The following is a 1153433-nucleotide window of genomic DNA, read 5'->3' as shown; positions in this document are numbered from 1 at the left end:
GGAATCGACAGGATTTTCCTTTGGGATACGAGTATCCTCTTTCCGATGCGCTACTCCTTCCTTACTGCATCCCTCGCTCCCCCACATTGTGAATTAGCACAGAAATTGCGTCGCTATGAAATAATATGGGTTCTATGACATCTCCTTCTAAATCGACTGACCTATGTATGGAAACGACAGGATTTTCTTTAGGGATATGAGAATCTCCTTTCCGATGCCCTATTCCTTCTTTAGTGCATCCCTCGCTCCCTTGTATTGGCGAATTAACACAGACATTGCGTTGCTATGAAATACTAGGGGTTCTATGGCATCTCCTTCTAAATCGAGTAACGTTTCTATGGAAAGGACAGGAATTTCTTTAGGGATACGAGTATCGATGTTCTGATGCACTGTTCCTTCTTTACTGCATCTCTAGCTTCCTCACATTGACGAATAGACACACAAATTGCGTCGCGATGACATACAATGGGTACTATGACTTCTCCTTCTAAATCAAGTAACGTTACTATGGAAACAAAGGGATTTTCCTTTGGAATACGACTATCTCCTTTCCGATGCACCATTCCTTCTGTACTGCATCCCCCGCTCCCTCACATTGACGAATTAAAATAGTAATCGCGACGCTATGAAATACTATCAGTTCTATGACATCTCCTTGTAAATCGATTAACGTTTCTAAGGAAACGACAGGATTATCTTTTGGGATACAACTATCTCCTTTCCGAAGCACTATTCCTTCATTCACTGGATTCCTCGCTCCCTCACATTGACGAATTACCACAGATATTGCGTCGCTATGACATTATATGGGTACTATGACTTCTCCTTCTAAATCGACTAACGTTCCTATGGAAACGACAGTACTTTCTTTTGGGATACGACCATCTCCATTCCGATGCACTATTCCTTCTTTACTACATCCCTCGCTCCCTCACATTGACGAACTAACACAGAAATTGCGTCGCTATGAAAAACTATGTGTTCTATGACTTCTCCCTCTAAATCCAGTAACGTTTCTATGGAAACGACTGGATTTTCTTTTGGGGTATGCCTATCTCCCTTTCAATACACTATTCGTACTTTACTGAATCCCACGCTCCCTCAAATTGACGAATTAACACAGAAAATGCGCGCTATGAAATACAATGGGTTCTAGAACATCTGCATCTAAATCGATTATCTTTTTTATGGAAACCACAGGTTTTTCTTTTGGGATACGACTAAATCCTTTCCGATGCACTATTCCTTCTTTAGTGCACCCCTCGCTTCTTCGCATTGGCGAATTAACACAGAAATTGGGTCGCTATGAAATACTAAGTGTCCTATATCATCTCCGTCTAAATAGAGTAACGTTTCTATGGAAACGACAGGATTTTCATTTGGGATACGAGTATCTTATTCCGATACACTATTCCTTCTTTACTCCATCCCTCGCTCCCTCACATTGATGAATTAACACAGAAATTGCTTCACTATGAAATACAATGCGTTCTGTGACTTCTCCTTCTAAATCGAGTAACGTTTCTATGGAAACGACTGGATTTTCTTTTGGGGTACGACTATCTCCCTTTCGATACACTATTCCTACTTTACTGAATATCTCGTTCCCTCACATTGACGAATTAACACAAAATTTGCGTCGCTATAAAATACTATGGGTTCTATGACGCATCCTTCAAAATCGAGTACCGTTTTTATGGAAACGACAGGATTTCCTTTTGGGATAAGAGTCATTCCTTTCCGATGCACTATTCCTTCTTTACTGCATCCCTCGCTCCCTCACACTGACGAATTGACACAGAAATTGCGTCGTTATGAAATACTATGTGTTCTATGACATCTCCTTCTAAATCGAGTAATGTTTCTATTGAAACGACAGGATTTTCTTTTGGGATACGAGTATCTCCCTTCCGATGGACTGTTCCTTCTTTACTGTGTCCCTCGCTCCATCACATTGACGAATTAACACAGAAATTGCGTCGCTATGAAATACTACGTGTTCTATGACGTCACCTTCTAAATCGAGTTACGTTCCTATGGAAACGACAGGATTTTCTTTTGGTATACGACTGACTCCCTTCCGATGCACGATTCATTCTTTACTGAATCCCTCGCTCCCACGCATTGACGAATCAACACAGAAATTGCGTCGCTATGACTTACTATGGGTTCTACGACATCTGCTTCTAAATGTATTTTCGTTTCTATGGAATCGACAGGAGTATTATTTGGGACACAAGTGTCTCCAACCTGATGCACTATTCCTTCATTACTGCATCCCTCGCTCCCTCACATTGACGAATTAACACAGGAATTGCTTCACTATGAAATACAATGCGTTCTGTGACTTCTCCTTCTAAATCGAGTAGCGTTTCTATGGAAACGACAGGATTTTATTTTGGGATACGAGTATCTCCTTTCCGATGCCCTATTCTTTCTTTAGTGCATCCCTCGCTCCCTTGCAATTGTGAATTAACACAGAAAATGTGGCGCTATGAAATATTAAGTGTTCTATGGCATCTCCTTCTAAATTGAGTAACGTTTCTATGGAAACGACAGGAATTTCTTTTGGGATGCGAGTATCTAGTTTCCGATGCACTATCCCTTCTTTACTGCATCCCTCGCTCCCTCAAATTGACGAGTAAACACAGAAATTGCGTCGCAATGAAATACAATCGGTTCCATGACTTCTCCTTCTCAATCGAGTAGCGTTTCTACGGAAACGGGAGGACTTTCTTTTGGGATACGACTATCTCCTTTCCGATGCACTATTCTTTCTTTCCTGCATCCCTTGCTCCATCACATTGACGAATTGACATAGAAATTGCGTCGCTATGAAACACAATTGGTTCTACGACATCTACTTCCAAATCGAGTAACGTTTCTATGGAAACGACAGGAATTTCTTTTGAGTTACGACTATCTCCCTTTCGGTACACTATTCCTACTTTACTGAATCCCTCGCTCCCTCACATTGACGAAATAACACAGAAATTGCGTCGCTATGATATACTATGGGTTCTATTACATCTGCTTCTAAATCGATTAACGTTTCTATGGATCGACAGGGTTTTCTTTTGGGATACGAGTATCGCCTTTCCGATGCACTATTCTTACTTTAATGAATCCCTCGCTCCCTCACATTGACGGATTAACACAGAAATTGCGTCGCTATAAAATACTATGGGTTCTATGACATCTGCTTTGAAATCTATTTACGTTTCTATGGAATCGACAGGATTTTGTTTTGGGATACGAGTATCTCCATTCCGATGTACTATTCCATCTTTACTGCATCCCTCGCTCCCTCACATTGACGAATTAACACAGATATTGCGTCGCTATGAAATAAAATGGGTGCTATGACTTCTCCTTCTAAATCGAGTAGCGTTTCAATGGAAACGATAGGGTTTTCTTTTAAAATACGACTACGTCCTTTACGATGCACTATTCCTCCCCTACTGCATCACTTGCTCCCTCAACTTGACGAATTAACACAGAAATTTCGTCGATATGATATACTATGGGTTCAATGACATCTCCTTCTAAATAGAGTAACGTTTCCATGGAGACGACATGATTTTCTTTTGGGATACGAGTATCTCTTTCTCGATGCACTATTCCTTTTTTACGGCACCCCTCGCTCCCTCACATTGTGAAGTAACACAGAAATTGCGTCGCTATGAAATAATATGGGTTCTATGACATCTCCTTCTAAATCGAGTGACCTTTGTATGGAAACGACAGGATTTTCTTTTGGGATACGAGTATCTCCTTTCCGATGCCCTATTCCTTTTTTAGTGCATCCGTCGCACCCTTGCTTTTTTGAATTAACACAGAAATTGCGTCGCTATGAAATACTAAGGGTTCAGTGGCATCTCCTTCTATATCGTGTAACGTTTCTATGTAAACGACAGGAATTTCTTTTGGGATGCGAGTATCTGCTTTACGATGCACTATTCCCTTCTTTACTGCACCCCTCGCTCCCTCACATTGTGAATTAACACAGAAATTGCGTCGCTATGAAATAATATGGGTTCTATGACATCACCTTCTAAATCGAGTAACGTTTCTATGGAAATGCAAGGATTATACTTTGGAATACGACTATCTCCTTTCCGATGCTCTATTCCTTCTTTACTGCATCCCTTGCTCCCCCACATTGACGAATTAACATAGAGATTGCGTCGCAATGAAATACTATCGGTTCTACGTCATCTCCTTCTAAATCGAGTAACGTTTCAGTGGAAACGACAGAATTATTATTTGGGATACGACTATATCCTTTCCGATGCACTACACCTTCATTTACTGGATTCCTCGCTCTCTCACATTGATGAATTACCACAGAATTGGCGTCGCTGAGAAATACTATGTGTTCTATGACTTTTCCTTCAAAATCGACGAACGCTTCTGTGAAAAAGACAGTACTTTCATTTGGGATACGACTATCCCCATTCCGATGCACTAATCCTTCATTACTGCATTCCTCGCTCCCTCACATTGACGAATTAACACAGAAATTGCGTCGCTATGAGTTACTATGGGTCCTATGGCTTGTCCTTCTAAATCAAGTAACGTTTCTATGGAAACGAAAGGATTATCCTTTGGAATACGACTATCTCCTTTCCGATGCACTATTCCTTCTTTACTGCATCCCTCGGTCCCTCACCTTGACTAATTAACATAGAAATTGCATCGCTATGAAATACTATGAGTTCTATGACTTCTACTTCTAAATCGAGTGACGTTTCTATGGAAACAACTGGATTTTCTATTGGGGTACGACTATCTCCCTTTCGAACCACTATTCCTACTTTACTGAACCCCTCACTCTCACATTGTCGAATTAACACAGAAATTGCGTCGCTATGACATACTATGGGTTCTAGGACATCTGCATCTAAATCTATTTACGTTTCTATGGAAACGACAGGATTTTCTTTTGGGATAAGAGTATCTCCTTTCCGATGCACTATTCCTTCTTTACTGCATCCCACGCTCAATCACATTGTGAATTAACACAGAAATTGCGTCGCTATGAAATAATATGGTTTCTATGACATCTCCTTCTAAATCGAGTGACCTTTCTATCGAAACGACAAGAATTTCTTTTGGGATACGAGTATCACCTTTCCGATGCACTATTCCTTCTTTACTGAATTCCTCGCTCCCTCATATTGTGAATTAACACAGAAATTGCGTCGCTATGAAATAATATGGTTTCTATGACATCTCCTTCTACGTCGAGTGACCTTTATATAGAAACGACTGGATTTTCTTTTGGGATGCGAGTATCTCCTTTCCGATCCCCAATTCCTTCTTTAGTGCATCCCTCGCACCCTTGCACTGGCTAATTAACACAGAAATTGCGTCACTATGATATACTAAGGGTTCTATGGCATCTCCTTCTAAACCGAGTAATGTTTCTATGGAAACGACAGCAATTCCGTTTGGATACGACTATCTCCTTTCCGATGCACTATTCCATCTTTACTGCAACCCTCGCTACCCCACATTGACCAATTAACACAGAAATTTCGTCGCTATGCAATATTATGTGTTCTATGACTTCTACTTCTAAATCGAGTGACGTTTCTATGGAAACGACTGGATTTTCTTTTGGGGTTCGACTATCTCCCTTTCGAAACACTATTCCTACTTTACTGAATCCCTCGCTCTCTCACATTGACGAATTAACACATAAATTGCGTCGCAATGATATACTATGTGTTGTATGACATCTGCATCTAAATCTATTTACGTTTCTATGGAATCGACAGGATTTTCTTTTGGTATACGAGTATGCTCTTTCCGATGCGCTACTCCTTCTTTACTGCATCCCCCGCTCCCTCACATTGACGAATTAAAATAGAAATCGCGACGCTATGAAATACAATCGGTTCTATGACATCTCCTTCTAAATCGAGTAACGTTTCTAAGGAAACGACAGGATTATTATTTGGGATACAACTATCTCCTTTTTAGAAGCACTATCCCTTCATTCAGTGGATTCCTCGCCCCTCACATTGACGAATTACCACAGATATTGCGTCGCTATGAAATTATGTGGGTTCTATGACTTCTCCTTCTAAATCGACTAACGTTCCTATGGAAACGACAGTACTTTCTTTTGGGATACGACCATCTCCATTCCGATGCACTATTCCTTCTTTACTGCATCCCTCGCTCCCTCAAATTGACGAACTAACGCAGAAATTGCGTCGATATGAAAAACTATGTGTTCCATGACTTCTCCCTCTAAATCCAGTAACGTTTCTATGGAAACGACTGGATTTTCTGTTGGGGTATGCCTATCTCCCTTTCAATACACTCTTCGCACTTTACTGAATTCCTCACTCCCTCAAATTGACGAATTAACACAGAAAATTCGAGCTATTGAATACAATGGGTTCTACGACATCTGCTTCGAAATCAATTATCTTTTTTATGGAAACCACAGGTTTTTCTTTTGGGATACGACTGAATCCTTTCCGATGCACTATTCCTTCTTTAGTGCACACCTCGCTCCTTCGCATTGGCGAATTAACACAGAAATTGGGTCGCTATGAAAAACTAAGTGTTCTATATCATCTCCGTCTAAATAGAGTAACGTTTCTATGGAAACGACAGGATTTTCATTTGGGATACGAGTAGCTTATTCCGATGCACTATTCCTTCTTTACTCCATTTCTCGATCCCTCCCTTTGATGAATTAACACAGAAATTCTGTCGCTATGATATACTATGTGTTCTATGACATCTCCTTCTAATTCGAGTAACGTTTCTATGGAAACGACAGGATTTTCTTTTGGGATACGAGTATGTACTTTCCGATGCACTATTCCTTTTTTACTGCATCCCTAGCTCCCTCACATTGACGAATTAACGCAGAAATTGTGTCTCTATGAAATACTATGGTTTCTATGACTTCTCCTTCTAAATCGGGTGACGTTTCAATGGAAAGGACAGGATTTTCTTTTGGGATACGAGTATCTCCTTTCCGATGCACTATTCCTTCCTTACTGCATCCCACGCTCCCTTAAATTGACGAGTAAACACAGAAATTGCGTCGCAATGAAATACAATCGGTTCCATGACTACTCCTTCAAAATCGAGTAACGTTTTTACGGAAACGGGAGGACTTTCTTTTGGGATACGACTTTCTCCATATCGATGCACTATTCTTTCTTTACTGCAACCCTCGCTCCCTCACATTGACGAATTAACAGAGAAATTGTGTCGCTATGAAATACTGTGGGTTCTATGACTTCTCTTTCTAAATCGAGTAACGTTGCTATGGAAACAATAGGATTTTCTTTTGGGATACGAGTATCTCCTATCCGATGCACTAATCCTTCCTCACAGCATCCCACTTTCCCTCACATTGAAGAATTAACACATAAATTGTCTCGCTATGAAATACTATGTGTTCTATGACTTCTCCTTCTAAATCGAGTAACGTGTTTATGGAAACGACAGGATTTTCTTTTGGGGTACGAGTAAATCCTTTCCGATGCACTATTCCTTCTTTACTGCATCGCTCGCTCCCTCTCATTGATGGACGAAGACAGAAATTGCGTCGCTATGAAATACTATGGGTTCTATATCTTTTCCTTCTAAATCATGTAACGTTTCCATGGAAACGACAGGATTTTCCTTTGGGGTACGAGTAACTCCATTCCGATGCACTATTCCTTCTTTACTGCATCGCTCGCTCCCTCTCATTGATGGACGAACACCGAAATTGCGTCGCCATGAAATACTATGTGTTCTATGACATCTCCTTCCAAATCGAATAACATTTCTTTGGATACCACAGGATTTTCTTTTGGGATTCGAGTATCTTCTTTCAGAAGCATTATTCCTTCTTTACTGCATCTCTCATTCCCTCACATTGACGAATGTTCATAGAAATTTCGTCGCTATGAAATACTGTGGGTTCCATGACTCATCCTTCTAAATCGAGTAACGTTTCTATGGAAACAACAGGATTTTCTTTTGGGATACGAGTTACACCTTTCCGATGCACTATTCCTTCGTGACTGCATCCCTCGCTCCCTCTCATTGACGAATCGGCACAGAATTTGCGTAGCTATGAAATACTATATGTTCTAAGACATCTCCTTCTAAATCGAGTAACGTTTCTATGGAAACGGAAGGATTTTCTTTTGGGATACGACAATCTCCCTTTTGATGCACGATTCCTTCTTTACTCAATCTGTCGCACCCTCACAATGACGAATTAACACAGAAATTACGTCGCTATGAAATACTATGTGTTCTATGACATCTGCTTCTAAATCTATTCAAGTTTCTACGGAATCGGCAGGATTTTCTTTTTGGATACGAGTATATACCTTCCGATGCACTATTCCTTCTTTACTGCCTCCCTTGCTCCCTCACATTGACGAATTAACACAGAATTGCGTCGCTATGAAATAGAATGGGTTCCATGACTTCTCCTTCTAAATCGAGTAGCACTTCAATGGAAACGATAGGATTTTCTTTTAAAATACGACTATGTCCTTTCCGATGCACTATTCCTCCCCTACTGCATCCCTCGCTTCCTCACCTTGACTAATTGACACAGAAATTTCGCCGCTATGAAATACTATGGGTTTTATGACATCTCCATCTAAATCGAGTATCGTTTCTACGGAATCGACAGGATTATCCTTTGCGATACGAGTATCCCCTTTCCGATGCACTATTCCTTCTTTACTGCATCCCTCGCTCCCTCACATTGAAGAATCAACACAGAAATTGCGTCGCTATGAAGTACATTGTGTTCTATTTCTTCTCCTTCTAAATCGATTAGCGTTTGTATGGGAACGACAGGATTATCTTTAATAATACGACTTTGTCCATTCCGATGCACTATTCCCCCCCTACTGCATCCCTCGCTCCCTCACCTTGATGAATTAACACAGAAATTTCGTCGCTATGAAATACTGTGGGTTCTATGACATCTCCTTCTAAATCGAGTAACGTTTCTATCGAAACGACATGATTTTCAATTGGGATACGAGTATCTCCTTTCCGATGCACTATTCCATCTTATACTGGATTCCTCGCTCCCTCACATTGACGAATTAACACAGAAATTGCGTCGCTATGAAATACTATGGGTTCTATGACTTCTCCTTCTAAATCGAGTAACGTTTCTATGGAAACGATAGGATTTTCTTTTGCGATGCGACTATCTCCTTTTCGATGCAATATTCATTCTTTACTGCAACCCTCGCTCCCTCACATCGACGAATTAAAAACGAAATTGCGTAGCTATTAAATACTATGTGTTCTATGACATCTCATTCTAAATCGAGTAAAGTTTCTACGGAAACGACATGATTTTCTTTTAGGATACGAATATCTCTTTTCCGATGCACGTTTCCTTCTTTCCTGCATCCCTCGCTCCCTCACATTGACGAATTCACACAGAAATTGCGTCGCTATTAAATTCTATGGGTTCCATGATTTCTCCTCCTAAATCGAGTAACGTTTCTATGCAAACGACTGGATTTTCTTTTGGGATACGAGTTTCTCTTTTCCGATGCACTATTCCTCTTTTACTGCATCTCTCGCTCCCTCACATTGACGAATTAACACAGAAATTGCGACGCTATGAACTACAATGGGTTCTATGACATCTCCTTCTGAATCGAGTAATGTTTCTATGGAAACGACAGGATTTTCTTTTCGGATATGAGTAACTCCTTTTCGATGCACTATTCCTTCCCTACTGTATCCCTCGCTCCCTCACCTTGACGAAATTACATAGAAATTGCGTCGCTACGAAATACGATGGGTTCAATGACTTCTCTTACTAAATCGAGTAACGTTTCTATGTAAAGACAGGATTTTCTTTTGGGATACGACTACTTCTTTCCGATTCACTATTCCTTCTTTACTGCAACCCCCGCTCCCTCACATTGAGGAATTAACACAGAAATTTCGTCGCTATGAAATAAAATGGGTTCTATGAGAACTTCCTCTAAATCGAATAAATTTTCTATAGAAACGACAGGATTTTCTTTTGAGTTACGAGTATCTCCTTTCCGATGCACTATTCCTTCTTAACTGCATCCCTCGCTCCATCCAATTGACGAATTAACACAGCAATTGCGTCGCTATGAAATACAACGGGTTCTATGGCTCCTCCTTCTAAATCGAGTAACGTTTGTTCTGACAAGACTGGATTTTCTTTTGGGATACGAGTATCTCTATTCCGATGCACAATTCCTTCTTTACTGCATCCCTCGCTCCCTCACATTGACGAATTAACACAGAAATTGCGACGCTATGAAATACTATGGGTTCTATGACATCCCCTTCTAAATCGGGTAACGTTTCTATGGAAACAACAGGATTTTCTTTTAAGACACGAGTATCTCCATTCCGATGCACTACTCCTTCTTTACTGCATCCCTCGCACCCTCACATTGACGAATTAACACAGAAATGGCGTCGCTTAGATATACTGGGGGTTCTATGACTCATCCTCCTAAATCGAGTAACGTTTCTTTGGACACGACATGATTCTCTTTTTTGTTACGGGTATGTCCTTTCCGATTCCCTATTCCTTCTTATACTGGATTCCTCGCTCCCACACATTGACGAATTAACACAGAAATTGCGTCGCTATGAAATATTATGGGTTCTATGACATCCCCTTCTAAAACGAGTAACGTTTCTATGGAAACAACAGGATTTTCTTTTGGGATACGACTATCTCCTTTCCGATGCACTATTCCTTCTTTACTGGATTCCTCGCTACCTCACATTGACGAATTAACACAGAAATTGCGTCGCTATGGAATGCTATGGGTTCTATGACATCTCCTTCTAAATCGAGTAAAGTTTCTATGGAAACGACAGGATTTCTTTTGGGATACGTGTATCTCCTTTCCGATGCATTATTCCTTCTTCACTGCATCCCTCGCTCCCTCACATTGATGAATTAACACAGAAATTGCGTCGCTATAAAATCCTATGGGTTCAATGACTTCTCCTTCTAAATCGAGTAACGTTTCTATGGAAACGCATGGATTTTCTTTTGGGATTCCAGTATCTCCTTTTCGATGCACTATTCCTTCTTTACAGCATCCCTCGCTCCCTCACATTGACGAATTAACACAGAAATTGCGTCGCTATGAATTACTTTGGGTTCTATGTCTTCTTCCTCTAAATCGTGTAACGTTTCTATAGAGACGACAGGTTTGCCTTTATCATAAGAGTATCTCCCTACCGATGCACTATTCCTTCTTTACTGCATTACTCGTTCCCTCACATTGACGATTTAACACAGAATTTGGTCGCTAAGAAATACTATGTGTTCTATGAACTCTCCTTCTAAATCGAGTAACGTTTCTATAAAAACGACCAGATTTTCTTTTGGGATACGACTATGTCCTTTCCGATGCACTATTCCTCCCCTACTGCATCCCTCGCTCCCTCACCATGGCGAATTAACACAGAAATTTCATCGCTATGAAATACTATGGGTTCTATGACATCTCCTTCAAATTCGAGTATCGTTTCTATGGAAACGACAGGACTTTCTTTTGGGATACGAGTATCTCCTTTCCGATGCACTATTCCTTCTTTACTGCATCCCTCGCTCCATCCAATTGGCGAATTAACACAGCAATTGGGTCGCTATGAAATACTACGGGTTCTATGACTCCTCCTTCTAAATCGAGTAACGTTTCTATGGAAACGAAAGGTTTATCCTTTGGAAAACGACTATCTCCTTGACCCTCCTTGACTAATTAACATAGAAATTCCATCGCTATGAAATACTATGAGTTCTATGACTTCTACTTCTAAATCGACTGACGTTTCTATGGAAACAACTGGATTTTGTATTGGGGTACGACTATGTCCTTTCCGATGCACTATTCCTCCCCTACTGTATCCCTCGCTCCCTCACCTTGGCGAATTAACACAGAAATTTCGTCACTATGAAATACTATGTGTTCTATGACATCTCCTTCTAATTCGAGTAACGTTTCTATGGAAACGACAGGACTTTCCTTTGGGATACGAGTATCTCCTTTCCGATGCACCATTCCTTCTTTACTGCATCCCTCGCTCCCTCACATTGCGAATTAACACAGAAATTGCGACGCTATGATGTAATATGGGTTCTATGACAACTTCTTCTAAATCGAGTGACCCTTCTATGGAAACGACGGGATTTACTTTTGGGATACGAGTATCTCTTTTCCGCTGCACTATTCCTTCCTTACTGAATCCCTCGGTCCCTCACATTGACAAATTAACACAGATATTGCGTCGCCATGAAATACTATGGGTTCTATGACTACTCTTTTAAAATCGAGTAACGTATCTATGGAAACGAAAGGAATTTCCTTTGGAATCGACTATCTCCTTTCATATGCACTATTCCTTCTTCCCTGCATCCCTCGCTCCCTCACATTGTGAATTAACACAGAAATTGCGTCGCTAAGATATACCGGGGGTTCTATGACTCATCCTCCTAAATGGAGTAACGTTTCTTTGGACACGACATGATTTTCTTTTGGGATACGGGTATGTCCTTTCCGATTCACTATTCCTTCTTATACTGGATTCCTCGCTCCCTCACATTGACGAATTAACACAGAAATTGCGTCGCTATGTAATACTATGGGTTGTATGACATTCCCTTCTAAATCGAGTAACGTTTCTATGCAAACAACAGGATATTCTTTTGAGTTACAAGTATCTCCTTTCCGATGCACTATTCCTTCTTAACTGCATCCCTCGCTCCATCCAATTGACGAATTAACACAGCAATTGCGTCGCTATGAAATACTACGGGTTCTATGGGTCCTCCTTCTAAATCGAGTAACGTTGCTTCTGGCAAGACTGGATTTTCTTTTGGGATACGAATATCTCTATTCCGATGCACAATTCCCTCTTTACTGCATCCCTCGCTCCGTCACATTGACGAATTAACACAGAAATTGCGTCGCCAAGATATACTGGGGGTTCTATGACTCATCCTCCTAAATCGAGTAACGTTTCTTTGGACACGACATGATTTTCTTTTGGGTTACGGGTATGTCCTTTCCGATTCTCTATTCCATCTTATACTGGATTCCTCGCTCCCTCACATTGACGAATTAACACAGAAATTGCGACGCTATGAAATACTATGGGTTCTATGACATCCCCTTCTAAATCGGGTAATGTTTCTATGGAAACAACAGGATTTTCTTTTAAGACACGTGTATCTCCTTTCCGATGCACTATTCCTTCTTTGCTGCATCCCTCGCTCCATCCAATTGACGAATTAACACAGAAATTGCGTCGCTATGAAATACTACGGGTTCTATGGCTCCTCCTTCTACATCGAGTAACGTATCTATTGACAAGCCTGGATTTTCTTTTGGGATGCGAGTATCTCCAGTCCGATGCACTATTCCTTCTTTACTGCATCCCTCGCACCCTCACATTGTGAATTAACACAGAAATTGCGTCGCTAAGATATACCGGGGGTTCTATGACTCATCCTCCTAAATGGAGTAACGTTTCTTTGGACACGACATGATTTTCTTTTGGGATACGGGTATGTCCTTTCCGATTCACTATTCCTTCTTATACTGGATTCCTCGCTCCCTCACATTGACGAATTAACACAGAAATTGCGTCGCTATGAAATACTGTGGGTCCTATGACATCCCCTTCTAAATCGAGTAATGTTTCTATGCAAACAACAGGATATTCTTTTGAGTTACAAGTATCTCCTTTCCGATGCGCTATTCCTTCTTATACTGGGTTCCTCGCTCTCTCACATTGACAAATTAACACAGAAATTTCGTCGCTATGAAAAACTATGGCTTCTATGACATCTCCTTCTAATTCGAGTAACGTTTCTATGGAAACGACAGGATTTTCTTTTGGGAAACGAGTATCTCCTGTCCGATGCACTATTCCTTCTTTTCTGCATCCCATGCTCCCTCACATTGTGAATTAACACAGAAATTGCGACGCTATGATAAAATATGGGTTCTATGACATCTCCTTCTAAATCGAGTGACCTTTCTTTGGAATCGACTTGATTTTCTCTTGGGATACGAGTATCTCCTTACCGATGTACTATTACTTCTTATACTGGATTCCTCGCTGCCTCACATTGACGAATTCACACAGAAATCGCGTCGCTGTGAAATTCTATGGGTTCTACGACTTCTCCTTCTAAATCGAGTAACGTTTCTATGGAAACGACTCGGTTTTCTTTTGGGATACGAGTTTCTCCTTTCCGATTCACTATTCCTTCTTTACTGCATCCCCCGCTCCCTCACCTTGACGAATTAACATAGAAATTTCGTCGCTATGAAATACGATGGGTTCAATGACTTCTCTTTCTAAATCGAGTAACGTTTGTATGGAAACGACAGGATTTTCTTTTGGGATACGACTACTTGTTTCCGATGCACTATTCCTTCTTTACTGCATCCCTAGCTCCATCCAATTGACGAATTAACACAGAAAGTGCGTCGCCATGATATACTGGGTGTTCTATGACTCATCCTCCTAAATCGAGTAACGTTTCTTTGGACACGACATGATTTTCTTTTGGGATACGGGTGTCTCCTTTCCGATGCACTGTTCCTTCTGTACTGCATTCCTCGCTACCTCACATTGACGAATTAACACAGAAATTGCGTCGCTATGAAATATTATGGGTTCTATGACTTCTCCTTCTAAATCGAGTAACGTTTCAATGGAAACGAATGGATTTTCTTTTGGGATACGAGTATCTCCTTTCCGATGCACTGTTCCTTCTGTACTGCATCTCTGGCTCCCTCATATTGTCGAACTAACACAGAAATTGCGTTGCTATGAAATACCATGGGATCTATGACATCTTCTTCTAAATCGAGTAACGTTTCTATGGAAACGACAGGATTTTCTTTTGGGATACGTGTATCTCCTTTCCGATTCACTATTCCATTTTCACTGCATCGCTTGCTCCCTCACGTTGACGAATCAACACAGAAATTGCGTCGCTATGAAATACCATGGGATCTATGACATCTCCTTCTAAATCGAGTATCGTAACTATGGAAATGACAGCATTTTCTTTCGGGATACGAGAATCTCCTTTCCGATGCACTATTCCTTCCCTACTACATCCCTCGCTTCCTCACATTGACGAATTGACACAGAAATTGCGTCGCTATGAAATACATTGTGTTCTATGACATTTCCATCTAAATCGAGTAACGTTTGTATGGAAACGACAGGATTCTCTTTTGAGAAACGAGTATCTCCCATCTGATGCACTATTTCTTTTTACTGCATCCCTCGCTCCCTCACATTGACGAATCAACACAGTAATTGCGTCAGTATGTAATACTATGGGTTCTATGACTTCTCTTTCTAAATGGAGTAACGTTACTATGGAAACGACAGGATTTTCGTTTGGGATACGTGTATCTGCTTTCCGATGTATTATCCCTTCTTTACTGCATTCCTCGGTCCCTCACATTGACGAATTAACACAGATTGTGCGTCGCTATGAAATACTATGGGTTCTACGACAACTCCTCCTAAATCTAATAACGTTTCTATGGAAACGACAGGATTTACTTTTGGGATACGAGTACCTCCATTCCAATGCACTATTCCTTCTTTACTGCATCATTCGCTCCCTCACATTGACGAATTAAAACAAAAGTTGCGTCCCTATAAATTACTGAGTGTTCTATGTCTTCTCCTTTAAAATCGAGTAACGATTCTATGGAAACGACTGGATTTTCTTTTGGGATTCGAGTATCTCCTTTCCGATGCACTATTCCTTATTTACTACATCAATTGCTCCATCACATTGACGAATTAACACAGAAATTGCGTCGCTATCATATACTATGTGTTCTATGACACCTAACTTCCAAATCGAATAACGTTTCTATGGAAACGACAAGATATTCTTTTGGGATACGACTGTCTCCTTTACGTTTGATATTCGTTCTTTACTGCATCCCTCACTCCCCCACATTGACGAATTAACACAGAAATTGCGTCACTATGAAAAACTATGTGTTCTATGGCATCTCCTTCTAAATCGAGTAACGTTTCTATTAAAACGTCAGGATTTTCTTTTGGGATACAAGTATCTCCTTTCCGATCCACAATTCCTTCTTTACCACATCCCTCGCTCCCTCACATTGACGAATTAACACAGAAATTGCGTCGCTATGAAATACATTGTGTTCTATGACATTTCCTTCTAAATCGAGTAACGTTTGTATGGAAACGACAGGATTCACTTTTGAGAAACGAGTATCTCCTATCTGATGCACTATTTCTTTTTTACTGCACCCCTCGCTCCCTCACATTGACGAATTAACACAGAAATTGCGTCGCTATGAAATACTATGTGTTCAATGGCATCTCCTTCTAAATCGAGTAACGTTACTACGGAAAAGGCAGGATTTTCTTTCTGAATACGAGTATCTCCTTTCCGAGGCACTAATACTTCTTTGCTGCATCCCACGCTCCTTCACATTTACGATTTAACACAGAAATTACGTCGCAATGAGATAGTGTGTGTTCTATGACATCAGCCTCTAAATCGAGTAACGTTTCTGTGGAAACGACATGATTTTCTTTTGTGATACGAGTATCTCCTTTGCAATTCACTATTCCTTCTTTACTGCATCCCCCGCCCCCTCACATTGATGAATGAACACAGAAATTGAATCGCTATGAAATACTATGGGTTCTATGACTTCTCTTTTTAAATGGAGTAAAGATTCTATGGAAACGACAGGATTTTCTTTTGGGATACGACTATCTCCTTTCCGATGCACTATTCCTTCTTTACTGCAACCCTCGCTCCCTCACACCGACGAATTAACAAAGATATCGCGTCGCTATGAAATACTATGGGTTCTATGACTTTTATTTCTAAATCGAGAAACGTTTTAATGGAAACGAGGGGTTATTATTTTGGGATACGATTATCTCCTTTCGAATGCGATATACCTTCTTTACTGCATCCCTCGCACCCCCACATTGACGAATTGACACAGGAATTGCGTCACTATGAAATACTATTGGTTGTATGACATCTCCTTCTAAATCGAGTAACGTTTCTATTTATACGCCAGGATTTTTTTTTTTTTTTGGGATAGTAATATCTCCTTTCCGATGCACTATTCCTTCTTTAGTGCATCCCTCGCTCCCTGACTTTGACGAATTAACACAGAAATTGCGCCGCTATGATATACTATGAGTTTTATGACTTCCACTTCTAAATCGAGTAAACTTTCTATGGAAACGACGGGATATTCTTTTGGGATACGACTGGCTCCATTCCGAGGCCCTATTCCTTCTTTGCTGCATCCCACGTTCCCTCACATTGACGAATTAACAAAGAAATAGCGTCGCTGTGATGTACTATTGGTTCTATGACATCTCCTTCCAAATCGAGTAACGTTTCTAGGGAAACGACAGGTTTCTCTTTTGGGATACGAGTATCTCCTTTCCGATGCACTATTCCCTCTTTACTGCATCCCTCGATCCCTCACATTGACGAATTAACAGAGAAATTGCGTCTCGATGAAATACAATGTGTTCTATGCCATCTCCGTCTAAATCGAATACCGTTTCTATGGAAACGACAGGATTTTCTTTTGGGATACAAGTATCTCCTTTCCGATGCACCATTCCTTCTTTACTGCATCCCTCGCTCCCTCACATTGACTAATAATCACAGAAATTGCGTCGCTATGAAATACTATGGGTTCTATGACTTCTCTTTCTAAATCGAGTAACGGTTCACTGGAAACGACCTTTTTTTTTTTTTTTTTTTTTTGATGCAAGTATCTACTTTCCGATGCACTATTCCTTCTGTACTTCATCAATTGCCCCATCACATTAACGAAATAACACAGAAAGTGCGACGCTATGAAGAACTATTGGTTCATACTTCTAAATCGAGTAACGTTTCTATGGAAACGACAGGATTTTCTTTTGGGATACGACTATCTCCTTTTCGATGCACTATTCCTTCTTTACAGCATCCCTCGCTGTCTTACATTGACGAATTATCAATGAAATTGCGGCGCTATGAAATACTATTGGTTCAATGACTTCTCCATCTAAATCGAGTAACGTTCCTATGGAAACGTCTTTATTTCCTTTTGGGATACGAGTATCTACTTTCCGATGCACTATTCCTTCTGTACTGCATCCCTCGCTCACTCACATTCACGAATTAACGCAGAAATTGCGTCGCTATGAAATCCTATGGCGTCTATGACTTCTCCTTTTAATCAAGTAACGTTTCTATGGAAACGCCAATATTTTCTTTTGGGATACGAGTATCTCCTTTCCGATGCACTATTCCTTCTTTACTGCATCAATTGCTCCATCACATTGACGAATTAACACAGATATTGCGTCGCTATGAATAACTATGGGGTCTAGGACATCTCCTTCCAAATCGAGTAACGCTTCTATTGAAACGACTCGATTTTCTTTTGGGATACGAGAACCTCCTTTCCGATGCACTATTCCTTCATTATGTATCCCTCCCTCCCTCACATTGCCGAATTAAGACAGAAATTGCGACACTATGAAATACTGTGGTTTATATGTCTTCTCCTTCTAAATCGAGTAACGTTTGTATGGAAACGACAGGATTTAGTTTTGGGATACGAGATTCCCCTTTCCGATGCACTATCCCTTATTTATGCATCCCTCGCTCCTTCACATTTACGATTTAATCCAGAAATTGCGTCGCTATGAAATAGTGTGTGTACTATGACATCAACTTCTAAATCGAGTAACGTTTATGTGGAAACGACAGGATTTTCTTTTGGGATACGAGTATCTCCATTGCAATGCACTATTCCTTCTTTGCAGCATCCTTTGCTCCCTCACAATTTCGAATTAAACCAGAAATTGCGTCGCTATAATCTACTGTGTGTTCTATGACTTCTCAGTTAAAATCGAGTGACGTTTCCATAAAAAGGACAGGATTTTCTTTAGGGATACGAGTATCTCCTTTCCGATGCACTATTCCTTCTTTACTGCATCCCTCGCGCCCATACATTGACGAATTATCACAGAAATTGCGTCGCTATGAAATACTATGGGTTCAACGACTACTCCTTCTAAATCGAGTAACGTTTCTATGGAAACGACTGGATTTTCTTTTACGATCCGAGTACCTCCTTTCCGACGCACTATTCCTTCTTTACTGCATCCCTCGCCCCCTCACATTGACGAATTAACACAGAAATTGCGTCGCTATGAAACACTATGTGTTCTGTGACTTTTACTTCTAAATCGAGTAACGTTTCAATAAAAACGACAGAATTTTCTTTTGGGATACGAGTATATCCTTTCCGATGCACTATTCCTTCTTTACTGCATCCCTCGCTCCTTCACATTGACGAATTAACACAGAAATGCGTCGCTATGAAATACTATGGGTTCTATGATATCTCCTTCTAAATCAAGTAACGATTCTATGCAAATGACAGGATTTGCTTTTGCGACACGAGTATCTCTTTTCCGATGCACTATTCCTTCTTTACTGCATCCCTCGCTCCCTCACATTGTCGATTTATCACATAAATGGCGTCGCTATGAAATACAATGGGTTCTATAACTTCTCCTTCTAAATTCAGAAACGTTTCTATGGAAACGACAGGGTTCTCTTTTGGGATACGAGTATCTCCTTTCCGATGCACTATTCCTTTTTTACTGCATCCCTCGCTCCCTCACATTGACGAATTAACACAGAAATTGCGTCGGGATGAAATACTATGTGCCCTATGACATCTCCTTCTAAATCGCATAACGTTTCAATGGAATCGACAGGATTTTCTTTTGGGATACGAGTATCTCCTTTCCGATGCACTATTCCTTCTTTACTGCATCCCTCGCTCCCTCACATTGTCGATTTATCACAGAAATGGCGTCGCTATCAAATACTATGGGTTCTATGACTTCTCCTACTAAATCGAGAAACGTTTCTATGGAAACGACAGGGTTCTCTTTTGGGATACCAGTATCTCCTTTCCGATGCACTATTTCTTTTTTACTGCATCCCTCGCTCCCTCACATTGACGAATTAATAAAGAAATTGCGACGCGATGAAATACTATGTGCTCTATGACATCTCCTTCTCAATCGAATAACGTTTCAATGGAAAAGACAAGATTTTCTTTAGGGATACAATTATCTCCTTTCCGATGCACTATTCCTACTTTACTGCAGCCTTCCCTCCCTCACATTGACGAATTAAAACAGATATAGAGTCGCGATGAAATACTATGTATTCTATGACATTTCTTTCTAAATCGAATAACGTTTCTATGGAGACGAAAGGATTTTCTTTTGGGATACGACGAACTCCTTTCCGATGCACTATTCCTTCTTTGCTGCATCCCACGCTCCCTCACATTGACGAATTAACAAAGAAATAGCGACGCTATGATATACTATGGTTTCTATGACTTCCCCTTCTAAATCGAATAAACTTTCTATGGATACGTAAGGTTTCTCTTTTGGGATACGAGTATCTCCTTTCCGATGCACTATTCCTTCTTTACAGCATCAATTGCCCCATCACATTGACGAATGAACACAGAAATTGCGTCGCTATGAAATACTATCAGTCTAAGACATCTCTTTCTAAATCGAGTAACGTTTCTATGGAAACTGTAATATTTTCTTTTGGGATACGAGTATCTCTTTTCCGATGCACAATTCCTTCTTTACTGCATCCCTCGCTCCCTTACATTGACGAATTAACACTGCAATTGGGTCACTATGAAATACAATGGGTTCTATGATATCTCCTTCTAAATCGACTAAAGTTTCTATGGAAACGACAGGATTTTCTTTTGATTAACGACTACCTCCCTTCCTATGCACTATTCCTCCTTTACTGCATCCCTCGCTCAGTCACATTGACGAATTAACAGAGAAATTGCGTCGCTATGAAATACTATGGGTTCTATGACATCTCCTTCTAAATCGAGTAACATTTCAAGGGAAACGACAGGATTTTCTTTCGGGATACGAACACCTCCTTTCCGATGCACTATTCCTTTTTTATGCATCCCTCCCTCCCTCACATTGACCAATTAACACAGAAATTGCGTCGCTATGAAATACTATGGGTTCTATGTCATCTCCTTCAAAATCGAGTAACGTTTGTATGGAAACGACAGGATTTTCTTTTGGGATACGAGTATCTCCTTTCCGACGCAATATTCCTCCTCTACTGCATCCCTCGCTCCCTCACACTGACGAATTAACACAGAACTTGCGTCGCTATGAAACACTATGGGGTCTATGACTTCTCCATCTAAATCGAAATACGTTTTTATCGGAACGACAGGATTTTCTTTTGGGATGCGAGTATCTCCTGTCCGATGCACTATCCCTTCTTTACTGCATCCCTCGCTCCCTCACATTAACGAATTAACACAGAAATTGCGTCATTATGACATACTGTGGGTTCTATGACATCTCCTAAATCGAGTAACATTCCTACGGAAACGACAGGATATTCTTTGGGATACGAGAATCTCCTTTCCGATGCACTAATCCATCATAACGTAACCCTCGCTCCCTCACATTGACGAATTAACACAGAAATTGCGTCGCTATGAAATTCAATGGGTTCTATGACATCTCCTTCTAAATAGGGTAACGTTTCTATGGAAACGACTGGATTCTCATTTGGGATACGTTTATCTCCATTCCGATGCACTATTCCTTCTTTCCTGCATCCCTCGCCCCTCAAATTGACGAATTATCACAGAAATTGCGTCGCTATGAAATACGATGGGTTCTATGACTTCTCCTTCTAAATCACGTAAAGTTTCTTTGGGAACGAGAGGATCTTCTATTGGGATACGACTATCTCCTTTCCGATGCACTATTCCATCTTTACTGCATCCCTCGCACCCTCACATTCTCGAATTGACATAGAGATGGCGTCGCTATGATATACTTTGGGTTCTATGACATCTCCTTCTAAATCGAGTAACGTTTCTATGGAAACCACTGGATTCTCATTTGGGATACGATTATCTCCATTCCGATGCACTACTCCTTCTTTCCTGCATCACTCGCTCCCTCACATTGACGAATTAACACATATACTGCGTCGCTATGAAATACTATGGTGTCTCCGGCTTCTCCTTCTATATCGAGAAACGTTTCTATGGAAACGACAGGAATTTCTTTTGGGATAAGACTGTATCCTATCCGATGTATTCTTCCGTTATTACTGCATCTCTCGCACCCTCACATTAACGATTTAACACAGACAATGCATCGCTACAAAACACTATGGGTTCTGTGACATCTCCTTCTAAATCGAGTAACGTTTCTATGGAAACGACAGCATTTTCTTTTGGGATACTAGTATCTCCTTTTCGATGCACTATTCCTTCCTGACAGCATCTTTCGCAACCTCACATTGTCGAAATAACACAGAAATTGCGTCGCAATCAACTACTATGCGTTCTCTGTCTTCTCCTTCTATATCGAGAAATGTTTCAATGGAAACGGAAGGGTTTTCTTTTGGGATACGACTATCTCCTTTTCCGACGCACTATTCCTTCCTTACGGCATCTCTCGCTCCGTCTCATTGACGAACTATCATAGGAATTGCGGGGCTATGAAATACTTTGGGTTCTCTGACTTCTCCTTGTAAGTCGAGTAACCTTTCTACGGAAACGATAGGATTTTCTTTTGGGATATGAGTATCTGTTTTCCGATGCACTATTCCTTCTTTACTGCATCCCTCGCTCCCCCACATTGACGAATTAACACAGAATTCGCGTCGCAATGAAATTCTATGTGCTCTATGACATCTCCATCAAAATCGAGTAACGTTTCTATGGAAACTACAGGATTTTCTTTTGGGTTACGAGTATCTCTTTTCCGATGCACTATTCCTTCTTTACAACGTCTCTTGCCATCTCACATTGACGAATTAACACAGAAATGGCGTCGCTATGAAATACTATGGGTTCCATGACATCTCTTTCTAAATCGAGTAACTTTTCAATGGAAACGACAGGATTGTCCTTTTGGATACGAGTAGCTTCTTTCCGATGCACTATACCTTCTTGACTGCATCCCTCGCGCCCACACATTGACGAACTAACACAGAAATTGCGTCGCTATGAAATTCTATGGCTTCTACGACTTCTCCTTCTAAATCGAGTACCGTTTCAATGGAAACGACAGGACTTTCTTTTGGGATACTAGTATCTCCTTTCCGATGCCATATTCCTTCTTAACTGCGACCCACGCTCCCTCACATTGACGAATTAACACAGAAATTGCTTCGCTATGAAATACTATGGTTTCCATGGCATCTCCTTCTATATCAGATAACGATTTGTGGAAACGACATGATTTTCTTTTGGGATACGTGTATCTCCTTTCCGATGCACTATTCCTTCTTCACTGCATCCCTCGCCCCGTCAAATGAACGAATTAACACAGAAAATGCGTCGCTATGAAATACTATGTGTTCTATGACTTCTCCTTCTAAATCGAGTAACGTTTCCATGGAAACGACAGGATTTAGTTTTGGGATACGATTTTCTCCTTTCCGATGCACCATTCGCTCTTTACTGCAACCCTCGCTCCCTCACTTTGACGAATGAACACAGTAAATGCGTCGCTATGAAATATTATGGCTTCAATGACTTCTTCTGCTAAATCGAGTAACGTTTCTATGGAAACGAAAGGATTTAGTTTTGGGATACGATTTTCTCCTTTCCGATGCACCATTCGCTCTTTACTGCAACCCTCGCTCCCTCACTTTGACGAATTAACACAGTAATTGCGTCGCTATGAAATACTATGGGTTCAATGACTTCTCCTGCTAAATCGAGTAACGTTTCTATGGAAACGACAGGATTTTCTTTTGGGATACGAGTATCTTCTTTCCGATGCAATATTCGTTGTTTACTGCAACCCTCGCTCCCTCATATTGACGAATTAACACAGAGATTGGGTCGCTATGAAAATTAAATGGGCTCTATGACTTATCCGTCTAAATCGAGTATCGTATGTATGGAAATGACAGGATATCATTTGGGATGCGAGTATCTCTTTTCCGATGAACTATTCGTTCTTTACTGCAACCCCCGCTCCCTCACTTTACCAAATTAACTCTGAAATTGCGTCTCTATGAAATACAATGGCTTCTATGACTTCTACTGCAAAATCGAATCTCGTTTCTATTAAAATAACAGGATTTTGTATTGGGATACGAGTATCTCCTTTCCGATGCACTATTCGTTCTTTACTGCAACCCTCGCTCCCTCACATTGACGAATTAACGCAGATATTGCGTCGCTATAAAATACTATGGGTTCTATGAATTCTCTTGTAAATCGTATAACGTGGCAATGGAAAAAACAGGATTTAGTTTTGGGATACGAGTATCTCCTTTCCGATGCACCATTCGCTCTTTACTGCAACCCTCGCTCCCACACATTGACGAAATAACACAGAAATTGCGTTGCTATGAAATACTATGGGCTCTTCTACTAAATCGAGTCTCGTTTCAATGCAAACGACAGGATCTTCTTTTAGGATATGAGTATCTCCTTTCCGATGCATTATTCGCTCATTACTGCAACCCTAGCTCCCTCACATTGACGAATTAACACAGAAATTGCGTCGCTATGAAATACTATGGGTTCTATGACTTCCCCTTCTAAAGCGAGACTCGTTTCTATGTAAACGACGGGATTTTCTTTTGGGATACGAGTATCCCCTTTCCCATGCACTATTCGTTCTTTACTGCAACCCTCGCTCCCTCACATTGACGAATTAACACAGAAATTGCGTCGCTATGAAATACTATGGGTTCTATGACTTCTCCTACTAAATTGAGTCTAGTGTATATGGAAACGACAGGATTTTCTTTTGGGATACGAGTATCTCCTCTCCGATGCACTATTCGTTCTTAACTCCCACCCTCGCTCCCTAAAATTGACGAATTAACACAGAAATTGCGTCGCTATGAAATACTATGGGCTCTATGACGTCTCCTTCTAAATGGAGTAGCGTAACTACGGAATCGACAGGATTTAGTTTTGGGATACGAGTAACTCCTTTCCGATGCACTATTCGTTCATTACTGCACCCCTCGCTCCCTCACATTGGCGGTTTAACACTGAAATTATGTCGCTATGAAATACTATGGGTTCTATGTCTTCTCCTTCTAAATCAAGTATTGTTTCTATGGAGACGACAGGATTTAGTTGTGGATACGAGTATATCCTTTCCGATGCACCATTCGTTCTTTGCTGCAACAATCGCTCATTCACATTGACAAATTAACACAGAAACTGCGTCGCTATGAAATACAATGGGTTCTATGACTGCTCCTTCTAAATCGAGTAACGTTTCTATGGAAACGACAGGATTTATTTTTGGGATACGAGTATCTTATTTCCAATGCACCATTCGTTCCTTACTGCAACCCTCGCTCCCTCACATAGTCGAATTAGCATAGAAATTGCGTCGCTATGAAATACTATGGGTTCTATGACGTATCCTTCTAAATGGAGCAGCGTAACTATGGAATCGACAGGATTTAGTTTTGGGGTACGAGTATCTCCTTTCCGATGCACTATTCGTTCTTCACTGCACCCCTCGGTCCCTCACATTGGCGATTAAACACAGATATTGCGTCGTTATGAAATACTATGGGTTCTACGTCTTCTCCTTCTACATCGAGTAACGTTTCTATGGAAACGACAGGATTTAGTTTTGGATACGAGTATCTCCTTTCCGATACACCATTCGGTCTTTGCTGCAACAATCGCTCATTCACATTGACAAATTAACACAGAAACTGCGTCGCTATGAAATACAATGGGTTCTATGACTGCTCCTTCTAAATCGAGTAACGTATCTATGGAAACGACAGGATTTATTTTTGGGATACGAGTATCTCATTTCCAATGCACCATTCGTTCCTTACTGCAACCCTCGCTCCCTCACATAGTCGAATTAGCATAGAAATTGCGTCGCTATGAAATACTATGGGTTCTATGACGTATCCTTCTAAATGGAGCAGCGTAACTATGGAATCGACAGGATTTAGTTTTGGGGTACGAGTATCTCCTTTCCGATGCACTATTCGTTCTTCACTGCACCCCTCGCTCCCTCACATTGGCGATTAAACACAGATATTGCGTCGTTATGAAATACTATGGGTTCTATGTCTTCTCCTTCTACATCGAGTAACGTTTCTATGGAAACGACAGGATTTAGTGTTGGATACGAGTATCTCCATTCCGATGCACTATTCGTTCTTTACTGCAACCCTCGCTCCCTCCCATTGGCGATTTAACTCAGAAATCGCGTCGCTATGAAGTACTATGGGTTCTATGACTTCTCCTTCTAAATCGAGTAACCTATCTTAGGAAATGACAGGATTTTCTTTTGGGATACGAGTATCTCCTTTCCGAGGCACTATTCGTTCTTTACTGCAACCCTCGCTCCCTCACATTGACGAATTGACACAGAAATTGCGTCGCTATGAAATACTATGGTTTTTATGACTTCTCCTTCTAAATCGAGTAACGTTTCTATGGAAACGACAGGATTAAGTTAAGGGATACGAGTATCTCCTTTCCGATGTACCATTCGTTCTTTACTGCAACCCCCGCTCCCTTACTTTACCGAATTAACACAGAAATTGCGTCGCAATGAAATACTATGGCTTCTATGACTTCTCCTGCTAAATCGAGTCTCGTTTCATTTACAATGACAGGATTTTCTTTTTGGATACGAGAATCTCCTTTGCGATACACTATTCGATCTTTACTGCAACCCTCGTTCCCTCACATTCACGAATTAACGCAGAAATTGCGTCGCCATCATATACTATGGGTTCTATGACTTCTCCTTGTAAATTGAGTAACGTATCAATGGAAACGACAGGATTTAGTTTTGGGATACGAGTACCTCCTTTCCGATGCACTATTTGTTCTTTACTGCAACCCTTTCTTTCTCACATTGACGAATTAATACAGAAATTGCGTCGCTATGAAATACTATGGGTTAAATGACATCTCCTTCTAAATCGAGCAACGTTTCTATGGAAACGACATGATTTAGTTTTTGGATGCGAGTATCTCCTTTCTGATGCACCATTCGTTCTTTACTGCAACCCTCGCTGCCTCACATTGTCGAATTAACATAGTAATTGCGTCGTTATGAAATACTATGGGTTCTGTGACCTCTCCTTCCAAATCGAGTAACGTTTCTATGGAAACGATAGAATTTAATTTTGGGATACGTGTATCTACCTTCCGATGCACCATTCGTTATTTACTGCAACCCTCGCTCCCTCACTTTGACGAATTAACACAGAAATTGCGTCGCTATGAAATACTAAGGGTTCTATGACTTCTCCATCTAAATCGAGTCTTGTTTCTATGTAAACGACCGGATTTTCTTTTGGGTTACGAGTGTCCCCTTTCCGATGCACTATTCGTTCTTTGCTGCCATCCTCGCTCCCTCACATTGACGAATGAACACTGAAATGGCGTCCCAATGAAATACAATGGGAACTACGACTTTTCATTCTAAATCGAGTAACGTTTCTATGGAAACGCCAGGATTTGATTTTGGGATGCGAGTATCTCGGATACGAGTATCTCCTTACCGAATCACCATTCGTTCTTTACTGCAACCCTCGCTCCCTCACATTGACGAATTGATACAGAAATCGCGTCGCTATGAAATACTATGGGTTCTATGACTTCTCCGTGTAAAACGAGTAACGTATCTATGGAAACAACAGTATTTAGATTTGGGATACGATTATCTCCTTTCCATGCACTATTCGATCATTACTGCAACCCTCGCTGTCTCACATTGACGAATTAACACAGATATTGCGTCGCTATGAAATATTATGGGTTCAATGACTTTTCCTTGTAAATCGACTAACGTTTCTATGGAAACGACAGGAATTAGTTTTGGAATACGAGTATCTAGTTTCCGCTGCACCATTCGTTCTTTACTGCAACCCTCGCTCCCTCACATTGACGAATAAACACAGAAATTGCGTCGCTATGAAATACTATGGGTTCTATGACTTCTCCATCTAAATGGAGTAACGTTTCTATGGAAATAACTGGATTTAGTTTTGGGATACGAGTATCTCCTTTCCGATTGAACATTCGCATTTTACTGCAACCCTCGCTCCCTCACATTGACGAATTCACACAGAAACTGCGTCGCTATGAAATACTATGGGTTCTATGACTTCTCCTGCTAAATCTGGTATCGTTTCTGTGGATACGACGGGATTTTCTTTTGGGGTACGAATATCTCCTTTCCGATGAACAATTCGTTCTTTGCTGCAACCCACGCTCCCTTACATTGACGAATTAACACAGACATTGCGTCACTATGAAATACTATGGGTTCTATGACTTGTCCTTTTAAATCGAGTATCGTATCTTCAGAACGACAGGATTTAGTTTTGGGATACGAGTACCTCCTTTCCGATTTACTATTCGTTCTATGCTGCAACCCACGCTCCCTCACATTGACGAACTCACACAGAAACTGCGTCGCTATGAAATACTATGGGTTCTATGACTTTTCCTGCTTAATGAAGTCTCGTTTCTATGGAAACGATAGGATTTAGTTTTGGGATACGAGTACTTCCTTTCCGATGCACAAAACGTTCTTTACTGCGACCCTCGCTCCCTCACATTGTGCAGCTAACTCAGAAATTGCGTCGCTATGAAATACTATGGATTCTATGACTTCTCTCCTAAATCGAGTAACGTTTCTATTTAAACGACAGGATTTAGTTTTGGGATACGAGTTTCTCCTTTCCGATGCACCAATCGTTCTCTACTGCAACCCTCTCTCCCTCACTGTAACGAATTAGCAAAGAAATTGCGTCGGTATAAAATTCTATGGGTTCTATGACTTCTCCTTCTAAATCGAAAAACGTATCTGTGGAAACTACAGGATTTAGATTTGGAATACGAGTATCTCCTTTCCGATGCACTATTCGTTCTTTACTGCAACCCTCGCTCCCTCACATTGACGATCTAACACAGAAACTGCGTCGCTATGAAATACTATGTGTTCTATAACTTCTCCTGCTCAATCAAGTAGCGTATCTATGGAAACAACAGGATTTAGTTTTGGGATACGTGTATCTCCTTTCCTATTCACAATTCGTTCTTTACTGCAACCCTCGCTCCCTTAATTGGCGATTTAACACAGAAATTGCGTCGCTATGAAATACTATGGGTTCTATGACCTCTCATGCTAAATCGAGTAACGTTTCTATGGAGACGACAGTATTTAGTTTTGGGATACGAGTACCTCCTTTCCGATTGATCATTCGCATTTACTGCAACCCTCGCTCCCTCACATTGACGAACTAACACAGAAACTGCGTCGCTATGAAATACTATGTGTTCTATCACTTCTCCTGCTCAATTAAGTCTCGTTTCTATGGATACAATAGGATTTTCTTTTGGGATCCGAACATCTCCTTTCCGATGCACTATTCGTTCTTTACTGCAACCCTCGCTCCCTCACATTGGCAATTTAACACAGAAATTGCGTCGCTATGAAATACTATGGGGTCTATGACGTCTCCTTCTAAATCGAGTATCGTATCTATGGAAACGACAGGATTTAGTTTTGGCATACAAGTATCTCCTTTCCGATGCACAATTCGTTCTTTACTGCAACCCTCGCTCCCTCACATTGACGCATGAACACAGAAATTTCGTCGCTATGAAATACAATGGGTTCTATGACGTCTCCTGCCAAATCAAGTCTCGTTTGTATGGAAACGACAGGATTTTCTTTTGGGATACGAATATCTCCTTTTCGAAGCACTATTCGCTCTTTACTGCAACCATTGCTCCCTCACATTGTCGAATTAACACAGAAATTGCGTCGCTATGAAATACTATGGGTTCTCTGACTTGTCCTTTTAAATCGAGTAACGTATCTATGGAAACGACAGGATTTAGTTTTGGGATACGCCTATCACCTTTCCGATGCACTATTCGTTCTTTACTGCAACCCTCGCTCCCTCACATTGGCGAATTAACGCAGAAATTGCGTCGCTATGAAATACTATGGGTTCTAGGGCTTCTCCTGCTAAATCGAGTCTCGTTTCTATGGAAACGACAGGATTTTCTTTTGGGTTAAGAGTACTCTCTTTCCGATGCAATATTCGTTCTTTACTGCAACCCTCGCCCCCTCACACTGCCGAAGTGACACAGAAATTGCGTCGCTATGATATACTATGGGTTCTATGACTTCTCCTCCTAAATCGAGTAACCTTTCTCTTTAAACGACAGGATTTAGTTTTGGGATACGAGTATCTCCTTTCGCATTCACCATTCGTTCTTTACTGCAACCCTCGCTCCCTCACATTGACGAAGTAACACAGAAACTGCGTCGCTGTGAAATACTATGTGTTCTATAAGTTCTCCTGCTCAATCAAGTCTCGTTTCTATGGATACGACATGATTTTGTTTTGGGATACGAATATCTCCTTTCCGAAGCACAATTCGCTCTATACTGCAACCATCGCTCCCTCACATTGACGAATTAACACAGAAATTGCGTCGCTATGAAATACTATGGGTTCTCTGACTTGTCCTTTTAAATCGATTAACGTATCTATGGAAACGACAGGATTTAGTTTTGGGATACGACTATCACCTTTCCGATGCACTATTCGTTCTTTACTGCAACCCTCGCTCCCTCACATTGTCGAATTAACACAGATATTGCGTCGCTATGAAATACTATGGGTTCTATGACTTCTCCTGCTAAATCGAGTAACGTTTCTATGGAAACGACAGGATTTAGTTTTTGGATACGAGTAACTCCTCTCCGATGCACCATTCGTTCTTTACAGCAACCCTCGCTCCCTCTCATTGACGAATTAACACAGAAATTGCGTCGCTATGAAATACTATGGGTTCTAGGGCTTCTCCTGCTAAATCGAGTCTCGTTTCTGTGGAAACGACAGGATTTTCTTTTGGGTTACGAGTACCTTTGAAACGTCCCCTTTGAACAATTATGCACGACTGTACTTAACCTGACACACAATATTTTGTTAGCACAACGCAACCTGACTTTCAAAATTCCCTACAAAAGAATGGCCCTGACTAACATTAAACTATACCTTTCACAAATCACTTACCTCACAAAAATCTTCGCTGCTCAAGCTACTGCAATACAGCAACGCCACTACTGCCAGCTAAATAAAAGATTCAAACTATGGAAAGCACTAACTACTGATAGGGATAGTTAGCAAATGAAAGATATTAATAGAGAACAAACAATGTATTTACCTTGATATCATCATATATAAATATAGCAGTTCATGACAAATTACAAATCTCCGCCATCTCTCTCCCCACATCCACCACTGCTGGCGGCTCACCTCCAACTGCCCAACGCTACGCGCTGTTAACATCCAGCTGCCCCTCTACAATGGCAGACAACAATGCAAACTAGCCACAGACTGCACACAGCACAGCCAGTGATTTCATTTTCATACAGAGAGCGCTACGTGGCGGCGGCGTTACCAATATAAGAACCTAAACAGCCTACTTACATAAGAACCTAAACAGCCTACTTACATAAAGAAAACATAAACAGCCTACTTACATAGCCCCCATGCTCCCCACAAAAAAATTTTACAAAATATTTTTGGGCAGTGGCCAATAATGATTTGATAAAATTTTTCATAATTACAATAACAAACATATCAAATGCACACACTTATTGATACAATGTTGGTCAAAAGCTAAAATTTTCTCACAGTCCATAAAGACAGTCCTGATCATTCATCACGGTAAAATAGTAGTGTTTTTCTCAAAGTCTGAGCAGTAGAAGAATATGCACACGGTAGTAGTGGATTTCCATGCAGTCTTGACTCTCGACATGCTGACAGGTAATGGCCCACAACAGAGCAAACCCACAGCAAAGTCATTCGACGGTTTGAAGAAGATTGGTAGGTAGGTCATCACAGAGCAGACCCACCGTAGTCCTGGTAGAGAGTATGGTATTGGTGGGGCACCAGAGGTGCAGACCCACTGCAGTCCTTGTAGAAAGTGTGGACAGGCCCACTGTAGTCCTGGTAGAGATGACCAGCAGCCATCTGTTGTGATTGTGCAGGTGCACAATCACCAGTGAAGAGTCTTGCAGTTAATATAGCAAGTCCATAACCACCACTTGTGCACTCACAAAGTTTTTTGAAATTGTCCTTAGAACGAGCAATGCTGTTATCCAGTCCCTTGCTGAATTATCAACACACGTGCAAACACTAACAGTCCCTACTTCTTACATATTGTCCATATACTATGACCAACAGATACGTGTGCAGTGAAATGGAACTAACAAGTTAATAATATCATGAACTGGTGACAATTACAATTTTATAACATAAGAATACAATAACAAAGGTACAAAATACATCATTAAAAACATAATAATACAGATAACATTTGTAGGACCGGCTTTACAAAAGAATTGAACTAACATATACATCAGTGGAATTATGACATGAGTACATACATAAAAGATCACAATAACTTTTGAAACATCATCTTCACATGTGAGCAACAAACCAGAATAAATAATGTCTAAACATATTTACAAGGTAAATAACATATTATTAATGCAAATTATATTTGAGGATAACAGTATTCCTCATCATAGTGAATGTAGCTTAATATTAAAAGAAAAAAAAATTCTATGAAACTACACAGAGACAGGAAGAAAACAAATACAGAAGGGTACACAAACATATAGTGGGATAACACAAAAGGGAAAGGACAGGGTTTGTTTTACTGCAGTATTTTGCATGGAGATCTCCCTTTGTTCATCATTATTCCCAAAAAGTCCTATCTAAGCCTGCTTTCTGTATTCTGTTCATATTTCTTTCAAAATAATTATTTCTGATTGTATAATACTCATTTGGGCCCAAAACATTTTCATATAACTTTCAAAACATTCTTTCCCTGTTCTCCATAGTTAGGTTCTTATATAGTCTACCCCCTCTTAAGCTAACTTAAATCTACTGAGCTCAGATGCTAAACTAAGGGACGAGGCAATGTAGCAGCACATAAAACAGTTAATATAAACAGCAATAAAAAAACGCAGATTTGTGAAGCAAGCAGCATTAAGAAATTAGCAAAAGTCAAATTCAATAACACTACGCCTGGCAAACAGCAGCAGCAGAAGTATTAACTTATATCTATACATGACATAGCTCAAGCAGGAAAAATATTACAATAAAAACAACAATGCAGACAAGAGAAATGTCTATTCACATCTTAATGTCTATGTAATTAAAGTGGTGCACCACAACAACTTATTGTAAAAAGAAATATTACCATGTACTTGAAAAGAAAATTATTTGTTACTGTTACTAGTTCCTTCTTATTGTTCTTTCCTCTCCAAGTGCTCCTTTTTTAAAGAATGTGGATCATAACATAATTATTTAATAGATCTGTTGACAGAAAGTGTTCACATTAGCAAATGCATTTTATTTTATAAAAGCAATTCTGCAACACAGCTGGAAACCAGATATCAAATGAAATCAGCAATTACGCAAACCAAAGCATAAAAATATCATTCAATAGTCATGTGGCATTTCGTAAGTCAGTAGCTCTCAACTCTCGTAGAAAGACACTTGTCATAATCAGGTGTGCAGATGTGCGAATATTTCCCGTCAATTCATAAGCATTTCAGTAATTAGCACAAAGTACGAGTAATCATATGTTTTCAAGTAATGAGCGTGTAATATTTGCGATGCTTTCTACAAAGGAATGTCAATAGCAAGGTTAATGGAAGTAATGAGGGTGTCGTATTTGCAATATTTGCTCTAAAGGAATGTCAATGGCGAGGATAAAGGCCTGCCTTATTTTCTTTTTTTTTTTTACCTGTGCCTCTGGAAAGGCCCTCACTCTAATGGCTTGTTCTCCAGGTGTCTGACACAGCTGTGTGCCGACGACGCACGTGCAGGTGGTCACTTAACTTTCTTACGGAAATATTTACGACAGCAGTTTCCGCTACAGTGGCAGTCTCATATAAAAAATTTCAAAGGGCAAGAATTTGCGTTACAAATCTGTAGGAACAAAATCTTATTGATATAACAGTGTCCAAAAAATTTTCGTCGGCATTGTGATACATTCACACATTTACACACATTTCATAACTCTTAAAGTACGATTCTTGGTTTCCAACATCCTTTTCCACAAATCAGAGTCCCTAACCACTACTCATTATTCATATACGTATTCATTGACACTTCTTCAATATTTCATCATAATAAATACGTAGCATAATCAAATTCCTCATATACGGTAGTATCATCTTATTGATCATAAACATACCTCAACAGCATAATACACATCGTCGTCGTAAAAATAACATCATAACACCTCAGTCAAATCTCAAAAACGTCGTAGCTTTCTGCAATAATGTCAAAACCTAAAAAAACAATTCTCTGCTCATTTCAATAGTGTCATCTACCTCAAATATACTTTAAAATCATGCTCCCTTACCAAATACATCATTAAAAGCTCTCATAGTATCACAATGGTTCCGAAAAAAGTACAGACAAAATACAATTTCATAAGTGTGAAGTTATCCAACTGTGTAATTACGTAAACATCTGTCACTGATGCAGTAAAAAAAAGTTTCTTTTTCTGTTAAATGGTCAGATAGCTGTGTAATTCTGTGTTAGAGAAATATGGTACCGATGTGTAAAGTTGTATAAGCAAATACCATATTAGCTAGGGTTCCTTGTGGTTGCCACACACATGGTACACAAAGTAAGCATGTACCCCCCTGAGGATTAATGTAATTATACCCTCAGGTGTTACAGATTACAGCAATGGAATGAAATGTATCACGGAAAACTTTCTTTGTAATTCAAAAATCTTTAAAAATAAATGTTTTAAGTACAAAATTAATCACTCAAATACCTGTCCTGTAGCGTTAAATGTGCGTCTTGCTGTAAGATAATCTCTGTGGAAGTGTCGTAGTTATTGTCCTCCGAAAGCTAAGTTCTGCAGAAGTCAATGTACTTACATCATGATAAACAAAAGTGAAATGCTTTGCGTATAGATATCTTAGTTATTACGCTTATTGTTGTGGTGAAGAACGTACTGTGCTGTAACGTATTGTTGTGCTACGGAAAACCCTGTCTCATTGTAGCTATACTACAAAAGTTACTACTAAAACATGTTTTACTTTCCAGAATAAAACAGAAAAACTGTGCAGATATAAAACAGAAACACCGCAAAAGCAACATTGTATATTGTCACTCATTAGTAGCGTCGTGATAAAATCGTGTAGCTGTCACATAAACTAACCACTGTGTCATCTGGTATCTCACAGAAAGTACTTTAAATCCAGAATATATTTTCAAGTAAACCAAAATGTTGCATTAAAATCTCATTAGCAGTACTGGTAAATGTTCTAAGTATGTAAGCCTTATAGTCGTTCCATAATCGTGCAACTAACAAGCAAGAATGTACACACACAATAACACTGTGATGTCTGTTCACTATAGCAATGCATTCGTCATTTCTGTTTAAGTAAGTTCTCTTGGTTCTTGATTGGATATTTAACTTCAAACATTGTTGTATGTTAACAGATTCTAAGTCTGACAATGCATATTAGAAATGTGAAGTGAAAAATTTTATGGCAAAGACTAAGTTAAAAAGCAGATTATCATTCAATAAATGGTTTTACATGTGAAATGTGGTGTAAACCTTTACTCTTCCTAGTACGCAGAGTTTCAACTTCAACGCAATTATCATGTGGTATACGTCGGATTCTGTAAGGTCCATTGTAAACTAGAAAGAATTTGTGACTCAAGTGTTTCTTCTTATGTGACAATGAATGAGCTTTAATGAGGACTTTCTGACCAATATAAAATTTCTTTGCATTTGCTTTACCGTGTAGTTTTCTCCTTTTGTCTGCTGCAGATTTTATATTTTTAAGAGCCAAATCAATTATGTCTTTGTGTCGAAGTTTACGTGTATTTGGGAAAGGTACAAGCTCTCTGATTCTGTTCGGTGGTTCTTCATTCTTTAGTACAAGAGTAGGTGGTAAAGCAGTGGAATCATGAGGCATTTCATTCAGCACATTTTGAAATAAGTGTAAATATCTGTCCCAATGCTGATGCTTTCTGTGACAATAAAGTCTGCAAAGCTTATTGATTTCTTTCATAATCCGTTCAGACGGGTTACAATGTGGTGAGTACAATGAAATAAAAACAGGTTTGATTTTATGGTTGCGAAGCATGCGTGACCAAACAGCAGATCTGAATTGCGGTCCGTTATCTGAAATGACTTTGCTAACGTGTCCAACTTCACGTAAGAAATTTTTAACAAAGGCGTTGGATACAGATCGTCCAGTGGCTTTACGTAACGGAGTGAAAGAAACAAATTTTGAAGTAAGTTCAACAGCGACTAGAACGTACGAAAATCCATTGGATGTTCTGACAAGCGGTCCCAAGAGATCAACAGCAGCAAATTCTTTTAATTTAGAAGGAATAATAGGAAACAACGGAGCACGATGTGAGACAGTAGATGGTTTCGCCTTTTGACAAAGTTTACAAATAGACAAGACTCTTCGAATTCTTTTTTCCATATTGTTAAAATAACAAGTCGTTCGAAGAATATGATAACATTTTCGTGGACCAAAATGTGCGTAGCTGAAATGAATGTACGAAATGAGCTTATTAACAAAATCGTCAGGAATGCAAAGTACCCATAGCTTGTCATCAACAGTGCAGCGTTTGAACAGTATGTTGTTTCTAACCAGATAATAATGCCGAATCTGTGTGTGTGTCTTTTCATGCCATTTGCTCTTGATGTCTTTCCAAACCGGATCTTTATCTTGTTCATGAGCAATGTCCTTTAAAGATGTGGTGATGAAGTTTTCAAAGGCGACTTTCTGAATGTAAAGAATACTGAAATTTTTCTCGAGGTTGCCTTCTGTGGTACTTTTCTCAAACCCAACCGGTGCGCGTGACAGTGCGTCCGCAACAATGTTCTCCTTGCCGGGAATGTAGACTATTGTGAAGCGGAATTCTTGCAGAAACAATGCCCAACGTTTTAACCTGTCATGATTTAATTTTGAAGACATAAGAAATTGTAATGCACGATGATCACTGTATACTTTTACGTGCTTACCAGAAAGAAAGAAACGGAATTTGTTAAATGCCCAAACGATTGCAAAAGCTTCTAATTCAGTAACGGAATAATTTTTTTCAGATTTTGTTAGCACTCGGCTAGCAAAAGCAATGGTTTTCTGAACAGTAATGTCATTTTCTATGGCTTCTTGAAATAAATGAGCACCAAGACTGACTTTAGAAGAATCCGTGCTAAGGCAGAAATCTTGTGACAGATCAGGATGAGCTAGTATTGGCGCGTGAAGCAACGCTTCTTTCAAAGAATTGAATTCCAACTGTGCTTGTTCGTCCCAGTTCCAAATAATATTTTTTCCAGTGAGAGAACAAAGTTTTGGTGTAACTAGAATTTGCATATTCAGAAAACGACGGTAAAAATTTACGAGACCTAGAAAACTGCGGACTTGTCTTTTTGTGGATGGAACTGGAATGGCTCTGATTGCTTCTAACTTTTCAGGATCCGGCTGAATGCCTTCAGAAGAAATAATATGTCCCAAAAACTTCACCTTTGACCTACCGAATTCAGACTTTTCCAAGTTAACTGTAATTCCAGATTCTGCAAAAATACGTAACAAACTGTTGAGGATGCGATTATGTAGTTCCCATGAAGCTTCTGCTATTAGAATATCGTCCACATATAAGGTGATGTGACGTTTTAAGAACTCAGGTAATATGGAATTTAGCCTGCGAATGAATGCTGCTGAAGAAATGTTCAAACCAAAGGGAAGTTTCCGAAACTGATAACAAACGCCGAAACAAAGGAAAGCTGTGTATTTTCTACATTCTGGATGAAGTTCGATCTGATAAAAGCTGGATCTGAGATCAATGGAAGACAACACTTTTACACCATTAAAATTTTGAAGAAGTTCTTCCAACGTTTGCGGCCTGTCTGTTTCAGGAATAATGATCGTATTGATTTGTCTCGAATCTAAGACAAGCCTGATCGATCCATTTTTCTTCTCAACAACATGTAATGGATTGTTGTATGAGCTTACTGCAGGCTCAATAATGCCCTCATCAAGCATAGATTGTACTTCTGTTCTAACACGGTCCCTATAATGCGCCGGAATTACGTATGGTCTAACACAACATTTAGTATGCTCACGAACACGAAATTGGTATTGAAATCCCTTGATTGTTCCTGTTTTGTGAGTAAAAACTGTGGAATGTGCCTGTAAAATCTCAAAAAGGTCCTGCCTATCAATGTCATTACAGTTCTCAATTGTTTGAATTTTATTTTGAATTAAATCATTAGTATCAAATATGTCGTCGATACCATCCCTGTCAGTACTTGCAGAGTGATTGTTAGTGTCAAGTTCTGTTGAAAATTCCGAACTGTTGTCTAACAGGAGGTAAAGCCGATTAATTTCCTCGTCATGGTTTGAGAGCCAATCTTCAAATTTCAAAGCTATTGACTTACCTTCTTTTTCTAAACTTATTTCAGCATCGTGAAAGCTTAAGATTGCTTTGTATTCATTCAAAAAGTCTACTCCCAGTATAATTTCCGTCGACAATAATGGAACAATAAGAAAGCTCATAGAGAAGCTGTGGCTTTGACAAAAGAATTCTAAGTTGGTTTGTTGGCGTACATCTACACTTTTTCCAAAGATTGCACCTTGTAATTTAATCTTACGTAACGGAAGTGTGGGACAATCGTTCGATTTGTTGCATTTGCTAAAGGCTGTTTCACTAATTACTGAAATGGGACTGCCAGAGTCAAGTACTGCCGTAAATTTTACATCATTTACTGTAATGTGAATCACAGGATATGCAATGTTGTTATGTTTTATGTCGTGTTCCTGGAGTAAGATGTCCCTAATGTCTTCCATTTTTACGTAATTACTAGCTACGGCAGCTGCGTCGTCAGTTTCATAAGTACGTTTTGTGGCTGCCAGCGGTGTGAGTCATTGCCTATTGTCTCTTTGTTGGCGCGCGTCGTTATTGGGGTTTGGAGACCTAACTTCTACAAATTCACCGTGACGAGAGGGCCCTGCTCTGTTTGAATCCCGCCAGTTCTGATGCAATTCAGGTCTGTCGTTACGATCACATCGTCTGCCGTCATGTCGGTAGTTCCTGTAGTTTCTTTCTTGTCGGTTAAGTGGTGGAGAATTTCTCCCTGAATCGTAACTGCGCGCTGGACCGTTGCGTCTCAAGTTATTCTGTCTCCCGTAATAATAATTGTTTTGGTTCCCATATTGTCTGTTTCTCTGATTGTCTCTGTGATAGTCATTACCGCAGAGAGGTGATCTTTCCCTGTAATTATTACTACTCTGCCAACGGTTGTCATACGGGTGGTGTCTGTTTTGGTCACGATTTGTGTTGTGAGAATAGCCTTGTCGCGTCCAGTTATTATCGAGGAATTGTGACGGATGTGACCTGTAATTGTTGTGTTCCTGTTTCCGCATTCCGCGATTGTCAGTGTCAATTTCCAATTCTTGTAACAGTCCCTGAAAAGCTTCAATGTCGTCTTTGCAACGTCCTGCCAAAATAATGTGTCGTAAATGTTCAGGCAATTTGATTAAGCAAATGCGGATAAGTTCTGAGGGGCTGTATGGGTTTGACAGGTACTGATTCCTGTGCAACATGTCTTCAAAATATTTCATAAGACTGGAAAATTCAGATTGTTCGAAACGTTTCACCATTATGATGCTTTGTTTTACTCGGTCTTGTGTGGCCTGAGACCAATATGCTGAGAGGAAGGCATGGTAAAACTCTCCTTCACTGTGGCAATAGTGAATGACCGACCGCATTCTTACAGCTGGTTCATTCTCTAAGTAGCCACACATAAATTCTAATCTGTGTTCTAACGACCAGTTGGGAGGAAAACAATGCGAGAATTGATGGAGCCATGCTTGTGGATGAATGTCGTTGCCAGAATTTTTAAATGTTTTGAATTTACGTGTAGTCATGAACAGCTTATAGTCAAAATCATCGTGTCGGCGAGTAGCATCTCGGTCATAGTTACGTCGTGTCGGCGGTTCCATCTCAAAATTCGGTGTACCTTGCCAATTTCTTTCATAATTACCGAAATGCCCTGTGTTATTATTTTGTGGCTTTTGCGTATTTCTAAGTTCCTCTTCCCGTGTTGGAGCGCGAGTGTCTTCTGAAATACGTAATTCTTGTATTACCTGTGTCAGCTGATCTTGTACTTCCCGGATTTCTCTTTGGTGTTGCGTATCAATTTGATTCAGATTTTGTTTCAGTTTCCTAATTTGTTCGCTCTGTTCTGTGTCATTAAAGACTACCGGTTTTGCGTCATTCAGATTATCATCTACCTTCATAGATAAATTATTTAGCTGATCCGAAAGTTCAACTACTTTCTCTGATAATGAACACATTTCCTCAGTGTGTTTTTCTGAACCAAGCTTCAGAGTGTCCATTTGTGTAGAAATCGAATCTACTGTGTCCTTTAAGTTTTCCTGAGTTTTTGCAAGTTGCGTAACCGAATCGGTAGATGCAACTGAGTCAATTTTAGCCCACAAGGTCTCATGATTTTCATGAACAATGGTTTGCAGTTCTTTTATGGCTGCTTCGTGATTCTGTAATGCATTTTCATGCCGCGAAAATATAGGTTGAAAATGCTCACAAATTTGTGTTTTTACGTCATTACACACTTTCTGACATTTCGATTCAATGTTATGTAACTCAGCAGTTAAATCCTCACGTGTTTGTTCGAGAGTTTGTTCCAATGAGTCTAACTTTTGAAGCTTTTGCTGTGTTTGTCTCTGATTTTGTTCCATTGTGTGTAACTGTTGCTGTGTTTGTTTCTGATTTTGTTCAAGCGTTGTGTCTAACTTTTGTAGCCTTTGTCCCATTTGTTGCATTAACTGTAATAACAATGCACTGGTGTCTGAAACATGTTCCTCAGTGCTTTTCGGCAGTGAATTTGCACCGGCAACATTCACATTTTGACAAGCGGAAAACGTGTCTTGACTCATTTGAGAAAACGGTGAGGACGCAAAACCTGAATCTACAGTGTTTGCAAAATTGTGTCCTATCATTTCGGATTCCTGAGGCGAGCTGTTGCCGACCGATCGATCAATAATGCTTCCCTGTTCACTACCTGTTGCACTGCCTACGCCATTGTTTGACGCCCGCTCCATTTCCCTATGCACAGTTACCAAATTACTACTTTGAATATTAGTTACTTCATTACATGGTGGGGCCAACACACTGCTTTCGTCTTCACTGTCATTTCTCAGTTTACTTTGGAGCCGAGTGTTACGTTTTTCACACGCCATTATTGTCACAATATTTCACACGATAACACAGAAAAGCACAATTTGAAGAGCAAAGATAGGGGAATACATTAACATAGCACTGAAAATAATATCTAGTTAATTACCAGCGCAGCTGCGAAATACTTGGTGCAAATCTACATGCATGCCACAACTGTTTTACAGTACAACAATGAAAGACTGCAACTACAAAGGAGATTCTCTCTACAATTACGCGCTAGCAATAAACAAAAGCTACACTACATACACAAACTACAAGAAAAAATCAGAAGATTCCAGTGAGGTATCCTAGGCTAAGGGTCGACATATGAAACGTCCCCTTTGAACAATTATGCAGGACTGTACTTAACCTGACACACAATATTTTGTTAGCGCAACGCAATCTGACTTCCAAAATTCCCTACAAAAGAATGGCCCTGACTAACATTAAACTATACCTTTCACAAATCACTTACCTCACAAAAATCTTCGCTGCTCAAGCTACTGCAATACAGCAACGCCACTACTGCCAGCTAAATAAAAGATTCAAACTATGGAAAGCACTAACTACTGATAGGGATAGTTAGCAAATGAAAGATATTAATAGAGAACAAACAATGTATTTACCTTGATATCATCATATATAAATATAGCAGTTCATGACAAATTACAAATCTCCGCCATCTCTCTCCCCACATCCACCACTGCTGGCGGCTCACCTCCAACTGCCCAACGCTACGCGCTGTTAACATCCAGCTGCCCCTCTACAATGGCAGACAACAATGCAAACTAGCCACAGACTGCACACAGCACAGCCAGTGATTTCATTTTCATACAGAGAGCGCTACGTGGCGGCGGCGTTACCAATATAAGAACCTAAACAGCCTACTTACATAAGAACCTAAACAGCCTACTTACATAAAGAAAACATAAACAGCCTACTTACTCCTTCTTTCCGATGCAATATTCGTTCTTTACTGCGACCCTCGCCCAATCACATTGACGAATTGACAAAGAAATTGCGTCGCTATGATATACTATGGGTTCCATGGCTTCTCCGTCTAAATCGAGTAACGTATCTTTGGAACGACAGGATTTAGTTTTGAGATACGAGTATCTCCTTTCCGTTTTACTGCTCGTTCTTTACTGCAACCATCGCCCCCTCACATTGACGAATTAACGCAGATATTGCGTCGCTATGAAATACTATGGGTTCTATGACTTCTCCTCCTAAATCCAGTACCGTTTCTATTTAAACGACAGGATTTAGTTTAGGGATACGAGTATCTCCTTTCCCATTCACCATTCGTTCTTTACTGCAACCCTCGCTCCCTCACACTGACGAATTATCACAGAAATCGCGTCGCTATTAAATACTATAGGTTCTATGACTTCTCCTGCTAAATCGAGTCTCGATTCAATGGAAACGAAAGGATTTTCTTTTGGGATACGAGTTTCTCCTTTCCGATATACTATTCGTTCTTTACTCCAACCCTGCTCCCTCACGTTGACGAATTAACACAGAAATTGCGTCGCTATGAAATACTGTGGGTTCTATGACGTCTCCTTCTAAATCGAGTAGCGTATCTATGGAAACGACAGGATTTAGTTTTGGGATACAAGTATCTCCTTTCCGATGCACGATTCGTTCCTCACTGCAACCCTCGCTCCCTCACATTGACGAATTAACGCAGAAATTGCGTCGGTATGAAATACTATGGGTTCAATGACTTGTCCTTTTAAATCGAATAAAGTATCTATGGAAACGACAGGATTTTCTTTTGGGATACGAATATCTCCATTCCGGTGCACTATTCGTTCTTTACTGCAACCCCGCTCCCTCACGTTGACGAATTAACACAGAAATTGCGTCGCTATGAAATACTATGGGTTCTATGACTTCTCCATCTAAATCGAATAACGTATCTAGGAAAACGACAGGATTTACTTTTGGGATACGAGTATCTCCTTTCCAATGCACTATTTGTTCTTTACTGCAAAACCTTCTTTCTCACATTGACGAATTAATACAGATATTGCATCTCTATGAAATACTATGGGTTCTATGACTTCTCCTTCTAAAACGAGTAACGTATCTGTGGAAACAACAGGATTTATATTTGGGATACGAGTATCTCCATTCCGATGCACTATTCGTTCTTTACTGCAATGCTCGCTCCCTTTCATTGGTGATTTAACACAGAATCTGCGTCGCTATGAAATACATTGGGTTCTATGACCTCTCCTTCTAAATCGAGTAACGTTTCTATGGAGACGACAGCATTTAGTTTTGAGATACGAGTATCTCCTTTCCTATTGACCATTCACTCTTTACTGCAACCCTCGCTCCCTCACATTGTCGTATTAACACAGAAACTGCGTCGCTATGAAATACTATGGGTTCTATGACTTCTCCTGCTAAATCAAGTCTCGTTTCTATGGATACGACAGGATTTCCCTTTGGGATACGAATATCTCCTTTCCGATGCACTATTCGTTCTTTACTGCAACCCTCGATCCCTCACTTTGACGAATTATTACCGAAATTGCGTCCCTATGAAATACTATTGGTGCAAAGACCTCTCCTTGTAAATGGAGTAACGTTTCAATGGAAACGACAGGATTTAGTTTTGGGATATGAGTATATCCTTTCCGATGCACCATTCGTTCATTACTGCATTCCTCGCTCCCTCACATTGTCGAATTAACATAGAAATTGCGTCGCTATGAAATACTATGGGTCTATGACTTCTCCTGCTAAATCGAGTAACGTTTCAATCGAAACGACAGGATTTGGTTTTGGGATACGAGAATCTCCTTTCCGATGCACTATTTGTTCTTTACTGCAACACCTTCTTTCTCACATTGACGAATTAATACAGAAATTGCGTCGCTATAAAATACTGTGTTTTCAATGACTTCTCCTTCTAAATCGAGTGACGTGTCTATGGAAACGACAGGATTTAGTTTTGGGATACGAGTATCTCCTTTCCGATGCACCATTCGTTCTTTACTGCAACCTTTGCTCCCTTACATTGTCGTATTAATACAGAAACTGCGTGGCTATGAAATACTATGGGTTCTATGACTTCTCCTGCTAAATCAAGTCTCGTTTCTATGGATACGACAGGATTGCCTTTTGGGATACGAATATCTCCCTTCCGATGCACTATTTGTTCTTTACTGCAACCCTTTCTTTTTCTCATTGACGTATAAACACAGAAATTGCGTCGCTATGAAATATTTTGTGTTCAATGACTTCTCCTTCTAAATCGAGAAATGTTTCTATGGAAACGATAGGATTTAGTTTTGGGATACGAGTATTTACTTTCCGATGCACCATTCCTTCTTTACTGCAACCCTCGCTCCCTCACATTGACGAATTAACATAGAAATTGCGTCGTTACGAAATACTAAGACTTCTATGACTGCTCCTGCTAAATCAAGTCTCGTTTCTGTGGATACGACAGGATTTCCTTTTGGGAGACGAATATCTCCTTTCCGATGCACTATTCGTTCTTTACTGCAACCCTCGACACCTCACTTTGACGAATTATTACAGAAATAGCGTCCCTATGAAATACTACGGGTGCAATGACCTCTCCTTGTAAATGGAGTTACGTTTCAATGGAAACGACAGGATTTAGTTTTGGGATACGAGTATCTCTTTTCCGATGTACTATTCGTTCTTTACTGCAACCCTCTCTCCCTCACATTGACGAATTAACACAGAAATTGCGTCGCTATGAAATACTATGGGTTCTATGACTTCTCCTTCTGAATCGAGTAGCGTATCAATGGAAACAACAGAATATAGTTTTGGGATACGAGTATCTCTTTTCCGATGCACTATTCGTTGTTTTCTGCAACCATCGCTCCCTCACATTGGCAATTTAACACAGAAATTGCGTCGCTATGAAATACTATGGGTTCTATGACGTCTCCTAAATCGAGTTGCGTATCTATGGAAACGACTGCATTTAGTTTTGGGATACAAGTATCTCCTTTCCGATGCACATTTCGTTCTTTACTGCAACCCTCGCTCGCTCACATTGACGAATTAACACAGAAATTGCGGGGCTATGAAATACTATGGGTTCTCTGAATTGTTCTTTTAAATCGAGTAACGTATCTATGGAAACCACAGGATTTAGTTTTAGGTTACGGTTATCTCCTTTAAAATGCACTATTCGTTCTTTACTGCAACCCTCGCTCCCTCACATTGGCGAATTAACACAGAAATTGCGTCGCTATGTAATACAATGGGCCCTATGACTTCTCCTTCTAAATCGAGTAACGTATCTATGGAAATGACAGGATTTTCTTTTGGGATACGAGTAACTCCTTTCCGATGCACTATTCGTTCTTTACTGCAACCCTCGCTCCCTCAAATTGACGAATTAACACAGAAATTGCGTCGCTATGAAATACTATGGGTTCTATGGCCTCTCATGCTAAATCGAGTAACGTTCCTATGGAGACGACATGCTTTTGTTTTGGAAAGCGAGTATCTCCCTTCCGATGCACCATTCGTTCTTTAATGCAACCCTCGCTCCCTCACATTGACGAATTAACACAGAAATTGCGTCGCTATGAAATAATATGGGTTCTATGACTTCTCCTGCTAAATCGAGTCTTGTTTCTATGGAAACGACAGAATTTTATTTTGGGATACGAGTATCTTCTTTCCGTTGCAATATTCGTTCTTTACTGCAACCCTCACTCCCTCACATTCACGAATTAACTCAGAAATTGCGTCGCTATGAAATACAATGGGCTCTATGACTTCTCCTTCTAAATCGAGTAACGTTTCTATGGAAACGACAGGATTAAGATTTGGGATACGAGTATCTCCTTTCCGATGTACCATTCGTTCTCTACTGCAACCCCCGCTCCCTCACTTTACCGAATTAACACAGAAATTGCGTCGCTATGAAATACCATGTCTTCAATGACTTCTCCTGCTAAATCGAGTCTCGTTCCTATCACAATGATAGGATTTTCTTTTGGGATACGAGTATCTCCTTTCCGATGCACTATTCGTTCTTTAATGCAACCCTCGCTCCCTCACATTGACGAAATAACACTGAAATTGCGTCGCTATGAAATCTATGGTTTCCATGACTTCTCCTTCTAAATCGAGTAACGTTTCTATGGAAACGACAGGATTAAGTTTTGAGATACGAGTATCTCCTTTCCGATGCACCATTCGTTCTTTACTGCAACCCACGCTCCCTCACTTTACCGAATTAACACCGAAATTGCGTCACTATGAAATACTATGGCTTCTATGACTTCTCCTGCTAAATCGAGTCTCGGTTCTGTTGCAATGAGAGGAATTTCTTTTGGGATACGAGTATCTCCTTTCCGATGCACTATTCGTTCTTTACTGCAACCCTCGCTCCCCCACATTGACGAATGAACACAGAGATGGCGTCCCTATGAAATACTATGGGTTCTAAGACTTCTCATTCTCAATCGAGTTGCGTTTCTGTGGAAACGTCAGGATTTTAGTTTTGGGATGCGAGTATCTCGGATACGAGTATCTCCTTTCCGATTCACCATTCGTTCTTTCCTGCAACTCTCGCTCCCTCACATTGACGAATTAACGCTGAAATCGCGTCGCTATGATATACTATGGGTTCTATGACTTCTTGTGCAAAATCAAGTCTCGTATGTATGGAAACGACAGGATTTTCTTTTGGGATACGAGTATCCCCTTTCCGATGCACTATTTGTTCTTTACTGAAACCCTTTCTTTCTCACATTGACGAATTAATACAGAAATAGCGTCGCTATGAAATACTTTGGGTTCAATGACTCCTCCTTCCAAATCGAGTAACGTTTCTATGGGAACGACAGGATTTAGTTTTGGGTTACGAGTATCTCCTTTCCGATGCACTTGTCGTTCTTCACTGCAGCCGTCGCTGCCTCACATTGACGAATTAACATAGTAATTGCGTCGTTATGAAATAATATGTGTTCTGTGAACTCTCCTTCTAAATCGAGTAACGTTTCTATGGAAACGATAGGATTTAGTTTTGGGATACGAGTATCTAATTTCCGATGCAACATTCGTTCTTTACTGCAACCCTCGCTCCATCACATTGACGAATTAACACAGAAATTGCGTCGTTATGAAATACTAAGAGTTCTATGACATCTCCATCTAAATCGAGTCTCGTTTCTATGTAAAGGACAGGATTTTCTTTAGGGTTACGAGTATCCCTTTCCGATGCACTACCCTTTCTTTGCTGCAACCCTCGCTCCCCCCTTTGTCGAATGAACACAGAATTGGCGTCCCTATGAAATACAATGGGATCTAAGACTTCTCATTCTACATCGAGTAACGTTTCTGTGGAAGCGACAGGATTTAGTTTTGGGATGCGAGTATCTCGGACACGAGTATCTCCTTTCCGAATCACCATTCGTTCTTTACTGCAACCCTCGCTCCCTTACATTGACGAATTAACACAGAAAGCGCGTCGCTGTGAAATACCATGGGTTCTATGACTTTTTCTGCTAAATCAAGTCTCGTTTCTATGGAATCGACATAATTTTCTTTTGGGATACGAGTATCTCCTTTGCGATGCACTATTCGTTATTTACTGCAACCCTCGCTATCTCACATTCACGTATTAACACAGAAAATGCGTCGCTATGAAATACTATGGGTTCTATGACTTCTCCATCTAAATCGAATAACGTATCTAGGAAAACGACAGGATTTACTTTTGGGATACGAGTATCTCCTTTCCAATGCACTATTTGTTCTTTACTGCAAAACCTTCTTTCTCACATTGACGAATTAATACAGATATTGCATCTCTATGAAATACTATGGGTTCTATGACTTCTCCTTCTAAAACGAGTAACGTATCTGTGGAAACAACAGGATTTATATTTGGGATACGAGTATCTCCATTCCGATGCACTATTCGTTCTTTACTGCAATGCTCGCTCCCTTTCATTGGTGATTTAACACAGAATCTGCGTCGCTATGAAATACATTGGGTTCTATGACCTCTCCTTCTAAATCGAGTAACGTTTCTATGGAGACGACAGCATTTAGTTTTGAGATACGAGTATCTCCTTTCCTATTGACCATTCACTCTTTACTGCAACCCTCGCTCCCTCACATTGTCGTATTAACACAGAAACTGCGTCGCTATGAAATACTATGGGTTCTATGACTTCTCCTGCTAAATCAAGTCTCGTTTCTATGGATACGACAGGATTTCCCTTTGGGATACGAATATCTCCTTTCCGATGCACTATTCGTTCTTTACTGCAACCCTCGATCCCTCACTTTGACGAATTATTACCGAAATTGCGTCCCTATGAAATACTATGGGTGCAAAGACCTCTCCTTGTAAATGGAGTAACGTTTCAATGGAAACGACAGGATTTAGTTTTGGGATATGAGTATATCCTTTCCGATGCACCATTCGTTCATTACTGCATTCCTCGCTCCCTCACATTGTCGAATTAACATAGAAATTGCGTCGCTATGAAATACTATGGGTCTATGACTTCTCCTGCTAAATCGAGTAACGTTTCAATCGAAACGACAGGATTTGGTTTTGGGATACGAGAATCTCCTTTCCGATGCACTATTTGTTCTTTACTGCAACACCTTCTTTCTCACATTGACGAATTAATACAGAAATTGCGTCGCTATAAAATACTGTGTTTTCAATGACTTCTCCTTCTAAATCGAGTGACGTGTCTATGGAAACGACAGGATTTAGTTTTGGGATACGAGTATCTCCTTTCCGATGCACCATTCGTTCTTTACTGCAACCTTTGCTCCCTTACATTGTCGTATTAATACAGAAACTGCGTGGCTATGAAATACTATGGGTTCTATGACTTCTCCTGCTAAATCAAGTCTCGTTTCTATGGATACGACAGGATTGCCTTTTGGGATACGAATATCTCCCTTCCGATGCACTATTTGTTCTTTACTGCAACCCTTTCTTTTTCTCATTGACGTATAAACACAGAAATTGCGTCGCTATGAAATATTTTGTGTTCAATGACTTCTCCTTCTAAATCGAGAAATGTTTCTATGGAAACGATAGGATTTAGTTTTGGGATACGAGTATTTACTTTCCGATGCACCATTCCTTCTTTACTGCAACCCTCGCTCCCTCACATTGACGAATTAACACAGAAATTGCGTCGTTACGAAATACTAAGACTTCTATGACTGCTCCTGCTAAATCAAGTCTCGTTTCTGTGGATACGACAGGATTTCCTTTTGGGAGACGAATATCTCCTTTCCGATGCACTATTCGTTCTTTACTGCAACCCTCGACACCTCACTTTGACGAATTATTACAGAAATAGCGTCCCTATGAAATACTACGGGTGCAATGACCTCTCCTTGTAAAGGGAGTTACGTTTCAATGGAAACGACAGGATTTAGTTTTGGGATACGAGTATCTCTTTTCCGATGTACTATTCGTTCTTTACTGCAACCCACGCTCCCTCACTTAACCGAATTAACACAGAAATTGCGTCGCTATGAAATACTATGTTTTAAATGAATTCTCCTTCTTAATCGAGTAACGTTTCTATGGAAACGACAGGATTAAGTTTTGCGATACGAGTATCTCCTTTCCGATGTAACATTCGTTCTTTACTGCAACCCCCGCTCCCTCACTTTACCGAATTAACACAGAAATTGCGTCGCTATGAAATACTATGGCCTCTATGACTTCTCCTGCTAAATCGAGTCTCGTTTCTATTACAATGACAGGATTTTCTTTTGGGATATGAGTATCTCCTTTCCGATGCACCATTCGTTCTTTATTGCAACCCACGCTCCCTCACTTTACCGAATTAACACCGAAATTGCGTCACTATGAAATACTATGGCTTCCATGACTTCTACTGCTAAATCGAGTATCGTTTCAATTGCAATGACAGGATTTTCTTTTGGGATACGAGTATCTCCTTTCCGATTCAAAAATGGTTCAAATGGCTCTGAGCACTATGGGACTCAACTGCTGAGGTCATTAGACCCCTAGAACTTAGAACTAGTTAAACCTAACTAACCTAAGGACAACACAAACATCCATGCCCGAGGCAGGATTCGAACCTGCGACCGTAGCGGTCTTGCGGTTCCAGACTGCAGCGCCTTTAACCGCACGGCCACTTCGGCCGGCTCCTTTCCGATTCACTATTCGTTCTTTACTGCAACCCTCGCTCCCCCACATTGACGAATAAACACAGATATGGCGTCTCTATGAAATACTATGGGTTCTAAGACTGCTCATTCTAAATCGGGTAGCGTTTCTGTGGATACGACAGGATTTTAGTTTTGGGATGCGAGTATCTCGGATACGAGTATCTCCTTTCCGATTCACCATTTGTTCTTTACTGTAACCCCTGCTCCCTCACTTTACCGAATTAACACAGAAATTGCGTCGCTATGAAATACGATGGCTTCTATGACTTCTCCTGCTAAATTGAGTCTCGTTTTATTGCAATGACCGGATTTTCTTTCGGGATACGAGTATCTCCTTTCCGATGCACTATTCGTTCTTTAATGCAACCCTCGCTCCCTCCTGTTGACGAATTAACACAGAAATTGCGTCGCTAAGAAATACTATGTGTTCTATGAATTCTCCATGTAAATCGGGTAACGTTGCTATGGAAACAACAGGATTTAGTTTTGGGATGCGCGTATTTCCTTTCCGATGCACCATTCGTGCTTTACCGCAACCCTCGCTCCCACGCATTGACGAATTAACACAGAAATTGCGTTGTTATGAAATACTAAGGGTTCTATGACTTCTCCTTCAAAATCGAGTCTCGTTTCTACGTAAACGACAGGATTTTCTTTTGGGATACGAGTAACCCCTTTCCGATGCACTATTCGTTCTTTGCTGCAACCCTCGCTCCCTCACATTGACGAATGAACACAGAAATGGCGTCCCTATGAAATTCTATGGGTTCTAAGACTTCTCATTCTAAATCGAGTAACGTTTCTGTGGAAACGACAGGATTTAGTTTTGGGATACGAGTATGTCGGATACGAGTATATCCTTTCCGATTCACTATTCGTTCTTTACTGCAACCCTCGCTCCCTCACATTGACGAATTAACACAGATATCGCTTCGTTATGAAATACTATGGGTTCTATGACTTCTTCTGATAAATCAACTCTCGTGCCTATGGAAACGACAGGATTTTCTTTTGGGATACGAGTATCTCCTTTGCGATGCACTATTCATTCTTTACTGAAACCCTCGCTCCCTCACATTCACAATATAACACAGAAATTGCGTCGCTATGAAATACTATGGGTTCTATGATTTCTCCACCTAAATCGAGTAACGTATCTATGGAAACATAGGGAATTCGTTTTGGTATACGAGTATCTCCTTTCCGATGCACTATTCGTTCATTACTGCAACCCTCACTCACCCACATTGACGAATTAACACAGGACCTCTCCTTGTAAATCGAGTAACGTTTCTATGGAAACGACAGGTATTAGTTTTGGGATACGAGTATGTAGTTTCCGATGCACCATTCGTTCTTTACTGCAACCCTTGAACCTTCACATTGACGAATTAACACAGAAATTGCGTCGCTATGAAATACTGTGGGTTCTATGACTTCTCCATCTAAATAGAGTAACGTTTCTATGGAAATGACGGGATTTAGTTTAGGGATACGAGTCTTTCCACTCCGATGCACCAATCGTTCACTACTGCAACTCTTACTCCCTCACATTGCCGAAGTAACAAAGAAATTGCGTCGCTATGAAATTCTATAAGTTCTATGACTTCTCCTTCTAAATCGAGTAACGTATCTGTGGAAACAACAGGATTTAGATTTGGGATACGAGTAACTCCTTTCCGATGCACCATACGTTCTTTACTGCAGCCCTCGCTCAATCTCATTGGCGATTTAACACAGAAATTGCGTCGCTATGAAATATTATGGTTCCTATGACTTTCGCTTCTACATCGAGTTACGTATCTACGGAAACAACAAGATTTAGTTTTGGGATACGAGTATCTCCTTCCCGATGCACTATTCGTTCTTTACTGCAACACTCGCTCCCTCACATTGACGAATTAACACAGAAATAGCGTCGCTATGAAATACTATGGGTTCTATACCTTCTCCTTCTAAATCGAGTAACGTTTCTATGGAAACTACAAGATAAAGTTTTGGGAAACGAGTATCTCCTTTCCGATGCACCATTCGTTCTATACTGCAACCAACGCTCCCTCACATTGCCGAAATAACACAGAAATTGCGTCGCTATGAAATTCTAAGGGTTCATTGTATTCTCCTGATAACCCGAGACTCGTTTCTATTGAAATGACAGGATTTTCATTTGGGTAACGTTTATCCCCTTTAAGACGCTCTATTCGTTCTTTACTGCAACCCTCGCCCCCTCACATTGGCAAATTAATACAGAAATTGAGTCGCTATGACATACTATGGGTTCTATGAGTTCTCCTTCTAAATCGAGCAACGTCTGTGTGGAAACGACAGGATTTATTTTTGGGGTGCGAGTATCTGCTTTGCGATGCACCATTCGTTCTTTACTACAACCCTCGCACCCTCACATTGACGAATTAACATAGAATTTGCGTTGCTATGAAATACTATGGGTTCTATGACTTCTCCTTCTAAATTAAGTAACGTTTCTATGGAAACGACAAGATTACTTTTGGGATACGAGTATCACCTTTCCGATGCACCCTTCGTTCTTTACTGCAACCCTCGCTCCCTCACAGTGACGAATTAACGCAGAAATTGCGTCGCTGTGAAAATCTATGGGTTCTATGACCACTCCTTCTAAATCGAGTAACGTTTCTATGGAAACGACAGGATTCAGTTTTGGGATACGAGTATCTCCTTTCAGATGCACCATTCGTTCTTTACTGCAACCCTCGCTCCCTAACATTGACGAATTAACACAGAAATTGCGTCGCTATGAAATACTATGGAATCTATGATTTCTCCTTCTAAATCGAGTAATGTATCTATGGAAACAACAGGATTTAGTTTTGGGATACGAGTATCTCCTTTCCGATGCACTATTCGTTCATTACTGCAACCCTCGCTCCCTCACATTGACGAATAACACAGAAATTGCGTCGCTATCAAATACTATGGGTTCTATGACTTCTCTCGCTAAATCGAGTCTCGTTTCTATGTAAACGACAGGATTTTCTTTTGGGTTACGATTATCTCCTTTCCGATGCACAATTCGTTCCTTACTGCACCCTTCCCTCCCTCACATTGACGGATTACAACAGAAATTGTGTCGCTTTGAAATACTATGGGTTTCATGACTTCTCATTCTAAATCGAGTAAAGTTTTGATGGATACGACAGGATTTAGTTTTGGAATTCGAGTATCTCGTTTCCGATGCACTATTCGTTTCTTACTGCAACGCTCGCTCCCTCACATTGATGAATTAACACAGAAATTGCGTCACTATGAAATACTATGCCTTCTATGACTACTCCTTCTAAATCGAGTAACGTTTCTATGGAAACGACAGGATTTAGTTTTGGAATTCGAGTACCTCCTTTCCGATGCACTATTCGTATCTTACTGCAACGCTCACTCCCTCACATTGATGAATTAACACCGAAATTGCGTCGCTATGAAATACAATGGGTTCTATGACTACTCCTTCTAAATTGAGTAACATTTGTATGGAAACGACAGGATTTAGTTTTGGGATACGAGTATCTCCTTTCAGGTGCACCATTAAATATTTACTGCAACCCTCGCTCCCTCACAATGACGAATTAACACAGATATTGCGTCGCTATGAACTACTATGGGTTCTATGACTTCTCTCTCTAACTCGAGTCTCGTTTCTATGTAAACGTCAGGATATTCTTTTGGGATACGATTATCTCCTTTCCGATGCACTATTCGTTCCTTACTGCACCCTTCGCTCCCTCACATTGACGAATTAACACAGAAATTATGTCGCTACGAAATACTATGGGTTTCATGACTTCTCATTCTAAATCGAGGAAGGTTTTTATGGAAACGACAGGATTTAGTTTTGGAATTCGAGTATCTCCTTTCCGATGCACTATTCGTATCTTACTGCAACGCTCGCTCCCTCACATTGATGAATTAACACAGAAATTGTGTCGCTTTGAAATACAATGGGTTCTATGACTACTCCTTCTAAATCGAGTAACGTTTCTATGGAAACGATAGGTTTTAGTTTTGGGATACGAGTATCTCCTTTCAGATGCACCATTCGTTCTTTACTGCAACCCTCGCTCCCTAACATTGACGAATTAACACAGAAATTGTATCGCTATGAAATACTATGGGTTCTATGACCACTCACTCTAAATCGAGTCTCGTTTCTATGTAAACGACAGGATTTTCTTTTGGGATACGATTATCTCTTTCCCGACGCACTATTCGTTCCTTACTGCACCCTTCGCTCCCTCACATTGACGAATTAACACAGAAATTGTGTCGCTATGAAATACTATGGGTTGCATGACTTCTCATTCTAAATCGAGTAAAGTTTTCATGGAAACGACAAGATTTAGTTTTGGAATTCGAGTATCACCTTTCCGATGCACTATTCGTGTCTTACTGCAACGCTCGCTCACTCACATTGATGAAGTAACACAGAAATTGCGTCGCTATGAAATACAATGGGTTCCATGACTACTCCTTCTAAATCGAGTAACGTTTCTATGGAAACGACAGGATTTAGTTTTGGGATACTAGTATCTCCTTTCAGATGCATCATTCGTTCTTTACTGCAACCCTCGCTCCCTCACATTGACGAATTAACACAGAAATTGCGTCGCTATGAAATACTATGGGTTCTATGACTTCTCTTTCTAAATAGAGTCTCGTTTCTATGTAAACGACAGGATTTTCTTTTGGGATACGATTATATCCTTTCCGATGCACTATTCGTTCCTTACTGCACCCTTCGCTCCCTCACATTGACGAATTAACACAGAAATTGTGTCGCTATGAAATACTATGTGTTTCATGACTTCTCATTCTATGTCGAGTAAAGTTTTTATGGAAACGACAGGATTTAGTTTTGGAATTCGAGTATCTCATTTCCGATGCGCTATTCGTTTCTTACTGCAACGCTCGCTCCCTCACATTGACGAATTAACACAGAAAATGCGTCGCTTGGAAACACTATGGGTTCTGTGACTTCTCTATCTAAATCGAGTCTCCTTTCTATGTAAACGACAGGATTTTCTTTTGGGATGCGATTATCTCCTTTCCGATGCACCACTCGTTCCTTACTGCACCCTTCGCTCCCTCACATTGACGAATTAACACAGAAATTGCGTCGCTATGAAATACTATGGGTTCTACGATTTCTCCTTCTAAATCGAGTATTGTAACTATGGAAACAACAGGATTTAGTTTTGGGATACGAGTATCTCCTCTCAGATGCACCATTCGTTCTTTACTGCAACCCTCGCTCCCTCACATTGACGAATTAACACAGAAATTGTGTCGCTATGAAATACTATGGGTTCTATGACTTCTCTCTCTAAATCGAGTCTCGTTTCTATGAATACGACAGGATTTTCTATTGGGATACGATTATCTCCATTCCGATGCACTATTCGTTCCTTACTGCACCCTTCGCTCCCTCACATTGACGAATTAACACAGAAATTGCGTCGCTATGAAGTACTATGGGTTCAATGATTTCTCCTTCTTAATCGATTAATGTATCTATGGAAACGACAGGATTTAGTTTTGGAGTTCGAGTATCTCCTTTCCGATGCACTATTCGTTTCTTACTGCAACGCTCGCTCCCTCACATTGATGAATTAACACAGAAATTGCGTCGCTATGATATACAATGGATTCTATGACTACTCCTTTAAAATCGAGTAACGTTTCTATGGAAACGACAGGATTTTCTTTTGGGATACGATTATCTCCATTCCGATGCACTATTCGTTCCTTACTGCACCCTTCGCTCCCACACATTGACGAATTAACACAGAAATTGTGTCGCTATGAAATACTATGGGTTTCAAGACTTCTCATTCTAAATCGAGTACAGTTTTTATGGAAACGAGAGGATTTAGTTTTGGGATACGAGTATCTCCTTTCAGATGCACCAGTCGTTCTATACTGCAACCCTAGCTCCCTCACATTGACGAATTAACTCAGAAATTGCGTCGCTATGAAATACTATGGGTTCTATGACTGCTCTCTCCAAATCGAGTCTCGTTTCTATGTAAACGACAGGATTTTCTTTTGGGATACGATTATCTCCTTTCCGAGGCACTATTCGCTCCTTACTGCACCCTTCGCTCCCTCACACTGACGAATGAACACAGAAATTGCGTCGCTTTGAAATACTATGGGTTCTATGATTTCTCCTATTAAATGGAGTAATGTATCTATGGATACAACAGGATTTAGTTTTGGGATACGAGTATCTCCTTTCAGATGCACTATTCGTTCATTACTGCAACCCTCGCTCCCTCACATTGACGAATTAACTCAGAAATTGCGTCGCTATGAAATACTATGGGTTCTATGACTGCTCTCTCTAAATCGAGTCTCGTTTCTATGTAAACGACAGAATTTTCTTTTGGGTTACGATTATCTCCTTTCCGATGCACAATTCGTTCCTTACTGCACCCTTCCCTCCCTCACATTGACGGATTACAACAGAAATTGTGTCGCTTTGAAATACTATGGGTTTCATGACTTCTCATTCTAAATCGAGTAAAGTTTTGATGGAAACGACAGGATTTAGTTTTGGAATTCGAGTATCTCCTTTCCGATGCACTATTCGTTGCTTACTGCAACGCTCGCTCCCTCACATTGATGAATTAACACAGAAATTGCGTCGCTATGAAATACTATGGCTTCTATGACTACTCCTTCTAAATCGAGTAACGTTTCTATGGAAACGACAGGATTTAGTTTTGGGATACGAGTATCTCCTTTCAGATGCACCATTCGTTCTTTACTGCAACCCTCGCTCCCTCACATTGACGAATTAACACAGAAATTGCGTCGCCATGAAATACTATGTGTTCTATGACTTCTCTCACTAAATCGAGTCTCGTTTCTATCTAAACGACAGGAATTTCTTTTGGGATACGATTATCTCCTTTCCGATTGACTATTCGTTCCTTTTTGCACCCTTCGCTCCCTCACATTGACGAATTAACACAGAAATTGTGTCCCTATGAAATACTATGGGTTTCATGACTTCTCATTCTAAATCGAGTAAAGTTTTTATGGAATCGACAGGATTTAGTTTTGGAATTCGAGTATCTCATTTCCGATGCACTATTCGTTTCTTACTGCAACGCTTATAAAAGTAATGAAATAAAATAAAATAAAATGAAATATAATATTAATTATTTTTATCTGTATGATTGGCTCTCCTATGAGTCGTCAGGTTTTGATTATTCGGTATCAGACGCTTGACAATGGCTTTTTCGTAAAGGCAATGTTACTCGTAGTTGACCGTGAAATAAAACTGAAATAATCGGACTTCGTAATTAAATCGTTTCCAAAGACTGCTGCGGTAGGTACGGACTCATAAACTAAATCTCAATATTACAATAATTTGCCAGCCATGCCAAAACGTCGTACAGAGGTGATTGTCTACTAAACAGAAAAATTACACAGTTAGTTAAATCAGATATATTCAATGAATAAGCCTACAGTTCATAATCCTACTTACTTTTATAAATATAAATTCTTTTCAGAATCGAGTGCCTAGTATGGTTGCAACTCGCAGTAATTTTCTATAACATGAAATATGGCGGTGTGCCAGACAATAAACTAAAATACGTGCTTCTCGCACCACTTCAACGAGAGCTCTCCTTTCTTAATCAAAGATACGAGTAACGTAATTCTGTTTTTGTTTTATCAGCGACACAGCGCTGCAGTTCTGTGCCATAGGCTTTATTTATTTGTCACTGATTATTTATTTAATTAATATCTCGCGTTTCCGAGGAAACTCACGCTCGGCATGCAAATGTGCCTTTATATTGCCCCCTGAATTGCGAGGCGAAAGGACACACCTGCAGGCGAGCAATTCACCTAAAGGCACAAGAAAATCTAAGTTATCTACAACTATTTACATGACTTACATTACACATTATACACATTATATACAAAATTTGAATGACGCGGGTGCGCCGTAAAAGTTCTTATGTTGGCAGATAGAGTGCGCGCATGTGCAGAAGCGTCTGTGTAATTGCGGCACTGCCGTTATTTCGTAAATTTAGATCACGCGGCACAGTATTGCAGTTCATATTGTTCGTGTGCGCGCGCATTTCTTAGTCGTTGCACAAAGAAAATATTCCACCAAGATTACATATGAAGACTACATTCTATGACAGGTAACTTAGTTTTAAAATTACAATATTTGTTATAATACAATACAACTTTAGATTGTTGAATGTTCTTAGTTACATAGCATTGCAATGAAATGCTTCAACGAAAAATGTTCTGTTGTTTCAGGTGCGTTGACCTATACACATCGTGTCGTTATTACAGTTTATATTCATCTACTGCACAGTATTGTTTCACAGGTTAGTGTCGTCGTGGTAAAGTTTTTTGATCACAGTAACATCGCTGTATAACAACGTGATTGACACATAAGCATGTCCATTTCCTATTTCCATTATAGTCGTTGTGATGCAGTTCGTTGTGACAAAAAGCATTGTTTATTACAGATCAGATGTGAGCCGTCGAGTAATTAGTCCATATGCAGTTCGTTTTCGATATTCCGTGGAAGCTTGGTTGCAGAACCTCGGACGGCACATAGCTGGCGTCGATCCTTGGACAGTCCAGGTAAGAGTGTCCGTCACATTTCGAGAACATTTCATTCCCTGAAGTTCCAACCAAAATTCTTCCACCCGTCGTGTTGTTTTCTGGACAGGCACTTTGTGTCCATTTAATCCAGTTAACATCTTGAAGTTGGGTACTGTAGTAATGTCACTAGACGATGCACGAATTATTCACTTCACATTTTCAGTTTTTTGCTGAATATAGCTCACCTAAATGTTCGTAGTTACTCATCGAAGAAATCGTTCATTGCGTTAACAAAGGTACGATGCATCATGAATGTCATTAACAGTTTCTTTCACATAGGTTTCTGCGTAGTTGCAGACTTAGTAATGTACGTTAATGTCCGTGAACAGTGGTTCACTATGCAATGTCTTTTTGGCACTCGTTTTGTTCAAATTTTTACATGATACATCAGTTAAAAAGAAAATAAGTAATTATACATACACACGTCACATATTTTCTTAGCATAAACATTATACAGTTACACATAAACATGTTTTCATCATCATTACATAACTATAAATTATTACATTGTGTCACATTTGATTACATGGATTGCAGATATTTACGTCCTCTTTAACGGTTTTGCTGGGATTTTATCGATGTTTTTTGTGATTTCATCTGAAATTAAGATAGGTTAGACACAACATTCATTACATCAGTAGGCAAGACCAGGCGTTTTCACTACTCAATAAATATTCAAAATAATAAGAGACGGAAAGCTGTTAGATTCCACGCGTTTTGTGCGTGTGTGTATAGTGTCTGTGTGGCCTTGGCTACTGGTAGATGCTTTTCGTGTTGAGAGATGTGCGTCTAATCTATTTCTCGAAGTAAAAGATCGCTTCACAGATGACGTCTGTCGGTTCATCAGGTGTCATACCAGGTCAGTGGTACCTACAGTCACAAATGTTCCGTGAAAAATATATATATCATTCACTGCTACGTAATCATAAATTTTACTTCAATATTCAGTCTTCTCGGTGGTGCCGCGGCGTTGAAAGAAAAGTTCTTCTGTCTTCAACTGCGTCACTGGAACCGCTGAAATGAAAATTTCTATACTGCTTATTATCTGTGTTGTAGCAAACAGAGTTTTGCGAGTTGCTTAGCAATGTTTTCATGGGTATGACTTTGACATTATTTGGCATGAAATGCTCTAAGATCTCGGTGTGCGTATAGCCCAATAATTTTGTCAGTTCTAGGATGTTGTAACAGATACGCACCAGGATGCGGTATGTTAACAATTATATAAGGTCCTTCATATAGCAGACGCCACTTAGCATTGCGTCGTTTGAGTGCTACAGATTTATGATGAGTACGAAGTAGTACAAGCATTCCTACCTCGAATTTTTGTTTTCTTTTTATTATGTTTCTGTGATGTTTGTTTCGTATTTGTGCGTGATGTGTCAATGTAGTCAATACTTCTTTTATTTTCTGTTCAGGTGTGATTTCCTTGTCTGACAACTTAGGTAATGGTTCTATCCACTGATCGTTCTGTTTGCAATTGAACATGATTTCGTTAGGTGTGTAATTCGTATCGTAAATATTTAAGTTATTGTGTACGTCTTCGAAAAGACTTAGGTAGGACACCCAATTAGTATGTTTTGATGAAATATAGGTCCTCATGAATCGATTTAATTCTCGGAAAAGTCTCTCAGTCGCGTTACATTGTGGACTAAACCTCGAAATAAATATGCTTTTAATGTTATTGTCCTTCAAGAAATTTCTCCATTTGTACCCAGAGTAGTATGCTGCATTATCTGACAGAATTGCTTTAGGTTTTCCCACGTGCGTCAGGTAATCACTTGAGAATCTTCGTATTATAGCATTTGCAGTGGCGGATTTTAAAGCATAAAGTTTTACATGTTTAGAAAATATATCGTAAAAAGCTAAGATATATTTGACGCCTCCAGAGCTTGCTGGATGCGGTCCACTGATGTCAGTACACAGAATTTCCAGGCGTTTACTAGGTAAAATAGAATGTAAATCTGTTTTTGTGGATAAATTCTGAGGTTTTGATTTTTGACATATGACACATGTTTTTAGTTCCCTATAAATTTTTCTTCTCATATTGCTAAAATAACAGTATGTACTGAGCTTTGCGAAACACTTTTTCGTCCCATAATGACCCCAAACTAAGTGTGTGTGCCAAATTAGATTACGTTCAGACTCTTTGGGAATGCATACACACCAGTTAGTAGCATTTGGATGTCGGCGGTAAAATAACACATCATTGTGTAACTTGTAATACTTAGTCAAAGGATGATTGTGTTTTTCTACCAGTAATGTTATTATCTTATACCAGTGAGGATCAGATTTTTGTAATTCAGCCATGTTTCTGCACATATCAATATAATATTGGTGATACTGCTTGTCTTGCATTAAGAGAATCCTGTAGTCATTTATATTTTCTAAGTCACTGTTGGTATCATTCATACCTTGTGGAAGTCTAGACAAAGTGTCTGCAATGGTGTTGTCCTTACCTCTTATGTACTTAATTTCAAAAGAGTAGTTCTGAAGTGTAACTGCCCATCGTGATAGTCTAGGATGTACAAGTTTACAAGTTAACAAATTACCGTATGTTTTCCAAATAAATAATAATTGAATTTCTTGAATGCCCATACTATGGAAAGTGTTTCTAACTCAGTAGTGGAGTATGTACGCTCACATTCAGTTAGAGTGCGACTCGCAAACCCAATAATTCTTATCTGTTCCTCCTGTTTATTCTTTACAACTTGAAATAAGCAACAGCCCAAGCCAGTACGTGAAGCGTCACAAGTCATACAAAAATCTAAATTGAAATCTGGATGGCTCAAAATGTTAGCATTCACTAAAGCATGTTTAATTGTATTAAAGTCATTCTGGCACTGTTCCGACCAGATCCAAACTTGATTCTTTCTGAGTAGATTTAGCAGATGTTTACTGTTCAAAAGTGGTTGTGGCAAAAAACGTCTGAAAAATGAACATAGCCCAAGGAATGATTTTAACTGCTTTTTAGTTCGAGGGCTAGGAAAGTTTCTGATAGCATCTAATTTACTGGGATCCGGACGTATGCCCTGTGAATTAATGATATGTCCTAAATACTTTATCTCACTGCAACCAAATTTTGATTTTCTTAGGTTGGCTGTGACTCCAGCTTGTGCAAATTTTTCTAAAATTCCTTGAAGAGTGTCAACGTGTTCATTCCAAGATAGTGTAGCTATCAGTATATCATCTACATAGTGTGTGACTGTCTCAACTAAATCGTCGCCAAGCACGGTATCCAGGGCTGTAATGAATACCCCAGAGCTGACATTCAGTCCGAAGGGTAGAACACAAAACTGATAGGTTCGCCCCCCGAACATAAATGCAGTATATTTCCGAGAATCAGGAGTGATACCCACCTGCCAAAACGAATTAGCGAGATCTATTGTGGAAAAATATTTTGCATCTAGAAATTTCTGTAATTGCTCTTCTAAATTTTCAGGTTTTGTGTGAACCGGTAAAATTATTTCATTAATAGCTCGTGCGTCTAACACTAACCTAATGCTTCCATTTGATTTTTTGACAACAAGTAGAGGACTACAATAAGGTGAGGTGGATGGTTCAATGACCTTCCAGTCTAACATTTGTTTTAATTCTTGCCACACAGCAGGTCGTTGAGATAACGGTACGTTATATGTCTTATGGTAGAAGATCTTGTGAGGCTTAACTTCAATCTTGTACACATTCGTGTTGATAACACCTAATCGTTTGGTAAAAACTTGTAAATATTTGGATAACACTTCCTGTAGTTTTATACGTTCATGTACACTGAGAGATGTAGCTTCACTTATCTTATGATCAAGCAATGTTTTCAAGTCCATTAGCTCTGTGTCAGATGAGTGTGTTTGCATGTCTTGAATGTCTTTGTCAAGTACTAACTGAACCTTGTACCCTGTACAGTGTTTGTCATGCTTTAGAGTTCTCCTGTCCAAATCAATAATAATTACACTGCCTTTATCATTTAAAATACATTTACCTTTGGAGAAGTCTATAATGCAGTCCTTCTCGCTCATAATATCTATTCCTAATATGCAATTAGTCACAAGGTTTTGTATAACCAGGAATGGCCATTGTACGGTTCCATTACCTATTTTAACGTTTACAAAAACTTGCTTTGTAACCCTACATGACTTATTACCTAGAGCGGTAGTTATTTTACAGTTTTGGGCAGGAAACTCAGGCACAGGCTCCAATTCACACATCTTTTTATAGAAATTGAAAGACAAAACGCTCACAGCTGCACCTGTATCTAAGATAATAGTAGTTGGAATCCCACCTACTACACCAGTAGTGGATGCTAAAACAATTTCATTTGTGTTTAAACGACATTGTGTACTGTCTTGTAAAAGTTCATCTGATATATTGTTATTGTGGTTGTATCTTATAAATAAAACAGGTAGTTTTTGTTTAGAATTACTCGGCATATCATTATTCTGTTGTTCAAGTGTGGTGTCAAATAACTGATTAACATTGAAGTCGCCCCCCAAGAATTCTTCAGCCACGACCTGGGGCAAAGTAGTGACTGTTTCTAGTTTGTTGGATTATCATTTGTACTAGGTACTGACACAGATTGGGGTTGTGCATCAGGTGTCATTTCTATTATATTCACATTCGGATATTGCCTATTATGATCTCCAAACTTTTGCGGTTGTTGTTGCTGTTGCGCATTATAACTTACCTGTCGGTCGTAAGGTATGCTCCAATTTTGTCCTGGTGGCTGCTGTGGTAAAGCAGTGTTTGAATGAAAGTATTGATCGCTACGAGTCCAGCCTTGATGCTGTCTTGGCTCGTAGTTATTATTGTTTCTATTTCTGTTTGTGTTTTTGTTGTTACATTTGTATCCGTTGTTACCGTTGTTGTTATTACCGCGGTGCCTTTTGTATGGATTGCCGCATGAAGTGTTATTACTGTTGTAATTGTTGTTTGTATTGGAATACGCGTGTTGATTTTGATTTCCGTATTGAGACGGCATGTGAGTTTGCTGTTTTTGCTGTACCGCGTATCCAACTGTGGGCGCGCCAGAATTGTGTTGGCAAGCCTGCATGTTTTGCATACCACTAGTGTAAACATTGTGGCTGCTGTTTTGCCGCGCGAAGCGCTGATCTTCATGTAACATGTCAACCGAATCTAAAGCTGTTAAAAAATAATCTGAATCGTCATCCGGGATATGTAGAAGTTTTTCTTTAATGTTAAAAGGCAATTTGGCCTTCAACGCACGGAGTATATCACGTGTTGCGACTGGTTCGTCTAAAAAATGTCCCATGTTCAAGTATTTTTCAAAATATCTGCGTAAGTTACCATTTTTACTGTTAAAAGTTTCCGGTTCTAAAATTTGTCTTCTGAGTCGCTCCTGGACGGATTGCGACCAGAATTTGTTCAGAAAAGCACGCTCAAAGTCACTGTACGTGGTACATACGTCAGCTTGACTGTATGCCCAGACAGCTGCATCGCCTTGGATGTAACCGACAATATATGAAATCTTTTTCCGGTCACTCCAAGTGCGTGGAAATGCGTTACTAAAAGATTTAAGAAAAATCACCGGATGAATGGTTCGTTTTTCTGGGATAAAAGCCTGAAATTGCCTGTGTTTTATTAAGCTTTCTTCTTCCTTTGCATTATGATATGGATTTGTTCCACTGTAATTACTGCAATGCTCAGCTGGCGAGTAATTACGATAATGTTGCTGTGGTTTACCATGATAATAGCTTGTGTTTGTGTTTGCACGTTGTGGTATGTGTTGTTGTCGTGGTGTGTTTTGTTCTTGTGTGTTTGTCGTGTGCGGTATGTGTGCGTCATACTCGAATGTATATTGATTTCTGAACTGTACATTTTGACTGATATTTTCGTTACATTCAGACTGTGGTTGATCGGTGAATTGTCTCATGGGTGCAGTGACGGATTGTACTGCGTCACTAATCAGCTGTTTGTTATTAGTGATGTATTCCGCTACGGAGTCGTGCACAATTGTTGGTAAATTTTCACGTATGCATCTATCAAAATGTTTGTCTTTGTTCTCTACCCAATCATGAAATTCTTTATTAATATTTTGAAAATGAGCTGTGGCATCAGATTGTAAGATGTCAGTCAGGTGTTGTTCAACATCGTCAAATTTATTCTGCACGTCAGTAATTCGTTTTTCAAGGTTGTCGTGTACTGAAGGATATGTTTGAATTTGTTCAGTAAGAGCTTCACACGTGACATTAAGGTTTTTTAATTGTGTCTGTAAAGGTGCTACGTCATTTGTAGTCTTTTCTTGTCTCGTATTAAGCTTGGAAAATTTCGTACTGAGTTCAGTCATCTGTTTGGTCAGTGTGGCGTCTATAAGTTCCACACGTTTACACAAAGTGTCATTACATGCCTTGATTGCTATGAGGTCAGATTTAATTTCGTCATTTTGTGTCTTTAAGGTTGCCATGTTTTCCGCGTTCTGTTTCATTAGCATTTGTAACATGTTGGCAATGTTTACTGTTTGCAAGGTCTCTGCCCCCGCCGCGTCATTAGACGTGACGTCATGTATTAATATGGGCTCTGACTGAGACTTTGAAATTTTTGTGGTGGACGGCCTATTGTCAAAACTTCCGTTAACACTTGCGTCAATATTTGATGAATCGTCACTACCGGTTGCTGTCGTAAAGTCATTTTCTAACATTTGTCTCTCGTCCGAGTCGGATTGCGTCTGAATAGTATGCCTTTGCTGTTCCATCTTTGCGTATTGTTTTCTAGTTATGACCATGCCACACGTGATATATATTTCAAGAAATTAATGTTTGACACTGGTTTTAAAATAAAATGCAGTTGAGCATGACTCGCTCGTAGCAACAATGGCTGTTTGTTAATTTAAAAATGTAAACTGAATATGGGATTATTGTTAATGGCTGCTGTCCATGTTACAACGTATCGTACAGAAGTCGGCCATATTGTACACTCGTGTATCGGTATTGTTGCAGAAGTTATTGTTTAAGGAAAAGTACTGAGAATGAAATTTATCACTGAAAACTGCTACGCGCGAAAGAAATACTACAGAATCTACTGAAGAGCTAATACACTGAATTATGCGTCTGGTCAAGCCTGCCAATGCAAAGATGCTGCGTCTTACCTTATTTTGCTGGAAGTTTCATTGCGTCTTCCCGCAAAATTTTAGAATTGGAAAATATCTTCAGATCTTTGTTATTTCTCATACATTCACGTCCAGGTCCAGATAGTTAATTTTTCACATGAAACAAAGAGAACAGTGTAACAAATGACAAAATAACAAGTCCGACACGCAGTCGCCAATATAAAATAAATAAAATAAAATAAAATGAAATATAATATTAATTATTTTTATCTGTATGATTGGCTCTCCTATGAGTCGTCAGGTTTTGATTATTCGGTATCAGACGCTTGACAATGGCTTTTTCGTAAAGGCAATGTTACTCGTAGTTGACCGTGAAATAAAACTGAAATAATCGGACTTCGTAATTAAATCGTTTCCAAAGACTGCTGCGGTAGGTACGGACTCATAAACTAAATCTCAATATCACAATAATTTGCCAGCCATGCCAAAACGTCGTACAGAGGTGATTGTCTACTAAACAGAAAAATTACACAGTTAGTTAAATCAGATATATTCAATGAATATACAGTTCATAATCCTACTTACTTTTATAAATATAAATTCTTTTCAGAATCGAGTGCCTAGTATGGTTGCAACTCGCAGTAATTTTCTATAACATGAAATATGGCGGTGTGCCAGACAATAAACTAAAATACGTGCTTCTCGCACCACTTCAACGAGAGCTCTCCTTTCTTAATCAAACATACGAGTAACGTAATTCTGTTTTTGTTATATCAGCGACACAGCGCTGCAGTTCTGTGCCATAGGCTTTATTTATTTGTCACTGATTATTTATTTAATTAATATCTCGCGTTTCCGAGGAAACTCACGCTCGGCATACAAATGTGCCTTTATACGCTCACTCCGTCACATTGATGAATTAACACAGAAAATGCGTCGCTATGAAATACAATGTGTTCTATGACTACTCCTTTTACATCGAGTAACGTTTCTATGGAAACGACAGGATTTAGTTTTGGGATACGAGTATCTCCTTTCGGATGCACCATTCGTTCTTTACTGCAACCCTCGCACCCTCACATTGACGAATTAACACAGAAATTGAGTCGCTATGAAATACTATGGGTTCTATGACTTCTCTCGCTAAATCGAGTCTCGTTTCTATGTAAACGACAGGATTTTCTTTTGGGATACGATTATCTCCTTTCCGATGCACTATTCGTTCCTTACCGCAGCCTTCGCTCCCTCACATTGACGAATTAACACAGAAATTGTGTCGCAATGAAATACTATGGGTTTCATGACTTCTCAATCTAAATCGAGTAAAGTTTTTATGGAAACGACAGGATTTAGTTTTGGAATTCGAGTATCTCCTTTCCGATGCACTATTCGTTTCTTACTGCAACGCTCGCTCCCTCACGTTGATGAATTAACACAGAAATTGCGTCGCTATGAAATACAATGGGTTCTATGACTTCTCCTTTTACATCGAGTAACGTTTCTATGGAAACGACAAGAATTAGTTGTGGGATACGAGTATCTCCTTCCAGATGCACCATTCGTTCTTTACTGCAACCCTCGCTCCCTCACATTGACGAATTAACACAGAAATTGCGTCGCTATGAAATACTATGGGTTTCATGACTTCTCCCTCTAAATCGAGTCTCGTTTCTATGTAAACGACAGGATTTTCTTTTGTGATACGATTATCTCTTTTCCGATGCACTATTCGTTCGTTACTGCACCCTTCGCTCCCTCACATTGACGAATTAACACAGAAATTGTGTCGCTATGAAATACTATGGGTTTCATGACTTCTCATTCAAAATCGTATAAAGTTTTTATGGAAACGACAGGATTTAGTTTTGGAATTCGAGTATCTCCTTTCCGATGCACTATTCGTTTCTTACTGCAACGCTCACTCCCTCACATTGACGAATTAACACAGAAATTGCGTCGCTATGAAATACTATGGGTTCTATGACTTCTCTCTCTAATACGAGTCTCGTTTCTATGTAAACGACAGGATTTTCTTTTGTAATACGATTAACTCCTTTCCGATGCACTATTCGTTCCTCACTGCACACTTCGCTCCCTCACATTGACGAATTAACACAGAAATTGCGTCGCTATGAAATACTATGGGTTCTATGATTTCTCCTTCTAAATCGAGTAATGTATCTATGGAAACAACAGGATTAGGTTTTGGGATACGAGTATCTGCTTTCAGATGCACCATTCGTGCTTTACTGCAACCCTCGCTCCCTCACATTGACGAATTGACACAGAAATTGTGTCGCTATGATATACTATGGGTTGTATGTCTTCTCTCTCTAAATCGAGTCTCGTTTCTATGTAAACGACAGGATTTTCTTTTGGGATACGACTATCTCCTTTCCGATGCACTAATCGTTCCTTACTGCACCCTTCGCTCCCTCACATTGACGAATTAACACAGAAATTGCGTCGCTTTGAAATACTATGGGTTCTATGATTTCTCCTTCTAAATCGAGTAATGTATCTATGGAAACGACAGGATTTAGTTTTGGAATTCGAGTATCTCCTTTCCGATGCACTATTCGTTTCTTACTGCAACGCTCGCTCCCTCACATTGACGAATTACCACAGAAATTGCGTCGCTATGAAATACTATGGGTTCTATAGTTTCTCCTTCTAAATCGAGTAATGTATCTATGGAAACGACAGGATTTAGTTTTGGAATTTGAGTATCCCTTTTCCGATGCACTATTCGTTTCTTACTGCAACGCTCGCTCCCTCACATTGATGAATTAACACAGAAATTGCGTCGCTATGAAATACAATGGGTTCTATGACTACTCCTTTTAAATCGAGTAACGTATCTATGGAAACGACAGGATTTAGTTTTGGGATACGATTATCTCCTTTCCGATGCACTATTCGTTCCTTACTGCACCCTTCGCTCCCTCACATTGACGAATTAACACAGAAATTGTGTCGCTATGAAATACTATTTGTTTCAAGACATCTCATTCTAAATCGAGTAAAGTTTTTATGGAAACGAGAGGATTTAGTTTTGGAATTCGAGTATCTCCATTCCGATGCACTATTCGTTTCTTACCGCAACGCTCGCTCCCTCACATTGATGAATTAACACAGAAATTGCGTCGCTATGATATACAAAGGGTTCTATGACTACTCCTTTAAAATCGAGTAACGTTTCTATGGAAACGACAGGATTTAGTTTTGGGATACGAGTATCTCCTTTCAGATGCACCATTCGTTTCTTACTGCAACGCTCACTCCCTCACATTGACGAATTAACACAGAAATTGCGTCGCTATGAAATACTATGGGTTCTATGACTTCTCTCTCCAAAACGAGTCTCGTTTCTATGTAAACGACAGGATTTTCTTTTGTAATACGATTAACTCCTTTCCGATGCACTATTCGTTCCTCACTGCACACTTCGCTCCCTCACATTGACGAATTAACACAGAAATTGCGTCGCTATGAAATACTATGGGTTCTATGATTTCTCCTTCTAAATCGAGTAATGTATCTATGGAAACAACAGGACTTAGTTTTGGAATTCGGGTATCCCCTTTCCGATGCACTATTCGTTTCTTACTGCAACGCTCGCTCCCTCACATTGACGAATTGACACAGAAATTGTGTCGCTATGAAATACTATGGGTTCTATGACTTCTCTCTCTAAAACCAGTCTCGTTTCTATGTAAACGACAGGATTTTCTTTTGGGATACGATTATCTCCATTCCGATGCACTATTCGTTCATTACTGCACCCTTCGCTCCCTCACATTGACGAATTAACACAGAAATTGTGTCGCTATGAAATACTATGGGTTTCATGACATCTCATTCTAAATCGAGTAAAGTTTTTATGGAAACGAGAGGATTTAGTTTTGGAATTCGAGTATCTCCTTTCCGATGCACTATTCGTTTCTTACCGCAACGCTCGATCCCTCACATTGATGAATTAACACAGAAATTGCGTCGCTATGATATACAATGGGTTCTATGACTACTCCTTTAAAATCGAGTAACGTTTCTATGGAAACGACAGGATTTTCTTTTGGGATACGATTATCTCCATTCCGATGTACTATTCGTTCCTTACTGCACCCTTCGCTCCCTCACATTGACGAATTGACACAGAAATTGTGTCACTATGAAATACTATGGGTTTCAAGACTTCTCATTCTAAATCGAGTAAAGTTTTTATGGAAACGAGAGGATTTAGTTTTGGGATACGAGTATCTCCTTTCAGATGCACCAGCCGTTCTATACTGCAACCCTCGCTCCCTCACATTGACGAATTAACACAAAAATTGCGTCGCTATGAAATACTATGCGTTCTATGACTGCTCTCTCTACATCGAGTCTCGTTTCTATGTAAACGACAAGATTTTCTTTTGGGATACGATTATTTCTTTTCCGATGCACTATTCGTTCCTTACTGCACCCTTCGCTCCCTCACATTGACGAATTAACACAGAAATTGCGTCGCTTTGAAATACTATGGATTCTATGATTTCTCCTTCTAAATCGAGTAATGTATCTATGGATACAACAGGATCTAGTTTTGGGCATACGAGTAACTCCTTTCAGATGCACCATTCGTTCTTTACTGCAACCCTCGCTCCCTCACATTGACGAATTGACACAGAAATTGTGTCGCTATGAAGTACTATGGGTTCTATGACTTCTCTCTCTAAATCGAAACTCGTTTCTATGTAAACGACAGGATTTTCTTTTCGGATACGATTATCTCCATTCCGATGCACTATTCGTTCCTTACTGCACCCTTCGCTCCCTCACATTGACGAATTAACACAGAAATTGTGTCGCTATGAAATACTATGGGTTTCATGACTTCTCGTTCTAAATCGAGTAAAGTTTTTATGGAAACGACAGGATTTAGGTTTGGAATTCGAGTATCTCCTTTCCGATGCACTATTCGTTTCTTACTGCAACGCTCGCTCCCTCACATTGATGATTTAACACAGAAATTGCGTCGCTATGAAATACAATGGGTTCTATGACTCCTCCTTTTAAATCGAGTAACGTTTCTATGGAAACGACAGGATTTAGTTTTGGGATACGAGTATCTCCTTTCAGATGCACCATTCGTTTCTTACTGCAACGCTCACTACCTCACATTGACGAATTAACACAGAAATTGCGTCGCTATGAAATACTATGGGTTCTATGACTTCTCTCTCTAAAAAGAGTCTCGTTTCTATGTAAACGACAGGATTTTCTTTTGGGATACGATTATCTCCATTCCGATGCACTATTCGTTCATTACTGCACCATTCGCTCCCTCACATTGACGAATTAACACAGAAATTGCGTCGCTATGAAATACTATGGGTTCTATGATTTCTCCTCCTAAATCGAGTAATATATCTATGGAAACAACAGGATTTAGTTTTGGAATTCGAGTATCCCCTTTCCGATGCACTATTCGTTTCTTACTGCAACGCTCGCTCCCTCACATTGATGAATTAACACAGAAATTGCGTCGCTATGAAATACAATGGGTTCTATGACTACTCCTTTTAAATCGAGTAACGTTTCTATGGAAACAACAGGATTTAGTTTTGGGATACGATTTTCTCCTTTCCGATGCACTATTCGTTCCTTACTGCACCCTTCGCTCCCTCACATTGACGAATTAACACAGAAATTGTGTCGCTATGAAATACTATTTGTTTCAAGACATCTCATTCTAAATCGAGTAAAGTTTTTATGGAATCGAGAGGATTTAGTTTTGGAATTCGAGTATCTCCTTTCCGATGCACTATTCGTTTCTTACCGCAACGCTCGATCCCTCACATTGATGAATTAACACAGAAATTGCGTCGCTATGATATACAATGGGTTCTATGACTACTCCTTTAAAATCGAGTAACGTTTCTATGGAAACGACAGGATTTTCTTTTGGGATACGATTATCTCCATTCCGATGTACTATTCGTTCCTTACTGCACCCTTCGCTCCCTCACATTGACGAATTGACACAGAAATTGTGTCACTATGAAATACTATGGGTTTCAAGACTTCTCATTCTAAATCGAGTAAAGTTTTTATGGAAACGAGAGGATTTAGTTTTGGGATACGAGTATCTCCTTTCAGATGCACCAGCCGTTCTATACTGCAACCCTCGCTCCCTCACATTGACGAATTAACACAAAAATTGCGTCGCTATGAAATACTATGCGTTCTATGACTGCTCTCTCTACATCGAGTCTCGTTTCTATGTAAACGACAGGATTTTCTTTTGGGATACGATTATTTCCTTTCCGATGCACTATTCGTTCCTTACTGCACCCTTCGCTCTCTCACATTGACGAATTAACACAGAAATTGCGTCGCTTTGAAATACTATGGATTCTATGATTTCTCCTTCTAAATCGAGTAATGTATCTATGGATACAACAGGATCTAGTTTTGGGCATACGAGTAACTCCTTTCAGATGCACCATTCGTTCTTTACTGCAACCCTCGCTCCCTCACATTGACGAATTGACACAGAAATTGTGTCGCTATGAAGTACTATGGGTTCTATGACTTCTCTCTCTAAATCGAAACTCGTTTCTATGTAAACGACAGGATTTTCTTTTCGGATACGATTATCTCCATTCCGATGCACTATTCGTTCCTTACTGCACCCTTCGCTCCCTCACATTGACGAATTAACACAGAAATTGTGTCGCTATGAAATACTATGGGTTTCATGACTTCTCGTTCTAAATCGAGTAAAGTTTTTATGGAAACGACAGGATTTAGGTTTGGAATTCGAGTATCTCCTTTCCGATGCACTATTCGTTTCTTACTGCAACGCTCGCTCCCTCACATTGATGATTTAACACAGAAATTGCGTCGCTATGAAATACAATGGGTTCTATGACTCCTCCTTTTAAATCGAGTAACGTTTCTATGGAAACGACAGGATTTAGTTTTGGGATACGAGTATCTCCTTTCAGATGCACCATTCGTTTCTTACTGCAACGCTCACTACCTCACATTGACGAATTAACACAGAAATTGCGTCGCTATGAAATACTATGGGTTCTATGACTTCTCTCTCTAAAAAGAGTCTCGTTTCTATGTAAACGACAGGATTTTCTTTTGGGATACGATTATCTCCATTCCGATGCACTATTCGTTCATTACTGCACCATTCGCTCCCTCACATTGACGAATTAACACAGAAATTGCGTCGCTATGAAATACTATGGGTTCTATGATTTCTCCTCCTAAATCGAGTAATATATCTATGGAAACAACAGGATTTAGTTTTGGAATTCGAGTATCCCCTTTCCGATGCACTATTCGTTTCTTACTGCAACGCTCGCTCCCTCACATTGATGAATTAACACAGAAATTGCGTCGCTATGAAATACAATGGGTTCTATGACTACTCCTTTTAAATCGAGTAACGTTTCTATGGAAACGACAGGATTTAGTTTTGGGATACGATTTTCTCCTTTCCGATGCACTATTCGTTCCTTACTGCACCCTTCGCTCCCTCACATTGACGAATTAACACAGAAATTGTGTCGCTATGAAATACTATTTGTTTCAAGACATCTCATTCTAAATCGAGTAAAGTTTTTATGGAATCGAGAGGATTTAGTTTTGGAATTCGAGTATCTCCTTTCCGATGCACTATTCGTTTCTTACCGCAACGCTCGATCCCTCACATTGATGAATTAACACAGAAATTGCGTTGCTATGATATACAATGGGTTCTATGACTACTCCTTTAAAATCGAGTAACGTTTCTATGGAAACGACAGGATTTTCTTTTGGGATACGATTATCTCCATTCCGATGTACTATTCGTTCCTTACTGCACCCTTCGCTCCCTCACATTGACGAATTGACACAGAAATTGTGTCACTATGGAATACTATGGGTTTCAAGACTTCTCATTCTAAATCGAGTAAAGTTTTTATGGAAACGAGAGGATTTAGTTTTGGGATACGAGTATCTCCTTTCAGATGCACCAGCCGTTCTATACTGCAACCCTCGCTGACTCACATTGACGAATTAACACAAAAATTGCGTCGCTATGAAATACTATGGGTTCTATGACTGCTCTCTCTACATCGAGTCTCGTTTCTATGTAAACGACAGGATTTTCTTTTGTGATACGATTATTTCCTTTCCGATGCACTATTCGTTCCTTACTGCACCCTTCGCTCCCTCACATTGACGAATTAACACAGAAATTGCGTCGCTTTGAAGTACTATGGATTCTATGATTTCTCCTTCTAAATCGAGTAATGTATCTATGGATACAACAGGATCTAGTTTTGGGCATACGAGTAACTCCTTTCAGATGCACCATTCGTTCTTTACTGCAACCCTCGCTCCCTCACATTGACGAATTGACACAGAAATTGTGTCGCTATGAAATACTATGGGTTCTATGACTTCTCTCTCTAAATCGAAACTCGTTTCTATGTAAACGACAGGATTTTCTTTTGGGATACGATTATCTCCATTCCGATGCACTATTCGTTCCTTACTGCACCCTTCGCTCCCTCACATTGACGAATTAACACAGAAATTGTGTCGCTATGAAATACTATGGGTTTCATGACTTCTCGTTCTAAATCGAGTAAAGTTTTTATGGAAACGACAGGATTTAGGTTTGGAATTCGAGTATCTCCTTTCCCATGCACTATTCGTTTCTTACTGCAACGCCCGCTCCCTCACATTGATGATTTAACACAGAAATTGTGTCGCTATGAAATACAATGGGTTCTATGACTACTCCTTTTAAATCGAGTAACGTTTCTATGGAAACGACAGGATTTAGTTTTGGGATACGAGTATCTCCTTTCAGATGCACCATTCGTTCTTTACCGCAACCCTCGCTCCCTCACATTGACGAATTAACACAGAAATTGCGTCGCTATGAAATACTATGGGTTCCGTGACTTCTCCCTCTAAATCGAGTCTCGTTTCTATGTAAACGACAGGATTTTCTTTTGGGATACGATTATCTCCTTTCCGATGCACTATTCGTTTCTTACTGCACCCTTCGCTCCCTCACATTGACGAATTAACACAGAAATTGTGTCGCTATGAAATACTATGGGTTTCAAGACTTCTCATTCTAAATCGTGCGAAGTTTTTATGGAAACGACAGGATTTAGTTTTGGAATTCGAGTATCTCCTTTCCGATGCACTATTCGTTTCTTACTGCAACGCTCACTCCCTCACATTGACGAATTAACACAGAAATTGCGTCGCTATGAAATACTATGGGTTCTATGATTTCTCCTTCTAAATCGAGTAATGTCTCTATGGAAACAACAGGATTTAGTTTTTGGATTCGAGTATCTCCTTTCAGATGCACCATTCGTTCTTTACTGCAACCCTCGCTCCCTCACATTGACGAATTGACACAGAAATTGCGTCGCTATGAAATACAATGGGTTCTGTGACTACTCTATCTAAATCGAGTCTCGTTTCTATGTAAACGACAGGATTTTCTTTTTAGATACGATTATCTCTATTCCGATGCTCTATTCGTTCCTTACTGCACCCTTCGCTCCCTCACATTGACGAATTAACACAGAAATTGTGTCGCTATGAAATACTATGGGTTTCATGACTTCTCATTCTAAATCCAGTAAAGTTTTTATGGAAACGACAGTATTTAGTTTTGGAATTCGAGTATCTCCTTTCCGATGCACTATTCGTTTCTTACTGCGACGCTCGCTCCCTCACATTGATGAATTAACACAGAAATTGCGTCGCTATGAAATACAAGGGGTTCTATGACTACTCCTTTAAAATCGAGTAACGTTTCTATGGAAACGACAGGATTTAGTTTTGGGATACGGGTATCTGCTTTCAGATGCACCATTCGTTCTATACTGCAACCCTCGCTCCCTCACATTGACGAATTAACACAGAAATTGCGTCGCTATGAAATACTATGGGTTCTATGACTGCTCTCTCTAAATCGAGTCTCGTTTCTATGTAAACGACAGGATTTTCTTTTGGGATACGATTATCTCCTTTCCGATGTACTATTCCTTCCTTACTGCACCCTTCGCTCCCTCACATTGACGAATTAACACAGAAACTGCGTCGCTATGAAATACTATGGGTTCTATGATTTCTCCTTCTAAATCGAGTAATGTATCTATGGATACAACAGGATTTAGTTTTGGGATACGAGTATCTCCTTTCAGATGCACCATTCGTTCTTTACTGCAACCCTCGCTCCCTCACATTGACGAATTGCACAGAAATTGTGTCGCTATGAAATACTATGATTTCTATGACGTCACTCTCTAAATCGAGTCTCGTTTCTATGTATACGACAGGAATTCCTTTTGGGATACGATTATCTCCATTCCGATGCACTATTCGTTCCTTACTGCACCCTTCGCTCCCTCACATTGACGAATTAACACAGAAATTGTGTCGCTATGAAATACTGTGGGTTTCATGACTTCTCATTCTAAATCGAGTAAAGTTTTTATGGAAACGACAGGATTTAGTTTTGGAATTCGAGTATCTCCTTTCCGATGCACTATTCGTTTCTTACTGCAACGCTCGCTCCCTCACATTGATGAATTAACACAGAAATTGCGTCGCTATGAAATACAATGGGTTCTATGACTACTCCTTTTAAATCGAGTAACGTTTCTATGGAAACGACAGGAGTTAGTTTTGGGATACGAGTATCTCCTTTCAGTTGCACCATTCGTTCTTTACTGCAACCCTTGCTCCCTCACATTGACGAATTAACACAGAAGTTGGCTCGCTATGAAATACTATGGGTTCCATGACTTCTCTCTCTAAATCGAGTCTCGTTTCTATGTAAACGACAGGATTTTCTTTTGGGATACGATTATCTCCTTTCCGATGCACTATTCGTTCCTTACTGCACCCTTCGCTCCCTCACATTGACGAATTAATACAGAAATTGTGTCGCTATGAAATACTATGGGTTTCATGACTTCTCATTCTAAATCGAGTAAAGTTTTTATGGAAACGACAGGATATAGTTTTGGAATTCGAGTATCTCCATTAAGTTGCACTATTCGTTTCTTACTGCAACGCTCGCTCCCTCACATTGATGAATTAACACAGAAATTGCCTCGCTATGAAATACAAGGGGTTCTATGACTACTCCTTTAAAATCGAGTAACGTTTCTATGGAAACGACAGAATGTAGTTTTGGGATTCGAGTATCTCCTTTCAGATGCACCATTCGTTCTATACTGCAACCCTCGCTCCCTCACATTGACGAATTGACATAGAAATTGCGTCGCTATAGCTAAGCAGATTCAGAAGGATGTAGGTTGCAGTAGGTACTGGGAGATGAAAAAGCTTGCACAGGATAGAGTAGCATGGAGAGCTGCATCAAACCAGTCTCAAGACTGAAGACCACAACAACAACAACAATGAAATACTATGGGTTCTATGACTGCTCTCTCTAAATCGAGTCTCGTATCTATGTAAACGACAGGATTTTCTTTTGGGATACGATTATCTCCTTTCCGATGCACTATTCGTTCCTTACTGCACCCTTCGCTCCCTCACATTGACGAATTAACACAGAATCTGCGTCGCTATGAAATACTATGGGTTCTATGATTTCTCCTTCTAAATCGAGTAATGTATCTATGGATACAACAGGATTTAGTTTTGGGATACGAGTATCTCCTTTCAGATGCACTATTCGTCTCTTACTGCAACGCTCGCTCCCTCACATTGATGAATTAACACAGAAATTGCGTCGCTATGAAATACAATGGGTTCTATGACTACTCCTTTTAAATCGAGTAACGTTTCTACGGAAACGACAGGATTTAGTTTTGGAATTCGAGTATCTCCTTTCCGATGCACTATTCGTTTCTTACTGCAACGCTCGCTCCCTCACATTGATGAATTAACACAGATATTGCGTCGCTATGAAATACAATGGGTTCTATGACTACACCTTTTAAATCGAGTAACGTTTCTATGGAAACGACAGGATTTAGTTTTGGGATACGAGTATCTCCTTTCAGTTGCACCATTCGTTCTTTACTGCAACCCTTGCTCCCTCACATTGACGAATTAACACAGAAGTTGCGTCGCTATGAAATACTATGGGTTCCATGACTTCTCTCTCTAAATCGAGTCTCGTTTCTATGTAAACGACAGGATTTTCTTTTGGGATACGTTTATCTCCTTTCCGATGCACCATTCGTTCCTTACTGCACCCTTCGCTCCCTCACATTGACGAAATAATACAGAAATTGTGTCGCTATGAAATACTATGGGTTTCATGACTTCTCATTCTAAGTCGAGTAAACTTTTTATGGAAACGACAGGATTTAGTTTTGGAATTCGAGTATCTCATTTCCGATGCACTATTAGTTTCTTACTGCAACGCTCGCTCCCTCACATTGATGAATTAACACAGAAATTGCGTCGCTATGAAGTACTATGGATTCTATGATTTCTCCTTCTAAATCGAGTAATGTATCTATGGATACAACAGGATCTAGTTTTGGGCATACGAGTAACTCCTTTCAGATGCACCATTCGTTCTTTACTGCAACCCTCGCTCCCTCACATTGACGAATTGACACAGAAATTGTGTCGCTATGAAATACTATGGGTTCTATGACTTCTCTCTCTAAATCGAAACTCGTTTCTATGTAAACGACAGGATTTTCTTTTGGGATACGATTATCTCCATTCCGATGCACTATTCGTTCCTTACTGCACCCTTCGCTCCCTCACATTGACGAATTAACACAGAAATTGTGTCGCTATGAAATACTATGGGTTTCATGACTTCTCGTTCTAAATCGAGTAAAGTTTTTATGGAAACGACAGGATTTAAATTTGGAATTCGAGTATCTCCTTTCCCATGCACTATTCGTTTCTTACTGCAACGCCCGCTCCCTCACATTGATGATTTAACACAGAAATTGTGTCGCTATGAAATACAATGGGTTCTATGACTACTCCTTTTAAATCGAGTAACGTTTCTATGGAAACGACAGGATTTAGTTTTGGGATACGAGTATCTCCTTTCAGATGCACCATTCGTTCTTTACCGCAACCCTCGCTCCCTCACATTGACGAATTAACACAGAAATTGCGTCGCTATGAAATACTATGGGTTCCGTGACTTCTCCCTCTAAATCGAGTCTCGTTTCTATGTAAACGACAGGATTTTCTTTTGGGATACGGTTATCTCCTTTCCGATGCACTATTCGTTTCTTACTGCACCCTTCGCTCCCTCACATTGACGAATTAACACAGAAATTGTGTCGCTATGAAATACTATGGGTTTCAAGACTTCTCATTCTAAATCGTGTGAAGTTTTTATGGAAACGACAGGATTTAGTTTTGGAATTCGAGTATCTCCTTTCCGATGCACTATTCGTTTCTTACTGCAACGCTCACTCCCTCACATTGACGAATTAACACAGAAATTGCGTCGCTATGAAATACTATGGGTTCTATGATTTCTCCTTCTAAATCGAGTAATGTCTCTATGGAAACAACAGGATTTAGTTTTGGGATTCGAGTATCTCCTTTCAGATGCACCATTCGTTCTTTACTGCAACCCTCGCTCCCTCACATTGACGAATTGACACAGAAATTGCGTCGCTATGAAATACAATGGGTTCTGTGACTACTCTATCTAAATCGAGTCTCGTTTCTATGTAAACGACAGGATTTTCTTTTTAGATACGATTATCTCTATTCCGATGCTCTATTCGTTCCTTACTGCACCCTTCGCTCCCTCACATTGACGAATTAACACAGAAATTGTGTCGCTATGAAATACTATGGGTTTCATGACTTCTCATTCTAAATCCAGTAAAGTTTTTATGGAAACGACAGTATTTAGTTTTGGAATTCGAGTATCTCCTTTCCGATGCACTATTCGTTTCTTACTGCGACGCTCGCTCCCTCACATTGATGAATTAACACAGAAATTGCGTCGCTATGAAATACAAGGGGTTCTATGACTACTCCTTTAAAATCGAGTAACGTTTCTATGGAAACGACAGGATTTAGTTTTGGGATACGAGTATCTGCTTTCAGATGCACCATTCGTTCTATACTGCAACCCTCGCTCCCTCACATTGACGAATTAACACAGAAATTGCGTCGCTATGAAATACTATGGGTTCTATGACTGCTCTCTCTAAATCGAGTCTCGTTTCTATGTAAACGACAGGATTTTCTTTTGGGATACGATTATCTCCTTTCCGATGTACTATTCCTTCCTTACTGCACCCTTCGCTCCCTCACATTGACGAATTAACACAGAAACTGCGTCGCTATGAAATACTATGGGTTCTATGATTTCTCCTTCTAAATCGAGTAATGTATCTATGGATACAACAGGATTTAGTTTTGGGATACGAGTATCTCCTTTCAGATGCACCATTCGTTCTTTACTGCAACCCTCGCTCCCTCACATTGACGAATTGCACAGAAATTGTGTCGCTATGAAATACTATGATTTCTATGACGTCACTCTCTAAATCGAGTCTCGTTTCTATGTATACGACAGGAATTCCTTTTGGGATACGATTATCTCCATTCCGATGCACTATTCGTTCCTTACTGCACCCTTCGCTCCCTCACATTGACGAATTAACACAGAAATTGTGTCGCTATGAAATACTGTGGGTTTCATGACTTCTCATTCTAAATCGAGTAAAGTTTTTATGGAAACGACAGGATTTAGTTTTGGAATTCGAGTATCTCCTTTCCGATGCACTATTCGTTTCTTACTGCAACGCTCGCTCCCTCACATTGATGAATTAACACAGAAATTGCCTCGCTATGAAATACAAGGGGTTCTATGACTACTCCTTTAAAATCGAGTAACGTTTCTATGGAAACGACAGAACGTAGTTTTGGGATTCGAGTATCTCCTTTCAGATGCACCATTCGTTCTATACTGCAACCCTCGCTCCCTCACATTGACGAATTAACATAGAAATTGCGTCGCTATAGCTAAGCAGATTCAGAAGGATGTAGGTTGCAGTAGGTACTGGGAGATGAAAAAGCTTGCACAGGATAGAGTAGCATGGAGAGCTGCATCAAACCAGTCTCAAGACTGAAGACCACAACAACAACAACAATGAAATACTATGGGTTCTATGACTGCTCTCTCTAAATCGAGTCTCGTATCTATGTAAACGACAGGATTTTCTTTTGGGATACGATTATCTCCTTTCCGATGCACTATTCGTTCCTTACTGCACCCTTCGCTCCCTCACATTGACGAATTAACACAGAATCTGCGTCGCTATGAAATACTATGGGTTCTATGATTTCTCCTTCTAAATCGAGTAATGTATCTATGGATACAACAGGATTTAGTTTTGGGATACGAGTATCTCCTTTCAGATGCACTATTCGTCTCTTACTGCAACGCTCGCTCCCTCACATTGATGAATTAACACAGAAATTGCGTCGCTATGAAATACAATGGGTTCTATGACTACTCCTTTTAAATCGAGTAACGTTTCTACGGAAACGACAGGATTTAGTTTTGGAATTCGAGTATCTCCTTTCCGATGCACTATTCGTTTCTTACTGCAACGCTCGCTCCCTCACATTGATGAATTAACACAGATATTGCGTCGCTATGAAATACAATGGGTTCTATGACTACTCCTTTTAAATCGAGTAACGTTTCTATGGAAACGACAGGATTTAGTTTTGGGATACGAGTATCTCCTTTCAGTTGCACCATTCGTTCTTTACTGCAACCCTTGCTCCCTCACATTGACGAATTAACACAGAAGTTGCGTCGCTATGAAATACTATGGGTTCCATGACTTCTCTCTCTAAATCGAGTCTCGTATCTATGTAAACGACAGGATTTTCTTTTGGGATACGTTTATCTCCTTTCCGATGCACCATTCGTTCCTTACTGCACCCTTCGCTCCCTCACATTGACGAAATAATACAGAAATTGTGTCGCTATGAAATACTATGGGTTTCATGACTTCTCATTCTAAGTCGAGTAAACTTTTTATGGAAACGACAGGATTTAGTTTTGGAATTCGAGTATCTCATTTCCGATGCACTATTAGTTTCTTACTGCAACGCTCGCTCCCTCACATTGATGAATTAACACAGAAATTGCGTCGCTATGAAAAACAATGGGTTCTATGACTACTCCTTTAAAATCGAGTTACGTTTCTATGGAAACGACAGGATTTAGTTTGGGGATACGAGTATCTCCTTTCAGGAGCACCATTCGTTCTATACTTTAACCCTCGCTCCCTCACATTGACGAATTAACACAGAAATTGCGTCGCTTGGAAATACTATGGGTTCTATGACTTCTCCCTCTTAATCGAGTCTCGTTTCTATGTAAACGACAGGATTTTCTTTTGGGATACGATTATCGCCTTTCCGATGCACTATTCGTTCCTTACTGCACCCTTCCCTCCCTCACATTGACGAATTAACACAGAAATTGCGTCGCTATGAAAAAGTATGGGTTCTATGATTTCTCCTTCTCAATCCCGTAATTTAACTATGGAAACAACAAGATTTAATTTTGGGATACGAGTATCTCCTCTCAGATGCACCATTCGTTCTTTACTGCAACTCTCGCTCCCTCACATTGACGAATTAACACAGAAATTGTATCGCTATGATATACTATGGGTTCTACGACTTCTCTCTCAAAATCGAGTCTCGTTTGTATGTAAACGACAGGATTTTCTTTTGGGATACGATTATCTCCTTTCCGATGCACTAGTCGTTTCTTACTGCAACGCTCGCTCCCTCACATTGATGAATTAACACAGAAATTGCGTCGCAATGAAATACAATGGGTTCTGTGACTACTCTATCTAAATCGAGTCTCGTTTCTATGTAAACGACAGGATTTTCTTTTGGGATACGATTATCTCTATTCCGATGCTTTATTCGTTCCTTACTGCACCCTTCGCTCCCTGACATTGACGAATTAACACAGAAATTGTGTCGCTGTGAAATACTATGGGTTTCATGACTTCTCATTCTAAATCGAGTGAAGTTTTTATGGAAACGACAGGATTTAGTTTTGGAATTCGAGTATCTCCTTTCCGATGCACTATTCGTTTCTTACTGCAACGCTCACTCCCTCACATTGACGAATTAACACAGAAATTGCGTCGCTATGAAATACTATGGGTTCTATGATTTCTCCTTCTAAATCGAGTAATGTCTCTATGGAAACAACAGGATTTAGTTCTGGGATTCGAGTATCTCCTTTCAGATGCACCATTCGTTCTTTACTGCAACCCTCGCTCCCTCACATTGACGAATTGACACAGAAATTGCGTCGCAATGAAATACAATGGGTTCTGTGACTACTCTATCTAAATCGAGTCTCGTTTCTATGTAAACGACAGGATTTTCTTTTGGGATACGATTATCTCTATTCCGATGCTTTATTCGTTCCTTACTGCACCCTTCGCTCCCTGACATTGACGAATTAACACAGAAATTGTGTCGCTATGAAATACTATGGGTTTCATGACTTCTCATTCTAAATCGAGTAAAGTTTTTATGGAAACGACAGTATTTAGTTTTGGAATTAGAGTATCTCCTTTCCGATGCACTAATCGTTTCTTACTGCGACGCTCGCTCCCTCACATTGATGAATTAACACAGAAATTGCGTCGCTATGAAATACAAGGGGTTCTATGACTACTCCTTTAAAATCGAGTAACGTTTCTATGGAAACGACAGGATTTAGTTTTGGGATACGAGTATCTGCTTTCAGATGCACCATTCGTTCTATACTGCAACCCTCGCTCCCTCACATTGACGAATTAACACAGAAATGGCGTCGCTATGAAATACTGTGGGTTCTATGACTGCTCTCTCTAAATCGAGTCTCGTTTCTATGTAAACGACAGGATTTTCTTTTGGGATACGATTATCTCCTTTCCGATGTACAATTCCTCCTTACTGCACCCTTCGCTCCCTCACATTGACGAATTAACACAGAAACTGCGTCGCTATGAAATACTATGGGTTCTATGATTTCTCCTTCTAAATCGAGTAATGTATCTATGGATACAACAGGATTTAGTTTTGGGATACGAGTATCTCCTTTCAGATGCACCATTCGTTCTTTACTGCAACCCTCGCTCCCTCACATTGACGAATTGACACAGAAATTGTGTCGCTATGAAATACTATGATTTCTATGACGTCACTCTCTAAATCGAGTCTCGTTTCTATGTATACGACAGGAATTCCTTTTGGGATACGATTATCTCCATTCCAATGCACTATTCGTTCCTTACTGCACCCTTCGCTCCCTCACATTGACGAATTAACACAGAAGTTGCGTCGCTATGAAATACTATGGGTTCCATGACTTCTCTCTCTAAATCGAGTCTCGTTTCTATGTAAACGACAGGATTTTCTTTTGGGATACGATTATCTCCTTTCCGATGCACTATTCGTTCCTTACTGCACCCTTCGCTCCCTCACATTGACGAATTAATACAGAAATTGTGTCGCTATGAAATACTATGGGTTTCTTGACTTCTCATTCTAAATCGAGTAAAGTATTTGTGGAAACGACAGGATATAGTTTTGGAATTCGAGTATCTCCATTAAGATGCACTATTCGTCTCTTACTGCAACGCTCGCTCCCTCACATTGATGAATTAACACAGAAATTGCGTCGCTATGAAATACAATGGGTTCTATGACTACTCCTTTTAAATCGAGTAACGTTTCTATGGAAACGACAGAATTTAGTTTTGGAATTCGAGTATCTCCTTTCCGATGCACTATTCGTTTCTTACTGCAAGGCTCGCTCCCTCACATTGGTGAATTAACACAGATATTGCGTCGCTATGAAATACAATGGGTTCTATGACTACTCCTTTTAAATCGAGTAACGTTTCTATGGAAACGACAGGATTTAGTTTTGGGATACGAGTATCTCCTTTCAGTTGCACCATTCGTTCTTTACTGCAACCCTTGCTCCCTCACATTGACGAATTAACACTGAAGTTGCGTCGCTATGAAATACTATGGGTTCCATGACTTCTCTCTCTAAATCGAGTCTCGTTTCTATGTAAACGACAGGATTTTCTTTTGGGATACGATTATCTCCTTTCCGATGCACTATTCGTTCCTTACTGCACCCTTCGCTCCCTCACATTGACGAATTAATACAGAAATTGTGCCGCTATGAAATACTATGGGTTTCATGACTTCTCATTCTAAGTCGAGTAAACTTTTTATGGAAACGACAGGATTTAGTTTGGGGATACGAGTATCTCCTTTCAGGAGCACCATTCGTTCTATACTTTAACCCTCGCTCCCTCACATTGACGAATTAACACAGAAATTGCGTCGCTTGGAAATACTATGGGTTCTATGACTTCTCTCTCTTAATCGAGTCTCGTTTCTATGTAAACGACAGGATTTTCTTTTGGGATACGATTATCTCCTTTCCGATGCACTATTCGTTCCTTACTGCACCCTTCCCTCCCTCACATTGACGAATTAACACAGAAATTGCGTCGCTATGAAAAACTATGGGTTATATGATTTCTCCTTCTCAATCGCGTAATTTAACTATGGAAACAACAAGATTTAATTTTGGGATACGAGTATCTCCTCTCAGATGCACCATTCGTTCTTTACTGCAACTCTCGCTCCCTCACATTGACGAATTAACACAGAAATTGTATCGCTATGAAATACTATGGGTTCTATGACTTCTCTCTCAAAATCGAGTCTCGTTTGTATGTAAACGACAGGATTTTCTTTTGGGATACGATTATCTCCTTTCCGATGCACTAGTCGTTTCTTACTGCAACGCTCGCTCCCTTACATTGATGAATTAACACAGAAATTGCGTCGCTATGAAATACAATGGGTTCTATGACTACTCCTTCTAAATCGAGTAACGTTTCTATGGAAACGACAGGATTTAGTTTTGGGATACGAGTATCTCCTTTCAGATGCACCATTCGTTCCTTACTGCAACCCTCGCTCCCTCACATTGACGAATTAACACAGAAATTGCGTCGCTATGAAATACTATGGGTTCTATGACTTCTCTCTCTATATCGAGTCTCGTTTCTATGTAATCGACAGGATTTTCTTTTGGGATACGATTATCTCCTTTTCGATGCACTAATCGTTCCTTACTGCACCCTTCGCTCCCTCACATTGACGAATTAACACAGAAATTGGGTCGCTATGAAATACTATGGGTTGTATGATATCTCCTTCTAAATCGAGTAATGTATCTAGGGAAAAAACTGGATTTAGTTTTGGGATACGAGTGTCTCCTTTCAGATGCACCATTCGTTCTTTACTGCAACCCTCGCTCCCTCACATTCACGAATTGACATAGAAATTGCGTCGCTATGAAATACTATGCGTTCTATGAATTCTCTATCTAAATCGAGTCTCGTTTCTATGTAAACGACAGGATTTTCTTTTGGGATACGATTATCTCCAATCCGATGCACTATTCGTTCCTTACTGCACCCTTCGCACCCTCACATTGACGAATTAACACAGAAATTGCGTCGCTATGAAATACTATGGGTTCTATGATTTCTCCTTCTAAATCGAGTAATGTATCTATGGATACAACAGGATTTAGTTTTGGGATACGAGTATCTCCTTTCAAATGCGCCATTCGTTCTTTACTGCAGCCCTCGCTCCCTCACATTGACGAATTGACACAGAAATTGTGTCGCTATGAAATACTATGGGTTCTATGACTTCTCTCTCTAAATCGAGTCTCGTTTCTGTGTAAACGACAGGATTTTCTATTGGGATACGAATATCTCCATTCCGATTCACTATCCGTTCCTTACTGCACACTTCGCTCCCTCACATTGACGAATTAACACAGAAAATGTGTCGCTATGAAATACTATGGGTTTCATGACTTCTCATTCTAAATCGAGTAAAATTTTTATGGAAACGACAGGTTTTAGTTTTGGAATTCGAGTATCTCCTTTCCGATGCACTATTCGTTTCTTACTGCAACGCTCGTTCCCTCACATTAATCAATTAACACAGAAATTGCGTCGCTTTGAAATACAATGGGTTCTATGACTACTCCTACTAAATCGAGTAACGTTTCTATGGAAACGACAGGATTTAGTTTTGGGATACGAGTATCTCCATTCAGATGCACCATTCGATTTTTACTGCAACCCTCGCACCCTCACAATGACGAATTAACACAGAACTTGTATCGTTATGAAATACTATGGGTTCTATGACTTCTCTCTCTAAATCGAGTCTCGTTTCTATGTAAACGACAGGATTTTCTTATGGGATACGATTATCTCCTTTCCGATGCACTATTCGTTCCTTACTGCACCCTTCGCTCCCTCACATTGACGAATTAACACAGAAAATGTGTCGCTATTAAATACTATGGGTGTCATGACTTCTCATTCTAAATCGAGTAAAGTTTTTATCGAAACGACAGGATTTAGTTTTGGAATTCGAGTATCTCCTTTCCGATACACTGTTCGTTTCTTACAGCAACGCTCGCTCCCTCACATTGATGAATTAACACAGAAATTGCGTCGCTATGAAATACTATGGGTTTCATGACTTCTCATTCTAAAATGAGTAAAGTTTGTATGGAAACGACAGGATTTACTTTTGGAATTCGAGTATCTCCATTCCGATGCACTATTCGTTTCTTACTGCAACGCTCGCTCCCTCACACTGAAGAATTAACACGGAAATAGCGTCGCTATGAAATACATTGGGTTCTATGGCCACTCCTTCTAAATCGAGTAACGTCTCTATGGAAACTACAGGATTTAGTTTTGGGATAGGAGTATCTCCTTTCAGATGCACCATTCGTTCTTTACTGCAACCCTCGCTCCCTCACATTGACGAATTAACACAGAAATTGCGTCGCTATTAAATACTATGGGTTCTATGACTTCTCTCTCTAAATCGAGTCTCGTTTCTATGTAAACGACAGGTTTTAGTTTTGGGATACGAGTATCTCCTTTCAGACGCACCATTCGTTCTTTACTGCAACCCTCGCTCCCTCACATTGACGAATTAACACAGAAATTGCGTCGCTATGAAATACTATGGGTACTATGATTTCTCCTTCTACATCGAGTAATGTATCTATGGAAACAACAGGTTTTTGTTTTGGGATACGAGTATCTCCTTTCAGACGCACCATTCGTTGTTTACCGCAACCCTAGCTCCCTTACATTGACGAATTAACACAGAAATTACGGCGCTATGAAATACTATGGGTTCTATGACTTCTCTCTCTAAATCGAGTCTCGTTTCTATGTAAACGACAGGATTTTCTTTTGGGATACGATTATCTCATTTCCCATGCACTATTCGTTGCTTACAGCACCCTTCGCTCCCTCACATTGAAGAATTAACACAGAAATTGTGTCGCTATGAAATACTATGGGTTTCATGACTTCTCATTCTAAAACGAGTAAAGTTTTCATGGAAACGACAGGATTCAGTTTTGGAATTCGAGTATCTCCTTTCCGATGCACTATTCGTTCTTTACTGCAACCCTCGCTCCCTCACATTGACATATTAACACAGAAATTGTGACGCTATGAAATACTATGGGTTTCATGACTTCTCATTCTAAATGGAGTAAAGTTTTTATGGAAACGACAGGATTTAGTTTTGGAATTCGAGTATCTCCTTTCCGATGCACTATTCGTTCCTTACTGCAACGCTCGCTCCCTCACATTGACGAATTAACACAGATACTGTGTCGCTATGAAATACTATGTGTTTCACGACTTCTCATTCTAAATCGAGTAAAATATTTATGGAATCGACAGGATTTAGTTTTGGAATTCGAGTATCTCCTTTCCGATGCACTATTCGTTTCTTACTGCAACGCTCGCTCCCTCACACTGAAGAATTAACACAGAAATTGCGTCTCTATGAAATACAATGGGTTCTATGACTACTCGTTCTAAATCGAGTAACGTTTCTATGGAAACGACAGGATTTAGTTTTGGGATACGAGTATCTCCTTTCAGATGCACCATTCGTTCTTTACTGCAACCCTCTCTCCCTCACATTGACGAATTAACACAGAAATTGTGTCGCTATGAAATACTATGGGTTCTATGACTTCTCTCTCTAAATCGAGTCTCGTTTCTATGTTAACGATAGGATTTGGTTTTGGAATTTGAGTATCTCCTTTCTGATGCACTATTCGTTCCTTACTGCAACGCTCGCTCCCTCACATTGACGAATTAACACAGAAATTGTGTCGCTATGAAATACTATGGGATTCATGACTTCTCATTCTAAGTCGAGTAAAGTTTTAATGGAAACGACAGGATTTAGTTTTGGATTTCGAGTATCTGCTTTCCGATGCACTATTCGTTTCTTACTGCAACCCTCGCTCCCTCACATTGATGAATTAACACAGAAATTGCGTCGCTATGAAATACAATGGGTTCCTAGACTACTCCTTCTAAATCGAGTAACGCTTCTATGGAAACGACAGGATTTACTTTTGGGATATGAGTATCTCCATTCAGATGCACCATTCGTTCTTTACTGCAACCCTCGCTTCCTCACATTGACGAATTACCACAGAAATTGCGTCGCTTAGAAATACTATGGGTTCTATGATTTCTCCTTCTAAATCGAGTAATGTATCTATGGAAAAAACTGGATTTAGTTTTGGGATACGAGTATCTCCATTCAGATGCACCATCCGTTCTTTACTGCAACCCTCGCTCCCTCCCATTGACGAATTAACACAGAAATTGCGTCGCTATGAAATACTATGGGATCAATGACTTCTCTCTCTAAATCGAGTCTCGTTTCTATGTAAACGAAAGGAGTTTCTTTTTGGATACGATTATCTCCTTTCCGATGCACTATTCGTTCCTTACTCCACCCTTCGCTCCCTCACATTGACGAATTAACACAGAAAATGGGTCGCTATTAAATACTATGGGTGTCATGACTTCTCATTCTAAATCGAGTAAAGTTTTTATCGAAACGACAGGATTTAGTTTTGGAATTCGAGTATCTCCTTTCCGATACACTGTTCGTTTCTTACTGCAACGCTCGCTCCCTCACATTGATGAATTAAAACAGAAATTGCGTCGCTATGAAATCCATTCGGTTCTATGACTACTCCTTCTAAATCGAGTAACGTTTCTATGGAAACGACAGGATTTAGTTTTGGGATACGAGTATCACCTTTCAGATGCACCATTCGTCCTTTACTGCAACCCTCGCTCCCTCACACTGGCGAATTAAAACAGAAATTGCGTCGCTATGAAATACTATGGGTATTATGATTTCTCCTTCTAAATCGAGTAATGTATCTATGGAAACAACAGAATTTAGTTTTGGGATACGAGTATCTCCTTTCAGATGCACCATTCGTTCTTTACTGCAACCCTCGCTCCCTCACATTGAAGAAATAACACAGAAATTGTGTCGCTATGAAATACTATTTGTTTCATGACTTCTCATTCTAAATCGAGTAAAGTTTTTATGGAAACGACAGGATTTACTTTTGGAATTCGAGTATCTCCATTCCGATGCACTATTCGTTTCTTACTGCAACGCTCGCTCCCTCACACTGAAGAATTAACACGGAAATAGCGTCGCTATGAAATACATTGGGTTCTATGGCCACTCCTTCTAAATCGAGTAACGTCTCTATGGAAACTACAGGATTTAGTTTTGGGATAGGAGTATCTCCTTTCAGGTGCACCATTCGTTCTTTACTGCAACCCTCGCTCCCTCACATTGACGAATTAACACAGAAATTGCGTCGCTATTAAATACTATGGGTTCTATGACTTCTCTCTCTAAATCGAGTCTCGTTTCTATGTAAACGACAGGATTTAGTTGTGGGATACGAGTATCTCCTTTCAGACGCACCATTCGTTCTTTACTGCAACCCTCGCTCCCTCACATTGACGAATTAACACAGAAAATGCGTCGATTTGAAATATTATGGATTCTATGATTTCTCCTTCTAAATCGAGTAATGTATCTATGGAAACAACAGGTTTTAGTTTTGGGATACGAGTATCTCCTTTCAGATGCACCATTCGTTGTTTACCGCAACCCTCGCTCTCTTACATTGACGAATTAACACAGAAATTACGGCGCTATGAAATACTATGGGTTCTATGACTTCTCTCTCTAAATCGAGTCTCGTTTCTATGTAAACGACAGGATTTTCTTTTGGGATACGATTATCTCATTTCCCATGCACTATTCGTTGCTTACAGCACCCTTCGCTCCCTCACATTGAAGAATTAACACAGAAATTGTGTCGCTATGAAATACTATGGGTTTCATGACTTCTCATTCTAAAACGAGTAAAGTTTTCATGGAAACGACAGGATTTAGTTTTGGAATTCGAGTATCTCCTTTCCGATGCACTATTCGTTCTTTACTGCAACCCTCGCTCCCTCACATTGACATATTAACACAGAAATTGTGTCGCTATGAAATACTATGGGTTTCATGACTTCTCATTCTAATTGGAGTAAAGTTTTTATGGAAACGACAGGATTTAGTTTTGGAATTCGAGTATCTCCTTTCCGATGCACTATTCGTTTCTTACTGCAACGCTCGCTCCCTCACACTGAAGAATTAACACAGAAATTGCGTCGCTATGAAATACAATGGGTTCTATGACTACTCCGTCTAAATCGAGTAACGTTTCTATGGAAACGACAGGATTTAACTTTGGGATACGAGTATCTCCTCTCAGATGCACCATTCGTTCTTTACTGCGACCCTCGCTCCCTCACATTGACGAATTAACACAGAAATTGTGTCGCTATGAAATGCTATGGGTTCTATGACTTCTCTCTCTAAATCTATTCTCGTTTCTATGTAAAGTACAGGATTTAGTTTTGGAATTCGAGTATCTCTTTTCCGATGCAGTGTTCGTTCCTTACTGCAACGCTCGCTCCCTCACATTGACGAATTAACACAGATATCGTGTCGCTATGAAATACTATGGGTTTCATGACTTCTCATTCTAAATCGAGTAAAGTTTTTATGGAAACGACAGGATTTATTTTTGGAATTCGAGTATCTCCTTTCAGATGCACCATTCGTTCTATACTGCAACCCTCGCTCCCTCACATTCACGAATTGACATAAACATTGCGTCGCTATGAAATACTATGGGTTCTATGACTTCTCTATCTAAATCGAGTCTCGTTTCTATGTAAACGACAGGATTTTCTTTTGGGATACGATTATCTCCATTCCGATGCACTATTCGTTCCTTACTGCACCCTTCGCTCCCACACACTGACGAATTAACACAGAAATTGCGTCGCTATGAAATACTATGGGTTCTATGATCTCTCCTTCTAAATCGAGTAATGTATCTATGGATACAACAGGATTTAGTTTTGGGATACGAGTATCTCCTTTCAAATGCGCCATTCGTTCTTTACTGCAGCCCTCGCTCCCTCACATTGACGAATTGACACAGAAATTGTGTCGCTATGAAATACTATGGGTTCTATGACTTCTCTCTCTAAATCGAGTCTCGTTTCTGTGTAAACGACAGGATTTTCTTTTGGGATACGAATATCTCCATTCCGATTCACTATTCGTTCCTTACTGCACACTTCGCTCCCTCACATTGACGAATTAACACAGAAATTGTGTCGCTATGAAATACTATGGGTTTCATGACTTCTCATTCTAAATCGAGTAAAATTTTTATGGAAACGACAGGATTTAGTTTTGGAATTCGAGTATCTCCTTTCCGATGCACTATTCGTTTCTTACTGCAACGCTCGCTCCCTCACATTAATCAATTAACACAGAAATTGCGTCGCTTTGAAATACAGTGGGTTCTATGACTACTCCTACTAAATCGAGTAACGTTTCTATGGAAACTACAGGATTTAGTTTTGGGATACGAGTATCTCCATTCAGATGCACCATTCGATTTTTACTGCAACCCTCGCTCCCTCACAATGACGAATTAACACAGAACTTGTATCGTTATGAAATACTATGGGTTCTATGACTTCTCTCTCTAAATCGAGTCTCGTTTCTATGTAAACGACAGGATTTTCTTATGGGATACGATTATCTCCTTTCCGATGCACTATTCGTTCCTTACTGCACCCTTCGCTCCCTCACATTGACGAATTAACACAGAAAATGTGTCGCTATTAAATACTATGGGTGTCATGACTTCTCATTCTAAATCGAGTAAAGTTTTTATCGAAACGACAGGATTTAGTTTTGGAATTCGAGTATCTCCTTTCCGATACACTGTTCGTTTCTTACAGCAACGCTCGCTCCCTCACATTGATGAATTAACACAGAAATTGCGTCGCTATGAAATACTATGGGTTTCATGACTTCTCATTCTAAAATGAGTAAAGTTTGTATGGAAACGACAGGATTTACTTTTGGAATTCGAGTATCTCCATTCCGATGCACTATTCGTTTCTTACTGCAACGCTCGCTCCCTCACACTGAAGAATTAACACGGAAATAGCGTCGCTATGAAATACATTGGGTTCTATGGCCACTCCTTCTAAATCGAGTAACGTCTCTATGGAAACTACAGGATTTAGTTTTGGGATAGGAGTATCTCCTTGCAGATGCACCATTCGTTCTTTACTGCAACCCTCGCTCCCTCACATTGACGAATTAACACAGAAATTGCGTCGCTATTAAATACTATGTGTTCTATGACTTCTCTCTCTAAATCGAGTCTCGTTTCTATGTAAACGACAGGATTTAGTTTTGGGATACGAGTATCTCCTTTCAGACGCACCATTCGTTCTTTACTGCAACCCTCGCTCCCTCACATTGACGAATTAACACAGAAATTGCGTCGCTATGAAATACTATGGGTACTATGATTTCTCCTTCTAAATCGAGTAATGTATCTATGGAAACAACAGGTTTTTGTTTTGGGATACGAGTATCTCCTTTCAGACGCACCATTCGTTGTTTACCGCAACCCTAGCTCCCTTACATTGACGAATTAACGCAGAAATTACGGCGCTATGAAATACTATGGGTTCTATGACTTCTCTCTCTAAATCGAGTCTCGTTTCTATGTAAACGACAGCATTTTCTTTTGGGATACGATTATCTCATTTCCCATGCACTATTCGTTGCTTACAGCACCATTCGCTCCCTCACATTGAAGAATTAACACAGAAATTGTGTCGCTATGAAATACTATGGGTTTCATGACTTCTCATTCTAAAACGAGTAAAGTTTTCATGGAAACGACAGGATTCAGTTTTGGAATTCGAGTATCTCCTTTCCGATGCACTATTCGTTCTTTACTGCAACCCTCGCTCCCTCACATTGACATATTAACACAGAAATTGTGACGCTATGAAATACTATGTGTTTCATGACTTCTCATTCTAAATGGAGTAAAGTTTTTATGGAAACGACAGGATTTAGTTTTGGAATTCGAGTATCTCCTTTCTGATGCACTATTCGTTTCTTACTGCAACGCTCGCTCCCTCACACTGAAGAATTAACACAGAAATTGCGTCGCTATGAAATACAATGGTTTCTATGACTACTCCGTCTAAATCGAGTAACGTTTCTATGGAAACGACAGGATTTAGTTTTGGGATACGAGTATCTCCTCTCAGATGCACCATTCGTTCTTTACTGCAACCCTCGCTCCCTCACATTGACGAATTAACACAGAAATTGTGTCGCTATGAAAAACTATGGGTTCTATGACTCCTCTCTCTAAATCTATTCTCGTTTCTATGCAAAGGACAGGATTTAGTTTTGGAGTTCGAGTATCTCTTTTCCGATGCAGTGTTTGTTCCTTAATGCAACGCTCGCTCCCTCACATTGACGAATTAACACAGATATTGTGTCGCTATGAAATACTATGGGTTTCATGACTTCTCATTCTAAATCGAGTAAAGTTTTTATGGAAACGACAGGATTTATTTTTGGAATTCGAGTATCTCCTTTCCGATGCACTATTCGTTCCTTACTGCAACGCTCGCTCCCTCACATTGACGAATTAACACAGATACTGTGTCGCTATGAAATACTATGTGTTTCACGACTTCTCATTCTAAATCGAGTAAAATATTTATGGAATCGACAGGATTTAGTTTTGGAATTCGAGTATCTCCTTTCCGATGCACTATTCGTTTCTTACTGCAACGCTCGCTCCCTCACACCGAAGAATTAACACAGAAATTGCGTCTCTATGAAATACAATCTGTTCTATGACTACTCGTTCTAAATCGAGTAACGTTTCTATGGAAACGACAGGATTTAGTTTTGGGATATGAGTATCTCCATTCAGATGCACCATTCGTTCTTTACTGCAACCCTCGCTTCCTCACATTGTCGAATTACCACAGAAATTGCGTCGCTTAGAAATACTATGGGTTCTATGACTTCTCTGTCTAAATTAAGTCTCGTTTCTATGTAAACGACAGGATGTTTTTTTGGGATACGATTATCTCCTTTCCGATGCACTATTCGTTCCTTACTGCCACCTTCGCTCCCTCACATTGACGAATTAACAGAGAAATTGTGTCGCTATAAAATACTGTGGGTTTCATGACTTCTCATTCTAAATCGAGTAAAGATTTTATGGAAACGACAGGATTTAGTTTTGGAATTCGAGTATCTCCTTCCGATGCACTATTCGTTTCTTACAGCAACGCTCGCTCCCTCACATTGATGAATTATCACAGAAATTGCGTCGCTGTGAAATTCAATGGGTTCTATGACTACTCTTTCTAAATCGAGTAACGTTTCTATGGAAACGACAGGATTTAGTTTTGGGATACGAGTATATCCTTTCAGATGCACCATTCGTTCTTTACTGCAACCCTCGCTCCCTCACATTGACGAATTAACACAGAAATTGCGTCGCTTAGAATTACTATGGCTTCTATGATTTCTCCTTCTAAATCGAGTAATGTATCTATGGAAAAAACTGGATTTAGTTTTGGGATACGAGTATCTCCATTCAGATGCACCATCCGTTCTTTACTGCAACCCTCGCTCCCTCCCATTGACGAATTAACACAGAAATTGCGTCGCTATGAAGTACTATGGGATCAATGACCTCTCTCTCTAAATCGAGTCTCGTTTCTATGTAAAGGAAAGGAGTTTCTTTTTGGATACGATTATCTCCTTTCCGAAGCACTATTCGTTCCTTACTCCACCCTTCGCTCCCTCACATTGACGAATTAACACAGAAAATGTGTCGCTATTAAATACTATGGGTGTCATGACTTCTCATTCTAAATCGAGTAAAGTTTTTATCGAAACGACAGGATTTAGTTTTGGAATTCGAGTATCTCCTTTCCGATACACTGTTCGTTTCTTACTGCAACGCTCGCTCCCTCACATTGATGAATTAAAACAGAAATTGCGTCGCTATGAAATCCATTCGGTTCTATGACTACTCCTTCTAAATCGAGTAACGTTTCTATGGAAACGACAGGATTCAGTTTTGGGATACGAGTATCACCTTTCAGATGCACCATTCGTCCTTTACTGCAACCCTCGCTCCCTCACACTGGCGAATTAAAACAGAAATTGCGTCGCTATGAAATACTATGGGTATTATGATTTCTCCTTCTAAATCGAGTAATGTATCTATGGAAACAACAGAATTTAGTTTTGGGATACGAGTATCTCCTTTCAGATGCACCATTCGTTCTTTACTGCAACCCTCGCTCCCTCACATTGAAGAAATAACACAGAAATTGTGTCGCTATGAAATACTATGGGTTTCATGACTTCTCATTCTAAATCGAGTAAAGTTTTTATGGAAACGACAGGATTTACTTTTGGAATTCGAGTATCTCCATTCCGATGCACTATTCGTTTCTTACTGCAACGCTCGCTCCCTCACACTGAAGAATTAACACGGAAATAGCGTCGCTATGAAATACATTGGGTTCTATGGCCACTCCTTCTAAATCGAGTAACGTCTCTATGGAAACTACAGGATTTAGTTTTGGGATAGGAGTATCTCCTTTCAGGTGCACCATTCGTTCTTTACTGCAACCCTCGCTCCCTCACATTGACGAATTAACACAGAAATTGCGTCGCTATTAAATACTATGGGTTCTATGACTTCTCTCTCTAAATCGAGTCTCGTTTCTATGTAAACGACAGGATTTAGTTTTGGGATACGAGTATCTCCTTTCAGACGCACCATTCGTTCTTTACTGCAACCCTCGCTCCCTCACATTGTCGAATTAACACAGAAAATGCGTCGATTTGAAATATTATGGATTCTATGATTTCTCCTTCTAAATCGAGTAATGTATCTATGGAAACAACAGGTTTTAGTTTTGGGATACGAGTATCTCCTTTCAGATGCACCATTCGTTGTTTACCGCAACCCTCGCTCCCTTACATTGAAGAATTAACACAGAAATTACGGCGCTATGAAATACTATGGGTTCTATGACTTCACTCTCTAAATCGAGTCTCGTTTCTATGTAAACGACAGGATTTTCTTTTGGGATACGATTATCTCATTTCCCATGCACTATTCGTTGCTTACAGCACCCTTCGCTCCCTCACATTGAAGAATTAACACAGAAATTGTGTCGCTATGAAATACTATGGGTTTCATGACTTCTCATTCTAAATCGAGTAAAGTTTTCATGGAAACGACAGGATTTAGTTTTGGAATTCGAGTATCTCCTTTCCGATGCACTATTCGTTCTTTACTGCAACCCTCGCTCCCTCACATTGACATATTAACACAGAAATTGTGTCGCTATGAAATACTATGGGTTTCATGACTTCTCATTCTAATTGGAGTAAAGTTTTTATGGAAACGACAGGATTTAGTTTTGGAATTCGAGTATCTCCTTTCCGATGCACTATTCGTTTCTTACTGCAACTCTCGCTCCCTCACACTGAAGAATTAACACAGAAATTGCGTCGCTATGAAATACAATGGGTTCTATGACTACTCCGTCTAAATCGAGTAACGTTTCTATGGAAACGACAGGATTTAACTTTGGGATACGAGTATCTCCTCTCAGATGCACCATTCGTTCTTTACTGCAACCCTCGCTCCCTCACACTGACGAATTAACACAGAAATTGTGTCGCTATGAAATGCTATGGGTTCTATGACTTCTCTCTCCAAATCTATTCTCGTTTCTATGTAAAGGACAGGATTTAGTTTTGGAATTCGAGTATCTCTTTTCTGATGCAGTGTTCGTTCCTTACTGCAACGCTCGCTCCCTCACATTGACGAATTAACACAGATATCGTGTCGCTATGAAATACTATGGGTTTCATGACTTCTCATTCTAAATCGAGTAAAGTTTTTATGGAAACGACAGGATTTATTTTTGGAATTCGAGTATCTCCTTTCCGATGCACTATTCGTTCCTTACTGCAACGCTCGCTCCCTCACATTGACGAATTAACACAGATACTGTGTCGCTATGAAATACTATGTGTTTCATGACATCTCATTCTAAATCGAGTAAAATATTTATGGAATCTACAGGATTTAGTTTTGGAATTCGAGTATCTCCTTTCCGATGCACTATTCGTTTCTTACTGCAACGCTCGCTCCCTCACACTGAAGAATTAACACAGAAATTGCGTCTCTATGAAATACAATGGGTTCTATGACTACTCCTTCTAAATCGAGTAACGTTTCTATGGAAACGACAGGATTTAGTTTTGGTATACGAGTATCTCCTTTCAGATGCACCATTCGTTCTTTACTGCAACCCTCGCTCCCTCACATTGACGAATTAACACAGAAATTGTGTCGCTATGAAATACTATGGGTTCTATGACTTCTCTCTCTAAATCGAGTCTCGTTTCTATGTTAACGATAGGATTTAGTTTTGGAATTCGAGTATCTCCTTTCCGATGCACTATTCGTTCCTTACTGCAACGCTCGCTCCCTCACATTGACGAATTAACACAGAAATTGTGTCGCTATGAAATACTATGGGATTCATGACTTCTCATTCTAAGTCGAGTAAAGTTTTTATGGAAACGACAGGATTTAGTTTTGGAATTCGAGTATCTCCTTTCCGATGCACTATTCGTTTCTTACTGCAACGCTCGCTCCCTCACACTGAAGAATTAACACAGAAATTGCGCCGCTATGAAATACAATGGGTTCTGTGACAACTCCTTCTAAATCGAGTAACGTTTCTATGGAAACGAAAGGATTTAGTTTTGGGATACGAGTATCTCCTTTCATATGCACCATTCGTTCTTTACTGCAACCCTCGCTCCCACACATTGACGAAATAACACAGAAATTGCGTCGCTATGAAATACTATGGGTTCTATGCCTTCTCTCTCGAAATCGAGTCTCCTTTCCATGTAAACGACAGGATTTTCTTTTGGGATACGATTATCTCCTTTCCGATGCACTATTCGTTCCTTACTGCACCCTTCGCTCCCTCACATTGACGAATTAACACAGAAAATGTGTCGCTATGAAATACTATGGGTTTCGTAACTTCTCATTCTAAATCGAGTAAAGTTTTTATGGAAACGACAGGATTTAGTTTTGGATTTCGAGTATATGCTTTCCGATGCACTATTCGTTTCTTACTGTAACCCTCGCTCCCTCACATTGATGAATTAACACACAAATTGCGTCGCTATGAAATGCAATGGGTTCCTAGACTACTCCTTCTAAATCGAGTAACGTTTCTAAGGAAACGACTGGATTTAGTTTTGGGATATGAGTATCTCCATTCAGATGCACCATTCGTTCTTCACTGCAACCCTCGGTTCCTCACATTGACAAATTAACACAGAAATTGCGTCGCTATGAAATACTATGGGTTCTATGCCTTCTCTTTCTAAATTGAGTCTCGTTTCTATGTAAGCGACAGGATGTTTTTTTGGGATACGATTATCTCCTTTCCGATGCACTATTCGTTCCTTACTGCCACCTTCGCTCCCTCACATTGACGAATTAACAGAGAAATTGTGTCGCTATAAAATACTATGGGTTTCATGACTTCTCATTCTAAATCGAGTAAAGATTTTATGGAACCGACAGGATTTAGTTTTGGAATTCGAGTATCTCCTTCCGATGCACTATTCGTTTCTTACAGCAACGCTCCCTCCCTCACATTGATGAATTATCACAGAAATTGCGTCGCTGTGAAATACAATGGGTTCAATGACTACTCTTTCTAAATCGAGTAACGTTTCTATGGAAACGACAGGATTTAGTTTTGGGATACGAGTATATCCTTTCAGTTGCACCATTCGTTCTTTACTGCAACACTCGCTCCCTCACATTGACGAATTAACACAGAAATTGCGTCGCTTAGATATACTATGGGTTCTATGATTTCTCCTTCTAAATCGAGTAATGTATCTATGGAAAAAACTGGATTTCGTTTTGGGATACGAGTATCTCCTTTCAGATGCACCATCCGTTCTTTACTGCAACCCTCTCTCCCTCCCATTGACGAATTAACACAGAAATTGCGTCGCTATGAAATGCTATGGTATCAATGACTTCTCTCTCTAAATCGAGTCTCGTTTCTATGTAAACGAAAGGATTTTCTTTTTGGATACGATTATCTCCTTTCCGATGCACTATTCGTTCCTTACTCCACCCTTCGCTCCCTCACATTGACGGATTAACAGAGAAATTGTGTCGCTATAAAATACTATGGGTTTCATGACTTCTCATTCTAAATCGAGTAAAGACTTTATGGAAACGACAGGATTTAGTTTTGGAATTCGAGTATCTCCTTCCGATGCACTATTCGTTCCTTACTGCAACGCTCGCTCCCTCACATTGAAGAATTAACACAGAAATTGTGTCGCTATGAAATACTATGGGTTTCATGACTTGTCATTCTAAATCGAGTAAAGTTTTTATGGAAACGATAGGATTTAGTTTTGGAATTCGAGTATCTCCTTTCCAATGCACTATTCGTTTCTTACTGCAACGCTCGCTCCCTCACACTGAAGAATTAACACGGAAATAGCGTCGCTATGAAATACATTGGGTTCTATGACCACTCCTTCTAAATCGAGTAACGTTTCTATGGAAACGACAGGATTTGGTTTTGGGATACGAGTATCTCCTTTCAGATGCACCATTCGTTCATTACTGCAACCCTCGCTCCCTCACATTGACGAATTAACACAGAAATTGCGTCGCTATGAAATACTATGGGTTCTATGACTTCTCTCTCTAAATCGAGTCTCGTTTCTATGTAAACGACAGGATTTTCTTTTGGGATACGATTACCTCCCTTCCGATGCACTATTCGTTGCTTACAGCACCCTTCGCTCCCTCACATTGACGAATTAACACAGAAATTGTGTCGCTATGAAATACTATGGCTTTCAAGACTGCTCATTCTAAATCGAGTAAAGTTTTTATGGAAACGACAGGCTTTAGTTTTGGAATTCGAGTATCTCCTTTCCAATGCACTATTCGTTTCTTACTGCAACGCTCGCCCCCTCACACTGGAAAATTAACACAAAAATTGCGTCGCTATGAAATACAATGGGTTCTATGACTACTCCTTCTAAATCGAGTAACGTTACTATGGAAACGACAGGATTTAGTTTTGGGATACGAGTATCTCCTTTCAGAAGCACCATTCGTTCTTTACTGCAACCCTCGCTCCCTCACATTGACGAATTAACACAGAAATTGTGTCGCTATGAAATACTATCGGTTCTATGACTTCTCTCTCTAAATCGTGTCTAGTTTCTATGTCAACGACAGGATTTAGTTTTGGAATTCGAGTATCTCCTTTCCGATGCACTATTCGTTCCTTACTGCAACGCTCGCTCCCTCACATTGACGAATTAACACTGAAATTGTGTCGCTATGATGTACTATGGGTTTCATGACTTCTAATTCTAAATCGAGTAAAATTTTTATGGAAACGACAGGATTTAGTTTTGGAATTCGAGTATCTCCTTTCCGATGCACTTTTCCTTTCATACTGCAACGCTCGCACCCTCACACTGAAGAATTGACACAGAAATTGCGTCTCTATGATATACAATGGGTTATATGACTACTCCTTCTAAATCGAGTAACGTTTCTATGGAAACGACAGGATTTAGTTTTGGGATACGAGTATCTCCTTTCATATGCACCATTCGTTCTTTGCTGCAACCCTCGCTCCCTCAAATTGACGAATTAACAAAGAAATTGTGTCGTTATGAAATACTATGGGTTCTATGACTTCTCTCTCTAAATCGAGTCTCGTTTCTACGTAAACGATAGGATTTAGTTTTGGAATTCGAGTATCTCCTTTCTGATGCACTATTCGTTCCTTACTGCAACACTCGCTCCCTCACATTGACGAATTAACACAGAAATTGTATCGCTATGAAATACTATGGGTTTCATGACTTCTCATTCTAAATCGAGTAAAGTTTTTATGGAAACGACAGGATTTAGTTTTGGAATTCGAGTATCTCCTTTCCGATGCACTATTCGTTCCTTACTGCAACGCTCGCTCCCTCGCATTGACGAATTAACACAGAAATTGTGTCGCTATGATATACTATGGGTTTCATGACTTCTCAAACTAAATCGAGTAAAATTTTTATGGAAACGACTGGATTTAGTTTTGGAATTCGAGTATCTCCTTTCCGATGCACTATTCGTTTCTTACTGCAACGCTCGCTCCCTCATACTGAAGAATTAACACAGAAATTGCGTCTCTATGATATACAATGGGTTCTATGACTACTCCTTCTAAATCGAGTAACGTTTCTATGGAAACGACAGGATTTAGTTTTGGGATACGAGTATCTCCTTTCAGATGCACCATTCGTTCTTTACTGCAACCCTCGCTCCCTCATATTGACGATTTAACACAGAAATTGCGTCGCTATGAAATACTAAGGGTTCTATGACGTCTCTCTCTAAATCGAGTCTCGTTTCGATAAACAACAGGATTTAGTTTTGCGATACGAGTATCTCCTTTCAGATGCACCATTCGTTCTTTACTGCACCCTTCGCTCCCACACATTGACGAATTAACACAGAAATTGCGTCGCTATGAAATACAATGGGTTCTATGACTACTCCTTCTGAATCGAGTAACATTTCTATGGAAACGACAGGAATTAGTTTTGGGATACGAGTATCTCCTTTCAGATGCACCATTCGTTCCTTACTGCAACCCTCGCTCCCTAACATTGACGAATTAACACAGAAATTGCGTCGCTATGAAATGCTATGGGTTTCATGACTTCTCATTCTAAATCGAGTAAAGTTTTTATGGAAACGACAGGATTTAGTTTTGGAATTCGAATATCTCCTTTCAGATGCACTATTCGTTCCTTACTGCAACGCTCGCTCCCTCACATTGACGAATTAACACAGAAATTGTGTCGCTATGAAATACTATGGGTTTCATGACTTCTCATTCTAAATCGAGTAACGTTTCTATGGAAACGACAATATTTAGTTTTGGGATACGAGTATCTCCTTTCAGATGCACCTTTCGTTCTTTACTGCAACCCTCGCTCCCTCACATTGACGAATTAACACAGAAATTGCGTCGTTATGAAATACTATGGGTTCTAAGAATTCTCCTTCTAAATCGAGTAATGTATCTATGGAAACAACTGGATTTAGTTTTGGGATACGAGTACCTCCTTTCGGATGCATCATTCGTTCTTTACTGCAACCCTCGCTCCCTCACATTGACGAATTATCACAGAAATTGTGTCGCTATGAAATACTATGGATTCTATGACTTCCCTCTCTAAATCAAGTCTCGTTTCTATGTAAACGACAGGATTTAGTTTTTGGATTCGAGTATCACCTTTCCGATGCACTATTCGTTCCCTACTGGAACGCTCGCTCCCTCACATTGACGAATTAACACAGAAATTGTGTCGCAATGAAATACTATGGGTTTCATGACTTCTCATTCTAAATCGAGTAAGGTTTTTATGGAAACGACAGGATCTGGTTTTGGAATTCGAGTATCTCCTTTCCGATGCGCTATTCGTTTCTTACTGCAACGCTCGCTCCCTCGCACTGAAGAATTAACACTGAAATTGTGTCGCTATGAAATACAATGGGTTCTATGACTACTCCTTCTAAATCGAGTAACGTTTCTATGGAAACGACAGGATTTAGTTTTGGGATACGAGTATCTCCTTTCAGATGGACCATTCGTTCTTTACTGCAACCCTCGCTCCCTCACATTGACGAATTAACACAGAAATTGTGTCGCTATGAATTACTATGGGTTTCATGACTTCTCATTCTTAATCGAGTTAAGTTCTTATGGAAACGACAGGATTTAGTTTTGTAGTTCGAGTATCTCCTTTCCGATGCACTATTCGTTCTTTACTGCAACCCTCGCTCCCTCACATTGACGAATTAACACAGAAATTGTGTCGCTATGAATTACTATGGGTTTCATGACTTCTCATTCTAAATCGAGTTAAGTTTTTATGGAAACGACAGGATTTAGTTTTGTAGTTCGAGTATCTCCTTTCCGATGCACTATCCGTTTCTTACTGCAACGCTCGCTCCCTCACATTGACGAATTAACACAGAAAGTGTGTCGCTATAAAATACTATGGGTTTCATGACTTCTCATTCTAAATACAGTAAAATTTTTATGGAAACGACAGGATTTAGTTTTGGAATTCGAGTATCTCCTTTCCAATGCACTATTCGTTTCTTACTGCAACGCTCGCTCCCTCACACTGAAGAATTAACACAGAAATTGCGTCTCTATGAAATACAATGGGTTCTATGACTACTCCTTCTAAATCGAGTAACGTTTCTTTGGAAACGACAGGATTTTATTTTGGGATACGAGTATCTCCTTTCAGATGCACCATTTGTTCTTTACTGCAACCCTCGCTCCCTCACATTGACGAATTAACACAGAAATTGTGTCGCTATGAAATACTATGGGTTCTATGACTTCTCTATCTAAATCGAGTCTCGTTTCTATGTAAACGATAGGATTTAGTTTTGGAATTCGAGTATCTCCTTTCCGATGCACTATTCGTTCCTTACTGCAACGCCCACTCCCTCACATTGACGAATTAAAACAGAAATTGTGACGCTATGAAATACTGTGGGACTCATGACTTCTCATTCTAAATCGAGTAAAGTTCTTATGGAAACGACAGGATTTAGTTTTGGAATTCGAGTATCTCCTTTCCGATGCACTATTCGTATCTTACTGCAACGCTCGCTCCCTCACACTGAGGAATTAACACAGAAATTGCGTCGCTATGAAATACAATTGGTTCTATGACTACTCCTTCTAAATCGAGTAACGTTTCTATGGAAACGGATGGATTTAGTTTTGGGATTCGAGTAACTCCTTTCAGATGCACCATTCGTTCTTTACTGCAACCCTCGCTCCCTCACGTTGACGAATTAACACAGAAATTGCGTCGCTATGAAATACTATTGGTACTATGATTTCTCCTTCTAAATCGAGTAATGTATCTATGGAAACAACAGGATTTAGTTTTGGGATACGAGTATCTCCACTCAGATGCACCATTAGCTCTTTACTGCAACCCTCGCTCCCTCACATTGACGAATTGACACAGAAATTGCGTCGCTATGAAATACTATGGGTTCTATGACTTCGCTCTCTAAATCGAGTCTCGTTTCTATGTAAACGACAGGATTTTCTTTTGGGATACGATTATCTCTTTTCCGATGCACTATTCGTTCCTTACTGCACCCTTCGCTCCCTCACATTGACGAATTAGCACAGAAATTGTGTCGCTATGAAATACTATGGGTTTCATGACTTCTCATTCTAAATCGAGTAAAGGTTTTATGGAAACGACAGGATTTAGTTTTGGAATTCGAGTATCTCCTTTCCGATGCACTATTCGTTCCTTACTGCAACGCTCGCTCCCTCACATTGATGAATTAACACAGAAATTGCGTCGCTATGATATACAATGGGTTCTATCACTACTCCTTCTGAATCGAGTAACATTTCTATGGAAACGACAGGAATTAGTTTTGGGGTACGAGTATCTCCTTTCCGATGCACTATTCGTTCCTTACTGCAACGCTCGCTACCTCAAATTGACGAATTAACACAGATATTGTGTCGCTATGAAATACTATGGGTTTCATGACTTCTCATTCTAAATCGAGTAACGTGTGAAACGACAATATTTAGTTTTGGGATACGAGTATCTCCTTTCAGATGCACCATTCTTTCTTTACTGCAACCCTCGCTCCCTCACATTGACGAATTAACACAGAAATTGTGTCGCTATGAAATACCACGTGTTCTATGACTTCTCTCTCTAAATCGAGTCTCGTTTCTATGTAAACGACAGGATTTAGTTTGGGAATTCGAGTATCTCCTTTCCGATGCACTATTCGTTCCTTACTGCAACGCTCGCTCCCTCACATTGACGAATTCACACAGAAATTGTGTCGATATGATATACTATGGATTTCATGACTTCTCATTCTAAATCGAGTAAAGTTTTTATGGGAACGACAGGATTTAGTTTTGGAATTCGAGTATCTCCTTTCCGATGCACTATTCGTTCATTACTGCAACGCTCGCTCCCTCACATTGACGAATTAACACAGAAATTGTGTCGCTATGTAATACTATGAGTTTCATGACTTCTCATTCTAAATCGAGTAAAGTTTTTATGGAAACGACAGGATTTAGTTTTGGAATTCGAGTTTCTCCTTTCAGATGCACTATTCGTACCTTACTGCAACGCCCGCTCCCTGACATTGACGAATTAACACAGAAATTGTGTCGCTATGAAATACTATGAGTTTCATGACTTCTCATTCTAAATCGAGTAACGTTTCTATGGAAACGAAAAAATCTAGTTTTGGGATACGAGTATATCCTTTCAGTTGCACCTTTCGTTCTTTACTGCAACCCTCGCTCCCTCACATTGACGAATTAACACAGAAATTGCGTCGCTATGAAATACTATGGCTTCTAAGAATTCTCCTTCTAAATCGAGTAATGTATCTATGGAAACAACTGGATTTAGTTTTGGGATACGAGTACCTCCTTTCGGATGCATCATTCGTTCTTTACTGCAACCCTCGCTCCCTCACATTGACGAATTATCACAGAAATTGTGTCGCTATGAAATACTATGGATTCTATGACTTCCCTCTCTAAATCAAGTCTCGTTTCTATGTAAACGACAGGATTTAGTTTTGGAATTCGAGTATCTCCTTTCCGATGCACTATTCGTTCCCTACTGGAACGCTCGCTCCCTCACATTTACGAATTAACACAGAAATTGTGTCGCAATGAAATACTATGGGTTTCATGACTTCTCATTCTAAATCGAGTAAGGTTTTTATGGAAACGACAGGATCTAGTTTTGGAATTCGAGTATCTCCTTTCCGATGCGCTATTCGTTTCTTACTGCAACGCTCGCTCCCTCGCACTGAAGAAATAACACTGAAATTGTGTCGCTATGAAATATAATGGGTTCTATGACTACTCCTTCTAAATCGAGTAACGTTTCTACGTAAACGATAGGATTTAGTTTTGGAATTCGAGTATCTCCTTTCCGATGCACTATTCGTTCCTTACTGCAACGCCCACTCCCTCACATTGACGAATTAAAACAGAAATTGTGTCGCTATGAAATACTATGGGACTCATGACTTCTCATTCTAAATCGAGTAAGGTTTTTATGGAAACGACAGGATCTAGTTTTGGAATTCGAGTATCTCCTTTCCGATGCGCTATTCGTTTCTTACTGCAACGCTCGCTCCCTCGCACTGAAGAATTAACACTGAAATTGTGTCGCTATGAAATATAATGGGTTCTATGACTACTCCTTCTAAATCGAGTAACGTTTCTATGGAAACGACAGGATTTAGTTTTGGGATACGAGTATCTCCTTTCAGATGCACCATTCGTTCTTTACTGCAACCCTCGCTCCCTCACATTGACGAATTAACACAGAAATTGTGTCGCTATGAATTACTATGGGTTTCATGACTACTCATTCTTAATCGAGTTAAGTTCTTATGGAAACAACAGGATTTAGTTTTGTAGTTCGAGTATCTCCTTTCCGATGCACTATTCGTTCTTTACTGCAACCCTCGCTCCCTCACATTGACGAATTAACACAGAAATTGTGTCGCTATGAATTACTATGGGTTTCATGACTTCTCAATCTAAATCGAGTTGAGTTTTTATGGAAACGACAGGATTTAGTTTTGTAGTTCGAGTATCTCCTTTCCGATGCACTATCCGTTTCTTACTGCAACGCTCGCTCCCTCACATTGACGAATTAACACAGAAAGTGTGTCGCTATAAAATACTATGGGTTTCATGACTTCTCATTCTAAATACAGTAAAATTTTTATGGAAACGACAGGATTTAGTTTTGGAATTCGAGTATCTCCTTTCCAATGCACTATTCGTTTCTTACTGCAACGCTCGCTCCCTCACACTGAATAATTAACACAGAAATTGCGTCTCTATGAAATACAATGGGTTCTATGACTACTCCTTCTAAATCGAGTAACGTTTCTTTGGAAACGACAGGATTTTATTTTGGGATACGAGTATCTCCTTTCAGATGCACCATTTGTTCTTTACTGCAACCCTCGCTCCCTCACATTGACGAATTAACACAGAAATTGTGTCGCTATGAAATACTATGGGTTCTATGACTTCTCTCTCTAAATCGAGTCTCGTTTCTACGTAAACGATAGGATTTAGTTTTGGAATTCGAGTATCTCCTTTCCGATGCACTATTCGTTCCTTACTGCAACGCCCACTCCCTCACATTGACGAATTAAAACAGAAATTGTGTCGCTATGAAATACTATGGGACTCATGACTTCTCATTCTAAATCGAGTAAAGTTCTTATGGAAACGACAGGATTTAGTTTTGGAATTCGAGTATCTCCTTTCCGATGCACTATTCGTATCTTACTGCAACGCTCGCTCCCTCACACTGAGGAATTAACACAGAAATTGCGTCGCTATGAAATACAATTGGTTCTATGGCTACTCCATCTAAATCGAGTAACGTTTCTATGGAAACGGATGGATTTAGTTTTGGGATTCGAGTAACTATTTTCAGATGCACCATTCGTTCTTTACTGCAACCCTCGCTCCCTCACGTTGACGAATTAACACAGAAATTGCGTCGCTATGAAATACTATTTGTACTATGATTTCTCCTTCTAAATCGAATAATGTAGCTATGGAAACAACAGCATTTAGTTTTGGGATACGAGTGTCTCCACTCAGATGCACCATTAGCTCTTTACTGCAACCCTCGCTCCCTCACATTGACGAATTGACACAGAAATTGCGTCGCTATGAAATACTACGGGTTCTATGACTTCGCTCTCTAAATCGAGTCTCGTTTCTATGTAAACGACAGGATTTTCTTTTGGGATACGATTATCTCTTTTCCGATGCACTATTCGTTCCTTACTGCACCCTTCGCTCCCTCACATTGACGAATTAACACAGAAATTGTGTCGCTATGAAATACTATGGGTTTCATGACTTCTCATTCTAAATCGAGTAAAGTTTTTATGGAAACGACAGGATTTAGTTTTGGAATTCGAGTATCTCCTTTCCGATGCACTATTCGTTCCTTACTGCAACGCTCGCTCCCTCACATTGATGAATTAACACAGAAATTGCGTCGCTATGATATACAATGGGTTCTATGACTACTCCTTCTGAATCGAGTAACATTTCTATGGAAACGACAGGAATTAGTTTTGGGGTACGAATATCTCCTTTCAGGTGCACCATTCCTTCCATACTGCAACCCTCGCTCCCTCACATTGACGAATTAACACAGAAATTGTGTCGCTATAAAATACTATGGGTTTCATGACTTCTCATTCTAAATCGAGTATAGTTTTTATGGAAACGACAGGATTTAGTTTTGGAACTCGAGTATCTCCTTTCCGATGCACTATTCGTTCCTTACTGCAACGCTCGCTACCTCACATTGACGAATTCACACAGAAATTGTGTCGATATGATATACTATGGATTTCATGACTTCTCATTCTAAATCGAGTAAAGTTTTTATGGAAACGACAGGATTTAGTTTTGGAATTCGAGTATCTCCTTTCCGATGCACTATTCGTTCCTTACTGCAACGCTCGCTCCCTCACATTGACGAATTAACACAGAAATTATGTCGCTATGTAATACTATGAGTTTCATGACTTCTCATTCTAAATCGAGTAAAGTTTTTATGGAAACGACAGGATTTAGTTTTGGAATTCGAGTTTCTCCTTTCAGATGCACTATTCGTACCTTACTGCAACGCCCGCTCCCTCACATTGACGAATTAACACAGAAATTGCGTCGCTATGAAATACTATGGGTACTATGACATCTCTCTCTAAATCGAGTCTCGTTTCTATGTAAACGACAAGATTTTCTTTTGGGATACGATTCTCTCCTTTCCGATGCACTATTCGTTACTTACAGCACCCTTCGCTCCCTCACTTTGACGAATTAACACAGAAATTGTGTCGCTATGAAATACTATGGGTTTCATGACTTCTCTTTCTAAATCGAGTAAAAATTTTATGGCAACGACAGGATTTATTTTTGGAATTCGAGTTACTCCTTTCCGATGCACTATTCGTTCTTTACTGCAACCCTCGCTCCCTCACATTGACGAATTAACACAGAAATTTTGTCGCTATGAAATACTATGGGTTTCATGACTTCTCATTCTAAATCGAGTAAAGTTTTTATGGAAACGAAAGGATTTAGTTTTGGAATTCGAGTATCTCCATTCCGATGCACTATTCGTTACTTACTGCACGCTCGCTCCCTCACACTGAAGAATTAACACAGAAATTGTGTCGCTATGAAATACAATGGGTTCTATGACTACTCCTTCTAAATCGAGTAACGTTACTATGGAAACGACAGGATTTAGTTTTGGAAATCGAGTATCACCTTTCCGATGCACTATTCGTTCCTTATTGCAACGCTCTCTTCCTCACATTGACGAATTAACACCTAAATTGTGTCGCTATGAAATACTATGGGTTTTATGACTTCTCTCTGTAAATCGAGTCTCGTTTCTATGTAAACGATAGGATTTAGTTTTGGAATTCGAGTATCTCCTTTCCGATGCACTATTCGTTCCTTACTGCAACGCTCGCTCCCTCACATTGACGAATTAACACAGAAATTGTGTCGCTATGAAATACTATGGGATTCATGACATCTCATTCTAAATCGAATAAAGTTCTTATGGAGACGACAGGATTTAGTTTTGGAATTCGACTATCTCCTTTCCGATTCACTATTCGTATCTTTCGGCAACGCTCGCTCCCTTACACTGAAGAGTTAACACAGAAATTGCGTCGCTATAAAATACAATGGGTTCTATGACTACTCCTTCTAAATCGAGTAACGTTTCTATGGAGACGAAAAGATTTAGTTTTGGTATACGAGTATATCCTTTCAGATGCACCATTCGTTCTTTACTGGAACACTCGCTCCCTCACATTGACGAAGTAACACAGAAATTGCGTCGCTATGAAATACTATGGGTTCTATGACTTCTCTCTCTAAATCGAGTCTCGTTTCTATGTAAACGACAGGATTTAGTTTTGCGATACGAGTATCTCCTTTCAGATGCACCATTCGTTCTTTACTGCACCCTTCGCTCCCTCACATTGACGAATTAACACCGAAATGGCGTCGCTATGAAATACTATGGGTACTATGATTTCTCCTTCTAAATCGAGTAATGTATCTATGGAAACAACAGGATTTAGTTTTGGGATACGAGTATCTGATCTCAGATGCACCATTCGCTCTTTACTGCTATCCTCGCTCCCTCACATTGACGAATTAACACAGAAATTGCGTCGCTGTGAAATACTATGCGTTCTATGACTTCTCTCTCTAAATCGAGTCTCGTTTCTATGAAAACGACAGGATTTTCTTTTGGGATACGATTATCTCCTTTCCGATGCACTACTCGTTCCTTACTGCACCCTTCGCTACCTCACATTGACGAATTAACACAGAAATTGTGTCGCTATGAAATACTATGGGTTTCATGACCTCTCAATCTAAATCGAATAAAGTTTTTATGGAAACGACAGGATTTAGTTTTGGAATTCGAGTATCTCATTTCCGATGCACTATTCGTTCCTTACTGCAACGCTCGCTCCCTCACATTGATGAATTAACACAGAAATTGCGTCGCTATGAAATACAATGGGTTCTATGACTACTCCTTCTGAATCGAGTAACATTTCTCTGGAAACGACAGGATTTAGTTTTGGGATACGAGTATCTCCTTTCAGATGCACCATTCGTTCCTTACTGCAACCCCCGCTCCCTCACATTGACGAATTAACACAGAAATTGTGTCGCTATAAAATACTATGGGTTTCATGACTTCTCATTCAAAATCGAGTAAAGTATTTATGGAAACGACAGGATTTAGTTTTGGAATTCGTGTATCTCCTTTCCGATGCACTATTCGTTCCTTACTGCAACGGTCGCACACTCACATTGATGAATTAACACAGAAATTGCGTCGCTATGAAATACAATGGGTTCTATGACTACTCCTTCTGAATCGAGTAACATTTCTCTGGAAACGACAGGATTTAGTTTTGGGATACGAGTATCTCCTTTCAGATGCACCATTCGTTCCTTACTGCAACCCCCGCTCCCTCACATTGACGAATTAACACAGAAATTGTGTCGCTATAAAATACTATGGGTTTCATGACTTCTCATTCAAAATCGAGTAAAGTATTTATGGAAACGACAGGATTTAGTTTTGGAATTCGTGTATCTCATTTCCGATGCACTATTCGTTCCTTACTGCAACGCTCGCTCCCTCACATTGATGAATTAACACAGAAATTGCGTCGCGGTGAAATACAATGTGTTCTATGACTACTCCTTCTGAATCGAGTAACATTTCTATGGAAACGACAGGAATTAGTTTTGCGGTACGAGTATCTCCTTTCAGATGCACCATTCGTTCTTTACTGCAACCCTCGCTCCCTCACATTGACGAATTAACACAGAAATTGCGTCGCTGTGAAATACTATGGGTTCTATGACTTCTCTCTCTAAATCGAGTCTCGATTCTATGTAAACGACAGGATTTAGTTTTGGGATACGAGTATATCCTTTCAGATGCACCATTCGTCCTTTACTGCACCCTTCGCTCCCTCACATTGACGAAATAACACAGAAATTGCGTCGCTATGAAATACTATGGGTACTATGATTTCTCCTTCTAAATCGAGTAACGTTTCTATGGAAACAACAGGATTTAGTTTTGGGGTACGAGTATCTCCTTTCAGATGCACCATTCGTTCTTTACTGCAACCCTCGCTCCCTTACATTGACGAATTAACTCAGAAATTGTGTCGCTATGAAATACTATGGGTTTCATGACTTCTCATTCTAAATCGAGTAAAGTTTTTATGGAAACGACAGGATTTTCTTTTGGAATTCGAGTATCTCGTTTCCGATGCATTATTCGTTCTTTACTGCAACGCTCGCTCCCTCACATTGACGAATTATCACAGAAATTGTGTCGCTATGAAATACTATGGGTTTCATGACTTCTCATTCTAAATCGAGTAAAGTTTTTATGGAAACGACAGGATTTAGTTTAGGAATTCGAGTATCTCCTTTCCGATGCACTATTCGTTCCTTACTGCAACGCTCGCTCCCTCACATTGACGAATTAACACAGAAATTGTGTCGCTATGAAATACTATGGGTTTCATGACTTCTCATTCTAAATCGAGTAAAGTTTTTATGGAAACGGCAGGATTTAGTTTTGGAATTCGAGTATCTCCTTTCCGATGCACTATACGTTCCTTACTGCAACCCTCGCTCCCTCGCATTGACGAATTAACACAGAAATTGTGTCGCTATGAAATACTATGGGTTTCATGACTTCTCATTCTAAATCGAGTAAAGTTTTTATGGAAACGACAGGATTTAGTTTTGGAATTCGAGTATCTCCTTTCCGATGCACTATTCGTTCCTTACTGCAACGCTCGCTCCCTCACATTGACGAATTGACACAGAAATTGTGTCGCTATGAAATGCTATGGGTTTCTTGACTTCTCATTCTAAATCGAGTAAAGTTTTTATGGAAACGACAGGATTTAGTTTTGGAATTCGAGTATCTCCTTTCCGATGCACTATACGTTCCTTACTGCAACCCTCGCTCCCTCACATTGACGAATTAACACAGAAATTGTGTCGCTATGAAATACTATGGGTTTCATGACTTCTCATTCTAAATCGAGTAAAGTTTTTATGGAAACGACAGGATTTAGTTTAGGAATTCGAGTATCTCCTTTCCGATGCACTATTCGTTCCTTACTGCAACGCTCGCTCCCTCACATTGACGAATTAACACAGAAATTGTGTCGCTATGAAATACTATGGGTTTCATGACTTCTCATTCTAAATCGAGTAAAGTTTTTATGGAAACGACAGGATTTAGTTTTTGAATTCGAGTAACTCCTTTCCGATGCACTATTCGTTCCTTACTCCAACGCTCGCACCCTCACGTTGACGAATTAACACAGATATTGTGTCGCTATGAAATACTATGGGTTTCATGACTTCTCATTCTGAATCGAGTAAAGGTTTTATGGAAACGACAGGATTTAGTTTTGGAATTCGAGTATCTCCTTTCCGATGCACTATTCGTTCCTTTCTGCAACGCTCGCTCCCTCACATTGACGAATTAACACAGAAATTGTGTCGCTATGAAATACTATGGGTTTCATGACTTCTCATTCTAAGTCGAGTAAAGTTTTTATGGAAACGAAAGGATTTAGTTTTGGAATTCGAGTATCTCCTTTCCGATGCACTATTCGTTCCTTACTGCAACGCTCGCTCCCTCACATTGACGAATTAACACAGAAATTGTGTCGCTATGAAATCCTATGGGTTTCATGACTTCTCATTCTAAATCACGTAAAGTTTTTATAGAAACGACAGGATTTAGTTTTGGAATTCGAGTATCTCCTTTCCGATGCACTATTCGTTCCTTACTGCAACGCTCGCTCCCTCACATTGACGAATTAACACAGAAATTGTGTCGCAATGAAATACTATGGGTTTCATGACTTCTCATTCTAAATCGAGTAAAGTTTTTATGGAAACGACAAGATTTAGTTTTGGAATTCGAGCGTCTCCTTTCCGATGCACTATTCGTTCCTTACAGCAACGCTCGCTCCCTCACATTGACGAATTAACACAGAATTTGTGTCGCTATGAAATACTATGGGTTTCATGACTTCTCATTCTGAATCGAGAAAAGGTTTTATGGAAACGACAGGATTTAGTTTTGGAATTCGAGTATCTCCTTTCCGATGCACTATACGTTCCTTTCTGCAACGCTCGCTCCCTCACATTGACGAATTAACACAGAACTTGTGTCGCTATGAAATACTATGGGTTTCATGACTTCTCATTCTAAGTCGAGTAAAGTTTTTATGGAAACGAAAGGATTTAGTTTTGGAATTCGAGTATCTCTTTTCCGATGCACTATTCGTTCCTTACTGCAACGCTCGCTCCCTCACATTGACGAATTAACACAGAAATTGGTCGCTATGAAATACTATGGGTTTCATGACTTCTCATTCTAAATCACGTAAAGTTTTTATGGAAACGACAGGATTTAGTTTTGGAATTCGAGTATCTCCTTTCCGATGCACTATTCGTTCCTTACTGCAACGCTCGCTCCCTCACATTGACGAATTAACACAGAAATTGTGTCGCAATGAAATACTATGGGTTTCATGACTTCTCATTCTAAATCGAGTAAAGTTTTTATGGAAACGACAAGATTTAGTTTTGGAATTCGAGCGTCTCCTTTCCGATGCACTATTCCTTCCTTACAGCAACGCTCGCTCCCTCACATTGACGAATTAACACAGAAATTGGTCGCTATGAAATACTATGGGTTTCATGACTTCTCATTCTAAATCACGTAAAGTTTTTATGGAAACGACAGGATTTAGTTTTGGAATTCGAGTATCTCCTTTCCGATGCACTATTCGTTCCTTACTGCAACGCTCGCTCCCTCACATTGACGAATTAACACAGAAATTGTGTCGCAATGAAATACTATGGGTTTCATGACTTCTCATTCTAAATCGAGTAAAGTTTCTATGGAAACGACAAGATTTAGTTTTGGAATTCGAGCGTCTCCTTTCCGATGCACTATTCCTTCCTTACAGCAACGCTCGCTCCCTCACATTGACGAATTAACACAGAAATTGTGTCGCTATGAAATACTATGAGTTTCATGACTTCTCATTCTAAATCGTGTAAAGTTTTTATGCAAACGACAAGATTTTGTTTTGGAATTCGAGTATCTCCTTTCTGATGCACTATTAGTTCCTTTCTTCTACGCTCGCTCCCTCACATTGACGAATTAACACACAAATTAAGTCGCAATGAAATTCTATGGGTTTCATGACTTCTCATTCTAAATCGAGTAAAGTTTTTATGGAAACGACAAGATTTAGTTTTGGAATTCGAGCGTCTCCTTTCCGATGCACTATTCGTTCCTTACAGCAACGCTCGCTCCCTCACATTGACGAATTAACACAGAAAAGTTGTCGCTATGAAATGCTATGGGTTTCATGACTTCTCATTTTAAATCGAGTAAAGTTTTTATGGTAACGACAGGATTTAGTTTTGGAATTCGAGTATCTCCTTTCCGATGCACTATTCGTTCCTTACTGCAACGCTCGCTCCCTCACATTGACGAATTAACACAGAAATTGTGTCGCTATGAAATACTATGGGTTTCATGACTTCTCATTCTAAATCACGTAAAGTTTTTATGGAAACGACAAGATTTAGTTTTGGAATTCGAGAATCTCCTTTCCGATGCACTATTCGTTCCTTACTGCAACGCTCGCTCCCTCACATTGACGAATTAACACAGAAATTGTGTCGCAATGAAATGCTATGGGTTTCATGACTTCTCATTTTAAATCGAGTAAAGTTTTTATGGAAACGACAGGATTTAGTTTTGGAATTCGAGTATCTCCTTTCCGATGCACTATTCGTTCCTTACTGCAACGCTCGCTCCCTCACATTGACGAATTAACACAGAAATTGCGTCGCTATGAAATACTATGGGTTTCATGACTTCTCATTCTAAATCACGTAAAGTTTTTATGGAAACGACAAGATTTACTTTTGGAATTCGAGTATCTCCTTTCCGATGCACTATTCGTTCCTTACTGCAACGCTCGCTCTCTCACATTGTAGAATTAACACAGAAATTGTGTCGCTATGAAATACTATGGGTTTCATGACTTCTCATTCTAAATCGCATAAAGTTTGTATGGAAACGACAGGATTTAGTTTTGGAATTCGAGTATCTCCTTTCCGATGCACTATTCGTTCCTTACTGCAACGCTCGCTCCCTCACATTGACGAATTAACACAGAAATTGTGTCGCTATGAAATACTATGGGTTTCATGACTTCCCATTCTAAGTCGCGTAAAGTTTTTATGGAAACGACAGGATTTAGTTTTGGAATTCGAGTATCTCCTTTCCGATGCACTATTCGTTCCTTACTGCAACGCTCGCTCCCTCACATTGACGAATTAACACAGAAATTGCGTCGCTATGTAATACTATGGGTACTATGATTTCTCCTTCTAAATCGAGTAATGTATCTATGGAAACGACAGGATTTAGTTTTGGGATACGAGTATCTCCTTTCCGATGCACAATTCGTTCCTTACTGCAACGCTCGCTTCCTCACATTGACGAATTAACACAGAAATTGTGTCGCTATGAAATACTATGGGTTTCATGACTTCTCATTCTAAATCACGTAAAGTTTTTATGGAAACGACAGGATTTAGTTTTGGAATTCGAGTATCTCCTTTCCGATGCACTATTCGTTCCTTACTGCAACGCTCGCTCCCTCACATTGACGAATTAACACAGAAATTGTGTCGCAATGAAATACTATGGGTTTCATGACTTCTCATTCTAAATCGAGTAAAGTTTTTATGGAAACGACAAGATTTAGTTTTGGAATTCGAGCGTCTCCTTTCCGATGCACTATTCGTTCCTTACAGCAACGCTCGCTCCCTCACATTGACGAATTAACACAGAAATTGTGTCGCTATGAAATACTATGTGTTTCATGACTTCTCATTCTAAATCACGTAAAGTTTTTATGGAAACGACAGGATTTAGTTTTGGAATTCGAGTATCTCTTTTCCGATGCACTATTCGTTCCTTACTGCAACGCTCGCTCCCTCACATTGACGAATTAACACAGAAATTGTGTCGCAATGAAATACTATGGGTTTCATGACTTCTCATTCTAAATCGAGTAAAGTTTTTATGGAAACGACAAGATTTAGTTTTGGAATTCGAGCGTCTCCTTTCCGATGCACTATTCGTTCCTTACAGCAACGCTCGCTCTCTCACATTGACGAATTAACACAGAATTTGTGTCGCTATGAAATACTATGAGTTTCATGACTTCTCATTCTAAATCGAGTAAAGTTTTTATGGAAACGACAAGATTTAGTTTTGGAATTCGAGCGTCTCCTTTCCGATGCACTATTCGTTCCTTACAGCAACGCTCGCTCCCTCACATTGACGAATTAACACAGAAATTGTGTCGCTATGAAATACTATGAGTTTCATGACTTCTCATTCTAAATCGTGTAAAGTTTTTATGCAAACGACAAGATTTTGTTTTGGAATTCGAGTATCTCCTTTCTGATGCACTATTAGTTCCTTTCTTCAACGCTCGCTCCCTCACATTGACGAATTAACACAGAAATTGGGTCGCAATGAAATTCTATGGGTTTCATGACTTCTCATTCTAAATCGAGTAAAGTTTTTATGGAAACGACAAGATTTAGTTTTGGAATTCGAGCGTCTCCTTTCCGATGCACTATTCGTTCCTTACAGCAACGCTCGCTCCCTCACATTGACGAATTAACACAGAAATTGTGTCGCTATGAAATGCTATGGGTTTCATGACTTCTCATTTTAAATCGAGTAAAGTTTTTATGGAAACGACAGGATTTAGTTTTGGAATTCGAGTATCTCCTTTCCGATGCACTATTCGTTCCTTACTGCAACGCTCGCTCCCTCACATTGACGAATTAACACAGAAATTGTGTCGCTATGAAATACTATGGGTTTCATGACTTCTCAATCTAAATCACGTAAGGTTTTTATGGAAACGACAAGATTTAGTTTTGGAATTCGAGAATCTCCTTTCCGATGCACTATTCGTTCCTTACTGCAACGCTCGCTCTCTCACATTGACGAATTAACACAGAAATTGTGTCGCTATGAAATACTATGGGTTTCATGACTTCTCATTCTAAATCGCGTAAAGTTTATATGGAAACGACAGGATTTAGTTTTGGAATTCGAGTATCTCCTTTCCGATGCACTATTCGTTCCTTACTGCAACGCTCGCTCCCTCACATTGACGAATTAACACAGAAATTGTGTCGCTATGAAATACTATGGGTTTCATGACTTCTCATTCTAAGTCGCGTAAAGTTTTTATGGAAACGACAGGATTTAGTTTTGGAATTCGAGTATCTCCTTTCCGATGCACTATTCGTTCCTTACTGCAACGCTCGCTCCCTCACATTGACGAATTAACACAGAAATTGCGTCGCTATGTAATACTATGGGTACTATGATTTCTCCTTCTAAATCGAGTAATGTATCTATGGAAACGACAGGATTTAGTTTTGGGATACGAGTATCTCCTTTCCGATGCACAATTCGTTCCTTACTGCAACGCTGGCTTCCTCACATTGACGAATTAACACAGAAATTGTGTCGCTATGAAATACTATGGGTTTCATGACTTCTCATTCTAAATCACGTAAAGTTTTTATGGAAACGACAGGATTTAGTTTTGGAATTCGAGTATCTCCTTTCCGATGCACTATTCGTTCCTTACTGCAACGCTCGCTCCCTCACATTGACGAATTAACACAGAAATTGTGTCGCAATGAAATACTATGGGTTTCATGACTTCTCATTCTAAATCGAGTAAAGTTTTTATGGAAACGACAAGATTTAGTTTTGGAATTCGAGCGTCTCCTTTCCGATGCACTATTCCTTCCTTACAGCAACGCTCGCTCCCTCACATTGACGAATTAACACAGAAATTGTGTCGCTATGAAATACTATGAGTTTCATGACTTCTCATTCTAAATCGTGTAAAGTTTTTATGCAAACGACAAGATTTTGTTTTGGAATTCGAGTATCTCCTTTCTGATGCACTATTAGTTCCTTTCTTCAACGCTCGCTCCCTCACATTGACGAATTAACACAGAAATTGGGTCGCAACGAAATTCTATGGGTTTCATGACTTCTCATTCTAAATCGAGTAAAGTTTTTATGGAAACGACAAGATTTAGTTTTGGAATTCGAGCGTCTCCTTTCCGATGCACTATTCGTTCCTTACAGCAACGCTCGCTCCCTCACATTGACGAATTAACACAGAAATTGTGTCGCTATGAAATGCTATGGGTTTCATGACTTCTCATTTTAAATCGAGTAAAGTTTTTATGGAAACGACAGGATCTAGTTTTGGAATTCGAGTATCTCCTTTCCGATGCACTATTCGTTCCTTACTGCAACGCTCGCTCCCTCACATTGACGAATTAACACAGAAATTGTGTCGCTATGAAATACTATGGGTTTCATGACTTCTCATTCTAAATCACGTAAAGTTTTTATGGAAACGACAAGATTTAGTTTTGGAATTCGAGAATCTCCTTTCCGATGCACTATTCGTTCCTTACTGCAACGCTCGCTCTCTCACATTGACGAATTAACACAGAAATTGTGTCGCTATGAAATACTATGGGTTTCATGACTTCTCATTCTAAATCGCGTAAAGTTTTTATGGAAACGACAGGATTTAGTTTTGGAATTCGAGTATCTCCTTTCCGATGCACTATTCGTTCCTTACTGCAACGCTCGCTCCCTCAAATTGACGAATTAACACAGAAATTGTGTCGCTATGAAATACTATGGGTTTCATGACTTCTCATTCTAAGTCGCGTAAAGTTTTTATGGAAACGACAGGATTTACTTTTGGAATTCGAGTATCTCCTTTCCGATGCACTATTCGTTCCTTACTGCAACGCTCGCTCCCTCACATTGACGAATTAACACAGAAATTGCGACGCTATGTAATACTATGGGTACTATGATTTCTCCTTCTAAATCGAGTAATGTATCTATGGAAACGACAGGATTTAGTTTTGGGATACGAGTATCTCCTTTCCGATGCACAATTCGTTCTTTACTGCAACGCTGGCTTCCTCACATTGACGAATTAACACAGAAATTGTGTCGCTATGAAATACTATGGGTTTCATGACTTCTCATTCTAAATCACGTAAAGTTTTTATGGAAACGACAGGATTTAGTTTTGGAATTCGAGTATCTCCTTTCCGACGCACTATTCGTTCCTTACTGCAACGCTCGCTCCCTCACATTGACGAATTAACACAGAAATTGTGTCGCAATGAAATACTATGGGTTTCATGACTTCTCATTCTAAATCGAGTAAAGTTTTTATGGAAACGACAAGATTTAGTTTTGGAATTCGAGCGTCTCCTTTCCGATGCACTATTCCTTCCTTACAGCAACGCTCGCTCCCTCACATTGACGAATTAACACAGAAATTGTGTCGCTATGAAATACTATGAGTTTCATGACTTCTCATTCTAAATCGTGTAAAGTTTTTATGCAAACGACAAGATTTTGTTTTGGAATTCGAGTATCTCCTTTCTGATGCACTATTAGTTCCTTTCTTCAACGCTCGCTCCCTCACATTGACGAATTAACACAGAAATTGGGTCGAAATGAAATTCTATGGGTTTCATGACTTCTCATTCTAAATCGAGTAAAGTTTTTATGGAAACGACAAGATTTAGTTTTGGAATTCGAGCGTCTCCTTTCCGATGCACTATTCGTTCCTTACAGCAACGCTCGCTCCCTCACATTGACGAATTAACACAGAAATTGTGTCGCTATGAAATGCTATGGGTTTCATGACTTCTCATTTTAAATCGAGTAAAGTTTTTATGGAAACGACAGGATTTAGTTTTGGAATTCGAGTATCTCCTTTCCGATGCACTATTCGTTCCTTACTGCAAAGCTCGCTCCCTCACATTGACGAATTAACACAGAAATTGTGTCGCTATGAAATACTATGGGTTTCATGACTTCTCATTCTAAATCACGTAAAGTTTTTATGGAAACGACAAGATTTAGTTTTGGAATTCGAGAATCTCCTTTCCGATGCACTATTCGTTCCTTACAGCAACGCTCGCTCTCTCACATTGACGAATTAACACAGAAATTGTGTCGCTATGAAATACTATGGGTTTCATGACTTCTCATTCTAAATCGCGTAAAGTTTTTATGGAAACGACAGGATTTAGTTTTGGAATTCGAGTATCTCCTTTCCGATGCACTATTCGTTCCTTACTGCAACGCTCGCTCCCTCACATTGACGAATTAACACAGAAATTGTGTCGCTATGAAATACTATGGGTTTCATGACTTCTCATTCTAAGTCGCGTAAAGTTTTTATGGAAACGACAGGATTTAGTTTGGAATTCGAGTATCTCCTTTCCGATGCACTATTCGTTCCTTACTGCAACGCTCGCTCCCTCACATTGACGAATTAACACAGAAATTGCGTCGCTATGTAATACTATGGGTACTATGATTTCTCCTTCTAAATCGAGTAATGTATCCATGGAAACGACAGGATTTAGTTTTGGGATACGAGTATCTCCTTTCCGATGCACAATTCGTTCCTTACTGCAACGCTCGCTTCCTCACATTGACGAATTAACACAGAAATTGTGTCGCTATGAAATACTATGGGTTTCATGACTTCTCATTTTAAATCACGTAAAGTTTTTATGGAAACGACAGGATTTAGTTTTGGAATTCGAGTATCTCCTTTCCGATGCACTATTCGTTCCTTACTGCAACGCTCGCTCCCTCACATTGACGAATTAACACAGAAATTGTGTCGCAATGAAATACTATGGGTTTCATGACTTCTCATTCTAAATCGAGTAAAGTTTTTATGGAAACGACAAGATTTAGTTTTGGAATTCGAGCGTCTCCTTTCCGATGCACTATTCCTTCCTTACAGCAACGCTCGCTCCCTCACATTGACGAATTAACACAGAAATTGTGTCGCTATGAAATACTATGAGTTTCATGACTTCTCATTCTAAATCGTGTAAAGTTTTTATGCAAACGACAAGATTTTGTTTTGGAATTCGAGTATCTCCTTTCTGATGCACTATTAGTTCCTTTCTTCAACGCTCGCTCCCTCACATTTACGAATTAACACAGAAATTGGGTCGCAATGAAATTCTATGGGTTTCATGACTTCTCATTCTAAATCGAGTAAAGTTTTTATGGAAACGACAAGATTTAGTTTTGGAAATCGAGCGTCTCCTTTCCGATGCACTATTCGTTCCTTACAGCAACGCTCGCTCCCTCACATTGACGAATTAACACAGAAATTGTGTCGCTATGAAATGCTATGGGTTTCATGACTTCTCATTTTAATTCGAGTAAAGTTTTTATGGAAACGACAGGATTTAGTTTTGGAATTCGAGTATCTCCTTTCCGATGCACTATTCGTTCCTTACTGCAACGCTCGCTCCCTCACATTGACGAATTAACACAGAAATTGTGTCGCTATGAAATACTATGGGTTTCATGACTTCTCATTCTAAATCACGTAAAGTTTTTATGGAAACGACAGGATTTAGTTTTGGGATACGAGTATCTCCTTTCCGATGCACAATTCGTTCCTTAATGCAGCGCTCGCACCCTCACATTGAAGAATTAACACAGAAATTGTGTGGTTATGAAATACTATGGGTTTCAGGACTTCTCATTCTAAATAGAGTTAAGTTTCTATGGAAACGACAGGAGTTAGTTTTGGAATTCGAGTATCTCCTTTCCGATGCACTATTCGTTCCTTACTGCAACGCTCGCTCCCTCACATTGACGAATTAACACAGAAATTGTGTCGCTATGAAATAATATGGGTTTCATGACCTCTCATTCTAAATCGAGTAATGTTCTTATGGAAACGACAAGATTTAGTTTTGGAATTCGAGAATCTCCTTTCCGATGCACTATTCGTTCCTTACTGCAACGCTCGCTCCCTCACATTGACGAATTAACACAGAAATTGTGTCGCTATGAAATACTATGGGTTTCATGACTTCTCATTCTAAATCGCGTAAAGTTTTTATGGAAACGACAGGATTTAGTTTTGGAATTCGAGTATCTCCTTTCCGATGCACTATTCGTTCCTTACTGCAACGCTCGCTGCATCACATTGACGAATTAACACAGAAATTGCGTCGCTATGTAATACTATGGGTACTATGATTTCTCTTTCTAAATCGAGTAATGTATCTATGGAAACGACAGGATTTAGTTTTGGGATACGAGTATCTCCTTTCCGATGCACAATTCGTTCCTTACTGCAACGCTCGCTCCCTCACATTGACGAATTAACACAGAAATTGTGTCGCTATGAAATACTATGGGTTTCATGACATCTCATTCTAAATCACGTAAAGTTTTTATGGAAACGACAGCATTTAGTTTTGGAATTCGAGAATCTCCTTTCCGATGCACTATTCGTTCCTTACTGCAACGCTCGCTCCCTCACATTGACGAATTAACACAGAAATTGTGTCGCCATGAAATACTATGGGTTTCATGACTTCTCATTCTAAATCGAGTAAAGTTTTTATGGAAACGACAGGATTTAGTTTTGGAATTCGAGTATCTGCTTTCCGATGCACTATTCGTTCCTTAATGCAGCGCTCGCACCCTCACATTGAAGAATTAACACAGAAATTGTGTGGTTATGAAATACTATGGGTTTCAGGACTTCTCATTCTAAATAGAGTTAAGTTTCTATGGAAACGACAGGAGTTAGTTTTGGAATTCGAGTATCTCCTTTCCGATGCACTATTCGTTCCTTACTGCAACGCTCGCTCCCTCACATTGACGAATTAACACAGAAATTGTGTCGCTATGAAATACTATGGGTTTCATGACTTCTCATTCTAAATCGCGTAAAGTTTTTATGGAAACGACAGGATTTAGTTTTGGAATTCGAGTATCTCCTTTCCGATGCACTATTCGTTCCTTACTGCAACGCTCGCTCCCTCACATTGACGAATTAACACAGAAATTGTGTCGCCATGAAATACTATGCGTTTCATGACTTCTCATTCTAAATCGCGTAAAGTTTTTATGGAAACGACAAGATTTAGTTTTGGAATTCGAGTATCTCCTTTCCGATGCACTATTCGTTCCTTACTGCAACGCTCGCTGCATCACATTGACGAATTAACACAGAAATTGCGTCGCTATGTAATACTATGGGTACTATGATTTCTCCTTCTAAATCGAGTAATGTATCTATGGAAACGACAGGATTTAGTTTTGGGATACGAGTATCTCCTTTCCGATGCACAATTCGTTCCTTACTGCAACGCTCGCTCCCTCACATTGACGAATTAACACAGAAATTGTGTCGCTATGAAATACTATGGTTTTCATGACTTCTCATTCTAAATCGAGTAAAGTTTTTATGGAAACGACAGGATTTAGTTTTGGAATTCGAGTATCTCCTTTCCGATGCACTATTCGTTCCTTACTGCAACGCTCGCTCCCTCACATTGACGAATTAACACAGAAATTGTGTCGCTATGAAATACTATGGGTTTCATGACTTCTCATTCTAAATCGCGTAAAGTTTTTATGGAAACGACAGGATTTAGTTTTGGAATTCGAGTATCTCCTTTCCGATGCACTATTCGTTCCTTACTGCAACGCTCGCTGCATCACATTGACGAATTAACACAGAAATTGCGTCGCTATGTAATACTATGGGTACTATGATTTCTCCTTCTAAATCGAGTAATGTATCTATGGAAACGACAGGATTTAGTTTTGGGATACGAGTATCTCCTTTCCGATGCACAATTCGTTCCTTACTGCAACGCTCGCTCCCTCACATTGACGAATTAACACAGAAATTGTGTCGCTATGAAATACTATGGTTTTCATGACTTCTCATTCTAAATCGAGTAAAGTTTTTATGGAAACGACAGGATTTAGTTTTGGAATTCGAGTATCTCCTTTCCGATGCACTATTCGTTCCTTACTGCAACGCTCGCTCCCTCACATTGACGAATTAACACAGAAATTGTGTCGCTATGAAATACTATGGGTTTCATGACTTCTCATTCTAAATCGCGTAAAGTTTTTATGGAAACGACAGGATTTAGTTTTGGAATTCGAGTATCTCCTTTCCGATGCACTATTCGTTCCTTACTGCAACGCTCGCTCCCTCACATTGACGAATTAACACAGAAATTGTGTCGCTATGAAATACTATGGTTTTCATGACTTCTCATTCTAAATCGAGTAAAGTTTTTATGGAAACGACAGGATATAGTTTTGGAATTCGAGTATCTCCTTTCCGATGCACTATTCGTTCCTTACTGCAACGCTCGCTCCCTCACATTGACGAATTAACACAGAAATTGTGTCGCTATGAAATACTATGGGTTTCATGACTTCTCATTCTAAATCGCGTAAAGTTTTTATGGAAACGACAGGATTTAGTTTTGGAATTCGAGTATCTCCTTTCCGATGCACTATTCGTTCCTTACTGCAACGCTCGCTGCATCACATTGACGAATTAACACAGAAATTGCGTCGCTATGTAATACTATGGGTACTATGATTTCTCCTTCTAAATCGAGTAATGTATCTATGGAAACGACAGGATTTAGTTTTGGGATACGAGTATCTCCTTTCCGATGCACAATTCGTTCCTTACTGCAACGCTCGCTCCCTCACATTGACGAATTAACACAGAAATTGTGTCGCAATGAAATACTATGGTTTTCATGACTTCTCATTCTAAATCGAGTAAAGTTTTTATGGAAACGACAAGATTTAGTTTTGGAATTCGAGCGTCTCCTTTCCGATGCACTATTCCTTCCTTACAGCAACGCTCGCTCCCTCACATTGACGAATTAACACAGAAATTGTGTCGCTATGAAATACTATTAGTTTCATGACTTCTCATTCTAAATCGTGTAAAGTTTTTATGCAAACGACAAGATTTTGTTTTGGAATTCGAGTATCTCCTTTCTGATGCACTATTAGTTCCTTTCTTCAACGCTCGCTCCCTCACATTGACGAATTAACACAGAAATTGGGTCGCAATGAAATTCTATGGGTTTCATGACTTCTCATTCTAAATCGAGTAAAGTTTTTATGGAAACGACAAGATTTAGTTTTGGAATTCGAGCGTCTCCTTTCCGATGCACTATTCGTTCCTTACAGCAACGCTCGCTCCCTCACATTGACGAATTAACACAGAAATTGTGTCGCTATGAAATGCTATGGGTTTCATGACTTCTCATTCGAAATCGAGTAAAGTTTTTATGGAAACGACAGGTTTTAGTTTTGGAATTCGAGTATCTCCTTTCCGATGCACTATTCGTTCCTTACTGCAGCGCTCGCTCCCTCACATTGAAGAATTAACACAGAAATTGTGTCGTTATGAAATACTATGGGTTTCAGGACTTCTCATTCTAAATAGAGTAAAGTTTTTATGGAAACGACAGGAGTTAGTTTTGGAATTCGAGTATCTCCTTTCCGATGCACTATTCGTTCCTTACTGCAACGCTCGCTCCCTCACATTGACGAATTAACACAGAAATTGTGTCGCTATGAAATACTATGGGTTTCATGACTTCTCATTCTAAATCGAGTAATGTTCTTATGGAAACGACAAGATTTAGTTTTGGAATTCGAGAACCTCCTTTCCGATGCACTATTCGTTCCTTACTGCAACGCTCGCTCTCTCACATTGACGAATTAACACAGAAATTGTGACGCTATGAAATACGATGGGTTTCATGACTTCTCATTCTAAATCGCGTAAAGTTTTTATGGAAACGACAGGATTTAGTTTTGGAATTCGAGTATCTCCTTTCCGATGCGCTATTCGTTCCTTACTGCAACGCTCGCTCCCTCACATTGACGAATTAACACAGAAATTGTGTCGCTATGAAATACTATGGGTTTCATGACTTCTCATTCTAAATCGCGTAAAGTTTTTATGGAAACGACAGGATTTAGTTTTGGAATTCGAGTATCTCCTTTCCGATGCACTATTCGTTCCTTACTGCAACGCTCGCTCCCTCACATTGACGAATTAACACAGAAATTGCGTCGCTATGTAATACTATGGGTACTATGATTTCTCCTTCTAAATCGAGTAATGTATCTATGGAAACGACAGGATTTAGTTTTGGGATACGAGTATCTCCTTTCCGATGAACAACTCGTTCCTTACTGCAACGCCCGCTCCCTCACATTGACGAATTAACACAGAAATTGTGTCGCTATGAAATACTATGGGTTTCATGACTTCTCATTCTAAATCGAGTAAAGTTTTTATGGAAACGACAGGATTTAGTTTTGGAATTCGAGTATCTCCTTTCCGATGCACTATTCGTTCCTTACTGCAACGCCCGCTCCCTCACATTGACGAATTAACACAGAAATTGTGTCGCAATGAAATACTATGGGTTTCATGACTTCTCATTCTAAATCGAGTAAAGTTTCTATGGAAACGACAGGATTTTGTTTTGGAATTCGAGTATCTCCTTTCCGATGCACTATTCGTTCCTTACTGCAACGCTCGCTCCCTCACATTGACGAATTAACACAGAAATTGTTCGCTATGTAATACTATGGGTACAATGATTTCTCCTTCTAAATCGAGTAATGTATCTATGGAAACAACAGGATTTAGTTTGGGGATACGAGTATCTCCTTTCCGATGCACAATTCATTCCTTACTGCAACGCTCGCTCCCTCACATTGACGAATTAACACAGAAATTGTGTCGCTATGAAATACTATGGGTTTCATGACTTCTCAATCTAAATCGAGTAAAGTTTTTATGGAAACGACAGGATTTAGTTTTGGAATTCGAGTATCTCCTTTCCGATGCACTATTCGTTCATTACTGCAACGCTCGCTCCCTCACATTGACGAATTAACACAGAAATTGTGTCGCTAGGAAATACTTTGGGTTTCATGACTTCTAATTCTAAATCGAGTAAAGTTTTTATGGAAACGACAGGATTTAGTTTTGAAATTCGAGTATCTCCTTTCCGATGCACTATTCGTTCCTTACTGCAACGCACGCTCCCTCACATTGACGAATTAACACAGAAATTGCGTCGCTATGAAATACTATGGGTTTCATGACTTCTAATTCTAAATCGAGTAAAGTTTTTATGGAAATGACAGGATTTAGTTTTGGAATTCGAGTATCTGCCTTCCGATGCACTATTCGTTCCTTACTGCAATGCTCGCTCCCTCACATTGACGAATTGACACAGAAATTGTGTCGCTATGAAATAATATGGGTTTCATGACTTCTCATTCTAAATCGAGTAAAGTTTTTATGGAAACGACAGGATTTAGTTTTGGAATTTGAGTATCTCCTTTCCGATGCACTATTTGTTCCTTACTGCAACGCTCGCTCCCTCACATTGACGAATTAACACAGAAATTGTGTCGCAATGAAATACTATGTGTTTCATGACTTCTCGTTCTAAATCGAGTAAAGTTTTTATGGAAACGACAACATTTAGTTTTGGAATTCGAGCGTCTCCTTTCCGATGCACTAGTCGTTCCTTTCTGCAACGTTCGCTCCCTCACATTGACGAATTAACACAGAAATTGTGTCGCAATGAAATACTATGGGTTTCATGACTTCTCATTCTAATTCGAGTAAAGTTTTTATATAAACGTCAAGATTTAGTTTTGGAATTCGAGCGTCTCCTTTCCGATGCACTATTCCTTCCTTACAGCAACGCTCGCTCCCTCACATTGACGAATTAACACAGAAATTGTGTCGCAATGAAATACTATGGGTTTCATGACTTCTCATTCTAAATCGAGTAAAGTTTTTATGGAAACGACAAGATTTAGTTTTGGAATTCGAGTATCTCCTTTCCGATGCACTATTAGTTCCTTTCTGCAACGCTCGCTCCCTCACATTGACGAATTAACACAGAATTTGGGTCGCAATGAAATTCTATGGGTTTCATGACTTCTCATTCTAAATCGAGTAAAGTTTTTATGGAAACGACAAGATTTAGTTTTGGAATTCGAGCGTCTCCTTTCCGATGCACTATTCGTTCCTTACAGCAACGCTCGCTCCCTCACATTGACGAATTAACACAGAAATTGTGTCGCTATGAAATGCTATGGGTTTCATGACTTCTCATTCTAAATCGAGTAAAGTTTTTATGGAAACGACAGGATTTAGTTTTGGAATTCGAGTATCTCCTTTCCGATGCACTATTCGTTCCTTACTGCAGCGCTCGCTCCCTCACATTGAAGAATTAACACAGAAATTGTGTCGTTATGAAATACTATGGGTTTCAGGACTTCTCATTCTAAATAGAGTAAAGTTTTTATGGAAACGACAGGAGTTAGTTTTGGAATTCGAGTATCTCCTTTCCGATGCACTATTCGTTCCTTACTGCAACGCTCGCTCCCTCACATTGACGAATTAACACAGAAATTGTGTCGCTATGAAATACTATGTGTTTCATGACTTCTCACTCTAAATCGAGTAATGTTCTTATGGAAACGACAAGATTTAGTTTTGGAATTCGAGAATCTCCTTTCCGATGCACTATTCGTTCCTTACTGCAACGCTCGCTCTCTCACATTGACGAATTAACACAGAAATTGTGTCGCTATGAAATACTATGGGTTTCATGACTTCGCATTCTAAATCGCGTAAAGTTTTTATGGAAACGACGGGATTTAGTTTTGGAATTCGAGTATCTCCTTTCCGATGCACTATTCGTTCCTTACTGCAACGCTCGCTCCCTCACATTGACGAATTAACACAGAAATTGTGTCGCTATGAAATACTATGGGTTTCATGACTTCTCATTCTAAATCGCGTAAAGTTTTTATGGAAACGACAGGATTTAGTTTTGGAATTCGAGTATCTCCTTTCCGATGCACTATTCGTTCCTTACTGCAACGCTCGCTCCCTCACATTGACGAATTAACACAGAAATTGTGTCGCTATGTAACACTATGGGTACTATGATTTCTCCTTCTAAATCGAGTAATGTATCTATGGAAACGACAGGATTTAGTTTTGGGATACGAGTATCTCGTTTCCGATGCACAATTCGTTCCTTACTGCAACGCTCGCTCCCTCACATTGACGAATTAACACAGAAATTGTGTCGCTATGAAATACAATGGGTCCTATGACTACTCCTTCTAAATCGAGTAACGTTTCTGTATAAACGACAGGATTTAGTTTTGGGATACGAGTATCTCCTTTCCGATGCACTATTCGTTCCTTACTGCAACGCTCGCTCCCTCACATTGACGAATTAACACAGAAATTTTGTCGCTATGTAATACTATGGGTACAATGATTTCTCCTCCTAAATCGAGTAATGTATCTATGGAAACGACAGGATTTAGTTTTTGGATACGAGTATCTCCTTTCCGATGCACAATTCATTCCTTACTGCAACGCTCGCTCCTCAAATTGACGAATTAACACAGAAATTGTGTCGCTATGAAATACTATGGGTGTCATGACTTCTCATTCTAAATCGAGTTATGTTTTTATAGAAACGACAGGATTTAGTTTTGGAATTCGAGAATTTCCTTTCCGATGCACTATTTGTTCCTTACTGCAACGCTCGCTCTCTCACATTGACAAATTAACACAGAAATTGTGTCGCTATGAAATACTATGGGTTTCATGACTTCTCATTCTAAATCGCGTAAAGTTTTTATGGAAACGACAGAATTTAGTTTTGGAGTTAGAGTATCTCCTTTCCGATGCACTATTCGTTCCTTACTGCAACGCTCGCTCCCTCACATTGACGAATTAACACAGAAATTGCGTCGCTATGTAATACTATGGATACTATGATTTCTCCTTCTAAATCGAGTAATGTATCTATGGAAACGACAGGATTTAGTTTTGGGATACGAGTATCTCCTTTCCGATGCACAATTCGTTCCTTACTGCAACGCTCGCTCCCTCACATTGACGAATTAACACAGAAGTTGTGTCGCTATGAGATACTATGGGTTTCATGACTTCTCATTCTAAATCGAGTAAAGTTTTTATGGGAACGACAGGATTTAGTTTTGGAATTCGAGTATTTCCTTTCCGATGCACTATTCGTTCCTTACTGCAACGCTCGCTCCCTCACATTGACGAATTAACACAGAAATTGTGTCGCAATGAAATACTATGGGTTTCATGACTTCTCATTCTTAATCGAGTAAAGTTTTTATGGAAACGACAGGATTTAGTTTTGGAATTCGAGTATCTGCTTTCCGATGCACTATTCGTTCCTTACTGCAACGCTCGCTTCCTCACATTGACGAATTAACACAGAAATTGTGTCGCTATGTAATACTATGGGTACTATGATTTCTCATTCTAAATCGAGTAATGTATCTATGGAAACGACAGGATTTAGTTTTGGGATACGAGTATCTCCCTTCCGATGCACAATTCGTTCCTTACTGCGACGCACGCTCCCTCACATTAACGAATTAACACAGAAATTGTTTCGCTATGAAATACTATGGGTTTCATGACTTCTCATTCTAAATCGAGTAAAGTTTTTATGGAAACGACAGGATTTAGTTTTGGAATTTGAGTATCTCCTTTCCGATGCACTATTCGTTCCTTACTGCAACGCTCGCTCCCTCACATTGACAAATTAACACAGAAATTGTGTCGCAATGAAATACTATGGGTTTCATGACTTCTCGTTCTAAAGCGAGTAAAGTTTTTATGGAAACGACAAGATTTAGTTTTGGAATTCGAGCGTCTCCTTTCCGATGCACTAGTCGTTCCTTTCTGCAACGCTCGCTCCCTCACATTGACGAATTAACACAGAAATTGTGTCGCAATGAAATACTATGGGTTTCATGACTTCTCATTCTTAATCGAGTAAAGTTTTTATGGAAACGACAGGATTTAGTTTTGGAATTCGAGTATCTGCTTTCCGATGCACTATTCGTTCCTTACTGCAACGCTCGCTTCCTAACATTGACGAATTAACACAGAAATTGTGTCGCTATGTAATACTATGGGTACTATGATTTCTCATTCTAAATCGAGTAATGTATCTATGGAAACGACAGGATTTAGTTTTGGGATACGAGTATCACCCTTCCGATGCACAATTCGTTCCTTACTGCGACGCTCGCTCCCTCACATTAACGAATTAACACAGAAATTGTTTCGCTATGAAATACTATGGGTTTCATGACTTCTCATTCTTAATCGAGTAAAGTTTTTATGGAAACGACAGGATTTAGTTTTGGAATTCGAGTATCTCCTTTCCGATGCGCTATTCGTTCCTTACTGCAACGCTCGCTCCCTCACATTGACGAATTAACACAGAAATTGTGTCGCAATGAAATACTATGGGTTTCATGACTTCTCATTCTTAATCGAGTAAAGTTTTTATGGAAACGACAGGATTTAGTTTTGGAATTCGAGTATCTGCTTTCCGATGCACTATTCGTTCCTTACTGCAACGCTCGCTTCCTCACATTGACGAATTAACACAGAAATTGTGTCGCTATGTAATACTATGGGTACTATGATTTCTCATTCTAAATCGAGTAATGTATCTATGGAAACGACAGGATTTAGTTTTGGGATACGAGTATCTCCCTTCCGATGCACAATTCGTTCCTTACTGCGACGCTCGCTCCCTCACATTAACGAATTAACACAGAAATTGTTTCGCTATGAAATACTATGGGTTTCATGACTTCTCATTCTAAATCGAGTAAAGTTTTTATGGAAACGACAGGATTTAGTTTTGGAATTTGAGTATCTCCTTTCCGATGCACTATTCGTTCCTTACTGCAACGCTCGCTCCCTCACATTGACAAATTAACACAGAAATTGTGTCGCAATGAAATACTATGGGTTTCATGACTTCTCGTTCTAAAGCGAGTAAAGTTTTTATGGAAACGACAAGATTTAGTTTTGGAATTCGAGCGTCTCCTTTCCGATGCACTAGTCGTTCCTTTCTGCAACGCTCGCTCCCTCACATTGACGAATTAACACAGAAATTGTGTCGCAATGAAATACTATGGGTTTCATGACTTCTCATTCTAAATCGAGTAAAGTTTTTATATAAACGACAAGATTTAGTTTTGGAATTCGAGCGTCTCCTTTCCGATGCACTATTCCTTCCTTACAGCAACGTTCGCTCCCTCACATTGACGAATTAACACAGAAATTGTGTCGCTATGAAATACTATGGGTTTCATGACTTCTCATTCTAAATCGAGTAAAGTTTTTATGGAAACGACAGGCTTTAGTTTTGGAATTCGAGTATCTCCTTTCCGATGCACTATTCGTTCCTTACTGCAACGCTCGCTCCCTCACATTGACGAATTAACACAGAAATTGTGTCGCTATGAAATACTATGGGTGTCATGACTTCTCATTCTAAATCGAGTAATGTTTTTATAGAAACGACAGGATTTAGTTTTGGAATTCGAGAATCTCCTTTCCGATGCACTATTTGTTCCTTACTGCAACGCTCGCTCTCTCACATTGACAAATTAACACAGAAATTGTGTCGCTATGAAATACTATGGGTTTCATGACTTCTCATTCTAAATCGCGTAAAGTTTTTATGGAAACGACAGAATTAAGTTTTGGAGTTCGAGTATCTCCATTCCGATGCACTATTCGTTCCTTACTGCAACGCTCGCTCCCTCACATTGACGAATTAACACAGAAATTGCGTCGCTATGTAATACAATGGATACTATGATTTCTCCTTCTAAATCGAGTAATGTATCTATGGAAACGACAGGATTTAGTTTTGGGATACGAGTATCTCCTTTCCGATGCACAATTCATTCCTTACTGCAACGCTCGCTCCCTCAAATTGACGAATTAACACAGAAATTGTGTCGCTATGAAATACTATGGGTGTCATGACTTCTCATTCTAAATCGAGTTATGTTTTTATAGAAACGACAGGATTTAGTTTTGGAATTCGAGAATTTCCTTTCCGATGCACTATTTGTTCCTTACTGCAACGCTCGCTCTCTCACATTGACAAATTAACACAGAAATTGTGTCGCTATGAAATACTATGGGTTTCATGACTTCTCATTCTAAATCGCGTAAAGTTTTTATGGAAACGACAGAATTTAGTTTTGGAGTTCGAGTATCTCCTTTCCGATGCACTATTCGTTCCTTACTGCAACGCTCGCTCCCTCACATTGACGAATTAACACAGAAATTGCGTCGCTATGTAATACTATGGATACTATGATTTCTCCTTCTAAATCGAGTAATGTATCTATGGAAACGACAGGATTTAGTTTTGGGATACGAGTATCTCCTTTCCGATGCACAATTCGTTCCTTACTGCAACGCTCGCTCCCTCACATTGACGAATTAACACAGAAGTTGTGTCGCTATGAGATACTATGGGTTTCATGACTTCTCATTCTAAATCGAGTAAAGTTTTTATGGGAACGACAGGATTTAGTTTTGGAATTCGAGTATTTCCTTTCCGATGCACTATTCGTTCCTTACTGCAACGCTCGCTCCCTCACATTGACGAATTAACACAGAAATTGTGTCGCAATGAAATACTATGGGTTTCATGACTTCTCATTCTTAATCGAGTAAAGTTTTTATGGAAACGACAGGATTTAGTTTTGGAATTCGAGTATCTGCTTTCCGATGCACTATTCGTTCCTTACTGCAACGCTCGCTTCCTCACATTGACGAATTAACACAGAAATTGTGTCGCTATGTAATACTATGGGTACTATGATTTCTCATTCTTAATCGAGTAATGTATCTATGGAAACGACAGGATTTAGTTTTGGGATACGAGTATCTCCCTTCCGATGCACAATTCGTTCCTTACTGCGACGCTCGCTCCCTCACATTAACGAATTAACACAGAAATTGTTTCGCTATGAAATACTATGGGTTTCATGACTTCTCATTCTAAATCGAGTAAAGTTTTTATGGAAACGACAGGATTTAGTTTTGGAATTTGAGTATCTCCTTTCCGATGCACTATTCGTTCCTTACTGCAACGCTCGCTCCCTCACATTGACAAATTAACACAGAAATTGTGTCGCAATGAAATACTATGGGTTTCATGACTTCTCGTTCTAAAGCGAGTAAAGTTTTTATGGAAACGACAAGATTTAGTTTTGGAATTCGAGCGTCTCCTTTCCGATGCACTAGTCGTTCCTTTCTGCAACGCTCGCTCCCTCACATTGACGAATTAACACAGAAATTGTGTCGCAATGAAATACTATGGGTTTCATGACTTCTCATTCTTAATCGAGTAAAGTTTTTATGGAAACGACAGGATTTAGTTTTGGAATTCGAGTATCTGCTTTCCGATGCACTATTCGTTCCTTACTGCAACGCTCGCTTCCTCACATTGACGAATTAACACAGAAATTGTGTCGCTATGTAATACTATGGGTACTATGATTTCTCATTCTAAATCGAGTAATGTATCTATGGAAACGACAGGATTTAGTTTTGGGATACGAGTATCACCCTTCCGATGCACAATTCGTTCCTTACTGCGACGCTCGCTCCCTCACATTAACGAATTAACACAGAAATTGTTTCGCTATGAAATACTATGGGTTTCATGACTTCTCATTCTTAATCGAGTAAAGTTTTTATGGAAACGACAGGATTTAGTTTTGGAATTCGAGTATCTCCTTTCCGATGCGCTATTCGTTCCTTACTGCAACGCTCGCTCCCTCACATTGACGAATTAACACAGAAATTGTGTCGCAATGAAATACTATGGGTTTCATGACTTCTCATTCTTAATCGAATAAAGTTTTTATGGAAACGACAGGATTTAGTTTTGGAATTCGAGTATCTGCTTTCCGATGCACTATTCGTTCCTTACTGCAACGCTCGCTTCCTCACATTGACGAATTAACACAGAAATTGTGTCGCTATGTAATACTATGGGTACTATGATTTCTCATTCTAAATCGAGTAATGTATCTATGGAAACGACAGGATTTAGTTTTGGGATACGAGTATCTCCCTTCCGATGCACAATTCGTTCCTTACTGCGACGCTCGCTCCCTCACATTAACGAATTAACACAGAAATTGTTTCGCTATGAAATACTATGGGTTTCATGACTTCTCATTCTAAATCGAGTAAAGTTTTTATGGAAACGACAGGATTTAGTTTTGGAATTTGAGTATCTCCTTTCCGATGCACTATTCGTTCCTTACTGCAACGCTCGCTCCCTCACATTGACAAATTAACACAGAAGTTGTGTCGCAATGAAATACTATGGGTTTCATGACTTCTCGTTCTAAAGCGAGTAAAGTTTTTATGGAAACGACAAGATTTAGTTTTGGAATTCGAGCGTCTCCTTTCCGATGCACTAGTCGTTCCTTTCTGCAACGCTCGCTCCCTCACATTGACGAATTAACACAGAAATTGTGTCGCAATGAAATACTATGGGTTTCATGACTTCTCATTCTAAATCGAGTAAAGTTTTTATATAAACGACAAGATTTAGTTTTGGAATTCGAGCGTCTCCTTTCCGATGCACTATTCCTTCCTTACAGCAACGTTCGCTCCCTCACATTGACGAATTAACACAGAAATTGTGTCGCTATGAAATACTATGGGTTTCATGACTTCTCATTCTAAATCGAGTAAAGTTTTTATGGAAACGACAGGCTTTAGTTTTGGAATTCGAGTATCTCCTTTCCGATGCACTATTCGTTCCTTACTGCAACGCTCGCTCCCTCACATTGACGAATTAACACAGAAATTGTGTCGCTATGAAATACTATGGGTGTCATGACTTCTCATTCTAAATCGAGTAATGTTTTTATAGAAACGACAGGATTTAGTTTTGGAATTCGAGAATCTCCTTTCCGATGCACTATTTGTTCCTTACTGCAACGCTCGCTCTCTCACATTGACAAATTAACACAGAAATTGTGTCGCTATGAAATACTATGGGTTTCATGACTTCTCATTCTAAATCGCGTAAAGTTTTTATGGAAACGACAGAATTTAGTTTTGGAGTTCGAGTATCTCCTTTCCGATGCACTATTCGTTTCTTACTGCAACGCTCGCTCCCTCACATTGACGAATTAACACAGAAATTGCGTCGCTATGTAATACAATGGATACTATGATTTCTCCTTCTAAATCGAGTAATGTATCTATGGAAACGACAGGATTTAGTTTTGGGATACGAGTATCTCCCTTCCGATGCACAATTCGTTCCTAACTGCGACGCTCGCTCCCTCACATTAACGAATTTACACAGAAATTGTTTCGCTATGAAATACTATGGGTTTCATGACTTCTCATTCTAAATCGAGTAAAGTTTTTATGGAAACGACAAGATTTAGTTTTGGAATTCGAGTATCTCCTTTCCGATGCACTATTCGTTCCTTACTGCAACGCTCGCTCCCTCACATTGACGAATTAACACAGAAATTGTGTCGCAATAAAATACTATGGGTTTCATGACTTCTCATTCTAAATCGAGTAAAGTTTTTATGGAAACGACAAGATTTAGTTTTGGAATTCGAGTATCTCCTTTCCGATACACTATTCGTTCCTTACACCAACGCTCGCTCCCTCACATTGACGAATTAACACAGAAATTGTGTCGCTATGAAATACTATGGGTTTCATGACCTCTAATTCTAAATCGAGTTAAGTTTTTATGGAAACGACAGGATTTAGTTTTTGAATTCGAGTATCTCCTTTCCGATGCACTATTCGTTCCTTACTGCAACGCTCGCTCCCTCACATTGACGAATTAACACAGAAATTGTGTCGCTATGAAATACTATAAGTTTCATGACTTCTCATTCTAAATCGAGTAAAGTTTTTATGGAAACGACAAGATTTAGTTTTGGAATTCGAGCGTCTCCTTTCCGATGCACTATTCCTTCTTTACAGCAACGCTCGCTCCCTCACATTGACGAATTAACACAGAATTTGTGACGCTATGAAATACTATGGGTTTCATGACTTCTCATTCTAAATCGAGTAAAGTTTTAATGGAAACGACAGGATTTAGTTTTGGAATTCGAGCATCTCCTTTCCGGTGCACTATTCGTTCCTCACAGCAACGCTCGCTCCCTCACATTGACGAATTAACACAGAAATTGTGTCGCTATGAAATACTATGGGTTTCATAACTTCTCATTCTAAATCGAGTAAAGTTTTTATGGAAACGATGGGATTTAGTTTTGCAATTCGAGTATCTCCTTTCCGATGCACTATTCGTTCCTTACTGCAACGCTCGCTCCCTCACATTGACGAATTAACACAGAAATTGCGTCGCTATGTAATACTATGGGTACTATGATTTCTCCTTCTAAATCGAGTAATGTATCTATGGAAACGACAGGATTTAGTTTTGGGATACGAGTATCTCCTTTCCGATGCACAATTCGTTCCTTACTGCAACGCTCGCTCCCACACATTGACGAATTAACACAGAAATTGTGTCGCTTTGAAATACTATGGGTTTCATGACTTCTCATTCTAAATCGAGTAAAATTTTTTATGGAAACGACAGGATTTAGTTTTGGAATTCGAGTATCTCCTTTCCGATGCACTATTCGTTCCTTACTGCATCGCTCGCTCCCTCACATTGATGAATTGACACAGAAATTGTGTCGCTATGAAATACTATGGGTTTCATGACTTCTCATTCTAAAACGAGTAAAGTTTTTATGGAAACGACAGGATTTAGTTTTGGAATTCGAGTATCTCCTTTCCGATGCGCTATTTGTTCCTTACTGCAACGCTCGCTCCCTCACATTGACGAATTAACACAGAAATTGTGTCGCTATGGAATACTATAGGTTTCATGACTTCTCATTCTAAATCGAGTGAAGTTTTTATGGAAACTACAGGATTTAGATTTGGAATTCGAGTATCTCCTTTCCGATGCACTATTCGTTATTTACTGCAACGCTCGCTCCCTCACATTGACGAATTAACACAGAAATTGTCCCGCTATGAAACTCTATAGGTTTCAAGACTTCTCATTCTAAATCGAGTAAAGTTTTTATGAAAACGACAGGCTTTAGTTTTGGAATTCGAGTATCTCCTTTCCGATGGACTATTCGTTCCTTACTGCAAAACCCGCTCCCTCACATTGACGAATTAACACAGAATTTGTGTCGCTATGAAATACTATAGGTTTCATGACTTCTCATTCTAAATCGAGTAAAGTTTTTATGGAAACGACAGGATTTAGTTTTGGAATTCGAGTATCTCCTTTCCGATGCACTATTCGTTCCTTACTGCAACGCTCGCTCCCTCACATTGACGAATTAACACAGAAATTGTGTCGCTTTGAAATACTATGGGTTTCATGACTTCTCATTCTAAATCGAGTAAAGTTTTTATGGAAACGACTGGATTTAGTTTTGGAATTCGAGCATCTCCTTTCCGATGCACTATTCGTTCCTTACAGCAACGCTCGCTCCCTCACATTGACGAATTAACACAGAAATTGTGTCGCTATGAAATACTATGGGTTTCATAACTTCTCATTCTAAATCGAGTAAAGTTTTTATGGAAACGACGGGATTTAGTTTTGTAATTCGAGTATCTCCTTTCCGATGCACTATTCGTTCCTTACTGCAACGCTCGCTCCCTCACATTGACGAATTAACACAGAAATTGCGTCCCTATGTAATACTATGGGTACTATGATTTCTCCTTCTAAATCGAGTAATGTATCTATGGAAACGACAGGATTTAGTTCTGGGATACGAGTATCTCCTTTCCGATGCACTATTCGTTATTTACTGCAACGCTCGCTCCCTCACATTGACGAATTAACACAGAAATTGTCTCGCTATGAAATACTATGGGTTTCAAGACTTCTCATTCTAAATCGAGTAAAGTTTTTGTGGAAACGACAGGCTTTAGTTTTGGAATTCGAGTATCTCCTTTCCGATGTACTATTCGTTCCTTACAGCAACGCTCGCTCCCTCACATTGACGAATTAACACAGAAATTGTGTCGCTATGAAATACTATGGGTTTTCTTGACTTCTCATTCTAAAACGAGTAAAGTTTTTATGGAAACGACAGGATTTAGTTTTGGAATTCAAGTATCTCCTTTCCGATGCACTATTCTTTCCTTACTCAACGCTCGCTCCGTCACATTGGCGAATTAACACAGAAATTTTGTCGCTATGAAATACCATGGGTTTCATGACTTCTCATTCTAAATCGAGTAAAGTTTTTATGGAAACGACAGGATTTAGTTTTGAAATTCGAGTATCTCCTTCCCGATGCACTATTCGTTCCTTACTGCAACGCTCGCTCCCTCACATGAACAAATTAACACAGAAATTGTGTCGCTATGATATACTATGGGTTTCATGACTTCTCATTCTAAATCGAGTAAAGTTTTTATGGAAACGACAGGAGTTAGTTTTGGAATTCGAGTATCTCCTTTCCGATGCACTATTCGTTCCTTACTGCAACGCTCGCTCCCTCACATTGACGAATTAACACAGAAATTGTGTCGCTATGAAATACTATGGGTTTCATGACTTCTAATTCTAAATCGAGTAAAGTTTTTATGGAAACGACAAGATTTAGTTTTGGAATTCGAGTATCTCCTTTCCGATGCACTATTCGTTCCTTACTGCAACGCTCGCTTCCTCACATTGACGAATTAACACAGAAATTGTGTCGCAATGAAATACTACGGGTTTCATGACTTCTCATTCTTAATCGAGTAAAGTTTTTATGGAAACGACTGGATTTAGTTTTGGAACTCGAGTATCTGCTTTCCGATGCACTATTCGTTCCTTACTGCAATGCCCGCTCCGTCACATTGACGAATTATGACAGAAATTGTGTCGCTATGAAATACTATGGGTTTCATGAATTCTCATTCTAAATCGAGCAAAGTTTTTATCGAAACGACAGGATTTAGTTTTGGAATTCGAGTATCTCCTTTCCGATGCACTATTCCTTCCTTACTGCAACGCTCGCTCCCTCACATTGATGAATTAATACAGAAATTGTGTCGCTATGAAATACAATGGGTGTCATGACTTCTCATTCTAAATCGAGTAAAGTTTTTATGGAAACGACAAGATTTAGTTTTGGAATTCGAGTGTCTCCTTTCCGATGCACTATTCGTTCCTTACTGCAACGCTCGCTCCCTCACATTGACGAATTAACACAGAAATTGTGTCGCTATGAAATACTATGGGTTTCATGACTTCTCATTCTAAATCGAGTAAAGTTTTTATGGAAACGACAAGATTTAGTTTTGGAATTCGAGCGTCTCCTTTGCGATGCACTATTCGTTCCTTACAGCAACGCTCGCTCCCTCACATTGACGAATTAACACAGAAATTGTGACGCTATGAAAGAGTATGGGTTTCATGACTTCTCATTCTAAATCGAGTAAAGTTTTCATGGAAACGACAGCATTTAGTTTTGGAATTCGAGTATCTCCTTTCCGATGCACTATTCGTTCCTTACTGCAACGCTCGCTCCCTCACATTCACGAATTAACACAGAAATTGTGTCGCTATGAAATACTATGGGTTTCATGCCTTCTCATTCTAAACCGAGTAAAGTTTTTATGGAAACGACAGGATTTAGTTTTGGAATTAGAGTATCTCCTTTCCGATGCACTATTCGTTCCTTACTGCAACGCTGGCTCCCTCACATTGACGAATTAACACTGAAATTGTGTCGGTATGAAATACCATGGGTTTCATGACTTATCATTCTAAATCGAGTAATGTTTTTACGGATACGACAGGATTTAGTTTTGGAATTCGAGTATCTCCTTTCCGATGCACTCTTCGGTCCTTACTGCAGCGCTCGCTCCGTCACATTGACGAATTAACACAGAAATTGTGTCGCTACGAAATACTATGGGTTTCATGACTTCTCATTCTCAATCGCCTAAAGATTTTATGGAAACGACAGGATTTAGTTTTGGAATTCGAGTATCTCCTTTCCGATGCACTATTCGTTCCTTACTGCAACGCTTGCTCCCTCACATTGACGAATTAACACAGAAATTGTGTCGCTATGAAATACTATAAGTTTCATGACTTCTCATTCTAAATCGAGTAGAGTTTTTATGGAAACGACAAGATTTAGTTTTGGAATTCGAGCGTCTCCTTTCCGATGCACTATTCGTTCCTTACAGCAACGCTCGCTCCCTCACATTGACGAATTAACACAGAATTTGTGTCGCTATGAAATACTATGGGTTTCATGACTTCTCATTCTAAATCGAGTAAAGTTTTTATGGAAACGACAGGATTTAGTTTTGGAATTCGAGTATCTCCTTTCCGATGCACTATTCGTTCCTTACTGCAACACTCGCTCCCTCACATTGACGAATTAACACAGAAATTGTGTCGCAATGAAATACTATGGGTTTCATGACTTCTCATTCTAAATCGCGTAAAGTTTTTATGGAAACGACAGGATTTTGTTTTGGAATTCGAGTATCTCCTTTCCGATGAACTATTCGTTCCTTACTGCAACGCTCGCTCCCTCACATTGACGAATTAACACAGAAATTGCGTCGCTATGTAATACTATGGGTACTATGATTTCTCCTTCTAAATCGAGTAATGTATCTATGGAAACGACTGGATTTAGTTTTGGGATACGAGTATCTCCTTTCCGATGCACAATTCGTTCCTTACTGCAACGCTCGCTCCCTCACATTGACGAATTAACACAGAAATTGTGTCGCTATGAAATACTATGGCTTTCATGACTTCTCATTCTAAATCGAGTAAAGTTTTTATGGAAACGACAGGATTTAGTTTTGGAATTCGAGTATCTCCTTTCCGATGCACTATTCGTTCCTTACTGCAACGCTCGCTCCCTCACATTGACGAATTAACACAGAAATTGTGTCGCTATGAAATACTATAGGTTTCAAGACATCTCATTCTAAATCGAGTAAAGTTTTTATGGAAACGACAGGATTTAGTTTTGGAATTCGAGTATCTCCTTTCCGATGCACTATTCGTTCCTTACTGCAACCCTCGCTCCCTCACATTGACGAATTAACACAGAAATTGTGTCGCTATGAAATACTATGGGTTTCATGACTTCTCATTCTAAATCGAGTAAAGTTTTTATGGAAACGACAGGATTTAGTTTTGGAAGTCGAGTATCTCCATTCCGATGCACTATTCGTTCCTTACAGCAACGCTCGCTCCCTCACATTGACGAATTAACACAGAAATTGTGTCGCTATGAAATACTATGGGTTTCCTAACTTCTCATTCTAAATCGAGTAAAGTTTTTATGGAAACGACAGGATTTAGTTTTGTAATTCGAGTATCTCCTTTCCGATGCACTATTCGTTCCTTACTGCAACGCTCGCTCCCTTACATTGACGAATTAACACAGAAATTGCGTCGCTATGTAATACTATGGGTACTATGATTTCTCCTTCTAAATCGAGTAATGTATCTATGGAAACGACAGGATTTAGTTTTGGGATACGAGTATCTACTTTCCGATGCACAATTCGTTCCTTACTGCAACGCTCGCTCCCTCACATTGACGAATTAACACAGAAATTGTGTCGCTATGAAATACTATGGGTTTCATGACTTCTCATTCTAAATCGAGTAAAGTTTTTATGGAAACGACAGGATTTAGTTTTGGAATTCGAGTATCTCCTTTCCGATGCACTATATGTTCCTTACTGCAACGGTCGCTCCCTCACATTGACGAATTAACACAGAAATTGAGTCGCTATGAAATACTATGGGTTTCATGACTTCTCATTCTCAAACGAGCAAAGTTTTTATGGAAACGACAGGATTTAGTTTTGCAATTCGAGTTTCTCCTTTCCGATGCACTATTTGTTCCTTACTGCAACGCTCGCTCCCTCACATTGACGAATTAACACAGAAATTGTGTCGCTATGATATACTATGGGTTTCAGGACTTCTCATTCTAAATCGAGTAAAGTTTTTATAAAAACGACAGGATTTAGATTTGTAATTCGAGTATCTCCTTTCCGATGCACTATTCGTTCCTTACTGCAACGCTCGCTCCCTCACATTGACGAATTAACACAGAAATTGTGTCGCTATGAAATACTATGTGTTTCATGACTTCTCATTCTAAATCGAGTACAGTTTTTATGGAAACGACAGGATTTAATTTTGGAATTCGAGTATCTCCTTTCCGATGCACTATTCGTTCCTTACAGCAACGCTCGCTCCGTCACATTGACGAATTAACACAGAAATTGTGTCGCTATTAAATACTATGGGTTTCATGACTTCTCATTCTAAATCGAGTAAAGTTTTTATGGAAACGACAGGATTTAGTTTTGGAATTCGAGTATCTCCTTTCCGATGCACTATTCGTTCCTTACTGCAATGCTCGCTCCCTCACATTGACGAAATAACACAGAAATTGTGTCGCTATGAAATACTATTGTTTTCATGACTTCTCATTCTAAATCGAGTAAAATTTTTGTGGAAACGACAGGATTTAGTTTTGGAATTCGAGTATCTCCTGTCCGATGCACTATTCGTTCCTTACTGCAACGCTCGCTCCCTCACATTGACGAATTAACACAGAAATTGTGTCGCTATGAAATGCTATGGGTTTCATGACTTCTCATTCTAAATCGAGTAAAGTTTTTATGGAAACGATAGGATTTAGTTTTGGAATTCGAGTATCTTCTTTCCGATGCACTATTCGTTCCTTACTGCAACGCTCGCTCCCTCACATTGACGAATTAACACAGAAATTGTGTCGCTATGAAATACTATGGGTGTCATGACTTCTCATTCTAAATCGAGTAAAGTTTTATGGAAACGACAGGATTTAGTTTTGGAATTCGAGTATCTCCTTTCCGATGCACTATTCGTTCCTTACTGCAACGCTTGCTCCCTCACATTGACGAATTAACACAGAGATTGTGTCGCTATGAAATACTATTGGTTTCATGACTTCTCATTCTAAATCGAGTAAAATTTTAATGGAAACGACAGGATTTAGTTTTGGAATTCGAGTATCTCCTTTCCGATGCACTATTCGTTCCTTACTGCAACGCTCGCTCCCTCACATTGACGAATTGACACAGAAATTGTGTCGCTATGAAATACAATGGGTTCTATGACTACTCCTTCTAAATCGAGTAACGTTTCTATGTAAACAAAGGATTTCGTTTTGGGATACGAGTATCTCCTTTCCGATGCACTATTCGCTCCTTACTGCAACGCTCGCTCCCTCACATTGACGAATTAACACAGAAATTGTGTCGCTATGAAATACTATGGGTTTCATGACTTCTCATTCTAAATCGAGTAAAGTTTTTATGGAAACGACAGTATTTAGTTTTGGAATTCGAGTATCTTCTTTCCGATGCACTATTCGTTCCTTACTGCAACGCTCGCTCCCTCACATTGACGAATTAACACAGAAATTGTGTCGCTACGAAATACTATGGGTTTCATGACTTCTCATTCTAAATCGAGTTAAGTTTTTATGGAAACGACAGGATTTAGTTTTGGCATTCGAGTACCTCCTTTCCGATGCACTATTCGTTCCTTACTGCAACGCTCGCTCCCTCACAATGACGAATTAACACAGAAATTGTGTCGCTATGAAATACAATGGGTTCTATGACTACTCCTTCTAAATCGAGTAACGTTTCTATGTAAACGACAGGATTTAGTTTTGGGATACGAGTATCTCCTTTCCGATGCACTATTCGTTCCTTACTGCATCGCTCGCTCCCTCACATTGACGAATTAACACAGAAATTGTGTCGCTATGAAATACTATGGGTTTCATGACTTCTCATTCTAAATCGAGTAAAGTTTTTATGCAAACGACAGGATTTAGCTTTGGAATTCGAGTATCTCCTTTCCGATGCACTATTCGTTCCTTATTGCAACGCTCGCTCCCTCACATTGACGAATTAACACAGAAATTGTGTCGCTACGAAATACTATGGGTTTCATGACTTCTCATACTAAATCGGGTAAAGTTTTTATGAAACGACAGGATTTAGTTTTGGGATACGAGAATCACCTTTCCGATGCACTATTCGTTCCTTACTGCAACGCTCGCTCCCTCACAGTGAAGAATTTACACAGAAATTGCGTCGCTATGAAATACAATGTGGTCTATGACTACTATTTCTAAATCGAGTAACGTTCATATGTAAACGACAGGATATAGTTTTGGGATACGAGTATCTCCTTTCCGATGCAATATTCGTTTCTTACTGCAACGCTCGCTTCCTCACACTGAAGAATTAACACAGACATAGCGTCGCTATGAAATACAATGGGTTCTATGACTACTCCTTCTAAATCGAGTAACGTTTCTATGTAAACGACAGGATTTAGTTTTGAGATACGAGTATCTCCTTTCCGATGCACTATTTGTTCCTTACTGCAACGCTCGCTCCCTCACATTGACGAATTAACACAGAAATTGTGTCGCTATGAAATACTATGGGTTTCATGACTTCTCATTCTAAATCGAGTAAAGTTTTTATGGAAACGATAGGATTTAGTTTTGGAATTCGAGTATCTCCTTTCCGATGCACTATTCGTTCCTTACTGCAACGCTCGCTCCCTCACAATGACGAATTAACACTGAAATTGTGTCGCTATGAAATACTATGGGTTTCATGACTCCTCATTCTAAATCGAGTAACGTTTTTATGGAAACGACAGGATTTAGTTTTGGAATTCGAGTATCTCCTTTCCGATGCACTATTCGTTCCTTACTGCAACGCTTGCTCCCGCACATTGACGCATTAACACAGAAATTGTGTCGCTATGAAATACTATTGTTTTCATGACTTCTCATTCTAAATCGAGTAGAATTTTTATGGAAACGACAGGATTTAGTTTTGGAATTCGTGTATCTCCTTTCCGATGCACTATTCGTTCCTTACTGCAACGCTCGCTCCCTCACATTGACGAATTAACACAGAAATTGTGTCGCTATGAAATACTATGGGTGTCATGACTTCTCATTCTAAATCGAGTAAAGTTTCTTATGGAAACGACAGGATTTAGTTTTGGAATTCGAGTATCTCCTTTCCGATGCACTATTCGTTCCTTACTGCAACGCTTGCTCCCTCACATTGACGAATTAACACAGAGATTGTGTCGCTATGAAATCCTATTGGTTTCATGACTTCTCATTCTAAATCGAGTAAAATTTTAATGGAAACGACAGGATTTAGTTTTGGAATTCGAGTATCTCCTTTCCGATGCACTATTCGTCCTTACTGCAACGCTCGCTCCCTCACATTGACGTATTGACACAGAAATTGTGTCGCTATGAAATACAATGGGTTCTATGACTACTCCTTCTAAATCGAGTAACGTTTCTATGTAAACAAAGGATTTCGTTTTGGGATACGAGTATCTCCTTTCCGATGCACTATTCGCTCCTTACTGCAACGCTCGCTCCCTCACATTGACGAATTAACACAGAAACTGTGTCGCTATGAAATACTATGGGTTTCATGACTTCTCATTCTAAATCGAGTAAAGTTTTTATGGAAACGACAGGATTTAGTTTTGGAATTCGAGTATCTTCTTTCCGATGCACTATTCGTTCCTTACTGCAACGCTCGCTCCCTCACATTGACGAATTAACACAGAAATTGTGTCGCTACGAAATACTATGGGTTTCATGACTTCTCATTCTAAATCGAGTAACGTTTTTATGGAAACGACAGGATTTAGTTTTGGAATTCGAGTATCTCGTTTCCGATGCACTATTCGTTCCTTACTGCAACGCTTGCTCCCGCACATTGACGCATTAACACAGAAATCGTGTCGCTATGAAATACTATTGTTTTCATGACTTCTCATTCTAAATCGAGTAAAGTTTTTATGGAAACGACAGGATTTAGTTTTGGAATTCGAGTATCTCCTTTCCGATGCACTATTCGTTCCTTACTGCAACGCTTGCTCCCTCACATTGACGAATTAACAAAGAGATTGTGTCGCTATGAAATACTATTGGTTTCATGACTTCTCATTCTAAATCGAGTAAAATTTTAATGGAAACGACAGGATTTAGTTTTGGAATTCGAGTATCTCCTTTCCGATGCACTATTCGTTCCTTACTGCAACGCTCGCTCCCTCACATTGACGAATTGACACAGAAATTGTGTCGCTATGAAATACAATGGGTTCTATGACTACACTTTCTAAATCGAGTAACGTGTCTATGTAAAAACAAAGGATTTCGTTTTGGGATACGAGTATCTCCTTTCCGATGCACTATTCGCTCCTTACTGCAACGCTCGCTCCCTCACATTGACGAATTAACACAGAAATTGTGTCGCTATGAAATATTATGGGTTTCATGACTTCTCATTCTAAATCGAGTAAAGTTTTTATGGAAACGACAGGATTTAGTTTTGGAATTCGAGTATCTTCTTTCCGATGCACTATTCGTTCCTTACTGCAACGCTCGCTCCCTCACATTGACGAATTAACACAGAAATTGTGTCGCTACGAAATACTATGGGTTTCATGACTTCTCATTCTAAATCGAGTTACGTTTTTATGGAAACGACAGGATTTAGTTTTGGAATTCGAGTACCTCCTTTCCGATGCACTATTCGTTCCTTACTGCAACGCTCGCTCCCTCACATTGACGAATTAACACATAAATTGTGTCGCTCTGAAATACAATGGGTTCTATGACTACTCCTTCTAAATCGAGTAACGTTTCTATGTAAACGACAGGATTTAGTTTTGGGATACGAGTATCTCCTTTCCGATGCACTATTCGTTCCTTACTGCATCGCTCGCTCCCTCACATTGACGAATTAACACAGAAATTGTGTCGCTATGAAATACTATGGGTTTCATGACTTCTCATTCTAAATCGAGTAAAGTTTTTATGCAAACGACAGGATTTAGTTTTGGAATTCGAGTATCTCCTTTCCGATGCACTATTCGTTCCTTATTGCAACGCTCGCTCCCTCACATTGACGAATTAACACAGAAATTGTGTCGCTACGAAATACTATGGGTTTCATGACTTCTCATACTAAATCGAGTAAAGTTTTTATGAAACGACAGGATTTAGTTTTGGGATACGAGAACCACCTTTCCGATGCACTATTCGTTCCTTACTGCAACACTCGCTCATTCACAGTGAAGAATTTACACAGAAATTGCGTCGCTATGAAATACAATGTGGTCTATGACTACTATTTCTAAATCGAGTAACGTTCATATGTAAACGACAGGATATAGTTTTGGGATACGAGTATCTCCTTTCCGATGCAATATTCGTTTCTTACTGCAACGCTCGCTTCCTCACACTGAAGAATTAACACAGACATAGCGTCGCTATGAAATACAATGGGTTCTAAGACTACTCCTTCTAAATCGAGTAACGTTTCTATGTAAACGACAGGATTTAGTTTTGAGATACGAGTATCTCCTTTCCGATGCACTATTTGTTCCTTACTGCAACGCTCGCTCCCTCACATTGACGAATTAACACAGAAATTGTGTCGCTATGAAATACTATGGGTTTCATGACTTCTCATTCTAAATCGAGTAAAGTTTTTATGGAAACGATAGGATTTAGTTTTGGAATTCGAGTATCTCCTTTCCGATGCACTATTCGTTCCTTACTGCAACGCTCGCTCCCTCACAATGACGAATTAACACAGAAATTGTGGCGCTATGAAATACTATGGGTTTCATGACTTCTCATTCTAAATCGAGTAACGTTTTTATGGAAACGACAGGATTTAGTTTTGGAATTCGAGTATCTCGTTTCCGATGCACTATTCGTTCCTTACTGCAACGCTTGCTCCCGCACATTGACGCATTAACACAGAAATCGTGTCGCTATGAAATACTATTGTTTTCATGACTTCTCATTCTAAATCGAGTAAAGTTTTTATGGAAACGACAGGATTTAGTTTTGGAATTCGAGTATCTCCTTTCCGATGCACTATTCGTTCCTTACTGCAACGCTTGCTCCCTCACATTGACGAATTAACAAAGAGATTGTGTCGCTATGAAATACTATTGGTTTCATGACTTCTCATTCTAAATCGAGTAAAATTTTAATGGAAACGACAGGATTTAGTTTTGGAATTCGAGTATCTCCTTTCCGATGCACTATTCGTTCCTTACTGCAACGCTCGCTCCCTCACATTGACGAATTGACACAGAAATTGTGTCGCTATGAAATACAATGGGTTCTATGACTACTCTTTCTAAATCGAGTAACGTGTCTATGTAAACAAAGGATTTCGTTTTGGGATACGAGTATCTCCTTTCCGATGCACTATTCGCTCCTTACTGCAACGCTCGCTCCCTCACATTGACGAATTAACACAGAAATTGTGTCGCTATGAAATATTATGGGTTTCATGACTTCTCATTCTAAATCGAGTAAAGTTTTTATGGAAACGACAGGATTTAGTTTTGGAATTCGAGTATCTTCTTTCCGATGCACTATTCGTTCCTTACTGCAACGCTCGCTCCCTCACATTGACGAATTAACACAGAAATTGTGTCGCTACGAAATACTATGGGTTTCATGACTTCTCATTCTAAATCGAGTTACGTTTTTATGGAAACGACAGGATTTAGTTTTGGAATTCGAGTACCTCCTTTCCGATGCACTATTCGTTCCTTACTGCAACGCTCGCTCCCTCACATTGACGAATTAACACATAAATTGTGTCGCTCTGAAATACAATGGGTTCTATGACTACTCCTTCTAAATCGAGTAACGTTTCTATGTAAACGACAGGATTTAGTTTTGGGATACGAGTATCTCCTTTCCGATGCACTATTCGTTCCTTACTGCATCGCTCGCTCCCTCACATTGACGAATTAACACAGAAATTGTGTCGCTATGAAATACTATGGGTTTCATGACTTCTCATTCTAAATCGAGTAAAGTTTTTATGCAAACGACAGGATTTAGTTTTGGAATTCGAGTATCTCCTTTCCGATGCACTATTCGTTCCTTATTGCAACGCTCGCTCCCTCACATTGACGAATTAACACAGAAATTGTGTCGCTACGAAATACTATGGGTTTCATGACTTCTCATACTAAATCGAGTAAAGTTTTTATGAAACGACAGGATTTAGTTTTGGGATACGAGAACCACCTTTCCGATGCACTATTCGTTCCTTACTGCAACACTCGCTCATTCACAGTGAAGAATTTACACAGAAATTGCGTCGCTATGAAATACAATGTGGTCTATGACCACTATTTCTAAATCGAGTAACGTTCATATGTAAACGACAGGATATAGTTTTGGGATACGAGTATCTCCTTTCCGATGCAATATTCGTTTCTTACTGCAAGGCTCGCTTCCTCACACTGAAGAATTAACACAGACATAGCGTCGCTATGAAATACAATGGGTTCTATGACTACTCCTTCTAAATCGAGTAACGTTTCTATGTAAACGACAGGATTTAGTTTTGAGATACGAGTATCTCCTTTCCGATGCACTATTTGTTCCTTACTGCAACGCTCGCTCCCTCACATTGACGAATTAACACAGAAATTGTGTTGCTATTAAATACTATGGGTTTCATGACTTCTCATTCTAAATCGAGTAAAGTTTTTATGGAAACGATAGGATTTAGTTTTGGATTTCGAGTATCTCCTTTCCGATGCACTATTCGTTCCTTACTGCAACGCTCGCTCCCTCACATTGACGAATTAACACAGAAATTGTGTCGCTATGAAATACTATGGGTTTCATGACTTCTCATTCTAAATCGAGTAAAGTTTTTATGGAAACGACAGGATTTAGTTTTGGAATTCTAGTATCTCCTTTCCGATGCACTATTCGTTCCTTACTGCAACGCTTGCTCCCGCACATTGACGCATTAACACAGAAATTGTGTCGCTATGAAATACTATTGTTTTCATGACTTCTCATTCTAAATCGAGTAAAATTTTTATGGAAACGACAGGATTTAGTTTTGGAATTCGTGTATCTCCTTTCCGATGCACTATTCGTTCCTTACTGCAACGCTCGCTCCCTCACATTGACGAATTAACACAGAAATTGTGTCGCTATGAAATACTATGGGTTTCATGACTTCTCATTCTAAATCGAGTAAAGATTTTATGGAGACGACAGGATTTAGTTTTGGAATTCGAGCTTCTCCTTTCCGATGCACTATTCGTTCCTTACTGCAACACTCGCTCCGTCACATTGACGAATTAACTCAGAAATTGCGTCGCTATGAAATACTACGGGTTTCATGACTTCTCATTCCAAATCGTGTTTAGTTTTTATGGAAACGAAAGGATTTAGTTTTGGAATTCGAGTATCTCCTTTCCGATGCACTATTCGTTCCTTACTGCAACGCTCGCTCCCTCACATTGACGAATTAACACAGAAATTGTGTCGCTATGAAATACAATGGGTTCTATGACTACTCCTTCTAAATCGAGATACGTTTCTATGTAAACGACAGGATTTCGTTTTGGGATACGAGTATCTCCTTTCCGATGCACTAGTCGCTCCTTACTGCAACGCTCGCTCCCTCACATTGACGAATTAACACAGAAATTGTGTCGCTATGAAATACTATGGGTTTCATGACTTCTCATTCTAAATCGAGAAAAGTTTTTATGGAAACGACAGGATTTAGTTTTGGAATTCGAGTATCTCCATTCTGATGCACTATTCGTTCCTTACTGCAACGCTCGCTCCCTCACATTGACGAATTAACACAGAAATTGTGTCGCTATGAAATACTATGGGTTTAATGACTTCTCATTCTAAATCGAGTTAAGTTTTTATGGAAACGACACGATTTAGTTTTGGAATTCGAGTACCTCCTTTCCGATGCACTATTCGTTCCTTACTGCAACGCTCGCTCCCTCACATTGACGAATTAACACAGAAATTGTGTCGCTATGAAATACAATGGGTTCTATGACTACTCCTTCTAAATCGAGTAACGTTTCTGTATAAACGACAGGATTTAGTTTTGGGATACGAGTATCTCCTTTCCGATGCACTATTCGTTCCTTACTGCAACGCGCGCTCCCTCACATTGACGAATTAACACAGAAATTGTGTCGCTATGAAATACTATGGGTTTCATGACTTCTCATTCTAAATCGAGTAAAGTTTTTATGCAAACGACAGGATTTAGTTTTGGAATTCAAGTATCTCCTTTCCGATGCACTATTCGTTCCTTATTGCAACGCTCGCTCCCTCACATTGACGAATTAACACAGAAATTGTGTCGCTATGAAATACAATGTGGTCTATGACTACTACTTCTAAATCGAGTAACGTTTATATGTAAACGACAGGATTTAGTTTTGGGATACGAGTATCTCCTTTCCGATGCAATATTCGTTTCTTACTGCAACGCTCGCTCCCTCACACTGAAGAATTAACACAGACATTGCGTCGCTATGAAATACAATGGGTTCTATGACTACTCCTTCTAAATCGAGTAACGTTTCTATGTAAACGACAGGATTTAGTTTTGAGATACGAGTATCTCCTTTCCGATGCACTATTTGTTCCTTACTGCAACGCTGGCTCCCTCACATTGACGAATTAACACAGAAATTGTGTCGCTATGAAATACTATGGGCTTCATGACTTCTCATTCTAAATCGAGTAACGTTTTTATGGAAACGATAGGATTTAGTTTTGGAATTCGAGTATCTCCTTTCCGATGCACTATTCGTTCCTTACTGCAACGCTCGCTCCCTCACATTGACGAATTAACACAGAAATTGTGTCGCTATGAAATACTATGGGTTTCATGACTTCTCATTCTAAATCGAGTAAAGTTATTATGGAAACGACAGGATTTAGTTTTGGAATTCGAGTATCTCCTTTCCGATGCACTATTCGTTCCTTACTGCAACGCTTGCTCCCGCACATTGACGCATTAACACAGAAATTGTGTCGCTATGAAATACTATTGTTTTCATGACTTCTCATTCTAAATCGAGTAAAATTTTTATGGAAACGACAGGATTTAGTTTTGGAATTCGTGTATCTCCTTTCCGACGCACTATTCGTTCCTTACTGCAACGCTCGCTCCCTCACATTGACGAATTAACACAGAAATTGTGTCGCTATGAAATACTATGGGTTTCATGACTTCTCATTCTAAATCGAGTAAAGATTTTATGGAGACGACAGGATTTAGTTTCGGAATTCGAGCTTCTCCTTTCCGATGCACTATTCGTTCCTTACTGCAACGCTCGCTCCCTCACATTGACGAATTAACACAGAAATTGTGTCGCTATGAAATACAATGGGTTCTATGACTACTCCTTCTAAATCGAGTAACTTTTCTATGTAAACGACAGGATTTCGATTTGGGATACGAGTATCTCCTTTCCGATGCACTAGTCGCTCCTTACTGCAACGCTCGCTCCCTCACATTGACGAATTAACACAGAAATTGTGTCGCTATGAAATACTATGGGTTTCATGACTTCTCATTCTAAATCGATAAAAGTTTTTATGGAAACGACAGGATTTAGTTTTGGAATTCGAGTATCTCCTTTCCGATGCACTATTCGTTCCTTACTGCAACGCTCGCTCCCTCACATTGACGAATTAACACAGAAATTGAGTCGCTATGAAATACTATGGGTTTCATGACTTCTCATTCTAAATCGAGTTAAGTTTTTATGGAAACAACACGATTTAGTTTTGGAATTCGAGTACCTCCTTTCCGATGCACTATTCGTTCCTTACTGCAACGCTCGCTCCCTCACATTGACGAATCAACACAGAAATTGTGTCGCTATGAAATACAATGGGTTCTATGACTACTCCTTCTAAATCGAGTAACGTTTCTGTATAAACGACAGGATTTAGTTTTGGGATACGAGTATCTCCTTTCCGATGCACTATTCGTTCCTTACTGCAACGCTCGCTCCCTCACATTGACGAATTAACACAGAAATTGTGTCGCTATGAAATACTATGGGTTTCATGACTTCTCATTCTAAATCGAGTAAAGTTTTTATGCAAACGACAGGATTTAGTTTTGGAATTCAAGTATCTCCTTTCCGATGCACTATTCGTTCCTTATTGCAACGCTCGCTCCCTCACATTGACGAATTAACACAGAAATTGTTTCGCTATGAAATACAATGTGGTCTATGACTACTACTTCTAAATCGAGTAACGTTTATATGTAAACGACAGGATTTAGTTTTGGGATACGAGTATCTCCTTTCCGATGCAATATTCGTTTCTTACTGCAACGCTCGCTCCCTCACACTGAAGAATTAACACAGACATTGCGTCGCTATGAAATACAATGGGTTCTATGACTACTCCTTCTAAATCGAGTAACGTTTCTATGTAAACGACAGGATTTAGTTTTGAGATACGAGTATCTCCTTTCCGATGCACTATTTGTTCCTTACTGCAACGCTCGCTCCTTCACATTGACGACTTAACACAGAAATTGTGCCGTATGAAATACTATGGGTTTCATGACTTCTCCTTCCAAACCGAGTAAAGTTTTTATGGAAACGACAGTATTTAGTTTTGGGATACGAGTATCTCCTTTCCGATGAACTATTCGTTTCTTACTGCAACGCTCGCTCCCTCACACTGAAGAATTATCACAGAAATAGCGTCGCTATGAGATACAATGTGTTCTATGACTACGCCTTCTAAATCGAGTAACGTTTCTATGTAAACGACAGGATCTAGTTTTGGGATACGAGTATCTCCTTTCCGATGCACTATTTGTTCCTTACTGCAACGCTCGCTCCCTCACATTGACGAATTAACACAGAAATTGTGTCGCTACGAAATACTATGGGTTTCATGGCTTCTCATTGTAAATCGAGTAAAGTTTTTATGGAAACGACAGGATTTAGTTTTGGGATACGAGTATCTCCTTTCCGATGCACTAATCGTTTCTTACTGCAACGCTCGCTCCCTCACACTGAAGAATTAACACAGAAATTGCGTCACTATGAAATACAATGGGTTCTATGACTACTCCTTCTAAATCGAGTATCGTTTCTATGTAAACGACTTGATTTAGTTTTGGGATACGAGTATCTCCTTTCCGATGCACTATTTGTTCCTTACTGCAACGCTCGCTCCCTCACATTGGCGAATTAACACAGAAATTGTCTCGCTATGAAATACTATGGGTTTCATTACTTCTCATTCTAAATCGAGTAATGATTTTTATGGATACGACAGGATTTAGTTTTGGGATACGAGTATCTCCTTTCCGATGCACTATTCGTTTCTTACTGCAACGCTCGCTCCCTCACACTGAAGAATTAACACAGAAATTGCGTCGCTATGAAATACAATGGGTTCTATGACTACTCCTTCTTAATCGAGTAACGTTTCTATCTAAACGACAGTATTTAGTTTTGGGATACGAGTATCTCCTTTCCGATGCACTATTTGTTCCTTACTGCAACGCTCGCTCCCTCACATTGACGAATTAACACAGAAATTGTGTCGCTATGAAATACTATTGGTTTCATGACTTCTCATTCTAAATCGAGTACATTTTTTATGGGAGCGACAGGATTTAGTTTTGGGATACGAGTATCTCCTTTCCGATGCACTATTGGTTTCTTGCTGCAACGCTCGCTCCCTCACACTGAACAATTAACACAGAAATTGCGTCGCTACGAAATACTATGGGTTTCATGGCTTCTCATTGTAAGTCGAGTAAAGTCTTTATGGAAACGACAGGATTTAGTTTTGGGATACGAGTATCTCCTTTCCGATGCACTATTCGTTTCTTACTGCAACGCTCGCTCCCTCACACTGAAGAATTAACACAGAAATTGCGTCGCTATGAAATACAATGGGTTCTATGACTACTCCTTCTAAATCGAGTAACGTTTCTATGTAAACGACTTGATTTAGTTTTGGGATACGAGTATCTCCTTTCCGATGCACTATTCGTTTCTTACTGCAACGCTCGCTCTGTCACATTGACGAATTAACACAGAAATTTTGTCGCTATGAAACACTATGGGTTTCATGAGTTCTCATTCTAAATCGAGTAAAGTTTTTATGGAAACGACAGGATTTAGTTTTGGAATTCGAGTATCTCCTTTCCGATGCACTATTCGTTCCTTACTGCAACGCTCGTTTCCTCACATTGACGAATTAACACAGAAATTGTGTCGCTATGATATACTATGGGTTTCATGAATTCTCATTCTAAATCGAGTAAAGTTTTTATGGAAACGACAGGATTTAGATTTGGAATTCGAGTATCTCCTTTCCGATGCACTATTCGTTCCTTACTGCAACGCTCGCTCCCTCACATTGACGAATTAACACAGAAATTGAGTCGCTATGAAATACTATGGGTTTCCTGACTTCTCATTCTAAATCGAGTAAAGTTTTTATGGAAACGACAGGATTTAGTTTTGGAATTCGAGTATCTCCTTTCCGATGCACTATTCGTTCCTTACTGCAACGCTCGCTCCCTCACATTGACGAATTAACACAGAAATTGTGTCGCTATGAAGTACTATGGGTTTCATGATTTCTCATTCTAAATCGAGTAAGGTGTTTACGGAAACGAAAGGATTTAGTTTTGGAATTCGAGTATCCCCTTTCCGATGCACTATTCGTTCCTTACTGCAATTCTCGCTCCCTCACATTGACGAATTAACACAGAAATTGTGTCGCTATTAAATACTATGGGTTTCATGACTTCTCATTCTAAATCGAGTTAAGTTTTTATGGAAACGACAGGATTTAGTTTTGGAATTCGAGTACCACCTTTCCGATGCACTATACGTTCCTTACTGCAACGCTCGCTCCCTCACCTTGACGAATTAACACAGAAATTGTGTCGCTATGAAATACTATGGGTTTCATGACTTCTCATTCTAAATCGAGTTAAGTTTATATGGAAACGACAGGATTTAGTTTTGGAATTCGAGTACCTCCTTTCCGATGCACTATTCGTTCCTTACTGCAATTCTCGCTCCCTCACATTGACGAATTAACACAGAAATTGTGTCGCTATGAAATACTATGGGTTTCATGACTTCTCATTCTAAATCGAGTTAAGTTTTTATGGAAACGACAGGATTTAGTTTTGGAATTCGAGTATCTCCTTTCCGATGCACTATTCGTACTTTACTGCAACGCTCGCTCCCTCACATTGACGAATTAACTCAGATATTGTGTCGCTATGAAATACTATGGGTTTCATGACTTCTCATTCTAAATTGAGTTAAGTTTTTATGGAAACGACAGGATTTAGTTTTGGAATTCGAGTACCTCCTTTCCGATGCACTTTTCGTTCCTTACTGGAACGCTCGCTCCCTCACATTGACGAATTAACACAGAAATTGTGTCGCTATGAAATACAATGGGTTCCATGACTACTCCTTCTAAATCGAGTAACGTTTCTATGTAAACAACAGGATTTAGTTTTGGGATACGAGTATCTCCTTTCCGATGCACTATTCGTTCCTTACTGCAACGCTCGCTCCCTCACATTGACGAATTAACACAGAAATTGTGTCGCTATGAAATACTATGGGTGTCATGACTTCTCATTCTAAATCGAGTAAAGTTTTTATGCAAACGACAGGATTTAGTCTTGGAATTCGAGTATCTCCTTTCCGATGCACTATTCGTTCCTTATTGCAACGCTCGCTCCCTCACATTGACGAATTAACACAGAAATTGTGTCGCTACGAAATACTACGGGTTTCATGACTTCTCATTCTAAATCGAGTAAAGTTTTTATGGAAACGACAGGATTTAGTATTGGGATACGAGAATCACCTTTCCGATGCACTATTCGTTTCTTACTGCAACGCTCGCTCCCTCACACTGAAGAATTATCACAGAAATAGCGTCGCTATGAAATACAATGTGTTCTATGACTACGCCTTCTAAATCGAGTAACGTTTCTATGTAAACGACAGGATTTAGTTTTGGGATACGAGTATCTCCTTTCCGATGCACTATTCGTTTCTTACTACAACGCTCGCTCCCTCACACTGAAGAATTAACACAGAAATTGCGTCGCTATGAAATACAATGGGTTCTATGACTACTCCTTCTAAATCGAGTAACGTTTCTATGTAAACGACAGGATCTAGTTTTGGGATACGAGTATCTCCTTTCCGATGCACTATTTGTTCCTTACTGCAACGCTCGCTCCCACACATTGACGAATTAACACAGAAATTGTGTAGCTATGAAATACTATGGGTTTCATGACTTCTCATTCTAAATCGAGTAAAGTTTTTATGGAAACGACAGGATTTACTTTTGGGATACGAGTATCTCCTTTCCAATGCACTATTCGTTTCTTACTGCAACGCTCGCTTCCTCACACTGAAGAATTGACACAGAAATTGCGTCGCTATGAAATACAATGGGATCTATGACTACTCCTTCTAAACGGAGTAACGTTTCTATGTAAACGAGAGGATTTAGTTTTGGGATACGAGTATCTCCTTTTCGTTGCACTATTCGTTTCTTACTGCAACGCTCGCTCCCTCACACTGAAGAATTAACACAGAAATTGCGTCGCTATGAAATACAATGGGTTCTATGACTACTCCTTCTTAATCGAGTAACGTTTCTGTGTTAACGACAGGATTTTGTTTTGGGATACGAGCTAAGCCTTTCCGATGCACTATTTGTTCCTTACTGCAACGCTCGCTCCTTCACATTGACGAATTAACACAGAAATTGTGTCGCTATGAAATACTATGGGTTTCATTACTTCTCATTCTAAATCGACAAAATTTTTTATGGGAGCGACAGTATTTAGTTTTGGGATACGAGTATCTCCTTTCCGATGCACTATTCGTTTCTTGCTGCAACGCTCACTCCCTCACACTGAAGTATTGACACAGAAATTGCTCCGCTATGAAATACAATGGGATCTATGACTACTCCTTCTAAATCGAGTAACGTTTCTATGTAAACGACAGGATTTAGTTTTGGGATGCGAGTACCTCCTTTCCGATGCACTATTTGTTCCTTACTGCAACGCTCGCTCCCTCACATTGACGAATTAACACAGAAACTGTGTCGCTATGAAATACTATGGGTTCCATGACTTCTCATTCTACATCGAGTAAAGTTTTTATGGAAACGACAGGATTTAGTTTTGGAATTCGAGTATCTCCTTTCCCATGTACTATTCGTTCCTTACTGCAACGCTCGCTGCCTCACATTGACGAATTAACACAGAAATTGTGTCGCTACGAAATACTATGGGCTTCATGACTTCTCATTCTAAATAGAGTGAAGTTTTTATGGAAACGACAGGATTTAGTTTTGGGATACGAGTACCTCCTTTCCGATGCACTATTCGTTTCTTACTGCAACGCTCGCTCCCTCACACTGAAGAATTAACACAGAAAATGCGTCGCTATGAAATACGATGGGTTCTATGACTACGCCTTCTAAATCGAGTAACGTTTCTATGCAAACGACAGGATTAAGTTTTGGGATACGAGTATCTCCCTTCCGATGCACTATTCGTTTCTTACTACAACGCTCGCTCCCTGCCTCTGAAGAAGTAACACAGAAATTTCGTCGCGATGAAATACAATGGTTTCTATGACTACTCCCTCTACATCGAGTAACGTTTCTATGTAAACGACCTGATTTAGTTTTGGGATACGAGTATCTCCTTTCCGATGCACTATTTGTACCTTACTGCAACGCTCGCTCCCTCACATTGACGAATTAACACAGAAATTGTGTCGCTATGAAATACTATGGGTTTCATGAATTCTCATTCTAAATCGAGGAAAGTTTTTATGGAAACAACAGTATTTAGTTTTGGGATACCAGTATCTCCTTTCCGATGCACTATTCGTTTCTTACTGCAACGCTCGCTCCCTCACACCGAAGAATTAACACAGAAGTTGTGTCGCTATGAAATACGATGGTTTCTATGACTACTCCTTCTAAATCGAGTAACGTTTCTATGTAAACGAAAGGATTTAGTTTTGGGATACGAGTATCTCCTTTCCGATGCACTATTCGTTCCTTACTGCAACAATCGCTCCCTTAAATTGACGATTTAACACAGAAATTGTGTCGCTATGAAATACTATGGGTTTCATGACTTCTCATTCTAAATCGAGTAAAGTTTTTATGGAAACGACAGGATTTAGTTTTGGAATTCGAGTATCTCCTTTCCGATGCACTATTCGATCCTTACTGCAACGCTCGCTCCCTCACATTGACGAATTAACACAGAAATTGTGTCGCTACGAAATACTATGGGTTTCATGGCTTCTCATTGTAAATCGAGTAAAGTTTTTATGGAAACGACAGGATTTAGTTTTGGGATACGAGTATCTCCTTTCCGATGCACTATTCGTTTCTTACTGCAACGTTCGCTCCCTCACAGTGAAGAATTTACACAGAAATTCCGTCGCTATGAAATACAATGAGTTTTATGACTACTCCTTCTAAATCGAGTAACGTTTCTATGTAAACGACAGGATTTAGTTTTGGGATACGAGCATCTCCTTTCCGATGCAATATTTGTTCCTTACTGCAACGCTCGCTCCCTCACATTGACGAATTAACACAGAAATTGTGTCGCTATGAAATACTATGGGTTCCATGACTTCTCATTCTAAATCGAGTAAAGTTTTTATGGAAAAGACAGGATTTAGTTTTGGAATTCGAGTATCTCCTTTCCCATGTACTATTCGTTCCTTACTGCAACGCTCGCTCCCTCACATTGACGAATTAACACAGAAATTGTATCGCTACGAAATACTATGGGCTTCATGACTTCTCATTCTAAATAGAGTGAAGTTTTTATGGAAACGACAGGATTTAGTTTTGGGATACGAGTATCTCCTTTCCGATGCACTATTCGTTTCTTACTGCAACACTCGCTCCCTCACACTGAAGAATTAACACAGAAAATGCGTCGCTATGAAATACGATGGGTTCTATGACTACGCCTTCTAAATCGAGTAACGTTTCTATGTAAACGACAGGATTAAGTTTTGGGATACGAGTATCTCCTTTCCGATGCACTATTCGTTTCTTACTACAACGCTCGCTCCCTGCCACTGAAGAATTAACACAGAAATTGCGTCGCGATGAAATAAAATGGCTTCTATGACTACTCCTTCTACATCGAGTAACGTTTCAATGTAAACGACCTGATTTAGTTTTGGGATACGAGTATCTCCTTTCCGATGCACTATTTGTTCCTTACTGCAACGCTCGCTCCCTCACATTGACGAATTAACACAGAAATTGTGTCGCTATGAAATACTATGGGTTTCATGAATTCTCATTATAAATCGAGTAAAGTTTTTATGGAAACAACAGGATTTAGTTTTGGGATACCAGTATCTCCTTTCCGATGCACTATTCGTTTCTTACTGCAACGCTCGCTCCCTCACACTGAAGAATTAACACAGAAATTGCGTCGCTGTGAAATACAATGTGTTCTATGACTACGCCTTCTAAATCGAGTAACGTTTCTATGTAAACCACAGGATTTATTTTTGGGATACGAGCATCTCCTTTCCGATGCACTATTCGTTTCTTACTGCAACGCTCGCTCCCTCACACTGAAGAATTAACACAGAAGTTGTGTCGCTATGAAATACGATGGGTTCTATGACTACTCCTTCTAAATCGAGTAACGTTTCTATGTAAACGAAAGGATTTAGTTTTGGGATACGAGTATCTCCTTTCCGATGCACTATTCGTTCCTTACTGCAACAATCGCTCCCTTACATTGACGAATTAACACAGAAATTGTGTCGCTATGAAATACCATGGGTTTCATGACTTCTCATTCTAAATCGAGTAAAATTTTTATGGAAACGACAGGATTTAGTTTTGGAATTCGAGTATCTCCTTTCCGATGCACTATTCGTTTCTTACTGCAACGCTCGCTCCCTCACATTGACGAATTAACACAGAAATTGTGTCGCTATGAAATACAATGCGTTCTATGACTACTCCTTCTAAATCGAGTAACGTTTCTATGTAAACGACAGGATTTAGTTTTGGGATACGAGCATCTCCTTTCCGATGCACTATTCGTTCCTTACTGCAACAATCGCTCCCTCACAGTGAAGAATTTACACAGAAATTGCGTCGCTATAAAATACAATGTGGTCTATGACAACTCCTTCTAAATCGAGTAACGTTTATATGTAAACGACAGGATTTAGTTTTGGGATACGAGTATCTCCTTTCCGATGCACTATTCGTTTCTTGCTGCAACGCTCGCTCCCTCACACTGAAGAATTAACACAGAAATTGCGTCGCTATGAAATACAATGGGATCTATGACTACTCCTTCTACATCGAGTAACGTTTCTATGTAAGCGACAGGATTTAGTTTTGGGATACGAGTATCTCCTTTCCGATGCACTATTCGTTCCTTACTGCAACGCTCGCTCCCTCACATTGACGAATTAACACAGAAATTGTGTCGCTACGAAATACTATGGGTTTCATGGCTTCTCATTGTAAATCGAGTAAAGTTTTTATGGAAACGACAGGATTTAGTTTTGGGATACGAGTATCTCCTTTCCGATGCACTATTCGTTTCTTACTGCAACGCTCGCTCCCTCACAGTGAAGAATTTACACAGAAATTCCGTCGCTATGAAATACAATGAGTTTTATGACTACTCCTTCTAAATCGAGTAACGTTTCTATGTAAACGACAGGATTTAGTTTTGGGATACGAGTATCTCCTTTCCGATGCACTATTTGTTCCTTACTGCAACGCTCGCTCCCTCACATTGACGAATTAACACAGAAATTGTGTCGCTCTGAAATACTATGGGTTCCATGACTTCTCATTCTAAATCGAGTAAAGTTTTTATGGAAACGACAGGATTTGGTTTTGGAATTCGAGTATCTCCTTTCCGATGTACTATTCGTTCCTTACTGCAACGCTCGCTCCCTCACATTGACGAATTAACACAGAAATTGTGTCGCTACGAAATACTATGGGCTTCATGACTTCTCATTCTAAATAGAGTGATGTTTTTATGGAAACGACAGGATTTAGTTTTGGGATACGAGTAGCTCCTTTCCGATGCACTATTCGTTTCTTACTACAACGCTCGCTCCCTCACACTGAAGAATGAACACAGAAATTGCGTCGCTATGAAATACAATGGCTTCTATGACTACTCCTTCTAAATCGAGTAACGTTTCTATGTAAACGACAGGATTTAGTTTTGGGATACGAGTATCTCCTTTCCGATGCACTATTCGTTCCTTACTGCAACGCTCGCTCCCTCACATTGACGAATTAACTCAGATATTGTGTCGCTATGAAATACTATGGGGTTCATGAGATCTCATTCTAAATAGAGTTAAGTTTTTATGGAAACGACAGGATTTAGTTTTGGAATTCGAGTACCTCCTTTCCGATGCACTTTTCGTTTCTTACTGCAACGCTCGCTCCCTCACATTGACGAATTAACACAGAAATTGTGTCGCTATGAAATACAATGCGTTCTATGACTACTCCTTCTAAATCGAGTAACGTTTCTATGTAAACGACAGGATTTAGTTTTGGGATACGAGCATCTCCTTTCCGATGCACTATTCGTTCCTTACTGCAACAATCGCTCCCTCACAGTGAAGAATTTACACAGAAATTGCGTCGCTATAAAATACAATGTGGTCTATGACAACTCCTTCTAAATCGAGTAACGTTTATATGTAAACGACAGGATTTAGTTTTGGGATACGAGTATCTCCTTTCCGATGTACTATTCGTTCCTTACTGCAACGCTCGCCCCCTCACATTGACGAATTAACACAGAAATTGTATCGCTACGAAATACTATGGGCTTCATGTCTTCTCATTCTAAATAGAGTGAAGTTTTTATGGAAACGACAGGATTTAGTTTTGGGATACGAGTATCTCCTTTCCGATGCACTATTCGTTTCTTACTGCAACGCTCGCTCCCTCACACTGAAGAATTAACACAGAAAATGCGTCGCTATGAAATACGATGGGTTCTATGACTACGCCTTCTAAATCGAGTAACGTTTCTATGTAAACGACAGGATTAAGTTTTGGGATACGAGTATCTCCTTTCCGATGCACTATTCGTTTCTTACTACAACGCTCGCTCCCTGCCACTGAAGAATTAACACAGAAATTGCGTCGCGATGAAATACAATGGCTTCTATGACTACTCCTTCTACATCGAGTAACGTTTCTATGTAAACGACCTGATTTAGTTTTGGGATACGAGTATCTCCTTTCCGATGCACTATTTGTTCCTTACTGCAACGCTCGCTCCCTCACATTGACGAATTAACACAGAAATTGTGTCGCTATGAAATACTATGGGTTTCATGAATTCTCATTATAAATCGAGTAAAGTTTTTATGGAAACAACAGGATTTAGTTTTGGGATACCAGTATCTCCTTTCCGATGCACTATTCGTTTCTTACTGCAACGCTCGCTCCCTCACACTGAAGAATTAACACAGAAATTGCGTCGCTGTGAAATACAATGTGTTCTATGACTACGCCTTCTAAATCGAGTAACGTTTCTATGTAAACCACAGGATTTATTTTTGGGATACGAGCATCTCCTTTCCGATGCACTATTCGTTTCTTACTGCAACGCTCGCTCCCTCACACTGAAGAATTAACACAGAAGTTGTGTCGCTATGAAATACGATGGGTTCTATGACTACTCCTTCTAAATCGAGTAACGTTTCTATGTAAACGAAAGGATTTAGTTTTGGGATACGAGTATCTCCTTTCCGATGCACTATTCGTTCCTTACTGCAACAATCGCTCCCTTACATTGACGAATTAACACAGAAATTGTGTCGCAATGAAATACCATGGGTTTCATGACTTCTCATTCTAAATCGAGTAAAATTTTTATGGAAACGACAGGATTTAGTTTTGGAATTCGAGTATCTCCTTTCCGATGCACTATTCGTTTCTTACTGCAACGCTCGCTCCCTCACATTGACGAATTAACACAGAAATTGTGTCGCTATGAAATACAATGCGTTCTATGACTACTCCTTCTAAATCGAGTAACGTTTCTATGTAAACGACAGGATTTAGTTTTGGGATACGAGCATCTCCTTTCCGATGCACTATTCGTTCCTTACTGCAACAATCGCTCCCTCACAGTGAAGAATTTACACAGAAATTGCGTCGCTATAAAATACAATGTGGTCTATGACAACTCCTTCTAAATCGAGTAACGTTTATATGTAAACGACAGGATTTAGTTTTGGGATACGAGTATCTCCTTTCCGATGCACTATTCGTTTCTTGCTGCAACGCACGCTCCCTCACACTGAAGAATTAACACAGAAATTGCGTCGCTATGAAGTACAATGGGATCTATGACTACTCCTTCTACATCGAGTAACGTTTCTATGTAAACGACAGGATTTAGTTTTGGGATACGAGTATCTCCTTTCCGATGCACTATTCGTTTCTTACTCCAACGCTCGCTCCCTCACATTGACGAATTAACACAGAAATTGTGTCGCTATGAAATACTATGGGTTTCACGACTTCTCATTCTAAATCGAGTAAAGTTTTTATGGAACCGACAGAATTTAGTTTTGGAATTCGGGTATCTCCTTTCCGATGCACTATTCGTTCCTTACTGCAACGCTCGCTCCCTCACATTGACGAATTAACACAGAAATTGTGTCGCTACGAAATACTATGGGTTTCATGGCTTCTCATTGTAAATCGAGTAAAGTTTTTATGGAAACGACAGGATTTAGTTTTGGGATACGAGTATCTCCTTTCCGATGCACTATTCGTTTCTTACTGCAACGCACGCTCCCTCACAGTGAAGAATTTACACAGAAATTCCGTCGCTATGAAATACAATGAGTTTTATGACTACTCCTTCTAAATCGAGTAACGTTTCTATGTAAACGACAGGATTTAGTTTTGGGATACGAGTATCTCCTTTCCGATGCACTATTTGTTCCTTACTGCAACGCTCGCTCCCTCACATTGACGAATTAACACAGAAATTGTGTCGCTATGAAATACTATGGGTTTCATGACTTCTCATTCTAAATCGAGTAAAGTTTTTATGGAACCGACAGAATTTAGTTTTGGAATTCGGGTATCTCCTTTCCGATGCACTATTCGTTCCTTACTGCAACGCTCGCTCCCTCACATTGACGAATTAACACAGAAATTGTGTCGCTACGAAATACTATGGGTTTCATGGCTTCTCATTGTAAATCGAGTAAAGTTTTTATGGAAACGACAGGATTTAGTTTTGGGATACGAGTATCTCCTTTCCGATGCACTATTCGTTTCTTACTGCAACGCACGCTCCCTCACAGTGAAGAATTTACACAGAAATTCCGTCGCTATGAAATACAATGAGTTTTATGACTACTCCTTCTAAATCGAGTAACGTTTCTATGTAAACGACAGGATTTAGTTTTGGGATACGAGTATCTCCTTTCCGATGCACTATTCGTTCCTTACTGCAACGCTCGCTCCCTCACATTGACGAATTAACTCAGATATTGTGTCGCTATGAAATACTATGGGGTTCATGAGATCTCATTCTAAATAGAGTTAAGTTTTTATGGAAACGACAGGATTTAGTTTTGGAATTCAAGTACCTCCTTTCCGATGCACTTTTCGTTTCTTACTGCAACGCTCGCTCCCTCACATTGACGAATTAGCACAGAAATTGTGTCGCTATGAAATACAATGCGTTCTATGACTACTCCTTCTAAATCGAGTAACGTTTCTATGTAAACGACAGGATTTAGTTTTGGGATACGAGCACCTCCTTTCCGATGCACTATTCGTTCCTTACTGCAACAATCGCTCCCTCCCAGTGAAGAATTTACACAGAAATTGCGTCGCTATAAAATACAATGTGGTCTATGACAACTCCTTCTAAATCGAGTAACGTTTATATGTAAACGACAGGATTTAGTTTTGGGATACGAGTATCTCCTTTCCGATGCACTATTCGTTTCTTGCTGCAACGCTCGCTCCCTCACACTGAAGAATTAACACAGAAATTGCGTCGCTATGAAATACAATGGGATCTATGACTACTCCTTCTACATCGAGTAACGTTTCTATGTAAGCGACAGGATTTAGTTTTGGGATACGAGTATCTCCTTTCCGATGCACTATTCGTTTCTTACTCCAACGCTCGCTCCCTCACATTGACGAATTAACACAGAAATTGTGTCGCTATGAAATACTATGGGTTTCATGACTTCTCATTCTAAATCGAGTAAAGTTTTTATGGAACCGACAGAATTTAGTTTTGGAATTCGGGTATCTCCATTCCGATGCACTATTCGTTCCTTACTGCAACGCTCGCTCCCTCACATTGACGAATTAACACAGAAATTGTGTCGCTACGAAATACTATGGGTTTCATGGCTTCTCATTGTAAATCGAGTAAAGTTTTTATGGAAACGACAGGATTTAGTTTTGGGATACGAGTATCTCCTTTCCGATGCACTATTCGTTTCTTACTGCAACGCTCGCTCCCTCACAGTGAAGAATTTACACAGAAATTCCGTCGCTATGAAATACAATGAGTTTTATGACTACTCCTTCTAAATCGAGTAACGTTTCTATGTAAACGACAGGATTTAGTTTTGGGATACGAGCATCTCCTTTCCGATGCAATATTTGTTCCTTACTGCAACGCTCGCTCCCTCACATTGACGAATTAACACAGAAATTGTGTCGCTACGAAATACTATGGGCTTCATGACTTCTCATTCTAAATAGAGTGAAGTTTTTATGGAAACGACAGGATTTAGTTTTGGGATACGAGTAGCTCCTTTCCGATGCACTATTCGTTTCTTACTACAACGCTCGCTCCCTCACACTGAAGAATGAACACAGAAATTGCGTCGCTATGAAATACAATGGCTTCTATGACTACTCCTTCTAAATCGAGTAACGTTTCTATGTAAACGACCTGATTCAGTTTTGGGATACGAGTATATCTTTCCGATGCACTATCTGTTCCTTACTGCAACGCTCGCTCCCTCACTTTGACGAATTAACACAGAAATTGTGTCGCTATGAAATACTATGAGTTTCATGACTTCTCATTCTAAATCGAGTAAAGTTTTTATGGAAACAACAGGATTTAGTTTTGGGATACCAGTATCTCCTTTCCGATGCACTATTCGTTTCTTACTGCAACGCTCGCTCCCTCACACTGAAGAATTAACACAGAAATTGCGTCGCTGTGAAATACAATGTGTTCTATGTCTACGCCTTCTAAATCGAGTAACGTTTCTATGTAAACCACAGGATTTATTTTTGGGATACGAGCATCTCCTTTCCGATGCACTATTCGTTTCTTACTGCAACGCTCGCTCCCTCACACTGAAGAATTAACACAGAAATTGCGTCGCTATGAAATACAATGGGTTCTATGACTACTCCTTCTAAATCGAGTAAAGTTTCTATGTAAACGACAGGATTTAGTTTTGGGATACGAGTATCTACTTTCCGATGCACTATTTGTTCCTTACTGCAACGCTCGCTCCCTCACATTGACAGATTAACACAGAAATTGTGTCGCTATGATATACTATGGGTTTCATGACTTCTCATTCTAAATCGAGTAAAGTTGTTATGGAAATGACAGGATTTAGTTTTGGGATACGAGTATCCCCTTTCCGATGCACTATTCGTTTCTTACTGCAACGCTCGCTCCCTCACACTGAAGAATTAACACCGAAATTGCGTCGCTGTGAAATACAGTGTGTTCTATGACTACGCCTTCTAAATCAAGTAACGTTTCTATGTAAACCACAGGATTTATTTTTGGGATGCGAGTATCTCCTTTCCGATGCACTATCCGTTTCTTACTATAACGCTCGCTCCCTCGCACTGAAGAACTAACACAGAAATTGCGTCGCTGTGAAATACAATGTGTTCTATGACTACGCCTTCTAAATCGAGTAACGTTTCTATGTAAACCACAGTTTTTATTTTTGGGATACGAGCATCTCCTTTCCGATGCACTATTCGTGTCTTACTGCAACGCTCGTTCCCTCACACTGAAGAATTAACACAGAAATTGCGTCGCTATGAAATACAATGGGTTCTATGACTACTCCTTCTAAATCGAGTAACGTCTCTATGTAAACGACAGGATTTAGTTTTGGGATACGAGTATCTCCTTTCCGATGCACTATTCGTTTCTTACTGCAACGCTCGCTCCCTCACATTGACGAATTAACACAGAAATTGTGTCGCTATGAAATACTATGGGTTTCATGACTTCTCATTCTAAATCGAGTAAAGTTTTTATGGAACCGACAGGATTTAGTTGTCGAATTCGGGTATCTCCTTTCCGATGCACTATTCGTTCCTTACTGCAACTCTCGCTCCCTCACATTGACGAATTAACACAGAAATTGTGTCGCTTCGAAATACTATGGGTTTCATGGTTTCTGATTGTAAATCGAGTAAAGTTTTTATGGAAACTACAGGATTTAGTTTTGGGATACGAGTATCTCCTTTCCGATGCACTATTCGTTTCTTACTGCAACGCTCGCTCCCTCACACTGAAGAATTAACACAGAAATTGCGTCGCTATGAAATACAATGGGTTCTATGACTACTCCTTCTAAATCGAGTAACGTTTCTATGTAAACGACCTGATTTAGTTATGGGATACGAGTATCTCCTTTCCGATGCACTATTTGCTCCTTACTGCAACGCTCGCTCCCTCACATTGACGAATTAACACAGAAATTGTGTCGCTATGAAATACTATGGGTTTCATGACTTCTCATTCTAAATCGAGTAAAGTTTTTATGGAAACGACAGGATTTAGTTTTGGGATACGAGTATCTCCTTTCCGATGCACTATTCGTTTCTTACTGCAACGCTCGCTCCCTCGCACTGAAGAATTAACACAGAAATTGCGTCGCTGTGAAATACAATGTGTTCTATGACTACGCCTTCTAAATCGAGTAACGTTTCTATGTAAACCACAGGATTTATTTTTGGGATACGAGCATCTCCTTTCCGATGCACTATTCCTTTCTTACTGCAACGCTCGCTCCCTCACACTGAAGAATTAACACAGAAATTGCGTCGCTATGAAATACAATGGGTTCTATGACTACTCCTTCTAAATCGAGTAACGTTTCTATGTAAACGACAGGATTTAGTTTTGGGATACGAGTATCTCCTTTCCGATGCACTATTCGTTTCTTACTGCAACGCTCGCTTCCTCATACTGAAGAATTGACACAGAAATTGCGTCGCTATGAAATACAATGGGTTCTATGACTACTCCTTCTAAATCGAGTAACGTTTCTATGTAAACGACAGGATTTAGTTTTGGGGTACGAGTATCGACTTTCCGATGCATTATTCGTTTCTTACTCCAACGCCCGCTCCCTCACACTGAAGAATTATCACAGAAATTGCGTCGCTATGAAATACAATGGGTTCTATGACTACTCCTTCTAAATCGAGAAACGTTTCTATGTAAACGACAGGATTTAGTTTTGGGATACGAGCATCTCCTTTCCGATGCACTATTTGTTCCTTACTGCAACGCTCGCTCCCTCACATTGACGAATTAACACAGAAATTGTTTCGCTATGAAATACTATGAGTTTCATGACTTCTCATTCTAAATCGAGTAAAGTTTTTATGGAAACAACAGGATTTAGTTTTGGGATACCAGTATCTCCTTTCCGATGCACTATTCGTTTCTTACTGCAACGCTCGCTACCTCACACTGAAGAATTAACACAGAAATTGCGTTGCTGTGAAATACAATGTGTTCTATGACTACGCCTTCTAAATCGAGTAACGTTTCCATGTAAACCACAGGATTTATTTTTGGGATACGAGCATCTCCTTTCCGATACACTATTCGTTTCTTACTGCAACGCTCGCTCCCTCACACTGAAGAATTAACACAGAAATTGCGTCGCTATGAAATACAATGGGTTCTATGACTACTCCTTCCAAATCGAGTAAAGTTTCTATGTAAACGACAGGATTTAGTTTTGGGATACGAGTATCTCCTTTCCGATGCACTATTTGTTCCTTACTGCAACGCTCGCTCCCTCACATTGACGAATTAACACAGAAATTGTGTCGCTATGAAATACTATGGGTTTCATGACTTCTCATTCTAAATCGAGTAAAGTTGTTATGGAAACGACAGGATTTAGTTTTGGGATACGAGTATCCCCTTTCCGATGCACTATTCGTTTCTTACTGCAACGCTCGCTCCCTCACACTGAAGAATTAACACCGAAATTGCGTCGCTGTGAAATAAAATGTGTTCTATGACTACGCCTTCTAAATCAAGTAACGTTTCTATGTAAACCACAGGATTTATTTTTGGGATGCGAGTATCTCCTTTCCGATGCACCATCCGTTTCTTACTGCTACGCTCCCTCCCTCACACTGAAGAATTAACACAGAAATTGCGTCGCTATGAAATACAATGGGTTCTATGACTACTCCTTCTAAATCGAGTAACGTTTCTATGTAAACGACAGGATTTAGTTTTGGGATACGAGTATCTCCTTTCCGATGCACTATTTGTTCCTTACTGCAACGCTCGCTCCCTCACATTGACGAATTAACACAGAAATTGTGTCGCAATGAAATACTATGGTTTCCATGACTTCTCATTCTAAATCGAGTAAAGTTTTTATGGAAACAACAGGATTTAATTTTGGGATACGAGTATCTCCTTTCCGATGCACTATTCGTTTCTTACTGCAACGCTCGCTTCCTCATACTGAAGAATTGACACAGAAATTGCGTCGCTATGATATACAATGGGTTCTATGACTACTCCTTCTAAATCGAGTAAAGTTTCTATGTAAACGACAGGATTTAGTTTTGGGATACGAGTATCTCCTTTCCGATGCACTATTTGTTCCTTACTGCAACGCTCGCTCCCTCACATTGACGAATTAACACAGAAATTGTGTCGCTATGAAATACTATGGGTTTCATGACTTCTCATTCTAAATCGAGTAAAGTTGTTATGGAAACGACAGGATTTAGTTTTGGGATACGAGTATCCCCTTTCCGATGCACTATTCGTTTCTTACTGCAACGCTCGCTCCCTCACATTGTAGAATTAACACCGAAAATGCGTCGCTGTGAAATAAAATGTGTTCTATGACTACGCCTTCTAAATCAAGTAACGTTTCTATGTAAACCACAGGATTTATTTTTGGGATGCGAGTATCTCCTTTCCGATGCACCATCCATTTCTTACTGCTACGCTCCCTCCCTCACACTGAAGAATTAACACAGAAATTGCGTCGCTATGAAATACAATGGGTTCTATGACTACTCCTTCTAAATCGAGTAACGTTTCTATGTAAACGACAGGATTTAGTTTTGGGATACGAGTATCTCCTTTCCGATGCACTATTCGTTTCTTACTCCAACGCTCGCTCCCTCACATTGAGGAATTAACACAGAAATTGTGTCGCTATGAAATACTATGGGTTTCATGACTTCTCATTCTAAATCGAGTAAAGTTTTTATGGAACCGACAGAATTTAGTTTTGGAATTCGGGTATCTCCTTTCCGGTGCACTATTCGTTCCCTACTGCAACGCTCGCTCCCTCACATTGTCGAATTAACACAGAAATTGTGTCGCTACGAAATACTATGGGTTTCATGGCTTCTCATTGTAAATCGAGTAAAGTTTTTATGGAAACGACAGGATTTAGTTTTGGGATACGAGTATCTCCTTTCCGATGCACTATTCGTTTCTTACTGCAACGCTCGCTCCCTCACAATGAAGAATTTACAAATAAACTCCGTCGCTATGAAATACAATGAGTTTTATGACTACTCCTTCTAAATCGAGTAACGTTTCTATGTAAACGACAGGATTTAGTTTTGGGATACGAGTATCTCCTTTCCGATGCACTATTTGTTCGTTACTGCAACGCACGCTCCCTCACATTGACGAATTAACACAGAAATTGTGTCGCTCTGAAATACTATGGGTTCCATGACTTCTCATTCTAAATCGAGTAAAGTTTTTATGGAAACGACTGGATTTAGTTTTGGAATTCGAGTATCTCCTTTCCGATGTACTATTCGTTCCTTACTGCAACGCTCGCTCCCTCACATTGACGAATTAACACAGAAATTGTGTCGCTACGAAATACTATGGGCTTCATGACTTCTCATTCTAAATAGAGTGAAGTTTTTATGGAAACGACAGGATTTAGTTTTGGGATACGAGTATCTCCTTTCCGATGCACTATTCGTTTCTTACTACAACGCTCGCTCCCTCACACTGAAGAATTAACACAGAAATTGCGTCGCTATGAAATACAATGGCTTCTATGACTACTCCTTCTAAATCGAGTAACGTTTCTATGTAAACGACCTGATTTAGTTTTGGGATACGAGTATATCCTTTCCGATGCACTATTTGTTCCTTACTGCAACGCTCGCTCCCTCACTTTGACGAATTAACACAGAAATTGTGTCGCTATGAAATACTATGAGTTTCATGACTTCTCATTCTAAATCGAGTAAAGTTTTTATGGAAACAACAGGATTTAGTTTTGGGATACCAGTATCTCCTTTCCGATGCACTATTCGTTTCTTACTGCAACGCTCGCTCCCTCACACTGAGGAATTAACACAGAAATTGCGTCGCTGTGAAATACAATGTGTTTTATGACTACGCCTTCTAAATCGAGTAACGTTTCTATGTAAACGACAGGATTTAGTTTTGGGATACGAGTATCTCCTTTCCGATGCACTATTTGTTCCTTACTGCAACGCTCGCTCCCTCACATTGACGAATTAACACAGAAATTGTGTCGCTATGAAATACTATGGGTTTCATGACTTCTCATTCTAAATCGAGTAAAGTTGTTATGGAAACGACAGGATTTAGTTTTGGGATACGAGTATCCCCTTTCCGATGCACTATTCGTTTCTTACTGCAACGCTCGCTCCCTCACATTGTAGAATTAACACCGAAAATGCGTCGCTGTGAAATAAAATGTGTTCTATGACTACGCCTTCTAAATCAAGTAACGTTTCTATGTAAACCACAGGATTTATTTTTGGGATGCGAGTATCTCCTTTCCGATGCACCATCCGTTTCTTACTGCTACGCTCCCTCCCTCACACTGAAGAATTAACACAGAAATTGCGTCGCTATGAAATACAATGGGTTCTATGACTACTCCTCCTAAATCGAGTAACGTTTCTATGTAAACGACAGGATTTAGTTTTGGGATACGAGTATCTCCTTTCCGATGCACTATTCGTTTCTTACTCCAACGCTCGCTCCCTCACATTGAGGAATTAACACAGAAATTGTGTCGCTATGAAATACTATGGGTTTCATGACTTCTCATTCTAAATCGAGTAAAGTTTTTATGGAACCGACAGAATTTAGTTTTGGAATTCGGGTATCTCCTTTCCGGTGCACTATTCGTTCCTTACTGCAACGCTCGCTCCCTCACATTGTCGAATTAACACAGAAATTGTGTCGCTACGAAATACTGTGGGTTTCATGGCTTCTCATTGTAAATCGAGTAAAGTTTTTATGGAAACGACAGGATTTAGTTTTGGGATACGAGTATCTCCTTTCCGATGCACTATTCGTTTCTTACTGCAACGCTCGCTCCCTCACAATGAAGAATTTACAAATAAACTCCGTCGCTATGAAATACAATGAGTTTTATGACTACTCCTTCTAAATCGAGTAACGTTTCTATGTAAACGACAGGATTTAGTTTTGGGATACGAGTATCTCCTTTCCGATGCACTATTTGTCCCTTACTGCAACGCTCGCTCCCTCACATTGACGAATTAACACAGAAATTGTGTCGCTCTGAAATACTATGGGTTCCATGACTTCTCATTCTAAATCGAGTAAAGTTTTTATGGAAACGACTGGATTTAGTTTTGGAATTCGAGTATCTCCTTTCCGATGTACTATTCGTTCCTTACTGCAACGCTCGCTCCCTCACATTGACGAATTAACACAGAAATTGTGTCGCTACGAAATACTATGGGCTTCATGACTTCTCATTCTAAATAGAGTGAAGTTTTTATGGAAACGACAGGATTTAGTTTTGGGATACGAGTATCTCCTTTCCGATGCACTATTCGTTTCTTACTACAACGCTCGCTCCCTCACACTGAAGAATTAACACAGAAATTGCGTCGCTATGAAATACAATGGCTTCTATGACTACTCCTTCTAAATCGAGTAACATTTCTATGTAAACGACCTGATTTAGTTTTGGGATACGAGTATATCCTTTCCGATGCACTATTTGTTCCTTACTGCAACGCTCGCTCCCTCACTTTGACGAATTAACACAGAAATTGTGTCGCTATGAAATACTATGAGTTTCATGACTTCTCATTCTAAATCGAGTAAAGTTTTTATGGAAACAACAGGATTTAGTTTTGGGATACCAGTATCTCCTTTCCGATGCACTATTCGTTTCTTACTGCAACGCTCGCTCCCTCACACTGAGGAATTAACACAGAAATTGTGTCGCTATGAAATACAATGGCTTCTATGACTACTCCTTCTAAATCGAGTAACATTTCTATGTAAACGACCTGATTTAGTTTTGGGATACCAGTATCTCCTTTCCGATGCACTATTTGTTCCTTACTGCAACGCTCGCACCCTCACATTGACGAATTAACACAGAAATTGTGTCGCTATGATATCCTATGGGTTTCATGACATCTCATTCTAAATCGAGTAAAGTTGTTATGGAAACGACAGGATTTAATTTTGGGATACGAGTATCCCCTTTCCGATGCACTATTCGTTTCTTACTGCAACGCTCGCTCCCTCACACTGAAGAATTAACACCGAAATTGCGTCGCTGTGAAATACAATGTGTTCTATGACTACGCCTTCTAAATCAAGTAACGTTTCTATGTAAACCACAGGATTTATTTTTGGGATGCGAGTATCTCCTTTCCGATGCACTATTCGTTTCTTACTCCAACGCTCGCTCCCTCACATTGACGAATTAACACAGAAATTGTGTCGCTATGAAATACTATATGTTTCATGACTTCTCATTCTAAATCGAGTAAAGTTGTTATGGAAACGACAGGATTTAGTTTTGGGATACGAGTATCCCCTTTCCGATGCACTATTCGTTTCTTACTGCAACGCTCGCTCCCTCACATTGTAGAATTAACACCGAAAATGCGTCGCTGTGAAATAAAATGTGTTCTATGACTACGCCTTCTAAATCAAGTAACGTTTCTATGTAAACCACAGGATTTATTTTTGGGATGCGAGTATCTCCTTTCCGATGCACCATCCGTTTCTTACTGCTACGCTCCCTCCCTCACACTGAAGAATTAACACAGAAATTGCGTCGCTATGAAATACAATGGGTTCTATGACTACTCCTTCTAAATCGAGTAACGTTTCTATGTAAACGACAGGATTTAGTTTTGGGATACGAGTATCTCCTTTCCGATGCACTATTCGTTTCTTACTCCAACGCTCGCTCCCTCACATTGAGGAATTAACACAGAAATTGTGTCGCTATGAAATACTATGGGTTTCATGACTTCTCATTCTAAATCGAGTAAAGTTTTTATGGAACCGACAGAATTTAGTTTTGGAATTCGGGTATCTCCTTTCCGGTGCACTATTCGTTTCTTACTGCAACGCTCGCTCCCTCACATTGAGGAATTAGCACAGAAATTGTGTCGCTATGAAATACTATGGGTTTCATGACTTCTCATTCTAAATCGAGTAAAGTTTTTATGGAACCGACAGAATTTAGTTTTGGAATTCGGGTATCTCCTTTCCGGTGCACTATTCGTTCCTTACTGCAACGCTCGCTCCCTCACATTGTCGAATTAACACAGAAATTGTGTCGCTACGAAATACTGTGGGTTTCATGGCTTCTCATTGTAAATCGAGTAAAGTTTTTATGGAAACGACAGGATTTAGTTTTGGGATACGAGTATCTCCTTTCCGATGCACTATTCGTTTCTTACTGCAACGCTCGCTCCCTCACAATGAAGAATTTACAAATAAACTCCGTCGCTATGAAATACAATGAGTTTTATGACTACTCCTTCTAAATCGAGTAACGTTTCTATGTAAACGACAGGATTTAGTTTTGGGATACGAGTATCTCCTTTCCGATGCACTATTTGTTCCTTACTGCAACGCTCGCTCCCTCACATTGACGAATTAACACAGAAATTGTGTCGCTCTGAAATACTATGGGTTCCATGACTTCTCATTCTAAATCGAGTAAAGTTTTTATGGAAACGACTGGATTTAGTTTTGGAATTCGAGTATCTCCTTTCCGATGTACTATTCGTTCCTTACTGCAACGCTCGCTCCCTCACATTGACGAATTAACACAGAAATTGTGTCGCTACGAAATACTATGGGCTTCATGACTTCTCATTCTAAATAGAGTGAAGTTTTTATGGAAACGACAGGATTTAGTTTTGGGATACGAGTATCTCCTTTCCGATGCACTATTCGTTTCTTACTACAACGCTCGCTCCCTCACACTGAAGAATTAACACAGAAATTGCGTCGCTATGAAATACAATGGCTTCTATGACTACTCCTTCTAAATCGAGTAACATTTCTATGTAAACGACCTGATTTAGTTTTGGGATACGAGTATATCCTTTCCGATGCACTATTTGTTCCTTACTGCAACGCTCGCTCCCTCACTTTGACGAATTAACACAGAAATTGTGTCGCTATGAAATACTATGAGTTTCATGACTTCTCATTCTAAATCGAGTAAAGTTTTTATGGAAACAACAGGATTTAGTTTTGGGATACCAGTATCTCCTTTCCGATGCACTATTCGTTTCTTACTGCAACGCTCGCTCCCTCACACTGAGGAATTAACACAGAAATTGCGTCGCTGTGAAATACAATGTGTTTTATGACTACGCCTTCTAAATCGAGTAACGTTTCTATGTAAACCACAGGATTTATTTTTGGGATACGAGCATCTCCTTTCCGATGCACTATTCGTTTCTTACTGCAACGCTCGCTCCCTGACACTGAAGAATTAACACAGAAATTGCGTCGCTATGAAATACAATGGGTTCTATGACTACTCCTTCTAAATCGAGTAAAGTTTCTATGTAAACGACAGGATTTAGTTTTGGGATACGAGTATCTCCTTTCCGATGCACTATTTGTTCCTTACTGCAACGCTCGCACCCTCACATTGACGAATTAACACAGAAATTGTGTCGCTATGAAATACTATGGGTTCCATGACTTCTCATTCTAAATCGAGTAAAGTTTTTATGGAAACGACTGGATTTAGTTTTGGAATTCGAGTATCTCCTTTCCGATGTACTATTCGTTCCTTACTGCAACGCTCGCTCCCTCACATTGACGAATTAACACAGAAATTGTGTCGCTACGAAATACTATGGGCTTCATGACTTCTCATTCTAAACAGAGTGAAGTTTTTATGGAAACGACAGGATTTAGTTTTGGGATACGAGTATCTCCTTTCCGATGCACTATTCGTTTCTTACTACAACGCTCGCTCCCTCACACTGAAGAATTAACACAGAAATTGCGTCGCTATGAAATACAATGGCTTCTATGACTACTCCTTCTAAATCGAGTAACATTTCTATGTAAACGACCTGATTTAGTTTTGGGATACGAGTATATCCTTTCCGATGCACTATTTGTTCCTTACTGCAACGCTCGCTCCCTCACTTTGACGAATTAACACAGAAATTGTGTCGCTATGAAATACTATGAGTTTCATGACTTCTCATTCTAAATCGAGTAAAGTTTTTATGGAAACAACAGGATTTAGTTTTGGGATACCAGTATCTCCTTTCCGATGCACTATTCGTTTCTTACTGCAACGCTCGCTCCCTCACACTGAGGAATTAACACAGAAATTGCGTCGCTGTGAAATACAATGTGTTTTATGACTACGCCTTCTAAATCGAGTAACGTTTCTATGTAAACCACAGGATTTATTTTTGGGATACGAGCATCTCCTTTCCGATGCACTATTCGTTTCTTACTGCAACGCTCGCTCCCTGACACTGAAGAATTAACACAGAAATTGCGTCGCTATGAAATACAATGGGTTCTATGACTACTCCTTCTAAATCGAGTAAAGTTTCTATGTAAACGACAGGATTTAGTTTTGGGATACGAGTATCTCCTTTCCGATGCACTATTTGTTCCTTACTGCAACGCTCGCACCCTCACATTGACGAATTAACACAGAAATTGTGTCGCTATGATATCCTATGGGTTTCGTGACATCTCATTCTAAATCGAGTAAAGTTGTTATGGAAACGACAGGATTTAATTTTGGGATACGAGTATCCCCTTTCCGATGCACTATTCGTTTCTTACTGCAACGCTCGCTCCCTCACACTGAAGAATTAACACCGAAATTGCGTCGCTGTGAAATACAATGTGTTCTATGACTACGCCTTCTAAATCAAGTAACGTTTCTATGTAAACCACAGGATTTATTTTTGGGATGCGAGTATCTCCTTTCCGATGCACTATTCGTTTCTTACTCCAACGCTCGCTCCCTCACATTGACGAATTAACACAGAAATTGTGTCGCTATGAAATACTATATGTTTCATGACTTCTCATTCTAAATCGAGTAAAGTTGTTATGGAAACGACAGGATTTAGTTTTGGGATACGAGTATCCCCTTTCCGATGCACTATTCGTTTCTTACTGCAACGCTCGCTCCCTCACATTGTAGAATTAACACCGAAAATGCGTCGCTGTGAAATAAAATGTGTTCTATGACTACGCCTTCTAAATCAAGTAACGTTTCTATGTAAACCACAGGATTTATTTTTGGGATGCGAGTATCTCCTTTCCGATGCACCATCCGTTTCTTACTGCTACGCTCCCTCCCTCACACTGAAGAATTAACACAGAAATTGCGTCGCTATGAAATACAATGGGTTCTATGACTACTCCTTCTAAATCGAGTAACGTTTCTATGTAAACGACAGGATTTAGTTTTGGGATACGAGTATCTCCTTTCCGATGCACTATTCGTTTCTTACTCCAACGCTCGCTCCCTCACATTGAGGAATTAACACAGAAATTGTGTCGCTATGAAATACTATGGGTTTCATGACTTCTCATTCTAAATCGAGTAAAGTTTTTATGGAACCGACAGAATTTAGTTTTGGAATTCGGGTATCTCCTTTCCGGTGCACTATTCGTTTCTTACTCCAACGCTCGCTCCCTCACATTGAGGAATTAGCACAGAAATTGTGTCGCTATGAAATACTATGGGTTTCATGACTTCTCATTCTAAATCGAGTAAAGTTTTTATGGAACCGACAGAATTTAGTTTTGGAATTCGGGTATCTCCTTTCCGGTGCACTATTCGTTCCTTACTGCAACGCTCGCTCCCTCACATTGTCGAATTAACACAGAAATTGTGTCGCTACGAAATACTGTGGGTTTCATGGCTTCTCATTGTAAATCGAGTAAAGTTTTTATGGAAACGACAGGATTTAGTTTTGGGATACGAGTATCTCCTTTCCGATGCACTATTCGTTTCTTACTGCAACGCTCGCTCCCTCACAATGAAGAATTTACAAATAAACTCCGTCGCTATGAAATACAATGAGTTTTATGACTACTCCTTCTAAATCGAGTAACGTTTCTATGTAAACGACAGGATTTAGTTTTGGGATACGAGTATCTCCTTTCCGATGCACTATTTGTTCCTTACTGCAACGCTCGCTCCCTCACATTGACGAATTAACACAGAAATTGTGTCGCTCTGAAATACTATGGGTTCCATGACTTCTCATTCTAAATCGAGTAAAGTTTTTATGGAAACGACTGGATTTAGTTTTGGAATTCGAGTATCTCCTTTCCGATGTACTATTCGTTCCTTACTGCAACGCTCGCTCCCTCACATTGACGAATTAACACAGAAATTGTGTCGCTACGAAATACTATGGGCTTCATGACTTCTCATTCTAAATAGAGTGAAGTTTTTATGGAAACGACAGGATTTAGTTTTGGGATACGAGTATCTCCTTTCCGATGCACTATTCGTTTCTTACTACAACGCTCGCTCCCTCACACTGAAGAATTAACACAGAAATTGCGTCGCTATGAAATACAATGGCTTCTATGACTACTCCTTCTAAATCGAGTAACATTTCTATGTAAACGACCTGATTTAGTTTTGGGATACGAGTATATCCTTTCCGATGCACTATTTGTTCCTTACTGCAACGCTCGCTCCCTCACTTTGACGAATTAACACAGAAATTGTGTCGCTATGAAATACTATGAGTTTCATGACTTCTCATTCTAAATCGAGTAAAGTTTTTATGGAAACAACAGGATTTAGTTTTGGGATACCAGTATCTCCTTTCCGATGCACTATTCGTTTCTTACTGCAACGCTCGCTCCCTCACACTGAGGAATTAACACAGAAATTGCGTCGCTGTGAAATACAATGTGTTTTATGACTACGCCTTCTAAATCGAGTAACGTTTCTATGTAAACCACAGGATTTATTTTTGGGATACGAGCATCTCCTTTCCGATGCACTATTCGTTTCTTACTGCAACGCTCGCTCCCTGACACTGAAGAATTAACACAGAAATTGCGTCGCTATGAAATACAATGGGTTCTATGACTACTCCTTCTAAATCGAGTAAAGTTTCTATGTAAACGACAGGATTTAGTTTTGGGATACGAGTATCTCCTTTCCGATGCACTATTTGTTCCTTACTGCAACGCTCGCACCCTCACATTGACGAATTAACACAGAAATTGTGTCGCTATGAAATACTATGGGTTCCATGACTTCTCATTCTAAATCGAGTAAAGTTTTTATGGAAACGACTGGATTTAGTTTTGGAATTCGAGTATCTCCTTTCCGATGTACTATTCGTTCCTTACTGCAACGCTCGCTCCCTCACATTGACGAATTAACACAGAAATTGTGTCGCTACGAAATACTATGGGCTTCATGACTTCTCATTCTAAATAGAGTGAAGTTTTTATGGAAACGACAGGATTTAGTTTTGGGATACGAGTATCTCCTTTCCGATGCACTATTCGTTTCTTACTACAACGCTCGCTCCCTCACACTGAAGAATTAACACAGAAATTGCGTCGCTATGAAATACAATGGCTTCTATGACTACTCCTTCTAAATCGAGTAACATTTCTATGTAAACGACCTGATTTAGTTTTGGGATACGAGTATATCCTTTCCGATGCACTATTTGTTCCTTACTGCAACGCTCGCTCCCTCACTTTGACGATTTAACACAGAAATTGTGTCGCTATGAAATACTATGAGTTTCATGACTTCTCATTCTAAATCGAGTAAAGTTTTTATGGAAACAACAGGATTTAGTTTTGGGATACCAGTATCTCCTTTCCGATGCACTATTCGTTTCTTACTGCAACGCTCGCTCCCTCACACTGAGGAATTAACACAGAAATTGCGTCGCTGTGAAATACAATGTGTTTTATGACTACGCCTTCTAAATCGAGTAACGTTTCTATGTAAACCACAGGATTTATTTTTGGGATACGAGCATCTCCTTTCCGATGCACTATTCGTTTCTTACTGCAACGCTCGCTCCCTGACACTGAAGAATTAACACAGAAATTGCGTCGCTATGAAATACAATGGGTTCTATGACTACTCCTTCTAAATCGAGTAAAGTTTCTATGTAAACGACAGGATTTAGTTTTGGGATACGAGTATATCCTTTCCGATGCACTATTTGTTCCTTACTGCAACGCTCGCACCCTCACATTGACGAATTAACACAGAAATTGTGTCGCTATGATATACTATGGGTTTCATGACTTCTCATTCTAAATCGAGTAAAGTTGTTATGGAAACGACAGGATTTAGTTTTGGGATACGAGTATCCCCTTTCCGATGCACTATTCGTTTCTTACTGCAACGCTCGCTCCCTCACACTGAAGAATTAACACCAAAATTGCGTCGCTGTGAAATACAATGTGTTCTATGACTACGCCTTCTAAATCAAGTAACGTTTCTATGTAAACCACAGGATTTATTTTTGGGATGCGAGTATCTCCTTTCCGATGCACCATCCGTTTCTTACTGCAACGCTCGCTCCCTCACACTGAAGAATTAACACAGAAATTGCGTCGCTGTGAAATACAATGTGTTCAATGACTACGCCTTCTAAATCGAGTAACGTCTCTATGTAAACGACAGGATTTAGTTTTGGCATACGAGTATCTCCTTTCCGATGCACTATTCGTTTCTTACTGCAACGCTCGCTCCCTCACATTGACGAATTAACACAGAAATTGTGTCGCTATGAAATACTATGGTTTTCATGACTTCTCATTCTAAATCGAGTAAAGTTTTTATGGAAACAACAGGATTTAGCTTTGGGATACGAGTATCTCCTTTCCGATGCACTATTCGTTTCTTACTGCAACGCTCGCTTCCTCATACTGAAGAATTGACACAGAAATTGCGTCGCTATGAAATACAATGGGTTCTATGACTACTCCTTCCAAATCGAGTAACGTTTCTATGTAAACGACAGGATTTAGTTTTGGGATACGAGTATCTCCTTTCCGATGCACTATTCGTTTCTTACTCCAACGCTCGCTCCCTCACATTGACGAATTAACACAGAAATTGTGTCGCTATGAAATACTATGGGTTTCATGACTTCTCATTCTAAATCGAGTAAAGTTTTTATGGAACCGACAGAATTTAGTTTTTGAATTCGGGTATCTCCTTTCCGGTGCACTACTCGTTCCTTACTGCAACGCTCGCTCCCTCACATTGTCGAATTAACACAGAAATTGTGTCGCTCTGAAATACTATGGGTTCCATGACTTCTCATTCTAAATCGAGTAAAGTTTTTATGGAAACGACTGGATTTAGTTTTGGAATTCGAGTATCTCCTTTCCGATGTACTATTCGTTCCTTACTGCAACGCTCGCTCCCTCACATTGACGAATTAACACAGAAATTGTGTCGCTACGAAATACTATGGGCTTCATGACTTCTCATTCTAAATAGAGTGAAGTTTTTATGGAAACGACAGGATTTAGTTTTGGGATACGAGTATCTCCTTTCCGATGCACTATTCGTTTCTTACTACAACGCTCGCTCCCTCACACTGAAGAATTAACACAGAAATTGCGTCGCTATGAAATACAATGGCTTCTATGACTACTCCTTCTAAATCGAGTAACATTTCTATGTAAACGACCTGATTTAGTTTTGGGATACGAGTATATCCTTTCCGATGCACTATTTGTTCCTTACTGCAACGCTCGCTCCCTCACTTTGACGAATTAACACAGAAATTGTGTCGCTATGAAATACTATGAGTTTCATGACTTCTCATTCTAAATCGAGTAAAGTTTTTATGGAAACAACAGGATTTAGTTTTGGGATACCAGTATCTCCTTTCCGATGCACTATTCGTTTCTTACTGCAACGCTCGCTCCCTCACACTGAGGAATTAACACAGAAATTGCGTCGCTGTGAAATACAATGTGTTTTATGACTACGCCTTCTAAATCGAGTAACGTTTCTATGTAAACCACAGGATTTATTTTTGGGATACGAGCATCTCCTTTCCGATGCACTATTCGTTTCTTACTGCAACGCTCGCTCCCTGACACTGAAGAATTAACACAGAAATTGCGTCGCTATGAAATACAATGGGTTCTATGACTACTCCTTCTAAATCGAGTAAAGTTTCTATGTAAACGACAGGATTTAGTTTTGGGATACGAGTATCTCCTTTCCGATGCACTATTTGTTCCTTACTGCAACGCTCGCACCCTCACATTGACGAATTAACACAGAAATTGTGTCGCTATGATATACTATGGGTTTCATGACTTCTCATTCTAAATCGAGTAAAGTTGTTATGGAAACGACAGGATTTAGTTTTGGGATACGAGTATCCCCTTTCCGATGCACTATTCGTTTCTTACTGCAACGCTCGCTCCCTCACACTGAAGAATTAACACCGAAATTGCGTCGCTGTGAAATACAATGTGTTCTATGACTACGCCTTCTAAATCAAGTAACGTTTCTATGTAAACCACAGGATTTATTTTTGGGATGCGAGTATCTCCTTTCCGATGCACCATCCGTTTCTTACTGCAACGCTCGCTCCCTCACACTGAAGAATTAACACAGAAATTGCGTCGCTGTGAAATACAATGTGTTCAATGACTACGCCTTCTAAATCGAGTAACGTCTCTATGTAAACGACAGGATTTAGTTTTGGCATACGAGTATCTCCTTTCCGATGCACTATTCGTTTCTTACTGCAACGCTCACTCCCTCACATTGACGAATTAACACAGAAATTGTGTCGCTATGAAATACTATGGTTTTCATGACTTCTCATTCTAAATCGAGTAAAGTTTTTATGGAAACAACAGGATTTAGCTTTGGGATACGAGTATCTCCTTTCCGATGCACTATTCGTTTCTTACTGCAACGCTCGCTTCCTCATACTGAAGAATTGACACAGAAATTGCGTCGCTATGAAATACAATGGGTTCTATGACTACTCCTTCCAAATCGAGTAACGTTTCTATGTAAACGACAGGATTTAGTTTTGGGATACGAGTATCTCCTTTCCGATGCACTATTCGTTTCTTACTCCAACGCTCGCTCCCTCACATTGACGAATTAACACAGAAATTGTGTCGCTATGAAATACTATGGGTTTCATGACTTCTCATTCTAAATCGAGTAAAGTTTTTATGGAACCGACAGAATTTAGTTTTGGAATTCGGGTATCTCCTTTCCGGTGCACTATTCGTTCCTTACTGCAACGCTCGCTCCCTCACATTGTCGAATTAACACAGAAATTGTGTCGCTACGAAATACTGTGGGTTTTTATGGCCTCTCATTGTAAATCGAGTAAAGTTTTTATGGAAACGACAGGATTTAGTTTTGGGATACGAGTATCTCCTTTCCGATGCACTATTCGTTTCTTACTGCAACGCTCGCTCCCTCACAGTGAAGAATTTACAAAGAAACTCCGTCGCTATGAAATACAATGAGTTTTATGACTACTCCTTCTAAATCGAGTAACGTTTCTATGTAAACGACAGGATTTAGTTTTGGGATACGAGTATCTCCTTTCCGATGCACTATTTGTTCCTTACTGCAACGCTCGCTCCCTCACATTGACGAATTAACACAGAAATTGTGTCGCTCTGAAATACTTTGGGTTGGATGACATCTCATTCTAAATCGAGTAAAGTTTTTATGGAAACGACAGGATTTAGTTTTGGAATTCGAGTATCTCCTTTCCGATGTACTATTCGTTCCTTACTGCAACGCTCGCTCCCTCACATTGACGAATTAACACAGAAATTGTGTCGCTACGAAATACTATGGGCTTCATGACTTCTCATTCTAAATAGAGTGAAGTTTTTATGGAAACGACAGGATTTAGTTTTGGGATACGAGTATCTCCTTTCCGATGCACTATTCGTTTCTTACTACAACGCTCGCTCCCTCACACTGAAGAATTAACACAGAAATTGCGTCGCTATGAAATACATTGGCTTCTATGACTACTCCTTCTAAATCGAGTAACGTTTCTATGTAAACGACCTGATTTAGTTATGGGATACGAGTATCTCCTTTCCGATGCACTATTTGCTCCTTACTGCAACGCTCGCTCCCTTACATTGACGAATTAACACAGAAATTGTGTCGCTATGAAATACTATGGGTTTCATGACTTCTCATTCTAAATCGAGTAAAGTTTTTATGGAAACGTCAGGATTTAGTTTTGGGATACGAGTATCTCCTTTCCGATGCACTATTCGTTTCTTACTGCAACGCTCGCTCCCTCACACTGAAGAATTAACACAGAAATTGCGTTGCTGTGAAATACAATGTGTTCTATGACTACGCCTTCTAAATCGAGTAACGTTTCTATGTAAACCACAGGATTTATTTTTGGGATACGAGTATCTCCTTTCCGATGCACTATTCGTTTCTTACTGCAACGCTCGCTCCCTCACACTGAAGAATTAACACAGAAATTGCGTCGCTATGAAATACAATGGGTTCTATGACTACTCCTTCTAAATCGAGTAACGTTTCTATGAAAACGACAGGATTTAGTTTTGGGATACGAGTATCTCCTTTCCGATGCACTATTTGTTCCTTACTGCAACGCTCGCTCCCTCACATTGACGAATTAACACAGAAATTGTGTCGCTATGAAATACTATGGTTTTCATGACTTCTCATTCTAAATCGAGTAAAGTTTTTATGGAAACAACAGGATTTAGCTTTGTGATACGAGTATCTCCTTTCCAATGCACTATTCGTTTCTTACTGCAACGCTCGCTTCCTCATACTGAAGAATTGACACAGAAATTGCGTCGCTATGAAATACAATGGGTTCTATGACTACTCCTTCCAAATCGAGTAACGTTTCTATGTAAACGACAGGATTTAGTTTTGGGATACGAGTATCTCCTTTCCGATGCACTATTCGTTTCTTACTCCAACGCTCGCTCCCTCACATTGACGAATTAACACAGAAATTGTGTCGCTATGAAATACTATGGGTTTCATGACTTCTCATTCTAAATCGAGTAAAGTTTTTATGGAACCGACAGAATTTAGTTTTGGAATTCGGGTATCTCCTTTCCGATGCACTATTCGTTTCTTACTACAACGCTCGCTCCCTCACACTGAAGAATTAACACAGAAATTGCGTCGCTATGAAATACAATGGCTTCTATGACTACTCCTTCTAAATCGAGTAACATTTCTATGTAAACGACCTGATTTAGTTTTGGGATACGAGTATATCCTTTCCGATGCACTATTTGTTCCTTACTGCAACGCTCGCTCCCTCACTTTGACGAATTAACACAGAAATTGTGTCGCTATGAAATACTATGAGTTTCATGACTTCTCATTCTAAATCGAGTAAAGTTTTTATGGAAACAACAGGATTTAGTTTTGGGATACCAGTATCTCCTTTCCGATGCACTATTCGTTTCTTACTGCAACGCTCGCTCCCTCACACTGAGGAATTAACACAGAAATTGCGTCGCTGTGAAATACAATGTGTTTTATGACTACGCCTTCTAAATCGAGTAACGTTTCTATGTAAACCACAGGATTCATTTTTGGGATACGAGCATCTCCTTTCCGATGCACTATTCGTTTCTTACTGCAACGCTCGCTCCCTGACACTGAAGAATTAACACAGAAATTGCGTCGCTATGAAATACAATGGGTTCTATGACTACTCCTTCTAAATCGAGTAAAGTTTCTATGTAAACGACAGGATTTAGTTTTGGGATACGAGTATCTCCTTTCCGATGCACTATTTGTTCCTTACTGCAACGCTCGCACCCTCACATTGACGAATTAACACAGAAATTGTGTCGCTATGATATACTATGGGTTTCATGACTTCTCATTCTAAATCGAGTAAAGTTGTTATGGAAACGACAGGATTTAGTTTTGGGATACGAGTATCCCCTTTCCGATGCACTATTCGTTTCTTACTGCAACGCTCGCTCCCTCACACTGAAGAATTAACACCGAAATTGCGTCGCTGTGAAATACAATGTGTTCTATGACTACGCCTTCTAAATCAAGTAACGTTTCTATGTAAACCACAGGATTTATTTTTGGGATGCGAGTATCTCCTTTCCGATGCACCATCCGTTTCTTACTGCAACGCTCGCTCCCTCACACTGAAGAATTAACACAGAAATTGCGTCGCTGTGAAATACAATGTGTTCAATGACTACGCCTTCTAAATCGAGTAACGTCTCTATGTAAACGACAGGATTTAGTTTTGGCATACGAGTATCTCCTTTCCGATGCACTATTCGTTTCTTACTGCAACGCTCGCTCCCTCACATTGACGAATTAACACAGAAATTGTGTCGCTATGAAATACTATGGTTTTCATGACTTCTCATTCTAAATCGAGTAAAGTTTTTATGGAAACAACAGGATTTAGCTTTGGGATACGAGTATCTCCTTTCCGATGCACTATTCGTTTCTTACTGCAACGCTCGCTTCCTCATACTGAAGAATTGACACAGAAATTGCGTCGCTATGAAATACAATGGGTTCTATGACTACTCCTTCCAAATCGAGTAACGTTTCTATGTAAACGACAGGATTTAGTTTTGGGATACGAGTATCTCCTTTCCGATGCACTATTCGTTTCTTACTCCAACGCTCGCTCCCTCACATTGACGAATTAACACAGAAATTGTGTCGCTACGAAATACTATGGGCTTCATGACTTCTCATTCTAAATAGAGTGAAGTTTTTATGGAAACGACAGGATTTAGTTTTGGGATACGAGTATCTCCTTTCCGATGCACTATTCGTTTCTTACTACAACGCTCGCTCCCTCACACTGAAGAATTAACACAGAAATTGCGTCGCTATGAAATACAATGGCTTCTATGACTACTCCTTCTAAATCGAGTAACATTTCTATGTAAACGACCTGATTTAGTTTTGGGATACGAGTATATCCTTTCCGATGCACTATTTGTTCCTTACTGCAACGCTCGCTCCCTCACTTTGTCGAATTAACACAGAAATTGTGTCGCTATGAAATACTATGAGTTTCATGACTTCTCATTCTAAATCGAGTAAAGTTTTTATGGAAACAACAGGATTTAGTTTTGGGATACCAGTATCTCCTTTCCGATGCACTATTCGTTTCTTACTGCAACGCTCGCTCCCTCACACTGAGGAATTAACACAGAAATTGCGTCGCTGTGAAATACAATGTGTTTTATGACTACGCCTTCTAAATCGAGTAACGTTTCTATGTAAACCACAGGATTTATTTTTGGGATACGAGCATCTCCTTTCCGATGCACTATTCGTTTCTTACTGCAACGCTCGCTCCCTGACACTGAAGAATTAACACAGAAATTGCGTCGCTATGAAATACAATGGGTTCTATGACTACTCCTTCTAAATCGAGTAAAGTTTCTATGTAAACGACAGGATTTAGTTTTGGGATACGAGTATCTCCTTTCCGATGCACTATTCGTTTCTTACTCCAACGCTCGCTCCCTCACACTGAAGAATTAACACAGAAATTGCGTCGCTATGAAATACAATGGGTTCTATGACTACTCCTTCTAAATCGAGTAAAGTTTCTATGTAAACGACAGGATTTAGTTTTGGGATACGAGTATCTCCTTTCCGATGCACTATTTGCTCCTTACTGCAACGCTCGCTCCCTTACATTGACGAATTAACACAGAAATTGTGTCGCTATGAAATACTATGGGTTTCACGACTTCTCATTCTAAATCGAGTAAAGTTTTTATGGAAACGTCAGGATTTAGTTTTGGGATACGAGTATCTCCTTTCCGATGCACTATTCGTTTCTTACTGCAACGCTCGCTCCCTCACACTGAAGAATTAACACAGAAATTGCGTTGCTGTGAAATACAATGTGTTCTATGACTACGCCTTCTAAATCGAGTAACGTTTGTATGTAAACCACAGGATTTATTTTTGGGATACGAGCATCTCCTTTCCGATGCACTATTCGTTTCTTACTGCAACGCTCGCTCCCTCACACTGAAGAATTAACACAGAAATTGCGTCGCTATGAAATACAATGGGTTCTATGACTACTCCTTCTAAATCGAGTAACGTTTCTATGAAAACGACAGGATTTAGTTTTGGGATACGAGTATCTCCTTTCCGATGCACTATTTGTTCCTTACTGCAACGCTCGCTCCCTCACATTGACGAATTAACACAGAAATTGTGTCGCTATGAAATACTATGGTTTTCATGACTTCTCATTCTAAATCGAGTAAAGTTTTTATGGAAACAACAGGATTTAGCTTTGGGATACGAGTATCTCCTTTCCAATGCACTATTCGTTTCTTACTGCAACGCTCGCTTCCTCATACTGAAGAATTGACACAGAAATTGCGTCGCTATGAAATACAATGGGTTCTATGACTACTCCTTCCAAATCGAGTAACGTTTCTATGTAAACGACAGGATTTAGTTTTGGGATACGAGTATCTCCTTTCCGATGCACTATTCGTTTCTTACTCCAACGCTCGCTCCCTCACATTGACGAATTAACACAGAAATTGTGTCGCTATGAAATACTATGGGTTTCATGACTTCTCATTCTAAATCGAGTAAAGTTTTTATGGAACCGACAGAATTTAGTTTTGGAATTCGGGTATCTCCTTTCCGGTGCACTATTCGTTCCTTACTGCAACGCTCGCTCCCTCACATTGTCGAATTAACACAGAAATTGTGTCGCTACGAAATACTGTGGGTTTTTATGGCCTCTCATTGTAAATCGAGTAAAGTTTTTATGGAAACGACAGGATTTAGTTTTGGGATACGAGTATCTCCTTTCCGATGCACTATTCGTTTCTTACTGCAACGCTCGCTCCCTCACAGTGAAGAATTTACAAAGAAACTCCGTCGCTATGAAATACAATGAGTTTTATGACTACTCCTTCTAAATCGAGTAACGTTTCTATGTAAACGACAGGATTTAGTTTTGGGATACGAGTATCTCCTTTCCGATGCACTATTTGTTCCTTACTGCAACGCTCGCTCCCTCACATTGACGAATTAACACAGAAATTGTGTCGCTCTGAAATACTTTGGGTTCCATGACATCTCATTCTAAATCGAGTAAAGTTTTTATGGAAACGACAGGATTTAGTTTTGGAATTCGAGTATCTCCTTTCCGATGTACTATTCGTTCCTTACTGCAACGCTCGCTCCCTCACATTGACGAATTAACACAGAAATTGTGTCGCTACGAAATACTATGGGCTTCATGACTTCTCATTCTAAATAGAGTGAAGTTTTTATGGAAACGACAGGATTTAGTTTTGGGATACGAGTATCTCCTTTCCGATGCACTATTCGTTTCTTACTACAACGCTCGCTCCCTCACACTGAAGAATTAACACAGAAATTGCGTCGCTATGAAATACATTGGCTTCTATGACTACTCCTTCTAAATCGAGTAACGTTTCTATGTTAACGACCTGATTTAGTTTTGGGATACGAGAATATCCTTTCCGATGCACTATTTGTTCCTTACTGCAACGCTCGCTCCCTCACTTTGACGAATTAACACAGAAATTGTGTCGCTATGAAATACTATGAGTTTCATGACTTCTCATTCTAAATCGAGTAAAGTTTTTATGGAAACAACAGGATTTTGTTTTGGGATACCAGTATCTCCTTTCCGATGCACTATTCGTTTCTTACTGCAACGCTCGCTCCCTCACACTGAAGAATTAACACAGAAATTGCGTCGCTGTGAAATACAATGTGTTTTATGACTACGCCTTCTAAATCGAGTAACGTTTCTATGTAAACCACAGGATTTATTTTTGGGATACGAGCATCTCCTTTCCGTTGCACTATTCGTTTCTTACTGCAACGCTCGCTCCCTGACACTGAAGAATTAACACAGAAATTGCGTCGCTATGAAATACAATGGGTTCTATGACTACTCCTTCTAAATCGAGTAAAGTTTCTATGTAAACGACAGGATTTAGTTTTGGGATACGAGTATCTCCTTTCCGATGCACTATTTGTTCCTTACTGCAACGCTCGCTCCCTCACATTGATGAATTAACACAGAAATTGTGTCGCTATGAAATACTATGGGTTTCATGACGTCTCATTCTAAATCGAGTAAAGTTTTTATGGAAACAACAGGATTTAATTTTGGGATACGAGTATCTCCTTTCCGATGCACTATTCGTTTCATACTGCAACGCTCGCTTCCTCATACTGAAGAATTGACACAGAAATTGCGTCGCTATGAAATACAATGGGTTCTATGACTACTCCTTCTAAATCGAGTAACGTTTCTATGTAAACGACAGGATTTAGTTTTGGGATACGAGTATCGACTTTCCGATGCACTATTCGTTTCTTACTCCAACGCCCGCTCCCTCACACTGAAGAATTATCACAGAAATTGCGTCGCTATGAAATACAATGGGTTCTATGACTACTCCTTCTAAATCGAGAAACGTTTCTATGTAAACGACAGGATTTAGTTTTGGGATACGAGCATCTCCTTTCCGATGCACTATTTGTTCTTTAGTGCAACGCTCGCTCCCTCACATTGACGAATTAACACAGAAATTGTGTCGCTATGAAATACTATGAGTTTCATGACTTCTCATTCTAAATCGAGTAAAGTTTTTATGGAAACAACAGGATTTAGTTTTGGGATACCAGTATCTCCTTTCCGATGCACTATTCGTTTCTTACTGCAACGCTCGCTCCCTCACACTGAAGAATTAACACAGAAATTGCGTCGCTGTGAAATACAATGTGTTCTATGACTACGCCTTCTAAATCGAGTAACGTTTCTATGTAAACCACAGGTTTTATTTTTGGGATACGAGCATCTCCTTTCCGATGCACTATTCGTTTCTTACTGCAACGCTCGCTCCCTCACACTGAAGAATTAACACAGAAATTGCGTCGCTATGGAATACAATGGGTTCTATGACTACTCCTTCTAAATCGAGTAAAGTTTCTATGTAAACGACAGGATTTAGTTTTGGGATACGAGTATCTCCTTTCCGATGCACTATTTGTTCCTTACTGCAACGCTCGCTCCCTCACATTGACGAATTAACACAGAAATTGTGTCGCTATGAAATACTATGGGTTTCATGACTTCTCATTCTAAATCGAGTAAAGTTGTTATGGAAACGACAGGATTTAGTTTAGGGATACGAGTATCCCCTTTCCGATGCACTATTCGTTTCTTACTGCAACGCTCGCTCCCCCACACTGAAGAATTAACACCGAAATTGGGTCGCTGTGAAATACAATGTGTTCTATGACTACGCCTTCTAAATCAAGTAACGTTTCTATGTAAACCACAGGATTTATTTTTGGGATGCGAGTATCTCCTTTCCGATGCACCATCCGTTTCTTACTGCAACGCTCGGTCCCCCACACTGAAGAATTAACACAGAAATTGCATCGCTGTGAAATACAATGTGTTCTATGACTTCGCCTTCTAAATCGAGTAACGTTTTTATGTAAACCACAGTTTTTATTTTTGGGATACGAGCATCTCCTTTCCGATGCACTATTCGTTTCTTACTGCAACGCTCGCTCCCTCACATTGACGAATTAACACAGAAATTGTGTCGCTATGAAATACTATGGGTTTCATGACTTCTCATTCTAAATCGAGTAAAGTTTTTATGGAACCGACAGGATTTAGTTTTCGAATTCGGGTATCTCCTTCTCGATGCACTATTCGTTCCTTACTGCAACTCTCGCTCCCTCACATTGACGAATTAACACAGAAATTGTGTCGCTTCGAAATTCTATGGGTTTCATGGCTTCTCATTGTAACTCGAGTAAAGTTTTTATGGAAACTACAGGATTTAGTTTTGGGATACGAGTAACTCCTTTCCGATGCACTATTCGTTTCTTACTGCAACGCTCGCTCCCTCACACTGAGGAATTAACACAGAAATTGCGTCGCTATGAAATACAATGGGTTCTACGACTACTCCTTCTAAATCGAGTAACGTTTCTATGTAAACGACCTGATTTAGTTATGGGATACGAGTATCTCCTTTCCGATGCACTATTTGCTCCTTACTGCAACGCTCGCTCCCTTACATTGACGAATTAACACAGAAATTGTGTCGCTATGAAATACTATGGGTTTCATGACTTCTCATTCTAAATCGAGTATAGTTTTTATGGAAACGACAGGATTTAGTTTTGGGATACGAGTATCTCCTTTCCGATGCACTATTCGTTTCTTACTGCAACGCTCGCTTCCTCACACTGAAGAATTAACACAGAAATTGCGTCGCTATGAAATACAATGGGATCTATGACTACTCCTTCTACATCGAGTAACGTTTCTATGTAAACGACAGGATTTAGTTTTGGGATACGAGTATCTCGTTTCCGATGCACTATTCGTTTCTTACTCCAACGCTCGCTCCCTCACATTGACGAATTAACACAGAAATTGTGTCGCTATGAAATACTATGGGTTTCATGACTTCTCATTCTAAATCGAGCAAAGTTTTTATGGAACCGACAGAATTTAGTTTTGGAATTCGGGTATCTCCTTTCCGATGCACTATTCGTTCCTTACTGCAACGCTCGCTCCCTCACATTGACGAATTAACACAGAAATTGTGTCGCTACGAAATACTATGTGTTTCATGGCTTCTCATTGTAAATCGAGTAAAGTTTTTATGGAAACGACAGGATTTAATTTTGGGATACGAGTATCTCCTTTCCAATGCACTATTCGTTTCTTACTCCAACGCTCGCTCGCTCACAGTGAAGAATTTACACAGAAATTCCGGCGCTATGAAATACAATGAGTTTTATGACTACTCCTTCTAAATCGAGTAACGTTTCTATGTAAACGGCAGGATTTAGTTTTGGGATACGAGTATCTCCTTTCCGATGCACTATTTGTTCCTTACTGCAACGCTCGCTCCCTCACATTGACGAATTAACACAGAAATTGTGTCGCTATGAAATACTATGGGTTCCATGACTTCTCATTCTAAATCGAGTAAAGTTTTTATGGAAACGACAGGATTTAGTTTTGGAATTCGAGTATCTCCTTTCCGATGTACTATTCGTTCCTTACTGCAACGCTCGCTCCCTCACATTGACGAATTAACACAGAAATTGTGTCGCTACGAAATACTATGGGCATCATGGCTTCTCATTCTAAATAGAGTGAAGTTTTTATGGAAACGACAGGATTTAGATTTGGGATACGAGTATCTCCTTTCCGATGCACTATTCGTTTCTTACTGCAACGCTCCCTCCCTCACACTGAAGAATTAACACAGAAATTGCGTCGCTATGAAATACGATGGGTTCTATGACTACGCCTTCTAAATCGAGTAACGTTTCTATGTAAACGACAGGATTTAGTTTTGGGATACGAGTATCTCCTTTCCGATGCACTATTCGTTTCTTACTACAACGCTCGCTCCCTCACACTGAAGAATTAACACAGAAATAGCGTCGCTATGAAGTACAATGGCTTCTATGACTACTCCTTCCAAATCGAGTAACGTTTCTATGTAAACGACCTGATTTAGTTTTGGGATACGAGTATATCCTTTCCGATGCACTATTTGTTCCTTACTGCAACGCACGCTCCCTCACATTGACGAATTAACACAGAATTTGTGTCGCTATGAAATACTATGAGTTTCATGACTTCTCATTCTAAATCGAGTAAAGTTTTTATGGAAACAACAGGATTTAGTTTTGGGATACCAGTATCTCCTTTCCGATGCACTATTCGTTTCTTACTGCAACGCTCGCTCCCTCACACTGAAGAATTAACACAGAAATTGCGTCGCTATGAAATACAAAGGGTTCTATGACTACTCCTTCTAAATCGAGTAAAGTTTCTGTGTAAACGACAGGATTTAGTTTTGGGATACGAGTATCTCCTTTCCGATGCACTATTTGTTCCTTACTGCAACGCCCGCTCCCTCACATTGACGAATTAACACAGAAATTGTGTCGCTATGAAATACTATGCGTTTGATGACTTCTCATTCTAAATCGAGTAAAGTTTTTATGGAACCGACAGGATTTAGTTTTGGAATTCGGGTATCTCCTTTCCGATGCACTATTCGTTCCTTACTGCAACTCTCGCTCCCTCACATTGACGAATTAACACAGACATTGTGTCGCTTCGAAATACTATGGGTTTCATGGCTTCTCATTGTAAATCGTGTAAAGTTTTTATGGAAACTACAGGATTTAGTTTTGGGATACGAGTATCTCCTTTCCGATGCACTATTCGTTTCTTACTGCAACGCTCGCTCCCTCACACTGAAGAATTAACACAGAAATTGCGTCGCTATGAAATACAATGGGTTCTATGACTACTCCTTCTAAATCGAGTAACGTTTCTATGTAAACGACCTGATTTAGTCATGGGATACGAGTATCTCCTTTCCGAGGCACTATTTGCTCCTTACTGCAACGCTCGCTCCCTCACATTGACGAATTAACACAGAAATTGTGTCGCTATGAAATACTATGGTTTTCATGACTTCTCATTCTAAATCGAGTAAAGTTTTTATGGAAACGACAGGATTTAGTTTTGGGATACGAGTATCTCCTTTCCGATGCACTATTCGTTTCTTACTGCAACGCTCTCTTCCTCATACTGAAGAATTGACACAGAAATTGCATCGCTATGAAATACAATGGGTTCTATGACTACTCCTTCTAAATCGAGTAACGTTTCTATGTAAACGACAGGATTTAGTTTTGAGATACGAGTATCGACTTTCCGATGCACTATTCGTTTCTTACTCCAACGCCCGCTCCCTCACACTGAAGAATTATCACAGAAATTGCGTCGCTATGAAATACAGTGGGTTCTATGACTACTCCTTCTAAATCGAGAAACGTTTCTATGTAAACGACAGGATTTAGTTTTGGGATACGAACATCTCCTTTCCGATGCACTATTTGTTCCTTACTGCAACGCTCGCTCCCTCACATTGACGAATTAACACAGAAATTGTGTCGCTATGAAATACTATGGGTTTCATTACTTCTCATTCTAAATGGAGTAAAGTTTTTATGGAAACGACAGGATTTAGTTTTGGGATACGAGTATCTCCTTTTCGATGCACTATTCGTTTCTTACTGCAACGCTCGCTCCCTCACACTGAAGAATTAACACAGAAATTGCGTCGCTGTGAAATACAATGTGTTCTATGACTACGCCTTCTAAATCGACTAACGTTTCTATGTAAACCACAGGATTTATTTTTGGGATACGAGCATCTCCCTTCCGATGCACTATTCGTTTCTTACTGCAACGCTCGCTCCCTCACAGTGAAGAATTAACACAGTAATTGCGTCGCTATGAAATACAATGGGTTCTATGACTACTCCTTCTAAATTGAGTAACGTTTCTATGTAAACGACCTGATTTAGTTTTGGGATACGAGTATCTCCTTTCCGATGCACTATTTGTTCCTTACTGCAACGCACGGTCCCTCACATTGACGAATTAACACAGAATTTCTGTCGCTATGAAATACTATGAGTTTCATGACTTCTCATTCTAAATCGAGTAAAGTTTTTATGGAAACAACAGGATTTAGTTTTGGGATACCAGTATCTCCTTTCCGATGCACTATTCGTTTCTTACTGCAACGCTCGCTCCCTCACACTGAAGAAATAACACAGATATTGCGTCGCTGTGAAATACAATGTGTTCTATGACTACGCCTTCTAAATCGAGTAACGTTTCTATGTAAACCACAGGATTTATTTTTGGGATACGAGCATCTCCTTTCCGATGCACTATTCGTTTCTTACTGCAACGCTCTCTCTCTCACACTGAAGAATTAACACAGAAATTGCGTCGCTATGAAATACAATGGGTTCTATGACTACTCCTTCTAAATCGAGTAAAGTTTCGATGTAAACGACAGGATTTAGTTTTGGGATACGAGTATCTCCTTTCCGATGCACTATTTGTTCCTTACTGCAACGCTCGCTCCCTCACATTGACGAATTAACACAGAAATTGTGTCGCTATGAAATACTATGGGTTTCATGACTTCTCATTCTAAATCGAGCAAAGTTTTTATGGAAACGACAGGATTTTGTTTTGGGATACCAGTATCTCCTTTCCGATGCACTATTCGTTTCTTACTGCAACGCTCGCTCCCTCACACTGAAGAATTAACACCGAAATTGCGTCGCTGTGAAATACAATGTGTTCTATGACTACGCCTTCTAAATCGAGTAACGTTTCTATGTAAACCACAGGATTTATTTTTGGGATGCGAGTATCTCCTTTCCGATGCACTATCCGTTTCTTACTGCAACGCTCGCTCCCTCACACTGAAGAATTAACACAGAAATTGCGTCGCTGTGAAATACAATGTGTTCTATGAGTACACCTTCTAAATCGAGTAACGTCTCTATGTAAACCACAGTTTTTATTTTTGGGATACGAGCATCTCCTTTCCGATGCACTATTCGTTTCTTACTGCAACGCTCGTTCCCTCACACTGAAGAATTAACACAGAAATTGCGTCGCTATGAAATACAATGGGTTCTATGACTACTCCTTCTAAATCGAGTAACGTCTCTATGTAAACGACAGGATTTAGTTTTGGGATACGAGTATCTCCTTTCCGATGCACTATTCGTTTCTTACTGCAACGCTCGCTCTCTCACATTGACGAATTAACACAGAAATTGTGTCGCTATGAAATACTATGGGTTTCATGACTTCTCATTCTAAATCGAGTAAAGTTTTTATGGAACCGACAGGATTTAGTTTTGGAATTCGGGTATCTCCTTTCCGATGCACTATTCGTTCCTTACTGCAACTCTCGCTCCCTCACATTGACGAATTAACACAGACATTGTGTCGCTTCGAAATACTATGGGTTTCATGGCTTCTCATTGTAAATCGAGTAAAGTTTTTATGGAAACTACAGGATTTAGTTTTGGGATACGAGTATCTCCTTTCCGATGCACTATTCGTTTCTTACTGCAACGCTCGCTCCCTCACACTGAAGAATTAACACAGAAATTGCGTCGCTATGAAATACAATGGGTTCTATGACTACTCCTTCTAAATTGAGTAACGTTTCTATGTAAACGACCTGATTTAGTTTTGGGATACGAGTATCTCCTTTCCGATGCACTATTTGTTCCTTACTGCAACGCACGGTCCCTCACATTGACGAATTAACACAGAATTTCTGTCGCTATGAAATACTATGAGTTTCATGACTTCTCATTCTAAATCGAGTAAAGTTTTTATGGAAACAACAGGATTTAGTTTTGGGATACCAGTATCTCCTTTCCGATGCACTATTCGTTTCTTACTGCAACGCTCGCTCCCTCACACTGAAGAAATAACACAGATATTGCGTCGCTGTGAAATACAATGTGTTCTATGACTACGCCTTCTAAATCGAGTAACGTTTCTATGTAAACCACAGGATTTATTTTTGGGATACGAGCATCTCCTTTCCGATGCACTATTCGTTTCTTACTGCAACGCTCTCTCTCTCACACTGAAGAATTAACACAGAAATTGCGTCGCTATGAAATACAATGGGTTCTATGACTACTCCTTCTAAATCGAGTAAAGTTTCGATGTAAACGACAGGATTTAGTTTTGGGATACGAGTATCTCCTTTCCGATGCACTATTTGTTCCTTACTGCAACGCTCGCTCCCTCACATTGACGAATTAACACAGAAATTGTGTCGCTATGAAATACTATGGGTTTCATGACTTCTCATTCTAAATCGAGCAAAGTTTTTATGGAAACGACAGGATTTTGTTTTGGGATACCAGTATCTCCTTTCCGATGCACTATTCGTTTCTTACTGCAACGCTCGCTCCCTCACACTGAAGAATTAACACCGAAATTGCGTCGCTGTGAAATACAATGTGTTCTATGACTACGCCTTCTAAATCGAGTAACGTTTCTATGTAAACCACAGGATTTATTTTTGGGATGCGAGTATCTCCTTTCCGATGCACTATCCGTTTCTTACTGCAACGCTCGCTCCCTCACACTGAAGAATTAACACAGAAATTGCGTCGCTGTGAAATACAATGTGTTCTATGAGTACACCTTCTAAATCGAGTAACGTCTCTATGTAAACCACAGTTTTTATTTTTGGGATACGAGCATCTCCTTTCCGATGCACTATTCGTTTCTTACTGCAACGCTCGTTCCCTCACACTGAAGAATTAACACAGAAATTGCGTCGCTATGAAATACAATGGGTTCTATGACTACTCCTTCTAAATCGAGTAACGTTTCTATGTAAACGACCTGATTTAGTCATGGGATACGAGTATCTCCTTTCCGAGGCACTATTTGCTCCTTACTGCAACGCTCGCTCCCACACATTGACGAATTAACACAGAAATTGTGTCGCTATGAAATACTATGGGTTTCATGACTTCTCATTCTAAATCGAGTAAAGTTTTTATTGAAACGACAGGATTTAGATTTGGGATACGAGTATCTATTTTCCGATGCACTATTCGTTTCTTACTGCAACGCTCGCTCCCTCACACTGAAGAATTAACACAGAAATTGCGTCGCTGTGAAATACAATGTGTTCTATGACTACGCCTTCTAAATCGATTAACGTTTCTATGTAAACCACAGGATTTGTTTTTGGGATACGAGCATCTCCTTTCCGATGCACTATTCGTTTCTTACTGCAACGCTCGCTCCCTCACACTGAAGAATTAACACAGAAATTGCGTCGCTATGAAATACAATGGGTTCTATGACTACTCCTTCTAAATCGAGTAAAGTTTCTATGTAAACGACAGGATCTAGTTGTGGGATACGAGTATCTCCTTTCCGATGCACTATTTGTTCCTTACTACAACGCTCGCTCCCTCACATTGACGAATTAACACAGAAATTGTGTCGCTATGAAATACTATGGTTTTCATGACTTCTCATTCTAAATCGAGTAAAGTTGTTATGGAAACGACAGGATTTAGTTTTGGGATACGAGCACCTCCTTTCCGATGCACTATTCGTTTCTTACTGCAACGCTCGCTTCCTCATACTGAAGAATTGACACAGACATTGCATCACTATGAAATACAATGGGTTCTATGACTACTCCTTCTAAATCGAGTAACGTTTCTATGTAAACGACAGGATTTAGTTTTGGGATACGAGTATCGACTTTCCGATGCACTATTCGTTTCTTACTCCAACGCCCGCTCCCTCACACTGAAGAATTATCACAGAAATTGCGTCGCTATGAAATACAATGGGTTCTATGACTACTCCTTCTAAATCGAGAAACGTTTCTATGTAAACGACAGGATTTAGTTTTGGGATACGAGCATCTCCTTTCCGATGCACTATTTGTTCCTTACTGCAACGCTCGCTCCCTCACATTGACGAATTAACACAGAAATTGTGTCGCTATGAAATACTATGGGTTTCATTACTTCTCATTCTAAATGGAGTAAAGTTTTTATGGAAACGACAGGATTTAGTTTTGGGATACGAGTATCTCCTTTCCGATGCACTATTCGTTTCTTACTGCAACGCTCGCTCCCTCACACTGAAGAATTAACACAGAAATTGCGTCGCTGTGAAATACAATGTGTTCTATGACTACGCCTTGTAAATCGACTAACGTTTCTATGTAAACCACAGGATTTATTTTTGGGATACGAGCATCTCCCTTCCGATGCACTATTCGTTTCTTACTGCAACGCTCGCTCCCTCACACTGAAGAATTAACACAGAAATTGCGTCGCTATGAAATACAATGGGTTCTATGACTACTCCTTCTAAATCGAGTAACGTTTCTATGTAAACGACAGGATTTAGTTTTGGGATACGAGTATCTCCTTTCCGATGCACTATTTGTTCCTTACTGCAACGCTCGCTCTCTCACATTGACGAATTAACACAGAAATTGTGTCGCTATGAAATACTATGGGTTTCATGACTTCTCATTCTAAATCGCGTAAAGTTTTTATGGAAACGACAGAATTTAGTTTTGGAGTTCGAGTATCTCCTTTCCGATGCACTATTCGTTCCTTACTGCAACGCTCGCTCCCTCACATTGACGTATTAACACAGAAATTGCGTCGCTATGTAATACAATGGATACTATGATTTCTCCTTCTAAATCGAGTAATGTATCTATGGAAACGACAGGATTTAGTTTTGGGATACGAGTATCTCGTTTCCGATGCAAAATTCGTTCCTTACTGCAACGCTCGCCCCCTCACATTGACGAATTAACACAGAAGTTGTGTCGCTATGAGATACTATGGGTTTCATGACTTCTCATTCTAAATCGAGTAAAGTTTTTATGGAAACGACAGGATTTAGTTGTGGAATTCGAGTATCTCCTTTCCGATGCACTATTCGTTCCTTACTGCAACGCTCGCTCCCTCACATTGACGAATTAACACAGAAATTGAGTCGCAATGAAATACTATGGGTTTCATGACTTCTCATTCTTAATCGAGTAAAGTTTTTATGGAAACGACAGGATTTAGTTTTGGAATTCGAGTATCTGCTTTCCGATGCACTGTTCGTTCCTTACTGCAACGCTCGCTTCCTCACATTGACGAATTAACACAGAAATTGTGTCGCTATGTAAAACTATGGGTACTATGATTTCTCATTCTAAATCGAGTAATGTATCTATGGAAACGACAGGATTTAGTTTTGGGATACGAGTATCTCCCTTCCGATGCACAATTCGTTCCTTACTGCGACGCTCGCTCGCTCACATTAACGAATTAACACAGAAATTGTTTCGCTATGAAATACTATGGGTTTCATGACTTCTCATTCTAAATCGAGTAAAGTTTTTATGGAAACGACAAGATTTAGTTTTGGAATTCGAGTATCTCTTTTCCGATGCACTATTCGTTCCTTACTGCAACGCTCGCTCCCTCACATTGACGAATTAACACAGAAATTGTGTCGCAATGAAATACTATGGGTTTCATGACTTCTCATTCTAAATCGAGTAAAGTTTTTATGGAAACGACAAGATTTAGTTTTGGAATTCGAGTATCTCCTTTCCGATACACTATTCGTTCCTTACACCAACGCTCGCTCCCTCACATTGACGAATTAACACAGAAATTGTGTCGCTATGAAATACTATGGGTTTCATGACTTCTCATTCTAAATCGAGTAAAGTTTTTATGGAAACGACAGGATTTAGTTTTTGAATTCGAGTATCTCCTTTCCGATGCACTATTCGTTCCTTACTGCAACGCTCGCTCCCTCACATTGACGAATTAACACAGAAATTGTGTCGCTATGAAATACTATAAGTTTCATGACTTCTCATTCTAAATCGAGTAAAGTTTTTATGGAAACGACAAGATTTAGTTTTGGAATTCGAGCGTCTCCTTTCCGATGCACTATTCCTTCCTTACAGCAACGCTCGCTCCCTCACATTGACGAATTAACACAGAATTTGTGTCGCTATGAAATACTATGGGTTTCATGACTTCTCATTCTCAATCGAGTTAAGTTTTTATGGAAACGACAGGATTTAGTTTTGGAATTCGAGTATCTGCTTTCCGATGCACTATTCGTTCCTTACTGCAACGCTCGCTCCCTCACATTGACGAATTAACACAGAAATTGTGACGCTATGTAATACTATGGGTACTATGATTTCTCCTTCTAAATCGAGTAATGTATCTATGGAAACGACAGGATTTAGTTTTGGAATTCGAGTATCTCCTTTCCGATGCACTATTCGTTCCTTACTGCAACACTCGCTCCCTCACATTGACGAATTAACACAGAATTTGTGTCGCTATGAAATACTATAGGTTTCAAGACTTCTCATTCTAAATCGAGTAAAGTTTTTATGGAAACGACAGGATTTAGTCTTGGAATTCGAGTATTGCCTTTCCGATGCACTATTCGTTCCTTACTGCAACGCTCGCTCCCTCACATTGACGAATTAACACATAAATTGTGTCGCTATGAAATACTATGGGTTTCATGACTTCTCATTCTAAATCGAGTAAAGTTTTTATGGAAACGACAGGATTTAGTTTTGGAATTCGAGTATCTCCTTTCCGATGCACTATTCGTTCCTTACAGCAACGCTCGCTCCCTCACATTGACGAATTAACACAGAAATTGTGTCACTATGAAATACTATGGGTTTCATAACTTCTCATTCTAAATCGAGTAAAGTTTTTATGGAAACGACGGGATTTAGTTTTGTAATTCGAGTATCTCCTTTCCGATGCACTATTCGTTCCTTACTGCAACGCTCGCTCCCACACATTGACGAATTAACACAGAAATTGTGTCGCTTTGAAATACTATGGGTTTCATGACTTCTCATTCTAAATCGAGTAAAGTTTTTATGGACACGACAGGATTTAGTTTTGGAATTCGAGTATCTCCTTTCCGATGCACTATTCGTTCCTTACTGCAACGCTCGCTCCCTCACATTGACGAATTAACACAGAAATTGTGTCGCTATGAAATACTATGGGTTTCATGACTTCTCTTTCTAAAACGAGTAAAGTTTTTATGGAAACGACAGGATTTAGTTTTGGAATTCGAGTATCTCCTTTCCGATGCACTATTTGTTCCTTACTGCAACGCTCGCTCCTTCACATTGACGAATTAACACAGAAATTGTGTCGCTATGGAATACTATAGGTTTCATGACTTCTCATTGTAAATCGAGTAAAGTTTTTATGGAAACGACAGGATTTAGATTTGGAATTCGAGTATCTCCTTTCCGATGCACTATTCGTTATTTACTGCAACGCTCGCTCCCTCACATTGACGAATTAACACAGAAATTTTCTCGCTATGAAATACTATGGGTTTCATGACTTCTCATTCTAAATCGAGTAAAGTTTTTATGGAAACGACAGGCTTTAGTTTTGGAATTCGAGTATCTCCTTTCCGATGCACTATTCGTTCCTTACAGCAACGCTCGCTCCCTCACATTGACGAATTAACACAGAAATTGTGTCGCTATGAAATACTATGGGTTTTCTTGACTTCTCATTCTAAATCGAGTAAAGTTTTTATGGAAACGACAGGATTTAGTTTTGGAATTCGAGTATCTCCTTTCCGATGAACTATTCGTTCCTTACTGCACCGCTCGCTCCCTCACATTGACGAATTAACACAGAAATTGTGTCGCTATGAAATACTATGGGTTTCATGACTTGTCATTCTAATTCGAGTAAAGTTTTTATGGAAACGACAGGATTTCGTTTTGGAATTCAAGTATCTCCTTTCCGATGCACTATTCTTTCCTTACTGCAACGCTCGCTCCGTCACATTGACGAATTAACACAGAAATTTTGTCGCTATGAAATACCATGGGTTTCATGACCTCTCATTCTAAATCGAGTAAAGTTTCTGTGGAAACGACAGGATTTAGTTTTAGATTTCGAGTATCTCCTTCCCGATGCACTATTCGTTCCTTACTGCAACGCTCGCTCCCTCACATGAACGAATTAACAGAGAAATTGTGTCGCTATGAAATACTATGGGTGTCATGACTTCTCATTCTAAATCGAGTAAAGTTTTTATGGAAACGACAGGAGTTAGTTTTGGAATTCGAGTATCTCCTTTCCGATGCACTATTCGTTCCTTACTGCAACGCTCGCTCCCTCACATTGACGAATTAACACAGAAATTGTGTCGCTATGAATTACTATGGGTTTCATGACTTCTAATTCTAAATCGAGTAAAGTTTTTATGGAAACGACAAGATTTAGTTTTGGAATTCGAGCGTCTCTTTTCCGATGCACTATTCCTTCCTTACAGCAATGCTCGCTCCCTCACATTGACGAATTAACACAGAAATTGCGTTACTATGTAATACTATGGATACTATGATTTCTCCTTCTAAATCGAGTAATGTATCTACGGAAACGACAAGATTTAGTTTTGGAATTCGAGTATCTCCTTTCCGATGCCCAATTCGTTCCTTACTGCCACGCTCGCTTCCTCACATTGACGAATTAACACAGAAGTTGTGTCGCTATGAAATACTATGGGTTTCATGACTTCTCATTCTAAATCGAGTAAAGTTTTTATGTAATCGACAGGATTTAGTTTTGGAATTCGAGTATCTCCTTTCCGATGCACTATTTGTTCCTTACGGCAACGCACGCTCCCTCACATTGACGAATTAACACAGAAATTGTGTCGCTATGAAATACTATGAGTTTCATGACTTCTCATTCTAAATCGAGTAAAGGTTTTATGGAAACAACAGGATTTAGTTTTGGGATACCAGTATCTCCTTTCCGATGCACTATTCGTTTCTTACTGCAACGCTCGCTCCCTCACACTGAAGAAATAACACAGATATTGCGTCGCTGTGAAATACAATGTGTTCTATGACTACGCCTTCTAAATCGAGTAACGTTTCTATGTAAAGCACAGGATTTATTTTTGGGATACGAGCATCTCCTTTCCGATGTACTATTCGTTTCTTACTGCAACGCTCGCTCCCTCACAGTGAAGAATTAACACAGAAATTGCGTCGCTATGAAATACAATGGGTTCTATGACTACTCCTTGTAAATCGAGTAAAGTTTCTATGTAACCGACAGGATTTAGTTTTGGGATACGAGTATCTCCTTTCCGATGCACTATTTGTTCCTTACTGCAACGCTCGCTCCCTCACATTGACGAATTAACACAGAAATTGTGTCGCTATGAAATACTATGGGTTTCATGACTTCTCATTCTAAATCGAGTAAAGTTTTTATGGAAACGACAGGATTTTGTTTTGGGATACCAGTATCTCCTTTCCGATGCACTATTCGTTTCTTACTGCAACGCTCGCTCCCTCACACTGAAGAATTAACACCGAAATTGCGTCGCTGTGAAATACAATGTGTTCTATGACTACGCCTTCTAAATCGAGTAACGTTTCTATGTAAACCACAGGATTTATTTTTGGGATGCGAGTATCTCCTTTCCGATGCACTATCCGTTTCTTACTGCAACGCTCGCTCCCTCACACTGAAGAATTAACACAGAAATTGCGTCGCTGTGAAATACAATGTGTTCTATGACTACGCCTTCTAAATCGAGTAACGTTTCTATGTAAACCGCAGTTTTTATTTTTGGGATACGAGCATCTCCTTTCCGATGCACTATTCGTTTCTTACTGCAACGCTCGTTCCCTCACACTGAAGAATTAACACAGAAATTGCGTCGCTATGAAATACAATGAGTTCTATGACTACTCCTTCTAAATCGAGTAACGTCTCTATGTAAACGACAGGATTTAGTTTTGGGATACGAGTATCTCCTTTCCGATGCACTATTCGTTTCTTACTGCAACGCTCGCTCCCTCACATTGACGAATTAACACAGAAATTGTGTCGCTATGAAATACTATGGGTTTCATGACTTCTCATTCTAAATCGAGTAAAGTTTTTATGGAACCGACAGGATTTAGCTTTGGAATTCGGGAATCTCCTTTCCAATGCACTATTCGTTCATTACTGCAACTCTCGCTCCCTCACATTGACGAATTAACACAGACATTGTGTCGCTTCGAAATACTATGGGTTTCATGGCTTCTCATTTTAAATCGAGTAAAGTTTTTATGGAAACTACAGGATTTAGTTTTGGGGCACGAGTATCTCCTTTCCGATGCACTATTCGTTTCTTACTGCAACGCTCGCTCCCTCACACTGAAGAATTAACACAGAAATTGCGTCGCTATGAAATACAATGGGTTCTATGACTACTCCTTCTAAATCGAGTAAAGTTTCTATGTACACGACTGGATTTAGTTTTGGGATACGAGTATCTCCTTTCCGATGCACTATTTGATCCTTACTGCAACGCTCGCTCCCTCACATTGACGAATTAACACAGAAATTGTGTCGCTATGAAATACTATGGTTTTCATGACTTCTCATTCTAAATCGAGTAAAGTTTTTATGGAAACGACAGGATTTAGTTTTGGGATACGAGTATCTCCTTTCCGATGCACTATTCGTTTCTTACTGCAACGCTCGCTTCCTCATACTGTAGAATTGACACAGAGATTGCGTCGCTATGAAATACAATGGGTTCTATGACTACTCCTTCTAAATCGAGTAACGTTTCTATGTAAACGACAGGATTAAGTTTTGGGATACGAGTATCGACTTTCCGATGCACTATTCGTTTCTTACTCCAACGCCCGCTCCCTCACACTGAAGAATTATCACAGAAATTGCGTCGCTATGAAATACAATGGGTTCAATGACTACTCCTTCTAAATCGAGAAACGTTTCTATGTAAACGACAGGATTTAGTTTTGGGATACGAGCATCTCCTTTCCGATGCACTATTTGTTCCTTACTGCAACGCTCGCTCCCTCACATTGGCGAATTAACACAGAAATTGTGTCGCTATGAAATACTATGGGTTTCATTACTTTTCATTCTAAATGGAGTAAAGTTTTTATGGAAACGACAGGATTTAGTTTTGGGATACGAGTATCTCCTTTCCGAAGCACTATTCGTTTCTTACTGCAACGCTCGCTCCCTCACACTGAAGAATTAACACAGAAATTGCGTCGCTGTGAAATACAATGTGTTCTGTGACTACGCGTTCTAAATCGACTAACGTTTCTATGTAAACCACAGGATTTATTTTTGGGATACGAGCATCTCCTCTCCGATGCACTATTCGTTTCTTACTGCAACGCTCGCTCCCTCACACTGAAGAATTAACACAGAAATTGCGTCGCTATGAAATACAATGGGTTCTATGACTACTCCTTCTAAATCGAGTAACGTTTCTATGTAAACGACAGGATTTAGTTTTGGGATACGAGTATCTCCTTTCCGATGCACTATTTGTTCCTTACTGCAACGCTCGCTCTCTCACATTGACGAATTAACACAGAAATTGTGTCGCTATGAAATACTATGGGTTTCATGACTTCTCATTCTAAATCGCGTAAAGTTTTTATGGAAACGACAGAATTTAGTTTTGGGGTTCGAGTATCTCCTTTCCGATGCACTATTCGTTCCTTACTGCAACGCTCGCTCCCTCACATTGACGAATTAACACAGAAATTGCGTCGCTATGTAATACTATGGATACTATGATTTCTGCTTCTAAATCGAGTAATGTATCTATGGAAACGACAGGATTTAGTTTTGGGATACGAGTATCTCCTTTCCGATGCACAATTCGTTCCTTACTGCAACGCTCGCTCCCTCACATTGCCGAATTAACACAGAAGTTGTGTCGCTATGAGATACTATGGGTTTCACAACTTCTCATTCTAAGCCGAGTAAAGTTTTTATGGAAACGACAGGATTTAGTTTTGGAATTCGAGTATCTCCTTTCCGATGCACTATTCGTTCCTTACTGCAACGCTCGCGCTCTCACATTGACGAATTAACACAGATATTGTGTCGCAATGAAATACTATGGGTTTCATGACTTCTCATTCTTAATCGAGTAAAGTTTTTATGGAAACGACGGGATTTAGTTTTGGAATTCGAGTATCTGCTTTCCGATGCACTATTCGTTCCTTACTGCAACACTCGCTTCCTCACATTGACGAGTTAACACAGAAATTGGGTCGCTATGTAATACTATGGGTACTATGATTTCTCATTCTAAATCGAGTAATGTATCTATGGAAACGACAGGATTTAGTTTTGGGATACGAGTATCTCCATTCAGATGCACAATTCGTTCCTTACTGCGACGCTCGCTCCCTCACATTAACGAATTAACACAGAAATTGTTTCGCTATGAAATACTATGGGTTTCATGACTTCTCATTCTAAATCGAGTAAAGTTTTTATGGAAACGACAAGATTTACTTTTGGAATTCGAGTATCTCCTTTCCGATGCACTATTCGTTCCTTACTGCAACGCTCGCTCCCTCACACTGAAGAACTAACACAGAAATTGCGTCGCTATGAAATACAATGGGTTCTATGACTACTCCTTCTAAATCGAGTAAAGTTTCTATGTAAACCACAGTTTTTACTTTGGGATACGAGCATCTCCTTTCCGATGCACTATTCGTTTCTTACTGCAACGATCGTTCCCTCACACTGAAGAATTAACACAGAAATTGCGTCGCTATGAAATACAATGGGTTCTATGACTACTCCTTCTAAATCGAGTAACGTCTCTATGTAAACGACAGGATTTAGTTTTGGGATACGAGTATCTCCTTTCCGATGCACTATTCGTTTCTTTCTGCAACGCTCGCTCCCTCACATTGACGAATTAACACAGAAATTGTGTCACTATGAAATACTATGTGTTTCATGACTTCTCATTCTAAATCGAGTAAAGTTTTTATGGAACCGACAGGATTTAGTTTTGGAATTCGGGTATCTCCTTTCCGATGCACTATTCGTTCCTTACTGCAACGCTCGCTCCCTCACACTGAAGAATTAACACAGAAATTGCGTCGCTATGAAATACAATGGGTTCTATGACTACTCCTTCTAAATCGAGTAACGTTTCTATGTAAACGACCTGATTTAGTCATGGGATACGAGTATCTCCTTTCCGAGGCACTATTTGCTCCTTACTGCAACGCTCGCTCCCTCACATTGACGAATTAACACAGAAATTGTGTCGCTATGAAATACTATGGGTTCCATGACTTCTCATTCTAAATCGAGTAAAGTTTTTATGGAAACGACAGGATTTAGTTTTGGGATACGAGTATCTCCTTTCCGATGCACTATTCGTTTCTTACTGCAACGCTCGCTCCCTCACACTGCAGAATTAACACAGAAATTGCGTCGCTGTGAAATACAATGTGTTCTATGACTACGCCTTCTAAATCGAGTAACGTTTCTATGTAAACCACAGGATTTGTTTTTGGGATACGAGCATCTCCTTTCCGATGCACTATTCGTTTCTTACTACAACGCTCGCTCCCTCACACTGAAGAATTAACACAGAAATTGCGTCGCTATGAAATACAATGGGTTCTATGACTACTCCTTCTAAATCGAGTAACGTTTCTATGTAAACGACCTGATTTAGTCATGGGATACGAGTATCTCCTTTCCGAGGCACTATTTGCTCCTTACTGCAACGCTCGCTCCCTCACATTGACGAATTAACACAGAAATTGTGTCGCTATGAAATACTATGGGTTCCATGACTTCTCATTCTAAATCGAGTAAAGTTTTTATGGAAACGACAGGATTTAGTTTTGGGATACGAGTATCTCCTTTCCGATGCACTATTCGTTTCTTACTGCAACGCTCGCTCCCTCACACTGCAGAATTAACACAGAAATTGCGTCGCTGTGAAATACAATGTGTTCTATGACTACGCCTTCTAAATCGAGTAACGTTTCTATGTAAACCACAGGATTTGTTTTTGGGATACGAGCATCTCCTTTCCGATGCACTATTCGTTTCTTACTGCAACGCTCGCTCCCTCACACTGAAGAATTAACACAGAAATTGCGTCGCTACGAAATACAATGGGTTCTATGACTACTCCTTCTAAATCGAGTAAAGTTTCTATGTAAACGACAGGATTTAGTTTTGGGATACGAGTATCTCCTTTCCGATGCACTATTTGTTCCTTACTGCAACGCTCGCTCCCTCACATTGACGATTTAACACAGAAATTGTGTCGCTATGAAATACTATGGTTTTCATGACTTCTCATTCTAAATCGAGTAAAGTTTTTATGGAAACGACAGGATTTAGTTTTGGGATACGAGTATCTCCTTTCCGATGCACTATTCGTTTCTTACTGCAACGCTCGCACCCTCACACTGAAGAATTAACACAGAAATTGCGTCGCTATGAAATACAATGGGTTCTATGACTACTCCTTCTAAATCGAGTAACGTTTCTATGTAAACGACCTGATTTAGTCATGGGATACGAGTATCTCCTTTCCGAGGCACTATTTGCTCCTTACTGCAACGCTCGCTCCCTCACATTGACGAATTAACACAGAAATTGTGTCGCTATGAAATACTGTGGGTTTCATGACTTCTAATTCTAAATCGAGTAAAGTTTTTATGGAAACGACAGGATTTAGTTTTGGGATACGAGTATCTCCTTTCCGATGCACTATTCGTTTCTTACTACAACGCTCGCTCCCTCACACTGAAGAATTAACACAGAAATTGCGTCGCTATGAAATACAATGGGTTCTATGACTACTCCTTCTAAATCGAGTAAAGTTTCTATGTAAACGACAGGATTTAGTTTTGGGATACGAGTATCTCCTTTCCGATGCACTATTTGTTCCTTACTGCAACGCTCGCTCCCTCACATTGACGAATTAACACAGAAATTGTGTCGCTATGAAATACTATGGTTTTCATGACTTCTCATTCTAAATCGAGTAAAGTTTTTATGGAAACGACAGGATTTAGTTTTGGGATACGGGTATCTCCTTTCCGATGCACTATTCGTTTCTTACTGCAACGCTCGCTTCCTCATACTGAAGAATTGACACAGAAATTGCGTCGCTATGAAATACAATGGGTTCTATGACTACTCCTTCTAAATCGAGTAACGTTTCTATGTTAACGACAGGATTTAGTTTTCGGATACGAGTATCGACTTTCCGATGCACTATTCGTTTCTTACTCCAACGCCCGCTCCCTCACACTGAAGAATTATCACAGAAATTGCGTCGCTATGAAATACAATGGGTTCTATGACTACTCCTTCTAAATCGAGAAACGTTTCTATGTAAACGACAGGATTTAGTTTTGGGATACGAGCATCTCCTTTCCGATGCACTATTTGTTCCTTACTGCAACGCTCGCTCCCTCACATTGACGAATTAACACAGAAATTGTGTCACTATGAAATACTATGGGTTTCATTACTTCTCATTCTAAATGGAGTAAAGTTTTTATGGAAACGACAGGATTTAGTTTTGGGATTCGAGTATCTCCTTTCCGATGCACTATTCGTTTCTTACTGCAACGCTCGCTCCCTCACACTGAAGAATTAACACAGAAATTGCGTCGCTGTGAAATACAATGTGTTCTATGACTACGCCTTCTAAATCGACTAACGTTTCTATGTAAACCACAGGATTTATTTTTGGGATACGAGCATCTCCCTTCCGATGCTATATTCGTTTCTTACTGCAACGCTCGCTCCCTCACACTGAAGAATTAACACAGAAATTGCGTCGCTATGAACTACAATGGGTTCTATGACTACTCCTTCTAAATCGAGTAACGTTTCTATGTAAACGACAGGATTTAGTTTTGGGATAGGAGTATCTCCTTTCCGATGCACTATTTGTTCCTTACTGCAACGCTCGCTCTCTCACATTGACGAATTAACACAGAAATTCTGTCGCTATGAAATACTATGGGTTTCATGACTTCTCATTCTAAATCGCGTAAAGTTTTTATGGAAACGACAGAATTTAGTTTTGGAGTTCGAGTATCTCCTTTCCGATGCACTATTCGTTCCTTACTGCAACGCTCGCTCCCTCACATTGACGAATTAACACAGAAATTGCGTCGCTATGTAATACTATGGATACTATGATTTCTCCTTCTAAATCGAGTAATGTATCTATGGAAACGACAGGATTTAGTTTTGTGATACGGGTATCTCCTTACCGATGCACAATTCGTTCCTTACTGCAACGCTCGCTCCCTCACATTGACGAATTAACACAGAAGTTGTGTCGCTATGAGATACTATGGGTTTCATGACTTCTCATTCTAAATCGAGTAAAGTTTTTATGGAATCGACAGGATTTAGTTTTTGAATTCGAGTATCTCCTTTCCGATGCACTATTCGTTCCTTACTGCAACGCTCGCTCCCTCACATTGACGAATTAACACAGAAATTGTGTCGCAATGAAATACTATGGGTTTCATGACTTCTCATTCTTAATCGAGTAAAGTTTTTATGGAAACGACAGGATTTAGTTTTGGAATTCGAGTATCTGCTTTCCGATGCACTATTCGGTCCTTACTGCAACGCTCGCTTCCTCACATTGACGAAAACACAGAAATTGTGTCGCTATGTAATACTATGGGTTTCATGACTTCTCATTCTAAATCGAGTAAAGTTTATATGGAAACGACAGGATTTAGTTTTTGAATTCGAGTATCTCCTTTCCGATGCACTATTCGTTCCTTACTGCAACGCTCGCTCCCTCACATTGCCGAATTACCACAGAAATTGTGTCTCTATGAAATACTATAAGTTTCATGACTTCTCATTCTAAATCGAGTAAAGTTTTTATGGAAACGACAAGATTTAGTTTTGGAATTCGAGCGTCTCCTTTCCGATGCACTATTCCTTCCTTACAGCAACGCTCGCTCCCTCACATTGACGAATTAACACAGAATTTGTGCCGCTATGAAATTCTATTGGTTTCATGACTTATCATTCTTAATCGAGTTAAGTTTTTATGGAAACGGCAGGATTTAGTTTTGGAATTCGAGTATCTGCTTTCCGATGCACTATTCGTTCCTTACTGCAACGCTCGCTCCCTCACATTGACGAATTAACACAGAAATTGTGTCGCTATGTAATACTATGGGTACTATGATTTCTCCTTCTAAATCGAGTAATGTATCTATGGAAACGACAGGATTTAGTTTTGGAATACGAGTATCTCCTTTCCGATGCACTATTCGTTCCTTACTGCAACACTCGCTCCCTCACATTGACGAATTAACACAGAATTTGTGTCGCTATGAAATACTATAGGTTTCAAGACTTCTCATTCTAAATCGAGTAAAGTTTTTATGGAAACGACAGGATTTAGTTTTGGAGTTCGAGTATCTCCTTTCCGATGCACTATTCGTTCCTTACTGCAACGCTCGCTCCCTCACATTGACGAATTAACACAGAAATTGTGTCGCTATGAAATACTATGGGTTTCGTGACTTCTCATTCTAAATCGAGTAAAGTTTTTATGGAAACGACAAGATTTAGTTTTGGAATTAGAGTATCTCCTTTCCGATGCACTATTCGTTCCTTACAGCAACGCTCGCTCCCTCACATTGACGAATTAACACAGAAATTGTGTCGCTATGAAATACTATGGGTTTCATAACTTCTCATTCTAAATCGAGTAAAGTTTTTATGGAAACGACAGGATTTAGTTTTGGAATTCGAGTATCTCCTTTCCGTTGCACTAATCGTTCCTTACTGCAACGCTCGCTCCCTCACATTGACGAATTAACACAAAAATTGTGTCGCTATGAAATAATATGGGTTTCATGACTTCTCATTCTAAATCGAGTAAAGTTTTTATGGAAACTACAGGATTTAGTTTTGGGATACGAGTATCTCCTTTCCGATGCACTATTCGTTTCTTACTGCAACGCTCGCTCCCTCACACTGAAGAATTAACACAGAAATTGCGTCGCTATGAAATACAATGGGTTCTATGACTACTCCTTCTAAATCGAGTAACGTTTCTATGTAAACGACCTGATTTAGTCATGGGATACGAGTATCTCCTTTCCGAGGCACTATTTGCTCCTTACTGCAACGCTCGCTCCCTCACTTTGACGAATTAACACAGACATTGTGTCGCTATGAAATACTATGGGTTTCATGGCTTCTCATTGTAAATCGAGTAAAGTTTTTATGGAAACTACAGGATTTAGTATTGGGATACGAGTATCTCCTTTCCGATGCACTATTCGTTTCTTACTGCAACGCTCGCTCCCTCACACTGAAGAATTAACACAGAAATTGCGTCGCTATGAAATACAATGGGTTCTATGACTACTCCTTCTAAATCGAGTAACGTTTCTATGTAAACGACCTGATTTAGTCATGGGATACGAGTATCTCCTTTCCGAGGCACTATTTGCTCCTTACTGCAACTCTCGCTCCCTCACATTGACGAATTAACACAGACATTGTGCCGCTTCGAAATACTATGGGTTTCATGGCTTCTCATTGTAAATCGAGTAAAGTTTTTATGGAAACTACAGGATTTAGTATTGGGATACGAGTATCTCCTTTCCGATGCACTATTCGTTTCTTACTGCAACGCTCGCTCCCTCACACTGAAGAATTAACACAGAAATTGCGTCGCTATGAAATACAATGGGTTCTATGACTACTCCTTCTAAATCGAGTAACGTTTCTATGTAAACGACCTGATTTAGTCATGGGATACGAGTATCTCCTTTCCGAGGCACTATTTGCTCCTTACTGCAACTCTCGCTCCCTCACATTGACGAATTAACACAGACATTGTGCCGCTTCGAAATACTATGGGTTTCGTGGCTTCTCATTGTAAATCGAGTAATGTTTTTATGGAAACTACAGGATTTAGTATTGGGATACGAGTATCTCCTTTCCGATGCACTATTCGTTTCTTACTGCAACGCTCGCTCCCTCACACTGAAGAATTAACACAGAAATTGCGTCGCTATGAAATACAATGGGTTCTATGACTACTCCTTCTAAATCGAGTAACGTTTCTATGTAAACGACCTGATTTAGTCATGGGATACGAGTATCTCCTTTCCGAGGCACTATTTGCTCCTTACTGCAACTCTCGCTCCCTCACATTGACGAATTAACACAGACATTGTGCCGCTTCGAAATACTATGGGTTTCATGGCTGCTCATTGTAAATCGAGTAAAGTTTTTATGGAAACTACAGGATTTAGTATTGGGATACGAGTATCTCCTTTCCGATGCACTATTCGTTTCTTACTGCAACGCTCGCTCCCTCACACTGAAGAATTAACACAGAAATTGCGTCGCTATGAAATACAATGGGTTCTATGACTACTCCTTCTAAATCGAGTAACGTTTCTATGTAAACGACCTGATTTAGTCATGGGATACGAGTATCTCCTTTCCGAGGCACTATTTGCTCCTTACTGCAACTCTCGCTCCCTCACACTGAAGAATTAACACAGACATTGTGCCGCTTCGAAATACTATGGGTTTCATGGCTTCTCATTGTAAATCGAGTAAAGTTTTTATGGAAACTACAGGATTTAGTATTGGGATACGAGTATCTCCTTTCCGATGCACTATTCGTTTCTTACTGCAACGCTCGCTCCCTCACACTGAAGAATTAACACAGAAATTGCGTCGCTATGAAATACAATGGGTTCTATGACTACTCCTTCTAAATCGAGTAACGTTTCTATGTAAACGACCTGATTTAGTCATGGGATACGAGTATCTCCTTTCCGAGGCACTATTTGCTCCTTACTGCAACTCTCGCTCCCTCACATTGACGAATTAACACAGACATTGTGCCGCTTCGAAATACTATGGGTTTCATGGCTTCTCATTGTAAATCGAGTAAAGTTTTTATGGAAACTACAGGATTTAGTATTGGGATACGAGTATCTCCTTTCCGATGCACTATTCGTTTCTTACTGCAACGCTCGCTCCCTCACACTGAAGAATTAACACAGAAATTGCGTCGCTATGAAATACAATGGGTTCTATGACTACTCCTTCTAAATCGAGTAACGTTTCTATGTAAACGACCTGATTTAGTCATGGGATACGAGTATCTCCTTTCCGAGGCACTATTTGCTCCTTACTGCAACGCTCGCTCCCTCACATTGACGAATTAACACAGAAATTGTGTCGCTATGAAATACTATGGGTTCCATGACTTCTCATTCTAAATCGAGTAAAGTTTTTATGGAAACGACAGGATTTAGTTTTGGGATACGAGTATCTCCTTTCCGATGCACTATTCGTTTCTTACTGCAACGCTCGCTCCCTCACACTGCAGAATTAACACAGAAATTGCGTCGCTGTGAAATACAATGTGTTCTATGACTACGCCTTCTAAATCGAGTAACGTTTCTATGTAAACCACAGGATTTGTTTTTGGGATACGAGCATCTCCTTTCCGATGCACTATTCGTTTCTTACTGCAACGCTCGCTCCCTCACACTGAAGAATTAACACAGAAATTGCGTCGCTATGAAATACAATGGGTTCTATGACTACTCCTTCTAAATCGAGTAACGTTTCTATGTAAACGACCTGATTTAGTCATGGGATACGAGTATCTCCTTTCCGAGGCACTATTTGCTCCTTACTGCAACTCTCGCTCCCTCACATTGACGAATTAACACAGACATTGTGCCGCTTCGAAATACTATGGGTTTCATGGCTTCTCATTGTAAATCGAGTAAAGTTTTTATGGAAACTACAGGATTTAGTATTGGGATACGAGTATCTCCTTTCCGATGCACTATTCGTTTCTTACTGCAACGCTCGCTCCCTCACACTGAAGAATTAACACAGAAATTGCGTCGCTATGAAATACAATGGGTTCTATGACTACTCCTTCTAAATCGAGTAACGTTTCTATGTAAACGACCTGATTTAGTCATGGGATACGAGTATCTCCTTTCCGAGGCACTATTTGCTCCTTACTGCAACGCTCGCTCCCTCACATTGACGAATTAACACAGAAATTGTGTCGCTATGAAATACTATGGGTTCCATGACTTCTCATTCTAAATCGAGTAAAGTTTTTATGGAAACGACAGGATTTAGTTTTGGGATACGAGTATCTCCTTTCCGATGCACTATTCGTTTCTTACTGCAACGCTCGCTCCCTCACACTGCAGAATTAACACAGAAATTGCGTCGCTGTGAAATACAATGTGTTCTATGACTACGCCTTCTAAATCGAGTAACGTTTCTATGTAAACCACAGGATTTGTTTTTGGGATACGAGCATCTCCTTTCCGATGCACTATTCGTTTCTTACTGCAACGCTCGCTCCCTCACACTGAAGAATTAACACAGAAATTGCGTCGCTATGAAATACAATGGGTTCTATGACTACTCCTTCTAAATCGAGTAACGTTTCTATGTAAACGACCTGATTTAGTCATGGGATACGAGTATCTCCTTTCCGAGGCACTATTTGCTCCTTACTGCAACTCTCGCTCCCTCACATTGACGAATTAACACAGACATTGTGCCGCTTCGAAATACTATGGGTTTCATGGCTTCTCATTGTAAATCGAGTAAAGTTTTTATGGAAACTACAGGATTTAGTATTGGGATACGAGTATCTCCTTTCCGATGCACTATTCGTTTCTTACTGCAACGCTCGCTCCCTCACACTGAAGAATTAACACAGAAATTGCGTCGCTATGAAATACAATGGGTTCTATGACTACTCCTTCTAAATCGAGTAACGTTTCTATGTAAACGACCTGATTTAGTCATGGGATACGAGTATCTCCTTTCCGAGGCACTATTTGCTCCTTACTGCAACGCTCGCTCCCTCACATTGACGAATTAACACAGAAATTGTGTCGCTATGAAATACTATGGGTTCCATGACTTCTCATTCTAAATCGAGTAAAGTTTTTATGGAAACGACAGGATTTAGTTTTGGGATACGAGTATCTCCTTTCCGATGCACTATTCGTTTCTTACTGCAACGCTCGCTCCCTCACACTGCAGAATTAACACAGAAATTGCGTCGCTGTGAAATACAATGTGTTCTATGACTACGCCTTCTAAATCGAGTAACGTTTCTATGTAAACCACAGGATTTGTTTTTGGGATACGAGCATCTCCTTTCCGATGCACTATTCGTTTCTTACTGCAACGCTCGCTCCCTCACACTGAAGAATTAACACAGAAATTGCGTCGCTATGAAATACAATGGGTTCTATGACTACTCCTTCTAAATCGAGTAACGTTTCTATGTAAACGACCTGATTTAGTCATGGGATACGAGTATCTCCTTTCCGAGGCACTATTTGCTCCTTACTGCAACTCTCGCTCCCTCACATTGACGAATTAACACAGACATTGTGCCGCTTCGAAATACTATGGGTTTCATGGCTTCTCATTGTAAATCGAGTAAAGTTTTTATGGAAACTACAGGATTTAGTATTGGGATACGAGTATCTCCTTTCCGATGCACTATTCGTTCCTTACTGCAACACTCGCTCCCTCACATTGACGAATTAACACAGAATTTGTGTCGCTATGAAATACTATAGGTTTCAAGACTTCTCATTCTAAATCGAGTAAAGTTTTTATGGAAACGACAGGATTTAGTTTTGGAGTTCGAGTATCTCCTTTCCGATGCACTATTCGTTCCTTACTGCAACGCTCGCTCCCTCACATTGACGAATTAACACAGAAATTGTGTCGCTATGAAATACTATGGGTTTCGTGACTTCTCATTCTAAATCGAGTAAAGTTTTTATGGAAACGACAAGATTTAGTTTTGGAATTAGAGTATCTCCTTTCCGATGCACTATTCGTTCCTTACAGCAACGCTCGCTCCCTCACATTGACGAATTAACACAGAAATTGTGTCGCTATGAAATACTATGGGTTTCATAACTTCTCATTCTAAATCGAGTAAAGTTTTTATGGAAACGACAGGATTTAGTTTTGGAATTCGAGTATCTCCTTTCCGTTGCACTAATCGTTCCTTACTGCAACGCTCGCTCCCTCACATTGACGAATTAACACAAAAATTGTGTCGCTATGAAATAATATGGGTTTCATGACTTCTCATTCTAAATCGAGTAAAGTTTTTATGGAAACTACAGGATTTAGTTTTGGGATACGAGTATCTCCTTTCCGATGCACTATTCGTTTCTTACTGCAACGCTCGCTCCCTCACACTGAAGAATTAACACAGAAATTGCGTCGCTATGAAATACAATGGGTTCTATGACTACTCCTTCTAAATCGAGTAACGTTTCTATGTAAACGACCTGATTTAGTCATGGGATACGAGTATCTCCTTTCCGAGGCACTATTTGCTCCTTACTGCAACGCTCGCTCCCTCACATTGACGAATTAACACAGACATTGTGTCGCTATGAAATACTATGGGTTTCATGGCTTCTCATTGTAAATCGAGTAAAGTTTTTATGGAAACTACAGGATTTAGTATTGGGATACGAGTATCTCCTTTCCGATGCACTATTCGTTTCTTACTGCAACGCTCGCTCCCTCACACTGAAGAATTAACACAGAAATTGCGTCGCTATGAAATACAATGGGTTCTATGACTACTCCTTCTAAATCGAGTAACGTTTCTATGTAAACGACCTGATTTAGTCATGGGATACGAGTATCTCCTTTCCGAGGCACTATTTGCTCCTTACTGCAACTCTCGCTCCCTCACATTGACGAATTAACACAGACATTGTGCCGCTTCGAAATACTATGGGTTTCATGGCTTCTCATTGTAAATCGAGTAAAGTTTTTATGGAAACTACAGGATTTAGTATTGGGATACGAGTATCTCCTTTCCGATGCACTATTCGTTTCTTACTGCAACGCTCGCTCCCTCACACTGAAGAATTAACACAGAAATTGCGTCGCTATGAAATACAATGGGTTCTATGACTACTCCTTCTAAATCGAGTAACGTTTCTATGTAAACGACCTGATTTAGTCATGGGATACGAGTATCTCCTTTCCGAGGCACTATTTGCTCCTTACTGCAACTCTCGCTCCCTCACATTGACGAATTAACACAGACATTGTGCCGCTTCGAAATACTATGGGTTTCATGGCTTCTCATTGTAAATCGAGTAAAGTTTTTATGGAAACTACAGGATTTAGTATTGGGATACGAGTATCTCCTTTCCGATGCACTATTCGTTTCTTACTGCAACGCTCGCTCCCTCACACTGAAGAATTAACACAGAAATTGCGTCGCTATGAAATACAATGGGTTCTATGACTACTCCTTCTAAATCGAGTAACGTTTCTATGTAAACGACCTGATTTAGTCATGGGATACGAGTATCTCCTTTCCGAGGCACTATTTGCTCCTTACTGCAACTCTCGCTCCCTCACATTGACGAATTAACACAGACATTGTGCCGCTTCGAAATACTATGGGTTTCATGGCTTCTCATTGTAAATCGAGTAAAGTTTTTATGGAAACTACAGGATTTAGTATTGGGATACGAGTATCTCCTTTCCGATGCACTATTCGTTTCTTACTGCAACGCTCGCTCCCTCACACTGAAGAATTAACACAGAAATTGCGTCGCTATGAAATACAATGGGTTCTATGACTACTCCTTCTAAATCGAGTAACGTTTCTATGTAAACGACCTGATTTAGTCATGGGATACGAGTATCTCCTTTCCGAGGCACTATTTGCTCCTTACTGCAACTCTCGCTCCCTCACATTGACGAATTAACACAGACATTGTGCCGCTTCGAAATACTATGGGTTTCATGGCTTCTCATTGTAAATCGAGTAAAGTTTTTATGGAAACTACAGGATTTAGTATTGGGATACGAGTATCTCCTTTCCGATGCACTATTCGTTTCTTACTGCAACGCTCGCTCCCTCACACTGAAGAATTAACACAGAAATTGCGTCGCTATGAAATACAATGGGTTCTATGACTACTCCTTCTAAATCGAGTAACGTTTCTATGTAAACGACCTGATTTAGTCATGGGATACGAGTATCTCCTTTCCGAGGCACTATTTGCTCCTTACTGCAACGCTCGCTCCCTCACATTGACGAATTAACACAGAAATTGTGTCGCTATGAAATACTATGGGTTCCATGACTTCTCATTCTAAATCGAGTAAAGTTTTTATGGAAACGACAGGATTTAGTTTTGGGATACGAGTATCTCCTTTCCGATGCACTATTCGTTTCTTACTGCAACTCTCGCTCCCTCACATTGACGAATTAACACAGAAATTGTGTCGCTATGAAATACAATGGGTTCTATGACTACTCCTTCTAAATCGAGTAAAGTTTTTATGGAAACTACAGGATTTAGTTTTGGGATACGAGTATCTCCTTTCCGATGCACTATTCGTTTCTTACTGCAACGCTCGCTCCCTCACACTGAAGAATTAACACAGAAATTGCGTCGCTATGAAATACAATGGGTTCTATGACTACTCCTTCTAAATCGAGTAACGTTTCTATGTAAACGACCTGATTTAGTCATGGGATACGAGTATCTCCATTCCGAGGCACTATTTGCTCCTTACTGCAACTCTCGCTCCCTCACATTGACGAATTAACACAGACATTGTGCCGCTTCGAAATACTATGGGTTTCATGGCTTCTCATTGTAAATCGAGTAAAGTTTTTATGGAAACTACAGGATTTAGTATTGGGATACGAGTATCTCCTTTCCGATGCACTATTCGTTTCTTACTGCAACGCTCGCTCCCTCACACTGAAGAATTAACACAGAAATTGCGTCGCTATGAAATACAATGGGTTCTATGACTACTCCTTCTAAATCGAGTAACGTTTCTATGTAAACGACCTGATTTAGTCATGGGATACGAGTATCTCCTTTCCGAGGCACTATTTGCTCCTTACTGCAACGCTCGCTCCCTCACATTGACGAATTAACACAGAAATTGTGTCGCTATGAAATACTATGGGTTCCATGACTTCTCATTCTAAATCGAGTAAAGTTTTTATGGAAACGACAGGATTTAGTTTTGGGATACGAGTATCTCCTTTCCGATGCACTATTCGTTTCTTACTGCAACGCTCGCTCCCTCACACTGCAGAATTAACACAGAAATTGCGTCGCTGTGAAATACAATGTGTTCTATGACTACGCCTTCTAAATCGAGTAACGTTTCTATGTAAACCACAGGATTTGTTTTTGGGATACGAGCATCTCCTTTCCGATGCACTATTCGTTTCTTACTGCAACGCTCGCTCCCTCACACTGAAGAATTAACACAGAAATTGCGTCGCTATGAAATACAATGGGTTCTATGACTACTCCTTCTAAATCGAGTAAAGTTTCTATGTAAACGACAGGATTTAGTTTTGGGATACGAGTATCTCCTTTCCGATGCACTATTTGTTCCTTACTGCAACGCTCGCTCCCTCACATTGACGATTTAACACAGAAATTGTGTCGCTATGAAATACTATGGTTTTCATGACTTCTCATTCTAAATCGAGTAAAGTTTTTATGGAAACGACAGGATTTAGTTTTGGGATACGAGTATCTCCTTTCCGATGCACTATTCGTTTCTTACTACAACGCTCGCTCCCTCACACTGAAGAATTAACACAGAAATTGCGTCGCTATGAAATACAATGGGTTCTATGACTACTCCTTCTAAATCGAGTAAAGTTTCTATGTAAACGACAGGATTTAGTTTTGGGATACGAGTATCTCCTTTCCGATGCACTATTTGTTCCTTACTGCAACGCTCGCTCCCTCACATTGACGAATTAACACAGAAATTGTGTCGCTATGAAATACTATGGTTTTCATGACTTCTCATTCTAAATCGAGTAAAGTTTTTATGGAAACGACAGGATTTAGTTTTGGGATACGGGTATCTCCTTTCCGATGCACTATTCGTTTCTTACTGCAACGCTCGCTTCCTCATACTGAAGAATTGACACAGAAATTGCGTCGCTATGAAATACAATGGGTTCTATGACTACTCCTTCTAAATCGAGTAACGTTTCTATGTTAACGACAGGATTTAGTTTTCGGATACGAGTATCGACTTTCCGATGCACTATTCGTTTCTTACTCCAACGCCCGCTCCCTCACACTGAAGAATTATCACAGAAATTGCGTCGCTATCAAATACAATGGGTTCTATGACTACTCCTTCTAAATCGAGAAACGTTTCTATGTAAACGACAGGATTTAGTTTTGGGATACGAGCATCTCCTTTCCGATGCACTATTTGTTCCTTACTGCAACGCTCGCTCCCTCACATTGACGAATTAACACAGAAATTGTGTCACTATGAAATACTATGGGTTTCATTACTTCTCATTCTAAATGGAGTAAAGTTTTTATGGAAACGACAGGATTTAGTTTTGGGATTCGAGTATCTCCTTTCCGATGCACTATTCGTTTCTTACTGCAACGCTCGCTCCCTCACACTGAAGAATTAACACAGAAATTGCGTCGCTGTGAAATACAATGTGTTCTATGACTACGCCTTCTAAATCGACTAACGTTTCTATGTAAACCACAGGATTTATTTTTGGGATACGAGCATCTCCCTTCCGATGCTATATTCGTTTCTTACTGCAACGCTCGCTCCCTCACACTGAAGAATTAACACAGAAATTGCGTCGCTATGAACTACAATGGGTTCTATGACTACTCCTTCTAAATCGAGTAACGTTTCTATGTAAACGACAGGATTTAGTTTTGGGATAGGAGTATCTCCTTTCCGATGCACTATTTGTTCCTTACTGCAACGCTCGCTCTCTCACATTGACGAATTAACACAGAAATTCTGTCGCTATGAAATACTATGGGTTTCATGACTTCTCATTCTAAATCGCGTAAAGTTTTTATGGAAACGACAGAATTTAGTTTTGGAGTTCGAGTATCTCCTTTCCGATGCACTATTCGTTCCTTACTGCAACGCTCGCTCCCTCACATTGACGAATTAACACAGAAATTGCGTCGCTATGTAATACTATGGATACTATGATTTCTCCTTCTAAATCGAGTAATGTATCTATGGAAACGACAGGATTTAGTTTTGTGATACGGGTATCTCCTTACCGATGCACAATTCGTTCCTTACTGCAACGCTCGCTCCCTCACATTGACGAATTAACACAGAAGTTGTGTCGCTATGAGATACTATGGGTTTCATGACTTCTCATTCTAAATCGAGTAAAGTTTTTATGGAATCGACAGGATTTAGTTTTTGAATTCGAGTATCTCCTTTCCGATGCACTATTCGTTCCTTACTGCAACGCTCGCTCCCTCACATTGACGAATTAACACAGAAATTGTGTCGCAATGAAATACTATGGGTTTCATGACTTCTCATTCTTAATCGAGTAAAGTTTTTATGGAAACGACAGGATTTAGTTTTGGAATTCGAGTATCTGCTTTCCGATGCACTATTCGGTCCTTACTGCAACGCTCGCTTCCTCACATTGACGAAAACACAGAAATTGTGTCGCTATGTAATACTATGGGTTTCATGACTTCTCATTCTAAATCGAGTAAAGTTTATATGGAAACGACAGGATTTAGTTTTTGAATTCGAGTATCTCCTTTCCGATGCACTATTCGTTCCTTACTGCAACGCTCGCTCCCTCACATTGCCGAATTACCACAGAAATTGTGTCTCTATGAAATACTATAAGTTTCATGACTTCTCATTCTAAATCGAGTAAAGTTTTTATGGAAACGACAAGATTTAGTTTTGGAATTCGAGCGTCTCCTTTCCGATGCACTATTCCTTCCTTACAGCAACGCTCGCTCCCTCACATTGACGAATTAACACAGAATTTGTGCCGCTATGAAATTCTATTGGTTTCATGACTTATCATTCTTAATCGAGTTAAGTTTTTATGGAAACGGCAGGATTTAGTTTTGGAATTCGAGTATCTGCTTTCCGATGCACTATTCGTTCCTTACTGCAACGCTCGCTCCCTCACATTGACGAATTAACACAGAAATTGTGTCGCTATGTAATACTATGGGTACTATGATTTCTCCTTCTAAATCGAGTAATGTATCTATGGAAACGACAGGATTTAGTTTTGGAATACGAGTATCTCCTTTCCGATGCACTATTCGTTCCTTACTGCAACACTCGCTCCCTCACATTGACGAATTAACACAGAATTTGTGTCGCTATGAAATACTATAGGTTTCAAGACTTCTCATTCTAAATCGAGTAAAGTTTTTATGGAAACGACAGGATTTAGTTTTGGAGTTCGAGTATCTCCTTTCCGATGCACTATTCGTTCCTTACTGCAACGCTCGCTCCCTCACATTGACGAATTAACACAGAAATTGTGTCGCTATGAAATACTATGGGTTTCGTGACTTCTCATTCTAAATCGAGTAAAGTTTTTATGGAAACGACAAGATTTAGTTTTGGAATTAGAGTATCTCCTTTCCGATGCACTATTCGTTCCTTACAGCAACGCTCGCTCCCTCACATTGACGAATTAACACAGAAATTGTGTCGCTATGAAATACTATGGGTTTCATAACTTCTCATTCTAAATCGAGTAAAGTTTTTATGGAAACGACAGGATTTAGTTTTGGAATTCGAGTATCTCCTTTCCGTTGCACTAATCGTTCCTTACTGCAACGCTCGCTCCCTCACATTGACGAATTAACACAAAAATTGTGTCGCTATGAAATAATATGGGTTTCATGACTTCTCATTCTAAATCGAGTAAAGTTTTTATGGAAACTACAGGATTTAGTTTTGGGATACGAGTATCTCCTTTCCGATGCACTATTCGTTTCTTACTGCAACGCTCGCTCCCTCACACTGAAGAATTAACACAGAAATTGCGTCGCTATGAAATACAATGGGTTCTATGACTACTCCTTCTAAATCGAGTAACGTTTCTATGTAAACGACCTGATTTAGTCATGGGATACGAGTATCTCCTTTCCGAGGCACTATTTGCTCCTTACTGCAACGCTCGCTCCCTCACATTGACGAATTAACACAGAAATTGTGTCGCTATGAAATACTATGGGTTTCATGACTTCTCATTCTAAATCGAGTAAAGTTTTTATGGAAACGACAGGATTTAGTTTTGGGATACGAGTATCTCCTTTCCGATGCACTATTCGTTTCTTACTGCAACGCTCGCTCCCTCACACTGAAGAATTAACACAGAAATTGCGTCGTTGTGAAACACAATGTGTTCTATGACTACGCCTTCTAAATCGACAAACGTTTCTATGTAAACCACAGGATTTTTTTTTGGGTTACGAGCATCTCCCTTCCGATGCACTATTCGTTTCTTACTGCAACGCTCGCTCCCTCACACTGAAGAATTAACACAGAAATTGCGTCGCTATGAAATACAATGGGTTCTATGACTACTCCTTCTAAATCGAGTAACGTTTCTATGTAAACGACAGGATTTAGTTTTGGGATACGAGTATCTCCTTTCCGATGCACTATTTGTTCCTTACTGCAACGCTCGCTCCCTCACATTGACGAATTAACACAGAAATTGTGTCGCTATGAAATACTATGGGTTTCATGACCTCTCATTCTAAATCGCGTAAAGTTTTTATGGAAACGACAGGATTTAGTTTTGGGATACGAGTATCTCCTTTCCGATGCACTATTCGTTTCTTACTGCAACGCTCGCTTCCTCACACTGAAGAATTGACACAGAAATTGCGCCGCTACGAAATACAATGGGATCTATGACTACTCCACCTAAATCGAGTAACGTTTCTATGTAAACGACAGCATTTAGTTTTGGGATACGAGTATCGACTTTCCGATGCACTATTCGTTTCTTACTCCAACGCCTGCTCCCTCACACTGAAGAATTATCACAGAAATTGCGTCGCTATGAAATACAATGGGTTCTATGACTACTCCTTCTAAATCGAGAAACGTTTCTATGTAAACGACAGGACTTAGTTTTGGGATACGAGCATCTCCTTTCCGATGCACTATTTGTTCCTTACTGCAACGCTCGCTCCCTCACATTGACGAATTAACACAGAAATTGTGTCGCTATGAAATACTATGGGTTTCATTACTACTCATTCTAAATCGAGTAAAGTTTTTATGGAAACGACAGGATTTAGTTTTGGGATACGAGTATCGACTTTCCGATGCACTATTCGTTTCTTACTGCAACGTCCGCTCCCTCACACTGAAGAATTATCACAGAACTTGCGTCGCTATGAAATACAATGGGTTCTATGACTACTCCTTCTAAATCGAGAAACGTTTCTATGTAAACGACAGGATTTAGTTTTGGGATACGAGCATCTCCTTTCCGATGCACTATTTGTTCCTTACTGCAACGCTCGCTCCCTCACATTGACGAATTAACACAGAAATTGTGTCGCTATGAAATACTATGGGTTTCATCACTTCTCATTCTAAATCGAGTAAAGTTTTTATGGAAACGACAGGATTTAGTTTTGGGATACGAGTATCTCCTTTCCGATGCACTATTCGTTTCTTGCTGCAACGCTCGCTCCCTCACACTGAAGAATTGACACAGAAATTGCGTCGCTATGAAATACAATGGGATCTATGACTACTCCTCCTAAATCGAGTAACGTTTCTATGTAAACGACAGGATTTAGTTTTGGGATACGAGTATCGACTTTCCGATGCACTTTTCGTTTCTTACTCCAACGCCCGCTCCCTCACACTGAAGAATTATCACAGAAATTGCGTCGCTATGAAATACAATGGGTTCTATGACTACTCCTTCTAAATCGAGTAACGTTTCTATGTAAACGACGGGATTTAGTTTTGGGTTACGAGTTCCTCCTTACCGATGCACTATTCGTGTCTTACTGCAACGCTCGCTCCCTCACATTGACGAATTAACACAGAAATTGTGTCGCTATGAAATACTATGGGTTTCATGGCTTCTCATTCTAAATCGAGTAATGTTTTTATTGAGACGACAGGATTTAGTTTTGGAATTCGAGTATCTTCTTTCCGATGCACTATACGTTCCTTACTGCAACGCTCGCTCCCTCACACTGATGAATTAACACAGAAATTGCGTCGCTATGAAATACAATGGGTTCTATGACTACTCCTTCTAAATCGAGTAACGTTTCTATGTAAACGACAGGATTTAGTTTTGGGATACGAGTATCTCCTTTCCGATGCACTATTTGTTTCTTACTGCAACGCCCGCTCCTTCACATTGACGAAGTAACACAGAAATTGTGTCGCTATGAAATACTATGGGTTTCATGACTTCTCATTCTAAATCGAGTAAAGTTTTTATGGAAACGAAAGGATTTAGTTTTGGGATACGAGTATCTCCTTTCCGATGCACTATTCGTTTCTTACTGCAACGCTCGCTCCCTCACACTGAAGAATTGACACAGAAATTGCGTCGCTATGAAACACAATGGGATCTATGACTACTCCTTCTAAATCGAGTAACATTTCTATGTTAACGACAGGATTTAGTTTTGGGATACGAGTATCTCCTTTCCGATGCACTATTCGTTTCTTACTATAACGCTCGCTCCCTCAAACTGAAGAATTAACACAGAAATTGCGTCGCTGTGGAATACAATGTGTTCTATGACTACTCCTCCTAAATCGACTAACGTTTCTATGTAAACGACAGGATTTAGTTTTGGAATTCGAGTATCTCCTTTCCGATGCACTATTCGTTCTTTACTGCAACGCTCGCTCCCTCACATTGACGAATTAACACAGAAACTGTGTCGCTATGAAATACTATGGGTTTCATGACTTCTCATTCTAAATCGAGTAAAGTTTTTATGGAAACGACAGGATTTAGTTTGAGGATACTAGTATCTCCTTTCTGATGCACTATTCGTTTCTTACTGCAACGCACGCTCCCTCACACTGAAGAATTAGCACAGAAATTGCGTCGTTATGAAATACAATGGGTTCTATGAAAACTCCTTCTAAATCGAGTAACGTTTCTATGTAAACGATAGGATTTAGTTTTGGGATACGAGTATCTCCTTTCCGATGCACTATGCGTTTCTTACTACAACGCTCGCTCCCTCACACTGAAGAATTAACACAGAAATTGCGTCGCTATGAAATACAATGTGTTCTATGACTGCGGCTTCTAAATCGAGTAACGTTTCTATGTAAACGACAGGATTAATTTTTGGGTTACGAGTATCTCCTTTCCGATGCAGTTGTCGTTTCTTACTGCAACGCTCGCTCCCTCACACTGAAGAATTAACACAGAAATTGCGTCGCTATGAAATACAATGGATTCTATGACTACTTCTTCTAAATCGAGTAAAGTTTCCATGTAAACGACAGGATTTAGTTTTGGGATACGAGTATCTCCTTTCCGATGCACTATTTGTTCCTTACTGCAACGCTCGCTCCCTCACATTGACGAATTAACACTGAAATTGTCTCGCTATGAAATACTATGGGTTTCATGACTTCTCATTCTAAATCGAGTAAAGTTTTTATGGAAACGACAGGATTTAGTTTTGGAATACGAGTATCTCCTTTCCGATGCACTATTCGTTTCATACTGCAACGCTCGCTTCCTCACACTGAAGAATTGACACAGAAATTGCGTCGCTACGAAATACAATGGGATCTATGACTACTCCTTCTAAATTGAGTAACGTTTCTATGTAAACGACAGGATTTAGTTTTGGGATGCGAATATCTCCTTTCCGATGCACTATTCGTTTCTTACTGCAACGCTCGCTACCCTCACACTGAAGAATTAACATAGAAATTGCGTCGCTATGAAATACAATGGGTTCTACGACTACTCCTTCTAAATCGAGTAACGTTTCTATGTAGACGACAGGATTTAGTTTTGGGATACGAGAATCTCCTTTCCGATGCACTATTTGTTCCTTACTGCAACGCTCGCTCCTTCACATTGACGAAGTAACACAGAAATTGTGTCGCTATGAAATACTATGGGTTTCATGACTTCTCATTCTAAATCGAGTAAAGTTTTTATGGAAACGACAGGATTTAGTTTTGGGATACGAGTATCTCCTTTCCGATGCACTATTCGTTTCTTACTGCAACGCTCGCTTCCTCACACTGAAGAATTGACACAGAAATTGCGTCGCTATGAAATACAATGGGATCTACGACTACTCCTCCTAAATCGAGTAACGTTTCTATGTAAACGACAGGATTCAGTTTTGGGATACGAGTATCGACTTTCCGATACACTATTCGTTTCTTACTCCAACGCCCGCTCCCTCACACTGAAGAATTATCACAGAAATTGCGTCGCTATGAAATAAAATGGGTTCTATGACTACTCCTTCTAAATCGAGAAACGTTTCTATGTAAACGACAGGATTTAGTTTTGGGATACGAGCATCTCCTTTCCGATGCACTATTTGTTCCTTACTGCAACGCTCACTCCCTCACATTGACGAATTAACACAGAAATTGTGTCGCTATGAATTACTATGGGTTTCATTACTTCTCATTCTAAATCGAGTAAAGTTTTTATGGAAACGACAGGATTTAGTTTTGGGATACGAGTATCTCCTTTCCGATGCACTATTCGTTTCTTGCTGCAACGCTCGCTCCCTCACACTGAAGAATTGACACAGATATTGCGTCGCTATGAAATACAATGGGATCTATTACTACTCCTTCTAAATCGAGTAACGTTTCTTTGTAAACGACAGGATTTAGTTTTGGGATTCGAGTATCTCCTTTCCGATGCACTATTTGTTCCTTACTGCAACGCTCGCTCCTTCACATTGACGAAGTAACACAGAAATTGTGTCGCTATGAAATACTATGGGTTTCATGACTTCTCATTCTAAATCGAGTAAAGTTTTTATGGAAACGACACGATTTAGTTTTGGGATACGAGTATCTCCTTTCCGATGCACTATTCGTTTCTTGCTGCAACGCTCGCTCCCTCACACTGAAGAATTGACACAGAAATTGCGTCGCTATGAAACACAATGGGATCTATGACTACTCCTTCTAAATCGTGTAACATTTCTATGTTAACGACAGGATTTACTTTTGGGATACGAGTATCTCCTTTCCGATGCACTATTCGTTTCTTACTACAACGCTCGCTCCCTCAAACTGAAGAATTAACACAGAAATTGCGTCGCTGTGAAATACAATGTGTTCTGTGACTACTCCTTCTAAATCGACTAACGTTTCTATGTAAACGACAGGATTTAGTTTTGGAATTCGAGTATCTCCTTTCCGATGCACTATTCGTTCTTTACTGCAACGCTCGCTCCCTCACACTGACGAATTAACACAGAAATTGTGTCGCTATGAAATACTATGGGTTTCATTACTTCTCATTCTAAATCGACTAAAGTTTTTATGGAAACGACAGGATTTAGTTTGAGGATACTAGTATCTCCTTTCCGATGCACTATTCGTTTCCTACTGCAACGCACGCTCCCTCACACTGAAGAATTAGCACAGAATTTGCGTCGCTATGAAATGCAATGGGTTATATGACTACTCCTTCTAAATCGAGTAACGTTTCTATGTAAACGACAGGATTTAGTTTTGGGTTACGAATATCTCCTTTCCGATGCACTATGCGTTTCTTACTACAACGCTAGCTCCCTCATACTGAAGAATTAACACAGAAATTGCGTCGCTATGAAATACAATGTGTTCTATGACTACGCCTTCTAAATCGAGTAACGATTCTATGTAAACGACAGGATTTATTTTTGGGATACGAGTATCTCCTTTCCGATGCACTATTCGTTTCTTGCTGCAACGCTCGCTCCCTCACACTGAAGAATTGACACAGATATTGCGTCGCTATGAAATACAATGGGATCTATTACTACTCCTTCTAAATCGAGTAACGTTTCTTTGTAAACGACAGGATTTAGTTTTGGGATTCGAGTATCTCCTTTCCGATGCACTATTTGTTCCTTACTGCAACGCTCGCTCCTTCACATTGACGAAGTAACACAGAAATTGTGTCGCTATGAAATACTATGGGTTTCATGACTTCTCATTCTAAATCGAGTAAAGTTTTTATGGAAACGACACGATTTAGTTTTGGGATACGAGTATCTCCTTTCCGATGCACTATTCGTTTCTTGCTGCAACGCTCGCTCCCTCACACTGAAGAATTGACACAGAAATTGCGTCGCTATGAAACACAATGGGATCTATGACTACTCCTTCTAAATCGTGTAACATTTCTATGTTAACGACAGGATTTACTTTTGGGATACGAGTATCTCCTTTCCGATGCACTATTCGTTTCTTACTACAACGCTCGCTCCCTCAAACTGAAGAATTAACACAGAAATTGCGTCGCTGTGAAATACAATGTGTTCTGTGACTACTCCTTCTAAATCGACTAACGTTTCTATGTAAACGACAGGATTTAGTTTTGGAATTCGAGTATCTCCTTTCCGATGCACTATTCGTTCTTTACTGCAACGCTCGCTCCCTCACACTGACGAATTAACACAGAAATTGTGTCGCTATGAAATACTATGGGTTTCATGACTTCTCATTCTAAATCGACTAAAGTTTTTATGGAAACGACAGGATTTAGTTTGAGGATACTAGTATCTCCTTTCCGATGCACTATTCGTTTCCTACTGCAACGCACGCTCCCTCACACTGAAGAATTAGCACAGAATTTGCGTCGCTATGAAATGCAATGGGTTATATGACTACTCCTTCTAAATCGAGTAACGTTTCTATGTAAACGACAGGATTTAGTTTTGGGTTACGAATATCTCCTTTCCGATGCACTATGCGTTTCTTACTACAACGCTAGCTCCCTCATACTGAAGAATTAACACAGAAATTGCGTCGCTATGAAATACAATGTGTTCTATGACTACGCCTTCTAAATCGAGTAACGATTCTATGTAAACGACAGGATTTATTTTTGGGATACGAGTATCTCCTTTCCGATGCACTATTCGTTTCTTGCTGCAACGCTCGCTCCCTCACACTGAAGAATTGACACAGATATTGCGTCGCTATGAAATACAATGGGATCTATTACTACTCCTTCTAAATCGAGTAACGTTTCTTTGTAAACGACAGGATTTAGTTTTGGGATTCGAGTATCTCCTTTCCGATGCACTATTTGTTCCTTACTGCAACGCTCGCTCCTTCACATTGACGAAGTAACACAGAAATTGTGTCGCTATGAAATACTATGGGTTTCATGACTTCTCATTCTAAATCGAGTAAAGTTTTTATGGAAACGACACGATTTAGTTTTGGGATACGAGTATCTCCTTTCCGATGCACTATTCGTTTCTTGCTGCAACGCTCGCTCCCTCACACTGAAGAATTGACACAGAAATTGCGTCGCTATGAAACACAATGGGATCTATGACTACTCCTTCTAAATCGTGTAACATTTCTATGTTAACGACAGGATTTACTTTTGGGATACGAGTATCTCCTTTCCGATGCACTATTCGTTTCTTACTACAACGCTCGCTCCCTCAAACTGAAGAATTAACACAGAAATTGCGTCGCTGTGAAATACAATGTGTTCTGTGACTACTCCTTCTAAATCGACTAACGTTTCTATGTAAACGACAGGATTTAGTTTTGGAATTCGAGTATCTCCTTTCCGATGCACTATTCGTTCTTTACTGCAACGCTCGCTCCCTCACACTGACGAATTAACACAGAAATTGTGTCGCTATGAAATACTATGGGTTTCATGACTTCTCATTCTAAATCGACTAAAGTTTTTATGGAAACGACAGGATTTAGTTTGAGGATACTAGTATCTCCTTTCCGATGCACTATTCGTTTCCTACTGCAACGCACGCTCCCTCACACTGAAGAATTAGCACAGAATTTGCGTCGCTATGAAATGCAATGGGTTATATGACTACTCCTTCTAAATCGAGTAACGTTTCTATGTAAACGACAGGATTTAGTTTTGGGTTACGAATATCTCCTTTCCGATGCACTATGCGTTTCTTACTACAACGCTAGCTCCCTCATACTGAAGAATTAACACAGAAATTGCGTCGCTATGAAATACAATGGATTCTATGACTACTTCTTCTAAATCGAGTAAAGTTTCCATGTAAACGACACGATTTAGTTTTGGGATACGAGTATCTCCTTTCCGATGCACTATTTCTTCCTTACTGCAACGCTCGCTCCCTCATATTGACGAATTAACACTGAAATTGTGTCGCTATGAAATACTATGGGTTTCATGACTTCTCATTCTAAATCGAGTAAAGTTTTCATGGAAACGACTGGATTTAGTTTTGGAATACGAGTATCTCCTTTCCGATGCACTATTTGTTTCATACTGCAACGCTCGCTTCCACACACTGAAGAATTGACACAGAAATTGCGTCGCTATGAAATACAATGGGATCTATGACTACTCCTTCTAAATCGAGTAACGTTTCTATGTAAACGACAGGATTTAGTTTTGGGATACGAGTATCTCCTTTCCGATTCGCTATTCGTTCCTTACTGCAGCGCTCGCTCCCTTACACTGAAGAATTAACACAGAAATTGCGTCGCTATGAAATACAATGGGTTCTATGACTACTCCTTCTAAATCGAGTAACGTTTCTATGTAAACGACAGGATTTAGTTTTGGGATACGAGCATCTCCTCTCCGATGCACTATTCGTTTCTTACTGCAACGCTCGCTCCCTTACACTGAAGAATTAACACAGAAATTGCGTCGCTATGAAATACAATGGGTTCTATGACTACTCCTTCTAAATCGAGTAACGTTTCTATGTAAACGACAGGATTTAGTTTTGGGATACGAGTATCTCCTTTCCGATGCACTATTCGTTCCTTACTGCAACGCTCGCTCCTTCACATTGACGAAGTAACACAGAAATTGTGTCGCTATGAAATACTATGGGTTTCATGACTTCTCATTCTAAATCGAGTAAAGTTTTTATGGAAACGAAAGGATTTAGTTTTGGGATACGAGTATCTCCTTTCCGATGCACTATTCGTTTCTTACTGCAACGCACGCTCCCTCACAGTGAAGAATTTACACAGAAATTGCGTCGCTATGAAATACAATGGGTTCTATGACTACTCCTTCTAAATCGAGTAACGTTTCTATGTAAACGACAGGATTTAGATTTGGGATACGAGTATCTCCTTTCCGATGCTCTATTTGTTTCTTACTGCAACGCTCGCTCCCTCACACTGAAGAATTAACACAGAAATTGCGTCGCTATAAAATACAATGGGTTCTATGACTACTACTTATAAATCGAGTAACGTTTCTATGTAAACGACAGGATTTAGTTTTGGGTTACGAGTATCTCCTTTCCGATGCACTATTCGTTTCTTACTGCAGCGCTCGCTTCCTCACATTGACGAATTAACACAGAAATTGTGTCGCTATGAAATACTATGGGTTTCATGACTTCTCATTCTAAATCGAGTAAAGTTTTTATGGAAACGACAGGATTTAGTTTTGGAATTCGAGTATCTCCTTTCCGATGAACTATTTGTTCCTTACAGCAACGCTCGCTCCCTCACATTGACGAATTAACACAGAGATTGTGTCGCTACGAATTACTATGGGATTCATGACTTCTCACTCTAAATCGAGTATAGTTTTTATGGAAACGACAGGTATTAGTTTTGGGATATGAGTATCTCCTTTCCGATGCACTATTCGTTTCTTACTGCAACGTACGCTCCCTCACAGTGAAGAATTTACACAGAAATTGCGTCGCTGTGAAATACAATGGGTTCTATGACTACTCCTTCTAAATCGAAAAACGTTTCTATGTAAACGACAGGATTTAGTTTTGGGATACGAGTATCTACTTTCCGTTGCACTATTCGTTTCTTACTGCAACGCTCGCTCCCTCACACTGAAGAATTAACATAGAAATTGCGTCGCTATGAAATACAATGGGTTCTATGAAGACTCCTTCTAAATCGAGTAACGTTTCTATGTAAACGACTGGATTTAGTATTGGGATACGAGTATCTCCTTTCCGATGCACTATTTGTTCCTTACTGCAACGCTTGCTCCTTCACATTGACGAAGTAACACAGAAATTGTGTCGCTATGAAATACTATGGGTTTCATGACTTCTCATTCTAAATCGAGTAAAGTTTTTATGGAAACGAAAGGATTTAGTTTTGGGATACGAGTATCTCCTTTCCGATGCACTATTCGTTTCTTACTACAACGCTCGCTCCCTCACACCGAAGAATTAACACAGAAATTGCGACGCTATGAAATACAATGGGTTCTATGACTACTCCTTCTAAATCGTCTAAAGTTTCTATGTAAACGGCAGGATTTAGTTTTGGGATACGAGTATCTCCTTTCCCAAGCACTATTCGTTCCTTACTGCAACGCTCGCTCCCTCACATTGACGAATTAACACAGAAATTGTGTCGCTATGAAATACTATGGGTTTCATGAGTTCTCTTTGTAAATCGAGTAAGGTTTTTATGGAAACGACAGGATTTAGTTTTGGAATTCGAGTATCTCCTTTCCGATGCACTATTCGTTCTTTACTGCAACGCTCGCTCCCTCACATTGACGAATTAACACAGAAATTGTGTCGCTAGGAAATACTATGGGTTTCATGACTTCTCATTCTAAATCGAGTAAAGTTTTTATGGAAACGACAGGATTTAGTTTTGGAATTCGAGTATCTCCTTTCCGTTGCACTAATCGTTCCTTACTGCAACGCTCGCTCCCTCACATAGACGAATTAACACAAAAATTGTGTCGCTATGAAATACAATGGGTTTCATGACTTCTCATTCTAAATCGAGTAAAGTTTTTATGGAAACGACAGGAATCAGTTTTGGAATTTGAGTATCACCTTTCCGATGCACTATTCGTTTCTTACTGCAACGCTCACTCCCTCACATTGACGAATTAACACAGAAATTGTGTCGCTATGAAATACTATCGGTTTCATGACTTCTCATTCTAAATCGAGTAAAGTTTTTATGGAAACGACAGGATTTAGTTTTGGAATTCGAGTATCTCCTTTCCGATGCACTATTCGTTTCTTACTGCAACGCTCGCTCCCTCACATTGACGAATTAACACAGAAATTGTGTCGCTATGAAATACTATGGGTTTCATGACTTCTCATTCTAAATCGAGTAAAGTTTTTATGGAAACGAAAGATTTAGTTTTGGGATACGAGTATCTAGTTTTCGATGCACTATTCGTTTCTTGCTGCAACGCTCGCTCCCTCACACTAAAGAATTGACACAGAAATTGCGTCGCTATGAAATACAATGGGATCTATGACTACGCCTTCTAAATCGAGTAACGTTTCTAGGTAAACGACAGGATTTAGTTTTGGGTTACGAGTATCTCCTTTCCGATGCACTATTCGTTTCTTACTGCAACGCTCGCTCCATCACATTGACGAATTAACACAGAAATTGTGTCGCTATGAAATACTATGGGTTTCATGACTTCTCATTCTAAATCGAGTAAAGTGTTTATGGAAACGACAGGATTTAGTTTTGGAATTCGAGTATCTCCTTTCCGATGCACTATTCGTTCCTTACTGCAACGCTCGCTCTCTCACATTGACGGATTAACACAGAAATTGTGTCGCTACGAATTACTATGGGATTCATGACTTCTCATTCTAATTCGAGTAAAGTTTTTATGGAAACGACAGGATTTAGTTTTGGGATACGAGTATCTCCTTTCCGATGCACTATTCGTTTCTTACTGCAACGCACGCTCCCTCACAGTGAAGAATTTACACAGAAATTGCGTCGCTATGAAATACAATGGTTTCTATGACTACTCCTTCTAAATCGAGTAAAGTTTCTATGTAAACGACAGGATTTAGTTTTGGGATACGAGTATCTCCTTTCCGATGCACTATTCGTTTCTTACTGCAACGCTCGCTCCCTCACACTGAAGAATTAACACACAAATTGCGTCGCTATGAAATACAAAGGTTCTATGACTACTCCTTCTAAATCGAGTAACGTTTCTATGTAAACGACAGGATTTAGTTTTGGGATACGAGTATCTCCTTTCCGATGCACTATTTGTTCCTTACTGCAACGCTCGCTCCTTCACATTGACGAAGTAACACAGACATTGTGTCGCTATGAAATACTATGTGTTTCATGACTTCTCATTCTAAATCGAGTAAAGTTTTTATGGAAACGAAAGGATTTAGTTTTGGGATACGAGTACTTCCTTTCCGATGCACTATTCGTTTCTTACTACAACGCTCGCTCCCTCACACTGAAGAATTAACACAGAAATTGCGTCGCTATGAAATACAATGGGTTCTATGACTACTCCTTCTAAATCGTCTATCGTTTCTATGTAAACGACAGGATTTAGTTTTGGGATACGAGTATTTCCTTTCCCAAGCACTATTCGTTCCTTACTGCAACGCTCGCTCATTCATATTGACGAATTAACACAGAAAATGTGTCGCTAAGAAAAACTATGGGTTTCATGACTTCACATCCCAAATCGATTAAAGTTTTTATGGAAACGACAGGATTTAGTTTTGGAATTCGAGTATCTCCTTTCCGATGCACTATTCGTTCTTTACTGCAACGCTCGCTCCCTCACATTGACGAATTAACACAGAAATTGTGTCGCTATGAAATACTATGGGTTTCATGACTTCTCATTCTAAATCGAGTAATGTTTTTATGTAAACGACAGGATTTAGTTTTGGGATACGAGTATCTCCTTTCGGATGCACTATTCGTTTCTTACTGCAACGCTCGCTCCCTCACATTGACGAATTAACACAGAAATTGCGGCGCTATGAAATACTATGGGTTTCATGACTTCTCATTCTAAATCGAGTAAAGTGTTTATGGTAACGAAAGGATTTAGTTTTGGGATACAAGTATCTCCTTTCCGATGCACTATTCGTTACTAACTGCAACGCTCGCTCCCTCACACTGAAGAATTAACACAGAAATTGCGTCGCTATAAAATACAATGGGTTCTATGACTACTCCTTCTAAATCGAGTAAAGTTTTTATGGAAACGACAGGATTTAGTTTTGGAATTCGAGTATCTCCTTTCCGATGCACAATTCGTTCCTTACTGCAACGCTCGCTCCCTCCCATTGACGAATTAACCCAGAAATTGTGTCGCTATGAAATACTATGGGTTTCATGACTTCTCATTCTAAATCGAGTAAAGTTTTTATGGAAACGACAGGATTTAGTTTTGGAATTCGAGTATCTCCTTTCCGATGCACTATTCGTTCCTTACAGCAACGCTCGCTCCGTCACATTGAGGAATTAACACATAATTTGTGTCGCTATGAAATACTATGGGTTTCATGACTTCTAATTCTAAATCGAGTAAAGTTATTACGGAAACGACAGGATTTAGTTTTGGAATTCGAGTATCTCCTTTCCGATGCACTATTCGTTCTTTACTGCAACGCTCGCTCCCTCACATTGACGAATTAACACAGAAATTGTGTCGCTATGAAATACTATGGGTTTCATGACTTCTCATTCTAAATCGAGTAAAGTTCTTATGGAAACGACAGGATTTAGTTTTGGAATTCGAGTATCTCCTTTCCGATGCACTATTCGTTCCTTACTGCAACGCTCGCTCCGTCACATTGACGAATTAACACAGAAATTATGTCGCTATGAAATACTATGGGTTTCATGACTTCTCATTCTAAAACGAGTAAAGTATTTATGGAAACGACAGGATTTAGTTTTGGAATTCGAGTATCTCCATTCCGATGCACTATTCGTTCCTTACTGCAACTCTCGCTCCCTCACATTGACCAATTAACACAGAAATTGTGTGGCTATGAAATACTATGGGTTTCATGACTTCTCATTCTAAATCGAGTAATGTTTGTATGGAAACGACAGGATTTAGTTTTGGAATTCGAGTATCTCCTTTCCGATGCACTATTCGTTCCTTACTGCAACGCTCGCTCCGTCACATTGACGAGTTAACACAGAAATTGTGTCGCTATGATATACTATGGATTTCATGACCTCTCATTCTAAATCGAGTAAAGTTTTTATGGAAACAACAGGATTTAGTTTTGGAATTCGAATATCTCCTTTCCGATGCACTATTTGTTCCTTACTGGAACGCTCGCTCCCTCACATTGACGAATTAACACTGAAATTGTGTCGCTATGAAATACTATGGGTTTCATGACTTCTCATTCTAATTCGAGTAAAGTTTTTATGGAAACGACAGGATTTAGCTTTGGAAATCGGGTATCTCCTTTCCGATGCACTATTCGTTCCTTACAGCAACGCTCGCTCCGTCACATTGACGAATTAACACAGAAATTGTGTCGCTATGAAATACTATGGGTTTCATGACTTCTCATTCTAAATGGAGTAAAGTTTTTATGGAAACGACAGGATTTAGTTTTGGAATTCGAGTATCTCCTTTCCGATGCACTATTCGTTCCTTACTGCAACGCTCGCTCCCTCCCATTGACGAATTAACCCAGAAATTGTGTCGCTATGAAATACTATGGGTTTCATGACTTCTCATTCTAAATCGAGTAAAGTTTTTATGGAAACGACAGGATATAGTTTTGGAATTCGAGTATCTCCTTTCCGATGCACAATTCGTTCCTTACTGCAACGCTCGCTCCCTCCCATTGACGAATTAACCCAGAAATTGTGTCGCTATGAAATACTATGGGTTTCATGACTTCTCATTCTAAATCGAGTAAAGTTTTTATGGAAACGACAGGATTTAGTTTTGGAATTCGAGTATCTCCTTTCCGATGCACTATTCGTTCCTTACAGCAACGCTCGCTCCGTCACATTGAGGAATTAACACATAATTTGTGTCGCTATGAAATACTATGGGTTTCATGACTTCTAATTCTAAATCGAGTAAAGTTATTACGGAAACGACAGGATTTAGTTTTGGAATTCGAGTATCTCCTTTCCGATGCACTATTCGTTCTTTACTGCAACGCTCGCTCCCTCACATTGACGAATTAACACAGAAATTGTGTCGCTATGAAATACTATGGGTTTCATGACTTCTCATTCTAAATCGAGTAAAGTTCTTATGGAAACGACAGGATTTAGTTTTGGAATTCGAGTATCTCCTTTCCGATGCACTATTCGTTCCTTACTGCAACGCTCGCTCCGTCACATTGACGAATTAACACAGAAATTATGTCGCTATGAAATACTATGGGTTTCATGACTTCTCATTCTAAAACGAGTAAAGTATTTATGGAAACGACAGGATTTAGTTTTGGAATTCGAGTATCTCCATTCCGATGCACTATTCGTTCCTTACTGCAACTCTCGCTCCCTCACATTGACCAATTAACACAGAAATTGTGTGGCTATGAAATACTATGGGTTTCATGACTTCTCATTCTAAATCGAGTAATGTTTGTATGGAAACGACAGGATTTAGTTTTGGAATTCGAGTATCTCCTTTCCGATGCACTATTCGTTCCTTACTGCAACGCTCGCTCCGTCACATTGACGAGTTAACACAGAAATTGTGTCGCTATGATATACTATGGATTTCATGACCTCTCATTCTAAATCGAGTAAAGTTTTTATGGAAACAACAGGATTTAGTTTTGGAATTCGAATATCTCCTTTCCGATGCACTATTTGTTCCTTACTGGAACGCTCGCTCCCTCACATTGACGAAGTAACACTGAAATTGTGTCGCTATGAAATACTATGGGTTTCATGACTTCTCATTCTAATTCGAGTAAAGTTTTTATGGAAACGACAGGATTTAGCTTTGGAAATCGGGTATCTCCTTTCCGATGCACTATTCGTTCCTTACAGCAACGCTCGCTCCGTCACATTGACGAATTAACACAGAAATTGTGTCGCTATGAAATACTATGGGTTACATGACTTCTCATTCTAAATGGAGTAAAGTTTTTATGGAAACGACAGGATTTAGTTTTGGAATTCGAGTATCTCCTTTCCGATGCACTATTCGTTCCTTACTGCAACGCTCGCTTAATCACATTGACGAATTAACACAGAAATTGTGTCGCAATGAAATACTATGGGTTTCATGACTTCTAATTCTAAATCGAGTAAAGTTTTTATGGAAACGACAGGATTTAGTTTTGGAATTCGAGTATGCCCTTTCCGATGCACTATTCGTTCCTTACTGCAACGCTCGCTCCCTCACATTGACGAATTAACACAGAAATTGTGTCGCTATGAAAATCTATGGGTTTCATGACTTCTCATTCTAAATCGTGTAAAGTTTTTATGCAAACGACAGGATTTAGTTTTGGAATTCGAGTATCTCCTTTCCGATGCACTATTCGTTCCTTACTGCAACGCTCGCTCCGTCACATTGACGAATTAACACAGAAATTGTGTCGCTATGAAATACTATGGGTTTCATGACTCCTCATTTTAAAAACAGTAAAGTTTTTGTGGAAACGACAGGATTCAATTTTGGGATTAGAGTATCTCCTTTCCGATGCACTATTCGTTCCTTACTGCAACCCTCGCTCCCTCACATTAACGAATTAACACAGAAATTGTGTCGATATGAAATACTATGGGTTTCATGATTTCTCATTCTAAATCGAGTAAAGTATTTATAGAAACGACAGGATTTAGTTTTGGAATTCGAGTATCTCCATTCTGATGCACTATTCGTTCCTTACTGCAACGCTCGTTCCCTCACATTGTCGAATTAACACAGAAATTGTGTCGCTATGAAATACTACGGGTTTCATGACTTCTCATTCTAAATCGAGTAATGTTTCTATGGAAACGACAGGATTTAGTTTTGGAATTCGAGTATCTCCTTTCCGATGCACTATCCGTTCCTTACTGCAACGCTCGCTCCCTCACATTGACGAATTAACACAGAAATTGTGTCGCTATGAAATACTATGGGTTTCATGACTTCTCATTCTAAATCGAGTAAAGTTTTTATGGATACAACAGGATTTAGTTTTGGAATTCGAGTATCTCCTTTCCGATGCACTATTTGTTCCTTACTGCAACGCTCCCTCCCTTACATTGACGAATTAACACTGAAATTGTGTCGCTATGAAATACTATGGGTTTCATGACTTCTCATTCTAAATCGAGTAAAGTTTTTATGGAAACGACAGGATTTAGTTTTGGAATTCGAGTATCTCCTTTCCGATGCACTATTCGTTCCTTATTGCAACGCTCGCTCCCTCACACTGAAGAATTAACACAGAAATTGTGTCGCTATGAAATACTATGGGTTTCATGACTTCTCATTCTAAATCGAGTAAAGTTTTTATGGAAACGACAGGATTTAGTTTTGGAATTCGAGTATCTCCTTTCCGATGCACTATTCGTTCCTTACTGCAACGCTCGCTTCCTCACATTGACGAATTAACACAGAAATTGTGTCGCTATGAAATACTATGTTTTTCATGACATCTCATTCTAAATCGAGTAAAGTTTCTATGTAAACGACAGGATTTAGTTTTGGGATACGAGTATCTCCTTTCCGATGCACTATTCGTTTCTTACTGCAACGCTCGCTCCCTCACACTGAAGAATTAACACACAAATTGCGTCGCTATGAACTACAAAGGTTCTATGACTACTCCTTCTAAATCGAGTAACGTTTCTATGTAAACGACAGGATTTAGTTTTGGGATACGAGTATCTCCTTTCCGATGCACTATTTGTTCCTTACTGCAACGCTCGCTCCTTCACATTGACGAAGTAACACAGACATTGTGTCGCTATGAAATACTATGTGTTTCATGACTTCTCATTCTAAATCGAGTAAAGTTTTTATGGAAACGAAAGGATTTAGTTTTGGGATACGAGTACTTCCTTTCCGATGCACTATTCGTTTCTTACTACAACGCTCGCTCCCTCACACTGAAGAATTAACACAGAAATTGCGTCGCTATGAAATACAATGGGTTCTATGACTACTCCTTCTAAATCGTCTATCGTTTCTATGTAAACGACAGGATTTAGTTTTGGGATACGAGTATTTCCTTTCCCAAGCACTATTCGTTCCTTACTGCAACGCTCGCTCATTCATATTGACGAATTAACACAGAAAATGTGTCGCTAAGAAAAACTATGGGTTTCATGACGTCTCATCCCAAATCGATTAAAGTTTTTATGGAAACGACAGGATTTAGTTTTGGAATTCGAGTATCTCCTTTCCGATGCACTATTCGTTCTTTACTGCAACGCTCGCTCCCTCACAATGACGAATTAACACAGAAATTGTGTCGCTATGCAATTCTATGGGTTTCATGGCTTCTCATTCTAACTCGAGTAAAGTTTTTATGGAAACGACAGGATTTAGTTTTGGAATTCGAGTATCTCCTTTCCGTTGCACTATTCGTTCCTTACTGCAACGCTCGCTCCCTCACATTGACGAATTAACACAGAAATTGTGTCGCTATGAAATACTATGGGTTTCATGACTTCTCATTCTAAATCGAGTAATGTTTTTATGTAAACGACAGGATTTAGTTTTGGGATACGAGTATCTCCTTTCGGATGCACTATTCGTTTCTTACTGCAACGCTCGCTCCCTCACATTGACGAATTAACACAGAAATTGCGTCGCTATGAAATACTATGGGTTTCATGACTTCTCATTCTAAATCGAGTAAAGTGTTTATGGTAACGAAAGGATTTAGTTTTGGGATACAAGTATCTCCTTTCCGATGCACTATTCGTTACTAACTGCAACGCTCGCTCCCTCACACTGAGGAATTAACACAGAAATTGCGTCGCTATGAAATACAATGGGTTCTATTACTACTCCTTCTAAATCGAGTAAAGTTTTTATGGAAACGACAGGATTTAGTTTTGGAATTCGAGTATCTCCTTTCCGATGCACAATTCGTTCCTTACTGCAACGCTCGCTCCCTCCCATTGACGAATTAACCCAGAAATTGTGTCGCTATGAAATACTATGGGTTTCATGACTTCTCATTCTAAATCGAGTAAAGTTTTTATGGAAACGACAGGATTTAGTTTTGGAATTCGAGTATCTCCTTTCCGATGCACCATTCGTTCCTTACAGCAACGCTCGCTCCGTCACATTGAGGAATTAACACATAATTTGTGTCGCTATGAAATACTATGGGTTTCATGACTTCTAATTCTAAATCGAGTAAAGTTTTTACGGAAACGACAGGATTTAGTTTTGGAATTCGAGTATCTCCTTTCCGATGCACTATTCGTTCTTTACTGCAACGCTCGCTCCCTCACATTGACGAATTAACACAGAAATTGTGTCGCTATGAAATACTATGGGTTTCATGACTTCTCATTCTAAAAACAGTAAAGTGTTTATGGAAACGACAGGATTTAGTTTTGGAATTCGAGTATCTCCTTTCCGATGCACTATTCGTTCCTTACTGCAACGCTCGCTCCGTCACATTAACGAATTAACACAGAAATTATGTCGCTATGAAATACTATGGGTTTCATGACTTCTCATTCTAAAACGAGTAAAGTATTTATGGAAACGACAGGATTTAGTTTTGGAATTCGAGTATCTCCATTCCGATGCACTATTCGTTCCTTACTGCAACTCTCGCTCCCTCACATTGACCAATTAACACAGAAATTGTGTGGCTATGAAATACTATGGGTTTCATGACTTCTCATTCTAAATCGAGTAATGTTTTTATGGAAACGACAGGATTTAGTTTTGGAATTCGAGTATCTCCTTTCCGATGCACTATTCGTTCCTTACTGCAACGCTCGCTCCGTCACATTGACGAGTGAACACAGAAATTGTGTCGCTATGATATACTATGGGTTTCATGACTTCTCATTCTAAATCGAGTAAAGTTTTTATGGAAACAACAGGATTTAGTTTTGGAATTCGAATATCTCCTTTCCGGTGCACTATTTGTTCCTTACTGGAACGCTCGCTCCCTCACATTGACGAATTAACACTGAAATTGTGTCGCTATAAAATACTATGGGTTTCATGACTTCTCATTCTAATTCGAGTAAAGTTTTTATGGAAACGACAGGATTTAGCTTTGGAAATCGGGTATCTCCTTTCCGATGCACTATTCGTTCCTTACAGCAACGCTCGCTCCGTCACATTGACGAATTAACACAGAAATTGTGTCGCTATGAAATACTATGGGTTTCATGACTTCTCATTCTAAATGGAGTAAAGTTTTTATGGAAACGACAGGATTTAGTTTTGGAATTCGAGTATCTCCTTTCCGATGCACTATTCGTTCCTTACTGCAACGCTCGCTTCCTCACATTGACGAATTAACACAGAAATTGTGTCGCTATGAAATACTATGGGTTTCATGACTTCTAATTCTAAATCGAGTAAAGTTTTTATGGAAACGACAGGATTTAGTTTTGGAATTCGAGTATGCCATTTCCGATGCACTATTCGTTCCTTACTGCAACGCTCGCTCCCTCACATTGACGAGTTAACACAGAAATTGTGTCGCTATGAAATTCTATGGGTTTCATGACTTCTTATTCTAAATCGTGTAAAGTTTTTATGCAAACGACAGGATTTAGTTTTGGAATTCGAGTATCTATTTTCCGATGCACTATTCGATCCTTACTGCAACGCTCGCTCCGTCACATTGACGAATTAACACAGAAATTGTGTCGCTATGAAATACTATGGGTTTCATGACTTCTCATTTTAAAAACAGTAAAGTTTTTATGGAAACGACATGATTCAATTTTGGAATTAGAGTATCTCCTTTCCGATGCACTATTCGTTCCTTACTGCAACGCTCGCTCCCTCACATTAACGAATGAACACAGAAATTGTGTCGTTATGAAATACTATGTGTTTCATGATTTCTCATTCTAAATCGAGTAACGTATTTATAGAAACGACAGGATTTAGTTTTGGAATTCGAGTATCTCCATTCTGATGCACTATTCGTTCCTTACTGCAACGCTCGCTCCCTCACATTGTCGAATTAACACAGAAATTGTGTCGCTATGAAATACTATGGGTTTCATGACTTCTCATTCTAAATCGAGTAATGTTTGTATGGAAACGACAGGATTTAGTTTTGGAATTCGAGTATCTCCTTTCCGATGCACTATTCGTTCCTTACTGCAACGCTCGCTCCGTCACATTGACGAGTTAACACAGAAATTGTGTCGCTATGATATACTATGGATTTCATGACCTCTCATTCTAAATCGAGTAAAGTTTTTATGGAAACAACAGGATTTAGTTTTGGAATTCGAATATCTCCTTTCCGATGCACTATTTGTTCCTTACTGGAACGCTCGCTCCCTCACATTGACGAAGTAACACTGAAATTGTGTCGCTATGAAATACTATGGGTTTCATGACTTCTCATTCTAATTCGAGTAAAGTTTTTATGGAAACGACAGGATTTAGCTTTGGGAATCGGGTATCTCCTTTCCGATGCAGTATTCGTTCCTTACAGCAACGCTCGCTCCGTCACATTGACGAATTAACACAGAAATTGTGTCGCTATGAAATACTATGGGTTACATGACTTCTCATTCTAAATGGAGTAAAGTTTTTATGGAAACGACAGGATTTAGTTTTGGAATTCGAGTATCTCCTTTCCGATGCACTATTCGTTCCTTACTGCAACGCTCGCTTCCTCACATTGACGAATTAACACAGAAATTGTGTCGCAATGAAATACTATGGGTTTCATGACTTCTAATTCTAAATCGAGTAAAGTTTTTATGGAAACGACAGGATTTAGTTTTGGAATTCGAGTATGCCCTTTCCGATGCACTATTCGTTCCTTACTGCAACGCTCGCTCCCTCACATTGACGAATTAACACAGAAATTGTGTCGCTATGAAAATCTATGGGTTTCATGACTTCTCATTCTAAATCGTGTAAAGTTTTTATGCAAACGACAGGATTTAGTTTTGGAATTCGAGTATCTCCTTTCCGATGCACTATTCGTTCCTTACTGCAACGCTCGCTCCGTCACATTGACGAATTAACACAGAAATTGTGTCGCTATGAAATACTATGGGTTTCATGACTCCTCATTTTAAAAACAGTAAAGTTTTTGTGGAAACGACAGGATTCAATTTTGGGATTAGAGTATCTCCTTTCCGATGCACTATTCGTTCCTTACTGCAACCCTCGCTCCCTCACATTAACGAATTAACACAGAAATTGTGTCGATATGAAATACTATGGGTTTCATGATTTCTCATTCTAAATCGAGTAAAGTATTTATAGAAACGACAGGATTTAGTTTTGGAATTCGAGTATCTCCATTCTGATGCACTATTCGTTCCTTACTGCAACGCTCGTTCCCTCACATTGTCGAATTAACACAGAAATTGTGTCGCTATGAAATACTACGGGTTTCATGACTTCTCATTCTAAATCGAGTAATGTTTCTATGGAAACGACAGGATTTAGTTTTGGAATTCGAGTATCTCCTTTCCGATGCACTATCCGTTCCTTACTGCAACGCTCGCTCCCTCACATTGACGAATTAACACAGAAATTGTGTCGCTATGAAATACTATGGATTTCATGACTTCTCATTCTAAATCGAGTAAAGTTTTTATGGATACAACAGGATTTAGTTTTGGAATTCGAGTATCTCCTTTCCGATGCACTATTTGTTCCTTACTGCAACGCTCCCTCCCTTACATTGACGAATTAACACTGAAATTGTGTCGCTATGAAATACTATGGGTTTCATGACTTCTCATTCTAAATCGAGTAAAGTTTTTATGGAAACGACAGGATTTAGTTTTGGAATTCGAGTATCTCCTTTCCGATGCACTATTCGTTCCTTATTGCAACGCTCGCTCCCTCACACTGAAGAATTAACACAGAAATTGTGTCGCTATGAAATACTATGGGTTTCATGACTTCTCATTCTAAATCGAGTAAAGTTTTTATGGAAACGACAGGATTTAGTTTTGGAATTCGAGTATCTCCTTTCCGATGCACTATTCGTTCCTTACTGCAACGCTCGCTTCCTCACATTGACGAATTAACACAGAAATTGTGTCGCTATGAAATACTATGTTTTTCATGACATCTCATTCTAAATCGAGTAAAGTTTCTATGTAAACGACAGGATTTAGTTTTGGGATACGAGTATCTCCTTTCCGATGCACTATTCGTTTCTTACTGCAACGCTCGCTCCCTCACACTGAAGAATTAACACACAAATTGCGTCGCTATGAAATACAAAGGTTCTATGACTACTCCTTCTAAATCGAGTAACGTTTCTATGTAAACGACAGGATTTAGTTTTGGGATACGAGTATCTCCTTTCCGATGCACTATTTGTTCCTTACTGCAACGCTCGCTCCTTCACATTGACGAAGTAACACAGACATTGTGTCGCTATGAAATACTATGTGTTTCATGACTTCTCATTCTAAATCGAGTAAAGTTTTTATGGAAACGAAAGGATTTAGTTTTGGGATACGAGTACTTCCTTTCCGATGCACTATTCGTTTCTTACTACAACGCTCGCTCCCTCACACTGAAGAATTAACACAGAAATTGCGTCGCTATGAAATACAATGGGTTCTATGACTACTCCTTCTAAATCGTCTATCGTTTCTATGTAAACGACAGGATTTAGTTTTGGGATACGAGTATTTCCTTTCCCAAGCACTATTCGTTCCTTACTGCAACGCTCGCTCATTCATATTGACGAATTAACACAGAAAATGTGTCGCTAAGAAAAACTATGGGTTTCATGACGTCTCATCCCAAATCGATTAAAGTTTTTATGGAAACGACAGGATTTAGTTTTGGAATTCGAGTATCTCCTTTCCGATGCACTATTCGTTCTTTACTGCAACGCTCGCTCCCTCACAATGACGAATTAACACAGAAATTGTGTCGCTATGCAATTCTATGGGTTACATGGCTTCTCATTCTAACTCGAGTAAAGTTTTTATGGAAACGACAGGATTTAGTTTTGGAATTCGAGTATCTCCTTTCCGTTGCACTATTCGTTCCTTACTGCAACGCTCGCTCCCTCACATTGACGAATTAACACAGAAATTGTGTCGCTATGAAATACTATGGGTTTCATGACTTCTCATTCTAAATCGAGTAATGTTTTTATGTAAACGACAGGATTTAGTTTTGGGATACGAGTATCTCCTTTCGGATGCACTATTCGTTTCTTACTGCAACGCTCGCTCCCTCACATTGACGAATTAACACAGAAATTGCGTCGCTATGAAATACTATGGGTTTCATGACTTCTCATTCTAAATCGAGTAAAGTGTTTATGGTAACGAAAGGATTTAGTTTTGGGATACAAGTATCTCCTTTCCGATGCACTATTCGTTACTAACTGCAACGCTCGCTCCCTCACACTGAGGAATTAACACAGAAATTGCGTCGCTATGAAATACAATGGGTTCTATTACTACTCCTTCTAAATCGAGTAAAGTTTTTATGGAAACGACAGGATTTAGTTTTGGAATTCGAGTATCTCCTTTCCGATGCACAATTCGTTCCTTACTGCAACGCTCGCTCCCTCCCATTGACGAATTAACCCAGAAATTGTGTCGCTATGAAATACTATGGGTTTCATGACTTCTCATTCTAAATCGAGTAAAGTTTTTATGGAAACGACAGGATTTAGTTTTGGAATTCGAGTATCTCCTTTCCGATGCACCATTCGTTCCTTACAGCAACGCTCGCTCCGTCACATTGAGGAATTAACACATAATTTGTGTCGCTATGAAATACTATGGGTTTCATGACTTCTAATTCTAAATCGAGTAAAGTTTTTACGGAAACGACAGGATTTAGTTTTGGAATTCGAGTATCTCCTTTCCGATGCACTATTCGTTCTTTACTGCAACGCTCGCTCCCTCACATTGACGAATTAACACAGAAATTGTGTCGCTATGAAATACTATGGGTTTCATGACTTCTCATTCTAAAAACAGTAAAGTGTTTATGGAAACGACAGGATTTAGTTTTGGAATTCGAGTATCTCCTTTCCGATGCACTATTCGTTCCTTACTGCAACGCTCGCTCCGTCACATTAACGAATTAACACAGAAATTATGTCGCTATGAAATACTATGGGTTTCATGACTTCTCATTCTAAAACGAGTAAAGTATTTATGGAAACGACAGGATTTAGTTTTGGAATTCGAGTATCTCCATTCCGATGCACTATTCGTTCCTTACTGCAACTCTCGCTCCCTCACATTGACCAATTAACACAGAAATTGTGTGGCTATGAAATACTATGGGTTTCATGACTTCTCATTCTAAATCGAGTAATGTTTTTATGGAAACGGCAGGATTTAGTTTTGGAATTCGAGTATCTCCTTTCCGATGCACTATTCGTTCCTTACTGCAACGCTCGCTCCGTCACATTGACGAGTGAACACAGAAATTGTGTCGCTATGATATACTATGGGTTTCATGACTTCTCATTCTAAATCGAGTAAAGTTTTTATGGAAACAACAGGATTTAGTTTTGGAATTCGAATATCTCCTTTCCGATGCACTATTTGTTCCTTACTGGAACGATCGCTCCCTCACATTGACGAATTAACACTGAAATTGTGTCGCTATGAAATACTATGGGTTTCATGACTTCTCATTCTAATTCGAGTAAAGTTTTTATGGAAACGACAGGATTTAGCTTTGGAAATCGGGTATCTCCTTTCCGATGCACTATTCGTTCCTTACAGCAACGCTCGCTCCGTCACATTGACGAATTAACACAGAAATTGTGTCGCTATGAAATACTATTGGTTTCATGACTTCTCATTCTAAATGGAGTAAAGTTTTTATGGAAACGACAGGATTTAGTTTTGGAATTCGAGTATCTCCTTTCCGATGCACTATTCGTTCCTTACTGCAACGCTCGCTTCCTCACATTGACGAATTAACACAGAAATTGTGTCGCTATGAAATACTATGGGTTTCATGACTTCTAATTCTAAATCGAGTAAAGTTTTTATGGAAACGACAGGATTTAGTTTTGGAATTCGAGTATGCCATTTCCGATGCACTATTCGTTCCTTACTGCAACGCTCGCTCCCTCACATTGACGAGTTAACACAGAAATTGTGTCGCTATGAAATTCTATGGGTTTCATGACTTCTTATTCTAAATCGTGTAAAGTTTTTATGCAAACGACAGGATTTAGTTTTGGAATTCGAGTATCTATTTTCCGATGCACTATTCGATCCTTACTGCAACGCTCGCTCCGTCACATTGACGAATTAACACAGAAATTGTGTCGCTATGAAATACTATGGGTTTCATGACTTCTCATTTTAAAAACAGTAAAGTTTTTATGGAAACGACATGATTCAATTTTGGAATTAGAGTATCTCCTTTCCGATGCACTATTCGTTCCTTACTGCAACGCTCGCTCCCTCACATTAACGAATGAACACAGAAATTGTGTCGATATGAAATACTATGTGTTTCATGATTTCTCATTCTAAATCGAGTAAAGTATTTATAGAAACGACAGGATTTAGTTTTGGAATTCGAGTATCTCCATTCTGATGCACTATTCGTTCCTTACTGCAACGCTCGCTCCCTCACATTGTCGAATTAACACAGAAATTGTGTCGCTATGAAATACTATGGGTTTCATGACTTCTCATTCTAAATCGAGTAATGTTTCTATGGAAAAGACAGGATTTAGTTTTGGAATTCGAGTATCTCCTTTCCGATGCACTATCCGTTGCTTACTGCAACGCTCGCTCCCTCACATTGACGAATTAACACAGAAATTGTATCGCTATGAAATACTATGGGTTTCATGACTTCTCATTCTAAATCGAGTAAAGTTTTTATGGATACAACAGGATTTAGTTTTGGAATTCGAGTATCTCCTTTCCGATGCACTATTTGTTCCTTACTGCAACGCTCCCTCCCTCACATTGACGAATTAACACTGAAATTGTGTCGCTATGAAATACTATGGGTTTCATGACTTCTCATTCTAAATCGAGTAAAGTTTTTATGGAAACGACAGGATTTAGTTTTGGAATTCGAGTATCTCCTTTCCGATGCACTATTCGTTCCTTATTGCAACGCTCGCTCCCTCACACTGAAGAATTAACACAGAAATTGTGTCGCTATGAAATACTATGGGTTTCATGACTTCTCATTCTAAATCGAGTAAAGTTTTTATGGAAACGACAGGATTTAGTTTTGGAATTCGAGTATCTCCTTTCCGATGCACTATTCGTTCCTTACTGCAACGCTCGCTTCCTCACATTGACGAATTAACACAGAAATTGTGTCGCTATGAAATACTATGTTTTTCATGACTTCTCATTCTAAATCGAGTAAAGTTTTTATGGAAACGACAGGATTTAGTTTTGGAATTCGAGTATCCCCTTTCCGATGCACAATTCGTTCCTTACTGCAACGCTCGCTCCCTCACATTGACGGATATACACAGAAATTGTGTCGCTATGAAATACTATGGGTTTCATGACCTCTCATTCTAAATCGAGTAAAGTTTTTATGGAAACGACATGATTTAGTTTTGTTATTCGAGTATCTCCTTTCCGATGCACTATTCGTTCCTTACTGCAACGCTCGCTCCGTCACATTGACGCATTAACACAGAAATTGTTTCGCTATGAAATACTATGGGTTTCTTGACTTCTCATTTTTTAAAACAGTACGGTTTTTGTGGAAACGACTGGATTTAGTTTTGGAATTAGAGCATCTCCTTTCCGATGCACTATTCGTTCCTTACTGCAACGCTCGCTCCCTCACATTGACGAATTAACACAGAAATTGTGTCGCTATGAAATACTATGGGTTTCATGATTTCTCATTCTAAATCGAGTAAAGTATTTATGGAAACGACAGGATATAGTTTTGGAATTCGAGTATCTCCTTTCCGATGCACTATTCGTTCCATACTGCAACGCTCGCTCGCTCACATTGACGAATTAACACAGAAATTGTGTCGCTATGAAAAACTATGGGTTTCATGACATCTCATTCTAAATCGAGTAAAGTTTTTATGGAAACGACAGGATTTAGTTTTGGAATTCGAGTATCTCCTTTCCGATGCACTATTCGTTCCTTACTGCAACGCTCGCTCCCTCACATTGACGAATTAACACAGAAATTGTGTCGCTACGAAATACTATGGGTTTCATGATTTCTCATTCTAAATCGAGTAAAGTATTTATGGAAACGACAGGATATAGTTTTGGAATTCGAGTATCTCCTTTCCGATGCACTATTCGTTCCTTACTGCAACGCTCGCCCCCTCACATTGACGAATTAACACAGAAGTTGTGTCGCTATGAAAAACTATGGGTTTCATGACTTCTCAATCTAAATCGAGTAAAGTTTTTATGGAAACGACAGGATTTAGTTTTGGAATTCGAGGATCTCCTTTCCGATGCACTATTCGTTCCTTACTGCAACGCTCGCTTCCTCACATTGACGAATTAACACAGAAATTGCGTCGCTATGAAATACTATGGGTTTCATGACTTTTCATTCTAAATCGGGTAAAGTTTTTATGGAATCGACAGGATTTAGTTTTGGAATTCGAGTATCTCCTTTCCGATGCACTTATCGTTTCTTACTGCAACGCTCGCTCCCTCACACTGAAGAAATAACACAGAAATTGCGTCGCTATGAAATTCAATGGGTTCTATGACTACTCCTTCTAAATCGAGTAACGTTTCTATCTAAACTACAGGATTTTGGTTTGGGATACGAGTATCTTCCTTCCGATGCACTATTCGTTTCTTACTGCAACGCTCGCTCCCTCACACTGAGGAGTTAACACAGAAATTGCGTCGCTATGAAATACAATGGGTTCTATGACTACTCCATCTAAATCGAGTAACGTTTCTATGTAAACGACTGGATTTAGTTTTGGGATACGAGTATCTCCTTTCCGATGCACTATTCGTTCCTTACTGCAACGCTCGCTCCCTCACATTGACGAATTAACACAGAAATTGTGTCGCTATGAAATACTATGGGTTTCATGAGTTGTCATTCTAAATCGAGTAAAGTTTTTATGGAAACGACAGGATTTAGTTTTGGAAATCGAGTATCTCCTTTCCGATGCACTTATCGTTTCTTACTGCAACGCTCGCTCCCTCACACTGAAGAATTAACACAGAAATTGCGTCGCTATGAAATACAATGGGTTCTATGACTACTCCTTCTAAATCGAGTAACGTTTCTATGTAAACGACAGGATTTAGTTTTGGGATACGAGTATCTCCTTTCCGATGCACTATTCGTTCCTTACTCCACCGCTCGCTAACCCACTATGAAGAATGAACACAGAAATTGCGTCGCTATGAAATACAATGGGTTCTATGACTACTCCTTCTAAATCGAGTAACGTTTCTATGTAAACGACAGGATTTAGTTTTGGGATACGAGTATCTCCTTTCTGATGCACTATTCGTTTCTTACTGCAACGCTCGCTCCCTCACACTGAAGAATTAACGCAGAAATTGCGTCGCTATGAAATACAATGCGTTCTATGACTACTCCTTCTAAATCGAGTAACGTTTCTATGTAAACGACAGGATTTAGTTTTGGGGTACGAGTATCTCCTTTCCAATGCACTATGCGTTTCTTACTGCAACGCTCGCTCCCTCACACTGAAGACTTAACGCAGAAATTGCGTCGCTATGAAATACAATATGTTCTATGACTACTCCTTCTAAATCGAGTAACGTTTCTATGTAAAAGACAGGTTTTAGTTTTGGGATACGAGTATCTCCTTTCCGAAGCACTATTCGTTCCTTACTGCAACGCTCGCTCCCTCACACTGAAGAATTAACACAGAAATTGCGTCGCTTTAAAATACAATGGGTTCTATGACTTCTCATTCTAAATCGAGTAAAGTTTTTAAGGAAACGACAGGATTTAGTTTTGGATTTCGAGTATCTCCTTTCCGATGCACTATTCGTTCCTTACTGCAACGCTCGCTCCCTCACACTGAAGAATTAACACAGAAATTGCGTCGCTATGAAATACAATGGGTTCTATGACTACTCCTTCTAAATCGAGTAACGTTTCCATGTAAACGACATGATTTAGTTTTGGGATACGATTATCTCCTTTCCGATGCACTATTCGTTCCTTACTCCAACGATCGCTCCCCCACACTGAAGAATTAACACAGAAATTGCGTCGCTATGAAATACAATGGGTTCTATGACTACTCCTTCTAAATCGAGTAACGTTTCTATGTAAACGACAGGATTTAGTTTTGGGATACGAGTATCTCCTTTCCGATGCACTATTCGTTTCTTACTGCAACGCTCGCTCACTCACACTGAAGAATTAACACAGAAATTGCGTCGCTATGAGATACAATGGGTTCTATGACTAATCCTTCTAAATCGAGTAACGTTTCTATGTAAACGACAGGATTTAGTTTTGGGATACGAGTATCTCCTTTCCGATGCACTATTCGTTCCTTACTGCAACACTCGCTCCCTCACATTGACGAATTAACACAGAAATTGTGTCGCTACGAAATACTATGGGTTTCATGACTTCTCATTCTAAATCGAGTATAGCTTTTATGGAGACGACAGGATGTTTTGGGATACGAGTATCTCCTTTCCGATGCACTATTCGTTCCTTACTGCAACGCTCGCTCCCTCACACTGAAGAATTAACACAGAAATTGCGTCGCTATAAAATACAATGGGTTCTATGACTTCTCATTCTAAATCGAGTAAAGTTTTTAAGGAAACGACAGGAATTAGTTTTGGAATTCGAGTATCTCCTTTCCGATGCACTATTCGTTCCTTACTGCAACGCTCGCTCCCTCACATTGACGAATTAACAAAGAAATTGTGTCGCTACGAAATACTATGGGTTTCATTACTTCTCATTCTAAATCGAGTAAAGCTTTTATGGAGACGACAGGATTTTGTTTTGGGATACGAGTATCTCCTTTCCGATGCACTATTCGTTCCTTACTGCAACGCTCGCTCCCTCACACTGAAGAATTAACATAGAAATTGCGTCGCTATGAAATACAATGGGTTCTATGACTACTCGTTCTACATCGAGTAACATTTCCATGTAAACGACATGATTTAGTTTTGGGATACGATTATCTCCTTTCCGATGCACTATTCGTTCCTTACTCCAACGATCGCTCCCCCACACTGAAGAATTAACACAGAAATTGCGTCGCTATGAAATACAATGGGTTCTATGACTACTCCTTCTAAATCGAGTAACGTTTCTACGGAAACGACAGGATTTAGTTTTGGAATTCGAGTATCACCTTTCCGATCCACTATTCGTTCCTTACTGCAACGCTCACTCCCTCACATTGACGAATTAACACAGAAATTGTGTCGCTATGAAATACTATCGGTTTCATGACTTCTCATTCTAAATCGGGTAAAGTTTTTATGGAAACGACAGGATTTAGTTTTGGAATTCGAGTATCTCCTTTCCGATGCACTATTCGTTCCTTACTGCAACACTCGCTCCCTCACATTGACGAATTAACACAGAAATTGCGTCGCTATGAAATACTATGGGTACTATGATTTCTCCTTCTGAATCGAGTAATGTATCTATGGAAACCACAGGATCTAGTTTTGGGATGCGAGTATCTCCTTTCCGATGCACTATTCGCTACTAACTGCAACGCTCGCTCCCTCACACTGAAGAATTAACACAGAAATTGCGTCGCTATGAAATACAATAGGTTCTATGACTACTCCTTCTAAATCGAGTAACGTTTCTATGTGAAGGACAGGATTTAGTTTTGGGATACGAGTATCTCCTTTCCGAAGCACTATTTGTTTCTTACTGCAACGCTCGCTCCCTCACATTGACGAATTAACAAAGATATTGTGTCGCTATGAAATACTATGGGATTCATGACTTCTCATTCTAAATCGAGTAAATTTTTTATGGAAACGAGAGGATTTAGTTTTGGGATACGAGTATCTCCTTTCCGATGCACTATTCGTTTCTTACTGCAACGCTCGCTCCCTCACACTGAAGAATTGACACAGAAATTGCGTCGCTATGAAATACAATGGGATCTATGACTATTCCTTCTAAATCGAGTAACGTTTCTATGTAAACGAAAGGATTTAGTTTTGGGATACGAGTATCTTCTTTACGATGCACTATTCGTTTCTTACTGCAACGCTCACTCCCTCACACTGAAGAATTAACACAGAAATTGCGTCGCTATGAGCTACAATGGGTTCTATGACTACTCCTTCTAAATCGAGTAACGTTTCTATGTAAACGACTGGATTTAGTTTTGGGATACGAGTATCTCCTTTCCGATGCACTATTCGTTCCTTACTACAACGCTCGCTCGTTCACATTGATGAATTAACACAGAAATTCTGTCGCTATGAAGTACTATGGGTTTCATAACTTCTCATTCTAACTCGAGTAAAGTTTTCATGGAAACGAAAGGATTTAATTTTGGAATTCGAGTATCTCCTTTCCGATGCACTATTCGTTCCTTACTGCAACGCTCGCTCCCTCACATTGACGAATTAACACAGAAATTGTGTCGCTATGAAATAATGTGGGTTTTATGACTTCTCATTCTAAATCGAATAAAGTTTTTATGGAAACGACAGGATTTAGTTTTGGAATTCGAGTATCTCCTTTCCGATGCACTATTCGTTTCTTACTGCAACGCTCGCTCCCTCACACTGAAGAATTAACATAGAAATTGCGTCGCTATGAAATACAATGGGTTCTATGACTACTCCTTCTAAATCGATTACGTTTCTATGTAAACGACAGGATTTAGTTTTGGGATACGAGTATCTCCTTTCCGATGCACTATTCGTTCCTTACTGCAACGCTCGCTCCCTCACACTGAAGAATTAACACAGAAATTGCGTCGCTATGAAATACAATGGGTTCTATGACTACTCCTTCTAAATCGAGTAACGTTTCTATGTAAACGACAGGATTTAGTTTTGGGATACGAGTATCTCCTTTCCGATGCACTATTCGTTTCTTACTGCAACGCTCGCTCCCTCACACTGAAGAATTAACACAGAAATTGCGCCGCTATGAAATACAATGGGTTCTATGACTACTCCTTCTAAATCGAATAACGTTTCTATGTAAACGACAGGATTTAGTTTTGGGATACGAGTATCTCCTTTCCGATGAACTATTCGTTTTTTACTGCAACGCCCGCTCCCTCACACTGAAGAATTAACACAGAAATTGCGTCGCTATGAAATACAATAGGTTCTATGACTACTCCTACTAAATCAAGTAACGTTTCTATGTAAACGACAGGATTTAGTTTTGGAATTCGAGTGTCTCCTTTCCGATGCACTATTCGTTCCTTACTGCAACTATCGCTCCCTCACATTGACGAATTAACACAGAAATTGTGTCGCTACGAAATACTATGGGTTTCATGACTTCTCATTCTAAATAGAGTAAAGTTTTTATGGAAACGACAGGATTTTGTTTTGGGATACGAGTATCTCTTTTCCGAAGCACTATTCGTTTCTTACTGCAACGCTCGCTCCCTCACACTGAAGAATTAACACAGAAATTGCGTCGCTATGAAATACAATGGGTTCTATGACTACTCCTTCTAAATAGAGTAACGTTTCTATGTAAACGACAGGATTTATTTTTTGGGATACGAGTATCTCCTTTCCGATGCACTATTCGTTCCTTACTGCAACGCTCGCTCCCTCACACTGAAGAATTAACACAGAAATTGCGTCGCTATGAAATACAATGGGTTCTATGACTACTCCTTCTAAATCGAGTAACGTTTCTATGAAAACGAAAGGATTTAGTTTTGGGATACGAGTATCTCCTTTCCGATGCACTAATCGTTTCTTACTGCAACGCTCGCTCCCTCACACTGAAGAATTAACACAGAAATTGCGTCGCTATGGAATACAATGGGTTCTATGACTTCTCATTCAAAATCGAGTAAAGTTTTCATGGAAACGACAGGATTTAATTTTGGAATTCGAGTATCTCCTTTCCGATGCACTATTCGTTCCTTACTGCAAAGCACCCTCCCTCACACTGAAGAATTAACACAGAAATTGCGTCGCTATGAAATACAATGGGTTCTATGACTACTCCTTCTAAATCGAGTAACGTTTCTATGGAAACGACTGGATTTAGTTTTGGAATTCGAGTATCACCTTTCCGATGCACTATTCGTTCCTTACTGCAACGCTCACTCCCTCACATTGACGAATTAACACAGAAATTGTGTCGCTATGAAATACAATGGGTTTCATGACTTCTCATTCTAAATCGAGTAAAGTTTTTATGGAAACGACAGGATTTAGTTTTGGAATTCGAGTATCTCCTTTCCGATGCACTTATCATTTCTTACTGCAATGCTCGCTCCCTCACACTGAAGAATTAACACAGAAATTGCGTCGCTATGAAATACAATGGGTTCTATGACTACTCCTTCTAAATCGAGTAACGTTTCTGTGTAAACGACAGGATTTAGTTTTGGGATACGAGTATCTCCTTTCCGATGCACTATTCGTTCCTTACTCCAACGCTCGCTCCCCCACACTGAAGAATTAACACAGAAATTGCGTCGCTATGAAATACAATGGGTTCTATGACTACTCCTTCTAAATCGAGTAACGTTTCTATGTAAACGACAGGATTTAGTTTTGGGATACGAGTATCTCCTTTCTGATGCACTATCGTTCCTTACTACAACGCTCGCTCCCTCACATTGATGAATTAACACAGAAATTGTGTCGCTATGAAATACTATGGGTTTCATGACTTCTCATTCTAAATCGAGTAAAGTTTTTATGGAAACGACAGGATTTAGTTTTGGAATTCGAGTATCTCCTTTCCGATGCACTATTCGTTCCTTACTGCAACGCTCGCTCCCTCACATTGACGAATCAACACAGAAATTGTGTCGCTATGAAATAATATGGGTTTCATGACATGTCATTTTAAATCGAGTAAAGTTTTTATGGAAACGACAGGATTTAGTTTTGGAATTCGAGTATCTCCTTTCCGATGCACTATTCGTTTCTTACTGCAACGCTGGCTCCCTCACACTGAAGAATTAACACAGAAATTGCGTCGCTATGAAATACAATGGGTTCTATGACTTCTCCTTCTAAATCGAGTAACGATTCTATGTAAACGACAGGATTTGGTTTTGGGATACGAGTATCTCCTTTCCGATGCACTATTCGTTCTTTACTGCAACGCTCGCTCCCTCACACTGAAGAATTAACACAGAAATTGCATCGCTATGAAATACAATGGGTTCTATGACTACTCCTTCTAAATCGAGTAACGTCTCTATGTAAACGACAGGATTTAGTTTTGGGATGCAAGTATCTTCTTTCCGATGCACTATTCGTTTCTTACTGCAACGCTCGCTCCCTCACACTGAAGAATTAACACAAAAATTGCGTCGCTATGAAATACAATGGGTTCTATGACTACTCCTTCTAAATCAAGTAACGTTTCTATGTAAACGACAGGATTTAGGTTTGGAATTCGAGTATCTCCTTTCCGATGCACTATTCGTTCCTTACTGCAACTATCGCTCCCTCACATTGACGAATTAACACAGAAATTGTGTCGCTACGAAATACTATGGGTTTCATGACTTCTCATTCTAAATCGAGTAAAGATTTTATGGAAACGACAGGATTTTGTTTTGGGATACGAGTATCTCCTTTCCGATGCACTATTCGTTTCTTACTGCAACGCTCGATCCCTCACACTGAAGAATTAACACAGAAATTGCGTCGCTATGAAATACAATGGGTTCTATGACTACTCGTTCTAAATCGAGTAACGTTTCTATGTAAACGACAGGATTTAGTTTTGGGATACGAGTATCTCCTTTCCGATGCACTATTCGTTCCTTACTGCAACGCTCGCTCCCTCACACTGAAGAATTAACACAGAAATTGCGTCGCTATGGAATACAATGGGTTCTATGACTACTCCTTCTAAATCGAGTAACGTTTCTATGAAAACGAAAGGATTTAGTTTTGGGATACGAGTATCTCCTTTCCGATGCACTAATCGTTTCTTACTGCAACGCTCGCTCCCTCACACTGAAGAATTAACACAGAAATTGCCTCGCTATGAAATACAATGGGTTCTATGACTTCTCATTCTAAATCGAGTAAAGTTTTTATGGAAACGACAGGATTTAGTTTTGGAATTCGAGTATCTCCTTTCCGATGCACTTATCGTTTCTTACTGCAACGCTCGCTCCCTCACGCTGAAGAATTAACACAGAAATTGCGTCGCTATGAAATACAATGGGTTCTATGACTACTCCTTCTAAATCGAGTAACGTTTCTGTGTAAACGACAGGATTTAGTTTTGGGATACGAGTATCTCCTTTCCGATGCACTATTCGTTCCTTACTCCAACGCTCGCTCCCCCACACAGAAGAATTAACACAGAAATTGCGTCGCTATGAAATACAATGGGTTCTATGACTACTCCTTCTAAATCGAGTAACGTTTCTATGTAAACGACAGGATTTAGTTTTGGGATACGAGTATCTCCTTTCCGATGCACTATTCGTTCCTTACTACAACGCTCGCTCACTCACATTGATGAATTAACACAGAAATTGTGTCGCTATGAAATACTATGGGTTTCATGACTTCTCATTCTAAATCGAGTAAAGTTTTTATGGAAACAACAGGATTTAGTTTTGGAATTCGAGTATCTCCTTTCCGATGCACTATTCGTTCCTTACTGCAACGCTCGCTCCCTCACATTGACGAATTAACACGGAAAATTGTGTCGCTATGAAATAATATGGGTTTCATGACATGTCATTCTAAATCGAGTAAAGTTCTTATGGAAACGACAGGATTTAGTTTTGGAATTCGAGTATCTCCTTTCCGATGCGCTATTCGTTTCTTACTGCAACGCTGGCTCCCTCACACTGAAGAATTAACACAGAAATTGCGTCGCTATGAAATACAATGGGTTCTATGACTTCTCCTTCTAAATCGAGTAACGATTCTATGTAAACGACAGGATTTGGTTTTGGGATACGAGTATCTCCTTTCCGATGCACTATTCGTTCCTTACTGCAACGCTCGCTCCCTCACACTGAAGAATTAACACAGAAATTGCATCGCTATGAAATACAATGGGTTCTATGACTACTCCTTCTAAATCGAGTAACGTCTCTATGTAAACGACAGGATTTAGTTTTGGGATACAAGTATCTTCTTTCCGATGCACTATTCGTTTCTTACTGCAACGCTCGCTCCCTCACACTGAAGAATTAACACAAAAATTGCGTCGCTATGAAATACAATGGGTTCTATGACTACTCCTTCTAAATCGAATAACGTTTCAATGTAAACGACAGGATTTAGTTTTGGGATACGAGTATCTCCTTTCCGATGAACTATTCGTTTCTTGCTGGGCCGCCCGCTCCCTCACACTGAAGAATTAACACAGAAATTGCGTCGCTATGAAATACAATGGGTTCTATGACTACTCCTTCTAAATCAAGTAACGTTTCTATGTAAACGACAGGATTTAGGTTTGGAATTCGAGTATCTCCTTTCCGATGCACTATTCGTTCCTTACTGCAACTATCGCTCCCTCACATTGACGAATTAACACAGAAATTGTGTCGCTACGAAATACTATGGGTTTCATGACTTCTCATTCTAAATCGAGTAAAGATTTTATGGAAACGACAGGCTTTTGTTTGAGGGATACGAGTATCTCCTTTCCGATGCACTATTCGTTTCTTACTGCAACGCTCGATCCCTCACACTGAAGAATTAACACAGAAATTGCGTCGCTATGAAATACAATGGGTTCTATGACTACTCGTTCTAAATCGATTAACGTTTCTATGTAAACGACAGGATTTAGTTTTGGGATACGAGTATCTCCTTTCCGATGCACTATTCGTTCCTTACTGCAACGCTCGCTCCCTCACACTGAAGAATTAACACAGAAATTGCGTCGCTATGAAATACAATGGGTTCTATGACTACTCCTTCTAAATCGAGTAACTTTTCTATGAAAACGAAAGGATTTAGTTTTGGGATACGAGTATCTCCTTTCCGATGCACTAATCGTTTCTTACTGCAACGCTCGCTCCCTCACACTGAAGAATTAACACAGAAATTGCGTCGCTATGAAATACAATGGGTTCTATGACTTCTCATTTTAAATCGAGTAAAGTTTTCATGGAAACGACAGGATTTAATTTTGGAATTCGAGTATCTCCTTTCCGATGCACTGTTCGTTCCTTACTGCAACGCACGCTCCCTCACACTGAAGAATTAACGCAGAAATTGCGTCGCTATGAAATACAATGGGTTCTATGACTACTCCTTCTAAATCGAGTAACGTTTCTATGGAAACGACTGGATTTAGTTTTGGAATTCGAGTATCACCTTTCCGATGCACTATTCGTTCCTTACTGCAACGCTCACTCCCTCACATTGACGAATTAACACAGAAATTGTGTCGCTATGAAATACAATGGGTTTCATGACTTCTCATTCTAAATCGAGTAAAGTTTTTATGGAAACGACAGGATTTAGTTTTGGAATTCGAGTATCTCCTTTCCGATGCACTTATCGTTTCTTACTGCAACGCTCGCTCCCTCACACTGAAGAATTAACACAGAAATTGCGTCGCTATGAAATACAATGGGTTCTATGACTACTCCTTCTAAATCGAGTAACGTTTCTGTGTAAACGACAGGATTTAGTTTTGGGATACGAGTATCTCCTTTCCGATGCACTATTCGTTCCTTACTCCAACGCTCGCTCCCCCACACAGAAGAATTAACACAGAAATTGCGTCGCTATGAAATACAATGGGTTCTATGACTACTCCTTCTAAATCGAGTAACGTTTCTATGTAAACGACAGGATTTAGTTTTGGGATACGAGTATCTCCTTTCCGATGCACTATTCGTTCCTTACTACAACGCTCGCTCACTCACATTGATGAATTAACACAGAAATTGTGTCGCCATGAAATACTATGGGTTTCATGACTTCTCATTCAAAATCGAGTAAAGTTTTTATGGAAACGACAGGATTTAGTTTTGGAATTCGAGTATCTCCTTTCCGATGCACTATTCGTTCCTTACTGCAACGCTCGCTCCCTCACATTGACGAATTAACACGGAAAATTGTGTCGCTATGAAATAATATGGGTTTCATGACATGTCATTCTAAATCGAGTAAAGTTTTTATGGAAACGACAGGATTTAGTTTTGGAATTCGAGTATCTCCTCTCCGATGCACTATTCGTTTCTTACTGCAACGCTGGCTCCCTCACACTGAAGAATTAACACAGAAATTGCGTCGCTATGAAATACAATGGGTTCTATGACTTCTCCTTCTAAATCGAGTAACGATTCTATGTAAACGACAGGATTTGGTTTTGGGATACGAGTATCTCCTTTCCGATGCACTATTCGTTCCTTACTGCAACGCTCGCTCCCTCACACTGAAGAATTAACACAGAAATTGCATCGCTATGAAATACAATGGGTTCTATGACTACTCCTTCTAAATCGAGTAACGTCTCTATGTAAACGACAGGATTTAGTTTTGGGATACAAGTATATTCTTTCCGATGCACTATTCGTTTCTTACTGCAACGCTCGCTAACTCACACTGAAGAATTAACACAAAAATTGCGTCGCTATGAAATACAATGGGTTCTATGACTACTCCTTCTAAATCGAATAACGTTTCAATGTAAACGACAGGATTTAGTTTTGGGATACGAGTATCTCCTTTCCGATGAACTATTCGTTTCTTGCTGGGCCGCCCGCTCCCTCACACTGAAGAATTAACACAGAAATTGCGTCGCTATGAAATACAATGGGTTCTATGACTACTCCTTCTAAATCAAGTAACGTTTCTATGTAAACGACAGGATTTAGGTTTGGAATTCGAGTATCTCCTTTCCGATGCACTATTCGTTCCTTACTGCAACTATCGCTCCCTCACATTGACGAATTAACACAGAAATTGTGTCGCTACGAAATACTATGGGTTTCATGACTTCTCATTCTAAATCGAGTAAAGATTTTATGGAAACGACAGGCTTTTGTTTGAGGGATACGAGTATCTCCTTTCCGATGCACTATTCGTTTCTTACTGCAACGCTCGATCCCTCACACTGAAGAATTAACACAGAAATTGCGTCGCTATGAAATACAATGGGTTCTATGACTACTCGTTCTAAATCGAGTAACGTTTCTATGTAAACGACAGGATTTAGTTTTGGGATACGAGTATCTCCTTTCCGATGCACTATTCGTTCCTTACTGCAACGCTCGCTCCCTCACACTGAAGAATTAACACAGAAATTGCGTCGCTATGAAATACAATGGGTTCTATGACTACTCCTTCTAAATCGAGTAACTTTTCTATGAAAACGAAAGGATTTAGTTTTGGGATACGAGTATCTCCTTTCCGATGCACTAATCGTTTCTTACTGCAACGCTCGCTCCCTCACACTGAAGAATTAACACAGAAATTGCGTCGCTATGAAATACAATGGGTTCTATGACTTCTCATTCTAAATCGAGTAAAGTTTTCATGGAAACGACAGGATTTAATTTTGGAATTCGAGTATCTCCTTTCCGATGCACTATTCGTTCCTTACTGCAACGCACGCTCCCTCACACTGAAGAATTAACGCAGAAATTGCGTCGCTATGAAATACAATGGGTTCTATGACTACTCCTTCTAAATCAAGTAACGTTTCTATGGAAACGACTGGATTTAGTTTTGGAATTCGAGTATCACCTTTCCGATGCACTATTCGTTCCTTACTGCAACGCTCACTCCCTCACATTGACGAATTAACACAGAAATTGTGTCGCTATGAAATACAATGGGTTTCATGACTTCTCATTCTAAATCGAGTAAAGTTTTTATGGAAACGACAGGATTTAGTTTTGGAATTCGAGTATCTCCTTTCCGATGCACCTATCGTTTCTTACTGCAACGCTCGCTCCCTCACACTGAAGAATTAACACAGAAATTGCGTCGCTATGAAATACAATGGGTTCTATGACTACTCCTTCTAAATCGAGTAACGTTTCTGTGTAAACGACAGGATTTAGTTTTGGGATACGAGTATCTCCTTTCCGATGCACTATTCGTTCCTTACTCCAACGCTCGCTCCCCCACACTGAAGAATTAACACAGAAATTGCGTCGCTATGAAATACAATGGGTTCTATGACTACTCCTTCTAAATCGAGTAACGTTTCTATGTAAACGACAGGATTTAGTTTTGGGATACGAGTATCTCCTTTCCGATGCACTATTCTTTCCTTACTACAACGCTCGCTCCCTCACATTGATGAATTAACACAGAAATTGTGTCGCTACGAAATACTATGGGTTTCATGACTTCTCATTCTAAATCGAGTAAAGTTTTTATGGAAACGACAGGATTTAGTTTTGGAATTCGAGTATCTCCTTTCCGATGCACTATTCGTTCCTTACTGCAACGCTCGCTCCTTCACATTGACGAATTAACACAGAAATTGTGTCGCTATGAAATAATATGGGTTTCATGACATGTCATTCTAAATCGAGTAAAGTTTTTATGGAATCGACAGGATTTAGTTTTGGAATTCGAGTATCTCCTTTCCGATGCACTATTCGTTTCTTACTGCAACGCTGGCTCCCTCACACTGAAGAATTAACACAGAAATTGCGTCGCTATGAAATACAATGGGTTCTATGACTTCTCCTTCTAAATCGAGTAACGATTCTATGTAAACGACAGGATTTGGTTTTGGGATACGAGTATCTCCTTTCCGATGCACTATTCGTTCCTTACTGCAACTCTCGCTCCCTCACACTGAAGAATTAACACAGAAATTGCATCGCTATGAAATACAATGGGTTCTCTGACGACTCCTTCTAAATCGAGTAACGTCTCTATGTAAACGACAGGATTTAGTTTTGGGATACAAGTATCTTCTTTCCGATGCACTATTCGTTTCTTACTGCAACGCTCGCTCCCTCACACTGAAGAATTAACACAAAAATTGCGTCGCTATGAAATACAATGGGTTCTATGACTACTCCTTCTAAATCGAATAACGTTTCTATGTAAACGACAGGATTTAGTTTTGGGATACGAGTACCTCCTTTCCGATGAACTATTCGTTTCTTGCTGGGCCGCCCGCTCCCTCACACTGAAGAATTAACACAGAAATTGCGTCGCTATGAAATACAATGGGTTCTATGACTACTCCTTCTAAATCAAGTAACGTTTCTATGTAAACGACAGGATTTAGGTTTGGAATTCGAGTATCTCCTTTCCGATGCACTATTCGTTCCTTACTGCAACTATCGCTCCCTCACATTGACGAATTAACACAGAAATTGTGTCGCTACGAAATACTATGGGTTTCATGACTTCTCATTCTAAATCGAGTAAAGATTTTATGGAAACGACAGGAATTTGTTTTGGGATACGAGTATCTCCTTTCCGATGCACTATTCGTTTCTTACTGCAACGCTCGATCCCTCACACTGAAGAATTAACACAGAAATTGCGTCGCTATGAAATACAATGGGTTCTATGACTACTCGTTCTAAATCGAGTAACGTTTCTATGTAAACGACAGGATTTAGTTTTGGGATGCGAGTATCTCTTTTCCGATGCACTAATCGTTTCTTACTGCAACGCTCGCTCCCTCACACTGAAGAATTAACACAGAAATTGCGTCGCTATGAAATACAATGGGTTCTATGACTTCTCATTCTAAATCGAGTAAAGTTTTTATGGAAACGACAGGATTTAGTTTTGGAATTCGAGTATCTCCTTTCCGATGCACTATTCGTTCCTTACTGCAACGCTCGCTCCCTCACACTGAAGAATTAACACAGAAGTTGCGTCGCTATGAAATACAATATGTTCTATGACTATTCCTTCTAAATCGAGTAACGTTTCTATATAAACGACAGGTTTTAGTTTTGGGATACGAGTATCTCCTTTCCGATGCACTATTCGTTCCTTACTGCAACGCTCGTTCCCTCACACTGAAGAATTAACACATAAATTGCGTCGCTATGAAATACAATGGGTTCTATGACTTCTCATTCTAAGTCGAGTAAAGTTTTTAAGGAAACGACAGGATTTAGTTTTGGAATTCGAGTATCTCCTTTCCGATGCTCTATTCGTTCCTTACTGCAACGCTCGCTCCCTCACATTCACGAATTAACACAGAAATTGTGTCGCTACGATATACTATGGGTTTCATGACTTCTCATTCTAAATCGAGTAAAGTTTTTATGGAGACGAAAGGATTACTTTTTGGGATACGAGTATCTCGTTTCCGATGCACTATTCGTTCCTTACTGCAACGCTCGCTCCCTCACACAGAATAATTAACACAGAAATTGCGTCGCTATGAAATACAATGGGTTCTATGACTACTCCTTCTAAATCGAGTAACGTTTCTATGTAAACGACAGAATTTAGTTTTGGGATACGATTATCTCCTTTCCGATGCACTATTCGTTCCTTACTCAAACGCTCGCTCCCTCACATTGACGATTTAACACAGAAATTGTGTCGCTACGAAATACTATGGGTTTTATGACTTCTCAATCTAAATCGAGTAAAGTATTTATGGAGACGACAGGATTTTGTTTTGAGATACGAGTTTCTCCTTTCCGATGCTCCATTCGTTCCTTACTGCAACGCTCGCTCCCACACACTGAAGAATTAACACAGAAATTGCGTTGCTATGAAATACAATGGGTTCTATGACTACTCCTTCTAAATCGAGTAACGTTTCTGTGGTAACGACAGGATTTAGTTTTGGAATTCGAGTATCACCTTTCCGTTGGACTATTCGTTCCTTACTGCGACGCTGACTCCCTCACATTGACGAATTAACACAGAAATTGTGTCCCTATGAAGTACTATCGGTTTCATGACTTCTCATTGTAAATCGAGAGAAGTTTTTATGGAAACGACAGGATTTAGTTTTGGAATTCGAGTATCTCCTTTCCGATGCACTTATCGTTTCTTCCTGCAACGCTCGCTCCCTCACACTGAAGAATTAACACAGAAATTGCGTCGCTATGAAGTACAATGGGTTCTATGACTACTCCTTCTAAATCGAGTAATGTTTCTATGTAAACGACAGGATTTAGTTTTGGGATACGAGTATCTCCTTTCCGATGCACTATTCGTTCCTTACTCCAACGCTCGCTCCCCCACACTGAAGAATTAACACAGAAATAGCTACGCTATGAAATACAATGGGTTCTATGACTACTCCTTCTAAATCGAGTAACGTTTCTATGTAAACGACAGGATTTAGTTATGGGATACGAGTATCTCCTTTCCGATGCACTATTCGTTCCTTACTGCGACGCTCACTCCCTCACATTGACGAATTAACACAGAAATTGTGTCCCTATGAAGTACTATCGGTATCATGACTTCTCATTGTAAATCGAGAGAAGTTTTTATGGAAACGACAGGATTTAGTTTTGGAATTCGAGTATCTCCTTTCCGATGCACTTATCGTTTCTTACTGCAACACTCGCTCCCTCACACTGAAGAATTAACACAGAAATTGCGTCGCTATGAAATACAATGGGTTCTATGACTACTCCTTCTAAATCGAGTAACGTTTCTATGTAAACGACAGGATTTAGTTTTGGGATACGAGTATCTCCTTTCCGATGCACTATTCGTTTCTTACTGCAACGCTCGCTCCCTCACACTGAAGAATTAACACAGAAATTGCGTCGCTATGAAATACAATGGGTTCTATGACTACTCCTTCTAAATCGAATAACGTTTCTATGTAAACGACAGGATATAGTTTTGGGATACGAGTATCTCCTTTCCGATGAACTATTCGTTTCTTACTGGACCGCTCGCTCCCTCACACTGAAGAATTAACACAGAAATTGCGTCGATATGAAATACAATGGGTTCTATGACTACTCCTTCTAAATCAAGTAACGTTTCTATGTAAACGACAGGATTTAGTTTTGGAATTCGAGTATCACCTTTACGATGCACTATTCGTTCCTTACTGCAACTATCGCTCCCTCACATTGACGAATTAACACAGAAATTGTATCGCTACGAAATACTATGGGTTTCATGACTTTTCATTCTAAATCGAGTAAAGTTTTTATGGAAACGACAGGATTTTGTTTTGGGATACGAGTATCTCCTTTCCGATGCACTATTCGTTTCTTACTGCAACGCTCGCTCCCTCACACTGAAGAATTAACACAGAAATTGCGTCGCTATGAAATACAATGGGTTCTATGACTTCTCATTCTAAATCGAGTAAAGTTTTTATGGAAACGAAAGGATTTAGTTTTGGAATTCGAGTATCTCCTTTCCGATGCACTATTCGTTCCTTACTGCAACGCTCGCTCCCTCACACTGAAGAATTAACACAGAAAATGCGTCGCTATGAAATACAATGGGTTCTATGACTTTTCCTTCTAAATCGAGTAACGTTTCTATGGATACGACTGGATTTAGTTTTAGAATTCGAGTATCACCTTTCCGATGCACTATTCGTTCCTTACTGCAACGCTCACTCCCTCACATTGACGAATTAACACAGAAATTGTGACGCTATGAAATACAATGGGTTTCATGACTTCTCATTCTAAATCGAGTAAAGTTTTTATGGAAACGACAGGATTTAGTTTTGGAATTCGAGTATCTCCTTTCCGATGCACTTATCGTTTCTTACTGCAACGCTCGCTCCCTCACACTGAAGAATTAACACAGAAATTGCATCGCTATGAAATACAATGGGTTCCATGACTACTCCTTCTAAATCGAGTAACGTTTCTATGTAAACGACAGGATTTAGTTTTGGGATACGAGTATCTCCTTTCCGATGCACTATTCGTTCCTTACTCCAACGCTCGCTCCCCCACACTGAAGAATTAACACAGAAGTTGCGTCGCTATGAAATACAATATGTTCTATGACTACTCCTTCTAAATCGAGTAACGTTTCTATGTAAACGACAGGTTTTAGTTTTGGGATACGAGTATCTCATTTCCGATGCACTATTCGTTCCTTACTGCAACGCTCGGTCCCTCACACTGAAGAATTAACACAGAAATTGCGTCGCTATGAAATACAATGTGTTCTATGACTACTCATTCTAAATCGAGTAAAGTTTTTAAGGAAACGACAGGATTTAGTTTTGGAATTCGAGTATCTCCTTTCCGATGCACTATTCGTTCCTTACTGCAACGCTCGCTCCCTCACATTCACGAATTAACACAGAAATTGTGTCGCTACGAAATACTATGGGTTTCATGACTTCTCATTCTAAATCGAGTAAAGTTTTTATGGAGACGACAGGATTTCTTTTTGGGATACGAGTATCTCCTTTCCGATGCACTATTCGTTCCTTACTGCAACGCTCGCTCCCTCACACTGAAGAATTAACACAGAAATTGCGTCGCTATGAAATACAATGGGTTCTATGACTACTCCTTCCAAATCGAGTGACGTTTCTATGGAAACGAATGGATTTAGTTTTGGAATTCGAGTATCACCTTTCCGATGCACTATTCGTTCCTTACTGCAACGCTCACTCCCTCACATTGACGAATTAACACAGAAATTGTGTCGCTATGAAATACAATGGGTTTCATGACTTCTCATTCTAAATCGAGTAAAGTTTTTATTGAAACGACAGGATTTAGTTTTGGAATTCGAGTATCTCCTTTCCGATGCACTTATCGTTTCTTACTGCTACGCTCGCTCCCTCACACTGTAGAATTAACACAGAAATTGCGTTGCTATGATATACAATGGGTTCTATGACTACTCCTTCTAAATCGAGTATCGTTACTATGTAAACGACAGGATTTAGTTTTGGGATACGAGTATCTCCTTTCCGATGCACTATTCGTTTCTTACTCCAACGCTCGCTCCCCCACACTGAAGAATTAACACAGAAATTGCGTCGCTATGAAATACAACGGGTTCTATGACAACTCCTTCTAAATCGAGTAACGTTTCTATGTAAACGACAGGATTTAGTTTTGGGATACGAGTATTTCCTTTCTGATGCACTATTCGTTACTTACTGCAACGCTCGCTCCCTCACACTGAAGAATTAACGCAGAAATTGCGGCGCTATGAAATACAATGGGTTCTATGACTACTCCTTCTACATCGAGTAACGTTTCTATGTAAACGACAGAATTTAGTTTTGGAATTCGAGTATCTCCTTTCCGATGCACTATTCGTTCCTTACTGCAACGCTCGCTCCCTCACATTCACGAATTAACACTGAAATTGTGTCGCTACGAAATACTATGGGTTTCATGACTTCTCATTCTAAATCGAGTAAAGTTTTTATGGAGACGACAGGATTTCTTTTTGGGATACGAGTATCTCCTTTCCGATGCACTATTCGTTCCTTACTGCAACGCTCGCTCCCTCACACTGAATAATTAACACAGAAATTGCGTCGCTATGAAATACAATGGGTTCTATGACTACTCCTTCTAAATCGAGTAACGTTTCTATGTAAACGACAGGATTTAGTTTTGGGATACGATTATCTCCTTTCCGATGCACTATTCGTTCCTTACTCCAACGCTCGCTCCCTCACATTGACGAATTAACACAGAAATTGTGTCGCTACGAAATACTATGGGTTTTATGACTTCTCATTCTAAATCGAGTAAAGTTTTTATGGAAACGACAGGATTTAGTTTTGGAATTCGAGTATCTCCTTTCCGATGCACTTATCGTTTCTTACTTCAACGCTCGCTCCCTCACACTGAAGAATTAACACAGAAATTGCGTCGCTATGAAATACAATGGGTTCTATGACTACTCCTTCTAAATCGAGTAACGTTTCTATGTAAACGACAGGATTTAGTTTTGGGATACGAGTATCTCCTTTCCGATGGACTATTCGTTCCTTACTCTAACGCTCGCTCCCCCACACTGAAGAATTAACACAGAAATTGCGTCGCTATGAAATACAACGGGTTCTATGACAACTCCTTCTAAATCGAGTAACGTTTCTATGTAAACGACAGGATTTAGTTTTGGGATACGAGTATCTCCTTTCTGATGCACTATTCGTTACTTACTGCAACGCTCGCTCCCTCACACTGAAGAATTAACGCAGAAATTGCGGCGCTATGAAATACAATGGGTTCTATGACTACTCCTTCTAAATCGAGTAACGTTTCTATGTAAACGACAGGATTTAGTTTTGGAATTCGAGTATCTCCTTTCCGATGCACTATTCGTTCCTTACTGCAACGCTCGCTCCCTCACATTCACGAATTAACACAGAAATTGTGTCGCTACGAAATACTATGGGTTTCATGACTTCTCATTCTAAATCGAGTAAAGTTTTTATGGAGACGACAGGATTTCTTTTTGGGATACGAGTATCTCCTTTCCGATGCACTATTCGTTCCTTACTGCAACGCTCGCTCCCTCACACTGAATAATTAACACAGAAATTGCGTCGCTACGAAATACAATGGGTTCTATGACTACTCCTTCTAAATCGAGTAACGTTTCTATGTAAAAGACAGGATTTAGTTTTGGGATACGATTATCTCCTTTCCGATGCACTATTCGTTCCTTACTCAAACGCTCGCTCCCTCACATTGACGAATTAACACAGAAATTGTGTCGCTACGAAATACTATGGGTTTTATGACTTCTCATTCTAAATCGAGTAAAGTTTTTATGGAAACGACAGGATTTAGTTTTGGAATTCGAGTATCTCCTTTCCGATGCACTTATCGTTTCTTACTGCAACGCTCGCTCCCTCACACTGAAGAATTAACACAGAAATTGCGTCGCTATGAAATACAATGGGTTCTATGACTACTCCTTCTAAATCGAGTAACGTTTCTATGTAAACGACAGGATTTAGTTTTGGGACACGAGTATCTCCTTTCCGATGCACTATTCGTTCCTTACTCTAACGCTCGCTCCCCCACACTGAAGAATTAACACAGAAATTGCGTCGCTATGAAATACAACGGGTTCTATGACAACTCCTTCTAAATCGAGTAACGTTTCTATGTAAACGACAGGATTTAGTTTTGGGATACCAGTATCTCCTTTCTGATGCACTATTCGTTTCTTACTGCAACGCTCGCTCCCTCACACTGACGAATTAACGCAGAAATTGCGTCGCTATGAAATACAATGGGTTCTATGACTACTCCTTCTAAATCGAGTAACGTTTCTATGTAAACGACAGGATTTAGTTTTGGGGTAGGTGTATCTCCTTTCCGATGCACCATTCGTTTCTTACTGCAACGCTCGCTCCCTCACACTGAAGAATTAACACAGAAATTGCGTCGCTATGAAATACAATATGTTCTATGACTTCTCATTCTAAATCGAGTAAAGTTTTTAAGGAAACGACAGGATTTAGTTTTGGAATTCGAGTATCTCCTTTCCGATGCACTATTCGTTCCTTACTGCAACGCTCGCTCCCTCACATTCACGAATTAACACAGAAATTGTGTCGCTACGAAATACTATGGGTTTCATGACTTCTCATTCTAAATCGAGTGAAGTTTTTATGGAGACGACAGGATTTCTTTTTGGGATACGAGTATCTCCTTTCCGATGCACTATTCATTCCTTACTGCAACGCTCGCTCCCTCACATTGACGAATTAACACAGAAATTGTGACGCTATGAAATACTATGGGTTTCTTGACTTCTCATTCTAAATCGAGTAAAGTTTTTATGGAAACGAGAGGATTTAGTTGTGGGATACGAGTATCTCCTTTCCTATGCACTATTCGTTTCTTACTGCAACGCTCGCTCCCTCACACTGAAGAATTGACACAGAAATTGCGTCGCAATGAAATACAATGGGATCTATGACTACTCCTTCTAAATCGAGTAACGTTTCTATGTAAACGCCAGGATTTAGTTTTTGGATACGACTATCTCCTTTCCGATGCACTATTCGTTTCTTACTGCAACGCTCGCTCCCTCACACTGAAGAATTAACACAGAAATTGCGTCGCTATGAAATTAAATGGGTTCTATGACTACTCCTTCTAAATCGAGTAACGTTTCTATGTAAACGACAGGATTTAGTTTTGGGATACGAGTATCTCCTTTCCGATGCACTATTCGTTCCTTACTGCAACGCTCGCTCCCTCACATTGATGAATTAACACAGAAATTTTGTCGCTATGAAATACTATGGGTTTCATGACTTCTCATTCTAAATGGAGTAAAGTTTTTATGGAAACGACCAGGATTTAGTTTTGGAATTCGAGTTTCTCCTTTCCGATGCACTATTCGTTCCTTACTGCATCGCTCGCTCCCTCACATTGACGAATTAACACAGAAATTGTGTCGCTATGAAATACTATGGGTTTCATGACTTCTCATTCTAAATCGAGTAAAGTTTTTATGGAAACGACAGGATTTAGTTTTGGAATTCGAGTATCTCCTTTCCGATGCACTATTCGTTTCTTACTGCAACGCTCGCTCCCTCACACTGAAGAATTAACACAGAAATTGCGTCGCTATGAAAAACAATGGGTTCTATGACTACTCCTTCTAAATCGAGTAAGGTTTCTATGTAAACGGCAGGATTTAGTTTTGGGATACGAGTATCTCCTTTCCGATGCACTATTCGTTCCTTACTGCAACGCTCGCTCCCTCACACTGAAGAATTAACACAGAAATTGCGTCGCTATGAAATACAATGGGTTCTATGACTACTCCTTCTAAATCGTGTAACGTTTCTATGTAAACGACAGGATTTAGTTTTGGGGTAGGTGTATCTCCTTTCCGATGCACCATTCGTTTCTTACTGCAACGCTCGCTCCCTCACACTGAAGAATTAACACAGAAGTTGCGTCGCTATGAAATACAATATGTTCTATGACTACTCCTTCTAAATCGAGTAACGTTTCTATGTAAACGACAGGTTTTAGTTTTGGGATACGAGTATCTCCTTTCCGATGCACTATTCGATCCTTACTGCAACGCTCGTTCCCTCACACTGAAGAATTAACACAGAAATTGCGTCGCTATGAAATACAATATGTTCTATGACTTCTCATTCTAAATCGAGTAAAGTTTTTAAGGAAACGACAGGATTTAGTTTTGGAATTCGAGTATCTCCTTTCCGATGCACTATTCGTTCCTTACTGCAACGCTCGCTCCCTCACATTCACGAATTAACACAGAAATTGTGTCGCTACGAAATACTATGGGTTTCATGACTTCTCATTCTAAATCGAGTGAAGTTTTTATGGAGACGACAGGATTTCTTTTTGGGATACGAGTATCTCCTTTCCGATGCACTATTCGTTCCTTACTGCAACGCTCGCTCCCTCACATTGACGAATTAACACAGAAATTGTGACGCTATGAAATACTATGGGTTTCTTGATTTCTCATTCTAAATCGAGTAAAGTTTTTATGGAAACGAGAGGATTTAGTTGTGGGATACGAGTATCTCCTTTCCTATGCACTATTCGTTTCTTACTGCAACGCTCGCTCCCTCACACTGAAGAATTGACACAGAAATTGCGTCGCAATGAAATACAATGGGATCTATGACTACTCCTTCTAAATCGAGTAACGTTTCTATGTAAACGCCAGGATTTAGTTTTTGGATACGACTATCTCCTTTCCGATGCACTATTCGTTTCTTACTGCAACGCTCGCTCCCTCACACTGAAGAATTAACACAGAAATTGCGTCGCTATGAAATTAAATGGGTTCTATGACTACTCCTTCTAAATCGAGTAACGTTTCTATGTAAACGACAGGATTTAGTTTTGGGATACGAGTATCTCCTTTCCGATGCACTATTCGTTCCTTACTGCAACGCTCGCTCCCTCACATTGATGAATTAACACAGAAATTTTGTCGCTATGAAATACTATGGGTTTCATGACTTCTCATTCTAAATGGGGTAAAGTTTTTATGGAAACGACCAGGATTTAGTTTTGGAATTCGAGTTTCTCCTTTCCGATGCACTATTCGTTCCTTACTGCAACGCTCGCTCCCTCACATTGACGAATTAACACAGAAATTGTGTCGCTATGAAATACTATGGGTTTCATGACTTCTCATTCTAAATCGTGTAAAGTTTTTATGGAAACGACAGGATTTAGTTTTGGAATTCGAGTATCTCCTTTCCGATGCACTATTCGTTTCTTACTGCAACGCTCGCTCCCTCACATTGATGAATTAACACAGAAATTTTGTCGCTATGAAATACTATGGGTTTCATGACTTCTCATTCTAAATGGAGTAAAGTTTTTATGGAAACGACCAGGATTTAGTTTTGGGATACGAGTATCTCCTTTCCGATGCACTATTCGTTCCTTACTGCAACGCTCGCTCCCTCACACTGAAGAATTAACACAGAAATTGCGTCGCTATGAAAAACAATGGGTTCTATGACTACTCCTTCTAAATCGAGTAAGGTTTCTATGTAAACGGCAGGATTTAGTTTTGGGATACGAGTATCTCCTTTCCGATGCACTATTCGTTCCTTACTGCAACGCTCGCTCCCTCACATTCACGAATTAACACAGAAATTGTGTCGTTACGAAATACTATGGGTTTCATGACTTCTCATTCTAAATCGAGTAAAGTTTTTATGGAGACGACAGGATTTCTTTTTGGGATACGAGTATCTCCTTTCCGATGCACTATTCGTTCCTTACTGCAACGCTCGCTCCCTCACACTGAATAATTAACACAGAAATTGCGTCGCTATGAAATACAATGCGTTCTATGACTACTCCTTCTAAATCGAGTAACGTTTCTATGTAAACGACAGGATTTAGTTTTGGGATACGATTATCTCCTTTCCGATGCACTATTCGTTCCTTACTCCAACGCTCGCTCCCTCACATTGACGAATTAACACAGAAATTGTGTCGCTACGAAATACTATGGGTTTTATGACTTCTCATTCTAAATCGAGTAAAGTTTTTATGGAAACGACAGGATTTAGTTTTGGAATTCGAGTATCTCCTTTCCGATGCACTTATCGTTTCTTACTGCAACGCTCGCTCCCTCACACTGAAGAATTAACACAGAAATTGCGTCGCTATGAAATACAATGGGTTCTATGACTACTCCTTCTAAATCGAGTAACGTTTCTATGTAAACGACAGGATTTAGTTTTGGGATACGAGTATCTCCTTTCCGATGGACTATTCGTTCCTTACTCTAACGCTCGCTCCCCCACACTGAAGAATTAACACAGAAATTGCGTCGCTATGAAATACAACGGGTTCTATGACAACTCCTTCTAAATCGAGTAACGTTTCTATGTAAACGACAGGATTTAGTTTTGGGATACGAGTATTTCCTTTCTGATGCACTATTCGTTACTTACTGCAACGCTCGCTCCCTCACACTGAAGAATTAACGCAGAAATTGCGGCGCTATGAAATACAATGGGTTCTATGACTACTCCTTCTAAATCGAGTAACGTTTCTATGTAAACGACAGGATTTAGTTTTGGAATTCGAGTATCTCCTTTCCGATGCACTATTCGTTCCTTACTGCAACGCTCGCTCCCTCACATTCACGAATTAACACAGAAATTGTGTCGCTACGAAATACTATGGGTTTCATGACTTCTCATTCTAAATCGAGTAAAGTTTTTATGGAGACGACAGGATTTCTTTTTGGGATACGAGTATCTCCTTTCCGATGCACTATTCGTTCCTTACTGCAACGCTCGCTCCCTCACACTGAATAATTAACACAGAAATTGCGTCGCTACGAAATACAATGGGTTCTATGACTACTCCTTCTAAATCGAGTAACGTTTCTATGTAAAAGACAGGATTTAGTTTTGGGATACGATTATCTCCTTTCCGATGCACTATTCGTTCCTTACTCCAACGCTCGCTCCCTCACATTGACGAATTAACACAGAAATTGTGTCGCTACGAAATACTATGGGTTTTATGACTTCTCATTCTAAATCGAGTAAAGTTTTTATGGAAACGACAGGATTTAGTTTTGGAATTCGAGTATCTCCTTTCCGATGCACTTATCGTTTCTTACTGCAACGCTCGCTCCCTCACACTGAAGAATTAACACAGGAATTGCGTCGCTATGAAATACAATGGGTTCTATGACTACTCCTTCTAAATCGAGTAACGTTTCTATGTAAACGACAGGATTTAGTTTTGGGATACGAGTATCTCCTTTCCGATGGACTATTCGTTCCTTACTCTAACGCTCGCTCCCCCACACTGAAGAATTAACACAGAAATTGCGTCGCTATGAAATACAACGGGTTCTATGACAACTCCTTCTAAATCGAGTAACGTTTCTATGTAAACGACAGGATTTAGTTTTGGGATACGAGTATCTCCTTTCTGATGCACTATTCGTTACTTACTGCAACGCTCGCTCCCTCACACTGAAGAATTAACGCAGAAATTGCGGCGCTATGAAATACAATGGGTTCTATGACTACTCCTTCTAAATCGAGTAACGTTTCTATGTAAACGACAGGATTTAGTTTTGGAATTCGAGTATCTCCTTTCCGATGCACTATTCGTTCCTTACTGCAACGCTCGCTCCCTCACATTCACGAATTAACACAGAAATTGTGTCGCTACGAAATACTATGGGTTTCATGACTTCTCATTCTAAATCGAGTTAAGTTTTTATGGAGACGACAGGATTTCTTTTTGGGATACGAGTATCTCCTTTCCGATGCACTATTCGTTCCTTACTGCAACGCTCGCTCCCTCACACTGAATAATTAACACAGAAATTGCGTCGCTACGAAATACAATGGGTTCTATGACTACTCCTTCTAAATCGAGTAACGTTTCTATGTAAAAGACAGGATTTAGTTTTGGGATACGATTATCTCCTTTCCGATGCACTATTCGTTCCTTACTCCAACGCTCGCTCCCTCACATTGACGAATTAACACAGAAATTGTGTCGCTACGAAATACTATGGGTTTTATGACTTCTCATTCTAAATCGAGTAAAGTTTTTATGGAAACGACAGGATTTAGTTTTGGAATTCGAGTATCTCCTTTCCGATGCACTTATCGTTTCTTACTGCAACGCTCGCTCCCTCACACTGAAGAATCAACACAGAAATTGCGTCGCTATGAAATACAATGGGTTCTATGACTACTCCTTCTAAATCGAGTAACGTTTCTATGTAAACGATAGGATTTAGTTTTGGGACACGAGTATCTCCTTTCCGATGCACTATTCGTTCCTTACTCTAACGCTCGCTCCCCCACACTGAAGAATTAACACAGAAATTGCGTCGCTATGAAATACAACGGGTTCTATGACAACTCCTTCTAAATCGAGTAACGTTTCTATGTAAACGACAGGATTTAGTTTTGGGATACCAGTATCTCCTTTCTGATGCACTATTCGTTTCTTACTGCAACGCTCGCTCCCTCACACTGACGAATTAACGCAGAAATTGCGTCGCTATGAAATACAATGGGTTCTATGACTACTCCTTCTAAATCGAGTAACGTTTCTATGTAAACGACAGGATTTAGTTTTGGGGTAGGTGTATCTCCTTTCCGATGCACCATTCGTTTCTTACTGCAACGCTCGCTCCCTCACACTGAAGAATTAACACAGAAGTTGCGTCGCTATGAAATACAATATGTTCTATGACTACTCCTTCTAAATCGAGTAACGTTTCTATGTAAACGACAGGTTTTAGTTTTGGGATACGAGTATCTCCTTTCCGATGCACTATTCGATCCTTACTGCAACGCTCGTTCCCTCACACTGAAGAATTAACACAGAAATTGCGTCGCTATGAAATACAATATGTTCTATGACTTCTCATTCTAAATCGAGTAAAGTTTTTAAGGAAACGACAGGATTTAGTTTTGGAATTCGAGTATCTCCTTTCCGATGCACTATTCGTTCCTTACTGCAACGCTCGCTCCCTCACATTCACGAATTAACACAGAAATTGTGTCGCTACGAAATACTATGGGTTTCATGACTTCTCATTCTAAATCGAGTGAAGTTTTTATGGAGACGACAGGATTTCTTTTTGGGATACGAGTATCTCCTTTCCGATGCACTATTCGTTCCTTACTGCAACGCTCGCTCCCTCACATTGACGAATTAACACAGAAATTGTGACGCTATGAAATACTATGGGTTTCTTGACTTCTCATTCTAAATCGAGTAAAGTTTTTATGGAAACGAGAGGATTTAGTTGTGGGATACGAGTATCTCCTTTCCTATGCACTATTCGTTTCTTACTGCAACGCTCGCTCCCTCACACTGAAGAATTGACACAGAAATTGCGTCGCAATGAAATACAATGGGATCTATGACTACTCCTTCTAAATCGAGTAACGTTTCTATGTAAACGCCAGGATTTAGTTTTTGGATACGACTATCTCCTTTCCGATGCACTATTCGTTTCTTACTGCAACGCTCGCTCCCTCACACTGAAGAATTAACACAGAAATTGCGTCGCTATGAAATTAAATGGGTTCTATGACTACTCCTTCTAAATCGAGTAACGTTTCTATGTAAACGACAGGATTTAGTTTTGGGATACGAGTATCTCCTTTCCGATGCACTATTCGTTCCTTACTGCAACGCTCGCTCCCTCACATTGATGAATTAACACAGAAATTTTGTCGCTATGAAATACTACGGGTTTCATGACTTCTCATTCTAAATGGAGTAAAGTTTTTATGGAAACGACCAGGATTTAGTTTTGGAATTCGAGTTTCTCCTTTCCGATGCACTATTCGTACCTTACTGCATCGCTCGCTCCCTCACATTGACGAATTAACACAGAAATTGTGTCGCTATGAAATACTATGGGTTTCATGACTTCTCATTCTAAATCGAGTAAAGTTTTTATGGAAACGACAGGATTTAGTTTTGGAATTCGAGTATCTCCTTTCCGATGCACTATTCGTTTCTTACTGCAACGCTCGCTCCCTCACACTGAAGAATTAACACAGAAATTGCGTCGCTATGAAAAACAATGGGTTCTATGACTACTCCTTCTAAATCGAGTAAGGTTTCTATGTAAACGGCAGGATTTAGTTTTGGGATACGAGAGTCTCCTTTCCGATGCACTATTCGTTCCTTACTGCAACGCTCGCTCCCTCACACTGAAGAATTAACACAGAAATTGCGTCGCTATGAAATACAATGGGTTCTATGACTACTCCCTCTAAATCGAGTAACGTTTCTATGTAAACGACAGGATTTAGTTTTGGGGTAGGTGTATCTCCTTTCCGATGCACCATTCGTTTCTTACTGCAACGCTCGCTCCCTCACACTGAAGAATTAACACAGAAGTTGCGTCGCTATGAAATACAATATGTTCTATGACTACTCCTTCTAAATCGAGTAACGTTTCTATGTAAACGACAGGTTTTAGTTTTGGGATACGAGTATCTCCTTTCCGATGCACTATTCGATCCTTACTGCAACGCTCGTTCCCTCACACTGAAGAATTAACACAGAAATTGCGTCGCTATGAAATACAATATGTTCTATGACTTCTCATTCTAAATCGAGTAAAGTTTTTAAGGAAACGACAGGATTTAGTTTTGGAATTCGAGTATCTCCTTTCCGATGCACTATTCGTTCCTTACTGCAACGCTCGCTCCCTCACATTCACGAATTAACACAGAAATTGTGTCGCTACGAAATACTATGGGTTTCATGACTTCTCATTCTAAATCGAGTGAAGTTTTTATGGAGACGACAGGATTTCTTTTTGGGATACGAGTATCTCCTTTCCGATGCACTATTCGTTCCTTACTGCAACGCTCGCTCCCTCACATTGACGAATTAACACAGAAATTGTGACGCTATGAAATACTATGGGTTTCTTGACTTCTCATTCTAAATCGAGTAAAGTTTTTATGGAAACGAGAGGATTTAGTTGTGGGATACGAGTATCTCCTTTCCTATGCACTATTCGTTTCTTACTGCAACGCCCGCTCCCTCACACTGAAGAATTGACACAGAAATTGCGTCGCAATGAAATACAATGGGATCTATGACTACTCCTTCTAAATCGAGTAACGTTTCTATGTAAACGCCAGGATTTAGTTTTTGGATACGACTATCTCCTTTCCGATGCACTATTCGTTTCTTACTGCAACGCTCGCTCCCTCACACTGAAGAATTAACACAGAAATTGCGTCGCTATGAAATTAAATGGGTTCTATGACTACTCCTTCTAAATCGAGTAACGTTTCTATGTAAACGACAGGATTTAGTTTTGGGATACGAGTATCTCCTTTCCGATGCACTATTCGTTCCTTACTGCAACGCTCGCTCCCTCACATTGATGAATTAACACAGAAATTTTGTCGCTATGAAATACTATGGGTTTCATGACTTCTCATTCTAAATGGAGTAAAGTTTTTATGGAAACGACCAGGATTTAGTTTTGGAATTCGAGTTTCTCCTTTCCGATGCACTATTCGTTCCTTACTGCAACGCTCGCTCCCTCACATTGACGAATTAACACAGAAATTGTGTCGCTATGAAATACTATGGGTTTCATGACTTCTCATTCTAAATCGAGTAAAGTTTTTATGGAAACGACAGGATTTAGTTTTGGAATTCGAGTATCTCCTTTCCGATGCACTATTCGTTTCTTACTGCAACGCTCGCTCCCTCACACTGAAGAATTAACACAGAAATTGCGTCGCTATGAAAAGCAATGGGTTCTATGACTACTCCTTCTAAATCGAGTAAGGTTTCTATGTAAACGGCAGGATTTAGTTTTGGGATACGAGTATCTCCTTTCCGATGCACTATTCGTTCCTTACTGCAACGCTCGCTCCCTCACACTGAAGAATTAACACAGAAATTGCGTCGCTATGAAATACAATGGGTTCTATGACTACTCCTTCTAAATGGAGTAACGTTTCTATGTAATCGACAGGATTTAGTTTTGGGATACGAGTATCACCTTTCCGATGCACTATTCGTTTCTTACTGCAACGTTCGCTCCCTGACACTGAAGAATTAACACAGAAATTGCGTCGCTATGAAATACAATGGGATCTATGACTACTCCTTCTAAATCGAGTAACGTTTCTATGTAGACGACAGGATTTAGTTTAAGGGATACGAGTATCTCCTTTTCGATGAACTATTCGTTTCTTACTGCAACGCTCGCTCCCTCACACTGAAGAATTAACACAGAAATTGCGTCGCTATGAAATACAATGGGTTCTATGACTACTCCTTCTAAATCAAGTAACGTTTCTATGTAAACGACAGGATTTGGTTTTGAATTCGAGTATCTCCTCCCCGATGCACTATTCGTTCCTTACTGTAACTATCGCTCCCTCACATTGACGAATTAACACAGAAATTGTGTCGCTACGAAATACTATGTGTTTCATGCTTTCTCATTCTAAATCGAGTAAAGTTTTTATGGAAACCACAGGATTTTGTTTTGGGATACGAGTATCTCCTTTCCGATGCACTATTCGTTTCTTACTGCAACGCTCGCTCCCTCACACTGAAGAATTAACACAAAAATTGCGTCGCTATGAAATACAATGGGTTCTATGACTTCTCATTCTAAATCGAGTAAAGTTTTTATGGACACGACAGGATTTAGTTTTGGAATTCGAGTATCTCCTTTCCGATGCACTATTCGTTCCTTACTGCAACGCTCGCTCCCTCACACTGAAGAATTAACACAGGGATTGCGTCGCTATGAAATACAATGGGTTCTATGACTACTAATTCTAAATCGAGTAACGTTTCTATGGTAACGACAGGATTTAGTTTTGGAATTCGAGTATCCCCTTTCCGATGCACTATTCGTTTCTTACTGCAACGCTCAATCCCTCACATTGACGAATTAACACAGAAATTGTGTCGCTATGAAATACTATCGGTTTCATGACTTCTCATTCTAAATCGAGTAAAGTTTTTATGGAAACGACAGGATTTAGTTTTGGAATTCGAGTACCTCCTTTTCGATCCACTACTCGTTCCTTACTGCAACGCTCGCTCCCTCACATTGACGAATTAACACAGAAATTGCGTCGCTATGAAATACTATGGGTACTATGATTTCTCCTTCTAAATCGAGTAATATATCTATGGAAGCGACGGGATTTAGTTTTGGGATACGAGTATCTCCTTTCCGATGCACTATTCGTTACTAACTGCAACGCTCGCTCCCTCACACTGAAGAATTAACACAGAAATTGCGTCGCTATGAAATACAATGGGTTCTATGACTACTCCTTCTAAATCGAGTAACGTTTCTATGTAAACGACGGGATTTAGTTTTGGGATACGAGTATCTCCTTTCCGATGCACTATTTGTTCCTTACTCCAACGCTCGCTCCCTCACATTGACGAATTAACACAGAAATTGTGTTGCTATGAAATACTATGGGTGTCATGACTTCTCATTCTAAATCGAGTAAAGTTTTTATGGAAAAGAGAGGATTTAGTTTTGGAATTCGAGTATCTCCTTTCCGATGCACTATTCGTTCCTTACTGCAACGCTCGCTCCCTCACATTGACGAATTAACACAGAAATTGCGTCGCTATGAAATACTATGGGTACTATGATTTCTCCTCCTAAATCGAGTAATGTATCAATGGAAGCGACAGGATTTAGTTTTGGGATACGAGTATCTCCTTTCCGATGCACTATTCGTTACTAACTGCAACGCTCGCTCCCTCACACTGAAGAATTAACACAGAAATTGCGTCGCTATGAAATACAATGGGTTCTATGACTACTCCTTCTAATTCGAGTAACGTTTCTATGTAAACGTCAGGATTTAGTTTTGGGATACGAGTATCTCCTTTCCGATGCACTATTTGTTCCTTACTGCAACGCTCGCTCCCTCACATTGACGAATTAACACAGAAATTGTGTCGCTATGAAATACTATGGGTGTCATGACTTCTCATTCTAAATCGAGTAAAGTTTTAATGGAAAAGAGAGGATTTAGTTTTGGAATACGAGTATCTCCTTTCCGATGCACTATTCGTTTCTTACTGCAACGCTCGCTCCCTCACACTGAAGAATTGACATAGAAATTGCGTCGCTATGAATTACAGTGGGATCTATGACTACTCCTTCTAAATCGAGTAACGTTTGTATGTAAACGACAGGATTTAGTTTTGGGATACGAGTATCTCCTTTCCGATGCACTATTCGTTTCTTACTGCAACGCTCGCTCCCTTACACTGAAGAATTAACACAGAAATTGCGTCGCTATGAAATACAATGGGTTCTATGACTACTCCTTATAAATCGAGTAACGTTTCTATGTAAACGACAGGATTTAGTTTTGGGATACAAGTATCTCCTTTCCGATGCACTATTCGTTCCTTACTGCAACGCTCGCTCCCTCACATCGACGAATTAACACAGAAATTGTGTCGCTATGAAATACTATGGGTTTCATGACTTCTCATTCTAAATCGAGTAAAGTTTTTATGGAAACGACAGGATTTAGTTTTGGAATTCGAGTATCTCCTTTCTGATGCACTATTCGTTCCTTACTGCAATGCTTGCTCCCTCACATTGACGAATTAACACAGAAATTGTGTCGCTATGAAATACTATGGGTTTCATGACTTCTCATTCTAAATCGACTAAAGTTTTTATGGAAACGACAGGATTTAGTTTTGGAATTCGAGTATCATCTTTCCGATGCACTATTCGTTCCTTACTGCAACGCTCGCTCCCTCACATTGACGAATTAACACAGAAATTGTGTCGCTATGAAATACTATGGGTTTCATGACTTCTCATTCTAAATCGAGTAAAGTTTTTATGGAGACGACTGGATTTAGTTTTGGAATTCGAGTATCTCCTTTCCGATGCACTATTCGTTCCTTACTGCAACGCTCGCTCCCTCACATTGACGAATTAACACAGAAATTGTGTCGCTATGAAATACTATGGGTTTCATGACTTCTCATTCTAAATCGAGTAAAGTTTTTATGGAAACGACAGGATTTAGTTTTGGAATTCGAGTATCTCCTTTCCGATGCACTATTCGTTCTTTACTGCAACGCTCGCTCCCTCACATTGACGAATTAACACAGAAATTGTGTCGCTATGAAATACTATGGGTTTTATGACTTCTCATTCTAAATCGAGTAAAGTTTTTATGGAAACGACAGGATTTAGTTTTGGAATTCGAGTATCTCCTTTCTGATGCACTATTCGTTCCGTACTGAACCGCTGGCTCCCTCACATTGACGAATTAACACAGAAATTGTGTCGCTATGAAATACTATGGGTTTCATGACTTCTCATTCTAAAACGACTAAAGTTTTTATGGAAACGACAGGATTTAGTTTTGGAATTCGAGTATCATCTTTCCGATGCACTATTCGTTCCTTACTGCAACGCTCGCTCCCTCACATCGACGAATTAACACAGAAATTGTGTCGCTATGAAATACTATGGGTTTCATGACTTCTCATTCTAAATCGAGTAAAGTTTTTATGGAAACGACAGGATTTAGTTTTGGAATTCGAGTATCTCCTTTCCGATGCACTATTCGTTCCTTACTGCAACGCTCGCTCTCTCACATTGACGAATTAACACAGAAATTCTGTCGCTATGAAATACTATGGGTTTCATGACTTCTCATTCTAAATCGAGTAAAGTTTTTATGGAAACGACAGGATTTAGTTTTGGAATTCGAGTATCTCCTTTCCGATGCACTATTCGTTCCTTACAGCAACGCTCGCTCCGTCACATTGACGAATTAACACAGAAATTGTGTCGCTATGAAATACTATGGGTTTCATGACTTCTCATTCTATGTCGAGTAAAGTTTTTATGGAAACGATAGGATTTACTTTTGGAATTCGAGTATCTCCTTTCTGATGCACTATTCGTTCCTTACTGCAACGCTCGCTCCCTCACATTGACGAATTAACACAGAAATTGTGTCGCTATGATATACTATGGGTTTCATGACTTCTCATTCTAAATCGTGTAAAGTTTTTATGGGAACGACAGGATTTAGTTTTGGAATTCGAGTATCTCCTTTCCGATGCACTATTCGTTCCTTACTGCAACGCTCGCTCCCTCACATTGACGAATTAACACAGAAATTGTGTCGCTATGAAATACTATGGGTGTCATGACTTCTCATTCTAAATCGAGTAAAGTTTTTATGGAAAAGAGAGGATTTAGTTTTGGAATTCGAGTATCTCCTTTCCGATGCACTATTCGTTCCTTACTGCAACGCTCGCTCCCTCACATTGACGAATTAACACAGAAATTGCGTCGCTATGAAATACTATGGGTACTATGATTTCTCCTCCTAAATCGAGTAATGTATCAATGGAAGCGACAGGATTTAGTTTTGGGATACGAGTATCTCCTTTCCGATGCACTATTCGTTACTAACTGCAACGCTCGCTCCCTCACACTGAAGAATTAACACAGAAATTGCGTCGCTATGAAATACAATGGGTTCTATGACTACTCCTTCTAATTCGAGTAACGTTTCTATGTAAACGTCAGGATTTAGTTTTGGGATACGAGTATCTCCTTTCCGATGCACTATTTGTTCCTTACTCCAACGCTCGCTCCCTCACATTGACGAATTAACACAGAAATTGTGTCGCTATGAAATACTATGGGTGTCATGACTTCTCATTCTAAATTGAGTAAAGTTTTTATGGAAAAGAGAGGATTTAGTTTTGGAATTCGAGTATCTCCTTTCCGATGCACTATTCGTTCCTTATTGCAACGCTCGCTCCCTCACATTGACGAATTAACACAGAAATTGCGTCGCTATGAAATACTATGGGTACTATGATTTCTCCTCCTAAATCGAGTAATGTATCAATGGAAGCGACAGGATTTAGTTTTGGGATACGAGTATCTCCTTTCCGATGCACTATTCGTTACTAACTGCAACGCTCGCTCCCTCACACTGAAGAATTAACACAGAAATTGCGTCGCTATGAAATACAATGGGTTCTATGACTACTCCTTCTAATTCGAGTAACGTTTCTATGTAAACGTCAGGATTTAGTTTTGGGATACGAGTATCTCCTTTCCGATGCACTATTTGTTCCTTACTGCAACGCTCGCTCCCTCACATTGACGAATTAACACAGAAATTGTGTCGCTATGAAATACTATGGGTTTCATGACTTCTCATTCTAAATCGAGTAAAGTTTTTATGGAAACGACAGGATTTAGTTTTGGAATTCGAGTACCTCCTTTCTGATGCACTATTCGTTCCTTACTGCAATGCTTACTCCCTCACATTGACGAATTAACACAGAAATTGTGTCGCTATGAAATACTATGGGTTTCATGACTTCTCATTCTAAATCGACTAAAGTTTTTATGGAAACGACAGGATTTAGTTTTGGAATTCGAGTATCATCTTTCCGATGCACTATTCGTTCCTTACTGCAACGCTCGCTCCCTCACATTGACGAATTAACACAGAAATTGTGTCGCTATGAAATACTATGGGTTTCATGACTTCTCATTCTAAATCGAGTAAAGTTTTTATGGAGACGACAGGATTTAGTTTTGGAATTCGAGTATCTCGTTTCCGATGCACTATTCGTTCCTTACTGCAACGCTCGCTCCCTCACATTGACGAATTAACACAGAAATTGTGTCGCTATGAAATACTATGGGTTTCATGACTTCTCATTCTAAATCGCGTAAAGTTTTTATAGAAACGACAGGATTTAGTTTTGGAATTCGAGTATCTCCTTTCCGATGCACTATTCGTTCTTTACTGCAACGCTCGCTCCCTCACATTGACGAATTAACACAGAAATTGTGTCGCTATGAAATACTATGGGTTTTATGACTTCTCATTCTAAATCGAGTAAAGTTTTTATGGAAACGACAGGATTTAGTTTTGGAATTCGAGTATCTCCTTTCTGATGCACTATTCGTTCCGTACTGAACCGCTGGCTCCCTCACATTGACGAATTAACACAGAAATTGTGTCGCTATGAAATACTATGGGTTTCATGACTTCTCATTCTAAAACGACTAAAGTTTTTATGGAAACGACAGGATTTAGTTTTGGAATTCGAGTATCATCTTTCCGATGCACTATTCGTTCCTTACTGCAACGCTCGCTCCCTCACATCGACGAATTAACACAGAAATTGTGTCGCTATGAAATACTATGGGTTTCATGACTTCTCATTCTAAATCGAGTAAAGTTTTTATGGAGACGACAGGATTTAGTTTTGGAATTCGAGTATCTCCTTTCCGATGCACTATTCGTTCCTTACTGCAACGCTCGCTCTCTCACATTGACGAATTAACACAGAAATTCTGTCGCTATGAAATACTATGGGTTTCATGACTTCTCATTCTAAATCGAGTAAAGTTTTTATGGAAACGACAGGATTTAGTTTTGGAATTCGAGTATCTCCTTTCCGATGCACTATTCGTTCCTTACAGCAACGCTCGCTCCGTCACATTGACGAATTAACACAGAAATTGTGTCGCTATGAAATACTATGGGTTTCATGACTTCTCATTCTATGTCGAGTAAAGTTTTTATGGAAACGATAGGATTTACTTTTGGAATTCGAGTATCTCCTTTCTGATGCACTATTCGTTCCTTACTGCAACGCTCGCTCCCTCACATTGACGAATTAACACAGAAATTGTGTCGCTATGAAATACTATGGGTTTCATGACTTCTCATTCTAAATCGTGTAAAGTTTTTATGGGAACGACAGGATTTAGTTTTGGAATTCGAGTATCTCCTTTCCGATGCACTATTCGTTCCTTACTGCAACGCTCGCTCCCTCACATTGACGAATTACCACAGAAATTGTGTCGCTATGAAATACTATGGGTTTCATGACTTCTCATTCTAAATCGAGTAAACTTTTTATGGAAACGACTGGATTTAGTTTTGGAATTCGAGTATCTCCTTTCCGATGCACTATTCGTTCCTTACCGCAACGCTCGCTCCCTCACATTGACGAATTAACACAGAAATTGTGTCGCTATGAAATACTATTTGTTTCATAACTTCTCATTCTAAATCGAGTAAAGTTTTTGTGGAAACGACAGGATTTAGTTTTGGAATTCGAGTATCTCCTTTCCGATGAACTATTCGTTCTTTACTGCAACGCTCGCTCCCTCACATTGACGAATTAACACAGAAATTGTGTCGCTATGAAATAATATGGGTTTCATGACTTCTCATTCTAAATCGAGTAAAGTTTTTATGGAAACGACAGGATTTAGTTTTGGAATTCGAGTATCTCCTTTCCGATGCACTATTCGTTCCTTACAGCAACGCTCGCTCCCTCACATTGACGAATTATCACAGAAATTGTGTCGCTATGAAATACTATGGGTTTCATGACTTCTCATTCTACATCGAGTAAAGTATTTATGGAAACGACAGGATTTAGTTTTGGAATTCGAGTATCTCCTTTCCGATGCACTATTCGTTCCTAACTGCAACGCTCACTCCCTCACATTGACGAATTAACACAGAAATTGTGTCGCTATGAATTACTATGGGTTTCATGACTTCTCATTCTAAATCGAGTAAAGGTTTTACGGAAACGACAGGATTTAGTTTTGGAATTCGAGTATCTCCTTTCCGATGCACTACTCGTTTCTTACTGCAACGCTCGCTCCCTCACATTGACGAATTAACACAGAAATTGTGTCGCTATGAAATACTATGGGTTTCATGACTTCTCAGTCAAAATCGAGTAAAATATTTATGGAAACGATAGGATTTAGTTTTGGAATTCGAGTATCTCCTTTCCGATGCACTATTCGTTAGTTTTGGAATTCGACTATCTCCTTTCCGATGCACTATTCGTTCCTTACTGCAACGCTCGCTCCCTCACATTGACGAATTAACACAGAGGTTGTGTCGCTGTGAAATACTATGGATTTCATGACTTCTCATTCTAAATCGAGTAATGTTTTTATGGAAACGACTGAATTTAGTTTTGGAATTCAAGTATCTCCTTTCCGATGCACTATTCGTTCCTTACTGCAACGCTCGCTCCCTCACATTGACGAATTAACACAGAAATTGCGTCGCTATGAAATTCTATGGGTACTATGATTTCTCCTTCTAAATCGAGTAATGTATCTATGGAAACGACAGGATTTAGTTTTGGGATACGAGTATCTGATTTCCGATGCAGTATTCGTTCCTTACTGCAACGCTCGCTCCCTCACATTGACGAATTAACACAGAAATTGTGTCGCTATGAAATACTATGGGTTTCATGACTTCTCATTCTAAATCGAGTAAAGTTTTTATGGTAACGACAGGATTTAGTTTTGGAATTCGAGTATCTCCTTTCCGATGCACTATTCGTTTCTTACTGCAACGCTCGCTCCCTCACATTGACGAATTAACACAGAGGTTGTGTCGCTGTGAAATACTATGGGTTTCATGACTTCTCATTCTAAATCGAGTAAAGATTTTATGGAAACGACAGGATTTAGTTTTGGAATTCGAGTATCTCCTTTCCGATGCACTATTCGTTCCGTACTGCAACGCTCGCTCCCTCACATTGACGAATTAACACAGAAATTCCGTCGCTATGAAATATTATAGGTACTATAATTTCTCCTTCTAAGTCGAGTAAAGTTTTTATGGAAACGACAGGATTTAGTTTTGGGATACGAGTATCTCCTTTCCGATGCACTATTTGTTCCTTACTGCAACGCTCGCTCCCTCACATTGACGAATTAACACAGAGGTTGTGTCGCTGTGAAATACTATGGATTTCATGACTTCTCATTCTAAATCGAGTAATGTTTTTATGGAAACGACTGAATTTAGTTTTGGAATTCAAGTATCTCCTTTCCGATGCACTATTCGTTCCTTACTGCAACGCTCGCTCCCTCACATTGACGAATTAACACAGAAATTGCGTCGCTATGAAATTCTATGGGTACTATGATTTCTCCTTCTAAATCGAGTAATGTATCTATGGAAACGACAGGATTTAGTTTTGGGATACGAGTATCTGATTTCCGATGCAGTATTCGTTCCGTACTGCAACGCTCGCTCCCTCACATTGACGAATTAACACAGAAACTGTGTCGCTATGAAATACTATGGGTTTCATGACCTCTCATTCTAAATCGAGTAAAGTTTTTATGGAAACGACAGGATTTAGTTTTGGAATACGAGTATCTCCTTTCCGTTGCACTATTCGTTCCAAACTGCAACGCTCGATTCCTCACATTGACGAATTAACACAGAAATTGTATCGCTATGAAATACTATGGGTTTCATGACTTCTCATTCTAAATCGAGTAAAGTTTTTATGGAAACGACAGGATTTAGTTTTGGAATTCGAGTATCTCCTTTCCGATGCACTATTCGTTCCTTACTGCAACGCTCGCTCCCTCACATTGACGAATTAACACAGAAATTGTGTCGCTATGAAATACTATGGGTTTCATGACTTCTCAGTCAAAATCGAGTAAAATATTTATGGAAACGATAGGATTTAGTTTTGGAATTCGAGTATCTCCTTTCCGATGCACTATTCGTTAGTTTTGGAATTCGACTATCTCCTTTCCGATGCACTATTCGTTCCTTACTGCAACGCTCGCTCCCTCACACTGAAGAATAAACACAGAAATTGTGTCGCTATGAAATTCTATGGGTTTCATGACTTCTCATTCTAAATCGAGTAAAGTTTCTATGGAAACGACAGAAATTAGTTTAGGAATTCGAGTATCTCCTTTCCGATGCACTATTCGTTCCTTACTGCAACGCTCGCTCCGTCACATTGACGAATTAACCCAGAAATTGTGTCGCGATGAAATACTATGGGTTTCATGACTCCTCATTCTAAATCGAGTAAAGTTTTTATGGAAACGACAGGATTTAGTTTTGGAATTCGAGTAACTCCTTTCCGATGCACTATTCGTTCCTTACTGCAACCCTCGCTCCCTCACATTGACGAATTAACACAGAAATTGTGTCGCTATGAAATACTATGGGTTACATGACTTCTCATTCTAAATCGAGTTAAGTATTTATGGATACGACAGGATTTAGTTTTGGAATTCGAGTATCTCCTTTCCGATGCCCTATTCGTTCCTTACTGCAACGCTCGCTCCCTCACATTGACGAATTAACACAGAAATTGTGTCGCTATGAAATACTATGGGTTTCATGACTTCTCATTCTAAATCGTGTAAAGTTTTTATGGGAACGACAGGATTTAGTTTTGGAATTCGAGTATCTCCTTTCCGATGCACTATTCGTTCCTTACTGCAACGCTCGCTCCCTCACATTGACGAATTACCACAGAAATTGTGTCGCTATGAAATACTATGGGTTTCATGACTTCTCATTCTAAATCGAGTAAACTTTTTATGGAAACGACTGGATTTAGTTTTGGAATTCGAGTATCTCCTTTCCGATGCACTATTCGTTCCTTACCGCAACGCTCGCTCCCTCACATTGACGAATTAACACAGAAATTGTGTCGCTATGAAATACTATTTGTTTCATAACTTCTCATTCTAAATCGAGTAAAGTTTTTGTGGAAACGACAGGATTTAGTTTTGGAATTCGAGTATCTCCTTTCCGATGAACTATTCGTTCTTTACTGCAACGCTCGCTCCCTCACATTGACGAATTAACACAGAAATTGTGTCGCTATGAAATAATATGGGTTTCATGACTTCTCATTCTAAATCGAGTAAAGTTTTTATGGAAACGACAGGATTTAGTTTTGGAATTCGAGTATCTCCTTTCCGATGCACTATTCGTTCCTTACAGCAACGCTCGCTCCCTCACATTGACGAATTATCACAGAAATTGTGTCGCTATGAAATACTATGGGTTTCATGACTTCTCATTCTACATCGAGTAAAGTATTTATGGAAACGACAGGATTTAGTTTTGGAATTCGAGTATCTCCTTTCCGATGCACTATTCGTTCCTAACTGCAACGCTCACTCCCTCACATTGACGAATTAACACAGAAATTGTGTCGCTATGAATTACTATGGGTTTCATGACTTCTCATTCTAAATCGAGTAAAGGTTTTACGGAAACGACAGGATTTAGTTTTGGAATTCGAGTATCTCCTTTCCGATGCACTATTCGTTCCTTACTGCAACGCTCGCTCCCTCACATTGACGAATTAACACAGAGGTTGTGTCGCTGTGAAATACTATGGATTTCATGACTTCTCATTCTAAATCGAGTAATGTTTTTATGGAAACGACTGAATTTAGTTTTGGAATTCAAGTATCTCCTTTCCGATGCACTATTCGTTCCTTACTGCAACGCTCGCTCCCTCACATTGACGAATTAACACAGAAATTGCGTCGCTATGAAATTCTATGGGTACTATGATTTCTCCTTCTAAATCGAGTAATGTATCTATGGAAACGACAGGATTTAGTTTTGGGATACGAGTATCTGATTTCCGATGCAGTATTCGTTCCTTACTGCAACGCTCGCTCCCTCACATTGACGAATTAACACAGAAATTGTGTCGCTATGAAATACTATGGGTTTCATGACTTCTCATTCTAAATCGAGTAAAGTTTTTATGGTAACGACAGGATTTAGTTTTGGAATTCGAGTATCTCCTTTCCGATGCACTATTCGTTTCTTACTGCAACGCTCGCTCCCTCACATTGACGAATTAACACAGAGGTTGTGTCGCTGTGAAATACTATGGGTTTCATGACTTCTCATTCTAAATCGAGTAAAGATTTTATGGAAACGACAGGATTTAGTTTTGGAATTCGAGTATCTCCTTTCCGATGCACTATTCGTTCCGTACTGCAACGCTCGCTCCCTCACATTGACGAATTAACACAGAAATTCCGTCGCTATGAAATATTATAGGTACTATAATTTCTCCTTCTAAGTCGAGTAAAGTTTTTATGGAAACGACAGGATTTAGTTTTGGGATACGAGTATCTCCTTTCCGATGCACTATTTGTTCCTTACTGCAACGCTCGCTCCCTCACATTGACGAATTAACACAGAGGTTGTGTCGCTGTGAAATACTATGGATTTCATGACTTCTCATTCTAAATCGAGTAATGTTTTTATGGAAACGACTGAATTTAGTTTTGGAATTCAAGTATCTCCTTTCCGATGCACTATTCGTTCCTTACTGCAACGCTCGCTCCCTCACATTGACGAATTAACACAGAAATTGCGTCGCTATGAAATTCTATGGGTACTATGATTTCTCCTTCTAAATCGAGTAATGTATCTATGGAAACGACAGGATTTAGTTTTGGGGTACGAGTATCTGATTTCCGATGCAGTATTCGTTCCGTACTGCAACGCTCGCTCCCTCACATTGACGAATTAACACAGAAACTGTGTCGCTATGAAATACTATGGGTTTCATGACCTCTCATTCTAAATCGAGTAAAGTTTTTATGGAAACGACAGGATTTAGTTTTGGAATACGAGTATCTCCTTTCCGTTGCACTATTCGTTCCAAACTGCAACGCTCGATTCCTCACATTGACGAATTAACACAGAAATTGTATCGCTATGAAATACTATGGGTTTCATGACTTCTCATTCTAAATCGAGTAAAGTTTTTATGGAAACGACAGGATTTAGTTTTGGAATTCGAGTATCTCCTTTCCGATGCACTATTCGTTCCTTACTGCAACGCTCGCTCCCTCACATTGACGAATTAACACAGAAATTGTGTCGCTATGAAATACTATGGGTTTCATGACTTCTCAGTCAAAATCGAGTAAAATATTTATGGAAACGATAGGATTTAGTTTTGGAATTCGAGTATCTCCTTTCCGATGCACTATTCGTTAGTTTTGGAATTCGACTATCTCCTTTCCGATGCACTATTCGTTCCTTACTGCAACGCTCGCTCCCTCACACTGAAGAATAAACACAGAAATTGTGTCGCTATGAAATTCTATGGGTTTCATGACTTCTCATTCTAAATCGAGTAAAGTTTCTATGGAAACGACAGAAATTAGTTTAGGAATTCGAGTATCTCCTTTCCGATGCACTATTCGTTCCTTACTGCAACGCTCGCTCCGTCACATTGACGAATTAACCCAGAAATTGTGTCGCGATGAAATACTATGGGTTTCATGACTCCTCATTCTAAATCGAGTAAAGTTTTTATGGAAACGACAGGATTTAGTTTTGGAATTCGAGTAACTCCTTTCCGATGCACTATTCGTTCCTTACTGCAACCCTCGCTCCCTCACATTGACGAATTAACACAGAAATTGTGTCGCTATGAAATACTATGGGTTACATGACTTCTCATTCTAAATCGAGTTAAGTATTTATGGATACGACAGGATTTAGTTTTGGAATTCGAGTATCTCCTTTCCGATGCCCTATTCGTTCCTTACTGCAACGCTCGCTCCCTCACATTGACGAATTAACACAGAAATTGTGTCGCTATGAAATACTATGGGTTTCATGACTTCTCATTCTAAATCGAGTAAAGTTTTTATGGAAACGACAGGATTTAGTTTTGGAATTCGAGTATCTCCTTTCCGATGCACTATTCGTTCCTTATTGCAACGCTCGCTGCCTCATATTGACGAATTAACACAGAATATGTGTCGCTATGAAATACTATGGGTTTCATGACTTCTCATTCTAAATCGAGTAATGTTTTTATGGAAACGACAGGATTTAGTTTTGGAATTCGTGTATCTCCTTTCCGATGCATTATTCGTTCCTTACAGCAACGCTCGCTCCGTCACATTGACGAATTAACACAGAAATTGTGTCGCTATGAAATACTAAGGGTTCCATGACTTCTCATTCTAAATCGAGTAAAGTTTTTATGGAAACGACAGGATTTAGTTTTGGAATTAGAGTATCTCCTTTCCGATGCACTACTCGTTCTGCAACGCTCGCTCCCTCACATTGACGAATTAACACAGAAACTGTGACGCTATGAAATACTATGGGTTTCATGACCTCTTATTCTAAATCGAGTAAAGTTTTTATGGATACGACAGGTTTTAGTTTTGGAATTCGAGTATCTCCTTTCCGATGCACTATTCGTTCCAAACTTCAACGCTCAATTCCTCACATTGACGAATTAACACAGAAATTGTGTCGCTATGAAATACTATGGGTTTCATGCCTTCTCATTGTAAATGGAGTAAAGTTTTTATGGAAACGACAGGATTTAGTTTTGGAATTCGAGTATCTCCTTTCCGATGCACTATTCGTTCCTTACAGCAACGCTCGCTCCGTCACATTGACGAATTAACACAGAAATTGTGTCGCTATGAAATACTATGGGTCTCATGACTTCTCATTCTAAATAGAGTAAAATTTTTATGGAAACGACAGGATTTACTTTTGGAATTCGAGTATCTCATTTCCGATGCACTATTCGTTCCTTACTGCAACGCTCGCTTTCTCACATTGACGAATTAACACAGAAATTGTGTCGCTATGAAATACTATGGGTGTCATGACTTCTCATTCTAAATCGAGTAAAGTTTTTATGGAAAAGAGAGGATTTAGTTTTGGAATTCGAGTATCTCCTTTCCGATGCACTATTCGTTCCTTACTGCAACGCTCGCTCCCTCACATTGACGAATTAACACAGAAATTGCGTCGCTATGAAATACTATGGGTACTATGATTTCTCCTCCTAAATCGAGTAATGTATCAATGGAAGCGACAGGATTTAGTTTTGGGATACGAGTATCTCCTTTCCGATGCACTATTCGTTACTAACTGCAACGCTCGCTCCCTCACACTGAAGAATTAACACAGAAATTGCGTCGCTATGAAATACAATGGGTTCTGTGACTACTCCTTCTAATTCGAGTAACGTTTCTATGTAAACGTCAGGATTTAGTTTTGGGATACGAGTATCTCCTTTCCGATGCACTATTTGTTCCTTACTCCAACGCTCGCTCCCTCACATTGACGAATTAACACAGAAATTGTGTCGCTATGAAATACTATGGGTGTCATGACTTCTCATTGTAAATCGAGTAAAGTTTTTATGGAAAAGAGAGGATTTAGTTTTGGAATTCGAGTATCTCCTTTCCGATGCACTATTCGTTCCTTACTGCAACGCTCGCTCCCTCACATTGACGAATTAACACAGAAATTGCGTCGCTATGAAATACTATGGGTACTATGATTTCTCCTCCTAAATCGAGTAATGTATCAATGGAAGCGACAGGATTTAGTTTTGGGATACGAGTATCTCCTTTCCAATGCACTATTCGTTACTAACTGCAACGCTCGCTCCCTCACACTGAAGAATTAACACAGAAATTGCGTCGCTATGAAATACAATGGGTTCTATGACTACTCCTTCTAATTCGAGTAACGTTTCTATGTAAACGTCAGGATTTAGTTTTGGGATACGAGTATCTCCTTTCCGATGCACTATTTGTTCCTTACTGCAACGCTCGCTCCCTCACATTGACGAATTAACACAGAAATTGTGTCGCTATGAAATACTATGGGTGCCATGACTTCTCATTCTAAATCGAGTAAAGTTTTAATGGAAAAGAGAGGATTTAGTTTTGGAATACGAGTATCTCCTTTCCGATGCACTATTCGTTTCTTACAGCAACGCTCGCTCCCTCACACTGAAGAATTGACATAGAAATTGCGTCGCTATGAATTACAGTGGGATCTATGACTACTCCTTCTAAATCGAGTAACGTTTGTATGTAAACGACAGGATTTAGTTTTGGGATACGAGTATCTCCTTTCCGATGCACTATTCGTTTCTTACTGCAACGCTCGCTCCCTTACACTGAAGAATTAACACAGAAATTGCGTCGCTATGAAATACAATGGGTTCTATGACTACTCCTTATAAATCGAGTAACGTTTCTATGTAAACGACAGGATTTAGTTTTGGGATACAAGTATCTCCTTTCCGATGCACTATTCGTTCCTTACTGCAACGCTCGCTCCCTCACATCGACGAATTAACACAGAAATTGTGTCGCTATGAAATACTATGGGTTTCATGACTTCTCATTCTAAATCGAGTAAAGTTTTTATGGAAACGACAGGATTTAGTTTTGGAATTCGAGTACCTCCTTTCTGATGCACTATTCGTTCCTTACTGCAATGCTTGCTCCCTCACATTGACGAATTAACACAGAAATTGTGTCGCTATGAAATACTATGGGTTTCATGACTTCTCATTCTAAATCGACTAAAGTTTTTATGGAAACGACAGGATTTAGTTTTGGAATTCGAGTATCATCTTTCCGATGCACTATTCGTTCCTTACTGCAACGCTCGCTCCCTCACATTGACGAATTAACACAGAAATTGTGTCGCTATGAAATACTATGGGTTTCATGACTTCTCATTCTAAATCGAGTAAAGTTTTTATGGAGACGACAGGATTTAGTTTTGGAATTCGAGTATCTCCTTTCCGATGCACTATTCGTTCCTTACTGCAACGCTCGCTCCCTCACATTGACGAATTAACACAGAAATTGTGTCGCTATGAAATACTATGGGTTTCATGACTTCTCATTCTAAATCGCGTAAAGTTTTTATAGAAACGACAGGATTTAGTTTTGGAATTCGAGTATCTCCTTTCCGATGCACTATTCGTTCTTTACTGCAACGCTCGCTCCCTCACATTGACGAATTAACACAGAAATTGTGTCGCTATGAAATACTATGGGTTTTATGACTTCTCATTCTAAATCGAGTAAAGTTTTTATGGAAACGACAGGATTTAGTTTTGGAATTCGAGTATCTCCTTTCTGATGCACTATTCGTTCCGTACTGAACCGCTGGCTCCCTCACATTGACGAATTAACACAGAAATTGTGTCGCTATGAAATACTATGGGTTTCATGACTTCTCATTCTAAAACGACTAAAGTTTTTATGGAAACGACAGGATTTAGTTTTGGAATTCGAGTATCATCTTTCCGATGCACTATTCGTTCCTTACTGCAACGCTCGCTCCCTCACATCGACGAATTAACACAGAAATTGTGTCGCTATGAAATACTATGGGTTTCATGACTTCTCATTCTAAATCGAGTAAAGTTTTTATGGAGACGACAGGATTTAGTTTTGGAATTCGAGTATCTCCTTTCCGATGCACTATTCGTTCCTTACTGCAACGCTCGCTCTCTCACATTGACGAATTAACACAGAAATTCTGTCGCTATGAAATACTATGGGTTTCATGACTTCTCATTCTAAATCGAGTAAAGTTTTTATGGAAACGACAGGATTTAGTTTTGGAATTCGAGTATCTCCTTTCCGATGCACTATTCGTTCCTTACAGCAACGCTCGCTCCGTCACATTGACGAATTAACACAGAAATTGTGTCGCTATGAAATACTATGGGTTTCATGACTTCTCATTCTATGTCGAGTAAAGTTTTTATGGAAACGATAGGATTTACTTTTGGAATTCGAGTATCTCCTTTCTGATGCACTATTCGTTCCTTACTGCAACGCTCGCTCCCTCACATTGACGAATTAACACAGAAATTGTGTCGCTATGAAATACTATGGGTTTCATGACTTCTCATTCTAAATCGTGTAAAGTTTTTATGGGAACGACAGGATTTAGTTTTGGAATTCGAGTATCTCCTTTCCGATGCACTATTCGTTCCTTACTGCAACGCTCGCTCCCTCACATTGACGAATTACCACAGAAATTGTGTCGCTATGAAATACTATGGGTTTCATGACTTCTCATTCTAAATCGAGTAAACTTTTTATGGAAACGACTGGATTTAGTTTTGGAATTCGAGTATCTCCTTTCCGATGCACTATTCGTTCCTTACCGCAACGCTCGCTCCCTCACATTGACGAATTAACACAGAAATTGTGTCGCTATGAAATACTATTTGTTTCATAACTTCTCATTCTAAATCGAGTAAAGTTTTTGTGGAAACGACAGGATTTAGTTTTGGAATTCGAGTATCTCCTTTCCGATGAACTATTCGTTCTTTACTGCAACGCTCGCTCCCTCACATTGACGAATTAACACAGAAATTGTGTCGCTATGAATTAATATGGGTTTCATGACTTCTCATTCTAAATCGAGTAAAGTTTTTATGGAAACGACAGGATTTAGTTTTGGAATTCGAGTATCTCCTTTCCGATGCACTATTCGTTCCTTACAGCAACGCTCGCTCCCTCACATTGACGAATTATCACAGAAATTGTGTCGCTATGAAATACTATGGGTTTCATGACTTCTCATTCTAAATCGAGTAAAGTATTTATGGAAACGACAGGATTTAGTTTTGGAATTCGAGTATCTCCTTTCCGATGCACTATTCGTTCCTTACTGCAACGCTCGCTCCCTCACATTGACGAATTAACACAGAAATTGTGTCGCTATGAAATACTATTTGTTTCATAACTTCTCATTCTAAATCGAGTAAAGTTTTTATGGTAACGACAGGATTTAGTTTTGGAATTCGAGTATCTCCTTTCCGATGCACTATTCGTTCCTTACCGCAACGCTCGCTCCCTCACATTGACGAATTAACACAGAAATTGTGTCGCTATGAAATACTATGGGTTTCATGACTTCTCATTCTAAATCGAGTAAAGTATTTATGGAAACGACAGGATTTAGTTTTGGAATTCGAGTATCTCCTTTCCGATGCACTATTCGTTCCTTACTGCAACGCTCGCTCCCTCACATTGACGAATTAACACAGAAATTGTGTCGCTATGAAATACTATTTGTTTCATAACTTCTCATTCTAAATCGAGTAAAGTTTTTATGGTAACGACAGGATTTAGTTTTGGAATTCGAGTATCTCCTTTCCGATGCACTATTCGTTCCTTACCGCAACGCTCGCTCCCTCACATTGACGAATTAACACAGAAATTGTGTCGCTATGAAATACTATGGGTTTCATGACTTCTCATTCTAAATCGAGTAAAGTATTTATGGAAACGACAGGATTTAGTTTTGGAATTCGAGTATCTCCTTTCCGATGCACTATTCGTTCCTTACTGCAACGCTCGCTCCCTCACATCGACGAATTAACACAGAAATTGTGTCGCTATGAAATACTATGGGTTTCATGACTTCTCATTCTAAATCGAGTAAAGTTTTTATGGAGACGACAGGATTTAGTTTTGGAATTCGAGTATCTCCTTTCCGATGCACTATTCGTTCCTTACTGCAACGCTCGCTCTCTCACATTGACGAATTAACACAGAAATTCTGTCGCTATGAAATACTATGGGTTTCATGACTTCTCATTCTAAATCGAGTAAAGTTTTTATGGAAACGACAGGATTTAGTTTTGGAATTCGAGTATCTCCTTTCCGATGCACTATTCGTTCCTTACAGCAACGCTCGCTCCGTCACATTGACGAATTAACACAGAAATTGTGTCGCTATGAAATACTATGGGTTTCATGACTTCTCATTCTATGTCGAGTAAAGTTTTTATGGAAACGATAGGATTTACTTTTGGAATTCGAGTATCTCCTTTCTGATGCACTATTCGTTCCTTACTGCAACGCTCGCTCCCTCACATTGACGAATTAACACAGAAATTGTGTCGCTATGAAATACTATGGGTTTCATGACTTCTCATTCTAAATCGTGTAAAGTTTTTATGGGAACGACAGGATTTAGTTTTGGAATTCGAGTATCTCCTTTCCGATGCACTATTCGTTCCTTACTGCAACGCTCGCTCCCTCACATTGACGAATTACCACAGAAATTGTGTCGCTATGAAATACTATGGGTTTCATGACTTCTCATTCTAAATCGAGTAAACTTTTTATGGAAACGACTGGATTTAGTTTTGGAATTCGAGTATCTCCTTTCCGATGCACTATTCGTTCCTTACCGCAACGCTCGCTCCCTCACATTGACGAATTAACACAGAAATTGTGTCGCTATGAAATACTATTTGTTTCATAACTTCTCATTCTAAATCGAGTAAAGTTTTTGTGGAAACGACAGGATTTAGTTTTGGAATTCGAGTATCTCCTTTCCGATGAACTATTCGTTCTTTACTGCAACGCTCGCTCCCTCACATTGACGAATTAACACAGAAATTGTGTCGCTATGAAATAATATGGGTTTCATGACTTCTCATTCTAAATCGAGTAAAGTTTTTATGGAAACGACAGGATTTAGTTTTGGAATTCGAGTATCTCCTTTCCGATGCACTATTCGTTCCTTACAGCAACGCTCGCTCCCTCACATTGACGAATTATCACAGAAATTGTGTCGCTATGAAATACTATGGGTTTCATGACTTCTCATTCTAAATCGAGTAAAGTATTTATGGAAACGACAGGATTTAGTTTTGGAATTCGAGTATCTCCTTTCCGATGCACTATTCGTTCCTTACTGCAACGCTCGCTCCCTCACATTGACGAATTAACACAGAAATTGTGTCGCTATGAAATACTATTTGTTTCATAACTTCTCATTCTAAATCGAGTAAAGTTTTTATGGTAACGACAGGATTTAGTTTTGGAATTCGAGTATCTCCTTTCCGATGCACTATTCGTTTCTTACTGCAACGCTCGCTCCCTCACATTGACGAATTAACACAGAAATTGTGTCGCTATGAAATACTATTTGTTTCATAACTTCTCATTCTAAATCGAGTAAAGTTTTTGTGGAAACGACAGGATTTAGTTTTGGAATTCGAGTATCTCCTTTCCGATGCACTATTCGTTCCTAACTGCAACGCTCACTCCCTCACATTGACGAATTAACACAGAAATTGTGTCGCTATGAATTACTATGGGTTTCATGACTTCTCATTCTAAATCGAGTAAAGGTTTTGCGGAAACGACAGGATTTAGTTTTGGAATTCGAGTATCTCCTTTCCGATGCACTATTCGTTCCTTACCGCAACGCTCGCTCCCTCACATTGACGAATTAACACAGAAATTGTGTCGCTATGAAATACTATTTGTTTCATAACTTCTCATTCTAAATCGAGTAAAGTTTTTGTGGAAACGACAGGATTTAGTTTTGGAATTCGAGTATCTCCTTTCCGATGAACTATTCGTTCTTTACTGCAACGCTCGCTCCCTCACATTGACGAATTAACACAGAGGTTGTGTCGCTGTGAAATACTATGGATTTCATGACTTCTCATTCTAAATCGAGTAATGTTTTTATGGAATCGACTGAATTTAATTTTGGAATTCAAGTATCTCCTTTCCGATGCACTATTCGTTCCTTACTGCAACGCTCGCTCCCTCACATTGACGAATTAACACAGAAATTGCGTCGCTATGAAATTCTATGGGTACTATGATTTCTCCTTCTAAATCGAGTAATGTATCTATGGAAACGACAGGATTTAGTTTTGGGATACGAGTATCTGATTTCCGATGCAATATTCGTTCCTTACTGCAACGCTCGCTCCCTCACATTGACGAATTAACACAGAAATTGTGTCGCTATGAAATACTATTTGTTTCATAACTTCTCATTCTAAATCGAGTAAAGTTTTTATGGTAACGACAGGATTTAGTTTTGGAATTCGAGTATCTCCTTTCCGATGCACTATTCGTTTCTTACTGCAACGCTCACTCCCTCACATTGACGAATTAACACAGAAATTGTGTCGCTATGAAATACTATTTGTTTCATAACTTCTCATTCTAAATCGAGTAAAGTATTTATGGAAACGACAGGATTTAGTTTTGGAATTCGAGTATCTCCTTTCCGATGCACTATTCGTTCCTAACTGCAACGCTCACTCCCTCACATTGACGAATTAACACAGAAATTGTGTCGCTATGAATTACTATGGGTTTCATGACTTCTCATTCTAAATCGAGTAAAGGTTTTACGGAAACGACAGGATTTAGTTTTGGAATTCGAGTATCTCCTTTCCGATGCACTATTCGTTCCTTACCGCAACGCTCGCTCCCTCACATTGACGAATTAACACAGAAATTGTGTCGCTATGAAATACTATTTGTTTCATAACTTCTCATTCTAAATCGAGTAAAGTTTTTGTGGAAACGACAGGATTTAGTTTTGGAATTCGAGTATCTCCTTTCCGATGAACTATTCGTTCTTTACTGCAACGCTCGCTCCCTCACATTGACGAATTAACACAGAGGTTGTGTCGCTGTGAAATACTATGGATTTCATGACTTCTCATTCTAAATCGAGTAATGTTTTTATGGAATCGACTGAATTTAATTTTGGAATTCAAGTATCTCCTTTCCGATGCACTATTCGTTCCTTACTGCAACGCTCGCTCCCTCACATTGACGAATTAACACAGAAATTGCGTCGCTATGAAATTCTATGGGTACTATGATTTCTCCTTCTAAATCGAGTAATGTATCTATGGAAACGACAGGATTTAGTTTTGGGATACGAGTATCTGATTTCCGATGCAATATTCGTTCCTTACTGCAACGCTCGCTCCCTCACATTGACGAATTAACACAGAAATTGTGTCGCTATGAAATACTATGGGTTTCATGACTTCTCATTCTAAATCGAGTAAAGTTTTTATGGTAACGACAGGATTTAGTTTTGGAATTCGAGTATCTCCTTTCCGATGCACTATTCGTTTCTTACTGCAACGCTCGCTCCCTCACATTGACGAATTAACACAGAGGTTGTGTCGCTGTGAAATACTATGGGTTTCATGACTTCTCATTCTAAATCGAGTAAAGATTTTATGGAAACGACAGGATTTAGTTTTGGAATTCGAGTATCTCCTTTCCGATGCACTATTCGTTCCTTACTGCAACGCTCACTCCCTCACATTGACGAATTAACACAGAAATTGTGTCGCTATGAATTACTATGGGTTTCATGACTTCTCATTCTAAATCGAGTAAAGGTTTTACGGAAACGACAGGATTTAGTTTTGGAATTCGAGTATCTCCTTTCCGATGCACTACTCGTTTATTACTGCAACGCTCGCTCCCTCACATTGACGAATTAACACAGAGGTTGTGTCGCTGTGAAATACTATGGATTTCATGACTTCTCATTCTAAATCGAGTAATGTTTTTATGGAAACGACCGAATTTAGTTTTGGAATTCAAGTATCTCCTTTCCGATGCACTATTCGTTCCTTACTGCAACGCTCGCTCCCTCACATTGACGAATTAACACAGAAATTGTGTCGCTATGAATTACTATGGGTTTCATGACTTCTCATTCTAAATCGAGTAAAGGTTTTACGGAAACGACAGGATTTAGTTTTGGAATTCGAGTATCTCCTTTCCGATGCACTATTCGTTCCTTACTGCAACGCTCGCTCCCTCACATTGACGAATTAACACAGAAATTGTGTCGCTATGAAATAATATGGGTTTCATGACTTCTCATTCTAAATCGAGTAAAGTTTTTATGGTAACGACAGGATTTAGTTTTGGAATTCGAGTATCTCCTTTCCGATGCACTATTCGTTTCTTACTGCAACGCTCGCTCCCTCACATTGACGAATTAACACAGAAATTGTGTCGCTATGAATTACTATGGGTTTCATGACTTCTCATTCTAAATCGAGTAAAGGTTTTACGGAAACGACAGGATTTAGTTTTGGAATTCGAGTATCTCCTTTCCGATGCACTATTCGTTCCTTACTGCAACGCTCGCTCCCTCACATTGACGAATTAACACAGAAATTGTGTCGCTATGAAATAATATGGGTTTCATGACTTCTCATTCTAAATCGAGTAAAGTTTTTATGGTAACGACAGGATTTAGTTTTGGAATTCGAGTATCTCCTTTCCGATGCACTATTCGTTTCTTACTGCAACGCTCGCTCCCTCACATTGACGAATTAACACAGAGGTTGTGTCGCTGTGAAATACTATGGGTTTCATGACTTCTCATTCTAAATCGAGTAAAGATTTTATGGAAACGACAGGATTTAGTTTTGGAATTCGAGTATCTCCTTTCCGATGCACTATTCGTTCCTAACTGCAACGCTCACTCCCTCACATTGACGAATTAACACAGAAATTGTGTCGCTATGAATTACTATGGGTTTCATGACTTCTCATTCTAAATCGAGTAAAGGTTTTACGGAAACGACAGGATTTAGTTTTGGAATTCGAGTATCTCCTTTCCGATGAACTATTCGTTCTTTACTGCAACGCTCGCTCCCTCACATTGACGAATTAACACAGAGGTTGTGTCGCTGTGAAATACTATGGATTTCATGACTTCTCATTCTAAATCGAGTAATGTTTTTATGGAAACGACTGAATTTAGTTTTGGAATTCAAGTATCTCCTTTCCGATGCACTATTCGTTCCTTACTGCAACGCTCGCTCCCTCACATTGACGAATTAACACAGAAATTGCGTCGCTATGAAATTCTATGGGTACTATGATTTCTCCTTCTAAATCGAGTAATGTATCTATGGAAACGACAGGATTTAGTTTTGGGATACGAGTATCTGATATCCGATGCAATATTCGTTCCTTACTGCAACGCTCGCTCCCTCACATTGACGAATTAACACAGAAATTGTGTCGCTATGAAATACTATGGGTTTCATGACTTCTCATTCTAAATCGAGTAAAGTTTTTATGGTAACGACAGGATTTAGTTTTGGAATTCGAGTATCTCCTTTCCGATGCACTATTCGTTTCTTACTGCAACGCTCGCTCCCTCACATTGACGAATTAACACAGAGGTTGTGTCGCTGTGAAATACTATGGGTTTCATGACTTCTCATTCTAAATCGAGTAAAGATTTTATGGAAACGACAGGATTTAGTTTTGGAATTCGAGTATCTCCTTTCCGATGCACTATTCGTTCCGTACTGCAACGCTCGCTCCCTCACATTGACGAATTAACACAGAAATTCCGTCGCTATGAAATATTATAGGTACTATAATTTCTCCTTCTAAGTCGAGTAAAGTTTTTATGGAAACGACAGGATTTAGTTTTGGGATACGAGTATCTCCTTTCCGATGCACTATTCGTTACTAACTGCAACGCTCGCTCCCTCACACTGAAGAATTAACACAGAAATTGCGTCGCTATGAAATACAATGGGTTCTATGACTACTCCTTCTAAATCGAGTAACGTTTCTATGTAAACGACAGGATTCAGTTTTGGGATACGAGTATCTCCTTTCCGATGCACTATTTGTTCCTTACTGCAACGCTCGCTCCCTCACATTGACGAATTAACACAGAAATTGTGTCGCTATGAAATACTATGGGTTTCATGACTTCTCATTCGAAATCGAGTAAAGTTTTTATGGAATCGACAGGATTTAATTTTGGAATTAGAGTATCTCCTTTCCGATGCACTACTCGTTCTGCAACGCTCGCTCCCTCACATTGACGAATTAACACAGAAATTCCGTCGCTATGAAATATTATAGGTACTATAATTTCTCCTTCTAAGTCGAGTAAAGTTTTTATGGAAACGACAGGATTTAGTTTTGGGATACGAGTATCTCCTTTCCGATGCACTATTCGTTACTAACTGCAACGCTCGCTCCCTCACACTGAAGAATTAACACAGAAATTGCGTCGCTATGAAATACAATGGGTTCTATGACTACTCCTTCTAAATCGAGTAACGTTTCTATGTAAACGACAGGATTCAGTTTTGGGATACGAGTATCTCCTTTCCGATGCACTATTCGTTCTGCAACGCTCGCTCCCTCACATTGACGAATTAACACAGAAATTCCGTCGCTATGAAATATTATAGGTACTATAATTTCTCCTTCTAAGTCGAGTAAAGTTTTTATGGAAACGACAGGATTTAGTTTTGGAATTCGAGTATCTCCTTTCCGATGCACTATTCGTTCCTTACTGCAACGCTCGCTCCCTCACATTGATGAATTAACACAGAAATTGTGTCGCTATGAAATACTATGGGTTTCATGACTTCTCATTCGAAATCGAGTAAAGTTTTTATGGAATCGACAGGATTTAATTTTGGAATTAGAGTATCTCCTTTCCGATGCACTACTCGTTCTGCAACGCTCGCTCCCTCACATTGACGAATTAACACAGAAATTCCGTCGCTATGAAATATTATAGGTACTATAATTTCTCCTTCTAAGTCGAGTAAAGTTTTTATGGAAACGACAGGATTTAGTTTTGGGATACGAGTATCTCCTTTCCGATGCACTATTCGTTACTAACTGCAACGCTCGCTCCCTCACACTGAAGAATTAACACAGAAATTGCGTCGCTATGAAATACAATGGGTTCTATGACTACTCCTTCTAAATCGAGTAACGTTTCTATGTAAACGACAGGATTCAGTTTTGGGATACGAGTATCTCCTTTCCGATGCACTATTTGTTCCTTACTGCAACGCTCGCTCCCTCACATTGACGAATTAACACAGAAACTGTGTCGCTATGAAATACTATGGGTTTCATGACCTCTCATTCTAAATCGAGTAAAGTTTTTATGGAAACGACAGGATTTAGTTTTGGAATACGAGTATCTCCTTTCCGTTGCACTATTCGTTCCAAACTGCAACGCTCGATTCCTCACATTGACGAATTAACACAGAAATTGTATCGCTATGAAATACTATGGGTTTCATGACTTCTCATTCTAAATCGAGTAAAGTTTTTATGGAAACGACAGGATTTAGTTTTGGGATACGAGTATCTCCTTTCCGATGCACTATTCGTTACTAACTGCAACGCTCGCTCCCTCACACTGAAGAATTAACACAGAAATTGCGTCGCTATGAAATACAATGGGTTCTATGACTACTCCTTCTAAATCGAGTAACGTTTCTATGTAAACGACAGGATTCAGTTTTGGGATACGAGTATCTCCTTTCCGATGCACTATTTGTTCCTTACTGCAACGCTCGCTCCCTCACATTGACGAATTAACACAGAAACTGTGTCGCTATGAAATACTATGGGTTTCATGACTTCTCATTCGAAATCGAGTAAAGTTTTTATGGAATCGACAGGATTTAATTTTGGAATTAGAGTATCTCCTTTCCGATGCACTACTCGTTCTGCAACGCTCGCTCCCTCACATTGACGAATTAACACAGAAATTCCGTCGCTATGAAATATTATAGGTACTATAATTTCTCCTTCTAAGTCGAGTAAAGTTTTTATGGAAACGACAGGATTTAGTTTTGGGATACGAGTATCTCCTTTCCGATGCACTATTCGTTACTAACTGCAACGCTCGCTCCCTCACACTGAAGAATTAACACAGAAATTGCGTCGCTATGAAATACAATGGGTTCTATGACTACTCCTTCTAAATCGAGTAACGTTTCTATGTAAACGACAGGATTCAGTTTTGGGATACGAGTATCTCCTTTCCGATGCACTATTTGTTCCTTACTGCAACGCTCGCTCCCTCACATTGACGAATTAACACAGAAACTGTGTCGCTATGAAATACTATGGGTTTCATGACCTCTCATTCTAAATCGAGTAAAGTTTTTATGGAATCGACAGGATTTAATTTTGGAATTAGAGTATCTCCTTTCCGATGCACTACTCGTTCTGCAACGCTCGCTCCCTCACATTGACGAATTAACACAGAAATTCCGTCGCTATGAAATATTATAGGTACTATAATTTCTCCTTCTAAGTCGAGTAAAGTTTTTATGGAAACGACAGGATTTAGTTTTGGGATACGAGTATCTCCTTTCCGATGCACTATTCGTTACTAACTGCAACGCTCGCTCCCTCACACTGAAGAATTAACACAGAAATTGCGTCGCTATGAAATACAATGGGTTCTATGACTACTCCTTCTAAATCGAGTAACGTTTCTATGTAAACGACAGGATTCAGTTTTGGGATACGAGTATCTCCTTTCCGATGCACTATTTGTTCCTTACTGCAACGCTCGCTCCCTCACATTGACGAATTAACACAGAAACTGTGTCGCTATGAAATACTATGGGTTTCATGACCTCTCATTCTAAATCGAGTAAAGTTTTTATGGAAACGACAGGATTTAGTTTTGGAATACGAGTATCTCCTTTCCGTTGCACTATTCGTTCCAAACTGCAACGCTCGATTCCTCACATTGACGAATTAACACAGAAATTGTATCGCTATGAAATACTATGGGTTTCATGACTTCTCATTCTAAATCGAGTAAAGTTTTTATGGAAACGACAGGATTTAGTTTTGGGATACGAGTATCTCCTTTCCGATGCACTATTCGTTACTAACTGCAACGCTCGCTCCCTCACACTGAAGAATTAACACAGAAATTGCGTCGCTATGAAATACAATGGGTTCTATGACTACTCCTTCTAAATCGAGTAACGTTTCTATGTAAACGACAGGATTCAGTTTTGGGATACGAGTATCTCCTTTCCGATGCACTATTTGTTCCTTACTGCAACGCTCGCTCCCTCACATTGACGAATTAACACAGAAACTGTGTCGCTATGAAATACTATGGGTTTCATGACTTCTCATTCGAAATCGAGTAAAGTTTTTATGGAATCGACAGGATTTAATTTTGGAATTAGAGTATCTCCTTTCCGATGCACTATTCGTTCTGCAACGCTCGCTCCCTCACATTGACGAATTAACACAGAAATTCCGTCGCTATGAAATATTATAGGTACTATAATTTCTCCTTCTAAGTCGAGTAAAGTTTTTATGGAAACGACAGGATTTAGTTTTGGGATACGAGTATCTCCTTTCCGATGCACTATTCGTTACTAACTGCAACGCTCGCTCCCTCACACTGAAGAATTAACACAGAAATTGCGTCGCTATGAAATACAATGGGTTCTATGACTACTCCTTCTAAATCGAGTAACGTTTCTATGTAAACGACAGGATTCAGTTTTGGGATACGAGTATCTCCTTTCCGATGCACTATTTGTTCCTTACTGCAACGCTCGCTCCCTCACATTGACGAATTAACACAGAAACTGTGTCGCTATGAAATACTATGGGTTTCATGACCTCTCATTCTAAATCGAGTAAAGTTTTTATGGAAACGACAGGATTTAGTTTTGGAATACGAGTATCTCCTTTCCGTTGCACTATTCGTTCCAAACTGCAACGCTCGATTCCTCACATTGACGAATTAACACAGAAATTGTATCGCTATGAAATACTATGGGTTTCATGACTTCTCATTCTAAATCGAGTAAAGTTTTTATGGAAACGACAGGATTTAGTTTTGGGATACGAGTATCTCCTTTCCGATGCACTATTCGTTACTAACTGCAACGCTCGCTCCCTCACACTGAAGAATTAACACAGAAATTGCGTCGCTATGAAATACAATGGGTTCTATGACTACTCCTTCTAAATCGAGTAACGTTTCTATGTAAACGACAGGATTCGGTTTTGGGATACGAGTATCTCCTTTCCGATGCACTATTTGTTCCTTACTGCAACGCTCGCTCCCTCACATTGACGAATTAACACAGAAACTGTGTCGCTATGAAATACTATGGGTTTCATGACTTCTCATTCGAAATCGAGTAAAGTTTTTATGGAATCGACAGGATTTAATTTTGGAATTAGAGTATCTCCTTTCCGATGCACTACTCGTTCTGCAACGCTCGCTCCCTCACATTGACGAATTAACACAGAAATTCCGTCGCTATGAAATATTATAGGTACTATAATTTCTCCTTCTAAGTCGAGTAAAGTTTTTATGGAAACGACAGGATTTAGTTTTGGGATACGAGTATCTCCTTTCCGATGCACTATTCGTTACTAACTGCAACGCTCGCTCCCTCACACTGAAGAATTAACACAGAAATTGCGTCGCTATGAAATACAATGGGTTCTATGACTACTCCTTCTAAATCGAGTAACGTTTCTATGTAAACGACAGGATTCAGTTTTGGGATACGAGTATCTCCTTTCCGATGCACTATTTGTTCCTTACTGCAACGCTCGCTCCCTCACATTGACGAATTAACACAGAAACTGTGTCGCTATGAAATACTATGGGTTTCATGACCTCTCATTCTAAATCGAGTAAAGTTTTTATGGAAACGACAGGATTTAGTTTTGGAATACGAGTATCTCCTTTCCGTTGCACTATTCGTTCCAAACTGCAACGCTCGATTCCTCACATTGACGAATTAACACAGAAATTGTATCGCTATGAAATACTATGGGTTTCATGACTTCTCATTCTAAATCGAGTAAAGTTTTTATGGAAACGACAGGATTTAGTTTTGGGATACGAGTATCTCCTTTCCGATGCACTATTCGTTACTAACTGCAACGCTCGCTCCCTCACACTGAAGAATTAACACAGAAATTGCGTCGCTATGAAATACAATGGGTTCTATGACTACTCCTTCTAAATCGAGTAACGTTTCTATGTAAACGACAGGATTCAGTTTTGGGATACGAGTATCTCCTTTCCGATGCACTATTTGTTCCTTACTGCAACGCTCGCTCCCTCACATTGATGAATTAACACAGAAATTGTATCGCTATGAAATACTATGGGTTTCATGACTTCTCATTCGAAATCGAGTAAAGTTTTTATGGAATCGACAGGATTTAATTTTGGAATTAGAGTATCTCCTTTCCGATGCACTACTCGTTCTGCAACGCTCGCTCCCTCACATTGACGAATTAACACAGAAATTCCGTCGCTATGAAATATTATAGGTACTATAATTTCTCCTTCTAAGTCGAGTAAAGTTTTTATGGAAACGACAGGATTTAGTTTTGGGATACGAGTATCTCCTTTCCGATGCACTATTCGTTACTAACTGCAACGCTCGCTCCCTCACACTGAAGAATTAACACAGAAATTGCGTCGCTATGAAATACAATGGGTTCTATGACTACTCCTTCTAAATCGAGTAACGTTTCTATGTAAACGACAGGATTCAGTTTTGGGATACGAGTATCTCCTTTCCGATGCACTATTTGTTCCTTACTGCAACGCTCGCTCCCTCACATTGACGAATTAACACAGAAATTGTGTCGCTATGAAATACTATGGGTTTCATGACTTCTCATTCGAAATCGAGTAAAGTTTTTATGGAATCGACAGGATTTAATTTTGGAATTAGAGTATCTCCTTTCCGATGCACTACTCGTTCTGCAACGCTCGCTCCCTCACATTGACGAATTAACACAGAAATTCCGTCGCTATGAAATATTATAGGTACTATAATTTCTCCTTCTAAGTCGAGTAAAGTTTTTATGGAAACGACAGGATTTAGTTTTGGGATACGAGTATCTCCTTTCCGATGCACTATTCGTTACTAACTGCAACGCTCGCTCCCTCACACTGAAGAATTAACACAGAAATTGCGTCGCTATGAAATACAATGGGTTCTATGACTACTCCTTCTAAATCGAGTAACGTTTCTATGTAAACGACAGGATTCAGTTTTGGGATACGAGTATCTCCTTTCCGATGCACTATTTGTTCCTTACTGCAACGCTCGCTCCCTCACATTGACGAATTAACACAGAAACTGTGTCGCTATGAAATACTATGGGTTTCATGACTTCTCATTCGAAATCGAGTAAAGTTTTTATGGAATCGACAGGATTTAATTTTGGAATTAGAGTATCTCCTTTCCGATGCACTACTCGTTCTGCAACGCTCGCTCCCTCACATTGACGAATTAACACAGAAATTCCGTCGCTATGAAATATTATAGGTACTATAATTTCTCCTTCTAAGTCGAGTAAAGTTTTTATGGAAACGACAGGATTTAGTTTTGGGATACGAGTATCTCCTTTCCGATGCACTATTCGTTACTAACTGCAACGCTCGCTCCCTCACACTGAAGAATTAACACAGAAATTGCGTCGCTATGAAATACAATGGGTTCTATGACTACTCCTTCTAAATCGAGTAACGTTTCTATGTAAACGACAGGATTCAGTTTTGGGATACGAGTATCTCCTTTCCGATGCACTACTCGTTCTGCAACGCTCGCTCCCTCACATTGACGAATTAACACAGAAATTCCGTCGCTATGAAATATTATAGGTACTATAATTTCTCCTTCTAAGTCGAGTAAAGTTTTTATGGAAACGACAGGATTTAGTTTTGGGATACGAGTATCTCCTTTCCGATGCACTATTCGTTACTAACTGCAACGCTCGCTCCCTCACACTGAAGAATTAACACAGAAATTGCGTCGCTATGAAATACAATGGGTTCTATGACTACTCCTTCTAAATCGAGTAACGTTTCTATGTAAACGACAGGATTCAGTTTTGGGATACGAGTATCTCCTTTCCGATGCACTATTTGTTCCTTACTGCAACGCTCGCTCCCTCACATTGACGAATTAACACAGAAATTGTGTCGCTATGAAATACTATGGGTTTCATGACTTCTCATTCGAAATCGAGTAAAGTTTTTATGGAATCGACAGGATTTAATTTTGGAATTAGAGTATCTCCTTTCCGATGCACTACTCGTTCTGCAACGCTCGCTCCCTCACATTGACGAATTAACACAGAAATTGTGTCGCTATGAAATACTATGGGTTTCATGACTTCTCATTCGAAATCGAGTAAAGTTTTTATGGAATCGACAGGATTTAATTTTGGAATTAGAGTATCTCCTTTCCGATGCACTACTCGTTCTGCAACGCTCGCTCCCTCACATTGACGAATTAACACAGAAATTCCGTCGCTATGAAATATTATAGGTACTATAATTTCTCCTTCTAAGTCGAGTAAAGTTTTTATGGAAACGACAGGATTTAGTTTTGGGATACGAGTATCTCCTTTCCGATGCACTATTCGTTACTAACTGCAACGCTCGCTCCCTCACACTGAAGAATTAACACAGAAATTGCGTCGCTATGAAATACAATGGGTTCTATGACTACTCCTTCTAAATCGAGTAACGTTTCTATGTAAACGACAGGATTCAGTTTTGGGATACGAGTATCTCCTTTCCGATGCACTACTCGTTCTGCAACGCTCGCTCCCTCACATTGACGAATTAACACAGAAATTCCGTCGCTATGAAATATTATAGGTACTATAATTTCTCCTTCTAAGTCGAGTAAAGTTTTTATGGAAACGACAGGATTTAGTTTTGGGATACGAGTATCTCCTTTCCGATGCACTATTCGTTACTAACTGCAACGCTCGCTCCCTCACACTGAAGAATTAACACAGAAATTGCGTCGCTATGAAATACAATGGGTTCTATGACTACTCCTTCTAAATCGAGTAACGTTTCTATGTAAACGACAGGATTCAGTTTTGGGATACGAGTATCTCCTTTCCGATGCACTACTCGTTCTGCAACGCTCGCTCCCTCACATTGACGAATTAACACAGAAATTCCGTCGCTATGAAATATTATAGGTACTATAATTTCTCCTTCTAAGTCGAGTAAAGTTTTTATGGAAACGACAGGATTTAGTTTTGGGATACGAGTATCTCCTTTCCGATGCACTATTCGTTACTAACTGCAACGCTCGCTCCCTCACACTGAAGAATTAACACAGAAATTGCGTCGCTATGAAATACAATGGGTTCTATGACTACTCCTTCTAAATCGAGTAACGTTTCTATGTAAACGACAGGATTCAGTTTTGGGATACGAGTATCTCCTTTCCGATGCACTACTCGTTCTGCAACGCTCGCTCCCTCACATTGACGAATTAACACAGAAATTCCGTCGCTATGAAATATTATAGGTACTATAATTTCTCCTTCTAAGTCGAGTAAAGTTTTTATGGAAACGACAGGATTTAGTTTTGGAATTCGAGTATCTCCTTTCCGATGCACTATTCGTTCCTTACTGCAACGCTCGCTCCCTCACATTGATGAATTAACACAGAAATTGTGTCGCTATGAAATACTATGGGTTTCATGACTTCTCATTCGAAATCGAGTAAAGTTTTTATGGAATCGACAGGATTTAATTTTGGAATTAGAGTATCTCCTTTCCGATGCACTACTCGTTCTGCAACGCTCGCTCCCTCACATTGACGAATTAACACAGAAATTGTGTCGCTATGAAATACTATGGGTTTCATGACTTCTCATTCGAAATCGAGTAAAGTTTTTATGGAATCGACAGGATTTAATTTTGGAATTAGAGTATCTCCTTTCCGATGCACTATTCGTTCTGCAACGCTCGCTCCCTCACATTGACGAATTAACACAGAAATTGTGTCGCTATGAAATACTATGGGTTTCATGACTTCTCATTCGAAATCGAGTAAAGTTTTTATGGAATCGACAGGATTTAATTTTGGAATTAGAGTATCTCCTTTCCGATGCACTATTCGTTCTGCAACGCTCGCTCCCTCACATTGACGAATTAACACAGAAATTCCGTCGCTATGAAATATTATAGGTACTATAATTTCTCCTTCTAAGTCGAGTAAAGTTTTTATGGAAACGACAGGATTTAGTTTTGGGATACGAGTATCTCCTTTCCGATGCACTATTCGTTACTAACTGCAACGCTCGCTCCCTCACACTGAAGAATTAACACAGAAATTGCGTCGCTATGAAATACAATGGGTTCTATGACTACTCCTTCTAAATCGAGTAACGTTTCTATGTAAACGACAGGATTCAGTTTTGGGATACGAGTATCTCCTTTCCGATGCACTACTCGTTCTGCAACGCTCGCTCCCTCACATTGACGAATTAACACAGAAATTCCGTCGCTATGAAATATTATAGGTACTATAATTTCTCCTTCTAAGTCGAGTAAAGTTTTTATGGAAACGACAGGATTTAGTTTTGGAATTCGAGTATCTCCTTTCCGATGCACTATTCGTTCCTTACTGCAACGCTCGCTCCCTCACATTGATGAATTAACACAGAAATTGTGTCGCTATGAAATACTATGGGTTTCATGACTTCTCATTCGAAATCGAGTAAAGTTTTTATGGAATCGACAGGATTTAATTTTGGAATTAGAGTATCTCCTTTCCGATGCACTACTCGTTCTGCAACGCTCGCTCCCTCACATTGACGAATTAACACAGAAATTCCGTCGCTATGAAATATTATAGGTACTATAATTTCTCCTTCTAAGTCGAGTAAAGTTTTTATGGAAACGACAGGATTTAGTTTTGGAATTCGAGTATCTCCTTTCCGATGCACTATTCGTTCCTTACTGCAACGCTCGCTCCCTCACATTGATGAATTAACACAGAAATTGTGTCGCTATGAAATACTATGGGTTTCATGACTTCTCATTCGAAATCGAGTAAAGTTTTTATGGAATCGACAGGATTTAATTTTGGAATTAGAGTATCTCCTTTCCGATGCACTACTCGTTCTGCAACGCTCGCTCCCTCACATTGACGAATTAACACAGAAATTCCGTCGCTATGAAATATTATAGGTACTATAATTTCTCCTTCTAAGTCGAGTAAAGTTTTTATGGAAACGACAGGATTTAGTTTTGGAATTCGAGTATCTCCTTTCCGATGCACTATTCGTTCCTTACTGCAACGCTCGCTCCCTCACATTGATGAATTAACACAGAAATTGTGTCGCTATGAAATACTATGGGTTTCATGACTTCTCATTCGAAATCGAGTAAAGTTTTTATGGAATCGACAGGATTTAATTTTGGAATTAGAGTATCTCCTTTCCGATGCACTACTCGTTCTGCAACGCTCGCTCCCTCACATTGACGAATTAACACAGAAATTGTGTCGCTATGAAATACTATGGGTTTCATGACTTCTCATTCGAAATCGAGTAAAGTTTTTATGGAATCGACAGGATTTAATTTTGGAATTAGAGTATCTCCTTTCCGATGCACTACTCGTTCTGCAACGCTCGCTCCCTCACATTGACGAATTAACACAGAAATTGTGTCGCTATGAAATACTATGGGTTTCATGACTTCTCATTCGAAATCGAGTAAAGTTTTTATGGAATCGACAGGATTTAATTTTGGAATTAGAGTATCTCCTTTCCGATGCACTATTCGTTCTGCAACGCTCGCTCCCTCACATTGACGAATTAACACAGAAATTCCGTCGCTATGAAATATTATAGGTACTATAATTTCTCCTTCTAAGTCGAGTAAAGTTTTTATGGAAACGACAGGATTTAGTTTTGGGATACGAGTATCTCCTTTCCGATGCACTATTCGTTACTAACTGCAACGCTCGCTCCCTCACACTGAAGAATTAACACAGAAATTGCGTCGCTATGAAATACAATGGGTTCTATGACTACTCCTTCTAAATCGAGTAACGTTTCTATGTAAACGACAGGATTCAGTTTTGGGATACGAGTATCTCCTTTCCGATGCACTACTCGTTCTGCAACGCTCGCTCCCTCACATTGACGAATTAACACAGAAATTGTGTCGCTATGAAATACTATGGGTTTCATGACTTCTCATTCGAAATCGAGTAAAGTTTTTATGGAATCGACAGGATTTAATTTTGGAATTAGAGTATCTCCTTTCCGATGCACTATTCGTTCTGCAACGCTCGCTCCCTCACATTGACGAATTAACACAGAAATTCCGTCGCTATGAAATATTATAGGTACTATAATTTCTCCTTCTAAGTCGAGTAAAGTTTTTATGGAAACGACAGGATTTAGTTTTGGGATACGAGTATCTCCTTTCCGATGCACTATTCGTTACTAACTGCAACGCTCGCTCCCTCACACTGAAGAATTAACACAGAAATTGCGTCGCTATGAAATACAATGGGTTCTATGACTACTCCTTCTAAATCGAGTAACGTTTCTATGTAAACGACAGGATTCAGTTTTGGGATACGAGTATCTCCTTTCCGATGCACTACTCGTTCTGCAACGCTCGCTCCCTCACATTGACGAATTAACACAGAAATTCCGTCGCTATGAAATATTATAGGTACTATAATTTCTCCTTCTAAGTCGAGTAAAGTTTTTATGGAAACGACAGGATTTAGTTTTGGAATTCGAGTATCTCCTTTCCGATGCACTATTCGTTCCTTACTGCAACGCTCGCTCCCTCACATTGATGAATTAACACAGAAATTGTGTCGCTATGAAATACTATGGGTTTCATGACTTCTCATTCGAAATCGAGTAAAGTTTTTATGGAATCGACAGGATTTAATTTTGGAATTAGAGTATCTCCTTTCCGATGCACTACTCGTTCTGCAACGCTCGCTCCCTCACATTGACGAATTAACACAGAAATTGTGTCGCTATGAAATACTATGGGTTTCATGACTTCTCATTCGAAATCGAGTAAAGTTTTTATGGAATCGACAGGATTTAATTTTGGAATTAGAGTATCTCCTTTCCGATGCACTATTCGTTCTGCAACGCTCGCTCCCTCACATTGACGAATTAACACAGAAATTCCGTCGCTATGAAATATTATAGGTACTATAATTTCTCCTTCTAAGTCGAGTAAAGTTTTTATGGAAACGACAGGATTTAGTTTTGGGATACGAGTATCTCCTTTCCGATGCACTATTCGTTACTAACTCCAACGCTCGCTCCCTCACACTGAAGAATTAACACAGAAATTGCGTCGCTATGAAATACAATGGGTTCTATGACTACTCCTTCTAAATCGAGTAACGTTTCTATGTAAACGACAGGATTCAGTTTTGGGATACGAGTATCTCCTTTCCGATGCACTACTCGTTCTGCAACGCTCGCTCCCTCACATTGACGAATTAACACAGAAATTCCGTCGCTATGAAATATTATAGGTACTATAATTTCTCCTTCTAAGTCGAGTAAAGTTTTTATGGAAACGACAGGATTTAGTTTTGGAATTCGAGTATCTCCTTTCCGATGCACTATTCGTTCCTTACTGCAACGCTCGCTCCCTCACATTGATGAATTAACACAGAAATTGTGTCGCTATGAAATACTATGGGTTTCATGACTTCTCATTCGAAATCGAGTAAAGTTTTTATGGAATCGACAGGATTTAATTTTGGAATTAGAGTATCTCCTTTCCGATGCACTACTCGTTCTGCAACGCTCGCTCCCTCACATTGACGAATTAACACAGAAATTCCGTCGCTATGAAATATTATAGGTACTATAATTTCTCCTTCTAAGTCGAGTAAAGTTTTTATGGAAACGACAGGATTTAGTTTTGGGATACGAGTATCTCCTTTCCGATGCACTATTCGTTACTAACTCCAACGCTCGCTCCCTCACACTGAAGAATTAACACAGAAATTGCGTCGCTATGAAATACAATGGGTTCTATGACTACTCCTTCTAAATCGAGTAACGTTTCTATGTAAACGACAGGATTCAGTTTTGGGATACGAGTATCTCCTTTCCGATGCACTACTCGTTCTGCAACGCTCGCTCCCTCACATTGACGAATTAACACAGAAATTGTGTCGCTATGAAATACTATGGGTTTCATGACTTCTCATTCGAAATCGAGTAAAGTTTTTATGGAATCGACAGGATTTAATTTTGGAATTAGAGTATCTCCTTTCCGATGCACTACTCGTTCTGCAACGCTCGCTCCCTCACATTGACGAATTAACACAGAAATTGTGTCGCTATGAAATACTATGGGTTTCATGACTTCTCATTCGAAATCGAGTAAAGTTTTTATGGAATCGACAGGATTTAATTTTGGAATTAGAGTATCTCCTTTCCGATGCACTACTCGTTCTGCAACGCTCGCTCCCTCACATTGACGAATTAACACAGAAATTCCGTCGCTATGAAATATTATAGGTACTATAATTTCTCCTTCTAAGTCGAGTAAAGTTTTTATGGAAACGACAGGATTTAGTTTTGGGATACGAGTATCTCCTTTCCGATGCACTATTCGTTACTAACTGCAACGCTCGCTCCCTCACACTGAAGAATTAACACAGAAATTGCGTCGCTATGAAATACAATGGGTTCTATGACTACTCCTTCTAAATCGAGTAACGTTTCTATGTAAACGACAGGATTCAGTTTTGGGATACGAGTATCTCCTTTCCGATGCACTACTCGTTCTGCAACGCTCGCTCCCTCACATTGACGAATTAACACAGAAATTGTGTCGCTATGAAATACTATGGGTTTCATGACTTCTCATTCGAAATCGAGTAAAGTTTTTATGGAATCGACAGGATTTAATTTTGGAATTAGAGTATCTCCTTTCCGATGCACTACTCGTTCTGCAACGCTCGCTCCCTCACATTGACGAATTAACACAGAAATTCCGTCGCTATGAAATATTATAGGTACTATAATTTCTCCTTCTAAGTCGAGTAAAGTTTTTATGGAAACGACAGGATTTAGTTTTGGAATTCGAGTATCTCCTTTCCGATGCACTATTCGTTCCTTACTGCAACGCTCGCTCCCTCACATTGATGAATTAACACAGAAATTGTGTCGCTATGAAATACTATGGGTTTCATGACTTCTCATTCGAAATCGAGTAAAGTTTTTATGGAATCGACAGGATTTAATTTTGGAATTAGAGTATCTCCTTTCCGATGCACTACTCGTTCTGCAACGCTCGCTCCCTCACATTGACGAATTAACACAGAAATTCCGTCGCTATGAAATATTATAGGTACTATAATTTCTCCTTCTAAGTCGAGTAAAGTTTTTATGGAAACGACAGGATTTAGTTTTGGGATACGAGTATCTCCTTTCCGATGCACTATTCGTTACTAACTCCAACGCTCGCTCCCTCACACTGAAGAATTAACACAGAAATTGCGTCGCTATGAAATACAATGGGTTCTATGACTACTCCTTCTAAATCGAGTAACGTTTCTATGTAAACGACAGGATTCAGTTTTGGGATACGAGTATCTCCTTTCCGATGCACTACTCGTTCTGCAACGCTCGCTCCCTCACATTGACGAATTAACACAGAAATTGTGTCGCTATGAAATACTATGGGTTTCATGACTTCTCATTCGAAATCGAGTAAAGTTTTTATGGAATCGACAGGATTTAATTTTGGAATTAGAGTATCTCCTTTCCGATGCACTACTCGTTCTGCAACGCTCGCTCCCTCACATTGACGAATTAACACAGAAATTCCGTCGCTATGAAATATTATAGGTACTATAATTTCTCCTTCTAAGTCGAGTAAAGTTTTTATGGAAACGACAGGATTTAGTTTTGGGATACGAGTATCTCCTTTCCGATGCACTATTCGTTACTAACTCCAACGCTCGCTCCCTCACACTGAAGAATTAACACAGAAATTGCGTCGCTATGAAATACAATGGGTTCTATGACTACTCCTTCTAAATCGAGTAACGTTTCTATGTAAACGACAGGATTCAGTTTTGGGATACGAGTATCTCCTTTCCGATGCACTACTCGTTCTGCAACGCTCGCTCCCTCACATTGACGAATTAACACAGAAATTGTGTCGCTATGAAATACTATGGGTTTCATGACTTCTCATTCGAAATCGAGTAAAGTTTTTATGGAATCGACAGGATTTAATTTTGGAATTAGAGTATCTCCTTTCCGATGCACTACTCGTTCTGCAACGCTCGCTCCCTCACATTGACGAATTAACACAGAAATTCCGTCGCTATGAAATATTATAGGTACTATAATTTCTCCTTCTAAGTCGAGTAAAGTTTTTATGGAAACGACAGGATTTAGTTTTGGGATACGAGTATCTCCTTTCCGATGCACTATTCGTTACTAACTCCAACGCTCGCTCCCTCACACTGAAGAATTAACACAGAAATTGCGTCGCTATGAAATACAATGGGTTCTATGACTACTCCTTCTAAATCGAGTAACGTTTCTATGTAAACGACAGGATTCAGTTTTGGGATACGAGTATCTCCTTTCCGATGCACTACTCGTTCTGCAACGCTCGCTCCCTCACATTGACGAATTAACACAGAAATTGTGTCGCTATGAAATACTATGGGTTTCATGACTTCTCATTCGAAATCGAGTAAAGTTTTTATGGAATCGACAGGATTTAATTTTGGAATTAGAGTATCTCCTTTCCGATGCACTATTCGTTCTGCAACGCTCGCTCCCTCACATTGACGAATTAACACAGAAATTCCGTCGCTATGAAATATTATAGGTACTATAATTTCTCCTTCTAAGTCGAGTAAAGTTTTTATGGAAACGACAGGATTTAGTTTTGGGATACGAGTATCTCCTTTCCGATGCACTATTCGTTACTAACTGCAACGCTCGCTCCCTCACACTGAAGAATTAACACAGAAATTGCGTCGCTATGAAATACAATGGGTTCTATGACTACTCCTTCTAAATCGAGTAACGTTTCTATGTAAACGACAGGATTCAGTTTTGGGATACGAGTATCTCCTTTCCGATGCACTACTCGTTCTGCAACGCTCGCTCCCTCACATTGACGAATTAACACAGAAATTCCGTCGCTATGAAATATTATAGGTACTATAATTTCTCCTTCTAAGTCGAGTAAAGTTTTTATGGAAACGACAGGATTTAGTTTTGGAATTCGAGTATCTCCTTTCCGATGCACTATTCGTTCCTTACTGCAACGCTCGCTCCCTCACATTGATGAATTAACACAGAAATTGTGTCGCTATGAAATACTATGGGTTTCATGACTTCTCATTCGAAATCGAGTAAAGTTTTTATGGAATCGACAGGATTTAATTTTGGAATTAGAGTATCTCCTTTCCGATGCACTACTCGTTCTGCAACGCTCGCTCCCTCACATTGACGAATTAACACAGAAATTCCGTCGCTATGAAATATTATAGGTACTATAATTTCTCCTTCTAAGTCGAGTAAAGTTTTTATGGAAACGACAGGATTTAGTTTTGGGATACGAGTATCTCCTTTCCGATGCACTATTCGTTACTAACTCCAACGCTCGCTCCCTCACACTGAAGAATTAACACAGAAATTGCGTCGCTATGAAATACAATGGGTTCTATGACTACTCCTTCTAAATCGAGTAACGTTTCTATGTAAACGACAGGATTCAGTTTTGGGATACGAGTATCTCCTTTCCGATGCACTACTCGTTCTGCAACGCTCGCTCCCTCACATTGACGAATTAACACAGAAATTCCGTCGCTATGAAATATTATAGGTACTATAATTTCTCCTTCTAAGTCGAGTAAAGTTTTTATGGAAACGACAGGATTTAGTTTTGGAATTCGAGTATCTCCTTTCCGATGCACTATTCGTTCCTTACTGCAACGCTCGCTCCCTCACATTGACGAATTAACACAGAAATTGTGTCGCTATGAAATACTATGGGTTTCATGACTTCTCATTCGAAATCGAGTAAAGTTTTTATGGAATCGACAGGATTTAATTTTGGAATTAGAGTATCTCCTTTCCGATGCACTACTCGTTCTGCAACGCTCGCTCCCTCACATTGACGAATTAACACAGAAATTGCGTCGCTATGAAATACTATGGGTTTCATGACTTCTCATTCGAAATCGAGTAAAGTTTTTATGGAATCGACAGGATTTAATTTTGGAATTAGAGTATCTCCTTTCCGATGCACTACTCGTTCTGCAACGCTCGCTCCCTCACATTGACGAATTAACACAGAAATTGTGTCGCTATGAAATACTATGGGTTTCATGACTTCTCATTCGAAATCGAGTAAAGTTTTTATGGAATCGACAGGATTTAATTTTGGAATTAGAGTATCTCCTTTCCGATGCACTACTCGTTCTGCAACGCTCGCTCCCTCACATTGACGAATTAACACAGAAATTCCGTCGCTATGAAATATTATAGGTACTATAATTTCTCCTTCTAAGTCGAGTAAAGTTTTTATGGAAACGACAGGATTTAGTTTTGGGATACGAGTATCTCCTTTCCGATGCACTATTCGTTACTAACTGCAACGCTCGCTCCCTCACACTGAAGAATTAACACAGAAATTGCGTCGCTATGAAATACAATGGGTTCTATGACTACTCCTTCTAAATCGAGTAACGTTTCTATGTAAACGACAGGATTCAGTTTTGGGATACGAGTATCTCCTTTCCGATGCACTACTCGTTCTGCAACGCTCGCTCCCTCACATTGACGAATTAACACAGAAATTCCGTCGCTATGAAATATTATAGGTACTATAATTTCTCCTTCTAAGTCGAGTAAAGTTTTTATGGAAACGACAGGATTTAGTTTTGGGATACGAGTATCTCCTTTCCGATGCACTATTCGTTACTAACTGCAACGCTCGCTCCCTCACACTGAAGAATTAACACAGAAATTGCGTCGCTATGAAATACAATGGGTTCTATGACTACTCCTTCTAAATCGAGTAACGTTTCTATGTAAACGACAGGATTCAGTTTTGGGATACGAGTATCTCCTTTCCGATGCACTACTCGTTCTGCAACGCTCGCTCCCTCACATTGACGAATTAACACAGAAATTCCGTCGCTATGAAATATTATAGGTACTATAATTTCTCCTTCTAAGTCGAGTAAAGTTTTTATGGAAACGACAGGATTTAGTTTTGGAATTCGAGTATCTCCTTTCCGATGCACTATTCGTTCCTTACTGCAACGCTCGCTCCCTCACATTGATGAATTAACACAGAAATTGTGTCGCTATGAAATACTATGGGTTTCATGACTTCTCATTCGAAATCGAGTAAAGTTTTTATGGAATCGACAGGATTTAATTTTGGAATTAGAGTATCTCCTTTCCGATGCACTACTCGTTCTGCAACGCTCGCTCCCTCACATTGACGAATTAACACAGAAATTCCGTCGCTATGAAATATTATAGGTACTATAATTTCTCCTTCTAAGTCGAGTAAAGTTTTTATGGAAACGACAGGATTTAGTTTTGGGATACGAGTATCTCCTTTCCGATGCACTATTCGTTACTAACTGCAACGCTCGCTCCCTCACACTGAAGAATTAACACAGAAATTGCGTCGCTATGAAATACAATGGGTTCTATGACTACTCCTTCTAAATCGAGTAACGTTTCTATGTAAACGACAGGATTCAGTTTTGGGATACGAGTATCTCCTTTCCGATGCACTACTCGTTCTGCAACGCTCGCTCCCTCACATTGACGAATTAACACAGAAATTCCGTCGCTATGAAATATTATAGGTACTATAATTTCTCCTTCTAAGTCGAGTAAAGTTTTTATGGAAACGACAGGATTTAGTTTTGGAATTCGAGTATCTCCTTTCCGATGCACTATTCGTTCCTTACTGCAACGCTCGCTCCCTCACATTGACGAATTAACACAGAAACTGTGTCGCTATGAAATACTATGGGTTTCATGACTTCTCATTCGAAATCGAGTAAAGTTTTTATGGAATCGACAGGATTTAATTTTGGAATTAGAGTATCTCCTTTCCGATGCACTACTCGTTCTGCAACGCTCGCTCCCTCACATTGACGAATTAACACAGAAATTCCGTCGCTATGAAATATTATAGGTACTATAATTTCTCCTTCTAAGTCGAGTAAAGTTTTTATGGAAACGACAGGATTTAGTTTTGGGATACGAGTATCTCCTTTCCGATGCACTATTCGTTACTAACTGCAACGCTCGCTCCCTCACACTGAAGAATTAACACAGAAATTGCGTCGCTATGAAATACAATGGGTTCTATGACTACTCCTTCTAAATCGAGTAACGTTTCTATGTAAACGACAGGATTCAGTTTTGGGATACGAGTATCTCCTTTCCGATGCACTACTCGTTCTGCAACGCTCGCTCCCTCACATTGACGAATTAACACAGAAATTGTGTCGCTATGAAATACTATGGGTTTCATGACTTCTCATTCTAAATCGAGTAAAGTTTTTATGGAATCGACAGGATTTAATTTTGGAATTAGAGTATCTCCTTTCCGATGCACTACTCGTTCTGCAACGCTCGCTCCCTCACATTGACGAATTAACACAGAAATTGTGTCGCTATGAAATACTATGGGTTTCATGACTTCTCATTCGAAATCGAGTAAAGTTTTTATGGAATCGACAGGATTTAATTTTGGAATTAGAGTATCTCCTTTCCGATGCACTACTCGTTCTGCAACGCTCGCTCCCTCACATTGACGAATTAACACAGAAATTCCGTCGCTATGAAATATTATAGGTACTATAATTTCTCCTTCTAAGTCGAGTAAAGTTTTTATGGAAACGACAGGATTTAGTTTTGGGATACGAGTATCTCCTTTCCGATGCACTATTCGTTACTAACTGCAACGCTCGCTCCCTCACACTGAAGAATTAACACAGAAATTGCGTCGCTATGAAATACAATGGGTTCTATGACTACTCCTTCTAAATCGAGTAACGTTTCTATGTAAACGACAGGATTCAGTTTTGGGATACGAGTATCTCCTTTCCGATGCACTACTCGTTCTGCAACGCTCGCTCCCTCACATTGACGAATTAACACAGAAATTGTGTCGCTATGAAATACTATGGGTTTCATGACTTCTCATTCTAAATCGAGTAAAGTTTTTATGGAATCGACAGGATTTAATTTTGGAATTAGAGTATCTCCTTTCCGATGCACTACTCGTTCTGCAACGCTCGCTCCCTCACATTGACGAATTAACACAGAAATTGTGTCGCTATGAAATACTATGGGTTTCATGACTTCTCATTCGAAATCGAGTAAAGTTTTTATGGAATCGACAGGATTTAATTTTGGAATTAGAGTATCTCCTTTCCGATGCACTACTCGTTCTGCAACGCTCGCTCCCTCACATTGACGAATTAACACAGAAATTCCGTCGCTATGAAATATTATAGGTACTATAATTTCTCCTTCTAAGTCGAGTAAAGTTTTTATGGAAACGACAGGATTTAGTTTTGGGATACGAGTATCTCCTTTCCGATGCACTATTCGTTACTAACTGCAACGCTCGCTCCCTCACACTGAAGAATTAACACAGAAATTGCGTCGCTATGAAATACAATGGGTTCTATGACTACTCCTTCTAAATCGAGTAACGTTTCTATGTAAACGACAGGATTCAGTTTTGGGATACGAGTATCTCCTTTCCGATGCACTACTCGTTCTGCAACGCTCGCTCCCTCACATTGACGAATTAACACAGAAATTCCGTCGCTATGAAATATTATAGGTACTATAATTTCTCCTTCTAAGTCGAGTAAAGTTTTTATGGAAACGACAGGATTTAGTTTTGGGATACGAGTATCTCCTTTCCGATGCACTATTCGTTACTAACTGCAACGCTCGCTCCCTCACACTGAAGAATTAACACAGAAATTGCGTCGCTATGAAATACAATGGGTTCTATGACTACTCCTTCTAAATCGAGTAACGTTTCTATGTAAACGACAGGATTCAGTTTTGGGATACGAGTATCTCCTTTCCGATGCACTACTCGTTCTGCAACGCTCGCTCCCTCACATTGACGAATTAACACAGAAATTCCGTCGCTATGAAATATTATAGGTACTATAATTTCTCCTTCTAAGTCGAGTAAAGTTTTTATGGAAACGACAGGATTTAGTTTTGGGATACGAGTATCTCCTTTCCGATGCACTATTCGTTACTAACTGCAACGCTCGCTCCCTCACACTGAAGAATTAACACAGAAATTGCGTCGCTATGAAATACAATGGGTTCTATGACTACTCCTTCTAAATCGAGTAACGTTTCTATGTAAACGACAGGATTCAGTTTTGGGATACGAGTATCTCCTTTCCGATGCACTACTCGTTCTGCAACGCTCGCTCCCTCACATTGACGAATTAACACAGAAATTCCGTCGCTATGAAATATTATAGGTACTATAATTTCTCCTTCTAAGTCGAGTAAAGTTTTTATGGAAACGACAGGATTTAGTTTTGGGATACGAGTATCTCCTTTCCGATGCACTATTCGTTACTAACTGCAACGCTCGCTCCCTCACACTGAAGAATTAACACAGAAATTGCGTCGCTATGAAATACAATGGGTTCTATGACTACTCCTTCTAAATCGAGTAACGTTTCTATGTAAACGACAGGATTCAGTTTTGGGATACGAGTATCTCCTTTCCGATGCACTACTCGTTCTGCAACGCTCGCTCCCTCACATTGACGAATTAACACAGAAATTCCGTCGCTATGAAATATTATAGGTACTATAATTTCTCCTTCTAAGTCGAGTAAAGTTTTTATGGAAACGACAGGATTTAGTTTTGGGATACGAGTATCTCCTTTCCGATGCACTATTCGTTACTAACTGCAACGCTCGCTCCCTCACACTGAAGAATTAACACAGAAATTGCGTCGCTATGAAATACAATGGGTTCTATGACTACTCCTTCTAAATCGAGTAACGTTTCTATGTAAACGACAGGATTCAGTTTTGGGATACGAGTATCTCCTTTCCGATGCACTACTCGTTCTGCAACGCTCGCTCCCTCACATTGACGAATTAACACAGAAATTCCGTCGCTATGAAATATTATAGGTACTATAATTTCTCCTTCTAAGTCGAGTAAAGTTTTTATGGAAACGACAGGATTTAGTTTTGGGATACGAGTATCTCCTTTCCGATGCACTATTCGTTACTAACTGCAACGCTCGCTCCCTCACACTGAAGAATTAACACAGAAATTGCGTCGCTATGAAATACAATGGGTTCTATGACTACTCCTTCTAAATCGAGTAACGTTTCTATGTAAACGACAGGATTCAGTTTTGGGATACGAGTATCTCCTTTCCGATGCACTACTCGTTCTGCAACGCTCGCTCCCTCACATTGACGAATTAACACAGAAATTCCGTCGCTATGAAATATTATAGGTACTATAATTTCTCCTTCTAAGTCGAGTAAAGTTTTTATGGAAACGACAGGATTTAGTTTTGGAATTCGAGTATCTCCTTTCCGATGCACTATTCGTTCCTTACTGCAACGCTCGCTCCCTCACATTGACGAATTAACACAGAAACTGTGTCGCTATGAAATACTATGGGTTTCATGACTTCTCATTCGAAATCGAGTAAAGTTTTTATGGAATCGACAGGATTTAATTTTGGAATTAGAGTATCTCCTTTCCGATGCACTACTCGTTCTGCAACGCTCGCTCCCTCACATTGACGAATTAACACAGAAATTCCGTCGCTATGAAATATTATAGGTACTATAATTTCTCCTTCTAAGTCGAGTAAAGTTTTTATGGAAACGACAGGATTTAGTTTTGGGATACGAGTATCTCCTTTCCGATGCACTATTCGTTACTAACTGCAACGCTCGCTCCCTCACACTGAAGAATTAACACAGAAATTGCGTCGCTATGAAATACAATGGGTTCTATGACTACTCCTTCTAAATCGAGTAACGTTTCTATGTAAACGACAGGATTCAGTTTTGGGATACGAGTATCTCCTTTCCGATGCACTACTCGTTCTGCAACGCTCGCTCCCTCACATTGACGAATTAACACAGAAATTCCGTCGCTATGAAATATTATAGGTACTATAATTTCTCCTTCTAAGTCGAGTAAAGTTTTTATGGAAACGACAGGATTTAGTTTTGGAATTCGAGTATCTCCTTTCCGATGCACTATTCGTTCCTTACTGCAACGCTCGCTCCCTCACATTGACGAATTAACACAGAAACTGTGTCGCTATGAAATACTATGGGTTTCATGACTTCTCATTCGAAATCGAGTAAAGTTTTTATGGAATCGACAGGATTTAATTTTGGAATTAGAGTATCTCCTTTCCGATGCACTACTCGTTCTGCAACGCTCGCTCCCTCACATTGACGAATTAACACAGAAATTGTGTCGCTATGAAATACTATGGGTTTCATGACTTCTCATTCTAAATCGAGTAAAGTTTTTATGGAATCGACAGGATTTAATTTTGGAATTAGAGTATCTCCTTTCCGATGCACTACTCGTTCTGCAACGCTCGCTCCCTCACATTGACGAATTAACACAGAAATTGTGTCGCTATGAAATACTATGGGTTTCATGACTTCTCATTCGAAATCGAGTAAAGTTTTTATGGAATCGACAGGATTTAATTTTGGAATTAGAGTATCTCCTTTCCGATGCACTACTCGTTCTGCAACGCTCGCTCCCTCACATTGACGAATTAACACAGAAATTCCGTCGCTATGAAATATTATAGGTACTATAATTTCTCCTTCTAAGTCGAGTAAAGTTTTTATGGAAACGACAGGATTTAGTTTTGGGATACGAGTATCTCCTTTCCGATGCACTATTCGTTACTAACTGCAACGCTCGCTCCCTCACACTGAAGAATTAACACAGAAATTGCGTCGCTATGAAATACAATGGGTTCTATGACTACTCCTTCTAAATCGAGTAACGTTTCTATGTAAACGACAGGATTCAGTTTTGGGATACGAGTATCTCCTTTCCGATGCACTACTCGTTCTGCAACGCTCGCTCCCTCACATTGACGAATTAACACAGAAATTGTGTCGCTATGAAATACTATGGGTTTCATGACTTCTCATTCTAAATCGAGTAAAGTTTTTATGGAATCGACAGGATTTAATTTTGGAATTAGAGTATCTCCTTTCCGATGCACTACTCGTTCTGCAACGCTCGCTCCCTCACATTGACGAATTAACACAGAAATTGTGTCGCTATGAAATACTATGGGTTTCATGACTTCTCATTCGAAATCGAGTAAAGTTTTTATGGAATCGACAGGATTTAATTTTGGAATTAGAGTATCTCCTTTCCGATGCACTACTCGTTCTGCAACGCTCGCTCCCTCACATTGACGAATTAACACAGAAATTCCGTCGCTATGAAATATTATAGGTACTATAATTTCTCCTTCTAAGTCGAGTAAAGTTTTTATGGAAACGACAGGATTTAGTTTTGGGATACGAGTATCTCCTTTCCGATGCACTATTCGTTACTAACTGCAACGCTCGCTCCCTCACACTGAAGAATTAACACAGAAATTGCGTCGCTATGAAATACAATGGGTTCTATGACTACTCCTTCTAAATCGAGTAACGTTTCTATGTAAACGACAGGATTCAGTTTTGGGATACGAGTATCTCCTTTCCGATGCACTACTCGTTCTGCAACGCTCGCTCCCTCACATTGACGAATTAACACAGAAATTCCGTCGCTATGAAATATTATAGGTACTATAATTTCTCCTTCTAAGTCGAGTAAAGTTTTTATGGAAACGACAGGATTTAGTTTTGGAATTCGAGTATCTCCTTTCCGATGCACTATTCGTTCCTTACTGCAACGCTCGCTCCCTCACATTGACGAATTAACACAGAAACTGTGTCGCTATGAAATACTATGGGTTTCATGACTTCTCATTCGAAATCGAGTAAAGTTTTTATGGAATCGACAGGATTTAATTTTGGAATTAGAGTATCTCCTTTCCGATGCACTACTCGTTCTGCAACGCTCGCTCCCTCACATTGACGAATTAACACAGAAATTCCGTCGCTATGAAATATTATAGGTACTATAATTTCTCCTTCTAAGTCGAGTAAAGTTTTTATGGAAACGACAGGATTTAGTTTTGGAATTCGAGTATCTCCTTTCCGATGCACTATTCGTTCCTTACTGCAACGCTCGCTCCCTCACATTGATGAATTAACACAGAAATTGTGTCGCTATGAAATACTATGGGTTTCATGACTTCTCATTCGAAATCGAGTAAAGTTTTTATGGAATCGACAGGATTTAATTTTGGAATTAGAGTATCTCCTTTCCGATGCACTACTCGTTCTGCAACGCTCGCTCCCTCACATTGACGAATTAACACAGAAATTCCGTCGCTATGAAATATTATAGGTACTATAATTTCTCCTTCTAAGTCGAGTAAAGTTTTTATGGAAACGACAGGATTTAGTTTTGGGATACGAGTATCTCCTTTCCGATGCACTATTCGTTACTAACTGCAACGCTCGCTCCCTCACACTGAAGAATTAACACAGAAATTGCGTCGCTATGAAATACAATGGGTTCTATGACTACTCCTTCTAAATCGAGTAACGTTTCTATGTAAACGACAGGATTCAGTTTTGGGATACGAGTATCTCCTTTCCGATGCACTACTCGTTCTGCAACGCTCGCTCCCTCACATTGACGAATTAACACAGAAATTCCGTCGCTATGAAATATTATAGGTACTATAATTTCTCCTTCTAAGTCGAGTAAAGTTTTTATGGAAACGACAGGATTTAGTTTTGGAATTCGAGTATCTCCTTTCCGATGCACTATTCGTTCCTTACTGCAACGCTCGCTCCCTCACATTGATGAATTAACACAGAAATTGTGTCGCTATGAAATACTATGGGTTTCATGACTTCTCATTCGAAATCGAGTAAAGTTTTTATGGAATCGACAGGATTTAATTTTGGAATTAGAGTATCTCCTTTCCGATGCACTACTCGTTCTGCAACGCTCGCTCCCTCACATTGACGAATTAACACAGAAATTCCGTCGCTATGAAATATTATAGGTACTATAATTTCTCCTTCTAAGTCGAGTAAAGTTTTTATGGAAACGACAGGATTTAGTTTTGGAATTCGAGTATCTCCTTTCCGATGCACTATTCGTTCCTTACTGCAACGCTCGCTCCCTCACATTGATGAATTAACACAGAAATTGTGTCGCTATGAAATACTATGGGTTTCATGACTTCTCATTCGAAATCGAGTAAAGTTTTTATGGAATCGACAGGATTTAATTTTGGAATTAGAGTATCTCCTTTCCGATGCACTACTCGTTCTGCAACGCTCGCTCCCTCACATTGACGAATTAACACAGAAATTCCGTCGCTATGAAATATTATAGGTACTATAATTTCTCCTTCTAAGTCGAGTAAAGTTTTTATGGAAACGACAGGATTTAGTTTTGGAATTCGAGTATCTCCTTTCCGATGCACTATTCGTTCCTTACTGCAACGCTCGCTCCCTCACATTGATGAATTAACACAGAAATTGTGTCGCTATGAAATACTATGGGTTTCATGACTTCTCATTCGAAATCGAGTAAAGTTTTTATGGAATCGACAGGATTTAATTTTGGAATTAGAGTATCTCCTTTCCGATGCACTACTCGTTCTGCAACGCTCGCTCCCTCACATTGACGAATTAACACAGAAATTCCGTCGCTATGAAATATTATAGGTACTATAATTTCTCCTTCTAAGTCGAGTAAAGTTTTTATGGAAACGACAGGATTTAGTTTTGGAATTCGAGTATCTCCTTTCCGATGCACTATTCGTTCCTTACTGCAACGCTCGCTCCCTCACATTGATGAATTAACACAGAAATTGTGTCGCTATGAAATACTATGGGTTTCATGACTTCTCATTCGAAATCGAGTAAAGTTTTTATGGAATCGACAGGATTTAATTTTGGAATTAGAGTATCTCCTTTCCGATGCACTACTCGTTCTGCAACGCTCGCTCCCTCACATTGACGAATTAACACAGAAATTCCGTCGCTATGAAATATTATAGGTACTATAATTTCTCCTTCTAAGTCGAGTAAAGTTTTTATGGAAACGACAGGATTTAGTTTTGGGATACGAGTATCTCCTTTCCGATGCACTATTCGTTACTAACTGCAACGCTCGCTCCCTCACACTGAAGAATTAACACAGAAATTGCGTCGCTATGAAATACAATGGGTTCTATGACTACTCCTTCTAAATCGAGTAACGTTTCTATGTAAACGACAGGATTCAGTTTTGGGATACGAGTATCTCCTTTCCGATGCACTACTCGTTCTGCAACGCTCGCTCCCTCACATTGACGAATTAACACAGAAATTCCGTCGCTATGAAATATTATAGGTACTATAATTTCTCCTTCTAAGTCGAGTAAAGTTTTTATGGAAACGACAGGATTTAGTTTTGGAATTCGAGTATCTCCTTTCCGATGCACTATTCGTTCCTTACTGCAACGCTCGCTCCCTCACATTGATGAATTAACACAGAAATTGTGTCGCTATGAAATACTATGGGTTTCATGACTTCTCATTCGAAATCGAGTAAAGTTTTTATGGAATCGACAGGATTTAATTTTGGAATTAGAGTATCTCCTTTCCGATGCACTACTCGTTCTGCAACGCTCGCTCCCTCACATTGACGAATTAACACAGAAATTCCGTCGCTATGAAATATTATAGGTACTATAATTTCTCCTTCTAAGTCGAGTAAAGTTTTTATGGAAACGACAGGATTTAGTTTTGGAATACGAGTATCTCCTTTCCGATGCACTATTCGTTACTAACTGCAACGCTCGCTCCCTCACACTGAAGAATTAACACAGAAATTGCGTCGCTATGAAATACAATGGGTTCTATGACTACTCCTTCTAAATCGAGTAACGTTTCTATGTAAACGACAGGATTCAGTTTTGGGATACGAGTATCTCCTTTCCGATGCACTATTTGTTCCTTACTGCAACGCTCGCTCCCTCACATTGACGAATTAACACAGAAACTGTGTCGCTATGAAATACTATGGGTTTCATGACCTCTCATTCTAAATCGAGTAAAGTTTTTATGGAAACGACAGGATTTAGTTTTGGAATACGAGTATCTCCTTTCCGTTGCACTATTCGTTCCAAACTGCAACGCTCGATTCCTCACATTGACGAATTAACACAGAAATTGTATCGCTATGAAATACTATGGGTTTCATGACTTCTCATTCTAAATCGAGTAAAGTTTTTATGGAAACGACAGGATTTAGTTTTGGAATTCGAGTATCTCATTTCCGATGCACTATTCGTTCCTTACTGCAACGCTCGCTCCCTCACATTGATGAATTAACACAGAAATTTTGTCGCTATGAAATACTATGGGTTTCATGACTTCTCAGTCAAAATCGAGTAAAATATTTATGGAAACGACAGGATTTAGTTTTGGAATTCGAGTATCTCCTTTCCGATGCACTATTCGTTAGTTTTGGAATACGACTATCTCCTTTCCGATGCACTATTCGTTCCTTACTGCAACGCTCGCTCCCTCACACTGAAGAATAAACACAGAAATTGTGTCGCTATGAAATTCTATGGGTTTCATGACTTCTCATTCTAAATCGAGTAAAGTTTCTATGGAAACGACAGAAATTAGTTTAGGAATTCGAGTATCTCCTTTCCGATGCACTATTCGTTCCTTACTGCAACGCTCGCTCCGTCACATTGACGAATTAACCCAGAAATTGTGTCGCGATGAAATACTATGGGTTTCATGACTCCTCATTCTAAATCGAGTAAAGTTTTTATGGAAACGACAGGATTTAGTTTTGGAATTCGAGTAACTCCTTTCCGATGCACTATTCGTTCCTTACTGCAACCCTCGCTCCCTCACATTGACGAATTAACACAGAAATTGTGTCGCTATGAAATACTATGGGTTTCATGACTTCTCATTCTAAATCGAGTTAAGTATTTATGGATACGACAGGATTTAGTTTTGGAATTCGAGTATCTCCTTTCCGATGCCCTATTCGTTCCTTACTGCAACGCTCGCTCCCTCACATTGACGAATTAACACAGAAATTGTGTCGCTATGAAATACTATGGGTTTCATGACTTCTCATTCTAAATCGAGTAAAGTTTTTATGGAAACGACAGGATTTAGTTTTGGAATTCGAGTATCTCCTTTCCGATGCACTATTCGTTCCTTATTGCAACGCTCGCTCCCTCATATTGACGAATTAACACAGAATATGTGTCGCTATGAAATACTATGGGTTTCATGACTTCTCATTCTAAATCGAGTAAAAATTTTATGGAAACGACAGGATTTAGTTTTGGAATTCGAGTATCTCCTTTCCGATGCACTATTCGTTCCTTACTGCAACGCTCGCTCCCTCACATTGATGAATTAACACAGAAATTTTGTCGCTATGAAATACTATGGGTTTCATGACTTCTCAGTCAAAATCGAGTAAAATATTTATGGAAACGACAGGATTTAGTTTTGGAATTCGAGTATCTCCTTTCCGATGCACTATTCGTTAGTTTTGGAATTCGACTATCTCCTTTCCGATGCACTATTCGTTCCTTACTGCAACGCTCGCTCCCTCACACTGAAGAATAAACACAGAAATTGTGTCGCTATGAAATTCTATGGGTTTCATGACTTCTCATTCTAAATCGAGTAAAGTTTCTATGGAAACGACAGAAATTAGTTTAGGAATTCGAGTATCTCCTTTCCGATGCACTATTCGTTCCTTACTGCAACGCTCACTCCCTCACATTGGCGAATTAACCCAGAAATTGTGTCGCTATGAAATACTATGGGTTTCATGACTCCTCATTCTAAATCGAGTAAAGTTTTTATGGAAACGACAGGATTTAGTTTTGGAATTCGAGTATCTCCTTTCCGATGCACTATTCGTTCCTTACTGCAACCCTCGCTCCCTCACATTGACGAATTAACACAGAAATTGTGTCGCTATGAAATACTATGGGTTTCATGACTCCTCATTCTAAATCGAGTAAAGTTTTTATGGAAACGACAGGATTTAGTTTTGGAATTCGAGTATCTCCTTTCCGATGCACTATTCGTTCCTACTGCAACCCTCGCTCCCTCACATTGACGAATTAACACATGAATCGTGTCGCTATGAAAGACTATCGGTTTCATGACTTCTCATTCTAAATCGAGTAAAGTTTTTGTGGAAACGATAGGATTTAGTTTTGGAATTCGAGTATCTCCTTTCCGATCCACTATTCGTTCCTTACTGCAACGCTCGCTCCCTCACATTGACGAATTAACACAGAAATTGCGTCGCTATGAAATACTATGGGTACTATGATTTCTCCTTCTAAATCGAGTAATGTATCTATGGAAGCGACAGGATTTAGTTTTGGTATACGAGTATCTCCTTTCCGATGCACTATTCGCTACTAACTGCAACGCTCGCTCCCTCAGACTGAAGAATTAACACAGAGATTGCGTCGCTATGAAATACAATGGGTTCTATGAATACTCCTTCTAAATCGAGTAACGTTTCTATGTAAACGAATGGATTTAGTTTTGGGATACGAGTATCTCCTTTCCGATGCACTATTTGTTCCTTACTGGAACGCTCGCTCCATCACATTGACGAATTAACACAGAAATTGTGTCGCTATGAAATACTATGGGTGTCATGACTTCTCATTCTAAATCGAGTAAAGTTTTTATGGAAAAGAGAGGATTTAGTTTTGGAATACGAGTATCTCCTTTCCGATGCACTATTCGTTTCTTACTGCAACGCTCGCTCCCTCACACTGAAGAATTGACATAGATATTGCGTCGCTATGAAATACAATGGGATCTATGACTACTCCTTCTAAATCGAGTAACGTTTCTATGTAAACGACAGGATTTAGTTTTGGGATACGAGTATCTCCTTTCCGATGCACTATTCGTTTCTTACTGCAACGCTCGCTCCCTCACACTGAAGAATTAACACAGAAATTGCGTCGCTATGAAATACAATGGGTTCTATGAATACTCCTTCTAAATCGAGTAACGTTTCCATGTAAACGACAGGATTTAGTTTTGGGATACGAGTATCTCCTTTCCGATGCACTATTTGTTCCTTACTGGAACGCTCGCTTCCTCACATTGACGAATTAACACAGAAATTGTGTCGCTATGAAATACTATGGGTGTCATGACTTCTCATTCTAAATCGAGTAAAGTTTTTAATGGAAACGACAGGATTTAGTTTTGGAATTCGAGTATCTCCTTTCCGATGCACTATTCGTTCCGTACTGCAACGCTCGCTCCCTTACATTGACGAATTAACACAGAAATTCCGTCGCTATGAAATACTATGGGTACTATGATTTCTCCTTCTAAGTCGAGTAATGAATCTATGGAAACGACAGGATTTAGTTTTGGGATACGAGTATCTCCTTTCCGATGCACTATTCGTTCCTTACTGCAACGCTCGCTCCCTCACATTGACGAATTAACACAGAAATTGTGTCGCTATGAAATACTATGTGTTTCATGACTTCTCATTCTAAATCGAGTAAAGTTTTTATGGAAACGACAGGATTTAGTTTTGGAATTCGAGTATCTCCTTTCCGATGCACTATTCGTTCCTTACTGCAACGCTCGCTCCCTCACATTGACGAATTAACACAGAAATTGTGTCGCTACGAAATACTATGGGTTTCTTGACTTCTCAATCTAAATCGACTAAAGTTTTTATGGAAACGACAGGATTTAGTTTTGGAATTCGAGTATCATCTTTCCGATGCACTATTCGTTCCTTACTGCAACGCTCGCTCCCTCACATTGACGAATTAACACAGAAATTGTGTCGCTATGAAATACTATGGTTTTCATGACTTCTCATTCTAAATCGAGTAAAGTTTTTATGGAGACGACAGGATTTAGTTTTGGAATTCGAGTATCTCCTTTCCGATGCACTATTCGTTCCTTACTGCACCGCTCGCTCCCTCACATTGACGAATTAACACAGAAATTGTGTCGCTATGAAATACTATGGGTTTCATGACTTCTCATTCTAAATCGAGTAAAGTTTTTATGGAAACGACAGGATTTAGATTTGGTATTCGAGTACCTCCTTTCTGATGCACCATACGTTCCTTACTGCAACGCTCGCTCCCTCACATTGACGAATTAACACAGAAATTGTGTCGCTATGAAATACTATGGGTTTCATGACTTCTCATTCCATATCGAGTAAAGGTTTTATGGAAACGACAGGATTTACTTTTGGAATTCGAGTATCTCCTTTCCGATGCACTATTCGTTCATTACTGCAACGCTCGCTCCCTCACATTGACGAATTAACACAGAAATTGTGTCGCTATGATATACTATGGGTTTCATGACTTCTCATTCTAAATCGAGTAAAGTTTTTATGGAAACGACAGGATTTAGTTTTGGAATTCGAGTATCTCCTTTCCGATGCACTATTCGTTCCTTACTGCAACGCTCGCTCCCTCACATTGACGAATTAACACAGAAATTGTGTCGCTATGAAATACTATGGGTTTCATGACTTCTCATTCTAAATCGAGTAAAGTTTTTATGGAAACGACTGGATTTAGTTTTGGAATTCGAGTATCTCCTTTCCGATGCACTATTCGTTCTTTACTGCAACGCTCGCTCCGTCACATTGACGAATTAACACAGAAATTGTGTCGCTATGAAATACTATGGGTTTCATGACTTCTCATTCTAAATCGAGTAAACTTTTTATGGAAACGACAGGATTTAGTTTTGGAATTCGAGTATCTCCTTTGCGATGCACTATTCGTTCCTTACTGCAACGCTCGCTCCCTCACATTGACAAATTAACACAGAAATTGTGTCGCTATGAAATACTATGGGTTTCATGACTTCTCATTCCAAATCGAGTAAAGTTTATATGGAGACGACAGGATTTAGTTTTGGAATTCGAGTATCTCCTTTCCGATGCACTATTCGTTTCTTACTGCAACGCTCGCTCCCTCACATTGACGAATTAACACAGAAATTGTGTCGCTATGAAATACTATGGGTTTCATGACTTCTCATTCTAAATCGAGTAAAGTTTCTATGGAATCAACTGGATTTAGTTTTGGAATTTGAGTATCTCCTTTCCGATGAGCTATTCGTTCCTTACTGCAACGCTCGCTCCCTCACATTGACGAATTAACACAGAAATTGTGTCGCTATGAAATACTATGGGTTTCATGACTTCTCATTCTAAATCGATTAAAGTTTTTATGGAAACGACAGGATTTAGTTTTGGAAATCGAGTATCTCCTTTGCGATGCACTATTCGTTCCTTACTGCAACGCTCGCTCCCTCACATTGACGAATTAACACAGAAATTGTGTCGCTATGAAATACTATGGGTTTCATGACTTCTCATTCTAACTCGACTAAAGTTTTTATGTAAACGACAGGATTTAGTTTTGGAATTCGAGTATCTCCTTTCCGAAGCAGTATTCGTTACTAACTGCAACGCACGCTCCGTCACACTGAAGAATTAACACAGAAATTGCGTCGCTATGAAATAGAATGGGTTCTATGACATCTCATTCTAAATCGAGTAAAGTATTTATGAAAACGACAGGATTTAGTTTTGGAATTCGAGTATCTCCTTTCCGATGCACTATTCGTTCCTTACTGCAACGCTCGCTCCCTCACATTAACGAATTAACACAGAAATTGTGTCGCTATAAAATACTATGGGTTTCATGACTTCTCATTCTAAATCGAGTAAAGTTTTTATGGAAACGAGAGGATTTAGTTTTGGAATTCGAGTATCTCCTTTGCGATGCACTATTCGTTTCTTACTGCAACGTTCGCTCCCTCACATTGACGAATTAACACAGAGGTTGTGTCGCTGTGAAATACTGTGGGTTTCATGACTTCTCATTCTAAATCGAGTAAAGTTTTTATGGAAACGACAGGATTTAGTTTTGGAATTCGAGTATCTCCTTTCCGATGCACTTTTCATTCCTTACTGCAACGCTCGCTCCCTCACATTGACGAATTAACACAGAAATTCCGTCGCTATGAAATACTATGGGTACTATGATTTCTCCTTCTAAGTCGAGTAATGTATCTATGGAAACGACAGAATTTAGTTTTGGGATACGAGTATCTCCTTTGCAATGCACTATTCGTTACTAACTGCAACGCTCGCTCCCTCACACTGAAGAATTAACACAGAAATTGCGTCGCTATGAAATACAATGGGTTCTATGACTACTCCTTCTAAATCGAGTAACGTTTCTATGTAAACGACAGGATTTAGTTTTGGGATACGAGTATCTCCTTTCCGTTGCACTATTCGTTTCTTACTGCAACGCTCGCTCCCTCACACTGAAGAATTAACACAGAAATTGCGTCGCTATGAAATACAAAGGGTTCTATGACCACTCCTTATAAATCGAGTAACGTTTCTATGTAAACGACAGGATTTAGTTTTTGGATACGAGTATCTCCTTTCCGATGCACTATTCGTTCCTTACTGCACCGCTCGCTTCCTCACATTGACGAATTAACACAGAAATTGTGTCGCTATGAAATACTATGGGTTTCATGACTTCTCATTCTAAATCGAGTAAAGTTTTTATGGAAACGACAGGATTTAGATTTGGAATTCGAGTACCTCCATTCTGATGCACTATTCGTTCCTTACTGCAACGCTCGCTCCCTCACATTGACGAATTAACACAGAAATTGTGTCGCTATGAAATACTATGGGTTTCATGACTTCTCATTCTAAATCGACTAAAGTTTTTACGGAAACGACAGGATTTAGTTTTGGAATTCGAGTATCACCTTTCCGATGCACTATTCGTTCCTTACTGCAACGCTCGCTCCCTCACATTGACGAAGTAACACAGAAATTGTGTCGCTACGAAATATTATGGGTATCATGACTTCTCATTCTAAATCGAGTAAAGTTTTTATGGAGACGACAGGATTTAGTTTTGGAATTCGAGTATCTCCTTTCCGATGCACTATTCGTTCCTTACTGCAACGCTCGCTCCCTCACATTGACGAATTAACACAGAAATTGTGTCGCTATGAAATACTATGGGTTTCATGACTTCTCATTCTAAATCGAGTAAAGTTTTTATGGAAACGACAGGATTTAGTTTTGGAATTCGAGTATCTCCTTTCCGATGCACTATTCGTTCCTTACGGCAACGCTCGCTCCGTCACATTGACGAATTAACACAGAAATTGTGTCGCTATGAAATACTATGGGTTTCATGACTTCTCATTCTATATCGAGTACAGTTTTTATGGAAACGACAGGATTTACTTTTGAAATTCGAGTATCTCCTTTCCGATGCACTATTCGTTCCTTACTGCAACGCTCGCTCCCTCACATTGACGAATTAACACAGAAATTGTGTCGCTATGTTATACTATGGGTTTCATGACTTCTCATTCTTAATCGAGTAAAGTTTTTATGGAAACGACAGGATTTAGTTTTGGAATTTGAGTATCTCCTTTCCGATGCACTATTCGTTCCTTATTGCAACGCTCGCTCCCTCACATTGACGAATTATCACAGAAATTGTGTCGCTATGAAATACTATGGGTTTCATGACTTCTCATTCTAAATCGAGTAAAGTTTTTATGGAAACGACTGGATTTAGTTTTGGAATTCGAGTATCTCCTTTCCGATGCACTATTCGTTCCTTACTGCAACGCTCGCTCCCTCACATAGACGAATTAACACAGAAATTGTGTCGCTATGAAATACTATGGGTTTCATGACTTCTCATTCTAAATCGAGTAAAGTTTTTATGGAAACTACAGGATTTAGTTTTGGAATTCGAGTATCTCCTTTCCGATGCACTATTCGTTCTTTACTGCAACGCTCGCTCCCCCACATTGACGAATTAACACAGAAATTGTGTCGCTATGAAATACTATGGGTTTCATGACTTCTCATTCTAAATCGAGTAAAGTTTTTATGGAAACGACAGGATTTAGTTTTGGAATTCGAGTATCTCCTTTCCGATGCACTATTCGTTCCTTACTGCAACGCTCGCTCCCTCACATTGACGAATTAACACAGAAATTGTGTCGCTACGAAATACTATGGGTTTCTTGACTTCTCAATCTAAATCGACTAAAGTTTTTATGGAAACGACAGGATTTAGTTTTGGAATTCGAGTATCATCTTTCCGATGCACTATTCGTTCCTTACTGCAACGCTCGCTCCCTCACATTGACGAATTAACACAGAAATTGTGTCGCTATGAAATACTATGGGTTTCATGACTTCTCATTCTAAATCGAGTAAAGTTTTTATGGAGACGACAGGATTTAGTTTTGGAATTCGAGTATCTCCTTTCCGATGCACTATTCGTTCCTTACTGCACCGCTCGCTCCCTCACATTGACGAATTAACACAGAAATTGAGTCGCTATGAAATACTATGGGTTTCATGACTTCTCATTCTAAATCGAGTAAAGTTTTTATGGAAACGACAGGATTTAGATTTGGAATTCGAGTACCTCCTTTCTGATGCACCATACGTTCCTTACTGCAACGCTCGCTCCCTCACATTGACGAATTAACACAGAAATTGTGTCGCTATAAAATACTATGGGTTTCATGACTTCTCATTCTATATCGAGTAAAGGTTTTATGCAAACGACAGGATTTACTTTTGGAATTCGAGTATCTCCTTTCCGATGCACTATTCGTTCATTACTGCAACGCTCGCTCCCTCACATTGACGAATTAACACAGAAATTGTGTCGCTATGATATACTATGGGTTTCATGACTTCTCATTCTAAATCGAGTAAAGTTTTTATGGAAACGACAGGATTTAGTTTTGGAATTCGAGTATCTCCTTTCCGATGCACTATTCGTTCCTTACTGCAACGCTCGCTCCCTCACATTGACGAATTAACACAGAAATTGTGTCGCTATGAAATACTATGGGTTTCATGACTTCTCATTCTAAATCGAGTAAAGTTTTTATGGAAACGACTGGATTTAGTTTTGGAATTCGAGTATCTCCTTTCCGATGCACTATTCGTTCTTTACTGCAACGCTCGCTCCGTCACATTGACGATTTAACACAGAAATTGTGTCGCTATGAAATACTATGGGTTTCATGACTTCTCATTCTAAATCGAGTAAAGTTTTTATGGAAACGACAGGATTTAGTTTTGGAATTCGAGTATCTCCTTTGCGATGCACTATTCGTTCCTTACTGCTACGCTCGCTCCCTCACATTGACAAATTAACACAGAAATTGTGTCGCTATGAAATACTATGGGTTTCATGACTTCTCATTCCAAATCGAGTAAAGTTTATATGGAGACGACAGGATTTAGTTTTGGAATTCGAGTATCTCCTTTCCGATGCACTATTCGTTTCTTACTGCAACGCTCGCTCCCTCACATTGACGAATTAACACAGAAATTGTGTCGCTATGAAATACTATGGGTTTCATGACTTCTCATTCAAAATCGAGTAAAGTTTTTATGGAATCAACTGGATTTAGTTTTGGAATTCGAGTATCTCCTTTCCGATGAGCTATTCGTTCCTTACTGCAACGCTCGCTCCCTCACATTGACGAATTAACACAGAAATTGTGTCGCTATGAAATACTATGGGTTTCATGACTTCTCATTCTAAATCGATTAAAGTTTTTATGGAAACGACAGGATTTAGTTTTGGAATTCGAGTATCTCCTTTGCGATGCACTATTCGTTCCTTACTGCAACGCTCGCTCCCTCACATTGACGAATTAACACAGAAATTGTGTCGCTATGAAATACTATGGGTTTCATGACTTCTCATTCTAACTCGACTAAAGTTTTTATGTAAACGACAGGATTTAGTTTTGGAATTCGAGTATCTCCTCTCCGAAGCAGTATTCGTTACTAACTGCAACGCACGCTCCGTCACACTGAAGAATTAACACAGAAATTGCGTCGCTATGTAATAGAATGGGTTCTATGACATCTCATTCTAAATCGAGTAAAGTATTTATGGAAACGACTGGATTTAGTTTTGGAATTCGAGTATCTCCTTTCCGATGCACTATTCGTTCCTTACTGCAACGCTCGCTCCCTCACATTAACGAATTAACACAGAAATTGTGTCGCTATAAAATACTATGGGTTTCATGACTTCTCATTCTAAATCGAGTAAAGTTTTTATGGAAACGAGAGGATTTAGTTTTGGAATTCGAGTATCTCCTTTGCGATGCACTATTCGTTTCTTACTGCAATGTTCGCTCCCTCACATTGACGAATTAACACAGAGGTTGTGTCGCTGTGAAATACTGTGGGTTTCATGACTTCTCATTCTAAATCGAGTAAAGTTTTTATGGAAACGACAGGATTTAGTTTTGGAATTCGAGTATCTCCTTTCCGATGCACTTTTCATTCCTTACTGCAACGCTCGCTCCCTCACATTGACGAATTAACACAGAAATTCCGTCGCTATGAAATACTATGGGTACTATGATTTCTCCTTCTAAGTCGAGTAATGTATCTATGGAAACGACAGAATTTAGTTTTGGGATACGAGTATCTCCTTTCCTATGCACTATTCGTTACTAACTGCAACGCTCGCTCCCTCACACTGAAGAATTAACACAGAAATTGCGTCGCTATGAAATACAATGGGTTCTATGACTACTCCTTCTAAATCGAGTAACGTTTCTATGTAAACGACAGGATTTAGTTTTGGGATACGAGTATCTCCTTTCCGTTGCACTATTCGTTTCTTACTGCAACGCTCGCTCCCTCACACTGAAGAATTAACACAGAAATTGCGTCGCTATGAAATACAATGGGTTCTATGACCACTCCTTATAAATCGAGTAACGTTTCTATGTAAACGACAGGATTTAGTTTTTGGATACGAGTATCTCCTTTCCGATGCACTATTCGTTCCTTACTGCACCGCTCGCTTCCTCACATTGACGAATTAACACAGAAATTGTGTCGCTATGAAATACTATGGGTTTCATGACTTCTCATTCTAAATCGAGTAAAGTTTTTATGGAAACGACAGGATTTAGTTTTGGAATTCGAGTATCTCCTTTGCGATGCACTATTCGTTCCTTACTGCAACGCTCGCTCCCTCACATTGACGAATTAACACAGAGGTTGTGTCGCTGTGAAATACTGTGGGTTTCATGACTTCTCATTCTAAATCGAGTAAAGTTTTTATGGAAACGACAGGATTTAGTTTTGGAATTCGAGTATCTCCTTTCCGATGCACTTTTCATTCCTTACTGCAACGCTCGCTCCCTCACATTGACGAATTAACACAGAAATTCCGTCGCTATGAAATACTATGGGTACTATGATTTCTCCTTCTAAGTCGAGTAATGTATCTATGGAAACGACAGAATTTAGTTTTGGGATACGAGTATCTCCTTTCCAATGCACTATTCGTTACTAACTGCAACGCTCGCTCCCTCACACTGAAGAATTAACACAGAAATTGTGTCGCTATGAAATACTATGGGTTTCATGACTTCTCATTCTAAATCGAGTAAAGTTTTTATGGAAACGACAGGATTTAGTTTTGGAATTCGAGTATCTCCTTTGCGATGCACTATTCGTTCCTTACTGCAACGCTCGCTCCCTCACATTGACGAATTAACACAGAGGTTGTGTCGCTGTGAAATACTGTGGGTTTCATGACTTCTCATTCTAAATCGAGTAAAGTTTTTATGGAAACGACAGGATTTAGTTTTGGAATTCGAGTATCTCCTTTCCGATGCACTTTTCATTCCTTACTGCAACGCTCGCTCCCTCACATTGACGAATTAACACAGAAATTCCGTCGCTATGAAATACTATGGGTACTATGATTTCTCCTTCTAAGTCGAGTAATGTATCTATGGAAACGACAGAATTTAGTTTTGGGATACGAGTATCTCCTTTCCAATGCACTATTCGTTACTAACTGCAACGCTCGCTCCCTCACACTGAAGAATTAACACAGAAATTGCGTCGCTATGAAATACAATGGGTTCTATGACTACTCCTTCTAAATCGAGTAACGTTTCTATGTAAACGACAGGATTTAGTTTTGGGATACGAGTATCTCCTTTCCGTTGCACTATTCGTTTCTTACTGCAACGCTCGCTCCCTCACACTGAAGAATTAACACAGAAATTGCGTCGCTATGAAATACAATGGGTTCTATGACCACTCCTTATAAATCGAGTAACGTTTCTATGTAAACGACAGGATTTAGTTTTTGGATACGAGTATCTCCTTTCCGATGCACTATTCGTTCCTTACTGCACCGCTCGCTTCCTCACATTGACGAATTAACACAGAAATTGTGTCGCTATGAAATACTATGGGTTTCATGACTTCTCATTCTAAATCGAGTAAAGTTTTTATGGAAACGACAGGATTTAGATTTGGAATTCGAGTACCTCCTTTCTGATGCACTATTCGTTCCTTACTGCAACGCTCGCTCCCTCACATTGACGAATTAACACAGAAATTGTGTCGCTATGAAATACTATGGGTTTCATGACTTCTCATTCTAAATCGACTAAAGTTTTTACGGAAACGACAGGATTTAGTTTTGGAATTCGAGTATCACCTTTCCGATGCACTATTCGTTCCTTACTGCAACGCTCGCTCCCTCACATTGACGAAGTAACACAGAAATTGTGTCGCTATGAAATATTATGGGTTTCATGACTTCTCATTCTAAATCGAGTAAAGTTTTTATGGAGACGACAGGATTTAGTTTTGGAATTCGAGTATCTCCTTTCCGATGCACTATTCGTTCCTTACTGCAACGCTCGCTCCCTCACATTGACGAATTAACACAGAAATTGTGTCGCTATGAAATACTATGGGTTTCATGACTTCTCATTCTATATCGAGTACAGTTTTTATGGAAACGACAGGATTTACTTTTGGAATTCGAGTATCTCCTTTCCGATGCACTATTCGTTCCTTACTGCAACGCTCGCTCCCTCACATTGACGAATTAACACAGAAATTGTGTCGCTATGTTATACTATGGGTTTCATGATTTCTCATTCTAAATCGAGTAAAGTTTTTATGGAAACGACAGGATTTAGTTTTGGAATTGGAGTATCTCCTTTCCGATGCACTATTCGTTCCTTATTGCAACGCTCGCTCCCTCACATTGACGAATTAACACAGAAATTGTGTCGCTATGAAATACTATGAGTTTCATGACTTCTCATTCTAAATCGAGTAAAGTTTTTATGGAAACGACTGGATTTAGTTTTGGAATTCGAGTATCTCCTTTCCGATGCACTATTCGTTCCTTACTGCAACGCTCGCTCCCTCACATTGACGAATTAACACAGAAATTGTCTCGCTATGAAATATTATGGGTTTCATGACTTCTCATTCTAAATCGAGTAAAGTTTTTATGGATACGACAGGATTTACTTTTGGAATTCGAGTATCTCCTTTCCGATGCACTATTCGTTTTTTACTGCAACGCTCGCTCCCTCACAATGACGAATTAACACAGAAATTGTGTCGCTATGAAATACTATGGGTTTCATGACTTCTCATTCTAAATCGAGTAAAGTTTTTATGGAAACAACAGGATTTAGTTTTTGGAATTCGAGTATCTCCTTTGCGATGCACTATTCGTTCCTTACTGCAACGCTCGCTCCCTCACATTGACGAATTAACACAGAAATTGTGTCGCTATGAAATACTATGGGTTTCATGACTTCTCATTCTAAATCGACTAAAGTTTTTACGGAAACGACAGGATTTAGTTTTGGAATTCGAGTATCACCTTTCCGATGCACTATTCGTTCCTTACTGCAACGCTCGCTCCCTCACATTGACGAAGTAACACAGAAATTGTGTCGCTATGAAATATTATGGGTTTCATGACTTCTCATTCTAAATCGAGTAAAGTTTTTATGGAGACGACAGGATTTAGTTTTGGAATTCGAGTATCTCCTTTCCGATGCACTATTCGTTCCTTACTGCAACGCTCGCTCCCTCACATTGACGAATTAACACAGAAATTGTGTCGCTATGAAATACTATGGGTTTCATGACTTCTCATTCTAAATCGAGTAAAGTTTTTATGGAAACGACAGGATTTAGTTTTGGAATTCGAGTATCGCCTTTCCGATGCACTATTCGTTCCTTACAGCAACGCTCGCTCCGTGACATTGACGAATTAACACAGAAATTGTGTCGCTATGAAATACTATGGGTTTCATGACTTCTCATTCTATATCGAGTACAGTTTTTATGGAAACGACAGGATTTACTTTTGGAATTCGAGTATCTCCTTTCCGATGCACTATTCGTTCCTTACTGCAACGCTCGCTCCCTCACATTGACGAATTAACACAGAAATTGTGTCGCTATGTTATACTATGGGTTTCATGACTTCTCATTCTAAATCGAGTAAAGTTTTTATGGAAACGACAGGATTTAGTTTTGGAATTGGAGTATCTCCTTTCCGATGCACTATTCGTTCCTTATTGCAACGCTCGCTCCCTCACATTGACGAATTAACACAGATATTGTGTCGCTATGAAATACTATGAGTTTCATGACTTCTCATTCTAAATCGAGTAAAGTTTTTATGGAAACGACTGGATTTAGTTTTGGAATTCGAGTATCTCCTTTCCGATGCACTATTCGTTCCTTACTGCAACGCTCGCTCCCTCACATTGACGAATTAACACAGAAATTGTCTCGCTATGAAATATTATGGGTTTCATGACTTCTCATTCTAAATCGAGTAAAGTTTTTATGGATACGACAGGATTTAGTTTTGGAATTCGAGTATCTCCTTTCCGATGCACTATTCGTTTTTTACTGCAACGCTCGCTCCCTCACAATGACGAATTAACACAGAAATTGTGTCGCTATGAAATACTATGGGTTTCATGACTTCTCATTCTAAATCGAGTAAAGTTTTTATGGAAACAACAGGATTTAGTTTTTGGAATTCGAGTATCTCCTTTGCGATGCACTATTCGTTCCTTACTGCAACGCTCGCTCCCTCACATTGACGAATTAACACAGAAATTGTGTCGCTATGATATACTATGGGTTTCATGACTTCTCATTCCAAATCGAGTAAAGTTTATATGGAGACGAAAGGATTTAGTTTTGGAAGTCGAGTATCTCCTTTCCGATGCACTATTCGTTTCTTACTGCAACGCTCGCTCCCTCACATTGACGAATTAACACAGACATTGTGTCGCTAAGAAATACTATGGGTTTCATGACTTCTCATTCCAAATCGAGTAAAGTTTTTATGGAAACAACTGGATTTAGTTTTGGAATTCGAGTATCTCCTTTCCGATGCACTATTCGTTCCTTACTGCAACGCTCGCTCCCTCACATTGACGAATTAACACAGAAATTGTGTCGCTATGAAATACTATGGGTTTCATGACTTCTCATTCTAAATCGAGTAAAGTTTTTATGGAAACGACAGGATTTAGTTTTGGAATTGGAGTATCTGCTTTCCGATGCACTATTCGTTCCTTACTGCAACGCTCGCTACCTCACATTGACGAATTAACACAGAAATTGTGTCGCTATGTAATACTATGGGTTTCATGACCTCTCATTCTAAATCGAGTAAAGTTTTTGTGGAAACGACAGGATTTAGTTTTGGAATTCGAGTATCTCCTTTCCGATGCACTATTCGTTCCAAACTGCAACGCTCGCTTCCTCACATTGACGAATTAACACAGAAATTGTGTCGCTATGAAATAATATGGGTCTCATGACTTCTCATTCTAAATCGAGTAAAGTATTTATGGAAACGACAGGATTTAGTTTTGGAATTCGAGTATCTCCTTTGCGATGAACTATTCGTTCCTTACTGCGACGCTCGCTCCCTCACATTGACAAATTAACACAGAAATATTGTCGCTATGAAATACTATGGGTTTCATGACTTCTCATTCCAAATCGAGTAAAGTTTATATGGAGACGACAGGATTTAGTTTTGGAATTCGAGTATCTCCTTTCCGATGCACTATTCGTTTCTTACTGCAACGCTCGCTCCCTCACATTGACGAATTAACACAGAAATTGTGTCGCTATGAAATACTATGGGTTTCATGACTTCTCATTCTAAATCGATTAAAGTTTTTATGGAAACAACTGGATTTAGTTTTGGAATTCGAGTATCTCCTTTGCGATGCACTATTCGTTCCTTACTGCAACGCTCGCTCCCTCACATTGACGAATTAACACAGAAATTGTGTCGCTATGAAATACTATGGGTTTCATGACTTCTCATTCTAACTCGACTAAAGTTTTTATGTAAACGACAGGATTTAGTTTTGGAATTCGAGTATCATCTTTCCGATGCACTATTCGTTCCATACTGCAACGCTCGCTCCCTCACATTGACGAATTAACACAGAAATTGTGTCGCTATGAAATACTATGGGTTTCATGACTTCTCATTCCAAATCGAGTAAAGTTTTTATGGAGACGACAGGATTTAGTTTTGTAATTGGAGTATCTGCTTTCCGATGCACTATTCGTTCCTTACTGCAACGCTCGCTCCCTCACATTGACGAATTAACACAGAAATTGTGTCGCTATGAAATACTATGGGTTTCATGACTTCTCATTCTAACTCGACTAAAGTTTTTATGTAAACGACAGGATTTAGTTTTGGAATTCGAGTATCACCTTTCCGATGCACTATTCGTTCCACACTGCAACGCTCGCTCCCTCACATTGACGAATTAACACAGAAATTGTGTCGCTATGAAATACTATGGGTTTCATGACATCTCATTCCAAATCGAGTAAAGTTTTAATGGAGACGACAGGATTTAGTTTTGGAATTGGAGTATCTGCTTTCCGATGCACTATTCGTTCCTTACTGCAACGCTCGCTCCCTCACATTGACGAATTAACACAGAAATTGTGTCGCTATGTAATACTAAGGGTTTCATGACCTCTCATTCTAAATCGAGTAAAGTTTTTGTGGAAACGACAGGATTTAGTTTTGGAAATCGAGTATCTCCTTTCCGATGCACTATTCGTTCCAAACTGCAACGCTCGCTTTCTCACATTGACGAATTAACACAGAAATTGTGTCGCTATGAAATAATATGGGTCTCAAGACTTCTCATTCTAAATCGAGTAAAGTATTTATGGAAACGACAGGATTTAGTTTTGGAATTCGAGTATCTCCTTTGCGATGAACTATTCGTTCCTTACTGCAACGCTCGCTCCCTCACATTGACAAATTAACACAGAAATTGTGTCGCTATGAAATACTATGGGTTTCATGACTTCTCATTCCAAATCGAGTAAAGTTTATGTGGAGACGACAGGATTTAGTTTTGGAATTCGAGTATCTCCTTTCCGATGCACTATTCGTTTCTTACTGCAACGCTCGCTCCCTCACATTGACGAATTAACACAGATATTGTGTCGCTATGAAATACTATGGGTTTCATGACTTCTCATTCTAAATCGAGTAAAGTTTTTATGGAAACAACTGGATTTAGTTTTGGAATTCGAGTATCTCCTTTGCGATGCACTATTCGTTCCTTACTGCAACGCTCGCTCCCTCACATTGACGAATTAACACAGAAATTGTGTCGCTATGAAATACTATGGGTTTCATGACTTCTCATTCTAACTCGACTAAAGTTTTTATGTAAACGACAGGATTTAGTTTTGGAATTCGAGTATCATCTTTCCGATGCACTATTCGTTCCATACTGCAACGCTCGCTCCCTCACATTGACGAATTAACACAGAAATTATGTCGCTATGAAATACTATGGGTTTCATGACTTCTCATTCCAAATCGAGTAAAGTTTTTATGGAGACGACAGGATTTAGTTTTGGAATTGGAGTATCTGCTTTCCGATGCACTATTCGTTCCTTACTGCAACGCTCGCTCCCTCACATTGACGAATTAACACAGAAATTGTGTCGCTATGTAATACTATAGGTTTCATGACCTCTCATTCTAAATCGAGTAAAGTTTTTGTGGAAACGACAGGATTTAGTTTTGGAATTCGAGTATCTCCTTTCCGATGCACTATTCGTTCCAAACTGCAACGCTCGCTTCCTCACATTGACGAATTAACACAGAAATTGTGTCGCTATGAAATACAATGGGTTCTATGACTACTCCTTCTAAATCGAGTAACGTTTCTATGTAAACGACAGGATTTAGTTTTGGGATACGAGTATCTCCTTTCCGATGCACTATTCGTTTCTTACTCCAACGCTCGCTCCCTCACACTGAAGAATTAACACAGAAATTGCGTCGCTATGAAATACAATGGGTTCTATGACATCTCATTCTAAATCGAGTAAAGTATTTATGGAAACGACAGGATTTAGTTTTGGAATTCGAGTATCTCCTTTCCGATGCACTATTCGTTCCTTACTGCAACGCTCGCTCCCTCACATTGACGAATTAACACAGAAATTGTGTCGCTATGAATAACTATGGGTTTCATGACTTCTCATTCTAAATCGAGTAAAGTTTTTATGGAAACGAGAGGATTTAGTTTTGGAACTCGAGTATCTCCTTTGCGATGCACTATTCGTTTCTTACTGCAACGCTCGCTCCCTCACATTGACGAATTAACACAGAGGTTGTGTCGCTGTGAAATACTATGGGTTTCATGACTTCTCATTCTAAATCGAGTAAAGATTTTATGGAAACGACAGGATTTAGTTTTGGAATTCGAGTATCTCCTTTCCGATGCACTATTCGTTCCAAACTGCAACGCTCGCTCCCTCACACTGAAGAATTAACACAGAAATTGCGTCGCTATGAAATACAATGGGTTCTATGACTACTCCTTATAAATCGAGTAATTTTTCTATGTAAACGACAGGATTTAGTTTTGGGATACGAGTATCTCCTTTCCGATGCACTATTCGTTCCTTACTGCACCGCTCGCTCCCTCACATTGACGAATTAACACAGAAATTGTGTCGCTATGAAATACTATGGGTTTCATGACTTCTCATTCTAAATCGAGTAAAGTTTTTATGGAAACGACAGGATTTAGATTTGGAATTCGAGTACCTCCTTTCTGATGCACTATTCGTTCCTTACTGCAACGCGCGCTCCCTCACATTGACGAATTAACACAGAAATTGTGTCGCTATGAAATACTACGGGTTTCATGACTTCTCATTCTAAATCGACTAAAGTTTTTATGGAAACGACAGGATTTAGTTTTGGAATTCGAGTATCACCTTTCCGATGCACTATTCGTTCCTTACTGCAACGCTCGCTCCCTCACATTGACGAAGTAACACAGAAATTATGTCGCTATGAAATACTATGGGTTTCATGACTTCTCATTCTAAATCGAGTAAAGATTTTATGGAGACGACAGGATTTAGTTTTGGAATTCGAGTATCTCCTTTCCGATGCACTATTCGTTCCTTACTGCAACGCTCGCTCCCTCACATTGACGAATTAACACAGAAATTGTGTCGCTATGAAATACTGTGGGTTTCATGACTTCTCATTCTAAATCGAGTAACGTTTTTATGGAAACGACAGGATTTAGTTTTGGAATTCGAGTATCTCCTTTCCGATGCACTATTCGTTCCTTACAGCAACGCTCGCTCCGTCACATTTACGAATTAACACAGAAATTGTGTCGCTATGAAATACTATGGGTTTCATGACTTCTCATTCTATATCGAGTAAAGTTTTTATGGAAACGACAGGATTTACTTTTGGAATTCGAGTATCTCCTTTCCGATGCACTATTCGTTCCTTACTGCAACGCTCGCTCCCTCACATTGACGAATTAACACAGAAATTGTGTCGCTATGATATACTATGGGTTTCATGACTTCTCATTCTAAATCGAGTAAAGTTTTTATGGAAACGACAGGATTTAGTTTCGGAATTCGAGTATCTCCTTTCCGATGCACTATTCGTTCCTTACTGCAACGCTCGCTCCCTCACATTGACGAATTAACACAGAAATTGTGTCGCTATGAAATACTATGGGTTTCATGGCTTCTCATTCTAAATCGAGTAAAGTTTTTATGGAAACGACTGGATTTAGTTTTGGAATTCGAGTATCTCCTTTCCGATGCACTATTCGTTCCTTACTGCAACGCTCGCTCCCTCACATTGACGAATTAACACAGAAATTGTGTCGCTATGAAATATTATGGGTTTCATGACTTCTCATTTTAAATCGAGTAAAGTTTTTATGGAAACGACAGGATTTAGTTTTGGAATTCGAGTATCTCCTTTCCGATGCACTATTCGTTCTTTACTGCAACGCTCGCTCCCTCACAATGACGAATTAACACAGAAATTGTGTCGCTATGAAATACTATGGGTTTCATGACTTCTCATTCTAAATCGAGTAAAGTTTTTATGGATACGACAGGATTTACTTTTGGAATTCGAGTATCTCCTTTGCGATGCACTATTCGTTCCTTACTGCAACGCTCGCTCCCTCACATTGACGAATTAACACAGAAATTGTGTCGCTATGAAATACTATGGGTTTCATGACTTCTCATTCTAAATCGAGTAAAGATTTTATGGAGACGACAGGATTTAGTTTTGGAATTGGAGTATCTGCTTTGCGATGCACCATTCGTTCCTTACTGCAACGCTCGCTCCCTCACATTGACGAATTAACACAGAAATTGTGTCGCTATGTAATACTATGGGTTTCATGACCTCTCATTCTAAATCGAGTAAAGTTTTTGTGGAAACGACAGGATTTAGTTTTGGAATTCGAGTATCTCCTTTCCGAAGCAGTATTCGTTACTAACTGCAACGCACGCTCCCTCACACTGAAGAATTAACACAGAAATTGCGTCGCTATGAAATACAATGGGTTCTATGACATCTCATTCTAAATCGAGTAAAGTATTTATGGAAACGACAGGATTTAGTTTTGGAATTCGAGTATCTCCTTTCCGATGCACTAGTCGTTCCTTACTGCAACGCTCGCTCCCTCACATTGACGAATTAACACAGAAATAGTGTCGCTATGAAATACTATGGGTTTCATGACTTCTCATTCTAAATCGAGTAAAGTTTTTATGGAAACTAGAGGATTTAGTTTTGGAATTCGAGTATCTCCTTTGCGATGCACTATTCGTTTCTTACTGCAACGCTCGCTCCCTCACATTGACGAATTAACACAGAGGTTGTGTCGCTGTGAAATACTATGGGTTTCATGACTTCTCATTCTAATTCGAGTAAAGTTTTTATGGAAACGACAGGATTTAGTTTTGGAATTCGAGTATCTCCTTTCCGATGCACTATTCGTTCCTTACTGCAACGCTCGCTCCCTCACATTGACGAATTAACACAGATACTCCGTCGCTATGAAATACTATAGGTACTATGATTTCTCCTTCTAAGTCGAGTAATGTATCTATGGAAACGACAGGATTTAGTTTTGGGATACGACTATCTCCTTTCCGATGGACTATTCGTTACTAACTGCAACGCTCGCTCCCTCACACTGAAGAATTAACACAGAAATTGCGTCGCTATGAAATACAATGGGTTCTATGACTACCCCTTCTAAATCGAGTAACGTTTCTATGTAAACGACAGGATTTAGTTTTGGGATACGAGTATCTCCTTTCCGATGCACTATTCGTTTCTTACTGCAACGCTCGCTCTCTCACACTGAAGAATTAACACAGAAATTGCGTCGCTATGAAATTCAATGGGTTCTATGACTACTCCTTATAAATCGAGTAACGTTTCTATGTAAACGACAGGATTTAGTTTTGGGATACGAGTATAGCCTTTCCGATGCACTATTCGTTCCTTACTGCAACGCTCGCTCCCTCACATTGACGAATTAACACAGAAATTGTGTCGCTATGAAATACTATGGGTTTCATGACTTCTCATTCTAAATCGAGTAAAGTTTTTATGGAAACGACAGGATTTAGTTTTGGAATTCGAGTATCTCCTTTCTGATGCACTATTCGTTCCTTACTGCATCGCTCGGTCCCTCACATTGACGAATTAACACAGAAATTGTGTCGCTACAAAATACTATGGGTTTCATGACTTCTCAATCTAAATCGACTAAAGTTTTTATGGAAACGACAGGATTTAGTTTTGGAATTCGAGTATCATCTTTCCGATGCACTATACGGTCCTTACTGCAACGCTCGCTCCCTCACATTGACGAATTAACACAGAAATTGTGTCGCTATGAAATACTATGGGTTTCATGACTTCTCATTCTAAATCGAGTAAAGTTTTTATGGAGACGACAGGATTTAGTTTTGGAATTCGAGTATCTCCTTTCCGATGCACTATTCGTTCCTTACTGCACCGCTCGCTCCCTCACATTGACGAATTAACACAGAAATTGTGTCGCTATGAAATACTATGGGTTTCATGACTTCTCATTCTAAATCGAGAAAAGTTTTTATGGAAACGACAGGATTTAGATTTGGAATTCGAGTATCTCCTTTCTGATGCACTATTCGTTCCTTACTGCAACGCTCGCTCCCTCACATTGACGAATTAACACAGAAATTGTGTCGCTATGAAATACTATGGGTTTCATGACTTCTCATTCTAAATCGACTAAACTTTTTATGGAAACGACAGGATTTAGTTTTGGAATTCGAGTATCACCTTTCCGATGCACTATTCGTTCCTTACTGCAACGCTCGCTCCCTCACATTGTCGAAGTAACACAGAAATTGTGTCGCTATGAAATACTACGGGTTTCATGACTTCTCATTCTAAATCGAGTAAAGTTTTTATGGAGACGACAGGATTTAGTTTTGGAATTCGAGTATCTCCTTTCCGATGCACTATTCGTTCCTTACTGCAACGCTCGCTCCCTCACATTGACGAATTAACACAGATATTGTGTCGCTATGAAATACTATGGGTTTCATGACTTCTCATTCTAAATCGAGTAAAGTTTTTATGGAAACGACAGGATTTAGTTTTGGAATTCGAGTATCTCCTTTCCGATGCACTATTCGTTCCTTACAGCAACGCTCGCTCCGTCACATTGACGAATTCACACAGAAATTGTGTCGCTATGAAATACTATGGGTTTCATGACTTCTCATTCTATATCGAGTAAAGTTTTTATGGAAACGACAGGATTTACTTTTGGAATTCGGGTATCTCCTTTCCGATGCACTATTCGTTCCTTACTGCAACGCTCGCTCCCTCACATTGACGAATTAACACAGAAATTGTGTCGCTATGATATACTATGGGTTTCATGACTTCTCATTCTAAATCGAGTAAAGTTTTTATGGAAACGACAGGATTTAGTTTTGGAATTCGAGTATCTCCTTTCCGATGCACTATTCGTTCCTTACTGCAACGCTCGCTCCCTCACATTGACGAATTAACACAGAAATTGTGTCGCTATGAAATACTATGAGTTACATGACTTCTCATTCTAAATCGAGTAAAGTTTTTATGGGAACGACAGGATTTAGTTTTGGAATTCGAGTATCTCCTTTCCGATGCACTATTCGTTCCTTACAGCAACGCTCGCTCCGTCACATTGACGAATTCACACAGAAATTGTGTCGCTATGAAATACTATGGGTTTCATGACTTCTCATTCTATATCGAGTAAAGTTTTTATGGAAACGACAGGATTTACTTTTGGAATTTGGGTATCTCCTTTCCGATGCACTATTCGTTCCTTACTGCAACGCTCGCTCCCTCACATTGACGAATTAACACAGAAATTGTGTCGCTATGATATACTACGGGTTTCATGACTTCTCATTCTAAATCGAGTAAAGTTTTTATGGAAACGACAGGATTTAGTTTTGGAATTCGAGTATCTCCTTTCCGATGCACTATTCGTTCCTTACTGCAACGCTCGCTCCCTCACATTGACGAATTAACACAGAAATTGTGTCGCTATTAAATACTATGGGTTTCATGACTTCTCTTTCTAAATCGAGTAAAGTTTTTATGGAAACGACTGGATTTCGTTTTGGAATTAGAGTATCTCCTTTCCGATGCACTATTCGTTCCTTACTGCAACGCTCGCTCCCTCACATTGACGAATTAACACAGAAATTGTGTCGCTATGAAATATTATGTGTTTCATGACTTCTCATTCTAAATCGAGTAAAGTTTTTATGGAAACGACAGGATTTAGTTTTGGAATTCGAGTGTCTCCTTTCCGATGCACTATTCGTTCTTTACTGCAACGCTCGCTCCCTCACATTGACGAATTAACACAGAAATTGTGTCGCTATGAAATACTATGGGTTTCATGACTTCTCATTCCAAATCGAGTAAAGTTTATATGGAGACGACAGGATTTAGTTTTGGAATTCGAGTATCTCCTTTCCGATGCACTATTCGTTTCTTACTGCAACGCTCGCTCCCTCACACTGAAGAATTAACACAGAAATTGCGTCGCTATGAAATTCAATGGGTTCTATGACTACTCCTTATAAATCGAGTAACGTTTCTATGTAAACGACAGGATTTAGTTTTGGGATACAAGTATAGCCTTTCCGATGCACTATTCGTTCCTTACTGCAACGCTCGCTCCCTCACATTGACGAATTAACACAGAAATTGTGTCGCTATGAAATACTATGGGTTTCATGACTTCTCATTCTAAATCGAGTAAAGTTTTTATGGAAACGACAGGATTTAGTTTTGGAATTCGAGTATCTCCTTTCCGATGCACTATTCGTTCCTTACTGCAACGCTCGCTCCCTCACATTGACGAATTAACACAGAAATTGTATCGCTATGAAATACTATGGGTTTAATGACTTCTCATTCTAAATCGACTAAAGTTTTTATGGAAACGACAGGATTTAGTTTTGGAATTCGAGTATCATCTTTCCGATGCACTATTCGTTCCTTACTGCAACGCTCGCTCCCTCACATTGACGAATTAACACAGAAATTGTGTCGCTATGAAATACAATGTGTTTCATGTCTTCACATTCTAAATCGAGTAAAGTTTTTATGGAGACGACACGATTTAGTTTTGGAATTCGAGTATCTCCTTTCCGATGCACTATTCGTTCCTTACTGCAACGCTCGCTCCCTCACGATGACGAATTAACACAGAAATTGTGTCGCTATGAAATACTATGGGTTTCATGACTTCTCATTCTAAATCGAGTAAAGTTTTTACGGAAACGACAGGATTTAGTTTTGGAATTCGAGTATCTCCTTTCCGATGCACTATTCGTTCTTTACTGCAACGCTTGCTCCCCCCCATTGACGAATTAACACAGAAATTGTGTCGCTATGAAATACTATGGGTTTCATGACTTCACATTCTAAATCGAGTAAAGTTTTTATGGAAACGACAGGATTTAGTTTTGGAATACGAGTATCTCCTTTCTGATGCACTATTCGTTCCTTACTGCAACGCTCGCTCCCTCACATTGACGAATTAACACAGAAATTGTGTCGCTACGAAATACTATGGGTTTCATGACTTCTCATTCTAAATCGAGTAAAGTTTTTATGGAAACGACAGGATTTAGTTTTGGAATTCGAGTATCTCCTTTCCGATGCACTATTCGTTCCTTACTGCAACGCTCGCTCCCTCACATTGACGAATTAACACAGAAATTGTATCGCTATGAAATACTATGGGTTTCATGACTTCTCATTCTAAATCGACTAAAGTTTTTATGGAAACGACAGGATTTAGTTTTGGAATTCGAGTATCATCTTTCCGATGCACTATTCGTTCCTTACTGCAACGCTCGCTCCCTCACATTGACGAATTAACACAGAAATTGTGTCGCTATGAAATACTATGTGTTTCATGTCTTCTCATTCTAAATCGAGTAAAGTTTTTATGGAGACGACACGATTTAGTTTTGGAATTCGAGTATCTCCTTTCCGATGCACTATTCGTTCCTTACTGCAACGCTCGCTCCCTCACATTGACGAATTAACACAGAAATTGTGTCGCTATGAAATACTATGGGTTTCATGACTTCTCATTCTAAATCGACTAAAGTTTTTATGGAAACGACAGGATTTAGTTTTGGAATTCGAGTATCACCTTTCCGATGCACTATTCGTTCCTTACTGCAACGCTCGCTCCCTCACATTGGCGAAGTAACACAGAAATTGTGTCGCTATGAAATACTATGGGTTTCATGACTTCTCATTCTAAATCGAGTAAAGTTTTTATGGAGACGACAGGATTTAGTTTTGGAATTCGAGTATCTCCTTTCCGATGCACTATTCGTTCCTTACTGCAACGCTCGCTCCCTCACATTGACGAATTAACACAGAAATTGTGTCGCTATGAAATACTATGGGTTTCACGACTTCTCATTCTAAATCGAGTAAAGTTTTTATGGAAACGACAGGATTTAGTTTTGGAATTCGAGTATCTCCTTTCCGATGCACTATTGGTTCCTTACAGCAACGCTCGCTCCGTCACATTGACGAATTCACACAGAAATTGTGTCGCTATGAAATACTATGGGTTTCATGACTTCTCATTCTATATCGAGTAAAGTTTTTATGGAAACGACAGGATTTACTTTTGGAATCCGGGTATCTCCTTTCCGATGCACTATTCGTTCCTTACTGCAACGCTCGCTCCCTCACATTGACGAATTAACACAGAAATTGTGTCGCTATGATATACTATGGGTTTCATGACTTCTCATTCTAAATCGAGTAAAGTTTTTATGGAAACGACAGGATTTAGTTTCGGAATTCGAGTATCTCCTTTCCGATGCACTATTCGTTCCTTACTGCAACGCTCGCTCCCTCACATTGACGGATTAACACAGAAATTGTGTCGCTATGAAATACTATGGGTTTCATGACTTCTCATTCTAAATCGAGTAAAGTTTTTATGGAAACGACAGGATTTAGTTTTGGAATTCGAGTATCTCCTTTCCGATGCACTATTCGTTCCTTACAGCAACGCTCGCTCCGTCACATTGACGAATTCACACAGAAATTGTGTCGCTATGAAATACTATGGGTTTCATGACTTCTCATTCTAAATCGAGTAAAGTTTTTATGGAAACGACTGGATTTAGTTTTGGAATTCGAGTATCTCCTTTCCGATGCACTATTCGTTCCCTACTGCAACGCTCGCTCCCTCACATTGACGAATTAACACAGAAATTGTGTCGCTATGAAATATTATGGGTTTCATGACTTCTCATTCTAAATCGAGTAACGTTTTTATGGAAACGACAGGATTTAGTTTTGGAATTCGAGTATCTCCTTTCCGATGCACTATTCGTTCTTTACTGCAACGCTCGCTCCCTCACATTGACGAATTAACACAGAAATTGTGTCGCTATGAAATACTATGGGTTTCATGACTTCTCATTCCAAATCGAGTAAAGTTTATATGGAGACGACAGGATTTAGTTTTGGAATTCGAGTATCTCCTTTCCGATGCACTATTCGTTTCTTACTGCAACGCTCGCTCCCTCACATTGACGAATTAACACAAAAATTGTGTCGCTATGAAATACTATGGGTTTCATGACTTCTCATTCTAAATCGAGTAAAGTTTTTATGGAAACAACTGGATTTAGTTTTGGAATTCGAGTATCTCCTTTCCGATGCACTATTCGTTCCTTACTGCAACGCTCGCTCCCTCACATTGACGAATTAACACAGTAATTGTGTCGCTATGAAATACTATGGGTTTCATGACTTCACATTCTAAATCGAGTAAAGTTTTTATGGAAACGACAGGATTTAGTTTTGGAATTCGAGTATCTCCTTTCCGATGCACTATTCGTTCCTTACTGCAACGCTCGCTCCCTCACATTGACGAATTAACACAGAAATTGTGTCTCTATGAAATACTATGGGTTTCATGACTTCACATTCTAACTCGACTAAAGTTTTTATGGAAACGACAGGATTTAGTTTTGGAATTCGAGTATCTCCTTTCCGATGCACTATTCGTTCCTTACTGCAACGCTCGCTCCCTCACATTGACAAATTCACACAGAAATTGTGTCGCTATGTAATACTATGGGTTTCATGACCTCTCATTCTAAATCGAGTAAAGTTTTTGTGGAAACGACAGGATTTAGTTTTGGAATTCGAGTATCTCCTTTCCGATGCACTATTCGTTCCAAACTGCAACGCTCGCTTCCTCAAATTGACGAATTAACACAGAAATTGTGTCGCTATGAAATACTATGGGTTTCATGACTTCTCATTCTATATCGAGTAAAGTTTTTATGGAAACGACAGGATTTACTTTTGGAATTCGGGTATCTCCTTTCCGATGCACTATTCGTTCCTTACTGCAAAGCTCGCTCCCTCACATTGACGAATTAACACAGAAATTGTGTCGCTATGATATACTATGGGTTTCATGACTTCTCATTCTAAATCGAGTAAAGTTTTTATGGAAACGACAGGATTTAGTTTTGGAATTCGAGTATCTCCTTTCCGATGCACTATTCGTTCCTTACTGCAACGCTCGCTCCCTCACATTGACGAATTAACACAGAAATTGTGTCGCTATGAAATACTATGGGTTTCATGACTTCTCATTCTAAATCGAGTAAAGTTTTTATGGAAACGACAGGATTTAGTTTTGGAATTCGAGTATCTCCTTTCCGATGCACTATTCGTTCCTTACAGCAACGCTCGCTCCGTCACATTGACGAATTCACACAGAAATTGTGTCGCTATGAAATACTATGGGTTTCATGACTTCTCATTCTATATCGAGTAAAGGTTTTATGGAAACGACAGAATTTACTTTTGGAATTCGGGTATCTCCTATACGATGCACTATTCGTTCCTTACTGCAACGCTCGCTCCCTCACATTGACGAATTAACACAGAAATTGTGTCGCTATGATATACTATGGGTTTCATGACTTCTCATTCTAAATCGAGTAAAGTTTTTATGGAAACGACAGGATTTAGTTTTGGAATTCGAGTATCTCCTTTCCGATGCACTATTCGTTCCTTACTGCAACGCTCGCTCCCTCACATTGACGAATTAACACAGAAATTGTGTCGCTATGAAATACTATGGGTTTCATGACTTCTCATTCTAAATCGAGTAAAGTTTTTATGGAAACGACTGGATTTAGTTTTGGAATTCGAGTATCTCCTTTCCGATGCACTATTCGTTCCTTACTGCGACGCTCGCTCCCTCACATTGACGAATTAACACAGAAATGGTGTCGCTATGAAATATTATGGGTTTCATGACTTCTCATTCTAAATCGAGTAAAGTTTTTATGGAAACGACAGGATTTAGTTTTGGAATTCGAGTATCTCCTTTCCGATGCACTATTCGTTCTTTACTGCAACGCTCGCTCCCTCACATTGACGAATTAACACAGAAATTGTGTCGCTATGAAATACTATGGGTTTCATGACTTCTCATTCCAAATCGAGTAAAGTTTATATGGAGACGACAGGATTTAGTTTTGGAATTCGAGTATCTCCTTTCCGATGCACTATTCGTTTCTTACTGCAACGCTCGCTCCCTCACATTGACGAATTAACACAGAAATTGTGTCGCTATGAAATACTATGGGTTTCATGACTTCTCATTCTAAATCGAGTAAAGTTTTTATGGAAACAACTGGATTTAGTTTTGGAATTCGAGTATCTCCTTTCCGATGCACTATTCGTTCCTTACTGCAACGCTCGCTCCCTCACATTGACGAATTAACACAGTAATTGTGTCGCTATGAAATACTATGGGTTTCATGACTTCTCATTCTAAATCGAGTAAAGTTTTTATGGAAACGACAGGATTTAGTTTTGGAATTAGAGTATCTCCTTTGCGATGCACTATTCGTTCCATACTGCAACGCTCGCTCCCTCACATTGACGAATTAACACAGAAATTGTGTCTCTATGAAATACTATGGGTTTCATGACTTCTCATTCTAACTCGACTAAAGTTTTTATGGAAACGACAGGATTTAGTTTTGGAATTCGAGTATCTCCTTTCCGATGCACTATTCGTTCCTTACTGCAACGCTCGCTCCCTCACATTGACAAATTCACACAGACATTGTGTCGCTATGTAATACTATGGGTTTCATAACCTCTCATTCTAAATCGAGTAAAGTTTTTGTGGAAACGACAGGATTTAGTTTTGGAATTCGAGTATCTCCTTTCCGATGCACTATTCGTTCCAAACTGCAACGCTCGCTTCCTCAAATTGACGAATTAACACAGAAATTTTGTCGCTATGAAATAATATGTGTCTCATGACTTCTCATTCTAAATCGAGTGAAGTATTTATGGAAACGACAGGATTTAGTTTTGGAATTCGAGTATCTCCTTTCCGATGCACTATTCGTTACTAACTGCAACGCTCGCTCCCTCACACTGAAGAATTAACACAGAAATTGCGTCGCTATGAAATACAATGTGTTCTATGACTACTCCTTCTAAATCGAGTAACGTTTCTATGTAAACGACAGGATTTAGTTTTGGGGATACGAGTATCTCCTTTCCGATGCACTATTCGTTCCTTACAGCAACGCTCGCTCCCTCACATTGACGAATTAACACAGAAATTGTGTCGCTATGAAATACTATGGGTTTCACGACTTCTCATTCTAAATCGAGTAAAGTATTTATGGAAACGACAGGATTTGGTTTTGGAATTCGAGTATCTCCTTTCCGAAGCAGTATTCGTTACTAACTGCAACGCACGCTCCCTCACACTGAAGAATTAACACAGAAATTGCGTCGCTATGAAATACAATGGGTTCTATGAAATCTCATTCTAAATCGAGTAAAGTATTTATGGAAACGACAGGATTTAGTTTTGGAATTCGATTATCTCCTTTCCGATGCACTATTCGTTCCTTACTGCAACGCTCGCTCCCTCGCATTGACGAATTAACACAGAAATTGTGTCGCTATGAAATACTATGGGTTTCATGACTTCTCACTCTAAATCGAGTAAAGTTTTTATGGAAACGAGAGGATTTAGTTCTGGAATTCGAGTATCTCCTTTGCGATGCACTATTCGTTTCTTACTGCAACGCTCGCTCCCTCACATTGACGAATTAACACAGAGGTTGTGTCGCTGTGAAATACTATGGGTTTCATGACTTCTCATTCTAAATCGAGTAAAGTTTTTATGGAATCGACAGGATTTAGTTTTGGAATTCGAGTATCTCCTTTCCGATGCACTATTCGTTCCTTACTGCAACGCTCGCTCTCTCACATTGACGAATTAACACAGAAATTGTGTCGCTATGAAATACTATGGCTTTCATGACTTCTCATTCTAAATCGACTAAAGTTTTTATGGAAACGACAGGATTTAGTTTTGGAATTCGAGTATCACCTTTCCGATGCACTATTCGTTCCTTACTGCAACGCTCGCTCCCTCACATTGACGAAGTAACACAGAAATTGTGTCGCTATGAAATACTATGGGTTTCATGACTTCTCATTCTAAATCGAGTAAAGTTTTTATGGAGACGACAGGATTTAGTTTTGGAATTCGAGTATCTCCTTTCCGATGCACTATTCGTTCCTTACTGCAACGCTCGCTCCCTCACATTGACGAATTAACACAGAAATTGTGTCGCTATAAAATACTATGGGTTTCATGACTTCTCATTCTAAATCGAGTAAAGTTTTTATGGAAACGACAGGATTTAGTTTTGGAATTCGAGTATCTCCTTTCCGATGCACTATTCGTTCCTTACAGCAACGCTCGCTCCGTCACATTGACGAATTCACACAGAAATTGTGTCGCTATGAAATACTATGGGTTTCATGACTTCTCATTCTATATCGAGTAAAGTTTTTATGGAAACGACAGGATTTACTTTTGGAATTCGGGTATCTCCTTTCCGATGCACTATTCGTTCCTTGCTGCAACGCTCGCTCCCTCACATTGACGAATTAACACAGAAATTGTGTCGCTATGATATACTATGGGTTTCATGACTTCTCATTCTAAATCGAGTAAAGTTTTTATGGAAACGACAGGATTTAGTTTTGGAATTCGAGTATCTCCTTTCCGATGCACTATTCGTTCCTTACTGCAACGCTCGCTCCCTCACATTGACGAATTAACACAGAAATTGTGTCGCTATGAAATACTATGGGTTTCATGACTTCTCATTCTAAATCGAGTAAACTTTTTATGGAAACGACTGGATTTAGTTTTGGAATTCGAGTATCTCCTTTCCGATGCACTATTCGTTCCTTACTGCAACGCTCGCTCCCTCACATTGACGAACTAACACAGAAATTGTGTCGCTATGAAATATTATGGGTTTCATGACTTCTCATTCTAAATCGAGTAAAGTTTTTATGGAAACGACAGGATTTAGTTTTGGAATTCGAGTATCATCTTTCCGATGCACTATTCGTTCCTTACTGCAACGCTCGCTCCCTCACATTGACGAATTAACACAGAAATTGTGTCGCTATGATATACTATGGGTTTCATGACTTCTCATTCTAAATCGAGTAAAGTTTTTATGGAAACGACAGGATTTAGTTTTGGAATTCGAGTATCTCCTTTCCGATGCACTATTCGTTCCTTACTGCAACGCTCGCTCCCTCACATTGACGAATTAACACAGAAATTGTGTCGCTATGAAATACTATGGGTTTCATGACTTCTCATTCTAAATCGAGTAAACTTTTTATGGAAACGACTGGATTTAGTTTTGGAATTCGAGTATCTCCTTTCCGATGCACTATTCGTTCCTTACTGCAACGCTCGCTCCCTCACATTGACGAACTAACACAGAAATTGTGTCGCTATGAAATATTATGGGTTTCATGACTTCTCATTCTAAATCGAGTAAAGTTTTTATGGAAACGACAGGATTTAGTTTTGGAATTCGAGTATCATCTTTCCGATGCACTATTCGTTCCTTACTGCAACGCTCGCTCCCTCACATTGACGAATTAACACAGAAATTGTGTCGCTATGAAATACTATGTGTTTCATGTCTTCTCATTCTAAATCGAGTAAAGTCTTTATGGAGACGACAGGATTTAGTTTTCGAATTCGAGTATCTCCTTTCCGATGCACTATTCGTTCCTTACTGCAACGCTCGTTCCCTCCCGTTGACGAATTAACACAGAAATTGTGTCGCTATGAAATACTATGGGTTTCATGACTTCTCATTCTAAATCGAGTAAAGTTTTTACGGAAACGACAGGATTTAGTTTTGGAATTCGAGTACCTCCTTTCCGATGCACTATTCGTTCTTTACTGCAACGCTCGCTCCCCCACATTGACGAATTAACACAGAAATTGTGTCGCTATGAAATACTATGGGTTTCATGACTTCTCATTCTAAATCGAGTAAAGTTTTTATGGAAACGACAGGATTTAGTTTTGGAATTCGAGTATCTCCTTTCTGATGCACTATTCGTTCCTTACTGCAACGCTCGCTCCCTCACATTGACGAATTAACGCAGAAATAGTGTCGCTACGAAGTACTATGGGTTTCAAGACTTCTCAATCTAAATCGACTAAAGTTTTTATGGAAACGACAGCATTTAGTTTTGGAATTCGAGTATTATCTTTCCGATGCACTATTCGTTACTTACTGCAACGCTCGCTCCCTCACATTGACGAATTAACATAGAAATTGTGTCGCTATGAAATACTATGGGTTTCATGACTCCTCATTCTAAATCGAGTAAAGTTTTTATGGAAACGACAGGATTTAGTTTTGGAATTCGAGTATCTCCTTTCCGATGCACTATTCGTTCCTTACTGCACCGCTCGCTCCCTCACATTGACGAATTAACACAGAAATTGTGTCGCTATGAAATACTGTGGGTTTCATGACTTCTTATTCTAAATCGAGTAAAGTTTTTATGGAAACGACAGGATTTAGATTTGGAATTCGAGTATCCCCTTTCTGATGCACTATTCGTTCCTTACTGCAACGCTCGCTCCCTCACATTGACGAATTAACACAGAAATTGTGTCGCTATGAAATACTATGGGTTTCATGACTTCTCATTCTAAATCGACTAAAGTTTTTATGGAAACGACAGGATTTAGTTTTGGAATTCGAGTATCACCTTTCCGATGCACTATTCGTTCCTTACTGCAACGCTCGCTCCCTCACATTGACGAAGTAACACTGAAATTGTGTCGCTATGAAATACTATGGGTTTCATGACTTCTCATTCTATATCGAGTAAAGTTTTTATGGAAACGACAGGATTTACTTTTGGAATTCGGGTATCTCCTTTCCGATGCACTATTCGTTCCTTACTGCAACGCTCGCTCCCTCACATTGACGAATTAACACAGAAATTGTGTCGCTATGATATACTATGGGTTTCATGACTTCTCATTCTAAATCGACTAAAGTTTTTATGGAAACGACAGGATTTTGTTTTGGAATTCGAGTATCTCCTTTCTGATGCACTATTCGTTCCTTACTGCAACGCTCGCTCCCTCACATTGACGAATTAACACAGAAATTGTATCGCTATGAAATACTATGGGTTTCATGACTTCTCATTCTAAATCGACTAAAGTTTTTATGGAAACGACAGGATTTAGTTTTGGAATTCGAGTATCATCTTTCCGATGCACTATTCGTTCCTTACTGCAACGCTCGCTCCCTCACATTGACGAATTAACACAGAAATTGTGTCGCTATGAAATACTACGTGTTTCATGTCTTCTCATTCTAAATCGAGTAAAGTTTTTATGGAAACGACAGGATTTAGTTTTGGAATTCGAGTATGTCCTTTCCGATGCACTATTCGTTCCTTACTGCAACGCTCGCTCCCTCACGTTGACGAATTAACACAGAATTTGTGTCGCTATGAAATACTATGGGTTTCATGACTTCTCATTCTAAATCGAGTAAAGTTTTTATGGAAACGACTGGATTTAGTTTTGGAATTCGAGTATCTCCTTTCTGATGCACTATTCGTTCCTTACTGCAACGCTCGCTCCCTCACATTGACGAATTAACGCAGAAATTGTATCGCTATGAAATACTATGGGTTTCATGACTTCTCATTCTAAATCGACTAAAGTTTTTATGGAAACGACAGGATTTAGTTTTGGAATTCGAGTATCATCTTTCCGATGCACTATTCGTTCCTTACTGCAACGCTCGCTCCCTCACATTGACGAATTAACACAGAAATTGTGTCGCTATGAAATACTATGTGTTTCATGTCTTCTCATTCTAAATCGAGTAAAGTTTTTATGGAGACGACAGGATTTAGTTTTGGAATTCGAGTATCTCCTTTCCGATGCACTATTCGTTCCTTACTGCAACGCTCGCTCCCTCACGTTGACGAATTAACACAGAAATTGTGTCGCTATGAAATACTATGGGTTTCATGACTTCTCATTCTAAATCGAGTAAAGTTTTTATGGAAACGACTGGATTTAGTTTTGGAATTCGAGTAACTCCTTTCTGATGCACCATTCGTTCCTTACTGCAACGCTCGCTCCCTCACATTGACGAATTAACACAGAAATTGTGTCGCTATGAAATACTATGGGTTTCATGACTTCTCATTCTAAATCGACTAAAGTTTTTATGGAAACGACAGGATTTAGTTTTGGAATTCGAGTATCACCTTTCCGATGCACTATTCGTTCCTTACTGCAACGCTCGCTCCCTCACATTGACGAAGTAACACAGAAATTCTGTCGCTATGAAATACTATGGGTTTCATGACTTCTCATTCTAAATCGAGTAAAGTTTTTATGGAGACGACAGGATTTAGTTTTGGAATTCGAGTATCTCCTTTCCGATGCACTATTCGTTCCTTACTGCAACGCTCGTTCCCTCACGTTGACGAATTAACACAGAAATTGTGTCGCTATGAAATACTATGTGTTTCATGACTTCTCATTCTAAATCGAGTAAAGTTTTTACGGAAACGACAGGATTTAGTTTTGGAATTCGAGTATCTCCTTTCCGATGCACTATTCGTTCTTTACTGCAACGCTCGCTCCCCCACATTGACGAATTAACACAGAAATTGTGTCGCTATGAAATACTATGGGTTTCATGACTTCTCATTCTAAATCGAGTAAAGTTTTAATGGAAACGACAGGATTTAGTTTTGGAATTCGAGTATCTCCTTTCTGATGCACTATTCGTTCCTTACTGCAACGCTCGCTCCCTCACATTGACGAATTAACACAGAAATTGTGTCGCTACGAAGTACTATGTGTTTCATGACTTCTCAATCTAAATCGACTAAAGTTTTTATGGAAACGACAGCATTTAGTTTTGGAATTCGAGTATTATCTTTCCGATGCACTATTCGTTCCTTACTGCAAAGCTCGCTCCCTCACATTGACGAATTAACACAGAAATTGTGTCGCTATGAAATACTATGGGTTTCATGACTTCTCATTCTAAATCGAGTAAAGTTTTTATGGAAACGACAGGATTTAGTTTTGGAATTCGAGTATCTCCTTTCCGATGCACTATTCGTTCCTTACTGCACCGCTCGCTCCCTCACATTGACGAATTAACACAGAAATTGTGTCGCTATGAAATACTGTGGGTTTCATGACTTCTTATTCTAAATCGAGTAAAGTTTTTATGGAAACGACAGGATTTAGATTTGGAATTCGAGTATCCCCTTTCTGATGCACTATTCGTTCCTTACTGCAACGCTCGCTCCCTCACATTGACGAATTAACACAGAAATTGTGTCGCTATGAAATACTATGGGTTTCATGACTTCTCATTCTAAATCGACTAAAGTTTTTATGGAAACGACAGGATTTAGTTTTGGAATTCGAGTATCACTTTTCCGATTCACTATTCGTTCCTTACTGCAACGCTCGCTCCCTCACATTGACGAAGTAACACAGAAATTGTGTCGCTATGAAATACTATGGGTTTCATGACTTATCATTCAAAATCGAGTAAAGTTTTTATGGAGACGACAGGATTTAGTTTTGGAATTCCAGTATCTCCTTTCCGATGCACTATTCGTTCCTTACTGCAACGCTCGCTCCCTCACATTGACGAATTAACACAGAAATTGTGTCGCTATGAAATACTATGGGTTTCATGACTTCTCATTCTAAATCGAGTAAAGTTTTTATGGAAACGACAGGATTTAGTTTTGGAATTCGAGTATCTCCTTTCCGATGCACTATTCGTTCCTTACAGCAACGCTCGCTCCGTCACATTGACGAATTCACACAGAAATCGTGTCGCTATGAAATACTATGGGTTTCATGACTTCTCATTCTATATCGAGTAAAGTTTTTATGGAAACGACAGGATTTACTTTTGGAATTCGGGTATCTCCTTTCCGATGCACTATTCGTTCCTTACTGCAACGCTCGCTCCCTCACATTGACGAATTAACACAGAAATTGTGTCGCTATGATATACTATGGGTTTCATGACTTCTCATTCTAAATCGAGTAAAGTTTTTATGGAAACGACAGGATTTAGTTTTGGAATTCGAGTATCTCCTTTCCGATGCACTATTCGTTCCTTACTGCAACGCTCGCTCCCTCACATTGACGAATTAACACAGAAATTGTGTCGCTATGAAATACTATGGGTTTCATGACTTCTCATTCTAAATCGAGTAAAGTTTTTATGGAAACGACTGGATTTAGTTTTGGAATTCGAGTATCTCCTTTCCGATGCACTATTCGTTCCTTACTGCAACGCTCGCTCCCTCACATTGACGAATTAACACAGAAATTGTGTCGCTATGAAATATTATGGGTTTCATGACTTCTCATTCTAAATCGAGTAAAGTTTTTACGAAAACGACAGGATTTAGTTTTGGAATTCGAGTATCTCCTTTCCGATGCACTATTCGTTCTTTACTGCAACGCTCGCTCCCTCACATTGACGAATTAACACAGAAATTGTGTCGCTATGAAATACTATGGGTTTCATGACTTCTCATTCCAAATCGAGTAAAGTTTATATGGAGACGACAGGATATAGTTTTGGAATTCGAGTATCTCCTTTCCGATGCACTATTCCTTTCTTACTGCAACGCTCGCTCCCTCACATTGACGAATTAACACAGAAATTGTGTCGCTATGAAATACTATGGGTTTCATGACTTCTCATTCTATATCGAGTAAAGTTTTTATGGAAACAACTGGATTTAGTTTTGGAATTCGAGTATCTCCTTTCCGATGCACTATTCGTTCCTTACTGCAACGCTCGCTCCCTCACATTGACGAATTAACACAGAAATTGTGTCGCTATGAAATACTATGGGTTTCATGACTTCTCATTCTAAATCGAGTAAAGTTTTTATGGAAACGACAGGATTTAGATTTGGAATTCGAGTATCTCCTTTGCGATGCACTATTCGTTCCTTACTGCAACGCTCGCTCCCTCACATTGACGAATTAACACAGAAATTGTGTCTCTATGAAATACTATGGGTTTCATGACTTCTCATTCTAACTCGACTAAAATTTTTATGGAAACGACAGGATTTAGTTTTGGAATTCGAGTATCTCCTTTCTGATGCACTATTCGTTCCTTACTGCAACGCTCGCTCCCTCACATTGACGAATTAACACAGAAATTGTGTCGCTATGTAATACTATGGGTTTCATGACCTCTCATTCTAAATCGAGTAAAGTTTTTGTGGAAACGACAGGATTTAGTTTTGGAATTCGAGTATCTCCTTTCCGATGCACTATTCGTTCCAAACTGCAACGCTCGCTTTTTCACATTGACGAATTAACACAGAAATTTTGTCGCTATGAAATAATATGGGTCTCATGACTTCTCATTCTAAATCGAGTGAAGTATTTATGGAAACGACAGGATTTAGTTTTTGAATTCTAGTATCTCCTTTCCGATGCACTATTCGTTACTAACTGCAACGCTCGCTCCCTCACACTGAAGAATTAACACAGAAATTGCGTCGCTATGAAATACAATGGGTTCTATGACTACTCCTTCTAAATCGAGTAACGTTTCTATGTAAACGAAAGGATTTAGTTTTGGGATACGAGTATCTCCTTTCCGATGCACTATTCGTTCCTTACAGCAACGCCCGCTCCCTCACATTGACGAATTAACACAGAAATTGTGTCGCTATGAAATACTATGGGTTTCATGACTTCTCATTCTAAATCGAGTAAAGTTTTTATGGAGACGACAGGATTTAGTTTTGGAATTCGAGTATCTCCTTTCCGATGCACTATTCGTTCCTTACTGCAACGCTCGCTCCCTCACATTGACGAATTAACACAGAAATTGTGTCGCTATGAAATACTATGGGTTTCATGACTTCTCATTCTAAATCGAGTAAAGTTTTTATGGAAACGACAGGATTTAGTTTTGGAATTCGAGTATCTCCTTTCCGATGCACTATTCGTTCCTTACAGCAACGCTCGCTCCGTCACATTGACGAATTCACACAGAAATCGTGTCGCTATGAAATACTATGGGTTTCATGACTTCTCATTCTATATCGAGTAAAGTTTTTATGGAAACGACAGGATTTACTTTTGGAATTCGGGTATCTCCTTTCCGATGCACTATTCGTTCCTTACTGCAACGCTCGCTCCCTCACATTGACGAATTAACACAGAAATTGTGTCGCTATGATATACTATGGGTTTCATGACTTCTCATTCTAAATCGAGTAAAGTTTTTATGGAAACGACAGGATTTAGTTTTGGAATTCGAGTATCTCCTTTCCGATGCACTATTCGTTCCTTACTGCAACGCTCGCTCCCTCACATTGACGAATTAACACAGAAATTGTGTCGCTATGAAATACTATGGGTTTCATGACTTCTCATTCTAAATCGAGTAAAGTTTTTATGGAAACGACTGGATTTAGTTTTGGAATTCGAGTATCTCCTTTCCGATGCACTATTCGTTCCTTACTGCAACGCTCGCTCCCTCACATTGACGAATTAACACAGAAATTGTGTCGCTATGAAATATTATGGGTTTCATGACTTCTCATTCTAAATCGAGTAAAGTTTTTATGAAAACGACAGGATTTAGTTTTGGAATTCGAGTATCTCCTTTCCGATGCACTAATCGTTCTTTACTGCAACGCTCGCTCCCTCACATTGACGAATTAACACAGAAATTGTGTCGCTATGAAATACTATGGGTTTCATGACTTCTCATTCCAAATCGAGTAAAGTTTATATGGAGACGACAGGATATAGTTTTGGAATTCGAGTATCTCCTTTCCGATGCACTATTCCTTTCTTACTGCAACGCTCGCTCCCTCACATTGACGAATTAACACAGAAATTGTGTCGCTATGAAATACTATGGGTTTCATGACTTCTCATTCTATATCGAGTAAAGTTTTTATGGAAACAACTGGATTTAGTTTTGGAATTCGAGTATCTCCTTTCCGATGCACTATTCGTTCCTTACTGCAACGCTCGCTCCCTAACATTGACGAATTAACACAGAAATTGTGTCGCTATGAAATACTATGGGTTTCATGACTTCTCATTCTAAATCGAGTAAAGTTTTTATGAAAACGACAGGATTTAGATTTGGAATTCGAGTATCTCCTTTGCGATGCACTATTCGTTCCTTACTGCAACGCTCGCTCCCTCACATTGACGAATTAACACAGAAATTGTGTCTCTATGAAATACTATGGGTTTCATGACTTCTCATTCTAACTCGACTAAAATTTTTATGGAAACGACAGGATTTAGTTTTGGAATTCGAGTATCTCCTTTCTGATGCACTATTCGTTCCTTACTGCAACGCTCGCTCCCTCACATTGACGAATTAACACAGAAATTCCGTCGCTATGAAATACTATGGGTACTATGATTTCTCCTTCTAAGTCGAGTAATGTATCTATGGAAACGACAGGATTTAGTTTTGGGATACGAGTATCTCCTACCCGATGCACTATTCGATACTAACTGCAACGCTCGCTCCCTCACACTAAAGAATTAACACAGAAATTGCGTCGCTAAGAAATACAATGGGTTCTATGACTACTCCTCCTAAATCGAGTAACGTTTCTATGTAAACGAAAGGATTTAGTTTTGGGATACGAGTATCTCCTTTCCGATGCACTATTTGTTCCTTACTGCAACGCTCGCTCCCTCACATTGACGAATTAACACAGAAATTGTGTCGCTATGAAATACCATGGGTGTCATGACTTCTCATTCTAAATCGAGTAAAGTTTTTATGGAAAAGAGAGGAATTAGTTTTGGAATTCCAGTATCATCTTTCCGATGCACTATTCGTTCCTTACTGCAACGCTCACTCCCTCACATTGACGAATTAACACAGAAATTGTGTCGCTATGAAATACTATGTGTTTCATGACTTCTCATTCTAAATCGAGTAAAGTTTTTATGGAGACGACAGGATTTAGTTTTGGAATTCGAGTATCTCCTTTCCGATGCACTATTCGTTCCTTACTGCAACTCTCGCTCCCTCACATTGACGAATTAACACAGGTATTGTGTCGCTATGAAATACTATGGGTTTCATGACTTCTCATTCTAAATCGAGTAAAGTTTTTATGGAAACGACAGGATTTAGTTTTGGAATTCGAGTATCTCCTTTCTGATGCACTATTCGTTCCTTACTGCAACGCTCGCTCCCTCACATTGCCGAATTAACACAGAAATTGATTCACTATGAAATACTTTGGCTTTCATGACTTCTCATTCTAAATCGACTAAAGTTTTTATGGAAACGACAGGATTTAGTTTTGGAATTCGAGTATCATCTTTCCGATGCACTATTCGTTCCTTACTGCAACGCTCGCTCCCTCACATTGACGAAGTAACACAGAAATTGTGTCGCTATGAAATACTATGTGTTTCATGACTTCTCATTCTAAATCGAGTAAAGTTTTTATGGAGACGACAGGATTTAGTTTTGGAATTCGAGTATCTCCTTTCCGATGCACTATTCGTTCCTTACTACAACGCTCGCTCCCTCACATTGACGAATTAACACAGAAATTGTGTCGCTATGAAATACTATGGGTTTCATGACTTCTCATTCTAAATCGAGTAAAGTTTTTATGGAAACGACAGGATTTAGTTTTGGAATTCGAGTATCTCCTTTCCGATGCACTATTCGTTCTTTACTGCAACGCTCGCTCCCCCACATTGACGAATTAACACAGAAATTGTGTCGCTATGAAATACTATGGGTTTCATGACTTCTCATTCTAAATCGAGTAAAGTTTTTATGGAAACGACAGGATTTAGTTTTGGAATTCGAGTATCTCCCTTCTGATGCACTATTCGTTCCTTACTGCACCGCTCGCTCCTCACATTGACGAATTAACACAGAAATTGTGTCGCTACGAAATACTATGGGTTTCATGACTTCTCAATCTAAATCGACTAAAGTTTTTATGGAAATGACAGGATTTAGTTTTGGAATTCGAGTATCATCTTTCCGATGCACTATTCGTTCCTTACTGCAACGCTCGCTCCCTCACATTGACGAATTAACACAGAAATTGTGTCGCTATGATATACTATGGGTTTCATGACTTCTCATTCTAAATCGAGTAAAGTTTTTATGGAGACGACAGGATTTAGTTTTGGAATTCGAGTATCTCCTTTCCGATGCACTATTCGTTCCTTACAGCAACGCTCGCTCCCTCACATTGACGAATTAACACAGAAATTGTGTCGCTATGAAATACTATGGGTTTCATGACTTCTCATTCTATATCGAGTAAAGTTTTTATGGATACGACAGGATTTAGTTTTGGAATTCGAGTATCTCCTTTCCGATGCACTATTCGTTCCTTACTGCAACGCTCGCTCCCTCACATTGACGAATTAACACAGAAATTGTGTCGCTATGAAATACTATGGGTTTCATGACTTCTCATTCCAAATCGAGTAAAGTTTATATGGAGACGGCAGGTTTTAGTTTTGGAATTCGAGTATCTCCTTTCCGATGCACTATTCGTTTCTTACTGCAACGCTCGCTCCCTCACATTGACGAATTAACACAGAAATTGTGTCGCTATGAAATACTATGGGTTTCATGACTTCTCATTCTAAATCGAGTAATGTTTTTATGAAAACAACTGGATTTAGTTTTGGAATTCGAGTATCTCCTTTCCGATGCACTATTCGTTCCTTACTGCAACGCTCGCTCCCTCACATTGACGAATTAACACAGAAATTGTGTCGCTATGAAATACTATGGGTTTCATGACTTCTCATTCTAAATCGAGTAAAGTTTTTATGGAAACGACTAGATTTAGTTTTGGAATTCGAGTATCTCCTTTCCGATGCACTATTCGTTCCTTACTGCAACGCTCGCTCCCTCACATTGACGAATTAACACAGAAAATGTGTCGCTATGAAATACTATGGGTTTCATGACTTCTCATTCTAAATCGAGTAAAGTTTTTATGGAAACGACAGGATTTAGTTTTGGAATTCGAGTATCTCCTTTCCGATGAACTATTCGTTCTTTACTGCAACGCTCGCTCCCCCACATTGACGAATTAACACAGAAATTGTGTCGCTATGAAATACTATGGGTTTCATGACTTCTCATTCTAAATCGAGTAAAGTTTTTATGGAAACGACAGGATTTAGTTTTGGAATTCGAGTATCTCCTTTCTGATGCACTATTCGTTCCTTACTGCACCGCTCGCTCCCTCACATTGACAAATTAACACAGAAATTGTGTCGCTACGAAATACTATGGGTTTCATGACTTCTCATTCTAAATCGAGTAAAGTTTTTATGGAAACGACAGGATTTAGTTTTGGAATTCGAGTATCTCCTTTCCGATGCACTATTCGTTCTTTACTGCAACGCTCGCTCCCCCACATTGACGAATTAACACAGAAATTGTGTCGCTATGAAATACTATGGGTTTCATGACTTCTCATTCTAAATCGAGTAAAGTTTTTATGGAAACGACAGGATTTAGTTTTGGAATTCGAGTATCTCCTTTCTGATGCACTATTCGTTCCTTACTGCAACGCTCGCTCCCTCACATTGACGAATTAACACAGAAATTGTGTCGCTATGAAATACTATGGGTTTCATGACTTCTCATTCCAAATCGAGTAAAGTTTATATGGAGACGACAGGTTTTAGTTTTGGAATTCGAGTATCTCCTTTCCGATGCACTATTCGTTTCTTACTGCAACGCTCGCTCCCTCACATTGACGAATTAACACAGAAATTGTGTCGCTATGAAATACTATGGGTTTCATGACTTCTCATTCTAAATCGAGTAAAGTTTTTATGGAAACAACTGGATTTAGTTTTGGAATTCGAGTTTCTCCTTTCCGATGCACTATTCGTTCCTTACTGCAACGCTCGCTCCCTCACATTGACGAATTAACACAGAAATTGTGTCGCTATGAAATACTATGGGTTTCATGACTTCTCATTCTAAATCGAGTAAAGTTTTTATGGAAACGACTGGATTTAGTTTTGGAATTCGAGTATCTCCTTTCCGATGTACTATTCGTTCCTTACTGCAACGCTCGCTCCCTCACATTGACGAATTAACACAGAAATTGTGTCGCTATGAAATACTATGGGTTTCATGACTTTTCATTCTAAATCGAGTAAAGTTTTTATGGAAACGAGAGGATTTAGTTTTGGAATTCGAGTATCTCTTTGCGATGCACTATTCGTTTCTTACTGCAACGCTCGCTCCCTCACATTGACGAATTAACACAGAGGTTGTGTCGCTGTGAAATACTATGGGTTTCATGACTTCTCATTCTAAATCGAGTAAAGTTTTTATGGAAACGACAGGATTTAGTTTTGGAATTCGAGTATCTCCTTTCCGATGCACTATTTGTTCCTTACTGCAACGCTCGCTCCCTCACATTGACGAATTAACACAGAAATTGTGTCGCTATGAAATACTATGGGTGTCATGACTTCTCATTCTAAATCGAGTAAAGTTTTTATGGAAAAGAGAGGAATTAGTTTTGGAATTCGAGTATCATCTTTCCGATGCACTATTCGTTCCTTACTGCAACGCTCGCTCCCTCACATTGACGAATTAACACAGAAATTGTGTCGCTATGAAATACTATGTGTTTCATGACTTCTCATTCTAAATCGAGTAAAGTTTTTATGGAGACGATAGGATTTAGTTTTGGAATTCGAGTATCTCCTTTCCGATGCACTATTCGTTCCTTACTGCAACGCGCGCTCCCTCACATTGACGAATTAACACAGAAATTGTGTCGCTATGAAATACTATAGGTTTCATGACTTCTCATTCTAAATCGAGTAAAGTTTTTATGGAAACGACAGGATTTAGTTTTGGAATTCGAGTATCTCCTTTCCGATGCACTATTCGTTCTTTACTGCAACGCTCGCTCCCCCACATTGACGAATTAACACAGAAATTGTGTCGCTATGAAATACTATGGGTTTCATGACTTCTCATTGTAAATCGAGTAAAGTTTTTATGGAAACGACAGGATTTAGTTTTGGAATTCGAGTATCTCCTTCCTGATGCACTATTCGTTCCTTACTGCAACGCTCGCTCCCTCACATTGACGAATTAACACAGAAATTCCGTCGCTATGAAATACTATGGGTACTATGATTTCTCCTTCTAAGTCGAGTAATGTATCTATGGAAACGACAGGATTTAGTTTTGGGATACGAGTATCTCCTATCCGATGCACTATTCGTTACTAACCGCAACGCTCGCTCCCTTACACTGAAGAATTAACACAGAAATTGCGTCGCTATGAAATACAATGGGTTCTATGACTACTCCTTCTAAATCGAGTAACGTTTCTATGTAAACGACATGATTTAGATTTGGGATACGAGTATCTCCTTTCCGATGCACTATTCGTTCCAAACTGCAACGCTCGCTTCCTCACATTGACGAATTAACACAGAAATTGTGTCGCTATGAAATACTATGGGTTTCATGACTTCTCATTCTAATTCGAGTAAAGTTTAATGGAAACGACAGGATTTAGTTTTGGAATTCGAGTATCTCCTTTCCGATGCACTATTCGTTCCAAACTGCAACGCTCGCTCCCTCACATTGACGTATTAACACAGAAATTGTGTCGCTATGAAATACTATGGGTTTCATGACTTCTCGTTCTAAATCGAGTAAAGTTTTTATGGAAACGACACGATTTAGTTTTGGAATTCGAGTATCTCCTTTCCGATGCACTATTCGTTCCTTACTGCAACGCTCGCTCCCTCACATTGACGAATTAACACAGAAATTGTGTCGCTATGAAATACTATAGGTTTCATGACTTCTGATTCTAAATCGAGTAAAGTTTTTATGGAAACGACTGGATTTAGTTTTGGAAATCGAGTATCTCCTTTCTGATGCACTATTCGTTCCTTACTGCAACGCTCGCTCCCTCACATTGACGAATTAACACAGAAATTGTGTCGCTATGAAATACAATGGGTTCTATGATTACTCCTTCTAAATCGAGTAACGTTTCTATGTAAACGACAGGATTTAGTTTTGGGATACGAGTATCTCCTTTCCGATGCACTATTCGTTTCTTACTGCAACGTTCGATCCCTCACACTGAAGAATTAACACAGAAATTGCGTCGCTATGAAATACAATGGGTTCTATGATTACTCCTTCTAAATCGAGTAACGTTTCTATGTAAACGACAGGATTTTGTTTTGGGATACGAGTATCTCCATTCCGATGCACTATTCGTTTCTTACTGCAACGCTCGCTCCCTCACACTGAAGAATTATCGCAGAAATTGCGTCGCTATGAAATACAACGGGTTCTATGACTACTCCTTCTAAATCGAGTAACGTTTCTATGTAAACGACAGGATTTAGTTTTGGGGTACGAGTATCTCCTTTCCGATGCACTATTCGTTCCTTACTGCAACGCTCGCTCCCTCACATTGACGAATTAACACAGAAATTGTGTCGCTACGAAATACTATGGGTTTCATGACTTCTCATTCTAAATCGAATAAAGTTTTTATGGAAACGACATGGTTTTGTTATGGGATACGAGTATCTCCTTTCCGATGCACTATTCGTTTCTTACTGCAACGCTCGCTCCCTCACACTGAAGAATTACCACAGAAATTGCGTCGGTATGAAATACAATGGGTTCTATGATTACTCCTTCTAATTCGAGTAATGTTTCTATGTAAATGACAGGATTTTCTTTGGGATACGAGTATCTCCTTTCCGATGCACTATTCGTTTCTTACTGCAACGCTCGCTCCCTCACACTGAAGAATTAACGCAGAAATTGCGTCGCTATGAAATACAATGGGTTCTATGACTACTCCTTCTAAATCCAGTAACGTTTCTATGTAATCGACAGGATTTAGTTTTGGGATACGAGTATCTCCTTTCCGATGCACTATTCGTTCCTTACTGTAACGCTCGCTCCCTCACACTGAAGAATTAACACAGAAATTGCGTCGCTATGAAATACAATGGGTTCTATGACTACTCCTTCTAAATCAAGTAACGTTTCTATGTAAACGACAGGATTTTGTTTTGGGATACGGGTATCTCCTTTCCGATGCACTATTCGTTCCTTACTGCAACGCTCGCTACCTCACACTGAAGAATTATCACAGAAATTGCGTCGCTATGAAATACAATGGGTTCTATGACTACTCCTTGTAAATCGAGTAACGTTTCTATGTAAAAGACACGATTTAGTTTTGGGATACGAGTATCTCCTTTCCGATGCACTATTCGTTCCTTACTCCAACGCTCGCTCCCCCACACTGAAGAATTAACGCAGAAATTGCGTCGCTATGAAATACAATGGGTTCTATGACCACTCCTTCTAAATCGAATAACGTTTCTATGTAAACGACAGGATTTAGTTTTGGGATACGAGTATCTCCTTTCCGATGCACTATTCGTTTCTTACTAAAACGCTCGCTCCCTCACACTGAGGAATTAACACAGAAATTGCGTCGCTATGAAATACAATGGGTTCTATGACTACTCCTTCTAAATCGAGTAACGTTTCTATGCAAACGACAGGATTTAGTTTTGGGATAGGAGTATCTCCTTTCCGATGCACTATTCGTTCCTTACTGCACCGCTCGCTCCCTCACACTGAAGAATTAACACAGAAATTGCGTCGCTATGAAATACAATGGGTTCTATGACTACTCCTTCTAAATCGAGTAACGTTTCTATGTAAACGACAGGATTTAGTTTAGGGATACGAGTATCTCCTTTCCGACGCACTATTCGTTTATTACTGCAACGCTCGCTCCCTCACACTGAAGAATTAACACAGAAATTGCGTCGCTATGAAATACAATGGGTTCTATGACTACTCCTTCTAAATCGAGTAACGTTTCTATGTAAACGACAGGATTTAGTTTTGGGGTACGAATATCTCCTTTCCGATGCACTATTCGATCCTTACTGCAACGCTCGCTCCCTCACACTGAAGAATTAACACAGAAATTGCGTCGCTATGAAATACATTGGGTTCTGTGACTTCTCATTCTAAATAGAGTAAAGTTTTTATGGAAACGACAGGATTTAGTTTTGGAATTCGAGTATCTCCTTTCCGATGCACTATTCGTTCCTTACTGCAACGCTCGCTCCCTCACATTGACGAATTAACACAGAAATTGTGTCGCTACGAAATACTATGGGTTTCATGACTTCTCATTCTAAATCGAGTAAAGTTTTTATGGAAACGACAGGATTTTGTTTTGGGATACGAGTATCTCCTTTCCGATGCACTATTCGTTTCTTACTGCAACGCTCGCTCCCTCACACTGAAGAATTAACACAGAAATTGCGTCGCTATGAAATACAATGGGTTCTATGACTACTCCTTCTAAATCGAGTAACGTTTCTATGTAAACGACAGGATTTAGTTTTGGGATACGAGTAGCTCCTTTCCGATGCACTATTCGTTCCTTACTCCTACGCTCGCTCCCCCACACTGAAGAATTAACAAAGATATTGCGTCGCTATGAAATACAATGTGTTCTATGACTACTCCTTCTAAATCGAGTAACGTTTCTATGTAAACGACAGGATTTAGTTTAGGGATACGAGTATCTCCTTTCCGACGCACTATTCGTTTCTTACTGCAACGCTCGCTCCCTCACACTGAAGAATTAACATAGAAATTGCGTCGCTATGAGATACAATATGTTCTATGACTACTCCTTCTAAATCGAGTAACGTTTCTATGTAAACGACAGGTTTTAGTTTTGGGATACGAGTATCTTCTTTCCGATGCACTATTCGTTCCTTACTGCAACGCTCGCTCCCTCACACTGAAGAATTAACACAGAAATTGCGTCGCTATGAGATACAATATGTTCTATGACTACTCCTTCTAAATCGAGTAACGTTTCTATGTAAACGACAGGTTTTAGTTTTGGGATACGAGTATCTCCTTTCCGATGCACTATTCGTTCCTTACTGCAACGCTCGCTCCCTCACACTGAAGAATTAACACAGAAATTGCGTCGCTATGAAATACATTGGGTTCTATGACTTCTCATTCTAAATCAAGTAAAGTTTTTATGAAAACGACAGGATTTAGTTTCGGAATTCGAGTATCTCCTTTCCGATGCACTATTCGTTCCTTACTGCAACGCTCGCTCCCTCACATTGACGAATTAACACAGAAATTGTGTCGCTACGAAATACTATGGGTTTCATGACTTCTCATTCTAAATCGAATAAAGTTTTTATGGAAACGACATGGTTTTGTTATGGGATACGAGTATCTCCTTTCCGATGCACTATTCGTTTCTTACTGCAACGCTCGCTCCCTCACACTGAAGAATTACCACAGAAATTGCGTCGGTATGAAATACAATGGGTTCTATGATTACTCCTTCTAATTCGAGTAATGTTTCTATGTAAATGACAGGATTTTCTTTGGGATACGAGTATCTCCTTTCCGATGCACTATTCGTTTCTTACTGCAACGCTCGCTCCCTCACACTGAAGAATTAACGCAGAAATTGCGTCGCTATGAAATACAATGGGTTCTATGACTACTCCTTCTAAATCCAGTAACGTTTCTATGTAATCGACAGGATTTAGTTTTGGGATACGAGTATCTCCTTTCCGATGCACTATTCGTTCCTTACTCCAACGCTCGCTCCCCCACACTGAAGAATTAACACAGAAATTGTGTAGCTATGAAAAACTATGGGTTTCATGACTTCTCATTCTAAATCGAGTAAAGTTTTTATGGAAACGACAGGATTTAGTTTTGGAATTCGAGTAACTCCATTCCGATGCACTATTCGTTCCTTACTGCAACGCTCGCTCCCGCACACTGAAGAATTAACACAGATATTGCGTCGCTACGAAATACTATGGGTTCTACGACTTCTCATTTTAAATCGAGTAAAGTATTTATGGAGACGACAGGATTTAGTTTTGGATTTCGAGTATCCCCTTTCCGATGCACTATTCGTTCCTTACTGCAACGCTCGCTCCCTCACATTGACGAATTAACACAGAATTTGTGTCGCTACGAAATACTATGGGTTTCATGACTTCTCATTCTAAATCGAGTAAAGTTTTTATGGAAACGACAGGATTTTGTTTTGGGATACGAGTATCTCCATTCCGATGCACTATTCGTTCCTTACTGCAACGCTCGCTCCCTCACACTGAAGAATTAACACAGAAATTACGTCGCTATGAAATACAATGGGTTCTATGACTACTCCTTCTAAATCCAGTAACGTTTCTATGTAATCGACAGGATTTAGTTTTGGGATACGAGTATCTCCTTTCCGATGCACTATTCGTTCCTTACTCCAACGCTCGCTCCCCCACACTGAAGAATTAACACAGATATTGCGTCGCTATGAAATACAATGGGTTCTATGACTACTGCTCCTAAATCGAGTAACGTTTCTATGTAAACGACAGGATTTAGTTTTGGGATACGAGTATCTCCTTTCCGATGCACTATTCGTTTCTTACTGCAACGCTCGCTCCCTCACACTGAAGAATTAACACAGAAATTGCTTCGCTATGAAATACAATGGGTTCCTTGACTACTCCTTCTAAATCGAGTAACGTTTCTATGTAAACGACAGTATTTAGTTTTGGGATACGAGTATCTCCTTTCCGATGCACTATTCGTTCCTTACTGCAACGCTCGCTCCCTCACACTGAAGAAATAACACAGAAATTGCGTCGCTATGAAATACAATGGGTTCTATGACCACTCCTTCTAAATCGAGTAACGTTTCTATGTAAACGACAGGATTTAGTTTTGGGATACGAGTATCTCCTTTCCGATGCACTATTCGTTTCTTACTGCAACGCTCGCTCCCTCACACTGAGGAATTAACACAGAAATTGCGTTGCTATGATATACAATGGGTTCTATGACTACTCCTTCTAAATCGAGTAACGTTTCTATGCAAACGACAGGATTTAGTTTTGGGATACGAGTATCTCCTTTCCGATGCACTATTCGTTCCTTACTGTAACGCTCGCTCCCTCACACTGAAGAATTAACACAGAAATTGCGTCGCTATGAAATACAATGGGTTCTATGACTACTCCTTCTAAATCAAGTAACGTTTCTATGTAAACGACAGGATTTTGTTTTGGGATACGGGTATCTCCTTTCCGATGCACTATTCGTTCCTTACTGCAACGCTCGCTACCTCACACTGAAGAATTATCACAGAAATTGCGTCGCTATGAAATACAATGGGTTCTATGACTACTCCTTGTAAATCGAGTAACGTTTCTATGTAAAAGACACGATTTAGTTTTGGGATACGAGTATCTCCTTTCCGATGCACTATTCGTTCCTTACTCCAACGCTCGCTCCCCCACACTGAAGAATTAACGCAGAAATTGCGTCGCTATGAAATACAATGGGTTCTATGACCACTCCTTCTAAATCGAATAACGTTTCTATGTAAACGACAGGATTTAGTTTTGGGATACGAGTATCTCCTTTCCGATGCACTATTCGTTTCTTACTAAAACGCTCGCTCCCTCACACTGAGGAATTAACACAGAAATTGCGTCGCTATGAAATACAATGGGTTCTATGACTACTCCTTCTAAATCGAGTAACGTTTCTATGCAAACGACAGGATTTAGTTTTGGGATAGGAGTATCTCCTTTCCGATGCACTATTCGTTCCTTACTGCACCGCTCGCTCCCTCACACTGAAGAATTAACACAGAAATTGCGTCGCTATGAAATACAATGGGTTCTATGACTACTCCTTCTAAATCGAGTAACGTTTCTATGTAAACGACAGGATTTAGTTTAGGGATACGAGTATCTCCTTTCCGACGCACTATTCGTTTATTACTGCAACGCTCGCTCCCTCACACTGAAGAATTAACACAGAAATTGCGTCGCTATGAAATACAATGGGTTCTATGACTACTCCTTCTAAATCGAGTAACGTTTCTATGTAAACGACAGGATTTAGTTTTGGGGTACGAATATCTCCTTTCCGATGCACTATTCGATCCTTACTGCAACGCTCGCTCCCTCACACTGAAGAATTAACACAGAAATTGCGTCGCTATGAAATACATTGGGTTCTGTGACTTCTCATTCTAAATAGAGTAAAGTTTTTATGGAAACGACAGGATTTAGTTTTGGAATTCGAGTATCTCCTTTCCGATGCACTATTCGTTCCTTACTGCAACGCTCGCTCCCTCACATTGACGAATTAACACAGAAATTGTGTCGCTACGAAATACTATGGGTTTCATGACTTCTCATTCTAAATCGAGTAAAGTTTTTATGGAAACGACAGGATTTTGTTTTGGGATACGAGTATCTCCATTCCGATGCACTATTCGTTCCTTACTGCAACGCTCGCTCCCTCACACTGAAGAATTAACACAGAAATTACGTCGCTATGAAATACAATGGGTTCTATGACTAATCCTTCTAAATCCAGTAACGTTTCTATGTAATCGACAGGATTTAGTTTTGGGATACGAGTATCTCCTTTCCGATGCACTATTCGTTCCTTACTCCAACGCTCGCTCCCCCACACTGAAGAACTAACACAGAAATTGCGTCGCTATGAAATACAATGGGTTCTATGGCTACTGCTCCTAAATCGAGTAACGTTTCTATGTAAACGACAGGATTTAGATTTGGGATACGAGTATCTCCTTTCCGATGCACTATTCGTTCCAAACTGCAACGCTCGCTTCCTCACATTGACGAATTAACACAGAAATTGTGTCGCTATGAAATACTATGGGTTTCATGACTTCTCATTCTAATTCGAGTAAAGTTTATTGGAAACGACAGGATTTAGTTTTGGAATTCGAGTATCTCCTTTCCGATGCACTATTCGTTTCTTACTGCAACGCTCGCTCCCTCACACCGAGGAATTAACACAGATATTGCGTCGCTATGATATACAATGGGTTCTATGACTACTCCTTCTAAATCGAATAACGTTTCTATGTAAACGACAGGATTTAGTTTTGGGGTACGAATATCTCCTTTCCGATGCACTATTCGATCCTTACTGCAACGCTCGCTCCCTCACACTGAAGAATTAACACAGAAATTGTGTCGCTATGAAAAACTATGGGTTTCATGACTTCTCATTCTAAATCGAGTAAAGTTTTTATGGAAACGACAGGATTTAGTTTTGGAATTCGAGTAACTCCATTCCGATGCACTATTCGTTCCTTACTGCAACGCTCGCTCCCGCACACTGAAGAATTAACACAGATATTGCGTCGCTACGAAATACTATGGGTTCTATGACTTCTCATTTTAAATCGAGTAAAGTATTTATGGAGACGACAGGATTTAGTTTTGGATTTCGAGTATCCCCTTTCCGATGCACTATTCGTTCCTTACTGCAACGCTCGCTCCCTCACATTGACGAATTAACACAGAATTTGTGTCGCTACGAAATACTATGGGTTTCATGACTTCTCATTCTAAATCGAGTAAAGTTTTTATGGAAACGACAGGATTTTGTTTTGGGATACGAGTATCTCCATTCCGATGCACTATTCGTTCCTTACTCCTACGCTCGCTCCCCCACACTGAAGAATTAACAAAGATATTGCGTCGCTATGAAATACAATGTGTTCTATGACTACTCCTTCTAAATCGAGTAACGTTTCTATGTAAACGACAGGATTTAGTTTTGGGGTACGAGTATCTCCTTTCCGACGCACTATTCGTCTCTTACTGCAACGCTCGCTCCCTCACACTGAAGAATTAACACAGAAATTGCGTCGCTATGAGATACAATATGTTCTATGACTACTCCTTCTAAATCGAGTAACGTTTCTATGTAAACGACAGGTTTTAGTTTTGGGATACGAGTATCTCCTTTCCGATGCACTATTCGTTCCTTACTGCAACGCTCGCTCCCTCACACTGAAGAATTAACACAGATATTGCGTCGCTACGAAATACAATGGGTTCTATGACTACTCATTTTAAATCGAGTAAAGTATTTATGGAGACGACAGGATTTAGTTTTGGATTTCGAGTATCCCCTTTCCGATGCACTATTCGTTCCTTACTGCAACGCTCGCTCCCTCACATTGACGAATTAACACAGAATTTGTGTCGCTACGAAATACTATGGGTTTCATGACTTCTCATTCTAAATCGAGTAAAGTTTTTATGGAAACGGCAGGATTTTGTTTTGGGATACGAGTATCTCCATTCCGATGCACTATTCGTTCCTTACTCCTACGCTCGCTCCCCCACACTGAAGAATTAACAAAGATATTGCGTCGCTATGAAATACAATGTGTTCTATGACTACTCCTTCTAAATCGAGTAACGTTTCTATGTAAACGACAGGATTTAGTTTTGGGATACGAGTATCTCCTTTCCGACGCACTATTCGTTTCTTACTGCAACGCTCGCTCCCTCACACTGAAGAATTAACACAGAAATTGCGTCGCTATGAGATACAATATGTTCTATGACTACTCCTTCTAAATCGAGTAACGTTTCTATGTAAACGACAGGTTTTAGTTTTGGGATACGAGTATCTCCTTTCCGATGCACTATTCGTTCCTTACTGCAACGCTCGCTCCCTCACACTGAAGAATTAACACAGAAATTGCGTCGCTATGAAATACAATGGGTTCTATGACTACTCATTTTAAATCGAGTAAAGTATTTATGGAGACGACAGGATTTAGTTTTGGATTTCGAGTATCCCCTTTCCGATGCACTATTCGTTCCTTACTGCAACGCTCGCTCCCTCACATTGACGAATTAACACAGAATTTGTGTCGCTACGAAATACTATGGGTTTCATGACTTCTCATTCTAAATCGAGTAAAGTTTTTATGGAAACGACAGGATTTTGTTTTGGGATACGAGTATCTCCATTCCGATGCACTATTCGTTCCTTACTCCTACGCTCGCTCCCCCACACTGAAGAATTAACAAAGATATTGCGTCGCTATGAAATACAATGTGTTCTATGACTACTCCTTCTAAATCGAGTAACGTTTCTATGTAAACGACAGGATTTAGTTTTGGGATACGAGTATCTCCTTTCCGACGCACTATTCGTTTCTTACTGCAACGCTCGCTCCCTCACACTGAAGAATTAACACAGAAATTGCGTCGCTATGAGATACAATATGTTCTATGACTACTCCTTCTAAATCGAGTAACGTTTCTATGTAAACGACAGGTTTTAGTTTTGGGATACGAGTATCTCCATTCCGATGCACTATTCGTTCCTTACTGCAACGCTCGCTCCCTCACACTGAAGAATTAACACAGATATTGCGTCGCTACGAAATACAATGGGTTCTATGACTACTCATTTTAAATCGAGTAAAGTATTTATGGAGACGACAGGATTTAGTTTTGGATTTCGAGTATCCCCTTTCCGATGCACTATTCGTTCCTTACTGCAACGCTCGCTCCCTCACATTGACGAATTAACACAGAATTTGTGTCGCTACGAAATACTATGGGTTTCATGACTTCTCATTCTAAATCGAGTAAAGTTTTTATGGAAACGACAGGATTTTGTTTTGGGATACGAGTATCTCCATTCCGATGCACTATTCGTTCCTTACTCCTACGCTCGCTCCCCCACACTGAAGAATTAACAAAGATATTGCGTCGCTATGAAATACAATGTGTTCTATGACTACTCCTTCTAAATCGAGTAACGTTTCTATGTAAACGACAGGATTTAGTTTTGGGGTACGAGTATCTCCTTTCCGACGCACTATTCGTTTCTTACTGCAACGCTCGCTCCCTCACACTGAAGAATTAACACAGAAATTGCGTCGCTATGAGATACAATATGTTCTATGACTACTCCTTCTAAATCGAGTAACGTTTCTATGTAAACGACAGGTTTTAGTTTTGGGATACGAGTATCTCCATTCCGATGCACTATTCGTTCCTTACTGCAACGCTCGCTCCCTCACACTGAAGAATTAACACAGATATTGCGTCGCTACGAAATACAATGGGTTCTATGACTACTCATTTTAAATCGAGTAAAGTATTTATGGAGACGACAGGATTTAGTTTTGGATTTCGAGTATCCCCTTTCCGATGCACTATTCGTTCCTTACTGCAACGCTCGCTCCCTCACATTGACGAATTAACACAGAATTTGTGTCGCTACGAAATACTATGGGTTTCATGACTTCTCATTCTAAATCGAGTAAAGTTTTTATGGAAACGACAGGATTTTGTTTTGGGATACGAGTATCTCCATTCCGATGCACTATTCGTTCCTTACTCCTACGCTCGCTCCCCCACACTGAAGAATTAACAAAGATATTGCGTCGCTATGAAATACAATGTGTTCTATGACTACTCCTTCTAAATCGAGTAACGTTTCTATGTAAACGACAGGATTTAGTTTTGGGGTACGAGTATCTCCTTTCCGACGCACTATTCGTTTCTTACTGCAACGCTCGCTCCCTCACACTGAAGAATTAACACAGAAATTGCGTCGCTATGAGATACAATATGTTCTATGACTACTCCTTCTAAATCGAGTAACGTTTCTATGTAAACGACAGGTTTTAGTTTTGGGATACGAGTATCTCCATTCCGATGCACTATTCGTTCCTTACTGCAACGCTCGCTCCCTCACACTGAAGAATTAACACAGATATTGCGTCGCTACGAAATACAATGGGTTCTATGACTACTCATTTTAAATCGAGTAAAGTATTTATGGAGACGACAGGATTTAGTTTTGGATTTCGAGTATCCCCTTTCCGATGCACTATTCGTTCCTTACTGCAACGCTCGCTCCCTCACATTGACGAATTAACACAGAATTTGTGTCGCTACGAAATACTATGGGTTTCATGACTTCTCATTCTAAATCGAGTAAAGTTTTTATGGAAACGACAGGATTTTGTTTTGGGATACGAGTATCTCCATTCCGATGCACTATTCGTTCCTTACTCCTACGCTCGCTCCCCCACACTGAAGAATTAACAAAGATATTGCGTCGCTATGAAATACAATGTGTTCTATGACTACTCCTTCTAAATCGAGTAACGTTTCTATGTAAACGACAGGATTTAGTTTTGGGGTACGAGTATCTCCTTTCCGACGCACTATTCGTTTCTTACTGCAACGCTCGCTCCCTCACACTGAAGAATTAACACAGAAATTGCGTCGCTATGAGATACAATATGTTCTATGACTACTCCTTCTAAATCGAGTAACGTTTCTATGTGAACGACAGGTTTTAGTTTTGGGATACGAGTATCTCCTTTCCGATGCACTATTCGTTCCTTACTGCAACGCTCGCTCCCTCACACTGAAGAATTAACACAGAAATTGCGTCGCTATGAAATACAATGGGTTCTATGACTACTCCTTCTAAATCGAGTAACGTTTCTATGTAAACGACAGGATTTAGTTTAGGGATACGAGTATCTCCTTTCCGACGCACTATTCGTTTCTTACTGCAACGCTCGCTCCCTCACACTGAAGAATTAACACAGAAATTGCGTCGCTATGAGATACAATATGTTCTATGACTACTCCTTCTAAATCGAGTAACGTTTCTATGTAAACGACAGGTTTTAGTTTTGGGATACGAGTATCTCCTTTCCGATGCACTATTCGTTCCTTACTTCAACGTTCGCTCCCTCACACTGAAGAATTAACACAGATATTGCGTCGCTACGAAATACAATGGGTTCTATGACTTCTCATTTTAAATCGAGTAAAGTATTTATGGAGACGACAGGATTTAGTTTTGGATTACGAGTATCCCCTTTCCGATGCACTATTCGTTCCTTACTGCAACGCTCGCTCCCTCACATTGACGAATTAACACAGAATTTGTGTCGCTACGAAATACTATGGGTTTCATGACTTCTCATTCTAAATCGAGTAAAGTTTTTATGGAAACGACAGGATTTTGTTTTGGGATACGAATATCTCCATTCCGATGCACTATTCGTTCCTTACTGCAACGCTCGCTCCCTCACACTGAAGAATTAACACAGAAATTACGTCGCTATGAAATACAATGGGTTCTATGACTAATCCTTCTAAATCCAGTAACGTTTCTATGTAATCGACAGGATTTTGTTTTGGGATACGAGTATCTCCTTTCCGATGCACTATTCGTTCCTTACTCCAACGCTCGCTCCCCCACACTGAAGAACTAACACAGAAATTGCGTCGCTATGAAATACAATGGGTTCTATGGCTACTGCTCCTAAATCGAGTAACGTTTCTATGTAAACGACAGGATTTAGATTTGGGATACGAGTATCTCCTTTCCGATGCACTATTCGTTCCAAACTGCAACGCTCGCTTCCTCACATTGACGAATTAACACAGAAATTGTGTCGCTATGAAATACTATGGGTTTCATGACTTCTCATTCTAATTCGAGTAAAGTTTAATGGAAACGACAGGATTTAGTTTTGGAATTCGAGTATCTCCTTTCCGATGCACTATTCGTTTCTTACTGCAACGCTCGCTCCCTCACACCGAGGAATTAACACAGATATTGCGTCGCTATGATATACAATGGGTTCTATGACTACTCCTTCTAAATCGAGTAACGTTTCTATGTAAACGACAGGATTTAGTTTTGGGATACGAGTATCTCCTTTTCGATGCACTATTCGTTCCTTACTCCAACGCTCGCACCCCCACACTGAAGAACTAACACAGAAACTGCGTCGCTATGAAATACAATGGGTTCTATGGCTACTGCTCCTAAATCGAGTAACGTTTCTATGTAAACGACAGGATTTAGATTTGGGATACGAGTATCTCCTTTCCGATGCACTATTCGTTCCAAACTGCAACGCTCGCTTCCTCACATTGACGAATTAACACAGAAATTGTGTCGCTATGAAATACTATGGGTTTCATGACTTCTCATTCTAATTCGAGTAAAGTTTAATGGAAACGACAGGATTTAGTTTTGGAATTCGAGTATCTCCTTTCCGATGCACTATTCGTTTCTTACTGCAACGCTCGCTCCCTCACACCGAGGAATTAACACAGAAATTACGTCGCTATGATATACAATGGGTTCTATGACTAATCCTTCTAAATCCAGTAACGTTTCTATGTAATCGACAGGATTTAGTTTTGGGATACGAGTATCTCCTTTCCGATGCACTATTCGTTCCTTACTCCAACGCTCGCTCCCCCACACTGAAGAACTAACACAGAAATTGCGTCGCTATGAAATACAATGGGTTCTATGGCTACTGCTCCTAAATCGAGTAACGTTTCTATGTAAACGACAGGATTTAGATTTGGGATACGAGTATCTCCTTTCCGATGCACTATTCGTTCCAAACTGCAACGCTCGCTTCCTCACATTGACGAATTAACACAGAAATTGTGTCGCTATGAAATACTATGGGTTTCATGACTTCTCATTCTAATTCGAGTAAAGTTCAATGGAAACGACAGGATTTAGTTTAGGGATACGAGTATCTCCTTTCCGACGCACTATTCGTTTCTTACTGCAACGCTCGCTCCCTCACACTGAAGAATTAACACAGAAATTGCGTCGCTATGAAATACAATGGGTTCTATGACTACTCCTTCTAAATCGAGTAACGTTTCTATGTAAACGACAGGATTTAGTTTTGGGGTACGAATATCTCCTTTCCGATGCACTATTCGATCCTTACTGCAACGCTCGCTCCCTCGCACTGAAGAATTAACACAGAAATTGCGTCGCTATGAAATACATTGGGTTCTGTGACTTCTCATTCTAAATAGAGTAAAGTTTTTATGGAAACGACAGGATTTAGTTTTGGAATTCGAGTATCTCCTTTCCGATGCACTATTCGTTCCTTACTGCAACGCTCGCTCCCTCACATTGACGAATTAACACAGAAATTGTCTCGCTACGAAATACTATGGGTTTCATGACTTCTCATTCTAAATCGAGTAAAGTTTTTATGGAAACGACAGGATTTTGTTTTGGGATACGAGTATCTCCTTTCCGATGCACTATTCGTTTCTTACTGCAACGCTCGCTCCCTCACACTGAAGAATTAACACAGAAATTGCGTCGCTATGAAATACAATGGGTTCTATGACTACTCCTTCTAAATCGAGTAACGTTTCTATGTAAACGACAGGATTTAGTTTTGGGATACGAGTAGCTCCTTTCCGATGCACTATTCGTTCCTTACTCCTACGCTCGCTCCCCCACACTGAAGAATTAACAAAGATATTGCGTCGCTATGAAATACAATGGGTTCTATGACTACTCCTTCTAAATCGAGTAACGTTTCTATGTAAACGACAGGATTTAGTTTTGGGGTACGAGTATCTCCTTTCCGACGCACTATTCGTTTCTTACTGCAACGCTCGCTCCCTCACACTGAAGAATTAACACAGAAATTGCGTCGCTATGAAATACAATGGGTTCTATGACTACTCCTTCTAAATCGAGTAACGTTTCTATGTAAACGACAGGATTTAGTTTAGGGATACGAGTATCTCCTTTCCGACGCACTATTCGTTTCTTACTGCAACGCTCGCTCCCTCACACTGAAGAATTAACACAGAAATTGCGTCGCTATGAAATACAATGGGTTCTATGACTACTCCTTCTAAATCGAGTAACGTTTCTATGTAAACGACAGGATTTAGTTTAGGGATACGAGTATCTCCTTTCCGACGCACTATTCGTTTCTTACTGCAACGCTCGCTCCCTCACACTGAAGAATTAACACAGAAATTGCGTCGCTATGAGATACAATATGTTCTATGACTACTCCTTCTAAATCGAGTAACGTTTCTATGTAAACGACAGGTTTTAGTTTTGGGATACGAGTATCTCCTTTCCGATGCACTATTCGTTCCTTACTGCAACGCTCGCTCCCTCACACTGAAGAATTAACACAGATATTGCGTCGCTACGAAATACAATGGGTTCTATGACTTCTCATTTTAAATCGAGTAAAGTATTTATGGAGACGACAGGATTTAGTTTTGGATTACGAGTATCCCCTTTCCGATGCACTATTCGTTCCTTACTGCAACGCTCGCTCCCTCACATTGACGAATTAACACAGAATTTGTGTCGCTACGAAATACTATGGGTTTCATGACTTCTCATTCTAAATCGAGTAAAGTTTTTATGGAAACGACAGGATTTTGTTTTGGGATACGAGTATCTCCATTCCGATGCACTATTCGCTCCTTACTGCAACGCTCGCTCCCTCACACTGAAGAATTAACACAGAAATTACGTCGCTATGAAATACAATGGGTTCTATGACTAATCCTTCTAAATCCAGTAACGTTTCTATGTAATCGACAGGATTTAGTTTTGGGATACGAGTATCTCCTTTCCGATGCACTATTCGTTCCTTACTCCAACGCTCGCTCCCCCACACTGAAGAACTAACACAGAAATTGCGTCGCTATGAAATACAATGGGTTCTATGGCTACTGCTCCTAAATCGAGTAACGTTTCTATGTAAACGACAGGATTTAGATTTGGGATACGAGTATCTCCTTTCCGATGCACTATTCGTTCCTTACTGCAACGCTCGCTCCCTCACACTGAAGAATTAACACAGAAATTACGTCGCTATGAGATACAATGGGTTCTATGACTACTCCTTCTAAATCGAGTAACGTTTCTATGTAAACGACAGGATTTAGTTTAGGGATACGAGTATCTCCATTCCGACGCACTATTCGTTTCTTACTGCAACGCTCGCTCCCCCACACTGAAGAATTAACACAGAAATTGCGTCGCTATGAAATACAATGGGTTCTATGACTACTCCTTCTAAATCGAGTAACGTTTCTATGTAAACGACAGGATTTAGTTTAGGGATACGAGTATCTCCTTTCCGACGCACTATTCGTTTCTTACTGCAACGCTCGCTCCCCCACACTGAAGAATTAACACAGAAATTGCGTCGCTATGAAATACAATGGGTTCTATGACTACTCCTTCTAAATCGAGTAACGTTTCTATGTAAACGACAGGATTTAGTTTAGGGATACGAGTATCTCCTTTCCGACGCACTATTCGTTTCTTACTGCAACGCTCGCTCCCTCACACTGAAGAATTAACACAGAAATTGCGTCGCTATGAGATACAATATGTTCTATGACTACTCCTTCTAAATCGAGTAACGTTTCTATGTAAACGACAGGTTTTAGTTTTGGGATACGAGTATCTCCTTTCCGATGCACTATTCGTTCCTTACTGCAACGCTCGCTCCCTCACACTGAAGAATTAACACAGATATTGCGTCGCTACGAAATACAATGGGTTCTATGACTTCTCATTTTAAATCGAGTAAAGTATTTATGGAGACGACAGGATTTAGTTTTGGATTACGAGTATCCCCTTTCCGATGCACTATTCGTTCCTTACTGCAACGCTCGCTCCCTCACATTGACGAATTAACACAGAATTTGTGTCGCTACGAAATACTATGGGTTTCATGACTTCTCATTCTAAATCGAGTAAAGTTTTTATGGAAACGACAGGATTTTGTTTTGGGATACGAGTATCTCCATTCCGATGCACTATTCGTTCCTTACTGCAACGCTCGCTCCCTCACACTGAAGAATTAACACAGAAATTACGTCGCTATGAAATACAATGGGTTCTATGACTAATCCTTCTAAATCCAGTAACGTTTCTATGTAATCGACAGGATTTAGTTTTGGGATACGAGTATCTCCTTTCCGATGCACTATTCGTTCCAAACTGCAACGCTCGCTTCCTCACATTGACGAATTAACACAGAAATTGTGTCGCTATGAAATACTATGGGTTTCATGACTTCTCATTCTAATTCGAGTAAAGTTTAATGGAAACGACAGGATTTAGTTTTGGAATTCGAGTATCTCCTTTCCGATGCACTATTCGTTTCTTACTGCAACGCTCGCTCCCTCACACCGAGGAATTAACACAGATATTGCGTCGCTATGATATACAATGGGTTCTATGACTACTCCTTCTAAATCGAGTAACGTTTCTATGTAAACGACAGGATTTAGTTTTGGGATACGAGTATCTCCTTTTCGATGCACTATTCGTTCCTTACTGCAACGCTCGCTCCCTCACATTGACGAATTAACACAGAAATTGTGTCGCTACGAAATACTATGGGTTTCATGACTTCTCATTCTAAATCGAGTAAAGTTTTTATGGAAACGACATGGTTTTCTTATGGGATACGAGTATCTCCTTTCCGATGCACTATTCGTTTCTTACTGCAACGCTCGATCCCTCACACTGAAGAATTAACACAGAAATTGCATCGCTATGAAAGACAATGGGTTCTATGATTACTCCTTCTAAATCGAGTAACAATTCTATGTAAACGACAGGATTTTGTTTTGGGATACGTGTATCTCCTTTCCGATGCACTATTCGTTTCTTACTGCAACGCTCGCTCCCTCACACCGAAGAATTAACACAGAAATTGCGTCGCTATGAAATACATTGGGTTCTATGACTTCTCATTCTAAATCAAGTAAAGTTTTTATGAAAACGACAGGATTTAGTTTCGGAATTCGAATATCTCCTTTTCGATGCACTATTCGTTCCTTACTGCAACGCTCGCTCCCTCACATTGACGAATTAACACATAAATTGTGTCGCTACGAAATACTATGGGTTTCATGACTTCTCATTCTAAATCGAGTAAAGTTTTTATGGAAACGACATGGTTTTCTTATGGGATACGAGTATCTCCTTTCCGATGCACTATTCGTTTCTTACTGCAACGCTCGCTCCCTCACACTGAAGAATTACCACAGAAATTGCGTCGGTATGAAATACAATGGGTTCTATGATTACTCCTTCTAAATCGAGTAATGTTTCTATGTAAATGACAGGATTTTCTTTGGGATACGAGTATCTCCTTTCCGATGCACTATTCGTTTCTTACTGCAACGCTCGCTCCCTCACACTGAAGAATTAACGCAGAAATTGCGTCGCTATGAAATACAATGGGTTCTATGACTACTCCTTCTAAATCGAGTAACGTTTCTATGTAAACGACAGGATTTAGTTTTGGAATTCGAGTAACTCCATTCCGATGCACTATTCGTTCCTTACTGCAACGCTCGCTCCCTCACATTGACGAATTAACACAGAAATTGTGTCGCTATGAAAAACTATGGGTTTCATGACTTCTCATTCTAAATCGAGTAAAGTTTTTATGGAAACGACAGGATTTAGTTTTGGAATTCGAGTAACTCCATTCCGATGCACTATTCGTTCCTTACTGCAACGCTCGCTCCCTCACACTGAAGAATTAACACAGATATTGCGTCGCTACGAAATACAATGGGTTCTATGACTTCTCATTTTAAATCGAGTAAAGTATTTATGGAGACGACAGGATTTAGTTTTGGATTTCGAATATCCCCTTTCCGATGCACTATTCGTTCCTTACTGCAACGCTCGCTCCCTCACATTGACGAATTAACACAGAATTTGTGTCGCTACGAAATACTATGGGTTTCATGACTTCTCATTCTAAATCGAGTAAAGTTTTTATGGAAACGACAGGATTTTGTTTTGGGATACGAGTATCTCCATTCCGATGCACTATTCGTTCCTTACTGCAACGCTCGCTCCCTCACACTGAAGAATTAACACAGAAATTACGTCGCTATGAAATACAATGGGTTCTATGACTACTCCTTCTAAATCCAGTAACGTTTCTATGTAATCGACAGGATTTAGTTTTGGGATACGAGTATCTCCTTTCCGATGCACTATTCGTTCCTTACTCCAACGCTCGCTCCGCCACACTGAAGAATTAACACAGAAATTGCGTCGCTATGAAATACAATGGGTTCTATGACTACTGCTCCTAAATCAAGTAACGTTTCTATGTAAACGACAGGATTTAGTTTTGGGATACGAGTATCTCCTTTCCGATGCACTATTCGTTTCTTACTGCAACGCTCGCTCCCTCACACTGAAGAATTAACACAGTAATTGCTTCGCTATGAAATACAATGGGTTCCTTGACTACTCCTTCTAAATCGAGTAACGTTTCTATGTAAACGACAGTATTTAGTTTTGGGATACGAGTATCTCCTTTCCGATGCACTATTCGTTCATTACTGCAACGCTCGCTCCCTCACACTGAAGAATTAACACAGAAATTGCGTCGCTATGAAATACAATGGGTTCTATGACCACTCCTTCTAAATCGAGTAACGTTTCTATGTAAACGACAGGATTTAGTTTTGGGATACGAGTATCTCCTTTCCGATGCACTATTCGTTTCTTACCGCAACGCTCGCTCCCTCACACTGAGGAATTAACACATAAATTGCGTCGCTATGATATACAATGGGTTCTATGACTACTCCTTCTAAATCGAGTAACGTTTCTATGCAAACGACAGGATTTAGTTTTGGGATACGAGTATCTCCTTTCCGATGCACTATTCGTTCCTTACTGTAACGCTCGCTCCCTCACACTGAAGAATTAACACAGAAATTGCGTCGCTATGAAATACAATGGGTTCTATGACTACTCCTTCTAATTCAAGTAACGTTTCTATGTAAACGACAGGATTTAGTTTAGGGATACGAGTATCTCCTTTCCGACGCACTATTCGTTTCTTACTGCAACGCTCGCTCCCTCACACTGAAGAATTAACACAGAAATTGCGTCGCTATGAAATACAATGGGTTCTATGACTACTCCTTCTAAATCGAGTAACGTTTCTATGTAAACGACAGGATTTAGTTTTGGGGTACGAATATCTCCTTTCCGATGCACTATTCGATCCTTACTGCAACGCTCGCTCCCTCACACTGAAGAATTAACGCAGAAATTGCGTCGCTATGAAATACATTGGGTTCTGTGAATTCTCATTCTAAATAGAGTAAAGTTTTTATGGAAACGACAGGATTTAGTTTTGGAATTCGAGTATCTCCTTTCCGATCCACTATTCGTTCCTTACTGCAACGCTCGCTCCCTCACATTGACGAATTAACACAGAAATTGTGTCGCTACGAAATACTATGGGTTTCATGACTTCTCATTCTAAATCGAGTAAAGTTTTTATGGAAACGACAGGATTTTGATTTGGGATACGAGTATCTCCTTTCCGATGCACTATTCGTTTCTTACTGCAACGCTCGCTCCCTCACACTGAAGAATTAACACAGAAATTGCGTCGCTATGAAATACAATGGGTTCTATGACTACTCCTTCTAAATCGAGTAACGTTTCTATGTAAACGACAGGATTTAGTTTTGGGATACGAGTAGCTCCTTTCCGATGCACTATTCGTTCCTTACTCCTACGCTCGCTCCCCCACACTGAAGAATTAACAAAGATATTGCGTCGCTATGAAATACAATGTGTTCTATGACTACTCCTTCTAAATCGAGTAACGTTTCTATGTAAACGACAGGTTTTAGTTTTGGGATACGAGTATCTCCTTTCCGATGCACTATTCGTTCCTTACTGCAACGCTCGCTCCCTCACACTGAAGAATTAACACAGATATTGCGTCGCTACGAAATACAATGGGTTCTATGACTTCTCATTTTAAATCGAGTAAAGTATTTATGGAGACGACAGGATTTAGTTTTGGATTTCGAGTATCCCCTTTCCGATGCACTATTCGTTCCTTACTGCAACGCTCGCTCCCTCACATTGACGAATTAACACAGAATTTGTGTCGCTACGAAATACTATGGGTATCATGACTTCTCATTCTAAATCGAGTAAAGTTTTTATGGAAACGACAGGATTTTGTTTTGGGATACGAGTATCTCCATTCCGATGCACTATTCGTTCCTTACTGCAACGCTCGCTCCCTCACACTGAAGAATTAACACAGAAATTACGTCGCTATGAAATACAATGGGTTCTATGACTAATCCTTCTAAATCCAGTAACGTTTCTATGTAATCGACAGGATTTAGTTTTGGGATACGAGTAGCTCCTTTCCGATGCACTATTCGTTCCTTACTCCAACGCTCGCTCCCCCACACTGAAGAACTAACACAGAAATTGCGTCGCTATGAAATACAATGGGTTCTATGGCTACTGCTCCTAAATCGAGTAACGTTTCTATGTAAACGACAGGATTTAGTTTTGGGATACGAGTATCTCCTTTCCGATGCACTATTCGTTTCTTACTGCAACGCTCGCTCCCTCACACTGAAGAATTAACACAGAAATTGCTTCGCTATGAAATACAATGGGTTCCTTGACTACTCCTTCTAAATCGAGTAACGTTTCTATGTAAACGACAGTATTTAGTTTTGGGATACGAGTATCTCCTTTCCGATGCACTATTCGTTCCTTACTGCAACGATCGCTCCCTCACACTGAAGAATTAACACAGAAATTGCGTCGCTATGAAATACAATGGGTTCTATGACCACTCCTTCTAAATCGAGTAACGTTTCTATGTAAACGACAGGATTTAGTTTTGGGATACGAGTATCTCCTTTCCGATGCACTATTCGTTTCTTACTGCAACGCTCGCTCCCTCACACTGAGGAATTAACACAGAAATTGCGTCGCTATGATATACAATGGGTTCTATGACTACTCCTTCTAAATCGAGTAACGTTTCTATGCAAACGACAGAATTTAGTTTTGGGATACGAGTATCTCTATTCCGATGCACTATTCGATCCTTACTGCAACGCTCGCTCCCTCACACTGAAGAATTAACACAGAAATTGCGTCGCTATGAAATACAATGGGTTCTATGACTACTCCTTCTAAACCAAGTAACGTTTCTATGTAAACGACAGTATTTAGTTTTGGGATACGAGTATCTCCTTTCCGATGCACTATTCGTTTATTACTGCAACGCTCGCTCCCTCACACTGAGGAATTAACACAGTAATTGCGTCGCTATGAAATACAATGGGTTCTATGACTACTCCTTCTAAATCGAGTAACGTTTCTATGCAAACGACAGGATTTAGTTTTGGGATACGAGTATCTCCTTTCCGATGCACTATTCGTTCCTTACTCCAACGCTCGCTCCCCCACACTGAAGATTTAACACAGAAATTGCGTCGCTATGAAATACAATGGGTTCTACGACTACTGCTCCTAAATCGAGTAACGTTTCTATGTAAACGACAGGATTTTGTTTTGGGATACGAGTATCTCCTTTCCGATGCACTATTCGATCCTTACTGCAACGCTCGCTCCCTCACACTGAAGAATTAACACAGAAATTGCGTCGCTATGAAATACATTGTGTTCTGTGACTTCTCATTCTAAATAGAGTAAAATTTTTATGGAAACGACAGGATTTAGTTTTGGAATTCGAGTATCTCCTTTCCGATGCACTATTCGTTCCTTACTGCAACGCTCGCTCCCTCACATTGACGAATTAACACAGAATTTGTGTCGCTACGAAATACTATGGGTTTCATGACTTCTCATTCTAAATCGAGTAAAGTTTTTATGGAAACGACGGGATTTTTTTTTTGGGATACGAGTTTCTCCATTCCGATGCACTATTCGTTCCTTACTGCAACGCTCGCTCCCTCACACTGAAGAATTAACACAGAAATTACGTCGCTATGAAATACAATGGGTTCTATGACTACTCCTTCTAAATCCAGTAACGTTTCTATGTAATCGACAGGATTTAGTTTTGGGATACGAGTATCTCCTTTCCGATGCACTATTCGTTCCTTACTCCAACGCTCGCTCCCCCACACTGAAGAATTAACACAGAAATTGCGTCGCTATGAAATACAATGGGTTCTATGACTACTGCTCCTAAATCGAGTAACGTTTCTATGTAAACGACAGGATTTAGTTTTGGGATACGAGTATCTCCTTTCTGATGCACTATTCGTTTCTTACTGCAACGCTCGCTCCCTCACACTGAAGAATTAACACAGATATTGCGTCGCCATGAAATACAATGGGTTCTATGACTACTCCTTCTAAATCGAGTAACGTTTCTATGAAAACGACAGGATTTAGATTTGGGATACGAGTATCTCCTTTCCGATGAACTATTCGTTTCTTACTGCAACGCTCGCTCCCTCACACTGAAGAATTAACACATAAATTGCGTCGCTACGAAATACTATGAGTTTCATGACTTCTCATTCTAAATCGAGTAACGTTTCTATGTAATCGACAGGATTTAGTTTTGGGATACGAGTATCTCCTTTCTGATGCACTATTCGTTCCTTACTCCAACGCTCGCTCCCCCACACTGAAGAATTAACACAGAAATTGCGTCGCTATGAAATACAATGGGTTCTATGACTACTGCTCCTAAATCGAGTAACGTTTCTATGTAAACGACAGGATTTAGTTTTGGGATACGAGTATCTCCTTTCTGATGCACTATTCGTTTCTTACTGCAACGCTCGCTCCCTCACACTGAAGAATTAACACAGATATTGCGTCGCCATGAAATACAATGGGTTCTATGACTACTCCTTCTAAATCGAGTAACGTTTCTATGTAAACGACAGGATTTAGTTTTGGGGTACGAGTATCTCCTTTCCGATGCACTATTCGTTCCTTACTCCAACGCTCGCTCCCCCACACTGAAGAATTAACACAGAAATTGCGTCGCTATGAAATACAATGGGTTCTATGACTACTGCTCCTAAATCGAGTAACGTTTCTATGTAAACGACAGGATTTAGTTTTGGGATACGAGTATCTCCTTTCCGATGAACTATTCGTTTCTTACTGCAACGCTCGCTCCCCCACACTGAAGAATTAACACAGAAATTGCGTCGCTATGAAATACAATGGGTTCTATGACTACTGCTCCTAAATCGAGTAACGTTTCTATGTAAACGACAGGATTTAGTTTTGGGATACGAGTATCTCCTTTCTGATGCACTATTCGTTTCTTACTGCAACGCTCGCTCCCTCACACTGAAGAATTAACACAGAAATTGCGTCGCTATGAAATACATTGGGTTCTGTGACTTCTCATTCTAAATAGAGTAAAGTTTTTATGGAAACGACAGGATTTAGTTTTGGAATTCGAGTATCTCCTTTCCGATGCACTATTCGTTCCTTACTGCAACGCTCGCTCCCTCACATTGACGAATTAACACAGAAATTGTGTCGCTACGAAATACTATGGGTTTCATGACTTCTCATTCTAAATCGAGTAAAGTTTTTATGGAAACGACAGGATTTTGTTTTGGGATACGAGTATCTCCTTTCCGATGCACTATTCGTTTCTTACTGCAACGCTCGCTCCCTCACACTGAAGAATTAAACCAGAAATTGCGTCGCTATGAAATACAATGGGTTCTATGACTACTCCTCCTAAATCGAGTAACGTTTCTATGTAAACGACAGGATTTAGTTTTGGGATACGAGTAGCTCCTTTCCGATGCACTATTCGTTCCTTACTCCTACGCTCGCTCCCCCACACTGAAGAATTAACAAAGATATTGCGTCGCTATGAAATACAATGTGTTCTATGACTACTCCTTCTAAATCGAGTAACGTTTCTATGTAAACGACAGGATTTAGTTTTGGGGTGCGAGTATCTCCTTTCCGATGTACTATTCGTTTCTTACTGCAACGCTCGCTCCCTCACACTGAAGAATTAACACAGAAATTGCGTCGCTATGAGGTACAATATGTTCTATGACTACTCCTTCTAAATCGAGTAACGTTTCTATGTAAACGACAGGATTTTGTTTTGGGATACGAGTATCTCCTTTACGATGCACTATTCGTTCCTTACTGCAACGCTCGCTCCCTCACACTGAAGAATTATTACAGATATTGCGTCGCTACGAAATACAATGGGTTCTATGACTTCTCATTTTAAATCGAGTAAAGTATTTATGGAGACGACAGGATTTAGTTTTGGATTTCGAGTATCCCCTTTCCGATGCACTTATCGTTCCTTACTGCAACGCTCGCTCCCTCACATTGACGAATTAACACAGAACTTGTGTCGCTACGAAATACTATGGGTTTCATGACTTCTCATTCTAAATCGAGTAAAGTTTTTATGGAAACGACAGGATTTTGTTTTGGGATACGAGTATCTCCATTCCGATGCACTATTCGTTCCTTACTGCAACGCTCGCTCCCTCACACTGAAGAATTAACACAGAAATTACGTCGCTATGAAATACAATGGGTTCTATGACTACTCCTTCTAAATCCAGTAACGTTTCTATGTAATCGACAGGATTTAGTTTTGGGATACGAGTACCTCCTTTCCGATGCACTATTTGTTCCTTACTACAACGCTCGCTCCCCCACACTGAAGAATTAACACAGAAATTGCGTCGCTATGAAATACAATGGGTTCTATGACTACTGCTCCTAAATCGAGTAACGTTTCTATGTAAACGACAGGATTTAGTTTTGGGATTCGAGTATCTCCTTTCCGATGCACTATTCGTTTCTTACTCCAACGCTCGCTCCCTCACACTGAAGAATTAACACAGAAATTGCTTCGCTATGAAATACAATGGGTTCCTTGACTACTCCTTCTAAATCGAGTAACGTTTCTATGTAAACGACAGTATTTAGTTTTGGGATACGAGTATCTCCTTTCCGATGCACTATTCGTTCCTTACTGCAACGCTCGCTCCCTCACACTGAAGAATTAACACAGAAATTGCGTCGCTATGAAATACAACGGGTTCTATGACCACTCCTTCTAAATCGAGTAACGTTTCTATGTAAACGACAGGATTTAGTTTTGGGATACGAGTATCTCCTTTCCGATGCACTATTCGTTTCTTACTGCAACGCTCGCTCCCTCACACTGAGGAATTGACACAGAAATTGCGTCGCTATGAAATACAATGGGTTCTGTGACTACTCCTTCTAAATCGAGTAACGTTTCTATGCAAACGACATGATTTAGTTTTGGGATACGAGTATCTCCTCTCCGATGCACTATTCGTTCCTTACTGCAACGCTCGCTCCCTCACACTGAAGAATTAACACAGAAATTGTGTCGCTACGAAATACTATGGGTTTCATGACTTCTCATTCTAAATCGAGTAAAGTTTTTATGGAAACGACAGGATTTTGATTTGGGATACGAGTATCTCCTTTCCGATGCACTATTCGTTTCTTACTGCAACGCTCGCTCCCTCACACTGAAGAATTAACACAGAAATTGCGTCGCTATGAAATACAATGGGTTCTATGACTACTCCTTCTAAATCGAGTAACGTTTCTATGTAAACGACAGGATTTAGTTTTGGGATACGAGTAGCTCCTTTCCGATGCACTATTCGTTCCTTACTCCTACGCTCGCTCCCCCACACTGAAGAATTAACAAAGATATTGCGTCGCTATGAAATACAATGTGTTCTATGACTACTCCTTCTAAATCGAGTAACGTTTCTATGTAAACGACAGGTTTTAGTTTTGGGATACGAGTATCTCCTTTCCGATGCACTATTCGTTCCTTACTGCAACGCTCGCTCCCTCACACTGAAGAATTAACACAGATATTGCGTCGCTACGAAATACAATGGGTTCTATGACTTCTCATTTTAAATCGAGTAAAGTATTTATGGAGACGACAGGATTTAGTTTTGGATTTCGAGTATCCCCTTTCCGATGCACTATTCGTTCCTTACTGCAACGCTCGCTCCCTCACATTGACGAATTAACACAGAATTTGTGTCGCTACGAAATACTATGGGTATCATGACTTCTCATTCTAAATCGAGTAAAGTTTTTATGGAAACGACAGGATTTTGTTTTGGGATACGAGTATCTCCATTCCGATGCACTATTCGTTCCTTACTGCAACGCTCGCTCCCTCACACTGAAGAATTAACACAGAAATTACGTCGCTATGAAATACAATGGGTTCTATGACTAATCCTTCTAAATCCAGTAACGTTTCTATGTAATCGACAGGATTTAGTTTTGGGATACGAGTAGCTCCTTTCCGATGCACTATTCGTTCCTTACTCCAACGCTCGCTCCCCCACACTGAACAACTAACACAGAAATTGCGTCGCTATGAAATACAATGGGTTCTATGGCTACTGCTCCTAAATCGAGTAACGTTTCTATGTAAACGACAGGATTTAGTTTTGGGATACGAGTATCTCCTTTCCGATGCACTATTCGTTTCTTACTGCAACGCTCGCTCCCTCACACTGAAGAATTAACACAGAAATTGCTTCGCTATGAAATACAATGGGTTCCTTGACTACTCCTTCTAAATCGAGTAACGTTTCTATGTAAACGACAGTATTTAGTTTTGGGATACGAGTATCTCCTTTCCGATGCACTATTCGTTCCTTACTGCAACGATCGCTCCCTCACACTGAAGAATTAACACAGAAATTGCGTCGCTATGAAATACAATGGGTTCTATGACCACTCCTTCTAAATCGAGTAACGTTTCTATGTAAACGACAGGATTTAGTTTTGGGATACGAGTATCTCCTTTCCGATGCACTATTCGTTTCTTACTGCAACGCTCGCTCCCTCACACTGAGGAATTAACACAGAAATTGCGTCGCTATGATATACAATGGGTTCTATGACTACTCCTTCTAAATCGAGTAACGTTTCTATGCAAACGACAGAATTTAGTTTTGGGATACGAGTATCTCTATTCCGATGCACTATTCGATCCTTACTGCAACGCTCGCTCCCTCACACTGAAGAATTAACACAGAAATTGCGTCGCTATGAAATACAATGGGTTCTATGACTACTCCTTCTAAATCAAGTAACGTTTCTATGTAAACGACAGTATTTAGTTTTGGGATACGAGTATCTCCTTTCCGATGCACTATTCGTTTATTACTGCAACGCTCGCTCCCTCACACTGAGGAATTAACACAGTAATTGCGTCGCTATGAAACACAATGGGTTCTATGACTACTCCTTCTAAATCGAGTAACGTTTCTATGCAAACGACAGGATTTAGTTTTGGGATACGAGTATCTCCTTTCCGATGCACTATTCGTTCCTTACTCCAACGCTCGCTCCCCCACACTGAAGATTTAACACAGAAATTGCGTCGCTATGAAATACAATGGGTTCTACGACTACTGCTCCTAAATCGAGTAACGTTTCTATGTAAACGACAGGATTTTGTTTTGGGATACGAGTATCTCCTTTCCGATGCACTATTCGATCCTTACTGCAACGCTCGCTCCCTCACACTGAAGAATTAACACAGAAATTGCGTCGCTATGAAATACATTGGGTTCTGTGACTTCTCATTCTAAATAGAGTAAAGTTTTTATGGAAACGACAGGATTTAGTTTTGGAATTCGAGTATCTCCTTTCCGATGCACTATTCGTTCCTTACTGCAACGCTCGCTCCCTCACATTGACGAATTAACACAGAAATTGTGTCGCTACGAAATACTATGGGTTTCATGACTTCTCATTCTAAATCGAGTAAAGTTTTTATGGAAACGACAGGATTTTGTTTTGGGATACGAGTATCTCCTTTCCGATGCACTATTCGTTTCTTACTGCAACGCTCGCTCCCTCACACTGAAGAATTAACACAGAAATTGCGTCGCTATGAAATACAATGGGTTCTATGACTACTCCTTCTAAATCGAGTAACGTTTCTATGTAAACGACAGGATTTAGTTTTGGGATACGAGTAGCTACTTTCCGATGCACTATTCGTTCCTTACTCCTACGCTCGCTCCCCCACACTGAAGAATTAACAAAGATATTGCTTCGCTATGAAATACAATGTGTTCTATGACTACTCCTTCTAAATCGAGTAACGTTTCTATGTAAACGACAGGATTTAGTTTTGGGGTACGAGTATCTCCTTTCCGATGCACTATTCGTTCCTTACTGCAACGCTCGCTCCCTCACACTGAAGAATTAACACAGATATTGCGTCGCTACGAAATACAATGGGTTCTATGACTTCTCATTTTAAATCGAGTAAAGTATTTATGGAGACGACAGGATTTAGTTTTGGATTTCGAGTATCCCCTTTCCGATGCACTATTCGTTCCTTACTGCAACGCTCGCTCCCTCACATTGACGAATTAACACAGAATTTGTGTCGCTACGAAATACTATGAGTTTCATGACTTCTCATTCTAAATCGAGTAAAGTTTTTATGGAAACGACGGGATTTTTTTTTTGGGATACGAGTTTCTCCATTCCGATGCACTATTCGTTCCTTACTGCAACGCTCGCTCCCTCACACTGAAGAATTAACACAGAAATTACGTCGCTATGAAATACAATGGGTTCTATGACTACTCCTTCTAAATCCAGTAACGTTTCTATGTAATCGACAGGATTTAGTTTTGGGATACGAGTATCTCCTTTCCGATGCACTATTCGTTCCTTACTCCAACGCTCGCTCCCCCACACTGAAGAATTAACACAGAAATTGCGTCGCTATGAAATACAATGGGTTCTATGACTACTGCTCCTAAATCGAGTAACGTTTCTATGTAAACGACAGGATTTAGTTTTGGGATACGAGTATCTCCTTTCTGATGCACTATTCGTTTCTTACTGCAACGCTCGCTCCCTCACACTGAAGAATTAACACAGATATTGCGTCGCCATGAAATACAATGGGTTCTATGACTACTCCTTCTAAATCGAGTAACGTTTCTATGAAAACGACAGGATTTAGATTTGGGATACGAGTATCTCCTTTCCGATGAACTATTCGTTTCTTACTGCAACGCTCGCTCCCTCACACTGAAGAATTAACACATAAATTGCGTCGCTACGAAATACTATGAGTTTCATGACTTCTCATTCTAAATCGAGTAACGTTTCTATGTAATCGACAGGATTTAGTTTTGGGATACGAGTATCTCCTTTCTGATGCACTATTCGTTCCTTACTCCAACGCTCGCTCCCCCACACTGAAGAATTAACACAGAAATTGCGTCGCTATGAAATACAATGGGTTCTATGACTACTGCTCCTAAATCGAGTAACGTTTCTATGTAAACGACAGGATTTAGTTTTGGGATACGAGTATCTCCTTTCTGATGCACTATTCGTTTCTTACTGCAACGCTCGCTCCCTCACACTGAAGAATTAACACAGATATTGCGTCGCCATGAAATACAATGGGTTCTATGACTACTCCTTCTAAATCGAGTAACGTTTCTATGTAAACGACAGGATTTAGTTTTGGGGTACGAGTATCTCCTTTCCGATGCACTATTCGTTCCTTACTCCAACGCTCGCTCCCCCACACTGAAGAATTAACACAGAAATTGCGTCGCTATGAAATACAATGGGTTCTATGACTACTGCTCCTAAATCGAGTAACGTTTCTATGTAAACGACAGGATTTAGTTTTGGGATACGAGTATCTCCTTTCCGATGAACTATTCGTTTCTTACTGCAACGCTCGCTCCCCCACACTGAAGAATTAACACAGAAATTGCGTCGCTATGAAATACAATGGGTTCTATGACTACTGCTCCTAAATCGAGTAACGTTTCTATGTAAACGACAGGATTTAGTTTTGGGATACGAGTATCTCCTTTCTGATGCACTATTCGTTTCTTACTGCAACGCTCGCTCCCTCACACTGAAGAATTAACACAGAAATTGCGTCGCTATGAAATACATTGGGTTCTGTGACTTCTCATTCTAAATAGAGTAAAGTTTTTATGGAAACGACAGGATTTAGTTTTGGAATTCGAGTATCTCCTTTCCGATGCACTATTCGTTCCTTACTGCAACGCTCGCTCCCTCACATTGACGAATTAACACAGAAATTGTGTCGCTACGAAATACTATGGGTTTCATGACTTCTCATTCTAAATCGAGTAAAGTTTTTATGGAAACGACAGGATTTTGTTTTGGGATACGAGTATCTCCTTTCCGATGCACTATTCGTTTCTTACTGCAACGCTCGCTCCCTCACACTGAAGAATTAAACCAGAAATTGCGTCGCTATGAAATACAATGGGTTCTATGACTACTCCTCCTAAATCGAGTAACGTTTCTATGTAAACGACAGGATTTAGTTTTGGGATACGAGTAGCTCCTTTCCGATGCACTATTCGTTCCTTACTCCTACGCTCGCTCCCCCACACTGAAGAATTAACAAAGATATTGCGTCGCTATGAAATACAATGTGTTCTATGACTACTCCTTCTAAATCGAGTAACGTTTCTATGTAAACGACAGGATTTAGTTTTGGGGTGCGAGTATCTCCTTTCCGATGTACTATTCGTTTCTTACTGCAACGCTCGCTCCCTCACACTGAAGAATTAACACAGAAATTGCGTCGCTATGAGGTACAATATGTTCTATGACTACTCCTTCTAAATCGAGTAACGTTTCTATGTAAACGACAGGATTTTGTTTTGGGATACGAGTATCTCCTTTACGATGCACTATTCGTTCCTTACTGCAACGCTCGCTCCCTCACACTGAAGAATTATTACAGATATTGCGTCGCTACGAAATACAATGGGTTCTATGACTTCTCATTTTAAATCGAGTAAAGTATTTATGGAGACGACAGGATTTAGTTTTGGATTTCGAGTATCCCCTTTCCGATGCACTTATCGTTCCTTACTGCAACGCTCGCTCCCTCACATTGACGAATTAACACAGAATTTGTGTCGCTACGAAATACTATGGGTTTCATGACTTCTCATTCTAAATCGAGTAAAGTTTTTATGGAAACGACAGGATTTTGTTTTGGGATACGAGTATCTCCATTCCGATGCACTATTCGTTCCTTACTGCAACGCTCGCTCCCTCACACTGAAGAATTAACACAGAAATTACGTCGCTATGAAATACAATGGGTTCTATGACTACTCCTTCTAAATCCAGTAACGTTTCTATGTAATCGACAGGATTTAGTTTTGGGATACGAGTACCTCCTTTCCGATGCACTATTTGTTCCTTACTACAACGCTCGCTCCCCCACACTGAAGAATTAACACAGAAATTGCGTCGCTATGAAATACAATGGGTTCTATGACTACTGCTCCTAAATCGAGTAACGTTTCTATGTAAACGACAGGATTTAGTTTTGGGATTCGAGTATCTCCTTTCCGATGCACTATTCGTTTCTTACTCCAACGCTCGCTCCCTCACACTGAAGAATTAACACAGAAATTGCTTCGCTATGAAATACAATGGGTTCCTTGACTACTCCTTCTAAATCGAGTAACGTTTCTATGTAAACGACAGTATTTAGTTTTGGGATACGAGTATCTCCTTTCCGATGCACTATTCGTTCCTTACTGCAACGCTCGCTCCCTCACACTGAAGAATTAACACAGAAATTGCGTCGCTATGAAATACAACGGGTTCTATGACCACTCCTTCTAAATCGAGTAACGTTTCTATGTAAACGACAGGATTTAGTTTTGGGATACGAGTATCTCCTTTCCGATGCACTATTCGTTTCTTACTGCAACGCTCGCTCCCTCACACTGAGGAATTGACACAGAAATTGCGTCGCTATGAAATACAATGGGTTCTGTGACTACTCCTTCTAAATCGAGTAACGTTTCTATGCAAACGACATGATTTAGTTTTGGGATACGAGTATCTCCTCTCCGATGCACTATTCGTTCCTTACTGCAACGCTCGCTCCCTCACACTGAAGAATTAACACAGAAATTGCGTCGCTATGAAATACAATGGGTTCTATGACTACTCCTTCTAAATCGAGTAACGTTTCTATGTAAACGACAGGATTTAGTTTTGGGATACGAGTATCTCCTTTCCGATGCACTATTCGTTTCTTACTGCAACGCTCGCTCCCTCACACTGAGGAATTAACACAGAAATTGCGTCGCTATGAAATACAATGGGTTCTATGACTACTCCTTCTAAATCGAGTAACGTTTCTATGCAAACGACAGGATTTAGTTTTGGGATACGAGTATCTCCTTTCCGATGCACTATTCGTTCCTTACTCCAACGCTCGCTCCCCCACACTGAAGAATTAACACAGAAATTGCGTCGCTATGAAATACAATGGGTTCTATGACTACTGCTCCTAAATCGAGTAACGTTTCTATGTAAACGACAGGATTTTGTTTTGGGATACGAGTATCTCCTTTCCGATGCACTATTCGTTCCTTACTGCAACGCTCGCTACCTCACACTGAAGAATTAACACAGAAATTGCGTCGCTATGAAATACAATGGGTTCTATGACTACTCCTTGTAAATCGAGTAACGTTTCTATGTAAAAGACACGATTTAGTTTTGGGATACGAGTATCTCCTTTCCGATGCACTATTCGATCCTTACTGCAACGCTCACTCCCTCACACTGAAGAATTAACACAGAAATTGCGTCGCTATGAAATACATTGGGTTCTGTGACTTCTCATTCTAAATAGAGTAAAGTTTTTATGGAAACGACAGGATTTAGTTTTGGAATTCGAGTATCTAGTTTCCGATGCACTATTCGTTCCTTACTGCAACGCTCGCTCCCTCACATTGACGAATTAACACAGAAATTGTGTCGCTACGAAATACTATGGGTTTCATGACTTCTCATTCTAAATCGAGTAAAGTTTTTATGGAAACGACAGGATTTTGTTTTGGGATACGAGTATCTCCTTTCCGATGCACTACTCGTTTCTTACTGCAACGCTCGCTCCCTCACACTGAAGAATTAAACCAGAAATTGCGTCGCTATGAAATACAATGGGTTCTATGACTACTCCTCCTAAATCGAGTAACGTTTCTATGTAAACGACAGGATTTAGTTTTGGGATACGAGTAGCTCCTTTCCGATGCACTATTCGTTCCTTACTCCTACGCTCGCTCCCCCACACTGAAGAATTAACAAAGATATTGCGTCGCTATGAAATACAATGTGTTCTATGACTACTCCTTCTAAATCGAGTAACGTTTCTATGTAAACGACAGGATTTAGTTTTGGGGTGCGAGTATCTCCTTTCCGATGCACTATTCGTTTCTTACTGCAACGCTCGCTCCCTCACACTGAAGAATTAACACAGAAATTGCGTCGCTATGAGATACAATATGTTCTATGACTACTCCTTCTAAATCGAGTAACGTTTCTATGTAAACGACAGGTTTTAGTTTTGGGATACGAGTATCTCCTTTACGATGCACTATTCGTTCCTTACTGCAACGCTCGCTCCCTCACACTGAAGAATTATTACAGATATTGCGTCGCTACGAAATACAATGGGTTCTATGACTTCTCATTTTAAATCGAGTAAAGTATTTATGGAGACGACAGGATTAAGTTTTGGATTTCGAGTATCCCCTTTCCGATGCACTATTCGTTCCTTACTGCAACGCTCGCTCCCTCACATTGACGAATTAACACAGAATTTGTGTCGCTACGAAATACTATGGGTTTCATGACTTCTCATTCTAAATCGAGTAAAGTTTTTATGGAAACGACAGGATTTTGTTTTGGGATACGAGTATCTCCGTTCCGATGCACTATTCGTTCCTTACTGCAACGCTCGCTACCTCACACTGAAGAATTAACACAGAAATTGCGTCGCTATGAAATACAATGGGTTCTATGACTACTCCTTGTAAATCGAGTAACGTTTCTACGTAAAAGACACGATTTAGTTTTGGGATACGAGTATCTCCTTTCCGATGCACTATTCGTTCCTTACTCCAACGCTCGCTCCCCCACACTGAAGAATTAACACAGATATTGCGTCGCTATGAAATACAATGGGTTCTATGACCACTCCTTCTAAATCGAGTAACGTTTCTATGTAAACGACAGGATTTAGTTTTGGGATACGAGTATCTCCTTTCCGATGCACTATTCGTTTCTTACTGCAACGCTCGCTCCCTCACACTGAGTAATTAACACAGAAATTGCGTCGCTATGAAATACAATGGGTTCTATGACTACTCCTTCTAAATCGAGTAACGTTTCTATGTAAACGACAGGATTTAGTTTTGGGGTAAGAGTATCTCCTTTCCGATGCACTATTCGATCCTTACTGCAACGCTCGCTCCCTCACACTGAAGAATTAACACAGAAATTGCGTCGCTATGAAATACAATGGGTTCTATGACTACTCCTTCTAAATCGAGTAACGTTTCTATGCAAACGACAGGATTTAGTTTTGGGATACGAGTATCTCTTTTCCGATGCACTATTCGTTCCTTACTGCAACGCTCGCTCCCTCACACTGAAGAATTAACACAGAAATTGCGTCGCTATGAAATACAATGGGTTCTATGACTACTCCTTCTAAATCCAGTAACGTTTCTATGTAATCGACAGGATTTAGTTTTGGGATACGAGTACCTCCTTTCCGATGCACTATTTGTTCCTTACTCCAACGCTCGCTCCCCCACACTGAAGAATTAACACAGAAATTGCGTCGCTATGAAATACAATGGGTTCTATGACTACTGCTCCTAAATCGAGTAACGTTTCTATGTAAACGACAGGATTTAGTTTTGGGATTCGAGTATCTCCTTTCCGATGCACTATTCGTTTCTTACTCCAACGCTCGCTCCCTCACACTGAAGAATTTACACAGAAATTGCTTCGCTATGAAATACAATGGGTTCCTTGACTACTCCTTCTAAATCGAGTAACGTTTCTATGTAAACGACAGTATTTAGTTTTGGGATACGAGTATCTCCTTTCCGATGCACTATTCGTTCCTTACTGCAACGCTCGCTCCCTCACACTGAAGAATTAACACAGAAATTGCGTCGCTATGAAATACAACGGGTTCTATGACCACTCCTTCTAAATCGAGTAACGTTTCTATGTAAACGACAGGATTTAGTTTTGGGATACGAGTATCTCCTTTCCGATGCACTATTCGTTTCTTACTGCAACGCTCGCTCCCTCACACTGAGGAATTGACACAGAAATTGCGTCGCTATGAAATACAATGGGTTCTGTGACTACTCCTTCTAAATCGAGTAACGTTTCTATGCAAACGACATGATTTAGTTTTGGGATACGAGTATCTCCTCTCCGATGCACTATTCGTTCCTTACTGCAACGCTCGCTCCCTCACACTGAAGAATTAACACAGAAATTGCGTCGCTATGAAATACAATGGGTTCTATGACTACTCCTTCTAAATCGAGTAACGTTTCTATGTAAACGACAGGATTTAGTTTTGGGATACGAGTATCTCCTTTCCGATGCACTATTCGTTTCTTACTGCAACGCTCGCTCCCTCACACTGAGGAATTAACACAGAAATTGCGTCGCTATGAAATACAATGGGTTCTATGACTACTCCTTCTAAATCGAGTAACGTTTCTATGCAAACGACAGGATTTAGTTTTGGGATACGAGTATCTCCTTTCCGATGCACTATTCGTTCCTTACTCCAACGCTCGCTCCCCCACACTGAAGAATTAACACAGAAATTGCGTCGCTATGAAATACAATGGGTTCTATGACTACTGCTCCTAAATCGAGTAACGTTTCTATGTAAACGACAGGATTTTGTTTTGGGATACGAGTATCTCCTTTCCGATGCACTATTCGATCCTTACTGCAACGCTCACTCCCTCACACTGAAGAATTAACACAGAAATTGCGTCGCTATGAAATACATTGGGTTCTGTGACTTCTCATTCTAAATAGAGTAAAGTTTTTATGGAAACGACAGGATTTAGTTTTGGAATTCGAGTATCTCCTTTCCGATGCACTATTCGTTCCTTACTGCAACGCTCGCTCCCTCACATTGACGAATTAACACAGAAATTGTGTCGCTACGAAATACTATGGGTTTCATGACTTCTCATTCTAAATCGAGTAAAGTTTTTATGGAAACGACAGGATTTTGTTTTGGGATACGAGTATCTCCTTTCCGATGCACTACTCGTTTCTTACTGCAACGCTCGCTCCCTCACACTGAAGAATTAAACCAGAAATTGCGTCGCTATGAAATACAATGGGTTCTATGACTACTCCTCCTAAATCGAGTAACGTTTCTATGTAAACGACAGGATTTAGTTTTGGGATACGAGTAGCTCCTTTCCGATGCACTATTCGTTCCTTACTCCTACGCTCGCTCCCCCACACTGAAGAATTAACAAAGATATTGCGTCGCTATGAAATACAATGTGTTCTATGACTACTCCTTCTAAATCGAGTAACGTTTCTATGTAAACGACAGGATTTAGTTTTGGGGTGCGAGTATCTCCTTTCCGATGCACTATTCGTTTCTTACTGCAACGCTCGCTCCCTCACACTGAAGAATTAACACAGAAATTGCGTCGCTATGAGATACAATATGTTCTATGACTACTCCTTCTAAATCGAGTAACGTTTCTATGTAAACGACAGGTTTTAGTTTTGGGATACGAGTATCTCCTTTACGATGCACTATTCGTTCCTTACTGCAACGCTCGCTCCCTCACACTGAAGAATTATTACAGATATTGCGTCGCTACGAAATACAATGGGTTCTATGACTTCTCATTTTAAATCGAGTAAAGTATTTATGGAGACGACAGGATTAAGTTTTGGATTTCGAGTATCCCCTTTCCGATGCACTATTCGTTCCTTACTGCAACGCTCGCTCCCTCACATTGACGAATTAACACAGAATTTGTGTCGCTACGAAATACTATGGGTTTCATGACTTCTCATTCTAAATCGAGTAAAGTTTTTATGGAAACGACAGGATTTTGTTTTGGGATACGAGTATCTCCGTTCCGATGCACTATTCGTTCCTTACTGCAACGCTCGCTACCTCACACTGAAGAATTAACACAGAAATTGCGTCGCTATGAAATACAATGGGTTCTATGACTACTCCTTGTAAATCGAGTAACGTTTCTACGTAAAAGACACGATTTAGTTTTGGGATACGAGTATCTCCTTTCCGATGCACTATTCGTTCCTTACTCCAACGCTCGCTCCCCCACACTGAAGAATTAACACAGATATTGCGTCGCTATGAAATACAATGGGTTCTATGACCACTCCTTCTAAATCGAGTAACGTTTCTATGTAAACGACAGGATTTAGTTTTGGGATACGAGTATCTCCTTTCCGATGCACTATTCGTTTCTTACTGCAACGCTCGCTCCCTCACACTGAGTAATTAACACAGAAATTGCGTCGCTATGAAATACAATGGGTTCTATGACTACTCCTTCTAAATCGAGTAACGTTTCTATGCAAACGACAGGATTTAGTTTTGGGATACGAGTATCTCTTTTCCGATGCACTATTCGTTCCTTACTGCAACGCTCGCTCCCTCACACTGAAGAATTAACACAGAAATTGCGTCGCTATGAAATACAATGGGTTCTATGACTACTCCCTCTAAATCGAGTAACGTTTCTATGTAAACGACAGGATTTAGTTTTGGGATACGAGTATCTCCTTTCCGATGATCTATTCGTTTCTTACTGCAACGCTCGCTCCCTCACACTGAAGAATTAACACAGAAATTGCGTCGCTATGAAATACAATGGGTTCTATGACTACTCCTTCTAAATCGAGTAACGTTTCTATGTAAACGACAGGATTTAGTTTTGGGGTAAGAGTATCTCCTTTCCGATGCACTATTCGATCCTTACTGCAACGCTCGCTCCCTCACACTGAAGAATTAACACAGAAATTGCGTCGCTATGAAATACAATGGGTTCTATGACTACTCCTTCTAAATCGAGTAACGTTTCTATGCAAACGACAGGATTTAGTTTTGGGATACGAGTATCTCTTTTCCGATGCACTATTCGTTCCTTACTGCAACGCTCGCTCCCTCACACTGAAGAATTAACACAGAAATTGCGTCGCTATGAAATACAATGGGTTCTATGACTACTCCTTCTAAATCCAGTAACGTTTCTATGTAATCGACAGGATTTAGTTTTGGGATACGAGTACCTCCTTTCCGATGCACTATTTGTTCCTTACTCCAACGCTCGCTCCCCCACACTGAAGAATTAACACAGAAATTGCGTCGCTATGAAATACAATGGGTTCTATGACTACTGCTCCTAAATCGAGTAACGTTTCTATGTAAACGACAGGATTTAGTTTTGGGATTCGAGTATCTCCTTTCCGATGCACTATTCGTTTCTTACTCCAACGCTCGCTCCCTCACACTGAAGAATTTACACAGAAATTGCTTCGCTATGAAATACAATGGGTTCCTTGACTACTCCTTCTAAATCGAGTAACGTTTCTATGTAAACGACAGTATTTAGTTTTGGGATACGAGTATCTCCTTTCCGATGCACTATTCGTTCCTTACTGCAACGCTCGCTCCCTCACACTGAAGAATTAACACAGAAATTGCGTCGCTATGAAATACAACGGGTTCTATGACCACTCCTTCTAAATCGAGTAACGTTTCTATGTAAACGACAGGATTTAGTTTTGGGATACGAGTATCTCCTTTCCGATGCACTATTCGTTTCTTACTGCAACGCTCGCTCCCTCACACTGAGGAATTGACACAGAAATTGCGTCGCTATGAAATACAATGGGTTCTGTGACTACTCCTTCTAAATCGAGTAACGTTTCTATGCAAACGACATGATTTAGTTTTGGGATACGAGTATCTCCTCTCCGATGCACTATTCGTTCCTTACTGCAACGCTCGCTCCCTCACACTGAAGAATTAACACAGAAATTGCGTCGCTATGAAATACAATGGGTTCTATGACTACTCCTTCTAAATCGAGTAACGTTTCTATGTAAACGATAGGATTTAGTTTTGGGATACGAGTATCTCCTTTCCGATGCACTATTCGTTTCTTACTGCAACGCTCGCTCCCTCACACTGAGGAATTAACACAGAAATTGCGTCGCTATGAAATACAATGGGTTCTATGACTACTCCTTCTAAATCGAGTAACGTTTCTATGCAAACGACAGGATTTAGTTTTGGGATACGAGTATCTCCTTTCCGATGCACTATTCGTTCCTTACTCCAACGCTCGCTCCCCCACACTGAAGAATTAACACAGAAATTGCGTCGCTATGAAATACAATGGGTTCTATGACTACTGCTCCTAAATCGAGTAACGTTTCTATGTAAACGACAGGATTTTGTTTTGGGATACGAGTATCTCCTTTCCGATGCACTATTCGATCCTTACTGCAACGCTCACTCCCTCACACTGAAGAATTAACACAGAAATTGCGTCGCTATGAAATACATTGGGTTCTGTGACTTCTCATTCTAAATAGAGTAAAGTTTTTATGGAAACGACAGGATTTAGTTTTGGAATTCGAGTATCTCCTTTCCGATGCACTATTCGTTCCTTACTGCAACGCTCGCTCCCTCACATTGACGAATTAACACAGAAATTGTGTCGCTACGACATACTATGGGTTTCATGACTTCTCATTCTAAATCGAGTAAAGTTTTTATGGAAACGACAGGATTTTGTTTTGGGATACGAGTATCTCCTTTCCGATGCACTACTCGTTTCTTACTGCAACGCTCGCTCCCTCACACTGAAGAATTAAACCAGAAATTGCGTCGCTATGAAATACAATGGGTTCTATGACTACTCCTTATAAATCGAGTAACGTTTCTATGTAAACGACAGGATTTAGTTTTGGGATACGAGTAGCTCCTTTCCGATGCACTATTCGTTCCTTACTCCTACGCTCGCTCCCCCACACTGAAGAATTAACAAAGATATTGCGTCGCTATGAAATACAATGTGTTCTATGACTACTCCTTCTAAATCGAGTAACGTTTCTATGTAAACGACAGGATTTAGTTTTGGGGTGCGAGTATCTCCTTTCCGATGCACTATTCGTTTCTTACTGCAACGCTCGCTCCCTCACACTGAAGAATTAACACAGAAATTGCGTCGCTATGAGATACAATATGTTCTATGACTACTCCTTCTAAATCGAGTAACGTTTCTATGTAAACGACAGGTTTTAGTTTTGGGATACGAGTATCTCCTTTACGATGCACTATTCGTTCCTTACTGCAACGCTCGCTCCCTCACACTGAAGAATTATTACAGATATTGCGTCGCTACGAAATACAATGGGTTCTATGACTTCTCATTTTAAATCGAGTAAAGTATTTATGGAGACGACAGGATTAAGTTTTGGATTTCGAGTATCCCCTTTCCGATGCACTATTCGTTCCTTACTGCAACGCTCGCTCCCTCACATTGACGAATTAACATAGAATTTGTGTCGCTACGAAATACTATGGGTTTCATGACTTCTCATTCTAAATCGAGTAAAGTTTTTATGGAAACGACAGGATTTTGTTTTGGGATACGAGTATCTCCGTTCCGATGCACTATTCGTTCCTTACTGCAACGCTCGCTACCTCACACTGAAGAATTAACACAGAAATTGCGTCGCTATGAAATACAATGGGTTCTATGACTACTCCTTGTAAATCGAGTAACGTTTCTACGTAAAAGACACGATTTAGTTTTGGGATACGAGTATCTCCTTTCCGATGCACTATTCGTTCCTTACTCCAACGCTCGCTCCCCCACACTGAAGAATTAACACAGATATTGCGTCGCTATGAAATACAATGGGTTCTATGACCACTCCTTCTAAATCGAGTAACGTTTCTATGTAAACGACAGGATTTAGTTTTGGGATACGAGTATCTCCTTTCCGATGCACTATTCGTTTCTTACTGCAACGCTCGCTCCCTCACACTGAGTAATTAACACAGAAATTGCGTCGCTATGAAATACAATGGGTTCTATGACTACTCCTTCTAAATCGAGTAACGTTTCTATGCAAACGACAGGATTTAGTTTTGGGATACGAGTATCTCTTTTCCGATGCACTATTCGTTCCTTACTGCAACGCTCGCTCCCTCACACTGAAGAATTAACACAGAAATTGCGTCGCTATGAAATACAATGGGTTCTATGACTACTCCCTCTAAATCGAGTAACGTTTCTATGTAAACGACAGGATTTAGTTTTGGGATACGAGTATCTCCTTTCCGATGATCTATTCGTTTCTTACTGCAACGCTCGCTCCCTCACACTGAAGAATTAACACAGAAATTGCGTCGCTATGAAATACAATGGGTTCTATGACTACTCCTTCTAAATCGAGTAACGTTTCTATGTAAACGACAGGATTTAGTTTTGGGGTAAGAGTATCTCCTTTCCGATGCACTATTCGATCCTTACTGCAACGCTCGCTCCCTCACACTGAAGAATTAACACAGAAATTGCGTCGCTATGAAATACAATGGGTTCTATGACTACTCCTTCTAAATCGAGTAACGTTTCTATGCAAACGACAGGATTTAGTTTTGGGATACGAGTATCTCTTTTCCGATGCACTATTCGTTCCTTACTGCAACGCTCGCTCCCTCACACTGAAGAATTAACACAGAAATTGCGTCGCTATGAAATACAATGGGTTCTATGACTACTCCCTCTAAATCGAGTAACGTTTCTATGTAAACGACAGGATTTAGTTTTGGGATACGAGTATCTCCTTTCCGATGATCTATTCGTTTCTTACTGCAACGCTCGCTCCCTCACACTGAAGAATTAACACAGAAATTGCGTCGCTATGAAATACAATGGGTTCTATGACTACTCCTTCTAAATCGAGTAACGTTTCTATGCAAACGACAGGATTTAGTTTTGGGATACGAGTATCTCTTTTCCGATGCACTATTCGTTCCTTACTGCAACGCTCGCTCCCTCACACTGAAGAATTAACACAGAAATTGCGTCGCTATGAAATACAATGGGTTCTATGACTACTCCTTCTAAATCGAGTAACGTTTCTATGTAAACGACAGGATTTAGTCTTGGGGTACGAGTATCTCTTTTCCGATGCACTATTCGATCCTTACTGCAACGCTCGCTCCCTCACACTGAAGAATTAACACAGAAATTGCGTCGCTATGAAATACATCGGGTTCTGTGACTTCTCATTCTAAATAGAGTAAAGTTTTTATGGGAACGTCTGGATTTAGTTTTGGAATTCGAGTATCTCCTTTCCGATGCACTATTCCTTCCTTACTGCAACGCTCGCTCCCTCACATTGACGAATTAACACAGAAATTGTGTCGCTACGAAATACTTTGGGTTTCATGACTTCTCATTCTAAATCGAGTAAAGTTTTTATGGAAACGACAGGATTTTGTTTTGGGATACGAGTATCTCCATTCCGATGCACTATTCGTTCCTTACTGCAACGCTCGCTCCCTCACACTGAAGAATTAACACAGAAATTACGTCGCTATGAAATACAATGGGTTCTATGACTACTCCTTCTAAATCCAGTAACGTTTCTATGTAATCGACAGGATTTAGTTTTGGGATACGAGTATCTCCTTTCCGATGCACTATTCGTTCCTTACTCCAACGCTCGCTCCCCCACACTGAAGAATTAACACAGAAATTGCGTCGCTATGAAATACAATGTGTTCTATGACTACTCCTTCTAAATCGAGTAACGTTTCTATGTAAACGACAGGATTTAGTTTTGGGGTAAGAGTATCTCCTTTCCGATGCACTATTCGTTTCTTACTGCAACGCTCGCTCCCTCACATTGACGAGTTAACACAGAAATTGAGTCGATATGAAAGACTATGGGTTTCATGACTTCTCATTCTAAATCGAGTTAAGTTTTTATGGAAACGTCAGGATTTAGTTTTGGAATTCGAGTATCTCCTTTCCGATGCACTATTCGTTTCTTACTGCAACGCTCGCTCCCTCACACTGAAGAATTAACACAGAAATTGAGTCGCTATAAAATACAATGGGTTCTATGACTACTCCTTCTAAATCGAGTAACGTTTCTATGTAAACGACAGGATTTAGTTTTGGGTTACGAGTATTTCCTTTCCGATGCACTATTCGATTCTTACTGCAACGCTCTCTCCCTCACACTGAAGGATTAACACAGAAATTGCGTCGCTATGAAATACAATGTGTTCTATGACTACTCCTTCTAAATCGAGTAACGTTTCTATGTAAGCGACAGGATTTAGTTTTGGGAAACGAGTATCTCCTTTCCGATGCACTATTCGTTTCTTACTGCAACGCTCGCTCCCTCACACTGAAGAATTAACACAGAAATTGTGTCGCTATGAAATACTATGGGTTTCATGACTTCTCATTCTAAATCGAGTAAAATTTTTATTTAAACGACAGGATTATTTTTGGAATTCGAGTATCTCCTTTCCGATGCACTATTCGTTTCTTACTGCAACGCTCGCTCCCTCACACTGAAGAATTAACACAGAAATTGCGTCGCTATGAAATACAATAGGTTCTATGACTACTCCTACTAAATCGTGAAACATTTCTATGTAAACGACAGGATTTTGTTTTGGGATACGAGTATATCCTTTCCGATGCACTATTCGTTTCTTACTGCAACGCTCGCTCCCTCACACTGAAGAATTAACACAAAAATTGCATCGCTATGAAATACAATGGGTTCTATGACTACTTCTTCTAAATCGAGTAACGTTTCTATGTAAGCGACAGGATTTAGTTTTGGGATACGAGTATCTCCTTTCCGATGCACTATTCGTTTCTTACTGCAATGCTCGCTCCCTCACACTGAAGAATTAACACCGAAATTGCGTCGCTATGAAATACAATGGGTTCTATGACTACTCCTTCTAATTCGAGTAACGTTTCTATGTAAACGACAGGACTTAGTTTTGGGATATGAGTATCTCCTTTCCGATGCACTATTCGTTTCTTACTGCAACGATCGCTCCCTCACACTGAAGAATTAACACAGAAATTGCGTCGCAATGAAATACAATGGGTTCTTTGACTACTCCTTCTAAATCGAGTAACGTTTCTATGTAAGCGACAGGATTTAGTTTTGGGAAACGAGTATCTCCTTTCCGATGCACTATTCGTTTCTTACTGCAACGCTCGCTCCCTCACACTGAAGAATTAACACAGAAATTGCGTCGCTATGAAATACAATGGGTTCTATGTCTACTCCGTCTAATTCGAGTAACGTTTCTATAAAAACGACAGGATTTAGTTTTGGGATACGAGTATCTCCGTTCCGATGCACTATTCGTTTCTTACTGCAACGCTCGCTCCCTCACACTGAAGAATTAACACAGAAATTGTGTCGCTATAAAATACAATGGGTTCTATGACTACTCCTTCTAAATCGAGTAACGTTTCTATGTAAACGACAGGATTTAGTTTTGGGTTACGAGTATCTCCTTTCCGATGCACTATTCGATTCTTACTGCAACGCTCTCTCCCTCACACTGAAGGATTAACACAGAAATTGCGTCGCTATGAAATACAATGTGTTCTATGACTACTCCTTCTAAATCGAGTAACGTTTCTATGTAAACGACAGGATTTAGTTTTGGGGTAAGAGTATCTCCTTTCCGATGCACTATTGGTTTCTTACCGCAACGCTCGCTCCCTCACACTGAAGAATTAACACAGAAATTGCGTCGCTATGAAATACAATGGGTTCTATGACTACTCCTTCTAAATCGAGTAACGTTTCTATGTAAACGACAGGATTTAGTTTTGGGATACGAGTATCTCCTTTCCGATGCACTAATCGTTCCTTACTGCAACGCTCGCTCCCTCACATTGACGAATTAAGACAGAAATTGTGTCGCTATGAATTACTATGGGTTTCATGACTTCTTATTCTAAATCGAGTAAAGGTTTTATGGAAACGACAGGATTTAGTTTTGGAATTCGAGTATCTCCTTTTTGATGCACTATTCGTTCCTTACTGCAACGCTCGCTCCCTCACATTGACGAATTACCACAGAAATTGTGTCGCTATGAAATACTATGGGTTTCATGACTTCTCATTCCAAATCGAGTAAGGTTTTTATGGAAACGACAGGATTTAGTTTTGGAATTCGAGTATCTCCTTTCCTATGCACTATTCGTTTCTTACTGCAACGCTCGGTCCCTCACATTGACGAATTAACACAGAGATTGTGTCGCAATGAAATACTATGGGTTTCATCACTTCTCATTGTAAATCGAGTAAAGGTTTTATGGAAACGACAGGATTTAGTTTTGGAATTCGAGTATCTCCTTTCCGATGCACTATTCGTTTCTTACTGCAAAGCTCGCTCCCGCACATTTACGAATTAACACAGAGATTGTGTCGCTATGAAATACTATGAGTTTCATGACTTCTCATTCTAAATCGTGTAAAGTTTTTATGGAAACGACAGGATTTAGTTTTGGAATTCGAGTATCTCCTTTCCGATGCACTATTCGTTTCTTACTGCAACGTCCGCTCCCTCACATTGACGAATTAACACAGAGATTGTGTCGCTATGAAATACTATGGGTTTCATGACTTCTCATTATAAATCGAGTTAAGGTTTTATGGAAACGACAGGATTTAGTTTCGGAATTCGAGTATCTCCTTTCCGATGCACTATTCGTTCCTTACTGCAACGATCGCTCCCTCACATGGACGAATTAACACAGAGATTGTGTCGCTATGAAATACTATGGGTTTCATGACTTCTCATTCTAAATCGAACAAAGGTTTTATGGAAACGACAGGATTTAGTTTTTGAATTCGTGTATTTCCTTTCCGATGCACTATTCGTTTCTTACTACAACGCTCGCTCCCTCACACTGAAGAAATAACACAGAAATTGCGTCGCTATGAAATACAATGGGTTTCATGACTCCTCATTCTAAATCGAGTAAAGTTTTTATTGAAACGACAGGATTTAGTTTTTGAATTCGTGTATCTCCTTTCCGATGCACTATTTGTTTCTTACTACAACGCTCGCTCCCTCACACTGAAGAAATAACACAGAAATTGCGTCGCTATGAAATACAATGGGTTTCATGACTTCTCATTCTAAATCGAGTAAAGTTTTTATTGAAACGACAGGATTTAGTTTTGGAATTCGAGTATCTCCTTTCCGATGCACTATTCGTTTCTTACTGCAACGCTCGCTCCCTCACATTGACGAATTATCACAGATACTGTGTCGCTATGAAATACTATGTGTTTCATGACTTCTCATTCTAAATCGAGTAAAGTTTTTATGGAAACGACAGGATTTAGTTTTACAATTCGAGTATCTCCTTTCCGATGCACTATTCGCTTCTTACTGCAACGCTCGCTCCCTCACATTGACGAATTGACAAAGAGATTGTGTCGCTATGAAATACTATGGGTTTCAAGACTTCTCATTCTAAATCGAGTAAAGGCTTTATGGAAACGACAGGATTTAGTTTTGGAATTCGAGTATCTCCTTCCCGATACACTATTCGTTCCTTACCGCAACGCTCGCTCCCTCACATTGACGAATTAACACAGAAATTGTGTCGCTATGAAATACTATGGGTTTCATGACTTCTCATTCTAAATCGAGTAACGTTTTTATGGAAACGACAGGGTTTAATTTTGGAATTCGAGTATCTGCTTTCCGATGCACTATTCGTTTCTTACTGCAACGCTCGCTCCATCACATTGACGAGTTAACACAGAAATTGAGTCGCTATGAAAGACTATGGGTTTCATGACTTCTCATTCTAAATCGAGTACAGTTTTTATGGAAACGTCAGGATTTAGTTTTGGAATTCGAGTATCTCCTTTCCGATGCACTATTCGTTTCTTACTGCAACGCTCGCTCCCTCACATTGACGAATTAACACAGAGATTGTGTCGCTATGAAATACTATGGGTTTCATGACTTCTCATTCTAAATCGAGTAAAGGTTTTATGGAAACGACAGGATTAAGTTTTGGAATTCGAGTATCTACTTTCCGATGCACTATTCGTTCCTTACTGCAACGCTCTCTTCCTCACATAGACGAATTAACACAGAGATTGTGTCGATATGAAATACTATGAGTTTCATGACTTCTCATTCTAAATCGAGTTAAGTTTTTATGGAAACGACAGGATTTAGTTTTGGAATTCGAGTATCTCCTTTCCGAGCACTATTCGTTTCTTACTGCAACGCTCGCTCCCTCACACTGAAGAATTAACACAGAAATTGCGTCGCTATGAAATACAATGAATTCTATGACTACTCCATCTAAATCGAGTAACGTTTCTATGTAAACGACAGGATGTAGTTTTGGGACACGAGTATCTCCTTTCCGATGCACTATTCGTTCCTAACTGCAACCCTCGCTCCCTCACATTCACGAATTAACACAGAAATTGTGTCGCTATGAAATACTATGGGTTTCATGACTTCTCATTCTAAACCGAGAATAGTTTTTATGGAAACGAGAGGATTTAGTTTAGGAATTCGAGTATCTCCTTTTCGATGCACTATTCGTTCCTTACTGCAACGCTCGCTCCCTTACATTGACGAATTAACACAGAAATTGTGTCGCTATGAAATACTATGGGTTTCATGACTTCTCATTCTAAATCGAGTAACGTTTTTATGGAAACGACAGGGTCTAATTTTGGAATTCGAGTATCTCCTTTCCGATGCACTATTCGTTTCTTACTGCAACGCTCGCTCCCTCACATTGACGAGTTAACACAGAAATTGAGTCGCTATGAAAGACTATGGGTTTCATGACTTCTCATTCAAAATCGAGTAAAGTTTTTATGGAAACGTCAGGATTTAGTTTTGGAATTCGAGTATCTCCTTTCCGATGCACTATTCGTTTCTTACTGCAACGCTCGCTCCCTCACAATGACGAATTAACACAGAGATTGTGTCGGTATGAAATACTATGGGTTTCATGACTTCTCATTCTAAATCGAGTAAAGGTTTTATGGAAACGACAGGATTAAGTTTTGGAATTCGAGTATCTCCTTTCCGATGCACTATTCGTTCCTTACTGCAACGCTCGCTTCCTCACATAGACGAATTAACACAGAGATTGTGTCGATATGAAATACTGTGGGTTTCATGACTTCTCATTCTATATCGAGTAAAGTTTTTATGGAAACGACAGGATTTAGCTTTGGAATTCGAGTATCTCCTTTCCGAGCACTATTCGTTTCTTACTGCAACGCTCGCTCCCTCACACTGAAGAATTAACACAGAAATTGCGTCGCTATGAAATACAATGAATTCTATGACTACTCCATCTAAATCGAGTAACGTTTCTATGTAAACGACAGGATGTAGTTTTGGGACACGAGTATCTCCTTTCCGATGCACTATTCGTTCCTTACTGCAACCCTCGCTCCCTCACATTCACGAATTAACACAGAAATTGTGTCGCTATGAAAGACTATGGGTTTCATGACTTCTCATTCTAAATCGAGTAAAGTTTTTATGGAAACGTCAGGATTTAGTTTTGGAATTCGAGTATCTCCTTTCCGATGCACTATTCGTTTCTTACTGCAACGCTCGCTCCCTCACATTGACGAATTAACACAGAGATTGTGTCGCTATGAAATACTATGGGTTTCATGACTTCTCATTCTAAATCGAGTAAAGGTTTTATGGAAACGACAGGATTTAGTTTTTGAATTCGTGTATCTCCTTTCCGATGCACTATTCGTTTCTTACTACAACGCTCGCTCCCTCACACTGAAGAAATAACACAGAAATTGCGTCGCTATGAAATACAATGGGTTTCATGACTCCTCATTCTAAATCGAGTAAAGTTTTTATTGAAACGACGGGATTTAGTTTTTGAATTCGTGTATCTCCTTTCCGATGCACTATTCGTTTCTTACTACAACGCTCGCTCCCTCACACTGAAGAAATAACACAGAAATTGCGTCGCTATGAAATACAATGGGTTTCATGACTTCTCATTCTAAATCGAGTAAAGTTTTTATTGAAACGACAGGATTTGGTTTTGGAATTCAAGTATCTCCTTTCCGATGCACTATTCGTTTCTTACTGCAACGCTCGCTCCCTCACATTGACGAATTATCACAGATATTGTGTCGCTATGAAATACTATGTGTTTCATGACTTCTCATTCTAAATCGAGTAAAGTTTTTATGGAAACGACAGGATTTAGTTTTACAATTCGAGTATCTCCTTTCCGATGCACTATTCGTTTCTTACTGCAACGCTCGCTCCCTCACATTGACGAATTGACAAAGTGATTGTGTCGCTCTGAAATACTATGGGTTTCAAGACTTCTCATTCTAAATCGAGTAAATGCTTTATGGAAACGACAGGATTTAGTTTTGGAATTCAGTATCTCCTTTCCGATGCACTATTCGTTCCTTACCGCAACGCTCGCTCCCTCACATTGACGAATTAACACAGAAATTGTGTCGCTATGAAATACTATGGGTTTCATGACTTCTCATTCTAAATCGAGTAACGTTTTTATGGAAACGACAGGGTTTAATTTTGGAATTCGAGTATCTGCTTTCCGATGCACTATTCGTTTCTTACTGCAACGCTCGCTCCATCACATTGACGAGTTAACACAGAAATTGAGTCGCTATGAATGACTATGGGTTTCATGACTTCTCATTCTAAATCGAGTACAGTTTTTATGGAAACGTCAGGATTTAGTTTTGGAATTCGAGTATCTCCATTCCGATGCACTATTCGTTTCTTACTGCAACGCTCGCTCCCTCACATTGACGAATTAACACAGAGATTGTGTCGCTATGAAATACTATGGGTTTCATGACTTCTCATTCTAAATCGAGTAAAGGTTTTATGGAAACGACAGGATTAAGTTTTGGAATTCGAGTATCTCCTTTCCGAGCACTATTCGTTTCTTACTGCAACGCTCGCTCCCTCACACTGAAGAATTAACACAGAAATTGCGTCGCTATGAAATACAATGAATTCTATGACTACTCCATCTAAATCGAGTAACGTTTCTATGTAAACGACAGGATGTAGTTTTGGGACACGAGTATCTCCTTTCCGATGCACTATTCGTTCCTTACTGCAACCCTCGCTCCCTCACATTCACGAATTAACACAGAAATTGTGTCGCTATGAAATACTATGGGTTTCATGACTTCTCATTCTAAACCGAGAATAGTTTTTATGGAAACGAGAGGATTTAGTTTAGGAATTCGAGTATCTCCTTTTCGATGCACTATTCGTTCCTTACTGCAACGCTCGCTCCCTCACATTGACGAATTAACACAGAAATTGTGTCGCTATGAAATACTATGGGTTTCATGACTTCTCATTCTAAATCGAGTAACGTTTTTATGGAAACGACAGGGTCTAATTTTGGAATTCGAGTATCTCCTTTCCGATGCACTATTCGTTTCTTACTGCAACGCTCGCTCCCTCACATTGACGAGTTAACACAGAAATTGAGTCGCTATGAAAGACTATGGGTTTCATGACTTCTCATTCTAAATCGAGTAAAGTTTTTATGGAAACGTCAGGATTTAGTTTTGGAATTCGAGTATCTCCTTTCCGATGCACTATTCGTTTCTTACTGCAACGCTCGCTCCCTCACAATGACGAATTAACACAGAGATTGTGTCGCTATGAAATACTATGGGTTTCATGACTTCTCATTCTAAATCGAGTAAAGGTTTTATGGAAACGACAGGATTAAGTTTTGGAATTCGAGTATCTCCTTTCCGATGCACTATTCGTTCCTTACTGCAACGCTCGCTTCCTCACATAGACGAATTAACACAGAGATTGTGTCGATATGAAATACTGTGGGTTTCATGACTTCTCATTCTATATCGAGTAAAGTTTTTATGGAAACGACAGGATTTAGTTTTGGAATTCGAGTATCTAGTTTCCGAGCACTATTCGTTTCTTCCTGCAACGCTCGCTCCCTCACACTGAAGAATTAACACAGAAATTGCGTCGCTATGAAATACAATGAATTCTATGACTACTCCATCTAAATCGAGTAACGTTTCTATGTAAACGACAGGATGTAGTTTTGGGACACGAGTATCTCCTTTCCGATGCACTATTCGTTCCTTACTGCAACCCTCGCTCCCTCACATTCACGAATTAACACAGAAATTGTGTCGCTATGAAATACTATGGGTTTCATGACTTCTCATTCTAAACCGAGTATAGTTTTTATGGAAACGAGAGGATTTAGTTTAGGAATTCGAGTATCTCCTTTTCGATGCACTATTCGTTCCTTACTGCTACGCTCGCTCCCTCACATTGACGAATTAACACAGAAATTGTGTCGCTACGAAATGCTATGGGTTTCAAGACTTCTCATTCTAAATCGAGTAAAGTTTTTATGGAAACGACAGGATTTAGTTTTGGAATTCGAGTATCTCCTTTCCGATGCACTATTCGTTCCTTACTTCAACGCTCGCTCCCTCACACTGAAGAATTATAACAGAAATTGCGTCGCTATGAAATACAATGGGTTCTATGACTACTCCTTCTAAATCGAGTAACGTTTCTATGTAAACGGTAGGATTTAGTTTTGGGATACGAGTATCTCCTTTCCGATGCGCTATTCGTTCCTTCCTGCAACGCTCGCTCCCTCACATTGACGAATTAACACAGAAATTGTGTCGCTAAGAAATACTATGGGTTTCATGACTTTTCGTTCTAAATAGAGTAAAATTTTTATGGAATCGACAGGATTTAGTTTTGGAATTCGAGTATCTCCTTTCCGATGCACTATTCGTTCCTTACTGCAACGCTCGCTCCCTCACATTGACAAATTAACACAAAAACTGTGTCGCTACGAAATGCTATGTGTTTCAAGACTTCTCATTCTAAATCGAGTAAAGTTTTTATGGAAACGACAGGATTTAGTTTTGGAATTCGAGTATCTCCTTTCCGATGCACTATTCGTTCCTTACTGCAACGCTCGCTCCCACACACTGAAGAATTATCACAGAAATTGCGTCGCTATGAAATGCAATGGGTTCTATGACTACTCCTTCTGAATCGAGTAACGTTTCTATGTAAACGACAGGATTTAGTTTTGGGATACGAGTATCTCCTTTAAGATGCACTATTCGTTCCTTACTGCAACGCTCGCTCCCTCACATTGACGAATTAACACAGAGATTGTGTCGCTATGAAATACTATGGGTTTCATGACTTCTCATTCTAAATCGAGTAAAGGTTTTATGGAAACGACAGGATTTAGTTTTTGAATTCGTGTATCTCCTTTCCGATGCACTATTCGTTTCTTACTACAACGCTCGCTCCCTCACACTGAAGAAATAACACAGAAATTGCGTCGCTATGAAATACAATGGGTTTCATGACTTCTCATTCTAAATCGAGTACAGTTTTTATTGAAACGACAGGATTTAGTTTTTGAATTCGTGTATCTCCTTTCCGATGCACTATTCGTTTCTTACTACAACGCTCGCTCCCTCACACTGAAGAAATAACACAGAAATTGCGTCGCTATGAAATACAACGGGTTTCATGACTTCTCATTCTAAATCGAGTAAAGTTTTTATTGAAACGACAGGATTTAGTTTTGGAATTTAAGTATCTCCTTTCCGATGCACTATTCGTTTCTTACTGCAACGCTCGCTCCCTCACATTGACGAATTATCACAGATATTGTGTCGCTATGAAATACTATGGGTTTCATGACTTCTCATTCTAAACCGAGAATAGTTTTTATGGAAACGAGAGGATTTAGTTTAGGAATTCGAGTATCTCCTTTTCGATGCACTATTCGTTCCTTACTGCAACGCTCGCTCCCTCACATTGACGAATTAACACAGATATTGTGTCGCTATGAAATACTATGGGTTTCATGACTTCTCATTCTAAATCGAGTAACGTTTTTATGGAAACGACAGGGTCTAATTTTGGAATTCGAGTATCTCCTTTCCGATGCACTATTCGTTTCTTACTGCAACGCTCGCTCCCTCACATTGACGAGTTAACACAGAAATTGAGTCGCTATGAAAGACTATGGGTTTCATGACTTCTCATTCTAAATCGAGTAAAGTTTTTATGGAAACGTCAGGATTTAGTTTTGGAATTCGAGTATCTCCTTTCCGATGCACTATTCGTTTCTTACTGCAACGCTCGCTCCCTCACATTGACGAATTAACACAGAGATTGTGTCGCTATGAAATACTATGGGTTTCATGACTTCTCATTCTAAATCGAGTAAAGGTTTTATGGAAACGACAGGATTAAGTTTTGGAATTCGAGTATCTCCTTTCCGATGCACTATTCGTTCCTTACTGCAACGCTCGCTTCCTCACATAGACGAATTAACACAGAGATTGTGTCGATATGAAATACTGTGGGTTTCATGACTTCTCATTCTATATCGAGTAAAGTTTTTATGGAAACGACAGGATTTAGTTTTGGAATTCGAGTATCTCCTTTCCGAGCACTATTCGTTTCTTACTGCAACGCTCGCTCCCTCACACTGAAGAATTAACACAGAAATTGCGTCGCTATGATATACAATGAATTCTATGACTACTCCATCTAAATCGAGTAACGTTTCTATGTAAACGACAGGATGTAGTTTTGGGATACGAGTATCTCCTTTCCGATGCACTATTCGTTCCTTACTGCAACCCTCGCTCCCTCACATTCACGAATTAACACAGAAATTGTGTCGCTATGAAATACTATGGGTTTCATGACTTCTCATTCTAAACCGAGTGTAGTTTTTATGGAAACGAGAGGATTTAGTTTAGGAATTCGAGTATCTCCTTTTCGATGCACTATTCGTTCCTTACTGCTACGCTCGCTCCCTCACATTGACGAATTAACACAGAAATTGTGTCGCTACGAAATGCTATGGGTTTCAAGACTTCTCATTCTAAATCGAGTAAAGTTTTTATGGAAACGACAGGATTTAGTTTTGGAATTCGAGTATCTCCTTTCCGATGCACTATTCGTTCCTTACTGCAACGCTCGCTCCCTCACACTGAAGAATTATCACAGAAATTGCGTCGCTATGAAATACAATGGGTTCTATGACTACTCCTTCTAAATCGAGTAACGTTTCCATGTAAACGGTAGGATTTAGTTTTGGGATACGAGTATCTCCTTTCCGATGCGCTATTCGTTCCTTCCTGCAACGCTCGCTCCCTCACATTGACGAATTAATACAGAAATTGTGTCGCTAAGAAATACTATGGGTTTCATGACTTTTCGTTCTAAATAGAGTAAAGTTTTTATGGAATCGACAGGATTTAGTTTTGGAATTCGAGTATCTCCTTTCCGATGCACTATTCGTTCCTTACTGCAACGCTCGCTCCCTCACACTGAAGAATTAACACAGAAATTGCGTCGCTATGAAATGCAATGGGTTCTATGACTACTCCTTCTAAATCGAGTAACGTTTCTATGTAAACGACAGGATTTAGTTTTGGGATACGAGTATCTCCTTTAAGATGCACTATTCGTTCCTTACTGCAACGCTCGCTCCCTCACATTGACGAATTAACACAGAGATTGTGTCGCTATGAAATACTATGGGTTTCATGACTTCTCATTCTAAATCGAGTAAAGGTTTTATGGAAACGACAGGATTTAGTTTTTGAATTCGTGTATCTCCTTTCCGATGCACTATTCGTTTCTTACTACAACGCTCGCTCCCTCACACTGAAGAAATAACACAGAAATTGCGTCGCTATGAAATACAATGGGTTCTATGACTACTCCTTCTAAATCGAGTAACGTTTCTATGTAAACGACAGGATTTAGTTTTGGGATACGAGTATCTCCTTTAAGATGCACTATTCGTTCCTTACTGCAACGCTCGCTCCCACACACTGAAGAATTATCACAGAAATTGCGTCGCTATGAAATACAATGGGTTCTATGACTACTCCTTCTAAATCGAGTAACGTTTCTATGTAAACGGTAGGATTTAGTTTTGGGATACGAGTATCTTCTTTCCGATGCACTATTCGTTCCTTCCTGCAACGCTCGCTCCCTCACATTGACGAATTAACACAGAAATTGTGTTGCTAAGAAATACTATGGGTTTCATGACTCTTCGTTCTAAATAGAGTAAAGTTTTTATGGAAACGACAGGATTTAGTTTTGGAATTCGAGTATCTCCTTTCCGATGCACTATTCGTTCCTTACTGCAACGCTCGCTCCCTCACACTGAAGAATTAACACAGAAATTGCGTCGCTATGAAATGCAATGGGTTCTATGACTACTCCTTCTAAATCGAGTAACGTTTCTATGTAAACGACAGGATTTAGTTTTGGGATACGAGTATCTCCTTTAAGATGCACTATTCGTTCCTTACTGCAACGCTCGCTCCCTCACATTGACGAATTAACACAGAGATTGTGTCGCTATGAAATACTATGGGTTTCATGACTTCTCATTCTAAATCGAGTAAAGGTTTTATGGAAACGACAGGATTTAGTTTTTGAATTCGTGTATCTCCTTTCCGATGCACTATTCGTTTCTTACTACAACGCTCGCTCCCTCACACTGAAGAAATAACACAGAAATTGCGCGCTATGAAATACAATGGGTTTCATGACTTCTCATTCTAAATCGAGTACAGTTTTTATTGAAACGACAGGATTTAGTTTTTGAATTCGTGTATCTCCTTTCCGATGCACTATTCGTTTCTTACTACAACGCTCGCTCCCTCACACTGAAGAAATAACACAGAAATTGCGTCGCTATGAAATACAACGGGTTTCATGACTTCTCATTCTAAATCGAGTAAAGTTTTTATTGAAACGACAGGATTTAGTTTTGGAATTTAAGTATCTCCTTTCCGATGCACTATTCGTTTCTTACTGCAACGCTCGCTCCCTCACATTGACGAATTATCACAGATATTGTGTCGCTATGAAATACTATGTGTTTCATGACTTCTCATTCTAAATCGAGTAAAGTTTTTATGGAAACGACAGGATTTAGTTTTACAATTCGAGTATCTCCTTTCCGATGCACTATTCGTTTCTTACTGCAACGCTCGCTCCCTCACATTGGCGAATTGACAAAGAGATTGTGTCGCTATGAAATACTATGGGTTTCAAGACTTCTCATTCTAAATCGAGTAAAGGCTTTATGGAAACGACAGGATTTAGTTTTGGAATTCGAGTATCTCCTTTCCGATGCACTATTCGTTCCTTACCGCAACGCTCGCTCCCTCACATTGACGAATTAACACAGAAATTGTGTCGCTATGAAATACTATGGGTTTCATGACTTCTCATTCTAAATCGAGTAAAGTTTTTATGGAAACGACAGGATTTAGTTTTACAATTCGAGTATCTCCTTTCCGATGCACTATTCGTTTCTTACTGCAACGCTCGCTCCATCACATTGACGAATTGACAAAGAGATTGTGTCGCTATGAAAGACTATGGGTTTCATGACTTCTCATTCTAAATCGAGTACAGTTTTTATGGAAACGTCAGGATTTAGTTTTGGAATTCGAGTATCTCCTTTCCGATGCACTATTCGTTTCTTACTGCAACGCTCGCTCCCTCACATTGACGAATTAACACAGAGATTGTGTCGCTATGAAATACTATGGGTTTCATGACTTCTCATTCTAAATCGAGTAAAGGTTTTATGGAAACGACAGGATTAAGTTTTGGAATTCGAGTATCTACTTTCCGATGCACTATTCGTTCCTTACTGCAACGCTCTCTTCCTCACATAGACGAATTAACACAGAGATTGTGTCGATATGAAATACTATGAGTTTCATGACTTCTCATTCTAAATCGAGTTAAGTTTTTATGGAAACGACAGGATTTAGTTTTGGAATTCGAGTATCTCCTTTCCGAGCACTATTCGTTTCTTACTGCAACGCTCGCTCCCTCACACTGAAGAATTAACACAGAAATTGCGTCGCTATGAAATACAATGAATTCTATGACTACTCAATCTCAATCGAGTAACGTTTCTATGTAAACGACAGGATGTAGTTTTGGGACACGAGTATCTCCTTTCCGATGCACTATTCGTTCCTTACTGCAACCCTCGCTCCCTCACATTCACGAATTAACACAGAAATTGTGTCGCTATGAAATACTATGGGTTTCATGACTTCTCATTCTAAACCGAGAATAGTTTTTATGGAAACGAGAGGATTTAGTTTAGGAATTCGAGTATCTCCTTTTCGATGCACTATTCGTTCCTTACTGCAACGCTCGCTCCCTCACATTGACGAATTAACACAGAAATTGTGTCGCTATGAAATACTATGGGTTTCATGACTTCTCATTCTAAATCGAGTAACGTTTTTATGGAAACGACAGGGTCTAATTTTGGAATTCGAGTATCTCCTTTCCGATGCACTATTCGTTTCTTACTGCAACGCTCGCTCCCTCACATTGACGAGTTAACACAGAAATTGAGTCGCTATGAAAGACTATGGGTTTCATGACTTCTCATTCTAAATCGAGTAAAGTTTTTATGGAAACGTCAGGATTTAGTTTTGGAATTCGAGTATCTCCTTTCCGATGCACTATTCGTTTCTTACTGCAACGCTCGCTCCCTCACATTGACGAATTAACACAGAGATTGTGTCGCTATGAAATACTATGGGTTTCATGACTTCTCATTCTAAATCGAGTAAAGGTTTTATGGAAACGACAGGATTAAGTTTTGGAATTCGAGTATCTCCTTTCCGATGCACTATTCGTTCCTTACTGCAACGCTCGCTTCCTCACATAGACGAATTAACACAGAGATTGTGTCGATATGAAATACTGTGGGTTTCATGACTTCTCATTCTATATCGAGTAAAGTTTTTATGGAAACGACAGGATTTAGTTTTGGAATTCGAGTATCTCCTTTCCGAGCACTATTCGTTTCTTACTGCAACGCTCGCTCCCTCACACTGAAGAATTAACACAGAAATTGCGTCGCTATGATATACAATGAATTCTATGACTACTCCATCTAAATCGAGTAACGTTTCTATGTAAACGACAGGATGTAGTTTTGGGACACGAGTATCTCCTTTCCGATGCACTATTCGTTCCTTACTGCAACCCTCGCTCCCTCACATTCACGAATTAACACAGAAATTGTGTCGCTATGAAATACTATGGGTTTCATGACTTCTCATTCTAAACCGAGTATAGTTTTTATGGAAACGAGAGGATTTAGTTTAGGAATTCGAGTATCTCCTTTTCGATGCACTATTCGTTCCTTACTGCTACGCTCGCTCCCTCACATTGACGAATTAACACAGAAATTGTGTCGCTACGAAATGCTATGGGTTTCAAGACTTCTCATTCTAAATCGAGTAAAGTTTTTATGGAAACGACAGGATTTAGTTTTGGAATTCGAGTATCTCCTTTCCGATGCACTATTCGTTCCTTACTGCAACGCTCGCTCCCTCACACTGAAGAATTATCACAGAAATTGCGTCGCTATGAAATACAATGGGTTCTATGACTACTCCTTCTAAATCGAGTAACGTTTCTATGTAAACGGTAGGATTTAGTTTTGGGATACGAGTATCTCCTTTCCGATGCGCTATTCGTTCCTTCCTGCAACGCTCGCTCCCTCACATTGACGAATTAACACAGAAATTGTGTCGCTAAGAAATACTATGGGTTTCATGACTTTTCGTTCTAAATAGAGTAAAGTTTTTATGGAATCGACAGGATTTAGTTTTGGAATTCGAGTATCTGGTTTCCGATGCACTATTCGTTCCTTACTGCAACGCTCGCTCCCTCACATTGACAAATTAACACAAAAACTGTGTCGCTACGAAATGCTATGTGTTTCAAAACTTCTCATTCTAAATCGAGTAAAGTTTTTATGGAAACGACAGGATTTAGTTTTGGAATTCGAGTATCTCCTTTCCGATGCATTATTCGTTCCTTACTGCAACGCTCGCTCCCACACACTGAAGAATTATCACAGAAATTGCGTCGCTATGAAATACAATGGGTTCTATGACTACTCCTTCTAAATCGAGTAACGTTTCTATGTAAACGGTAGGATTTAGTTTTGGGATACGAGTATCTTCTTTCCGATGCACTATTCGTTCCTTCCTGCAACGCTCGCTCCCTCACATTGACGAATTAACACAGAAATTGTGTTGCTAAGAAATACTATGGGTTTCATGACTCTTCGTTCTAAATAGAGTAAAGTTTTTATGGAAACGACAGGATTTAGTTTTGGAATTCGAGTATCTCCTTTCCGATGCACTATTCGTTCCTTACTGCAACGCTCGCTCCCTCACACTGAAGAATTAACACAGAAATTGCGTCGCTATGAAATGCAATGGGTTCTATGACTACTCCTTCTAAATCGAGTAACGTTTCTATGTAAACGACAGGATTTAGTTTTGGGATACGAGTATCTCCTTTAAGATGCACTATTCGTTCCTTACTGCAACGCTCGCTCCCTCACATTGACGAATTAACACAGAGATTGTGTCGCCATGAAATATTATGGGTTTCATGACTTCTCATTCTAAATCGAGTAAAGGTTTTATGGAAACGACAGGATTTAGTTTTTGAATTCGAGTATCTCCTTTCCGATGCACTATTCGTTTCTTACTGCAACGCTCGCTCCCTCACACTGAAGAATTAACACAGAAATTGCGTCGCTATGAAATACAATGGGTTTCATGACTTCTCATTCTAAATCGAGTAAAGGTTTTATGGAAACGACAGGATTAAGTTTTTGAATTCGAGTATCTCCTTTCCGATGCACTATTCGTTTCTTACAGCAACGCTCGCTCCCTCACACTGAAGAATTAACACAAAAATTGCGTCGCTATGTAATTCAATGGTTTTCATGACTTCACATTCTAAATCGAGTAAAGTTTTTATGGAAACGACAGGATTTTGTTTTGGAATTCGAGTATCTCCTTTCCGATGCACTATTCGTTTCTTACTGCAACGCTCGCTCCCTCACATTGACGAATTAACACAGAGATTGTGTCGCTATGAAATACTATGGGTTTCATGACTTCTCATTCTAAATTGAGTAAAGATTTTATGGAAACGACAGGATTTAGTTTTGGAATTCGAGTATCTCCTTTCCGATGCACTATTCGTTTCTTACTGCAACGCACGCTCCCTCACATTGACGAAGTAACACAGAGATTGTGTCGCTATGAAATACTATGGGTATAAAGACTTCTCATTCTGAATCGAGTAAAGGTTTTATGGAAGCGACAGGATTTAGTTTTGGAATTCGAGTTTCTCCTTTCCGATGCACTATTCGTTTCCTACTGCAACGCTCGCTCCCTCACATTGACGTCTTAACACAGTGATTGTGTCGCTATGAAATACTATGGGTTTCATGACTTCTCATTCTAAGTAAAGGTTTTATGGAACCGACAGGATTTAGTTTTGGAATTCGAGTATCTCCTTTCCGATGCACTATTCGCCCCTTACCGCAACGCTCGCTCCCTCACATTGACGAATTAACACAGAGATTGTAACGCTATGAAATACTATGGGTTTCATGACTTCTCATTCTAAATCGAGTAAAGGTTTTATGGAAACGACAGAATTTTGTTTTGGAATTCGAGTATCTCCTTTCCGATGCACTATTCGTTCCTTACTGCAACGCTCGCTCCCTCACATTGACGAATTAACACAGAGATTGTGTCGCTATGAAATACTATGGGTTTCATGACTTCTCATTCTAAATCGAGTAAAATTTTTTTGGAAACGACAGGATATAGTTTTGGAGTTCGAGTATCTCTTTTCCGATGCACTATTCGTTTCTTACTGCAACGTTCGCTCCCTCACATTGACGAATTAACACAGAAATTGTGTCGCTATGAAATACTATGGATTTCATGACTTCTCATTCTAAATCGAGTAAAGTTTTTGTGGAAACGACAGGATTTAGTTTTGGAATTCGAGTATCTCCTTTCCGATGCACTATTCGTTTCTTACTGCAACGCTCGCTCCCTCACATTGACGAATTAACACAGAGGTTGTGTCGCTGTGAAATACTATGGGTTTCATGACTTCTCATTCTAAATCGAGTAAAGGTTTTATGAAAACGACAGGATTAAGTTTTGGAATTCGAGTATCTCCTTTCCGATGCACTATTCATTCCTTACTGCTACGCTCGCTCCCTCACATTGACGAATTAACACAGATATTGTGTCGCTATGAAATACTATGGGTTTCATGACTTCTCATTCTAAATTGAGTAAAGATTTTATGGAAACGACAGGATTTAGTTTTGGAATTCGAGTATCTCCTTTCAGATGCACTATTCGTTCCTTACTGCAACGCTCGCTCCCTCACATTGATGAATTAACACAGAAATTGCGTCGCTATGAAATACTATGGATTCTATGACTTCTCTCTCTAAATCGAGTTTCGTTTCTATGTAAACGACAGGATTTTCTTTTGGGATACGATTATCTCCTTTCCGATGCACTATTCGTCCCTTACTGCACCCTTCGCTCCCTCACATTGACGAATTAACACAGAAATTGTGTCGCTATGAGATACTATGGGTTGCATGACTTCTCATTCTAAATCGAGTAAAGTTTTTATGGAAACGACAGGATTTAGTTATGGAATTCGAGTATCTCCTTTCCGATGCACTATTCGTTCCTTACTGCAACGCTCGCTCCCTCACATTGATGAATTAACACAGAAATTGCGTCGCTATGAAATACAATGGGTTCTATGACTACTCCTTCTAAATCGAGTAACGTTTCTATGGAAACGACAGGATTTAGTTTTGGGATACGAGTATCTACTTTCAGATGCACCATTCGTTGTTTACTGCAACCCTCGCTCCCTCACATTGACGAGTTAACACAGAAATTGCGTCGCTATGAAATACTTGGGGTTCTATGACTTCTCTCTCTAAATCGAGTCTCGTTTCTATGTAAACGACAGGATTTTCTATCGGAATACGATTATCTCCTTTCAGATGCACTATACGTTCCATACTGCACCCTTCGCTCCCTCACGTTGACGAATTAACACAGAAACTGTGTCGCTATGAAATACTATGGGTTTCATGACTTCTCATTCTAAATCGAGTAAAGTTCTTATGGAAACGACAGGAAATAGTTTTGGAATTCGATTATCTCCTTTCCGATGCACTATTCGTTCCTTACTGCAACGCTCTATAAAATAAATAAAATGAATAAAAAAATGTTATTGTTATTTTAAATATGTTAATTATTCTATCTGTATGATGGTGATTGTGATTGCAATTGTATTTGCTTATCTGGAACGTGGACGTTTAATTATTCGGTATCAGACGCTTGACAATGGCTTTTTCGTAAAGGCAATGTTACTCGTAGTTGACCGTGAAATAAAACTGAATAATCGGACTTCGTAATTAAATCGTTTCCTAAGACTGCTGCGGTAGGTGCGGACTCATAATCTAAATCTCAATATTTCAATAATTTGCCAGCCATGCCAATACGTCGTACAGAGGTGATTGTCTACTAAACATAAAAAAGTTACACAGTTAGTTAAATCAGATATATTCAATTAATAAGCCTACAGTTCATAATCCTACTTACTTTTATAAATATAAATTCTTTACAGAATCGAGTGCCTAGTGTGGTTGCAACTCGCAGTATTCTTCTATAACATGAAATATGGCGGTGTGCCAGACAATAAAATAAAATGCGTGCTTCTCGCACCACTTCAACCAGAGCTCTCTCTTCCTTAATCAAACATAAGAGTAACGTAATTGTGCTTTTGTTTTATCAGCGACACAGCGCTGCAGTTGTGTGCCATAGGCTTTATTTATTTGTCACTGATTATTTATTTAATTAATATTTCGCGTTTCCGAGGAAACTCACGCTCGGCATGCAAATGTGCCTTTATATTGCCCCCTGAATTGCGAGGCGAAAGGACACACCTGCAGGCGAGCAATTCACCTAAAGGCACAAGAAAATCTAAGTAATCTACAACTATTTACATGACTTACATTACACATTATACACATTATATACAAAATTTGATTGACGCGGGTGCGCCATAAAAGTTCTTATGTTGGCAGATAGAGTGCGCGCATGCGCAGAAGCGTCTGTGTAACTGCAGCACTGCCGTTATATCGTACAGTTAGATCACGCGGCACAGTATTGCAGATCATATTGTTCGTGTGTGCGCGTTTTTCAGTCGTTGCACAAAGAAAATATTCAACCAGGATTACATATGAAGACTACATTCTACGACAGGTAACTTAGTTTTAAATTTACAATATTTGTTATAACACAATACAACTTAGATTGTTAAATGTTCTTAGTTACATAGTATTGTTTTGAAATACTTCAAAGAAAAATGACCGTATTTTTCAGGTGCGTTGACCTATACACATCGTGTCGTTATTACAGTTCATATTCATCCGCTGCACAATAATTTTTTTTACAGGTTAGTATCGTCGTGGTAAAGTTTTTTGATCACAGTAACACCGTTGTATAACAACGTGATTAATACATAAGCGTGTCCATTTCTCATTTCCATTATAGTCGTAGTGATGCAGTTCGTTGTGACCAAAAGCATTGCTTATTACAGATCAGACGTGACCCGTCGAGTAATTGGTCCACGTGCAGTTCGTTTTTTACATTCCGTGGAAGCTTGGTTGCAGAACCTCGGACGGCACATAGCTGGCGTCGATCCTTGGACAGTCCAAGTAAGAGTGTCCGTCACATTTCGAGAACATTTCATTCCCTGAAGTACCAACCAAAATTCTTCCACCCGTCGTGTTGTTTTCTGGACAGGCACTTTGTGTCCATTTAATCCAGTTAACATCTTGAAGTTGGGTACTGTAGTAATATCACTAGACGATGCACGAATTATGCACTTCACATTTTCAGTTTTTTGCTGAATATAGCTCACCTAAATGTTCGTAGTTATTAATCAAGGAAATCGTTCATCGCGTTTACATAGATACGCTGCATAATGAATGGCATTAACAGTTTCTTTCACATGGGTTTCCGCGTAGTTGCAGAGTTAGTAATGTTCGTTAATGTCCGTGAACAGTGGTTCACTATGCAATGTCCTTTTGGCACTCGTTTTGTTCAAATTTTTACATAGTAACAGTTGCACTATACATCAGTTTAAAAAATAAGTAATTATACATACACACATCACATATTTTCTTAGCATAAACATAATATAGTTGCACATAAACATGTTTACATCATCATTACATCGCTATAGGTTATTACATTGTGTCACATTTGATTACATGAATTGCAGATATTTACATCCTCTTTAGCGGTTTTGCTGGGATATTATCGATGTTTTTTGTGATGTCATCTGAAATTAAGATAGGTTAGACACAACATTTATTACATCAGTAGGCAAGACCAGGCGTTTTCACTACTCAATAAATATTCAAAATAGTAAGAGAGAGAAAATGTTCGATTCCTCGCGTTTTGTGCGTGTGTGTAGAGTGTCTGTGTGGCCTTGACTACTGATAGATGCTTTTCGTGTTGAGAGATGTGCGTCTAATCTATTTCTCAAAGTAAAAGATCGCTTCACAGATGACGTCTGTCAGTTCGTCAGGTGTCACACCAAGTCAGTGGTACCTTCAGTAACAAATGTTCCGTGAAAAATTAATATGTCATCCACTGCTACGTAATCATAAATTTTACTTTAATATTCCGTCTTTTAGGTGGAGGCGCGCGCTGAAAGAAGAGTTCTTCTGTCTTCAACTACGTCACTGGAACCGCTGAAATGAAAATTTCTATACTACTTATTATCTGTGTTGTAACAACAGAGTTTTTCGAGTTGCTTAGCAATATTTTGATGGGTATGACTTTGACATTATTCAGCATGAAATGCTCTATGATCTCGGTGTGCGTTTAGCCCAATAATTTTGTTAGTTCTAGGATGTTGTAACAGATACGCACCAGGATGGGGTATGTTAATAATTATATACGGTCCTTCATATAGCAGACGCCACTTAGCGTTGCGTCGTTTGAGTGCTACAGATTTATGATGAGTATGAAGTAGTACAAGCATTCCTACCTCGAATTTTTGTTTTCTTTTTATTATGTTTCTGTGATGTTTGTTTCGTATTTGTGCGTGATGTGTCAATGTAGTCAATACTTCTTTTATTTTCTGTTCAGGTGTGATTTCCTTGTCTGACAACTTAGGTAATGGTTCTATCCACTGATCGTTCTGTTTGCAATTGAACATGATCTCGTTAGGTGTGTAATTCGTATCGTAAATATTTAAGTTATTGTGTACGTCTTCGAAAAGACTTAGGTAGGACACCCAATTAGTATGTTTTGATGAAATATAGGTCCTCATGAAACGGTTTAATTCTCGGAAAAGTCTCTCAGTCGCGTTACATTGTGGACTAAACCTCGAAATAAATATACTTTTAATGTTATTGTCCTTCAAGAAATTTCTCCATTTGTACCCAGAGTAGTATGCTGCATTATCTGATAGAATTGCTTTAGGTTTTCCCACGTGCGTCAGGTAATCACTTGAGAACCTTCGTATTATAGCATTTGCAGTGGCGGATTTTAAAGCATAAAGTTTTACATGTTTAGAAAATATACCGTAAAAAGCTAAGATATATTTGACGCCTCCAGAGCTTGCTGGATGCGGTCCACTGATGTCAGTACACAGAATTTCCAGGGGTTTACTGGGTAAAATAGAATGTAAATCTGTTTTTGTGGATAAATTCTGAGGTTTTGATTTTTGACATATGACACATGTTTTCAGTTCCCTGTAAATTTTTCTTCTCATATTGCTAAAATAACAGTATGTGCTGAGCTTCGCTAAACACTTTTTTGTCCCATAATGACCCCAAACTAAGTGTGTGTGCCAAATTAGATTACGTTCAGACTCTTTGGGAATGCATACACACCAGTTAGTAGCATTTGGATGTCGGCGGTAAAATAACACATCATTGTGTAACTTGTAATACTTAGTCAAAGGATGATTGTGTTTTTCTACCAGTAATGTTATTATCTTATACCAGTGAGGATCAGATTTTTGTAATTCAGCCATGTTTCTGCACATATCAATATAATATTGGTGATACTGCTTGTCTTGCATTAAGAGAATCCTGTAGTCATTTATATTTTCTAAGGCACTGTTGGTATCATTCATACCTTGTGGAAGTCTAGACAAAGTGTCTGCAATGGTGTTGTCCTTACCTCTTATGTACTTAATTTCAAAAGAGTAGTTCTGAAGTGTGACTGCCCATCGTGATAGTCTAGGATGTACAAGTTTACAAGTTAACAAAAATGTCAGGGCCTGGTGATCGGTGTAAATTACTGTATGTTTTCCAAATAAATAATAATTGAATTTCTTGAATGCCCATACTATGGAAAGTGTTTCTAACTCAGTAGTGGAGTATGTACGCTCACATTCAGTTAGAGTGCGACTCGCAAACCCAATAATTCTTATCTATTCCTCCTCTTTATTCTTTACAACTTGAAATAAGCAACAGCCCAAGCCAGTACGTGAAGCGTCACAAGTCATACAAAAATCTATATTGAAATCTGGATGGCTCAATATGTTAGCATTCACTAAAGCATGTTTAATTGTATTAAAGTCATTCTGGCACTGTTCCGACCAGATCCAAACTTGATTCTTTCTGAGTAGATTTAGCAGATGTTTACTGTTCAAAAGTGGTTGTGGCAAAAAACGTCTGAAAAATGAACATAGCCCAAGGAATGATTTTAACTGCTTTTTAGTTCGAGGGCTAGGAAAGTTTCTGATAGCATCTAATTTACTGGGATCCGGACGTATGCCCTGTGAATTAATGATATGTCCTAAATACTTTATCTCACTGCAACCAAATTTTGATTTTCTTAGGTTGGCTGTGACTCCAGCTTGTGCAAATTTTTCTAAAATTCTTTGAAGAGTGTCAACGTGTTCATTCCAAGATTGTGTAGCTATCAGTATATCATCTACATAGTGTGTGACTGTCTCAACTAAATCGTCGCCAAGCACGGTATCCAGGGCTGTAATGAATACCCCAGAGCTGACATTCAGTCCGAAGGGTAGAACACTAAACTGATAGGTTCGCCCTCCGAACATAAATGCAGTATATTTCCGAGAATCAGGAGTGATACCCACCTGCCAAAACGAATTAGCGAGATCTATTGTGGAAAAATATTTTGCATCTAGAAATTTCTGTAATTGCTCTTCTAAATTTTCAGGTTTTGTGTGAACCGGTAAAATTATTTCATTAATAGCTCGTGCGTCTAACACTAACCTAATGCTTCCATTTGATTTTTTGACAACAAGTAGAGGACTACAATAAGGTGAGGTGGATGGTTCAATGACCTTCCAGTCTAACATTTGTTTTAATTCTTGCCACACAGCAGGTCGTTGAGATAACGGTACGTTATATGTCTTATGGTAGAAGATCTTGTGAGGCTTAACTTCAATCTTGTACACATACGTGTTGATAACACCTAATCGTTTGGTAAAAACTTGTAAATATTTGGATAACACTTCCTGTAGTTTTATACGTTCATGTACACTGAGAGCTGTAGCTTCACTTATCTTATGATCTAGCAATGTTTTCAAGTCCATTAGCTCTGTGTCAGATGAGTGTGTTTGCATGTCTTGAATGTCATTGTCAAGTACTAACTGAACCTTGTACCCTGTACAGTGTTTGTCATGCTTTAGAGTTCTCCTGTCCAAATCAATAATAATTACACTGCCTTTATCATTTAAAATACATTTACCTTTGGAGAAGTCTATAATGCAGTCCTTCTCGCTCATAATATCTATTCCTAATATGCAATTTGTCACAAGGTTTTGTACAACCAGGAATGGCCATTGTACGGTTCCATTACCTATTTTAACGTTTACAAAAACTTGCTTCGTAACCCTACATGACTTATTACCTAGTGCAGTAGTTATTTTACAGTTTTGGGCAGGAAACTCAGGCACAGGTTCCAATTCACACATCTTTTTATAGAAATTAAAAGACAAAACGCTCACAGCTGCACCTGTATCTAGGATAATAGTAGTTGGAATCCCACCTACTACACCAGTAGTAGATGCTAAAACAATTTCATTTGTGTTTAAACGACATTGTGTACTGTCTTGTAAAAGTTCATCTGATATATTGTTATTGTGGTTGTATCTTATAAATAAAACAGGTAGTTTTTGTTTAGAATTACTCGGCATATCATTATTCTGTTGTTCATGTGTGGTGTCAAATAACTGATTAACATTGAAGTCGCCCCCCAAGAATTCTTCAGCCACGACCTGGGGCAAAGTAGTGACTGTTTCTAGTTTGTTGGATTATCATTTGTACTAGGTACTGATACAGATTGAGGTTGTGCATCAGGTGTCATTTCTATTATATTCACATTCGGATATTGCCTATTATGATCTCCAAACTTTTGCGGTTGTTGTTGCTGTTGCGCATTATAACTTACCTGTCGGTCGTAAGGTATGCTCCAATTTTGACCTGGTGGCTGCTGTGGTAAAGCAGAGTTTGACTGAAAGTACTGATCGTTACGAGTCCAACCTTGATGCTGTCTTGGCTCGTAGTTATTATTATTTCTATTTCTGTTTGTGTTTTTGTTATTACCTTTGTATCCCGTTGTTACCGTTGTAGTTATTACCGCGGTGCCTTTTGTATGGATTGCCGCATGAAATGTTATTACTGTTGTAACTATTGTTTGCATTGGAATACGCGTGTTGATTTTGATTTCCGTACTGAGACGGCATGTGAGTTTGCTGTTTTTGTTGTACCGCGTATCCAACTGTGGGCGCGCCAGAATTGTGTTGGCAAGCCTGCATGTTTTGCATACCACTAGTGTAAACATTGTGGCTGCTGTTTTGCCGCGCGAAGCGCTGATCTTCAAGTAACATGTCAACCGAATCTAAAGCTGTTAAAAAATGATCTGAATCGTCATCCGGGATATGTAGAAGTTTTTCCTTAATGTTGAAAGGCAATTTGGCCTTCAACACTCGGAGTATATCACGCGTTGCGACTGGTTCGTCTAAAAAATGTCCCATGTTCAAGTATTTTTCAAAATATCTGCGTAAGTTACCATTTTTACTGTTAAAAGTTTCAGGTTCTAAAATTTGTCTTCTGAGTCGCTCCTGGATGGATTGCGACCAGAATTTTTTCAGAAAAGCACGCTCAAACTCACTGTACGTGGTACATACGTCAGCTTGACTGTATGCCCAGACAGCTGCATCGCCTTGGATGTAACCGACAATATATGAAATCTTTTTCCGGTCACTCCAAGTGCGTGGAAATGCGTTACTAAAAGACTTAAGAAAAATCACCGGATGAATGGTTCGTTTTTCTGGGATAAAAATCTGAAATTGCCTGTGTTTCATTAAGCTTTCATCTTCCTTCGCATTGTGATATGGATTTATTCCACTGTAATTACTGGTATGTTCAGCTGGCGAGTAATTACGATAATGTTGCTGTGGTTTACCATGATAGTAGCTTGTGTTTGTGTTTCCACATCGTGGTATGTGTTGTAGTCGTGGTGTGTTTTGTTCTTGTGTATTTGTCGTGTGCGGAATGTGTGTATCATACTCGAATGTATATTGGTTTCTGAACTGTACATTTTGACTGATATTTTCGTTACATTCAGACTGTTATTAGTAATGTATTGCGCTACGGAGTCGTGCACAATTGTTGGTAAATTTTCACGTAAGCATCTATCAAAATGTTTGTCTTTGTTCTCAACCCAATCATGAAATTCTTTATTAATATTTTGAAAATGAGCTGTGGCATCTGATTGTAAGATGTCAGTCAGGTGTTGTTCAACATTGTCAAATTTATGCTGTACGTCAGTAATTCGTTTTTCAAGATTGTCATGTACTGAAGGATATGTTTGAATTTGTTCAGTAAGAACTTCACACGTGACATTAAGGTTTTTTACTTGTGTCTGTAAAAGTGCTACGTCAGTTGTAGTCTTTTCTTGTCTCGTATTGAGCTGGCAAAATTTAGTACTGAGTTCGGTCATCTGTTTGGTCAGTGTGGCGTCTATAAGTTCCACACGCTTACATAAAGTGTCATTACCTATCTTGATTGCTATGAGATCAGATTTGATTTCGTCATTTTGTGTTTTTAACTGTTCGTTTTGTGTCTCTAATTGTGCCTTTAAGGTTGCCATATTTTCGGCGTTTTGTTTCATTAGCATTTGTAACATGTCGGCAATGTTTACCGTTTGCAAGGTCTCTGCCCCCGCCGCGTCATTAGACGTGACGTCATGCATTAACATGGGCTCTGATTGAGATTTTGAAATTTTTGTAGTGGACGGCCTATTGTCAAAATTTTCGTCAACACTTGCGTCAATGTTTGATGAATCGTCACTACCGGTTGCTGTCGTAAAGTCATTTTCTAACACTTGTCTCACGTCCGAGTCGGATTGCGTCTGAATAGTACGTCCTTGCTGTTCCATTTTTGCGTATTGTTTTCTAGTTATTACCATGCCACACGTGATATATGTTTCAAAAAAATTTTTGACACTGATTTTAAAATAAAATGTAGTTGAGCATGAATCGCTCGTAGCAACAATGGCTGTCTGTTAATTTAAAAATATAAACTGAATTTGAGATTATTGGTAATGGCTGCTAGCCATGTTACATGATATCGTACAGAAGTCGGCCATATTGTACACTCGTGTATTGCTATTGTTGCATACGTTATTGTTTAGGGAAAAGTACTGAGAATGAAATTTATCACTGAAACTGTTATGCGGAAAAGGAGCACTACAGAATTTACTGAAAAGCTAATACACTGAATTATACGTCTGGTCAAGCCTACCAATGCAAAGATGCTGCGTCTTACCTTATTTTGCTGGAAGTTTCATTGCGTCTTCCCGCAAAATTTCAGAATTGGAAAATATCTTCAGATTTTGTTATCTCTTATACATTGACGTCCAGGTCCAGAAAGTTGATTTTTTACATGAAACAAAGAGAACAATGTAACAAATGACAAAACAACAAGTCCGACACGCAGTCGCCAATATAAAATAAATAAAATGAATAAAAAATGTTATTGTTATTTTAAATATGTTAATTATTCTATCTGTATGATGGTGATTGTGATTGCAATTGTATTTGCTTATCTGGAACGTGGACGTTTAATTATTCGGTATCAGACGCTTGACAATGGCTTTTTCGTAAAGGCAATGTTACTCGTAGTTGACCGTGAAATAAAACTGAATAATCGGACTTCGTAATTAAATCGTTTCCTAAGACTGCTGCGGTAGGTGCGGACTCATAATCTAAATCTCAATATTACAATAATTTGCCAGCCATGCCAATACGTCGTACAGAGGTGATTGTCTACTAAACATAAAAAAGTTACACAGTTAGTTAAATCAGATATATTCAATGAATAAGCCTACAGTTCATAATCCTACTTACTTTTATAAATATAAATTCTTTACAGAATCGAGTGCCTAGTGTGGTTGCAACGCGCAGTATTCTTCTATAACATGAAATATGGCGGTGTGCGGTGTGCCACTTCAACCAGAGCTCCCCTTTCTTAATCAAACATAAGAGTAACGTAATTGTGCTTTTGTTTTATCAGCGACACAGCGCTGTAGTTGTGTGCCATAGGCTTTATTTATTTGTCACTCATTATTTATTTAACTAATATTTCACGTTTCCGAGGAAACTTACGCTCGGCATGCAAATGTGCCTTTATAGCTCGCTCCCTCACATTGATGAATTAACACAGAAATTGCGTCGCTATGAGATACAATGGGTTGTATGACTACTCCATCTAAATCGAGTAACATTTCTATGGAAACGACAGGATTTAGTTTTGGAATTCGAGTATCTCCTTTCAGATGCACTATTCGTTCCTTACTGCAACCCTCGCACCCCCACATTGACGAAATAACACAGAAATTGCGTCGCTATGAAATACAATGGGTTCTATGACTACTCCTTCTAAATCGAGTAACGTTTCTATGGACACGACAGGATTTAGTTTTGGGATACGAGTATCTCCTTTCAGATGCACCATTCGTTCTTTACTGCAACCCTCGCTCCCTCACATTGACGAATTAACACAGAAATTGCGTCGCTATGAAATACTATGGGTTCAATGAGTTCTCCTTCTAAATCGAGTAACGTTTCTATGGAAACTACAGGATTTAGTTTTGGGATACGAGTATCTCCTTTCAGATGCACCATTCGTTCTTTACTGCAACCCTCGCTCCCTCACATTGACGTATTAACACAGAAATAGCGTCGCTATGAAATACTATGGGTTCCATGACTACTCCTTCTAAATCGAGTAACGTTTCCATGGAAACAACAGTATTTTCTTTAGGGATACGAGTATCTTCTTTCCGATGCACTATTTGTTCTTTACTGCAACCATCGCTCCCTCACATTGGCGAATTAACACAGAAATTGCGTCGCTATGCAATACTACGATTTCTATGACTACTTCTTCTAAATCGAGTATTTTTTCAATGGAGACGACAGGATTTAGTTTTGGGATACGAGTATCTCCTTTCAGATGCACCATTCGTTCCTTACTGCAACCCTCGCTCCCTCACATTGACGAATTAACACAGAAATTGCGTCGCTATGAAATACTATGGGTTCAATGACTTCACTCTCTAAATCGAGTCTCGTTTCTATTTAAACGACAGGATATTCTTTTGGGATACGATTATCTCCTTTCCGATGCACTATTCGTTCCTTACTGCACCCTTCGCTCCCTCACATTGACGAATTAACACAGAAATTGTGTCGCTGCGAAATACTATGGCTTTCATGACTTCTCATTCTAAATCGAGTAACGTTTTTATGGAAACGACAGGATTTAGTTTTGGAATTCGAGTATCTCCTTTCTGATGCACTATTCGTTCCTTACTGCAACGCTCGCTCCCTCACATTGATGAATTAACACAGAAATTGCGTCGCTATGAAATACGATGGGTTCTATGACTACTCCATCTAAATCGAGTAACGTTTCTATGGAAACGACAGGATTTAACTTTGGGATACGAGTATCTCCTTTCAGATGCACCATTCGTTCTTTACTGCAACCCTCGCTCCCTCACATTGACGAATTAACACAGAAATAGAGTCGCTATGAAATACTATGGGTTCCATGACTTCTCCTTCTAAATCGAGAAACGTTTCCATGGAAACAACAGTATTTTCCTTTGGGATACGAGTATCTCCTTTCCGATGCACCATTCGTTCTTTACTGCAACCCTCGCTCCCTCGCATAGACGAATTAACACAGAACTTGCGTCGCTATGAGATACTTTGGGTTCTATGACTTCTCTCTCGAAAATCGAGTCTCGGTTCTATGTAAACGACAGGATTTTCTTTTGGGATACGAATATCTCCTTTCCGATGCACTATTCGTTCCTTACTGCACCCTTCGCTCCCTCACATTGACGAATTAACACAGAAATTGTGTCGCTATGAAATACTATGGGTTTCACGACTTCTCATTCTAAATCGAGTAAAGTTTTTATGGAAACGACAGGATTTAGTTTTGGAATTCGAGTATCTCCTTTCCGATGCACTATTCGTTCCTTACTGCAACGCTCGCTCCCTCACACTGAAGAATTATCACAGAAATTGCGTCGCTATGAAATACAATGGGTTCTATGACTACTCCTGCTAAATCGAGTACCGTTTCTATGGAAACGACAGGATTTAGTTTTGGGATACGAGAATCTCCTTTCAGATGCACCATTCGTTCTTTACTGCAACCCTCGCTCCCTCACATTGACGAATTAACACAGAAATTGCGTCGCTATGAAATACTATGTGTTCTATGCCTTCTCTCTCTAAATCGAGTCTCGCTTCTATGTAAACGACAGGATTTTCTTTTAGGATACGATTATCCCCTTTCCGATGCACTATTCGTTCCTTACTGCACCCTTCGCTCCCTCACATTGACGAATTAACACAGAAATTGTGTCGCTATGAAATACTATGGGTTTCATGACTTCTCATTCTAAATCAAGTAAAGTTTTTATGGAAACGACAGGATTTAGTTTTGGAATTCGAGTATCTCCTTTCCGATGCACCATTCGTTCCTTGCTGCTACGCTCGCTCCCTCACATTGACGAATCAACACAGAAATTGCGTCGCTATAAAATACTATGGGTTCTATTACTACTCCTGCTAAATAGAGTCTCGTTTCTATTGAAATGACAGGATTTTCATTTGGGATTCGAGTTTCTCCTTTCCGATGCACTATTCTTTGTTTACTGCCACCCTCGCCCCTGGCATTGACGAATTAACACAGAAATTGTGTCGCTATGTAATACTTTGGGTTTCATGACTTCTCATTCTAAATCGAGTTAAGTTTCTACGGAAACTACAGGATTTAATTTTGGGATACGTGTATCTCCTTTCCGATGCACTATTCGTTCCTTACTGCAACCCTCGCTCCCTCACATTGACGAATTAAAACAGAAATTGCGTCGCTATGAAATACTATGGGTTCTATTACTACTCCTGCTAAATAGAGTCTCGTTTCTATTGAAATGACAGGATTTTCATTTGGGATTCGAGTTTCTCCTTTCCGATGCACTATTCTTTGTTTACTGCCACCCTCGCCCCTGGCATTGACGAATTAACACAGAAATTGTGTCGCTATGAAATACTATGGGTTTCATGACTTCTCATTCAAAATAGAGTAAAGTTTCTATGGAAACGACACGATTTAGTTTTGAGACATCTATATCACCTTTCCGACGCACGATTCGTTCCTTACTGCAACCCTCGCTCCCTCACATTGACGAATTAACACAGAAATTGTGTCGCTATGAAATACTTTGGGTTTCATGACTTCTCATTCTAAATCGAGTAAAGTTTCTATGGAAACGACACGATTTAGTTTTGAGACACCTGTATCTCCTTTCCGATGCACTATTCATTCCTTACTGCAAACCTCGCTCCCTCACATTGATTAATTAACACAGAAATAGCAACGCTATGAAATACAATGGCTTCAATGACTTCTCCTTCCAAATCGTGTCTCATTTCTATGGATACGAATGGATTTTCTATTTTGATACGAGTATCTTCTTTCCGATGCAATATTCGTTCTTTACTGCAACCCTCGCCCCCTCACTTTGACGAATAAACACAGAAATTGCGTCGCTATGAAATACTATGGGTTCTATGACTTCTCCTTCAAAATCGAGTAACGTATCTATAGAAACGACAGGATTTAGTTTTGGGATACGAGTATCTCCATTCCGATGCACTATTCGTTCTTTACTGCAAACCTCGCGCCCTCACATTGACGAATGAACATAAAAATTGCGTCGCTATGAAATACTATGGGTCCTATCACTTCTCCTTCTCAATGGAGTCAAGTTTCTATGGAAACGAGATGATTTTCTTATGGGATACGGGTTTATCCTTTCTGATGCAACATTCGTTCTTCCCTGCAACCGTCGCTCCCTCACATTGTCGAATTAACACAGAAATCGCGACGCAGTGAAATACTATGGGTTCTAGCACTTCTCCTGCTAAATCGAGTCTCGTTTCTATGGAAACGACAGGATTTTTTTTTTTGGGTTACGAGTATCTTCTTTCCGATGCAATATTCGTTCTTTACTGCAACCCTCGCTCCCTCACATTGGCGAATTAACACAGAAATTATGTCGCTATGACATGCTATGGGTTTTAAGACTTCCTATGCTAAATCGAGTAACGTTTCTATGGAAGCGACAGGACTTAGTTTTTGGATACGAGTATCTCCTTTCCGATGCACCTATCGTTCTTTACTGCGACCCTTGCTCCCTCACATTGCCGAATTAACACAGAAATTGCGTCGCTATGAAATTCTATGGGTTCTGTGACTTCTCCTGCTAAATCAAGTAACGTTTCTATGGAAACGACAGGATTTAGTTTTAGGGTACGGGTATCTCCTTTCCGATGCACCATTCGTTCTTTACTGCAAACCCCGCTCCATCACATTGACGAATTAACACAGATATTGCGTCGCTATGTAATACTATGGGTTCTAGGACGTCTTCTGCTAAATCGAGTCTCGTTTCTATGGAAACGACATGATTTTCTTTTGGGATACGAGTATCTTCTTTCCGATGCAATTTCCGTTCTTTTCTGCAACCCTCGCTCCCTCACATTGGCGCATTAACACAGAAATTGAGTCCCTATGAGATACTATGGGTTCTATGACTTCTCCTTCTAATTTGAGTAACGTATCTATGGAAACAACAGGATTTAGTTTTTGATACGAGTATCTCCTATCCCCTTGCACTATTCGTTCTGTACTGCAACCTTCGCTCCCTCACATTGCCGAATTAACACAGAAATTGCGTCGCTATGAAATACTATGGGTTCTATGACTTTACTTTCTAAATCGAGTATCGTTTCTATGGAAACGACAGGATTTTGTTTTGGGATACGAGTATTTCCTTTCCGATGCACCATTCGGTCTCAACTGCAAGCTTCGCTCCCTCACATTGACTAATTAACACAGAAATTGGTTCGCTGTGAAATACTATCGGGTCTATGACTTCTCCTGCTAAATCGAGTCTCGTTTCTGTGTAAACGACAGGATTTTCTTTTGGATACGATTATCTCCATTCCGATGCACTATTCGTTCTTTACTGCAACCCTCGCTCCCTCACATTGACGAATTAACGCAGAAATTGCGTCGCTATGAAATACTATGGGTTCTATGACGTCTCCATCGAAATCGAGTAACGTTTGTATGGAAACGAAAGGATTAACTTTTGGGATACGAGTATCTTCGTTCCGATGCACCATTCGCTGTTTACTGCAACCCCCGGTCCCTCACATTGCCGAAGTAACTCAGAAATTGCGTCGCTATGAAATACTATGGGTTCTATGACTTCTCCTGCTAAATCGAAACTCGTTTCCATTAAAATGACAGGATTTTCATTTGGGATACGATTATCTCCTTTCTGATGCACTATTCGTTCTTTACTGCAACCCTTTGCACCCTCACAATGACGAATTAACGCAGAAATAGCGTCGCTATGAAATACTGTGGGATCTATGATTTCTCTTTCTAAATCGAGTAACAGTTCCATGGAAACAGCGGGATTTAGTTTTGGGATACGAGTATCTTATTTCCGATGCATTATTTGATCTTTACTGCAACCCTCGCTCCCTCAAATTGGCGATTTAACTTAGAAATTGCGTCGCTATGAAATTCTATGGGTTCTATGACTTCTTCTTCTAAATCGAGTAAAGTTTCTATGGAGATGACATTATTTAGTTTTGGGATTCGAGTATTTCCATTCCGATGCAATATTCGTTCTTTATTGCAACGGTCGCTCCCTCACACTGACGAATTAACACAGAAATTGCGTCGCTATGAAATACTATGGGTTCAATTACTTCTCCTTGTAAATCGAGTAACGTTTCTAAGGAAACGACAGGATTTTCTTTTGGGATACGAGTATCTAATGTCAGATGCACTATTCGAACTTTACTGCAACCCTTGCTCCCTCACATTGACGAAGTAACACAGAAATGGCGTCGCTATAAAATACTATGGGTTCCATGACTTCTCCCTCTAAATCGAGTAACGTTTCTATGGAGACAACAGTATTTTCTTTTGGGATACGAGTATCTCCTTTCCGATGCACTATTTGTACTTTACTGCAATTCTCGCTCCCTCACATTGGCGAATTAACACAGAAATTGCGTCGCTATGAAATACTATGGGTTCTATGACTTCTCCAGCAAAATCGTGTAACGTTTCTATGGAAACGACAGGATTTAGTTTTGGGATACGAGTATCTCCTTTCCGATGCACCATTCGTTCATTACTGCGAGCCCGGGTCCTTCACATTGCCGAATTAACTCAGAAATTGCGTCGCTATGAAATACTTTGGGTTGTATGACTTCTCCCGCTAAATCGACTCTCGTTTCTATTGAAATGACAGGATTTTGATTTTGGATAGGAGTATCTCCTTTCCGATGCACTATTCGTTCTTTACTGCAACCCTCGCTCCCTCACATTGACGAATTAACACAGAAATTGCGTCTCTCCGAAATACTACGTTTTCTATGACTACTTGTTCTAAATCGAGTATTTTTTCTATGGAGACGACAGGATTTAGTTTTGGGATACGAGTATCTCCTTTCCGATGCACCATTCTTTCTTTACTGCAACCCTCGCTCCCTCACGCTGACGAATTAACACAGAAATTGCGTCGCTATGAAATACTATGGGTTCTATGACTACTCCTGCTAAATCGAGTATCGTTTCTATGGAAACGAAAGGATTTTGTTTTAGGATACGAGTATCTCCTTTCCGATGCACCATTCGGTCTCTACTGCAAGCGTCGCTCCCTCACATTGACGAATTAACACAGATATTGGGTCGCTGTGAAATACTATGGGGGCTATGACTACTCCTGCTAAATAGAGTCTCGTTTCTATGTAAACGACAGGATTTTCATTTGTGATACTTGTATCTCCTTTCTGATGCACTATTCGTTCTTTACTGCAACCCTCGCTCCCTCACTTTGGCGATTTAACACAGAACTTGCGTCGCTATGAAGTACTATGGGTTCTATTACTTCTCCTTCTAAATCGAGTAACGTTTCTATGGAGGCGACAGGATTTAGTTTTGGGATACGAGTATCTCCTTTCCGATGCACCATTCGTTCTTTACTGCAACCCTCGCTCCGTCACATTGACGATTTATCACTGAAATTGCGTCGCTACTATATACTGTGGGTTCTATGACTTCTCTTGCTAAATCAAGTCTCGTTTCTATGGAAACGACAGGTTTCTCTTTTGGGATACGAATATCTCTTTACCGATGCACTATTCCTTCTTTACTGCAACCCTCGCTCCCTCACATTGACGAATTCACACAGAAATTGCGTCGCTATGAAATAGTATGCGTTCTATGACTTCTCCTTCTAAATCGAGCAACGTTTCTATGGAAACGGCAGGATTTTCTTTTGGGATACTAGTATCTCCTTTCCGAAGCACTATTCCTTCTTTACTGTAACCCTTGCTCCCTCACATTGACGAATTAACACAGAAATGGCGTCGCTATAAAATACTACGGGTTCCATTACTTCTCCTTCTAAATCGAGTAACGTCTCAATGGAAACAACAGTAATTTCTTTTGGGATACGAGTATCTCCTTACCGATGCACTATTTTTTCTTTACTGCAACCCTCGCTCCCTCACATTGGCGAATTAACTCATAAATCGCGTCGCTATGAAATACTATGGGTTCTATGACTTCTCCTGCTATATCGAATGCCGTGTCTATGGAATCGACAGGATTTTCCTTAGCGATGCGAGTATCAATATTCCGAAGCACCATTCGTTCTTTACTGCAACCCTCGCTCCCTCACATTGGCGAATTAACACAGAAATTACGTCGCTATGAAGTACTATGGGTTCCATGACTTCTCCTGCAAAATCGAGTAACGATTCTTTGGAAACGGCAGGATTTGGTTTTTGGATGCGAGTATCTCCTTTCCGACGCACTATACGTTCTTTACTGCAACCCTCGCTTCCTCCCTTTGACGAATTATTACAGAAATTGCGTCGCTATGAAATACTGTGGGTTCAATATGTTCTCCTTCGCAATCGAGTAACGGTTCTATGGAAACGACAGGATTTAGTTTTGGGATACGAGTATCTCCTTTCGGATGCACCATTCGTTCTTTACTGCAACCCTTGCTCCCTCACATTGACGAATTAACACAGAAATAGCGTCGCTATGAAACACTATGGGTTCTATGACTACTCCTGCTAAATCAAGTCTCGGTTCTATGGAAACAACATGATTTTCTTCTGGGATACGAAAATCTCCTTTCCGATGCACTATTCGTTATTTACTGCAACCCTCGCTCCCTCACATTGACGAATTAACACAGAAATTGCGTCGCTATGAGATACTATGGGTTCTATGACTATTCCTGCTAATTCAAGTCTCGTTTCTATGGAAACGACAGGATTTTCTTTGGGATACGTATATCTCCTTTCCGATGCACTATTCTTACTTTACTGCAACCCTCGCTCTCTTACACTGACGAGTTAACACAGAAATTGCGCCGCTATGAAATAATACAGGTTCTATACATTCTCCTTCTAAATCGAGTAACGTTTCAATCGAAACGACATGATTAAGTTTTGGGATACGTGTATCTCCTTTCCGATGCACCATTCGTTCATTACTGCAAACCCAGGTCCCTCACATTGCCGAATTAACTCAGAAATTGCGTCGCTATGAAATACTTTGGGTTCTATGACTTCTCCAGCCAAATCGAGTCTCGGTTCTATTGAAATGACAGGATTTTGATTTGGGATACGAGTATCTCCTTTCCGATCCACTATTCGTTCTTTACTGAAACCCTCGCTCCCTCACATCGACGAATTAACACAGAAATTGCGTCGCTTTGAAATACTGTGGGTTCTATGACTTCTGCTTCTAAATCGAGTAACGTTTCTATGGAAACGACAGGATTTAGTTTTAGGATAGGAGTATCTCCTTTCCGATGCACCATTCATTCTTTACTGCAACTCTCGTTCCCTCACTTTGACGAATTAACATAGAAATGGCGTCGCTATGAAATACTATGGGTTCTATGACTTCTCGTTCTAAATCGAGTAACGCTTCTATGGAAACGACTGGATTTAGTTTAGGGATACGAGTATCTCCTTTGTGAAGCACCTTTCGTTCTTTACTGAAACCCTCGCTCCCTCACATTGACGAATTATCACAGAAATGGCGTCGCTATGAAATACTATGGGTTCTATGACATCTCCTTGTCAATCGAATGACGTATCTATGAAAACAAGGGGATTTAGTTTTGGGATACGAGTATCTCCTTTCCGATGCACTGTTCGTTCTTTACTGCAACTCCCGCTCCCTCACATTCTCGATGTAACACAGAAATTGCGTCGCTATGATATTCAATAGGTTCTATGACTTCTCCTTCTTAATTGAGTAAAGTTTCTATGGAGACGACATTATTTAGTTTTGGGATACGAGTATCTCCTTTCCGATGCACCATTCGTTCTTCACTGCAACCCTCACTCCCTCAGATTGACGAATTAACACAGAAATTGCGTCACTTTGAAATACTGTGGGTTCTATGACTTCTCCTTATAAATCGAGTAACGTTTCTATGAAAACGACAGGATTTTCTTTTGGGATACGAATATCTCCTTTCCGATGCACTATTCGTTCTTTACTGCAACCCTCGCTACGTCACATTGACGAATTAACACAGAAATTGCGTCGCTTTAAAACACTATGCCTTCTAGGACTTCTCCTTCTAAATCGAGTAACGTATCAATGGAACCGTCTGGATTTAGTTTCGGGATACGAGTATGTCCTTTCCAATCCACAATTCGTTCTTTGCTGCAACCCTCGCTACCTCACATTGGCGACATAACACAGAAATTCCGTCGCTATGAAATACTATGGGTTCTATGACTTCTCCTTCTAAATCGAGTCTCATGTCTATGGAAACTACAGGATTTGCTTTAGGGATACGAGTATCTTCTTTCCGATGCAATATTCGTTCTTTACTGCAACCGTCGCCCCTAACATTGACGAATTAACACAGAAATTACGTCGCCATGAAATACCTAGGGCTCTATGACTTCTCCTGCTAAATCGAGTAACGTATCTATGGAAACGACGGAAGTTAGTTATGGGATACGAGTATCTCCTTTCCGATGCATCATTCGTTCTTTACTGCAACCCCCTGTCCCTCACATTGACGAATTAACACAGAAATTGGGTCGCTATGAAATACTGTGTGTTCTTTGACTTCTCCTTCTACATCGAGTAACGTATCTATGGAAACGACAGGATTTAGTTTTGGGATACGAGTATCTCATTTCCGATGCACTATTCGTTCTTTACCGCAACCCTCGCTCCCCAACAGTGGCGAATTAACACAGAAGTTGCGTCCCTATGAAATACTATGGGTTCCATGAGGTCTCCGTCTATATCGAGTAGCGTATCTATATAAACGACGAGATTTAGTTTTGAGATACGAGTATCTCCTTTCCGATGCACCATTCCATCTTTACTACAACCCTCGATTCCTCACATTGACGAATTAACACAGAAATTGCGTCGCTATGAAATTCTATGGGTTCTCTGACGTCTCCTGCTAAATCGAGACTCGTTTCTATTGAAATGTCAGGATTTTCATTTGGGTAACGAGTATTCCCTTCCCGACCCTCTATTCGTTCTTTACTGCTACCCTCGCTCCCTCACATTGACGAATTAACACAGAAATTGAGTCGCTATGAAATACTATGGGTTCTATGAGTTCTCCTTCTAAATCGAGTAACGTATCTATGGAAACAACAGGATTTAGTTTTTGATACAAGTATCTCCTATACGATGCACTATTCGTTCTTTACTGCAACCCTCGCTCCCTCACATTGCCGAATTAACACAGAAGTTGCGTCGCTATGAAATACTATGGGTTCTATGACTTCTCCTTCTAAATCGAGTAACGTTTCTATGAAAACGACAGGATTTTCTTTTGGGATACGAATATTTCCTTTCCGATGCACTATTCGTTCTTTACTGCAACCCTCGCTACGTCACATTGACGAATTAACACAGAAATTGCGTCGCTTTAAAACACTATGCCTTCTAGGACTTCTCCTTCTAAATCGAGTAACGTATCAATGGAACCGTCTGGATTTAGTTTCGGGATACGAGTATGTCCTTTCCAATCCACAATTCGTTCTTTGCTGCAACCCTCGCTACCTCACATTGGCGACATAACACAGAAATTCCGTCGCTATGAAATACTATGGGTTCTATGACTTCTCCTTCTAAATCGAGTCTCATGTCTATGGAAACTACAGGATTTGCTTTAGGGATACGAGTATCTTCTTTCCGATGCAATATTCGTTCTTTACTGCAACCGTCGCCCCTAACATTGACGAATTAACACAGAAATTACGTCGCCATGAAATACCTAGGGCTCTATGACTTCTCCTGCTAAATCGAGTAACGTATCTATGGAAACGACGGAAGTTAGTTATGGGATACGAGTATCTCCTTTCCGATGCATCATTCGTTCTTTACTGCAACCCCCTGTCCCTCACATTGACGAATCAACTCAGAAATTGCGTCGCTATGATATTCAATAGGTTCTATGACTTCTCCTTCTTAATTGAGTAAAGTTTCTATGGAGACGACATTACTTAGTTTTGGGATACGAGTATCTCCTTTCCGATGCACCATTCGTTCTTCACTGCAACCCTCATTCCCTCAGATTGACGAATTAACACAGAAATTGCGTCACTTTGAAATACTGTGGGTTCTATGACTTCTCCTTCTAAATCGAGTAACGTATGTATGGAAACAACAGGATTTAGTTTTTGATACAAGTATCTCCTATACGATGCACTATTCGTTCTTTACTGCAACCCTCGCTCCCTCACATTGCCGAATTAACACAGAAGTTGCGTCGCTATGAAATACTATGGGTTCTATGACTTTACCTTCTAAATCGAGTATCGTTTCTAAGGAAACGAAAGGATTTAGTTTCGGGATACGGCTATCTCCTTTCCGATGCACCATTCGTTTGTTACTGCAAACCCAGGTCCCTCACATTGCCGAATTAACTCAGAAATTGCGTCGCTATGAAATACTTTGGGTTCTATGACTTCTCCAGCTAAATCGAGTCTCGGTTCTATTGAAATGACAGGATTTTGATTTGGGATACGAGTATCTCCTTTCCGATGCACTATTCGTTCTTTACTGAAACCCTCGCTCCCTCACATTGACGAATTAACACAGAAATTGCGTCGCTTTGAAATACTGTGGGTTCTATGACTTCTCCTTCTAAATCGAGTAACGTTTCTATGGAAACGACAGGATTTAGTGTTAGGATACGAGTATCTCCTTTCCAATGCACCATTCGTTCTTTACTGCAACTCTCGTTCCCTCACTTTGACGAATTAACATAGGAATGGCGTCGCTATGAAATACTATGGGTTCTAAGACTTCTATTGCTAAATCGAGTAACGTTTCTATGGAAACGAATTGATTTAGTTCTTGGATACGAGTATCTCCTTTTCGATTTACCATTCGTTCTTTACTGCAACCCCCGCTACCTCACATTGCTGAACTAACACAGAAATTGCGTCCCTATGAAACACTATGCGTTCTGTGACTTCCCCTGCTAAATCGAGTCTGGTTTCTATCGAATTGAAAGGATTCTCATTTGGGATACGAGTATCTCCTTTCCGATGCTCTATTCCTTCTTTACTGCAACCCTAGCTCCCTCACATTGACGAATTACCACTGAAATTGCGTCGCTATAAAATACTATGGGTTCTATGACTTCTCCTTCTAAATCGAGTAACGTTTCTATGGAGAAAACAGTATTTTCTTTTGGGATACGAGTATCTCCTTTCCGATGCACCATTCGTTGTTTACTGCAACCCTTGCTCCCTCACATTGACAAATTAACACAGAAATAGCGTCGCTATGAAATACTATGGGTTCCATGACTTCTCCTTCTTAATCGAGTTACGTTTCCACGAAAACAACAGTATTTTCTTTTGGGATACGTGTATCTCCTTTCCGATGCACCATTCGTTCATTACTGCAAACCCAGGTCCCTCACATTGCCGAATTAACTCAGAAATTGCGTCGCTATGAAATACTTTGGGTTCTATGACTTCTCCAGCCAAATCGAGTCTCGGTTCTATTGAAATGACAGGATTTTGATTTGGGATACGAGTATCTCCTTTCCGATCCACTATTCGTTCTTTACTGAAACCCTCGCTCCCTCACATCGACGAATTAACACAGAAATTGCGTCGCTTTGAAATACTGTGGGTTCTATGACTTCTGCTTCTAAATCGAGTAACGTTTCTATGGAAACGACAGGATTTAGTTTTAGGATAGGAGTATCTCCTTTCCGATGCACCATTCGTTCTTTACTGCAACTCTCGTTCCCTCACTTTGACGAATTAACATAGAAATGGCGTCGCTATGAAATACTATGGGTTCTATGACTTCTCGTTCTAAATCGAGTAACGCTTCTATGGAAACGACTGGATTTAGTTTAGGGATACGAGTATCTCGTTTGTGAAGCACCTTTCGTTCTTTACTGAAACCCTCGCACCCTCACATTGACGAATTATCACAGAAATAGCGTCGCTATGAAATACTATGGGTTCTATGACATCTCCTTGTCAATCGAATGACGTATCTATGAAAACAAGGGGATTTAGTTTTGGGATACGAGTATCTCCTTTCCGATGCACTGTTCGTTCTTTACTGCAACTCCCGCTCCCTCACATTCTCGATGTAACACAGAAATTGCGTCGCTATGATATTCAATAGGTTCTATGACTTCTCCTTCTTAATTGAGTAAAGTTTCTATGGAGACGACATTATTTAGTTTTGGGATACGAGTATCTCCTTTCCGATGCACCATTCGTTCTTCACTGCAACCCTCACTCCCTCAGATTGACGAATTAACACAGAAATTGCGTCACTTTGAAATACTGTGGGTTCTATGACTTCTCCTTCTAAATCGAGTAACGTTTCTATGAAAACGACAGGATTTTCTTTTGGGATACGAATATCTCCTTTCCGATGCACTATTCGTTCTTTACTGCAACCCTCGCTACGTCACATTGACGAATTAACACAGAAATTGCGTCGCTTTAAAACACTATGCCTTCTAGGACTTCTCCTTCTAAATCGAGTAACGTATCAATGGAACCGTCTGGATTTAGTTTCGGGATACGAGTATGTCCTTTCCAATCCACAATTCGTTCTTTGCTGCAACCCTCGCTACCTCACATTGGCGACATAACACAGAAATTCCGTCGCTATGAAATACTATGGGTTCTATGACTTCTCCTTCTAAATCGAGTCTCATGTCTATGGAAACTACAGGATTTTCATTTGGGATATGAGTATCTCCTTTCCGATACACTATTCGTTCTTTACCGCAACCCTCGCTCCCCAACAGTGGCGAATTAACACAGAAGTTGCGTCCCTATGAAATACTATGGGTTCCATGAGGTCTCCGTCTATATCGAGTAGCGTATCTATATAAACGACGAGATTTAGTTATGGGATACGAGTATCTCCTTTCCGATGCACCATTCTATCTTTACTGCAACCCCCGATTCCTCACATTGACGAATTAACACAGAAATTGCGTCGCTATGAAATTCTATGGGTTCTCTGACGTCTCCTGCTAAATCGAGACTCGTTTCTATTGAAATGTCAGGATTTTCATTTGGGTAACGAGTATTCCCTTCCCGACCCTCTAGTCGTTCTTTACTGCTACCCTCGCTCCCTCACATTGACGAATTAACACAGAAATTGGGTCGCTATGAAATACTATGGGTTCTATGAGTTCTCCTTCTAAATCGAGTAACGTATCTATGGAAACAACAGGATTTAGTTTTTGATACAAGTATCTCCTATACGATGCACTATTCGTTCTTTACTGCAACCCTCGCTCCCTCACATTGCCGAATTAACACAGAAGTTGCGTCGCTATGAAATACTATGGGTTCTATGACTTTACCTTCTAAATCGAGTATCGTTTCTAAGGAAACGAAAGGATTTAGTTTCGGGATACGACTATCTCCTTTCCGATGCACCATTCGTTTGTTACTGCAAACCCAGGTCCCTCACATTGCCGAATTAACTCAGAAATTGCGTCGCTATGAAATACTTTGGGTTCTATGACTTCTCCAGCTAAATCGAGTCTCGGTTCTATTGAAATGACAGGATTTTGATTTGGGATACGAGTATCTCCTTTCCGATGCACTATTCGTTCTTTACTGAAACCCTCGCTCCCTCACATTGACGAATTAACACAGAAATTGCGTCGCTTTGAAATACTGTGGGTTCTATGACTTCTCCTTCTAAATCGAGTAACGTTTCTATGGAAACGACAGGATTTAGTGTTAGGATACGAGTATCTCCTTTCCGATGCACCATTCGTTCTTTACTGCAACTCTCGTTCCCTCACTTTGACGAATTAACATAGAAATGGCGTCGCTATGAAATACTGAAACGTCCCCTTTGAACAACTATACATATGACTGTGCTTAAACTGACACACAATATTTTGTTAGCGCAACGCAATCTGACTTTCAAAATTCCCTACAAAAGAATGGCCCTGACTAACATTAAACTATACCTTTCACAAATCACTTACCTCACAAAAATCTTCGCTGCTCAAGCTACTGCAATACAGCGAGCGCCACTACTGCCAGCTAAATAAAAGATTCAAACTACTGAAGGCACTAACTACTGATAGGGATAGTTAGCAAATGAAAGATATTAGTAGAGAACAAACAATGTATTTACCTTGATATCATCATATATAAATATAGCAGTTCATGACAAATTTCAAAACTCCGCCATCTCTCTCTCCACATCCACCACTGCTGGCGGCTCACCTCCAACTGCGCAACGCTACGCGCTGTTCACAGCCAGCTGCCTAACACTACAATGGCGAGTATTACAACAATGCAAAGCAGACACAGACTGCCCACAGCACAGCCAGTGATTTTCATATTGAGCGCTACGTAACGTTGCCAATAAGAAAACATAAACAGCCTACTTACATAGAGAAAACATAAACAGCCTACTTACAATACTATGGGTTCTAAGACTTCTATTGCTAAATCGAGTAACGTTTCTATGGAAACGAATGGATTTAGTTCTTGGATACGAGTATCTCCTTTTCGATTTACCATTCGTTCTTTACTGCAACCCCCGCTACCTCACATTGCTGAACTAACACAGAAATTGCGTCGCTATGAAACACTATGCGTTCTGTGACTTCCCCTGCTAAATCGAGTCTGGTTTCTATCGAATTGAAAGGATTCTCATTTGGGATACGAGTATCTCCTTTCCGATGCTCTATTCCTTCTTTACTGCAACCCTAGCTCCCTCACATTGTCGAATTACCACCGAAATTGCGTCGCTATAAAATACTATGGGTTCTATGACTTCTCCTTCTAAATCGAGTAACGTTTCTATGGAGACAACAGTATTTTCTTTTGGGATACGAGTATCTCCTTTCCGATGCACCATTCGTTGTTTACTGCAACCCTTGCTCCCTCACACTAAAAATTAACACAGAAATAGCGTCGCTATGAAATACTATGGGTTCCATGACTTCTCCTTCTTAATCGAGTAACGTTTCCACGAAAACAACAGTATTTTCTTTTGGGATACGAGTATCTCCTTTCCGACGCACTATATGTTCTTTACCGCAACCCTCGCTCCCTCACATTGGCGAATTAACACAGAAACTGCGTCGCTGTCAAATACTATGGGTTCTATGACTACTTCTTCTAAATCGAGTATCTTTTCTATGGAGATGACAGGATTTAGTTTTGGGATACGAGTATCTCCTTTCCGATGCACCATTCTTTCTTTACTGCAAGCCGCGCTCCCTCACATTGGCGAATTAACACAGAAATTGCGTCGCTATGAAATAATATGGGTTCTATGACTTCTCCTGCAAAATGGAGTAACGATTCTATGGAAGCGACAGGATTTAATTTTTGGATACGAGTATCTCCTTCCGATGCACCATTCGTTCTTTACTGCAACGCTCGCTCCCTCACATTGACGAATTTACACAGAAATTTCGTAGCTATAAAATACTATGGGCTCCATGACTTCTCCTTCTAAATCGAGTAACGTTTCTAACGAAACAACAGTATTTTCTGTTGGGATACGAGTATCTCCTTTCCGATGCACAATTCTTTCTTTACTGCAACCCGTGCTCCTTCACATTGACGAATTAACACAGAAATTGCGTCGCTATGAAATACTATGGGTTCTGTGACTTCTATTTCTAAAACGAGTACCGTTTCTAGGGAAACAATAGTATTTTCTGTTGGGATACGAATATCTCCTTTCCGATGCACTATTCGTTCTTTACTGCTACCCTCGCTCCCTCACATTGACGAATTAACACAGAAACACTATGGGTTCCATGACTTCTCCTCCTAAATCGAGTAACGATTCCGTTAGGACGACAGGTTTTAGTTTTGGGATACGAGTATCTCCTTTCCGATGCACCATTCGTTCTTTACTGCAACCCTCGCTCCCTCACATTGACGAATTAACACAGAAATGCTATGGGTTCCATGACTTTTCCCTCTAAATCGAGTAACGATTCCGTGGAAACGACAGGATTTAACCATGGGATACGAGTGTCTCCTTTCCGATGCACCATTCGTTCTTTGCTGCAACACACGTTCCCTCTCACTGACGAATTAACACAGAAATTGCGTCGCTATGAATTACAATGGTTTCTATGACTCTTCCTTGTAAATCGAGTCTCGTTTCTTTGGAATCGACAGGATTTAGTTTTTGGGATGCGAGTATCTCCTTTCTGATGCACCATTCGTTCTTTACTGCAACGCTCGCTCCCTCACATTGACGAATTAACACAGAAATTGCGTCGCAATGTAATACTATGGGTTCTGTGGCTTTTATTTCTAAAACGAGTAACGTATCTATGGAAACGACAGGATTTTCTTTCGGGATACGAGTATCTCCTTTCCGATGCACTCTTCGTTTTGTACTGCAATCCTCGCTCCCTCTAATTGACGAATTTACACAGAAATTTCGTAGCTGTGAAATACTATGGGTTCCATGACTTCTCCTTCTAAATCGAGTAACGTTTCTATGGAAACAACCGTATTTTCTGTTGGGATACGAGTATCTCCGTTCCGATGCACTATTCGTTCTTTACTGCAACCCTCGCTCCCTCACATTGACGAAGTAACACAGAAATTGCGTCGCTATGAAATACTATGGGTTTTATGACTTCTTATGCTAAATCGAGTCTCGTATCTTTGAAAACAACAGGTATTAGTTTTGGGATACGAGTTACTCATTTCCGATGCACTATTCGTTCTTTACTGCAACCCTCGCTGCCTCACATTGACGAATTAACACAGAATTTGTGTCGCTATGAAATACTCTGGGTTCTATGAATTCTCCTTCTACATTGAGTAACGTTTCTATGGAAACGACTGGATTTAGTTTTGGGATACGAGTATCTCTTTTCCGATGCACCATGCGATCTTTACTGCAACCCTAGCGCATTCACATTGACGAATTAACATAGAATTTGCAACGCAATAAAATACTATGGGTTTTAAGACTTGGAAACGACAGGATTTACTTTTGGGATACTAGTATCTCCTTTCCGATGCACCATTCGTTCTTTACCGTAACCCTCGCTCCCTCACACTGACGAATTAACACAGGAATTCCGTCGCTAAGAAATACTATGGGTTCTATGACTTCTCCTTCTACATCGAGTCTCGTATCTATGGAAACGACAGGATTAATTTTCGGATATAAGTATCTCCTCCTCCGATGCACCATTCGTTCTTTTCTGAACCCTCGCTCCCTCACATTGACGAATTAACACAGAAATTGCGTCGCTATGAAATACTGTGGGTTCTATGAATTTTCCTTCTAAATCGAGTAACGTTTCTATGGAAACGGCAGGATATAGTTTTGGGATACGAGTATCTCCTTTCCGATGCACCATTCGTTCTTTACTGAACCCTCGCTCCCTCACATTGACGAATTAACATAGAAATTGCGTCGCTATGAAGTACTGTGGGTTCTATGAATTTTCCTTCTAAATCGAGTAACGTTTCTATGGAAACGGCAGGATATAGTTTTGGGATACGAGTATCTCCATTCCGATGCACCATTCGTTCTTTACTCCAACCCTCGCTCCCTCACATTGACGAATTAACACATTAATTGCGTCGCTATGAAATACCATGGGCCCTATGACTTCTCCTGCAAAATCGAGTCACGTTTCTATGGAGACGACAGGATTCACTTTTGGGATACGAGTATCTCCTTTCCGATGCACCATTCGTTCTTTACTGCAACCCTCGCTCCCTCATATTGACGAATTAACACAGAAATTGCGTTGCTATGACATACTATGGATTCTATGACTTCTCCTTCTATATCGAGTAACGTTTCTATGGAAACGACAGGACTTAGTTTTGGGTTACGAGTATCTCCAATCCGATGCACTATTTGTTCTTTACTGCAACCCTCACACCCTCACATTGACGAATTAACACAGAAATAGCATCGCTATGAAATACTATGGGTTCTATGACCTCTCCTTCTAAATCGTGTCTCGTATCTATGGAAATGACAGGATTTAGTTTTGGGATACGAGTGCCTCCTTTCCGATGCACCATTCGATTTTACTGCAACCCTCGCTCCCTCACATTGACGAATTGATGCAGAAATTGCGTCGCTATGAAATACTATGGGTTCTATGACTTCTCCTTCTAAATCGAGTCTCGTTTCTATGGAAACGACAGGATTTAGTTTTGGGATACGAGTATCTCCTTTCCGATGCACAATTCGTTCATTACTGCAACCCTCGCACCCTTACATTGAGGAACTACCACAGAAATACCTTCGCTGTGAAATACTATGGTTTCTATGACTCCTTTTTCTAAATCGCGTTTTGTTTCTATGGTAACGACAGGATTTAGTTTTCGGAAACGAGTATCTCCTTTCCGATGCTCTATTCGTTCTTTACTGCAACCCTCGCTCCCACACATTGACGAATTGAAGCAGAAATTGCGTCGCTATGAGATACTATGGGTTCTACGACTTCTCCTTCCATATCGAGTCTCGTTTCAATGGAAACGACAGGATTTAATTTTGGAATACGTGTATCTCCTTTCCGATGCACAATTCGTTCTTTACTGCAATCCTCGCTCCCTCGCATTGACGAATTAACACAGAAATTGCTTCGCTATGAAATACTTTGGGTTCTATGACTTCTCCTTCTAAATACAATAACGTTCCTATGGAAACGACAGTATTTTCTTTTGGGATACGAGTATCTCCTTTCCCATGCAACATTCGTTCTTTACTGCAACCCTCGCTCCCTCACATTGACGAATTATCACAGAAATTGCGTCGCTGTGATATCCTACGGATTCTATTAGTTCTCCTTCTAAATCGAGTAACGTTTCTATAGAAACGACAGGATTTTCTTTTAGGATACGAGTATCTCCTTTCCGATGCACTATTCGTTCTTTACTGCTACAGTCGCTCCCTCACATTGGCGATTTAACACAGAAATTGCGTCGCTATGAAATAGTTTGGGTTCTATGTCTTCGCCTTCTAAATCGTGTAACGTTTCTATGGAAACGACAGGATTTAGTTGAGGGGTACGTGTATATCCTTTCCGATGCACAATTCGTTTTTTACTGCTACCCACGCTCCCTCACATTGTCGATCTAACACAGAAATTGCGTCGCTATGAAATAGTATGGGTTCTATGTCTTCGCCTTCTAAATCGAGTAACGTTTCTATGGATACGACAGGATTTAGTTTTGGGACACGATTATCTCCTTTCCGATGCACCATTCGTTCTATACTGCAACAATCGTTCCCTCACATTAACGAATTAACACAGAATTTGTGTCGCTATGAAATACTATAGGTTCTATGACTTCTCCTGCAAAATCGAGTTTCGTTTCTATGGATCCGGCAGGATTTTCTTTTGGGATTCGAGTATCTCCTTTCCGATGCACTAGTCGTTCTTTGCTGCAGCCCCCGCCCCCTCACATTACCGATTTGACACAGTAATTGCGTCGATATGAAATACTGTGGCTTCTAAAACTTCTCCTGCTAAATCGAGTCTCGTTTCTATTGAAATGAGAGGATTTTCTATTGGGATACGTGTATCTCCTTTCTGATGCTCTATTCGTTCTTTACTGCAACCCTCGCTCCCTCACATTGACAAATTAACACAGAAATTGGGTCGCTATGAAATACTAAGGGTTCTACGAATTCTCATTCTAAATCGAGTACCGTATCTATGGAAACTACAGGATTTAGTTTTGGGATACGAGTATCTCCTTCCTGATGCACCATTCGTTCTTTACTGCACCCTCGCACCCTCACATTGACGAATTATCACAGAAATTGCGTCGCAATGAAATACCATGGGTTCTATGAATTCTCCTTGTAAATCGAGTAAAGTTTCTATGGAAGCGACAGGATTTAGTTTTGTAATTCGAGTATCTCCTTTCCGATGCACTATTCGTTTTTACTCCAACCCTCGCTCCCTCACACTGACGAATTAACACAGAAATTGCGTCGCTATTAAATACTATTTGACCTATGACTTCTCCTGATACATCGAGTCTCGTTTCCATGGAAACGACAGGATTTTCCATTGGGATACGAGTATCTCCTATCCGATGCACTATTCGTTCTTTACTGCAACCCTCGCTCCCCCACATTGACGAATTACCCCAGAGATGTCGTCGCTATAAAATACTATGGGTTCTATGACTTCGCCTTCTAAATCGAGTAACGTTTCTATGGAAACATAAGGATTTTCTTTTATGATACGAGTATCTCCTTTCCGATGCACTATTCGTTCTTTACTGCAACCCTCGCTCCCTCATATTGACGAATTAACACTGAAATTGCTTCTTAATCAAATACTGTGCGTACTATGACTTCTCCTTCAAAATCGAGTAACGTTTCTATAGAAACGACAGGATTTTCTTTTGGGATACGAGTATCTCCAATCGGATGAACTATTCGTTCTTTGCTGCAGCCCTCGCTCTCCCACATTGACGAATTAACACAGAAATTGCGTCGCTATGATATACTGCGGGTTCTATGACTTCTCCTGCCAAATCGAGTAACGCTTCTATGGAAGCGTCAGGATTTAGTTTTGGGATACGAGTATCTCCTTTCCGATGCACCGTTCGTACTTTACTGCAACCCTCACTCCCTCATATTGACGAATGAACACAGAAATTGTGTCGCAATGAAATACAATGGGTTCTGTGACTACTCCTGCTAGGTCGAGTCTCGTTTCTGTGGAAACGACATAATCCTCTATTGGGATACGAGTATCTCCTTTCCGATGCACTATTCGTTCGTTACTGCAACTTTCGCTCCCTCATATTGACGAATTAACACAAAAATGGCATCGCTATGAAATACTATGGGTTCTATGATTTCTCCTTCTAAATGCAGTAGCGTTTCTATGGAAACGACAGGATTTTCTTTTGGGATACGAGTATCTCCTTTCCGATGCACTATTCGTTCTTTACTGCAACCTTCGCTACCTCACATTGACGCCTTAACACAGATATTGCGTCGCTATGAAATACTATTGTTTCAATGACTTCTCCTTCTAAGTTGAGTCTCGTTTCTATGGAAACGACAGGATTTAGTTTTGGGATACGAGTATCTCCTTTCTGATTCACCATTCGTTCTTTACTACACCACTTGCTCCCTCACATTGACGAATTAAAGCAGATATTGCGTCGCTATGAAATACTATGGCTTCTATGACCTCTCCTTCTAAATCGAGCAACATTTCTATGGAAACGACTGCATTTTCTGTTGGGAAACGAGTATCTCCTTTCCGATGCACTATTCGTTCTTTACAGCATCCCTCGCTCCCTCATACTGACGAATTAACACAGAAATTGCGTCGCTATGACTTAATATGGGTTCTATGACTTCTCCTTCTAAATCGAGTCTCGTTTCTATGGAAACGACAGGATTTAGTTTTGGGATAGGAGTATCTCCTTACCGATGCACCACTCGTTCTTTACTGCAATACTCGCTCCCTCACATAGACAAATTAAAGCAGAAATAGCGTCGCTATGAAATACTATGGGTTCTATGACTTCCCTTTCTAAACCAAGCCTCGTTTCAATGGAAACGACAGGATTTAGTTGTGATATACGAGTATCTCTTTTCTGATGCACAATTCGTTTTTTACTGCAACCCTCGTTCCCTCGCATTGACGAATTAGCACAGACAGTGCGTCGCTATGAAATACTATTGGTTCTATGACATATCCTTCTAAATCGAGTAACGTTTCTATGGATACGACAGGATTTTGTTTTGGCATACGAGTATCTCCTGTCCGATGCTCCATTCGTTCATTACTGCAACCCTCGCTCCCTATTACTGACGAATTAACACAGAAATTGCGTCGCTATGAATTATTATGGGTTCTATGACTTCTCCTTCTAAATCGAGTCTCGTTTCTATGGATACGACAGGATTTTGTTTTGGGATACGAGTATCTCCTCTCCGATGCACTATTCGTTCTTTACTGCAGCCCTCGGTCCCTCTCATTGACCAATTAACACAGAAATAGCGTCGCTAAGAAATTCTATGGGTTCTATGACTTCTTGTGCTAAATCGTGTTTCGTTTCTATGGAAACTACAGGATTTAGTTTTGGGATCCGAGTATCTCCATTCCGATGCGCCATTCGTTCTTTACTGCAACCCACGCTCCCTCGCATTGACAGACTAACACAGAAATTGCGTCGCTATGAAATACTATAGGGTCTATGACTTCTCCTGCTAAATCGAGTCCCGTTTCTATGGAAGCGACAGGGTTTTTTTCTTTTGGGATACGAGTATCTCCTTTCCGAAGCCCTATTCGTTGTTTACTGCAGCCCTCGCCCATTCACATTGACGAATTAACACAGAAATTGCGTCGCCATGAAATACTATGGGCTCTATGACTTCTCCTTCTAAATCGTGTAATGCTTCTATGGAAACGACAGGATTTAGTTTTGGGATACGACTATCTCCATTCCGATGCACTATTCGTTCTTTACTGCAACCTTTGCTACCTCACACTGACGAATTAACACAGAAATTGCGTCGCAATTAAATACTATTTTTTCTATGACTTCTCATTCTAAATCCAGTCCCGTTTCTATGGAAATGCCAGGATTTTCGTTTGGGATACGAGTATCATCATTCCGATGCACTAATCGTTCTTTACTGAAACCCTCGCTCCCTCACATTGGCGAATTAACACAGAAAGTGTGTCGCTATGAAATACTATGGGTTCTATGACCTCTCCTTCTAAATCGAGTAACGTTTCTATGGAGAAGACACGATTTAGTTTTGGGATACGAGTATCACCTTTCCGATGCACCATTCATTCTGTACTGCAACCATCGCTCCCTCACACTGCGAATTAACACAGGAACTGCGTCGCTATGAAATACTGTGGCTTCTATGACTTCTCGTGCTAAATCGTGTCACGTTTCTATGGAAATGCCAGGATTTTCTTTTGGGATACGAGTGTCTCCTTTCCGACGCACTATTCGTTCTTTACTGCAACCCTCGCTCCCTCATATTGACGAATTAACGCAGAAAGTGCGTCGCTGTGATATACTATGGGTTCTATGACCTCTCCTTCTAAATCGTGTAACGTTACAATGGAACCAACTGGATTTAGTTTTGGCATACGAGTATCTCTTTTCCGATGCACTTTTCGTTCTTTACTGCAACCTTCGCTGCCTCACACTGACGAATTAACACAGAAATTGCGTCGCTATTAAATACTATTTGTTCTATGACTTCTCATTCTAAATCCAGTCCCGTTTCTATGGAAATGCCAGGATTTTCTTTTGGGATACGAGTATCATCATTCCGATGGACTATTCGTTCTTTACTGCAACCCTCGCTCCCTCACATTGACGAATTAACACAGAAATTGCGTCGCTATGAAATACCATATGTTCCATGACTTCTCCTTCTAAATCGAGTAACTTTTCTATGGATACGACAGAACCTAGTTTTGGGATACGAGTATCTCCTTTCCGATGCACTATTCGTACTTTACTGCAACCCTCGCTCCCTCACATTGACGAATTAACACAGATATTGCGTTGCTATGAAATACTATGGGTTCTATGACCTCTCCTTCTAAATCGAGTAACGTTACAATGTAACCGACAGAATTTAGTTTTCGCATACGAGTGTCTCTTTTCCGATGCACTTTTCGTTCTTTACTGCAACCTTAGCTGCCTCACAGTGACGAATTAACGCAGAAATTGCGTCGCCATAAAATACTATGGGTTCAATGATTTCTCCTTCTAAATAGAGTACCGTTTATATGGAAACGACATGATTTTCTTTTGGGATACGAGGATCTTGTTTCAGATGCACCATTTGCTCTTTACTGCAACCCTCTCTCCCTCACATTGACGAATTAACACAGATATTGCGTCGCTATGATATACTAAGGGTTCTATGACTTCTCCTCTATAGCGTCCCCAGTGCCATATTACGAAAAGACAATATTTATAAAGAAGACATTCATAATTTGTAAGAGATTTTTTTTTCTCATGTAGCCTTAAAATAATAATTTCTCTGTGTAGGTTTAGATTGCAAAGAAATAATTTATGACAGAATGATCTAAAGAGACGCCCAGTTACACTCTTTTGTTAATTTTTTAGTCGACCTTACTTCTTCGCTTGTCTTGAAGGTGTCTAGAGGGACATCTTGCGTGTGCTGACGAATGTAAGCATATTTGTATGAGTTAAGCATATAATATATTGAATTAATATTATTGTGTACTTTTAATTTGTAAGAGGTGATCCCGATTTCATGTCCGCCTTCCTTGAATTAACCTGCATTCAAGTAATTTACAGCTCAACAATCGCAGCGGCCGATGCAGCCAACGACGCCATTACGTGGCGATATTAACTTATGAAAAATTAGCGGAAGCGGAAAACTCGCCCGCTATTAGCATAATATTAATTTTTCTCCACAGCCGCACGAAGTTGCAGAAATACTTAGGTTTAAGATTCTTATTTTCAGTAGCATAGCCGAGACTCAGAGCCAGGACTCTGACTACAATACAATGGTTAACGGAGGTAAGAAAAATACTCTCGCGCGTGTGTGGGCCGCAATTGTAATTAATAACTAAAGATCTTTTGCTTTAACGTCAACTGACTAGCCGAGGAAATTTATATGAAAAGTTTATTACATTGTTCAACTTAAATATCATTTTTATGAAGGCCCGCCACGTAAGTCGGCAACAATCAAAAAATAATAATAACAATAATAATATATTAAATTACGACGGCCGACGGACGCGAGATTGGCGCCGCAACTTTGGGGCCCGATTAATATGATTCTATTGTAATGAATGTAATTATGTATGTGTCTAATTGTTGTAAAATATTAATGCTTGTATGAATTCTTTTACATGTACAACAACAAAACCACACCCTGAGGAGATCTGGAGAGGAAAAAGTGTAGAAAAGAAAAAGGATTGCGAGAAAGAAAAATAAGTAAGGTAAGGCCTATTGTGCAAGCATCCTGTGTAGCTCTGTGCGGAATATCGAACCCATGTGCACATGAGATACCTTCGGTGCTTTGTGTATTTATGTGTTTATTTTTGGAGGGGATAATTATTCGTTTTGTGTATTTATATGTTTATTTTTGGAGGGGATAATTAATCGTGTGTGTATCAGTGTTAAAGATTTGTCAGTGGCTTAAAGTGAATTTAGTATGGGTAAGATAGGGCAACCTAAAGCATCCGTACCAGAAGAACAAAATTCTGTTAATATGGAAAGTGAGGATCATTTGCAATACGTAAACGAATCCCAAGCCACCGCCTCGGATAACATAATTTCCGGAGCGGGGGGCGAGGATCTGTGGACGGTGAATGACGCTCCACAGCAGAATGGGAATAGAGTAACAACTCCAGTGCCTGGGCAGGGGGGCCAATCGAGTGCTAGATTAAGCGGGGCACCAGTATGCTCACCGATTGCAGACCCATTTGCAGAATTTCTGCGCAGGTTAGAAGAAAGAGATAGGGAAAGAGATCAGAAACTGGCTCAGATGCTCCATGAGCAAGAGCAACAAAGAGAACTGAAAGAAAGGGAAAAGGAAAGAATGTCAGAACAGAGGGAAAAAGAAAGAGACGAAAAACTGGCTCAGATGCTACGTGAGCAAGAGCAGCGCAATGAAGCAAAACTAGATAGGATCCAAAGCGAACTTGCCGAGATGCGGGACGCTTGCAAAGAAATCCCCGATCTTGTGCAAAGCTTAGCCGGAGAGATGCAAAAATTACAGATATCGCAGGCTAGGCTTGAAGACAATGTCCAGACTTTATCCAACCGCGTGGATAATGTGGAGATAGATGCACGGAAAAGTATTGACGCATATTTGGAAGTGCAAGCTCAAAAAGTAGAAAAAGAATTAAATGAATGGCTAGAAGTAAAGGATCGCGAGATATCTGCAAAGATTGAAAGCGACGTAAAAACAGCTGTAGAACAAGCGACTGCGGCCGCGAGTGTAAATATTGACGCCAGCGCTGCCGCACTACATGCCGAATTAATACAGATTAAGTCCCGTGTGACTGCGGAGTTGCCAAATTGGCAACAGGAGGTCGCGCGGAGACTGTCTGCGTTGGAAAGCAATGTAAACAGTGGCGGACAGATCATGAATCCGACTCCGCGTACTGATTACTATAATAACGCTGACGGTAGGCAGGGTGCGAGTGCGCAACCGCAACCTAATGCGAATTGTGAGCACGAACAACATGCGATACCGTGCAGCGCACATCACGAAGTGATGAATGTCCCAGAATGTAGCAATCAGATGTGCAAAAAAGAGGACAATGTAATAAAACACAGGACATTCCAACCCTTCAATAGCGAAAAACGAAATGTCCACCCTGTTGTATTTATTAAGAGCTTCAGGAATGTGTTTCCCAGGACATGGACGGAAAGACAAAGAATACAGTTCGTGGTCTCCTTTATTCAAGGTGACGCGGCACTGTGGGCCACCGACGTGTCCGAAAAATGTCTAACGATGCAACAGTTTGAAGGTGCATTCTTGCAAAAATTCTGGTCCGATAGCGTCCAAGAAAGACTACGAAAGGAGTTGTACAGTTCAGAAATGTACAATCCTAAGATGGGAACGTTACGCAAATATTTCGAAAAGTATATAAACAAAACCAGGTACTGGGACGAGCCAATGTCCGATCGTGACATAATCAGATTAATAAAAATGAAGTTGCCCAGTGAAATTAAAAGATATTTCATCAATGTGCCGGAATACGATATAGAACAATTCATGGAAATAGTGGATTCTGTTGACCTATTGATCGAAGATATGAAAACCGAAAACAAGTGGAACCATGCAGGCTATAATCAACACAAAGCCGATTACAATAGCAGCCACAGTAACGGTAGTAACTTAGTACCAAATGGTAACGGGAATAGGCAAGAGCACCGGCAACAGAATCGAGGCACAAACAATGGCAATGGTTATAACGGCAACGGTTATAATCGTCAAAATCGAAAGAGACATCATGATGGACGCATGAGTAATGGATATAATGGTAACGGCAATCCGCAATGGCGGAACAACCGAAACCAGTGGCGTGGTCGTAACGAACCGACACCACAGTGGCAACAAAACACAGCGCCACAATGGAACGCCAACCCAGGTCCATCACAGAATATGTCAGGGAGTTACAACCGACCACCGCAAAACCAGAGCCATACACAATATCAAAATACACCATCGGGGAGGCAGGGCGGCCAACCCAACAGTAGCAACAACAACAACCAGAACCACAATGTGAGGTTAGTGGAAGTGACAGACAACTGTCAACCCACTAATGCTCATCCGTTAAACTAAAGACAGCCACAATACGCTCTCCGTTGTTGGCTGCAGGATGGTGTAGTGAGGGCACATTCACGGATGACAGCCATAAACTTTGTATGCTGAGATACAATGAAGGAACAAAAATAGAAAAGGAACTTGTAGACATACCGCAGAAGTGTAACCGAACCGACAAAAGTGTTGTGCAGGCTATATTGCAAGCAGATATGTATGGAGCACCAATACAGATAATAGTCGATACCGGTGCGTCAACCAATGTCATGAGTGCAAATTTTTACAAGTACTTGAGTCAAAATAATAGAATACCAGTATTGCCAGTGAAGAATTGTCGTGTTACAGGTGCAATAGGTGCACAATCTCATATCATAAAGCACCAGGTGCAAGTCGAGTTTACGGTAGGAAATGAAGCAATGAAAAGCTCGTTCCTAGTAGTTAAGGGATTAGGTGTTGCTTGCATCCTGGGCATGGAATTTTTACGCCAGAGGGACGCAAAAATCGACCTCTTGTGCGGGGAAGTAAGCCTTATGAATGAGGATAGACGTGTAATTTTGCCATTGTTGAGGACACGGGAAGTGCACGGTAAATATTGCCGGAGCTTTCAAACGAGATTCGAAGGAATACAGGTAATGAATTTATATTCTGACTTAAGTACAAGACAAGCATGTTATAAGGAGTTTATTACTGAAGACAGAGGGGAAAAAAGGAAACTGATAGCAATGAAAGTTAGGGAGTCAGAACATTTGACTGAAGCACAACAAAACGAATTGACTCAGCTACTTACAGATTATGAGAATGTGTTTTCGGAAAAACCCGGTGTTATCGAGGGCTACACCTATAACATCGAAGTGGTACCTCATGATACTTTCTGTCACGCAAACTACACCATCCCGTGGTCAAAGAAGGAGGCAATTACGAAGGAAATAAGAAAAAAATACTTACAAAGACTTAAAGAAGTTCGCTCAGTAGAGCAACGTTTACATTTGTGTGTAGTAGGTTAAGTTTATAGTGTATTTTTTCTGTGTGTAAATGTTCCGATTTTAGTGTAACATTTAAAGACAATGAGGCACACAAGATTAGTGCGATTCAATTTTGTAGATGTTAAGGAATAATAGTATTTTTAAACAATTGCATTTTGAAAAAAAAATGAACGTAGGTTTAAGAATATGTTAAAAATTTCATGTTGAAAAACGCTAAAAAAAAAAAAAAATTAAAAAAAGAGAAAATTCAATAGCATGTAACGATGAAAGAATTTTTCATTAGTGTGTCATGAATATTTTTGAACTGTAGTAGTAATGCAACTTATGAAATTCAAAATTATAGTGTATAAGTCGTTTCATGTATTTATGTCTATACCGATCTTGAAATATGCTCAATCATAATTTACTAAACAACATGAGTGCAGGGTGTACATCACCCAAGGTACCTCATGTGTTATGGACAAGGTACAAAGCAAATCAGTAAACGCGACTACCGCTATGCACTGTTAAAATATATTGCCATCTGCTAAGGCAGATATTTGCACGAATTTGTAGTGTAAACAAAAGTCACAAATCTAACATTAATCTAGGAACTTGCACGCTAGGCCTAGATTATAAAATGTCTACAATAATGCGAGAGGCAAAGTTTTGTAAAGTCGAGCCTGGCTCTGGAGAGCAAGTACGCAATGAGTGGGCAGACATGACATGGGGACTTACCTCAGATGAGACGGAAATACAATTGTATAGTCAAAAAATCTGAAGGCAAGTACGACTCTAAGTGGAAAATGAAAAGAGACAATTAGTGCGAGAGACTGGTAAAATCCAGCACTAGCCAAAATCCAGTTCAGACTGAACGAAATACATTAGTGTTTGTGAACTAATCGAAACAGTTACTTTAAGCAGTGTGAAAAACTGTGAAGGTGAAACTGTGATATGGACAGTGAAGTGCTAGTATTGAACGTTCAACAGCGGTGAAGACGCCAAACGCCAATATTACGCACGAAAAACTGTGAATTTACTATAAATGTGAACTGTTAACGTGAAGTGAACCCACAGTCAATATTTTTGGGACAGACTGTAGTTTCAGTGAGCACAATAATGCGAGATTGGAATGCGATGCGTGGACTGTTGCAAAACAGCGACCGCAGAAACGGCGAATGTTTGTGCTAAGCTCCTATTGGGACACTCACCAGTGCCTGCGAGTGCGGCGAAAACATAAATAATTTTATCAAGACAAAAACTGACGTGTAATGGAAACAGTATTGCATCAAAACTGCATTCACGGGAGAAGGTCCATGTCATGTTTTCTGCAAGACAGTGCTAGCTTGACACTCGGAAACTGGCGAAAACTTAACAACAACTGCCGCACTAATAAATGCTCCTTTCCCACTAGCGTAACCATCTGCAGCGGGAAACAAATATTACGTTGGTTGTGTGTGTGTTTCATGTACTACGTCGGAGATGCGTAGCAGAGCTGACTCCTGCCAACAAGAGCGGGGGGCGGATATCATCCCACTCCGCCACGCCCGGCCGAGACAGAAGCGCATCGCCAACGGTGCAGCCGATCAGCTGATTCTGACGTTCCGCGACGGCGAGACACACGCTGGCGTCGAGCGGGCGTTTTTCTCTCCGCAGCCGCCGCGAACGCCGAGCACCGAACACACCAACCGACGCCGTCGCGAGCCAAACGTCGCGGCGTAGATCATCAACGACACCGCAATCAATTGTTTTAATGACCTCATTTTTTGCATAGTGCAACAAAAATATTTGTATGCACATCCTGTACTCCAATGACATTCCAGAAACAATTAAGTGAAAGTGACCAAAGCAGTTAGTCTGTCGCTCCGCCGAGGTTTTCCCCAGGTTTCCCTACGGCCGCGCCAAATGGGGAGCGAACAGTTGACACCCCTGGGACTTCAAGTTTATGGACTAACTCGTGATTGTATACCTTTGAACACTGCAAAAGTTGCAACCCTAAGAAGAAGCAACCAAAATAAAACTAGTTGTATTCTATGTCCTTTTGTACATGACTGCATACGTAACCAAGTATATATTATGTTGTTATGTAGATAACTTCATCTGTATTACACTTTGTGTGCAACACACCTCAGTAATTACAACATACGATGTGACATATATAGACTATGAAAGAAAACTCTGCGTGTGGACACTGTGGACATGAAAGTGGAAATATTTATGTCAAAAAACACGAACATTTTTTATGACATAAACATTTCGGGGGGCAATATAGCGTCCCCAGTGCCATATTACGAAAAGACAATATTTATAAAGAAGACATTCATAATTTGTAAGAGATTTTTTTTTCTCATGTAGCCTTAAAATAATAATTTCTCTGTGTAGGTTTAGATTGCAAAGAAATAATTTATGACAGAATGATCTAAAGAGACGCCCAGTTACACTCTTTTGTTAATTTTTTAGTCGACCTTACTTCTTCGCTTGTCTTGAAGGTGTCTAGAGGGACATCTTGCGTGTGCTGACGAATGTAAGCATATTTGTATGAGTTAAGCATATAATATATTGAATTAATATTATTGTGTACTTTTAATTTGTAAGAGGTGATCCCGATTTCATGTCCGCCTTCCTTGAATTAACCTGCATTCAAGTAATTTACAGCTCAACAATCGCAGCGGCCGATGCAGCCAACGACGCCATTACGTGGCGATATTAACTTATGAAAAATTAGCGGAAGCGGAAAACTCGCCCGCTATTAGCATAATATTAATTTTTCTCCACAGCCGCACGAAGTTGCAGAAATACTTAGGTTTAAGATTCTTATTTTCAGTAGCATAGCCGAGACTCAGAGCCAGGACTCTGACTACAATACAATGGTTAACGGAGGTAAGAAAAATACTCTCGCGCGTGTGTGGGCCGCAATTGTAATTAATAACTAAAGATCTTTTGCTTTAACGTCAACTGACTAGCCGAGGAAATTTATATGAAAAGTTTATTACATTGTTCAACTTAAATATCATTTTTATGAAGGCCCGCCACGTAAGTCGGCAACAATCAAAAAATAATAATAACAATAATAATATATTAAATTACGACGGCCGACGGACGCGAGACCTCCTAAGTCGAGTAACGTTTTTATGGAAACGACAGGATTTAGTTTTCGGATACGAGTATCTCCTTTCCGATGCACTATTCGTTCTTTACTGCAACCCTCGCACCCTCACATTGACGAATTAACACTGAATTTCGTCGCTAAGAAATACTAAGGGTTCTATGACTTCTTCTTCTAAATCGAGTAACGTTTATATGGAAACGACATGATTTTCTTTTGGGATACGAGCATCACGATTCCGATGCACCATTCGCTTTTTACTGCAGCCCTCGCTCCCTCACATTGACGAATTTACCCAGAAAATGCGTCGCTATGAAATACTACGGGTTCTATGACTTCTCCTTCTAAATCGAGTAGCGTTTCTATGGAAACGAAAGGATTTTCTTTTGGGATACGAGTATCTCCTTTCCGATGCACCATTCGTTCTTCACTGCAAACCTCGCTCCCTCACATTGACGAATTAACACTGAAATTGCGTCGCTATGAAATATTAAGGGTTCTATGACTTCTCCTCCTAAGTCGAGTAACGTTTCTATGGAAACGACAGGATTTGGTTTTCGGATACGAGTATCTCCTTTCCGAACCACTATTCGTTCTTTACTGCAACCCTCGCTGCCACACATTGACGAATTAACACAGGAATTGCGCTGCTATGAAATACTATGGGCTCTATGACTCCTCCTTCTAAGTCGAATTACGTTTCTATGGATACGACAGGATTTAGTTTTGGGATACGAGTATCTCCTTTCCGATGCACTATTCGTTCTTTACTGCAACCCTCGCTCCCTCACAATGACAGATAAACACAGAAATTGCGTCGCTATGAAATACTGTGGATACTATGACTTCTCCTTCTAAGTCGAATAACGTTTCTATGGATACGACAGGATTTAGTTTTGGGATACGAGTATCTCCTTTCCGATGCACTATTCGTTCTTTACTGCAACCCACGCTCCCTCACAATGACAGATAAACACAGAAATTACGTCGCTATGAAATACTACAGGTTCTGTGACTTCTCCTTCTAAATCGAGTCTCGAATCTATGGAAACGACAGGATTTTCTTTTGGGATACGAGTATCGCTTTCCCGATGCACTATTCGTTCTTCACTGCAACCCTCGCTCCCGCACATTGACGAATTAACACAGAAATTGCGTCGCTATGAAATACTATGAAATCTATGACTTCTCCTGCTAAATCGAGTCTCGTTTCTATGGAAACGACAGGATTTTCTTTTCGGATACGGGTATTTCCTTTCCGATGCACTATTCGTTCTTTACTGCAGCCCTCGCGCCCTCCCATTGACGAACTAACACAGAAATCGCGTCGCTATGAACTACTATGTGTTCTGTGACCTCTCCTTCTAAATCGAGTAACGTTTCTATGGAAGCGACAGGATTTAGTTTTCGGATACGAGTTTCTCCTTTCCGATGCACTATTCGTTCGTTACCGCAACCCTCGCTGCCTCACATTGACGAATTAACACAGGAATTGCGCTGCTATATAATACTATGGGTTCTATGACTTCTCCGTCTAAGTCGAATAACGTTTCTATGTATACGACAGGATTTAGTTTTGGGATACGAGTATCTCCTTTCCGATGCACTATTCGTTCTTTACTGCAACCCTCGCTCCCTCACATTGACGAATTAACACAGATATTGCGTTGTTATGAAATACTATGGGTTCTATGACCTCTCCTCCTAAATCGAGTAATGTTACAATGTAACCGACAGAATTTAGTTTTGGCATACGAGTATCTCTTTTCCGATGCACTTTTCGTTCTTTACTGCAACCTTCGCTGCCTCACACTGACGAATTAACACAGAAATTGCGTCGCCATAAAATACTATGGGTTCAATGATTTCTCCTTCTAAATAGAGTACCGTTTATATGGAAACGACATGATTTTCTTATGGGATACGAGGATCTTGTTTCCGATGCACCATTCGCTCCTTACTGCAACCCCCTCTCCCTCACATTCACGAATAACACAGAAATTGCGTCGCTATGATATACTAAGGGTTCTATGACTTCTCCTCCTAAGTCGAGTAACGTTTTTATGGAAACGACAGGATTTAGTTTTCGGATACGAGTATCTCCTTTCCGATGCACTATTCGTTCTTTACTGCAACCCTCGCACCCTCACATTGACGAATTAACACTGAATTTCGTCGCTAAGAAATACTAAGGGTTCTATGACTTCTTCTTCTAAATCGAGTAACGTTTATATGGAAACGACATGATTTTCTTTTGGGATACGAGCATCACGATTCCAAAGCACCATTCGCTTTTTACTGCAGCCCTCGCTCCCTCACATTGACGAATTAACCCAGAAAATGCGTCGCTATGAAATACTACGGGTTCTATGACTTCTCCTTCTAAATCGAGTAACGTTTCTATGGAAACCACAGGAGTTTCTTTTGGGATACGAGTATCTCCTTTCCGATGCACCATTCGTTCTTTACTGCAAACCTCGCTCCCTCACATTGACGAATTAACACTGAAATTGCGTCGCTATGAAATACTAAGGGTTCTATTACTTCTCCTCCTAAGTCGAGTAACGTTTCTATGGAAACGACAGGATTTAGTTTTCGGATACGAGTATCTCCTTTCCGAACCACTATTCGTTCTTTACTGCAACCCTCGCTGCCACACATTGACGAATTAACACAGGAATTGCGCTGCTATGAAATACTATGGGCTCTATGACTCCTCCTTCTAAGTCGAATAACGTTTCTATGGATACGACAGGATTTAGTTTTGGGATACGAGTATCTCCTTTCCGATGCACTATTCGTTCTTTACTGCAACCCTCGCTCCCTCACAATGACAGATAAACACAGAAATTGCGTCGCTATGAAATACTATGGATTCTATGACTTTTCCTTCTAAGTCGAATAACGTTTTTATGGATACGACAGGATTTAGTTTTGGGATACGAGTATCTCCTTTCCGATGCACTATTCGTTCTTTACTGCAACCCACGCTCCCTCACAATGACAGATAAACACAGAAATTGCGTCGCTATGAAATACTACAGGTTCTGTGACTTCTCCTTCTAAATCGAGTCTCGAATCTATGGAAACGACAGGATTTTCTTTTGGGATACGAGTATCCCTTTCCCGATGCACTATTCGTTCTTCACTGCAACCCTCGCTCCCGCACATTGACGAATTAACACAGAAATTGCGTCGCTATGAAATACTATGAAATCTATGACTTCTCCTGCTAAATCGAGTCTCGTTTCTATGGAAACGACAGGATTTTCTTTTCGGATACGGGTATTTCCTTTCCGATGCACTATTCGTTCTTTGCTGCAGCCCTCGCGCCCTCCCATTGACGAACTAACACAGAAATCGCGTCGCTATGAACTATGATGTGATCTGTGACCTCTCCTTCTAAATCGAGTAACGTTTCTATGGAAGCGACAGGATTTAGTTTTCGGATACGAGTATCTCCTTTCCGATGCACTATTCGTTCGTTACCGCAACCCTCGCTGCCTCACATTGACGAATTAACACAGGAATTGCGCTGCTATATAATACTATGGGTTCTATGACTTCTCCGTCTAAGTCGAATAACGTTTCTATGTATAAGACAGGATTTAGTTTTGGGATACGAGTATCTCCTTTCCGATGCACTATTCGCTCTTTACTGCAACCCTCGCTCACTCCCATTGACGAACTAACATAGAAATCGCGTCGCTATGAACTACTATGGGTTCTATGACTTCTCCTTCTAAATCGAGTAACGATCCTATGGAAACGACGGGATTTTCTTTTAGGATACTAGTGTCTCGTTTTCGATGCTTTATTAGTTTTTTACTGCAACCCTCGCTCCCTCCCATTGACGAAATAACACAGAAATCGCGTCGCTATGAAATACTAAGGGTTCTATGACTTCTCCTCCTAAGTCGAGTAACGTTTCTATGGAATCGACAGGATTTAGTTTTCGGATACGAGTATCTCCTTTCCGAACCACTATTCGTTCTTTACTGCAACCCTCGCTGCCACACATAGACGTATTAACACAGGAATTGCGCTGCTATGAAATACTATGGGCTCTATGACTCCTCCTTCTAAGTCGAATAACGTTTCTATGGATACGACCGGATTTAGTTTTGGGATACGAGTATCTCCTTTCCGAACCACTATTCGTTCTTCACTGCAAGCCTCGCTCCCTCACATTGACGAATTAACACAGAAATTGCGTCGCTATGAACTACTATTGATTCTATGACTTCTCCTTCTAAATCGAGTCTCGATTCTATGGAAACGACAGGATTTTCTTTTGTGATACGAGTATCTCCTTTCCGAAGCACTATTCGTTCTCTACTGCTACCCTCGCTCCCTGACATTGACGAATTAACACAACAATTGCGTCGCTATGATATACTATGGTTTCTATGACTTCTACTTCTAAATCGAGTAACGTTTCTATGGAAACGACAGGAATTAGTTTTGGGATACGAGTATCTCCTTTCCGATGCACTATTCGTTCTTTACTGCAACCCTCGCTCCTTCACTATGACAGATAAACACAGAAATTGCGTCGCTATGAAATACTACATGTTCTGTGTCTTCTCCTTCTAAATCGAGTCTCGAATCTATGGAAACGACAGGATTTTCTTTTGGGATACAAGTATCTCCTTTCCGATGCACTATTTGTTCTTTACTGCAACCCCCGCTCCCTTACTTTGACGAATTAACACAGAAATTGCGTCGCTATGAAATACTATGAAATCTATCACTTCTCCTGCAAAATCGAGTCCCGTTTCTATGGAAACGGCAGGATTTTTATTTTGGATACGAGTATCACCTTTCCGATGCACTATTCGTTCGTTACTGCAACCTTTCACGTCGCAGATTGTAAAATTGTTGCTCTTTGGTTTATTTATTCTCTTTGTAACAACACATTTACGAAAAGAGTTACGTGAAATACTTTTAGCAATGCTGTACTTTGAATTTCTTTATCATCATTACCCTTTAGCGGAATAAAATGTATATATGGAAGTCTTATTGTTCTGTATCTGGCCTACAATTTAAGGAACGATTTTTCGTAACTGCAACTCATGCTAAGAATCAATATATCTTCCATACTTCATAGTGATTAAAAGTTGAAATTACTTTGTTCTGACCACCGATGCTACAGTCCGTGTGATCGTTCAAAAACACAAGTTCGCAGTGGATTTTATTTCTCGTTAAAATGCTATTTCATACCCCGACTAGCCCAAGAACATGAGACTCTCATTAATAAATACGTTGTCACTATAAAGTTTGCCAGATCAGAACGGAGCACAGCAAGATTCCTATCAGATTCTGAAGGTACATTAAATTATTTACACTGTAAATTATATCCTATCAGCAGCCCGCGTCAATCTGCAACACATCATAAAATCTGCTGATCTTCACTGCCAGACTGGGAGCTAAAAGAAATAATATTATTTTACTATTATTTTACCGCTTCCTTGCGGTGTGCTCGACTATATTGTAAGTTGTTTAAATACGCCGCGGCAGCGGCTCTTCGTTCTCCACGCAGCTCAGCACCACAGATAATATTTATATAACTGAAAAATGTCTCAACAGGATGGGATAATATGCAAGCAAGCTTAACAATAAATAATACAAGTTTTCATTTAAACAACTCTATTAAAACCTTTAAATATCTCAGTGATTACAGACCTTTGTGAATTCACACGTAATGGCGTACATTGCTTAGTCTCGACAAAAGAATGCTACACTAGCGTTCGCTACTACGACACAGGATATCTTACTCGTTCGACTCCCAGATGAAGAAGACAAAGAAATTGCTATTCGTCACGTATTATATACTAGTTACTTACTTTAATCTTTGTTCGACATTTATCGTCTGTGGCGGTTTCATTACTCGCCGACGCAGATATTCTCAAAAATAAATAATAAAAAAAATACATAATTTTATACAATAACACAATATGATACATATAATTTTCTCGTTACTACATAATATGTTGTTTTTGTTTCTTACTAGACGTTACAATGCCCCCTGGCAGCAATTGACTAACGTTAAGAATGTTCGGCAATATGCTGCCACTAACGTCTGTTTGGTTATTGTCTGTTACCTTGGTTAGAACATTCACTTTAAACTTCTTAGTTCTTTTACACTGTAGGTTTAATTACACTTTTTATACTGTTCTTACACTTTGCGAGGTGACCATAAACCTAGTCCCAGGGTCATTACATTTATTTGGCTCCCCCATTCGGGCTACGTGCGATCAGAAAACCTGGGAAAACTGCGCCGGAGCCATGGTCATCTCGTCTGGTTTGTTTTAATACCCAGTTTGATCACAAAAAGTTCAGATTCTATCCAATGTTCACATATAACAAAGGCTATTTGTGAGAGCATGTTAAACCTTTAGTCTCTTTGTTACCCATATAATATTTGTGTTTTGGATTGTAATGAAAGTCACTTATTACACATTTTTACAGTAGTATCATGAATCGTCCTTGCATTTACTCGCGACAATTGCTTTAAAATGTCTAGCATTCATGCGAGTATACTTCATTAACATGACGAAAACATATTATATCTATATATCACTGAACCAATGAATACTTTGGGTCCGTATTGAATAACTCAAGAAAAAAAAACAAATGTTTGTCACGTCATTTCGTGTCCACTAAACCCTATTCATGTTAGTGCATTAAACACATATTTGGTAGTTCATTTGAATGACAACAATGTTGTACGGAGCTGGCGGCGCGAAGCAATTGTTGAGTCGCGTCGTCTGGAACGCCGCGTGCCGACGGCCGCTGGGTTCGACGACCTGCTCTCAGTAACAGCGACGTCGTGCTGACGGGGCGCAAGCAGTCGCGAACCGCGGCGAACCATTCGCCGATGTCGGTGAGTGGCAGTGGTTTACCGCGACCGGCTGGCTGGCGGCACGGCACTCGTCTCGGCTTCTCCACATGGCTCCCCGTTGTAGCGCATGAAACAAACATTCCACAACGGTGTACTGCCTTTAAGGACACAGATTACTAGCTGTGGAAGAAGATGCAACTTGTTAAAAGCGTTTATTGTTCAGTAAGCCGTCGCTTCACTGGTATGCACAGGATGGCTTGGCGTGATAACAGGTTTCTTGTGGCATTGTGACACTGGTATTCAAGGTTCGTCACACGCACATTGTACTACACATTTTCACTCACTCCACGGTTGGTACACTGCCAGAGCGTCTTTCAACACGTGAAAATGTTTCGTAACACACATACTACATGTCCCCATCGAGCTAGGTTCGTTTAACTCGACTCCGAACGGATCAATAACTACTGTTTTTATACACTGTCTATTGTTCATTGAGCACTGCACTAGGACAGTCTGTCACTCAACACTAGACTTATCGACGTATATATTGGTGCAGATACAACAGTCATTTTCTGTCCCTGCTACACACAATATTCCGTCCTTTCCTCCATTGTTTATGCACACAGTTTATTTTTTAATACCTTTTAACTGTTCTTCGCATACTCACTCTCATCTACATGGCGTCTATTTGTTTTTACCTTATCACAACACACTTTTCATATTGTTACTAGGCGTATACAGCCCTTTTGTAAAAATTTTTTAATTTTCTTATCAGTGTAGCTTGCCTGGTTATCACCCATCTATCAAACAGATTTTACCATGTGCATGACAGCTTGACTTGGGCATATTGATCAATAAATACTTCATTTGGCACTAGCATTATTTTTAATAATTTTTCCTATATGACTACAGTGTAGGTTCCACATTGGTTGACTTAATTCGCGTATCGCGTAATGAATATTCAAGGACGTGTACCAAGTACACAGGCTTCAATTGAAGCATTGTTATATACAAAGCGGATTTTCCACGGAACGGGCTTGTTTTTTGATTAGCTTATGCTCCAGTGTCGTTCTCATATCACTACTGGCAGCAAACATCACATAATTGTTGCATATTACAGAGTCCATGTTTGGCTAGTCAAGACTCTCTCTCTCAGGGTTCCTTATCCTAATACAATTACAACAGTTACCTTACTATATTAGATTGCATCATTAATTGCACTTACATACTACACATAGAAAATGGTTCAAGAAATTAATCCTTTGTATAATGATTCAAGAAATTGATCCTCACTTTATCAACAAGAAGATTGTTCGTTGCTTAATGAGCCTATAATTTTTAAATGGCTCTAATTGTCTGTAAACAAAATCTTTCCTGTGTAAGCTATTGCCTACTTTCTGAATCCACTTCCTCCAAGTTTCATTACACACAAATTTCTTTCTTAAAACTAACATACTTATATTCTAAAACACAATTAAAATCTTCTTACAACTATTACTCTTTATATGTGATATGTCACTGAATAAATAACTTCACATCTTTACGTGGATACAATCCTTTGATCTTCCCCGTATGGGGATGTGCTAACAAATAGCTACATTCGTGTGGCACGCTTATTACTTCAAAAGGCCCTGAATATAGCAATTGCCACTTACTATTCTGTTTTAAGGTGGCTGAGGATTTAGCGTGGTTACGAATAAGTACTAGATCTCCTACATTATATTTCTGTTCGTTAGTTACACCTCGGTCGTACTTCCTTTTCCTCTTTGCCGCACAGCTGGTTAGTCTGTTCCATATCTTTTTCATCTTTTCCTCCCTTGTTTCTGCCTTGACTGGTAGTCTCGGCAAAGGCGTGAGCCATTCATTCGGTGTCTCATTAAATCCCTTCAATATCTCTACCGGTGGATAGCCTGTACTTGAATGGGGTGTTAAATTGTGTATTTCTACAAATTTCGGTATTAGCCCTGGCCATTTTGTATGTTGGTTCCCTATGTAGATTCTAAGGAACTTATTCAATTCTCTGAATATTCTTTCAACTAGACTGGCTTCGGGATGGAACCGGGATACCAGAATATGCTGTATATTTTGTTCCCGTAGGTAATTTTTCCAAGTTCGACCCGTGAAATAAGAAGCATTATCAGTCGTTATGGCTTCGGGTTTTCCCACTTGAGGCAAGTATTCTTGACTGATCCGCCTGACCATGGTTTTGGCCGTAGCTGATTTTATGCAATAAATTGCCAAGTATTTGGAAAAAATATCGTACATGGCCAGTATATATTTCATACCTCCTCTGGCCATGGGATAAGGACCGGCTACATCCACAGATACTATTTGAAGCGGCCTGAGTGGAACTATGGGATGTAGCTCAAACTTAGTGGATCTATTATAATGTTTTGCTTTTTGACATATCACGCAAGTTCTAACTGTTGCCTGAATCTGGTGTTTCATACGGGGAAAGTAGCAGTATCTCGCCATGATCTCTGCACACTTTCCAATCCCTGCATGGCCCCATGCCAAGTGCGTGTGCCATATCATAACTTTTACCGACTGGTTAGGTATACATACCGCCCAGCAGTCTTCTTTCGTATTAAGTTTATGATACAAAATATGGTTCACTATTTTAAAACATTGCTCATCTCTATTGTTAACACCCTCTTCAATATTATTAATGATTTTTTTCCACATCGGATCTGCCCTTTGTAATTCGCACAGGTTTTTACATATATCTAAAAAATCCTTCATGTAAGTATTGTCACGCACTAACAGCACTTTATACTCCGCGGACTGCTCTAACATTTCTGCTAAATCCGGTAATCCTACCGGCAGTCGCGACAGAGCATCCGCTATTACGTTATCTTGGCCTTTTATGTACATAATCTTTATCCGGTATTCTTGTAAGACAAGCATCCATCTCCTCAGTCTAGTATGGAATAGTTTGCATGACATCAAAAAACTTAACGCCTGGTGGTCACTATACACTTTAATCTCCTTCCCTTGTAAATAATAATTAAACTTTTTCACAGCCCAGACTACTGCAAGTGCTTCCAGTTCCGTTGCCGAGTAGGCTCTCTCGCAGCTAGTTAAAGTCCTACTGGCGAAGCCGATAATCTTTATTGTTGCCGGGTCGTTGCCTTCCTCCCACTGGAACAGGCACGCTCCCAAGCCATAGGAACACGAATCCGTCGCAACACAAAAATCTTTTGAGACATCTGGGTGCTGCAAAATATTTGCATTCAGTAGGGCGGTTTTAATCGCTTCAAAAGCTTGTTGACATTTGTCAGTCCAAACCCACTGCACACTTTTTCGTAGCAGATTTAGTAGCGACGCGTCATTTAACAACTGATTGGGCACGAACCTTCTGAAAAAAGACGTGAGCCCAAGGAATGCTTTCAATTGCCTCTTAGTGCGGGGGCTTGGAAATTCTCGGATCGCCTCTAGTTTTTTGTTGTCTGGGCGTATACCAAGTGGTGTAATAAGATGGCCTAAAAATTTAATTTTATTTCGTCCAAATTTTGACTTTTCTAGGTTTGCTGTCACACCTGCTTGCTTAAATCTCTCTAGTACTCTACGCAACAATTCCATATGTTCGTCCCAAGTAGCAGTAGCGATTACCAGATCATCAACATATACAGTGATTTTTTCTAATAAGTCTGGACCCAGTACCGTGTCTAGTGCAGTAATAAACACTCCAGCACTCACATTCAATCCGAAGGGAAGTACCTTGAATTGGTAACTCCGCCCTCCGAATATGAAAGCTGTGTACTTCCTGGATTCCGGTGTAAGGGGAATTTGCCAATATGAACTTTTCAGATCGACCGAGGTCAAGTACTGTGCTCCATGAAATTTTTGTATCTGCACATCTAAATTCTCAGGGCGAGTCCGGACAGGTATGATAATTTTGTTAATGTCCCTCGCATCTAACACTAGCCTGATTTTTCCATTGGCTTTCGCCACTGCTACAAGAGGACTACTGTATGGAGAGAAGGAGGGCTCAATGATATCCCACTCTAACATCTTCCGAATCTCTTTAGCTACTAATTCCCTCCTCGACCAAGGGATGGAGTAAGTTGCGCGACAGTATGTTTTGTGGGGCATCACCTCTATGTGATAGTGGTACCCTTTGACTATTCCTGGTCGGTCGGTAAATACCATAGTGTATTCCGATAGCAGCTGCGTCAACTGTTGCTTTTGTTTACCGCTTAAACCTTCAGATTCCTGCACTTTGGTTTGAAATGCCTCAACATTTGTTTCAAAATTTCGATCCTCTAAATTCGGGTAATAGAGGTCTGCTGCATGTGACAAATCATCAAGGTGTAGTACCCAAGGGTTCCTACCCTTGATATTGATTCGATTACAACACGGCACAAGTACCTCCTTCGATTTCATCATAGATAACTCAATCCTCCTACCCCTATTAACTATGCTTAATTTCCCCAAGGAGAGGTCGATCAATGCGTCCCTCTCACGGAGAAAATCTACTCCCAGAATGCAGGCCACCTTCAATCCTTTAACAACGAGGAACGAGCTCACTATGGCTTCGCCCTCCTTACAAATCTCCACCTGCACCTGGTACTTAACTGATTGGCTCTGTGCACCAATGGCTCCAGACACCTTACAATTATTAACCAGGAAAGTCGGAATGCTATGTCCTTTTCCCAGTGCCTTAAATAACTCCATACTCATTACACTTACTGAGGCACCTGTGTCGATGATTATATTCACTGCAACATCATTGATTTTCGCTTCGATAATAGCTTGCACATTTTCGTTATTATCTTTCTTACATTCGTGTGGTTCGTTCAGTAGATCTTTATCCATACTGACACCATCGTTGTATCGCAGCATACGTATCCCAGGTATATTATTATCACTCGTGTTGCTCTCACTCCATCCCTCGGCCATCGATGGAGAGCATATCGAGGCCGATTCTAGTTTGTTGGATTAGTTGCTTGTGAAGTACTTGGAAGGCTATTGTCCGCGACCTCCACTATATGTACACTCTGATTTGTCGGCCGCCACGGCTGCGCAATAGGCGCGTTTTGCGGCGGTGGTCTATTGTTGTCATACCGGTCATTACCCTGTCGCTCTGGGCTTCTTCGCTGATTTTGCTGCCAATTTCGATTACTATCACTATAATTGCTCTGCCACTGACCTCGCGCATTTTTCCAGCGGTTGGTCCCTGACATTCCAGATTCGTACCGGTCGTCAAATCGACGCCTTTTGTTATAAGTTGTTTGTCCATACCCGTTCTGGCCTCTACCATTACTACCATTTTGCGAATGTTCTTGCCGCTTGTTACCACCCCCACCATTTCCCTGGTTGTGGTTTTGTGCACTACTATTTCTGTCATGTTTACATCCTGACCCATTATTCCGCGAGTGATCACACGCTGATTTTGCGTCTTCCTGTATCAAGTCTATAGAATCTAGAACAGACAGGAAGTTTTCCATATCGCTTTCTGGTACGTGTATTAATTTCTCTTTGATGTGAATGGGTAACTGTGATTTTAGTAGTCTTATTATGTCTCTTGGTGATATAGGCTCGTCCCAGTAGCGTGTTTTGTTTATATATTTTTCAAAATACCGTCTCAAATTCCCCAGACAAGGTGAGTACGGTTCGGGATTATATACTTCTTTTCTTAACCGCTCTTGTATACAAGGCGACCAATATTTCGATAGAAATGCCCTTTCGAACTGTTCATATGTCATGCAGCTGTCTGCTACTTCTGTAGCCCACAACGCTGCATCACCTTGAATGTACGACATTACGTATTGAATTTTCTGTGTTTCGTTCCACACACTGGGCAAGATATTCTTAAAGCTTTTTATGAATACTACTGGGTGTACTGATTTCCGTTCAGTAGTAAACGTTTGAAATTGTCTATTTTTGATTAAACTTTCTTCCACTAATATTTTTGAACTACATGGTTTTGCTCCTTGGACATATGCTGTGTGCTCCGAACCGAAGCTACAGCTCTTCGCATTATCGACTACAGATTCCCCATTGTTGTATCGCGTATAAGTTTGTGCGTTGCCGAAACCATGGGCTGTTGGCGACAGAGGTTCCTGTTCCAAATGTTTTCTGCTTTGTGCTAAACCCTTCTCCAGGTCGGATATCCGTTTGTTCATATTGACTTGCCACTGCAGAATATCCTCACTGAGTATTTGTTTGATGGTTTGCACGTCGTTCTGTACCTGACTATTCACTGCGGTACTGAACGATTCGGAGCCTCTATTTGCTATGGCTGCTTGTACTTTGGAATTAATGTTCTTGTCAATCTCACACTCCTTCACTTCTAGCCATGAGTTGAATTCTGTTTCAATTTTAGTTGCTTGTTCGTTCCACTTCTGCTCTACAAGCTGCGTGGAATCTATTTCTAGCTTTTCTACTCGATTGGCTAATACACCTATTTCGTCTACCCTGTTAGCGTTTGCTACTTGCAGGTTGTTGACCTGTTCAGTCAGCTCCTGCACGGCCTTAGGTATCGACTCATAATTCTGTTTCATATCTGCAATCTCTTTTTTCATGTTTTCTAACGATTGCACAAGTTGCTGGTCCCGCTCAGCTTGCCGGCGATCTCGCTCAGCTTGCTGGCGGTCTCGCTCGACTTGCTGTTGCGCAAATTCTGCCTGGTAATTCAGCACGCGCTCTAATATAGCCTGAAGCGAATACCCACCAGGCAGATTACCACTCTCTGGTTCCTGCTTTTCTGGTGGTGGTACAACTTCTTTCTCTACATCCCCTTGAGGACTAGTGGGCGGTGGCACCACTTCCTGTGCCCCTGCCCCCACATTCTCACATGTTATATCCTCAAAGAGAGTACTAGTACTACTTGAGGTACCCGGTTCCACATTTCCTGCACTAACTAATTGTTGTTCCTCAGTATCCATATTGCTCGGACGTTGACTACGCAACTTAACCATATTCATAAATTGCTTACTAAACCACAAAGTCTGACAGTTTTGCCCCTTGCACACAAAATACGTTAATTTATCTACACTAACTGCACACTAAAAATTACTATCTACCATCAACTTTGTCCTGTCACAAACACTAACATCAAACTACGCACAATATGCACACCACTAGCGAAATGAGATCACTTCACTGGAGCTCGACTTCTACAAACAGGACAACTACACTGTAGTCTTACCTTTAGTTTATCTTATCTCGGGGTTCGGCTGCCCCCGGATTACGTAGTCGTTACAACTTCTCAGTACTATCAGGATCGTCTTCTCAGACTCGTTTGCAGTAGTACGTTTTGTCATGAAAGAGTGTTTACACATTCATTAATACATAGCATTGATCATGATATACATACATACATTTATCACTAAATACATATATATCTACACATACATAACAATCAACACTGAAAGAAAAATACATAAAATTTTATATTTGTGGCCACTGCAAATTCGGGCCCCGCGTTTTTGGGCGACAGTTTCACGTCCAACTCTCTCGCGGATTGTAAAATTGTTGCTCTTTGGCTTATTTATTCTCTTTGTAACAACACATTTACGAAAAGAGTTACGTGAAATACTTTTAGCAATGCTGTGCTTTGAATTTCTTTATCATCATTACCCTTTAGCGGAATAAAATGTATATATGGAAGTCTTATTGTTCTGTATCTGGCCTACAATTTAAGGAACGATTTTTCGTAACTGCAACTCATGCTAAGAATCAATATATCTTCCCTACTTCATAGTGATTAAAAGTTGAAATTACTTTGTTATGAGCACTGATGTTACAGTCCGTGTGATCGTTCAAAAACACAAGTTCGCAGTGGATTTTATTTCTCGTTAAAATGCTATTTCATACCCCGACTAGCCCAAGAACATGAGACTCTCATTAATAAATACGTTGTCACTATAAAGTTTGCCAGATCAGAACGGAGCACAGCAAGATTCCTATCAGATTCTGAAGGTAAATTAAATTATTTGCACTGTAAATTATATCCTATCTGCAGCCCGCGTCAATCTGCAACACATCATAAAATCTGCTGATCTTCACTGCCAGGCTGGGAGCTAAAAGAAATAATATTATTTTACTATTATTTTACCGCTTCCTTGCGGTATGCTCGACTATATTGTAAGTCGTTTAAATACGCCGCGGCAGCGGCTCTTCGTTCTCCACGCAGCTCAGCACCACAGATAATATTTATATAACTGAAAAATGTCTCAACAGGATGGGATAACATGCAAGCAAGCTTAACAATAAATAATACAAGTTTTCATTTAAACAACTCTATTAAAACCTTTAAATATCTCAGTGATTACAGACCTTTGTGAATTCACACGTAATGGCGTACATTGCTTAGTCTCGACAAAAGAATGCTACACTAGCGTTCGCTACTACGACACAGGATATCTTACTCGTTCGACTCCCAGATGAAGAAGACAAAGAAATTGCTATTCGTCACGTATTATATACTAGTTACTTATTTTAATCTTTGTTCGACATTTATCGTCTGTGGCGGTTTCATTACTCGCCGACGCAGACATTCTCATAAATAAATAATAAAAAAAAAATACATAATTTTATACAATAACACAATATGATACATATAATTTTCTCGTTACTACATAATATGTTGTTTTTGTTTCTTACTAGACGTTACAAACCCTCGCGCCCTCCCATTGACGAACTGACACAGAAATCGCGTCCCTATGAACTACTATGGGTTCTATGACTTCTCCTTCTAAATCGAGTAACGTTTCTATGGAAACGACAGGATTTTTTTTTGGGATACGAGTATCTCGTTTTCGATGCACTATTCGTTGTTTACTGCAACCCTCGCTCCCTCACATTGACGAATTAACACAGAAATTGCGTCGCTAGGAAATACTATGCGTTCTATGACTTCTCCTCCAATGTCGAGTGACGTTTCTATGGAAACGTCAGTATTTAGTTTTGGGATACGAGTATCTCCTTCCCGATGCACTATTCGTTCCTTACTGCAACCCTCGCTTCCTCACATTGACGAAATAACACAGAAATCGCGTCGCTATTAAATACTATGGGTTCGATGGCTTCGCCTTCTAAATCGAGTAACGTTTCTACGGATACGACAGGACTTAGTTTTGGGTTACGAGTATCTCCTTCCCGATGCACTCTTCGTACCTTACTGCAACCCTCGCTCCCTCACATCGACGAATTAACACAGAAATTAAGTCGCTATGTAATACTATTGGTTCTATGACTTCTAATTCTAGATCCAGTCTCGATTCTAAGACAACGACAGGATTTTCTTTTGGGATACGAGTATCTCCTTTCCGATGCACTATTCGTTCTTTACTGCAACCCTCGCTCCCTCACTTTGACGAATTAACACAGAAATTGCGTCGCTATTAAATACCATGGGTTCTATGACTTCTCGTTCAAAATCGAGTAACGTTTCTATGTATACGACAGGATTTAGTTTTTAGATACGAGTATCTCCTTTCCGATGCACTATTCGTACTTTACTGCAACCGTCGCTCCTTCATATTGACGAATTAACACAACAATTGCGTCGCTATGAAATACAGTGGGTTCCATGACTTCTCCTTCTATATCGAGTAACTTTTCTATGGAATCGACAGGTATTTCTTTTGGGATACGAGTATCTCCTTTCCGATGCACTATTCGTTCTTTACTGCAACCCTCGCTCCCTCATTTTGACGAATTAACACAGAAATTGCGTCGCTATGAAATACTATGGGTTCTATGACCTCTCGATCAAAATCGAGTAACGTTTCTATGTATACGACAGGATTTAGTTTTGGGATACGAGTAACTCCTTTCCGATGCACTATTCGTACTTTACTGCAACCCTCGCTCCCTCACATTGAAGAATTAACACAACAATTGCGTCGCTATGAAATACTATGGTTTCTATGACTTCTAATTCTAAATCGAGTAACGTTTCAATGGAGACGACAGGATTTAGTTTTCGGATACGAGTATCTCCTTTCCGATGCACTATTCGTTCGTTACTGCAACCCTCGCTGCCTCACATTGACGAATTAACACAGGAATTGCGATGCTATAAAATGCTATGGGTTCTATGACTTCTCCTTCTAAGTCGAATAACGTTTCTATGTATACGACAGGATTTAGTTGTGGGATACGAGTATCTCCTTTCCGATGCACTATTCGTTCTTTACTGCAACCCTCGCTCCCTCCCATTGTCGAACTAACACAGAAATCGCGTCGCTAGGAACTACTATGGGTTCTATGACTTCTCCTTCTAAATCGAGTAACGTTTCTATGGAAACGACTTGATTTTCTTTTAGGATACGAGTATCTCGTTTTCGATGCACTATTAGTTTTTTTACTGTAACCCTCGCTCCCCCACATTGACAGATAAACACACAAGTTGTGTCGCTATGAAATACTACGGGTTCTGTGACTTCTCCTTCTAAATCGAGTCTCGAATCTATGGAAACGGCAGGATTTTCTTTTGGGATACGAGTATCACCTTTCCGATGCACTATTCGTTCTTTACTGCAACCCTCGCGCCCTCCCATTGACGAACTATCACAGAAATCGCGTCCCTATGAACTACTATGGGTTCTATGACTTCTCCTTCTACATCGAGTAACGTTTCTATGGAAGCGACAGGATTTTTTTTTTGGGATACGAGTATCTCGTTTTCGATGCACTATTCGTTGTTTACTGCAACCCTCACTCCCTCACATTGACGAATTAACACAGAAATTGCGTCGCTAGGAAATACTATGCGTTCTATGACTTCTCCACCAAAGTCGAGTGACGTTTCTATGGAAACGTCAGTATTTAGTTTTGGGATACGAGTATCTCCTTCCCGATGCACTATTCGTTCCTTCCTGCAACCCTCGCTTCGTCACATTGACGAAATAACACAGAAATTGCGTCGCTATTAAATACTATGGGTTCGATGGCTTCTCCTTCTAAATCGAGTAACGTTTCTACGGATACGACAGGACTTAGTTTTGGGTTACGAGTATCTCCTTTCCGATGCACTCTTCGTACCTTACTGCAACCCTCGCTCCCTCACATTGACGAATTAACACAGAAATTAAGTCGCTATGTAATACTATTGGTTCTATGACTTCTCCTTCTAAATGCAGTCTCGATTCTAAGACAACGAGAGGATTTTCTTTTGGGATACGAGTATCTCATTTCCGAATCACTATTCGTTCTTTACTGCAACCCTCGCTCCCTCACTTTGACGAATTAACACAGAAATTGTGTCGCTATTAAATACTATGGGTTCTATGACTTCTCGTTCAAAATCGAGTAACGTTTCTATGTATACGACAGGATTTAGTTTTTAGATACGAGTATCTCCTTTCCGATGCACTATTCGTACTTTACTTCAACTGTCGCTCGTTCATATTGACGAATTAACACAACAATTGCGTCGCTATGAAATACAGTGGGTTTTATGACTTCTCCTTCTACATCGAGTAACGTTTCTATGGCATCGACAGGTATTTCTTTTGGGATACGAGTATCTCCTTTCCGATGCACTATTCGTTCTTGACTGCAACCCTCGCTCCCTCATTTTGACGAATTAACACAGAAATTGCGTCGCTATGAAATACTATGGGTTCTATGACTTCTCGATCAAAATCGAGTAACGTTTCTATGTATACGACAGGATTTAGTTTTGGGATACGAGTAACTCCTTTCCGATGCACTATTCGTACTTTACTGCAACCCTCGCTCCCTCGCATTGACGAATTAACACAACAATTGCGTCGCTATGCAATACTATGGTTTCTATGACTTCTACTTCTAAATCGAGTAACGTTACTATGGAGACGACAGGATTTAGTCTCTGGATACGAGTATCACCTTTCCGATGCACTATTCGTTCTTTACTGCAACCCTCACTTCCACCCAATGACAGATAAACACAGAAATTGCGTCGCTATGAAATACTACAGGTTCTGTGACTTCTCCTTCTAAATCGAGTCTCGATTCTATGGAAACGACAGGATTTTCTTTTGGGAAACGAGTATCCCTTTTCCGATGCACTATTCGTTCTTCACTGCAACCCTCGCTCCCGCACATTGACGAATTAACACAGAAATTGCGTCGCTATGAAATACTATGGGTTCTATGACTTCTCCATCTAAATTGAGCAACGTTTCAATGGAAACGACAGGATTTAGTTTCTGGATACGAGTTTCTTCTTTCCGATGCACTATTCGTTATTTACTGCAACCCTCGCTCCCTTACTTTGACGAATTAACACAGAAATTGCGTCGCTATGAAATAGTGTGAAATCTATGACTTCTCCTGCTAAATCGAGTCTCGTTTCTAGGGAAACGAAAGGATTTAGTTTTGGATACGAGTATCTCCTTTCCGATGCACAATTTGTACTTTGCTGCAACCTTCGCTCCCTCGCATTGACGAAATAACACAGAAATTGCGCCGCCATAAAATACTACGGGTTCTATGACTTCTCCTTCTAAAACGAGAAACGTTTCTATGGAAACTACAGGATTTTAGTTTCGGATACGAGTACCTCCTTACCGATGCACCATTCGTTCCTTACTGCAACACTCGCTCCCTCACATTGACGAATTAACACTGAAATTGCGTCGCTATGAAATACTATGGGTTCTATGACTTCTCCTTCTAAATCCAGTCTCGATTCTAAGACAACGACAGGAGTTTCTTTTGGGATACGAGTATCTCCTTTCCGATGCACTATTCGTTCTTTACTGCAACCCTCGCTCCCTCACTTTGACGAATTAACACACAAATAGCGTCGCTATGAAACACTATGGGTTCTATGACTTCTCGTTCAAAATCGAGTAACGTTTCTATGTATACGACGGGATTTAGTTTTGGGATACGAGTAACTCCTTTCCGATGCACTATTCGTACTTTACTGCAACCCTCGCTCCCTCATATTGACGAATTAACACAACAATTGCGTCGCTATGAAATACTATGGTTTCTATAACTTCTACTTCTAAATCGAGTAACGTTACTATGGAGACGACAGGATTTAGTCTCTGGATACGAGTATCACCTTTCCGATGCACTATTCGTTCTTTACTGCAACCCTCACTTCCACCCAATGACAGATAAACACAGAAATTGCGTCGCTATGAAATACTACAGGTTCTGTGACTTCTCCTTCTAAATCGAGTCTCGATTCTATGGAAACGACAGGATTTTCTTTTGGGATACGAGTATCCCTTTTCCGATGCACTATTCGTTCTTCACTGCAACCCTCGCTCCCGCACATTGACGAATTAACACAGAAATTGCGTCGCTATGAAATACTATGGGTTCTATGACTTCTCCATCTAAATTGAGCAACGTTTCAATGGAAACGACAGGATTTAGTATCTGGATACGAGTTTCTTCTTTCCGATGCACTATTCGTTATTTACTGCAACCCTCGCTCCCTTACTTTGACGAATTGACACAGAAATTGCGTCGCTATGAAATAGTGTGAAATCTATGACTTCTCCTGCTAAATCGAGTCTCGTTTCTAGGGAAACGAAAGGATTTAGTTTTGGATACGAGTATCTCCTTTCCGATGCACAATTTGTACTTTGCTGCAACCTTCGCTCCCTCGCATTGACGAAATAACACAGAAATTGCGCCGCCATAAAATACTATGGGTTCTATGACTTCTCCTTCTAAAACGAGAAACGTTTCTATGGAAACGACAGGATTTTAGTTTCGGATACGAGTACCTCCTTACCGATGCACCATTCGTTCTTTACTGCAACACTCGCTCCCTCACATTGACGAATTAACACTGAAATTGCGTCGCTATGAAATACTATGGGTTCTATGACTTCTCCTTCTAAATCCAGTCTCGATTCTAAGACAACGACAGGAGTTTCTTTTGGGATACCAGTATCTCCTTTCCGATGCACTATTCGTTCTTTACTGCAACCCTCGCTCCGTCATGTTGGCGAATTAACACAGATATTGCGTTGCTATGAAATACTATGGGTTCTATGACTTCTCCCTCTAAATCGAGTAACGTATCTATGGAAATCACAGGATTTAGTTTTGTGATACGAGTATCTTCATTCCGATGCACTATTCGTTCTTTACTGCAACCCTCGCTCCCTCACATTGGCGAATTAACACAGAAATTGGGTCGCAATGAAATACTATGAGTTCTATGACTTCTCCTTCTAAATCGAGCCTCGTTTCTAAGGAAAGACAGGATTTTCTTTTGGGATACGAGTATCTCCTTTCCGATGCGCCATTCGTTCTTTACTGCAACCCTCGCTCCCTCACATTGACGAATTAACACAGAAATTGCGTCGCTATGAAATACTAAGGTTTCTATGACTTCTCCTCTTAAATCGAGTAACGTTTCTATGGAAACGACAGGATTTAGTTTTGGGATACGAGTATCTCCTTTCCGAAGCACTATTCGTTCTTTACTGCAACCCTCGCTCCCTCAAATTGACGAATTAACACTAAAATTGCGTCGCTATGAAATACTATGGGTGCGTTATTTCCCCTTCTAAATCGAGTAACGTTCCTATGGAAACGACTGGATTTTCTTTTGGGATACGAGTATCTCCTTTCCGATGCACTATTCGTTCATTACTGCAACCCTCGCCACCTCACATTGACGAATTAACACAGAAATTGCGTCGCTATGATATACTACGAGTTCTATGACGTCTCCTTCTAAATCGGGTAACGTTTCTATGGAAACGACAGGATTTAATTTTGGGATATGAGTATCTCCATTCCGATGTACTATTCGTTCATTACTGCAACCCTCGCACCCTTACATTGACGAATTAACACAGAAATAGCGTCGCTATGAAATACTAGGCGTTCCATAACTTCTCCTTCTAAATCGAGTCTCGTTTCTATGGAAACGACAGGATTAAGTTTTGGGATACGAGTATCGCCTTTCCGATGCACAATTCGTTCTTTACTGCAACCCTCGCTCCCTCGCATTGACGAAATAACACAGAAATTGCGTCGCCATGAACTATAATGGGTTCTATGACTTCTCCTTCTAAATCGAGTAACGTTTCTGTGGAAACGACTGGATTTTCTTTTGGGACATGAGAATCTCGTTTCCGACGCATCATTCGCTCTTTACTGCAACCCTCGCTCCCTCACATTGACTAATTAAACCTGAAATTGCGTCGCTATGAAATACTAGAGGTTCTATGACTTCTCTTTCTAAATCGAGTAACGTTTGTTTGGAAACGACAGGATTTAGTTTTGGGATACGAGTATCTCCTTTCCGATGCACTATTCGTTTTTTACTGCAACCCTCGCTCCCTCACATTGACGAATGAAAGCAGAAATTGCGTCGCTATGAAATACTATGGGTTCTATGACTTTTCCTTCTTAATCGAGTCTCGTTTCTATGGAAACGACAGGATTTAGTTTCTGGAAACGAGTATCTCCGTTCCGATGCACCATTCGTTCTTTACTGCAACACTCGCTCCCTCACATTGACGAATTAACACTGAAATTGCGTCGCTATGAAATACTATGGGTTCTATGACTTCTCCTTCTAAATCCAGTCTCGATTCTAAGACAACGACAGGAGTTTCTTTTGGGATACCAGTATCTCCTTTCCGATGCACTATTCGTTCTTTACTGCAACCCTCGCTCCGTCATGTTGGCGAATTAACACAGATATTGCGTTGCTATGAAATACTATGGGTTCTATGACTTCTCCCTCTAAATCGAGTAACGTATCTATGGAAATCACAGGATTTAGTTTTGTGATACGAGTATCTTCATTCCGATGCACTATTCGTTCTTTACTGCAACCCTCGCTCCCTCACATTGGCGAATTAACACAGAAATTGCGTCGCAATGAAATACTATGAGTTCTATGACTTCTCCTTCTAAATCGAGCCTCGTTTCTAAGGAAAGACAGGATTTTCTTTTGGGATACGAGTATCTCCTTTCCGATGCGCCATTCGTTCTTTACTGCAACCCTCGCTCCCTCACATTGACGAATTAACACAGAAATTGCGTCGCTATGAAATACTAAGGTTTCTATGACTTCTCCTCTTAAATCGAGTAACGTTTCTATGGAAACGACAGGATTTAGTTTTGGGATACGAGTATCTCCTTTCCGAAGCACTATTCGTTCTTTACTGCAACCCTCGCTCCCTCAAATTGACGAATTAACACTAAAATTGCGTCGCTATGAAATACTATGGGTGCGTTATTTCCCCTTCTAAATCGAGTAACGTTCCTATGGAAACGACTGGATTTTCTTTTGGGATACGAGTATCTCCTTTCCGATGCACTATTCGTTCATTACTGCAACCCTCGCCACCTCACATTGACGAATTAACACAGAAATTGCGTCGCTATGATATACTACGAGTTCTATGACGTCTCCTTCTAAATCGGGTAACGTTTCTATGGAAACGACAGGATTTAATTTTGGGATATGAGTATCTCCATTCCGATGTACTATTCGTTCATTACTGCAACCCTCGCACCCTTACATTGACGAATTAACACAGAAATAGCGTCGCTATGAAATACTAGGCGTTCCATAACTTCTCCTTCTAAATCGAGTCTCGTTTCTATGGAAACGACAGGATTAAGTTTTGGGATACGAGTATCGCCTTTCCGATGCACAATTCGTTCTTTACTGCAACCCTCGCTCCCTCGCATTGACGAAATAACACAGAAATTGCGTCGCCATGAACTATAATGGGTTCTATGACTTCTCCTTCTAAATCGAGTAACGTTTCTGTGGAAACGACTGGATTTTCTTTTGGGACATGAGAATCTCGTTTCCGACGCATCATTCGCTCTTTACTGCAACCCTCGCTCCCTCACATTGACTAATTAAACCTGAAATTGCGTCGCTATGAAATACTAGAGGTTCTATGACTTCTCTTTCTAAATCGAGTAACGTTTGTTTGGAAACGACAGGATTTAGTTTTGAGATACGAGTATCTCCTTTCCGATGCACTATTCGTTTTTTACTGCAACCCTCGCTCCCTCACATTGACGAATGAAAGCAGAAATTGCGTCGCTATGAAATACTATGGGTTCTATGACTTTTCCTTCTTAATCGAGTCTCGTTTCTATGGAAACGACAGGATTTAGTTTCTGGAAACGAGTATCTCCGTTCCGATGCACTATTCGTTCTTAACTGCAACCCTCGCTCCCTCACAATGACGAATTAACACAGAAATTGCGTCGCTATGAAATACTATGTGTTCTGTGTCTTCTCCTTCCCAATCGAGTTACGTTTCTTTGGAAACGACAGGATTTAGTTTTGGGATACGAGTATCTCCTTTCCGATGCACTATTCGTTCTTTACTGCAACACTCGCTCAATCATATTGACGAATTAAGACTGAACTTGCATCGCCTTGAAATACTGTGGGTTCCATGACTTCCCCTTTTAAATCGAGTAAATTTTCTATGGAAACGACAAGATTTTCTTTTGGGATACGAGTATCTCTTTTCCAATCCACTATTCGTAGTTTACTGCAACCCTCCCTGCCTCACATCCACAAATTAACACAGAGATTGCGTCGCTATGAAATACTATGCGTTCTATGACCTATCCATCTAAATCGCATCTCGTTTCTATGGAAACGACAGGATTTAGTTTCTGGAAACGAGTATCGCCTTTCCGATGCACTATTCGTTCTTTACTGCAACCCTCGCTCCCTGACATTGACGAATTAACCCAGAAATTGCGTCGCCATGAAATTCTACTGTTCTATGAGTTCGCCTACTAAATCGAGTGACGATTCTATGGAAACGACAGGATTTTCTTTTGGGATACGAGTATTTCCTTTCCGAAGCACCATTCGTTCCTTACTGCAACGCTCGCTCCCTCACATTGACGAATTAACACAGAAATTGCGTCGCTATGAAATACTGTGTGTTCTATGACTTCTGCTTCTAAATCGTGTAACATTTCTATGGAATCGACAGGATTTTCTTTTGGGATACGAGTATCTCCTTTCCGATGCACTATTCGTTCTTTACTGCAACACTCTCTCAATCATATTGACGAATTAAGTCTGAAATTCCATCGCCTTGAAATACTGTGGGTTCCATGACTTCCCCTTCTAAATCGAGTAAATTTTCTATGGAAACGACAAGATTTTCTTTTGGGATACGAATATCTCTTTTCCAATCCACTATTCGTAGATTACTGCAACCCTCCCTGCCTCACATCCACGAATTAACACAGAGATAGCGTCGTTATGAAATACTATGCGTTCTATGACCTATCCATCTAAATCGCATCTCGTTTCTATGGAAACGACAGGCTTTAGTTTTTGGAAACGAGTGTCTCCTTTCCGATGCACTATTCGTTCCTTACTGCAACGCTCGCACCCTCACATTGACGAATTAACACAGAAATAGGGTCGCTATGAAATACAATGGGTTCTATGACTTCTCCTGCTAAATCGAGTCTCGTTTCTATGTAAACGACAGGATTTTCTTCTGGGATACGAGTATCTCCTTTCCGATGCACTATTCTGTCTTTATTGCAACTCTCGCTCCCTCACATTGATGAATAAACACAGTTATTGCGGCGCTATGAGTTACTATGATATCTATGGCTTCTGCTGCTAAATCAGGTCTCGTTTCTATTAAAACGACATGATTTTCTTTTGAGATACGAGTATCTCCTTTCCGGTGCACTATTCCTTCTTTACTGCATCCCTCGCTCCCTCCCATTGAAGAATTAACACAGAAATTGCGTCACAATGAAATACTATGGGTTCTATGATTTTTCCTGATAAATCGAGTCTCGTTTCTATGGAAACGACTGGATTTTCTTTTGGGATACGAGTATCTCCTTTCCGATGAACTATTCGTTCTTTACTGTAACCCTCGCTCCGTCACATTGACGCATTAACACAGAAATTGTGTCGCTATGAAATACTATGTGTCCTATGACTTCTCTGTCTAAATCGAGCAACGTTCCTATGGAAGCGACAGGATTTTCTTTAGGGATACCTCTATCTCGTTTCCGATGCACTAGTCCTTCTTTACAGCATCCCTCGGTCCCTTACAATGACGAGTTAACACAGAAATTGCGTCGCTATGAATTACTATGGGTTCAATGACATTTGATTCTAAATCGAGTAATGTTTCTATGGAATCGGTAGGATTTTCTTTTGGGATACGAGTATCTCCTTTCCGATGCACAATTCGTTCTTTACTGCAACCCTCGCTCCCTCACATTGATGATTTAACACCGAAATTGCGTCGCTATGATATACTATGTTATCTATGACTTCTCCTTCTAAATCTAGTCTCGTTTCTACGGAAACGACAGGATTTTCTTTAGGGGTACGAGTATCTCCTTTCCGATGCACTATTCCGTCTTTACTTAATCCCTCGCTCCCTCACATTGACGAATTACCACTGACATTGCGTCGCTATGAAATACTATGTGTTCTATGACTTCTCCTGCTAAATCGCGTCTCGTTTCTATGGAAACGACAGGATTTTCTTTTGGGATACGAGTATCATCTTTCCGATACACTATTCCTTCCTGACTGCATCCCTCGCTCCCTTACATTGACGAATTAACGGAGATATTGCGTCGTTCTGAAATACTATGGGTTCTATGACCTCTCCTGCTAAATCGAGACTCGTTTCTATGGAAACGACAGAATTTTCATTTGGGATACGAGTATCTCCTTTCCGATGCACTATTCGTTCTTTACTGCAACCCCCGCTCCCTCACATTGACGAATTAAAACAGAAATTGCGTCGCTATGAAATACTATGGTTTCTATGTCTTCTCCTTCTAAATCGAGTAACGTTTCTATGAAAACGACAGGAATTTCTTTTGGAATACGAGTATCTCCTTTCCGATGCACTATTCTTCCTTTACTGCATCCCTCCCTCCCTCACAATGACGAATTAACACAGAAATTGCGTCGCTAAGAAATACTATGGGTTCTATGACTTCTCCTGCCAAATCGAGTCTCGTTTCTATGGAAACGACAGGATTTTCTTTTGGGATACGAGTATCTCCTTTCCGATGCACTATTAGTTCTTTACTGCAACCCTCGCTCCCTCACATTGAAGAATTAACATAGAAAACCCGCCGCTATGAAATACTATGGGTTCTACGACTTCGCCTTCTAAATCAAGTAACGTTTCCGTGGAAACAACAGGATTTTCTTTTGGGTTACGAGAATCTCCTGTCCGATGCACTATTACTTCTTTACTGCATCCCTCTCTCCCTCTCATTGACGATTTAACACAGAGAATGCGTGGATATGATACTCTATAGGTTCTGTGACATCACCTGCTAAATCGAGTCTCGTTTCTATGGAAACGACAGGATTTTCTTTTGGGATACGAGTATCTCCTTTCCAATGCACTATTCGTTCTTTCCTGTTACCCTCGCTCACTCACACTCTCGAATTAACACAGAAATAGCGTCGATATGAAATACTATGTGTTCTATGACTTCTCCTGCTAAACTGAGTCTCGTTTCTATGGAAACGACAGGATTTTCTTTTGGGATACGAGTATCTCACTATCGATGCACTATTCGTTCTTTACTGAATCCCTCGCTAACTCAAACTGACGTATTACCACAGAAGTTGCCTCGCTGAGAAATACTATGTGTTCTATGACTTCTCCTGCAAAACTGAGTCTCGTTTCTATGGAAACGACAGGATTTTCTATTGGGATACGAGTATCATTTTCCCAAGCACTATTCGTTCTTTACTGCATCCCTCGCTCAGTCACATTGACGAGTTAACACAGAAATTGCGTCGCTATGAAATACTATGGGTTCTATGACTTCTCCTTCAAAATCGAGTAACGGTTCTATGCAAACGACAGGAGTTTCTTTTGGGATACGAGTACCTCCTTTCCGATGCACTATTCCTTTTTAATACTGCATCCCCCGCTGCCTCACATTGACGAATTAACACAGAAATTGCATCGCTATGAAATACTATGGGTTCTATGACTTCTCCTGCTAAATTGAGTCTCGTTTCTATGGAGACGACACGATTTTCTTTTGGTATACGAGTATCCCCTTTAAGATGCACTTTCCGTTCTTTACTATATCCCTCGCTCCCTCACATTAACGAATTAACACAGAATTTGCGTTGCTATGACATACTATGGGTTCTATGACTTCTCCTGCTAAATCGAGTCTCGTTTCTATGGAACCGACAGGATTTTCTTTTGGGATACGAGTATCTCCTTTACGATGCACTATTCCTTCTTTACTGCATCCCTCGCTCCCTCACACTGACGAATTAACACAGAAATTGCGTCGCTACGAAATACTATGGGTTCTATGACTTCTCTTTCTAAATCGTGTAAAGTTTCTATGGAAACGACAGGATTTTCTTTTGGGATACGAATATCTCTTTTCCGATGCACTATTCCTTCTTTACTGCATCCTTCGGTCCCTCACATTTAGGAGTTAACACAGAAAATGCGTCGCTATGTAATGCTATGGGTCCTATGACTTCTCCTGCCAAATCGAGTCTCGTTTCTATGGACGCGAGAGGATTTTCTTTTGGGATACGAGTATCTCCTTTCCGATGCACTATTCCTTCTTTACTGTATCCCTCGCTCCCTTATATTGACGAATTAACACAGAAATTGCGTCGCTATGAAATACTATGGGTTCTGTAACTTCTCCTTCCAATTCGAGTAACGTTTCTATGGAAACGACAGGATTTTCTTTTGGGATACGAATATCTCTTTTCCGATGCACTATTCCTTCTTTACTGCATCCCTCGGTCCCTCACATTGAGGAGTTAACACAGAAAATGCGTCGCTATGTAATACTATGGGTTCTATGACATCTCTTTCTAAATCGAGTAATGTTTCCATGGAAGCGACAGGATTATCTTTTGGGATACGAGTATCATCTTTCGGACGCACTATTCTTTCTTTACTGCAACCCTCGCTCCCTCACATTGACGAATTAACACAGAAATTGCGTCGCTATGATATACTATGTGTTCTATGCCTTCTCCTTCTAAATCGAGTCTCGTTTCCATGGAAACGACAGAATTTCTTTTGGGATACGAGTATATCCTTTCCGATGCACTATTATTTCTTTACTGCATCCCCCGCCCCTCACATTGACTAATTAACACAGATATTGCGTCGCTATGAATTACTATGGTTTTTATGACTTCTCCTTCTAAATCGAGTCTCGTTTCTATGGAAACGACAAGATTTTCTTTTGGGATACTAATATTTCCTTTCCAATGCACTATTCCGTCTTTACTGAATCCCTCGCTAACTCAAATTGACGTATTACCACAGAATATACCTCGCTAAGATATACTATGTGTTCTATGACTTCTCCTGCTAAATCGAGTCTCGTTTCTATGGAAACGACAGGATTTTCTTTTGGGATACGAGTATCTTTTTTCCGATGCACTATTCGTTTTTTACTGCAACCCTCCCTCCATCACATTGACGAATTAACACAGAAATTGCGTCACAATGAAATACAATGGGTTCTATAACTGCTCCTTCTAAATCGAGTCATGTTTCTATGCAAACGACCGGATTTTCTTTGGGGTTCGAGTATCTCCTTTCCGATGCACTAATCGTTTTTTACTGCATCCCTTGCTCCCTCACATTGACGAATTAACACAGAAATTGCGTCGATATGAAATACTATGGGATCTATTACTTATCCTGCTAAATCGAAACTCGTTTCTATGGAAACATCAGGAATGTCTTTTGGGATTCGAGAATCTCCTTTCCGATGCGATATTAGTTCATTACTGCATCCCTCTCTCCCTAACATTGACGAATTAACACAGAAAATGCGTAGTTATGAAATACTATGTGTTCTATGACTTCTATTGCTAAATCGAGTATCGTTTCTATGGAAACGACAGGATTTTCTTTTGGGATACGACTATCTCCTTTCCGATGCACTATTCGTTCTTTACTGCAACCCTCGCTCCCTCACATTGAAAAATTAACACAGAAATTATGTCGCTATGAAATACTGTGGGTTCTATGACTTCTCCTTCAAAATCGAGTAACGGTTCTATGGAAACGACAGGATATTCTTTCGGGATACGAGTATCTCCTATCCGATGCACTATTCCTTCTTTACTGCATCCCTCGCTCCATCACATTGACGAATTAACACAGAAATTGCGTCGCTATGAAATACTATGTGTTCTATGACTTCTCCTGCTAAATCGAGTCTCGTTTCAATGGAAACGGCAGGATTTTCTTTTGGGATACGAGTATCTCCTTTCCAATGCACTATCCGTTCTTTACTGCAACCCTCGCTGCCTCACATTGAAGCATTAACACAGAAATTACGTCGCTATGAAATACTATGGGCTCTATGACTTCTAAATCTAAATCGAGTAACGTTTCTATGGAAACAACAGGATTGTCATTTGGGATACGAGAATCTCCTTTCCGATGCACTACTTCTTCTTTACTGCATCCCCCAACCCCACACATTGACGAATTAAGACAGAAATTGCGTCTCTAACAAATACTTTGGGGTCTATGACTTCTACTGCTAAATCGAGTCTCTTTTCTATGGAAAAGACAGGATTTTCTATCGGGATGCGAGCATCTCCTTTCCGATGCACTATTCGTTCTTTACTGAAACCCTCGCTCAGTCACATTGACGAGTTAACACAGAAATTGCGTCGCTATGAAATACTATGGGTTCTATGACTTCTCCTTCAAAATCGAGTAACAGTTCTATGCAAACGACAGGAATTTCTTTTGGGATACGAGTACCTCCTTTCCGATGCACTATTCCATTTTAATACTGCATCCCCCGCTGCCTCACATTGACGAATTAACACAGAAATTGCGTCGCTATGAAATACTATGGGTTCTATGACTTCTCCTGCTAAATCGAGTCTCGTTTCTATGGAGACGACAGGCATTTCTTTTGGTATACGAGTGTCACATTTAAGATGCACTTTTCCTTCTTTACTATATCCCTCGCTCCCTCACATTAACGAATTAACACAGAATTTGCGTCGCTATGAAATACTATGGGTTCTATGACTTCTCCTGCTAAATCGAGTCTCGTTTCTATGGAAACGACAGGATTTTCTTTTGGGATACGAGTATCTCCTTTACGATGCACTATTCCTTCTTTACTGCATCCCTCGCTCCCTCACACTGACGAATTAACACAGAAATTGCGTCGCTATGAAATACTATGGGTTCTATAACTTCTCTTTCTAAAACGTGTAACGTTTCTATGGAAACGACAGGATTTTCTTTTGGGATACGAATATCTCTTTTCCGATGCACTATTCCTTCTTTACTGCATCCCTCGGTCACTCACATTGAGGAGTTAACACAGAAAATGCGTCGCTATGTAATGCTATCGGTCCTATGACTTCTCCTGCCAAATCGAGTCTCGTTTCTATGGACGCGAGAGGATTTTCTTTTGGGATACGAGTATCTCCTTTCCGATGCACTATTCCTTCTTCACTGCATCCCTCGCTCCCTTATATTGACGAATTAACACAGAAATTGCGTCGCTATGAAATACTATGGGTTCTGTAACTTCTCCTTCTAAATCGAGTAACGTTTCTATGGAAACGACAGGATTTTCTTTTGGGATACGAATATCTCTTTTCCGATGCACTATTCCTTCTTTACTGCATCCCTCGGTCCCTCACATTGAGGAGTTAACACAGAAAATGAGTCGCTATGTAATACTATGGGTTCTATGACATCTCTTTCTAAATCGAGTAATGTTTCCATGGAAGCGACAGGACTATCTTTTGGGATACGAGTATCATCTTTCCGACGCACTATTCTTTCTTTACTGCAACCCTCGCTCCCTCACATTGACGAATTAACACAGAAATTGCGTCGCTATGATATACTATGTGTTCTATGCCTTCTCCTTCTAAATCGAGTCTCGTTTCCATGGAAACGACAGGATTTCTTTTGGGATACGAGTATCTCCTTTCCGATGCACTATTATTTCTTTACTGCATCCTCCGCCCCCTCACATTGACTAATTAACACAGATATTGCGTCGCTATGAATTACTATGGTTTTTATGACTTCTCCTTCTAAATCGAGTCTCGTTTCTATGGAAACGACAAGATTTTCTTTTGGGATACTAATATTTCCTTTCCAATGCACTATTCCGTCTTTACTGAATCCCTCGCTAACTCAAATTGACGTATTACCACAGAAATTACCTCGCTAAGATATACTATGTGTTCTATGACTTCTGCTAAATCGAGTCTCGTTTCTGTGGAAACGACAGGATTTTCTTTTGGGATACGAGTATCTTTTTTTCCGATGCACTATTCGTTCTTTACTGAAACCCTCGCTCCGTCACATTGACGAGTTAACACAGAAATTGCGTCGCTATGAAACACTATGGGTTCTATGACTTCTCCTTCTAAATCGAGAAACGTTTCTATGCAATCGACAGGATTTTCATTTGGGATACGAGTATCTCCTTTCCGATGCACTAATCGTTATTTACTGCAACCCTCGCTCCCTCACATTGACGAATTAACACAGAAATTGCGTGCTATGAAATGCTATGGGTTCTAGGACTTCTCCTGCTAAATCGAGTCTCGTTTCAATGGAAACGGCAGGATTTTCTCTTGGGATACGAGTATCTCCTTTCCAATCCACTATTCGTTCTTTACTGCAACCCTCGTTCCCTCACATTGAAGAATTAACACAGAAAATACGTCGCTATGAAATACTATGGGTTCTATGACCTCTCCATCTAAATCGAGTAACGTTTCTATGGAAACAACAGGATTCTCTTTTGGGATACGAGAATCTCCTTTCCGATGCGCTATTCCTTCATTACTGCATCCCTCGCTGCCTCACATTGCGAATTAACACAGAAACTGCGTCGCTATGAAATGCTGTGTGTTCTATGACTTGTCCTGCGAAATCGAGTCTCGTTTCTATGGAAACGACAGGATTTTCTTTTGGGATACGAGTATCTCCTTTCCGATGCACTATTCGTTCTTTACTGCATCCCTCGCTCCCTCACATTGACGAATTAACACAGAATTTGCGTCGCTATGAAATACTATGGCTTCTATGACTTCTCCTGCTTACTGGAAAATCGTTTCTATAGAAACGACAGGATAATCTTTCGGGATACGAGTATCTCGTTTCCGATGCACTATTCCTTCTTTACTGCATCCCTCGCACCCTCACATTGACGAATTAACACAGAAATTGCGTCGCTTTGAAATACTATGTGTTCTATGACTTCTCCTGCTAAATCGAGTCTCGTTTCTATGGCAACGGCAGGATTTTCATTTGGGATACGAGTTCCTCCTTCCCAATGCACTATACGTTCTTTACTGCAACCCTCGCTCCCTCACATTGAAGAATGAACACAGAAATTGCGTCGCTATGAAATACTATGGGTTCTATGACTTCTCCTGCTAAATCGAGTAACGATGTTAACGAAACGGCTGGATTATCTTCTGGGATACGAGTATCTCTTTTCCAGTGCACTATTCGTTCTTTACTGCTCCCCTCGCTCCGTCACAATGATGAATTAACACAGAAATTGCGACGCTATGATATACTATGGCTTCTAAGACTTCTCCTGCTAAATCGAGTAACGTTTCTATGGAAACGACAGGATTTTCTTTTGGGATACGAGTATCTCCTTTCCGATGCGCTATTCCGTCATTACTGCCTCCCTCGCTCCCTCATACTGACGAATTAACACAGAAATTGCGTCGCTATGAAATACTATGGGTTCTATGACTTCTCATTCTCAATCGGGTAACGTTTCTATGGAAACGACAGGATTTTCATTTGGGATACGAGTACCTTCTTTCCAATGTACTATTCGTTCTTTACTGCAACCCTCGCTTCCTCACATTGAAGAATTAACACAGAAATTGCGTCGCTATGAAATACTATGGGTTCTATGACTTCTCCTTCTAAATCGAGTAACATTTCTATGGAAACAGCAGGATTGTCTTTTGGGATACGAGAGTCTCCTTTCCGATGCGCTATTCCCTCATTACTGCATCCCTCGCTCCCTCACATTGACGAATTAACACAGGAAATGCCTCGTTATGAAACTCTATGGGTTCTATGACATCACCTGCTAAATCGAGTCTCGTTTCTATGGAAACGACAGGATTTTCTTTTGGGATACGAGTATCTCCTTTCCGATGCACTATTCGTTCTTTACAGCATCCCTCGCTCCCTCACATTGACGAATTAACACAGAATTTGCGTCGCTATGAAATACTATGTGTTCTATGACTTCTCCTGCTAAATCGAGTCTCGTTTCTATGGAAACGACTGGATTTTCTTTTGGAATACGAGTATCTCCTTTCCGATGCACTATTCCTTCTTTACTGCATCCCTCGCACCCTCGCATTGACGAATTAACACAGAAATTGCGTCGCTATGAAATACTATGGGATCTATGACTTCTCCTTCTAAATCGAGTAACGTTTCAATGGAAACGATAGTATTTTCTTTTGGGATACCACTATCCCATGTACGATGCACTATTACTTCTTTACTGCATCCGTCGCTCACTCACATTGTCGAATTATCACTGAAATAGCGTCGCTATGAAATACTACGGGTTCTATGACTTCTCCTGCTAAATCGTGTCGCGTTTCTATGGAAACGACAGGATTTTCTTTTGGGTTACGGGTAACTCCTTTCCGATGCACTATTCCGTCTTTACTGCATCCCTCGCTCCCTCACATATACGAATCAACACAGAAATGTCCGCCCCGGTAGCTGAGTGGTCAGCGTGACAGACTGTCAATCCTAAGGGCCCGGGTTCGATTCCTGGCTGGGTCGGAGATTTTCTCCGCTCAGGGACTGGGTGTTGTGCTGTCCTGATCATCATCATTTCATCCCCATCGACGCGCAGGTCGCCGAAGTGGCGTCAAATCAAAAGACCTGCACCAGGCGAACGGTCTACCCGACGGGAGGCCCTAGCCACACGACATTTCCATTTAACACAGAAATTGCGTCGCTACGAAATACCATTGGTTCTATTACTTCTGCTGCTAAATCGAGTCTCGTTTCTATGGAAATTACGGGATTTTCTTTTGGGATACGAGTATCTCCTTTTCGATGCACTATTCGTTCTTTACTGCATCCCACGCTCCCTCACATTGACGAATTAACACAGAAAATGCGTCGCTATGAAATACTATGTGTTCTATGACTTAACCTTCTAAATCGAGTAACCATTCTATGGAAACGACGGGGTTTTCTTTTGGGATACGACTATCTCCTTTCCGATGCACTATTCCTTCTTTACTGCAACCCTCGCTCCCTCACATTGACGAATTAACACAGAAATTGCGTCGCTATGAAATACAATGGGTTCTATGACTTCTCCTGCTAAATCGAATCTCGTTTCTATGGAAACGACTGGATTTTCTTTTGGGATACGTGTATCTCCTTTCCGATGCACAATTCCTTCCTTACTGCATCCCTCGCTCCCTCACATTAACACTGAAATTGCGTCGCTATGAAATACTGTGGGTTCTTTGACTTCTCCTGCTAAATCAAGTCTTGTTTCTATGGAAACGACAGGATTTTCTTTTGGGATACGAGTATCTCCTTTCCGATGCACTATTCATTCTTTACTGCAACCCACGCTCTCTCACATCGACGAATTGATACAGAAATTGAGTCGCTATGAAATACAGTGCGTTCTATTACTTCTCCTTCTAAATCGATAAACGTTTCTATTGAAACGACAGGATTTTCTTTTGGGATACGAGTATCTCCTTTCCGATCCACTGTTCTTTCTTTACTGCATCCCTCGCTCCCTCACATTGACGAATTAACACAGAAAATGCGCCGCTATGAAATACTATGTGTTCTATGACTTCTCCTGCTAAATCGAGTCTCGTTTCAATGGATACGACAGGTTTGTCTTTTGGGATACGAGTATCTCCATTCCGATGCACTATTCGTTCTTTACTGAAACCCTCGCCCCGTCAAATTGACGAATTAACACAGAAATAGCGTCGCTATGAGATTCGTTGGGTTCTATGACTTCTCCTTCTAAATCGAGTAACGTTTAAATGGAAACGACAGGATTTCCTTTTGGGATACGTGTACCACCTTTGCGATGCACTATTCCTTTTTTACTGCAACCCTCGCAGCCTCACACTGACGAATTTACCCAGAAATTCCGTCGCTATGAAATGCTATGGGTTCTATGAGTTCTCCTGCTAAATCGAATCTCGTTATTATGGAAACGACAGGATTTTCTTTCGGGATACGAGTATCTCCTTTCCGATGCACTATTCGTTCTTTACTGCATCCCTCGCTCCCTCACGTTGACGAATTAACACAGAAATTGCGTCGCTATGAAATACTATGGGTTCTATGACTTCTCCTGCTAAATCGAGTCTCGTTTCTATGGAAACGACAGGATTTTCTTCTGGGATACGAGTATCTCCTTTCCGATGCACTATTTGTTCTATACTGCATCCATCGCTCCCTCATATTGATGAATTAACAAAGAAATTGCGTCGCTATGAAGTACTATGGGTTCTAAGACTTCTCCTGCAAAATTGAGTCTCGTTTCTATGGATACTACAGGATTTCCTTTTTGGATACGACTATCTCCTTTCCGATTCACTATTCGATCTTTACTGCACCCCTCGCTCCCTCACATTGAGGAATTAACACAGAAATTACGTCGCTATGAAATACTATAGGTTCTATGATTTCTTCTGCTAAATCGAGTCGCGTTTCTATTGAAGCGACTGGATTTTCTTTTGGGATACGAGTATCCCCTTTCCGATGCACTAATCGTTATTAACTGCAACCCACCTCTTTCACATTGACGAATTAACAGAGAAATTGCGTAGCTATGATATGCTATGGGTTCTATGACTTCTCCTGCATATTCAGTGATGTTTCTAAGGAACCGAAAGGATTTTCTTTTGGAATACGAGTATCTCCTTTCCGATGCACTATTCCTTCCTTACTGCATCCCTCGCTCCCTCACATTGACGAATTAACACAGAAATTGCGTCGCTATGAAATACTATTTGTTCTATGACTTCCCCTGCTAAATCGAGTCTCGTATCTATGGAAACGACAGGATTTTCTTTTGGGATACGAGTATCTCCCTTCCGATGCACTATTCCAACTTTACTACAACCCTCGCTCCCTCACATTGACGAATTAACACAGAAATTACGTTGCTATGAAATACTATGGGTTCTATGACTTCTCCTGCAAAATCGAGTCTCGTGTCTATGGAAACTACAGGATTTTCTTTTTGGATACGACTATCTCCATTCCGATGCACTAATCGTTCCTTACTGCATCCCTAGCTCCCTCACACTGACGAATTAACACAGAAATTGCGTCGCTACGAACGACTATGGGTTCTATGACTCCTCCTGCTAAATCGAGTCTCGTTTCTATGGAAACGACAGGATTTCCTTTTGGGATACGAGTATCTCCTTTTACGATGCACTAATCGTTATTTACTGCAACCCTAACTCCCTCACATTGACGAATTAACACAGAAATTGTGTCGCTATGAATTGCTATGGGTTCCATGACTTCTCCTGCTAAATCGAGTAACGTTTCTAGGGAAACGACAAGTTTTTCTTTTGGGATACGAGTATCTCTTTTCCGATGCACTATTCCTTCGTTACTGCATCCCTCGTTCCCTCACATTGACGAATTAGCACAGAAATTGCGTCGCTATGAAATGCTATGGGTTCTATGACTTCTGCTGCTAAATCGTGTAACGTTTCTATGGAAACAACAGGATTTTCCTTTGGGATACGAGTATCTCCTTTCCGATGCACTATTCCAACTTTACTGCAACCCTCGCTCCCTCACATTGACGAATTAACACAGAAATTACGTCGCTATGAAGTACTATGGGTTCTAAGACTTCTCCTGCAAAATTGAGTCTCGTTTCTATGGATACTACAGGATTTTCTTTTTGGATGCGACTAACTCCTTTCCGATGCACTATTCGTTCCTTACTGCATCCCTAGCTCCCTCACACTGACGAATTAACACAGAAATTGCGTCGCTATGAACTACTATGGGTTCTATGACTTCTCCTGCTAAATCGAGTCTCGTTTCTATGGAAACGACAGGAATTTCTTTTGGGATACGAGTATCTCATTTTACGATGCACTAACCGTTATTTCCTGCAACCCTCGCTCGCTCACACTGTCGAAGTAACACAGAAATTACGTCGCAATCAAATACTATGGGTTCTATGACTTCTCCTGCAAAATCGAGTACCGTTTCTATGGAAACTAAAGGGTTTTTTTTTTGGATACGGCTAACTCCTTTCCGATGCACTATTCGTTCCTTATTGTATCCCTAGCTCCCACACACTGACGAATTAACGCAGAAATTGCGTCGCTATGAACTACTATGGCTTCTATGACTTCTCCTGCTAAATCGAGTCTCGTTTCTATGGAAACGACAGGATTTTCTTTTGGGATCCGAGTACTCACTTTACGATGCACTAATCGTTATTTACTGCAACCCTCGCTCCCTCACAATGTCGAAGTAACACAGAAATTACGTCGCTATGAAATACTATGGGTTCTATTACGTCTCCTGCAAAATCGAGTCTCGTTTCTATGGAAACACAGGATTTTCTTTTTTGATACGACTAACTCCTTTCCGATGCACTATTCGTTCCTTACTGCATCTCTAGCTCCCTCACACTGACGAATTAACACAGAAATTGAGTCGCTACGAACTACTATGGGTTCTATGACTTCTCCTGCTAAATCGAGTCACGTTTCTATGGAAACGACAGGATTTTCTTTTGGGATACGAGTATCTCTTATCCGATGCACTATTCCTTCGTTACTGCATCCCTCGCTCCCTCACATTGACAAATTAACACAGAAATTACGTCGCTATGAAAAACTATAGGTTCTATGCCTTCTCCTGGAAAATCGAGTCTCGTGTCTATGGAAACTACAGGATTTTCTTTTTGGATACGACTATCTCCTTTCCGATGCACTATTCGTTCCTTACTGCTCCCTCACACTGACGAATTAACACAGAAATTGCGTCGCTATGAACTACTATGGGTTCTATGACTTCTCCTGCTAAATCGAGTCTCGTTTCTATGGAAACGACAGGATTTTCTTCTGGGATACGAGTATCTCCTTTCCGATGCACTATTTGTTCTATACTGCATCCATCGCTCCCTCATATTGATGAATTAACAAAGAAATTGCGTCGCTATGAAGTACTATGGGTTCTAAGACTTCTCCTGCAAAATTGAGTCTCGTTTCTATGGATACTACAGGATTTCCTTTTTGGATACGACTATCTCCTTTCCGATGCACTATTCGTTCCTTGCTGCGTCCCTAGCTCCCTCACATTGACGAATTAACACAGAAATTGTGTCGCTATGAATTGCTATGGGTTCCATGACTTCTCCTGCTAAATCGAGTAACGTTTCTAGGGAAACGACAAGTTTTTCTTTTGGGATACGAGTATCTCTTTTCCGATGCACTATTCCTTCGTTACTGCATCCCTCGTTCCCTCACATTGACGAATTAGCACAGAAATTGCGTCGCTATGAAATGCTATGGGTTCTATGACTTCTGCTGCTAAATCGTGTAACGTTTCTATGGAAACAACAGGATTTTCCTTTGGGATACGAGTATCTCCTTTCCTATGCACTATTCCAACTTTACTGCAACCCTCGCTCCCTCACATTGACGAATTAACACAGAAATTACGTCGCTATGAAGTACTATGGGTTCTAAGACTTCTCCTGCAAAATTGAGTCTCGTTTCTATGGATACTACAGGATTTCCTTTTTGGATACGACTATCTCCTTTCCGATGCACTATTCGTTCCTTGCTGCATCCCTAGCTCCCTCACACTGACGAATTAACACAGAAATTGCGTCGCTATGAACTACTGGGGTTCTATGACTTCTCCAGCTAAATCGAGTCTCGTTTCTATGGACACGACAGGATTTTCTTTTGGGATACGAGTATCTCCTTTTACGATGCACTAATCTTTATTTACTGCAACCCTCGCTCCCTCACACTGACGAAGTAACACAGAAATTAAGTCGCTATGAAAAACTATGGGTTCTATGACTTCTCCTGCAATATAGAGTCTCGTTTCTATGGAAACTACAGGATTTTCTTTTTGGATACGACTAACTCCTTTCCGATGCACTATTCGTTCCTTACTGCATCCCTAGCTCCCTCACACTGACGAATTAACACAGAAATTGCGTCGCTATGAACTACTATGGGTTCTATGACTTCTCCTGCTAAATCGAGTCTCGTTTCTATGGAAACGACAGGAATTTCTTTTGGGATACGAGTATCTCATTTTACGATGCACTAACCGTTATTTCCTGCAACCCTCGCTCGCTCACACTGTCGAAGTAACACAGAAATTACGTCGCAATCAAATACTATGGGTTCTATGACTTCTCCTGCAAAATCGAGTACCGTTTCTATGGAAACTAAAGGTTTTTTTTTTGGATACGGCTAACTCCTCTCCGATGCACTATTCGTTCCTTATTGTATCCCTAGCTCCCACACACTGACGAATTAACGCAGAAATTGCGTCGCTATGAACTACTATGGCTTCTATGACTTCTCCTGCTAAATCGAGTCTCGTTTCAATGGAAACGACAGGATTTTCTTTTGGGATCCGAGTACTCACTTTACGATGCACTAATCGTTATTTACTGCAACCCTCGCTCCCTCACACTGACGAAGTAACACAGAAATTACGTCGCTATGAAATACTATGGGTTCTATGACTTCTCCTGCAAAATCGAGTCTCGTGTCTATGGAAACTACAGGATTTTCTTTTTGGATACGACTATCTCCTTTCCGATGCACTATTCGTTCATTACTGCATCCCTAGCTCCCTCACACTGACGAATTAACACAGAAATTGCGTCGCTATGAACTATTATGGGTTCTATGACTTCTCCTGCTAAATCGAGTCTCGTTTCTATGGAAACGACAGGATTTTCTTTTGGGATACGAGTATCTCCTTTTACGATGCACTAATCGTTATTTACTGTAACCCTCGCTCCCTCACAATGACGAAGTAACACAGAAATTACGTCGCTATGAAATACTATGGGTTCTATGACTGCTCCTGCAAAATCGAGTCTCGTTTCTATGGAAACTACAGGATTTTCTTTTTGGATACGACTAACTCCTTTCCGATGCACTATTCGTTCCTTACTGCATCCCTAGCTCCCTCACACTGACGAATTAACACAGAAATTGCGTCGCTATGAACTACTATGGGTTCTATGACTTCTCCTGCTAAATCGAGTCTCGTTTCTATGGAAACGACAAGATTTTCTTTTGGGATACGAGTATCTCCTTTTACGATGCACTAATCGTTATTTACTGCAACCCTCGCTCCCTCACAATGTCGAAGTAACACAGAAATTACGTCGCTATGAAATACTATGGGTTCTATGACGTCTCCTGCAAAATCGAGTCTCGTTTCTATGGAAACACAGGATTTTCTTTTTTGATACGACTAACTCCTTTCCGATGCACTATTCGTTCCTTACTGCATCTCTAGCTCCCTCACACTGACGAATTAACACAGAAATTGAGTCGCTACGAACTACTATGGGTTCTATGACTTCTCCTGCTAAATCGAGTCACGTTTCTATGGAAACGACAGGATTTTCTTTTGGGATACGAGTATCTCTTATCCGATGCACTATTCCTTCGTTACTGCATCCCTCGCTCCCTCACATTGACAAATTAACACAGAAATTGCGTCGCTATGAATTGCTATGGGTTCTATGACTTCCCCTGCTAAATCGAGTCTCGTTTCTATGGAAACGACAGGATTTTCTTTCGTAATACGAGTATCTCCTTTCCGATGCACTATTCCAACTTTACTGCAACCCTCGCTCCCTCACATTGACGAATTATCACAGAAATTACGTCGCTATGAAAAACTATAGGTTCTATGACTTCTCCTGGAAAATCGAGTCTCGTGTCTATGGAAACTACAGGATTTTCTTTTTGGATACGACTATCTCCTTTCCGATGCACTATTCGTTCCTTACTGCTCCCTCACACTGACGAATTAACACAGAAATTGCGTCGCTATGAACTACTATGGGTTCTATGACTTCTCCTGCTAAATCGAGTCTCGTTTCTATGGAAACGACAGGATTTTCTTCTGGGATACGAGTATCTCCTTTCCGATGCACTATTTGTTCTATACTGCATCCATCGCTCCCTCATATTGATGAATTAACAAAGAAATTGCGTCGCTATGAAATACAATGGGTTCTACAACTTTTCCTGCAAAAAATGGGTAACGTTTCTGTGGAAACAACAGAATTTCTTTTGGGATACGAGTATCTCCTTTCCGATGCACTATTCGTTCTGCAACCCTCGCTCCCTCACATTGAAGAATTAACACAGAAATTGCGTCGCTATTGTAATCTCTCCACGGAAAATTACCCTCTACCACGCAACAATTAATAATGGGCAATCAAATTATCCACATTTATTTACGTTTGAAAAGTATCTGATCAGATTTTCTAGTAATATATGGGCCGACAGCTCGTCAACGCCTAGGTATTTTTCTAGTTCGTTTATTTTTTGGAACAACTGAGGTACAGGTATGTATGCTTCATAGTCATTATAGTGGGAGAAAGGAACAGCTTCGGAAGTATCGGTTGGAAGATTTTCGGATTGCTAAAAGAAATTTATTTACTCTTCTTCGCGCTAAAGCGAGCTAGGATAGTTTGTGCCGCTAGCGTGATAGATAAAGAGAAAAAAAAACCTGTAAATGAAAATTACATGACTTGGAACCAACAGAAAACGGAACATGTACGAAAATGGATTCAATATACAATTTTTCTCAGAAATTAGGTTTGTGACCATTTTATTCTAGAGTGAATGATGAATGAGTTCTCTGTCTGAATCACTGATGATTGTCTGGGCCCTGTAATTAATTGGGAAGTTTCAGCTGTGACGGAGAGAGCCTGCAATCTCTGAGTTTTTATAAATCGTCCAAAAGGGCATCGTCCACATCTAAAATTTTAGATCTGTCGTAAACTGAACGAATTGTTCAAACGATCGATTTTCCCGCCTGAATGCAGCGCTTAATAATAATAACAAATGTAAAGATCTTTTCCAGCAAGCCAGCCGCTGAACATTAAGACGAAGGGCTCCACCAGAGATTCTACTAGGCTGATTTCACGTAAATAATATAGTTAAACTGTACACAGATAAAGGACAGAGAGAGAGAGAGCGAATGGAATTCGAGAAATTACTGAGAATCCTCCATTAGCATAATTGTTTGTCTGTCTTTTCACGGATCAGCCTAATAAGAAAACACGAAGCCCTGATTTTATTGTACCGATTTATGTGTGAGGGTGAAAGAGCGATAAAGGCGGACAGATACACTTCTGTACAGACAAAACATTACACCAAGTTGGCGGCAAGCTGCATTCATATAGACTTTCATCATTTACAGAGTAGAATTCATTATAATGACCAATCCGTGACAGGACACGTTTTTGGACGTTGTTAAAATAATTTTGTTCTCTGTTTCATGTGAACTACGACGAGACAACTTAACTTGTAAAAGAGAAGAAATACTCGCAGCCAAATTAAGTGCATCTACAAATAAAAGCAGCACGCTGGCCGCAGAAAACGAGGCCAGATGTAAAGTTTTTTATTAAAGCTTGCTAGTATTGAGGAAGTAGACGTAGATTTGAACATTTACTAATTGTGCTCATGCCAGACGCAGTTTGATTGACCTGCCCTATTTGCACCTACCGGTATATACTGTAAGAAAGTAGCCACAGAAGTATTCTTGTGTGAAGGGAGATATATACATATTGACGATAGTACATTTATATGGTTTTAACTAGGGCAATGTTTAAGATGAGTCAAGCAGAGCAGAGCAACACGCAACAGCCTTCAGCTGTTAGCACGGATAATAGTGATGCAGTAAGAAGTGTTGTAGAACCGATCGCTGCAGATAGCGCGATAGAACGCCCTGTAGACACGGCTGGAGATGTAACAGCAAGTATGCAACATGGATGAGATCCATTGGTCATTATCATGAGGCAGATGCAGATGTTAACTGAGACCATGAATTATATGAATACGAAATTAGCCTCAGTTACTGAGGGGCAAGAAAATCTAAAAATTGACATTAACGCGAAGTTCGCCTCAATTAATGAGGGGCAGGACAATCTGAAAGCTGAGATTAAGCAGCAGTTACACGACAGTTTTTCCGAATTAGAGCAGCGGATAGAGGCGAAGACAAAGGAACTTGAAGATCAGGCCGAAGAGACGGAACGAAAATTAACTGCACAAATAGAATTGGTGAAAGCTCAATGTGAGGAATCTACTCACCGCGTACGTGTAGAAATGAAGGAGTATGTGGCGATTAAGATAGATACCGTACGCGAACAGATGGAAATGGTTCCGCAGTTAGTACAAAAGCAAGATGCCATGTCATGTGCAATTGCGCAACTTCCTGAATTGGCACGTACGCAGACGAACCCAAAGGAAAGTGTGGAACATCTGACAGAACGTCAAGACGTTATAGATCACTAGATTAACGTATTAACGGGTAAATTATCCGAAATCACATTAGAAAACAAAAGGCTAATGTGTGAAAACGTTGAGCAAAATGTTAAAACAGCATTCCAGAGTCTATGTGGCAAACAGGAAGATAATTTGTTTGCGAAAGGACTTGAGGAAGTGCGACAGCAGTTAGGGGCTGATTTCGAGCATTGGAAACAAAAGATAGCAGAGTCGATACGCGTTTCACAACAAGGCTCAGAACAAATGAATACAGGCCAGCAGCAGAAGTCGGCAGCGACGATAGAGTCAGTTACTGCACATTCGCACACAATACCGACTTGTGTGAGTAACTCGAATATTAAATTGCCACGACCTAGTTGTTCGCGTGAAGTTTTATCTGACGGAGATTACGAAAGTCTTTGCCATGCTGAAAAAAAAATGATAAAGCATCGGCAATTCCAAATTTTTAACACTGACAAAAGGGGGGTCCATCCGATTGTTTTTATTCGAAGTTTTAGAGGAGTGCTACCCAGAAATTGGTCGGAGTGGCAGAAGATCAGTTTCGTTACGGGGTATATACAAGGTTCGGGGGCGATCTGGGCCTCGGACATGACTTCTGTATGCTCGACATATGACGATTTTGAGAAAGCGTTTTTAGCAAAGTTCTGGTCAGAGGGGGTACAGGAACGCCTAAGGCAGGAGGTGCTCTACCTAGAGACATTCTCTTTTTCAAAAGGAAGCCTTAGGAAGTATTTTGAAAAATATATAAATAAACTAGATATTGGGACAGACCTATGCCTTTGCCAGACATAATAAACATACTTCAGGCAAGATTACCAACTAACATCCGGAATCAATTAATATACGGGAACGATAAAGACCTGGAGTCGTTCCTCACGACGTTAGATCATATAGACATTATAGAAGAGAGCAACCAGAAAGCCCGTAACAACAGATTCCAATATAGGGAGATAGAACCTCCGCCAAATGGTAGGCAAGGGAACGCACAGAGATCGATAAACAGTGGAGAAACCCCTCAAATTTTCATCAATAATACCGGCAATAGTCTTGCGAGGGGCTATACAAGGAACAACAGGAATGGGATAAGATACAATCCCGTATGGGGGAACGAAAGGAATTTCAGACCGCAAGCCTGGAACAATAACGATAATAGAAAGTGGAATCAACCGGGGGGAATAAACTCAAATAACCAACATCAGTGGGGACGGACATGTACGAATCAACCGGTAATTAGCGAAGTGACGGACGATGTCAACCAGGCGAATCAAAATCCAACAAACTTGTAAGGACCCACTCGTGCCCCGGAGGAGCGGTCAACAATTGGTTGAGGGGCAACAGGATATGTGTACCCATGCTAACGTATAATGATGGACGATTACTGGCAGATGAATTGACCGAGGACTTAGAACCCCAAGATGAGGATAAGGAACAGGTGGCAGTAGCCGAAGTGCAAGTCATTTTAGAGACTGTACCGATAGTGGCGGTTTTAGACACAGCTGCAACCACAAATGTTATTTCGGAGGCTCTATTCAACAAGATCAGAAATATAAGACGAGCACCAATTTTTCCAGTTCAAAATTGCAGAATATTAGGCGCCGTTGGGGCTAGATCGGTTAATGTAAAAGTGCAGTCACTACTTAGTGTAGAAGTCGGAAATGTAGCAATATTAAGCACATTCCTTGTTGTGAAAAATTTGGTGGTAGACTGCATTATCGGAGTCGACAGCCTACGTCAATACGGTAGCAGAATAGATTTTAAAACAGGAAAAATTTGGTTAACTGTAAATAAACAAGAAATTGAGTTGGACTTGTTGAAAAAGGAAAGCCTTACCAGAAAATATAATAGTGGGATCAGTGTGCAAGTAATTAGGACTGCACAAAATTCTAAACAGCACATAAATAATGAGTTCCAAGTCAAAGGAGATTTCGGTCAATTAGTGTATGAGAAGTTAAATGAATCCGACTGCATTATTGAAGATCAGAAGAAGCAGCTCAAAGAATTATTATTAGTGTATGAAAACGTGTTTGACGAAAGGCCAGGAGTTATTAAGGGATACATATGCCATCTCTACGTTAAGCCGCACGAAACGTATTGTAGAACTTTCTATCCTGTTCCCTGGAGGTTAAAGGCTCAAGTTCAAAAAGAAATAGATCGCATGTTGAAATGGGGTTTGATCGAACACTCTACAAGCCCATACTGCTCCCCATTGTTGGTCGTGCCAAAAGCAAAATGAACGCTCGTAAAAAACATAACAATAAACTGTGTGTGTAGTGATAGAAACCTTTAAATTGAAATAGTTAATCAGTGACATAGAGTATAGAAATAGTGACTAACTATTATTATAGAGTGTTGTAAAGAAGATAGTGGAGATAGGCTTCACCTGTGGTTTGGGTGAACATAGAACTTTAGCATTGCTAATGTCATCAAGAATGATTAAGGATCTAACTGACCTTCAAGAAGACTGAAATGTTTCCCGCAAATGACGCGGAATAATCAAAAGAGGTTCTGAGTGAATATATATATATATATATATAATCTCATGTGAACGCTTACATGTGTAAACGTGTGAAGGGATGTGTTGTGGTAGTGAATCGTGAGTGACGGTTAACGCCGCAAAGATAATTTCCCGCGTAAAACAGTTGACGTCGGCGCGAGAACTAAAATCGATATAGACGATACAGATATGCTTTGTAAAAGACTCGCACCAAACGCGAGGATAAACTGATTCATGTTGAGCTTTAAAAGGAATAGGTGTTATAATTAGAAGTTAAGAGTTTTTAATTTATTAACGAATGATTAAAGAAAGTAATATTCATAGATTCAGTAGTAATTTAATGGTTCGTGTTCGTTTGGGAATTTTGTGTGAAAAATCCATTTCCATATATGAGCATGGATGAACGCCGTATGAATCAGAGAGTAAATGAAAGAAGTGAATCCGCATTCCTCAATGCTAATAGATGTTACATTTCAGCACTCAAGCGTAAAAATATATGTATTTAGAATAAAAAGTTTTGAGTATAGCTTAATTATATGACTTATCAAGGAAATATGGATGATGTCTGGGTATAAAATGAACTACACTTTCCATTATTCGATGATTTGAATCCAAAATCTATAGTAAGTTACATGAATCCTTTAAATTACGAAGAACAAATCAGTGATAGAAAATGTGTTAGAACTTTTGGACTTATAAGCACAAGTGGGGAGGCAAAGTCAAAAGGTGTATTCAAACGAGAGTAAATCGGATGATGCTTTTGGCAACATCGTTAAGTAATTGTTGAATTCCTTGAACTACGTCGTAACAAAAAGGATCCATGAAGCCATAAGGATTTTGCTTTCAAAAAGGAGAATCTTGGACGGTGCAACCTAATCAGTTCTCTTACAGGAAGAGTTTCCCTTTTGGTCATTGCTAATTCTTTTGGAATGAATGTTGCATGTGAATTCGAGTATCCCTGTCCCTTCTACTCTTCCCATTGTGGGCCGCGTAGAAGATCAACTCCAAAGGGGGCCGCGTAGAAGACCGACTACAAATGTGGACGTCGGGGACATGCAAGACCCGGGGGAGTTTACCACCGCAAGATATTGTACTAGGAACAAGATTGTAAAACGAGAATTCACGTTATTCAGTGTAAAACGTTTTGTTTTGCTAGAGGCACAAACCACTCTTCTACAAATCGTGATACACATTGATCCCTGTTTTTCCTTTACAGATGAATTTCAAAATTATTTTTGTTCTTCTATAGGCTTTCCTATCTTCTATGTGCCGTAGGCTGGGGGTCTAGGCTTAAGAGGTTTTCCAAGGTTTCCCTGCTTAAGAAAGTTCCCGAATGGGTAGACCCTGACATCAGTTCATGGAAGATCATCTTCCTTGGTTGTGCACAGCAAATATAACACCTAGATGCACGTAAAAGCAATACAGCCGCGGTACCGGTCTCTTCATTTCTTCTGTCTTCAACATTTCTTTTCTTCGTCTGTCTCAAACATAATATTCTTTTCCAGTCGGAGGACTGACAATCATCACTTCCGGGTTATCCACGATAATAGATAGATCGCGAAGTGTGTTCGGTAAATAAAAATTGAGCTCACAAACTTCGCTCGCTGCGAGGGGCATTGTAATCTCCCCACGGAAAATTACCCTCTACCACGCAATAATTAATAATGGGCAATCAAATTATCCACATTTATTTACGTTTGAAAAGTATCTGATCAGATTTTCTAGTAATATATGCGCCGACAGCTCGTCGACGCCAAGGTATTTTACTAGTACGTTTATTCTTTGGAACAACAGAGGTACAGATATGTATGCTCCATGGTTATTATAGTGGGAGAAAGGATCAGCTTCGGAAGTATAGGTTGGAAGATTTTCGGATTGCTAAAAAAGATTTATTTACTCTTCTTCGCGCTAAAGCGAGCTAGGAATGTTTGTGCCGCTAGCGTGATAGATAAGGAGAAAAAAAAACTGAAAAAGAAAATTACATGAGACTTGGAACCAACAGAAAACGGAACATGTACGAAAATGGATTCAATATACAATTTTCCTCAGAAATAAGGCTTGTGACCATTTTATTCTAGAGTGAATGATGAATGAGTTCTCTGTCTGAATCACTGACGATTGTCTGGGCCCTGTAATTAATTGGGAAGTTTCAGCTGTGACGAAGAGAGCCTGCAATCTCTGAGTTTTTATAAATCGTCCAAAAAGGCTTCGCCCACATCTGAAATTTTAGATCTGTCGTAAACTGAACGAATTGTTCAAACGATCGATTTTCCCAACTGAATGCAGCGCTTAATAATAATAAAAAATGTAAAGATCTTTTCCAGCAAGCCAGCCGCTGAACATTAAGACGAAGGGCTCCACCAGAGATTCTACTAGGCTGATTTCACGTAAATAATATAGTTAAACTGTACACAGATAAACGACAGAGAGAGAGAGAGCGAAAAAATTCGAGAAATTACTGAGAATCCTCCATTAGCATAATTGTTTGTCTGTCTTTTCACGGATCAGCCTAATAAGAAAACACGAAGCCCTGACTTTATTGTACCGATTTATGTGTGAGGGTGACAGAGCGATGAAGGCGACAGATACATTTCTGTACAGACAAAACATTACACCAAGTTGGCGGCAAGCTGCATTCATATAGACTTTCATCATTTACAGAGTAGAATTCATTATACTATGAAATACTATGGGTTCTATGACTTCTCCTTCTAAATCGAGTAACGTTTCCGTGGAAATTGCAGGATTTTCTTTTGGGATACGAGAATCTTCTTTCCGATGCACCATTCCTTCTTTACTGCATCCCTCGCTCCCTCAGATTAACGAATTAACACAGAAAATGCGTCGTTATGAGACTCTATGGGTTCTATGATTTCACCTGCTAAATCGAGTCTCGTTTCTATGGAAACGACAGGATATTCTTTTGGGATACGAGTCTCTCCTTTCCGATGCACTATTCGCTCTTTACTGTATCCCTCGCTCCCTCACATTGACGAATTAACACAGATATAGCGTCGATATGACTTACAATGGGTTCTAAGACATCTCCTGCTAAATCGAGTCTCGTTTCTATGGAAACGACAGAATTTTCTTTTTGGATACGAGTACCTCCTTTCCGATGCATTATTCCTTCTTTACTGCATCCCTCGCTCCCTCACATTGACGAATAAACACAGAAATTGCGTCGCTATGAAATACTATGGGTTCTATGACCTCTCCTGCTAAATGGAGTCTCGTTTCTATCGAAACGACAGGATTTTCATTTGGGATACGAGTATCTCCTTTCCGATGCACTAATCGTTATTTACTGCATCCATCGCTCCCTCACATTGACGAATTAACACAGATATGGCGTCGCTATGAAATACTATTGGCCCTATGACTTCTTCTAAATCGAGTAACGTTTCTATGGAAACGACAGGATTTTCCTTTGGGATGCGAGTATCTCCGTTCCAACGCACTATTAGTTCATTACTGCAACCGTCGCTCCCTCACATTGACGAATTACAGACATTGCGTCGCTATGAAATACTATGTGTTCTATGACTTTTCCTGCTAAATCGAGTAACGTTTCAATGGAAACGACAGGATTTTCTTTTAAGATACGAGTACCTCCTTTCCGACGCATTATACGTTCTTTACTGCAACCCTCTCTCCCTCACATTGAAGATTTAACACAGAAATTGCGTCGCTATGATATACTATGGGTTCTATGAGCTCTCCTTCTCAATGGAGTAACGTTTCTATGAGAAAAACATGATTTTCTTTTGGGATACGAGGATCTCCTTTCCGATTCACTATTCCTGCTTTACTGCATCCCTCGCTCCCTCACATTGACGAATTAACACAGAAATTGCGTCGTTATGAAATACGATGGGTTCTATGACTTCACTTGCAAAATCGGGTCTCGTTTCTATGGTAACGACAGGATTTTCTTTTGGGATACGAGTATCTCATTTCCGATGCATTATTCCATCTTTACTGCATCCCTCTCGCCTTCACATTCACGATATAACACAGAAATTGCGTCGCTATGAAATGCTATGGGTTCTATGACTTCTCCTGCAAAATCGAGTCTCGTTTCAATGGAAACGACGGGATTTTCTTTTGGGATACGAGTATCTCATTTCCGATGCACTAATCGTTATTTACTGCAACCCTCGCTCCCTCACATTGACGAATTAACACAGAAATTGCGTCGCTATGAAATACAATGGGTTCTATGACCTCTCCTGCTAAATGGAGTCTCGTATCTATGCAAACGACAGGATTTTCTTTCGGGATACGAGTATCTCCTTTCCGATGCACTAATCGTTATTTACTGCACACCTCGCTCCCTCACATTGACGAATTAACACAGATATTGCGTCGCTATGAAATTCTATGGGTTCTATGACTTTTCCTGCTAAATCGAATCTTGTTTCTATGGAAACGATAGGATTTTCTTTTGGGATACGAGTATCTAATTTGCGATGCACTATTCCTTCTTTACTGCATCCCTCGCCCCCTCACATTGACGAATTAACACAGAAAATGCATCGTTATGAGTCTCTATGGGTTCTATGACTTCACCTGCTAAAACGTGTCTCGCTTCTATGGCAACGACAGGATTTTCTTTTGGGATACGAGTATCTCCTTTCCGATGCACTATTTGTTCTTTACTGCATCCCTCGGACCCTCACATCTACGAATTAACACAAAATTTCCGTCACTATGAAATACTATGATTTCTATGACATCTCCTTCTAAATCGAGTAATGTTTCTATGGAAACGACAGGATCTTCCATTGGGATACGAATATCTCCTTTCCGATGCACTATTCGTTCTTTACTGCAACCCTCGCTCCCTCACTTTGACGAATTACCACAGAAATTTCGTTGCTATGAAATGCTATGGGTTCTATGACTTCTCCGGCTAAATAGAGTGATGTCTCTAAGAACACGACAGGATTTTCTTTTGGAATACGAGTATCTCCTTTCCGATCCATTAATCCTTCTTTACTGCATCCCTCGCTCCCTCACATTGACGAATTAACACATAAATTGCGTCGCCATAAAATACTAAGGGTTCTATGATTTCCCTTGCTAAATCGAGTCTCATTTCTATGGTAACGACAGGATTTTCATTTGGGATACCTGTATCTCCTTTCCGATGCATTATTCGTTCTTTACTGCAATCCTCGCTCCCTCACATTGACGAATTAACACAGAAATTGCGTCGCTAAGAAATAAAATGAGTTCTATGACTTCTCCTTCTAAATCGATTAACGTTTCTATGGAAACGACAGGATTTCCTTTTGGGATACGAGTATCTCCTTCCCGATGCACTATTCCTTCTTTACTGCATTCCTCGCTCCTTCACATTGATGAATTAACACAGAAATTGCCTCGCTATGAAATACTATGGATTCAATGACTTCTCCTGTTAAATCGAGTCTCGTTACTATGGAAACGACAGGATTTTCTTTTGGGATACGACTATCTCCTTTCCGATGCACTAATCGTTATTTACTGCAACCCTCGCTCCCTCACATTGACGAATTAACACAGAAATTGCGTCGCTATGAAATTCTATGGGTTCTAAGACTTCTCCTGCTAAATCGAATCTTGTTTCAATGGTACGTCGGGATTTTCTTTGGGGATACGAGTATCTCCTTTGCGATGCAAAATTCCTTCCTTACTGCATCCCTCGCTCCCTCACATTGACGAATTAACACAGAAATGCCGTCGCTATGAAATACTATGTGTTCTATGACTTTTCCTGCTAAATCGAGTCTCGTTTCTATGGAAACGACAGGATTTTCTTTTGGGATACGAGTATTTCCTTTCCGATGCACTATTCGTTGTTTACTGCAACCCTCGCTCGCTCACATTGACAAATATACACAGAAATTGCGTCGCTATGAAATACAATGGGTTCTATGACCTCTCCTTCATAAATCGAGTAACGTTTCTATGGAAACGACAGGAATTTCATTTGGGATACGAATATCTCCGTTCCGATGCACTATTCCTTCATTACTGCATCCCTCGCTGCCTCACATTGACGAATTAACACAGAAATTTCGTCGCTATGAAATTCCATGGGTTCTATGACTTCTCCTGCTACATAGAGTAATGTTTCTAAGGAAACAACAGGTTTTTCTTTTTGATACGAGTATCTCCTCTGCGATGCATTATTCCTTCTTTACTGCGTCCCTCGCTCCCTCACATTGACGAATTACCACAAAAATCCCATCGCTATGAAATACTAAGGGTTCTAGCTCTTCTCCTGCTATATCGAGTCACGTTACTATTGAAACGATAGGATTTTCTTTTCGCATACGACTATCTCCTTTCCGATGCACTATTCGTTCTTTACTGCAACCCTCGCTCCCTCACTTTGACGAATTAACACAGAAATTTCGTTGCTATGAAATTCTATGGGTTCTATGACTTCTCCGGCTAAATAGAGTGATGTCTCTAAGAAAACGACAGGATTTTCTTTTGGGATACGAGTATCTCCTTTCCGATCCATTATTCCTTCTTTACTGCATCCCTCGCTCCCTCACATTGACGAATTAACACATAAATTGCGTCGCCATAAAATACTAAGGGTTCTCTGATTTCTCCTGCTAAATCGAGTCTCATTTCTATGGTAACGACAGGATTTTCATTTGGGATACGAGTATCTCCTTTGCGATGCAAAATTCCTTCCTTACTGCATCCCTCGCTCCCTCACATTGACGAATTAACACAGAAACAGCGTCGATATGACATACTATGGGTTCTAAGACTTCTCCGGCTGAATCGAGTCTCGTTTCTATGGAAACGACAGGATTTTCTTTTGGGATACGAGTATCTCCTTTCCGATGCACTATTCGTTCTTTACTGTATCCCTCGCTCCCTCACATTGATGAATTAACACAGAAATTGCGTCGCTATGAATTACTATGGGTTCTATGACTTCACCTGCTAAATCGAGTCTCGTTTCAATGGAAACAACAGGATTCTCTTATGGGATACGAGTATCTCCTTTCCGATGCACTATTCCTTCTTTACTGCATCCCTCGGACCCTCACATTGACGAATTAACACAAAATTTCCGTCACTATGAAATACTATGGGTTCATGACATCGCCTTCTAAATCGAGTAATGTTTCTATGGAAACGACAGGATCTTCCATTGGGATACGAATATCTCCTTTACGATGCACTATTCGTTCATTACTGCAACCCTCGCTCCCTCACTTTGACGAATTAACACAGAAATTTCGTTGCTATTAAATGCTATGGGTTCTATGACTTCTCCGGCTAAATAGAGTGATGTCTTTAAGAAAACGACAGGATTTTCTTTTGGGATACGAGTATCTCCTTTCCGATCCATTAATCCTTCTTTACTGCATCCCTCGCTCCCTCACATTGACGAATTAACACATAAATTGCGTCGCCATAAAATACTAAGGGTTCTATGATTTCCCTTGCTAAATCGAGTCTCATTTCTATGGTAACGACAGGATTTTCATTTGGGATACGTGTATCTCCTTTCCGATGCATTATTCGTTCTTTACTGCAATCCTCGCTCCCTCACATTGACGAATTAACACAGAAATTGCGTCGCTATGAAATAAAATGAGTTCTATGACTTCTCCTTCTAAATCGATTAACGTTTATATGGAAACGACAGGATTTCCTTTTGGGATACGAGTATCTCCTTCCCGATGCACTATTCCTTCTTTACTGCATCCCTCGCTCCTTCACATTGACGAATTAACACAGAAATTGCGTCGCTATGAAATAAAATGAGTTCTATGACATCGCCTTCTAAATCGAGTAATGTTTCTATGGAAACGACAGGATCTTCCATTGGGATACGAATATCTCCTTTCCGATGCACTATTCGTTCATTACTGCAACCCTCGCTGCCTCACATTGACGAATTAACACAGAAATTGCGTCGCTATGAAATTCTATGGGTTCTAAGACTTCTCCTGCTAAATCGAATCTTGTTTCAATGGTACGTCGGGATTTTCTTTTGGGATACGAGTATCTGCCTTGCGATGCAAAATTCCTTCCTTACTGCATCCCTCGCTCCCTCACATTGACGAATTAACACAGAAATGCCGTCGCTATGAAATACTATGTGTTCTATGACTTTTCCTGCTAAATCGAGTCTCGTTTCTATGGAAACGACAGGATTTTCTTTTGGGATACGAGTATCTCCTTTCCGATGCACTATTCATTCATTACTGCAACCCTCGCTCCCTCACATTGACGAATTAACACAGAGATTGCGTCGCTATGAAATACTATGGGTTCTATGACTTCTCCTTCTAAATCGAGTAACGTTTCAATGGAAACTACAGGATTGTCTTTTCGGATACGAGAATCTTCTTTCCGATGCACCATTCCTTCTTTACTGCATCCCTCGCTCCCTCACATTGACGAATTAACACAGAGATAGCGTCGATATGACATACTATCGGTTCTAAGACTTCTCCTACTAAATCGAGTCTCGTTTCTATGGAAACGATTGGATTTTCTTCTGGGATACGAGTATCTCCCTTCCGATGCACTATTTGTTCTTTACTGTATCCCTCGCTCCCTCACATTGATGAAATAACACAGAAAATGCGTCGCCATGAATTACTATGTGTTCTATGACTTCTCCTGCTAAATCGAGTCTCGTTTCTATGGAAACAACAGGTTTCGGTTTTGGCATACGAGTATCTCCTTTCCGATGCACTATTCCTTCATTAGTGCATCCCTCGCTGCCTCCCATTGACGAATTAACACTGAAATTTCGTCGCTATGAAATTCCATGGGTTCTATGACTTCTCCTGCTAAATAGAGTAATGTTTCTAAGGAAACTACAGGTTTTTCTTTTGGGATACGAGTATCTCCGTTGCGATGCTTATTCCTTCTTTACTGCGTCCCTCGCTCCCTCACATTGACGAATTACCACAAAAATCGCATCGCTATGAAATACTATGGGTTCTAGCTCTTCTCCTCCTAAATCGAGTCTCGTTACTATTGAAACGACAGGATTTTCTTTTGGCATACGACTATCTCCTTTCCGATGCACTATTCGTTCTTTCCCGCATCCTTCGCTTCCTCACATTGACGAATTAACACAGAAATTGCGTCGTTATGAAATACTATGGGTTGTAAGACTTCTCCTACTAAATCAAGTCACGTTTCTATGGACACGACAGGATTTTCTTTTGGGATACGAGTATCTCCTTTCCGATGCACTAATCGTTATTTACTGCAACCCTCGCTCCCTCTCATTGACGAATTAACACAGAGATTGCGTCGCTATGAAATACTATCGAGTCTATGTCTTCTCCTGCTGAATCAAGTCTCGTTTCTATAGCAACGACAGGATTTGCTTTTGGGATACGAGTATCTCCTTTCCGGTGCACTATTCATTCATTACTGCAACCCTCGCTCCCTCACATTGACGAATTAACACAGAAATTGCGTCGCTATGAAATACTATGGGTTCTATGACTTCTCCTGCTAAATCGAATCTTGTTTCTATGGAAACGACAAGATTTTCTTTTGGGATACGAGTTTCTTCTTTCCGACGCACTATTTGTTCTTTACCGCAACCCTCGTTCCCTCACATTGAAGAATTAACACAGAAATTGCGTCGCTATGAAATACTATGGGTTCTATGACTTCTCCTTCTAAATCGAGTAACGTTTCAATGGAAACTACAGGATTGTCTTTTGGGATACGAGAATCTTCTTTCCGATGCACCATTCCTTCTTTACTGCATCCCTCGCTCCATCACATTGACGAATTCACACAGAAAATGCGTCGTAATTAGATTCTATTGGTTCTACGGCTCCACTTGCTAAATCGAGTCACGCTTCTATGGAAACGACAGGATTTTCTTTTGGGATACGAGTATCTCCTTTCCGATGCACTAATCGTTATTTACTGCAACCCTCGCTCCCTCACATTGGCGAATTAACACAGAAATTGCGTCGCTATGAAATGCTACGGGTTCTATGACCTCTCCTGCTAAATGGAGTAACGTTTCTAATCCCTCGGTGCCTCACAATTAGGAGTTAACACATAAATTGCGTCGCTATGAAATACTATTGGTTCTTCGACTTCTTCTTCTAAATCGAGCTCGTTTCTTTGGAAACGACTGGATTTTCTTTTGGGATGCGAGTATCTCCTTTATGATGCACTATTCCTTCTTTACTGAATCCCTCGCTCCCTCACATTGACGAATGAACACAGAAATTGCGTCGCTATGAAATACTATGGGTTCTATGACTTCTCCTGCTAAATCGAGTCTTGTCCTACGGAAACGACAGGATTTTCTTTTGGGAAACAAGTATCTATTTTCCGATGCACTATTCCTTCTTTACAGCATCCCTCGCTCCCTAACATTGAGGAGTAAACACAGAAATTGCGTCGCTATGAAATTCTATGGGTTCTATGACATCTCCTTCTAAATCGAGTAACGTTTCTATAGAAACGACAGGATTTTGTTTTGGGAAACGAGTATCTCCTTTCCGAATCACTATTCATTCTTTACTGCATCTCTCGCTCCCTCACATTGAATAGTTAACTCAGAAATTACGTCGCTATGAAATATTATTGGTTCTACGGCATCTCCTTCTAAATCGAGTAACGTTTATTATCTTTTGGGATACGAGCATCTCTTTTCCGAAGCACTATTCTTTCTTTACTGCATCCCTCGCTCCCTCACATCGACGAATTAACACAGAAATTGCCTCGCTATGAAATCCTGTATGTTCTATGCCTTCTCGTTCTAAATCGAGTAACGTCTCTATGGAGACGAAAGGATTTTCTTTTGGGATACGAATATCTAGTTTCCGATGTACTATCCCATCTTTACTTCATTCCTCATTCCTTCACATTGACGAATCAACACAGAAATGGCGTCGCTATGAAATACTATTGGTTCAAAGATTTCCCCCTCCGAATCGAGGAACGTTTCTATGGATACGAGACGATTTTCTTTTGGGCTACGAGTATCTCCTTTCCGAAGCACTATTCCTTCTATACTATATCCCTTGCTCCCTCACATTGACGAATTAACACAGAAATGGCGTCGATATGAAATACTATGTGTTCTATGGTTCTCCTTCTAAATCGAGTTATGTATCAATGGGAAAGACAAGATTTTCTTTTGGGATCCGAGTATCTCCTTTCCGATGCACTATTCCATCTTTACTGCATCCCTCGCTCCCTCACATTGACGAATTAACACAGAAATTGCGGTGCTATGAAATACTATAGGTTATATGACTTCTCCTTCTAAAACGAGTAGCGTTTCTTTGGAAACGACAGGATTTTCTTTTGGGATACGAGTATCTACTTTCCGATGCGCAATTCCTTCTTTACTGCATCCCTCGCTCCCTCACATTGACGAATTAACACAGAAATTGCGACGCTATGAAATACTGTGGGTTCTATGACTTTTCCTTCCAAATGGAGTAACGTTTCTATGGTAACGCCAGGATTTTCTATTGGGATACGAGTATCTTCTTTCCGATGCACTATTCCTTCCTTACTGCATCCCTCAGTCCCTCACATTGAGGAATTAATCCAGAATTTGCTGGGCTATGAAATACTATGAGTTATATGAATTCTCCTTCTAGATCGAGTAACGTATCTATGGAAATGACAGGATTTTCTTTTGGGATACGAGTATCTCCTTTCCGATGCTCTTTTCCATCTTTACTGCATCCCTCCGTCCCTCACATTGACGAACCAACACAGAAATTGCAGGGCTATTAAATACTATGGGATATATGATTTCTCCTTCTAAATCGTGTAACGTTTCTCTGGAAACGACAGGATTTTCCTTTGGGATACGAGTATCTCCTTTCCAATCTATTCCTTCCTTACAGCGTCCCTTGCTCCCTCACATTGACGAATTAACACAGAGATTGCGTCGCTATGAAATACTATCGGTTCTATGTCTTCTCCTGCTGAATCGAGTCTCGTTTCTATGTTAACGACAGGATTTTCTTTTGGGATGCAACTATCTCCTTTCCGATGCACTATTCCTTCTTTACAGCATCCCTCGGTCCCTCACATTGACGAATTAACACAAAAATTCCGTCACTATGAAATACTATGGGTCCTATGACATCTCCCTCTAAATCGAGTAATGTATCTCATTAAACGACGGGATTTTCCATTGGGGTTTAGTATCTCCTTTCCGATGCACCTTTCGTTCTTTACTGCAACCCTCGCTCCCTCACATTGGCGAATTACAGAAATTGCATCGCTATGAAATACTTTGGGTTCTATGACTTCTCCTTCTAAATCGTGTAACGTTTCTATGGAAACGACAGGATTTTCTTTTGGGATACGAGTATCTCCTTTCCGATGCACTATTCGTTCTTTACTGCAACCCTCGCTCCCTCACATTGACGAATTAACACAGAAATAGCGTCGCTATTGAATGCTATGGGTTCTATGACTTCTCCTTCATAAATCGAGTAACGTTTCAATGGAAACTACAGGATTGTCTTTTGGGATACGAGTATCTCCTTTCCGATGCACTATTCCTTTTTTACTGCATCCCTCGCTCCCTAACATTGACGAATTAACTCAGAAAATGCGTCGTTATGAAATACTATGGGTTCTATTACTTCACCTGTTAAATCGAGTCTCGTTTCTATGGAAACGACAGGATTTTCTTTTGGGATACGAGTATCTCCTTTCCGATGCACTAATCGTTTTTTACTGCAACCCTCGCTCCCTCACATTGGCGAATTAACACAGAAATTGTGTCGCTATTAAATGCTATGGGTTCTATGACCTCTCCTGCTACATCGAATCTCGTTTCTATGGAAACGAACATTATTTTCTTTTTCGATACGAGTATCTCCTTTCCGATGCACTATATTGTCATTACTGCAACCCTCGCTCCCTCACGTTGACGAATTAACACAGAAAATGCGTCGCTGTGAAATACAATGGGTACTATGACTTTCCCTGATAAATCGAGTCTTGTTTCTATGCAAACGACAGGATTTTCTTTTGTGATACGAGTATCTCCTTTCCGATGCACTATTCGATTTTTACTGCCACCCTCGCTCCCTCACATTGACGAATTAACACAGAAATTGCGACGATATGTCATACTATGGGTTCTATGACTTCTCCTGCTTAATCGAGTCTCGTTTTTATGGAAACGACCGGATTTTCTTTTGGGATACGAGTATCTCCTTTCGGATGCACTATTCGTCCTTTACTGCAACCCTCGCTCCCTCACATTGAAGAATTAACACAGAAATTGCGTCGCTGTGAAATACAATGTGTTTTATGACTTCTCATTCTAAATCGGGTAACGTTTCTTTGGAAACCACAGGATTTTCTTTTGGGATACGAGTATCTCCTTTCCGATGCACTATTTCTTCTTTACTGCATCCCTCGCTCCCTCACATTGAGGAGTTAACACAGAAATTGCGTCGCTATGAAATACTATGGGTTTTCTGACTTCTCCTTCTAAATCGAGTAACGTTTCTATGGAAACGAAAGGATTTTCTTTTGGGATTCGAGTATCTCCTTTCCGATGCACTATTCCTTCACTACTGCATTCCTCGGTGCCTCACAATTAGGAGTTAACACAGAAATTGCGTCGCTATGAAATACTATTGGTTCTTCGACTTCTTCTTCTAAATCGAGTCTCGTTTCTTTGGAAACGACAGGATTTTCATTTGGGATGCGAGTATCTCCTTTCTGATGCACTATTCCTTCTTTACTGAATCCCGCGCTGCCTCACATTGACGAATGAACACAGAAATTGCGTCGCTATGAAATACTATGGGTTCAATGACTTCTCCTGCTAAATCGAGTCTCGTCCTACGGAAACGACAGGATTTTCTTTTGGGATACGAGTATCTCCTTTCCGACGCACATTTCGTTCTTTACTGCAACCGTCGCTCCCTCAAATTGACGATTTAACACAGATATTGCGTCGCTATGAAATACAATGTGTTTTATGACTTCTCCTTCTAGATCGAGTAACGTTTCTATGGATACGAAAGGGTTTTCTTTTGGGATACGAGTATCTCCTTTCCGATGCACTATTCCTTCTTTACTGCGTCCCTCGGTCCCTCACATAGAGGAGTTAACACAGAAATTGCGTCGCTATGAAATACTGTGGGTTCTATTAATTCTCCTTCTAGATCGAGTACCATTTCAATGGAAACGAGAGGAATTTCTTTTGGGATACGAGTATCTCCTTTCCGATGCACTATTCCTTCTTTAATGCATCCCACTCTCCCTTACGTTGACGAAACAACACAGAATTGGCGTCGATATGAAATACTATGTGTTCTATGGCGTCTCCTTCTAAATCGAGTAACGTATCAATGGGAAAGACAAGATTTCCTTTTGGGATACGAGTATCTACTTTCCGATGCACTATTCCTTCTTTACTGCATCCCTCGCTCCCTCACATTGACGATTTAACACAGTAATTGCGTCGCTATGAAATACTGTGGGTTCTATGACTTCTCCTTCCAAATGGAGTAACATTTCTATGGAAACGACAGGATTTTCTATTGCGATACAAGTATCTTCTTTCCGATGCACTATTCCTTCCTTACTGCATCTCTCACTCCCTCACATTGACGAATTAACACAGAACTTGATGGGCTATGAAATACTATGGGTTATATGACTTCTTCTTCTAAATCGTGTAACGTTTCTCTGGAAACGACAGGATTTTCCTTTGGGATACGAGTATCTCCTTTCCGATGCACTATTCCTTCATTACTGCATCCCTCGCACCCTCACATTGAGGAGTTATCACTGAAATTGAGTCGCTATGATATACTATGGGATCTATGACTTCTCCTGCTAAATCGGATCTCGTTTCTATGGAAACGACAGGATTTTCTTTTTGGATACGAGTATCTCCTTTCCGATCCACTAGCCGTTCTTTACTGCAACCCTTGCTCCCTCACTTTGAAGAAGTAACACAGAAATTGCGTCGCTATGAAATACTATGTGTTCGATGACTTCTCCTTCTAAATCGAGTGACGTTTCTATGGAAACCACAGGATTTTCTTTTGGGGTTCCAGTATCTCCTATCCGATGCACTATACCTTCTTTACTGCGTCCCTCGCTCCCTCACATTAAAGATTAACACAGAAGTTGCGTCGCTATGAAATACTATGGGTTTTATGACATCTCCTTCTAAATCGAGTAACGTTTCTACAGAAACGTCGGGATTTCATTTTGGGATACGAGTATCTCCTTCCCGATGCACTATTCCTTTTTTACTGCATCCCCCGCTCCCTCACATTGATGAGCTAACACAGAAATTGCGTCGCTATGAAATACGATGGGTTCTGTGGCATCTCCTTTTAAATCGAGTAACGTTTCTATGGAAACCACAGGATTTTCTTTAAGGATACAAGTATCTCCTTTCCCATGCACTATTCCGCCCTTACTGAATCCCTCGGTCCCTCACATTGACGAATTAACATAGAAATTGCGTCGCTATGAAATACTATGTGTTCTATGACATTTCCTTCTAAATCGAGAAACGTTTCTACGGAAACGACAGGATTTTCTTTTGGGATACGAGTATCTCCCCTACGATGCACTATTCCTTCTTTACTGCAACCCTCGCCCCCTCACATTGGGGAGTTGACACAGATATTGCGTCGCTATGAAATACTATGGGTTCTATGACATTTCCTTCTAAATCGAATAACGTTTCTTTGGAAACGAAAGGTTTTTCTTTTGGGATACGAGTGTCTCCTTTCCGATGCACTATTCCTTCTTTACTATTTCCCTCGGTCCGTCAGATTGACGAATTAACACAGAAATTGCGGCGCTATGAAATCTATGTGTTCGATGATTTGTCCTTCTAAATCGAGTGACGTTTCTATGGAAACCACGGGATTTTCTTTTAGGGTTCCAGTATCTCCTATCCGATGCACTATACCTTCTTTACTGCTTCCTTCGCTCCCTCACATTGAAGAATTAACACAGAAATATCGTCGCTGTGAAATACTATGTGTTTTATGACCTCTTATTCTAAATCGGGTAACGTTTCTATGGAAACCACAGGATTTTCTTTTGGGATACGAGTATCTCCTTTCCGATGCACTATTTCTTCTTTACTGCATCCCTCGCTCCCTCACATTGAGGAGTTAACACAGAAATTTCGTCGCTATGAAATACTATGGGTTTTCTAACTTCTCCTTCTAAATCGAGTAACGTTTCTATGGAAACGAAAGGATTTTCTTTTGGGATTCGAGTATCTCCTTTCAGATGCACTATTCCTTCACTACTGCATCCCTCGGTGCCTCACAATTAGGAGTTAACACATAAATTGCGTCGCTATGAAATACTATTGGTTCTTCGACTTCTTCTTCTAAATCGAGCTCGTTTCTTTGGAAACGACTGGATTTTCTTTTGGGATGCGAGTATCTCCTTTATGATGCACTATTCCTTCTTTACTGAATCCCTCGCTCCCTAACATTGAGGAGTAAACACAGAAATTGCGTCGCTATGAAATTCTATGGGTTCTATGACATCTCCTTCTAAATCGAGTAACGTTTCTATAGAAACGACAGGATTTTGTTTTGGGAAACGAGTATCTCCTTTCCGAATCACTATTCATTCTTTACTGCATCTCTCGCTCCCTCACATTGAATAGTTAACTCAGAAATTACGTCGCTATGAAATATTATTGGTTCTACGGCATCTCCTTCTAAATCGAGTAACGTTTATTATCTTTTGGGATACGAGCATCTCTTTTCCGAAGCACTATTCTTTCTTTACTGCATCCCTCGCTCCCTCACATCGACGAATTAACACAGAAATTGCCTCGCTATGAAATCCTGTATGTTCTATGCCTTCTCGTTCTAAATCGAGTAACGTCTCTATGGAGACGAAAGGATTTTCTTTTGGGATACGAATATCTAGTTTCCGATGTACTATCCCATCTTTACTTCATTCCTCATTCCTTCACATTGACGAATCAACACAGAAATGGCGTCGCTATGAAATACTATTGGTTCAAAGATTTCCCCCTCCGAATCGAGGAACGTTTCTATGGAAACGAGACGATTTTCTTTTGGGCTACGAGTATCTCCTTTCCGAAGCACTATTCCTTCTATACTATATCCCTTGCTCCCTCACATTGACGAATTAACACAGAAATGGCGTCGATATGAAATACTATGTGTTCTATGGTTCTCCTTCTAAATCGAGTTATGTATCAATGGGAAAGACAAGATTTTCTTTTGGGATCCGAGTATCTCCTTTCCGATGCACTATTCCATCTTTACTGCATCCCTCGCTCCCTCACATTGACGAATTAACACAGAAATTGCGGTGCTATGAAATACTATAGGTTATATGACTTCTCCTTCTAAAACGAGTAGCGTTTCTTTGGAAACGACAGGATTTTCTTTTGGGATACGAGTATCTACTTTCCGATGCGCAATTCCTTCTTTACTGCATCCCTCGCTCCCTCACATTGACGAATTAACACAGAAATTGCGACGCTATGAAATACTGTGGGTTCTATGACTTTTCCTTCCAAATGGAGTAACGTTTCTATGGTAACGCCAGGATTTTCTATTGGGATACGAGTATCTTCTTTCCGATGCACTATTCCTTCCTTACTGCATCCCTCAGTCCCTCACATTGAGGAATTAATCCAGAATTTGCTGGGCTATGAAATACTATGAGTTATATGAATTCTCCTTCTAGATCGAGTAACGTATCTATGGAAATGACAGGATTTTCTTTTGGGATACGAGTATCTCCTTTCCGATGCTCTTTTCCATCTTTACTGCATCCCTCCGTCCCTCACATTGACGAACCAACACAGAAATTGCAGGGCTATTAAATACTATGGGATATATGATTTCTCCTTCTAAATCGTGTAACGTTTCTCTGGAAACGACAGGATTTTCCTTTGGGATACGAGTATCTCCTTTTCGATGCACTATTTCTTCTTTACTGCATCCCTTGCACCCTCACATTGAGGAGTTATCACTGAAATTGAGTCGCTATGATATACTATGGGTTCTATGACATCTTCTCCTAAATCGAGAAACGTTTCTACGGAACGACAGGATTTTCTTTTGGGATACGACTATTTTGTTTCCGATGCACCATTCCTTCTTTACTACAACCCCCGCTCCCTCACATGGAGGAGTTAACACAGATATAGCGTCGCTATTATATACAATGCGTTCTATGACATCTCCTTCTAAATCGAGTAACGTTTCTATGGAAACGAAAGGTTTTTTTTTGGGCTACGAGTATCTCCTTTCCGAAGGACTATTCCTTCTATACTATATCCTTTGCTTCCTCACATTGACGAATTAACACAGAAATGGCGTCAATATGAATTACTATGTGTTCTATGGCTTCTCCTTCTAAATCTAGTAACGTATCAATGGGAAAGACAAGATTTTCTTTTGGGATACGAGTATCTCCTTTCCGACGCACTATTCCTTCTTTACTGCATCCCTCGCTCCCTCACATCGACGAATTAACACAGAAACTGCGTCGCTATGGAGTACTATGGGATCTATGACTTCTCATTCTAAATCGAGTACGTTTCTACGGAAACGAAAGGATTATCTTTTGGGATACGACTGTCTCCATTCCGATGCACTATTCCTCCTTTACCGCATCCCTCGCTCCCTCACATTGACGAATTAAAACAGAAATTGTGTCGCTTTGACATACTATGGGTTATATGACTTCCCCTTGTAAATCGAGAAACGTTTCTATGGAATCGAGAGGATTTTCTCTTGGGATACGAGTATGTCCTTTCCGATGCACTATTCCTTGTTTACTGCATTCCTCGCTCCCTAACATTTACGAATTAACACAGAAATTGCGTTGCTATGAAATACTATGTGTTCTATGACATCTCCGTCTAAATCGAGTAACGTTTCTATGGAAACGACAGGATATTCTTTTGGGATACGAGTATCTTTTTTCCGTTGCACTATTCCTACTTTACTGCATCCCTCGCTCCCTCACATTGACGAATTAACAAAGAAATTGCGTCGCTATGAAATACCATGTGTTTATGACTAGTCCATCTAAATCGAGTAACTTTTCTATGGAAACGACAGGATTTTCTTTTGAGAAACGACTATGTCCTTTCCGATGCACTATTCCTTCTTTACTGCATCCCTCGCTCCCTCACATTGACGAATTACCACAGAAATTGCGTCGCCATGAAATACTATGGGTTGTATGACATATCCTTCTAAATCGAGTTAAGTTATTATGGAAACGACCGGATTTTCTTTTGGGATACGAGTATCAGCTTTCCGATGCACTATTCCTACTTTACTGCATCCCCCGCACCCTCACATTGACAAATTAACACAGAAATTGCGCCGCTATGAAATACTATAGGATCTATGACTTCTCCTTCTAAATCGAGTAACGCTTCTATGAAAACGACAGGATTTTCTTTTGGGTTACGAGTATCTCCTTTCCGATGCACTATTCGTTGTTTACTGCATCCCTCGCTCCCTCAGATTGACGAATTAACACAGAAATTGCGGCGCTATGTAATACTATGGGTTCTATGACTTCTCCTTCTAAAACAAGTAACGTTTCTATTGAAACGACTGTATTTTCTTTTGGTATACGAGTATCTCCTTTCCGACGCACTATTCCTTCTTTACTGCATCCCTCGCTCCCTCACATTGACGAATTAACACTGAAATTGCGTCGCTATGAAGTACTATGGGTTTTATGACTTCTCCTTATAAATCGAGTAACGTTTCTATGGAATCGACAGGATTTTCTTTTGGGATAAGAGTAACTCCTTTCCAATGCACTATTCCTTCTTTACAGCATCCCTCGCTCTCTTACATTGATGAATTAACACTGAAATTGCGTCGCTATGAAATACTCTCGGTTCTATAACTTCGCCTTCTAAATCGAGTAACGTTTCTATGGAGACAACAGGATTTTCTTTTGGGATACTACTATCTCCTTTCCGCACTCGATATAGAAGGAGAAGTCATAGAAACCGTAGTATTTCATAGCGACGCAATTTCTATGTTATTTCGTCAATGTGAGGGAGCGAGGGATGCAGTGAAGGATGAATACTGCATCGGAAAGGAGATACTCGCTCCCTCACATTGACGAATTGTCACAGAAATTGCGTCGCTATGAACTACTATGTGTTCTATGACTTCTCCTTCTAAATCGAGTAACGTTTCTATGGAAACGACTGGATTTTCTCTTGGGATACAAGTATGTCCTTTCCGATGCACTAATCCTTCTTTACTGCATCCCTCGCTCCCTCACATTGACGAATTGTCACAGAAATTGCGTCGCTATGCAATACTATGGATTCTATGACTTCTCCTTCTAAATGGAGTAACGTTTCAATGGAAACAATAGGATTTTCTTTTGGGTACGGAGTATCTCCTTTTCGATGCACTATCCCTTCTTTACTGCATCCCTCGCTCCCTCACATTGACGAATTGTCACAGAAATTGCGTCGCTATGAAGTACTATGTGTTCTATGACATCTCTTTCAAAATCGAGTAACGTCTCTATGGAAACAACAGGATTATCTTTTGGGATACGAGTATCTCCTTTTAGATGCACTATTGCTTCTTTACTGCATCCCTCTCTCCCTCATTCCTCACGTTGACGAATGAACACAGAAATTGTGGCGCAATGAAATACTATTGGTTCTATGACTTCTCCTTCTAAATCGAGTACCATTTCTACGGAAACAACAGGATTATCTTTTGGGATACTACTATCTCCTTTCCGATCCACTAGTCCTTCTCTACTGCATGCCTCGCTCCCTCCCATTGACAAATTAGCTCAGAAATTGCGTCGCTATGAAATACTATGCGATCTATGACTTCTCCTTCTAAATCGAGTAACGTTTCTATGGAAACGACAGGATTTTATTTTGGGATACATATATCTCCTTTCCGATGCACTATTCCTTCTTTACTGCATCCCTCGTTCCCTCACATTGACGAATTAACACAGAAATTGCGTCGCTATGAAATGCTATGTGTTCTATGACATCTCCTTCTATATCGAGTAACGTTTCTATGGAAACGACATAATTTTCTTTTGGGATACGAGTATCTCCTTTCCGATGCACTATTCCATCTTTACTGCGTCCCTCGCACCCTTACATTGGCGAATTAGCACAGTAATTACGTCGCTATGATATATATGGTTTCTATGACTTGTCCTTCTAAATCGAGTAACTTTTCTTTGGAAACGACAGGATTTTCTTTTGGGATACGACTGTCTCCTTTCCGATGCACTATTCTTTCTTTACTGCATGCCTCGCTCCCTCAAATTGACGAATTAACACAGAAATTACGTCGCTATGAAATACTATGGGTTCTATGACATCTCCTTCTAAATCGAGTAACGTTTCTATGGAGACGACAGGATTTTCTTTTGGGATAGGAGTATCTCCTTTCCGATCCACTATTACATCGTTACTGCATCCCTCGCTCACTCACATTGACAAGTTCACATAGAAATTACGAGGCTATGATATACTATGGGTTTTATGACTTCTCCTTCTAAATCGAGTAACGGTTCTATGGAAACGACAGTATTTTATTTGGGATGGGAGTATCTCCTTTCCGATGCACCATTCCTTCTTTACTTAATCCCTTGCTCCCTCACATTGACGAATTGAAGAAGAAATTGCGTCGCTACGTAATTCTATGGGTTCTATGACATTTCCTTCGAAATCGAGTAACGTTTCTATGGAAACGACAGGATTTTCGTTTGGGATACGAGTATCTCCTTTCCGATGCCCTATTCCTTCTTTACTGCATCCCTCGCTCCCTCACATTGACGAATTAACACAGAAACTCCGCCGCAATGAGATACTATGGGTTCTATCACTTCTGCTTCTAAATAGAGTAACGTTGGTATGGAAACTAAAGGATTATCTTTTGGGATACGATTATCCCCTTTTCGATGCACTATTCCTTCTTTACTGCATCCCTCGCCCCCTCACATAGACGAATTAACACAGAAATTGCGTCGCTATGAAATACCATGCGTTCTATGACTTCTCCCTCTAAATCGAGTAACGTTTCTATGGAAACGACAGGATTTCCTTTTGGGATACGCCCCCAGGGGCTCAGCATTCATTTGCTGGGTACGGGCGTGGCGACCCCGGGGTTCCTGAGCTGGGGACTGGTAAGCGCCACCTTTCCCCCGTCACCGTAAGCTCTGAGTACACTTCAGCGACCACCGTGCGGCGCGGCGGTGGAATGTTGTGTGTCTCAGGGAATGGGGATCTTGGCTTGGCCGCCCGGATCGCGATGATGGAACAAACCTCTATAAAAAACCCCTCAATCTTCCGGTGTGCTCCGCGCCTATGAGATGCATGCCTGTTGAGGTGGAACAGTCGCAAGCGGGCAACCTCTGGGGCACCTGCCACACCCCAGTTGTATAGGGCTTACTCAGGCATGCGGGGCTCTGTCTGAGCGGACCTTTAGTTCCCTAGCTGCTCGTGGGATCGAGATGGAACCCTCGAACTTTTCTTTTCCTCCCAGCGGAAAGGGTGGGCCGCTGGTAGGTTCTAACACCCAATCTAACAAGAGGGCTCGTGTAGCCAGTCCTCCTGATTCAGGTACTAGTAACAGAACGCATTCTGCTTCTCAGAATGTGTTTCTCATAATTAAAAGAAAAGATGGGAGTTTTGAAAAAGTTTCGCCATTTTATATACAGAAGGGCTTAGAGGGTATTGCTGGCACGTTAAAGTCTGTAAAGCGCCTGCGCAATGGAACCTTGCTGGTTGAAACATCTAGCTTCCAGCAAGTCCAGAACCTTCAGAAGGCACACTTTCTTGGGGAGTTTGCGATAGAGACTGACTTTCACAACACCTTGAACTACAGCAAGGGTGTTGTGACTTGCAGAGATCTCGTCGACATTCCCCAAGACGAACTGAAGTCTGAATGGTCCCGGGAAGGAATTGTGGACGTGCAACACGTTATGAAACGGGCGGATGGTGCTCTCATAAAAACTGACTCATTTATTCTTACATTTAACAGCACCAAATTGCCAGAGCATGTGAAGGCAGGTTTCCTACGTCTCAGTGTACGGCCTTATTACCCCAACCCCATGCGGTGTTTTAAATGCCAACGCTTTGGCCACACTACTCTCGGCTGTAAAGGGGAAGCCACTTGTGGGAAATGTGGCAAAGCCGCTCATGAGGGAGTTGATTGCTCCTCTCCTCCCAAGTGTGTGAACTGCTCTGGGGATCACCCTGTGTGGAGTAGGGAATGCAGAGTTTTCCTTGAGGAACGGAAGATCCAGGAACTTAAAACCACTAAACGCATCCCGTATGGTGAGGCAAAGAAAATCTACAAGTCCATGCAGCCGCCCACGTTCGCTGCCTCCTTTTCTTCCGTTCTGAAACAGCCTGTCTTGAAAACCGATGCCGCTACCCAAACGGAGGTTGCTACTGTCAGCACTAGCACCTGCGTTTGTCAGTGTACATGTGCTGCTGCCATTCCTGTGAAGCCTGCTGCTCCCTCCCGGCCTTCTGACCAGGCTGTGGTAGCTGACATCATGGAACTTCCTGCCCCTTCCCGGGTCCAGTCTTGTGTACTGCCTAGTGCTGGTACACCCCCTACTGCTTCTGAGGTTTTGGCTCCAATGCCACCTCAGGCCAGAAAATCGAAGCCAAAGACAAAGGTGAAGACTCGCCCACTAAAGGAGACTGAAGTTCTACAGTCTGCTGATGTGGATGTCATTCTCTCTGACGTCTCTCTCGACTCCTCTTCTGAGGCGATGGAGGTAGATGTCAGACTGGGGCAATCGTCTCGCCCCAAAACTGAGCCTCCACCTGTTGTGGGCTCTCCTCCCCGACAGAAAGTGCGACTGAAGGTACTCCCGCCCTGATAGATGGCTCCCATTATTCAGTGGAACATGAATGGATTCCGGGCACATGTGGAGGAACTGCACCTCCTAGCACAGCAACGCCCCCTGTGCTTGTGTTTACAGGAAACACATCTCAAACAATCTGATGCTCCTGTACTCAGGGGCTATAGGTTGTATCGCAAAGATGACCTGACTGGAGACGGGGCCAAAGGCGGAGTCGCCGTGTTTGTCGATAATGACCACCACTCCTCTGCTCTCCCCCTGGATACTGACCTGCAAGCAGTTGCAGTTGCAATTTATTCCGGTCGGACGCTTACCGTTTGCTCCCTTTATTTACCCCCTCTGGATGCAGTGAACTTAGAGGCTCTCACAAACCTTATCGACCAACTCCCCCGCCCATTTCTCCTCCTGGGAGACTTCGATGCCCATCATGTCCTGTGGGGCTCCACTTCTCTTTGCGCTCGAGGTCGAATTTTGGAGGGCCTCCTAACATCTCAAGTGTTGTGCATCCTCAACACAGGTACTCCGACTCATTTCTCTAGTGCTACAGGGTCGTTCTCAGCCATTGACCTATCTTTCTGCTCTCCAACCCTCACTGACTCCGTTCACTGGGAGGTCATTGACGACCTACATTCCAGCGATCACTTCCCTATCCGCATTCATCTCCTGGATGGTATATTGCTGGAGCAGCGGCCACCAACGTGGATGATTGGCAGGGCTAACTGGCCACTGTTCACTCGGTTGGCTGTCTTTGACCGCCACACCAGCGTACAGGAATGGGTGGATCACATCACGCTTGTGATCCACCATGCTGCTGACCTGTCCATACCACAGTCTTCTGGCACTCTTAAGTGGCGCCTTGTGCCTTGGTGGACAGAAGGGTGTCGTTCAGCCATCCGTGACAGGCGTGCGGCTCTTCGCCGATTTAAATGCCGCCCAACAACGGTCAATCTTACCGCCTTTCGTATCGCGAGAGCCAGGGCACGCCGTGTCATTAAAGAGAGCAAGAAAAGGTCATGGCAGGAGTTTCTGGACTCCATCAACCGTTCCACTTGTTCCACAAAGGTATGGGAAGCCATCCGGAGGATTTCCGGTAAACGCAGCCGTTTACCAATAGCTGCAGTCCTGAACCAGGGATGCCTCCAAACGACACCCAGCGCCATAGCTCAGTCGCTGGCAGAGCATTTTGCACAAAGTACTGCCACTGCAACCCAGGATCCAGCGTTTCGTCGCTACCGTGCGACTGTCGAAAGAGCGAATTTGAACTTTCGGTCGAACGGTTCTGAGGCCTACAACTCCCCTTTCTCCATGTGGGAACTTGAGTCGGCTCTTACTGAGACTTCTGACACTGCACCAGGTTACGACCGCATCCGGTACTCCATGCTTAGACCTCTTCCAGCGGCGTCAAAGGAAATCCTCCTTGAATGTTTTAATCTCATATGGCACACGGGAGTGTTCCCAACCTCGTGGAGGGAGGCAATCCTAATCCCTCTCCTCAAACCAGGAAAGGACCGCACATGTCCCAGTAGTTATCGTAGTATCGCCTTGACAAGCTGTGTCGGAAAGACCCTGGAACGGATGGTTAACCGTCGTCTGGTCTGGCTGCTAGAGACCAGACAGCTCCTTAGCCGCTTTCAGTGTGGATTCCGAAAATTTCGATCCACAGTCGACAACCTGACCCTCCTCGAGGCGGCTATTCAGCAGGCTTTCCTCCGTCAGCATCACTGTATCGGTATCTTCTTTGATATCAGTAAGGCATATGATACTACTTGGAGACACTGTATTCTTGCACAACTGCATCAATGGGGCTTTCGTGGCCGCCTCCCTATTTTCATTCGGTCTTTCCTGTCTCAGCGGTTTTTTCGGACCCGCGTTGGTAACACACTGTCTGATCGCTTTGAGCAAGAGAACGGTGTCCCCCAGGGCAGTGTTTTAAGCGTTACCCTTGAAAGGTGGCTACACTGTGCCACTGCGCCAGAGATTGCGCCAAAGAGTACTAATAAGCCGCCTCCACAGTGATTGTCGAGAATTCATAGCAGTCAGTGCTAGTAGAGAGCTCGTGGAAGTCAGTGCTTGTCGAGAGATCGTAGAGGACAGTGTGTGTTAAGAGTTCGTGCCGAGCTGTGCTAGTGGGCACTGCTTGTCGTGAAGTCGGAGTAAGATGTTGTAGTAAAGAGTGTTGTTCCAGGTTTTATGCAGTTATTTGATGGGAGAGATAGCAGATGTTATTGTAATGAGTGCATTTCGTCAATATATATGAAGGTAAAAATTACAATGTTCTTTTATTAATTGTGTGTCTGAAATAATGCGTCACTACAGGTTCAGTCAACAAAGCATCTGGCTTGTGTTCTTGTATTAGAGTGAATTCTGGTTTTCTTGCGTAATTATAGTTTTTCTAATTTTCTTTGTCACGTCAGTATAATTGGTATTTAAAAATTCTTGTCTTGTTGGAGAAGAACCGTGCCAGATGTGGACGTTGAGTCACACTCCCACATACAGAACTGTTACATTTGTGCTTGGATTTTGTAGGTTTTATAGTTGCTGGGGACTTAATTAATTAACTGTGTTTACGAAAATTTTCTTACGTTGTTGGTTGCAGTCAGATGGCGTAATAATTCTAGTCAGGGCCAACCGTTTACGAGACACAGCGTAATCGGACAAACAGCTACAAAAATTAAAAACATTTTCAATCTTATATTTAATTAAGCCCCCATGCACCCTCTTTGCCATAGCAATCAACAGTATAACGTCTACAGTGCGGAGTCCAGTACAGTGCTCCTTGTTTGTGGACGACTTTGCTGTTTTCTGTTCCTCCTCTAGTGTTGCATCCGCGAGCCGTCAATTGCAACTAACGGTGCGGCGGCTAGAGGAGTGGGCTGCAAAGACGGGTTTTGAGGTTTTCTGCCGATAAGTGTGTTTGTGTTCATTTTAATCGTTCTCGTCGTCTTTTTACGTTGCCTGCCTTGCATATGGGGGATACTGTCCTACAGTTTGGAGACACAGTGCGGTTTCTAGGCCTAATTTTTGACTCCAGGTTGTCATGGTTGCCACACCTACGAGACTTGAAAGCCAGAACGCTGAAGGCACTGGACATCCTCAAGTGCCTCAGCCACAGGTCTTGGGGAGCGGACAGGGCGCGTCTCCTTCAGTTTTATCGAGCTTTCGTGCGCTCACGGCTGGACTATGGCTGCACAGTATATGGGTCAGCGAGGCCGTCTTATTTGCGGATCCTTGACGCTGTTCACCATGCTGGGATTCGACGGGCTACGGGTGCTTATCGGACCAGTCCCGTACCCAGCCTCTGTGCTGAGGCTGGCGAACCGCCACTTACCATCCGGCGGCAGCTCCTGCTGGTGCGCCAAGCTTGTAAGTTTCTTGCAGCTCCCAGCTCGCCTGCTCACCATCTTGTTGCCCATCCACCTCTGGATCGCCTTTTTTCCCGCCGTCCCCGGGCTACATTGCCGTTTGGGATCAGAGTGCACCGTGTGCTTGAGTCCCTCGGTGTGGAGTCTGTACAACCCCAAATCCTGGGTTTTAACCGCCTGCCACCCTGGTTACTGAAGAGGCCACGTGTGATTTTAGATTTATTGCAGTACAAGAGAGATTGCACTCCTGCCACCGTTTTTAATGCAGCATTTTCTGCTATTTTATCTGAGCACCACGACTATGTCGCTGTTTTTACGGATGGGTCGAAACAAGGGGATTCCGTGGGTTGCTCAGTTGTTTTTCCGGATCATGTCCTCAAGGTCCGCCTGCCTCAGAATTTTACTGTCTTTGATGCAGAATTGTCTGCGATCTTGCGGGCACTGGAGCCGATGAGACTTTCTTCCTCTCTTAAATTTCTTGTCTGTTCCGATTCACTCAGTGCCCTTCAATCCTTGCACCGTTTGTATCCGGCGGATAAAGTAGTCCAGACCATCCAGGATGCCCTCCTCCGACTACAGCGAGTAGGGAAGGTTGTAGCTTTCTGCTGGGTTCCGGGGCATATCGGCATTGCTGGGAATGAACGGGCAGATCTCGCAGCCAAGGAGGCGTGTCTTGATCCACATGTATCTCAGTGTGCTATCCCGTTGCACGCACTCACCTCGCTGTTGAGCTCACGAGTCATGCATCGGTGGGAGGATGAGTGGCTGGAAGTGACTGACAATAAGCTCCGTCTAGTGAAGCCCACAACGCTTGTGTGGTGTACTTTCTTTCAGCCCCATCGACGGGACGAGGTTCTCCTCACTCGGCTTCGAATAGGCCACAGCCCTATGACGCATGGCTTCCTGCTCCGGCGAGAAGACCCTCCATTGTGTGGTGCTTGCGGCGTCCAGGTCACTGTGAGCCACATTTTACTGGATTGTGTTTTATTTTCTGACCAGCGGGCCTCGGCTGATTTGCCAGCGGACCTGCCAACTCTTTTAGGCAACACTCGGACGAATGTGGATAATGTTTTAAAGTTCTGTGCCTTGTCAAATGTTTTTACAAAGATTTTAGGGAGCGGATTTTAATTTGCTCACTGTGTGACAAGCTCGCCCATCTTTTCTGTAAGTGGCCAGCCAATGACACATTCCTGTGTCATTCTTGTTGCTATGTTTTCCCTTCCCTTCGGTTATACTTTCTTATGTAGTAATTTCCCTCTTTTCCTGTTTTCTTTGAATGTGTTTTTCAGTTTTATTAGGTCTCTCCACATTCGTTCCTTTTAATGTGTGTCAGGGCGCTGATGACCTCGATGTTGAGCGCCCATAAAACCCAACACACACACACACACACACACACACACACACACACACACTTTTGGGATACGAGTATCTCCTTTCCGATGCACTACTCCTACTTTACTGCATCCCTCACTCCCTCACATTGACGAATTGACACTGAAATTGGATCGCTATGAAAAAATATGGGTTCTATGACATCTCCTTCTAAATCGAGTAACGTTTCTAAGGAAACGACAGGAATTTCTATTGGGATACGAGTATCTCCTTTCCGATGCACTACTCCTTCCTTACTGCATCCCTCGCTCCCTCAAATTTACGAATTACCACAGAAATTTTGTTGCTATGAAAAACTATGGGTTCTATGACATCTCCTTCTAAATCGAGTAACGTTTTTATGGAAACGACAGGATTTTCTTTTGGGATACGACTATCTGCTTTCCGATGAACTAATCCTTCTTTTCTGCATGCCTCGCTCCCTCACATTCTCGCATTAACACAGAAATTGCGTCGCTATGAAATACTATGTGTTCTATGACATCTCTTTTTAAATCGAGTAACAATTCTACGAAAACGACAGGATTTTCATTTGGGATACGACTATCTCCTTTCCGATGCACTATTCCTTCTTTACTGCATTCCTCGCTCCCTCACATTGTCGAATTAACACAGAAATAAGTCACTATGATATATTTTGGGTTCTATGAGTTCCCTATCTAAGTCAAGTAACGTTTCTATGGAAACGACAGGATTTTCTTTTGGGATAGGAGAATCTCCTTTCCGATGCACTATTCCTTCTTTACTGCATCCCTCGCTCCCTCACATTGACGAATTAACACAGAAATTGCGGCGCTATGAAATACTATGGGTTCTATAACTTCTCTTTCCAAATCGAGTAACGTTTCTATGGAAACGACAGGATTTCTTTTTGGGATAGGCGCATCTCCTTTCCGATGCACTATTCCTCCTTTACTGCATCCCTCGCTCCCTCACATTGACGTATTACCACAGATATTGCGTCGCTATGAGATACTGATGGTTCTAGGACTTTTCCTTCTAAATCGAGTTACGTTTCTATGGAAACGAAAGGGATTTTCTTTTGGGATACGACTATTTCCTTTCCGATGCACTATTCCTTCTTTACTGCATCTTTCGCTCCCTCACATTGACGAATTTACACAGAAATTGCGTCGCTTTAAAATACTACGGTTTCTATGACATCTCCTTCTAAATCGAGTAAATTTACTATGGAAACGACAGGATTTTCTTTTGGGATACGAGTATCACCTTTCCGATGCACTATTCCTTCATTACTATATCCCTTGCTTCCTCACATTGTCGAATTAACACAGAAATTGCGTCGCTATGAAGTACTATGGGTTCATTGACACATCCTTCTAAATCGAGTAACGTTTCCATGGAAACGACAGGAATTTCTATTGGGATACGAGTATCTATTTTCCGATGCACTACTCCTCCCTTACTGCATTCCTCGCTCCCTCAAATTTACGAATTAAGACAGAAATTTCGTCTCTATGAAAAACTATGGGTTCTATGACATCTCCTTCTAAATCGAGTAACGTTTTTATGGAAGCGACAGGATTTTCTTTTGGGATACGACTATCTCCTTTCCGATACACTATTCCTTCTTTACTGCATGCCTCGCTCCCTCACATTGACGAATGAACACAGAAATTGCGTCGCTATGAAATACTATGGGTTCTATAACTACTCCTTCTAAATCGCGTAAGGTTACAATGGAAACGACAGGAAATTATTTTGGGATACGAGTATCTCCTTTCCGATGCACTATTCCTTCTTTACTGCATCCCTTGCTCCCTCACATTGACGAATTAAAACAGATATTGCGTCTCTACGTAATACAATGGGTTCTATGACATTTCCTCCGAAATCGAGTAACGTTTCTATGGAAACGACAGGATTTTCTTTTGGGATACGAGTATCTCCTTTCCGATGACGTATTCCTTCTTTACTGCATCCCTCGCTCCCTCACATAGACGAATTAACACAGATACTGCATCGCTATGAGATACTATGGGTTCTATCACTTCTCCTTCTAAATCGAGTAACGTTTGTATGGAAACTAAAGGATTATCTTTTGGGATACGATTATCTCCTTTTCGATGCACTATTCCTACTTTACTGCATCCCTCGCCCCCGCACATAGACGAATTAACACAGAAATTGCGTCGCTATGAAATACTATGCGTTCTATGACTTCTTCCTCTAAATCGAGTAACGTTTCTATGGAAACGACAGGATTTCCTTTTGGGATACGAGTATTTCCTTTCCGATGCACTACTCCTACTTTACTGCATCCCTCGCTCCCTCACACTGACGAATTAACACTGAAATTGGGTCGCGATGAAAAACTATGGGTTCTACGACATCTCCTTCTAAATTGAGTAACGTTTCTATGGAAACAACAGGATTTTCTTTTGGGGTACGGGTATCTCCTTTCCGATGCACCATTCCTTCTTTACTGCATCCCTCGCTCTCTCACACTGACGAATTAACACTGAAATTGGGTCGCTATGAAAAAATATGGGTTCTATGCATCTCCTTCTAAATTGAGTAACGTTTCTATGGAAACAACAGGATTTTCTTTTGGGGTACGGGTATCTCCTTTCCGATGCACCATTCCTTCTTTACTTAATCCCTTGCTCCCTCACATTGACGAATTAACACAGAAATTGCGTAGCTATGAAATACTATCGGTTCTATGAGATCTCCCTCTGAAACGAGTAACGTTTCTATGGAAAGACAGGATTTTCTTTTGGGATACAAGTATCTCCTTACCGATGCACTATTCCTTCTTTACTGCATGCCTCGCTCCCTCACATTGACGAATTAACACAAAAATTGCGTCGCTATGAAATACTATGTGTTCAATGACATCTCTTTCTAAATCGTGTAACAATTCTATGTAAACGGCAGGATTTTCATTTGGGATACGGGTATCTCCTTTCCGATGCACTATTCCTTCTTTACTGCATATCTCGCTCCCTCACATTGACGAATTAACACAGAAATTACGGCGCTATGATATACTACAGGTTCTATAACTTCTCCTTGTAAATCGAGTAACGTTTCTATGAAAATGACAGTATTTCCATTTGGAATACGAGTATCTGCTTTCGATGCACTATTCCTTCTTTACTGCATCCCTCGCTTCCTCACATTGACGAATTAACACAGAAATAAGTCACTATGATATACTTTGGGTTCAATGAGTTCCCTATCTAAGTCAAGTAACGTTTCTATGGAAACGACAGGATTTTCTTTTGGGATAGGAGAATCTCCTTTCCGATGCACTATTCCTTCTTTACTGCATTACTCGCTCCCTCACATTGACGAATTAACACAGAAATTGCGGCGCTATGAAATACTATGGGTTCTATAACTTCTCTTTCCAAATCTAGTAACGTTTCTATGGAAACGACAGGATTTCTTTTTGGGATAGGAGCATCTCCTTTCCGATGCACTATTCCTCCTTTACTGCATCCCTCGCTCCCTCACATTGACGTATTACCACAGATATTGCGTCGCTATGAGATACTGATGGTTCTAGGACTTTTCCTTCTAAATCGAGTTACGTTTCTATGGAAACGAAAGGGATTTTCTTTTGGGATACGACTATTTCCTTTCCGATGCACTATTCCTTCTGTACTGCATCCCTCGCTCCCTCACATTGACGAATTTACACAGAAATTGCGTCGCTTTAAAATACTATGGTTTCTATGACGTCTCCTTCTAAATCGAGTAAATTTACTATGGAAACGACAGGATTTTCTTTTGGGATACGAGTAACACCTTTCCGATGCACTATTCCTTCATTACTATATCCCTTGCTTCCTCACATTGTCGAATTAACACAGAAATTGCGTCGCTATGAAGTACTATGGGTTCATTGACATATCCTTCTAAATCGAGTAACGTTTCTATGGAAACGACAGGAATTTCTATTGGGATACGAGTATCTATTTTCCGATGCACTACTCCTTCCTTACTGCATTACTCGCCCCCTCAAATTTACGAATTACCACAGAAATTTCGTCGCTATGAAAAACTATGGGTTCAATGACATCTCCTTCTGAATCGAGTAATGTTTCTATGGAAACGACAGGATTTCCTTTTGGGATACGAGTATCTCCTTTCCGATGCACTATTCCTTCTTTGTTGTATCCCTCGCTCACACACACTGACGAATTAACACAGAAATTTCGTCCTTATGAAATACTATGTTACCTATGACTTCTCCTTCTTAATCGAGTAACGTTTCTATGGAAACGAGAGGATTTTCTATTGGGATACGAGTATCTCCTTTCCGATGCACTATTCCTTCTTAACTGCATCCCGCGCTCCGTCACATTGTTACATTAACAGAGATATTGCGTCGCTATGAAATACTATGGGTTCTATGACTTCTCCTTCTAAATCGAGTAACGTTTCTATGGAAACTACATGATTTTCTTTTGGGATACGAGTAACTCCTTTCCGATGCACCATTCCTACTTTACTGCATCCCTCGCTCCCTCACATTGACGACATAACACAGTAATTGCGTCGCCATGAAATACTGTGGGTTCTATAACTTCTCCTTCTAAATCAAGTTACGTTTCTATGGAAACAAAAGGATTATCTTTTGGGAAACGACTATCTCCGTTCGAATGTACTGTTCCTTCTTTACTGCATCATTCGCTCCCTCAAATTGACGAATTAACGCAGAAATAGAGTCGCTATTAAATTCTATGGGTTCTATGACATCTCCTTCTAAATCGAGTAACGTTCCTATTAAAACGACAGGATTTTTTTTGCGGTACTAGTAACTCCTTTCCGATGCACTATTCCTACATTACTGCATCCCTCGCTTCCTCACATTGACGAACTAACACAGATATTGCGTCGCTATGAAATACTATGTTTTCTATGACTTCTCCTTCTAAATCGAGTAACGTTTCTATGGAAACTACAAGATTTTCTTTTGGGATACGAGTAACTCCTTTCCGATGCACCTTTTCTACTTTACTGCATCCCTCGCTCTCTCAATTTGACGAATTAACACTGAAATTGCGTCGCTGTGAAATCTCCCTCTAAATCGAGTAATATCTCTATAGAGACGACGGGATTTTCTCTTGGGATACGAGTATCTCCTTTCCGATGCACCATTTGTTCTTTACTGCCTTTCTCAGTCCCTCACATTCACTTATTAACACAGAAATTGCGTCGCAATGAAGTACTATGGGTTCAATGACAAAATGGTTCAAATGGCTCTGAGCACTATGGGACTTAACATCTATGGTCATCAGTCCCCTAGAACATAGAACTACTTAAACCTAACTATCCTAAGGACAGCACACAACACCCAGCCATCACGAGGCAGTGAAAATCCCTGACCCCGCCGGGAATCGAACCCGGGAAACCGGGCGTGGGAAGCGAGAACGCTACCGCACATCCACGAGATGCGGGCGGTTCAATGACATCTCTGTCTAAATCGAGTAACGTTTCTATGGAAACGACAGGATTTTCTTTTGGGTCACGAGTATCACATTTCCGTTGCACTATTCCTTCTTAACTGCATCCCTTGCTCCCTCACATTGACGAATTAACACAGAAATTGCGGCGCTATGAAACTGTATGGGTTCTATAACTTCTCCTTCTAAATCAAGCAACGTTTCTATGGAAACGACCGGATTTTTTTTTTGGGATAGGAGTATCTCCTTACCGATGCACTATTCCTTCTTTACCCGATCCCTCGCTCCCGCACATTAACAAACTAACACAGATATTGGGTCGCTATGAGATATTATGGGTTCTATGACTTCTCCTTCTAAATCGAGTAACGTTGCTATGGAAACGACAGGATTTGCTTTTGGGAAACGACTATCTCCTTTCCGATGCACTATTCCTTCAATACTGCATCCCTCGCTCCCTCACACTAACGAATTAACACAGAATTTGCGTCGCTATGAGTTACAATGGGTTCTATCACTTCACCTTCTAAATCGAGTAACGTTTGTATGGAAACTATAGGATTTTCTTTTGGGACTGGAGAATGTCCCTTCCGATGTAATATACCTTCTTTACTGCATCCCTCGCTCCCTCACATTGACGAACTAACACAGATATTGCGTCGCTTTGAGATACCATGGGTTCTAGGACTTCTCCTTCTAAAACGAGTTACGTTTCTATGGAAATGATCGGATTTTCTTTTGGGATACGACTATCGCCTTTCCGATGCACTATTCCTTCTTTACTGCGTCCCTCGCTCCCTCACATTGAGGAATTAACACAGAAATTGCGTCGCTATGAAATACAATGGTTTCAATGACATCTCCTTGTACATCGAGTAACTTTTCTATGGAAACGAAAGGATTTTCTTTTGGGATACAAGTATCTCCTCTCCGATGCACTATTCCTTCTTTACTGCATCCCTCGCTCCCTCAAATTGACGAATTATTACAGAAATTGCGTCGCTATGAAATACTATGGGTTCTATGACTTCTCTTTCTTAATCGAGTAACGTTTCTATGGTACCGACAGTATTTTCTTTTGGGATACGAGTATCTCCGTTCCGATATACTATTCCTTCCCTACTGCATCATTGCCTCCCTTACATTGACGAATTAACACAGAAATTGCGCCGCTATGTAATATTACGGGTTCTATGACATCTCCTTCTAAATCGAGTAATGTTTCTATGGAAGCGACAGGATTTTTTTTTCGGTAGGAGTAACTCATTTCCGATGCACTATTCCTTCTTTACTGCATCCCTCGCTCCCTCACATTGACGAATTAACACTGAAATTGCGTCGCTATGAAATACTATGGTTTCTGTGACACCAACTTCTAAATCGAGTAACGTTTCTGTGGAAACGACAGCATTTTCTTTTGGGATATGAGTATCTCCTTTCCGTTGCACTATTCATACTTTACTGCATCCCTCGCTCCCTCACATTGACGAATTAACACAGATATTGCGTCGCTATGCGATACTATGGGGTCTACGAATTCTCCTTCTAAAACGAGTAACGTTTCTATGGAAACGACAGGATTTTCTTTTGGGATACGACTATCTCCTTTCCGATGCACTATTCCTTCTTTACTGCATCCCTCACTCTCTCACATTGACGAATTAACATAGAAATTGCGTCGCTATGACACAGTATTGTTTCTATGATATCTCCTTCTAAATCGAGTATCTTTTCTATGGAAACGACAGGATTTTCCTTTGGGATACGATTATCTCCTTTCCGATACACTATTCCTTCTTTACTGAATTCCCCGCTCCGACAAATTGACGACATAACTCAAAAATTGCGTCGCTAAGATGTACTATGGGATCAATGACATCTCCTTCTGAATCGAGTGATGTTTCTATGGAAACGACAGGATTTTCTTTTGGGATACGAGTATCTCCTTTCCGATGCACTATTCCTTCTTTGCTGTATCCCTCGCTCACACACATTGACGAATTAACACAGAAATTTCGTCGCTATGAAATACTATGTTTCCTATGACTTCTCCTTCTTAATCGAGTAACGTTTCTATGGAAACGACAGGATTTTTTTTGGGGATAGGAGTATCTCCTTACCGATGCACTATTCCTTCTTTACCCGATACCTCGCTCCCGCACATTAACAAACTAACACAGAAATTGCGTCGCTATGAGATATTATGGGTTGTATGACTTCTCCTTCTAAATCGAGTAACGTTTCTATGGAAACGACAGGATTTGCTTTTGGGATACGACTATCTCCTTTCCGATGCTCTATTCCTTCTATACTGCATCCCTCGCTCCCTCACATTGACGAATTAACACAGAAATTGCGTCGCTATGAGTTACAATGGGTTCTATCACTTCTCCTTCTAAATCGAGTAACGTTTGTATGGAAACTATAGGATTTTCTTTTGGGACTGGACAATCTCCCTTCCGATGTAATATACCTTCTTTACTGCATCCCTCGCTCCCTCACATTGACGAATTAACACAGATATTGCGTCGCTTTGAGATACCATGGGTTCTAGGACTTCTCCTTCTAAAACGAGTTACGTTTCTATGGAAACAATCGGATTTTCTTTTGGGATACGACTATCTCCTTTCCGATGCACTATTCCTTCTTTACTGCATCCCTCGCTCCCTCACATTGACGAATAAACACAGAAATTGCGTCGCTATGAAATACAATGGTTTCAATGACATCTCCTTCTACATCGAGTAACTTTTCTATGGAAACGACAGGATTTTCTTTTGGGATACGAGTATCTCCTCTCCGATGCACTATTCCATCATTACTGCATCCCTTGCTTCCTCACGTTGACGAATTAACACTGAAATAGCGTCGCTATGAAGTACTATGGGTTCAATGACATCTCCTTCTAAATCCAGTAACGTTTCTATGGAAACGAAAGGAATTTCTTTTGGGATACGAGTATCTCCTTTCCGATGCTTTATTCCTTCTTTACTGCATCCCTCGCTCCCTCAAATTGACGAATCATTACAGAAATTGCGGTGCTATGAAAAACTATGGGATCTATGACTTCTCCTTCTTAATCGAGTAACGTTTCTATGGTACCGACAGGATTTTCTTTTGGGATACGAGTATCTCCGATCCGATGTACTATTCCTTCTCTACTGCATCATTGCCCCCCTCACATTGACGAATTAACACTGCAATTGCGTCGCTATGAAGTGCTATGGTTTCTATGACACCAAATTCTAAATCGAGCAACGTTTCTGTGGAAACAACAGAATATTCCTTTGCGGTACGAGTATCTCCTTTCTGATGCACCATTCCTTTTTTACTGCATCCCTCGCTCCCTAACATTGACGAATTAACACAGAAATTGCGGCGCTATGAAACACTGTGGGTTCTATAACGTCTCCTTCGAAATCGAGCAACGCTTCTGTGGAAACAACAGGATTTTCATTTGGGATATGAGTATCTCCATTCCGTTGCACTATTCATACTTTGCTGCATCCCTCGCTCCCTCACATTGACGAATCATTACAGAAATTGCGGTGCTATGAAATACTATGGGATCTATGACTTCTCCTTCTTAATCGAGTAACGTTTCTATGGTACCGACAGGATTTTCTTTTGGGATACGAGTATCTCCGATCTGATGTACTATTCCTTCTCTACTGCATCATTGCCCCCCTCACATTGACGAATTAACACTGCAATTGCGTCGCTATGAAGTACTATGGTTTCTATGACACCAAATTCTAAATCGCGCAACGTTTCTGTGGAAACAACAGAATATTCCTTTGGGGTACGAGTATCTCCTTTCTGATGCACCATTCCTTTTTTACTGCATCCCTCGCTCCCTAACATTGACGAATTAACACAGATATTGCGTCGCTATGCGATACTATGGGGTCTATGAATTCTCCTTCTAAAACGAGTAACGTTTCTATGGAAACGACAGGATTTTCTTCTGGGATACGACTGTCTCCTTTTCGATGCACTATTCCTAGTTTACTGCATCCCTCACTCCCTCACATTGACGATTTAACATAGAAATTGCGTCGCTATGACATCTCCTTCTAAATCGAGTATCTTTTCTATGGAAACGATAGGATTTTCCTTTGGGATACGATTATCTCCTTTCCGATGCACTATTCCTTCTTTACTGCATTCCCCGCTCCGACACATTGACGACTTAACTCAAAAATTGCGTCGCTAAAATGTACTATCGGTTCAATTACATCTCCATCTGAATCGAGTAATGTTTCTATGGAAACGACAGGACTTTCTTTTGGGATACGAGTATCTCCTTTCCGATGCACTATTCCTTCTTAACTGTATCCCGCGCTCCCTCACATTGACAAATTAACATTGAAATTGCGTCGCTGTGAAATATTATAGGTTCTATGACATCTCCTCCTAAATCGAGTAATATTTCTATGGAGACGACGGGATTTTCTCTTGGGATACGAGTATCCCCTTTCCGATGCACCATTTGTTCTTTACTGCTTCTCTCGGTCCCTTACATTCACTAACTAACACAGAAATTGCGTCGCAATGAAGTACTATGGGTTCAATGACAAAATGGTTCAAATGGCTCTGAGCACTATGGGACTTAACATCTATGGTCTTCAGTCCCCTAGAACTACTTAAACGTAACTAACATAAGGACAGCACACAACACCCAGCCATCACGAGGCAGAGAAAATCCCTGACCCCGCCGGGAATCGAACCCGGGAACCCGGGCGTGGGAAACGAGAACGCTACCGCACGTCCACGAGATGCGGGTGGTTCAATGACATCTCCGTCTAAATCGAATAACGTTTCTATGGACGCGACAGGATTTTCTTTTGGGATACGAGTATCTCCTTTCCGTTGCACTATTCCTTCTTAACTGCATCCCTTGCTCCCTCACATTGACGAATTAACACAGAAATTGCGGCCCTATGAAACTGTATGGGTTCTATAACTTCTCCTTCTTAATCGGGCAACGTTTCTATGGTAACGACAGGAATTTTTTTGGGATAGGAGTATCTCCTTACCGATGCACTATTCCTTCTTTACCCGATCCCCCGCTCCCGCACATTAGCAAACTAACACAGATATTGCGTCGCTATGAGATACTATGGGTTCTATGACTTCACCTTCTAAATCGAGTAACGTTTCTATGGAAACGACAGGATTTGCTTTTGTAATACGACTATCTCCTTTCCGATGCACTATTCCTTCTATACTGCATCCCTCGCTCATCACATTGACGAATTAACACAGAAATTGCGTTGCTGTGAAATAGTATGGCTTCTACAACATCTCCTTCTAAACGAGTATCTTTTCTATGGAAACGATAGGATTTTCATTTGGGATACGAGTATCTCCTCTCCGATGCACTATTCCTTCTTTAATGCATCACTCGCTCCCTCACATTGACGACATAACACAGAAATTGCGTCGCCATGAAATACTGGGGGTTCTATTACTTCTCCTTCTAAATCGAGTTGCGTTTCTATGGAAACAAAAGGATTAACTTTTGGGATACGACTATCTCCATTCCGATGTACTGTTCCTTCTTTACTGCATCATTCGCTCCCTCAAATTGACGAATTAACGCAGAAATAGAGTCGCTACTAAATTCTATGGGTTCTATGACATCTTCTTCTAAATCGAGTAACGTTCCTATTAAAACGACAGGATTTTTTTTGCGGTACGAGTAACTCCTTTCCGATGCACTATTCCTACATTACTGCATCCCTCGCTTTCTCACTTTGACGAATTAACACTGAAATTGCGTCGCTGTGAAATACTATATGATCTATGAGATCTCCTTCTAAATTGAAAAATGTTGCTATGGAAACGACAGGATTACCTTTTGGGATACGAGTATCTCCTTTCCGATGCGCTATTCCTTCTTTACTGCGTACCTCGCTCCCTCACATTGACGAATTAACACAGAAATGGCGGCGCTTTGAAATACTATGCGTTCTATAACTTTCCTTTCTAAATCGAGTAACGATTCTATGGTTACGACAGGATTTTCTTTCGGGATATATCTCCTTTCCGACGCACTATTCCTTCTTTACTGCATTCTTCGCTCCCTCACATTGAAGAATTAACACAGAAATTCCGTCGCTATCAAATGCTATGTGTTCTATGACATTTCCTTCTAAATAGAGTAACATTACTATGGAAACGACTGGATTTTCTATCGGCATAAGAGTATCTCCTTTCAAGAGCAGTATTAATTCTTTACTGCATCCACTGCTCCCTTACATTGACGAATTAAGACATAAACTGCGTCGCTATGAAATACTATGGGTTCTGTCACATCTCCTTCTAAATCGAGTAGCGTTTCTATGGAAGGGACAGGATTTTCTTTGGGGTACGTGTATCTCCTTTCCGATGTACTATTCCTTCTATACTGCATCCCACGCTCCCTCACATTGACGAATTAACACAGAAATTGCGTCGCTGTGACATAGTATGGCTTCTACAACATCTCCTTCTAAATCGAGTATCTTTTCTATGGAAACGATAGGATTTTCATTTGGGATACGAGTATCTCCTTTCCGATGCACTATTCCTTCTTTACTGCATCCCCCGCTCCCTCACTTCGACGAATTAACACAGAAATTTCGTCGCTATGAAGTATTATGGGTTCAATGGCATCTCCTTCCAAATCCAGTAACGTTACTATATAAACGACATGATTTTCTTTTGGGATACGAGTATCTCCTTTCCGATGCACTATTCCTTCCTTACAGCATCCCGCGCTCCCTCACATTGACGAATTAACGCAGAAATTGCGTCGCTATGAAATATTATGGGTTCTATGACTTCTCCTTTAAATCGAGTAACGTTTCTATGGAAACTTCTGGATTTTCTTTTTTGATACGAGTATCTCCTTTCCGGCGCCCCATTCCTACTTAACTGCATCCCTCGCACCCTCACATTGACAAATTAACACAGACATTGCGTCGCTATGATACACTATTGGTGCTATTACTTCGTCTTCTAAATCGAGTAACGATTTGAAGGAAACGACAGGATTTACTTTTGGGATAGGAGTATCTCCTTTCAAATGAAGTATTCCTTCTTTACTGCATCCCTCGCTCCCTCACATTGACGAATTAACACATTAATGGCGTCGCTATGAAATACTATGTGTTCTATGACATCTCCTTCTAAATCGAGTAACGCCACTATGGAAACGACAGGATTTTCTTTAGGGAAATGAGTATCTTCTTTCTGATGCACTATTCCTTCCTTACAGCATCCCTCGCTCTCTCTCATTGACGAATTAACATAGAAATTGCGGCTCTATGATACACTATATGTTCTATAACTTCTCCTTCTAAATCGAGTTCCGTTTCTAAGTAAACGACAGGATTTTCTTTTGGGATACGACTATCTCTTTTCCGATGCACTATACCTTCTTTACTGCATCCCTCGCTCCCTCACATTGACGAATTAATACAGATATTGCGTCGCCAAGAAGTACTATTGGTTCAATGACCTCTCCTTCAAAATCGAGTACCATTTCTATGGAAACGACAGGATTTTTTTTTGGGATACGAGTATGTCCTTTCCGATGCACTATTCCTTCTTTACTGCATCGCTCGCTCCCTCATATTGACGAATTAACACAGAAATTGCGTCGCTATGAAATACAACGGGTTCTATGACTTCTCCTTCTAAATCGAGTAACGTTTCTATCGAAACTACAGGATATTCTTTTGGGATACTAGTATCTCCTTTCAGATGTACTATTCCTCCCTTACTGCTTCCCTCGCTCCCTCACATTGACGAAATAACTTAGAAATAAGTAACTATGAAATACTGTGAGTTCTATGACTTCTCCTTCTAAATCGAGTAACGTTTCTATGGAAACGTCAGGATTTTCTTTGGGGCACGACTATCTCCTTTCCGATGCACTATTCCTTCTCCACTGCATCCCTCGCTCCCTCACATTGACGAATTAACACAGTAATGGCGTCGCTATGAAATACTATGGGTTCTATGACATCTCCTTCTAAATCGAGTAACGCATCTATGGAAACGACAGGATTTTCTTTTGGGATCCGACTATCTCCTTTCCGATGCACTATTCCTTCTTTACTGCATCCCTTGCTCCCTCACATTGACGAATTAACACAGATATTGTGTCGCCATGAAGCACTTTGGTTTCAATGACTTCTCCTTCAAATTCGAGTACCATTTCTATGGAAACGACAGGATTTTCTTTTGGGATACGAGTATGTCATTTCCGATGCACTATTCCTTCTTTACTGCATCCCTCGCTCCCTCATATTGACGAATTAACACAGAAATTGCGTCGCTATAAAATACAACGGGTTCTATGACTTCTCCTTCTAATTCGAGTAACGTTTCTATCGAAACTACAGGATATTCTTTTGGGATACGAGTATCTCCTTTCCGATGCACTATTCCTTCTTTACTGCACGCCTCGCTCCCTCACACAGACGAATTAACACAGAAATTGCGCCGCTATGAAATACTATGCGTTCTATGACATCTCTTTCTAAATCGAGTAACGTTTCTATGGAAACGTCAGGATTTTCTTTGGGGCACGACTATCTCCTTTCCGATGCACTATTCCTTCTCCACTGCATCCCTCGCTCCCTCACATTGACGAATTAACACAGTAATGGCGTCGTTATGAAATACTATGGGTTCTATGACATTTCCTTCTAAATCGAGTAGCGCACCTATGGAAACGACAGGATATTCTTTTGGGATACGAGTATCTCCTTTCCGATGCACTATTCCTTCTTTACTGCACGCCTCGCTCCCTCACATTGACGAATTAACACACAAATTGCGTCGCTATGAAATGCTATGGGTTTTATGACTCCTCCTTCTAAATCGAGTAACGTTTCTATGGAAAATACGAGATTTTCTTTTGGGATACGACTATCTCCTTTCCGATGCAATATTCCTTCTTTACTGCATCCCTCGCTCTTTCACATTGACGAATGAACACAGAACTTGCGTCGCAATGAAATACTATGGGATATATGACATCTCCTTCTAAATCGAGTACTGTTGCTATGGAAACGAGAGGATTTTCTTTTGGGATACGAGTATCTCCTTTCTGATCACTATTGCTTCTTTACTGCATCCTTCGCTCCCTCACACTGACGAATTAACACAGAAATTGCGGCGCTATGATATACTATGGGTTCTATTACTTCGTCTTCTAAATCGAGTAAGGTTTTTTATAGAAACGATAGGGTTTACTTTTGGGATACGAGTATCTGCTTTCCGATGCACTATTCCTTCTTTACTGCATCCCTCGCTCTCTCACATTAACGAATTAGCACAGAAATTGCGTTGCTATGAAATACTATTGGTTCTATGACATCTCCTTCTAAATCGAGTATTGGTTCTACGCAAACGACAGGATTATCTTTTAGAACACGAGTATTTCCATTCCGACGCACTATTCCTTCATAACTGCGTCCCTCGCTCCTCTTCATTGACGAATTAACACAGAAATTGCATCCCTATGAAATTCCGTGGATTCTATAACTTTCCCTGCTAAATAGATAACGCCTCTATGGAAACGACAGGGTTTTCTCATGTCATACGACTATATGCGTTCCGATGCACTATTCCTTCTTAACTGCGTCCCTCGCTCCCCCACATTGACGAATCAACACAGGAATTGCGTCGCCATGAAATACTATGGTTTCTACGACATCTCCCACTAAATCGAGTAACTTTTCAATGGAAACGACAGGATTTTCTATTGGGATAGGAGTATCTCCTTTCCGATGGACCATTCCTTCCTTACTGCATCCCTCGCTCCCACACATTGATGTATTAACACAGATATTGCGTCGCTATGAAGTACTATGTGTTCAATGGCATACCCTTCTAAATCGAGTAACGTTTCTATGGAAACGACAGGATTTTCTTTTGGGGTACGAGTATCTCGTTTCCGATGCACTATTCCTTATTTACTGCATCCCTCGCTCCCTCACGTTGACGAATTATCACAGAAATTGCGTCGCTATGATATACTATGGATTCTATGACATCACCTTGTAAATCGAGTAACGTTTCTATGGAAGCGATTGGAATTTTTTTTATGATACGAGTATCTCCTGTGTGAAGCACAATTCCTTCTTTACAGCATAACTCGCTCCTTCACATTGACGAACTAACACAGAAATTGCGTCGCTATGAAATACAATGGGTTCTATGCCATCTCCTTCTAAATCGAGTAACGTTTCTATGGAAACTACAGGATATCCTTTTGGGATGTGAGTATCTCCTTTCCGATGCAGTATTCCTTCTTTACTGCATCCCTCGCTAGCTCACATTGACCAAATAACACAGAAATTGCGTCGCTATGAGATACTATGTGTTGTATGACATCTCCTCCAAAACGAGTAATGTTTCTATGTAAACAATAGGATTTTCTTTTGGGGTATGAGTATCTATTTTCCGAAGCACTATTCCTTCTTTACTGCATCCCTCGCTCCCTCACATTGACGAAATACTACAGAAATTGCGGCGCTATGAAGTACTGTGGGTTCCATAACTTATCCATCTAAATCGAGTAACGTATCTATGGAAAGAAAGGGTTTTCTTGCGGAATACGAGTATCTCGTTTCCGACGCACTATTCCTTCTTTACTGCATTCCTCGCTCCCACACTTCGAAGAATTAACACAGAAATTACGTCGCTATGTAATGCTATGGGTTCAATGACATTTCCTTCTAAATCGAGTAACGTTTCTATGGAAACAACAGGATTTTCTTCTGGTGTACGAGTATCTCCTTTCCGATACACTATTCCTTCATTACTGCATCACTCGCTCCCTCACATTGTCGAAATAACACAGAAATTGTGTCGCTATGAAATTTTATGGGTTCTATAACTTCTCTTTCTAAATCGAGTAACGTTTCTATGGAAACGACAGGATTTTCTTTTGGGATACGACTGTCTCCATTCCGAATCTCTATTCCGTCTTTACTGCATCCCTCGCTCCCTCACATTGACGAAGCAACACAGAAATTGTGTCGCAATGAAATACTATGGTTGCTATGACATCTCCAACTAAATCGAGTAACTTATCAATGGAAACGACAGGACTTTCTTTTGGGAATGGCGTATCTCCTTTCCGATGGACCATTCCTCCCTTACTGCATCCCTCGCTCCCTCACATTGATGTATTTACAAAGAAATTTCGTCGCTATGAGGTACTATGGGTTCAATGACTTATCCTTCTAAATCGAGGAACGTTTCTATGGAAACGACAGGATTTAGATTTGGAATACGAGTATCTCCTTACGACGCACTACTCCTTCTTTACTGCATCTCTCGTTCCCTCACATTGACGAATTAACACAGAAATTGCGTCGCTATGAAATACTATGGGTTCTATGACTCCTCATTCTTAATCGAGTATCGTTTCTTTGGAAACTACAGGATTTTCATTTGGGATACGAGTATCTCCTTTCCGATGCACTATTCCTACTTCACTGTATCCCTTGCTGCCTCACATTGACGGAGTAACACAGAAATTGCGTCGCTATGAAATACTATGAGTTCTATGACATCTCCTTCTAAATCGAGTAACGTTTCTATGGAAACAACAGGATTTTCTTCTGGTGTACGAGTATCTCCTTTCCGATACACTATTCCTTCATTACTGCATCACTCGCTCCCTCACATTGACCAACTAACACAGAAATTGCGTCGCTATGAAATACCTTGGGTTCTATGACTCCTCCTTCTTAATCGAGTACCGTTTCTTTGGAAACGACAGGATTTTCGTTTGGGATACGAGTATCTCCTTTCTGGTGCACAATTCCTTCTTTACTGCATCCCTTGCTCCCTCACATTGACGAATTAACACAGAAATTGCGTCGCTATGAAATACTATGGATTCTATGACATATCCTTCTAAATTGAGTAACGTTTCTATGAAAACGACAGGATTTTCTTTTGGGATACGAGTATCTCCCTTCTGATGCACTATTCCTTCTTTGCTGCATCCCTCGCTCCCTCACATTGACGAATTAACCCAGAAATTGCGTCGCAGTGAAATACTATTGGTTCTATGACATATCCTTCTAAATCGAGTAACTTTTCTAAGGCAACGACTGGATTTTCTTTTGGGATAGGAGTATCTCCTTTCCGATTTACTATTCCTTCCTTACTGCATCCCTCGCTCGGCCACATGGACGAAATTACACAGAAATTGCGTCGCTATGAAGTACTATGGGTTCAATGACATATACTTCTACATCGAGTAACGTTTCAATGAAAACGACAGGATTTTCTGTTGGGATACGAGTATCTCATTTCCGATACACTACTCCTTCTTTACTGCATCCCTCGCTCCCTCACATTGACGAATTAACACAGAAATTGCGTCGCTATGAAGTACTATGGGTACTATGACTCCTCCTTCTTAATCGAGTAACGATTCTATGGAAACGACAGGATTTTCTTTTGGGATACGAGTATCTCCTTTCCGATGAACTGTTCCTACTTTACTGCATTCCTCGCTCCCTCGCATTGATGGATTAACACAGAAATTGCGTCGCTATGAAATACTATGGGTTCTATGACATCTCCTTCTAAAACGAGTAACGTTTCTATGGAAACGACAGGATTTCCTTTTGGGATACGACTATCTCTTTTCCGATGCACTATTCCTTCTTTGCTGCATCCTTCGCTCCCTAACATTTACGAATTAACTCAGATATGGCATCGCTATGAGATACTATGGGTTCTATGACTTCTCCTTCTAAACCGAGTAACGTTTCTATGGAAACGACAGGATTTTCTTTTAAGATACGAGTATCTCCTTTCCGACGCACTATTCTTTCTTTACTGCATCCCTCGCTCCCTCACATTGACCAACTAACACAGAAATTGCGTCGCTATGAAATACCTTGGGTTCTATGACTCCTCTTTCTTAATCGAGTACCGTTTCTTTGGAAACGACAGGATTTTCTTTTGGGATACGAGTATCTCCTTTCCGATGCACTATTCCTACTTTACTGCATCCCTCGCTCCCTCACTTTGACGGATTAACACAGAAATTGCGTCGCTATGAAATAGTATAGGTTCTATGACATCCCTTCTAAATCGAGTAACGTTTCTATGGAAACGACAGGATTTTCCTTTGGGATACGAGTATGTCCTTTCCGATGCACTAATCCTTCTTTTCTGCATCCCCCGCTCCCTCACATTGACGAATTAACACAGAAATTGCTTCGCTATGACATACTATGGGTTCTATCACTTCCCCTTCTAAATCCAGTAAAGTTTCTATGGAAACAAAAGTATTTTCTTTTGGGATACGACTATCTCCTTTACGATGCTCTTTTCCTTCTGTACTGCTTCCCTCGCTCCCTCACATTGACGAATTAACACAGTAATTATCGGCGCTATGAAATACTATGGGATCTATAACTTTTACTCCTAGATCGAGTAACGTTTCTATGGAAACGACATGATTTTCTTTTGGTATACTAGTATCTCCTTTGCGACGCACTATTATTAATTTACCTCACCCCTCGCTCCGTCACATTGACGATATAACACAGAAATTGCGTGGATATCAAATACTATGGGTTCTATGACTGCTACTTCCAAATCGAGTAACGTTTCTATGGAAACGACAGGATTTTCTTTTGGGATACGACTATGTCCTTTCCGATGCACTATTCCTTCTTTTCTGCATCCCCCGCTCCCTCACTTTGACGAATTAACGCAGAAATGGCTTCGCTATTAAATACTATGGGTTCTATCACTTCCCCTTCTAAATCGAGTAACGTTTCTATGGAAACAAAGGTATTTTCTTTTGGCATATGACTATCTCCTTTACGATGCCCTTTTCCTTCTTTACTGCATCCCTCGCTCCCTCACATTGATGAACTAACACAGAAATTGCGTCGCTATGAAGTTTTATTTGTTCTATAACTTCTCCTTCTAAATCGAGTAACGTTTCTATGGAAACGACAGGATTCTCTTTTGGGATACGACTATCTCTTTTCCGATGCACTATTCCTTCTTTTCTGCATCCCTTGCTCCCTCACATTGACGGATTAACACAGAAATTGCGTCGCTATGAAATACTATATGTTCTATGGCATCTCCTTCCCAATCGAGTAACGTTTCTATGGAATCAACAGGATTTTCTTTTGGGATAGAAGTATCTCCATTCCAATGCACTATTCCTTCCTTACTACATCCCTTGCTCCCTCGCATTGACAAAATAACACAGAAATTGAGTCGCTATTAAATACTATGGGTTCTATGACTCCTACTTGGAAATCGAGTAACGTTTCTATGAAAACGACAGAATTTTCTTTTGGGATACGACTATCTCCTTTCCGAAGCACCATTCCTTCTTTACTGCATCCCTCGCTCCCCCTCATTGACGAATTAACACAGAAAATGCGTCGCTATGAAGTATTATGGGTTCAATGACGGCTCCTCCTATATCGAGTAACTTTTCTATGGAAACGACAGAATTTTCATTTGGGTTAGAGTATCTCCTCTCCGATGCACTAGTCCTTCTTTGCTGCATCCCTCGCTCCCTGACATTGACAAATTAACACAGTAATTGCGGCGCTATGAAATACTATGGGTTCTACAACTTTTCCCTCTAAATCGAGTGACAATTCTATGGAAACAACAGGATATTTTTTGGGATACTAGTACCTTCTTTCCGACGCAATATTCCTTCTTTACTGCATCCCTCGCTCCCTCACACTGACGTACTAACACAGGAATGGCAACGCTATGAAATACTATGGGTTCTATAACTTTTCCTTCTAAATCGAGTAGCGTTTCTATGGAAACGACAGGATCTTCTTTCGGGATACGAGAATTTCCTTTCCTACGCACAGTTCCTTCTTTACTTCATCCCTCGCTCCCTCACATTGACGATTTAAGACAGAAATTGCGTTGCTATTAAATACTATGGGCTCTATGGCATCTCCTTCAAAATCGAGAAACGTTTCTGTGGAAACAACCGCACTTTCTTTTGAGTTACGAGAATATCCTTTCCGTTGCACCATTCCTGCTTTACTGCGTCCCGGATTCACTCATATTTACGAATTAACACAGATATTGCGGCGCTACGAAATACTATGGGTTCTACAACTTTTCCTTCTAAATCGAATGACAATTCTATGGAAACAACAGTATATTTTTTGGGATACTAGTATCTCCTTTCCGACGCACTATTCCGTCCTTCCTGCATCCCTCGCTCCCTCACACTGACGAAATAACACAGAAATTGCGTCGCTATGAAATACTATGGGTTCTATGACATCTCCTACTAAATCGAGTAACGTTCCTATGGAAACGGCAGGATTTTTTTTTTGCGGTACGAGTAACTCCTTTCCGATGCACTATTCCTTCTTTACTGCATCCCTCGCTCCCTCACAATGACTAATTAACACAGAAATTACGTCGCTATGAAATACTATGCGTTCTATGGAAACGACAGTATTTTCTTTTGGGTCACGACTATCTCCATTCCGATGCACTATTACTTCTTTACTGCATCCCTCGCTCCCTCACATTGACGAATTAACACAGAAATTGCGTCGCCATGGGTTCTATGACATCCTCTTCTAAATCGAGTTACCTTTCTATCGGAACGACAGGATTTCCTTTTTCGATACGACTATCTCTTTTCCGATGCACTACTCCTTCTTTACTGCATAACTCGCTCCCTCACATTGACGAATTATAACAGAAATTGCGTCGCTATGAAATACTGTGGGTTCTATGACATTTCCTTCTTAATCAAGTGTCGTTTCTATGGAATCGACAGGATTTTCTTTTGGGATACGAGTGTCTCCTTTCTGATGCACTATTCCTTCTTTACTGCATCCCTCGCTCCCTCACATTGACGAATTAACACAGAAATTGCGTCGCTATGATATACTATGTGTTCTATGACATCTTCTTCTAAATCGAGTAACGTTTCTATGGGAACGACAGGATTTCCTTTTGGGATACGACTATCTCTTTTCCGATGCACTATTCCTTCTTTACTGCATAACTCGCTCCCTCACATTGACGAATTAACACAGAAGAAGCGTCGCTATGAAATACTGTGGGTTCAATGACATTTCCTTCTAAATCGAGTGACGTTTCTATGGTAACGACAGGATTTTCTTTTGGGATACGAGTATCTCCATTCTGATGCACTATTCCTTCTTTACTGCATCCCTCGCTCCCTCACATTGACGAATTAACACAGAAATTGCGGCGCTATGTTACACTATGGGTTCTATGACTTCTCCTTCTAAGTCGAGTAACGTTTCTATGGAAACGACAGGATTTTCTTTTGGGATACGGGTATCTCCTTTTAGATGCACTATTCCTTCTTTACAGCATCCCTCGCTGCCTCACATTGACGATTTAACACAGAAATTGCGTCGCTATGAAATACTATGTGTTCTATGACATCTCTTGCAAAATCGAGTAATGTTTCTATGGAAACGACAGGATTTTTTTTTTGGGATACGAGTATATCCTTTCCGATGCACAATTCCGTCTTTACTGCATCCCTCGCTCCCTCTTATTGACGAAATAACACAAAACTTGCGTCGGTATAAAAAAGTATGAGTTCTAAGACTTCTCCTTCTAAATCGAGAAACTTTTCTATGGAAACGACAGGATTTTCTTTTGGGACACGAGTATATCCTTTCCGATGCACTATTCGTTCTTTACTGCATCACTCGCTCCCTCACATTGACAAAATAACACAGAAATTGAGTCGCTATGAAATACTATGGGTTCTATGACTTCTCCTTCTAAATCGAGTAACGATTCTATGGAGACCACAGGATTTTCTTTTGGGATACGAGTATCTCCTTTCTGATGCACTATTCCATCTTCACTGCATCCCTCGCTCCCCCACATTGACGAATTAACAAAGAAATTTTGGCGCTATGATATACTATGGGTTCTATGACATCTCCTTCTAAATCGAGTAACATTTCTATGGAAACTACAGGATTTTCTTTTGGGATACGTGTATATCCTTTTCGACCAACTATTCCTTCTTTACTGCATCCCTCGCTCCCTCAGATTAACGAAATAACACATAAATTGCGTCGCTATGAAATACTATGTGTTCTATGACTTCTTCTTCTAAATCGAGTAACGTCTCTATGGAAACGACATGATTTTCTTTTGAAATACGAGAATCTCCTTTCTGATGCACTATTCGTTCTTTACTGCATCCCTTGCTCCCTCACATTGACGTATTAACACAGGAATGGCGGCGCTATGAAATACTATAGGTTCTATAACTTCTCCTACTAAATCGAGTAACGTTTCTATGGAAACGACAGGATTTTCTTTCGGGATACGAGAATCTCCTTTCCGACGCACAATTCCTTCTTTACTGCGTCCCTCGCTCCCTCACATGGACGATTTAACACAGAAATTGCGTCGCTATGAAATACAATGGGTTCTATGACATATCCTTCAAAATCGAGAAACGTTTCTGTGGAAACAACAGGATTTTCTATTGAGATACAAGAATATCCTTTCCGATGCACCATTCCTTCTTTACTGCGTCCCTCATTCCCTCACATTTACGAATTAACACAGAAATTGCGGCGCCATGAAATACTATGGGTTCTACAATTTTTCCTTCTAAATCGAGTGACAATTCTATGGAAACAACAGGATATTCTTTTGGGATACTAGTATCTCCTTTCCGACGCACTATTCCTTCTTTACTGCATCACTCGCTCCCTCACATTGTCGATATAACACAGTAATTGCGTCGCTATGAATTTTTATGGGTTCTATAACTTCTTCTTCTAAATCGAGTAACGTTTCTATGGAGACGACAGGATTTTCTTGCGGGTTACGAATATCTCCTTTCCGATGCACCATTCCTTTCTTACTGCGTCCCTCCCTCCCTCACATTGACGAATTAACACAAAAATTGCGGCGCTATGAATTACTATGGGTTTTATAACTTTTCCGTCTAAATCGAGTAACTTTTCTATGGAAACGACAGGATTTTCTTTTGGGATACTAGTATCTCCTTTCCGACGCACTATTCCTTCTGTACTGCATCCCTCGCTCCCTCACATTGACGAATTAACACAGAAATGGCGTCGCGATGAAATTCTATGTGTTCCATGGCTTCTCCTACTAAATCGAGTAACGATTCTATGGAAACAACAGGATTTTCTTTGGGGTACGAGTATCTCCTTTCCGATGCACTATTCCTTCTTTACTGCATCCCTCGCTCCCTCTCATTGACGAATTAACAGAGAAATTGCGTCGCTATGAAATACTATGGTTTCTATGACATCTCCTTTTGAATCGAATAACTTTTCTATGGAAACGACTGGATTTTCGTTTGGGATAGGAGTAACTCCTTTCCGATTTACTATACCTTCCTTACTGCATCCCTCGCTCCCTTACATTGATCTATTAACACAGAAATTGCGTCGCTATGAAGTACTATGGGTTCAATGACATATCCTTCTAAATCGTGTGACGTTTCTATGGAAACGCCAGGATTTTGTTTAGGGATACGAGTATCTCCTTTCCGATACACTACTCCTTCTTTACTGCATCCCTCGCTCCCTCACAATGACAAATTAACATAGAAATTACGTCGCTATAAAATAACATGCGTTCTATGGAAACGACAGTACTTTCTTTTCGGACACGACTATCTCCATTCCGATGCAGTATTCCTTCTTTACTGCATCCCTCGCTCCCTCACATTGACGTATTAACACAGGAATGGCGGCGCTATGAAATACTATGGGTTCTATAACTTTTCCTTCGAAATCGAGTAACGTACCTTTGGAAACGACAGAATTTTCTTTCGCGGTACGAGAATATCCTTTCCGTCGCACAATTCCTTCTTTACTGCATCCCTCGCTCCCTCACGTTGACGATTTATCACAGAAATAGCGTCGCTATGAAATACTATGGGTTCTATGACATCTCCTTCTAAATCGAGTAATGTTTCTATGGAAACGACAGGATTTTTTTTTTTTTTTTTTTTTTGGGATACGACTATCTCCTTTCCGATGCACTATTCCTTATTAACTGCATACCTCGCTCCCTCACATTGACGATTTAACACATAAATTGCGTCCCTCTGAAATGCAATGGGTTCTATGACATCCCCTTCAAAATCGAGAAACGTTTCTTTTGGGATACGAGTATATCCTTTCCGATGCACTATTCCGTCTTTACTGCATCCCTCGCACCCAGATTGCCGAATTAACACAGAAATTTCGGCGCTATGAAATACTATGCGTTCTGTGACATCCCTTCTAAATCGAGTAACGTTTCTATGGAAACGACAGTATTTTTGTTTGGGATGCGTGTATCTCCTGTCTGATGCACTATTCCTTCTTTACTGCATCCCTCGCACCCTCACATTGACGAATTATCACAGAAATGGCGGCGCTATGATATACTATGGGTCCTATGACTTCTCCTTCTAAATCGAGTAACGTTTCAATGGAAACGACAGGATTTTCTTTTGGGATACCGGTATCTCCATTCCGATGTACTATTCCTTCTTTACTGCATCCCTCGCTCCCTCACATTGACGAAATAACACATAAATTGCGTCGCTATGACTCACTATGTGTTCTACGACTTCTCCTTCTAAATCGAGTAACGTTCTAATGGAAACGACAGGATTTTCTTTTGGGATACGAGTATCTCCTTTCTGATGCACTACTCCTTCTTTACAGCATCCCTCGCTCCCTCACATTGATGAGTTAACACAGAAATTTCGGCGCTATGTTATATTATGGGTTCTATGAATTCTCCTTCTAAATCGAGTAACGTTTCTATGGAAACGACAGGATTTTCTTTTGGGATACGTGTATATCCTTTCCGATGCACTATACATTCTTTACTGCATCCCTCCCTCCCTCACATTGACAAAATAACACAGAAATTGCGTCGCTATGAAATACTATGTTTTCTATGACTTCTCCTTCTAAATCGAGTAACGTTTCTATGGAAACGACAGGATTTTCTTTTGTTATACGAGTATCTCCTTTCTGATGCACTATTCCTTGTCTACTGCATTCCTTTCTCCCACACATTGACGAATTAACACAGAAATATGGGCGCTATGATATACTATGCGTTCTATGACATCTCCTTCTAAATCGAGTAACATTTCTATAGTAACTAGAGGATTCTCTTTTGGGATTCGAGTATATCCTTTCCGATGAACTATTCCTTCTTTACTGCATCCCTCGCTCCCTCACATTGACGAAATAATACAGACATTGCGTCGCTATGAAATACTATGGGTTCTATGACTTCTCCATCACAACCGAGTAACGCTTCCATGGAAACGACAGGATTTTCTTTTGAGATACGAGTATCTCCTTTTAGGTGCACTATTCCTACTTTACGCCATCCCTCGCTCCCTCACATTGACGAATGAAGACAAAAATAGCGTCGCTCTGAAATACTATGGGTTCTGTGACATCCCTTCTAAATCGAGTAACGTTTCTATGGAAACGACATGTTTTCGTTTCGGATACGAGTATCTCCTTTCCGATGCACTATTCCTTCTTTACCGCGTCCCTCGCTCCCTCACACTGACGAATTAACACAGGAATTGCGGCGCTATGAAATACTACGGGTTCTATAACTATTCCTTCTAAATCGAGTAACGTTTCTATGGAAACTACAGGATTTTCTTTCGGGACAGTAGTATCTCCTTTCCGACGCACAATCCCTTCTTAACTGCATCCCTCGCTCCCTCACATTTACGAACTAACACATAAATTTGATCGCTATGAAATACAATGTGTTCTATGAGTTCTCCTTCATAACCGAGTAACGTTTCTATGGAAACGAGAGGATTTTCTTTTGGGATACGAGTATCTCCTTTCCGATGCACTATTCCATTTTTACTGCATCCCTCGATCCCTCACATTGACGATTTAACACAGAATTTGCGTCGCTATGAAATGCTATGGGTTCTATGACATCCCCTTCAAAATCCAGAAACGCTTCTTTTGGGATACGTGTATATCCTTTCCGATGCACTATACATTCTTTACTGCATCCCTCCCTCCCTCACATTGACAAAATAACACAGAAATTGCGTCGCTATGAAATACTATGTTTTCTATGACTTTTCCTTCTAAATCAAGTAACTTATCTTTGGAAACGACAGAATTTTCTTTCGGGGTACGAGAATCTCCTTCCCGTTGCACTATTCCTTCTTTACAGCATACCTCGCTCCCTCACATTGACGATTTAACACGTAAATTGCGTCGCTATGAAATGCTATGGGTTCTATGACATCCCCTTCAAAATCGAGAAACGTTTCTTTTGGGATACGAGTATATCCTTTCCGATGCACTATTCCGTCTTTACTGCATCCCTCGCTCCCTCACATTGACGAATTAGCTCATAAATTGCGTCGCTATGAAATACTATGGGTTCTATGACTTATTCTTCTAAATCGAGTAACGTTTCTATGGAAACGACAGGATTTTTGTTTGGGATACGAGTATCTCCTGTCTGATGCACTATTCCTTCTTTACTGCGTCCCTCGCTCCCTCACATTGACGAATTAACACAGGAATGGCGGTGCTATGAAATACTATGGGTTCTATAAGTTTTCCTTCGAAATCGAGTAACGTACCTTTGGAAACGACAGAATTTTCTTTCGGGGTACGAGAATCTCCTTTCCGTCGCACAATTCCTTCTATACTGCATCCCTCGCTCCCTCACAATGACGATTTAACACAGATATTGCGTTGCTATGAAATACTATGTGTTCTATAAGTTTTCCTTCGAAATCGAGTAACGTATCTTTGGAAACGACAGAATTTTCTTTCGGGGTACGAGAATCTCCTTTCCGTCGCACAATTCCTTCTTTACTGCATCCCTCGCTCCCTCACATTGACAAATTAACACAGACATTGCGTCGCTATGATACACTATTGGTTCTATTACTTCGTCTTCTAAATCGAGTAACGATTTTAAGGAAACGACAGGATTTACTTTTAGGATACGAGTATCTCCTTTCAAATGAAGTATTCCTTCTTTACTGCATCCCTCGCTCCCTCACATTGACGAATTAACACTGAAATTGCGTCGCTATGGAATACTATGGGTTCTATGAATTCTCCTTCTAAATCGAGTAACGTTTCTATGGAAACAACGGGATTTTCTTTTGGGATACGAGTATCCCCTTTCCGATGCACTATTCCTTCTTTACTGCATCACTCGCTCCCTCACATTGACGACATAACACAGAAATTGCGTCGCCATGAAATACTGTGGGTCCTATTACTTCTCCTTCTAAATCGAGTTACGTTTCTATGGAAAAAAAAGGATTATCTTTTGGGATACGACTATCTCCGTTCCGATGTACTGTTCCTTCTTTACTGCATCATTCTCTCCCTCAAATTGACGAATTAACGCAGAAATAGAGTCGCTATTAAATTCTATGGGTTCTATGACATCTCCTTCTAAATCGAGTAACTTTCCTATTAAAACGACAGGATTTTTTTATGCGGTACGAGTAACTCCTTTCCGATGCACTATTCCTACATTACTGCATCCCTCGCTCTCTCACTTTGACGAATTAACACTGAAATTGCGTCGCTGTGAAATACTATATGATCTATGACTTCTCCTTCTAAATCGAAAAATGTTTCTATGGAAACGACAGGATTACCTTTTGGGATACGAGTATCTCCTTTCCGATGCGCTATTCCTTCTTTACTGCGTACCTCGCTCCCTCACATTGACGAATTAACACAGAAATGGCGGCGCTTTGAAATACTATACGTACTATAACTTTCCTTTCTAAATCGAGTAAGGTTTCTATGGAAACGACAGGACTTTCTTTCGGGATATATCTCCTTTCCGACGCACTATTCCTTCTTTACTGCATTCCTCGCTCCCTCACATTGAAGAATTAACACAGAAATTCCGTCGCTATCAAATGCTATATGTTCTATGACATTTCCTTCTAAATAGAGTAACATTTCTATGGAAACGACTGGATTTTCTTTCGGCATAAGAGTATCTCCTTTCAAGAGCAGTATTCCTTCTTTACTGCATCCACCGCTCCCTTACATTGACGAATTAACACAGAAACTGCGTCGCTATGAAATACTACGGGTTCTGTGACATCTCCTTCTAAATCGAGTAACGTTTCTATGGAAACGACAGGACTTTCTTTGGGGTACGTGTATCTCCTTTCCGATGTACTATTCCTTCTTCACCGCATCCTTCGCTCCCTCACATTGACGAATTAACACAGTAATTGCGTCGCTATGAAATACTATTGGTTCTATGACATCTCCTTCTAAATCGACTAACGTTTCTATTGAAACGACAGGATTTTCCTTTGGGATACGAGTATATCCATTCCGATGCACTATTCCTGCTTTCCTGCATCCCTCGCTCCCACACATTGACCAACTAATAGAGAAATTACGTCGCTATGCAAAACTATGGGTTGTATGACATCTGCTTCTAAATCGAGTAACTTTTTAATGGAAACGACAGTATTTTCTTTTGGGATACGAGTATCTCCTTTCCGATGCACCATTCCTACTGTACTGCATCCCTTGCTCCCTCACATTGACGAATTAACACTGAAATTGCGTCGCTATGAAATACAATGGGTTCTATGACATCTACTTCGAGTTCGAGTAATGTTTCTATGGAAATAACAGGATTTTCTTTTGGGATACGTATACCTCCTTTCCGATGCACTATTCCTTCTTTACTGCATCCCTCGCTCCCTCACATTGACGAATTAATACTGAAATTGCGTCGCTATGAAATACTATGGGTTCTATGATATCTCCTTCTAAATCGAGTAATGTTTCTATGGAAACGACAGAATCTTCATTTGGGATAAGAGTATCTCCTTTTCGATGCACTATTCCTTCTTTACTGCCTCGCTCGGTCCCTCACGTTCACTTAGTAACACAGAAATTGCGTCGCTATGAGGTACTATGGATTGAATGACATCTCCTTCTAAACCGAGTAACGTTTCTATGGAAACAACAGAATTGTCTTTTGGGGTACGAGTATCTCCTTTCCGATGCACCATTCCTACTGTACTGCATCCCTCACTCCCTCACATTGACGAATTAACACAGAAATTGCGGCGCTATGAAATACTATGGGTTCTATAACTCCTCCTTCTAAATCGAGTAACGTTTCTATGGGAAAGACAGGATTTAACCTTTGGGATGGAAGTATCTCCTTTCCGATGCACTATTCCTTCTTATCTGCACACCTCGCCTCCTCACATTGACGAATCAACACAGATATTGCGTCGCTATGAGATACTATGGGTTCAATGACTTCTCCTTCTAAATCGAGTGACGTTTCTATGGAAACGACTGGATTTTCTTTTGGGATACGACCGTCTCCTTTCCGATGCACTATTCCTTCTTTACTGCATTCATTGCTTCCTGACATTGACCAATTAACACAGAAATTGCGTCGCTATGACATAGTACGGTTTCTATGACATCTCCGACATGTAGTAGGAGAGTAACTTTTCTATGGAGACGATAGGATTTTCTTTAGGGATACGACTATCTCCATTGCGATGCACTATTCCTTCCTTACTGCATCCCCCGCTCCCTCACATTGACGAATTAACACAGAAATCGCGTTGCTATGAGGTACTATGGGTTCAATGGCATCTCCTTCTAAATCGAGTAACGTTTCTATGGAAACGACAGGATTTTCTTTTGGGATACGAGTATCTCCTTTCCGATGCACTATTCATTCTTTACTGCATCCCTCGCTCCCTCATATTGACGAATTAACACAGAAATTGCGTCGCTATGAAATACTACGTGTTCTATGTCTTCTGCTTCCTAATCGAGTAACGTTTCTATGGAAACGACAGGATTTTCTATTGGGATACGAGTATTTCCTTTCCGATGCAGAATTCCTTCGTCACTGCATCCACCGCTCCCTTACATTGACGAATTAACACAGAAACTGCGTCGCTATGAAATACTATGGGTTCTGTGACATCTCCTTCTAAATCGAGTAACGTTTCTATGGAAACGACAGGATTTTCTTTGGGGTACGTGTATCTCCTTTCCGATGTACTATTCCTTCTATACTGCATCCCTTGCTCCCTCACGTTGACGAGTTAACACAGAAATTGCGTCGCTATGAAATACTATGGGTTCTATGAGAACTCCTTCTAAATCGAATAACGTGTCTATGGAATCTAGAGTATTTTCATTTGGGATACGAGTATCTCCTCTCCGATGCACTATTCCTTCTTTACTGCATCCCTCGCTCCCTCACGTTGACGAAATATCACAGATATTGCGTCGCTATGAAATACTATGGGTTCTATGACTTCTCCTTCTAAATCGAGTAACTGTTCTATGGAAACGATAGGATTTCCCTTTGGGATACGAGTATCTCCTTCCCGATGCACTATTCCTTCTTTACTGCATCCCCCGCTCCCTCACATTGACGAATTAACACAGAAATTGCCATGCTATGAAGTACTATGTGTTCTATGACATTTCCTTCTAAAGCGAATAACGTTTCTATGGAAAAAACAGGATTTTATTTTGGGATACGAGTATCTCCTTTCCGATACACTATTCCTTCTTTACTGCATCCCTCGCTCCCTCACATTGACGAAATAACACAGAAATTGCGTCGCTATGAAATTCTATGGGTTCTATAACTTCTCCTTCTAAATCGAGTGACGTTTCTGCGGAAACAAGAGGACTTTCTTTTGGAATACGACTATCTCCGTTCCGAAGTACGATTCCTTCTTTACTGCATCATTCGCTCCCTCTCATTAACGAATTAACACAGAAATTGTGTCGCTATGAAATACTATGGGTTCCATGACATCTGCTTGTAAATCGAGTAACGTTTCTATGGAAACGACAGGATTTTTTTTGCGGTACGTTATAACGACTCCTTTTCTTACTAGGCTAATTACTGTGTAGCTCTACAGGGCCATTATACTGAAATGTTTCCCCACACCACCTAGTATTGTCTTTCTATTTGTGTGAGTAACTGTATGTTCACTGTTGTGGGTAAATACATACAACGTACACAGGGCGGTGTGTGAAACTGATGGCGATTACACGCTTCCGCTGTTGTAGAAATCTGCTCCAGATGCTGCAGATACCGTGTTGAGCTGAAAGTGGTAACCAAAGTGCGGAGAAATATTATTCGGGGTTCTGTTGCATAGCAATCAGATTGCTTTCAGTTCTGAGAAATGTCCAGCTACTATTGTGGATTTGAATGATCCATGAAGTGACTTCTTTTCCGAAGAAAACATCGAACTATTTCACTAGAACTGAACGCTCCCGTCGGAACTGTTCTCAGCTGGTGTTTATTAGTAAATCACAATAGCTGTACATCGCTGGGTGTATAATAAGACGTACCTTCTTGAAATGAACAATATTTTATTGTTCTATTAACTGATTTCCTTCCATATGCACTGATATTTTAGAATGTGAATCAAAAACTCGCCATGGCGTCGATTTTTTACATCACAAGAATGGCTCTCCTCTACTCAAAATTACTCTTAACAAGAACAAACAAATTACTATATCCTAAGAGTAATTACGTGAGCGCTGTCCGCCACAGAGTAATAAACAATATCTTTGTCTCTCTCTCGCACTGTCACAGCAAATTACGCTGCATGGTACATCATAACGAGTAACTCTTTTCCGATGCTCTATTCCTTCTTTACTGCATCCCCCGCTCCCTCACATTGACGAAATAACACAGACATTACGACGCCGTGATATACTATGGCTTCAATGACTTCTCCTTCTAAATCGGGTAACGCCTCTATGGAAACGACTGTATTATCTTTTGGGATACGAGTATCTCCTATCCGATGCACTATTCCTTCTTTACTGCGTCCCTCGCACCCACACTTTGACGAATTAAACAGAAATTGCGTCGTTATGAAATACTATAGGTTCTGTGACATCTCCTTCTAAATCGAGTAATGTTTCCATGGAACCGACGGGATTTTCTTTTGGGATACGAGTATCTCCTTTCCGATGACTATTCCTTCTTCACTGCTTCGCTCGGTCAATCACATTCTCTTATTAACACAGAAATTGCGTCGCTATGAAATACTACGTGTTCTATGACTTCTCCTTCCTAATCGAGTAACGTTTCTATGGAAACGACAGGATTTTTGTTTGGGATACGAGTATCTCCTGTCTGATGCACTATTCCTTCTTTACTGCGTCCCTCGCTCCCTCACATTTACGAATTAACACAGAAATTGCGTCGCTATGAAATACTATGGGTTCTATGAGATCTACTTCTATATCGAGTAACGTTTTAATAGAAACTAGAGTATTTTCTTTTGGGATACGAGTATGACCTTTCCGATGCACCATTCCTACTAAACTGCATCCCTCGCTCTCTCACATTGACGAATTAACACAGAAATTTTGGCGCTATGATATACTATGGGTTCTATGTTATCTCCTTCTAAATCGAGTAACATTTCTATGGAAACTACAGGATTTTTTTTGGGATACGTGTATATCCTTTTCGACTAACTATTCCTTCTTTACTGCATCCCTCGCTCCCTCAGATTAAAGAAATAACACATAAATTGCGTCGCTATGAAATACTATGTGTTCTATGACTTCTCCTTCTAAATCGAGTAACGTCTCTATGGAAACGACATGATTTTCTTTTGGGATACAAGAATCTCCTTTCTGATGCACTATTCGTTCTTTACTGCATCCCTTGCTCCCTCACATTGACGTATTAACACAGGAATGGCGGCGCTATGAAATACTATGGGTTCTATAATTTCTCCTACTACATCGAGTACCGTTTCTATGGAAACGACAGGATTTTCTTTCGGGATACGAGAATCTCCTTTCCGACGCACAATTCCTTCTTTACTGCGTCCCTCGCTCCCTCACATTGACAAATCAACACAGAAATTGCGTCGCTATGAAATACTATGGGTTCTATGACATATCCTTCAAAATCGAGAAACGTTTCTGTGGAAACAACAGAATTTTCTATTGAGATACGAGAATATCCATTCCGATGCACCATTCCTTCTTTACTGCGTCCCTGATTCCCTCACATTTACGAATTAACACAGAAATTGCGGCGCCATGAAATACTATGGGTTCTACAATTTTTCCTTCTAAATCGAGTGACAATTCTATGGAAACAACAGGATATTCTTTGGGATACGGGTATCTCCTTTCCGATGCACTACTCCTTCTCTACTGCATCCCTTGCTCCCTCACTTTGACGAATTAGCACAGAAATTCCGTCGCAATGAAATACTATGAGATCTATGACATCTCGTTCTAAATCGAGTAACGTTTCTATGGAAACAACAGGATTTTCTTTTGGGGTACGAGTATCTCCTTTCCGATGCACTATTGCTTCTTTACTGCGTCCCTCGCTCCTCCGCATTGACGAATTAACACAGGGATTGCGGCGCTATGATATACTGTGGGTTCCATAACTTTTCCTTCTCAATCGAGTAACGTTTCCATGGAGACGACAGGATTTTCTTGCGGGTTACGAATATCTCCTTTCCGATGCACCATTCCTTCCTTACTGCGTCCCTCCCTCCCTCACATTGACGAATTAACACAGAAATTGCGGCGCTATGAATTACTATGGGTTCTATAACTTTTCCGTCTAAATCGAGTAACTTTTCTATGGAAACGACTGGATTTTCGTTTGGGATAGGAGTAACTCCTTTCCGATTTACTATTCCTTCCTTACTGCATCCCTCGCTCCCTTACATTGATCTATTAACACAGAAATTGCGTCGCTATGAAGTACTATGGGTTCAATGACATATCCTTCTAAATCGAGTGACGTTTCTATGGAAACGCCAGGATTTTGTTTTGGGATACGAGTATCTCCTTTCCGATACACTACTCCTTCTTTACTGCATCCCTCGCTCCCTCACAATGACAAATTAACATAGAAATTACGTCGCTATAATATAACATGCGTTCTATGGAAACGACAGTATTTTCTTTTCGGACACGACTATCTCCATTCCGATGCAGTATTCCTTCTTTACTGCATCCCTCGCTCCCTCACATTGACGTATTAACACAGGAATGGCGGCGCTATGAAATACTATGGGTTCTATAACTTTTCCTTCCAAATCAAGTAACTTATCTTTGGAAACGACAGAATTTTCTTTCGGGGTACGAGAATATCCATTCCGTCGCACAATTCCTTCTTTACTGCATCCCTCGCTCCCTCACGTTGACGATTTATCACAGAAATATCGTCGCTATGAAATACTATGGGTTCTATGACATCTCCTTCTAAATCGAGTAATGTTTCTATGGAAACGACAGGATCTTTTTTTTTTTTTTTCTTTTTGGGATACGACTATCTCCTTTCCGATGCACTATTCCTTCTTAACTGCATACCTCGCTCCCTCACATTGACGAAATAACACAGATATTGCGTCACTATGAAATACTATGGGTTCTATGACATCTCCTTCTAAATCGAGTAATGTTTCTATGGAAACGACAGGATTTTTTTTTTGTTTTTTTTTTTTTTTTTGGGGGTACGACTATCTCCATTCCGATGCACTACTCCCTCTTAACTGATTACCTCGCTCCCTCACATTGACGATTTAACACAGAATTTGCGTCGCTATGAAATACTATGGGTTCTATAAGTTTTCCTTCTAAGACGAGTAACTTGTCTTTGGAAACGACAGAATTTTCTTTCGGGGTACGAGAATCTCCTTTCCGTCGCACTATTCCTTCTCTACAGCATACCTCGCTCCCTCACATTGACGATTTAACACATAAATTGCGTCGCTATGAAATGCTATGGGTTCTATGACCTCCCCTTCAAAATCGAGAAACGTTTCTTTTGGGATACGAGTATATCCTTTCCGATGCACTATTCCGTCTTTACTGCACCCCTCGATCCCTCACATTGACGAATTAGCTCATAAATTGCGTCGCTATGAAATACTATGGGTTCTATGACTTATCTTTCTAAATCTAGTAATGTTTCTATGGAAACGACAGGATTTTCTTTTTGGATACGAGTATCTCCGCTCTGATGCACCATTCATTCTTTACTGCATACCTCGCTCTCTCACATTGACGAATTACCACAGAAATTTCGGCGCTATGATATACTATGGGTTCAATGACTTCTCCTTCTAAATCGAGTAACGTTTCTATGGAAACGACAGGATTTTCATTTGGGATACGAGTATTTCCTTTCCGATGTACTATTCCTTCTTTACTGCATCCCTCACACCCAGATTGACGAATTAACACAGAAATTTCGGCGCTATGAAATACTATGCGTTCTGTGACATCCCTTCTAAATCGAGTAACGTTTCTATGGAAACGACAGGATTTTTGTTTGGGATACGAGTATCTCCTGTCTGATGCACTATTCCTTCTTTACTGCATCCCTCGCTCCCTCACATTGACGAATTAACACAGAAATGGCGGCGCTGTGATATACTATGGGTCCTATGACTTCTCCTTCTAAATCGAGTAACGTTTCTTTGGAAACGACAGAATTTTTTTTTGGGATACGGGTATCTCCATTCCGATGTACTATTCCTTCTTTACTGCATCCCTCGCTCCCTCACATTGACGAAATAACATATAAATTGCGTCGCTATGACTCACTATGTGTTCTACGACCTCTCATTCTAAATCGAGTAACGTTCTAATGGAAACGACAGGATTTTCTTTTGGGATACGAGTATCTCCTTTCTGATGCACTACTCCTTCTTTACAGCATCCCTCGCTCCCTCACATTGACGAGTTAACACAGAAATTTCGGCGCTATGTTATACCATGGGTTCTACGATTTCTCCTTCTAAATCGAGTAACGTTTCTATGGAAACGACAGGATTTTCTTTTGGGATACGAGTATCTCCTTTCTGATGCACTATTCCTTCTCTACTGCATCCCTTTCTCCCACACATTGACGAATTAACGCAGAAATATGGGCGCTATGATATACTATGCGTTCTATGACATCTCCTTCTAAATCGAGTAACATTTCTATAGTAACTACAGGATTCTCTTTTGGGATTCGAGTATATCCTTTCCGATGAACTATTCCTTCTTTACTGCATCCCTCGCTCCTTCACATTGACGAAATAACACAGACATTGCGTCGCTATGAAATACTATGGGTTCTATGACTTCTCCATAACAACCGAGTAACGCTTCTATGGAAACGACAGGATTTTCTTTTGAGATACGAGTATCTCCTTTTAGGTGCACTATTCCTACTTAACGGCATCCCTCGCTCCCTCTCATTGACGAATTAACACAAAAATAGCGTCGCTCTGAAATACTATGGGTTCTGTGACATCCCATCTAAATCGAGTAACGTTTCTATGGAAACGACATGTTTTCGTTTCGGATACGAGTATCTCCTTTCCGATGCACTATTCCTTCTTTACCGCGTCCCTCGCTCCCTCACATTGACGAATTAACACAGGAATTGCGGCGCTATGAAATACTATGGCTTCTATAACTATTCCTTCTAAATCGAGTAACGTTTCTATGGAAACTACAGGATTTTCTTTCGGGACAGTAGTATTTCCTTTCCGACGCACAATTCCTTCTTAACTGCATCCCTCGCTCCCTCACATTTACGAACTAACACATAAATTTCATCGCTATGAAATACAATGGGTTCTATGAGTCCTCCTTCATAACCGAGTAACGTTTCTATGGAAACGAGAGGATTTTCTTTTGGGATACGAGTATCTCCTTTCCGATGCACTATTCCATTTTTACAGCATCCCTCGATCCCTCACATTGACGATTTAACACAGGATTTGCGTCGCTATGAAATGCTATGGGTTCTATGACATCCCCTTCAAAATCGAGAAACGTTTGTTTTGGGATACGTGTATATCCTTTCCGATGCACTATACATTCTTTACTGCATCCCTCCCTCCCTCACATTGACAAAATAACACAGAAATTGCGTCGCTACGAAATACTATGTCTTCTACGACTTTTCCTTCTAAATCGAGTAACTTATCTTTGGAAACGACAGAATTTTCTTTCGGGGTACGAGAATCTCCTTTCCGTTGCACTATTCCTTCTTTACAGTATACCTCGCTCCCTCACATTGACGATTTATCACATAAATTGCGTCGCTATGAAATGCTATGGGTTCTATGACATCCCCTTCAAAATCGAGAAACGTTTCTTTTTGGATACGAGTATATCCTTTCCGATGCACTATTCCGTCTTTACTGCATCCCTCGCTCCCTCACATTAACGAATTAGCTCATAAATTGCGTCGCTATGAAATACTATGGATTCTACGACATCTCCTTCTAAATCGAGAATTGTTTCTATGGAAACGACAGGATTTTTTTTTTTTTTTTTTTTTTTGGGATACGATTATCTCCCTTCCGATGGACTATTCCATCTTAACTGCATACCTCGCTCCCTCATTTTGACGATTTAACACAGAATTTTTGTCGCTATGAAATACTATGGGTTCTATGACATCTCCTTCAAAATCGAGAAACGTTTCTATGGATACAACAGAATTTTCTTTTTAGATACGGGTATATCCTTTCCGATGCACTATTCCGTCTTTACTGCATCCCTCGCTCCCTCACATTGACGATATAACACATGAATTGCGTTGCTACGACTCACTATGTATTCTACGACTTCTCCTTCTAAATCGAGTAACGTTCTACTGGAAACGACAGGATTTTCTTTTGGGATACGAGTATCTCCTTTCTGATGCACTATTCCTTCTTTACTGCATCCCTCGTTTCCTCATATGGACGAATTAACACAAAATTTCGGCGCTATGATATCCAAGGTGTTCAATGACTTCTCCTTCTAAATCGAGTAACGTTTCTATGGAAACGACAGTATTTTATTTTGGGATACTAGTATATCCTTTCCGATGCACTAATCCTTCTTTACTGCATCCCTCGCTCCCTCACATTGACATATTAACACAGAAATTGCGTCGGTATGAAATACTATGGGTTCCATGACATCTTCTTCTGAATCGTGTAATGTTTCTATGGAAACGAAAGGATATTCTTTTGGGATACGAGTATCTCCTTTTAGATGCACTATTCCTTCTTTACTGCATCCCTCGCTCCCTCACATTTACGAATTATCACAGAAATTGCGTCGCTATGAAATACTATGTTCTCTATGACATCTACTTCTAAGTCGAGTAACGTTTCTATGGAAACGACAAGATTTTCTTTTGGGATACGAGTATCTCCATTCCAATGCACTATTCCTTCTTTACTGCATCCCTCGCTCCCTCACATTGACGAAATAACTTAGAGATTGCGTCTCTATGAAATACTATGGCTTCTATGACATCTCCTTCTAACTCGAGTAACATCTCTATGGAAACTACAGGATTTTCTTTTGAGATACCAGTACATCCTTTCCGATGAACTATTCCTTCTTTACTGCATCCCTCGCTCCCTCACTTTGACGACATAACACAGAAATTGCGTCGATATGAAATACTATGTGTTCTATGACTTCTCCTTCTAAACCGGGTAACGTTTCTATGGAAATGAGAGTATTTCCTTTTGGGATACGAGTATCTCCTTTCTGATGCACTATTCCTTCTTTACTGCAGCCCTCGCCCACTCACATTGACGAATTAACACAGAACGTGCGTCGCTAGGAAATACTATGGGTTCTATGACATCACCTTCTTCATCGAGTAACATTTCTATGGAAACAACATAATTGTCATTTGGGATACGAGTATCTCCTTTCCGATGCACTATTTCTTCATTACTGCATCCCTCGCTCCCTCACATCGACAAATGAACACAGATCTTGCATCGCTATGAAATACTATGGGCTCTATGACATCTACTTCTAAATCGAGTAATGTTTCAATTGAAACGACAGAGTTTTCTTTTGGGGATACGAGTATCTCCTTTCCGATGCACTATTTCTTCTTTACTGCGTCCCTCTCTCCCTTACATTGACGAATTAACACAGAAATTGCGTCCCTATGAAATGCTATGCACCGTATGACTTCTCCTTCTAAACCGAGCAACGTTTCAATTGAAGCCACTGGATTTTCTTTTGGGATACGACTATCTCCTTTCCGATGCACTATTCCTTCTTTACTGCATACCTCGCTCCCTCACATTGACGAATTAACACAGAAATTGCGTCGCTATGAAATACAATTGGTTCTATGACCACTCCTGCTGAATCGAGTAACGTTTCTATGGAAATGAGAGAATATCCTTTTGGGATACGACTATCTCCTTTCTGATGCACTATTCCTTCTTTACTGCATCCCTCGCCCACTTACATTGACGAATTAACACAGAAATTTCGGCGCTATGATATACTATGGGTTCAAAGACTTCTCCTTCTAAATCGAGTAACGTTTCTATGGAAACGACAGGATTTTCTTCTGGGATACGAGTATTTCCATTCAGATGTACTATTCCTTTTTTACTGCATCCCTCGCACCCACATTGACGAATTAACACAGATATTTCGGCGCTATGATATACTCTGGGTTCTGTGACATCCCTTCTAAATCGAGTAACGTTTCTATGGAGACAAAAGGATTTTTGTTTGGGATACGAGTATCTCCTGTCTGATGCACTATTCCATCTTTACTGCATCCCTCGCACCCTCACATTGACGAATTAACACAGAAATGGCGGCGCTATGATATACTATGGGTCCAATGACTTCTCCTTCTAAATCGAGTAACGTTTCAATGGAAACGACAGGATTTTCTTTTGGGATACGGGTATCTCCTTTCCGATGTACTATTCCTTCTTTACTGCATCCCTCGCTCCCTCACAGTGACGAATTAAAACAGAATTTCCGTCGTTATGAAATACTATGGGTCCTATGACTTCTCGTTCTACATCGAGTAACGTTTCTATGGAAACGACAGGATTTTCTTTTGGGTTACGGGTATCTCCTTTCCGATGTACTATTCCTTCTTTACTGCATCCCTCGCTCCCTCACAGTGACGAATTAAAACAGAATTTCCGTCGTTATGAAATACTATGGGTTCTATGACTTCTCCTTCTAAATCGAGTAACGTTTCTATGGAAACGACAGGATTTTCTTTTGGGATACGAGTATATCCTTTCCGATGCACTATACCTTCTTTACTGCATCCCTCCCTCCCTCACATTGACAAAATAACACAGAAATATCGGCGCTATGATATACTATGGCTTCTATGACATCTCCATCTATATCGAGTAACATTTCTATGGTAACTACAGGATTATCTTTTGGGATTCGAGTATATCCTTTCCGATGAACTATTCCTTCTTTACTGTATTCCTCGCTCCCTCACATTGACGAAATAACACAGAAATTGCGTCGCTATTTAATGCTATGGGTTCTATGACTTCTCCATCATAACCGAGTAACGATTCTATGGATACGACAGGATTTTCTTTTGAGTAACGAGTATCTCCTTTTAGGTGCACTATTCCTACTTTACGGCATCCCTCGCTCCCTCACATTGACATATTAACACAAAAATAGCGTCGTTCTGAAATTCTATAGGTTCTGTGACATCCTTTCTAAATCGAGTAACGTTTCTATGGAAACGACATGTTTTCGTTTCGGATACGTGTATCTCCTTTCCGATGCACTATTCCATCTTTACTGCATCCCTCGCTCCCTCAAATTTACGAACTAACACATAAATTTCATCGCTATGAAATACTATGGGTTCTATGAGTTCTCCTTCATAACCGAGTAACGTTTCTATGGAAACGAGACGATTTTCTTTTCGGATACGAGTATCTCCTTTCCGATGCACTATACCATTTTTAGTGCATCCCTCGATCCCTCTCATTGACGTATTAACACAGAATTTGCGTCGCTGTGAAATACTATGGGTTCTGTGACATCTCCTTCTAAATCGAATAATGTTTCTATGGAAACGACAGGATTTACTTTTGGGATAGGAGTATTTCCTTTCCGATCCACTATTCCTTCTTTACCGCGTCCCTCCCTCCCTCACATTGACGAATTAACACAGGAATTGCGGCGCTATGAAATACTATGGGTTCTATAACTATTCCTTCTAAATCGAGTAACGTTTCTATGGAAACGACAGGATTTTCTTTCGGGATAGTCGTATCTCCTTTCCGACGCACAATTCCTTCTTAACTGCATCCCTCGCTCCCTCACATTGACGATTTAACACAGAAATTGCGACGCTATGAAGTACTATGGGTTCTACGACATCTCCTTCAAAATCGAGAATCGTTTCTATGGAAACAACAGGATTGTCTTTTGGGATAAGAGTATATCTTTTCTAATGAACTATTCCTGCTATACTGCATCCCTCGCTCCCTCACATTGACGAAACAATACAGAAATTGCGTCGCTGTGACATACTATGGGTTCTATGACTTCTCCTTCCAAAACGAGTAACGTTTCTATGGAAACGACAGGATTTTCTTTTGGGATACGAGTATCTCCTTTCCGATGCACTATTTCTTCATTACTGCATCCCTCGCTTCCTCACATTGACGAATGAACTCAGAACTTGCATCGTTATGAAATACTATGGGCTCTATGACATCTACTTCTAAATCGAGTAATGTTTCTATTGAAACGACAGAATTTTCTTTTGGGGATACGAGTATTTCCTTTCTGATGCACTATTTTACCTTTACTGCATCCCTCGCTCCCTCACATTGACGAATGAACACATAAATTGAGTAACCATGAAATACTATGGGTTCCATCTCTTCTCCGTCTAAATCGAGTAACGTATGTATGGAAACAAAGGGATTTTCTTATGGGATACAACTATCTCCTTTCCGCTGAATTATTCCTTCTTTACTGCATCCCTCGCTCCCTCACATTGACGAATTAACACAGAAATAGCGTCGCTATTAAAATACAATTGGTTCTATGACAACTTCTTCTAAATCGAGTGACGTTTCTATGGAAATGAGAGAATTTTCATTTGGGATACGAGTGTCTCCTTTCTGATGCACTATTCCTTCTTAATTGCATCCCTCGCCCACTCACATTAACGAATTAACACAGAAATTGCGGCGCTATGATATACTATGTGTTCTATGCCTTCTCCTCCTAAAACGAGTAACGTTTCTATGGAGAAGACAGGATTCTCTTTTGGTATACGAGTATATCCTTTCCGATGCAATATTCCTTCTTTACTGCATCCCTCGCTCCCTCACATTGACAAAATAACGCAGAAATTCCGTCGCTATGAGATACTATGCATTCAATGACTTCTCCTTCTAAACCGAGTAACGTTTCTATGGAAACCACAGGATTTTCTTTTGGGATACGACTATCTCGTTTCCGATGCACTATTCCTTCTTTACAGCATACCTCGCTCCCTCACATTGACGAATTAACACTGAAATTACGTCGCTATGAATTACAATTGGTCCTATGACATCTCCTTCTAAATCGAGTGACGTTTTTATGAAAACGAGAGAATTTTCTTTTGGGATACGAGTATCTCCTTTCTGATGCGCTATTCCTTCTTTACTGCATCCCTCGCTCACACACATTGACGAATTAACACAGAAATTGCGGCGCTATGATATTCGATAGGTTCTATGACTTCTCCACCTAAACCGAGTAACGTTTCTATGGAAACGACAGGATTTTCTTTCGGGATACGAGTATCTCCTTTCCGACGCCCAACTCCTTCGTAACTGCATTCCTCGCTCCCTCACATTGACGATTTAACACATAAATTGCGTCGTTATGAAATACTATGGGTTCTATGACATCCCCTTCCAAATCAAGAAGCGTTTCTATGGCAACAACAGGATTTTCTTTTGGGATACGAGTATGTCTGTTCCGATGCACTATTCCGTCTTTACTGCATCCCTCGCTCCCTCACATTGACGAAATAACTAATAAATTGCGTCGCCATGATATACAATGGTTCTATGACTTCTCCTTCTAAATCGAGTAACGTTTCTATGGAAACGACAGGATTTTCTTTTGGATTACGAGTATATCGTTGCCGATGAAGAATTCCTTCTTTACAGCATCCCTCGCTCCCTCACATTGACGAATTAACACAGAACGTGCGTCGCTATGAAATAATATGGGTTCTATGACATCACCTTCTCATTCAAGTAACATTTCTATGGAAACAACAGGATTGTCTTTTGGGATACGAGTATATCCTTTCTAATGAACTATTCCTTCTTTACTGCATCCCTCGCTCCCTCACATTGACGAAACAACACAGAAATTGCGTCGCTATGACATACTATGGGTTCTATGACTTCTCCTTCCAAATCGAGTAACGTTTCTATGGAAACGACAGGATTTTCTTTTGGGATACGAGTATCTCCTTTCCGATGCACTATTAATTCATTACTGCATCCCTCGCTCCATCACATTGACGAAATAACACAGAAATTGCGTCACCATGAAGTACTATGGGTTCTATCTCTTCTCCGTCTAAATCGAGTAACGTTTGTATGGAGACAAAGGGATTTTCTTATGGGATACGACTATCTCCATTCCGATGAATTATTCCTTCTTTACTGCATCCCTCGCTCCCTCACATTGTCGAATTAACACAGACATTGCGTCCCTATGAAATACTATGCAGCCTATGACTTCTCCTTCTAAACCGAGAAACGTTTCTATGGAAACCACAGGATTTTCTTTTGGGATACGACTATCTCCTTTCCGATGCACTATTCCTTCTTTACTGCATACCTCGCTAACTCGCATTTACGAAATAACACAGAAATAGCGTCGCTATGAAATACAATTGGTTCTATGACAACTTCTTCTAAATCGAATAACGTTTCTATGTAAATGAGAGAATTTTCTTTTGGGATACGAGTATCTCCTTTCTGATGCACTATTCCTTCTTTACTGCATCCCTCGCCCACTCACATTAACGAATGAACACAGAAATTGCGGCGCTATGATATACTGTGTGTTCTATGACTTCTCCTCCTAAAACGAGTAACGTTTCTATGGAGAAGACAGGATTCTCTTTTGGTATACGAGTATATCCTTTCCGATGCAATATTCCTTCTTTACTGCATCCCTCGATCCCACACATTGACAAAATAAAACAGAAATTCCGTCGCTATGAGATACTATGCATTCTATGACTTCTCCTTCTAAACCGAGTAACGTTTCTATGGAAACCACAGGATTTTCTTTTGGGATACGTCTATCTCGTTTCCGATGCACTATTCCTTCTTTACAGCATACTTCGCTCCCTCTCATTGACGAATTAACACAGAAATTGCGTCGCTGTGAAATACAATTTGTCCTATGACATCTCCTTCTAAATCGAGTAACGTTTTTATGAAAACGAGAGAATTGTCTTTTGGGATACGATTATCTCCTTTCTGATGCGCTATTCCTTCTTTACTGCATCCCTCGCCCACATACATTGACGAATTAACACAGAAATTGCGGCGCTATGATATTCTATGGGTTCTATGACTTCTCCTCCTAAACCGAGTAACATTTCTATGGAGACGGCAGGATTTTCTTTTGAGATACGAGTATCTCCTTTCCAATGCGCTATTCCTACTTTACGGCATCGCTCGCTCCCTCACATTGACAAATTAACACAAAAATTGCCACGCTCTGAAATACTACGGGTTCTGTGACACCCCTTCTAAATCGAGTAACGTTTCTATGGAAACGACATGTTTCCGTTTGAGATACGACTACCTCCTTTCTTAAGCACCATTCCTTCTTTACTGCATCCCTCGCTCCCTCACATTTACGAATTAACACATAAATTTCATCGCTATGATTTACTATGGGTTCTATGACTTCTCCTTCATAACCGAGTAACGTTTCTATGGAAACGACAGGATTTTCTTTTGAGATACGAGTATCTCCTTTCCGATGCGCTATTCTTACTTTACGGCATCGCTCGCTCCCTCACATTGACGAATTAACACAAAAATTGCGTCGCTCTGAAATACTATGGGTTCTGTGACATCCCTCCCAAATCGAGTAACGTTTCTATGGAAACGACATGTTTCCGTTTGGGATACGACTACCTCCTTTCTTAAGCACTATTCCTTCTTTACTGCATCCCTCGCTCCCTCACATTGACGAATTAACACAGAAACTGCAGCGCTGTGATATACTATTGGTTCTATGACTTCTCCTTCTAAATCGAGTTACGTTTCTACGGAAACGACAGGATTTCCTTTTGGGATACGATAACCTGCTTTCCGTCGCACAATTCCTCCTTTACTGCATCCCTCGCTCCCTCACGTTGACGATTTATCGCAGACATTGCGTCGCTATGAAATACTATGGGTTCTATGACATCTCCTTCAAAATCGAGAAACGTTTCTATGGAAACAACAGGATTTTCTTTTGGGATACGAGTATATCCTTTCTAATGAACTATTCCTTCTTTACTGCATCCCTCGCTCCCTCACATTGACGAAACAACACAGAAATTGCGTCGCTATGACATACTATGGGTTCTATGACTTCTCCTTCCAAATCGAGTAACGTTTCTATGGAAACGACAGGATTTTCTTTTGGGATACGAGTATCTCCTTTCCGATGCACTATTTATTCATTACTGCTTCCCTCGCTCCCTCACATTGACCAATTAACACAGAAATTGCGTCACCATGAAATACTATGGGTTCTATCTCTTCTCCGTCTAAATCGAGTAACGTTTGTATGGAGACAAAGGGATTTTCTTATGGGATACGACTATCTCCATTCCGATGAATTATTCCTTCTTTACTGCATCCCTCGCTCCCTCACATTGTCGAATTAACACAGACATTGCGTCCCTATGAAATACTATGCACCCTATGACTTCTCCTTCTAAACCGAGTAACGATTCTATGGACACCACAGGATTTTCTTTTGGGATACGACTATCTCCTTTCCGATGCACTATTCCTTCTTTACTGCATACCTCGCTAACTCGCATTTACGAAATAACACAGAAATAGCGTCTCTATGAAATACAATTGGTTCTATGACAACTACTTCTAAATCGAATAACGTTTCTATGTAAATGAGAGAATTTTCTTTTGGGATACGAGTATCTCCTTTCTGATGCACTATTCCTTCTTTACTGCATCCCTCGCCCACTCACATTAACGAATTAACACAGAAATTGCGGCGCTATGGTATACTGTGTGTTCTACGACTTCTCCTCCTAAAACGAGTAACGTTTCTATGGAGAAGACAGGATTCTCTTTTGGTATACGAGTATATCCTTTCCGATGCAATATTCCTTCTTTACTGCATCCCTCGATCCCACACATTGACAAAATAAAACAGAAATTCCGTCGCTATGAGATACTATGCATTCTATGACTTCTCCTTCTAAACCGAGTAACGTTTCTATGGAAACCACAGGATTTTCTTTTGGGATACGTCTATCTCGTTTCCGATGCACTATTCCTTCTTTACAGCATACTTCGCTCCCTCTCATTGACGAATTAACACAGAAATTGCGTCGCTGTGAAATACAATTTGTCCTATGACATCTCCTTCTAAATCGAGTAACGTTTTTATGAAAACGAGAGAATTTTCTTTTGGGACACGAGTATCTCCTTTGTGATGCGCTATTCTTTCTTTACTGCATCCCTCGCCCACACACATTGACGAATTAACACAGAAATTGCGGCGCTATGATATTCTATGGGTTCTATGACTTCTCCTCCTAAACCGAGTAACATTTCTATGGAGACGGCAGGATTTTCTTTTGAGATACGAGTATCTCCTTTCCGATGCGCTATTCCTACTTTACGGCATCGCTCGCTCCCTCACATTGACAAATTAACACAAAAATTGCCACGCTCTGAAATACTATGGGTTCTGTGACACCCCTTCTAAATCGAGTAACGTTTCTATGGAAACGACATGTTTCCGTTTGGGATACGACTACCTCCTTTCTTAAGCACTATTCCTTCTTTACTGCACCCTCGCTCCCTCACATTTACGAATTAACACATAAATTTCATCGCTATGATATACTATGGGTTCTATGACTTCTCCTTCATAACCGAGTAACGTTTCTATGGAAACGACAGGATTTTCTTTTGAGATACGAGTATCTCCTTTCCGATGCGCTATTCTTACTTTACGGCATTGCTCGCTCCCTCACATTGACGAATTAACACAAAAATTGCGTCGCTCTGTAATACTATAGGTTCTGTGACATCCCTCCTAAATCGAGTAACGTTTCTATGGAAACGACATGTTTCCGTTTGGGATACGACTACCTCCTTTCTGAAGCACTATTCCTTCTTTACTGCATCCCTCGCTCCCTCACATTGACGAATTAACACAGAAACTGCAGCGCTGTGATATACTATTGGTTCTATGACTTCTCCTTCTAAATCGAGTTACGTTTCTATGGAAACGACAGGATTTCCTTTTGGGATACGATAATCTGCTTTCCGTCGCACAATTCCTCCTTTACTGCATCCCTCGCTCCCTCACGTTGACGATTTATCGCAGACATTGCGTCGCTATGAAATACTATGGGTTCTATGACATCTCCTTCAAAATCGAGAAACGTTTGTATGGAAACAACAGGATTTTCTTTCGGAATACGAGTATCACCTTTCTGATTCACTATTCCTTCTTTACTTCATCCCTCGCTCCCTCACATTGACGAAATAATACATAAATTGCGTCGCTATGAAATACTATGGGTTCTATGACTTCTCCTTCTAAATCGAGTAACGTGTCCATGGAAACGACAGGATTTTCTTTTGGAATACGAGTATCTCCTTTCGGATGCACTATTCCTTCTTTACAGCATTCCTCGTCTCCTCACATGGACGAATTAACGCAAAATTTCGACGCTATGATATCCAATTTGTTCTATGACTTCTCCTTCTAAATCGAGTAATGTTTCTATGCAAACGACAGTATTTTATTTTGGGATACGAGTATATCCATTCCGATGCACTATTCCTTCTTTACTACATCCCTCGCTCCCTCACATTGACAAATTAAGACATAAATTGCGTCGGTATGAAATACTATGGGTTCTATGACTTATCGTTCTAAATCGAGTAACGTTTCTATTTAAACGACAGCATTATCTTTTGGGAAACGAGTATCTCCTTTTAGATGCACTATTCCCTATTTACTGCATCCCTCGCTCCCTCACATTGACGAATTAACATAGAAATTGCGTCGCTATGAAATACTTTGGGTTCTATGACATCTCCTTCTAAATCGAGTAACGTTACTATGGCAACAACAGGATTTTCTCTTGGGATACGAGTATCTCCATTCCGATGCTCTTTTCCTTCTTTACTGCATCCCTCGCTCCCTCACACTGACGAAATAACATAGAAATTGCGTCGCAATGAAATACTATGGGTTCTATGACTTCTCATTGTAAATCGAGCAACGTTTCCATGGAAACGACAGGATTTTCTTTTGGGATATGAGTTTCTCCCTTCTGATGCACTATTCCTTGTTTAATTCATCCCTCGCTACCTTAAATTGACGAATTAACCCCGAAATTTCGGCGCTATGGTATACTATGCGTTCTATGACATCTACTTCTAAATCGAGTAACATCTCTATGGAAACTACAGGATTTTCTTTTGGGATTCGAGTATTTCCTTTCCGATGAACTATTCCTTCTTTACTGCATCCCTCGCTCCCTCACATTGACGAAATATAACAGAAATTGCGTCGCTATGAATTACTATGTGTTCTATGACTTCTCCTTCTAAATCGAGTAACGTTTCTATGGGAACTACAGGATTTTCTTTTGGGATACGAGTATCTCCTTTCCGATGCACTATTCCTTCTTTACAGCATCCCACGCTCTATCACACTGACGAAATAACACAGAAATTCCGTCGCTATGAAATACTATGGGTTCTATGACATCTCCTTCTAAATCGAGTTATGTTTCAATGGAATCGACAGGATTTTTTTTTTTTGGGGATACGACTATCTCCTTTCCGTTGCACTATTCCTTCTTTACTGCATACCTCGCTCCCTCACATTGACGATTTAACACATAAATTGCGTCGCTACGAAATGCTATGGGTTCTATGACATCCCCTTCAAAATCGAGAAACGTTATTTTGGGAACAACAGGATTTTCTTTCGGGATACGAGTATATCCTTTCCGATGCACTATTCCGTCCTTACTGCATCCCTCGCTCCCTCACAATGACGAAAAAACTCATAAATTGCGTCGCCATGAAATACTATGGGTTCTATGACTTCTTCTTCTAAATCGAGTAACGTTTCTATGGAAACGACAGGATTTTCTTTTTGTATACGACTATCTCCTTTCTGATGCACTATTCCTTCTTTACTGCATACCTCGCTTTCTCACATTTACGAATTAACACAGATACTGCAGCGCTGTGATATACTATGGGTTCTATGACTTCTCCTTCTAAATCGAGTTACGTTTCTATGGAGACGACAGGATTTTCTTTTGAGATACGAGTATCTCCTTTCCGATGCGCTATTCCTACTTTACGGCATCGCTCGCTCCCTCACATTGACGAATTAACACAAAAATTGCGTCGCTCTGAAATACTATGGGGTCTGTGACATCCCTTCTAAATCGAGTAACGTTTCTATGGAAACGACATGTTTCCGTTTGGGATACGACTACCTCCTTTCTTAAGCACTATTCCTTCTTTACTGCATCCCTCGCTCCCTCACATTGACGAATTAACACAGAAACTGCAGCGCTGTGATATACTATGGGTTCTATGACTTCTCCTTCTAAATCGAGTTACGTTTCTATGGAAACGACAGGATTTCCTATTTTGGGTACAATAATCTGCTTTCCGTCGCACAATTCCTTCTTTACTGCATCCCTCACTCCCTCACGTTGGCCGGCAGCGGTGGTCTAGCGGTTCTAGGCGCGCAGTCCGGAACCGCGCGACTGCTACAGTCGCAGGTTCGAATCCTGCCTCGGGCATGGATGTGTGTGATGTCCTTCGGTTAGTTAGGTTTAAGTAGTTCTAAGTTCTAGGCGACTGATGACCACAGTAGTTAAGCCCCATAGTGCTCAGAGCCATTTGAACCATTTTTTTCCCTCACGTTGGCGATTTATCACAGAAATTGCGTCGCTATGAAATACTATGGGTTCTATGACATCTCCTTCAAAATCGAGAAACGTTTCTATGGAAACAACAGGATTTTCTTTTCGAATACGAGTATCACCTTTCTGATTCACTATTCCTTCTTTACTGCATCCCTCGCTCCCTCACATTCACGAAATAATACATAAATTGCGTCGCTATGAAATACTATGGGTTCTATGACTACTCCTTCAAAATCGAGTAACGTGTCCATGGAAACGACATGATTTTCTTTTGGGATACGAGTATCTCCTTTCTGATGCACTATTCCTTCTTTACTGCATTCCTCGTTTCCTCACATGGACGAATTAACGCAAAATTTCGGCGCTATGATATCCAATGTGTTCTATGACTTCTCCTTCTAAATCGAGTAATGTTTCTATGGAAACGACAGTATTTTATTTTGGGATACGAGTATATCCTTCCCGATGCACTATTCCTTCTTTACTACATCCCTTGCTCCCTCACATTGACAAATTAAGACATAAATTGCGTCGGTATGAAATACTATGGGTTCTATGACAACTTCTTCTGAATCGTGTAACGCTTCTATGGAAGCGCCAGGATTTTCTTTTGGGATACGAGTATCTCCTTTCTGATGCACTATTCCATCTTTACTGCATCCCTCCCTCCCTCACATTGACGAATTAACACAGAAATTTCGGTGCTATGATATACTATGGGTTCTATGACTTATCCTTCTAAATCGAGTAACGTTTCTATTTAAACGACAGGATTATCTTTTGGGAAACGAGTATCTCCTTTTAGATTCACTATTCCCTCTTTACTGATCCCTCGCTCCCTCACATTGACGAATTAACATAGAATTTGCGTCGCTATGAAACACTATGGGTTCTATGACACCTCCTTCAAAATCGAGAAACGTTTCTATGGAAACAACAGGATTTTCTTTTGGAATACGAGTATATCCTTTCTGATGCACTATTCCGTCTTTACTGCATCCCTCGCTCCCTCACATTGAAGAAATAACTCATAAATTGCGTTGCTATGAAATACTATGTGTTCTGTTACTTCCACTTCTAAATCGAGTAACGTTTCTATGGATACGACAGGATTTTCTTTTGGGATACGAGTATATCCTTACCCAAGAGCTATTACTTCTTTACTGCATCCCTCGCTCCCTCACATTGACGAAATAACACAGAAGTTGCGTCACTATGAAATACTATGTGTTCTGTGACTTCTCCTTCTAAATCGAGTAACGTTTCTATGGAAATCACAGGATTTTATTTTGGGTCAGGAGTATCTCCTTTCAGATGCAGTATTCCTTCTTTACTGCATCCCTCGCTCCCTCACATTGACGAAATAACACAGAAATTGCGTCACTATGAAATACTATGTGTTCTGTGACTTCTCCTTCTAAATCGAGTAATGTTTCAATGGAAACTACAGAATTTTCTTTTGGGATACGTATACCTCCTTTCCGATGCACTGGTCCTTCTTTACTGCGTCCCTCCCCCCTTACATTGACTAATTTACACAGAATTTGCGGGGCTATTAAATACTATGGGTTCTATAACTTTTCCTTCTAAATCGAGTAACGTTTCTACGGAAACGACAGGATTTTCTTTTGGAATACGACTATCTCCTTTCCGATGCACTATTCCTTCTTTTCTGCGACACTCGCTCCCTCACGTTGACGAATTAACACAGAAATTTCGGCGCTATAAAATACTATGGGTTCTATAACTTTTCCTTCTAAATCGAGTAACGTTACTACGGAAACGACAGGATTTTCTTATGGGACACGAGTATCTACTTTCTGACGCACTAATCCTTCTTTACTGCATCCCTCGCTCCCTCACATTGACGAAATACCACAGAAGTTGCGTCACTATGAAATACAATGTGTTCTGTGACTTCTCCTTCTAAATCGAGTAACGTTTCTATGGAAATCACAGGATTTTATTTTGGGATAAGAGTATCTCCTTTCAGATGCACTATTCCTTCTTTACTGCATCCCTCGCTCCCTCACATTGACGAATTATCACAAAAGTTTCGGCGCTATGAAATACTATGGGTTCTATGACTTCTCCTTCATAACCGAGTAACGTTTCTATGGAAACGACAGGATTTTCTTTTGAGATACGAGTATCTCCTTTTTGGGTGTACTATTCCTACTTTACGGCATCCCTCGCTCCCTCACATTGATAATTAACTCAAAAATAGCGTCGCTCTGAAATACTATGGGATCTGTGACAACCTTTCTAAATCGAGTAACGTTTCTATGGAAACGACATGTTTTCGTTTCGGATACGAGTACCTCCTTTCCGGTGCACTATTCCTTCTTTACTGCATCCCTCGCTCCCTCACATTTCCGAACTAACACATAAATTTCATCGCTATGAAATACTATGGGTTCTATGACTTCACCTTCATAACCGAGTAACGTTTCTATGGAAACGACAACATTTTATTTCGGGATACTAGTATCTACTTTCCGACGCACAATTCCTTCTTAACTGCATCCCTCGCTCCCTCACTTTGACGAATTAACACAGAAACTGCGTCGCTATGATATACTATGTTTTCAATGGCATCTCCTTCTAAATCGAGTAATGTTTCTACGGAAGCGACAGGATTTTTTTTTTTTTCTGGGATACGACTGTCTCCTTTCCGATGCACTATTCCTTCCTTACTGCATACATCGCTCCCTCACATTGACGATTTATCAGAGAAATTGCGACGCTATGAAATACTATGTGTTCTATTACTTCCCCTTCTAAATCGAGTAACGGTTCCATGGAGACGACAGGATTTTCTTTTAGGATACGAGTATCTCCTTTCTAATGCACTATTCCATCTTTACTGCATCCCTCATTTCCTCACATGGACGAATTAACACAAAATTTCGGTGCTATGATATCGAATGTGTTCTATGACTTCTCCTTCTAAATCGAGGGACGTTTCTATGGATACGACAGTATTTTATTTTGGGATACGAGTATATCCTTTTCGATGCACTATTCCTTCTTTACTGCATCCCTCGCTCCCTCACATTGACAAATTAACACAGAAACTGCGTCGGTATGAAATACTATGGGTTCTATGACTTCTTCTTCTGAATCGCGTAACGTTTCTATGGAAACAAATCTAGAAACGTTTCCAAGGAAACGACAGGATTTTCTTTTGTGATACGAGTATCTCCCTTCTGATGCACTATTCCATGCCTACTGCATCCCTCGCTCCCTCACATTGACGAATTATCACAGAAATTTCGGCGCTATGTTATACTATGGGTTCCATGACATCTCCTTCTAACTCGAGTAACATCTCTATGGAAACTACAGGATTTTCTTCAGGGATGCGAGTATCTCCTTTCCGATGAACTATGTAATATTAGTAATTTTCGCCTCACAAACATTAATATACGCTCAATAGTAAACGCCTGATGGCCTAAAGTTATCGAACAGTTGTAAAGTAAAAGAAATGAATCATCGCATAGCAGCGACAGAATCTATTATTCTTTATCTTTACCGTTCTTGCGCGGTGCCAGTAAATCTCTATGTACATGTATCGATTAATGGTGTAAAAAAGAATTCTGTTGTTTCAAGACAAATGAGGCTTTTGGCGCCTCACCTTTTACTGTTTGTATTCCATGAGAGGCGGACGCGGACTTGCTGTGTTCCGCAACTGTATTTTATATTCTATGTGAAAATATTGAGTGAAAATGCTAAATGTTATTTTGTCAATCAGAAAGCATGTAGTTTCTGGTAACTGATTACGAACAGACAGCATCAAGAGGACATTTTGACTGTTATGTATAAAGTATTTAACCACAATGGTCATCTATTGTAATTTAATATGAAAAGGTACGTAGCATTAAAAAAAAACGTGTGTTAAAGATAAGTGTGCTTATTTTCGTAAATTAACCTTGATGAGTCCATCTCCTTATTTACTTAACTGTTAATTATTTTGTGTTACTTCATCATCAGAAATTACGATCACGCTGATGGGCCGAACGCAGCATGAGGCAGAAGGAACATTATCGTTTTCCTATTATTTCTGAACCAACTTTTTTTTAATTGTGTAGTGTTGCATTTCTTTTAAAGTCTATAAATCTTCTGGTCCCTTAGTGTTGATCCGGGTATGACTACATCGCGACTATAAAAATGCACAGAAATGATAATGTTTCTTCCGAGCGATCTCAAATATATATATATATATCAATCTGCTGCTCTTATTCAGGTATTTAATGATCAACGTATGTTATTATAATAGCGTAATAAATCCCTGATTCTGTTGCCAAGTGGCCCACCAAAATATTCACTTTTTCGACATTAAAAAAAAAAGTAACAATTCTTTTTATTTTTTGTCCCCCAAGAGCAACGCTACACTTGGCGCCCGAACAGGGACTTGATCAAAAAATCATTTCATGTATGTGTTTAAAAAATTTTCTTTGCTTGTTCTAATAACTGTTTCATTTTTTTCATGTGGATGCAATTCAACCGAGAAAGAGAAGTGGGAAAACCTTTTAATTAATTCAGAAGAACGATTGATGAAATTACCAAAAAACGCGAGTATCCAGCTGTATCATTATCAAGACAGCCATAGTAAGTCAAATTTTTATACGCAGTAGCCAAGCTTTCGTAGTGACGTAGCATCTTTCGAGTTGATCAGAACGTAAACCTGTCTTTCCTTGCCTTGAAACAGCTTTATTTCAATTTGTCCATAGTCCATTCCTATGTAGTTAAATTCAGTGAAAGTGTACCATTGTTGTCAGTGCGTAAAAAAAAAAAAAATTACGATATGGCGGATAACTACGCTCAAAACTGATAAAACGTGTGATATTTCATTTGTTTGTAATTAGTAGGAACCATCTTGTCTTCTTGGCGTAAATGAACGTCAGTTGTTACCCAGAGTTAAAATTTTATCTTAGGTCCCAGTAAGCCATAGCACTACGTCACAGACAAACGACTGACGGCAGTGACAAACAATATCTGTAGCATTTTGACGTTTGACAAATAATTCATGAACATGGCTGACGGTAAACAGCGGACACAAACAAAACCAGACGACAGCGGTGATGTGAATGGACCTCACTATCCATTACGATCACGCGCGATAGGTACACGAGCGGAGGCAGAAGCAGCCTCGACCGAAGTTTTAGAAGCTGGTCCTAGTGTGCAAACTATTCCCGCTTTTGAAAAAAATGACTTGGCTGCAATGATCGAAGCAATAATGGAACGCAAGTTCGAAAGTCAAAGACAGAGAGAGGCGCAAAGACAGGAACGTGAAAAGCAGGAAAAATTAGATGAAAAGGCCCGCGAAGAAAAAGAGAAGGCCGAAAGACGGCATAATAAAAATCAGGTCCTTACAAATCTGTGCAACTCAGTAAAAGAAGACATAAATTCAGTAAAAACAGAAATAAATTCGGTAAAAACAGACATAAATTCAGTAAAAACAGATCTGCAAACGGAGATAAATGACCTAAATACACGGTTAAATTCGGTAAAGGCCGAACTAAAGGCAGACATAACAGCTGATTTAAATACCCTGTTGGGTAATGTCCAAAGCCAAATCAGCAGTCAGATCACGATCATGAGGCTAGAAATTGACACACAAGTAGAGTCAAAAATAGAGGATATTTCAAAACGGTTAGATGAAAAAATCGAAGCAGCCAAGGGAGAGATAAATTCAAAAGTGATAGAATATCAAAAACAAGCTGCGACCTTAAAAGAAGATTATACTGCAATCTCTGATGAGGTCAAAGGAGTTAAAACCGCAGTAGACACGATCGAGAATGTTGTTGACGATCTTTCGAAACAGATTGAGACTCTTAATGTAGAGGACCAAATAAAGAATACTGTTAAGGCACATGCTGAAGCATTGTCCGACCACTACCAACAGTGGATTAGAAACAAAGACGGATTCATAGAAGACAAGGTCAAGAACGAACTCAGGGAAACTGTCAAAAACGTGACCTTTGAAATATTGGCAGCCCCTGGAAAAACAGGAGACACGGTGATGTCAGAATTAGGCCAGATAAGACGAGCGTTAGCTCAAGATTTACCTGAATGGCGTCAACAGATAGTTGATGAAGTTCGTACACTAAAATGTCAAGTTGAAAATTCCCCACCTCCCGTGTCAGGAAACTGGAATAATTCACCACGAAGTAATGAACAACAGCAGGTACATTACCGTTCACTATTTGATAACGCTCAAACTCATAGTTCTATAGAAGCACAAGTTAACCAGACTACCAGCCCATCCACTTTTGTCAGTTTGATGCAGGAGGAAAGCGTGATCAAACATCGTATTTTTCCGACCTTTCACCCACAGAAAAGAGAAATTCATCCTATAGTGTTCCTCCGAAATTTTTCAGGAATTTTCCCGAGTAGCTGGAGTGACCGCCAGCGAATTCAATTCGTTAGTGGATTTATCGTAGGCGATGCTGCCTTATGGGGAACCGAAATGGTCGACTCTTGTAAAAGTTACAAAGAGTTTGAACAGATGTTTCTAGCTAAATTCTGGAGTTCTGGTGTGCAGCAGCGCCTGAGAAAAGAGGTTTACAACGCCGAAGTGTTTAACAGTAAGCGTGGTAGTTTGAGAAGATATTTTGAAAAGTATTTAGCGAAAATCAAGTTCTGGGATTCGCCGATCACCGCCAAAGACGTTATTATGATTCTAAAAACTAAGCTACCGATTGCGATCAGAGAAAAGTTAGTAAACGTGTCTGAGGACGATACGGACACTTTCCTATCTGTGTTAGACTCGTTAGATCTGATTTACGAGGACGCTAGAGTTGATGTTGGCAACGCCCACTTCAGTGCAGGCGGCCAGCACAATACAGAATACGCAGGCAACAATGGTGGCCGAGCGAAAGCGCGTCACAGCGACAGCCAGTACCAACCCCACAACGGTTTCAAAAATAAACACACTACGTACTCCAACAGCAAATACAAAAATAAGTACAATAACGGCCAGAGATACAATCCAATATATAATTCGTCACCACCTCAGTACGAAAATACACATTATAGCACACAGCCCCAGCAATATGGAAACACGCAACCGATCAACGGTAATTATCAAAACGATCAGTCTTACGATTCAAATCGTCAGTGGAAAAGAAATAAATGGCATAATCAAGGTGAAGACCAATGTACACCTTTCACTAACGGTTACAATCAACACAAGCCACAGCAAAATACTGTTCAGCCACAAGCGAACGGACCTTCGGGAACTCTGAAGCCTAAACGCCCGCATAATACGCAAATTTATTATGCGCAAGCGAATACGCCAGGACAACAAGATCCGTTTCCAACCGAGTTCGTACCACAAAACCAACACCAGTTCCAGACGGAAGAAACATTAAGAAATATAAATCAGCAGGAAAGTAAGCGTCGAGCGGAAAATTAAAAGCAGCACCTTTGAGCCTCCTAGAGGATGCTGCAGGTTTGAATGGGGGCACCCTGTCCCTTAGTCCACACGAAATTAAAGCAATTAGGTATGACAAAGAGACAAACTTACGGGATGATCTAGTAGCAGACACTGAGACGAAAGACAATGATGACGTATGGGACGAACAAGTTCAAGCTTCCATAAGGGTATCAATTGCCAACATACCTGTAACAGCTATTGTAGATACAGGAGCTAATATAAATGTCTTATCTTTATGTTTTTTTAAGCAAATATCCTCTGTATGCAAAGTTTTATCACTTCCAATTCAAGGTTGCACCATATCGGGAGCAATTGGTCCACTAACACAACGTGTAAATCTTCAGACTCAGCTTCAAATCCAGATAGAGTCTATTTCAGTAACGTGCATTTTTCTTATTGTTAAAAACCTATCAGTGCCATGTATCCTGAGTATGGAATTCTTGAGGCAGACGAAAGCTAAAATTGACATCGAGTGTGGAATCTGTACTCTAGTAGCGAGCCAGCAACAAGTAAATGTAAATTTGTTAAGAAGTAAGGTGAAGACAAACTTTGGAGTGCTTCAAACAGCAGTACGGCCATGGACTAAAAGACAACAGTACAGTCAGACAGAAGACATGACAGATCTTGAAAGTGTTAATGACGATGAGTATAAAGACCTAATTCCCGGTCAGAATGAATTATACGGTAAAGCTAGTGAGTCCATTGAATTATCCAAACAACAGAAGAATGAGCTTTACAATTTGTTAACAGATTACGTTCAAGTATTTTCTAAGAAACCTGGACTAATAAAAGGCTTTGAATATCGAATGGATGTCCTGCCCCATTCAACCTACTGTAGAACAAGCTATTCCATTCCATATGCGAGACGCGAAGCTGTCAAGTGCGAGATCAAGAAAATGTTACGCTGGAATGTGATAGAAGTATCTCATTCACCGTATTCGAGTCCTTTATTGTCTGTGCTAAAATCAGATGGTAGCGTAAGGCTAGTCCTAGATGCAAGATTAATCAATAAAATTATAGTACCTATAAGAACGAGACCAGAGGCTCTTGAAGAGCATCTGCAGAAGTTTCTTGGAGTTAGTTATTAGTCAGGACTCACTTTAAACCATCCCTGTTGTTAAAGAAGAATCGTAAGTGGCAACACATTTATGAAGGTCCCTTTGTGATAATGAGGAAACCACACATTGGTAGCTATTTGTTATCTGACCCTCCCACGAATAAAATCAAAGGATTGTTCCACCATCAAGATTTAAGAAAATTTTATAACGCCAGGAATTAAGTTAATTTAAGCTGTAAGAAAATTCTAAGGTATTGGAGATCAGGATTAACCAATGAGTAACAAGAACGGATCTGAACTGACTACGGACGTTAGCCGGTGCTAAAAGGAAACCTTATGTATCAAAACAACGTGTCTGGAAAATAAAATACAGAATAAGTTGCAGACAAGTATTTACATGAATAATCTTTATGTAAACAGGAGGACATGTCCTAGAGGCGATTTTCAATTTTAGTTATAAGTTAGTATGTAAGGAAAATGATGTACTCGAGAGGTATTAATTAGCCCCGAGGTACTAAAATGAGGAAAGAGGAAGGAGCGAATAATGCACTTCTCTCGCTAAATAGTAATTTGAGAATGAGCAGGAAGGAGCGAATAATGCACTTCTCTCCCTAAATAGTAATATGAAAATGATGATTATATGTGCTTAGTATTAGTAAGTGAAATTTAATCGAGGACAAATTAATGACCTGTTTTAAAAGGAAATACTTAAACGTCCAGACAAAAGAGGAAAGTTGTGAGAAAGATTCGATTCCATGAGGTTATTCCCTATTTTCAAATGTGACGTAAATAAGGCACCACCTGTTAGCGTAAAACAGTCGGTAGATTTAACTTGTAAATTCCAGCACAGTGCTGTGCCAGCGATAAAATAACATCTCTTTGAAGTGAACAGATACCTAGGATTAAGCATGAACAGATTGATAACGCAGTGCAATTGTTCTAAAAAGGCCTGACGTTAACCTTAAGTAAAAGCGTGATGGAATAAAAAGGAAGTTTATTATATAACGCAAAGTAAGATGAGTCCAGACTATAAACAAGCTGAGTAAAAGAACATATGAGTAACATGGTTTATTATGCCAACTTCACGGTACTATTGAGCATTAGCAATACTGCAAATTCACAAGCTAGCAGCACATATAATAAGGATCTCGCCCAAGCTTCACAGGTAGCGACAGCAGCAAAAAACAACACTCTAGTGAGAGGCTTATATATACAAATGATAATTAATACCTAAATGCGTAATGCATAAACTTGACTTAGTCTAAGAAATGTGCAAAGAGTAGTAAGCAAGCTGCAGCAAGATACATATTAGATATACATGCTTGAAGTGATGGATTTTATTTTAAGTGTGCACTGCAATATTTATTGTTTTCTCTGTGATTATGTGATTATTGAATCCCTTTCCTAAGTGCAAATCCTTTAAGATCCTTGATCCTATCCACTCCTCAGGATCAACTTGTAAAGATGCACGTGTGCTTAGGAAGTGAGGCACTACTTATAAAAATGAGTAGGTTCGCGACGCGCATATTGCTTTTGTAATGCGCAAGGTAAATTAAATTTTCGACCTGGTTGAGGAGTAATTTAAATTCTGTCGACGATCAGCGAGTAGACCCGCTTTTCCCACCTTTCTTTTTTTCGACTGTTTGTATTTCTACACGAAACTCAGAGGCGGAATTGCTATTTTCAAATCTGTCCTCGAACTTTCTTTAAAGACAAGCACATACGAGAAAAACTTTTGACACTAAACAAGACGAGCACTAAAAAAAAAAAGTATTGGTCCTACAAAATGAATAAGCAAGCGTGATAAAGATTACTATGAATGAAATTAATTTGTAAAGGAGATTGGAATGGATTTGGTCAAAGAAAAAGTACTTATAATAGCCTACCTGTGACCGTAGGCATAAATAAAAAAAAAAGACTAATTAAGAAACAATTGTTTTGATTCAAAGTGGTCAATTAGATTATTTATCGATTTAAATGAACTCTTGTAAATATTAGTATGTAAATCAACTTGTAAACACCGTGTGATGTTATGACGCGAGAATTTCTGTTAATACACCGTTCACGCAGACGCTCACCACAGTGCAAGTGAAGTTTTAAAGTTCGACGATTTTCAGCGGCAGTATTCTACTGCACCATATGTGTGAACAATTTCGTTGATGTGTGCAGTGTGTAATAATCAGTGTCATTCCACACATGCAGTTGCAGCGGTAGCTACCACTTACCTGTGAATCCGTAACTGGATAGTGGACAGGAAGTGATGTGAGGCAGTTTCGGTGGCAGAAGCTCCCTCCAGCAATCTAAAAAAGCACAAAGCCACGATCCGCCGAACAAAAGCGAAGCACGGCACCTCAAGTGCGAAATCAACACTCTGCAAGAAAGCTCCGGTCACGTGCGCGCGCACAGACTGAATTTCAAGATTGCTCGCAACAGTGGGGGCGGACAGCCACCACGTGACGAAATAATGTAAACGTTCAACCGCCAACACAGTTGCTGTGCGCTACATTCTGTAGCAAAAACATTCACACCCAGTACTGAAAACATTTTGTATGTATCATAAACCTTCCGAGAGACTCTAAAATAGAGAAGTTAACGTAATTATTATAATGACTGATTGTACACAGAGACAAGTCACAAGGTCACCTCTGAACACTGTTGCAATGTAAACTTTAACGAAAGGTCACGATACGAATGAAAATAAGCACACGAAAATACGTCAAAGGATCCGATCCTTCCTATATCCCATCCCAATTGTATATAAAATTAGTTTTGTAAGCTATTCTAATATAAGACATTTTATCTGTTTCATATGTGAAATAATTCGGAGAGCCACACTCGAACCCTGAAAGTGAAAGATATGGACTTCCTTGTCGAAGCCATCACCAGTGGCCGCTCTACAATCAAAGTCTATAAATAGTGTATGTGCGACGAAAATAAATGTATAATTAAGTGCAACGACGGACAAGGCAATCAATCGACAAGACGATGACAATGTAATGAATACTGTCAAAACAGAAAGTTGTGTACCAGTTGTGGTAGTCAAATTACTTTTGCAACGATGAAAAATGAAGTGTGACTCTATTTCCTTATAAATTTTGTAAATATGTGTACTTATAGCCTTAATTTTAAGAATCACCAAGAAAGACTGAATCCATGCAAACACTGATAGAAAACAGAACAAATTCACAATGATCCACCGTCAGTAATTACAAATTGAAACGTTAATTCTTTTACTATGGAATTAATATGAAATGAAACTTTTAATAACCTGTATGTTACACTCGAAAATTACAAATATTCCAATGGGCATGAGGATGAAAGTAATACCTTCGGTATTCCTTCCCTCCTCATGGGAGGCAGTGTAATATTAGTAATTTTCGCCTCACAAACATTAATATACGCTCAATAGTAAACGCCTGATGGCCTAAAGTTATCGAACAGTTGTAAAGTAAAAGAAATGAATCATCGCATAGCAGCGACAGAATCTATTATTCTTTATCTTTACCGTTCTTGCGCGGTGCCAGTAAATCTCTATGTACATGTATCGATTAATGGTGTAAAAAAGAATTCTGTTGTTTCAAGACAAATGAGGCTTTTGGCGCCTCACCTTTTACTGTTTGTATTCCATGAGAGGCGGACGCGGACTTGCTGTGTTCCGCAACTGTATTTTATATTCTATGTGAAAATATTGAGTGAAAATGCTAAATGTTATTTTGTCAATCAGAAAGCATGTAGTTTCTGGTAACTGATTACGAACAGACAGCATCAAGAGGACATTTTGACTGTTATGTATAAAGTATTTAACCACAATGGTCATCTATTGTAATTTAATATGAAAAGGTACGTAGCATTAAAAAAAAAACGTGTGTTAAAGATAAGTGTGCTTATTTTCGTAAATTAACCTTGATGAGTCCATCTCCTTATTTACTTAACTTAATTATTTTGTGTTACTTCATCATCAGAAATTACGATCACGCTGATGGGCCGAACGCAGCATGAGGCAGAAGGAACATTATCGTTTTCCTATTATTTCTGAACCAACTCTTTTTAATTGTGTAGTGTTGCATTTCTTTTAAAGTCTATAAATCTTCTGGTCCCTTAGTGTTGATCCGGGTATGACTACATCGCGACTATAAAAATGCACAGAAATGATAATGTTTCTTCCGAGCGATCTCAAATATATATATATATATATCAATATGCTGCTCTTATTCAGGTATTTAATGATCAACGTATGTTATTATAATAGCGTAATAAATCCCTGATTCTGTTGCCAAGTGGCCCACCAAAATATTCACTTTTTCGACATTAAAAAAAAAAGTAACAATTCTTTTTATTTTTTGTCCCCCAAGAGCAACGCTACAACTACTTCTTCTTTACTGCATCACACGCTCCCTCACATTGACGAAATAACACAGAAATTGCGTCGCTATGAAATACTATCGGTTTATGACTTCTCATTCTACAGCGTGTAGCGTTCCTATGGAAGCGACAGGATTTTCTTTCGGGATACGATTAACTCCTTTCCGACGCACAACTCCTTCGTAACCGCATTCCTCGCTCCCTCACATTGACGAATTGACACAGAAATTGCGTCGCTATGAAATACTATGGGTTCTATGACATCTCCTTCTAAATCGAGTAATGTTTCTACGGAAACGACAGGATTCTTTTTTGGGATACGACAATCTCCTTTCCGTTGCACTATTCCTTCTTTAGTGCATACCTCGCTCCCTCACATTGACGATTTAACACATAAATTGCGTCGCTATGAAATACATTGGGTTCTATGACATCCCCTTCTATGGGAACAACAGGATTTTCTTTTGGGATACGAGTATGTCCTTTCCGATGGACTATTCCGTTTTTACTGCATCCCTCGCTCCCTCACATTGACGAAATAACTCATAAATTGCGTCGCTATGAAAAACAATGGTTCTATGACTTTTCCTTCTAAATCGCGTAACGTTTCTATGGAAACGACAGGATTTTCTTTTGAGATACGAGTATATCGTTTCCGATGAACTATTCCTTCTTTACAGCATCCCTCGCTCCCTCACATTGACGAATTAACACAGAACGTGCGTCGCTATGAAATACTATTGGTTCTATGACATCTCCTTCTTAATCGAGTAACATTTCTATGGAAACAACAGGATTGTCTTTTGGGATACGAGTATATCCTTTCTAATGACCTATTCCATCTTTACTGCATCCCTCGATCCCTCACATTGACGAAACAACACAGTAATTGCGGCGCTATGATATTCTATGAGTTCTATGATTTCTCCTCCTAAAACGAGTAACGTTTCTATGGAAACGGCAGGATTTTCTTTTAAGATACGAGTATCTCCTTTCTGATGCACCATTCCTTCTTTACTTCATCCATCGCTCCCTCACATTGGCGAATTAACATCGAAATTTCGGCGCTATGATATACTATGGGTTCTTTGACTTCTCCCTCTAAATCGAGTAACATTTCTATGGAAACGACAGGGTTTTCTCTTGGGATACGAGTATCTCCTTTCCGATGCACTATTTCTTCTTTACTGCATCCCTCGCTGCCTCATATTGACGAATGAACACAGAACTTGCATCGCTATGAAATACTATGGGTTCTATGACATCTCCTTCTAAATCGAGTAATGTTTCATTTGAAACGACAGAATTTTCTTTTGGGGATACGAGTATCTCCTTTCCGATGCACTATTCCTTCTTTACTGCGTCCGTCTCGACCTTCCTTTGACAAAATTAACACAGAAATTGCGTCGTTATGAAATTCAATTAGTTCTATAACATCTCATACTAAATCGAGTAACGTTTCTATGGAAACGAGAGAATTTTCCTTTAGGATACGAGTATCTCCTTTCTGATGAACTATTCCATCTTTACTGCCCCCCTCCCTCCCTCACATTGACGAATTAACACAGAAATTGCGTCACAATGAAATACTATGGGTTCTATCACTACTCCGTCTAAATCGAGTAACGTTTGTATGGAAACAAAGGGATTTTCTTATGGGATACGACTATCTCCTTTCCGATGAACTATTCCTTCTTTACTGCATCCCTCGCTGCCTCACATTGACGAATAAACACAGAAATTGGGTCCCTATGAAATACTATGCATTCTACGACTTCTATTTCCAAACCGAGTAACGTTTCTATGGAAACCACAGGATTTTCTTTTGGGATACGACTATCTCGTTTCCGATGCACTATTCCTTCTTTACTGCATACCTCGCTCCCTCACATTGACGAATTAACACAGAAATTGCAGTGCTATGAAGTACTATGCATTGTGTGACTTCTCCTTCTAAATCGAGTAACTTTTCTATGGATACGACTGGATTTTCTTTTGGGATACGACTATCTCCTTTCCGATACACCATTCCTTCTTTACTGCGTATCTCACTCCCTCACATTGACGAATTAACACAGAAATAGCGTCGCTATGAAATACAATTGGTTCTATGACATCTCCTTCTAAATCGAGTAACATTTCTATGGTAACTACAGAATTTTCTTTTGGGATTCGAGTATATCCTTTCCCATGAGCTATTCCTTCTTTACTGCATCCCTCGCTCCCTCACATTGACGAAATAACACAGAAGTTGCGTCACTATGAAATACTATGTGTTCTGTGACTTCTCCTTATAAATCGAGTAACGTTTCTATGGAAATCACGGGATTTTATTTTGGGATAAGAGTATCTCCTTTCAGATGCACTATTCCTTCATTACTGCATCCCTCGCTCCCTCACATTGACGAATGATCACAAAAGTTTCGGCGCTATGAAATACTAAGGGGTCTATGACTTCTCCTTCATAACCGAGTAACGTTTCTATGGAAACGACAGGTTTTTCCTTTGAGATAAGAGTATCTCCTTTTAGGTGTACTATTCCTACTTTACGGCATCCCTCGCTCCCTCACATTGATAATTAACACAAAAATAGCGTCGCTCTGAAATACTATGGGTTATGTGACATCCCTTCTAAATCGAGTAACGTCTCTATGTAAACGACATGTTTTCGTTTCGGATACGAGTACCTCCTTTCCGATGCACTATTCCTTCTTTACTGCATCCCTCGCTCCCTCACATTTCCGAACTAACACATAAATTTCATCGCTATGAGATACTATGGGTTCTATGACTTCTCGTTCATAACCGAGTAACGTTTCTATGGAAACGACAGGATTTTCTTTCGGGATACTAGTATCTACTTTACGACGCACAATTCCTTCTAACTGCATCCCTCGCTCCCTCACATTGACGAATTAACACAGAAACTGCGTCGCTATGATATACTATGGGTTCAATGGCATCTCCTTCTAAACCGAGTAATGTTTCTACGGAAGCGACAGGATTTTTTTTTTCTGGGATACGACTGTCTCCTTTCCGATGCACTATTCCTTCTTTACTGCATACCTCGCTCCCTCACATTGACGATTTATCAGAGAAATTGCGATGCTATGAAATACTATGTGTTCTATTACTTCCCCTTCTAAATCGAGTAACGGTTCCATGGAGACGACAGGATTTTCTTTTAGGATACGAGTATCTCCTTTCTGATGCACTATTCCATCTTTGCTGCATCCCTCGTTTCCTCACATGGACGAATTAACACAAAATTTCGGTGCTATGATATCCAATGTGCTCTATGACTTCTCCTTCTAAATCGAGTAACGTTTCTATGGAAACGACAGTATTTTATTTTGGGATACGAGTATATCCTTTTCGATGCACTATTCCTTCTTTACTGCATCCCTCGCTCCCTCACATTGACAAATTAACACAGAAACTGCGTCGGTATGAAATGCTATGGGATCTATGACTTCTTCTTCTGAATCGCGTAACGTTTCTATGGAAACGACAGGATTTTCTTTTGGGATACGAGCATCGCCTTTTAGATGGACTATTCCTTCTTTACTGCATCCCTCGCTCCCTCACATTGACGAATTAACACAGAAATTGCGTCGCTATTAAATACTACGGGTTCTATGACATCTACTTCTAAGTCCAGTAACGTTTCTATGGAAACAAATCGAGAAACGTTTCCAGGGAAACGACAGGATTTTGTTTTGGGATACGATTATCTCCCTTCTGATGCACTATTCCTTCTTTACTGCATCCCTCGTTTCCTCACATATACAAATTAACACAAAATTTCGGTGCTATGATATCCAATGTGTTCTATGACTTCTATTTCTAAATCGAGTAACGTTTCTATGGAAACGTCAGGATTTTTTTTCGGATACGAGTATCTCCTTTCCGATGCAGTACTCCTTCTTTACTTCATCACACGCTCCCTCACATTGACGAAATAACACAGAAATTGCGTCGCTATGAAATACTATGGGTTTATGACTTCTCATTCTACATCGTGTAACGTTCCTATGGAAGCGACAGGATTTTCTTTTGGGATACGACTATCTCCTTCCCGATGCACTATTCCTTCTTTACTGCATCCCTCGTTTCCTCACATATACAAATTAACACAAAATTTCGGTGCTATGATATCCAATGTGTTCTATGACTTCTCCTTCTAAATCGCGTAACGTTTCTGTGGAAACTACAGGATTTTCTTTTGGGATACGAGTATATCGTTTCCGTTGAACTATTCCTTCTTTACAGCATCCCTCACTCCCTCACATTGACGAATTAACACAGATATTGCATCGCTAAGAAATACTATGGGTTTTATGACTTCTTCTTCTAAACCGAGTAACGTTTCTATGGAAATGACAGGACTTCTTTTGACATACGAGTATCTCCGTTCCGATGCACTATACCTACTTTACGGCATCCCTCGCTCCCTCACATTACCAATTAACACAAAAATTCAGTCGCTTTGAAATACTATGGGTTCTATGACATGCCTTCTAATTCGAATAACGTTTCTATAGGAACGACAGGATTTTCTTTTGGGATACGAGTATCTCCTTTCCGATGCACTATTCCTCCTTTAATGCATCCCACGCTCCCTTACATTGACGAATTAACACAGAAATTGCGTCGCTATGAAATATAATGGGTTCTATGACATCTCCTTCTAAATCGAGTAACGTTTCTATGGAAACGACTGGATTTTCTTTTGGATAACTAGTATCTCCATTCCGATGCGCTATTCCTTCTTTACTGCATACGTCACTCCCTCACATTGACGAATTAACACAGATATAGCGTCGCTATGAAATACCATTGGTTCTATGACATCTCCTTCTAAACCGAGCATCGTTTCTATGGAAACAAGTGAATTTTCTTTTGGGATAGGAGTATCTCCTTTCAGATGTACTATTCTTTCTTTACAGTATACCTCGCTCCCTCACATTGACGATTTAACGCAGAATTTTCGGCGCTATGATATACTATGTGTAATATGTCTTCCCCTCCAAAATCGAATAACGTTTCTATGGAAACGACAGGATTTTCTTTTTGGGATACGAGTACCTCCTTTCCGATGCACTATTCCTTTTTTACTGCATCCCTCTCTCCCTCACATTGACGAATTAACACAGAATCAGCGTCACTATGAAATACTATGGGTACTATGACATCTACATCTAAATCGAGTAACATTTCTATGGGAACGATAGAATTTTATTTTGGGATACGAGTATCTCCTTTCTGTTGCACTATTCCTTCTTTAGTGCATTCCTCGCTACCTCACATTGACGAATAATTACAGAAATTGCGGCGCTATGATATACAATGGATTCTATGGCTTCTCCTCCTAAATTGAGTATCGTTTCTATGGAAACCACAGGATTGTGTTTAGCGATACGATCATCCTTTCCGATGCACTATTCCTGCTTTACTGCATCCCTCGCTCCCTCGTACTGACGAATTAAGGGGATACGGAATCACCTATCCCCGCAATGTTAATATATGCCTACTATAGGGAACATTTTCTCACAAACTACTGGAGACAGAGAGGTAAAAATTTTACTGTATGTGCATTCATATGTTACAACAATACTGAAACAACAGTTTATTGTCAAAGTATTTTCTTACAGAGATATTGTACATTTATTTTTAAGTAAATTTTTTCCATCGCTTTTTACTAGACTATCACCCCTAAGTCTTTTGTAAATCAAGTAATTAAAAAATCGTTGTTTCAGTATGTAATAGGGACCTATGTCACTACGTCATAAAAATTTCAGACTTCTAGGTTGACCAGTACCTGAGATAATGTTCCTAGATGAAGTAAAAAGTAAACTTACGGGAAACGGAGAAAGAAGATTAAAACATTCCTGATCCGTAGCTAATACCCCCTTCACAGTCTTCATGATCATCTTCAAGTCTTCTTTTGGCACCCCTCTGCACCTGTCTTGCTTTTTTCACTAATGTCTTGATTATATTATCAGCATGCCTTAGTTTGTGCTGATCTAAAAAGAACATAGCACGTACCGTACGGGAACCAACACACATACCCAACTTTTGAAGGACCTGGCATTTAGTTATATTTCCAAGATTGAAGGTTGCCACAGCATCATACACACCAAAATGTAGTGTATTAATTCCGACAAACACTGTTTTTGGGAGACGATGCCACATCACACTATTCAAGCACTCGTTGGGGTTCTGCGTTTTTCCGTGAAGACATTTCATCAGAAGACTTCTGTCAGCCAGATCTCTGAAAATGGGCTTTATTTCTGCCATGATGGCTGATGGTAGACTGTGGTGGTGAATGTATTTCTCTCCTGTTGTTAATCCCCTATTGTATTTACACCAGCTGTTTTCACCTTTGGGGCACAAACCATGTTGTGGATGCTCATCCGTGGATGCGGTGTGGAAATATAAAGCCCATATAGCTCTCCTCATTTCTTCAAGATTGCCTGTATTTTGCCTGATTGCAAGGCCATAGCAGTTCTGAATGTGGTCTATTATGGAATCAGTCAATCTTCCTCTGCCATCCAAGGTTTTCCCATCATCTAGTTTTTTCCCTTTCATAACTGATTTTAACCTTCTCAGCCTGGCACCCATTCTCTTCTGCACATGTCCTATACATTCAAGTTTGCTTATATTTACTCTGTTCCCATATGGTTTGCTTTCGAAAACTTCTTTGAATGCTTTAGAGTCACCATCTCCCAGATATTTGACATAGCGAACATTATACCACTGTGAAGAGCGATGAAAAATTTTCTTCACCCCAGCAACCTCCATGCCACCACTACTACCATAATAACTAGCAATACAGTCATCACTGTGTTCATTTTTCAGCCTGCCTGTGCACCTACAGTATTTAGACATTATTGCAACATCAATAACCTTGCCAGTATCAACACTAGTTGCTGTTACAACACCATTGTTGGAGGTGTGGCCCCTTTTCTGCCACGTGCCATCAAACGCCACTGTGAGGTCACGACTGCCGTCATTTTCTTCCACTGCTTCTTCCACAGCAACCTGCATTGACTTCTGTGCTACATCTTCAACTGCAGATCCTAGTACATAATTGTAAGCTTCAAACTTTGAAGGTGCACTTGGAAGATTTAGAACACCACATAGCATATCACCAGCTGCTTTGCCCTTACCAATTGCTCGCAATCCATAAACTAACCTAATATTTACACTATAAAGTTCAGTTTTCTTGTATCCATTATTTACAGTTACTAAAACCGAATTGGAAACTTACAGCTGTATTTACAAACACTGCATATTAAATTAAACTGGGCAGCCAGGCCAACATGGGATTCTACTTTCAGAGAAACGTTTCCATGACATTTTTTGCAGCACAAACTGTTTTCAAGAGCTTCACACAATATATTCGTATCAATGAGTTCAAAAACTTCATTCCCTCTATCAAGTAAATTATATTTCTCTTCCAAATCTCTTAGTTTTTTATGAGAAGCACTGTTTTCATTTGGTGTAAGTTCGTTCGGCAAATCAGTAATAAGTGGATTCACATTTTCCAACAGTGATGATGATGAACTGCTTTGCTTTGCTAATGAATCATTATTTCTTTTCTTTTGGCAGTTCACACGCTTTTTAAATACTTTTGCTTTAGCTCTAGGCATTTTCACTGCGAAAAATGAAGCACTAAATACGAAATAACTCAACAACAACTACTTTCTTATATCACACTGTTTACAAAACAGTCCCGCCACAAAGTCAAAGAGTAACTTGAGGAAACCAGAGAGAAACATTTTCGGGCAACTAGTGTATAAATAGTCGCTGGAAACCGGGATATTTGAATTCATGTCACTTTAAAGGTACTGCCAAAAAGTTCATGGTCAGCCACGAGAGACGTGTATAACTAAAGCGCAATACCCGATCTCACAAATATATAAAAATAAAATAGTTATAATTGTAGTAGAGCTATGTATGATACGTCATTTTAAAGAGGAAACATGGCAGAATATAATACGCCACTAAAAAAAAATTCGATTTTTTGACCCAAAATCCGATTCCGTATCCCCTTAACAGAGAAATTGCGTCGCTATGAAATACTATTGGTACTATGACATCCCCCTCTAAATGGAGTAATGTTTTTATGGAAACGACAGGAGTCTCTTTCGGGATACGAGTATCTCCTTTTCGATGCACTATTTCTTCTTCACTGCACACCTCGCTCTCTCACATTGAGGAATTAAATCCGAAATTGCGTCGCTATGAAATACTATGTGTTCTATGACATCTCCTTCTAAATCGAGTAACGTTTCTACGGAAACGACAGGATTTTCTTTTGGGATACGAGTATCTACTTTCTGACGCACTATTACTTCTTTACTTTATCACTCGTTCCCTCACATTGACCAATTAACACAGAAGTACCGGCGCTAAGATATACTATGTGTTCTATGACTTCTCCATCTAAACAGAGTAACGTTTCTATGGAAACGACAGAATTTTCATTTGAGATACGAGTATCTCCTTTCCGATGCACTATTCCCACTTTACGGCATCCGTCGATCCCTCACATTGACGAATTAACACAGACATTGCGTCGCTATGAAATACAATGGGTTCTATGACATATCCTTCTAAATCGAGAAACGTTTCTATGGAAACAACAGGATTTTCTATTAGGGTACGAGTATCTCCTTTCCGATGCACTATTCCTTCTTCACTGCATCCCTCGCTCCCTCACATTGACAAAATAACACAAAAATTGTGTCGCTATGAATTACTATGGGTTCTGTCACTTCTCCTTCTAAATCGAGTAACGTTTCTATGGAAACGACAGGATTTTTTTTGGGATACAAGTATCTCATTTCTGATGCACTATTCCTTCTTTTCTGCATCCCTCGCTGCCTCACATTAAGGAATTAACACAAAAATTGCGACGCTATGAAATACAATTGGTTCTATGACATCCCTTCTAAATCGAGTAACGTTTCTATGGAAACGACAGGACTTTCATTTGGGATACGAGTATCTCCTACCCGATGCACTATTCCTTCTTTACTGCATCCCTCGCTCCCTCACATTGACGAATTAACACAGAAATTGCGTCGCAATGAAATACTATGGGTTCTATGTCTTCTCCTCCTAAATCGAATAACGTTTCTATGGCAACGACAGGATTTTCTTTATGGGATACGAGTACCTCCTTTCCGATGCACTATTCCTTTTTACTGCATCCCTCTCTCCCTCACATTGACGAATTAACACAGAATCAGTGTCGCTATGAAATACTATGGGTACTATGACATCTACTTCTAAATCGAGTAACATTCCTATGGGAACGACAGAATTTTATTTTGGGATACGAGTATCTCCTTTCTGTTGCACTATTCCTTCTTTAGTGCATTCCTCGATACCTCACATTGACGAATTATTACAGAAATTGCGGCGCTATGATATGCTATGGATTCTATGGCTTCTCCTCCTAAATTGAGTAACGTTTCTATGGAAACCACAGGATTTTGTTTTGGGATACGATCATCCTTTCCGATGCACTATTCCTGCTTTACTGCATCCCTCGCTCCCTCATATTGACGAATGAACAGAGAAATTGCGTCGCTATGAAATACTTTTGGTACTATGACATCCCCCTCTAAATGGAGTAATGTTTCTATGGAAACGACAGGAGTCACTTTCGGGATACGAGTATCTCCTTTCCGATGCACTATTTCTTCTTTACTGCATCCCTCGCTCCCTCACATTGACGGATTAACACAGAAATTGGGTCGCTATGAAATACTATTAGTTCTATGACGTCTCCTACTAAATCGAGTAACGTTTCTATGGAAACGACAGGATTTTCTTTTGGGATACGACAATCTCCTTTCCGATGCACTATTCCCACTTTACGGCATCCCTCGCTCCCTCACATTGACGAATTAACACAGACATTGCGTCGCTATGAAATACAATGGGTTCTATGACATATCCTTCTCAATCGAGAAACGTTTCTATGGGAACAACAGGATTTACTATTGGGGTACGAGTATCTCCTTTCCGATGCACTATGTCTTCATTACTGCATACCTCGCTACCTCACATTGACGAATTAACACAGAACTTGCGTCGCTATGAAATACTATGGGTTCTATGACTTCTCCTTCTAAATCGAGTAACGTTTCTATGGAAACGACAGGATATTCTTTTGGGATAGAAGTATATCCTTTCCGATGCACCAATCCTTCTTCACTGCATCCCTTGCCCCCTCACATTGACAAAATAACACAGAAATTGCGTCGCTATGAATTACTATGGGTTCTATCACTTCTCATTCTAAATCGAGTAACGTTTCCATGGAAACGACAGGATTTTCTCTTGGGATAAGAGTATCTCCTTTCTGATGCACTATTCCTTCTTAACTGCATCCCTCGCTCCCTCACATTGACGAATTAACACAGAAACTTCGGCGCTGTGGTATTCTATGGGTTCTATGACATCTTCTTCTAAATCGAGTATCATTTCTATGAAAACAACAGGGTTTTCTTTTGGTACACGCGTATATCCTTTCGGATGAACTATTCCTGCTTTACTGCATCCCTCGCTCCCTCATATTGACGAATTAACAGAGAAATTGCGTCGCTATGAAATACTATTGGTACGATGACATCCACCTGTAAATGGAGTAATGTTTCTATGGAAACGACAGGAGTCTCCTTCGGGATACGAGTATCTCCTTTCCGATGCACTTTTTCTTCTTTACTGCACACCTCGCTCTCCCACATTGACGAATTAACACAGAACTTGCGTCGCTATGATATACTGTGGGTTCTATGACTTCTCCTTCTAAATCGAGTAACGTTCTATGGAAACGTCAGGATTATCTGTAGGGATACGAATATCTCCTATCTGATGCACTATTCCTTCTTTACTGCATCCCTCGCTCCCTCACACTAACGAAATAACAAAGAAATTTCGGCGCAATCATTTACTAAGGGTTCTATGACTTCGCCTTCTAAATCGACAACGTTTCTATGGAAACGACAGGATATTCGTTTGGGATAGAAGTATATCCTTTCCGATGCACCCATCCTTCTACACTGCATCCCTCGCTCCCTCACATTGACGAATTAACACAGAAATTTCGGCGCTATGATATACTATGGGTTCTATGACTTCCCCTTCTAAATCGAGTAACGTTTCTATGGAAACGACAGAATTTTCATTTGAGATACGAGTATCTCCTTTCCGATGGACTATTCCCAATTTACGGCAAACCTCGCTCCCTCAAATTGACGATCTAACACAGAACTTGCGTCGCTATGAAATACTATGGGTTCTATGACTTTTCCTTCTAAATCGAGTAACATTTCTATGAAAACAACAGGATTTTCTTTTGGTATACGTGTATATCCTTTCGGATGAACTATTCCTTCTTTACTGAATCCCTCGCTCAATCACATTGACGAATTAACACAGAAATTTCGGCGCTATGATATCCTATGGATCCTATGACATCCCCTTCTAAATCGAGTAACGTTTCTACGCAAACGACAGGATTTTCTTTTGGGACGCGAGTATCTACTTTCTGACGCACTTTTCCTTCATTACTGCATCACTCGCTCCCTCACATTGACGAATTAACACAGAAATTTCGGCGCTATGATATACTATGGGTTCTATGACTTCCCCTTCTGAATCGAGTAACGTTTCTATGGAAACGACAGGATTTTCTTTTGGGATACGAGGATCTCCTTTCCGATGCGCTATTCCTTCTTTTCTGCGACACTCGCTCCCTCACATTGACGAATTAACACTAAATATGCGTCGGTATGAAATACAATTGGTCCTATGACATCCCTTCTAAATCGAGTAACGTTCCTATGGAAACGACAGGACTTTCATTTGGGATACGAGTATCTCCTTTATGATGCACTATTCCTTCTTTACTGTATACCTCGCTCCCTCACACTGACGATTTAACACAGAATTTGCGGCGCTATGATATACTATGTGTCCTATGTCTTCTCCTCCAAAATCGAATAACGTTTCTATGGATACGACACTATTTTCTTTTTGGGATACGAGTATCTCCTTTCCGATGCTTTATTCCTTCTTACTGCATCCCTCGCTCCCTCACATTGACGAATTAACACAAGTATTGCGTCGCTGTGATATACAATTGGTTCTATGACATCCCTTCTAAATCGAGTACCGTTTCTATGGAAACGGCAGGACTTTCTTTTGGGATACGAGTATCTCCTTTCCGATGCACTATTCCTTCTTTCCTGCATCCCTTTCTCCCACACATTGACGAATTAACACAGAAATTTCGGCGCTATGATATACTATGTGTTCTATGACTTCTTCTTCTAAATCGAGTAACATTTCTATGGAAACAACAGGATTTTGATTTGGGATACGTGTATATACTTTCCGATGAACTATTCCTTCTTTACTGCATACCTCGCTCCCTCGCATTGACGAAATAACACTGAAGTAGCTTCGCTATGAAATACGATTGGTTCTATGACATCTCCTTCTAAATCGAGTAACGTTTCTATGGAAATGAGAGAATTTTCAATTGGGATACGAGTATCTCCTTTATGATGCACTATTCCTTCTTTACTGCATCCCTCGCCCACTCACATTGACGAATTAACACATAAATTGCGGCGCTATGATATACTATGTGTTCTATGACTTTTCCTCCTAATTCGATTAACGTTTCTATGGAAACGACAGGATGCTCTTTAGGGATACGAGTATATCCTTTCCGATGCAATATTCCTTCCTTACTGCATCCCTCGCTCCCTCACATTGACGATATAACACAGAAATTCCGCCGCTATGAAATACTATGGATTCTATGACTTCTCCTTCAAAATGGAGCAACGTTTCTATGGAAACGGCACGATTTTCTTTTGGGATACGAGTATCTCCTATCTGGTGCACTATTCCTTCTTTACTGCATCCCTCGCTCCCTCACATTGACGATATAACACAGAAATTGCGCCGCTATGATCTTCTATGGGTTCTATGACATCTCCTTCTAAATCGAGTAACATTTCTATGGAAACAACAGGATTTTGATTTGGGATACGTGTATATCCTTTCCGATGAACTATTCCTTCTTTACTGCATCCCTCGCTCCCTCACATTGACGAATTAACACAGAAATAGCATCCCCATGAAATACTATGCATTCTATGATTTCTCCATCTAAACCGAGTAACGTTCCTATGGAAACGACAGGATTTTCTTTTGGGATACGAGTATATCGTTTCCGATGAACTATTCCTTCTGTACAGCATCCCTCCGTCCCTCACATTGACGAATTAGCACAGAACGTGCGTCGCTATGAAATACTATGGGTTCTATGACATCTCCTTCTTAATCGAGTAACATTTCTATGGAAACAACAGGATTGTCTTTTGCGATACGAGTATATCCTTTCTAATGCTCTATTCCATCTTTGCTGCATCCCTCGCTCCCTCACATTAACGAAACAACACAGAAATTGCGTCGCTATGACATACTATGGGTTCTATGACCTCTCCTTCTAAATCGAGTAACGTTTCTATGGAAACGACAGGATTTTCTTTTGGGATACGAGTATCTATTTCTGATGCACCATTCCTTCTCTACTGCATCCATCGCTCCCTCACATTGACGAATTAGCACAGAAATTTCGGCGCTATGTTGTACTATGTGTTCTATGACTTCTCCCTCTAAATCGAGTAACATTTCCATGGAAACGACAGGATTTTCTCTTGGAATACGAAAGTCTCCATTCCGATGCACTATTTCTTCTTCACTGCATCCCTCGCACCCTCACATTGACGAATGAACACATAACTTGCATCGCTATGAAATACTATGGGTTCTATGACATCCCCTTCTAAATCGGGTAATGTTTCAATTGAAACGACAGAATTTTCCTTTGGGATACGAGTATCTCCTTTCCGATGCACTATTCCTTCTTTACTGCATACCTCGCTCCCTCACATTGACAAAATAACACTGAAGTAGCTTCGCTAAGAAATACGATTGGTTCTATGACATCTCCTTCTAAATCGAGTAACGTTTCTATGGAAATGAGAGAATTTTCATTTGGGATACGAGTATCTCCTTTATGATGCACTATTCCTTCTTTACTGCATCCCTCGCCCACTTACTTTGACGAATTAACACAGAAATTGCGGCGCTATGATATACTATGTGTTCTATGACTTCTCCTCCTAATTCGAGTAACGTTTCTATGGAAACGACAGGATTCTCTTTTGGGATACGAGTATATCCTTTCCGATGCAATACTCCTTCTTTACTGCATCCCTCGCTCCCTCACATTGACAAAATAACACAGAAATTCCGCCGCTATGAAATACTATGGATTCTATGACTTCTCCTTCAAAATGGAGCAACGTTTCTATGGAAACGGCAGGATTTTCTTTTGGCATACGAGTATCTCCTATCTGGTGCACTATTCCTTCTTTACTGCATCCCTCGCTCCCTCACATTGACGATATAACACAGAAATTGCGCCGCTATGATCTTCTATGGGTTCTATGACATCTCCTTCTAAATCGAGTAACATTTCTATGGAAACAACAGGATTTAGATTTGGGATACGTGTATATCCTTTCCGATGAACTATTCCTTCTTTACTGCATCCCTCGCTCCCTCACATTGACGAATTAACACAGAAATAGCATCCCCATGAAATACTATGCATTCTATGATTTCTCCATCTAAACCGAGTAACGTTCCTGTGGAAACGACAGGATTTTCTTTTGGGATACGAGTATATCGTTTCCGATGAACTATTCCTTCTGTACAGCATCCCTTCGTCCCTCACATTGACGAATTAGCACAGAACGTGCTTCGCTATGAAATACTATGGGTTCTATGACATCTCCTTCTTAATCGAGTAACATTTCTATGGAAACAACAGGATTGTCTTTTGCGATACGAGTATATCCTTTCTAATGCTCTATTCCATCTTTGCTGCATCCCTCGCTCCCTCACATTAACGAAACAACACAGAAATTGCGTCGCTATGACATACTATGGGTTCTATGACCTCTCCTTCTAAATCGAGTAACGTTTCTATGGAAACGACAGGATTTTCTTTTGGGATACGAGTATCTATTTCTGATGCACCTTTCCTTCTTTACTGCATCCATCGCTCCCTCACATTGACGAATTAGCACAGAAATTTCGGCGCTATGTTGTACTATGTGTTCTATGACTTCTCCCTCTAAATCGAGTAACATTTCTATGGAAACGACAGGATTTTCTCTTGGAATACGAAAGTCTCCATTCCGATGCACTATTTCTTCTTCACTGCATCCCTCGCACCCTCACATTGACGAATGTACACATAACTTGCATCGCTATGAAATACTATGGGTTCTATGACATCCCCTTCTAAATCGGGTAATGTTTCAATTGAAACGACAGAATTTTTTTTGGGGGATACGAGTATCTCCTTTCCGATGCACTATTCCTTCTTTACTGCGTCCCACTCGAACTTACATTGACGAATTAACACAGAAATTGCGTCGCTATGAATTACAATTGGTTCCATAACATCTCCTTCTAAATCGAGTAACGTTTCTATGGAAACGAGAGAATTTTCCTTTGGGATACGAGTATCTCCTTTCCGATGCACTATTCCTTCTTTACTGCTTACCTCGCTCCCTCACATTGACGAAATAACACTGAAGTAGCTTCGCTATGAAATACGATTGGTTCTATGACATCTCCTTCTAAATCGAGTAACGTTTCTATGGAAATGAGAGAATTTTCATTTGGGATACGAGTATCTCCTTTATGATGCACTATTCCTTCTTTACTGCATCCCTCGCCCACTTACTTTGACGAATTAACACAGAAATTGCGGCGCTATGATATACTATGTGTTCTATGACTTCTCCTCCTAATTCGAGTAACGTTTCTATGGAAACGACAGGATTCTCTTTTGGGATACGAGTATATCCTTTCCGATGCAATACTCCTTCTTTACTGCATCCCTCGCTCCCTCACATTGACAAAATAACACAGAAATTCCGCCGCTATGAAATACTATGGATTCTATGACTTCTCCTTCAAAATGGAGCAACGTTTCTATGGAAACGGCACGATTTTCTTTTGGCATACGAGTATCTCCTATCTGGTGCACTATTCCTTCTTTACTGCATCCCTCGCTCCCTCACATTGACGATATAACACAGAAATTGCGCAGCTATGATTTTCTATGGGTTCTATGACATCTCCTTCTAAATCGAGTAACATTTCTATGGAAACAACAGGATTTTGATTTGGGATACGTGTATATCCTTTCCGATGAACTATTCCTTCTTTACTGCATCCCTCGCTCCCTCACATTGACGAATTAACACAGAAATAGCGTCCCCATGAAATACTATGCATTCTATGATTCCTCCATCTAAACCGAGTAACGTTCCTATGGAAACGACAGGATTTTCTTTTGGGGTACGAGTATATCGTTTCAGATGAACTATTCCATCTGTACAGCATCCCTCCCTCCCTCACATTGACGAATTAGCACAGAACGTGCGTCGCTATGAAATACTATGGGTTCTATGACATCTCCTTCTTAATCGAGTAACATTTCTATGGAAACAATAGGATTGTCTTTTGGGATACGAGTATATCCCTTCTAATGCTCTATTCCATCTTTGCTGCATCCCTCGCTCCGTCACATTAAAGAAAAAACAACGAAATTGCGTCGCTATGACATACTATGGGTTCTATGACTTCTCCTTCTAAATCGAGTAACGATTCTATGGAAACGACAGGATTTTCTTTTGGGATACGAGTATCTGTTTCTGATGCACCATTCCTTCTTTACTGCATCCATCGCTCCCTCACATTGACGAATCAGCACAGAAATTTCGGCGCTATGTTGTAATATGTGTTCTATGACTTCTCCCTCTAAGTTGAGTAACATTTCTATGGAAACGACAGGATTTTTTCTTGGGATACGAATATCTCCTTTCCGATGCACTATTTCTTCTTTACTGCATCCCTCGCTCCCTCACATTGACGAATGAACACAGAACTTGCATCGCTATGAAATACTATGGGTTCTATGACATCTCCTTCTAAATCGGGTAATGTTTCAATTGAAACGACAGAATTTTCTTTTGGGGATACGAGTATCTCCTTTCCGATGCACTATTCCTTCTTTACTGCGTCCCACTCGAACTTACATTGACGAATTAACACAGAAATTGCGTCGCTATGAAATACAATTGGTTCCATAACATCTCCTTCTAAATGGAGTAACGTTTCTATGGAAACGAGAGAATTTTCCTTTGGGATACGAGTATCTCCTTTCCGATGCACTATTCCTTCTTTACTGCATACCTCGCTCCCTCACATTGACGAAATAACACTGAAGTAGCCTCGCTATGAAATACGATTGGTTCTATGACATCTCCTTCTAAATCGAGTAACGTTTCTATGGAAATGAGAGAATTTTCATTTGGAATAAGAGTATCTCCTTTATGATGCACTATTCCTTCCTTACTGCATCCCTCGCCCACTTACTTTGACGAATTAACACAGAAATTGCGGCGCTATGATATACTATGTGTTCTATGACTTCTCCTCCTAATTCGAGTAACGTTTCTATGGAAACGACAGGATTCTCTTTTGGGATACGAGTATATCCTTTCCGATGCAATACTCCTTCTTTACTGCATCGCTCGCTCCCTCACATTGACAAAATAACACAGAAATTCCGTTGCTATGAAATACTATGGATTCTATGACTTCTCCTTCAAAATGGAGCAACGTTTCTATGGAAACTGCACGATTTTCGTTTGGGATACGAGTATCTCCTTTCTGATGCACTATTCCTTCTTTACTGCATCGTTCGCTCCCTCACATTGACGATATAACACAGAAATTGCGGCGGTATGATCTTCTATGGGTTCTATGACATACCCTTCTAAATCGAGTAACATTTCTATGGAAACAACAGGATTTTGATTTGGGATACGTGTATATCCTTTCCGATGAACTATTCCTTCTTTACTGCATCCCTCGCTCCCTCACATTGACGAATTAACAATGAAATTGCGTCCCCATGAAATACTATGCATTCTATGACTTCTCCATCTAAACCGAGTAACGTTTCTATGGAAAACACAGGACTTTCTTTTGGGATACGACAATCTTCGTTCCGATGCACTATTCCTTCTTTACTGCATACCTCGCTCTCTCACATTGACGAATTAACACAGAAATTGCGTCGCTATGAAATACAATTGGTCCTATGACATCTCCTTCTAAATCGAGTAACGTTTCTACGGAAACGAGAGAATTTTCTTTTGGGATACGAGTATCTCCTTTCTGATGCACTATTCCTTCTTTACTGCATCTCTCGCTCCCTCACATTGACGAATTAACACAGAAATGTCGGCGCTATGTTATACTATGGGTTCTATGACTTCTCCATCTAAATCGAGTAACGTTTCTATGGAGACGACACTATTTTCTTTTGGGATACGAGTATCTCCTTTCCGATGCACTATTCCTTCTTCACTGCACCCCTCGCTCCATCACATTGACGAATTAACAGAGAACTTGCGTCGCTATGAAATACTATGGGTGCTATGACATCTCCTTCTAAATCGTGTAACATTTCTATGGAAACAACAGGATTTTCTTTTGGGAGTCGAGTATCTCCTTTCTGATGCCCTATTCCTTCTTTACTGCATCCGTCGCTCTCTCACATTGACGAATTAACACAGAAATTTCGGCGCTATGATATACTATGTGTTCTATGACTTCTCCCTCTAAATCGAGTAACATTTCTATGGAAATGACAGGATTTTCTCTTGGGATACGAGTATCTCCTTTCCGATGCACTATTTCTTCTCTACAGCATACCTCGCTCCCTCACATTGACGAATGAACACAGAACTTGCATCGCTATGAAATACAATTGGTTCTATGACATTTCCTTCTAAATCGAGTAACGTTTCTATGGAAGTGAGAGAATTTTCTTTTGGGATACGAGTATCTGGTTTCTGATGCACTATTCCTTCTTTACTGCATCCCTCGCCCACTTACATTGACGAATTAACACAGAAATTGCCGCGCTATGATATACTATGTGTTCTATGACTTATCCTCCTACTTCGATTAACGTTTCTATGGAAACGACAGGATGCTCTTTAGGGATACGAGTATATTTTTTCCGATGCAATATTCCTTCCTTACTGCATCCCTCGCTCCCTCACATTGACAAAATAACACAGAAATTCCGCCGCTATGAAATACTATGGATTCTATGACTTCTCCTTCAAAATAGAGCAACGTTTCTAAGGAAGCGGCTCGATTTCCTTTTGGGATACGAGTATCTCGTATCTGGTGCACTATTCCTTCTTTACTCGTCTTTACTGCATCCCTCGCTACCTCACATTGACTATATAACACAGAAATTGCGCCGCTATGATCTTCTATGGGTTCTATGACATCTCCTTCTAAATCGAGTAACATTTATATGGGAACAACAGGATTTTGATTTGGGATACGTGTATATCCTCTCCGATGAACTATTCCTCCTTTACTGCATCCCTCGCTCCCTCACATTGACGAATTAACACAGAAATAGCGTCCCCATTAAATACTATGCATTCTATGATTTCTCCATCTAAACCGAGTAACGTTTCTTTGGAAACGACAGGATTTTCTTTTCGGATACGAGTATATCGTTTCCGATGAACTATTCCTTCTGTACAGCATTCCTCCCTCCCTCACATTGACGAATTAGCACAGAACTTGCGTCGCTAAGAAATACTATGGGTTCTATGACATCTCCTTCTTAATCGAGTAACATTTCTATGGAAACAACAGGATTGTCTTTTGGGATACGAGTATATCCTTTCTAATGATCTATTCCATCTTTGCTGCATCCCTCGCTCCTTCACATTGACGAATGAACACAGAACTTGCATCGCTATGAAATACTATGGGTTCTATGACATCTCCTTCTAAATCGAGTAATGTTTCAATTGAAACGACAGAATTTTCTTTTGGGGATACGAGTATCTGCATTCCGATGCACTATTATTTCTTCACAGCGTCCCACTCGAACTTACATTGACGAATTAACACAGAAATTGCGTCGCTATGAATTACAATTGGTTCCATAACATCTCCTTCTAAATCGAGTAACGTTTCTATGGAAACGAGAGAATTTTCCTTTGGGATACGAGTATCTCCTTTCCGATGCACTATTCCTTCTTTACTGCATACCTCGCTCCCTCACATTGACGAAATAACACTGAAATAGCTTCGCTATGAAATACGATTGATTCTATGACATCTCCTTCTAAATCGAGTAACGTTTCTATGGAAATGAGAGAATTTTCTTTTGGGATACGAGTATCTCTTTATGATGCACTATTCCTTCTTTACTGCATCCCTCGCCCACTTACTTTGACGAATTAACACAGAAATTGCGGCGCTATGATATACTATGTGTTCTATGACTTCTCCTCCTAATTCGAGTAACGTTTCTATGGAAACGACAAGATTCTCTTTTGGAATACGAGTATATCCTTTCCGATGCAATACTCCTTCTTTACTGCATCCTTCGCTCCCTCACATAGACAAAATAACACAGAAATTCCGTTGCTATGAAATACTATGGATTCTATGACTTGTCCTTCAAAATGGAGCAACGTTTCTATGGAAACTGCACGATTTTCGTTTGGGATACGAGTATCTCCTTTCTGATGCACTATTCCTTCTTTACTGCATCGTTCGCTCCCTCACATTGACGATACAACATAGAAATTGCGGCGCTATGATCTGCTATGGGTTCTATGACATACCCTTCTAAATCGAGTAACATTTCTATGGAAACAACAGGATTTTCTTTTGGGATACGTGTATATCCTTTCCGATGAACTATTCCTTCTTTACTGCATCCCTCGCTCCCGCACATTGACGAATTAACACAGAAATTGCGTCCCCATGAAATACGTACTATGCATTCTATGACTTCTCCATCTAAACCGAGTAACGTTTCTATGGAAAACACAGGATTTTCTTTTGGGATACGACTAACTCCTTTCCGATGCACTATTCCTTCATTACTGCATACCTCGCTCTCTAACATTGACGAATTAACACAGAAATTGCGTCGCTATGAAATACAATTGGTCCTATGACATCTCCTTCTAAATCGAGTAACGTTTCTATGGAAACGAGAGAATTTTCCTTTGGGATACGAGTATCTCCTTTCTGATGCACTATTCCATTTTTACTGCATCCATCGGTCCCTCACATTGACGAATTAACACAGAAATTGCGTCACCATGAAATACTATGTGTTCTTTCACTACTCCGTCTAAATCGAGTCACGTTTGTATGGAAACAAAGGGATTTTCTTATGGGAAACGCCTATCTCCTTTCCGATGAACTATTCCTTCTTCACTGCATCCCTCGCTACCTCACATTGACGAATTAACACAGAAATTTCGGCGCTATGATACACTATGGGTTCTATGACTTCTCCTTCTAAATCGAGAAACGTTTCTATGGAGACGACACTATCTTCCTTTGGGATACGAGTATCTCCATTCCGATGCACTATTCCTTCTTCACTGCACCCCTCGCTCCCTCACATTGACGAATTAACAGAGAACTTGCGTCGCTATGAAATACTTTGTGTTCTATGACATCTCCTTCTAAATCGAGTACCATTTCTATCGAAACCACAGGATTTTCTTTTGGGAGACGAATATCTCCTTTCTGATGCACTATTCCTTCTTTACTGCATCCGTCGCTCCCTCACATTGACGAATAAACACAGAAATTTCGGCGCTATGATATACTATGGGTTCTATGACTTTTCGTTCTATATCGAGTGACGTTTATTTGGAAACGACAGGATTTTCCTTTACGATACGTGTATCTCCTTTCCGATTCACTATTCCTTCTTTACTGCATCCCTCGCTCCCTCACATTGACGAATTAACACAGACTTTGCGTCGCTATGAAATACTATGTGTTCTATGACATCTCCTTCTAAATCGAGTAATGTTTCAATGGAAACGACAGAATTTTCTTTTGGGATGCGAGTACCACCTTTCTGATGCACTATTCCTTCTTTACTGCGTCCCTCTCCCCCTTACATTGACGAATTAACACAGAATTCTAGGGGCTATGAAATACTATGGGTTCCATAACTTTCCCTTCTAAATCGAGTAACGTTTCTATAGAAACGACTGGATTTTCTTTCGGGATACGACAATCTCCTTTCCGATGCACTATTCCTCCTTCACTGCACCCCTCGCTCCCTCACTTTCACGAATTAACACAGAAATTGCGGCGCTATGAAATACTATGGGTTCTATAACTTTTCCTTCCAAATCGAGTAACGTTTCTGTGGAAACGACAGGAATTTCTTTCGGGATACGGGTATCTCATTTTCGATGCACTATTCCTTCTTTACTGCATCTCTCGCTCCCTCACATTGACGAATTAACACAGAGAGTGCGTCGCTATGAAATACTATTGGCTCTATGACATCTCCCTCAAAATCGAGTAATGTTTCTGTGTAAACAACAGGAGTCTGTTTCGGGATACGAGTATCTGCTTTTCGATGCGCTATTCCTTCTTTAGTGCATTTCTCGCTCCCTCACATTGAAGAATCAACACAGAAATTGCGTCGCTATGAAATACTATTGGTTCCATAACATCTCCTTCTAAATGGAGTAACGTTTCTATGGAAACGAGAGAATTTTCCTTTGGGATACGAGTATCTCCTTTCCGATGCACTATTCCTTCTTTACTGCATACCTCGCTCCCTCACATTGACGAAATAACACTGAAGTAGCTTCACTATGAAATACGATTGGTTCTATGACATCTCCTTCTAAATCGAGTAACGTTTCTATGGAAATGAGAGAATTTTCATTTGGAATAAGAGTATCTCCTTTATGATGCACTATTCTTTCTTTACTGCATCCCTCGCCCACTTACTTTGACGAATTAACACAGAAATTGCGGCGCTATGATATACTATGTGTTCTATGACTTCTACTCCTAATTCGAGTAACGTTTCTATGGAAACGACAGGATTCTCTTTTGGGATACGAGTATATCCTTTCCGATGCAATACTCCTTCTTTACTGCATCCCTCGCTCCCTCACATTGACAAAATAACACAGAAATTCCGTTGCTATGAAATACTATGGATTCTATGACTTGTCCTTCAAAATGGAGCAACGTTTCTATGGAAACTGCACGATTTTCGTTTGGGATACGAGTATCTCCTTTCTGATGCACTATTCCTTCTTTACTGCATCGTTCGCTCCCTCACATTGACGATATAACACAGAAATTGCGGCGGTATGATCTTCTATGGGTTCTATGACATACCCTTCTAAATCGAGTAACATTTCTATGGAAACAACAGGATTATCTTTTGGGATACGTGTATATCCTTTCCGATGAACTATTCCTTCTTTACTGCATCCCTCCCTCCCGCACATTGACGAATTAACAATGAAATTGCGTCCCCATGAAATACTATGCATTCTATGACTTCTCCATCTAAACCGAGTAACGTTTCTATGGAAAACACAGGACTTTCTTTTGGGATACGACAATCTCCGTTCCGATGCACTATTCCTTCTTTACTGCATACCTCGCTCTCTCACATTGACGAATTAACACAGAAATTGCGTCGCTATGAAATACAATTGGTCCTATGACATCTCCTTCTAAATCGAGTAACGTTTCTACGGAAACGAGAGAATTTTCTTTTGGGATACGAGTATCTCCTTTCTGATGCACTATTCCTTCTTTACTGCATCTCTCGCTCCCTCACATTGACGAATTAACACAGAAATGTCGGCGCTATGTTATACTATGGGTTCTATGACTTCTCCATCTAAATCGAGTAACGTTTCTATGGAGACGACACTATTTTCTTTTGGGATACGAGTATCTCCTTTCCGATGCACTATTCCTTCTTCACTGCACCCCTCGCTCCATCACATTGACGAATTAACAGAGAACATGCGTCGCTATGAGATACTATCGGTACTATGACATCTCCTTCTAAATCGTGTAACATTTCTATGGAAACAACAGGATTTTCTTTTGGGAGTCGAGTATCTCCTTTCTGATGCCCTATTCCTTCTTTACTGCATCCGTCGCTCCTTCACATTGACGAATTAACACAGAAATTTCGGCGCTATGATATACTATGTGTTCTATGACTTCTCCCTCTAAATCGAGTAACATTTCTATGGAAATGACAGGATTTTCTCTTGGGATACGAGTATCTCCTTTCCGATGCACTATTTCTTCTCTACAGCATACCTCGCTCCCTCACATTGACGAATGAACACAGAACTTGCATCGCTATGAAATACAATTGGTTCTATGACATTTCCTTCTAAATCGAGTAACGTTTCTATGGAAGTGAGAGAATTTTCTTTTGGGATACGAGTATCTGCTTTCTGATGCACTATTCCTTCTTTACTGCATCCCTCGCCCACTTACATTGACGAATTAACACAGAAATTGCCGCGCTATGATATACTATGTGTTCTATGACTTATCCTCCTACTTCGATTAACGTTTCTATGGAAACGACAGGATGCTCTTTAGGGATACGAGTATATCCTTTCCGATGCAGTATTCCTTCCTTACTGCATCCCTCGCTCCCTCACATTGACAAAATAACACAGAAATTCCGCCGCTATGAAATACTATGGATTCTATGACTTCTCCTTCAAAATAGAGCAACGTTTCTAAGGAAGCGGCTCGATTTCCTTTTGGGATACGAGTATCTCCTATCTGGTGCACTATTCCTTCTTTACTCTTCTTTACTGCATCCCTCGCTCCCTCACATTGACTATATAACACAGAAATTGCGCCGCTATGATCTTCTATGGGTTCTATGACATCTCCTTCTAAATCGAGTAATATTTCTATGGGAACAACAGGATTTTGATTTGGGATACGTGTATATCCTCTCCGATGAACTATTCCTCCTTTACTGCATCCCTCGCTCCCTCACATTGACGAATTAACACAGAAATAGCGTCCCCATGAAATACTATGCATTCTATGATTTCTCCATCTAAACCGAGTAACGTTTCTTTGGAAACGACAGGATTTTCTTTTCGGATACGAGTATATCGTTTCCGATGAACTATTCCTTCTGTACAGCATCCCTCCCTCCCTCACATTGACGAATTAGCACAGAACTTGCGTCGCTAAGAAATACTATGGGTTCTATGACATCTCCTTCTTAATCGAGTAACATTTCTATGGAAACAACAGGATTGTCTTTTGGGATACGAGTATATCCTTTCTAATGATCTATTCCATCTTTGCTGCATCCCTCGCTCCCTCACATTGACGAATGAACACAGAACTTGCATCGCTATGAAATACTATAGGTTCTATGACATCTCCTTCTAAATCGAGTAATGTTTCAATTGAAACGACAGAATTTTCTTTTGGGGATACGGGTATCTGCTTTCCGATGCACTATTCCTTCTTCGTAGCGTCCCACTCGAACTTACATTGACGAATTAACACAGAAATTGCGTCGCTATGAAATACAATTGGTTCCATAACATCTCCTTCTAAATCGAGTAACGTTTCTATGGAAACGAGAGAATTTTCCTTTGGGATACGAGTATCTCCTTTCCGATGCACTATTCCTTCTTTACTGCATACCTCGCTCCCTCAAATTGACGAAATAACACTGAAATAGCTTCGCTATGAAATACGATTGGTTCTATGACATTTCCTTCTAAATCGAGTAACGTTTCTATGGAAATGAGAGAATTTTCTTTTGGGATACGAGTATCTCCTTTATGATGCACTATTCCTTCTTTACTGCATCCCTCGCCCACTTACTTTGACGAATTAACACAGAAATTGCGGCGCTATGATATACTATGTGTTCTATGACTTCTCCTCCTAATTCGAGTAACGTTTCTATGGAAACGACAGGATTCTCTTTTGGGATACGAGTATATCCTTTCCGATGCAATACTCCTTCTTTACTGCATCCCTCGCTCCCTCACATTGACAAAATAACACAGAAATTCCGTTGCTATGAAATACTATGGATTCTATGACTTGTCCTTCAAAATGGAGCAACGTTTCTATGGAAACTGCACGATTTTCGTTTGGGATACGAGTATCTCCTTTCTGATGCACTATTCCTTCTTTACTGCATCGTTCGCTCCCTCACATTGACGATACAACATAGAAATTGCGGCGCTATGATCTTCTATGGGTTCTATGACATACCCTTCTAAATCAAGTAACATTTCTATGGAAACAACAGGATTTTCTTTTGGGATACGTGTATATCCTTTCCGATGAACTATTCCTTCTTTACTGCATCCCTCGCTCCCGCACATTGACGAATTAACACAGAAATTGCGTCCCCATGAAATACGTACTATGCATTCTATGACTTCTACATCTAAACCGAGTAACGTTTCTATGGAAAACACAGGATTTTCTTTTGGGATACGACTAACTCCTTTCCGATGCACTATTCCTTCATTACTGCATACCTCGCTCTCCAACATTGACGAATTAACACAGAAATTGCGTCGCTATGAAATACAATTGGTCCTATGACATCTCCTTCTAAATCGAGTAACGTTTCTATGGAGACGAGAGAATTTTCTTTTGGGATACGAGTATCTCCTTTCTGATGCACTATTCCTTCTTTACTGCACCCCCCGCTCACACACTTTGACGAATTAACACAGAAATTACGGCGCTATAATATTCTATGCGTTCTATGACTTCTCCATCTAAATCGAGTAACGTTTCTATGGAGACGACACTATTTTCTTTTAGGATACGAGTATCTCCTTTCCGATGCACTATTCCTTCATCACTGCGCCCCTCGCTCCCTCACATTGACGAATTAACAGAGAACTTGCGTCGCTATGAAATACTATGGGTACTATGACATCTCCTTCTAAATCGTGTAACATTTCTATGGAAACAACAGGATTTTCCTTTGGGAGTCGAGTATCTCCTTTCTTATGCACTATTCCTTCTTTACTGGATCCGTCGCTCCCTCAGATTGACGAATTAACACAGAAATTTCGGCGCTATGATATACTATGTGTTCTATGACTTCTCCCTCTAAATCGAGTAACATTTCTATGGAAACGACAGGATTTTCTCTTGGGATACGAGTATCTCCTTTCCGATGCACTATTTCTTCTTTACAGCATACCTCGCTCCCTCACATTGACGAATGAACACAGAACTTGCATCGCTATGAAATACTATGGGTTCTATGACATCTCCTTCTAAATCGAGTAATGTATCAATTGAAACGACAGAATTTTCTTTTGGGGATACGAGTATCTGCTTTCCGTTGCACTATTCCTTCTTTACTGCGTCCCTCTCGAACTTACATTGACGAATTAACACAGAAATTGCGTTGCTATGAAATACAATTAGTTCTATAACATCCCCTTTTAAATCGAGTAACGTTTCTATGGAAACGAGAGAATTTTCCTTTGGGATACGAGTATCTCCTTCCTGATGCACTATTCCATTTTTACTGCATCCATCGCTCCCTCACATTGACGAATTAACACAGAAATTGCGTCACCATGAAATACTATGTGTTCTTTCACTACTCCGTCTAAATCGAGTCACGTTTGTATGGAAACAAAGGGATTTTCTTATGGGAAACGACTATCTCCTTTCCGATGAACTATTCCTTCTTTACTTTATCCCTCGCTACCTCACATTGACGAATTAACAGAGAACTTGCGTCGCTATGAAATACTATGTGTTCTATGACATCTCCTTCTAAATCGAGTACCATTTCTATCGAAAACACAGGATTTTCTTTTGGGAGACGAATATCTCCTTTCTGATGCACTATTCCTTCTTTACTGCATCAGTCGCTCCCTCACATTGACGAATAAACACAGAAATATCGGCGCTATGATATACTATGGGTTCTATGACTTTTCGTTCTATATCGAGTGACGTTTATTTGGAAACGTCAGGATTTTCCTTTACGATACGTGTATCTCCTTTCCGATTCACTATTCCTTCTTTACTGCATCCCTCGCTCCCTCACATTGACGAATTAACACAGACTTTGCGACGCTATGAAATACTATGTGTTCTATGACATCTCCTTCTAAATCGAGTAATGTTTCAATGGAAACGACAGAATTTTCTTTTGGGATACGAGTACCACCTTTCCGATGCACTATTCCTTCTTTACTGCGTCCCTCTCCTCCTTACATTGACGAATTAACACAGAATTCTAGGGGCTATGAAATACTATGGGTTCCATAACTTTCCCTTCTAAATCGAGTAACGTTTCTATAGAAATGACTGGATTTTCATTCGGGATACGACTATCTCCTTTCCGATGCACTATTCCTCCTTTACTGCATCCCTCGCTCCCTCACATTGACGAATTAACACAGAAATTGCGGCGCTATGAAATACTATGGGTTCTATAACTTTTCCTTCCAAATCGAGTAACGTGTCTATGGAAACGACAGAAATTTCTTTCGGGATACGGGTATCTCATTTTCGATGCGCTATTCCTTCTTTAGTGCATTTCTCGCTCCCTCACATTGAAGAATCAACACAGAAATTGCGTCGCTATGAAATCCTATGGGCTCTATGACATTTACTTCTAAATCGAGTAACGTTTCTATGGAAACGAAAGGATTTTCTTTGGGGATACGAGTATCTATTTTCCGATGCACGATTCCTTCTTTACAGCATCCCTCGCTCCCTCACATTGACGAATTAACACAGAAATTGCGTCGCTATGAAATTCTATGGGTTCTATAACATCTCCTTCTAAATCGAGTAACGTTTCAATCGAAACGACTGGATTTTCTTTTGGGTGTACGAGTATCTACTTCCCGATGCACTATTCCTCCTCTACTGCGTCCCTCGCTCCCTCAAATATACGAATTAACACAGAAATTGCATCGCTATGAAATACTATTGGTACTATGACTTTTCCTTCTAAACAGAGTAACGTTTCTATGGAGTCGGCAGAATTTTCTTATGAGTTACGAGTATCTCCTTTCCGATGCACCGTTCCCACTTTACGGCATCCCTCGCTCCCTTACATTGACGAATCATCACAGAAATTGCGTTGCTATGAAATACAATGGGTTCAATGACATATCCTTCTAAATCGAGTAACGTTTCTATGGAAACAACAGGATTTTCTATTGGGGTACGAGTATCTCCTTTCCGATGCACTATTCGTTTCTTACTGCAACGCTCGCTCCCTCACACTGAAGAATTAACACAGAAATTGCGTCGCTATGAAATACAATGGGTTCTATGACTACTGCTTCTAAATCGAGTAACGTTTCTATGGGAACGACAGGATTTAATTTTGAGATACGAGTATTTCCTTTACGATGCACCATTCCTACTTTACGGCAACCCTCACTCCCTCACATTGACGAATTAACACAGAAATAGCGTCGCTATGAAATACTATGGGTTTTATAACATCTCTTTCTAAATCGAGTAACGTTTCTATGGATACGACTGGATTTTCTTTTGGGATACGACTATCTCCTTTCCGATGCAGTATTCCTACTTTACGGCATCCCTCGCTCCCTCACATTGACGAATTAACTCAGACATTGCGTCGCTATGAAATACAATTAATTCTGTGACATCTCCTCCTAAATCGAGTTACGTTTCTATGGATACAACAGGATTTTCTTTTGGGGTACGAGTATCTCTTTTCCGATGCACTATGCCTTCATCACTGCATACTTCGCTCCCTCACATTGACGAATTAACACAGATACTAAGAAATACTATGGGTTCTATGACTTCTCCTTCTAAACCGAGTAACGTCTCTACGGAAACGAAAGAATTTTCTTTTGTGATACGAGTATCTCCTTTCTGATGCACTATTCCTTCTTTACTTCATCCCTCGCCCCCTCACATTGACGAATTAACACTAAAAACGCGCCGCTATGAAATATAATGGGTTCAATGACATCCCTTCTAAATCGAGTAACGTTTCTATGGAAACCACAGGATTGTCTTTTGGGATACAAGTATCTCCTCCCGATGCATCATTACTGCATCCCCGCTCCCTCACATTGACGAATTAACACAGAAATTGCGTCGCTATGAAATACTACGGTGTCAATGACATCTCCTACTAAATCGAGCAACGTTTTTATGGGAACGACATGATTTTCTTTTGGTTCAGGAGTATCACCTTTGCGATGCAGTATTCCTTCTGTACTGCGTCCCTTGCTCCCTCAAATTGACGAATTAACACAGAATCTGCGTCGCTATGAAATACTATGCGTTCTATGCCATCTCCTTCTTAATCGAGTAACGTTTCTATGGAAACGACAAGAGTTCCTTTTGGGATACGAGTATCTCTTTTCTGATGCACTATTCCTACTTTACGGCATCCCTCGCTCCCTCACATTGACGAATTAACACAAAAATTGCGTCGCTATGAAATACCATGGGTTCAATGACATCCCTGCTAAATCGAGTAACGTTTCTATGGAAACGACAGGATTTTCTTTTGGGATACGAGTATCTCCTTTCCGATGCACTATTCCTTTTTTACTGCATCCCTCGCTCCCTCACATTGACGAATTAACACAGAAATTGCGTCGCTATGATATACTATCGGTTCTAAGACATCTCCTTCTAAATCGAGTAACGTTTCTATGGAAACGAGAGAATTTTCCTTTGGGATACGAGTATCTCCTTTCCGATGCACTATTCCTTCTTTACTGCATACCTCGCTCCCTCACATTGACGAAATAACACTGAAATAGCTTCGCTATGAAATACGATTGGTTCTATGACATCTCCTTCTAAATCGAGTAACGTTTCTATGGAAATGAGAAAATTTTCTTTTGGGATACGAGTATCTCCTTTATGATGCACTATTCCTTCTTTACTGCATCCCTCGCCCACTTACTTTGACGAATTAACACAGAAATTGCGGCGCTATGATATACTATGTGTTCTATGACTTCTCCTCCCAATTCGTGTAACGTTTCTATGGAAACGACAGGATTCTCTTTTGGGATACGAGTATATCCTTTCCGATGCAATACTCCTTCTTTACTGCATCCCTCGCGCCCTCACATTGACAAAATAACACAGAAATTCCGTTGCTATGAAATGCTATGGATTCTATGACTTGTCCTTCAAAATGGAGCAACGTTTCTATGGAAACTGCATGATTTTCGTTTGGGATACGAGTATCTCCTTTCTGATGCACTATTCCTTCCTTACCGCATCGTTCGCTCCCTCACATTGACGATACAACATAGAAATTGCGGCACTATGATCTTCTATGGGTTCTATGACATACCCTTCTAAATCGAGTAACATTTCTATGGAAACAACAGGATTTTCTTTTGGGATACGTGTATATCCTTTCCGATGAACTATTCCTTCTTTACTGCATCCCTCGCTCCCGCACATTGACGAATTAACACAGAAATTGCGTCCCCATGAAATACGTACTATGCATTCTATGACTTCTACATCTAAACCGAGTAACGTTTCTATGGAAAACACAGGATTTTCTTTTGGGATACGACTAACTCCTTTCCGATGCACTATTCCTTCATTACTGCATACCTCGCTCTCTAACATTGACGAATTAACACAGAAATTGCGTCGCTATGAAATACAATTGGTCCTATGACATCTCCTTCTAAATCGTGTAACGTTTCTATGGAGACGAGAGAATTTTCTTTTGGGATACGAGTATCTCCTTTCTGATGCACTATTCCTTCTTTACAGCACCCCCCGCTCACACACTTTGACGAATTAACACAGAAATTACGGCGCTATGATATTCTATGCGTTCTATGACTTCTCCATCTAAATCGAGTAACGTTTCTATGGAGACGACACTATTTTCTTTTGGGATACGAGTATCTCCTTTCCGATGCACTATTCCTTCATCACTGCACCCCTCGCTCCCTCACATTGACGAATTAACAGAGAACTTGCGTCGCTATGAAATACTATGGGTACTATGACATCTCCTTCTAAATCGTGTAACATTTCTATGGAAACAACAGGATTTTCCTTTGGGAGTCGAGTATCTCCTTTCTTATGCACTATTCCTTCTTTACTGGATCCGTCGCTCCCTCAGATTGACGAATTAACACAGAAATTTCGGCGCTATGATATACTATGTGTTCTATGACTTCTCCCTCCAAATCGAGTAACATTTCTATGGAAACGACAGGATTTTCTCTTGGGATACGAGTATCTCCTTTCCGATGCACTATTTCTTCTTTACAGCATACCTCGCTCCCTCACATTGACGAATGAACACAGAACTTGCATCGCTATGAAATACTACGGGTTCTATGACATCTCCTTCTAAATCGAGTAATGTTTCAATTGAATCGACAGAATTTTCTTTTGGGGATACGAGTATCTGCTTTCCGATGCACTATTCCTTCTTTACTGCGTCCCTCTCGAACTTACATTGACGAATTAACACAGAAATTGCGTTGCTATGAAATACAATTAGTTCTATAACATCCCCTTTTAAATCGAGTAACGTTTCTATGGAAACGAGAGAATTTTCCTTTGGGATATGAGTATATCCTTTCTGATGCACTATTCCATTTTTACTGCATCCATCGCTCCCTCACATTGACGAATTAACACAGAAATTGCGTCACCATGAAATACTATGTGTTCTTTCACTACTCCGTCTAAATCGAGTCACGTTTGTATGGAAACAAAGGGATTTTCTTATGGGAAACGACTATCTCCTTTCCGATGAACTATTCCTTCTTTACTGCATCCCTCGCTACCTCACATTGCCGAATTAACACAGAAATTTCGGCGCTATGATATACTATGGGTTCTATGGCTTCTCCTTCTAAATCGAGAAACGTTTCTATGGAGACGACACTACCTTCCTTTGGGATACGAGTATCTCCATTCCGATGCACTATTCCATCTTCACTGCACCCCTCGCTCCCTCACATTGACGAATTAACAGAGAACTTGCGTCGCTATGAAATACTATGTGTTCTATGACATCTCCTTCTAAATCGAGTACCATTTCTATCGAAACCACAGGATTTTCTTTTGGGAGACGAATATCTCCTTTCTGATGCACTATTCCTTCTTTACTGCATCCGTCGCTCCCTCACATTGACGAATAAACACAGAAATTTCGGCGCTATGATATACTATGGGTTCTATGACTTTTCGTTCTATATCGAGTGACGTTTATTTGGAAACGACAGGATTTTCCTTTACGATACGTGTATCTCCTTTCCGATTCACTATTCCTTCTTTACTGCATCCCTCGCTCCCTCACATTGACGAATTAACACAGACTTTGCGTCGCTATGAAATACTATGTGTTCTATGACATCTCCTTCTAAATCGAGTAATGTTTCAATGGAAACGATAGAATTTTCTTTTGGGATACGAGTACCACCTTTCCGATGCACTATTCCTTCTTTACTACGTCCCTCTCCCCCTTACATTGACGAATTAACACAGAATTCTAGGGGCTATGAAATACTATGGGTTCTATAACTTTACCTTCCAAATCGAGTAACGTTTCTATGGAAACGACAGGAATTTCTTTCGGGATACGGGTATCTCATTTTCGATGCACTATTCCTTCTTTACTGCATCTCTCGCTCCCTCACATTGACGAATTAACACAGAGAGTGCGTCGCTATGAAATACTATTGGCTCTATGACATCTCCCTCAAAATCGAGTAATGTTTCTGTGTAAACAACAGGAGTCTGTTTCGGGATACGAGTATCTGCTTTTCGATGCGCTATTCCTTCTTTAGTGCATTTCTCGCTCCCTCACATTGAAGAATCAACACAGAAATTGCGTCGCTATGAAATCCTATGGGCTCTATGACATTTACTTCTAAATCGAGTAACGTTTCTATGGAAACGAAAGGATTTTCTTTGGGAATACGAGTATCTATTTTCCGATGCACGATTCCTTCTTTACAGCATCCCTCGCTCCCTCACATTGACGAATTAACACAGAAATTGCGTCGCTATGAAATTCTATGGGTTCTATAACATCTCCTTCTAAATCGAGTAACGTTTCAATCAAAACGACTGGTTTTTCTTTTAGGTGTACGAGTATCTACTTCCCGATGCACTATTCCTCCTCTACTGCGTCCCTCGCTCCCTCAAATATACGAATTAACACAGAAATTGCATCGCTATGAAATACTATTGGTACTATGACTTTTCCTTCTAAACAGAGTAACGTTTCTATGGAGTCGGCAGAATTTTCTTATGAGTTACGAGTATCTCCTTTCCGATGCACCGTTCCTACTTTACGGCATCCCTCGCTCCCTTACATTGACGAATCATCACAGAAATTGCGTTGCTATGAAATACAATGGGTTCAATGACATATCCTTCTAAATCGAGTAACGTTTCTATGGAAACGACAGGATTTTCGTTTGGGATACGAGTATCTCCTTTCCGATGCACTACTCCTTCTTTACTGCCCCACTCGCTCCCTCACATTGACGAATTAACACAGAACTTGCGTCGCTACGAAATACTATGGGTTCTATGAGATTTCCTTCTAAATCGAGTAACATTTCAATGGAAACAACAGAATTCTCTTTTGGGATACGTATACCTCCTTTCCGAAGCACTAGTCCTTCTTTACTGCGTCCCTCTCCCCCTTACATTGATGAATTTACACAGACTTTGCCGGGCTATTAAATACTATGGGTTCTAGAACTTTTCCTTCTAAATCGAGTAACGTTTCCATAGAAACGACACGATTTTCTTTCGGGATAAGAGTATCTCCTTTCCGATGCGCTATTCCTTCTTTTCTCCAACACTCGCTCCCTCACATTGACGAATTAACACAGAAATTTCGGCGCTATGATATACTATGGGTTCTATAACTTTTCCTTCTAAATCGAGTAACGTTTCTACGGAAACGACAGGATTTTCTTTTGGGATACGACTATCTCCTTTCCGATGCACTATTCCTTCTTTAATGCATACCTCGCTCTCGCACATTGACGAATTAACACAGAAATTGCGTCGCTATGAAATACTATGGGTTCTATGACATCTCCTTCTAAATCGAGATTCGTTTCTATGGAAACAAGAGAATTTTCTTTTGGGATACGAGTAACTCCTTTCTGATGCACAATTCCCTCTTTACTGCAACAGTCGCTCCTTCGCATTGACGAATTAACACAAGTATTGCGTCGCTATGAAATACAATTCGTTCTATGACATCCCTTCCAACTCGAGTAACGTTTCTATGGAAACGACTGGACTTTCTTTTGGGATACAAGTATCTCCTTTCCGATGCACTATTTCTTCTTTACTGCATTCCTCGCTCCCTCCGTTGACGAATTAACACAGACATTGCGTCGCTATGTAATACTATGAGTTCTATGACTTCTCCTTCTAATTCGAGTAACGTTACTATGGAAACAACAGGATTTTCTTGTGGGATACGACTACCTCCTTTCCGATGCTCTATTCCTCCTTTACTGCATCCCTCACTCCCTCAGATTGATGAATTAACACAGAAATTGCGTCGCTATGAAGTACAATGCATTCTATGACTTCTCCATCTAAATCGAGTAACGTTTCTATGGAAACGACAGGATTTTCTTTTGGGATGCAACTATCTCCTTTCCGATGCACTATTCCTTTTTTACTGCATCCCTCGCTCCCTCACATTGACGAATTAACACAGAATCAGCGTCGCTATGAAATACAATAGGTTCTATGACATCTCCCTCTAAATCGAGTAATGTTTCTATGGAAACGATAGAATTTTCATTTGGGTTACGAGTATCTCATTTCCGATGCACTATTCCTCCTTTACTGCATACGTCGCTCTCTCACATTGACGAATTAACACAGAATTTGCGTCGCTATGAAATACTATGGGTTCTATGACATCTCCTTCTAAATCGAGTAACGTTTCTATGGAAACGACAGGATTTTTTTTTGGGATAGGAGTATCTAATTTCTGATGCACTATTCCTTCTTTACTGCATCCCTCGCTCCCTCACACTGACGAATTAACACAGAAATTGCGTCGCTATTTAATACTATGGATTCTATGACATCACCCTCTAAATCGAGTAATGTTGCAATGGAGACGACTGGATTTTCTTTTGGGTGTTCGAGTATCTCTTTTCCAATGCACTATTCCTTCTGTACTGCGTTCCGCGCTCCCTCACATTGACGAATTAACACAGAAATTGGATCGCAATGATATACTATTGGTTCTATGACTTCTCCTTCTAAACAGAGTAGCTTTTCTATGGAAACGACAGGATTTAATTTTGAGATACGAGTATTTCCTTTACGATGCACCATTCCTACTTTACGGCATCCCTCACTCCCTCACATTGACGAATTAACACAGAAATAGCGTCGCTATGAAATACTATGGGTTTTATAACATCTCTTTCTAATTCGAGAAACGTTTCTATGGAAACGACTGGATTTTCTTTTGGGATACGACCTTTCCGATGCAGTATTCCTACTTTACGGCATCCCTCGCTCCCTCACATTGACGAATTAACACAGAAATTGCGTCGCTATGAAATACTACGGTGTCAATGACATCTCCTACTAAATCGAGCAACGTTTTATGGGAACGACATGATTTTCTTTTGGGATAGGAGTATCACCTTTGCGGTGCAGTATTCCTTCTGTACTGCGTCCCTTGCTCCCTCAAATTGACGAATTATCACAGAATCTGAGTCGCTATGAAATACTATGCGTTCTATGCCACCTCCTTCTTAATCGAGTAACGTTTCTATGGAAACGACAAGAGTTCCTTTTGGGATACGAGTATCTCATTTCTGATGCACTATTCCTACTTTACGGCATCCCTCGCTCCCTCACATTGACGAATTAACACAAAAATTGCGTCGCTATGAAATACCATGGGTTCAATGACATCCCTGCTAAATCGAGTAACGTTTCTATGGAAACGACAGAATTTTCTTTTGGGATACGAGTATCTCCTTTCCGATGCACTATTCCTTTTTTACTGCATCCCTCGCTCCCTCACATTGACGAATTAACACAGAAATTGCGTCGCTATGATATACTATCGGTTCTAAGACATCTCCGTCTAAATCGAGTAACGTTTCTATGGAAACGACAGGATTTTCTTTTGGGATACGAGTATCTGCTTTCTGATGCACTATTCCTTCTTTACTGCATCCCTCGGTCCCTCATATTGACGAATTAACACAGACATTGCGGAGCTATGTTATACTAGGTGTTCTATGACTTCTCCTTCTAAATCTAGTAACATTTCTATGGAAACGACAGAATTTTCTTTTGGGATGCGAGTATCTCCTTTCACATGCACTATCCCTTCTTTACTGCATCCCTCACTCCCTCACATTGACTAATCAACACAGAAAGTGCGTCGCTCTGAAATACTATGGGTTCTATGACTTCTCCTCTTAAATCGAGTAACGTTTCTATGGAAACGACAGGATTTTCTTTTGGGATACGAGTATCTCCTTTCCAATGCACTATTCCTTCTTTACTGCATCCCTCGCTCCCTCAAATTGACGAATTAACACAGAATCTGCGTCGCTATGAAATACTATGCGTTCTATGCCATCTCCTTCTTAATCGAGTAACGTTTCTATGGAAACGACAAGAGTTCCTTTTGGGATACGAGTATCTAATTTCTGATGTACTATTCCTACTTTACGGCATCCCTCGCTCCCTCACATTGTCGAATTAACACAAAAATTGCGTCGCTATGAAATACCATGCGATCTATGACATCCCGTCTAAATCGAGTAACGTTTCTATGGAAACGACAGGATTTTCTTTTGAGATACGAGCATCTCCTTTCCGATGCACTATTCCTACTTTACTGCATCCCTCGCTCCCCAACATTGACGAATTAACACAGAAATTGGGCCGTTATGAATTACTATGGGTTCTAAGAGAACTCCGTCTAGGTCGAGTTAAGTCTCTATGGAAACGACAGGATTTTCTTTTGGGATACGAGTATCTCGTTTCCGATGCACTATTCCTTCTTTTCTGCATCCCTCGCTCCCCCACATTCACGAATTGACACAGAAATTGCTTCGCTATGAAATACTATGGGTTCTATGACTTCTCCTCTTAAATCGAGTAACGTTTCTATGGAAACGACAGGATTTTCATGTGGGATACGACTATCTCCTTTCCTATGCACTATTCCTTATTTACTGCATCCCTCGCTCCCTCCCATTTACGAATTAGCACAGATATTGCATCGCTATGAAATACTATGGGTTCTATGACTCCTCCTCCTAAACCGAGAAACGTTTCTATAGAAACGACAGAATTTTCTTTTGAGATACGTGTATCTCTTTTCCGATACACTATTCGTACCTCACGGCATCCCTCGCTCCCTCACATTGTCGAATTAACTCAAAAATTGCGTCGCTATGAAATACCATGGGTTCTATGACATCCCTGCTAAATCGAGTAACGTTTCTATGGAAACGAGTGGAATTTCTTTTGGGATACGAGTATCTCCTTTCCGATGCACTATTCCTTCTTTACTGCATCCCTCGCTCCCTCACATTGACTAATTAACACAGAAAGAGCGTCGCTACGAAATACTATGGGTTCTATGACATCTCCTTCTAAATCGAGTAGTATCTATATGGAAAGGACAGGATTTTCTTTTGGGATACGAGCACCTCCATTCCGATGCACTATACTTTCTTTACTGCGTCCCTCGCTCCCTCACATTGACGAATTAACTCAAAAATTGCGTCGCTATGAAATACCATGGGTTCTATGACATCCCTGCTAAATCGAGTAACGTTTCTATGGAAACGAGTGGAATTCTTTTGGGATACGAGTATCTCCTTTCCGATGCACTATTCCTTATTTACTTCATCCTTCGCTCCCTCCCATTTACGAATTAACACATATATTGCATCGCTATGAAATACTATGGGTTCTATGACTTCTCCTTCTAAACCGAGTAACGTTTCTGTAGAAACGACAGGATTTTCTTTTGAGATACGGGTATCTCCTTTCTGATGCACTATTCCTTCTTTTCTGCAACCCTCAGTCCCTCATATTGACGGATTAACACAGATATTGCGGCGCTATGATATACTATGTGCTCTATGACTTCGGTGTGTTGATGATTTTCACTTATGGACCGTCTGACAGCAACTGAATAAAACACAATTTTAGTGCCATACGCGTTTCGCCTTTATTTTCTGCAAGGCATCATCAGTGGCAGGTTGCGTAGACAGTTTCTTATATATTACGCTCCTGTTACATTTTTGGTCTTATTCTTCTTCCTATGAGCGCCAATTTGCTGTTTTTTTCTGCATTCCACAGCACTATGACTTCTTCTAAATCGAGTAACATTTCTATGGAAACGACAGGATTTTCTTTTGGGATACGAGTATCTCCTTCCGCATGCACTATTCCTTCTTTACTGCATCCCTCGCTCCCTCACATTAACTAATTAACACAGAAAGTGCGTCGCTATGAAATACTATGGGTTCTATGACATCTCCGTCCAAATTAAGTAATGTCTCTATGGAAACGACAGGATTTTCTTTTGGGTTACGAGTATCTCCTTTCCGATGCCCTATTCCTTCATTACTGCATCCCTCGCTCCCTCACACTGACGAATGAACACAGAAATTGCGTCGCTATGAAATACTATGTGTTCTATGACATCTCCTTCTAGATGGAGTAACGTTTCTATGGAAACCACCCGATTTTCTTTTGACATACGAGTATCTTCTTTCAGATGCACTATTCCTACTTTACGGCATCCTTCGCTCCCTCACATTGACAAATTAACACAAAAATTGCGTCGCTACGAAATCTATGTGTTCTATAACATCCCTTCTAAATCGAGTAACGTTTCTATGGAAACGACAGGATTTCCTTTTGCGATACGAGTGTCTCCTTTCCGGTGCACTATTCCTGCTTAACTGCATCCCTCGCTCCCTCACATTGACGAATTAACACTGATCTTGCGTCGCTATGAAATACTATGGGTCCTATGACATGATGACATGTCCCTCTAAATCCAGTAATGTTTCTATGGAAACGACGGGATTTTCTTTCGGGATACGAGTATCGCCTTTCCGAAGCACTATTCCTTCTTTACTGCATCCCTCGCTCCCTCACATTGACGAATTAACACAGAAATTGCGTCACTATGTAATACTATGTGTTCTATGACTTCTCTTTCTATATCGAGTAACGTTTCTATGTAAACGACAGGATTTTCTTTTGGTATACGAGTATCTCCTTTCGCATGCACTATTCCTTCTTTACTGCATCCCTCGCTCCCTCACATTGACGAATTAACACAGTAATTGCGGCGCTATGAAATACTATGAATTTTGGAACTTTTCCTTCTTAATCGAGTTACGTTTCTATGGAAACGACAGGATTTTCTTTTGGGATACGAGTATCGCCTTTCCGAAGCACTATTCCTTCTTTACAGCATCCCTCGCTCCCTCACATTGACGAATTAACACAGGAATTGCGTCGCTATTAAATTCTATGGGTTCTATGACATTATCTTCTAAATCGAGTAATGTTACTATGGAGACGACAGTATTTTCTTTTGGGATACGAGTACCTCCTATCCGATGCTCTATTCCTTCTTTACTGCGTCCCTGGCTCCCTCACATTGGCGAATTAACACAGAAATTGTGGCGCTATGAAATACTATGGGTTCTATAACTTTTCCTTCTAAATCGAGTAACGTTTCTATGGAAACGACAGGATTTCCCTTTGGGATACGAGTATCGCCTCTCCGAAGCACAATTGCTGCTTTACTGCATCCGTCGCTCCCTCGCATTGGCGAATTATCACATAAGTTGCGTCGCTATGATATAGTATGCGTTCTATGACATTTTCTTCTAAATCGAGTGACGTTTCTATGGAAACGACAAGATTTTCTTTTGGGATACGTGTACCTCCTTTCCGATGCACTATTCCATCTGTACTGCATCCTTCGCTCCCTCACATTGACGAATTAGCACAGAAATTGCGTCGCTATGAAATACTATGAGTTCTATGACATCATCTTCTAAATCGAGTAATGTTACTATGGAGACGACAGGATTTTCTGTTGGGATGCGGCTATCTCCTTTCCGATGCACTAATCCTACTTTACTGCATCCCTCGCTCCCTCACAATGACGAAGTTACACAGAAATTGCGTCGCAATGAAGTACTATGGGTTCAATGACATCTCCTTCTAAATCGAGTAACGTTTCTATGGAAACAACAGGATTTTCCTTGACATACGAGTATCTCCTTTCCGATGCACAATTCCTACTGTACGGCATCCCTCTCTCCCTCACATTGACGAATTAACACAAAAATTGCGTCGCTATGAAATACTATGGGTTCTATAACATCCCTTCTAAATCGAGTAACGTTTCCATGGAATCGACAGGATTTTCTTTTGCGATACGACTATCTCATTTCCGAAGCACTATTCCTACTTTACTGCATCCCTCGCTCCCATCACATTGACAAATGAACACAGAAAGTGCGGCGCTATTATATACTATGTGTTCTATGACTTCTCCTTCTAAATCGAGTAATAATTCAATGGAAACGACAGGATTTTCTTTTGGGATACGAGTACCTCCTTTCGCATGCACTAATCCTTCTTTACTGCATCTCTCGCTCCCTCACATTGACTAATTAACACAGAAAGGGCGTCGCTATGAAATACTATGAGTTCTATGACATTATCTTCTAAATCGAGTAATGTTACTATGGAAACGACAGTATTTTCTTTTGGGATACGAGTACCTCCTCTCCGATGCACTATTCCTTCTTTAGTGCGTCCCTCGCTCCCTCACATTGACGAATTAACACAGAAATTGCGCGCTACGAAATACTATGGGTTCTACACTTTTCCTTCTAAATCGAGTGACGTTTCTATGGAAACGACAGGATTTTCTTTTGGGATACGACTATCTCCTTTCCTATGCACTATTCCTTATTTACTGCATCCCTCGCTCCCTCCCATTTACGAATTAACACAGATATTCTACCGCTATGAAATACTATGGGTTCTATGACTTCTCCTTCTAAACAGAGTAACGTTTCTATAGAAACGACAGGATTTTCTTTTGAGATACGGGTATCTCCTTTCCGATGCACTATTTTTACTTTACGGCATCCCTCACTCCCTCACATTGTCGAATTAACACAAAAATTGCGTCGCTATGAAATACCATGCGCTTTATGACATCCGTTCTAAATCGAGTAAAGTTTCTATGGAAACGACAGGATTTTCGTTTGGGATACGAGTACCTAAATTCCGATGCACTATTCCTCTTTTACTGCGTCCCTTGCTCCCTCACATTGACGAATTAACACAGAAATTACGTCGCTATGAAATACTATGTGTTCTTAGACATCCCTTCTAAATCGAGTAACGTTTCTATGGAAACGGTAGGATTTTCTTTTGGGTTGCGAGTATCTCCTTTCCGATGCACTATTGCTTCTTACTGCAACCCTCGCTCCCTCACATTGACGAATTAACACAGAAATTGCTTCGCTTTGAAATACTATGGCTTCTATGGCTTCTCCTCTTAAATCTAATAACGTTTCAACGGACACGACAGGATTTTCTTTTGGGATTCGACTATCTCCTTTCCGATGCACTATTCCTTCTTTACTGCATTCCTCGCTCATTCCCATTTACGAATTAACTCAGATATTGCATCCCTATGAAATACTATGGGTTCTATGTCTTCTCCTTCTAAACCGAGTAACGTTTCTATAGAAACGACAGGATTTTCTTTTGAGATCCGGCTATCTCCGTTCCGATACACTATTCATACTTTACGGCATCCCTCGCTCCCTCACATTGACGAACTAACACATAAATTGCGTCGCTATGAAGTACAATGGGTTAAATGACATCTCCATCTAAATCGAGTAACGTTTCTATGGAAACAACAGGATTTTCCTTTGCGATACGAGCATCTCCTTTCCGATGCACTATTCCTTCTTTACTGCAAACCTCGCTCCCTCACATTGACGAATTAACACTGAATTTGCTTCGCTATGAAACACTATGGGTTCTATGACTTCTCCTTTTAATTCGAATAACGTTTCTACGTAAACGACAGGATTTTCTTTTGAGATACGGGTATCTCCTTTCCGATGCACTATTCCCACTTTACGGCATCCCTCGGTCCCTCACATTGAAGAATTAACACAGAAATTGCGGTGCTATTATATACTATGTGTTCTATGACTTCTCCTTCTAAATCGAGTAACATTTCAATGGAAACGACGGGATATTCTTTGGGATACGAGCATCACCTTTCGCATGCACTAATCCTTCTTTACTGCATCCATCGCCCCCTCACATTGACTAATTAGCACAGAAAGAGCGTCGCTATGAAATACTATGGGTTCTATGTCTTCTCCGTCTAAACCGAGTAACGTTTCTATTGAAACGACAGGATTTTCTTTGAGATCCGGGTATCTCCTTTCCGATGCACTATTCCTACATTACGGCATCCCTCGCTCCCTCACCTTGTTGAAATAACACAAAAATTGCTTCGCTATGAAATACCATGGGTTCTATGACATCCCTTTTAAATCGGGTAACGTTTCTATGAAAACGACAGGATTTTCTTTTGGGATGCGAGTATCTCCTTTCCGATGCACTATTCCTTCCTTGCTGCATCCCTCGCTCCCTCACATTGACGAATTAACACAGAAATTGCGGCGCCATGATATTCTATGTGTTTTATGACTTCTCCTTCTAAATCGAGTAACATTTCTAAGGAAACGACAGGATTTTCTGTTGGGAAACGAGTATCTCCTTTCGCATGCACTATTCCTTCTTTACTGCGTCCCTCGCTCCCTCACATTGACGAATTAACACAGAAGTTACGTCGCTATGAAATACTATGTGTTCTATGACATGTCCTTCTAAATCGAGTAATGTTTCTATGGGAACGGCAAGATTTTCTTTTGGAATACGAGTATCGCCTTTCCGATGCACTATTCCTTCTTTACTGCATCCCTCGCTCCCTTACATTGACGAATTAACACAGAAATTGCTTCGCTATGAAATACAATGAGTTCTATGACTTCTCCTTCTAAATCGAGTAACGTTTCTATGGAAACGACAGTATTTTCTTTTGGGATACGACTATCTCCGTTCCGATGCACTATTCCTTCTTTACTGCATCCCTCGCTCCCTCCCATTTACGATTTAACAGAGATATTGCACCTCTATGAAATACTATGGGTGCTATGACTTCTCCTTCTAAACCGAGTAACGGTTCTACAGAAACGACAGGATTTTCTTTTGAGATATGGGTATCTCCTTTCCGATGCACTATTCCTACTTTACGGCATCCCTCGGTCCCTCACATTGACGAATTAACACAGAAATTGCGGCGCTATTATATACTATGAGTTCTATGACCTCATCTTCAAAATCGAGTAATGTTACTATGGATACGACAGGATATTCTTTTTGGATGCGTGTACCTCCTTTCCGATGCACTATTCCTTCTTTACTGCGTCCCTCGCTCCCTCACATTGACGAATTAACACAGAAATAGTGGCGCTATGAAATACTATGGGTTCTATAACTTTTACTTCTAAATCGAGTAACGTTTCTATGGAAACGACAGGATTTTCTTTTGGGATACGAGTATCGCCTCTCCGATGCAATATTCCTTCTTTATTGCATTCCTCGCTCCCTCACATTGGCAAATTAACACAGAAATTGCGTCGCTATGATATAGTATGGGTTCTATGACATTTCCTTCTAAATCGAGTGACGTTTCTGTGGAAACGACAGGATTTTCTTTTTGGATACGAGTATCTCCTTTCCGATGCACTATTCCTTCTTTACTCTATCCCTCGCTCCGTCACATTAACGAATTAACACAGATTTGTGTCGCTATGAGATACTATGGGTTCTATGACGTCTCCCTCTAAATCGAGTAACGTTTCTATGGAAACGACAGGATTTTCTGTTGGGATACGGCTATCTCCTTTCCGATGCACTAAACCTACTTTACTGCATCCCTCGCTCCCTCACATTGACGAACTAACACAGATATTGCGACGCAATGAAGTACTATGGGTTCAATGACATCTCGTTCTAAATCGAGTAACGTTTCTATGGAAACAACAGAATTTTCTTTGACATACGAGTATCTCCTTTCCGATTCACAATTCCTACTGTACGGCATTCCTCGCTCCCTCACATTGACGAATTAACACAGAAGTTACGTCGCTATGAAATACTATGTGTTCTATGACATGTCCTTCTAAATCGAGTAATGTTTCTATGGGAACGGCAAGATTTTCTTTTGGAATACGAGTATCGCCTTTCCGATGCACTATTCCTACATTACTGCATCCCTCGCTCCCTCACATTGACGAATTAACACAGACATTGCGGCGCTTTTATATACTATGTGTTCTATGACTTCTCCTTCAAAATCGAGTAATAATTCAATGGAAACGACAGGATTTTCTTTGGGGATACGAGTATCTCCTTTCGCATGCACTAATCCTTCTTTACTGCATCCCTCGCTCACTCAATTTGACTAATTAACACATAAATTGCGTCGCTATGAAATACTATGAGTTCTATGACATTATCTTCTAAATCGAGTAATGTTACTATGGAAACGACAGTATTTTCTTTTGGGATACGAGTACCTCCTATCCGATGCACTATTAGTTCTTTACTGCGTCCCTCGCTCCCTCACATTGACGAATTAACACTGAAATTGCGCGCTATGAAATACTATGGGTTCTATAACTTATCCTTCTAAATCGAGTGACGTTTCTATGGAAACGACTGGATTTTCTTTTGGGATACGGGTATCTCCTTTCCTATGCACTATTCCTTCTTCACTGCATCCTTCGCTCCCTCACATTCACGAACTAACACATAGATTGCGTCGCTATGAAAAACTATGGGTTCAGTGACATCTCCTTCTTAATCGAGTAACGTTTCTATGGAAACAACAGGATTTTCATTTGATATACGAGTATCTCCTTTCCGATGCACTATTCCTTCTTTACTCTATCACTCGCTCCCTCACATTAACGAATTAACACAGACATTGCGTCGCTATGATATCCTATGGGTTCTATAAATTCTCCTTGTAAATTCACATGCACTAATCCTTCTTTACTGCATCCCTCGCTCACTCAATTTGACTAATTAACACATAAATTGCGTCTCTATGAAATACTATGGGTTCTATAACATCCCTTCTAAATCGGGTAACGTTTCTATGGATACGACAGGATTTTTTGTAGGGATACGAGTATCTCATTTCGCATGCACTATTCCTTCTTTACTGCATCCCTCAACCTTCACATCGACTAATTAACACAGAAAGTGCGTCGCTATGAAATACTATGGGTTCTATGACATCTTCTTCTAAAACGAGTAATGTATCTATGGAAACGACAGAATTTTTCTTTTTGGGATACGAGTACCTCCATTCCGATGCACTATTCCTTCTTTACTGGGTCCCTCGCTCCCTCACATTGACGAATTAACACAGAAGTTACGTCGCTATGAAATACTATGTGTTCTATGACATGTCCTTCTAAATCGAGTAATGTTTCTATGGGAACGGCAAGATTTTCTTTTGGAATACAAGTATCGCCTTTCCGATGCACTATTCCTTCTTTACTGCATCCCTCGCTCCCTCACATTGACGAATTAACACAGAAATTGCGTCGCTATGAAATACTATGGGTTCTATGACATCCCTTCTAAATCGAGTAACGTTTCTATGGAAACGATAGAATTTCCTTTTGAGTTACGAGTATCTCCGTTCCGATGCACTATTCCTTCTTTACTGCACCCCTCGCTCCCTCACATAGACGAACTAACACATAAATTGCGCCGCTATGAAGTACAATGGGTTAAATGACATCTCCATCTAAATCGAGTAACGTTTCTATGGAAACAACAGGATTTTCTTTTGGGATACGAGTATCTCCTTTCTGATGCAATATTCCTTCTTTACTGCATCCCTCCCTCCCCCCCATTTACGAATTAACACAGTTATTGCATCGCAATGAAATACTATGGGTTCTATGTCTTCTCCTTCTAAACCGAGTAACGTTTCTATAGAAACGACAGGATTTTCTCTTGAGTTCCGGGGGTCTCCTTTCCGATGCACTATTCCTACATTACGGCATCCCTCGCTCCCTAACCTTGTTGAATTAATACAAAAATTGCGTCGCTATGAAATACCGTGGGTTCTATGACATCCCTTCTAAATCGGGTAACGTTTCTATGGAAACGACAGGATTTTCTTTTGGGATGCGAGTAACTTCTTTCCGATGCACTATTCCTTCCTTACTGCATCCCTCCCTCCCTGACAATGACGAATTAACACAGAAATTGCGGCGCTATGATATACTATGTGTTCTATGACTTCTCCTTCTAAATCGAGTAACATTTCTAAGGAAACGACAGGATTTTCTGTTGGGATACGAGTATCTCCTTTCGCATGCACTATTCCTTCTTTACTGCATCCCTCGCTCCGTCACATCGACTAATTAACGCAGAATGTGCGTCGCTATGAAATACTATGGGTTCTATGACATCTCCTCCTAAAACCAGTAATGTCTCTATGGAAACGACAGGTTTTTTTTTGGGGATACGAGTACCTCCATTCCGATGCACTATACCTTCTTTACTGCGTCCCTCGCTCCCTCACATTGACGAATTAACACAGAAGTTACGTCGCTATGAAATAATATGTGTTCTATGACATGTCCTTCTAAATCGAGTAATGTTTCTATGGGAACGGCAAGATTTTCTTTTGGAATACGAGTATCGCCTTTCCGAAGCACTATTCCTTCTTTACTGCATCCCTCGCTCCCTCAAACTGACGAATTAACACAGATACAGCGTCGCTATGAATTACTATGGGTTCTAAGACAACTCCGTCTAGATCGAGTAACGTTTCTATGGAATCGACAGGATTTTCTTTTGGGATACGAGTATCTCCTTTCTGATGCAATATTCCTTCTTGACTGCATCCCTCGCTCCCTCACATTGACGAATTAACACAGAAATTGCGTCGCTATGAAATACTATGGGTTCTAAGACATCTCCGTCTAAATCGAGTAACGTTTCTATGGAAACGACAGGATTTTCTTTTGATTTACGAGTATCTCCCTTCTGATGCACTATTCCTTCTTTACTGCATCCCTCGCTCCCTCACATTGACGAATTAACACAGAAATTACATCGCTATGATATACTATGGGTTCTATGACTTCTCCTTCTAAATCGAGTAGCGTTTCTATGTAAACGAATGGATTTCCGTTTGGAATACGAGTATCTCCTTTCCGATGCACTATTCGACGTTTACTGCATCCCTCAATCCCTCACATTCGCGAATTAACAAAGATATTGCGGCGCTATGAAATACTATGGGTTCTATAAATTCTCTTTCTAAATCGAGTAACGTTTCTATGGATACGACAGGATTTTCTTTTGGGATACGAGTATCTCCTTTCCAATGCACTGTTCCTTCTTTACTGCATCCCTCGCCCCCTCACATTGACGAATTGACACAGAAATTGCTTCGCTATGAAATACTATGGGTTCTATGACTTCTCCTCTTAAGTCGAGTAGCGTTTCTATGGAAACGACACGATTTTCTTCTAAGATACGGCTATCTCCTTTCCGATGCACTATTCCTACTTCACTGCATCCCTCGCTCCCTCACATTGACGCACTAACACAGAAATTGCGTCGCTATGAAGTACTATGGGCTCAATGACATCTGCGTCTAAATCGAGTAACGTTTCTATGGAAACCACACGATTTTCTTTTGACATACGAGTGTCTCTTTTCCGATGCACTATTCCTACTTTACGGCATTCCTCGCTCCCTCACAGTGACGAATTAACACAGAAATTGCTTCGCTATGAAATACAATGGGTTCTATGTCATCCCCTCTAAATCGAGTAACGTTTCTATGGAAACGATAGGATTTTCTTTTGGGATACGAACATCTCCTTTCTGATGCACTATTCCTTATTTACTGCATCCCTCGCTCACTCCGGGTATCTCCTTTCCGATGCACTATTCCTACTTTACGGCATCCCTCGCTCCCTCACATTGTCGAATTAACACAAAAATTGCGTCGCTATGAAATACCATGCGTTCTATGACATCCCTTCTAAATCGAGTAACGTTTATATGGAAACGACAGGATTTTCTTTTGGGATACGACTATCTCCTTTCCTATGCACTATTCCTTATTTACTGCATCCCTGGCTCACTCCCATTTACTAATTAACACATTTATTGCACCGCTATGAAATACTATGGGTTCTATGACTTCTCCTTCTAAACCGAGTAACGTTTCTATAGAAACGACAGGATTTTCTCTTGAGATACGGGTATCTCCTTTCCGATGCACTATTCCTACTTTACGGCATCCCTCGCTCCCTCACATTTTCGAATTAACACAAAAATTGCGTCGCTATGAAATACCATGCGTTCTATGACATCCCTTGTAAATCGGGTAACGTTTCTATGGAAACGACAGGATTTTCTTTTGGGATGCGAGTATCTCCTTTCCGATGCACTATTCCTTCCTTACTGCATCCCTCGCTCCCTCACATTGTCGAATTAATACAGAACTTGCGGCGCTATGATATACTATGTGTTCTATGACTTCTCCTTCTAAATCGAGTAACATTTCTATGGAAACGACAGGATTTTCTGTTGGGATACGAGTATCTCCTTTCGCATGCACTATTCCTTCTTTACTGCATCCCTCGCTCCCTCACATCGACTAATTAACACAGAAAGTGCGTCGCTATGAAATACTATGGGTTCTATGACATATCCTTCTAAAACGAGTAATGTCTCTATGGAGACGACAGGATTTTTTTTTCGGATACGAGTACCTCCATTCCGATGCACTATTCCTTCTTTACTGCGTCCCTCGCTCCCTCACATTGACGAATTAACACAGACGTTACGTCGCTATGAAATAATATGTGTTCTATGACATGTCCTTCTAAATCGAGTAATGTTTCTATGGGAGCGGCAAGATTTTCTTTTGGAATACGCGAATCGCCTTTCCGAAGCACTATTCCTTCTTTACTGCATCCCTTGCTCCCTCACATTGACGAATAAACACAGAAAATGCGTCGCTATGAAATACTATGGGTTCTATGACATCCCTTCTAAATCAAGTAACGTTTCTATGGAAACGATAGGATTTTCTTTTGGGTTACGAGTATCTCCGTTCCGATGCACTATTCCTTCTTTACTGCACCCCTCGCTCCCTCACATTGACGAACTAACACATAAATTGCGTCGCTATGAAGTACAATTGGTTAAATGACATCTCCATCCAAATCGAGTATCGTTTCTATGGAAACGATAGGATTTTCTTTTGGACTACGAGCATCTCCTTTCCGATGCACTATTCCTTCTTTACTGCATCCTTCGCTCCCTCAATCTGACGAATTAACACAGAAATAGCGTCGCTATGAATTACTTTGGGTTCTAAGATATCTCCGTCTAGATCGAGTAACGTTTCTATGAAAACGACAGGATTTTCTTTTGGGATACGAGTATCTCCTTTCCGATGCACTATTCCTTCTTTACTACTAACCTTGCTCCCTCACATTGACGAATTGACACAGAAATTTCTTCGCTATGAAATACAATGGGTTCTATGACATTTCCTTCTAAATCGAGTAACGTTTCTATGGAAGCGACAGTATTTTCTTTTGGGATACGACTATCTCCTTTCCGATGCACTATTCCCTCTTTACTGCATCCCTCGCTCCCTCCCACTTACGATTTAACACAGATATTGCACCTCTATGAAATACTATGGGTGCCATGACTTCTCCTTCTGATTCGAGTAACATTTCAATGGAAACGACCGGATATTCTTTTGGGATACGAGTATCTCCTTTCGCATGCACTAATCCCTCCTTACTGCATCCCTCGCTCCCTCACATTGACTAATTAACACAGAAAGTGCGTCGCTATGAAATACTAAGAGTTCTATGACATCATCTTCTAAATCGAGTAATGTTACTATGGATACGACAGGATTTTCTTTAGGGATACGAGTATCTCCTTTCCGATGCACTATTCCTTCTTTACTCTATCCCTCGCTCCCTCACATTAACGAATTAACACAGATATTGCGTCGCTATGAGATACTATGGGTTCTATGACGTCTCCCTCTAAATCGAGTAACGTTTCTATGGAGACGATAGGATTTTCTTTTGGGATACGGCTATCTTGTTTCCGATGCACTGTTCCTTCTTTACGGCATCCTTCGCTCCCTCACATTGACGAACTAACACATAGATTGCGTTACTATGAAGTACTATGGGTTCAATTACATCTCCATCTAAATCGAGTAACGTTTCTATGGAAACAACAGGATTTTCTTTTGGGATACGAGTATCTCCTTTCTGATGCATTATTCCATCTTTACTGCATCCCTCGCTCCCTCACATTGATGAATTAACACAGACATTGCGTCGCTGTGATATACTATGGGTTCTATGACTTCTCCTTCTAAATCGAGTAACGTTTCTATGTAAACGAATGGATTTCCTTTTGGAATACGAGTATCTCCTTTGCGATGCACTATTCGTCCTTTACTGCATCCCTCAGTCTCCCACATTCACGAATTAACACAGATATTGCGGCGCTATGAAATACTATGGGTTCCATAAATTCTCCTTCTAAGTCGAGTAACGTTTCTATGGATACCACAGGACTTTCTTTTGGGATACGAGTATCTCCTTTCCAATGCACTGTTCCTTCTTTACTGCATTCCTCGCCCCCTCACATTGACGAATTAACATAGAAATTGCGTCGCTATGAAATACTATGGGTTCTACGACATCTTCTTCTAAATCGAGTAACTTTTATATGGAAACGACAGGATTTTCTTTTGGGATACGACTATCTCCTTTCCAATGCACTATTCCTTCTTCAGTGCATTCCTCCCTCCCTCACATTGACTAATTAACACAGAAGTTGCGTCACTCTAAAATACTATTGGTTCTATGACTTCTCCTTCTAAATCGAGTAACGTTTCTATGGAAACGACAGGATTTTCTTTTGGGATACGAGTATCTCCTTTCTGATGCATTATTCCATCTTTACTGCATCCCTCGCTACCTCACATTGACGAATTAACACAGAAATTGCGTCGCTGCGAAATACTATGGGTTCTACGACATCTTCTTCAAAATCGAGTAACTTTTATATGGAAACGACAGGAGTTTCTTTTGGGATTATAATGAATTCTACTCTGCTTTTGTATATGATGAAAGTCTATAGGAATGCAGCTTGCCGCTAACTTGGTGTGATGTTTTGTCTGTACGGAAGTGTATCTGTCGCCTTAATCGCTCTTTCCCTCTCACACATAAATCGGCACAATAAAGTCAGGGCTTCGTGTTTTCTAGTTAGGCTGATCCGTGAAAAGACAGAGAAACAAATATGCCAATGGAGGGTTCTCTCACTCTCTCTCTCTCTCTCTCTTTGTCCATTATCTGTGTACAGTTTAAATATATTATTTACGTGAAATCAGCCTAGTAGAATCTCTGGTGGAGCCCTTCGTCTTAATATTCAGCGGCTGGCTTGCGAGAAAAGATCTTTACATTTGTTATTATTATTAAGCGCTGCATTCAGTTGGGAAAATCGATCGTTAGAACAATTCGTTCAGTTTACGACAGATCTAAAATGTCAGATGTGAACGAAGCCTTTTTGGACGATTTCAAAAATACTCAGAGATTGCAGGCTCTCTTCGTCACAGCGGAAACTTCCCAATTAATTACAGGGCCCAGACAATCATCAATGGTTCAGACAGAGAACTCATTCGTCATTCACTCTAGAATAAAATGGTCACAAACCTTATTTCTGAGGAAAATTGTATATTGAATCCATTTCCGTACATGTTCCGTTTTCTGTTGGTTCCAAGTCTCGTGTAATTTTCTTTTACAGGTTTTTCTTTCTCTTTATCTATCACGCTCGCGGCACATACTTTCCTAGCTCGCTTTAGCGCGGAGAAGAGTAAATAAATCTCCTTTAGCAATTCGACAATCTTCCAACCGATACTTCAGAAGCTGTTCCACTCTCTCTTTATAATAACCATGGAGCATACATTTCTGTACCTCTGTTGTTCCAAAGAATAAACGTACTAGAACAATACCTTGGCGTCGACGAGCTGTCGGCGCATATATTACTAGAAAATCTGATCAGATACTTTTCAAACTTAAATACATGTGGATGATTTGGTTGACCATTATTAATTATTGCGTGGTGGAGGGTAATTTTCCGTGGGGAGATTACAAAGCCCCTCGCAGCGAGCGAAGTTTTTGAACTCGATTTTGGTTCACCGAACACACTTCGCGAGCTACCTATTAGCGTGGATAACCCGGAAGTGATGATTGTCAGTCCTCCGACTGAAAAAGAATATTATATTTGAGACAGAGGAAGAAAATAAATGTTGAAGACAGAAGAAATGAAGAGACCGGTACCGTCGTTTCCATAGAAACGCGACTCGATTTAGAAGGAGAAGTCATAGAACCCATGGTACATCACAGCGACGCAATTTCTGTGTTAATTCGTCAATGTGAGGGAGCGAGGGTTGCAGTAAAGAACGAATAGTGCATTGGAAAGGAGATACCCGTATCCCAAACGAAAATCAAGTCGTTTCCATAGAAACGCGACTCGATTTAGAAGGAGAAGTCATAGAACCCATAGTATTTCATGTCGACGCAATTTCTGTGTTAATTCGTCAATGTGAGGGATCGAGGGATGCAGTAAAGAAGGAATAGTGCATCGGAAACAATTTAGTCGTATCCCAAAAGAAAATCCTGTCGTATCCATAGAAACGTAGCTCGATTTAGACGGAGTAGTCATAGAACCCATACTATTTCATAGCGACGCAATTTCTGTGTTAATTCGTGAATTAGACGGAGCGAGGGTTGCAGTAAAGATCGAATAGTTGATCGGAAATTAGATACTCGTGTCCCAAAAGAAGATTCTGTCGTTTCGATAGAAACGCGACTCGATTTAGCAGGAAAAGTCATAGAACCCATAGTATTTCATTGCGACGCAATTTCTGTGTTAATTCTTCAATGTAAGGGAGCGACGGATGCAGTAAAGAAGGAATAGAGCACCGGAAAGGAGATACTCGTATCCCAAAAGAAAATCCTGTTGTTTCCATTGAAACGAGACTCGATTTAAAAGGAGAAGTCATAGAACCCATAGTATTTCATAGCGACGCAATTTCTGTGTTAAATCGTCAGTGTGAGGGAGTGAGGGTTGCAGTAAAGGACGAATAGTGCATCGGAAAGAAGGTACTCGTTTCCCAAAAGATAATCCAGTCGTTTCCATAGAAACGTTACTCGATTTAGCAGGAGATGTCATGGAACCCATAGTATATCATAGCGACACAATTTCTGCGTTAATTCGTCAATGTGACGGAGTGAGGGTTTCAGTAAAGATCGAATAGTGCATCGGAAAGGAGATACTCGTATCCCAAAAGCGAATCCTTTCGGTTCCATAGAAACAAGACTCGATTTAGCAGGAAAAGTCATAGAACCCATAGTATCTCATTGCGACGCAATTTCTGTGTTAAATCTTCAATGTGAGTGTGCGAGGGATGCAGTAAAAAAGGAGTAGTGCATCGGAAAGGAGATAGTCGAATCCCAAAAGAAAATCCTGTCGTTTCCATAGAAACGTTACTCGAATAAGATGGAGATGTCTTTGAACCCATAGTATTTCACAGCGGGGCAATTTCTGTGTTAACTCCTCAATGTGAGGGAGCGAGGGATGCAGTAAAGAAGGAATAATGCTTCGGAAAGGAGATAGTCGTATCCCAAAAGAAAATCCTATCGTTTCCAAAGAGACGAGACTCGATTTAGAAGGAGAGGTCATAGAACACATAGTATTTCATACCGACGCAATTTCTGTGTTAATTCGTCAATGTGAGGGAGCGAGGGATGCAGTAAAGAGGGAATAGTGCATCGAAAAGGAGACACTCGTATCCCAAAAGAACATCCTCCCGTTTCCATAGAAATATTACTCGATTTAGAAGGAGAAGTCATAGAACGCATAGTATGTCATAGCGTCGCAATTTCTGTGTTAATTCATCAATGTGAGGGAGCGAGGGATGCAGTACAGAAGGAGTAGTGCATCGGAAAGGAGACAGTTGTATCCCAAAAGAAAAATCCTGACGTTTCCGTAGAAACGTTACTCGATATAGAAGGAGAAGTCATTTTACCCGTAGTATTTCACAGCGACGCAACTTCTGTGTTAATTCGTCAATATGAGGGAGCGAGAGATTCAGTAAAGAAGGAAAGGTGCATCGGAAAGGAGATAGGCGTATGCAAAAAGAAAATCCTATCGTTTCCATAAAAACGTTACTCGATTTAGAAGGAGATATCATAGAACACATAGAATTTCATAGCGACGTAATGTCTGTGTTAATTCGTCAATGTGAGGGAGCGAGAGATGCAGTAAAGAAGGAATTGTGCGTCGGAAAGGAGATGGTCGGATCCCAAAAGAAAATCCTGTCGTTTCCATTGAAACGTAACACGATTTAGAAGAAGAATTCATTTAACACGTAGTATTCCATAGCGACGCAATTACTGTGTTCATTCGGTAATATGAGGGAGCGAGAGAAACGGTAAAGATGGAATATTGCATCGGAAAGGAGATACTCGTATCCCAAAAGAAAATCCTTACTTTTCCATAGAAACGTTACTCGATTTAGAAGAAGATATCATAGAACCCATAGTACTTCATAGCGACACAATTTCTGTGTTAATTCGTCAATGTGAGTGAGCGAGGGATGCGGTAAAGATGGAATATTGCATCGGAAAGGAGATACTCGTATCCCAAAAGAAAATCCTTACTTTTCCATAGAAACGTTACTCGATTTAGAAGAAGATATCATAGAACCCATAGTACTTCATAGCGACACAATTTCTGTGTTAATTCGTCAATGTGAGGGAGCGAGCGTTGCAGTATAGATTGAATAGTGCATCGGAAAGGAGATAGTCGTATCCCAAAAGAAGGAGATGTCATTGAACATATTGTATTTCATACCGACGCAATTTAAGTGTTAATTCTTCAATGTGATGGAGCGAGGGATGCAGTAAAGAAGGAATAGTGCAATGGAGACAAGGTAATCGTATCCCAAAAGAAAATCCTGTCGTTTCCATAGAAAAGTTACATGAATTAGAAAGAGATGTCATAGAACACATAGTATTTCATAGCGATGCAATATCTTTGTTAATTCGTCAATCAAAGTGAGAGATGCGAGAAAGAAGGAACTGTGCATCGGAAAGAAGATAGTCGTATCCCAAAAGAAAATCCTGTCGTTTCCATAGAAACGATACTCCATTTAGAAGGAATTTTCATAGAACCCATAGTATTTCATAGCGACGCTATATTTGTGTTAATTCGTCAATCAATGTGAGGGAGCGAGGATGCAGTAAAGACGGAATAGTGCATCGAAAGGAGATACTCGTATACCAGAAGAAAATCTTGTCGTTTCCATAGAAACGATACTCGATGTAGGACAAGTTGTCATAGAAACCATAGTATTTCATAGCGACGCAATTTCTGTGTTAATTCGTCAATGTGGGGGAGTGAGGGATGCAGTAAAGGAGGAATAGTGCATCGGAAAGGAGATACTCGTTTCCAAAAAGAAATTAGTGTCGTTTCCATAGAAACGTTACTGGATTTAAAAGGAGATGAAATAGAACCCATAGTATTTCATAGCGACGCAATTACTGTGTTAAATTGTGAATGTGATGGAGCGAGGGATGCAGTTGAGAATGAATAGTGCATGGGAAAAGAGATAGTCGTATCCCAAAAGAAAATTCTCCCGATTCCATAGAAACATTACTCGATTTAGAAGGAGGTGTTACAGAACCCATAGTATTTCATAGCGACGCTTGTTATGTGTTAATTCGTCAATCAATGAGAGGGAGCGAGGATTGCTGTTGAGAAGGAATGGTGCATCGGAAAGGAGATAGTCGTATCCCAAAAGAAAATCCCGTCGTTTCCATAGAGACGTTACTCGATTTAGAAGGAGACGTCATAGAACCTATAGTATTCTATAGCGACGCAATTTCTGTGTTAATACGTGAATGTGAGGGTGCCAGGTATACAGTAAGGAAGGAATAGTGCATGGGAAGGGGGATACTAGTATTCCAAAAGAAAATAGTGTCGTTTCCATTGAAACGTCACTCGATTTAGGTGGAGATGTCATAGAACCCATAGTATTTCATAACGACGCAATTTCTGTGTTAATTCGTCGTTTGAGGGGGCGAGGGTTGCAGTAAAGTACGGGTAGTTCATTGGAATGGAGATACTCGTATCCCAAACGAAAATCATGTCGTTTCCATAGAAACGCGACTCGATTTAGAAGGAGAAGTCATAGAACCCATAGTTCATCATAGCGACGCAATTTCTGTGTTAATTCGTCAATGTGAGGAGCGAGGGTTGCAGTAAAGAACGAATAGTGCATTGGAAAGGAGATGCTCGTATCCCAAACGAAAATCATGTCGTTTCCATAGAAACGCGACTCGATTTAGAAGGAGAAGTCTTAGAACCCATAGTACATCATAGCGACGCAATTTCTGTGGTAATTCGTCAACGTGAGGGAGCGAGGGATTTAGTAAAGACGGAATAGTGCATCGGAAAGGTTGTATTCGTATTCCAAAAGAAAATCCTGTCGTTCCCATGGAAACGAGACTCGATTTAGAAGGAGAAGTCATACAACCCATAGTATTTCATGGCGACGCAATTTCTGCTCTAATTCGTTAATGTGAGGGAGCGGGGGATGCAGTAAAGAAGGAATAGTGCATCGGAAAGGAGATACTCGTATCCCAAAAGAAAATCCTGTCGTTTCCATAGCAAAAATTACTCGATTTAGAATCAGATGTCATAGAACCCGTAGTATTTCATAGCGACGCAATATTTGTGTTAATTCGTCAATGTGCCGGAGCGAGGGTTTCAGTAAAGAACGAATAGTGCATCAGAAAGGTGATACTCGTATCCCAAACGAAAATCATGTCGTTTCCATAGAAACGCGACTCGATTTAGAAGGAGAAGTCATAGAACCCATAGTTCATCATAGCGACGCAATTTCTGCGTTAATTCGTCAATGTGAGGAGCGAGGGTTCCAGTAAAGAACGAATAGTGCATTGGAAAGGAGATACTCGTATCCCAAACGAAAATCATGTCGTTTCCATAGAAACGCGACTCGATTTAGAAGGAGAAGTCATAGAACCCATAGTACATCACAGCGACGCAATTTCTGTGTTAATTCGTCAATGTGAGGGAGCGAGGGTTGCAGTAAAGAACGAATTGTGCATTGGAAAGGAGATACTCGTATCCCAAACGAAAATCAAGTCGTTTCCATTGAAACGCGACTCGATTTAGAAGGAGAAGTCATAGAACCCATAGTATTTCATCTCGACGCAATTTCTGTGTTAATTCGTCGATATGAGGGAACGGGGATGCAGTAAAGAAGGAATAGTGCATCGGAAAGGAGATACTCGTATCCCAAAAGAAAATCCTTTCGTATCCATAGAAACGTAGCTCGATTTAGACGGAGTAGTCATAGAACCCATAGTATTTCATACCGACGCAATTTCTGTGTTAATTCGTGAATTAGACGGAGCGAGGGTTGTAGTAAAGAACGAATAGTTCATCGGAAATTAGATACTCGTATCCCAAAATAAGATTCTGTCGTTTCCATAGAAACGCGACTCGATTTAGCAGGAAAAGTCATATAACCCATAGTATTTCATAGCGACGCAATTTCTGTGTTAAATCGTCAGTGTGAAGGAGCGTGGGTTGCAGTAAAGAACGAATAGTGCATCGGAAAGGAAATACTCGTATCCCAAAAGAAAATCCTGTCGTTTTAATTGAAACGAGACTCGATTTAGCAGCAGAAGCCATAGAACCCATATTATTTCATAGCGACGCAATTTTGTGTTAATTCGTCAATGTGAGGGAGCGAGAGAATCAGTAAAGAAGGACTAGTGCATCGGAAGGGAGATACTCGTATCCCTAAAGATAATCCTGTCGTTTCATTGGCAACGTTACTCGAATTGGAAGGAGAAATCATAAAGCCCATAGTATTTCACGGCGAGCTAATTTCTGTGTTAATTCGTCAATGTGAGGGAGGGAGGGATGCATTAAACAAGGAATAGTGCATCGGAAAGGAGATACTCGTATCCCAAAAGGAAATCCTGTCGTTTCCATAGAAACGCTACACTATTTAAATTGATATGTCATAGAACACATAGTATTTCATAGCGAAGCAATATCTGTCTTAATTTGTCAATATGAAGGAGCTAGGGATACAGTATAGAAGGAATAGTGCATCGGAAGGGAGATACTCGTATTACAAAAGAAAATAGTGTCGTTTCCATAGAAACGTTACTCGATTTAGGAGGAGATATCATAGAACCCATAATATTTCATAGCGACGCAATTTCTATGTTAATTCGTGAAATTTAGGGAGCGAGGGATACTTTATAGACGGAATAGTGCATCGCAAATGGAGATGGTCGTATCCCAAAAGAAGGAGATATCATAGAACGAATAGTTCCTCATAGCGACGCAATTTCTGTGTTAATTCGTCAGTCAAAGTGAGAGATGCAGTAAAGAAGGGACCGTGCATCGGAAATTAGATAGTCGTATCCCAAAAGAAAATCCTGTCGTTTCCATAGATACGTTACTCCATTTAGAAGGAGATTTTATAGAACCCATAGCATTTCATAGCGACGCAATTTCTGTGTTAATACGACAATGTGAGTGAGCGAGGGATGCAGTAAAGAGGGAAAAGTGCATCGGAACGGAGATAGTCGTATCCAAAAAGAAAATCCTGTCGTTTCCATAGATATGTTACTCGATTTAGAAGGAGATGTCATAGAACACACAGTATTTCATTGCGACGTAATTTTTTTGTGTTAATTCGTCAATGTGAGGGAGCGAGGGATGCAGTAAAGAAGGAATAGTGCATCGGAAGGGAGATACTCGCATCCCAAAAGAAAATCCATTCGTTTCCATAGAAACGATACTCGATTTAGAAGGAGATGTCATAGAACCCATAGTTTTTCATAGCGACGCAATTTATGTGTTAATTCGGCAATGTGAGGGTGCGAAGGATGCAGTAAAGTGAGATTAGTGCATCCGAAAGGAGATAGTCGTATCCCAAAAGAAAATCATGTCGTTTCCATAGAAACGTTACTCAATTTAGAAGGAGATGTCAAAGAAACCATGGTATTCCACAGCGACGCAGTGTCTGAGTTAATTGAACAATGTGAGCGAGCGAGGGATGCAGTAAAGAAGGAATAGCGCATCTGAAAATAGATACTCGTATCCCAAAAGAAAATCCTCTCGTCTCCATGGAAACGTTACGCGATTTGGAAGGAGATGTCATAGAACCCATAGTATTTAATAGCGACGCAATTTCTGTGTTAATTCGTCAATGTGATGGAGCGAGGGATGCAGTAAAGAAAGGAATAGTGCATCGGAAAGGAGATAGTCCTATCCCAAATAAAGTCCTGTTGTTTCCACAGAAACATTACTCAGTTTAGAAGGAGATGTCATAGCACGCCTAGTATTTCATATCGACGCTATTTCTGAGTTAATTCGTTAATGTGAAGTAGCGAGGGATGCAGCAAAGTAGGAATAGTGCACCGGAAAGAAGAAACTCCTATCCCTAAAGATAATCCTGTCGATTCATTGGCAACGTTACTCGATTTAGAAGGAGAAATCATAAAGCTCATAGTATTTCACGGCGAGCTAATTTCTGTGTTAATTCGTCAATGTGAGGGAGGGAGGGATGCAGTAAACAAGGAATAGTGCATCGGAAAGGAGATACTCGTATTCCAAAAGAAAATAGTGTCGTTTCCATAGAAACGTTACCCGATTTACGAGGAGATGTCATTGAACCCACAGTATTTCATAGCGACGCAATTTCTGTGTTAATTCGTCAATGTGAGGGAGCGAGAAATTCAGTAAAGAACGACTAGTGCTTCGAAAAGGAGATACTGGTATTCCAAAAGAAAATAGTGTCGTTTCCGTAGAAACGTTACTTGATTTAGGTGGAGATGTCATAGAACACATAGTATTTCATTGCGACGCAATTTCTGTGGTAATTCGTCAATGTGAGGGAGCGAGGGATGCAGTAATTAAGGAATAGTGCATCTGAAAGGAGATACTCGAATCCCAAAAGGAAATCCTGTCGTTTCCATAGAAACGCTACACTATTTAAATTGATATGTCATAGAACACAAAGTATTTCATAACTAAGCAATTTCTGTCCTAATTCGTCAATGTGAAGGAGCGAGGGATACAGTAAAGAAGGAATAGTGCATCGGAAGGGAGATACTCGTATTCCAAAAGAAAATAGTGTCGTTTCCATAGAAACGTTACTCGATTTAGGAGGAGATGTCATAGAACCCATAATATTTCATAGCGACGCAATTTCTGTGTTAATTCGTGAAATTTAGGGAGATGTCATAGAACACATAGTATTTCATAGCGAAGCAATTTCTGTCTTAATTCGTCAATGTGAAGGAGCGAGGGTTGCAGTGAAGAACGAATAGTGCATCGGAAAGGAGATACTCGTATCCCAAAACTAAATCCTGTCGTTTCCATAGAAACGTTACTTGATTTAGTACCAGAAGTCATAGAAACCCATAGTATTTCATAGCGACGCAACTTCTGTGTTAATTCGTCAATGTGGGGGAGCGAGGGTTGCAGTAATGAACGAATAGTGCATCGGAAAGTAGATACTCGTATCCCAAAAGCAAATCCTGTCGTTTCCATAGAAACGTTACTCGATTTAGAAGGACAAGTTATAGAACCCATAGTATTTCATAGCGAAGCAATTTCTGTATTTATTCGAGAATGTCAGGGAGATGGGGTTGAAGTAAAGAAGGAACAGTGCATCGGAAAGGAGATACTCGTATCCCAAAACTAAATCCTGTCGTTTCCATAGAAACGTTCCTCGATCTAGAAGGAGAAGTCATAGAACCCATAGTATTTAATAGCGACGCAATTTCGGTGTTAATTGGTCAATGTGAGAGCGAGGAATGCAATAAAGAAGGAAAAGTGCATCGGATAGGAGATACTCGTATTCCAAAACTAAATCCTGTCGTTTCCATAGAAACGTTACTCGATTTAGAGGGAGAAGTCATAGAACCCATAGTATTTAATAGCGACGCAATTTCAGTGTTAATTCGTCAATGTGAGAGCGAGGAATGCAGTAAAGAAGGAAAAGTGCATCGGAAAGGAGATACTCGTATCCCAAAACTAAATCCTGTCGTTTCCACAGAAACGTTACTCGATTTAGAAGGAGAAGTCATAGAACCCATAGTATTTCATAGCGACGCAATTTCTGTGTTAATTCGTCAATGTGGGGGAGCGAGGGTTGCAGTAAAGAACGAATAGTGCATCGGAAAGGAGATACTCGTATCCCAAAACTAAATCCTGTCGTTTCCACAGAAACGTTACTCGATTTAGAAGGAGAAGTCATAGAACCCATAGTATTTCATAGCGACGCAACTTCTGTGTTAATTCGTCAATGTGATGGAGCGAGGGTTGCAGTAAAGAACGAATAGTGCATCGGAAAGGAGATACTCGTATCGAAAAAGAAAATCCTGTCGTTTCCATACAAACGTTACTCGATTTAGAAGGAGAAGTCATAGAACCCATAGTATTTCATAGCTACGCAATTTCTGTGTTAATTCGTCAATGTGAGGGAGCGAATGTTGCAGTAAAGAACGAATAGTGCATCGGAAAGGAGATACTCGTATCCCAAAACTAAATCTTGTCGTTTCCACAGAAACGTTACTCGATTTACAAGGAGAAGTCATAGAACCCATAGTATTTCATAGCGACGCAACTTCTGTGTTAATTCGTCAATGTGGGGGAGCGAGGGTTGCAGTAAAGAACGAATAGAGCATCGGAAAGGAGATACTCGTATCGAAAAAGAAAATCCTGTCGTTTCCATACAAACGTTACTCGATTTAGAAGGAGAAGCCATAGAACCCATAGTATTTCACAGCGACGCAATTACTGTGCTTATTCGTCAATGTGAGCGAGCGAGGGTTGCAGAAAAGGACGAATAGTGCATCGGAAAGGAGATACTCGTATCCCAAAAGTAAATCCTGTCGTTACCATCGAAAAGAGACTCTATTCAGCAGAAAAAATCAAAGGACACATAGTATTTCATAGCGACGCAAATTCTGTGTTAATTCGTCAATGTGAGGGAGATGGGGTTGCAGTAAAGAAGGAACAGTGCATCGGAAAGGAGATAGTCGTATCCCGAAACTAAATCCTGTCGTTTCTATAGATACGTTACTCGATTTAGAAGGAGAAGTCATAGAACCCATTGTATTTCATAGCGACGCTATTTCTGTGATAATTCGTCAATGTGAGGGAGCGAGGGTTGCAGTAATGAACAAATAGTGCATCGGAAAGGAGATACTCGTATCCCAAAACCAAATCCAGCCGTTTCCATAGAAACGTTACTCGATTTAGAAGGAGAAGCCATAGAACCCATAGTATCGCACAGCGACGCAATTACTGTGTTTACTCGTCAATGTGAGCGAGCGTGGGTTGCAGAAAAGGTCGAATAGTGCATCGGAAAGGAGATACTCGTCTCCCAAAACTAAATCCTGTCGTTTCCATAGAAACGCTACTCGATTTAGAAGGAGAATTCATGGAACCCATAGTATTTCATAGCGACGCAATTTCTGTGTTAATTCGTCAATGTGAGGGAGCGAGGGTTAAAGTGAAGCACGAATAGTGCATCGGAAAGTAGAAACTCGTATCCCAAAAGAAGATCCTCTCGTTTCCATTGAAACGGGACTCGATTTAGCAGGACAAGTCATAGAAATCATAGTATTTCATAGCGACGCAATTTCTGTGTTAATTCGTCAATGTGAGGAAGCGAAGGATGCTGTAAAGAAGGAACAGTGCATCGGAAAGGAGTTAGTGTTATCCCAAACCTAAATCCTGTCGTTTCCATAGAAACGTTACTCTATTCAGAAGGAGTATTCATAGGACACATTGTATTTCATACCAACGCAATTTCTGTGTTAATTCGTTATGTGAGGGAGCGAGGGTTGCAGTAAAGAACGAATAGTGCATCGGAAAGGCGATACTCGTAACCAAAAAGATAATCCTGTAGTTCCCATAGAAACGAGACTTGATTTAGGAGGAGAAGCCATTGAACTTATAGTATTTCATAGCGACGCAATTTCTGTGTTAATTCGTCAATGTGAGCAAGCAGGGGTTACAGTAAAGAACGAATAGTGCATCGGATAGGATATACTCGTATCCCAAAACGAAATCTTGTCGTTTCCATAGAAACGTTGCTCTATTTAGAAGGAGAAGTCATAGAACCCATAGTATTTCATAACGACGCAATATCTGTGTTATTCGTCAATGTGAAAGAGCGAGGGTTGCAGAAAAGGACGAATAGTGCATCGGAATGGAGATACTCGTATCCCAAAACTAAATCCTGTCAATTCCATTGAAACGTTACTCAATGTAGAAGGTGAATTCATAGAACCCATAGTATTTCCTAGCCATGCAATTTCTGTGTTAATTCGTCAACGTGATGGAGCGAGGGTTGCAGTAAAGAATGAATAGTGCATCGGAAAGGAGATACTCGTATCCCAAAAGAAAATCCTGTCGTGTACATCGAAACGAGACTCGATTCAGCAGGAGAAGTCAAAGAACAGATAGTATTTCATAGCGACGCAATTTCTGTGTTTATTCGTCAATGTAAGGGAGATGGGGTTGCAGTAAAGAAGGAACAGTGCATCGGAAAGCATATACTCGTATCCCAAAACTAAATCCTGTCGTTTCCATAGAAACGTTACTCGATTTAGCAGGAGAAGTCATAGAACCCATAGTATTTCAAAGCGACGCATTTTCTGCGTTTATTCGTCAATATGAGGGAGTGAGCGTTGCAGTAAAGATCGAATAGTGCATCGGAAAGGAGATTCTCGTATCCCAAAAGAAAATCCCGCCGTTGCCATAGAAACGTTACACGATTTAGATGGAGAAGTCATGGAACAAATAGTATTTCATAGCGACGCATTTTCAGTGTTAATTCGTCAATGTGAGGGAGCGTGGGTTGCAGTAAAGAGTGAATAGTACATCGGAAAGGACATACTCGTATCCCAAAAGAAAATCCTGTCGTGTCCATCGAAACGAGACTCGATTCAGCACGAGAAGTCAAAGAACAGATAGTATTTCATAGCGACGCAATTTCTGTGTTTGTTCGTCAATGTGAGGGAGATGGGGTTGCAGTAAAGAAGGAACAGTGCGTCGGAAAGGAGATACTCGTATCCCAAAACTAAATCCTGTCGTTTCCATAGAAACGTTACTCGATTTAGCAGGAGAAGTCATAGAACCCATAGTATTTCATAGCGACGCATTTTCTGTTTTAATTCGTCAATATGAGGGAGCGAGCGTTGCAGTAAAGATCGAATAGTGCATCGGAAAGGAGATACTCGTATCCCAAAACTAAATCCTGTCGTTTCCATAGAAACGTTACTCTATTTAGAAGGAGAATTCATAGAACATATAGTATTTTGTAGCGACGCAATTTCTGTGTTAATCTGTCAATGTCAGGGAGCGAGGGTTGCAGTAAAAAACGAATACTGCAACGGAAAGGTGATACTCGTAACCCAAACGAAAATCCTGTCGTTTCCTTAGAAACGAGACTCGATTTAGCAGGAGAAGTCACTGAACACATAGTATTTCATAGCGACGCAATTACTGTGTTAATTCGTCAATGTGAGGAAGCGAACGTTGCAGTAAAGAACGAATAGTTCATCGGAAAGGAGATACTCGACTCCCAAAACTAAATCCTGTCGTTTCCATTGAAATGTTACTCGATTAAGAAGGAGAAGTCATAGAACCCATAGTATTTCACAGCGACACAATTTCTGTGTTAATTCGTCAATGTGAGGGAGCGAGGTTTGCAGTAAAGAACGAATAGTGCATCGCAAAGAAGATACTCGTATCCCAAAAGAAAATCCTGTCGTTTCCATAGAAACGATACTCGATTGAGAAGGAGAAGTCATAGAACCCATAGTATTTCATAGCAACGCAATTTCTGTGTTAATTCGTGAATGTGAGTGAGCGAGGGTTGCTGTAAAGACCGAATAGTGCATCGGAATGGAGATACTCGTATCCCAAAAGTAAATCCTGTCGTTTCCATAGAAACGTTACTTGATTTAGGAGGAGAAGTCACAGAACCCTTAGTATGTCATAGCGACGCAAACTCTGTGTTAATTCGTCAATGTGGGGGAGCATGGGTTGGAGTATAGAACGAATAGTGCATCGGAAAGGAGATTCTCGTATCCCAAAAGAAAATCTTGTCGTTCCCATTGAACCGTTACACGAACTAGAAGGAGAGATCATAGAACCCATAGTATTTCTTAGCGACGCAATTTCTGTGTTAATTCGTCAACGTCAGGGAGCGAAGGTTGATGTAAAGAACGAATAGTGCATCGGAAAGGAGCTACTCGTATCCTAAAAGAAAATCCTTTCGTTTCCATATAAACGAGACACTATTAAGGAGGAGAAGTCATTGAACCCATAGTATTTCATAGCGACGCAATTTCAGTGTTAGTTCGTCAATGTGAGGAAGCGAGGGTTGCAGTTAAGAACGAATAGTGCATCGGAAAGGAGGTACTAGTATCCCAAAACTAAATCCTTTCGTTTCCATAGAAACGTTACTCGATTTAGAAGAAGAATTCATTGAACCCTTAGCATTTGATGGCGACGCAATTTCTGTGTTAATTCGTCAATGTGAGGGAGCGAGTGTTGCTGTAAAGAACGAATAGTGCATCGGAAAGGAGATACTCGTATCCCAAAACTAAATCCTGTCGTTTCCATAGAAACGTTACTAGATTTAGTACGAGAAGTCATAGAAACCCATAGTATTTCATAGCGACGCAACTTCTGTGTCAGTTCGTCAATGTGGGGGACTGAGGTTTGCAGTAAAGAACGAATAGTGCATCGGAAAGGAGATACTCGTATCCCAAAAGAAAATCCTGTCGTTTCCATACAAACGTTACTCGATTTAGAAGAACAAGTTATAGAACCCATAGTATTTCACAGCGACGCAATTACTGTGTTTATTCGTCAATGTGAGCGAGCGAGGGTTGCAGAAAAGGACGAATAGTGCATCGGAAAGGAGTTACTCGTATCCCAAAAGATAATTCTGTCGTTTCCATAGAAACGAGACTCGATTTAGGAGGAGAAGTCATTGAACCCATAGTATATCATAGCGACGCGAAATCTGTGTTATTCGTCAATGTGAGCGAGCGAGGGTTGCAGTAAAGAACGAATAGTGCATCGGAAAGGAGTTACTCGTATCCCAAAAGATAATCCTGTCGTTTCCATAGAAACGAGACTCGATTTAGGAGGAGAAGTCATTGAACCCATAGTATATCATAGCGACGCAATTTCTGCGTTATTTCGTCAATGTGAGCAAGCGAGAGTTGCAGAAAAGGACGAATAGTGCATCGGAAAGGAGATACTCGTATTCCAAAACTAAATCCTGTCGTTTCAATAGAAACGTTACTCGACTTAGAAGGAGAAATCATAGAACCCATAGTATTTCATAGCGACGCAATTTCTGTGTTTATTCGTCAATGTGAGGGAGATGGGGTTGCAGTATAGAACGAATAGTGCAATGGAAAGGAGATTCTCGTATTTCTGAAGAAAATCTTGTCGTTGCCATTGAACCGCTACACGAATTAGAAGGAGAAGTCATAGAGCCCATAGTATATCTTAGCGACGCAATTTCTGTGTTAATTGGTCAATGTGAGGGAGCGACGGTTGAAGTAAAGAACGAATAGTGCATCGGAAAGGAGTTACTCGTATCCCAAAAGAAAATCCTATCGTTTCCATAGAAACAAGACTCGATTAAGGAGGTGAAGTCATTGAACACATAGTATTTCATAGCGACGCAATTTCTGTGTTAATTCGTCAATGTGAGGAAGCGAGGGTTGCAGTAAAGAACGAATTGTGCATCGGTATGGAGATACTCGTATCCTAAAATAAATACTGTCGTTTCCATAGAAACGTTACTCTATTTAGAAGGAGAATTCATAGAACACATAGTATTTCATGGCGACGCAATATCTGTGTTAATTCGTCAATGTGAGGGAGCGAGGGTTTCAGTAAGGAACGAATAGTGCATCGGAAAGGAGATACTCGTATCCCAAAAGAAAATCCTGTCGTTTCCATAGAAACGAGACTCGATTTAGCAGGAGAAGTCATAGAAACCATAGTATTTCATAGTGACGCAATTGCTATGTTAATTCCTCAATGTGAGGAAGCGAGGCACGAAGTAAAGAAGTAACAGTGCATCGGAAAGGAGATACTCGTATCCAGAACCTAAATCCTGTCGTTTCTATAGAAACGTTACTCTATTTAGAAGGAGAATTCATAGAACACATAGTATTTCATGGCGACGCAATTTCTGTGTTAATTCGTCAATGTGAGGGAGCGAGGGTTGCAGTTAAGAACGAATAGTGCATCGGAAAGGAGATACTCGTATCCCAAAAGGAAATCCTGTCGTTTCCATAGAAACGTTACTCGATTTAGAAGGAGAAGTCATAGAACCCATAGTATTTCATAGCTACGCAATTTCTGTGTTAATTCGTCAATGTGAGGGAGCGAGGGTTGCAGTAAAGAACGAATAGTGCATCGGAAAGGAGATACTCGTATCCCAAAACTAAATCCTGTCATTTCCATAGAAACGTTACTCGATTTAGAAGGAGAAGTCATAGAACCCATAGTATATCATAGCGACGCAACTTCTGTGTTAATTCGTCAATGTGGGGGAGCGAGGGTTGCAGTAAAGAACGTATAGTGCATCGGAAAGGAGATACTCGTATCGAAAAAGAAAATCCTGTCGTTTCCATACAAACGTTACTCGATTTAGAAGGAGAAGTCATAGAACCCATAGTATTTCACAGCGACGCAATTACTGAGTTTATTCGTCAATGTGAGCGAGCGAGGGTTGCAGAAAAGGACGAATAGTGCATCTGAAAGGAGATACTCGTATCCTAAAACTAAATCCTGTCGTTTCCATAGAAACGAGACTCGATTTATAAAGAGAAGTCATCGAACCCATAGTATTTCACAGCGACGCTATTTCTGTGTTTATTCGTCAATGTGAGCGAGCGAGGGTTGCAGAAAAGGACGAATAGTGCATCGGAAAGGAGATACTCGTCTCCCAAAACTAAATCCTGTCGTTTCCATAGAAACGCTACTCGATTTATAGGGAGAATTCATGGAACCCATAGTATATCATAGCGACGCAATTTCTGTGTTAATTCGTCAATGTGAGGGAGCGAGGGTTAAAGTGAAGCACGAATAGTGCATCGGAAAGTTGAAACTCGTATCCCAAAAGAAAATCCTCTTGTTTCCATAGAAACGGGACGCGATTTAGCAGCACAAGTCATAGAAATCATAGTATTTCATAGCGACGCAATTTCTGTGTTAATTCGTCAATGTGAGGAAGCGAAGGATGCTGTAAAGAAGGAACAGTGCATCGGAAAGGAGTTAGTGTTATCCCAAACCTAAATCCTGTCGTTTCCATAGAAACGTTACTCTATTCAGAAGGAGTATTCATATTACACATAGTATTTAACACCAACGCAATTTCTGTGTTAATTCGTTTTGTGAGGGAGCGAGGGTTGCAGTAAAGAACGAATAGTGCATCGGAAAGGCGATACTCGTATCCGAAAAGAAAATCCTGTCTTTCCCATAGAAACGAGACTCGATGTAGCAGGAGAAGTCATAGAACCTATAGTATTTCATAGCGACGCAATTTCTGTGTGAATTCGTCAATGTGAGGGAGCGAGGGTTGCAGTAAAGAACGAATAGTGCATCGGAAGGGAGACACTCGTATCCCAAAACTAAATCCTGTCGTTTCCGTAGAAATGTTACTCGATTTAGAGGGAGATGTCATAGGACCCATAGTATTTCATAGTGACGCGATTTCTGTGTTAATTCGTCAATTTGAGGGAGCGAGGGTTGCAGTAAGGAACGAATAGTGCATCGGAGACGAAATTCTCGTATCCCAAAAGAAAATCCTGTCGTTGCCATAGAAACGTTACTCGATTTAGAAGGAGAAGTCATGGAACAAATAGTATTTCATAGCGTCGCATTTTCAGTGTTAATTCGTCAATGTGACGCAGCGTGCGTTGCAGTAAAGAGTGAATAGTACATCGGAAAGGACATACTCGTATCCCAAAAGAAAATCCTGTGGTGTCCATCGAAACGAGACTCGATTCAGAAGGAGAAGTCAAAGAACACATAGTATTTTATAGCGACGCAATTACGGTGTTAATTCGTCAATGTGAGGAAGCGAGCGTTGCAGTAAGGAACGAATAGTGCATCGCAAAAAAGATACTCGTATCCTTAAACAAAATCCTGTCGTTTCCATAGAAACGATACTCGATTGAGAAGGAGAAGTCATAGAACCCATAGTATTTCATAGCAACGCAATTTCTGTGTTAATTCGTCAATGTGAGGGAGCGAGGGTTGCAGTAAAGAACGAATAGTGCATCGGAAAGGAGATACTCGTATCCCAAAACTAAATCCTGTCGTTTCCATAGAAACGTAACTCGACTTAGAAGGAGAAGTCATAGAACACATAGTATTTCATAGCGACGTAATTTCAGTGTTAATTTGTCAATGTGAGAGCGAGGAATGCAGTAAAGAAGGAAAAGTGCATCGGAAAGGAGATACTCGTATCCCAAAAGAAAATCCTGTCGTTGCCATAGATACGTTACTCGATTTAGAAGGAGAAGTCATGGAACACATAGTATTTTATAGCGACGAAATTTCTGTGTCAATTCGTCAATGTGAGTGTGCGTGGGTTGCAGTAAAGAGTGAATAGTACATCGGAAAGGACATACTCGTATCCCTAAAGAAAATCCAGTCGTGTCCATCGAAACGAGACTCGATTCAGCAGGAGAAGTCAAAGAACAGATAGTATTTCATAGCGACACAATTTCTGTGTTTATTCGTCAATGTGAGGGAGATGGGGTTGCAGTATAGAACGAATAGTGCAATGGAAAGGAGATTCTCGTATTTCTGAAGAAAATCTTGTCGTTGCCATGGAACCGCTACACGAATTAGAAGGAGAAGTCATAGAGCCCATAGTATATCTTAGCGACGCAATTTCTGTGTTAATTGGTCAATGTGAGGGAGCGACGGTTGAAGTAAAGAACGAATAGTGCATCGGAAAGGAGTTACTCGTATCCCAAAAGAAAATCCTATCGTTTCCATAGAAACGAGACTCGATTAAGGAGGTGAAGTCATTGAACACATAGTATTTCATAGCGACGCAATTTCTGTATTAATTCGTCAATGTGAGGAAGCGAGGGTTGCAGTAAAGAACGAATTGTGCATCGGTATGGAGATACTCGTATCCAAAACTACATCCTGTCGTTTCCATAGAAACGAGACTCTATTTAGAAGGAGAAGTCATAGAAACCATTGTATTTCATAGCGACGCAATTTCTGTGTTAATTCGTCAATGTGAGGAAGCGAGGCATGCAGTAAAGAAGTAACAGTGCATCGGAAAGGAGATACTCGTATCCCAAACCTAAATCCTGTCGTATCCATAGAAACGTTACTCTATTTAGAAGGAGAATTCATAGAACACATAGTATTACATGGCGACGCAATTTCTGCGTTAATTCGTCAATGTGAGGGAACGAGGGTTGCAGTAAAGAACGAATAGTGCATCGGAAAGGAGATACTCGTATCCCAAAAGAAAATCCTTTCGTTTCCATAGAAACGAGACTCGATTTAGCAGGAGAAGTCATAGAACAATAGTATATCATAGCGACGCAATTTCTGTGTTAATTCGTCAATGTGAGGAAGCGAGGCATGCAGTAAAGAAGTAACAGTGCATCGGAAAAGAGATACTCGTATCCAGAACCTAAATCCTGTCGTTTCATAGAAACGTTACTCTATTTAGAAGGAGAATTGATAGAACACATAGTATTTCATGGCGACGCAATTTCTGTGTTAATTCGTCAATGTGAGGGAGCGAGGGTTCCAGTAAAGAACGAATAGTGCATCGGAAAGGAGATACTCGTATCCCAAAAGGAAAGTCTGTCGTTTCCATAGAAACGTTACTCGATTTAGAAGGAGAAGTCATAGAACCCATAGTATTTCATAGCTACGCAATTTCTGTGTTAATCCGTCAATGTGAGGGAGCGAGGGTTGCAGTGAAGAATGAATAGTGCATCGGAAAGGAGTTACTCGTATCCCAAAACTAAATCCTGTCGTTTCCATAGAGACGTTACTCGATTTAGAAGGAGAAGTCATAGAACCCATAGTATTTCATAGCGACGCAACTTCTGTGTTAATTCGTCAATGTGGGGGAGCGAGGGTTGCAGTAAAGAACGAATAGTGCATCGGAAAGGAGATACTCGTATCGAAAAAGAAAATCCTGTCGCTTCCATACAAACGTTACTCGATTTAGAAGGAGAAGTCATAGAACCCATAGTATTTCACAGCGACGCAATTACTGTGTTGATTCGTCAATGTGAGCGAGCGAGGGTTGCAGAAAAGGACGAAAAGTGCATCGGAAAGGAGATACTCGTATCCCAAAACTAAATCCTGTCGTTACCATCGAAACGAGACTCTATTCAGCAGAAGAAATCAAAGGACACATAGTATTTCATAGCGACGCAAATTCTGTGTTAATTCGTCAATGTGAGGGAGATGGGGTTGCAGTAAAGAAGGAACAGTGCATCGGAAAGGAGATAGTCGTATCCCGAAACTAAATCCTGTCGTTTCTATAGATACGTTACTCGATTTAGAAGGAGAAGTCATAGAACCCATTGTATTTCATAGCGACGCTATTTCTGTGTTAATTCGTCAATGTGAGGGAGCGAGGGTTGCAGTAAAGAACGAATAGCGCATCGGAAAGGAGGTACTCGTATCCCGAAACTAAATCCAGCCGTTTCCATAAAAACGTTACTCGATTCAGAAGGAGAAGCCATAGAACCTATAGTATTTCACAGCGACGCAATTACTGTGTTTATTCGTCAATGTGAGCAAGCGAGGGTTGCAGAAAAGGACGGATAGTGCATCGGAAAGGAGATACTCGTCTCCCAAAACTAAATCCTGTCGTTTCCATAGAAACGCTACTCGAATTAGAAGGAGACTTCATGGAACACATAGTATATCATAGCGACGCAATTTCTGTGTTAATTCGTCAATGTGAGGGAGCGAGGGTTAAAGTGAAGCACGAATAGTGCATCGGAAAGTAGAAACTCGTATCCCAAAAGAAAATCGTCTTGTTTCCATAGAAACGGGACTCGATTTAGCAGGACAAGTCATAGAAATCATAGTATTTCATAGCGACGCAATTTCTGTGTTAATTCGTCAATGTGAGGAAGCGAAGGATGCTGTAAAGAAAGAACAGTGCATCGGAAAGGAGTTACTCTTATCCCAAACCTAAATCCTGTCGTTTCCATAGAAACGTTACTCTATTCAGAAGGAGTATTCATAAGACACATAGTATTTAACACCAACGCAATTTCTGTGTTAATTCGTTCTGTGAGGGAGCGAGGGTTGCAGTAACGAACGAATAGTGCATCGGAAAGGCGATACTCGTAACCAAAAAGAAAATCCTGTCGTTCCCATAGAAACGAGACTCGGTTTAGGAGGAGAAGTCATTGAACTTATAGTATTGCATAGCGACGCAATTTCTGTGTTAATTCGTCAATGTGAACAAGCAGGGGTTGCAGTAAAGAACGAATAGTGCATCAGATAGGAGATACTCGAATCCCAAAAAGAAATCTTGTCGTTTCCATGGAAACGTTACTCTATTTAGAAGGAGAAGTCATAGAACCCAAAGTATTTCATAACGACGCAATATCTGTGTTATTCGTCAATGTGAAAGAGCGAGGGTTGAAGAAAAAGACGAAAAGTGCATCGGAAAGTTGATACTCGTATCCCAAAACTAAATCCTGTCAATTCCATTGAAACGTTACTCGATGTAGAAGGTGAATTCATAGAACCCATAGTATTTCTTAGCCACGCAATTTCTGTGTTAATTCGTCAACGTGATGGAGCGAGAGTTGCAGTAAAGAATGAATAGTGCATCGGAAAGGAGATACTCGTATCCCAAAAGGAAATCCTGTCGCTCCCATAGAAACGAGACTCGATGTAGCAGGAGAAGTCATAGAACCTATAGTATTTCATAGCGACGCAATTTCTGTGTGAATTCGTCAATGTGAGGGAGCGAGGGTTGCAGTAAAGAACGAATAGTGCATCGGAAAGGAGATACTCGTATCCCAAAACTAAATCCTGTCGTTTCCGTAGAAATGTTACTCGATTTAGAGGGAGATGTCATAGAACCCATAGTATTTCATAGTGACGCAATTTCTGTGTTAATTCGTCAATTTGAGGGAGCGAGGGTTGCAGTAAGGAACGAATAGTGCATCGGAGACGAGATTCTCGTATCCCAAAAGAAAATCCTGTCGTGTCCATCGGAACGAGACTCGATTCAGCAGGAGAAGTCAACGAACAGATAGTATTTCATAGCGACGCAATTTCTGTGTTTATTCGTCAATGTGAGGGAGATGGGGTTGCAGTAAAGAAGGAACAGTGCTTCGGAAAGGAGATACTCGTATCCCAAAACTAAATCCTGTCGTTTCTATAGATACGTTACTCGATTTAGAAGGAGAAGTCATAGAACCCATAGAATTTCATAGCGACGCATTTTCTGTGTTTATTCGTCAATATAAGGGAGCGAGAGTTGCAGTAAAGATCGAATAGTGCATCGGAAAAAATATACTTGTATCCCAAAAGAAAATCCTGTCGTTTCCATAGAAACGAGACTCGATTTAGCAGGAGAAGTCTTAGAAACCATAGTATTTCATAGCTACGCAATTTCTGTGTTAATTCGTCAATGTGAGGGGGCGAGGGTTGCAGTAAAGAACGAATAGTGCATCGGAAATGAGTTACTCGTATCCCAAAACTAAATCCTGTGGTTTCCATAGAAACGTTACTTGATTTAGAACGAGAAGTCATAGAAACCCATAGTATTTAATAGCGATGAAACTTCTGTGTTAATTCGTCAATGTGGGGAGCGAGGGTTGCAGTAAAGAACGAATAGTGCATCAGAAAGGAGATACACGTATCCCTAAAGAAAATCCTGTCGTTTCTATACAAACGTTACTCGATTTAGACGGAGAAGTCATAGAACCCATAGTATTTCATAGCGACGCTATTTCGGTGTTAAATCGTCAATGTGGGGGAGCGAGGGTTGCAGTAAAGAACGAATTGTGCATCGGAAAGGAGATACTCGTATCGAAAGAGAAAATCCTGTCGTTTCCATACAAACGTTACTCGATTTAGAAGGAGAAGTCATAGAACCCATAGTATTTCACAGCGACGCAGTTACTGTGTTTATTCGTCAATGTGAGCGAGCGAGGGTTGCAGAAAGGGACGAATAGTGCATCGGAAAGGAGATACTCGTATCCCAATACTAAATCCTGTCGTTTCCAAAGAAGTGCGACTCGATTTTAAAGGTGAAGTCATAGAACCCATAGTATTTCTTAGCGACGATATTTCTGTCTTAATTCGTCAATGTGAGCGAGCGAGGGTCGCAGTAAAGGACGAATAGTGCATCGGAAAGGAGATACTCGAATCCCAAAACTAAATCCTGCCGTTTCCATAGAAACGTTACTCGATTTAGACGGAGAAGTCATAGAACCCATAGTATTTCACAGCGACGCAATTACTGTGTTTCTTCGTCAATGTGAGCGAGCGAGGGTTGCGGAAAAGGACGAATAGTGCATCGGAATGGACTTACTCGTCTCCCAGAACTAATTCCTGTCGTTTCCATAGACACGTTACTCGATTTAGAAAGAGAATTCATGGAACCCATGGTATTTCATAGCGACGCAATTTCTGTGTTAATTCGTCAATGTGAAGAAGCGAGGGTTGCAGTAAAGAACGAATAGTGCATCGGAAAGAAGATACTCGTATCCCAAAAGAAAATCCTGTCGTTTCCATAGAAACGAGACTCGATTTTGCAGGAGAAGTCATAGAACCCATAGTATTTCATGGCGACGCCATTTCTGTGTTAATTCGTCAATGTGAGGGAGCGAGGGTTGCAGTAAAGAACGAATAGTGCATCGGAAAGGCGATACTCGTATCCCAAAAGGAAATCCTGTAGTTTCCATAGAAACAATCCTCGATTTAGAAGGAGAAGTCATAGAACCCATAGTATTTCATAGCTACGCAATTTCTGTGTTAATTCGTCAATGTGAGGGGATGAGGGTTTCAGTAAAGAACGAATAGTGCATCGGAAAGGAGATACTCGTATCCCAAAACTAAATCCTGTTGTTTCCATAGAAACGTTACTTGATTTAGAACGAGAAGTCATAGAAACCCATAGTATTTCATAGCGACGCAATTTCTGTGTTAATTCGTCAATGTGAGGGTGCGAGGTTTGCAGTAAAGAACGAATAGTGGATCGGAAAGGCGATACTCGTAACCCAAAAGAAAATCCTGTCGTTTCCATAGAAACGAGACACAATTTAGGAGGAGAAGTCATTGAACACATAGTAATTCATAGCGACGCAATTTCTGTGTTAATTCCTCAATGTGAAGAAGCGAGGGTTGCAGTAAAGAACGAATAGTGCATCGGAGAGAAGATACTCGTATCCCAAAAGAAAATCCTGTCGTTTCCATAGAAACGAGACTCGATTTTGCAGGAGAAGTCATAGAACCCATAGTATTTCATGGCGACGCCATTTCTGTGTTAATTCGTCAATGTGAGGGAGCGAGGGTTGCAGTAAAGAAAGAATAGTGCATCGGAAAGGCGATACTCGTATCCCAAAAGGAAATCCTGTTGTTTCCATAGAGACAATCCTCGATTTAGAAGGAGAAGTCATAGAACCCACAGTATTTCATAGCTACGCAATTTCTGTGTTAATTCGTCAATGTGAGGGGGCGAGGGTTGCAGTAAAGAAAGAATAGTGCATCAGAAAGGAGATACTCGTATCCCTAAAGAAAATCCTGTCGTTTCTATACAAACGTTACTCGATTTAGGAGGAGAAACATAGAACCCATAGTATTTCTCAGCGACGCAATTGCTGTGTTTATTTGTCAATGTGAGCGAGCGAGGGTTGCAGAAAAGGATGAATAGTGCATCGGAAAGGAGATACTCGTATCCCAAAATTAAATCCTGACGTTCCCACAAGAACGAGACTCGATTTAGGAGTAGAAGTCATTGAACTTATAGTATTTCATAGCGACGCAATTTCGTGTTAATTCGTCAATGTGGGCAAGCAAGGAGTGGAGTAAAGAACGAGTACTGCATCGGATAGGAGATACTCGTATCCCAAAACTATATCCTGACGTTTCCATAGAAACGTTACTCTATTTAGAGGGAGTAGTCGTAGAACCCATAGTATTTCATAGCGACGCAATATCTGTGTTATTCGTCAATGTGAGCGAGCGAGGGTTGCAGAAAAGGACGAATAGTGCATCGGAAAGCAGATACTCGTATCCAAAAACTAAATCCTGTCAATTCCATTGAAACGTTACTCGATTTAGAAGGTGAATTCGTAGAACCCATAGTATTTCATAGCCACGCAATATCTGTGTTAATTCGTCAACGTGAGGGAGTGAGGGTTGCAGTAAAGAATGAATAGTGCATCGGAAAGGAGATACTCGTAACCCCAAAAGGAAATCTTGTCGCTCCCATAGAAACGAGACCCGATGTAGCAGGAGAAGTCGTAGAACCTATAGTATTTCATAGCGACGCAATTTCTGTGTGAATTCGTCAATGTGAGGGAGCGAGGGTTGCAGTAAAGAACAAATAGTGCATCGGAAATGAGATACTCGTATCCCAAAACTAAATCCTGTCGTTTCCATAGAAACTTTTCTCGATCTAGAGGGAGAATTCACAGAACCCACAGTATTTCATAGTGGCGCAATTTCTGCGTTAATTCGTCAATGTCAGGGAGCGATGGTTGCAGTACAAAACGAATAGTGCATCGGAAAGGAGATACTCGCATCCCAAAAGACAATCCTGTCGTTTCCATAGAAACGAAACTCGATTTAGCAGGAGAAGTCATAGAACCCATGGTATTTCATGGGCGAAGCAATTTCTGTGTTAATTCGTCAATGTGAGGAAGCGAGGGTCACAGTAAAGAACGAATAGCGCATCGTCAAGGAGATACATGTATCCCAAAACTAGATCCTGTCGTTTCCATAGAAACGCTACTCGATTTAGAAGAAGAAGTCATAGAACCCATAGTATTTCATAGCGACGGAATATCTGAGTAAATTCCTCAATGTGAGGGAGCGAGGGATGCAGTAAAGTAGGAACAGTGCACCGGAAAGGAGATACTCGTATCCCAAAACTGAATAATGTCGTTTCCATAGAAATGTTACACGATTTAGAAGGAGAAGTCATAGAACCCATAGTATTTCATAGCGACGCAATTTCTGTGTGAATTCCTCAATGTAAGGGAGCGAGGGTTGCAGTAAAGAACGAATAGTGCATCAGAAAGGAGATACTCGCATCCCAAAAGAAAATCCTGTCGTTTCCATAGAAACGAGACTCGATTTAGCAGGACAAATCATAGAACCCATAGTATTTCATAGCGACGCAATTTCTGTGTTAATTCGTCGATGTGTGGGAGATGGGGTTGCAGTAAAGAAGGAACAGTGCTTCGGAAAGGAGATACTCGTATCCCAAAACTTTATTCTGTCGTTTCTATAGATACGTTACTCGATTTAGAAGGAGAAGTCATAGAACCCATAGTATTTCATAGCGACGCCATTTCTGTGTTAATTCGTCAATGTGAGGAAGCGGGGGATGCAGTAAAGAAGGAACAGTGCATCGGAAAGGAGATACTCGTATCCCAAAAGAAAATGCTGCCGTTTCCACAGAAACGTTACTCGATTTAGAGGGAGACGTCATAGAACCCATAGTATTTCTAAGCGATGCAATTTTTGTGTTCATTCGTCAATGTGAGGGAGCGAGGGATGCAGTAAAGAAGGAAAAGTGCATCGGAGAGGAGATACTCGTATCCCAAAAGAAAATCCTGTCGTTTCCATAGAAATTTTGCTCGATTTAGAAGGAAAAGTCACAGAACCCATAGTATTTCATAGCGACGCAATTTTTGTGACAATTCGTCAATTTGAGGGAGCGAGAGATGCAGTAAAGAAGGAATACTGCATCTTAAAGGAGTTACTCCGATCCCAAAAGAAAATCCTGTCGTTTCCATGGAAACGTTACTCGATTTAGAAGGATATGTCATAGAACCCATAGTATATCATAGCGACGCGATTTCTGTGTTGATTCGTCAATTTGAAGGAGCGAGGGTTGCAGTAAAGAAGGAATAGTGCGTCGGAAAGGAGATACTCCTATCCCAAAACTAAATCCTGTCATTTCCATAGAACCGTTACTCGATTTAGAAGGAGAAATCATAGAACACATAGCATTTCATAGCGCTGGAATTTCTGTGTTAATTCATCAATGTGAGGGATCGAGGGATGCAGGATAGAAGGAATAGTGCGCCGGAAATGAGATACTCGTATCCCTAAAAAAAATCCTGTCGTTTCCATAGAAACGTTACTCGATTTAGAAGGAGAAGTCATAGAAACCATAGTACTTCATAGCTCCGCAATTTCTGTGTTAATTCGTCAATGTTAGGGAGCGAGGGATGCAGTAAACAAGAAATAGTGCATCGGAATGGAGATACTCGTATACCAAAAGAAAACCTTGTAGTTTCCATAGAGACGTTTTTCATTTTAGAATTAGAAGTCATAGAACTCATAGTATTTTGTAGCGACACAATTTCTGTGTTAATTCGCCATTGTGAGGGAGCGAGGGATTCACTAATGACGGAATAGTGCATCGGAATGGAGATACTCGTATCCCAGAAGAAAAGCCTGTCGTTTCCATAGAAACGTTACTCGATTTAGAACGAGAAGTCATAGAACCCATAGTATTTCATAGCGACGCAACTTCTGTGTGAATTCGTCAATGTGAGGGAGTGAGGGATGCACTAATGAAGGAATAGTGGATCGGAAAGGAGATATTCGTATCCAAAAAGAAAATTCTGTCGTTTCCATAGAAACGTTACTCGATTTAGAAGCAGAAATCATATAAACCTTAGTATTTCATAGCGACGCAGTTTCTGTGTCAATTCGTCAATGTGAAAGAGCGAAAGATGCTGTAGTGAAGGAATAATGCATCGGAAAGTAGATAGTCCCATCCCAAACGAAAATCCTGTCGTTTCCATAGAAACCTCACTCGATTTACAAGGAGAAGTTATAGAACCCATAGTAATTCATAGCGACGCGATTTCTTCTTTAATTCGTCAATGTGAGGGAGCGATGGATGCAGTAAAGAAGGAATAGTGCATCGGAAAGGAGATACTCGTATCCCAAAAGATAATCCTGTCGTTTCCATAGAAACAGTACTCGATTTAGCAGGAGAAGTCATGGAACCCATAGTATTTCATAGCGACGCAATTTCTGTGTTAATTCGTCCATGTGAGGGGGCGAGGGTTGCAGTAAAGAACGAATAGTGCATCGGAAAGGAGATACTCGTATCCCAAAAGAAAATCCTGTCGTTTCCATAGAAACGAGATTCGATTTAGCAGGAGAAGTCATAGGCCCATAGTGTTTCATAGCACCGCAATTTCTGTGTTCATTCGTCAATGTGAGGGAGCGAGGGTTGCAGTAAAGAACGAATTGTGCATCGGAAAGGAGATACTCGAATCCCAAAAGAAATTCCTTTCGTTTCAATTGAAACGAGACTCGATTTAGGAAGAGAAGTCATAAAACCCATATTATTTAATAGTGACGTAATGTCTGTGTTAATTCGTCAATGTGAGGGAGCGAGGGTTGCAGTAAAGATCGAATAGTGCATCGGAAAGGAGATACTCGTATCCCAAAACTAAATCCTGTCGTTTCCATCGAAACGCGACTCGATTCAGCAGGAGAAGTCATAGAACCCATAGTATTTCATAGCGACGGAATATCAGAGTAAATTCCTGAATGTGAGGGAGCGAGGGATGCAGTAAAGTAGGAACAGTGCATCGGAAAGGAGATACTCGTATCCCAAAACTGAATCCTGTCGTTTCCATAGAAATGTTACACGATTTAGAAGGAGAAGTCATACAACCCATAGTATTTCATAGCGACGCAATTTCTGTGTCAATTCGTCAATGTGAGGGAGCGAGGGTTGCAGTAAAGAACGAATTGTGCATCAGAAAGGAGATACTCGTATCCGAAAACTAAATCCTGTCGTTTCCATAGAAACGTTACTCGATTTAGAAGGAGAAGTCATGGAACCCATAGAACTTCATAGCGACGCAATTTCTGTGTTAATTCGTCAATGTGAGGGAGCGTGGGCTGCAGTAAAGAACGAATAGTGCATCGGAAAGGAGATACTCGTATCCCAAAACTAAATCCTGTCGTTTCCATAGAAACGTTACTCGATTTAAAAGGAGAAGTCATAGAACCCATAGTAATGCATAGCGACGCAATTTCTGTGTTAATTCGTCAATGTGAGGGTGCGAGGGTTGCAGTAAAGAACGAATAGTGAATCGGAAAAGGGATACTCGTATCCCAAAGGATAATCCTGTCGTTTCCATAGAAACGAGACTGGATTTAGCAGGAGAAGTCATAGAACCCATAGTATATCATAGCACGCAATTTCTATGTTAATTCGTCAATGTGTAGGGGGGCGAGTGTTGCAGTAAAAAACGAATAGTTCATCGGAAAGGAGATACTCGTATCCCAAAAGAAAATCCTGTCGTTTCCATTGAAACGTTACTCGATTTTAAAGGTGAAGTCATAGAACCCATAGTATTTCATAGCGACGCAATATTAGTGACAATTCGTCAAAGTGAGGGAGCGAGGGATGCAGTAAAGAGGGAATAGTGCATCGGAAAGGAGATACTCGTATCCCTAAAAAAAATCCTGTCGTTTCCATATAACCGTTACTCGATTTAGGAGGAGAAGTCATAGAACACATAGTAATTCATAGCACCGCAATTTCTGTGTTAATTCAACAATGTGAGGGAGCGAGCTATACAGTAAAGATGCAATAGTGCGTCGGAAATGAGATACTCGTATCCCAAAAGAAAATCCTGTATTTTCCATAGAACGTTACTCGACTTATGAGATCACATAGAACCCATAGTATTTCATAGCGCCGCAATTTCTGTGTTAATTCATCAATGTGAGGGAGCGAGGGTTGCAGTAAAGAAGGAATAGTGCGTCGGAAAGGAGAGACTCGTATCCCAAAACTAAATTCTGTCGTTTCCACGGGAACGTTACTCTATTTAGAAGGAGAATTCATAGAACCCGTAGTATTTCATAGGGACGCAATTTTTGTGACAATTCATCAATGTGAGGGAGCGAGGGATGCAGGAAAGAAGGAATAGTGCATCGAAAAGGAGATACTCCGATCCCAAAAGAAAATCCTGCCGTTTCCACTGAAACGTTACTCGATTTAGAAGGAGACGTCATAGAACCCATAGTATTCCATAGCGACGCAATTTTTGTGTTTATTCGTCAATGTGAGGGAGCGAGGGATGCAGTAAAGAAGGAAAAGTGCATCGGAGAGGAGATACTCGTATCCCAAAAGAAAATCCTGTCGTTTCCATAGAAACGTTGCTCGATTTAGAAGGAGAAGTCACAGAACCCATAGTATTTCATAGCGACGCAATTTTTGTGACAAGTCGTCAATTTGAGGGAGCGAGGGATGCAGTAAAGAAAGAATACTGCATCGGAAAGGAGTTACTCCGATCCCAAAAGAAAATCCTGCCGTTTCCATGGAAACGTTACTCGATTTAGAAGGAGATGTCATAGGACCCATAGTATATCATAGCGACGCGATTTCTGTGTTAATTCGTCAATTTGAGGGAGCGAGGGATGCAGTAAAGAAGGAATAGTGCGTCGGAAAGGAGATACTCCTATCCCAAAACTAAATCCTGTCATTTCCATAGAACCGTTACCCGATTTAGAAGGAGCAATCATAGAACCCATAGCATTTCATAGCGCTGCAATTTCTGTCTTAATTCATCAATGTGAGGGATCAAGGGGTGCAGGATAGAAGGAATAGTGCGCCGGAAATGAGATACTCGTATCCCTAAAAAAAATCCTGTCGTTTCCATAGAAACGTTACTCGATTTAGAAGGAGAAGTCATAGAAACCATAGTATTTCATAGCTCCGCAATTTCTGTGTTAATTCGTCAATGTTAGGGAGCGAGGGATGCAGTAAACAAGAAATAGTGCATCGGAACGGAGATACTCGTATACCAAAAGAAAACCTTGTAGTTTCCATAGAGACGTTTTTCATTTTAGAATTAGAAGTCATAGAACCCATAGTATTTTGTAGCGACACAATTTCTGTGTTAATTCGCCATTGTGAGGGAGCGAGGGATTCACTAATGACGGAATAGTGCATCGGAATGGAGATACTCGTATCCCAAAAGAAAAGCCTGTCGTTTCAATAGAAACGTTACTCGATTTAGAACGAGATGTCATAGAACCCATAGTATTTCATAGCGACACAATTTCTTTGTGAATTCGTCAATGTGAGGGAGTGAGGGATGCACTAATGAAGGAATAGTGGATCGGAAAGGAGATATTCGTATCCCAAAAGAAAATTCTGTCGTTTCCATAGAAACATTACTCGAGTTAGAAGCAGAAGTCATATAAACCTTAGTATTTCATAGCGACGCAATTTCTGTGTCAATTCGTCAATGTGAAAGAGCGAGGGATGCTGTAGTGAAGGAATAATGCATCGGAAAGTAGATACTCCTATCCCAAACGAAAATCCTGTCTCTTCCATAGAAACGTTACTCGATTTGCAAGGAGAAGTTGTAGAACCCATAGTATTTCATAGCGACGCGATTCCTTCTTTCATTCGTCAATGTGAGGGAGCGAGGGATGCAGGATAGAAGGAATAGTGCGCCGGAAATGAGATACTCGTATCCCTAAAAAAAATCCTGTCGTTTCCATAGAAACGTTACTCGATTTAGAAGGAGAAGTCATAGAAACCATAGTACTTCATAGCTCCGCAATTTCTGTGTTAATTCGTCAATGTTAGGGAGCGAGGGATGCAGTAAACAAGAAATGGTGCATCGGAATGGAGATACTCGTATACCAAAAGAAAACCTTGTAGTTTCCATAGAGACGTTTTTCATTTTAGAATTAGAAGTCATAGAACTCATAGTATTTTGTAGCGACACAATTCCTGTGTTAATTCGCCATTGTGAGGGAGCGAGGGATTCACTAATGACGGAATAGTGCATCGGAATTGAGATACTCGTATCCCAGAAGAAAAGCCTGTCGTTTCCATAAAAACAATACTCGATTTAGTAGGAGAAGTCATGGAACCCATAGTATTTCATAGCGACGCATTTTCTGTGTTAATTCGTCCATGTGAGGGGGCGAGGGTTGCAGTAAAGAACGAATAGTGCATCGGAAAGGAGATACTCGTATCCCAAAAGAAAATCCTGTCGTTTCCATAGAAACGAGATTCGATTTAGCAGGAGAAGTCATAGGCCCACAGTGTTTCATAGCACCGCAATTTCTGTGTTCATTCGTCAATGTGAGGGAGCGAGGGTTGCAGTAAAGAACGAATTGTGCATCGGAAAGGAGATACTCGAATCCCAAAAGAAATTCCTGTCGTTTCAATTGAAACGAGACTCGATTTAGGAAGAGAAGTCATAAAACCCATATTATTTAATAGTGACGTAATGTCTGTGTTAATTCGTCAATGTGAGGGAGCGAGGGTTGCAGTAAAGATCGAATAGTGCATCGGAAAGGAGATACTCGTATCCCAAAACTAAATCCTGTCGTTTCCATCGAAACGAGACTCGATTCAGCAGGAGAAGTCATAGAACCCATAGTATTTCATAGCGACGGAATATCAGAGTAAATTCCTGAATGTGAGGGAGCGAGGGATGCAGTAAAGTAGGAACAGTGCATCGGAAAGGAGATACTCGTATCCCAAAACTGACTCCTGTCGTTTCCATAGAAATGTTACACGATTTAGAATTAGAAGTCATACAACCCATAGTATTTTATAGCGACGCAATTTCTGTGTGAATTCCTCAACGTAAGGGCGCGAGGGTTGCAGTAAAGAACGAATAGTGCATCAGAAAGGAGATACTCGCATCCCAAAAGAAAATCCTGTCGTTTCCATAGAAACGAGACTCGATTTAGCAGGACAAATCATAGAACCCATAGTATTTCATAGCGACGCAATTTCTGTGTTAATTCGTCGATGTGTGGGAGATGAGGTTGCAGTAAAGAAGGAACAGTGCTTCGGAAAGGAGATACTCGTATCCCAAAACTTTATTCTGTCGTTTCTATAGATACGTTACTCGATTTAGAAGGAGAAGTCATAGAACCCATAGTGTTTCATAGCGACGCCATTTCTGTGATAATTCGTCAATGTGAGGGAGCCAGGGTTGCAGTAAAGAACGAATAGTGCATCGGAAAGGAGATACTCGTATCCCAAAAGAAATTCCTGTCGTTTCCATAGAAACGAGACTCGAATTAGCAGGAGAAGGCATAGAACCCATAATATTTCATAGCGACGCAAATTCTGTGTTAATTCGCCAATGTGAGGGAGCGAGGGATGCAGTAAGGAAGGAACAGTGCATCGGAAAGGAGATACTCGTATCCCAATACTAAATCCTGTTGTTTCCTTAGAAACGTTACTAGATTTAGAAGGGGAAGTCATAGAATCTATAGTATTTCATAGCGACGCAATTTCTGTGTCAATTCGTCAATGTGAGGGGGCGAGTGTTGCAGTAAAGAACGAATTGTGCATCGGATAGGAGATACTCGTATCCGAAAACTAAATCCTGTCGTTTCCTTAGAAACGTTACTAGATTTAGAAGGGGAAGTCATAGAATCTATAGTATTTCATAGCGACGCAATTTCTGTGTCAATTCGTCAATGTGAGGGGGCGAGTGTTGCAGTAAAGAACGAATTGTGCATCGGATAGGAGATACTCGTATCCGAAAACTAAATCCTGTCGTTTCCATAGAAACGTGACTCGATTTAGAAGGAGAAGTCATGGAACCCAAAGAATTTCATAGCGACGCAATTTCTGTGTTAATTCGTCAATGTGAGGGAGCGTCGGTTGCAGTAAAGAACGAATAGTGCATCGGAAAGGAGATACTCGTATCCCAAAACTAAATCCTGTCGTTTCCATAGAAACGGGAATCGATTTAGCAGGAGAAGTCATAGAACCCATAGTATTTCATAGCGACGTAATTTCTGTGTTAATTCGTCAATGCGAGGGTGCGAGGGTTGCAGTAGAGAACGAAATGTGAATCGGAAAAGGGATACTCGTATCCCAAAGGATAATCCTGTCGTTTCCATAGAAACGAGACTCGATTTAGCAGGAGAAGTCATAGAACCCATAGTATATCATAGCACGCAATTTCTAAGTTAATTCGTCAATGTGAGGGAGCGAGTGTTGCAGTAAAAAACGAATAGTTCATCGGAAAGGAGATACTCGTATCCCAAAAGAAAATCGTGTCGTTTCCATTGAAACGTTACTCGATTTTAAAGGTCAAGTCATAGAACCTATAGTGTTTCATAGCGACGCAATATTTGTGACAATTCGTCAGAGTGAGGGAGCGAGGGATGCAGTAAAGAGGGAATAGTGCATCGGAAAGGAGATACTCGTATCCCTAAAGAAAATCCTGTCGTTTCCATATAACCGTTACTCGATTTAGGAGGAGAAGTCATAGAACACAATGTAATTCATAGCACCGCAATTTCTGTGTTAATTCAACAATGTGAGGGAGCGAGCTATACAGTAAAGATGCAATAGTGCGTCGGAAATGAGATACTCGTATCCCAAAAGAAAATCATGTATTTTCCATAGAACGTTACTCGACTTATGAGATTCATAGAACCAATAGTATTTCATGGCGCCGCAATTTCTGTGTTAATTCATCAATGTTAGGGAGCGAGGGATGCAGTAAACAAGGAATAGTGCATCGGAAAGGACATACTCGTATCCCGAACGGAAATCCTGGTGCCTCATTTGAAACGTTACTCAAATTAGAAGGAGAATTCTTAGAACCCATAGTATTTCATAGCGACGAAATTTCTGTGTTAATTCGTCAATGTGAGAGAGCGAGGGATGCAGTAAAGAAGGAATAGTGCATCGGAAAGGAGATACTCCGATCCCAAAAGAAAATCTTGCCGTTTCCACAGAAACGTTACTCGATTTAGAGGGAGACGTCATAGAACCCATAGTATTTCATAGCGACGCAATTTTTGTGTTCATTCGTCAATGTGAGGGAGCGAGGGATGCAGTAAAGAAGGAAAAGTGCATCGGAGAGGAGATACTCGTATCCCAAAAGAAAGTCCAGTCGTTTCCATAGAAACGTTGCTCGATTTAGAAGGAGAAGTCAGAGAACCCATAGTATTTCATAGCGACGCAATTTTTGTGACAATTCGTCAATGTGAGGGAGCGAGGGATGCAGTAAAGAAGGAATACTGCATCGGAAAGGAGTTACTCCGATCCCAAAAGAAAATCCTGTCGTTCCCATGGAAAAGTTACTCGATTTAGAAGGAGATGTCTTAGAACCCATAGTATATCATAGCGACGCGATTTCTGTGTTAATTCGTCAATTTGAAGGAGCGAGGGATGTAGTAAAGAAGGAATAGTGCGTCGGAAAGGAGATACTCGTATCCCAAAACTAAATCCTGTCATTTCCATAGATCCGTTACTCGATTTAGAAGGAGAAATCATAGAACCCATAGCATTTTATAGCGCTGCAATTTCTGTGTTAATTCGTCAATGTGAGGGATCGAGGGATGCAGGATAGAAGGAATAGTGCGCCGGAAATGAGATACTCGTATCCCTAAAAAAAATCCAGTCGTTTCCATAGAAACGATACTCGATTTAGAAGGAGAAGTCATAAAAACCATAGTATTTCATAGCTCCGCAATTTCTGTGTTAATTCGTCAATGTGAGGGAGCGAGGGTTGCAGTAAAGAACGAATAGTGCATCGGAAAGAAGATACTCGAATCCCAAATGAAATTCCTGTCGTTTCAATTGAAACGAGACTCGATTTAGGAAGAGAAGTCATAAAACCCATAGTATTTCATAGTGACGTAATATCTGTGTTAATTCGTCAATGTGAGGGAGCGAGGGTTGCAGTAAAGTAGGAATAGTGCATCGGAAAGGTGATACTCGTATCCCAAAAGTATATCCTGTCGCTTCTATAGAAATGAGACTATTTAGCAGGAGAGGTCATAGAACGAATAGTATCTCATAGCGACGCAATTTCTGTGTTAATTCTCAATGTGATGGAGCGAGGGTTGCAGTAAAGAACGAATAGTGCATCGGAATGGAGATACTCGTATCCCAAAAGATAATCCTGTCGTTTCCGTAGAAACGAGACTCGAATTAGCAGGAGAAGTCATAGAACCCATAGTATTTCATAGCGTCGCAAATTCAGTGTTAATTCGCCAATGTGAGGGAGCGAGGGATGCAGTAAGGAAGTAACAGTGCATCGGAAAGGAGATACTCGTATCCCAATAATAAATCCTGTAGTTTCCATAGAAACGTAAATCGAATTAGAAGGAGGAGTCATAGAACCCATGGTATTTCATAGCGACGCAATGTCTGTGTCAATTCGTCAATGTGAGGGAGCGAGGGCTGCAGTAAAGGACGAATAGTGCATCGGAAAGGAGATACTCGTATCAAAAAACAAAATCCTGTCATTTCAATAGAAACGTTACTCGATTTAGAATGAGAATACATAGAACCCATAGTACTACATAGCGACGCAATTTCTGTAATAATTGGTCAATGTGAGGGAGCGAGGGTTGCAGTAAAGAACGAATAGTGCATCGAAATGGAGATACTCGTATCCCAAAAGAAAATCCTTTCGTCTCCATAGAAACGAGACTCGATTTATCAGGAGAAGTCATAGAACCCACAGTATTTCATAGCGACGCAATTTCTGTGTTAATTCGTCATTGTGAGGTTGCGGGGGATGCAGTAAAGTAGGAACAGTGCATCGGAAAGGAGATACTCGTATCCCAAAACTAAATCCTGTCGTTTCCGTAGAAATGTTACACGATTTAGAAGGAGAAGTCATAGAACCCATAGTATTTCATAACGACGCAATTTCTGTGTTAATTTGTCAATGTAAGGGAGCGAGGGTTGCAGTAAAGAACGAATAGTGCATCGGAAAGGAGATACTCGTATCCCAAAAGAAAATCCTGTCGTTTCCATAGAAACGATACTCGATTTAGCAGGAGAAGTCATAGAACCCAATGTATTTCATAGCGACACAATTTCTGTGTTAATTCGTCAATGTGAGGGAGCGAGGGTTGCAGTAAAGAACGAATAGTGCATCGGAAAGGAGATACTCGTATCGCAAAAGAAAATCCTGTCGTTTCCATTGAAACGAGACTCTATTTAAAAGGAGCAGTCAAAGAACCCATAGTATTTCATAGCGACGAAATTTCTGTGTTAGTTCGTCAATGTGAGGGAGCGAGGGTTGCAGTAAAGAACGAATAGTGCATCGGAAAGGAGATACTCGTATCCCAAAAGAATATCCTGTCGTTTACATAGATACGAGACTCGAATTAGCAGGAGAAGCCATAGAACACATAGTATATCATAGCGACGCAATTTCTGTGTTAATTCTTCAATGTAAGGGAGCGAGGATTGCAGTAAAGAACGAATAGTGCATCGGAAAGGAGATACTCGTATCCCAAAACTAAATCCTGTCGTTTCCATAGAAACGTTACTCGATTTAAAAGGAGAAGTCTTAGAACCCATAGTATTTCACAGCGACGCATTTTCTGTGTTAATTCTTCAATGTGAGGGAGCGAGGATTGCAGTAAAGAACGAATAGTGCATCGGAAGGGAGATACTCGTATCCCAAAGTAAATCTTCTCGTTTCCATAGAAACGGGAATCGATTTAGCAGGAGAAGTCATTTAACCCATAGTATTTCTTAGCGACCCGATTAGTGAGTCAATTCGTCGATGTGAGGGAGCGAGGGATGCAGTAAAGAAGGAACAGTGCATCGGAAAGGAGATACTCGTATCCCAAAACTAAATCCTGTCGTGTCCATAGAAGCGTTACTCGATTTAGAAGGAGAAGTCATAGACCCCATAGTATTTCATAGCGACGCAATGTCTGAGTTAATTCGTCAATGTGAGGGAGCGAAGGTTGCAGTAAAGAACGAATAGTACAACTGAAAGGAGATACTCGTATCCCAAAAGAAAATCCTGTCGTTTACATTGATACGAGACTCGAATTAGCAGGAGAACCCATAGAACACATAGTATATCATAGCGACGCAATTTCTGTGTTAATTCGTCAATGTGAGGGAGATGGGGTTGCAGTAAAGAAGAAACAGTGCGTCGGAAAGGAGATACTCGTATGCCAAAACTAAATCCTGGGGTTTCTATAGATACGTTACTCGATTTAGAAGGATAAATCATAGAACCCATAGTATTTCATAGCGTCGCAATTTCTGTGTTAATTCGTCAATGTGAGCGAGCGAGTGTTGCAGAAAAGGACGAATGGTGCATCGGAAATGAGATATTCGTATCCCATAACTAAATCCTGTCGTTTCCATAGAAACGTTGCTGGATTTAGAAGGGGAATTCGTGGAACCCATAATATTTCATAGCGACGCAATTTCTGTGTTAATTCGTCAGTGTGGGGGAGCGAGGGTTGCAGTAAAGAACGAATAGTGCACCGGAAAGGAGATACTCGTATCCCAAAAGAAAATCCTGTCGTTTCCATTGAAACGAGACTCGATTTAGCAGGAGAAGTCATAAAACCCATAGCAATCCATAGCGACGCAATTTCTGTGTTAATTCGTCAATGTGACGGAGCGAGGGTTGCAGTAAAGAACGAATAGTGCATCGGAAAGGAGATACTCGTATCCCAAAACTAAATCCTGTCATTTCCATAGATACGTTGCCGATTTAGAAGGAGAAGTCATAGAACCCATAGTATTTCTTAGCGACGGAATATCTGAGTTAATTCGTCAATGTGAGGGAGCGAGGGATGCAGTTAAGTAGGAACAGTGCATCGGAACGGAGATACTCGTATCCCAAAACTGAATCCTGTCGTTTCTATGGAAACGTTACACGATTTAGAAGGAGAAGTCATAGAACCCATAGTATATCATAGAGACGCAATTTCTGTGTTAATTCGTCAGTGTAAGGGAGCGAGGGTTGCAGTAAAGAACGAATAGTGCATAAGAAAAGAGATACTCGCATCCCAAAAGAAAATCCTGTCATTTCCATAGAAACGAGACTCGATTTAGCAGGAGAAGTCATAAAACCCATAGTATTTCATAGCGACGCAATTTCTGTGTTAATTCGTCAATGTGAGGTAGCGAGGGTTGCAGTAAAGAACGGATAGTGCATCGGAATGGAGATACACGTATCCCAAAACTAGATATTGTCGTTTCCATAGAAACGTTACTCGATTTAGAAGGAGAAGTCATAGAACACATAGTATTTCATAGCGACGCAATTTCTGTGTTAAATCGTCAATGTGAGGGAGCGAGGGTTGCAGTAAAAAACGAATAGTGCATTGGAAGGGCGATACTCGTAACCCAAAAGAAAATCCGGTCATTTCCATGGAAACGAGACTCGATTTAGGAGGAGAAGTCATAGAACCCATAGTATTTCATAGCGACGCCATTTCTGTGTTAATTCGTCAATGTGAGGGAGCAAAGGCTGCAGTACAGATCCAATAGTGCATCGGAAAGGAGATACTGTTATCCCAAAAGAAAATCCTGCCGTATCCATAGAAACGACACTCGATTTAGCAGGAGAAGTCATAGAAACCATAGTATATCATATCGACGCAATTTCTGTGTTAATTCGTCAATTTGAGGAAGCGAGGGATGCAGTAAAGAAGGAACAGTGCATCGGAAAGGAGATACTCGTATCCAAAACCTAAATCCTGTCGTTTCCATAGAAACGTTACTCTATTTAGAAGGAGAATTCATAGAACACATAGTATTTCATAGCGACGCAATTTCTGTGTTAAATCGTCAACGTGAGGGAGCGGGGGTTGTAGTAAAGAATGAATAGTGCATCGGAAAAGAGATACTCGTATCCCAAAAGGAAATCCTGTCGTTGCAATAGAAACGAGACTAGATGTAGCAGCAGAAGTCATAGAACCCATAGTATTTCATAGCGACGCAATTTCTGTGTTAATTCGTCAATGCGAGTGAGCGAGCTTTGCAGTAAAGCACGAATAGTGCAACGGAAAGGAGATACTCGTATCCCAAAAGGAAAACCTGTCGTTTCCATAGAACCGAGACCCTATATTGAAGGAGAAGTCATAGAACCAATAGTATTTCATAGCGACGAAATTTCTGTGTTAATTCGTCAATGTGAGGAAGCGAGGTTTGCAGTAAAGATTGAACAGTGCATCGGAAAGGAGTTACTCGTTCCCATAAGAAAATCCTGTCGTTTCCATAGAAGAGAGACTCGAAATAGCCGGAGAAGTCATAGAACCCATAGTATTTCATAGCGACGCAATTTCTGTGTTAATTCGTCATTGTGAGGGAGCGAGGGATGCAGTAAAGAAGGAACAGTGCATCGGAAAGGAGATAATCGTATCCCAAAACTAAATCCTGTCGTTTCCACAGAAACGATATTCGATTTCGAAGGAGATGTCGTAGAACCCATAGTATTTCGTAGCGACGCAATTTCTGTGTTAATTCGTCAATGTGAGGGAGCGATAGTTGCAGTAAAGAACGAATAGTGCATCGGAAAGGAGATTCTCGTATCCCAAAAGAAAATCCTGTCGTCTCCATCGAAATGAGACTCGATTGAGCAGGAGAAGTCATAGAACCCATAGTATCTCATAGCGACACAATTTCTGTGTTAATTCGTCAATGTGAGGGAGCGAGGGATGCAGTAAAGAAGGAACATGCATCGGAAAGGAGATACTCCGATCCCAAAAGAAAATCCCGCCGATTCCACAGAAACGTTACTCGATTTAGAAGGATACGTAGTAGAACCCATAGCATTTCATAGCGCTGCAATTTCTGTGTTAATTCATCTATGTGAGGGAGTGAGGGATGCAGGATAGAAGGAATAGTGCGTCGGAAACGAGATACTCGTACCCCTAAAGAAAATCCTGTCGTTTCCATAGAAACGTTACTCAGTTTAGAAGGAGAAGCCATAGAAACCATAGTATTTCATAGCTCCGCAATTTCTGTGTTAATTCATCAATGTTAGGGAGCGAGGGATGCAGTAAACAAGAAATAGTGCATTGGAAAGGAGATACTCGTATACCAAAAGAAAATCTAGTAGTTTCCATAGAAACGTTTTTCATTTTAGAATTAGAAGTCATAGAACCCATAGTATTTTTTAGCGACACAATTTCTGTGTTAATTCGCCATTGTGAGGGAGCGAGGGATGCAGTAAATAAGAAACAGTGCATCGGAAAGGAGATACTCGTATCCCAAAACTAAATCCTGTCGTTTCCATAGAAACGTTACTCGATTTAGAAGGAGAACCCATAGAACACATAGTATATCATAGCGACGCAATTTCTGTGTTAACTCGTCAATGTGAGGTAGCGAGGGTTGCAGTAAAGAACGAATAGTGCATCGGAAAGGAGACACTCGTATCCCAATAGAAAATCCTGTCGTTTCCAATGAAACGTGACTCGATTTAACAGGAGAAATCATAGAACCTATAGTATTACATAGCGACGCAATATCTGTGATAATTCGTCAATGTGAGAAAGCCAGGGTTGCAGTAAAGAACGAATAGTGCATCGGAAAGGAGGTACTCGTATGCCAAAAGAAAATCCTGTCGTTTCCATAGAAACGAGACTCGAATTAGCAGGAGAAATCATAGAACCCATAGTATTTCAGAGCGACGCAAATTCTGTGTTAATTCGCCAATGTGAGGCATCGAGGGATGCAGTAAAGAACGAATAGTGCATCGGAAAGGAGATACTCGTATCCCAAAAGAATATCCTGTCGTTTACATAGATACGAGACTCGAATTAGCAGGAGAAGCCATAGAACACACAGTATATCATAGCGACGCAATTTCTGCGTTAATTCGTCAATGTGAGGGAGCGAACGTTGCAGTAAAGAACGAATAGTGCAACGGAATGGAGATACTTGTATCCCAAAACTAAATCCTGTCATTTCCATAGATACGTTGCCGATTTAGAAGGAGAAGTCATAGAACCCATAGTATTTCATAGCGACGGAATATCTGAGTTAATTCGTCAATGTGAGGGAGCGAGGGATGCAGTTAAGTAGGAACAGTGCATCGGAACGGAGATACTCGTATCCCAAAACTGAATCCTGTCGTTTCTATGGAAACGTTATACGATTTGGAAGGAGAAGTCATAGAACCCATAGTATATCATAGAGACGCAATTTCTGTGTTAATTCGTCAATGTAAGGGAGCGAGGGTTGCAGTAAACAACGAATAGTGCATCAGAAAGGAGATACTCGCATCCCAAAAGAAAATCCTGTCATTTCCATAGAAACGAGACTCGATTTAGCAGGAGAAGTCATAAAACCCATAGTATTTCATAGCGACGCAATTTCTGTGTTAATTCGTCAATGTGAGGTAGCGAGGGTTGCAGTAAAGAACGAATAGTGCATTGGAAGGGCGATACTCGTAACCCAAAAGAAAATCCGGTCATTTCCATAGAAACGAGACTCGATTTAGGAGGAGAAGTCATAGAACCCATAGTATTTCATAGCGACGCCATTTCTGTATTAATTCGTCAATGTGAGGGAACAAAGGCTGCAGTACAGATCCAATAGTGCATCGGAAAGGAGATACTCTTATCCCGAAAGAAAATCCTGCCGTATCCATAGAAACGACACTCGATTTAGCAGGAGAAGTCATAGAAACCATAGTATATCATATCGACGCAATTTCTGTGTTAATTCGTCAATTTGAGTAAGCGAGGGATGCAGTAAAGAAGGAACAGTGCATCGGAAAGGAGATACTCGTATCCAAAACCTAAATCCTGTCGTTTCCATAGAAACGTTACTCTATTTAGAAGGAGAATTCATAGAACACATAGTATTTCATAGCGACGCAATTTCTGTGTTAAATCGTCAACGTGAGGGAGCGAGGGTTGTAGTAAAGAATGAATAGTGCATCGGAAAAGAGATACTCGTATCCCAAAAGGAAATCCTGTCGTTGCAATAGAAACGAGACTAGATGTAGCAGCAGAAGTCATAGAACCCATAGTATTTCATAGCGACGCAATTTCTGTGTTAATTCGTCAATGCGAGTGAGCGAGGTTTGCAGTAAAGCACGAATAGTGCAACGGAAAGGAGATACTCGTATCCCAAAAGAAAAACCTGTCGTTTCCATAGAACCGAGACCCTATTTAGAAGGAGAAGTCATAGAACCAATAGTATTTCATAGCGACGAAATTTCTGTGTTAATTCGTCAATGTGAGGAAGCGAGGTTTGCAGTAAAGATTGAACAGTGCATCGGAAAGGAGTTACTCGTTCCCACAAGAAAATCCTGTCGTTTCCATAGAAGAGAGACTCGAAATAGCCGGAGAAGTCAGAGAACCCATAGTATTTCCTAGCGACGCAATTTCTGTGTTAATTCGTCATTGTGAGGGAGCGAGGGATGCAGTAAAGAAGGAACAGTGCATCGGAAAGGAGATAATCGTATCCCAAAACTAAATCCTGTCGTTTCCATAGAAACGATATTCGATTTCGAAGGGGATGTCGTAGAACCCATAGTATTTCGTAGCGACGCAATTTCTGTGTTAATTCGTCAATGTGAGGGAGCGATAGTTGCAGTAAAGAACGAATAGTGCATCGGAAAGCAGATTCTCGTATCCCAAAAGATAATCCTGTCGTCTCCATCGAAATGAGACTCGATTGAGCAGGAGAAGTCATAGAACCCATAGTATCTCATAGCGACGCAATTTCTGTGTTAATTCGTCAATGTGAGGGAGCGAGGGATGCAGTAAAGAAGGAACAGTGCATCGGAAAGGCGATACTCGTATCCAAAACCTAAATCCTGTCGTTTCCATAGAAACGTTACTCTATTTAGAAGGAGAATTCATAGAACACATAGTATTTCATAGCGACGCAATTTCTGTGTTAAATCGTCAACGTGAGGGAGCGAGGGTTGTAGTAAAGAATGAATAGTGCATCGGAAAAGAGATACTCGTATCCCAAAAGGAAATCCTGTCGTTGCAATAGAAACGAGACTAGATGTAGCAGCAGAAGCCATAGAACCCATAGTATTTCATAGCGACGCAATTTCTGTGTTAATTCGTCAATGTGAGGGAGCGAGGGATGCAGTAAAGAAGGAACAGTGCATCGGAAAGGAGATACTCCGATCCCAAAAGAAAATCCCGCCGATTCCACAGAAACGTTACTCGATTTAGAAGGAGACGTAGTAGAACCCATAGCATTTCATAGCGCTGCAATTTCTGTGTTAATTCATCAATGTGAGGGAGTGAGGGATGCAGGATAGAAGGAATAGTGCGTCGGAAACGAGATACTCGTATCCCTAAAGAAAATCCTGTCGTTTCCATAGAAACGTTACTCAGTTTAGAAGGAGAAGCCATAGAAACCATAGTACTTCATAGCTCCGCAATTTCTGTGTTAATTCATCAATGTTAGGGAGCGAGGGATGCAGTAAACAAGAAATAGTGCATTAAAAAGGAGATACTCGTATACCAAAAGAAAATCTTGTAGTTTCCATAGAAACGTTTTTCATTTTAGAATTAGAAGTCATAGAACCCATAGTATTTTTTAGCGACACAATTTCTGTGTTAATTCGCCATTGTGAGGGAGCGAGGGATGCAGTAAAGAAGAAACAGTGCATCGGAAAGGAGATACACGTATCCCAAAACTAAATCCTGTCGTTTCCATAGAAACGTTACTCGATTTAGAAGGAGAACCCATAGAACACATAGTATATCATAGCGACGCAATTTCTGTGTTAACTCGTCAATGTGAGGTAGCGAGGGTTGCAGTAAAGAACGAATAGTGCATCGGAAAGGAGACACTCGTATCCCAATAGAAAATCCTGTCGTTTCCAATGAAACGTGACTCGATTTAACAGGAGAAATCATAGAACCCATAGTATTACATAGCGACGCAATATCTGTGATAATTCGTCAATGTGAGGAAGCCAGGTTTGCAGTAAAGAACGAATAGTGCATCGGAAAGGAGGTACTCGTATGCCAAAAGAAAATCCTGTCGTTTCCATAGAAACGAGACTCGAATTAGCAGGAGAAATCATAGAACCCATAGTATTTCAGAGCGACGCAAATTCTGTGTTAATTCGCCAATGTGAGGCAGCGAGGGATGCAGTAAAGAACGAATAGTGCATCGGAAAGGAGATACTCGTATCCCAAAAGAATATCCTGTCGTTTACATAGATACGAGACTCGAATTAGCAGGAGAAGCCATTGAACACATAGTATATCATAGCGACGCAATTTCTGCGTTAATTCGTCAATGTGAGGGAGCGAACGTTGCAGTAAAGAACGAATGGTGCAACGGAATGGAGATACTTGTATCCCAAAACTAAATCCTGTCATTTCCATAGATACGTTGCCGATTTAGAAGGAGAAGTCATAGAACCCATAGTATTTCATAGCGACGGAATATCTGAGTTAATTCGTCAATGTGAGGGAGCGAGGGATGCAGTTAAGTAGGAACAGTGCATCGGAACGGAGATACTCGTATCCCAAAACTGAATCCTGTCGTTTCTATGGAAACGTTACACGATTTAGAAGGAGAAGTCATAGAACCCATAGTATATCATAGAGACGCAATTTCTGTGTTAATTCGTCAATGTAAGGGAGCGAGGGTTGCAGTAAAGAACGAATAGTGCATCAGAAAGGAGATACTCGCATCCCAAAAGAAAATCCTGTCATTTCCATAGAAACGAGACTCGATTTAGCAGGAGAAGTCATAAAACCCATAGTATTTCATAGCGACGCAATTTCTGTGTTAATTCGTCAATGTGAGGTAGCGAGGGTTGCAGTAAAGAACGGATAGTGCATCGGAATGGAGATACACGTATCCCAAAACTAGATATAGTCGTTTCCATAGAAACGTTACTCGATTTATTAGGAGAAGTCATAGAACCCATAGTATTTCATAGCGACGCAATTTCTGTGTTAATTCGTCAATGTGAGGGAGCGAGGGTTGCAGTAAAAAACGAATAGTGCATTGGAAGGGCGATACTCGTAACCCAAAAGAAAATCCGGTCATTTCCATAGAAACGAGACTCGATTTAGGAGGAGAAGTCATAGAACCCATAGTATTTCATAGCGACGCCATTCGTGTGTTAATTCGTCAATGTGAGGGAGCAAAGGCTGCAGTACAGATCCAATAGTGCATCGGAAAGAAGATACTCTTATCCCAAAAGAAAATCCTGTCGTTGCAATAGAAACGAGACTAGGTGTAGCAGCAGAAGTCATAGAACCCATAGTATTTCATAGCGACGCAATTTCTGTGTTAATTCGTCAACGTGAGGGAGCGAGGGTTGTAGTAAAGAATGAATAGTGCATCGGAAAAGAGATACTCGTATCCCAAAAGGAAATCCTGTCGTTGCAATAGAAACGAGACTAGGTGTAGCAGCAGAAGTCATAGAACCCATAGTATTTCATAGCGACGCAATTTCTGTGTTAATTCGTCAATGCGAGTGAGCGAGGTTTGCAGTAAAGCACGAATAGTGCAACGGAAAGGAGATACTCGTATCCCAAAAGGAAAACCTATCGTTTCCATAGAACCGAGACCCAATTTAGAAGTAGAAGTCATAGAACCAATATTATTTCATAGCGACGAAATTTCTGTGTTAATTCGTCAATGTGAGGAAGCGAGGTTTGCAGTAAAGATTGAACAGTGCATCGGAAAGGAGTTACTCGTTCCCATAAGAAAATCCTGTCGTTTCCATAGAAGAGAGACTCGAAATAGCCGGAGAAGTCATAGAACCCATAGTAATTCATAGCGACGCAATTTCTGTGTTAATTCGTCATTGTGAGGGAGCGAGGGATGCAGTAAAGAAGGAACAGTGCATCGGAAAGGAGATAATCGTATCCCAAAACTAAATCCTGTCGTTTCCATAGAAACGATATTCGATTTCGAAGGAGATGTCGTAGAACCCATAGTATTTCGTAGCGACGCAATTTCTGTGTTAATTCGTCAATGTGAGGGAGCGATAGTTGCAGTAAAGAACGAATAGTGCATCGGAAAGGAGATTCTCGTATCCCAAAAGAAAATCCTGTCGTCTCCATCGAAATGAGACTCGATTGAGCAGGAGAAGTCATAGAACCCATAGTATCTCATAGCGACGCAATTTCTGTGTTAATTCGTCAATGTGAGGGAGCGAGGGATGCAGTAAAGAAGGAACAGTGCATCGGAAAGGAGATACTCCGATCCCAAAAGAAAATCCCGCCGATTCCACAGAAACGTTACTCGATTTAGAAGGAGACGTAGTAGAACCCATAGCATTTCATAGCGCTGCAATTTCTGTGTTAATTCATCAATGTGAGGGAGTGAGGGATGCAGGATAGAAGGAATAGTGCGTCGGAAACGAGATACTCGTATCCCTAAAGAAAATCCTGTCGTTTCCATAGAAACGTTACTCAGTTTAGAAGGAGAAGCCATAGAAACCATAGTATTTCATAGCTCCGCAATTTCTGTGTTAATTCATCAATGTTAGGGAGCGAGGGATGCAGTAAACAAGAAATAGTGCATTGGAAAGGAGATACGCGTATACCAAAAGAAAATCTTGTAGTTTCCATAGAAACGTTTTTCATTTTAGAATTAGAAGTCATAGAACCCATAGTATTTTTAGCGACACAATTTCTGTGTTAATTCGCCATTGTGAGGGAGCGAGGGATGCAGTAAAGAAGAAACAGTGCATCGGAAAGGAGATACTCGTATCCCAAAACTAAATCCTGTCGTTTCCATAGAAACGTTACTCGATTTAGAAGGAGAACCCATAGAACACATAGTATATCATAGCGACGCAATTTCTGTGTTAACTCGTCAATGTGAGGTAGCGAGGGTTGCAGTAAAGAACGAATAGTGCATCGGAAAGGAGACACTCGTATCCCAATAGAAAATCCTGTCGTTTCCAATGAAACGTGACTCGATTTAACAGGAGAAATCATAGAACCCATAGTATTACATAGCGACGCAATATCTGTGACAATTCGTCAATGTGAGGAAGCCAGGTTTGCAGTAAAGAACGAATAGTGCAACGGAAAGGAGGTACTCGTATGCCAAAAGATAATCCTGTCGTTTCCATAGAAACGAGACTCGAATTAGCAGGAGAAATCATAGAACCCATAGTATTTCAGAGCGACGCAAATTCTGTGTTAATTCGCCAATGTGAGGCAGCGAGGGATGCAGTAAAGAACGAATAGTGCATCGGAAAGGAGATACTCGTATCCCAAAAGAATATCCTGTCGTTTACATAGATACGAGACTCGAATTATTAGGAGAAGCCATAGAACACATAGTATATCATAGCGACGCAATTTCTGCGTTAATTCGTCAATGTGAGGGAGCGAACGTTGCAGTAAAGAACGAATGGTGCAACGGAATGGAGATACTTGTATCCCAAAACTACATCCTGTCATTTCCATAGATACGTTGCCGATTTAGAAGGAGAAGTCATAGAACCCATAGTATTTCATAGCGACGGAATATCTGAGTTAATTCGTCAATGTGAGGGAGCGAGGGATGCAGTTAAGTAGGAACAGTGCATCGGAACGGAGATACTCGTATCCCAAAACTGAATCCTGTCGTTTCTATGGAAACGTTACACGATTTAGAAGGAGAAGTCATAGAACCCATAGTATATCATAGAGACGCAATTTCTGTGTTAATTCGTCAATGTAAGGGAGCGAGGGTTGCAGTAAAGAACGAATAGTGCATCAGAAAGGAGATACTCGCATCCCAAAAGAAAATCCTGTCATTTCCATAGAAACGAGACTCGATTTAGCAGGAGAAGTCATAAAACCCATAGTATTTCATAGCGACGCAATTTCTGTGTTAATTCGTCAATGTGAGGTAGCGAGGGTTGCAGTAAAGAACGGATAGTGCATCGGAATGGAGATACACGTATCCCAAAACTAGATATTGTCGTTTCCATAGAAACGTTACTCGATTTAGAAGGAGAAGTCATAGAACCCATAGTATTTCATAGCGACGCAATTTCTGTGTTAATTCGTCAATGTGAGGGAGCGAGGGTTGCAGTAAAAAACGAATAGTGCATTGGAAGGTCGATACTCGTAACCCAAAAGAAAATCCGGTCATTTCCATATAAACGAGACTCGATTTAGGAGGAGAAGTCATAGAACCCATAGTGTTTCATAGCGACGCTATTTCTGTGTTAATTCGTCAATGTGAGGGAGCGGTAGTTGCAGTAAAGAACGAATAGTGCATCGGAAAGGAGATTCTCGTATCCCAAAAGAAAATCCTGTCGTCTTCATCGAAATGAGACTCGATTGAGCAGGAGAAGTCATAGAACCCATAGTATCTCATAGCGACGCAATTTCTGTGTTAATTCGTCAGTGTGAGGGAGCGAGGGATGCAGTAAAGAAGGAACAGTGCATCGGAAAGGAGATACTCCGATCCCAAACGAAAATCCCGCCGATTCCACAGAAACGTTACTCGATTTAGAAGGAGACGTAGTAGAACCCATAGCATTTCATAGCGCTGCAATTTCTGTGTGAATTCATCAATGTGAGGGAGTGAGGGATGCAGGATAGAAGGAATAGTGCGTCGGAAACGAGATACTCGTATCCCTAAAGAAAATCCTGTCGTTTCCATAGAAACGTTACTCAGTTTAGAAGGAGAAGCCATAGAAACCATAGTATTTCATAGCTCCGCTATTTCTGTGTTAATTCATCAATGTTAGGGAGCGAGGGATGCAGTAAAAAAGAAATAGTGCATTGGAAAGGAGATACTCGTATACCAAAAGAAAATCTTGTAGTTTCCATAGAAACGTTTTTCATTTTAGAATTAGAAGTCATAGAACCCATAGTATTTTTTAGCGACACAATTTCTGTATTAATTCGCCATTGTGAGGGAGCGAGGGATGCAGTAAAGAAGAAACAGTGCATCGGAAAGGAGATACTCGTATCCCAAAACTAAATCCTGTCGTTTCCATAGAAACGTTACTCGATTTAGAAGGAGAACCCATAGAACATATAGTATATCATAGCGACGCAATTTCTGTGTTAACTCGTCAATGTGAGGTAGCGAGGGTTGCAGTAAAGAACGAATAGTGCATCGGAAAGGAGACACTCGTATCCCAATAGAAAATCCTGTCGTTTCCAATGAAACGTGACTCGATTTAACAGGAGAAATCATAGAACCCATAGTATTACATAGCGACGCAATATCTGTGATAATTCGTCAATGTGAGGAAGCCAGGGTTGCAGTAAAGAACGAATAGTGCATCGGAAAGGAGGTACTCGTATGCCAAAAGAAAATCCTGTCGTTTCCATAGAAACGAGACTCGAATTAGCAGGAGAAATCATAGAACCCATAGTATTTCAGAGCGACGCAAATTCTGTGTTAATTCGCCTATGTGAGGCAGCGAGGGAAGCAGTAAAGAACGAATAGTGCATCGGAAAGGAGATACTCGTATCCCAAAAGAATATCCTGTCGTTTACATAGATACGAGACTCGAATTAGCAGGAGAAGCCATAGAACACATAGTATATCATAGCGACGCAATTTCTGCGTTAATTCGTCAATGTAAGGGAGCGAGGGTTGCAGTAAAGAACGAAAAGGGCATCGGAAAGGAGATACTCGCATCCCAAAGTAAAATCATGTCGTTTCCATAGAAACGTTACTAGATTTAGAAGGAGAAGTCATAGAACTCATAGGATTTCATAGCGACGCATTTTCTGTGTCAATTCATCAATGTGAGGGAGCGAACGTTGCAGTAAAGAACGAATAGTGGAACGGAATGGAGATACTCGTATCCCAAAACTAAATCCCGTCGTTTCCATAGATACGTTATCGATTTAAAAGGAGAAGTCATAGAACCCATAGTATTTCATAGCGACGGAATATCTGGGTTTATTCGTCAATGTGAGGGAGCGAGGGTTGCAGTAAAGAACGAATAGTGCATTGGAAGGGCGATACTCGTAACCTAAAAGAAAATCCGGTCGTTTCCATTGAAACGAGACTCTACTTAGGAGGAGAAGTCATAGAACCCATAGTATTTCATAGCGACGCCATTTCTGTGTTAATTCGTCAATGTGAGGGAGCAAAGGTTGCAGTAGAGAACCAATAGTGCGTCGGATAGGAGATACTCTTATCCCAAAAGAAAATCCTGCCGTATCCATAGAAACGAGACTCGATTTAGCAGGAGAAGTCACAGAAGCCATAGTATTTCATGGGCGACGCAAATTCTGTGTTAATTCGTCAATGTGAGGTAGCGAGGGTCACAGTAAAGAACGCATAGTGCATCGGAAAGGAGATACACGTATCCCAAAACTAGATCCTGTCGTTTCCATAGAAACGCTACTCGATTTAGAAGGAGCAGTCATAGAACCCATAGTATTTCATAACGACGCAATTTCTGTGTTAATTCGTCAATGTGAGGGAGCGAGGGTTGCAGTAAAGAACGAATAGTGCATCGTAAAGGAGATACTCGTATCCCAAAACTGAATCCTGTCATTTCCATAGAAACATTACACGGATTAGAAGGAGAAGTCATAGAAGCCATAGTATTTCATAGCGACGCAATTTCTGTGATAATTCGTCAGTGTGAGGGAGCGAGGGTTGAGGTAAAGAACGAATAGTGCATCGGAAAGGAGTTACTCGTATCCCAAAAGAAAATCCTGTCGCTTCCATAGCAACGAGACTCGATTTAGGGGGAGAAGTCATTAAACGCATAGTATTTCATAGCGACGCTATTTCAGTGTTAATTCGTCAATGTGAGGGAGCGAGGGTTGCAGTAAAAAATGAATAGAGCATCGGAAAGGAGATACTCGTATCCCAAAAGAAGATCCAGTCGTTTCCATTGAAACGAGACTCGATTTAGCAGGAGAAATCATAGAACCCATAGTATTTCATAGCGACGCAAATTCTGTGTTAATTCGCCAATGTGAGGGAGCGAGGGATGCAGTAAGGAAGGAACTGTGCATCGGAAAGGAGATACTCGTATCCCAATACTAAATCCTGTAGTTTGCATAGAAACATAACTCGAATTAGAAGGAGAAATCATAGAACCCATAGCATTTCATAGCGACGAAATTTCTGTGTCAATTCGTCAAAGTGAGGGAGCGAGGGTTGCAGTAATGAACGAATTGTATATCGGAAAGGAGATACACGTATCCGAAAACTAAATCCTGTTGTTTCCATAGAAACGTTACACGATTTAGAAGGAGAAGTCATAGAACCCATAGTATTTCATAACGACGCAATTTCTGTGTTAATTCGTCAATGTGAGGGAGCGAGGGTTGCAGTAAAGAACGAATAGTGCATCGGAAAGGAGATACTCGTATTCCAAAAGGAAATCCTGTCGTTTCCATAGAAACGAGACTCGATTTAGCAGGAGAAGTCATAGAACCCTCTGTATTTCATAGCGACGCAATTTCTGTGTTAATTCGTCAATGTGAGTGGGCGAGGTTTGAAGTAAAGCACGAATAGTGCGACGGTAAGGAAATACTCGTATCCCAAAAGGAAATCCTGTCGATTCCATAGAAACGAGACTCTATTTAGAAGGAGAGGTCATAGAACCCATAGTATTTCATAGCGACGAAATTTCTGTGTTAATTCTTCAATGTGAGGGAGCGGGGTTTGCAGTAAAGAATGAATAGTGCATCGGAAAGGAGATACGCCGATCCCAACAGGAAATTCTGTCGTTTCCATAGAAACGTTACTCGATTTAGAAGGAGACGTCATAGAACCCATAGTATTTCATAGCGACGCAATTTTTGTGACAATTCGTCAATTTGAGGGAGCGAGGGATGCAGTAAAGATGGAATACTGCATCGGAAAGGAGATACTCCGATCCCAAAAGAAAATCCTGTCGTTTCCATGGAAACGTTACTCGATTTAGAAGGAGAAGTCATAGAACTCATAGTATATCATAGCGTCGCGAATTCTGAGTTAATTCGTCAATTTGAGGGAGCGAGGGATGCAAAAAAGAAGGAATAGTTCGTCGGAAAGGAGATACTCGTATCCAAAAACTAAATCCTGTCATTTCCATAGAACCGTAACTCGATTTAGAAGGAGAAGTCATAGATCCCATAGCATTTCATAGCGCTGCAATTTCTGTGTTAATTCATCAATGTGAGGGAGCGAGGGATGCAGTAAACAAGAAATTGTGCATCGGAAAGGAAATACTTGTATACCAAAGAAAATCTTGTAGTTTCCGTAGAAACCTTTTTAATATAGAATTAGGAATCGTAGAACCCATGGTATTTTGTAGCGACACAATTTCTGTGTTAATTCGCCATTATGTGGGAGCGAGGGATGCAGTAATGAAGGAATAGTGCATCGGAATGGAGATACTCGTATTCCAAAAGAAAAGCCTGTCGCTTTCATGGAAACGTTACTCGATTTAGAACGAGAAGTCATAGAACCCATAGTATTTCATAGCGACGCAATTTGTGAGTGAATTCGTCAATGTGAGGTAGCGAGGGATGCAGTTAAGTAGGAACAGTGCATCGGAAAGGAGATACTCGTATCCCAAAACTGAATCCTGTCGTTTCCATAGAAACGTTTCTCGATTTAGAAGGAGAAGTCATAGAACCCATAGTATTTCATAGCGACGCAATTTCTGTGTACTTTCGTCAATGTGAGGGAGCGAGGGTTGCAGTAAAGAACGAATAGTGCATCGCATCCCAAAATTAAATCCTGCCGTTTCCATAGAACCCATAGTATTTCATAGCGACAAAATTTCTGTGTCAATTCGTCAAAGTGAGTCAGCGAGGGTTGCAGTAAAGAACGAATTTTATATCGGAAAGGAGATACACGTATCCGAAAACTAAATCCTGTTGTTTCCATAGAAACGTTACTCGATTTAGAAGGAGAAGTCATAGAACCCATAGAATTTCATAGCGACGCAATTTCTGTGTTAATTCGTCAATGTGAGGGAGCGAGGGATGCAGTAAAGAAGGAATCGTGCATCGGAAAGGAGATACTCGTATCCCAAAAGAAAATCCTGTCGTTTCCAATGAAACGTGACTCGATTTAACAGGAGAAATCATAGAACCCATAGTATTACATAGCGACGCAATATCTGTGATAATTCGTCAATGTGAGGAAGCCAGGGTTGCAGTAAAGAACGAATAGTGCATCGGAAAGGAGGTACTCGTATGCCAAAAGAAAATCCTGTCGTTTCCATAGAAACGAGACTCGAATTAGCAGGAGAAATCATAGAACCCATAGTATTTCAGAGCGACGCAAATTCTGTGTTAATTCGCCTATGTGAGGCAGCGAGGGAAGCAGTAAAGAACGAATAGTGCATCGGAAAGGAGATACTCGTATCCCAAAAGAATATCCTGTCGTTTACATAGATACGAGACTCGAATTAGCAGAAGAAGCCATAGAACACATAGTATATCATAGCGACGCAATTTCTGCGTTAATTCGTCAATGTAAGGGAGCGAGGGTTGCAGTAAAGAACGAAAAGGGCATCGGAAAGGAGATACTCGCATCCCAAAGTAAAATCATGTCGTTTCCATAGAAACGTTACTAGATTTAGAAGGAGAAGTCATAGAACTCATAGGATTTCATAGCGACGCATTTTCTGTGTCAATTCATCAATGTGAGGGAGCGAACGTTGCAGTAAAGAACGAATAGTGGAACGGAATGGAGATACTCGTATCCCAAAACTAAATCCCGTCGTTTCCATAGATACGTTATCGATTTAAAAGGAGAAGTCATAGAACCCATAGTATTTCATAGCGACGGAATATCTGGGTTTATTCGTCAATGTGAGGGAGCGAGGGTTGCAGTAAAGAACGAATAGTGCATTGGAAGGGCGATACTCGTAACCTAAAAGAAAATCCGGTCATTTCCATTGAAACGAGACTCTACTTAGGAGGAGAAGTCATAGAACCCATAGTATTTCATAGCGACGCCATTTCTGTGTTAATTCGTCAATGTGAGGGAGCAAAGGTTGCAGTACAGAACCAATAGTGCATCGGATAGGAGATACTCTTATCCCAAAAGAAAATCCTGCCGTATCCATAGAAACGAGACTCGATTTAGCAGGAGAAGTCACAGAACCCATAGTATTTCATGGGCGACGCAAATTCTGTGTTAATTCGTCAATGTGAGGTAGCGAGGGTCACAGTAAAGAACGCATAGTGCATCGGAAAGGAGATACACGTATCACAAAACTAGATCCTGTTGTTTCCATAGAAACGCTACTCGATTTAGAAGGAGCAGTCATAGAACCCATAGTATTTCATAACGACGCAATTTCTGTGTTAATTCGTCAATGTGAGGGAGCGAGGGTTGCAGTAAAGAACGAATAGTGCATCGTAAAGGAGATACTCGTATCCCAAAACTGAATCCTGTCATTTCCATAGAAACATTACACGGATTAGAAGGAGAAGTCATAGAAGCCATAGTATTTCATAGCGACGCAATTTCTGTGATAATTCGTCAGTGTGAGGGAGCGAGGGTTGAGGTAAAGAACGAATAGTGCATCGGAAAGGAGTTACTCGTATCCCAAAAGAAAATCCTGTCGCTTCCATAGCAACGAGACTCGATTTAGGGGGAGAAGTCATTAAACGCATAGTATTTCATAGCGACGCTATTTCAGTGTTAATTCGTCAATGTGAGGGATCGAGGGTTGCAGTAAAAAATGAATAGAGCATCGGAAAGGAGATACTCGTATCCCAAAAGAAGATCCAGTCGTTTCCATTGAAACGAGACTCGATTTAGCAGGAGAAATCATAGAACCCATAGTATTTCATAGCGACGCAAATTCTGTGTTAATTCGCCAATGTGAGGGAGCGAGGGATGCAGTAAGGAAGGAACTGTGCATCGGAAAGGAGATACTCGTATCCCAATACTAAATCCTGTAGTTTGCATAGAAACATAACTCGAATTAGAAGGAGAAATCATAGAACCCATAGCATTTCATAGCGACGAAATTTCTGTGTCAATTCGTCAAAGTGAGGGAACGAGGGTTGCAGTAAAGAACGAATTGTATATCGGAAAGGAGATACACGTATCCGAAAACTAAATCCTGTTGTTTCCATAGAAACGTTACACGATTTAGAAGGAGAAGTCATAGAACCCATAGTATTTCATAACGACGCAATTTCTGTGTTAATTCGTCAATGTGAGGGAGCGAGGGTTGCAGTAAAGAACGAATAGTGCATCGGAAAGGAGATACTCGTATTCCAAAAGGAAATCCTGTCGTTTCCATAGAAACGAGACTCGATTTAGAAGGAGAAGTCATAGATCCCATAGCATTTCATAGCGCTGCAATTTCTGTGGTAATTCATCAATGTGAGGGAGCGAGGGATGCAGGATAGAAGGAATAGTGCGTCGGAAATGTGGTACTCATATCCCTAAGGTAAATCCCTTCGCTTCCATAGATACGTTACTCGATTTAGAAGGAGAAGTCATAGAAACCATAGTGTTTCATAGCACCGCAATTTCTGTGTTATTTCATCAATGTTAGGGAGCGAGGGATGCAGTAAACAAGAAATTGTGCATCGGAAAGGAGATACTTGTATACCAAAGAAAATCTTGTAGTTTCCGTAGAAACCTTTTTATTTTAGAATTAGAAGTCGTAGAACCCATGGTATTTTGTAGCGACACAATTTCTGTGTTAATTCGCCATTATGTGGGAGCGAGGAATGCAGTAATGAAGGAATAGTGCATCGTAATGGAGATACTCGTATTCCAAAAGAAAAGCCTGTCGCTTTCATGGAAACGTTACTCGATTTAGAACGAGAAGTCATAGAACCCATAGTATTTCATAGCGATGCTATTTCTGTGTGAATTCGTCAATGTGAGGTAGCGAGGGATGCAGTTAAGTAGGAACAGTGCATCGGAAAGGAGATACTCGTATCCCAAAACTGAATCCTGTCGTTTCCATAGAAACGTTTCTCGATTTAGAAGGAGAAGTCATAGAACCCATAGTATTTCATAGCGACGCAATTTCTGTGTAATTTCGTCAATGTGAGGGAGCGAGGGTTGCAGTAAAGAACGAATAGTGCATCGCATCCCAAAATTAAATCCTGCCGTTTCCATAGAACCCATAGTATTTCATAGCGACGAAATTTCTGTGTCAATTCGTCAAAGTGAGTCAGCGAGGGTTGCAGTAAAGAACGAATTTTATATCGGAAAGGAGATACACGTATCCGAAAACTAAATCCTGTTGTTTCCATAGAAACGTTACTCGATTTAGAAGGAGAAGTCATAGAACCCATAGAATTTCATAGCGACGCAATTTCTGTGTTAATTCGTCAATGTGAGGGAGCGAGGGATGCAGTAAAGAAGGAATCGTGCATCGGAAAGGAGATACTCGTATCCCAAAAGAAAATCCTGTCGTTTCCATAGAAACGTTACTCGATTTAGAAGGAGATCACATAGAACCCATAGTATTTCATAGCGCCGCAATTTCTGTGTTAATTCATCAATGTGAGGGAGCGAGGGATGCAGGATAGAAGGAATAGTGCGTCGGAAATGTGATACTCATATCCCTAGGGAAAATCCTGTCGTTTCCATAGATACGTTACTCGATTTAGAAGGAGAAGTCATAGAAACCATAGTATTTCATAGCTCTGCAATATCTGTGTTATTTCATCAATGTTAGGGAGCGAGGGATGCAGTAAACAAGAAATTGTGCATCGGAAAGGAAATACTTGTATACCAAAGAAAATCTTGTAGTTTCCATAGAAACCTTTTTAATTTAGAATTAGAAGTCGTAGAACCCATGGTATTTTGTAGCGACTTAATTTCTGTGTTAATTCGCCATTATGTGTGAGCGAGGGATGCAGTAATGAAGGAATAGTGCATCGGAATGGAGATACTCGTATTCCAAAAGAAAAGCCTGTCGCTTTCATGGAAACGTTACTCGATTTAGAACGAGAAGTCATAGAAGCCATAGTATTTCATAGCGACGCAATTTCTGAGTGAATTCGTCAATGTGAGGTAGCGAGGGATGCAGTTAAGTAGGAACAGTGCATCGGAAAGGAGATACTCGTATCCCAAAACTGAATCCTGTCGTTTCCATAGAAACGTTTCTCGATTTAGAAGGAGAAGTCATAGAACCCATAGTATTTCATAGCGACGCAATTTCTGTGTAATTTCGTCAATGTGAGGGAGCGAGGGTTGCAGTAAAGAACGAATAGTGCACCGCATCCCAAAATTAAATCCTGCCGTTTCCATAGAACCCATAGTATTTCATAGCGACGCAATTTCTGTGTTAATTCGTCTATGTGAGGTAGCGAGGGTTGCAATAATGAACGAATAGTGCATCGGAAAGGAGACACTGGTATCCCAATAGAAGATCCAGTCGTTTCCATTGAAACGAGACTCGATTTAGCAGGAGAAATCATAGAACCCATAGTATTTCATAGCGACGCAATATCTGTGTTAATTCGTCAATGTGAGGGAGCCAGGGTTGCAGTAAAGAACGAATAGTGCATCGGAAAGGAGATACTCGTATGCCAAAAGAAAATCCTGTCGATTCCATAGAAACGAGACTCGAATTAGCGGGAGAAATCATAGAACCCATAGTATTTCATAGCGACGCAAATTCTGTGTTAATTCGCCAATGTGAGGGAGCGAGGGATGCAGTAAGGAAGGAACTGAGCATCGGAAAGGAGATACTCGTATCCCAATACTAAATCCTGTAGTTTCTATAGAAACGTAACTCGAATTAGAAGGAGAAGTCATAGAACCCGTAGTATTTCATAGCGACGAAATTTCTGTGTCAATTCGTCAAAGTGATTGAGCGAGGGTTGCAGTAAAGAACGAATTGTATATCGGAAAGGAGATACACGTATCCGAAAACTAAATCCTGTTGTTTCCGTAGAAACGTTACTCGATTTAGAAGGAGAAGTCATAGAACCCATAGAATTTTATAGCGACGCAATTTCTGTGTTAATTCGTCAATGAGAGGGAGCGAGGGATGCAGTAAAGTAGGAACAGTGCAACGGAAAGGAGATACTCGTATCCCAAAACTAAATCCTGTCGTTTCCATAGAAACGTTACACGATTTAGAAGGAGAAGTCATAGAACCCATAGTATTTCATAACGACGCAATTTCTGTGTTAATTCGTCAATGTGAGGGAGCGAGGGTTGCAGTAAAGAACGAATAGTGCATCGGAAAGGAGATACTCGTATTCCAAAAGGAAATCCTGTCGTTTCCATAGAAACGAGACTCGATTTAGCAGGAGAAGTCATAGAACCCACTGTATTTCATAGCGACGCAATTTCTGTGTTAATTCGTCAATGTGAGTGGGCGAGGTTTGAAGTAGAGCACGAATAGTGCGACGGTAAGGAAATACTCGTATCTCTAAAGGAAATCCTGTCGTTTCCATCGAAACGAGACTCTATTTAGAAGGAGAGGTCATAGAACCCATAGTAATTCATAGCGACGAAATTTCTGTGTTAATTCGTCAATGTGAGGGAGCGGGGTTTGCAGTAAAAAATGAATAGTGCATCGGAAAGGAGATACTCCGATCCCAACAGGAAACTCTGTCGTTTCCATAGAAACGTTACTCGATTTAGAAGGAGAAGTTATTTAACCCATAGTATTTCTTAGCGACCCGATTAGTGAGTTAATTCGTCAATGTGAGGGAACGAGGGATGCAGTAAAGAAGGAATAGTGCGTCGGAAATGACATACTCCGATCCCAAAAGAAAATCCTGCCGTTTCCACAGAAACGTTACTCGATTTAGAAGGAGACGTCATAGAACCCATAGTATTTCATAGCGACGCAATTTTTGTGTTCATTCGTCAACGTGAGGGAGCGAGGGATGCAGTAAAGAAGGAAAAGTGCGTCAGAGAGGAGATACTCGTATCCCAAAAGAAAATCCTGTCGTTTCCATAGAAACGTTACTCGATTTAGAAGGAGATCACATAGAACCCATAGTATTTCATAGCGCCGCAATTTCTGTGTTAATTCATCAATGTTAGGGAGCGAGGGATGCAGTAAACAAGGAATAGTGCATCGGAAAGGACATACTCGTATCCCGAAAGGAAATCCTGGTGCCTCCATTGAAACGTTACTCAATTTAGAAGGAGAATTCTTAGAACCCGTAGTATTTTATAGCGACGAAATTTCTGTGTTAATTCGTCAATGTGAGGGAGCGGGGGTGGCAGTAAAGAACGAATGGTGCATCGGAAAGGTAATACTCGTATCCCAAAAGAAAATCCTGTCGTTTCCGCAGGAACGTTACTCGATTTAGAAGGAGAATTCATAGAACCCGTAGTACTTCATAGCGACGCAATTTTTGTGACAATTCGTCAATGTGAGGGAGCGAGGGATGCTGTAAAGAAGGAATCGTGCATCGGAAAGGAGATACTCCGATCCCAAAAGAAAATCCTGCCGTTTCCACAGAAACGTTACTCGATTTAGAAGGAGACGTCATAGAACCCATAGTATTTCATACCGACGCAATTTTTGTGTTCATTCGTCAATGTGAGGGAGCGAGGGATGCAGTAAAGAAGGAAAAGTGCGTCAGAGAGGAGATACTCGTATCCCAAAAGAAAATCCTGTCGTTTCCATAGAAACGTTACTCGATTTAGAAGGAGAAGTCACAGAACCCATAGTATTTCATAGCGACGCAATTTTTGTGACAATTCGTCAATTTGAGGGAGCGAGGCATGCAGTAAGGAAGGAATACTGCAACGGAAAGGAGATACTCCGATCCCAAAAGAAAATCCTGTCGTTTCCATGGAAACGTTACTCGATTTAGAAGGAGAAGTCATAGAACTCATAGTATATCATAGCGTCGCGATTTCTGAGTTAATTCGTCAATTTGAGCGAGCGAGGGATGCAAAAAAGAAGGAATAGTGCGTCGGAAAGGAGATACTCGTATCCAAAAACTAAATCCTGTCATTTCCATAGAACCGTAACTCGATTTAGAAGGAGAAGTCATAGATCCCATAGCATTTCATAGCGCTGTAATTTCAGTGTTAATTCATCAATGTGAGGGAGCGAGGGATGCAGGATAGAAGGAATAGTGCGTCGGATATGTGATACTCATATCCCTAAGGAAAATCCTGTCGTTTCCATAGATACGTTACTCGATTTAGAAGGAGAAGTCATAGACACCATAGTATTTCATAGCTCCGCAATTTCTGTGTTATTTCATCAATGTTAGGGAGCGAGGGATGCAGTAAACAAGAAATTGTGCATCGGAAAGGAGACACTTGTATACCAAAGAAAATCTTGTAGTTTCCGTAGAAACCTTTTTAATTTAGAATTAGAAGTCGTAGAACCCATGGTATTTTGTAGCGACACAATTTCTGTGTTAATTCGCCATTATGTGGGAGCGAGGGATGCAGTAATGAAGGAATAGTGCATCGGAATGGAGATACTCGTATTCCAAAAGAAAAGCCTGTCGCTTTCATGGAAACGTTACTCGATTTAGAACGAGAAGTCATAGAACCCATAGTATTTCATAGCGACGCAATTTCTGTGTTAATTCGTCAATGTGATGTAGCGAGGGATGCAGTTAAGTAGGAACAGTGCTTCGGAAAGGAGATACTCGTATCCCAAAACTGAATCCTGTCGTTTCCATAGAAACGTTTCTCGATTTAGAAGGAGAAGTCATAGAACCCATAGTATTTCATAGCGACGCAATTTCTGTGTTAATTCGTCAATGTGAGGGAGCGAGGGATGCAGTAAAGAACGAATAGTGCATCGGAAAGGAGATACTCGTATCCCAAAACTGAATCCTGTCGTTTCCATAGAAACGTTTCTCGATTTAGAAGGAGACGTCGTAGAACCCATAGTATTTCATAGCGGCGCCATTTCTGTGTTAATTCGTCAATGTGAAGGAGCAAAGGTCGCAGTACAGAACCAATAGTGCATCGGAAAGGAGATACTCTTATCCCAAATGAAAATCCTGCCGTATTCATAGAAACGAGACTCGATTTAGCAGGAGAAGTCATAGAACCCATAGAATTTCATAGCGACGCAATTTCTGTGTAATTTCGTCAATGTGAGGGAGCGAGGGTTGCAGTAAAGAACGAATAGTGCATCGTATCCCAAAATTAAATCCTGCCGTTCCCTTAGAAACGCTACTCGATTTAGAAGGAGAAGTAATGGAACCCATAGTATTTCATAGCGACGCAATTTCTGTGTTAACTCGTCAATGTGAGGTAGCGAGGGTTGCAGTAAAGAACGAGTAGTGCATCGTAAAGGAGATACTCGTATGCCAAAAGAAAATCCTGTCGTTTCCATAGAAACGAGACTCGAATTAGCAGGAGAAATCATGGAACCCATAGTATTTCATAGCGACGCAAATTCTGTGTTAATTCGCCAATGTGAGGGAGCGAGGGATGCCGTAAGGAAGGAACTGAGCATCGGAAAGGAGATTCTCGTATCCCAAAACTAAATCCTGTAGTTTCCATAGAAACGTAACTCGAATTCGAAGCAGAAGTCATACAACTCAAAGCATTTCATAGCGACGCAATTTCTGTGTCAATTCGTCAATGTGAGGGAGCGAGGGTTGCAGTAAAGAACGAATTGTGTATCGGAAAGGAGATACACGTATCCGAAAACTAAATCCTGTTGTTTCCATAGAAACGTTACTCGATTTAGAAGGAGAAGTCATAGAACCCATAGAATTTTATAGCGACGCAATTTCTGTGTTAATTCGTCAATGTGAGGGAGCGGGGGATGCAGTAAAGTAGGAACAGTGCAACGGAAAGGAGATACTTGTATCCCAAAACTAAATCCTGTCGTTTGCATAGAAACGTTACACGATTTAGAAGGAGAAGTCATAGAACCCATAGTATTTCATAACTACGCAATTTCCGTGTTATTTCGGCAATGTGAGCGAGCGAGGGTTGCAGTAAAGAACGAATAGTGCATCGGAAAGGAGATACTCGAATCCCAACAGAAAATCCTGTCGTTTCCACAGAAACGTTACTCGATTTAGAAGGAGAAGTTACAGAACCCATAGTATTTCACAGCGACGCAATTTTTGTGACCATTCGTCAATGTGAGGGAGTGAGGGATGCAGTTAAGAAGGAAAAGTGCGTCAGAGACTAGATACTCGTATCCCAAAAGAAAATCCTGTCGTTTCCACAGAAACGTTACTCGATTTAGAAGGAGAAGTTACAGAACCCATAGTATTTCACAGCGACGCAATTTTTGTGACCATTCGTCAATTTGAGGGAGCGAGGGATGCAGTAAAGAAGGAATACTGCATCGGAAAGGAGATACTCCGATCCCAAAAGAAAATCCTGTCGTTTCCATGGAAACGTTACTTGATTTAGAAGGAGAAGTCATAGAACCCATAGTATGTCATAGCGACGCAATTTCTGAGTGAATTCATCAATGTGAGGGAGTGAGGGATGCAGTAATGAAGGAATAATGGATCGGAAAAGAGATATTCGTTTCCCAAAAGAAAATTCTGTCTTCTTCATAGAAACATTACTCGATTTAGAAGCAGAAGCCATATAAAGCTTAGTATTTCATAGCGACGCCATTTCTGTGTCAGTTCGTCAGTGAGAAAGAGCGAGGGATGCTGTAATGAATTAACAGTGCATCGGAAAGTAGATACTCCTATCCCAAAGGAAAATCCTGTCGTTACCATAGAAACGTTACTCGATTTACAAGGAGAAGTTATACAACCCATAGTATTCCATAGCGACGCGATTTCTTCTTTAATTCGTCAATGTGAGGGAGCGAGGGATGCAGTTAAGAAGGAATAGTGCACTGGAATGAAGATACACATATCCCAAAAGAAAATCCTGTCGTTTCCATAGAAACGTTACTCGATTTAGAAGGAGAAGTCATAGAAACCATAGTATTTCATAGCTCCGCAATTTCTGTGTTATTTCATCAATGTTAGGGAGCGAGGGATGCAGTAAACAAGAAATAGTGCATCGGAAAGGAGATACTTGTATACCAAAAGAAAATCTTGTAGTTTCCATAGAAATCTTTTTCATTTTAGAATTAGTAGTCATAGAACCCATGGTATTTTCTAGCGACAAAATTTGTGTGTTAATTCGCCATTGTGTGGGAGCGCGGGATGCAGTAATGATGGAATAGTGCATCGGAATGGAGATACTCGTATTCCAAAAGAAAAGCCTGTCGCTTCCATGGAAACGTTACTCGATTTAGAACGAGAAGTCATAGAACCCGTAGTATTTCATAGCGACGCAATTTCTGTGTGAATTCATCAATGTGAGGGAGTGAGGGATGCAGTAATGAAGGAATAATGGATCGGAAAGGAGATATTCGTATCCCAAAAGAAAATTCTGTCTTCTACATAGAAACATTACTCGATTTAGAAGCAGAAGCCATATAAAGCTTAGTATTTCATAGCGACGCCATTTCTGTGTCAGTTCGTCAATGAGAAAGAGCGAGCGATGCTGTAATGAATTAACAGTGCATCGGAAAGTAGATACTCCTATCCCAAAGGAAAGTCCTGTCGTTTCCATAGCAACGTTACTCGATTTACAAGGAGAAATTATAGAACCCATAGTATTCCATAGCGACGCGATTTCTTCTTTAATTCGTCAATGTGAGGGAGCGAGGGATGCAGTTAAGAAGGAATAGTGCACTGGAAAGAAGATACACATATCCCAAAAGAAAATCCTGTCGTTTCCATAGAAACGTTACTCGATTTAGTAAGAGAAGTCATTGAACCCATAGTATTTCATAGCGACGCAATTTCTGTGTTAATTCGTCAATGTGAGGGAGCGAGGGATGCAGTTGAGAAGGAATAGTGCATCGGAAAGGAGATACTCGTATCCCAAAAGAAAATCCTGTCGTTTCCATAGAAACGAGATTCGATTTAGCAGGAGAAGTCATAGAACCCATAGTATTTCATAGCACCACAATGTCTGTGTTAATTCGTCAATGTGAGGGAGCAAGGGTTGAAGTAAAGAACAAATAGGGCATCGGAAAGGAAATACTCGAATCCCAAAAGATAATCCTGTCGTTTCCATAGAAACGTTTCTCGATTTAGAAGGAAAAGGCATAGAACCCATAGTATTTCATGGCGACGCAATATCTGTGTTAATTCGTCAATGTGAGGGAGCGAGGGTTGCAGTAAAGAACGAATAGTGCATTGGAAAGGAGATACTCGTATCTCAAAAGAAAACCCTGTCGTTTCCATAGAAACGAGACTCGATTTACCAGGACAAGTCATAGAAACCATAGTATTTCATAGCGATGTAATTTCTGTGTTAATTCGTCAATGTGAGGAAGTGAGGGCTGCAGTAACTAAGGAACAGTGCATCGGAAAGGAGATACTCGTATCCGAAAAGAAAATCCTGTCGTTTCTATATATACGTTACTCGATTTAGAAGGAGAAGTCAAAGAACCCATAGTATTTCATAGCGACGCAACTTCTGTGTTAACTCGTCAATGTGATGGAACGAGGGTTGCAGTAATGAACGAATGGTGCATCGGAAAGGAGATACTCGTATCCCAAAACTAAATCCTCTCGTTTCCATAGAAACGTCACTCGATTTAGAAGGAGACGTCATAGAACCCATAGTATTTCACAGCGACGCTATAACTGTGCTAATTCGTCAATGTGAGCGAGCGAGGGTTGCAGAAAAGGACGTTTAGTGCATCGGAAAGGAGATACTCGTATCCCAAAACTAAATCCTTTCGTTTCCATAGAAACGTTACTCGATTTAGAAAGAGAATTCATAGAACCCATAGTATTTCAGAGCGACGCAATTTCTGTGTTAATTCGTTTAGTTGGAGTAAAGAACGAATAGTGCATCGAAACGAGATACTCGTATCCCAAATGTAAATCCTGTCGTCTCCTAAAAAACGAGACTCGGTTTAAAAGGAGAAGTCATAGAACCCATAGTATTTCATAGCGACGCAATATCTGTGTTAATTCGTCAATGTGAGGGAGCGAGGGATGCAGTAAAGTGGGAACTGTGCATCGGAAAGGATATACTCGTATCCCAAAATCAAATCCTGTCGTTTCAATAGCAACGTTACTCGATTTAGTAGGAGGAGTCATAGAAACACAGTATTTCATAGCGACGCAATGTCTGTTTTAATTCGTCAATGTGAGGGAGCGATGGTTGCAGTAAAGAACGAATAGTGCATCGGAATGGAGATACTCGTATCCCAAAGGAGAAAACTGCCGTTTCCATAGAAACGAGACTCGATTTAACAGGACAAGTCATAGAAACCATAGTATTTCATAGCGTCGCAATTTCTGTGTTAATTCGTCAGTGTGAGGAAGTGAGGGCTGCAGTAAAAAGGAACAGTGCAACGGAAAGGAGATACTCGTATCTTAAACCTAAATCCTGTCGTTACTATAGAAACGTTACTCTATTTAGAAGGAGAATTCATAGAACACGTAGTATTTCATAGCGACGCAATTTTTGTGTTAATTTGTCAATGTGAGGGAGCGAGGGTTGCAGTACAGAGCGAATAGTACATCGGGAAGGTGATACTCGTATCCCAAAAGAAAATCCTGTCGTTTCCATCGAAACGAGACTCGATTCAGCAGGAGAAGTCAATGGACAGATAGTGTTTCATAGCGACGCAATGTCTGTTTTAATTCGTCAATGTGAGGGAGCGATGGTTGCAGTAAAGAACGAATAGTGCATCGGAATGGGGATACTCGTATCCCAAAAGAAAATCCTGTCGTTTCCATAGAAACGAGACTCGATTTAGCAGGACAAGTCATTGAATCCATAGTATTTCATAGCGACGCAATTTCTGTGTTAATTCGTGAATGTGAGCAAGTGAGGGCTGCAGTAAAGAAGGAACAGTGCATCGGAAAGGAGATACTCGTATCCTAAACCTAAATCCTGTCGTTTCCATTAAAAACGTTACTCGATTTAGAAGGAGAATCCATAGAACCCATAGTATCTCATAGCGACGCAATGTCTGTGTTAATTCGTCAATGTGAGGGAGCGAGGGTTGCAGTTAAGAACGAATAGTGCATCCTAAAGTAGATACTCGTAACCGAAGAGAAAATCCTGTCGTCTCCATTGAAACGAGACTCGATTTAGGATTAGAAGTCATTGAACCCATAGTATTTCATAGCGACGCAATTTCTGTGTTAATTCGTCAATGTGACTAAGCGAGGTTTGCGGTAAAGAACGAATAGTGCATCGGAAAAGAGATACTCGTATCCCAAAACTAAATCCCGTCGTTTCCATAGGAACGTTACTCGATGTAGTAGGAGAAGTCATAGAACCCATAGTATTTCATAGTGACGCAATTTCTGTGTTATTCGTCAATGTCAGAGAGCGAGGGTTGGAGAAAAGGACGAATAGTGCATCGGAAGGGAGATACTCGTATCCCAAAACCAAATCCTGTCGTTTCCATAGAAACGTTACTCGATTTAGAAGGAGAAGTCATAGAACCCATAGTATCTCATAGCGACGCAATTTCTGTGTTAATTCGTCAATGTCAGGGAGCGAGGGTTGTAGTAAAAAACGAATAGTGCATCGGAAAGGAGATACTCGCTTCAAAAAGAAAATCCTGTCGTTTCCATAGAAACGAGACTCGATTAAGCAGGAGAAGTCATGGAACCCATAGTATTTCATAGCGACGCAATTTCTGTGTTTATTCGTCATTGTGAGGGAGCGAGGGATGCAGTAAAGAAGGAACAGTGCATCGGAAAGGAGATACTCGTATCCCAAAAGGATATCCTGTCGTTTCCATAGAAACGTTACTCGATATAGAAGGAGAATTCATACAACCCTTAGTATTCCATATCGACGCAAATTCTGTGTTAATTCGTCAATGTGAGGGAGCGAGGATTGGAGTAAAGAACGAATAGTGCATCGTAAAGGAGTTACTCGTATTCCAAAAGAAAATCCTGTCGTTTCCAAGGAAACGAGACTCAAATAGCCGGAGAAGTCATAAAACCCATAGTATTTCATAGCGACGTAATTTCTGTGTTTATTCGTCATTGTGAGGGAGCGAGGGATGCAGTAAAGAAGGAACAGTGCATCGGAAAGGAGATACTCGTATCCCAAAAGGATATCCTGTCGTTTCCATAGAAACGTTACTCGATTTAGTAGGCGAAGTCATAGAACCCATAGTATTTCATAGTGACGCAATTTCTGTGTTAATTCGTCAATGTGCGTGAGCGAGGGTCGCAGTAAAGCACGAATAGTGCATCGGAAATGAGATACTCGTATCCCTAAAGAAAATCCTGTCGCTTCAATAGAAACGAGGCTCGATTCAGCTGGAGAAGTCATAGAGCCCATAGTATTTCATAGCGAAGCAATTTCTGTGTTAATTCGTCAATGTGAGGGTGCGAGGGTGGCAGTAATGAACGAATGGTGCATCGGAATGGAGTTACTTGTATCCCAAAAGAAAATCCTGTCGTTTCCATAGAAACGAGACTCAAATTAGCTGGAGAAGTCATAGAATACATAGTATTTCATAGCGACGCAATTTCTGTGTTAATTCGTCAATGTGAGGGAGCGAGGGTGGCAGTAATAAACGAATAGTGCATCGGAAAGGAGATACTCGTATCCCAAATTGATATTCTGTCGTTGCCATAGAAACGAGACTCGATGTAGCAGGAGAAGTCATAGACCTCTCCGTATTTCATAGCGCCGCAATTTCTGTGTAAATACGTCTATGTGAGGGAGCGAGGTTTGCAGTAAAGAACGAATAGTGCATCGGAAAGGAGATACTCGTATCCCAAAAAAAAAATCCTGTCGTTTCCACAGAAACGAGACTCGATTTAGCAGGACAAGTCATAAAAAACCATAGTATTTCATAGCGATGCAATTTCTGTGTTAATTCGTCAATGTGAGGAAGAAAGGTTTGCAGTAAAGAACGAATAGTGCATAATAAAGCAGATACTCGTATCCCAAAACTTAATCCTGTCATTTCCATAGAAACGCTACTCGATTTAGTAGGCGAAGTCATAGAACCCATAGTATTTCGTAGTGACGCAATTTCCGTGTTATTCGTCAAAGTGAGCGAGCGAGGGTTGCAGAAAAGGGCGAACAGTGCATTGGAAAGGAGTTACTCGTATCCCAAATCTAAATCCTGTCATATCCCTGGAATCGTTACTCGATTTAGAAGGAGAATTCATAGAACGCTTAGTATTTCATAGAGACGCAATTTCTGTGTTAATTCGTCAATGTGAGGGAGCGAGGGTTGCGGTAAAGAATGAATAGTGCATCGGAAAGGAGATACTCGTATCCCAAATAGATATCCTGTCGTTGCCATAGAAACGAGACTCGATGTAGCAGGAGAAGTCATAGACCTCATAGTATTTCATAGCGACGCAATTTCTGTGTAATTTCGTCAATGTGAGGGAGCGAGGTTTGCAGTAAAGAACGAATAGTGCATCGGAAAGGCGATACTTGTATCCCAAAACTAAATCCTGTCGTTCCCATAGAAACGTTACTCGATTTAGAAGGAGTAGTCATAGAACCCATAGTATTTTATAGCGACGCAATATCTATGTTAATTCGTCAATGTGAGGCAGCGAGGGATGCAGTAAAGTAGGAACAGTGCATCGGAAAGGAGATACTCGTATCCCAAAACTAAATCCTGTCGTTTCCATAGAAACGTTATACGATTTAGAAGGAGAAGTCATAGAACCCCTTAGTAATTCATAGCGACGCAATTTCTGTGTTAATTCGTCAATGTGAAGGAGCGAGGGATGCGGCATAGAAGGAATAATGCATCGCAAAAAGATAGTCGTATCCCAAAAGAAATCCTGTCGTTTCCATAGAAACGTTACTCGATTTAGAAGGGAGAAGTCATAGAATCCATAGTATTTCATAGCGACGCAATTTTTGTGACAATTTGTCTATTTGAGGGAGCGAGGGACGCAGTAAAGAAGGAATAGTGCATCTTAAAGGAGATAGACCGATCCCAAAAGAAAATCTTGTCGTTTCCATAGAAACTTTTCTGGATATAGAATCAGAAGTCATAGAACACATAGTATATCATAGCGACGCGATGTCTGAGTTAATTCGTCAATGTGAGGGAGCGAGGGATGCTGTAAAGGAGAATTAGTGCATCGGAAAGGAGATACTCGTTTCCCAAAAGATAATCCTGTCGTTTCCATAGGAACGTTACTCGATTAAAAGTAGAAGTCATAGAACCAGTAGTATTTCATAGCGACGCAATATTTGTGACAATTCGTCAATGTGAGGGAGCGAGGGATGCAGTAAAGAAGAAATAGTGCATCGGAAAGGAGATACTCCGATCCCAAAAGAAAATCCTGGCGCTTCCATAGAAACGTTACTAGATTTAGAAGGAGACGTCATAGAGCCCATAGTATTTCATAGCGACGCAATTTCTGTGTTAATTCGTCAATGTGAGGGTGCGAGGGATGCAGTAAAGGAGGAATAGTGCATCGGAAAGGAGATACTCGTATCCCTAAGGAAAATCCTGTCGTTTCAATAAGAACGAGGCTCGATTTAGCAGGAGAAGTCATAGAACCCATAGTATATCATAGCTACGCAATTTTTGTGACAATTCGTCAGTTTGAGGGAGCGAGGGATGCAGTAAAGAAGGAATAGTGCGTCGGAAAGGAAATACTCGTAACTCTAAAGAAAATCCTGTCGTTTCCATATTACCGTTACTCGATTTTGATGGAGAAGTCATTAAACACATAGTATTTCATAGCGCCGCAATTTCTGTATTAATTCATCAATGATAGGGAGCGAGGGATGCAGTAGACAAGGAATAGTGCATCGGAAAGGAGAAATTCGTATCCCGAAAGATACTCCTGTCGTTTCCATAAGAACGTTACTCCAGTTGGAAGGAGAAGTCATGGAGCAAACAGTATTTGGTTGCGACACAATTTCTGTGTTAATTCGTCAATGTGAGGGAGCTAAGGATGCAGTAAAGAAGGAATAGTGCATCGGAAAGGAGATACTCGTATCCCAAAAGAAAATCCTGTCGTTGTCATAGAAACATTACTCGATTTAGAAGGAGAAGCCATATAAACCATAGTATTTCATAGCGACGCAATTTCTGTGTTAATTCGTCAATGTCAAGGGGCGAGGTATGTAGTAGAGAAGGAATAGTGCATCGGAAAGTACATACTCCTATCCCAAACGATAATCCTGTCGTTTCCATAGAAACGTTACTCGATTTAGAAGGATAAGTTATGGAACCCATAGTATTTTATAGCGATACAGTTTCTGTGTTAATTCGTTAATGTGAAGGAGAGAGGGATGCAGTAAAGAAGGAATAATGCGTCGCAAAAGAGATAGTCGTATCCCAAAAGAAATCGTGTCGTTTCCATACTAACGTTTCTGGATTTAGATGGAGAGCACATAGAACCCATAGTATTTCACAGCGACGCAATTTTTGTGACAATTCGTCAGTTTGAAAGAGCGAGGGATGCAGTAAAGGAGGAATAGTGCATCGGAAAGGAGATACTCAGAAACCAAAAGAAAATCCTGTCGTTTCCATAGAAACGTTTCTGGATTTAGTAGGAGAAGTCATAGTACGCATAGTATTTCATAGCGACGCGATTTCTGAGTTAATTCGTCAATGTGATTGAGCTAGGGATGAAGTAAAGAAGGATTAGTGCATCGGAAAGGAGAAATTCGTATCCCAAAAGAAAATCCTGTCGTTTCCATAGGAACGTTACTCGATTAAAAGGAGAAGTCATAGAACCAGTAGTATTTCATAGCGACGCAATATTTGTGACAATTCGTCAATGTGAGGGAGCGAGGGATGCAGTAAAGAGGAAATAGTGCATCGGAAAGGAGATACTCCGATCCCAAAAGAAAATCCTGGCGTTTCCATAGAAACGTTACTAGATTTAGAAGGAGACGTCATAGAGCCCATAGTATTTCATAGCGACGCAATTTCTGTGTTAATTCGTCAATGTGAGGGTGCGAGAGATGCAGCAAAAGGAGGAATAGTGCATCGGAAAGGAGATACTCGTATCCCTAAGGAAAATCCTGTCGTTTCAATAAGAACGAGGCTCGATTTAGCAGGAGAAGTCATATAACCCATAGTATTTCATAGAGACGCAATTTCTCTGTTAATTCGTCAATGTGAGGGAGCGAGGGTGGCTGTAATGAACGAATAGTGCATCGGAATGGAGATACTCGTATCGCAGAAGTAAATCCTTTCGTTTCCGTAGGAACGAGACTCGAATTAACTGGAGAAGTCATAGAACACATAGTATTTAATAGCGACGCAATATCTGTGTTAGTTCGTTGATGTGAGGGAGCGGGGGTTGCAGAAAAGAACGAATAGTACATCGGAAAGGAGATACTCGCATCCCAAATGAAAATCCTGTCGTTTCCAAAGAAACGAGACTTGATTTAGGAGGAGATGTCTTATTACCATTAGTATTCCATAGCGACGCAATTTATGTGTTAATTCCTCAATGTGAGGGAACGAGGGATGCAGTAAAGAAGAAGTAGTGCATCGGAAAGGAGATAGACGTATCGTAAAAGAAAATGCTGTCGTTTCACTAGAAACGTTACTCGATTTAGAAGCAGAAGTCGTAGAACCCATAGTATTTTATAGCGATGCAATTTCTGTGTTAATTCGTCAATGTTAAGGAGAGAGGGATGCAGCAAAGAAGGAATAATGCATCGCAAAGAGATAGTCGTATCCCAAAAGAATTCCTGACGTTTCCATAGAAACGTTACTCGATTTAGAAGTAAAAGTCATGGATCACATTGTAATTCATAGCAACAAAATTTCTGTGTTAATTCGTCAATGTGAGGGAGCGAGGGAAGCAGTAAAGGAGGAATTGTGCATCGGAACAAAGATACTCGAATCCCAAATGAAAATCCTGTCGTTTCCATAGAAACGCTACTCGATTAAGAAGGATAAGTCATAGAACCCGTAGTATTTCATAGCGACGCAATTCCTGTGTTAATTCGTCAATGTGAGGGAGCGCTGGTTGCAGTAAAGAACGAATAGTGCATCTTAAAGGAGATTCTCGTATCCCAAAAGAAAATCCTGTCGTTTCCATCGAAACGAGAGTCGATTCAGCAGGAGAAGTCATAGAACTCATAGCACATCATAGCGACGCAATTTCTGTGTTAATTCTTCAATGTGAGGGAGCGAGGGTTGCAGAAAAGAAGGAACAGTGCATCGGAAAGGAGATACTCGTATCCCAAAACTAAATCCTGTCGTTTCCATAGAAACGTTACTCTATTTAGCAGGAGAAGTCGTAGAACCCATAGTATTTCATAGCGACGCAATATCTGTGTTAATTCGTCAATGTGAATGTGCGAGGGTTGCAGCAAAGAACGAATAGTGCATCGGAATAGAGATACTCGTATCCCAAAAGTAAATCCAGTCGTTTCCTTAGAAACGAGACTCGATTTAGCTGGAGAAGTCACAGAACTCATAGTATTTCGTAGCGACGTAATTTCTGTGTTAATTAATCAACGTGAGGGAGCGAGGGTTGTAAGAAAGAACGAATAGTGCATCGAAAAGGAGATACTCGTATCCCAAAAGAAAATCCTGTCGTTTCCATCGAAATGAGACTCGATTCAGCAGGAGAAGTCATAGAACCTATAGTTTTTCATAGCGACGCAACTTCTGTGTTAATTCGTCAATGTGAGGGAGCGAGGGATGCAGTAAAGAAGGAAGAGTGGATCGGAAAGGAGATACTCGTATCCCAAAAGAAAATCCTTCCGTTTCCACAGAAACGAGTCTTGATTTAGAAGGAGATGTAATATATCCCCTAGTATTACATAGCGACGCAATTTATGTATTAATTCGTCAATGTGAGGGACCGAGGGATGCAGTAAATTAAGAATAGTGCATCGGAAAGGAGATACTCGTATCCCAAAAGAAAATCCTTTCGTTTCCATAGAAACGTTACTCGATTTAGAAGGAGAAGTCATGGAACCCATAGTATTTCATAGCGACCCGATTTCTGAGTTAATTCGTCAATGTGAGGGGGCGCGGGATGCAGTAATGAAGGAATAGTGCGTCGGAAAGGAGATACTCGTATCCCAAAAGAAAATCCTGTCGTTGACATAGAAACGTTACTCGATTTAGAAGGAGAACTCATAGAACCCATAGTATTTCATAGCGCCACAATTTCTGTGTTAATTCATCAATGTTAGGGAGCGAGGGATGCAGTAAACAAGGAATAGTGCATCGGAAAGGAGAAACTCGTATCCCAAAAGAAAATCCTTTCGTTTCCATAGAAACGTTTTTCGATTTAAAAGGGGAAGTCATAGAACCCATAGTACTTTGTAGCGACACAATTTCTTTGTTAATTCGTCATTGTGAGGAAGCGAAGGATGAAGTAAAGAAGGAATAGTGCATCGGAAAGGAGATACTCGTATCCCAAGAGAAAATCCTCTCGTTTCCATAGAAACGTTACTCGATTTAGAAGGAGAAGTCATGGAACCCATAGCATTTCATTCTGACGCCAATTTCTGAGTTAATTCGTCAATGTGAGGGGGCGAGGGATGCAGTTAACAAGTAATAGTGCATCGGAAAGGAGATACTCGTATCCAAAAAGAAAATCCTGTCGTTTCCATAGAAACGTTACTCGATTTAGATGGAGAAGTCATAGATCACACAATATTTCACAGCGACGCAATTTCGGTGTTAATTCGTCAATGAGAGGGAGCGAGGGATGCGGTAAAGAATGAATAGTGCATCGGGAAGTAGATTCTCGTATCCGAAAAGAAAATCCTGTCGTTTCCATAGAAACGTTACTCTACAGTGATTATGCTAAAGAACTTGCCCCCTTTCTATCAGCAATTTATCGTAGATCGCTGGAAGAACGTAAAGTACCTAGCGACTGGAAGAAAGCGCAGGTCGTTCCCATTTTCAAGAAGGGTCATAAATCAGATGCGAATAATTATAGGCCTATTTCGCTTACGTCAATATGTTGTAGAATAATGGAACATGTTTTGTGTTCTCGTGTTATGACGTTCTTAGACAATACAAATCTCCTTCATCATAACCAACATGGATTCCGCAAACAGAGATCATGTGAAACTCAGCTCGCCCTATTTGCCCAAGAAATTCACAGTGCCGTATACACTGGCGAGCAGATTGATGCCGTATTCCTGGACTTCAGGAAGGCATTTGATACGGTTCCGCACTTACGTTTAGTGAAAAAAATACGAGCTTACGGAATATCGGACCAGGTTTGTGATTGGATTCAGGATTTCCTAGAAGAAAGAACACAACATGTCATTCTTAACGGTTCAAAATCTGCAGATGTAGAGGTAATTTCGGGAGTACCGCAGGGATGCGTGATAGGACCTTCATTGTTTACAATATACATAAATGACTTAGTTGACAACATCGGTAGCTCCGTGAGGCTATTTGCAGATGACACTGTTGTCTACAAGAAAGTATCAACATCAGAAGACTCGTACGTACTCCAGGAGGACCTGCAGAGGATTAATGCATGGTGCGACAGCTGGCAGCTTTCCCTAAACGTAGATAAATGTAATATAATGCGCATACATAGGGGCAGAAATCCATTCCAGTACGATTATGCCATAGGTGGTAAATCATTGGGAGCGGTAACGACCGTAAAATACTTAGGAGTTACTATCCGGAGCGATCTGAAGTGGAATGATCACATAAAACAAATAGTGGGAAAAGCAGGCGCCAGGTTGAGATTCATAGGAAGAATTCTAAGAAAATGTGACTCATCGACGAAAGAAGTAGCTTACAAAACGCTTGTTCGTCCGATTCTTGAGTATTGCTCATCAGTATGGGACCCGTACCAGGTTGGATTAATAGAAGAGATAGACATGATCCAGCGAAAAGCAGCGCGATTCGTCATGGGAACATTTAGTCAGCGCGAGAGCGTTACGGAGATGCTGAACAAGCTCCAGTGGCGGACACTTCAAGAAAGGCGTTACGCAATACGGAGAGGTTTATTATCGAAATTACGAGAGAGCACATTCCGGGAAGAGATGGGAAACATATTACTACCGGCCACATATATCTCGCGTAATGATCACAACGAAAAGATCCGAGAAATTAGAGCAAATACGGAGACTTACAAGCAGTCGTTCTTCCCAAGCACAATTCGCGAATGGAACAGGGAAGGGGGGATATGATAGTGGTACAAAAAGTACCCTCCGCCACACACCGTAAGGTGGCTCGCGGAGTATAGATGTAGATGTAGATGTAGATGTAGATTTAGAAGAAGAAGTCATATAACCCATAGTATTTCATATCCCCGCAATTTCTGTGTTAATTCGTCAATGTGAGGGAGCGAGGGATGCAGTAAAGAAGGAGTAGTGCATCGGGAAGGATATACTCGTATCCCAAAAGAAAATCCTGTCGTCTCCTTAGAAACGTTACTCCCCTTGGAAGGAGAAGTCATAGAACCCACAAAATTTCATAGCCACGCAATTTCTGAGTTAATTCGTCATTGTGAGGGAGCGAGGGATGCAGTAAAGAAGGAATAGTTCACCGGCAAGTAGATACTCGTATCCCAAAAGAATATCCTGTCGTTTCCATAGAAACGTCACTCGTTTTAGATGAAGAAGTCATAGAACCCATAGTATATCATTGCCCCGCAATTTCTGTGTTAATTCGTAGAAGTGAGGGAGCGAGGGATGCAGTAAAGAAGGAATAGTGCATTGAAAACGAGATACTCGTATCCCTAAAAAGATCCTGTCGTCTCCAAAGAAACGTTACTCGATTTAGAAGGAAAAGTCATAGAACTCATAGTATTTCATAGCGCCGCAATATCTGTGTTAATTCGTCAATGTAAGGAAGCGAGGGATGCAGTAAGGAAGAAATAGTGCATCGGAAAGGAGATACTCGTATCCCAAAAGTAATTCCTTACGTTTCCATAGAAACGTCACTCGATTTAGAAAGTGAAATCATAGAACATATAGTATTTCATTGCGACGCAATTCCTGTGTTAACTCGTCGATGTGAGGGAGCGAGGGATGCAGTTGTGAAAGAATAGTGAATCGGAAAGGAGGGACTCGTATCCCAAAAGAAAATACTGTCGTTTCCATTGAAGCGTTACTCGATTTAGATGGAGAAGACATAGAGCCCATAGTATATCATAGCGCCGCAATTTCTGTGTTAATTTGTCGATGTTAGAGAGCGAGGGAAGCAGTAAACACGGAATAGTGCATCGGATAGGAGATAGTCATATCCCAAAAGAAAATCCTTACGTCTCCATAGAAACGTTACTCCATTTAGAAGGTGAAGTCATAGAACATACAGAATTTCATAGCGACGCAATATCTGTGTTAATTCGACAATCTGACCGACCGAGGGATATAGTAAAGAAGGAATAGTGCATCGGAAAGGAGACACTCGTATCCCAAACGAAATGCCTTTCGTTTCCATAGAAACGTTACTCGATTTAGAAGGAGAAGTCATATAACCCAAAGATTTTCATAGCCCTGCAATTTCTGTGTCGGTTCGTCAATGTGAGGGACCGAGGGATGCAGGAAAGAAGGAAAAGTGCATCGGAAAGGAGATACTCGTATCCCAAAAGAAAATCATGTCGTTTCCATAGAAACGTTACTCGATTTAGAAGGAGAAGCCATATAACTCATAGTATTTCATAGCCCCGCAATTTTTGTGTTAATTCCTCAATGTGAGGGACGGAGGGATGCAGTAAGGAAGGAATAGTGCATCGGAAAGAAGATACTCGTATCCCAAATGAAAATCCTGTCGTTTTCATAGATACGTTAGTCCATTTGGAAGGAGAAGTCATAGAACCCATAGTATTTCATAGCCCCGCAATTTCTGTGTTAATTCGTCAATGTGAGGGTCCGAGGGATGCAGTAAAGAGGGAATAGTGCATCGGAAAGGACATACTCGTATCCCAAAGGAAAATCCTGTAGTTTCCAGAGAAACGTTACTCGATTTAGAGGGAGAAGTCATATAACCCAAAGTATTTCATAGCCCTGCAGTTTCTGTGTCGGTTTGTCAATGTGAGGGACGGAGGGATGCAGTAAGGAAGGAATAGTGCATCGGAAAGAAGATACTCGTATCCCAAAAGAAAATCCGGTCGTTTCCATGGATACGTTAGTCCATTTGGAAGGAGAAGTCATAGAAAACACAGTTTTTCGTAGCGACACAATTTCTGTGTTAATTCGTCAATGTGAGGGAGCGAGGGATGCAGTAAAGAAGGAATAGTGCATTGGAAATTAGATACTCGTATCCCAAAAGAAAATCCTGTCGTTTCCATAGAAACGTTACTCGTTTCAGAAGGAGAAGTCATAGAACGCATATTATATCATAGCGCCGCAATTTCTAAGTTACCTCTTCAATGTGAGGGAGCGAGGGTTGCAGTAAGGAACGAATAGTGAATCGGAAAGGAGATACTCGTATCCCAAAAGAAAATCCTGTCGTTTCCATAGAAACGTTACTCGATTTGGAAGGATAAGTCATATAACCCATAGCATTTCATAGCCCCGCAATTTCTGTGTTAATTCGTCATGGTGAGGGTCCGAGGGATGCAGTAAAGAAGGAATAGTGCATGGGAAAAGAGATAGTCGTATCCCAAATGAAAATCCTGTCCTTTCCATAGAAACGTTACTCGATTTCGAAGAAGTAGTCATATAACCCATAGTATTTCATAGCTCCGCATTTTCTGCGATAATTCTTCAATGTGAGGGAGCGTGGGATGCAGTAAAGAAGGAATAGTGCATCGGAAAGGAGATACTCGTATCCCAAAAGAAAATTCAGTCGTTTCTATAGAAACGTTACTCGATTAAGGCGAAGTCATATGACACATAGCATTTCATAGCCCCGCAATTTCTGTGTTAATTCCTTAATGTGAGGGAGCGAGGGATGGAGTAAAGCAGGAATAGTGCATCGGAAAGGAGACACTCGTATCCTAAAAGAAAACCCTTTCGTTTCCATAAACACGTTACTCGATTTAGAAGGCGATGTCATATAACCCACAGTAATTCTTAGCGACGCATTTTCTGTGTTAATTCCTCAATGTGAGGGAGCGAGGGATGCAGTAAAGAAGGAATAGTGCATCGGAAAGGAGATACTCGTATCCCAAAAGAAAATCCTGTCGTCTAGATAGAAACGAAACTCGATTTAGCAGGTGAAGTGATAGAACCTGTGGTATTTCATAGCCCCGCGATTTCTGTGTTAATTCCTCAATTTGAGGGAGCGAGGGATGCAGTAAAGAAGGAATAGTGAATCGGAAAGGAGATACTCGTATCCCAAAAGAAAATGCTGTCGTTTCCATAGAGACGTTAGTCGATTTAGAAGGAGAAGTCATAGAACTCATTGCATTTCATGACGCCGCAATTTCTGTGTTAATTCGTCTATGTTAGAAACCGAGGGAAGCAGTAAACAAGGGAAAGTTCATCGGAAAGGAGATACTCGTATCCCAAAGGAAAATCCTTTCGTTCCCATAGGAACGTTACTCGATTTAGAAGGAGAAGTCATAGAACCCATAGTATTTCATAGCAACGCAATTTCTGTGTTAATTCGTCAATGTGAGGGAGCGATGGTTGCAGTATGTAACGAATAGTGCATCGGAAAGGAGATACTCGTATACCAAAAAAAAATCCTGTCGTATCCAGAGAAGCGTTACTCGATTTAGAAGGAGAAGTCATATAAACCATAGTATGTCAGAGCCCCGCAAATTCCGTGGTAATTCGTATATCTGAGGGACCGAGGGATTCAGTAACGACGAAATAGTGCATCGGAAAGGAGATACTCGCATACCAAAAAAAAAATCCTGTCGTTTGCATAGAAACGTTACTCGATTTAGAAGGAGAAGTCACAGGACATACAGTAGTTCAGAGCGACGCAATTTCTGCGTTAATTCGTCGATGTGAGGGAGCGAGGGATGCAGTAAAGAAAGAATAGTGAATCTCAAAGGAGATACTCGTATCCCAAAAGAAAATCCTGTCGTTTCCAGAGAAACGTTACTCGATTTAGAAGGAGAAGTCATATAGCCCGTAGTATGTCATAGCCCCCCAATTTCTGTGTTAATTCGTCAATATGAGGGGCCGAGGGATGTAGTAAAGAAGCAATAGTGCATCGGAAAGGAGACACTCGTATCCCAAAAGAAAACCCTTTCGTTTCCACAGAAACGTTACTAGATTAAGACGGAGATGTCATAGATCCCATATAATTTTATAGCGACGCAATTTCTGTGTTAATTCGTCAATCTGAGGGACGGAGGGATATAGTATAGAAGGAATAGTGGATCGGAAAGGAGATACTCGTATCCCAAAAGAAATCCTGTCGTTCCCATAGTAACGAGACTCGATTTAGAAGGAGAAGTCATAGAACCCATAGTATTTCATAGCGACGCAATTTCTGTGTTAATTTGTCAATGTGAGGAAGCGAGGGATGCAGTAAAGTAGGAATAGTGCATCGGAAAGGAGATACTCGAATCCCAAAAGAATAATCTGTCGTTTACATAGAAACGTTACTCGATGTAAATGGAGAAGTCATAGATCCTATAGTGTTTCATAGCGAAGCAATTTCTGTGTTAATTCGTCAATGTTAGGGAACGAGGGTTGCAGTAAGGAACGAATAGTGCACGGAAAGGACATACTCCATCCCAAAAGAAAATCCTGTCGTATCCATTGAAACGAGACTCGATTTAGCAGGAGAAGTCATAGAACCCATAGATTTTCATAGCGACGCAACTTCAGTGTTAATTCGTCAATCTGACGGACCGAGGAATATAGTAAAGAAGGAATAGTGCATCGGAAAGGAGACACTCGTATCCCAAAAGAAACCCCTTCGTTTCCATAGAAACGTTACTCGATTGAGAAGGAGAAGTCATAGAACTCATTGCCTTTCATAGCGCCGCAATATCTGTGTTAATTCGTCAATGTTAGAAAGCGAGGGAAGCAGTAAAGAAGGGAAAGTTCATCGGAAAGGAGATACTCGTATCCCAAAAGAAAATCCTTTCGTTCCCATAGGAACGTTACTCGATTTAGAAGGAGAAGTCATAGAACCCACAGTATTTCTTAGCGACGCAATATCTGTGTTAATTCGTCAGTGTGACGGAGCAAGTGATATAGTAAAGAAGGATTGGTGACTCGGAAAGGAGATACACGTATCCCAAAAGAAAATCCTCTCGTTTCCATAGAAACGTTACTCGATATAGGTGGAGAAGTCATACAACACATAGTATTTCATAGCGACCCAATTTCTGTGTTAATTCGTCAATGTGAGGGAGCGAGGGTTGCAGTATGTAACGAATAGTGCATCGGAAAGGAGATACTCATATACCAAAAGAAAATCCTGTCGTATCCAGAGAAACGTTACTCGATTTACAAGGAGAAGTCGTAGAACTCACAGTATTTCATAGCCCCGCAATTTCTGTGTTAATTCGTGAATGTGAGGGACCGAGGGATGCAGTAAAGAAGGAATAGTGCATCGGAAAGGAGATACTCGCATACCAAAAAAATCCTGTCGTTTGCATAGAAACGAGGCTCGATTTAGAAGGAGAAGACATAGAACCCATAGTATTTCATAGAAACGCAATTTCGTGTTAATTCGTCAATGTGCGGGAGCGAGGGATGCAGTAAAGAGAGAATAGTGCATCGCAAAGGAGACACTCGTATGCCAAAGGAATACCCTTTCGTTTCCATTGAAACGTTACTCGATTTAGAAGGAGAAGTCATAGAACTCATAGTATTTCATAGCGACGCAATTTCTGTGGTAATTCGTCAATGTGAGGGAGCGAGGGTTGCAGTAAAGAACGGATAGTGCATCTAAAAGGAGATACTCGTATCTCAAAAAAATATCCTGTCGATTCCGTAGAAACGTTACTCGATTTAGAAGGAGATGTCATTGAACCCATAGTCTTTCATAGCGACGCTATATCTGTGTTAACTCCTCAATGTGAGGGAGCGAGGGATTTAGTAAAGAAGGAATAGGGCATCGGAAAGGAGATACTCGTATCCCAACACAAAATCCTGTCGTTTCCAGAGAAACGTTACTCGATTTACAAGGAGAAGTCGTAGAACTCACAGTATTTCATAGCCCCGCAATTTCTGTGTTAATTCGTGAATGTGAGGGACCGAGGGATGCAGTAAAGAAGGAATAGTGCATCGGAAAGGAGATAGTCGTATCCCAAAAGATAATCCTGTCGTTTCCATAGAAAAGATACTCGATTTAGAAAGGGAAGTGATAGAACCCCTACTATTTCATAGCGACGCAATTTCTGTGTTAATTCGTAAACGTGAGGGAGCGAGGGATTCAGTAAAGACGGAATAGTGCATCAAAAAGGAGAGACTCGTATCCCAAGAGAAAATCCTGTCGTTTCCATAGAAACGTTACACGATTTAGAAGGAGATGTCATAGAACACATAGTATTTCATAGCGACGCAATTTCTGTGTTAATTCGTTAATTTGAGGGAGCAAGGGTAATAGTAATGAAGGATTAGTGTTTCGGTAGGGAGATTCCCGTATCCCAATAGACAATCTCGTCGATTCCATAGAAACGTTATTCGATTTAGAAGGAGATTTCATAGAACACATAGTATTTCATAGCGACGCAATTTCTGTGTTAACTCCTCAATGTGAGGGAGCGAGGGATGCAGTAAAGAAGGAATAGTGCATCGGAACGGAGATACTCGTATCCCAAAAGAAAATCCTGTCGTTTCCATTGGAACGTTACTCGATTTAGAAGGAGAAGTCATATAACCCTTAGATTTTCACAGCGACGCTATATCTGTGTTAACTCTTCAATGTGAGGGAGCGAGGGATTTAGTACAGAAGGAATTGTGCATCAGAAAGGAGATACTCGTATCCCAAAAGAAAGTCCTGTCGTTTCCATAGAAACGTTACTCGATTTAGAAGGAGATGACATAGAACCCATAGTATTTCATAGCGACGCAATTTCTGTGTCAAATCATCAATGTGAGGCAGCGAGGAATGCAGTAAAGAAGGAATGGTGCATCGGAAAGGAGTTACTCGTATCCCAAAAGAGAATCATGTCGTTTCCATAGAAACGTTACTCGATTTAGAAGGAGATGTCATAGAACCCATTGTATTTCGTAGCGACGCAATTTCTATGTTAACTCCTCAATGTGAGGGCGCGAGGAATGCAGTAAAGAAGGAATAGTGCATCGGAAAGGTCATAGTCGTATGCCAAAAAAATATCCTTTCGTTTCCATAGAAACGTTACGCGATTTAGAAGGAGAACTCATAGAACACATAGTATGTCATAGCCCCGCAATTTCTGTGTTAATTCGTAAATCTGAGGGACCGATGGATACAGTAAATAAGGAACAGTGCATCGGAATGGAGACACTCATATCCCAAAGGAAAACCCTTTCGTTTCCATAGAAACGTTACTCGATTTAGAAGGAGATGTCATAGATCCCATAGTATTTCATAGCGACGCAATTTCTGTGTTAATTCTTTAATGTGAGGGAGCGAGAAATGCAGTAAAGAGCGAATAGTGGATCGGAAAGGAGATCCTCGTAACCCAAAAGAAAATCCTGTCGTTTACATAAAAACGAGATTCGATTTAGCAGGAGAAGTCATAGATCCCATAGTATATCGTCGCGACGCAATTTCTGTGTTAATTCTTTAATTTGAGGGACCGAGGGATTCGGTAAAGACGGAATAGTGTTTCGGCAACGAGGTACTTGTATCCCAAAAAATATCCTGTCGTTCACATAGACACGAGACTCGATTTAGAAGGAGAAGTCATAGAACCCATAGTATTTCATATCGACGATATTTCTGTGGTAATTCGTCAATGTGAGGAAGCGAGGGATACAGTAAAGAAGGAATAGTGCATCGGAAAGGAGATACTCGTATCCCAAAGGAAAATCCTTTCGTTCCCATAGAACCGAGTATCGATTTAGAAGGAGAAGTCATAGAACACATTGTATATCATAGCGACGCAATATCTGTGTTTATTCGTCAATGTTAGGCAGCGAGGCTTCCAGTAAAGACCGAATCGTGCATCGGAAAGGAAATATTCGTATCCCAAAATAAAATCCTGTCGTTTCCGTACAAACGCTACTCGATTTAGAAGATGATGTGATAGAACCCATAGTTTTTTATAGCGACGCAATTTCTGTGATAAACTCTCAATGTGAAGGAGCGAGGGATGCAGTAAAGAAGGAATAGTGCATCGGAAAGGAGATACTCGTATCCCAAAGAAAAATCATGTCGTTTCCATAGAAACGAGTCTCGATTTAGAAGGAGTTGTCACAGAACCCATAGTATATCATAGCGACGCAATTTCAATGTTAACTCCTCAATGTGAGGGAGATAGGGAATCAGTAAAGAAGGAATAGTGCATCGGAAAGGAGATAGTCGTATCCCAAAAGAAAATCCTGTCGTTTCCATAGAAACGTTACGCGATTTAGAAGGAGAAGTTATATAACACATTGTATATCATAGCGACGCAATTTCTGTGTTAATTCGTCAATGTCAGGGAGCGAGGCTTGCAGTAAAGACCGAATCGTGCATCGGAAAGGAGATATTCGTATCCCAATATAAAATCCTGTCGTTTCCATAGAAACGTTACTCGATTTAGAAGTAGGAGTCATAGCACCCATAGTATTTCAAAGCGATGCAATTTCTGTGTTAATTCGTCAATGTGAGGAAGCGAAAGATGCAGTAAATTAGGAATAGTGTAACGGAAAGGAGATACTCGTATCCCAAAAGAAAATTCTGTCGATTCCATAGAAACGTTACACGATTTAGCAGGAGAGGTCATAGATCCTATAGTGTTTCATAGCGACGCAATTTCTGTGTTAATTCTTCAATGTGAGGGAGCGAGGGTTGCAGTAAAGAACGAATAGTGCAACGGAAAGAAGATACTCGTATCCCAAAAGAAAATCCTGTCGTTTCCATAGAAACGTTACTCGATTTAGAAGGGGATGTCATAGAACCCATAGAATTCCATAGCGACGCAATTTCTGTGTTAACTCCTCATTGTGAGGGACCCAGGAATGCAGTAAAGTAGTAATAGTTCATCGGGAAGGAGATACTCGTATCCCAAATGAAAATCCTGTCCTTTCCATAGAAACGTTACTCGATTTAGAAGGACAAGTCATATAACCCGTAGTATTTCATAGTCCCGCAATTTCTGTGTTAATTCGTCAATGTGAGGGAGCGAGGGATTCGGTAAAGAAGGAATGGTGCATTGGAAAGGAAATACTTGTATCCCAAATGAAAATTCTGTCGTTTCCATAGAAACGTTACTCGATTTAGAAGGTGAAGTCATATAACCCATAATATTTCATAGCCCCCCAATTTATAAGTTAATTCGTCAATGTGAGGGTCCGAAAGAAGCAGTAAAGGAGGAATAGTGCATGGGAAAGGAAATACTCGTATTCCAAAAGAAAATCCTGTCGTTTCCATAGAAACGTTACTCAATTTAGAAGGAGAGGTCATATAAGCCATAGTATTTCATAGGCAAGCAATTTCTATGTTAATGCGTCAATGTGAGGGAGCAAGGAATATAGTAAAGAAGGAATAGTGACTCGGAAAGGAGATACTCGTATCCCAAAAGAAAATCCTGTCGTTTCCAGAGAAACGTTACTCGATTTAGAAGGAGAAGTTATAGAACCCATACTATTTCGTAGCGACGCAATATCTGTGTTAATTCTTCAATGTTGGGGAACGAGGGTTGCAGTAAAGAACGAATTGCGCATCGGAAAGGAGATACTCGTATCCCAAGAGTGAATCCTGTCGTTTCCATAGGAACGAGACCCGATTTAGTAGGAGAAGTCATTGAACTATAGTATTTCATAGCGACGCAATTTCTGAGTTAATTCGTCAATGTGAGAGAGCGAGGGATGCAGTAAAGAAGGAATAGTGCATCGGAAAAGAGATACTCGTATCCCAAAAGAAAATCCTGTCGTTTCCATAGAAACGAGACTCAATTTAGAAGGAGAAGTCTTAGAAACCATAGTATTTCATAGCGACGCAATCTCTGTGTTAATTCGTCAATGTGAGAGAGCGAGGGATGCAGTAAACAAGGAATAGTGCATTGACAAGAAGATCCTCGTATCCCAAAAGAAAATCTTGTCGTTTCCATAATAACGTCACTCGATATAGAACAAGTAGTCATAGAACCCGTAGTATTTAATAGCGACCCAATTTCTGTGTTAATTCGTCAATGTGAGGGAGCGAGGGTTGCAGTAAAGGACGAATAGTGCATCGGAAAGGAGATACTCGTATCCCAAAAGAAAATCCTGTCCCTTCCATAGAAACGTGTCTCGATTTAGAAGGAGAAGTCAGAGAACCCATAGTATTTCATAGCGACGTAATTTCTGTGTTAATTCGTGAATGTGAAAGAGCGCGGTTTGCAGTGATATACGAATAATGCATTTGAAAGGAGATACTCGTATCCCAAAAGAAAATCATGTTGTCTCCATAGAAACGAGACTCTATTTAGCAGGAGAAGTCATAGTACCTATAGTCTTTCATAGCGACGCAATTTCTGTGTTAATTCGTCAATGTGAGTGAGCGACGAAAGCAGTAAAGAAGGAATGGTGCATCGGAATGGAGATACTCGTATCCCAAAAGAAAATCCTGTCGTTTCCATAGAAGCGAGACTCGTTTTAGCAGGAGAAGTCATGGAACCCATAGTATTTCATAGCGAAGCAATTTCTGTGTTAATTCGTTAATGTGTGGGAGCGAGGGATGCAGTAAAGAAGGAATAGTGCATCGGAATGAAAATATTCGTATTCCAAAAGAAAATCTTGTCGTTTCCATAGAAACGTTACTCGATTGAGAAGAAGACGTCATAGAACCCATAGTATTTCATAGCGACGCAATACTGTGTTAATTCTTCAATGTGTAGGAGCGAGGGTTGCAGTAGAGAACGAATAGTGCTACGGAAAGGAGATACTCGTAACCCAAACGAAAATCCAGCCATTTCCATTGAAACGAGACTCGATTTAGAAGGAGAAGTCATAGAACACATAGTATTTCATAGCGACGCAATATGTGTTAATTCGTCAATGTGAGGGGGCGAGGGTTGCAGTAAAGAACGAATAGTGCATCGGAAAGGGGATACTCGATTCCCAAAAGAAAATCCTGTCGTTTCCAAGGAAACATTACTCGATTTAGAAGGAGCTGTCGTAGAACCCATTGTATTTGATAGCGACGCAATTTCTGTGTTAATTCGTCAATGTGAGGGAGCGAGCGTTGCAGTAAAGAACGAATAGTGCATAGTAAAGGAGATAGACGTATCCCAAAAATTAATCTTGTCCTTTCCATAGTAACGAGACTCGATGTAGCAGGAGAAGTCATAGAACTCATAGTATTTCATAGCGACGCAATTTCTGTGTTAATTCGTCAATGTGAGGGAGCGAGGGTTGCAGTAAAGAACGAATAGTGCATCGGAAAGGGGATACTCGTATCCCAAAAGAAAATCCTGTCGTTTCCATAGGAACATTACTCGATTTAGAAGGAGCTGTCGTAGAACCCATTGTATTTCATAGCGACGCAATTTCTGTGTTAACTCTTCAATATGAGGGTCTGAGGGATGCAGTAAAGAAGGAATAGTACATCGGAAAAAAAATAGTCGTATCCCAAAAGAAAATCTTGTCGTTCCCATTGAAACGTTAGTTGATTTAGAAGGAGAAGTTATAGAACTCATAGTATATCATAGCGACGCAATTTCTGTGTTAATTCGTCAATGTGAGGGAGCGAGGGATGCATAAAGAAGGAATAGTGCATCGGAAAGGAGATACTCGTATCCCAAAAGAAAATCCTGTCGTTTCCATAGAAGCGAGACTCGTTTTAGCAGGAGAAGTCATGGAACCGATAGTATTTCATAGCGAAGCAATTTCTGTGTTAATTCGTTAATGTGTGGGAACGAGGGATGCAGTAAAGAAGGAATAGTGCATCGGATAGGAGGTACTCGTATCCCAAAATAAAATCCTGTCGTTTCCGTAGAAACGAGACTCGATTTAGCAGGAGAAGTCATAGATCGCATAGTATTTCATAGCGACGCAATTTCTGTGTTAATTCGTCAATGTGAGGGAGCGAAGGATGCAGTAAAGAATGAATAGTGCATCGGAAAGGAGATACTCATATCCCAAAATAAAATCCTGTCGTTTCCATACAAACGAGACTCAATTTAGCAGGAGAACTCATAGAACACATAGTATTTCATAGCGACGCAATTTCTGTGGTAATTCGTTAATGTGAGGGAGCCAGGGAATCGGTAAAGTAGGAATAATGCTTTTCAAAGGAGACACTCGTATCCCAAAAGAAAATCCTGTCGTTTCCTTAGAAACGTTACTCTATTTAGCAGGAGAAGTCATAGAACTCTTAGCATTTCATAGCGACGCAATTTCTGTGTTAATTCGTCAATGTGGGGGAGCTAGGGATGCAGTAAAGAAGGAATAGTGCATCGGATAGGACATACCCGTATCCTAAAAGAAAATCCTGTCGTTTCCATTGTAGCGTTACTCGATTTATAAGGAGAAGTCATGGAACCCATTGTATTTCATAGCGACGCGATTTCTGTGTTAAATTGTCAATGTGAGGGTGCGAGGTTTGCAGTAAAGAACGAATAGTGCATCGGAATGGGGATACTCGTATCCCAAAAGAAAATCCTGTCGTGTCCATAGAAACGAGACTCGATTTGGCAGGAGAAGTCATAAATCCCATAGTATTTCATAGCGACGCAATTTCTGTGTTAATTCGTCAATGTGAGGGAGCGAGGGATGCAGTAAGTAAGGAATAGTGCATCGGAAAAGAGATACTCGTATCCCAAAAGAATATCCTGTCGTTTTCTTAGAAACGGTACTCGATTTTGCAGGAGAAGTCATAAAACCCATAGCATTTCATAGCGACGCAATTTCTGTGTTAATTCGTCAATGTGAGGGAGCGAGGGTTGCAGTAAATTACGATTAGTGCATCGGAAAGGAGATACTCGTATCCCAAAAGAAAATCCTGTCGTTTCCATAGAAACGAGACTCGATTTAGATGGAGAGGTCTTAGATCCCATAGTATATCAAAGCGACGCAATTTCTGTTTTAATTCGTCAATGTGAGTGAGCGAGGCATGCAGTAAAGAAGGAATAGTGCATCGGAAAGGAGATACTCGTATCCCAAAATAAAATCCTGTCGTTTCCATAGAAACGTTACTCGATTTAGAAGGAGTAGTCATAGAACACATTGTATTTCATAGCGGCGCAAATTCTGTGTTAATTCATCAATGAGAGGTAGCGAGGGTTGCAGTAAAGAACGAATAGTCCATCGGAAAAGAGATACTCGTATCCCATAAGAAACTCCTGTCGTTTCCATAGAAACGAGACTCGATTTAGCAGCAGAAGTCATAGAACCCATAGTATTACATAGCGACGCAATTTCTGAGTTAATTCGTCAATGCGAAGGAGCGAGGAATGCAGTAAGGAAAGAATAGTGAATCGGAAAGGAGATACTCGTATGCCAAAAGAAAATACTGTCGTTTGCATAGAAACGTTACTCGATTTAGAAGGAGATGTCATAGAACGCATAGTAATTCATAACGACGCCATTTCTGTGTTAACTCCTCAATGTGAGGGATCGAGGGATGTAGTAAAGAAGGAATAGTGCATCGGAAAGGAGATAGTCGTGTCCCAAAAGAAAATCCTGTCCTTTCCATAGAAACGGTACTCCATTTAGAAATACTAGTCATTGATCCCATAGTATTTCTTAGCGACGCAATTTCTGTGTTAATTGGTCAATGTGAGGGCGCGAGGGATGCAGTAAAGAAGGAATAGTGCATCGGAATGGAGATACTCGTATCCCAACAGAAAATCCTGTCGTTTCCATAGAAACGAGACTCGATTTAGCATGAGAAGTCATTGAACACATAGTATTTCATAGCGACGCAATTTCTGTGTTAATTCGTCAATGTGAGGGAGCGAGGGATGCAATAAAGAAGGAATAGTGCATCAGAAAGCAGATACTCGTATCCTAAAAGAAAATCCTGTCGTTTCCATAGGAACGTTACTCGATTTAGAAAGAGAAGTCATAGAACCCATTGTATTTCATAGCGACGCGATTTCTGTGTTAAATCGTCAATGTGAGGGTGCGAGGTTTGCAGTAAAGAACGAATAGTGCATCGGAATGGGGATACTCGTATCCCAAAAGAGAATCTTGTCGTTTCCATAGAAACGAGACTCGATTTAGCAGGAGAAGTCATTGAACCCATTGTATTTCATAGGAACGCAATTTCTGTGTTAAATTCGTCAATCTGAGGGACCGAGGGATGCAGTAAAGAAGGAATAGTGCATCGGAAATGAGATTCTCGTACCCCATAAGAAAATCCTGTCGTTTCCATAGATACGACATTCAATTTAGCAGCGGAAGCCGTAGAACACATAGTATTTCATTGCAACGCAATATCTGTGGTAATTCGTCAATGTGAGGGAGCGAGGGTTGCAGTGTAGAAGGAATAGTGCATCGGAAAGGAGATACTCGTATCCCAAAAGATAATATTGTCGTTTCCTTAGAAACGTTGCTCGATTTACCAGGAGAAGTCGTAGAAATTATAAAATTTTATAGCGACGCAATTTTTGTGTTAATTCGTCAATGCGAAGGAGCGAGGGATGCAGTAAGGAAGGAATAGTGCATCGGAAAGGAGATACTCGTATGCCAAAAGAAAATACTGTCGTTTGCATAGAATCGTTACTCGATTTAGAAGGAGATGTCATAGAACGCATAGTAATTCATAGCGACGCCATTGCTGTGTTAACTCCCCAATGTGAGGGATCGAGGGATGTAGTAAAGAAGGAATAGTGCATCGGAAAGGAAATAGTCGTGTCCCAAAAGAAAATCCTGTCCTTTCCATAGAAACGGTACTCGATTTAGAAATAGTAGTCATAGAACCCATAGTATTTCTTAGCGACGCAATTTCTGTGTTAATTCGTCAATGTGAGGGAGCGAGGGATGCAGTAAAGAAGGAATAGTGCATCGGAAAGGAGATACTCGTATCCCAACAGAAAGTCCTGTCGTTTCCATAGAAACGAGACTCGATGTAGCAGGAGAAGTCCTTGAACACATAGTATTTCATAGCGACGCAATTTCTGTGTTAATTCGTCAATGTGAGGGAGCGAGGGATGCAGTAAAGAAGGAATAGTGCATCGGAAAGGAGATACTCGTATCCCAAAAGAAAATCCTGTCGTTTCCTTAGAAACGCTACTCTGTTTAGCAGGTGAAGCAATAGAACGCATAGCTTTTCATAACGACGCAATTTCTGTGTTAATTCGTCAATGTGAGGCAGCGAGGGATGCAGTAGAAATGGAATAGTGCATCGGAAAGGAGGTACTCGTATCCCAAAAGAAAATCCTGTCGTTTGCATAAAAACGTTACTCAATTTGGATGGAAATGTCATAGAACGCTTAGTATTTCATAGCGACGCCAATTTTGTGTTGACTCCTCAATGTGAGGGACCGAGGGATATAGTAAAGAAGGAATAGTGCATCGGAAAGGAGATACTCGTATCCCAATAGAAAATCGTGTCGTTCCCATCGAAACGAGACTCGATGTAGCACTAGAAGTCATAGAACCCATAGTATGTCATATCGACGCTATTTCTGTGTTAATTCGTCAATGTGAGGGAGTGAGGGTTGCAGTAAAGAACGAATAGAGCATCGGATAGGAGATACTCGTATCCCAAAAGAAAATCCTGTCGTTTCCATAGATACGAGACTCGATTTAGCAGGTGAAGTCATGGAACCCGTAGTATTTCATTACGACGCAATTTCTGTGTTAGTTCGTCGTTGTGAGGGAGCGAGGGATGCAGTAAAGAAGGAATAGTGCATCGAAATGGAGATTCTCGTAACCCAAAAGAAAATCCTGTTGTTTCCACAGAAACTTTACTCGATTTAGAAGGAGAAGTCATAAAACTCATAGTATTTCATAGTGACGCAATTTCTGTGTTAATTCTTCAATGTGAGCTAGCGAGGGTTGCAGTATAGAACGAATAGTGCATCGGAAAGGAGATACTCGTATCCCAAAAGAAAATCTTGTCGTTTCCATAGAAACGAGACTCGATTTAGCAGGAGAAGTCATTGAACCCATTGTATTTCATAGGAACGCAATTTCTGTGTTAATTCGTCAATGTGAGGGACCGAGGGATGCAGTAAAGAAGGAATAGTGCATCGGAAATGAGATACTCGTATCCCAAAAGAAAATCCTGTCGTTTCCATAGGAACGTAACTCGATCTAGAAGGAAAGGTCTTACAACCCATAGTATTTCATGGCGACGCAATTTCTGTGTTAATTCGTCAATGTGAGGGAGCAAGGGTTGCAGTAAAGAACGAAGAGTGCATCGGAAAGGAGATACTCGTATCCCAAAAGATAATCCTGTCATTTCCATAGATACGACATTCAATTTAGCAGCGGAAGTCGTAGAACACATAGTATTTCATTGCAACGCAATATCTGTGGTAATTCGTCAATGTGAGGGAGCGAGGGTTGCAGTGTAGAAGGAATAGTGCATCGGGAAGGAGATACTGGTATCCCAAAAGATAATATTGTCGTTTCCTTAGAAACGTTGCTCGATTTACCAGGAGAAGTCATAGAAATTATAAAATTTCATAGCGACGCAATATCTGTGTTATTTCGTCATTGTGAGGCAGCGAGGGATGCAGTAAAAAAGGAATATTGCATCGGAAAGGAGGTACTCAAATCCCTAAAGAAAATCCTGTCGTTTCCATGGAAACGAGACTCGATTTAGCAGTAGAATTCATAGCACCGATAGTATTTTATAGCGACGAAATTTCTGTGATAAATCGTCAATGTTAGAGAGCGAGGGATGCAGTAAAGAAGGAATAGTGCATCGGAAAGGAGGTACTCGTATCCCAAAAGAAAATCCTGTCGTTTGCATAGAAATGTTACTCTATTTAGAAGGAGAAGTCACAGAACTCATAGTATTTCATAGCGACGCCAATTCTGCGTTAATTCGTCAATGTGAGGGCGCGAGGGTTGCAGTAAAGAACGAATAGTGCAGCGGAAAGGAGATACTCGTATCCCAAAAGAAAATCTTGTCGTTTCCTTAGAAACGTTATTCGATTTAGCAGGAGAAGTCTTAGAACCCATAGTATATCACAGTGACGCAATTTCTGTGTTAATTCGTCAATCTGATGGAGCGAGGGTTTCAGTAAAGACGGAAAAGTGCATCGGAACGGAGAAATTTGTATCTCAAAAGAAAATCCTGTTGTTTCCGTAGAAACGAGACTCGATTTAGAAGGAGGAGTCATACAACACATAGTATTTCATAGCGACGCAATTTCTTTGTGTATTCGTGAATGTGAGGGAGCGAGTGATGCAGTAAAGAATGAATAGTGCATCGGAAAGGAGCTATTCGTATCCCAAAAGAAAATCCTGTCGTTTCCATAGAAACCAGACTCGATTTAGCAGGAGAAGTCATACATCACATTGTATTTCATAGCGACGCAATTTCTGTGTTTTTTCGTCAATGTGAAGGACCGAGGGATGCAGTAAGGAAGGAATAGTGCATCGGTAAGAAGGTACTCGTATCCCAAAAGAAAATCCAGTCGTGTCCATAGAAACGGAAGTCGATTTAGATGGAGAAGTCATAGAACACACTGTATTTCATAGCGACGCAATTTCTGTGTTCATTTGTCAAAGTGAGGTAGCGAAGGGATGCAGTAAAGAACGAATAGTGCTTCGGAAAGGAGATACTCGCATTCCAAAAGAAAATCCTGTCGTTTCCATAGAAACGAGACTCTAGTTAGCAGGAGAAGTCATAGAACCCACAGTATGTCATATCGACGCTATTTCTGTGTTAGTTCGTCGTTGTGAGGGAGCGAGGGATGCAGTAAAGAAGCAATAGTGCATCGGAAAGGAAATTCTCGTAACCCAAAAGAAAATCCTGTTGTTTCCACAGAAACGTTTCTCGATTTAGAAGGAGAAGTCATAGATCCCATAGTATTTCATAGCGACGCAATTTCTGTGTTAATTCTTCAATGTGAGGGAACGTGGGTTGCAGTAAAAAACGAATGGTGCATCGGAAAGGAGATACTCGTATGCCAAAATTAAATCCTGTCGTTTCCATAGAAACGAGACTCGATTTAGCAGGAGACGTCATAGAACGCATAGTATGTCATAGCGACGCAATTTCTGTGTTAATTCGTCAATGTGAGGGAGAGAGGGATGCAGTAAAGAAGGAATAGTGCATCGGAAAGTAGATACACGTATCTCATATGAAAATCGTGTCGTTTGCATAGAAATGTTACTCGATTTAGGAGGAGAAGTCATAGAACCCATAGTTTATCATAGCGACGCAATTTCTGTGTTAATTCGTCAATTTGACGGAGGGAGGGTTTCAGTGAAGAACGAAGAGTGCATCGTAAAGGACATACTCGTATCCCAAATGAAAATCCTGTCGTTTCCATAGTAACGTGACCCGATTTAGCAGGAGAAGTCATAGAACACATAATATATCACAGCGAAACAATTTCTGTGGTAATTCGCCAATGTGACGGAGCGAGGGATTCAAGAAAGGCGGAATAGTGCATCGGAAAGGAGATATTCGTGTCTCAGAAGAAAATTCTGTCGTATCCATAGAAAAGAGACTCGATTTAGATGGAGATGTCATAGAACCCATAGGATTTCATAGCGACGCCAATTCTGTGATAACTCCTCATTGTGATGGACCGAGGGATGCAGTAAAGAAGGAATAGTGCATCGGAATGGAGATAGTCGTATCGCAAAAGAAAATACTGTCGTGTCCACAGACACGTTTCTCTATTTAGAAGGAGAAGTCATAGAACCCATAGTATTTCATAGCGACGCAATTTCTGTGATAATTCTTCAATGTGAGGTAGCGTGGGTTGCAGTAAAGAACGAATGGTGCATCGGAAAGGAGATACTCGTATTCCAAAATTAAATCCTGTCGTTTCCATAGAAACGAGACTCGATTTAGCAGGAGACGTCATAGAACGCATAGAATTTCATAGCGACGCAATTTCTGTGATCATTCGTCAATGTGAGGTAGCGAAGGAATGCAGTAAAGAACGAATAGTGCTTCGGAAAGGAGATACTCGCATTCCAAAAGAAAATCCTGTCGTTTCCATAGAAACGAGACTCTAGTTAGCAGGAGAAGTCATAGAACTCATAGTATGTCATATCGACGCTATTTCTGTGATAATTCGTCAATGTGAGGGAGCAAGGGTTGCAGTAAAGAACGAATAGTGCATCGGAAAGGAGATACTCGTATCCCAAAAGAAAATCCTGTCGTTTCCACAGAAACGAGACTAGATTTAGCAGGTGAAGTCATAGAACCCATAGTATTTCATAACGACGCAATTTCTGTGTTGGTTCGTCGTTGTGAGGGAGCGAGGGATGCAGTAAAGATGGAATAGTGCATCGGAAAGGAGATACTCGTATCCCAAAAGAAAATCCTGTCGTTTCCATAGAAACGAGACTCGATTTAGAAGGAGAGGTCTTACAACACATTGTATTTCATAGCGACGCTATTTCTGTGTTAGTTCGTCAATGTGAGGGAGCGAGGGTTGCAGTAAAGAACGAACAGTGCATCGGAAAGGAGATGGTCGTATCCCAAATGAAAATCCTGTCGTTTCCATAGAAACGACATTCGATTTAGCAGGAGAAGTCATAGAACCCATAGTATTTCATAGCGACGCAATTTCTGCGTTAATTCGTCAATGTGAGGGAGCGTGGTTTGCAGTAAAGAACGAAAAGTGCATCGGAAAGGAGATTCTCGTATCCCACATTAAAATCCTGTCGTATCCCTAGTAACGTGACCCGATTTATCAGGAGAAGTCATAGAACACATAATATATCATAGCGACCCAATTTCTGTGGTAGTTCGTTAATGTGACGGAGCGAGGGATTCAAGAAAGACGGAATAGTGCATCGGAAAGGAGATATTCGTATCTCAAAAAAAAAAATCCTATCGTTTCCATAGAAAAGAGACTCGATTTAGAAGGAGATGTCATAGAACCCATATTATTTCATAGCGACGTCAATTCTGTGATAACTCCTCAATGTGAGGGACCGATGGTTGCAGTAAAGAACGAATAGTGCATCGAGAAAGAGATACTCGTATCGCAAAAGAAAATCCTGTCGTTTCCATAGAAACATTACTCGATTTAGAAGGAGAAGACATAGAAATCATAATATCTCATAGCGACGCAATTTCTGTGTTATCTCCTCAATGTAAGGGACCGAGGGATGCAGTAAAAAAGGAATAGTGCATCGGAGAAGAGAAACTCGTAACCCAAAAGAAATTCCTGTAGTTTGCATAATAACGAGACGCGATTTAGCAGGAGAAGTCATAGAACACATAGTATTTCATAGCGACGCAAATTCTGTGGAATTTCGTCAATGTGACGGAGCGAGGGATGCAGTAAAGACGGAATAGTGCATCGGAAAGGAGATATTCGTATCTCAAAAGAAAATCCTGTCGTTTCCATAGAAAAGAAACTCGATTTAGAAGGAGATGTCTTAGAACCCATAGTATTTCATAGCGACGGAATTACTGTGTTAACTCCTCAATGTGAGGGGCCGAGGGATGCAGTAAAGAAGGGATAGTGCATCGGAAAGAAGATAGTCGTATCCCAAAAGAAAACCCTGTCGTTTCCATAGAAACGTTACTCGATTTGAAAGGACAAGTCATAGAACCCATAGTATTTCAAAGCGACGAAATTTCTGTGTTAATTCGTCAATGTGACGGAGCGAGGGTTGCAGTAAAGATCGAATAGTCCATCGGAAAGGAGATACCGGTATTCCAAAAGAAAATCCTTTCGTTTCCATAGAAACGAGACTCGATATAGCAGGCAAAGTCACAGAACGCATAGGATTTCATTGCGACGCAATTTCTATGTTAATTCTGCCATGTGAGGGAGCGAGGAATGCAGTAAAGAAGGAATAGTGCACCGGAAACAAGATACTCGTATCCCAAAAGAAAATCCTTTCGTTTCCATTGAAACGAGACTCGATATAAAAAGTAGAATTCATAGAACCCATAGTATTTCATAGCGTCGCAATTTTGAGTTAAATCGTCAATGTGAGGGAGCGAGGGTTGCAGTAAAGAACGAATAGTCCATCGGAAAGGATATACTCGTAACCCAAAAGAAAATCCTGTCGTTTCGATAGAAACGAAACTAGATTTAGCAGCAGAAGCCATAGAACCCATAGTACTTCATAGCGACGCAATTTCTGTGTTAATTTGTCAATGTGAGAGAGCGAGGGTTGCAGTAAAGAACGAATAGTGGATCGGAAAGGAGATACTCGTATCGCAAAGAAAAATCCTGTCGATTCCAAAGAAACGTTGCTTGATTTAGAAGGAGATGTTATAGATCCCATAGTATTTCATAGCGAGCAATTTCTGTGTCAAATCGTCAATGTGGGGGAGCGAGGGACTCAGTAAAGAAGGAATAGTGCATCTTAAAGAATATACTCGTATCCCAAAAGAAAGTCCTGTCGTGTCCATAGAAACGGAAGTCGATTTAGATGGAGAAGTCATAGAACCCATAGTATTTCATAGCGACGCAAATTCTGTGTTAATTCGTCAATGTGAGGCAGCGAGGGATGCAGTAAAGAAGGAATAGTGCATCGAAAAGGAGTTATTCGATTCCTAAAAGAAAATCCTGTCGTTTCCATAGAAACGAGACTCGATTTAGCAGGAGAAGTCATACAACACACAGTATTTCATAGCGACGCAATTTCTGTGTTCATTCGTTAATGTGAGGTAGCGAAGGAACGCAGTAAAGAACGAATAGTGCTTCGGAAAGGAGATACTCGCATTCCAAAAGAAAATCCTGTCGTTTCCATAGAAACGAGACTCTAGTTAGCAGGAGAAGTCATAGAACCCATAGTATGTCATATCCACGCTATTTCTCTGATAATTCGTCAATGTGAGGGAGCAAGGGTTGCAGTAAAGAACGAATAGTGCATCGGAAAGGAGATACTCGTATCCCAAAAGAAAATCCTGTCGTTTCCACAGAAACGAGACTCGATTTAGCAGGTGAAGTCATAGAACCCATAGTATTTCATAACGACGCAATTTCTGTGTTGGTTCGTCGTTGTGTGGGAGCGAGGGATGCAGTAAAGAAGGAATAGTGCATCGGAAAGGAGATACTCGTATCCCAAAAGCAAATTCTGTCATTTCCATAGAAACGAGACTCGATTTACAAGGAGAGGTCTTACAACACATTGTATTTCATAGGAACGCTATTTCTGTGCTAGTTCGTCAATGTGAGGGAGCGAGGGATGCAGTAAAGAACGAACAGTGCATCGGAAAGGAGATAGTCGTACCCCAAATGAAAATCCTGCCGTTTCCATAGAAACGACATTCGATTTAGCAGGAGAAGTCATAGAACCCATAGTATTTCATAGCGACGAAATTTCTGCGTTAATTCGTCAATGTGAGGGAGCGTGGTTTGCAGTAAAGAACGAAAAGTGCATCGGAAAGGAGATTCTCGTATCCCAAATTAAAATCCTGTCGTTTCCCTAGTAACGTGACCCGATTTATCAGGAGAAGTCATAGAACACATAATATATCATAGCGACCCAATTTCTGAGGTAGTTCGTCAATGTGACGGAGCGAGGGATTCAAGAAAGACGGAATAGTGCATCGAAAAGGAGATATTCGTATCTCAAAAAAAAAAAATCCTGTCGTTTCCATAGAAAAGAGACTCGATTTAGAAGGAGATGTCATAGAACCCATATTATTTCATAGCGACGCCAATTCTGTGATAACTCCTCAATGTGAGGGACCGAGGGTTGCAGTAAAGAAGGAATAGTGCATCGGAAAGGAGATAGTCGTATACCAAATGAAAATCCTGTCGTTTCCATTGAAACGAGACTCGATTTAAAAGGAGAAGTCATAGAACTCATAGTATTTCGTAGCGTCGAAATTTCTGTGTTAAATCGTCAATGTGGGGGATCGAGGGTTGCTGTAATGAACGAATAGTGCATCGGAAAGGAGATACACGTATCCTAAAAGAAAATCCTGTCGTTTCCATAGAAACGTTACTCGATTTAGAAGGAGAAGTCATAGAACCCATAGTATTTCATAGGGACGCAATCTCTGTGTTAATTCGTCAATGTGAGGGAGCGATGGTTGCAGTAAAGAACGAATAGTGCATCGAGAAAGAGATACTCGTATCGCAAAAGGAAATCCTGTCGTATCCATAGAAACATTACTCGATTTAGAAGGAGAAGACATAGAAATCATAATATCTCATAGCGACGCAATTTCTGTGTTATCTCATCAATGTAAGGGACCGAGGGATGCAGTAAAAAAGGAATAGTGCATCGGAGAAGAGAAACTCGTAACCCAAAAGAAATTCCTGTAGTTTGCATAATAACGAGACGCGATTTAGCAGGAGAAGTCATAGAACACATAGTATTTCATAGCGACGCAAATTCTGTGGAATTTCGTCAATGTGACGGAGCGAGGGAAGCAGTAAAAACGGAATAGTGCATCGGAAAGGAGATACTCGTATCTCAAAAGAAAATCCTGTCGTTTCCATAGAAAAGAGACTCGATTTAGAAGGAGATGTCTAGGAACCCATAGTATTTCATAGCGACGGAATTTCTGTGTTAACTCCTCAATGTGAGGGACCGAGGGATGCAGTAAAGAAGGGATAGTGCATCGGAAAGAAGATAGTCGTATCCCAAAAGAAAACCCTGTCGTTTCCATAGAAACGTTACTCGATTTGGAAGGACAAGTTATAGAACCCATAGTATTTCATAGCGACGAAATTTCTGTGTTAATTCGTCAATGTGGCGGAGCGAGGGTTGCAGTAAAGATCGAATAGTCCATCGGAAAGGAGATACTGGTATTCCAAAAGAAAATCCTTTCGTTTCCATAGAAACGAGACTCAATATAGCAGGCAAAGTCACAGAACGCATAGGATTTCATTGCGACGCAATTTCTATGTTAATTCTGCCATGTGAGGGAGCGAGGAATGCAGTAAAGAAGGAATAGTGCACCGGAAACAAGATACTCGTATCCCAAAAGAAAATCCTTTCGTTTCCATTGAAACGAGACTCGATTTAAAAAGTAGAATTCATAGAACCCATAGTATTTCATAGCGTCGCAATTTTGAGTTAAATCGTCAATGTGAGGGAGCGAGGGTTGCAGTAAAGAACGAATAGTCCATCGGAAAGGGTATACTCGTAACCCAAAAGAAAATCCTGTCGTTTCAATAGAAACGAAACTAGATTTAGCAGCAGAAGCCATAGAACCCATAGTACTTCATAGCGACGCAATTTCTGTGTTAATTTGTCAATGTGAGTGAGCGAGGGTTGCAGTAAAGAACGAATAGTGCATCGGAAAGGAGATACTCGTATCGCAAAGAAAAATCCTGTCGATTCCAAAGAAACGTTGCTCGATTTAGAAAGAGATGTTATAGATCCCATAGTATTTCATAGCGAGCAATTTCTGTGTCAAATCGTCAATGTGGGGGAGCGAGGGACTCAGTAAAGAAGGAATAGTGCATCTTAAAGAATATACTCGTATCCCAAAAGAAAATCCTGTCGTGTCCATAGAAACGGAAGTCGATTTAGATGGAGAAGTCATAGCACCCATAGTATTTCATAGCGACGCAATTTCTGTGTTAATTCGTCAATGTGAGGGAGCGAGGGATGCAGTAAAGAAGAAATAGTGCATCGAAAAGGAGATATTCGATTCCTAAATGAAAATCCTGTCGTTTCCATAGAAACGAGACTCGATTTAGCAGGAGAAGTCATGGTACACATAGTATTTCATAGCGACGCAATTTCTGTGTTCATTCGTCAATGTGAGGTAGCGAAGGGATGTAGTAAAGAACGAATAGTGCTTCGGAAAGGAGATACTCGCATTCCAAAAGAAAATCCTGTCGTTTCCATAGAAACGAGACTCTAGTTAGCAGGAGAAGTCATAGAACCCATAGTATGTTATATCGACGCTATTTCTGTGATAATTCGTCAATGTGAGGGAGCAAGGGTTGCAGTAAAGAACGAATAGTGCATCGGAAAGGAGATACTCGTATCCCAAAAGAAAATCCTGACGTTTCCACAGAAACGAGACTCGTATTAGCAGGTGATGTCATAGAACCCATAGTATTTCATAACGACGCAATTTCTGTGTTAGTTCGTCGTTGTGAGGGAGCGAGGGATGCAGTAAAGAAGGAATAGTGCATCGGAAAGGAGATTCTCGTAACCCAAAAGAAAATCCTGTTGTTTCCACAGAAACGTTTCTCGATTTAGAAGGGGAAGTCATAGAACCCATAGTATTTCATAGCGACGCAATTTCTGTGTTATTTCGTCAATGTGAGGCAGCGAGAGATGCGGAAATATAGGAAGGAGGTACTCGTATCCCAAAAGAAAATCCTGTCGTTTGCATAGAAATGTTACCCGATTTAGAAGGAGAACTCATAGAACTCATAGTGTATCATAGCGACGCAATTTCTGTGTTAATTCGTCAATGTGACGGAGGGAGGGTATCAGTAAAGATCGAAGAGTGCATCGGAAAGCAGATACTCGTATCCCAAAAGAAAATCCTATCGTTTCCATGGAAACGAGACTCGATATAGAAGGATAGGTCTTACAACCCATAGTATTTCATAGCGACGCAATTTCTGTGTTAGTTCGTCAATGTGAGGGAGCGAGGGTTGCAGTAAAGAACGAGCAGTGCATCGGAAAGGAGATTCTCGTATCCCAAAAGAAAATCCTGTCGTTTCCATAGAAACGTTTCTCGATTTAGAACGAGAAGTCATAGAAACCATAGTATTTCATAGCGACGCAATTTCTGTTTTAATTCGCCAATGTGAGTGAGCGAGGGATGCAGTAAGGAAGGAATAGTGCATCGGAAAGGAGATACTCGTATCCCAAAAGAAAATCCTGTTGTTTTCTTAGAAACGATATTCGATTTAGCAGGAGAAGTCACAGAACCAATAGCATTTCATAGCGACACAATTTCTGTGGTAATTCGTCAATGTGACGGAGCGAGGGATTCAGAAGGACGGAATAGTGCATCGGAAAGGAGATATTCGTATCTCAAAAAAAAATCCTGTCGTTTCCATAGAAACGAGACTCGATTTAGAAGGAGATGCCATAGAACCCATAGGATTGCATAGCGACCCAATTTCTGTGTCAATTCGTCAATGTGAGGGAGCGAGGGTTGCAGTAAAGAACGCATAGTGCATCGAGAAAAAGATACTCGTATCCCAAAAGAAAATCCTGTCGATTCCATAGAAACATTACACGATTTAGAAGGGCAAGTCATAGAACCCATAGTATTTCATAGCGACGCAATTTCTGTGGTAATTCTTCAATGTGACGGAGCGAGGGTTGCAGTGAAGAACGAATAGTCCATCGGAAAGCAGATACTGGTATTCCAAAAGAAAATCTTTTCTGTTTCCATAGAAACGAGACTCGATGTAGCAGGCAAAGTCACAGAACGCAAAGGTTTTCATTGCGACGCAATTTCTATGTTAATTCCTCAATGTGAGGGAGCGGGGAATGCACTAAAGAAGGAATAGTGCACCGGAAACGTGATACTCGTATCCCAAAAGAAAATCTTGTCGTTTCCATTGCAACGAGACTCGATTTAAAAAGGAGAATTCATAGAACCCATAGTATTTCATAGCGTCGCAATTTCTGAGTTAAATCGTCAATGTGAGGGAGCGAGGGTTGTGTAATGAACGAATAGTGCATCGGAGAGGAGATTGTCGTAACTCAAATGAAAATCCTGTCGTTTCCATAGAAACGAGACTCGAATTAGCAGGAGAAGTCATAGAACCCATAGTATTTCATTAAGGAGGAGATCTCATAGAAATCATAATATTTCATAGCGACGCAATTTCTGTGTTATCTCCACAATGTGAGGGACCGAGGGATGCAGTAAAGAAGGAATAGTGCACGGAAAGGAGATACACGTATTCCTAAAGAAAATCCTGTCGTTTCCATAGAAACGTTTCTCGATTTAGAAGGAGAAGTCATAGAACCCATAGTATTTCAAAGCGACGCAATTTCTGTGTTAATTCCTCAATGTGAGGGAGCGAGGGATGCAGTAAAGAACGAATATTGCCTCGGAAAGGTGATAATCGTATCACAAAACACAATCCTGTCGTTTCCATGGAAACGTTACTCGATTTCGAAGGCGAAGTCATAGAAACCATAGAATTTCATTGCGGCGCTATTTCTGTGTTAAGTCGTCAATGTGAGGGTGTTAGGCTTGCAGTAAAGATCGAATAGTGCATCGGAAAGGTGATACTCGTATCCCAAAACTAAATTCTGAAGTTTCCACAGAAACGGTTTTTGATTTAGAATGAGAAGTCATAGAACACATAGTATTTCATAGCGACGCAATATCTGTGTTAATACGTCAATGTGAGGGAGCGAGGATTGCAGTAAAGAAGGAATAGTGCATCAGAAATGAGACAGTCGTATCCCAAAACAAAATCCTGTCGATTCCATAGAAACGAGACTCGATTTGGAAGGAGTAGTCATAGAACTAATAGTATTTAATAGCGACGCAATATCTGTGTTACTTCGTCAATGTGAGGGAGCGAGGGTTGCAGTAAAGAACCAATAGTGCATCGGAAAGGTGTCACTCGTATACCAAAACTAAATTCTGAAGTTTCCACAGAAACGGTTTTCGATTTAGAATGAGAAATCATAGAACACATAGTATTTCATAGCGACGCAAAATCTGTGTTAATACGTCAATGTGAGGGAGAGGGGGTTGCAGTAAAGGACGCATAGTGCATCGGAAAGGAGATACTCGTATCCCAAATACTGAATTTTGTCGTTTCCATAGAAACATCACTCGATTCGGAAGGAGAAGTCATAGAACCCATAGTATTTCATAGCGACGAAATTCCTGTGTTAATTCGTCAATGTGAGGGAGCTAGCATTGCAGTAAGGGACGAATAGTGCATCGGAAAGGAGATAATCGTATCCCAAAACTAAATACCGTCGTTTCCATAGAAACGTTACTCCATTTAGAAGGAGAAGTCATAGAACCCATAGTATTTCATAGCGGCGCAATTTCTGTGTTAATTCGTCAATGTGAGGGAGCGAGGGTTGCAGTAAAGATCGAAGAGTGCATCGGAAAGGAAATACTCGTATCCCAAAACAAAACCCTGTCGTTTCTATAGAAACGTTACTGGATTTAGAAAGATAAGACATAGAACCCATAGTATTTCATAGCGACGCAATTTCTGTGTTAATTCGTCAATGTGAAGGAGCGAGGGTTGCAGCAAAGAACGAATAATGTATCGGAAAGGAGATATTCGTATCCCAAAACTAATTCCTGTCGTTTCCATTGGAACGTTACTCGATTTAGAAGGAGAAGTCATAGAACACATAGTATTTCATAGCGACGCAATTTCTGTGTTAATTCGTCAATGTGAGGGAGCGAATGCTGCAGTTCAAAACGAATAGTGCATCGGAAAGGAGATACTCGTATCCCTAAACTAAATCCTGTCGTTTCCAAAGTAACTTTACTCGATTTAGAAGGAGCCGTCGTAGAACCCATAGTATTTCATAGCGATGCAATTTCTGGTTCAATTCGTCAATGTGAGGGAGCGAGGATTGCAGTAAAGAAGGAATAGTGCATCAGAAATGAGACAGTCGTATCCCAAAACAAAATCCTGTCGATTCCATAGAAACGAGACTCGATTTGGAAGGAGTAGTCATAGAACTAATAGTATTTAATAGCGACGCAATTTCTGTGTCAATTCGTCAATGTGAAGGAGCGAGGGTTGCAGTAAAGAAAGAATAGTGCATCGGAAAGGAGATACTCGTATCCCAAAAGAAAATCCTGTCGTTTCCACAGGAACGTTACTCGATTTAGAAAGAGAAGACATAGAACCCATAGTATTTCATAGCGACGGAATTGCTTTGCTAATTCGTCAATGTGAAGGAGCGAGGGTTGTAGCAAAGAACGAATAATGTATCGGAAAGGAGATACTCGTATCCCAAATCTAATTCCTGTCGTTTCCATTGGAACGTTACTCGATTTAGAAAGAGAAGTCATAGAACCCATAGTATTTCATAGCGACGCAATGTCTGTGTTAATTCGTCGATGTGAGGGAGCGAGGGTTGCAGTAAATTACGAATAGTGCATCGGAGAGGAGATACTCGTATCCCAAAACTAAATCCTGTCGTTTCCATAGAAACGTTACTCGATTTAGAAGGAGAAGTCATAGAACCCATTGTTTTTCATAGCGACGCAATTTCTCTATTAATTCGTCAATGTGAGGGAGCGGCGGTTGCAGTAAAGAGCGAATAGTGCGTCGGAAAGGAGATACTCGTATCTCAAATGTAAATCCTGTCGTTTCCATAGAAGCGTTACTCGATTTAGTAGGAGAAGTCATAGAACACATAGTATTTCATAGCGACGCAATTTCTGCGTTGATTCGTCAATGTGAGGGAGCGAGGGTTGCAGTAAAAAACGAATAGAGCATCTGAAAATAGATACTCGTATCCCAAAACTAAATCCTGACGTTTCCGCAGAAACGTTAACGATTTACAAGGAGATGTCATAGCAAACTTAGTATTTCATAGCGACGCAAATTCTGTGTTAATTCGTCAATGTGAGGGAGCGAGGGTTGCAGTAAAGATCGAATAGTGCATCGGAAAGGAGATACTCGTAATTCATAACTAAATCCTGTCGTTTCCAAAGAAACGTTACTTGATTTAGAGGGAGAAGTAATAGAACCCGTAGTATTTCATAGCAACGCAATTTCTGTGTTAATTCGTCAAAGTGAGGGAGCGAGGGTTGCAGTAAAGAACGAATAGTTCTTCGGAAAGGAGATACTCGTATCAGAAAAAAGGAAATCCTGTCGTTTCCATAGGAGCGTTACTCGAATTAGCAGGAGAAGTCATAGAACCTATAGTTTTCATAGCGACAAAACTTCTGTGTTAATTCGTCAATGTGAGGGAGCGAGGGCTGCAGTACAGAACGAAATGTGCATCGGAAAGGAGATACTCGTATCCCTAAACTAAATCCTGTCGTTTCCTTAGAAACGATTTTCAATTTAGAAGGAGACGTCATAGATCCCATAGTATATCATAGCGACGACATTTCTGTGTTCATTCGTTAATGTGAAGCAGCGCGGGTTGCAGTAATGAAAGAATAGTGCATCGGAAAGGAGATACTCGTATCCGAAAAGAAAATCCTGTTGTTTCTATAGGAACGCTACTCGATTTAGAAGGAGAAGTCATAGAACCAAAAGTATTTCATAGCGACGCAATGTCTGTGTTAATTCGTCAACGTGAGGTAGCCAGGGTTGCAGTAAAGAACGAATAGTGCATCGGAAAAGAGATACTCCTATCCCAAAACTAAATCCTGTCGTTTACATAGAAACGAGACTCGATTTGGCAGGAGAAGTCATAAAACCCATAGTATTTCATAGCGACGATATTCCTGTGATAATTCGTCAATGTGAGGGAGCGAGCTTTGCAGTAAAGGACGAATAGTGCATCGGAAAGGAGATAATCGTATCCCAAAACTAAATCCTGTCGTTTCCATAGAAACGTTACTCCATTTAGAAGGAGAAGTCATAGAGCCCATAGTACTTCATAGCGGCGCAATTTCTGTGTTAATTCGTCAATGTGAGGGAGCGAGGGTTGCAGTTAAGAACGAAGAGTGCATCGGAAAGGAAGTACTGGTATCTAAAAACAAAATCCTGTAGTATCCATAGAAACGAGTTTCGATTTGGCAGGAGAAGTCATAAAACCCATAGTATTTCATAGCGGCGCAATTTCTGTGTTAATTCGTCAGTCTGAGGGAGCGAGAGTTGCAGTAAAGAACGAATAGCGCATCGGAAAGGAGATACTCGCATCCCAAAACTAAATCCTGTCGTTTCCATAGAAACGTTACTCGATTTAGCAGGAGAAGTCATTGAACCCATAGTATTTCATCGCGACAAAATTTCTGTGTTAATTCGTCAGTGTGAGGGAGCGAGACTTGCAGTAAGGAACGAATAGCGCATCGGAAAGGCGATACTCGCATCCCAAAACTAAATCCTGTCGTTTCCATAGAAACGTTACTCGATTTAGAAGGAGAAGTCATAGAACCCAAAGTATTTCGTAGCGACGCAATTTCTGAGTTAAGTCGTCAATGTGAGGTAGCCAGGGTTGCAGTAAAGAACGAATAGTGCATCGGAAAAGAGATACTCCTATCCCAAAACTAAATCCTGTCGTTTCCATAGAAACGAGATTCGATTTGGCAGGAGAAGTCATAGAACCCATAGTATTTCATAGCGACCATATTCCTGTGTTAATTCGTCAATGTGAGGTTGCGAGTGTTGCAGTAAGGAACGAATGGTGCATCGGAAAGGAGGTAATCGTATCCCAAAACTAAATCCTGTCGCTTCCATCGGAACGTTACTCGATTTAGAAGAAGAAGTCTTAGAAGCCATAGTATTTCATGGCGACGCAATTTCTGTGTTAATTCGTCAATGTGAGGGAGCGAGTGTTGCAGTAAAGAACGAATGGTGCATCGGAAAGGAGATACTCGTATCTCAAAAGTAAATCCTGTCGTTTCCATAGAAACGTTACTCGAGTTTGCAGGAGAAGTCATAAAACCCATAGTTTTCATAGCGACAAAATTTCTGTGATTATTCGTCAATGTGAGCAAGCGGAGGTTGCAGTACAGAACGAATAGTGCATCGGAAAGGAAATACTCGTATCCAAAAACTAAATCCTGTCGCTTCCATAGAAACGTTACTCGATTAAGAAGTAGAAGTTATAGAACCCATAGTATTTCATAGCGACGCAATTTCTGTGTTAATTCGTCAATGTGAGGGAGCGAGGGTTGCAGTGAAGAACGAATAATGCATCGGAAAGGAGATACTCGTATCCCTAAACTAAATCCTGTCGTTTCCTTAGAAACGTTTTTCGATTTAGAAGGAGACGTCATAGAACCCATAGTATATCATAGCGACGCCATTTCTGTGTTAATTCGTTAATGTGAAGGAGCGCGGGTTGCAGTAAAGAACGAATAGTGCATCGGAAAGGAGATATTCGTATCCTAAAACTAAATCCTGTCGTTTCCATAGAAACGTTACTCGATTTAGAAGGAGAAGTCATAGAACCCATTGTATTTCATAGCGACGCAATTTCTCTATTAATTCGTCAATGTGAGGGAGCGGCGGTTGCAGTAAAGAGCGAATAGTGCGTCGGAAAGGAGATACTCGTATCTCAAAAGTAAATCCTTCCGTTTCCATAGAAACGTTACTCGATTTAGTAGGAGAAGTCATAGAACACATAGTATTTCATAGCGACGCAATTTCTGCGTTGATTCGTCAATGTGAGGGAGCGAGGGTTGCAGTAAAAAACGAATAGAGCATCGGAAAATAGATACTCGTATCCCATAACTAAATCTTGACGTTTCCGCAGAAACGTTACTCGATTTAGAAGGAGAAGTCATAGCAACCTTAGTATTTCATAGCGATGCAAATTCTGTGTTAATTCGTCAATGTGAGGGAGCGAGGGTTGCAGTGAAGATCGAATAGTGCATCGGAAAGGAGATACACGTAATTCATAACTAAATCCTGTCGTTTCCAAAGAAACGTTACTTGATTTAGAGGGAGAAGTAATAGAACCCGTAGTATTTCATAGCAACGCAATTTCTGTGTTAATTCGTCAAAGTGAGGGAGCGAGGGGTGCAGTAAAGAACGAATAGTGCATCGGAAAGGAGATACTCGTATCAGAAAAAAGGAAATCCTGTCGTTACCATAGGAACGTTACTCGAATTAGCAGGAGAAGTCATAGAACCTATAGTTTTCATAGCGACAAAACTTCTGTGTTAATTCGTCAATGTGGGGGAGCGCGGGCTGCAGTACAGAACGAATAGTGCATCGGAAAGGAGATACTCGTATCCCAAAACTAAATAATGTCGTTTCCATAGAAACGTTACTCGATTTTGAAGGAGAAGTCATAGAACCCATAGTATTTCATAGCGACGCAATTTCTGAGTTAAGTCGTCAATGCGAGGTAGCCAGGGTTCCAGTAAAGAACGAATAGTGCATCGGAAAAGAGATACTCCTCTCCCAAAACTAAATCCTGTCGTTTCCATAGAAACGAGATTCGTATTGGCAGGAGAAGTCATAGAACCCATAGTATTTCATAGCGACCATATTCCTGTGTTAATTCGTCAATGTGAGGGAGCGAGCTTTGCAGTAAAGGACGAATAGTGCATCGGAAAGGAGATAATCGTATCCCAAAACTAAATCCTGTCGTTTCCATAGAAACATTACTCCATTTAGAAGGAGAATACCTATAGTATTTCATAGCGGTGCAATTTCTGTGTTAATTCGTCAATGTGAGGGAGCGAGGGTTGCAGTAAAGAACGAAGAGTGCATCGGAAAGGAAATAATCGTATCCCAAAACAAAACCCTATCGTTTCCATAGAAACGTTACTCGATTTAGAAAGAGAAGTCATAGAACCCATAGTATTTCATAGCGATGCAATTTCTGTGTTAATTCGTCAATGTGAAGGAGCGAGGGTTGCAGCAAAGAACGAATAATGTATCGGAAAGGAGATACTCGTGTCCCAAAACTAAATCCTGTCGCTTCCATTGGAGCGTTACTCGATTTAGAAGAAGAAGTCATAGAAGCCATAGTATTTAATGGCGACGCAATTTCTGTGTTAATTCGTCAATGTGAGGGAGCGAGTGTTGCAGTAAAGAACGAATGGTGGATCGGAAAGGAGATAATCGTATCCCAAAACTAAATCCTGTCGCTTCCATTGGAACGTTACTCGATTTAGAAGAAGATGTCATAGAAGCCATAGTATTTCACGGCGACGCAATTTCTGTGTTAATTCGTCAATGTGAGGGAGCGAGTGTTGCAGTAAAGAACGAATGGTGCATCGGAAAGGAGATAATCGTATCCCAAAACTAAATCCTGTCGTTTCCATAGAAACGTTACTCGAATTTGCAAGAGAAGTCATAAAACCCATAGTTTTCATAGCGACAAAATTTCTGTGTTTATTCGCCAATGTGAGCAAGCGGAGGTTGCAGTACAGAACGAATAGTGCATAGGAAAGGAAATACTTGTATCCCAAAACTAAATCCTGTCGCTTCCATATAAACGTTACTCGATTAAGAAGTAGAAGTCATAGAACCCATAGTATTTCTTAGCGACGCAATTTGTGTGTTAATTCGACAATGTGAGAGAGCCAGGGTTGCAGTAAAGAACGAATAGTGCATCGGAAAGGAGATATTCGTATCCTAAAACTAAATCCTATCGTTTCCATAGAAACGTTACTCGATTTAGAAGGAGAAGTCATAGAACCCATAGTATTTCATAGCGACGCAATTACTATGTTAATTCGTCAATGTGAGGGAGCGAGGGTTGCAGTAAAGTACGAATAGTGCATCGGAGAGGAAATACTCGTATCCCAAAACTATTACCTGTCGTTTCCATAGAAACGTTACTCGATTTAGAAGGAGAAGTCATATAACCCATTGTATTTCATAGCGACGCAATTTCTCTATTAATTCGTCAATGTGAGTGAGCGGCGGTTGCAGTAAAGAGCGAATAGTGCGTCGGAAAGGATATACTCGTATCTCAAGAGTAAATCCTGTCGTTTCCATAGGAACGTTACTCGATTTAGTAGGAGAAGTCATAGAACACATAGTATTTCATAGCGACGCAATTTCTGCGTTGATTCGTCAATGTGAGGGAGCGAGGGTTGCAGTAAAAAACGAATAGAGCATCGGAAAATAGATACTCGTATCCCAAAACTAGATCTTGACGTTTCCGCAGAAACGTTACTCGATTTAGAAGGAGAGGTCATAGCAACCTTAGTATTTCATAGCGACGCAAATTCTGTGTTAATTCGTCAATGTGAGGGAGCGAGGGTTGCAGTAAAGAACGAATAGTGCATCGGAAAGGAGATACTCGGAACAGAAAAAAGGAAATCCTGTCGTTTCCACAGGAACATTACTCGAATTAGCAGGAGAAGTCATAGAACCTATAGTTTTCATAGCGACAAAACATCTGTGTTAATTCGTCAATGTGGGGGAGCGAGGGCTGCAGTACAGATTGAATAGTGCATCGGAAAGGAGATACTCGTATCCCAAAACTATATAATGTCGTTTCCATAGAAACGTTACTCGATTTTGACGGAGAAGTCATAGAACCCATAGTATTTCATAGCGACGCAATTTCTGTGTTAATTCGTCAATGTGAGGGAGCGAGGGTTGCAGTGAAGAACGCATAGTTACTCGATTTTGACGGAGAAGTCATAGAACCCATAGTATTTCATAGCGACGCAATTTCTGTGTTAATTCGTCAATGTGAGATAGCGAGGGATACAGTGAAGAAGGAATAGTGCATCGGAAAGGAGATAGTCGTATCCCAAAGGAAGGTCCTCTCGTTCCCCGTTGAAACGTTAATCGATTTGGAAGGAGTAGTCGTAGAACCCATAGTATATCATAGCGACGCAATTTTTGTGATAATTCGTCAATGTGAGGGAGCGAGGGATGCAGTAAAGAAAGAATAGTGCATCGGAAGGGAGGTACTCGTATTACATAAGAAAACCCTGTCGTTTCCATAGAAACGTTACTCGATTTAGAAGGAGAAGTCATAGAACCCACAGTATTTCATAGCGACGCAATTTCTGTGATAATTCGTCAATGTGAGGGAGCGAGGGATGCAGTAAAGGAGGAATAGTGCATCGGAAAGGCGATAGTCGTGGCGTTACTAATTGAAAAACCTAAACAGCCTACTTACATAGCCCCCATGCTCCCCACAAAAAATTTTACAAATTGGTTTGGGCAGTGGCCAATACAGATTTGTAAAAATGTTTCATAATTACAGTAACAAAGAAATCAAATGCACACACTTATTGATACAATGTTGTTCAAAAGCTCAAATTTTCCCACAGTCAATAAAGATGGTCCTGATCTTTCATTACGGTAAAATAGTAGTGTTTTTCTCAAAGTCTGAGCAGTAAATGAAAATGCACACAGAAGTAGTGGATTTCCATGCTGTCTTGAAGAAGTAGTGTTGTCTTTCCAACAGAAAGGCAGTGCTGACTCTCGACATGCAGACAAATAATGGGTCACAACAGAGCAAACCCACAACAGAGTCATTCGAAGTTTTGAATAATATTGGTAGGCAGGTCATCACAGAGTAGACCCACTGTAGTCCTGGTAGAGATTGTGGTATTGGTGGGCCACCAGAAGTGCAGACCCACTGCAGTCCTTGTAGAAATAATGGTACTGGTGAGTCAGCAAAGGTGTAGACCCACTGTAGTCCTTGTAGAAATAATGGCATTGGTGGGTCATCAAAGGTGCAGACCCACTGTAGTCCTTGTAGAAATAATGGTATTGGTGAGTCAGCAAAGGTGTAGACCCACTGTAGTCCTTGTAGAAATAATGGTATTGGTGGGTCATCAAAAATGCAGACCCACTGTAGTCTTTGTAGAGATGGCCAGTAGCCATCTGTTGTGACTGTGCAGGTGCACAATCACCATTGAAGAGTCTTGCGGATAATATAGCAAGTCCATAACCACCACTTGTGCACTCACAAAGTTTTTGGAATTGTCCTTAGAACCAGCAATGCTGTTATCCAGTCCCTTGCTGAATTATTAACACACGTGCAAACACTAACAGTCCCTACTTCTCACATATTGTCCATGTACTATGACCAACAGAAACGTGTGCAGTGAAATGCAACTTAATTTGAAGAACTGGTGTCTATACAATTATAAATTTACAACGTGAAAATACATTTACAAAGGTACAAAATACATCATTAAAGAACATAATAGTACAGATAACATTTGTGGTAATATGGGCTTTACAAAAGAATCGAAATAACATATACATCAGTGTTACAGGAATTATGACATGAGTACATACATAAAAGATCAGAATAATTTTCGAAACATCAATTTCACACATGAGCATTAAAACAAAACATAATAAATAATGTCTAAACATCTTTACAAAGTAAATAACATATTATTAATGCAAATTATATTTGAGGATAACAGTATTCATCATCGTGAATGTAGCTGAGTATTAGAAAAATTCTACAGCATAAATCGTATCAGATAAACACATAAATACAGGATGAACACAAATACACAAGGGTACACAAACATATAGCGGAATAATACAAAAGGAAAGGACAGGGTTTGTTGTACTGCAGTATTTTGCAAACAAAACTTTCTTTACTTTTTGGAGATCTCCCTTCATTCATCATTATTCCCAAAAAGTCCTATCTATAACTGCTTTCTGTATTCTATTCATATTTCTTTCAATATAATTATTTCTCAGTGTACAATACTCATTTTGGCCCAAATCTTTTTCATATAACTTCGCAATGCATTCTTTACCTATTCTCCATAGTCAGTTTCTTATATAGTCTACCCCTCTTAAGCTAACTTAAATCTACTGAGCTCAGATGCTAAACTAAGGGACGAGGCAATGCAGCAGCACAAAACGCAAACAGCAATGAAAAAAATGCAGATTTGCAAAGCAAGCAGCATTATAGAAATTAGCAAAGCAATTGCAATATTACAACCAATATAAGGCAATGTGCAGCAAACAATAAATATAAATCACTAGTAAAACTGGCTTAACAGAATAATACAAAGTCAATTTCAATAACACCATGCCTGGCAAACAGCAGATATCTAAACATGACATAGCTCAAGCAGAAAAAAATATTACACTAAAAATGGCGATGTCTAATACCTATGTCACATCTTAACACTAGAGTGATGCATCACGAGAACTTACACTAGCAGATAAGTTACCAAATCGTAAAGAAATTATTTATGCAATTATTATGAAGGGAAATGTCTATTTATGTGCCCTCGTTTTCTTGGAAGTAGATGATAAATTTCTTATTGACTGGATCTGTAGGCATAAAATAACTATATTAGTACATATATTAAATTTTATTTTAACCAATGCTGCAGTGCTGCTAGAAACTAGATGTTAAAGAAAATGAGCAAATATGTACAAAGGACAACATGAAACATCATTCATTAACCATATGGCAATTCATAAGGCAGTAAAAATTCTCTCAATTCTCGATAAAAACGCTTGTCATAATCAGGTGTGCAGATGTAAGTATCTTTCCAAGTAATGAGCGTGTCGTATTTGCGGTGCTTTCTACAAAGGAATGTCGATAGCAAGGATAATGGCCTCCCCCTTTTTTTTTCTTCCTGTGCTCTGAAAAGGCACACGCTAATGGCTTTTTCTCCAGGTGTCTGACACAGCTAGGTGACCACGACGCATTACGTGCAGGTGGTCACTTAATTTTCTTACGAAAATATTTACTACAGCAGTTTCCGCTACAGTGGCAGTCACATATAAAAAATTTCAGAGGTCGAGAATTTGCGTTGCAAATGTGTAGATACAAAATCTTATGAATATAACAGCGTCCAAAGAATTTTCGCCGGCATTGTGATACATTCACGCATTTACACACATTTCATAACTCTTAAAGTACGATTCTTGGTTTCCATCATCCTTTTCCACAAATCAGAGTCACTAACCACTACTCATTATTCCTTACCTTACTCGTCGACACATCTACAATATTTCATCATAAAAGATACGTAGCATAATCAAATAACTCATATAGCATCAGCTTATTGATCATAAACATACCGCAACAGCATAATACACATAGTCATCGTAATAATAACATCATAACACCTCAGTAAACTCTCAAAATCGTCGTAGCTTCCTCCAATAATTTCAAAACCTAAAAAAAAATTCTCTGTTCATTTCAATAGTGCCATCTACCTCAAACGTACTTTAAAATCATGATCCCATAGCAAATACATCATTCAGAGCTCTCATAGTATCACAATGGTTTCGAAAAAATATGAACAGTTCACAAAGTACAGATGAAAAACAATTTCATAAGTCTGACATTATCCAACTGTGTAATTACGTAAACATCTGTCACTGATGTAAAAAAAAAATGTTTGTTTCTCTGTTAAATAATCAGATAGCTGTGTAATTCTGTGTTAGAGAAATATGGTACCGATGAGTAAAGCTGTATAAGCAAATACCATATTAGCTAGGGCTCCTTGTGCTTGCCAAACACATGGTACACAAAGTAGGCGTGTACCCCCCTGAGGATAAATGAAATTGTATCCTCAAGTGTTACAGATTACAGCAACGGAATGAAATGTATCACGGAAAACTTTCTTTGTAATTCAAAAATCTTGAAAAATAAATGGTTTAAGTACAAAATTGATCACTCAAATGCGTGTCCTGTAGCGCTAAATGTGCATCTTGCTGTAAGATAATTCTGTGGAAGTGTCGTAGTTATCGTCCACTGTAAGCAAAGTTCTGCTGAAGTCAATGTACTTACCTCATCATAAACGAAAGTGAAATGCTTCGCGAATAGATATCGTAGTTATTATGTTTATTGGCGTGATAAAGAAATTACTGTACAGTAACATATTGTTGTGCCACGAAAAAGGCTGTCTCATTGTTGCTGTACCACAAAAGTTACTACTAAAACATGTTTTACTTTCCAGAAGAATTCAGAAAAACTGTGCAGATATAAAACAGATACACCGCAAAAGCAACGAGGTAAATTGTGTCACACATTAGTAGTGTCGTGATATAGTCGTGTAGCTGTCACATAAACTAACCACTGTGTCATCTGGTATCTCACAGAAAGTACTTTAAATCCAGAATGTATTTTCAAGTAAACCAAAATGTTGCATTAAAATCACATTAGCAGTACCAGTAAATGTTTTAAGTATGTGAGCCTTATGGTTGTTATGTTTTTCACACGCCATTATTGTTACAATATCTCACACGATAACACAGAAAAGCACAATTTGAAGAGCAAAATAAAATAACATAGCAATGGAAATAATGTCTACTTCATTGCAAGCGCAGCTGCGAAATACTTGGTGCAAATCTACATGCATGCCACAAGTGTTTTACTGTACAACAATGAAAAACTACAACTACAATGGAAAATCTCTCTATAATTACGCACTAGCAATAAACAAAAGCTACATTAATTACACAAACTACAAGAAAAAAATCAGAAGATTCCAGTGAGGTATCCTGGCAGGGTCGCCATATGAAACGTCCCCTTTGAGCAATTATACAAGACTGTGCTTAAACTGACATACTATATTTTCAGCGCATTACAATCTGACTTTCAAAAATCCCTACAAAAGAATGGCCTTGACTAACATTAAACTATACCTTTCAGAAATCACTTACCCCACAAAAATCTACATTACTCAAACTACTGCAATACAGCGAGCGCCACTACTGCCAGCTAAATAAAAGATTCAAACTACGGAAGGCACTAACTACTGATAGGGATAGTTAGCAAATGAAAGATATTAATAGAGAACAAACAATAAATTACCTTAATAGTCATAATATATGTAGCAGTTCATGACAAATTACCAAACTCCGCCATCTCTCTCCCCAAATCCACCACTGCTGGCAGCTCACCTCCAACTGCGCAACGCTACGCGCTGTTCACATCCAGCTGCCGCTGCTCAACACTACAATGGCAGACAACAATGCAAACTAGACACAGACTGCACACAGCACAGCCAGTTATTTTTATACAGAGGTGGCGTTACCAATAGAAAAACCTAAACAGCCCACTTACAGTCGTATCCCAAAAGAAAATCCTTTCGTGTCAATAGAAACGTAATACGATTTAGAAGGTGATGTCATTGAACCCATAGTATTTCATAGCGACACAATTTCTGTGTAAATTCGTCAATGTGAGGGAGCGAGGGATGTAGTAAAGAAGGAATAGTGCATCGGAAAGGAGATAGTCGTATCCCAAAAGAAAATCCTGTCGTTTCTATGGAAACGTTACTCGATTTAGAAGCAGAAGTCATAGAAACCATAGTATTTCATAGCGACGCAAATTCTGTGTTAATTCGTCAATGTGAGGGAGCGAGGGATACAGTAAAGAAGGAAAAGTGCATCGGAAAGGAGATACTTGTATCCCAAGAGAAAATCCTGTCGTTTCCATAGAAACGTTACTCGATTTGGAAGGAGAACTCTTGGAACTCATAGTATTTAATAGTGACGCAATTTCTGTGTTAATTCGTCAATGTGAGGGATCGAGGGTTGCAGTGAAGAAGGAATAGTGCATCTGAAAGGAGATAGTCGTAGTTCAAAAGAAAGTCCTCTCGTATCCGTAGAATCGTTTTCGATTTAGAAGGAGAAGGCACAGAACCCATAGGAGTTCATAGCAACGCAATTTCTGTGTTAATTCGTCAATGTGAGGGGACGAGGGATGCAGTAAAGAAGGAATAGTGCATCGAAAAGGAGATATTCCTATCCCAAAAGAAAATCCTGTCGTTTCCATGGAAACGCTACACGATTTAGAAGGAAATGACATAGAACCCATTGTATTTCATAGTGATGCAATTTCTATGTTAATTCGTCGATGTGAGGGAGCGAAGGATGCAGTAAAGAAGGAATAGTGCGTCGGAAGGGAGATAGTCGTATCCCAATAGAAAATCCTGTCGTTTCCATAGAAACATTACTCGATTTAGAAGGAGATGTCATAGAACACATAGTACTTCATAGCGACGCAATTTCTGTGCTAATTCGTCAATGTGAGGGCGCGAGGGATGCAGTAAAGATGGAAGAGTGCATCAGAAAGGAGATAGTCGTATCCCTAATGAAAGTCATGTCGTTCCCATCGAAACGTTACTAGATTTAGAAGGCGAAGTCATAGAAACCCTAGTATTTCATAGCGACGCAATTTCTGTCTTAATTCGTCAATGTGAGGGAGCGAGGGATGCAGTAAAGAAGGAATAGTGCATCGGAAAGGAGATACTCGTACCCAAATAGAAAATCCTGTCGTTTCCATTGCAACGTTACTCGATTTAGAAGGAGAAGTCATAGAACGCATAGAATATCGTAGGGACGCAATTTCTGTGTTAATTCAGCGATGTGAGGGAACGAAGGATGCAGTAAAGAAGGAATAGTGCATCGGAAAGGAGATAATCGTATCCCAATAGAAAATCCTTTCGTTTCCATAGAAACGTTACTCGATTTAGAAGGAGACGTCATAGAACACATAGTACTTCATAGCGACGCAATTTCTGTGTTAATTCGTCAATGTGATGGAGCGAGGGACGCAGAAAAGAAGGAATAGTGCATCGAAAATAAGATAGTCGTATTCCTAATGAAAATCACGTCGTTCCCATCGAAACGTTACTAGATTTAGAAGGCGAAGTCATAGAAACCCTAGTATTTCATAGCGACGCAATTTCTGTGTTAATTCGTCAATGTGAGGGAGCGAGGGATGCAGAAAAGAAGGAATAGTGCATCGTAAAGGAGATACTCGTACCCAAAAAGAAAATCCTGTCGTTTCCATTGCAACGTTACTCGATTTAGAAGGAGAAGTCATAGAACGCATAGAATATCGTAGGGACGCAATTTCTGTGTTAATTCAGCGATGTGAGGGAGCGAAGGATGCAGTAAAGAAGGAATAGTGCATCGGATAGGAGATAGTCGTATCCCAATAGAAAATCCTGTCGTTTCCATAGAAACGTTACTCGATTTAGAAGGAGATGTCATAGAACACATAGTATTTCATAGCGACGCAATTTCTGTGCTAATTCGTCAATGTGAGGGAGCGAGGGATGCAGTAAAGAAGGAATAGTGCATCGGAAAGGAGATACTTGTATCCCAAGAGAAAATCCTGTCGTTTCCATAGAAACGTTACTCGATTTTGAAGTAGACGTCATAGATCCCATAGTATTTCACAGTGACGCAGTTACTGTGATAATTCGTCAAAGTGAGGGAGCGAGGGTTGCAGTGAAGAAGGAATAGTGCACCGGAAAGGAGATTGACGTATCCCAAAAGAGAATATTGTCGTTTCCATGGAAACGTTACTCGATTTAGAAGGAGATGACATAAAACCCATAGTATTTCATAGTAACGCTATTTCTGTGTTAATTCGTCGATGTGAGGAAGCAAGGGATGCAGTAAAGATGGAATAGTGCATTGGAAAGGAGATAGTCGAGTCCCAAAAGTAAATCCTCTCGTTTCCATAGGCACGTTACTCGATTTAGAAGATGTAGTCATAGAACCCATAGTAATTCATAGCGACGCAATTTCTGTGTTAATTCGTCAATGTGTGGGGGCGTGGGATGTAGTAAAGATGGAAGAGTGCATCAGAAAGGAGATAGTCGTATTACATAAGAAAGTAATGTAAGTTCTATCGAAACGTTACTCGAATTAGAAGGAGAAGTCTTGGAAACCAAAGTATTTCATAGCGACGATTTCAATGTTAATTCGTCAGTGTGAGGGAGCGAAGGATGCAGTAAGGAAGGAATAGTGCATCGGAAAGGAGATAGTCGTATTCCAAAAGAAAATCCTTTCGTTTCCATCGAAACGTTACTCTACTTAGAAGGAGATGTCATAGAACCCATGGTATTCCATTGTGACGCAATTTCTGTGTTAATTCGTTATTGTGAGAGAGCGAGGGATGCAGTAAAGAAGGAATGGTGCATCGGAAAGTAGATAGTCGTATCCCAATAGAAACTCCTCTCGAATCCATAGAAACGTTTTCGATTTAGAAGGGAAAGGCATAGAACCCATAGGATTTCATAGCAACGCAATTTCTGTGTTAATTCGTCAATGTGAGGGGGAGAGGGATGCAGTAAAGAAGTAATAGTGAATCGGAAAGGAGATAGTCGTAAACCTAAAGATAATCCTTTGGTTTCCATCGAAACGTTACTCTACTTAGAAGGAGATATCATAGAACCCATTGTATTTCATAGCGACGCAATTTCTGTGTTAATTCGTCAATGTGAGGGAGCGAGGGATGCAGTAAAGAAGGAATAGTGCGTCGGAAAGGCGATAGTCGTATCCCAATAGAAAATCCTGTCGTTTCCATGGAAACGTTACTCGATTTAGAAGGAGAAGTCATAGAACCCATAGTATATCATAGCGACGCAATTTCTGTGTTAATTCGTCAATGTGAGGGTGCGAGGGATACAGTAACGAAGGAATAGTGCATCGGAAAGGAGATATATGTGTCCCAAGAGAAAATACTGTCGTTTCCATGGAAACGTTACTCGATTTATAAGGAGAAGCCATGGAACATGTTGTATTTCATAGTGACGCAATTTCAGAGTTAATTCGTCAATGTGAGGGAGCGAGGGCTGCAGTGAAGAAGGAATAGTGCTTCCGAAAGGAGATAGTCGTATTCCAAGAGAAACTCCTCTCGTATCCATAGAAACGTTACACGATTTAGAAGGAGATGTCATAGAACCCATAGTATTTCACAGCGACGCAATTTCTGTGTTAATTCGTCAATGCGAGGGAGCGAGGGATACAGTAAAGAAGCAATAGTGCATCGGAAAGGAGATACCTGTATCCCAAGAGAAAATCCTGTCGTTCCCATAGAAACGTTACTCGATTTAGAAGGAGAAGTCATAGAACCCATAGTATTTCATAGTGACGCAATTTCTGTGTTAATTCGTCAAAGTGTGGGAGCGAGGGTTGCAGTGAAGAAGGAATAGTGCATTGGAAAGGAAATAGTCGTATTACATAAGAACATCCTTTCGTTTCCATAGAAACGTTACTCGATTTAGAAGGAGAAGTCATAGAAACCATAGTATTTCATAGCGACGATTTCTGTGTTCATTCGTCAATTTGAGGGAGCGAGGGATGCAGTAGGTAGGGAACAGTGCATCGGAAAGGGGATAGTCGTATCCCAAAAGGAAATCCTGTCGTTTTCATTGAAACGGCACTCGATTTAGGAAGAGATGTCTAAGAACTCTTAGTATTTCGTTGCGACGTAATTTCTGTGTTGATTCGTCAATGTGAGGGAGCGAGGGATACAGTAAAGAAGGAAAAATGCATCGGAAAGGAGATACTTGTATCCCAAGAGTAAACTCTGTCGTCTCCATAGAAACGTTACTCGATTTAGAAGGAGTAGTCATAGAACCCATAGTATTTCACAGTGACGCAATTTCATGTTAATTCGTCAATGTGAGGGAGCGATGGTTGCAGTGAAGAAGGAATAGTGCATCGGAAAGCAGATAGTCGTATCCCAAAAGAAAGTCCTCTCGTATCCATAGGAACGATTTTGATTTAGAAGGAGAAGGCAAAGAACCCATAGTATTTCATAGCAACGCAATTTTTGTATTAATTCATCAGCGTGAGGGGGCGAGGGATGCAGCAAAGAAGGATTAGTGCATCGAAAAGTAGATAGTCGTATCCCAAAAGAAAATCCTGTCGTTCCCATAGAAGCGTTACTCGATTTAGAAGGAGAAGTCATAGAACCCATTGTATTTCATAGTGACGCAATTTCTGTGTTAATTCGTCAATGTGAGGGGGCGAGGGATGCAGTAAAGAAGGAATAGTGCATCAATAACGAGGTAGTCGTATCCCTAAACAAAATCCTGTAGTTCCCATAGAAATGTTACTCGATTTGGAAGGGGAAGTCATAGAAACCACCGTATTTCATTGCGACGCAATTTCTGTGTTAATTCGTCAATGTCAGGGGGCGAGGGATGCAATAAGGGGGAATAGTGCATCGGAAAGGAGATAGTCGTATCCCTAAAGAAAATCCAGTCGTTCCCATAGAAACGTTACTCGATTTAGAAGCAGAAGCCGTAGTACCCATAGAATACAATAGGGACGCAGTTTCTGTGTTAATTCGTCAATGTGAGGGAGCGATGGATGCAGTAAAGAAGGAATAGTGATTCGGTAAGGACATAGTCGTATCCCAAAGGAAGATCCTGATGTTTCGATAGAAACGTTACTCGATTTACAAGGAGAAGTCATAGAACCCATAGTATTTCGTACCGACGCAATTTCTGTGTTAATTCGTCAAAGTGAGTGAGCGAGGGATGCAGTAATCAAGGAATAGTGCATCGGAAAGAAGATACTCGTATCCCATAAGATAATCCAGTCGTTTCCATTGAAACGTTACTCGATTTAGAAGGAGATTTATTGAACACGTAGTATTTCATAGCGACGCAATTTCTGTGTTAATTCGTCCATGTGAGGGAGCGAGGGTTGCTGTACAGAAGGAATAGTGCGCCGGAAAGGAGATAGTCGTATCCCATAAGTAAATCCTCTCGTTCCCATAGAAACGTTACTCGATTTAGAAGGAGAAGTGATAGAACATACACTATTTCATAGCGACGCAATTTCCGTGTTAATTCGTCAATGTGAGGGAGCGAGGGTTGCTGTAAAGAATCAATAGTGCGTCGGAAAGGAGATATTCGTATCCCGAAAGAAGGTCGTCTCGTTCCCATAGAAACGTTACTCGATTTAGAAGGAAAAGTCTTAGAACCCATAGTATTTCATAGCTAGTCAATTTCTGTGTTATTTCGTCAATGTGGTGGAGCGAGGGATGCAGTATAGAAGGAGTAGTGCATCGGAAAGGAGATAGTCGTATCCCAAAAGAAAATCCTGTCGTTTCCATAGAAACGTTATACCATTTGGAAGGAGATGCCATAGAACCCATAGAATTCCATAGCGACGCAATTTCTGTGTAAATTCGTCAATGTGAGGGAGCGATTGAAGCAGTAGAGAAGGAATAGTGCAACGGAAAGGAGATAGTCGTATCCCATAGAAGCGTTACTCGATTTAGAAGGAGAGGTCATAGAAAACACAGTATTTCAGTGCGTCGCAATTTCAGTGTTAATTCGTCAATGTGAGGGAGCGAGGGATGAAGTAAAGAAGGAATAGTACATCGGAAAGCAGGTAGTCGTATCCCAAAGGAAAATCCTGCCGTTTTCATAGAAACGTTACTCGAAATAGAAGGAAATGTCATAGAACCCATAGTATTTTGTAGCGACGCAATTTCTGTGTTAATTCGACAATGTGAGGGAGCGAGGGATGCAATAATGAAGGAATAGTGCATGGGTAAGGAGATAGTCGTTTCCCAAAAGAAGATCCTGCCGTTCCCATAGAAACGTTTCTCGATTTAGAAGGAATTGTCACACAACACATAGTATTTCGTAGCAACGCAATTTCTGTGTTAATTCGTCATTGTGAGAGAGCGAGGGATGCAGTAAAAAAGGAATAGTGCATCGGAATGGAGTTACTCCTATCCCATAAGAAAATCCTCTAGTTACCATAGAAGCGTTACTCGATTTATAAGGAGAAGTCATAGAACCCACAGTATTTCATAGCGACGCAATTTCTGTGTTAATTCGTCAAAGTGAGGGAGCGAGGGATGCAGTAATGCAGGAATGGTACATCGGAAAGGAGATAGTCGTATCCCAAAAGAAAATGCTGTCGATTCCATTGAAAAGTTACTCCATTTAGTAGGAGATGTCACAGAAACCATAGTATTTCAATGCGGCCCCATTTTTGTGTTAATTCGTCAATGTGATGGAGCGAGTGATACAGTAAAGAAGGGATAGTTATCGGAAATGAGATACTCGTATCCCATAAGAAAATCCTGTCGTTAACAAAAAAACGTTACTCGATTTAGAAGGAGAAGTCATAGAGCACATAGTATTTCATAGCGACGCAATTTCAGTGTTAATTCGTCAATGTAAAGGAGCGAGGGATGCAGTAAAAAAGGAATAGTGCATCGGAAAAGTGATTGTCGTATCCGAAAAGAAAATCCTGTCGTTTCCATAGAAACGTTTTCCGATATAGAATATGTCATAGAACCCATAGTATTTAATAGCGACACAAGTTCTGTGTTAATTCGTCAATTTTTGGGAGAGAAAGGTGCAGAAAAGAGGGAATTGTGCATCGGAAAGGAGATAGTCGTATCCCAAAAGAAAATCCTTTCGTCTCCTAGAAACGTTACTCGATTTAGAAGGAGAAGTCGTAGAAACCATAGTATTTCATAGCGACGCAATTTCTGTGTTAATTCGTCAATGTGAGGGAGCGAGGGATGCAGTAAAGGAGTGATAGTGCATCGGAAAGGAGATACTCGAACCCCATAAGAAAATCCTGTCGTTTCCATAGAAACGTAACTCGATTTAGAAGGAGAAGTCATAGAACTTACAGTATTTCATAGCGACGCAATTTCTGTTTTAATTCGTCAATGTGACGGAGCGAGGGATATAGTAAAGAAGGAATAATGCATCGGAAAGGAGATAATTGTATCCCAAGAGAAAATCCTGTTGTTTCCATAGAAAAGTTATTCGATTCAGAAGGAGAAGTCATAGAACTTACAGTATTTCATAGCGACGCAATTTCTGTGTTAATTCGTCTATGTGAGGGAGCGAGGAATGCTGTAAAGAAGGAATAGTGCGTCAGAAAGGAGTTAGTCGTAACCCAAAAGAAGGTCCTCTCGTTCCCATTGAAACGTTACTCGATTTAGAAGGAGAAGTCATTGAACTGATAGTATTTCGTAGCATCGCAATTTCTGTGTTAATTCGTCAACGTGAGGGAGCGAGATATTCAGTAAAAATGGAGTAATGCATCGGAAAAGAGATTGTCGTATCCCAAAAGAAAATCCAGTCGTATCCATAGAAACGTTATTCGATTAAGAATATGTCATAGAACCCATAGTATTTAATAGCGACGCAAATTCTGTGATAAGTCGTCAATGTTAGGGAGAGAAAGATGCAGAAAAGAAGGAACTGTTCATCGGAAAGTAGATAGTCGTACCCCAAAAGAAAATCCTTTCGTCTCCTAGAAACGTTACTCGATTTAGAAGCAGAAGTCATAGAAAGCATAGTATTTCATAGCGACGCAATTTCTGTGTTAATTCGTCAATGTGGGGAAGCAAGGGTTGCAGAAAAGAAGGAAGAGTGCATCGGAAAAGAGGTAGTCGTATCCCAAAAGAAAAACCGGTCGTTTCCATTGCAACGATACTCGATATAGAAGGAGATGTCATAGAACCCCTAGTATTTCTTTAGTGACGCAATTTCTGTGTTAATTCGTCAACGTAAGGGAGCGAAGGTTGCTGCTAAGAAGGAATAGTGCGTCGGAAACGAGATAGTCGTATCCCAAAAGAAAATACTGTCGTTTCCATAGAAACATTACTCGATTTAGCAGGAGAAGCCATAGAACTCATAGTACATCATAGCGACGCAATTTCTGTGTTAATTCGTCAATGTGAGGGAGCGAGGGATGCAATAAAGAAGGAATAGTGTATTGGAAAGGAGATGGTCGTATCCCAAAAGAAGACCCTGTCGTTTCCATAGAACCGTTACTCGATTTAGAAGGAGAAATCATTGAACCCATAGTATTTCATAGCGGGGCAATTTCTGTGTTAATTCGTCATTGTGAGGGAGCGAGGGTTGCTGTAAAGTAGGAATAGTGCGTCGGAAAGGCGATAGTCGTATCCCAAAAGAAGGTCCTCTCGTCCCCTTAGAAACGTTACACGATTTAGTAGGAGAAGTCATTGAACCCATAGTATATCATAGCGACGCAATTTCTGTGTTAATTCGTCAATGTGAGGGAGAGAGGGAAGCAGTAAAGAAGGAATAGAGCATCGGAAAGGAGATACTCGTATCCCAAGCGAAAATCCTGTCGTTTCCATAGAGACGTTATTCGATATAAGATACGTCATAGAGCCCATAGTATTTAATAGCGACGCAAAATGTGTGTTAATTCGTCAATGTGAGGGAGTGAGGGATGTTGTAAAGGAGGAATAGTGCATCGGAAAGGACATAGTCGTATCCCAAAAGATAATCCTGTCGTCTCCATAGAAACGTAACTCGATTTAGAAGGAGAAGTCTTAGAACCCATAGTATTTCATAGCGACCCTATTTCTGTGTTAATTCGTCAATGGAGGGAGCGAGGGTTGCAGTAAAGAAGGAATAGTGCATCGGAAAGGAGATAGTCGTATCCCAAAAAGAAAGTCCTCTCGTATCCATAGAAACGTTACTCGATTTAGAAGGAGATATCATAGATACCGTAGTACTTCACAGCGACGCATATTCTGTGTTAGTTCGTCAATGTGCGGGAGCGAGGGATGCAGTAAAGAAGGAATGGTGCATCGGATAGGAGGTAGTCGTATCCCAAAAGAAGGTCCTGCCGTTTCCATAGAAACGTTACTCGATTTAGAAGGAGAAGTCATATAACCCATAGTACTTCATAGCGATGCAATATCTGTGTTAATTCGTCAATGTGAGGGAGCGAGGGATGCGGTAAAGACGGAATAGTGAATCGGAAAGGAGATTCTCGTACCCCAAAAGAAAATCCTGTCGATTAGAAGGAGAAGTCATAGAACCCATAGTATTTCATAGCAACGCAATTTCTGTGTTATTTCGTCAATGTGAGGGAGCGAGAGTTGCTGTAAAGGAGGATTACTGCGTTGGAAAGGAGATAGTCGTATCCCAAAATTAAAATCCTGTCGTTTCCATTGAAACGCTACACGATTTAGAAGGAAAGGTAATAGAAACCATAGTGTTTCATAGCGATGCAATTTGTGTGTTAATTCGATAATGTGAGAGAGCGAGGGATGCAGTGAAGAAGGAATAGTGCATCGGAAAGGAGATAGTCGTCTTCCAAAAGAAAATCGTGTCCTTTCCATAGAAACGTTACTGGATTTAGAAGGAGAAGGCATAGAACCCATGGTATATCATAGTGACGCAATTTCTGTATTAATTCGTCGAAGTGACGGAGCGACGGATGCAGTTCAGAAGGAATAGTGCATCGGAAAGGACATAGCCGTATCCCAAAAGATAATCCTGTCGTCTCCATAGAAACGTAACTCGATTTAGAAGGAAAAGTCTTAGAACCCATAGTATTTCATAGCGACCCTATTTCTCTGTTAATTCGTCAATGGAGGGAGCGAGGGTTGCAGTAAAGAAGGAATAGTGCATCGGAAAGGAGATAGTCGTATCCCAAAAAGAAAGTCCTCTCGTATCCATAGAAACGTTACTCGATTTAGAAGGAGATATCATAGATACCATAGTACTTCACAGCGACGCATATTCTGTGTTAGTTCGTCAATGTGCGGGAGCGAGGGATGCAGTAAAGAAGGAATGGTGTATCGAATAGGAGATAGTCGTATCCCAAAAGAAGATCCTGCCGTTTCCATAGAAACGTTACTCGATTTAGAAGGAGAAGTCATATAACCCATAGTACTTCATAGCGATGCAATAACTGTGTTAATTCGTCAATGTGAGGGAGCGAGGGATGCAGTAAAGACGGAATAGTGAATCGGAAAGGAGATTCTCGTACCCCAAAAGAAAATCCTGTCGATTAGAAAGAGAAGTCATAGAACCTATAGTATTTCATAGCAACGCAATTTCTGTGTTATTTCGTCAATGTGAGGGAGCGAGAGTTGCTGTAAAGGAGGATTACTGCGTCGGAAAAGAGATAGTCGTATCCCAAAAGAAAATACTGTCGTTTCCATAGAAACATTACTCGATTTAGCAGGAGAAGCCATAGAACTCATAGTACATCATAGCGACGCAATTTCTGTGTTAATTCGTCAATGTGAGGGAGCGAGGGATGCAATAAAGAAGGAACAGTGCATCGGAAAGGAGATAGTCGTATCCCAAAAGAAAATCCTCTCATTTCCATAGAAACTTTACTCGATTTAGAAGGAGAAGTCATAGAAACCATAGTATTTCATAGCGACGCAACTTCTGTGTTAATTCGTCAATGTGAGAGAGCAAGAGATGCAGTAAATAAGGAATAGGGCGTCGGAAAGGAGATACTCGTATCCCATAAGAAAATCCTCTCATTTTCATAGAAACGTTATTCGATTTAGACGGAGATGACATAGAATTCATAGTATTTCATTGCGACCCAATTTCTGTGTAAATTCTTCAATGTGATGAAGCGAGGGATGCAGTAAAGAAGGAATAGTGCATCGGAATGGAGAAACTCGTATCCCATAAGATAATTCTGACATTTCCATAGAAACGTTACTCGATTTAGAAGGAGAACTTATAGAACACGCAGTATTTCATAGCGACGCAATTTCTGTGTTAATTCGTCAATGTGAAGGAGCGAGTATTGCTGTAAAGAAGGAATAGTGCGTCGGAAACGAGATAGTCGTATCCCAAAAGAAAATACTGTCGTTTCCATAGAGACATTACTCGATTTAGCAGGAGAAGCCATAGAACTCATAGTACATCATAGCGACGCAATTTCTGTGTTAATTCGTCAATGTGAGGGAGCGAGGGAAGCAATAAAGAAGGAATAGTGCATCGGAAAGGAGATAGTCGTATCCCAAAAAAAAATCCTGTCGTTTCCATAGAAACGTTATTCGATATAGAAGGAGACGTCATGGAACCCATAATGTTACGTAGCGACGCAATTTCAGTGTGAATTCGTCAATGTGAGGGAGCGAGGGTTGCGGTAAAGAAGGAATAGTGCAATGGAAAGGAGATGTATCCCAAAAGTGAGTCCTCTCGTTTCCATAGAAATGTTACTCGATTTACAAGGAGAAGGCATAGAACCCCTAGTATGTCATAGCCACGCAATTTCTGTGTTAATTCGTCAATGTGAGGGAGCGTGCGATGCAGTAAAGAAGGAATAGTGCATCGGAAAGTAGATTGTCGTATCCCAAAATTTAAATCCTGTCGTTTCCATTGAAACGTTACTGGATTTAGAAGGAGAAGTCATAGAACCCATGGTATTTCATAGTGACGCAATTTCTGTATTAATTCGTCGATGTGACGGAGCGACGGATGCAGTACAGAAGGAATAGTGCATCGGAAAGGAGATAGTCGTATCCCAAAAAGAAAGTCCTCTCGTATCCATAGAAACGTTACTCGATTTAGAAGGAGATGTCATAGATACCATAGTACTTCATAGCGACGCAATTTCTGTGTTAGTTCGTCAATGCGCCGGAGCGAGGGATGCAGTAAAGAAGGAATAGTGCGTTGGAAAGGTAATAGTCGTATCCGAAAAGAGGGTCCTCTCGTTCCCATAGAAGCGTTACTCGATTTAGAAGGAGATGTCATAGAACACATAGAAATTCATAGGGACGCAATTTCTGTGTCAATTCGTAAATGTGATGGAGCGAGGGATGCAGTAATGAAGGAATAGTGCATCGGAAAGGAGTTAGTCGTATCCCATAAGAAAATCCTCTCGTTTCCATAGAAACGTTACTCGACTTAGAAGGACAAGTCATTGAACCCACAGTATTTCATAGCGACGCAATTTCTGTGTTAATTCGTCATTGTGATGGAGCGAGGGTTGCTGTAAAGTAGGAATAGTGCGTCGGAAAGGCGATAGTCGTATCCCAAAAGAAGATCCTCTCGTCCCCTTAGAAACGTTACTCGATTTAGAAGGAGAAGTCATTGAACCCATCGTATTTCATAGCGACGCAATTTCTGTGTTAATTCGTCAATGTGAGGGAGCGAGGGATGCAGTAAAGAAGGAATAGAGCATCGGAAAGGAGATACTCGTATCGCAAGAGAAAATCCTGTCGTTTCCATAGAAACGTTATTCGATATAAATACGTCATAGAGCCCATAGTATTTAATAGCGACGCAAAATGTGTGTTAATTCGTCAATGTGAGGGAGTGAGGGTTGTTGTAAAGGACGAATAGTGCATCGGAAAGGAGATACTCGTATCCCATAAGAAAATCCAGTCGTTTCCATAGAAACGTTACTCGATTTAGAAGGAGAAGTCATAGAACCCACAGTATTTCATAGCGACGCAATTTCTGTGCTAATTCGTCATTGTGAGGGAGCGAGGGTTGCTGTAAAGTAGGAATAGTGCGTCGGAAAGGCGATAGTCGTATCCCAAGAGAAGGTCCTCTCGTCCCCTTAGAAACGTTACTCGAATTAGAAGGAGAAGCCATTGAACCCATAGTATTTCATAGCGACGCAATTTCTGTGTTAATTCGTCAATGTGAGGGTGCGAGGGATGCAGTGAAGAAGGAATAGAGCATCGGAAAGGAGATACTCGTATCCCATAAGATAATCCTGTCGCTTCCATAGAAACGTTAGTCGATTTAGAACGAGATGTCATAGAACCAATAGTATTTCATTAGTGACGCAATATCTGTGTTAATTCGTCAATGTGAGGGAGCGAGGGATGCAGTAAAGAAGGAATAGTGCATCGGAAAGGCGATACTCGTACCCCAAAAGAAAATCCTGTCGATTACATAGAAACGTTACTCGCTTTAGAAGGAGAAGTCATAGAACTCATAGTATTTCATAGCGACACTATTTCCGTGTTAATTCGTCAATGTGAGGGAGCGAGGGTTGCAGTAAAGAAGAAATAGTGCATCGGAAAGGAGATAGTCTTATCCCAAAAGAAAGTCCTCTCGTTTCCATACAAATGTTACTCGATTTAGAATGAGAAGGCATAGAACCCATAGTATTTCATTGCGACGCATTTTCTGTGTTAATTCGTCAATGTGAGGGAGCGAGCGATGGAGTAAAGAATTAATAGTGCATCGGAAAGGAGATAGTCGTATCCCAAAAGAGAGTCCTCTCGAATCCATAGAAACGTTACTCGATCTAGAAGGAGATGTCATAGAACCCATTGTATTTCATAGCGACGCAATTTCTGTTTTAATTCGTCAATGAGTGGGAGCGAGGTATAAAGGCACATTTGCATGCCGTGCGTGAGTTTCCTCGGAAACGCGAAATCTTAATTAAATAATTATCTGTGACAAATAAATACAGCGTATGGCACAGAACTGCAGCGCTGTGTCGCTGATAAAACAAAAACACAATTACGATACTCTTATGTTTCTTTAGGAAGGGGAGGTCTTGGACAAGTGGTGCGGGAAGCACGTATATTTCATTGACTGGCACACCGCCATATTTGATGTTAAATAAGAACACTGCGAGTTGCAATCTTACTAGGCACTCGATTCTATAAAGAATTTTTATTTATGAAAGTAAGTAGATATATTTAACTGTAGGCTAATTCGTTGAATATATCTGATTTAACTAACTGTCTAAACTTTCTATGTTTAGTAGATAGTCACCTCTGTACGACGTATTGACATGGCTGGCAAATTATTCTAATATTGAGATTTAGATTTGAGTCCGTACCTACCGCAGCAGTCTTTGGTAACGATTTAAATACGAAGTCCGATTATTTGAGTCTTATTTCACGGTCAACTACTAATAACATTACATTTACGAAAAAGCCATTGTCAAGCGTCTGATACCGATTAATTAAACGTCTACGTTCCAGATAAGCAAATATTAATTACATCCAATCACTATCATACATAATTAATAAATAATAATTTATTTTATTTTATTTTATTTATTTTATATTGGTGACTGCGTGTCGGACTTTTTATTTTGTCATTTGTTACACTGTTCTCCTTGTGTCATGTGAAAAATCAACTTTCTGGACCTGGACTTGAATATATGAGAAATAACAAAAAATCTGAAGATATTTTCCAGTTTTAAAATTTTGCGGGAGGACGCAATGAAGCTTCCAGCAAAATAAGGTAAGACGCAACATTTGTGCATTGTCAGGCTTGACCAGACGCATAATTCAGTTTATTAGCTCTTCAGTAGATTCTGTAGTATTTTTTTCGCGTGTAGCAGTTTTCAGTGATAAATTTCATTCTCAGTACTTTTCCTTAAACAATAACTTCTGCAACAATACCAATACACGAGTGTACAATATGGCCGATTTCTGTACGATTCGTTGTAACATGGACAGCAGCCATTAACAATAATCCCATATTCAGTTTACATTTTTAATTTAACAAACAGCCATTGTTGCTACGAGCGATTCATGCTCAACTGCATTTTATTTTAAAACCAGTGTCAAACATTATTTTCTTGAAACATATATCACGTGTGGCATGGTCATAACTAGAAAACAATAAGCAAAGATGGAACAGCAAAGACATACTAGTCAGACGCAATCCGACTCGGACGAGAGACAAATGTTAGAAAATGACTTTACGACAGCAACCGGTAGTGACGATTCATCAAATATTGACGCAAGTGTTAACGGAAATTTTGACAATAGGCCGTCCACCACAAAAATTTCAAAGTCTCAGTCAGAGCCCATGTTAATACATGACGTCACGTCTAATGACGCGGCGGGGGCAGAGACCTTGCAAACAGTAAACATTGCCAACATGTTACAAATGCTAAAGAAACAAAACACAGAAAATACGGCAACCTTAATTATGCAGAACTCGGAAAACATGGCAACCTTAAGGATGCAGAACGCGGAAAACATGGCAACCTTAAAGACACAAAATGAACAGTTTAAAACACAAAATGACGAAATTAAATCTGATCTCATAGCAATCAAGACAGGTAGTGACACTTTGTGTAAACGTGTGGAACTTATAGACGCCACACTGACCAAACAGATGACTGAACTCAGTACGAAATTTTCCAAGCTTAATACGATACAAGAAAAGACTACAAATGATGTAGCACTTTTACAGACACAATTAAAAAACCTTAATGTCACGTGAGAAGCTCTTACTGAACAAATTCAAACATATCCTTCAGTACACGACAACCTTGAAAAACGAATTACTGACGTACAGAATAAATTTGACAATGTTGAACAACACCTGACTGACATCTTACAATCAGATGCCACAGCTCATTTTCAAAATATTAATAAAGAATTTCATGATTGGGTTGAGAACAAAGACAAACATTTTGATAGATGCTTACGTGAAAATTTACCAACAATTGTGCACGACTCCGTAGCGCAATACATTACTAATAACAAACAGCTGATCAGTGACGCAGTACAATCCGTCACTGCACCCATGAGACAATTCACCGATCAACTACAGTCTGAATGTAACGAAACTAGCAGTCAAAATGTACAGTTCAGAAACCAATATACATTCGAGTATGATACACACATTCCGCACACGACAAATACACAAGAACAAAACACACCACGACTACAACACATACCACGATGTGGAAACACAAACACAAGCTATTATCATGGTAAACCACAGCAACATTAACGTAATTACTCGCCAGCTGAACATACCAGTAATTACAGTGGAATAAATCCATATCACAATGCGAAGGAAGATGAAAGCTTAATGAAACACAGGCAATTTCAGATTTTTATCCCAGAAAAACGAACCATTCATCCGGTGATTTTTCTTAAATCTTTTAGTAACGCATTTCCACGCACTTGGAGTGACCGGAAAAAGATTTCATATATTGTCGGTTACATCCAAGGCGATGCAGCTGTCTGGGCATACAGTCAAGCTGACGTATGTACCACGTACAGTGAGTTTGAGCGTGCCTTTCTGAACAAATTCTGGTCGCAATCCGTCCAGGAGCGACTCAGAAGACAAATTTTAGAACCTGAAACTTTTAACAGTAAAAATGGTAACTTACGCAGATACTTTGAAAAATACCTGAACATGGGACATTTTTTGGTTGAACCAGTCGCAACACGTGACATACTCCGTGCGTTGAAGGCCAAATTGCCTTTCAACATTAAAGAAAAACTCTTACATATTCCGGATGACGATCCAGATTATTTTTTAACAGCTTTAAATTCGGTTGACATGTTACTAGAAGATCAGCGCTTTGCGCGGCAAAACAGCAGCCACAATGTTTATACTAGTGGTATGCAAAACATACAGGCTTGCCAACTCAATTCTGGCGCGCCCACAGTTGGATACGCGGTACAGCAAAAACAGCAAACTCACATGCCGTCTCAATACGGAAATCAAAATCAACACGCGTATTCCAATACAAACAACAGTTACAATAGTAATAACACTCCATGCGGCAATCCATACAAAAGGCACCGCGGTAATAACAACAACGGTAACAACGGATACAAATGTAACGACAAAAACAAAAACAGAAATAGAAATAATAATAACTACGAGCCAAGACAGCATCAAGGCTGGACTCGTAGCGATCAATACTTTCATTCAAACACTGCTTTACCACAGCAGCCACCAGGACAATATTGGAGCATACCTTACGCCCGACAGGTAAGTTATAATGCGCAACAGCAACAACAACCACAAAAGTTTGGAGATCACAACAGGCAATATCCGAATGTGAATATAATAGAAATGACACCTGATACACAACCTCAATCTGTGTCAGTACCTAATACAAATGATAATCCAACAAACTAGAAACAGTCACTTCTATGCCCCGGGTCGTGGCTGAAGAATTCTTGGGGGGCGACTTCAATGTTAATCAGTTATTTGACACCACAATTGAACAACAAAATATTGATATGCCTAATAATTGTAAACAAAAACTACCTGTTTTATCTATAAGATACAATTACAATGACAATATATCAGATGAACTTTTTCAAGACAGTACACAATGTCGTTCAAACACAAATGAAATTGTTTTAGCATCTACTACTGGTGTAGTAGGTGGGATTCCAACTACTATTATCTTAGATACAGGTGCAGCTGTGAGCGTTTTGTCTTTTAATTTCTATAGAAAGATGTGTGAGTTGGAGCCTGTGCCTGAGTTTCCCGCCCAAAACTGTAAAATATCTACTGCTCTAGGTAATAAGTCATGTAGGGTTACAAAGCAAGTTTTTGTAAACGTTAAAATAGGTAATGGAACCGTACAATGGCCATTCCTGGTTGTACAAAACCTTGTGACAAATTGCATATTAGGAATAGATATTATGAGCGAGAAGGACTGCATTATAGACTTCTCCAAAGGTAAATGTATTTTAAGTGATAAAGGTAGTGTAATTATTATTGATTTGGACAGGAGAACTGTAAAGCATGACAAACACTGTACAGGATACAAGGTTCAATAAGTACTTGACAATGACATTCAAGACATGCAAACACACTCATCTGACACAGAGCTAATTGACTTGAAAACATTGCTTGATCATAAGATAAATGAAGCTACAGCTCTCAGTGTACATGAACGTATAAAACTACAGGAAGTGTTATCCAAATATTTACAAGTTTTTACAAATGATTAGGTGTTATCAACACGTATGTGTACAAGATTGAAGTTAAGCCTCACAAGATCTTCTACCACAAGACATATAACGTACCATTATCTCAACGACCTGCTGTGTGGCAAGAATTAAAACAAATGTTAGACTGGAAGGTCATTGAACAATCCACCTCACCTTACTGTAGTCCTCTACTTGTTGTCAAAAAATCAAATGGTAGCATTAGGCTAGTGTTAGATGCACGAGCAATTAATGAAATAATTTTACCGGTTCACAAAAAACCCGAAAATTTAGAAGAGCAATTACAGAAATTTCTAGATGCAAAATATTTTTCCACAATAGATCTCGCTAATTCATTTTGGCAAGTAGGTATCACTCCTGATTCTCGGAAATATTCTGCATTTATGTTCGAGGGGCGAACCTATCAGTTTTGTGTTCTACCCTTCGGATTGAACGTCAGTTCTGGGGTATTCATTACAGCCCTGGATACCGTGCTTGGCGATGATTTAGTTGAGACAGTCACACACTATGTAGATGATATACTGATAGCTACACAGTCTTGGAATGAACACGTTGACACACTTCAAAGAATTTTAGAAAAGTTTGCACAAGCTGGAGTCACAGCCAATCTTAGAAAATCAAAATTTGATTGCAGTGAGATAAAATATTTAGGGCATATCATTAATTAACAGGGCATACGTCCTGATCCCAGTAAATTAGATGCTATCAGAAACTTTCCTAGCCCTCCAACTAAAAAGCAGTTAAAATCATTCCTTGGGCTATGTTCATTTTTCAGACGTTTTTTACCACAACCACTTTTGAACAGTAAACATCTGCTAAATCTACTCAGAAAGAATCAAGTTTGGATCTGGTCAGAACAGTGCCAGAATGACTTTAATACAATTAAACACGCTTTAGTGAATGCAAACATATTGAGCCATCCAGATTTCAATTTAGATTTCTGTATGACTTGTGACGCTTCACGTACTGGCTTGGGCTGTTGCTTATTTCAAGTTGTAAAGAATAAAGAAAAGGAACAGATAAGAATTATTGGGTTTGCAAGTCGTACTCTAACTGAATGTGAGCGTACATACTCCACTACTGAGTTAGAAACACTTTCCATAGTCTGGGCATTCAAGAAATTCTGTTATTATTTATTTGGAAAACATACAGTAATTTATACCGATCACCAGGCCCTGACAATTTTGTTAACTTGTAAACTTGCACATCCTAGACTATCACGATGGGCAGTTACTCTTCATAACTACTCTTTTGAAATTACGTACATAAAAGGTAAGGACAACACCATTGCCGACGCTTTGTCTAGACTTCCACAAGGTATGAATGAAACCAACAGTGACTTAGAAAATATAAATGACTACAGGATTCTCTTAATGCAAGACAAGCAGTATCACCAATATTATATTGATATGTGCAGAAACATGGCTAAATTACAAAAATCTGATCCTCACTGGTATAAGATAGTAACATTACTGCTAGAAGAACACAATCATCCTTTGACTAGGTATTACAAGTTACACAATGATGTGTTATTTTATCGCCGACATCCAAATGCTACTAACTGGTGTGTATGCATTCCCATAGAGTCTGAACGTAGTTTGATTTGGCACGCACTCTTAGTTTGGGGTCATTATGGAACGAAAAAGTGTTTGGCAAAGCTCAGCACATACTGTTATTTTAGCAATATGAGAAGAAAAATTTACAGGGAACTGAAAACATGTGTCATTTGTCAAAAATCAAAATCTCAGAATTTATCCACAAAAACAGATTTACATTCTATTTTACCGAGTAAACCCCTGGAAATTCTGTGTACTGACATCAGTGGACCGCATCCAGCAAGCTCTGGAGGCGGTAAATATATCTTAGCTTTTTACGATATATTTTCTAAACATGTAAAACTTTATGCTTTAAAATCCGCCACAGCAAATGCTATAATACGAAGATTCTCAAGTGATTACCTGACGCACGTGGGAAAACCTAAAGCAATTCTGTCAGATAATGCAGCATACTACTCTGGGTACAAATGGAGAAATTTCTTGAAGGACAATAACATTAAAAGTATATTTATTTCAAAGTTTAGTCCACAATGTAACACGACTGAAAGACTTTTCCGAGAACTAAACCGATTCATGAGGACCTATATTTCATCAAAACATACTAATTGGGTGTCCTACCTAAGTCTTTTCGAAGATGTACACAATAACTTAAATATTTACGATACGAATTACACACCTAACGAGATCATGTTCAATTGCAAACAGAACGATCAATGGATAGAACCATTACCTAAGTTGTCAGACAAGGAAATCACACCTGAACAGAAAATAAAAGAAGTATTGACTACACTGACACATCACGTACAGATACGAAACAAACATCACATAAGCATAATAAAAAGAAAACAAAAATTCAAGGTAGGAATGCTTGTACTACTTCGTACTCATCATAAATCTGTAGCACTCAAACGACGCAATGCTAAGTGGCGTCTGCTATATGAAGGACCTTATATAATTGTTAACATACCGCATCCTGGTGCGCATCTGTTACAACATCCTAGAACTAACAAAATTATTGGGCTATACGCACACCGAGATCTTAGAGCATTTCATGCTAAATAATGTCAAAGTCATACCCATGAAAACATTGCTAAGCAACTCGCAAAACTCTGTTTGCTACAACACAGATAATAAGTAGTATAGAAATTTTCATTTCAGCGGTTCCAGTGACGCAGTTGAAGACAGAAGAACTTTTCTTTCAACGCCGCGGCACCACCGAGAAGACTGAATATTAAAGTAAAATTTATGATTACGTAGCAGTGAATGATATATTAATTTTGCAAGGAACATTTGTGACTGTAGGTACCACTGACTTGGTATGACACCTGACGAACCGACAGACGTCATCTGTGAAGCGATCTTTTACTTCGAGAAATAGATTAGACGCACATCTCTCGGCAAGAAAAGCATCTACCAGTAGCCATGGCCACACAGACACTATACACACACGCACAAAACGCGAGGAATCTAACAGTTTCCCGTCTCTTATTATTTTGGATATTTATTGAGTAGTGAAAACGCTTGGTCTTGCCTACTGATGTAATGAATGTTGTGTCTAACCTATCTTAATTTCAGATGACATTACAAAAAAAACATCGATAAAATCCCAGCAAAACCGTTAAAGAGAACGTAAATATCTGCAATTCATGTAATCAAATGTGACATAATGTAATAATTTATAGCTATGTAATGATGATGTAAACATGTTTATGTGTAACTGTATTATGTTTATGCTAAGAAAATTTGTGGCGTGTATATGTATGATTACTTATGTTTTTTAAAAAAAATTATGTATAATGTAACTGTTACTATGTGAAAATTTGAACCATAACGAGTGCCAAAACGTGAAAAACTTAAAAACAAAAATTTGCATAGTGAACGACTGTTCACGGACATTAACGTACATTACTAAGTCTGCAACTACGCAGAAACCTATGTGAAAGAAACTGTTAATGACATTCATCATGCATCGTACCTTTGTAAACGCGATGAACGATTTCTTTGATAAGTAACTACGAACATTTAGGTGCGCTATATTTAGCAAAAAACTGAAAATGTGAAGTGCGTAATTGGTGCTCGGTCTAGTGACATTACTACAGTGTCTAACTTCAAGATGTTAACTGGATTGAATGGTCACAACGTGCCTGTCCAGAAAACAACACGACGAGTGGAAGAATTTTGGTTGGAACTTCAGGGAATGAAATGTTCTCGAAATGTGACGGACACACTTACCTGGACTGTCCAAGGATCGACGCAAGCTATGTGCCGTTCGAGGTTCTGCAACCAAGCTTCCACGGAATATCGAAAACGAACTGCATATGGACCAATTACTCGACGGGTCACGTCTGATCTGTAATAAACAATACTTTTTGTCACAACGAACTGCATCACAACGACTATAATGGAAATACGAAATGGACATGCTTATGTATCAATCACGTTGTTATACAGCGATGTTACTGTGATAAAAAAAAAAATTACCACGACGACACTAACCTGTGAAAAATTATTGTGCAGCAGATGAATATAATCTGTAATAACGACACGATATGTATAGGTCAACGCACCTGAAACAAAAAGACATTTTTCTTTGAAGCATTTCAATGCAATACTATGTAACTAAGAACATTCAACAATCTAAAGTTGTATTGTATTATAACAAATATTGTAATTTTAAAACTAAGTTACCTGTCATAGAATGTAGTCTTCATATGTAATCTTGGTGGAATATCTTCTTTGTGCAACGACTAAGAAATGCGCGCGCACACGAACAATATGAACTGCAATACTATGCCGCGTGATCTAAATTTACGGTATAAGGGCAGTGCCGGAGTCACACAGACGCTTCTGCACATGCGCGCACTCTATTTTGCCAACATAAGAACTTTTACGACGCACGCGCGTCCTTTCAATTTTGTATATAATATACTGTATAATGTAAGTCATGTAAATGGTTGTAGATAACTTAGATTTTCTTGTGCCTTTTGGTGAATTGCTCGCCTGCAGGTGTGTCCTTTCGCCTCGCAATTCAGGGGGCAATATAAAGGCACATTTGCATGCCGTGCGTGAGTTTCCTCGGAAACGCGAAATCTTAACTAAATAAATAATCTGTGACAAATAAATAAAGCCTATGGCACAGAACTGCAGCGCTGTGTCGCTGATAAAACAAAAACACAATTACGATACTCTTATGTTTCACTAAGAAGGGGAGGTCTTGGACAAGCACGTATATTTCATTGATTGGCACACCGCCATATATGATGTTATATAAGAACACTGCGAGTTGCAATCTTACTAGGCACTCGATTCTGTAAAGAATTTTTATTTATGAAAGTAAGTAGAATTATTTTACTGTAGGCTTATTCGTTGAATATATCTTATTTAAATAACTGTGTAAACTTTCTATGTTTAGTAGACAGTCACCTCTGTACGACGTATTGACATGGCTGGCAAATTATTCTAATATTAAGATTTAGATTTGAGTCCGCACCTACCACAGCAGACTTTGGAAACGATTTAAATACGAAGTCCGATTATTTGAGTCTTATTTCACGGTCAACTACTAATAACATTACATTTACGAAAAAGCCATTGTCAAGCGTCTGATACCGAATAATTAAACGTCCACGTTCCAGATAAGCAAATATTAAGTACATCCAATCACTATCATACATAATTAATAAATAATATTTTAAATTTATTTTATTTATTTTGTAGAGGGATGCAGTAAAAAAGAAATAGTGCATCGTAAAGGAGATAGTCGTATCCCAAAAGAAAATCCTGTCGTTTCCATAGAAACGCTACTCGATTTAGAAGGAGAAGTCATAGAGACCATAGTATTTCAAAGTGACGCAATTTCTGTGTTAATTCGTCAATGTGAGGGAGCGAGGGATGCAGTAAAGAAGGAATAGTGCATCGGAAAGGAGATACTCGTATCCCATATGAAAATCCAGTCGTTTCCATAGAAACGTTACTCGATTGCGAAGGAGAAGTCATAGAACCCACAGTATTTCATTGCGACGCAATTTCTGTGTCAATTCGTCAATGTGAGGGAGCGAGGTTTGCTGTAAAGGAGGAATAGTGCGTCGGAAAGGAGATAGTCGTATCCCAAAAAGAAAGTCCTCTCGTATTCATAGCAACGTTACTCGATTTAGAAGGAGATAACATAGATACCATAGTACTTCACAGCGACGCATATTCTGTGTTAATTCGTCAATGTGAGGGAGCGAGGGATGCAGTAAAGAAGCAATAGTGCATCGGAAAGGAGATTGTAGTATCCAAAAAGAGAATCCTGTCGTTTCCATAGGAACGTCATTCGATATAGGATGTGTCATAGAACACCTAGTATCTAATAGCAACGCAAATTCTGTGTTAATTCGTCGATGTCAGGGAGCGAGGGATGCAGTATAGATGGAATAGTGCATCGGAAAGGAGATTGTCGTATCCCAAAAGAATATCTTGTCGTTTCCATTGTCACGTTATTCGATATAGGATAAGTCATAGAACCCATGGTATTTAATAGCGACGCAAATTCTGTGTTATTCATCAATGCGAGGGAGTGAGGGATGCAGTAAAGAAGGAATAGTGCAACGGAAAAGAGATACTCGTATCCCAAAAGAAAATCCTGTCGTTTCCATAGAAACGTTACTCGATCTAGAAGGAAATGTTATAGAACCCATAGTATTTCATTTGTGACACAATGTCAGTGTTATTTCGTCAATGTGAGGTAGCGAGGAATGCAGTACAGAAGGAATAGTGTATCGGAAAGGAGATAGTCGTATCCCAAAAGAAGATCCTGCCGTTTCTATAGAAACGTTACCCGATTTAGAAGGGGAAGTCATAGATCACATAGTATTTCAAAGCGACGCAATATCTGTGTTAATTCGTCAATGTGAGGGAGCGATGGATGCAGAAAAGAAGGAATAGTGCATCGGATTGGAGATACTCGTATCCCAAAAGAAGATGCAGCCGTTTTTATAGAAACGTTACTCGAATTAGAAGGAGAAGTCATAGAACCCATTGTATCTCATAGCGACGCAATATCTGTGTTAATTCATCAATGTGAGGGAGCGACGGCTGCAGTAAAGAAGGAATAGTGCATCGGAAAGGAGATATTCGTATCCGAAAAGAAAATCCTGTCGTTTCCATAGAAACATTATTCGATATAGAAGGAGACGTCATAGAATCCACAGTATTTCATAGCGACGCAATTTCTGTGTTACTTCGTCAAAGTGAGAGAGCGAGGGATGCAGTAAAGAAGGAAGAGTGCACCGGAAAGGAGATAGTCGTATCCCAAAAGAAGATCCTGTCGTATCCATACTGACGTTACTCGATTTAGAAAAAAAATCATAGAACCCATAGAATTTCATGGCGACGCAATTTCCGTGTTAATTTGTCAATGTGAGGAAGCGAGGGATGTAGTAAAGAAGGAATAGTGCATCGTAAAGGAGATAGTCGTATCCCAAAAGAAAATTTTGTCGTTTCCATTGAAACGTTACTCGATTAAGAAGGAGAAGTCATAGAAACCATAGTAATTCACAGCGACGCAATTTCTGTGTTAATTCGTCAATGTGAGGGAGCAAGGAATGCAGTAAAGAAGGAATAGTGCATCGGAAAGGATATAGTCGTATCCCAAAGAAAATCCTGTCGATTCCAAAGAAACGTTTCTCGATTTAGAAGGAGAAGACATAGAAACCATAGTATTTCTCAGCGACAAAATTTCTGTGTTAATTCTTCGATGTCAGTGAGCGAGGGATGCAGTAAAAAAGGAAGAGTGCATCGGAAAGGAGATTGTCGTATCCCAAAAGAATATCTTGTCGTTTCCATTCTAACGTTATTCGATATAGGATAAGTCATAGAACCCATGGTATTTAATAGCGACGCAAATTCTGTGTTATTCATCAATGCGAGGGAGTGAGGGATGCAGTAAAGAAGGAATAGTGTAACGGAAAGGAGATACTCGTATCCCAAAAGAAAATCCTGTCGTTTCCATAGAAACGTTACTCGATTTAGAAGGAGATGTCATAGAACCCATAGTATTTCATTTCTGACACAATGTCTGTGTTATTTCGTCAATGTGATGTAGCGCGGGATGCAGTAAAGAAGGATTAGTGCATCGGAGAGGAGATAGTCGTATCCCAAAAGAAGATCCTGCCGTTTTTATAGAAACGTTACTCGATTTAGAAGGAGAAGTCATAGAACACATAGTATTTCATAACGACGCAATATCTGTGTTAATTCGTCAGTGTGAGGGAGCGAGGGATGCAGTAAAGAAGGAATAGTGCATCGGATTGGAGATACTCGTATCCCAAAAGAAGATGCAGCCGTTTTTATAGAAACGTTACTCGAATTAGAAGGAGAAGTCATAGCACCCATTGTATCTCATAGCGACGCAATATCTGTGTTAATTCATCAATGTGAGGGAGCGACGGCTGCAGTAAAGAAGGAATAGTGCATCGGAAAGGAGATATTCGTATCCGAAAAGAAAATCCTGTCGTTTCCATAGAAACATTATTCGATATAGAAGGAGACGTCATAGAATCCATAGTATTTCACAGCGACGCAATTTCTGTGTTACTTCGTCAAAGTGTGAGAGCGATGGATGCAGTAAAGAAGGAAGAGTGCACCGGAAAGGAGATAGTCGTATCCCAAAAGATAATCCTTTCGTTTCCATAGTAACGTTACTCGATTTAGAAGGAGGAGTCATAGAACCCATAGTATTTCATAGCGACGCAATTTCGGTGTTAATACGTCAATGTGAGGGAGCGAGGGATGCAGTGAAGAAGGAATCGTGCGTCGGAAAGAAGGTAGTCGTATCCCACAAGAAAATCCTGTCGTTTTCATAGAAACGTTACTCGATTTAGACGGAGATATCATAGAACACATAGTATTTCATTGCGATGCAATTTCTGTGTTAATTCCTCAATGTGAGGGAGCGAGGTATGCAATAAAGATGGAATAGTGCATCGGAAACGAGATAGTCGTATAACAAAAGAAATTCCTGTCGGTTCCATAGAAACGTTACTCGATTTAGAAGGAGAAGTCATAGAAATCATAGTATCTCATTAGTGACGAAATTTCTGTGTTAATTCGTCAATGTGAGGGAGCGAGGGATGCAGTAAGGAAGGAATAGTGCTTCGGAAAGGAGATATTCGTATCCCAAAAGAAAATCCTGTCGTTTCCATAGAAACATTACTCGATTTAGAAGGAGATGTCATGGAACCCATTGTATTTCATTAGTGCCGCAATTTCTGTGTTAATTCGTCAATGTGAGGGAGCGAAGAATGCAGTAAAGAAGGAATAGTTCATCGGAAAGGAGATAGTTGAATCCCAAAAGTAAATCCTGAAGTTTCCATAGAAAAGTTACCCGTTTTAGAAGGAGAAGTCATAGAACCCATACTATTTCATGGCGTCGCAATATCTGTGTTGATTCGTCAATGGGAGGGAGCGAGGGTTGCAGTAGAGAAGGAATAGTGCAACGGAAAGGAGATACTCGTACACCAAAAGAAAATCCTGTCCATTCCAAAGATACGTTACTCGATTTAGAAGGAGAAGTCATAGAACTCATAGTATATCATAGCGACAACATTTCTGTGTTAATTCGTCATTGTGTGGGAGCGAGCGATGCAGTAAAGAAGGAATAGTGCATCGGAAAGGAGATAGTCGTATCCCAAAAGAAAGTCCTTCTCGTTTCCATGGAAACGTTACTCGTTTTAGGAGGAGAAGTCATAGAACCCATAATATTTCATAGCGACGGAATTTCTGTGTTAATTTGACAATGTGTCGGAGCGAGGGATGCAGTAAAGATGGATTAGTGCATCGGCAAGGAGGTAGTTGTATCCCAAAATTAAAATCTTGTTGTTTCCATAGAAACGTAACTCGTTTTAGAAGGAGAAGCCATTGAATCCATAGTATTTAATAGTGACGCAATTTCTGTGTTAATTCGTCTAAGTGAGGGAGCGAGCGATGCAGTAAAGAAAGAATAGTGCTTCGGAAAGGAGTTAGTCGTATCCCAAAAGAAAATCTTTTCGTTTCCATAGAAACGTTACTCGATTTAGAAGGAGAAGTCATAGAACCCTTAGTATTTCATAGCGACGCAATATCTGTGTTAATTCGTCAATGTAAGGGAGCGAGGAATGCAGTAAATAAGGAATAGTGCATCGGATTGCAGATACTCGTATCCCAAGAGAAGTTCCAGCCGTTTTTATAGAAACGTTACTCGAATTAGAAGGAGTAGTCATAGAACCCATTGTATCTCATAGCGACGCAATATGTGTGTTAATTCTTCAATGTGAGGGAGCGAGGGATGCAGTAAAGAAGGAAGAGTGCACCGGAAAGGAGATAGTCGCATCTCAAAAGAAGATCCTGTTGTTTCCATACACACGTTATTCGATTTAGAAAAAAAATCATTGAACCCATAGAATTTCATGGCGACTCAATTTCCGTGTTAATTTGTCAATGTGAGGAAACGAGGGATACAGTAAAGAAGGAATAGTGCATCGTAAAGGAGATAGTCGTATCCCAAAAAAAACTCCTGTCGATTCCATAGTAACGTTACTCGATTTAGACATAGGAGTCATAGAACCCATAGTATTTCATAGTGACGCAATTTCTGTGTTAATTAGTCGATGTAAGGGAGCGAGGGATGCAGTAAAGAAGGATTAGTGCATCGGAAAGGAGATAGTCGTATCCCAATGGATGATCCTGTCGTCTGCATAGAAACGTTACTCGATTTAGAAGGAGAAGTCATAGAACCCATAGTATTTCATTGCGAAGCAATTTCTGTGTTAATTCGTGGATGTGAGGGAGCGAGGAATGCAGTAAAGAAGGTATAGTGAATCGGAAAGGAGATAGTCGCATCCCAAAATTAAAATCCTGTCGTTTCCATAGAAACGTTATTCGATATTGGATATGTCATAGAACCCACTGTATTTAATAACGACGCAAATTCTGTGTTACTTCGTCAATGTGAGGGAGTGAGGGATGCAGTAAAGAAGGAATAGTGCATCGGAAAGGAGATAGTCGTATCATAAAAGATAATCCTTTCGTTTCCATAGAAGCGTTACTCGATTTAGGAGGAGAAGCCATAGAACCCATAGTATTTCATTGTGACACAATTTCTGTGATAATTCGTCAATGTGATTGAGTGAGGGACGCAGTAAAGAAGGAATAGTGCATCAGAAAGGCGATAGCCGTATCCCAAAAGATAATCCTGTCGTTTCCATAGTAACGTTATTCGATTTAGAACGAGGTGTCATAGAACCCATAGTATTTCATAGCGTCGCAAATTCAGTGTAAACTCGTCAATGTGAGGGAGCGAGGGATGCAGTAAAGAAGGAATAGTGCATCGGAATGGAGATACACATATCCGAAAAGAAAATCTTGTTGTTTCTATAGAAACGTTACTCGATTTAGAATGAGAAGTCATAAAACCCACAGTATTCCATAGCGACGCAATTTCTGTAAAATTCGTCAATGTGATGGAGCGAGGGATGCAGTGAAGAAGAACTAGTGCATCAGAAAGGCGATAGTCGTGTCCCAAAAGAAAATCCTGTCGTTTCCATAGAAACGTTTTTCGATTTAGAAGGAGATGTCATAGAACCCATACTATTTCATAGCGACGCAATTTCTGTGTTAATTCGTCGATGTGAGGGAGCGAGGGAAGCAGTAAAGAAGGAATAGTGCATCAGAATGGCGATAGTCGTGTCTATAAAATAAATAAAATAAATAAATAAAAATATATTGTTATTTAGATATTGATTATTCTATCTGTATGATGGTGATTGTGATTGCAATTGTATTTGCTTATCTGGAACGTGGACTTTTAATTATTCGGTATCAGACGCTTAACAATGGCTTTTTTCGTAAAGGCAATGTTACTCGTAGTTGACCGTGAAATAAAACTGAATAATCGGACTTCGTAATTAAATCGTTTCCAAAGACTGCTGCGGTAGGTGCGGACTCATAATCTAAATCTCAATATTACAATAATTTGCCAGCCATGTCAATACGTCGTACAGAGGTGATTGTCTACTAAACATAAAAAAGTTACACAGTTAGTTAAATCAGATATATTCAATGAATAAGTCTACAGTTCATAATCCTACTTACTTTTATAAATATAAGTCTTTACAGAATCGAGTGCCTAGTGTGGTTGCAACTCGCAGTATTCTTCTATAACATGAAATATGGCGGTGTGCCAGTCAATAAAATAAAATACGTGCTTCTCGCACCACTTCTACCAGAGCTCCCCTTTTTTAATCAAACATAAGAGTAACGTAATTGTGCTTTTGTTTTATCAGCGACACAGCGCTGCAGTTGTGTGCCATAGGCTTTATTTATTTGTCACTGATTATTTATTTAATTAGTATTTCGCGTTTCCGCGGAAACTCACGCTCGGCATGCAAATGTGCCTTTATATTGCCCCCTGAATTGCGAGGCGAAAGGACACACCTGCAGGCGAGCAATTCACCTAAAGGCACAAGAAAATCTAAGTTATCTACAACTATTTACATGACTTACATTACACATTATACACATTATATACAAAATTTGAATGACGCAGCTGCGCCGTAAAAGTTCTTATGTTGGCAGATAGAGTGCGCGCATGTGCAGAAGCGTCTGTGTAACTGCGGCACTGCCATTATATCGTACAGTTAGACCACGCGGCACAGTATTGCAGTTCATATTGTTCGTGTGCGTGCGTTTTTCAGTCGTTGCACAAAGAAAATATTCAACCAAGATTACATATGAAGACTACATTCTATGACAGGTAACTTAGTTTTAAATTTACAATATTTGTTATAACACTATACAACTTAGATTGTTGAATGTTCTTAGTTACATAGTATTGTTTTGAAATACTTCAAAGAAAAATGTCCTTATTTTTCAGGTGCGTTGACCTATACACATCGTGTCGTTATTACAGTTCATATTCATCCGCTGCACAATAAATTTTTACAGGTTAGTATCGTCGTGGTAAAGTTTTTTGATCACAGTAACATCGTTGTATAACAACGTGATTAATACATAAGCGTGTCCATTTCTCATTTCCATTATAGTCGTAGTGATGCAGTTCGTTGTGACTAAAAGCATTGCTTATTACAGATCAGACGTGACCCGTCGAGTAATTGTTCCATGTGCAGTTCGTTTTTTACATTCCATGGAAGCTTGGTTGCAGAACCTCGGACGGCACATAGCTGGCGTCGATCCTTGGACAGTCCAGGTAAGAGTGTCCGTCACATTTCGAGAACATTTCATTCCCTGAAGTTCCAACAGAAATTCTTCCACCCGTCGTGTTGTTTTCTGGACAGGCACTTTTGTCCATTTAATCCAGTTAACATCTTGAAGTTGGGTACTGTAGTAATGTCACTAGACGATGCACGAATTATGCACTTCACATTTTCAGTTTTTTTGCTGAATATAGCTCACCTAAATGTTCGTAGTTATTAATCAAGGAAATCGTTCATCGCGTTTACATAGATACGCTGCATAATGAATGGCATTAACAGTTTCTTTCACATAGGTTTCCGCGTAGTTGCAGAGTTAGTAATGTTCGTTAATGTCCGTGAACAGTGGTTCACTATGCAATGTCTTTTTGGCACTTGTTTTGTTCAAATTTTTACATAGTAACAGTTACACTATACATCAGTTTAAAAAAATAAGTAATTATACATACACACGTCACATATTTTCTTAGCATAAACATAATATAGTTGCACATAAACATGTTTACATCATCATTACATCGCTATAGGTTATTACATTGTGTCACATTTGATTTCATGAATTGCAGATATTTACATCCTCTTTAGCGGTTTTGCTGGGATATTATCGATGTTTTTTGTGATGTCATCTGAAATTAAGATAGGTTAGACACAACATTCATTACATCAGTAGGCAAGACCAGGCGTTTTCACTACTCAATAAATATTCAAAATAGTAAGGGAGAGAAAATGTTCGATTCCTCGCGTTTTGTGCGTGTGTGTAGAGTGTCTGTGTGGCCTTGACTAAGATGCTTTTCGTGTTGAGAGATGTGCGTCTAATCTATTTCTCAAAGTAAAAGATCGCTTCACAGATGACGTCTGTCAGTTCGTCAGGTGTCACACCAAGTCAGTGGTACCTTCAGTAACAAATGTTCCGTGAAAAATTAATATGTCATCCACTGCTACGTAATCATAAATTTTACTTTAATATTCCGTCCTTCAGGTGGAGGCGCGCGCTGAGAGAAGAGTTCTTCTGTCTTCAACTCCGTCACTGGAACCGCTGAAATGAAAATTTCTATACTACTTATTATCTGTGTTGTAACAACAGAGTTTTTCGAGTTGCTTAGCAATATTTTGATGGGTATGACCTTGACATTATTCCGCATGAAATGCTCTAAGATCTCGGTGTGCGTATAGCCCAATAATTTTGTTAGTTCTAGGATGTTGTAACAGATACGCACCAGGATGCGGTATGTTAACAATTATATAAGGTCCTTCATATAGCAGACGCCACTTAGCGTTGCGTCGTTTGAGTGCTACAGATTTATGATGAGTGCGAAGTAGTACATGCATTCCTACCTCGAATTTTTGTTTTCTTTTTATTATGTTTCTGTGATGTTTGTTTCGTATTTGTGCGTGATGTGTCAATGTAGTCAATACTTCTTTTATTTTCTGTTCAGGTGTGATTTCCTTGTCTGACAACTTAGGTAATGGTTCTATCCACTGATCGTTCTGTTTGCAATTGAACATGATCTCGTTAGGTGTGTAATTCGTATCGTAAATATTTAAGTTATTGTGTACGTCTTCGAAAAGACTTAGGTAGGACACCCAATTAGTATGTTTTGATGAAATATAGGTCCTCATGAATCGATTTAATTCTCGTAAAAGTCTCTCAGTCGCGTTACATTGTGGACTAAACCTCCAAATAAATATACTTTTAATGTTATTGTCCTTCAAGAAATTTCTCCATTTGTACCCAGAGTAGTATGCTGCATTATCTGATAGAATTGCTTCAGGTTTTCCCACGTGCGTCAGGTAATCACTTGAGAATCTTCGTATTATAGCATTTGCAGTGGTGGATTTTAAAGCATAAAGTTTTACATGTTTAGAAAATATATCGTAAAAAGCTAAGATATATTTGCCGCCTCCAGAGCTTGCTGGATGCGGTCCACTGATGTCAGTACACAGAATTTCCAGGGGTTTACTGGGTAAAATAGAATGTAAATCTGTTTTTGTGGATAAATTCTGAGGTTTTGATTTTTGACATATGACACATGATTTTAGTTCCCTGTAAATTTTTCTTCTCATATTGCTAAAATAACAGTATGTACTGAGCTTTGCCAAACACTTTTTCGTCCCATAATGACCCCAAACTAAGTGTGTGTGCCAAATTAGATTACGTTCAGACTCTTTGGGAATGCATACACACCAGTTAGTAGCATTTGGATGTCGGCGGTAAAATAACACATCATTGTGTAACTTGTAATACTTAGTCAAAGGATGATTGTGTTTTTCTACCAGTAATGTTATTATCTTATTCCAGTGAGGATCAGATTTTTGTAATTCAGCCATGTTTCTGCACATATCAATATAACATTGGTGATACTGCTTGTCTTGCATTAAGAGAATCCTGTAGTCATTTATATTTTCTAAGTCACTGTTGGTATCATTCATACCTTGTGGAAGTCTAGACAAAGTGTCTGCAATGGTGTTGTCCTTACCTCTTATGTACTTAATTTCAAAAGAGTAGTTCTGAAGTGTAACTGCCCATCGTGATAGTCTAGGATGTACAAGTTTACAAGTTAACAAAAATGTCAGGGCCTGGTGATCGGTGTAAATTACCGTATGTTTTCCAAATAAATAATAATTGAATTTCTTGAATGCCCATACTATGGAAAGTGTTTCTAACTCAGTAGTGGAGTATGTACGCTCACATTCAGTTAGAGTGCGACTCGCAAACCCAATAATTCCTCCTCCTCTTTATTCTTTACAACTTGAAATAAGCAACAGCCCAAGCCAGTACGTGAAGCGTCACAAGTCATACAAAAATCTAAATTGAAATCTGGATGGCTCAATATGTTAGCATTCACTAAAGCATGTTTAATTGTATTAAAGTCATTCTGGCACTGTTCCGACCAGATCCAAACTTGATTCTTTCTGAGTAGATCTAGCAGATGTTTACTGTTCAAAAGTGGTTGTGGCAAAAAACGTCTGAAAAATGAACATAGCCCAAGAAATGATTTTAACTGCTTTTTAGTTCGAGGGCTAGGAAAGTTTCTGATAGCATCTAATTTACTGGGATCCGGGCGTATGCCCTGTGAATTAATGATATGTCCTAAATACTTTATCTCACTGCAACTAAATTTTGATTTTCTTAGGTTGGCTGTGACTCCAGCTTGTGCAAATTTTTCTAAAATTCTTTGAAGAGTGTCAACGTGTTCATTCCAAGATTGTGTAGCTATCAGTATATCATCTACATAGTGTGTGACTGCCTCAACTAAATCGTCGCCAAGCACGGTATCCAGGGCTGTAATGAATACCCCCGAGCTGACATTCAGTCCGAAGGGTAGAACACAAAACTGATAGGTTCGCCCCCCGAACATAAATGCAGTATATTTCCGAGAATCGGGAGTGATACCCACCTGCCAAAACGAATTAGCGAGATCTATTGTGGAAAAATATTTTGCATCTAGAAATTTCTGTAATTGCTCTTCTAAATTTTCAGGTTTTGTGTGAACCGGTAAAATTATTTCATTAATAGCTCGTGCGTCTAACACTAACCTAATGCTTCCACTTGATTTTTGACAACAAGTAGAGGACTACAATAAGGTGAGGTGGATGGTTCAATGACCTTCCAGTTTAACATTTGTTTTAATTCTTGCCACACAGCAGGTCGTTGAGATAACGGTACGTTATATGTCTTATGGTAGAAGATCTTGTGAGGCTTAACTTCAATCTTGTACACATACGTGTTGATAACACCTAATCGTTTGTAAAAACTTGTAAATATTTGGATAACACTTCCTGTAGTTTTATACGTTCATGTACACTGAGAACTGTAGCTTCACTTATCTTATGATCAAGCAATGTTTTCAAGTCCATTAGCTCTGTGTCAGATGAGTGTGTTTGCACGTCTTGAATGTCTTTGTCAAGTACTAACTGAACCTTGTACCCTGTACAGTGTTTGTCATGCTTTAGAGTTCTCCTGTCCAAATCAATAATAATTACACTGCCTTTATCATTTAAAATACATTTACCTTTGGAGAAGTCTATAATGCAGTCCTTCTCGCTCATAATATCTATTCCTAATATGCAATTTGTCACAAGGTTTTGTACAACCAGGAATGGCCATTGTACGGTTCCATTACCTATTTTAACGTTTACAAAAACTTGCTTCGTAACCCTACATGACTTATTACCTAGTGCAATAGTTATTTTACAGTTTTGGGCAGGAAACTCAGGCACAGGTTCCAATTCACACATCTTTTTATAGAAATTAAAAGACAAAACGCTCACAGCTGCACCTGTATCTAGGATAATAGTAGTTGGAATCCCACCTACTGCACCAGTAGTAGATGCTAAAACAATTTCATTTGTGTTTGAACGACATTGTGTACTGTCTTGAAAAAGTTCATCTGATATATTGTCATTGTAATTGTATCTTATAGATAAAACAGGTAGTTTTTGTTTACAATTACTCGGCATATCAATATTTTGTTGTTCAATTGTGGTGTCAAATAACTGATTAACATTGAAGTCGCCCCCCAAGAATTCTTCAGCCACGACCTGGGGCATAGAAGTGACTGTTTCTAGTTTGTTGGATTATCATTTGTATTAGGTACTGACACAGATTGAGGTTGTGTATCAGGTGTCATTTCTATTATATTCACATTCGGATATTGCCTGTTGTGATCTCCAAACTTTTGTGGTTGTTGTTGCTGTTGCGCATTATAACTTACCTGTCGGGCGTAAGGTATGCTCCAATATTGTCCTGGTGGCTGCTGTGGTAAAGCAGTGTTTGAATGAAAGTATTGATCGCTACGAGTCCAGCCTTGATGCTGTCTTGGCTCGTAGTTATTATTATTTCTATTTCTGTTTTTGTTTTTGTCGTTACATTTGTATCCGTTGTTACCGTTGTTGTTATTACCGCGGTGCCTTTTGTATGGATTGCCGCATGGAGTGTTATTACTATTGTAACTGTTGTTTGTATTGGAATACGCGTGTTGATTTTGATTTCCGTATTGAGACGGCATGTGAGTTTGCTGTTTTTGCTGTACCGCGTATCCAACTGTGGGCGCGCCAGAATTGAGTTGGCAAGCCTGTATGTTTTGCATACCACTAGTATAAACATTGTGGCTGCTGTTTTGCCGCGCAAAGCGCTGATCTTCTAGTAACATGTCAACCGAATTTAAAGCTGTTAAAAAATAATCTGGATCGTCATCCGGAATATGTAAGAGTTTTTCTTTAATGTTGAAAGGCAATTTGGCCTTCAACGCACGGAGTATATCACGTGTTGCGACTGGTTCAACCAAAAAATGTCCCATGTTCAGGTATTTTTCAAAATATCTGCGTAAGTTACCATTTTTACTGTTAAAAGTTTCAGGTTCTAAAATTTGTCTTCTGAGTCGCTCCTGGACGGATTGCGACCAGAATTTGTTCAGAAAGGCACGCTCAAACTCACTGTACGTGGTACATACGTCAGCTTGACTGTATGCCCAGACAGCTGCATCGCCTTGGATGTAACCGACAATATATGAAATCTTTTTCCGGTCACTCCAAGTGCGTGGAAATGCGTTACTAAAAGATTTAAGAAAAATCACCGGATGAATGGTTCGTTTTTCTGGGATAAAAATCTGAAATTGCCTGTGTTTCATTAAGCTTTCATCTTCCTTCGCATTGTGATATGGATTTATTCCACTGTAATTACTGGTATGTTCAGCTGGCGAGTAATTACGTTAATGTTGCTGTGGTTTACCATGATAATAGCTTGTGTTTGTGTTTCCACATCGTGGTATGTGTTGTAGTCGTGGTGTGTTTTGTTCTTGTGTATTTGTCGTGTGCGGAATGTGTGTATCATACTCGAATGTATATTGGTTTCTGAACTGTACATTTTGACTGCTAGTTTCGTTACATTCAGACTGTAGTTGATCGGTGAATTGTCTCATGGGTGCAGTGACGGATTGTACTGCGTCACTGATCAGCTGTTTGTTATTAGTAATGTATTGCGCTACGGAGTCGTGCACAATTGTTGGTAAATTTTCACGTAAGCATCTATCAAAATGTTTGTCTTTGTTCTCAACCCAATCATGAAATTCTTTATTAATATTTTGAAAATGAGCTGTGGCATCTGATTGTAAGATGTCAGTCAGGTGTTGTTCAACATTGTCAAATTTATTCTGTACGTCAGTAATTCGTTTTTCAAGGCTGTCATGTACTGAAGGATATGTTTGAATTTGTTCAGTAAGAACTTCACACGTGACATTAAGGTTTTTTACTTGTGTCTGTAAAAGTGCTACGTCAGTTGTAGTCTTTTCTTGTCTCGTATTGAGCTGGGAAAATTTAGTACTGAGTTCGGTCATCCTTTTGGTCAGTGTGGCGTCTATAAGTTCCACACGTTTACACAAAGTGTCATTACCTCTCTTGATTGCTATGAGATCAGATTTGATTTCGTCATTTTGTGTTTTTAACTGTTCATTTTGTGTCTCTAATTGTGCCTTTAAGGTTGCCATGTTTTCGGCGTTTTGTTTCATTAGCATTTGTAACATGTCGGCAATGTTTACCGTTTGCAAGGTCTCTGCCCCCGCCGCGTCATTAGACGTGACGTCATGCATTAACATGGGCTCTGATTGAGATTTTGAAATTTTTGTAGTGGACGGCCTATCGTCAAAATTTTCGTCAACACTTGCGTCAATGTTTGATGAATCGTCACTACCGGTTGCTGTCGCAAAGTCATTTTCTAACACTTGTCTCACGTCCGAGTCGGATTGCGTCTGAATAGTACGTCCTTGCTGTTCCATTTTTGCTTATTGTTTTCTAGTTATGACCATGCCACACGTGATATATGTTTCAAGAAAATAATGTTTGACACTGATTTTAAAATAAAATGTAGTTGAGCATGAATCGCTCGTAGCAACAATGGCTGTCTGTTAATTTAAAAATATAAACTGAATTTGAGATTATTGGTAATGGCTGCTGGCCATGTTACATGATATCGTACAGAAGTCGGCCATATTGTACACTCGTGTATTGGTATTGTTGCATACGTTATTGTTTAGGGAAAAGTACTGAGAATGAAATTTATCACTGAAACTGCTATGCGGAAAAGAAACACTACAGAATTTACTGAAAAGCTAATACACTGAATTATACGTCTGGTCAAGCCTGCTAATGCAAAGATGCTGTGTCTTACCTTATTTTGCTGGAAGTTTCATTGCGTCTTCCCGCAAAATTTCAGAATTGGAAAATATCTTCAGATTTTGTTATCTCTCATGCATTGACGTCCAGGTCCAGAAAGTTGATTTTTTACATGAAACAAAGAGAACAATGTAACAAATGACAAAATAACAAGTCCGACACGCAGTCGCCAATATAAAATAAATAAAATAAATAAATAAAAATATATTGTTATTTAGATATTGATTATTCTATCTGTATGATGGTGATTGTGATTGCAATTGTATTTGCTTATCTGGAACGTGGACTTTTAATTATTCGGTATCAGACGCTTGACAATGGCTTTTTTCGTAAAGGCAATGTTACTCGTAGTTGACCGTGAAATAAAACTGAATAATCGGACTTCGTAATTAAATCGCTTCCAAAGACTGCTGCGGTAGGTGCGGACTCATAATCTAAATCTCAATATTACAATAATTTGGCAGCCATGCCAATACGTCGTACAGAGGTGATTGTCTACTAAACATAAAAAAGTTACACAGTTAGTTAAATCAGATATATTCAATGAATAAGTCTACAGTTCATAATCCTACTTACTTTTATAAATATAATTCTTTACAGAAATGAGTGCCTAGTGTGGTTGCAACTCGCAGTATTCTTCTATAACATGAAATATGGCGGTGTGCCAGTCAATAAAATAAAATACGTGCTTCTCGCACCACTTCTACCAGAGCTCCCTTTTTTTAATCAAACATAACAGTAACGTAATTGTGCTTTTGTTTTATCAGCGACACAGCGCTGCAGTTGTGTGCCATAGGCTTTATTTATTTGTCACTGATTATTTATTTAATTAGTATTTCGCGTTTCCGCGGAAACTCACGCTCGGCATGCAAATGTGCCTTTATATGTCCCAAAAGAAAATCCAGTCGTTTCCATAGAAACGTCATTCGATTTAGAAGGAGATGTCATAGAACCCATAGTATTTCATAGCGACCCAATTTCTGTGTTAATTCGTCGATGTGATGGAGCGAGGGATGCAGTATAGAAGGAATAGTGCTTTGCAAAGGAGATACTCGTATCACAAAGGAAGATACTGTTGTTTCCATAGAAACATTACTCGATTTAGACGGAGATGTCATAGAACCCATATTATTTCATTGCGACGCAATTTCTGTGTTAATTCGTGGATTTGAGGGAGCGAGGAATGCAGTAAAGAGGAATAGTGCATCGGAAAGGAGATACTCGTATTACATAAGACAAGTCTGTCGTTCTATAGAAACGTTACTCAAATTAGAAGGAGAAGTCATAGAAACCTAAGTATTTCATAGCGACGATTTCTGTGTTAATTCGTCAGTGTGAGGGAGCGAGGGATGCAGAAAAGAATGTATAGTGCATCGGAAAAGAGATAGTCGCATCCCAAAAGAAAATCCTGTCGTTTCCATAGAAACGTTACTCGATTTAGAAGAAGAAGTCATAGAACCCTTCGTATTTCATAGCGACGCAATTCCTGTGTTAATTCGTCAATGTGAGGGAGCGAGGGATGCAGTAAAGAAGGAATAGTGCATGAGAAAGGCGATAATCGTATCCCAAAAGAAAATCCTGTCGTTTCCATAGAAACGTTATTCGATTTAGAACGAGATGTCATAGAACCCATAGTGTATCATAGCGACGCAATTTCTGTGTAAATTCGTCATTGTGAGGGAGCGAGGGTTGCAGTAAAGAAGGAATTACGAATTGGAAAGGAGATAGTCGTATCCCAAATGTAAATCCTGTCGATTCCATGGAAACGTTACTCGATTTAGAAGGAGAAGTCATAGAATCGATAGTATTTCATAGCGACGCAATTTCTGTGTTAAGTCGTCAATGTGAAGGAGCGAGGGATGCAGTAAACAAGGAATAGTGCATTGGAAATGACATACTCGTACCCCAAAAGAAAATCCTGTCGTTTCTATAGAAACGTTACTCGATTTAGAATTAGATGTCATAGAACACACAGAATTACATAGCGACGCAATTTCTGTGATAATTCGTCAATGAGAGGGAGCGAGGGATGCAGTTAAGAAGGAATAATGCATCGGAAAAGGGATACACGTACCCCAAAAGAAAATCCTGTCGTTTCCATAGAAACGTCACTCGATTTAGAAGGAGAAGTCATACAACCCATAGTATTTCATAGCGCCGCTATTTCTGTGTTTATTCGTCAATTTGAGGGAGCGAGGGATGCAGTAAAGAAGGAATAGTGCATCGGAAAGGAGATACACATATCCCAAAAGAGAATCCTGTGCTATCTATTGAAACGTTACCTGATTTAGAATGAGAAGTCATAGAAAACACAGTATATCATAATGACAAAATTTCTGTGTTAATTCGTAAATGTGATTGTGCGAGGGATGCAGTTAAGGCGGAATTGTGCATCGGAAAGGAAATACTCGTATCCCGTAAGAAAATCCCTTCGTCTCCATAGAAACGTTACTCTATTTAGAAGGAGAAGTCATAGAACCCACAGTATTTTATAGCGACGCTATTTCTGTGTTAACTCGTCAATGTGAGGGAGCGAGGGATATAGTAAAGAAGGTATAGTGCATCGGAAAGGAGATAGTCGTATCCCAAAAGAAAATCCTGTCGTTTCCATAGAAGCGTTACTTGATTCAGAAGGGGAAGTCATAGAAACCTTTGTATTTCATAGCGACGCAACTTCTGCGTAAATTCGTCAATGTGAGGGAGCGAGGGATGCAGTAAGGTAGAAATAGGGCATCGGAAAAGGGATAGTCGTATCCCTAAAGAAAATCTTGTCGTTTCCATGAAAACTTTACTCGATTTAGAAGGAGAAGTCTTTGTACCCATAGTATTTCGTAGCGACACAATTTCTGTGTTAATTCGTCAATGTGGAGGAGCGAGGGTTGCAGTAAAAAAGGGATAGTGCATCGGAAAGGAGATAGTCGTTTCCTTAAAAAAAATCCTGTCGTTTCCATAGAAACGTTACTTGGTTTAGAAGGAGAAGTCATAGAACCCATACTATTTCATAGCGACGGAATTTCTGCGTCATTTAGTCAATGTGAGGGAGCGAGGGATTCAGTAAAGAAGGAATAGTGCATCGGATCGGAGATAGTCGTATCCCAAAAGATGGTCTTCTTGTTCTCGCAGAAACGTTACTCGATTTTGAAGGAGAAGTAATAGAACCCATAGTATTTCATAGCGACGCAATTTCTGTGTTAATTCGTCTATGTTAGGGAGCGAAGGATGCAGTGAAGAAGGAATAGTGCATTGGAAAGGAGACAGTCGTACCCCAAACGAAAATCCGGTCGTTGCCATAGAAACGTTACTCGATTTAGAAGGAAATGTCATAGAACACACAGTATTTCAAGGCGACGCAATTTCTGTGTTAATTCGTCAATGTGAGGGAGCGAGGAATGCAGTGAAGAAGGAATAGTGCATCGGAAAGGAGATAATCGTGTCTTAAAAGAAAGTCCTGTCGTCTCCATAGAAACGTTACTCTAATTAGAAGTGGATGTCATAGAACACATAGTATTTTATAGCGCCGACATTTCTTTGTTAATTCGTCAATGTGAGGGAGCGAGGGATTCAGTAAAGAAGGTATAGTGCATCGGAAAGGAGATAGTCGTATCCCAAGAGAAAATCCTGTCGTTTCCATAGAAGCGTTACTCGATTTAGAAGGAGAAGTCATAGAAACCATTGTATTTTATAGCGACGCAATATCTATGCAAATTCGTCAATGTGAGGAAGCGAGGGATGCAGTAAAGAAGAAATAGTGCATCGGAAAGGGGATAGTCGTATCCCTAAAGAAAATCTTGTCGTTTCCATGAAAACGTTACTCGATTTAGAACGAGAGGTCTTAGTACCCATAGTATTTCGTAGCGACGCAATTTCTGTGTTAATTCGTCAATGTGGAGGAGCGAGGGTTGCAGTAAAGAAGGAATAGTGCATCGGAATGGAGATAGTCGTATCCCAAAAGAAAATCCTGTCGTTTCCATACAAACGTTACTCGATTTAGAAGGAGAAGTCATAGACCCATAGTATTTCATAGCGACGTAATTTTTGTGATAATTCGTCAATGTGAGGGAGCGAGGGATGCAGTAAAGAAGGAATAGTGCATCAGAATGGCGATAATCGTATCCCAAAAGAAAATCCTGTCGTTTCCATAGAAACGTTATTCGAATTAGAACGAGCTGTCATAGAACCCTTAGTATATCATAGCGACGCAATTTCTGTGTAAATTCGTCATTGTGAGGGAGCGAGGGATGCAGTAGAGAAGGAATATCGCATTGGAAAGGAGATAGTCGTATCCCAAAAGAAAATCCTGTCGATTCCATGGAAACGTTACTCGATTTAGAAGGAGAAGTCATAGAACCAATAGTATTTCATAGCGACGCAATTTCTGTGATAAGTCGTCAATGTGAGGGAGCGAGGGATACAGTAAAGAAGGAATAGTGCATGGGAAAGGATATACTTGTATCCCAATAGAAAATCCTGCCGTGTCCATAGAAACGTTACTCGATTTAGAACGAGAAGTCAATGAACACATTGTATTTCATAGTGACGTAATTTCTGTGTTAATTCGTCAATGTGAGGGAGCGAGGGATGCAGTAAAGAAGGAATAGTGCAGCGGAAAGGAGATAGTCGTATCCCTAAAGAAAATCCTGTCGTTTCCGTAGAAGCATTACTCGATTCAGAAGGAGAAGTCATAGAACACATAATATTTCATAGTGACACAATATCTGTGTTAATTCGTCAATGTGAGGGAGCGAGGGATGCAGTAAAGAAGGAATGGTGCATCGGAAAGGCGATAGTCGTATCCCAAAAGAAGATCCTGTCGTTTCCATAGAAACGTTACTTGATTTAGAAGGTGAAGTCATAGAACCCATACTATTTCATAGCGACGCAATATCTGTGTTAATTAGACAATGTGAGGGAGCGAGGGATGCAGTAAAAAAGGAATAATGCATCGGAAAAGTGATACTCGTACCCCAGAAGAAAATCCTGTCGTCTCCATAGAAACGTCACTCGATTTAGAAGGAGAAGTCATACAACCCATAGTATTTCATAGCGACGCAATTTCTGTGTTTATTCGTCAATTTGAGGGAGCGAGGGATGCAGTAAAGAAGGAATAGTGCATCGGAAAGGAGATACACATAACCCAAAAGAAAATCCTGTGCTATCTATTGAAACGTTACTCGATTTAGAATGAGAAGTCATGGAAAACACAGTATATCATAATGACAAAATTTCTGTGTTAATTCGTAAATGTGATTGTGCGAGGGGTGCAGTTAAGGCGGAATTGTTCATCGGAAAGGAAATACTCGTATCCCGTAAGAAAATCCCTTCGTCTCCATAGAAACGTTACTCTATTTAGAAGGAGAAGTCATAGAACACACAGTATTTCATAGCGACGCTATTTCTGTGTTAATTCGTCAATGTGAGGGAGCGAGGGATTCAGTAAAGAAGGTACAGTGCATCGGAAAGGAGATAGTCGTACCCCAAATGAAAATCCTGTCGTTTCCATAGAAGCGTTATTTGATTCAGAAGGAGAAGTCATAGAAACCTTTTTATTTCATAGCGACGCAATTTCTGTGTAAATTCGTCGATGTGAGGGAGCGAGGGATGCAGTAAAGAAGAAATAGTGCATCGGAAAGGAGATAGTCGATTCCTTAAAAAAAAATCCTGTCGTTTCCATAGAAACGTTACTCGATTTAGAAGGAGAAGTCATAGACCCATAGTATTTCATAGCGACGCAATTTCTGTGTTAATTCGTCAATGTGAGGGAATGAGGGATGCAGTAATGAAGGACTAGTGCATCAGAAAGGCGATAGTCGTTTCCCAAAAGAAAATCCTGTCGTTTCCATAGAAACGGTTTTCGATTTAGAAGGAGATGTCATAGAACCCATACTATTTCATAGCGACGCAATTTCTGTGTTAATTCGTCGATGTGAGGGAGCGAGGGAAGCAGTAAAGAAGGAATAGTGCATCAGAATGGCGATAGTCGTGTCCCAAAAGAAAATCCAGTCGTTTCCATAGAAACGTTATTCGATTTAGAAGGAGATGTCATAGAACCCATAGTATTTCGTAGCGACCCAATATCTGTGTTAATTCGTCGATGTGATGGAGCGAGGGATGCAGTATAGAAGGAATAGTGCTTCGCAAAGGAGATACTCGTATCCCAAAGGAAGATCCTGTCGTTTCCATAGAAACATTATTCGATTTAGACGGAGATGTCATAGAACCCATAGTATTTCATTGCGACGCAATTTCTGTGTTAATTCGTAGATGTGAGGGAGCGTGGAATGCAGTAAAGAAGAATAGTGCATCGGAAAGGGGATAGTCGTATCCCAAAAGAAGTTCCTGCAGTTTTTATTGAAACGTTACTCGTTTTAGAAGGAGAAGTCATAGAACCCATAGTATTTCATAGCGACGCAATATCTGTGTCAATTCGTCAATGTGAGACAGCGAGGGATGCAGTAAAGAGGGAATTGTGACCTGGAAAGGAGATACTCGTACCCCATAAGAAAATCCTGTCGTTTCCATAGAAACGTTATTCGATTTAGAAGGAGACGTCATAGAACCCATAGTATTTCTTAGCGTCGCAATTTCTGAGTTAATTCGTCAATGTGAGAGGGCGGGGGATGCTGTAAAGATGGAATAGTGCATCAGAAAGGAGATACTCGTATTACACTCCTGGAAATTGAAATAAGAACACCGTGAATTCATTGTCCCAGGAAGGGGAAACTTTATTGACACATTCCTGGGGTCAGATACATCACATGATAACACTGACAGAACCACAGGCACATAGACACAGGCAACAGAGCATGCACAATGTCGGCACTAGTACAGTGTATATCCACCTTTCGCAGTAATGCAGGCTGCTATTCTCCCATGGAGACGATCATAGAGATGCTGGATGTAGTCCTGTGGAACGGCTTGCCATGCCATTTCCACCTGGCGCCTCAGTTGGACCAGCGTTCGTGCTGGACGTGCAGACCGCGTGAGACGACGCTTCATCCAGTCCCAAACATGCTCAATGGGGGACAGATCCGGAGATCTTGCTGGCCAGGGTAGTTGACTTACACCTTCTAGAGCACGTTGCGTTGCACGGGATACATGCGGACGTGCATTGTCCTGTTGGAACAGCAAGTTCCCTTGCCGGTCTAGGAATGGTAGAACGATGGGTTCGATGACGGTTTGGATGTACCGTGCACTATTCAGTGTCCCCTCGACGATCACCAGTGGTGTACGGCCAGTGTAGGAGATCGCTCCCCACACCATGATGCCGGGTGTTGGCCCTGTGTGCCTCGGTCGTATGCAGTCCTGATTGTGGCGCTCACCTGCACGGCGCCAAACACGCATACGACCATCATTGGCACCAAGGCAGAAGCGACTCTCATCGCTGAAGACGACACGTCTCCATCCGTCCCTCCATTCACGCCTGTCGCGACACCACTGGAGGCGGGCTGCACGATGTTGGGGCGTGAGCGGAAGACGGCCTAACGGTGTGCGGGACCGTAGCCCAGCTTCATGGAGACGGTTGCGAATGGTCCTCGCCGATACCCCAGGAGCAACAGTGTCCCTAATTTGCTGGGAAGTGGCGGTGCGGTCCCCTACGGCACTGCGTAGGATCCTACGGTCTTGGCGTGCATCCGTGCGTCGCTGCGGTCCGGTCCGAGGTCGACGGGCACGTGCACCTTCCGCCGACCACTGGCGACAACATCGATGTACTGTGGAGACCTCACGCCCCACGTGTTGAGCAATTCGGCGGTACGTCCACCCGGCCTCCCGCATGCCCACTATACGCCCTCGCTCAAAGTCCGTCAACTGCACATACGTTTCACGTCCACGGTGTCGCGACATGCTACCAGTGTTAAAGACTGCGATGGAGCTCCGTATGCCACGGCAAACCGGCTGACACTGACGGCGGCGGTGCACAAATGCTGCGCAGCTAGCGCCATTCGACGGCCAACACCGCGGTTCCTGGTGTGTCCGCTGTGCCGTGCGTGTGATCATTGCTTGTACAGCCCTCTCGCAGTGTCCGGAGCAAGTATGGTGGGTCTGACACACCGGCGTCAATGTGTTCTTTTTTCCATTTCCAGGAGTGTACATAAGAAAAGTCTGTCGTTCTATAGAAACGTTACTGGAATTAGAATGAGAAGTCATAGAAACCTAAGTATTTCATAGCGACGATTTCTGTGTTAATTCGTCAGTGTGAGGGAGCGAGGGATGCAGAAAAGAAGGTATAGTGCATCGGAAAAGAGATAGTCGTATCCCAAAAGAAAATCCTGTCGTTTCCATAGGAACGTTACTCGATTTAGAAGAAGAAGTCATAGAACCTGTGATGTTACAAAATAAAAGTGATGTTGCTATTCAATGGAAAATTGGAAATTGAGATTTAACTAACTGTTTTATCAATCACAGTTGGCGTAAGAATCATGGATTGACCATTGTCATAAAATATTGCATTATGAGAGGTGAATAGTTTTTACTTGCGGTTTCGCGTGGCTTGAGGCAGTCACAACTAGCGTGCTATTGATTAAGAAGTTGCGTTATCGTCTTTCTAATTACTTCATGATCGTAGATACGATCATACCCGGTTGTGAAGTTATTGTTATGACAAAAAAATTTCCTAAGGGACCAGAAAGTTCTTAAGGGCGCAAAAACAACTGTAACATCACACAAAAGAGAAATTCAATATTAAAGCTGATGCAAGAAGACGATAAAACAGTTTTCTTTTTATCAAGGTAACACGCACATTGGACTGCTGATCTTGGAGTCTGTAATATTAGCAAAATGCATAATTAAAATGAAAATAATACTGAGGAGATAATAGAAATGAGCACTGCTAAATGATTCAGTATTCCCAGAACAAATATTTATTATAACTAAAACATATATCGTACCTTAAGCTTAATACTACAATGACGGTAGATTTTTATGTCCATATCATGTCCATTGAGCGCTCTTTTATATAGCCATTGTCCTCTTGAGTCGCTCGTGCTTCGTCACGGTAAGTTACAACAGTTCTTCTTCCTACACTTCACTCAAAACTTAGACGGAACACGTTTTTATTTATTTAGTAAAAATAATTAGATCAGACCGCCACAAATCTGCGTCCGTCTTACTCGAGAAAAACAGTAAAAGTCTTTTTAGCGCTCAAGGCTTCATTTGTTCTCCAGCGAACAAAATAGTGAAGGATCGTATATCTATCCGTATTTTTCTGTTTTTATTGCCGCCCAAAGACGACAAATTACATCATTAGAAAATTCCACTGTCGCTATGCGACGCCTCATTATACATTAATCATTATTTACAAACAAGTATTTGCCTTCTGGCTGAAAGTATTAACTACTCGTATTTGCTGTTTTAATGAAGTCAAAAATAGCGAATATCTCATTGCCTCCCATGAGGAGAGAGGGAATGCCGAAGGATTACCTCGATCCTCATGTCCTCATGAGATATTCGTGATTTTTGGTGTGACATTTACATAATGTTACTGGCGTACTATGTACATAAATTGAAATTACATTTATAAACATATATCAGATATTTATCATTTTTCAAAATAAAGTTTTTCATTCTTTGTTCATCAGTCATTTCATTCCATAATACCAAGATTAACATTTATGTGCATATTTAAGTTTGGTTCATATTTGCTTATAACAATAAGTGAACGTTCATTTCGCTCTTCATGGGAAAGAATTCAGAAATTACTTTCTCTTGAGCTTAACAACTAATACATGAGTACAGTGAGTGCTTATTTTCACTAAACTAGAGTGGACAATGCTCGAGCATCTGTTGACTCATTGTGGTTCAATTACAGGTTAATAACGTAGCACTACACTTCGTGATGCTTTCACTTTCTGTGTTAGCTGTCTACGGCGTTCATCATGCAGTACAACTGTCCTTTCCGCTGTGGTGCCAGGAATTTATGCGGCTTCCCGGGTTTTTATTTACAATATGAAACAGAAGAAGTGGAAAATTATTAGTATAACTTATAACCTATTGGATACATTTGTTAAGGATCGGGACTGGTCTGGAGTTTAGGGTCTTCCTATAGTGCACATTCATTTTCTTTGTCCATCAAGAGACAGGATTATAATTCATTTTAGCAGTGTTCAGGAGTGCCGGTATTAATGGCTTTAAGGTCTGAGTAATCTAACAATCTACTTCTCACTCATCTTAACTTCAACTCAAGAAAATGGCTTAATTTACATATGAAAATGTAGTCACACAAGTGTACAAATGTCTTTCCTCCAGTATGTACGATTGAAGTCATGGCGGTTAGCAGTTTAAAGTTTGGATTGTTTCGTCACCCACACGTCAGCCACTCACAGCGGCTGCACAGTGTTGCGTGAGCTCCAATACTTAGTATCCGTTCGCGCTCAGGCTGTAACAGAGCTGCTGGTCGTCGATTGCTCCCTTTTTTTTTTTTTGTGAACTTCGTATCACACGAGTGCATCGATACAAACACCTCGCGCGCGTTTCCCATCGGAGGAGCCGGACACTGAAGTTGCCTCCATACTTCTCTGTCAACTGCCTCCCATGAGGCTCACAGGTAAGTGACGAATGTTTTAGCTGTCGCTGCACTTAGAACAACACTGAACTTTGCGTTGCACCTGTTGTCGTAGCCTTGACTTCTTTTTACACTTGCAGTACAACACTACCACTAATATACAGTGAACAGTTACTTTTATTATGCACGTCGCACTTTAGTGTGCATCTTCACACAGCATTCGTGCTTAGTTCCTTCGCCGATGGAGTTCATTTACAAAACAATCAATTTTGCACGTTTCCTCCACTGGTATAGAGAGACTTATATTCTACTATTTACAAAATATCACTTACGAGCTAATATTTACAATTAATGGTCACTCCTTTTGTTAAGTCCAGTGAACAACTGCTTTATGAATGGACTCTTTATATCTCAAGATTTGCTTTCACTAGTGAACCTAAAAATATTCTTTCAAACTTTCTTTTAAGTGCTCATCTCCTCATTACGAAAACTACAGGTTTCGCAACACTCGTTGCATTTATTCTTTAGTGCACCCAAGATCATTTTCTACTGCCACGCAGCATATCTACTACTTAACGAGTACACATTTAACGCTGAATCTTTTTTTTTTCTTTTTGTGCTTTCCTTTGTGCTTGCCAAATTTTATTTTTTATTTTTGAGGGCAGACTGGATAACAATAGTTCTCCCTCTTCGCTTCATGTACTCAGCAATCGTTCTCTGTTAAAAAAAAATAGGGTAACGCGTGTCTACTATTTTTTTTGCATGAATGGAATTACCGACAGTTCACTGGGTTTACGCAACCGGTCCATAACAAACATTACCAAAGCTAGCGAAGTTCATCACGCTACGTGTCTCATTTCTCATAAGCACTGCTTTGCTTCGAAGCACACGTGCCTTTTACAAGTCGACCCTTGGTCTGGGTTAATGAACCAGGATCAAAAGGAACGGGCACAAGGAAAATGGATTTCATAAGAGGAGTGTCTTAGGAGACATTTTTACAATAAAATCTGCATGTAAATAAAATTATCATAATAAACATAGGCACATATATAAATTTCAACGTCTTTCATTACAGCATGCTTTGCTACTTCTACGTCTTACTCTGGTTATAGTCAGTATTAAGTTTAAATATCACTGAATTGCTTGTTCTTTAGATTAGCCTTCAATTAGGGTATTGAATGGTCGCTAGATTACACTACAGATCTTCTGAAGATCTTTACTTGGACTTATTTATGATACAGGGGGCTTGCTGTGTGGTTATTTAGTACCTCGATTCTACTGAAATCAATTCGTCAGCTAACATTCCTCATATGCTCTTTGCATTGGGCTCAGATCACAGGGAAATAGTTTACTTTCATAGCAATTAGTGGCCTCGTGGAGTACTTACGCTACATTATTGATGCTTCATGGTTTGCCTCTATTTGTACTGTATTTCACCTAACTTAGTTTACTACAGCTTATTGTCTCCTTGCGTGAACACATGTGGGTTACCACTTGTTTTTCCATTTAACAGCACGCTTTAACTGAACTTTAAGCTATTTCTTCTACTCCTGTCCACTGTCTGGACTGTTTGAACATGTACCCTTTTTTTTAAGCAGGTAATTTGGGCTTTTACTACAGAACTTCAAGTACTTACATTACTAAAAATAAATCTATAAATCTTCTTGTACCTTGAGAGAAGTGCTTATTTACGCATCCTTCTCCATTTCTCACCTTTACATATTTATATAGCTCCGGGCAATCGCCTCGCAAGCACATTTTTTTTCTTAATACTAACTTAAAATTAAATTGAAATTCTTGGTGCAACCCCAATTTCCTGCTTCAGCTTGTTGAAGAAATATCAGTTCAATGTCCATTACTATAAACAATTTTTCCATACTTAACATTTAATACTTTAAAGTTTACATGTAGTAGCCGTTACCATGTAGTCAGTGCGCTGTTCAACACAATACTTATCATTAACAGTTCACACAAGGAAATTTCCAGTACGCAAGAGGTAAGAAACCAAAACAGATGCTATCTGCAGTTGAGGCTGTGTCTGTAAACTAACTCTCTGTTTCAATGGACCAATCGCTCCCGATATGTAGCAGCCCTGAATCGGCAATGATAAAACTTTTGAAACAGAAGACATCTGTCTGAAGAGACATGGTGACATGACATTGATGTTTGCTCCTGTATCAACAACTGTTGTGAAAGGAATGTTGGCAATAGAAATCTTAATCGCAGCCTGGACCTGGTCATCATAACTGTTGTTAATATCTTGAGCTTCTTTGTCACGTGCAAGGTCATCTCGTAAGTCGGTCTCATGGTCGTACCGTATCGCATTAGCATACTCAGAATCAGAGTATTCATTAGTGCCCCCACTCAAAATCCGCAGCGACCTCTTGGAGGCTGAAAGGCGCTGCCTCTAATTTTCCGCAGGATGTTTAACCTGTTTGTCATTCATGGCCTTAAGTGTTTGTTCCGTTTCATATTGGTGCTGGTTATGTGGTACAAATGCCGGTGTAGAGGGGTAAAATCCACTGGGTGCATTCACTTGTGAATAAAATACTTGAGACGGCTGCTGTCGCCCGATCTTTTGGTTACCGGCAGAACCATTTCCTTGTGAAGGAAAGTTCGCATTTGGTACCGTTTGAAAATTGTTCCGCGGTCCTCTATTCTGTGAAAAGTTGTTCTTATGTTGTGCTGGGTGGCCTCCGCCTTGCCCATGCCACTTGCTATTTTTCGACCTATAACTTTGATTGTACACTGGCCCATTTGAAAAATTACCACTAGTTTGTGGAGAATTTCCATGCTGCTCAGGCGCAGAATTAAAGGGTGGGTTTCCATACTGATGTTGTACCTGGTGGTTGTAAATTGGGTGGTATCTCTGCTGATTACTGTAATTGGTTTTCTGCTTCCGTTTAAAGTTATTGCCGTTTGCGTTTTGATAACCGCTGGCAGGTTGGTAACAGCGGTCGCAGTAGCTCGCTCTCTCCTTGGGCGCATTGTTGTCCGCGTGCGATGCATTCTGCTGGCTGCCAGGGAAGAATTTGCCGCTGCCAACCTTGGAGCGCACATCCTCGCTAATTAAATCTAAGGAATCCAGCACAGAAAGGAATACATCGGTGTCTTCTTCGGACACATTTACTAATTTCTCTCTAATAGACACAGGGAGTTTGCTTTTGAGAATCATAATTACGTCCTTGGAAGAAATCGGAGAATCCCAGAATTTAATTTTTGCTAGATACTTCTCAAAGTATCGCCGGAGACTTCCATGCTTCTCATTGAAAATTTCCGCACCATACACCTCCTTCCTTAATCTTTGCTGTACCCCATTACTCCAAAATTTTGCCAAGAACATTTTCTCAAACTCTTCATAATTCCTACACGTGTCTACCATTTCCGTTCCCCATAATGCTGCATCACCAGAAATAAAGCCAGTGACGAACTGAATACGCTGTCTGTCTGTCCAGCTCCTGGGAAATATGCCGGAAAAATTCTTTAGGAACACGATGGGGTGTATTTCTCGCTTCTGCGGATGAAAAACAGGAAAAGTGCGATGCTTAATCACACTTTCCTCTTGCATTAAACTCACAATTGTGGGCGGATCATTTAGTTTCCCTACTCGGGACTCAACAGGACTGTTGTTTTGCATGTAATCAGGCGGTGAACGATAAGGAGTTGACTGACATTCGTCACCGTCTAAAGAGTTGTTCCCTATAGTTTGCGTATGTGTGTGCGGATTTTCTACCCAGTTTCTCAGCATTCTGACTTCGTCCACTACTTGCTGCTTCCACTCGGGAAGATCCCGTGTAAGTGTCCTCCGAATCTGTCCCAATTCAGAAACTACTGTGTCTCCCGACTTACCAGGAGCAGCTAAGATTTCATAAGTTACATCCTTGACAGTCTCCCTAAGCTCCTCCCTGACCTTCTTTTCGATAAAAATATCTTTACCCTTTATCCATTCACTGTAGTGTTCCGACAATGCCTCCGCGTGTGCTTTCACGGTGCTCTTAACCTGTTCTTCGATATTGATTGAGTCTATCTGCCTCGACAGATCCTCTACTACACCTTCAATGTCAGATACTGCATTTCTAACTGAGTTTATTTCTTTGGTAGCTGCCTGAATTTTTGTGTTTAATGTTCCAGATACTTCAGCTATTTCACTTTTCACCTGTTTCTGCATTTTCTGAATTTGATCACTGATCTTAGTTTGCACCTCACCCAAATGGGTATTTAATTCAGCCGTAATTTCTTTATGCAGATCTGTTTTGATTGTGCCCAGCTCTGTTTTTAATGATTCGCTTACAGCATCTAGTCGGGCGTTAACAGTCTCATTTTGTGTTTTTATAGTCTCATTTTGTGTTTTTATATTCTCATTTACTGCGTCAAACTGTTGTTTCAGCATTTCCATTAACGCACCGAGGTCATTTGTAGCTGCAGCGGGACGAGTTTGGACTTCAGGCTCACTTTCCCCTGTTACAGACATGGTTAGTTCAGTTTCCACACGGGAACCTACCGTTCGCGATCGTAAAGGGTATGGAATACTATTAACGTCTTCACTCCCGTCTCCTGTTGTCACCTGTCTCTGTTTACTATCTGCCATTTTCGTCAGTAAATCAGGTGCTACGCAAGGCTTTCGTCGTTTGTCAGTGACGTGGTGAGTCCGCTAAGAGCACCACTCTCGCGTGAGCAACAAATGAAATTCTATCTGGCGAGAAGACAAGATGGAACCTAAGCGTTTCAGACAAATGAATGAAGATGCTCTTCACTGCAAATTGCACACACTATCCACCATGTTGAAAATGTAATACAGCTATACTAACAATGGGGAGAAATAATTTCTATTATCAGACTACGAATAATTTTACTTTGAAAGATAAAATAAAGCAGATTTTCTATAGCGGGAAGGAGATAGAAAGGATGTGGATCGACTTGGAAAAGCAACGTTGCTACTGAAGCACTACACTGCGTATGCAAAATTCTGACTTACTTTTTGATGGCTTGAATACCGCTACGTTGTCTCAGCAAATTCACGTCTCTTTTCTTTTCTTTTCTCTCGGTAATTAAACTGCATTATTTACCGTTATTCTCACAGAGAGACGATGTGTACATGAAACGACAGAACATTTATTAACACAAGCACATAGAAAATTTTCCAAGAATTCGAACTAATTTTTGGTCAAGTCCCTGTTCGGGCGCCAAGTGTGATGTTACAAAATAGAAGTGATGTTGCTATTCAATGGAAAGTTGGAAATTGAGATTTAACTAGCTGTTTTATCAATCACAATTGGCGTAAGAATCATGGATTGACCATTGTCATAAAATATTGCATTATGAGATGTGAATAGTTTTTACTTGCGATTTCGCGTGGCTTGAGGCAGTCACAACTAGCGTGCTATTGATTAAGAAGTTGCGTTATCGTCTTTCTAATTACTTCATGATCGTAGATACGATCATACCCGGTTGTGAAGTTATTGTTATGACAAAAAAAATTCCTAAGGGACCAGAAAGTTCTTAAGGGCGCAAAAACAACTGTGACAAACCCTTCGTATTTCATAGCGACGCAATTCCTGTGTTAATTCGTCATTGTGAGGGAGCGAGGGATGCAGTAAAGAAGGAATATGGCATTGGAAAGGAGATAGTCGTATCCCAAAAGAAAATCCTGTCGATTGAATGGAAACGTTACTCGATTTAGAAGGAGTAGTCATAGAATCGATAGTATTCCATATCGACGCAATTTCTGTGTTAAGTCGTCAATGTGAGTAAGCGAGGGATACAGTAAAGAAGGAATAGTGCATCGGAAGTCGTATCCGTAAGGAAAATCCTGTCGTTTCCGTAGAAGCGTTACTCGATTCAGAAGGAGAAGTCATAGAACACATAATATTTCATAGCGACACAATATCTGTGTTAATTCGTCAATGTGAGGGAGCGAGGGATGCAGTAAACAAGGAATAATGCATCGGAAATGACATACTCGAACCCCAAAAGAAAATCCTGTCGTTTCGATAGAAACATTATTCAATTTAGACCTAGATGTCATAGAACCCATAGTATTTCATAGTGACGCAATTTCTGTGTTAATTCTTCAATGTGAGGGAGCGAGGGATGCAGTACAGAAGGAATAGTGCGTCGGAATGGAGATAGTCGTATCCCAAAAAAAGATCCTGTCGTTTCCATAGAAACGTTACCTGATTTAGAAGAAGACGTCATAGAACCCATAATAATTCATAGCGACACAATATCTGTGTTAATTCGTCAATGTGAGGGAGCGAGGGATGCAGTAAAGAAGGAATAGTGCATCGGAAAGGAGATAGTCGTATCCCTAAAGAAAATCCTGTCGTTTCCGTAGAAGCGTTACTCGATTCAGAAGGAGAAGTCATAGCACACATAATATTTCATAGCGACACAATATCTGTGTTAATTCGTCAATGTGAGGGAGCGAGGGATGCAGTAAAGAAGGAATAGTGCATCGGAAAGGAGATAGTCGTATCCCTAAAGAAAATCCTGTCGTTTCCATAGAAACGATACTCCATTTAGAAGGAATTTTCATAGAACCCATAGTATTTCATAGCGACGCTATATTTGTGTTAATTCGTCAATCAATGAGAGGGAGCGAGGATGCAGTAAAGACGGAATAGTGCATCGAAAGGAGATACTCGTATACCAGAAGAAAATCTTGTCGTTTCCATAGAAACGATACTCGATTTAGGACAAGTTGTCATAGAAACCATAGTATTTCATAGCGACGCAATTTCTGTGTTAATTCGTCAATGTGGGGGAGTGAGGGATGCAGTAAAGGACGAATAGTGCATCGGAAAGGAGATACTCGTTTCCAAAAAGAAATTAGTGTCGTTTCCATAGAAACGTTACTGGATTTAAAAGGAGATGAAATAGAACCCATAGTATTTCATAGCGACGCAATTACTGTGTTAAATTGTGAATGTGATGGAGCGAGGGATGCAGTTGAGAATGAATAGTGCATGGGAAAAGAGATAGTCGTATCCCAAAAGAAAATTCTCCCGATTCCATAGAAACATTACTCGATTTAGAAGGAGATGTTACAGAACCCATAGTATTTCATAGCGACGCTTGTTATGTGTTAATTCGTCAATCAATGAGAGGGAGCGAGGATTGCTGTTGAGAAGGAATGGTGCATCGGAAAGGAGATAGTCGTATCCCAAAAGAAAATCCCGTCGTTTCCATAGAAACGTTACTCGATTTAGAAGGAGACGTCATAGAACCTATAGTATTCTATAGCGACGCAATTTCTGTGTTAATACGTGAATGTGAGGGTGCCAGGTATACAGTAAGGAAGGAATAGTGCATGGGAAGGGGGATACTAGTATTCCAAAAGAAAATAGTGTCGTTTCCATTGAAACGTCACTCGATTTAGGTGGAGATGTCATAGAACCCATAGTATTTCATAACGACGCAATTTCTGTGTTAATTCGTCGTTTGAGGGGGCGAGGGTAGCAGTAAAGTACGAGTAGTTCATCGGAAAGGAGATACTCGTATTCCAATCGAAAATCATGTCGTTTCCATAGAAACGCGACTCGATTTAGAAGGAGAAGTCTTAGAACCCATAGTACATCATAGCGACGCAATTTCTGTGGTAATTCGTCAACGTGAGGGAGCGAGGGATTTAGTAAAGACGGAATAGTGCATCGGAAAGGTTGTATTCGTATTCCAAAAGAAAATCCTGTCGTTCCCATAGAAACGAGACTCGATTTAGAAGGAGAAGTCATACAACCCATAGTATTTCATGGCGACGCAATTTCTGCTCTAATTCGTTAATGTGAGGGAGCGGGGGATGCAGTAAAGAAGGAATAGTGCATCGGAAAGGAGATACTCGTATCCCAAAAGAAAATCCTGTCGTTTCCATAGCAAAAATTACTCGATTTAGAATCAGATGTCATAGAACCCGTAGTATTTCATAGCGACGCAATATCTGTGTTAATTCGTCAATGTGCCGGAGCGAGGGTTTCAGTAAAGAACGAATAGTGCATCAGAAAGGTGATACTCGTATCCCAAACGAAAATCATGTCGTTTCCATAGAAACGCGACTCGATTTAGAAGGAGAAGTCATAGAACCCATAGTTCATCACAGCGACGCAATTTCTGTGTTAATTCGTCAATGTGAGGGAGCGAGGGTTGCAGTAAAGAACGAATTGTGCATTGGAAAGGAGATACTCGTATCCCAAACGAAAATCAAGTCGTTTCCATTGAAACGCGACTCGATTTAGAAGGAGAAGTCATAGAACCCATAGTATTTCATCTCGACGCAATTTCTGTGTTAATTCGTCGATATGAGGGAACGGGGATGCAGTAAAGAAGGAATAGTGCATCGGAAAGGAGATACTCGTATCCCAAAAGAAAATCCTTTCGTATCCATAGAAACGTAGCTCGATTTAGACGGAGTAGTCATAGAACCCATAGTATTTCATACCGACGCAATTTCTGTGTTAATTCGTGAATTAGACGGAGCGAGGGTTGTAGTAAAGAACGAATAGTTCATCGGAAATTAGATACTCGTATCCCAAAATAAGATTCTGTCGTTTCCATAGAAACGCGACTCGATTTAGCAGGAAAAGTCATATAACCCATAGTATTTCATAGCGACGCAATTTCTGTGTTAAATCGTCAGTGTGAAGGAGCGTGGGTTGCAGTAAAGAACGAATAGTGCATCGGAAAGGAAATACTCGTATCCCAAAAGAAAATCCTGTCGTTTTAATTGAAACGAGACTCGATTTAGCAGCAGAAGCCATAGAACCCATATTATTTCATAGCGACGCAATTTCTGTGTTAATTCGTCAATGTGAGGGAGCGAGAGAATCAGTAAAGAAGGACTAGTGCATCGGAAGGGAGATACTCGTATCCCTAAAGATAATCCTGTCGTTTCATTGGCAACGTTACTCGAATTGGAAGGAGAAATCATAAAGCCCATAGTATTTCACGGCGAGCTAATTTCTGTGTTAATTCGTCAATGTGAGGGAGGGAGGGATGCATTAAACAAGGAATAGTGCATCGGAAAGGAGATACTCGTATTCCAAAAGGAAATCCTGTCGTTTCCATAGAAACGCTACACTATTTAAATTGATATGTCATAGAACACATAGTATTTCATAGCGAAGCAATATCTGTCTTAATTTGTCAATATGAAGGAGCTAGGGATACAGTATAGAAGGAATAGTGCATCGGAAGGGAGATACTCGTATTACAAAAGAAAATAGTGTCGTTTCCATAGAAACGTTACTCGATTTAGGAGGAGATATCATAGAACCCATAATATTTCATAGCGACGCAATTTCTGTGTTAATTCGTGAAATTTAGGGAGCGAGGGATACTTTATAGACGGAATAGTGCATCGCAAATGGAGATGGTCGTATCCCAAAAGAAGGAGATATCATAGAACGAATAGTTCCTCATAGCGACGCAATTTCTGTGTTAATTCGTCAGTCAAAGTGAGAGATGCAGTAAAGAAGGGACCGTGCATCGGAAATTAGATAGTCGTATCCCAAAAGAAAATCCTGTCGTTTCCATAGATACGTTACTCCATTTAGAAGGAGATTTTATAGAACCCATAGCATTTCATAGCGACGCAATTTCTGTGTTAATACGACAATGTGAGTGAGCGAGGGATGCAGTAAAGAGGGAAAAGTGCATCGGAACGGAGATAGTCGTATCCAAAAAGAAAATCCTGTCGTTTCCATAGATATGTTACTCGATTTAGAAGGAGATGTCATAGAACACACAGTATTTCATTGCGACGTAATTTTTTTGTGTTAATTCGTCAATGTGAGGGAGCGAGGGATGCAGTAAAGAAGGAATAGTGCATCGGAAGGGAGATACTCGCATCCCAAAAGAAAATCCAGTCGTTTCCATAGAAACGATACTCGATTTAGAAGGAGATGTCATAGAACCCATAGTTTTTCATAGCGACGCAATTTATGTGTTAATTCGGCAATGTGAGGGTGCGAAGGATGCAGTAAAGTGAGATTAGTGCATCCGAAAGGAGATAGTCGTATCCCAAAAGAAAATCATGTCGTTTCCATAGAAACGTTACTCAATTTAGAAGGAGATGTCAAAGAAACCATGGTATTCCATAGCGACGCAGTGTCTGAGTTAATTGAACAATGTGAGCGAGCGAGGGATGCAGTAAAGAAGGAATAGCGCATCTGAAAATAGATACTCGTATCCCAAAAGAAAATCCTCTCGTCTCCATGGAAACGTTACGCGATTTGGAAGGAGATGTCATAGAACCCATAGTATTTAATAGCGACGCAATTTCTGTGTTAATTCGTCGATGTGATGGAGCGAGGGATGCAGTAAAGAAAGGAATAGTGCATCGGAAAGGAGATAGTCCTATCCCAAATAAAGTCCTGTTGTTTCCACAGAAACATTACTCAGTTTAGAAGGAGATGTCATAGCACGCCTAGTATTTCATATCGACGCTATTTCTGAGTTAATTCGTTAATGTGAAGTAGCGAGGGATGCAGCAAAGTAGGAATAGTGCACCGGAAAGAAGAAACTCCTATCCCTAAAGATAATCCTGTCGATTCATTGGCAACGTTACTCGATTTAGAAGGAGAAATCATAAAGCTCATAGTATTTCACGGCGAGCTAATTTCTGTGTTAATTCGTCAATGTGAGGGAGGGAGGGATGCAGTAAACAAGGAATAGTGCATCGGAAAGGAGATACTCGTATTCCAAAAGAAAATAGTGTCGTTTCCATAGAAACGTTACCCGATTTAGGAGGAGATGTCATTGAACCCACAGTATTTCATAGCGACGCAATTTCTGTGTTAATTCGTCAATGTGAGGGAGCGAGAAATTCAGTAAAGAACGACTAGTGCTTCGAAAAGGAGATACTGGTATTCCAAAAGAAAATAGTGTCGTTTCCGTAGAAACGTTACTTGATTTAGGTGGAGATGTCATAGAACACATGGTATTTCATTGCGACGCAATTTCTGTGGTAATTCGTCAATGTGAGGGAGCGAGGGATGCAGTAATTAAGGAATAGTGCATCTGAAAGGAGATACTCGAATCCCAAAAGGAAATCCTGTCGTTTCCATAGAAACGCTACACTATTTAAATTGATATGTCATAGAACACAAAGTATTTCATAACTAAGCAATTTCTGTCCTAATTCGTCAATGTGAAGGAGCGAGGGATACAGTAAAGAAGGAATAGTGCATCGGAAGGGAGATACTCGTATTCCAAAAGAAAATAGTGTCGATTCCATAGAAACGTTACTCGATTTAGGAGGAGATGTCATAGAACCCATAATATTTCATAGCGACGCAATTTCTGTGTTAATTCGTGAAATTTAGGGAGATGTCATAGAACACATAGTATTTCATAGCGAAGCAATTTCTGTCTTAATTCGTCAATGTGAAGGAGCGAGGGTTGCAGTGAAGAACGAATAGTGCATCGGAAAGGAGATACTCGTATCCCAAAACTAAATCCTGTCGTTTCCATAGAAACGTTACTTGATTTAGTACGAGAAGTCATAGAAACCCATAGTATTTCATAGCGACGCAACTTCTGTGTTAATTCGTCAATGTGGGGGAGCGAGGGTTGCAGTAAAGAACGAATAGTGCATCGGAAAGGAGATACTCGTATCCCAAAAGCAAATCCTGTCGTTTCCATAGAAACGTTACTCGATTTAGAAGGACAAGTTATAGAACCCATAGTATTTCACAGCGACGCAATTACTGTGTTTATTCGTCAATGTGAGCGAGCGAGGGTTGCAGAAAAGGACGAATAGTGCATCGGAAAGGAGATACTCGTATCCCAATATTAAATCCTGTCGTTTCCATAGAAACGAGACTCGATCTATAAGGAGATGTCATAGAACCCATAGTATTTCTTAGCGACGCTATTTCTGTGTTAATTCGTCAATGTGAGCGAGCGAGGGTTGCTGAAAAGGACGAATAGTGCACCGGAAAGGAGATAGTCGTATCCCAAAACTAAAACATGTCGTTTCCATCGAAACAAGACTTGATTCAGCAAGAAACGTCAAAGGACAGATAGTATTTCATAGCGACGCACATTCTTTGTTAATTCGTCAATGTGAATGAGATGGGGTTGCAGTAAAGAAGGAACAGTGCATCGGAAAGGAGATACTCGTATCCCAAAACTAAATCGTGTCGTTTCCATAGAAACGTTACTCGATTTAGAAGGAGAAGTCGAAACACACATACTATTTCATAGCGACGCAACGTCTGTGTTATTCGTCAAAGTGAGCGTGCGAGGGTTGCAGAAAAGAACGAATAGTGCATCGGAAAGGATATACTCGTACCCCAAAACTAAATCCTGTCGTTTCCATAGAAACGTTCCTCGATCTAGAAGGAGAAGTCATAGAACCCATAGTATTTAATAGCGACGCAATTTCGGTGTTAATTGGTCAATGTGAGAGCGAGGAATGCAATAAAGAAGGAAAAGTGCATCGGATAGGAGATACTCGTATTCCAAAACTAAATCCTGTCGTTTCCATAGAAACGTTACTCGATTTAGAGGGAGAAGTCATAGAACCCATAGTATTTAATAGCGACGCAATTTCAGTGTTAATTCGTCAATGTGAGAGCGAGGAATGCAGTAAAGAAGGAAAAGTGCATCGGAAAGGAGATACTCGTATCCCAAAACTAAATCCTGTCGTTTCCACAGAAACGTTACTCGATTTAGAAGGAGAAGTCATAGAACCCATAGTATTTCATAGCGACGCAATTTCTGTGTTAATTCGTCAATGTGGGGGAGCGAGGGTTGCAGTAAAGAACGAATAGTGCATCGGAAAGGAGATACTCGTATCCCAAAACTAAATCCTGTCGTTTCCACAGAAACGTTACTCGATTTAGAAGGAGAAGTCATAGAACCCATAGTATTTCATAGCGACGCAACTTCTGTGTTAATTCGTCAATGTGATGGAGCGAGGGTTGCAGTAAAGAACGAATAGTGCATCGGAAAGAAGATACTCGTATCGAAAAAGAAAATCCTGTCGTTTCCATACAAACGTTACTCGATTTAGAAGGAGAAGTCATAGAACCCATAGTATTTCATAGCTACGCAATTTCTGTGTTAATTCGTCAATGTGAGGGAGCGAGGGTTGCAGTAAAGAACGAATAGTGCATCGGAAAGGAGATACTCGTATCCCAAAACTAAATCTTGTCGTTTCCACAGAAACGTTACTCGATTTAGAAGGAGAAGTCATAGAACCCATAGTATTTCATAGCGACGCAACTTCTGTGTTAATTCGTCAATGTGGGGGAGCGAGGGTTGCAGTAAAGAACGAATAGAGCATCGGAAAGGAGATACTCGTATCGAAAAAGAAAATCCTGTCGTTTCCATACAAACGTTACTCGATTTAGAAGGAGAAGCCATAGAACCCATAGTATTTCACAGCGACGCAATTACTGTGTTTATTCGTCAATGTGAGCGAGCGAGGGTTGCAGAAAAGGACGAATAGTGCATCGGAAAGGAGATACTCGTATCCCAAAAGTAAATCCTGTCGTTACCATCGAAAAGAGACTCTATTCAGCAGAAAAAATCAAAGGACACATAGTATTTCATAGCGACGCAAATTCTGTGTTAATTCGTCAATGTGAGGGAGATGGGGTTGCAGTAAAGAAGGAACAGTGCATCGGAAAGGAGATAGTCGTATCCCGAAACTAAATCCTGTCGTTTCTATAGATACGTTACTCGATTTAGAAGGAGAAGTCATAGAACCCATTGTATTTCATAGCGACGCTATTTCTGTGATAATTCGTCAATGTGAGGGAGCGAGGGTTGCAGTAATGAACAAATAGTGCATCGGAAAGGAGATACTCGTATCCCAAAGCCAAATCCAGCCGTTTCCATAGAAACGTTACTCGATTTAGAAGGAGAAGCCATAGAACCCATAGTATCGCACAGCGACGCAATTACTGTGTTTACTCGTCAATGTGAGCGAGCGTGGGTTGCAGAAAAGGTCGAATAGTGCATCGGAAAGGAGATACTCGTCTCCCAAAACTAAATCCTGTCGTTTCCATAGAAACGCTACTCGATTTAGAAGGAGAATTCATGGAACCCATAGTATTTCATAGCGACGCAATTTCTGTGTTAATTCGTCAATGTGAGGGAGCGAGGGTTAAAGTGAAGCACGAATAGTGCATCGGAAAGTAGAAACTCGTATCCCAAAAGAAGATCCTCTCGTTTCCATTGAAACGGGACTCGATTTAGCAGGACAAGTCATAGAAATCATAGTATTTCATAGCGACGCAATTTCTGTGTTAATTCGTCAATGTGAGGAAGCGAAGGATGCTGTAAAGAAGGAACAGTGCATCGGAAAGGAGTTAGTGTTATCCCAAACCTAAATCCTGTCGTTTCCATAGAAACGTTACTCTATTCAGAAGGAGTATTCATAGGACACATTGTATTTCATACCAACGCAATTTCTGTGTTAATTCGTTATGTGAGGGAGCGAGGGTTGCAGTAAAGAACGAATAGTGCATCGGAAAGGCGATACTCGTAACCAAAAAGATAATCCTGTAGTTCCCATAGAAACGAGACTTGATTTAGGAGGAGAAGCCATTGAACTTATAGTATTTCATAGCGACGCAATTTCTGTGTTAATTCGTCAATGTGAGCAAGCAGGGGTTACAGTAAAGAACGAATAGTGCATCGGATAGGATATACTCGTATCCCAAAACGAAATCTTGTCGTTTCCATAGAAACGTTGCTCTATTTAGAAGGAGAAGTCATAGAACCCATAGTATTTCATAACGACGCAATATCTGTGTTATTCGTCAATGTGAAAGAGCGAGGGTTGCAGAAAAGGACGAATAGTGCATCGGAATGGAGATACTCGTATCCCAAAACTAAATCCTGTCAATTCCATTGAAACGTTACTCAATGTAGAAGGTGAATTCATAGAACCCACAGTATTTCTTAGCCATGCAATTTCTGTGTTAATTCGTCAACGTGATGGAGCGAGGGTTGCAGTAAAGAATGAATAGTGCATCGGAAAGGAGATACTCGTATCCCAAAAGAAAATCCTGTCGTGTACATCGAAACGAGACTCGATTCAGCAGGAGAAGTCAAAGAACAGATAGTATTTCATAGCGACGCAATTTCTGTGTTTATTCGTCAATGTGAGGGAGATGGGGTTGCAGTAAAGAAGGAACAGTGCATCGGAAAGCATATACTCGTATCCCAAAACTAAATCCTGTCGTTTCCATAGAAACGTTACTCGATTTAGCAGGAGAAGTCATAGAACCCATAGTATTTCAAAGCGACGCATTTTCTGCGTTAATTCGTCAATATGAGGGAGTGAGCGTTGCAGTAAAGATCGAATAGTGCATCGGAAAGGAGATTCTCGTATCCCAAAATAAAATCCTGCCGTTGCCATAGAAACGTTACACGATTTAGATGGAGAAGTCATGGAACAAATAGTATTTCATAGCGACGCATTTTCAGTGTTAATTCGTCAATGTGAGGGAGCGTGGGTTGCAGTAAAGAGTGAATAGTACATCGGAAAGGACATAGTCGTATCCCAAAAGAAAATCCTGTCGTGCCCATCGAAACGAGACTCGATTCAGCACGAGAAGTCAAAGAACAGATAGTATTTCATAGCGACGCAATTTCTGTGTTAATTCGTGAATGTGAGTGAGCGAGGGTTGCTGTAAAGACCGAATAGTGCATCGGAATGGAGATACTCGTATCCAAAATGTAAATCCTGTCGTTTCCATAGAAACGTTACTTGATTTAGGAGGAGAAGTCACAGAACCCTTAGTATGTCATAGCGACCCAAACTCTGTGTTAATTCGTCAATGTGGGGGAGCATGGGTTGGAGTATAGAACGAATAGTGCATCGGAAAAGAGATTCTCGTATCCCAAAAGAAAATCTTGTCGTTCCCATTGAATCGTTACACGAACTAGAAGGAGAGATCATAGAACCCATAGTATTTCTTAGCGACGCAATTTCTGTGTTAATTCGTCAATGTCAGGGAGCGAAGGTTGATGTAAAGAACGAATAGTGCATCGGAAAGGAGCTACTCGTATCCCAAAAGAAAATCCTTTCGTTTCCATATAAACGAGACACTATTAAGGAGGAGAAGTCATTGAACCCATAGTATTTCATAGCGACGCAATTTCAGTGTTAGTTCGTCAATGTGAGGAAGCGAGGGTTGCAGTTAAGAACGAATAGTGCATCGGAAAGGAGGTACTAGTATCCCAAAACTAAATCCTTTCGTTTCCATAGAAACGTTACTCGATTTAGAAGAAGAATTCATTGAACCCTTAGCATTTGATGGCGACGCAATTTCTGTGTTAATTCGTCAATGTGAGGGAGCGAGTGTTGCTGTAAAGAACGAATAGTGCATCGGAAAGGAGATACTCGTATCCCAAAACTAAATCCTGTCGTTTCCATAGAAACGTTACTAGATTTAGTACGAGAAGTCATAGAAACCCATAGTATTTCATAGCGACGCAACTTCTGTGTCAGTTCGTCAATGTGGGGGACTGAGGTTTGCAGTAAAGAACGAATAGTGCATCGGAAAGGAGATACTCGTATCCCAAAAGAAAATCCTGTCGTTTCCATACAAACGTTACTCGATTTAGAAGAACAAGTTATAGAACCCATAGTATTTCACAGCGACGCAATTACTGTGTTTATTCGTCAATGTGAGCGAGCGAGGGTTGCAGAAAAGGACGAATAGTGCATCGGAAAGGAGTTACTCGTATCCCAAAAGATAATTCTGTCGTTTCCATAGAAACGAGACTCGATTTAGGAGGAGAAGTCATTGAACCCATAGTATATCATAGCGACGCGAAATCTGTGTTATTCGTCAATGTGAGCGAGCGAGGGTTGCAGTAAAGAACGAATAGTGCATCGGAAAGGAGTTACTCGTATCCCAAAAGATAATCCTGTCGTTTCCATAGAAACGAGACTCGATTTAGGAGGAGAAGTCATTGAACCCATAGTATATCATAGCGACGCAATTTCTGTGTTATTTCGTCAATGTGAGCAAGCGAGAGTTGCAGAAAAGGACGAATAGTGCATCGGAAAGGAGATACTCGTATTCCAAAACTAAATCCTGTCGTTTCAATAGAAACATTACTCGACTTAGAAGGAGAAATCATAGAACACATAGTATTTCATATCGACGCAATTTCAGTGTTAATTCGTCAATGTGAGAGCGAGGAATGCAGTAAAGAAGGAAAAGTGCATCGGAAAGGAGATTCTCGTATTTCTGAAGAAAATCTTGTCGTTGCCATTGAACCGCTACACGAATTAGAAGGAGAAGTCATAGAGCCCATAGTATATCTTAGCGACGCAATTTCTGTGTTAATTGGTCAATGTGAGGGAGCGACGGTTGAAGTAAAGAACGAATAGTGCATCGGAAAGGAGTTACTTGTATCCCAAAAGAAAATCCTATCGTTTCCATAGAAACAAGACTCGATTAAGGAGGTGAAGTCATTGAACACATAGTATTTCATAGCGACGCAATTTCTGTGTTAATTCGTCACTGTGAGGAAGCGAGGGTTGCAGTAAAGAACGAATTGTGCATCGGTATGGAGATACTCGTATCCTAAAATAAATACTGTCGTTTCCATAGAAACGTTACTCTATTTAGAAGGAGAATTCATAGAACACATAGTATTTCATGGCGACGCAATATCTGTGTTAATTCGTCAATGTGAGGGAGCGAGGGTTTCAGTAAGGAACGAATAGTGCATCGGAAAGGAGATACTCGTATCCCAAAAGAAAATCCTGTCGTTTCCATAGAAACGAGACTCGATTTAGCAGGAGAAGTCATAGAAACCATAGTATTTCATAGCGACGCAATTGCTATGTTAATTCCTCAATGTGAGGAAGCGAGGCACGCAGTAAAGAAGTAACAGTGCATCGGAAAGGAGATACTCGTATCCAGAACCTAAATCCTGTCGTTTCTATAGAAACGTTACTCTATTTAGAAGGAGAATTCATAGAACACATAGTATTTCATGGCGACGCAATTTCTGTGTTAATTCGTCAATGTGAGGGAGCGAGGGTTGCAGTTAAGAACGAATAGTGCATCGGAAAGGAGATACTCGTATCCCAAAAGGAAATCCTGTCGTTTCCATAGAAACGTTACTCGATTTAGAAGGAGAAGTCATAGAACCCATAGTATTTCATAGCTACGCAATTTCTGTGTTAATTCGTCAATGTGAGGGAGCGAGGGTTGCAGTAAAGAACGAATAGTGCATCGGAAAGGAGATACTCGTATCCCAAAACTAAATCCTGTCATTTCCATAGAAACGTTACTCGATTTAGAAGGAGAAGTCATAGAACCCATAGTATATCATAGCGACGCAACTTCTGTGTTAATTCGTCAATGTGGGGGAGCGAGGGTTGCAGTAAAGAACGTATAGTGCATCGGAAAGGAGATACTCGTATCGAAAAAGAAAATCCTGTCGTTTCCATACAAACGTTACTCGATTTAGAAGGAGAAGTCATAGAACCCATAGTATTTCACAGCGACGCAATTACTGAGTTTATTCGTCAATGTGAGCGAGCGAGGGTTGCAGAAAAGGACGAATAGTGCATCTGAAAGGAGATACTCGTATCCTAAAACTAAATCCTGTCGTTTCCATAGAAACGAGACTCGATTTATAAAGAGAAGTCATCGAACCCATAGTATTTCACAGCGACGCTATTTCTGTGTTTATTCGTCAATGTGAGCGAGCGAGGGTTGCAGAAAAGGACGAATAGTGCATCGGAAAGGAGATACTCGTCTCCCAAAACTAAATCCTGTCGTTTCCATAGAAACGCTACTCGATTTATAGGGAGAATTCATGGAACCCATAGTATTTCTTAGCGACGCAATTTCTGTGTTAATTCGTCAATGTGAGGGAGCGAAGGTTGAAGTAAAGAACGAATAGTGCATCGGAAAGGAGTTACTCGTATCCCAAAAGAAAACCTTTCGTTTCCATAGAAACGAAACTCTATTAAGGAGGAGAAGTCATTGAACCCATAGTATTTCATAGCGACGCATATTTCAGTGTTAATTCGTCAATGTGAGGAAGCGAGGGTTGCAGTAAAGATCGAATAGTGCATCGGAAAGAAGATACTCGTATCCCAATACTAAATGCTGTCGTTTCCATAGAAACGTAACTCGACTTAGAAGGAGAAGTCATAGAACACATAGTATTTCATAGCGACGTAATTTCAGTGTTAATTTGTCAATGTGAGAGCGAGGAATGCAGTAAAGAAGGAAAAGTGCATCGGAAAGGAGATACTCGTATCCCAAAAGAAAATCCTGTCGTTGCCATAGATACGTTACTCGATTTAGAAGGAGAAGTCATGGAACACATAGTATTTTATAGCGACGAAATTTCTGTGTCAATTCGTCAATGTGAGTGTGCGTGGGTTGCAGTAAAGAGTGAATAGTACATCGGAAAGGACATACTCGTATCCCTAAAGAAAATCCTGTCGTGTCCATCGAAACGAGACTCGATTCAGCAGGAGAAGTCAAAGAACAGATAGTATTTCATAGCGACACAATTTCTGTGTTTATTCGTCAATGTGAGGGAGATGGGGTTGCAGTATAGAACGAATAGTGCAATGGAAAGGAGATTCTCGTATTTCTGAAGAAAATCTTGTCGTTGCCATTGAACCGCTACACGAATTAGAAGGAGAAGTCATAGAGCCCATAGTATATCTTAGCGACGCAATTTCTGTGTTAATTGGTCAATGTGAGGGAGCGACGGTTGAAGTAAAGAACGAATAGTGCATCGGAAAGGAGTTACTCGTATCCCAAAAGAAAATCCTATCGTTTCCATAGAAACGAGACTCGATTAAGGAGGTGAAGTCATTGAACACATAGTATTTCATAGCGACGCAATTTCTGTATTAATTCGTCAATGTGAGGAAGCGAGGGTTGCAGTAAAGAACGAATTGTGCATCGGTATGGAGATACTCGTATCCAAAACTACATCCTGTCGTTTCCATAGAAACGAGACTCTATTTAGAAGGAGAAGTCATAGAAACCATAGTATTTCATAGCGACGCAATTTCTGTGTTAATTCGTCAATGTGAGGAAGCGAGGCATGCAGTAAAGAAGTAACAGTGCATCGGAAAGGAGATACTCGTATCCCAAACCTAAATCCTGTCGTATCCATAGAAACGTTACTCTATTTAGAAGGAGAATTCATAGAACACATAGTATTACATGGCGACGCAATTTCTGCGTTAATTCGTCAATGTGAGGGAACGAGGGTTGCAGTAAAGAACGAATAGTGCATCGGAAAGGAGATACTCGTATCCCAAAAGAAAATCCTTTCGTTTCCATAGAAACGAGACTCGATTTAGCAGGAGAAGTCATAGAAACCATAGTATATCATAGCGACGCAATTTCTGTGTTAATTCGTCAATGTGAGGAAGCGAGGCATGCAGTAAAGAAGTAACAGTGCATCGGAAAAGAGATACTCGTATCCAGAACCTAAATCCTGTCGTTTCCATAGAAACGTTACTCTATTTAGAAGAAGAATTCATAGAACACATAGTATTTCATGGCGACGCAATTTCTGTGTTAATTCGTCAATGTGAGGGAGCGAGGGTTCCAGTAAAGAACGAATAGTGCATCGGAAAGGAGATACTCGTATCCCAAAAGGAAAGCCTGTCGTTTCCATAGAAACGTTACTCGATTTAGAAGGAGAAGTCATAGAACCCATAGTATTTCATAGCTACGCAATTTCTGTGTTAATCCGTCAATGTGAGGGAGCGAGGGTTGCAGTGAAGAATGAATAGTGCATCGGAAAGGAGATACTCGTATCCCAAAACTAAATCCTGTCGTTTCCATAGAGACGTTACTCGATTTAGAAGGAGAAGTCATAGAACCCATAGTATTTCATAGCGACGCAACTTCTGTGTTAATTCGTCAATGTGGGGGAGCGAGGGTTGCAGTAAAGAACGAATAGTGCATCGGAAAGGAGATACTCGTATCGAAAAAGAAAATCCTGTCGCTTCCATACAAACGTTACTCGATTTAGAAGGAGAAGTCATAGAACCCATAGTATTTCACAGCGACGCAATTACTGTGTTGATTCGTCAATGTGAGCGAGCGAGGGTTGCAGAAAAGGACGAATAGTGCATCGGAAAGGAGATACTCGTATCCCAAAACTAAATCCTGTCGTTACCATCGAAACGAGACTCTATTCAGCAGAAGAAATCAAAGGACACATAGTATTTCATAGCGACGCAAATTCTGTGTTAATTCGTCAATGTGAGGGAGATGGGGTTGCAGTAAAGAAGGAACAGTGCATCGGAAAGGAGATAGTCGTATCCCGAAACTAAATCCTGTCGTTTCTATAGATACGTTACTCGATTTAGAAGGAGAAGTCATAGAACCCATTGTATTTCATAGCGACGCTATTTCTGTGTTAATTCGTCAATGTGAGGGAGCGAGGGTTGCAGTAAAGAACGAATAGCGCATCGGAAAGGAGGTACTCGTATCCCGAAACTAAATCCAGCCGTTTCCATAAAAACGTTACTCGATTCAGAAGGAGAAGCCATAGAACCTATAGTATTTCACAGCGACGCAATTACTGTGTTTATTCGTCAATGTGAGCAAGCGAGGGTTGCAGAAAAGGACGGATAGTGCATCGGAAAGGAGATACTCGTCTCCCAAAACTAAATCCTGTCGTTTCCATAGAAACGCTACTCGAATTAGAAGGAGACTTCATGGAACACATAGTATATCAGAGCGACGCAATTTCTGTGTTAATTCGTCAATGTGAGGGAGCGAGGGTTAAAGTGAAGCACGAATAGTGCATCGGAAAGTAGAAACTCGTATCCCAAAAGAAAATCGTCTTGTTTCCATAGAAACGGGACTCGATTTAGCAGGACAAGTCATAGAAATCATAGTATTTCATAGCGACGCAATTTCTGTGTTAATTCGTCAATGTGAGGAAGCGAAGGATGCTGTAAAGAAAGAACAGTGCATCGGAAAGGAGTTACTCTTATCCCAAACCTAAATCCTGTCGTTTCCATAGAAACGTTACTCTATTCAGAAGGAGTATTCATAAGACACATAGTATTTAACACCAACGCAATTTCTGTGTTAATTCGTTCTGTGAGGGAGCGAGGGTTGCAGTAACGAACGAATAGTGCATCGGAAAGGCGATACTCGTAACCAAAAAGAAAATCCTGTCGTTCCCATAGAAACGAGACTCGGTTTAGGAGGAGAAGTCATTGAACTTATAGTATTGCATAGCGACGCAATTTCTGTGTTAATTCGTCAATGTGAACAAGCAGGGGTTGCAGTAAAGAACGAATAGTGCATCAGATAGGAGATACTCGAATCCCAAAAAGAAATCTTGTCGTTTCCATGGAAACGTTACTCTATTTTGAAGGAGAAGTCATAGAACCCATAGTATTTCATAACGACGCAATATCTGTGTTATTCCTCAATGTGAAAGAGCGAGGGTTGAAGAAAAAGACGAAAAGTGCATCGGAAAGTTGATACTCGTATCCCAAAACTAAATCCTGTCAATTCCATTGAAACGTTACTCGATGTAGAAGGTGAATTCATAGAACCCATAGTATTTCTTAGCCACGCAATTTCTGTGTTAATTCGTCAACGTGATGGAGCGAGAGTTGCAGTAAAGAATGAATAGTGCATCGGAAAGGAGATACTCGTATCCCAAAAGGAAATCCTGTCGCTCCCATAGAAACGTTACTCGATTTAGAAGGAGAAGTCATAGAACTCATAGTATTTAATAGCGACGCAATTTCAGTGTTAATTGGTCAATGTGTGAGCGAGGAATGCAGTAAAGAAGGAAAAGTGCATCGGAAAGGAGATACTCGTATCCCAAAAGAAAATCCTTTCGTTGCCATAGAAACGTTACTCAATTTAGAAGGAGAAGTCATGGAACAAATAGTATTTCATAGCGACGCAATTTCTGTGTTAATTCGTCAATGTGAGGGAGCGTGGGTTGCAGTAAAGAGTGAATAGTACTTCGGAAAGGACATACTCGTATCCCAAAAGAAAATCCAGTCGTGTCCATCGGAACGAGACTCGATTCAGCAGGAGAAGTCAAGGAACAGATAGTATTTCATAGCGACGCAATTTCTGTGTTTATTCGTCAATGTGAGGGAGATGGGGTTGCAGTAAAGAAGGAACAGTGCTTCGCAAAGGAGATACTCGTATCCCAAAACTAAATCCTGTCGTTTCTATAGATACGTTACTCGATTTAGAAGGAGAAGTCATAGAACCCATAGAATTTCATAGCGACGCATTTTCTGTGTTTATTCGTCAATATAAGGGAGCGAGAGTTGCAGTAAAGATCGAATAGTGCATCGGAAAAAAGATACTTGTATCCCAAAAGAAAATCCTGTCGTTTCCATAGAAACGAGACTCGATTTAGCAGGAGAAGTCTTAGAAACCATAGTATTTCATAGCGACGCAATTTCTGTGTTAATTTGTCAATGTGAGGAAGCGAGGCATGCAGTAAAGAAGGAACAGTGCATCGGAAAGGAGATACTCGTATCCCAAACCTAAATCCTGTCGTTTCCATAGAAACGTTACTCTATTTAGAAGGAGAATTCATAGAACACATAGTATTTCATGGCGACGCAATTTCTCTGTTAATTCGTCAATGTGAGGGAGCGAGGGTTCCAGTAAAGAACGAATAGTGCATCGGAAAGGAGATACTCGTATCCCAATAGGAAATCCAATCGTTTCCATCGAAACGTTACTCGATTTAGAAGGAGATGTCATAGAACCCATAGTATTTCATAGCTACGCATTTTCAGTGTTAATTCGTCAATGTGAGGGAGCGAGGGTTGCAGTAAAGAACGAATAGTGCATCGGAAAAGAGATACTCGTATCCCAAAACTAAATCCTGTCGTTTCTATGGAAACTTGATTTAGAACGAGAAGTCATAGAAACCCATAGTATTTCATAGCGACGAAACTTCTGTGTTAATTCATCAATGTGGGGGAGCGAGGGTTGCAGTAAAGAACGAATAGTGCATCGGAAAGGAGGTACTCGTATCCCAAACCTAAATCCTGTCGTTTGCATAGAAACGTTACTCTATTTAGAAGGAGAATTCATAGAACACATAGTATTTCATGGCGACGCAATTTCTGTGTTAATTCGTCAATGTGAGGGAGCGAGGGTTCCAGTAGAGAACGAATAGTGCATCGGAAAGGAGATACTCGTATCCCAATAGGAAATCCAATCGTTTCCATAGAAACGTTACTCGATTTAGAAGGAGAAGTCATAGAACCCATAGTATTTCTTAGCGACGCTATTTCTGTCTTAATTCGTCAATGTGAGCGAGCGAGGGTTGCAGAAATGGACGAGTAGTGCATCGGAAAGGAGATACTCGTATCCCAAAACTAAATCCTGTCGTTTCCCTCGAAACGAGACTCGATTCAGCAGGAGAAGTCGAAGGACAGATAGTATTTCATAGCGACGCAAATTCAGTGTTAATTCGTAATGTTAGGGAGATGGGGTTGCAGTAAAGAACGAATAGTGCATCGGAAAGGAGATACTCGTATCCCAAAACTAAATCCTGCCGTTTCCATAGAAACCTTACTCGATTTAGAAGGAGAAGTCATACAACCCATAGTATTTCACAGCGACGCAATTACTGTGTTTCTTCGTCAATGTGAGCTAGCGAGGTTTGCGGAAAAGGACGAATAGTGCATCGGAATGGAGTTACTCGTCTCCCAGAACTAAATCCTGTCGTTTCCATAGAAACGTTACTCGATTTAGAAAGAGAATTCATGGAACCCATAGTATCTCATAGCTACGCAATTTCTGTGTTAATTCGTCAATGTGAGGGGGTGAGGGTTGCAGTAAAGAACGAATAGTGCATCGGAAATGAGTTACTCGTATCCCAAAACTAAATCCTGTGGTTTCCATAGAAACGTTACTTGATTTAGAACGAGAAGTCATAGAAACCCATAGTATTTAATAGCGATGCAACTTCTGTGTTAATTCGTCAATGTGGGGAGCGAGGGTTGCAGTAAAGAACGAATAGTGCATCAGAAAGGAGATACACGTATCCCTAAAGAAAATCCTGTCGTTTCTATACAAACGTTACTCGATTTAGACGGAGAAGTCATAGAACCCATAGTATTTCATAGCGACGCTATTTCGGTGTTAAATCGTCAATGTGGGGGAGCGAGGGTTGCAGTAAAGAACGAATTGTGCATCGGAAAGGAGATACTCGTATCGAAAGAGAAAATCCTGTCGTTTCCATACAAACGTTACTCGATTTAGAAGGAGAAGTCATAGAACCCATAGTATTTCACAGCGACGCAGTTACTGTGTTTATTCGTCAATGTGAGCGAGCGAGGGTTGCAGAAAGGGACGAATAGTCCATCGGAAAGGAGATACTCGTATCCCAATACTAAATCCTGTCGTTTCCATAGAAGTGCGACTCGATTTTAAAGGTGAAGTCATAGAACCCATAGTATTTCTTAGCGACGATATTTCTGTCTTAATTCGTCAATGTGAGCGAGCGAGGGTTGCAGAAAAGGACGAATAGTGCATCGGAAAGGAGATACTCGTATCCCAAAACTAAATCCCGTCGTTTCCATAGAAACGTTACTCGAATTACAAGGAGAATTCATGGAACCCATTGTATTTCATAGCGACGCAATTTCTGTGTTAATTCGTCAATGTGAGGGAGCAAGGGTTGCAGTGAAGCACGAATAGTGCATCGGAAAGTAGAAACTCGTATCCCAAAAGAAAATCCTGTCGTTTCAATTGAAACGAGACTCGATTTAGCAGGACAAGTCATAGAAATCATAGTATTCCATAGCGACGCAATTTGTGTGTTAATTCGTCAATGTGAGGGAGCGAGGGTTGCAGTTAAGAACGAATAGTGCATCGGAAAGGAGATACTCGAATCCCAAAACTAAATCCTGCCGTTTCCATAGAAACGTTACTCGATTTAGACGGAGAAGTCATAGACCCCATAGTATTTCACAGCGACGCAATTACTGTGTTTCTTCGTCAATGTGAGCGAGCGAGGGTTGCGGAAAAGGACGAATAGTGCATCGGAATGGACTTACTCGTCTCCCAGAACTAATTCCTGTCGTTTCCATAGACACGTTACTCGATTTAGAAAGAGAATTCATGGAACCCATGGTATTTCATAGCGACGCAATTTCTGTGTTAATTCGTCAATGTGAAGAAGCGAGGGTTGCAGTAAAGAACGAATAGTGCATCGGAAAGAAGATACTCGTATCCCAAAAGAAAATCCTGTCGTTTCCATAGAAACGAGACTCGATTTTGCAGGAGAAGTCATAGAACCCATAGTATTTCATGGCGACGCCATTTCTGTGTTAATTCGTCAATGTGAGGGAGCGAGGGTTGCAGTAAAGAACGAATAGTGCATCGGAAAGGCGATACTCGTATCCCAAAAGGAAATCCTGTAGTTTCCATAGAAACAATCCTCGATTTAGAAGGAGAAGTCATAGAACCCATAGTATTTCATAGCTACGCAATTTCTGTGTTAATTCGTCAATGTGAGGGGATGAGGGTTTCAGTAAAGAACGAATAGTGCATCGGAAAGGAGATACTCGTATCCCAAAACTAAATCCTGTTGTTTCCATAGAAACGTTACTTGATTTAGAACGAGAAGTCATAGAAACCCATAGTATTTCATAGCGACGCAATTTCTGTGTTAATTCGTCAATGTGAGGGTGCGAGGGTTGCAGTAAAGAACGAATAGTGGATCGGAAAGGCGATACTCGTAACCCAAAAGAAAATCCTGTCGTTTCCATAGAAACGAGACACAATTTAGGAGGAGAAGTCATTGAACACATAGTAATTCATAGCGACGCAATTTCTGTGTTAATTCCTCAATGTGAAGAAGCGAGGGTTGCAGTAAAGAACGAATAGTGCATCGGAGAGAAGATACTCGTATCCCAAAAGAAAATCCTGTCGTTTCCATAGAAACGAGACTCGATTTTGCAGGAGAAGTCATAGAACCCATAGTATTTCATGGCGACGCCATTTCTGTGTTAATTCGTCAATGTGAGGGAGCGAGGGTTGCAGTAAAGAACGAATAGTGCATCGGAAAGGCGATACTCGTATCCCAAAAGGAAATCCTGTTGTTTCCATAGAGACAATCCTCGATTTAGAAGGAGAAGTCATAGAACCCACAGTATTTCATAGCTACGCAATTTCTGTGTTAATTCGTCAATGTGAGGGGGCGAGGGTTGCAGTAAAGAAAGAATAGTGCATCAGAAAGGAGATACTCGTATCCCAAAATTAAATCCTGACGTTCCCACAAGAACGAGACTCGATTTAGGAGTAGAAGTCATTGAACTTATAGTATTTCATAGCGACGCAATTTCGTGTTAATTCGTCAATGTGGGCAAGCAAGGAGTGGAGTAAAGAACGAGTACTGCATCGGATAGGAGATACTCGTATCCCAAAACTAAATCCTGACGTTTCCATAGAAACGTTACTCTATTTAGAGGGAGTAGTCGTAGAACCCATAGTATTTCATAGCGACGCAATATCTGTGTTATTCGTCAATGTGAGCGAGCGAGGGTTGCAGAAAAGGACGAATAGTGCATCGGAAAGCAGATACTCGTATCCAAAAACTAAATCCTGTCAATTCCATTGAAACGTTACTCGATTTAGAAGGTGAATTCGTAGAACCCATAGTATTTCATAGCCACGCAATATCTGTGTTAATTCGTCAACGTGAGGGAGTGTGGGTTGCAGTAAAGAATGAATAGTGCATCGGAAAGGAGATACTCGTAACCCCAAAAGAAAATCTTGTCGCTCCCATAGAAACGAGACCCGATGTAGCAGGAGAAGTCGTAGAACCTATAGTATTTCATAGCGACGCAATTTCTGTGTGAATTCGTCAATGTGAGGGAGCGAGGGTTGCAGTAAAGAACAAATAGTGCATCGGAAATGAGATACTCGTATCCCAAAACTAAATCCTGTCGTTTCCATAGAAACTTTTCTCGATCTAGAGGGAGAATTCACAGAACCCACAGTATTTCATAGTGACGCAATTTCTGCGTTAATTCGTCAATGTCAGGGAGCGATGGTTGCAGTACAAAACCAATAGTGCATCGGAAAGGAGATACTCGCATCCCAAAAGACAATCCTGTCGTTTCCATAGAAACGAAACTCGATTTAGCAGGAGAAGTCATAGAACCCATGGTATTTCATGGGCGAAGCAATTTCTGTGTTAATTCGTCAATGTGAGGAAGCGAGGGTCACAGTAAAGAACGAATAGCGCATCGTCAAGGAGATACACGTATCCCAAAACTAGATCCTGTCGTTTCCATAGAAACGCTACTCGATTTAGAAGAAGAAGTCATAGAACCCATAGTATTTCATAGCGACGGAATATCTGAGTAAATTCCTCAATGTGAGGGAGCGAGGGATGCAGTAAAGTAGGAACAGTGCATCGGAAAGGAGATACTCGTATCCCAAAACTGAATCCTGTCGTTTCCATAGAAATGTTACACGATTTAGAAGGAGAAGTCATAGAACCCATAGTATTTCATAGCGACGCAATTTCTGTGTGAATTCCTCAATGTAAGGGAGCGAGGGTTGCAGTAAAGAACGAATAGTGCATCAGAAAGGAGATACTCGCATCCCAAAAGAAAATCCTGTCGTTTCCATAGAAACGAGACTCGATTTAGCAGGACAAATCATAGAACCCATAGTATTTCATAGCGACGCAATTTCTGTGTTAATTCGTCGATGTGTGGGGGATGGGGTTGCAGTAAAGAAGGAACAGTGCTTCGGAAAGGAGATACTCGTATCCCAAAACTTTATTCTGTCGTTTCTATAGATACGTTACTCGATTTAGAAGGAGAAGTCATAGAACCCATAGTATTTCATAGCGACGCCATTTCTGTGTTAATTCGTCAATGTGAGGAAGCGGGGGATGCAGTAAAGAAGGAACAGTGCATCGGAAAGGAGATACTCGTATCCCAAAAGAAAATGCTGCCGTTTCCACAGAAACGTTACTCGATTTAGAGGGAGACGTCATAGAACCCGTAGTATTTCTAAGCGATGCAATTTTTGTGTTCATTCGTCAATGTGAGGGAGCGAGGGATGCAGTAAAGAAGGAAAAGTGCATCGGAGAGGAGATACTCGTATCCCAAAAGAAAATCCTGTCGTTTCCATAGAAATATTGCTCGATTTAGAAGGAAAAGTCACAGAACCCATAGTATTTCATAGCGACGCAATTTTTGTGACAATTCGTCAATTTGAGGGAGCGAGAGATGCAGTAAAGAAGGAATACTGCATCTTAAAGGAGTTACTCCGATCCCAAAAGAAAATCCTGTCGTTTCCATGGAAACGTTACTCGATTTAGAAGGATATGTCATAGAACCCATAGTATATCATAGCGACGCGATTTCTGTGTTGATTCGTCAATTTGAAGGAGCGAGGGTTGCAGTAGAGAAGGAATAGTGCGTCGGAAAGGAGATACTCCTATCCCAAAACTAAATCCTGTCATTTCCATAGAACCGTTACTCGATTTAGAAGGAGAAATCATAGAACACATAGCATTTCATAGCGCTGCAATTTCTGTGTTAATTCATCAATGTGAGGGATCGAGGGATGCAGGATAGAAGGAATAGTGCGCCGGAAATGAGATACTCGTATCCCTAAAAAAAATCCTGTCGTTTCCATAGAAACGTTACTCGATTTAGGAGGAGAAGTCATAGAAACCATAGTACTTCATAGCTCCGCAATTTCTGTGTTAATTCGTCAATGTTAGGGAGCGAGGGATGCAGTAAACAAGAAATAGTGCATCGGAATGGAGATACTCGTATACCAAAAGAAAACCTTGTAGTTTCCATAGAGACGTTTTTCATTTTAGAATTAGAAGTCATAGAACTCATAGTATTTTGTAGCGACACAATTTCTGTGTTAATTCGCCATTGTGAGGGAGCGAGGGATTCACTAATGACGGAATAGTGCATCGGAATGGAGATACTCGTATCCCAAAAGAAAAGCCTGTCGTTTCCATAGAAACGTTACTCGATTTAGAACGAGAAGTCATAGAACCCATAGTATTTCATAGCGACGCAACTTCTGTGTGAATTCGTCAATGTGAGGGAGTGAGGGATGCACTAATGAAGGAATAGTGGATCGGAAAGGAGATATTCGTATCCAAAAAGAAAATTCTGTCGTTTCCATAGAAACATTACTCGATTTAGAAGCAGAAGTCATATAAACCTTAGTATTTCATAGCGACGCAGTTTCTGTGTCAATTCGTCAATGTGAAAGAGCGAAAGATGCTGTAGTGAAGGAATAATGCATCGGAAAGTAGATAGTCCCATCCCAAACGAAAATCCTGTCGTTTCCATAGAAACCTCACTCGATTTACAAGGAGAAGTTATAGAACCCATAGTAATTCATAGCGACGCGATTTCTTCTTTAATTCGTCAATGTGAGGGAGCGAGGGATGCAGTAAAGAAGGAATAGTGCATCGGAAAGGAGATACTCGTATCCCAAAAGATAATCCTGTCGTTTCCATAGAAACAGTACTCGATTTAGCAGGAGAAGTCATGGAACCCATAGTATTTCATAGCGACGCAATTTCTGTGTTAATTCGTCCATGTGAGGGGGCGAGGGTTGCAGTAAAGAACGAATAGTGCATCGGAAAGGAGATACTCGTATCCCAAAAGAAAATCCTGTCGTTTCCATAGAAACGAGATTCGATTTAGCAGGAGAAGTCATAGGCCCATAGTGTTTCATAGCACCGCAATTTCTGTGTTCATTCGTCAATGTGAGGGAGCGAGGGTTGCAGTAAAGAACGAATTGTGCATCGGAAAGGAGATACTCGAATCCCAAAAGAAATTCCTTTCGTTTCAATAGAAACGAGACTCGATTTAGGAAGAGAAGTCATAAAACCCATATTATTTAATAGTGACGTAATGTCTGTGTTAATTCGTCAATGTGAGGGAGCGAGGGTTGCAGTAAAGATCGAATAGTGCATCGGAAAGGAGATACTCGTATCCCAAAACTAAATCCTGTCGTTTCCATCGAAACGCGACTCGATTCAGCAGGAGAAGTCATAGAACCCATAGTATTTCATAGCGACGGAATATCAGAGTAAATTCCTGAATGTGAGGGAGCGAGGGATGCAGTAAAGTAGGAACAGTGCATCGGAAAGGAGATACTCGTATCCCAAAACTGAATCCTGTCGTTTCCATAGAAATGTTACACGATTTAGAAGGAGAAGTCATACAACCCATAGTATTTTATAGCGACGCAATTTCTGTGTGAATTCCTCAACGTAAGGGAGTGAGGGTTGCAGTAAAGAACGAATAGTGCATCAGAAAGGAGATACTCACATCCCAAATGAAAATCCTGTCGTTTCCATAGAAACTAGACTCGATTTAGCAGGACGAATCATAGAACCCATAGTATTTCATAGCGACGCAATTTCTGTGTTAATTCGTCGATGTGTGGGAGATGGGGTTGCAGTAAAGAAGGAACAGTGCATCGGAAAGGAGATACTCGTATCCCAAAACTAAATCCTGTCGTTTCCATCGAAACGCGACTCGATTCAGCAGGAGAAGTCATAGAACCCATAGTATTTCATAGCGACGGAATATCAGAGTAAATTCCTGAATGTGAGGGAGCGAGGGATGCAGTAAAGTAGGAACAGTGCATCGGAAAGGAGATACTCGTATCCCAAAACTGAATCCTGTCGTTTCCATAGAAATGTTACACGATTTAGAAGGAGAAGTCATACAACCCATAGTATTTTATAGCGACGCAATTTCTGTGTGAATTCCTCAACGTAAGGGAGTGAGGGTTGCAGTAAAGAACGAATAGTGCATCAGAAAGGAGATACTCACATCCCAAATGAAAATCCTGTCGTTTCCATAGAAACTAGACTCTATTTAGAAGGAGAATTCATAGAATACATAGTATTTCATAGCGACGCGATTTCTGTGTAAATTCTTCAATGTGAGTGAGCCAGGGTTGCAGTAAAGAACGAATAGTGAATCGGAAAGGAGACACTCGTATCCCATAAGAAAATCCTGTCGTTTCCATTGAAACGAGACTCGATTTAGCAGGAGAAATCATGGAACCCATAGTATTTCATAGCGACGCAATATCTGTGTTAATTCGTTAATGTGAGGGAGCCAGGGTTGCAGTAAAGAACGTATAGTGCATCGGAAAGGATATACTCGTATCCCAAAAGAAGTTCCTGTCGTTTCCATAGAAACGAGTCTCGAATTAGCAGGAAGAGACATAGAACCCATAATATTTCATAGCGACGCAAATTCTGTGTTAATTCGCCAATGTGAGGGAGCGAGGGATGCAGTAAGGAAGGAACAGTGCATCGGAAAGGTGATAATCGTATCCCAATACTAAATCCTGTAGTTTCCATAGAATTGTAACTCAAATTAGAAGGAGAAGTCATAGAACCCATAGTATTTCGTAGCGACGCAATGTCTGTGTCAATTCGTCAATGTGAGGGACCGAGGGTTGCAGTAAAGAACGAATTGTGCATCGGAAAGGAGATACTCGTATCCGAAAACTAAATCCTGTCGTTTCCTTAGAAACGTTACTAGATTTAGAAGGGAAAGTCATAGAACCCATAGAATTTCATAGCGACGCAATTTCTGTGTCAATTCGTCAATGTGAGGGAGCGAGGGTTGCAGTAAAGAACGAATTGTGCATCGGAAAGGAGATACTCGTATCCGAAAACTAAATCCTGTCGTTTCCATAGAAACGTTACTCGATTTAGAAGGAGAAGTCATGGAACCCATAGAACTTCATAGCGACGCAATTTCTGTGTTAATTCGTCAATGTGAGGGAGCGTGGGCTGCAGTAAAGAACGAATAGTGCATCGGAAAGGAGATACTCGTATCCCAAAACTAAATCCTGTCGTTTCCATAGAAACGTTACTCGATTTAAAAGGAGAAGTCATAGAACCCATAGTAATGCATAGCGACGCAATTTCTGTGTTAATTCGTCAATGTGAGGGTGCGAGGGTTGCAGTAAAGAACGAATAGTGAATCGGAAAAGGGATACTCGTATCCCAAAGGATAATCCTGTCGTTTCCATAGAAACGAGACTGGATTTAGCAGGAGAAGTCATAGATCCCATAGTATATCATAGCACGCAATTTCTATGTTAATTCGTCAATGTGTAGGGGGGCGAGTGTTGCAGTAAAAAACGAATAGTTCGTCGGAAAGGAGATACTCGTATCCCAAAAGAAAATCCTGTCGTTTCCATTGAAACGTTACTCGATTTTAAAGGTGAAGTCATAGAACCCATAGTATTTCATAGCGACGCAATATTAGTGACAATTCGTCAAAGTGAGGGAGCGAGGGATGCAGTAAAGAGGGAATAGTGCATCGGAAAGGAGATACTCGTATCCCTAAAAAAAATCCTGTCGTTTCCATATAACCGTTACTCGATTTAGGAGGAGAAGTCATAGAACACATAGTAATTCATAGCACCGCAATTTCTGTGTTAATTCAACAATGTGAGGGAGCGAGCTATACAGTAAAGATGCAATAGTGCGTCGGAAATGAGATACTCGTATCCCAAAAGAAAATCCTGTATTTTCCATAGAACGTTACTCGACTTATGAGATCACATAGAACCCATAGTATTTCATAGCGCCGCAATTTCTGTGTTAATTCATCAAAGTGAGGGAGCGAGGGATGCAGTAAAGAGGGAATAGTGCATCGGAAAGGAGATACTCGTATCCCTAAAAAAAATCCTGTCGTTTCCATATAACCGTTACTCGATTTAGAAGGAGACGTCATAGAACCCATAGTATTCCATAGCGACGCAATTTTTGTGTTTATTCGTCAATGTGAGGGAGCGAGGGATGCAGTAAAGAAGGAAAAGTGCATCGGAGAGGAGATACTCGTATCCCAAAAGAAAATCCTGTCGTTTCCATAGAAACGTTGCTCGATTTAGAAGGAGAAGTCACAGAACCCATAGTATTTCATAGCGACGCAATTTTTGTGACAAGTCGTCAATTTGAGGGAGCGAGGGATGCAGTAAAGAAGGAATACTGCATCGGAAAGGAGTTACTCCGATCCCAAAAGAAAATCCTGTCGTTTCCATGGAAACGTTACTCGATTTAGAAGGAGATGTCATAGGACCCATAGTATATCATAGCGACGCGATTTCTGTGTTACTTCGTCAATTTGAGGGAGCGAGGGATGCAGTAAAGAAGGTATAGTGCGTCGGAAAGGAGATACTCCTATCCCAAAACTAAATCCTGTCATTTCCATAGAACCGTTACCCGATTTAGAAGGAGCAATCATAGAACCCATAGCATTTCATAGCGCTGCAATTTCTGTCTTAATTCATCAATGTGAGGGATCAAGGGGTGCAGGATAGAAGGAATAGTGCGCCGGAAATGAGATACTCGTATCCCTAAAAAAAATCCTGTCGTTTCCATAGAAACTTTACTCGATTTAGAAGGAGAAGTCATAGAAACCATAGTATTTCATAGCTCCGCAATTTCTGTGTTAATTCGTCAATGTTAGGGAGCGAGGGATGCAGTAAACAAGAAATAGTGCATCGGAACGGAGATACTCGTATACCAAAAGAAAACCTTTTAGTTTCCATAGAGACGTTTTCCATTTTAGAATTAGAAGTCATAGAACCCATAGTATTTTGTAGCGACACAATTTCTGTGTTAATTCGCCATTGTGAGGGAGCGAGGGATTCACTAATGACGGAATAGTGCATCGGAATGGAGATACTCGTATCCCAAAAGAAAAGCCTGTCGTTTCCATAGAAACGTTACTCGATTTAGAACGAGATGTCATAGAACCCATAGTATTTCATAGCGACGCAATTTCTTTGTGAATTCGTCAATGTGAGGGAGTGAGGGATGCACTAATGAAGGAATAGTGGATCGGAAAGGAGATATTCGTATCCCAAAAGAAAATTCTGTCGTTTCCATAGAAACATTACTCGATTTAGAAGCAGAAGTCATATAAACCTTAGTATTTCATAGCGACGCAATTTCTGTGTCAATTCGTCAATGTGAAAGAGCGAGGGATGCTGTAGTGAAGGAATAATGCATCGGAAAGTAGATACTCCTATCCCAAACGAAAATCCTGTCGTTTCCATAGAAACGTTACTCGATTTGCAAGGAGAAGTTGTAGAACCCATAGTATTTCATAGCGACGCGATTTCTTCTTTAATTCGTCAATGTGAGGGAGCGAGGGATGCAGGATAGAAGGAATAGTGCGACGGAAATGAGATACTCGTATCCCTAAAAAAAATCCTGTCGTTTCCATAGAAACGTTACTCGATTTAGAAGGAGAAGTCATAGAAACCATAGTACTTCATAGCTCCGCAATTTCTGTGTTAATTCGTCAATGTTAGGGAGCGAGGGATGCAGTAAACAAGAAATGGTGCATCGGAATGGAGATACTCGTATACCAAAAGAAAACCTTGTAGTTTCCATAGAGACGTTTTTCATTTTAGAATTAGAAGTCATAGAACTCATAGTATTTTGTAGCGACACAATTCCTGTGTTAATTCGCCATTGTGAGGGAGCGAGGGATTCACTAATGACGGAATAGTGCATCGGAATTGAGATACTCGTATCCCAAAAGAAAAGCCTGTCGTTTCCATAGAAACGTTACTCGATTTAGAACGAGAAGTCATAGAACCCATAGTATTTCATAGCGACGCAATTTCTGTGTGAATTCGTCAATGTGAGGGAGTGAGGGATGCACTAATGAAGGAATAGTGGATCGGAAAGGAGATATTCGTGTCCAAAAAGAAAATTCTGTCGTTTCCATAGAAACATTACTCGATTTAGAAGCAGAAGTCATATAAACCTTAGTATTTCATAGCGACGCAGTTTCTGTGTCAATTCGTCAATGTGAAAGAGCGAAAGATGCTGTAGTGAAGGAATAATGCATCGGAAAGTAGATACTCCCATCCCAAACGAAAATCCTGTCGTTTCCATAGAAACGTTACTCGATTTACAAGGAGAAGTTATAGAACCCATAGTAATTCATAGCGACGCGATTACTTCTTTAATTCGTCAATGTGAGGGAGCGAGGGATGCAGTAAAGAAGGAATAGTGCATCGGAATGGAGATACTCGTATCCCAAAAGATAATCCTGTCGTTTCCATAGAAACAATACTCGATTTAGCAGGAGAAGTCATGGAACCCATAGTATTTCATAGCGACGCATTTTCTGTGTTAATTCGTCCATGTGAGGGGGCGAGGGTTGCAGTAAAGAACGAATAGTGCATCGGAAAGGAGATACTCGTATCCCAAAAGAAAATCCTTTCGTTTCCATAGAAACGAGATTCGATTTAGCAGGAGAAGTCATAGGCCCATAGTGTTTCATAGCACCGCAATTTCTGTGTTCATTCGTCAATGTGAGGGAGCGAGGGTTGCAGTAAAGAACGAATTGTGCATCGGAAAGGAGATACTCGAATCCCAAAAGAAATTCCTGTCGTTTCAATTGAAACGAGACTCGATTTAGGAAGAGAAGTCATAAAACCCATATTATTTAATAGTGACGTAATGTCTGTGTTAATTCGTCAATGTGAGGGAGCGAGGGTTGCAGTAAAGATCGAATAGTGCATCGGAAAGGAGATACTCGTATCCCAAAACTAAATCCTGTCGTTTCCATCGAAACGAGACTCGATTCAGCAGGAGAAGTCATAGAACCCATAGTATTTCATAGCGACGGAATATCAGAGTAAATTCCTGAATGTGAGGGAGCGAGGGATGCAGTAAAGTAGGAATAGTGCATCGGAAAGGAGATACTCGTATCCCAAAACTGACTCCTGTCGTTTCCATAGAAATGTTACACGATTTAGAAGGAGAAGTCATACAACCCATAGTATTTTATAGCGACGCAATTTCTGTGTGAATTCCTCAACGTAAGGGAGCGAGGGTTGCAGTAAAGAACGAATAGTGCATCAGAAAGGAGATACTCGCATCCCAAAAGAAAATCCTGTCGTTTCCATAGAAACGAGACTCGATTTAGCAGGACAAATCATAGAACCCATAGTATTTCATAGCGACGCAATTTCTGTGTTAATTCGTCGATGTGTGGGAGATGAGGTTGCAGTAAAGAAGGAACAGTGCTTCGGAAAGGAGATACTCGTATCCCAAAACTTTATTCTGTCGTTTCTATAGATACGTTACTCGATTTAGAAGGAGAAGTCATAGAACCCATAGTGTTTCATAGCGACGCCATTTCTGTGATAATTCGTCAATGTGAGGGAGCCAGGGTTGCAGTAAAGAACGAATAGTGCATCGGAAAGGAGATACTCGTATCCCAAAAGAAATTCCTGTCGTTTCCATAGAAACGAGACTCGAATTAGCAGGAGAAGACATAGAACCCATAATATTTCATAGCGACGCAAATTCTGTGTTAATTCGCCAATGTGAGGGAGCGAGGGATGCAGTAAGGAAGGAACAGTGCATCGGAAAGGAGATACTCGTATCCCAATACTAAATCCTGTAGTTTCCATAGAAACGTAAGTCAAATTAGAAGGAGAAGTCATAGAACCCATAGTATTTCATAGTGACGCAATTTCTGTGTCAATTCGTCAATGTGAGGGAGCGAGGGTTGCAGTAAAGAACGAATTGTGCATCGGAAAGGCGATACTCGTATCCGAAAACTAAATCTTGTCGTTTCCATAGAAACGTTACTCGATTTAGGAGGAGAAGTCATGGAACCCAAAGAATTTCATAGCGACGCAATTTCAGTGTTAATTCGTCAATGTGAGGGAGCGTGGGTTGCAGTAAAGAACGAATAGTGCATCGGAAAGGAGATACTCGTATCCCAAAACTAAATCCTGTCGTTTCCATAGGAACGTTACTCGATTTAGAAGGAGAAGTCATAGAACCAATAGTAATGCATAGCGACGCAATTTGTGTGTTAATTCGTCAGTGTGAGGGAGCGAGGACTGCAGTAAAGAACGAATAGTGCATCGGAAAGGAGATACTCGTATCCCAAATGTAAATCCTGTCGTTTCCATAGAAACGGGAATCGATCTAGCAGGAGAAGTCATAGAACCCATAGTATTTCATAGCGACGTAATTTCTGTGTTAATTCGTCAATGTGAGGGTGCGAGGGTTGCAGTAAAGAACGAATAGTGAATCGGAAAAGGGATACTCGTATCCCAAAGGATAATCCTGTCGTCTCCATAGAAACGAGACTCGATTTAGCAGGAGAAGTCATAGAACCCATAGTATATCATAGCACGCAATTTCTATGTTAATTCGTCAATGTGTAGGGGGGAGAGTGTTGCAGTAAAAAACGAATAGTTCATCGGAAAGGAGATACTCGTATCCCAAAAGAAAATCCTGTCGTTTCCATTGAAACGTTACTCGATTTTAAAGGTGAAGTCATAGAACCCATAGTATTTCATAGCGACGCAATATTTGTGACAATTCGTCAAAGTGAGGGAGCGAGGGATGCAGTAAAGAGGGAATAGTGCATCGGAAAGGAGATACTCGTATCCCTACAGAAAATCCTGTCGTTTCCATACAACCGTTGCTCGATTTAGGAGGAGAAGTCATAGAACACATAGTAATTCATAGCACCGCAATTTCTGTGTTAATTCAACAATGTGAGGGAGCGAGCTATACAGTAAAGATGCAATAGGGCGTCGGAAATGAGATACTCGTGTCCCAAAAGAAAATGCTGTATTTTCCATAGAACGTTACTCGACTTATGATATCACATAGAACCCATAGTATTACATAGCGCCGCAATTTCTGTGTTAATTCATCAATGTTAGGGAGCGAGGGCTAGAGTAAACGAGGAATAGTGCATCGGAAAGGTCATACTCGTATCCCGAAAGGAAATCCTGGTGCCTCCATTGAAACGTTACTAAATTTAGAAGGAGAATTCTTAGAACCCATAGTATTTCCTATCGACGCAATTTCTGTGTTAATTCGTCAATGTGAGGAAGCGCAGGATGCAGTAAAGAAGGAACAGTGCATCGGAAAGGAGATACTCGTATCCCAAACCTAAATCCTGTCGTTTCCATAGTAACGTTACTCTATTTAGAAGGAGAATTCATAGAACACATAGTATTTCATAGCGACGCAATTTCTAAGTTAATTCGTCAATGTGAGGGAGCGAGGGTTGCAGAAAAGAACGAATAGTGAATCGGAAAGGAGACACTCGTATCCCAAAAGAAAATCCTGTCGTGTCCATTTAAACGAGACTCGATTTAGCAGGAGAAATCATGGAACCCATAGTATTTCATAGCGACGCAATATCTGTGTTAATTCGTTAATGTGAGGGAGCCAGGGTTGCAGTAAAGAACGAATAGTGCATCGGAAAGGAGATACTCGTATCCCAAAAGAAATTCCTGTCGTTTCCATAGAAACGAGACTCGAATTAGCAGGAGAAGGCATAGAACCCATAATATTTCATAGCGACGCAAATTCTGTGTTAATTCGCCAATGTGAGGGAGCGAGGGATGCAGTAAGGAAGGAACAGTGCATCGGAAAGGAGATACTCGTTTCCCAATACTAAATCCTGTTGTTTCCATAGAAACGTAACTCGAATTAGAAGGAGAAGTCATAGAACCCATAGTATTTCATAGCGACGCAATTTCTGTGTCAATTCGTCAATGTGAGGGAGCGAGGGTTGCAGTAATCAACGAATTGTGCATCGGAAAATAGATACTCGTATCCGAAAACTAAATCCTGTCGTTTCCTTAGAAACGTTACTAGATTTAGAAGGGGAAGTCATAGAATCCATAGTATTTCATAGCGACGCAATTTCTGTGTCAATTCGTCAATGTGAGGGGGCGAGTGTTGCAGTAAAGAACGAATTGTGCATCGGATAGGAGATACTCGTATCCGAAAACTAAATCCTGTCGTTTCCATAGAAACGTGACTCGATTTAGAAGGAGAAGTCATGGAACCCAAAGAATTTCATAGCGACGCAATTTCTGTGTTAATTCGTCAATGTGAGGGAGCGTCGGTTGCAGTAAAGAACGAATAGTGCATCGGAAAGGAGATACTCGTATCCCAAAACTAACTCCTGTCGTTTCCATAGAAACGGGAATCGATTTAGCAGGAGAAGTCATAGAACCCATAGTATTTCATAGCGACGTAATTTCTGTGTTAATTCGTCAATGCGAGGGTGCGAGGGTTGCAGTAGAGAACGAAATGTGAATCGGAAAAGGGATACTCGTATCCCAAAGGATAATCCTGTCGTTTCCATAGAAACGAGACTCGATTTAGCAGGAGAAGTCATAGAACCCATAGTATATCATAGCACGCAATTTCTAAGTTAATTCGTCAATGTGAGGGAGCGAGTGTTGCAGTAAAAAACGAATAGTTCATCGGAAAGGAGACACTCGTATCCCAAAAGAAAATCCTGTCGTTTCCATTGAAACGTTACTCGATTTTAAAGGTCAAGTCATAGAACCTATAGTGTTTCATAGCGACGCAATATTTGTGACAATTCGTCAGAGTGAGGGAGCGAGGGATGCAGTAAAGAGGGAATAGTGCATCGGAAAGGAGATACTCGTATCCCTAAAGAAAATCCTGTCGTTTCCATATAACCGTTACTCGATTTAGGAGGAGAAGTCATAGAACACAATGTAATTCATAGCACCGCAATTTCTGTGTTAATTCAACAATGTGAGGGAGCGAGCTATACAGTAAAGATGCGATAGTGCGTCGGAAATGAGATACTCGTATCCCAAAAGAAAATCCTGTATTTTCCATAGAACGTTACTCGACTTATGAGATTCATAGAACCCATAGTATTTCATGGCGCCGCAATTTCTGTGTTAATTCATCAATGTTAGGGAGCGAGGGATGCAGTAAACAAGGAATAGTGCATCGGAAAGGACATACTCGTATCCCGAACGGAAATCCTGGTGCCTCATTTGAAACGTTACTCAAATTAGAAGGAGAATTCTTAGAACCCATAGTATTTCATAGCGACGAAATTTCTGTGTTAATTCGTCAATGTGAGAGAGCGAGGGATGCAGTAAAGAAGGAATAGTGCATCGGAAAGGAGATACTCCGATCCCAAAAGAAAATCTTGCCGTTTCCACAGAAACGTTACTCGATTTAGAGGGAGACGTCATAGAACCCATAGTATTTCATAGCGACGCAATTTTTGTGTTCATTCGTCAATGTGAGGGAGCGAGGGATGCAGTAAAGAAGGAAAAGTGCATCGGAGAGGAGATACTCGTATCCCAAAAGAAAGTCCAGTCGTTTCCATAGAAACGTTGCTCGATTTAGAAGGAGAAGTCAGAGAACCCATAGTATTTCATAGCGACGCAATTTTTGTGACAATTCGTCAATGTGAGGGAGCGAGGGATGCAGTAAAGAAGGAATACTGCATCGGAAAGGAGTTACTCCGATCCCAAAAGAAAATCCTGTCGTTCCCATGGAAAAGTTACTCGATTTAGAAGGAGATGTCTTAGAACCCATAGTATATCATAGCGACGCGATTTCTGTGTTAATTCGTCAATTTGAAGGAGCGAGGGATGTAGTAAAGAAGGAATAGTGCGTCGGAAAGGAGATACTCGTATCCCAAAACTAAATCCTGTCAATTCCATAGATCCGTTACTCGATTTAGAAGGAGAAATCATAGAACCCATAGCATTTTATAGCGCTGCAATTTCTGTGTTAATTCGTCAATGTGAGGGATCGAGGGATGCAGGATAGAAGGAATAGTGCGCCGGAAATGAGATACTCGTATCCCTAAAAAAAATCCAGTCGTTTCCATAGAAACGATACTCGATTTAGAAGGAGAAGTCATAAAAACCATAGTATTTCATAGCTCCGCAATTTCTGTGTTAATTCGTCAATGTGAGGGAGCGAGGGTTGCAGTAAAGAACGAATAGTGCATCGGAAAGAAGATACTCGAATCCCAAATGAAATTCCTGTCGTTTCAATTGAAACGAGACTCGATTTAGGAAGAGAAGTCATAAAACCCATAGTATTTCATAGTGACGTAATATCTGTGTTAATTCGTCAATGTGAGGGAGCGAGGGTTGCAGTAAAGTAGGAATAGTGCATCGGAAATGTGATACTCGTATCCCAAAAGTATATCCTGTCGCTTCTATAGAAATGAGACTATTTAGCAGGAGAGGTCATAGAACGAATAGTATCTCATAGCGACGCAATTTCTGTGTTAATTCTCAATGTGATGGAGCGAGGGTTGCAGTAAAGAACGAATAGTGCATCGGAATGGAGATACTCGTATCCCAAAAGATAATCCTGTCGTTTCCGTAGAAACGAGACTCGAATTAGCAGGAGAAGTCATAGAACCCATAGTATTTCATAGCGTCGCAAATTCAGTGTTAATTCGCCAATGTGAGGGAGCGAGGGATGCAGTAAGGAAGTAACAGTGCATCGGAAAGGAGATATTCGTATCCCAATAATAAATCCTGTAGTTTCCATAGAAACGTAAATCGAATTAGAAGGAGGAGTCATAGAACCCATAGTATTTCATAGCGACGCAATGTCTGTGTCAATTCGTCAATGTGAGGGAACGAGGGCTGCAGTAAAGGACGAATAGTGCATCGGAAAGGAGATACTCGTATCAAAAAACAAAATCCTGTCATTTCCATAGAAACGTTACTCGATTTAGAATGAGAATACATAGAACCCATAGTACTACATAGCGACGCAATTTCTGTAATAATTGGTCAATGTGAGGGAGCGAGGGTTGCAGTAAAGAACGAATAGTGCATCGAAATGGAGATACTCGTATCCCAAAAGAAAATCCTTTCGTCTCCATAGAAACGAGACTCGATTTATCAGGAGAAGTCATAGAACCCACAGTATTTCATAGCGACGCAATTTCTGTGTTAATTCGTCATTGTGAGGTTGCGGGGGATGCAGTAAAGTAGGAACAGTGCATCGGAAAGGAGATACTCGTATCCCAAAACTAAATCCTGTCGTTTCCGTAGAAATGTTACACGATTTAGAAGGAGAAGTCATAGAACCCATAGTATTTCATAACGACGCAATTTCTGTGTTAATTTGTCAATGTAAGGGAGCGAGGGTTGCAGTAAAGAACGAATAGTGCATCGGAAAGGAGATACTCGTATCCCAAAAGAAAATCCTGTCGTTTCCATAGAAACGATACTCGATTTAGCAGGAGAAGTCATAGAACCCAATGTATTTCATAGCGACGCAATTTCTGTGTTAATTCGTCAATGTGAGGGAGCGAGGGTTGCAGTAAAGAACGAATAGTGCATCGGAAAGGAGATACTCGTATCGCAAAAGAAAATCCTGTCGTTTCCATTGAAACGAGACTCTATTTAAAAGGAGCAGTCAAAGAACCCATAGTATTTCATAGCGACGAAATTTCTGTGTTAGTTCGTCAATGTGAGGGAGCGAGGGTTGCAGTAAAGAACGAATAGTGCATCGGAAAGGAGATACTCGTATCCCAAAAGAATATCCTGTCGTTTACATAGATACGAGACTCGAATTAGCAGGAGAAGCCATAGAACACATAGTATATCATAGCGACGCAATTTCTGTGTTAATTCTTCAATGTAAGGGAGCGAGGATTGCAGTAAAGAACGAATAGTGCATCGGAAAGGAGATACTCGTATCCCAAAACTAAATCCTGTCGTTTCCATAGAAACGTTACTCGATTTAAAAGGAGAAGTCTTAGAACCCATAGTATTTCACAGCGACGCATTTTCTGTGTTATTTCTTCAATGTGAGGGAGCGAGGATTGCAGTAAAGAACGAATAGTGCATCGGAAGGGAGATACTCGTATCCCAAAGTAAATCTTCTCGTTTCCATAGAAACGGGAATCGATTTAGCAGGAGAAGTCATAGAACCCATAGTATTTCATAGCGACGTAATTTCTGTGTTAATTCGTCAATGCGAGGGTGCGAGGGTTGCAGTAGAGAACGAAATGTGAATCGGAAAAGGGATACTCGTATCCCAAAGGATAATCCTGTCGTTTCCATAGAAACGAGACTCGATTTAGCAGGAGAAGTCATAGAACCCATAGTATATCATAGCACGCAATTTCTAAGTTAATTCGTCAATGTGAGGGAGCGAGTGTTGCAGTAAAAAACGAATAGTTCATCGGAAAGGAGATACTCGTATCCCAAAAGAAATTCCTGTCGTTTCCATTGAAACGTTACTCGATTTTAAAGGTCAAGTCATAGAACCTATAGTGTTTCATAGCGACGCAATATTTGTGACAATTCGTCAGAGTGAGGGAGCGAGGGATGCAGTAAAGAGGGAATAGTGCATCGGAAAGGAGATACTCGTATCCCTAAAGAAAATCCTGTCGTTTCCATATAACCGTTACTCGATTTAGGAGGAGAAGTCATAGAACACAATGTAATTCATAGCACCGCAATTTCTGTGTTAATTCAACAATGTGAGGGAGCGAGCTATACAGTAAAGATGCAATAGTGCGTCGGAAATGAGATACTCGTATCCCAAAAGAAAATCCTGTATTTTCCATAGAACGTTACTCGACTTATGAGATTCATAGAACCCATAGTATTTCATGGCGCCGCAATTTCTGTGTTAATTCATCAATGTTAGGGAGCGAGGGATGCAGTAAACAAGGAATAGTGCATCGGAAAGGACATACTCGTATCCCGAACGGAAATCCTGGTGCCTCATTTGAAACGTTACTCAAATTAGATGGAGAATTCTTAGAACCCATAGTATTTCATAGCGACGAAATTTCTGTGTTAATTCGTCAATGTGAGAGAGCGAGGGATGCAGTAAAGAAGGAATAGTGCATCGGAAAGGAGATACTCCGATCCCAAAAGAAAATCTTGCCGTTTCCACAGAAACGTTACTCGATTTAGAGGGAGACGTCATAGAACCCATAGTATTTCATAGCGACGCAATTTTTGTGTTCATTCGTCAATGTGAGGGAGCGAGGGATGCAGTAAAGAAGGAAAAGTGCATCGGAGAGGAGATACTCGTATCCCAAAAGAAAGTCCAGTCGTTTCCATAGAAACGTTGCTCGATTTAGAAGGAGAAGTCAGAGAACCCATAGTATTTCATAGCGACGCAATTTTTGTGACAATTCGTCAATGTGAGGGAGCGAGGGATGCAGTAAAGAAGGAATACTGCATCGGAAAGGAGTTACTCCGATCCCAAAAGAAAATCCTGTCGTTTCAATTGAAACGAGACTCGATTTAGGAAGAGAAGTCATAAAACCCATAGTATTTCATAGTGACGTAATATCTGTGTTAATTCGTCAATGTGAGGGAGCGAGGGTTGCAGTAAAGTAGGAATAGTGCATCGGAAATGTGATACTCGTATCCCAAAAGTATATCCTGTCGCTTCTATAGAAATGAGACTATTTAGCAGGAGAGGTCATAGAACGAATAGTATCTCATAGCGACGCAATTTCTGTGTTAATTCTCAATGTGATGGAGCGAGGGTTGCAGTAAAGAACGAATAGTGCATCGGAATGGAGATACTCGTATCCCAAAAGATAATCCTGTCGTTTCCGTAGAAACGAGACTCGAATTAGCAGGAGAAGTCATAGAACCCATAGTATTTCATAGCGTCGCAAATTCAGTGTTAATTCGCCAATGTGAGGGAGCGAGGGATGCAGTAAGGAAGTAACAGTGCATCGGAAAGGAGATATTCGTATCCCAATAATAAATCCTGTAGTTTCCATAGAAACGTAAATCGAATTAGAAGGAGGAGTCATAGAACCCATAGTATTTCATAGCGACGCAATGTCTGTGTCAATTCGTCAATGTGAGGGAACGAGGGCTGCAGTAAAGGACGAATAGTGCATCGGAAAGGAGATACTCGTATCAAAAAACAAAATCCTGTCATTTCCATAGAAACGTTACTCGATTTAGAATGAGAATACATAGAACCCATAGTACTACATAGCGACGCAATTTCTGTAATAATTGGTCAATGTGAGGGAGCGAGGGTTGCAGTAAAGAACGAATAGTGCATCGAAATGGAGATACTCGTATCCCAAAAGAAAATCCTTTCGTCTCCATAGAAACGAGACTCGATTTATCAGGAGAAGTCATAGAACCCACAGTATTTCATAGCGACGCAATTTCTGTGTTAATTCGTCATTGTGAGGTTGCGGGGGATGCAGTAAAGTAGGAACAGTGCATCGGAAAGGAGATACTCGTATCCCAAAACTAAATCCTGTCGTTTCCGTAGAAATGTTACACGATTTAGAAGGAGAAGTCATAGAACCCATAGTATTTCATAACGACGCAATTTCTGTGTTAATTTGTCAATGTAGGGAGCGAGGGTTGCAGTAAAGAACGAATAGTGCATCGGAAAGGAGATACTCGTATCCCAAAAGAAAATCCTGTCGTTTCCATAGAAACGATACTCGATTTAGCAGGAGAAGTCATAGAACCCAATGTATTTCATAGCGACGCAATTTCTGTGTTAATTCGTCAATGTGAGGGAGCGAGGGTTGCAGTAAAGAACGAATAGTGCATCGGAAAGGAGATACTCGTATCGCAAAAGAAAATCCTGTCGTTTCCATTGAAACGAGACTCTATTTAAAAGGAGCAGTCAAAGAACCCATAGTATTTCATAGCGACGAAATTTCTGTGTTAGTTCGTCAATGTGAGGGAGCGAGGGTTGCAGTAAAGAACGAATAGTGCATCGGAAAGGAGATACTCGTATCCCAAAAGAATATCCTGTCGTTTACATAGATACGAGACTCGAATTAGCAGGAGAAGCCATAGAACACATAGTATATCATAGCGACGCAATTTCTGTGTTAATTCTTCAATGTAAGGGAGCGAGGATTGCAGTAAAGAACGAATAGTGCATCGGAAAGGAGATACTCGTATCCCAAAACTAAATCCTGTCGTTTCCATAGAAACGTTACTCGATTTAAAAGGAGAAGTCTTAGAACCCATAGTATTTCACAGCGACGCATTTTCTGTGTTAATTCTTCAATGTGAGGGAGCGAGGATTGCAGTAAAGAACGAATAGTGCATCGGAAGGGAGATACTCGTATCCCAAAGTAAATCTTCTCGTTTCCATAGAAACGGGAATCGATTTAGCAGGAGAAGTCATTTAACCCATAGTATTTCTTAGCGACCCGATTAGTGAGTCAATTCGTCGATGTGAGGGAGCGAGGGATGCAGTAAAGAAGGAACAGTGCATCGGAAAGGAGATACTCGTATCCCAAAACTAAATCCTGTCGTGTCCATAGAAGCGTTACTCGATTTAGAAGGAGAAGTCATAGACCCCATAGTATTTCATAGCGACGCAATGTCTGTGTTAATTCGTCAATGTGAGGGAGCGAAGGTTGCAGTAAAGAACGAATAGTACAACTCAAAGGAGATACTCGTATCCCAAAAGAAAATCCTGTCGTTTACATTGATACGAGACTCGAATTAGCAGGAGAACCCATAGAACACATAGTATATCATAGCGACGCAATTTCTGTGTTAATTCGTCAATGTGAGGGAGATGGGGTTGCAGTAAAGAAGAAACAGTGCGTCGGAAAGGAGACACCCGTATGCCAAAACTAAATCCTGGGGTTTCTATAGATACGTTACTCGATTTAGAAGGATAAATCATAGAACCCATAGTATTTCATAGCGTCGCAATTTCTGTGTTAATTCGTCAATGTGAGCGAGCGAGTGTTGCAGAAAAGGACGAATGGTGCATCGGAAATGAGATATTCGTATCCCATAACTAAATCCTGTCGTTTCCATAGAAACGTTGCTGGATTTAGAAGGGGAATTCGTGGAACCCATAATATTTCATAGCGACGCAATTTCTGTGTTAATTCGTCAGTGTGGGGGAGCGAGGGTTGCAGTAAAGAACGATTAGTGCACCGGAAAGGAGATACTCGTATCCCAAAAGAAAATCCTGTCGTTTCCATTGAAACGAGACTCGATTTAGCAGGAGAAGTCATAAAGCCCATAGCAATCCATAGCGACGCAATTTCTGTGTTAATTCGTCAATGTGACGGAGCGAGGGTTGCAGTAAAGAACGAATAGTGCATCGGAAAGGAGATACTCGTATCCCAAAACTAAATCCTGTCATTTCCATAGATACGTTGCCGATTTAGAAGGAGAAGACATAGAACCCATAGTATTTCTTAGCGACGGAATATCTGAGTTAATTCGTCAATGTGAGGGAGCGAGGGATGCAGTTAAGTAGGAACAGTGCATCGGAACGGAGATACTCGTATCCCAAAACTGAATCCTGTCGTTTCTATGGAAACGTTACACGATTTAGAAGGAGAAGTCATAGAACCCATAGTATATCATAGAGACGCAATTTCTGTGTTAATTCGTCAGTGTAAGGGAGCGAGGGTTGCAGTAAAGAACGAATAGTGCATAAGAAAGGAGATACTCGCATCCCAAAAGAAAATCCTGTCATTTCCATAGAAACGAGACTCGATTTAGCAGGAGAAGTCATAAAACCCATAGTATTTCATAGCGACGCAATTTCTGTGTTAATTCGTCAATGTGAGGTAGCGAGGGTTGCAGTAAAGAACGGAATGGAGATACACGTATCCCAAAACTAGATATTGTCGTTTCCATAGAAACGTTACTCGATTTAGAAGGAGAAGTCATAGAACACATAGTATTTCATAGCGACGCAATTTCTGTGTTAATTCGTCAATGTGAGGGAGCGAGGGTTGCAGTAAAAACGAATAGTCCATTGGAAGGGCGATACTCGTAACCCAAAAGAAAATCCGGTCATTTCCATAGAAACGAGACTCGATTTAGGAGGAGAAGTCATAGAACCCATAGTATTTCATAGCGACGCCATTTCTGTGTTAATTCGTCAATGTGAGGGAACCAAGGCTGCAGTACAGATCCAATAGTGCATCGGAAAGGAGATACTCTTATCCCGAAAGAAAATCCTGCCGTATCCATAGAAACGACACTCGATTTAGCAGGAGAAGTCATAGAAACCATAGTATATCATATCGACGCAATTTCTGTGTTAATTCGTCAATTTGAGTAAGCGAGGGATGCAGTAAAGAAGGAACAGTGCATCGGAAAGGAGATACTCGTATCCAAAACCTAAATCCTGTCGTTTCCATAGAAACGTTACTCTATTTAGTAGGAGAATTCATAGAACACATAGTATTTCATAGCGACGCAATTTCTGTGTTAAATCGTCAACGTGAGGGAGCGAGGGTTGTAGTAAAGAATGAATAGTGCATCGGAAAAGAGATACTCGTATCCCAAAAGGAAATCCTGTCGTTGCAATAGAAACGAGACTAGATGTAGCAGCAGAAGTCATAGAACCCATGGTATTTCATAGCGACGCAATTTCTGTGTTAATTCGTCAATGTGAGGGAGCGAGGGATGCAGTAAAGAAGGAACAGTGCATCGGAAAGGAGATACTCCGATCCCAAAAGAAAATCCCGCCGATTCCACAGAAACGTTACTCGATTTAGAAGGAGACGTAGTAGAACCCATAGCATTTCATAGCGCTGCAATTTCTGTGTTAATTCATCAATGTGAGGGAGTGAGGGATGCAGGATAGAAGGAATAGTGCGTCGGAAACGAGATACTCGTATCCCTAAAGAAAATCCTGTCGTTTCCATAGAAACGTTACTCAGTTTAGAAGTAGAAGCCATAGAAACCATAGTATTTCATAGCTCCGCAATTTCTGTGTTAATTCATCAATGTTAGGGAGCGAGGGATGCAGTAAACAAGAAATAGTGCATTGGAAAGGAGATACTCGTATACCAAAAGAAAATCTTGTAGTTTCCATAGAAACGTTTTTCATTTTAGAATTAGAAGTCATAGAACCCATAGTATTTTTTAGCGACACAATTTCTGTGTTAATTCGCCATTGTGAGGGAGCGAGGGATGCAGTAAAGAAGAAACAGTGCATCGGAAAGGAGATACTCGTATCCCAAAACTAAATCCTGTCGTTTCCATAGAAACGTTTACTCGATTTAGAAGGAGAACCCATAGAACACATAGTATATCATAGCGACGCAATTTCTGTGTTAACTCGTCAATGTGAGGTAGCGAGGGTTGCAGTAAAGAACGAATAGTGCATCGGAAAGGAGACACTCGTATCCCAATAGAAAATCCTGTCGTTTCCAATGAAACGTGACTCGATTTAACAGGAGAAATCATAGAACCCATAGTATTACATAGCGACGCAATATCTGTGATAATTCGTCAATGTGAGGAAGCCAGGGTTGCAGTAAAGAACGAATAGTGCATCGGAAAGGAGGTACTCGTATGCCAAAAGAAAATCCTGTCGTTTCCATAGAAACGAGACTCGAATTAGCAGGAGAAATCATAGAACCCATAGTATTTCAGAGCGACGCAAATTCTGTGTTAATTCGCCAATGTGAGGCAGCGAGGGATGCAGTAAAGAACGAATAGTGCATCGGAAAGGAGATACTCGTATCCCAAAAGAATATCCTGTCGTTTACATAGATACGAGACTCGAATTAGCAGGAGAAGCCATAGAACACATAGTATATCATAGCGACGCAATTTCTGCGTTAATTCGTCAATGTGAGGGAGCGAACGTTGCAGTAAAGAACGAATAGTGCAACGGAATGGAGATACTTGTATCCTAAAACTAAATCCTGTCATTTCCATAGATACGTTGCCGATTTAGAAGGAGAAGTCATAGAACCCATAGTATTTCATAGCGACGGAATATCTGAGTTAATTCGTCAATGTGAGGGAGCGAGGGATGCAGTTAAGTAGGAACAGTGCATCGGAACGGAGATACTCGTATCCCAAAACTGAATCCTGTCGTTTCTATGGAAACGTTACACGATTTAGAAGGAGAAGTCATAGAACCCATAGTATATCATAGAGACGCAATTTCTGTGTTAATTCGTCAATGTAAGGGAGCGAGGGTTGCAGTAAAGAACGAATAGTGCATCAGAAAGGAGATACTCGCATCCCAAAAGAAAATCCTGTCATTTCCATAGAAACGAGACTCGATTTAGCAGGAGAAGTCATAAAACCCATAGTATTTCATAGCGACGCAATTTCTGTGTTAATTCGTCAATGTGAGGTAGCGAGGGTTGCAGTAAAGAACGGATAGTGCATCGGAATGGAGATACACGTATCCCAAAACTAGATATAGTCGTTTCCATAGAAACGTTACTCGATTTATTAGGAGAAGTCATAGAACCCATAGTATTTCATAGCGACGCAATTTCTGTGTTAATTCGTCAATGTGAGGGAGCGAGGGTTGCAGTAAAAAACGAATAGTGCATTGGAAGGGCGATACTCGTAACCCAAAAGAAAATCCGGTCATTTCCATAGAAACGAGACTCGATTTAGGAGGAGAAGTCATAGAACCCATAGTATTTCATAGCGACGCCATTCGTGTGTTAATTCGTCAATGTGAGGGAGCAAAGGCTGCAGTACAGATCCAATAGTGCATCGGAAAGGAGATACTCTTATCCCAAAAGAAAATCCTGTCGTTGCAATAGAAACGAGACTAGGTGTAGCAGCAGAAGTCATAGAACCCATAGTATTTCATAGCGACGCAATTTCTGTGTTAATTCGTCAACGTGAGGGAGCGAGGGTTGTAGTAAAGAATGAATAGTGCATCGGAAAAGAGATACTCGTATCCCAAAAGGAAATCCTGTCGTTGCAATAGAAACGAGACTAGGTGTAGCAGCAGAAGTCATAGAACCCATAGTATTTCATAGCGACGCAATTTCTGTGTTAATTCGTCAATGCGAGTGAGCGAGGTTTGCAGTAAAGCACGAATAGTGCAACGGAAAGGAGATACTCGTATCCCAAAAGGAAAACCTATCGTTTCCATAGAACCGAGACCCAATTTAGAAGTAGAAGTCATAGAACCAATATTATTTCATAGCGACGAAATTTCTGTGTTAATTCGTCAATGTGAGGAAGCGAGGTTTGCAGTAAAGATTGAACAGTGCATCGGAAAGGAGTTACTCGTTCCCATAAGAAAATCCTGTCGTTTCCATAGAAGAGAGACTCGAAATAGCCGGAGAAGTCATAGAACCCATAGTAATTCATAGCGACGCAATTTCTGTGTTAATTCGTCATTGTGAGGGAGCGAGGGATGCAGTAAAGAAGGAACAGTGCATCGGAAAGGAGATAATCGTATCCCAAAACTAAATCCTGTCGTTTCCATAGAAACGATATTCGATTTCGAAGGAGATGTCGTAGAACCCATAGTATTTCGTAGCGACGCAATTTCTGTGTTAATTCGTCAATGTGAGGGAGCGATAGTTGCAGTAAAGAACGAATAGTGCATCGGAAAGGAGATTCTCGTATCCCAAAAGAAAATCCTGTCGTCTCCATCGAAATGAGACTCGATTGAGCAGGAGAAGTCATAGAACCCATAGTATCTCATAGCGACGCAATTTCTGTGTTAATTCGTCAATGTGAGGGAGCGAGGGATGCAGTAAAGAAGGAACAGTGCATCGGAAAGGAGATACTCCGATCCCAAAAGAAAATCCCGCCGATTCCACAGAAACGTTACTCGATTTAGAAGGAGACGTAGTAGAACCCATAGCATTTCATAGCGCTGCAATTTCTGTGTTAATTCATCAATGTGAGGGAGTGAGGGATGCAGGATAGAAGGAATAGTGCGTCGGAAACGAGATACTCGTATCCCTAAAGAAAATCCTGTCGTTTCCATAGAAACGTTACTCAGTTTAGAAGGAGAAGCCATAGAAACCATAGTATTTCATAGCTCCGCAATTTCTGTGTTAATTCATCAATGTTAGGGAGCGAGGGATGCAGTAAACAAGAAATAGTGCATTGGAAAGGAGATACGCGTATACCAAAAGAAAATCTTGTAGTTTCCATAGAAACGTTTTTCATTTTAGAATTAGAAGTCATAGAACCCATAGTATTTTTTAGCGACACAATTTCTGTGTTAATTCGCCATTGTGAGGGAGCGAGGGATGCAGTAAAGAAGAAACAGTGCATCGGAAAGGAGATACTCGTATCCCAAAACTAAATCCTGTCGTTTCCATAGAAACGTTACTCGATTTAGAAGGAGAACCCATAGAACACATAGTATATCATAGCGACGCAATTTCTGTGTTAACTCGTCAATGTGAGGTAGCGAGGGTTGCAGTAAAGAACGAATAGTGCATCGGAAAGGAGACACTCGTATCCCAATAGAAAATCCTGTCGTTTCCAATGAAACGTGACTCGATTTAACAGGAGAAATCATAGAACCCATAGTATTACATAGCGACGCAATATCTGTGATAATTCGTCAATGTGAGGAAGCCAGGTTTGCAGTAAAGAACGAATAGTGCATCGGAAAGGAGGTACTCGTATGCCAAAAGAAAATCCTGTCGTTTCCATAGAAACGAGACTCGAATTAGCAGGAGAAATCATAGAACCCATAGTATTTCAGAGCGACGCAAATTCTGTGTTAATTCGCCAATGTGAGGCAGCGAGGGATGCAGTAAAGAACGAATAGTGCATCGGAAAGGAGATACTCGTATCCCAAAAGAATATCCTGTCGTTTACATAGATACGAGACTCGAATTATTAGGAGAAGCCATAGAACACATAGTATATCATAGCGACGCAATTTCTGCGTTAATTCGTCAATGTAAGGGAGCGAGGGTTGCAGTAAAGAACGAAAAGGGCATCGGAAAGGAGATACTCGCATCCCAAAGTAAAATCATGTCGTTTCCATAGAAACGTTACTAGATTTAGAAGGAGAAGTCATAGAACTCATAGGATTTCATAGCGACGCATTTTCTGTGTTAATTCATCAATGTGAGGGAGCGAACGTTGCAGTAAAGAACGAATAGTGGAACGGAATGGAGATACTCGTATCCCAAAACTAAATCCCGTCGTTTCCATAGATACGTTATCGATTTAAAAGGAGAAGTCATAGAACCCATAGTATTTCATAGCGACGGAATATCTGGGTTTATTCGTCAATGTGAGGGAGCGAGGGTTGCAGTAAAGAACGAATAGTGCATTGGAAGGGCGATACTCGTAACCTAAAAGAAAATCCGGTCATTTCCATTGAAACGAGACTCTACTTAGGAGGAGAAGTCATAGAACCCATAGTATTTCATAGCGACGCCATTTCTGTGTTAATTCGTCAATGTGAGGGAGCAAAGGTTGCAGTACAGAACCAATAGTGCATGGGATAGGAGATACTCTTATCCCAAAAGAAAATCCTGCCGTATCCATAGAAACGAGACTCGATTTAGCAGGAGAAGTCACAGAACCCATAGTATTTCATGGGCGACGCAAATTCTGTGTTAATTCGTCAATGTGAGGTAGCGAGGGTCACAGTAAAGAACGCATAGTGCATCGGAAAGGAGATACACGTATCCCAAAACTAGATCCTGTCGTTTCCATAGAAACGCTACTCGATTTAGAAGGAGCAGTCATAGAACCCATAGTATTTCATAACGACGCAATTTCTGTGTTAATTCGTCAATGTGAGGGAGCGAGGGTTGCAGTAAAGAACGAATAGTGCATCGTAAAGGAGATACTCGTATCCCAAAACTGAATCCTGTCATTTCCATAGAAACATTACACGGATTAGAAGGAGAAGTCATAGAAGCCATAGTATTTCATAGCGACGCAATTTCTGTGATAATTCGTCAGTGTGAGGGAGCGAGGGTTGAGGTAAAGAACGAATAGTGCATCGGAAAGGAGTTACTCGTATCCCAAAAGAAAATCCTGTCGCTTCCATAGCAACGAGACTCGATTTAGGGGGAGAAGTCATTAAACGCATAGTATTTCATAGCGACGCTATTTCAGTGTTAATTCGTCAATGTGAGGGAGCGAGGGTTGCAGTAAAAAATGAATAGAGCATCGGAAAGGAGATACTCGTATCCCAAAAGAAGATCCAGTCGTTTCCGTTGAAACGAGACTCGATTTAGCAGGAGAAATCATAGAACCCATAGTATTTCATAGCGACGCAAATTCTGTGTTAATTCGCCAATGTGAGGGAGCGAGGGATGCAGTAAGGAAGGAACTGTGCATCGGAAAGGAGATACTCGTATCCCAATACTAAATCCTGTAGTTTGCATAGAAACATAACTCGAATTAGAAGGAGAAATCATAGAACCCATAGCATTTCATAGCGACGAAATTTCTGTGTCAATTCGTCAAAGTGAGGGAGCGAGGGTTGCAGTAAAGAACGAATTGTATATCGGAAAGGAGATACACGTATCCGAAAACTAAATCCTGTTGTTTCCATAGAAACGTTACACGATTTAGAAGGAGAAGTCATAGAACCCATAGTATTTCATAACGACGCAATTTCTGTGTTAATTCGTCAATGTGAGGGAGCGAGGGTTGCAGTAAAGAACGAATAGTGCATCGGAAAGGAGATACTCGTATTCCAAAAGGAAATCCTGTCGTTTCCATAGAAACGAGACTCGATTTAGCAGGAGAAGTCATAGAACCCTCTGTATTTCATAGCGACGCAATTTCTGTGTTAATTCGTCAATGTGAGTGGGCGAGGTTTGAAGTAAAGCACGAATAGTGCGACGGTAAGGAAATACTCGTATCCCAAAAGGAAATCCTGTCGATTCCATAGAAACGAGACTCTATTTAGAAGGAGAGGTCATAGAACCCATAGTATTTCATAGCGACGAAATTTCTGTGTTAATTCTTCAATGTGAGGGAGCGGGGTTTGCAGTAAAGAATGAATAGTGCATCGGAAAGGAGATACGCCGATCCCAACAGGAAATTCTGTCGTTTCCATAGAAACGTTACTCGATTTAGAAGGAGACGTCATAGAACCCATAGTATTTCATAGCGACGCAATTTTTGTGACAATTCGTCAATTTGAGGGAGCGAGGGATGCAGTAAAGATGGAATACTGCATCGGAAAGGAGATACTCCGATCCCAAAAGAAAATCCTGTCGTTTCCATGGAAACGTTACTCGATTTAGAAGGAGAAGTCATAGAACTCATAGTATATCATAACGTCGCGAATTCTGAGTTAATTCGTCAATTTGAGGGAGCGAGGGATGCAAAAAAGAAGGAATAGTTCGTCGGAAAGGAGATACTCGTATCCAAAAACTAAATCCTGTCATTTCCATAGAACAGTAACTCGATTTAGAAGGAGAAGTCATAGATCCCATAGCATTTCATAGCGCTGCAATTTCTGTGGTAATTCATCAATGTGAGGGAGCGAGGGATGCAGGATAGAAGGAATAGTGCGTCGGAAATGTGGTACTCATATCCCTAAGGTAAATCCCTTCGCTTCCATAGATACGTTATTCGATTTAGAAGGAGAAGTCATAGAAACCATAGTGTTTCATAGCACCGCAATTTCTGTGTTATTTCATCAATGTTAGGGAGCGAGGGATGCAGAAAACAAGAAATTGTGCATCGGAAAGGAGATACTTGTATACCAAAGAAAATCTTGTAGTTTCCGTAGAAACCTTTTTAATTTAGAATTAGAAGTCGTAGAACCCATGGTATTTTGTAGCGACACAATTTCTGTGTTAATTCGCCATTATGTGGGAGCGAGGAATGCAGTAATGAAGGAATAGTGCATCGTAATGGAGATACTCGTATTCCAAAAGAAAAGCCTGTCGCTTTCATGGAAACGTTACTCAATTTAGAACGAGAAGTCATAGAACCCATAGTATTTCATAGCGATGCTATTTCTGTGTGAATTCGTCAATGTGAGGTAGCGAGGGATGCAGTTAAGTAGGAACAGTGCATCGGAAAGGAGATACTCGTATCCCAAAACTGAATCCTGTCGTTTCCATAGAAACGTTTCTCGATTTAGAAGGAGAAGTCATAGAACCCATAGTATTTCATAGCGACGCAATTTCTGTGTAATTTCGTCAATGTGAGGGAGCGAGGGTTGCAGTAAAGAACGAATAGTGCATCGCATCCCAAAATTAAATCCTGCCGTTTCCATAGAACCCATAGTATTTCATAGCGACGAAATTTCTGTGTCAATTCGTCAAAGTGAGTCAGCGAGGGTTGCAGTAAAGAACGAATTTTATATCGGAAAGGAGATACACGTATCCGAAAACTAAATCCTGTTGTTTCCATAGAAACGTTACTCGATTTAGAAGGAGAAGTCATAGAACCCATAGAATTTCATAGCGACGCAATTTCTGTGTTAATTCGTCAATGTGAGGGAGCGAGGGTTGCAGTAAAGAACGAATAGTGCATCGGAAAGGAGATACTCGTATTCCAAAAGGAAATCCTGTCGTTTCCATAGAAACGAGACTCGATTTAGCAGGAGAAGTCATAGAACCCACTGTATTTCATAGCGACGCAATTTCTGTGTTAATTCGTCAATGTGAGTGGGCGAGGTTTGAAGTAGAGCACGAATAGTGCGACGGTAAGGAAATACTCGTATCTCTAAAGGAAATCCTGTCGTTTCCATCGAAACGAGACTCTATTTAGAAGGAGAGGTCATAGAACCCATAGTAATTCATAGCGACGAAATTTCTGTGTTAATTCGTCAATGTGAGGGAGCGGGGTTTGCAGTAAAAAATGAATAGTGCATCGGAAAGGAGATACTCCGATCCCAACAGGAAACTCTGTCGTTTCCATAGAAACGTTACTCGATTTAGAAGGAGAAGTTATTTAACCCATAGTATTTCTTAGCGACCCGATTAGTGAGTTAATTCGTCAATGTGAGGGAACGAGGGATGCAGTAAAGAAGGAATAGTGCGTCGGAAATGACATACTCCGATCCCAAAAGAAAATCCTGCCGTTTCCACAGAAACGTTACTCGATTTAGAAGGAGACGTCATAGAACCCATAGTATTTCATAGCGACGCAATTTTTGTGTTCATTCGTCAACGTGAGGGAGCGAGGGATGCAGTAAAGAAGGAAAAGTGCGTCAGAGAGGAGATACTCGTATCCCAAAAGAAAATCCTGTCGTTTCCATAGAAACGTTACTCGATTTAGAAGGAGATCACATAGAACCCATAGTATTTCATAGCGCCGCAATTTCTGTGTTAATTCATCAATGTTAGGGAGCGAGGGATGCAGTAAACAAGGAATAGTGCATCGGAAAGGACATACTCGTATCCCGAAAGGAAATCCTGGTGCCTCCATTGAAACGTTACTCAATTTAGAAGGAGAATTCTTAGAACCCGTAGTATTTTATAGCGACGAAATTTCTGTGTTAATTCGTCAATGTGAGGGAGCGGGGGTGGCAGTAAAGAACGAATGGTGCATCGGAAAGGTAATACTCGTATCCCAAAACAAAATCCTGTCGTTTCCGCAGGAACGTTACTCGATTTAGAAGGAGAATTCATAGAACCCGTAGTACTTCATAGCGACGCAATTTTTGTGACAATTCGTCAATGTGAGGGAGCGAGGGATGCTGTAAAGAAGGAATCATGCATCGGAAAGGAGATACTCCGATCCCAAAAGAAAATCCTGCCGTTTCCACAGAAACGTTACTCGATTTAGAAGGAGACGTCATAGAACCCATAGTATTTCATAGCGTCGCGATTTCTGAGTTAATTCGTCAATTTGAGCGAGCGAGGGATGCAAAAAAGAAGGAATAGTGCGTCGGAAAGGAGATACTCGTATCCAAAAACTAAATCCTGTCATTTCCATAGAACCGTAACTCGATTTAGAAGGAGAAGTCATAGATCCCATAGCATTTCATAGCGCTGTAATTTCAGTGTTAATTCATCAATGTGAGGGAGCGAGGGATGCAGGATAGAAGGAATAGTGCGTCGGATATGTGATACTCATATCCCTAAGGAAAATCCTGTCGTTTCCATAGATACGTTACTCGATTTAGAAGGAGAAGTCATAGACACCATAGTATTTCATAGCTCCGCAATTTCTGTGTTATTTCATCAATGTTAGGGAGCGAGGGATGCAGTAAACAAGAAATTGTGCATCGGAAAGGAGACACTTGTATACCAAAGAAAATCTTGTAGTTTCCGTAGAAACCTTTTTAATTTAGAATTAGAAGTCGTAGAACCCATGGTATTTTGTAGCGACACAATTTCTGTGTTAATTCGCCATTATGTGGGAGCGAGGGATGCAGTAATGAAGGAATAGTGCATCGGAATGGAGATACTCGTATTCCAAAAGAAAAGCCTGTCGCTTTCATGGAAACGTTACTCGATTTAGAACGAGAAGTCATAGAACCCATAGTATTTCATAGCGACGCAATTTCTGTGTTAATTCGTCAATGTGATGTAGCGAGGGATGCAGTTAAGTAGGAACAGTGCTTCGGAAAGGAGATACTCGTATCCCAAAACTGAATCCTGTCGTTTCCATAGAAACGTTTCTCGATTTAGAAGGAGAAGTCATAGAACCCATAGTATTTCATAGCGACGCAATTTCTGTGTTAATTCGTCAATGTGAGGGAGCGAGGGATGCAGTAAAGAACGAATAGTGCATCGGAAAGGAGATACTCGTATCCCAAAACTGAATCCTGTCGTTTCCATAGAAACGTTTCTCGATTTAGAAGGAGACGTCATAGAACCCATAGTATTTCATAGCGGCGCCATTTCTGTGTTAATTCGTCAATGTGAAGGAGCAAAGGTCGCAGTACAGAACCAATAGTGCATCGGAAAGGAGATACTCTTATCCCAAAAGAAAATCCTGCCGTATTCATAGAAACGAGACTCGATTTAGCAGGAGAAGTCATAGAACCCATAGAATTTCATAGCGACGCAATTTCTGTGTAATTTCGTCAATGTGAGGGAGCGAGGGTTGCAGTAAAGAACGAATAGTGCATCGTATCCCAAAATTAAATCCTGCCGTTCCCTTAGAAACGCTACTCGATTTAGAAGGAGAAGTAATGGAACCCATAGTATTTCATAGCGACGCAATTTCTGTGTTAACTCGTCAATGTGAGGTAGCGAGGGTTGCAGTAAAGAACGAGTAGTGCATCGTAAAGGAGATACTCGTATGCCAAAAGAAAATCCTGTCGTTTCCATAGAAACGAGACTCGAATTAGCAGGAGAAATCATGGAACCCATAGTATTTCATAGCGACGCAAATTCTGTGTTAATTCGCCAATGTGAGGGAGCGAGGGATGCAGTAAGGAAGGAACTGAGCATCGGAAAGGAGATTCTCGTATCCCAAAACTAAATCCTGTAGTTTCCATAGAAACGTAACTCGAATTCGAAGGAGAAGTCATACAACTCAAAGTATTTCATAGCGACGCAATTTCTGTGTCAATTCGTCAATGTGAGGGAGCGAGGGTTGCAGTAAAGAACGAATTGTGTATCGGAAAGGAGATACACGTATCCGAAAACTAAATCCTGTTGTTTCCATAGAAACGTTACACGATTTAGAAGGAGAAGTCATAGAACCCATAGAATTTCATAGCGACGCAATTTCTGTGTTAATTCGTCAATGTGAGGGAGCGGGGGATGCAGTAAAGTAGGAACAGTGCAACGGAAAGGAGATACTTGTATCCCAAAACTAAATCCTGTCGTTTGCATAGAAACGTTACACGATTTAGAAGGAGAAGTCATAGAACCCATAGTATTTCATAACGACGCAATTTCTGTGTTATTTCGGCAATGTGAGCGAGCGAGGGTTGCAGTAAAGAACGAATAGTGCATCGGAAAGGAGATACTCGAATCCCAACAGAAAATCCTGTCGTTTCCATAGAAACGAGACTCGATTTAGCAGGAGAAGTCATAGAACCCACTGTATTTCATAGCGACGCAATTTCTGTGTTAATTCGTCAATGTGAGTGAGCGAGGTTTGAAGCAAAGCACGAATAGTGCGACGGTAAGGAAATACTCGTATCCGAAAAGGAATTTCTTTCGTTTCCATAGAAACGAGACTCTATTTAGAAGGAGAGGTCATAGAACCCATAGTATCTCATAGCGACGCAATTACTATGTTAATTCGTCAATGTGAGTGAGCGAGTGTTGCAGTAAAAAACGAATAGTTCATCTGAAACGAGATACTCCGATCCCAACAGGAAATTGTGTCGTTTCCATAGAAACGTTACTCGATTTAGATGGAGAAGTCATTTAACCCATAGTATTTCTTAGCGACCCGATTAGTGAGTTAATTCGTCAATGTGAGGGAGCGAGGGATGCAGTAAAGAAGGAATAGTGCGTCGGAAATGAGATACTCGTATCCCAAAGAAAATCCTGTATTTCCCACAGAAACGTTACTCGACTTAGAAGGAGATCACATTGAACATATAGTACTTCATAGCGACGCAATTTTTGTGTTCATTCGACAATGTGAGGGAGTGAGGGATGCAGTTAAGAAGGAAAAGTGCGTCAGAGACTAGATACTCGTATCCCAAAAGAAAATCCTGTCGTTTCCACAGAAACGTTACTCGATTTAGAAGGAGAAGTTACAGAACCCATAGTATTTCACAGCGACGCAATTTTTGTGACCATTCGTCAATTTGAGGGAGCGAGGGATGCAGTAAAGAAGGAATACTGCATCGGAACGGAGATACTCCGATCCCAAAAGAAAATCCTGTCGTTTCCATGGAAACGTTACTTGATTTACAAGGAGAAGTCATAGAACCCATAGTATGTCATAGCGACGCAATTTCTGAGTGAATTCATCAATGTGAGGGAGTGAGGGATGCAGTAATGAAGGAATAATGGATCGGAAAAGAGATATTCGTTTCCCAAAAGAAAATTCTGTCTTCTTCATAGAAACATTACTCGATTTAGAAGCAGAAGCCATATAAAGCTTAGTATTTCATAGCGACGCCATTTCTGTGTCAGTTCGTCAGTGAGAAAGAGCGAGGGATGCTGTAATGAATTAACAGTGCATCGGAAAGTAGATACTCCTATCCCAAAGGAAAATCCTGTCGTTACCATAGAAACGTTACTCGATTTACAAGGAGAAGTTATACAACCCATAGTATTCCATAGCGACGCGATTTCTTCTTTAATTCGTCAATGTGAGGGAGTGAGGGATGCAGTTAAGAAGGAATAGTGCACTGGAAAGAAGATACACATATCCCAAAAGAAAATCCTGTCGTTTCCATAGAAACGTTACTCGATTTAGAAGGAGAAGTCATAGAAACCATAGTATTTCATAGCTCCGCAATTTCTGTGTTATTTCATCAATGTTAGGGAGCGAGGGATGCAGTAAACAAGAAATAGTGCATCGGAAAGGAGATACTTGTATACCAAAAGAAAATCTTGTAGTTTCCATAGAAATCTTTTTCATTTTAGAATTAGTAGTCATAGAACCCATGGTATTTTCTAGCGACAAAATTTGTGTGTTAATTCGCCATTGTGTGGGAGCGCGGGATGCAGTAATGATGGAATAGTGCATCGGAATGGAGATACTCGTATTCCAAAAGAAAAGCCTGTCGCTTCCATGGAAACGTTACTCGATTTAGAACGAGAAGTCATAGAACCCGTAGTATTTCATAGCGACGCAATTTCTGTGTGAATTCATCAATGTGAGGGAGTGAGGGATGCAGTAATGAAGGAATAATGGATCGGAAAGGAGATATTCGTATCCCAAAAGAAAATTCTGTCTTCTACATAGAAACATTACTCGATTTAGAATCAGAAGCCATATAAAGCTTAGTATTTCATAGCGACGCCATTTCTGTGTCAGTTCGTCAATGAGAAAGAGCGAGGGATGCTGTAATGAATTAACAGTGCATCGGAAAGTAGATACTCCTATCCCAAAGGAAAGTCCTGTCGTTTCCATAGAAACGTTACTCGATTTACAAGGAGAAATTATAGAACCCATAGTATTCCATAGCGACGCGATTTCTTCTTTAATTCGTCAATGTGAGGGAGCGAGGGATGCAGTTAAGAAGGAATAGTGCACTGGAAAGAAGATACACATATCCCAAAAGAAAATCCTGTCGTTTCCATAGAAACGTTACTCGATTTAGTAAGAGAAGTCATTGAACCCATAGTATTTCATAGCGACGCAATTTCTGTGTTAATTCGTCAATGTGAGGGAGCGAGGGATGCAGTTGAGAAGGAATAGTGCATCGGAAAGGAGATACTCGTATCCCAAAAGAAAATCCTGTCGTTTCCATAGAAACGAGATTCGATTTAGCAGGAGAAGTCATAGAACCCATAGTATTTCATAGCACCACAATTTCTGTGTTAATTCGTCAATGTGAGGGAGCAAGGGTTGATGTAAAGAACAAATAGGGCATCGGAAAGGAAATACTCGAATCCCAAAAGATAATCCTGTCGTTTCCATAGAAACAATACTCGATTTAGCAGGAGAAGTCATAGAAACCGTAGTATTTCATAGCGACGCAATTTCTGTGTTAATTCGTCTATGTGAGGGAGCGAGATTTGCAGTAAAGAACGAATAGTGCATCGGAAAGGTGATACTCGTATCCCAAAAGAAAATCCTGTCGTTTACATAGATAAGAGACTCGAATTAGCAGGAGAAGCCATAGAACGCATAGTATATCATAGCGACGCAATTTCTGTGTTAATTCGTCAATGTGAGGGAGCGAGGGATGCAGTAAAGAAGGAACAGTGCATCGGAAAGGAGATACTCGTATCCCAAAACTAAATCCTGTCGTTTCAATAGAAACGTTACTCGATTTAGTAGGAGGAGTCATAGAACCACAGTATTTCATAGCGACGCAATTTCTGTGTTAATTCGTCAATGTAAGGGAGCGAGGGTTGCAGTAGAGAAGGAATAGTGCATCGGAAAGGTGATACTCGTATCCCAAAAGTAAATCCTGTCGCTTCTATAGAAACGAGACTCTATTTAGTAGGAGAAGTCATAGAACGAGTAGTATTACATAGCGACGCAATTTCTGTGTTAATTCTCAATGTGATTTAGCGAGGGTTGCAGTAAAGAACGAATAGTGCATCGGAAAGGAGATACTCGAATCCCAAATCTAAATCCTATCGTTTCCATAGAAACGTTTCTCGATTTAGAAGGAAAAGGCATAGAACCCATAGTATTTCATGGCGACGCAATATCTGTGTTAATTCGTCAATGTGAGGGAGCGAGGGATGCAGTAAAGTGGGAACAGTGCATCGGAAGGAGATACTCGAATCCCAAAACTAAATCCTGTCGTTTCCATAGAAACATTACACGATTTAGAAGGAGATGTCATAGCACCCCTAGTATTTCATAGCGACGCAATATCTGTGTTAATTCGTCAATGTGAGCGAGCGAGGGTTGCAGAAAAGGACGAATAGTGCATCGGAACGGAGATACTCGTGTCCCAAAACTAAATCCTGTCGTTTCCATAGAAACGTTACTCGATTTAGATGGAGAATTCATAGAACACATAGTATTTCATAGCGACGCAATTTCTGTGTTAATTCGTCAATGTGAGGGAGCGAGGGTTGCAGTAAAGAACGAATAGTGCATTGGAAAGGAGATACTCGTATCTCAAAAGAAAACCCTGTCGTTTCCATAGAAACGAGACTCGATTTACCAGGACAAGTCATAGAAACCATAGTATTTCATAGCGATGTAATTTCTGTGTTAATTCGTCAATGTGAGGAAGTGAGGGCTGCAGTAACTAAGGAACAGTGCATCGGAAAGGAGATACTCGTATCCGAAAAGAAAATCCTGTCGTTTCTATATATACGTTACTCGATTTAGAAGGAGAAGTCAAAGAACCCATAGTATTTCATAGCGACGCAACTTCTGTGTTAACTCGTCAATGTGATGGAACGAGGGTTGCAGTAATGAACGAATGGTGCATCGGAAAGGAGATACTCGTATCCCAAAACTAAATCCTCTCGTTTCCATAGAAACGTCACTCGATTTAGAAGGAGACGTCATAGAACCCATAGTATTTCACAGCGACGCTATAACTGTGCTAATTCGTCAATGTGAGCGAGCGAGGGTTGCAGAAAAGGACGTTTAGTGCATCGGAAAGGAGATACTCGTATCCCAAAACTAAATCCTTTCGTTTCCATAGAAACGTTACTCGATTTAGAAAGAGAATTCATAGAACCCATAGTATTTCAGAGCGACGCAATTTCTGTGTTAATTCGTTTAGTTGGAGTAAACAACGAATAGTGCATCGAAACGAGATACTCGTATCCCAAAAGTAAATCCTGTCGTCTCCTAAAAAACGAGACTCGGTTTAAAAGGAGAAGTCATAGAACCCATAGTATTTCATAGCGACGCAATATCTGTGTTAATTCGTCAATGTGAGGGAGCGAGGGATGCAGTAAAGTGGGAACTGTGCATCGGAAAGGATATACTCGTATCCCAAAATCAAATCCTGTCGTTTCAATAGCAACGTTACTCGATTTAGTAGGAGGAGTCATAGAAACACAGTATTTCATAGCGACGCAATGTCTGTTTTAATTCGTCAATGTGAGGGAGCGATGGTTGCAGTAAAGAACGAATAGTGCATCGGAATGGAGATACTCGTATCCCAAAAGAGAAAACTGCCGTTTCCATAGAAACGAGACTCGATTTAACAGGACAAGTCATAGAAACCATAGTATTTCATAGCGTCGCAATTTCTGTGTTAATTCGTCAGTGTGAGGAAGTGAGGGCTGCAGTAAAAAGGAACAGTGCAACGGAAAGGAGATACTCGTATCTTAAACCTAAATCCTGTCGTTACTATAGAGACGTTACTCTATTTAGAAGGAGAATTCATAGAACACGTAGTATTTCATAGCGACGCAATTTCTGTGTTAATTTGTCAATGTGAGGGAGCGAGGGTTGCAGTAAAGAGCGAATAGTACATCGGGAAGGTGATACTCGTATCCCAAAAGAAAATCCTGTCGTTTCCATCGAAACGAGACTCGATTCAGCAGGAGAAGTCAATGGACAGATAGTGTTTCATAGCGACGCAATTTCTGTGTTAATTCGTCAATGTGAGGGAGCGATTGTTGCAGTAAAGAACGAATAGTGCATCGGAAAGGAGATACTCGTATCCCAAAATCAAATCCTGTCGTTTCCATAGAAACGTTACTCGATTTAGAAGGAGAATTCATAGAACCCACAGTATTTCATAGCGACGCAATGTCTGTTTTAATTCGTCAATGTGAGGGAGCGATGGTTGCAGTAAAGAACGAATAGTGCATCGGAATGGAGATACTCGTATCCCAAAAGAAAATCCTGTCGTTTCCATAGAAACGAGACTCGATTTAGCAGGACAAGTCATTGAATCCATAGTATTTCATAGCGACGCAATTTCTGTGTTAATTCGTGAATGTGAGCAAGTGAGGGCTGCAGTAAAGAAGGAACAGTGCATCGGAAATTAGATACTCGTATCCTAAACCTAAATCCTGTCGTTTCCATTAAAAACGTTACTCGATTTAGAAGGAGAATCCATAGAACCCATAGTATCTCATAGCGACGCAATGTCTGTGTTAATTCGTCAATGTGAGGGAGCGAGGGTTGCAGTTAAGAACGAATAGTGCATCCTAAAGTAGATACTCGTAACCGAAGAGAAAATCCTGTCGTCTCCATTGAAACGAGACTCGATTTAGGATTAGAAGTCATTGAACCCATAGTATTTCATAGCGACGCAATTTCTGTGTTAATTCGTCAATGTGACTAAGCGAGGTTTGCGGTAAAGAACGAATAGTGCATCGGAAAAGAGATACTCGTATCCCAAAACTAAATCCCGTCGTTTCCATAGGAACGTTACTCGATGTAGTAGGAGAAGTCATAGAACCCATAGTATTTCATAGTGACGCAATTTCTGTGTTATTCGTCAATGTCAGAGAGCGAGGGTTGGAGAAAAGGACGAATAGTGCATCGGAAGGGAGATACTCGTATCCCAAAACCAAATCCTGTCATTTCCATAGAAACGTTACTCGATTTAGAAGGAGAAGTCATAGAACCCATAGTATCTCATAGCGACGCAATTTCTGTGTTAATTCGTCAATGTCAGGGAGCGAGGGTTGCAGTAAAAAACGAATAGTGCATCGGAAAGGAGATACTCGCTTCAAAAAGAAAATCCTGTCGTTTCCATAGAAACGAGACTCGATTTAGCAGGAGAAGTCATGGAACACATAGTATTTCATAGCGACGCAATTTCTGTGTTATTCGTCAATGTGAGCGAGTGATGGTTGTAGCAAAGGACGAATAGTGCATTGGAAAGGAGTTACTCGTATCCCAAAACTATATCCTGTCATATCCATAGAAACGTTACTCGATATAGAAGGAGAATTCATACAACCCTTAGTATTCCATATCGACGCAAATTCTGTGTTAATTCGTCAATGTGAGGGAGCGAGGATTGGAGTAATGAACGAATAGTGCATCGTAAAGGAGTTACTCGTATTCCAAAAGAAAATCCTGTCGTTTCCAAGGAAACGAGACTCAAATAGCCGGAGAAGTCATAGAACCCATAGTATTTCATAGCGACGTAATTTCTGTGTTTATTCGTCATTGTGAGGGAGCGAGGGATGCAGTAAAGAAGGAACAGTGCATCGGAAAGGAGATACTCGTATCCCAAAAGGATATCCTGTCGTTTCCATAGAAACGTTACTCGATTTAGTAGGCGAAGTCATAGAACCCATAGTATTTCATAGTGACGCAATTTCTGTGTTAATTCGTCAATGTGCGTGAGCGAGGGTCGCAGTAAAGCACGAATAGTGCATCGGAAATGAGATACTCGTATCCCTAAAGAAAATCCTGTCGCTTCAATAGAAACGAGGCTCGATTCAGCTGGAGAAGTCATAGAGCCCATAGTATTTCATAGCGAAGCAATTTCTGTGTTAATTCGTCAATGTGAGGGTGCGAGGGTGGCAGTAATGAACGAATGGTGCATCGGAATGGAGTTACTTGTATCCCAAATTGATATTCTGTCGTTGCCATAGAAACGAGACTCGATGTAGCAGGAGAAGTCATAGACCTCTCCGTATTTCATAGCGCCGCAATTTCTGTGTAAATACGTCTATGTGAGGGAGCGAGGTTTGCAGTAAAGAACGAATAGTGCATCGGAAAGGAGATACTCGTATCCCAAAAAAAAAATCCTGTCGTTTCCACAGAAACGAGACTCGATTTAGCAGGACAAGTCATAAAAAACCATAGTATTTCATAGCGATGCAATTTCTGTGTTAATTCGTCAATGTGAGGAAGAAAGGTTTGCAGTAAAGAACGAATAGTGCATAATAAAGCAGATACTCGTATCCCAAAACTTAATCCTGTCATTTCCATAGAAACGCTACTCGATTTAGTAGGCGAAGTCATAGAACCCATAGTATTTCGTAGTGACGCATTTCCGTGTTATTCGTCAAAGTGAGCGAGCGAGGGTTGCAGAAAAGGGCGAACAGTGCATTGGAAAGGAGTTACTCGTATCCCAAATCTAAATCCTGTCATATCCCTGGAATCGTTACTCGATTTAGAAGGAGAATTCATAGAACGCTTAGTATTTCATAGCGACGCAATTTCTGTGTTAATTCGTCAATGTGAGGGAGCGAGGGTTGCGGTAAAGAATGAATAGTGCATCGGAAAGGAGATACTCGTATCCCAAATAGATATCCTGTCGTTGCCATAGAAACGAGACTCGATGTAGCAGGAGAAGTCATAGACCTCATAGTATTTCATAGCGACGCAATTTCTGTGTAAATTCGTCAATGTGAGGGAGCGAGGTTTGCAGTAAAGAACGAATTGTGCATCGGAAAGGCGATACTTGTACCCCAAAACTAAATCCTGTCGTTCCCATAGAAACGTTACTCGATTTAGAAGGAGTAGTCATAGAACCCATAGTATTTTATAGCGACGCAATATCTATGTTAATTCGTCAATGTGAGGCAGCGAGGGATGCAGTAAAGTAGGAACAGTGCATCGGAAAGGAGATACTCGTATCCCAAAACTAAATCCTGTCGTTTCCATAGAAACGTTATACGATTTAGAAGGAGAAGTCATAGAACCCCTTAGTAATTCATAGCGACGCAATTTCTGTGTTAATTCGTCAATGTGAAGGAGCGAGGGATGCAGCATAGAAGGAATAATGCATCGCAAAAAGATAGTCGTATCCCAAAAGAAATCCTGTCGTTTCCATAGAAACGTTACTCGATTTAGAAGGGAGAAGTCATAGAATCCATAGTATTTCATAGCGACGCAATTTTTGTGACAATTTGTCTATTTGAGGGAGCGAGGGACGCAGTAAAGAAGGAGTAGTGCATCTTAAAGGAGATAGACCGATCCCAAAAGAAAATCTTGTCGTTTCCATAGAAACTTTTCTGGATATAGAATCAGAAGTCATAGAACACATAGTATATCATAGCGACGCGATGTCTGAGTTAATTCGTCAATGTGAGGGAGCGAGGGATGCTGTAAAGGAGAAATAGTGCATCGGAAAGGAGATACTCGTTTCCCAAAAGATAATCCTGTCGTTTCCATGGGAACGTTACTCGATTAAAAGTAGAAGTCATAGAACCAGTAGTATTTCATAGCGACGCAATATTTGTGACAATTCGTCAATGTGAGGGAGCGAGGGATGCAGTAAAGAAGAAATAGTGCATCGGAAAGGAGATACTCCGATCCCAAAAGAAAATCCTGGCGCTTCCATAGAAACGTTACTAGATTTAGAAGGAGACGTCATAGAGCCCATAGTATTTCATAGCGACGCAATTTCTGTGTTAATTCGTCAATGTGAGGGTGCGAGGGATGCAGTAAAGGAGGAATAGTGCATCGGAAAGGAGATACTCGTATCCCTAAGGAAAATCCTGTCGTTTCAATAAGAACGAGGCTCGATTTAGCAGGAGAAGTCATAGAACCCATAGTATATCATAGCTACGCAATTTTTGTGACAATTCGTCAGTTTGAGGGAGCGAGGGATGCAGTAAAGAAGGAATAGTGCGTCGGAAAGGAAATACTCGTAACTCTAAAGAAAATCCTGTCGTTTCCATATTACCGTTACTCGATTTTGATGGAGAAGTCATTAAACACATAGTATTTCATAGTGCCGCAACTTCTGTGTTAATTCATCAATGTGAGGCAGCGAGGGATACATTAAAGATGGAATAGCGCATCGGAAGGGAGATACTCCGAACCCAAATGAAAAACCTGTCGTTTCCATAGAAACGTTTCTGGATTTAGATGGAGAGCACATAGGACCCATAGTATTTCATAGCGCCGCAATTTCTGTATTAATTCATCAATGATAGGGAGCGAGGGATGCAGTAAAGAAGGAATAGTGCATCGGAAAGGAGATACTCGTATCCCAAAAGAAAATCCTGTCGTTGTCATAGAAACATTACTCGATTTAGAAGGAGAAGCCATATAAACCATAGTATTTCATAGCGACGCAATTTCTGTGTTAATTCGTCAATGTCAAGGGGCGAGGTATGTAGTAGAGAAGGAATAGTGCATCGGAAAGTACATACTCCTATCCCAAACGATAATCCTGTCGTTTCCATAGAAACGTTACTCGATTTAGAAGGATAAGTTATGGAACCCATAGTATTTTATAGCGATACAGTTTCTGTGTTAATTCGTTAATGTGAAGGAGAGAGGGATGCAGTAAAGAAGGAATAATGCGTCGCAAAAGAGATAGTCGTATCCCAAAAGAAATCGTGTCGTTTCCATACAAACGTTTCTGGATTTAGATGGAGAGCACATAGAACCCATAGTATTTCACAGCGACGCAATTTTTGTGACAATTCGTCAGTTTGAAAGAGCGAGGGATGCAGTAAAGGAGGAATAGTGCATCGGAAAGGAGATACTCAGAAACCAAAAGAAAATCCTGTCGTTTCCATAGAAACGTTTCTGGATTTAGTAGGAGAAGTCATAGTACACATAGTATTTCATAGCGACGCGATTTCTGAGTTAATTCGTCAATGTGATTGAGCTAGGGATGAAGTAAAGAAGGATTAGTGCATCGGAAAGGAGAAATTCGTATCCCAAAAGAAAATCCTGTCGTTTCCATAGGAACGTTACTCGATTAAAAGGAGAAGTCATAGAACCAGTAGTATTTCATAGCGACGCAATATTTGTGACAATTCGTCAATGTGAGGGAGCGAGGGATGCAGTAAAGAGGAAATAGTGCATCGGAAAGGAGATACTCCGATCCCAAAAGAAAATCCTGGCGTTTCCATAGAAACGTTACTAGATTTAGAAGGAGACGTCATAGAGCCCATAGTATTTCATAGCGACGCAATTTCTGTGTTAATTCGTCAATGTGAGGGTGCGAGAGATGCAGCAAAAGGAGGAATAGTGCATCGGAAAGGAGATACTCGTATCCCTAAGGAAAATCCTGTCGTTTCAATAAGAACGAGGCTCGATTTAGCAGGAGAAGTCATATAACCCATAGTATTTCATAGAGACGCAATTTCTCTGTTAATTCGTCAATGTGAGGGAGCGAGGGTGGCTGTAATGAACGAATAGTGCATCGGAATGGAGATACTCGTATCGCAAAAGTAAATCCTTTCGTTTCCATAGGAACGAGACTCGAATTAACTGGAGAAGTCATAGAACACATAGTATTTAATAGCGACGCAATATCTGTGTTAGTTCGTTGATGTGAGGGAGCGGGGGTTGCAGAAAAGAACGAATAGTACATCGGAAAGGAGATACTCGCATCCCAAATGAAAATCCTGTCGTTTCCAAAGAAACGAGACTTGATTTAGGAGGAGATGTCTTATTACCATTAGTATTCCATAGCGACGCAATTTATGTGTTAATTCCTCAATGTGAGGGAACGAGGGATGCAGTAAAGAAGAAGTAGTGCATCGGAAAGGAGATAGACGTATCCTAAAAGAAAATGCTGTCGTTTCACTAGAAACGTTACTCGATTTAGAAGCAGAAGTCGTAGAACCCATAGTATTTTATAGCGATGCAATTTCTGTGTTAATTCGTCAATGTTAAGGAGAGAGGGATGCAGCAAAGAAGGAATAATGCATCGCAAAGAGATAGTCGTATCCCAAAAGAAATCCTGACGTTTCCATAGAAACGTTACTCGATTTAGAAGTAAAAGTCATGGATCACATTGTAATTCATAGCAACACAATTTCTGTGTTAATTCGTCAATGTGAGGGAGCGAGGGAAGCAGTAAAGGAGGAATTGTGCATCGGAACAAAGATACTCGAATCCCAAATGAAAATCCTGTCGTTTCCATAGAAACGCTACTCGATTAAGAAGGATAAGTCATAGAACCCGTAGTATTTCATAGCGACGCAATTCCTGTGTTAATTCGTCAATGTGAGGGAGCGCTGGTTGCAGTAAAGAACGAATAGTGCATCTTAAAGGAGATTCTCGTATCCCAAAAGAAAATCCTGTCGTTTCCATCGAAACGATTCAGCAGGAGAAGTCATAGAACTCATAGCACATCATAGCGACGCAATTTCTGTGTTAATTCTTCAATGTGAGGGAGCGAGGGTTGCAGAAAAGAAGGAACAGTGCATCGGAAAGGAGATACTCGTATCCCAAAACTAAATCCTGTCGTTTCCATAGAAACGTTACTCTATTTAGCAGGAGAAGTCGTAGAACCCATAGTATTTCATAGCGACGCAATATCTGTGTTAATTCGTCAATGTGAATGTGCGAGGGTTGCAGCAAAGAACGAATAGTGCATCGGAAAGGAGATACTCGTATCCCAAAAGTAAATCCAGTCGTTTCCTTAGAAACGAGACTCGATTTAGCTGGAGAAGTCACAGAACTCATAGTATTTCGTAGCGACGCAATTTCTGTGTTAATTAATCAACGTGAATGAGCGAGGGTTGTAGTAAAGAACGAATAGTGCATCGAAAAGGAGATACTCGTATCCCAAAAGAAAATCCTGTCGTTTCCATCGAAATGAGACTCGATTCAGCAGGAGAAGTCATAGAACCCATAGTATTTCATAGCGACGCAACTTCTGTGTTAATTCGTCAATGTGAGGGAGCGAGGGATGCAGTAAAGAAGGAAGAGTGGATCGGAAAGGAGATACTCGTATCCCAAAAGAAAATCCTTCCGTTTCCACAGAAACGAGTCTTGATTTAGAAGGAGATGTAATATATCCCCTAGTATTACATAGCGACGCAATTTATGTATTAATTCGTCAATGTGAGTTACCGAGGGATGCAGTAAATTAAGAATAGTGCATCGGAAAGGAGATACTCGTATCCCAAAAGAAAATCCTTTCGTTTCCATAGAAACGTTACTCGATTTAGAAGGAGAAGTCATGGAACCCATAGTATTTCATAGCGACCCGATTTCTGAGTTAATTCGTCAATGTGAGGGGGCGCGGGATGCAGTAATGAAGGAATAGTGCGTCGGAAAGGAGATACTCGTATCCCAAAAGAAAATCCTGTCGTTGACATAGAAACGTTACTCGATTTAGAAGGAGAACTCATAGAACCCATAGTATTTCATAGCGCCACAATTTCTGTGTTAATTCATCAATGTTAGGGAGCGAGGGATGCAGTAAACAAGGAATAGTGCATCGGAAAGGAGAAACTCGTATCCCAAAAGAAAATCCTTTCGTTTCCATAGAAACGTTTTTCGATTTAAAAGGGGAAGTCATAGAACCCATAGTACTTTGTAGCGACACAATTTCTTTGTTAATTCGTCATTGTGAGGAAGCGAAGGATGAAGTAAAGAAGGAATAGTGCATCGGAAAGGAGAAACTCGTATCTCGAAAGGAAATCCTGTTGCTTCCATAGAAATGTTACTCAATTCAGAAGGAGAAGTCATAGAACCCATAGTATTCCATAGCGACGCAATTTCTGTGTTAAATCGTCAAGCTGAGGGTGCGAGGGAATGCCGTAAAGAAGGAATAGTGCATCGGAAAGGAGATACTCGTATCCCAAGAGAAAATCCTCTCGTTTCCATAGAAACGTTACTCGATTTAGAAGGAGTATTCATAGAACCCATAGTTTTTCATAGCGACGCGATTTCTGAGTTAATTCGTCAATGAGAGGCAGCGAGGGATGCAGTAAAGAAGGAATAGTGCGTCGGAAAGGAGATACTCCTATCCCAAAAGGAAATCGTGTCGTCTCCATAGAATCATTACTCGATTTAGAAGGAGAAGTCATAATTCCCATAGTATTTCATAGCGACTCAATTTTTGTGACAATTCGTCAATGTGAGGGGGCTAGGGATGCAGAAAAAGGTAATAGTGCATCGGAAAGGAGATACTCTGATCCCATACAAAAAATCCTGTCGTCTCCATAGTAACGTTACTCGATTTAGAAGGAGAAATCATATATCTCTTTGTATTTCATAGCGACGCGATTTCTGAGTTAATTCGTCAATGTGAGGGACCGAGGGATGCAGTAATGAAGGAATAGAGCGTCGGAAAGCAGATACTCGTATCATAAAAGAAAATCCAGTCGTTTCCAAAGAAACGGTCCTCGTTTTAGAAGTAGAAGTCATAGAACCGATAGTATTTCATAGCGACGCAATATCTGTGTTTATTCTTCAATGTGACGTAGAGTGGGATTCAGTAAAGTAGGAATAGTGCATCGGAAACGAGATACTCGTATCCCAAAAGAAAGTCCTGTCGTGTCCATAGAAACGTTACTCGATGAAGAAGGAGAAGTCACAGAACCCGTAGTATTTCATAGGGACGTAATTTCTGTGTTAATTCGTCAATGTGAGGAAGCGAGGGATGCAGTAAACAAGGAATAGTGCCTCAGAAAGGAGATTGTCGTATCCCAAAAGAAAAACCCTGTCGTTTCCATAGAAACATTAGTCGATTTAGAAGGGGGCGTCATAGAACCCATAGTATTTCATAGAGACGCAATTTTTGGGACAATTCGTCAATGTGAGGGAGCGAGGGATGCTGGAAAGAAGGAATAGTGCATCCGAAAGGAGATACTTCGATCCCAAAAGAAAATCCTGTCGTTTCCATAGAAACGTTACTCGATTTAGAAGGAGAAGGCACAGAACCCATAATATTTCATAGCGACGTGATTTGTGTGTTAATTCGTCAATGTGAGGGAGCGAGGGGTGCAGTTAAGACGGAATAGTGGACCAGAAAGGAGAAACTCGTATATCAAAAGAAATTCCTTTCGTTTCCACTGAAACGTTACTCCATTTAGAAGGAGATGTCATGGAACCCATACTATATCATAGCAACGCAATTCCTGTCTTAATTCCTGAATGTGAGGGAGCGAGGGATGCAGTAAAGAAGGAATACTGCATCGGAAAGGGGATAGTCGTATCCCGAAAGAAAATCCTGTCGTTTCACTAGAAACGTTACCCGATTTTGAATGAGAAGTCATATAAACCATAGTATTTCATAGGGACGCAATATCTGCGTTAATTCGTCAATGTGAGGGAGCGAGGGATGCAGTAAAGAAGGAATAGTGCATCGGAAAAGAGTTACTCGGATCCCAAAAGAAAATCCTTTCGTTTCCATAGAAACGTTACTCGATTTAGAAGGAGAAGTCATCAAACACATAGTATTTCATAGTGCCGCAATTTCTGTGTTAATTCGTCAATGTTGGGGAGCGAGGGATGCAGTAAACAAGTAATGTGGCATCGGGAAGGAGAAACTCGTATCCGAAAAGATAATCCTGTCGTTTCCATTAAAACGTTACTCGATATAGAAGGAGAAGTCATAGAACGCATACTATTTTATAGCGATGCAATTTCTGTATCAATTCGTCAATGTGAGGGAGCGAGGGATGCAGTAAAGTATTAATAGTGCCTCGGAAAGGAGATACTCCGATCCCAAAAGAAAAACCTGTCATTTCGATACAAAGGTTTTTCGACTTCGAAGGAGAAGTCATAGAACCTATAGTAATTCGTAGCGACACAATATCAGTGTTAATTCGTCAATGTTAGGGAGCGAGGGATGCAGCAAGGAAGGAATAGTGCATCGGAAAGGAGATACTCGTATCCCAAAAGAAAATCCTATCGTTTCCATAGAAACGTTACTCGATTTAGAATTAGAAGTCATAGAACCCATGGTATTTCATAGCGACGCAATTTCTGTGTTAATTCCTCAATGTGAGGGTGCGAGGGATGCAGTAAACAAGTAGTAGTGCATCGGAAAGGGGCTAGTCGTATCCCAAAAGAAAATCCTGTCGTTTCACTAGATACATTACTCGGTTCAGAAGGAGAAGTCATGTCAACCATAGTATTTCATACGGACGCAATATCTGTGTCAATTCGTCAATGTGAGGGAGCGTGGGATGCGGTAAAGAATGAATAGTGCATCGGAAAGGAGATACTCGTATCCCCAAAAGAAAATCCCGTCGTTTCCACAGAAACGTTACTCGATTTAGAAGGAGATGTCATTGAACCCATTGTATTTCATAGCGCCGCAATTTCTGTGTTAAGTCGTCAATGTAAGGAAGCGAGGGATGCAGTAAAGAACGAATAGTGCATCGGAAAGGAGACACTCGTGTCCCAAAAGAAAATCCTGTCGTTTCCATAGTGAAGTTACTCGATTTAGAAGGAGAAGTCATAGAACCCATACTATTTCATAGCGACGCAATTTCTGTGTTAATACCTCAATGTGAGGGAGCGAGGGATGCAGTAAACAAGGAATAGTGCCTCGGAAAGGAGATTGTCGTATCCCAAAAGAAAAACCCTGTCGTTTCCATAGAAACGTTACTCGATTTAGAAGGAGGCGTCATAGAACCCATAGTATTTCATAGAGACGCAATTTTTGTGACAATTCGTTAATGTGAGGGAGCGAGGGATGCTGTAAAGAAGGAATAGTGCATCCGAAAGGAGATACTCCGATCCCAAAAGAAAATCCTGTCGTTTCCATAGAAAACTTACTCTATTTAGGAGGAGAAGACACAGAACCCATAATATTTCATAGCGACGCAATTTGTGTGTTAATTCGTCAGTGTGAGGGAGCGAGGGATGCAGTTAAGAAGGAATACTGCATCGGAAAGGGGATAGTCGTATCCCGAAAGAAAATCCTGTCGTTTCACTAGAAACGTTACTCGATTTTGAATGAGAAATCATATAAACCATAGTATTTCATAGGGACGCAATTTCTGCGTTAATTCGTCAATGTGAGGGAGCGAGGGATGCAGTAAAGAAGGAATAGTGCATCGGAAAAGAGTTACTCGAATCCCAAAAGAAAATCCTTTCGTTTCCATAGAAACGTTACTCGATTTAGAAGGAGAAGTCATCAAACACATAGTATTTCATAGCGCCGCAATTTCTGTGTTAATTCGTCAATGTTGGGGAGCGAGGGATGCACTAAACAAGTAATGTGGCATCGGGAACGAGAAACTCGTATCCGAAAAGATAATCCTGTCGTTTCCATTAAAACGTTACTCGATATAGACGGAGAAGTCATAGAACCCATACTATTTTATAGCGATGCAATTTCTGTAGCAATTCGTCAATGTGAGGGAGCGAGGGATGCAGTAAAGTATTAATAGTGCCTCGGAAAGGAGATACTCCGATCCCAAAAGAAAAACCTGTCATTTCGATACAAAGGTTTTTCGATTTCGAAGGAGAAGTCATAGAACCTATAGTAATTCGTAGCGACACAATATCAGTGTTAATTCGTCAATGTTAGGGAGCGAGGGATGCAGCAAGGAAGGAATAGTGCATCGGAAAGGAGATACTCGTATCCCAAAAGAAAATCATATCGTTTCCATAGAAACGTTACTCGATTTACAATTAGAAGTCATAGAACCCATGGTATTACATAGCGACGCAATTTCTGTGTTAATTCCTCATCGGAAAGGGGCTAGTCGTATCCCAAAAGAAAATCCTGTCGTTTCACTAGATACATTACTCGGTTCAGAAGGAGAAGTCATGTCAACCATAGTATTTCATACGGACGCAATATCTGTGTCAATTCGTCAATGTGAGGGAGCGTGGGATGCGGTAAAGAATGAATAGTGCATCGGAAAGGAGATACTCGTATCCCCAAAAGAAAATCCTGTCGTTTCCATAGAAACGTTACTCGATTTAGAAGGAGATGTCATAGAACCAATTGTATTTCGTAGCGCCGCAATTTCTGTGTTAATTAGTCAATGTAAGGAAGCGAGGGATGCAGTAAAGAACGAATAGTGCATCGGAAAGGAGACACTCGTGTCCCAAAGAAAATCCTGTCGTTTCCATAGTGAAGTTACTCGATTTAGAAGGAGAAGTCATAGAACCCATACCATTTCATAGCGACGCAATTTCTGTGTTAATACCTCAATGTGAGGGAGCGAGGATTTCAGTAAAGAAGGATTAGTGCATCGGAAAGAGATAGTCGTATCCAGAAAGAAAATCCTGTCGTTTCCATAGAAACGTTACTCGATTTAGAAGGGGAATTCAATTAATACATAGTATATAATAGCGACGCAAATTCAGTGTTAAGTCGTCAATATGAGGGAGGGAGGGATTCACTAAAGAAGGAATAGTGCATCGGAATGGAGATACTCGTTTCCCAAAAGAAAATGCTGTTGTTTCCATAGAAACGTTTCTCGATTTAGATGGAGAAGCCATAGAACCGATAGTATTTCATAGCGCTGCAATTTCTGTGATCATTCGCCAATGTGAGGGAGAGAGGGATGTAGTTAGGAAGGAATAGTACATCGGAAAGGTGATACTCGTATCTCAAAAGAGAATCCTGTCGTTTCTACAGAAACGTTACTCGATTTAGAAGGAGAAGTCATTGAACCCATAGTATTTCATAGCGACGCAATTTCTGTGTTAATTCCTCAATGTGAGGGTGCGAGGGATGCAGTAAACAAGTAATAGTGCATCGGAAAGGGGCTAGTCGTATCCCAAAAGAAAATCCTGTCGTTTCACTAGAAACATTACTCGGTTCAGAAGGAGAAGTCATGTTAACCATAGTATTTCATAGGACGCAATATCTGTGTCAATTCGTCAATGTGAGGGAGCGTGGGATGCAGTAAAGTATGAATAGTGCATCGGAAAGGAGATACTCGTATCCCCAAAGGAAAATCCTGTCGTTTCCATAGAAACGTTACTCGATTTAGAAGGAGATGTCATAGAACCAATACTATTTCATAGCGACGCAATTTCTGTGTTAATTCCTCAATGTGATGTAGCGAGGGATGCAGTAAAGAAGGAATAGTGCATCCGAAAGGAGATACTCCGATCCCAAAAGGAAATCCGGTCGTTTCCATAGAAACGTTTCTCGATATAGAAGGAGACGTCATAGAACCCATAGAAAGTCATAGCGACGCAATTTACGTGTTAATTCGTCAATGCGACATAGCATGGAATGCAGCAAAGAAGGAAGAGTGCATCGGAAAGGAGATACCTGTAACCAAAAGAAAATCCTGCCATTTCCATTGAAACGTTACTCGATTTAGAAGGAGAAGTCATGGAATCCATAGTAATTCATAGCAACGCAATTTATGTGTCAATTCGTCAATGTGACAGAGCGAGGAATGCAGTAAAGAAGGAATAGTGCATCGGAAAGGGGATACTCGTATATCAAAAAAGAAAATCCTTTCGTTTCCACTGAAACGTTACTCAATTTAGAAGGATATGTCATGGAACCCATACTATATCATAGCAACACAATTCCTGTCTTAATTCCTGAATGTGAGGGAGCGAGGGATGCAGTAAAGAAGGAATACTGCATCGGAAAGGGGATAGTCGTATCCCGAAAGAAAATCCACTCGTTTCACTAGAAACGTTACTCGATTTAGAAGGAGAAGTCATATAAACCATAGTATTTCATAGGGACGCAATTTCTGTGTTAATTCGTCAATGTGAGGGAGCGAGGGATGCAGTAAAGAAGGAATAGTGTATCGGAAAAGAGTTACTCGGATCCCAAAAGAAAATCCTTTCGTTTCCATAGAAATGTTACTCGATTTAGAAGGAGAAGTCATCGAACACATAGTATTTCATAGCGCCGCAATTTCTGTGTTAATTCGTCAATGTTAGGGAGCGAGGGATGCAATAAAGAACGAATAGTGTCATCGGAAAGGAGATACTCGTGTCCCAAAAGAAAATCCTGTCGTTTCCATAGTGAAGTTACTCGATTTAGAAGGAGAAGTCATAGAACACATAGTATTTCATAGCGACCCAATTTGTGTGTTAATTCCCCAATGTGAGAGTGCGAGAGATGCTGTGAAGACGGAATAGTGCATCGGAAAGGGGATAGTCGTATCCCAAAAGAAAATCCTGTCGTTTCCATAGAGACGTTACTCGATTTAGAAGGAGAAGTCATGGAACCCATAGCATTTCATTCTGACGCCAATTTCTGAGTTAATTCGTCAATGTGAGGGGGCGAGGGATGCAGTTAACAAGTAATAGTGCATCGGAAAGGAGATACTCGTATCCAAAAAGAAAATCCTGTCGTTTCCATAGAAACGTTACTCGATTTAGATGGAGAAGTCATAGATCACACAATATTTCATAGCGACGCAATTTCGGTGTTAATTCGTCAATGAGAGGGAGCGAGGGATGCGGTAAAGAATGAATAGTGCATCGGGAAGTAGATTCTCGTATCCGAAAAGAAAATCCTGTCGTTTCCATAGAAACGTTACTCTACAGTGATTATGCTAAAGAACTTGCCCCCTTTCTATCAGCAATTTATCGTAGATCGCTGGAAGAACGTAAAGTACCTAGCGACTGGAAGAAAGCGCAGGTCGTTCCCATTTTCAAGAAGGGTCATAAATCAGATGCGAATAATTATAGGCCTATTTCGCTTACGTCAATATGTTGTAGAATAATGGAACATGTTTTGTGTTCTCGTATTATGACGTTCTTAGACAATACAAATCTCCTTCATCATAACCAACATGGATTCCGCAAACAGAGATCATGTGAAACTCAGCTCGCCCTATTTGCCCAAGAAATTCACAGTGCCGTATACACTGGCGAGCAGATTGATGCCGTATTCCTGGACTTCAGGAAGGCATTTGATACGGTTCCGCACTTACGTTTAGTGAAAAAAATACGAGCTTACGGAATATCGGACCAGGTTTGTGATTGGATTCAGGATTTCCTAGAAGAAAGAACACAACATGTCATTCTTAACGGTTCAAAATCTGCAGATGTAGAGGTAATTTCGGGAGTACCGCAGGGATGCGTGATAGGACCTTCATTGTTTACAATATACATAAATGACTTAGTTGACAACATCGGTAGCTCCGTGAGGCTATTTGCAGATGACACTGTTGTCTACAAGAAAGTATCAACATCAGAAGACTCGTACGTACTCCAGGAGGACCTGCAGAGGATTAATGCATGGTGCGACAGCTGGCAGCTTTCCCTAAACGTAGATAAATGTAATATAATGCGCATACATAGGGGCAGAAATCCATTCCAGTACGATTATGCCATAGGTGGTAAATCATTGGGAGCGGTAACGACCGTAAAATACTTAGGAGTTACTATCCGGAGCGATCTGAAGTGGAATGATCACATAAAACAAATAGTGGGAAAAGCAGGCGCCAGGTTGAGATTCATAGGAAGAATTCTAAGAAAATGTGACTCATCGAGGAAAGAAGTAGCTTACAAAACGCTTGTTCGTCCGATTCTTGAGTATTGCTCATCAGTATGGGACCCGTACCAGGTTGGATTAATAGAAGAGATAGACATGATCCAGCGAAAAGCAGCGCGATTCGTCATGGGGACATTTAGTCAGCGCGAGAGCGTTACGGAGATGCTGAACAAGCTCCAGTGGCGGACACTTCAAGAAAGGCGTTACGCAATACGGAGAGGTTTATTATCGAAATTACGAGAGAGCACATTCCGGGAAGAGATGGGAAACATATTACTACCGGCCACATATATCTCGCGTAATGATCACAACGAAAAGATCCGAGAAATTAGAGCAAATACGGAGACTTACAAGCAGTCGTTCTTCCCAAGCACAATTCGCGAATGGAACAGGGAAGGGGGGATATGATAGTGGTACAAAAAGTACCCTCCGCCACACACCGTAAGGTGGCTCGCGGAGTATAGATGTAGATGTAGATGTAGATGTAGATTTAGAAGAAGAAGTCATATAACCCATAGTATTTCATATCCCCGCAATTTCTGTGTTAATTCGTCAATGTGAGGGAGCGAGGGATGCAGTAAAGAAGGAGTAGTGCATCGGGAAGGATATACTCGTATCCCAAAAGAAAATCCTGTCGTTCCCATAGATACGTTACTCGAATTAGAAGGAGAAGCCAAAGAACCCATAAAATATTATAGCGACGCAATTTCTGCGTTAATTCGTGAATGTGAGGTAGCGAGGGATGCAGTTAAGAAGGAATTGTGCATCGGAAAGGAGATACTGGTATCCCAAAAGAAAATCCTGTCGTATCCTTAGAAACGTTACTCCCCTTGGAAGGAGAAGTCATAGAACCCACAAAATTTCATAGCCACGCAATTTCTGAGTTAATTCGTCATTGTGAGGGAGCGAGGGATGCAGTAAAGAAGGAATAGTTCACCGGCAAGTAGATACTCGTATCCCAAAAGAATATCCTGTCGTTTCCATAGAAACGTCACTCGTTTTAGATGAAGAAGTCATAGAACCCATAGTATATCATTGCCCCGCAATTTCTGTGTTAATTCGTAGAAGTGAGGGAGCGAGGGATGCAGTAAAGAAGGAATAGTGCATTGAAAACGAGATACTCGTATCCCTAAAAAGATCCTGTCGTCTGCAAAGAAACGTTACTCGATTTAGAAGGAAAAGTCATAGAACTCATAGTATTTCATAGCGCCGCAATATCTGTGTTAATTCGTCAATGTAAGGGAGCGAGGGATGCAGTAAGGAAGAAATAGTGCATCGGAAAGGAGATACTCGTATCCCAAAAGTAATTCCTTACGTTTCCATAGAAACGTCACTCGATTTAGAAAGTGAAATCATAGAACATATAGTATTTCATTGCGACGCAATTCCTGTGTTAACTCGTCGATGTGAGGGAGCGAGGGATGCAGTTGTGAAAGAATAGTGAATCGGAAAGGAGGGACTCGTATCCCAAAAGAAAATACTGTCGTTTCCATTGAAGCGTTACTCGATTTAGATGGAGAAGACATAGAGCCCATAGTATATCATAGCGCCGCAATTTCTGTGTTAATTTGTCGATGTTAGAGAGCGAGGGAAGCAGTAAACACGGAATAGTGCATCGGATAGGAGATAGTCATATCCCAAAAGAAAATCCTTACGTCTCCATAGAAACGTTACTCCACTTAGAAGGTGAAGTCATAGAACATACAGAATTTCATAGCGACGCAATATCTGTGTTAATTCGACAATCTGACCGACCGAGGGATATAGTAAAGAAGGAATAGTGCATCGGAAAGGAGACACTCGTATCCCAAACGAAATGCCTTTCGTTTCCATAGAAACGTTACTCGATTTAGAAGGAGAAGTCATATAACCCAAAGATTTTCATAGCCCTGCAATTTCTGTGTCGGTTCGTCAATGTGAGGGACCGAGGGATGCAGGAAAGAAGGAAAAGTGCATCGGAAAGGAGATACTCGTATCCCAAAAGAAAATCATGTCGTTTCCATAGAAACGTTACTCGATTTAGAAGGAGAAGCCATATAACTCATAGTATTTCATAGCCCCGCAATTTTTGTGTTAATTCCTCAATGTGAGGGACGGAGGGATGCAGTAAGGAAGGAATAGTGCATCGGAAAGAAGATACTCGTATCCCAAATGAAAATCCTGTCGTTTTCATAGATACGTTAGTCCATTTGGAAGGAGAAGTCATAGAACCCATAGTATTTCATAGCCCCGCAATTTCTGTGTTAATTCGTCAATGTGAGGGTCCGAGGGATGCAGTAAAGAGGGAATAGTGCATCGGAAAGGACATACTCGTATCCCAAAGGAAAATCCTGTAGTTTCCAGAGAAACGTTACTCGATTTAGAGGGAGAAGTCATATAACCCAAAGTATTTCATAGCCCTGCAGTTTCTGTGTCGGTTTGTCAATGTGAGGGACGGAGGGATGCAGTAAGGAAGGAATAGTGCATCGGAAAGAAGATACTCGTATCCCAAAAGAAAATCCGGTCGTTTCCATGGATACGTTAGTCCATTTGGAAGGAGAAGTCATAGAAAACACAGTTTTTCGTAGCGACACAATTTCTGTGTTAATTCGTCAATGTGAGGGAGCGAGGGATGCAGTAAAGAAGGAATAGTGCATCGGAAATTAGATACTCGTATCCCAAAAGAAAATCCTGTCGTTTCCATAGAAACGTTACTCGTTTTAGAAGGAGAAGTCATAGAACGCATATTATATCATAGCGCCGCAATTTCTAAGTTACCTCTTCAATGTGAGGGAGCGAGGGTTGCAGTAAGGAACGAATAGTGAATCGGAAAGGAGATACTCGTATCCCAAAAGAAAATCCTGTCGTTTCCATAGAAACGTTACTCGATTTGGAAGGATAAGTCATATAACCCATAGCATTTCATAGCCCCGCAATTTCTGTGTTAATTCGTCATGGTGAGGGTCCGAGGGATGCAGTAAAGAAGGAATAGTGCATCGGAAAAGAGATAGTCGTATCCCAAATGAAAATCCTGTCCTTTCCATAGAAACGTTACTCGATTTCGAAGAAGTAGTCATATAACCCATAGTATTTCATAGCTCCGCATTTTCTGCGATAATTCTTCAATGTGAGGGAGCGTGGGATGCAGTAAAGAAGGAATAGCGCATCGGAAAGGAGATACTCGTATCCCAAAAGAAAATTCAGTCGTTTCTATAGAAACGTTACTCGATTAAGGCGAAGTCATATGACACATAGCATTTCATAGCCCCGCAATTTCTGTGTTAATTCCTTAATGTGAGGGAGCGAGGGATGGAGTAAAGCAGGAATAGTGCATCGGAAAGGAGACACTCGTATCCTAAAAGAAAACTCTTTCGTTTCCATAAACACGTTACTCGATTTAGAAGGCGATGTCATATAACCCACAGTAATTCTTAGCGACGCATTTTCTGTGTTAATTCCTCAATGTGAGGGAGCGAGGGATGCAGTAAAGAAGGAATAGTGCATCGGAAAGGAGATACTCGTATCCCAAAAGAAAATCCTGTCGTCTAGATAGAAACGAAACTCGATTTAGCAGGTGAAGTGATAGAACCTGTGGTATTTCATAGCCCCGCGATTTCTGTGTTAATTCCTCAATTTGAGGGAGCGAGGGATGCAGTAAAGAAGGAATAGTGAATCGGAAAGGAGATACTCGTATCCCAAAAGAAAATGCTGTCGTTTCCATAGAGACGTTAGTCGATTTAGAAGGAGAAGTCATAGAACTCATTGCATTTCATGACGCCGCAATTTCTGTGTTAATTCGTCTATGTTAGAAACCGAGGGAAGCAGTAAACAAGGGAAAGTTCATCGGAAAGGAGATACTCGTATCCCAAAGGAAAATCCTTTCGTTCCCATAGGAACGTTACTCGATTTAGAAGGAGAAGTCATAGAACCCATAGTATTTCATAGCGACGCAATTTCTGTGTTAATTCGTCAATGTGAGGGAGCGATGGTTGCAGTATGTAACGAATAGTGCATCGGAAAGGAGATACTCGTATACCAAAAAAAAATCCTGTCGTATCCAGAGAAGCGTTACTCGATTTAGAAGGAGAAGTCATATAAACCATAGTATGTCAGAGCCCCGCAAATTCCGTGGTAATTCGTATATCTGAGGGACCGAGGGATTCAGTAACGACGAAATAGTGCATCGGAAAGGAGATACTCGCATACCAAAAAAAAAATCCTGTCGTTTGCATAGAAACGTTACTCGATTTAGAAGGAGAAGTCACAGGACATACAGTAGTTCAGAGCGACGCAATTTCTGCGTTAATTCGTCGATGTGAGGGAGCGAGGGATGCAGTAAAGAAAGAATAGTGAATCTGAAAGGAGATACTCGTATCCCAAAAGAAAATCCTGTCGTTTCCAGAGAAACGTTACTCGATTTAGAAGGAGAAGTCATATAGCCCGTAGTATGTCATAGCCCCCCAATTTCTGTGTTAATTCGTCAATATGAGGGGCCGAGGGATGTAGTAAAGAAGCAATAGTGCATCGGAAAGGAGACACTCGTATCCCAAAAGAAAACCCTTTCGTTTCCACAGAAACGTTACTAGATTAAGACGGAGATGTCATAGATCCCATATAATTTTATAGCGACGCAATTTCTGTGTTAATTCGTCAATCTGAGGGACCGAGGGATATAGTATAGAAGGAATAGTGGATCGGAAAGGAGATACTCGTATCCCAAAAGAAATCCTGTCGTTCCCATAGAAACGAGACTCGATTTAGAAGGAGAAGTCATAGAACCCATAGTATTTCATAGCGACGCAATTTCTGTGTTAATTTGTCAATGTGAGGAAGCGAGGGATGCAGTAAAGTAGGAATAGTGCATCGGAAAGGAGATACTCGAATCCCAAAAGAATAATCTGTCGTTTACATAGAAACGTTACTCGATGTAAATGGAGAAGTCATAGATCCTATAGTGTTTCATAGCGAGGCAATTTCTGTGTTAATTCGTCAATGTTAGGGAACGAGGGTTGCAGTAAGGAACGAATAGTGCACAGAAAGGACATACTCCATCCCAAAAGAAAATCCTGTCGTATCCATTGAAACGAGACTCGATTTAGCAGGAGAAGTCATAGAACCCATAGATTTTCATAGCGACGCAACTTCAGTGTTAATTCGTCAATCTGACGGACCGAGGAATATAGTAAAGAAGGAATAGTGCATCGGAAAGGAGACACTCGTATCCCAAAAGAAACCCCTTCGTTTCCATAGAAACGTTACTCGATTTAGAAGGAGAAGTCATAGAACTCATTGCCTTTCATAGCGCCGCAATATCTGTGTTAATTCGTCAATGTTAGAAAGCGAGGGAAGCAGTAAAGAAGGGAAAGTTCATCGGAAAGGAGATACTCGTATCCCAAAAGAAAATCCTTTCGTTCCCATAGGAACGTTACTCGATTTAGAAGGAGAAGTCATAGAACCCACAGTATTTCTTAGCGACGCAATATCTGTGTTAATTCGTCAATGTGACGGAGCAAGTGATATAGTAAAGAAGGATTGGTGACTCGGAAAGGAGATACACGTATCCCAAAAGAAAATCCTCTCGTTTCCATAGAAACGTTACTCGATATAGGTGGGGAAGTCATACAACACATAGTATTTCATAGCGACCCAATTTCTGTGTTAATTCGTCAATGTGAGGGAGCGAGGGTTGCAGTATGTAACGAATAGTGCATCGGAAAGGAGATACTCATATACCAAAAGAAAATCCTGTCGTATCCAGAGAAACGTTACTCGATTTAGAAGGAGAAGTCATATAAACCATAGTATGTCATAGACCCGCAAATTCCGTGGTAATTCGTCTATCTAAGGGACCAAGGGTTTCAGTAAAGACGAAATAGTGCATCGGCAAGGAGATACTCGCATACCAAAAAAATCCTGTCGTTTGCATAGAAACGAGGCTCGATTTAGAAGGAGAAGACATAGAACCCATAGTATTTCATAGAAACGCAATTTCGTGATAATTCGTCAATGTGCGGGAGCGAGGGATGCAGTAAAGAGAGAATAGTGCATCGCAAAGGAGACACTCGTATGCCAAAGGAATACCCTTTCGTTTCCATTGAAACGTTACTCGATTTAGAAGGAGAAGTCATAGAACTCATAGTATTTCATAGCGACGCAATTTCTGTGGTAATTCGTCAATGTGAGGGAGCGAGGGTTGCAGTAAAGAACGGATAGTGCATCTAAAAGGAGATACTCGTATCTCAAAAAAATATCCTGTCGATTCTGTAGAAACGTTACTCGATTTAGAAGGAGATGTCATTGAACCCATAGTCTTTCATAGCGACGCTATATCTGTGTTAACTCCTCAATGTGAGGGAGCGAGGGATTTAGTAAAGAAGGAATAGGGCATCGGAAAGGAGATACTCGTATCCCAACACAAAATCCTGTCGTTTCCAGAGAAACGTTACTCGATTTACAAGGAGAAGTCGTAGAACTCACAGTATTTCATAGCCCCGCAATTTCTGTGTTAATTCGTGAATGTGAGGGACCGAGGGATGCAGTAAAGAAGGAATAGTGCATCGGAAAGGAGATAGTCGTATCCCAAAAGATAATCCTGTCGTTTCCATAGAAAAGATACTCGATTTAGAAAGGGAAGTGATAGAACCCCTAGTATTTCATAGCGACGCAATTTCTGTGTTAATTCGTAAACGTGAGGGAGCGAGGGATTCAGTAAAGACGGAATAGTGCATCAAAAAGGAGAGACTCGTATCCCAAGAGAAAATCCTGTCGTTTCCATAGAAACGTTACACGATTTAGAAGGAGATGTCATAGAACACATAGTATTTCATAGCGACGCAATTTCTGTGTTAATTCGTTAATTTGAGGGAGCAAGGGTAATAGTAATGAAGGATTAGTGTTTCGGTAGGGAGATTCCCGTATCCCAATAGACAATCTCGTCGATTCCATAGAAACGTTATTCGATTTAGAAGGAGAAGTCATAGAACACATTGTATATCATAGCGACGCAATATCTGTGTTTATTCGTCAATGTTAGGCAGCGAGGCTTCCAGTAAAGACCGAATCGTGCATCGGAAAGAAAATATTCGTATCCCAAAATAAAATCCTGTCGTTTCCGTACAAACGCTACTCGATTTAGAAGATGATGTCATAGAACCCATAGTTTCTTATAGCGACGCAATTTCTGTGATAAACTCTCAATGTGAAGGAGCGAGGGATGCAGTAAAGAAGGAATAGTGCATCGGAAAGGAGATACTCGTATCCCAAAGAAAAATCATGTCGTTTCCATAGAAACGAGTCTCGATTTAGAAGGAGTTGTCACAGAACCCATAGTATATCATAGCGACGCAATTTCAATGTTAACTCCTCAATGTGAGGGAGATAGGGAATCAGTAAAGAAGGAATAGTGCATCGGAAAGGAGATAGTCGTATCCCAAAAGAAAATCCTGTCGTTTCCATAGAAACGTTACTCGATTTAGAAGGGGATGTCATAGAACCCATAGAATTCCATAGCGACGCAATTTCTGTGTTAACTCCTCATTGTGAGGGACCCAGGAATGCAGTAAAGTAGTAATAGTTCATCGGGAAGGAGATACTCGTATCCCAAATGAAAATCCTGTCCTTTCCATAGAAACGTTACTCGATTTAGAAGGACAAGTCATATAACCCGTAGTATTTCATAGTCCCGCAATTTCTGTGTTAATTCGTCAATGTGAGGGAGCGAGGGATTCGGTAAAGAAGGAATGGTGCATTGGAAAGGAAATACTTGTATCCCAAAAGAAAATCCTGTCGTTTCCATAGAAACGTTACTCGATTTAGAAGGTGAAGTCATATAACCCATAATATTTCATAGCCCCCCAATTTATAAGTTAATTCGTCAATGTGAGGGTCCGAAAGAAGCAGTAAAGGAGGAATAGTGCATGGGAAAGGAAATACTCGTATTCCAAAAGAAAATCCTGTCGTTTCCATAGAAACGTTACTCAATTTAGAAGGAGAGGTCATATAAGCCATAGTATTTCATAGGCAAGCAATTTCTATGTTAATGCGTCAATGTGAGGGAGCAAGGAATATAGTAAAGAAGGAATAGTGACTCGGAAAGGAGATACTCGTATCCCAAAAGAAAATCCTGTCGTTTCCAGAGAAACGTTACTCGATTTAGAAGGAGAAGTTATAGAACCCATACTATTTCGTAGCGACGCAATATCTGTGTTAATTCTTCAATGTTGGGGAACGAGGGTTGCAGTAAAGAACGAATTGCGCATCGGAAAGGAGATACTCGTATCCCAAGAGTGAATCCTGTCGTTTCCATAGGAACGAGACCCGATTTAGTAGGAGAAGTCATTGAACTATAGTATTTCATAGCGACGCAATTTCTGAGTTAATTCGTCAATGTGAGAGAGCGAGGGATGCAGTAAAGAAGGAATAGTGCATCGGAAAAGAGATACTCGTATCCCAAAAGAAAATCCTGTCGTTTCCATAGAAACGAGACTCAATTTAGAAGGAGAAGTCTTAGAAACCATAGTATTTCATAGCGACGCAATCTCTGTGTTAATTCGTCAATGTGAGAGAGCGAGGGATGCAGTAAACAAGGAATAGTGCATTGACAAGAAGATCCTCGTATCCCAAAAGAAAATCTTGTCGTTTCCATAATAACGTCACTCGATATAGAACGAGAAGTCATAGAACCCGTAGTATTTAATAGCGACCCAATTTCTGTGTTAATTCGTCAATGTGAGGGAGCGAGGGTTGCAGTAAAGGACGAATAGTGCGTCGGAAAGGAGATACTCGTATCCCAAAAGAAAATCCTGTCCCTTCCATAGAAACGTGTCTCGATTTAGAAGGAGAAGTCAGAGAACCCATAGTATTTCATAGCGACGTAATTTCTGTGTTAATTCGTGAATGTGAAAGAGCGCGGTTTGCAGTGATATACGAATAATGCATTTGAAAGGAGATACTCGTATCCCAAAAGAAAATCATGTTGTCTCCATAGAAACGAGACTCTATTTAGCAGGAGAAGTCATAGTACCTATAGTCTTTCATAGCGACGCAATTTCTGTGTTAATTCGTCAATGTGAGGGAGCGACGAAAGCAGTAAAGAAGGAATGGTGCATCGGAATGGAGATACTCGTATCCCAAAAGAAAATCCTGTCGTTTCCATAGAAGCGAGACTCGTTTTAGCAGGAGAAGTCATGGAACCCATAGTAATTCATAGCGAAGCAATTTCTGTGTTAATTCGTTAATGTGTGGGAGCGAGGGATGCAGTAAAGAAGGAATAGTGCATCGGAATGAAAATATTCGTATTCCAAAAGAAAATCTTGTCGTTTCCATAGAAACGTTACTCGATTGAGAAGAAGAAGTCATAGAACCCATAGTATTTCATAGCGACGCAATACTGTGTTAATTCTTCAATGTGTAGGAGCGAGGGTTGCAGTAGAGAACGAATAGTGCTACGGAAAGGAGATACTCGTAACCCAAACGAAAATCCAGCCATTTCCATTGAAACGAGACTCGATTTAGAAGGAGAAGTCATAGAACACATAGTATTTCATAGCGACGCAATATGTGTTAATTCGTCAATGTGAGGGGGCGAGGGTTGCAGTAAAGAACGAATAGTGCATCGGAAAGGGGATACTCGATTCCCAAAAGAAAATCCTGTCGTTTCCAAGGAAACATTACTCGATTTAGAAGGAGCTGTCGTAGAACCCATTGTATTTGATAGCGACGCTATTTCTGTGTTAACTCTTCAATATGAGGGTCCGAGGGATGCAGTAAAGAGGGTATAGTACATCGGAAAAAAAGATAGTCGTATCCCACAAGAAAATCTTGTCGTTTCCATAGAAACGAGACTCGATTTAGCAGGAGAAGTCATAGAACTCATAGTATTTCATAGCGACGCAATTTCTGTGTTAATTCGTCAATGTGAGGGAGCGAGCGTTGCAGTAAAGAACGAATAGTGCATAGTAAAGGAGATAGACGTATCCCAAAAATTAATCTTGTCCTTTCCATAGTAACGAGACTCGATGTAGCAGGAGAAGTCATAGAACTCATAGTATTTCATAGCGACGCAATTTCTGTGTTAATTCGTCAATGTGAGGGAGCGAGGGTTGCAGTAAAGAACGAATAGTGCATCGGAAAGGGGATACTCGTATCCCAAAAGAAAATCCTGTCGTTTCCATAGGAACATTACTCGATTTAGAAGGAGCTGTCGTAGAACCCATTGTATTTCATAGCGACGCAATTTCTGTGTTAACTCTTCAATATGAGGGTCTGAGGGATGCAGTAAAGAAGGAATAGTACATCGGAAAAAAAATAGTCGTATCCCAAAAGAAAATCTTGTCGTTCCCATTGAAACGTTACTTGATTTAGAAGGAGAAGTTATAGAACTCATAGTATATCATAGCGACGCAATTTCTGTGTTAATTCGTCAATGTGAGGGAGCGAGGGATGCATAAAGAAGGAATAGTGCATCGGAAAGGAGATACTCGTATCCCAAAAGAAAATCCTGTCGTTTCCATAGAAGCGAGACTCGTTTTAGCAGGAGAAGTCATGGAACCGATAGTATTTCATAGCGAGGCAATTTCTGTGTTAATTCGTTAATGTGTGGGAACGAGGGATGCAGTAAAGAAGGAATAGTGCATCGGATAGGAGGTACTCGTATCCCAAAATAAAATCCTGTCGTTTCCGTAGAAACGAGACTCGATTTAGCAGGAGAAGTCATAGATCGCATAGTATTTCATAGCGACGCAATTTCTGTGTTAATTCGTCAATGTGAGGGAGCGAAGGATGCAGTAAAGAATGAATAGTGCATCGGAAAGGAGATACTCATATCCCAAAATAAAATCCTGTCGTTTCCATACAAACGAGACTCAATTTAGCAGGAGAACTCATAGAACACATAGTATTTCATAGCGACGCAATTTCTGTGGTAATTCGTTAATGTGAGGGAGCGAGGGAATCGGTAAAGTAGGAATAATGCTTTTCAAAGGAGATACTCGTATCCCAAAAGAAAATCCTGTCGTTTCCTTAGAAACGTTACTCTATTTAGCAGGAGAAGTCATAGAACTCTTAGCATTTCATAGCGACGCAATTTCTGTGTTAATTCGTCAATGTGAGGGAGCGAGGGTTGCAGTAAAGTACGAATTGTGCATCGGAAAGGAGAAACTCGTAAACAAAAACAAAATTCTGTCGTTTCTATAGAAACATTACTCGATTTAGAAGGAGATGTCATAGAACCCATAGTATTTTATAGCGTCGCGATTTCTGTGTTAATTCGTCAATGTGAGGGAGCGAGGGATGCAGTAAAGAAGGAATAGTGCACTGGAAAGGAGATACTCCTATCCCAAAAGAAAATCCTGTCGTTTCTATAGAAACGTTACTCGATTTAGAAGGAGAAATCATAGAACCCATTGTTATTCTTAGCGACGCAATTTCTGTGTTAATTCGTCAATGTGAGGGTGCGAGGGTTGCAGTAAAGAACGAATAGTGCATCGGAAAGGAAATACTCGTAACCCCAAAGAAAATCCTGTCGTTTCCATAGAAACGTTATTCGATTTAGCAGGAGAAGTCATACAACCCATAGCATTACATAGCGACGAAATTCTGTGTCAATTCGTCAATGTTAGGGAGCGAGGGTTGCGGTATATAACGATTAGTACATCGGAATGGAGATACTCGTATCCCAAAAGAAAATCCTGTCGTTTCCATAGAAAGGTTACTAGATTTAGAAGGAGTAGTCACAGAACAAATTGTGTTTCATAGCGACGCAAATTCTGTGTTAATTCATCAATGAGAGGTAGCGAGGGTTGCAGTAAAGAACGAATAGTCCATCGGAAAAGAGATACTCGTATCCCATAAGAAAATCCTGTCGTTTCCATAGAAACGAGACTCGATTTAGCAGGAGAAGTCATAGAACCCATAGCATTTCATAGCGACGCAATTTCTGTGTTAATTCGTCAACGTGGGGGAGCTAGGGATGCAGTAAAGAAGGAATAGTGCATCGGATAGGACATACCCGTATCCTAAAAGAAAATCCTGTCGTTTCCATTGTAGCGTTACTCGATTTATAAGGAGAAGTCATGGAACCCATTGTATTTCATAGCGACGCGATTTCTGTGTTAAATTGTCAATGTGAGGGTGCGAGGTTTGCAGTAAAGAACGAATAGTGCATCGGAATGGGGATACTCGTATCCCAAAAGAAAATCCTGTCGTGTCCATAGAAACGAGACTCGATTTGGCAGGAGAAGTCATAAATCCCATAGTATTTCATAGCGACGCAATTTCTGTGTTAATTCGTCAATGTGAGGGAGCGAGGGATGCAGTAAGTAAGGAATAGTGCATCGGAAAAGAGATACTCGTATCCCAAAAGAATATCCTGTCGTTTTCTTAGAAACGGTACTCGATTTTGCAGGAGAAGTCATAAAACCCATAGCATTTCATAGCGACGCAATTTCTGTGTTAATTCGTCAATGTGAGGGAGCGAGGGTTGCAGTAAATTACGATTAGTGCATCGGAAAGGAGACACTCGTATCCCAAAAGAAAATCCTGTCGTTTCCATAGAAACGAGACTCGATTTAGATGGAGAGGTCTTAGATCCCATAGTATATCATAGCGACGCAATATCTGTTTTAATTCGTCAATGTGAGTGAGCGAGGCATGCAGTAAAGAAGGAATAGTGCATCGGAAAGGAGATACTCGTATCCCAAAATAAAATCCTGTCGTTTCCATAGAAACGTTACTCGATTTAGAAGGAGTAGTCATAGAACACATTGTATTTCATAGCGGCGCAAATTCTGTGTTAATTCATCAATGAGAGGTAGCGAGGGTTGCAGTAAAGAACGAATAGTCCATCGGAAAAGAGATACTCGTATCCCATAAGAAACTCCTGTCGTTTCCATAGAAACGAGACTCGATTTAGCAGCAGAAGTCATAGAACCCATAGTATTACATAGCGACGCCATTTCTGAGTTAATTCGTCAATGCGAAGGAGCGAGGAATGCAGTAAGGAAAGAATAGTGAATCGGAAAGGAGATACTCGTATGCCAAAAGAAAATACTGTCGTTTGCATAGAAACGTTACTCGATTTAGAAGGAGATGTCATAGAACGCATAGTAATTCATAACGACGCCATTTCTGTGTTAACTCCTCAATGTGAGGGATCGAGGGATGTAGTAAAGAAGGAATAGTGCATCGGAAAGGAGATAGTCGTGTCCCAAAAGAAAATCCTGTCCTTTCCGTAGAAACGGTACTCCATTTAGAAATACTAGTCATTGATCCCATAGTATTTCTTAGCGACGCAATTTCTGTGTTAATTGGTCAATGTGAGGGCGCGAGGGATGCAGTAAAGAAGGAATAGTGCATCGGAATGAAGATACTCGTATCCCAACAGAAAATCCTGTCGTTTCCATAGAAACGAGACTCGATTTAGCAGGAGAAGTCATTGAACACATAGTATTTCATAGCGACGCAATTTCTGTGTTAATTCGTCAATGTGAGGGAGCGAGGGATGCAATAAAGAAGGAATAGTGCATCAGAAAGCAGATACTCGTATCCTAAAAGAAAATCCTGTCGTTTCCATAGGAACGTTACTCGATTTAGAAAGAGAAGTCATAGAACCCATTGTATTTCATAGCGACGCGATTTCTGTGTTAAATCGTCAATGTGAGGGTGCGAGGTTTGCAGTAAAGAACGAATAGTGCATCGGAATGGGGATACTCGTATCCCAAAAGAAAATCTTGTCGTTTCCATAGAAACGAGACTCGATTTAGCAGGAGTAGTCATTGAACCCATTGTATTTCATAGGAACGCAATTTCTGTGTTAAATTCGTCAATCTGAGGGACCGAGGGATGCAGTAAAGAAGGAATAGTGCATCGGAAATGAGATACTCGTACCCCATAAGAAAATCCTGTCGTTTCCATAGATACGACATTCAATTTAGCAGCGGAAGCCGTAGAACACATAGTATTTCATTGCAACGCAATATCTGTGGTAATTCGTCAATGTGAGGGAGCGAGGGTTGCAGTGTAGAAGGAATAGTGCATCGGAAACGAGATACTCGTATCCCAAAAGATAATATTGTCGTTTCCTTAGAAACGTTGCTCGATTTACCAGGAGAAGTCGTAGAAATTATAAAATTTTATAGCGACGCAATTTCTGTGTTAATTCGTCAATGCGAAGGAGCGAGGGATGCAGTAAGGAAGGAATAGTGCATCGGAAAGGAGATACTCGTATGCCAAAAGAAAATACTGTCGTTTGCATAGAATCGTTACTCGATTTAGAAGGAGATGTCATAGAACGCATAGTAATTCATAGCGACGCCATTGCTGTGTTAACTCCCCAATGTGAGGGATCGAGGGATGTAGTAAAGAAGGAATAGTGCATCGGAAAGGAGATAGTCGTGTCCCAAAAGAAAATCCTGTCCTTTCCATAGAAACGGTACTCGATTTAGAAATAGTAGTCATAGAACCCATAGTATTTCTTAGCGACGCAATTTCTGTGTTAATTCGTCAATGTGAGGGAGCGAGGGATGCAGTAAAGAAGGAATAGTGCATCGGAAAGGAGATACTCGTATCCCAACAGAAAGTCCTGTCGTTTCCATAGAAACGAGACTCGATTTAGCAGGAGAAGTCCTTGAACACATAGTATTTCATAGCGACGCAATTTCTGTGTTAATTCGTCAATGTGAGGGAGCGAGGGATGCAGTAAAGAAGGAATAGTGCATCGGAAAGGAGATACTCGTATCCCAAAAGAAAATCCTGTCGTTTCCTTAGAAACGCTACTCTGTTTAGCAGGTGAAGCAATAGAACGCATAGCTTTTCATAACGACGCAATTTCTGTGTTAATTCGTCAATGTGAGGCAGCGAGGGATGCAGTAGAAATGGAATAGTGCATCGGAAAGGAGGTACTCGTATCCCAAAAGAAAATCCTGTCGTTTGCATAAAAACGTTACTCAATTTGGAAGGAAATGTCATAGAACGCTTAGTATTTCATAGCGACGCCAATTTTGTGTTGACTCCTCAATGTGAGGGACCGAGGGATATAGTAAAGAAGGAATAGTGCATCGGAAAGGAGATACTCGTATCCCAATAGAAAATCGTGTCGTTCCCATCGAAACGAGACTCGATGTAGCACTAGAAGTCATAGAACCCATAGTATGTCATATCTACGCTATTTCTGTGTTAATTCGTCAATGTGAGGGAGTGAGGGTTGCAGTAAAGAACGAATAGAGCATCGGATAGGAGATACTCGTATCCCAAAAGAAAATCCTGTCGTTTCCATAGATACGAGACTCGATTTAGCAGGTGAAGTCATGGAACCCATAGTATTTCATTACGACGCAATTTCTGTGTTAGTTCGTCGTTGTGAGGGAGCGAGGGATGCAGTAAAAAAGGAATAGTGCATCGAAATGGAGATTCTCGTAACCCAAAAGAAAATCCTGTTGTTTCCACAGAAACTTTACTCGATTTAGAAGGAGAAGTCATAAAACTCATAGTATTTCATAGTGACGCAATTTCTGTGTTAATTCTTCAATGTGAGCTAGCGAGGGTTGCAGTATAGAACGAATAGTGCATCGGAAAGGAGATACTCGTATCAGAAAAGAAAATCTTGTCGTTTCCATAGAAACGAGACTCGATTTAGCAGGAGAAGTCATTGAACCCATTGTATTTCATAGGAACGCAATTTCTGTGTTAATTCGTCAATGTGAGGGACCGAGGGATGCAGTAAAGAAGGAATAGTGCATCGGAAATGAGATACTCGTATCCCAAAAGAAAATCCTGTCGTTTCCATAGGAACGTAACTCGATCTAGAAGGAAAGGTCTTACAACCCATAGTATTTCATGGCGACGCAATTTCTGTGTTAATTCGTCAATGTGAGGGAGCAAGGGTTGCAGTAAAGAACGAAGAGTGCATCGGAAAGGAGATACTCGTATCCCAAAAGATAATCCTGTCATTTCCATGGATACGACATTCAATTTAGCAGCGGAAGTCGTAGAACACATAGTATTTCATTGCAACGCAATATCTGTGGTAATTCGTCAATGTGAGGGAGCGAGGGTTGCAGTGTAGAAGGAATAGTGCATCGGGAAGGAGATACTGGTATCCCAAAAGATAATATTGTCGTTTCCTTAGAAACGTTGCTCGATTTACCAGGAGAAGTCATAGAAATTATAAAATTTCATAGCGACGCAATATCTGTGTTATTTCGTCAATGTGAGGCAGCGAGGGATGCAGTAAAAAAGGAATATTGCATCGGAAAGGAGGTACTCAAATCCCTAAAGAAAATCCTGTCGTTTCCATGGAAACGAGACTCGATTTAGCAGTAGAATTCATAGCACCGATAGTATTTTATAGCGACGAAATTTCTGTGTTAAATCGTCAATGTTAGAGAGCGAGGGATGCAGTAAAGAAGGAATAGTGCATCGGAAAGGAGGTACTCGTATCCCAAAAGAAAATCCTGTCGTTTGCATAGAAATGTTACTCTATTTAGAAGGAGAAGTCACAGAACTCATAGTATTTCATAGCGACGCCAATTCTGCGTTAATTCGTCAATGTGAGGGAGCGAGGGTTGCAGTAAAGAACGAATAGTGCAGCGGAAAGGAGATACTCGTATCCCAAAAGAAAATCTTGTCGTTTCCTTAGAAACGTTATTCGATTTAGCAGGAGAAGTCTTAGAACCCATAGTATATCACAGTGACGCAATTTCTGTGTTAATTCGTCAATCTGACGGAGCGAGGGTTTCAGTAAAGACGGAAAAGTGCATCGGAACGGAGAAATTTGTATCTCAAAAGAAAATCCTGTTGTTTCCGTAGAAACGAGACTCGATTTAGAAGGAGGAGTCATACAACACATAGTATTTCATAGCGACGCAATTTCTTTGTGTATTCGTGAATGTGAGGGAGCGAGTGATGCAGTAAAGAATGAATAGTGCATCGGAAAGGAGCTATTCGTATCCCAAAAGAAAATCCTGTCGTTTCCATAGAAACCAGACTCGATTTAGCAGGAGAAGTCATACATCACATTGTATTTCATAGCGACGCAATTTCTGTGTTTATTCGTCAATGTGAAGGACCGAGGGATGCAGTAAGGAAGGAATAGTGCATCGGTAAGAAGGTACTCGTATCCCAAAAGAAAATCCAGTCGCTTCCTTAGAAACGTTACTCGATTTAGAATGAGAAGTCATAGAACCCATAGTATTTCATAGCGACGCCAATTCTGTGATAACTCCTCAATGTGAGGGATCGAGGGATGCAGTAATGAAGGAATAGTGCATCGGAATAGAGATAGTCGTATTCCAAAAGAAAATCCTGTCGTGTCCATAGAAACGGAAGTCGATTTAGATGGAGAAGTCATAGAACACACTGTATTTCATAGCGACGCAATTTCTGTGTTCATTTGTCAAAGTGAGGTAGCGAAGGGATGCAGTAAAGAACGAATAGTGCTTCGGAAAGGAGATACTCGCATTCCAAAAGAAAATCCTGTCGTTTCCATAGAAACGAGACTCTAGTTAGCAGGAGAAGTCATAGAACCCACAGTATGTCATATCGACGCTATTTCTGTGTTCGTTCGTCGTTGTGAGGGAGCGAGGGATGCAGTAAAGAAGCAATAGTGCATCGGAAAGGAAATTCTCGTAACCCAAAAGAAAATCCTGTTGTTTCCACAGAAACGTTTCTCGATTTAGAAGGAGAAGTCATAGATCCCATAGTATTTCATAGCGACGCAGTTTCTGTGTTAATTCTTCAATGTGAGGGAACGTGGGTTGCAGTAAAGAACGAATGGTGCATCGGAAAGGAGATACTCGTATGCCAAAATTAAATCCTGTCGTTTCCATAGAAACGAGACTCGATTTAGCAGGAGACGTCATAGAAAGCATAGTATGTCATAGCGACGCAATTTCTGTGTTAATTCGTCAATGTGAGGGAGAGAGGGATGCAGTAAAGAAGGAATAGTGCATCGGAAAGTAGATACACGTATCTCAAAAGAAAATCGTGTCGTTTGCATAGAAATGTTACTCGATTTAGGAGGAGAAGTCATAGAACCCATAGTTTATCATAGCGACGCAATTTCTGTGTTAATTCGTCAATTTGACGGAGGGAGGGTTTCAGTGAAGAACGAAGAGTGCATCGTAAAGGACATACTCGTATCCCAAATGAAAATCCTGTCGTTTCCATAGTAACGTGACCCGATTTAGCCGGAGAAGTCATAGAACACATAATATATCACAGCGAAACAATTTCTGTGGTAATTCGCCAATGTGACGGAGCGAGGGATTCAAGAAAGGCGGAATAGTGCATCGGAAAGGAGATATTCGTGTCTCAGAAGAAAATTCTGTCGTATCCATAGAAAAGAGACTCGATTTAGATGGAGATGTCATAGAACCCATAGGATTTCATAGCGACGCCAATTCTGTGATAACTCCTCAATGTGATGGACCGAGGGATGCAGTAAAGAAGGAATAGTGCATCGGAATGGAGGTAGTCGTATCGCAAAAGAAAATACTGTCGTGTCCACAGACACGTTTCTCGATTTAGAAGGAGAAGTCATAGAACCCATAGTATTTCATAGCGACGCAATTTCTGTGATAATTCTTCAATGTGAGGTAGCGTGGGTTGCAGTAAAGAACGAATGGTGCATCGGAAAGGAGATACTCGTATGCCAAAATTAAATCCTGTCGTTTCCATAGAAACGAGACTCGATTTAGCAGGAGACGTCATAGAACGCATAGAATTTCATAGCGACGCAATTTCTGTGATCATTCGTCAATGTGAGGTAGCGAAGGAATGCAGTAAAGAACGAATAGTGCTTCGGAAAGGAGATACTCGCATTCCAAAAGAAAATCCTGTCGTTTCCATAGAAACGAGACTCTAGTTAGCAGGAGAAGTCATAGAACTCATAGTATGTCATATCGACGCTATTTCTGTGATAATTCGTCAATGTGAGGGAGCAAGGGTTGCAGTAAAGAACGAATAGTGCATCGGAAAGGAGATACTCGTATCCCAAAAGAAAATCCTGTCGTTTCCACAGAAACGAGACTAGATTTAGCAGGTGAAGTCATAGAACCCATAGTATTTCATAACGACGCAATTTCTGTGTTGGTTCGTCGTTGTGAGGGAGCGAGGGATGCAGTAAAGAAGGAATAGTGCATCGGAAAGGAGATACTCGTATCCCAAAAGAAAATCCTGTCGTTTCCATAGAAACGAGACTCGATTTAGAAGGAGAGGTCTTACAACACATTGTATTTCATAGCGACGCTATTTCTGTGTTAGTTCGTCAATGTGAGGGAGCGAGGGTTGCAGTAAAGAACGAACAGTGCATCGGAAAGGAGATAGTCGTATCCCAAATGAAAATCCTGTCGTTTCCATAGAAACGACATTCGATTTAGCAGGAGAAGTCATAGAACCCATAGTATTTCATAGCGACGCAATTTCTGCGTTAATTCGTCAATGTGAGGGAGCGTGGTTTGCAGTAAAGAACGAAAAGTGCATCGGAAAGGAGATTCTCGTATCCCAAATTAAAATCCTGTCGTATCCCTAGTAACGTGACCCGATTTATCAGGAGAAGTCATAGAACACATAATATATCATAGCGACCCAATTTCTGTGGTAGTTCGTTAATGTGACGGAGCGAGGGATTCAAGAAAGACGGAATAGTGCATCGGAAAGGAGATATTCGTATCTCAAAAAAAAAATCCTATCGTTTCCATAGAAAAGAGACTCGATTTAGAAGGAGATGTCATAGAACCCATATTATTTCATAGCGACGTCAATTCTGTGATAACTCCTCAATGTGAGGGACCGATGGTTGCAGTAAAGAACGAATAGTGCATCGAGAAAGAGATACTCGTATCGCAAAAGAAAATCCTGTCGTTTCCATAGAAACATTACTCGATTTAGAAGGAGAAGACATAGAAATCATAATATCTCATAGCGACGCAATTTCTGTGTTATCTCCTCAATGTAAGGGACCGAGGGATGCAGTAAAAAAGGAATAGTGCATCGGAGAAGAGAAACTCGTAACCCAAAAGAAATTCCTGTAGTTTGCATAATAACGAGACGCGATTTAGCAGGAGAAGTCATAGAACACATAGTATTTCATAGCGACGCAAATTCTGTGGAATTTCGTCAATGTGACGGAGCGAGGGATGCAGTAAAGACGGAATAGTGCATCGGAAAGGAGATATTCGTATCTCAAAAGAAAATCCTGTCGTTTCCATAGAAAAGAAACTCGATTTAGAAGGAGACGTCTTAGAACCCATAGTATTTCATAGCGACGGAATTACTGTGTTAACTCCTCAATGTGAGGGGCCGAGGGATGCAGTAAAGAAGGGATAGTGCATCGGAAAGAAGATAGTCGTATCCCAAAAGAAAACCCTGTCGTTTCCATAGAAACGTTACTCGATTTGAAAGGACAAGTCATAGAACCCATAGTATTTCAAAGCGACGAAATTTCTGTGTTAATTCGTCAATGTGACGGAGCGAGGGTTGCAGTAAAGAACGAATAGTCCATCGGAAAGGAGATACCGGTATTCCAAAAGAAAATCCTTTCGTTTCCATAGAAACGAGACTCGATATAGCAGGCAAAGTCACAGAACGCATAGGATTTCATTGCGACGTAATTTCTATGTTAATTCTGCCATGTGAGGGAGCGAGGAATGCAGTAAAGAAGGAATAGTGCACCGGAAACAAGATACTCGTATCCCAAAAGAAAATCCTTTCGTTTCCATTGAAACGAGACTCGATATAAAAAGTAGAATTCATAGAACCCATAGTATTTCATAGCGTCGCAATTTTGAGTTAAATCGTCAATGTGAGGGAGCGAGGGTTGCAGTAAAGAACGAATAGTCCATCGGAAAGGATATACTCGTAACCCAAAAGAAAATCCTGTCGTTTCGATAGAAACGAAACTAGATTTAGCAGCAGAAGCCATAGAACCCATAGTACTTCATAGCGACGCAATTTCTGTGTTAATTTGTCAATGTGAGAGAGCGAGGGTTGCAGTAAAGAACGAATAGTGCATCGGAAAGGAGATACTCGTATCGCAAAGAAAAATCCTGTCGATTCCAAAGAAACGTTGCTTGATTTAGAAGGAGATGTTATAGATCCCATAGTATTTCATAGCGAGCTATTTCTGTGTCAAATCGTCAATGTGGGGGAGCGAGGGACTCAGTAAAGAAGGAATAGTGCATCTTAAAGAATATACTCGTATCCCAAAAGAAAGTCCTGTCGTGTCCGTAGAAACGGAAGTCGATTTAGATGGAGAAGTCATAGAACCCATAGTATTTCATAGCGACGCAAATTCTGTGTTAATTCGTCAATGTGAGGGAGCGAGGGATGCAGTAAAGAAGGAATAGTGCATCGAAAAGGAGTTATTCGATTCCTAAAAGAAAATCCTGTCGTTTCCATAGAAACGAGACTCGATTTAGCAGGAGAAGTCATACAACACACAGTATTTCATAGCGACGCAATTTCTGTGTTCATTCGTTAATGTGAGGTAGCGAAGGAACGCAGTAAAGAACGAATAGTGCTTCGGAAAGGAGATACTCGCATTCCAAAAGAAAATCCTGTCGTTTCCATAGAAACGAGACTCTAGTTAGCAGGAGAAGTCATAGAACCCATAGTATGTCATATCCACGCTATTTCTCTGATAATTCGTCAATGTGAGGGAGCAAGGGTTGCAGTAAAGAACGAATAGTGCATCGGAAAGGAGATACTCGTATCCCAAAAGAAAATCCTGTCGTTTCCACAGAAACGAGACTCGATTTAGCAGGTGAAGTCATAGAACCCATAGTATTTCATAACGACGCAATTTCTGTGTTGGTTTGTCGTTGTGAGGGAGCGAGGGATGCAGTAAAGAAGGAATAGTGCATCGGAAAGGAGATACTCGTATCCCAAAAGCAAATCCTGTCATTTCCATAGAAACGAGACTCGATTTAGAAGGAGAGGTCTTACAACACATTGTATTTCATAGGAACGCTATTTCTGTGCTAGTTCGTCAATGTGAGGGAGCGAGGGATGCAATAAAGAACGAACAGTGCATCGGAAAGGAGATAGTCGTACCCCAAATGAAAATCCTGCCGTTTCCATAGAAACGACATTCGATTTAGCAGGAGAAGTCATAGAACCCATAGTATTTCATAGCGACGAAATTTCTGCGTTAATTCGTCAATGTGAGGGAGCGTGGTTTGCAGTAAAGAACGAAAAGTGCATCGGAAAGGAGATTCTCGTATCCCAAATTAAAATCCTGTCGTTTCCCTAGTAACGTGACCCGATTTATCAGGAGAAGTCATAGAACACATAATATATCATAGCGACCCAATTTCTGTGGTAGTTCGTCAATGTGACGGAGCGAGGGATTCAAGAAAGACGGAATAGTGCATCGAAAAGGAGATATTCGTATCTCAAAAAAAAAAAATCCTGTCGTTTCCATAGAAAAGAGACTCGATTTAGAAGGAGATGTCATAGAACCCATATTATTTCATAGCGACGCCAATTCTGTGATAACTCCTCAATGTGAGGGACCGAGGGTTGCAGTAAAGAAGGAATAGTGCATCGGAAAGGAGATAGTCGTATACCAAATGAAAATCCTGTCGTTTCCATTGAAACGAGACTCGATTTAAAAGGAGAAGTCATAGAACTCATAGTATTTCGTAGCGTCGAAATTTCTGTGTTAAATCGTCAATGTGGGGGAGCGAGGGTTGCTGTAATGAACGAATAGTGCATCGGAAAGGAGATACACGTATCCTAAAAGAAAATCCTGTCGTTCCCATAGAAACGTTACTCGATTTAGAAGGAGAAGTCATAGAACCCATAGTATTTCATAGGGACGCAATCTCTGTGTTAATTCGTCAATGTGAGGGAGCGATGGTTGCAGTAAAGAACGAATAGTGCATCGAGAAAGAGATACTCGTATCGCAAAAGGAAATCCTGTCGTATCCATAGAAACATTACTCGATTTAGAAGGAGAAGACATAGAAATCATAATATCTCATAGCGACGCAATTTCTGTGTTATCTCATCAATGTAAGGGACCGAGGGATGCAGTAAAAAAGGAATAGTGCATCGGAGAAGAGAAACTCGTAACCCAAAAGAAATTCCTGTAGTTTGCATAATAACGAGACGCGATTTAGCAGGAGAAGTCATAGAACACATAGTATTTCATAGCGACGCAAATTCTGTGGAATTTCGTCAATGTGACGGAGCGAGGGAAGCAGTAAAAACGGAATAGTGCATCGGAAAGGAGATACTCGTATCTCAAAAGAAAATCCTGTCGTTTCCATAGAAAAGAGACTCGATTTAGGAGATGTCTAGGAACCCATAGTATTTCATAGCGACGGAATTTCTGTGTTAACTCCTCAATGTGAGGGACCGAGGGATGCAGTAAAGAAGGGATAGTGCATCGGAAAGAAGATAGTCGTATCCCAAAAGAAAACCCTGTCGTTTCCATAGAAACGTTACTCGATTTGGAAGGACAAGTTATAGAACCCATAGTATTTCATAGCGACGAAATTTCTGTGTTAATTCGTCAATGTGGCGGAGCGAGGGTTGCAGTAAAGATCGAATAGTCCATCGGAATGGAGATACTGGTATTCCAAAAGAAAATCCTTTCGTTTCCATAGAAACGAGACTCAATATAGCAGGCAAAGTCACAGAACGCATAGGATTTCATTGCGACGCAATTTCTATGTTAATTCTGCCATGTGAGGGAGCGAGGAATGCAGTAAAGAAGGAATAGTGCACCGGAAACAAGATACTCGTATCCCAAAAGAAAATCCTTTCGTTTCCATTGAAACGAGACTCGATTTAAAAAGTAGAATTCATAGAACCCATAGTATTTCATAGCGTCGCAATTTTGAGTTAAATCGTCAATGTGAGGGAGCGAGGGTTGCAGTAAAGAACGAATAGTCCATCGGAAAGGGTATACTCGTAACCCAAAAGAAAATCCTGTCGTTTCAATAGAAACGAAACTAGATTTAGCAGCAGAAGCCATAGAACCCATAGTACTTCATAGCGACGCAATTTCTGTGTTAATTTGTCAATGTGAGAGAGCGAGGGTTGCAGTAAAGAACGAATAGTGCATCGGAAAGGAGATACTCGTATCGCAAAGAAAAATCCTGTCGATTCCAAAGAAACGTTGCTCGATTTAGAAAGAGATGTTATAGATCCCATAGTATTTCATAGCGAGCAATTTCTGTGTCAAATCGTCAATGTGGGGGAGCGAGGGACTCAGTAAAGAAGGAATAGCGCATCTTAAAGAATATACTCGTATCCCAAAAGAAAATCCTGTCGTGTCCATAGAAACGGAAGTCGATTTAGATGGAGAAGTCATAGCACCCATAGTATTTCATAGCGACGCAATTTCTGTGTTAATTCGTCAATGTGAGGGAGCGAGGGATGCAGTAAAGAAGAAATAGTGCATCGAAAAGGAGATATTCGATTCCTAAATGAAAATCCTGTCGTTTCCATAGAAACGAGACTCGATTTAGCAGGAGAAGTCATGGTACACATAGTATTTCATAGCGACGCAATTTCTGTGTTCATTCGTCAATGTGAGGTAGCGAAGGGATGTAGTAAAGAACGAATAGTGCTTCGGAAAGGAGATACTCGCATTCCAAAAGAAAATCCTGTCGTTTCCATAGAAACGAGACTCTAGTTAGCAGGAGAAGTCATAGAACCCATAGTATGTTATATCGACGCTATTTCTGTGATAATTCGTCAATGTGAGGGAGCAAGGGTTGCAGTAAAGAACGAATAGTGCATCGGAAAGGAGATACTCGTATCCCAAAAGAAAATCCTGACGTTTCCACAGAAACGAGACTCGTATTAGCAGGTGATGTCATAGAACCCATAGTATTTCATAACGACGCAATTTCTGTGTTAGTTCGTCGTTGTGAGGGAGCGAGGGATGCAGTAAAGAAGGAATAGTGCATCGGAAAGGAGATTCTCGTAACCCAAAAGAAAATCCTGTTGTTTCCACAGAAACGTTTCTCGATTTAGAAGGGGAAGTCATAGAACCCATAGTATTTCATAGCGACGCAATTTCTGTGTTATTTCGTCAATGTGAGGGAGCGAGGTTTGCAGTAAAGAACGAATAGTGCATCTGAAAAGAAATACTCGTATCCCCTAATGAAAACCCTGTCGTTTCCATAGGAACGTTACACGATTCAGAAAGAGATGTCATTGAACCCACAGTATTTCATAGCGACGCAATTTCTGTGTTAATTCGTCAATGTGAAGGAGTGAGGGATGCAGTAAAGAACGAATATTGCCTCGGAAAGGTGATAATCGCATCACAAAACTCAATCCTGTCGTTTCCATGGAAACGTTACTCGATTTCGAAGGCGAAGTCATAGAAACCATAGAATTTCATTGCGGCGCTATTTCTGTGTTAAGTCGTCAATGTGAGGGTGTTAGGCTTGCAGTAAAGATCGAATAGTGCATCGGAAAGGTGATACTCGTATCCCAAAACTAAATTCTGAAGTTTCCACAGAATCGGTTTTTGATTTAGAATGAGAAGTCATAGAACACATAGTATTTCATAGCGACGCAATATCTGTGTTAATACGTCAATGTGAGGGAGCGAGGATTGCAGTAAAGAAGGAATAGTGCATCAGAAATGAGACAGTCGTATCCCAAAACAAAATCCTGTCGATTCCATAGAAACGAGACTCGATTTGGAAGGAGTAGTCATAGAACTAATAGTATTTAATAGCGACGCAATATCTGTGTTACTTCGTCAATGTGAGGGAGCGAGGGTTGCAGTAAAGAACCAATAGTGCATCGGAAAGGTGTCACTCGTATACCAAAACTAAATTCTGAAGTTTCCACAGAAACGGTTTTCGATTTAGAATGAGAAATCATAGAACACATAGTATTTCATAGCGACGCAAAATCTGTGTTAATACGTCAATGTGAGGGAGAGGGGGTTGCAGTAAAGGACGCATAGTGCATCGGAAAGGAGATACTCGTATCCCAAATACTGAATTTTGTCGTTTCCATAGAAACGTCACTCGATTTGGAAGGAGAAGTCATAGAACCCATAGTATTTCATAGCGACGAAATTCCTGTGTTAATTCGTCAATGTGAGGGAGCTAGCATTGCAGTAAGGGACGAATAGTGCATCGGAAAGGAGATAATCGTATCCCAAAACTAAATACCGTCGTTTCCATAGAAACGTTACTCCATTTAGAAGGAGAAGTCATAGAACCCATAGTATTTCATAGCGGCGCAATTTCTGTGTTAATTCGTCAATGTGAGGGAGCGAGGGTTGCAGTAAAGATCGAAGAGTGCATCGGAAAGGAAATACTCGTATCCCAAAACAAAACCCTGTCGTTTCTATAGAAACGTTACTGGGTTTAGAAAGATAAGACATAGAACCCATAGTATTTCATAGCGACGCAATTTCTGTGTTAATTCGTCAATGTGAAGGAGCGAGGGTTGCAGCAAAGAACGAATAATGTATCGGAAAGGAGATATTCGTATCCCAAAACTAATTCCTGTCGTTTCCATTGGAACGTTACTCGATTTAGAAGGAGAAGTCATAGAACACATAGTATTTCATAGCGACGCAATTTCTGTGTTAATTCGTCAATGTGAGGGAGCGAATGCTGCAGTTCAAAACGAATAGTGCATCGGAAAGGAGATACTCGTATCCCTAAACTAAATCCTGTCGTTTCCAAAGTAACTTTACTCGATTTAGAAGGAGCCGTCGTAGAACCCATAGTATTTCATAGCGATGCAATTTCTGGTTCAATTCGTCAATGTGAGGGAGCGAGGATTGCAGTAAAGAAGGAATAGTGCATCAGAAATGAGACAGTCGTATCCCAAAACAAAATCCTGTCGATTCCATAGAAACGAGACTCGATTTGGAAGGAGTAGTCATAGAACTAATAGTATTTAATAGCGACGCAATTTCTGTGTCAATTCGTCAATGTGAAGGAGCGAGGGTTGCAGTAAAGAAAGAATAGTGCATCGGAAAGGAGATACTCGTATCCCAAAAGAAAATCCTGTCGTTTCCACAGGAACGTTACTCGATTTAGAAAGAGAAGACATAGAACCCATAGTATTTCATAGCGACGGAATTGCTTTGCTAATTCGTCAATGTGAAGGAGCGAGGGTTGTAGCAAAGAACGAATAATGTATCGGAAAGGAGATACTCGTATCCCAAATCTAATTCCTGTCGTTTCCATTGGAACGTTACTCGATTTAGAAAGAGAAGTCATAGAACCCATAGTATTTCATAGCGACGCAATGTCTGTGTTAATTCGTCAATGTGAGGGAGCGAGGGTTGCAGTAAATTACGAATAGTGCATCGGAGAGGAGATACTCGTATCCCAAAACTAAATCCTGTCGTTTCCATAGAAACGTTACTCGATTTAGAAGGAGAAGTCATAGAACCCATTGTTTTTCATAGCGACGCAATTTCTCTATTAATTCGTCAATGTGAGGGAGCGGCGGTTGCAGTAAAGAGCGAATAGTGCGTCGGAAAGGAGATACTCGTATCTCAAATGTAAATCCTGTCGTTTCCATAGAAGCGTTACTCGATTTAGTAGGAGAAGTCATAGAACACATAGTATTTCATAGCGACGCAATTTCTGCGTTGATTCGTCAATGTGAGGGAGCGAGGGTTGCAGTAAAAAACGAATAGAGCATCTGAAAATAGATACTCGTATCCCAAAACTAAATCCTGACGTTTCCGCAGAAACGTTAACGATTTACAAGGAGATGTCATAGCAAACTTAGTATTTCATAGCGACGCAAATTCTGTGTTAATTCGTCAATGTGAGGGAGCGAGGGTTGCAGTAAAGATCGAATAGTGCATCGGAAAGGAGATACTGGTAATTCATAACTAAATCCTGTCGTTTCCAAAGAAACGTTACTTGATTTAGAGGGAGAAGTAATAGAACCCGTAGTATTTCATAGCAACGCAATTTCTGTGTTAATTCGTCAAAGTGAGGGAGCGAGGGTTGCAGTAAAGAACGAATAGTTCTTCGGAAAGGAGATACTCGTATCAGAAAAAAGGAAATCCTGTCGTTTCCATAGGAGCGTTACTCGAATTAGCAGGAGAAGTCATAGAACCTATAGTTTTCATAGCGACAAAACTTCTGTGTTAATTCGTCAATGTGAGGGAGCGAGGGCTGCAGTATAGAACGAAATGTGCATCGGAAAGGAGATACTCGTATCCCTAAACTAAATCCTGTCGTTTCCTTAGAAACGATTTTCAATTTAGAAGGAGACGTCATAGATCCCATAGTATATCATAGCGACGACATTTCTGTGTTCATTCGTTAATGTGAAGCAGCGCGGGTCGCAGTAATGAAAGAATAGTGCATCGGAAAGGAGATACTCGTATCCGAAAAGAAAATCCTGTTGTTTCTATAGGAACGCTACTCGATTTAGAAGGAGAAGTCATAGAACCAAAAGTATTTCATAGCGACGCAATGGCTGTGTTAATTCGTCAACGTGAGGTAGCCAGGGTTGCAGTAAAGAACGAATAGTGCATCGGAAAAGAGATACTCCTATCCCAAAACTAAATCCTGTCGTTTACATAGAAACGAGATTCGATTTGGCAGGAGAAGTCATAAAACCCATAGTATTTCATAGCGACGATATTCCTGTGATAATTCGTCAATGTGAGGGAGCGAGCTTTGCAGTAAAGGACGAATAGTGCATCGGAAAGGAGATAATCGTATCCCAAAACTAAATCCTGTCGTTTCCATAGAAACGTTACTCCATTTAGAAGGAGAAGTCATAGAGCCCATAGTACTTCATAGCGGCGCAATTTCTGTGTTAATTCGTCAATGTGAGGGAGCGAGGGTTGCAGTAAAGAACGAAGAGTGCATCGGAAAGGAAGTACTGGTATCTAAAAACAAAATCCTGTAGCATCCATAGAAACGAGTTTCGATTTGGCAGGAGAAGTCATAAAACCCATAGTATTTCATAGCGGCGCAATTTCTGTGTTAATTCGTCAGTGTGAGGGAGCGAGACTTGCAGTAAGGAACGAATAGCGCATCGGAAAGGCGATACTCGCATCCCAAAACTAAATCCTGTCGTTTCCATAGAAACGTTACTCGATTTAGAAGGAGAAGTCATAGAACCCAAAGTATTTCGTAGCGACGCAATTTCTGAGTTAAGTCGTCAATGTGAGGTAGCCAGGGTTGCAGTAAAGAACGAATAGTGCATCGGAAAAGAGATACTCCTATCCCAAAACTAAATCCTGTCGTTTCCATAGAAACGAGATTCGATTTGGCAGGAGAAGTCATAGAACCCATAGTATTTCATAGCGACCATATTCCTGTGTTAATTCGTCAATGTGAGGTTGCGAGTGTTGCAGTAAGGAACGAATGGTGCATCGGAAAGGAGGTAATCGTATCCCAAAACTAAATCCTGTCGCTTCCATCGGAACGTTACTCGATTTAGAAGAAGAAGTCTTAGAAGCCATAGTATTTCATGGCGACGCAATTTCTGTGTTAATTCGTCAATGTGAGGGAGCGAGTGTTGCAGTAAAGAACGAATGGTGCATCGGAAAGGAGATACTCGTATCTCAAAAGTAAATCCTGTCGTTTCCATAGAAACGTTACTCGAGTTTGCAGGAGAAGTCATAAAACCCATAGTTTTCATAGCGACAAAATTTCTGTGATTATTCGTCAATGTGAGCAAGCGGAGGTTGCAGTACAGAACGAATAGTGCATCGGAAAGGAAATACTCGTATCCAAAATCTAAATCCTGTCGCTTCCATAGAAACGTTACTCGATTAAGAAGTAGAAGTTATAGAACCCATAGTATTTCATAGCGACGCAATTTCTGTGTTAATTCGTCAATGTGAGGGAGCGAGGGTTGCAGTGAAGAACGAATAATGCATCGGAAAGGAGATACTCGTATCCCTAAACTAAATCCTGTCGTTTCCTTAGAAACGTTTTTCGATTTAGAAGGAGACGTCATAGAACCCATAGTATATCATAGCGACGCCATTTCTGTGTTAATTCGTTAATGTGAAGGAGCGCGGGTTGCAGTAAAGAACGAATAGTGCATCGGAATGGAGATATTCGTATCCTAAAACTAAATCCTGTCGTTTCCATAGAAACGTTACTCGATTTAGAAGGAGAAGTCATAGAACCCATTGTATTTCATAGCGACGCAATTTCTCTATTAATTCGTCAATGTGAGGGAGCGGCGGTTGCAGTAAATAGCGAATAGTGCGTCGGAAAGGAGATACTCGTATCTCAAAAGTAAATCCTTCCGTTTCCATAGAAACGTTACTCGATTTAGTAGGAGAAGTCATAGAACACATAGTATTTCATAGCGACGCAATTTCTGCGTTGATTCGTCAATGTGAGGGAGCGAGGGTTGCAGTAAAAAACGAATAGAGCATCGGAAAATAGATACTCGTATCCCATAACTAAATCTTGACGTTTCCGCAGAAACGTTACTCGATTTAGAAGGAGAAGTCATAGCAACCTTAGTATTTCATAGCGATGCAAATTCTGTGTTAATTCGTCAATGTGAGGGAGCGAGGGTTGCAGTGAAGATCGAATAGTGCATCGGAAAGGAGATACACGTAATTCATAACTAAATCCTGTCGTTTCCAAAGAAACGTTACTTGATTTAGAGGGAGAAGTAATAGAACCCGTAGTATTTCATAGCAACGCAATTTCTGTGTTAATTCGTCAAAGTGAGGGAGCGAGGGGTGCAGTAAAGAACGAATAGTGCATCGGAAAGGAGATACTCGTATCAGAAAAAAGGAAATCCTGTCGTTACCATAGGAACGTTACTCGAATTAGCAGGAGAAGTCATAGAACCTATAGTTTTCATAGCGACAAAACTTCTGTGTTAATTCGTCAATGTGGGGGAGCGAGGGCTGCAGTACAGAACGAATAGTGCATCGGAAAGGAGATACTCGTATCCCAAAACTAAATAATGTCGTTTCCATAGAAACGTTACTCGATTTTGAAGGAGAAGTCATAGAACCCATAGTATTTCATAGCGACGCAATTTCTGAGTTAAGTCGTCAATGCGAGGTAGCCAGGGTTCCAGTAAAGAACGAATAGTGCATCGGAAAAGAGATACTCCTCTCCCAAAACTAAATCCTGTCGTTTCCATAGAAACGAGATTCGTATTGGCAGGAGAAGTCATAGAACCCATAGTATTTCATAGCGACCATATTCCTGTGTTAATTCGTCAATGTGAGGGAGCGAGCTTTGCAGTAAAGGACGAATAGTGCATCGGAAAGGAGATAATCGTATCCCAAAACTAAATCCTGTCGTTTCCATAGAAACATTACTCCATTTAGAAGGAGAATACCTATAGTATTTCATAGCGGTGCAATTTCTGTGTTAATTCGTCAATGTGAGGGAGCGAGGGTTGCAGTAAAGAACGAAGAGTGCATCGGAAAGGAAATAATCGTATCCCAAAACAAAACCCTATCGTTTCCATAGAAACGTTACTCGATTTAGAAAGAGAAGTCATAGAACCCATAGTATTTCATAGCGATGCAATTTCTGTGTTAATTCGTCAATGTGAAGGAGCGAGGGTTGCAGCAAAGAACGAATAATGTATCGGAAAGGAGATACTCGTGTCCCAAAACTAAATCCTGTCGCTTCCATTGGAGCGTTACTCGATTTAGAAGAAGAAGTCATAGAAGCCATAGTATTTAATGGCGACGCAATTTCTGTGTTAATTCGTCAATGTGAGGGAGCGAGTGTTGCAGTAAAGAACGAATGGTGGATCGGAAAGGAGATAATCGTATCCCAAAACTAAATCCTGTCGCTTCCATTGGAATGTTACTCGATTTAGAAGAAGAAGTCATAGAAGCCATAGTATTTCATGGCGACGCAATTTCTGTGTTAATTCGTCAATGTGAGGGAGCGAGTGTTGCAGTAAAGAACGAATGGTGCATCGGAAAGGAGATAATCGTATCCCAAAACTAAATCCTGTCGTTTCCATAGAAACGTTACTCGAATTTGCAAGAGAAGTCATAAAACCCATAGTTTTCATAGCGACAAAATTTCTGTGTTTATTCGCCAATGTGAGCAAGCGGAGGTTGCAGTACAGAACGAATAGTGCATAGGAAAGGAAATACTTGTATCCCAAAACTAAATCCTGTCGCTTCCATATAAACGTTACTCGATTAAGAAGTAGAAGTCATAGAACCCATAGTATTTCATAGCGACGCAATTTGTGTGTTAATTCGACAATGTGAGAGAGCCAGGGTTGCAGTAAAGAACGAATAGTGCATCGGAAAGGAGATATTCGTATCCTAAAACTAAATCCTATCGTTTCCATAGAAACGTTACTCGATTTAGAAGGAGAAGTCATAGAACCCATAGTATTTCATAGCGACGCAATTACTATGTTAATTCGTCAATGTGAGGGAGCGAGGGTTGCAGTAAAGTACGAATAGTGCATCGGAGAGGAAATACTCGTATCCCAAAACTATTACCTGTCGTTTCCATAGAAACGTTACTCGATTTAGAAGGAGAAGTCATATAACCCATTGTATTTCATAGCGACGCAATTTCTCTATTAATTCTTCAATGTGAGTGAGCGGCGGTTGCAGTAAAGAGCGAATAGTGCGTCGGAAAGGATATACTCGTATCTCAAGAGTAAATCCTGTCGTTTCCATAGAAACGTTACTCGATTTAGTAGGAGAAGTCATAGAACACATAGTATTTCATAGCGACGCAATTTCTGCGTTGATTCGTCAATGTGAGGGAGCGAGGGTTGCAGTAAAAAACGAATAGAGCATCGGAAAATAGATACTCGTATCCCAAAACTAGATCTTGACGTTTCCGCAGAAACGTTACTCGATTTAGAAGGAGAGGTCATAGCAACCTTAGTATTTCATAGCGACGCAAATTCTGTGTTAATTCGTCAATGTGAGGGAGCGAGGGTTGCAGTAAAGATCGAATAGTGCATCGGAAAGGAGATACGCGTAATTCATAACTAAATCCTGTCGTTTCCAAAGAAACGTTACTTGATTTAGAGGGAGAAGTAATAGAACCCGTAGTACTTCATAGCAACGCAATTTCTGTGTTAATTCGTCAAAGTGAGGGAGCGAGGGTTGCAGTAAAGAACGAATAGTGCATCGGAAAGGAGATACTCGGAACAGAAAAAAGGAAATCCTGTCGTTTCCACAGGAACATTACTCGAATTAGCAGGAGAAGTCATAGAACCTATAGTTTTCATAGCGACAAAACATCTGTGTTAAATCGTCAATGTGGGGGAGCGAGGGCTGCAGTACAGATTGAATAGTGCATCGGAAAGGAGATACTCGTATCCCAAAACTATATAATGTCGTTTCCATAGAAACGTTACTCGATTTTGACGGAGAAGTCATAGAACCCATAGTATTTCATAGCGACGCAATTTCTGTGTTAATTCGTCAATGTGAGGGAGCGAGGGTTGCAGTGAAGAACGCATAGTTACTCGATTTTGACGGAGAAGTCATAGAACCCATAGTATTTCATAGCGACGCAATTTCTGTGTTAATTCGTCAATGTGAGGGAGCGAGGGTTGCAGCGAAGAACGCATAGTGCATCGGAAAGGAGATACTCGTATCCCTAAACTAAATCCTGTCGTTTCCATAGAAACGTTACTCGATTTAGAAGGACACGCCATAGAACACATAGTATATCATAGCGACGCAATTTCTGTGTTAATTTGTCAATGTGAAGGAGCGAGGGTTGCAGTAAAGAAAGAATAGTGCATCGGAAAGGAGATACTCGCATCTCAAAACTAAATCCTGTCGTTTCCATAGAAACGATACTCGATTTTAAATTAGAAGTCATAGAACCCATAGTATTTCATAGCGACGCAATTTCTGTGTTAATTCGTCAATGTGAGGGAGCGAGTGTTGCAGTAAAGAACGAATGGTGGATCGGAAAGGAGATAATCGTATCCCAAAACTAAATCCTGTCGCTTCCATTGGAATGTTACTCGATTTAGAAGAAGAAGTCATAGAAGCCATAGTATTTCATGGCGACGCAATTTCTGTGTTAATTCGTCAATGTGAGGGAGCGAGTGTTGCAGTAAAGAACGAATGGTGCATCGGAAAGGAGATAATCGTATCCCAAAACTAAATCCTGTCGTTTCCATAGAAACGTTACTCGAATTTGCAAGAGAAGTCATAAAACCCATAGTTTTCATAGCGACAAAATTTCTGTGTTTATTCGCCAATGTGAGCAAGCGGAGGTTGCAGTACAGAACGAATAGTGCATAGGAAAGGAAATACTTGTATCCCAAAACTAAATCCTGTCGCTTCCATATAAACGTTACTCGATTAAGAAGTAGAAGTCATAGAACCCATAGTATTTCATAGCGACGCAATTTGTGTGTTAATTCGACAATGTGAGAGAGCCAAGGTTGCAGTAAAGAACGAATAGTGCATCGGAAAGGAGATATTCGTATCCTAAAACTAAATCCTATCGTTTCCATAGAAACTATACTCGATTTAGAAGGAGAAGTCATAGAACCCATAGTATTTCATAGCGACGCAATTACTATGTTAATTCGTCAATGTGAGGGAGCGAGGGTTGCAGTAAAGTACGAATAGTGCATCGGAGAGGAAATACTCGTATCCCAAAACTATTACCTGTCGTTTCCATAGAAACGTTACTCGATTTAGAAGGAGAAGTCATATAACCCATTGTATTTCATAGCGACGCAATTTCTCTATTAATTCGTCAATGTGAGTGAGCGGCGGTTGCAGTAAAGAGCGAATAGTGCGTCGGAAAGGATATACTCGTATCTCAAGAGTAAATCCTGTCGTTTCCATAGAAACGTTACTCGATTTAGTAGGAGAAGTCATAGAACACATAGTATTTCATAGCGACGCAATTTCTGCGTTGATTCGTCAATGTGAGGGAGCGAGGGTTGCAGTAAAAAACGAATAGAGCATCGGAAAATAGATACTCGTATCCCAAAACTAGATCTTGACTTTTCCGCAGAAACGTTACTCGATTTAGAAGGAGAGGTCATAGCAACCTTAGTATTTCATAGCGACGCAAATTCTGTGTTAATTCGTCATTGTGAGGGAGCGAGGGTTGCAGTAAAGATCGAATAGTGCATCGGAAAGGAGATACGCGTAATTCATAACTAAATCCTGTCGTTTCCAAAGAAACGTTACTTGATTTAGAGGGAGAAGTAATAGAACCCGTAGTACTTCATAGCAACGCAATTTCTGTGTTAATTCGTCAAAGTGAGGGAGCGAGGGTTGCAGTAAAGAACGAATAGTGCATCGGAAAGGAGATACTCGGAACAGAAAAAAGGAAATCCTGTCGTTTCCACAGGAACATTACTCGAATTAGCAGGAGAAGTCATAGAACCTATAGTTTTCATAGCGACAAAACATCTGTGTTAATTCGTCAATGTGGGGGAGCGAGGGCTGCAGTACAGATTGAATAGTGCATCGGAAAGGAGATACTCGTATCCCAAAACTATATAATGTCGTTTCCATAGAAACGTTACTCGATTTTGACGGAGAAGTCATAGAACCCATAGTATTTCATAGCGACGCAATTTCTGTGTTAATTCGTCAATGTGAGGGAGCGAGGGTTGCAGTGAAGAACGCATAGTTACTCGATTTTGACGGAGAAGTCATAGAACCCATAGTATTTCATAGCGACGCAATTTCTGTGTTAATTCGTCAATGTGAGGGAGCGAGGGTTGCAGCGAAGAACGCATAGTGCATCGGAAAGGAGATACTCGTATCCCTAAACTAAATCCTGTCGTTTCCATAGAAACGTTACTCGATTTAGAAGGACACGCCATAGAACACATAGTATATCATAGCGACGCAATTTCTGTGTTAATTTGTCAATGTGAAGGAGCGAGGGTTGCAGTAAAGAAAGAATAGTGCATCGGAAAGGAGATACTCGCATCTCAAAACTAAATCCTGTCGTTTCCATAGAAACGATACTCGATTTTAAATTAGAAGTCATAGAACCCATAGTATTTCATAGCGACGCAATTTCTGTGTTAATTCGTCAATGTGAGGGAGCGAGGGTTGCACTAAAGAACGAATAGTGCATCGGAAATAGATACTCGTATCCCAAAACTAAATCCTGTCGTTTCCATAGAGACGAGATTTGATTTGGCAGGATAAGTCATAGAACCCATAGTATTTCATAGCGACGAAATTCCTGTGTTAATTCGTCAATGTGAGGGAGCGAGCATTGCAGTAAGGGACGAATAGTGCATCGGAAAGGAGATAATCGTATCCCAAAACTAAATACTGTCGTTTCCATAGAAACGTTACTCCATTTAGAAGGAGAAGTCATAGAACCCATAGTATTTCATAGCGGCGCAATTTCTGTGTTAATTCGTCAATGTGAGGGAGCGAGGTTTGCAGTAAAGATCGAATAGTGCATCGGAAAGGAAATACTCGTATCCCAAAACAAAACCCTGTCGTTTCCATAGAAACGTTACTCGATTTAGAAAGAGAAGACATAGAACCCATAGTATTTCATAGCGACGCAATTTCTGTGTTAATTCGTCAATGTGAAGGAGCGAGGGTTGCAGCAAAGAACGAATAATGTATCGGAAAGGAGATACTCGTATCCCAAAACTAATTCCTGTCGTTTCCATTGGAACGTTACTCGATTTAGAAGGAGAAGTCATAGAGCACATAGTATTTCATAGCGACGCAATTTCTGTGTTAATTCGTCTATGTGAGGGAGCGAATGATGCAGTTCAAAACGAATAGTGCATCGGAAAGGAGATACTCGTATCCCAAAACTAGATAATGTCGTTTCCATTGAAACATTACTCGATTTAGAAGGAGACGTCATAGAACCCATAGTATATCATAGCGACGCAATTTCTGTGTCAATTCGTCAATGTGAAGGAGCGAGGGTTGCAGTAAAGAAAGAATAGTGCATCGGAAAGGAGATACTCGTATCCCAAACCTAATTGCTGTCGTTTCCATAGAAACGTTAGTCAATTTAGAAAGAGAAGTCATAGAAACCATAGTATTTCATAGCGACGCAATTTCTGTGTTAATTCGTCAATGTGAGGTAGCCAGGGTTTCAGTAAAGAACGAATAGTGCATCGGAAAGGAGATACTCGTATCCCAAAACTAAATTCTGTCGTTTCCATAGAAACGAGACTCGATTTAGCAGGAGAAGTCATGGAACCCATAGTATTTCATAGCGACTCAATTCCTGTGTTAATTCGTCAATGTGAGGGAGCGAGGGCAGCAGTACAGAACGAATAGTGCATCGGAAATTAGATACTCGTATCCCAAAACTAAATAATGTCGTTTCCATAGAAACGTTACTCGATTTAGAAGGCGAAGTCATAGAACCCAAAGTATTTCATAGCGACGAAATTTCTGTGCTAATTCGTCAATGTTAGGGAGCGAGGGTTGCAATAAAGAACGAATAGTGAATCGGAACGGAGATACTCGTATCCCAAAAGTAAATACTGTCGTTTCCATAGAAACATTACTTGATTTAGAAGGAGAAGTCATAGAACCCATAGAATTTCATAGCGGCGGAATTTCTGTGTTAATACGTCAATGTAAGGGAGCGAGTGTTGCACTAAAGAACGAATAGTGCATCGGAAAGGAGCTACTCGTATCCCAAAACTAAATGCTGTTGTTTCCATAGAAACGTTTGTATATTTAGAAGGAGAAGTCATAGAACCCATACTTTTCATAGCAACGCAATTTCTGTGTTAATTCGTCAATGTGAGGGAACGAGGGTTGCAGTATAGAACGAATAGTGCATCGGAAAGGAGATACTCGTATCCCAAAAGAAAATCCTGTCGTTTCCATAAAAACGTTACTCGATTAAGAATGAGAAGTCATAGAACCCATAGTATTTCATAGCGACAAAATTTCTGTGTTAATTCGTCAGTGTGCAGGAGCGACAGTTGCAGTAAGGAACGGAAAGTGCATCGGAAAGGAGATACTCGCATCCCAAAACTAAATCCTGTCGTTTCCATAGAAACGTTACTCGATTTAGAAGGAGAAGTCATAGAACCATAGTATTTCATAGCGACGCAATTTCTGTGTTAATTCGTCAATGTGAGGTAGACAGGGTTGCAGTAAAGAACGAATAGTGCATCGGAAAAGAGATACTCGTATCCCAAAACTAAATCCTGTCGTTTCCATAGAAACGAGATTCGATTTGGCAGGAGAAGTCATAGAACCCATAGTATTTCATAGCGAAGAAATTCCTGTGTTACTTCGTCAATGTGAGGGAGCGAGCTTTGCAGTAAAGGAAGAATAGTGCATCGGAAAGGAGATAATCATATCCCAAAACTAAATCCTGTCGTTTCCATAGAAACGTTACTCCATTTAGAAGGAGAAGTCATAGAACCCAATGTATATCGTAACGGCGCAATTTCTGTGTTAATTCGTCAATGTGAGCAAGCGAGAGTTGCAATAAAAAACGAAGAGTGCATCAGAAAGGAAATACTCGTATCCCAAAACAAAACCCTGTCGTTTCCATAGAAACGTTACTCGTTTTAGAAAGAGAAGACATAGAACCCATAGTATTTATTAGCGACGCAATTTCTGTGTTAATTCGTCAATGTGGGGGAGCGAGGACTGCAGTAAAGGACGAATAGTGCAACGAAAAGAGATACTCGTATCCCAATAGAAAATCCTGTCGTTTCCATAGAAACATTACTCGATTTAGAAGAAGATGTCATGGAGATCATAATATTTCATAGCGACGCAATTTCTGTGTTATCTCCTCAATGTGAGGGACTGAGGGATGCTGTAAAGAAGGAATAGTGCATCGGAAAGGAGATAGTCGTATCCCAAAAGAAAATCCCGTCGATTCCATAGAAACGTTTCTCGATTTAGAAGGAGAACTCATAGATCCCATAGTATTTCATAGCGACGCAATTTCTGTGTTAATTCGTCCATGTGAGGGAGTGAGCATTGCAGTAATGAACGAATAGTGCATCGGAGAGGAGTTACTAGTATCCCAAAAGAAAATCCTGTCAATTCCATTGAAACGGGACTCGAATTAGCAGGAGAAGTCATAGAACCCATAGTATTTCATAGCGACGCAATTTCTGTGTCAAAGCGTCAATGTGAGGGAGCGAGGGATTCAGTAAAAGAAGGAATAGTGCATCTTAAAGGAGATACTCGTATCCCAAAAGAAAATCCTGACGATACCAACGAAACGAGACTCGATTTAGAAGGAGAAGTCATAGAACACATAGTATTTCATAACGACGCAATTTCTGTGTTAATTCGTTAATGTGTGGGAGCGTGGTTTGCAGTAAAGAACGAATAGTGCATCGGAAAGGAGATTCTCGTATCCCAAAAGAAAATCCTGTCGTTTCCATAGAAACGAGACTCGATTTAGCAGGAGAAGTCTTAGAAACCATAGTATTTGATAGCGACGCAATTTCTGTGTCAAAGCGTCAATGTGAGGGAGCGAGGGATGCATTAAAAGAAGGAATAGTGCATCATAAAGGAGATATTCGTATCTCAATCGAAAATCCCGTCGTTCGCATAAAAACTTTTCTCCATTTAGAAGGAGAAGTCATAGAACCCATAGTATTTCATAGCGACGCAATTTCTGTGTTACTTCGTCAGTGTTACGGAGCGAGGGATGCAGTAAAGAAGGATTAGTGCTTCGGAAAGGAGATAGTCGAATCCCAAAAGAACATCCCGTCGTTTCCATAGAAACGTTACTCGATTTAGAAGGAGAAGTCAAAGAAAACATAGTATTTCATGGCGACGCAATTTCTGTGTTAATTAGTCAATGTGAGGAAGCGGGGGATGCAAAAATGAAGGAATAGTGCATCGGAAAGGTGATAGTCGTATCCCAAAAGAAAATACTGTCGTTTCCGTAGAACGTTACTCGATTTAGAAAGAGAAGTCATAGAAACCATAGTATTTCATATCGACGCAATTTCTGTGTAATTTCGTCAATGTGAGAGAGCGGGGGATGCAGTAGAGAAGGAATACTGCGTCGGAAAGGAGATAGTCGTATCCCAAAAGAAATTCGTGTCGTTCCATAGAAACGTTACTCGATTTAGAAGGAGATGTCATAGAACGCATAGTATTTCAATGCGACGCCATTTCTGTGTTAATTCGTCAATGTGAGGGAGCAGGGGATGCAGTAATGAAGGAATAGTGCATCGGAAAGGAGATAGTCGCATCCGAGAAGAAAATACTGTCGTCTCCCTAGAAACGTTAATCGATATAGGATATGTCAAAGAACCCAAAGTATTTCAGAGCGACTCAATTTCCGTGTTAATTCGTCAATGTGAGAGAGCGAGGGATGCAGTAGAGAAGGAATACTGCGTCGGAAAGGAGATAGTTGTATCCCAAAAGAAATTCGTGTCGTTTCCATAGAAACGTTACTCGATTTAGAAGGAGAAGTCATAGAACGCATAGTATTTCATAGCGACGCCATTTCTGTGTTAATTCGTCAATGTGAGGGAGCAGGGGATGCAGTAATGAAGGTATAGTGCATCGGAAAGGAGATAGTCGTATCCCAAAAGAAATTCGTGTCGTTCCATAGAAACGTTACTCGATTTAGAAGGAGATGTCATAGAACGCATAGTATTTCAATGCGACGCCATTTCTGTGTTAATTCGTCAATGTGAGGGAGCAGGGGATGCAGTAATGAAGGAATAGTGCATCGGAAAGGAGATAGTCGCATCCGAGAAGAAAATACTGTCGTCTCCATAGAAACGTTAATCGATATAGGATATGTCAAAGAACCCAAAGTATTTCAGAGCGACTCAATTTCCGTGTTAATTCGTCAATGTGAGAGAGCGAGGGATGCAGTAGAGAAGGAATACTGCGTCGGAAAGGAGATAGTCGTATCCCAAAAGAAATTCGTGTCGTTTCCATAGAAACGTTACTCGATTTAGAAGGAGAAGTCATAGAACGCATGGTATTTCATAGCGACGCCATTTCTGTGTTAATTCGTCAATGTGAGGGAGCAGGGGATGCAGTAATGAAGGAATAGTGCATCGGAAAGGAGATAGTCGTATCCCAAAAGAAAATCCTGTCGTCTCCATAGAAACGTTAATCGATATAGGATATGTCATAGAACCCACAGTATTTCAGAGCGACCCAATTTCCGTGTTAATTCGTCAAAGTGAGGGAGCGAGGGTTGCTGTAAAGAAGGAATACTGCGTCGGAAAGGAGATTGTCGTATCCCAAAAGAAGGTCCTCTCGTTTCCATAGAAACGTTACTCGAATTAGAACGAGAAGCCATTTAACCCATAGTATTTCATTGCAACGCAATTTCTGTGTTAATTCGTCGATGTGAGGGAGCTAGGGTTGCTGTAAAAAAGGAATAGTGCATCGGAAAGGAGTTAGTCGTTGCCCAAAACATGGTCCTCTTGTTCCCATAAAAATTGTCTCCATTTAGAAGGAGAAGTCATAGAACCCATAGTATTTCATTGCGACGCAATTTCTGTGTTAATTCGTCAATGTTACGGAGCGAGGGATGCAGTAAAGAAGGAATAGTGCTTCGGAAAGGAGATAGTCGAATCCCAAAAAAAAAATCCCGTCGTTTCCATAGAAACGTTACTCGATGTAGAAGGAGTAGTCATAGAACCCAGAGTATTTCATAGCGATGCAATTTCTGTGTTAATTCTTGAATGTGAGGGAGCGAGGGATGCAGTAGGGAAGGAATAGTGCATCGGAATGGACATGGTCGTATCCCAACAGAAAATACTGTCCTTTCCATAGAAACGTTACTCGATTTAGAAGCAGAAGTCAAAGAAAACATAGTATTTCATGGCGACGGAAGTTCTGTGTTAATTAGTCAAAGTGAGGAAGCTGGGGATGCAAAAATGAAGGAATAGTGCATCGGAAAGGAGATATACGTCTCCCAAAAGAAAATCCTGTCGTTTCCTTAGAAACGGTACTCGATTTAGAAGGAGATGTCATAGAACCCATAGTACATCATAGCGTCGCAATTTCCATGTTAATTCGTCAGTGTGAGGGAGCGAGGGATGCAGTAAAGAAGGAATAGTGCATCGGAAAGGAGATAGTCGAATCCCAAAAGAAAATCCTATTGTTTCCAAGGAAACGTTACTCGATTTAGAAGGAGAAGTCATATAACACACAGTATTTCAGAGCGTCGCAATTTCTGTGTTAATTCGTCAATGTGAGGGAGCGATGGATGCAGTAAAGAAGGAATAGTGCATCGGAGGGGAGATAGTCGTATGCCAAAAGAAAATCCTGTCGTTTCCATAGAAACGCTAATCGCTATAGCAGGAGATGTCATAGAACCTATAGTATATCATAGCGACGCAGTTTCTGTAATAATTCGTCTATGTGAGGGAGCGAGGGATGCAGTAAAGAAGGAATAATGCATCGGAAGGAGATAGTCGAATCCCAAAATAAAATCCTGTTGTTTCCAAGGAAACGTTATTTGTTTTAGAAGGAGAAGTCATATAACACATAGTATTTCAGAGCGACGCAATTTCTGTGTTAATTCGTCAATGTAAGGGAGCGACGGATGCAGTAAAGAAGGAATAGTGCATCGGAGGGGAGATAGCCGTATCCCAAAAGAAATTCCTGTCGTTTCCATAGAAACGCTAATCGATATAGCAGGAGATGTCATAGAACCTATAGTATATCATAGCGACGCAGTTTCTGAGCTAATTCGTTAATGTGAGGGAGCAAGGGATTCAGTAAAGAAGACATAGTGCATCGGAAAGGAGATACTCGTATAACATAAGAAAATCCTGTCGTTTCCATTGAAACGTTACTCAATTAAGAAGGAGAAGTCATAGAAACCATAGTATTTCATAGCGACGCAATTTCTGTGTTAATTCGTCAATCTAATGGAGCAAGGGTTGCAGTGAAGAAGGAGTAGTGCATCGGAAAGGAGATAGTCGTATCCCAAAAGAAAGTCCTCTCATATCCATAGAAACGTATTCGATTTGGAAGGATAAGGCATAAAACCCAAAGTAGTTCATAGCAACGCTATTTCTGTGTTAATTCGTCAATGTGAGTTGGCGAGGGATGCAGTAAAAAAGGAATAGTGGATCGAAAAGGAGGTTGTTGTATCCCAAACGAAAAGCCTGTCGTTCCAATTGAAACGTTACTCGATTTAGAAGGAGATGTTATAGAAACAATATTATTTAATAGGGACGCAATTTCTGTGTTAATGTGAGGGAGCGGGGGCTGCAGTAAAGAAGGAATAGTGCATCGGAAAGGGGATACTCGTACGCAGAGAGAAAACCCTGTCGTTTACATAGAAACGTTAGTCGATTAAAAGGAGAAGTCATAGAACCCACAGAATATCATAGGGACGCAATTTCTGTGATAGTTCGTCAATGTGAGGGAGCAAGGGATGCAGTAAAGAAGGATAAGTGCATCGGAAAGGTGATAATCGTATCTCTAAAGAAAATCCTGTCGTTTCCATAGAAACGTTGTACGATTTAGAAGGAAATGTCATAGAACCCATAGTATTTCATAGCGACGCAATTTCTGTGTTAATTCGTCAATGTGAGATAGCGAGGGATACAGTGAAGAAGGAATAGTGCATCGGAAAGGAGATAGTCGTATCCCAAAGGAAGGTCCTCTCGTTCCCCGTTGAAACGTTAATCGATTTGGAAGGAGTAGTCGTAGAACCCATAGTATATCATAGCGACGCAATTTTTGTGATAATTCGTCAATGTGAGGGAGCGAGGGATGCAGTAAAGAAAAAATAGTGCATCGGAAGGGAGGTACTCGTATTACATAAGAAAACCCTGTCGTTTCCATAGAAACGTTACTCGATTTAGAAGGAGAAGTCATAGAACCCACAGTATTTCATAGCGACGCAATTTCTGTGATAATTCGTCAATGTGAGGGAGCGAGGGATGCAGTAAAGGAGGAATAGTGCATCGGAAAGGCGATAGTCGTGGCGTTACTAATTGAAAAACCTAAACAGCCTACTTACATAGCCCCCATGCTCCCCACAAAAAATTTTACAAATTGGTTTGGGCAGTGGCCAATACAGATTTGTAAAAATGTTTCATAATTACAGTAACAAAGAAATCAAATGCACACACTTATTGATACAATGTTGTTCAAAAGCTCAAATTTTCCCACAGTCAATAAAGATGGTCCTGATCTTTCATCACGGTAAAATAGTAGTGTTTTTCTCAAAGTCTGAGCAGTAAATGAAAATGCACACAGAAGTAGTGGATTTCCATGCTGTCTTGAAGAAGTAGTGTTGTCTTTCCAACAGAAAGGCAGTGCTGACTCTCGACATGCAGACAAATAATGGGTCACAACAGAGCAAACCCACAACAGAGTCATTCGAAGTTTTGAATAATATTGGTAGGCAGGTCATCACAGAGTAGACCCACTGTAGTCCTGGTAGAGATTGTGGTATTGGTGGGCCACCAGAAGTGCAGACCCACTGCAGTCCTTGTAGAAATAATGGTACTGGTGAGTCAGCAAAGGTGTAGACCCACTGTAGTCCTTGTAGAAATAATGGCATTGGTGGGTCATCAAAGGTGCAGACCCACTGTAGTCCTTGTAGAAATAATGGTATTGGTGAGTCAGCAAAGGTGTAGACCCACTGTAGTCCTTGTAGAAATAATGGTATTGGTGGGTCATCAAAAATGCAGACCCACTGTAGTCTTTGTAGAGATGGCCAGTAGCCATCTGTTGTGACTGTGCAGGTGCACAATCACCATTGAAGAGTCTTGCGGATAATATAGCAAGTCCATAACCACCACTTGTGCACTCACAAAGTTTTTGGAATTGTCCTTAGAACCAGCAATGCTGTTATCCAGTCCCTTGCTGAATTATTAACACACGTGCAAACACTAACAGTCCCTACTTCTCACATATTGTCCATGTACTATGACCAACAGAAACGTGTGCAGTGAAATGCAACTTAATTTGAAGAACTGGTGTCTATACAATTATAAATTTACAACATGAAAATACATTTACAAAGGTACAAAATACATCATTAAAGAACATAATAGTACAGATAACATTTGTGGTAATATGGGCTTTACAAAAGAATCGAAATAACATATACATCAGTGTTACAGGAATTATGACATGAGTACATACATAAAAGATCAGAATAATTTTCGAAACATCAATTTCACACATGAGCATTAAAACAAAACATAATAAATAATGTCTAAACATCTTTACAAAGTAAATAACATATTATTAATGCAAATTATATTTGAGGATAACAGTATTCATCATCGTGAATGTAGCTGAGTATTAGAAAAATTCTACAGCATAAATCGTATCAGATAAACACATAAATACAGGATGAACACAAATACACAAGGGTGCACAAACATATAGCGGAATAATACAAAAGGAAAGGACAGGGTTTGTTGTACTGCAGTATTTTGCAAACAAAACTTTCTTTACTTTTTGGAGATCTCCCTTCATTCATCATTATTCCCAAAAAGTCCTATCTATAACTGCTTTCTGTATTCTATTCATATTTCTTTCAATATAATTATTTCTCAGTGTACAATACTCATTTTGGCCCAAATCTTTTTCATATAACTTCGCAATGCATTCTTTACCTATTCTCCATAGTCAGTTTCTTATATAGTCTACCCCTCTTAAGCTAACTTAAATCTACTGAGCTCAGATGCTAAACTAAGGGACGAGGCAATGCAGCAGCACAAAACGCAAACAGCAATGAAAAAAATGCAGATTTGCAAAGCAAGCAGCATTATAGAAATTAGCAAAGCAATTGCAATATTACAACCAATATAAGGCAATGTGCAGCAAACAATAAATATAAATCACTAGTAAAACTGGCTTAACAGAATAATACAAAGTCAATTTCAATAACACCATGCCTGGCAAACAGCAGATATCTAAACATGACATAGCTCAAGCAGAAAAAAATATTACACTAAAAATGGCGATGTCTAATACCTATGTCACATCTTAACACTAGAGTGATGCATCACGAGAACTTACACTAGCAGATAAGTTACCAAATCGTAAAGAAATTATTTATGCAATTATTATGAAGGGAAATGTCTATTTATGTGCCCTCGTTTTCTTGGAAGTAGATGATAAATTTCTTATTGACTGGATCTGTAGGCATAAAATGACTATATTAGTACATATATTAAATTTTATTTTAACCAATGCTGCAGTGCTGCTAGAAACTAGATGTTAAAGAAAATGAGCAAATATGTACAAAGGACAACATGAAACATCATTCATTAACCATATGGCAATTCATAAGGCAGTAAAAATTCTCTCAATTCTCGATAAAAACGCTTGTCATAATCAGGTGTGCAGATGTAAGCATCTTTCCAAGTAATGAGCGTGTCGTATTTGCTATGCTTTCTACAAAGGAATGTCGATAGCAAGGATAATGGCCTCCCCCTTTTTTTTTTCTTCCTGTGCTCTGAAAAGGCACACGCTAATGGCTTTTTCTCCAGGTGTCTGACACAGCTAGGTGACCACGACGCATTACGTGCAGGTGGTCACTTAATTTTCTTACGAAAATATTTACTACAGCAGTTTCCGCTACAGTGGCAGTCACATATAAAAAATTTCAGAGGTCGAGAATTTGCGTTGCAAATGTGTAGATACAAAATCTTATGAATATAACAGCGTCCAAAGAATTTTCGCCGGCATTGTGATACATTCACGCATTTACACACATTTCATAACTCTTAAAGTACGATTCTTGGTTTCCATCATCCTTTTCCACAAATCAGAGTCACTAACCACTACTCATTATTCCTTACCTTACTCGTCGACACATCTACAATATTTCATCATAAAAGATACGTAGCATAATCAAATAACTCATATAGCATCAGCTTATTGATCATAAACATACCGCAACAGCATAATACACATAGTCATCGTAATAATAACATCATAACACCTCAGTAAACTCTCAAAATCGTCGTAGCTTCCTCCAATAATTTCAAAACCTAAAAAAAAATTCTCTGTTCATTTCAATAGTGCCATCTACCTCAAACGTACTTTAAAATCATGATCCCATAGCAAATACATCATTCAGAGCTCTCATAGTATCACAATGGTTTCGAAAAAATATGAACAGTTCACAAAGTACAGATGAAAAACAATTTCATAAGTCTGACATTATCCAACTGTGTAATTACGTAAACATCTGTCACTGATGTAAAAAAAAAATGTTTGTTTCTCTGTTAAATAATCAGATAGCTGTGTAATTCTGTGTTAGAGAAATATGGTACCGATGAGTAAAGCTGTATAAGCAAATACCATATTAGCTAGGGCTCCTTGTGCTTGCCAAACACATGGTACACAAAGTAGGCGTGTACCCCCCTGAGGATAAATGAAATTGTATCCTCAAGTGTTACAGATTACAGCAACGGAATGAAATGTATCACGGAAAACTTTCTTTGTAATTCAAAAATCTTGAAAAATAAATGGTTTAAGTACAAAATTGATCACTCAAATGCGTGTCCTGTAGCGCTAAATGTGCGTCTTGCTGTAAGATAATTCTGTGGAAGTGTCGTAGTTATCGTCCACTGTAAGCAAAGTTCTGCGGAAGTCAATGTACTTACCTCATCATAAACGAAAGTGAAATGCTTCGCGAATAGATATCGTAGTTATTATGTTTATTGGCGTGATAAAGAAATTACTGTACAGTAACATATTGTTGTGCCACGAAAAAGGCTGTCTCATTGTTGCTGTACCACAAAAGTTACTACTAAAACATGTTTTACTTTCCAGAAGAATTCAGAAAAACTGTGCAGATATATAACAGATACACCGCAAAAGCAACGAGGTAAATTGTGTCACACATTAGTAGTGTCGTGATATAGTCGTGTAGCTGTCACATAAACTAACCACTGTGTCATCTGGTATCTCACAGAAAGTACTTTAAATCCAGAATGTATTTTCAAGTAAACCAAAATGTTGCATTAAAATCACATTAGCAGTACCAGTAAATGTTTTAAGTATGTGAGCCTTATGGTTGTTATGTTTTTCACACGCCATTATTGTTACAATATCTCACACGATAACACAGAAAAGCACAATTTGAAGAGCAAAATAAAATAACATAGCAATGGAAATAATGTCTACTTCATTGCAAGTGCAGCTGCGAAATACTTGGTGCAAATCTACATGCATGCCACAAGTGTTTTACTGTACAACAATGAAAAACTACAACTACAATGGAAAATCTCTCTATAATTACGCACTAGCAATAAACAAAAGCTACATTAATTACACAAACTACAAGAAAAAAATCAGAAGATTCCAGTCAGGTATCCTGGCAGGGTCGCCATATAAAACGTCCCCTTTGAGCAATTATACAAGACTGTGCTTAAACTGACATACTATATTTTTAGCGCATTACAATCTGACTTTCAAAAATCCCTACAAAAGAATGGCCCTGACTAACATTAAACTATACCTTTCAGAAATCACTTACCCCACAAAAATCTACATTACTCAAACTACTGCAATACAGCGAGCGCCACTACTGCCAGCTAAATAAAAGATTCAAACTACGGAAGGCACTAACTACTGATAGGGATAGTTAGCAAATGAAAGATATTAATAGAGAACAAACAATAAATTACCTTAATAGTCATAATATATGTAGCAGTTCATAACAAATTACCAAACTCCGCCATCTCTCTCCCCAAATCCACCACTGCTGGCAGCTCACCTCCAACTGCGCAACGCTACGCGCTGTTCACATCCAGCTGCCGCTGCTCAACACTACAATGGCAGACAACAATGCAAACTAGACACAGACTGCACACAGCACAGCCAGTTATTTTTATACAGAGGTGGCGTTACCAATAGAAAAACCTAAACAGCCCACTTACAGTCGTATCCCAAAAGAAAATCCTTTCGTGTCAATAGAAACGTAATACGATTTAGAAGGTGATGTCATTGAACCCATAGTATTTCATAGCGACACAATTTCTGTGTAAATTCGTCAATGTGAGGGAGCGAGGGATGTAGTAAAGAAGGAATAGTGCATCGGAAAGGAGATAGTCGTATCCCAAAAGAAAATCCTGTCGTTTCTATGGAAACGTTACTCGATTTAGAAGCAGAAGTCATAGAAACCATAGTATTTCATAGCGACGCAAATTCTGTGTTAATTCGTCAATGTGAGGGAGCGAGGGATACAGTAAAGAAGGAAAAGTGCATCGGAAAGGAGATACTTGTATCCCAAGAGAAAATCCTGTCGTTTCCATAGAAACGTTACTCGATTTGGAAGGAGAACTCTTGGAACTCATAGTATTTAATAGTGACGCAATTTCTGTGTTAATTCGTCAATGTGAGGGATCGAGGGTTGCAGTGAAGAAGGAATAGTGCATCTGAAAGGAGATAGTCGTAGTTCAAAAGAAAGTCCTCTCGTATCCGTAGAATCGTTTTCGATTTAGAAGGAGAAGGCACAGAACCCATAGGAGTTCATAGCAACGCAATTTCTGTGTTAATTCGTCAATGTGAGGGGACGAGGGATGCAGTAAAGAAGGAATAGTGCATCGAAAAGGAGATATTCCTATCCCAAAAGAAAATCCTGTCGTTTCCATGGAAACGCTACACGATTTAGAAGGAAATGACATAGAACCCATTGTATTTCATAGTGACGCAATTTCTGTGTTAATTCGTCGATGTGAGGGAGCGAAGGATGCAGTAAAGAAGGAATAGTGCGTCGGAAGGGAGATAGTCGTATCCCAATAGAAAATCCTGTCGTTTCCATAGAAACATTACTCGATTTAGAAGGAGATGTCATAGAACACATAGTACTTCATAGCGACGCAATTTCTGTGCTAATTCGTCAATGTGAGGGCGCGAGGGATGCAGTAAAGATGGAAGAGTGCATCAGAAAGGAGATAGTCGTATCCCTAATGAAAGTCATGTCGTTCCCATCGAAACGTTACTAGATTTAGAAGGCGAAGTCATAGAAACCCTAGTATTTCATAGCGACGCAATTTCTGTCTTAATTCGTCAATGTGAGGGAGCTAGGGATGCAGTAAAGAAGGAATAGTGCATCGGAAAGGAGATACTCGTACCCAAATAGAAAATCCTGTCGTTTCCATTGCAACGTTACTCGATTTAGAAGGAGAAGTCATAGAACGCATAGAATATCGTAGGGACGCAATTTCTGTGTTAATTCAGCGATGTGAGGGAACGAAGGATGCAGTAAAGAAGGAATAGTGCATCGGAAAGGAGATAATCGTATCCCAATAGAAAATCCTTTCGTTTCCATAGAAACGTTACTCGATTTAGAAGGAGACGTCATAGAACACATAGTACTTCATAGCGACGCAATTTCTGTGTTAATTCGTCAATGTGATGGAGCGAGGGACGCAAAAAAGAAGGAATAGTGCATCGAAAATAAGATAGTCGTATTCCTAATGAAAATCACGTCGTTCCCATCGAAACGTTACTAGATTTAGAAGGCGAAGTCATAGAAACCCTAGTATTTCATAGCGACGCAATTTCTGTGTTAATTCGTCAATGTGAGGGAGCGAGGGATGCAGAAAAGAAGGAATAGTGCATCGTAAAGGAGATACTCGTACCCAAAAAGAAAATCCTGTCGTTTCCATTGCAACGTTACTCGATTTAGAAGGAGAAGTCATAGAACGCATAGAATATCGTAGGGACGCAATTTCTGTGTTAATTCAGCGATGTGAGGGAGCGAAGGATGCAGTAAAGAAGGAATAGTGCATCGGATAGGAGATAGTCGTATCCCAATAGAAAATCCTGTCGTTTCCATAGAAACGTTACTCGATTTAGAAGGAGATGTCATAGAACACATAGTATTTCATAGCGACGCAATTTCTGTGCTAATTCGTCAATGTGAGGGAGCGAGGGATGCAGTAAAGAAGGAATAGTGCATCGGAAAGGAGATACTTGTATCCCAAGAGAAAATCCTGTCGTTTCCATAGAAACGTTACTCGATTTTGAAGTAGACGTCATAGATCCCATAGTATTTCATAGTGACGCAGTTTCTGTGATAATTCGTCAAAGTGAGGGAGCGAGGGTTGCAGTGAAGGAGGAATAGTGCATCGGAAAGGAGATTGACGTATCCCAAAAGAGAATATTGTCGTTTCCATGGAAACGTTACTCGATTTAGAAGGAGATGACATAAAACCCATAGTATTTCATAGTAACGCTATTTCTGTGTTAATTCGTCGATGTGAGGAAGCAAGGGATGCAGTAAAGATGGAATAGTGCATTGGAAAGGAGATAGTCGAGTCCCAAAAGTAAATCCTCTCGTTTCCATAGGCACGTTACTCGATTTAGAAGATGTAGTCATAGAACCCATAGTAATTCATAGCGACGCAATTTCTGTGTTAATTCGTCAATGTGTGGGGGCGTGGGATGTAGTAAAGATGGAAGAGTGCATCAGAAAGGAGATAGTCGTATTACATAAGAAAATAATGTAGTTTCTATCGAAACGTTACTCGAATTAGAAGGAGAAGTCTTGGAAACCAAAGTATTTCATAGCGACGATTTCAATGTTAATTCGTCAGTGTGAGGGAGCGAAGGATGCAGTAAAGAAGGAATAGTGCATCGGAAAGGAGATAGTCGTATTCCAAAAGAAAATCCTTTCGTTTCCATCGAAACGTTACTCTACTTAGAAGGAGATGTCATAGAACCCATGGTATTCCATTGTGACGCAATTTCTGTGTTAATTCGTTATTGTGAGAGAGCGAGGGATGCAGTAAAGAAGGAATAGTACATCGGAAAGGAGATACTTGTAACCCAAAAGAAAACCCTGTCGTTTCCATAGAATCGTTACTGGATTTTGAAGGAGACGTCATAGATCCCATAATATTTCACAGTGACGCAATTTCTGTGTTAATTCGTCAATGTGAGGGAGCGAGGGTTGCAGTGAAGAAGGAATGGTGCATCGGAAAGTAGATAGTCGTATCCCAATAGAAACTCCTCTCGAATCCATAGAAACGTTTTCGATTTAGAAGGGAAAGGCATAGAACCCATAGGATTTCATAGCAACGCAATTTCTGTGTTAATTCGTCAATGTGAGGGGGAGAGGGATGCAGTAAAAAAGTAATAGTGAATCGGAAAGGAGATAGTCGTAAACCTAAAGATAATCCTTTGGTTTCCATCGAAACGTTACTCTACTTAGAAGGAGATGTCATAGAACCCATGGTATTCCATTGTGACGCAATTTCTGTGTTAATTCGTTATTGTGAGAGGGCGAGGGATGCAGTAAAGAAGGAATAGTACATCGGAAAGGAGATACTTGTAACCCAAAAGAAAACCCTGTCGTTTCCATAGAATCGTTACTGGATTTTGAAGGAGACGTCATAGATCCCATAATATTTCACAGTGACGCAATTTCTGTGTTAATTCGTCAATGTGAGGGAGCGAGGGTTGCAGTGAAGAAGGAATGGTGCATCGGAAAGTAGATAGTCGTATCCCAATAGAAACTCCTCTCGAATCCATAGAAACGTTTTCGATTTAGAAGGGAAAGGCATAGAACCCATAGGATTTCATAGCAACGCAATTTCTGTGTTAATTCGTCAATGTGAGGGGGAGAGGGATGCAGTAAAAAAGTAATAGTGAATCGGAAAGGAGATAGTCGTAAACCTAAAGATAATCCTTTGGTTTCCATCGAAACGTTACTCTACTTAGAAGGAGATGTCATAGAACCCATGGTATTCCATTGTGACGCAATTTCTGTGTTAATTCGTTATTGTGAGAGGGCGAGGGATGCAGTAAAGAAGGAATAGTACATCGGAAAGGAGATACTTGTAACCCAAAAGAAAACCCTGTCGTTTCCATAGAATCGTTACTGGATTTTGAAGGAGACGTCATAGATCCCATAATATTTCACAGTGACGCAATTTCTGTGTTAATTCGTCAATGTGAGGGAGCGAGGGTTGCAGTGAAGAAGGAATGGTGCATCGGAAAGTAGATAGTCGTATCCCAATAGAAACTCCTCTCGAATCCATAGAAACGTTTTCGATTTAGAAGGGAAAGGCATAGAACCCATAGGATTTCATAGCAACGCAATTTCTGTGTTAATTCGTCAATGTGAGGGGGAGAGGGATGCAGTAACGAAGTAATAGTGAATCGGAAAGGAGATAGTCGTAAACCTAAAGATAATCCTTTGGTTTCCAACGAAACGTTACTCTACTTAGAAGGAGATATCATAGAACCCATTGTATTTCATAGCGACGCAATTTCTGTGTTAATTCGTCAATGGGAGGGAGCGAGGGATGCAGTAAAGAAGGAATAGTGCGTCGGAAAGGCGATAGTCGTATCCCAATAGAAAATCCTGTCGTTTCCATGGAAACGTTACTCGATTTAGAAGGAGAAGTCATAGAACCCATAGTATATCATAGCGACGCAATTTCTGTGTTAATTCGTCAATGTGAGGGTGCGAGGGATACAGTAACGAAGGAATAGTTCATCGGAAAGGAGATATATGTGTCCCAAGAGAAAATACTGTCGTTTCCATGGAAACGTTACTCGATTTATAAGGAGAAGCCATGGAACATGTTGTATTTCATAGTGACGCAATTTCAGAGTTAATTCGTCAATGTGAGGGAGCGAGGGCTGCAGTGAAGAAGGAATAGTGCTTCCGAAAGGAGATAGTCGTATTCCAAGAGAAACTCCTCTCGTATCCATAGAAACGTTACACGATTTAGAAGGAGATGTCATAGAACCCATAGTATTTCACAGCGACGCAATTTCTGTGTTAATTCGTCAATGCGAGGGAGCGAGGGATACAGTAAAGAAGCAATAGTGCATCGGAAAGGAGATACCTGTATCCCAAGAGAAAATCCTGTCGTTCCCATAGAAACGTTACTCGATTTAGAAGGAGAAGTCATAGAACCCATAGTATTTCATAGTGACGCAATTTCTGTGTTAATTCGTCAAAGTGTGGGAGCGAGGGTTGCAGTGAAGAAGGAATAGTGCATTGGAAAGGAAATAGTCGTATTACATAAGAACATCCTTTCGTTTCCATAGAAACGTTACTCGATTTAGAAGGAGAAGTCATAGAAACCATAGTATTTCATAGCGACGATTTCTGTGTTCATTCGTCAATTTGAGGGAGCGAGGGATGCAGTAGGTAGGGAACAGTGCATCGGAAAGGGGATAGTCGTATCCCAAAAGGAAATCCTGTCGTTTTCATTGAAACGGCACTCGATTTAGGAAGAGATGTCTAAGAACTCTTAGTATTTCGTTGCGACGTAATTTCTGTGTTGATTCGTCAATGTGAGGGAGCGAGGGATACAGTAAAGAAGGAAAAATGCATCGGAAAGGAGATACTTGTATCCCAAGAGTAAACTCTGTCGTCTCCATAGAAACGTTACTCGATTTAGAAGGAGTAGTCATAGAACCCATAGTATTTCACAGTGACGCAATTTCATGTTAATTCGTCAATGTGAGGGAGCGATGGTTGCAGTGAAGAAGGAATAGTGCATCGGAAAGCAGATAGTCGTATCCCAAAAGAAAGTCCTCTCGTATCCATAGGAACGATTTCGATTTAGAAGGAGAAGGCAAAGAACCCATAGTATTTCATAGCAACGCAATTTTTGTATTAATTCATCAGCGTGAGGGGGCGAGGGATGCAGCAAAGAAGGATTAGTGCATCGAAAAGTAGATAGTCGTATCCCAAAAGAAAATCCTGTCGTTCCCATAGAAGCGTTACTCGATTTAGAAGGAGAAGTCATAGAACCCATTGTATTTCATAGTGACGCAATTTCTGTGTTAATTCGTCAATGTGAGGGGGCGAGGGATGCAGTAAAGAAGGAATAGTGCATCAATAACGAGGTAGTCGTATCCCTAAACAAAATCCTGTAGTTCCCATAGAAATGTTACTCGATTTGGAAGGGGAAGTCATAGAAACTACCGTATTTCATTGCGACGCAATTTCTGTGTTAATTCGTCAATGTCAGGGGGCGAGGGATGCAATATGGGGGAATAGTGCATCGGAAAGGAGATAGTCGTATCCCTAAAGAAAATCCAGTCGTTCCCATAGAAACGTTACTCGATTTAGAAGGAGAAGCCGTAGTACCCATAGAATACAATAGGGACGCAGTTTCTGTGTTAATTCGTCAATGTGAGGGAGCGATGGATGCAGTAAAGAAGGAATAGTGATTCGGTAAGGACATAGTCGTATCCCAAAGGAAGATCCTGATGTTTCGATAGAAACGTTACTCGATTTACAAGGAGAAGTCATAGAACCCATAGTATTTCGTACCGACGCAACTTCTGTGTTAATTCGTCAAAGTGAGTGAGCGAGGGATGCAGTAATCAAGGAATAGTGCATCGGAAAGAAGATACTCGTATCCCATAAGATAATCCAGTCGTTTCCATTGAAACGTTACTCGATTTAGAAGGAGATTTATTGAACACGTAGTATTTCATAGCGACGCAATTTCTGTGTTAATTCGTCCATGTGAGGGAGCGAGGGTTGCTGTACAGAAGGAATAGTGCGCCGGAAAGGAGATAGTCGTATCCCATAAGTAAATCCTCTCGTTCCCATAGAAACGTTACTCGATTTAGAAGGAGAAGTGATAGAACATACACTATTTCATAGCGACGCAATTTCCGTGTTAATTCGTCAATGTGAGGGAGCGAGGGTTGCTGTAAAGAATCAATAGTGCGTCGGAAAGGAGATATTCGTATCCCGAAAGAAGGTCGTCTCGTTCCCATAGAAACGTTACTCGATTTAGAAGGAAAAGTCTTAGAACCCATAGTATTTCATAGCTAGTCAATTTCTGTGTTAATTCGTCAATGTGGTGGAGCGAGGGATGCAGTATAGAAGGAGTAGTGCATCGGAAAGGAGATAGTCGTATCCCAAAAGGAGATCTTGTCGTTTCCATAAAAACGTTACTCGATTTAAAAGGAGAAATCATAGAACCCATAGTATTTCATAGCGACGCAATTTCTTTGTTAAAGCGTCAATGTGTGGGAGCGACGGTTGCAGTAACGAAGGAGCAGTGCATTGGAAAGGACTTAGTCGTTTTCCTAAAAAAAATCCTATCGTCTCCACAGACACGGTACTCGATTTAGAAGGAGAATTCATAGAACTCACAGTACTTCGTTGCGACCCAATTTCTGTGTTAATTCGGCAATGTGAGGGAGCGAGGGATGCAGTAAAGAAGGAATAGTGCATCGGAAATGAGATAGTCGTATCCCAAAAGAAAATCCTGTCGTTTCCATAGAAACGTTATACCATTTGGAAGGAGATGCCATAGAACCCATAGAATTCCATAGCGACGCAATTTCTGTGTAAATTCGTCAATGTGAGGGAGCGATTGAAGCAGTAGAGAAGGAATAGTGCAACGGAAAGGAGATAGTCGTATCCCATAGAAGCGTTACTCGATTTAGAAGGAGAGGTCATAGAAAACACAGTATTTCAGTGCGTCGCAATTTCAGTGTTAATTCGTCAATGTGAGGGAGCGAGGGATGAAGTAAAGAAGGAATAGTACATCGGAAAGCAGGTAGTCGTATCCCAAAGGAAAATCCTGCCGTTTTCATAGAAACGTTACTCGAAATAGAAGGAAATGTCATAGAACCCATAGTATTTTGTAGCGACGCAATTTCTGTGTTAATTCGACAATGTGAGGGAGCGAGGGATGCAATAATGAAGGAATAGTGCATGGGTAAGGAGATAGTCGTTTCCCAAAAGAAGATCCTGCCGTTCCCATAGAAACGTTTCTCGATTTAGAAGGAATTGTCATACAACACATAGTATTTCGTAGCAACGCAATTTCTGTGTTAATTCGTCATTGTGAGAGAGCGAGGGATGCAGTAAAAAAGGAATAGTGCATCGGAATGGAGTTACTCCTATCCCATAAGAAAATCCTCTAGTTACCATAGAAGCGTTACTCGATTTATAAGGAGAAGTCATAGAACCCACAGTATTTCATAGCGACGCAATTTCTGTGTTAATTCGTCAAAGTGAGGGAGCGAGGGATGCAGTAATGAAGGAATGGTACATCGGAAAGGAGATAGTCGTATCCCAAAAGAAAATGCTGTCGATTCCATTGAAAAGTTACTCCATTTAGTAGGAGATGTCACAGAAACCATAGTATTTCAATGCGGCCCCATTTTTGTGTTAATTCGTCAATGTGATGGAGCGAGTGATACAGTAAAGAAGGGATAGTTATCGGAAATGAGATACTCGTATCCCATAAGAAAATCCTGTCGTTAACAAAAAAACGTTACTCGATTTAGAAGGAGAAGTCATAGAGCACATAGTATTTCATAGCGACGCAATTTCAGTGTTAATTCGTCAATGTAAAGGAGCGAGGGATGCAGTAAAAAAGGAATAGTGCATCGGAAAAGTGATTGTCGTATCCGAAAAGAAAATCCTGTCGTTTCCATAGAAACGTTTTCCGATATAGAATATGTCATAGAACCCATAGTATTTAATAGCGACACAAGTTCTGTGTTAATTCGTCAATTTTTGGGAGAGAAAGGTGCAGAAAAGAGGGAATTGTGCATCGGAAAGGAGATAGTCGTATCCCAAAAGAAAATCCTTTCGTCTCCTAGAAACGTTACTCGATTTAGAAGGAGAAGTCGTAGAAACCATAGTATTTCATAGCGACGCAATTTCTGTGTTAATTCGTCAATGTGAGGGAGCGAGGGATGCAGTAAAGGAGTGATAGTGCATCGGAAAGGAGATACTCGAACCCCATAAGAAAATCCTGTCGTTTCCATAGAAACGTAACTCGATTTAGAAGGAGAAGTCATAGAACTTACAGTATTTCATAGCGACGCAATTTCTGTTTTAATTCGTCAATGTGACGGAGCGAGGGATATAGTAAAGAAGGAATAATGCATCGGAAAGGAGATAATTGTATCCCAAGAGAAAATCCTGTTGTTTCCATAGAAAAGTTGTTCGATTCAGAAGGAGAAGTCATAGAACTTACAGTATTTCATAGCGACGCAATTTCTGTGTTAATTCGTCTATGTGAGGGAGCGAGGAATGCTGTAAAGAAGGAATAGTGCGTCAGAAAGGAGTTAGTCGTAACCCAAAAGAAGGTCCTCTCGTTCCCATTGAAACGTTACTCGATTTAGAAGGAGAAGTCATTGAACTGATAGTATTTCGTAGCATCGCAATTTCTGTGTTAATTCGTCAACGTGAGGGAGCGAGATATTCAGTAAAAATGGAGTAATGCATCGGAAAAGCGATTGTCGTATCCCAAAAGAAAATCCAGTCGTATCCATAGAAACGTTATTCGATTAAGAATATGTCATAGAACCCATAGTATTTAATAGCGACGCAAATTCTGTGATAAGTCGTCAATGTTAGGGAGAGAAAGATGCAGAAAAGAAGGAACTGTTCATCGGAAAGTAGATAGTCGTACCCCAAAAGAAAATCCTTTCGTCTCCTAGAAACGTTACTCGATTTAGAAGCAGAAGTCATAGAAAGCATAGTATTTCATAGCGACGCAATTTCTGTGTTAATTCGTCAATGTGGGGAAGCAAAGGTTGCAGAAAAGAAGGAAGAGTGCATCGGAAAAGAGGTAGTCGTATCCCAAAAGAAAAACCGGTCGTTTCCATTGCAACGATACTCGATATAGAAGGAGATGTCATAGAACCCCTAGTATTTCTTTAGTGACGCAATTTCTGTGTTAATTCGTCAACGTAAAGGAGCGAAGGTTGCTGCTAAGAAGGAATAGTGCGTCGGAAACGAGATAGTCGTATCCCAAAAGAAAATACTGTCGTTTCCATAGAAACATTACTCGATTTAGCAGGAGAAGCCATAGAACTCATAGTACATCATAGCGACGCAATTTCTGTGTTAATTCGTCAATGTGAGGGAGCGAGGGATGCAATAAAGAAGGAATAGTGTATTGGAAAGGAGATGGTCGTATCCCAAAAGAAGACCCTGTCGTTTCCATAGAACCGTTACTCGATTTAGAAGGAGAAATCATTGAACCCATAGTATTTCATAGCGGGGCAATTTCTGTGTTAATTCGTCATTGTGAGGGAGCGAGGGTTGCTGTAAAGTAGGAATAGTGCGTCGGAAAGGCGATAGTCGTATCCCAAAAGAAGGTCCTCTCGTCCCCTTAGAAACGTTACACGATTTAGTAGGAGAAGTCATTGAACCCATAGTATATCATAGCGACGCAATTTCTGTGTTAATTCGTCAATGTGAGGGAGAGAGGGATGCAGTAAAGAAGGAATAGAGCATCGGAAAGGAGATACTCGTATCCCAAGCGAAAATCCTGTCGTTTCCATAGAGACGTTATTCGATATAAGATACGTCATAGAGCCCATAGTATTTAATAGCGACGCAAAATGTGTGTTAATTCGTCAATGTGAGGGAGTGAGGGATGTTGTAAAGGAGGAATAGTGCATCGGAAAGGACATAGTCGTATCCCAAAAGATAATCCTGTCGTCTCCATAGAAACGTAACTCGATTTAGAAGGAGAGGTCTTAGAACCCATAGTATTTCATAGCGACCCTATTTCTCTGTTAATTCGTCAATGGAGGGAGCGAGGGTTGCAGTAAAGAAGGAATAGTGCATCGGAAAGGAGATAGTCGTATCCCAAAAAGAAAGTCCTCTCGTATCCATAGAAACGTTACTCGATTTAGAAGGAGATATCATAGATACCGTAGTACTTCACAGCGACGCATATTCTGTGTTAGTTCGTCAATGTGCGGGAGCGAGGGATGCAGTAAAGAAGGAATGGTGCATCGGATAGGAGATAGTCGTATCCCAAAAGAAGATCCTGCCGTTTCCATAGAAACGTTACTCGATTTAGAAGGAGAAGTCATATAACCCATAGTACTTCATAGCGATGCAATATCTGTGTTAATTCGTCAATGTGAGGGAGCGAGGGATGCGGTAAAGACGGAATAGTGAATCGGAAAGGAGATTCTCGTACCCCAAAAGAAAATCCTGTCGATTAGAAGGAGAAGTCATAGAACCCATAGTATTTCATAGCAACGCAATTTCTGTGTTATTTCGTCAATGTGAGGGAGCGAGAGTTGCTGTAAAGGAGGATTACTGCGTCGGAAAGGAGATAGTCGTATCCCAAAATTAAAATCCTGTCGTTTCCATTGAAACGCTACACGATTTAGAAGGAAAGGTAATAGAAACCATAGTGTTTCATAGCGATGCAATTTGTGTGTTAATTCGATAATGTGAGAGAGCGAGGGATGCAGTGAAGAAGGAATAGTGCATCGGAAAGGAGATAGTCGTCTTCCAAAAGAAAATCGTGTCATTTCCATAGAAACGTTACTGGATTTAGAAGGAGAAGGCATAGAACCCATGGTATATCATAGTGACGCAATTTCTGTATTAATTCGTCGAAGTGACGGAGCGACGGATGCAGTACAGAAGGAATAGTGCATCGGAAAGGACATAGTCGTATCCCAAAAGATAATCCTGTCGTCTCCATAGAAACGTAACTCGATTTAGAAGGAAAAGTCTTAGAACCCATAGTATTTCATAGCGACCCTATTTCTCTGTTAATTCGTCAATGGAGGGAGCGAGGGTTGCAGTAAAGAAGGAATAGTGCATCGGAAAGGAGATAGTCGTATCCCAAAAAGAAAGTCCTCTCGTATCCATAGAAACGTTACTCGATTTAGAAGGAGATATCATAGATACCATAGTACTTCACAGCGACGCATATTCTGTGTTAGTTCGTCAATGTGCGGGAGCGAGGGATGCAGTAAAGAAGGAATGGTGTATCTAATAGGAGATAGTCGTATCCCAAAAGAAGATCCTGCCGTTTCCATAGAAACGTTACTCGATTTAGAAGGAGAAGTCATATAACCCATAGTACTTCATAGCGATGCAATAACTGTGTTAATTCGTCAATGTGAGGGAGCGAGGGATGCAGTAAAGACGGAATAGTGAATCGGAAAGGAGATTCTCGTACCCCAAAAGAAAATCCTGTCGATTAGAAAGAGAAGTCATAGAACCTATAGTATTTCATAGCAACGCAATTTCTGTGTTATTTCGTCAATGTGAGGGAGCGAGAGTTGCTGTAAAGGAGGATTACTGCGTCGGAAAAGAGATAGTCGTATCCCAAAAGAAAATACTGTCGTTTCCATAGAAACATTACTCGATTTAGCAGGAGAAGCCATAGAACTCATAGTACATCATAGCGACGCAATTTCTGTGTTAATTCGTCAATGTGAGGGAGCGAGGGATGCAATAAAGAAGGAACAGTGCATCGGAAAGGAGATAGTCGTATCCCAAAAGAAAATCCTCTCATTTCCATAGAAACTTTACTCGATTTAGAAGGAGAAGTCATAGAAACCATAGTATTTCATAGCGACGCAACTTCTGTGTTAATTCGTCAATGTGAGAGAGCAAGAGATGCAGTAAATAAGGAATAGGGCGTCGGAAAGGAGATACTCGTATCCCATAAGAAAATCCTCTCATTTTCATAGAAACGTTATTCGATTTAGACGGAGATGACATAGAATTCATAGTATTTCATTGCGACCCAATTTCTGTGTAAATTCTTCAATGTGATGAAGCGAGGGATGCAGTAAAGAAGGAATAGTGCATCGGAATGGAGAAACTCGTATCCCATAAGATAATTCTGACATTTCCATAGAAACGTTACTCGATTTAGAAGGAGAACTTATAGAACACGCAGTATTTCATAGCGACGCAATTTCTGTGTTAATTCGTCAATGTGAAGGAGCGAGTATTGCTGTAAAGAAGGAATAGTGCGTCGGAAACGAGGTAGTCGTATCCCAAAAGAAAATACTGTCGTTTCCATAGAGACATTACTCGATTTAGCAGGAGAAGCCATAGAACTCATAGTACATCATAGCGACGCAATTTCTGTGTTAATTCGTCAATGTGAGGGAGCGAGGGAAGCAATAAAGAAGGAATAGTGCATCGGAAAGGAGATAGTCGTATCCCAAAAAAAAATCCTGTCGTTTCCATAGAAACGTTATTCGATATAGAAGGAGACGTCATGGAACCCATAATGTTACGTAGCGACGCAATTTCAGTGTGAATTCGTCAATGTGAGGGAGCGAGGGTTGCGGTAAAGAAGGAATAGTGCAATGGAAAGGAGATGTATCCCAAAAGTGAGTCCTCTCGTTTCCATAGAAATGTTACTCGATTTACAAGTAGAAGGCATAGAACCCCTAGTATGTCATAGCCACGCAATTTCTGTGTTAATTCGTCAATGTGAGGGAGCGTGCGATGCAGTAAAGAAGGAATAGTGCATCGGAAAGTAGATTGTCGTATCCCAAAATTTAAATCCTGTCGTTTCCATTGAAACGTTACTGGATTTAGAAGGAGAAGTCATAGAACCCATGGTATTTCATAGTGACGCAATTTCTGTATTAATTCGTCGATGTGACGGAGCGACGGATGCAGTACAGAAGGAATAGTGCATCGGAAAGGAGATAGTCGTATCCCAAAAAGAAAGTCCTCTCGTATCCATAGAAACGTTACTCGATTTAGAAGGAGATGTCATAGATACCATAGTACTTCATAGCGACGCAATTTCTGTGTTAGTTCGTCAATGCGCCGGAGCGAGGGATGCAGTAAAGAAGGAATAGTGCGTTGGAAAGGTAATAGTCGTATCCCAAAAGAGGGTCCTCTCGTTCCCATAGAAGCGTTACTCGATTTAGAAGGAGATGTCATAGAACACATAGAAATTCATAGGGACGCAATTTCTGTGTCAATTCGTAAATGTGATGGAGCGAGGGATGCAGTAATGAAGGAATAGTGCATCGGAAAGGAGTTAGTCGTATCCCATAAGAAAATCCTCTCGTTTCCATAGAAACGTTACTCGACTTAGAAGGACAAGTCATTGAACCCACAGTATTTCATAGCGACGCAATTTCTGTGTTAATTCGTCATTGTGATGGAGCGAGGGTTGCTGTAAAGTAGGAATAGTGCGTCGGAAAGGCGATAGTCGTATCCCAAAAGAAGATCCTCTCGTCCCCTTAGAAACGTTACTCGATTTAGAAGGAGAAGTCATTGAACCCATCGTATTTCATAGCGACGCAATTTCTGTGTTAATTCGTCAATGTGAGGGAGCGAGGGATGCAGTAAAGAAGGAATAGAGCATCGGAAAGGAGATACTCGTATCGCAAGAGAAAATCCTGTCGTTTCCATAGAAACGTTATTCGATATAAATACGTCATAGAGCCCATAGTATTTAATAGCGACGCAAAATGTGTGTTAATTCGTCAATGTGAGGGAGTGAGGGTTGTTGTAAAGGACGAATAGTGCATCGGAAAGGAGATACTCGTATCCCATAAGAAAATCCAGTCGTTTCCATAGAAACGTTACTCGATTTAGAAGGAGAAGTCATAGAACCCACAGTATTTCATAGCGACGCAATTTCTGTGCTAATTCGTCATTGTGAGGGAGCGAGGGTTGCTGTAAAGTAGGAATAGTGCGTCGGAAAGGCGATAGTCGTATCCCAAGAGAAGGTCCTCTCGTCCCCTTAGAAACGTTACTCGAATTAGAAGGAGAAGCCATTGAACCCATAGTATTTCATAGCGACGCAATTTCTGTGTTAATTCGTCAATGTGAGGGTGCGAGGGATGCAGTGAAGAAGGAATAGAGCATCGGAAAGGAGATACTCGTATCCCATAAGATAATCCTGTCGCTTCCATAGAAACGTTAGTCGATTTAGAACGAGATGTCATAGAACCAATAGTATTTCATTAGTGACGCAATATCTGTGTTAATTCGTCAATGTGAGGGAGCGAGGGATGCAGTAAAGAAGGAATAGTGCATCGGAAAGGCGATACTCGTACCCCAAAAGAAAATCCTGTCGATTACATAGAAACGTTACTCGCTTTAGAAGGAGAAGTCATAGAACTCATAGTATTTCATAGCGACACTATTTCCGTGTTAATTCGTCAATGTGAGGGAGCGAGGGTTGCAGTAAAGAAGAAATAGTGCATCGGAAAGGAGATAGTCTTATCCCAAAAGAAAGTCCTCTCGTTTCCATACAAATGTTACTCGATTTAGAATGAGAAGGCATAGAACCCATAGTATTTCATTGCGACGCATTTTCTGTGTTAATTCGTCAATGTGAGGGAGCGAGCGATGGAGTAAAGAATTAATAGTGCATCGGAAAGGAGATAGTCGTATCCCAAAAGAGAGTCCTCTCGAATCCATAGAAACGTTACTCGATCTAGAAGGAGATGTCATAGAACCCATTGTATTTCATAGCGACGCAATTTCTGTTTTAATTCGTCAATGAGTGGGAGCGAGGTATAAAGGCACATTTGCATGCCGTGCGTGAGTTTCCTCGGAAACGCGAAATCTTAATTAAATAATTATCTGTGACAAATAAATACAGCGTATGGCACAGAACTGCAGCGCTGTGTCGCTGATAACACAAAAACACAATTACGATACTCTTATGTTTCTTTAGGAAGGGGAGGTCTTGGACAAGTGGTGCGGGAAGCACGTATATTTCATTGACTGGCACACCGCCATATTTGATGTTAAATAAGAACACTGCGAGTTGCAATCTTACTAGGCACTCGATTCTATAAAGAATTTTTATTTATGAAAGTAAGTAGATATATTTAACTGTAGGCTAATTCGTTGAATATATCTGATTTAACTAACTGTCTAAACTTTCTATGTTTAGTAGATAGTCACCTCTGTACGACGTATTGACATGGCTGGCAAATTATTCTAATATTGAGATTTAGATTTGAGTCCGTACCTACCGCAGCAGTCTTTGGTAACGATTTAAATACGAAGTCCGATTATTTGAGTCTTATTTCACGGTCAACTACTAATAACATTACATTTACGAAAAAGCCATTGTCAAGCGTCTGATACCGATTAATTAAACGTCTACGTTCCAGATAAGCAAATATTAATTACATCCAATCACTATCATACATAATTAATAAATAATAATTTATTTTATTTTATTTTATTTATTTTATATTGGTGACTGCGTGTCGGACTTTTTATTTTGTCATTTGTTACACTGTTCTCCTTGTGTCATGTGAAAAATCAACTTTCTGGACCTGGACTTGAATATATGAGAAATAACAAAAAATCTGAAGATATTTTCCAGTTTTAAAATTTTGCGGGAGGACGCAATGAAGCTTCCAGCAAAATAAGGTAAGACGCAACATTTGTGCATTGTCAGGCTTGACCAGACGCATAATTCAGTTTATTAGCTCTTCAGTAGATTCTGTAGTATTTTTTTCGCGTGTAGCAGTTTTCAGTGATAAATTTCATTCTCAGTACTTTTCCTTAAACAATAACTTCTGCAACAATACCAATACACGAGTGTACAATATGGCCGATTTCTGTACGATTCGTTGTAACATGGACAGCAGCCATTAACAATAATCCCATATTCAGTTTACATTTTTAATTTAACAAACAGCCATTGTTGCTACGAGCGATTCATGCTCAACTGCATTTTATTTTAAAACCAGTGTCAAACATTATTTTCTTGAAACATATATCACGTGTGGCATGGTCATAACTAGAAAACAATAAGCAAAGATGGAACAGCAAAGACATACTAGTCAGACGCAATCCGACTCGGACGAGAGACAAATGTTAGAAAATGACTTTACGACAGCAACCGGTAGTGACGATTCATCAAATATTGACGCAAGTGTTAACGGAAATTTTGACAATAGGCCGTCCACCACAAAAATTTCAAAGTCTCAGTCAGAGCCCATGTTAATACATGACGTCACGTCTAATGACGCGGCGGGGGCAGAGACCTTGCAAACAGTAAACATTGCCAACATGTTACAAATGCTAAAGAAACAAAACACAGAAAATATGGCAACCTTAATTATGCAGAACTCGGAAAACATGGCAACCTTAAGGATGCAGAACGCGGAAAACATGGCAACCTTAAAGACACAAAATGAACAGTTTAAAACACAAAATGACGAAATTAAATCTGATCTCATAGCAATCAAGACAGGTAGTGACACTTTGTGTAAACGTGTGGAACTTATAGACGCCACACTGACCAAACAGATGACTGAACTCAGTACGAAATTTTCCAAGCTTAATACGATACAAGAAAAGACTACAAATGATGTAGCACTTTTACAGACACAATTAAAAAACCTTAATGTCACGTGAGAAGCTCTTACTGAACAAATTCCAACATATCCTTCAGTACACGACAACCTTGAAAAACGAATTACTGACGTACAGAATAAATTTGACAATGTTGAACAACACCTGACTGACATCTTACAATCAGATGCCACAGCTCATTTTCAAAATATTAATAAAGAATTTCATGATTGGGTTGAGAACAAAGACAAACATTTTGATAGATGCTTACGTGAAAATTTACCAACAATTGTGCACGACTCCGTAGCGCAATACATTACTAATAACAAACAGCTGATCAGTGACGCAGTACAATCCGTCACTGCACCCATGAGACAATTCACCGATCAACTACAGTCTGAATGTAACGAAACTAGCAGTCAAAATGTACAGTTCAGAAACCAATATACATTCGAGTATGATACACACATTCCGCACACGACAAATACACAAGAACAAAACACACCACGACTACAACACATACCACGATGTGGAAACACAAACACAAGCTATTATCATGGTAAACCACAGCAACATTAACGTAATTACTCGCCAGCTGAACATACCAGTAATTACAGTGGAATAAATCCATATCACAATGCGAAGGAAGATGAAAGCTTAATGAAACACAGGCAATTTCAGATTTTTATCCCAGAAAAACGAACCATTCATCCGGTGATTTTTCTTAAATCTTTTAGTAACGCATTTCCACGCACTTGGAGTGACCGGAAAAAGATTTCATATATTGTCGGTTACATCCAAGGCGATGCAGCTGTCTGGGCATACAGTCAAGCTGACGTATGTACCACGTACAGTGAGTTTGAGCGTGCCTTTCTGAACAAATTCTGGTCGCAATCCGTCCAGGAGCGACTCAGAAGACAAATTTTAGAACCTGAAACTTTTAACAGTAAAAATGGTAACTTACGCAGATATTTTGAAAAATACCTGAACATGGGACATTTTTTGGTTGAACCAGTCGCAACACGTGATATACTCCGTGCGTTGAAGGCCAAATTGCCTTTCAACATTAAAGAAAAACTCTTACATATTCCGGATGACGATCCAGATTATTTTTTAACAGCTTTAAATTCGGTTGACATGTTACTAGAAGATCAGCGCTTTGCGCGGCAAAACAGCAGCCACAATGTTTATACTAGTGGTATGCAAAACATACAGGCTTGCCAACTCAATTCTGGCGCGCCCACAGTTGGATACGCGGTACAGCAAAAACAGCAAACTCACATGCCGTCTCAATACGGAAATCAAAATCAACACGCGTATTCCAATACAAACAACAGTTACAATAGTAATAACACTCCATGCGGCAATCCATACAAAAGGCACCGCGGTAATAACAACAACGGTAACAACGGATACAAATGTAACGACAAAAACAAAAACAGAAATAGAAATAATAATAACTACGAGCCAAGACAGCATCAAGGCTGGACTCGTAGCGATCAATACTTTCATTCAAACACTGCTTTACCACAGCAGCCACCAGGACAATATTGGAGCATACCTTACGCCCGACAGGTAAGTTATAATGCGCAACAGCAACAACAACCACAAAAGTTTGGAGATCACAACAGGCAATATCCGAATGTGAATATAATAGAAATGACACCTGATACACAACCTCAATCTGTGTCAGTACCTAATACAAATGATAATCCAACAAACTAGAAACAGTCACTTCTATGCCCCGGGTCGTGGCTGAAGAATTCTTGGGGGGCGACTTCAATGTTAATCAGTTATTTGACACCACAATTGAACAACAAAATATTGATATGCCTAATAATTGTAAACAAAAACTACCTGTTTTATCTATAAGATACAATTACAATGACAATATATCAGATGAACTTTTTCAAGACAGTACACAATGTCGTTCAAACACAAATGAAATTGTTTTAGCATCTACTACTGGTGTAGTAGGTGGGATTCCAACTACTATTATCTTAGATACAGGTGCAGCTGTGAGCGTTTTGTCTTTTAATTTCTATAGAAAGATGTGTGAGTTGGAGCCTGTGCCTGAGTTTCCCGCCCAAAACTGTAAAATATCTACTGCTCTAGGTAATAAGTCATGTAGGGTTACAAAGCAAGTTTTTGTAAACGTTAAAATAGGTAATGGAACCGTACAATGGCCATTCCTGGTTGTACAAAACCTTGTGACAAATTGCATATTAGGAATAGATATTATGAGCGAGAAGGACTGCATTATAGACTTCTCCAAAGGTAAATGTATTTTAAGTGATAAAGGTAGTGTAATTATTATTGATTTGGACAGGAGAACTCTAAAGCATGACAAACACTGTACAGGATACAAGGTTCAATAAGTACTTGACAATGACATTCAAGACATGCAAACACACTCATCTGACACAGAGCTAATTGACTTGAAAACATTGCTTGATCATAAGATAAATGAAGCTACAGCTCTCAGTGTACATGAACGTATAAAACTACAGGAAGTGTTATCCAAATATTTACAAGTTTTTACAAATGATTAGGTGTTATCAACACGTATGTGTACAAGATTGAAGTTAAGCCTCACAAGATCTTCTACCACAAGACATATAACGTACCATTATCTCAACGACCTGCTGTGTGGCAAGAATTAAAACAAATGTTAGACTGGAAGGTCATTGAACAATCCACCTCACCTTACTGTAGTCCTCTACTTGTTGTCAAAAAATCAAATGGTAGCATTAGGCTAGTGTTAGATGCACGAGCAATTAATGAAATAATTTTACCGGTTCACAAAAAACCCGAAAATTTAGAAGAGCAATTACAGAAATTTCTAGATGCAAAATATTTTTCCACAATAGATCTCGCTAATTCATTTTGGCAAGTAGGTATCACTCCTGATTCTCGGAAATATTCTGCATTTATGTTCGAGGGGCGAACCTATCAGTTTTGTGTTCTACCCTTCGGATTGAACGTCAGTTCTGGGGTATTCATTACAGCCCTGGATACCGTGCTTGGCGATGATTTAGTTGAGACAGTCACACACTATGTAGATGATATACTGATAGCTACACAGTCTTGGAATGAACACGTTGACACACTTCAAAGAATTTTAGAAAAGTTTGCACAAGCTGGAGTCACAGCCAATCTTAGAAAATCAAAATTTGGTTGCAGTGAGATAAAATATTTAGGGCATATCATTAATTAACAGGGCATACGTCCTGATCCCAGTAAATTAGATGCTATCAGAAACTTTCCTAGCCCTCCAACTAAAAAGCAGTTAAAATCATTCCTTGGGCTATGTTCATTTTTCAGACGTTTTTTACCACAACCACTTTTGAACAGTAAACATCTGCTAAATCTACTCAGAAAGAATCAAGTTTGGATCTGGTCAGAACAGTGCCAGAATGACTTTAATACAATTAAACACGCTTTAGTGAATGCAAACATATTGAGCCATCCAGATTTCAATTTAGATTTCTGTATGACTTGTGACGCTTCACGTACTGGCTTGGGCTGTTGCTTATTTCAAGTTGTAAAGAATAAAGAAAAGGAACAGATAAGAATTATTGGGTTTGCAAGTCGTACTCTAACTGAATGTGAGCGTACATACTCCACTACTGAGTTAGAAACACTTTCCATAGTCTGGGCATTCAAGAAATTCTGTTATTATTTATTTGGAAAACATACAGTAATTTATACCGATCACCAGGCCCTGACAATTTTGTTAACTTGTAAACTTGCACATCCTAGACTATCACGATGGGCAGTTACTCTTCATAACTACTCTTTTGAAATTACGTACATAAAAGGTAAGGACAACACCATTGCCGACGCTTTGTCTAGACTTCCACAAGGTATGAATGAAACCAACAGTGACTTAGAAAATATAAATGACTACAGGATTCTCTTAATGCAAGACAAGCAGTATCACCAATATTATATTGATATGTGCAGAAACATGGCTAAATTACAAAAATCTGATCCTCACTGGTATAAGATAGTAACATTACTGGTAGAAGAACACAATCATCCTTTGACTAGGTATTACAAGTTACACAATGATGTGTTATTTTATCGCCGACATCCAAATGCTACTAACTGGTGTGTATGCATTCCCATAGAGTCTGAACGTAGTTTGATTTGGCACGCACTCTTAGTTTGGGGTCATTATGGAACGAAAAAGTGTTTGGCAAAGCTCAGCACATACTGTTATTTTAGCAATATGAGAAGAAAAATTTACAGGGAACTGAAAACATGTGTCATTTGTCAAAAATCAAAATCTCAGAATTTATCCACAAAAACAGATTTACATTCTATTTTACCGAGTAAACCCCTGGAAATTCTGTGTACTGACATCAGTGGACCGCATCCAGCAAGCTCTGGAGGCGGTAAATATATCTTAGCTTTTTACGATATATTTTCTAAACATGTAAAACTTTATGCTTTAAAATCCGCCACAGCAAATGCTATAATACGAAGATTCTCAAGTGATTACCTGACGCACGTGGGAAAACCTAAAGCAATTCTGTCAGATAATGCAGCATACTACTCTGGGTACAAATGGAGAAATTTCTTGAAGGACAATAACATTAAAAGTATATTTATTTCAAAGTTTAGTCCACAATGTAACACGACTGAAAGACTTTTCCGAGAACTAAACCGATTCATGAGGACCTATATTTCATCAAAACATACTAATTGGGTGTCCTACCTAAGTCTTTTCGAAGACGTACACAATAACTTAAATATTTACGATACGAATTACACACCTAACGAGATCATGTTCAATTGCAAACAGAACGATCAATGGATAGAACCATTACCTAAGTTGTCAGACAAGGAAATCACACCTGAACAGAAAATAAAAGAAGTATTGACTACACTGACACATCACGTACAGATACGAAACAAACATCACATAAGCATAATAAAAAGAAAACAAAAATTCAAGGTAGGAATGCTTGTACTACTTCGTACTCATCATAAATCTGTAGCACTCAAACGACGCAATGCTAAGTGGCGTCTGCTATATGAAGGACCTTATATAATTGTTAACATACCGCATCCTGGTGCGCATCTGTTACAACATCCTAGAACTAACAAAATTATTGGGCTATACGCACACCGAGATCTTAGAGCATTTCATGCTAAATAATGTCAAAGTCATACCCATGAAAACATTGCTAAGCAACTCGCAAAACTCTGTTTGCTACAACACAGATAATAAGTAGTATAGAAATTTTCATTTCAGCGGTTCCAGTGACGCAGTTGAAGACAGAAGAACTTTTCTTTCAACGCCGCGGCACCACCGAGAAGACTGAATATTAAAGTAAAATTTATGATTACGTAGCAGTGAATGATATATTAATTTTGCAAGGAACATTTGTGACTGTAGGTACCACTGACTTGGTATGACACCTGACGAACCGACAGACGTCATCTGTGAAGCGATCTTTTACTTCGAGAAATAGATTAGACGCACATCTCTCGGCAAGAAAAGCATCTACCAGAAGCCATGGCCACAAAGACACTATACACACACGCACAAAACGCGAGGAATCTAACAGTTTCCCGTCTCTTATTATTTTGGATATTTATTGAGTAGTGAAAACGCTTGGTCTTGCCTACTGATGTAATGAATGTTGTGTCTAACCTATCTTAATTTCAGATGACATTACAAAAAAAACATCGATAAAATCCCAGCAAAACCGTTAAAGAGAACGTATTATGTTTCTGTGATGTTTGTTTCGTATTTGTGCGTGATGTGTCAATGTAGTCAATACTTCTTTTATTTTCTGTTCAGGTGTGATTTCCTTGTCTGACAACTTAGGTAATGGTTCTATCCACTGATCGTTCTGTTTGCAATTGAACATGATCTCGTTAGGTGTGTAATTCGTATCGTAAATATTTAAGTTATTGTGTACGTCTTCGAAAAGACTTAGGTAGGACACCCAATTAGTATGTTTTGATGAAATATAGGTCCTCATGAATCGATTTAATTCTCGTAAAAGTCTCTCAGTCGCGTTACATTGTGGACTAAACCTCCAAATAAATATACTTTTAATGTTATTGTCCTTCAAGAAATTTCTCCATTTGTACCCAGAGTAGTATGCTGCATTATCTGATAGAATTGCTTCAGGTTTTCCCACGTGCGTCAGGTAATCACTTGAGAATCTTCGTATTATAGCATTTGCAGTGGTGGATTTTAAAGCATAAAGTTTTACATGTTTAGAAAATATATCGTAAAAAGCTAAGATATATTTGCCGCCTCCAGAGCTTGCTGGATGCGGTCCACTGATGTCAGTACACAGAATTTCCAGGGGTTTACTGGGTAAAATAGAATGTAAATCTGTTTTTGTGGATAAATTCTGAGGTTTTGATTTTTGACATATGACACATGATTTTAGTTCCCTGTAAATTTTTCTTCTCATATTGCTAAAATAACAGTATGTACTGAGCTTTGCCAAACACTTTTTCGTCCCATAATGACCCCAAACTAAGTGTGTGTGCCAAATTAGATTACGTTCAGACTCTTTGGGAATGCATACACACCAGTTAGTAGCATTTGGATGTCGGCGGTAAAATAACACATCATTGTGTAACTTGTAATACTTAGTCAAAGGATGATTGTGTTTTTCTACCAGTAATGTTATTATCTTATTCCAGTGAGGATCAGATTTTTGTAATTCAGCCATGTTTCTGCACATATCAATATAACATTGGTGATACTGCTTGTCTTGCATTAAGAGAATCCTGTAGTCATTTATATTTTCTAAGTCACTGTTGGTATCATTCATACCTTGTGGAAGTCTAGACAAAGTGTCTGCAATGGTGTTGTCCTTACCTCTTATGTACTTAATTTCAAAAGAGTAGTTCTGAAGTGTAACTGCCCATCGTGATAGTCTAGGATGTACAAGTTTACAAGTTAACAAAAATGTCAGGGCCTGGTGATCGGTGTAAATTACCGTATGTTTTCCAAATAAATAATAATTGAATTTCTTGAATGCCCATACTATGGAAAGTGTTTCTAACTCAGTAGTGGAGTATGTACGCTCACATTCAGTTAGAGTGCGACTCGCAAACCCAATAATTCTTATCTGTTCCTCCTCTTTATTCTTTACAACTTGAAATAAGCAACAGCCCAAGCCAGTACGTGAAGCGTCACAAGTCATACAAAAATCTAAATTGAAATCTGGATGGCTCAATATGTTAGCATTCACTAAAGCATGTTTAATTGTATTAAAGTCATTCTGGCACTGTTCCGACCAGATCCAAACTTGATTCTTTCTGAGTAGATCTAGCAGATGTTTACTGTTCAAAAGTGGTTGTGGCAAAAAACGTCTGAAAAATGAACATAGCCCAAGAAATGATTTTAACTGCTTTTTAGTTCGAGGGCTAGGAAAGTTTCTGATAGCATCTAATTTACTGGGATCCGGGCGTATGCCCTGTGAATTAATGATATGTCCTAAATACTTTATCTCACTGCAACTAAATTTTGATTTTCTTAGGTTGGCTGTGACTCCAGCTTGTGCAAATTTTTCTAAAATTCTTTGAAGAGTGTCAACGTGTTCATTCCAAGATTGTGTAGCTATCAGTATATCATCTACATAGTGTGTGACTGCCTCAACTAAATCGTCGCCAAGCACGGTATCCAGGGCTGTAATGAATACCCCCGAGCTGACATTCAGTCCGAAGGGTAGAACACAAAACTGATAGGTTCGCCCCCCGAACATAAATGCAGTATATTTCCGAGAATCGGGAGTGATACCCACCTGCCAAAACGAATTAGCGAGATCTATTGTGGAAAAATATTTTGCATCTAGAAATTTCTGTAATTGCTCTTCTAAATTTTCAGGTTTTGTGTGAACCGGTAAAATTATTTCATTAATAGCTCGTGCGTCTAACACTAACCTAATGCTTCCACTTGATTTTTTGACAACAAGTAGAGGACTACAATAAGGTGAGGTGGATGGTTCAATGACCTTCCAGTCTAGCATTTGTTTTAATTCTTGCCACACAGCAGGTCGTTGAGATAACGGTACGTTATATGTCTTATGGTAGAAGATCTTGTGAGGCTTAACTTCAATCTTGTACACATACGTGTTGATAACACCTAATCGTTTGTAAAAACTTGTAAATATTTGGATAACACTTCCTGTAGTTTTATACGTTCATGTACACTGAGAACTGTAGCTTCACTTATCTTATGATCAAGCAATGTTTTCAAGTCCATTAGCTCTGTGTCAGATGAGTGTGTTTGCACGTCTTGAATGTCTTTGTCAAGTACTAACTGAACCTTGTACCCTGTACAGTGTTTGTCATGCTTTAGAGTTCTCCTGTCCAAATCAATAATAATTACACTGCCTTTATCATTTAAAATACATTTACCTTTGGAGAAGTCTATAATGCAGTCCTTCTCGCTCATAATATCTATTCCTAATATGCAATTTGTCACAAGGTTTTGTACAACCAGGAATGGCCATTGTACGGTTCCATTACCTATTTTAACGTTTACAAAAACTTGCTTCGTAACCCTACATGACTTATTACCTAGTGCAATAGTTATTTTACAGTTTTGGGCAGGAAACTCAGGCACAGGTTCCAATTCACACATCTTTTTATAGAAATTAAAAGACAAAACGCTCACAGCTGCACCTGTATCTAGGATAATGGTAGTTGGAATCCCACCTACTACACCAGTAGTAGATGCTAAAACAATTTCATTTGTGTTTAAACGACATTGTGTACTGTCTTGTAAAAGTTCATCTGATATATTGATATTGTGGTTGTATCTTATAAATAAAACAGGTAGTTTTTGTTTAGAATTACTCGGCATATCATTATTCTGTTGTTCAAGTGTGGTGTCAAATAACTGATTAACATTGAAGTCGCCCCCCAAGAATTCTTCAGCCACGACCTGGGGTAAAGTGGTGACTGTTTCTAGTTTGTTGGATTAGCATTTGTACTAGGTACTGACACAGATTGAGGTTGTGCATCAGGTGTCATTTCTATTATATTCGCATTCGGATATGGCCTATTATGATCTCCAAACTTTTGCGGTTGTTGTTGCTGTTGCGCATTATAACTTACCTGTCGGTCGTAAGGTATGCTCCAATATTGTCCTGGTGGCTGCTGTGGTAAAGCAGAGTTTGAATGAAAGTACTGATCGTTACGAGTCCAACCTTGATGCTGTCTTGGCTCGTAGTTATTATTATTTCTATTTCTGTTTGTTTTTTTGTTATTACCTTTGTATCCGTTGTTACCGCTGTAGTTATCACCGCGGTGCCTCTTGTATGGATTGCCGCATGAAATGTTATTACTTTTGTAACTATTGTTTGTATTGGAATACGGGTGTTGATTTTGATTTCCGTATTGAGACGGCATGTGAGTTTGCTGTTTTTGCTGTACCGCGTATCCAACTGTGGGCGCGCCAGAATTGAGTTGGGAAGCCTGCATGTTTTGCATACCACTAGTGTAAACATTGTGGCTGCTGTTTTGCCGCGCGAAGCGCTGATCTTCAAGTAACATGTCAACCGAATCTAAGGCTGTTAAAAAATAATCTGAATCGTCATCCGGGATATGTAGAAGTTTTCCTTAATGTTGAAAGGCAATTTGGCCTTCAACGCACGGAGTATATCACGCGTTGCGACTGGTTCGTCTAAAAAATGTCCCACGTTCAAGTATTTTTCAAAATATCTGCGTAAGTCACCATTTTTACTGTTAAAAGTTTCAGGTTCTAAAATTTGTCTTCTGAGTCGCTCCTGGACGGATTGCGACCAGAATTTGTTCAGAAAAGCACGCTCAAACTCACTGTACGTGGTACATACGTCAGCTTGACTGTATGCCCAGACAGCTGCATCGCCTTGGATGTAACCGACAATATATGAAATCTTTTTCCGGTCACTCCAAGTGCGTGGAAATGCGTTACTAAAAGATTTAAGAAAAATCACCGGATGAATGGTTCGTTTTTCTGGGATAAAAATCTGGAATTGCCTGTTTTTCATTAAGCTTTCATCTTCCTTCGCATTGTGATATGGATTTATTCCACTGTAATTACTGGTATGTTCAGCTGGCGAGTAATTACGATAATGTTGCTGTGGTTTACCATGATAATAGTTTGTGTTTGTGTTTCCACATCGTGGTATGTGTTGTAGTCGTGGTGTGTTTTGTTCTTGTGTATTTGTCGTGTGCGGAATGTGTGTATCATACTCGAATGTATATTGGTTTCTGAACTGTACATTTTGACTGATATTTTCGTTACATTCAGACTGTAGTTGATCGGTGAATTGTCTCATGGGTGCAGTGACGGATTGTACTGCGTCACTGATCAGCTGTTTGTTATTAGTAATGTATTGCGCTACGGAGTCGTGCACAATTGTTGGTAAATTTTCACGTAAGCATCTATCAAAATGTTTGTCTTTGTTCTCAACCCAATCATGAAATTCTTTATTAATATTTTGAAAATGAGCTGTGGCATCTGATTGTAAGATGTCAGTCAGGTGTTGTTGAACATTGTCAAATTTATTCTGTACGTCAGTAATTCGTTTTTCAAGGCTGTCATGTACTGAAGGATATGTTTGAATTTGTTCAGTAAGAACTTCACACGTGACATTAAGGTTTTTTACTTGTGTCTGTAAAAGTGCTACGTCAGTTGTAGTCTTTTCTTGTCTCGTATTGAGCTGGGAAAATTTAGTACTGAGTTCGGTCATCCTTTTGGTCAGTGTGGCGTCTATAAGTTCCACACGTTTACACAAAGTGTCATTACCTCTCTTGATTGCTATGAGATCAGATTTGATTTCGTCATTTTGTGTTTTTAACTGTTCATTTTGTGTCTCTAATTGTGCCTTTAAGGTTGCCATGTTTTCGGCGTTCTGTTTCCTTATGGTTGCCATATTTTCTGCGTTTTGTTTCACTAGCATTTGTAACATGTCGGCAATGTTTACCGTTTGCAAGGTCTCTGCCCCCGCCGCGTCATTAGACGTGACGTCATGCATTAACATGGGCTCTGATTGAGATTTTGAAATTTTTGTAGTGGACGGCCTATCGTCAAAATTTTTGTCAACACTTGCGTCAATGTTTGATGAATCGTCACTACCGGTTGCTGTCGCAAAGTCATTTTCTAACACTTGTCTCACGTCCGAGTCGGATTGCGTCTGAATAGTACGTCCTTGCTGTTCCATTTTTGCTTATTGTTTTCTAGTTATGACCATGCCACACGTGATATATGTTTCAAGAAAATAATGTTTGACACTGATTTTAAAATAAAATGTAGTTGAGCATGAATCGCTCGTAGCAACAATGGCTGTCTGTTAATTTAAAAATATAAACTGAATTTGAGATTATTGGTAATGGCTGCTGGCCATGTTACATGATATCGTACAGAAGTCGGCCATATTGTACACTCGTGTATTGGTATTGTTGCATACGTTATTGTTTAGGGAAAAGTACTGAGAATGAAATTTATCACTGAAACTGTTATGCGGAAAAGAAACACTACAGAATTTACTGAAAAGCTAATACACTGAATTATACGTCTGGTCAAGCCTGCTAATGCAAAGATGCTGTGTCTTACCTTATTTTGCTGGAAGTTTCATTGCGTCTTCCCGCAAAATTTCAGAATTGGAAAATATCTTCAGATTTTGTTATCTCTCATGCATTGACGTCCAGGTCCAGAAAGTTGATTTTTTACATGAAACAAAGAGAACAATGTAACAAATGACAAAATAACAAGTCCGACACGCAGTCGCCAATATAAAATAAATAAAATAAATAAATAAAAATATATTGTTATTTAGATATTGATTATTCTATCTGTATGATGGTGATTGTGATTGCAATTGTATTTGCTTATCTGGAACGTGGACTTTTAATTATTCGGTATCAGACGCTTGACAATGGCTTTTTTCGTAAAGGCAATGTTACTCGTAGTTGACCGTGAAATAAAACTGAATAATCGGACTTCGTAATTAAATCGCTTCCAAAGACTGCTGCGGTAGGTGCGGACTCATAATCTAAATCTCAATATTACAATAATTTGGCAGCCATGCCAATACGTCGTACAGAGGTGATTGTCTACTAAACATAAAAAAGTTACACAGTTAGTTAAATCAGATATATTCAATGAATAAGTCTACAGTTCATAATCCTACTTACTTTTATAAATATAATTCTTTACAGAAATGAGTGCCTAGTGTGGTTGCAACTCGCAGTATTCTTCTATAACATGAAATATGGCGGTGTGCCAGTCAATAAAATAAAATACGTGCTTCTCGCACCACTTCTACCAGAGCTCCCTTTTTTTAATCAAACATAACAGTAACGTAATTGTGCTTTTGTTTTATCAGCGACACAGCGCTGCAGTTGTGTGCCATAGGCTTTATTTATTTGTCACTGATTATTTATTTAATTAGTATTTCGCGTTTCCGCGGAAACTCACGCTCGGCATGCAAATGTGCCTTTATATGTCCCAAAAGAAAATCCAGTCGTTTCCATAGAAACGTCATTCGATTTAGAAGGAGATGTCATAGAACCCATAGTATTTCATAGCGACCCAATTTCTGTGTTAATTCGTCGATGTGATGGAGCGAGGGATGCAGTATAGAAGGAATAGTGCTTTGCAAAGGAGATACTCGTATCACAAAGGAAGATCCTGTTGTTTCCATAGAAACATTACTCGATTTAGACGGAGATGTCATAGAACCCATATTATTTCATTGCGACGCAATTTCTGTGTTAATTCGTGGATGTGAGGGAGCGAGGAATGCAGTAAAGAGGAATAGTGCATCGGAAAGGAGATACTCGTATTACATAAGAAAAGTCTGTCGTTCTATAGAAACGTTACTCAAATTAGAAGGAGAAGTCATGGAAACCTAAGTATTTCATAGCGACGATTTCTGTGTTAATTCGTCAGTGTGAGGGAGCGAGGGATGCAGAAAAGAATGTATAGTGCATCGGAAAAGAGATAGTCGCATCCCAAAAGAAAATCCTGTCGTTTCCATAGAAACGTTACTCGATTTAGAAGAAGAAGTCATAGAACCCTTCGTATTTCATAGCGACGCAATTCCTGTGTTAATTCGTCAATGTGAGGGAGCGAGGGATGCAGTAAAGAAGGAATAGTGCATGAGAAAGGCGATAATCGTATCCCAAAAGAAAATCCTGTCGTTTCCATAGAAACGTTATTCGATTTAGAACGAGATGTCATAGAACCCATAGTGTATCATAGCGACGCAATTTCTGTGTAAATTCGTCATTGTGAGGGAGCGAGGGTTGCAGTAAAGAAGGAATTACGAATTGGAAAGGAGATAGTCGTATCCCAAATGTAAATCCTGTCGATTCCATGGAAACGTTACTCGATTTAGAAGGAGAAGTCATAGAATCGATAGTATTTCATAGCGACGCAATTTCTGTGTTAAGTCGTCAATGTGAGGGAGCGAGGGATACAGTAGAGAAGGAATAGTGCATGGGAAAGGATATACTTGTATCCCAAGAGAAAATCCTGCCGTTTCCATAGAAACGTTACTCGATTTAGAACGAGAAGTCAATTAACCCATTGTATTTCATAGTGACGCAATTACTGTGTTAATTCGTCAATGTGAGGGAGCGAGGGATGCAGTAAAGAAGGAATAGTGCATCGGAAAGGTGATAGTCGTATCTCTAAGGAAAATCCTGCCGTTTCCATAGAAACGTTACTCGATTCAGAAGGAGAAGTCATAGAACCCACAGTATTTCATAGCGACCCAATTTCTGTGATAATTCGTCAATGTGAGGGAGCGAGGGATGCAGTAAAGAAGGAATGGTGCATCGGAAAGGCGATAGTCGTATCCCAAAAGAAGATCCTGTCGTTTCCATAGAAACGTTACTTGATTTAGAAGGTGAAGTCATAGAACCCATACTATTTCATAGCGACGCAATTTCTGTGTTAATTCGTCAATGTGAGGGAGCGAGGGATGCAGTAAAGAAGGAATAGTGCATCGGAAAGGAGATAGTCGTGTCCCAAAAGAAAATCCAGTCGTTTCCATAGAAACGTTATTCGATTTAGAAGGAGATGTCATAGAACCCATAGTATTTCATAGCGACCCAATTTCTGTGTAAATTCGTCGATGTGATGGAGCGACAGATGCAGTATAGAAGGAATAGTGCTTCTCAAAGGAGATACTCGTATCCCAAAGGAAGATCCTGTCGTTTCCATAGAAACATTACTCTATTTAGACGGAGATGTCATAGAACCCATAGTATTTCATTGCGACGCAATTTCTGTGTTAATTCGTAGATGTGAGGGAGCGTGGAATGCAGTAAAGAAGAATAGTGCATCGGAAAGGGGATAGTCGTATCCCAAAAGAAGTTCCAGCAGTTTTTATTGAAACGTTACTCGTTTTAGAAGGAGAAGTCATAGAACCCATAGTATTTCATAGCGACGCAATATCTGTGTCATTTCGTCAATGTGAGACAGCGAGGGATGCAGTAAAGAAGGAATAGTGCATCAGAATGGCGATAGTCGTGTCTATAAAATAAATAAAATAAATAAATAAAAATATATTGTTATTTAGATATTGATTATTCTATCTGTATGATGGTGATTGTGATTGCAATTGTATTTGCTTATCTGGAACGTGGACTTTTAATTATTCGGTATCAGACGCTTGACAATGGCTTTTTTCGTAAAGGCAATGTTACTCGTAGTTGACCGTGAAATAAAACTGAATAATCGGACTTCGTAATTAAATCGTTTCCAAAGACTGCTGCGGTAGGTGCGGACTCATAATCTAAATCTCAATATTACAATAATTTGCCAGCCATGCCAATACGTCGTACAGAGGTGATTGTCTACTAAACATAAAAAAGTTACACAGTTAGTTAAATCAGATATATTCAATGAATAAGTCTACAGTTCATAATCCTACTTACTTTTATAAATATAAGTCTTTACAGAATCGAGTGCCTAGTGTGGTTGCAACTCGCAGTATTCTTCTATAACATGAAATATGGCGGTGTGCCAGTCAATAAAATAAAATACGTGCTTCTCGCACCACTTCTACCAGAGCTCCCCTTTTTTAATCAAACATAAGAGTAACGTAATTGTGCTTTTGTTTTATCAGCGACACAGCGCTGCAGTTGTGTGCCATAGGCTTTATTTATTTGTCACTGATTATTTATTTAATTAGTATTTCGCGTTTCCGCGGAAACTCACGCTCGGCATGCAAATGTGCCTTTATATGTCCCAAAAGAAAATCCAGTCGTTTCCATAGAAACGTCATTCGATTTAGAAGGAGATGTCATAGAACCCATAGTATTTCATAGCGACCCAATTTCTGTGTTAATTCGTCGATGTGATGGAGCGAGGGATGCAGTATAGAAGGAATAGTGCTTTGCAAAGGAGATACTCGTATCACAAAGGAAGATACTGTTGTTTCCATAGAAACATTACTCGATTTAGACGGAGATGTCATAGAACCCATATTATTTCATTGCGACGCAATTTCTGTGTTAATTCGTGGATTTGAGGGAGCGAGGAATGCAGTAAAGAGGAATAGTGCATCGGAAAGGAGATACTCGTATTACATAAGACAAGTCTGTCGTTCTATAGAAACGTTACTCAAATTAGAAGGAGAAGTCATAGAAACCTAAGTATTTCATAGCGACGATTTCTGTGTTAATTCGTCAGTGTGAGGGAGCGAGGGATGCAGAAAAGAATGTATAGTGCATCGGAAAAGAGATAGTCGCATCCCAAAAGAAAATCCTGTCGTTTCCATAGAAACGTTACTCGATTTAGAAGAAGAAGTCATAGAACCCTTCGTATTTCATAGCGACGCAATTCCTGTGTTAATTCGTCAATGTGAGGGAGCGAGGGATGCAGTAAAGAAGGAATAGTGCATGAGAAAGGCGATAATCGTATCCCAAAAGAAAATCCTGTCGTTTCCATAGAAACGTTATTCGATTTAGAACGAGATGTCATAGAACCCATAGTGTATCATAGCGACGCAATTTCTGTGTAAATTCGTCATTGTGAGGGAGCGAGGGTTGCAGTAAAGAAGGAATTACGAATTGGAAAGGAGATAGTCGTATCCCAAATGTAAATCCTGTCGATTCCATGGAAACGTTACTCGATTTAGAAGGAGAAGTCATAGAATCGATAGTATTTCATAGCGACGCAATTTCTGTGTTAAGTCGTCAATGTGAGGGAGCGAGGGATACAGTAGAGAAGGAATAGTGCATGGGAAAGGATATACTTGTATCCCAAGAGAAAATCCTGCCGTTTCCATAGAAACGTTACTCGATTTAGAACGAGAAGTCAATTAACCCATTGTATTTCATAGTGACGCAATTACTGTGTTAATTCTTCAATGTGAGGGAGCGAGGGATGCAGTAAAGAAGGAATAGTGCATCGGAAAGGTGATAGTCGTATCCCTAAGGAAAATCCTGTCGTTTCCGTAGAAGCGTTACTCGATTCAGAAGGAGAAGTCATAGAACACATAATATTTCATAGCGACACAATATCTGTGTTAATTCGTCAATGTGAGGGAGCGAGGGATGCAGTAAACAAGGAATAGTGCATCAGAATGGCGATAATCGTGTCTTAAAAGAAAGTCCTGTCGTCTCCATAGAAACGTTACTCTAATTAGAAGTGGATGTCATAGAACACATAGTATTTTATAGCGCCGACATTTCTTTGTTAATTCGTCAATGTGAGGGAGCGAGGGATTCAGTAAAGAAGGTATAGTGCATCGGAAAGGAGATAGTCGTATCCCAAGAGAAAATCCTGTCGTTTCCATAGAAGCGTTACTCGATTTAGAAGGAGAAGTCATAGAAACCATTGTATTTTATAGCGACGCAATATCTATGCAAATTCGTCAATGTGAGGAAGCGAGGGATGCAGTAAAGAAGAAATAGTGCATCGGAAAGGGGATAGTCGTATCCCTAAAGAAAATCTTGTCGTTTCCATGAAAACTTTACTCGATTTAGAACGAGAGGTCTTAGTACCCATAGTATTTCGTAGCGACGCAATTTCTGTGTTAATTCGTCAATGTGGAGGAGCGAGGGTTGCAGTAAAGAAGGAATAGTGCATCGGAATGGAGATAGTCGTATCCCAAAAGAAAATCCTGTCGTTTCCATACAAACGTTACTCGATTTAGAAGGAGAAGTCATAGACCCATAGTATTTCATAGCGACGTAATTTTTGTGATAATTCGTCAATGTCAGGGAGCGAGGGATGCAGTAAAGAAGGAATAGTGCATCAGAATGGCGATAATCGTATCCCAAAAGAAAATCCTGTCGTTTCCATAGAAACGTTATTCGAATTAGAACGAGCTGTCATAGAACCCTTAGTATATCATAGCGACGCAATTTCTGTGTAAATTCGTCATTGTGAGGGAGCGAGGGATGCAGTAGAGAAGGAATATCGCATTGGAAAGGAGATAGTCGTATCCCAAAAGAAAATCCTGTCGATTCCATGGAAACGTTACTCGATTTAGAAGGAGAAGTCATAGAACCAATAGTATTTCATAGCGACGCAATTTCTGTGATAAGTCGTCAATGTGAGGGAGCGAGGGATACAGTAAAGAAGGAATAGTGCATGGGAAAGGATATACTTGTATCCCAATAGAAAATCCTGCCGTGTCCATAGAAACGTTACTCGATTTAGAACGAGAAGTCAATGAACACATTGTATTTCATAGTGACGTAATTTCTGTGTTAATTCGTCAGTGTGAGGGAGCGAGGGATGCAGTAAAGAAGGAATAGTGCAGCGGAAAGGAGATAGTCGTATCCCTAAAGAAAATCCTGTCGTTTCCGTAGAAGCGTTACTCGATTCAGAAGGAGAAGTCTTAGAACAAATAATATTTCATAGTGACACAATATCTGTGTTAATTCGTCAATGTGAGGGAGCGAGGGATGCAGTAAAGTACGAATAGTGCATCTGAAAGGAGATAGTCGATTCCTTAAAAAAAAGATCCTGTCGTTTCCATAGAAACGTTACTCGATTTAGAAGGAGAAGTCATAGACCCATAGTATTTCATAGCGACGCAATTTCTGTGTTAATTCGTCAATGTGAGGGAATGAGGGATGCAGTAATGAAGGACTAGTGCATCAGAAAGGCGATAGTCGTTTCCCAAAAGAAAATCCTGTCGTTTCCATAGAAACGGTTTTCGATTTAGAAGGAGATGTCATAGAACCCATACTATTTCATAGCGACGCAATTTCTGTGTTAATTCGTCGATGTGAGGGAGCGAGGGAAGCAGTAAAGAAGGAATAGTGCATCAGAATGGCGATAGTCGTGTCCCAAAAGAAAATCCAGTCGTTTCCATAGAAACGTTATTCGATTTAGAAGGAGATGTCATAGAACCCATAGTATTTCGTAGCGACCCAATATCTGTGTTAATTCGTCGATGTGATGGAGCGAGGGATGCAGTATAGAAGGAATAGTGCTTCGCAAAGGAGATACTCGTATCCCAAAGGAAGATCCTGTCGTTTCCATAGAAACATTATTCGATTTAGACGGAGATGTCATAGAACCCATAGTATTTCATTGCGACGCAATTTCTGTGTTAATTCGTAGATGTGAGGGAGCGTGGAATGCAGTAAAGAAGAATAGTGCATCGGAAAGGGGATAGTCGTATCCCAAAAGAAGTTCCTGCAGTTTTTATTGAAACGTTACTCGTTTTAGAAGGAGAAGTCATAGAACCCATAGTATTTCATAGCGACGCAATATCTGTGTCAATTCGTCAATGTGAGACAGCGAGGGATGCAGTAAAGAGGGAATTGTGACCTGGAAAGGAGATACTCGTACCCCATAAGAAAATCCTGTCGTTTCCATAGAAACGTTATTCGATTTAGAAGGAGACGTCATAGAACCCATAGTATTTCTTAGCGTCGCAATTTCTGAGTTAATTCGTCAATGTGAGAGGGCGGGGGATGCTGTAAAGATGGAATAGTGCATCAGAAAGGAGATACTCGTATTACACTCCTGGAAATTGAAATAAGAACACCGTGAATTCATTGTCCCAGGAAGGGGAAACTTTATTGACACATTCCTGGGGTCAGATACATCACATGATAACACTGACAGAACCACAGGCACATAGACACAGGCAACAGAGCATGCACAATGTCGGCACTAGTACAGTGTATATCCACCTTTCGCAGTAATGCAGGCTGCTATTCTCCCATGGAGACGATCATAGAGATGCTGGATGTAGTCCTGTGGAACGGCTTGCCATGCCATTTCCACCTGGCGCCTCAGTTGGACCAGCGTTCGTGCTGGACGTGCAGACCGCGTGAGACGACGCTTCATCCAGTCCCAAACATGCTCAATGGGGGACAGATCCGGAGATCTTGCTGGCCAGGGTAGTTGACTTACACCTTCTAGAGCACGTTGCGTTGCACGGGATACATGCGGACGTGCATTGTCCTGTTGGAACAGCAAGTTCCCTTGCCGGTCTAGGAATGGTAGAACGATGGGTTCGATGACGGTTTGGATGTACCGTGCACTATTCAGTGTCCCCTCGACGATCACCAGTGGTGTACGGCCAGTGTAGGAGATCGCTCCCCACACCATGATGCCGGGTGTTGGCCCTGTGTGCCTCGGTCGTATGCAGTCCTGATTGTGGCGCTCACCTGCACGGCGCCAAACACGCATACGACCATCATTGGCACCAAGGCAGAAGCGACTCTCATCGCTGAAGACGACACGTCTCCATCCGTCCCTCCATTCACGCCTGTCGCGACACCACTGGAGGCGGGCTGCACGATGTTGGGGCGTGAGCGGAAGACGGCCTAACGGTGTGCGGGACCGTAGCCCAGCTTCATGGAGACGGTTGCGAATGGTCCTCGCCGATACCCCAGGAGCAACAGTGTCCCTAATTTGCTGGGAAGTGGCGGTGCGGTCCCCTACGGCACTGCGTAGGATCCTACGGTCTTGGCGTGCATCCGTGCGTCGCTGCGGTCCGGTCCGAGGTCGACGGGCACGTGCACCTTCCGCCGACCACTGGCGACAACATCGATGTACTGTGGAGACCTCACGCCCCACGTGTTGAGCAATTCGGCGGTACGTCCACCCGGCCTCCCGCATGCCCACTATACGCCCTCGCTCAAAGTCCGTCAACTGCACATACGTTTCACGTCCACGGTGTCGCGACATGCTACCAGTGTTAAAGACTGCGATGGAGCTCCGTATGCCACGGCAAACTGGCTGACACTGACGGCGGCGGTGCACAAATGCTGCGCAGCTAGCGCCATTCGACGGCCAACACCGCGGTTCCTGGTGTGTCCGCTGTGCCGTGCGTGTGATCATTGCTTGTACAGCCCTCTCGCAGTGTCCGGAGCAAGTATGGTGGGTCTGACACACCGGCGTCAATGTGTTCTTTTTTCCATTTCCAGGAGTGTACATAAGAAAAGTCTGTCGTTCTATAGAAACGTTACTGGAATTAGAATGAGAAGTCATAGAAACCTAAGTATTTCATAGCGACGATTTCTGTGTTAATTCGTCAGTGTGAGGGAGCGAGGGATGCAGAAAAGAAGGTATAGTGCATCGGAAAAGAGATAGTCGTATCCCAAAAGAAAATCCTGTCGTTTCCATAGGAACGTTACTCGATTTAGAAGAAGAAGTCATAGAACCTGTGATGTTACAAAATAAAAGTGATGTTGCTATTCAATGGAAAATTGGAAATTGAGATTTAACTAACTGTTTTATCAATCACAGTTGGCGTAAGAATCATGGATTGACCATTGTCATAAAATATTGCATTATGAGAGGTGAATAGTTTTTACTTGCGGTTTCGCGTGGCTTGAGGCAGTCACAACTAGCGTGCTATTGATTAAGAAGTTGCGTTATCGTCTTTCTAATTACTTCATGATCGTAGATACGATCATACCCGGTTGTGAAGTTATTGTTATGACAAAAAAATTTCCTAAGGGACCAGAAAGTTCTTAAGGGCGCAAAAACAACTGTAACATCACACAAAAGAGAAATTCAATATTAAAGCTGATGCAAGAAGACGATAAAACAGTTTTCTTTTTATCAAGGTAACACGCACATTGGACTGCTGATCTTGGAGTCTGTAATATTAGCAAAATGCATAATTAAAATGAAAATAATACTGAGGAGATAATAGAAATGAGCACTGCTAAATGATTCAGTATTCCCAGAACAAATATTTATTATAACTAAAACATATATCGTACCTTAAGCTTAATACTACAATGACGGTAGATTTTTATGTCCATATCATGTCCATTGAGCGCTCTTTTATATAGCCATTGTCCTCTTGAGTCGCTCGTGCTTCGTCACGGTAAGTTACAACAGTTCTTCTTCCTACACTTCACTCAAAACTTAGACGGAACACGTTTTTATTTATTTAGTAAAAATAATTAGATCAGACCGCCACAAATCTGCGTCCGTCTTACTCGAGAAAAACAGTAAAAGTCTTTTTAGCGCTCAAGGCTTCATTTGTTCTCCAGCGAACAAAATAGTGAAGGATCGTATATCTATCCGTATTTTTCTGTTTTTATTGCCGCCCAAAGACGACAAATTACATCATTAGAAAATTCCACTGTCGCTATGCGACGCCTCATTATACATTAATCATTATTTACAAACAAGTATTTGCCTTCTGGCTGAAAGTATTAACTACTCGTATTTGCTGTTTTAATGAAGTCAAAAATAGCGAATATCTCATTGCCTCCCATGAGGAGAGAGGGAATGCCGAAGGATTACCTCGATCCTCATGTCCTCATGAGATATTCGTGATTTTTGGTGTGACATTTACATAATGTTACTGGTGTACTATGTACATAAATTGAAATTACATTTATAAACATATATCAGATATTTATCATTTTTCAAAATAAAGTTTTTCATTCTTTGTTCATCAGTCATTTCATTCCATAATACCAAGATTAACATTTATGTGCATATTTAAGTTTGGTTCATATTTGCTTATAACAATAAGTGAACGTTCATTTCGCTCTTCATGGGATAGAATTCAGAAATTACTTTCTCTTGAGCTTAACAACTAATACATGAGTACAGTGAGTGCTTATTTTCACTAAACTAGAGTGGACAATGCTCGAGCATCTGTTGACTCATTGTGGTTCAATTACAGGTTAATAACGTAGCACTACACTTCGTGATGCTTTCACTTTCTGTGTTAGCTGTCTACGGCGTTCATCATGCAGTACAACTGTCCTTTCCGCTGTGGTGCCAGGAATTTATGCGGCTTCCCGGGTTTTTATTTACAATATGAAACAGAAGAAGTGGAAAATTATTAGTATAACTTATAACCTATTGGATACATTTGTTAAGGATCGGGACTGGTCTGGAGTTTAGGGTCTTCCTATAGTGCACATTCATTTTCTTTGTCCATCAAGAGACAGGATTATAATTCATTTTAGCAGTGTTCAGGAGTGCCGGTATTAATGGCTTTAAGGTCTGAGTAATCTAACAATCTACTTCTCACTCATCTTAACTTCAACTCAAGAAAATGGCTTAATTTACATATGAAAATGTAGTCACACAAGTGTACAAATGTCTTTCCTCCAGTATGTACGATGGAAGTCATGGCGGTTAGCAGTTTAAAGTTTGGATTGTTTCGTCACCCACACGTCAGCCACTCACAGCGGCTGCACAGTGTTGCGTGAGCTCCAATACTTAGTATCCGTTCGCGCTCAGGCTGTAACAGAGCTGCTGGTCGTCGATTGCTCCCTTTTTTTTTTTTGTGAACTTCGTATCACACGAGTGCATCGATACAAACACCTCGCGCGCGTTTCCCATCGGAGGAGCCGGACACTGAAGTTGCCTCCATACTTCTCTGTCAACTGCCTCCCATGAGGCTCACAGGTAAGTGACGAATGTTTTAGCTGTCGCTGCACTTAGAACAACACTGAACTTTGCGTTGCACCTGTTGTCGTAGCCTTGACTTCTTTTTACACTTGCAGTACAACACTACCACTAATATACAGTGAACAGTTACTTTTATTATGCACGTCGCACTTTAGTGTGCATCTTCACACAGCATTCGTGCTTAGTTCCTTCGCCGATGGAGTTCATTTACAAAACAATCAATTTTGCACGTTTCCTCCACTGGTATAGAGAGACTTATATTCTACTATTTACAAAATATCACTTACGAGCTAATATTTACAATTAATGGTCACTCCTTTTGTTAAGTCCAGTGAACAACTGCTTTATGAATGGACTCTTTATATCTCAAGATTTGCTTTCACTAGTGAACCTAAAAATATTCTTTCAAACTTTCTTTTAAGTGCTCATCTCCTCATTACGAAAACTACAGGTTTCGCAACACTCGTTGCATTTATTCTTTAGTGCACCCAAGATCATTTTCTACTGCCACGCAGCATATCTACTACTTAACGAGTACACATTTAACGCTGAATCTTTTTTTTTTCTTTTTGTGCTTTCCTTTGTGCTTGCCAAATTTTATTTTTTATTTTTGAGGGCAGACTGGATAACAATAGTTCTCCCTCTTCGCTTCATGTACTCAGCAATCGTTCTCTGTTAAAAAAAAATAGGGTAACGCGTGTCTACTATTTTTTTTGCATGAATGGAATTACCGACAGTTCACTGGGTTTACGCAACCGGTCCATAACAAACATTACCAAAGCTAGCGAAGTTCATCACGCTACGTGTCTCATTTCTCATAAGCACTGCTTTGCTTCGAAGCACACGTGCCTTTTACAAGTCGACCCTTGGTCTGGGTTAATGAACCAGGATCAAAAGGAACGGGCACAAGGAAAATGGATTTCATAAGAGGAGTGTCTTAGGAGACATTTTTACAATAAAATCTGCATGTAAATAAAATTATCATAATAAACGTAGGCACATATATAAATTTCAACGTCTTTCATTACAGCATGCTTTGCTACTTCTACGTCTTACTCTGGTTATAGTCAGTATTAAGTTTAAATATCACTGAATTGCTTGTTCTTTAGATTAGCCTTCAATTAGGGTATTGAATGGTCGCTAGATTACACTACAGATCTTCTGAAGATCTTTACTTGGACTTATTTATGATACAGGGGGCTTGCTGTGTGGTTATTTAGTACCTCGATTCTACTGAAATCAATTCGTCAGCTAACATTCCTCATATGCTCTTTGCATTGGGCTCAGATCACAGGGAAATAGTTTACTTTCATAGCAATTAGTGGCCTCGTGGAGTACTTACGCTACATTATTGATGCTTCATGGTTTGCCTCTATTTGTACTGTATTTCACCTAACTTAGTTTACTACAGCTTATTGTCTCCTTGCGTGAACACATGTGGGTTACCACTTGTTTTTCCATTTAACAGCACGCTTTAACTGAACTTTAAGCTATTTCTTCTACTCCTGTCCACTGTCTGGACTGTTTGAACATGTACCCTTTTTTTTAAGCAGGTAATTTGGGCTTTTGCTACAGAACTTCAAGTACTTACATTACTAAAAATAAATCTATAAATCTTCTTGTACCTTGAGAGAAGTGCTTATTTACGCATCCTTCTCCATTTCTCACCTTTACATATTTATATAGCTCCGGGCAATCGCCTCGCAAGCACATTTTTTTTCTTAATACTAACTTAAAATTAAATTGAAATTCTTGGTGCAACCCCAATTTCCTGCTTCAGCTTGTTGAAGAAATATCAGTTCAATGTCCATTACTATAAACAATTTTTCCATGCTTAACATTTAATACTTTAAAGTTTACATGTAGTAGCCGTTACCATGTAGTCAGTGCGCTGTTCAACACAATACTTATCATTAACAGTTCACACAAGGAAATTTCCAGTACGCAAGAGGTAAGAAACCAAAGCAGATGCTATCTGCAGTTGAGGCTGTGTCTGTAAACTAACTCTCTGTTTCAATGGACCAATCGCTCCCGATATGTAGCAGCCCTGAATCGGCAATGATAAAACTTTTGAAACAGAAGACATCTGTCTGAAGAGACATGGTGACATGACATTGATGTTTGCTCCTGTATCAACAACTGTTGTGAAAGGAATGTTGGCAATAGAAATCTTAATCGCAGCCTGGACCTGGTCATCATAACTGTTGTTAATATCTTGAGCTTCTTTGTCACGTGCAAGGTCATCTCGTAAGTCGGTCTCATGGTCGTACCGTATCGCATTAGCATACTCAGAATCAGAGTATTCATTAGTGCCCCCACTCAAAATCCGCAGCGACCTCTTGGAGGCTGAAAGGCGCTGCCTCTAATTTTCCGCAGGATGTTTAACCTGTTTGTCATTCATGGCCTTAAGTGTTTGTTCCGTTTCATATTGGTGCTGGTTATGTGGTACAAATGCCGGTGTAGAGGGGTAAAATCCACTGGGTGCATTCACTTGTGAATAAAATACTTGAGACGGCTGCTGTCGCCCGATCTTTTGGTTACCGGCAGAACCATTTCCTTGTGAAGGAAAGTTCGCATTTGGTACCGTTTGAAAATTGTTCCGCGGTCCTCTATTCTGTGAAAAGTTGTTCTTATGTTGTGCTGGGTGGCCTCCGCCTTGCCCATGCCACTTGCTATTTTTCGACCTATAACTTTGATTGTACACTGGCCCATTTGAAAAATTACCACTAGTTTGTGGAGAATATCCATGCTGCTCAGGCGCAGAATTAAAGGGTGGGTTTCCATACTGATGTTGTACCTGGTGGTTGTAAATTGGGTGGTATCTCTGCTGATTACTGTAATTGGTTTTCTGCTTCCGTTTAAAGTTATTGCCGTTTGCGTTTTGATAACCGCTGGCAGGTTGGTAACAGCGGTCGCAGTAGCTCGCTCTCTCCTTGGGCGCATTGTTGTCCGCGTGCGATGCATTCTGCTGGCTGCCAGGGAAGAATTTGCCGCTGCCAACCTTGGAGCGCACATCCTCGCTAATTAAATCTAAGGAATCCAGCACAGAAAGGAATACATCGGTGTCTTCTTCGGACACATTTACTAATTTCTCTCTAATAGACACAGGGAGTTTGCTTTTGAGAATCATAATTACGTCCTTGGAAGAAATCGGAGAATCCCAGAATTTAATTTTTGCTAGATACTTCTCAAAGTATCGCCGGAGACTTCCATGCTTCTCATTGAAAATTTCCGCACCATACACCTCCTTCCTTAATCTTTGCTGTACCCCATTACTCCAAAATTTTGCCAAGAACATTTTCTCAAACTCTTCATAATTCCTACACGTGTCTACCATTTCCGTTCCCCATAATGCTGCATCACCAGAAATAAAGCCAGTGACGAACTGAATACGCTGTCTGTCTGTCCAGCTCCTGGGAAATATGCCGGAAAAATTCTTTAGGAACACGATGGGGTGTATTTCTCGCTTCTGCGGATGAAAAACAGGAAAAGTGCGATGCTTAATCACACTTTCCTCTTGCATTAAACTCACAATTGTGGGCGGATCATTTAGTTTCCCTACTCGGGACTCAACAGGACTGTTGTTTTGCATGTAATCAGGCGGTGAACGATAAGGAGTTGACTGACATTCGTCACCGTCTAAAGAGTTGTTCCCTATAGTTTGCGTATGTGTGTGCGGATTTTCTACCCAGTTTCTCAGCATTCTGACTTCGTCCACTACTTGCTGCTTCCACTCGGGAAGATCCCGTGTAAGTGTCCTCCGAATCTGTCCCAATTCAGAAACTACTGTGTCTCCCGACTTACCAGGAGCAGCTAAGATTTCATAAGTTACATCCTTGACAGTCTCCCTAAGCTCCTCCCTGACCTTCTTTTCGATAAAAATATCTTTACCCTTTATCCATTCACTGTAGTGTTCCGACAATGCCTCCGCGTGTGCTTTCACGGTGCTCTTAACCTGTTCTTCGATATTGATTGAGTCTATCTGCCTCGACAGATCCTCTACTACACCTTCAATGTCAGATACTGCATTTCTAACTGAGTTTATTTCTTTGGTAGCTGCCTGAATTTTTGTGTTTAATGTTCCAGATACTTCAGCTATTTCACTTTTCACCTGTTTCTGCATTTTCTGAATTTGATCACTGATCTTAGTTTGCACCTCACCCAAATGGGTATTTAATTCAGCCGTAATTTCTTTATGCAGATCTGTTTTGATTGTGCCCAGCTCTGTTTTTAATGATTCGCTTACAGCATCTAGTCGGGCGTTAACAGTCTCATTTTGTGTTTTTATAGTCTCATTTTGTGTTTTTATATTCTCATTTACTGCGTCAAACTGTTGTTTCAGCATTTCCATTAACGCACCGAGGTCATTTGTAGCTGCAGCGGGACGAGTTTGGACTTCAGGGTCACTTTCCCCTGTTACAGACATGGTTAGTTCAGTTTCCACACGGGAACCTACCGTTCGCGATCGTAAAGGGTATGGAATACTATTAACGTCTTCACTCCCGTCTCCTGTTGTCACCTGTCTCTGTTTACTATCTGCCATTTTCGTCAGTAAATCAGGTGCTACGCAAGGCTTTCGTCGTTTGTCAGTGACGTGGTGAGTCCGCTAAGAGCACCACTCTCGCGTGAGCAACAAATGAAATTCTATCTGGCGAGAAGACAAGATGGAACCTAAGCGTTTCAGACAAATGAATGAAGATGCTCTTCACTGCAAATTGCACACACTATCCACCATGTTGAAAATGTAATACAGCTATACTAACAATGGGGAGAAATAATTTCTATTATCAGACTACGAATAATTTTACTTTGAAAGATAAAATAAAGCAGATTTTCTATAGCGGGAAGGAGATAGAAAGGATGTGGATCGACTTGGAAAAGCAACGTTGCTACTGAAGCACTACACTGCGTATGCAAAATTCTGACTTACTTTTTGATGGCTTCAATACCGCTACGTTGTCTCAGCAAATTCACGTCTCTTTTCTTTTCTTTTCTCTCGGTAATTAAACTGCATTATTTACCGTTATTCTCACAGAGAGACGATGTGTACATGAAACGACAGAACATTTATTAACACAAGCACATAGAAAATTTTCCAAGAATTCGAACTAATTTTTGGTCAAGTCCCTGTTCGGGCGCCAAGTGTGATGTTACAAAATAGAAGTGATGTTGCTATTCAATGGAAAGTTGGAAATTGAGATTTAACTAGCTGTTTTATCAATCACAATTGGCGTAAGAATCATGGATTGACCATTGTCATAAAATATTGCATTATGAGATGTGAATAGTTTTTTACTTGCGGTTTCGCGTGGCTTGAGGCAGTCACAACTAGCGTGCTATTGATTAAGAAGTTGCGTTATCGTCTTTCTAATTACTTCATGATCGTAGATACGATCATACCCGGTTGTGAAGTTATTGTTATGACAAAAAAATTTCCTAAGGGACCAGAAAGTTCTTAAGGGCGCAAAAACAACTGTAACATCACACAAAAGAGAAATTCAATATTAAAGCTGATGCAAGAAGACGATAAAACAGTTTTCTTTTTATCAATGTAACACGCACATTAGACTGCTGATCTTGGTGTCTGTAATATTAGCAAAATGCATAATTAAAATGAAAATAATACTGAGGAGATAATAGGAATGAGCACTGCTAAATGATTCAGTATTCCCAGAACAAATATTTATTATAACTAAAACATATATCGTACCTTAAGCTTAATACAACAATGACGGTAGATTTTTATGTCCGTATCATGTCCATTTAGCGCTCTTTTATATAGCCATTGTCTTCTTTGAGTCGCTCGTGCGTCGTCACGGTAAGTTATAACAGTTCTTTACACTTCACTCAAACTTAAACATAACACGTTTTTATACATTTAGTAAAAAATTAGATCAGACTGCCACAAATCTGCGTCCGTCTTACTCGAGAAAAACAGTAAAAGTCTTCTTAGCGCTCCAGGCTTCATTTGTTCTCCCGCGCACAAAATAGTGAGGGATCGTATATCTATCCGTATTTCTCTGTTTTTATTGCCGCCCAAAGACGACAAATTACATCACTAGAAAATTCCACCGTCGCTATGCGACGCCTCATTATACATTAATCATTATTTATAAACAAGTATTTGCCTTCTGGCTGAATTTGCTGTTTTAATTAAGCCAAAAATAGCGAATATCACATATCCTAAAAGAAAATTCTGTCGTTACCATATAAACGTCACTCGATTTAGAAGGAGATGTCATAGAACCCATAGTATTTCATAGCGACGCTATTTCTGTGTTTATTCGTCAATTTGAGGGAGCGAGGGATGCAGTAAAGAAGGAATAGTGCTTCGGAATGGAGATACACATATCCCAAAAGAAAATCCTGTGCTATCTATTGAAACGTTACTCGATTTACAATGAGAAGTCATAGAAAACACAGTATATCATAATGACAAAATTTCTGTGTTAATTCGTAAATGTGATTGTGCGAGGGATGCAGTTAAGGCGGAATTGTTCATCGGAAAGGAAATACTCGTATCCCGTAAGAAAATCCCTTCGTCTATATAGAAACGTTACTCTATTTAGAAGGAGAAGTCATAGAACCCACAGTATTTCATAGCGACGCTATTTCTGTGTTAATTCGTCAATGTGAGGGAGCGAGGGATTCAGTAAAGAAGGTATAGTGCATCGGAAAGGAGATAGTCGTATCCCAAAAGAAAATCCTGCCGTTTCCATAGAAGCATTACTCGATTCGGAAGGGGAAGTCATAGAAACCTTTGTATTTCATAGCGACGCAAATTCTGTGTAAATTCGTCAATGTGAGGGAGCGAGGGATGCGGTAAAGAAGAAATAGTGCATCGGAAAAGGGATAGTCGTATCCCTAAAGAAAATCTTGTCGTTTCCATGAAAACTTTACTCGATTTAGAAGGAGAAGTCTTTGTACCCATAGTATTTCGTAGCGACACAATTTCTGTGTAAATTCGTCAATGTGAGGGAGCGAGGGATTCAGTAAAGAAGGAATAGTGCATCGGATCGGAGATAGTCGTATCCCAAAAGATGGTCCTCTTGTTCTCGCAGAAACGTTACTCGATTTTGAAGGAGAAGTAATAGAACCCATAGTATTTCATAGCGACGCAATTTCTGTGTTAATTCGTCTATGTTAGGGAGCGAAGGATGCAGTAAAGAAGGAATAGTGCATTGGAAAGGAGACAGTCGTACCCCAAAAGAAAATCCGGTCGTTTCCATAGAAACGTTACTCGATTTAGAAGGAAATGCCATAGAACACATAGTGTTTCATAGTGACGTAATTTCTGTGTACTTCGACAATGTGATGGAGCGAGGGATGCAGTAACGAAGGAATAGTGCATCGGAAAGGAGATAGTCGTATCACTAAAGAAAATCCTGTCGTTTCCGTAGAGGCGTTACTTGATTTAGATGGAGAAGTCATGGAACACATAGTATTTCATAGCGACGCAATTTCTGTGTTAATTCGTCAATGTGAGGGAGCGAGGAATGCAGTGAACAAGGAATAGTGCATCGGAAAGGAGATAATCGTATCTTAAAAGAAAGTCCTGTCGTTTCCATAGAAACGTTACTCTAATTAGAAGTGGATGTCATAGAACACATAGTATTTTATAGCGCCGCAATTTCTTTGTTAATTCGTCAATGTGAGGGAGCGAGGGATGCAGTAAAGAAGAAAAAATGCATCGGAAAGGAGAATGTCGTATCACAAAAGAAAATCCTGTAGTTTAAATAGAAACGTTATTCGATTTAGGATATGTCATAGAAAACATAGTATTACATAACGGCGCAATTTCTGTGTTAATTCGTCAACGTGAGGGAGCGAGGGATGCAGTAAAGGAGGAATAGTGCATCGGAATGGAAACAGTTGTATCCCATAAGAAAATCCTGTCGTTTCCATAGAAACGTTACTCGATTTAGAAGTAGATGTCATAGAACCCATAGTATTTCATAGTGACGCTATTTCTGTGTTAATTCGTCAATGTGAGGGAGTGAGGGATGCAGTAAAGAAGGAATAGTGCATCGGAAAGGAGATACACATATACCAAAAGAAAATCCTGCCGTTTCTATAGAAACGTTACTCGATTTAGAATTAGATGTCATAGAACACACAGTATTTCATAGCGACGCAATTTCTGTGATAATTCGTCAATGTGAGGGAGCGAGGGATGCAGTAAACAAGGAATGGTGCATCGGAAAGGCGATAGTCGTATCCCAATAGAAAATACTGTCGTTTCCATAGAAACGTTACTTTATTTACAAGGTGAAGTCATAGAACCCATACTATTTCATAGCGACGCAATATATGTGTTAATTCGTCAATGTGAGGGAGCGAGGGATGCAGTAAAGAAGGAATAATGCATCGGAAAAGGGATACACGTACTCCAAAAGAAAATCCTGTCGTTTCCATAGAAACGTCACTCGATTTAGAAGGAGAAGTCATACAACCCATAGTATTTCATAGCGACGCTATTTCTGTGTTCATTCGTAAATTTGAGGGAGCGAGGGATCCAGTAAAGAAGGAATAGTGCATCGGAAAGGAGATACACATATCCCAAAAGAAAATCCTGTGCTATCTATTGAAACGTTACTCGATTTAGAATGAGAAGTCATAGAAAACACAGTATATCATAATGACAAAATTTCTGTGTTAATTCGTAAATGTGATTGTGCGAGGGATGCAGTTAAGGCGGAATTGTTCATCGGAAAGGAAATACTCGTATCCCGTAAGAAAATCCCTTCGTCTCCATAGAAACGTTACTCTATTTAGAAGGAGAAGTCTAAGAACCCACAGTATTTCATAGCGGCGCTATTTCTGTGTTAATTCGTCAATGTGAGGGAGCGAGGGATTCAGTAAAGAAGGTATAGTGCATCGGAAAGGAGATAGTCGTATCCCAAAAGAAAATCCTGTCGTTTCCATAGAAGCGTTACTCGATTCAGAAGGGGAAGTCATAGAAACCTTTGTATTTCATAGCGACGCAATTTCTGTGTAAATTAGTCAATGTGAGGGAGCGAGGGCTGCAGTAAAGAAGAAATAGTGCATCGGAAAAGGGATAGTCGTATCCCTAAAGAAAATCTTGTCGTTTCCATGAAAACTTTACTCGATTTAGAAGGAGAAGTCTTTGTACCCACAGTATTTCGTAGCGACACAATTTCTGTGTTAATTCGTCAATGTGGAGGAGCGAGGGTTGCAGTAAAGAAGGAATAGTGCATCGGAAAGGAGATAGTCGTTTCCTTAAAAAAAATCCTGTCGTTTCCATAGAAACGTCACTTGATTTAGAAGGAGAAGTCATAGAACCCATAATATTTCATAGCGACGGAGTTTCTGCGTCATTTAGTCAATGTGAGGGAGCGAGGGATTCAGTAAAGAAGGAATAGTGCATCGGATCGGAGATAGTCGTATCCCAATAGATGGTCCACTTGTTCTCGCAGAAACGTTACTCGATTTTGAAGGAGAAGTAGTAGAACCCATAGTATTTCATAGCGACGCAATTTCTGTGTTAATTCGTCTATGTTAGGGAGCGAAGGATGCAGTGAAGAAGGAATAGTGCATCGGAAAGGAGTTAATCGTATCTTAAAGGAAAGTCCTGTCGTTTCCATAGAAACGTTACTCTAATTAGAAGTGGATGTCATAGAACACATAGTATTTTATAGCGCCGCAATTTCTTTGTTAATTCGTCAATGTGAGGGAGCGAGGGATGCAGTAAAGAAGAAATAATGCATCGGAAAGGAGATTGTCGTATCCCAAAAGAAAATCCTGTCGTTTAAATAGAAACGTTATTCGATTTAGGATGTGTCATAGAAAACATAGTATTACATAACAGCGCAATTTCTGTGTTAATTCGTCAACGTGAGGGAGCGAGGGATGCAGTAAAGGAGGAATAGTGCATCGGAAAGGAGATAGTTGTATCCCATAAGAAAATCCTGTCGTTTACATAGAAACGTTACTCGATTTAGAAGTAGATGTCATAGAGCCCATAGTATTTCATAGTGACACTATTTCTGTGTTAATTCTTCAAAGTGAGGGAGCGAAGGATGCAGTAAAGAAGTAATAATGCGTCGGAAAGGATATAGTCGCACCACATAAGAAAATCCTGTCGTTTCCATTGAAACGTTAATCGATATAGATGGAGAAGTCATAGATCCCATAGTATTTCATAGCGACACAATATCTGTGTTAATTCGTCAATGTGAGGGAGCGAGGGATGCAGTAAACAAGGAATAATGCATCAGAAAGGAGATACTCGTATCCTGAAACTAAATCCTGCCGTTTCCATAGAAACGTTACTCGATTTAGAAGGAGAAGTCATAGATCCCATAGTATTTCATATCGACGCAATTTCTGTGTTAATTCGTCAATGCGGGGAGCGATGGTTTTAGTAAAGAAGGAATAGTGCATCGGAAGGGAGACAGTCGTATCCCAAAATAAAATCCTGTCGTTTCCATAAAAACGTTACTCGATCTAGAGGGAGAAGTCATAGAACCCATAGTATTTCATAGCGATGCAATTTCTGTGTTAATTCGTCAATGTGAGGGAGCGGGGGATGCAGTAAAGAAGGAATAGTTCATCGGAAAGCAGACAGTCGTATCTCAGAAGAAAATCCTTTCGTTTCCATAGAAACGTTACTCGATTTAGAAGGAGAAGTCATGGATCTTATAGTATGTCATAGCGACGCAATTTCTGTGTTAATTCGTCAATGTGAGGGAGCGAGGGATGCAGTAAAGAAGGGATAGTGCTTCGGGAAGGAGATACTCGTATTACATAAGAAAATCCTGTCGTTTCCACAGAAACGTTACACGATTTAGGATGCGAAGTCATAGAAACCATAGTGTTTCATTGCGACGAAATTTCTGTGTTAATTCGTCAATGTGAGGGAGCGGGGGATGCAGTAGGGAAGGAAGAGTGCTTCGGAAAGGAGATAGTTGTATCCCATAAGAAAATCCTGTCGTTTCCATGGAAACGCAACTCGATTTAGAAGGAGATGTCATAGAACGCACAGTATTTCATAGTGACGCAATATCTGTGTTAATTCTTCTATGTGAGGGAGCGAGGTATGCAGTAAAGAAGGAATAGTGCACCGGAAAGGAGATAGTCGTATCCCAAAAGAAAATCCTGTCCTTTCCATAGAAACGTTACTCGATTTAGAAGGAGAAGTCATAGAACCCATTGTATTTCATAGCGTCGGAATATCTGTGTTAATTCGTCTACGTGAGGGAGCGAGGGATGCAATAAAGAAGAAATAGAGCATCGGATAGGAGATTGTCGCATCCGAAAAGAAAATCCTGTCGTTTCCATAGAAACGTTATTCGATTTAGGATATGTCATAGAACCCATAGTATTTCATAGCGATGCAATTTCTGCGTTAATTAATCAATGTGAGGGAGCGAGGATTGCAGTAAAGAGGGAATATTGCACCGGAAAGGCGATAGTTGTATCCCAAAAGATAGTCCTCTCGTATTTATAGAAACGTTTCTCGATTTAGAAGGAGAAGGCATTGAACCAATAGTATTTCATAGCGACCCAATTACTGTGTTAATTCTTCAATGTGAGGGAGCCTGGGATGCAGTAGGAAAGGAATAGTGCATCGGAAAGGAGATAGTCGTATCCCAAAAGAAAATCCTGTCCTTTCCATAGAAACGTTACTCGATTTAGAAGGAGAAGTCATAGAAACCACAGTATTTCATAGAGACGCAATTTCTGTGTTAATTCGTCAATCTGAGGGAGCGAGGGATGCAGTAGGGCAGGAATAGTGCATCGGAAAGGAGATTGTCGTGTCCCAAAAGAAAATCCTGTCGTTTCCATAGAGACGTTACTCGATTTAGAAGGAGATGTCATAGGACACATAATAATCCATAGTGACGCAATTTCTGTGTTAATTAGTCAATGTGAAGGAGCGAGGGATGCAGTAAAGAAGGAATAGTGTATCGGAAAGGAGATAGTCGTATCTCAAATGAAGGTCCTCTCAATCCCATTGAAACGTTACTAGATTTAGAAGGTGCGGTAATATAACACATATTGTTTCATAGAGACGAAATTTCTGTGTTAATTCGTCAATGTGAGGGAGCGAGGGATGCAGTAAAGAAGGAGTAGTGCATCGGAAAGGAGACAGTCGTATCCCCAAAGAAAATCCTGTCGTTTCCATAGAAACGTTACTCAATTTTGAAGAAGTCATAGAACGCATAGTATTTCATAACGACGCAATTTCTGTGTTATTTCGTCAATGTGAGTGAGCGAGGGATGCACTAAAGAAGGAATAGTGCATCGGAAAGGAGATACTCGTATCCCAAAAGAAAATCCTGTCGTTTCAATAGAAACGTTACTCGAATTAGATGGAGTTGTCATAGAACACATATTATTTCATAGCGACGCAATTTCTGTCTTCATTCGTCAATGTGAGGGAGCGAGGGATGCAGTAAACAAGGAATTGTGCATCGGAAAAGAGATACTCGTCCCCCAAAAGCAAATCCTGTTGTTTCCCTAGAAACGTTACTCGATTTAGAAGGAGACGTCATAGAACACATAGTATTTCATAGCGGCACAATTTCTGTGTTAATTTGTCAATGTGACGGAGCGAGGGATGCTGTAAAGAAGGAATAGTGCATCGGATTGGAGATACCCGTATCCCAAAAGAAAATCCTGTCGTCTCCATAGAAACGTTACTCGATGTAGAAGAAGATGTCATAGAACACATAGTATTTCATAGCGGCGCAATATCTGTGTTAATTCATCAATGTGAGGGAGTGAGAGATGCAGTAAAGAGGGAATAATGCATCGCAAAGGAGATACTCGTATCCCAAAAGAAAATCCTGTCGTTACCATAGAAACGTTACTCGATTTAGAAGGAGAAGTCATAGAACCCATAGTATTTCATAGCAACGCAATTTCTGTGTTATTTCCTCAATGAGAGGGAGCGAAGGATGCAGTAAAAAAGAACAGTGCATCGGAAAAAAGATAATCGTGTCCCAAAAGAAAATCCTGTCGTTTCCATAAAAACGTTACTCGATTTAGAAAGAGATGTCTTAGAACACATAGTATTTCATAGCGACGCAATTTCTGTGTTAATTCCTCAACATGAGGGAGCCAGGGATGCAGTAAAGAAGAAATAGGGGATCGGAAAGAAGATACCCGTATGCCAAAAGAAAATCCGTTCGTTTCCATAGAAACGTTACACAATTTAGAAGGAGATGTCATAGAACACATATTATTTCATAGCGACGCAATTTCTGTCTTAATACGTCAAGGTGACGGAGCGTGGGGGGGATTCAGTAAAGAAGGAATAGTACATCGGATGGGAGACCTGTTTTCCCCTAAAGAAAATCCTGTCGTTTCCATAGCAACGTCACTCCACTTAGAAGGAGATGTCATAGAACACGTAGTATTTCATAGCGACGCAATTTCTGATTTAATTTATCAATGTGAGGGAGCGAGGGATGCAGTAAAGAAGGAATAGTGCATCGGAAAGGAGATAGTCGTATCCCAAAAGAGAATCCTGCTGTTTCCATAGAAACGTTATTCGATTTAGAAGGAGAGGCCATGGCAAACATAGTATTTCATAGCGATGCAATTTCTGTGTTAATTCGTCAGTGTGAGGGAGCAAGGAATGCAGTAAAGAACGAATAGTGCATCGGGAAGGCGATAGACGTGTCCCAAAATAAAATCCTTTCGTTTCCATAGAAACGTTACTCGATTTAGAAGGAGAAGTCATCGAACCCATAGTATCTCATAGCGACGCAATATCTGTGTCAATTCGCCAATGTGAGGGAGCGAGGGATGCAGTAAAGAAAGAATAGTGCATTCGAAAGGAGATAGTCGTATCCCAAAAGAAAATCCTGTCGTTTCCATAGAAACGTTACTCGATTTAGAAGGAGATGTCATAGAACCCATAGTAATTCATAGCGACGCAATTTCTGTGTTATTTCGTCAATGTGAGTGTGCGTGGGGTGATGTGATGAAGGAATAGTGCATCGGAAAAAAGATAGTCGTATCCCAAAAGAAAATCCTGTCGTTTCCGTAGAAACGTTACTCGATTTAGAAGGGGATGTCATAGATTTTATAGTATTTTATAGTGACGAAATTTCTGTGTTAATTCGTCAATGTGAGACAGCGAGGGATGCATTAAGGAAGGATTACTGCATCGGAAAAAAGATAGTCGTATCCCAAGAGAAAATCCCGTCGTTTCCATATAAACGTTACTCGTTTTGGACGGAGATGTCATGGAACACACAGTATTTCATAGCGACGAAATTTCTGTGTAAATTCCTCAGTATGGGGAGGTGAGGGATGCAGTAAAGAAGGAATAGTGCATCGGAAAGGAGATACTCGTATCCCAAAAGAAAATCCCGTCGCTTCCATAGAAACGTTACTCGATTTAAATGGAGATGTCATAGAACCCTTAGTATTTAATGGTGACGCAATTTGCATGTTATTTCGTCATTGTGAGGGAGCGAGGGATGCAGAATAGAGGGAATAGTGCATTAGAAAAAAGACAGACGTATCCCAAAAGAAAATCCTGTCGTTTCCATATAAACGTTCCTCGATTTAGAAGGAGTTGTCATAGAACGCATAGTATTTCATAGCGTCGAAATTTCTGAGTTAATTTGTCAATGTGAGGGAGCGAGGGATGCAGTAATAAAGGAATAGTTCATCGAAAGGGAGATAGTCGTATCCCAAATGAAAATCCTGTCGTTTCCATAGAAACGTTACTCCATTTAGAAGGAGAAGTCATAGACCCCATAGTCTTTCATAGCGACGCAATTTCTGTGTGAATTCGTCAATTTGAGGGAGCGAGGGATGCAGTAAAGAAGGAATAGTGCTTCGGAAAGGAGATACTCGTATCCTAAAAGAAAATCCTGTCGTTTCCATAGAGACGTTACTCGATTTAGAAGGAGAAGTCATCGAACCCATAGTATCTCATAGCGACGCAATATCTGTGTCAATTCGCCAATGTGAGGGAGCGAGGGATGCAGCAAAGAAGAAATAGTTAGTCGGAAAGGAGATACTCGTATCCCGAAACAAAATCCTGTCGTTTCCATAGAAATGTTACTCGATTTGGAAGGAGATGTCATATATTCCGTAGTATTTCATACTGACGGAATTTCTGTGTTAATTCGAAAATTTGAGGGAGCGAGGGATGCAGTAAAGAAGGAATAGGGCATCGGAATGGAGATACTCGTATCCCAAAATAAAAAATCATGTCGTTTCCTTATAAACGTTACTCGATTTAGAAGGAGAAGTCATACAACCCATAGTATTTCATAGCGACGCAATATATGTGTTTATTCATCAATGTGAGGGAGCGAGGGATGCAGTAAAAAAAGAATAGTGCATTCGAAAGGAGGTAGTCGTATCCCAAAAGAAAATCCTGTCGTTTCCATAGAAACGTTACTCGATTTAGAAGGAGAAGTCATGCAACCCATAGTATTTCATAGCGACGAAATTTCTGCGTTAATTCGTCAATGTGAGACAGCGAGGGATGCGTTAAAGAAGGAATACTGCATCGGAAAAATGATATGCGTATCCCAAAACAAAATACCCGTCGTTTCCATATAAACGTTACTCGTTTTAGGCGGAGATGTCATGGAACACACAGTATTTCATAGCGACAAAATTTCTGTGTAAATTCCTCAATATGGGGGAGCGAGGGATGCAGCAAGGAAGGAATAGTGCATCGGAAAGAAGATACTCGTATCCCAAAAGAAAATCCCGTCGTTTCCATAGAAACGCTACTCGATTTAAATGGAGATGTCATAGAACCCATAGTATTTCATGGTGACGCAATTTGAGTGTTATTTCGTCAATGTGAGGGAGCGAGGGATGCAGAATAGAGGGAATAGTGCATTAGAATAAAGACAGACGTATCCCAAAAGAAAATCCTGTCGTTTCCATATAAACGTTACTCGATTTTGAAGGAGATGTCATAGAACACATTGTATTTGATAGCGTCGAAATTTCTGTGTCAATTCCTCAATACGGGGGAGCGAGGGATGCAGTAAAGAAGGAATAGTGCATCGGAAAGGAGATACTCGTTTCCCAAAAGAAAATCCTGTGCTTCCCATAGAAACGTTACTCGATTTTGAAGGAGATGTCATAGAACACATAGTATTTCATAGCGACGCCATATCTGTGTTAATTCGTCAATGTGAGGGAGCGAGGGATGCAGTAAAGAAGGAGTAGTTCATCGGAAGGGAGATAGTCGTATCCCAAAAGAAAATCCTGTCGTTTCCGTAGAAACGTTACTCCATTTAGAAGGAGAAGTCATAGAACACATAGTATTTCATGGTGACGCAATTTCTGTGTTACTTCGTCAATGTGTGGGAGTGAGAGATGCAGTAAAGAGGGAATAATGCATCAGAAAATAGATACTCGTATCCCAAAAGAAAATTCCGTCGTTTCCATAGAAATGTTACTCGATTTAGAAGGAGATGTCATAGAACCCATAGTATTTCATAACAACGCAATTTCTGTGTTATTTCCTCAATGAGATGGAGCGAAGGATGCAGCAAAAAAGGAATAGTGCATCGGAAAGAAGATAGTGGTATCTGTGATGTTACAAAATAGAAGTGATGTTGCTATTCAATGGAAAGTTGGAAATTGAGATTTAACTAGCTGTTTTATCAATCACAATTGGCGTAAGAATCATGGATTGACCATTGTCATAAAATATTGCATTATGAGATGTGAATAGTTTTTTACTTGCGGTTTCGCGTGGCTTGAGGCAGTCACAACTAGCGTGCTATTGATTAAGAAGTTGCGTTATCGTCTTTCTAATTACTTCATGATCGTAGATACGATCATACCCGGTTGTGAAGTTATTGTTATGACAAAAAAATTTCCTAAGGGACCAGAAAGTTCTTAAGGGCGCAAAAACAACTGTAACATCACACAAAAGAGAAATTCAATATTAAAGCTGATGCAAGAAGACGATAAAACAGTTTTCTTTTTATCAATGTAACACGCACATTAGACTGCTGATCTTGGAGTCTGTAATATTAGCAAAATGCATAATTAAAATGAAAATAATACTGAGGAGATAATAGGAATGAGCACTGCTAAATGATTCAGTATTCCCAGAACAAATATTTATTATAACTAAAACATATATCGTACCTTAAGCTTAATACAACAATGACGGTAGATTTTTATGTCCGTATCATGTCCATTTAGCGCTCTTTTATATAGCCATTGTCTTCTTTGAGTCGCTCGTGCGTCGTCACGGTAAGTTATAACAGTTCTTTACACTTCACTCGAACTTAAACATAACACGTTTTTATACATTTAGTAAAAAATTAGATCAGACTGCCACAAATCTGCGTCCGTCTTACTCGAGAAAAACAGTAAAAGTCTTCTTAGCGCTCCAGGCTTCATTTGTTCTCCCGCGAACAAAATAGTGAGGGATCGTATATCTATCCGTATTTTTCTGTTTTTATTGCCGCCCAAAGACGACAAATTACATCACTAGAAAATTCCACCGTCGCTATGCGACGCCTCATTATACATTAATCATTATTTATAAACAAGTATTTGCCTTCTGGCTGAATTTGCTGTTTTAATTAAGCCAAAAATAGCGAATATCACATTGCCTCCCATGAGGAGAGAGGGAATGCCGAAGGATTACCTCGATCCTCATGTCCTCATGAGATATTCGTGATTTTTGGTGTGACATTTACATAATGTTACTGGCGTACCATGTACTTAAATTGAAATTACATTTATAAACATATATCAGATATTTATCATTTTTCAAAATAAAGTTTTTCATTCTTTGTTCATCAGTCACTTCATTCCATAATACCAAGATTAACATTTATGTGCATATTTAAGTTTGGTCCATATTTGCTTATAATAATAAGTGAACGTTCATTTCGCACTTCAGGGGATAGAATTCAGGAATTACTTTCTCTTGAGCTTAACAACTAATACATGAGTACAGTGAGTGCTTATTTTCACTAAACGAGAGTGGACAATGTTCGAGCACTTGTTGACTCCTTGTGGTTCAATTACAGTTTAATAACGTAGCACTACACTTCGTGATGCTTTCACTTTCTGTGTTAGCTGTCTACGGCGTTCATTATGCAGTACATCTGTCCTTTCCACTGTGGTGCCAGGAATTCAAGTGGCTTCCCGGGTTTTTATTTACAATATGAAACAGAAGAAGTGGAAAATTATTAGTATGACTTACAAGCTACTGGATACATTTGTTAAGGATCGGGACTGGTCTGGAGTTTAGGGTCTTCCTATAGTGCGCATTCATTTTCTTTGTCCATCAAGAGACAGGATTATAATTCATTTTAGCAGTGTTCAGGAGTGCCGGTATTAATGGCTTTAAGGTCTGAGTAATCTAACAATCTACTTCTTACTCATCTTAACTTCAACTCAAGAAAATTGCTTAATTTACGTATGAAGATGTAGTCACACAAGTGTACAAATGTCTTTCCTCCAGTATGTACGATTGAAGTCATGGCGGTTAGCAGTTTAAAGTTTGGATTGTTTCGTCACCCACACGTCAGCCACTCACAGCGGCTGCACAGTGTTGCGTGAGCTCCAATACTTAGTATCCGTTTGCGCTCAGGCTGTAACAGAGCTGCTGGTCGTAGATTGCTCCTTCTTTTTGTGAACTTCGTATCACACGAGTGCATCGATTCAAACACCTCGCACGCGTTTTTCATAGGAGGAACAGGACACTGAAGCTGCCTCCATACTTCTCTGTCAACTGCCTCCCATGAGGCTCACAGGTAAGTGACGACGAATGTTTTAGCTGTCGCTGCACTTAGAACAACACTGAACTTTGCGTTGCACCTGTTGTCGTAGCCTTGACTTCTTTTTTACACTTGCAGTACAACACTACCACTAAGATACAGTGAACAGTTACTTTTATTATGCACGTCGCACTTTAGTGTGCATCTTCACACAGCATTCGTGCTTAGTTCCTTCGCCGATGGAGTTCATTTACAAAACAATCAATTTTGCACGTTTCCTCCACTGGTATAGAAAGACTTATATTCTACTATTTACAAAATATCACTTACGAGCTAATATTTACAATTAATGGTCACTCCTTTTGTTAAGTCCAGTGAACAACTGCTTTATGAATGGACTCTTTATATCTCAAGATTTGCTTTCACTAGTGAACCTAAAAATATTCTTTCAAACTTTCTTTTAAGTGCTCATCTCCTCATTATGAAAAATACAGGTTTCGCAACACTCGTTGCATTTATTCTTTAGTGCACCCAAGATCATTTTCTACTGCCACGCAGCATATCTACTACATAACGAGTACGCATTTAACGCTGAATCTTTTTTTTTTTTTTTTTTTTTGTGCTTGCCAATTTTTTTTTTTTTTTTTTTTTTTTTTTTTTATAAATTTGAGGGCAGACTGGATAACAATAGGTCTCCCTCTTCGCTTCATGTACTCAGCAATCGTTCTCTGTTAAAAAAAAATAGGGTAACGCGTGTCTACTATTTTTTGCATGAATGGAATTACCGACAGTTCACTGGGTTTACGCAACCGGTCCATAACAAACATTACCAAAGCTAGCGAAGTTCATCACGCTACGTGTCTCATTTCTCATAAGCACTGCTTTGCTTCGAAGCACACGTGCCTTTTACAAGTCGACCCTTGGTCTGGGTTAATGAACCAGGATCAAAAGGAACGGGCACAAGGAAAATGGATTTCATAAGAGGAGTGTCTTAGGAGACATTTTTGCAATAAAATCTGCATGTAAATAAAATTATCTTAATAAACATAGGCACATATATAAACTTCAACCTCCTTCCTTACAGCATGCTTTGCTACTTCTACGTCTTACTCTGTTATAGTCAGTATTAAGTTTAAATATCACTGAATTGCTTGTTCTTTAGATTAGCCTTCAATCAGGGTATTGAATGGTCGCTAGATTACACTACAAATCTTCTGAAGATCTTTACTTGGACTTATTTATGATACAGGGGGCTTGCTGTGTGGTTATTTAGTAACTTGATTCTACTGAAATCAATTCGTCAGCTAACATTCCTCATATACTCTTTACATTGCGCTCAGATCACAGGGAAATAGTTTACTTTCATAGCAATTAGTGGCCTCGTGGGGTACTTACGCTACATTATTGATGCTTCATGGTTTGCCTCTATTTGTACTGTATTTCACCTAACTTAGTTTACTACAGCTTATTGTCTCCTTGCGTGAACACATGTGGGTTACCACTTGTTTTTCCATTTAACAGCACGCTTTAACTGAACTTTAAGCTATTTCTTCTACTCCTGTCCACTGTCTGGACTGTTTGAACATGTACCCTTTTTTTTTTTAAGCAGGTAATTTGGGCTTTTACAACAGAACTTCAAGTACTTACATTACTAAAAATAAATCTATCTTCTTGTACCTTGAGAGAAGTGCTTATTTACGCATCCTTCTCCATTTCTCATCTTTACATATTTATATAGCTCCGGGCAATCGCCTCGCAAGCACTTTTTTTTTTTTAATACTAACTTAAAATTAAATTGAAATTCTTGGTGCAACCTCAATTTCCTGCTTCAGCTTGTTGAAGAAATATCAGTTCATGTCCATCACTATAAACAATTTTTCCATACATGGCATTTAATACTTAAAGATGACATGTAGTAGCCGTTACCATGTAGTCAGTGTGCTGTTCAACACAATACTTATCATTAACAGTTCACACAAGGAAATTTCCAGTACGCAAGAGGTAAGAAACCAAAACAGATTCTATCTGCAGTTGAGGCTGTGTCTGTAAACTAACTCTTTGTTTCAATGGACCAGTCGCTCCCGATATGGAGCAGCCCTGAATCGGCAATGATAAAACTTTTGAAACAGAAGACACCTGTCTGAAGAGACATGGTGACATGACATTGATGTTTGCTCCTGTATCAACAACTGCTGTGAAAGGAATGTTGGCAATAGAAATCATAATCGAAGCCTGGACCTGTTCATCATAAATGTCATTAATGTCTTGAGCTTCTAGGTCAGGTGCAAGGTCATCTTGTAAGTCGGTCTCATGGTCGTACCGTATCGCATTAAGATACTCAGAATCAGAGTATTCGTTAGTACCCCCACTGGAACCGGCAGCGACCTCTAGGAGGCTGAAAGGTGCTGCCTCTAATTTTCCGCAGGATGTTTAACCTGTTTGTCATTCATGGCCTTAAGTGTTTGTTCCGTTTCATATTGGTGCTGGTTATGTGGTACAAATGCCGGTGTAGAGGGGTAAAATCCACTGGGTGCATTCACTTGTGAATAAAATACTTGAGACGTCTGCTGTCGCCCGATCTTTTGGTTGCCGGCAGAATCATTTCCTTGTGAAGGAAAGTTCGCATTTGGTACCGTTTGAAAATTGTTCCGCGGTCCTCTATTCTGTGAAAAGTTGTTCTGATGTGCTGGGTGGCCTCCGCCTTGCCCATGCCACTTGCTATATTTCGACCTATAACTTTGATTGTACACTGGCCCATTTGAAAAATTACCACTAGTTTGTGGAGAATTTCCATACTGCTCAGGCGCAGAATTAAAGGGTGGGTTTCCGTACTGATGTTGTACCTGGTGGTTGTAAATTGGGTGGTATCTCTGCTGATTACTGTAATTGGTTTTCTGCTTCCGTTTAAAGTTATTGCCGTTTGCGTTTTGATAACCGCTGGCAGGTTGGTAACAGCGGTCGCAGTAGCTCGCTCTCTCCTTGGGCGCATTGTTGTCCGCGTGCGATGCATTCTGCTGGCTGCCAGGGAAGAATTTGCCGCTGCCAACCTTGGAGCGCACATCCTCGCTAATTAAATCTAAGGAATCCAGCACAGAAAGGAATACATCGGTGTCTTCTTCGGACACATTTACTAATTTCTCTCTAATAGACACAGGGAGTTTGCTTTTGAGAATCATAATTACGTCCTTGGAAGAAATCGGAGAATCCCAGAATTTAATTTTTGCTAGATACTTCTCAAAGTATCGCCGGAGACTTCCATGCTTCTCATTGAAAATTTCCGCACCATACACCTCCTTCCTTAATCTTTGCTGTACCCCATTACTCCAAAATTTTGCCAAGAACATTTTCTCAAACTCTTCATAATTCCTACACGTGTCTACCATTTCCGTTCCCCATAATGCTGCATCACCAGAAATAAAGCCAGTGACGAACTGAATACGCTGTCTGTCTGTCCAGCTCCTGGGAAATATGCCGGAAAAATTCTTTAGGAACACGATGGGGTGTATTTCTCGCTTCTGCGGATGAAAAACAGGAAAGGTGCGATGCTTAATCACACTTTCCTCTTGCATTAAACTCACAATTGTGGGCGGATCATTTAGTTTCCCTACTCGGGACTCAACAGGACTGTTGTTTTGCATGTAATCAGGCGGTGAACAATAAGGAGTTGACTGACATTCGTCACCGTCTAAAGAGTTGTTCCCTATAGTTTGCGTATGCGTGTGCGGATTTTCTACACAGTTTCTCAGCATTCTGACTTCGTCCACTACTTGCTGCTTCCACTCGGGAAGATCCCGTGTAAGTGTCCTCCGAATCTGTCCCAATTCAGAAACCACTGTGTCTCCAGACTTACCAGGAGCAGCTAAGATTTCATAAGTTACATCCTTGACAGTCTCCCTAAGCTCCTCCCTGACCTTCTTTTCGATAAAAATATCTTTACCCTTTATCCATTCACCGTAGTGTTCCGACAATGCCTCCGCGTGTGCTTTCACGGTGCTCTTAACCTGTTCTTCGATATTGATTGAGTCTATCTGCCTCGACAGAACCTCTACTACACCTTCAATGTCAGATACTGCATTTCTAACTGAGTTTATTTCTTTGGTAGCTGCCTGAATTTTTGTGTTTAATGTTCCAGATACTTCAGCTATTTCACTTTTCACCTGTTTCTGCATTTTCTGAATTTGATCACTGATCTTAGTTTGCACCTCACCCAAATGGGTATTTAATTCAGCCGTAATTTCTTTATGCAGATCTGTTTTGATTGTGCCTAGCTGTGTTTTTAATGATTCGCTTACAGCATCTAATCGGGCGTTAACAGTCTCATTTTGTGTTTTTATAGTCTCATTTTGTGTTTTTACTGATTCGCTTACAGCATCTAATCGGGCGTTAACAGTCTCATTTTGTGTTTTTATAGTCTCATTTACTGCGTCAAACTGTTGTTTCAGCATTTCCATTAACGCACCGAGGTCATTTGTAGCTGCAGCGGGAAGAATTTGGACTTTAGGGTCACTTTCCCCTGTTACAGACATGGTTAGTTCAGTTTCCACACGGGAACCTACCGTTCGCGATCGTAAAGGGTATGGAATACTATTAACGTCTTCACTCCCGTCTCCTGTTGTCACCTGTCTCTGTTTACTATCTGCCATTTTCGTCAGTAAACCACGTGCTACGCAAGGCTTTCGTCGTTTGTCAGTGACGTGGTGAGTCCGCTAAGAGCACCACCCTCGCGTGAGCAACAAATGAAATTCTATCTTGCGAGAAGACAAGATGGAACCTAAACGTTTCAGACAAATGAATGAAGATGCTCTTCACTGCAAATTGCACACACTATCCACCATGTTGAAAATATAATACAGCTATACTAACAATGGGGAGAAATAATTTCTATTATCAGACTACGAATAATTTTACTTTGAAAGATAAAATAAAGCAGATTTTCTATAGCGGGAAGGAGATAGAAAGGATGTGGATCGACTTGGAAAAGCAACGTTGCTACTGAAGCACTACACTGCGTATGCAAAATTCTGACTTACTTTTTGATGGCTTCAATACCGCTACGTTGTCTCAGCAAATTCACGTCTCTTTTCTTTTCTTTTCTCTCGGTAATTAAACTGCATTATTGACCGTTATTCTCACAGAGAGACGATGTGTACATGAAACGACAGAACATTTATTAACACAAGCACATAGAAAATTTTCCAAGAATTCGAACTAATTTTTGGTCAAGTCCCTGTTCGGGCGCCAAGTGTGATGTTACAAAATAGAAGTGATGTTGCTATTCAATGGAAAGTTGGAAATTGAGATTTAACTAGCTGTTTTATCAATCACAATTGGCGTAAGAATCATGGATTGACCATTGTCATAAAATATTGCATTATGAGATGTGAATAGTTTTTTACTTGCGGTTTCGCGTGGCTTGAGGCAGTCACAACTAGCGTGCTATTGATTAAGAAGTTGCGTTATCGTCTTTCTAATTACTTCATGATCGTAGATACGATCATACCCGGTTGTGAAGTTATTGTTATGACAAAAAAATTTCCTAAGGGACCAGAAAGTTCTTAAGGGCGCAAAAACAACTGTAACATCACACAAAAGAGAAATTCAATATTAAAGCTGATGCAAGAAGACGATAAAACAGTTTTCTTTTTATCAATGTAACACGCACATTAGACTGCTGATCTTGGTGTCTGTAATATTAGCAAAATGCATAATTAAAATGAAAATAATACTGAGGAGATAATAGGAATGAGCACTGCTAAATGATTCAGTATTCCCAGAACAAATATTTATTATAACTAAAACATATATCGTACCTTAAGCTTAATACAACAATGACGGTAGATTTTTATGTCCGTATCATGTCCATTTAGCGCTCTTTTATATAGCCATTGTCTTCTTTGAGTCGCTCGTGCGTCGTCACGGTAAGTTATAACAGTTCTTTACACTTCACTCAAACTTAAACATAACACGTTTTTATACATTTAGTAAAAAATTAGATCAGACTGCCACAAATCTGCGTCCGTCTTACTCGAGAAAAACAGTAAAAGTCTTCTTAGCGCTCCAGGCTTCATTTGTTCTCCCGCGCACAAAATAGTGAGGGATCGTATATCTATCCGTATTTCTCTGTTTTTATTGCCGCCCAAAGACGACAAATTACATCACTAGAAAATTCCACCGTCGCTATGCGACGCCTCATTATACATTAATCATTATTTATAAACAAGTATTTGCCTTCTGGCTGAATTTGCTGTTTTAATTAAGCCAAAAATAGCGAATATCACATATCCTAAAAGAAAATTCTGTCGTTACCATATAAACGTCACTCGATTTAGAAGGAGATGTCATAGAACACACAGTATTTCAGAGCGACGTAATTTCTGTGTTAATTCCACAATATGAGGGAGCGAGGGATGCAGTAAAGAAGGAATAGTGCATCGGAGAGGAGATACTTGTATGCCAAAGGAAAATCATGTCGTTTCCATAGAAACGTTACTCGATGTAGAAGGAGTTGTCATAGAACGCATAGTATTTCATAGCGTCGCAATTTCTGTGTTAATTCGTCAATGTGAGGGAGCGAGGGATGCAGTAAAGAAGGAATAGTGCATCGGAAAGGAGATAGTCGTATCCCAAAAGAAAATCCTGTCGTATAAATAGAAAAGTTCTTCGATTTTGAAGGAGATGTCATAGAACTCATAGTATTTCATAGTGACGCAATTTCTGTGTTGCTTCGTCAATGTGAGGGAGCGTGGGATGCAGCATAGTGGGAATAGTGCATCGGAAAAGAGATAGTCGTGTCTCAATGGAAAATCCTTTCGTTTCCATAGAAACGTTACTCGATTTAGAAGTAGAAGTCATAGAACTTATAGTATGTCATAGCGACGCAATTTCTGTGTTAATTCGTCAATGTGAGGGAGCGAGGGATGCAGTAAAGAAGGGATAGTGCTTCGGGAAGGAGATACTCGTATTACATACGAAAATCCTGTCGTTTCCACAGAAACGTTACGCGATTTAGGGTGCGAAGTCATAGAAACCATAGTGTTTCATAGCGACGAAATTTCTGTGATAATTCGTTAATGTGAGGGAGCGGGGGATGCAGTAGGGAAGGAAGAGTGCTTCGGAAAGGAGATATTTGTATCCCATAAGAAAATCCTGTCGTTTCCATAGAAACGCTACTCGATTTAGAAGGAGATGTCATAGATCCCACAGTATTTCATAGTGACGCAATATCTGTGCTAATTCGGCAATATGAGGCTGTGAGGGATGCAGTAAAGAAGAAATAATGATCCGAAAAGAGATAGTCGTATCCCAAAAGAAAATCCTGCCGTTACCATTAAAATGTTACTCGATTTAGAGGGAGAAGACATAGCACCCATGGTATTTCATAGCGACGCAATTTCTGTGTTAATTCGTCAATCGGAGGGAGCGAGGGATGCAGTAAAGAACGAATAGTGCATCGGAGAGAAGATAGACGTGTCCCGAAAGAAAATCCTTTCTTTTCCATAGAAACGTTACTCGATTTAGAAGGTGAAGTCATAGAACACATAGTATTTCATAGCGACGCTATTTCTGTGTTAATTCGTCAATGTGAGGGAGCAAGGGATGCAGTAAAGAAGGATTAGTTCATCGGAAGGGAGATAGTCGTATCCCAAAAGAAATAGCTGTCTTTTCCATAGAAACGTTACTTAAAATAGAAGGAGAAGTCATAGAACCCATAGTATTTCATAGCAACGCAATTTCGGTGTTATTTCTTCAATGTGAGGGAGCGAAGGATGCAGTAAAGAAGGAATAGTGCATCGTAAGAATGATAGTCGTATCCCAAAATAAAATCCTGTCGTTTCCATTGAAACGTTACTCAATTTAGAAGGAGATGTCATAGAACCCATAGTATCTCATTGCGACGCAATATCTGTGTCAATTCGCCAATGTGAGGGAGCGAGGGATGCAGCAAAGAAGAAATAGTTAATCGGAGAGGAGATACTCGTATCCCGAAACAAAATCCTGTCGTTTCCATAGAAATGTTACTCGATTTGGAAGGAGATGTCATAGATTCCATAGTATTTCATACTGACGGAATTTCTCTGTTAATTCGTCTATGTGAGGGAGCGAGGGGGGTGCAGTAAAGAAGGAATAGTGCATCGGAATGGAGATACTCGTATCCCAAAAAAAAATTGTGTCGTTTCCTTACAAACGTTACTCGATTCAGAAGGAGAAGTCATACAACCCATAGTATTTCATAGCCACGCAATTTATGTGTTTATTCGTCAATGTGAGCGAGCGAGGGATGCAGTAAAGAAAGAATAGTGCATTCGAAAGGAGATAGTCGTATCCCAAACGAAAATCATGGCGTTTACATAGAAACGTTACTCGATTTAGAAGGAGATGTCATAGAACCCATAGTATTTCATACCGACGATATTTTTGTTATATTCGTCAATGTGAGGGAGCGAGGGATGCAGTAAAGAAGGAATAGTGCATCGGTAAGAAGATAGTCGTATCCCAAAAGAAAATCCTGTCGTTTCCATAGAAACGTTACTCGATTTAGTAGGAGATGTCATAGAACCCATAGTAATTCATAGGGACGCAATTTCTGTGTTATTTCGTCAATGTGAGGGTGCGTGGGATGATGTGATGAAGGAATAGTGCATCGGAATAAAGATAGTCGTATCCCAAAAAGAAAATCCTGTCGTTTCCATTGAAACTTTGCTCGATTTAGAAGGGAATGTCATAGATTCCATAGTATTTCATAGCGACGGAATTTCTGTGTTAATTCGCCAATGTGAGGGAGCGAGGGATGCATTAAAGAAGGAATACTGCATCGGAAAAAAGAAAGTCGTATCCCAAAAGAAAATCCCCCGTTTCAATATAAACGTTACTCGTTTTAGACGGAGATGTCATGGAACACACAGTAATTCATAGCGACGAAATATCTGTGTAAATTCCTCAATATGGGGGAGCGAGGGATGCAGTAAAGAAGGAATAGTTCATCGGAAGGCAGATAGTCGTATCCCAAAAGAAAATCCTGTCGTTTCCATAGAAACGTTACTCCATTTAGAAGGAGAAGTCATAGAACACATAGTATTTCATGGCGACGCAATTTCTGTGGTACTTCGTCAATGTGAGGGAGTGAGAGATGCAGTGAAGAGGGAATATTGCATCGGAAAGGAGATACTTGTATGCCAATTGAAAATCCTGTCGTTTCCATAGAAACGTTACTCGATTTAGACGGAGTTGTCATAGAACGCATAGTATTTCATATCGTCGCAATTTCTGTGTTGATTCGTCAATGTGAGGGAGCGAGGGATGCAGCATAGAGGGAATAGTGCATCGGAAAAGAGATAGTCGTATCTCAAAAGAAAATCCTTTCGTTTCCATAGAAGCGTTACTCGATTTGGAAGGAGATGCCATAGCACACATTGTATTTCATAGCGACGCAATTTCTGTGCTAATTCGTCAATGTGTGGAAGCGAGGGATGCAGTAAAGAAGGAATAGTTCTTCGGTAGGGAGACAGTCGTATCCCAAAAGAAATTCCTGTCGTTTCCATAGAAACGTTACTCGATTTAGAAGGAGTTGTCATAGAACACATAGTATTTCATACCGACGCAATGTCTGTGTTAATTCGTCAATGTGAGGGAGCGAGTAATGCAGTAAAGAAGGAAAAGTGCATCGGAAAGGAGATAGTCGTATCCCAAAAGAAAATCCTGCCGTTTACATAGAAACGTCACTCGATTTAGAAGGAGAAGCCATAGCACACATTGTATTTCATAGCGACGCAATGGCTGCGTTAAATCTTCAATGTGAGGCAGCGAGGGATGCAGTAAAAAACGAATAGTGCATCGGAAAGGAGATAGACGTGTAACAAAAGAAAATCCTGTCGTTTCCATAAAAATGTTACTCGATTTAGAAAGAGAAGTCATATAACCCTTAGTATTACATAGCGACGAAATTTCTGTGTTAATTCGTCAATGTGAGGGAGCGAGAGATGCAGTAAAGAAGGAATAGTGCATCTGAAGGGAGATAGTCGTAACCCAAAAGAAAATCCTGTCGTTTCCATAGAAACTTTACTCGTTTTTGAAGGAGAAGCCATAGCACCCATAGTATTTCATAGCAAGGCAATGTCTGTGTTAAATCTTCAATGTGAGGGAGCGAGGGATGCAGTAAAGAACGAATAGTGCATCGGAAAGGAGATAGACGTGTCACAAAAGAAAATCCTGTCGTTTCCATAAAAATGTTACTCGATTTAGAAGGAGAAGTCATAGAACCCATAGTATTTCATAGCAACGAAATTTCTGTGTTAATTCGTCAATGTGAGGGAGCGAGAGATGCAGTAAAGAAGGAATAGTGCATCTGAAGGGAGATAGTCGTATCCCAAAAGAAAATCCTATCGATTCCATTGAAACTTTACTCGATTTAGAAGGAGATGCCATCGATCCCATAATATCTCATAGCGACGCAATTTCTGTGTTAATTCGTCAATTTGAGGGAGCGAGGGATGCTGTAAAGAACGAATAGTGCATCGGTAAGGAGATAGAAGTGTCCCGAAAGAAAATCCTTTCGTTTCCATAGAAACGTTACTCGATATTGAAAGAGAAGCCATGGAACCCACAGTACTTCATAGCGACGCAATTTCTGTGTTAATTCGTCAATGTGAGGGAGCGTGGGTTTCAGTAAAGAAGGAATAGTGCTTCGGAATGGAGATAGTCGTATCCCAAACGAAAGTCCTCTCGTTTCCATAGAAACCTCACTCCATTTACAAGGGGAAGTCATAGAACACGTAGTATTTCATAGCGACGAAATTTCTCTGTTAATTCGTCAATGTGAGGGAGTGGGGGATGCAGTAAAGAAGGATAAAGAGCATTGGAACGGACATACTCGTATCCCAAAAGAGAATCCTGTCGTTTCCATAGGAACGTTACCCGATTTAGAAGGAGTTGTCATAGAACCCATAGTAATTCATATCGACGCAATTTCTGTGTTAATTCGTCAATGTGAGGGAGCGAGGGATGCAGCATAGAGGGAATACTGCATCGGAAAAGAGATAGTCGTATCCCAAAAGAAAATCCTGTCGTCTCCATAAAAGAGTTACTCGATTTCGAAGGAGATGTCATAGAACACATAGTATTTCATAGTGACGCAATTTCTGTGTTAATTCGTCAATGTGAGGGAGCGAGGGATGCAGTAAAGAAGGAATAGTTCGTCTTAAGGGAGATAGTCGTATCCCAAAAGAGAATCCTGTCGTTTCCATAGAAACGTTACTCCATTTAGAAGGAGAAGTCATAGAACACATAGTATTTCATGGCGACGCAATTTCTGTGTTAATTCGCCAATGTGAGGGAGGGTGGAATGCAGTCAAGAAGGAATAGTGCGTTGGAAAGGAGATACTCGTATCCCAAAAGAAAGTCCTATCGTTTCCATAGATCCGTTACTCGATATAAAAGGAGTTGTCATAGAACACATAGAATTTCATAGTGACGAAATTTCTGTGTTAACTCGTCCCTGTGAGGGAGCGAGGGATGCTGTAGAGAGCGAATAGTGTATCATAAAGGAGATAGACGTGCTCCAAAAGAAGATCCTTTAGTTTCCATAGAAACGTTACTCGATATAGAAAGAGAAGTCATAGAACCCACAGTTGTTCATAGTGACGCAATTTCTCTGTTAATTCGTCAATGTTTGGGAGCGAGGGTTGCAGTAAAGAAGGAATAGTGCATCGGAATGAAAGATAGTCGTACCCCAAACGAAAGTCCTCTCGTAACCATTGAAACGTTACTCGATTTGGAAGGAGAAGTCATAGAACCCATTGTACTTCATCGCGGCGCAATTTCTGTGTTAATTCGTCAATGTGAGGGAGTGAGAGATGCTGTAAAGAGGGAATAATGCATCGGAAAAGAGATACTCGTATCCCATAAGAGAATCCTGTCGTTTCCATAGAAACGTTACTAGATTTAGAAGGAGATGTCATAGAACCCATAGTATTTCATAGCAACGCAATTTCTGTGTTATTCTTTCAATGAGAGGGAGCGAAAGATGCAGTAAAAAAGGAATAGGGCATGGGAAGGGAGATAGTCGTATCCCAAAAGAAAATCCTGTCGTTTCCATATAAACGTTACTCGATTTAGAAGGATATGTCATAGAAAACACAGTATTTCATCGCGACTTAATTTCTGTATTAATTCCAAAGTATGAGGGAGCGAGGGATGCAGTAAAGAAGGATTAGTGCATCGGAAAGGAGATACTTGTATGCCAAATGAGAATCCTGTCGTTTCCATAGAAACGTCACTCAATTTAGAGGGAGTTGTCATAGGACACATACAGTTTCTTAACGACGCAATGTCTGTGTTAATTCGTCAATGTGAGGGAGCGAGGGTTGCAGTAAAGAAGGAATAGTGCATCGGAAAGGAGATAGTCGTATCCCAAAAGAAAATCCTGCCGTTTCCATAGAAACGTTACTCGATTTAGAAGGAGAAGCCATAGCACCCATAGTATTTCATAGCGACGCAATGTCTGTGTTAAATCTTCAATGTGAGGGAGCGAGGGATGCAGTAAAGAACGAATAGTGCATCGGAAAGGAGATAGACGTGTCACAAAAGAAAATCGTGTCGTTTCCATAAAAATGTTACTCGATTTAGAAGGAGAAGTCATAGAACCCATAGTATTACATAGTGACGAAATTTCTGTGTTAATTCGTCAATGTGAGGGAGCGAGAATGCAGTAAAGAAGTAATAGTGCATCTGAAGGGAGACAGTCGTAACCCAAAAGAAAATCCTGTCGTTTCCATAGAAACGTTACTGGATTTAGATGGAGAAGTCATAGAACACATAGTATTTCATAGTGACGAATTTTCTGTGTTAACTCGTCACTGTGAGGGAGCGAGGGATGCAGTAAAGAAGGAATAGTGAATCGGAAAGGATAGACTCGTATCCCAAAACAAAATCCTGTTGTTTCATAGAAACGTTACTCGATTTAGAAGGTGAAGTCATAGACCCCATAGTATTACATAGCGACGCAAATTCTGTTGTAATTCGTCAATTTGAAGGAGCGAGGATTGCAGTAAAGAAGGAATAGTGCATCGGAAAGGGGCTAGTCGTATCCCAAAAGAAAATCCTATCGATTCCATAGAAGCTTTATTCGATTTAGAAGGAGAAGTCATCGATCCCATAGTATCTCATTGCGACGCAAATTCTGTGTTAATTTGACAATGTGAGGGAGCGAGGGAAGCAGTAAAGAGGGAATAGTGCATCGGAAAGGAGATACTCGTATCCCAAAAGAAAATCCTGTCGTTTCATAGAAACGTTACTCGATTTAGAAGGTGAAGTCATAGACCCCATAGTATTACATAGCAACGTAATTTCTGTCTTAATTCGTCAATTTCAAGGAGCGAGGGTTGCAGTAAAGAAGGAATAGTGCATCGAAAAGGAGATACTTGTATTCCCAAAGAAAATCCTGTCGTTTCCATAGAAATGTTACTCGATTTAGAAGGAAATGTCGTAGAACTAATAGTATTTCATACCAACGCAATTTCTGTGTTAATTCGTCAATGTGAGGGAGCGGGGGATGCAGTATAGAAGGAATAGAGCTTTGGAAAGGAGATACTCGTATCCCAAAAGAAAATCCTGTCGTTTCCATAGAAACGTTACTCGATTTAAATGTAGAACTCATAGAACCCATCGTATTTCATAGTGACGAAATTTCTGTGTTAACTCGTCACTGTGAGGGAGCGAGGGATGCAGTAAAGAAGGAATAGTGAATCGGAAAGGAGATACTCGTATCCGAAAAGAAAATCCTGTCGTTTCATAGAAACGTTACTCGATTTAGAAGGTGAAGTCATAGACCCCATAGTATTACATAGCGACGCAAATTCTGTGTTAATTCGTCAATTTGAAGGAGCGAGGATTGCAGTAAAGAAGGAATAGTGCATCGGAAAGGGGCTAGTCGTATCCCAAAAGAAAATCCTATCGATTCCATAGAAACTTTACTCGATTTAGAAGGAGAAGTCATCGATCCCATAGTATCTCATTGCGACGCAAATTCTGTGTTAATTTGACAATGTGAGGGAGCGAGGGAAGCAGTAAAGAGGGAATAGTGCATCGGAAAGGAGATACTCGTATCCCAAAAGAAAATCCTGTCGTTTCATAGAAACGTTACTCGATTTAGAAGGTGAAGTCATAGACCCCGTAGTATTACATAGCAACGTAATTTCTGTGTTAATTCTTCAATTTGAAGGAGCGAGGGTTGCAGTAAAGAAGGAATAGTGCATCGGAAAGGAGATACTTGTATTCCAAAAGAAAATCCTGTCGTTTCCATAGAAACGTTACTCGATTTAGAAGGAGATGTCATAGAACTAATAGTATTTCATAGCAACGCAATTTCTGTGTTAATTCGTCAATGTGAGGGAGCGGGGGATGCAGTATAGAAGGAATAGAGCTTTGGAAAGGAGATACTCGTATCTTAAAAGAAAATCCTGTCGTTTCCATAGAAACGTTACTCGATTTAGAAGGAGTTGTCATAGAACACATAGTATTTCAGAGCGACGCAATGTCTGTGTTAATTTGTCAATGTGAGGGAGCGAGGGATGCAGTAAAGAAGGAATAGTGCATCGGAAAGGAGATAGACGTGTCCCAAAAGAAAATCCTGTCGTTTCCATAAAAATGTTACTTTATTTAGAAGGAGCATAGTCCATTTCGTGGGCATAGTCCATTTCGTATTCAATCCCGATGCAATAGCTGTGTTTCTTGGTCAATGTGAAAGTCCAAGGGATATAGAAAACTTGCAGTGGTGCTTCGGAATCTAGTACTGGTCTTCCAGGAGAAGCTCAAAGCACAGACTGTTAGAGGAGTTACTCCTCTTGTACTTAAGTCGGCATTGTCCCTTTCGTATACAATCGCGATGCAATATCTCTGTTCATTGGTGAATGTGAAAGTCCAAGTGTTATAGAAAAACCTGCAGTGTTGCTTCGGAATTTAATACTGGTCTCCCAGGAGAAGCTCAAAGCTTAGGCTATTAGAAGCGTCACTCCTCTTGTACTTAAGTGGGCATTGTCCTTTTCATTTTCAATCCCGATAAAATATCTGTGTTCCATGGTCAATGTGAAAGTCCAAGGGATATAGAAAACCTTCCGTGGTGCATCGGAATCTAATACTATTCTCCACGGAGAAGATCAAACACAGTTTAATAGAAGAGCCACTCCTCTTGTACTTAGGTGGGCATTGTGCCTTTCGTATTCAATCATGATGCACTACTTGTGTTCCATGGTCAATGTGAAAGTCCAAGGGATATAGAAAACCTGTAGTCGTGCATCGGAATCTAATACTGGTCTCCCAGGAGAAGCTCAAATCATAGACTATTAGAAGAGCCACTCCCCTTGTTCTTAAATTGGCATTGTCCCTTTCGTATTAAATCCCGATGCAATATCTGTGTTTCACGGTCAATGTGAATATCCAAGGGATATAGAAAACCTGCTGTGGTGCATCGGAATCTAATCCTGGTCACCCAGGAGAAGCTCAAACACAGATTATTAGAAGGGTCACTCCTCTTGTACTTACATGGCCTTTGTCCCTTTCGTATTCAATCCCAATGTAATATCTGTGTTCCATGGTCAATGTGAAAGTCCAAGGGATATAGAAAATCTGCAGTGGTGCTTCAGAATCTAATACTGGTCTCCCAGGAGAAGCTGAAAGCACCGACTATTTGAAGAGTCACTCCTCTTGTAATTTAGTGGGCATTGTCTCTTTCGTATTCAATCCCGATGCAGTATCTGTGTTCCATGGTCAATTTGAAGGTCCAAGGGATATAGAAAACCTGCAGTGGTGCTTCGGAATCTTATACTGGTCTCCTAGGAGACGCTCATAGCACACACTATTAGAAAAGTCATTCCTCTTTTACTTATGTGGGCATTGTCCCTTTTGTATTCATTCCCGATGCAATATCTGTGTTCTATGGTCAATGTGAAAGTCCAAGGTATATAGAAAACCTGCAGTGGTGCTTGGATATCTAAAACTGGCCTCCCAGGAGAAGCTCACCCTATTAGAAGAGTCCCTCCTCTTGTACTTAAGTGGTCATTGTCCCTTTCGCATTCAATCCCGATGCAATATCTGTGTTCCATGGTCAATGTCTATGTCCAATTGATATAGAAAAACCTGCAGTGGTGCTTCGGAATCTAATACTGGTTTCCCACGAGAAGCTCAAAGCATAGACTATTAGAAGAGTCACTCCTCTTGTACTTAAGTGAGCATTGTCTCTTTCGTATTCAATCCCGAATCAATATCTGTGGTACACGGTCTATGTGAAATTCCATGGGATATAGAAAACCTGCAGTGGTGCTTCGGTATCTAGTACTGATCTCCCAGGAGAAGCTCAAAGCACAGACTATTAGAAGAGTCTCACCTCTTGTACTTAAGTGGGCATTGTCCCTTTCGTATTCAATCCCAAAGCAATATCTGTGTTTCATTGTCAATGTGAAAGTCCAAGGGGTATAGAAAACATGCAGTGCTGCTTCGGAACCTAATACTGGTTGCAATCTCCCCACGGAAAATTACCCTATACCACGCAATAATTAATAATTATCAATCAAATCATCCACATTTATTCACTTTTGGAAAGTATCTGATCGGATTTTCTAGTAATATATGCGCCGACAGCTCGTCGACGCCAAGGTACTTTTCTAGTACGTTTATTCTTTGGAATAACGGAGATAGATATGTATTCTCCACGGTTGTTAGGGACGGATAATGAGGAGAACTTCGGAAGTATGTGTTGGAAGATTGTCGGGTTGCTACAAGAGACATATTTGCTCTTCTTCTCGCTAAAGCGAGCTATTAACGTTTGTGCCACCAGCGGGTTATTTGAAGAGAGAGAAAAACTGTAAACGCAAATTAAGTAAGACTTGGAATCAACAGGAAACGGAACATGTAATGGAGATGGATTGAATATACAATTTTCCTCAGAAATAAGGTTTGTGACCCTTTTATTCTAGAGTGAATGACGAATGAGTTCTCTGTCTGAATCATTGATGAGTTTCTTGGCCCTGTAATTAGTGGGGAAGTTTCAGTTGTGACGAAGAGAGCCTGCAATCACCGAGATTTTTATAAAATCGTCCAAAAAGGCTTCGGACACATCTGAAATTCTAGATCTGTCGTAAAATGAACGAATTGTTCAAACGATCGATTTTCCCAACTGAATGCAGCGCTTAACAATAATAATAGATATAAAGATCTTTTACAGCAAGCCAGCCGCTGAATATTAAGACGAAGGGCTCCACCAGAGATTCTATTGGGCTGAGTTCACGTAATGAAATATTATATTTAAAACTGTATATAGATAAAGGACAGAGAGAGAGAGAGAGAGAGAGAGAGAGAGAGAGAGAATGAAATTAGAGAAAATACGCAGAATCCTCCATTAGTATAATTGTTTGCCTTCTTATCACGGATCAGCCTAAAGATAAAACAGAAGGCCCTTACTTTACTGTACAGGTTTATGTGTGAGAGACATTACACCAAGTAAGCGGCAAGCTGCATTCACATACTTTCATCATTTACAGTATAATCCATTATAATGGCGACCGTGACAGGACACGTTTTTGGACGTTGTTATAATAATTCTCTGTTTCATGTGAACTATGACGAGCCAACTTAACTGACGCTTGGAAAAGAGAAGAAATACTCGCAGTCACATAATGTGGATCTACAAATAAGAACACAAAACAACACGCTGAGTGGAGAAAAAGGCTAGATCTATAATTTTATTATTAAAGCTTGCTAGTATAGATGAAGTATACGCTTTTTTATTTAGTATTATTGGATATTTGAACATTGATTATTTGTGTTCATGGTAGATGTAGTTCGATTGACCTGCCCCAGTTGCATTTATTTGTATAAGTACAGTAAGAAACTAGCCACAGAAGTACTCTTGTGTGAACGGAGTTACGTATAGTGACAGTAGAAGGGAGATATATATATATACATATATATTGACGGTAGAAAATTAATATGGTTTTAACTAGGGCAACGTTTAAGATGAGTCAAGCAGAGCAGAGCAGCACGCAACAGCCTTCAGCTGTTAGCACTGATGATAATGATGTAGTAAGAAGTGTTGTAGAACCGATCGCTACAGATAGCGCAAGAGAACGCCCTGTAGACACGGCTGGAGATGAAACGGCAAGTACGCAACATGGGTTAGATCCATTGGTCATTATCATGAGACAGATGCAGATGATAACCGAGAATATTAATAATATGAATACAAAATTAGCCTCAGTCACTGAAGGGCAAAATGATTTGAATGCGAAATTAGCCTCAGTTACTGAAGGGCAGGAAAATCTGAAAACCGACATTAACGCGAAATTAGCCTCAGTTACTGAAGGGCAAAATGATTTGAACGCGAAATTAGCCTCAGTTACGGAAGGGCAGGAAAATTTGAAAACTGAGATTAAGCAGCAGTTACAAGGCAGTTTTTCCGAATTAGAGCAGCGGATAGAGGAGAAGACAAAGGAACTTAAAGATCAGGCCGAAGAGACGGAACGAAAATTAACTGTACAAATAGCATTGGTGAAAGCTCAATGTGAGGAATCTACTCATCACGTACGTGTAGAAATGAAGGAGTATGTGGCGATTAAGATAGATACCGTACGGGAACAGGTGGAAATGGTTCCGCAATCAGTACAAAAGCAAGATGCCATGTCATGTGCAATTGCGCAACTTCCTGAATTGGCACGTACGCAGACTAACCTAAAGGAAAGTGTTGAACATCTGACAGAGCGTCAAGATGTTATAGACCATCAAATTAATCTATTAACGGGTAAATTATCCGAAATCACATTAGAAAACAAAAGGCTAATTAGTGAAAACGTTGAGCATAATGTTAAGGCAGCATTCCAGAGTCTATTTGGCAAACAGGAAGAGAATTTGTTTGCGAAAGGACTTGAGGAAGTGCGACAGCAGTTAGGTGCTGATTTCGAGCATTGGAAACAATCGATAGAAGAGTCGATACGCGTTTCACAACAAAGCTCAGAACAAATGAATACAGGCCACCAGCAGAAGATGGCAGCGACTATAGAGCCAGTTACTGCACATTCGCACACGATGCCGACTGGTGTAAGTAATTCAAACATTAAATTGCCACGAGCTACTTGTTCACGTGAATTTTTATCTAACGGAGATTACGAAAGCCTTTGCCATGCCGAAGAAAAAATGATAAAGCATCGGCAATTCCAGATTTTTAACACTGACAAAAGGGGGGTCCATCCAATTGTTTTTATTCGAAGTTTCAGAGGAGTGCTACCCAGAAATTGGTCGGAGTGGCAGAAGATCAGTTTCGTTACAGGATATATACAGGGTTCGGGGGCGATTTGGGCTTCGGACATGACTTCTGTTTGCTCGACATATGACGATTTTGAGAAGGCGTTTTTAGCAAAGTTCTGGTCAGAAGGGGTACAGGAACGCCTAAGCCAGGAGGTGCTCTACCCAGAGCCTTTCTCCTTTTCAAAAGGAAGCCTTAGGAAGTATTTTGAAAAATATATAAATAAAACTAGATACTGGGACAGACCTATGCCTTTGCCAGACATAATAAACATACTTAAGGCAAGACTACCAACTAGCATCCGGAATCAATTGATTTACGGCAACGACAAAGACTTGGAGTCGTTCCTCACGACGTTAGACCATATAGATATTATCGAAGAGAACAACCAGAAAGCCCGTAATAACAGATTCCAATATAGGTAGATAGAACCTCCGCCAAACGGTAGGCAAGGGAATGGACAGATATCGCTAAATAGCGGAGAAACCCCTCAAAATCTCAATAGTAATACCGGCAATAGTCTTGCGAGGGGCTATCCAAGGAACAACAGAAATGGGAAAAGATACAATCCTTTGTGGGGGAACGAAAGGAATTTCAGACCTCAAGCCTGGAATAATAACAGTAATAGAAAGTGGAATCAACCGGGGGGGAATGAACTCAAATAACCAACATCAGTGGGGATGGACATCTACGAATCAACCGGTAATTACCGAAGTGACGGATGATGTCAACCAGCAGGCAAATCAAAATCCAACAAACTTGTAAGGACCCACTCGTGCCCCGGAGAAGCGGTCAACAATTGGTTGAGGGGCAACAGGATATGTGTACCCATGCTAACGTATAATGATGGACGATTGCTGGCAGATGAATTGACTGAGGACTTAGAACCCCAAGATGAGGATAAGGAACAGATGGCAGTAGCCGAAGTGCAAGTCATTTTGGAGAGTGTACCTATAGTGGCGGTTTTAGACACAGCTGCAACCACAAATGTTATTTCGGAGGCTCTATTCAACAAGATCAGAAATATAAGACGAGTACCAATTTTTCCAGTTCAAAATTGCAGAATAATAGGCGCCGTTGGGGCTAGATCGGCTAATGTAAAAGTGCAGTCACTACTTAGTGTAGAAGTCGGAAATGTAGCAATATTAACCACATTCCTTGTTGTGAAAAATTTGGTGGTAGATTGCATTATTGGAGTCGACAGCCTACGTCAATACGGATGCAGAATAGATTTTAAAACAGGAAAAATTTGGTTAAATGTAAATAAACAAGAAATTGAGTTGGACTTGTTGAAAAAAGAAAGCCTTACCAGAAAATATAATAGTGGGATCAATGTGCAAGTAATCAGGACGGCACAAAATTCTAAACAGCACGTAATTAATGAGTTCCAAGTTAAAGGAGATTTCGGTCAATTAGTGTACGAGAAGTTAAATGAATCCGACTGCATTACTGAAGATCAGAAGAAGCAGCTAAAAGAATTATTATTAGCGTATAAAAACGTGTTTGATGAAAGGCCAGGAGTTATTAAGGGATACATATGCCATCTCTACGTTAAGCCGCACGAAACGTATTGTAGAACTTTCTATCCTGTTCCCTGGAGGTTAAAGGCTCAAGTTCAAAAAGAAATAGATCACATGTTGAAATGGGGTTTGATCGAACCCTCTACAAGCCCATACTGCTCCCCATTGTTGGTTGTACCAAAAGCAAATGGGTCTGTGAGACTGGTACTCGACGCCAGAGAAATAAATAAAATCATAATTCCAGTGAGAACACATCCGGAAGACATAGACAAACTTATACAACGGTTCCAGGATGTCCAATATTTGACGAGCATTGATTTGCGCAGTTCTTATTGGCAAGTCAAGCTGGATGAGTTACCAAGGAAATATACGGCTTTCATTTATTCCGGAAGAAGTTACCAATTTACTGTAGCTCCTTTCTGACTCAACATTAGTGCTGGAATCTTTATAGCAGCTCTAGATTATGCACTAGGTTCATACCCGGGATCGAACAAAATAAAAGGGTTATTTTCCCATAACGACTTGAAAAAATTTAATGAAGATTAGAAGATAGGGAGGAATGGTGTTGCGAGTGACAGAGATGAACGCTCGTAAAAAACATAACAATAAACTGTGTGTGTAGTGTTAGAAAACTATAAATTGAAATAATTAATCAGTGACATAGACTATAGAAATAGTGACTAACTATTACTATCGAGTGTTGCAAAGAAGATAGTGGAGATAGGCTTCACCTGTGTTTTGGTGAACATGGAACTTTAGCATTGCTAATGTCATCAAGATTTATAAAGGATCTAACTGACCTTCTAGAACAATGAAATGTTTCCCGTAAATGACGCTGAATAATCAAAAGAGGTTCCGAGTGAAGGTTCATATATAATTTCAAGTGCACATTTAGATGTGTAAACGTGTGAAGGGATGTGTTGAGGCAGTGAATCGTGAGTGACGGTTGACGCCGCAAAGATAATTTCCCGCGCAAAACAGTTGACGTCGGCGCGAGAGTTAAAATCGAAATAGACGACACAGATATGCTTTGTAAGAGACTCGCATCAAACGCGAGGGTAAACTGATTCATGTTGAACTTTAAAAAGAAAAGGTGTTATAATTAGAAGTTAAGAGTTTTTAATTTATTAATGAATGATCAAAGAAAGTAATATTCATAGAATTAGTAGTTATTTAATGGTTCGTGTTCGTTTGGGAATTTTATTTGAAAAATCCATTTCCATATATGTGCATGTATGAACGCCGTATGAATCAGAGAATAAATGAAAGAAGTGAATCCGCATTCCTCAATGCTAATAAGTTTTACATTACAGCAATCACGCGGAGAAATATATGTATTTAGAATAAAAAGTTTTTGAGTATAGATAAATTATATGACTTTTCAAGGAAATGATGGATTATGTCTTTGTATAAAATGAACTACACTTTCCATTATTCGATTATTTGAATCCAAAATCTATTGTAAGTTGCATGAATCCTTTAAATTACGAAGAACAAATCAGTGATAGACAATGTGTCAGAACTTTTGGATTTATAAGCACAAGTGGGGATGCAAAGTCAAAAAGAGTATTCAAACGAGAGTAAATATGATGATGCTTTTGGCAACATCATTAGTTAATGGCAAAATTCCTTGAAGTACGTCGTAACAAAAAGGATCCATGAAGCCATACGGATTTTGCTTTCAGAAAGGAGAATCTTGGACGGTGCAACCTAACCAGTTCTCTTACAGGAAGAGTTTCCCTTTTGGTCATTGCTAATTCTTTTGGAATGAATGTTGCATGTGAATTCGAGTATCCCTGTCCTTTCTACTCTTCCCATTGTGGGCCGCGTAGAAGACCGACTACAAAGTGGGCCGCGTAGAAGACCGACTACAAATGTGGACGTCGGGGACATGCAAGACCCGGGGGAGTTTTAGCACCGTAAGATATTGTCCTAGGAACAAGACTGTAAAACGAAAATTCACGTTATTTATTGTAAAATTTTTTTTTTTTTTTTTTTTTTTTTTTTTTTTTTTTTTTTTTTTTTGCTAGAGGCACAAATCACTCTTCTCCAACTCGTGATATAAATTGATTCCTGTCTTTCCTTTAGAGATCCATTTCAAAATTATTTTTTTTTCTTCTATAGGCTTTCCTATCTTCAATGTACCATAGGCTGGGGGTCTAGGCTTAAGAGGTTTTCCAAGGTTTCCCTGCTTAAGAAAGTTCCCGAATGGGTAGACCCTGATAACAGTTTCATGAAAGATCATTTTCCTTGGTTGTGCACAGCAAACATAACACCTAGATGCACGTAAAAGCAATACAGCCGCGGTAACTGTCTCTTCATTTCTTCTGTTTTCAACATTTCTTTCCTTCGTCTGTCTTAAACATAATATTCTTTTTCAGTCGGAGGACTGACAATTATCACTTCCGGGTTATTCACACTAATAGATAGCTCGCGAAGTGTGTTCGGTAAATCAAAATTGAGCTCACAAACTTCGCTTGCTGCGAGGGGCATTGTAATCTCCCCACGGAAAATTACCCTATACCACGCAATAATTAATAATTATCAATCAAATCATCCACATTTATTCACTTTTGGAAACTGTCTGATCGGATTTTCTAGTAATATATGCGCCGACAGCTCGTCGACGCCAAGGTATTTTTCTAGTACGTTTATTATTTGGAGGAACGGAGATAGATATGTATTCTCCATGGTTGTTAGGGACAGATAACAAGGAGAGCTTCGGAAGTATTTGTTGGAAGATAGTCGGGTTGCTGAAAGAGACATATTTGCTCTTCTTCTCGCTAAAGCGAGCTATTAACGTTTGTGCCACTAGCGGGTTATTTGAAAAGAGAGAAAAACTGTAAACGCAAATTAAGTAAGACTTGGAATCAACAGAAAACGGAACATGTAATGGAGATGGATTGAATATACAATTTTCCTCAGAAATAAGGTTTGTGACCCTTTTATTCTAGAGTGAATGACGAATGAGTTCTCTGTCTGAATCATTGATGAGTTTCTTGGCCCTGTAATTAGTGGGGAAGTTTCAGTTGTGACGAAGAGAGCCTGCAATCACCGAGATTTTTATAAAATCGTCCAAAAAGGCTTCGGACACATCTGAAATTCTAGATCCGTCGTAAATGAACGAATTGTTCAAACGATCGATTTTCCCAACTGAATGCAGCGCTTAACAATTATAACAGATATAAAGATCTTTTATAGCAAGCCAGCCGCTGAATATTAAGACGAAGGGCTCCACCAGAGATTCAATTGGGCTGAGTTCACGTAATAAAATATTATATTTAAAACTGTATATAGATAAAGGACAGAGAGAGAGAGAGAGAGAGAGAGAGAGAGAGAGAGAATGAAATTAGAGAAAATACGCAGAATCCTCCATTAGTATAATTGTTTGACTGTCTTATCACGGATCAGCCTAAAGATAAAACAGGAGGCCCTTACTTTACTGTACAGGTTTATGTGTGAGAGACATTACACCAAGTTAGCGGCAAGCTGCATTCACATACTTTCATCATTTACAGTATAATCCATTATATGGTCTCCCAGGAGAAGCTCAATGCACAGACTATTAGAAGAAAAACTCGTCTTGTACTTAAATGGGCATTGACCATTTCGTATTCAATCCCGATGCAATAACTGTGTTTCATTATCAGTGTGAAAGTCCAAGCTATATAGAAAACTTGTAGTGGTGCTTCGGAGTCTAATACTGGTCTCCCAGGAGAAGCTCAAAGCGCAGACTATTAGAAGACTCACCCCTCTTGCACTTAATTGGGCATTGTCCCTTTCGTATTCAATCCCGATGCAATATCTGTGTTTCATGGTAAATGTGAAAGTCCAAGGGAAATAGAACACCGGCAGTGGTGCTTCGGAATCTAATACTGGTCTCCCACGAGAAGCTCAAAGCATAGACTATTAGAAGAGTCACTCCTCTCGTACTTAAGTGGGCATTGTCCCTTTCGTATTCAATCCTGATGCAATATCTGTGGTCCACAGTCAATGTGAAATTCCATGGGATATAGAAAACCTGCAGTGGTGCTTCGGAAACTAGTACTGATCTCCCAGGAGAAGCTCAAAGCACAGACTATTAGAAGAGTCTCACCTCTTGTACTTAAGTGGGCATTGTCCCTTTCGTATTCAATCCCGATGCAATATCTGTGTTTCATTGTCAATGTGAAAGTCCAAGGGATATAGAAAATCTGCAGTGGTGCTTCAGAATCTAATACTGGTCTCCCAGGAAAAGCTCAAAGCACAGACTATTTGAAGAGTCACTCCTCATGTAATTGAGTGGGCATTGTCTCTTTCGTATTCAATCCCGATGCAATATCTGTGTTCCATAGTCAATTTGAAAGTCCAAGGGATATAGAAAACCTGCAGTGGTGCTTCGGAATCTTATACGCGTCTCCCAGGAGACGCTTAAAGCACACACTATTAGAAAAGTCACTCCTCTTGTACTTATGTGGGCATTGTCCCTTTCGTATTCGATCCCGATGCAATATCTGTGTTCCATGGTCAATGTGAAAGTCCAAGGGATATAGAAAACCTGCAGTGGTGCTTCGAAATCTAAAACTGGTCTCCCAGGAGACGCTCAGACTATTAGAAGAGTCACTCCTCTTGTACTTAAGTGGGCTATGTCCTCTTCATATTAAATCCCGATGCAATATCTGTATTCCATGGTCAATGTGAAAGTCCTAGGGATATAGAAAACCTGCAGTGATGCATCGTAATCTAATACTGGTCTCCCAGGAGAAGCTCATATACAGATAATTAGAAGAGTCACTCCTTTTGTACTTAGGTGGGTGTAGTCCCTTTCGTATACAATGCCGATGCAATATCTGTGTTTCATGGTCAATGTGAAATACCAAGGGATATAGAAAACCTGCAGTGGTGCTTCGGAATCTAATACTGGTATCTCAGGACAAGCTCAAAGCACAGACTATTAGAAGAGTCACTCCTCTTGTACTTGCGTGGGCATTGTCCCTTCCGTATTAAATCCCGATGCAATATCTGTGTTCCATGGTCAAAGTGAAAGTCCAAGAGATATTGAAAACCTGCAGTGGTGCTTCGGAATCTATTACTGGTCTCCCAGGAGAAGCTGAAATCACAGACTATTAGAAGAGTCACTCTTCTTGTACTTAAGTGTGCATTGTCCCTTTTGTATTCAATCCTGATGCAATACCTGTGTTCCATTGTCAATGTGAAAGTCCAAGGGATATAGAAAACCTGCAGAGGTGCTTCGGAATCTAATACTGGTCTCCTAGGAGAAGCTCAAAGCAAGGACTATTAGAAGAGTCACTCCTCTTGTACTTAAGTGGGCATTGTCCCTTTCGCATTCAATCCGTATGCAATATCTGTGTTCCATGGTCAATGTCTATGTCCTAGAGATATAGAAAAACCTGCAGTGGGGCATCGGAATCTAATACTGGTTTCCCAGGAGAAGCTCAAACACAGACTATTAGAGGAGTCAGTCCTCTTGTACTTAAGTGCGCATTGTCCCTTTCGTATTCAATCCCGATGCAATATCTATGTTCCATGTTCAATGTGAAAGTCCATGGGATATAGAAAACCAGTAGTGGCGCATCGGAATCTAATACTTGTCTCCCAGAAGAAGCTCAAAGCACAGACTATTAGAAGAGTCTCACCTCTTGTACTTAAGTGGGCATTGTCCCTTTGGTATTCAATCCCAATGCAATATCTGTGTTCCATGGGCAATGTGAAAGTCCAAGGGATATAGAAATCCTGCAGTGGGAATCTAATACTGGTCTCCCAGGAGAAGCTCAGAGCACAGACTGTGGTGTCACCGCCAGACACCACACTTGCTAGGTGGTAGTTTAAATCGGCCACGGTCCATTTAGTACATGTCGGACCCGCGTGTCGCCACTGTGTGATCGCAGACCGAGCGCCACCACAAGGCAGATCTCGAGATACGATATAGCACTCGCCCCAGTTGTACGGACGACATTGCTAGCGACTACATGGACGAAGCCTTTCTCTCATTTGCCGAGAGACAGTTAGAATAGCCTTCAGCTCAGGCCATGGCTACGACCTAGCAAGGCGCCATTAGCCTTACACAGTTTGGTAGTTATCGTAAGAAATGTCTCATCAAGAACGTTGTAAACCGAAGGATTAAAAGTTAAGTATTTGAGGAGCTGCATACTTTTCTTATTAGCATTCACTACTTATTCTGTTCCGGAATTTACGCCCGTCTGCGTTAGATATCGTGCATTTCGGCCTCCTCTATCTACAAGGTGTTGGCTCATTTGCCAACACATCAGTGGCGACGGGGGATACGTGTTCTTTCTAATTGCTTACATTTACTTGTGTCATGGCTTCGCCAGATGTACTGTCAGAATTTTATCGCTTGCAGAATCAGCAGACGCAAACGGTATTGGATGCCCTTGGACAGCTCGTCCAGGGTCAACGTGCCATTCAAACCGATGCGGCAGCCGCTTCACCGCTACCGCAGCCACAACATGCAGTTGCACCGCCGTTTCGCAATTTTGATGCGGCGCAAGAATCCTGGACGGAATGGTCACGCCAGTTTGGATTTCATCTCGACGCCTACAGAATGAAGGTAACGAGCGGCAGCCTCACTTATTGTCTTGTGTCGGCGTGCAGACGTACCGTGTGATAGTGAAATTGTTTCCCCGACGCGACGTAGCAACTCTGTCCTACGAAGAAATTTTGTCGGCATTGGACGCCTTTTTCAAAGAAACAGTCAATGTCGTTGCAAAAGGGTATACTTTCTTTCGTACAAAACGTACGGCCAGTCAAACTAATAGGGAGTGGGTTGCAACATTGCAAGGCCTTACAAGGGATTGTGCTTTTGAGTGTGAATGTGGACTCCCTTATTCAGATACAATGGTACGTGATGCAATAGCACAGAACGTTTCTGATGTTCGTATACGGGAGAAAATTTTGAAACTAGTTAATCCCTCCCTTCAGCAAGTGATAGACATATTGGATAGACAGGACACACTTGACTTTGCTCAGGAATCATTTGAAACTTCGCCAGCCGTGTGTAACATTAACTGGCCCGCCGGGCACGCTGCGTGGCCCAGTCAACTGCCCTCGCACACGTCCGCGCAGCTGCCGCCACGCTCTAATCCAGGTGTGCCGCGCCAGCGTACAAATGCAATGAAATCATGCCCGCAGTGTGCTACTAGACATTCGCGTGAAAATTGCCCGTCACGCCAAGCTATTTGCTTTTTCCGTCATAAGAAAGGACATGTTCAAAGTGATTGCGAGAAAAAGCTCAGATCAGACAATCACAACCATTCCAGGCCTTTTGCTTCGCGCCGGAATCGAACCACGAATACTCAGGCTCGTGAACATTCGCACATGGACATTCATGTAGTTACTTCCACTTCGTCCAGTGCCAATGTCTCTAACAGTGACTGTGTACGTCCCACAAAAAGTGTGCGTCGACGTCGCCGGACATCACGTCAATTAGCAAGTGATGCTGTGCCTGTATCAGTTCAAATTGCACGGGACAGTCGCTCTTGTCGTCTGCAGGACAATAAACTTTTTGTAGATTTGGACTTTAATGGCAAAGTGATCCCATTCCAGCTAGATACCGGAGCTGCAGTTTCATTGCTCAATCACGACACATACAAACAACTGGGCAAACCTCCGTTGCGTTCCGCAAATGTTCAGCTAACTACATATTCAGGACAGAAAATTCCTGTGTTAGGACAGTGCAGCCTTCTTGCAACATACTTCTACTGCAGTGAACTTGTTTGGTTTAGATTTATTTCAGTTGTTAACATGTCTATAGTCAATCAGGTCCTATCAGTGAATCAGACTGTGCCTTCAGACAGTGTTTCTCGTCTGTGTGAAGAATTTGCAGACATTATTGCACCGAGCCTTGGTTGCGCTAAGAACTATGAAGCACATTTGGAACTGAAAGTAAACGCACAACCGAAATTATGCTGAGCACGCAATGTTCCCCACGCAATGCGTGATGAGGTTGCAAGAACATTAAACGATTTAGAATCACAAGGTGTAATTGAACGTGTGCAAGCTTCTCTCTGGGCCTCACCCTTAGTAATTTTGCCGAAACCTTCCGGAAAACTGAGACTTTGTGTGGACTTCAAGGCAACAGTGAATCCACAACTCGTGATTGCAACTTTTCCCTTACCCCGCCCGGAAGATCTTTTTGATAAACTGTGCCCGGGTAAATACTTTTCGAAGTTGGACCTAGCAGATGCGTACTTGCAAATCCCAGTGGACGCCGAATCCCAGCGCGTCTTGGTGGTTAACACGCGTCTTGGTTTGTACCGATTCAAAAGACTGCCATTCGGGTGTGCATCCGCCCCTGCATTGTTTCAGCAATATTTACAAACTGTTTGTGCGTCGGTCCCTACTGCTGCGAACTATCTGGACGATATTGTGATCTCCGGAAAGACAGCCGACGAGCATTTAGCACACCTACGAACATTATTTCAGGTATTGCGACAAAATGGTATTCGCTTGCGGAAGGACAAATGTGTGTTTTTTGCTCGGGACTTGCCGTATTTGGGACATGTCATCAATGCCCAAGGCATACATCCGAGTCCAGAGCACCTCCGTGCCATACAAGATTTGCCTTCACCACGGAATGTGAAGCAGCTACAGAGTGTGTTGGGTAAAATTAACTATTATCATCGCTTTCTGCCTCTTCCATTTCAGCTCCGCTTCATAGCTTACGCCGTAAGGGTGTTCCGTTCGTCTGGACGACGGAATGCGAACGCGCCTTTCGCCAGTTGAAATCGGCGTTGCTTTCAAATACTTGCCTTACGCCATTCGATCCCCAGAAACCCCTTTTGTTGATGGTAGATGCATCGGATTTCTGGATCGGTGCTGTGCTTGCGCACAAAGATGGATCGCATGATCGCCCTATTGCCTTTGCGTCCAAATTGCTCTCGTCTGAGCAAAGAAATTATTCACAGATAGAGAAAGAAGCTTTGGCTCTCGTGTTTGGTGTTACTAAGTTCCATGATTTCTTATATGGTCGTCACTTTACCATCATCACAGACCACAAACCTTTGACGTCGCTTTTTCATCCGAACAAGCCTGTACCTCCGCGTACAGCGCAGAAATTCATTCGCTGGTCTATTTTCCTCTCGCAGTACCGCTACGATATCTTGTATCGGTCCACTGCTAAGCACGGAAACGCCGATGCGTTGTCCCGTTTGCCTGTTGCTGAGGATAAAGCATTCGATTCTTCCGAACTTGCTTGCATGTTCATTGATTCGGAAACCGATGAAGTGGTCGAATCGTTTCCGATTGATTTTCGTCGTGTAGCTACAGCCACAGCTGCTGACCCTGTCCTTGCTACCGTTTTGCGTTTTGTTGCTACGCAATGGCCTTTGTCAAAGTCTCGGATCGAGGATCCGTTGGTTCCCAGAATTTTTGCTCATAGGGAGAGACTTTTTGTACGACGTGGTGTTTTGTTGTTGCGTTCTGATAATGATCAGTCCAGGGTCGTGGTCCCACGTTCGTTACAGTCCTCTGTCTTACGGCTTCTTCACCAAGGACATTGGGGTATAGTGCGAACGAAACAACTTGGTTACAGTCCTCTGTCTTACGGCTTCTTCACCAAGGACATTGGGGTATAGTGCGAACGAAACAACTTGCTCGTCAGCACTGTACTTGGTTCGGAATCGATGCTGCGATTACGAATATGTGTTCTTCTTGCATGGCGTGTGCCGAACAACAATCCGCACCGCCACGGAAAGTCTTTGCATGGCCAAAAGCCACTTCCCCTTGGCAACGCTTGCACATCGATTTTGCTGGTCCATTCTGGAATGCTCGATGGTTGGTTCTGGTAGATGCCTTCAGTAATTTTCCTTTTGTTGTCCGGATGTCCTCCACGACGTCCTCCGCCACCATCCAAGCGTTGTCTGCTATCTTCTGCATTGAAGGTCTTCCGCAGACTATTGTTTCCGACAATGGCCCACAATTCATGTCCGCAGAATTTCAGTCATTCTGTCAGGCCAATGGTATTCAACATCTGACGTCCGCGCCGTTTTCGCCTCAGTCAAACGGTGCCGCTGAACGATTGGTCCGGACTTTCAAGTCACAGATGTTGAAGTTGAAAGAGTCGCATTCTCGGGAGGACGCGTTGTTGCTCTTTTTGTCATCGTATCGCTCTCAGCCCCGAGATGGTCGCTCGCCGGCTGAGTTGCTCCACGGTCGTCCTCATCGAACCTAGATGTCTTTGCTGCCTCCGCCGCATCAGGTTCCTATGCAGCGGCAGACTTCTGCTTTTGCTCCAGGCGACGTTGTATTCTATCGCCACTATCGAGGTTCACGGCGTTGGCTCGCAGGGAGCATTCTTCGCTGCCTCGGCCGCGAGATGTATTTGGTTTTGGGGGCCTCTGGTGAGGTGCAACGGCATCTCAATCAGCTGCGCCTCTGTCGTCGCACGGGTTCTGCCGCTCCCCGTCTGCTTTCAGTGTCGGTGCCGTCCGGTCAGCGCCCTGGGGACCCATCTACTGGCTCGCCTCATCCCCAGGTGTCACCGACGATGCCTTCCATTTTGCCCCATGGCGACGCGCCGCTGCCGCCTCCGCCGCAGCCGCCTGTCCTCCAGCCGGCGCCGCCCGCAGTGGACGCTTCGCTGTAGCCGCCAAGCGCCTCCCTGGGTCACGCGCCGCCGATCGCTTCCCGTGACCAGCTGTCCTCCACCATGGAACTCTTGCCCGCTCCGGACCACATGGCGTCTTTGCGCGTCGGATACCACGAACCAATGGAGGTCGACCCTTCGGCTCCTCCTGTCTCTTTACGGGCGCATACGCCGCATGTTGACGTGCACCCTGGACTAGGTTTTCATGCGTTTCCTAGCTCCCCTCGGACCGAATGGCCGGGTGCGGGTGGCACAGCCTCGCCTGTTGTTAGGCTCCCCACCTCATCGCATACGTCAACATGGGGTCCTCCCCACGGCGGGCGGAAGCCTTATCACACGACCGTTCGCCGATTTGCGGGGGAGGAATGTGGTGTCACCGCCAGACACCACACTTGCTAGGTGGTAGCTTAAATCGGCCGCGGTCCATTTAGTACATGTCGGACCCGCGTGTCGCCACTGTGTGATCGCAGACCGAGCGCCGCCACAAGGCAGGTCTCGAGATACGATATAGCACTCGCCCCAGTTGTACGGACGACATTGCTAGCGACTACACGGACAAAGCCTTTCTCTCATTTGCCGAGAGACAGTTAGAATAGCCTTCAGCTCAGGCCATGGCTGCGACCTAGCAAGGCGCCATTAGCCTTACATAGTTTGATAGTTATCGTATGAAATGTCTCATCAAGAACGTTGTAATCTAAAGGATTAACACTTAAGTATTCGAGGAGCTGCATACTTTTCTTATTAGCATTCACTACTTATCCTGTTCCAGAATTCACGCCCGTCTGCGTTAGATAGCGTGCATTTCGGCCTCCTCTATCTACAGGGTGCTGGCACATTTGCCAACACATCACAGACAATTAGAAGAGACACTCCTCTTGTACTTAAGTGGTCATTGTCCCTTTCGTATTAAATCCCGATGCAATATCTGTCGTTCATGGACAATGTGAAAGTCCAAGGAAATAAAAAACCTGCAGTGGTGCTTCGGAATCTAATACGGGTCTCCCACGAGAAACTCAAAGCATAGACTATTAGAAAAGTCATTCCTCTTGTACTTAAGTTGGCATTGTCCCTTTCGTATTCAATCCCGATGCAATATCTGTGGTCCACGGTCAATGTGAAATTCCATGGGATATAGAAAACCTGCAGTGGTGCTTCGGAATCTAGTACAGATCTCCCAGGAGAAGCTCAAAGCTCAGACTATTAGAAGAGTCTCACTTCCTGTACTTTAGTGGGCATTGTCCCTTTCGTATTCAATCCCGATGCAATAATTGTGGTCCGCAGTAAATGTGAAATTGCATGGGATATAGAAAAATTCCAGAGGTGCTTCGGGATCTAGTACTGATCTCCAAGGAGAAGCTCAAAGCACAGACTATTAGAAGAGTCCCACCTCTTGTACTTAGGTGGGCATTGGCCCTTTAGTATTCAATCCCGATGCAATATCTGTGTCCCATTGTCAATGTGAAAGACCAAGGGATATAGAAAACCTGCAGTGGTGATCCGGAATCTAATACTGGTCTCTTAGGAGAAGCTCAAACACAGATTATTTGAAGATACACTCCTCTTGTAGTTAACTGGGCATTGTGCCTTTCGTATTCAATCGTGATGCAATATCTGTGTTCCATGGTCAATGTGAAAGTCCAAGGGATATAGAACACCTGCAGTGGCGCTGCGGAATCTAATACTGATCTCGCAGGAGAAGCTCAAAGCATAGACTATTATAAGAGTCACTCCTCTTGTACTTCAGTGGGAATTATTCTTTCATATTCAATCCCGATGCAATATCTGTGTTTCACAGTCAATGTGAAAGTCAAAAGGATATAGAAAACCTGCAGTGGTGCTTCGGATTCTAATACTGGTCTCCCAGGAGAAGCTCAAATGTTACACTTTTAGAAAAGTCACTAATCTTGTACTTAATTGGGCATTGTCCCTTTTGTATAAATCCCGATTAATATCTGTGTTCCATGGTCAATGTGAATGTCCAAGGGATACAGAAAACCCGCAGTGGTGCTTCGAAATCTAAAACTGGTTTCCCACGAGAAGCTCAAAGCACAGCCTATTAGAAGAGTGACTTCTCTTGTACTTAACTGGGCATTGTCCCTTTCGTATTTAGTCCCGATGCAATATCTGTGTTCCATGGTCAATGTGTAAGTCCAAGCTATATAGATAAGCTTATAAAATAAATAAAATAAAATAAAATAAAATAAAATATTAATTATTTTTATCTGTCTGATTGGCTCTCCTATGAGTCGTCAGGTTTTGATTATTCGGTATCAGACGCTTGACAATGGCTTTTTCGTAAAGGCAATGTTACTCGTAGTTGACCGTGAAATAAAACTGAAATAATCGGACTTCGTAATTAAATCGTTTCCAAAGACTGCTGCGGTAGGTGCGGACTCATAATCTAAATCTCAATATTACAATAATTTGCCAGCCATGCCAAAACGTCGTACAGAGGTGATTGTGTACTAAACAAAAAATTACACAGTTAGTTAAATCAGATATATTCAATGAATAAGCCTACAGTTCATAATCCTACTTACTTTTATAAATATAAATTCTTTACAGAATCGAGTGCCTAGTATGGTTGCAATTCTCTATATCATGAAATATGGCGGTGTGCCAGACAATAAACTAAAATACGTGCTTCTCGCACCACTTCAACGAGAGCTCTTTTTTTTTTTTTTTTTAATCAAACATACGACTAACGAAAATGTACTTTTGTTTTATCAGCGACACAGCGCTGCAGTTGTGTGCCATAGGCTTTATTTATTTGTCACTGATTATTTATTTAATTAATATCTCGCGTTTCCGAGGAAACTCACGCTCGGCATGCAAATGTGCCTTTATATTGCCCCCTGAATTGCGAGGCGAAAGGACACACCTGCAGGCGAGCAATTCACCTAAAGGCACAAGAAAATCTAAGTTATCTACAACTATTTACATGACTTACATTATACTGTATATTATACACAAAATTTGAATGACGCGCGTGCGCCGAAAAAGTTCTTATGTTGGCAAAACAGAGTGCGCGCATGCGCAGAAGCGTCTGTGTAACTACGGCACTGCCGTTATTTCGTAAATTTAGATCACGCGGCACAGTATTGCAGTTCATATTGTTCGTGTGCGCGCGCATTTCTTAGTCGTTGCACAAAGAAAATATTCCACCAAGATTACATATGAAGACTACATTCTATGACAGGTAACTTAGTTTTAAAATTACAATATTTGTTATAATACAATACAACTTTAGATTGTTGAATGTTCTTAGTTACATAGCATTGCAATGAAATGCTTCAAAGAAAAATGTCCGTATTTTTCAGGTGCGTTGACCTATACACATGGTGTCGTTATCACAGTTCATATTCATCTGCTGCACAATAATTTTTTACAGGTTAGTATCGTCGTGGTAAAGTTTTTTTGATCACAGTAACATCGTTGTATAACAACGTGATTGATACATAAGCATGTCCATTTCCTATTTCCATTATAGTCGTTGTGATGCAGTTCGTTGTGACAAAAAGCATTGTTTATTACAGATCAGACGTGACCCGTCGAGTAATTAGTCCATATGCAGTTCGTTTTCGATATTCCGTGGAAGCTTGGTTGCAGAACCTCGGACGGCACATAGCTGGCGTCGATCCTTGGACAGTCCAGGTAAGCGTGTCCGTCACATTTCGAGAACATTTCATTCCCTGAAGTTCCAACCAAAGTTCTTCCACCCGTCGTGTTGTTTTCTGGACAGGCACTTTGTGTCCATTTAATCCAGTTAACATCTTGAAGTTGGGTACTGTAGTAATGTCGCTAGACGATGCACGAATTATGCACTTCACATATTCAGTTTTTTTTTTTTTTAAATATAGCTCACCTAAATGTTCGTGGTTACTCATCGAAGAAATCGTTCATCGCGTTAACAAAGGTACGATGCATCATGAATGTCATTAACAGTTTCTTTCACATAGGTTTCTGCGTAGTTGCAGACTTAGTAATGTACGTTAATGTCCGTGAATAGTGGTTCACTACGCAATTTTTTTTTTTTTTTTTTAAAAAAAGTTTTTCACATTTTGGCACTCGTTATCGTTCAAATTTTCACACAGTAACAGTTACATTATACATCAGTTTAAAAAAAACATAAGTAATAATACATACACACGTCACATATTTTCTTAGCATAAACATAATACAGTTGCACATAAACATGTTTACATCATCATTACATAGCTATAGGTTATTACATTGTGTCATATTTGATTACATGAATTGCAGATATTTACATCCTCTTTAGCGGTTTTGCTGGGATATTATCGATGTTTTTTGTGATGTCATCTGAAATTAAGATAGGTTAGACACAACATTCATTACATCAGTAGGCAAGACCAGGCGTTTTCACTACTCAATAAATATTCAAAATAGTAAGAGAGAGAAAATGTTCGATTCCTCGCGTTTTGTGCGTGTGTGTAGTGTGTCTGTGTGGCCTTGACTACTGGTAGATGCTTTTCTTGCTGAGAGATGTGCGTCTAATCTATTTCTCGAAGTAAAAGATCGCTTCACAGATGACGTCTGTCGGTTCGTCAGGTGTCATAGCAAGTCAGTGGTACCTACAGTCACAAATGTTCCGTGAAAAATTTATATATCATTCACTGCTACGTAATCATAAATTTTACTTTAATATTCAGTCTTCTCGGTGGAACCGCGGCGTTGAAAGAAAAGTTCTTCTGTCTTCAACTGCGACTCTGGAACGCTGAAATGAAAATTTCTATACTACTTATTATCTGTGTTGTAGCAACAGAGTTTTTCGAGTTGCTTAGCAATATTTTGATGGGTATGACTTTTACATTATTCAGCATGAAATGCTCTAAGATCTCGGTGTGCGTATAGCCCAATAATTTTGTTAGTTCTACGATGTTGTAACAGATACGCACCAGGGTGCGGTATGTTAACAATTATATAAGGTCCTTCATATAGCAGACGCCACTTAGCGTTGCGTCGTTTGAGTGCAACAGATTTATGATGAGTACGAAGTAGTACAAGCATTCCTACCTCGAATTTTTGTTTTCTTTTTATTATGTTTCTGTGATGTTTGTTTCGTATCTGTGCGTGATGTGTCAGCGTAGTCAATACTTCTTTTATTTTCTGTTCAGGTGTGATTTCCTTGTCTGACAACTTAGGTAATGGTTCTATCCACTGATCGTTCTGTTTGCAATTGAACATGATCTCGTTAGGTGTGTAATTTGTATCGTAAATATTTAAGTTATTGTGTACGTCTTCGAAAAGACTTAGGTAGGACACCCAATTAGTATGTTTTGATGAAATATAGGTCCTCATGAATCGATTTAATTCTCGGAAAAGTCTCTCAGTCGCGTTACATTGTGGACTAAACCTCGAAATAAATATACTTTTAATGTTATTGTCCTTCAAGAAATTTCTCCATTTGTACCCAGAGTAGTATGCTGCATTATCTGACAGAATTGCTTTAGGTTTTCCCACGTGCGTCAGGTAATCACTTGAGAATCTTCGTATTATAGCATTTGCAGTGGCGGATTTTAAAGCATAAAGTTTTACGTGTTTAGAAAATATATCGTAAAAAGCTAAGATATATTTGACGCCTCCAGAGCTTGCTGGATGCGGTCCACTAATGTCAGTACACAGAATTTCCAGGGGTTTACTAGGTAAAATAGAATGTAAATCTGTTTTTGTGGATAAATTCTGAGGTTTTGATTTTTGACATATGACACATGTTTTTAGTTCCCTGTAAATTTTTCTTCTCATATTGCTAAAATAACAGTATGTACTGAGCTTTGCCAAACACTTTTTCGTCCCATAATGACCCCAAACTAAGTGTGTGTGCCAAATTAGATTACGTTCAGACTCTTTGGGAATGCATACACACCAGTTAGTAGCATTTGGATGTCGGCGGTAAAATAGCACATCATTGCGTAACTTGTAATACTTAGTCAAAGGATGATTGTGTTTTTCTACCAGTAATGTTATTATCTTATACCAGTGAGGATCAGATTTTTGTAATTCAGCCATGTTTCTGCACATATCAATATAATATTGGTGATACTGCTTGTCTTGCATTAAGAGAATCCTGTAGTCATTTATATTTTCTAAGTCAGTGTTGGTATCATTCATACCTTGTGGAAGTCTAGACAAAGTGTCTGCAATGGTGTTGTCCTTACCTCTTATGTACTTAATTTCAAAAGAGTAGTTCTGAAGTGTAACTGCCCATCGTGATAGTCTAGGATGTACAAGTTTACAAGTTAACAAAAATGTCAGGGCCTGGTGATCGGTGTAAATTACCGTATGTTTTCCAAATAAATAATAATTGAATTTCTTGAATGCCCATACTATGGAAAGTGTTTCTAACTCAGTAGTGGAGTATGTACGCTCACATTCAGTTAGAGTGCGACTCGCAAACCCAATAATTCTTATCTGTTCCTCCTCTTTATTCTTTACAACTTGAAATAAGCAACAGCCCAAGCCAGTACGTGAAGCGTCACAAGTCATACAAAAATCTAAATTGAAATCTGGATGGCTCAAAATGTTAGCATTCACTAAAGCATGTTTAATTGTATTAAAGTCATTCTGGCACTGTTCCGACCAGATCCAAACTTGATTCCTTCTGAGTAGATTTAGCAGATGTTTACTGTTCAAAAGTGGTTGTGGCAAAAAACGTCTGAAAAATGAACATAGCCCAAGGAATGATTTTAACTGCTTTTTAGTTCGAGGGCTAGGAAAGTTTCTGATAGCATCTAATTTACTGGGATCCGGACGTATGCCCTGTGAATTAATGATATGTCCTAAATACTTTATCTCACTGCAACCAAATTTTGATTTTCTTAGGTTGGCTGTGACTCCAGCTTGTGCAAATTTTTCTAAAATTCTTTGAAGTGTGTCAACGTGTTCATTCCAGGATTGTGTAGCTATCAGTATATCATCTACATAGTGTGTGACTGTCTCAACTAAATCGTCGCCAAGCACGGTACCCAGGGCTGTAATGAATACCCCAGAGCTGACATTCAGTCCGAAGGGTAGAACACAAAACTGATAGGTTCGCCCCCCGAACATAAATGCAGTATATTTCCGAGAATCAGGAGTGATACCCACCTGCCAAAACGAATTAGCGAGATCTATTGTGGAAAAATATTTTGCATCTAGAAATTTCTGTAATTGCTCTTCTAAATTTTCAGGTTTTGTGTGAACCGGTAAAATTATTTCATTAATAGCTCGTGCGTCTAACACTAACCTAATGCCTCCATTTGATTTTTTGACAACAAGTAGAGGACTACAATAAGGTGAGGTGGATGGTTCAATGACCTTCCAGTCTAACATTTGTTTTAATTCTTGCCACACAGCAGGTCGTTGAGATAACGGTACGTTATATGTCTTATGGTAGAAGATCTTGTGAGGCTTAACTTCAATCTTGTACACATACGTGTTGATAACACCTAATCGTTTGGTAAAAACTTGTAAATATTTGGATAACACTTCCTGTAGTTTTATACGTTCATGTACACTGAGAGCTGTAGCTTCACTTATCTTATGATCAAGCAATGTTTTCAAGTCCATTAGCTCTCTGTCAGATGAGTGTGTTTGCATGTCTTGAATGTCTTTGTCAAGTACTAACTGTACCTTGTACCCTGTACAGTGTTTGTCATGCTTTAGAGTTCTCCTGTCCAAATCAATAATAATTACACTGCCTTTATCATTTAAAATACATTTACCTTTGGAGAAGTCTATAATGCAGTCCTTCTCGCTCATAATATCTATTCCTAATATGCAATTTGTCACAAGGTTTTGTACAACCAGGAATGGCCATTGTACGGTTCCATTACCTATTTTAACGTTTACAAAAACTTGCTTCGTAACCCTACATGACTTATTACCTAGTGCAGTAGTTATTTTACAGTTTTGGGCAGGAAACTCAGGCACAGGTTCCAATTCACACATCTTTTTATAAAAATTAAAAGATAAAACGCTCACAGCTGCACCTGTATCTAGGATAATAGTAGTTGGAATCCCACCTACTACACCAGTAGTGGATGCTAAAACAATTTCATTTGTGTTTAAACGACATTGTGTACTGTCTTGTAAAAGTTCATCTGATATATTGTTATTGTGGTTGTATCTTATAAATAAAACAGGTAGTTTTTGTTTAGAATTACTCGGCATATCATTATTCTGTTGTTCAAGTGTGGTGTCAAATAACTGATTAACATTGAAGCCGCCCCCCAAGGATTCTTCAGCCACGACCTGGGGCAAAGTAGTGACTGTTTCTAGTTTGTTGGATTATCATTTGTACTAGGTACTGACACAGATTGAGGTTGTGCATCAGGTGTCATTTCTATTATATTCACATTCGGATATTGCCTATTATGATCTCCAAACTTTTGCGGTTGTTGTTGCTGTTGCGCATTATAACTTACCTGTCGGTCGTAAGGTATGCTCCAATTTTGACCTGGTGGCTGCTGTGGTAAAGCAGAGTTTGAATGAAAGTACTGATCGTTACGAGTCCAACCTTGATGCTGTCTTGGCTCGTAGTTATTATTATTTCTATTTCTGTTTGTGTTTTTGTTATTACCTTTGTATCCGTTGTTACCGTTGTAGTTATTACCGCGGTGCCTTTTGTATGGATTGCCGCATGAAATGTTATTACTGTTGTAACTATTGTTCGTATTGGAATACGCGTGTTGATTTTGATTTCCGTACTGAGACGGCATGTGAGTTTGCTGTTTTTGTTGTACCGCGTATCCAACTGTGGGCGCGCCAGAATTGTGTTGGCAAGCCTGCATGTTTTGCATACCACTAGTGTAAACATTGTGGCTGCTGTTTTGCCGCGCGAAGCGCTGATCTTCAAGTAACATGTCAACCGAATCTAAAGCTGTTAAAAAATAATCTGAATCGTCATCCGGGATATGTAGAAGTTTTTCCTTAATGTTGAAAGGCAATTTGGCCTTCAACGCTCGGAGTATATCACGTGTTGCGACTGGTTCGTCTAAAAAATGTCCCATGTTCAAGTATTTTTCAAAATATCTGCGTAAGTTACCATTTTTACTGTTAAAAGTTTCAGGTTCTAAAATTTGTCTCCTGAGTCGCTCCTGGACGGATTGCGACCAGAATCTGTTCAGAAAAGCACGCTCAAACTCACTGTACGTGGTACATACGTCAGCTTGACTGTATGCCCAGACAGCTGCATCGCCTTGGATGTAACCGACAATATATGAAATCTTTTTCCGGTCACTCCAAGTGCGTGGAAATGCGTTACTAAAAGATTTAAGAAAAATCACCGGATGAATGGTTCGTTTCTCTGGGATAAAAGCCTGAAATTGTTTGTGTTTTATTAAGCTTTCGTCTTCCTTTGCATTATGATATGGATTTGTTCCAATGTAATTACTGCAATGCTCAGCTGGCGAGTAATTACAATAATGTTGCTGTGGTTTACCATGATAATAGCTTGTGTTTGTGGTTGCACGTCGTGGTATGTGTTGTAGTCGTGGTGTGTTTTGTTCTTGTGTGTTTGTGGTGTGCGGTATGTGTGCGTCATACTCGAATGTATATTGGTTTCTGAACTGTACATTTTGACTGATATTTTCGTTACATTCAGACTGTGGTTGATCGGTGAATTGTCTCATGGGTGCAGTGACGGATTGTACTGCGTCACTGATCAGCTGTTTGTTATTAGTAATGTATTGCGCTACGGAGTCGTGCACCATTGTTGGTAAATTTTCACGTATGCATCTATCAAAATGTTTGTCTTTGTTCTCTACCCAATCATGAAATTCTTTATTAATATTTTGAAAATGAGCTGTGGCATCAGATTGTAAGATGTCAGTCAGGTGTTGTTCAACATCGTCAAATTTATTCTGCACGTCAGTAATTCGTTTTTCAAGGTTGTCGTGTACTGAAGGATATGTTTGAATTTGTTCAGTAAGAGCTTCACACGTGACATTAAGGTTTTTTAATTGTGTCTGTAAAAGTGCTACGTCATTTGTAGTCTTTCCTTGTCTCGTATTAAGCTTGGAAAATTTCGTACTGAGTTCAGTCATCTGTTTGGTCAGTGTGGCGTCTATAAGTTCCACACGTTTACACAAAGTGTCATTACATGCCTTGATTGCTATGAGATCAGATTTAATTTCGTCATTTTGTGTCTTTAACTGTTCATTTTGTGTCTTTAAGGTTGCCATGTTTTCCGCGTTCTGCATCCTTAAGGTTGCCATATTTTCTGCGTTTTGTTTCATTAGCATTTGTAACATGTTGGCAATGTTTACTGTTTGCAAGGTCTCTGCCCCCGCCGCGTCATTAGACGTGACGTCATGTATTAACATGGGCTCTGACTGAGACTTTGAAATTTTTGTGGTGGACGGCCTATTGTCAAAATTTCCGTTGACACTTGCGTCAATATTTGATGTATCGTCACTACCGGTTGCTGTCGTAAAGTCATTTTCTAACATTTGTCTCTCGTCCGAGTCGGATTGCGTCTGAATAGTACGTCTTTGCTGTTCCATTTTTGCGTATTGTTTTCTAGTTATTACCATGCCACACGTGCTATATATTTCAAGAAATTAGTGTTTGACACTGGTTTTAAAATAAAATGCAGTTGAGCATGAATCGGTCGTAGCAACAATGGCTGTCTGTTAATTTAAAAATATAAACTGAATTTGAGATTATTGGTAATGGCTGCTGGCCATGTTACATGATATCGTACAGAAGTCGGCCATATTGTACACTCGTGTATTGGTATTGTTGCATACGTTATTGTTTAAGGAAAAATACTGAGAATGGAATTTATCACTGAAACTGTTATGCGGAAAAGAAACACTACAGAATTTTACTGAAAAGCTAATACACTGAATTATACGTCTGGTCAAGCCTGCTAATGCAAAGATGCTGCGTCTTACCTTATTTTGCTGGAAGCTTCTTTGCGTCTTCCCGCAAAATTTTATAATTGGCAAATATCTTCTGATTTTTTTTTTATTTCTCATATAGTCAAGTCCAGGACCAGAAGGTTGATTTTTCACATGAAACAAAGAGAACAATGTAACAAATGACAAAATAACAAGTCCGACACGCAGTCGCCAATATGAAATAAATAAAATAAAATAAAATAAAATAAAATATTAATTATTTTTATCTGTCTGATTGGCTCTCCTATGAGTCGTCAGGTTTTGATTATTCGGTATCAGACGCTTGACAATGGCTTTTTCGTAAAGGCAATGTTACTCGTAGTTGACCGTGAAATAAAACTGAAATAATCGGACTTCGTAATTAAATCGTTTCCAAAGACTGCTGCGGTAGGTGCGGACTCATAATCTAAATCTCAATATTACAATAATTTGCCAGCCATGCCAAAACGTCGTACAGAGGTGATTGTCTACTAAACAAAAAATTACACAGTTAGTTAAATCAGATATATTCAATGAATAAGCCTACAGTTCATAATCCTACTTACTTTTATAAATATAAATTCTTTACAGAATCGAGTGCCTAGTATGGTTGCAATTCTCTATATCATGAAATATGGCGGTGTGCCAGACAATAAACTAAAATACGTGCTTCTCGCACCACTTCAACGAGAGCTCTTTTTTTTTTTTTTTTAATCAAACATACGACTAACGAAAATGTACTTTTGTTTTATCAGCGACACAGCGCTGCAGTTGTGTGCCATAGGCTTTATTTATTTGTCACTGATTATTTATTTAATTAATATCTCGCGTTTCCGAGGAAACTCACGCTCGGCATGCAAATGTGCCTTTATAAGCTGCAGTGGTTCTTCGGAATCTAATACTGGTTTCCCAGGAGAAGCACAAAGCACATCCTATTAGAAGAGTCACTCCTCTTGTACTTCAGAGGGAATTATTCTTTCATATTCAATCCCGATGCAATATCTGTGTTTCACAGTCAATGTGAAAGTCAAAAGGATATAGAAAACCTGCAGTGGTGCTTCGGATTCTAATACTGGTCTCCCAGGAGAAGCTCAAATGTTACACTTTTAGAAAAGTCACTAATCCTGTACTTAAGTGGGCATTGTCCCTTTTGTATACAATCCCGATTAATATCTGTGTTCCATGGTCAATGTGAATGTCCAAGGGATACAGAAAACCCGCAGTGGTGCTTCGAAATCTAAAACTGGTTCCCACGAGAAGCTCCAAGCACAGACTATTTGAAGAGTCACTCCTCTTGTACTAAAGTGGGCATTGTCCCTTTTGTATACAATCCCGATTAATATCTGTGTTCCATGGTCAATGTGAATGTCCAAGGGATACAGAAAACCTGCAGTGTGCTTCGAAATCTAAAACTGGTCTCCCAGGAGAAGCTCAAAGCACAGCCTATTAGAAGAGTCACTCCTCTTGTACTTAAGTGGGCATTGTCCCTTTCGTATTCAATCCCGATGCAATATCTAAGTTCCACGGTGAATTTGAAAGTCCAAGGGATATAGAAAACCGGCAGTGGTGCATCGGAATCTAATACTCTTGTCCCAGGAGATGCCCAAAACACAGACTATTAGAAGAGTCACTCTTCTTGTACTTATGTGGGCAATGTCCCTTTGGTATTCAGTCCCGATAAAATATCTGTGTTCCATGGTCAATATGAAAGTACAAGAGATATAGGAAACCTGCAGTGGTTCTTCAGAATCTAATACTGGTCTCCCAGGAGAGGCACAAAGCACAGACAATTAGAAGAGTCACTCCCATTAACCTTAAGTTGGCTTTATCCCTTCCGTATTCAATCGCGATTCTATATCTGTGTTTCATTGTCAATGTGAAAGTCCGAGGGATGTAGAAAACCTTCAGTATGCTTCAGAATCTAATACTGGTCTCTCAGGATAAGCTCAAAGCACAGACTATTAGAAGAGTCACTCCGCTTGTGCTTAAGTGGGCATTGTCCGTTTCGTATTAAATACCGATGAAATATCTGTGTTCCATGGTCAATGTGAAAGTCCAAGGGATATAGATTTCATGCAGTGGTGCTTCGGAATCTAATACTGGTCTCCCAGGAGACGCTCAAACATAAGACTATTAGAAAAGTCACTCCTTTTGTACTTAAGTGGGCATTGTCCCTTTTGTATTCAATCCCGATGCAATATCTGTGTTCCATGGTCTATGTGAAAGTCCAAGCTATATAGATAAGCTGTAGTGGTGCTTCGGAATCAAGTACTGGTATCCCAGGAGAAGCTCAAAGCACAGACTAATTGCAGAGTCACTCCTCTTGCCCTTAAGTTGGCATTGTCACTTTCGTATTCAATCCCGATGAAATATCTGTATTCCATGGTCAATGTGAGAGTCCAAGGGATACCGATAACCTGCAGTGGTGCATCGGAATCTAATACTGGTCTCCCAGTAGAAGCTCAAAGCACAGACTATTAGAAGAGTATTCAATCCCGATGCAATATCTGTGGTCCATGGTCAATGTGAAATTCCAAGGGATATAGAAAACCTGCAGTGGAGCAACAGAATCTAATACTGATTTTCCAGGAGCAGCACAAAAACTGATAATTAGAAGAGTCACTCCTCTTGTACTTAAGTGGGCATTGTCCCTTTCGTATTCAATCCCGATGCAATATCTGTGTTCCACGGTCAATGTGAAAGTCCAAGCTATGAAGAAAACCTGTAGTTATGCTTCAGAATCTAATACTGGTCTCCCAGCAGAAGCTTAAACACAGATTATTAGAAGAGTCAATCCCCTTGTACTTATGTAAGCATTGTGCCTTTCGTATTCAATCCTGATGCCATATCTGTGTTCCTTCGTCAATGAGAAAGTCCAAGGGATATAGAGTACCTGCAGTGGTTCTTCGGAATCTATTACTGTTCTCCCAGGAATAGCTCAAAGCACAGACTATTAGAAAAGCCACTCCTCATGTACTTAAGTGGGCATTGTCGCTTTGGTATTCAATCCCAATGCAATATCTGTGTCTCACGGTCAATGAGAAAGTCCAAGCGATATAGAAAACGTGCAGTGGTGCATGGGAATCTTATACTGGTCTCCCAGGAGAAGCTCAAAGCACAAACTATTAGAAGAGTCACTCCTCTTGTACTTAAGTGGGCATTGTGCCTTTCGTATTCAATCCCGATGCAATTTCTGTGTTCCATGGTCAATGTGATACTCCAACTGATATCAAAAACCTGCAGTGGTGCTTCGGAAACTAATACTGGTCTCCCAGGAGAAGCTCGAAGCACAGTCTATTAGATGAGTCAATCCTCTTGTACATAAGTGGGCATTGTCCATTTCGTATTCAATCCCGATGCAATTCTTTGTTCCATGGTTAATGCGATAGTCCAGTCTACATAGAAAAGCTGTAGTGGTGCTTCGGAATCTAATACTGGTCGCCCAGGAGAAGCTCAAAACATAGACTATTATAAGAGTCACTCCTCTTGTATTTAACTGGGCATTGTCCATTTCGTATTCAATCCCGATGCAATATCTGTGTTCCATGGTCAATGTGAAAGTCCAAGGGATATAGAAAACCTGCAGTGGTGCATCGGAATCATATACTGGTCTCCCAGAAGAAGCTCAAAGCACAAACTATTAGAAGAGTTACTCCTCTTTTACCTAAGTGGGCATTGTGCCTTTCGTATTCAATCCTGATGCAATATCTGTGTTCCATGGTCATTGTGAATTTCCAGGGGATATAGAAAGACTGTAGTGTTGCATCAGAATCTAAACTGGTCTCCCAGGACAAGCTCAACGCACAGACTATTAGAAGAGCCACTCCTCATGTACTTACGTGGGCATTGTCCCTTGAGTATTCAATCCCGATGCAATATCTGTGTTCCATGGTCAATGTGATAGTCCCAGGGATATAGAAAACCTGCAGTGGTGCTTCGGAATCAAATACTGGTCTCCCACGTGAAGCTTAAAGCATAGACTATTAGAAGAGTCACTCCTCTTGTACTTAAGTGGGCATTGTCCATTTCGTATTCTATACCGATGCAATATCTGTGTTCCATGGTCAATGTGAAAGTCCAAGGGATATAGAAATCCTGCAGTGGTGCTTCTTAATGTAACTGGTCTCCCAGGAGAATCTCAAAACACAGACTATTAGAAGAGACACTCCTCCTTTACTTAAGTGGTTATTGTCTCTTTCGTATTCAATCCCGATGCAATATCTGTGGTTCATGGTCAATGTGAACGTCCAAGGGAAATAGAAAACCTGCTGTGGTGCTTCGGAATCTAATACTGATCTCCCAGGAGAAGCTCAAAGCACAGACTATTAGCAGAGTCTTACCTCTTGTACTTAAGTGGGCATTGTCCCTTTCGTATTCAATCCCGATGCAAAATCGGTGTTTCATTAACAATGTGAAAGTCCAAGGGATATGGAAAACATACATTGCTGCTTCGGAACCTAATACTGGTCACCCAGGAGAAGCTCGAAGCACGGACTATTAGAAGAGTAACTCGTCTTGTACTTAAGTGGGCATTGACCCTTTCGTATTAAATCCCGATGCAATAACTGTGTTTCACTGTCAATGTGAAAGTCCAAACTATATAGAAAACTTGTAGTGGTGCTTCGGAGTATAATACTGGTCTCCCAAGAGAGGCTCAAAGCACAGACTATTAGAAGAGTCATTCCATTTGTACTTAATTGGGCATTGTCCCTTTCGTATTAAATCCCGATGCAATATCTCTGCTCTATGGTCAATGTGAAAGTACAAAGGTTATAGAAAAACCTGCAGTGGTGCTTCGGAATATAATACTGGTCTCCCAGGGGAAGCTCAAAACACAGACTATTGGAAGAGTCACTCCTCTTCCACTTAAGTGGGCATTGTACCTTTCGTATTCAATCCCGATGCAATATCTGTGTTTCATTGCCAATGGGAAAGTCCAAGGGGTATAGAAAGCATGCAGTGCTGCTTCGGAACCTAATATTGGTTGTAATCTCCCCACGGATAATTACCCTCTACCACGCAATAATTAATAATTATCTATCAAATCATCCACAATCATTCACTTTTGGAAAGTATCTGATCGGATTTTCTAGTATTATATGCGCCGACAGCTCGTCGACGCCAAGGTATTTTTCAAGTACGTTTATTCTTTGGAAGATCGGAGACAGATATGTATTCTCCATGGTTGTTAGGGACGGATAACGAGGAGAGCTTCGGAAGTATCTGTTGGAAGATTGTCGGGTTGCTAAAAGAGACATATTTGCTCTTCTTCTCGCTAAAGCGAGCTATTAACGTTTGTGCCACTAGCGGGTTATTTGAAGAGAGAGAAAAACTGTAAACGCAAATTAAGTAAGACTTGGAATCAACAGAAAACGGAACATGTAATGGAGATGGATTGAATATACAATTTTCCTCAGAAATAAAGTTTGTGACCCTTTTACTCTAGAGTGAATAACGAATGGGTTCTCTGTCTGAATCATTGATGATTGTGTTGGCCCTGTAATTAGTGGGGAAGTTTCAGTTGTGACGAAGAGAGCCTGCAATCACGAGATTTTTATGAAGTCGTCCAAAAAGACTTCGGACACATCTGAAATTCTAGATCTGTCGTAAAATGAACGAATTGTTCAAACGATCGATTTTCCCAACTGAATGCAGTGCTTAACAATAATAATAGATATAAGGATCTTTTACAGCAAGCCAGCCGCTGAATATTAAGACTAAGGGCTCCACCAGAGATACTACTGGGCTGAGTTCACGTAATGAAATATTATATTTAAAACTGTATATAGATAAAGGACAGAGAGAGAGAGTGCGAGAGAGAAAGAGAGACAGAGCGAATGACATAAGAGAAAATATGCAGAATCCTCCATTAGTATAATTGCTTGCCTGTCTCATCATGGATCAGCCTAAAGATAAAACAGGAGGCCCTTACTTTACTGTACAGGTTTATGTGTGAGAGACATTACACCAAGTTAGCGGCAAGCTGCATTCACATATTTTTATCATTTACAGTATAATCCATTATGTGGTATCCCAGGAGAAGCTCAAAGCACAGACTATTAGAAGAGTAACTCGTCTTGTACTTAAGTGGGCATTGACCCTTTCGTATTCAATTACGATGCAATAACTGTGTTTCGTTGTCAATGTGAAAGTCCAAGCTATATAGAAAACTTGTAGTGGTGCTTCGGAGTCTAATACTGGTCTCCCAGGAGAATCTCAAAGCACAAACTATTAGAGGAGTCACTCCTCTTACACTTAATTGGGCATTGTCCCTTTCCTATTCAATCCCGATGCAATATCTGTGTTCCATGGTCAATGTGAAAGTCCAAGGAATATAGAAAACCTGCAGTGGTGCTTCGAAATCTAATACTGGTCACCCAGGAGATGCTCAAAGCACAGACTATTAGAAGAGACACCCCTCTTGTACTTAAGTGGGCATTGTCCCTTTCGCATTCAATCCCGATGCAATATCTGTGTTCCATTGTCAATGTGAAATTCCAAGGGTAATAGAAAACCTGCAGTGGTGCTTCGGAACCAAATATTGGTCTCTCAGGAGAAGCTCAAACACAGATTACTTAAAGAATCACTCCTCTTGTAATTAAGTGGGCATTGTGCCCTTCGTATTCAATCGTGACGCAATATCTATGTTTCATGATAAATGTGAAGGTCCAAGGCAAATAGTAAACCAGCAGTGGTACTTAGGAATCTACTACTTGTCCCCCCCCCCCCAAAGAGAAGCTCAAAGCATAGACTATTAGAAGAGTCACTCCTCTTGTACTTGAGTCGGTATTGTCCCATTCGTATTCAATCCCAATGCAATATCTGTGGTCCACAGTCAATGTGAAATTTCATGGGATATAGAAAACCTGCAGTGGTGTTTCGGAATCTAGTACTGATCTCCCAGGAGAAGCTCAAAGCACGGACTATTTGAAGAGTCTCACCTCTTGCACTTAAGTGGGCATTGTCCCTTTTGTATGCAATCCCGCTGCAATAACTATGTTTCATTGTCAATGTGAAAGTCCAAGCTATATGGAAAAGCTGTAGTGAGGTTTCGGAGTCTAATTCTGGTCTCCCAGGAGAAGCTCATAGCACAGACTGTTAGAAGAGCCACTCCTCTTGTACTTAAGTGGGCATTGTCCCTTTCGTATTAAATCCCGATGCAATATCTGTGTTCCATTGTCAATGTGAAATTCCAAGGGTAATAGAAAACCTGCAGTGGTGCTTCGGAACCAAATATTGGTCTCTCAGGAGAAGCTCAAACACAGATTACTTAAAGAATCACTCCTCTTGTAATTAAGTGGGCATTGTGCCCTTCGTATTCAATCGTGACGCAATATCTGTGTTCCATAGTCAATGTGAAAGTCCAAGGGATATAGAAAACTTGCAGTGGTGCTTCGGAATCTAATACTGATCTCGCAGGAGAAGCTCAAAGCATAGACTATTAGAAGAGTCACTCCTCTTGTACTTCAGTGGGAATTATCCCTTCATAATCAATCCCGATGCAATATCTGTGTTTCACAGTCAATGTGAAAGTCAAAGGGATATAGAAAACTTGCAGTGGTGCTTCGGAATGTAATAGTGGTCTCCCAGGAGAAGCTCAAACCACAGACTATTAGCAAAGTCACTCCTCTTGTACTTAAGTGCGTATTGTCCCTTTTGTATTCAATCCCGATGCAATTTCTGTGTTCCATGGTCAAGGAGAATGTCCAAGGGATACAGAAAACCTGCAGTGGTGCTTCGAAATCTAAAACTCGTCTCCCAGGAGAAGCTCAAAGAACAGACTATTAGAAGAGTCACTCCTCTTGTACTTAAGTGGGCATTGTCCCTTTCGTATTCAATCCCGATGCAATATCTGTGTTCCATGGTCAATGTGAAATTCCAAGGGATATAGGAAACCCGCAGTGGTGCTTCGGAATCTAATACTGGTCTCCCAGGAGAAGCTCAAAGCACAGACTATTAGAAGCGGCACTTCTCTTGTACTTAAGTGGGCATTGTCCCTTTCGTATTCAGTTCCGATGCAATATCGGTGTTCCATGGCCAATGTGAAAGTCTAAGAGATATAGAAAACCTGCAGTGGTGCTTCGGAATCTAATACTGGTTTCCCAGGAGAGGCTCAAAGCACAGACTATTAGAAGAGTCACTCGTCTTCTACTTACGTGGGCATTATACCATTTGTATTAAATCCCGATGCAATATCTGTGTTCCATGGTCAATGTGAAAGTCCTAGGGATATAGAAATCCAGCAGTGGTGCTTCGGAATCTAATCCTGGTCTCGCAGGAGACGCTCAAAGCACAGTCTATTAGATGAGTCAATCCTCTTGTACATAAGTGGGCATTGTTCATTTCGTATTCAATCCCGATGCAATATCTTTGTTCCATGGTTAATGCGATAGTCCAGTCTACATAGAAAAGCTGTAGTGGTGCTTCGGAATCTAATACTGGTCGCCCAGGAGAAGCTCAAAACACAGACTATTATAAGAGTCACTCCTCTTGTATTTAACTGGGCATTGTCAATTTCGTATTCAATCCCGATGCAATATCTGTGTTCCGTGGTCAATGTGAAAGTCCAAGGGATATAGAGACCTGCAGTGGTGCATCGGAATCATATACTGGTCTCCCAGAAGAAGCTCAAAGCACAAACTATTAGAAGAGTTACTCCTCTTTTACCTAAGTGGGCATTGTGCCTTTCGTATTCAATCCTGATGCAATATCTGTGTTCCATGGTCATTGTGAATTTCCAGGGGATATAGAAAGACTGTAGTGTTGCATCAGAATCTAAACTGGTCTCCCAGGACAAGCTCAACGCACAGACTATTAGAAGAGCCACTCCTCATGTACTTACGTGGGCATTGTCCCTTGAGTATTCAATCCCGATGCAATATCTGTGTTCCATGGTCAATGTGAAAGTCCCAGGGATATAGAAAACCTGCAGTGGTGCTTCGGAATCAAATACTGGTCTCCCACGTGAAGCTTAAAGCATAGACTATTAGAAGAGTCACTCCTCTTGTACTTAAGTGGGCATTGTCCATTTCGTATTCTATACCGATGCAATATCTGTGTTCCATGGTCAATGTGAAAGTCCAAGGGATATAGAAATCCTGCAGTGGTGCTTCTTAATGTAACTGGTCTCCCAGGAGAATCTCAAAACACAGACTATTAGAAGAGACACTCCTCCTTTACTTAAGTGGTTATTGTCTCTTTCGTATTCAATCCCGATGCAATATCTGTGGTTCATGGTCAATGTGAACGTCCAAGGGAAATAGAAAACCTGCTGTGGTGCTTCGGAATCTAATACTGATCTCCCACGAGATGCGCAAAGCATTGACTATTGGAAGAGTCACTCCTCTTGTACTTAAGTGGCCATTGTCTTTGTCGTATTCAATCCCGATGCAATATCCGTGGTCCACGGTCAATGTGAAATTCCATGGGATATAGAAAACCTGCAGTGGTGCTTCGGAATCTAGTACTGATCTCCCAGGAGAAGCTCAAAGCACAGACTATTAGCAGAGTCTTACCTCTTGTACTTAAGTGGGCATTGTCCCTTTCGTATTCAATCCCGATGCAATATCGGTGTTTCATTAACAATGTGAAAGTCCAAGGGATATGGAAAACATACAGTGCTGCTTCGGAACCTAATACTGGTCACCCAGGAGAAGCTCGAAGCACGGACTATTAGAAGAGTAACTCGTCTTGTACTTAAGTGGGCATTGACCCTTTCGTATTAAATCCCGATGCAATAACTGTGTTTCACTGTCAATGTGAAAGTCCAAACTATATAGAAAACTTGTAGTGGTGCTTCGGAGTATAATACTGGTCTCCCAGGAGAGGCTCAAAGCACAGACTATTAGAAGAGTCATTCCATTTGTACTTAATTGGGCATTGTCCATTTCGTATTAAATCCCGATGCAATATCTCTGCTCTATGGTCAATGTGAAAGTACAAAGGTTATAGAAAAACCTGCAGTAGTGCTTCGGAATATAATACTGGTCTCCCAGGGGAAGCTCAAAACACAGACTATTGGAAGAGTCACTCCTCTTCCACTTAAGTGGGCATTGTACCTTTCGTATTCAATCCTGATGCAATATCTGTGTTTCATTGTCAATGGGAAAGTCCAAGGGGTATAGAAAGCATGCAGTGCTGCTTCGGAACCTAATATTGGTTGTAATCTCCCCACGGATAATTACCCTCTACCACGCAATAATTAATAATTATCTATCAAATCATCCACAATCATTCACTTTTGGAAAGTATCTGATCGGATTTTCTAGTATTATATGCGCCGACAGCTCGTCGACGCCAAGGTATTTTTCAAGTACGTTTATTCTTTGGAAGATCGGAGACAGATATGTATTCTCCATGGTTGTTAGGGACGGATAACGAGGAGAGCTTCGGAAGTATCTGTTGGAAGATTGTCGGGTTGCTAAAAGAGACATATTTGCTCTTCTTCTCGCTAAAGCGAGCTATTAACGTTTGTGCCACTAGCGGGTTATTTGAAGAGAGAGAAAAACTGTAAACGCAAATTAAGTAAGACTTGGAATCAACAGAAAACGGAACATGTAATGGAGATGGATTGAATATACAATTTTCCTCAGAAATAAAGTTTGTGACCCTTTTACTCTAGAGTGAATAACGAATGGGTTCTCTGTCTGAATCATTGATGATTGTGTTGGCCCTGTAATTAGTGGGGAAGTTTCAGTTGTGACGAAGAGAGCCTGCAATCACGAGATTTTTATGAAGTCGTCCAAAAAGACTTCGGACACATCTGAAATTCTAGATCTGTCGTAAAATGAACGAATTGTTCAAACGATCGATTTTCCAAACTGAATGCAGTGCTTAACAATAATAATAGATATAAGGATCTTTTACAGCAAGCCAGCCGCTGAATATTAAGACTAAGGGCTCCACCAGAGATACTACTGGGCTGAGTTCACGTAATGAAATATTATATTTAAAACTGTATATAGATAAAGGACAGAGAGAGAGAGTGCGAGAGAGAAAGGGAGACAGAGCGAATGACATAAGAGAAAATATGCAGAATCCTCCATTAGTATAATTGCTTGCCTGTCTCATCACGGATCAGCCTAAAGATAAAACAGGAGGCCCTTACTTTACTGTACAGGTTTATGTGTGAGAGACATTACACCAAGTTAGCGGCAAGCTGCATTCACATATTTTTATCATTTACAGTATAATCCATTATGTGGTATCCCAGGAGAAGCTCAAAGCACAGACTATTAGAAGAGTAACTCGTCTTGTACTTAAGTGGGCATTGACCCTTTCGTATTCAATTACGATGCAATAACTGTGTTTCGTTGTCAATGTGAAAGTCCAAGCTATATAGAAAACTTGTAGTGGTGCTTCGGAGTCTAATACTGGTCTCCCAGGAGAATCTCAAAGCACAAACTATTAGAGGAGTCACTCCTCTTACACTTAATTGGGCATTGTCCCTTTCCTATTCAATCCCGATGCAATATCTGTGTTCCATGGTCAATGTGAAAGTCCAAGGAATATAGAAAACCTGCAGTGGTGCTTCGAAATCTAATACTGGTCACCCAGGAGATGCTCAAAGCACAGACTATTAGAAGAGACACCCCTCTTGTACTTAAGTGGGCATTGTCCCTTTCGTATTCAATCCCGATGCAATATCTGTGTTCCATTGTCAATGTGAAATTCCAAGGGTAATAGAAAACCTGCAGTGGTGCTTCGGAACCAAATATTGGTCTCTCAGGAGAAGCTCAAACACAGATTACTTAAAGAATCACTCCTCTTGTAATTAAGTGGGCATTGTGCCCTTCGTATTCAATCGTGACGCAATATCTATGTTTCATGGTAAATGTGAAGGTCCAAGGCAAATAGTAAACCAGCAGTGGTACTTAGGAATCTACTACTGGTCCCCCCCCCCCCCCAAAGAGAAGCTCAAAGCATAGACTATTAGAAGAGTCACTCCTCTTGTACTTGAGTCGGTATTGTCCCATTCGTATTCAATCCCAATGCAATATCTGTGGTCCACAGTCAATGTGAAATTTCATGGGATATAGAAAACCTGCAGTGGTGTTTCGGAATCTAGTACTGATCTCCCAGGAGAAGCTCAAAGCACGGACTATTTGAAGAGTCTCACCTCTTGCACTTAAGTGGGCATTGTCCCTTTTGTATGCAATCCCGCTGCAATAACTATGTTTCATTGTCATTGTGAAAGTCCAAGCTATATGGAAAAGCTGTAGTGAGGCTTCGGAGTCTAATTCTGGTCTCCCAGGAGAAGCTCATAGCACAGACTGTTAGAAGAGTCACTCCTCTTGTACTTAAGTGGGCATTGTCCCTTTCGTATTAAATCCCGATGCAATATCTGTGTTCCATTGTCAATGTGAAATTCCAAGGGTAATAGAAAACCTGCAGTGGTGCTTCGGAACCAAATATTGGTCTCTCAGGAGAAGCTCAAACACAGATTACTTAAAGAATCACTCCTCTTGTAATTAAGTGGGCATTGTGCCCTTCGTATTCAATCGTGACGCAATATCTGTGTTCCATAGTCAATGTGAAAGTCCAAGGGATATAGAAAACTTGCAGTGGTGCTTCGGAATCTAATACTGATCTCGCAGGAGAAGCTCAAAGCATAGACTATTAGAAGAGTCACTCCTCTTGTACTTCAGTGGGAATTATCCCTTCATAATCAATCCCGATGCAATATCTGTGTTTCACAGTCAATGTGAAAGTCAAAGGGATATAGAAAACCTGCAGTGGTGCTTCGGAATGTAATAGTGGTCTCCCAGGAGAAGCTCAAACCACAGACTATTAGAAAAGTCACTCCTCTTGTACTTAAGTGCGTATTGTCCCTTTTGTATTCAATCCCGATGCAATTTCTGTGTTCCATGGTCAAGGGGAATGTCCAAGGGATACAGAAAACCTGCAGTGGTGCTTCGAAATCTAAAACTCGTCTCCCAGGAGAAGCTCAAAGAACAGACTATTAGAAGAGTCACTCCTCTTGTACTTAAGTGGGCATTGTCCCTTTCGTATTCAATCCCGATGCAATATCTGTGTTCCATGGTCAATGTGAAATTCCAAGGGATATAGGAAACCCGCAGTGGTGCTTCGGAATCTAATACTGGTCTCCCAGGAGAAGCTCAAAGCACAGACTATTAGAAGCGGCACTTCTCTTGTACTTAAGTGGGCATTGTCCCTTTCGTATTCAGTTCCGATGCAATATCGGTGTTCCATGGCCAATGTGAAAGTCCAAACTATATGGATAAGCTGTAGTGGTGCTTCGGAATCTAATACTGGTCTCTCAGGAGAAGCTCAAAGCACAGACTATTAGAAGAGGCACTTCTCTTGTACTTAAGTGGGCATTGTCCCTTTCGTATTTAATCCCGATGCAATATCTGTGTTCGATGGCCAATGTGAAAGTCTAAGAGATATAGAAAACCTGCAGTGGTGCTTCGGAATCTAATACTGGTTTCCCAGGAGAAGCTCAAAGCACAGACTATTAGAAGCGTCACTCCTCTTTTACTTAAGTGGGCATTGTCCCTTTCGTATTCAATCCCGATTCAATATCTGTGTTCCATGACAATGTGAGAGTCCAAGGGATATAGAAAACCTGCAGTGGTGCTTCGGAATCTAGTACTGGTCTCCGAGGAGAGAGCTCAAAGCACAGACTATTAGAAGAGTCACTCCTCTTGTACTAAAGTGGGCATTGTGCCTTTCGTAATCTATCCCGATGCAATTTCTGTGTTCCATGGCCAATGTGAAATTCCAAGGGAAATAGAAAACCTGCAGTGGTGTTTCGGGATCTAATACTGGTCTCCCAGGAGAAGCTCAAAGCACAGACCATTAGAAGAGTCTCACTTCCAGTACTTTAGTGGGCATTGTCCCTTTCGTATTCAATCCCGATGCAATATCTCTGTTTCATTGTCAATGTGAAAGTCCAAGGGATGTAGAAAACCTGCAGTGGTGCATCGGAATCTCATACTGGTCTCCTAGGGGAAGCTCAAAGCACAGACTATTAGAAGAGTCACTCCTCTTGTACTTAAGTGGGCATTGTCTCTCTCGTATTCAATCCCGATGCAATATCTGTGTTCCATGGTCAATGTGAAAGTCCAAGGGATATAGAAAACCAGCAGGGGTGCTTCAGAATCTAATACTGGTCTCCCAGGAGAGGCTCAAAGCACAGACTATTAGAAGAGTCACTCCTATTGTACTTAAGTTGGCATTGTCCCTTCCGTATCCTATCCCGATGCAATATATGTTTTCCATGGTTAATGTGAAAGTCCAAACTATATGGATAAGCTGTAGTGGTGCTTCGGAATCTAACACTGGTCTCGCAGGAGAAGCTCAAAGCACAGACTATTAGAAGAGGCACTTCTCTTGTACTTAAGTAGGCATTGTCCCTTTCGTATTTAATCCCGATGCAATATCTGTGTTCGATGGCCAATGTGAAAGTCTAAGGAATATAGAAAACCTGCATTGGTGTTTCGGGATCTAATACTGGTCTCCCAGGAGAAGCTCAAAGCACAGACTATTAGAAGAGTCACTCCACTTGTATTGAAGTGGGCATTGTCCCTTCCGTATTCCATCCCAATGAAATATCTGTGTTCCATGATCAATGTGATACTCCATGGGATATAGAAAACCTGCAGTGGTGCTTCGGAATCTAAAACTGGTCTCCCAGGAGAAGCTCAAACCACAGACCATTAGATGAGTCGCTCCTCTTGTACTTATGTGGGCGTTGTCCCTTTATTATTCAATCCCGATGCAATATCTGTGTTCCACGGTCAATGTGAAAGTCCGAAGGATATAGAGAACCTGCAGTGGTGCTTCGGAATCTAATACTTGTCTCCTAGGAGAAGCTCAAAGCACAGACTTTTAGAAGAGGCACTTCTCTTGTACTTAAGTGGGCATTGTCCCTTCCGTATTCAATCCCGGTGCAATATCTGTGTTCCATGGTCAATGTGAAAGTCCAAGCTGTAAACAAAACCTGTATGGTGCTTCAGAATGTAATGTAGGTCTCCCAGGAGAAGCTCAAACAATGATTATCAGAAGAGTCACCCCTCTTGTACTTAACTAAGCATTGTGCCCTTCGTATTCAATCATGATGCAATATCTGTGTTCCATGGTCAATGAGAAAGTCCAAGGGATATAGAAAACCGGCAGTGGTCTTCGGAATTTCAAACTGTTCTAACAGGAGAATCGCAAATCGCAGACTTTTACAAGAGTCACTCCTCATGTACTTAAGTGGGCATTGTTTTATTGGTATTCAATCCCGATGCAATATCTGTGTTTCACGGTCAATCTGAAAGTCCAAGCGATATAGTGAACCTGCAGTGGTGCATCGGAATCTCATACTGGTCTCCCAGGGGAAGCTCAATGCACAGACTATCAGAGGAGTCACTCCTCTTGTACTTAAGTGGGCATTGTCTCTCTCGTATTCAATCCCGATGCAATACCTGTGTTCCATGGTCAAAGTGAAAGTCCAAGGGATATAGAAAACCAGCAGCGGTGCTTCAGAATCTAATACTGGTCTCCCAGGAGAGGCTCAAAGCACAGACTATTAGAAGAGTCACTCCTATTGTACTTATGTTGGCATTGTCCCTTCCGTATTCAATCCCGATGCAATATCTCTATTTCATTGTCAATGTCAAATTCCATGCGAAATAGAAAACCAGCAGTGGTGCTTCAGGGATCTAATACTGGTTTCCCAGGAGAAGCTCAAAGAACAGACTATTAGAATAGTCACTCCTCTTGTACTTAAGTGGGCATTGTCCTTTACATATTCAATCCCGATGCAATATCTCTGTTTCACGGTGAATGTGAAAGTCCAAGGGATATAGAAGACCTGCAGTGGTGCATCGGAATCTCATATACTGGTCTCCCAGGGGAAGCTCAAAGCACAGACTATTAGAAGAGTCACTCCTATTGTACTTAAGTTGGCATTGTCCCTACCGTATTCAATCCCGATTTAATATCTGTGTTTCATTGTAAACGTGAAAGTCCAAGGGATATAGAAAACCTGCAGTGGTGCTTCGGAATCTAATACTGGTATCCCAGGAGAAGCTCTAAGCATAGACTGTTGGAAGAGTCACTCCTCTTGTACTTAAGTGGGCATTGTGCATTTCGTATTCAATCATGATGCAATATTAGTGTTTCACGGTCAATGTGAAAGTCCAAGGGATATAGAAAACGTGCAGTGGTGCGTCGGAATCTAATACTTGTGTCCAGGAAAACCTCAAAGCACAGACTATTAGAAGAGTCACTCCTCTTGTTTTGAAGTGAGCATTGTCCCTTCCGTATTCCTTCGCAATGAAATATCTGTGTTCCATGATCAATGTGATACTCCATGGGATATAGAAAACCTGCAGTGGTGCTCCGGAATCTAAAACTGGTCTCCCAGGAGAAGCTCAAACCACAGACTAATAGATGAGTCACTCCTCTTGTACTTAAGAGGGCATTGTCCCTTTAGCATTCAATCCCGATGCAATATCTGTGTTCCATGTTTAATGTGAAAGTCAAAGGGATATAGAAAACCTACAGTGGTGCTTCGGAATATAATACTTGTCTTCTAGGAGAAGCTGTAAGCACAGACTATTAGAAGAGTCACTCCTCTTCTACTTAAGTGGGCATTGTCCTTTACGTATTCAATCCTGATGAAATTTCTGTGTTCCATGGTCAATGCGAAAGTCCAAGGGATATAGAAAACCTGCAGTGGTGCTTCGAAATCTAAAACAATTCTCCCAGGAGAAGCTCAAAGCACAGCCTATTAGAAGAGTCACTCCTCTTGTACTTAAGTGGGCATTGTCCCTTTCGTATTCAATCCCGATGCAATATCTAAGTTCCACGGTGAATTTGAAAGTCCAAGGGATATAGAAAACCGGCAGTGGTGCATCGGAATCTAATACTCTTGTCCCAGGAGATGCCCAAAACACAGACTATTAGAAGAGTCACTCTTCTTGTACTTATGTGGGCAATGTCCCTTTGGTATTCAGTCCCGATAAAATATCTGTGTTCCATGGTCAATATGAAAGTACAAGAGATATAGGAAACCTGCAGTGGTTCTTCAGAATCTAATACTGGTCTCCCAGGAGAGGCACAAAGCACACACAATTAGAAGAGTCACTCCCATTAACCTTAAGTTGGCTTTATCCCTTCCGTATTCAATCGCGATTCTATATCTGTGTTTCATTGTCAATGTGAAAGTCCGAGGGATGTAGAAAACCTTCAGTATGCTTCAGAATCTACTACTGGTCTCTCAGGATAAGCTCAAAGCACAGACTATTAGAAGAGTCACTCCGCTTGTGCTTAAGTGGGCATTGTCCGTTTCGTATTAAATCCCGATGAAATATCTGTGTTCCATGGTCAATGTGAAAGTCCAAGGGATATAGATTTCATGCAGTGGTGCTTCGGAATCTAATACTGGTCTCCCAGGAGACGCTCAAACATAAGACTATTAGAAGAGTCACTCCTTTTGTACTTAAGTGGGCATTGTCCCTTTTGTATTCAATCCCGATTCAATATCTGTGTTCCATGGTCTATGTGAAAGTCCAAGCTATATAGATAAGCTGTAGTGGTGCTTCGGAATCAAGTACTGGTATCCCAGGAGAAGCTCAAAGCACAGACTAATTGCAGAGTCACTCCTCTTGCCCTTAAGTTGGCATTGTCACTTTCGTATTCAATCCCGATGAAATATCTGTATTCCATGGTCAATGTGAGAGTCCAAGGGATACCGATAACCTGCAGTGGTGCATCGGAATCTAATACTGGTCTCCCAGTAGAAGCTCAAAGCACAGACTATTAGAAGAGTATTCAATCCCGATGCAATATCTGTGGTCCATGGTCAATGTGAAATTCCAAGGGATATAGAAAACCTGCAGTGGAGCAACAGAATCTAACACTGATTTTCCAGGAGCAGCACAAAAACTGATAATTAGAAGAGTCACTCCTCTTGTACTTAAGTGGGCATTGTCCCTTTCGTATTCAATCCCGATGCAATATCTGTGTTCCACGGTCAATGTGAAAGTCCAAGCTATGAAGAAAACCTGTAGTTATGCTTCAGAATCTAATACTGGTCTCCCAGCAGAAGCTTAAACACAGATTATTAGAAGAGTCAATCCCCTTGTACTTATGTAAGCATTGTGCCTTTCGTATTCAATCCTGATGCCATATCTGTGTTCCTTCGTCAATGAGAAAGTCCAAGGGATATAGAGTACCTGCAGTGGTTCTTCGGAATCTATTACTGTTCTCCCAGGAATAGCTCAAAGCACAGACTATTAGAAAAGCCACTCCTCATCTACTTAAGTGGGCATTGTCGCTTTGGTATTCAATCCCAATGCAATATCTGTGTCTCACGGTCAATGAGAAAGTCCAAGCGATATAGAAAACGTGCAGTGGTGCATGGGAATCTTATACTGGTCTCCCAGGAGAAGCTCAAAGCACAAACTATTAGAAGAGTCGCTCCTCTTGTACTTAAGTGGGCATTGTGCCTTTCGTATTCAATCCCGATGCAATTTCTGTGTTCCATGGTCAATGTGATACTCCAACTGATATCAAAAACCTGCAGTGGTGCTTCGGAAACTAATACTGGTCTCCCAGGAGAAGCTCGAAGCACAGTCTATTAGATGAGTCAATCCTCTTGTACATAAGTGGGCATTGTCCATTTCGTATTCAATCCCGATGCAATTCTTTGTTCCATGGTTAATGCGATAGTCCAGTCTACATAGAAAAGCTGTAGTGGTGCTTCGGAATCTAATACTGGTCGCCCAGGAGAAGCTCAAAACATAGACTATTATAAGAGTCACTCCTCTTGTATTTAACTGGGCATTGTCCATTTCGTATTCAATCCCGATGCAATATCTGTGTTCCATGGTCAATGTGAAAGTCCAAGGGATATAGAAAACCTGCAGTGGTGCATCGGAATCATATACTGGTCTCCCAGAAGAAGCTCAAAGCACAAACTATTAGAAGAGTTACTCCTCTTTTACCTAAGTGGGCATTGTGCCTTTCGTATTCAATCCTGATGCAATATCTGTGTTCCATGGTCATTGTGAATTTCCAGGGGATATAGAAAGACTGTAGTGTTGCATCAGAATCTAAACTGGTCTCCCAGGACAAGCTCAACGCACAGACTATTAGAAGAGCCACTCCTCATGTACTTACGTGGGCATTGTCCCTTGAGTATTCAATCCCGATGCAATATCTGTGTTCCATGGTCAATGTGATAGTCCCAGGGATATAGAAAACCTGCAGTGGTGCTTCGGAATCAAATACTGGTCTCCCACGTGAAGCTTAAAGCATAGACTATTAGAAGAGTCACTCCTCTTGTACTTAAGTGGGCATTGTCCATTTCGTATTCTATACCGATGCAATATCTGTGTTCCATGGTCAATGTGAAAGTCCAAGGGATATAGAAATCCTGCAGTGGTGCTTCTTAATGTAACTGGTCTCCCAGGAGAATCTCAAAACACAGACTATTAGAAGAGACACTCCTCCTTTACTTAAGTGGTTATTGTCTCTTTCGTATTCAATCCCGATGCAATATCTGTGGTTCATGGTCAATGTGAACGTCCAAGGGAAATAGAAAACCTGCTGTGGTGCTTCGGAATCTAATACTGATCTCCCACGAGATGCGCAAATCATTGACTATTAGAAGAGTCACTCCTCTTGTACTTAAGTGGCCATTGTCTTTGTCGTATTCAATCCCGATGCAATATCCGTGGTCCACGGTCAATGTGAAATTCCATGGGATATAGAAAACCTGCAGTGGTGCTTCGGAATCCAGTACTGATCTCCCAGGAGAAGCTCAAAGCACAGACTATTAGCAGAGTCTTACCTCTTGTACTTAAGTGGGCATTGTCCCTTTCGTATTCAATCCCGATGCAAAATCGGTGTTTCATTAACAATGTGAAAGTCCAAGGGATATGGAAAACATACATTGCTGCTTCGGAACTTAATACTGGTCACCCAGGAGAAGCTCGAAGCACGGACTATTAGAAGAGTAACTCGTCTTGTACTTAAGTGGGCATTGACCCTTTCGTATTAAATCCCGATGCAATAACTGTGTTTCACTGTCAATGTGAAAGTCCAAACTATATAGAAAACTTGTAGTGGTGCTTCGGAGTATAATACTGGTCTCCCAAGAGAGGCTCAAAGCACAGACTATTAGAAGAGTCATTCCATTTGTACTTAATTGGGCATTGTCCCTTTCGTATTAAATCCCGATGCAATATCTCTGCTCTATGGTCAATGTGAAAGTACAAAGGTTATAGAAAAACCTGCAGTGGTGCTTCGGAATATAATACTGGTCTCCCAGGGGAAGCTCAAAACACAGACTATTGGAAGAGTCACTCCTCTTCCACTTAAGTGGGCATTGTACCTTTCGTATTCAATCCCGATGCAATATCTGTGTTTCATTGTCAATGGGAAAGTCCAAGGGGTATAGAAAGCATGCAGTGCTGCTTCGGAACCTAATATTGGTTGTAATCTCCCCACGGATAATTACCCTCTACCACGCAATAATTAATAATTATCTATCAAATCATCCACAATCATTCACTTTTGGAAAGTATCTGATCGGATTTTCTAGTATTATATGCGCCGACAGCTCGTCGACGCCAAGGTATTTTTCAAGTACGTTTATTCTTTGGAAGATCGGAGACAGATATGTATTCTCCATGGTTGTTAGGGACGGATAACGAGGAGAGCTTCGGAAGTATCTGTTGGAAGATTGTCGGGTTGCTAAAAGAGACATATTTGCTCTTCTTCTCGCTAAAGCGAGCTATTAACGTTTGTGCCACTAGCGGGTTATTTGAAGAGAGAGAAAAACTGTAAACGCAAATTAAGTAAGACTTGGAATCAACAGAAAACGGAACATGTAATGGAGATGGATTGAATATACAATTTTCCTCAGAAATAAAGTTTGTGACCCTTTTACTCTAGAGTGAATAACGAATGGGTTCTCTGTCTGAATCATTGATGATTGTGTTGGCCCTGTAATTAGTGGGGAAGTTTCAGTTGTGACGAAGAGAGCCTGCAATCACGAGATTTTTATGAAGTCGTCCAAAAAGACTTCGGACACATCTGAAATTCTAGATCTGTCGTAAAATGAACGAATTGTTCAAACGATCGATTTTCCCGACTGAATGCAGTGCTTAACAATAATAATAGATATAAGGATCTTTTACAGCAAGCCAGCCGCTGAATATTAAGACTAAGGGCTCCACCAGAGATACTACTGGGCTGAGTTCACGTAATGAAATATTATATTTAAAACTGTATATAGATAAAGGACAGAGAGAGAGAGTGCGAGAGAGAAAGAGAGACAGAGCGAATGACATAAGAGAAAATATGCAGAATCCTCCATTAGTATAATTGCTTGCCTGTCTCATCATGGATCAGCCTAAAGATAAAACAGGAGGCCCTTACTTTACTGTACAGGTTTATGTGTGAGAGACATTACACCAAGTTAGCGGCAAGCTGCATTCACATATTTTTATCATTTACAGTATAATCCATTATGTGGTATCCCAGGAGAAGCTCAAAGCACAGACTATTAGAAGAGTAACTCGTCTTGTACTTAAGTGGGCATTGACCCTTTCGTATTCAATTACGATGCAATAACTGTGTTTCGTTGTCAATGTGAAAGTCCAAGCTATATAGAAAACTTGTAGTGGTGCTTCGGAGTCTAATACTGGTCTCCCAGGAGAATCTCAAAGCACAAACTATTAGAGGAGTCACTCCTCTTACACTTAATTGGGCATTGTCCCTTTCCTATTCAATCCCGATGCAATATCTGTGTTCCATGGTCAATGTGAAAGTCCAAGGAATATAGAAAACCTGCAGTGGTGCTTCGAAATCTAATACTGGTCACCCAGGAGATGCTCAAAGCACAGACTATTAGAAGAGACACCCCTCTTGTACTTAAGTGGGCATTGTCCCTTTCGTATTCAATCCCGATGCAATATCTGTGTTCCATTGTCAATGTGAAATTCCAAGGGTAATAGAAAACCTGCAGTGGTGCTTCGGAACCAAATATTGGTCTCTCAGGAGAAGCTCAAACACAGATTACTTAAAGAATCACTCCTCTTGTAATTAAGTGGGCATTGTGCCCTTCGTATTCAATCGTGACGCAATATCTATGTTTCATGATAAATGTGAAGGTCCAAGGCAAATAGTAAACCAGCAGTGGTACTTAGGAATCTACTACTGGTCCCCCCCCCCCAAAGAGAAGCTCAAAGCATAGACTATTAGAAGAGTCACTCCTCTTGTACTTGAGTCGGTATTGTCCCATTCGTATTCAATCCCAATGCAATATCTGTGGTCCACAGTCAATGTGAAATTTCATGGGATATAGAAAACCTGCAGTGGTGTTTCGGAATCTAGTACTGATCTCCCAGGAGAAGCTCAAAGCACGGACTATTTGAAGAGTCTCACCTCTTGCACTTAAGTGGGCATTGTCCCTTTTGTATGCAATCCCGCTGCAATAACTATGTTTCATTGTCAATGTGAAAGTCCAAGCTATATGGAAAAGCTGTAGTGAGGTTTCGGAGTCTAATTCTGGTCTCCCAGGAGAAGCTCATAGCACAGACTGTTAGAAGAGTCACTCCTCTTGTACTTAAGTGGGCATTGTCCCTTTCGTATTAAATCCCGATGCAATATCTGTGTTCCATTGTCAATGTGAAATTCCAAGGGTAATAGAAAACCTGCAGTGGTGCTTCGGAACCAAATATTGGTCTCTCAGGAGAAGCTCAAACACAGATTACTTAAAGAATCACTCCTCTTGTAATTAAGTGGGCATTGTGCCCTTCGTATTCAATCGTGACGCAATATCTGTGTTCCATAGTCAATGTGAAAGTCCAAGGGATATAGAAAACTTGCAGTGGTGCTTCGGAATCTAATACTGATCTCGCAGGAGAAGCTCAAAGCATAGACTATTAGAAGAGTCACTCCTCTTGTACTTCAGTGGGAATTATCCCTTCATAATCAATCCCGATGCAATATCTGTGTTTCACAGTCAATGTGAAAGTCAAAGGGATATAGAAAACTTGCAGTGGTGCTTCGGAATGTAATAGTGGTCTCCCAGGAGAAGCTCAAACCACAGACTATTAGCAAAGTCACTCCTCTTGTACTTAAGTGCGTATTGTCCCTTTTGTATTCAATCCCGATGCAATTTCTGTGTTCCATGGTCAAGGAGAATGTCCAAGGGATACAGAAAACCTGCAGTGGTGCTTCGAAATCTAAAACTCGTCTCCCAGGAGAAGCTCAAAGAACAGACTATTAGAAGAGTCACTCCTCTTGTACTTAAGTGGGCATTGTCCCTTTCGTATTCAATCCCGATGCAATATCTGTGTTCCATGGTCAATGTGAAATTCCAAGGGATATAGGAAACCCGCAGTGGTGCTTCGGAATCTAATACTGGTCTCCCAGGAGAAGCTCAAAGCACAGACTATTAGAAGCGGCACTTCTCTTGTACTTAAGTGGGCATTGTCCCTTTCGTATTCAGTTCCGATGCAATATCTGTGTTCCATGGTCAATGTGAAAGTCCTAGGGATATAGAAATCCAGCAGTGGTGCTTCGGAATCTAATCCTGGTCTCGCAGGAGACGCTCAAAGCACAGTCTATTAGATGAGTCAATCCTCTTGTACATAAGTGGGCATTGTTCATTTCGTATTCAATCCCGATGCAATATCTTTGTTCCATGGTTAATGCGATAGTCCAGTCTACATAGAAAAGCTGTAGTGGTGCTTCGGAATCTAATACTGGTCGCCCAGGAGAAGCTCAAAACACAGACTATTATAAGAGTCACTCCTCTTGTATTTAACTGGGCATTGTCCATTTCGTATTCAATCCCGATGCAATATCTGTGTTCCATGGTCAATGTGAAAGTCCAAGGGATATAGAGACCTGCAGTGGTGCATCGGAATCATATACTGGTCTCCCAGAAGAAGCTCAAAGCACAAACTATTAGAAGAGTTACTCCTCTTTTACCTAAGTGGGCATTGTGCCTTTCGTATTCAATCCTGATGCAATATCTGTGTTCCATGGTCATTGTGAATTTCCAGGGGATATAGAAAGACTGTAGTGTTGCATCAGAATCTAAACTGGTCTCCCAGGACAAGCTCAACGCACAGACTATTAGAAGAGCCACTCCTCATGTACTTACGTGGGCATTGTCCCTTGAGTATTCAATCCCGATGCAATATCTGTGTTCCATGGTCAATGTGAAAGTCCCAGGGATATAGAAAACCTGCAGTGGTGCTTCGGAATCAAATACTGGTCTCCCACGTGAAGCTTAAAGCATAGACTATTAGAAGAGTCACTCCTCTTGTACTTAAGTGGGCATTGTCCATTTCGTATTCTATACCGATGCAATATCTGTGTTCCATGGTCAATGTGAAAGTCCAAGGGATATAGAAATCCTGCAGTGGTGCTTCTTAATGTAACTGGTCTCCCAGGAGAATCTCAAAACACAGACTATTAGAAGAGACACTCCTCCTTTACTTAAGTGGTTATTGTCTCTTTCGTATTCAATCCCGATGCAATATCTGTGGTTCATGGTCAATGTGAACGTCCAAGGGAAATAGAAAACCTGCTGTGGTGCTTCGGAATCTAATACTGATCTCCCACGAGATGCGCAAAGCATTGACTATTGGAAGAGTCACTCCTCTTGTACTTAAGTGGCCATTGTCTTTGTCGTATTCAATCCCGATGCAATATCCGTGGTCCACGGTCAATGTGAAATTCCATGGGATATAGAAAACCTGCAGTGGTGCTTCGGAATCTAGTACTGATCTCCCAGGAGAAGCTCAAAGCACAGACTATTAGCAGAGTCTTACCTCTTGTACTTAAGTGGGCATTGTCCCTTTCGTATTCAATCCCGATGCAATATCGGTGTTTCATTAACAATGTGAAAGTCCAAGGGATATGGAAAACATACAGTGCTGCTTCGGAACCTAATACTGGTCACCCAGGAGAAGCTCGAAGCACGGACTATTAGAAGAGTAACTCGTCTTGTACTTAAGTGGGCATTGACCCTTTCGTATTAAATCCCGATGCAATAACTGTGTTTCACTGTCAATGTGAAAGTCCAAACTATATAGAAAACTTGTAGTGGTGCTTCGGAGTATAATACTGGTCTCCCAGGAGAGGCTCAAAGCACAGACTATTAGAAGAGTCATTCCATTTGTACTTAATTGGGCATTGTCCCTTTCGTATTAAATCCCGATGCAATATCTCTGCTCTATGGTCAATGTGAAAGTACAAAGGTTATAGAAAAACCTGCAGTGGTGCTTCGGAATATAATACTGGTCTCCCAGGGGAAGCTCAAAACACAGACTATTGGAAGAGTCACTCCTCTTCCACTTAAGTGGGCATTGTACCTTTCGTATTCAATCCCGATGCAATATCTGTGTTTCATTGTCAATGGGAAAGTCCAAGGGGTATAGAAAGCATGCAGTGCTGCTTCGGAACCTAATATTGGTTGTAATCTCCCCACGGATAATTACCCTCTACCACGCAATAATTAATAATTATCTATCAAATCATCCACAATCATTCACTTTTGGAAAGTATCTGATCGGATTTTCTAGTATTATATGCGCCGACAGCTCGTCGACGCCAAGGTATTTTTCAAGTACGTTTATTCTTTGGAAGATCGGAGACAGATATGTATTCTCCATGGTTGTTAGGGACGGATAACGAGGAGAGCTTCGGAAGTATCTGTTGGAAGATTGTCGGGTTGCTAAAAGAGACATATTTGCTCTTCTTCTCGCTAAAGCGAGCTATTAACGTTTGTGCCACTAGCGGGTTATTTGAAGAGAGAGAAAAACTGTAAACGCAAATTAAGTAAGACTTGGAATCAACAGAAAACGGAACATGTAATGGAGATGGATTGAATATACAATTTTCCTCAGAAATAAAGTTTGTGACCCTTTTACTCTAGAGTGAATAACGAATGGGTTCTCTGTCTGAATCATTGATGATTGTGTTGGCCCTGTAATTAGTGGGGAAGTTTCAGTTGTGACGAAGAGAGCCTGCAATCACGAGATTTTTATGAAGTCGTCCAAAAAGACTTCGGACACATCTGAAATTCTAGATCTGTCGTAAAATGAACGAATTGTTCAAACGATCGATTTTCCAAACTGAATGCAGTGCTTAACAATAATAATAGATATAAGGATCTTTTACAGCAAGCCAGCCGCTGAATATTAAGACTAAGGGCTCCACCAGAGATACTACTGGGCTGAGTTCACGTAATGAAATATTATATTTAAAACTGTATATAGATAAAGGACAGAGAGAGAGAGTGCGAGACAGAAAGGGAGACAGAGCGAATGACATAAGAGAAAATATGCAGAATCCTCCATTAGTATAATTGCTTGCCTGTCTCATCACGGATCAGCCTAAAGATAAAACAGGAGGCCCTTACTTTACTGTACAGGTTTATGTGTGAGAGACATTACACCAAGTTAGCGGCAAGCTGCATTCACATATTTTTATCATTTACAGTATAATCCATTATGTGGTATCCCAGGAGAAGCTCAAAGCACAGACTATTAGAAGAGTAACTCGTCTTGTACTTAAGTGGGCATTGACCCTTTCGTATTCAATTACGATGCAATAACTGTGTTTCGTTGTCAATGTGAAAGTCCAAGCTATATAGAAAACTTGTAGTGGTGCTTCGGAGTCTAATACTGGTCTCCCAGGAGAATCTCAAAGCACAAACTATTAGAGGAGTCACTCCTCTTACACTTAATTGGGCATTGTCCCTTTCCTATTCAATCCCGATGCAATATCTGTGTTCCATGGTCAATGTGAAAGTCCAAGGAATATAGAAAACCTGCAGTGGTGCTTCGAAATCTAATACTGGTCACCCAGGAGATGCTCAAAGCACAGACTATTAGAAGAGACACCCCTCTTGTACTTAAGTGGGCATTGTCCCTTTCGTATTCAATCCCGATGCAATATCTGTGTTCCATTGTCAATGTGAAATTCCAAGGGTAATAGAAAACCTGCAGTGGTGCTTCGGAACCAAATATTGGTCTCTCAGGAGAAGCTCAAACACAGATTACTTAAAGAATCACTCCTCTTGTAATTAAGTGGGCATTGTGCCCTTCGTATTCAATCGTGACGCAATATCTATGTTTCATGATAAATGTGAAGGTCCAAGGCAAATAGTAAACCAGCAGTGGTACTTAGGAATCTACTACTGGTCCCCCCCCCCCCCAAAGAGAAGCTCAAAGCATAGACTATTAGAAGAGTCACTCCTCTTGTACTTGAGTCGGTATTGTCCCATTCGTATTCAATCCCAATGCAATATCTGTGGTCCACAGTCAATGTGAAATTTCATGGGATATAGAAAACCTGCAGTGGTGTTTCGGAATCTAGTACTGATCTCCCAGGAGAAGCTCAAAGCACGGACTATTTGAAGAGTCTCACCTCTTGCACTTAAGTGGGCATTGTCCCTTTTGTATGCAATCCCGCTGCAATAACTATGTTTCATTGTCATTGTGAAAGTCCAAGCTATATGGAAAAGCTGTAGTGAGGCTTCGGAGTCTAATTCTGGTCTCCCAGGAGAAGCTCATAGCACAGACTGTTAGAAGAGTCACTCCTCTTGTACTTAAGTGGGCATTGTCCCTTTCGTATTAAATCCCGATGCAATATCTGTGTTCCATTGTCAATGTGAAATTCCAAGGGTAATAGAAAACCTGCAGTGGTGCTTCGGAACCAAATATTGGTCTCTCAGGAGAAGCTCAAACACAGATTACTTAAAGAATCACTCCTCTTGTAATTAAGTGGGCATTGTGCCCTTCGTATTCAATCGTGACGCAATATCTGTGTTCCATAGTCAATGTGAAAGTCCAAGGGATATAGAAAACTTGCAGTGGTGCTTCGGAATCTAATACTGATCTCGCAGGAGAAGCTCAAAGCATAGACTATTAGAAGAGTCACTCCTCTTGTACTTCAGTGGGAATTATCCCTTCATAATCAATCCCGATGCAATATCTGTGTTTCACAGTCAATGTGAAAGTCAAAGGGATATAGAAAACCTGCAGTGGTGCTTCGGAATGTAATAGTGGTCTCCCAGGAGAAGCTCAAACCAAACTATTAGAAAAGTCACTCCTCTTGTACTTAAGTGCGTATTGTCCCTTTTGTATTCAATCCCGATGCAATTTCTGTGTTCCATGGTCAAGGGGAATGTCCAAGGGATACAGAAAACCTGCAGTGGTGCTTCGAAATCTAAAACTCGTCTCCCAGGAGAAGCTCAAAGAACAGACTATTAGAAGAGTCACTCCTCTTGTACTTAAGTGGGCATTGTCCCTTTCGTATTCAATCCCGATGCAATATCTGTGTTCCATGGTCAATGTGAAATTCCAAGGGATATAGGAAACCCGCAGTGGTGCTTCGGAATCTAATACTGGTCTCCCAGGAGAAGCTCAAAGCACAGACTATTAGAAGCGGCACTTCTCTTGTACTTAAGTGGGCATTGTCCCTTTCGTATTCAGTTCCGATGCAATATCGGTGTTCCATGGACAATGTGAAAGTCCAAACTATATGGATAAGCTGTAGTGGTGCTTCGGAATCTAATACTGGTCTCTCAGGAGAAGCTCAAAGCACAGACTATTAGAAGAGGCACTTCTCTTGTACTTAAGTGGGCATTGTCCCTTTCGTATTTAATCCCGATGCAATATCTGTGTTCGATGGCCAATGTGAAAGTCTAAGAGATATAGAAAACCTGCAGTGGTGCTTCGGAATCTAATACTGGTTTCCCAGGAGAAGCTCAAAGCACAGACTATTAGAAGCGTCACTCCTCTTTTACTTAAGTGGGCATTGTCCCTTTCGTATTCAATCCCAATTCAATATCTGTGTTCCATGACAATGTGAGAGTCCAAGGGATATAGAAAACCTGCAGTGGTGCTTCGGAATCTAGTACTGGTCTCCGAGGAGAGAGCTCAAAGCACAGACTATTAGAAGAGTCACTCCTCTTCTACTAAAGTGGGCATTGTGCCTTTCGTAATCTATCCCGATGCAATTTCTGTGTTCCATGGCCAATGTGAAATTCCAAGGGAAATAGAAAACCTGCAGTTGTGTTTCGGGATCTAATACTGGTCTCCCAGGAGAAGCTCAAAGCACAGACCATTAGAAGAGTCTCACTTCCAGTACTTTAGTGGGCATTGTCCCTTTCGTATTCAATCCCGATGCAATATCTCTGTTTCATTGTCAATGTGAAAGTCCAAGGGATGTAGAAAACCTGCAGTGGTGCATCGGAATCTCATACTGGTCTCCTAGGGGAAGCTCAAAGCACAGACTATTAGAAGAGTCACTCCTCTTGTACTTAAGTGGGCATTGTCTCTCTCGTATTCAATCCCGATGCAATATCTGTGTTCCATGGTCAATGTGAAAGTCCAAGGGATATAGAAAACCAGCAGGGGTGCTTCAGAATCTAATACTGGTCTCCCAGGAGAGGCTCAAAGCACAGACTATTAGAAGAGTCACTCCTATTGTACTTAAGTTGGCATTGTCCCTTCCGTATCCTATCCCGATGCAATATATGTTTTCCATGGTTAATGTGAAAGTCCAAACTATATGGATAAGCTGTAGTGGTGCTTCGGAATCTAACACTGGTCTCGCAGGAGAAGCTCAAAGCACAGACTATTAGAAGAGGCACTTCTCTTGTACTTAAGTAGGCATTGTCCCTTTCGTATTTAATCCCGATGCAATATCTGTGTTCGATGGCCAATGTGAAAGTCTAAGGAATATAGAAAACCTGCATTGGTGTTTCGGGATCTAATACTGGTCTCCCAGGAGAAGCTCAAAGCACAGACTATTAGAAGAGTCACTCCACTTGTATTGAAGTGGGCATTGTCCCTTCCGTATTCCATCCCAATGAAATATCTGTGTTCCATGATCAATGTGATACTCCATGGGATATAGAAAACCTGCAGTGGTGCTTCGGAATCTAAAACTGGTCTCCCAGGAGAAGCTCAAACCACAGACCATTAGATGAGTCGCTCCTCTTGTACTTATGTGGGCGTTGTCCCTTTATTATTCAATCCCGATGCAATATCTGTGTTCCACGGTCAATGTGAAAGTCCGAAGGATATAGAGAACCTGCAGTGGTGCTTCGGAATCTAATACTTGTCTCCTAGGAGAAGCTCAAAGCACAGACTTTTAGAAGAGGCACTTCTCTTGTACTTAAGTGGGCGTTGTCCCTTCCGTATTCAATCCCGGTGCAATATCTGTGTTCCATGGTCAATGTGAAAGTCCAAGCTGTAAACAAAACCTGTATGGTGCTTCAGAATGTAATGTAGGTCTCCCAGGAGAAGCTCAAACAATGATTATCAGAAGAGTCACCCCTCTTGTACTTAAGTAAGCATTGTGCCCTTCGTATTCAATCATGATGCAATATCTGTGTTCCATGGTCAATGAGAAAGTCCAAGGGATATAGAAAACCGGCAGTGGTCTTCGGAATTTCAAACTGTTCTAACAGGAGAATCGCAAATCGCAGACTTTTACAAGAGTCACTCCTCATGTACTTAAGTGGGCATTGTTTTATTGGTATTCAATCCCGATGCAATATCTGTGTTTCACGGTCAATCTGAAAGTCCAAGCGATATAGTGAACCTGCAGTGGTGCATCGGAATCTCATACTGGTCTCCCAGGGGAAGCTCAATGCACAGACTATCAGAGGAGTCACTCCTCTTGTACTTAAGTGGGCATTGTCTCTCTCGTATTCAATCCCGATGCAATACCTGTGTTCCATGGTCAAAGTGAAAGTCCAAGGGATATAGAAAACCAGCAGCGGTGCTTCAGAATCTAATACTGGTCTCCCAGGAGAGGCTCAAAGCACAGACTATTAGAAGAGTCACTCCTATTGTACTTATGTTGGCATTGTCCCTTCCGTATTCAATCCCGATGCAATATCTCTATTTCATTGTCAATGTCAAATTCCATGCGAAATAGAAAACCAGCAGTGGTGCTTCAGGGATCTAATACTGGTTTCCCAGGAGAAGCTCAAAGAACAGACTATTAGAATAGTCACTCCTCTTGTACTTAAGTGGGCATTGTCCTTTACATATTCAATCCCGATGCAATATCTCTGTTTCACGGTGAATGTGAAAGTCCAAGGGATATAGAAGACCTGCAGTGGTGCATCGGAATCTCATATACTGGTCTCCCAGGGGAAGCTCAAAGCACAGACTATTAGAAGAGTCACTCCTATTCTACTTAAGTTGGCATTGTCCCTACCGTATTCAATCCCGATTTAATATCTGTGTTTCATTGTAAACGTGAAAGTCCAAGGGATATAGAAAACCTGCAGTGGTGCTTCGGAATCTAATACTGGTATCCCAGGAGAAGCTCTAAGCATAGACTGTTGGAAGAGTCACTCCTCTTGTACTTAAGTGGGCATTGTGCATTTCGTATTCAATCATGATGCAATATTAGTGTTTCACGGTCAATGTGAAAGTCCAAGGGATATAGAAAACGTGCAGTGGTGCGTCGGAATCTAATACTTGTGTCCAGGAAAACCTCAAAGCACAGACTATTAGAAGAGTCACTCCTCTTGTTTTGAAGTGAGCATTGTCCCTTCCGTATTCCTTCGCAATGAAATATCTGTGTTCCATGATCAATGTGATACTCCATGGGATATAGAAAACCTGCAGTGGTGCTCCGGAATCTAAAACTGGTCTCCCAGGAGAAGCTCAAACCACAGACTAATAGATGAGTCACTCCTCTTGTACTTAAGAGGGCATTGTCCCTTTAGCATTCAATCCCGATGCAATATCTGTGTTCCATGTTTAATGTGAAAGTCAAAGGGATATAGAAAACCTACAGTGGTGCTTCGGAATATAATACTTGTCTTCTAGGAGAAGCTGTAAGCACAGACTATTAGAAGAGTCACTCCTCTTCTACTTAAGTGGGCATTGTCCTTTACGTATTCAATCCTGATGAAATTTCTGTGTTCCATGGTCAATGCGAAAGTCCAAGGGATATAGAAAACCTGCAGTGGTGCTTCGAAATCTAAAACAATTCTCCCAGGAGAAGCTCAAAGCACAGCGTATTAGAAGAGTCACTCCTCTTGTACTTAAGTTTGCATTGTCCCTTTCAAATTCAATCCCGATGCAATATCTGTGTTCCACGGTCAATGTGAACGTCCAAGGGATATAGAGAACCTGCAGTGGTGCTTCGGAATCCAATACCTGTCTCCTAGGAGAAGCTCAAAGCACAGACTATTAGAAGAGTCACTCGTCTTGTACTTAAGTGGGCATTGTCCCTTTCGTATTCAATCCCGGTGCAATATCTGTGTTCCATGGTCAATGTGAAAGTCCAAGCTGTAAAGAAAACCTGTATGGTGCTTCAGAATCTAAAGTAGGTCTCCCAGGGGAAGCTCAAACAATGATTATCAGAAGAGTCACTAGTCTTGTACTTAAGTAAGCATTGTGCCTTTCGTATTCAATCATGATGCAATATCTGTGTTCCATGGTCAATTAGAAAGCCCAAGGTATATGGAAAGCCTGCAGTGGTCTTCGGAATTTAATACCGTTCTCCCAGGAGAAACGCAAATCACAGACTTTTACAAGAGTCACTCCTCATGTACTTAAGTGGGCATTGTCTTATTGGTATTCAATCCCGATGCAATATCTGTGTTTCACGGTCAATGTGAAAATCCAAGCGATATAGAGAACCTGCAGTTGTTCTTCGGAATCTAATACTGGTCTCCCAGGAGAAGCTCAAAATACAGACTATTAGAAGAGTTACTCCGCTTGTACTTAAGTGGGCATTGTCCCTTTTGTACTCAATCCCGATGCAACATCTGTGTCCCATGGTCAATGTGAAATTCCAAGGGATATAGAAAACCTGCAGTGGTGTTCGATATCTAATACTGGTCTACCAGGAGAAGCTCAAAGCAAAGACTATTAGAAGAGTCACTCCTCTTCTACTTAAGTGGGCATTGTCCATTTCGTATTCAATCCCAATGCAATTTCTGTGTTTCACGGTCAATGTGAAAGTCCAAGGCATATAGAAAACCTGCAGTGGTGCATCGGAATCTAATACTGGTCTCCCAGGAGAAGCTCAGACACAGATTACTAGAAGAGTCACACCTCTTGTACTTAAGTGGGCATTGTGGCTTTCGTATTCAATCATGATACAATATCTGTGTTCCATGACAATGTGAGAGTCCAAGGGATATAGAAAACCTGCAGTGGTGCTTCGGAATCTAGTACTGGTCTCCGAGGAGAGAGCTCAAAGCACAGACTATTAGAAGAGTCACTCCTCTTCTACTAAAGTGGGCATTGTGCCTTTCGTAATCTATCCCGATGCAATTTCTGTGTTCCATGGCCAATGTGAAATTCCAAGGGAAATAGAAAACCTGCAGTTGTGTTTCGGGATCTAATACTGGTCTCCCAGGAGAAGCTCAAAGCACAGACCATTAGAAGAGTCTCACTTCCAGTACTTTAGTGGGCATTGTCCCTTTCGTATTCAATCCCGATGCAATATCTCTGTTTCATTGTCAATGTGAAAGTCCAAGGGATGTAGAAAACCTGCAGTGGTGCATCGGAATCTCATACTGGTCTCCTAGGGGAAGCTCAAAGCACAGACTATTAGAAGAGTCACTCCTCTTGTACTTAAGTGGGCATTGTCTCTCTCGTATTCAATCCCGATGCAATATCTGTGTTCCATGGTCAATGTGAAAGTCCAAGGGATATAGAAAACCAGCAGGGGTGCTTCAGAATCTAATACTGGTCTCCCAGGAGAGGCTCAAAGCACAGACTATTAGAAGAGTCACTCCTATTGTACTTAAGTTGGCATTGTCCCTTCCGTATCCTATCCCGATGCAATATATGTTTTCCATGGTTAATGTGAAAGTCCAAACTATATGGATAAGCTGTAGTGGTGCTTCGGAATCTAACACTGGTCTCGCAGGAGAAGCTCAAAGCACAGACTATTAGAAGAGGCACTTCTCTTGTACTTAAGTAGGCATTGTCCCTTTCGTATTTAATCCCGATGCAATATCTGTGTTCGATGGCCAATGTGAAAGTCTAAGGAATATAGAAAACCTGCATTGGTGTTTCGGGATCTAATACTGGTCTCCCAGGAGAAGCTCAAAGCACAGACTATTAGAAGAGTCACTCCACTTGTATTGAAGTGGGCATTGTCCCTTCCGTATTCCATCCCAATGAAATATCTGTGTTCCATGATCAATGTGATACTCCATGGGATATAGAAAACCTGCAGTGGTGCTTCGGAATCTAAAACTGGTCTCCCAGGAGAAGCTCAAACCACAGACCATTAGATGAGTCGCTCCTCTTGTACTTATGTGGGCGTTGTCCCTTTATTATTCAATCCCGATGCAATATCTGTGTTCCACGGTCAATGTGAAAGTCCGAAGGATATAGAGAACCTGCAGTGGTGCTTCGGAATCTAATACTTGTCTCCTAGGAGAAGCTCAAAGCACAGACTTTTAGAAGAGGCACTTCTCTTGTACTTAAGTGGGCGTTGTCCCTTCCGTATTCAATCCCGGTGCAATATCTGTGTTCCATGGTCAATGTGAAAGTCCAAGCTGTAAACAAAACCTGTATGGTGCTTCAGAATGTAATGTAGGTCTCCCAGGAGAAGCTCAAACAATGATTATCAGAAGAGTCACCCCTCTTGTACTTAAGTAAGCATTGTGCCCTTCGTATTCAATCATGATGCAATATCTGTGTTCCATGGTCAATGAGAAAGTCCAAGGGATATAGAAAACCGGCAGTGGTCTTCGGAATTTCAAACTGTTCTAACAGGAGAATCGCAAATCGCAGACTTTTACAAGAGTCACTCCTCATGTACTTAAGTGGGCATTGTTTTATTGGTATTCAATCCCGATGCAATATCTGTGTTTCACGGTCAATCTGAAAGTCCAAGCGATATAGTGAACCTGCAGTGGTGCATCGGAATCTCATACTGGTCTCCCAGGGGAAGCTCAATGCACAGACTATCAGAGGAGTCACTCCTCTTGTACTTAAGTGGGCATTGTCTCTCTCGTATTCAATCCCGATGCAATACCTGTGTTCCATGGTCAAAGTGAAAGTCCAAGGGATATAGAAAACCAGCAGCGGTGCTTCAGAATCTAATACTGGTCTCCCAGGAGAGGCTCAAAGCACAGACTATTAGAAGAGTCACTCCTATTGTACTTATGTTGGCATTGTCCCTTCCGTATTCAATCCCGATGCAATATCTCTATTTCATTGTCAATGTCAAATTCCATGCGAAATAGAAAACCAGCAGTGGTGCTTCAGGGATCTAATACTGGTTTCCCAGGAGAAGCTCAAAGAACAGACTATTAGAATAGTCACTCCTCTTGTACTTAAGTGGGCATTGTCCTTTACATATTCAATCCCGATGCAATATCTCTGTTTCACGGTGAATGTGAAAGTCCAAGGGATATAGAAGACCTGCAGTGGTGCATCGGAATCTCATATACTGGTCTCCCAGGGGAAGCTCAAAGCACAGACTATTAGAAGAGTCACTCCTATTCTACTTAAGTTGGCATTGTCCCTACCGTATTCAATCCCGATTTAATATCTGTGTTTCATTGTAAACGTGAAAGTCCAAGGGATATAGAAAACCTGCAGTGGTGCTTCGGAATCTAATACTGGTATCCCAGGAGAAGCTCTAAGCATAGACTGTTGGAAGAGTCACTCCTCTTGTACTTAAGTGGGCATTGTGCATTTCGTATTCAATCATGATGCAATATTAGTGTTTCACGGTCAATGTGAAAGTCCAAGGGATATAGAAAACGTGCAGTGGTGCGTCGGAATCTAATACTTGTGTCCAGGAAAACCTCAAAGCACAGACTATTAGAAGAGTCACTCCTCTTGTTTTGAAGTGAGCATTGTCCCTTCCGTATTCCTTCGCAATGAAATATCTGTGTTCCATGATCAATGTGATACTCCATGGGATATAGAAAACCTGCAGTGGTGCTCCGGAATCTAAAACTGGTCTCCCAGGAGAAGCTCAAACCACAGACTAATAGATGAGTCACTCCTCTTGTACTTAAGAGGGCATTGTCCCTTTAGCATTCAATCCCGATGCAATATCTGTGTTCCATGTTTAATGTGAAAGTCAAAGGGATATAGAAAACCTACAGTGGTGCTTCGGAATATAATACTTGTCTTCTAGGAGAAGCTGTAAGCACAGACTATTAGAAGAGTCACTCCTCTTCTACTTAAGTGGGCATTGTCCTTTACGTATTCAATCCTGATGAAATTTCTGTGTTCCATGGTCAATGCGAAAGTCCAAGGGATATAGAAAACCTGCAGTGGTGCTTCGAAATCTAAAACAATTCTCCCAGGAGAAGCTCAAAGCACAGCGTATTAGAAGAGTCACTCCTCTTGTACTTAAGTTTGCATTGTCCCTTTCAAATTCAATCCCGATGCAATATCTGTGTTCCACGGTCAATGTGAACGTCCAAGGGATATAGAGAACCTGCAGTGGTGCTTCGGAATCCAATACCTGTCTCCTAGGAGAAGCTCAAAGCACAGACTATTAGAAGAGTCACTCGTCTTGTACTTAAGTGGGCATTGTCCCTTTCGTATTCAATCCCGGTGCAATATCTGTGTTCCATGGTCAATGTGAAAGTCCAAGCTGTAAAGAAAACCTGTATGGTGCTTCAGAATCTAAAGTAGGTCTCCCAGGGGAAGCTCAAACAATGATTATCAGAAGAGTCACTAGTCTTGTACTTAAGTAAGCATTGTGCCTTTCGTATTCAATCATGATGCAATATCTGTGTTCCATGGTCAATTAGAAAGCCCAAGGTATATGGAAAGCCTGCAGTGGTCTTCGGAATTTAATACCGTTCTCCCAGGAGAAACGCAAATCACAGACTTTTACAAGAGTCACTCCTCATGTACTTAAGTGGGCATTGTCTTATTGGTATTCAATCCCGATGCAATATCTGTGTTTCACGGTCAATGTGAAAATCCAAGCGATATAGAGAACCTGCAGTTGTTCTTCGGAATCTAATACTGGTCTCCCAGGAGAAGCTCAAAATACAGACTATTAGAAGAGTTACTCCGCTTGTACTTAAGTGGGCATTGTCCCTTTTGTACTCAATCCCGATGCAACATCTGTGTCCCATGGTCAATGTGAAATTCCAAGGGATATAGAAAACCTGCAGTGGTGTTCGATATCTAATACTGGTCTACCAGGAGAAGCTCAAAGCAAAGACTATTAGAAGAGTCACTCCTCTTCTACTTAAGTGGGCATTGTCCATTTCGTATTCAATCCCAATGCAATTTCTGTGTTTCACGGTCAATGTGAAAGTCCAAGGCATATAGAAAACCTGCAGTGGTGCATCGGAATCTAATACTGGTCTCCCAGGAGAAGCTCAGACACAGATTACTAGAAGAGTCACACCTCTTGTACTTAAGTGGGCATTGTGGCTTTCGTATTCAATCATGATACAATATCTGTGTTCCATGACAATGTGAGAGTCCAAGGGATATAGAAAACCTGCAGTGGTGCTTCGGAATCTAGTACTGGTCTCCGAGGAGAGAGCTCAAAGCACAGACTATTAGAAGAGTCACTCCTCTTCTACTAAAGTGGGCATTGTGCCTTTCGTAATCTATCCCGATGCAATTTCTGTGTTCCATGGCCAATGTGAAATTCCAAGGGAAATAGAAAACCTGCAGTTGTGTTTCGGGATCTAATACTGGTCTCCCAGGAGAAGCTCAAAGCACAGACCATTAGAAGAGTCTCACTTCCAGTACTTTAGTGGGCATTGTCCCTTTCGTATTCAATCCCGATGCAATATCTCTGTTTCATTGTCAATGTGAAAGTCCAAGGGATGTAGAAAACCTGCAGTGGTGCATCGGAATCTCATACTGGTCTCCTAGGGGAAGCTCAAAGCACAGACTATTAGAAGAGTCACTCCTCTTGTACTTAAGTGGGCATTGTCTCTCTCGTATTCAATCCCGATGCAATATCTGTGTTCCATGGTCAATGTGAAAGTCCAAGGGATATAGAAAACCAGCAGGGGTGCTTCAGAATCTAATACTGGTCTCCCAGGAGAGGCTCAAAGCACAGACTATTAGAAGAGTCACTCCTATTGTACTTAAGTTGGCATTGTCCCTTCCGTATCCTATCCCGATGCAATATATGTTTTCCATGGTTAATGTGAAAGTCCAAACTATATGGATAAGCTGTAGTGGTGCTTCGGAATCTAACACTGGTCTCGCAGGAGAAGCTCAAAGCACAGACTATTAGAAGAGGCACTTCTCTTGTACTTAAGTAGGCATTGTCCCTTTCGTATTTAATCCCGATGCAATATCTGTGTTCGATGGCCAATGTGAAAGTCTAAGGAATATAGAAAACCTGCATTGGTGTTTCGGGATCTAATACTGGTCTCCCAGGAGAAGCTCAAAGCACAGACTATTAGAAGAGTCACTCCACTTGTATTGAAGTGGGCATTGTCCCTTCCGTATTCCATCCCAATGAAATATCTGTGTTCCATGATCAATGTGATACTCCATGGGATATAGAAAACCTGCAGTGGTGCTTCGGAATCTAAAACTGGTCTCCCAGGAGAAGCTCAAACCACAGACCATTAGATGAGTCGCTCCTCTTGTACTTATGTGGGCGTTGTCCCTTTATTATTCAATCCCGATGCAATATCTGTGTTCCACGGTCAATGTGAAAGTCCGAAGGATATAGAGAACCTGCAGTGGTGCTTCGGAATCTAATACTTGTCTCCTAGGAGAAGCTCAAAGCACAGACTTTTAGAAGAGGCACTTCTCTTGTACTTAAGTGGGCGTTGTCCCTTCCGTATTCAATCCCGGTGCAATATCTGTGTTCCATGGTCAATGTGAAAGTCCAAGCTGTAAACAAAACCTGTATGGTGCTTCAGAATGTAATGTAGGTCTCCCAGGAGAAGCTCAAACAATGATTATCAGAAGAGTCACCCCTCTTGTACTTAAGTAAGCATTGTGCCCTTCGTATTCAATCATGATGCAATATCTGTGTTCCATGGTCAATGAGAAAGTCCAAGGGATATAGAAAACCGGCAGTGGTCTTCGGAATTTCAAACTGTTCTAACAGGAGAATCGCAAATCGCAGACTTTTACAAGAGTCACTCCTCATGTACTTAAGTGGGCATTGTTTTATTGGTATTCAATCCCGATGCAATATCTGTGTTTCACGGTCAATCTGAAAGTCCAAGCGATATAGTGAACCTGCAGTGGTGCATCGGAATCTCATACTGGTCTCCCAGGGGAAGCTCAATGCACAGACTATCAGAGGAGTCACTCCTCTTGTACTTAAGTGGGCATTGTCTCTCTCGTATTCAATCCCGATGCAATACCTGTGTTCCATGGTCAAAGTGAAAGTCCAAGGGATATAGAAAACCAGCAGCGGTGCTTCAGAATCTAATACTGGTCTCCCAGGAGAGGCTCAAAGCACAGACTATTAGAAGAGTCACTCCTATTGTACTTATGTTGGCATTGTCCCTTCCGTATTCAATCCCGATGCAATATCTCTATTTCATTGTCAATGTCAAATTCCATGCGAAATAGAAAACCAGCAGTGGTGCTTCAGGGATCTAATACTGGTTTCCCAGGAGAAGCTCAAAGAACAGACTATTAGAATAGTCACTCCTCTTGTACTTAAGTGGGCATTGTCCTTTACATATTCAATCCCGATGCAATATCTCTGTTTCACGGTGAATGTGAAAGTCCAAGGGATATAGAAGACCTGCAGTGGTGCATCGGAATCTCATATACTGGTCTCCCAGGGGAAGCTCAAAGCACAGACTATTAGAAGAGTCACTCCTATTCTACTTAAGTTGGCATTGTCCCTACCGTATTCAATCCCGATTTAATATCTGTGTTTCATTGTAAACGTGAAAGTCCAAGGGATATAGAAAACCTGCAGTGGTGCTTCGGAATCTAATACTGGTATCCCAGGAGAAGCTCTAAGCATAGACTGTTGGAAGAGTCACTCCTCTTGTACTTAAGTGGGCATTGTGCATTTCGTATTCAATCATGATGCAATATTAGTGTTTCACGGTCAATGTGAAAGTCCAAGGGATATAGAAAACGTGCAGTGGTGCGTCGGAATCTAATACTTGTGTCCAGGAAAACCTCAAAGCACAGACTATTAGAAGAGTCACTCCTCTTGTTTTGAAGTGAGCATTGTCCCTTCCGTATTCCTTCGCAATGAAATATCTGTGTTCCATGATCAATGTGATACTCCATGGGATATAGAAAACCTGCAGTGGTGCTCCGGAATCTAAAACTGGTCTCCCAGGAGAAGCTCAAACCACAGACTAATAGATGAGTCACTCCTCTTGTACTTAAGAGGGCATTGTCCCTTTAGCATTCAATCCCGATGCAATATCTGTGTTCCATGTTTAATGTGAAAGTCAAAGGGATATAGAAAACCTACAGTGGTGCTTCGGAATATAATACTTGTCTTCTAGGAGAAGCTGTAAGCACAGACTATTAGAAGAGTCACTCCTCTTCTACTTAAGTGGGCATTGTCCTTTACGTATTCAATCCTGATGAAATTTCTGTGTTCCATGGTCAATGCGAAAGTCCAAGGGATATAGAAAACCTGCAGTGGTGCTTCGAAATCTAAAACAATTCTCCCAGGAGAAGCTCAAAGCACAGCGTATTAGAAGAGTCACTCCTCTTGTACTTAAGTTTGCATTGTCCCTTTCAAATTCAATCCCGATGCAATATCTGTGTTCCACGGTCAATGTGAACGTCCAAGGGATATAGAGAACCTGCAGTGGTGCTTCGGAATCCAATACCTGTCTCCTAGGAGAAGCTCAAAGCACAGACTATTAGAAGAGTCACTCGTCTTGTACTTAAGTGGGCATTGTCCCTTTCGTATTCAATCCCGGTGCAATATCTGTGTTCCATGGTCAATGTGAAAGTCCAAGCTGTAAAGAAAACCTGTATGGTGCTTCAGAATCTAAAGTAGGTCTCCCAGGGGAAGCTCAAACAATGATTATCAGAAGAGTCACTAGTCTTGTACTTAAGTAAGCATTGTGCCTTTCGTATTCAATCATGATGCAATATCTGTGTTCCATGGTCAATTAGAAAGCCCAAGGTATATGGAAAGCCTGCAGTGGTCTTCGGAATTTAATACCGTTCTCCCAGGAGAAACGCAAATCACAGACTTTTACAAGAGTCACTCCTCATGTACTTAAGTGGGCATTGTCTTATTGGTATTCAATCCCGATGCAATATCTGTGTTTCACGGTCAATGTGAAAATCCAAGCGATATAGAGAACCTGCAGTTGTTCTTCGGAATCTAATACTGGTCTCCCAGGAGAAGCTCAAAATACAGACTATTAGAAGAGTTACTCCGCTTGTACTTAAGTGGGCATTGTCCCTTTTGTACTCAATCCCGATGCAACATCTGTGTCCCATGGTCAATGTGAAATTCCAAGGGATATAGAAAACCTGCAGTGGTGTTCGATATCTAATACTGGTCTACCAGGAGAAGCTCAAAGCAAAGACTATTAGAAGAGTCACTCCTCTTCTACTTAAGTGGGCATTGTCCATTTCGTATTCAATCCCAATGCAATTTCTGTGTTTCACGGTCAATGTGAAAGTCCAAGGCATATAGAAAACCTGCAGTGGTGCATCGGAATCTAATACTGGTCTCCCAGGAGAAGCTCAGACACAGATTACTAGAAGAGTCACACCTCTTGTACTTAAGTGGGCATTGTGGCTTTCGTATTCAATCATGATACAATATCTGTGTTCCATGGTCAATTTGAAAGTCCAAGGGATGTAGAAAACCTTCAGTGCTGCAGCGGAATCGAATACTTGTCTCCCAGGAGAAGTTCAAAGCACAGACAATTAGCAGAGGCACTTCTTTTGTATTTAAGTGGGCACTGTTCATTTCGTATTCAATCCCAATGCAATATCTGTGTTTCACGGTCAATGTGAAAGTCCAAGCGATATAGAGAACCTGCAGTGGTTCTTCGGAATCTAATACTGGTCTCCCATTAGAAGCTCAAAGCACAGACTATTAGAAGAGTCACTCCGCTTGTCCTTAAGTGGGCATTGTCCCTTTTGTATTCAATCCCGATGCAACATCTGTGTTCCATCGTCAATGTGAAATTCCAGGGGATTAGGAAGGCCTGCAGTGGTGGATCGGAGTCTAAACTGGTCTCCCAGGACAAAATCAACGTACAGACTATTAGAAGACTCACTCCTCTTGTACTTAAGTGGAAATTGTGACTTTCGTATTCAATCCCGAAGTAATATCTGCGTTCCATGGCCAATGTGAAACTCCAAGAGATATAGAAAACCAGCAATGGTGCATCGGAATCTAATACTGGTGTCCCAGGACAAGATCAAAGCTCAGACTATTAGAAGAGTCACCCCTCTTGTACCTAAGTGAGCATTGTCCCTTTCGTATTAAATCCCGAAGCAATATCTGTGTTCCATGCACAATGTGGAAGTCCAAGCTATATAGAAAAGCTGTAGTGGAGCTTCGGAATCTAATACTGGTCTCCCAGGAGTAGCGGAAAGCACAGACTATTACAAGAGTGTCTCCTCTTGTAGTTAAGTAGGCATTGTCCCTTTCGTATTCTGTCCCGATGCAATATTTGTTTTCCATGGTCAATGTGAAAGTCCAAGGGATATAGAATAACCTGCAGTGGTGCTTTGTAATCTAATACTGGTCTACCAGGAGAAGCTCAAACAAAGACTATTAGAAAAGTCACGCCTCTTGTACTTAAGTAGGCTTGTCTTTTTCGTATTCAATCCCGATGAAATTTCTGTGTTCCATGGCCAATGTGAAAGCCCAAGGATATAGAAAACCTGCAGTGCTGCATCGGAATCGAATACTGGTCTCCCAGGAGAAGCTCAAAGCATAGACAATTAGCAGAGTAACTTCTTTTGCACTTAAGTGGGCTTTGTCCCTTTCATATTCAATCCTGATGAAATATCTGTGTTCCATTTTAAATTTGAAAGTCCAAGGGATATTGAAAACCTGCAGTGGTGCTTCAGAATCTTATACAGGTCTCCCAGGAGAAGCTCAAAGTACAGACTATTAGAAGAGTCACTCCTCTTGTACTTAAGTTGGCATTGTCCTTTCCGTATTCAATCTCGATGCAATATCTGTGTTTCATTGTCAATGTGAAAGTCCAAGGGATATGGAAAACCTGCAGTGGTGCTTCGGAATCTAATACTGGTCTCCCAGGAGAAGCTCTAAGCACAGACTATTTGAAGAGTCAATCCTCTTGTACTTAAGTTGGCATTGTCCCTTCCGTATTCAATCTCGATGCAATATCAGTGTTCCATGGTCAACGTGAAAGTACAAGGGATATAGAAATCTTGCAGTGGTGCTTCGGAGTCAAATAATGGTCTCCCAGAAGAAGCTGAAAGCGCACACTATTAGAAGAGTCACTCCTCTTGTTCTTAAGTGGGCATTGTGCATTTCGCATTCATTCATAATGCAATATCTGTGTTTCATGGTCAATGTGAAAGTCCAAGGGATATAGAAAACCTGCAGTGGTGCGTCGGAATCTAATACTGGTGTCACAGGAAAAGCTCAAAGCACAGACTATTAGAAGAGTCACTCCTCTTGTATTGAAGTGGGCATTGTCCCTTTCGTATTCCATCCCAATGAAATAACTGTGTTCCATGATCAATGTGATACTCCAAGGGGTATAGAAAAGCTGCAGTGGTGCTTCGGAATCTAAAACTGGTCTCCCAGGAGAAGCTCAAACCACAGACTACTAGATGAGTCACTCCTCTTGTACTTAAGTGGGCATTGTTCCTTTAGTATTCAATCCCGATGCAATATCTGTGTTCCATGGTCAATGTGAAAGTCAAAGTGATATAGAAAACTTGCAGTGGTGCTTAGGAATCTAATACTTGTTTCCTAGGTGAAGCTCAATGCACAGACTATTATAAGAGTCACGCCTCTTGTCAAAGGAATAGAAAAGCAACTGGAATCACTCATTAGAGGAAAGTCCACTGGACCTGACGGGATACCAATTCGATTCTACACAGAGTACGCGAAAGAACTTGCCCCCCTTCTAACAGCCGTGTACCGCAAGTCTCTAGAGGAACGGAGGGTTCCAAATGATTGGAAAAGAGCACAGATAGTCCCAGTCTTCAAGAAGGGTCGTCGAGCAGATGCGCAAAACTATAGACCTATATCTCTTACGTCGATCTCTTGTAGAATTTTAGAACATGTTTTTTGCTCGCGTATCATGTCATTTCTGGAAACCCAGAATCTACTACGTAGGAATCAACATGGATTCCGGAAACAGCGATCGTGTGAGACCCAACTCGCCTTATTTGTTCATGAGACCCAGAAAATATCAGATACAGGCTCCCAGGTAGATGCTATTTTTCTTGACTTCCGGAAGGCGTTCGATACAGTTCCGCACTGTCGCCTGATAAACAAAGTAAGAGCCTACGGAATATCAGACCAGCTGTGTGGCTGGATTGAAGAGTTTTTAGCAAACAGAACACAGCATGTTGTTATCAATGGAGAGACGTCTACAGACGTTAAAGTAACCTCTGGCGTGCCACAGGGGAGTGTTATGGGACCATTGCTTTTCACAATATATATAAATGACTTAGTAGATAGTGTCGGAAGTTCCATGCGGCTTTTCGCGGATGATGCTGTAGTATACAGAGAAGTTGCAGCATTAGAAAATTGTAGCGAAATGCAGGAAGATCTGCAGCGGATAGGCACTTGGTGCAGGGAGTGGCAACTGACCCTTAACATAGACAAATGTAATGTATTGCGAATACATAGAAAGAAGGATCCTTTATTGTATGATTATATGATAGCGGAACAAACACTGGTAGCAGTTACTTCTGTAAAATATCTGGGAGTATGCGTGCGGAACGATTTGAAGTGGAATGATCATATAAAATTAATTGTTGGTAAGGCGGGTACCAGGTTGAGATTCATTGGGAGAGTGCTTAGAAAATGTAGTCCATCAACAAAGGAGTTGGCTTACAAAACACTCGTTCGACCTATACTTGAGTATTGCTCATCAGTGTGGGATCCGTACCAGGTCGGGTTGACGGAAGAGATTGAGAAGATCCAAAGAAGAGCGGCGCGTTTCGTTACCGGGTTATTTGGTAACCGTGATAGCGTTACGGAGATGTTTAATAAACTCAAGTGGCAGACTCTGCAAGAGAGGCGCTCTGCATCGCGGTGTAACTTGCTCGCCAGGTTTCGAGAGGGTGCGTTTCTGGATGAGGTATCGAATATATTGCTTCCCCCTACTTATACCTCCCGAGGAGATCACGAATGTAAAATTAGAGAGATTAGAGCGCGCACGGAGGCTTTCAGACAGTCGTTCTTCCCGCGAACCATACGCGACTGGAACAGGAAAGGGAGGTAATGACAGTGGCACGTAAAGTGCCCTCAGCCACACACCGTTGGGTGGCTTGCGGAGTATCAATGTAGATGTAGATGTAGATGTAGATGTACTTAAGTGGGCTTGTCCTTTTCGTATTCAATCCCGATGAAATTTCTGTGTTCCATGGTCAATGAGAAAATCCAAGGGATATAGAAAACCTGCAGAGGTGCGTCGAAATCTAAAACAATTCTCCCAGGAGAAGCTCAAAGCGCAGCCAATTAGAAGAGTCACTCTTCTTGTACTTAAATTTGCATTGTCCCTTTCAAATTCAATCCCGATGCAATATCTGTGTTCCACGGTCAATGTGAAAGTCCAAGCTGTAAAGAAAACCTGTATGGTGCATCAGAATGTAATGTAGGTCTCCCAGGGGAAGCTCAAACAATGATTATCAGAAGAGTCACTCCTCTTGTACATAAGTAAGCATTGTGCCTTTCGTATTCAATCATGATGCAATATCTGTGTTCCATGGACAATGAGAAAGTCCAAGGGATATAGAAAACCTGCAGTGGACTTCGGAATTTAATACTGTTCTCCCAGGAGGAGCGCAAATCACAGACTTTAACAAGATTCACTCCTCATGTACTTAAGTGGGCATTGTTTTATTGGTATTCAATCCCGATGCAATATCTGTGTTTCACGGTCAATGTGGAAGTCCAAGCGACATAGAGAACCTGCATTTGTTCTTCGGAATCTAATACTGGTCTCCCAGGAGAAGCTCAAAGCAAAGACTATTAGAAGAGTCACTCCGCTTGTACTTAGGTGGGCATTGTTCCTCTAGTATTCAATCCCGATGCAACATCTGTGTTCCATGGTCAATGTGAAATTCCAGGGGATCTGGAAGGCTTGCAGTGGTGCATCGGAATCCAAACTGGTCTCCCAGGACAAGCTTAACGCACAGACCATTAGCAGAGTCACTCCACTTGTACTTAAGTGGAAACTGTGCCTTTCGTATTCAATCCCGATCCAATATCTGCGTTCCATGGCCTATGTGAAACTCCATGGGATATAGAAAACCGGCAATGGAGCATCGGAATCTAATACTGGTGTCCCAGGTGAAGCTCAATGCACAGACTATTAGAAGAGTCACTCCTCTTGTACCTAAGTGGGGATTGTCCCTTTCGTATTAAATCCCGATGCAATATCTGTGCTCCATGCACAATGTGAAAGTCCAAGCTATATAGAAAAGCTGTAGTGGTGCTTCGGAATCTAATACTGGTCTCCCAGGAGATGCGCAAAGCACAGACTATTACAAGAGTCTCTCCTTTTGTAGTTAAGTGGGCATTGTCCCTTTCGTATTCAATACTGATGCAATATTTTAGTTCAATGGTCAATGGGAAAGTCCAAGGGATATAGAAAACCTGCAGTGGGGCTTCGTAATCTAATACTGGTCTACCTGGAGAAGCTCTAAGCACGGACTATTAGAAGAGTCACTCCTCTTGTACTTAAGTGGGCATTGTCCCTTTCGTAATGAATCCCGATGCAATATCTGTGTTACATGGTCAATGTGATAGTCCTAATGATATAGAAAACCTGCAGCGATGCTTCGGAATGTAATACTGGTCTCCCAGGAAAAGCTCAGACACCGATTATTAGAAGAGTCAAGCCACTTGTACATAAGTGGGCATTGTGCCTTTCTTATTCAATCATGATACAATATCTGTGTTCCATGGGCAATGTGAAAGCCCAAGGGATATAGAAAACCTGCAGTGGTGCATCGGAATCGAACACTGGTCTACCTGGAGAAGTCTAAGCACGGACTATTAGAAGAGTCACTCCTCTTGTACTTAAGTGGGCATTGTCCTTTTCGTATTCAATCCCAATGCAATATCTGCTTTTCACGGTCAATGTGAATGTCCAACGGATATAGAAAACCTGCAGTGGTGCACTGGAATCCAATACTGGTCTCCCAGTAGAAACTCAAATCACAGACTATTAGAAAAAATACCCATCTTGTACTTATGTGGGCATTGTCCCCGTCGTATTCAATGCCGATGCAATATCTGTGTTCAATGGACAATGTGAAAGTCCAAATGATATAGAAAACCTGCAGTGGTGCTTCGGAATCCAATACTGGTCTCCCAGGAGAAGCCCAAACACAGATTATTAGAAGCGTCACTCCTCTTGTGCTTAAGTGAGCATTGTCCCTTTTGTATTCTATCCCGATGCAATATTTGTGTTTCATGGTCAATGTGAAAGTCCAAGGGATATAGAAACCTGCAGTGGTGCATCGGAATCTTATACTGGTGTCCCAGGAGAAGCTCAAAATACAGACTATTAGAAGAGTCACTCCTCTTTTACTAAGTGGGCATTGTCCCTTTCGTATTCAATTCCGATGCAATATCTGTGTTACATGGTCAATCTGAAATTCCAAGGGATATACAAAACCTGCAGTGGTGCTTCGGAATCTAATACTGGTCACCCAGGAGAAGCTCAAAGCACAGACTATTAGAAAAGTCACTCCTCTTGAACGTAAGTGGGCATTGTCCCTTTTGTATTCAATCCCGATGCTATGTCTGTGCTCCATGGTCAATGTGAAAGTCGAATGGATTTAGAAAATCTGCAGTGGTGCATCGGAATCTAATACTGGTGTCCCAGGAGAAGATCCTAGCACAGACTACTAGAAGAGCCATCCTATTGTTTTAAAGTGGGCTTTGTCCCTTTCGTATTCCTTCCTGATGCAATATCTGTGTTCCATTTTCAATGTGAAAGTCCAAGGTATATAGAAAACATGCAGTGGTGCTTCGGAATCTAATACTGGTCTCCCAGGTGAAGCTCAAAGCACAGACAATTAGAAGAGTCACTCCTCTTGTACATAAGTGGGCATTGTCCCTGTCGAATCCATACCCGATGTAATATCTGTGTTTCGTTGTCAATGTGATAGTCGAGGGGATATGGAAAACCTGCAGTGGTGCATCGGAATCTAATACTGGTCTCCCAGGTGAAGCTCAAAGCACAGTCTATTAGAAGAGTACTTAAGTGGGCATTGTCCCTCTCGTATACAATTCCGAAGCAATATCTGTGTTTCACGGTCAATGTGAAAGTCCAAGGGATACAGAAAACCAGTGTTGGTGCTTTGGAGTCTAATAGTGGTCTCCCAGGACAATCTCAACGCACAGACTATTAGAAGAGTCACACCTCTTGTACTTAAGTGGGCATTGTCTCTTTCGTATTTAACCCCGATACAATATCTGTGTTTCATGGTAAATGTGAAATTCCAAGCGATATAGAAAACAGGCGGTGATGCATTGGAATCTAATACTGGTCTCCCAGTAGAAGCTCTGACACATATTATTAGGAGAGTCACTCCTCTTGTACTTAAGTGGGCATTGTGCCTTTCGTATTCAATCATGATACAATATCTGGATTCCATGGTCAATGTGAAAGCCCAAGGGATATAGAAAACCTGCAGTGGTGCATCGGAATCGAATACTGGTCTCCCAGCAGAAGCTCAAAGCACAGACAATTAGCAGAGTCACTTCTCTTGTACTTAAGTGGGCATTGTCCATTTCGTATTCAATCCCAATGCAATATCTGTGTTTCACGGTCAATGTGAAAGTCCAAGGGATATAGAAAACCTGCAGTGGTGCATCGGAATCTAATACTGGTCTCCCAGTAGAAACTCATATCACCGACTATTAGAAGAAATACCCATCTTGTACATAAGTGGGCATTGTCCCCGTCGTATTCAATGCCGATGCAATATCTGTGTTACATGGTCAATCTGAAATTCCAAGGGATATACAAAACCTGCAGTGGTGCTTCGGAATCTAATACTGGTCACCCAGGAGAAGCTCAAAGCACAGACTATTAGAAAAGTCACTCCTCTTGAACGTAAGTGGGCATTGTCCCTTTTGTATTCAAACCCGATGCAATTTCTGTGCTCCATGGTCAATGTGAGAGTCGAATGGATTTAGATAATCTGCAGTGGTGCATCGGAATCTAATACTGGTGTCCCAGGAGAAGCTCCTAGCACTGACTACTAGAAGAGCCATCCTATTGTTTTAAAGTGGGCTCTATCCCTTTCATATTCCATCCTGATGAAATATCTGTGTTCCATATTCAAAGTGAAATTCCAAGGTATATAGAAAGCAAGCAGTGGTGCTTCGGAATCTAATACTGGTCTCCCCGGTGAAGCTCAAAGCACAGACTATTAGAAGAGTCACTCCTCTTGTACTTAAGTGGGCATTGTCCCTGTCGAATCCATACCCGATGTAATATCTGTGTTTCGTTGTCAATGTGATAGTCGAGGGGATATAGAAAACCTGCAGTGGTGCATCGGAATCTAATACTGGTCTCCCAGGTGAAGCTCAAAGCACAGTCTATTAGAAGAGTACTTAAGTGGGCATTGTCCCTCTCGTATACAATTCCGAAGCAATATCTGTGTTTCACGGTCAATGTGAAAGTCCAAGGGATACAGAAAACCAGTGTTGGTGCTTTGGAGTCTAATAGTGGTCTCCCAGGAGAATCTCAACGCACAGTCTATTAGAAGAGTCACACCTCTTGTACTTAAGTGGGCTTTGTCTCTTTCGTATTTAACCCCGATACAATATCTCTGTTTCATGGTAAATGTGAAATTCCATGGGATATAGAAAACCTGCAGTGGTGCATCGGAAACTAATACTGGTCTCCCAGTAGAAGCTCTGACACATATTATTAGGAGAGTCACCCCTCTTGTACTTAAGTGGGTATTGCGCCTTTCGTATTCAATCATGATACAATATCTGGATTCCATGGTCAATGTGAAAGCCGAAGGGATATAGAAAACCTGCAGTGGTGCATTGGAATCGAATACTGGTCTCCCAGGAGAAGCTCAAAGCACAGACAATTAGCAGAGTCACTTCTCTTGTACTTAAGTGGGCATTGTCCATTTCGTATTCAATCCCAATGCAATATCTGTGTTTCACGGTCATAGTGAAAGTCCAAGGGATATAGAACACCTGCAGTGGTGCACCGGAATCTAATACTGGTCTCCCAGTAGAAACTCATATCACCGACTATTACAAGAAATACCCATCTTGTACTTAAGTGGGCATTGTCTCTGTCGTATTCAATTCCGATGCAATATCAGTGTTCAATGGACAACGTGAAAGTCCAAATGATATAGAAAACCTGCAGTGGTGCTTCAGAATCTAATACTGGTCTCCCAGGAGAAACTCAGACACAGATTATTAGAAGCGTCACTCCTCTTATGCTTAAGTGGGCATTGCCCCTTTCGTATTCTATCCCGATGCAATATTTGTGTTCCATGATCAATGTGAAAGTCCATGGGATATAGAAAACCTGCAGTGGTGCATCGGAATCTTATACTGGTGTCCCAGGAGAAGCTCAAAATACAGACTATTAGAAGAGTCACTCGTCTTTTACTTAAGTGGGCATTGTCCCTTTTGTATTCAATTCCGATGCAATTTCTGTGTTCCATGGTCAATGTGAAAGGCGAATGGATTTAGAAAATCTGCAGTGGTGCATCGGAATCTGATATTGGTGTCCCAGGAGAAGCTCCTAGCACAGACTACTAGAAGAGCCATCCTATTGTTTTAAAGTGAGCTTTGTCCCTTTCATATTCCATCCTGATGAAATATCTGTGTTCCATTTTCAATGTGAAAGTCTAAGGTATATAGAAAACATGCAATGGTGCTTCGGAATCTAATACTGGTGTCCCAGGTGAAGTTCAAAGCACAGTCTATTAGAAGAGTCACTCCTCTTGTACTTAAGTGGGCATTGTCCCTTTCGTATTCAATCCCAATGCAATATCTGGCTTTCATGGTCAATGTGAAAGTCCAAGGGATATCGAAAACCTGCGGTGGTACTTCGGAATATAATACTGGTCTCCCAGGAGAAGCTCAAAGCACAGACTATTAGAAGAGTTACTCCTCTAGTACTTAAGTAGGCATTGTCCCTTTCGTACTCAATCCCGATGCAATATCTGTGTTCCATGGACAATGGGAAAGTCCAATGGATTTAGAAAACCTGCAGTGGTGCTTCGGATTCTAATACTGGTCTCCCAGGAGAAGCACAAATCACAGACTAGTAGAAGAGTCACTCCTCTTTTTTTTAAGTGTCCTTTGTCCCTTTCTTATTCAATCCCGATGCAATATCTGTGGTACATGGTCAATGTGAAATTCCAAGCGATATAGAAAACCTGCAGTGGTGCATCGGAATCTAATACTGGTCTCCCAGTAGAAGCTCAAACACGGATTATTGTGAGAGTCACTCCTCTTGTACTTAAGTGGGCATTGTGCCTTTCGTATTCAATCATGATGCAATATCTGTGGTCCATGGACAATGTGAAATTCCAAACGATATATGAAACCTGCAGTGGTGCTTCGGAATCTAATACTAGTCTCCCAGGAGAAGCTCAGAGACAGATTATCAGTAGAGTCACTCCACTTGTACTTGAGTGGGCATTGTCCTTTTCGTATTCAATACCGATGCAATATTTGTGTTCCATGGTCAATGTGAATTTCCAAGGGATATAGAAAACCCGAAATGGTGCATCGGAATCTTATACTGGTGTCCCAGGAGAAGCTAAAATCACTGACTACTAGAAGAGTCACTCCTCTTGTCCTTAAGTGGGCATTGTGCCTTTCGTATTCAATCCCGATGCAATATCTGTGTTCCATGGTCAATGTGAAAGTCCAATGGACAGAGAAAACCTGCAGTGTTGCATCGGAATCTAATACTGGTGTCCCAGGAGAAGCTCAAAGCACAGACTACTAGAAGAGCGATCCTATTGTTTTAATGTGGGCATTGTCCCTCTCGTATGCAATCCTGATGAAATATCTGTGTTCCATTTTCAATGTTAAAGTCCAAGGTATATAGAAAACATGCAGTGGTGCTTCGGAATTTAATACTGGTCTCCCAGGAGAAGCTCAAAGCACGGACTATTAGAAGATTCGCTACTATTGTACTTAAGTGGGCATTGTCCCTCATGTATTCATACCCGATAAGATATCTGGGTTTCATTGTAAATGTGAAAGTCCAGGGGTTAGGGAAAACCTGCAGTGGTGCTTCTGAATCTTATACTGGTCTCCCAGGAGAAGCTCAAAACACAGTCAATCAGTAGAGTCACTCCATTTGTACTTGAGTGGGCTTTGTACCTCTCGTATTCAATACGATGCAATATTTGTGTTCCATGGTCAATGTGAAATTCCAAGGGATATAGAAAACCTGCAATGGTGCATCGGAATCTAACACTGGTCTCCCAGGAGAAGCACAAAAGACAGACAATTAGAAGAGTTACTCGTCTTTCTTTTAAGTGTGCATTGTCCCATTCGTATTAAATCCCGTTGCAATATCTGTGGTCCATGGTGAATGTGAAATTCCAAGGGATATAGAAAACCTGCAGTGGTGCTTCGGAATCAAACACTGGTCTCCTAGGAGAATTTCAAAGCACATGCTTTAAGAAGAGTCACTCCTCTTATAATTAACTGGGCATTGTAACTTTCGTTTTCAATCCCGATGCAACATCTGTGTTCCATGGGCAATGTTAAAGTCCAAGGGATATAGAAAACCTGCAGTGGTGCTACGGAATCTAATACTAGTCTCCCAAGTGACGCTCAAAGCACAGACTATTACAAGAGTCAATCCTCTTGTACTTATGTGAGCATTGTGCCTTTCATATTCATTCCCGATGCATCATCTGTATTCCATGGCCAATGTGAAATTCCAAGAGATATTGAAAACCTGCAGTGGTGCATCGGAAGCTAATACTGGTCCCCCAGGAGAAGCTCAAAGCACAGACTATTAGAAGAGTCACCCTTCTTGTACTTAAGTGGGCATTGTCCCTGTCGTATTCAATCCCGATGCAATATCTGCGTTCCATGGACAATGTGAAATTCCAAACATTTTAGAAAACCTGCAGTGGTGCTTCGGAATCTAATACTGGTCTCCCAGGAGAGTTTCGGACACAGATTATTAGAAGAGTCACTCCTCTTGTACTTAAGTGGGCATTGTGCCTTTCGTATTCAATCCCAATGCAATATCTGTGTTTCACGGTCAATGTGAAAGTTTAAGGGATATAGAAAACGTGCATTGGTGCAACGGAATCTACTACTGGTCTAGCAGTAGAAATTTAAAACACCGACTATTAGAAGAGTCACTCGACTCGTACTTAAGTGGGCATTGTCCCTGTCGTTTCCAGTCCCGATGCAATATCTGTGTTCCATGGACAATGTGAAAGTCCAAATGATATAGAAAACCTGCAGATGTGCTTCTGATCTCCCAGGAGAAGCTCAGACACAAATCATTAGCAGAGTCACTCCTCTTGTACTTAGGTGGGCTTTGTCCCTTTCGTATTCAATCCCGGTGCAATATTTGTGTTCCATGGTCAATGTCAAAGTCCAAGGGTATAGAAAACCTGCAGATGTGCTTCTGAATCTAATACTGATCTCCCAGGAGAAGCTCAGACACAGATCATTAGAAGAGTCACTCCTCTTGTACTTAAGTGGGCTTTGTCCCTTTCGTATTCAATCCCGATGCAATATTTGTGTTCCATGGTCAATGTGAAACTCCAAGGGATATAGAAAAATGCAGTGGTGCTTTGGAATCTTATAATGGTGTCCCACGAGAAGCTCAAAACACAGACTATTAGAAGAGTCACTCCTCTTTTACTTAAGTGTGGCATTGTCCCTTTCGTATACATTCCCGATGCAATATCTGTGTTCCGTGGTCAGTGTTAAAGTCCAAGGGATATAGAAAACCGGCAGTGGTGCTTCGGAATCTAAAACTGGTCTCCCAGGAGAAGCTCAAAGCACAGACTATTATATGAGTCACTCCTCTTGTACTTAAGTATTCAATCCCGATGCAATATCTGTGTTCCATGGGTAATGTGAACTTCCAAGGGATATAGAAAACCTGCAATGATGCATCGGTTTGTAGTACTGGTCTCTCAGGAGACGCTCATTCACAGACAATTAGCAGAGTCACACCTCTTGTACTTACGTGGGCGTTGCCCCTTACGAATTCAATCCCAATGCAATATCTGTGTTTCACGGTCAATGTGAAAGTCCAAGGGAAACAGAAAGTCTGCGGTGGTGCTTCGGAATCTAATACTGGTCTCCCAGGGCAAGCTCAACGCACAGTTTATTAGAACAGTCACTCCTCTTGTACTTAAGTGGGCATTGTCTCTTTCGTATTCAACCCCTATGCAATATCTGTGTTTCATGGTCAATGTGAAAGTCCAAGAAATATCGAAAACCTGCAGTGGTACTTCGGAGTCTAATACTGGTCTCCCTGTAGAATCTCAAAGCACCGACTATTAGAAGAGTCACTCATCTTGTACTTAAGTGGGCATTGTCCCTGTCGTATTCAATCCCGATGCAATATCTGTGTTCAATGGACAATGTGAAAGTCCAAATGATATAGAAAATCGGCAGTGGTGCTACGGAATATAATACTGGTCTCCCAAGAGAAGCTCAGACACAGATTATTACTAGAGTCACTCCTCCTGTACTTAAGTGGGCATTGTCCCTTTCGTATTCAATCCCGATGCAATATTTGTGTTCCATGGGCAATGTGAACTTCCAAGGGATATAGAAAACCTGCAGTGGTGCATCGGAATCTTATACTGGCGCCCCAGGAGAAGCTCAATACACAGACTATTAGAGGAGTCACTCCTGTTTTACTTAAGTGGGCATTGTCACTGTCGTATTAAATCCCGATGCAATATCTGTGTTCCATGGTCAATGTGAAATTCCAAGGGATATAGAAAACCTGCAATGGTGCATCGGAATCTTATACTGCTGTCCCAGGAGAAGTTAAAATCACTGACTATTAGAAGAGTCACGCCTCTTTTACTTAAGTGGGCATTGTCCCTGTTGTATTCAATCCCGATGCAATTTCTGTGTTCCATGGTCAATGTGAAAGTCCAAGGAATATCGAAAACCTGCAGTGGTACTTCGGAATCTAATACAGGTCTCCCAGGAGATGCTCAAAGCACAGACTATTAGAAGAGTCACTCCTCTTGTACTTAAGTAGGCATTGTTCATTTCCTATTCAATCCCGATGCAATATCTGTGTTCCATGGTCAATGTGAAAGTCCAATGGATATAGAAAACCTGCAGTGGTCCTTCGGAATCCAATACTGGTCTCTCGGGAGTAGCACAAAACACAGACAACTAGAAGAGTCACTCTTCTTTTCTTTAAGTGTGCATTGTCCCTTTCGTATTGAATCCCGATGCAATGTCTGTGGTCCATGGTCAATGTGAAATTCCAAGGGATATAGAAAACCTGCAGTGGTGCTTCAAAATCTAATACTGGTCTCCTAGGAGAAGCTCAAAGCACATTCTATTAGAAGAGCCACTCCTCTTGTACATATCTGGGCATTGTCCCTTTCGAATTAAATCCAGATGCAATATCTGTGTTCCATGGTCAATGTTAAAGTCCAAGGGATATAGAAAACGTGCAGTGGTGCATCGGAATCTAATACTCGTCTCCCAGGAGAAGCTCAAAACACAGACTATTAGAAGAGTCACAGTTCCTGTACTTAAATGGGCATTGTCCCTCTAGTATTCAATCCCAGTGCAATACCTGTGTTCCATGGACAATGTGAAAGTCCAAATGATTTAGAAAACCTGCAGTGGTGCTTTGGAATCTAATACTGGTCTCCCAGGAGTGTTTCAGACACAGATTATTAGAAGAGTCACTCGTCTTGTACTTACGTGCGTTTTGTCCCTCTCGTATTCAATCCCAATGCAATATCTGTGTTTCACGGTCAATGTGAAAGTTTAAGGGATATAGAAAACCTGAAGTGGTGCATCGGAATCTAATACTGGTCTCCCAGTAGAAACTTAAAGCACCGACTATTAGAAGAGTCACTAATCTTGTACCTAAGTGGGCATTGTCCGTGTCGTATTCAATCCCGATGCAATATCAATGTTCCATGGTCAATGTCAATGTCCAAGGGACATAGAAAACCTGCAGTGGTGCTTCGGAATCTGATACTGATCTCCCAGGAGAAGCTCAGTCACAGATCATTAGAAGAGTCACTTCTTTTGTACTTAAGTGGGCATTGTCCCTTTCGTAATCAATCCCGATGCAATATTTCTGTTCCATGGTCAATGTGAAAGTCCAAGGGATATAGCAAGATGCAGTGGTGCTACGGAATATTATACTGGTGTCCCACGAGAAGCTCAAAACACAGACTATTAGAAGAGTCACTTCTCTTTTACTTAAGTGGGCATTGTCCCTTTCGTATTTAATCCCGATGCTATATGTGTGTTTCATGGTCAATGTGAAAGTCCAATGGATATAGAAAACCTGCAGTGGTGCTTCGGAATCTAATACTGGTCTCCCAGGAGAAGCACAAAACACAGACAATTAGAAGAGTCAATCCTCTTGTACTTAAGTGAGCATTGTGCCTTCCATATTCATTCCCAATGCATCATATGTATTCCATGGGCAATGTGAAATTCCAAGGGATATTGAAAACCTGCAGTCGTGCATCGGAAACTAATACTGGTCCCCCAGGAGAAGCTCAAAGCACAGACTATTAGAAGAGTCACCCTTCTTGTACTTAAGTGGGCATTGTCCCTTTCGTATTCAATCCCGATGCAATATTTGTGTTCTATGGGCAATGTGAAGGTCCAAGGGATATAGAAAACCTGCAGTGGTGCATCGGAATCTTATACTGGTGTCCCAGGAGAAGCTAAAATCACTGACTATTAGAAGAGTCACTCCTCTTTTACTTAAGTGGGCATTCTCCCTCTCGTATTCACACCCGATAAGATATCTGGGTTTCATTGTCAATGTGAAAATCCAGGGGATAGGGAAAATCTGCAGTGGTGCTTCTGAATCTAATACTGGTCTCCCAGGAGAAGCTCAAAACACAGTCTATCAGTAGAGTCACTCCACTTGTACTTGAGTGGGCATTGTCCCTGTCGTATTCAATCCCGATGCAATATCAGTGTTCCATGGTCAATGTCAATGTCCAAGGGATATAGAAAACCAGCAGTGGTGCTTCGGAATCTAATACTGATCTCCCAGGAGAAGCTCAGTCACAGATCATTAGCAGAGTCACTTCTTTTGTACTTAAGTGGGCATATTCCCTTTCGTATTCAATCCCGATGCAATATTTCTGTTCCATGGTCAATGTGAAAGTCAAAGGGATATAGCAAAATGCAGTGGTGCTACGGAATATTATACTGGTGTCCCACGAGAAGCTCAAAACACAGACTATTAGAAGAGTCACTTCTCTTTTACTTTAGAGGGCATTGTCCCTTTCGTATTTAATCCCGATGCAATATCTGTGTTTCATGTTCAATGTGAAAGTCCAAGGGATATAGAAAACCTGCAGTGGTGCTTTGGAACCTAATTCTGGTCTCCCAGGAGAAGCTCAAAGCACAGACTATCAGAAGAGTCACTCCTTTTTTTTTAAGTGGGCATTGTCCCTTTCGTATACATTCCCGATGCAATATCTGTGTTCCATGGTCAATGTGAAAGTCCAAGGGATATAGAAAACCTGCAGTGGTGCTTCTTTATCTAAAACTGGTCTCCCAGGAGAAGCTCAAAGCACAGACTATTATAAGAGTCACTCCTCTTGTACTTAAGTATTTAACCCCGATGCAATATCTGTGTTCCATGGGCCATGTGAAATTCCAAGGGATACTGAAAACCTGCAGTGGTGCATCGGAATCTCATACTGGTGTCCCAGGAGAAGCTCAAAACACAGACTATTAGAAGAGTCACTCCTCTTTTACATAAGTGGGCATTGTCCCTTTCGTATTCAATCCCGATGCAATATCGGTGTTCCATGCTCAATGTGAAAGTCCAAGGGATATAGAAAACCTGCAGTGGTGCTACGGAATCTAATACTGGTCTCACAGGAGATGCTCAAAGCACAGACTATTAGAAAAGTCACTCCTCTAAAACTTAAGTGGGCAATGTCCCTTTTGTATTCAATCCCGATGCAATTTCTGTGTTCCATGGTCAATTTGAAAGTCCAATGGATAGAGAAAACCTGCAGTGGTGCATCGGAATCTAATACTGGTGTCCCAGGAGAAGCTCAAAGCAAGGACTACTAGAAGAGCCATTATATTGTTTTAATGTGGGCATTGTCCCTTTTGTATTCAATCCTGATGAAATATCTGTGTTCCATTTTCAACGTGAAAGCCCAAGGTATATAGAAACTATGCAGTGGTGCTTCGGAATCTAATACTGGTCTTCCAGGAGAATCCCAAAGTACACACTAGTATAAGAGACACCCCTCTTGTACTTAAGTGGTCATTGTCCCTTTCGTATTCAATCCCGATGCAATATCTATGTTACATGGTAAATGTGAAGGTCCAAGGCAAATAGTAAACCAGCAGTGGTACTTAGGAATCTACTACTGGTCCCCCCCCCCAAAGAGAAGCTCAAAGCATAGACTATTAGAAGAGTCACTCCTCTTGTACTTGAGTGGGCATTGTCCCTTTCATATTCAATCCCGATGCAATATCTGTGGTCCTTGGGCAGTGTGAAATTCCAAGGGATATTGAAAACCTGCAGTGGTGCATCGGAAACTAATACTGGTCCTCCAGGAGAAATCAAAGCACAGACTATTAGAAGAGTCACCCTTCTTGTACTTAAGTGGGCATTGTCCCTGTCGTATTCAATCCCGATGCAATATCTGTGTTCCATGGACAATGTGAAATTCCAAACATTTTAGAAAACCTGCAGTAGTGCTTCGGAACCTAATACTGGTCTCCCAGGAGAGTTTCAGACACAGATTATTAGAAGAGTCACTCCCCTTGTACTTGAGTGGGCATTGTCCCTTTCGTATTCAATCCCAATGCAAAATCTGTAATTCACGGTCAATGTGCGAGTTTAAGGGATATAGAAAACCTGCATTGGTTGCAACGGAATCTACTACTGGTCTCCCAGTAGAAGCTTAAAACACCGACTATTAGAAGAGTCACTCGACTCGTACTTAAGTGGGCATTATCCCCGTCGTTTTCTATCCCGATGCAATATCTGTGTTCCATGGACAATGTGAGAGACCAAATGATATAGAAAAATTGCAGATGTGCTTCTGAATCTAATACTGATCTCCCAGGAGAAGCTCAGACACAGATCATTAGAAGAGTCACTCCTCTTGTAGTTAAGTGGGCTTTGTCCCTATCGTATTCAATCCCGATGCAATATTTGTGTTCCATGGTCAATGTGAAACTCCAAGGGATATAGAAAAATGCAGTGGTGCTTCGGAATCTTATACTGGTGTCCCACGAGAAGCTCAACACACAGACTATTAGAAGAGTCACTCCTCTGTTACTTAAGTGTGGCATTGTCCCTTTTGTATACATTCCCAATGCAATATCTGTGTTCCATGGTCAGTGTTAAAGTCCAAGGGATATAGAAAACCGGAAGTGGTGCTTCGGAATCTAAAACTGGTCTCCCAGGAGAAGCTCAAAGCACAGACTATTATAAGAGTCACTCCTCTTGTACTTAAGTATTCAATCCCGATGCAATATCTGTGTACCATGGGCAATGTGAACTTCCAAGGGATATAGAAAACCTGCAGTGGTGCATCGGTATCTAGTACTGGTCTCTCAGGAGAAGCTCATTCACAGACAATTAGCAGAGTCACACCTCTTGTACTTACATGGGCATTGTCCCTTACGAATTCAATCCCAATGCAATATCTGTGTTTCACGGTCAATGTGAAAGTCCAAGGGATACAGAAAGTCTGCGGTGGTGCTTCAGAATCTAATACTGGTCTCCCAGGACAAGCTCAACGCACAGATTATTAGAAGAGTCACTCCTCTTGTACTTAAGTGGGCAATGTCTCTTTCGTATTCAACCCCTATGCAATATCTATTAGAAGAGTCACGCATCTTGTACTTAAGTGGGCATTGTCCCTGTCGTATTCAATCCCGTTGCATATCTGTGTTCAATGGACAATGTGAAAGTCCAAATGATATAGAAAATCTGCAGTGGTGCTATGGAATATAATACTGGTCTTCCAGGAGATGCTCAGACACAGATTATTACTAGAGTCACTCCTCCTGTACTTAAGTGGGCATTGTGCCTTTCGTATTCAATCCCGATGCAATATTTGTGTTTCATGGCCAATGTGAAGGTCCAAGGGATATAGAAAACTTGCAGTGGTGCATCGGAATCTTATACTGGCGCCCCAGGAGAAGCTCAATACACAGACTATTAGAAGAGTCACTCCTGTTTTACTTAAGTGGGCATTGTCACTGTCGTATTAAATCCCGATGCAATATCTGTGTTCCATGGTCAATGTGAAATTCCAAGGGATATAGAAAACCTGCAATGGTGCATCGGAATCTTATACTGGTGTCCCAGGAGAATCTAAAATCACTGACTATTAGAAGAGTCACTCCTCTTTTAGTTAAGTGAGCATTGTGCCTTTCGTATTCAATCCCGATGCAATATCTGTGTTCCATGGTCAATGTGAAAGTCCAAGGGATATAGAAAACCTGCAGTGGTGCTACGGTATCTAATACTGGTCTCCCAGGAGAAGCTCAAAGCACAGACTATTAGAAGAGTCACTCCTCTTGTACTTAAGTGGACATTGTCTCTTTCGTATTCAACCCCTATTCAATATCTGTGTTTCATGGTTAATGTGAAAGTCCAAGGGATATCGAAAACCTGCAGTGGTACTTCGGAATCTAATACAGCTCTCCCAGAAGAAGCTCAAAGCACAGACTATTAGAAGAGTCACTCCTCTTGTACTTAGGTAGGCATTGTTCATTTCCTATTCAATCCCGATGCAATATCTATGTTCCATGGTCAATGTGAAAGTCCAATGGATATAGAAAACCTGCAGTGGTGCTTCGGAATCCTATACTGGTCTTTCAGGAGAAGCACAAAACACAGACAACTAGAAGAGTCACTCTTCTTTTTTTTAAGTGTGCATTGTCCCTTTCATATTCAATCCCGATGCAATGTCTGTGGTCCATGGTCAATGTGAAATTCCAAGGGATATAGAAAAGTCTGCAGTGGTGCTTCAAAATCTAATACTGGTCTCCTAGGAGAAGCTCAAAGCACATTCTATTAGAAGAGTCACTCCTCTTGTACATATCTGGGCATTGTCCCTTTCGAATACAATCCAGATGCAATATCTGTGTTCCATGGTCAATGTTAAAGTCCAAGGGATATAGAAAACGAGCAGTGGTGCATCGGAATCTAATACTCGTCTCCCAGCGGAAGCTCAAAACACATACTATTAGAAGAGTCACCCTTCTTGTACGTAAATGGGCATTGTCCCTCTAGTATTCAATCCCAGTGCAATATCTGTGTTCCATGGACAATGTGAAGGTCCAAATGATTTAGAAAACCTGCAGTGGTGCTTCGGAATCTAATACTGGTCTCCCAGGAGAGTTTCAGACACAGATTATTAGAAGAGTCACTCGTCTTGTACTTACGTGCGTTTTGTCCCTTTCGTCTTCAATCCCAATGCAGTATCTGTGTTTCACGGTCAATGTGAAAGTTTAAGGGATATAGAAAACCTGAAGTGGTGCTTCGGAATCTAATACTGGTCTCCCAGTAGAAACTTGAAGCACCGACTATTAGAAGAGTCACTCATCTTGTACTTAAGTGGACATTGTCCCTGTCGTATTCAATCCCTATGCAATATCAGTGTTCCATGGTCAATGTGAAAGTCCAAGGGATATAGAAAACCTGCAGTGGTGCTTCGGAATCTAATACTGATCTCCCAGGAGAAGCTCAGTCACAGATCATTAGAAGAGTCCCTTCTTTTTTACTTAAGTGGGCATTGTCCCTTTCGTATTCAATCCCGATGCAATATTTCTGTTCCATGGTCAATGTGGAAGTCCAAGGGATATAGCAAAATGCAGTGGTGCTATGGAATATTATACTGGTGTCCCACGAGAAGCTCAAAACACAGACTATTAGAAGAGGCACTTCTCTTTTACTTAAGTGGGCATTGTCCCTTTCGTATTTAATCCCGATGCAATATCTGTGTTTCATGGTCAATGTGAAAGTCCAAGGGATATAGAAAACATGCAGTGGTGCTTTGGAATCTAATTCTGGTCTCCCAGGAGAAGCTTCAAGCACAGACTATCAGAAGAGTCACTCCTTTTTTTTATGTGGGCATTGTCCCTTACGTATACATTCCCGATGCAATATCTGTGTTCCATGGTCAATGTGAAACTCCAAGGGATATAGAAAACCTGCAGTGGTGCTTCTTTATCTAAAACTGGTCTCCCAGGAGAAGCTCAAAGCACAGACTATTATAAGAGTCACTCCTCTTGTACTTAAGTAATCAATCCCGATGCAATATCTGTGTACCATGGGCAATGTGAAATTCCAAGGGATACTTAAAACCTGCGGTGGTGCATCGGTATCTAATACTGGTCTCCCTGGAGAAGCTCAATCCCAGACAATTAGCAGAATCACACCTCTTATACTTACGTGGGCATTGTCCCTTTCGTATTCAATCCCAATGCAATATCTGTGTTTCACGGTCAATTTGAAAGTCCAAGGAATACAGAAAACCTGCGGTGGTGCTTCGGAATCTAATACAGGTCTCCCAGGACAAGCTCAACGCACAGACTATTAGAAGTGTCACTCATCTTGTACCTAAGTGGGCATTGTCCCTGTTGTATTCAATCCCGATGTAATATCTGTGTTCAATGGACAATGTGAAAGTCCAAATGATATAGAAAACCTGCAGTGGTGCTTCGGAATATAATACTGGTCTCCATGGAGAATCTCAGACACAGATAATTAGAACAGCCTCTCCTCTTGTTCTTAAGTGGGCCATTTCTCTTTCGTATTCAATCCCGATGCAATATTTGTGTTCCATGGTCAATGTGAGAGTCCAAGGGATATAGAAAACCTGAAGTGGTGCATCGGAATCTCATACTGGTGTCCCAGGATAAGCTCAAAACACAGACTATTAGAAGAGTCACTCCTCTTTTACTTAAGTGGGCATTGTCCCTTTCATATTCAATTCCGATGCAATATCTGTGTTCATGGTCAATGTGAAAGCCCAAGGTATATAGAAAACATGCAGTGGTGCTTCGGAATCTAATACTGGTCTTCCAGGAGAAGCCCAAAGCACAGACTAGTAGAGAAGTCACTCCTCTTGTACTTAAGTAGGCATTGTCAATTTCCTATTCAATCCCGATGAAATATCTGTGTTCCATGGTCAATGTTACAGTCCAAGGGATATAGAAAACCTGCAGTGGTGCTACGGAATCTAATACTAGTCTCCCAAGTGAAGCTCAAAGCACAGGTTATTAGAAGAGTCAATCCTCTTGTACTTAAGTGAGCATTGGGCCTTTCATATTCAATCCCGATGGCACATCTGTATTCCATGGGCAATTTGAAATTCCAAGGGATATAGAAAACCTGCAGTGGTGCATCGGAAACTAATACTGGTCCCCCAGGAGAAGCTCAAAGCACAGGCTATTAGAAGAGTCACCCTTCTTGTACTTAAGTGGGCATTGTCCCTGTCGTATTCAACCCCGATGCAATATCTGTGTTCCATGGACAATGTGAAAGTCCAAACGATATAGAAAACCTGCAGATGTGCCTCTGAATGTAATACTGATCTCCCAGGAGAAGCTCAGACACAGATCATTAGAAGAATCACTCCTCTTGTACTTAAGTGGGCTTTGTCCCTTTCGTATTCAATCTCGGTGCAATATTTGTGTTCCATGGTCAATGTGAAAGTCCAAGGGATATAGATAACCTGGAGATGTGCTTCTGTATCGAATACTGATCTCCCAGGAGAAGCTCAGCCACAGATCATTAGAATAATCACTCCTCTTGTACTTAAGTGGGCTTTGTCCGTTTCCTATTCTATCGCGATGCAATATTTGTGTTCCATGGTCAATGTGAAACTCCAAGGGATATAGAAAAATGCAGTGGTGCTTCGGAATCTTATACTGGTGTCCCACGAGAAGCCTAAAACACAGACTATTAGAAGAGTCACTCCTCTTTTACTTAAGTGGGCATTGTCCCTTTCGTATACATTCCCGATGCAATATCTGTGTTCCATGGCCAATGTGAAAGTCCAATGGGTATAGAAAACCTGCAGTGGTGCTGCGGAATCCAATACTGGTCTCCCAAGAGAAGCTCAAAGCACAGACTATTAGAAGAGTCAATCCTCTTGTACTTAAGTGGGCATTGTGCCTTTCATATTCTATCCCGATGCAACATCTGTATTCCATGGGCAATGTGAAATTCCAAGGGATATAGAAAACCCACAGTGGTGCATCGGTATCTTATACCGGTCCCCCAGGAGAAGCTCAAAGCACAGTCTATTAGAAGAGTCACCCTTCTTGTACATAAGTAGGCATTGTCCATTTCCTATTCAATCATGATGCAATATCTGTGTTCCATGGCCAATGTGAAAGTCCAATGGGTATAGAAAACCTGCAGTGGTGCTTCGGAATCTAATACTGGTCTCCCAGGAGATGAACAAAACACAGACCATTAGAAGAGTCAGTCCTCCTTTTTTTAAGTGTGCATTGTCCTATTCGTATTCAATCCCGATGCAACATCTGTGGTCCATGGTCAATGTGAAATTCCAAGGGATCTACAAAACCTGCAGTGGAGCTTCGGAGTCTAATACTGGCCTCCCAGGATAAGCTCAAAGCACAGACAATTAGCAGAATCACTTCTCTTATACTTACGTGCGCTTTGACCCTTTCGTATTCTATCCCAATGCAATATCTGTGTTTCACGGTCAATGTGAAAGTTTAATGGATATAGAAAATCTGCAGTGGTGCTATGGAATCTAATACTGGTCTCCCAGTAGAAACTTAAAACACCGACTATTAGAAGAGTCACTCGCCTTGTACATAAGTGGGCATTGTCCCTGTCGCATTCAATCCCGATGCAATATCTGTATTCCATGGACAATGTGAAAGTCCAAAGGATATAGGAAACCTGCAGATGTGCTTCTGAATCTAATACTGATCTCCCAGGAGAAGCTCAGACACAGATCATTAGAAGAGTCACTCCTCTTGTACTTAAGTGGGCTTTGTCCCTTTTGTATTCAATCCCGATGCAATATTTGTGTTCCAAGGTCAATGTGAAACTCCAAGTTATATAGAATAATGCAGTGGTGCTTCGGAATCTTATACTGGTGTCCCACGAGATGCTCAAAACACAGACTATTAGAAGAGTCACCCCTCTTTTACTTAAGTGGGCATTGTCCCTTTCGTATCCAATCCCAGTGCAATATCTGTGTTCCATGATCAATTTGAAAGTCCAAGGGATATAGAAAAACTTGCAGTGGTGCTTCGGAATCTAATTCTGGTCTCCCAGGAGAAGCTCAAAGCACAGACTATTAGAAGAGTAACTCCTTCGTTTTTTAAGTGATCATTTTCCCCTTCGTATACATTCCCGATGCAATATCTGTGTTCCATGGTCAGTGTTAAAGTCCAAGGGATATAGAAAACCTGCAGTGGTGCTTCGTAATCTAAAACTGGTCTCCCAGGAGAATCTCAAAGCACAGACTATTAGAACAGTCACTCATCTTGTACTTAAGTGTGCATTGTCCCTGTCGTAATCAATCACGATGCAATATCTGTGTTCAATGTACAATGTGAAAGTCCAAATGATAAAGAAAATCTGCAGTGGTGCTACGGAATATAATACTGGTCTCCCAGGAGAAGCTCAGACACAGATTACTACTAGAGTCACTCCTCCTGTACTTAATTGGGCATTGTCCCTTTCGTATTCAATCCCGATGCAATATTTGTGCTCCATGGTCAATGTGAAAGTCCAAGGGATATAGAAAACCTGCAGTGGCGCATCGGAATCTTATACTGGCGCCCCAGGAGAAGCTCAATACACAGACTATTAGAAGAGTCACTCCTGTTTTACTTAAGTGGGCATTGTCACTGTCGTATTAAATCCCGATGCAATATCTGTGTTCCATAGTCAATGTGATAGTCCAAGGGATATAGAAGACCTGCAGTGGTGCTACGGAATCTAATACTGGTCTCCCAGGAGTCGCTCAATGCACAGAGTATTAGAAAAGTCACTTGTCTAGAACTTAAGTGGGCATTGTCCCTTTTGTATTCAATCCCGATGCAATTCTGTGTTCCATGGTCAATGTGAAAGTCCAGTGGATAGAGTAAATCTGCATTGGTGCATCGGAATCTAATACTGGTGACCCAGGAGAAGCTCAAAGCAGAATTTACTAGAAGAGCCATCCTATTGTTTTAATGTGGGCATTATCCCTTTCGTATTCAATCCTGATGAAATATCTGTGATCCATTTTCAATGTGAAAGTCCAAGGTATATAGAGAACATGCAGTGGTGCTTCAGAATCTAAAACTGGTCTCCCAGGAGAAGCTCAAAGCACAGACTATTAGAAGGGTCACTCCTATTGTACTTAAGTGGGAGTAGTAACTCCCGTATTCATACCCGATGAGATATCTGTGTTTCATTGTCAATGTGAAAGTCCAGGGGATATGGAAAACCTGCAGTGGTGCTTCGGAATCTAATACTGGTCACCCAGGAGAAACTCAAAGCACAGTCTATTAGTAGAGTTACTCCTCTTGTACTTAAGTGAGCATTGTCCCTTTCGTATACAATCCCGATGCAATAACTGTGTTTCACAGTCAATGTGAAAGTCCAAGGGATACAGAAATCATCCGGTGGTGCTTAATATTCTAATACTGGTCTCCCAGGACAAGCTCAACGCACAGACTATTAGAAGAGTCACTCCTCTTGTACTTAAGTGGGCATTGTCTCTTTCGAATTCATCTCCTATGCAATATCAGTTTTTTATTGTCAATACAAAGTCCAAGGGATATCGAAAACCTGCAGCGGTACTTCGGTATCTAATACTGGTCACCCAGGAGAAGCTCAAAGCACAGACTATTAGAAGAGTCACTCCTCTTGTACTTAAGTAGGCATTGTCCATTTCCTATTCAATCCCGATGCAATATCTGTGTTCCATGGCCAATGTGAAAGTCCAATGGGTATAGAAAACCTGCAGTGGTGCTTCGGACTCTAATACTGGTCTCCCAGGAGAAGAACAAAACACAGACCATTAGAAGAGTCAGTCCTCCTTTTTTTAAGTGTGCATTGTCCCATTCGTATTCAATCCCGATGCAACATCTATGGTCCATGGTCAATGTGAAACTCCAGGGGATATACAAAACCTGCAGTGGAGCTTCAGAATCTAATACTGGCCTCCCAGGAGAAGCTCAAAGCACAGACATTTAGCAGAGTAACTTCTCTTGTACTTACGTGCGCTTTGACCCTTTCGTATTCAATCCCAATGCAATAACTGTGTTTCACGGTCAATGTGAAAGTTTAAGGGATATAGAACAACTGCAGTGGTGCATCGGAATCTAATACTGGTCTCCCAGTAGAAACTTAAAGCACCAACTATTAGAAGAGTCACTCATCTTGTACTTAAGTGGGCATTGTCCCTGTCGAATTCAATCCCGATGCAATATCTGTGTCCCATGGACAATGTGAAAGTCCAAATGACATAGAAAACCTGCAGATGTGCTTCGGAATCTAATACTGATCTCCCAGGAGAAGCTCAGCCACAGATCATTAGAAGGGTCACTCCTCTTGTACTTAAGTTTGCATTGTCCCTTTCGTATTCAATCCCGGTGCAATATTTGTGTTCCATGGTCAATGTGAAAGTCCAAGGGATATAGAAAAATGCAGTGGTGCTTCGGTATCTTATACTGGTGTCCCACGAGAAGCTCAGAACAAGGACAATTAGAAGTGTCACTCCTCTTTTACTTAAGTGGGCATTGTCCTTTTCGTATTCAATCATGATGCAATATCTGCCTCCCTGGTCAATGTGAAAGTCCGAGGGATATAGGAAACCTGCGGTGGTGTTTCGGAATTTTATTCTGGTGTGCCAGGAGAAGTTCAAAACACATACTATTAGAAGAGTCACTCCTCTTTTACTTAAGTGGGCATTGTCCCTTTCGTATTCAATCCCGGTGCAATATCTGTGTTATATGGTCAATGTGAAAGTCCAAGGGATATAGAAAACCTGCAGTGGTGCTTCGGAATCTTATACTGGTCTCCCAGGAGAAGCTCAAAGCACAGACTACTAGAAAAGTCACTCCTCTAGTACATAAGTGGGCATTGTCCATTTTGTATTCAAACCTGATGCAATTTCTGTGTTCCATGGTCAATGTGAAAGTCCAAGGGATATAGAAAACCTGGAGTGGTGCTTCGAAATCTATAACTGGTCTCCCAGGAGAAGCTCAAAGCACAGACTATTAGAAGAGTCACTCCTCTTGTGCTTAAGTGGGCATTGTCCCTTTAGTATTCAATCCCGATGCAATATCTGTGATCCAGGTCAATGTGAAAGTCCTAGGGATATACAAAACCTGCAGTGATGCATTGGAATCTAATACTGGTCTCCCAGGAGAAGCTCGAACACAGATAAATAAATGAGTCACTCCTCTTGTACGTAAGTGGGTATTGTCCGTTTTGTACTCAATCCTGATGCAATATCTGTATTCCATGGCCAATGTAAGAGTCCAAGGGATGTAGAAAACCTGCAGTGGTGATTCGTAATCTAGGACTGGTCTCGCAGGAGAAGCTCAAAGCACAGACTATTAGAAGAGTCACTCCTCTTGTACTTAAGTGGGCATTGTCCTTTTCGTATACAATCCCCATGATATATCTGTGTTCCGTGGTCAATGTGAAGGTCCCAGGGAAATGCAAAACCGGCAGTGGTGCTACAGAATCTAATACTGTTCTCCCACGAGAGGCTCAAAGCACAGACCATTACAAGAGTCACTCCACTTGCTCTTAAGTGGGCATTGTGCCCTTCGTATTCTATCCCGATGCAATATCTGTGTTCGATGGTCAATGTGAAAGTCCAAGCTATATGGAAAAGCTGTAGTGGTGCTTCGGAATTTAATAATGGTCTCCCAGGTAAGCTCAAAGCACATACTATTAAAAGAGTTACTCCTCTCGTACTTAAGTGAGCATTTTCCCTTTCGTATTCAATCCCGATGCAATATCTGTGTTCCATGGTCAATGTGAAAGTCCAAGGGATATAGGACACCTGCGGTGGTGCTTCGGAATCTTACTCTGGTGTCCCAGGAGAAGTTGAAAACACATACTATTAAAAGAGTCACTCCTCTTTTACCTAAGTGGGCATTGTCCCTTTCGTATTCAATCCCAACGCAATATCTGCGTTCCATGGTCAATGTGAAAGACCGATGGAAATAGAAGACCTGCAGTGGTTTTTCAGAAGCTAATACTGGTCTCCAAGGAGAAGCTCAAAGCGCAGACTATTAGAAGAGTCACTCCTCTTATACTTAAGAGGGCATTGTCCGTTTCGTATACATTCCCGATGCAATATCTGGGTTCCACAGTCAATGCTTAAGTCCTAGGGATATAGAAAATATGCAGTGGTGCTTCGGAATCTAATACTGGTCTCCCAGGAGAAGCTCAAAGCACATACTATTTGCAGAGTCACTCCTCTTGTACTTAAGTGGGCATTGTGAATTCGTATTCAATCCCGATGCAATATCTGTGTTCAATGGACAATGTGAAAGTCCAAGGGATATAGGAAACCTGCGGTGGTTCTTCGGAATCTTATTCTGGTGTCCCAGGAGAAGATGAAAACACATACTATTAGAAGAGTCACTCCTCTTAAACCTAAGTGGGCATTGTCCCTTTCGTATTCAGTCCCGATGCAATATCTGTGTTCCATGGTCAACGTGAAAGTCCACGGGATATAGAAAACCGGCAGTGGTGCTTCGGAATCTTATACTGGTCTCCCAGGAGAAGCTCAAAGCACAGACTATTAGAAAAGACACTCCTCTAGTACTTAAGTGGGCATCGTCCCTTTTGTATTCAAACCTGATGCAATTTGTGTGTTCCATGGTCAATGTGAAAGTCCAAGGGATATAGAAAACCTGGAAGCTCAAAGCACAGACTATTAGAAGAGCCACTCCTCATTTTTTTAAGTGGGCATTGTCTCTTTCGTATACTTTCTAGATGCAATATCTATGTTCCACGGTCAATGTTAAAGTCTAAGGGATATAGAAAACATGCAGTGGTGCTTCGGAATCTAATACTGGTCTCCCAGGAGCAGGTCAAAGCACAGACTATTAGAAGAGTCACTCCTCTTGTACTTAAGTGCGCATTGTCCGTTTTGTATTCAAACCTGATGCAATTTCTGTGTTCCATGGTCAATGTGAAAGTCCAAGGGATATAGAAAACCGGCAGTGGTGCTTCGGAATCTAATACTGTTCTCCCACGAGAGGCTCAAAACACAGACCATTAGAAGAGTCACTCCACCTTTTTCTTAAGTGGGCATTGTGCCCTTCGTATTCTATCCCGATGCAATATCTGTTTTCCATGGTCAATGTGAAAGTCCAAGCTATATGGAAAAGCTGTAGTGGTGCTTCGGAATTTAATAATGGTCTCCCAGGTAAGCTCAAAGCACATACTATTAAAAGAGTTACTCCTCTCGTACTTAAGTGGGCATCGTCCCTTTCGTATTCAATCCCGATGCAATATCTGTGTTCCATGGTCAAAAAGAAAGTCCAAGGGATATAGGACACCTGCGGTGGTGCTTCGGAATCTTATTCTGGTGTCCCAGGAGAAGTTGAAAACACATACTATTAAAAGAGTCACTCCTCTTTAACCTAAGTGGGCATTGTCCCTTTCGTATTCAATCCCGATGCAATATCTGCGTTTTATGGTCAATGTGAATGACCGATGGAAATAGAAGACCTGCAGTGGTTTTTCAGAAGCTAATACTGGTCTCCCAGGAGAAGCTCAAAGCACAGGCTATTAGAAGAGTCACTCCTCTTATACTTAAGTGGGCATTGTCCGTTTCGTATTCAATCCCGATGCAATATTTGTGTTCCAGATCAATGTGCAATTCCAGGGGATATAGAAAACCTGCAGTGATGCATCGGAATCTAATACTGGTCTCCCAAAAGAAGCTCAAACACAGATAAATAGATGAGTCACTCCTCTTGTACTTAAGTCGGCATTGTCCGTTTTGTATTCAATCCTGATGCAATATCTGTATTCCATGGTCAATTTGAAAGTCCAAGGGATATGGAAAACCGTCAGTGGTGCATCGGAATCTAATACTGGTGTCCCAGGACAAGCTCAAAGCACAGACTACTTGTAGAGTCACTCCTCTTGTACTTAATTGGGCATTGTCCCTTTCGTATTCAATCCCCATGAAATATCTGTGTTCAGTGGTCAACCTGAAAGTTCAAGGGATACAGAAAACCTGCAGTGGTGCTTCGGAATCTAATACTGGTCTCCCAGGAGAAGCTCAAAGCACAGACTATTTGCAGAGTTACTCCTCTTGAACTTACGTGGGCATATTCCCTTTCGTATTCAGTCCCGATGCAATATCTGTGTTTCACAGTCAATCTGAAAGTCCAAGGGAAATAGAAAACCAGCAGTGGTGCATCGGAATCTAATACTGTTCTCCCAGTAG

This window comes from Schistocerca americana, chromosome 5 (assembly GCF_021461395.2).
Source record: "Schistocerca americana isolate TAMUIC-IGC-003095 chromosome 5, iqSchAmer2.1, whole genome shotgun sequence".
In the NCBI taxonomy this organism is placed as follows: domain Eukaryota; kingdom Metazoa; phylum Arthropoda; class Insecta; order Orthoptera; family Acrididae; genus Schistocerca; species Schistocerca americana.
This window is presented reverse-complemented; position numbering follows the sequence as displayed.